Here is a 1,153,433-nt window from a genome sequence, read left to right as displayed (position 1 = left end):
AACAAATGCAGGTGCTAAACGAGTTTCCAAATTTTTGTACCGGCTGGACATGAAACTACTGGTCGTGGTCGAGCCAATGACAAACAGTCAGGTGGCAACCCCAACTGGTAGGAAAGGCAACAAGTTCACACTTGTGTGAAGGATATCTGGACCCAACACACTAAAGCCAGAAATATGGAGGGGAACTCCTGGGTGGGTATTGCTCCTGCTTGCAACAGGAGTGAAGGAGCATGAGAAAGACCAAAGCAGTTCTAGTTTTGCCTGTATGATCACTAATTTTACATTAAAAAATGGAGTTTGCTCACATTAGAGTTCCTGGGGCTATACCTTGGCAGGTACATCCAGTCTTTTAGGTATGAACGAAAGACGGTGTCTTGCTAGCCTTCAAGGTTTCAATAAAATGTCATAATTAAAATACATACAGATACAGATAAATAAGGGTTTTTGGTCAGCACTCTTCATCCATTTGTCTGGTAAAGTGTCATTAACATTTTGCTTCCTCCCACCACAGCATATAATTAGGGGCATAGGGTCCACCTAATTCAGCTATTGACCCTCTTGCATTGTAAGTGATGCCATATTTACTGATCACATATGCACATCCTACTGAAAACGAGTGCAATGTTTGCGTTTTCTTTGCAAACATATTTCAAACACCATTTGATTGCAGAATTTCTCCTTGTCTACTTTTAAGCATTTAATTTGCATTGCATATGCTTATGTTGACAAAATCAAATACATTTAAAAAAAAGTCCACGGGGGCCCTGTTGGTTTGGCCAGTGCTTGTTCCTTATATGTAATTCTTAACACAAGAACGCCAGAACAAAGCTTTCCATTCAAGCATTTGCTGCCCTGGCATGCATTGATTGTACATTGATCTTCACGCAGGCCAAAGTAACCTCTTCCAGGAAAGCCCTGTGCAGCAGCTGCAATCAGAGCCCTGCAGTCCTCGGAATGACGACAGTGTTGGGAGGGGAGAGAGAGAGATAAGGGTAAGGAGCTGGATTGTTGAAAAGAGAGGGACCTCTTGGGCATTGGGAACTTTTCCCTGCGCTTATATTATGGAGAGGAATAAGAACCATATTTGATTTTGTGGGTATGTTCAGTGTCATTTTAAGGATTTTCGGGGCCTGGGCAAAACCTATTTTGGGGGCCCGTCCTTGTATGGAACAACTTTAAAATGTAATACTTATTTCTAGCCCACATAATTCTAAATAAATCTAAATAGTATGTTAAATTTGACCAGGATCATACAAAAGCAGTTTAAATATGTATCGCCCCTATCCCTAATAATCCTTATCATGATGCTGGTTTTGAGACACAGAGTTAGTCGTGAAGTTAGGCAGTGATGGAGAGAGGTTTAGATAGAAAAATAGATTAGACAGAGGTGAAATGGAAAGTTCAGTTTCACAGAGAGCCTCAAGGTGGGGGTCCTTGGCAATTGCCCACTTTGCCCATGCCTTAAAACGTCTCTAGGTATTTTGAGCCAGAAGCAGCGCTTAGATCTGGTAGGAGTTTTATCTTGGCTCCACAATATTTATGCAAGCTTTCGTCCATGAAGACTTAATGGATTATGCCCACTTCCTTGCAGTTAAATCAGTTTGAGATTAGAAGGTTGCTGTTCTTTATAATCCATCCGCCAACTATTCTCATAAGGCACAGAAAAATAGGAATCTACTTTGTTTTGGGTGTGTTTATATGCCCCAGGGAAGGGAAGATTATGGATTACTATTGTCAGTACTTAATTTGCGAAAGGATGAGTGCGGTGCCCAAAGTGTTGCTCAGAAGCCACGGCTGGCGCCATTGAATGTCAGCACGCCGAACACCAAGGCTGAGTAGTCTTGAGCCCACCTCATTCATATTATAGCCCTCAGACACTCCCTGCCCCTTTATCTCACTCTCAGGCTCCTATTGTTGCCCTTTGTGACGGATTTCCCATCTTTCTCTTCCTTCTTCGTTCCACTTTGTGCGTTTTTTACTCTCTGACTCTCAGGGAATGTCTGACGAGAAAAAGTAAGTGTCATTATTCAGCCAGTATTGGCAAAGCCAATTGGTCTCGCCTCAGTGAGATCTATTGGCTTTGACTATTTTTTTAGACATGTTGCACAGCAGCGCGAGCTGCTGTGCAACATGGTTTAAAGTCAAGAAAAAAAGCGACATGAAGTGGCCAGCACTGACCTCATCATAGTGCTTTTGTTTTTAAAGCCATGCTACAGAGCAGCCCGTGGTGTTGTGCAATATGCTAAAAAAAAGTGTGGGAGGCCAAGCCAAATGAGGAAGGTGCGGGTAGGAGAGAAGGAGCAGCAACAACGGGAGGGGTAGAAAAGCAAAATGAGGGAGGCGCGTTGGAGGGGGGGGGACAGCAACAATGGACAGTGGGAGAGGGGGGAAGCAACACAAGGGGGCATGGCAGGAGTAGAGTGGGAGCAGCAAGAATGGGGAATGGGTCAAACAACATGATGGAGGTGCAGAGAAGTGGAAGGAGCAGCAGTAAAGGACAGCGGAAAGAGGGGGCATGGGGAAAACAAAACGAGGGAGGTGAGGGGGAGGGAGGTATAGCACAAGACGGCAGCAGCAACATGGAGAACGGGTGGGTTGGAGGGTAATGAAGCACCACCCTAAACGGGAGTGGAAGGAGTAAAGATGTAATATGCCGGGTCTGATGGCTCCGTGGACTAATGCGTCTACTGCAGATGCCTGTGTGCGACCTCATGGTCACAGGTTCAAATCCCGGCAGGTCCACTCAGCCTTTCATCCATCTGAGGTCGATAAAATGAGTACCATTGAGTTGGGTAACAACAAACATCTGTTATTCAGTGCCAAAATACCCGTAGTGGTGAACGTGCGCTTTACAAATACACATGTTATGTTATGTTAATAGTACCTCAGTCAGTGAGAGCAGCCGATGGGAACTAATTAAGCTGAATCTGTGCTTGGTCAATGCTCCACAGGAAGGAAGAGACACTTGGCATACACTAGCCAATTTGGAGTCAGCAAGACTCAGTCAGTAAGAGGATGCGGCCTAATGGCCAGAGCTGCCGACTTTGGAGCTGGGTAGCCAGGTTCAAGCCTTGGCGTGGGCTCAACATCCTATGATTCTGGGAAAATTACTTAATCTCCCTGTGCCTACCAAAAAAAATGTGTCCTTGTGTAGCATAACTGGTGCTCATGTAAAGCGCTCCAGTACCTTGGGTCGAGTTTGCGCTACATAACACTGCAGAAAAAAAAAGATTTACAATGAAGCCAGCAAATGGTAAGCATTGGGCAGGCTCCAAGTTCTGTACTGTAAACAATGCATCTTGCAAGCGAGAGCGCATGCGGTGTTGCAGGCTTGACCTAAATATTAGTGCTAACGGGCACCACCAGAAACCACCGGCTCACATTAAGCAGTGATCGTGGTGTAGTGGGTGGAATTACCAGAATTCTCCCTGCACGCAGAATCCCGAGGTCCGCGTAGATATCATTAAGGTATGAAATGCTCAATTAGCCGCCCCTGCAGGGAAACAGGGCAGAACGGAAACATAAGCATGGTGGTCACAACACCTCGCCATTCTTCCAACATGGCTGTGCTACCGCTGGATGGCAAGTACGGTGGCAGGGATTACACTTCAGTGGAAGCAGTGCCCCCACCCAGGACACAGGGATGCCTTGGTGAAGTAAAGCAGTTGATTAGAATGTTACTCTCATTTAGATAATGCAGTCTCAGATCCCTTGTGCCCAGAAGCATACCCAGAATCAATATGACTGGTAATTTCTTGGAAACAGCCATGGTATCCTCTTACAGTACTTACTGTAAAGTTCACAACCTGACTAAGTACCAGGATGGTCAAGTTGTAACACCTGTGTTCCAGCGTACATTTGAGATATTTCCTACTGGTACTTTTAAGTGTATCTGACAAAATAATGACTGTGTCACAATTGATTGTATTAATTCACCTCTAACAGTTGGCGAGGTCTTAAAAGGTAAGCATTATGTTGTAACCTGCAATTCCTTAAGGAGAATTGATTAGTATTGGAGTCTTTCAACAACTGTGATGCAAGTATGTTAATTGATTAAAAATTAGGACAAAAGAATATTAGAGTATTGGCCACCCACTTCTTTGGTAGGCAACTACATTTTGATGTGGTTTCTAGGTGATGCCACAAATTTGGGGTGATTCTTCTCCAACCCATATCATACAAAATAGACAAGTTGGTGGCACAAAAAGATTATATACTGTATTTTGTGGAACACTGACACGCAAAGAGGTGCACTGTTGTAGGATGTTCCTTCTTTTGGAAGTCAGAGTCACTGGCATCGACCTCAGTTCCCTTACCCTCATTTGGGGAGAGAGCTAAACACCTGCACCCCTGGGGATCGCAGACAGTATCGTCACTTTTTTCGATACTGACTAGCGAGAAAGGTAATGTAGCGCCAGATGAGCTGTGGACTCATTATGCGGAAGGACTGTATGTTTCTTGATATCAGCCAAATATGGCATCTGGCTTCTACTTCCAAACCTGAGGCTACCGCTTTGAAAGGAACCTTATGGATTGGTCCATTTTATTCTACCACTAAAAGGAATCTTTGTCTCTCCGCAACATGTAACTACCATGGGTAGAGGGAGAATTTCATAATTGATCATTCTCTCAGCAGAACCTTCTTTGTGTGCTAACAGAATGCCACATTTTTAATGCTGTAGCATGAAGTAGGCAGCTACCTGTTCCCAAAGCACTTTAGCACCTCGTGAGGGATAATTAACAGTGGAGGCTCCTCGAGGGAGTGCTGCGGGGTGGTGAGGCTGGGCAGGGGAGGGGAAGGGTGGGGGTGTAGTAAACTCCGGCATATGGCCGAATGGAGTTAAGTAAATACATAAATAAATAAAACAATTTACATTGTGCGCGCTGCAACGCCAACTCGGCGATGCAGCGCGCTATTTTAATTGTTTTATTTATTTATGTATTTATTTACTTAACTCCATTCGGCCATATGCCGGAGTTTACTATCCCCCACCCTGCCCCTCCCCTCCCCCGCCCCACCCCACCGCCCTGCAACACTCCCTCGAGGAGCCACCACTGGTAATAAATGGTGTATAAAATTAGTAAAGCATACTATTTCCATTCAATGTTACACACTTAGTAATGTTATTCCTATGCAGGGAGTGCACATATATGCAAATAATCTAAGTGGAAGCTACTACCATGTCCCAAATGAGTGGGATGTTTCACACTGTTTGAAACATTGTCATGCCTATAGGTACTCGTTGTCAAGATGTTGTGGTGTAGCTATTGTGTCATTTATATGTTTAGTTCCACTTGTCATTAATTGTGCTGATAGCTAATTGCTATAAGAATGACATAGTTGTGCAATTTTGTCCATGGCTTGTGCTTTAGTATATTTGTTTGGGTTGGAACTACTGAAGTTAGGAAGATGCACCTATGCAAAATGTATTTGTAGTTTGTGCTAGTTTGATATCAATTATCTCTGACATGCCAGTGCCATAAAAGGTGTAAATTATGTAATATTATTAGATTGACTTTGGTGCTCCCTATCCACTGTTTGGTTGTAGATAGCGATAGTTGTCATTTGTTGCTGATATATTCCAGCGGGGAACTTCCTATTCTTCACCATCTTCCTGAATGCCAATTGGTTATTGAACACTTGTATCCTTGCCCAAAGCCATTTCAATAACTAAGCAGTTTGTAATGAATAAGACGAGCCTCCAACAGGTACCTGATACAAAGATGGTAGAGTTAAGTAGATAATCTGGAATGAGGTGTCCACTCCTTTCCTAATAGTAATAATCTTTATATGATAAAAAAATCAGACCCTACTGTCTAGTGTGCTTAGCAAAGTATTTTAAAAGTACATCTTCTAGCAACAGAGCACCTATGAAGTAGGGGTGCGCAGGCTCGCAGAGTTTTACTCATTGGATTTGCGCAGAGTTACTTAAAACCTCTGCGAGATTCCATGGAGTTCTGCCTACCCCAAACTCACAACCCCTTCATAGGTCTGTACAGTTATTTGCAGCCTGTCACTCTGGCTGTTTCCTGTGTGGGCAGTCATTGCGGGGGTGCTTTACTTCACTGTGACTGCCTCTGCAGGTCCCGTTTTTGCTCATAGGGCGGTGAGGAGCTGTCTAGGCGGGTTTTTGGGAGCTGGATTCTTGCACACTATGCACTGCCCGTGTCTTTGTGCCAGCTCACCTTCCAGCCCCTGCGCCTCTCCCTTCTCTTGCAATACTTCATGCATGCTGTGCCTCCTCAACGATCCCCAGCATTCCCTAAGTCTTTAACCCTCCCCTACCAGCCACAGTTCAGTAGTAAACAAATAAGATACACTTCCACCCTCAGTCTATGAACACATGTGTGCATGGGCATAACGTGGGGCATTCAGAGGTGCATCAGTAGCCAGGCACATCCTGTCCTGCACCGCTGCTCCTCTGGCTCGTACGTGGCGTTCCCTGTCTGCCCGCATCTTGACGGCTGAGCTTCACTTTATTAAAACTCCATCTCTGTACTCTGGGTGGACCAATCTGAGCACTGAGGAAGAAGCAACAGAAATGACCCTCAGAGCAAGAAGCGAGACTCTGCCTGAGCAGCAGCACGTCCAGCCTCGGAGACACTATATAACTCAGCCCACAGGTCTGGAAGCAGTTCACAGTATGTTGGAGAAATTGGGCCCAGCAGTCCGCTGCCTGTGCTGCTTTTTCTTTACACATCCACATCTGAGTAATAAGAAAATATGGCAGCAATTTTTGAATATTGAATTGTTTTCATTAAAATACCATGCACCCTAATGTGTAATGCCTTGCATTACAAATATGTCCACTACTCACTTCGCTACCTGGTTAGAACCGTTCCATAAAACGCATAAGATTAAATGTAAATTAGACACACGGCTGCTGTAGTTACCTGGCAAAAAGTCCCAATTCTGAGTGGCCCCCTCAGGTCCCGTTACAAAATATCCTATCGATGAACTAGTATTTTCCATGCAATGATGCACGGAATTAGGTTGTGATGCGAGTGTCACGTGATGTGTGCGCCATTGCTGAGGGTCAGTCCTCATTTGGGAACTAGTCTATCTAGCTTCTAAGGGTGTTTCTGTTGTGTTGGATCCAGGTGCAGTAACGACTTATACGCTGGTGAGTACTACTGAGGAGATCTTCACACATAGGGTGGGGGCCAGTAAACTCCGCCACATGGTAGTTGGTGTAGTTTTTGCTGAACACCACACTCCAAGTGGAGCGCTGAGTGGCAAAACTCAGCAAACTCCGCCAGCAGAGAAGAGTTTACTGCCCACTCCTACTATAAAAGGGTTTCAAAACAGTAGATATATGGTCTTGTAGATTTTCATGGGGGAATTGCCTTGCTGTTGCCTTTTGGATCCTTGGAGGCATCTCATAGTTAAAGATGATGTTCTGTGGTACAAACTGGTGCCCTGATCCAGTTGCAACATGACAAGTTGCTAGGATCTTCTGCAGGAATCCTAGGTACTGAAAATGAGTCTTAGTGCCAGATTTATATGGTGGCGGTGAGGAAACTCCAATGCAATGGTGAGGGAGTTCCCTCCCCACCAACATAATGGTCCACCCGCCTGTTTTGAAATTGGCGGACCATAGCTTGACGACTACTCTGTGTCTGCTGTGGTCAAGCATCTCTGACAGCACAACGGACTAAGGGCCGTCAGGGGTTTGGCTGTATGTCCGCTCACCTAATTTGGATGGACGGACATACAGCCACATGTCAATGCCCCCCATCGCCAGGAAAAACCTGGTGGTAAGGGACACTGAAATGTGCTTAATGCTCCCCTCCCATGTAAGAAAACTTGCATGGTAAGGGGGCATTTTTTGTATTCTCGAAAAGAAAATCCTACTTTGGGGCACTAACACACAAGGAGGTATAAAGTTGTAGGATGTCCAATCTTTGGAAAATGAGAGTCACTGGCATCGAGACAAAAAAATGGTACGTTTGATTTACGGTTCCGTCATGTTGACGTGATTGTGCATCAAACTTACAATACTTTGACAGAAACTGCCACGACGGCCAGCAGATTTCAAAATGTGGCGGGCGGCGCTTCCGTCAGAGCGCTGGAGTGGTTACTCCGTCGCCCTGGCATAGGACAGGCCGTCCGTCCACCACATTAAATTCGGCCTTTTGTTACCACATAGGCTTTCTGTAAAAATCGTTTTGAGAGGAATATTAAAAAGCAACAAAACATTCGATTAAACCCTTAATAGCTTGCAACTCGCTCTTACATGCAGTCTCTGTTGTTTCAGAGTTAACAATGTATCCATAGCTTCTGGGATGTTAAGTGTGAATCCGTTAGACCTTCTGGATTACTGGCGGCGAGCTCTTTGGCCGATATAAGGGGTTTAGACACCAGAGGGCGCTCCTGCTTTGCACAAGAGCATACTGCAGACAAAATCATTCTGAACGATAAACACCAGGCACCTTTCGGCGGATATGTCAATGTCCGCGAGGAGATGCTAATTTTTAGCTTTACAAATCCTAAAACTAAGGCCAGGCGGTTGAACAGCAAGACACCTTCACTTTAAATGTGACTTAAGCTAGCCAAAGACAGACGTCTCCGCACATAAGCACAGCAATCACTGGCTAGTGCCCGAACTATGGACTTTACCGTGGTGTAGCAGAAAGCAGTGAATACCGAGGGGTGATAATGGTTGTTGGGGTTAGACTTGCGCTATTAAAGAAACGATTGCATGCATTCACTGCAGTTTCTTGGTAGTTGGTTACATGAAAGGGAGTTGGATGTGATCATTGGTGGGCGGTATGCGAGTTTATGCAATGATTGGTGTGATGAATAGGTAGGTGAAAGGAGATTAGGTAGTGTTAATTTGTAGAGATGTAGGTTCAGAAAAGGAAGCTATGATCTAAGAGGTGAGGGGCTGGGCAAATTTCAGAATACAATAATAGAGTAGGCAGACTGGCATCCAGCCAGGGCCATTGTAATTATGCGGCAGGGGAGGACCAAAATATGATTCAGCTTTGACTAAATTATGCAGCAAGAAAAGGGCAATTGTGCGGTGTAATACTGCCTATTTAATATCAGTTTACCACCTAAATACAGCAATCAGCAACTGAAAGGTGTAAGATCCTGAGAAGTACGGATGGATCACTCAAACAGGCAGGTTGTATAAAAGAAATCCAGGTTTATTCGTAGGAAGAGGAAACCCATCCACAGCTCCACATCCAGTGCAGGTAACAGCCCTGGTCATTTGAACCAACACATTCTAACACCTGGGAGACCAGGAGTAAGCACAGAACATCTAGTGACAGTAACCTATGACATAAACAGGGAAGCATGCTGCAGCATGCCACATAAGGTTACCCGTCTGTGCCTGCCAAAAGGTCCAACACGGCATGGGAATACGTGCAATAGTGTTTTCGATACTTTCTATCAGTTTGAGCAAAAAACTAAATATATTTTTGTTATAATATTAACATTGTGCAGAAGATGATTATGTAGTAAGTACCGCAAGTTCAGTATCATGTGAAAAACTCAATGGCTGCAGAATCGCATACCTCCAATGGCCCTATATGCAGCTTAGAGATGGCTACATCAGAGTAAGGCATGCAGAATAATGAGGGTAAGGAGAGGGTCATTCGATAGGAAGGAGGGAGAGAGAAACTGTTGCAACTTTGAAATTGAGATTACTTTTCATGCAGGGTTTTAGGAATAAGGAGGTTTTTTGAGATGGCGTGCAATCTGAAAATGAAATTTTTTAAAAAGAAACATATAAAATTATAGATGGGTAGTTATCAATTATGCCGATGTTTTTCTCTAAGGGGTTCTGAGTGACGTTATAGACAATGAGAGCGAAGCTGGAGATGACCATGTCACTCAGAAACCCGGATAAAATACACCCCCGTAACTGATGGCCACCTATCCATAATTTTATGTTATATGTATTTCTAATACCCTTTCACTATATTTGAGGCTGTCTAGGATTCTGCTTTCAGGTTTGTTGTTTTTGCATAGCTCAAGATATAAATGCATTTTTTCTTAAAATAATGAATACTTTCTTTTTATAAAACAGCCTTAAATCAACAAGCTGGTGTGGTGCCTTTTATTCCAGCACATTAGCATAATTTTGCAAAGTTAAAACGTAGTGCCCTTTTGATCTTGTAATGTACTTTGATAATAATACATGTTCTCTTGCCCAAGGCCATACTGTGTACACTGAAGAAGTGTAGGCAGACATCTCATGGCGAGCCACATCTTCCACAGTTACTCTTATCTACCATGCAGCGTGAGGTGACGCAAGGTCACGCTTTGTTTATTCCTTGCCGACTTCCTACTTTGAAGTCTCCCTATGCAGTGAGGTTCCGTGAATCATTCATTCAAAAATCTTTATTTCGATCAATAAGATCATAAAAGATATGCATAACAGTAAGATTATTAAAAGCCGTGGAACATGAATTGCAATGCATTACATTGGCAGTTTGTCTATTAAAATCAAGTAAAAGTACAATTCAATTAAAAATCATCAGTACAATAAATTGTAAAACTTTAAGGCAAAACTGCGACCTAGTTCATGTAACGGGTACGAGTGTGCCACATCGCTGTTAAAAATGTGGCTACCGCAAACACAGTTGAAGGTGATGCATCGGTCTTTAGTACTCTATAGGCTGTGTAACACTGTCTGAACCCTAGGTTTTAAAGCAGGGGAACGAGCCAATATTTTCTAGATTTACTATAAGCAGTACAAAAGAATATCACATGCATTTCGCTTTCCAGGCGATCTAAACATACTGGGCATTGCTCGGTAGACGGGGGCTGAGACCAAGTACTGGTGAATGACCTGAGGGGGAGAGTGCCATATCTCCACTGTAAGAATAGTTTTCTGGTCATAACAAGGCTGATTCGGTCCAGCACAAGTTCCAGGTGATATGAATCTTTAAATTGGATAAAAGAATTGGTTAAGGAACCCAACTTTGTGCTTCCTAATAGGGAGGTTAGTTTAAAATCATAATATTCTTTTGATAAAACTTTACGTGGTACATTTCTGCAAGAATTTACAGGATCTAACCATAATTCCGGCCTTCCTAAGCTCTCGCACATTCGTTTGATATATTTTAGTCAGGGAATGTTTGTTATCTTTGGTAAGAGTAAGATCTCCTGTAACTCCATCCTGTAGCACAAGAGCTCCGGTGTGCTCCAAATTCGACGCCAGAAATTTAGTGGCTTTAAACCCAATTCTTCTTCAATTGATCTGAGACCGAGGTCTAGTCTCAAAGGGAGAAGCGGGGTAGTTGGAGGTAGAGCCACCAGCTGTCTGATGAATTTGTTTTCAGTGGTGTTGAGGTTTTGGGACGTTAAATGTCCCCACATTTCCCCCCCATATGTATCTGCACCCCTGAATCACTGTGAAGTGATTCTAGGCTTTCGCCCTTTCAGCTATGTTCAGCTGGCATTCAGTCATAGTAAAGGTACCGAGCTTTAGGCTTTTGTCTTGTGAAATGGCATGTTTGAGTGTGAAGGTTGCAGTGTCGATTCTTCGCTGTGGAAATGTGACTACTGTTTGACCTGTAATGGCGGCCAACTCTTCAGTGAGTGGCGTAATGGAACTGTAGTGTGTCACAGCTGTGGTTTATGAGTTTTGTTAACCACCGCTGTGAGGAACTAGCAGGGGTTATCACTTTTAGAAAACCCTGTTCACGTTAATGGTTATATTTGCTTGTAGGATAGCTTAGTGCACTGTAGCATTTGTGTAACACTCACTACCTGCATGTGGGTGCCTGAGCTCCTATTCGCACAGATAGTGTGATATACAGAGATATGTAAAATTATGTAGAAAATAACCTACCCCTGAACAAAAACTTAAATAGAAACGTGTACAAAGCAGTTACTGAGTTGGCTCTCCCTTGATCATTAGTTAATAGTATAGGAATTCTGTTTGTAGACAGGGAGGGCTGGATTTGTACTGGCACATGTCTTTGTGGGCCTGATCATACAGTTCCTCAGATGGATCAGGCTGGGAATAACCAACTTTAAACCATTCTTCTGAACTTCATGTGAGTCAGGTTGTTAAATATGACTCTTATGAAGGTCTGTTAAATATAACGGAATCTATGTGGAAACTCTGAATTCTCTATTTTACCATCAAGTTACCTGTAGTATTTTTTTTTCTCCCAGAGTTACTGATGCCCCTGGTATTGGTAACTCCCAGGGAGGGATGGGGGTAGTGGATATGAAGGAGAGTAATACAAGATAAAAAACATTCCATCTTATACCAGTCCCCCAGGCGTCTACTCAGGTCTAAGCAGGGCAGGCAAACGTCTTCCTCTGCTATGGTCCTGTAGCAGACAACCAGTTTCAACGCAAAGGCTGACACAGCATACATCTGGAGGCATTTACCCTGTCTCCACCATGCTGTTATTACAACATTCGCCAGCCGGTTCCAAGATGGCCCAATGAGGCATATTTATGGTGGTGGATTCCCAGTAAGTCCCTCCTCTGGACTCCTTAAATCCCTGGGTATCCCTCCATTGGCAACCAGCCATATATCATAGGCCAGAGGGAATAAAAGGCATTCACTAAGCCGTAGGACAGTGGGAGCAGAGCTTAATTTGAACCAGTGGTTTCCAGTGCTCAGCATTGGCACTTCATTGTCAACACCGGTGCTTATGACAGTCTGCCACAAGGTGGCGATGTCTGGTATATTTAGAGATGACCAAAACAACAGTTAATTATTAATTCAATATAAATTAAAAATGACAATTACCTGCCGCCCAAGCCATTCTTATAGCTTTGGGGGCCTAGAAGTTGTGTTGTTACTATCATTGGCAGCGCTGGCAGGGACAATGTGTGATGCACGCTGCTGTGACCTTCTGTCGAGAGTCCTGGCACTTATTTTTTTACAATTGAAGCACTGAGTGTGAGGCCTTTCTCGTTATCCCGGCACATCTTGGCGCTTTAGGACTACCTTCCTTAGGGTGCGTGCTAACCCTCTGAGAAAGGGGAATTCTGCTGCAGACAGCGTGTGCATGCACAGAACAAATGCATAGGCACAGAGGCGTAACAATAATTGAGGGGGCCCCCCTGCAAGGTACGTGGAGGGGCCCCCTCCGGACACTATCAGGAGCTGCCCGGCCGAAGTGCTGTGCTGAGGGGGCCCCCTGGAGCTTGGGGGCCCCCCGCACTGCGGGGGATGCAGGGGCCTGTGTTACGCCCCTGATTAGGCACAGTGTTGGAAAGGGAATTAACAGGATTTCCCTTTTGCCTTTAGTGTGCATGCGCCCTAGGAAAAGCAATACTTTCTAGTACCAGTGCATCTCAATGTGCAGGGGTGGCACGAACTGTCTTTAACGCCCTGGGTGTATCAAAATCCACAAGGATTCTGCTTGTTGGGTTGGCAAGAGGACTCCTTTGTCAATCGGTGCACTGTCATCCCAGGGAGGGTGATTCTTGGGGACTCCAACATTTCTTGGGACCCTGGGAAGCCCAGGGATTTATTTGATACCACACACATGCTCTGTTCTAATAAGGGAGTCCCTAGGTATTCCTAAGGGGCAGTGCATCCATGAAAATCAATTTCTGCTAGAACTGAAACACACATATCAATTCAGGACTCATGAAAAATATATTGTAATTATGCTAAACGAAACTACGTGACCTAAAATTGGGAAACGTGGGCAGACTGCGCATGTCATAAAATGGACTAACTGTAAAGATTTGTATTAATACAATAATGTGGTACCATATGAATGTGAAACACTGTCTAAAATGCATCATTCATTTAAACCTAAATGGAGGAATGAATGAGTAAAAAATGTGTTTTAGATATGTGATGCAGGTCGCGCTCCTGCTTGAGGGCCAATGAAACTGATGAAGGACTATATAATATAATGGTGGCAACCATAGCAGTAGGTGAGATCCAGTTGAAGGCGTTAAGTCAAAACGCATCAGCAGTTTAGGTTTTTTAAATATTTTATTTGCACTTTTCAATGAACAACTGCGGTTCACCAATAAATAGTTGATTTTCTCACACCATCTTTTGGTTGTGGATGGATCTTTACCTGTGCCACCGTGTCACAAGTTGAGAAGGAAGACTGTGTGAGGAAGTATCTCTCTTCCTATGGAACGCTCTTCCTATGGAAACTAGGTTCTAACTATAACTACCTATTGGCGACTGCACACACATACACACACACATATATATGTGTGTGTAGTCACCATTAGGTAGTTATAGTTAGGACCTAGTTTTCCTAGGAAGAAAGTTTTGTTCATTTGCCAGTAACTCTGTTGTCCTTTGACGAATGATCGAAAACTTTTCAAAACTAGTACGACGCTCACTTCAGCTGTTTCCTTGAAAGTTTTGTGATGATACATCAAGCGGGGGCCGAGAAAAAGGGGGGGTCCAAAACACATTTCCCACATGTTTATTCCAATAAAGATTTTAGATACGACTACAGCCCGAACTGCTGAATGGAATTACACCAAATTTGGCAGAACGGTTGCTGCTGATCTAAAAAGCAAACTTTTTGTAAATTGGCAAAAATTTGTTCAGTTGCTTTGTAAATATTAAGGAAAATCAAAAATGTTATATGTAGGGACACGGATCCTCCGAGGATCCGACAGTCCCCGTGCTCAAATCTGGATGCTTTCCAACACTTCAAACCAGGAAGGGCTGGGAGTCACCTTGGGACTCAGCATCAGCCGAGTCTCCGCATTAAAAAAAAAAAGAGGAGGCAGGGTAGGAATACAAATCCAAATGGCCCCTTTAGGGCAAAAAAAAGGCATTTAAAAAATATTTCCGGCAGGACCAAGCTGCATCCACAGCTCCTGCAGATCTCCCTTCTGTAATCTTTAGCCCCCCAGGTGCATCAGCAAATATAAATATGTAGGGCTGTGGGTGCGCTACTGCCCACATCCTGGGGAGGCACATTTTTAAATAAATGCGGGGGGCCCACATGGCCCCCTCAGTACCCCAGGGACTGCCACCTTCCCTGTATGCAAATATGCATGCAAGGAAACAGATGAAAACATTTGTTATGACAGACATGGAGCTGCCTCTCAGCAGCCCCTTGTCTGTCAGAGCAATGCTGGCTCCCGCAGGAGGCGGGAAGCTGGCTGGGACCTCGGGGCCTTGAGGCTCCCCCCACGGTCCCTTTGCACACTGGATGCCCTGGGGGCACCCGGGTGACATGGCCAGGCCCCAGGGGATGGGGTCCCTGGGGCTGAAATTAGCCCGGGGAGAGGAAGGGGGGCTGCATGGCCCCTCCCCTTAGTACAAAAAAAGGCAAATCATCCAAGTGTGTTTTCTCTGCAGTTCCACCTTGTAAAGTTATCTGTTGAAGACACTCCATAAACAATCACATTAGCAAAGATACAGACACACAAGGTCACTGGAGACATTTTCTCTGTGTTCTTTACACAGCTGTAGTGTAGGAGATGCACCAAAGATTTACCCACCAGGGTTTCACTTACTAATTAGCCAGTAGAAAGTACTCCAGTTGGATAGAGGCATTGCACAAAACGGTGGTCTCTTCTTGGATAAATACACAGGGCAGGATTCTTTCTGGCATGATGCTTCTTTCACAGAAATTAAACCTCAACCGGTTACAGTTAGAAAATAAAAATTTTTAAAGTGTTGAAATTCGAACGGTTATAGGGACATTATAGTTAAGAAATTGATTTTTAAAAACCTTAGAAATTCACTGACAAAGCCAAAGTTTACAGGTACATTATATTTCGGAAATACAATTTAAAAAAACCTTAGAAATTTACTGAAATAAATCAAAGGATACAGGGACGTTATACTTAAGATCAAATTTCATTCATACTAAAAAAAAGAAATTCAGCAGTTATAGTTAACTGAGCTAACTATAACGTTCACCCCTGCAATGGACTGCTTAGGGGTCCATCACTCATGACATGGTCAGTGATATCCCTCATGACTTCACTGATGACATCATCCAGTGAGTGTGAGTGTTTTCTGAAAGTTACTGACTGTTAGACATATTTACTAAGGTAAGTGGCTATTGGAGTGCCTGTATGGGTGAGTGAGTGGATGTGTATTGTACAGACCAGCTACAGGAGCTTGCTAGATTATTTCAAAAGCAGGGCCATCCTCTACATATCCTACAGCACCAAATTGACAAGTCTTTGCTGTTACACAGGGAGGGTCTTATTGGAATACCAACAGTTGGAACAAAAGTGAAAGAATACCATTTGTGGTTGACTATCATCCATCAGCTCCCAAATACAGAAACATAATGTAAAAAACATTTCCCTCATCATCCTCTTCTGAAAAACTGCTAAATGTTTGTCCAAAAACTCCAGTAATTGGTTACCGCAGAGTTCCCAATTTACGATCTTTTATTGTGAGAGCTGAACTCAGGCTATAATGCTAAATCGCATGTGAATACCTTTTATCAAACATCATCAGTAAACAGTTCCGTTACGAGAAGGACCTACAGAATAAGACAGCATTTTACATGCGGCTCAAAATGCATTATTTATGTGATTCAGTGCCAATTCCAAACCAAAAAATAAATAAATATGTCGGCCAAACAGTGAATGGCCTCTGTACACGATTTAGGAACCACAAATCAGCAATAATTAATAAGAAACTTGACAACCCTGTAGTAAATTATTTTAACCATGTGGACCATTTGATGTCAGATTTGAAGATTTTCCCTGTGGAACATGTCTTAAAGGAACGACTACTGGACTCCAGAGAAAACGTCTGAATATACTGTTCAAAATCATTGCATCCAGGTAGACTGAACATCACTAATAATACCACCTGATTACTGCATATCTCAAGAAATCACAGGACTGCGTTGATTCCATAATCCAAATGGAATCTGTGCTCATAATGCTTTTTGAAAATCCAACAGTGTCAGCTGTGCAGCCACTGAGCAAACAATCTTATACTAGCTGAGAAAGCCGAAAGCCGAAAAGTTGTAGTAGAAATATATATTTTTGTTTTCTGGTGAGTCATCTTCTAGTAGCCGCGTGGAGAAAATGCGAAGTGCGCGTGAATGTTTTACCGGCCCGAGAGGACCGGCCAAACAGTCACATGCACTTAGAAGTGGGCAAACCACTCCTTCCCTGCTCCTCTGTCGTTGGAACGGCCCTGCCCCAAACACAAAGCTGCAGCAGAAGGAATCTTAAAATGATAATAATGCGAGTTATTCTCATTTTATGTTTCCTTTACTTCAGTGCTGCAAAGCAGTGGAGCGAAGCTCCCCTGCCTTAGCGGAGAGGCCACCCCTGCTCTTGGTTTTCCCAATTTTATGCAGGTCCAATGGGGAAGGCAGATTTTAAGGAGGGGTCAAATAAGTATTAATTTGCTAACATATTTAGCGTGGTTTGATGAATTTGCACAAAAATTGTCAGAAATGTGTAAAGTTTAGTTTTCTGTTAGTTATATCAAACTTTGAACAGACCATCAAGGTGGGACAATGATAAAGGAGACAATAAAAGTTATATTCACTTTTAGCGCAATTTGATAAATTTGAATGAAATTTGACAGCTAGAAAATTAAACTCAGTACAAGACTACGCAAGCTCTGCGACAACCTCTGCTGTGCAAAACTGAACAAGCTCAGTTATGATTTTGTGTGCACAATGCATGCCATAAACTCATGCCCCCCCAACCATGAAAGTACAACCCTCAATCGATGGCAAGTAAAAAACAGATGTTTGTGTACAGAGAACAAAACATGCTTGGACAATATGGTGGGCATTAGTTATAGAGTGCATTGTGAGTTGCACACACATGCACGCACCAACCCAGACACACACACACACACACATACACAAACACAAACAGACTCATAATGACAAAATAGTGCAATAACACCTCTATAGCAAAAGTTAAGTTACACTTTCCATAACGTTTTAACATCTTTGTCTAAGGTTTACCAAATTTGATGCCAGGTGTAGCTACACTTACAATGTTTGGTGAACCTTGATTAAGGTTTTAATAGTTTAACAGATTATGTTTCAAGTCAGTTCATGAGCACTATTCTCAGATAAGTTGCTTCATAGATCACCTTACAAAACACCTCTTTCAAAGCTGTTTGCATCAAATCTCACAAAACATAGCATACCTTTATAATCTAGTTGGCCGAAATTATCCATGGATTATATAGTAAAATATACCTACTTCGTTTGTGGAAACGGCGAATCAAGAAATAGGATGTGCACAGAAAGAATTAATTCATATTTTCTGAGCAACTGAAATGCGTTAAGTGGCCAGTATGATCAATGATAGTTTTGTTATCTAACAGCCAAATTGGCATTCCATAATTATGGAACAAAGGCCACATCTGTGACAACACAAAACATTTGAAACTTGGCATAATCAAATATATTAGCTGCAAAAATGTACGTACATTTGTACAACCAAGTGTATATTTAATATAAAAAACGTAAATATGAACCATTAAAGTACATCTCAGCTTACAAATGTACAAGTGTGCCAACAAATGTAAGTTAAGAACAATAAACGTACATTCACAAAAACAATTTTACATGCAAATAGTATCTGCACAACATCACATTTACAGAATTTAGCTTAAAACGTTCCAAGTGAACTGGCCGCATTTTGAAACATTTTCAATTCAGGAACACGATATTGCATGCTTGTGCCCTATACTAAATAAACATGGAAAGCGTACATAATCATGCTGGACAATGGCATAAAGTACAATGCATAGATCATACAACGATATGAACAGGGATAAAAGTCTGGATGGGTGTGGACTACAACAATTAAAATATATCTCAATCGTTCTGAAATGTTGAAACAAAATACTGCACAAAAGCCATAACTATTTCTTAACGATCACCCATATTCCACATCATGGCTTCCTGCATTACTTAGAAAAAGTTAGGATATTTATTCAGTGCTAAGAAAGTGTTTCCTTCATAAAAAAGCCTAATGTCTAATGTGTTTCGGTACTTTCAAATAATTCTTTTTGCATGTTGTTTTTGCATGTTGTAGCCTCCACTAGTTTGTAAATTCCATTAAAACTTTGTTTAATTCAATAAATGTACATTAACTTGCAAATGTGGTGGGACACTGGCAATAGAATATTTGTAAGCACTATAAATGACAAATGTCGCACTGTGATGACGAGATGATACATAATCTATCAATCCCTGAGAGCTTATCTTTTGCAAATGTTATCCATAGTGTCAGGTTCGCCGTACGAAGTCCTCGGGATGCTGCCGATGCTCAAAGAGGTCCCCCTCTAAACTGCCCCAAGTCCGAAGAGCAATGTACTCGGACTAGTGGGATAGTTAAGTGGGGGAAGGAAAGGATGGGGACTGCTGGGAGGGAGACCTGAGGAAACACAAGAACAACGAATTAATCCCTACTGTTCATCCACCATACCCCACTTCCCAGCCCTTTCCTCCTAGTTCGAGATATTCTTACTGGGACCACCCCCCTACCTGAAATAAAAGGTTGAAGGCTGAGACTTGAAGAGAGGTGAGGGTGAGTGCACACGTCCGACCCAATTCTAAGGGATAGAAGAAAGAGGAAACCGTAAACAGAGTACCTGGGTATAGGTTCGCTCCTACAGTTCACTAGCATTAGTCCCTTTCCCCCTCAACCTACCCCGAGGCGAGGACGGCTATGTGGTTAGTGCAAACAAGCGGCTATTGTCACACCCTCCAAGGACTCTCTCTCCTAGTGAAAATGAAACATAAAAAAAAAAAAACTCATCACAAGGTTTTTTCACCGTTACTGCACATTCTCTTCTTGTGCTAGATACCACCCAAGAAACCTGTGATAACGGCTTCCTTAGCCCACGATGAAGTTCTTCAATTCCTCGGGTGAGCAGTCTTGCCAGAGTTATCCTGGAAAGTCTAGGACACCCTGAATGCAGGGTGAGCCCCCTCAGCTCCGAACCAATACAACCAGACCGAGGAGATAGATCCAATCCCTCTATAGTCTCCCAAGTATTGGTTTGATTCTGGATTGTTTAGAGGCTAGGTTCGAATCCCAACTTAACACCCTGGAATGAAAGCGCACATGAGTGTCTAGGGATAGTCTTATCCCCTTTTCTCTTGTCTTTTCTCTGCAAGAGCCCCCAGGGTTCCGGCTCGCCAACAGAGAAAAGAGCCACCAAGGAGCTCTCAAGCGCTACCACGCTCCTCTGCACGAGACGCCCGACGGCAATCTCTCCAACAGAGGAACGAGTGCAGCGTCCGAGAGAGAGCGGGTCAGAAGCCCACAAAACAGGCAATGATAATGACTATATTCCTCCGCACGAGACGCTGGGCGGCAGTCTCCCCAACGGAGGAACGAGCAAAATGTCAGAGCCGAAATAAGCAAAGGTATACAGAGGAGGTGAGCAGGGCTCGTATCAGTTCCTCTGCATGAGACGCCTGGCGGCTGCCTCCCCATTACAGGAACACGCAAAAAAAGCCCGCTCCCCACACCTCAACCACAACCACAGCTGCAAGTTCTCACGGTACCGCTTCGCAGCAAGGTGGTCGCAGACCACGGAATATCCTCAGGAACTTGCAGACCTCGAAAACGCCATCCGGAACGATAATCATCGGCAACGCTGGGTCGGAGTTTGAACGCCTATATCCGGGTCTCTGCGTAGCGGCGGTCACGTGTGACGCGATGGCGCTCAGCTTCATGGGAAGTGTAGTTTTCGTCGTGTTCAATTCTTCCTGGTTGCACCTCCACAGGGATGCCGTCAGTGTTTACCGAGGCTGCGTTATGACACATAGATTCAAATAAAAGTCACAATGGCAGCATATACACCTATCTAAATATGCATGAAGATAGTTAGAATTATGATCCACATAATGAGCTTCTCCTCATATCTTTTGTTCACTTTTTGTTTCCTTTATTTTCATGCACCGTCACAAGAGAGGAATGACCTAACAGCAGGAAGAAAATAGAATAAACAGCTACAAAAATATCTATATATTTTTATGTTAAATATATTTATATTGTATGTTCATAAGGCAATCATATTACAAAATGAGAATCATAGAATTAAATACATATGAAAAAGGACTGCAACACTGTAAAAGACAGAAGTTTTAATTTATTTATTTGTGTTTAAAAGAAGGGAGAATAGGAAGAAGATGAATGACAAACGAAAGTAGAAAGAAAGAAGGGAAAGAAGGGAGATAGGCTAGGAGTGGGATGAGTGCAAGGACGGAAAGCCAAAAAGCGTAATCAGTAGAAGTTAAATTGAACCTTTTTGGTGTTTTATGGAAGAAGAGACAGAATGAATTCTATGTTCATCACATACAAAGATCCACCATGTAAGTACAGATAATTTTGAAAGTCCTTCCAACAAGAAAGTAATACTTTAAATTCAAGTTCAATAAAAAGATCTAACAGTAAAGGCTAAGGAGACATAAAATCCACATTTGGCGATTAAGAACCTAGAAAAACAGTCCGTATTGTAAATTGAAAATGCTTTAAGCATTTGTACCAAATTACATTAAAAAAAACCTTAACATAGCAACAATTGAAGAACACATTTAACAAAGAGCCATTTTCCATAGAACAGGATCAACAAAAGGTGACATGGAAGTATCACATTTAGTCACTTATTCTGGTGTAATGACTACTCTATAATAAATTAAAAAGAGTGACTGGGTAAAATGAGCAGTTTTAGAAGTTGTAAATAGTTTAAGCCATATCTTATCCCATAATTGGGTAGAGAGGGAATCTGATAAATTATCTTCCCATGATAACTCCCAAGAACTATTAGTTCTAGTTGGAACTGGAGAATGCTAGGACTTATAAATGAGTGCAGCTTTGGAAATGGCACCATTTTCAACATTATCAATAAATACATCTGGCACAGGTATTAATTATTCAGGTTCCATGTAGTATTGGGTAAAAAACAGTCAACAGAGCGTGACATTAATTTATAGTCCTCTATAAAGGAGTTGATGCTGTGTTTGTAGATAGCTGGAAGTGGAAATAGACTTGTAATTTATAAGTTGGTGCATTTAGATTATACCTATTTCCTCCCAATGTCTAAAATAGACGACTCTATCACAGAACATAAGAAATGTATTATACCAAGCTGAAGAATGCAGAATACACTGTAGGAAAGTACATTTATTAACTAGTACTCTGTTTAATAAATAAATAAAATATTTTAAAATGGGATTTTTGTAGGTGAAAGTACAGTTAGACATAGAAATAATATCTCTAAAGGAAAATCCTGCAACAGAGATCGTTCAAAATAAATCCACGTTTGTATAGGTTGAGCATGAAAATCAATAATTAACGCATAAACGGTATAATTAGAAAAGAGGTATGGTGCAACCTAAAATCTGAAAATCTAACACCCACTTCAAGTTTCGGACGTTTAAGCTTAGAAAGTGCTGTACATGGAGATTTATTATTCCAGAGAAATTTAGTACAAATAGAGTCCAGTTGTTTAAAATAATAATTAGGGATTTTAAAAGGTAACATGGAAGTAGTATATAGAATATGTGGTACAATCAGTCTTCCCCACTGTAGGAGAGTAGGGTCTGCTATCCTATGGTCACCCCAAATTTTTGCTTTTTGCTTCACTGGTTTTTGACATATTGAGGCTGTGGGCCTGCCAATCAGACCCCCAGCCTGCTGTTCTCTCTACTAAATTACAACTATGCACCCTAGGTGCATAACCAATTGGAAGTGGATCACCCTGTCAGCCCCTGTACCAGTGTACACTAGGTACCCAGGGCATTGGTGTACCCAAGGCCTGCCAGGGGCTGCAGCATGTATTATGCCACCCCAGGCTTGGCCTAACAATCTGACACAACTGGCTGATCACTCAGCTGGGGTAAGTTGGTGTAATCACCTCTTACTTAGGTGTAGTATACCTATACCTAACCTTAAATGGGACACCTGGTAACCTATGAGTCACTCCTATGGCAGGCCTTAACAATCCTGAAGGCAGAGTGCTTGGTTCCATGTGAGATGGTGCTCTGGCATGAGCTGAGCCTGTCTGCAGTGGTCGGAACAACTTCCTTCTACTGTTTCCAGATATCGTCATACCATATACTCTTAAGTGCATTATGAACCTCGCGGTTAAATGCTATCTTTGGTTTGGCTTTATCAAAACATGTCGAGTAAGGTGTCATACGAATTGGAATACTAACCCCTCGCCAATTCTGGCGACGGGGTTAGCATTCCACCCTTCTAGAGGGACACGACATGTACAGTACCTGAAACCCGGGTAAAATCAGACATAGCCTCAGCTCCACAAAATGGATGCTGCCACCACAGACACAAGTCTGCCCTCCTGCTGCTGGGAGTCCTTCCAGCTTGGGAGGTGTGGACAAAGGGTTTCCTGCCAGGGGAGGTGCGTGCACCACCCCAGACAGGATTTTGTGTATTGGTCAGGTAGGGCTTGAAAGAAACCAGACATGCCTGTGGCTCACAAGGAGCCTCGGTGCATATGCCAGTTCAAACCGGTCCTGGGGCACACCAGTCCCGGGCCTGGGGCGAGCTGGACAAAGGATTGGGGGTGTAACCACCCCCCTTCCTGGTCCCACCCTTAGGGAGGGACCTAGCAGGTAGTCCGGCCCCTAGAATCCGCTTAAAGGTAGGAGCTGTGTCCTAAGACTTCAGACATCCTGGAATCAACTTGAAACTAAGAAGAAGACGGGAACTTCGACATTCTGCTGCACAGAAGACTGAAGAAAATCTCCCCTGTGGTCAGGGAGTGACCACCTTGCTAACGCAAGCACCATCCAGCGAATCACCGTCTGCTTTGCCGCCGCCTCCCGCCGGAGCCCGAGCCCAGAGACTGACAAGACCTGGACCTCCAGACCTCTCACCGCCCGATCCACAGTCCCTGCAAAGAGGAGACCCGTGGAGGCACCGAGACACGTGGAGCCAGCCATCTTGGAACGACTACGACAAGCTGACCAGTGCAACAACCGAGGCTCCCTCCAAGTTGTGCTTTGGGTCCTGAGAAGCCCAACCCTCGAGCAGCATCTGCACCAAAGGTGAGCCCTCCAGCATCTCCACGATCTGCGTGGGGCCCTTCTGCATTTTGCCACTCGACGCGCCTAACCGGTTGCTGGCCCGCTGGCTAGTGGCCATCTTGGCGACGAAATCTACGACAAACACCGCTGGTCTGGTTGCTCCAGACTGGCCCTTGCTCACCTCCAAAGGAGCAATCCCTCTGACCTTGCTGGTCAGAACCAACAGCTGATTTCCGAATCCTCCTGCAATTGCTTTTGCCAAGGCTTGTTTGCTTCGATCAAGTCGCCGACACCGCCGACAGCGAGAGCCTGCGTGGGACAGCTCGTGAGCCGACTCCTGGACGTCGTCGACCTTCAGGGACCACGTGGCTGCGGAGACAAGCTACCCCTCATCACCTGTTTGCACCCGACATCGCCTGGTACCCACCTGGTGCCACGCTGGTCACTGGCTAGTGACTGTGAACACTGTCCCCTCTGCTTACAGGTCTTCAACATCTCCGATCCACTCTTGGATCCACTGCATCTCTTCCCGACCGACCGCCTGCAGCATCTTTGTCCCAGGCTCAACGGAACAGATAGAAGAAACCCGACGCACTTTGAGGCCTATGCACCCGCTTCCTGTGGGTGAGGTAAAGCTGGTACTCCGGTGCCCATGTGTAGTAATACATCTCTAGTGCCTGTGTTCCAAATCTTAAGTTCCTAGGTCATCCGGAAGATTCCTTTTGCAGTAACTTTGTACTTTTTACGCACCCATTGAAACCTATGGGAGCCCGCGTGTGACTATTTGCTCTGCCCACGCCACCCGTGGACCTCCTGGTCACTAACTGACGTTAGCTCCTTGTAGGCCCAGCGATTCTAGAGGCCCTAGGCCTTTTCCCTTTTCTGTTCGTGGTACTTATACCACTATTTTAGTATATGGTTCGAGTGGCCACCAGGGCCTATCCATATAAAGTGCAACTTCTGTGTATTCTGTGATAATCTTGTTTGACGATTTGTGCTCCTGTGCTCATAAAGAGACTAGGGGTTACTTTGAGAAATAAATACATATATATTTTGAATATATATCTGTGTGGTGTCCTTTCATTGGTATAAAAGGGGGTTACTATTGGTAAAACAGCTTGCTTAACACGCATCACGAGTTTAGCCTCAAAGACTGCTTAGCCTACGCTACCACTAGGGCAGCTAGTCCGAAAAGGTTGACTTACAACCACACCATAAGGGTTGCTTGGCATGGTACAAGGTGGTCACTAGAACTAGTGAACAGCATATACCAGGCCAACTTCTCACATTGGTGGCAGCGATGGGATTTGAGCTTGCTGTGTTTTACCATTGTAATCTCTTGGTTACCAATTGAAAGATCACATAGGTACCTGTAGGTACATATAAAACAAGATTAGATATACTTAAGTTCTACTGAACTTAGTTGTTGTAGAGCAAAGGGAGTAGCACACCCTGACTACAACTACTAGATAGGTTTAGTAGGTAAACCCAAGTGTAGGTAGATTGCAACACATCCACCCACACTTAAGAGCAATGGCCGGGGCAGAGGGGTCCACTGTACCCATCTCTGTTGAGAGTGACCCCCAGAGGGCACCATCCAGCTTTGCTACCCTTAATCAGAATGAGCTCAGGCATTTGGCAACTCTTAGAGGCCTTAAACAGCCCAAGAACCCAAACTCTGCTGAGCTCAGAGAGCTCTTACAGAATGATGAGAATCAGAGAGCACTCAAGAAAGCTTCCCAGTTAGCCCCCTTAGGGACAGGAACAGGAGGCCCCCCTTCTAAAGATGCCACTGAAGTACCCCTTCCCAATAGTCACCCCTTAGATGGGATGCCTACCACAGAGGATGAGAGTGAAAAGGATACTGACAGTAGTGAGGATGAAGGGAGAACTAGCCCAGTGCCAAGTATTATACTTGGCCCAGCTAAACCAAGGCTATTGGGGACTGACAGTGGGTTCAACCCACTGGATCTCCCCAGTGGACTTAACACAGGGCTTGGAAGGCAAAGGAATCGCTCAGGTGACTCCAATGCTTCCCATGGCTCTAGAGGCTCTCAAGGTCACTCCAGGAGAAGGATGACCACCCCTCAGAGGAGGGAACATGAGGCCAAGATGCAAGAGGCTCAGCTGAGGATCAGGAAGCAGGAGCTAGAAGTAGCCCTGATGGAAGAGAAACTTAGCAAGGCTAGACAGCATAAAGAGAGTGGGTCTATACCCACTGGTGGCAGCATTGTCCCTAAGGACAAAGATAGGGTTTTCGACAATAGAAACCTGTCTAAGGTTGTGCCCCCCTACAAAAGTGGGGATGACATCCACAAGTGGATAACTGCTCTTGAGAGAGCCTGCAAAGTACAGCAGGTTCCTGAAGATCAGTGGGCAGCAATCCTCTGGCTCTCCTTTGAAGGAAGAGGCAGAGACAGACTCCTCACTGTTAGAGAAGAGGATGTCAGAAACTACAGAGTCCTGAAGAGTGTTCTAGTTGATGGGTTAGGCTTAACCACTGAGCAGTACAGGTTAATGTTCAGAGACACCCAAAAGACACAGACTCAGGACTGGTCTGAATACATTGAATGTGCCACTAAGGCTTTGGAGGGTTGGTTGCTGGGAAGTAAGGTATCTGATTTTACAGGATTGTATAATTTGATGATGAGAGAACAGATTTTAAATAACTGTCAAAACCAGCAACTGCATCAACACTTGGTTGACTCTGATCTGACCTCTCCCCAAGAATTGGGAAAGAAGGCAGACAAATGGGTCAGAACCAGGGTTAAGCAAAAGAACCAGAACCAGGGCCAAGGGGGTGATCAGAAGAAAACAGACCAAAAGGGTGGAGATCAGAAACCTAAAGACCAGAAGTCTTCAACAGGGCCCCAAACTACTGCTAAGGAGGGTGGGTCCCAACAGTCCAAGAAGAAGAAAGAAGGTCAGAAGAAACCCTGGTGCAATCATTGTAAAAATACAACTCACTGGACTAGTGATTGCAAAAAGGGTGGAGCCCCCAACACTGTTGCCCCTAAGGCACCTGCTCCCAGTACTACTGTTAGCAGTGTTGGTCCCCAGACAAAGGGTGTAGTGGGAATCACTATGGGAACTGAAGGAGATTCTGACTTAGACAGAACCCTTACACAGGCAGTCTTGATCTGTGATGGGGACATTGATTTGTCCCTGACTGTGAGCCCCAGTAACCTGGGCAAGTACAGACAGACTCCTTTAATTAATGACAAAGTGGCTCAAGCCTACAGGGACACATGTGCCAGTGTCACTATGGTGACACCAGGCTTTGTGGACCCTGGACAGTACATACCAGGTGAGAACTACCTGGTGACCAATGCCAGCAATGCCACTACTTCACATAGTGTGGCAGTTGTTAACTTCTCATGGGGAGGGGTAACTGGCCTCAAAAGGGTTGTGGTTAGTGCAGACCTCCCAGTAGAATGTTTGTTGGGCAATGACCTAGAGAGTTCTCTATGGTCAGAAGTGGAGTACAGGACTCATGCAGAGATGTTAGGTATATCATCACATGTCCTTGCTGTGACCAGGTCACAGGCCAAAAAGTGCCTCACTGAACCTCAGGTCTTGGATCCTGGAACAATGGACCAAGTACCTACCAAGAAGAAGAACAGGAGGGTCAAGGCTGTGCCTTCCCCCCTGCCTCAGAGTGATGATCAGCCTTCCCAGGAAGCTGATCTAGAGGACCCTGAAGGAACTGTCCCTGAAGAGCTTGAACCTGATCAGGTTGAGTTTCTGGGGACAGGGGGACCTTCAAGGGCTGACTTGAGGCAGGCTCAGTTATCCTGTCCCTCTCTTGAACCCCTCAGACAGCTGGCTGCTGCTGAGGCTGCTGGAAATGCTCAAGGTACCCATAAAGTGTATTGGGATGAAGGGCTCCTTTATTCAGAGGCTAGAGACCCCAAGCCTGGTGCTACCAGGAGGTTGGTCATACCTCTGCAATTTAGGGGCTTCCTTCTTACCTTGGCCCATGACATTCCTTTAGCAGGACACCTAGGCCAGAACAAGACCTGGGACAGACTTGTCCCTCACTTTCACTGGCCTCATATGAATGAAGATACAAAGGAGTTTTGTCGCTCCTGTGTTACCTGCCAAGCCAGTGGCAAATCAGGTGGCACAACAAAGGCCCCCCTGATACCACTACCTGTGGTGGGGGTTCCCTTTGAAAGAGTGGGAATAGACATAGTGGGTCCCATGGATCCTCCCACTGCATCTGGGCACAGATTTATACTGGTGGTAGTGGATCATGCCACCAGGTATCCAGAGGCAATTCCCCTTAGGACCACTACAGCTCCTGTTGTGGCCAGGGCCCTGCTGGGAGTATTCTCCAGAGTGGGGTTTCCTAAGGAGGTAGTATCTGACAGAGGTACCAACTTTATGTCAGGATACTTGACAGCTATGTGGAAGGAATGTGGTGTCAACTACAAGTTCACCACCCCTTATCACCCACAATGCAATGGGCTTGTTGAGAGATTCAACAAGACCCTAAAGGGTATGATCAAAGGATTACCTGAAAAGCTCAGGCGAAGATGGGATATCCTTCTACCCTGCCTTCTGTTTGCTTACAGAGAGGTCCCACAAAAAGGAGTTGGCTACAGCCCCTTTGAATTGTTGTTTGGGCACCCTGTGAGAGGCCCACTGTGTTTGGTGAAGGAAGGATGGGAGTTACCTCTCAAAAAGCCTAAGCTAGACATAGTGGACTATGTACTTGGTCTCCGCTCCAGGATGGCTGAGTATATGGAGAAGGCATCTAAAAACCTTGAGGCAAGCCAGGCCTTACAGAAAGCTTGGCATGACCAAAAGGCTGTCTTGGTTGAGTATCAGCCAGGACAGAAGGTATGGGTGTTGGAGCCAGTGGCCCCAGCAGCACTCCAAGACAAATGGTCTGGACCCCATACAATCCTGGAAAAGAAGGGAGAGGTCACCTACTTGGTGGACCTAGGAACTCCCAGGAGTCCCCACAGGGTACTCCATGTTAACAGGCTTAAAGCATATGTTGACAGGGCAGACATGGGCTTGCTCATGGCTACAGATGAGGGACAGGAGGAAGAGAGTGACCCTCTCCCAGACCTGTTGTCTCAGAACCCTGAAGATGGCTCAGTTGAAGGAGTGACCCTTGGAGGCAACCTCACTGCCCATCAGCAGACTGAATGTAGACAGGTTCTACAATCATTTTCACATATGTTTTCCTTGATACCTAGTCAAACTGACTGGTGTACCCATGTTGTGGACACTGGTGACAGTCTGCCTGTAAAGAACAAACTTTACAGGCAACCTGACCACGTCAGGGACTGTATAAAGGCTGAGGTACATAAAATGCTGGAATTAGGTGTCATTGAACCCTCAGAGAGCCCCTGGGCTAGCCCAGTGGTTCTGGTCCCCAAACCTCACACCAAAGATGGCAAGAGAGAGATGAGGTTCTGTGTGGACTACAGAGGACTCAATGCTGTCACCAGGACAGATGCACACCCTATTCCAAGGGCAGATGAGCTCATAGACAAACTAGCTTCTGCAAAGTTTTTGAGCACATTTGACTTAACAGCTGGCTATTGGCAAATCAGATTAGCTGAGGAGTCTAAGGCCAAAACAGCATTCTCAACCCCAGGTGGGCATTATCAGTTTGTGGTGATGCCCTTTGGTCTGAAGAATGCACCTGCCACCTTCCAAAGGCTGGTGAACCAAGTCCTTACTGGGTTGGATGACTTTTGTGCAGCATATCTGGATGACATTGCTGTCTTTAGCTCCACCTGGGAGGATCACCTGATCCACCTGAAGAAGGCTCTTGAGGCCCTGCAGAGGGCAGGCCTCACTATCAAGGCTACTAAGTGCCAGATAGGGCAGAGTAAGGTTGTATATTTGGGCCACCTTGTGGGTGGAGGCCAAGTTCAACCACTGGAGAGTAAGATACAATCCATCAAGGACTGGTCCCCTCCAACCACCCAGACTCAAGTTCGAGCTTTCTTGGGCTTGACTGGGTACTACAGGAAGTTTGTTAAGAACTATGGGTCCATTGTGACTCCTCTTAATGATCTGACATCCAAGAAGATGCCCAAAAAGGTTCAGTGGACAGTAAGCTGTCAAAAGGCATTTGATGACCTGAAGGAGGCCATGTGCTCTGCACCTATCCTGAAAAGTCCTGACTACTCCAAAGAGTTTATTGTCCAAACAGATGCTTCTGAGTTGGGTGTGGGAGCTGTGCTGTCACAACTTAATGTAGATGGTCAAGACCAACCCATTGCTTTTATTAGCAGAAGGTTGACCCCCAGAGAGAAGAATTGGTCAGCTATTGAGAGGGAGGCCTTTGCTGTGGTGTGGGCCCTGAAGAAGCTGAGGCCATACTTGTTTGGCACTCACTTCAAGATTCAGACCGACCATAAGCCCCTCTTGTGGCTAAATCAGATGAAGGGTGAAAACCCCAAACTGCTTAGGTGGTCCATTTCCCTACAGGGGATGGACTTTACAGTGGAGCACCGGCCAGGTACTGACCATGGGAATGCAGATGGTCTCTCCAGGTACTTCCACTTAGGACATGAAGACGAGACTGGTCAAGGCTAGTTTAATGTCCCAGCGTTTGGGGGGGGGTTGTGTAGGAGAGTAGGGTCTGCTATCCTATGGTCACCCCAAATTTTTGCTTTTTGCTTCACTGGTTTTTGACATATTGAGGCTGTGGGCCTGCCAATCAGACCCCCAGCCTGCTGTTCTCTCTACTAAATTACAACTATGCACCCTAGGTGCATAACCAATTGGAAGTGGATCACCCTGTCAGCCCCTGTACCAGTGTACACTAGGTACCCAGGGCATTGGTGTACCCAAGGCCTGCCAGGGGCTGCAGCATGTATTATGCCACCCCAGGCTTGGCCTAACAATCTGACACAACTGGCTGATCACTCAGCTGGGGTAAGTTGGTGTAATCACCTCTTACTTAGGTGTAGTATACCTATACCTAACCTTAAATGGGACACCTGGTAACCTATGAGTCACTCCTATGGCAGGCCTTAACAATCCTGAAGGCAGAGTGCTTGGTTCCATGTGAGATGGTGCTCTGGCATGAGCTGAGCCTGTCTGCAGTGGTCGGAACAACTTCCTTCTACTGTTTCCAGATATCGTCATACCATATACTCTTAAGTGCATTATGAACCTCGCGGTTAAATGCTATCTTTGGTTTGGCTTTATCAAAACATGTCGAGTAAGGTGTCATACGAATTGGAATACTAACCCCTCGCCAATTCTGGCGACGGGGTTAGCATTCCACCCTTCTAGAGGGACACGACATGTACAGTACCTGAAACCCGGGTAAAATCAGACATAGCCTCAGCTCCACAAAATGGATGCTGCCACCACAGACACAAGTCTGCCCTCCTGCTGCTGGGAGTCCTTCCAGCTTGGGAGGTGTGGACAAAGGGTTTCCTGCCAGGGGAGGTGCGTGCACCACCCCAGACAGGATTTTGTGTATTGGTCAGGTAGGGCTTGAAAGAAACCAGACATGCCTGTGGCTCACAAGGAGCCTCGGTGCATATGCCAGTTCAAACCGGTCCTGGGGCACACCAGTCCCGGGCCTGGGGCGAGCTGGACAAAGGATTGGGGGTGTAACCACCCCCCTTCCTGGTCCCACCCTTAGGGAGGGACCTAGCAGGTAGTCCGGCCCCTAGAATCCGCTTAAAGGTAGGAGCTGTGTCCTAAGACTTCAGACATCCTGGAATCAACTTGAAACTAAGAAGAAGACGGGAACTTCGACATTCTGCTGCACAGAAGACTGAAGAAAATCTCCCCTGTGGTCAGGGAGTGACCACCTTGCTAACGCAAGCACCATCCAGCGAATCACCGTCTGCTTTGCCGCCGCCTCCCGCCGGAGCCCGAGCCCAGAGACTGACAAGACCTGGACCTCCAGACCTCTCACCGCCCGATCCACAGTCCCTGCAAAGAGGAGACCCGTGGAGGCACCGAGACACGTGGAGCCAGCCATCTTGGAACGACTACGACAAGCTGACCAGTGCAACAACCGAGGCTCCCTCCAAGTTGTGCTTTGGGTCCTGAGAAGCCCAACCCTCGAGCAGCATCTGCACCAAAGGTGAGCCCTCCAGCATCTCCACGATCTGCGTGGGGCCCTTCTGCATTTTGCCACTCGACGCGCCTAACCGGTTGCTGGCCCGCTGGCTAGTGGCCATCTTGGCGACGAAATCTACGACAAACACCGCTGGTCTGGTTGCTCCAGACTGGCCCTTGCTCACCTCCAAAGGAGCAATCCCTCTGACCTTGCTGGTCAGAACCAACAGCTGATTTCCGAATCCTCCTGCAATTGCTTTTGCCAAGGCTTGTTTGCTTCGATCAAGTCGCCGACACCGCCGACAGCGAGAGCCTGCGTGGGACAGCTCGTGAGCCGACTCCTGGACGTCGTCGACCTTCAGGGACCACGTGGCTGCGGAGACAAGCTACCCCTCATCACCTGTTTGCACCCGACATCGCCTGGTACCCACCTGGTGCCACGCTGGTCACTGGCTAGTGACTGTGAACACTGTCCCCTCTGCTTACAGGTCTTCAACATCTCCGATCCACTCTTGGATCCACTGCATCTCTTCCCGACCGACCGCCTGCAGCATCTTTGTCCCAGGCTCAACGGAACAGATAGAAGAAACCCGACGCACTTTGAGGCCTATGCACCCGCTTCCTGTGGGTGAGGTAAAGCTGGTACTCCGGTGCCCATGTGTAGTAATACATCTCTAGTGCCTGTGTTCCAAATCTTAAGTTCCTAGGTCATCCGGAAGATTCCTTTTGCAGTAACTTTGTACTTTTTACGCACCCATTGAAACCTATGGGAGCCCGCGTGTGACTATTTGCTCTGCCCACGCCACCCGTGGACCTCCTGGTCACTAACTGACGTTAGCTCCTTGTAGGCCCAGCGATTCTAGAGGCCCTAGGCCTTTTCCCTTTTCTGTTCGTGGTACTTATACCACTATTTTAGTATATGGTTCGAGTGGCCACCAGGGCCTATCCATATAAAGTGCAACTTCTGTGTATTCTGTGATAATCTTGTTTGACGATTTGTGCTCCTGTGCTCATAAAGAGACTAGGGGTTACTTTGAGAAATAAATACATATATATTTTGAATATATATCTGTGTGGTGTCCTTTCATTGGTATAAAAGGGGGTTACTATTGGTAAAACAGCTTGCTTAACACGCATCACGAGTTTAGCCTCAAAGACTGCTTAGCCTACGCTACCACTAGGGCAGCTAGTCCGAAAAGGTTGACTTACAACCACACCATAAGGGTTGCTTGGCATGGTACAAGGTGGTCACTAGAACTAGTGAACAGCATATACCAGGCCAACTTCTCACACCCACCATGATAAATATAGTGGAGACCAGGGGGAAAATAAGTTTTGTATTTTGGATTTCAACATAACAAAATTATGACAGAGTGTTTCTAATATAGTTGAAGGAAACCAAATACCAAGGGGCCTGATTACGACTTTGGCGGCCACACCAGGGCCCTGATCAAAGACTGCCAAAGTCGATCGCAGGTCGGCCGCCAGATTACAAGTTGTTTTGTAGTCTGGTGGGCGGCGGGGGCGGGCGGCGCAGCGGTCCCACGGAAGTGCTTTTCAAAAGGTACTGCAATGGGAGCGCCCCAGCCTGTCCCTGCACGGCATGGACAGTGCAGTCCATGCCATGCAGGTACTGGGGGGTGCATGCATACAGGGGGGCACACATATGCCTCCCTGCAGGCATCCCTGTAGGGCACCCTTTCTTTCCCCACCTCCACACTGTTCATGGCGGGCTCACCGCCATGAAAAGGCTGGCAGTCGGGAAAGTTGTAATATGCTTGGTGGTGCAGCAGCAGCACCACCAAGCATATTGCTTCCCCTGATCACCTGGCAACTGTCAGGGATCACACATACATAGTGGTTGGAGCAGTCCCATGGCGGTCTGACTGCCGAACTCGTAAATCATCGGTCGGACAGACAGCTGGTGTGGCCACCACACCTCCACCATGAGTATGACTGTCCTATGGACCACCGCACTTGTAATCAGGCCCTTAATCTTGGATGGACACCAGATAAAATTAGTGTTCTAAACATCTATTGATAACAGAGAGGGTTCAGTGGTAAAATCTCAGTTTTCATTAAATTAAGTTTATAACCAAAGATACTGGAGTATAAGGAGATTCCTGTTCAAAATGGGTCCAGAGAGGTTAGCGGATTGGACATATATACTAGAATATCATCGGCATAAGCAGATGATTTGCTTGAAGCAAGTTATAAGTGTATCACAGCAGATTTGTTCCAAAAGGGGTTCCAAGCATAAGGCATATAAAAAAGGAGAAAAGGCCTGTCTTGTCTAGTACTTCTGTGCAAATCAAAATAGGATGAAAAACAACCGTTAACAGAAACACTAGCCCTGATGTGAGAATAAAATATGTGATAAAAGAAATTAATTTTGGTCCAAAATTAAACCAATTTAGTGTGTAAACATATATTGGCAATTAATACAGTCAAACGCTTTTTCCGCATCTAAGGACAGAGCTGCAAGTGGAGAGTTACATTTTGCAGCGTGACTGATGATAATGGAGAACATTCTAACATTAGCCAAAGCAAGTCTTTCCTTAATAAAACCAGATTGGTCAGATTTAACCAGGAGGGGGACAACAGATTCCAGGTGCTAGAATCTTAGCAAAGATTTTACAGCCATAATTAATTAGAGAAAGAGGTTGACAGTGTTTGCAAAATTTGGTGTCCTTCTCTTGTTTTCCAATGATGGTTTCAAAAAAGAACTACTAGCTTTGGAGTGAAAAATAAAATAGTGGAAACGTTCTAATAACTTTGGAGCAAAAAACCTGAGACAAAGATGCAAAAAGGTTCAATAGAAAACCTATCATGGCTAGTTGCCGTAGCTTTCTTCAGGGATTTAATTGCATTTAAAACTTCCTGAAGGGTAATATCAGCCTCCAGTTCAGCAAATGTGGTGTGTAAGGAAAGGTGGCCCAGGGAAAAATATTTTGGACCGTATGTGTAGGAGGGGATGCATCCTCAGTATATATAGTTTTTTTAAATGATTAAAAAGAATGAGAAATATCAGCATTGGAAATTGATACAGAACCATCTAATTCATTAATAATGGATCCAATAGCCTAACGTTCTGTTTTATTTTTTTTATTATTTAGCAATCATTTTACCAGTTTTACACTGATCACCTTGAAATCTAGTTTTAATTTCAAGCAAAATATTACAGGCATCAACAGTAGCAAGCTTGTTAAAGGCTTTAATTGATTCATGAAGCATAGTTGAAGACATGTAGGTAAAGTAAGTATGTTCAAGTGTTTTGAGTTGGTTCAATAGGACGACATATTGAGCATTTCAATTATTTTTTTCCTGGCAGTGTAAGCAATAGTGAAGGCTTGAAATGCATCTTTAAATACATCTCAATTATTTGCAACAGAATTGACTTCAGAGTTATTAAAGTGAAATAATTCTTGCATGAACATGTTAGCTTTAGTACTAAATTGGTTATCAGATAATAACAAATTAGTAAATCTCCACCTGCCAATTTTGGAATCAATATTAGAGATATCTAGGGAAGCCCATACAGGGGCATGATAAGATATACAAATTGAGCCAATTTCAGTGGGTTGTAAAGTGGGAAGCAATGATTTAGTAACTAAAATATAATCAATTCTAGGCATTGTATTATGAACATTGGGAAAAAAAGAATATTCCAACTCATGAGGATTACAGGTCCTTCAAACATACATCATATAACAGTCTAGAGGTAATTGCTGATTTAAATGCTTTGTGTGATTTTTCAGGTTTGAACTTACGTTGCGATGTTCTATCCATGAAGGGGTCCACCAATTGGTTAAAGTCACCTGCCATAATAATATTACAATTAGGAATATTAGCAAGTTTTATCTTGATTGAACACCAAAGTCAGTGTCAGATTTACCGGGACCATACATTTTCAACAAGGTAAGGTGTTAGTTATCTAAAACAACATTGACCAACACCCACCTACCATCAGTGTCACATTCAACTTGTAATTTCAAAGTTTTGTGGCAAAGAATGGCAATGCCCCCTTTACGTTCAACCACTGGGAAGAAGAAAACCTCGCCAACCCATTGTCTCTTCAATTTCACAGATTCAGAGGCAGTACAATATGTTTCTTGGTTAAAAGCAATTGTTGAATTAAGTTTGGATAAATGAGAAAGTACCGTTTACCATTTAATCAGATGTACAAGACCACCAACATTCCACAAGATAATGCTAAACATATTGGAAACATGGGAAGAAACATACAGTAACTGGGATGACAAGTTGCAAAAAAGGAAAAGGGGACAGAACACCATTAAAACTATGACTAGGATTGGGCAAGGAAGAGAAAGGAAGTTAAGCTCCATCCTAGCATTCACAGTAAAGAGGGAGGAAAGGAAAAGAAAGAGTAAAACATAGGGAAACAGAAAATATATTAGAGAAAGGAAAAATATTCAGATCTGTGTGCCCAGGAAGGAAAGATGAGTATGGGATGTGTGAATGCCATGAGAAGATCAACAGGAGAGCAGAAATAAAGAAGAAAAGAAGCCATCACAGGTAAGAACATAAATATACAATAGATTAATGTTTCTGAGCAACAGTATCCATCCCATGTGATATTTCCTGGAAGAATGATTTCAGTTGAGCAGGATCTTCAAAAGATTTAGTGGTGCCCTCGTAGGTTATCTAGCATAAACAGGGATATAAAATGACATAACTTTATCTGGGGCCACAAGAAGAGAAATTCCTTACATCTGGCATTGGAAATGTCTTGAGCTATGAAAATATCATGACCAGACCAGATGAGCCATCGCTTGGCTTTAGCTGCTTTAAAGACATGTAGAAAAACAGAAAAGTTTAGAAAGAGCATAAAGATGCCTCGAGGTTTGGAGGAGAGAGAATTAAGGTAACCAAGATGTGGAGCTTGTAAAGTAAAAGGAGGAATAGTGGGAAAGCCAAGAAGGTCTGGAAGGAATTTCTTCAAAAAATCAATAAGATGAGGACCTTCAGGAGCCTCCAGCAATCCACACCAACGAAGATTATTGCGATGATCCCTGTTTTCCAAAACTTCTGTGTGAAGCTTAAGTTCTGAAATTTCTTGTTCAAGAAGAGGAATCTTCACAGCCATATCTTGAAGAGAACGGATACCTTGTTCCATTTTAACCATCCTGCCCTCCACAAGAATCCGACTATATTTAATCTGCTGTAATTTATCATTAGTAGCACTCATAAAAGGTTGCAAACCCCTCACTTAATCGAGAATGGTATCTAAAATCGGATTTCTGGAGGATGCAATAGGTGAGGGAGGATCAATCTTGGCCCTTTTAGATTTTGTACCAGATGAAGAAGCCTAAGCTGTAACATGCAAATCACTAGCCGTTTTCATGTAAAGCAGGTTAGGAAACCTTTGCAGAGATTTTGTTCTGCCCAGAAATTAGGGGCATGTGAGCAGGACACAAGTACAGTTAGGGAGCAAAAAGGAGATACAAGCACAACAAAAATGCATATCCCTTCTCTTCCCAGGGTGCTGTGTCAGAAAGAGGCAGGACAACCCTCTTGGCTGAACAGTCCCTGTAGAGCTGGACTCTAACCCCTCACACATCTCCTCTGGGCACTACAGTATCTTCTTAGCACTGTAGCATTCTCATGTCAGTATTATGAATATGAGCGACACGCTATACATAATGGTGCCCTCTCGCATGAAGAGCTGAAAGGTAATTCCAGTGGCCCGGGTCAATACTTATAAATCGATTTTGAGAGGGCCAGAGGTCTGTGAAGGGGGCGGGGGGTTAGGAGTTTCAAGGGAGGTGGCCTACCTGGTCTTCCTCTTGAATCGGATCGGCAGTCAAGGCCCTTTCCTTCTTCTGCCTATGTAGCAGGGCAAGAGAACGGAGAGGTGGTCAATACTTATAAATCGATTTTGGTTGGGCCAGAGGACAGTGAAGGGGGGCTTGGGATTTTCAAGGGAGGTGGCCTACATGTTCTTCCTCTTGAATCAGATCAGCAGGCAAGGCCCTTCCTTTCTTCTGCCTAGCAAGGCAATGGAGAGGTGAGAAAATTGAACATTAGCATTATTATTTTTTTATAACAGATTTTATCGATGCTTTAGGTGGTACAGCTCGCGCCAGAATGCCCAGTCACATAATCAAATTATAGTACTTTACAGAATGGTACCCAAATGTCAAAACATCAACAAAGGCATGAAAGAAAACTAATAAGCCAACTCTGGCACAGGCTGTGCACCACATACCCCACACCACAAAGAATATCTGTCGAGCTTGTTCAGGTGACAGAGACTGCTAGCCGTGGGTGTATCCTTGGCCACACGAACATACTACCTGCTCAATAGAGGATTCTAGGAATTGTGCGGGTGGTAGGTCTATACCAATGTATTCAGCCCAGCGCAACCAGATTTTATTATGTTTCTGTGGGCAACCCCGTGCCCTGAACACTGCTATTTCCATCCACATGCATTTGTCCATGGTGCTTTTCCAACCACCCACCGATGGTGGAGAGGTCCCCTTCCAATGTGGGGCTATGTCCTGTTTGCCCAGTGTGAGTCCTAGGAACAAGAGGTGTTGTTTGTATCTGTTTCACCCAATCCCATCTGTGCTATGTAAGAGAAACAACTTGGGATCTTGGGCAAGCCGCTAGGACAGGACTTGTTCTAGACAGGAGGTTATGTTACGCCAAAAGGGCTGAAGTGGCCTGCAGCTCCATACTGTGTGTAGAAAAGTCCCTTCCTCCTCTTGGCATCTAAGGCAGGTGGGGGGACGGAATGACACCCATACCCCAAAATTGAAATAGTACAAACTTAGCTGGACATGCGAAGTATCTGCAAAATTATCGGGCCAGAAAACCCGGGTTCAGTTAGAAAGAATAAGATGTCGTCCGCATACAATGCAACTCGATCGGACACCTCCGCAGACCATTCATATCCCCATACCAAGGGGTCCCGTCTCACCAAGGTAGCCAGAGGCTCAATCGCCAGTGTGAATAAGAGCGGGAAAAGCGGGCACTCCTGTCTCGTGCCCCGATGGATTGGGAATCGGTCTGATTGTACCCCAGCCACCCGCACTGAGGCAGAGGTCTGTGCAGAGGAGACAAATGTATGACAGAAATCTTGGACCAAAGTTAAGAGCTTGTAGGAGGAGGAATAAGTAGCTCCAGCTAAGTGAGTCGAATGCCTTGTCGATATGGGCTAATAAGAGGGCTGCAGGACGGCCGAGCTCCGGGCCCTTTGCAATGGCATTATGCACTCGCCAAATATTATGTTGCATGGATCTGTGTGGCATAAATCCTGCCTGGTCAGGGTGCACAAGCTCGTGAATGTGTGTGCGAAGACGGTCTGCCAGAACCTTACCCAGGAGATTAGATTTGAAATTCAGTAGTGAGACAGGGCTGTATGAAGAGGGTTCCTCGGGAGGACGCCTAGGCTTCAGAAACACCATGATTTCTGCGTGCTGTCAGTCCAGGGGAAGGATGCGTTACTCAACGGCTTCATGGAGCACATTTAGAAGGTGTGGGCCTAATTGAGTCTATGAGATCGTATGAATTCACTCAGAAATCTGTTAGGGCCTGGTGCCCGGCTGGGGCGCAGGCCCGACAGTGCCCTATCGAGTTCTTCTGGGAGAGCCAGTTGGACCTGGACCAGTGCCGCCATTTTGATGTGGATTTCTTCAGGCGGTTTCTTCTGTTACCCTGAGAGGAGTCTGACTCCAGTCGTGGTGGTGAGTACGGCATGAGGTGAACAGTCTCATAAGCCCAGGTGAAGATCACCTCCGGGGTGTCAAAAAAGAGGGATATTGTCTTCTAGACAATTCTTTTCAGCATGTATTGGATGTTGAGTTCTCGGAGTCTACGTTTGGCCACTGCGAATGTTTGGCGCTGTTGCTGGACAAGCTGAGTATAGTCAGGAAAGATCATGATGGTATGGGAGGCATATTCTAGCTTATCTCTGTGGCCCCTGGCAAATTGAAGGATGACGTCTCGATCTATATAATTCAGTAGTTTGGCGATGACTGGTTGGGCCGTTCCCCTGGTGGGGGCTTCCTTGTGAGAGCCCTGTGGGCTTGTTCCACTACAAAACTCGAGGAAAGGGAGCCCTCTAATAAGAGAGATTTCAGCCACTGTGTTAGGAATCCCTCCATTGAAGCGCCTTCACATCCCTCCGGAAATCCAGTGAGGCGGAGATGATTTCGCCTAGCCTGGCCCTCTGTGTCCTCCACCTGTACGGCAAGTTCTTGTGTCACAAATGTGAGTTTATTAACTTTTTGTTGAAGCGATGCTACTGTATCTTCTACAGACGATACTGTGGTTTCTGCTTCAGTGATGTGGTTGACAGCCTTTCTGAGGTTCTGTCTAAGAAATTATCCTTCTGAGCCAACTGCACCGATTTTGGCATCCAGCATACCGCGGGACTGTGTTATCGCAGCAAGCAGGGTGGCGTTGTTTTGGACCGGCCCCCACTATCAGCACCACTTGCCCCAACGGTAGCGGTGATATACTGGCCCAGAGTGCTCTGTTTTATAGAAGTGGCCGAGGATTTATCTTTGGTCATGGTAGCAAGGAGGAGGACCCACAGACCGGGCGCTGCTTCACTTACTACCTCCCAGCGGGAGTGGCCCCTTTGCAGCTCCACTGGCCTCTCCAGCCACCTCCATAGCGGGTATCGGGGAGAGACACCGCGGGCCGGGCCTCATGGAATCAGTCGGCCCAAGACAGCAAGCTGCACCGGGTCTAGCATGGCTGCTTCTGTCACCTAGGGACCAACCACAGACAGATCCCCTAAGGAAATCACGCTTGGCCTACAGCGCCCCGCCTAAGTCTCGGCTACTCTATACTCCCGTCTAAGTGCACTTTCACCCATGTATTTAGGAGGTCAGGGTACCGCCCAACTCAGTCCCACACCATGTGTTCCAGCGACTAAATCGACCATAAGGGGCCCCAACCCAGCCTGTTATCGCACAAAGGTGGGGGGAGGCACAGGGCTCCCTCCTGCCCCACGCGTCACAGTACTTGATCCCACACTGCGGCATATCATTCCTGGTGCGGTTGTATAATATTTCAGTGAAGTGCTAGGCCTCAGTCTGTGCTCTCAGGGTATGGGGGGCCCTCACCAGGCCTCAGGGGCCGCACACTCTCTCCAGGTACTGTGGCCGGTGGGAGGCACCATGCACCACCTGCAGAAGACCTCAGGGGGCCTGCCACTAATCCCGCTCTCAGGATGAAGAGCTGGCCTGTTACCAGTCTATCCAGCCGGAAGATTGGCGCTGTGCCACACGCAGCCTCTCTCCGTCACTGCTCAGGCCTCTGCAGGGTCAAATCTGCTGGTGCCGATCACACCGTGCCACCGCTCCGTCCACCTCTCCGTACTCCCTGGGGGGCCGGCCTGCGATCGTGCACGAGCCCCCACTAGGTCATGTGAGTCAGTATCGCCCACCGGCTCCAATCCTGGTTCTGAAGCAGCCGGGCAAGCAGCGGAGCGTCACAGGCCACAGAGATCGGGCCAGGTCAGCTCCTTCTCAGGGCTGGTCTCTTTAGCATCCGGGGACTGCCCAGCTGACACCGGATTGTGTCCTAGCTATGCCCTCACCGGGAGGAATGTCACCTAGTCCGCCTTAGGTAAAATACTGGTGGAAATATTAGATTTAGGGCTTGGTGGTTCAGAGCTCGTCTAACTTGTGTCTGCCATGATGGCTTTCCAAGTCATGCCCTCAACTTTAGCATTTTTTGATAAAAGTTTTGTTCTCCCCATCCCTAAACCATGGCGTTACGGTCTGCCTTAAAGTTGGGTGACAATAGAACACCATCTAATTTCTGGACGAGGTGCTGAATTAGAGTTGGATAAGCAAATACTTCACTGAATAAAACTTTTCAGTAAGTGATGAACTCATTTTAAAGCTCAGGCAGCAACTAAAGTCAAATTAAGTTATTTTAATTATAGGAATAATCTATACACTACGCACAACAAACTGAGAAGTCGCCTACCGCTTATTTATTAGGTTTATTATCAAACAACTCAGTGGCAATCATTTTGAAAATTTGGTATGGATGAAGCGCTGAATGGCATTCCGATTCATAACAGTTCTCTGCGGCAGGTAATCAACACACCACACTATACTATCTACTTCAGGCAAAGCTATTCTCCACTGACTAGACTGCTGCAACTTTATACTGGTGAATATTGCAGTGATCTCGGGGAACACATCAGGATAAAATGTGGTTGGCTTTCACGTTTTCCGCATATTTTCCCCATGATCACAATTACGGTCAAAGGGTGGTCCTACAATTTCAATCATTATGTGGACAAGTTAAGCATGTGTGGAGACACCATGGTTCTTTTCATTGGAGTTTCTTCACACAATTTCCACTTCCCAAGAATGTTTGGCTCCAGAACTCTCTGTACTGATGTTCTAGAATTGTTTATGTTATTTAACAGCCTGCTCTAAGGTTGTGTTACACTGCTTAAATTGTATAGCTGAAGGTGTGCAACAATGGTATTGTACAGGAAAAAGAAAAAAACAAGCATTGGCAATGTTCATAAGTCTGGCTTTAAAGAATGTTGTATGGTGTTTGTGTGAAAGCAAAGCAAAAATAGCATTGTGTAGGTTAAAAAATCAGCTGCACTGTGAAGCCAGGCTTAAAAATCTATGTAGGTTAATGACTGCCCTCCTTCCATCTGTGCTGCTGCCAGAGAAAAACAACATAAAATAGCTAGGGCCAGATGTAGGAAGCCAAATAGCGATCACAAATGCCGAAATTCGCAGAATTTCAGAGTTTGAGATCACAATTTGGCTTTGAGCAATGTAAGTAAGATTAAACCTACTTGCAAAATAAGGAATCTCATGAATTGCGATTCCCTATTTTGCGATTGCATTTAAAGAATCGCAAATTGCGATTCCTTAAATTAAATGTAAATAGCACAAAAGAAAGGGCACTTTAGCCTTAAGGAATCGCTAATTACCACCAACTTCAAGTTGTGCCCTTTTCTGACTTGGAGTAGATACTGTGGGGCTTATATATGAGCCCTGAATCACTTTTGCACCATGTAAAAAGGTACATGCATGACGCAGGGCTCTAAATCTGATTTATGAAGCCACGCAAAGCCATCCTGCATGACTTTGAGTGGCCTCATAAACCATGAGTGAACTAACGCAGTGTAAATCACTGCATCACCTTACTCTGTGCCTGGTAGGCATTCTATAGGCATTGAGGTGGGTTTCCCATGCAAAACAAACCAACGGATTTTTAAGCTACCCTAGATTTACTAAATCATGTAAGACTGAGGAAATGTCAAATCCGTGTGCCTACTGAGGTGAGGAATAACAAGGAGAAATATGTTTATGTCTCCTCATTGTTTCCTGTTTCTACGTGTGCTGCATTCTGCAGCATGCATAGTAAGAGGAAAACGCCTCTTAGGATTGTTTTTATGCAACAAGGTGTCCCTTCCTCTATAAAAACAATCCTGCATGCAACAGAGTTGCACCATGCAGCAAGGGTGCCTACATTGGAGCTAGGCTGCTGGAAAGGCTCCAGTGCAGGGAGATAGGATAGGAATGCACAGTATTGTATAAATACAGTGCATTCCTGTTTTTTCACTTTGATGTAGAGCAGCACAGAAAGCTGCCTTGCTGCGCTGCCCAATGCCAAAATCCCATAAATGAGGGCCTTACGTTTCAGAATTCGACAGAAAATTAGGCATTTTGTCAAACTGATGGAGAAAGAGTGACTTGAGCCAACCTGCTGGGTGGTTTGAGAAAGCATTGGTTGTCCTCAGGGTCGATAAAAAAGATTTTGAAACACATTCTTTCAGGGCTGGAGCAGCATCAGAAGCAGCAAGGCTGGGTTTTGATACTGATTGCTTTTGAAGTCATGTATTGATTGTTATTACACTGCAGACCTGTCCTAATAAATGTGGCCTTTTTCGGCATTATGGAGGTCTGCGGTTTATGTAAATCTTGCCTGAAGAGCAGACCAGAAGCAGGAGCATGTGCAGGGTATTCTTCCTGCCTCCAGCTCTGATGATGGGGACTCTCAGCTAACTGCACACTGGTTGCCATAGTGCACACAAGCACCAGAAATCCTCAGCCTATGGAAAAAGTGTGATACAGTATAAAAACAGGAGACACATTATCTGCTCATGAAAAATCGTTAAATCTGCATATGCGCATAATGGGCGAAAAATGACTGCATGTTCTGTCAAGTATAAATGAGGGGTTAAATGTGTTAGATATAGAGATATTAATGGCAGATAGATACCACAAAGTGGGCAGGCAATGCCCATTGGGATTATAAGGGCTTCAGGCACCCATTCACCCCAAATTTCTCACACTAAACGCTCCCTAGCACGGGTCTTAGCCTGGAGGCATATTTGCAATATTTTGGTGTAGGGCAGCACAGCAAGCCTTCTAGTTGTGCTGCCCTATGTCAAAAGAAAAGGGCAGGAATGTGCAGTATGTATAAGATACTTTCCATTCCTGCCCTTTCTGCTGGTGCAAATACTGCAGCCGAACACCAAAGCAGACACCTTTCGACTATGGTGGAAGGGTGTCAGTGTTTTTGGCATGATTGTTTTTGTGCATAAAGGGACACCTTCTTGTACAAATACAATCGAAGGAGGCGTTTTCCTTGTTCTATGTGTGCTGCAGAATGCAGCACATGTGGAAAGAGGAAAAAACAAGGAGGATCGTAAAAAAAATTCCTCATTACACCTGTCTTAGGAAGGCATTAGTTTTAGCGCTGCCCCAGATTTATGCTATGTTGTAAATCTGGGGCAGCATCAAAAACCATGGATGTTGCGTTGGAACACCCCCAGCAACACCCATGGAATGCCCGTTGACGCAGAGTAAGGCATTGCCTCACTTCACATTTACAAGGCCATGAAAAGCCACGCAGGGTGGCTTTGCATGGCGTTGGAAATATGAGCTGGTACACTGCACCTCCGGGGCGTCTTAAAAGTGACACTCCAGCGGTGTAGAAGTGCTACTCGGCATTGTAAATATGCCCCACAATCCTTTAGCTGGTGTATGCTGGGCTGCGCTGGAGATGGGGCCTCAACTTTTTGTTTCATCCAAAGATTAAAATGCATTAACAAAATATATGGAACTGTGATCCTGAGTGTGATGGGGAAAGGGCAAGAGAGATGGCTAAAACAGAACAAAACATACTACAACTATATTGTTGGACTTTATCCTTGAGGTAAATATATAAAAAAAATGACATAAACACCATAACTGACAAATGCAAATAGAATTAATCAGTGGGAAATACATTATTTCATGGAATAAAAGCTCAATTGGTTAATGTGAACACTGCAGATCTCTGTGTGCGTTTCCAGACAGACACAGAACTGAATGTTGGTTAGTGTACTTTGAAAGTTACATGTGCATTTGTAGTGCTACGAGGTCCCAGCTTGTGACCAAAAGCACTGTGAATCATCAAGTCATTATTTTAACTTGTACTATACTCAGTATGATAGGCTTCTGCAAAGAGATATAGGGCCATATGTAGGAAGCCCAATACCGGTCGGTAACGGCCGATTTTCGGTAAAAATCACGTTACCGACCGGTATTCAGGCTTTCGGTATGTAGGGGGGACATTTCAGGATTCGGTAATTTACCGAATCGGTAAAATTACCGAATCGTTAATTTTACCGATTCGGTAAATACCGAATCCTGAAATGAGATGTAGGGGGAGTGTGTGGGTGCAGTGTGGATTCGTTATTTACCACCAACTGAAAGTTGGTGGTAAATGACGAATGTCTAAGTAAATGCATTATTTGGCCCTTAGATGTGTGCAATGTGGCAGACACACATGCCCTTAGGGCATGTATGTGTGCCACATGTGCACACATGCAGGAATCAGGGGTGCAACAGGGTGTCACTGTGACACCCTGCCACCCTTGATTGTGCTCCCCCCATTACCGATTCGGTATTTACCGAATCGGTAATGGTAACTGGCTTCCCATTGATTCCTATGGGCCTCCTGGCCCATAGGAATCAATGGGAAACAAGTTACCATTACCGAATCGGTAAATACCGATTCTAAAATACCGACACTTACCGAATCGGTATTTTTTTACCTACATTACATTTACCGATTCATAAATACCGAATCGGTAAAATTCGGTATTTAAGAATCGGTAAATGTAATTTACCTACATATGGCCCATAGTATTTAAGATAAAACAAGCGTGTTAAAAATATATATGTTTTTAATAATATGTGTAAGACCTGGCATTCTTGGCATGGTTTCCCCTGACTGTTTTGTTTCCTGACCTCCTGGTTTGCTGACTTCATTTGTACTGGCTTTAGGATTCTGGGCACTTTACCACTGGTGACCAGTGCTAAAGTGCAGGTGTGCTCTTTCCCTACTAATGGTTAAATTGGCTCATCCACAATTATTATTATTATGGAATTTTGTAAAGCGCATGGTTACGCACCCCGGCGTGTCCCCGCGCTGAGAGGAGAATATAGGCGAATAAAGCAAGAGGTCAAATCAGTGCGGAGCGGTAGAGGTGAGTTTTTAGTGCTTTACGAAATTTAGTCTCTGAGGGTTCGAGGCGCAGCTCTATCGGGAGCAAGTTCCAATTTTTGGCCGCAAGAAATCTGAAAGATCTCCCCCCCATTCGAGCTTTACGAATTTTGGGGATGGCAACTAGTCCCGTGCCCGAAGATCTTAGCATCCGCTCCGATCTATAGGGGGTAATGAGATTACAAAGGGGTATAGGCGCCCTGCTCATAATGATGCGATGGCACAAGCAGAGTGCCTTGAAGATGATCCTCTTCCTGACCGGCAGCCAGTGGAGGGCCTTCAAGGCAGCTTTAGATGGCGTTCTTCTAGGAAGCCTCAATACCAGTCGGGCTGTGGCGTTTTGAAGTACCTGGAGACGATTAAGGCATTTTACTGTCACGCCCAGATACAAGAGATTAGAATAATCAAGTCTAGATGTGACCAAGGCATGAACCAGGGTCTGCCTAGCACTGACTGGTAATAGGTCAAGAATCTTCCTTAGGCTCTTAAGCATGCCAAAGCAAATTCCAACCACCCGATTAATCTGGGCAGTGAAGGAAAGGTCGATATCAAACAACACTCCCAGATTTTTTGCCTGCTGACAAGGCACGGGAGTGGGTCCCAGGCAGTCTGGCCACCATGCCGATGACCACACATTCGGGGCACCTCCTACCACGAGCACTTCCGTTTTGGACCCATTCAGCTTCAGGCAGTTATTAGACATCCAGGATGCAAGCTCCTGCATGCAGGCACTGAAGCTGGATGCCGCAACATCAGGTGCTCGTGACAGCGAGATGACCAGCTGTGTGTCATCGGCATATGACACTAGTTGGAGATCGTGACTTTCCACAATGGTGGCAACAGGGGAGACATAAAGGTTAAACAGGGTGGGGCTCAGGGCAGAGCCCTGGGGAACCCCTTGATCAAGAGGGAACATACGAGAGTAATGTTCTCCCTGTCTAACCTGAAAGCCCCTGTCAGTAAGAAAAGATTGGATCCACCTAAGTGCTGAGCCCGTGACTCCTCCTTTGTTAAGACACTGTAGCAAGGTGAAATGTGCTACAGTGTCAAAGGCACCACTAAGGTCCAATAGAATGAGGGCCATAGTATGCCCCTCATCAGCCCCTTTCCTAATGGTCTCAGTGGCCAAGAGTAGTGCAGACTCCGTAGAGTGGTGGGCCCGAAAGCCAAACTGAGTAGTATGAAGTAAGTTGGCTTTCTCCACAAAGGCCATAAGTTGAAGATTAGCCACCTTTTCTGCCACTTTAGCCATATAGGGGAGGAGTGAGATGGGTCGGAGATTATCCATCCGGTCCCAACTAAGGTTGGTTTTTTTTTGGAGCGGGAGTACTACAGCCTGTTTCCAGCTTTGGGGTACGCTACCGGAACTAAAGGAGAGATCCAGGACATCTCTTATATAAGGTTCAAGGGTCTCAATGCTCTCTGCCAGAAGCTTGGGAGATGCAGGGTCTCGTGGGGATCCTGACTTAATCGAACGGCAGATCCGCTGGAGCTCGTTCGAGGAAGGAACAAGGAAGTTAGTCAGGCAATTCGTGCCTAAATCGACTGATCTACTCTCATTGAAAGCTGTTCCCTTATCCTTCCCTCCCGAGAAAGTGGAATAGATGGTAGCCACTTTATCCGAAAAGAAGGCAGCGATGCGATTGCAGGAATCTTCTGAGACCAGGGACGGGTCAGCCGAAGAACCACAAAGGGCAATTTCCCTATAGATTTTAAAAAGCTCCTTAGTAGAGTTATTAGCTTCACCTATCCTACCGGAAAAATAATTAGTTTTGGCACGCCTGATCTGGGTATGGTATTCTCTGCGTTTATCTATATATCTTTGTTTTGCTAGATCAAGATAGGTCAGTCTCCACTGCCTTTCAAGTTGTTTACATTCTGCTTTCACTAATCGTAGTTCTTTACTGTACCAAGGGGCGGATTTCTGATGCCTACTATGCGGATTTTTGTGGCAAAGAGGGGCAGTATCATCTAACGCCTTGTTTATGCGAGCTTCTAATCTCTCAGATGCAGCTGTCGCATCCTCACCTCCAGGTTTGCCACCTGTAGTAAGAGCAATATCAAACTTAGATTTAGAAAAGGCAGTCCATTTGCGACTTATATATTTAGAATTGGTGCTCTTATGACTATCGGCATGCTTCGTTTACTTGTAAGTCCCTATTAATATGCACTACATGTGCCCAGGGCCTGTAAATTAAATGCGACTAGTGGACCTGCAGCACTGATTGTGCCACCCACTCCTGTAGTCCTTTAAACATGTCTCAGGCCTGCCATTGCAGATACTGTACGTGCAGTTTTAAACTGCCATGTTGACCTGGCAAGATAACCTTCTTACCGGGCTCAAACCCTCCTTTTCAAACCTACAAATCACCCCTAAGGTAGGCCCTAGACAGCTCCATGTGCAGAGTACAGTGTATGTAAAACATTGGGCATTTAAGTTTTACATGTCCAGGTAGTGAAAAACTCTTAAATTTGTTTTTCATTACTGCATGGCCTATCTTGCCGACAGGTTAACATTGAAATTACATTATTTCATTTTATAAGTGTAATTTACAATTGGGACAAGATAGAAATTAAAATCACAACTTACGGTGAAGTCTGATTTTAAATTGTAAGTGTAAAAATGCCACTTCTAGAAAGTTGGCCTTTTATTACTTTAACTATTCTGTACATCTGCCTGTCTCTGAATACATGTCTGGGATTGGTGGCAACTGGGATTTATGCATTCCCTCTAAACAGTCACACACAAAAGGAGCTGAAGTGTGACTTTTACATCCTGACGGCCCATCACCAGGCTGATGGGCCTTCCTGAGGGAGGGAGGAGTGGAATGAGGCTGTGTCTGCTCCCACACAAAGAGCTGCATTCCCCCTGAAGTGAGTCTGGATCCGGGGCAGGGAGGGCAGGACCCTCGTGTACTTCAAAGGCCTCTCTTTGAAGTCCCTTCCACCTCAAAAGCCCAACTGGGTATAAGTACTGGACTCCTGACACCATCAACCCAGTACACTGTAGACCTGAGGACACTTTGCAAGGAAGAAGGACTGATGTGTTGATGAAAGGAATGACAATCTGCTGGACTCTGTTAGTTTTCCTTGACTCCTGCCTGCTATGTCTGCCATGCTGCCTGTTCCCCCTTGCCTGGTGGTTAGAAGGACTGGACCTGAATCCCTATATTCCCAGAACCAAGTGACTCAAAGGGCTTGCCTGGTTGCCTCCTGTTCTGCAGTCTCAGGGACATCAAAGACTGCTAACAACCTTCCAACCAGCACCTGGACTCTCCAATCTGTGAGTCCTCTGTGTGGTACCAATCCAGTCCTGGGCCCTTGGAGGTGGGTTTTCCTGTGCTGTTTTGCAAAGAATCTATGCATCGCCTACTTTGTGCCGGTTGGAACCGATGAAAATCTTAATCACTATGAAGCTTCAAATTACTTCATCAATTAAAACCATACACTGTGTCCCAAGAAGCCTTTAGATTTTGATTAACCAATTGTACACATTTACATCCCTTCCAGGTAGTAGGCACCCTAGTGAGAAGGCTTGTTTTCTCTTTCTCTGTCTGCCTATACCTTGGCTTCACAGAAAAGGAGGCCCTCTCCTTTCTCTTTCAACTAGAGGCACACCAGGGCCTGTGGTTTTTTTAAATCTAAAAAGTATGAGAACTGTTACTATAACATTTCTAAAGACTGGGAATGTCATTCCCAATAGTCTCCACAAATTGCAACAGTGTATTTAGCAGTTCACCTCCGGTACTAAATGTAGGGCCAGTGCCAATTTAGATGAAGTGAAGCAGAACGGATGGGTTGATCTCTTGTCCTTTGATGATGGAGCAATGTCACCTGAGGGATATCTGAGGAATCTGATTCCTGATGTATGGGTAGACTGAGAGAAAGCTCAGCTATGTGAAGCCGTAACATATAATTTACATCTACGTAGAGACATATCTCTGCCTCCTAAAGCAAACTCATTTATGATCAGTTTCTCAGAGCATTTTAAGACAGCTGTAGAATGTGCTTTAACTTACACCTTGTGTTTTTTGTCTATGCAGAGGCAGTACACTGCACATCCCTTTTTGTCAGCATTGCAGGGCTGTGTTCTACCTCTTCAAACTAGTGAAGTAACAAAATGCTTATAAAACCATGTTCTACTGCCCTGCTTAGTGCTGGTCTCTCAAAAACAGCATCACTCTGATATTGCGTATTAAATGTAAAATTTCAAAATGAAAAGTTTCTGCACTTCTTATCATTGTGTTCAAATGACAAACTGATAACCAAGTTGTCTGCCTGATGCCTCTCTTGTGCCTCATTCAAGGCTGTTCCTTTCTCTACCCAGGCCAGAATTATTGTTATAATTAGTACAGACATTTAGGACCAACCATTATAGGGAATATGGTAATTCTTTCCAAAGGAATTTTGGAGAAATTTGTAACAAATGCTACATTTTATAAAGCATATTGCCCATGCAGAAATACAAAAAACACATTGATATTTCAATGGATTTGATGGTTCATGTGTTAGGGGCTTCAGAACAGAATTGAAAGCATGGTTGGTTTTAACATATGCTATAAAAGGAACTATATGTGTACCTTTTGAAGTGAATTCTTTGCAGGACTTTGCCAATCACCCACACATTTGATATGTGCTGGTGTGTGAAAAAATACTTGACCAATGCATGCTGGGAAATCCTTTGTTGCAAAGTTATTTCAGGGCAACTACCTTTTTCGCCAGTTCTTTGGGCCTGGTGACTTCCTGCATGTATGTAAGTCCAGTTCAGTCATCTCATTTGAAAACGCCTTAACATGGAGTGCTAACAAAATTTTTCTTCTGATGTAGAATAGAGTAGATTCCTGGCACACCAATTACCAGGCAGTAATATTGTCAAATGATTGGCACTCACTTATTCAGTCGCAGCAGAATGGAAGATGTCTAAGGTATCAGACTCGAAATTTGCCAGTCACATGTCCTGAAAAAAGGCGTGTTAACCCAGTAAATTCAATATTCTGAGACAAGTACATGTGTGAGACCACGTAAAAGTATATGTTTCAACATCCCGATGAGCAGAGCATCTTCTTGAACATATAATTTAAAATATTTCATGAGTTCATTGTCATTTCATAGAAGGAGTTTTTGTAGAATTGTCAAAAAGGGTTGTCCTCTTGAAATAACTTTCCGAAAACAGGTTATAAAGTGCTCGATTGAAATCAGTGAGAGCCTATTTTAGTTAGCAAAATCGCACATTCCCTTTTGTAAAGATCTCTGTCATATAAACATTATAAAATCCACTAAAACATATTTGTTGATATCGTATCAGGTTTGATCAATATATATTTTTTTAAATGCACAGTTTATTATTCTGCTTTCTTGTATTGGCTAAGAATAGCTTTTGCCCCATTATTTGAAGTGTGAGCCCCGTCTCCTTCGGTTGATCAATTAGCCCCACTTTTCCCCCTCCGAAGTTCGGGTCTAGTTGCGCCTATCTAAACAGCTCTCTCATGACAGGCCATGTTTAGGGCCTGATTTATACTTGGGTGCCCGTAGAGAATCCCATGTGACATGGGGCGGCTCCTCCGCTATGGCGGAGGAGCGTCGCCCCACTGCTTTTAACCAGCGGGAATCAGAAACCTAAAATTATAATAACTTTGCGTTATTATAATTTTAGGCTGCTTCCTGTTGCTTTGTGGTTGGAGCTGCTCTGCTCTTGGAGCAGGACAGGGCAGGAGTGGTTTGCCCACTCCTAAGTGCTCAATGACTGTTTGGTCGGCTCTCTCAGGCCACCCAAACCAGTCATGTGCACTTTCCCCATTCTCCATGGAGAGCAAGCCCAGGCCTCCATTCCCTGGTTGAACGTCAAACCAAGAAGCTCAAAACCAATCAAAACGCTGTAGCGTTGTGATTAGCCAGGGGAGCCTGGGTGCTCACCAACCACAACGCTGCATTAGAGCGTTGTGATTGGTTAGTAGGGACTGCTTCCTGTTCCTCGATGTCCTCGAGGAGAGCAGGAGCAGAGACGCGGGACCTGGCTGGCGGAGAGGAAGTCCCATCACCCGCGAGCCTTGCTGGCATCCTCTGTATGTGACTGAACTTTAACAGTGCCTGATCTCTTGTTGAAAGATTGATTCAATGAATATTTGTGGAGATTTTTGTTGTCTGCCCATAACAACAACTTTACAGGATAACCCCAGAGAATACAAACGAGTCTTAACACAGACGACAAAAAATAAATATTCAACAGAGATCACATTTTAAACAAGCATTGGCATAGCCAATAGGTCTCGCCTTTGTGACCTTATAAGTGTTTAGCCATGCAACAGTTGCATAACTAAATACTTATAAGGTCCCAAAAGCGAGACCTATTGGCTATGCAAAGTGGCCGTGTGGCCGCGAAAGTGATCGCGATCACGATCAAACATCAAAGCTGCCGTGGAAGTGAAAGTAATCGCGATAAAGGGCGCCGCGCGCGCTCGCGCATATGCACTGTAGCTCCAGGCTGGCCTGGTAGCACTTTTTGGAGCCCTCTCAATAAGTCTCGCCAGACCAGCGTGAGACCTAAAAATCATAAAGCTATATCATGAAGCATTAAATAATGACAGTGAAAATGTAAGGCTGCATACTAACTTAAAACTAGTAACCTGATTTGAAGAAGGGGCTGATGTTTAATTAGGGACACTGGAAAAACACAATTGTGCAGCCACAGCATTTTCTGCATAGTTATGAATTTATTGCACTTTGCAATTATTCCATCCTCGGTTTCATAATTTACAAAAGTTCAGCGAAAACAACTGGACCTAAAATGACTAAACACACCATACAGACTCGGTACAGTGGCAAACTCTTCTCAGAGGTTACCCATCCCCTTTTAGCTGTTGATTACTGTACTCAGGAATTACAACGTGGATTAGATGAACCCGTTCCCAGAGAGCCTTAAGGAACCAAGTTGATGGACTTCGGAATGACTTTTGCCTGCAGCATGAAAAAACATCCTGATATATTAACAAGTATGTCACATTTTGAGGAAATTGTTTTTTTGTCATGAAAATATTTTGCTGCATTCGTTGTACGTATTTGAAACATCTGTCATTTCATGTTGCCACTCAGAATCAAGGAACCTGGGTTTTAGAATGCAAGGAACCTGGGTTTTAGAATGGATACCCAACTAACAGGCAAGGCTCAAATAGCCTATATATCCTCGCAATGTTTTTGGAAATTGAAGGCACTACGCAGGTGTCTTCATCTCCTTCCTATGGAATGCAGAAAGACGGTGGTTCATGCGCTTATCACCTCCCAGTTAGATTACGCCAACAGCCTTTTCATTGGTCTCCCTGACTATCTTTTGAAGAGACTTCAAAGAATTCAAAATGCTGCTGCTAGAGTGATCAGAAATGTGCCACTAAGGTATCACATTACTCCCCATCTGCAAAGCCTACACTGGCTGCCAGTAAAAAAAAGAGTGATGTTTAAGGCTTTGGTCCTAGCCCACAAAGCGCTCAGAGAGGTTGGCCCCCGCTATCTGAGACAGAGGCTCCAAAAATATCAGAATGCCAGAACTCTACGATCCAGCAACCTGAACCTCCTTGCCATTCCACGCTATAGGAAAGCAAGGATAGGAGGGAGAGCCTTTGCAGTGAAAACGGCTACGCTGTGGAATACGATGCCTAATCCCTTGCGACAGATCAAAGCGGAACTGCCATTTAGAAAGGCCCTCAAAACTTGGCTGTTTGATCTCTCGTATTCCTTCTAGCGCCTTGGTCTCTCTTTCCGTTTCCTCCCCCGCCCCTCTTTTGGATGCGAGCGCCGGGACACCTCCGTTGGAGGTAGCTGTCGCGCTTTCCAAATGATTAATAATAATAATAATAATAATAATCAGAAAAATCAATTTTCCTTTTCCTTTTAAGACTTGATGACTTGAATCTTACAGTACCTCTCAACCAGACACTTACATTATACATTTATATATGTAAAATACTGTTCTGAAAGACGGTCGTGTAGAGACCTATAGTTTGGATACAGACTAAAACCAAAACTGAAGACCAATTCTAAACATAAATGGGATAGGCAGAATAAAAGAGCCACACCTTTTATTTAATCAAATGTGCACATGTAAACTTGTGTTCTATACGCTCCATTGAATGTGCATACTTTTCTTTCATAAGAAATCTTTGAATTTTGCATAGTGTAAGAATGCTTTTGATTCATTATATGTTATGATGGCAAAATTGTGAGATAACTCTGCCACAGAATCTGCCACATAGCCCGGTTTGCATTTTCTTGTTGCATACTTTAGTAATCCTGCTGCATTATTGGATCCTCCACTATAGCATAAGAGACACGTGTATGACTCTCAAATAAGCATTGGTAATGTCATTTCCGTCATAAGTTAAAACTGCACAAGGTCATTACACATAACTACCCTTCTCCATTTTAGCAGCAGGTAGAGGACTATGCACAAGGTTAGGACTGGGCGTTCGTGTCTTCCTTTAATGTCTGACGTCCGATCCTAAAAGCTGTGTTTGGCATTGCATCCTTCTGTGGAATGAGTGTTAAGACACGAGGATAAATACAAATCATTTTCTTTTTGCGCTTTGAAATTGAGGTCAATAAACCCTCCGGCAGTTTCTTTTGCAGAAGGTAGCGCAGCTGAAAAAGCAGGTTAGCACGAAGCCTGTTGAATTGCTTATTTTAGATACAATAAACCCCGCCGCTCCCCTTGGCGCATGTGACTGTCAGGCATCAATGTATTTCCAGAGTAAATCGAATTATTCTCCAGTGGGGCTCAGAATGAGCGCTCCTTAAGGGATTGCAGGAGGGGGAAATAGCATACTTTACTCCGCGGCGGTACACGACTCTCTGAGAAAACATGAAAAAGGGATATAGATCTTCACCAGCCTAGATTAGAAGGCCTGAGACTGGTCGGTGTGGGTTCTTCTTGGTCCACTTTTAAATAGTTCAAACACGCATTTGCAATGCAACAGGTCTCGCATTTACGAGAGTTTGAGCTATTGGCATTGTAAATGCCAATGCCTTTTATTTATGTGTTGTTTTTGAAACAGATAAATAAAGGACATCGTCATTTACAATGCCAATGGCTTAAACTCTCGCAAATGCGAGACCTATTGCATTCCAAATACGTTTGTGTTATAAAACGTTTTTAAAGCGTTAGGAGAGAGCGTGTCCTGTCTACAACAGCAGGCAGGACAAATCTATTTGAGAAAATAGTGCTCGGAGGCTGTAATTAATGCCTACAGAGTAACAACACACGTCACAGGAGGTGTCGCCATGGGAGGTTACAAAATGAGACAAGGCGATACTAAGGAGGGACTACTAAGCCTATTGACCAATGAACTGCCACGGTTTACAGTGGACAATGACACAAGCCAATGAAAAATATGGGTGGAGAGTGGGCGGAGATTCAAGTCCCTACATTAATACAGCATGCCTCACAGACCAGCACATGCGCTGCGCACGCTCAACGTAAAAAGGAAACGCACATTAGTTGTGAAAATGAAAAATACATGTAGTTTATTGTTTCGGAAGGTTATTAATCACATATATTATTTGAAGATGCTGTAATCCTTCGAAAGGAGTTGCAGAGGACCTGCATCTCTATTGTCATACTCAAATATGACAAACGGCCACATCCTTTTGCAGATTAGTCACACCCAAACACATATGTTGCCAGAAAAACTAAAGCCTTTTTCAATCCAAGTCACTATTTTCAACAGATACACAGAAAAGCGATATTATTGCATTGAAATGTTTTGTCATGGCATGAGGCATTAGTAAAATGTACTTTCAACCAAAAGGTCTCTTGATGCTGAACAGATTAGAATGCAGAGCAGCCAGATAAAATGCATAATTTAGGACATTCCGCAGAAAAGTAATGGTTTTAGTTCTCTTCTAAATTTTGGATGAGAAAAGATTTCATGTATCTCATGAAGTATGGGAGCTCGAGTGAAGAAAGCAAGTCACCAGATTTGGTATTACAACATCTGGGATTGCAAAAAAGGGAATTTTCTCCAAAAATGAGGGAATCTAAAAGGGAGGTACACAATTAAGTTATCTAAATAACGTTAGTGGCAGGATCAGTTAGATCACAATGAACAATGGCAAGAATTTACACAGAAATTCTGACCAGTGAAGCCGATTAAAAATAGGTAAAGCTCTGCAGAATAAAGGAGCAAAGGTGGAGAAAGGAGGAGCTTTGATGTGGATTGACTGTAAATGAGTCCAAAGGTAGTATATGATGCCAAAATAGTCACTATTACAGCAGTCAAGCTGTCTCACAATCAGAGCTACTACATATAGTGAGCAAGCAATCAATAGACAGGAAATGAAGAATTGTATCTAGTTTCCTCATCTGGAGGGTGCAGGATGATACTACAGCAGCTACCTGAGACTCCATTTGAAAAGAGAAACTGGTCTTCATTCCCAAGCTCTGAACAAAAGAGGACGGCCGTTGGCAGTGATGAAACTGAAGGGCAAGGGGGTAGGGAGCACACTGCTTCTCGTTCCAGCACAATTCTCCCCATTGCAGCCTGGTAAATGCAGTATGCTTACTTTCAAAGTTGCGTTAGTTCTTCACCAAAGTTGGTGCTGGTAGTGCTGTTATCTCTAGACACGTGTTTCAGGGTTTAGCCCTTCATTAGTAAAGAGCAAAAGTAATGTAGAACAGAGAAAAGTCATCAGGGGATGCTGAAATGGTGCCCAAGCCTTCAGAGGTCACAGTACCACTCCACAGGCACACAGGTGCATCCCAGGAGAGCTCGTCAGCTTGCTGGCTCAAGGGAGCATTTCAAACATAAGGGGGAGAAAGCACACTGCTTCTCATCCCAGCACCATTTCTCCCCACTGCATCCTGGTAAAGTGTGCTCCCTCCCCCCTTGTGTTTGAAAGGCACCCTTGAGCCAATTAGCTGACGAGCTCTCCTGGGATGCACCTGTGAAAGTAAGCGTACTGCATTTACCAGCATGCAATGGGGAGAACTGTGCTGGGGTGAGAAGCAGTGTGCTCCCTCTCCCCTTGTGTATGAAACTGAAGGGTTCCATAGATCCTCACCTTCACCGGCTACCTAAATGTATGTTTTTCTTACGGTTATGCTTCAGCTAGTTTTGGCTCATCTATCTCCTGACCTCTATCAATAACATTTGAAGAGTGTTGTTTGCAGAAGAGCAGCCAGATGGCCAAACAAAAATTGTATATCATCAGCTCAGGAGGATAGTTGGAAGACATGGGAATGGGTGAGATATGCCAGCAGATGAACATGGAGGTTAAAAGTGGATGAACAAAGATGTTAAAGAGGGTTGTGGAACTGGAAAGCCCTGAGGAGTCACATGGGCGATTTTAGTAGAAGACACTGAAAAATGGACCAAGCTAGATACTTTGTTCCCATCCGAATAAAAAGTAGCAGAAACGATTGAATATCATTGCACCAATCTGCTGTATTTCAGAATTTCAAATAGGAGGCCATGGTAGACAGTGCTAGATGCCACTAACATTAGTATAAGGGTGTTGATGGTGGTTAGCCAAAATATCGAGTTTTAAATTTCGACCTACAATAATATCGTGTTTTTAATATCGTAGGTACAGAATATCGAAGTCAAGAATATCAGTGGACAGAATATCGATCCCAAGGTAAGTAATATCGAAGTAAATAATATCGAAGTAATTAATATCGATGTAAGTAATATCGTAAGTAAAAATTTCGATGTCAATAATATCGATATTTATTTAGTGTAATGTCATTTAATATGTATTTTATTTGTATGTTAAAGATTATTGTAATGTATTTTAATACATTTAAAAATAAATGTTTAGAGATTTATAATTATTTTACATTTAATTTAGCGTTTTAGTATCAGAGCGGGTTGTGGGTTTATAGGGGAATAGGGTGGGAAGTAATTTAATTATAATTAATGAATTAATATGTATTGTTTAATTGGTATTTATGATTAATTAATTGGTAATTAATTAATAATTGGTAATTAATTGATTAATTAATTGTTAATTAATTATTAATTGTACAATTATTTTATTAATTGGTTAATTATATACATTATAATTAGTTTATTATTAATATGTATTTATTGTTAATTAATTAATTGTTAATTAGTAATTAATTGGTGATTTAATTTTATTAAGTGATTAATTGATAATTAAATTAATTATGTGAATTTTAATGTGTAGTGGGTTGTGGGTTTATAGGGGAATAGGGTGGGAAGTAATGTAATTATAATTAATGAATTAATATGTATTGTTTCATTGGTATTTATGATTAATTAATTTGTAATCAATTAATAATTGGTAATTAATGTGATTAATAGATTAATTAATTTTTAATTAATTATTAATTGTAAAATTACTTTATTATTTTGTTAATTATATAAATTATAATTAGTTTATTAATAATATTTCTTTATTGTTATAGTTAATTAATTAATTGTTAATTAGTAATTAATTGGTGATTTAATTTTATTAAGTGATTAATTCATAATTAAATTAATTATGTGAATTTTTATGTGTAGTGTGTTGTGTGTTAAAGGGGGAATAGTGTGGGATGTAATTAAAATTTATTTATTTAAATATTTATTTTACATAATTGGTATTTAATAATATTTTTTTTTTTAAAACATTGTTAACATGCAATTTTTTTATAAGAAATTATTAAATTGGTTATAATGTTAATAGAATCACTATGCTATCTAGTGCTTTCCCAACTGTTTTACTATCTGGAGTGGGAATAGTAATTTTTACCCCTACGCTATCCAGCGCTTTCCCTACTATTGCACTCTCTGGAGTGGGAATAGTAAATTTTACGCTTACGCTAGCCAACACTTTCCCTACTATTGCACTCTCTGGAGTTGGAATAGTAATTTTTACCCCTATGCTATCCAACGTTTTCCCTACTGTTGCACTCTTTGGAGTTGGAATAGTTATTTGTACCCCTACGCTATCCAACGTTTTCCCTACTGTTGCACTGTCTGGAGTGGGAATAGTAATTTTTACCCTTACGCTATCCAACACTTTCCCTACTATTGCACTCTCTGGAGTGGGAATAGTAATTTTTACCATTACGCTATCCAACATTTTCCCTACTATTGCACTCTCTGGAGTTGGAATAGTAATTTTTACCCCTACGCTATCCAACACTTTCCCTACTGTTGCACTCTTTGGAGTTGGAATAGTAATTTTTACTCCTACGCTATCCAATGTTTTCCCTACTGTTGCACTCTCGGGAGTTGGAATAGATATTTTTACCCCTACGCTATCCAACATTTTCCTTACTGTTGTTTTTGTTGAAGTTGGACTAGTAGTTTTATTGTGTCTGATATTAAATATGTTTTGTAATATTTTAGCTATTGTAATATATAATTAATAATAAAAATTATTCAAATTAAAATTATTGATTATTATTTGCTATATGTAATTATTTAATATTTATTAATGTTATTGTTTTATGTGTATAGATGTATTGGTAATTTAAATAAATATTTAATAATTTATATGTTATAGAAATTATTATTAAAAGTAATTATTAAGTAAGTGTATATATTATATATTATATATATGTTTAATTAAAGTTTCATTTAATTATATATATTTATTATAAATTTTACATATTATACAATATATTTAATTATGTTTCTTTGATTTATAAGTATTATTTGGTTTATTTTACATATATTTTTAAACTAAAAAAAAACCGATATTTTTGAATTACGATATTTTTGACATCGATATTAAATTATCGATATTTTTGTACTTACCATGTTGTAGATAGGATGTCGATATTCTTGACCACGATATTTTTGTTGCGATATTTTTGTAGGTCGAATTTTTGTCTTTCGAAATTATGTCATACAATCGGTGTTGATACTGTGAACATCCAGTCCATGCACAGATCATCACGAGCAGCTGTAGCAACTATCTCTGAGCTCCTTTTAGAATAGAAGCCGGCTAATGTCTCATCAGAGCTCTGATTGATTCCAAGAATGTGCAGAGTTGTTTGGACAACATTACCCAAAGGAACACAATGGCTACAATCTTTGATGGTGTTTTATTTTAATGGATGGCACGAGACAGCAGTCATCCTTCAGTGGGGTTTTCTGAATGAAAACACCACTGAAAATGTACCTCTGTTACATGCAAATGTGTTGTCATCATGACTGATGGGTATGCCACAGTGGTCATCTTTGCTTGGTGGTCTGAAAGAAAACACCATTCAGAAACAGCCAACAATAAATGTGCATACTCGTGACAGCATTCGAAGATGGCTGCCAAGACATGTGCATGTGTTGTGATGTCACAGCGCATGTCCACACCACAGCAACCGTTTTTATTTAATTTTTTTACCTCTGACAAATGAAACAAGCAAAGCCTAAGCCAATAGCTCACTGCTCATTTTTAAAAGGTGAGACCGCTGGAGCCCAACTCCTATTAGCCAATGCCATTGAGGGATCAAAAAAATTCAGCTTGTCACTTCACAAGTGCTTAAGAGATAAAATGTGATTTGGGGGGCAGGTGGTTTTTCACTTTTTTAAGCTTCGTAGAAAGAGATGTGCATGTAGTGTGAGAATGTCAGATGTGTTTGTCAGTATAAGTAATTACGCTAATAATCATTTATATCACACTTATTAGTAAGTGTTTTGCACTACCCAAAATACCCTTTTTTTATTATCATTATTCTATCTCTTCCATTAAAAAGGGTGCAAGACAACAATGATTTATGAAATATCATTGGCAAATCCACTAATTTGGCTTTAAACAGGCATACACACTGAGGGGAATATTTATGAGCCCATTTGCGTATGTCTAGCACCACGCAACATTGTGCAAGAGCGACACAAATGTCAAATGAGATTTATGAAGCCATGCAAGGCCACCCTGCGTGGCCCAGCATGACTTCGTAAATATCAGTTAATATAACACAGCGCAAATCCCTGCAGTATATTACTCTGTGCCAGGGAGCCGTTTCCATGGGTGTTGCGTGAATGTTCCCATGCAACACCCATAGATTTTGACGCATTCCCAGATTTATAAGAACAGGTAAACCTGGGAATGGGCCAAAAAGATGCGCCTCCCCAGGAGAGGAGCAGAGGAGAAATATCTTTATTTCTCCTAGTTTTTTCCTCTTTCTATTTAGAAAGACGAAAAGCCGCTAAGAATTGTTTTTGTGCAGGAAGGTACTCCTTCCTGCACAAAAAACAATCCTGCATACAACACAGGCACCCTTGCAAGGGTGCCTGTGTTGGTGCTAGGCTGCCAAAATGGCACAAGGGAAAAGGACAGCAATGTGCTGTATTGGATAAATACGGTACAATCCTGCCCTTTCTATAAAGGTGACTTGCTGTGCTGCCCTGTGTCACATAAGTCATAAATAGGCCCGATAGTGTTTACAAATGCTGCATGCACAAATGATGTTCATCACAATAAATACAGCTCTGTTGGCTTTGCCAATGCTGGTGAAAAAAGTAACAAAAATGTATTGCTTCCAATATAGAAAGCATATAAAGATGAAGTGAATGTGACAATGTGATGATTGAGTGAACTTTTTAGATGTAAAATAGTACCTCACCCATTCCAATAGAAGCTCTTCTTGGAAGGAAGAATGATATGCCAAACTTGTCAATAGCATGAGATAGACAGCTAGACTCCTCTGGGCTGAGCAAAATCCTGCTTTATTAATATTTTAAAGAAATGGTAACACTAGGTGTACAGATAGCTGCGATGTCAACTCAGACCTAAAAAATACAGAGGAGACGTTGAACTGGAAACATGGTAATCCGGTTACGTGGACTCGTGTGTATGGTTTAGGACAGTAGGGCATTTATGTTGTAGTAAGTGGGTACAATACTGAAGGAGCTTGTGTGTGACAGAAGGTAAAGGAAAAGGCTGAGTCCAGTGATTCAGACCAGAATCCCCAAAATAAAACTAGTTCAGCTGGAAAAACAGCAGAGGCTGCCTATTTATAGCCAGGCTGGCGCCACACTGGGATAATGACATACTTTGCTGGTTTCAGATGCTTGTTAAACAATCAAAGAGAAATGGCAGCTTAAGTGAGCCGGAGACAGGCGTGGCTGATATGCGTCACCGGCACTGTGGCTATCACAGTGCACAGCGAGGGAACGGACCTTTATATGCGCTGGTCAAATGAAAGCAATGCACATGTGGGCACAGCGCAACTGAAACTCTCTCTAAAAGGACTTTCCAGGGATATTGCATGAAATGGGGCCATCAAATCAAAATGGCGCCAGTAGCAAATCAGTTCAGTGTTACCCTAAAGCAACAAATGGAATACAGCCAATAGACTCTGCATTCGAGGAAAAAAAACTTTAATTACCTCCGCTGAGAAGTGCTGGAACACAGTGGCAGTTGTCATCTCAGGGAGGAGGGAGCGGACGTGCACAAAATTCAATTAAAAATTAAAAGCCTTACCAAAAACAACGTCCTCTGCTCCAGAGCTCTTCTTTCGCCGACGCCCACAGAAACCGGATGCTGAACTCCCTTCACTAATCCTAGCGCTGCTCTCACCTGCATGAAAGCAGTGCTAGGATTGGTGGGAGTGGCCTCATTCGGCACTCCACAGTGCTCTGGAGGCTTCGGCTTTCTCTAACCCAGCTGTCTTAAGACAGCTGGGTTAGAGATGCTTAAAGTGCATATGTGTGGCTGGCCCTCTCAAGACGTCCATCCAAAAAAACCAGCGCATTTTAAACAACGCTTTAGACAGCCCACCCTCCTCCCTGCTGCTGTCACTCAGCAGCGGCCTGACCCCCTCCTGATGCTCTGCACAGGACGGGGGGATGAAAAATAAAATGGTAATAAATGACCATTTTATTTTTTATCTCAGGGACTATGGGGGAATTTAGGTGGGGCAACGCTCTTCCGCTCAAGCGGAGGAGCTGCCCCTGACTACAAGTCCCAGCATTCAAAGCAAAACATTCTCTATCACCAGAAGATCATGTATACACATATAAAGCTTTCACATCTACAAATACACTCTTGCATATAACTTTAACCATTAGAGTACAGTGTTTTTTTATCATTACGAGAATGGAGTAAATCAGCACAATGGAATATAGAGCTCCATGGCAACACATTGTGAAGTAACTTCACAAACACCTAGGGCTCGATTCACAAAAGTAATCTGAGACAAAATCTTAACTTTTTGATTTTCTGTATTCACAGAAGGCATAATCGTAAAGTTAGGATTTTGTCTCAGTTAAACTTAAGTTTTGGTCTTAAGTTAAATTTAAGACAAACTTAAGTTTAACTAAGACAATATCCTAGTTGTAAAGTTAGGATTTTGTCTCAGTTAAACTTAAGGTTGTCTTAAGTTTAACTTGAGACCAAAATGTAAGATTAACTGAGACAAAATCCTAACTTTAGTACTCCTAAATGCCTTCTGTGAATACCAAAAGTGGTAAAGTTAAGATTTTGTCTCAGGTTACTTTTGTGAATCGGGCCCCTAGTCAGTACCCGACACACACTGTATCTTAGTGTCCTATTAATAAATATATTAAAGCACTCATACTACCAGTAATAAACCATTGTAGAAATGTCAGACTCTTTTTTTACAATCTGACATACACATATACCTTCTTAGTCAGTTTTTTGGGTTAAAAAGGAATGTAATTTACATGTCATAAGATTAAGTTTGTTGATCAAATAGCTTTTTTTGCTCTTATTAGATAGATGTAATAGTCTTGGGGTTTGTAAAAACTAAGCACAAAAATGGCACACCCCTCTCATACAAAGCAACCATAAATGTCAACCTTTTCTACTTTGCACTGCCTGATACTGCCGAAGGCAGTAAATGAAAACATTCCTTTCATATTTTAGTATTGTAATGTACTTCTCAGTGGTTAGTATGTGCTAACCCTTTCACTCGCTTTTACAAAGACCACCAAAATGGATGCCTATTTGATTATAATTGCGACTTATTCGCGATCATGGCGACAAATACGTGAAAAAAATCCAGGAGTCCAAAAACATATTTGCCTTCATAGTTTTATGACTTTAACACTACTGTACACTTCGTTTTTGAACCACACCTTCACTAGGAAATGAAACCCTTTTTATAGTAATAGAAGTCTAATCACCTCACAATTATAAGAAATAGTGACCTGTGTGTTTGACACCCTTCCCTCAATAAACTCTTAGCACAGTCTCCATATCAACCGACAAGAGCCAGTAGGTCACAAGTTCACACCACATTCTAGAACGACCATACTTGTTGCAAAATCAACTGCAGCAGGTGTGGTTTACTATAGACATTAAAAAGCATATCCATGTCTGTATTACTTTTTATTTTTACCAGTCAATCACAGATGTAGTTACTAATGCTCTCAACACACTATCTAACTTTATTAACCTACATGTTCACAACATCCAATCAAATATGTGCTTTTTTAAAGCCAGGTTGACACCTCAATTGTAACTGCCTTTCATTTGGAAAACTGCCCCATTGCGCTCCAGCCTTCTCCTGTCTGCTAATGCTGCTTCACTTCAAAATCATTAGATTGTGGGCAAAAGCTATGCCTTCTGGGCTAGAGAAGCTGCTAGAAAAAGTGGTATTGACAGGGACTGGGGTTTGCCTAATTTGGACATTAAAAGGATTGGCCAGAGTGTGTCATCAATTGCTGCCTTTGGTTAAAAGCATTTTGGATTCCCAACCCCCTAACCTCATGATTCCGCACTGTGGTGGAAATGACCTAGGCACACAGACGGGTAGGACTGGAAATCCTAATGAAGAATACCTTTGCAGAATTAATGACTCTTTTCCCTCACACTGTCTTGGTATACTTCAACATATGCCAAAGGCAGAAATGGAAGTGGCCTAGTTAATTCTGTCTGCAAATTGACAAAGCCAGGAAACATGTTAATAAAACTGTTTCTACATTTCTCAGACACTTAAGAATGGGCTCTATCTACATCAACAACCTGTGTTTTGACATGCATGGAATCTATAGAAGTGTTAGGGTTCACTTTACTGATGAAGGGAACATGGTGTTTCCAAGCAACCTGAAACTCTGCATCGGGTCTTCTGTGTAGCTATCATATACACACAATCAACACAAAGGCTCTAGTCAGAGCCACCCTAGAGCCCAAAATGTTGTTCATTTTCTTTATAAAGAATTTTTGTTTTCAGTTCTTGAAAATATTCACTCCGACGTCACGATCATCGCAAATACGTCGTGAAATTGCAAAACAAAAGAAGTCATTCAATAGCCAACAGCTTATTCAACATGTTTAACTAATAAAAATGATTCTAACCATCACACTACATACATTACTATCTAAATAACTCTAAAAAAATGTATAACTCTCTCAATGTGTTTGTCACAGTGTTTGTCACAGCGTGTATGAGTCTTTGACTGGCAACTGTGACTGGGTGCATTTGTGTGTCAGTGGGTATCTGAGTGGGTGTATAAGTCCCTGAGTGGCTCTCTGAGTGCCTATGTAAGTATCTGAATGGGTCTGTCACTGGCTGTATCAGTGTCTGAGTACCTCTTTAAGTGCATACATGAGTGCCTCAGTGGGGTGTGTCAGTCAATATGTGACAATATTAATTAGTCTGTCACTGAGTGCATAAGTGCCTATATGTGTCTCTGAGTGACTCGATATGAATATGAGTGGATATGTGACTGGGTGCTTTAGTGTCTGAACAGGTGTTTAACTGGGTGCATGAGACTCTTAGAAGTTCTGTATGTGGACTGAGTCTCTGAGAGGGTTTGTGATTTGGTGCATAAGTGTCTGAGTGGGTCTGTGAGTGGGTGTGTGAGTCACTGACTGGGTCTGTGAGTGGGTGAATCAGTGCCTGAGTTGCTCTCTGAATGGGAGTATGAGTATCTCAGCGGGTTTGTGAGTTGGTGCATGAGTGTATACATGCATGTCTGAGTGGGTGTCTCGGTCTCTGAATGGATCTGTGAGTGGGTGCATCAGACTCTGAGTGGGCCTGTGAGTGAATGTCTGAATCTGACTGAGTCTATGAGTGGCTCGTCAGTGTCTGAGTGGGTCTGTGAGTGTGTGCCTAAGTCGCCCAATGGGTCTGTCAGTGGGTGCATCAGTGTCTGGGAGGGGTCTGTCAAAGGGGGTCTCAGTCTCTGAGTGAGCCTGTGACTGGTTGCATTAGTGTCTGAGTGGGTCTCTAAGTGGCTGTCTGAGTCTCTTAGCAGGTCTGAGAGTGCTGCATCAGTGTCTTAGTGACTGTGTGAGTGGGTGCCTGACTCTCTGCGTGGTTCTGTGAGCAGCTGTATAGGTGTCTTCATATATATTTGATTGGATATCCCAGTCTCTGGATGGATCTGTGACTGGGTGCATCAGTGTCTGAGTGGGTCTCTGAGTATACGTCTGAGTCCCTGAGTGGGTCTGTCAGTGGGTGTATCAGTGTCTGAATGGGTCTGTGACTGGGTGCATCAGTGTTTGAGTAGGTTTGTGAGTGGATGGCTGAGTCGCTGAGTGGGTCTGTGAGTGGGTGCATCAATGTCTGCTTGAGTCTCTGGGTGGATGGCTGAAACTTTGAGTGGGTCTCTGAGTGGGTGCATGATTCTCTGAATGGGTCTGTGAATGGGTGCATCAGTGTCTAAGTGGGTCTGTCAGTGAGTGCATGAGTGTCTGAGTGGGTTTGTGAGTGAGTGCATGAGTGGGTCTGTGAGTGGGTGCATGGGTCTGTAAGTGGGTCTGTGAGTGGGTGAAAAAGTCTCTGAGTAGGTCTAAGTGTGGGTGTGTTAGTGTTAGAGTGGGACTGTGAGTAGGTTATGAGTCTCTGAATGGGTCTGTCACTGGGTGTGTGAGTGTCTGTGAGTGGGTCTGTGAGCATGTAAGTAAAATTGAGGGAGGGTGGTTGTATATTCTTTTGAATATTTTTCATCAATATTTGAGATGATGTCATGATAATTGCAAAATCCCTGTTTTGTCAAATGACGGGGGCAACTTTCTGCTCAGGTTGCGCCAGCCAAAAACGGCGCACCCGTTGGAGCACGGATTTGCAAATAATCGTGAAATAGCTGCAAATTAGCCACGGCCCCAGATATCACTAACTGTATTTTCTTAAATTTCTAAACAACTACTGAACGGATTTACACCAAATAACGGAATCTGTGATCTGTGTAACCAAAGTGTCCTTTCTGCCAAATCTGGTGTAATCCGGCCAGTGCTTCAGGCTGCAGCTTCGACTAAAGGCCCTATGAGAATTAACATGAGATACACAATTTGTTTTACCCCCTCCCTTTTTCTTGGACCCCACTTCACGGATCACCCAGAAACTTTCCACTCACAAGATTCACCAGGGCACTTTTTGGGAACAATCTGTGAAGATTCGACAAATGGCACCAAAGATATTGGCAAATCAAAAAACGCTTTTCCTATGGAAACATGGTCCTAACTATAGCTAACTACTGGCTGCTAGTTACCATCAGTACGTTATATATATATATATATATATATATATATATATATATATATATATTATATATAATATATATATATTATCTACTGGCGGTCGCCAGTAGATAGTTATAGTTAGGACCGTGTTTCCATAGGAAATCTCAAAATTCTATTTTGAATAACTTTGGCGCCGGTTGACGAATCCTCGCGAATTTTTCAAAACTAATGGGGCGCTCCGTTCAGCTCCTACCCTGAAAGTCTCGGGGTGATTCGTCAAGCGGGGGCCGAGAAAAAAGGGGGGTCCCAAAACACGTTTTCCCCATGCATTTTTCCATAGGACCTTTAGACGCAGCTACAGCCCGAACGGCTGAACAGAATTACTTGAAATTTGGCAGAGAGGTAGCCATAAGGTCAAGGAAGTGCCTGGTGTAAATCTGTTCAGTATTTCCTGAGAAAATAGCATTTAAAAGCATATCAATATCTATACGCGCGCAGGGTGCGTGCACTGTGCGCGCACCGTGCGAGCACCCTAACGTGCGCAAGCGTAATTCTGATTGGTGGTTACATGTTAGTCAACGTTCGAATCGGTCAAAATCAGGAAGTGTCGGCCGCCATTTTGTTTGTTTTCAGTGCGAGAGTGAAAAAGGAAGGTGGCGAACGTGAAAGGGGGCAGGGTAGAGAGTTCCTGACCCCCTAGCCTTTGTCAGGGGGACCCTGAAGGACCCCGAAGGCAAAAAAAAAATTGTTTTTTTTAAAAATCGCGGGTTGCGCGCACCGTGCGCGCACCGTGAAAACCCCCCCAAAAAAAACAATAATTTTTAATACGTAGTTTATTGTAAAATAAATATATAAAAAAAATAATAATACATAAATAAATTAGCATTTAAAAAACCGTACAAATTCACTGAAAAAACCATAGGTTTCACACACGTTATAGTTAGGAATTAGCATTTAAAAAACCTTGCAAATTCACTTAAAAAACCATAGGTTTCACACATGTTATAGTTAGGTGGATATTTCACTCGTAAAAAACCAATGAAATTCCCCCGTTATAGTTAGTTCAGATAACTATAACTCGCGCGACCGCCACTCTATCACAAGGATGATGTCATCAGTGATGTCATGAGTGATGCCACTGACCATGTCATGAGTGATGTAATATGTGACGTCATCAGCAGTGGATTGCGGGCGCGCGAGTTATAGTTATATAAAATATTTATTTTTCAGAAAGACACATATTCACTGGATGATGTCATCAGTGATGTCATCAGTGATGTCATTTGAGATGTCATCAGTAATGTCATGAGTGATGTAACTGACCATGTCATGAGTGATGTAATATGTGACGTCATCAGCAGTGGATTGCGGTCGCGCAAGTTATATTTAGCTGAACTAACTATAACGGGGGAATTTCAATGGTTTTTTACGAGTGAAATGTCCAGCTAACTATAACATGTGTGAAACCTATGGTTTTTTCAGTGAATATATATATATGTATATATATACATTAAACACTCCGCAGATGAGCAGCAACAAAGTCCTCGCCACTTCCCCAGCATTCACGGACACGGACCAAAAAGATAAGTGCAGATTATTTTATTCTCTGCAGTATGCCACCATAACGTTTCGGCTCCTCCGAGCCTTAATCACATGACATATATATATATATATATATACACTGAAAAAAACACAGGTTTCAGGGACGTTATAGTTAGATGGACATTTCACTCACACAAAACCAGACAAATGTGGCCGTTATAGTTAGTTGAGCTAACTATAACTCGCGCCCCCTCAATGCACTGCTGATGACATCACATATTACATCATTCATGACATTGTCAGTGACATCACTGATGACATCTCAAATGACATCACTGATGACATCATCCAGTGACTGTGTGTTTCTCTAAAGTTTAAATATGTTATATATATATAAACACGCCGGCTCCGGGTGTGAAGGGTGCACCACCCTTGAGATGAGAGTAAGGGGCCACGAGACACGATATTTACAGCTGCCCGGAAAGTGGGGATTCTACATGGATTTGGGACACTAACGGACACTTCTTCCCACTTGGGGGTTAATCTGAATCTTTTTAATAAATCACATCAATTACCATTTGGTTTAATGTTGGCTGCTGTAAACTTCATTTCCCAGCATGCACTGCAATGCATCGTGAAAGCTCATTGGAGGATTGATATTCAAATGACGGCGTCAGCAGCATAGCAAGTTATTGATGGAAGCCTTTGAGGAAGGAATCATTTCCGAAACGTGTCAGACTGATAATGTGGAGGTGCACGCTGGTGTCCTTGCAGGATTTTTTGAGTCCCGAATGCGCCCTTGCTTGCAGAGCAACTGTATCCTGATGTTAACACGCCGGCTCCGGGCGTGAAGGGCTGCACCACCCTTGAGATGAGAATAAGGGGCCACGAGACACGGTATTTACCACTGCCTGGAAAGTGGGGATTCAAGCATGGATTTGGGACACTAACGGACACTTCTTCATACTTGGGGGTTAATATGAATCTTTTTAATAAATCACATCAATTACCATTTGGTTTAATGTTGGGTGCTGTAAACTTCATTTCCCAGCATGCACTGGAATACATCGTGAAAGCTCGTTGGAGGATTGATATTCAAATGACGGCGTCAGCAGCATAGCGAGTTATTGATGGAAGCCTTTGAGGTAGGAACCATTTCCGAAACGCGTCAGGCTGATAATATGGAGGTGCGCGCTGGTGTCCTTGAGTCCAGAGTGCGCCCTTGCTTGCAGAGCAACTGTATCCTGATATATAAATATATATATATATATATATATATATATACATATATATATATATATATATATATATATATATATATATATATCAAAGCTCCAAGGTTCCCACCTGTGGAGACGCACTATGACATCCACTGCAGCAACCTTCATGAGGTAAAAGCCGGATCGGCGAGCGGATCCAGTTTACAGCATGCCTGTCGATTCACGCCTGGCGCGTTTCGTGCTCATTGCACTCTTCAGAGGCGCGACAGTCATTTTGTCATAGAGGCCACACCTCCCACCTTGAAATATGAGCCCTCCAATGGGCGACTCGAATGAGTCTGCGTTGGTTTGTGGGTCTAGTGGTGTGTGCCTCAGTTATGTGCCGCTGTCTGAGACATTTCAAGCCCACCAATGGGCCTCCACTTGCACATCCGGCTTGTCAATCCTCCATGGATGCCTCCACATTGAGACTCCGTGATACAGAGCTCCATGGCCCCAAATTTTCGGGTGGTGCATCTCCCGTGGCTGTGAGGCCACGTGTACATCAAAGCTCCAAGCTTCCCACCTGTGGAGACGCACTCTGACATCCACTGCAGCAACCTTCATGAGGTAAAAGCTGGATCGGCGAGCGGATCCAGTTTACAGCATGCCTGATGAGTCACACCTGACGTGTTTCGTGCTCATTGCACTCTTCAGAGGCGCGACAGTCATTTTGGCATAGAGGCCACACCTCCCACTTTGAAATATGAGCCCTCCAATGGGCGACTCGAATGAGTCTGCGTTGGTTTGTGGGTCTAGTGGTGTGTGCCTCAGTTATGTGCCGCTGTCTGAGACATTTCAAGCGCACCAATGGGCCTCCACTTGCACATCTGGCTTGTCAATCCTCCATGGATGCTCCCACATTGAGACTCCGTGATACAGAGCTCCGTGGCCACAAATTTTCGGGCGGTGCATCTCCCGCGGCTGGGAGGCCGCGTCTACATCAAAGCTCCAAGGTTCCCACCTGTGGAGGCGCACTCTGACATCCACTGCAGCAACCTTCATGAGGTAAAAGCTGGATCGGCGAGCGGATCCAGTTTACAGCATGACTGTTGATTCACACCTGACGTGTTTCGTGCTCATTGCACTCTTCAGAGGCGCGACAGTCATTTTGGCATAGAGGCCACACCTCCCACTTTGAAATATGAGCCCTCCAATGGGCGACTCGAATGAGTCTGCGTTGGTTTGTGGGTCTAGTGGTGTGTGCCTCAGTTATGTGCCGCTGTCTGAGACATTTCAAGCCCACCAATGGGCCTCCACTTGCACATCCGGCTTGTCAATCCTCCATGGATGCCTCCACATTGAGACTCCGTGATACAGAGCTCCATGGCCCCAAATTTTCGGGTGGTGCATCTCCCGCGGCTGGTAGGCCGCGTGTACATCAAAGCTCGAAGGTTCCCACCTGTGGCCTCTATGCCAAAATGACTGTCGCGCCTCTGAAGAGTGCAATGAGAACGAAACGTGTCAGACGTGAATCGACAGGCATGCTGTAAACTGGATCCGCTCGCCGATCCGGCTTTCACCTCATGAAGGTTGCTGCAGTGGATGTCAGAGTGCGTCTCCACAGGTGGGAGCCTTGGAGCTTTGATATATATATATATATTCACTTAAAAAACCATAGGTTTCACACATGTTATAGTTAGGTGGATATTTCACTTGTAAAAAACCAATGAAATTCCCCCGTTATAGTTAGTTCAGCTAACTATAACTCGCGCGCCCGCAATCCTCTGCTCATGACGTCACATATTACATCACTCATGACATGGTCAGTGGCATCACTCTTGACATCACTGATGACATCATCCTTGTGATAGAGTGGCCGGCGCGCGAGTCATAGCTATCTGAACTAACTATAACGGTGGAATTTCATTGTTTTTTTACGAGTGAATTATCCACCTAACTATAACATGTGTGAAACCTATGGTTTTTTAAGTGAATTTGCAAGGTTTTTTAAATGCTAATTCCTAACTATAACGTGTGTGAAACCTATGTTTTTTTCAGTGAATTTGTACGGTTTTTTAAATGCTAAATTATGTATGGATTATTATTTTTTTTCAATAAACTACGTATAAAATTATTATTTTATTTTTTTTGCTTTTTCACCGTGCGCGCATGGTGTGGGCACCCCCGCGATTTTTTTTTTTTTTTAAATGTAAATTTTATTTTCTGCCTTCGGGGTCCTTCAGGGACCCCCTGACAAAGGCTAGGGGGTCAGAAACTCTCTACCCTGCCCCCTTTTCACGTTCGCCACCTTCCTTTTCCACTCTCGCACTGAAAACAAACAAAATGGTGGCCGACACTTCCTGATTTTGACCGATTTGAACGTTGACTGACATGTAACAACCAATCAGAATTACGCTCGCGCACGTTAGGGTGCGCGCACGGTGTGCGCACGGTGCGCGGCTATAGATATGTATGTGCTTTTAACTGCAATTTTCTCAGGAACTACTGAACAGATTGACTCCATATATGCAAATGGCACATCCCTGACCTGAGGACTACCTCTCTGCCAAAGTTCAAGTAATTCTGTTCAGCCGTTCGGGCTGTACCTTCGACTAAAGGTTCTATGGGAAAATGCATGGGGAAAACGCGTTTTGGGACCCCCCTTTTTTCATGCAATTTTCCATAGCGACCTTTAGTCCAAGGTACAGCCCAAACGGCTGAACAGAATTACTTTACATTTGGCAAAGAGGTAGTCCTCAGGTCAGGGATGTGCCTTTTGCATATCTGGAGTCAATCTGTTCATTAGTTCCTGAGAAAATTGCAGTTAAAAGTACATACATATCTATAGCCTCGCACCGTGAGCGCAATTCTGATTGGTTGTTAGATGTCAGTAAACATTCGAATCGGTCGAAATCAGGAAGTGTCGGCCGCCATTTTGTCTCTCGCAGTCTGAGGCAGTGAAAAACAAAGGTGGAGAATGTGAAAAGGGGGCAGGGTGGACAGTTCCTGACCCCCTAACCTTTGTCAGGAGGTCCCTGAAGGACCCCCAAGGATGAAAAAAACATTTATTTATTTTTACATATGTGTCTTTCTGAAAAATAAATATTTGTAATATATGTATAGCTAAAAATTAATCGAAGAAGACATGGGTAAATAGGTGTCTAAATACAGTGATGTAATATCTGACGTCATCAGCAGAGGATTGCGGTCGCGTGAGTTATAGTTGCCTGCACTAACTATAACGGGGGAATTTCATTGTTTTTTTACGAGGGAAATGTCCAGCTAACTATAACATGTGTGAAACCTATGGTTTTTTAAGTGAATATATATATATATATATATATATATATATATATATATATATATATATATATATATATATATATATATATATATATATATATATATATATATATATATATATATATATATATATATATATATACACCAAGGTGAGTTGAAGGATGAGTGGGTGTATAAGTGTCTGAATGGACGATTTAGTAGGTGCATGACTGACTGTATGACTGTATAAGTGAGTGATTAAACGTGTCTTACTGAATGCATGGGTTAGTGACTAAACTGTGTGAATGTCTGTATCAGTCTGTCAGTTGGTATGTAAGCAGCTGCATGGGCTGGTGAGCAGCTACATGAGTGTCTCTATGGGTTATTGATTGGTTGTCTGAGTATCTGTATGGGTGCCTGAGTGTCTGTGTGGGTGGGTGGGGGGTGTGACTCTGTGCATAGATGTGTGAGTGGGTGATTCACTGGGTGTAAGGGCTCAAGAATGCATCTGTGAAGGGTTGTATGGGTGGGTGAGTGTGTATGGGTGTGTTGGTGAGGGAATGGATGCCTCAGTGGTACATGTTTGAGTAACCACATATGTGAAAGGCAGTATATGTGAGTGTTGGAGTATATAAATGACTATATGTGAGAATGAGTTATTGTGAAAGTGACTGTATGGATGAGTGTATGCTTGTATCTGTGATTATATAAGAGAGTAAGTAGGTGTTAGTATCTGTATGAATAAGTGAGGTGGTGTGTGTATAACTGTATAGGTGAGTATATAGAAGTGTGATTGATTCTTTGCATGACTGACTAGGTGTGTGAGTAACTGTATGGATGAGTGGTGGTGTGTGAGTGTCTGTATAGGTGTATGAGTGCATATGAAAGTGCTGTATTAATGAGTGACTGCATGTATGAGTGACTGTATGGGTGAATGAGTGGATGTGTGTATATACCTAGGAGTCAGTGAGTGGGTATGTGGTAACTGGTATTGGTGTGTCTATGGTTTTGAAAATGGTAGTCTGTATTTTAGAGTGGGTGTATCAAACGTTATATTAGGGTGTTAGGAGGTGCATCGGATTATTACGTGGATGATATCAGCAGTGCATTGCGGGTGCGCGAGTTATAGTTACCTAAACTAACTATAACGGACGAATTGTTCTGGTTTTGTATGAGTGAAATGTCCAACTAACTATAAAGTCCCTGAAACCTGTGGTTTTTTCAGTGAATTTCTAAGGTTTTTAAATGCTAATTTCTGGCTATAACGTCCCAGAAACCTATGGTTTGATCAGTGAATATATATATATATATGTCGCTGTTTGTGGCCGCTCTATTGCTGGACTACGAGCCCCAGGATGCTGAGGGGCAGGGCGGACACCACCGGTCACTCCCTCAATTTCTGGGAGTACTAATACCTCTCGCGCCTCCCACTGCGCGGGAGATGCGTCGCTGTTTGTGGCCGCTCTATTGCTAGACTACGAGCCCCAGGACGCTGAGAGGCAGGGTGGACACCACCGGTCACTCCCTCAATTTCTGGGACTACTAATACCTCTCGCGTCTCCTGCTGCGCGGGAGACGCTTTGCTGTTTGTGGCCGCTCTATTACTGGACTATGAGCCCCAGGACGCTGAGGGGCAGGGCGGACACCACCGGTCACTCCCTCAATATCTGGGGGAGCATTTATTGGTCTGTCACCTTCCGCCGCACGGGACGCGCACGGGCGGGTGCCGGGCTAAGCCTGGGCAAAGGACGGGCCGTCTGAGGCCGTCAGAGGTTGGAGGAGACTGGACTGGGCCATCCCTCTTCCATCTGGCTATTGCTGAAGTTGCTCCACAGGTGAGCAAAGGTTATTTTTATTTAATCACACCGTCTTGTGTTCCATAGTGCTTTTAAAGTAACTATGGGGAAGCGTACGGTACTTCCGGCTGTTAGACCTGCCACAACGAGTATTGAAAGCATGTTGGAAAGGGCCGTCAGTATTGTGAGCAATGAAATCGAGCTTAAAGAGAGGCGTCTTACCCTCGGCTTAGGGCAATCTGCACAATCTCTGGGTCCGATTGTTGAAACTATTGACTTAATTGTATGTGACCCTGATGTTCCCGCTTTGGTTTGTGAAGAGACTAGTGACGTCACTACATCAAATCCATCTGAATTAAATACATTAACAGTTAATGCTCCTCCTCCGGGGGCAAAACGTAAGAGGAAATCAGCAAAGACAGTGACCGTTTAGAGAAAACAACCAATTCGCCCATGTTCTTCTCGCAAAACATTAAATTCTTGGATTCGCTCATCCTCTAATTTAACAACTGTTGAGGCCCATGTGCATGCTCCATTGACTGATTCCCACTCATCACTCCATTGGAACTCAGACTGAGAATGATCTTCAGTTTTCTATTATTGGCAATGGCAGCTGTAGTAGTGTAATTGATATGAATCATTTTCTCCTGTTCAGTCTGTCCAGCCCGCACAGCCTGTGCCCCAAATTATTAATATTGACCCCCAAGTTGATGCTAAAGTGTCTGACTCCATTAGTGTTAGAAAGCAAACACAAAATGCACTCCCTAATAATAACTCTATTCGCTGTCAAATCACTAATGCTCTACCTAATCTAAATCTGGGAGTCAATGATTGTGCGACATGTAACGAAATTCGTACGTGTCTTGAAACCAGGGGCAACACGGGAGTAAAAAGGCTTATGGAACAGGTTGATAGAAGCAGGATTAATGATGGCAATTTGATAAATAATATGACACCTGTCAGTAATGTTCCCACCTCTTCACATAATAGCAATGGTATGGATAACATATCACAAGAAGGCGCCACTGACCCAATTTCTACGACTTATACCGAGGGTAATAATATGGTGCTAAACTTACCTCCGGAGGCTTGTCCATATGTTGTGGTTCTAGCAGGTGTTCCCCCTCTAAGAAAAGATCAGACAGAATCCTGGGAGCAACTACGCTGCAAGTGTGTTGATTGGCTCTCTAAACATAAGAGATTTAGGCCATCCTTAATTGAGAATATCATTATGGTACGGCGAGTGGGTTGGTTGGGTATATCCCCAAATCTATCAAGGGGGACTGCATAGTTATCAACTTCCGCAGGCAATCAGTGGCAAAAACCATACTATCACCACAGATGGAGCAGACAGATCTCAGCACTAGCATATGGGCGCTACCCTTAGGCTACTTTTATATACCCACATTTGAGGCTTCTTGCTTTATTTTGCCTAACTTCATTCCAACACTCAACAGATTTACACCCTTATCAGGTTTGGACTGTCAAGATTGACTGTCCTTCCCATCAACGAGTGAAGTATTAACTGAGGTATCAGAATTAGCACTGACTCGAACACGTCCTCAGCCTAGCAAATCTGACATAACGATTATAAGGAATGTAGATCTGACACTTAAAATATTGAGCTGGAATGTTGCTGGTCTGGCATCCAAATTAAACTTACCAGACTGGAAGGAGTTAATAAGTAGTCAAGACATTGTAATGTTTCAAGAAACTTGGGCGACCCGGGAGTTGTTTATGGAGGGTTTTGAATGTTTTAATACTTTATCCCCTATCCCTAAATTAGGCAGGCCTGCTGGCGGCCTCTCTACCTGGATAAACATCAAGGCAGGCGGCCGTGTAAGAACCTTGCAAACCAACAGTGATAAATTTCAAGTAACCCTCTATACTCGGGGGGGGTCTCACTTTATTTGATTAATTTTTATAATGATGATTTTAAATCCGTTCCCAATATGAACTTTTCTGAGTTGTTTAATTTCATCTTCAAATTACAAATTGATAATTGTGGTGCCCCAATTAAGGGCATATGTCTAGGTGGAGATTTTTTTTTTTTTTAAACAAATTTTATTGTGTCAATTTGACTATCACCACGCAGAGCTCTGTAATCCAGAGGCATCTGCCATATCTCTTATACATTTACATGCAGGCAAATGACAATTGTATATTCAAACACCCTCAATTACCCTTCCCGCAACTCCCCCCTCCCCCCCCAACACCCTGTGATCGCACTACCTCCGCCTAAACCCGCTCTCCCGCTTCCATCCATCAGGTTCCCCCCTTGCATTACTCACACCCCCGCGTACCCCCCCCCCCCCATGGCCACTGACTCCTATGAACAACTACCCCTATGGGTTGATCTCCCCCTCTACCGGGGGCTCTAACCAAATTCCCCGATAGTCTGCCCACCGTTTCCAGATCTTATAATGTTTGCGTGGGCACCCCCTGGCCACAAATACAGGCTGCTCCAGCCCCATACAAAAATCCAATCCGTTCTTCCATCCCGTCATGGAAGGGGCTCGTGACGCCTTCCACTCCCTTGCAATATCCCGCTTGGCCAGGGTAAACCCCAACAACATAAGATGACGTTTGTATACGTTACCCCCTATGTCCTCCATGATTTGAAGTATAGCCAGCCGCGGCGATCGGGGGAGCTGCCACCCCAGCACTTCCGAGAGGCATGCCAACACTCCCTTCCAAAAATTATCTAAAGATGCGCACTGCCGTATAGTGTACAGGAATGTGCCTTTCTCCCTACCACACCGCAGACACTCCGGGGAAGCAATCAGTCCCGCCCGCCACAACCGTGTCCTTGTGAAGTACACCCTGTGGAGGTACTTAAACTGGACCAAACGGAGCCTCATGGCTATTGCTGCACCTCGCGGCGCCGCCAGCACCTCCCTCCAGTCCTCCTCCTCGAGGGCACCCACATCTGCCTCCCAATCCCCCCGAAGTTTGCTCAGTGTGGGGGAACTGTGTATGACCAGGGATTGATATATCCTGGAGATCTTTTTATTCTGTATATCCCCCATGAAGTCTTTCGCCTCCAGTGGGCTAAAATCGGGAAGCGACTCAAGGCCCACCAAATTGGGCGAGAGGGCGTGCCGGAGCTGGAGATATCTAAAAAATTGCTCTCTTGGCATATGGAACTCCCTCTGTAAATCCTGAAAAGATTTCAGTGTTGTCCCTCTTATTACATCACCCAGTGTTGAAATACCAATATCGTCCCATCCCTTGAAGCCCTGTAGTGCCGCCAATTGGGGCAGGCGCGCATTATGCCACAGGGGGGTCTCCCGTGTCAGGGTTTGCCACCATCCCATACGTCGCAAAGCCTGCCTCCAGATCTGGAACACTACCCGTGTGACCGGTGGCAGCGCACCTCTCAACGACGCCGAGTATAGGAGCGTATGCAGCGTGTGACGCCCCATAAGCTGCCTCTCCAGCGCATACGCCGGATCCCTCCGGTCCCCATACCACCATTCATTAAGAACTAGCAGATGCGAAGCTTGGTAGTATGATAGGATGTCCGAGGTCGCCAGCCCTCCACAATATGTGGACAGGAAGCACGTTCGTATAGCCACACGCACCCTACCCCCTTCCCACAGGAATTGTCCGAGCACCGAGTTCACCTGTCTAAACCAACCGGGCTGGATACGGTATGGGGGATTCTGTAGCTGATATAGGAGCTGAGGGAGCGCCACCATCTTAAATATTGCTGATCTGCCATACAGAGTCAGGGGCATACGAGACCAAGATTTAATGTCTGAGCGGACGCGCTCTCACACCGGAGCCACATTCCGCTCCCATGAGACCGCTGGCACATCCGTCAGAAACACCCCCAGGTACTTCAGACCCCCCACCGCCAACTGAACTGAGGATGCCCACGTGCCCACTCTCGAGCGCTCTCCCAGCGCCCACAAGGTGGACTTGCAAGGGTTCATATACAAGCCCAAAGTTTCCCCAAAGATTTGCATGATGCGCAGAAGCGTCCATATGTCCTGTCCATATAGGTGGAGATTTTAATGTTAAAATCCCAAGGGACATTTACTCGGCTGTCCAACCCACCACTAGGGGTTCGTTAAGCAAAAGAGGTGAGCAGTTAGTGAACCCTCGAACAATTTTCTTAATGTTATGGAGATTGCAGCCGCGCCTTCTAGTGACGGATGTATAGTACCGACCTACAGAAGTCGAGGTTCAGTATCCACTATTGATTATATTTTCATAACTGCTTCCCTAGAAAGCTATGTGCTAAGGGCCGCAGTAATCCCAACTTTACAGGGAGACCATAATCCTATTAATACTATCCTAAGTTTCACACATCGCCCAACGTATGATCATACGTACGGGGCAAGTGATCTAACAACGACAACTGATAATCTTAGACTTGTGTGGTGTGGTATTGAAAATAATGCATTATTTGAAAGGATGATAAAATTTTATCCTGATTTGATTAACACCTGTCTGACATTTAGAGAACGCAATGCAGAAGTAGTTGGTGCCTTCTCAGAGCTTTATATTGGCATTAAAAAATGAATGTCTAAGCCAAATAAGAGTATTAATTCTGACCCAGGCTGATTTAATGCAGATTGCTCTGCAGCTAACAGAGCATTAAGGAAGGCACTTGTAAGTAAACCTAGAGTTAGCTCTCTTGTGTCGTCACTTAGGGGGTGCTATAAAAGGGCTATCATATGCAGGAAGGAGGAGCTTATTAATGACCACTGGGCTAACCTTGTTCGGGCAAAAGTATTAGAAAATAGAAAGGACTTTTCGAAGGCTGTTGAAGGTATGAAATCTGTGGGAAACACAGCCTCACCAATTAGTTGTAACATTTCTAGTGAGTCTTGGGAGGCACACGTTATCAAGATTTATGCTGCCCCGGACCCTCGTGAATCTAATAAGGAGTACACATACACCACCAAGATTCAGATTGAATTATTTGAAGTTGAGGAAGCCATCGCTCAGAGCCTGGGGGGCAAAGCTCCCGGGCCGGATGGTCTTCCTATCGACCTTATTAAAAGTTATACCGATTTTTGGGCACCACTACTTGTAAATGTTTTTAGTAATTTGACAAATTCATCTATTCCTGAAACCTGGTCTTACAGTACTATAGTTCCAATCTTTAAGAAGGGGGACCGGTCAAACCCGAACTGCTATAGGCCGATCTCACTGATTGATAATACTCTGAAAATTTTGGGGAGGGTATTATTTAATAGGATCAAGTCATGGGCTGAGGATTGTCAGGTTTTACATCCATGCCAGTTGGGGTTTAGGAGTAAGGTTGGCACTGTGGAACAATGCCTTAACCTTAACCTGATTATCAGTAAATACAATATAGTTAAGAAAACACCTGTGTATCTGGCATTTATGGATCTTACGTCGGCCTTCGACTTTGTAAATAGATCTCGGCTGTGGTCAACTCTTTTAAATTTTGGGTTAGACGACTCATTAGTCTCCTTTCTGGCATATTTGCACAGAGATCTAAAAGCCAGTGTGCGTATTAGTAGGGACGGCGAGATCTCTAAAGCTATTGAAGTTGGTAGGGGGGTCAGGCAGGGTTGCGTCCTGGCCCCCCTCTTATTCATTTTGTATATCAATGATCTAACCAAATCCCTGGTGACTTTAACTCAAGATGTCCCGATTATTAATAGAAACAAAATCCCTGCATTGTTATATGCTGACGATGCAGAACTAATGGGGCGTACTCCTAAAGCCCTACGCGCCCTGGTTCATGGTTTTGTGGAGTTTATGGCAACCATAGATTTATGCACTAATTTAAAAAAATCATTTGTGATGGCATGCGGGTCTAAGAAGCATTTTAACTTTTCAATTGTTTCAAATTTGAATCAATTATTAAGTACTTGCACTTTCCCGTATCTTGGGTTGGTATTCGCATCTAATGGATTGTGGAATGATCATGTGGTCCACTGTAAAAGGAAGTTTATTAATTCTATTAATACCATACTTGGGATACCTAAGCCAAGAATCATAGAGGTGGTGCCTTCAATTGTTAAAATGTACAGATTGCAATGTATACCAGTTGCTACATGTGGGGCGGAGGTTTGGGGGAACACGACTAGTGCTCCCATTCAGTGTGAAGAGAATAGATTTTGCCGCAAAGTCTTGGGCGCACCATTTTCCTCCTCTACGTATGCTGGTCATAGCGAACTCAACCCACCGTACATAGAGGATTACATTAAGGCTCGCCCGACTTTGTTTTGGCTGAGAACTTGGAAAAACCCGGCTGCACAATTGACAAGAGAGATAATCTTAGATTGTTTGAAATGTGACAAAGGGATGGACATATCGTGGTTGGCAGCAGTCCACAAAAGCTTAAGTAGTGTGACTATGGAAGGTCTCTTTTTAAACCCCTTAGACCATAGCTCTATTGGTATTAAATCTCTTGAAAAAATCCTTTATGCATTATATAAAGAAACAAGATTAGCAACGTAACGTAAAAAAACTTCAGTTGCTAGATATATGCAAATTGAGAATGTTATCCCAGCGATGCCCAGAATCAATTGGCTGCTGGGAAAGGGGCTTACTCTTCCGGCTAAGGACAGACACAATGAAATATCTGTTGTCATTTCCTACCGGTTTTACTGCCAACCTCGATCTTTTATACTGTCCTTGTAATAACATACATAAGCAATCAATGTTACATTTTTTATTTTTCTGCTCTTATTACTCACTTCTCACTAAAAGATTCCTTACCCCATATCTTAAAGCTTGACATGTAACTGATTGGCTATGGGATGGTGCTAGCTATAACTGATGATGAACTATGTTTTCGGGTTGGATCCTTTTTGAAAACGGCGGTGCGTACTTGTTTTTATTTGATTGTATTTTTGCTAATTTTAATGTATTCATTTAATGATTCTGATTTACATTTTTAATAGGATTGTATAATTATGACCTATCTACTAATACTGGAGATCATTTTAATTGTAATGAATTGTGTCTCTTTTAAACTTGTACTTTTATGGATAAGTTGTTTTTATCCGAATAAAGTTCATATTTATTGATTGATTGATAAACCCACCATTGTGAACTTTCAGCTAAAACGCCCGGCATTGAGAAAGGCATCCGCCGAAACGCGTCTGCCAGGGGGTGATGGCGTGGACATCGCGTTGATTTTATGTGCAACCTGGAGGCATTAAAGTGTGTTGGCCAGCCCAAGCATGTGTCAGACCCGTTTTTACTCAAAGCGGGATTGGAGGTATATATATATATATTCACTGAAAAAACCATAGGTTTCACACATGTTATAGTTAGCGGAAATTTTACTGATAAAAAACCAATGAAATTCCCCCGTTATAGTTAGTGCAGGCAACTATAACTCACGCGACCGCAATCCTCTGCTGATGCTAATACTGTATTTAGACACTTATTTGCCCATGTCTTCTTCCATAAATTTTTAGCTATACATAGATTACAAATATTTTTTTTTCATAAAGACACATATGTCATCAGCAGAAGATTGCGGTCGCGTGAGTTATAGTTGCCTGCACTAACTATAACGGGGGAATTTCATTGGTTTTTTATCAGTAAAATTTCCGCTAACTATAACATGTGTGAAACCTATGGTTTTTTCAGTGAATTTGCAAGGTTTTTTAAATGCTAATTCCTAACTATAACGTGTGTGAAACCTATGGTTTTTTCAGTGAATTTGTACGGTTTTTTAAATGCTAAGTTACTTTACGCCATTCGTGGCGTGCGCGCCCACTTAACGCAGTTCGTTCCGTGCGCGCACGGTGCGCTTCGCGCTCCGCGCGCCCACTTTACGCAGTTAGTGCCGTGCACGCACGGTGGGCACGCGGTGCGATGACAAAGCAAGAAAGCACGTCAACAAATCTGTTTCTGCTTTCCTCCGTGACTATGGTATGGGTGCCATTTACCACAACAACTTGCGTTTCAATGATGAAGGGAAACACAACGGCTCTTTTTAGAGGCCCCTAATATCTAAACACTTAAATCTGATTTTCATTTTTTTTTTTGTTTTTTTTTTTTTTTTTCTACCGTACGCTTACCGTAAGCTTACCGTACGCGTACCCCGTGATTTTTTTTAAAATCAATAAATGTTTTCTTTGTACTTTACAGTCCTTCTTTGACCCCCTCACAAATGTAAGGGGGTCTGTAACTCTCCTCATTGCCCCCTTTCCTTGTTTTCACTCTTTTTTTTCTGAGTGAAATACACAAAATGGCGGCCGCCGCTTCCTGGTTTCGGCCGATTCGAATGTTTACTAAGATCTAAGAGCCAATCAGAATCGCGCTCGCGCACGCCACCGTACGCTTACCGTAAGCGTACGGTAAGCGTACCGTAAGCGGGCTCAGATATATATATTGATTTAAAGGCTATTTTCTCAGAATCTACTGAACAGATTTACACCAAACCTACAAAAGGCACTTCCTTGACCTAGGGACTACCTCTCTGCCAAATTTTGAGTAATTCTGTTCAGCCGTTCGGGCTGTAGCTCGTTCTAAAGGTCCTATGGAAAAATGCATGGGAAAAACGCGTTTTGGGACCCCCCTTTTATCTCAGCCCCCGCTTGACGGATCCCCCCGAGACTTTCAGGGTAGGAGCGGAGCGTAGCGCCCCACCTCGCGCGCCCGCAATGCTCTGCTCATGACGTCACATTTTACATCACGCATGACATGGTCAGTGGCATCACTCTTGACATCACTGATGACATCATCCTTGTGATAGAGTGGCGGTCGCGCGAGTTATAGTTATCTGAACTAACTATAACGGTGGAATTTCATTGGTTTTTTACGAGTGAAATATCCACCTAACTATAACATGTGTGAAACCTATGGTTTTTTAAGTGAATTTGCAAGGTTTTTTAAATGCTAATTCCTAACTATAACGTGTGTGAAACCTATGGTTTTTTCAGTGAATTTGTACGGTTTTTAAAATGCTAAGTTATGTATGTATTATTATTTTTTTTTATATATTTATATTTCAATAAACTACGTATTACATTTTTTAAATTTTTTTTATGGTTTTTCACCGCGATTTAAAAAAAAAAAATGAAAATGTTTTTTTCTGCCTTCGGGGTCCTTCAGGGATCCCCTGACAAAGGCCAGGGGGTCAGGAACTCTCTACCCTGCCCCCTTTTCACGTTAGCCACCTTCCTTTTCCACTCTCGCACTGAAAACAACCAAAATGGCGGCCGACACTTCCTGATTTCGACCGATTCGAACGTTGACTGACATGTAACAACCAATCAGAATTACGCTCGCGCACGTTAGGGTGCGCGCACGGTGCGCGGCTATAGATATGTATGTGCTTTTAACTGCAATTTTCTTAGGGACTACTGAACAGATTGACTCCATATATGCAAAAGGCACATCCCTGACCTGAGGACTACCTCTCTGCCAAATTTCAAGTAATTCTGTTCAGCCGTTCGGGCTGTACCTTCGACTAAAGGTCCTATAGGAAAATGCATGGGGAAAACGCGTTTTGGGACCCCCCTTTTTTCTCGGCCCCCGCTTGACGAATCCCCCCGAGACTTTCAGGGTAGGAGCTGAGCGGAGCGCCCCATTAGTTTTGAAAATTTCGCGAACATTCGTCAACCGACGCCAAAGTTATTCAAAATAGAATTTTCAGATTTCCTATGGAAACACGGTCCTAACTATAACTATCTACTGGCGACCGCCAGTAGATAATTACCTACTGGCAGTCGCTAGTAGGTAGTTATAGTTAGGACCTATTTTCCATAGGAAATCCGCAACATTCTATTTGGAATAACGTTGGCGCCGATGGACGAATCTTCGTGATATTTTCCAAACTTTTGGCCAGCTCCGTTCCGCTCCTATCCTGAAAATTTCACGGTGATTAGTCAAGCGGGGGCCGAGAAAAAGGGGGGTCCCAAAACGTATTTTCCCCATGCATTTTCCCATAGGACCTGTTGACGCAGCTACAGCCCGAACTGCTGAACGGAATTACACCAAATTTGGCAAAGAGGTAGTCCTCAGTTCAGACTCGTGCCTTTTGCTTAAATGGTGTAAATCCGTTCAGTAGTTCTTGAGAAAATTAGAGTTAAAAAGATAGATATATCTGGGCGGAGCCTAACCACACATCTCATCGTGAGATCTGATTGGCTGTCAGTACTTCATCCAAGAAGTGTTGGCAGCCATCTTGGGACCAATATACATGATAGCACCTCATTAAAAATCATTGCAGTTAATAGAAGGTTTTAAGACTTTAGTTACAATATAAATCATTTGTTGATGGTACCATACTCATTTTAGGAATTGTGGTGTGTTCTAAGGTGATTTTACCATGTGAAAAAGCCTTCTGCTGTGATATCATGAATCATGCTTGAGAGAAAACTATTTTCTCATGCTTTTCCCACAGAGGTTAGGAAGGTGATCTATAAGCTAAACTGAGAGCATATTTTCTGTAAATTCACATTATCTTTCTCAGTCATGTGAGAATGAAGTCTGACATTCTCAGTAAAACATGTACATCCAACAAGGGCAGAGACTGTCAGTTGATTCCTTTGTGTTCTACTGCAGCTTCCCAGAGTGTTCTAAAGAACAACTACTTATGACAAACCTATTGCACACCTAAAGCCATCTTGATTGGAATAAAGCGGTAACTCTTAAAACATTTAATTTAAAAAGGAACAAAATGAGGGGGTTCATTTTGCCATAGGAAGTATGATTAGTGCTGCAGAAACAAAATTAGGGCACATTTTGAGTGACTTCTCAAATCCTCTTCTATTTCATTAAAAACTTCTGACATGGAGACTGAAACGTCCACTTTTAATACCAGCAGCAGACTTCCTTGGTGACCAGTAGCTTTACTACAGTGATCTAATAAGCAACTAGAGTGCTAACATTCTGAATTTATGGCAAATGTGTGGCACATCTGAATGCCTTCTTGATGGAACCAAAGTATTTCCTACTGAGGAGCCTGTAGTAAATGAGGAAATTAGGAAACTTCATAACAAATAAATCTCCCAAGATGGCCACCAGAGACAAAAGAGCCCAATTGTAGCCCAAATATCACCCAGATGTAGCCCAAGTATAGCCCAATGACAGAATGTCCCAGAGTGTTCTTAAGAACAACTAGAGCGCTTACTGTCTTACTTATGACAAAAGTATGGCACACCTGAAGCCATCTCGATTGGAATAAACTGGTAACACTTAAAACATTTAATTTAAAAAGGAACACAATGAGGGGGTTCAGTTTGCCATAGAAATTATGATTAGTGCTGAAGAAAGAAAAATTAGGGCACATTTTGAGTGACTTCTCAAATCCTCTTCTATTTCATTTAAAAATTCTGATATGCAGACTGAAACATGCACTTTTAATACCAGCAGCAGACTTCCGTGGTGAGCAGTAGCTTTACTACAGTGATCTAACTAGAGTGCTAACATTCAGAATTTATGGCAAATGTGTGACATATCTGAATACCTTCTTGATGGAATCAAAGTAAAAAACTGAAAGCATTTCCTACTAAGGAGACTGCAGTAAATGAGGAAATTAGGAAACTTCATAACAAATAAATCTCCCAAGATGGCCACCAGAGACAAAAGAGCCCAAATACAGCACAAATATCACCCACATGTAGCCCACATGTAGCCCAATTACAGTAGTGTGCAAAACACTTATTTTTTCTGTATTTGCAGTTTTATATAGTGCAGACTTGTCAGGTATTGGAGTGCTTTACATGAGCATTGGTTACATCACACAAGATCAAATTCATTTTGGTTGTAGACATGGGGAGATTAAGTGATTTGACCAGAATAACAGACTGTTGAGCTGAAGCAGAAACTCCAACCTGGTTCCCCAGTTGCAAAGTCTGCAGCTCTGGAAGTAACACCACATCCTCTCCCCTAAGTGCAACATTTAATCAAGTGGTCAACTGGATAAACAAACATAAAGATTACAAATAATTTAAAAGTTCTTTGTCGCTATTTGAAAACTCAGAAAACATGTTCTCATTTTAGTTTTTTAGAGCACTAACCATAATTTTGATGCAAATAAGACCCTCTCATATATGTAATTTCTAAAGGAAATGCTCTAGGTATTACAGTTTTTATTACATCAAGAAGACGTCAGGCGTTTCACACTTTTATAATAAATATAGAATGTTAGCAATCTAGTTGTTCATTGGGATACTGTTGAGAGGCAGAGGCCAGGGGCAAGGACTCTGAAAATTGAAGGCAGGTAGGAGAGTGCAGAGGTAACAATTTGACCACACTGGGCAGGCAGGAAGGGCAGTGGCAGCACAACAGACTATGGAGGGCAGTGGAAAGGGGGCAGGGGCAACAAACCAACAATACAGGACTGGCAAGAGAGGCTATGGCAATATAAGAGACCATTGTGGGCAGAAGGAAGAGGCAGTGGTAGTACAACCATACATGCCAACAGACCCGTTTCAGCTAGGAAATATCCAATGTTTTTAAGCTCAAATGGGCTTTATTTGATCTGTCTCCTGTCTACAATCTCCTCTTTTTCAATGTAACTCAAAGGGGAAAATCAATACCCCAGTTTTTTATCAAAATCTCTCTCTTACCAAGTTCAAAATGTTCGCAAGTATGGTACATTGGATCGTGGTAGGCAGGAGGAATTGGGGTAGGGACATGGACTCGGATAACAGAGGACAGGAGGGACATGGAGAGGTGCACCAAACTGACCCTACAGGGCAGGCATCAGCGTTTGCAGCAGCACAATACACCACACAGGGCATGCGGGACGGGAGTGCAGCACAACAATCCATAGAAAGCAATAGGGAGGGGACAGGACCATGCACATGGACAACAGAGAACAGAGGGGAAAGAGGCAATGGTAGCTAGCTGACCATAATGGACAGACAGGAGATAAAGCTGCAGCATAACAGACCATAAAGGGCAGGAGGGACAGATCAGGGGTATTACAATGGAACAGACAAGCCAGGAGGGAGGGAATAGGGGGTCTGCACATGGAAAAAGAGGGCTGGGGCAAGGGGGCAGGGCAGGAGCAGCAAGATGACCATGGAGGTCAGGCAGGATGGGCACTAGAAACAAGACACACCATGGAGAGAAACAGTGAGACTATGATGGCATACACACAGACCATGGAGGGAAGGTGGGAGGGAGTCAGGGGCAGCTAGCTGACCACACAGGGAAGGTGGGAGGGGCCATGGCAGCACAGAAGACCATGCATGGTAAGCGGGAGGACTAGTGGCAGCACAATGGCTATTAAATGGGCAAGAAGGAGGGTGCAGGGGCATGCACAAAGGACCATGGAGGATAGAAGCGAGGGTCAGGACCTGGGCACAGACAAGAGAGTTCAGGTGAAGGGGCCTCACAACAGACCGCGTGGGGCAGGCAGGAGAAGCAGTTGCAGCACAACAGACCAGGGAGGGCAGAAGGGTGTAGCAGTAAAATGGACCATGGAGGACAGGAGGAAGGGGATAGGGGCATGGCATGTGGACAGGCAGGGTGGAGGTGGCAGGGACAGGTTACAGTCATCTGACAATGCTAGGCAGGTGGGAGGGGAGTGGCAGCTCAACAGAACACTCAGAGTAGATAGGAGTGGCAGGTCCATGGAACATGGTGGGCAAAAAGGATGGAGCAGGGGCATGCACAAAGACATCGGAGGGCAGGGGGAAGGAGAATAGGGGCAGCAAGCTAAGCACAGAGGCTAAGCAGGAGGTCAATGATGGGCCATAGAATTGGGCAATGGAGGGCAGGAGGAGTGGACTGGTACATCATGCTAAATGTAGGGCAGTGGCAGCACATCAGACCATGCATGACAGGAGGGAGGAGGCTAGTCCATGGATTCAGACAACAGAGGATAGGGAGGGGGTGGATGGGGCAGCAAGCTAACAGTTCAGAGAAGGTGGGTATTAGGAACTATATTGTTTTTAAAATGTGTGTCTGTGCGAACTACTTAAAATATGAACAAGTATGCAGCATAATCTCACTTTTATTCAGGAAGAAGAGGACGTTTGTGACTGTGACTCGGGGCTCACTTGGCAGAAACAACCCCTGACCCTCCACCCCCCATCGCAAAATGTAATGTCCGTGAAAAGGGTAGGTGGACGCAGTGTTATTTAGAACATAGTCCTGAGAGCACGATTGAAAATGAAAACTAGATATAGTATATGGTATAAACAATGCACCAAAAAGTGTGATATAAGATGAACCGGGCATGAAATATAATATGCAATACATTGTGTGCAATGACAGATTCATTAGAGAGCGCGAGATAGCACAGGCACTAGCGCGTGCTATGCGATATGCGCCTTGGAGTGTAATATGCACAGGGCAGTGTTGTGTAACCTAACTAGTCTCTAAAGTTGTAATATTAAATATGTGCTGGGGAGTGTAACGTTGCATATGCACTGTGACAAAGATATGGATCCCAGATTGTAATATGTATGGCATAGCGCTGTGCATTATAACATAGGCATCGAGGAAGGCACGTTAGATGGGGCAATATAACCCGTGCAAAGGCAAGTGTGGCATGACATATTCACGGGGTGGTGTTACAGTGCACATGGGCTATAGAGTGTCATAGCATATGCACTAGCTGGTGGAATACAACACAGAGGTGTGTGGTACTCGACGGCCACTGGTGGGTGTAACACAGCATTGGGCTCAGCCAGGAGCACGCTGTGACTCTCAAGTGGGGTCTGTCTCCTTTCCAGAGAGTAAAATAAAAAGTATTACACATCCGGCGGTGGATGTGTGTTTTATTAACCGTGAGGGGGGTTTCTTGCATAGTTTGGTCGAATTTTTGTCGAATCCCCTTTGAATGGCTTGGTGTGCGTGTGTATTAAATGTGCCCGTCAATAGCTACCCATGTTTGTATAAATAAACGACAAGGGTGTCTACTTGGAGAGTACCCACCAGCGGGGGCGCCGGGATTGGGCACGGTAGGGCGTCAGACACGTCAGAGCTTCACTAGCGGTGTAAATACATTCCACGTGGCTTCATTGTATGCATAGTCGCCTTTTAATGAATATCACGCAAATCGTCATGGTGATAGGTACACACGGTTTGTCCAGTATGTCCTAGGTGTTTCTATAAATATATTTTTTTAAAACAACAAAAAAAACAAAGGCCAGCCACGGGGGATCGGGTCCCCGGGCCATAAGTGGCCTGAGGAGGGGGGCAATGCAGCCCCCCTCCTAAAGAATTTTTTTATAAAGGCCATGACCCGGGGGTTGGGGTCCCCGGGGCCGATTAAGGTCTTGGGAGGGGGGCCACGCAGCCCCCTTCCAACTTGATTATTTTCAACAACAAAAAATTAGGGTGCAGGCCCTGGGGGATGGGGTCCCCAGGGCCAATAAATTAGAAAAAAAAGGGGGCCCTCCTTCTTAAAAAAATTTAAAAAATAAAAGACAGGCATCGCGCCGGAGGCCACGCCCCCTCCTTGCAGCAATCTGCAAACGCGCCCCCTGGCCAGTTGTAAGTTGGGGAATTAATTCCCCTTCAATACTGAGGGTCCCTGAGGGCCAACTAGCCCAACAGGTATCTCCAGTATGCGCCAGGGAGCTGCGTTGCAGACAGGTGTTCTGAGGCCACGCCCCTTTTTACACCTCTATGCAACGCAGCTCTGTGGTGCTTACTGGAGGTACCTAGTGGGCTAGTTTGACCCTAGGGACCCTTAGGATTCAAGGGGACTTAATCTCTCAACTTAGAACGGCCACAGGGCGCGTTTACACAGTGGTGAAGGGAGGGGACGGGGCCTGAGGTGACGTGTGCAAGCACGCCCTGTGGCGCGTTTTAAGTTGGGGAAATAATTCCCTTTCAATCCTGAGGGACCCTGGGGGCCAACTAGCCAACCAGGTGCTTCCAGTAAGCGCCACTGCTCTGCGTTGCAGAGAAGTGGTGCAGGCCGTGCCCCTTTTTACACCTCTCTGCAATGGCGCTTACTGGACGTACCTAGTGGGCTATTTTGCCCCTAGGGACCCTCAGGATTCAAGGGGACTTAATCTCCCAACTTAAAATGGCCACAGAGCGTGTTTACACAGTGGGGAAGGGAGGGGACGGGGCCTGAGGTGACGTGTGCAAACACACCCTGTGGCGCGTTTTAAGAGGTAGTTTTAGTCCCCTGCCCTATTATATACTAGGGGCTTACAGAGGAGGTCATGCGAATCACAGGTGGACCCCAACGCATAGTGTTCCCTGGTGTATGTAGGTGTTTTCACTGTATTCTGAGTGTCTTTTAACATAGCACTGGCTCTAGGACTGGTTAGTCAGACTCAGTTACCACCAGTATCCGTCTGGAAAAGTTGAGGGTACAGGATGATTTTGCAACAAGGCTTCTTTCTGCTCTTCTGTTTGTTTCTGCACGTTATCATTCTTCCTGCACTTTTCTTCGTCTTTGAGGACTTCTGTTGCTTCTTTCTGCATTTCTTTTTTTTCTTTCTGTGCGTTTTTTCTTCTTGCTTCACATGTCCTATCTCTGTAGGCATAGTTAGAAATTAGCATTTAAAAAAACCTTTGAAATTCACTGAAAAAACCATAGGTTTCAGGCACGTTTAGCATTTAAAAAACCTTAGAAATTCACTGAAAAAACCATAGGTTTCAGGGGCATTATAGTTAGCTGGATTTTTCACTCGTACAAAACCATTGAAATTCCCCCGTTATAGTTAGTTCAGCTAACTATAACTCGCGCGCCCGCAATGCACTGCTGATGACGTCACATATTACATCACTCATGACATGGTCAGTGACATCACTCATGACATCACTGATGACATCTCAAATGACATCACTGATGACATCATCCTTGTGATAAAGTGGCAGACCTCCTCTCCCCCTAATATAACCTTTGATACACACATTCAAAAATAGAAACTACAATTTTCAAAACAATGGACATACCAATATCAGTTACAACAACCTATTCAGTAATTCTAAGATCCACATACACATCCACTCATTCACCAACAGTCCTATACAGTCATTCATACATGTACTCACTCATCATATGTACTCATACACCTATACATCCTGTTACACAACGTCACTCATCCATAGACTTACTCACACACATCGTCACTCATACTAATAAGAATCAAACATCCATTTACTTGCATATACATTTATACACACACCACCACACTTACTTCTACAGAAACTTACACATACTTAATCTTTCAAACAATCACTTATAGAAACACATACTTATTCATACAGGAACTCTTCCAATCTCTCACTCTCACATATACTCACGTATATACACCAATAGTCACATATACTAGTTTAAAACATATGTAGTTACTCATAAAGACACTATTGCGACAGTCATTCACTCACTAACACACCCATGCACACACTCATCCACCCATACAGTCCTGCACAAATGCTGTCTTCAACACATACAAACAGTGAGTCACTCATTCATGCACCTATGCACTACATAATACCCCCCACGAACCATACAGACACTCAGACACTCATACTGATACTCAAAAAACCAACTAATAACCTATATAGACACTCATGTAGCTACTCAACAACCCATGCAGCCACTTATACACAAAGTGAGAGACTGATACAGATATTTACATATTTAAACATTACTCACTAAGCCATGTATTCACTAAGATAAACTTAGTCAGTTATACAATCAATTTTTCAAAAACAAATCATCCATTTAGACACTTATATACCCATTTATTCTTCCATCGACCTTGAGATATACATATATAAAACATATGTAATTTTCAGAAAAACACACATTCACTGGATGATGTCGTCAGTGATGTCATCAGTGATGTCATTTGAGATGTCATCAGTGATGTCATGAGTGATGTCACTGACCATGTCATGAGTGATGTAATATGTGACGTCATCAGCAGTGCATTGCGGGCGCGCGAGTTATAGTTAGCTGAACTAACTATAACGGGGGAATTTCAATGGTTTTGTACGAGTGAAAAGTCCAGCTAACTATAACGTGCCTGAAACCTATGTTTTTTTCAGTGAATATATATATATATATATATATATTGACATATATATTGGATTGACACCAGCACACCTCGCAGTGTTTGTTCAGTATGGTTTGCTGCCAGTTGGCAGCTCGTGACTTCACGTAGTTATTTGACTTATTACAGTCAACTTACAGCCGGACTGACTTCCACTTGCTTGGTTGAAACGTATGCGGGGACCCAGGTGAGGCTTCAGGACTTACTACAACCGGGTTCACCACGCCTTGCCCTGCAGTTCACCAGCCACATTGGTTCCTACTTTGTTTCCCCACGCAACACCTGCCCGAAAACAAAGCATCTTGGGAGTTGCAGTTTTTACAGCGCTGCACTTGGTGGGCGATCACATGACTGGGGATGGAGGGTGCTCCCACCAATGGGAGACTGCAGTACCATTTAAAAGAGAAGGCGTGGCTATGTACTTGGTGAGCAGCGGCGTCTGAGGAAGGCCACACGGCCGAAATGCATCACGCTTTTTCTGCTGTCCAATAAAGCCCTCACCTGGACTCCTTGTGCGGCCTCTTCCTTTCAGCATGCTGGAGGGGCTCTGGGATATTTGTCGCGCCAGCCAGAGGTGCGTTAAGAGGCCCCGTTTCGCAAGCTGGCAGGTGTCCACACTGGCCTCTGCATCTGCAGTTTTCGTCGTTTTCCAAGGGATTGGATTGACACCAGCACACCTCGCAGTGTTTGTTCAGTATGGTTTGCTGCCAGTTGGCAGCTCGTGACTTCACGTAGTTATTTGACTTATTACAGTCAACTTACAGCCGGACTGACTTCCACTTGCTTGGTTGAAACATATGCGGGGACCCAGGTGAGGCTTCAGGACTTACTACAACCGGATTCACCACGCCTTGCCCTGCAGTTCACCAGCCACATTGGTTCCTACTTTGTTTCCCCACGCAACACCTGCCCGAAAACAAAGCATCTTGGGAGTTGCAGTTTTTACAGCGCTGCACTTGGTGGGCGATCACATGACTGGGGATGGAGGGTGCTCCCACCAATGGGAGACTGCAGTACCATTTAAAAGAGAAGGCGTGGCTATGTACTTGGTGAGCAGCGGCGTCTGAGGAAGGCCACACGGCCGAAATGCATCACGCTTTTTCTGCTGTCCAATAAAGCCCTTACCTGGATTCCTTGTGCGGCCTCTTCCTTTCAGCATGCTGGAGGGGCTCTGGGATATTTGTCGATCCAGCCAGAGGCGCGTTAAGAGGCCCCGTTTCGCAAGCTGGCAGGTGTCCACACTGGCCTCTGCATCTGCAGTTTTTGTCGTTTTCCAAGGGATTGGATTGACACCAGCACACCTCGCAGTGTTTGTTCAGTATGGTTTGCTGCCAGTTGGCAGCTCGTGACTTCACGTAGTTATTTGACTTATTATAGTCAACTTACAGCCGGACTGACTTCCACTTGCTTGGTTGAAACGTATGCGGGGACCCAGGTGAGGCTTCAGGACTTACTACAACCGGGTTCACCACGCCTTGCCCTGCAGTTCACCAGCCACATTGGTTCCTACTTTGTTTCCCCACGCAACACCTGCCCGAAAACAAAGCATCTTGGGAGTTGCAGTTTTTACAGCGCTGCACTTGGTGGGCGATCACATGACTGGGGATGGAGGGTGCTCCCACCAATGGGAGACTGCAGTACCATTTAAAAGAGAAGGCGTGGCTATGTACTTGGTGAGCAGCGGCGTCTGAGGAAGGCCACACGGCCGAAATGCATCACGCTTTTTCTGCTGTCCAATAAAGCCCTTACCTGGATTCCTTGTGCGGCCTCTTCCTTTCAGCATGCTGGAGGGGCTCTGGGATATTTGTCGCGCCAGCCAGAGGCGCGTTAAGAGGCCCCGTTTCGCAAGCTGGCAGGTGTCCACACTGGCCTCTGCATCTGCAGTTTTTGTCGTTTTCCAAGGGATTGGATTGACACCAGCACACCTCGCAGTGTTTGTTCAGTATGGTTTGCTGCCAGTTGGCAGCTCGTGACTTCACGTAGTTATTTGACTTATTACAGTCAACTTACAGCCGGACTGACTTCCACTTGCTTGGTTGAAACGTATGCGGGGACCCAGGTGAGGCTTCAGGACTTACTACAACCGGGTTCACCACGCCTTGCCCTGCAGTTCACCAGCCACATTGGTTCCTACTTTGTTTCCCCACGCAACACCTGCCCGAAAACAAAGCATCTTGGGAGTTGCAGTTTTTACAGCGCTGCACTTGGTGGGCGATCACATGACTGGGGATGGAGGGTGCTCCCACCAATGGGAGACTGCAGTACCATTTAAAAGAGAAGGCGTGGCTATGTACTTGGTGAGCAGCGGCGTCTGAGGAAGGCCACACGGCCGAAATGCATCACGCTTTTTCTGCTGTCCAATAAAGCCCTTACCTGGATTCCTTGTGCGGCCTCTTCCTTTCAGCATGCTGGAGGGGCTCTGGGATATTTGTCGCGCCAGCCAGAGGCGCGTTAAGAGGCCCCGTTTCGCAAGCTGGCAGGTGTCCACACTGGCCTCTGCATCTGTAGTTTTCGTCGTTTTCCAAGGGATTGGATTGACACCAGCACACCTCGCAGTGTTTGTCCAGTATGGTTTGCTGCCAGTTGGCAGCTCGTGACTTCACGTAGTTATTTGACTTATTACAGTCAACTTACAGCCGGACTGACTTCCACTTGCTTGGTTGAAACGTATGCGGGGACCCAGGTGAGGCTTCAGGACTTACTACAACCGGGTTCACCACGCCTTGCCCTGCAGTTCACCAGCCACATTGGTTCCTACTTTGTTTCCCCACGCAACACCTGCCCGAAAACAAAGCATCTTGGGAGTTGCAGTTTTTACAGCGCTGCACTTGGTGGGCGATCACATGACTGGGGATGGAGGGTGCTCCCACCAATGGGAGACTGCAGTACCATTTAAAAGAGAAGGCGTGGCTATGTACTTGGTGAGCAGCGGCGTCTGAGGAAGGCCACACGGCCGAAATGCATCACGCTTTTTCTGCTGTCCAATAAAGCCCTCACCTGGATTCCTTGTGCGGCCTCTTCCTTTCAGCATGCTGGAGGGGCTCTGGGATATTTGTCGCGCCAGCCAGAGGCGCGTTAAGAGGCCCCGTTTCGCAAGCTGGCAGGGTTCCACACTGGCCTCTGCATCTGCAGTTTTCGTCGTTTTCCAAGGGATTGGATTGACACCAGCACACCTCGCAGTGTTTGTTCAGTATGGTTTGCTGCCAGTTGGCAGCTCGTGACTTCACGTAGTTATTTGACTTATTACAGTCAACTTACAGCCGGACTGACTTCCACTTGCTTGGTTGAAACGTATGCGGGGACCCAGGTGAGGCTTCAGGACTTACTACAACCGGGTTCACCACGCCTTGTCCTGCAGTTCACCAGCCACATTGGTTCCTACTTTGTTTCCCCACGCAACACCTGCCCGAAAACAAAGCATCTTGGGAGTTGCAGTTTTTACAGCGCTGCACTTGGTGGGCGAGCACATGACTGGGGATGGAGGGTGCTCCCACCAATGGGAGACTGCAGTACCATTTAAAAGAGAAGGCGTGGCTATGTACTTGGTGAGCAGCGGCGTCTGAGGAAGGCCACACGGCCGAAATGCATCACGCTTTTTCTGCTGTCCAATAAAGCCCTTACCTGGATTCCTTGTGCGGCCTCTTCCTTTCAGCATGCTGGAGGGGCTCTGGGATATTTGTTGCGCCAGCCAGAGGCGCGTTAAGAGGCCTCGTTTCGCAAGCTGGCAGGTGTCCACACTGGCCTCTGCATCTGCAGTTTTCGTCGTTTTCCAAGGGATTGGATTGACACCAGCACACCTCGCAGTGTTTGTTCAGTATGGTTTGCTGCCAGTTGGCAGCTCGTGACTTCACGTAGTTATTTGACTTATTACAGTCAACTTACAGCCGGACTGACTTCCACTTGCTTGGTTGAAACATATGCGGGGACCCAGGTGAGGCTTCAGGACTTACTACAACCGGGTTCACCACGCCTTGCCCTGCAGTTCACCAGCCACATTGGTTCCTACTTTGTTTCCCCACGCAACACCTGACCGAAAACAAAGCATCTTGGGAGTTGCCGTTTTTACAGCGCTGCACTTGGTGGGCGATCACATGACTGGGGATGGAGGGTGCTCCCACCAATGGGAGACTGCAGTACCATTTAAAAGAGAATGCGTGGCTATGTACTTGGTGAGCAGCGGCGTCTGAGGAAGGCCACACTACCGAAATGCATCACGCTTTTTCTGCTGTCCAATAAAGCCCTTACCTGGATTCCTTGTGCGGCCTCTTCCTTTCAGCATGCTGGAGGGGCTCTGGGATATTTGTCGCGCCAGCCAGAGGCGCGTTAAGAGGCCCCGTTTCGCAAGCTGGCAGGTGTCCACACTGGCCTCTGCATCTGCAGTTTTCGTCGTTTTCCAAGGGATTGGATTGACACCAGCACACCTCGCAGTGTTTGTTCAGTATGGTTTGCTGCCAGTTGGCAGCTCGTGACTTCACGTAGTTATTTGACTTATTACAGTCAACTTACAGCCGGACTGTCTTCCACTTGCTTGGTTGAAACGTATGCGGGGACCCAGGTGAGGCTTCAGGACTTACTACAACCGGGTTCACCACGCCTTGCCCTGCAGTTCACCAGCCACATTGGTTCCTACTTTGTTTCCCCACGCAACACCTGCCCGAAAACAAAGCATCTTGGGAGTTGCAGTTTTTACAGCGCTGCACTTGGTGGGCGATCACATGACTGGGGATGGAGGGTGCTCCCACCAATGGGAGACTGCAGTACCATTTAAAAGAGAAGGCGTGGCTATGTACTTGGTGAGCAGCGGCGTCTGAGGAAGGCCACACGGCCGAAATGCATCACGCTTTTTCTGCTGTCCAATAAAGCCCTTACCTGGATTCCTTGTGTGGCCTCTTCCTTTCAGCATGCTGGAGGGGCTCTGGGATATTTGTCGCGCCAGCCAGAGGTGCATTAAGAGGCCCCGTTTCGCAAGCTGGCAGGTGTCCACACTGGCCTCTGCATCTGCAGTTTTCGTCGTTTTCCAAGGGATTGGATTGACACCAGCACACCTCGCAGTGTTTGTTCAGTATGGTTTGCTGCCAGTTGGCAGCTCGTGACTTCACGTAGTTATTTGACTTATTACAGTCAACTTACAGCCGGACTGACTTCCACTTGCTTGGTTGAAACATAGGCGGGGACCCAGGTGAGGCTTCAGGACTTACTACAACCGGGTTCACCACGCCTTGCCCTGCAGTTCACCAGCCACATTGGTTCCTACTTTGTTTCCCCACGCAACACCTGACCGAAAACAAAGCATCTTGGGAGTTGCAGTTTTTACAGCGCTGCACTTGGTGGGCGATCACATGACTGGGGATGGAGGGTGCTCCCACCAATGGGAGACTGCAGTACCATTTAAAAGAGAAGGCGTGGCTATGTACTTGGTGAGCAGCGGCGTCTGAGGAAGGCCACACTACCGAAATGCATCACGCTTTTTCTGCTGTCCAATAAAGCCCTTACCTGGATTCCTTGTGTGGCCTCTTCCTTTCAGCATGCTGGAGGGGCTCTGGAATATTTGTCGCGCCAGCCAGAGGCGCGTTAAGAGGCCCCGTTTCGCAAGCTGGCAGGTGTCCACACTGGCCTCTGCATCTGCAGTTTTCGTCGTTTTCCAAGGGATTGGATTGACACCAGCACACCTCGCAGTGTTTGTCCAGTATGGTTTGCTGCCAGTTGGCAGCTCGTGACTTCACGTAGTTATTTGACTTATTACAGTCAACTTACAGCCAGACTGACTTCCACTTGCTTGGTTGAAACGTATGCGGGGACCCAGGTGAGGCTTCAGGACTTACTACAACCGGGTTCACCACGCCTTGCCCTGCAGTTCACCAGCCACATTGGTTCCTACTTTGTTTCCCCACGTAACACCTGCCCGAAAACAAAGCATCTTGGGAGTTGCAGTTTTTACAGCGCTGCACTTGGTGGGCGATCACATGACTGGGGATGGAGGGTGCTCCCACCAATGGGAGACTGCAGTACCATTTAAAAGAGAAGGCGTGGCTATGTACTTGGTGAGCAGCGGCGTCTGAGGAAGGCCACACGGCCGAAATGCATCACGCTTTTTCTGCTGTCCAATAAAGCCCTCACCTGGATTCCTTGTGCTGCCTCTTCCTTTCAGCATGCTGGAGGGGCTCTGGGATATTTGTCGCGCCAGCCAGAGGCGCGTTAAGAGGCCCCGTTTCGCAAGCTGGCAGGTGTCCACACTGGCCTCTGCATCTGCAGTTTTCGTCGTTTTCCAAGGGATTGGATTGACACCAGCACACCTCGCAGTGTTTGTTCAGTATGGTTTGCTGCCAGTTGGCAGCTCGTGACTTCACGTAGTTATTTGACTTATTACAGTCAACTTACAGCCGGACTGACTTCCACTTGCTTGGTTGAAACGTATGCGGGGACCCAGGTGAGGCTTCAGGACTTACTACAACCGGGTTCACCACGCCTTGCCCTGCAGTTCACCAGCCACATTGGTTCCTACTTTGTTTCCCCACGCAACACCTGACCGAAAACAAAGCATCTTGGGAGTTGCAGTTTTTACAGCGCTGCACTTGGTGGGCGATCACATGACTGGGGATGGAGGGTGCTCCCACCAATGGGAGACTGCAGTACCATTTAAAAGAGAAGGCGTGGCTATGTACTTGGTGAGCAGCGGCGTCTGAGGAAGGCCACACGGCCGAAATGCATCACGCTTTTTCTGCTGTCCAATAAAGCCCTTACCTGGATTCCTTGTGCGGCCTCTTCCTTTCAGCATGCTGGAGGGGCTCTGGGATATTTGTCGCGCCAGCCAGAGGCGCGTTAAGAGGCCCCGTTTCGCAAGCTGGCAGGTGTCCACACTGGCCTCTGCATCTGCAGTTTTCGTCGTTTTCCAAGGGATTGGATTGACACCAGCACACCTCGCAGTGTTTGTTCAGTATGGTTTGCTGCCAGTTGGCAGCTCGTGACTTCACGTAGTTATTTGACTTATTACAGTCAACTTACAGCCGGACTGACTTCCACTTGCTTGGTTGAAACATATGCGGGGACCCAGGTGAGGCTTCAGGACTTACTACAACCGGGTTCACCACGCCTTGCCCTGCAGTTCACCAGCCACATTGGTTCCTACTTTGTTTCCCCACGCAACACCTGACCGAAAACAAAGCATCTTGGGAGTTGCAGTTTTTACAGCGCTGCACTTGGTGGGCGATCACATGACTGGGGATGGAGGGTGCTCCCACCAATGGGAGACTGCAGTACCATTTAAAAGAGAAGGCGTGGCTATGTACTTGGTGAGCAGCGGCGTCTGAGGAAGGCCACACTACCGAAATGCATCACGCTTTTTCTGCTGTCCAATAAAGCCCTTACCTGGATTCCTTGTGCGGCCTCTTCCTTTCAGCATGCTGGAGGGGCTCTGGGATATTTGTCGCGCCAGCCAGAGGCGTGTTAAGAGGCCCCGTTTCGCAAGCTGGCAGGTGTCCACACTGGCCTCTGCATCTGCAGTTTTCGTCGTTTTCCAAGGGATTGGATTGACACCAGCACACCTCGCAGTGTTTGTTCAGTATGGTTTGCTGCCAGTTGGCAGCTCGTGACTTCACGTAGTTATTTGATTTATTACAGTCAACTTACAGCCGGACTGTCTTCCACTTGCTTGGTTGAAACGTATGCGGGGACCCAGGTGAGGCTTCAGGACTTACTACAACCGGGTTCACCACGCCTTGCCCTGCAGTTCACCAGCCACATTGGTTCCTACTTTGTTTCCCCACGCAACACCTGCCCGAAAACAAAGCATCTTGGGAGTTGCAGTTTTTACAGCGCTGCACTTGGTGGGCGATCACATGACTGGGGATGGAGGGTGCTCCCACCAATGGGAGACTGCAGTACCATTTAAAAGAGAAGGCGTGGCTATGTACTTGGTGAGCAGCGGCGTCTGAGGAAGGCCACACAGCCGAAATGCATCACGCTTTTTCTGCTGTCCAATAAAGCCCTTACCTGGATTCCTTGTGCGGCCTCTTCCTTTCAGCATGCTGGAGGGGCTCTGGGATATTTGTCGCGCCAGCCAGAGGCGCGTTAAGAGGCCCCGTTTCGCAAGCTGGCAGGTGTCCACACTGGCCTCTGCATCTGCAGTTTTCGTCGTTTTCCAAGGGATAGGATTGACACCAGCACACCTCGCAGTGTTTGTTCAGTATGGTTTGCTGCCAGTTGGCAGCTCGTGACTTCACGTAGTTATTTGACTTATTACAGTCAACTTACAGCCGGACTGACTTCCACTTGCTTGGTTGAAACGTATGCGGGGACCCAGGTGAGGCTTCAGGACTTACTACAACGGGGTTCACCACGCCTTGCCCTGCAGTTCACCAGCCACATTGGTTCCTACTTTGTTTCCCCACGCAACACCTGCCCGAAAACAAAGCATCTTGGGAGTTGCAGTTTTTACAGCGCTGAACTTGGTGGGCGATCACATGACTGGGGATGGAGGGTGCTCCCACCAATGGGAGACTGCAGTACCATTTAAAAGAGAAGGCGTGGCTATGTACTTGGTGAGCAGCGGCGTCTGAGGAAGGCCACACGGCCGAAATGCATCACGCTTTTTCTGCTGTCCAATAAAGCCCTTACCTGGATTCCTTGTGCGGCCTCTTCCTTTCAGCATGCTGGAGGGGCTCTGGGATATTTGTCGCGCCAGCCAGAGGCGCGTTAAGAGGCCCCGTTTCGCAAGCTGGCAGGTGTCCACACTGGCCTCTGCATCTGCAGTTTTTGTCGTTTTCCAAGGGATTGGATTGACACCAGCACACCTCGCAGTGTTTGTTCAGTATGGTTTGCTGCCAGTTGGCAGCTCGTGACTTCACGTAGTTATTTGACTTATTACAGTCAACTTACAGCCGGACTGACTTCCACTTGCTTGGTTGAAACGTATGCGGGGACCCAAGTGAGGCTTCAGGACTTACTACAACCGGGTTCACCACGCCTTGCCCTCCAGTTCACCAGCCACATTGGTTCCTACTTTGTTTCCCCACGCAACACCTGCCCGAAAACAAAGCATCTTGGGAGTTGCAGTTTTTACAGCGCTGCACTTGGTGGGCGATCACATGACTGGGGATGGAGGGTGCTCCCACCAATGGGAGACTGCAGTACCATTTAAAAGAGAAGGCGTGGCTATGTACTTGGTGAGCAGCGGCGTCTGAGGAAGGCCACACGGCCGAAATGCATCACGCTTTTTCTGCTGTCCAATAAAGCCCTTACCTGGATTCCTTGTGTGGCCTCTTCCTTTCAGCATGCTGGAGGGGCTCTGGGATATTTGTCGCGCCAGCCAGAGGCGTGTTAAGAGGCCCCGTTTCGCAAGCTGGCAGGTGTCCACACTGGCCTCTGCATCTGCAGTTTTCGTCGTTTTCCAAGGGATTGGATTGACACCAGCACACCTCGCAGTGTTTGTTCAGTATGGTTTGCTGCCAGTTGGCAGCTCGTGACTTCACGTAGTTATTTGACTTATTACAGTCAACTTACAGCCGGACTGACTTCCACTTGCTTGGTTGAAACATATGCGGGGACCCAGGTGAGGCTTCAGGACTTACTACAACCGGGTTCACCACGCCTTGCCCTGCAGTTCACCAGCCACATTGGTTCCTACTTTGTTTCCCCACGCAACACCTGACCGAAAACAAAGCATCTTGGGAGTTGCAGTTTTTACAGCGCTGCACTTGGTGGGCGATCACATGACTGGGGATGGAGGGTGCTCCCACCAATGGGAGACTGCAGTACCATTTAAAAGAGAAGGCGTGGCTATGTACTTGGTGAGCAGCGGCGTCTGAGGAAGGCCACACTACCGAAATGCATCACGCTTTTTCTGCTGTCCAATAAAGCCCTTACCTGGATTCCTTGTGCGGCCTCTTCCTTTCAGCATGCTGGAGGGGCTCTGGGATATTTGTCGCGCCAGCCAGAGGCGCGTTAAGAGGCCCCGTTTCGCAAGCTGGCAGGTGTCCACACTGGCCTCTGCATCTGCAGTTTTCGTCGTTTTCCAAGGGATTGGATTGACACCAGCACACCTCGCAGTGTTTGTTCAGTATGCTTTGCTGCCAGTTGGCAGCTCGTGACTTCACGTAGTTATTTGACTTATTACAGTCAACTTACAGCCGGACTGTCTTCCACTTGCTTGGTTGAAACGTATGCGGGGACCCAGGTGAGGCTTCAGGACTTACTACAACCGGGTTCACCACGCCTTGCCCTGCAGTTCACCAGCCACATTGGTTCCTACTTTGTTTCCCCACGCAACACCTGCCCGAAAACAAAGCATCTTGGGAGTTGCAGTTTTTACAGCGCTGCACTTGGTGGGCGATCACATGACTGGGGATGGAGGGTGCTCCCACCAATGGGAGACTGCAGTACCATTTAAAAGAGAAGGCGTGGCTATGTACTTGGTGAGCAGCGGCGTCTGAGGAAGGCCACACGGCCGAAATGCATCACGCTTTTTCTGCTGTCCAATAAAGCCCTTACCTGGATTCCTTGTGCGGCCTCTTCCTTTCAGCATGCTGGAGGGGCTCTGGGATATTTGTCGCGCCAGCCAGAGGCGCGTTAAGAGGCCCCGTTTCGCAAGCTGGCAGGTGTCCACACTGGCCTCTGCATCTGCAGTTTTCGTCGTTTTCCAAGGGATTGGATTGACACCAGCACACCTCGCAGTGTTTGTTCAGTATGGTTTGCTGCCAGTTGGCAGCTCGTGACTTCACGTAGTTATTTGACTTATTACAGTCAACTTACAGCCGGACTGACTTCCACTTGCTTGGTTGAAACGTATGCGGGGACCCAGGTGAGGCTTCAGGACTTACTACAACCGGGTTCACCACGCCTTGCCCTGCAGTTCACCAGCCACATTGGTTCCTACTTTGTTTCCCCACGCAACACCTGCCCGAAAACAAAGCATCTTGGGAGTTGCAGTTTTTACAGCGCTGCACTTGGTGGGCGATCACATGACTGGGGATGGAGGGTGCTCCCACCAATGGGAGACTGCAGTACCATTTAAAAGAGAAGGCGTGGCTATGTACTTGGTGAGCAGCGGCGTCTGAGGAAGGCCACACGGCCGAAATGCATCACGCTTTTTCTGCTGTCCAATAAAGCCCTTACCTGGATTCCTTGTGTGGCCTCTTCCTTTCAGCATGCTGGAGGGGCTCTGGGATATTTGTCGCGCCAGCCAGAGGCGTGTTAAGAGGCCCCGTTTCGCAAGCTGGCAGGTGTCCACACTGGCCTCTGCATCTGCAGTTTTCGTCGTTTTCCAAGGGATTGGATTGACACCAGCACACCTCGCAGTGTTTGTTCAGTATGGTTTGCTGCCAGTTGGCAGCTCGTGACTTCACGTAGTTATTTGACTTATTACAGTCAACTTACAGCCGGACTGTCTTCCACTTGCTTGGTTGAAACGTATGCGGGGACCCAGGTGAGGCTTCAGGACTTACTACAACCGGGTTCACCACGCCTTGCCCTGCAGTTCACCAGCCACATTGGTTCCTACTTTGTTTCCCCACGCAACACCTGCCCGAAAACAAAGCATCTTGGGAGTTGCAGTTTTTACAGCGCTGCACTTGGTGGGCGATCACATGACTGGGGATGGAGGGTGCTCCCACCAATGGGAGACTGCAGTACCATTTAAAAGAGAAGGCGTGGCTATGTACTTGGTGAGCAGCGGCGTCTGAGGAAGGCCACACGGCCGAAATGCATCACGCTTTTTCTGCTGTCCAATAAAGCCCTTACCTGGATTCCTTGTGCGGCCTCTTCCTTTCAGCATGCTGGAGGGGCTCTGGGATATTTGTCGCGCCAGCCAGAGGCGCGTTAAGAGGCCCCGTTTCGCAAGCTGGCAGGTGTCCACACTGGCCTCTGCATCTGCAGTTTTCGTCGTTTTCCAAGGGATAGGATTGACACCAGCACACCTCGCAGTGTTTGTTCAGTATGGTTTGCTGCCAGTTGGCAGCTCGTGACTTCACGTAGTTATTTGACTTATTACAGTCAACTTACAGCCGGACTGACTTCCACTTGCTTGGTTGAAACGTATGCGGGGACCCAGGTGAGGCTTCAGGACTTACTACAACCGGGTTCACCACGCCTTGCCCTGCAGTTCACCAGCCACATTGGTTCCTACTTTGTTTCCCCACGCAACACCTGCCCGAAAACAAAGCATCTTGGGAGTTGCAGTTTTTACAGCGCTGAACTTGGTGGGCGATCACATGACTGGGGATGGAGGGTGCTCCCACCAATGGGAGACTGCAGTACCATTTAAAAGAGAAGGCGTGGCTATGTACTTGGTGAGCAGCGGCGTCTGAGGAAGGCCACACGGCCGAAATGCATCACGCTTTTTCTGCTGTCCAATAAAGCCCTTACCTGGATTCCTTGTGCGGCCTCTTCCTTTCAGCATGCTGGAGGGGCTCTGGGATATTTGTCGCGCCAGCCAGAGGCGCGTTAAGAGGCCCCGTTTCGCAAGCTGGCAGGTGTCCACACTGGCCTCTGCATCTGCAGTTTTTGTCGTTTTCCAAAGGATTGGATTGACACCAGCACACCTCGCAGTGTTTGTTCAGTATGGTTTGCTGCCAGTTGGCAGCTCGTGACTTCACGTAGTTATTTGACTTATTACAGTCAACTTACAGCCGGACTGACTTCCACTTGCTTGGTTGAAACGTATGCGGGGACCCAGGTGAGGCTTCAGGACTTACTACAACCGGGTTCACCACGCCTTGCCCTCCAGTTCACCAGCCACATTGGTTCCTACTTTGTTTCCCCACGCAACACCTGCCCGAAAACAAAGCATCTTGGGAGTTGCAGTTTTTACAGCGCTGCACTTGGTGGGCGATCACATGACTGGGGATGGAGGGTGCTCCCACCAATGGGAGACTGCAGTACCATTTAAAAGAGAAGGCGTGGCTATGTACTTGGTGAGCAGCGGCGTCTGAGGAAGGCCACACTACCGAAATGCATCACGCTTTTTCTGCTGTCCAATAAAGCCCTTACCTGGATTCCTTGTGCGGCCTCTTCCTTTCAGCATGCTGGAGGGGCTCTGGGATATTTGTCGCGCCAGCCAGAGGCGCGTTAAGAGGCCCCGTTTCGCAAGCTGGCAGGTGTCCACACTGGCCTCTGCATCTGCAGTTTTCGTCGTTTTCCAAGGGATTGGATTGACACCAGCACACCTCGCAGTGTTTGTTCAGTATGGTTTGCTGCCAGTTGGCAGCTCGTGACTTCACGTAGTTATTTGACTTATTACAGTCAACTTACAGCCGGACTGTCTTCCACTTGCTTGGTTGAAACGTATGCGGGGACCCAGGTGAGGCTTCAGGACTTACTACAACCGGGTTCACCACGCCTTGCCCTGCAGTTCACCAGCCACATTGGTTCCTACTTTGTTTCCCCACGCAACACCTGCCCGAAAACAAAGCATCTTGGGAGTTGCAGTTTTTACAGCGCTGCACTTGGTGGGCGATCACATGACTGGGGATGGAGGGTGCTCCCACCAATGGGAGACTGCAGTACCATTTAAAAGAGAAGGCGTGGCTATGTACTTGGTGAGCAGCGGCGTCTGAGGAAGGCCACACGGCCGAAATGCATCACGCTTTTTCTGCTGTCCAATAAAGCCCTTACCTGGATTCCTTGTGTGGCCTCTTCCTTTCAGCATGCTGGAGGGGCTCTGGGATATTTGTCGCGCCAGCCAGAGGTGCATTAAGAGGCCCCGTTTCGCAAGCTGGCAGGTGTCCACACTGGCCTCTGCATCTGCAGTTTTCGTCGTTTTCCAAGGGATTGGATTGACACCAGCACACCTCGCAGTGTTTGTTCAGTATGGTTTGCTGCCAGTTGGCAGCTCGTGACTTCACGTAGTTATTTGACTTATTACAGTCAACTTACAGCCGGACTGACTTCCACTTGCTTGGTTGAAACATAGGCGGGGACCCAGGTGAGGCTTCAGGACTTACTACAACCGGGTTCACCACGCCTTGCCCTGCAGTTCACCAGCCACATTGGTTCCTACTTTGTTTCCCCACGCAACACCTGACCGAAAACAAAGCATCTTGGGAGTTGCAGTTTTTACAGCGCTGCACTTGGTGGGCGATCACATGACTGGGGATGGAGGGTGCTCCCACCAATGGGAGACTGCAGTACCATTTAAAAGAGAAGGCGTGGCTATGTACTTGGTGAGCAGCGGCGTCTGAGGAAGGCCACACTACCGAAATGCATCACGCTTTTTCTGCTGTCCAATAAAGCCCTTACCTGGATTCCTTGTGCGGCCTCTTCCTTTCAGCATGCTGGAGGGGCTCTGGAATATTTGTCGCGCCAGCCAGAGGCGCGTTAAGAGGCCCCGTTTCGCAAGCTGGCAGGTGTCCACACTGGCCTCTGCATCTGCAGTTTTCGTCGTTTTCCAAGGGATTGGATTGACACCAGCACACCTCGCAGTGTTTGTCCAGTATGGTTTGCTGCCAGTTGGCAGCTCGTGACTTCACGTAGTTATTTGACTTATTACAGTCAACTTACAGCCAGACTGACTTCCACTTGCTTGGTTGAAACGTATGCGGGGACCCAGGTGAGGCTTCAGGACTTACTACAACCGGGTTCACCACGCCTTGCCCTGCAGTTCACCAGCCACATTGGTTCCTACTTTGTTTCCCCACGTAACACCTGCCCGAAAACAAAGCATCTTGGGAGTTGCAGTTTTTACAGCGCTGCACTTGGTGGGCGATCACATGACTGGGGATGGAGGGTGCTCCCACCAATGGGAGACTGCAGTACCATTTAAAAGAGAAGGCGTGGCTATGTACTTGGTGAGCAGCGGCGTCTGAGGAAGGCCACACGGCCGAAATGCATCACGCTTTTTCTGCTGTCCAATAAAGCCCTCACCTGGATTCCTTGTGCTGCCTCTTCCTTTCAGCATGCTGGAGGGGCTCTGGGATATTTGTCGCGCCAGCCAGAGGCGCGTTAAGAGGCCCCGTTTCGCAAGCTGGCAGGTGTCCACACTGGCCTCTGCATCTGCAGTTTTCGTCGTTTTCCAAGGGATTGGATTGACACCAGCACACCTCGCAGTGTTTGTTCAGTATGGTTTGCTGCCAGTTGGCAGCTCGTGACTTCACGTAGTTATTTGACTTATTACAGTCAACTTACAGCCGGACTGACTTCCACTTGCTTGGTTGAAACGTATGCGGGGACCCAGGTGAGGCTTCAGGACTTACTACAACCGGGTTCACCACGCCTTGCCCTGCAGTTCACCAGCCACATTGGTTCCTACTTTGTTTCCCCACGCAACACCTGACCGAAAACAAAGCATCTTGGGAGTTGCAGTTTTTACAGCGCTGCACTTGGTGGGCGATCACATGACTGGGGATGGAGGGTGCTCCCACCAATGGGAGACTGCAGTACCATTTAAAAGAGAAGGCGTGGCTATGTACTTGGTGAGCAGCGGCGTCTGAGGAAGGCCACACGGCCGAAATGCATCACGCTTTTTCTGCTGTCCAATAAAGCCCTTACCTGGATTCCTTGTGCGGCCTCTTCCTTTCAGCATGCTGGAGGGGCTCTGGGATATTTGTCGCGCCAGCCAGAGGCGCGTTAAGAGGCCCCGTTTCGCAAGCTGGCAGGTGTCCACACTGGCCTCTGCATCTGCAGTTTTCGTCGTTTTCCAAGGGATTGGATTGACACCAGCACACCTCGCAGTGTTTGTTCAGTATGGTTTGCTGCCAGTTGGCAGCTCGTGACTTCACGTAGTTATTTGACTTATTACAGTCAACTTACAGCCGGACTGACTTCCACTTGCTTGGTTGAAACATATGCGGGGACCCAGGTGAGGCTTCAGGACTTACTACAACCGGGTTCACCACGCCTTGCCCTGCAGTTCACCAGCCACATTGGTTCCTACTTTGTTTCCCCACGCAACACCTGACCGAAAACAAAGCATCTTGGGAGTTGCAGTTTTTACAGCGCTGCACTTGGTGGGCGATCACATGACTGGGGATGGAGGGTGCTCCCACCAATGGGAGACTGCAGTACCATTTAAAAGAGAAGGCGTGGCTATGTACTTGGTGAGCAGCGGCGTCTGAGGAAGGCCACACTACCGAAATGCATCACGCTTTTTCTGCTGTCCAATAAAGCCCTTACCTGGATTCCTTGTGCGGCCTCTTCCTTTCAGCATGCTGGAGGGGCTCTGGGATATTTGTCGCGCCAGCCAGAGGCGTGTTAAGAGGCCCCGTTTCGCAAGCTGGCAGGTGTCCACACTGGCCTCTGCATCTGCAGTTTTCGTCGTTTTCCAAGGGATTGGATTGACACCAGCACACCTCGCAGTGTTTGTTCAGTATGGTTTGCTGCCAGTTGGCAGCTCGTGACTTCACGTAGTTATTTGATTTATTACAGTCAACTTACAGCCGGACTGTCTTCCACTTGCTTGGTTGAAACGTATGCGGGGACCCAGGTGAGGCTTCAGGACTTACTACAACCGGGTTCACCACGCCTTGCCCTGCAGTTCACCAGCCACATTGGTTCCTACTTTGTTTCCCCACGCAACACCTGCCCGAAAACAAAGCATCTTGGGAGTTGCAGTTTTTACAGCGCTGCACTTGGTGGGCGATCACATGACTGGGGATGGAGGGTGCTCCCACCAATGGGAGACTGCAGTACCATTTAAAAGAGAAGGCGTGGCTATGTACTTGGTGAGCAGCGGCGTCTGAGGAAGGCCACACGGCCGAAATGCATCACGCTTTTTCTGCTGTCCAATAAAGCCCTTACCTGGATTCCTTGTGCGGCCTCTTCCTTTCAGCATGCTGGAGGGGCTCTGGGATATTTGTCGCGCCAGCCAGAGGCGCGTTAAGAGGCCCCGTTTCGCAAGCTGGCAGGTGTCCACACTGGCCTCTGCATCTGCAGTTTTCGTCGTTTTCCAAGGGATAGGATTGACACCAGCACACCTCGCAGTGTTTGTTCAGTATGGTTTGCTGCCAGTTGGCAGCTCGTGACTTCACGTAGTTATTTGACTTATTACAGTCAACTTACAGCCGGACTGACTTCCACTTGCTTGGTTGAAACGTATGCGGGGACCCAGGTGAGGCTTCAGGACTTACTACAACCGGGTTCACCACGCCTTGCCCTGCAGTTCACCAGCCACATTGGTTCCTACTTTGTTTCCCCACGCAACACCTGCCCGAAAACAAAGCATCTTGGGAGTTGCAGTTTTTACAGCGCTGAACTTGGTGGGCGATCACATGACTGGGGATGGAGGGTGCTCCCACCAATGGGAGACTGCAGTACCATTTAAAAGAGAAGGCGTGGCTATGTACTTGGTGAGCAGCGGCGTCTGAGGAAGGCCACACGGCCGAAATGCATCACGCTTTTTCTGCTGTCCAATAAAGCCCTTACCTGGATTCCTTGTGCGGCCTCTTCCTTTCAGCATGCTGGAGGGGCTCTGGGATATTTGTCGCGCCAGCCAGAGGCGCGTTAAGAGGCCCCGTTTCGCAAGCTGGCAGGTGTCCACACTGGCCTCTGCATCTGCAGTTTTTGTCGTTTTCCAAGGGATTGGATTGACACCAGCACACCTCGCAGTGTTTGTTCAGTATGGTTTGCTGCCAGTTGGCAGCTCGTGACTTCACGTAGTTATTTGACTTATTACAGTCAACTTACAGCCGGACTGACTTCCACTTGCTTGGTTGAAACGTATGCGGGGACCCAGGTGAGGCTTCAGGACTTACTACAACCGGGTTCACCACGCCTTGCCCTCCAGTTCACCAGCCACATTGGTTCCTACTTTGTTTCCCCACGCAACACCTGCCCGAAAACAAAGCATCTTGGGAGTTGCAGTTTTTACAGCGCTGCACTTGGTGGGCGATCGCATGACTGGGGATGGAGGGTGCTCCCACCAATGGGAGACTGCAGTACCATTTAAAAGAGAAGGCGTGGCTATGTACTTGGTGAGCAGCGGCGTCTGAGGAAGGCCACACGGCCGAAATGCATCACGCTTTTTCTGCTGTCCAATAAAGCCCTTACCTGGATTCCTTGTGCGGCCTCTTCCTTTCAGCATGCTGGAGGGGCTCTGGGATATTTGTCGCGCCAGCCAGAGGCGCGTTAAGAGGCCCCGTTTCGCAAGCTGGCAGGTGTCCACACTGGCCTCTGCATCTGCAGTTTTCGTCGTTTTCCAAGGGATTGGATTGACACCAGCACACCTCGCAGTGTTTGTCCAGTATGGTTTGCTGCCAGTTGGCAGCTCGTGACTTCACGTAGTTATTTGACTTATTACAGTCAACTTACAGCCGGACTGACTTCCACTTGCTTGGTTGAAACGTATGCGGGGACCCAGGTGAGGCTTCAGGACTTACTACAACCGGGTTCACCACGCCTTGCCCTGCAGTTCACCAGCCACATTGGTTCCTACTTTGTTTCCCCACGCAACACCTGCCCGAAAACAAAGCATCTTGGGAGTTGCAGTTTTTACAGCGCTGCACTTGGTGGGCGATCACATGACTGGGGATGGAGGGTGCTCCCACCAATGGGAGACTGCAGTACCATTTAAAAGAGAAGGCGTGGCTATGTACTTGGTGAGCAGCGGCGTCTGAGGAAGGCCACACGGCCGAAATGCATCACGCTTTTTCTGCTGTCCAATAAAGCCCTTACCTGGATTCCTTGTGCGGCCTCTTCCTTTCAGCATGCTGGAGGGGCTCTGGGATATTTGTCGCGCCAGCCAGAGGCGCGTTAAGAGGCCCCGTTTCGCAAGCTGGCAGGTGTCCACACTGGCCTCTGCATCTGCAGTTTTTGTCGTTTTCCAAGGGATTGGATTGACACCAGCACACCTCGCAGTGTTTGTTCAGTATGGTTTGCTGCCAGTTGGCAGCTCGTGACTTCACGTAGTTATTTGACTTATTACAGTCAACTTACAGCCGGACTGACTTCCACTTGCTTGGTTGAAACGTATGCGGGGACCCAGGTGAGGCTTCAGGACTTACTACAACCGGGTTCACCACGCCTTGCCCTCCAGTTCACCAGCCACATTGGTTCCTACTTTGTTTCCCCACGCAACACCTGCCCGAAAACAAAGCATCTTGGGAGTTGCAGTTTTTACAGCGCTGCACTTGGTGGGCGATCACATGACTGGGGATGGAGGGTGCTCCCACCAATGGGAGACTGCAGTACCATTTAAAAGAGAAGGCGTGGCTATGTACTTGGTGAGCAGCGGCGTCTGAGGAAGGCCACACTACCGAAATGCATCACGCTTTTTCTGCTGTCCAATAAAGCCCTTACCTGGATTCCTTGTGCGGCCTCTTCCTTTCAGCATGCTGGAGGGGCTCTGGGATATTTGTCGCGCCAGCCAGAGGCGCGTTAAGAGGCCCCGTTTCGCAAGCTGGCAGGTGTCCACACTGGCCTCTGCATCTGCAGTTTTCGTCGTTTTCCAAGGGATTGGATTGACACCAGCACACCTCGCAGTGTTTGTTCAGTATGGTTTGCTGCCAGTTGGCAGCTCGTGACTTCACGTAGTTATTTGACTTATTACAGTCAACTTACAGCCGGACTGTCTTCCACTTGCTTGGTTGAAACGTATGCGGGGACCCAGGTGAGGCTTCAGGACTTACTACAACCGGGTTCACCACGCCTTGCCCTGCAGTTCACCAGCCACATTGGTTCCTACTTTGTTTCCCCACGCAACACCTGCCCGAAAACAAAGCATCTTGGGAGTTGCAGTTTTTACAGCGCTGCACTTGGTGGGCGATCACATGACTGGGGATGGAGGGTGCTCCCACCAATGGGAGACTGCAGTACCATTTAAAAGAGAAGGCGTGGCTATGTACTTGGTGAGCAGCGGCGTCTGAGGAAGGCCACACGGCCGAAATGCATCACGCTTTTTCTGCTGTCCAATAAAGCCCTTACCTGGATTCCTTGTGTGGCCTCTTCCTTTCAGCATGCTGGAGGGGCTCTGGGATATTTGTCGCGCCAGCCAGAGGTGCATTAAGAGGCCCCGTTTCGCAAGCTGGCAGGTGTCCACACTGGCCTCTGCATCTGCAGTTTTCGTCGTTTTCCAAGGGATTGGATTGACACCAGCACACCTCGCAGTGTTTGTTCAGTATGGTTTGCTGCCAGTTGGCAGCTCGTGACTTCACGTAGTTATTTGACTTATTACAGTCAACTTACAGCCGGACTGACTTCCACTTGCTTGGTTGAAACATAGGCGGGGACCCAGGTGAGGCTTCAGGACTTACTACAACCGGGTTCACCACGCCTTGCCCTGCAGTTCACCAGCCACATTGGTTCCTACTTTGTTTCCCCACGCAACACCTGACCGAAAACAAAGCATCTTGGGAGTTGCAGTTTTTACAGCGCTGCACTTGGTGGGCGATCACATGACTGGGGATGGAGGGTGCTCCCACCAATGGGAGACTGCAGTACCATTTAAAAGAGAAGGCGTGGCTATGTACTTGGTGAGCAGCGGCGTCTGAGGAAGGCCACACTACCGAAATGCATCACGCTTTTTCTGCTGTCCAATAAAGCCCTTACCTGGATTCCTTGTGCGGCCTCTTCCTTTCAGCATGCTGGAGGGGCTCTGGAATATTTGTCGCGCCAGCCAGAGGCGCGTTAAGAGGCCCCGTTTCGCAAGCTGGCAGGTGTCCACACTGGCCTCTGCATCTGCAGTTTTCGTCGTTTTCCAAGGGATTGGATTGACACCAGCACACCTCGCAGTGTTTGTCCAGTATGGTTTGCTGCCAGTTGGCAGCTCGTGACTTCACGTAGTTATTTGACTTATTACAGTCAACTTACAGCCAGACTGACTTCCACTTGCTTGGTTGAAACGTATGCGGGGACCCAGGTGAGGCTTCAGGACTTACTACAACCGGGTTCACCACGCCTTGCCCTGCAGTTCACCAGCCACATTGGTTCCTACTTTGTTTCCCCACGTAACACCTGCCCGAAAACAAAGCATCTTGGGAGTTGCAGTTTTTACAGCGCTGCACTTGGTGGGCGATCACATGACTGGGGATGGAGGGTGCTCCCACCAATGGGAGACTGCAGTACCATTTAAAAGAGAAGGCGTGGCTATGTACTTGGTGAGCAGCGGCGTCTGAGGAAGGCCACACGGCCGAAATGCATCACGCTTTTTCTGCTGTCCAATAAAGCCCTCACCTGGATTCCTTGTGCTGCCTCTTCCTTTCAGCATGCAGGAGGGGCTCTGGGATATTTGTCGCGCCAGCCAGAGGCGCGTTAAGAGGCCCCGTTTCGCAAGCTGGCAGGTGTCCACACTGGCCTCTGCATCTGCAGTTTTCGTCGTTTTCCAAGGGATTGGATTGACACCAGCACACCTCGCAGTGTTTGTTCAGTATGGTTTGCTGCCAGTTGGCAGCTCGTGACTTCACGTAGTTATTTGACTTATTACAGTCAACTTACAGCCGGACTGACTTCCACTTGCTTGGTTGAAACGTATGCGGGGACCCAGGTGAGGCTTCAGGACTTACTACAACCGGGTTCACCACGCCTTGCCCTGCAGTTCACCAGCCACATTGGTTCCTACTTTGTTTCCCCACGCAACACCTGACCGAAAACAAAGCATCTTGGGAGTTGCAGTTTTTACAGCGCTGCACTTGGTGGGCGATCACATGACTGGGGATGGAGGGTGCTCCCACCAATGGGAGACTGCAGTACCATTTAAAAGAGAAGGCGTGGCTATGTACTTGGTGAGCAGCGGCGTCTGAGGAAGGCCACACGGCCGAAATGCATCACGCTTTTTCTGCTGTCCAATAAAGCCCTTACCTGGATTCCTTGTGCGGCCTCTTCCTTTCAGCATGCTGGAGGGGCTCTGGGATATTTGTCGCGCCAGCCAGAGGCGCGTTAAGAGGCCCCGTTTCGCAAGCTGGCAGGTGTCCACACTGGCCTCTGCATCTGCAGTTTTCGTCGTTTTCCAAGGGATTGGATTGACACCAGCACACCTCGCAGTGTTTGTTCAGTATGGTTTGCTGCCAGTTGGCAGCTCGTGACTTCACGTAGTTATTTGACTTATTACAGTCAACTTACAGCCGGACTGACTTCCACTTGCTTGGTTGAAACATATGCGGGGACCCAGGTGAGGCTTCAGGACTTACTACAACCGGGTTCACCACGCCTTGCCCTGCAGTTCACCAGCCACATTGGTTCCTACTTTGTTTCCCCACGCAACACCTGACCGAAAACAAAGCATCTTGGGAGTTGCAGTTTTTACAGCGCTGCACTTGGTGGGCGATCACATGACTGGGGATGGAGGGTGCTCCCACCAATGGGAGACTGCAGTACCATTTAAAAGAGAAGGCGTGGCTATGTACTTGGTGAGCAGCGGCGTCTGAGGAAGGCCACACTACCGAAATGCATCACGCTTTTTCTGCTGTCCAATAAAGCCCTTACCTGGATTCCTTGTGCGGCCTCTTCCTTTCAGCATGCTGGAGGGGCTCTGGGATATTTGTCGCGCCAGCCAGAGGCGTGTTAAGAGGCCCCGTTTCGCAAGCTGGCAGGTGTCCACACTGGCCTCTGCATCTGCAGTTTTCGTCGTTTTCCAAGGGATTGGATTGACACCAGCACACCTCGCAGTGTTTGTTCAGTATGGTTTGCTGCCAGTTGGCAGCTCGTGACTTCACGTAGTTATTTGATTTATTACAGTCAACTTACAGCCGGACTGTCTTCCACTTGCTTGGTTGAAACGTATGCGGGGACCCAGGTGAGGCTTCAGGACTTACTACAACCGGGTTCACCACGCCTTGCCCTGCAGTTCACCAGCCACATTGGTTCCTACTTTGTTTCCCCACGCAACACCTGCCCGAAAACAAAGCATCTTGGGAGTTGCAGTTTTTACAGCGCTGCACTTGGTGGGCGATCACATGACTGGGGATGGAGGGTGCTCCCACCAATGGGAGACTGCAGTACCATTTAAAAGAGAAGGCGTGGCTATGTACTTGGTGAGCAGCGGCGTCTGAGGAAGGCCACACGGCCGAAATGCATCACGCTTTTTCTGCTGTCCAATAAAGCCCTTACCTGGATTCCTTGTGCGGCCTCTTCCTTTCAGCATGCTGGAGGGGCTCTGGGATATTTGTCGCGCCAGCCAGAGGCGCGTTAAGAGGCCCCGTTTCGCAAGCTGGCAGGTGTCCACACTGGCCTCTGCATCTGCAGTTTTCGTCGTTTTCCAAGGGATAGGATTGACACCAGCACACCTCGCAGTGTTTGTTCAGTATGGTTTGCTGCCAGTTGGCAGCTCGTGACTTCACGTAGTTATTTGACTTATTACAGTCAACTTACAGCCGGACTGACTTCCACTTGCTTGGTTGAAACGTATGCGGGGACCCAGGTGAGGCTTCAGGACTTACTACAACCGGGTTCACCACGCCTTGCCCTGCAGTTCACCAGCCACATTGGTTCCTACTTTGTTTCCCCACGCAACACCTGCCCGAAAACAAAGCATCTTGGGAGTTGCAGTTTTTACAGCGCTGAACTTGGTGGGCGATCACATGACTGGGGATGGAGGGTGCTCCCACCAATGGGAGACTGCAGTACCATTTAAAAGAGAAGGCGTGGCTATGTACTTGGTGAGCAGCGGCGTCTGAGGAAGGCCACACGGCCGAAATGCATCACGCTTTTTCTGCTGTCCAATAAAGCCCTTACCTGGATTCCTTGTGCGGCCTCTTCCTTTCAGCATGCTGGAGGGGCTCTGGGATATTTGTCGCGCCAGCCAGAGGCGCGTTAAGAGGCCCCGTTTCGCAAGCTGGCAGGTGTCCACACTGGCCTCTGCATCTGCAGTTTTTGTCGTTTTCCAAGGGATTGGATTGACACCAGCACACCTCGCAGTGTTTGTTCAGTATGGTTTGCTGCCAGTTGGCAGCTCGTGACTTCACGTAGTTATTTGACTTATTACAGTCAACTTACAGCCGGACTGACTTCCACTTGCTTGGTTGAAACGTATGCGGGGACCCAGGTGAGGCTTCAGGACTTACTACAACCGGGTTCACCACGCCTTGCCCTCCAGTTCACCAGCCACATTGGTTCCTACTTTGTTTCCCCACGCAACACCTGCCCGAAAACAAAGCATCTTGGGAGTTGCAGTTTTTACAGCGCTGCACTTGGTGGGCGATCGCATGACTGGGGATGGAGGGTGCTCCCACCAATGGGAGACTGCAGTACCATTTAAAAGAGAAGGCGTGGCTATGTACTTGGTGAGCAGCGGCGTCTGAGGAAGGCCACACGGCCGAAATGCATCACGCTTTTTCTGCTGTCCAATAAAGCCCTTACCTGGATTCCTTGTGCGGCCTCTTCCTTTCAGCATGCTGGAGGGGCTCTGGGATATTTGTCGCGCCAGCCAGAGGCGCGTTAAGAGGCCCCGTTTCGCAAGCTGGCAGGTGTCCACACTGGCCTCTGCATCTGCAGTTTTCGTCGTTTTCCAAGGGATTGGATTGACACCAGCACACCTCGCAGTGTTTGTCCAGTATGGTTTGCTGCCAGTTGGCAGCTCGTGACTTCACGTAGTTATTTGACTTATTACAGTCAACTTACAGCCGGACTGACTTCCACTTGCTTGGTTGAAACGTATGCGGGGACCCAGGTGAGGCTTCAGGACTTACTACAACCGGGTTCACCACGCCTTGCCCTGCAGTTCACCAGCCACATTGGTTCCTACTTTGTTTCCCCACGCAACACCTGCCCGAAAACAAAGCATCTTGGGAGTTGCAGTTTTTACAGCGCTGCACTTGGTGGGCGATCACATGACTGGGGATGGAGGGTGCTCCCACCAATGGGAGACTGCAGTACCATTTAAAAGAGAAGGCGTGGCTATGTACTTGGTGAGCAGCGGCGTCTGAGGAAGGCCACACGGCCGAAATGCATCACGCTTTTTCTGCTGTCCAATAAAGCCCTTACCTGGATTCCTTGTGTGGCCTCTTCCTTTCAGCATGCTGGAGGGGCTCTGGGATATTTGTCGCGCCAGCCAGAGGCGCATTAAGAGGCCCCGTTTCACAAGCTGGCAGGTGTCCACACTGGCCTCTGCATCTGCAGTTTTCGTCGTTTTCCAAGGGATTGGATTGACACCAGCACACCTCGCAGTGTTTGTTCAGTATGGTTTGCTGCCAGTTGGCAGCTCGTGACTTCACGTAGTTATTTGACTTATTACAGTCAACTTACAGCCGGACTGACTTCCACTTGCTTGGTTGAAACATATGCGGGGACCCAGGTGAGGCTTCAGGACTTACTACAACTGGGTTCACCACGCCTTGCCCTGCAGTTCACCAGCCACATTGGTTCCTACTTTGTTTCCCCACGCAACACCTGACCGAAAACAAAGCATCTTGGGAGTTGCAGTTTTTACAGCGCTGCACTTGGTGGGCGATCACATGACTGGGGATGGAGGGTGCTCCCACCAATGGGAGACTGCAGTACCATTTAAAAGAGAAGGCGTGGCAATGTACTTGGTGAGCAGCGGCGTCTGAGGAAGGCCACACTACCGAAATGCATCACGCTTTTTCTGCTGTCCAATAAAGCCCTTACCTGGATTCCTTGTGCGGCCTCTTCCTTTCAGCATGCTGGAGGGGCTCTGGGATATTTGTTGCGCCAGCCAGAGGCGCGTTAAGAGGCCCCGTTTCGCAAGCTGGCAGGTGTCCACACTGGCCTCTGCATCTGCAGTTTTCGTCGTTTTCCAAGGGATTGGATTGACACCAGCACACCTCGCAGTGTTTGTTCAGTATGGTTTGCTGCCAGTTGGCAGCTCGTGACTTCACGTAGTTATTTGACTTATTACAGTCAACTTACAGCCGGACTGTCTTCCACTTGCTTGGTTGAAACGTATGCGGGGACCCAGGTGAGGCTTCAGGACTTACTACAACCGGGTTCACCACGCCTTGCCCTGCAGTTCACCAGCCACATTGGTTCCTACTTTGTTTCCCCACGCAACACCTGCCCGAAAACAAAGCATCTTGGGAGTTGCAGTTTTTACAGCGCTGCACTTGGTGGGCGATCACATGACTGGGGATGGAGGGTGCTCCCACCAATGGGAGACTGCAGTACCATTTAAAAGAGAAGGCGTGGCTATGTACTTGGTGAGCAGCGGCGTCTGAGGAAGGCCACACGGCCGAAATGCATCACGCTTTTTCTGCTGTCCAATAAAGCCCTTACCTGGATTCCTTGTGCGGCCTCTTCCTTTCAGCATGCTGGAGGGGCTCTGGGATATTTGTCGCGCCAGCCAGAGGCGCGTTAAGAGGCCCCGTTTCGCAAGCTGGCAGGTGTCCACACTGGCCTCTGCATCTGCAGTTTTCGTCGTTTTCCAAGGGATAGGATTGACACCAGCACACCTCGCAGTGTTTGTTCAGTATGGTTTGCTGCCAGTTGGCAGCTCGTGACTTCACGTAGTTATTTGACTTATTACAGTCAACTTACAGCCGGACTGACTTCCACTTGCTTGGTTGAAACGTATGCGGGGACCCAGGTGAGGCTTCAGGACTTACTACAACCGGGTTCACCACGCCTTGCCCTGCAGTTCACCAGCCACATTGGTTCCTACTTTGTTTCCCCACGCAACACCTGCCCGAAAACAAAGCATCTTGGGAGTTGCAGTTTTTACAGCGCTGAACTTGGTGGGCGATCACATGACTGGGGATGGAGGGTGCTCCCACCAATGGGAGACTGCAGTACCATTTAAAAGAGAAGGCGTGGCTATGTACTTGGTGAGCAGCGGCGTCTGAGGAAGGCCACACGGCCGAAATGCATCACGCTTTTTCTGCTGTCCAATAAAGCCCTTACCTGGATTCCTTGTGCGGCCTCTTCCTTTCAGCATGCTGGAGGGGCTCTGGGATATTTGTCGCGCCAGCCAGAGGCGCGTTAAGAGGCCCCGTTTCGCAAGCTGGCAGGTGTCCACACTGGCCTCTGCATCTGCAGTTTTTGTCGTTTTCCAAGGGATTGGATTGACACCAGCACACCTCGCAGTGTTTGTTCAGTATGGTTTGCTGCCAGTTGGCAGCTCGTGACTTCACGTAGTTATTTGACTTATTACAGTCAACTTACAGCCGGACTGACTTCCACTTGCTTGGTTGAAACGTATGCGGGGACCCAGGTGAGGCTTCAGGACTTACTACAACCGGGTTCACCACGCCTTGCCCTCCAGTTCACCAGCCACATTGGTTCCTACTTTGTTTCCCCACGCAACACCTGCCCGAAAACAAAGCATCTTGGGAGTTGCAGTTTTTACAGCGCTGCACTTGGTGGGCGATCACATGACTGGGGATGGAGGGTGCTCCCACCAATGGGAGACTGCAGTACCATTTAAAAGAGAAGGCGTGGCTATGTACTTGGTGAGCAGCGGCGTCTGAGGAAGGCCACACGGCCGAAATGCATCACGCTTTTTCTGCTGTCCAATAAAGCCCTTACCTGGATTCCTTGTGCGGCCTCTTCCTTTCAGCATGCTGGAGGGGCTCTGGGATATTTGTCGCGCCAGCCAGAGGCGCGTTAAGAGGCCCCGTTTCGCAAGCTGGCAGGTGTCCACACTGGCCTCTGCATCTGCAGTTTTCGTCGTTTTCCAAGGGATTGGATTGACACCAGCACACCTCGCAGTGTTTGTCCAGTATGGTTTGCTGCCAGTTGGCAGCTCGTGACTTCACGTAGTTATTTGACTTATTACAGTAAACTTACAGCCGGACTGACTTCCACTTGCTTGGTTGAAACGTATGCGGGGACCCAGGTGAGGCTTCAGGACTTACTACAACCGGGTTCACCACGCCTTGCCCTGCAGTTCACCAGCCACATTGGTTCCTACTTTGTTTCCCCACGCAACACCTGCCCGAAAACAAAGCATCTTGGGAGTTGCAGTTTTTACAGCGCTGCACTTGGTGGGCGATCACATGACTGGGGATGGAGGGTGCTCCCACCAATGGGAGACTGCAGTACCATTTAAAAGAGAAGGCGTGGCTATGTACTTGGTGAGCAGCGGCGTCTGAGGAAGGCCACACGGCCGAAATGCATCACGCTTTTTCTGCTGTCCAATAAAGCCCTTACCTGGATTCCTTGTGTGGCCTCTTCCTTTCAGCATGCTGGAGGGGCTCTGGGATATTTGTCGCGCCAGCCAGAGGCGCATTAAGAGGCCCCGTTTCACAAGCTGGCAGGTGTCCACACTGGCCTCTGCATCTGCAGTTTTCGTCGTTTTCCAAGGGATTGGATTGACACCAGCACACCTCGCAGTGTTTGTTCAGTATGGTTTGCTGCCAGTTGGCAGCTCGTGACTTCACGTAGTTATTTGACTTATTACAGTCAACTTACAGCCGGACTGACTTCCACTTGCTTGGTTGAAACATATGCGGGGACCCAGGTGAGGCTTCAGGACTTACTACAACCGGGTTCACCACGCCTTGCCCTGCAGTTCACCAGCCACATTGGTTCCTACTTTGTTTCCCCACGCAACACCTGACCGAAAACAAAGCATCTTGGGAGTTGCAGTTTTTACAGCGCTGCACTTGGTGGGCGATCACATGACTGGGGATGGAGGGTGCTCCCACCAATGGGAGACTGCAGTACCATTTAAAAGAGAAGGCGTGGCTATGTACTTGGTGAGCAGCGGCGTCTGAGGAAGGCCACACTACCGAAATGCATCACGCTTTTTCTGCTGTCCAATAAAGCCCTTACCTGGATTCCTTGTGCGGCCTCTTCCTTTCAGCATGCTGGAGGGGCTCTGGGATATTTGTCGCGCCAGCCAGAGGCGCGTTAAGAGGCCCCGTTTCGCAAGCTGGCAGGTGTCCACACTGGCCTCTGCATCTGCAGTTTTCGTCGTTTTCCAAGGGATAGGATTGACACCAGCACACCTCGCAGTGTTTGTTCAGTATGGTTTGCTGCCAGTTGGCAGCTCGTGACTTCACGTAGTTATTTGACTTATTACAGTCAACTTACAGCCGGACTGTCTTCCACTTGCTTGGTTGAAACGTATGCGGGGACCCAGGTGAGGCTTCAGGACTTACTACAACCGGGTTCACCACGCCTTGCCCTGCAGTTCACCAGCCACATTGGTTCCTACTTTGTTTCCCCACGCAACACCTGCCCGAAAACAAAGCATCTTGGGAGTTGCAGTTTTTACAGCGCTGCACTTGGTGGGCGATCACATGACTGGGGATGGAGGGTGCTCCCACCAATGGGAGACTGCAGTACCATTTAAAAGAGAAGGCGTGGCTATGTACTTGGTGGGCAGCGGCGTCTGAGGAAGGCCACACGGCCGAAATGCATCACGCTTTTTCTGCTGTCCAATAAAGCCCTTACCTGGATTCCTTGTGCGGCCTCTTCCTTTCAGCATGCTGGAGGGGCTCTGGGATATTTGTCGCGCCAGCCAGAGGCGCGTTAAGAGGCCCCGTTTCGCAAGCTGGCAGGTGTCCACACTGGCCTCTGCATCTGCAGTTTTCGTCGTTTTCCAAGGGATAGGATTGACACCAGCACACCTCGCAGTGTTTGTTCAGTATGGTTTGCTGCCAGTTGGCAGCTCGTGACTTCACGTAGTTATTTGACTTATTACAGTCAACTTACAGCCGGACTGACTTCCACTTGCTTGGTTGAAACGTATGCGGGGACCCAGGTGAGGCTTCAGGACTTACTACAACCGGGTTCACCACGCCTTGCCCTGCAGTTCACCAGCCACATTGGTTCCTACTTTGTTTCCCCACGCAACACCTGCCCGAAAACAAAGCATCTTGGGAGTTGCAGTTTTTACAGCGCTGAACTTGGTGGGCGATCACATGACTGGGGATGGAGGGTGCTCCCACCAATGGGAGACTGCAGTACCATTTAAAAGAGAAGGCGTGGCTATGTACTTGGTGAGCAGCGGCGTCTGAGGAAGGCCACACGGCCGAAATGCATCACGCTTTTTCTGCTGTCCAATAAAGCCCTTACCTGGATTCCTTGTGCGGCCTCTTCCTTTCAGCATGCTGGAGGGGCTCTGGGATATTTGTCGCGCCAGCCAGAGGCGCGTTAAGAGGCCCCGTTTCGCAAGCTGGCAGGTGTCCACACTGGCCTCTGCATCTGCAGTTTTCGTCGTTTTCCAAGGGATTGGATTGACACCAGCACACCTCGCAGTGTTTGTTCAGTATGGTTTGCTGCCAGTTGGCAGCTCGTGACTTCACGTAGTTATTTGACTTATTACAGTCAACTTACAGCCGGACTGTCTTCCACTTGCTTGGTTGAAACGTATGCGGGGACCCAGGTGAGGCTTCAGGACTTACTACAACCGGGTTCACCACGCCTTGCCCTGCAGTTCACCAGCCACATTGGTTCCTACTTTGTTTCCCCACGCAACACCTGCCCGAAAACAAAGCATCTTGGGAGTTGCAGTTTTTACAGCGCTGCACTTGGTGGGCGATCACATGACTGGGGATGGAGGGTGCTCCCACCAATGGGAGACTGCAGTACCATTTAAAAGAGAAGGCGTGGCTATGTACTTGGTGAGCAGCAGCGTCTGAGGAAGGCCACACGGCCGAAATGCATCACGCTTTTTCTGCTGTCCAATAAAGCCCTTACCTGGATTCCTTGTGCGGCCTCTTCCTTTCAGCATGCTGGAGGGGCTCTGGGATATATATATATATATATACATATATATATGGGTTTATACTTACCTGTACAATAGATACTATAATGGGGTAAAGGCAATTGTGGTAAAGGCAAAGTAGTTGTAAAAAATAGTTGTTGTTAAAACATTAGTGGTTTAGACTAAGTAGTGGTTAATAAGTAGTTGTTTAGACTGTAGTTGTTCAAGTGGTAGTTGTTCCATCATACAACCGTCCTTAACAGAAGCAAACATTGCAAACACTTCTTTAACTTGTAGTCGCGTTTGCAGAGTGGTGGAGAAAGGGTACTGGGTCTCCGACCAGCGCTCAGGAATCGGGGCGATAAAGTCCACTTGTGTCCTGGGGTCCTCAGGACACAAGAGGACCTCATCACCCCACCAGCAGTAGGCCAGTGGGGCAATGAGTGGCAGCAATGCCCCCGGGTCCTGGCCCACCCGGGAGCTTTAAAAACTGAAGCACGGAAGCCCCCGCTTCTTTTTTTTAAAACAATTCGTCCGGAGTCGCGCTGGTGCCCGAATCCTGCTGAATCTTTTTTAAAAGTGCTTTTTTGGGCCCTGGGGGTCTCTATGGAACCTCCTGACCAGGCCTAGGGGTCAGGGTGTTTTTACCCTGCCCCCTTTTCTTCATGTTTCACTCACCTTTTTCCTTCTCCTCGTACCGAGTCACAATATGGCTGCCAACACTTCCTGGTTTGATGTGTTGGCAGCCAATCAGAGGCAAGCTTGTGCTCGGGAGGGCTCAGACAATCAGATCTCACTATTTTCAAATATCGATATCTGTAAATCTTTAAATATCTCAAAACCTACTGAACAGATTTACACCATTTAATACAAAGCATGCTTTCTGGACCAAGAGCTATCTCTCTGCCAAATTTGGTGTAATTCCGTTCAGCAGTTCAGGCTGTAGCCGTGTCTAAAGTTTCCTATGGAAATTAACATGGAGAAAACACGTTTTGGGACCCCTCTTTTTGCTCGGCCCTCCCTTGACGAATCACCCCGACAATTTCAAGACAGGAGCTGACCTGAGTGAACAATTAGTTTTGAAAATTTTGTGAAGATTTGTCAAACGGCGCTAAAGTTATTGGCAAAACAAAAAATCCTTTTCCTATGGAAACAAGGTTCTAACTATAACTACCTACTGGCGACCGTCAGTAGGTAATGATTGTCACATAATCTTGTATAGTATAATAATACATGGGGTTCTGTAATCCATGTATAAACGGCAGTCACTAATTTCTTTATAATTGGTGGCTTGTGACGTGCCAAGTTGCTGTTTATAAAGAAAAGACACTAGAACGCGACTATTTTAATATTATTACAGTCAAGCTCTGACGTCACAAACCCTGGTGCCAGGGCAAGCAGCTGTAGCGTTGCTTTTCTATCTTAAGCTCTATTTTAATAGCTTACAATGACAGGAGATAGAAAAAATCTAGAATCTTTCTGCCTGTTTCTACAAGTTCCAAGCTACTGCAGCTTTTTTTTTACCTGGCTTGTATTGAACTGTTTCTAATATCTGTTTGCAACAACAGGTTTTTGATGTACTTAATTTTGCACTAGAGGTTTTATTTTTATTCTTCTTGTTTGCAAACATACTCACGCTTTCATATAGAAGAGCTATGGTCAAAGGTTTTAAATGGTTTGTGAAAAAGGCGATGATTTAACCATGTATTATATGGGAAAAAGGACTCCCCTTGCATACATGATAAGGTTATTGCAAGTCCCCTCGGAGTTCCATAAGCTTATAAAGGAACTCGGCCTTTGCTTTATTCCGTTATATGATATGGAACTCCTCGGTGTCTGGCAATATCCTTATAATCTACAGCAGGGGGTACTTTATCCCTAATATAATCCTTTTGTACAAAAGTTGGACAACATGGCTATAAAAATGATAAAGCCAAAGCGCATAGGCAAGACCTATTGTCCTTGCTAATGCTTGTATTTAGGGATTGTATATCGGCCTTCAACCCTGTATAGCACTCCATTGCCTTGCACCTAGGTTTGCACCATACAAATAGCACATACATAAAGATTAAAAAACAGAAACAAATTGAAAAAGTAAGGACAAAAAAGAACTTGTAAGAGTGAGATAGAGAGACATGTCTTGTAAGGAGGTGGAAAAAAGAGGTGTGGGGTGGAATCAAGCTGGAGGGAGGGCTCTGAACTTGGCAATGTCTCCTCTGACAACTTTGCATCCCACTTATTATTATATATATTCGTACAAATTAAGTGTTTTGCTTATCTTATTCCTTTCAACATTCCAGTCATTACTTAGCCCTTTCTCCGATTTGTGCTCATCATGGAACCGTAGTTCTTTTGGTGGGCTTCGAGAAACTGTCTAATGGGAAGGCCGCTGTATCGTCCTCCAGCTGCCCCACTCTGCTCTCAGCTCTGGCGTAGAGCCAGGTTTCTTTTGAGCGCCCTAGAATCTCCCGTGTCCCTTGACACCGCAGATCCCCTGTAGGCAGTGTACCTGCGTCCGCACAATGAATATTAAACAAGCTCCAAATTGGCAAATTACCATTTTCGCACAACAGCCTGGTCTGGAGCTGTTAACGCCGGTGCGTGTTCCTCAACACAGAGCCGAGACGTCCATTATTGATGAATGCGCAGCTGAAATATTGATAGTGCGAAACAGAGACGCGTGGGCCAAGGTAGGGGAGCGCGCGGGAGGGGTGTGATATGGCGCGCGCGAGGGGAGAGGGAGACGGCAAAGACCATAATGGGTTGCGCGCCTGAGGGGACGACAGGCGGTAGCGGTACGGTGTGCGCGTGGATGGAAGACCGCGAATGCCAAGGTAGGGGAGCGCGCGGGAGAAGTGAGGATGCCGTGTGCGTGGAGGGAGAGGAAGACCGCGAAGGCCAAGATGGGGGGAAGAGGAGGCTGCTGGGTACGGTACTGTGCCGTGCTTGAGCAGCGAGAGTCGGCCAGTGTCACTCATTTCGAAGGATGCTGGGGCATGAATAATTCATCTCTTGTCTCTTCACACGTCATGATTTTATTCCCGATAAAGATTTGGTCAGGGAGCTGAGACGTGCTGCTCTCAAATTTGAGCCAGCCAACATTAACCTCAAAGGACTTTTCGGGCCTGCTTGCTCCGAGAAATTTAAGTGAGGAGCGTGGCCAACCAATGACATCTAACTTTATGCCTTGGGTTTTTGCAAATCAGTCTATGCTTGCCAGTAAGTAGATTTTTTATTTTTATATAACGCGAACTCGACCCAAAGGTATCAGAGCGCTTTACATGAGCGTCACACATTCATTAGGTCTCGCCTACCCAGCGCGCATGCGGTGCATAGGAGGAGACCTTTAGGAAGCCATTCAGCTTTTGCCCCAAAAACGTGCACGCGTTGCATAGCTTTTAATGGCAACGCGTGCACGTTTGGCGATTCCCTTGCGGGAGTGAGCTGTGAAACCATCTGTTTGTAATTAACAGATGGTTCCTTCTCGCTCCCACAAGGGAAGCAGGCGCAGGCCCCCTCCTCTCTCCCCTCCCCTTGCTGCCTCCACTTTTAGCGCGAGGCGCGCTCGCTTGTTACTACCAGCCACAGCCAAAGGGCAAATCGGAGTTATGTGCAGCGGTGCAGGATTGGTTGAGGTGTTAACGATTGGCCAATCGCTGGTCACGTTGCATTGTACGAGTCCTTCCATTCTCCTGCGAGGATGTGAAACGTTCAACTATGTGATTGGCTGCCATGTAACCCGGAAGCATTACATTTATGGAAAAGTGAGTGTCGTCAATCTAAGATCGATAACCGTACGACGGTCTATGAGCCGGATTTATCAATAACTCTGTGTAAATAGCAGGCGGGTCACGTTACATTCTAATTTTTGAACCCATATATGGCATTTACGGGAGTAATTTTCCTTTCTGCCGCTAGATGATTTAGCCGGTATTTCAACGTTCAACCGATTATTTATAAGGGAATAGAAGTTTGTTGGGGCCTTGCGTTGAACGTCTGTGCTCTTCTTTAACGAATGAATGGAATAGGAGGACCTTTGATCCCGATCTGCATGCCCTTAAATTCAATTCTTTTACTTTCGCCTGAATTCGTACCCGTTTTGAAATTCTCTCTGCGTTAGATGTCTGGAATGTGTTAATTTCGTTCAGTATACAGAGGTTAAGTGCGCTATTTACGCGTTACAAATTAGGTAATTGCAGTGGGAACTTAGACTGAGCCGAGGTCGCAGTACAGAGAAACAAATTTCCTCGCAGCAAAATAAGGCGGAAACGTCACTGCGCAGACCTCGTCCTTTGCACCCCCTATCTAGGTTAGATTGAGTTTCTTGTCTTGAACCATGCTCCTGGAGGCAGCAGAAGGTGTTGGGGACGTCATGAAAGTAAATTTACTATTCTAACTCTTCCAGTCCTAGAATATTGGGAGAAAGTTAAGCATTCCTCAACTATTTGAAGAAGCGATTGAAAATGTGCTGGTTGTGCATTTCAGAAAGTGCTGCCCTTAGAATGCAGATCAGGGCATAAACCTCGGAATGCCAAATGATGAAAGGCAGCCTTTCCCAAACACTTTCCAGACCGCCTGTCTCCTTCAGTATTTGATTGGTAAAACATAAAGTACAGATTTCTGGAATACTTAGTGGGGTGCACGCTTGTCACAAATGACTGCTTTCCATAAGGAAAGAGTTTAATTTCTAAAAGTGCATTGCTAAATCATTTTGCACTGCCTTGCATACCCCATCTTTCGGAAAATTGACCAGGTTTTGTAAAGGCATCCTTGCAAAAGCAAGCATACGGTGACTCGTATGATTTTCCACATCAGCTTGTAATTTCTACAATTTCACACTCATGTGGTTATTACCTGGACACCTGTGCGTCGATAATTTAATTGGAAAGTGTACCTCGCCCTTGTGCTGCATCTTAACTTTATTCCACAAGTGTGGCCGATGGCCTGAATGGCACGTGACACAGTAAATTAACGGTAGTAACATTTTTAGCTGGCCTTATAACTCTGCCGATTAGAGTTTTGTATTAAACAAATCTTGATAAACTTGACATCTGTTATTGCAAATATTTGGTGGAGTTACCATCTTTGCCAAGGAAAGAAAATCTGCCAAATGTAGACCACTGCCATTTGGGCAGATCATTGATAAATTCGACATTGAGGTCAATACCAAAAGGGGCAGTTTTACATATCAGATTTAAGTTAACTTTGCTAAATTGCTCGTAGATTTGGCAGCAATAGCCAATGCAGTTAGTGGATTTTGTGTCATATGCATCCACTGTAAATGTACGTCTATTCCAGAGGTATACTGACATTGCTCACAATTCCTGTTCGTGAACATGTTGGTGGTGTTCCAGGGCATGATGGGAACCACCTAAATTTTTTGTCGTTTGCGCCATCTTTCGCTTCTGCATTTTCTTTTACATCTTAAACAACCACTATTGTGTTGATTCATTCCCTCTTGATGAAGCAAGTTCAACACTGCTGTTTTAGACCAGTTTACTGTATGAAACTTAAAAAATAAATCTCTGGGGGGGAGGAGTGGTAAAGTTTGTTATTCTAGTCCCAGTACTACAATGTTTCAGGTAAAGCGCTTTCTACTGGGTGCATGAAAAAAATGAAAGTCCCAATCTGCCCTTCACTGTAATGTAAATGCACATGCTTTCTCCATATGTAATGATAGAACAGCCGCTGGTGACCTTAAAGAACCCAACTAATATCTGTATTACAGAAACCTTAATACCTAGCATCAGTGTCTGCCTTGTAACACTGTTTCTACAGACCTCTAGCTATTTTTCTATTAAAAAGTTGTAGGCTAGTGTTGTCAGTGCTTTCCTTAATTGCAGCCCAGTCCCTTTGTCATTGTCTATCCTGTTTCCCTCCTGCAAAGTAACTCCACAGTGTGGGCCAGACGGGAAGGTGCACTGTTGCTTTCTTTCAGCGACTAGTGATTGCAGCACTTTGCCGCCTTGTTTTTTATTTTTAGTTGTATCATCAGGACAGCAGACACCACAGTGATGCTGGGGTGGATTTCCTACTCTTACTCAGGCCAAAATCATTGGTGTGTGTACTTTCTCTTGAACAGTTTTAGGGGGCTAATTTACTGTCTTAACTACAGTCATAGAGACATTTTTAGGTCTCGCCTGACCCAGCGCATGCACTGGTCTGGCAAGACTTTTAGTGAGGGCTCAAAAAATGCTACCATGGCCAGCCTAGAGCTACAGTGCATGTGCGCGATCACTTTCACTTTTGCCTGCGATCACTTTCGCGGCGCCCCTTTGATGTTCTCATTCAAAGACCATCAAACATCAAAGAACATGTTGTTGTGTTAATGCTTTGCTGCACCCATTTGACTTACAATGTGCTTTCTCTTTCCACAAACTCGATGTTTGTGTTCCTTTATTTTGATATGCTTTTAGTATTACTGTCACACACACATCCACAACCACACACACACAACCACACACAAACACAACCACACACACAACCACAACCACACACACAACCACACACAACCACAACCACACACACAACCACAACCACACACACAACCACACAACCACACACACACAACCACAACCACACACACAACCACACACACACACAAACTACACACACACACACAACAACCACACAACCACACACACAACTACACACACAACCACACACAACAACCACACACAACCCCACACACAACCCCACACACAACCCTATACACAACCACACACACAACCACACACACACAACCACACATACAACCACACACAACCACACGCACACCCACACAATCACACCCACAACCACAATCACACACACACAACAACCACACAACCACACACACAACTACACACACAACCACACACAACAACCACACACAACCCCACACACAACCCTACACACAACCACACACACAACCACACACACACAACCACACATACAACCACACACAACCACACGCACACCCACACAATCACACCCACAACCACACCCACAACCACACCCACAACCACACACACACACAACCACACACAACCACACAACCACACACACACAACCACACACACAACCACACACAACCATACACAAACAACCACACACACAACCACAACCACACCCACAACCACACACACACACAACCACACCCACAACCACACACACACCACACAACCACGCACACAACCACAACCACACAACCACACAAACAACCACACACACAACCACACCCACAACCACACCCACAACCACACACAACCATACCCAACCACACCCACAACCACACACACAACCACACACACACAACCACACACACAACCACACACACAACCACAACCACACACACAACCACACACACTACCACAACCACACACAGAACCATACACACAACCATACACACACACCCACACACACAATCACACACACAACCACACACAACCACATACAGAACCACAACCACACACACAACCACACACAACCACACACACAATACACACAACCACAACCACACACACAACCACACACACAACCACACCCACACAACCACACCCACAACTACAACCACACACACACACAACCACACACACACAACCACAACCACACACACACAACCACACACACACAACCACACACACACAACCACAACCACACACACACAACCACACCCACACACAACCACAACCACACACACAACCATACACACAACCACACACACACACAACCACACACAAACACAACCACACACAACCACACACAACCACACACACAACCACACACACAACCACACACACAACCACAACCACACACACAACCAAACACACACAACCACACACACACAACCACACACACACAAGCACACACACAAGCACACACACACAAGCACACACACACGCACACACAAGCACACACACAACCACACACACAACCGCACACACAACCACAAGCATACACACAACCACACACACACAACCACACACACACAACCACAACTACACACACACACACAACCACACACGCACACATAACAACACACACACACAACCACAACCACACACATACACAACCACACACACAACCACAACCACACACACAACCACACACAAAACCACACACACAACCACACACACAACCACACACACACAACCACAACCACACACAACCACACACACACAACCACACACACACAACCACACACCACACACACAACCACACACACACAACCACACACCACACACACAACCACACACACAACCACACACACAACCACACACACCACACACAACCACACACACACACAACCACACACACACACAAACACACACAACCACACACAGCCACAGACACAAACACACACAACCACACACACAACCACACGCACAACAACACACACACACAACCACACACACACACACAACCACACACACACAACCACAACCACACAGACAACCACACACACAACCACAAATTATTTCTGTTTTCTGAGAAATACATATTGTCGGAATAAAATATGTATGCACATTGTGCGTTGTGCGTACAGGGGATGAGGAGCTTCTGATTCAAGGCCCGTGACTGCTAGTGAGCGGAGTGTGTGTGACGAGGAGACCTGCTCTCATTGCAGTCACCAGTGCAGGCCATGGCAGACCAAGACCTGTGCCTGGTGGCGCAGTTCAGGAGAGGAGTAGCGCCTGCGGCACAGCAATATGGTTCAGCAGACCTGTGACCCCACCGCGGCCGAGAGCTCCGCTCTTAGCCTCAGGCCTGTTGGTGTAGCACCGGGAGCGGCCTGCGCCTACAGCTGCCACTGTTGCCCAAATTCTTCGGCAGTTCCTCTGTCAACTACCGCCTCCGCACTCAGCCTAGTGCCAAGTCAATTAATTTTTGCTAATGCCTCGGTTTCTGCTCCTTTGAGCTCTCATGACTTCTAATGCAGCGGTCAATTCGCTGGCCTTTTGATGGCAAATTTAAAGGTCCACAAGATTAGGAGCAGCGTATTGTGACCACGCAATATTACATGGCACCATTTAAGCAACGCCACAATAACTCTGCGAAGTGTTGCAGTCAAGTGGGCAGGAGATCCAGTTTCGGCCAGTGGTAGGCTTCATCATGGTGGTAGAGCTACTGCCTTAGGGTTGAGCCGGAGTGACGCGGAGGCGGCCGGGCTAGGCCTAGGTGTAGCTTGCAGCACTCTGTGATCTCCCCACCCACCATACCATTCCAGAAGAGTGCCTATTTCTGCTTCCATACTCCTGTTTCAACAACAACAGTTACAATGACACAGCATCTATATAGCAGTTACAGAAACACCTGCTGACGCAGCTCCTACTGCAATAATCAGTACCAAAATAAGTACCGCTATCAACGACTCGCTGCGGCTATTGCTATATAATGAGGTCAGGCAGATCCTGGTGTGATCCCCTACTGACCCAGCACAAAAGGAAGAGCCAAAAGACATCCAGCCTAGCTTCCCAAGAGGCCAAACTTAATCTAAGCTCTTTATCAACCATGGTTGGTACTCTAGTCTCACCATTTACTGCATATTCGTTCAATATGTTTTCCTCTTGGCCTAGACTCCAGAAAATCCCACCAAAGTTTTCTTTAATGAAAGTCATAGTCTCAGCTCTATATCATCCATCAATGAAATAAATGGAGTGTTTCCAGCATTACAGCCACAACTAACACCTCATTCAGGCCTGAAAGGCAAGGGAGTAGCCGCCGCCCAAGGAGAACAAGGCAATTTGACGGACCAGTCCATCAGGTCCAACTCCATTAATACTATGGCAACCTTTTCCCTAGATCAGCAAATGGATTCGTCTGTACAGGCCCCACTAACACCAAAAGAAAATAGCCAACAGGGTATCATTCATTTATAATCTGAGGTGGATATGCACACTAGCTGGACCTAATCAAATGGCATACTGCACAATATAAAAAATAATTCATCTAGTGATGATGCTTTATTGCAACAACAAACGCCACAGTTTGAACAGGGAACGTCATTAACAACCTTGGACTTGTTCACAGGCGCTAAAACAGTGGTGAACAATGAACCAGGTCGAGGCAAACAGCTTACTTCCTCGCCAGACAATATTATTGTCAAAAACTCAGATTCTCATGAATCAACATTTATTGGCAACTTTCAAGCTGTCTCACCCATTAAAGATTGCACAATCAACTCTCCGTTAGATATTAAGACCTGGCAACAACTAATCAATACGCTAGAAACTACTGCCAAAGCCTCGGAATATCAGTCCAAGTTTGATATCCAAATTTCTCTATAAGAGACGCTTGCTTAATATACATCGTCCATTGACTCACGTTTTGAACGTCTGGATGCCACTATAAGCAGCCTAATTTTAAATGTTCACAACCTCCCCACTCATAATTTAGCTCCCTCTTCTGCCTCTAACATTCAAGAGTGTGTTTGTGCTATCCTCATGGACAAGCTACTCGCCCTACCTTCTCTAATGGCCAATCTATTGCTGGAAGTAATAACAAGCATTGGCATAGCCAATAGGTCTCGCCTTTGGGACCTTATAAGTGTTTAGCCATGCAACAGTTGATGCTGTTGTACCAATAATATTGTGCTGCATAACTAAATACTTATTAGGTCCCAAAGGCGAGACCTATTGGCTATGCCAATGCTTGTTATTAAAGCCTGCAGGTTGCTTTTGGGCCCGGTAATGGCTTTGATTAAGCAGCGCGTTTGGGTCATCTCATGGAATAACCACATTTTCCAAATCCCTGGCTGTGCTCGAAGAGAAATGTGATTAAAGTTCTGGCTGTCTACCCACAATAGCACGTCTGTGGAGGGTTGAGTTTCTGCACTTGTGGCTGACGCTTGAGTGTCGAAACTGCTTCATCCGTGCCCCTCTCTCCCCCGTGAGGTCTCGGCAATATCTGTGGCGCTCTCTGGGGGAGCCGCGGAGGGGAGGCACGGATAGCAGGATGCCGCTCTGCCAATTGCTATGCAGGGAATTGAAAGGCCCTCTAGATGTCATGTGAAGAGCAGGCTAGGCGTTCTGAAGGGTGCGGAATGATGGGAAGTCTTTCAATTAATTTCTGATTTAATTTCTGGCCCACTGCCCGCGTGGGTGGTGGTGTGGGGGTAGGGTGGGGATGTTTAAAGCAGCAACCCACCTCAAAGATTTTATGGATGAACAGGTGAAAAATTAAGCGCGGCTGCTTGACGGGACACGGCTTGGTCAACCTCGTGCACTCCATGCGTCGATGTCTCCATCATTTAACATTTTGAAAGAAATGCCTGGCACAGTGGAGCAGTTAATAAATCTAAGGCGTTCACAATGGACACGAAGGTATAATGCAGAAAACAAAAAGATATTAGACGTTGATACCCGTTTACCCCGTGTTGCTCCACTTGCACCCCCCACCACTTGCGTTACCATATATGAAAGGTAAAGTCTTAGGACTGTTGGATTCTTGTGGCGTAAGCACCTTTCCTTTTATGGTTTGTGTTGTGTCTCTTTCACTTAGCGTCCTAAGTCAGGCAAATGAGAACAATTGTTATTTCGACGAAGGCATCCAGTAGATAAATGTGTGGATCATCTTACATATAACTCACTAACATCACCCACTTAAAAGGAATAAACACAATCGTTATCAACAATATTACTAGTAACATTTGCACTTACATAGCACAGTCTTAGAAGTAAATCGTACCTATCTGTTAGATGTGGACAAGACACAAAATGTAAGACATGCGCTGAAACACAAGCGCGGCCCTGCGGCCACGAAAGTTAATAAATGAGTACTTGTGCGCGCGGTGTCTGCTCTTTTTCAAAGCACATACTCGTGCTTGTGGCACGCCGCAGTGCACTGCCGCAAGCTGTATGCCGCCACAAGCACGAGTATGTGCTTCGAAAAAGAGCTGAACGATGGCTAAAGGTCTCCTACGCAACGCATGTGTGCTGTGTAGGCAAGACCTAAACATGACTATTAACCCTCAAATTACACTGCCACCAACAGCTTTGCCAGGCACTTCTGAACAGCTATCGACAGTTCCAGTGGAGTCTCCCATAAAACCCGGCCACTGAACAATGTTGTGGTACTCAGTGTGGAAATACACACCATGCCTCGTAATCTTGATATTTTAGATAGTAATGAATCAACCACAACTAAAGCTGACACCTACTACCTCTGCTACCTGCAGCACACCGCAATTACAATTATCGAGATGCAAGAGGAAGCGGCTCAGGAAACTGAATGAAATGATGGGCACCACCCCACCTAGGGGACGTGGTGCCTTTAGTGGCAACAAGGGGCAGAACCGGTCAGGAACTCTTCCGGGTCAAGTTACCCGGAAGAGTTTGAGCTGCGGGGACCCCCGGAAACGCGTCGCGCGGAGGGAGCCACCGGAAACAGGAAATTGGCGGGGGTTTAAAAGCTCAGCGGGAAGGTAGAACCCCCTCTTTGTCCTCTCGCCGCGTGGACGGCGACATCAGAGCGTCGCGAAGTTACCCACCCACCCATCCCTAAGCTCAGAGTTTTTGTTAGGCGGGGTCCTGGACAAGAGAAATGACAGGGACTCCGGTTGGCGGCGGCTGCTTGGCCCAAGAACAGGGCGCGCAGTCTATTGTGGGCTCCGGGTTGGCGGGAGAGGGGCTGACCTGCTGGTGGCCCTGGACTCTCTGGCCCTACCCAGGAAGCCGGCGCTAGTTATCAGCAGTGATGAAACTACCTGCGGCTCTGTTGGCCGGTGGACGGTCAGCACTAAAGAGAGCAGGGTATCTTGGTTGTGGCCTGCTGGCACAAGCCGCGGCAAAGGGCCTGTGGAGTGTCAAATGTAAATACAAATGTAGAGATGTAAAGTATATAACCTTGCTATCTTCTTGGCGTGCTGTGGTGTATTAAATAAAGCAATAATAAAGTTGGTCAAGAGACTAACAGTGAGTGAGCCAATATTGAAATTGGCGGTATCATGTTAAAATTAATAAAGACTACGCTGTGAAGACCAACTACAGTCTGACGTGTTTTACTGGGTTGTAACCCACACGGCAGGGGTGGGGAGGAGTGTGATGGTGTGGTGAATTGCACATTGCATGCCAACTAAACAGGACAAGACCTGAGAGCCGCAAAACAGGCTGTCACGTCACAACTGAAATTTCTTTCACACTGTCAAAAAAGAGACCTCTGTAGAGTGGATCGGCGCTTACAATTCAAACACCCAGGAATTAGATCTTAAAACTGTCTCTCAGGACCAAATTGCTCTGTCAGCCTTATGAAAATCTGCTGGTGCACAGGCATTAAAAGCTCAATTGAAACCACCCTACCGTTATCAGTAGTACAAGTAGTACAAACCAACCCAGATCTTATTAATTCCCCACTAAGAGACGAGGCAACTGGTAATACCAAGCCATTGGCCCTTTCTCATCCTCAAGCAGTCACGGTAATGCCAATAGCTCAAGCCACAAACTAATACAAGAACCAACATTTACTTATTCAGGAATATTGGGTAGACAATTCAAATCAGAGTCAAACGATTCGCCAACAAACTCTGTGGCAATAACAAACCAACACAACACAGCCACCGCCAGCGCCACACTACAAGCCCGCTGTGACGTAACATTGAACAGTGACAATTTAAATGAACATAAAACTATTCCGATATCCAACTCGAGCGTGCAACCCACAACAGTGTTAAATCATCTCAAGTTAGGTGAAATGACAGTAAAAATCACCAACTGTTTGAGCCCCTCAACATCATTAATGCCGTACTCTAACGCTGTACCCTCTTCAGCTCATCATATGATCAAGAAAGTGTCTGGGATTTCCAGTTTCACCTCATCCAGGAACAAGGAAACCCAACACAAAATCACATGGATTGATTACCACCCAGTCCTTCTCTGCTATGGGTACATCACACAATAACATATCTCAAGATGTTTCACCTTTAACGACAATCTGGTACCCTGAGTATGTATCACAAGATAACAGTAATATTCAGAATTTGAGTAACATAGCCAAACTCTTGGCCTCACACCCAAACCTCTGTCACATTGATTGATTATGTTTATTGATCAGTTAATTAAAACTTTTACAATTAAAAAACTTTAGAACAACAGTAATGGCAGAGAACTTTAAATATGCGTATCAACTCTTAAAATACCTTAGTGCAATGCATCAAATGCAAATAGCAGCCAATCTAGACTTTAGCGCAGGGCATATAGACAACAAGTGAGTCAGTCCGTACTTAGCAACTATGCAAATGCTCTATAAGTCAACATAATATTGTCTAATATCTAAAGTCCAGAAAGTGCTTTTACTTTTTTAAAGCGCTAAAGGTGCAAAGAAAAGTGCTATCTCACAGGTATAGAATAAATTGTAGACATATTGAAAAATGAAGGTGGCGGCAACTTTCAAAGATTTAAAAGGTGCAAAGAAAGTGCAATCTCACAGTTGTAGAATAAATTCCAAACATTACAATTTTTTAGGTGGTATCTGTTTTCAAAGATTCAAACATTGCCACAGGGAAGCGCAGTTTTTTGACTGTAAGCGCAAGTTCTGTTTGTGCGAAGAGATTAGTTATACCATCTCCTTCTCTAGTTCAGTTAAGCCTCGCTATTAACATTAAAAAGCACTGTGGTCGCTCTGCTTCCTTCCTTACACCCAGTGTTAGGTGTTACTCGCCAGGGGGGGGGGGGGGGGGGTATGGTGAGAGGCTGATGATACGTGGCCTGGAGTTGCCTGAAGCCCAGGAGTCCTTGAGATCATCTGGTTAAGTTTCTCCAGGTATTGCACAAGTCGGCAGCTTAGTTGCATGTCGGCCCCATTAAAGCAGGCTAAAATTGCTGGCCTGCAGCTGTGAAGGCCTTTCTGATTCGAGATGGGTAGAAGAATTATCTTCTGATCTACCATGTTGCCTTTGTAAATGCATATCTGGTGAATCAGTATCTCGGGGGTTAGACCACAAAGTCTGCATAACCCTGTCATGTTTGCTTGATTCCATGGGGGGAGGTGTGAGTATGACGGAAGATATCCCTTTCGAAATTTCATGAAAGCTCCTTTAAGTTGGGGTTTAACAGCTACGCTATGCTCAGATATGATTGCTAAGTTAACTCTGTGTAAGATGACAAAGTAAGCCAAGCATGCTGTCTCTTGGCAAAGAGCTCCTTATCCCCTAGTAGCAAGTGGATCTTGATGTTTTATTAACAATTGCTTTGATTTGATGATAGGAGTTAAAGGATTCCCATTGGTCCAAAATGGCAAGTGATGCCAGGGAGGTGTCAAGGTACTCTCTGGCTAAAGAGTGGGTTCTCCCGTTCATTTCTATCCAAAGGAGGGAGCTGAGTGTTGCTGGGCTTGCCTCCTTTAGTTTGTAACAGAGTTTGATTAATGCACCCTCCCTCTCTATTGATTGCCTGAACAGAGAAAACTTGAGGCGTACCGGGGCTAGTGACATACATGATGATAGAGCAAAGAGGTATTTAAACAGCCTGGTCGTGACTTGTCTAGACTACTTAAGGTTTCACTGCCTTAGGCAATAGCAGGAATTAGATTTGCCTGGATTATTTTCAGTAGGGGTAGGTAGGGCGATGAATTCATGGCTAGTTTAATTTGCGTAAATGCAGCTGTTAGGGAAAGGGATTTCCGTCGCATCTGCTCCAGGTGTCGTTGGTAAGTCCCTTTGCTATCTGGGAGGACCCCCAAATATTCCTGCACGTCCTCCATTTTATCAGCCCTCAAGTACCACTGTTTCGAGTGCCGCTGAGGCCTTCTAAGTGACATCGTTTTTTACTTTTTTCAATTGATAATCCAGGCGTTGGCAACAAAGTATTCAGCTATTGTGCTCAAGAGCCTTTGAAGTCCGGGTTTTGGTTGGCTGAGGAGGATCAGGTCATCTGCATACATCAGGCATGGCAGGTGTGTTCCTCAGTTTCAGGGCATGGGAATTTACTTGTGCTAGGCTGGCCGATAAATGAGCTAGAAAGAGATTAAAAAGAGTTGGGGCTAACACAACCCCTGTCTTAGGCCCTGATAAGTTGGGATCTTTCTTGAAAGCTAAGAATCGTCCCCAAGCTTGATCTTCACCCATGTGGCAGTATGGCGAATGATTATTGCTCTCAGCAGGTTGTTGGGAATGCTCCAGTTGGTTAGTTTGGACCACAATTTGCCTTTGTTTACTTGGTTGAAAGTGGCCTTGTAATCTATAAATGAGAAGTGTTGGGGTTCCTTGGTGATCTTACTGCAGTTGAAAAGTAGAGATATGGCTGATAGGTTGACAGATGTACCTGCACCTTTGGAAAAACCTAGTTTGATTGAACGGGATTAGGTTGTTGTCTGATATTCCAGCTTCCAATTCCACTAGAAGGCAGCCTGTTAAAAATGTAGACTTGACGTCCAGGAGGGATATTAGCCTGTAATTGTTTGGGTCTGTCGCTGTGCCCCCTTTGAAGATTGGGGTGAGAATTGAGCCTTTCCATAAGTAGGGGATGGAATTGCATGATCTTACACTTTCACAGACTGTTTCCAAGTGGGCCGACCAAGCGATGCGTCCTCTTTAAAAAGCGCTACCGGAATGCCATTGGGTCCTGGGGCTCCATCTCTCTGGCTTTTGGTTATTCGCTGTTAGATCGTATCTGCCCGAATGGGTGATGTGTGAGGTTGTTATCACAATTTTGCTGGGCGTGGCCTTCAGGACAATGAAGCTCTAGTTTTGGGTTGTGTGGGATTTGTGTGGCTAAAATGCTGGGTTAGGAATTAGTATCAGGACTCTTCAGAGATATTTGCTGTAGCTCTAGATTGCGATGAGTTCGTATAGGAGCTTGGTGGATAGATTGGCCATAGCTTCTCTTTGCAGTTCCCACAGATGTTTTCTATAAGCTGTCCTAGACTTGGTCAGATGTGTTCTGAGTGCGGTGTCACTGGGGTTTCATTGGTATAGTTGTAGGGCTTTGTTCAGGCTCCGCTTTAATACCTTGGTTTTTTGGCTTATCAAAAACCCTAGTAGATTGTTGTTGTGTCTTGGTTTGGTGCCAGCACATGGGTGGTATGCCACAAGTTCTTCCATGAACATCTCCCAGGACGGTTGAACAGAAATTGCCTGGGATTCAGCTCCAGTCGTGAGAGAGAAGGGGGCCCCTGATTTCTCGCAGTGACTGCAAAGCAACTTGCTGGAACAAAGGCGCTAGTGACTTGCTTCGTGCACTTCTCAAGATTGAGATAGAGACATTATTGGGAGATGAAAGCACCGGGCTGGCTGTTTGCGTAAGTAGGACGTGGGGGCACGCTGGTTCAATAATAGGGGTAATCTGAATGCCACAGTTTTTAAAGACTCCTGCTGTTCCCAAAACCTGGTTTGCAACTGTTTTTGAAGTCCAGGGCACCTTAGTGGTTTCGTTTCCACAAGCTTGACAAGGTGGCAGAAACCCAACCAAGGTGATGTCGGCTGTGGACAAGTTTGCAGTATTAGGTATTTGGCTCAGTAGGCAAAGAATATTGCTGCGGGTGAGTAGGTCATATGGGTCTTTTGATTTATATTCTGGGTACATTGGGACGACCCGGCTACTGTCAATGCTGGAGGAGATTGCTGATGGTTTGGTTAAGGAATGGACCAGAGCCTGGGGCGTTGCAGTATTGTTGGCTGAAGGTAATATTGTAGGTGCTCCTTCAGCTGATATTAGTATCTCTCTATTGCGGGAAACTGTTGCTCTGAGTGAGTGGCTCCAGGGGTGCCCAAGCTCCTCGCAGATGTAACTGTGCATGTTATCTTTATCGGATCAGCAGTCAGGGCTAGTGCAGCCTCTCCACTTGCCTAGGTCTATGTGATAAGATACTTCTTGGAGGGGGAACACTGGATCTCGGTGGGTCTATGTTTGGGTGTCCAATAGGTATGTAGAGTCTGAAGGTGCCAGTTGGAGTGGCGTGGAGACTTGATTTTGGAATTCCTTCAAAGCTGCGTCCTGGGGCTGCATTGAGCTGTTGCTCTGGGGATCCTGAGTGGGGCTCTGTGAATTGTTCTCAATGCAATGGGGCCCCTCTATGGTTCCTCTGTATTAGCCTTGTTACATAGTTTGGATTGATTGCGCTGGTTTCTAAAAAGGAAATAGCTAGGTTTTGTCCCTTTAGTTTTGACCCTATATTTTCGCGACTTACGCTTGATTTTCTTTGGTGGTTTTTCAAACTGGTGCCTCTGAGCTGATACTGAAGTGTGGCTTAAGTCTGAGGGGCAGTCGCTAGAGTCAGGGCTGTGAAGCTGTGGCAGTCCCTAAAAGAACTCTTCCGACTGCAAGGTGGCAGCTGATAGTGGCAAGGTCTGTGTAACTGACTTCTGGCTCGTCCTGGGAGAAATTGCTGTAGGGGGGGGGGGGCATTTGAGATGTAGGCTGCGGTAAGCAGGTGATGGCTTTCATTGTGGGATCAGTTGTTGGAATTGGTAGATTCAAAGACGACCGTAAGTCTTAGAGAATGCCACCCAGCATACTTGGAAGAGTTTCCAGTTTACCCAGAATTGGGGGGCAAGCGCAGGGACCAACCGGCATCATGCCTTCTGCCACCCTTTGAGGTCTGAAAACTAAGTTGTTAAGGTTGTCAATTTTGGCAACGATCTCTGACGTAAAGACAGCCAGTGTATTTAACAACCTAATTTGAGTATCGATTTTTGTTGAATGATAGTTAAGGGCTTCGACTGTCAGTTGCAAGGTGTTTAAAAGAACTCCCCAAATATCTATTGAGTGCGGCCCTGTGGAGTTGTTTCTGCATCTGTTTGCACCCATGGTAGAGCACTCGGAAATCTCATATGGGGAGCGCAAAGTGGGGCTTGTATAGTTTAGCTCTCCCTCGCCATACACGGCTATCATTGTTTCCTACTCTATGAAAGTGAGTGATGAAGTGTTATTTAAAGGTCCGCTCGCCGAGGGCTCCTGAGTGGCTGAAGTACCTGTATTTGCACTGCCAAGGCATTGCTGAGCAGTTTGTTCTTGAGGACAAAGTTGATGAGAATTGATGGTTTGGGGCAAGTATCTGCAGTCACAGTTGAGCTTGATTGAGTAGTATCGGTGGCTGAGGGACCAGATGTCGTGACTGAGGCACAGTAGTTTCTAGTAGAAGTACGGAGTCGTCCTCCCTGTCTTCAGATCTGTTCTCCATCAAACAGGGCAGGCTCTCAATCGTGCCAGCGCTTAAGTGAACCTGTGTGGGGATAATAGACTCAGATAGGGAGGTGTTTCTTTGTTTGACTGTGCTGCCTGACTTTGCAGGGGAGAAGCACCAGGCCAGTGATGACCTCCGAGTGTGTAGGGATTGCTTCTTCGCCCCGGTGCTGTTATTAGCGCTGTCAGGATGACCAACTATGATGGCAGGGGTAGCCTGAACTACAGGGGGAAAGTTGGGTGGTTGGTGCTGCTCCTCTAACTTCTGGCTGCAAAGGGCTCTTACGAAACAAAGGGTGCTACGGTGTTCCTTGGAGAAGGCCGCAGGCTGCTATTTGATTAATAATCATTGATTCCAAGGGGGGAAGATAATCTCGGAATTTATGAGTTGGAGGTGTAGATAGCAACCGCTGGGTCCTTGAGAATGAAACATTTTGTGCTGATTTTAGGTTGCCATTTCTTTAATGAGAGTTCCTCGTAAATGGTCCTGGCTTTCTGTTGTGTCAGACTTTTCCAGATCTGTTAGGGCTATGGCACTACCAACAGTGTCAGTGCTGCCAGTAGATTTCGTTGAGCCAAGGGGTGGCGGTGTGATAATTGCTGCAGTAGACAGCTCTTCATGCTCAGCTCCCCTACTCGAGGCTGCCCTTCTTTTTGGTCGCAGTGCAGAAGGAGCCCTTGACTTGCCAGATTGCATGGTGATGTTCTAAGATAAGGTTATTTGGGAACTGAGCAAGGTTAAGGCAGTTAGGTCTATTACGAGGCTGCTTTTACAAGGGCTTGCCTGACCGTTGGTGGGCTTTGACCTAGAATGATAGTGACACCTGAACTTGCGAGTCTTGAATCGGAGCACTGAGGGCAAGGCAAAAACTGCTGGGGTGCACCTAGTGCTGTTGACTGCTTTGAGGGTCCCTTGGTGAAAGTTGAGGAGGGAGGGTGCTGAGCTTATGGGGCAGGAGCCCTCCCACAGCCACATGCCGCACCCAACCTTTTCAGGCCGCTTCCACGGTCTGGGAGGGCTCTACCTAGTCAGGTGGGACTACTCACCTCTCTCCCTCTGATTCTTTGCCTCGTATGCTCCCTCGCCAGTGCTCGCTTGGGCTACCTTGCTTTGCGAGAGCCAGAACTCACTGGAGACCTCCGCTCGCTCTCGTTGTGCTCTTATTGCGACACGTCACTTCCGCCAGCAGGACCATGCCAATCAGTAGACCTAAAGTCCATCAATATCGCTGCTATACATTTTGCACCCTCAAATATCTTTGCGCACAAGTGAGCTACTGACCTGACATGGTCAACCCAATCCACAGATAACACAATCTGTGAAAATTGGAAAACCCTAGAAGATTGGGGAACACTGATAACTCTCCCTAAAAGGCCTCAGTATCCAACAGCTTTTTTTTTAAAAAGAAGGAATATGTTCATTCATCCAGCCAGCTCCAACCTAACCAAGATAGAACCCACCGGCAACTGGGCATTGATCAAACTCAAAGACAATCTCTCTTAACCCTTTCCGCGCTGCGCGAATTTTCGCGCTGTGTGGCCGCTTTATTGAGTGGGCGGAGTTCGGACGGCCCCTGGCCGTCCTCCACACACGCCCACCATGACGTTGGATGGCTGGGGGCCGCCCGAAGCACACAAGGGGTTAAGAAATGCAGCTGGCCCTCTTCAACCAACAGTCCCCACCCAAATTTCAATCATTAATTGCTTCCCATGCACAATCAGGCAGGTAGACATTGCAAGTTTTCCACATCATCAGTAGAAAAACTCCAGGAGGATTGGGGTTGGCCCGCTTCCACCTTAGCCAGGCCCCAATCAAACTGACTTGTAGCCAAAGTCTAGCTTCTGGAACAAGGCAGTAGCAATGTCTTTAGTTTCCGGGAATGTGGCATGCCTGGAAAATCTTCTAACACACTCTGATGCAAAGTCTTTTTTAACATCATGTGATATCATATGTATCCAAGACTCCTGCCGTGTTAAGGAAACATCGATAGAAGGTTAATGTGAGTTTTTTTTCTCCTGTTACCAGTTCACCTACAAAGTGGCACACAATGGGCGGTCTTTCTATCTTCTTGACAACTCGCTGGGACTTTGCAGTTTCTGAGTATACCACAGGTCATAAAGACTTTTTATGTGTCGAGATCAAACATTGTAAACTATTTTTGCTAAATGCATCCATCCATCCAGCATCCACAGAGAAACATTACAAGGCGTAGGAGATGGTGCAATTCATTTTGGACATTAGGTATAGTCATGCTGATGCCCACCTGCTCTTGACTGGAGACTTCAGACTAAATCTGCTCCATAACCCCTAGTGAGCATCCACTATCATTAGCAGGGAAATAAGGAATAGAAGGTATGTTTCTCTTTTGTATAGTTTTTGATAATTGCTTAATTGTTTATTTTATGGATTTATTATATTTTGTTACATGAATATACATAAAGAATACCTCTTTTGGTATCTAAATCAACTTTGTTTCTGTCAATGTTGCTGATTAATTGATGATTGAATCCAGAGAGTGTACCTCATGGTGAAGGAATAATTTAAGTGTTTCTTCCATATATTGTTGACACAGATCTATTCCAACGCATTACTTGTATTTTCATACCATAACCCCTATTGCAGCATCACAGAAAAAGCAGCAGACTCCAGGTAGCAGGTTTAATCGCAGTTAACAATGACACAAAGAACAGGCCCTACTGGGTGCACTCTGTTAGCCGCTTTAGAGAGGATATCATTGCGAGCTCTTAACAAACGCCTTTTGGAAGATCAGCCTTACCACCTTACTCATTTCTCCCTGAAAAGATCAGCTGTTTTAGACAAAACGTTCTGCTCAGTCATGCTGTTTGAGACCATCAACTCCTATTCCATCTGTATGCGCTGCAAAATTGATCACATGCCCCAAAATATGTCCATACATTTTTTTTAGTAAAGCACATACTATCCTAAATTCCATTGGATCAAACAAGGTCCATCATAACTGGAAACGGGTCAAGTAGAGGTCGGAAGTGGCAGTAAAATATATAATTTAGGAAGCTACGCTATTTGATCAGAATTGTTTTTCAATCTATACAATCAATGATTGGGAACTCCTTGTGCAAAGCCTACTCTTGGCTCTTGTTAGCAGTCAATAAGCCAAATGAATAGAAAGCTCTTCCGGATCCACCTTTTCAAAACCGTGGTCTACAAAAGATCTCAGGATCCAGAAAAGAATGCTCAACAAGAAAGATCATTTAAATCATGCTCAGGTCCCTCCTGCTTGCAGAAATCAAGAACTTACGCTGTCAGTAAAAAACACAAATTTGGCAACCAAAGCAAAGCACGAGGAAGCACTTCAAATGGAAACTATTCTAGCCAGTTGAAATAAAAACCTAAAGGATTTTTGGATCATATTTAACCATCTCAGTAGGGGCCCAGAAACAGTCAATATAAATAGTAACGTCACCCCCGACAATTGGATCACACATATTGGCTCTGTGTGTAATGTTTCATAGCCCTCCTGGCTGTTGAGGCCAAATATTTTGCCACGCTTCAATTGGAGGATTTAGAAGCATGGGAGAGTTCAAATAATCTAATACTGTTTAATCAAATTGGCTTCAGATCTTGTTCAGGCACCATTGACAATCTTGTGGCCATAAGGATGCTTGTCACAAAAACAGATAAGAAAAAAAATATTATTATACTGCTGTTTTATAGATTACAACAAGGCTTTTGACAACGGTAATCTCCAACTGCGCTGGTCCAATTTCAATTCAAAGCCTGGCAAATTCCGGAAAGCATTACTTTGCGGCATCCAGCTGTTTTACTCTGTTGAGGCATCCCACTGCTTTACTCTTACACATGGGCCAGTGTAAAACTGGGAAAAAACACTGTGGTTTCTGACAAGATAAACATTCCAAAAGGTGTTAAATAAAGGTGTGTTTGAGCTCCGGCTCTTTTTACCTTGTTTATGTGTGATATGGTATCCGTATTAAACTCAGCAATCAGCCATGCGCCAAAACCGGCAAACCAACATATCACTTCTCTCATTTATGCAGATGATGTAGTCCTTCTAAGCCAGAGGTCTTCAAACTTTTTAATGCCGAGACCCCCTTGACAAAATATTTTAGGTGTAATGACCCCCCCGACAAACATTTCTAGAACCTGATACTCCTCTTCATCGACAACTATTGACAACCATAAACACACTCAATTCCCACAGCAAATAATTTTTACAGTGGGGAAATAATATTAAAGTGTTTAGCAAACCAAAGTTCAGTGAGCGTGGGGGCATGGTCAAAGGTGTAGCTGAAAGCAAAGTGCTTCATTTATTATGAATTGGCGTAGGGCAGCGCCGCAAGTCTTCTTGCGGCGCTGACCTACGCCAATGTGAAAGGGCAGGAATGCACTGTACTCATGAAATACGGTGTATTCCTGTCCTTTCCCCTCGCACTGGTGCACAAATTGCTGCCAAGCACCAACATATGCAGGATTGTTTTTGCACAGGAACGGGCACTTTCCTCCACAAAAACCATCCTGAGAGGAGTTTTCCTCTTTCTCTGTGAGCTGCAGAATGCAGCACACATGGAAAGGGGAAAAAACGAGGAGAAATTAAAACACTTCTCATCGTTACGCATACGCTGGGCAGGCGTAAGGTTTTGGTGCTGCCCCAGGTTTGCGTGATTTTGTAAATCTCGTGCAGCACCAAAATCCATGGGTGGTGCGTGGGAACCCCCACACAACACCCATTGAACACCTCCGTAACGCAGATTAAGGCAAGGCAGTGACTAGCTCTGCTTTGTCTTACTCCATATCTATGGGGCCATGCAAAGCCATGCAGGGTGACTTTGCACCGCCTCATAGGTATCGTTGAGATGCTTGCCCCGCTGGAGCCTCAAAAAAGTAATGCTATGGTGATGCAAGTCTATCATAAATAAGCCACACAATATTCTGTACGTTTTTTAGGTCTTTCACCATCAGGTATCTACATATAAAATAATGGGCAGCTTAAATGAAAAATACATTAAAAAAAGTTATTACTCAGTAGGAAATACACTGTTGTACATTAAGAAACCTCTATTAGGTAAAGCACTGCAGAGGTCTGTGTGTAACTGGAGAGCCACCAAATTAAATCTTGGTTGGTGCAGTGAAGAATAGTGACTTGTGTATTTGTAGTGCTACAAGGTCACAGCCTTTACCAGAAAGCATTGTGAATATGTCAATATTATTTTTTTTTTTTTGTTAAATAATTTTTATTGAATAAAAGAAAACACAGGAATACAAATATACACTAATCAATAATGTTCAGAATATGAGCATATAAACGTTCTGAAAAACTAATAACAACGTAATAGGATAATTGTACAAATAAAGTTACAAAGTATATAAAACAATTCTAGTAACTTGCTTAAAATGATATTGAATTAAAAACAAGGGAAAAGAGGGTATACCTAAGAAAAAATATAGGAAACTAGGATAATACAGTGGTACACAAAAAACCTGTGCGAGAGTTAAAATAAGTAAAGTATTTAAAGGGGGTAGGGTAATTTTTATAGAGAAAAGAGACAGGAAAAAAGAGGAAGAAAGAAAACGAAAGAAAGAAAGAGCGAGTGAAGAAAAGAAAAGAAAGAAAGGAAAAGAAGGAGAACTCAGTAATAAGAAGAGAAAGAGATTATAATGATAAAGAAAGATAAGTCGTAAAAGGTAGCCACAATAAATCAGATTTAATTTGAAGATGTAAAGAAGATTGAGGAATAGAGGCAATTCTATGCTCATCACATATATAATTCCACCAATGTAAAAAGGATACTTTAGAGTTGTCTTTCCAGCAGGACAATATGACTTTAAAGGCCACCGCAAGAAATAAATCAAATAGAGGAGATGTGGGATTACCTTGAGCCAAATCAGACGACATGGTGCCTAAGAAAATATTATGAATACTAAGTTGCCTATTGTAAGAGAAAATCAGGGAACATTTTGACCATACATCAGTCCAGAATACATAAACCTTAGGACAATAGAACAATAAATGCAATAACGAACCTTCGGCATTAAGACAAGACCAGCACAATGATGAAGCAGAATGGTTAAACTTATTTAACAAAAGGGGAGTAATGACAACTCTATTATAAAGAAAGTACAGGGACTGTGTAATATTAGCAGCTTTGGAAGTCTTGAAAAGTTTTTGCCAAAACTTATCCCATTGCGATATCGACCAAGGCAATGAAAGGTCATATTCCCACTCTAGTTGAACCTTAGATTTAGACCGAGTAACAATAGGGGTAGATAAAGATTTATAGATAAAGGAGGCACTAGGAACAATACCAGTAGAGATTTGATATAATGGAGTATCAGGAAGAAATGAAGTAGGAGTTGGTAGAGAGAGAAATTTCTGTACACAATCTTGAAGAGTTAAAGCTAAAGTGTTATACTGTTGAATACAGGAGTCGGATAGTTGAAAAGATTCTTGCAACTGACGGAAAGAAAAAATTACACTATTCACAATCATTTGGTGTACATAAATAATACCCTTTTCTTTCCAGTGTTTGTAGTAAAATGATTTGTGACGAAACTTAATGTATTTATTAAACCAAAGTGATGATGCAAGAAATGCTTGATAATCATCCAAATTCGCAAAGAAAAGTGTATGTAACAAGAATTGAGAATGTTTCAAAATAGGGTATTTGGAAAGAAAAGTACAATTAGTCATGTGAACAACATCTCGCATTGAAAAATCATTGAGCAGTGAACATTCAACATTGACCCACGAAGGTTTAGGTGAATCCTTATAATCTTTTAGATAGAGCATAAAATTGACGAATCAAAAAGGCATTATGATATAAAGCAAAATCAGGAAATCTAACCCCCCCTTCAGTCTAAGGACGAATCAATTTGGACAAAGCAATACGTGCGTGTTTGTTATTCCAGAGAAATTTTGTACATAATGAGTTAATCTGAGAAAAATAATATTTAGGAATTTTGAAAGGAAGCATAGATAATATAAACAGAATCTGAGGAACAATCATCATTTTAATTGTATCAAGTCTACCCCACCAAGAGAGGAACAAAGGAGACCAGAGGTTCAACAAATTAGCAATTTTGAGTTTTAGGGCAGTAAAATTATGGGACAATGTGTCACGAATGTTGGGGGAAAACCATATGCCAAGATATTTAATTTTTTGGGGACACCAAGTGAAATTAGAGGAGTCAAACATATAACGATAGCATGAAGGATTTAAGGGTAAAATCTTGGTTTTGGAAAAGTTTAATTTGTAGCCAGAAACCCTGGCGAATGATGAAATTTCCTGCAAAAAGGGGGGTAGAGAGGATACTGGATTAGACATATAAATAAGAACATCATCAGCATATGCAGACAATTTAATTTGGTGGGCCTTGAAATTGAAACCATTAATAAGGGGGTTATGTCTAATACGTTCCAAAAAAGGTTCCAAGCATAACAAGAAAAGTAATGGTGAAAGGGGGCAACCTTGACGAGTACCTCTTTGGAGAGAAAAATAGGGGGAGAAGAGGCCATTAACAAAAATACATGCTTTTGGATTGGTATATAGCAATTTAACATATGAAATAAACTTTGGACCAAAACCAAACCATTGTAATACATGAAATAAAAACGCCCAATTAACACGATCAAAGGCTTTTTCTGCATCCAGGGACAGAGCAGCAAGTGGGGCTGTATAATTTCTACTAAGAGCAATAACATTGGAAAACATTCTAGCGTTGTCAGAAGCCAAACAACCTCTGACAAAGCCAACTTGGTCTGGGTGAATGAGAAGAGGGATAATTTTTTCTAAACAAGAAGCTAACATTTTCGCAAAAATTTACAATCATAATTAATTAATGATATAGGGCGAAAAATTTTGCAAAAGGCAGGGTCTTTGTTTGGTTTGGGGATTACAATAATAAGGGCTTCCAAAAAAGAACCACAGGCTTGGGAATTGGCTATAAAGGAATTAAAAAGTTGTAACAATTTGGGAGCAAAAATTGAGGAGAAAGCTGCGAATAATTCTATTGAAAATCCATCGGGGCCAGGAGCTTTCGCCTTTTTCATAGATTTAATAGCATCAGTTAATTCTTGTAGAGATATATCTTCTTCAAGGGGTTCGAAATTATCTTGTGAGGCTTTAGATTTGGGAATATCTTGGAAGAAAGAAGTAAAATCTGCTTCAGAGGGCATGGTAGTTTCTGTATACAAGAGATTGTAGTATGATTGAAATGTGGAGATAATGTCGGAGTCAGAAGAAAGGAGTGTATTGGTCGCTTCCGAATGAATGGGACCAATAACTTTACGTTCTGATTCAATTTTTAAATACTTTGCTAGCATTCTCCCAGCTTTATTTTGTCCTCCATGAAATTTCGATTTAATCTTAAGGAGGATATTACAAGCGTCCGCAGTGACAATTTTATTTAGGGAGGATTTAGCTTTAATTAATTCTTGTAGGGATGAGCGAGATTTAGAAGAATAATAATTGTGTTCTAACGTTTTTAGAAGAGTCAGGGTTTCTTTATATTTAGCGTGCAGTATTTTTTTCTTCCTTGAGGAGTATGCAATAGTGAATGCTCTAAAGGAAGCTTTAAAGGCATTCCAATTGTTGTGAACGGAAGTGTCTAATGAGTTATTAAAGGTAAAGAATTCCTTAATAAAGGAAGTCGCTTCCAGAATAAAAGAGCGGTCCGATAGAAGGGAATTATTAAAACGCCATCTACCTTGTTTACATGTAGTGAGAGATAGGTCAATAAGGGTGGAGACAGGAGCATGATCGGATATAAATATGGATCCAATGTCAGAAGATTGGAGACAAGGTAGTAGTGATTTGGAAACTAAGATATAATCTATACGGGATCTGGTATGATGTACAGGCGAGAAGAAGGTAAATTCTAAGGTATCTGGGTTACATGTTTTCCACGAATCAAATAATGGGCGAGAGGAAATGGCTGTCTGAAATGATTTATGAGTTTTGTCAGGTTTGAACTTACAATTGGATTGCCTATCAGAAAACGGATCTAGCCAATTGTTGAAATCACCCCCTACCACAATATTAGAATTAGCACAAGACAAAAGTTTCAGTTTTATAGAGTTCCAGAATTCGGAATCTGGTTTAACAGGACCATAAATATTGAAAAAGGTTATTTGTTTTTTATTTATAATAACGTCTACCAGCACCCACCGACCATCAGGGTCACACTCTGACGATAGAATCTGTGCATTCATGGATTTGTGGAACAATATAGCAACACCACCATGACGATCAATAGCAGGAGAGAAAACAATTTGATTAACCCACTGGCGTTTAAGTTTAAGGGATTCTTTGTCATTGCAATGGGTTTCCTGTAAAAAAGCAACTTGGGTATTAAGTTTAGCAAGATGAGACAATACCTTTTGACGCTTGACTGGATGACCAAGACCACGAACATTCCACGAAGTCACATTAACCATAACTCTGAGGACAGGTAAACATGAAGGAGCAGGAGGACAAAAACTGCAAAATCGACAAGCCAAAAGAAGGAAAGACAAAGTTTAATATGCGAGAAGAGATATGTAATATCAAAAATGAAATAGACACAGACAAGGTGAGCTAAAACTGAATAAGACTGAGTGGATGAAAAGAAGAGATGAGCCAGAGGAAAAAGAAGAAGAAGAGAAAAATGAGAGGAGGAACATAATACTAAAAGTAGAGTTAAACACACAGAAAAACAAAAACAATAAAAAAAAAGAGAGAAGGGAAGGTAAGGAAGAAGACAGAAGAAAGAAGTAAGCAAACAGATCAAGGATTAGCATCCAGATCTGAAAAGTAGAAGAAAAAGTCGAAAAAAGAGGAGCATAGTGACGCCGAGGGACACGGACCACAGTAATAACTACAAAAAATGAATGAGGACCTCATAAATACAATAAGAACAAATAATCAAAGGGTATCAACCAGGCAAATCAGTTTATAATCTAATTAGCAATCCTAAACTATAAGAAAAAAGTCAAACATTTGTATCCATGCCCTGAGTTGAGAGACTGTGAAGAAAAATTTTAAGTTTATCCGGATCATCAAAGGAACGTGACCGACCATTATGTGTAATTTTACAAAGGCAAGGATGGAGAATTCCATATTGAATGTTAAGTTGTCTCATCTGAGGTCGTAGAGCAAGAAATTCTTTGCGACGAGCATTTGTTGCATTAGAAATGTCCTGGGATATGAAGATATTATGGCCTGACCATGAAAGACGGCGTTTAAGTCTTACAGCCTTCAAAACTTGCATAAGCTCGGTGAATTCCAGAAAAAGAATTATAATTCCACGTGGCTTGTTGGCATGAGGGAGGAGACGCCCCAGTCGGTGAGCTCTTTGTATATTGAGAAGGTTTGATGATGGTTGAAGATCTAACAGTTCTGGAAGGAATTTCTGCAAAAAAGAGACCATGTCAGACCCTTCAATATTCTCCGGAAGACCATAAAGGCGCAGATTATTTCTGCGATTGCGATTTTCAAGATCCTCTGTGTGGATTTTTAATTTATGGATTTCTTGCTCCAGTGTGGGGATCTTAGATGTGATGTCCTGTAAATCACTTACACGCTGTTCAAGATCCAAGACTTTACCCTCCATGACGATCCATCTCTCCTCAATCTGCTTTAACTTTTCGTTAGTCGTGGACATAAAGGGTTGAAGGCCACGAACCTCGTCTAGTATAGAGTCTAGGACCGGGTTTTGTGAGGAGAGAATAGGAGACAGAGGATCATTTTTATGTCTTTTTGGCTTGGTACCGGAGGTGGAAGCACGAACAGCATGGGAGTCGTTAGCCATTGTGACTTAAAAGGCTTCACGATGGATAAAAGATAACATAGAAATACAAAGAGACTGTTCCATATATTAGTAAAGTACAGATATTGTAAAGAGCTCACCACGAGGCACAAGGTGTAATAAAAATAAAATTGAACAATAGTGACCTGAAATCCTCCAAACAAAACATGGCAAAAATCATCTCAGCTGGGAAATAGAACTGTAGAAAATGCCATTCCAGTTGGAGAAGCCGCAGTGTAGAAGAAGATCAGTCCAAAAAACGATGCTCTGTCAGAAAAAAGGACTATCGTGGCAAATATGGAAAGATGCGCTGAATGACATTAGTGGTTAAGGCTCTGCCATTAGGTATGTTTGATGTGGGCTGCCATACCATAGATTCATATAAAAGAGCACTGAAGAGCTCCCTGCCTCAAACAGAACACTTTCAGCAGTTAGCATTAGTACATTATAAAAGAAACAATCCAAAAAATAGTTGGAGTAAACACCTGTGTTGTAGGGTGCACTCATTATACTTTAAAAGGAGGCCGTAGGCTGAATTGGGCAGCAACATGCGGGAAGCAGCGCATTATGAGAGGAAAAACGCGGGCGCCGCAATACAAAATGGCGGGCTCCCGCGAGTCGCTGAGGAGAGAATCACCGCTGCAGCGTATGGGCTCGCTCACCGAGGAATGACGATTCAAAGGCGGTATGCAGACTCACCGCATCGTCCTACAGTCACTCCCGCCGCCCAAATACCGGAACAACATCTCCGAGAGGCTCAGTATAAGGAAAATGTCCCGCGTCGTTGCGGAGCCTACACCAGGTCCGCCATTCCACTCCGGCGCGCAAGCCACGCCCCCAATATGTCAATATTTTATACTTGCATTACACACAGTATACGATAGACTGATGCAAATAGTTTTACAATAAAATGGTGCTTCCAAAATGTAGATTTTAGTAATACCAGAAGGTATGTAATGCACATTTTTATTTACATAACTGTCCTTTCAACACCTCCTTAGGGGGAACTAAGGGCTGTGTAAATACAATTATGATTAAATGCACACACATAGTTGTCTTTTTCCAAAAGAAAGAAAGCGTTTTGGATTACAAGCCCAAGTGAGGCTGGGGAATGCGTGCCCTCCTTCCCAGGACTCTACGCCCCCCCTGGGGGTCACGCCCCACAGATTGAATACCTCTGTTCTAAGCCAAACGCAGGTGGGGCTACAAAGATTGATTAATGTTTTACACAACCATTTCAGATCAAACGGAATAACAATAAACTATAAAAAAACAAATATTGGGATTTTTGGCAGGAAAAAGAAATAAAATGGTACCTGGTATCTAAACAACTATCTTCAGATTATATCAAACAAATACAAATATCTGGCATTGCTGACTGGGTGACAAGGGAGGGTGCTTAACACATTTCAGTTCATTAAAACCAAAATCTGCCTCACTACAATTTGCCTTTCAAACCATATTCAAGAGTATAAAACAGCCTACTGTTGAACCCTTGTTGAAAATAGTAAATGGTAAACTTATCCAGACTCTGGTATACGGCACAGAAGCATTTCCAGGGAAGCTTAGCGTATTTTTTTAACAATGCTCAGGGCGCCATCCTCAGGTCACTGTTCACGCTCCCAAAAATACCTCACCATCCCAGATCAGGATGTAAATCAAGATGAGCGACCAACTCCTCATACAGAAAGCCAGTCTTTTGATGTGCATGTGCTCAGCTTGACCTGCTAAAAAAGGCTCACTGAAAAATCTCATCTGGTTAGAGACCGCACTCGCAAATAGCCCAAGACCTCCAAATCCTTGGTCAAATGCTCTCACCAATGCCCTGGAGCTTAAAGGAGCAGCTGCTGTATGGAATTTACATACAGCAGCTATGGTATATATGGAATCCTTTGCATCTGACCATCAAACTTTCAGGCAACGCATGCTGATTTGGTCATTGGGAGCTATGCTCAAAAAGACGTCCAAAATACATTACTGAATCATTCTCAGTGTACTATAAACTGAAGTCTCGTCAACTACGGATGGGTTGTTTTTCATCATTAGACCTCCTGTCTCCCTGGGTGTGCCAACCAGACATCAATAAGTGCTGTTTATGCAGCCTGTCCCAGGAATTATTATCACCATTGCTCTGTATATTTCCCGTCTTACTAGATGGACACAAAAGACTGCTTGGCCACTTCCTGATTAAACAAGGAACATGGACAATACCAGCAGCCATTAAATGTCTTTTGAATGAAGGTCATCCACAAGTAATTGCTAACCTCATAAAATTCCTGGATAGAGCAGATAAACCACTTAGGAACCCAGTCACAGTTCCAAACCTCCTTGGTGCTTCTACCTCAGTATAAAAGGCCCAGATAAAAATAACATGGCCATGCAGCTAGTAAGATTGTTGCCTCCTTCTGGATCTAATAGGAGATTACCAACTGGCCAGCTATCACATTTAAAGCTTTAATATAAATCATTTGGCAGCTTAAAGGGACATAACTGTTTAAGATAGTTTTTTTGCATGATTTTCAATCCTAGGTTCTCTTGAGTAGATCAGCGGTGAATGTGGTTGACCTCTGTGGTTTCTAGGGAGCAGATTAGAGACTGGTTAGATTACTTCTTTTGTCCTTCTCTAGTCGCTGCCTGCAAAAGTCTAGCCATTGTAGGAATAAAAGGGCGGGCTGCTAGATAGATGTAGACACTTTTGTTTGGGTTATTTTGAGTTGATTTCTGGATTTTGATGACCCTTGACGAACCTTACATATCCTGCCGATTTAGGAACTCCTAGCTTAGAGTCTGCTTTTGATATAATCTTCACAGTATCTCTAGTGAACATACAGTATTTCAATATCCTTAGCTACTGCACTTCATAACTTCGCACTTTTGCAATAACCCTCGGGTTTGGACTGACTTGATTTACCATGCAGATGCATCAATTGTAATGTAATGCCATTAATTTTACCTCAGAAGTTTCACATTTTGTAAATAGTTACTCAGGTAAAAATGCAAACATAACCTCACGTTATGACACACAAATCCTATGTGATTGCCAAAAGCTACTGGTTAGTACATACACACCAAGGACTGAGCTTGATCTCAACATTCGGCACAACTTCACTAAAAGTCTACGGCATCAACTTGTCGTATTTTAAAGAAAGTATGTTATGAGTTTATCTGTTCATGCTCTATATGAATTGACTGAATTGCACGATGAGATGCTGCTTATTTGCACAAATTTAATTTTAACCTATTTATGCTTGCACAATTTTCTGTTTCTTGTACTTGGCACTTTAATGGATTTGATTGTTTAAATAAATTATTTTTACAATCAAAATGTACGCCCGTTCCTTTCCACAAAGCTTCCCCACGGATGCCTTTCATCAGGTGAGTCTAAACTCAGAGTTCATTTTACCCGCACTGTGTTTTACATTTTGTATACATTATGTTTATCCCTTGCCAGCCCTCTATGTGTTATTTTGGGATGCCTTTTATGTACGTATTCATGCTTTCCTAGTTAATAGGCATGGTGCTGTGAAGGCCTTTGGTTCTCGCATAACTGTACAAAACTGTAAAAATTAATAGAGGAACATTGCAATTCTTAAGTTTTGCCCACAAAAGAGGATGCAAACACCACCTCTTGTGCAATAATCAGCCCCTCTGCTGGAAGTAGAGAAGTTACCTAGTCTCCCCATTTTTTCTTGCTTTCCTGGGACTTGCAGAGAAAATGATTTCTTTCATGCAAATTCTACTCATTGGCATATTCAGGGCCACTTCAATTTGCGTTTTTGTGGCTGCTGCATTTTTCGCATAATTATGGATTTACTGCATTTTTAACATAATCCATTGTCCGCTACATAATCTGCATATTTCAACAAAAAAGAGTTTCTAGCTCAGCAGATCAAAAGTTACTAATACGCGGCAACATGTGTTTCTGCACAGAGGAAGTCACTTCGCATAGGTTGACTAGCCATCTGTCTGTAGCTTCTTGCTGTATTTAGGTGTCAGGTTGGTTCTAATGAGGTGAAATCTTTGACCAGATAGTGTTAACATGGTTGTATGAAGGAACCATGCATGCATTTACCCCGCATGCCTTTATAACGCAGCCACTACCGCAAGTGTGACGTTACCACACGTTACTTTACCACGCAAGTGGTTACAACAACTTGCCTTAGGGGGGCAGAATTTGGAATATTATAAACTACTATTCCAACTTTAGTCTACACACCAGTAGGGAAGGCGTTGGAGTTAAAAATCCAATACCAGTCCAACAACGCGCCCCCTAAAGCAAGTCGTTGAAATGACTTGTGGGCTAAAGGAGCGCGTAGTAACGTCGCAGTTAGGGTAGTGACTGCGTTGTAGAGGCAGGCCGTTGTTGTGACTGCGGGGTGAAGGATGCTGCCGTTAACATGAGTAAAAATGACAAAATAGGTAATATTATCACAAAATGTGCTGTATTATGCTGCATAATTTGCCTGTCCTTGCCGCATAATTTAGTAAACTCTGTCTCATAATTTAATCTTTCCCTGCAGCATAATTCCAACATCCCTGGGTATATGGGCCCAAATGCATACTTGTTTCCAAGTACATGCCCTCAGCAATCTCAGCTGTACACATTTTACCCCTCCTCTCTCCCCGACCTCCTTTTCTCCCCTGTACCTCTCCCCTGTGCTTTTAGTTCTATTAGCAACACATCTGCGTATATTATTAACAGTTCATCTTTAAATAGAGAATACCTGACAGGATCCTGTGAATTACAAGTGTAAAGTGACATTTTTGGAGCTCTGGTGACATCATTAATAATGCCACCGGAATCACAAGGTGGTATTTTTGTCTTGTATTTCACAAGAAACCAAGACTGGTTCTTCATATTTAACAGTTCAGCATTACATGAATTTTTTTTCTTTTCTTACAGGTAAATGTGTACAGTAAGCTGGACCATTTGGTAGTCTGTGTCTGCTAACAAAATGTCTAAAAAACATGTAGTATCTTTCGCTTGGTGGTGTTAGTGAGAACATTTCCTTTTAAAGTTGCAGTTTTGGAAGCGAGACATGTCTGCAGAAGTGTTTTTTTTGTGTTTTTTACAAATGCTGTATGGACCTCTCGGCTAACTAAGGAAGGTAATTGCATTTACCATTACGAAGGAAACACAAAAGGAAATAGTTTAATTCAATAATTAGTATAGTTTATTCTATGATTTATCGTACTGAAAGAGCACCACAATTGATGGCCAACAACCAACTCATTTGTCTTCCACAATGACTGCAACCTCACCTTCAACACCCCTACAGCTAGGAAGACACAGACAATTCTATAATCAGTTTTTACTTCTAGACAGAATTCCAGCTGCCCACCTTCAAGATCTGTAGGGTCACCTTTGAAGTAGTTACATCCAAATCGTCATCTTAACTGAGTGACATAACCGAGGTGTCAGGTGACAAGACAACACACGTATCCTTGTGGCTGCCAGGGTAGAGAGTAGGAACTGCAAGAAAGAATAAACAAGATGACAAGGGACTTCGCTGGGCTAGAGCCAGTGGCGGCTGGTGAAAATTTAGCGTGGTGGGCGAGAATTTAACGATGTACTTTAAATGGAAAACATGCATGTCTGTTTTCATCTGTACTCGGATTTGCCATTAAGGATTAAAAAGCTGCACTTTCGGTTTCACGTTTCCATATCTGCCATAAAAACAGTTTCACCCTGTTGTCCTATCATTATTGTAAGTTCCCAGCACAGCTGAAAAACGAAAACAGAATGACTGAGAGAGAAAGGCGCGCATGTTTTTCATTTAAAATGTTGGACTGCAGCGACAATAAAGCATCAATCAACTGGTGGTTGTGGCTGAAGTCCGGGGCAGTTTACTTTTACTGAACTGGTAGTGCACGAAAAACACTAACCTGTTCAATGGATATAGTTTTAAAAGAAAAACAGTTGTAATAAAACCACTCACTTGAGTAGGCCGAGCTGGGCGAATATGGAGAGCTGTTCCCCAGCATGCACGACAAACATGGACTTAATTTTGAAATAGTCAGGTTTCGCAGTTGAGACCTCTAACTTGCTCTCTGTGACTCATAGCACTTCCTTTATGACTACTGGCCTCAGAAAAGCCATCATGCCCTTAAACACCAGTTGCCCATGCTAGAGACCAGGAATTGCAATAAAGAAAGAGGAGATGATGAGACAACTGCTACTTACCAAGCATCTGGAGTAGCTTTGTGATGACATCTGATGACAAACCTAGTAGCATAAACACCCCTCCACTTCAGAAAGAAACTAATGACCATCCTCTTGAAGGAATCCCTGAACTATAATAGTAACACCTTCTTTACTTCCATAACCGAGCAAAAAATGATAAGTGACACTGGGACTTATAAAACATGACGATTTGTACCCTCTCTCATCATGTGGTGAGCTCCAATGGTTTATAGCTAGGTCTGTGCAATATGTACACCCTAGATGCATGCATACATCAAAACAATATAATGGAATAGTGAGAATGATGAAATTACATTGTGAGGTCAATTTATTTCTTGTATAACTGTCAACAAATGACACACAAACAGGAGAAATACTCTTTTTTTCCAAACCTTTGGAAATCACCCAAGTTCTCTATATGGTTCTTTGTGTTTATCCCTGCACTCCAGTTGCTCCCAGATCATGTTTTTTTCAAACTAATGTCAGAGAACTTCACGGCAGTCCATGGAAACAAATGTGGAGTTATGAAATTAAATGAAATAGGGGATTTTGTAGAGCGCGTGTTTGCCGTGGCGTCTTAGCGCTAGCTGTCATCAATCTATGCAAGGATCGTCATAGTCGGCTATGGTGTATGAGCGAATAGCCATGTTTTCAAGGCCTTTCTAAACATTAGCAAATTGCTTTGCTTTCTGAGACTAATAGGCATCGTGTTCCATAGTTTAGGTGCCTGGTGCAGAAAGCTTCTACCACCTCACTTTAACGTCCTGATCCTTGGGACCACCAGCAGAGAGGCTGATGCTGATCTAAGCTCTCGCTGTGGGGTGTAACGCTTAATGTGTTGATTAAGGTAGGCCGACCCAGTCCCATGCAGGGTCTTATGCAGGAAAGAGGAGAAAACAAGGGGACCCGTTCTGGTAGCCTAGGGACCTCGGGTAATAACTTATTTTAAATAACAAAGGTCCTTGGCATAGGAGGAAATAGTGTAAATATTTCAACATAGACTACAGTGAGCGCTATGGATGGTTGTCCAATGTCCAGCCGGACAGAGGAATATTTATTTAATCGAGGTAAACAATGATGGACGGAATACAGAGCACAACAGGGGTAGCAAACGGCACAGTCCTGTACCGAGCGTAAAGGTAAAAGACTAGAGAGTATAGACACAAGAAAAACAGGCAAGGAGAGTGGTTGGAACAAGAGCAAGAGGAGGCTTACAATTACATGGCAATACTACGTAAGCTCATACCAACAAACAACACACTAGTTTTTACACAGTGGTTAACTTGTGCTGTTTGATACAAAGGTCGACGTTTCGATCCCTAGCTCTCAATATTACGGGATCATCATCAGGACTATAGTATGTACTGTTGCCTGATAGGAAGTGTCAAAGAGCCTGACAAGCAACTCGATGGGTGCCTGGAGCTCGTGGAAGGTACGTGAAGGTAACGCAGGGGGATCTTAGGCGTGGTCCGAAAGGAGTCGGACTAGGAGCTGAGGATGATGAACTCGTTACGGAGGTTTCAGCGGGCAATGTGCAGTACTGGTGCTTGAGGGTGCGTAAGAGGCCGGAACAGGATGTTCACGGGTCCTGGGATCGTGAATACGAGCAGCCCAGAGGGCTGTCAAGGGGCGTGGGACCGGAGCTCTCGAGGAGTCGCTGGGGACCGGAGGGAGCAAGAATCTGCTGTTTCCGTAGGGCGTAATAGCCCTACGATCCCAGGACCCGTGAACATCCTGTTCCGGCCTCTTACGCACCCTCAAGCACCAGTACTGCACATTGCCCGCTGAAACCTCCGTAACGAGTTCATCATCCTCAGCTCCTAGTCCGACTCCTTTCGGACCACGCCTAAGATCCCCCTGCGTTACCTTCACGTACCTTCCACGAGCTCCAGGCACCCATCGAGTTGCTTGTCAGGCTCCTTGACACTTCCTATCAGGCAACAGTACATACTATAGTCCTGATGATGATCCCGTAATATTGAGAGCTAGGGATCGAAACGTCGACCTTTGTATCAAACAGCACAAGTTAACCACTGTGTAAAAACTAGTGTGTTGTTTGTTGGTATGAGCTTACGTAGTATTGCCATGTAATTGTAAGCCTCCTCTTGCTCTTGTTCCAACCACTCTCCTTGCCTGTTTTTCTTGTGTCTATACTCTCTAGTCTTTTACCTTTACGCTCGGTACAGGACTGTGCCGTTTGCTACCCCTGTTGTGCTCTGTATTCCGTCCATCATTGTTTACCTCGATTAAATAAATATTCCTCTGTCCGGCTGGACATTGGACAACCATCCATAGCGCTCACTGTAGTCTATGTTGAAATATTTACACTATGTCCTCCTATGCCAAGGACCTTTGTTATTTAAAATAGGGTCTTATGCAGGATGCACAAGGATTTAAAATTAATCTTTGGCTGTACTGGTAGCCAGTGCAGATCTCGGATAGCTTGGCTGATAGGGCTGAATTTAGGAATTTTGAGGAGTATGCGAGCCGCCGCGTTCTGTAAAATCTGCAATTTGCGTATTACACTCCTTTTTGCTCCTAAGTAGAGGGCATTACAATAATCGATTTTGGAAAGTACTAACGCAGTGATGACTGTCTTTCTAAGGGCCATGGGGATAAAAGTTAAAATCTTATGAAGAACCTTCAGAGTGTAAAAGCATGCAGAGGTAATATTATTGACTTGGTCGGATAGAGCGAGCTGGTCGTCTATTTTGACCCTAAGATTTTTAACGTGCTAGACCGGCAAAGGGCAGGACCCGGCTACTTCCGGCCACCAGGTTGAGTTCCAAATGGAAGTGTCGTTTCCAAACATGACCACTTCGGTCTTTCCGGTATTCAGTTTTAAACAATTTTCCGACATCCAAGTAATAATGTGACTCATGAAGTTATTAAAACTGAGTGCCACTTCCTCAGGTTTGGATGTTAGGGAGACAACTATTTGTGTGTTGTCGGCATAACATATAACTTTAAAACCATGGGAGCGTATGAGTTTGGTTAGTGAAGTGACATAAACATTGAAAAGGGTAGGGGAAAGTGATGATCCCTGAGGGACACCACATGCCAGGGCATATCTACTCGATTTATGTTCATCCATCTTAATGGATTGCTCTCTACCAGATAGGTATGATCGGAGAATGTTTGAGACCTTGTTTACAACTCTTATATCGGCCAAGCGCTGAATACGAGTATGGTGTATCAAACGCAGCCGATAGGTCGAGTAAAACCAGTAATGCCTTCCCCCCCATCAAGCTGGATACGTATATATTCTGTAGCTGTGATCAATGCAGATTCTGTGCTGTAACAGGGACGGAAACCATGTTGCGCTGAATTAAGTTTATCATTTTCCTCTATGAATGATAGTAGTTCTTTGTTGAGAGCTTTTTCCAGTACTTTTGAGGGGAATGGCAGGCATGAAATTGGCTGATAATTGCTAACCTTGATGGGGTCCAAGGATGGCTTCTTCAGAATGGGTCTTACTATGGACTTTTTCCAGATATCAGGAAAATGCCCAGCGATCAGAATGTTGTTTAGAAGAGGTGTTAATTTATTAGCAATTATACTGGGTGCCAGGGGGAACCCGACTTAGTTGCCAGTATTAGCTTCTCTACTCCGTCTACTGTTAGAGTATGGAACTCGTGTAAAGAGACCTGTGTGGTCTGATTGTCATAGTGAGGTTGGCATGATTTTGTCTCTGTTTTACTATTAGAGAACTCTTCATAGACTTTGACTACTTTATCACAGAAATGGTCTGCTAATTTATCGCAGAACTGACTAGTGGGATTTAGCGGTTTGTTATTGCCGAAATTGGATAGAGCAGAAACAGCCTTAAAAAGATCTCTGGCTGAGTTCTTAGTGGCCGTAACTTTCTCTGTAAAGAAGCTAGATTTTGCTGAGATTATTGCATTTTTGCGTATTACTAGTGCCTCATTGTACTGTGCTTTGTCAATATCAGAGTAATCTTTCCTCCATGTTCGCTCCTTGGCTCCACACTTTCTCTTTAGCTCTTTTAGCTCAACGGAGTACCATGGGGCTGAAAGTGCTCTGTTGCTAGTATGTATAAGGGTTTCTGGTGCTAACTTCTGTGCAACTTGATTGATCCAACTATTAAAATTACAAGCTGCTGAGTCTGGGTCAACATCTATTTGCGGGTCTTGGGACTGTAGGGCAGCATCTAACATAAAGGGATTTATTTGGCTCCAGCGTTGTACTAACCCTGCCTTATTTTTCTTCTGTTCTCTGACGGCTGATTCTGTCAGTATAAAACCAAAGAATATAGCCTTGTGATCAGTCCAGATCAGAGGCAGTGAGTTCCTAAATATCAGTAGCGGATGGTTTGTAAAAATAACATCTAATGTGTGATTCCCTTTATGGGTGGACTCTTAAATGATTTGCTCAAAGTCTAAGCTTTTTAGCACATCCACTAAATTGTCTGTATCACAACTTTCAGTGGACTCTAAGTGAGTATGGAAAAGTTTGCATGTTCCATACAAGAGTCCACTATGTTGGCGATCAACTCAATAAAACGGTTTCTAGGTCCTGGTGGTCTATAAATTAGTAGTCCATTAAAAACATGGGTGTTACTACATTTAAATGAGAATTGTATGGCTTTTCTATTAGTTGAGGGATGCCAGAGAAGGTCGCCTTAATATGGGAGCGGTAAACAATAGCCACTCCCCCACCTCGTTGTCCCTCTTTGTCGAATCTATGGAGAAGATATCTATTGGGTATAGCAATGTTTAAATCAGGGCCAGCAGAGCTGTGAGGCCATGTCTCGGTAAGAAACATTAAATCAGGTTTGTACTGGTCGAGAAAGTTGGCTATTTCGATTTTATGCTTAGGAAGAGATCTTACATTCAACCGCACACAACTTAGGGAGTGTTTATTAGATTTGTCAGAACTTTTCGACAAGCCTAAATGTAAATCAGGTCTAGAGAGGAGACTGGAACAGTTAGTGTCGATGAGATAGCTACATGTTGAGCATTGGTATCTTAATGAGTTACAGTAGGGAATTATTGGGACACATCTCTTTTGCTCACCTCTTTCACGAATCAACAGCAAGTCTGCCTTTTTGTATGTGATTGGTACATATTGGCCAGGGGTTCTGGCGCATGGCACGGTCTGTGCGCGGATGGGTGCACACGGGCTTGCCTTTCTGCACGCCCGCTTCGCGCATCCGCTGCACGGTGGCGTAACCATGGCCTTTTGTAGAGGGTCAGGTTACGTGATGCTCTACCTGAATGCTTGAACTGCTAGAGCGTAACCTAGAGACCCAGGAATGGCGACCCTCCGTAAGGTACAGGACCTTTCTAGCAGAGTTCCGAACAGCCAATCAGATTCCAGTCATGATTAATGTGAAGCCTCTGATAATCAGGGTCCTTCGGCTATATATACTTGTTACAATAAAAATATAACAATTCAAATGAACAGTACAGCGCCAGTTTTACAAAGTGCACAAGAGACCGTGGTCTGTCTGTCGGTGCAGAATTTGTGTGCTTACTATTTTATTTTTGCTCTGTGATGTGACGAAAAATTGTTATGGACATTTTGTATTTTCTTTTTTAATTTGGAACTCCCCCCGTCCGACAACTTTTGGCTGTTCGGCAAATCTATGTAAACCTCTGCTGGAGCAAATAAAATTGTTATGTGTTTTTTGATCGACGTTTCCTGCACATTTGTCCAAAAGTTAAAAAATTCTTATAAAAACAATACATTGTCTTTGTATGGGAAATTGCATCTAACTATAATCACCAAACCCCTATCAGTCCTCTGCAATACCTAATTATATTTGTGTATGCACATACTACAGAGTGGGAGATGACACATCTAGTTATGGCTGAGTAGGTTAATGTATAAGATATCTAAAAAACAAATGTAAATAACCAAAAGGAGTCCCTCCAGGGAGAGGAACAAAAAGAAAGGACAACAATCTCATCGTAGAAAGGAAAGGAGTATTCCTTTCAAGTATTCGTCGCCAACCAGGGTTACCCCTTGGTGGCATGCTTCATCATAGGGTTCATCCCTAACCTGCTACGGAAAGGAGAGTGCTATAACCAGCGAAGACGTGGGACCACTAATTGTATGATGTTCCTCTACCCCTTTGCTGATTGAAATAGTATTGGAGTGGGTTTTTCATAAAAAGAGGGTTACAAATATCTAACTAGTGGGAAAAGATTCGTTTATTTACTTCCCTAGCTGATATGATTAAAATATGAGGATGTTGGGACATTCTAAGGGTATATGACCCATCGTTTCCGTGGTCAACTAGTTTCAAGGCCTACCCCAAGGCTTTTCTTCAGGGCCTACGGAGCCACAGGAAAACGGGTCTTTTCCCCAGCGAGGGAATAGCCTTGATGAAGGTCTTACTACAGGTGTCCCTCCTTCCCCGCTTTGGACTCATGAGGCCTAATAGGGTCTTCTTCATAGGTTTTTGAAAAATTTGAACAGACCAACTAGGTGCTGAGTACTTAATTTTCATTCTTTATTTGTTATTACTTAGAGATCGTTGGACTATAGGAGTGGGAGCAATATTCTTCAAGTGTTTTGTTTTTCACTTTCAGTTAAGTGAGTATAAAATAATGCAGAAACCTTAAACAAAAAATAAATGAATCAGAGGGAAATACATAACTTTACATTATGAGATCCCCCCTAAAATGTATTTTAATCACTTCAAGGGATGCATGTAAATAAGACAGTCTGGAAACGTGCCAAGTTCAGCTTCAGGCCATCTTATTTATAAGTACTTGTTCAGCCAATTGACTGCACCTGGGAATGCATCCATGACGGGGGGGGGGGGGATGCCCGACAGCGTGAAGACCTCTGACTTATGCCATAAGTAGTGCTAGTTTCTGTTGATAATCCAGAAAAGTAAAATTTCTGTAAATTGTCTGCATTCCAATTTCTCATGTGGCTGTCTTCCATCTGGACTACTGTTGGGATGGGAAGTGTACCTGGAGCCGATTCCAATAAGTCTTCATCAATTGAGGTATGTTCTTGCATCAGCTTCTGCCACAAAGACTAAAACACATTTGAGTGCAAGTCCTCTTTGTAAATTTATGCCGTTACATAATGAGCCTGCTACCAATTCTGCACTAGCACTTGGTCGAGCACCTTGAAATAGAGGCTCCACGTTTCAACGATTGTAACAGACTTTTCAATTAACTGAATGCGGAGTTACTCTAAATGTTATTAACATTTCCCTTCCAGCTCTATAATATGGATGTGGAAACTGAAAGCATTCAGTGTTTCAGCATCCTTTTAAAATACCCTGTTTCATCTTTAAATTGTGGGTAATTAAGAACTATAATAATGCGATCATCTTTCCCCAAGAGCTCCTTCACTTGATGGGAAACATCTGTACCTCATAGTCAGTCACACCTGCCTTTGGGAAATGCTGCCTGGAACATGAATTGTCAAAGCCAATAGGCCTGGCTTAAGTGTGCCAACAAATATAAACACAGGCATTCACAAATGCTGTTTATATGTGCAACATGCACACACACTGTTTATTAGGCCAAAGGCTAACGTATTTCTTTTGCAGATGGTGGAAAATAAATAGTAGTGTGCAAAATGCATGTAGTTTGCATTTGCGTAATTATCTGGAATTTTAGGAAAATGACATGAATTATGCGTAATTATGAGAAATGCAAAACCTGGATTTAGTGCTATATTTTAGAGCAAAATGCGTCCTCACGTCCATTTTAGAAAAGTAGCGCAAAATGCTATAAATATATATATGTATATGTATATATATTCACTAAAAAAACAAAGGTTACACAGACGTAACCAAATAGAATTTAAAAAGCCTTAGAAATTCACTTAAAAAGCAAAGGTTACAGGGTCGTTATAGTTAGGCTGATATTTCACTCATACAATATTCAGCCGTTATAGTTACCTGAGTTAACTATAACTTGCGCCCCTGCAATGCACTGCTTATGATCTCACATTTTACATCACTCATTATATCGTCACTGACATCACTGATGACATCTCAAATGACATCACTGATGAAATTAGTGATGACACCATCCACATCATCTCTGACGCACCCACTCACACCCCTATAGAATCTTTTATACACCCACTGCCACTCCCACACAACCAATGCTTGGACAAAGCGGGGACCGCCACCTCCCCAGGGCTTTATTATCATTGTAATGCATGGGGGGCTCTAGCACTCCCAACGCAGCCCCAGGGACTGCCCCAGGGAAGTGGTGGTCCCTGGGGCTGCGTGGGGGGTGCAAGAGCCCCCCACGCAATACAAAGATAATAAAGCCCTGGGGAGGTGGTGGTCCCCGGGCTGCGGGGGGGGGGGTCCACTATGAATACCTCTAAAAAAATGCTTTTTGTTGGCCCTGGGGGCCCTGTGGGACCCCCTGTGCAGGCCTGGGGGTCAGGGTGTTTCTACCCTTTTCTTGTTTTTTTTAATGTTTTTGCTTGTGACTTGGTTCAACTGAGTCACAAGATGGCTGCCAACACTTCCTGGTTTGAAGTTTCGGCAGCCAATCAGATTTCAGGCACAAGATCGGGAGGGTTTGCGGATCCACAACGGCCACAGTTGTAGATCTGAAAATCTTTATATTTCTCAGGAACTACTGAATGGATTTACACCACTTAACAAAAAGAGTGCTCTCTTGACCAAGAGCTACTTTACAGCCAAATTTGGTGTAATTGCATTCAGCAGTTCGGGCTGTAACTGCGTCAACAGTTTCTTATGGAAATTAACATGGAGAAAAAGCGTTTTGGGACCCCCCCTTTTCCTTGCCCCCAATTGACGGATCACTCTGAAAGTCTGAAGACAGCAGCTGACGCGGCTGCCCCATTGGTTTAGAAAATTTTCACGAAGATCCATCAAATGGCGCCAAAGTTATTGGCAAATCAAAAAGCGCCTCCTATGGAAACTAGGTCCTAACGATAGCTACCTACTGGCGACCGCCAATAGATTATATATATATAATATATAAATAATATATAATTTGAATACATTTTTCTCTACCTGTAAACCTGAGTGCGACTCTTACCTTGCTGTTGTGAGACAGGAGGGCTTCTTTATATGTATATATATATATATATATATATATATTTACACAAATTAAGCTTTTCCGTGGTCAAAAAAGCAATCTCGAGCCCAACTCCATATGCGTGAGTTTTATTTACAAAATGACAAACAAACGCCCGACGCGTTTCGGTGCAGCCGCACCTTGGTCACGGGTAATCAGTAGTTTGTAGACAGTGAAACATATAGTGAGTAAACAAAACATAAAAGTAGGACTACCTGCCCCAACTCAGTATCGAAGACGTTCTACTTTGGCATCCATCTTAGAATGGTCAAAATATGTAAATGTACTTGTATCACTATTCAATGGCCATTGTTGTTCAATTTCTTGACAATAAATATCGTAACATTAATCGACATGTACATGGCTTGTATTTTGTCTTGCAAATTACAAATATTGTTCAATCCTGCCCAAGTGGGCATTGATCCTCCATAATCCTTATAAACACATTTGTTTTATCTCAAAATACCCAATTTGTTACCACATAATACACATCACTTTCTTGAATCAAGCCTCAGTGGGCCGTTTCTGTTACATAAAGTTCAGCCCCAGTGGGCCCAAGGTTATCAATGGCAGTGTTTCCAAAATACATAATTTAAATCCAACTAAATCATTGTGCATCTGTAAATCCATCCATAGTATGCTGACAGTCTGGTCTCCTACAAAAATACAAAATTGTGCAATCACTATGGTGTATGTGCAAAGTTAAAAACAAACTAATGGCTTCTCATCAATATAATACAATATGAGTTCTCCAAAAATGCAGGACTATTACATGATTAAATTAACCTAAATGAACCGACATTTCTTCATCTTTATTCAAACCCAGTGGTTGGACGGTATCATACTTAATAATCAATCTCGACTCCAGTTGTCGCAATTCTCTCACTCTGTCTCCACCCCTTTCTGATTTTAGAATTCTGTCTAGGGCACAAAATTGTAGGACATTGACATTTTTTCCATGTAATTCTTTGAAATGCCTTGCAATAGGATATTGTTTGTCCTCATTAATGATTGCCCTGGTGTGTTCAAGAACTCTTTTTTTACCTGATGAATGGTACTTCCGATGTAAACAAGTGGGCAGGGACAACATAGAGCATATACGCAATAATCAGATTTACATGACAAATGCTTTTGAATCACGTAAGGTTTATGACTTTTAGATAAAGGGATTTATAAGGATTATGGAGGATCAATGCCCACTTGGGCAGGATTGAACAATATTTGTAATTTGCAAGACAAAATGCAAGCCATGTACATGTCGATTAATGTTACGATATTTATTGTCAAGAAATTGAACAACAATGGCCATTGAATAGTGATACATTTACATATTTTGACCATTCTAAGATGGATGCCAAAGTAGAACGTCTTCGATACTGAGTTGGGGCAGGTAGTCCTACTTTTATGTTTTGTTTACTCACTATATGTTTCACTGTCTACAAACTACTGATTACCCGTGACCAAGGTGCGGCTGCACCGAAACGCGTCGGGCGTTTGTTTGTCATTTTGTAAATAAAACTCACGTATATGGAGTTGGGCTCGAGATTGCTTGTTTGACCACGGAAAAGCTTAATTTGTGTAAATTCAAGGAGGATCGCTACCTCGCTCGAGCCCGCCACCGTGAAAGCGGCAGGGAGATCAGCGAATCATTTGGTGGAATATATATATATATATATATATATATATATATAATATATATATATATATATATATATATATATATATATATATATTTATATATTTATATATTTATATATTTATATATATATATATATTCCAGCTTTATATATGCAGATTGGACTTTGTAGTCCCTGAGAGCAAAATGTATTACCTATAGTAGGTCCTGTGATGATTTCAAAGTTTAAAAGCATTTTTTTCACCCTAGGTGGGCTCTGGAGCAGCAGGCAAGAATAATTAGTCACAGTCTGTTGTGCCACAAAAGGGTCTTGAAAAGTTCCGACCCTCGGCCTTCCTTTCTCTTTTTGAAATGTTGCTGCCCCACACGGTAGGATTAACCGTGTAGCAATATTCCATCAAAACATCCCAGCTTTTAGGGGCGCACTCCCAACAGGCTGTACCATCTGGCATTAACACATTGACAACATCCTGCAATGCTGCTCTGATACTTTTCACCAACCTGACGCGTTTCAAGGCTTCCTGCCTCTTTCTCGAAGGTCATTTGCATTTTGAAAAACACAGGCGGTTCTCATTTCAACATTTATTCACGCTCAGTGAGCGCAATGCAGATTAGACTTCGTAGTCCCTGAGAGCAAAATGTATTACCTATATTAGGTCCTGTGATGATTTCAAAGTTTAAAATCATTTTTTTCACCCTAAGTGGGCTCCGGAGCAGGTATATCGGTTCCTGTGATATTTTAGCACGGTGGCCAGAGACGCGCTTCAGAGGCCCCCGCATTGTCAAGTTGGCCTGGTTCCCACTGGTTTCTGCTGTGGCAGATTTCTTCGTTTTCCAAGGGTTTGGATGTACCAGAGACCACCTCCTGGTTCGGGAAGAGATAGGGCGGTGTTGGAGTTATCAACTCCACGCTGGGCGAGCTGGACTGCCAGATTTGCCCCCGCCGAATGGATTCCTGAACTGGGGGTTGATGCGGTTAGGGACCAAAGTGGGCGCCTGAATTCAAGTACCTAACAAGCAGGAAATTGGTTTTAACGTCATCATGATATCCTGCATTCCGCATAATCACTGGATTACCTCCGCTATACCTACCTGGACATAAAACAGCATTCTGGAACTTGCAGTTCACACGCACCATTTGATCTGCAACAGGTGAGCTAAGGCACTTGCTTTGGGGCGGAGCGGCCCACAACCTATCCGTTTGTGGCATGACATTGAAACAAACTATGGCGTGCACACCTCCTGAATACTGCTGGCGCTGAGGAAGCCTTACCTAGCCGAAATGCAATCGCCGCTGCTGTACAGTTTTGAATAAAGATGCCTCCATGGTTTCCCCTATTGCGTCCTCTTCTCTTTCTTTGGAGGAGGTTCCTGTGATATTTTAGCGCGGTGGCCAGAGACGCGCTTCAGAGGCCCCTGCATCGTCAAGTTGGCCTGGTTCCCACTGGCTTCTACTGTGGCAGATTTCTTCGTTTTCCAAGGGTTTGGATGAACCAGAGCCCACCTCCGGGAAGAGATAGGGCGGTGTTGGAGTTATCAACTCCACGCTGGGCGAGCTGGACTGCCAGATTTGCCCCCACCGAATGGATTTCTGAACTGGGGGTTGATGCGGTTGGGTTGGGGACCCAAGTGGGCGCCTGAGTTCAAGTACCTAACAAGCAAGGAAATTGGTTTTAACGTCATAGTGATATCCTGCATTCCGCATAAACACTGGATTACCCCCGCTATACCTACCTGGACATAAAACAGCATTCTGGGACTTGCAGGTCACACGCACCATTTGATCTGCAACAGGTGAGCTAAGGCACTTGCTTTGGGGTGGAGAAGACCACAACCAATCCGTTTGTGGCAGGACATTGAAACAAACGATGGCGTGCACACATCCTGAATACTGCTGGCGCTGAGGAAGGCTTACCTAGCCGAAATGCATTCGCCGCTGCTGTACAGTTTTGAATAAAGATGCCTCCATGGTTTCCCCTATTGCGGCCTCTTCTCTTTCTTTGGAGTAGGTTCCTGTGATATTTTAGCACGGTGGCCAGAGACGCGCTTCAGAGGCCCACGCAATGTCAAGTTGGCCTGGTTCCCACTGGTTTCTGCTGTGGCAGATTTCTTCGTTTTCCAAGGGTTTGGATGTACCAGAGCCCACCTCCTGGTTTGGGAAGAGATAGGGCGGTGTTGGAGTTATCAACTCCACGCTGGGCGAGCTGGACTGCCAGATTTGCCCCTGCCAAATGGATTCCTGAACTGGGGGTTGATGCGGTTAGGGACCAAAGTGGGCGCCTGAGTTCAAGTACCTAACAAGCAGGAAATTGGTTTTAACGTCATCGTGATATCCTGCATTCCGCATAATCACTGGATTACCCCCGCTATACCTACCTGGACATAAAACAGCATTCTGGGACTTGCAGTTCACATGCACCATTTGATCTGCAAAAGGTGAGCTAAGGCACTTGCTTTGGGGCGGAGCGGACTACAACCAATCCGTTTGTGTCAGGACATTGAAACAAACAATGGCGTGCACACCTCCTGAATACTGCTGGCGCTGAGGAAGGCTTTCCTAGCCGAAATGCATTTGCCACTGCTGTACAGTTTTGAATAAAGATGCCTCCATGGTTTCCCCTATTGCGGCCTCTTCTCTTTCTTTGGAGGAGGTTCCTGTGATATTTTAGCGCGGTGGCCAGAGACGCGCTTCAGAGGCCCCCACATTGTCAAGTTGGTCTGGTTCCCACTGGTTTCTGCTGTGGCAGATTTCTTAGTTTTCCAAGGGTTTGGATGTACCAGAGCCCACCTCCGGGTTCAGGAAGAGATAGGGCGGTGTTGGAGTTATCAACTCCACGCTGGGCGAGCTGGACTGCCAGATTTGCCCCTGCCGAATGGATTCCTGAACTGGGGGTTGATGCGGTTGTGGACCCAAGTGGGCGCCTGAGTTCAAGTACCTAACAAGCAGGAAATTGGTTTTAACGTCATCGTGATATCCTGCATTCCGCATAATCACTGGATTACCCCTGCTATACCTACCTGGACATAAAACAGCATTTTGGGACTTGCAGTTCACACGCACCATTTGATCTGCAACAGGTGAGCTAAGGCACTTGCTTTGGGGTGAAGTGGACCACAACCAATCCGTTTGTGGCAGGACATTGAAATAAACGATGGCGTTCACACCTCCTGAATACTCCTGGCGCTGAGGAAGGCTTACCTAGCCGAAATGCATTCGCCGCTGCTGTACAGTTTTGAATAAAGATGCCACCATGGTTTCCCCTATTGCGGCCTCTCTGTGATATATATATATATATATATATATATATATTATCTACTTGCGGTCGCCAGTAGATAGTTATAGTTAGGACCGAGTTCCCATAGGAAATCTGAAAATTCTATTTTGAATAACTTTGGCGCCGGTTGACTAATCTTCGTGAAATTTTCAAAACGAATGGGGCTCTCCGCTCAGCTCCTACCCTGAAAGTCTCGGGTGATTCATCAAGCGGGGCTGAGAAAAAGGGGGGGTCCCAAAACGCGTTTTCCCCATGCATTTTTCCATAGGACCTTTAGTCCGAGCTACAGCCCGAACGGCTGAACAGAATTACTTGAAATTTGGCAGAGAGGTAGCCCTCAGGTCAGGGATGTGCCTTTTGAAGGTCTTGTGTAAATCTGTTCAGTATTTCCTGAGAAAATAGCATTTAAATCAACATATATATCTATAGGCGCGCTCCGAGCGCGTACCGTAAGCTTACCGTACGCGCACGCCGCCGTGCACGAGCGCGATTCTTATTGGTTGTTAGATCTTAGTAAACATTCGAATCGGTCGAAACCAGGAAGTGTCGGCCGCCATTTTGTCTCTCGCAGTCTGAGGGGGTGAAAAACAAAGGTGGAGAACGTGAAAAGGGGGCAGGGTGGACAGTTCCTGACCCCCTAGCCTTTGTCAGGGGGTCCCAGAAGGACCCCCAAGGGCAAAAATTAATTTTAATTTTTTTTCGAAAAATCGCGGTATGCGCGTAGCGTACGCGCACGGTGTAAACGGAAAAATTCCGCGAACTTCGCGTAACTATTCTGCGATTGCGCGTACCGTACGCGCACGGCAAAAAAAAAATTTCAAAAAGGAAAGCTTAAAAAAGAATAAAAAAAATTGTGAGGTAAGATTGGCTCTTAAAAGAGCCGTTGTGTTAATACAGGGATAGAGGAAAGAAAGAATGGGAATATTATGAACGTCTGCAAACGTGCTGGTCTATCTTATTGTTAATAAGGGAAACACTGGTCTCCCCAAAAACAATAAGACCACAACACGTTGTACACCTCATTGAAACCCTCCGAAATCGATGGTTAATGTCCAGAGGAGCTGAAGAAGGTGATGCTCCCACCTCAGAGGAAGGGCTCAGCTGAGCTGCCGATGATGTACTCGGCTGAGCTTCTGAGGTTGGGCTCCGGTGACTTACTGAAGAGTTTTCTTCAGTATGTCGAGCAAAGGTCCTGGGATGTTTATCCCTAAGGTGTCTCATCATAGAGTGATTTCCAAAGGAATACTTCTTCCTTGGATCTCCTCTAGATAAAACACGGTCACAAAGTCTGCAAGTGACCAATGGAGCATTGACCTTTTTCTGCCCCTCTGGAAAAGTAAAATACTCCCACACAAAAGAATCCTTTTGTTTCCTCCTTCTCTGTCTGATGATGTTGCTGCTAGGCTCACTCTCAGAAGAGGACTGCTGCTCTGCCATTGTATCTCAATGTCAATTCAGCTCCTTCTCCTAGGGGATCTCAAGCAGTAATGAGGGGAATGGGTGTGGTGTGGGAAGTTTCTGGAACTGAAAGTAGTTTCAACCAATGAAAAGTGTTCTTTGTGGATCACATGACCTACCGTGCGCGCTCCGTAAGCTTACGGTACGCGCTCGTAAACAAGTACGCATGCGCAAATGTGATGTAAATATGCGCTTACGGAGCGCTTACGGAGCGCGTACGTAGGATGCACTCGCGCATGCGCATTACACGCACCCACGTAACTGCGACGTTGGTTCCGCGCAACGTGCATGCGTGTACGCGTACGTCACGTACGTATCACGTAAGCGCACCGTACTTATGACGTACGGAGCGCGTAGCTTCAGCTTACCGTATGCGCATCGTATCACGTAAGCGCACCGTACTTATGACGTACGGAGCGCGTAGCATCAGCTTCCCGTACGCGCACGGCAAAAAATGCATAAAAAAAAAGAAATACAAGTTTCAAGAGTTGTAGAAGATAATAACTGGGATGTACAACTGTATGTAAACATTAATTTTTAAAAAATTAACCATTCCATAATGCAGGATATAGTACATATATTATTTTATACATAGGTTGGATATTATTTTTTACCAAAAATCTCAAAAAAACATTTGCATTTAAAAAACCGTACAAATTCACTGAAAAAACCATAGGTTTCACACACGTTATAGTTAGGAATTAGCATTTAAAAAACCTTGCAAATTCACTGAAAAAACCATAGGTTTCACACATGTTATAGTTAGCAGGACATTTCACTCATGAAAAACCAATGAAATTCCCCCGTTATAGTTAGTGCAGGCAACTATAACTCACGTGACCGCAATCCTCTGCTGATGACGTCAAATATTACATCACTGATGACATATGTGTCTTTCTGAAAAAAAAATATTTGTAATATATGTATAGCTAAAAATTAATGGAAGAAGACATGGGTAAATAAGTGTCTAAATACAGTGATGTAATATTGGGCAACGCGCACGCTACGCGCACCGCGTGCCCACGTTACGCTAGATGGGCCATGTACGCACGATGCGCTTCGCGCACCGTGCGCACATGGAGGACATATGATGCACTTCGTTTTGAAAGGTAATATTTTAATTTTTCGTATATTTTATAAGCCATGCACAAATGGTGCCCTTCGGGCACCATTTGCACACGGGGTGGAGAGAGTGTGGATAATTATTTTTTTTATTATTATTTTTTTTTAATATTTTAGTTTATCTCAATACTAATAAGCCATGCACACGGGGTGGAGAGAGTGTGGATAATTATTATTTTTTTTAAATTTTTTACCGTACGCGTAATCGGCGAAATTACCGAAAAAATAAAAATTCCGTTCTTGGCCTTGGGGGATCTTTGGGGACTCCCTCAACATGGCTATGTGTGTGGGAGCTGTCTAAACAGCCCCTTTACATGTTTTTGGGCTTTATATTTTAGAAATCACTCTCAGTGCGAGAGAGAAAATGGCGGCCGCCGCTTCCTGGTTTCGGCCGATTCGAATGTTTACTAAGATCTAAGAGCCAATCAGAATCGCGCTCGCGCACGCCACCGTACGCGTACGGTAAGCGTACCGTAAGCGCACCGTAAGCTGGCTCAGATATATATATTGATTTAAAGGCTATTTTCTCAGAATCTACTGAACAGATTTACACCAAACCTACAAAAGGCACTTCCTTGACCTGAGGACTACCTCTCTGCCAAATTTCTAGTAATTCTGTTCAGCCGTTCGGGCTGTAGCCCTGTCTAAAGGTCCTATGGAAAAATGCATGGGAAAAACGTGTTTTGGGACCCCCCTTTTATCTCAGCCCCCGCTTGACGAATCCCCCCGAGACTTTCAGGGTAGGAGCGGAGCGTAGCGCCCCACCTATTTTGAAAAATTCGCGAAGATTTGTCGACCGGCGCCAAAGTTATTAAAAATAGAATGTTGCGGATTTCCTATGGAAACGTGGTCCTAACTATAACTACCTACTGGCGACCGCCAGTAGGTAATATACACATATATATATATTCTATCTCTGCGTGGATAGCACTGTGCTAATCATATGCTTAAAGACTTGATAGAAAAGCAGACATTTGAGGTGAGCAGATCTAGAGTGTCGCTGGTGTTGAGAGTGCTCTATACAGGAGCTGCTTTCCACCTAAACTTGAGAACTACTCAGAGTTCTCTGCTTCTTGTTTGCATATGAAAAAAAGGGCTTTCCCCTTGTGACCGCAAGTTCTTTGGAGGAGTATGAAAGTGCTAAGGGTATGCCCCCAGGTTTGACAGCCAGCAAGAGTAACAAGGATGGCAGCTGTTGGAGACTTGGGTCCTGCAGCGGGCATTTTTTGCGACTGCCAGCGCAGGGTCCACTACCCACAGCAAGAAATGCCTTGCCCAGGAGACTGCTGACGCCTACGCCGATGCGGTGAGGATTGTTTGGCATACTCATCTTTTTCTTCCACCAGCCCCCTTCAACCCTGAGTTGTGCCCGATTATTACCTAATTTAAATACTGTCAATCTTATGGACATCGAGACTCTGACCCTGGCCCCTGGTCAAATTCCATCCATGACTTGACCTCTAAGTATTTAATATTTGCCGATAACTCCTGTGGGTAACTTTTGGATCAGCATGGGGCATTCTGGGATCGGTAGTCCCATGATGGTTCACTCCTGTGATTGGTGTTATGGCATTTATGCTGATATTTGATTCCCCACAATCTTTTTTTATATTTTAAACCCGGGAGTGCAGCTACCAGTATCCCTCTTTTACGCCCCAGAAAATTTGATATTGAATTGTGGCTTTTGTCAACGTTTCAGGAAGTATCACGGCATGCAGTATGGTGGTCAAAGGGCGCACTGCGGCGAAGCTGTGATCAGTGGCGGCGTTTATTTTGGGTCAGAGACAGTTTCTGTGGAACAGTCCAATGACTTTGAACAGTATGATTTTCTTTTTAGATTATCTCATTCTACGAGCTCAGGCATTACGAGATTGAGTAGACTGATGGGGCATTTACATGTTAACATTTCTTCCCACTTGAACATTTATTGCACATGTCTGCTATGTCATTTATTTATGCCTGCTATTGCGATGGTAATTCATATAAACTATTTAAAGTTTGCACTGTGCATTTTATAATTTGACAACTGTTTTACCAGCATTATGAGCATGTCGTTGGCAGCACACATTTTAGCTTTACATTGTGTTGACTTACTGACAGTTTGTCTTCCATGTTTATCATTTACTCAAGTGGAAGTGACTATATAATAAGTGTGATTCAATGGCACCATCAGGATTGACAAAGGCTTTTTACAGGCCGAAACGCGTCTTTTCTCTTACCTCATGGGTTGAGGATGTCTTGAATAAACTAATTGATGCCGTACCCTGACAATTCTCGTGTCCGTGCCTTCTCCTATGGTTTTTTCTGTGAGAGCTGGATGGTGTGTTCATATATATATATATATATATATCACGTTGTAGCCGTTTGAAGATTCGCTGCTTAGTCTCTTCAAAGTAACGGACACGGACCCAAACTGGTGCTTAGAAGGTCTTTATTTCACCGTCGCCATTACGCGTTTCAGCTCCGTAGAGCCTTGATCACATGACGTGGTCGCTACCAATCATACCTTAAATACCATAATACACAACTACTACAAGAGGTCACATGGTCATGAACATAGAAGACAAACGTCAGTGTATTTTTTAAAACCAAATGTAAACATAGTTAAATAACTTTTACATTGTGACGTTTGTTAAAAAATATTTCACAATTGGTGATACATTTTTGTTTGTTCTGTTTGATTGATTTGAGGAAAAAATTATGGTAAAATACCACATGTTCTCTATCACAATTTTGGGTATCGGGTTAAATCCCTATGAACATAGTGCTTCCTTGACCATTATCATTTTCTTGTATTTGTGTTGTGCAAAGTAAATGCTGTGCAAAACCGTGCTTAAAGTGCAAACTATAAATACATGAAAAAAGTGCCTAGTGCTAAGTGCAATGAGAGTTTTGGGCGTAAGTGCAAAATTTATATAACATCTAAAATATCGTTGGTTTGATCAGATCTATTTATAACAATTTTAATCTAAGCATGTATTGATTTGATTTACCATTTGTCAAATCTGATTAAATTTAGTTTAGAGCATGGTTACATAGTGAATAGGGTTTTAAGATGTAGACATTTAAAAGACTCTAAAATCTCTAAAATCTCTAAAATATCTTAAAAGTATATATATATATATATACCCATATAATCAGGAGTGGGCGATCTCACTGGAGAAATTACAGATGATATTACAGTGCCCTGTGCAAATTCGAACATGGTAGGTACAAAGTTAATAGTAATAAAAGACAACAGCATCATTTGTATATCATCAAGTCTATAAATACATAAATATATAAATATATAAATACATAAATATATAAATATATAAATATAAATATAAATACTTTGTTAAAAATCCATACAATCAACATATATACACCTAAATGTCTGCACATCTATCCTGCCGGAATTTAGTATGCTCATTAATTGATATGCTTTGTATAATCTGTACAGCTACGGTATTCCTTCAGTTGTTTTCTTAGCTTAAACATGTATGAAGATCTTCTGTGATGTTTAACCCTGATGGTACCTTTGAATCTAATTGGAGTATGTACCTTGTTTCAAGTTTTCTTAGTTTAGTGACCCTGTCACCCCCCCGTCTACTGGGCGGTACAGAGTCTATAACAAAATACTTGAGGGCTGTGTTATCAGAGTTATGCTTATCTTTAAAGTGACGTGCCACAGGGTATGTATTGTCCTGATTTGTTATGGCACGTAGGTGTTGAAGAATACGTTTGTGTACCTGTAGCACAGTACTTCCAACATATTGTAGATCACAGGTACATTGCAATACATACACCGCAAACTCTGTTTTGCATGTTAGCAATTTATCTATTTTGAACTCCCTATCACTGAAGGGGGTTTTGTACATGTTTTTATTAATACCATGTGTACATGCCTTGCACGTTTTACATTTATAAAAACCCTTTCTCATTTGTAACCAATTACTTCTCTCTAAAATTTCAGGATTTGTTTTGACAATTTTATCCTTAGTTGATGGTGCTCTGCTGTAGGTTATAGGGACTTTTACAGGGACCAGGGGACCAATTATGGGGTCACATCGTACCATTGCCCAATTTTTGTGGATGATTTTCTTAATTTCTTTATGTTGATTATTGAATTTAAGAATCATGCGATAGTCACTAGCCCCTTGTGTCCCCTTATCTTTCTCTACTCTGATTTCTTTAGGTTTTAAGATTTCATTCCTACTTTTTTCACCTGCTCTTTTGATTGCTCTATCGATTGTTGTCTCTTGATACCCTCTCTGCAAAAATCTCATTTTACTTTCTGTCTGGGCTTTCTTTAGCTCATTGTCATTACTACATATCCTTCGTAGTCTTAACATTTCCCCGTAGGGTATGCTATTTACTAAGTGTTTTGGATGCATACTGCTTGCATGTAATGTTGAGTTCCCAGCCGTATGTTTCCTAAACAGTTTGGTTTGGATTTTGCAGTTTTCGACATATACCTGAGTATCTAAGAATTCTACTGAGTTAGAGCTTATAGTGGCCGTGAATTTGAGATTAATGTCATTGGCATTAAGGCTGGTCACAAAATCCTCAGCTTCTCTTTTTGTACCCTGCCAGATCACAAACAGGTCATCTATGTACCTTCTCCACATTTTTACATTATTCAACATGCTAAGTTTGTGTACATCCATGAGAACCAGTTCCTCCCACTTGCCCATATGTAAGCATGCATAACTAGGAGAGAAACTGGCTCCCATGGCGACTCCTCTTACCTGCCGGTACAGTTGACTATTGAACATAAATATGTTATTATATAGACAGAATGTAATCATATCTATTAGCATCTTATTGTGACATTTCATGGCAATAGATCTTCTAGATAAGTAATGTCTAATAGCTGTTATTCCATCTAAATGTTCAATGCATGTATATAATGAGGTCACATCCAATGTCATTAATAAATAGTTGTCTTGCCACTCAAATTCAGAAATTTGTCTTAAAAAATCGCTTGTATCTCGCACATAACTAGGTAGATTCTGTACAAAGTCCTGAAGAAAAAAGTCAATATATCTGGTAGTATGTTCCAATAAACCGTCCATAGCTGAGATGATGGGTCTGCCAGGGGGATTGTCTCGGTTTTTATGTATTTTAGGAATAAAGTAAATTAGAGGTGTAATCGGATGCTCGTTTCTCAAATATTTATGTTCTTCTCCTGTAATTAGATTCTCTTGTCTCCACCCAGATAATTTTGCATAGAACTCTTTGTATGAACTGGTCAGTTTTGCTTGGTTGCTGCGTTCATAACATAGTCTGTCGTTTAATTGGCTGTATGCTTCTTTCTCATAGAGATTTCTAGGCCATAGAACTATATTACCACCTTTATCGCTGCCACGTATTATCACATCCTCATTGTCTTTCAATTTTTTGATTAAATTGTGATATTGTTGGTCTTTGTTGTTGGTAGCCCTTCTTTTGCTAACAATATTTTTATTCAGCTTTTTTATATCAGCTATTGTAGATTCGTGAAACAAGTCTATTGCATCTCTGATCATAATGGGGTTAAAGGTAGATTTAGTTCTAAATGGCGTAGATATGATGTCTCTTGTGTTTTCCGTTGGTCTAATATCCGGTTCTGAAGTGTTTGCCAAACCACTAGCATTCTCGTTCCACAATTCTTCCATTGTTCGTAATAATTCTTGGTCTGCCTGTGATGCATTTGAACTTTTGCTGCCATCATTAGATACTGGATTGACTTCTGTCAACTTTTTTTTGGTATTATCATCATCTTTGTTGGATTTCATAAGACAGTGATATTTTTTTAATTTTAATTTTCTGACACCCTTGTAGATGTCTAATCTTGTTGAGGCATAATCAAAGTTCACTTTGTGGGCATATGATAGACCTAGATTTAGCATATTCATTTCTTGATTTGTCAAGCTGATATTTGACAGATTGATGATAGTATTGTTGTCGTTTAATGATTGTTGCAATGGTGTTACCAGTTTTTCCTGCCACCTCTTCTGTAAGGTCTGCGCATGCCTCTTGTTTGCTTTGCGCCTCTGCCTCCGCTTGTAGTTGGCACGTCTTCTGTGTTGTTCATTTGTTGAATCCGTGGCCTTAGAGTTTGTCTTCTCTCTTGGCAGATAAAATTTAGCTCTTCCCCCGGGGAGGGTTTGGATATTGAGTTTAGGTCATTACTTTTACGCATTTCTGACTCTGATTCACTCTCTCCCAAGGAGCTCAAATCCGACACTGATCAGGATTGACAAAGGCTTTTTACAGGCCGAAACGCGTCTTTTCTCTTACCTCATGGGTTGAGGATGTCTTGAATAAACTAATTGATGCCGTACCCTGACAATTCTCGTGTCCGTGCCTTCTCCTATGGTTTTTTCTGTGAGAGCTGGATGGTGTGTTCATATATATATATATATATATATATATATATATATATATATATATATATATATATATATATTTTGCAGATTTCGCCTTACACCATCCAACTGTCAGGAAAGCAGACGAACGCGGACCCAAAAATTTAGTGCACAGGATTTATTGAATGCCCTTCACCACCGCCATCACACGTTTCGGCCTACAGAAAGCCTTGTTCACATGATATATATATAGATATAAATATAACTGATTATATATATAATATATATTCCCTTGTTTATTCTCGCCACGGTCGCCGCTCTCCTCGCAGCGGGTGCCTCGGCGCGCATGGGCGAACTTGCGCTGGATCAATCACTGTGAAAGAGACACCAAGCTCTCCGGGCAAGTTGATTTCTCGAGTGTTTATTTCACAAGTAACCCATAGTGCAAATAAGTTGACAGACGCGTTTCGGCCTCCTGGCCTTCATCAATGTCAGTTAGTTAAAGTGAACGACCCTCTTATGAATTATTATTCTAGAAGCGTGTATTACACAACATAGAAAAAGGGCTCAACTGGCCCATCACTTCATTTGGTACACATCGCAGCCATTTTAAAGGGCATATTGTTTGGTCTGATAATCAACCAGAGTGCTTGTGGTCTCTTTCACAGTGATATATACATAGGATGTCAGGCACTCAGTATGCATGTGAATAAAGTTATTTATTGCTTGACATCAGCAATAATCAACTTGTGCGTATTTTGGCATCAAGTTGCCTTTGTCAACATAGTCCGTGCCATTTTCCATTCATGTTTTATAGTCACATGTGTCAAACCTCACTATGGACATAAAGGTGAAAATAAATACACGTGTCAATGGGTAAAAATACAATCATAATATTATATCAGGCTTTCACAGTACATAGGTTTAAATTCAGCTTACCTTCACATTACGGGCCTTGCATACAGTTCACAGTGATCAGCAGGCCGCCCACAAAACGATATGGATGGATTCACAATATGTGCACATGAGCATTGGTGCACATGTGGGCTAATACATAGTATGAGCCCACTAGGGCATACAATACATGTAATGTATTGTATCATTGTGTGACTAAATTTTAAGAATTGCAAGATCTTACACTGGTCCTAATGTGGCAATGTATCCCACTTCATGATTGGATATTACTGCCAATATGGGTAATAGAGCACGTAATGTAAATAAACCGCAACCAAAATCTTAGAGCCTAAGCAGTATCAGCACTAAGGCTCAAATATGAACACAAACTACATACAGGTAGGTTACACGTGCCCTGCATATGTGGCTTCAGTGGGCTAAGTACACTGCACAATCTAAAGGCATAACATGTGTAGACAGTCGTGCACGCTACTGTGCACATTAGCATTGGATATAAAGTATACACATAAAAAAGGCATAACGTCTCAAATATTGGCACTGCATGATGATAAGTTCCACATAAACTGCACATACGGCCTCAGTTATTTATATCATTCCTCCCAGTTCCTCACGGCTGGGACCTTCATGGTGTAGGTGCCCACCTGGGCAAGGAACCGGGTTAAACTCCAAGAACACTTTCCAATACTATGATGTGAGACTTCTTTCACCGGAGTACACACTTCCTCCTGTCGCAGTGTTGGAAAGTGTTCTTGGATATATATATCTATCTATATATTAAACAAGTGTTTTTTTTCCCCGTGAGTGCTGACCGTTCTTTCGAGACTGAAGATATTGTGATATGTATACATATAATATATATATATATATCATATATAGCACTGCAGACTTCGCTTGTGGTACTTCTGTTTACTTCCAGGAAACAAACAAATGCGAACCCGATTTTTGGTGTAACGTAAACGATTTATTGAGCCCTTACACCACCGCCATATATATATGTGTGTGTGTGTGTATATGACAATATCTGCAGTTTCGAAAGAACGGTGGAAGCAGTATATATATATATATATATATATATATATATATATATTCACAGAAAAAACCATAGGTTTCAGGGGTGTTATAGTTAGCTGGACTTTTCACTCGTACAAAACCATTGAAATTCCCCCGTTATAGTTAGTTCAGCTAACTATAACTCGCGCGCCCGCAATGCACTGCTGATGACGTCACATATTACATCACTCATGACATGGTCAGTGACATCACTCATGACATCACTGATGATTCCTGTGCGTCTTGCTGTACATTTTGAGAAAACTGTGTTCGTCCTGAACATACATCTAAAAGTTTTCTAATTTCAGTAGCACTTTCTATTTGAGTTTTATCATTACTCAGCTTTTGAAAAAGGAGACTCAACTCAGAACAGAATCTTTTTCCCTGATTTACTATTATCTGCTCTTGCACACTTTCCAGATAAAATGCAACATTCAGCACTACATTAGCGTAGCAGTTGACACCAGAGCTATTTTCAAAATGACATCCTACAACCTGTTCTTCATTTTCCTTTTTCTTTTTGCTTGCAATTACATCACTCCTCTTTTTTTTCCTCCTCTCTACATCTTCATTACAGATATTCTCATTTCTCCTTTTACGAGAAACTACACGTTTCTCCAACACAGGATACTGACCTAAATGAGGAGCATAGCTTCTTCTTAATCTATTATACTCCTTTACACAATTTGTATCAGCACTAACTTTTGAGTCATCAAAGTCTATCATGAATAAACCTGATAATGTTTTCACTCGTGACAAAGCAACATATGCCATACCTTCTTTGAACACAGTTGAACCAATGTTCACAAATGCACAATCTACAGTCAATCCTTGAGACTTGTGAATAGTTACAGCATATGCTAGAGAAAACGGAAACTGCTTCCTACGTACATATAAGTATTTCACAAGCATGAAACGAACTGAACAACGACAAATATCTTTAACTTCTTCTATCTGATCAAATTTTATTTTTAAACATTCAATTCCATCTTTTTTCTGATAATTAATAAAACCCACAACTCTTCCCATAGCTCCATTAACTAAACCTTTTTCAACATCCAAATTTCTCCTTAAAAATACTCTACAGTTCATGCAAACATATAGATTTTTTTCTAATCCAGCTGTTTTGGAAATGTTCTTCTCTAGTAAATCCAATTTATTTTTCAGTGTGCCTGTTAATGTGATAGTAATTCTTCCATCCTCAATTTTGTCCACTGCTTCCAATTTCCTGATATCTTCCTTTTCCAATTTCAAAAGCTCCTCATTGAATATTGAGCATTCACGTAGAGTTGGCATTAAGCAGATGACACTTTTCTTTTCTGCAATGTTCTTGTATATCTTCTCTGCAACTATTTCTTCCTTTGGAAATAAATTATGTAGCAACCGACTCTGTAATGCTTTTGTGCCAGCTTCAGTGAGTAGTCCAATTCTGATATCTTTCAGAATACTTCCATATTCTTCATCGTTTGCTTGCCTCATATTAGTAGTAAGTTCCTTGTACTCAAAGAAGGACCAAATATTTGCATTACCGATGCTTCCCAATGACTTCTTCGTGTCTTCATGTGTCACAGTATTAAACACTGGTTGTCCTTTAACTGGAGTAAGCTGTAGAAGATCCCCAAAAACTATGACATGTTTTCCACCAAATAACACGTCATAGTCTGTCCTTAGAATTTGCTGCATTCTTAAATGCACAAAGGCAAGCATTAAGTTTGATACCATGCTCACCTCATCAATAATGAGAACTTGCATCTTCTTCAATACTCTTGAAACTTCCAAGCATGCTTCTCCAGTTAGCTTGTTGTATTGTATTTTGTTCTCATGCTCCACTGGTAACATTAGCAAACGATGTAAGGTGATTCCTTTTATGTTATATTCTGCTAACCCAGTTGGAGCAGTAACCACACAAGACAAAGTAAAATCCGTTTTTTGCTGTAGGTAGCTTCTGATGACTTTTATTAGGAAACTTTTTCCAGTTCCAGCTTGTCCGCTTACATACATCCTGATTGGATGAAATGATGTGCATGAGCACTCTTTTTTTTCATGTAGAAATCCGTGATCAATTTTGCTTCTGATCTCTTCATAAATTTGTTGCTGCTCTTCATTCAGTTGTCTTTCCAAATTTTGTAAGTCTATAAATTCTTCTTGAGCTTGATTCATAGCCGTTTCCACTTCATTCATGGCTATTGATGCTTCATTTTCAACGATTGGTTGTCCTAGGGGATCTTGACTGAGTGTTCCTGAACTTTGGCTGTCCTGAGAACTGTCTCTAGCTACTTCTGCTGCAATCGTAGTTTCCTGTTCAATTTCTTCATTTAACATTTGCAGATAAGTTGAGAATGTACTGCATTGTATGCTGTCTTTGCAAGCATTAAAAGAATCTTCATAGCTTTGAAATTCTCCCAGTAGTTCATCCTCTGTACGCCATGGTTTAAACAACTGTAAAAGTGCTAAGTAGTAAAATTCCTTTTTGTCAGTAGTGTCGCAACTCAGCTTCCTGTGATTTATCAAACTTTCTTTTGTTTGCTTCACCAAACATCCTTCCTCACCAATGACTTTATATTTTCCATTGTTGATGTCTTCTGCGGCTTTCCGTGAATAAATGTAGTTCTGCAGCACTTCATAGAGACACATGTTCTCCAGATGATGACTTCTCTTAGGATAATATGTGTCCAACATGTTTGATTTCAAAATATCTGTACTTTCTGGGTCATTCTTGGCCAAATATTCAATTTCTCCAACAGATTTCAGTACCCGATTTCTCATTGCTGCAAGGCCTAAACTTGCCCAAATTATTCTTCTTGATTTCGAGTAGAGACTTGCAGAAGATAACCTATCTGAACATTCGTAGGATCCAATTTCTCGATGCGATAACATCTGTAAACTGAAACTGTACAGCTTCTTACTGACAGTCTTCTCGTGAGAAATCTCTTCCCACATTTCCTTCAGTTCTGTTTTTTCTGATTTCGTAATGTAAGACGTTACATATTGAGCAACAGCAATGGAATTGTCAGCTACATACTGTATATCCATGTTAGCATTCCACATGGATAAAATGACTGGGTTGTAGTCATTTAAATTTTTTGATTCTTCTTTTCTTTTAAGGTTGTAGGTATTCTTAGGTGATTTTCTTGTGATAGTATGTCTCACAGATGACATAAAACTGTTTACTCTTCCATTTGAAAGAACAGGTCTAGGAAATCCAAATCGACATTTAGTGTAGTATTTATCTTTGCTCTTGTATTTCCGTCGACAGTATTTTCCACACCGATGACTTTGGAAACGTAAAACTTGCTCCTTTAACTTTTTCTCTTCTGTGCTTTTTGGTATAGCACATGTTGCATATTCTTCAATGTACGATAACACCGCTTCATCAGCATCTGTTCCAAACTTTGGGGCATCGTTGATCCACAACAGCATATGAATATGAGGAGCCCCTCTTGCCTGGTACTCTTTTCTCCAAAAGAAATCCACTACTTCTCCTAGAGGTGGATTTTTTTTATTGCAGATGAAGGACATCATAGCCTCAAATCTATGATTGAAATATCTGCAAACATTAACCGGATCCAATGAGCACAGTTCTCCTGCTGTCTTGTATTCGATGTGTTTAATGTTTGAATTTGCCTCTCGTAGAAAATCCAGTAAATCATCCCAAGCGTACTCAGCACAGCTTAGGGTAACGAACCATGTTGGTGTTCCTAAATTCCGTAACATGCATTTTAATTCACCATGGCGTCGGTACCAATATTCATTTGTCCCACGCTGACAAGCCATCAGATTGATCAGTTGTGTTTCCAAATGATCATCTCGGTGCTGCACTTTCTCCATAAAATCCTTCGCAGACACATTTTGTAAATGTACTCCACTTTTTAAAATGTGATTTACTGCATAAGACAGTGCAGACAAGTCGCTTTCAAATAAAAGATGGAACAAATAAGGAATACTTTGTCGAAATCTGGGATCTTCAGCATATAGTCTTGTAGTCCGATACTCAGAAGCTGGAATCTGTTCTGGACGTTCATCGTATCGTCCTCCTTTTCCTTCAGCTGGGGAAAACATCGAGCTTCCAAGCTCTCCTCCCATACACTCACAGAAGTTCCTTTTGCTTTTTTCCCATAACTTCTTTTGAATGAAGAGGATGTATGCTGAAATGTTCATAAATTTCTTCTTCCTTTGACTTGTCCACTTTTTCAATTTGGCCAGTTGGTGTTTCTGTGTCTTCTTGTAAATCTTCTTCTTCTTCTTCTATATAAATTGATTCATACCATTTGTTATTCCATTAACCAGAATAACTAATGGTTCAGTTTCCAAAGTATCCGCATCAATAGTTTCCATATTTTTTTTCAAATCCAAGGGCAAATACACCACTCTTCCTTTTAAACCTCTCAGTAAATCTGAAGGAGGTAATTTACCAGTTTTGGGCTCCATACGTACCATGGTCTGGAACGGATGAACACATTGAATGAGTATAGACTCATATGTATTTAATTCAGAAAGTTCAGCAGGAATAGCATCCAATTCTAAATTATTATGTACAGCTCTGGTCGGCATTCTATTTTCCTCTAACTTGTTGTAACAGTATTTACAAATACGCTGATGTTCACCCAATTCAAAACAATTTTCAAGAAATATATATGTGGCAAAATCCTTCCACTTATAATTATCTTCATTTTCACTCTTTCTGTAGAGATCAACATTCCTAGTTTGTTTTCTATAATGAGTTCTGCGGCAACAAATACAAGTAATATTTGGTCTTTCATTAGAGATTATTGCAAATTTTGTTATGTGATCATTAAATGTCTTACTTACAGAGGGTTCTACATTCTCTTCCACTTCTTCCTCATTTACTGTGTCCTTTTCTGCACTGTTTTGTTCAGGACCAAAGTAACAAAACTGAATTTCATCAACAACCTTCTCTACATCTGATACCGATCCACGGAACAGAGCCCTATTCAATTCATCTAACTTTATTGCTGGACTTTTAGCAAAATACAACCGTCTCACAAACTTTCTCATTTCAGTATGATGAACAGCCAGCATCCTAAAATGATGGAAAACACTATTACACACTTTTCTAGATAGACAAGCCAGAGAATGACCCTGCAAACCAGTATTCTCTCTCACCCTGCATGGATCTAGACTTTGAAGCACCTTAATCTTTTGTTTTACACTTTTTTTACTATATTCTCTTAGAAACTCACGAAATTTATCAATAGATTCCTGACGCACAGTGCAAATACTACTACAATTCCAAGTGTACACTGGGGCTTTAGGACGTCTCCCCATAGCCTCATCCGCCATCACTTGTACCTCATCTCTTGGAACCATTATCTCCTTCTCCATTATGCAACCATTTTTCACTTCGTAAGCACGACCTCTGGTGTCAACTGCATGCAGCAAACTATTACTTTGAAAATAGCTCTCTTCATTAAAAAAAGGTTCACTACTTGAACTATGCATCCATTTTCCTAAAAACACTTTACAAAAGTTTGTTCTGTTCACTACTCTTTTCCTTTTGCTTTGTGATTTCAGTACATTAACCATTTTATCTAATGTACGCATCCTATTCAAAATTAAAATGAATAGTTTCCTTTTTAATTCTAATGCCTTTGCTGCAATGGCTTCAATTTCTTTTTTTCTCTTGTAAAATTTAGCCTTTTGCTTATATTTCTTCACATCCTTTATCAAATTGGACATAACTCTTCTCTGAAACATTTTTCTACGTATCTCTTTAAACGCTATTTTTCTGTTTAAGTTAATCTTTATAGTTGCAGAAGGTATATTTGCATTAACTAAATTCTCAATTTTTTCCTGTCCTTTTCTATTGAAAACATTCTTTCCAGTACAGACATTTTGTACATTTTTCCTTTTTTTTTAATATGTTCTTTAAAAAATCTTTTGTCTGCTTACCAGAAGAGTTTTTCTTTTTCCCAACATGAGCATCTCCAACTAACTTAGGTCCTCCAGTTGTCTTCAAATATAGGTTTTTTTTGTGGTCTTTCTTTAGTATGGATTTTGTAGGCATCTTAAATTTTGTTCACTGCTCTTCAGCAATACCTGAAAAAAACTAAAAAAAAATTCCTTTATTTTATTTAAATATATTACTACATTTTTTATGATCTTTTCAAATCTTAAAATACTATAAACCCCTTTCCTATAAATGAAAATCACAATAACACCTTCACAATTTAAATATCTAAAAATAATTCCTGTGTGCACACAAAGTCATGCTTTGAAATTAGACAGAAAACGAAATTTCTTTGCCAATTGCAAAGCATACTTTCTACTACTTTTTAGGCAAGTGATAAGTACTTTTACAGACTGACACATTTTTAATCCACTTTTCAGATTCTTAAAAAAGCACATGTCCAAACTGCTTTTTCAGACCAGCACCATGTGTAACCTGGGTGACTGACTACACTCCAGCAAGGGCAACCAGCCTTAGTGATGCTGAATGTATTTGCATTACTGACTGAAACCTCAAACCCCACTCGCTTGTGAATACTGTGCATGATTCCACAGGATAAGCAGCTGGGTGTGTGCTAAGAGTCTGCTTCTGCACAAAAAAATGGCTCCCCCTTTCCATCTAATGCAAATGTAAAATCTCCAGAGCAATACGCAATAAATCTCTGCCTGTAATTCCTATTTGCACACAGAGTCATGTTTTCATATTAGTCACAAAACGAAATTTCTTTGCCAATTTGAAAGCACACTTACTACTCTTTTTTTTGGCAAGTGATAAACACTTTTACAGACTGACACATTTTGAATCCACTTTTTAGATTCTTAAAAAAGCACATGTCCAAACTGCTTTTTCAGACCAGCACCATGTGTAACCTGGGTGACTGACTACACTCCAGCAAGGGCAACCAGCCTTAGTGATGCTGAATGTATTTGCATTACTGACTGAAACCTCAAACCCCACTCGCTTGTGAATACTGTGCATGATTCCACAGGGTAAGCAGCTGAGTGTGTGCTAAGAGTCTGCTTCTGCACCAAAAAATGGCTCCCCCTTTCCATCTAATGCAACTGTGAAATCACCAGAGCAATACGCAATAAATCTCTGCCTGTAATTCCTCTTTGCACACAGAGTCATGTTTTCATATTAGTCACAAAACGAAATTTCTTTGCCAATTTGAAAGCACACTTACTACTCTTTTTTTGGCAAGTGATAAACACTTTTACAGACTGACACATTATGAATCCACTTTTCAGATTCTTAAAAAAGCACATGTCCAAACTGCTTTTTCAGACCAGCACCATGTGTAACCTGGGTGACTGCCTACACTCCAGCAAAGGCAACCAGCCTTACTGATGCTGTATGTATTTGCATTACTGAGTCCAACCTCAAACCCTTAAGGTATTCCTTATTTTTACCAGTACACCTTAATTTATCGTGAAAACATAGTCCATATTATTTTACATGTTACTCACATTTAAATTTCTCCCAAAACAGAAAATAATAAACACAACTTCAACAAAAGGAATTCCATTTCTATTATTCATTTCTTAATTTACCATATACATCCCCTCTCAAACTCTAAACTCACCTTTAAAATTAGTTAGCTGTGAAAGAAATGTGGCACTCAAACAGCAGATTATCAGAGCCAGGATCTCTGTTCTTTACACCTCTCTCCTCTCAGCAGAACCAGATAATGGCAAACTTTCCCTCTCTTTTTCCACATATATACATGTTAATTTCAAATCTCAGTGCTTCCTCCTTTTTTCAAATGTAATCACACATTTCTATTGGTTGAAAACCAACCCTTTTCCAAAAGTACCCTTCCCCCAACTTGACTTCTGCCTAGTACCCTTCCCCCAACTTGACTTCTGCCTGCTACCATAGCAACAGCTCATGGAACACTGCTGTGTGGAGTTAGGTCAGAAGTTCACCAAACAATGTTTCAATTCCACAGAGCAAGAGTGCTTGACTTTTCAAACCTAACAGCAAATCCATAGTACTGTTCTTTTGAGGAAATATGAATTTTTATGATCAGTTATGTCCCCTATCTTAGACCCCAACGGCTCCATGTACATGCTACAAGTACATGTATGTTCCCTCCAGTTCCAGTTATGAAGACGCAAATACATGTGCGTCCACCGTCAACATGTCCTCTTTCAGATCCGCCATGAATGGGTCGGATATTCCGTTCCTAAGTATGAAAGGCCACCGACTTTATGTGGTTCACTTTCCACGTTTTACAGTTCAGGCGAGTAGGCCCTGAATTCTGCCATCAAGCCTTTTCCTGCCTTCTGCCTCTGAAAGCTCCAGTCTGAGCTCGCATCTGTATCCATGAACTTTGTCCTACTCCCTGCGCGGCTAACGGTGCCTGATCCGGCCTGTTGCCTGCCAAAAACTGTATTTCACCTTCAAGATTATCTGCTCCGCTCCTCATCCAATGCATTCCTGTCTAGTAGTTTAGGTAAACAATCTTCCAGCTACCGAGCAAAGGGCCCGGCCTCACTGTCCTCATGCAAGTAATTCATAGCCCCTGTTACCATGGAAGATTCCTGCCCCCTCGCATCTCATGTAGACACTTAGACGCTTGTATACGCACTAACAGTCAGTATAGAATAGATTCCGTCCGAGAGACCTTTCCTTTTGGATAATACAGTTCTTTAAACATAAGATATTAGATATGATTTGGGATTAGGTTGACCTGACCCCCAGACTTCTGTCTCCACATGTAGAGCTAAATGTCAAGTCCCCTTCACCCTCTAGTTGCACGTCAATCACACGTCATGCGGCTGCGCGCGCATCTCTGCCAAGTATTTCTGCTGACATTGCAGGATTCTCTTATGGATCCACCCACTTGTGACATCATGTTTAATGACGTTTCTAGTCTACACCTACTATTACGCCTCTTTTCATTACGTATGTGTATTCTTATCTGTATTATCAGCTGTTACGCCTCCTGCATCTGTCTTAATGTAATGCTTTTCATATAAATATCTTTACTTGTCAATAATGTATTGCCTATCCCTTCCTGAACCTTCGTGGTGATGGAATTTGATGCCATGGTTCGAACCATAATTCCTTTGTAAGGAATAAAGCCTTTCAGAACCTCTAATACCACGGATTCTGCCTCTTATTTTTACTGAGTTATTCTTACTAGACTTTACCGCATAAAAAATAGTACAGGTAATTAAAATATTTACCACATAAATTGGCGCCCGAACAGGGACACTTTCTCATCTCACGCGCCGGAGGTGCGTTGCAGGCCCGGTCTCCTGCCACAGCTGGACGGACAACAACGCGTACCTGCAGGATTTCCTGTATCTCCCTCCGGCCAAGCGGGGGTGACTGAGGCTGCGATCAACACCCAGACGAGGCGGTGAGAAGTGCGAAGTATCCCGACCAGAGCCTAGCTGAGAGAGCAAGATCCGAGGTATACAGAGGCCCACCAGGTTCCGAAGTTCCGAGTCGAGTCCAGTCCGGTCCAGTCCAGTTCAGTTCCGAGGCCTTCCGTTCCGTGCTACCCGGTGAGTACCGTTGCCGGGGAGGCATTTAGACGTGCACATTAGTTTGTGCCGGTCAAGACGGGTTTGGGTACACAAATCCGGTCTGCACTGTTTCGGCAGTGTATCTGTACTGTTTAGCAGTATATCTAGTATGTCTTGTATATAATCCAGTATTATCCAGTATTAGTATTATGTCAGTAACTAGTTTTCTTCTAATTATCATTGTTCGTTAAATGTTAAATGTTAAATGTTAAATGTTTTAATACGTTTTAAAAATTGTGGTGTGAATGAGTGTTCATTATTGTATTTATTGTATTAATTGTGTTCAAGATTAAGTAGCAGGGTTTAAAGATGCCGCTCTTTTCAAAATTAAGACAGATCAAGACTAGAAAAGGGGTACTCGAAGAAGTTGTTCCCATTCCACCTAGGGACACTCCAGGGTACTTTATGTACCATAAGCATGGCCTAGATGCCGTATTATTTCTTGATTTATGGGTGGACTACACCAAGGATTTACCAGAAAGTCAGAGGTGGCCCGCAGCAGGGACATGGGATGCAGATTGCATCATGAGAGTAGAAGAAGAATTATGGAAAAAGAAAGCCAGACAGTCACAGAAAGATGCCATCGAATTATGGCGTAAAGAATCATATAGACGTACAGAAAAAGCGCTCAGACAGGAAGAGAAAAGTAGGGAAAATTCAAATAAAGCCCGAGAAAATATATTAATTGAGGAAGGTACCAGAGTAAAAGCAGAACAAGTAGACAGACAAAGAAACACCCTTATGAATGGTATGTATCCTCTTCTGGCCGAGGGTCTACCTAAGGCCACCCCGGAAATACCGAAAGATCTGCCACCTCCATTACTCCCGACAAAGGCACATCCCAAGACCGCAAAAGATATTTTCCTTTCTTCCTATTTAGACTATGTAGCTCCCGAATATGTTAATGCTCCGCCACACACACCGCCTGCCGATGGTGCTCAACGCCAAGATCATCCGCCCCCACCTCCGCAACAACAAACTCCTACACACATTCCAACAGGCCCATCTGTTTCTACCGCTTTTCCCGCATCTACAGTTTCTATCTTACATCCAACCAATCCTTTCGTGCCCAGCACCTCAGACGGTGCTACAGGAGGTACGACAGACATTTTTGCCACGCCGCCGCGAGGAAATAAATTATCTCTTAGAGATTTAGCATACCAACGTACACCCCAACTAGCAACTTCCGATATGTTTAAGGAACATCTAGTGGATTGTAGATATGATCCAGTGCCCGGTAGACAGGACAGAATGCTACTGTCATCATTACGTATACGACGAGCTTCAAGGTATTTAGCGACGCTACCAGGAATGACGGCACATTTAGATAATATATATCACTTTGTCCAATCGGGGCGAGGCCCTGAAAGTATTAACGAAGCCATGGAATACCAGAAAGCGGATGTACAGAGGCAACTGTTACGCTTCTTCATAAACTGCGTGATCAGGAACGAAGACAGGGCCGAGGTAGATCAGGAGGAAATGCAAGTACTTACCAGATGGGGTCAGAATATATCAGAAGGGAAACATGATAAACAGACGTGTATAGTAGCTATGTGCCGAAAGATCCGCAAAGAAGTAGAACGAATACATAAAGAAAGATTAGAGGCAGACAAAACTGAATCGGAGGGAGAGGAGGAGGAAGAATCAGAAATGCCCGCAGGACAATTAGAAACAATGGCTTATGTAGGTAAAGGAAGATCTTTTAACAATACCAGATGCTTTAATGATCCAATACGTCCGATACGCCCAGAATGCAACAGAAGTTTTCAAGCCCCTATGTTAAATACTAGGTCTCCTGAACACCTATTTCAAGCTGCTGATAAATTACTCCGAGACCGAAGGGGGTATCATATGCTCGATTCCATGGATGAACAAGAATTAGCCAGGTCAGCAGTACAATGGGCGGACAGTCCCGGAAAATACAGTGATGATGCGCTAGCACACACGTTTCTGAATCTTAACCCAGACGAACAGCGATTAGCTGGTATATACATGATTCAACACCTCCTTATATTATATAAAAGCCAACACTCCGATCCTAGTCCCCTACCTGATATATTGACAGAATTACTCACGAATAAATGGAGAGGTTCAGGTACTGATTTAATTAAAGAAATTCTAGAATATCGAAACCAGTACATTGTCTTCGTATGCCCAGAACATGTTCCAGTTCCCACTATGGGAAGAAAAATGTATCACATAGATAGACAGAATCCCTTACGCGAAGTGCACCCAATAAAGGGACACGACAATACTTTTAAACGCGTGTTTGTGTACACGCCCATAACTAAAATTGAATTATTAGAAATGAAGAAAGTAGTACCTAGCCATGATAAAGATCCAGCAGGTTTCCACCGTGAGATAAAAGACATGTTACTCATGGGAGAGTATACCTACCCCGACATTATGAAAATATTAAAAGTATTAATGCCTGCCGGTATTTACGAGAAACTCAAAGAAAAGGATTGGGAGGTGGGAGATCAGAAGATAGATTGGACAGCGTTAGAAAACGAAGAAAAGGCCCGAGCTGCAGGTTCAGGGCTTGGGGAAAAGACTACAGCATTACCAGGATTACTAGTGCAAGTACTGCCACGCTTGTTAACTACGAAAAAGGAAGACTGGGGTGCAATCTCAGCCTGTAAACAAAAACAAGATGAAGACACTAGTGATTTTTATTCCCGATTTGAAAAATGTTTTGGTATTAATAGTGGCATAAAAGCAAATAGCGAGTCGTATCCACATCTGTTTGTGACAAAATTAGTTGAAAATTCCCTGCCCCAAGTTAAGAATAGAGTATTGAAATTCGAGAGTACCTGGCAAGGTAACACCCCGTCACAGATGTTACAAATGTTACAATATCACCACAATAGAATAAGAGAAGAACAAGAACATGAACAACGACGTATGAAAGACATGAAAATGAAAATGCTTGTTGCTCAGTCAGTTCCAGCTGACGGTCACAGAAAGGGTACGACACAGTCCAGTGATTCAGCAGGTCCTGTAAAAGGGACATGCAACTATTGCAAACAGCCAGGTCATTATATACACGATTGTGCAGTTCTGAAACATAATATCTCTACGGGTAAAACTAAGGAGAGACCACGTCCACCTAGACAGGACCAGATCCCACAACAAGTACCTCAGCATGTGCAATCTATGCCAGTTCCACAACAACAGACCGTAGCAACATCACAACCGCAGCCTATTGCTGCAACACAAGCAACGACACAACAGATGTACCAGTATGCACAAGCTGACTATCCCGATTATCAGCGATACACATGAAATAGCCTAGAGAGGGAAGTTGGCTTACCCCTTATCGAGGTTCCTGTAGATCAAGAGGGACCTTATGTACATAGTGAAATATTAGGGAAAGACAGAAAGTTTTTAGTTGATACAGGGGCAAGCAGAACAACTATACGACGCAGCGAAGTTCCAGGGGCACCCCTCTCAGGCTCACAGAATATTTCCCTTGGATTCTCAGGAAAGCCTATTATTAATGAAGTATCACTACCTCTTCCACTTACGGTTGGTCCATTGACACGAACTACAGATTTATTGCTTACTAAATCATGTCCAGAAAACTTGTTAGGCATAAAAACACTGAAAGCTCTAGGAGCCATTATATGTTGTTCTCCGGAAGGAGTACGATTATTTTTGCGTGACTTTAAAGGTCACTATGTGTCCAGAGACATGGATCACCGGTTACTGAATTTACCTACACATTTATGGGCACAAGGCCCTACTGATGTTGGTTGCATGCACATTACACCATATCGAGTCACACTCAAAACAGGAGTGGTACTACCACGAATGCGACAATACAAGTTACCCCCAGATGCTGTAGTGGCTTTGCTGCAAATCATTGACGAGCTTATTGCCCAAGGAGTGGTCGTGGAAACCGACTCCAATGTATGTAATTCCCCGATAATTCCGATTCTTAAAAGAACGGATCCAAAAGCACCGCCAGTATATCGATTAGTTATTGATCTGCGCGAATTGAATAAATGCATTGTGCCACAATATCCCGTGGTCCCAGATATCTCTTCATTACTAACAGCTATTGATTCAGAAGCAACGTTCTTTACTGTAATTGATCTCAAGAACGCCTTCTTTAGCGTCCCAATCGATCCGGAAAGTCAATACTTGTTCGGATTCAGTTTAAATGGACGAAGTTTTAAATTCACACGCGCACCTCAACGATTCACAGAAAGCCCCAGCATCTATAGCCAAGCACTGAAACGAGAACTTGACAGTATCCACATGCCAGCTAACACTGCCCTGCTTCAGTATGTCGATGATCTGCTGATCACTGCCCGAAGCGAACATGAATGTGAAAAAGCATCACTGAAGGTTTTACAATTTCTGGCCGACAAGGGGCACAAGGTGTCCCCTTCTAAGCTGCAATTCTGTGTCCAGCAAGTTGTTTACCTTGGGCACTTGCTGTCCAAGGAGGGAAGACAGCTTACACCCGACCGCATCCAGTTAATTGTTAACATGCCACCACCCAAGACACAAAAGGAGGTGCGGGCTTTTATAGGCCTCACTTCATACTGTAGGCAGTGGATCCCTCAATACGCATTTCTAGCAAAACCACTCATTCAGTTGACAACACAGGAGGCAGCCACATCGACTGTCCTCCCTTGGACTCAAGAACATACACAAGCCTTTGAAAGCTTAAAGAAAGCTTTATGTCAAGCACCTGTTTTAGCAACACCATGTTACAGTAAACATTTTACACTTTTTGTTACAGAACGCGAAGGTACTGCCTTGTCAGTACTCACTCAGGAACAAGCAGGATCACACAAACCATGTGCTTATTTTTCTAGTACATTAGATCCCGTAGCTCAGGCTCTTCCTGCGTGCCTGAAATCAGTGGCAGCAACAGCTTTAGCAATCAGACAAAGCGATGCCATAGTATTAGGACATCAATTGACAGTACAAGTACCACACGCAGTAGAGGTTCTCTTGAACCGAACGCAAACACAACACTTGACTATAGCAAGACTTACCGGTTATGAATTAACATTGTTCCAGCCACACATAGAAATCAGACGTTGTAGTACATTAAATCCTGCCACACTTTTGCCAGTAAATGGAACAGACCCATTAGCACATGATTGTATTGAAGTCATTATTATCACGACGAAACCCAGACAAGACTTGACAGATATTCCACTACCAGATCCAGACTTGACATTGTATGTAGATGGTTCATGCATGAGAACAAGTACAGGAGAGTTAGTGGCCGCTTATGCAGTCACAACAGACACTGAAGTCATTGAAACAAATTGTATTAACACTTTGTCAGCTCAAGCAGCAGAGCTCATCGCTCTGACACAAGCCTGTATTCAAGCCACAAATAAGAAAGTTAACATATACACAGATTCACGTTATGCATTCGGAGTCGTCCATGACTTCGGCGTGCTGTGGCGAGAGAGAGGTTATTTAACTTCTCACGGTACCCACATCCAACACGGACCCCTCATTCAAGCTTTATTAGACGCAATTCATCTACCTACTGCAATATCTATTATGAAATGCAAAGCCCATACAAAAGTTACCGATATCATTTCTCAGGGTAACGACCTAGCTGACCGAACAGCTAAACAGACTGCTCAGAACCAGACTCATACAACTGACACGACAAAGACAATAGTTCCGACACCAACACATTGCATGACAGTTAAGGATCCCGCCCTTGATGTAATTGACATACAGACACATGCTACACCAGAAGAAATAAAGAAATGGACTGAATTAGGAGGGATCCAAACGGATCAAGGATGGATGACGAAGGGAAAATCTAAATGGTTTCTTCCCGACTCCATGGTTCAAGTCATCATTAACACAATACATAGTCCAGCGCACCTAGGAGAAAAAGCTATGCTAGATAGCATTCAACACATCTGGTTCAACAAACATTTGCGAGCAGCAGCTAAACAGAAAGTACGTACCTGTATGATATGTTGTCAGTTCAACCCAGGTAAAAGCATTCCTGTAGAGCAAGGTGGATTTCAACCTCCCGATCACCCTTTTGAAGTCCTCCAGATGGATTATATCCAGATGGAACGATGTCGAGGATTCAAATATGTTCTCGTAGTTGTCTGTGCTCTTTCCGGTTGGACAGAAGCCTACCCGGTTTCAGATTACACTGCCCCGACTACTGCCAGTTAGTTCGAGAATTCTTCCCACGATACGGTTTACCACGTGTCGTATACTCAGATAACGGCCAGCCATTCTCATCCGAGCTAATGAAACACGTTTCACTTCTGTTAGGTTACCAATGGAAATTCCACTGTGTCCGACATCCCGAGGCAGCAGGTCTCGTGGAACGTCATAATCAAACTCTGAAAATTAGATTGTCCAAAGTATGTAGAGAAAAAGGTGTTGATTGGATAGTAGCCTTACCAGTTGCGCTCTTTTACATGAGAATGGTAGCACATTCTTGAACAGGGCTATCCCCGTATGAGGTGATCTTTGGTAGACCACCAAATATGTGGGGGACGCCTATACCTCGTAAAATCACTGATGTTGACTGTAATATGCTGACAGATTACCTGGCTTCCTTGATGTCTGCACTACAATCTTGTCGTTCACAGGTAGCTGCAGCCTTTCCCGATAACACTGAGGTGAAGCCCCATGACGTGGTTCCAGGGGATCTCGTGCTTGTGAGGAACTTTGACAGAAGGAGCCAGCTGGAGCCTCGGTGGCAGTCGCCGAAACTCGTCTTATTGACCACAAGGACAGCCGTGAAGATTGAGGGATGTAAAGGGTGGTTGCACTCGAGCCATATAAAGAAATTTTATGGACTACCGTCAGACGTGAATCCTCAGCCCTGCATTCCCTCACAGACTGATTCAAAACTCCCTTTGGTTGAAAAGACAGAGAGTGACATTTATAAACTGAAACTAAGGTCTAGCAAGTCAGACAATTTGATTGTTTAAGTCCTCTCCAAGGTGAATCGGTTGAATTTGTCTCTGACATGTATCCTCTAGACCGAAATAGAGAGAGAAATAGACAGAAAAAGCTCAAGAAACATGCGTACTATAAATCACTTCGTAGTCACTGCATAGTGACATTATTAATTTTGTTTTTTCTAAGTCTTCTGATCATTATTACCAGTGTATTGCTACATATGTATTACCCTATTTCTAAGCATGCTTACAATGCTACTGCTGAACATTCTTTTAGCGAATTACCTCCGCATGAGTTGTCCTATAGATTTGCGCTGCGCAACAACACTTTCATTAGTATGTTACATCATTCCCATCAGACCAGCAATGCTACAAATTGTTGGATATGTGGCCGACTCCCTCCCTATCAGAACTATAAGGGAGTTCTGCCTCTCTTTCCGTATCCGTTTACACACAATGGCTCCTGTGGAGCATGGTTTAGTTTGATTAATTCCCTAGATTCAAATTCAGTAGTTTATCAAGACAACTGGGTATGGGGAAACCTGAACCTAGTTTTGCTTAAAGTCTGCTACCCTAACAAGGAGGGACTTCCCAAAAGAACAGAAACTGATCTAGAAAATGAAGTATATGGATTAGGTAACTTTACACTTAACATCATGATTCTGAATGTTGAATCCGAAGCTACACCAATCTTGCCCGCTATGTCAGTATTTCCAGTTAAAGGTGAATTATGTGTAAGAAAGAATGGTTCAATACACATGGGCCATAGTAAATGTACCACTGTAATAGAATTCAGTGATCAAGGCAAGTCTACATTTAGAGCTTCTCGTCATTCCTACTTCATATGTGGCCAGACCGCATATATACGTTTACCTCTAGATTGGGATGGTACTTGTTACATTGCATTCCTTCTGCCACCTGTTTTCCTAGCCCCTCCTGATTATCACAGAAATACCCATTTAGTACACAATAGACAACAGAGAGATCTCCCGATTGTCGATTACACTGAAACGGCATGGGAGCAATACACAGATTTCAATAAAGGTTTCTTTCCCTATATAGGTACAGTCACTAATAGTAAGCTGATACGTAGATTAACTAGAACCCTTGAAGCAGTAGTGAATGAAACTACTTCCGCCTTAGGCAACTTAACAGAGGAGCAGTCTGCGATGCGGATTGTTGTTCTTCAAAATCGTCTTGTCCTTGACGTCATCCTGGCCGATAGGGGCGGAGCTTGTAGGGTCATCGGATCAAGTTGCTGTGTTTTCATACCAGAAAACTCGCCGTCAGTATATAAAGCCATAACTCGCCTTCACAAGATTGTAAGCCAGATACACCAGAATCCAGGCACCTGGACTTGGTCCGGTTGGTTCTGGAGCGTGTTGTCAGCCTGGGGATGGAGGATCCTATCCTTCCTAGGTATTGGCTTTCTCATACTATTCAGTTGCTGCTTATGTCTACAATGTGGGCCAGCGATTTGTGGTCTGTGTGCCACGTCGTGTATCCCGCCTTCAAGTTTTCGCTCAAGATCCCGGAAGAAGAAAGAAGAACAAATGATGCTATATGAACAGATTGATGGATTGATGAAGATCGATATCTCATGAAGGGTCCGTAGGGGACAAGGAGGGAATGAGGAAATATGAATTTTTATGATCAGTTATGTCCCCTATCTTAGACCCCAATGGCTACATGTACATGCTACAAGTACATGTATGTTCCCTCCAGTTCCAGTTATGAAGACGCAAATACATGTGCGTCCACCGTCAACATGTCCTCTTTCAGATCCGCCATGAATGGGTCGGATATTCCGTTCCTAAGTATGAAAGGCCACCGACTTTATGTGGTTCACTTTCCACGTTTTACAGTTCAGGCGAGTAGGCCCTGAATTCTGCCATCAAGCCTTTTCCTGCCTTCTGCCTCTGAAAGCTCCAGTCTGAGCTCGCATCTGTATCCATGAACTTTGTCCTACTCCCTGCGCGGCTAACGGTGCCTGATCCGGCCTGTTGCCTGCCAAAAACTATATTTCACCTTCAAGATTATCTGCTCCGCTCCTCATCCAATGCATTCCTGTCTAGTAGTTTAGGTAAACATTCTTCCAGCTACCGAGCAAAGGGCCCGGCCTCACTGTCCTCATACAAGTAATTCATAGCCCCTGTTACCATGGAAGATTCCTGCCCCCTCGCATCTCATGTAGACACTTAGACGCTTGTATACGCACTAACAGTCAGTATAGAATAGATTCCGTCCGAGAGACCTTTCCTTTTGGATAATACAGTTCTTTAAACATAAGATATTAGATATGATTTGGGATTAGGTTGACCTGACCCCCAGACTTCTGTCTCCACATGTAGAGCTAAATGTCAAGTCCCCTTCACCCTCTAGTTGCACGTCAATCACACGTCATGCGGCTGCGCGCGCATCTCTGCCAAGTATTTCTGCTGACATTGCAGGATTCTCTTATGGATCCACCCACTTGTGACATCATGTTTAATGACGTTTCTAGTCTACACCTACTATTACGCCTCTTTTCATTACGTATGTGTATTCTTATCTGTATTATCAGCTGTTACGCCTCCTGCATCTGTCTTAATGTAATGCTTTTCATATAAATATCTTTACTGGTCAATAATGTATTGCCTATCCCTTCCTGAACCTTCGTGGTGATGGAATTTGATGCCATGGTTCGAACCATAATTCCTTTGTAAGGAATAAAGCCTTTCAGAACCTCTAATACCAAGGATTCTGCCTCTTATTTTTACTGAGTTATTCTTACTAGACTTTACCGCATAAAAAATAGTACAGGTAATTAAAATATTTACCACACTTTGGTAACACATTTTTCTGTACCAATACAAAACATGCTTCTATTAATTTACACATACAGCCTAGTTTTTATTCTAGAATGGTATGAAACAGCCAATCAGTTCTTTTTTTTATAAAAAAAATATGTATGCCTCCATTTCCAAACTGTCTTTCATTTCTTTTTACCATTCTACTGAATTATACCTCCTGAGTGCATCCAGTTCTCCTTTGAAGATGTTCACAGTGTGGATTGTAGGGCACAGCTATGTCTTCTGGAGTGAAATGTATGCAGAGAAAACAGATATGGTGAGAGACCTTGCTTTGCCAAATGTAGACATTAAATGGATTGGTCAGAGAGGGTTAAAGTGGCACCAATTGATGCCATTGGTGAAATCCTTTATGCAAATCCAACACCCTGACCTCATAATAGTGCACTGTGGTGGCAATGACTGACCTAGGCACTTTGACTGGGGTAGGTCTGGAAATGCTTATGAAGGACACCTTTGCACAACTGTTTTCACTTTTCCCTAAAACTGCCTTTGTGTTTTCTAACATATGCCAAAGGCAAAAATGGAACTGGTCAAATCATTTCTGTCCGCAGATTGACAAAGCAAGAAAGCAAGTCAACAAATCTGTTTCTGCTTTCCTCCGTGACTATGGTATGGGTTCCATTTACCACAACAACTTGCGTTACGACATGCAAGACATTTATAGAGGAGATGGTGTGCACTTCAATGATGAAGGGAACAGAGTCTTCCTCTTGAACCTTAGACTCTGCATCGGTACTTACTTGTAGGTACCACTAAAAAATCACTTCATAAACACAACAGCTCTTTTTAGAGCCCCTAATATCTAAACTCTTAAATCTGCATTTCATTTCTTTTATTTTATTTTTTTTCTACCGTACGCGTACGTTGAGCTTACCGTACGCGTACCCCGCGATTTTTTTTAAAATCAATAAATGTTTTCTTTGTACTTTTCTGTCCTTCTTTGACCCCCTTACAAATGTTAGGGGGTCTGTAACTCTCTCCCTTGCCCCCTTTTCAAGATATCACTCTTTTTTTTCTGAGTGAAACACACGAAATGGCGGCCGCCGCTTCCTGGTTTCGACCGATTCGAATGTTTACTAAGATCTAACAGCCAATCAGAATCGCGCTCGCGCACGCCACCGTACGCGTACGGTAAGCGCACCGTAAGCGCACCGTAAGCTGGCTCAGATATATATATTGATTTAAAGGCTATTTTCTCAGAATCTACTGAACAGATTTACACCAAACCTACAAAAGGCACTTCCTTGACCTGAGGACTCCCTCTCTGCCAAATTTCAAGTAATTCTGTTCAGCCGTTCGGGCTGTAGCTGTGTCTAAAGGTCCTATGGAAAAATGCATGGGAAAAACGCGTTTTGGGACCCCCCCCTTTATCTCAGCCCCCGCTTGACGAATCCCCCCGAGACTTTCAGGGTAGGAGCGTAGCGTAGCGCCCCACCTATTTTGGAAAATTCGCAAGGATTCGTCAACCGGCGCCAAAGTTATTCAAAATAGAATGTTGCGGATTTCCTATGGAAACGTGGTCCTAACTATAACTACCTACTGGCGACCGCCAGTAGGTAATATATATATATATATATATATATATATATATATATATATATATATATATATATATATATATATATATATATATATATGTATATATAGATAGATAGATAGATAGATAGATAGATAGATAGATAGATAGATATAGGTATATAGATATTTTAATATACTGCTTTCCTCCTTCCTCCATTGGATCCCAAGCCACTCCAGGGTGATAGCTGCTTCAATAATTTACTATTCTTCCTCAGGGGTAATCAAATGAACATTGACAAGTCACAGTGAGATTTATAAACCCTTACCCAGTGTCTGACACAAGAAAGGGACATGATCCCATCTATGTGAAACCACCCAATTTACCATAACAAAGTGGATACATATACAATTCATGTTAACTAATATTTTTCTCTTTGTAAATATTCTCAATTTCCCAAAACTTTTCAGCATTCCATAACATTATTATGCACATATATCCATCTTTCAAGAAATAATGGAGTGATAATCGGGCTCATCATCACATTCAAAGAATGCCCTAGGAATGAAAGAAACATAAAAGTGGAAAAAATACCTTCTTTTTTTTCTCATTCTGTATCACAGATTACAATGATATGTGGTGCACGTATCTAGATTCAACATGATTTAGGGAACCAAACCTTAAAAAAAGGCACCTCTTGAGGGAAATCCAGCTGCAGTAGCCCTTACTATAATTTGGGCTTTCGGTTGTATGGTACTTATTTTTTTTACATTTCTGTCTGTATTTATCCATATTTATTGTTTTGCCATCTTTATTTTGTGTTTTGAGAATAAATGGAGTTGTAAAATGGTATATTTCCACATTTATTTAACTCTTGGACATGCACTCATTTGTGGTTGCCTGTCATGTTTTAGCGAATTAAGCAGCCATGTATAACAAAAGACTACATTTACTAGTGTTATTTTACAAATATATGTTATTTGATGAATTCTCATCCTTATTTTTTAACTCTCCATGCTGTCTATCTGCTCAGCTGTTGTCTGGAATTCATAAAAGACAGCCTGGAGTGTCTCTCAAAAGAAGCATTATTTTCAGTATTTTTCTGCTTTTAAAAATAAATACAGACAGAAAACACATTGTTTTCTGTCTGTATTTATCAATAAAAATGAGTAAATACGGAAAACCAGAAGCCTTACTTATAATACCCTACGATTCATCAGTTTGTTCTCATTATACATAACTAGGCTGATAGACTTCCCAGATTCCAGAATACTCAATCAATCTCCTCATAAATCAGTTGGTCTCCCTTCCATTATCAATCCACATTAGCTATTAATTATCTACGAAAAATATCATCATAAGCAATAGATCAATAATGCATTCTTATTTAAGGTGCTCAGTTAAAAACGAAACATACCTAACAATTAAAAAGAAGAAAATATGTACATTTTCCAAGGTAGAATTCGTTCTTTTGGATTCACGAAGATCCTCATAATTAAAGGACCAATTTAATAGGTGTACGAGCAGTTCTTCATCAAGGTTTATCCCTATTGGAGACCCATACCCAGCCTCCAAAATATTCTTGAACTCTAATCCTCAAAGAGCTAGTAACCTATCACCCCCCTCTGGGGTTCATGGATTCACAATCAATTCCCAAAAACCTGACTGTCCTTCAATCTCTTTTGTGGACATCATTAAAGGGCTGTGCTGTACCATAGCTTGTATCTTGATTAGGTATTGCCCTCGTATTTTTGAGAATTCGCTTCTTAACAGGGTACTCCACACATAGCACTTTCCACAGGTACGAATGATGACTTAGACAACATAGCCAGTTTTAGAGGTGATGTATTTTGTTTATGATGCATTTGTGTTTGATATGATTTAATTCAAACTCTTTAACATTGGAGCTAAACTTGCATGCTTTACAGTGACCACATCTATGAAAACCTGACAAGGGTTTAAGCCATATAATATGTGTGGGGGCTCAAAAAACTATGAACTAGCCTGTCTTTAAGAGAAGTGTTAAGTTTAAAATTTATAGCTGGTCTTTCACCAATAAGATCCTTTAGAGTTTCCTCTTGTAATAGGATGTTCCAGTGTTTCTGTAGAATACCTCCTAACTTGCCTGCTTGTTTAGTATAGGTGGTAAAGAAGCAGATAGGCTCCCTTCCAGGTCTTTTTGTGCTTTGCTGTATAGAGCTATACAGGATGGGTTCCATATTCACTTACTCTGCTCCATCAACAGCCTGTTTGAATACCTTATTCGAGTAACCTAATTGTTTAAATCTCTGTATCATTCCCTCATGTATCCTACTCTCGCTCTCTCTCTCTCTCTTTCTCTCTCTCTCTCTCTCTCTCTCTCTCTCTCTCTCTCTCTCTCTCTCTCTCTCTATATATATATATATATATGTGTGTATGTATATATATATATGTATATATATATGTGTGTGTGTGTGTGTGTGTGTATATATATATATATTTATTCACTGAAAAAAACACAGGTTTCAGGGACGTTATAGTTAGTTGGACATTTCACTCGTACAAAACCAGAGAAATTCTGCCGTTATAGTTAGTTGAGGCAACTATAACTCGTGACCCGCAATGCACTGCTGATGACATCACATATTACATCACTCATGACATGGTCAGTGATACCACTGATGACATCACTGACGACATCTCAAATGACATCACTGATGACATCATCCAGTGACTGTGTGTTTCTGTAAAGTTTAAATATGATATATATATATATATATATATATATATATATATATATATATATAAAGATAAGCGTTCCTGGCTCGCTCCTTATCAGCAAAGAAACAGGTACGGACCACAGCGTGCGTTTTCAGTGCAGGTTTATTGCATCCTTATTCAGCTATATTCGTACAGCAAGTGCCCGGCATGACGCGTTTCGACAGCAGGACGCTGTCTTGATCACATATACATATATATATATATATATATTGGGTCTCGCATCTTGTTCTTACAGTGTGTGATTGTGGGTTTCTCCGTGCCCATGCAGCGAGGCCACCCTGAAGGGCTTGGGGTTCCAGAAACGGGGAAACGCCTTTGGCTTTCTGTTGATGTTTAATGAGGAGCTCAGCCCACACGCGCCCCCAACCCACGAGGGAGAACTACTACAGTTAAAAGGAACGGCGCGTGGAAGGGTGTCAGACGGGATTATTTCCTGTTATGATCGTGCCTGAAAGAAGCAGCCTCTCACAAGTCTCATTTCAACTGCAAAATTGATTTTCACTCACCTGCCTGCTGAATACGAGTCCTTAAACATGCATCAATGCCTGTGAAGAATAATATCTGCCAGTGGGGCTACAATTGTTGAAGGACTTCCAAAACACACTTGACAATATTCACAGTGCATTATGGGACCGGTGGTACTGGCTACGGCGGTCACGTGAGGCATTCAATAAATTACAATCGAGCGCACCTGGGCGCTTGCATTCCTGGTCCGTGAGCAAGGCATCCAGCCGAAACGTTGGACTAAAAGGGAAACAGGCGCTGCTCAAAGACTTTGAAATAAAGCCAATTCTAAGGTATTGGGTCTCGCATCTTGTTCTTACAGTGTGTGATTGTGGGTTTCTCCGTGCCCATGCAGCGAGGCCACCCTGAAGGGCTTGGGGTTCCAGAAACGGGGAAACGCCTTTGGCTTTCTGTTGATGTTTAATGAGGAGCTCAGCCCACACGCGCCCCCAACCCACGAGGGAGAACTACTACAGTTAAAAGGAACGGCGCGTGGAAGGGTGTCAGACGGGATTATTTCCTGTTATGATCGTGCCTGAAAGAAGCAGCCTCTCACAAGTCTCATTTCAACTGCAAAATTGATTTTCACTCACCTGCCTGCTGAATACGAGTCCTTAAACATGCATCAATGCCTGTGAAGAATAATATCTGCCAGTGGGGCTACAATTGTTGAAGGACTTCCAAAACACACTTGACAATATTCACAGTGCATTATGGGACCGGTGGTACTGGCTACGGCGGTCACGTGAGGCATTCAATAAATTACAATCGAGCGCACCTGGGCGCTTGCATTCCTGGTCCGTGAGCAAGGCATCCAGCCGAAACGTTGGACTAAAAGGGAAACAGGCGCTGCTCAAAGACTTTGAAATAAAGCCAATTCTAAGGTATTGGGTCTCGCATCTTGTTCTTACAGTGTGTGATTGTGGGTTTCTCCGTGCCCATGCAGCGAGGCCACCCTGAAGGGCTTGGGGTTCCAGAAACGGGGAAACGCCTTTGGCTTTCTGTTGATGTTTAATGAGGAGCTCAGCCCACACGCGCCCCCAACCCACAAGGGAGAACTACTACAGTTAAAAGGAACGGCGCGTGGAAGGGTGTCAGACGGGATTATTTCCTGTTATGATCGTGCCTGAAAGAAGCAGCCTCTCACAAGTCTCATTTCAACTGCAAAATTGATTTTCACTCACCTGCCTGCTGAATACGAGTCCTTAAACATGCATCAATGCCTGTGAAGAATAATATCTGCCAGTGGGGCTACAATTGTTGAAGGACTTCCAAAACACACTTGACAATATTCACAGTGCATTATGGGACCGGTGGTACTGGCTACGGCGGTCACGTGAGGCATTCAATAAATTACAATCGAGCGCACCTGGGCGCTTGCATTCCTGGTCCGTGAGCAAGGCATCCAGCCGAAACGTTGGACTAAAAGGGAAACAGGCGCTGCTCAAAGACTTTGAAATAAAGCCAATTCTAAGGTATTGGGTCTCGCATCTTGTTCTTACAGTGTGTGATTGTGGGTTTCTCCGTGCCCATGCAGCGAGGCCACCCTGAAGGGCTTGGGGTTCCAGAAACGGGGAAACGCCTTTGGCTTTCTGTTGATGTTTAATGAGGAGCTCAGCCCACACGCGCCCCCAACCCACGAGGGAGAACTACTACAGTTAAAAGGAACGGCGCGTGGAAGGGTGTCAGACGGGATTATTTCCTGTTATGATCGTGCCTGAAAGAAGCAGCCTCTCACAAGTCTCATTTCAACTGCAAAATTGATTTTCACTCACCTGCCTGCTGAATACGAGTCCATAAACATGCATCAATGCCTGTGAAGAATAATATCTGCCAGTGGGGCTACAATTGTTGAAGGACTTCCAAAACACACTTGACAATATTCACAGTGCATTATGGGACCGGTGGTACTGGCTACGGCGGTCACGTGAGGCATTCAATAAATTACAATCGAGCGCACCTGGGCGCTTGCATTCCTGGTCCGTGAGCAAGGCATCCAGCCGAAACGTTGGACTAAAAGAGAAACAGGCGCTGCTCAAAGACTTTGAAATAAAGCCAATTCTAAGGTATTGGGTCTCGCATCTTGTTCTTACAGTGTGTGATTGTGGGTTTCTCCGTGCCCATGCAGCGAGGCCACCCTGAAGGGCTTGGGGTTCCAGAAACGGGGAAACGCCTTTGGCTTTCTGTTGATGTTTAATGAGGAGCTCAGCCCACACGCGCCCCCAACCCACGAGGGAGAACTACTACAGTTAAAAGGAACGGCGCGTGGAAGGGTGTCAGACGGGATTATTTCCTGTTATGATCGTGCCTGAAAGAAGCAGCCTCTCACAAGTCTCATTTCAACTGCAAAATTGATTTTCACTCACCTGCCTGCTGAATACGAGTCCTTAAACATGCATCAATGCCTGTGAAGAATAATATCTGCCAGTGGGGCTACAATTGTTGAAGGACTTCCAAAACACACTTGACAATATTCACAGTGCATTATGGGACCGGTGGTACTGGCTACGGCGGTCACGTGAGGCATTCAATAAATTACAATCGAGCGCACCTGGGCGCTTGCATTCCTGGTCCGTGAGCAAGGCATCCAGCCGAAACGTTGGACTAAAAGGGAAACAGGCGCTGCTCAAAGACTTTGAAATAAAGCCAATTCTAAGGTATTGGGTCTCGCATCTTGTTCTTACAGTGTGTGATTGTGGGTTTCTCCGTGCCCATGCAGCGAGGCCACCCTGAAGGGCTTGGGGTTCCAGAAACGGGGAAACGCCTTTGGCTTTCTGTTGATATATATATATATATATATATATATGTATAGGCCAAGGTGTATTGAAGAATGAGTGGGTGTATGACTGTCTGAATGGATGATTTAGTAGGTGCATGACAGACTGTATAAGTGAGTGATTAAACGTGTTTTACTGGATGCATGGGTTAGTGACTAAACTGTGTGAATGTCTATCCATCTGTTGGTGTTTAAGCTGCTGCATGGGTTGGTGAGTAGCTACATGATTGTATATATGGATTATTGATTAGTTGTCTGAGTATCTGAGTATCTGTGTGGGTGGGTGGGGTGTGTGTGACTTTTTGCATAGATGTGTGAGTGGGTGATTCACTGGGTGTATGGGTTCAAGGGTGCATCTGTGAAGGGCTGTATGGGTGGGTGAGTGTGTGTATGTGTGTGTTGGTGAGTGTTTAGATTTCTCAGTGGTACATATGTGAGTAACTACATATGTGAAAGGCAGTATATGTGAGTGTTGGAGTATATAAATAACTATATGTGAAAGTGTCACGTCGGTTCAGTCCTCGGGATCGTATTTTTGCTATGTGAGGTCCACCTCTTGATCTACCCAAGCCTAAATAGCCGTTATGGCACAGGTCATTAGGAGGATCAAGTGAGGGAAGGAAAGGAAGGGGACAGCAGGGAGGGAGAGCTGTAAGACACAAAGAACACGATTAATACCCTACCTATCTTCCCTAACTTCTTGGCATCCCTCTTTAACTTGGTACGTTTTATACATCTAATCCTATCTCTATGTACCTGTAAAGAAAAAAAGAATGTGCAGCTTTATGACGTCACTCTGGGTGTTCCTAACAGCTGTTCTCTTGGGAGTGCCCAAACAATGCTCCACCTTGCTTCACAGGAAGAGTGCTAGTCCGCACACTTTAAAGGGCTCCCTGTTAAAGATGGAGCCGTGAGCACACACAGTACGATACAACAGTGCACATTAGGAACAACAACAGAGATGAATTCGCCAATGGGTTTCTCCACCTCCCCCAGAGGTCAGAATCCCGATAGCTTGCAATGTTGACAATAAGACGTTAGACCAAAACAAACATTGAGTGATGCTATGAGGTCAAAGTTACTGCCTCGTACAGGCGTTTGACAAGGGGCCAGATGAGTCACAATATATTGCCTGATGAGTCTCAATATACTGCCAGAGGAGTCACAATAAACGGACAGATGAGTCACAATAAACGGACAGTTGGGTCACAAGAAACTGACATGAACCGGTAGCCTCCGGGCAGGAGTAATAAGCGACAGTCAAGAAGTCGGTGGGTCCGTACCACAGACTAAAAGTGTATATAACAGAACCACTCCCCCTTCTCCGCATGAGCTGTTCTCAGCTTCGCCAACGAGAGAAAGGAGGAAGTGACTGGGGTCAGCGTTGGGACTCGGTGCACTGCACCCTTACCGGACCTGACGCCCGTCTGGAAATGCTCTGCCTCCACCTCTGATCACCGCACCGTGGATCATCCGGCTCCGCTGCGACCGCTACACCAGGACCGTCTCCAGGAATGAATTTCCGACGCTCGGTGACGCCGCGTCAACGTCTTTGTAGCGGCTGCTTGGGCGTGATGACGCCTCACGCGGTTTGCGTGAGGCGCGCATGGTTTTCTGGGGACTGTAGTTCTGGCGGGAGGGGTTTATCGAGCGCGCTCGAGCTCGAACCGCAACAATACATCCCTCTCTTCAACGAGAGCGCGCAAGAGGGCTGGGTCTTTGTGGGTTTTTTCTGTGGAACTCGGCCACTAGCCAGTCTGCATGGATGTTGGTTGCTGGTTCCCATGAGTCTTCTTCTGGCCCGTATCCCTTCCATGCTACTAAATACCACAATCTACCACCCCGGAACTTGGAGTCCTTAATCCTTTTTATCTCGTACTCTGGAACGTCGCCCACCATGACTGGTGGAGGGCGAGTGGTGTAGGAAGCGTTAGCCGGCTTTAGTAGAGAGACATGAAAAACAGGGTGTATTCTGAGGTGTGGGGGCAAGTGCAGCTTCATGTTTACCGGACTGATACATTTCTTTATTTTGTATGGGCCGATATACTTGGGATGAAACACGCTATATTTTTTAAAACAAATGTTACGTATTGACAACCAGACTGAGTCGCCTTCTTGATATACCGGTCCGGGTTTTCGGTGCTTATCCGCTGCTGCCTTGTACTTGTCTTTTGCGAGCCGTAACTGCCTTTGTGTCGTTTCTACGATTTCCCGAATGTGTTTCACTCTCCTGGCTACTTCGGGTATGCGGGTGGAGTTGTCCGGGTGCGCAAATGGGAGGAACCGTGGATGGTATCCATAAGTGCAATAAAACGGGGACGAGCGCGTGGAACCATGGGTGGCGTTGTTGTATGCTATTTCCGCTAGCCATAGGTACTCTACCCATTTCTCCGTATCTTGGTGTACATAACACCGTAGGTATTGCTTTAGCGTTTGATTAAGGCGTTCGGTCTGCCCATCGGTTTGCGGGTGATAACTCGTTGATAGGGCTGTGTTGATGTGGAGAGCTGAGCACCATTGCTTCCAAAACCTTGCTGTGAACTGGGAGCCTCTGTCCGACACAATGATCTTTGGTATTCCATGCAGTCGCACGACATTTTTCATGAGCGTGGTGGCTAGTTGACCTGCCGTGGGCACCGTCTTACAAGCCACGAAGTGTCCCATCTTGGTCAAATAGTCTATGACCACCATTATCACAGTGTACCCGTTATCTGCGGGTAAGCCCACTACAAAGTCCACTGAAATGTTCTCCCACGGACCGCTAGGCGTGGGCAGAGGTTGTAATAGACCTTGTGGTCGTTGATTGTCTGATTTCATTGTGGCACATGTGTTACATTCCTTGATCCATGATACCACGTTGCATCTTATGGATGGCCACCAAAACTGCCGATTCAGTAGATTAAGGGTCTTTTGTATGCCAAAGTGCCCCGCGCTAGGGGATTCGTGACACCACCGAAAGGCTTGTTTCCTGAGTTGTTGAGTCGGTATTAATAAGCGGCCTTGGTTCATAGGGAAGCCATCTTTGTGTTGCCATTCTTTGTGGCTCCTTAACCAGGTTCTCCATGTTCCTGCCTGAACTACCCGTAGTACTCCCTTGAGGAACACATCCGGCTGGATCACTCCAATCACCTTTGTTGGATGAATGATGGACTGCTCCGGTGTTTTCACTTCCGTGGAGGACGACTGTCTAGTGCATCGGCTTTGCGATTTTCCATTCCGGGTCTATAAGTGATTATGAAGTTATATTCTGAAAAGAACAGCATCCACCTCAGTTGTCTCGGTGTAAGATAACGTGCCGCTGCCAAGAATTGAAGGTTTCTATGATCTGTGTACACAGTAACCACATGTCTGGCCCCCATCAGAAAATGTCTCCATTCCATAAAGGCTACTTTGATGGCTAACAGTTCTTTTTCCGAGATGTTGTAGTTTCGCTCGGCATCGTTTAATTTCTTAGACATAAAAGCTATTGGATGCATTTGTCCCGTGGTGGGGTGCCTTTGGGATAACACCGCCCCTAACGCCACATCAGATGCGTCGGCCTCGACAATGTAGGGTTTCTCTGGATCCGGATGTGAAAGAACCGGAGCCGTGATGAAGGCAGTTTTCAAGGCTTCAAAGGCGTCTTGCGCTTCTTTTGACCATTGGAATTTCTGGGATTTCCTCAGCAATCGGGTTATGGGGGCCACCAGGTTAGAAAACTGATGGATGAAGCGCCGGTAAAAATTGTCGAACCCTATAAAACATTGTACATCCCGCACATTCACGGGGGTCGGCCATTCCTTAATGGCCACTATCTTTCGTTCTGCCATTTCTTGTCCATGAGGGGTAAGCATAACCCCTAGAAATTCCACCGTGGTTTCGTGGAATTCGCACTTTGTCAATTTGCAGAACAAATGATGGTTATGAAGAATCGGCAATACCTTTTTTACGTATTCCACGTGAATCTCTGGGTTTTCGGAATAGATGAGAATGTCATCGATGTAGACAACCACATAGTGGTCCAGGATTTCTCGTAACACGTCGTTCAGGAAATACTGAAACGCTGCCGGGGCGTTGCAGAGTCCAAACGGCATGAGCAGGTATTCGTACAGGCCATAGCGCGTCTTGAACGCCGTCTTCCATTCATCACCCTCCCTCATCCTTACGAGATGATAGGCCCCCTTGAGATCGAGTTTGGTATATATCTTTGCCTTTTTTACCTGTTCGAGTAAGACCGGGATGAGAGGTAAGGGGTACCTGTTCTTGACCGTGACTGCATTCAACGCCCTAAAGTCGATACAGGCGCGCAGCTCGCCATTGGCCTTGGGTATAAAGAAGAGTGGCGAGGCGGCCGGGGACTTGGAGGGACGAATGAAACCCAGGTCCAAATATTTGTCCAGATATTGTCTAAGGTGCCTGTTCTCGGGTTCGGTTAAAGCGTAAATCCGCCCGCTGGGTACCACCGCTCCTGGAACCAGATCGATTTGACAATCGTACTGTCTGTGTGGTGGTAGTTCTTCTGCTTAACCCTCGTTGAACACTTCACGGTAGTCATAATAAACGTTAGGTAACTGGACGTTTTTCTCTGCTGCAGTGGCTATCTCCAGTCTGGAAGCCAACGATGTAGCGGGTCCATTGAGCTTCCCTTGGCAGAATGCCTGGCAATACGGAGAATTCATGAGTACTGTACGTTTTTCCCAATCAATATTGGGGTTATGGCGTATCAACCAGGGTAGCCCCAAAATGATGCCATACTGTGGAGCATGAATCAGGTTAAAGAATAACCTTTCCCAATGCGAGGTGCCATATTGCACCTGGACTTCTGCGGTATTGTACCCAACGGGACCTGTGAGCAATTCCCTCCCATCAACGGCATAGATACGTTCTGGGCTGTCCTTAGGTATTAGGGCCATATTTCTGCGCTTGTCTTCTCCTAAGTCCATAAAGACCCCTGTAGCCCCAGAGTCAATCATGGCTGTCACCTGAACCCATTCGCTATCTAACAATAATAATAAAGGAATGAGCAAATGTCCTTGTTCCACTGTCGTAGGAGTGCACAAAGAAGGGATATACTGTTTACCCCAAGAAGACCCTTCCACCTTTCTTGGTTCTGTTAGTTTTCCGGGGCCATATCCCCCACTGCTCCGGCCAATTTGCTGCGAAATCGATTAGTCTTTGGCTTTACAGGACACTCTTTGACAAAATGTCCCTTTTTGCCACAATAAAGGCATAAACCTTGTTTACGTCTGGCTTCTTTTTCCTCTGTGGTGAGAGCTGCTCGTATCGAACATATGTCCATCGGCTCTCCGGCTTGTGACACTCGAGCATCCGTGGTTCTTGGGCGATCCCACTGAGGTGCTTTTCTTTCTTTTCTCTTGTGGTCTCCATGGCGTTCACTCAACCTGTGGTCGAGTCTCAAAACCAGATTTATGAGATCTTCACAAGTAGCTGGCTGTGGGTCGATCTGGGCTATAATATCCTTAAGGTCCTCTCTTAGTCCTTGATGAAAGATGGCCGCTTGTTTAGGTTCTGGCCACTTGGTTTCTGTTACTAATCTCCGAAAAGCATTGAGGTAGGTTATTAGATCTTTGTTCCCTTGTCTTAATTCCAATAGTTCCCTATCTGCTACATACGACTCGGTTCTCCTGTCGAACACCCTGAGAAACTCGGCCCTAAACTCGTCCCAATCGTAGAGGAGAGGATCATCACGGGATACCAACGGTACCGCCCACTGGGCGGCATCGCCGGCCAAATACGAAATGAGAAAGGCGACTCTCGCTTGGTTAGTGGGAAAGGATTTTTGTTTGCACGAGAAATGAAGCAGGACCTGGGTTAAGAACACTTGGACCTTGCTGGAGTCCCCATGAAACCTCTCTGGTGTGGCTAGTGGTACCGATACCGGTAATTCCACTAAAACCGCACTGGGGGGAACTGCTGCAGCTGACGCACCCCCTGCATTAAACGGGTTACGTTGCATACTCTCTACTCTGGCTCTAAGATCCGCGGTTTCTTGACGGGAGGCTGTTAGTTCTGCCTGAGGCGCGCATGGTTTTCTGGGGACTGTAGTTCTGGCGGGAGGGGTTTATCGAGCACGCTCGAGCTCGAACCGCAACAGAAAGTGAGTGATTGTGAGAGTGCCTGTATGGATGAGTTTGTGCTTGTGTCAGTGACTGTATAAGAGAGTAAGTATGTGTTAGTATCTGTATGAATAAGTGAGGTGATGTGTGTATAATTGTGTAGGTGAGTAAATGGGAGCGTGATTGATTCTTTGCATGACTGACTATGTGTGTGAGTTACTCTATGGGTGAGTGGCGGTATGTGATTATCTGTATAGGTGTATGAGTGTATATGTGTCACAAATGGGTCAGAGTGTCAGCAGTATACTACAACAAGCCACTAACCTGAGCCGGCCAGCAGGAACGATGTGTACGTTGACTATCCCCCTTCTTCCCCCTATTGCTACCACTCACCAAGGAAGAAAACCTAAGTAGTGTGAGGGAGCACGCTGGAGAAAAAGGGGAGGGAAAAGAATAACGGCTGATGCGGAGGTACAGGTGAAACCCTTGGAGATTGCAGATCAGGGACTTGCTCAAGGAGGTTTCCTGGGCTGGGCACTACGAGCAAGAAAACAGGAAGTTAGTAACAAGGCACCATAACTAGATACACATAAGCCTACAAACGCTAAACCCACTAAACTGTACTCACTGTTTTTGTTCATTAGTTCTAGCAGTATGTAGGAAGAGGTATCCAGCCGCTTCTACTGTCAGTATCCTCTTTCCGTATCAAGCCCCAAGGAACCACTAACGTGGTAAAACAACAGTATGGATATAAATCAAACAAGGAATGCTACTGAATACCCTCAGTAGTTAGAAGTGTAGGAGAGAGGACAAGGGAGGGCACTCCGGCCCCCTACAATCCGGCGTCTTGCCCCTCTCGGCGCTGTTATATTGACAGCTCCGTATGGGATTACACACCCATATGCGCTCCACCGCTGTTCCTTCACAGCGGGAGCACCCAAGACGAAGAGGAACTTCGGTATTCCCTCCCAGCCACAGTACGGGTTACCTGTAGGTGTCTTGGAGCCACAGGTGTCTGCCGGTGTCCAACGCGTTTCCTTTGTTGGCAGCAGTCTCGGGGAAAACGGATTTCCGCTGCGACCTTAGTCGGCAGCAAGTCCCGGGGAATTAGGTGTCCTGGTTTCTCGGTGTTCACTTCGGCGGTGATCGGAACGCTCTCTCGGTGACCCCAGCTGGCTCTTCCCGCCAGTAAAACCGGAACTGGGCTCCAATTGTCAAGCGCCTCCTCTAGGAGGAGGCGGTGTTTTATGGAGTCTGTTGACTCTGACTAGGACGACGCGAGTCCTTCTGACTCGCCTCAGGGTAATGTCATTTTCAGTCCTCTTCCGGGTGACCGCGACAATATGATAGTGCTGTATTGATGAGAGACTGCATGTATGAGTGACTGTATGGGTGAATGAGTAGATGTATGTGTAGACCTAGGAATCAGTGAGTGAGTATGTAGTAACTGGTATTGGTGTGTCTTTGGTTTAAAAAATGGTAGTCTGTATTTTAGAGTGAGTGTATCAAAGGTTACATTAGGGTGAGAGGAAGTGCATCAGATTATCACGTGGATGATGTCATCAGTGATGTCATTTGAGATGTTATCAGTGATGTCATCAGTGATGTCACTGACCATGTCATCAGTGATATAATATGTGACATCATCAGAAGTGCATTGCGGGGGCGTGAGTTATAGTTACCTCAACTAACTATAACGGCTGAATTTCTCTGGTTTTGTACGAGTGAAATGTACAACTAACTATAACGTCCCTGAAACCTGTGTTTTCTTCAGTGAATTTCCAAGGTTTTTTAAATGCTAATTTCTAAGTATACCGTCCATGAAACCTACGGTTTGTTCAGTGAATTTCAAAGATTTTTTAAATGCTAATTTCTATCTATGCCTACAGAGGTAGGACATGTGCAGAAAGAGGAAGAAAGGTGCAGAAAGAAACAAGAGAAATGCAGAAAGAACCAACAGAGGTGCAGAAAGAGGCATTGTCGCAAAGTCATCCTGTGCCTCCAACTTTTTGCTGACTGGTACTGGTGGTAACTGACTCTGACTTACCAAGTCCGGAGCCAGTGCTATTCTGAAAGACACTTAGAATACAGTAAAAACACCTACATACACTAGGGTACACTATGGTTTAGGGTACCCCTATGTTTGGCATGAGCTCCCCTTTAAGGCCCTAATACATAATAGGGCAGGGGGATTAAAACTACCTCTCAGAAGTCAGAGGTGCAGAAAGAGGCAAGAGAAGTGCAGAAAGACGCAACAGAGGTGCCGAAAGAGGCACGAAGGGTGCAGTAAGAGGCAAGAGAAGTGCAGAAAGAAGCAACAGAGGTATAGAAAGAACCAAGAGAGGGGCAGAAACAGGCAGGAAAGGTGTAGAAAGAGGGAACAGGGGTACAAAAAGAGGCAAGAGAGGTGCAGAAAGAGGAAAGAGGGGTGCAGAAAGAGGCAAGAGTAGTACAGAAAGAAGCAAGTGAGGTGCAGAAAGAGGCAACAGAGGTGCCGAAAGATGCAAGAGAAGTGCATAAACAAGCAAGAGAAGTGCAGAAAGAGGCAAGAGAATTGCTGAAAGAAACAACAGAGGTGTAGAAAGAAGCAAGAGAAGTGCAGAAAGAGGCAAGTGAGGTGCTGAAAGAAGCAAGAGCAGTGCAGAAAGAACCAATAGAGGTGCAGAAAGAGGCAAGAGGGGTACAGAAAGAGGCAAGAAAAGGGGAGAAAAAAGCAAAAGAGGTGCAGAAAAGCAAGAGAACTACAGGAAATGGCAAGAGAGGTGCAGGAAGAGGCAAGAGAGGTGCACAAAGAGGCACAAGGGGTATAGAATGAAGAAAGAGAGGTGCAGAAAGAAGCAAGAAAAGTGCAGAAAGAAGCAACAGAAGTGCTGAAAGAGGCAAGAGAGGTGCAGAAACAGACAAGAAAGGTACAGAAAGAGGGAACGGGGTGCAGAAAGAGGTAAGAGGGTTACAGAAATTTGCAAGAGAGGTGCAGAAAGAAGCAAGAGCAGTGCAGAAAGAAGCAAGAGAGGTGGAGAAATAGGGAAGAGGGCTGCAGAAAGAGGTATGAGGGATGCAGAAATGTACAAAAGAGGTGCAGAAAGAAGCAAAAGCATTGTAGAAAGAACTTACAGGTGCAAAAAGAGGCAAGAGGGTTGCAGAAAGAGGTAGGAGAGATGCACAAATGGCAAGAGAGGTACAGAAAGAGGCAGGAGGGGTGCAGAAAGAAGGAAGAGAAGTGCAGAAAGAAGCAATAGAGGTGCTGAAAGAGGCACGAAAGATGCAGAAAGAGGCAAGAGAAGTGCAGAAAGAAGCAACAGAGGTACAGAAAGAAGCAACAGAGGTGCCGAAAGAAACAAGAAGGGTGCAGTAAGAAGCAACAAAGTTGCAGGAAGAGGCAATAGAGGTGCAGAAAAAGGCAAGAGTGATGCAGAAAGAAGCAAGTGAGGTGCAGAAAGAGGCCAGAGCGGTATAGAAACAGGCAAATAAGTGTAGAAAGAGGCAAGAGATATGCAGAAAGAGGCACTTGAGGTACAGAAAGAGGCAAGAGAGGTACATAAAGAGGCCCAAGAAGTGCAGAAAGAGGCAAGAGAAGTGCAGAAAGCGGCAAGAGAGGTGCAGAAAGAAGAGAGTGAGGTTCAGAAAGAGGCGAGAAGAGCAGAAAGTGGCAAGTGAGGTGAAGAAAGAGGCAAGAGAGGTATAGAAAGAGACAAGAAGAGTGTAGAAAGAGCCAAGAGAGATGCAGAAAGAGGCAATTGAGGTACAGAAAGAGGCAAGAGAGGTACAGAAAGAGGCTTGAGAAGTGCAGAAAGAGGCAAGAGAAGTGCAGAAAGAGGCAAGAGAGGTGCAGAAGGAAGAGAGTGAGGTGCAGAAAGAGGCAAGGGAGAAGCAGAAAGAGGCAAGAGAGGTACAGAAAGAAGCAAGGGAAGTGCAGAAACAGACAAGAGAAATGCAGAAAGAGGCAAGAGAGGAGCAGAAAGAGGCAAGAGAGGTGTAGAAAGGGGCAGGAGAAGTGCAGAAATAGGCAAGTGAAGTACAGAAAGAAGACAGTGAGGTGCAGAAAGAGGAAGAAAGGTGCAGAAAGATGCAAGAGATATGCAGAAAGAGGCAAGAGAGGCACAGAAAGAAGAGAGGTTTGTGCACCATTAGTACCAATTTAACACCCACATTTAGCAATAAATAACACGTGACTATTCCAGCTTTGCAAAGGGCCTTTCACCACACTGTAACACGTGAAGTTGCATTTTTGGGAACATTTGAACCATTTGAGCTAGAAACAAGGCTTATGTGTGCAAATCTGCAGAGTAGGCAGCAGATGATGGAATATTTTGGAAAATGACAAAAATGTTGAATTATGTGAAAATTGGTGCAGCCGAACAGTCACATAATTCCAGTGGTTCTGCTCATACCTCTGACTAGGTCCAGAAGTGCTACTCAGTGGTTCCTTCTTTTCTGGTGTCTCATTAAGTTTATAGGTTAACTTCTATGGAAATGAGGAAGACTAAACCTGAGGTTACTACTCCACAACACAGACTCCAATACCACATAATTACTCTCCAAAACACATAATCCCACTCCACATAATTCCTATCCACTAAATACCACATACTTTCTATTCACATAATTCCACTGCACACCGTACCACATAATTCCACTACACACAACGTACATCCACTCTACAACAAAAAACATTAGTAATAAACTTTTATATTTACAAAGCCAATAGCTCTAACTCTCGCAAATGTGAAACCTATTACATTGTAAATGCTTCTTTAACTAGTAGTTGCGTTTGTAGAGTGGTGGAGAAAGGGTGCTGGGCCCCCGACCAGCGCTCAGGAATTCTGCTGTGTAGGACTTACAGGAGGTAACAGGAGGGCTTCTTGGCCCCCAAAGTCCTTCAGGAGTAAAGTGGATTTAATCCCCCATCCCGTAGTCTGCCAGGAGGTGTGTTTGCAGAGTGGTGGAGAAAGGGGGCGAGGCCTTCGAAGACGTCTTAGCAATCCCACTGTGTGGGACTTACTGGAGGTAACAAGAGGGGTAGTTGGCCCCCAAGGACATCTTTGGGGGCCAACTTCCCCTCCTACTACCTCCAGTAAGTCCCACACAGCAGGATTGCTAATTTCTCATAGCAGGCCATGCCCCCTTTGCCCACCACTCTGCAAACACACTCCCTGGTGCACTCCTGGATGGGGATTGAAGTCCCCTTCACTTCTGGGGGTCCTTAGGGACCAACTAGCCTACCTCTTACCTCCAGTAAGCCCCACACAGTGGGATTGCTAAGAGGTGGTCACATGCCATGCCCCCTTTCTCCACCACTCTGCAAACGCTCCTCCTGGCACGGTTCTTGGTTGGGGGATGAAGTCCCCTTTCCTCATGAGTGTCCCTGAGGGCCAACTAGCCCTCCTGCTACCTCCAGTAAGCCCCATACAGCTGGTTTACTGAGAGTGCTCAAAGGCCACACCTCCTTTTACACCACTCTGCAAAGGCGGCTCCTGGCACACTGCTGCTCGGGGGATGAAGTCCACTTGTGTCCTGAGGTCCTCTGGACACAAGAGAGCCTCATTGCCCCACCAGCAGTATGCCAAGAGGCGCGTTTGCAGAGTGGTGTAAAAAGGGGCGTGGCCTGGACCACCTCTCAGCAATTCCACTGTGTGGGGCTTACTGGAGGTACCTGGTGGGCTAGCTGGCCCTCCGGGGACCCTCAGAAATGAAGGGGACTTAATTCCCCATTTTAGAACGCGCCAGGAGGTGCTTTTGCAGAGTGATGCAGGGAGGGGGCGGGGCCTCTGGCGAGATGCCGGCTTTTCTTTTTAAAAAATATTTGTAGAAGGGGGGCTGTGTGGCCACCCTTCTTTTAGTATTTTTTGGGCCCTGGGGGAGCCCATCCCCCAGGGCCTGAACATTTTTTATTATTAAAAAAAACCGGGAAGGGGGCCGCGTGGCCTCCCTTCCCTGGGCCACTAAAGGCCCCAGGGAACCCATCCCCCGGGGCCTGACCAGCATTTTTAAAAAAACATTTTGGAGGGAGGCAGCATGGCCCCCATCCTGAGGTCAACAATGGCCCTGGGGACCCCATCCCCCGGGGCATTGCCTCTTTTTATTTTTATTTTTTAATTGTATGCGTATGGGAGGGGGCTGTGTAGCCCCCTTCCCTTGGCCACTTCTGGCCTCAGGGACCCCATTTCCTGGTGCCTGACCAGCCTGGATTTTTTGTGGAAGGGGTGCTGCATGGCCCCCCTTCTAAGGCCAATTATGGTCCCGGGACCCCATCCCCCAGGGCCAGCCTTCCTTTTTTGTTATTTTTTAAAATAAATAAAATAAAGGGGATGGAGGCCGAATGGCCCGCCACCCGGGCCACTAACATGCAGCTCCCCATGCCAGAAAGCAATTCTGCTTTGCTTCTTGGAAGCCAGAGCAGGTTTTCTGCTCTTGCTTCCTAGAAGCAAAGCAGTATTTGCTATGGCAGGGTGGACACCCCGGGACATTGCAGGAGCTGGCCCTGGGGAGTGGCGGTCCCCAGGGCCATCTAGGGCTCCAGGAGGGGGGCCACGCGGCCCCCTCCTAACATGTAAATAGCTCCAGGGAGGTTGTGGTCCCCGGGGTCTGCTACGGACCCCGTATGTTATTTATTAAATGCCCCGGGGAAGGTGATGGTCCCCGTGGCAGTGTGGGGGGCAGGAGCCCCCCACACTTAATTTTTACAATAACTCCTGGGAGATGGTGGTCCCGGGGACCCCATCCCCCGGGGCCTGGCCAGCCTGCATTTTTTTGGGGAGGGGTCCCCCCCTCCTAAAGCCAATTATGGCCCCGGGGGCTGCATCCCCAGTGCCGGCCTTCCTATTTTTAAATAAATAAAATAAAGGGGAGGGGCGGCCAAGTGCCCCCCTCCTGGGCCTCTTCTTGCCCCGGGGGCCCCATCCCCTGGGGCCAGTCCTCAAGTTTGGGACCGTGGGGGAGCCGCAATGCCCCCATGGTCCCAGCAGGCTCCCTGCCTCCTGCGGGAGCTAGCATTGCTTTTGGGCAAGGGGAGCTGCAAACATGCAGCTCCCCATGCCCAAAAGCAATTCTGCTTCGCTTCTTGGAAACAAGAGCAGGTTTCCTGCTGTCGCTTTCAAGAAGCAAAGCAGTGTTTGCTATGGCAGGGTGGGAGCCGTGCTCCCGCTCTGCCATAGCAAAAGGCAATGTCCCGGGGGTGGACACCCCGGGACATTGCAGGAGCAGGCCCTGGGGAGTGGTGGTCCCCAGGGCCATCTAGGGCTCCAGAAGGGGGGCCGCCCAGCCCACCTCCCAACATGTAAACACCCCCGGGGAGGTAGTGGTCCCCGGGGCTGCAGGGGGTCTGCATGCCTCCCTCGCATATTTAAATAAAGCCTAGAGGAGGTGGCAGTCCCCAGGGCTTGGGGTCTGCTATGGTCCCTCATATGTTATTTATTAAGTGCCCTGGGAAGGTAGTGGTCCCCGGTGCAGTGTGGGGGGGCAGGAGCCCCCACACTTCATTTTTACAATAGCCCAGGGGAAGTGGCGGTCACCAGGGCTTGGGGGCCCATGAGGCCCCCACCCACAACTTAAAAAAGCCATGGGGAGATGGCGGTCCCTGGTGCAGCGGGGGGGCCGCATCCCCGTGCATATTTCAATAAAGCCCCAGGGAGGTGGCGGTCCTCGGGGCTTGGGGGGCCTAGGAAGACCCCCACCACTAATTACACAAGCCTTGGGGAGGTGGGGGCCCCCAAGGCTGCGGGGGCCAACGCGGCCCCCGGATAGATTTACATATTGCCCCAGGACCTGGCCCAACCGTATTCGCGCGAATTTGGCCAATTTCCGTGGGACCCCCTGAGCAGGTCTAGGGTGTCAGGGTGTTTCTACCCTGCCCCCTTTTCTTGTTTTTTACCTTTTTTCTACTGTTTGCTTGTGACTCGGTGGCTGCCAGCACATTCTTGTTTGGAGTGTTGGTAGTCAATCAGAATGAAGCTCGTGCTCGGGAAGGTTCGTGAATCCTCCTCGGTGCTCAGATATCGATATTTTTATTTTTTGAATTTCTCAGCAACTACTGAACGAATTTACACCATTGAAAAAAAGGGGGTGCTTTCTGAATGAAGAGCAACCTGTTTGCCGAATTTGGTGTAAATCCGTTCAGCAGTTCGGGCTGTAGCCATCTCTAAAGTTCCTATGAAATGAACATTGGGAAAACGCATTTTGGGACCCCCCTTTTTTCTCGGCTCCCGCTTGATGAATCACCCCGAAACGTTTAAGACAGGAGCTGACCTGAGCGAACCATTAGTTTTGAATATTTCCGAAGATTCGTCGAACTGCGCTAAAGATATTGGCAAAAGAAAAAACACTTTTTGAATAGAGCAAAAGCATTTTTTGATTTGCTAATAACTTTGGCGTCATTTGACGAATCTTCTTGAAATTCTGCAAAAAAAAGTCTTTCCAGGGCAGCTCCTATCCTGAGAGTTTGGGGGTGATTCGGCAAGGGGGGGCTGAGAAAAAAGGGGTATCCCAAAAGTCGTTTTCTCCATGTTAATTTCCATAGGAAACTTTGCGACGAGCTACAGCTTGAACTGCTGAACGGAATTACCCCAAATTTGGCAGAAAGGTAGAGCTTGGTTCAGGAAGCGACCCTTTTTTTTTTTTAAATGGTGTAAATCCGTTCAGTAGTTTTTGAGAAATTCAAAAAATAAGAGTCAAAAAATCAATTTCCCATAGGAAATTTTGTGCAGGGCTACAGCCGAAACTACTGAACGGAATTACTCCATTTGGCAGAAAGGTAGTGCTTGGGTTAGAAAGCAACCTTTTTAAAAATGGTGTAAATCCGTTCAGTAGTTGCTGAGAAATTAGAAAAATAAAAGTTTCGATATCTGGGAGGAGCCTAAGACGCGTGCGCGAGCTTCACTGTGATTGGCAGCTAGCACTCCAAACCAGGAAGTGTTGGCAGCCATCTTGTGGCTCGGTAGAAGCGAGTCACCCGAAAGCGGAGAAATAAAGGTAGAAAACAATAGAAGGGGGCAGGGTAGAAAAACCCTGACCCACTAGTTCTGTTCAGGGGGTCCCAGGAGGACCCCAGGGCCCAAAAAAACATTAAAAAATAAATAAAGAATCGGCAAAAATTCACGCTGTGGTCGCTGGTTCTCGCGTTTTATTTTAATGAGGCCCTAAAGTGGGCTAGGTTGCGGGGGTATTTCTTATAAAATATTAGCAGGGGGTCGCAGGGGTTGTGGGGGTCCGCTGACGTCCGCACAGCCCTAGGGCTTCACTTATGTTGGGGAGATGTCATCAGTGATGTCACTGACCATGTCATGAATGATGTAATATGTGACGTCATCAGCAGTGCATTGAGGCGCGAGTTATAGTTAGCTCAACTAACTATAATGGGGGAATTTCTATGTTTTTGTGAAATGTCCAACTAACTGTAACGTCCCTGAAACCTATGAATTTCTAAGTTTTTTTAAATGCTAATTTCTAACTATAACGTGCCTGAAACCTATGGGTTTTTCAGTGAATATATATATATTTATATATATATATATTACCTAGTGGCGGTCGCCAGTAGGTAGATATAGTTTAGGACATACTTTCCATAGGAAATCCGCAACATTCTATTTGGAATAACGTTAGCGCCGATTGACGAATCTTCGTGAAATTTTCAAAACTTTTGGCCAGCTCCGGTCCACTCCTATCCTGAAAGGTTCATGGTGATTCGTCAAGCAGGGAACAAGAAAGAAGGGGGATCCCAAAACACGCATGTTAGCTGCTCCCCGTGTGGAAAAGAAATGCCGCTCCCGCAGGATGCGGGGAGCTGGCTGGGACCGTGGGGGGGTTGGGGACCCCCCACAGTCTCCAACGAAGAGGGCCAGCCCCGGGGCTAGAAATGGCCCGGGAGGGGGGCCACGCTCCCCGCCCCCCAAAATGGGATTTAAAAAAAAAAAAAAGCCCGGCCCGAGGGATGGGGTCCCCGGGGCCATAAATGGCCTAAGGAGGGGGGCAAGGCATCCCCCCTCCTAGAAGTAAACTTTTTTTTTAAAAAGGGCCATGCCCCGGGGGATGGGGTCCCCAGGGGCCGATTATGGCCTGTGGAGGGGGGCCACGCGGCCCCCTTCCAGAATTTTTAATAAAAAAAAATATATAGGGGCCAGGCCCTGGGGGATGGGGTCCCCAGGGCCAAAATATTAGGAAAAGAAGGGGGGGCCACACAGCCCCCCTTCTTAAACCCCCCAAAAAAGAAAAAGACGTGTATTGCGCCGAAGGCCACGCCCCCTACCAGCATCACTCTGCAAACGCACCCCCTGGCGCGTTTGCAGAGGGGGAAGGAATTCACCTTGAATACTGGGGGTTCCTGGGGGCCAACTAGCCCACCAGGTACCTCCAGTATACGCCAGGGAGCTGCGTTGCAGAGAGGTGTTCTGAGGCCATGCCCCTTATTACACCTCTCTGCAAGCAGCTCTGTGGCACTTACTGGAGGTAGCTGGTGGGCTACTTGCACCCCAGGGACCCTCCGTATTCAAGGGGAGTACAAACACGCCCTGTGGCGTAGTTTAAGTTGGGGAATTAATTCCTTGTCAATACTGAGGGTCCCTGGGGGCCAACTAGCCCACCAGGTACCTCCAGTAAGTGCCACGGAGCTGCGTAGCAGAGTGCTGTAAAAAGGGGCGTGGCCTCTGAACACCTCTCTGCAATGCAACCTCCTGGGGAATACTGGAGGTACCTGGTGGGCTACTTGGCCCCCGGGGACCCACAGGATTGAGGAGGAATTAATTCTCTAACTTAAAACGTGCCACAGGGTGTGTTTGCAGACATATCACCTCAGGTCACGCCCCCTTCCTTCACCACTGTGCAAACGCGCCCTGTGGCGTGTTTTAAGTTGGGGAATTAATGCTCTTTCAATACTGAGGGTCCCTGAGGGCCAAATAGCCCAACAGGTATCTCCAGTATGCGCCAGGGAGCTGCGTTGCAGACAGGTGTTCAGAGGCCACGCCCCTTTTTACACCTCTCTGCAACGCAGCTCTGTGGCGCTTACTGGAGGTACCTAGTGGGCTATTTTGACCCTAGAGACCCTTAGGATTGAAGGGGACTTAATCTCTCAACTTAGAACGGTGACAGGGCGCGTTTACACAGTGGTTAAGTTGGGGAAAAAATTCCACTTCAAACCTGAGGGACCATGGGGGCCAAGTAGCCCACCAGGTGCTTCCAGGAAGCGCCACTGCGCTGCGTTGCAGAGAGGTGGTGCAGGCCGTGCCCCTTTTTACATCTCTCTGCTCCGCAGCTCTGGGGCCCTTTTACTGGATGTACTAAGAATTCCGATTTACTCACCTGTTATCAGGAGAGAACCCAGTGCTGCATCTTTTAGCCCAGCACTGTCCCTGAAAAGTAATTCTAACCGTACTTACCAGTAACTTGTATTACCTTCCATAGGAATCCATTGTCTGGTTTTCACCAGAAAAGTTTCAAAGTGTCTATTTTCGCAAACTACAAATATTTCTAAAAAATCGCCTGTATGACCTTTACATATTCTTTCAACTGTTTACAGGAGATGCACCAGTGCTGGATCCAGGATCCACCACTGAGTTAGAAAAAGTAACGATAACACTACTTGCCTGGTTTCACTTGGAAATTCTTCTAAGTGTGGAGTTTTCGAACTTTAAAATATTCCTATAAAATCAGCAGAACTACGAATTCTGATTTACTCACCTGTTATCAGGAGAGACCTCAGTGCTGCATCTTTGAGCCCAGTACTGATCCTGCAAAGTAATTCTAACCGTACTTACCAGTAACTTGAATTTCCTTCCATATGCTAACATTGACTGGTTTCACTTGCAAATTCGTCTAAGTGTGGAGTTTTGGAACTTTAAAATATTCTCCTAAAATCATCCGAAGAACGAATTCCGATTTACTCACTTGTTATCAGGAGAGAACCCAGTGCTGCATCTTTTAGCCCAGCACTGGCCCTGAAAAGTAATTCCAACCGTACTTACCAGTAACTTGTATATCCTTCCATAGGAAACCATTGTCTGGTTTTCAACAGAAAAGTTTTTAAGTTTCTATTTTCACAAACTAAAAATATTCCTTAAAAATCGCCTGTATGACTTAAACGCATTCTTGCAACTGTTTACAGGAGATGCAGCAGTGCTGGATCCAGGATCCGCCACTGAGTAAGAAAAAGTAACGATAACACTGCTTCCCTGCTAAGTGAATTTTCTGCCATAGGATAACATTGGTGATTCTATGTGAAAAAATTCTAAGTGTCAATTTTAAAATACAATAATCTTCCTTAAAAATCACTACTGTAACCAAAAAGCTTTTACGCTACTGTTTACAGGAGATGATGCAGGACTGACGCTAGGATGCAGTCCTGTGGTTAGAAAAGTAATCCATAAAGTAACTATTTGCAGTTAATTAGAAATTCCCATTGAGCTCAATGTTGCATTGTGTTTGAAATTGTGTTGCCCATTGCAACAACTGTAACTACTGTACTTAAACGTCTATTGCCTATTTGCAAAGTATTTCAACTAAAGTAATTCATTCTGAGTAAGTATATTTTGTAATGTAATGTATAATGTAATTATAATGTAATTTAAAAAATAAAATATCTAAAAATAAATAGTTTAAAAAAATGTAGGAAATCAGTATCATAAAAATCAATATAACAATTAAGACATTAAAATCTTGTCATTTACAAAACCTTTGAAATTCACTGAAAAAAACATAGGTTTCAGGCCTGATATAGTTAGGAATTAGCATTTAAAAAACCTTTGAAATTCACTGAAAAAACCATAGGTTTCAGGCCTGATATAGTTAGGAATTAGTATTTAAAAAACCATAGAAATTCACTGAAAAAACCATAGGTTTTAGGGGTGTTATAGTTAGCTGGACATTTCACTCGTACAAAACCATTGAAATTCCTCCGATATAGTTAGTTGTACTAACTACATCTCGCGCACCCGCAATCCACTGCTGATGATGTCACATATTACATCATTCATGACATGGTCAGTGACATCACTGATGACATCTCAAATGACATCACTGAAATTCACTTAAAAAACTATAGGTTTCAGGCACATTATAGTTAGGAATTAGCATTTAAAAAACCTTAGAAATTCACAGAAAAAACCATAGGTTTCAGGGGTGTTATAGTTAGGTGGACATTTCACTCCTACAAAACCATAGAAATTCCCCCGTTATAGTTAGTTCAGCTAAGTAGTTATTGGTGTTGAAGTGTCTATGGTTTTGAGAATGGCAGTCTGTAATTTAGAGTGGGTGTATCAAAGGTTATATTAGGGTGTGAGAAGATGCATCAAATTATCACATGGATGATGTCATCAGGGATGTCATCAGTGATGTCATTTGAGATGTCATCAGTGATGTCATCAGTGATGTCACTGACCATGTCATGAGTGATGTAATATGTGACGTCATCAGCAGTGCATTGCGGGGGCGCGAGTTATAGTTAGCTGAACTAACTATAACGCAGGAATTTCTATGGTTTTGTACGAGTGAAATGTCCAGCTAACTATAACACCCCTGAAACCTATTTTTTTTCTGTGAATATATATATATATATATATATATATATATATATATATATATATATATATATATATATATATATATATATATATATTATCTACTGGTGGTCACCAGTAGATAGTTATAGTTAGGACCTATTTTCCATAGGAAATCCGCAACATTCTATTCCCAATAAGCGGGGGACGAGAAAAAAGGGGGGACCCAAAACACGTTTTCCCTATGCAATTTCCCATAGGATCAGTTGTCGCAGCTACAGTCCGAACCGCTGAACGGAATTACATCAAATTTGGCAAAGAGGTAGTCCTCAGTTCAGACTCGTGCCTTTTGCATAAATGGTGTGAATCTGTTCAGTAGTTCCTGAGAAAATTAGAGTTAAAAGTGCATATATATCTATGGCCGGGGAGGATCCGCGGACCCTACCCGCACCGCAAGCGCACCCTCCCCGAACCGAGCGCGCACCCTCCCGATCACACGCTGAATGCTAATTGGCTGTCGAGTGTCTGTCTACATTCGAAACCAGGAACTGTTGCCGGCCATTTTCTGCCTCGATAGAAGCAAGGCTGAAGAAGCAAGGGGAATAAGTGTGTAAAACATATAAAGGGGGCAGAGTGGAAATACTCTGACCCTCTAGAGGTGCTTAGGGGGTCCCAGAAGGACCCCCTGGGGCCCCCCTTTTTTTTAAACCGGCGGAATGCGCGCATTCTACCGCGTTTGGTGCACGGATCCTCCCGCGTTGTGTGCGCGGATCCAAGGAAAAAAAAATTGGTTGTATGACAACTTTCTACACTGAAAGGTAGGGTGTATATTTCTGTTTTTTAAAGGCATGATTCTTATTGGTTAACAAAAACTGATTGTAAGGAACATTATATATGATAAGCTGATATGTTGAAAAGTCAAGCACACTTGCAGTCTTGTTTAGCAACATTGTGTGCTGAACTTGTGACCTGTGTGCTCAGTGCAGTGTTCCATGACCTGTTTTTATGGTAACAGGCAGAAGGCAGATTGGGGGAAGGGTTGAAATGTATTTCATTTGGAAAGGGTTGAAATGTTTAACCAATAGAAATGTGTGTTTGCTTTTGAATTTATGTGTGAAGGATTGTGATTTGATGTTTACATGTATATGTGTGGAAAATGAAAGGGAACCTTTTCCATTCTTTGTTTTTGCCGAGAGGTGCACAGTGCAGAGATTCTGTAAAAGAAAATCTAGTGTGTGACTGATATACTTCTTAATCTACAAAACAACTTGAAAGGTGAGTTATTTAATTGTGAGGGGATGTATGTAGACTATTTTGATTTTAATCAGACTAATGTATTTCTCCTGCTAAAGTGTAGGGAGTACTTTTTTTCTCTACAATCTTATTGACAGTGTGTGTGCATGTAGAAACCATTCTGTGATAAGCATTTGTGTTTTTCATGTGTTTGCAGACAGATAACTGTGCTGTTTTTATATTTTGGTAGAATTAGAAACCAGTCATTGTTTATGAATTTGTGAAATGAGTTATGTTTCTATATTAAAATGTAGTACTCCTTCTAGATGAAGAAATGTGTTTTGGTATAGTGCAAGGGATAGTGTTGTTTGTCTAGAATCACACAGTGAGTATGTGTGCATTTGGGAACCACTGTGAGAGAAGCATTTGGGCCTTGGGAGGGGGGCCACGTGGCCCCATTCCAAATTATTTTTTTTCAACAAAAAAAATTAGGGTTCAGGCCCTGGGGGATGGGGTCCCCAAGGCCAATAAATTAGAAAAAGAAGGGGGGCCACGCAGCCCTCCTTTAAAAAAATAAAAATAAAATAAAAGACCGGCATTGCGCCAGAGGTCACGCCCCCTCCTTGCAGCACTCTGCAAACGCACCCCCTGGCCAGTTGTAAGTTGGGGAATTAATTCCCCTTCAATACTGAGGGTCCCTGAGGGCCAACTAGCCCAACAGGTATCTCCAGTATGCGCCAGGGAGCTGCGTTGTAGGTATTCTGAGGCCACGCCCCTTTTTACACCTCTATGCAACGCAGCTCTGTGGCGCTTACTGGAGGTACCTAGTGGGCTAGTTTGACCCTAGGGACCCCTCAGGATTCAAATGAACTTAATCTCTCAACTTAAAACGGCCACAGGGCGTGTTTACACAGTGGGGAAGGGAGGGGACGGGGCCTGAGGTGACGTGTGCAAACACGCCCTATGGCGCGTTTTAAGTTGGGGTAATAATTCCCCTTCAATCCTGAGGGACCCTGCGGCCAACTAGCCCACCAGGTGCTTCCAGTAAGCGCCACTGCGCTGCGTTGTAGAGAGGTGGTCTAGGCCGTGCCCCTTTTTACATCTCTCTGCAACGCAGCTCTGTGGTGCTTACTGGAGGTACCTAGTGGGCTACTTGGACCCTAGGGACCCTCAGGATTCAAGGGGACTTAATCTCCCAACTTAAAACGGCCACAGGGCGTGTTTACACAGTGGAGAAGGGAGGGGACGGGCCTGAGGTGACGTGTGCAAATACGCCCTGTGGCGCATTTTAAGAGGTAGTTTTAATCCCCTCGACTATTATATACTAGGGGCTTACAGCGGAGGTCATGCTAATCACAGAGGGGCCCCAACGCATAGTGTTCCCTAGTGTATGTAGGTGTTTTCACTGTATTCCAAGTGTCTTTTAACATAGCACTGGCTCTAGGACTGGTTAGTCAGACTAAGTTACCACCAGTATTCGTCTGAAAAAGTTGAGGATACAGGATGATTTTGCAACAAGGCTTCTTTTTGCTCTTCTGTTTGTTCTTTCTTCACGTTATCCTTCTTCCTGCACTTTTCCTTGAGGACTTCTGTTGCTTCTTTCTGCATTTCTTTTTTTTCTTTCTGTGTCAGCATTGATGTCATGAGTGATGTCACTGACCATGTCATGAGTGATGTAATATGTGACGTCATCAGCAGTGCATTGCGGGCGCGCGAGTTATAGTTAGCTGAACTAACTATAACGGGGGAATTTCAATGGTTTTGTACGAGTGAAAAGTCCAGCTAACTATAACTCCCCTGAAACCTATGTTTTTTTCAGTGAATTTCTAAGGTTTTTTAAATGCTAATTCCTAACTATAACGTGCCTGAAACCTATGGTTTTTTCAGTGAAGATATATATATATATATATATATATATATATATATGCAACCACAATCCTTAAATGAGAAGTTGTGTGAAACACAACCAGGAACGGACCACCACACAGGTAAATAATTTCCAAGTGCAGGTTTATTTTCCCCTTACAGCAACATGACGCATTTCGCCCGGATTCAACCGGGCTTGATCACATGACATGTCGAGACCAATCAGTGCTTTAAATACAATTTCAAGTGAAAAAAACTCCTCCTATATGTATCATAGAGCAAGAAAACAGACTAAAACTGGGAGCACCATTGTATATATATCTCAACAGATACATACAAAGTATAAAAATGCAGTTAATACTATTGTTATTAAGATCTGTTGCTATGGTAAATGCCATACATAAATATTTATGTAATAAATAACTAAATAAATATGATAAAAAGACAATATAAATATTAACGTCATTGGAGTTATTCAACGTTGTCCTCATAGAATTCAAAATATCAGAATGTTACGAATGCAGGGCAAGTGCCCAGTGACTTATGGCATTTTGAGTCTCCCTATTTCCATCATAAGCCTGTTACTGCTATATTTCTAAGAAACAGGAATAAAGTGCTTAGTGCAAAAATAAGTGCTGAATACATGTTTCCAAGTGCCATAATTAATAAATAAATAAATAATAAATACAATGCATGTTCACTATTAAAACCATAGATCACTTGAATAGTGTGTGTATATCAAACGGAATTCAGCATATAGACGTTCAAATCTTATAAATCAATAGTCAGTGAAATTATTCTTAAATGCAAATACCAAATTATTATCATCTGTCAGCATTAGGTATTTACTTGTTAGCAAACTGATTATTGAAGAGAATCAGGTTAGCAACATTAAGCAGATATACTATGGTAACAATGTGCTATATATGCAAATATAAGAGTTGAGAATAGACAACATCAGCGGTTCATACAAGGTCCACAATATATCATATATCAAATATCAAATAGCTGAGATGACAGAAAAATATCAAGAATTTGTATCTCAGACCTAAAAAAACAATAATCACGGTATCTTGTCGTGCAAATGCCAAATGGAATACTGGTAAAATTAATCACTAAAATTAATCAATAAAACCAGTAAAAAATCTGATAAAATGCAGGACCGAAACACCAATATGTCTACAAAGATAAAACACTGATTTATAGAACGTTGTGTAGGTCCTCTCCAGTGTTAAGGCCATTTGGCATCTTGGTGTCAAATTGTAAAATATATTGGCTTTCCAACTGACGTAGTTTTTTCTCCCTGTTGCCTCCTCTTATTGATTTAGGAACTGCGTCTATTACAAAATAACTGAGATCGTTCAGATTATTCTGATGTATTAGTTTAAAATGACGCGCAACAGGGTAGGTAGCATCTGAATTTACAATGGCACGTAAGTGTTGTAAAATACGATTAAAAACTTGCAGTTTAGTGCTACCTATGTACTTCAAATGGCAAGTGCATTCTAACACATAGATAGCATAATCCGTTTTACATGTGAAAAAACCTTGGATTTTAAAAGGCGTTAGAGAAAAAGCATCTGAGTATTCTTGTCTGTTGATGCCGAACTTGCATGCCCTACAAGAGCTACATTTGTAAAAACCTATTCTATTAGATAGCCAATTAACAGTATTGCTTACTTCTGGACTAGTTTTTACTAAGGCATCCCTCATAGAGGGTGCCCTTCTAAATGTGATAGCTGGTAGGGCATTTAATTCAGGTGCAAGGGTGATATCAGATTTAAGAATTGGCCAGCTTTTATTGATGATTCTCCTTACTTGTTTCTCTTGACTACTGAAAGTCGTTATGAGCCTAACTACTGGTTTTCTGTCTTCAACATAGTTGGCTTCAGTAGGAGCTTCACAAGTATGATCATTGGATACCATAGTATCACTGTCCAAACCTTTTATTTTAATTAAAGCTGACTGCAAATCCTTCATCCTGTACCCTCAAGCCAAAAATCTATTTACTGAGTCTTCTAGGCAATCTGTCAAATCACCGTCATTACTGCAAATTCTTTTTATCCTTAAAAATTCCCCGTAGGGTATACTTTTGATAAGATGTCTGGGATGTGTGCTTCTAGCATGTAATGTCGAATTTCCGGCCATGGCCTTTCTATGGAGTTTAGTATGTATGATGTTATTACTCACATACAATTCTACATCAAGAAATTCAACCCTCTCTTTGCTGATACTAGCTGTGAACTCTAAATTCAAATTGTTATTGTTGATTTCATTGACAAAATGTTGTGCGGACTCTTCAGATCCCTTCCAAACCACACACACGTTGTCTATAAATATCCACCATCTAACAATGTTGTTGGTAAAAACGTCATTGTGGGTGTGGCCGAGGACATGCTTCTCCCACCAGCCAACATGCAAGCATGCATAGCTGGGAGAAAAGCATGCTCCCATAGCCACACCTCTAAGTTGTTGGTATATCTCTTTGTTAAATAGAAAGAAATTTTTAGTCAAACATATTTCAATCATTCTCAATAACATTTTGTTATGTTGGTTAAATTGTATTTTTCTGTTCGACAGAAAACTTTGTATCGCATTTAACCCATCATTGTGATTGATACTAGTATACAGGGAACAAATGTCCATAATTATAAAACAGTATTCAGTGTCCCAAGAGATTTCTCTTATTTTGTTAAAAAAATTACTAGTGCCTCTAATATAGGAGGGCAGAGCTTCCACATACTCATGGAGAAAAAAATCCACGTATTTGGACATAGATTCTAACAGGCCTCGCTGTGCAGAAATTATTGGGCGACCTGGCACCGGATTAATTTGTTTGTGTATTTTAGGAATAAAATACAGAGTCGGAGTGATAGGATGTTCTGTTTTCTAAAAATTATATTCATCTTTGTTTATTAGACCTTCCCTCCTCCATTGTGATAATTCTTTGAATACTTGATCCTTTGTAGTTGCGAGGTCATTAAATGTGGCTTTTTTGTAGCATAACGAATCACTGAGATGTTTATTGGCCTCTTTCAAGTATGCTTCCCGGGGCCACAGCACAACATTGCCTCCTTTGTCAGCTTTGTTGACTATAATGTTCTTATTGTCATTGATTTTTCTCATTAATTTAGAATATTGCTGTTCTGAATAACTGTGGTGTATATATATATACCAAAGAATTCGTCTCAAAGCTTGCGTAAATCCTCATACAAGAGACGAGCACGGACCCATCGATAGGGGCAAAATCTCTTTATTCAGTCCAACATAAACGCACCACCGCCATGACGCGTTTCGGCCTACCAGATGCCTTGATCACAAGTATAATATATATATTTTAAATGTTTTTAATTAAGTACTTTTAAAATTGTTTAATCTGATTATTACATTTGTCAATTCTTTAGGTTACGTTGTTTTGAAAATGCAATTAGCATTTGTGTTAGTTAGGTAGTACTTTGAATTATATTTTGTTTGTGTTTATTATTTAGGATATATTATAGTGACAATTTTGTAGGAAGGTTGTTTTGGTTTGTAGGCTAGTAGGTTAGAAGTGGATTTAAATATGTGTTTTAGACATTTTAATTCTTTTTATGATTTATGAATTGAACAACTTGTTTAATAATTATGTAAAGTATGTGTTAAAATATTTTATGTTGACTGTGTACATATTTTACTTTATATGTTTATATTTTCTGATTTATACATATATATTTGAATAAGCAGGATTTGTAATTGGTATACTTATTTTTATTGCCTACAGTTATGTATTTTTTTGTATTTATTTTTATATTATATTTAATTTTTAAAATGCTCTTTTATGTGTGGAATTTAAAATGCAAATATATATATATATACAAACACACACACATATATATCATAGATATATACTTATGTAAATTTCATTTCTTATTTTCCTTTGATATGTTTAAAGACATATTTATTTATTTTGTTATTTTGTTTCTTAATAATTTTGTTAAATTATTTATCTTTGGGAATGGTAAATGTGATGTTTTTTGAGAGTCCTAACTGTTGGAATAAAATAGTCGTTTGGTGGAAAATATTACCTTTTTTGTTCAAAATATTTTATTGAATTTTATAGTGAGAGAATGACAACATAAAAAAGAGCACCGAATAAGGCACTTATAGAGGAGCAATAAAAATATTAATAATAGAGTAAAAGTACATTTAAACAACAAAAACATGGTTTAAAATATATAGGAAATAAAAAAATCTTAACTAAAAAAGAGGAAAGGGAAAATATATAATAGCAACTGTGTAAAAATTAAGAACAAAGCTACTCTTAATACACATAAAACCATGTATTTAGGAATGAACAGATTATTAAAATAAATGAATAAAAAAGAATAGCTATATAATTTATTGATTGGCTTCCAAAATGAATGATACATGGAACTATTATGAGTGACACCAAATAAAGATAGATTTGCACCTCTTCTAGTAAAAACTATCCATGACCACCATGTATGGAGTGATAATGAAGTAGCATCTTCCCAACTAGTAGTAATAGATTTTAAGGCTGCAGATATTAAAAAATCGTAGAGTTTATGTTCTAGAACAGATATATTCATAGAAAGAGCAACAGACTCACATATCAAAATTATATAAGAAATTGGTTCATAAAAGTTGAATACACTTTGGATAACATCCCATACCTCTTTCCAAAACTGAAAAACAATATTGCATTCATAAAGCATATGTTTGAACAAACCTGTATGCAGTTTACAATGCCAACAACAAGGAGTATGTACAAGCTTAGCTTGAAATAACTTCAAAGGAGTCTATAAACAATTGAAAAGTATATAAGAGTTGGTTTGATATAAGGACACAAGAAGCCATCCGGAAACACTATCTAAGCAGATTTTCTGCCAAGTATTCTGTGATAATGATGAAGATAGTTCATTATTCCAGAAGTTAGAATCATGTTGATAATATTACCACGGACATTTTGCATCTTTTTGTAAATTAGAGATACAGCATGAGCAGAGATATTCATTGTTTGAAGAGAAATATCTAAATCAGATGTATTATTTGAGGGAATATTATTAGAAAAGGAATCTAAAATGAATTACATAAAAGTTCATATTTAGGAAAATTAGATGAAAGCATACCAAATTTTAGTTCCAATTCTGTAAATGAGAAAAAGGCATTATTATGATATATGTCTTTAAGAAAGAAAATACCTGCCATTGTCCATGTCTTCCAAAATTGTGCATTCCTGGAAAGTTTAAACTTCAGATTATACCATAAAGATATTTTTAAGGAGTGGGATGATGGAGATTGTAATATAGAATCTAAATCGTGTAAATTCATTTTAGTGGATATTAAAATAACAGATTTATTAAGTGATGTTGAAGTATTAGACATCGTTAGTAAAGCAAGCAAAGGGAATTACACTATTAATCCTTTTTCTATAAGAAGCCAGGTAGGAGGATTATTAAGATGAAAATTATTAAACCAAAGAGAACTTTGCTTTAATATAAATGCTTTGTGAAAATTAAAAAAATCAGGTAACCCAAAACCTCCATTGCAATTTGCTAATTTTAATGTATGATAACTAATACGAGTAGCTTTATTGTTCCAAATACATTTAGAAGGAAGTTTATCCATATTTTTATAAAATGACCTAGGGATTAAGTTGGTAACATAGCAAGGAGATAAAAAAAAATTGGGAGTGATTACCATTTTAACTGAATCTATTTTTCCCCACCATGAGAGATGTAAAGAAGACCATTGGGTCAATTTTTCATTGATATAATTTATAATTTTGTCTCAGTTTAATTGAATTGATGCTTTAATACTATGAGAAAAGAAAACACCAAGATACTTAATTATCGTTTTTTGCCAAATGATATCTTGAATAGATAAAATGTCAGTACAATAAGCATTTAAAGGAAACAATTCTGTCTTGTTGGTATTTAATTTATATGCATAAATCTGGGAATATAACGAGATTAAATCAAATAAAGGAGGAAGGGGTGATTAAGGGTTACTAATAAACAAAAGAATATCATCCGCGTAAGCTAATGTTTTTATAATAACATTATTAATAGTAAAACCAGCAATTCCTGTACAATTTCTTATAGCAATGAGCAAAGATTCAATAACCAAAAGGAAAAGTAAAGCTGACAAAGGACAGACTTGTCTTGTACCCCTAAACAGAGAAAATTGATTGGAAATATGCCCATTTATAAAACGTCGATCACAAGGTTTAGAATAAAGAGCAGACATCATATGAATAAAAGAATCTCCAAAATTAAATGCAGCTAAAGTTTGAAATAAAAATTGTCAGTGTACTTTATCAAAAGCTTTTTCAGCATCTAATGCTAACACTCCAGAAGGTATCGACAAAGTATGACCTTGTTCAATAGCATGAAGTAACACCCTAGTATTATTAGCTGAATATCGAAGCTTCACAAAACCAGATTGATCAGAATGTATGTCAAGCACAGAGGACAACCTATTTGCAAGTATTTTAACATATAGTTTTCAATCTTGATTTATTAAGGAAATCAGTCTATAATTAGAAACAATATAAGGGTCTTTGGGGTCGATTAGGATGGCGGTCGGAAAAGCATTCTGACCGCCCTGGTAGCGGAAACTAACCGTCCGCAGGTACCACAGCAAAGCTGGCGGTCCGATTAGGATCAACCGCCATAAAAATCTGACTGCGGCGGAACAAGGCCACGAAAGACCATCGGTAGTGTGCGGAGCAGGTGAAAATCCATCCGCTGCGGTCGGATTCGCGGCGGGAAAACCCAAAACCGCTGCACGGTCAGCGGATTGACCGTACGTGAAATTAGGATACCATTGAGGTGACAGCGGAACGATCCGCTGTTTCCGACCACCGCAATCGCAACCGTTGATGAATGGGAGAGCCGGTGGAAGAGCGGTTGTATACCCACCACCGCGGTCGCTCCAGAACAGTTATGGCGGTCGACCAAAAAAAAAACACAACAAGGCTACCAAGTGTACCCATTAACCTAGCTCAGTCTAAAAAAACACTTAACACACCCCAATGACACATCCCAATGACAACTAAAAAAATACAAATCCCAGGTCAACCCACACACCACTCTTGACAGCAATACTCCATTTTAACACACCCACATAGCTGAGTATAAAACCAGCCCCTTCCCTGACCAGAATCCTTTGCAATGTCCACTACTGAAGGAACCAACCCCACAGCACAAAGGAGAGGCAAATCACCACACATCTCTCCAGCACAGCAACACACCCACACCACACACATCACCACCACCACTCTCACAGCGCCGGCCCGATGAGGAGCAAAGCCCAATGATGAAGCATGACATCCCTCGGGGTGTGTGAGGGCATCATGACGTCTCTCCCCTGTCTCTTCCACTTCCACTTTAGGAACTGCATACCCTTTGCAGCACAGTGATCAGAGTAGAACCACCAGAACACAAATTTAGGGAAGGATAGTCAGCATGGTCAATGCAGTAGGGACCGTCCCACGCACCAAGAAGGAGATCGTGAAGCGGTGGCATGACCTCAAGAGCTAGGTGAAAGAGAAGAACAACAAGAACCGTCAGCTGGCTCAGAGGAGTGGCGGTGGCCCTCCCATTCCACTATGAACATTCACCGCATGGGAGAAGAAGGTGCTTGGCATACTGCATCCAGAGAGCCTCACAAGAATAACCCGGGGAGTGGAGGCTGGTAAGTACCAACACATGTCTACCATCTCACTGCTATGTACTGTCTTGCACAACTACAAAGCGACACCTTCTAGGTCCAAATGCATTCATGTGCACCATGCACTCCCCAACACATTCCTCACAGATCCAACATTCACTCCCTCTGATTCACCCCAAAGGTAGCTAGCAACATTACCATGGGGGCATGTGTACAGGCAACCAGCACTACAACTCCCACCAGGCACCCCAGTCCCAAAGCTGAGCAGGATGTAACACTGCAACCCACACCCACAACCATGTGTCAGTCATTGCATTGCTCCCCACAAATGTACAGGTAGATAGCCATCTTAACAGGGAGGGGTGTTTGTAGGTGGGAGCCAGCACTACAACTCCCACAAGGCCCCCCTATCCCAAAGCTGAGCCGGATGGTACACTCCAACCTTCACCCACAACCATGTGGCAGCCATTGTATTTCACTCTTCAAACTTACAGGTAGGCAGCCATCTTATGCTCTCCGGTCCCACCCCTGAGCAGGATGGAAAACTCCCCCATCCAAGAGCCATGTGTAACCTATTCCCTTCCTCTGCTCCACTTCACAGGGAGGCAGCCATCCTAAAAGGGATGGGGGTGTGGATAGGCAGCCAGCACTACAACGCCGACCAGGCACCCTTGTCCCACAGCTCAGCAGGATGAAACACTCCACACACCCAGACCCATGTGGCAGACATTACATTGCTCACCTTCACCTAACGGGTAGGTAGCCATCTTAACAGGGAAGGGTGTCTGTGGGTGAGAAGACTGCACTACAACTCCCACCGGCCCCGTGTCCCAGAGCTCAGCAGGATGGAACACTCCCCCCCACCCAGAAGAAAGTGGCAGCCATTACATTGCCCTCATCAAACTAACAGGTAGGTAGCCATCTTAACAGGGAGGGGGGTTTGCTCACATCAAACTCACAGTTAGGTAACCATCTTAACAGGGAGGTGTGTGTGTGGGTGGGAAGCCTACATTCCAACTCCCACCAGGCCCCCTTGTCCCTCAGCTCAGCAGGATGGAGCACTCCCCCCACACCCAGAAGCATGTGACAGATATTGCATTGCCCTCATCAAACTAACAGGTAGGTAGCCATCTTAACAGGGAAGGGTGTTTGTGGGTGGAAGCCAGCACTACATGTCCCACCAGGCCCCCCTGTCCCAAAGCTTAGCCGGATGGTACACTCCACCCCCACCCACTACCATGTTCAAACTTGCAGGTAGGTAGCCATCTTATGCTCTCCTGTCCCACCCCTGAGCAGGATGGAACACTCCCCCATCCAAGAGCCATGTGTAACCTATTCCCTCCCTCTGCTCCACTTCTCAGGAAGCAGCCATCCTAACAGGGAGGGGGGGTGTGGATAGGCAGCCAGCACTACAACTCCCACTAGCCACCCTTGTCCCACAGCTCAGCAGGATGAAACACTCCACATACCCAGAACCCTGTGGCAGACATTGCATTGCTCACCTGCACCTAACAGGCAGGTAGCCATCTTAACAGGGAAGGATGTTTGTGGGTGGGAAGACTGCACCACAACTCCCACCAGGCCCCCTTGTCCCACAGCTCAGCAGGATGGAGCACTCCCCCAAAACCCAGAAACATGTGTCAGCAATTCCCCTCAACTGTGTCACAGAACAGGTAGGTAGACAGTGCATGCACCCTGCCATTCCTCTCAAAAAGTATGGAGCCATATGACCACACCAGCCCTCACACCCCACCCAACTTGTCATAAATCCAATAGCCGCTTCCAGTGTGCAGAAAGCTAAGCGTATGTAACTGTCACAGAAATTAAAGTTTGACTCACCAATTCACATGTTGAAGAAATTCAGGGCACAATCGTGCACAGCAGTGAATGCTATCTGAAAGTGCCATGGGGGCAGAGCATCAAGGCCAATATGACAACTAAACAAGGGGGATGCAGGAGATTACAATGGCTAGTACATGCTCAGAATGAACGTCTTTCATGCAGAGTAAACAACAAAGACGCTTCACATAAAGTTGTTGTGCTGCTAGTCGTTAGATGATGACATGTCCTTGTAATGACACAGTCTGTACGTGGAACATGTTCTCAATTGATATGTCACACCATAGACAAGTAATGTATGTACCTCCACATCATGTCATGATGCTCAGTACCGTGCAGTCATACAATGTGATATCAAGGCAAACTGTGTGGTGTATAACATGTAACAGCCAAACATCTAACACCAAGCTTGTGGGGTGCACTTCAATGAACATTTCATCTCTGTCCAACATGTGACCAAGAATTGACTGCTGCAGATGACAACACAAACCTGCAGAGCCAGTCTCCCCCCCCGGAACATGGGCTCTCTGATGCAGACTCCCTAAATTCATCAGATGCGCACCCCAAACCTGGCCCATCAGGACTGCCAGGGCGCACCAGGTCCCAGGCCCCCATTTTCCCCACCACCACTACCACCTCAGCAGCAACAACTGCACTGACCCATGCTGCAATGACCTGTGCGGCCTCCACCACCACCACAAGTGCTGCCCGCAACACTCTCCCTGCCTCAGAGGATACCCACACCACCCCACAATCTGAGGAGGGCAGGGCGAGTCAGCGGGTGCGTCGAGTGGTGATGCCACAGGTCCGGGACAGCAGGGCAGGTGGGAGGGCAACTGGGTGACAAATTCAACAGGACACTGGGGCCGAAGCCCTGGACGACACCGCCAGAGTCCTTGGGGCATATGAACAAACCCAGGGAGAAATGGGCCAGGTTATGAAAGAAGTGCGTGAGGTCCGCCTGTTGTTGAGGTCCATGGACACGCATATGGGCCAAATCATGGACCTCTTGGGCCAGCTTGTGGGTATTCTGAGGGACAGGCCTGCGGCCCAAAGGACAGCTCAACCTCCCTCCAGTGGCCCGCAGGATGACAGTCTCACCACCTCACCTGCAGCCACAAAGAGGGGTAAGCTGGAGCAGGATGAGTCCTCAGACAACGCTGAGCCTGCCAGCAGAGACACCCCCCTGCCAAACGCTCAAGGGGCTGTCTGAGGAAAAGCACTGGAGGATCATGTGGCAAAGCACCAGCCAAACACCAGTCAAAGAGCCAGCCATGATGGCACCTCTCTTCACCTTGACATTGACTTTGTTGACTATCCTTACCCACACTGCTATGGCAGGCGTCTGTTGGACTGTGTCACCATGGTGACTACTCTATTGTCTTGTCTACCATCACTGACAACTCATTGATTCACTTTGCACCTTTTTGTAAATAATCACTTCTCTATCACAAATAATATTGTAAATAAACACTCTTTACATACCTATGTTTTTGTTTCAGCTCCATGTTTATCACAGCATGTACAATGTTAACTCTGATTCCAAAGTACCAGAAACCCTGATTGTTTTGAGACATTGAGAGGCTGAAGGGACCTAGAAAGACATTCACTTGTCAGGTGATGGCATCACAGCCATTACACAACACTTGTTATCAAGGTACTCAAAGCTGCACACATTACAATGAGCAACAATATCGACATAGACATCATGTAGATGGGCATAACTACATTGTGCCAGAAACATTAGCCCTCAGCACAGAGACAACAACAGGCAGCAGTCAAAAAGCTCCCCTAGGCCTTTTCAACAACATCAAAAACTGCAGAGAATGCCACTGTTGTACAATGTCACTTACCTTCAAGGGAAGTAGCGGTTGATGAGCTGTTGATGCAGGTCGACACCTTCCTCCTCTCCACTATCCTCGTCACTGGACATGTGTGGGTTTGCAGGCGGGGGCATCTGCTGCTCATCATCATCCAGGATCAGGGGGATCTCTTTGCGCAAGTCCAGATTGTGGAGCATGCAGCATGCAACTACGATCTGACACACCTTTTGGGGAGAGTACAGCAGTGCACCTCCGGTCCTGTCCAGGCACCGAAATCGAGACTTAAGAAGACTAAAAGTAAGCTCCACCACACGACGTGTCCTCCCATAGGCCTCATTGTTGCGGACTTCACCCGGGGTCCTGGGATTACTCAGTGGGCTCTGCAACCAAGGCCAGTTGAGATATGCAGAGTCACCTAGGTGTGACATACACAGACCATTTTATAATATAACTGTGGCAGAGGACAGCATGTGACACATACAGCATGCTACTTGACTCTGCGTACTCACCCACAATCCACGCACGCTCCGGATGCAGATTTGCCATCAGCTGTGGTACGATGCTGTTACGCAGGAAGTAGGAGTCATGGGATGATCCCAGATATTTGGCACAGACATGGGAGATTATTTAATCCGCCTGGCATCCACTTGCACATTGATGGAATGGAAATGCCTCCTGTTCCTGTAGATGTGCTCACATGCCTGTGGTACCAGGCCACCACGTGTGCAGTCAATGGCACCAACAACATTAGGAATGTGGGCAAGGTCATAAAAATCACCCTTCACAGCCGCCGATTCATGTCTCTTGGGGAAATGGATGTAGCTGTCCTTGTAGGTCATCATAGCGGACAGGACATCACGTAGCACCATGCTGAACATTGGTTGAGACATCCCACCTGCGCTGGCCACCGTGTACTGGAATTAAACAGTTGCAAAATAATGCAGGGTGACCATCACCTTATACGTTGGTGTCAAAGCAGTCGGATAGGTTCTGTGCGGCCTCAGATGGGGCTCCAACTGAGCACATAGGTCCTGAAGGGTAGGTCGATCCAAATGGAATTTCCGTATGATGTCCTCATCCTCCATGTCCGCAAGCAATGTGAATGGACGTTGCACATGTGGTCGCCTCTTAGGTAGGATGAAAGGGGACACTTGTCCATTCAATTCCCCTCTGAGATGTGTCCAACATCTTACGTTTTGACTGACACAGCGCTGTAGGAGAGTAGGATCTGCTTCTTATGGTAACCCCCACTTTTTGCTGATGTTTCACTGTTTTTCGACTTTAGTCTGGCTGGGGCCCTGCTAACCAGGACCCCAGCATAGCTGCTTCCTCTCTAAATTGATTACAAGTACTTTAGGTACACTCCAGATTGGATTCTGGGGTACCCTTATAAGTCCCTAGTATATGGTAAACTATGTACCCAGGGCATAGGTACCCCAGAGGCCTGCCAGGACCTGCAGCATGTATTATGCCACCCCTGGGAAGCCTTCCAAAATGACACCACAGGTCTGCTACTGCTGCCTGGGTAAGGTGGGGCATGCACCCCTTACTGAGATATAGGTTCACTATTTCTCTCCATATCACGGCACATGTAAACCTATCAGTCACCCCTATGGCAGGCCTTAACTATCCTGAAGGCAGGGTGCTGGGTTTCATGTGAAAGGGTGCCCATACATGAGCAGAGCCCCTCTGCAGCTTTTGGAACCTTTATTCCGGGATTGTTTGTGATGCAGCCAGCCCATATACTCTAAAGTGCATTATAACCAAACAGTAAATGCTAACTTTGGAATGGCTGCATGGAAACATGTCGTGTTTGGTGTCAAACACCTTGGAATCATACCCCCACACCAGTAACGGCAGGGGAGGCCTGGACAATAGGTTTTCTGTCACAGGGAGGTGTCACCACCTCCCAGACAGGCTTTAGTGCATTGGGGCTGGGTGGGTGCACTCCAAGAGTGCTTTGAAGTCTGCACTGGGAGCACATTTGGTGTCCCTGTGCATAGTCCAGCTCAAACCGGTTGCAGGGGCTACCAGCCCCTGTTCTGGTGCGAAACTGGACAAAGGAAATGGGTGTAGCCACCCTTCTTTCCTGACCCTCCCATAGGTGGGTCCCTAGAGTTTGTCCCACCCCTTCTTTGGGTATAAGATAGGAACCCCTGGCTACAGGATTTTAGATTTATCTGGACGAAACTCTGATACATAATCCTGGAATTTCAACGATCTACAAGGTGCTAGATGACTACTCCGAAGCTCCCGCCAGACTCCAAAGAATTTGCAACACAGGAGGTGGGTTCCCAGACTTCCCAGAGGCTGACCCGAGCTCCCAGCAAAGCTGAGACCCATAGCCCTTGTGGGGACCGTGGAACCGGAACCCCTGGACACCGTGCACATTTTCAAGTGCATATGCTTTTCATCTATGCTTGAGGCTGTGCTTTGGGCTACTTGTAGTCCACACCCCGAGCAGTGTCTTCACCGAAGATTGCTGGCCTACACTAACCGAGTGTCCCGTGGGCTGGTATTGTGTGATTCCTCTCGAAGTCCCTTTGCGATCCCTGGTCTGTCGACTGGTGGGTCCCTGTGAAGGCAACTCTAACTTTAATTGGGCTTACCTGGTTGCTCCAGATGTACCCCAACTCTCCATTGCTTGGGAAGTGCCCAGGACCTTGCTGGTCCGCATCGAAGCATCTTTTCTCTTCATGTGTGGGTTGCTGTTGCCAAGGCTTGTTGGGTTCAATCTGAGCACCGACACCGCAGCACTCGACATCCTTAGTGGTCTCCGGCACTTCTACACGTTTTTGCTCATGACGTATGCGCGTCTTCCAGTAGGTGTTAACCTATCAGAGTTGCCCTACGACATGGTCTTGGTACCATTTACTGAAACCGAACTTACTTAAACTTTGCCCTTGCGAACATATTCAGGCTACGGGGAGTGTTCAAAATCTATTTGTCGCTTTTTCCCATTATTAGAAGGATGTCATTATTGGGTTATTCCAGTTTACCTTGGTGTTTTATATTAGTCGTTACTCGGTGAGTTCGCACTTAGTTGCTACAGACCAGTGCCACTAACGGTGTTTTCATTTTGTCATAGCCTTGGACCATTGAATTCGAGACTTCTCTTTTCAGACTTCAGTGCTATCTACATACGGACGTGCGTACCTACGGTTTGTTCATTGACTATAGCCCATCTACATTCCAATTCTCGCCTTGAAAAAGTCTTTGTGTCAGACGAAACACATGTCGGCTATTGTGTGCTGGGAATTTGTAATACATTTTGGACTACAATAAACCATACACAGAAAACTTTATTGGATGCTTTGACGTTATTAAATTAATTCATTGATGTATCTCTATTGTCCCTATCTTGTCAAAAGCATTTAAATTGTAATATGGGGTTATACTGACCCATGATCAATACTATTATTTGGATTTACTGGTTCTGATCCTATGGTTGTGCTGTAATAGCCTCAATTTCCCATTGTCTGGTATATGCTCATTATTTGTTTAATGTGCAGGTAACACCTTTAGGTAGTAGGTGTCTGATGCTGAGAGAGCACCCGGTTGTTAATATAGCAACATTATATTTGTCACACATATTACTGATATCTCCTAATAGTCTTTAAATTTTGGATGTGCGGTTATTCCCTTGTCAGGGACACTACTACCTGTTCTTTCTCTGATCCTTTGTGGGACAGTTCAAATCCAGCTTTTGGTCATCGTCGAAGCCTCCTGGGCCTCGTGGCTGCAGAGTGAAGCTTCACCTCTTCGCACCTGAAACACCCGACATCGGTGGGCCTTCGTCTATCGTGCCCCTGGTCACTGGCAAGTGACCTAGACTCTGTCCCCTCTACTTTCAGGTTCTTCTGATCTTCGATCCAGCCTTGGATCACACCGGACACTTTTCTTCTTCCTGGCAGCAGCACTTTGCAGCAGATCGCCATTGAAATCAACGACGATTCCTGACACCATTTGACACCTATGCACCCGGTGTCCTTGGGTGAGGTAACTCGAGTACTCCGGTGCTCCCGTGGCTACTGGCCCTAGAACCCCCTAAGTCTAAAGGGGTTTGCTCAAATTCCTCTCCTAAGTGTCCTTAACTTCTAAAATTCCAATCGCGGCTTTCCCATAGAATAGTACGGGGCTTGCGCCTGTGTTCTTACACTGCACGCTTCCCCCGTGGGTCTCCTGTGTCACTACCTTGGGTCCCAGCGATTCTACATGCTCTAGGCACTGTGTCTAGTCAAGTCATGGTTCTTATACCACTTTCTTAATATATGGTTTGGTCTGCCCCTGGGGCCCATTGTATATCGTGCTATTTACTGTCGTTTTAGAACTGTATTATTGTGTATCTTGGACTCTACTCTCAAAAAGAGATTAGTAGTGAATGTTTAGAAATAAATACATATATTGTATATATACCATGTGTGGTTCTCCTTTCATTTATTGATTCAAGAGGTTATAATCTGGTAAACCAAGCTGCTTTACACTCCTTCAAGACTTAGCCTGAAGGGTGCTCTCCATAGCTACAACTAGGATAGCTTTCAATAAAGGTTGTCTTTAAACCTATTCATCAATAAGGGTTGTTTGGACTGGTACAAGGTGCCCACTATAACTAGTGGACAGCATATACCATGCCAACTTCTCACAAGCGCCAACAATGAATGGCCTGAAACTACAGCTTACAGCACAAGTCACATGTAGAGACACCTTGTTCTAAAGTAGTTGTACACGTGTCCAGTATTTACACAGTGAGTACCACCAAAACAGATTCAGACTATGTGAATGCCAAAAGGTACATTCCAACATCTTGCGTCACCAGCCCTGAGAGTAGTTGACACAGCACATGTCTGGAACAGCAACACTGACGGCTTCTACGTAGCTGCTGTATCTGCCACACCTTCTTGCGTAAGTCAGACAGGGCACACATTACCAACACAATGAGCACAGTGTGTGCATAAAGATCAAGTATAAACATGAGTTCAGCAATCTTCACAGTGAAATAGGCACATTATGTAGTCAGACCTTCATTACTGTGTGTTGCTTAGCCATCTCACACATTGACATGTGTACATATTTGAGAGTCCATCAAACCACAGTTCTGTGTACATGCACAAGAATATCATAAGTGACATGTGAGGGAGTACATGCCAATGCATGTAATCCTGTACACTGACATGGCATGTGTAGTCATTAGTGAGTTAAATGTCACACAAGCATTGAATTTAACTATCTGGTGGCATGATTCATAATAAGTGTCTACTGTTCAATGTTGAGAACTGCCCATTGCCATTGCTACAGCATGATGTGTCCATAGGTGCCGTAAGCATGCACCGCCACATCAATCATGGCCATAGGTACCAATGTCAAGCTGCCAATTCGCGGTAGCGACCGCCTGACCCCAGCGGTGTGACACCGCCAATGCACATGCCCATTCAACCAATGGCAACCGCAATTGCAGTAGTGATATACACATTTGAAAATGGCAGTTGGCGTGCTCCGCCACCACTATCACGGCCATTGGCACCAATGTAAAGATGCAAAATCGCGGAAGCTACCGCCTGGCCCCCACGGTGTGACACTGACAATGCCCATGGACATTCAACCAATGGTAACCACAATCGCAGTAGACAAATGCACTTTTGAAAATCGCGGTAGGCGTGCGCCGTTACTGCGGGGCCAGTCATTGGATGCAATTAAAAGATGCACGATCGGGGTAGCGACTGCCTGGCCCCTGCGGTGTCACCGCCAATGCCAATGCCCATTCAACCAATGGGAACAGCTATCGCGGTAGACAAATTCACTTTTGAAAATCGCGGTAGGCCTACTCTGCTACCACGGGCCGGTCATTGGTCACATTTAAAAAACGCTGACCTGGAACACCAATTGCAGCAGCTGAGTACCACTGAAACAACCCCAGGGGGCTATATATGTCTGGGAGAGAGCCACACATTTCCACTGCTTCCAGACACTGCTGACTGACGCTCTTCACCACCAACTGCTGCTGTTCCTGTCTCCTGGAGCCAGTGATGGTGAGAACTGAGAACATCGAGGCCCGTCCCTTCACCACAGAGGAGCTGGAGGTCCTTGTGGAGGAGGTGCTCTCACAGTATGGGAGGCTATATGGTGCTCCTGATGTCATGGTAAGTCTTTCAGAGTGAAAGTAGGAGAGTGCAGGGAGTGCCCACATGAAGTTGATCTGCTGCAGTATGTGCCTGAGAGTGTGGTTTTGTGTGATACACTGCCTAGAATGCTAACTTCAGGTTAATGGGGTTTGTAGCCTATTTTTCCACATGTCCCGGGCTGCATTTCAGGATGGGAGGGACATGCAGTGTTTTTGCAGCCATACAGTGACACTGCTGGTTTGGAAAGTGGAAGTCAGAACAGATATTGCCTGTGCTAATGGATGTCTGAGTTCATAAGGTTTTCACATGCTCATTTGTGACATTACAAAGACTTTTCGTCCAGAGGGTACTGATGGAAGTGTGTTTTACTTTGTATTGCCACCATGGATCTGTGAGCATTATGTACAAGAGTGAAATGCCTGAGGGTGACACTCTTGGTGGAAATTCCCATATGACACAGCAGATTGTTGTACTTCTGAAACATCTCCCTTCCATTTGTTTCATTATGTGTACTGACTCGCATGTGTAGGCACTGTTTGCCCTCTGATATTGTACATGCATGTGACTGTTCAGATGGCCCATGTTTAAGCTCAGTGTGAGCCCCCCTGGTCTGCACATGTACTGCCCAGTTTGACAGGGACCCATCAATAAATGGACAGAGTGAGACATATGTGTTGCCTGCCACCCTATTCCTCAATGAACTATCTTAGGCCTGTGGTTTGCACAAGACAGACCTTGTGAGAAGGGTGTGAGAATGTAAGATCATGTCCCTAAATGTGACCTCCATGACACAGGTAGCCATTCACAGGCCAAGGACATTGAGGGGTGTGCAGTGTTGGACACAGTGAGTCTGCTCCGACACATCATTTACAATGTAATGTATGTCTTGCTCACTCACAAACTACATTGCAGATGTGGGCCTTCTTCACATTGCTTTCTGTGCTGGCATTCTGCATGTGTATGAGATGGCCAGGTACAGTGTCCATCCTCATACCTGCATGCATTTAGGTACGATTGTCTTATGCTAATGTACTACGTGTCATGCTGTATGGCCTCTGCTAAACATATCTGAATAGCTGTGCTAAGTTTGTGCATGCTCCTGTACTGAGACACAGTGGTACATAACCCAGTGTTACTGAAATGTCCTCCTCTTGTCTCCCTTGCCTGTAGCTTAAATTTCACCAGCGTAAGGCCTTATGGAGGGCCATTGCATTCAAGGTGCGTGCTTTGGGTGTCTCCAACCGACGGCACACACACTGTCACAAGAGGTGGGATGGCATCTGCCGGCTGAGCAAAAACGAGGCAGAGATGACACTGGGGCTGCTCCCTCGGACTATCAGGTTGGCGCGCAGGAGCATAACACCACTAATGGCCCGCATCTTGGAAGCGACACAGCCAGAGCTTGATGGATGCTTGGGGCCCATCAGCAGCAAGTTGGGGGGTGAGTATTCTGCAAAGTGTGACTTTGGGTGTGAGTGACTGCATGTATCCTAACCCTGAGCCAGTGTGGAGCTCTGTGATGTTTCTAGTGTGATTCTATGGCTTGTAAGTGGCCTCTGTGTTGAGTGCAGGTGTCATGCATTTAGGCTACATGTACTTTCTCATGTCTTCAATGTAATGGCCCTTGACATTGCATGCTGCGATTTGGCCTCTTGGCATCGGCTGCATTAGGGGAGTCATGGACATCCCTGGGTAGTGAACAGCAGTGTGCCTCCTCTTAGTGTGCTTTCGTAGATGTGTGCAGTGCCTGACCTCGAAATTGTGAGAACTACACATCTGACACCAAAGTGCAACTGTAGTTGTGCTTCAAAGCACAACACGGTGGATAGCAGGAGCTTATGGCCATTGCTAGAGGACATTTGGGAGTCTGTATCTGTGTTGTCCCCTTAAAGTGACTCCATATGTGACAACATGTTGAGATGTACATCTTTTTCACCTGCAGGCACGTAGCTATGCTTACAGGAATCTGTATGTCAGGTTACATGGAGGCACGGGCAAGCTATTTGGCTGTGTGAACAGCACATGGGTCATTAATGCCAAGTATGCATGTTACCATGCATTTTTTGATTTTTGCATTAAGGTTGCACATGCAGACTGCACAGGGGTGTGTGCAACATGGGGGTATCATCATCTTGTTTTGTGCTTTGCTTGCATATGATGTTTGTGAGTCTGGTACTAAACTGAACCTACGTCTCTGTCTCTTGCAGCATCTACCAAGGGCACGGAGGGACAGGGGACGGACACCAGTGGTGAAGCTTCTGGCACGACTGCTACACATGATCTCACTGACACTGATGTTACCAGTTCCTCGGAGGGGGACAGGAGTGCCCTTGAAGAATCACGTTCAGAAACACCAACCTCAATGTCATCTGACGCCAGCGGTGACTCCTCAATGTTGGTGGGCACAGGGAGTGGGAAATCTGCCTCTTCTTCCACCACACATTATCCAGTGCCCACCCTCCCGGCTACTTCCACTAGTGCTGCCCGTACCCGCAGCAGTAAGAAGGGTAGAGTCTCCTTCCCCCAGGCACTGCTGCCCCTGCCCCTGTCTCCCCTGCTGCCCTCAGTGTTGAGGCGATGGACCTTTTGTGCCAGCTGTGTGTGGGTCAGCCTACTCTCCTGAATGCCTTCCAGGATAATGACAAGAAGCTGGCACAGGTAGTTGCCTTCATGGAGGGAACGCATTCTGACGTGGGTGGGCTACACAGAACTGTCCAGTCTTTGTCCTCCACTGTGACGGCAGCCATTCAGCTGTCACAGGCTCAGAGTCCAGCTCCAGTCCCTCCGGCAACCCCTCTGCCAGTCGTAACATCTGACGAGAGTGACCACAAACCACAGTCCTCAGGCTCCAAGTACTCCACACGCAGCACACAACAGGAGCACTCCAAGCGGCCCAGAGCGCAGACACCATCCCCAAAACCAAAAAAAGTCACACAATAGTGCAAAGGCAAAAGCCCTTCAGGTGACACTCAGGGGCATAAAGCCAAGAAGCAAGCCTCAGGCTCACATGCATCCAAATCAGCCCCATCCAAGGACACTCCCGTCCCAAAACCTGCTCCCATAGACAGGCAAACAGTTGCTGTGCCTGCTGTGCAACTGGTGCCTGCAAACAGTCCGCAGAAACATCTCTCTAAGGCAGATTCACCCACACCCCTGTGAAGCTGGGGCAGGAGGGCAATGTGAGGGGTTTACCTGGTCAACAGGGTATGGAGGGAAAAAGACAAGGCCAGGCCAAGCATACCACCAGATCCAGCAGATCCCCAGAGGGAGGGCCACCACTTGCACCTGATGCACCTTTGGTGGAGAGTGTGCCTGTTGTGCCCGCCCACTTCCCACTCCTACCAAGACAGTTCTTGGCTATCGTATCCCCAAGAAGTGGAGAGGCAGCCCTCCACATTCACCCTCACACTGTGTCTCTTGGCAGCATGTCTCCATCTCACCGTGCTACCATGCCACCCGGTCCAAGCAGCCCTCTGGCTCTCAAAGCCACTGATGCCTCTACCTCCGCTGGTCCTCTCTCTCCCAGGTCCAGTCCTCCAACAGGCCCCGACAATCAGCCACCTCCCAGTTTGACTGACAGCCAAGTCTGAGGCAAAGTCCCTCTCTCAAACCTATCCCTCCCACAGCGGTGCCTGGACTGCCCATTGTTATCCCCCTAGCTGTGTTGCTTCCCATGGCAGTGTACAGTGTCACCCATTCCCTGTTCAGGTTCTCATGCACATATGTACCTCCTTTGAACTTTGGACTGGCCACTGGCCTTGCTGTTTGTCACTTTGGATGCCCATTCCCTGTGCAGGTTCTCATGTACACATGTACCTCTTTTGAACTATAGACAGGCCACTGGCCTTGCTGTTTGTCACTTTGGATGCCCATTCCCTGTGCAGGTTCTCATGCACACATGTACCTCCTTTGAACTATGGACTGGCCGCTGGCCTTGCTGTTGTCTACTTTGGATGCCTATCTTGGTGATATGTAATAAAGACAGTTACTCCTGTTGTCTGCTTTTCAGTGTCCTTGCTAAATAAAAGTGTTTTCTGTATGGGTATGGTTGCATGTGACAAATGCTCTGTATGCCACTTCAACATTGCCAATTGCTTGTTTTACTTTTTCAGACTTTGCCAGTTGTGAAAGGCACTTTAGTTCTTTTTCACTCTGAGGCTTGAGGGTGCAATGATGGGTGCTTGTGATGATCTACTATCTTCATACTCATCATATGGTCATGTTTGGTAAATTGTACACATGTCATGTTATGATGCTATACCACAACAGAGGTAACTTCTATCCACAGGATTACTTGCGGGGTGGCCAGGGTCCATCATATCTGTGTGTTCTTTCTTGATGTGTGTACAGCAGTGTTGATGTGTGTTCATCTTGTGATGGCCTGTTTCCTAGTCACATGTGTGCATTTGAATGTGTGCACTTGAGTGGTCAAAAAGTGTGAATGGGCTGACATTCTCAGTAGTATTGATGTGTGTGTGCCCCTGCAATGTCAACTGCAGATATGTATGACCTAGGAGATGAGTGCCTGTTTCAATTGTCTACCATGTGCTTCAGATTGTGGGCACATGTAGAAGTTGTAGGTTGTGCACTGTGCAGTGTGTCCTTGCACTCCTGGGGGACACCTACTTGTTGTTGCTGCCAGTTGTGAGTATGCAGAGTGTGTGACAGCCAAGTCTGTGTTGTGTTTTGTTGATCAGCCATGTGTCTTGTTACTGATTGTGCTCACTGTGCAGACCTGCTCAGCCACATTCACATTATTTGTGGGTTTTCTCATGCATTGCTGTCACTTGATCCATTTTTGGCTCCAGTATGGGATGTGGTATGTGGAGTCATGCCATCTCCTATGTGTGCTTCTGATGCCTACACATTGTGAGTGACTCCTCTATGTGTTTGCGTACAGTACACTCCTCACCTGTCCACTACTGACGTACACACCACTTCAATCTCATGTCTTCCACCCCTTAGCTTGCCAGTGTGTGAGACTCCCCACCACTTCATTTGTTACACTATGCTTTGTGATGCTGATCTGTGTATAGGACCAATGTGCCTCTCAGGACAGTTTCCCTGCCTTCCCCATGGCGGCCACCAGATATGGGCAGCGCACAAGGGGAGCACTACAGGGGGCAAAGGAACAATGACAAGCCTTGCAGGGACCCGAGTGAAGTAATGAATGTAGCGGAAGGCAGAGTGAAGTAGGAATCTGCAGCCACCAGCCGGGGGGGGGGGGTCCTTAGCCAGATCCCTGAACTGTAGTGGAAAGTGAACCAATGTGGTGTGCAGCCGCGGTGGCAGGGAGGACCTGAGAAGAGAGTCCGCAGCAGTGTTTCTTCACCCACACCTTGGGGCTCCAAGTGGGGAGGGTGACCGGGGGAACGGGGTAGCGAGGGTGCGAGGGGGAAGCACGGCCTGCCTCCACCAGGCCAGACCCAACAGGCACAGGGCCTGATCCTTGTGAGCGCAGTGGACAGCAGTGGGTAGGCCCCGTGGCTGGGGCACGCACCCCTGGCGAAGATCACAGGCCCCAGCCGGGCGATGAAAGTGGGAGGGGGACAGGCAGTAGGAACCAGCAGACTGAGTCGAAGTAGCCGTAGCAAGCGAGCCGCTGCCAGATGCAGCCAGCAGGAGCAAATCAGGCCAGGACAGTCTCCGATCGCCAGTTCCAAGCAATCTGCAGTAGGAGCTCGCACCAGCAGGCGGTGCAGATATGGGTGACCGGCCGACACTGCGGCCGCAGGACAAAGGCGCCGAAAAACGCAGCAGGCGAGGAAGCGATCCGCATCAGGGGGTCACTGGCTGCCTCAGCGGGTGCAGGAGGGCCGGAGTGGCCCGGCAGGAGAAGCAGACAGCACTGTCCGAGGAAGCGACGGGTGTGCAAAGCCGCTGGGGTTGGCACACAGGAGAACCCAGAACAGCACGGCCCCTGAATGCGAGGTCCACAAATGGGCCGCAGACCACAGCGGGTAGAAGTTCAGGCAGGCCGGGCGGAGGCAGAGGAGCCACAGGCACAGCAGTCTCAGGCCGCGTCAGCTGGGAGCAGGTCGCCGCAAGAGGAAAGGGGGCAGCCTGCAGCGGGGAGTCACGGGGAGCGCGCCGCCCGCTTCGTCCAACCCGATAACAGAAGGCCTGCGCAGCTGGCGTCTGAGCACCGTAAGAGGTGCCCACTCGCAAACAGGCCGGGTCGGGCGGTGCGACACGCTCGCCCCCAGCCCCGCCACAATGCGCCCCCCCCCAGTAGCAGGACTCACCGGCAAGGCAGTCGGAATTAGCGGCGAGGCACACAGGAAGGATCTTCAGCCTCCAGGCAACTGCTGGACAGCAGCGCAGGCCAGGACCGGCCGAGCAACCAGGACACAGGCCCGGGCCCAGGAGACACGGGCACCAGATCAAGCCCCACAGGGACACAGGGCCTCGGGAGACGGCTCGATCTGTGCTCCGGATGGAGGGGAACAGCGATGGTGAGATTTCAGACGATTATGAGCGGTGAGTCTAAAGGATAATGACGGATTTAGAGGCTTGGCCGGCAGAGCCCACTCAAGGTGCGGCCATCTTGCAGCCAGCTAAGCCACGCCCCCAAGTGTTTGTGAGTGACTTGACAGGCAGTGTGAACAGTTCAGTGGATGTTAATATGCAGTGTGAGTCTTCATTTTGGAATTATACTCAGTTTGCTTCACATGAGTGGGAGGTGGGTGTGAGGAGGAAGGTTGTCCAGCCCCTAAGCTTCTGTGCAGGGTGTTCCTCTTCACCCCCACCTTCCAAGACAGGCTCCCTTGTCCTTTGGTGTGTGAGGTGCAAGGTCTGGCTACACCTGGCAGATGATTTGTGCAGGAGGGCACGGGAGGAGCACACAGCATGTTCCCAAATGGGTGTGGGAAGTGTGGTGTGTGAAGGGTGAAGGTGGAGCCCTGTAAATCTTTGTGGACTGCCCATGCCTGGCGCAGGTTCTGCCTACTACATTGTGCACAGGTTTTCCCACGTCTTCACCGCTGCGGTGACGGTGACCGGGAGAAAGCGGTTTTCGTGGTTGATGTGTGACCCGGATGCAGAGGGGTGATTTTCTGACAGGTAGGACATATGTGGGTAGACTGGGGGATATGTTGTCAGTACAGGAGTTGTGTGTTGTGGTTGTGTGCAGAGTTGTGTATTTGCCTACCTGCGGTGTTGTCCGCGACGGTCTATTATTTGCTGGTAGTGGATGAGGTACAGCAACGGAATGGCTTGAAGAGTTGGATCCATTGCAGTCCGGACCGGGTAGAGGGGACCGGGAGTCTGGTTTCGCGCTCCGCTGTCATGCTTCCGCCGTCTCTGGGTGGGTGGATTCTCCGCTGCGGTGTGATCGTCTGTTTGAGGCATGTGATATGTACCGCGGACGGGACATCATTCCGCACTGCGGTGGGTCTCTATTGGCTCCCTCCGTCGCGGTGGGGGTGCAAATTTCTGGCAGTCACGTCGCTCCACGGCAGACGGGAAATGGGCTATGTTTGCCCATTGTAATATGGCAGGCGTGAGGACCGCTGAAGGAGTGCGGAAAAGGACATTTTCCACCACCGCCAGCACCGCGGTTGTGCCTCCGCCCACCATTCTAATGAGCCCCTTTGTTAGGTTTTGGAAGAACAATTAATGCTTCAGTAAACGATCCAGAAGTTGTTCTAAAAGAGGTGAAAAGCTGATGTATGTGAGGCATGCGGTGGGAAGCCAAATCTTTATAATACTCAGCCGGTATTCCATCAGGTCCAGGAGATTTATTAAGTTTAAGGAATTTAATAGCTAAAATCTTCTTTGGCGGATTGTGATATTTTTTGGAAACCACAATTGTGCAATAAATTAGCAATTAATGAAGAGTCCACAGAAAGATGCTTATTACATAAGGTTTTATAATATTTTAAACATTCATTAATTATATCTTTATGGGATAAGGCAATATTACCATTTACACCATGAAGTAATTTGCCAAAAATCTACCTGATCTATTAGCATTGAAAGAAAATGTGGCCTTATTATTGGAAAGTTGTGTACCTGCTTGTTTACTTAATATGAAATTAAATTCGTAACTAAGTTTTTGTAGTTGCGTTTTATATTTGAGATCATTAGATGAAGTAAATAGCCTTCCTATTTTTGCAATTTGTTTGTCCAAATCTATAATTTGAGCATTAAAATATTTGTTTTCATGAGCCATAAGTGAAATGGTAACACCTCTAATATATGCTTTAAAAGCATCCCATCGGGTTACCAAAGACACAGAACCCTCAGGGTTAAAAGAAAAATAATCCTGAATTGCAGATAAAAGTTTTGGCTTATTAAGTTCATTGAGAGCAATGTGAGTATTTATACGGCATCTGGATGGAGTAGAAAACTTAGGGGTGAATTGGAAAACCGCTGAAATAAGTGCATGATCAGAAATGTCTATATTAGTGATTAAAGGAGTAGAAATTGAGTCAGGACACATAGGATAAATAATCGAGCCGTGAATAAGAATTATGAGGATTGAGGAAAACATAAAAAAGTTTTCAGTTGGATAATCTCATTGCCAAATATCATCCAGTTTAGTTGTTTTAAAAGTAAAAAAATCTTTGTGATAATTTATCTTACAAAGGGTCACAAATTAAATTAAAATCTCCTCCAATAATGAGTGAAATATTACCCAACTTGAGTACCTCTGTCGTAAAGAGGGACCAACATTTGGGATCATCATTTGTTGGCCCATAGACATTAATTAAGTAAATAGGCGTATTATCCAATTGAATTTTGACAATAATGTAACGCCCTTCTGTGGCTGAAACCTTGCTCAATATTTTAAAATTGATATTTTTTGCAAAATGAATAGCTACTCCATCCTTCTTATTAACTGCAGGTGAAGAAACCATTGTACCAACCCATTTTTTCTGCATATAAGCTAGAACCATATCAATATTTGTCTCCTGTAATAAACAAATATCAGCTTTACGACTTGCTAAATAGTCTAAACTTTTAACACATTTAACGGGATGCCTTAAACCTTTAACATTCAATGAAACAATTTTAATATTATTTATATTGGTCATATTGCAAGAGGAGAGTCAATAGAACAGGACAGAAAAAAGGAAAGAAAATATGCAAAAAATAGCTTTTGATATATAAAAAAACAGAGATAAAAGGAGCGACAAAGACAAATGTAAATAAGACAACATAAAAACATAAATAAAGTTGTAGAACCACGCACACGCATAACCAAGAGCAACCTACTTAGAAAACAGCCACATAGCTAATCTTAAAGAAAGGGCAAGTTAGATTGAAAACTATAAAAACAAAAAAAAACACACAAAAAAGTCTCATTGTAGAAGTATCAAAGAGACCATATTTGAAACTAGAGGAACAAAGTTGTGGCCGCAGCTCAGCAAACGCTGTACGAAGATGAAAAGTTTCCTTAGCAAAGTCTTGATGAATGTAGATTTTATTTCCATTTACCATTAGAGACAGAATTTCTCTAGCTTCCTTCCTGATCATCACCAAATGGGTATAGCGCAGAACTTTAAATATTATTTGTCGTGGTTTACCTTGACATGGGTTTCGGTGAATAGGGATTCTGTGTGCCTTGTCCACTTCAAATCTTTCAGGAAATTTTAACTGCAACAGGCTAGGCAATAATTTCTCTAAATGCTGTCTACAATCATTTCCTTCCACATCTTCTGGCAAATTTAAAATGCTTAAGTTGTATTGGCGATTATGGTTTTCTAGATCCAACAACAATTTACTCTTTGGTAAAAATTTTACTGCCATAGGAGTGAGGCTATCAATTTTGTCTTAATTATCTTGAATTTTAATTGCGTTATCAGAAACTTTCTTTGAAAGACTTGCCATGTCTTCACGGATATTTTTAATTTCTGATGTAATAGAATCAGTATTTAAATGTACAGCCTGTATCTGCTCCAACAGGGTGGATAAAGAAGGTTTGTTAGAGTCAACAATTTTAGATTTGACAGGTGGAGGAGGAATAGTTTACGTTTATTATGCTCAGTAGAAATATTTTTCCCTTCCATTTTGTTGAAATAAATACAGTCAAATATAAGAAAATTAATTATCACCAGAAACAATGCCGAAGAGGCAGAATTAAATGATATTCACCTTTAAAGCTGAATGTGCAGCAGCTAAAACCAATGGTAGGAGGGGCTTTAGGCCTCAGTCTCATCCCTTCCTGAGGTAAACTCTGCCTTCCTGATAGGAAACAGCAGCAGAGCAGTGGCAGAACAACCGGCAGAAGCACCAACAAGGAACCAAGCCTCAAAACTGCTCCGAATGATTCCAAAAACCTCCTAATTAGAAGCGTTGCAGTCTCAAGAATAAATACTGGGCAAAAGGTGAGTAAAATAAATGCCCTTCTTGTCAGAAAATAATGTTGTGAAGCAGGCAGGATCAGAGCATTAGCAGGAGGCAGCCATCTTGCAGCATGTGCTCACGCGACTGACTTTAAAAAAAAGTTTAATAATTTACCTAGCATTCTTTAGGTCCGAGTGGCATAGCTCCTCTTTATTTGCAAAACTTACCTCCCTTCACGTACCCTTCGGTCTACTACCCAGGCTAAATTCCAGGTGCCTAGGGTTAAACTATCCCGTATGGGTGGCCGCTCTTTCTCTTACTTGGGCCCTGTACTGTGGAATGCTCTTCCTTGGTCTCTTCGCACCCAGACTAACCTTATACTCTTTCGTAAGTCACTTAAAACTTGGCTTTTCAATCAGTCCCGTCCTCTTTTTTCCTGCTGTCTCTGACGGGCGCCGGGAAACCCTTTTTAGGTAGCTGTTGCGCCTATATATAAATGTATAATAATAATAATAACGCACTGCAGAACGGACGCTGCATTTGGGACCTTGCAGATTACCTTTCTGGCTGATCACCTTTCTCCTCCACACCTCGCGGTACCCGCTCCGCGGGTCCCGCATCGCAAGGGGAGTTTGACCAACACCGGGGGCCACTGCTGAGGGACGTGCAAGGCGGAGTGGACTGAGCGAGGCGGGGCTGCGAGCGCGGGTGCTGGGACTCTGTTTCCCAGGAGCACCCGCCTGCCTGATTGTGACCACCTGGGCTGCTCTCCCCGACCCCTCCCCCCCGCCCTCGAGCCTTTATAAACTTTTGTGCCTGGATTGCCCAGCGGCACGCACTGCAGAACGGACGCTGCATTTGGGACCTTGCAGATTACCTTTCTGGCTGATCACCTTTCTCCTCCACACCTCGCGGTACCCGCTCCGCGGGTCCCGCATCGCAAGGGGAGTTTGACCAACACCGGGGGCCACTGCTGAGGGACGTGCAAGGCGGAGTGGACTGAGCGAGGCGGGGCTGCGAGCGCGGGTGCTGGGACTCTGTTTCCCAGGAGCACCCGCCTGCCTGATTGTGACCACCTGGGCTGCTCTCCCCGACCCCTCCCCCCGCCCTCGAGCCTTTATAAACTTTTGTGCCTGGATTGCCCAGCGGGACGCACTGCAGAACGGACGCTGCATTTGGGACCTTGCAGATTACCTTTCTGGCTGATCACCTTTCTCCTCCACACCTCGCGGTACCCGCTCCGCGGGTCCCGCATCGCAAGGGGAGTTTGACCAACACCGGGGGCCACTGCTGAGGGACGTGCAAGGCGGAGTGGACTGAGCGAGGCGGGGCTGCGAGCGCGGGTGCTGGGACTCTGTTTCCCAGGAGCACCCGCCTGCCTGATTGTGACCACCTGGGCTGCTCTCCCCGACCCCTCCCCCCCCTAGTCAGTGATTACCATATCTGGAGGCCAGTTCTCCCGCGGCGCGGGAGCGCGCGGGAGGGCGCCGGGAGAAGCCCGGGACAAGGGCGGGACCGTCCTAGGCCGTCAGTGGCCGAAGGAGGCCGGGCTGGGCCCTCTCTCTTGATTCCTTCCCGCGCCATAACCAAGGAAATGCCCTCGCCTATACACCGGGAAACCCCCTTAAGGGATGGAGCCTCCAGCTCCGGGACTTTGGATAACTATTTCAAACCCAATAAAGGTGAGGCGGACATGGACGGTTCACTTGAGAAACGCAGGGCGGACCGCAGGCGCTCCATTGATTCCATAAAAAACAGGCCCTTGATCGACATCAGCCCCTTCCCCACCACTCAAGAGGGAGGCGTGCTATCCAGCAGTCTAAATATTTCGACACTAGAGGACTTCCCTGTCCTATTAAGGGAAATCCCCCCCACCCCAGGGATAGCGCTTGTACAAAACATAGAGCCAGTCCCCCCAGAGACCTCTTATTCTCCCGTCAACCTGGTAACCCAAATTCCACCTATCCAATTGGCCAATAAGAGTAAGCCCAAAATAAACGTAGTGGTGGAGTTACATAGGCCCCCACCCAGTAAATGTGCTCGGAAATCAACGGGGGGGCGGGGGAAACCCAAAATATCCCATCTGGATTTTGGCAAGAAACGGCCAAATATTGCTCTACCGGGGAAGCACATGGAGATAGTGCCTCCTTCTAAGCTCTCAAACACCGGAACCACTGCCACCACCAAAGAACAAGAGGGTACTACGCCAAATCCAAATAATCCACTCTCTGCTAAGGGGAACATTGAATTCCTACTCCGCTCCCTTCTTCAGCCCATTACCGACAGCTTAAAAAAGGTCGAGATTAGGCTCACCTTACTAGAAACTTCTCTTACCACCCTGAGCACTCTAGCAAGTAAGCAGACAAAGTTAGTGGAAATTCCTCCCCCGGCTGAGGAACCTTCCAAAGAAGATGCCGCAATTAACGCCAATAGAGCCCCCCCCAGAAGCATGCCACCTGCTCCCCCTCTGCAACCCCTTATGGCCATTCAAATTCAGGCACGGCACAACAACCAAAGCCCCAGACCTACTCATCATGCGGCTTTAATCTCACATAGCTCACAAATAGAGTCCTCTGGAATGCATCAAGGCCAGGTCAATGTTCCCCCACTCACGCCCGTTTGTCCAACTACCAGACCCCGGAGGCCAGACCTTCCACCTGAGGCCAACAGATTAATGGTGGTTCTAGCGGGTGCCCCTCACTTAAGATCAGGGGAAAACGAGGATTACCAGTCACTTAAGAAAAAGGTAATCAAATGGCTCAATTGGAACCGACCTTTGCCTCCCCAGTATAATAACGAAATCATCATGGTGAGAAGGGTCCCATGGCTAGGGAAGACCAGGAAAACTATAGTGGGGGACTGTATCATGGTAACCTTTAAGGATCCAGGCACGGTTCGACATATTTGCAGAGGAATGAACCGTTCCCTGGATTCCACCATACAGACCCTCCCAGTATCTTTTTTCTTTCCCCCGATTCCTAAGCGTCAGGCCCCAATATACGATGACTGGACAAGGGTGGAACATAGACGTAATCACAAAGGCTCTGTACAACCCCTGTATTTTCAACCACCGGATACACCTTTTTGCAATTTCAATCGCTTCAACTGTCTGGACGGCTTGGAGGGGGTCGACTGACTTACTGCCTGTAAGACAGCGTCAGGGGTTTTGGGTTCTCGTGGGTCGTTGGAGCATTTCACTTTATCCTCCGGCCCAAGTTTTGGCCTATTGAATGACCCACCTGCCATAGATCATGGCAGAATCGAATTCTCTCACCTAGCCACCGATGGAGTAGTTGCTGCCGAGGGGATAACTTTGGTTCCCCTCCCTGTTGGCGAGGGGGAGAGGGGAGCCATGGTGCCATATGAAACTTACGCTGCTCTCGCTCCAGGCTTCGCAACACAAGAGGAGCCAGGACCTACCTCTTCCAACCCTTGCGTTTTGACACCTCCCACTTCTGAACATCTGAGGATAATCTCCTGGAACATCGCGGGATTAGCAAACAAATTGGAAGAGCCGACTTGGGAAAAGTATATAGAAACTGGCGACATATGCATGTTCCAGGAAACCTGGGCTAGAGAGGACCATGGACACCAAGGCTACATATCATTCTTTATTCCAGCTATGTGGGAAGGCAAAGGCCGCCCTTCGGGGGGCCTTGTGATATGGGTTGCTGTCCATCTGGGCTGTGTGGCATCACGGCTCCCATGTAACTCTGATGACATCCTGGTGGTCTCATTAACATGGCCAAACAAAGCAAACCTCTTGTTGGTTAACATCTATTCCAGGCCGATGGGAAAGGCAAAAGAATCACCGACTTTTAATGAACTCTCGAACTTTTTATCTGAACTGTCGACTGATTCATACTATGTGGTGGGTGGGGATTTTAATTCTCACTTTGAGCCACTCCCCGGCCTTCAGGAAGGGTTTTTATCAGATGAAGAAGCTAGGTGGGCAGTACCAGGGGTTGATGTTCTATCTCCGAAAGCTTGGACCCCATTAGCGTTGCAAATCACTGCCCTTACCTTAAGGTATGGACTTAGAGCGTGTAATGGGAGAGTTAAATCGGACACACCGGGCAAAAATACCTACAACCGCTGTGGAAGAGAGTCACACTTGGACTACATTCTGGTCCAACTAGCGAGGTGGTCAACTATACAGGATTTTAGGGTAATAGATAGGTTGGATAGTGACCATAATGCCCTCGAGTTAGATCTTGTTCATCCAGCACCTCAGGGCTTAGTGACCCAGGAAGAAGGGAACCACCCCACGCTCCTTATAGACAACAGTAGGAGAAGAATTAGGTGGGAGCATCTGGTCACAAAAAAGGACAAACTCCCACTGCTCTATGCAGAGATTACCCCTATCCTGGAAATTGTTGGGGACCTTGATAGTGTAGCAAGAAAAATAGATATAAGGAGCAAATTGTCTGATGCCCACAAGGAACTTATAAAAGTTGCGGCACCCCACTTCACATGTAAGGTACGAAAGCCAAGAGAGAGGTGCCAAGGCAAAACCCAATGGTACAATGTGGCCTGTAGACGGGCCAAAACAGAACTCCTCGGAGTAATAAAGGAGGGCAAAGGAGGGGAACGCCTTAAGCAATATAGGCAAGCCTATAAGAAACTTCTCGCCCAGGCTAAAATAGAATGGGAAGAAAACCAGTGGGAAGAACTCACTAAGGCCCTAGCAGTGCAAGATCAACGCCTGTTCTGGAGAATGGTGAACGGGGGATCAGGGAGTTTACATTCGGCAGTGGAGCCTAACATAGCTCCTGGAGTGTGGCAGGCCCACTTCCAGTCCTTATACAGTGCTGAGTCCGGAGAACTTCCTGTGTCAATTGAACCAGAAAGGCAGGGCTCTCAGGTGGACCAAATAACACTGAGTGAGGTCACTGCTGCCATTTCAGGCCTGGCTTCGGGGAAGGCCCCTGGGCTGGATGGGCTACCGGGAGACCTGTACAAGCAGGAGCCCACCGTCTGGGCGCCCTACCTCGCTGCTCTTTTTAATGGTATCCTCGGTGGGATGGAAATCCCTAGTACTTGGCTGGGGGCTGAGGTGGTCCCGATTTTCAAAAAGGGATCCCCCCTCCTCCCAGCCAACTACAGACCGATCAGCCTGATAGATGTAGCGCAGAAGTTGTTCGGCAGGGTTCTCCTGAATAGGCTTCAGGAATGGATCGAGGAGGCAGGCGCCCTCAGTCCATACCAGGCAGGCTTTAGGAAAGGGGTATCGACTGTGGACCAGGTCTTTAGATTGAACCTGGTGTACTGGAAGACAGTGAGGTTCGAGGGTGGCAGTTTGTACACGATTTTCGTGGACCTACGAGCCGCCTTCGACCTCGTGCCCAGGGGAAAACTCTGGGTCATTCTGGCAGGGATGGGCGTACCACCAGACATCTTATTGACCCTGCAGAGGCTGCACCATAACAATTATGCCCAGGTGAGGTGTGGGAGGTCGGGGGAGCTGACCGACAGATTCCCCGTGGGCAGAGGGGTAAGACAGGGCTGTGTGCTGGCGCCGACCCTGTTTTGCCTCTTTGTCAATGGGGTAGTCGCTCATCTGAACGCCACCGACTACACAGATGCCCCCAAACTGGATGGCAACAGTGTGCCCGCAATAATGTTTGCGGACGACACACTGTTGGTATCTAAAACTCCCATGGGCATCCAAAGGATACTTGATGCCTTTGTGGCCTTCTGTCAGGACAGAGGACTGGAAATCAATGCCACAAAAACCAAATATATGGTATTGAATCCAAGCCCCAAACAGCGCCCGAATCCCCTGCTGGGAGCAGCACGGCTGGAAAGAGTAGCCACGTTTGAATATCTCGGCGTGACACTCAACGAAAATATGACCTGGGGGACCCATCAAACCAGGGCTAACCTTAAACTAGTACAAATTACCGGGGGTATCTCCCGGATGATGACCGGTTCGACCTATCGCCCATTGGGGGCCCTAATTCAGATATATAAAGCACAGGCCAGGGGGGCGATCCTGTATGGGGCTGAACTGTGGGGCCATACCCCATGTCGGACTCTGTCATCCACGGAAAACAGATTTATAAGACAAATTACCGCACTTCCTTCTAGCACCCCACTTCTCCCTTTGAGGCTTGATCTAGGGCTACGGCCTCTCGCCGACGAGATAAGTCTAAGACCCATTGCCTTCTGGCGCAGGCTTTGGAGCAGCGACGATCTCGCCGACTATAGGGCGGAACTGGTCGAACTATTAAAACACCCCAAGGCGCTCAGTATCCCCTGGGTCCTAAATATCCAGTCAACCTGCACAGATCTGGGGCTCCCCGAACTGTGGACTAAACCAGCAGATACAGCACCTAGAATCTCTAAGAGATTTTTGGCGAATCTGTATCATGAACACAAAAGGGTAAGGGCTTTAGCTACCCAGACAGAGGGGTCCCTTTCCTCTAAATTCCTGCAAAATAAGGATCTCTATGCACTTGAAAAGGCTTTTGATCCCATATATCCCGTACTCACTAGAAAGTTATTTCTCCAGTGGAGATACGGTACATTGCCTTTGCGCTCCTTTTCTAGCACCTGGTCGCAAGTCCCTTCCACTAAGTACTGCCCCCTTTGCGCTGACAAAGAGGGAAATGACTTACATGTGATCTTTTTCTGCCCAGCATATAAGGCAGCCAGAAAGTACTGGCTGCTGCCTCTGATTAAGAACTTGGGTGGCAGGGAATATATACCTATGTACAGGATTTTAAAATGTGATGTTTCCGGCCCAATCGTTTTTGCGCTTGCCAAATTTTTTACAAATGTATGGCATACGCGTAATCGTCTTTTAAAAAATGCTGGATAGTCTGTAGATTGCTCTATTTTTAACATTGTTAATAATGTTTGAAGCGGATTTTTAAATCACGCACTGATGTTTTATCAAATGTGACAGAATTTTTGTGATTTTAATGTATGTGTATCTTTTATGACCCAATGGTCGAAATAAAGATTGGAAAAATGAAAAATGAAATAATAATAACAATATTAATAATAATAGAAAATTTGACCCTTTCAAAGTCCAACATTTTCTCTATTTTTGCACAATTTGGAGTCATAATAGTAATTTTCAACCTCTCCAAAGTCCAATACTTTCCTTACTGTTGCTTAGTTTGGAGAGTTATTATTAATTCTGCTCCTTCTAAGTACAACATTTTCCCTACTGCTGCTCACTTTGGAAATAACATACATAGGGGTAGATTACGATGCCGTTTGGAAGGGCTCCGAATCAGATTCGGGTTTGAGAAGCCGATTCGGAAACCTTGTTTCTGACCGAATCGAACACAGTTCCCATAGACCAATTACGATGCCCGGACACGTTAGGGCTGTCCGAATCGGTTCAGAAAGGCATTCGGACAAGTTGCATCTTTTGGACTTGAATCGTACAGCTCTATGGACATGGTTTCCAAGCAAGTGATTACAATTACCAATTCGGACAGCTGTTCCAAATCGGTTTCTCCGCAACGAAACGGCTGCCGGAATCTGTCTATGGGGATCCATAGCAGGCCCCCCCTTCTCCCAGGGCCATCCGAATGGGGCCGGATGGGGTACCCAAGGGACCCCCCTTTCCAACCATACAAAGTGTGGCAGGCACCAAGGGGTGACTGCCACAGGGTGCACGATTTCCCCAGCCACCCCTTTCTTCAATGGAAGCCTGTGTTGTCCAACTGAATCGTATTCTGATGCATCCAAATCGCTTGGTCGGACTCCCCCAATACATACTGTTCAGAAAGTATTCCGGGACCGATTTGGTTGGAATACTTTCCAGACGAGATCATAATCGGCCCCTAAATTTGACCTCTCCAAAGCATAACAATCTCCCTAATTTTGCTTAGTTTTGAGTGAGAAGTAAATCAGACCCCTCCAGCATCGATCACTTTCTTTACTGTTGCTAAATTTGAATTGGGAATAGAACATGTGATGCTTCCAAAGTCCAGCAATTTCCAAACTGTTGCTAAGGTTGGAGTGGGAATAGTGAACATGACCACTTCAAAGTACAGACATGTCCCTTCTGATGCTCCCTTTGAAGTGGAAATCATAAATATAATCTCTCCAGAGTCCAATACTTGTATTACTGTTTGTCATTTTGGAGTGAGAATAGTAAAGCTGAACCCTCCATAATCCAACACTCTCCCTAATCTTGGTCAGTTTGGTGTGGAAATAGTGAATCTGACCCCTCCAAAATTGACCCTTTTCTTATTGCTGCACACATTGGAATGGAAACAGTTAGCCTGACCTGTCCAAAGTACAATGCTTTCTATACTGTTGTCCAGGTTGTAGTGGGAATAGTTTGTGTGACCCCACTAAAGTCCAATATGTATACAACTACTCCAATGGCAAAATGCTTTTTCTACTGTTATTTAGGTCAGAGTGGAAGTAGTATATGTAATCTCCTCAGAGTCCAACACTTTCCCTAATGTAATATTATCACAATACCCCAAAGATGGTCCTTGGATTCACCCTAATAAATCCTTAGCTCAGTCCTGGTAGGGCAGTCAGGCTTTACTAGAGGAACTTGTGTTTAGCATTTCAGAGTAACAACATGGACGATAAGTAATTGACTTGACTCAACAGAAATCCAACTACAATTTATAAAAATAGAGTGTATTTTATTCTTAATTTAGACACCTAAATGAACAGCCTAGTATACTTATAACCGGAGATTTTTTAAGTAATATTATTTCAGTGTAGTAAAATACATGGACAAAATAACATTGTGGTCAATGTCAGAATCCACTAATGACAATCGATCACATCATGCAGGCTGAGTTACTTGGAACCCTTGTAGGGTTAAGATCATATGGGTCCCGGGACCAGCCCACAACATTCAGATCAATTTTACTTAGCCCGTGGAGTCCGGGTGCAGAGTTGTTCTAGCTGTCCTTGGTGCTGAACAGGAGCCGCAGGTGGTTCTGACTTTACCGCTTACAAGGTGCTGCAAGAAAACAAAATGCAAAAACACAACAGGTACACAGTTGCTGATGTCAGATGATGGCTGCAGGGTGTTTTCTGTAGTTGCAGGGTCGATTGTGGGGGTCGGTTACTGGATTGGTGACTAACAAGCCTTGGCAACGGTAAGCACAACAAAAATCTTCTGGACCTTCACTGGGTCCAGGGGAGTAAAAAGCGGCCTGAAACTTTGGGGAAGGTGACACAAAAATGTTCACAATGCACTGAATCACCTGGAATTGAGCGATCCCTAAGAGGGCTTGATGGGCAGTGTAGGAGAGTAGGATCTGCACTTATGTTGCCCACACTTTTTTCTGATGTTAACACTGGTTTCTGGCTATAGTCTGGCTGGGTCCCTGCTAATCAGGGCCCCAGTCTCTCTGTTCTCTCTAAACAACTTGGAGTGCATATTAGATGCACTAGTGATTGTATACTGTGGTACCTTATGAGCCCCTAGTACATGGTACCTTAGGTACCTAGGGCATAGGTACTTCACAGGCCTACCAGGGGCTGAAAGCATGTATTATGCCACCCCTGGGAAGCAGACTAAATCTGACACCTCAGGCCTGCTACTGCAGCCTGGGTGAAGTAGTGTTAGCACTCCTCACTGAGGTATAGGTTCCTATATCTCACCATACACACACATATAAACCTATCAGTCACCCCTAAGGCAAGCCCTATAAATCCTGAGGATAGGGTGCTTGGTTTACGATGTGAGGGGGTGCCTCTGCATGAGCAGGACCCCTCTGCAGCTGGCAGAGTCTATTCTCTGTGGCTGTTTGTGGATGCGGTTAAACCATATACTCTTAAGTGCATTATAACCTCCCGGTAAATGCTAACTTTGGAATGACTGCATCAAAACATGTCATGGTTGTTGTCAAACAACTTGGAATCATACCCCCACACCAGTAACTGGTGTGGGAGTATGATCCCACCCTTCTAGAGGGGACGACATGTACCTACTGTGGAAACACGGTAGAAATCTGAAGGAGCCCTGGCATCACAAAATGGATGCCACCAGCACAGACACTGGGCTCCCCTCCTGCTGCTGACTGAAACTCGCAGTGGAGAAGGCCCAACAATAGGCATCCTGTCACAGGGAGGTGTCACCACCTTCCAGACAGGATTTAGTGTATTGGGGCTGGGTGGGTGCACTCCTAGAGTGCTTTGAGGTCCTGCACTGGGGGAGCAGTAGGCTCCTCTGTGCATATGCCAGCTCAAACCAATTCAGGAGCTACCTGCCCCTGCTTTGGCGCAAAACTGGACAAAGGGAAGTGGGTGTAACCACCCACTCCCCTGACCCTCCCAGAGGAGTGGTCATAGAGCTGGTCCCTCCCTTCCCATTGCAAATCAGATATCCCTGGATGATGCTCTACAAGAAGAATCCTGGCCCTTCGACGTTCCACTACCTTTGGAAGACTGAAGAATCTCCCTTGGAGTCAAGGCGTGACTCCCCTGCTTGGCAGGCACCAAAAACTTGAATCAACGGTTGCAAACTTTCCCGCTCCCGCCAGAGTCCGAAGTCCCTGCAGCCCCAAAAATAGATTTCCTGACTTTTTGACGGCCATTGTGAGTCCCCAGCTGAGCTGAGGTGAGTGGACCCCACGAGTGACGATGAGAGCAATACCCGGGTACCGTGCACTATTGTCGAGAGCAACCCCTTCACGACGTTCTATGAACTTGTGCATTGGACCATGTGTGGTCCAAGCCTCCAGCAGGATTTCCTTTGCAAATCAGAGCCCTACCTCATCCCGAGTGACGGTGGGCTCCTTTGAAGCGAATCCTCATGAGGCGTCTTTGCGATCCCTTTCCCATTGGCTTTTGGGTCCCCTGAAGACTTTCTCTTCAAACCAAAGGGCTCTTCTGATTGCTCCAGGCCTGCCCTGACTTACCTTCGCTGGGTGAGTTCTTCAAACCTTGCTGGTCTGCACTGCTGACTTTCTTCAAATTCCACAATACTTGCTGTTGCCAAGGTTTGTTGGCTCCAATCCAGTTGCCGACACCTCAGTAAGCTGCAGACTTTATGGGAAACTCTGAATCCAGCTTCTGGTTGTCCTCGATACCTCCTGGACCTCGTGGCTGAAGAGTCAAAACACCCTTGATCACCTGAAATCACCCGACTTCCGAGGGTATCCATCTTCCTGGCCCCGGGTCACTGGCAAGTGACTGTGAACACTGTCCCTTCTGCTTTCAGGTCTTCTTCATCTTGAATACAGCCTTGGATTCCATTGTATGACATTCTTCTGTCTTCGCAAGCAGCAAAACTTCTTCAGCTTCCATAGAAAACGACGACGCGACCCGACACCAAAAGACACCTATGCACCCGGCTTCCCTGGGTGAGGCAACTCGTGCACTCTGGTGCTCCTGTGGGTGTTGGCCCTTGAACTACTTACCTTGTAAGTGGCTTGCTTGTAGACTCTCTAGAAGTACCCTTAAACTTTAAAAATCCAACCGCGACTTGCTCCATTGAAATCAATAGCGAACCCGCGGCTGTGTTCTCACACTGCACGCGTCTCCCGTGGGTCCTTTACTTACCTGCCTTGGGTGGATTAGTGAAGCCCCAGCGATTCTACGGGCCCTAGGCATTGTCCCCTTGCAAGTTGACTTTCCTAAACCTCTTTTTTAGTATATGGTCTGGTACGCCCCAGCCATATTTGTGCTTAACTTATTGTGAAACGTTGATCTTTGCATATGTTCCTGACTTCTAATCTCATAAAGAGATTAGTAGAGTGTGTCTAGAAATAAATACATATTTATTTGATATATATACCTGTGTGGTGTCCTTTCATTTGGTAATTCAAGAGATTATAAGGTAAAACAAGCTGCTTTACATTCCTCTGAGACTTAGCCTAAAGGCTGCTCTCCACAGCTACCACTAGGATAGCTTTCTTTAAAAGGTTGTCTTAAACCTATCTACCATAAGAGTCGAATTGGACTGGTGCAAGGTGGCCACTATAACTAGTGACCAGCATATGCCAGGCCAACTTCTCACAGCCAGCGATTCTTTGGATCCGGTGAGTATTTTCACCTGCAGTTTGGAGGGGACTAGTGTCACTAGTGGGTGCTTCTGGATTCCACAAGGGCCCCTCCTGTTGAGAGTGTCTAGCTTTAGCCAAGGATGAGGGTCATTCACTCAGTTCCAAGTCTGTTGCCTCAGGGACAAATAATCCCTATTTTGCTTTATGCTGGTGGGCAAAGCCCTGTTCTGGGTGACAAGGGTCTCCTTTTGGTCCTTTGAAACACTTTTTCCAGATCTGAGGTTGTGGTGTCAGGGGTCCCTAATTCCTAGATTTAGGGAAATTAGCAGTGTGGGAGCTAGTAGCCGATGGTCAGCTAGTCCCTGCAGCTAGTCGGCCCCTGAGGTGAGCACATCAGTTGGTGTAGGTCACCTTTTCTACCCAGAACCCTACTATTTCTGCCCTCCTAAAGATGGCAGAATTGTCTTTTAGGTTTACTGATCAGATTGCTCACCCTGGAAGTGCGGCCAGCCTTCCTAGAGGTGTACACATGCTGCATACCTATTTTCCTGCTTTGCCTGGGTTCAAACAGGCCTGGGGCAAGGGGAGGGCTGTGACCTCCACAGGGGGACAGTCCAGATGCATATCAGAGGCGGTGCATCCTTTGAAGCTCACCGCTCTGATATGTCACTTCACTAGCCTGCTGGGGAGGAGGGACGTGTGACCTTCTTCGTGCCCAGCCGTTGTTCTTGACTTCTGAGAGTGATCACACTGCCGTAGAGGAGGTCAGAATCCTGTCTTGGTGCCCGCAGGTGTGGGAAAACGCTGGCTAGTCAGCCAGAGCACAGTGAAGCTGGGGTAACCAGGTGGGTACCCTCTAAGGTGCCACCTGGGTGCATGCCAAACTTACCTGGACACCAGATACATGTCAGGGGAGAGAAGGCACATTGTTTGACACCAGGCTTGACATATTTAGGTGGTACCATAACGGAGCTAGCAACCCGGGTCTGCCTGGGTGCAAGTCCCATGCTATCCTTTGGACCGCCTATCACTTATATTGTACTTTAAAAAGCTTGCACTTACATGTCTACACTCTTAATATACTGCACCCTGCCTTCTGGGCACAGGAGGCTTTCTCTAGGGGTGACTGGCAGTGCAGGTGATTGCGCTCTCCATGCCACTGGAGTCAAACTATCCTGGCTGATGAGGGGTGAACCCTGATACCGGTCCTAGAATGCTTTTTGTTTTTAATTCTTTTCATTGTGTACAATAAACACCTTTGCATATAGCACATATGACATTTTGCAAATCATTCTCAATGATGTTGTGGAACTTGGATCATTCTGTATAAAAAACATTTCCTTTGGTCATAACAATCTTGTACTTTATGAATCTAGTTCTTTCTGGGCTACTTGTACTGGTAAGCTGGGTGGAGTATATATATTCCTCCTGTAAGCATTCCATTTGCCCCATATTTGTATCCATTTATTCGGCCACCCCCTGGATATGTATACCATCTTCTCCCGAAACATACACCAATCCATATCTTTTCCCCAGTCCCCTATTGTCGAGAAGTCTCTTGCTCCCCATTTCCTAGCTATGTTCCTCTTAATCACCATCTGACCCGGCGATATCCATGTTCTCTCTTTACTAACCAGGTCTGTTGGTTCCCACACGTTCAGGAGACATCTTTTGGCCTCAGGTATTAGTCTCTTCCCCAGCACCTCTCCTAGGGGCATATGTATCAACATCACCATTTGCGATTCTCAAATAGCGATTTTTAAAGAATCGCTATTTGAGAATTGCAAAACGGGATGTATTTAAAAAATTGCAAACTTTTTGCGATTTCTTAAAATTCCTTAATTGCGATTAGCAAATTGCGAAATCGCAATTAAGGAATACCTGCCCATTCATTTCTATGGGCCAGGAGACCCATAGGAATGAATGGGAAGTAATTCTCAAATAGCGAATCGCAATTTGCTAATCGCAATTTGGGAATTATTTCAAAGGTGCAAGGGTGTCATGATGACACCCTGATGCACCCCTGAAATGAGCATGTGTGTGCATATGGCACACATACATGCCCTAAGGGCATGTATGAGCGCCACGTGGCACTTTGTAAAATTAAAAAAAAGTGCATTTTGAAAGGAAATCGCAAATTACCACCAACTGGAAGTTGGTGGTAATTTGCGATTTCTTAAGGATAATTTGCACAACTTGGGTGCTTTTTACATCTCATTTAAGAAATCGCAATTTGCGATTTCTTAAATGCTTACGCAAAATTAAGAAATCGCTAAATTAGCAATTCCTTAATTTTGCAATGGGATTTGTCTCATACATCCCGATTACCGATTTTTTAATCGCAAACGCTGTTATTTTGCGAATCGCAGCGTTTGCGATTAAAAAATCGTTTGATACATATGCCCCCTATGCATTTAACAACCTCATTCCAATATCTACTGATCTGCGGGCATTCCCAAATAATATGGAGGAACGTACCTTCCTGGCCGCACTTCCTTCTGCAACTAGGATCTTCCCTATGTCTCATTTTTACCAGCACTAGCCCAGTGGCATATATTGTACGCAAATTTTTAACTGCACTAATCTCAGTTTAGATGAAATTGCCACCTCCTTGGGCGACGCCGTGCTTCCAGCCAGTCCTCCTCCTCCAGCCCCTCGAGGTCGGTTTCCCATTTTGCACGGAGCCGCAGCATGGGATCAGATGAATGGTTAATCAGTTTTGAGTACATCAGGGAGATCTTTTTTTGTTTTTGGGCATATATCCATCAAGGAACCTGTCTTACAGGGAAGGCATCAGGAGGGGTCTCTCCCATCAGGATCACCGTCCGTAGGGCGTGTTGTACCAGTAAATACCATAATCTCAGTCTCCACCATTTCATATTCTTGTTTCAGCGTCTCGAAGGGCACCACCTCCCCCTTTTTCCACAGGTCACCCACCTTAGTTATGCCAATAGTATCCCATTTATCAAACCCTTTTGTCCGCCAGAGAGAGCTCAGTTGGTCTGTTTCCCATAGCGGGGTGGCTAATGTTATTTTTTGCTTCCAGCCCATACTCTTATGTGCTGTATGCCACACCTGAATCGAATGCCTCGTGGGGCCTGTCAGGTTCTTTCTCTTGGGCCTCAAATAGAGCGCACGGGTGTGATTACACCCAGGCAGCAGCCATCTGTCCATTGAATAACCCGGATCAGTCAGGGGCCGATACACGCACTGATTGATGGCTGCTAGCTGCTAGCTGTGAAAGCCCAGTAGTATTTTTTGATGTTAGGTAAACCAATACCCCCATCATACCAGACTTTAACTAATTTTGCAAGTGAGATACGTGGTGAACTACCTCCCCAGAGCAACGCTCTCTGCGTACTTTCTATTTCAGCAAAATAAGACGTGGGAACCAGGTCTGGCGAATTGTGCAGAACATACAGGGATCGAGGCAAGGACATCATCTCGAAGAGTGCCGTTCTTCCTAGTAGCGACAGCGGCAGATTCTTCCAATGTTCTACGTCTTGTCTGAGCCATTGCAACGGTGGCAACAAATTAGACGTCTAAAACCATTTGGGAACTCTCGTGATGAATAGCCCTAAATATTTGAACCCCTTTATAGCTATCGTCACCTTACCCTCCATGGGTAAGGCTGGCGGGTTTTCGTGCACTACAAATATGAGTGATTTTGACGGTCCTAGGATGCTTGTTTCCTGTCTAGGAAGGACCTGACCTGGCAGTTCGGGCTGGACTGTTCCCATTGGGCGCAGGGTCAAGACTGATTTGCATATGGCTGGGATCAAACTGGAATAGTATGGGTAGCAAATAAACGATGGATTAGGCCCAGATCTCTGTACTGGGGTGAATGTATGACATTGTTCTGCATTATGTCCATCAATTGTTCTTTTTACACATGGTGAGGGCACAGTCAAGTTCAAGCAGTTTGTACTGCCCCTGCAGTCTGCCATGGCAGGCCTGCTGTCAGTAGTTTGCTTGGGTCACTCAGGGTGTTAGAAAACCGTGCTGCAGCCCTGGGTACCCTTTTACCACCTATGCCCTAGGTACCCCTGGTACCATATACTAGGGATTTATAAGGAGGTAAAGTCTCTGTCAATTGGGGTTGCCAATTCACACATAACAGTTTTAGGGAAAGAGCACTGGCACAGGAGCCTGATTAGCAGGTTTCAAAGCACTGTCAGTGGAAAAAAACGGCATCTATTTGTCCAAATGGGAGCAAAAAGTGGGGGGGGGAGGGGGGTGGTATCTGCAAAAAAACCAGTTTTCCTACTGGTAGTAAATCTTATCTCTTCAAAGTCCAGTATTATTTCTACTGTTGGTGAGGTTGGAGGAGGAATAATAAATCTGACCCCTAAAAGTCCAACACGGTCTCTACGTTTGGTTATGTTGGGGTGGGAATTGTAAACTTGATCCATCCATTGTCTAGGCTTTTCCTTACTGTTGATTAGATTCGAGTTTGCGTAGTAAAACTTATTTTCATTCATGTATATGTTTTTAGAGGTTTTTTTAATTATTATGTTTGATTTGTTTGTGCATTTGCATTTGTTGTAATTTTTATCAGACATATTTTTATGCAATTTTCAAGTATGTATCTATATATTTATTTTAATGGTATATTTGTATTTTATATTTTCTTTATTTTTTGTGCCTTTGTTTTAAAAAATATATTAATTTTGTTTTATGTTTTTTATTTCATTTCAATGATTTAATAATTTAATTTTATAGTTGTAATTTTGTTAATTGTATAAAATACATGTATATAGTTTTTTATAATTTATATTATTAGAATATACTTTTACATATTTTTATGTATTTCAATTGTTTTTTATCTTTTCATTTTAGTATTTTCTTTCATTAGAAGTTGCATATTTAGTTTCTTTTTTACATGTTTTAAATTTATGTATAGCTTTTATTCATACAATACCGTACACATACAAGTAAATATCACAGCATAGAACACCATAATTCATTAAATAGATAATCTAGGCAATAATTTCATTAAAACCCAACTATAATATCGAGCATAGCAGCAGAAACTTTAATTACATAGTCAATCCAGAATAAACTTATAATAAGCATAGTTAACATACAACATAGAACTGAGTCATCATTCTAATCCCTAGTGAGGGTACAACCCATAGTTGTGAGACATATGCAGCCAGTCTGGGGCCCACCAGATTAACCCTGGTCTCAAATACCTCCCTGGGTTTTACACTCCTAACCCCCTCCATCCACCTGGTAACCAGGGCCCATATCCTACATCCCAAGCGCTTTTTCCTAAATCCTTTAAGTTCATACAGGGGGGGCCCCATGTTATAAATTGCTAGCAGCTAGCAGCTAGCAGCCTCGCTTTCCATATTGCAAAACTAGGAGGGTCAGGGCTTAGCCATTGGGAAGTGATGCACAGTAGAGCCTTGCCCACAAATAATGAATATGCCTCCCGCCCCACTATTTCATTAATTTCCAAATTGTCATTCACCCCCAAAATCTTCAATACCGGAGTGATTCTCACCTGTGCCCCAATAATTGATCCCAAAAACCTCCCAGTGTCCTGCAAGAATACGTCTAATTTCAGGCATGAAAAAAACATATGTATACAATCCGCCATTACAACTATTACTTTTGCCCCCAAAACTGCCTCCTCATTTCGCAACCTTTACAGGAGTATGATATAGGTTAAAAATTGTCATAAAATGCTGACTTTCCAAGCTAGCTGTTAAAAGGACCCTATTACATAACTCCAAGGACTCCTGAGTATAGCATCCCTTCACCCTAACTCTAGCCTCCTATTTAGAATTATGTACCCCCACATCATCTGGTAACTCCTAACTCATATATAATACCAATCTTAGCTTTTCGACTAATTTCTTCGACCAAAGAGATCCTACTTACAGCCTTTGAACCCTTCATGTTTTTCAGAAGAATATCCCGAAGCTGTAAAAACTTTTTTTTTAAACCCTGGCCCATCCAAATTGTTCCTGTAGTTCTAAAAAAGAGCACAGTTGTCCACTAATGTACATATCCCCCAGAGATATCACACCCCTCTGTGCCCATCTAGATGTTACTTGATCTTGAAAAGCTGCTGGGAGGATTGATGAGGCATCATAGGAGTACAAATATTCAGTTGGGGAAAACCAACTGTCTGTTTGACCTGTAGACAAACTCTGTATGCAGCTTTTAAGACCGTAAACCTGTCTTTTTTATAGTAACTAGGTTCTAAATTTTTGCCAAGATAACCTTTAGCTTCACTCCCCAAAATCAGTTCATAAATAGTTGGAGTGCCTGATATATTATTCTCACCCGGGTTGCCTGTGAGCAAAATGCTGATATGTTGTAACATGCATGCCTTGTACTATAGAGTAAAGCTGGAGACTGACCCCCCTACGCAGGATTGACAGGATGATCCATTTGGCTGCCCTCCTAGGTCTTCGATACCCCCATAAAAAGTCTGATACAAATACGCTCTAAGCTGGACAGACACAATTTGTTAATTTCTAGTGGGATCGTCGTAAAGATATATAATACCTTTGGTAAGATGGTCATTTTCTGCAAGTTGTTCCTGACTTAGAGTGATAAGTGTAAATGATCCATTCTTTTCAGATCAAGCTTGATATTACCCAATAACGGTGCCATGTTCAACTCAACCATCTTATCCAGGGCTGCTGTTAGTTTCATGCAAAGATACAGTGCCTCCGAGACTACCCGCGAGACATCAAATGATATTCCCTCTGCGCATACAATTTGCGTTTCACTTTCATTCAATTTGTACCCTGAACATGCCCCAAACTGCTTGGCTAAAGCTTCAGTCTCAGGGAGTGCCATGGATGGATCGGTAGTAGTAAGGACAGCTATATCGTCTACATAGCAAGGGCTCTATATTTCACCTGATTAACAACAACAGGCTTTATACAGGTGCTCATCTTTAATGTTTCTAAAAAAAGGTCAATATATATAGCAAATAGCAACAGGTATCAAGGTCACCCTTGTCTTGAACCCCTTGAGATGGTAATGCCTTCAGATTCTTGTCTCATTATTGGAATAAAGGCTCTGGGTGTCTTATACAAGGCCCTAATTGACTGAATGCATTTATCACTGAAACCGTTCCATTGTAACACTTCCTACAAAAATTGCCAGGAAACATGGTCGAACGACTTTTCAGCGTCTAATAGGGTGAGACCAAGTGGTGACCCTGTATCTTGCACCATATCAAATAGCTGTTAGTTTCCCATGAAGTTGGAATTATCCCTGCTTGAGCCTGCAGGAAAGTTAATAGCATATTTTGTTGGATCTCTTGAAAAAAGAACCTGAAAAATAGAGCAAGATGGCGGCCGCTTGAGCACAGATGTTTCTGTCTTCAGGTATGCCAAGCCCATTTCTCTGAATGCTGTTTCCTGAGTGAACGCTGGTGGTGGATGAGGTCAGGCATCAGCTTTGCCATCGCCTCATTAGTTATCTGGCTTTCTGCATCGAGTGATTTATCGTGTCTGGAGGTAGCTTGGCCTGCTAGCAACCTTCTGGGCAGCTGGTGCTGCTAGCTTACAGCGGACGAAGTGGGGTCAGCAATGCCTCTGATGAAAATGACAAGTGTTTTAAAGAGCTGGGGTGGTGGTGCAACACAACTGGAGCCAGCCCTACTAAAATTGGATCATATTGGGGGGAAAAAAGTAATGGAGAAGAAGAACACGGAGCAAAAGTTGGTGGAACCTGCAACGACAGGGGCTTCAGGATCCTGGGCGAATATGTTTAAAAAACTCATGCAAGCTGTGGCTTCGAAATTGGATTCAGATGTGGCAAATGCTTCTGAAGCCACAGCGGGCTCAGCCCCCATGGTAAGCAAGGAACCTGAGGGGCTTAATGTGGTGAAACAGACACTTCCACAGGAAAGAAAGGAACATCCCTTGTCAGAGAAGCAAGTGAAGTCTCTCACCTTACAAGGTACAATACTAACAGCAATAACTGGGGGAAACAGTTTTGAGATGGTGGAAGGGGAGGCTATACCTCGAGTCCTGACTGGAGGATTAAATTGTGAGAGGAAAATGAGAGAGGACAATGTTCAACAAACCCAACTTCAGCACAGTCCTGCTGCTGTCATCTCCAAAGTGTGCTTGGATATTGATTTAGGGGATTTGTTTTCACTCTGACTGGTCAGGTGATGAGAGCCACAAAAGAGACAGTGCTTAAGCAACCTAAGTAGTCAGGATGAGTGACAGGAGGATATATATCCTGGGGGTTCCAGCAACAGTACCAGGACAGTCAGAAGGAAGAAAGAAGCTCAGCGAGAAAGCTCTAAAATGAATTCAAAGGGGCTTCTCTGGGATTACTCTACCTCGCCATCCTTAGAAGGGGGTCAGGGATGCGGGAGCATGGCATTTGGAGAGCCTGAGACAGTTTAATTAAAGGCAACATACCAAAGTATAATGAGACATGGGGAATAAACTTGCATTGAAAGCCACAGAACGCAATCAGCTTGTCGCAAGATGCAAGCGACCATTCAAAGGGTTGCCAAAACGTGTTTTGAATTTGCGGAAAGAATGGGGGAAGCTGAAGAGAGGATTGTGACTTTGGAGAGCGGGACACTAACTCATAAGACACAACTGAGACTTTGGAAGCCCAGATGTCAGATACCCATTGAGAGTTTTGGGTATTCCAGAGGGCCAGGAGGGAGAAGATGTCTGCAAGTATGTGGTTGGGCTTTTTTAAGGGTGCTTCACCAGAGCTGGTTAGTCGGGATTGGGATCAGGAAATTCAACGGGCACACAGATTCTCCTTCAGGCAGACTGCATAGACCTCTCAGGAAGGGGAAAAACCCAGAGCAATACTGATTTACCTAGGAAGTTTTCTACTGCGACAGGAAATATCAGATCTGGTTTGTCCAGATAGGAAACGTTCACTGAAGGGCTATATGTTTTTGTTAGGCCTGACTTCCGTCATTTTACTTTTGAACGCCGCTGGTGGTTGCACTAGTTAATACAGCCTTTTCAAGCAAAAGAAGCTCAGGTTTACTTAATGAACCTGGCTAAATTGAAGGTGGTGTGGCGTGAGAAATTGTATTTCTTTACATCAGAGAATAGGACAAAGGAGTTTTTGGATAGCCTGGGCTCAGGCTAGAAATAGTAGTAGGATTGGCTCTCTAATGAGGTTGATCATAATATAAGCTAAGCTAGCAAGTAGGGTCCAGGCATTCCTCCTCTGCATATGGTTTATGGGCCTCTCGGGGGATTTTTTGAGTGTGGTGTTCGGAACATTTTTTGGTTGAGGAACAGTATAAGAGTGGATCATGTTAGGTGACTGGGGCTGGGCATACAGGGGAGAGGGGGCAGTACTCCATCACAGGACCAAATGGTCCAATTGCTTTAAAGAGGTGGCAGGGGAAGGAGGAGTGGGTGGGAGGTGGGATATGGGTCATAGTGGGGGGAGATAAAAAATGGGCATTTTGTGTTTTTGATAAGTATCACAGGGGACAAGCTCTGTTATCTAGGAAGCTATGGTTTGTGATTAATGTGATTGTAATGATTATTAGTTCTAGCAGCAGTGACCCTCAAATGAGTTCACATGTAAGAAATGGTTGAGGGTAAAATACGTGTTAGCGCTATTAATATATCTAGCCTTAATGACTGGGATATGAGAGGCAGGGTTGCCCTGGGTTTAAAGTTTATGAAGGCAGATTTGGTCTGTCTAGAAGAGACTCACATTCCAGGGGACAGGTAGGAGGGGTTGAAAGATCTGAGTTTGTCATTATTAGCTTGTACTCGTCAAGGGTTGATATCAAAGGGAGTGGTAAGATTAGCAAATAAAACTATTTGTTCCTCTAAACGGGTTAAGGAAGACAAATTTGGCCGATGGGCCATTGTTGAGTGTGGGGCTGGAGTGCCCAGTTTACGGTATGCTTAATATATGGCTCCAAAACTGATGAGGCAGGTGTGTTTAATTTTCTGAACATAGAATTGGCCTTATGGCCACACCGCATATTTTGAGTGGGGATTTAAATATCCATGTATATGTACATGATGACCTGAGTGGGACTCAACCATATTCAAGGAGGGAACAAAGTCTTTATAGGGCTCTTCAACGGTTGGTAAAGAATCATGGCCTAGTGGATGTTTGGGCGAAACTCAAGAACCCAGACCAAGGCTTTACTTTTTATTCCATCCCAAACAATTAATTTGTTCGGCTAGACTAGTTTTTTGTTTCCACTATTCTGGTGGGACAGGTGGAGATTGATCCCAGGGCAATGTCGGGCCACAATCCTCTTGTACTGGATATTCCAGTTATGGGTATAGCAAGTCATAAGAAACCTTGGACCTTCAAGAGTAAACTTTTGCTAGATCCCCTATACAGGGATCATATGTCCAAATGGAGTGTCGAGTTCCAAGGGATTAACAGGGGGACGGCTCCAGTAGGCTGGATTTGGGATTCTTTTAAATCTTGTATTAGGGGGGAAACCCTCAGCTTTTCTTTCCATCAGCAGAAGATGAAACAGAATGAGATTCAGGGGCTGTTTGATCAGCTGACCCTAGTAGAAGTCAAAATTATTATGCTCAGAATCCACAACAGCAGATAGCAGTATTAAAATCTAAAATGAATAGGCATTTCGGCACTTAGGTGGCAACCATATTTCATCAGTACAAATCAGAATGCTATGAATATGGTGAAAACACAGGGCAGTTGTTGGCCAAGCGAATTCAACAGAAATAAGTTGCTAATTAAACATTGGCTGTAGAGGATAAGACAGTGCAGGTGTTCGAGTCCCCAATGGATATTCTGAGGATCTTCAGGGAATTTTATGAAACGCTGTATACTGAAGTGGCAGACCCCCTTGAGGATGGGTATGGGTAGTTTTTCAGGGCTCTTGATACGGCTAAGGGCAATAAGGAAGAAGAAGCTATGCTGGAAGCTCCAATAATGGTGTAAGAAATATGTGAAAAAATGTGTCCTATAGCAGCAGCGAAGGCCTCTGGCCCTGATAATATTACATTTTTAAATTCTTTTTAATCAATTACCTTTCACATTAAACCCAAATATATATATATATATATATTTAGTGCGCAATGACCCTACAATAGGACCAACATGCTCAAAATGTCCCCAGTTGACTTTCAGAAGAGCAAAGAGTATGCAACAGGAATTGGTAACCAATGCACCTACACTCATCAAGGGGGGTACCTGGCTTAAACCACAGAGAGGCTTTCAGAAGTGTTCAAAATTCAAAGCCTGTAAATATGGTGTGAATACTAGATCTATCTCTCTTCCCTTCAGAAAAACCCCTTTTGAAATCCGGGGAAGTTTTTCTTGCAAAACAGATTTTGCAGTATATGTCCTTCGCTGTACCTGCAACAAAACATATGTAGGGAGTACGATACATCCTGTACATGTCCGGATATTGCAACATCTAAGGGCCATCACTAATGATGACCAGACATATCCGGTAGCGAGACATATTAACCTACAACATGATGGCAAAATAGATGAACTATCCTATTTTGTTATTGACAGCATTGCTAAAAATATAAGGGGAGGGAACAGACAATTATGTCTGAGAAGATTAGAATCCAGATACATTATACTTCTGGACAGTAAGATCCCTAATGGGATGAACGCTGACGAAGCGCTAAATGTACATCTCTAGAAAATTATTACAAATGTCTACCAGCTGTGTATGCATCTCGCTCCTGAATTCCGATCCGTAACATTGGATCCTTCTTTTTTTATAACCCTTTTCTTATTCTTATGGCACTTACACCTGTCATTTTCTTCTTTATTCTTTTGAACACCTTGTTTATCTACCCACTTGGGCTTATATAACGAACATTATACCAATATGGCACACTGGATTTTCCATTGACTGATTAATTGTCAACCAGCATTTACAACATATTCAACTGCAATCAATTATTTTTACATGTATGCATACATCCTCAACTGTATAACGTCTACACACTGGTGTATCATTACATTTCTTTAAGCGGGTTCAAACTAACACACGGTTTGATTGTGCCACAATGTATTGATTGTTTCTCATCAGGTTGAAACCATAGTGTTTTTTCAATATAATTTTCTAATCACTGTATTTTAATTATTGCCATATGGCACAGACATATATGAGATTTCTTTTATGTCTATGATAAGTGTTGCTGTGACAACTATGGTGGATTGTGCCTCGCTTTCATTATATAAGTAAACACTATAGAGGGACCCGATGTAGTGAAGAAGACGGTCTTATCCGTCGAAATGCGTCTGGGCGTCCTTTTGAAATAAATATTTCTTTGATACATTTACCCACGGTGTCAGCGCCTGTCTTCGCATGCTTGAAATTCAGGACTGGTTTTATATATATTCATTAAAGATCGAGGCCGATACTCACCTGGTGTTGGGCCTTTTCTTCAGCAGGCAACTTTGTTTGATGGTATTTAGCGGCTTGCCTGAGCCGCGGAGAGGCGCCCAGCTGCTGTGTGGCAGTCCTGTGGAGATGTCATACGACGTAACTGCTTGGAACATCAGGAGCCAGCTTTTGAAGGAGCGAGTGAGTGGTGCGGTATTTTCTTGCCCCGCGCCACAATCCACTGGGATTTCAATGTGTGCTTTCAACTTGGACAGTACGCCAGCTCACTTGAGAAGATTTAGGCACTTCAACTACCACAGGCCACGGGGTGGCCACGCCCACCTAGGCGGGGACTACGATACATATGGCTGTGCCGAATTCATGGCGTTTCTGTTCACTACAAAGCCGAGAGCCCCAGAAGAAGTGAAGCACTCACGAAACGCGTCGGGCCAAATGTTGGTGGACTGGGCTGAATTGCTGCATCTCTTCCTTCATTAAAGATCGAGGCAGATACTCACCTGGTGTTGGGCCTTTTCTTCAGCAGGCAACTTTGTTTGATGGTATTTAGCGGCTTGCCTGAGCCGCGGAAAGGCGCCCAGCTGCTGTGTGGCAGTCCTGTGGAGACGTCATACGACGTAACTGCTTGGAACATCAGGAGCCAGCTTTTGAAGGAGCGAGTGAGTGGTGCGGTATTTTCTTGCCCCGCGCCACAATCCACTGGGATTTTAATGTGTGCTTTCAACTTGGACAGTACGCCAGCTCACTTGAGAAGATTTAGGCACTTCAACTACCACAGGCCACTGGGGTGGCCACGCCCACCTGGGCGGGGACTACGATACATATGGCTGTGCCGAATTCATGGCGTTTCTGTTCACTATAAAGCCGAGAGCCCCAGAAGAAGTGAAGCACTCACGAAACGCGTCGGGCCAAATGTTGGTGGACTGGGCTGAATTGCTGCATCTCTTCCTTCATTAAAGATCGAGGCAGATACTCACCTGGTGTTGGGCCTTTTCTTCAGCAGGCAACTTTGTTTGATGGTATTTAGCGGCTTGCCTGAGCCGCGGAAAGGCGCCCAGCTGCTGTGTGGCAGTCCTGTGGAGACGTCATACGACGTAACTGCTTTGAACATCAGGAGCCAGCTTTTGAAGGAGCGAGTGAGTGGTGCGGTATTTTCTTGCCCCGCGCCACAATCCACTGGGATTTTAATGTGTGCTTTCAACTTGGACAGTACGCCAGCTCACTTGAGAAGATTTAGGCACTTCAACTACCACAGGCCACTGGGGTGGCCACGCCCACCTGGGCGGGGACTACGATACATATGGCTGTGCCGAATTCATGGCGTTTCTGTTCACTACAAAGCCGAGAGCCCCAGAAGAAGTGAAGCACTCACGAAACGCGTCGGGCCAAATGTTGGTAGACTGGGCTGAATTGCTGCATCTCTTCCTTCATTAAAGATCGAGGCAGATACTCACCTGGTGTTGGGCCTTTTCTTCAGCAGGCAACTTTGTTTGATGGTATTTAGCGGCTTGCCTGAGCCGCGGAAAGGCGCCCAGCTGCTGTGTGGCAGTCCTGTGGAGACGTCATACGACGTAACTGCTTGGAACATCAGGAGCCAGCTTTTGAAGGAGCGAGTGAGTGGTGCGGTATTTTCTTGCCCCGCGCCACAATCCACTGGGATTTTAATGTGTGCTTTCAACTTGGACAGTACGCCAGCTCACTTGAGAAGATTTAGGCACTTCAACTACCACAGGCCACTGGGGTGGCTACGCCCACCTGGGCGGGGACTACGATACATATGGCTGTGCCGAATTCATGGCGTTTCTGTTCACTACAAAGCCGAGAGCCCCAGAAGAAGTGAAGCACTCACGAAACGCGTCCGACCAAATGTTGGTGGACTGGGCTGAATTGCTGCATCTCTTCCTTCATTAAAGATCGAGGCAGATACTCACCTGGTGTTGGGCCTTTTCTTCAGCAGGCAACTTTGTTTGATGATATATATAGGGCCTGCTACTGGTCAACACATAAGTCCAATACTCACTCCGAGTTTGAATGAGCCCGACACACACTTGGGAAGGCAACTGAATTTATTTACAAAGCAATCTTGTGAAGCGCAGGTTTGCATGAATACAGAAACGCTGTGGCAGACGCGTTTCAGCCGGTGAGGCTTTCATCAGTGCCCGGTTTCTGAGTCAGTTCTTGCACCAGGAGCTCGTTAATATCTCGTGGAGGTAAGATAGCCACACCCAAAATTTAACGATGGTAACAGCTCCTCCTCTGTTTCGCTGCGATGTTCCCAAGCGCTGGCCTGTGGTCCGGTGCATGATGGTGAATGGAGTCCAGATGAGTTTACCCCTACAGTGAAGGGTTACACCAAACACCCAGTGGCGTCCCACAAATGGCATCCAGACCTCCCTCGGCATCAGCCACGAATCCAAAAAGATCAGGTCAGTGAAAATAAATGTGTTGTTTCCTCCGTAGAAACATCTACAGCCTCTCTCCCCGTGCAGAAAGTAAAACCTTGTGGTGATACAGCCGCCTGGGGGGGTGACGCGTTGTACTAGAATACACTGTCCATTTAGTTGCTGGCTGTACGCGTCACTCCAGACCGAGAGGGGGTGTCGGTAGACCAGGGCCTGCTAATGGTCAACACATAAGTCCAATACTCACTCCGAGTTTGAATGAGCCCGACACAAACTTGGGAAGGCAACTGAATTTATTTACAAAGCAATCTTGTGAAGCGCAGGTTTGCATGAATACAGAAACGCTGTGGCAGACGCGTTTCAGCCGGTGAGGCTTTCATCAGTGCCCGGTTTCTGAGTCAGTTCTTGCACCAGGAGCTCGTTAATATCTCGTGGAGGTAAGATAGCCACACCCAAAATGTAACGATGGTAACAGCTCCTCCTCTGTCTCGCTGCGATGTACCCAAGCGCTGGCCCGTGGTCCGGTGCATGATGGTGAATGGAGTCCAGATGAGGTTACCCCTACAGTGAAGGGTTACACCAAACACCCAGTGGCGTCCCTTGAATGGCATCCAGACCTCCCTCGGCATCAGCCACGAATCCAAAAAGATCAGGTCAGTGAAAATAAATGTGTTGTTTCCCCCGTAGAAACATTTACAGCCTCTCTCCCCGTGCAGAAAGTAAAACCTTGTGGTGATACAGCCGCCTGGGGGGGGTGACGCGTTGTACTAGAATACACTGTCCATTTAGTTGCTGGCTGTACGCGTCACTCCAGACCGAGAGGGGGTGTCGGTAGACCAGGGCCTGCTACTGGTCAAAACATAAGTTCAATACTCACTCCGAGTTTGAAGGAGCCCGACACACACTTGGTAAGGCAACTGAATTTATTTACAAAGCAATCTTGTGAAGCGCAGGTTTGCATGAATACAGAAATGCTGTGGCAGACGCGTTTCAGCCGGTGAGGCTTTCATCAGTGCCCGGTTTCTGAGTCAGTTCTTGCACCAGGAGCTCGTTAATATCTCGTGGAGGTAAAATAGCCACACCCAAAATTTAACGATGGTAACAGCTCCTCCTCTGTTTCGCTGCGAGGTTCCCAAGCGCTGGCACGTGGTCCGGTGCATGATGGTGAATGGAGTCCAGATGAGGTTAACCTACAGTGAAGGGTTACACCAAACACCCAGTGGCGTCCAACGAATGGCATCCAGACCTCCCTCGGCATCAGCCACGAATCCAAAAAGATCAGGTCAGTGAAAATAAATGTGTTGTTTCCCCCGTAGAAACATCTACAGCCTCTCTCCCCGTGCAGAAAGTAAAACCTTGTGGTGATACAGCCGCCTGGGGGGGTGACACGTTGTACTAGAATACACTGTCCATTTAGTTGCTGGCTGTACGCGTCACTCCAGACCGAGAGGTGGTGTCGGTAGACCAGGGCCTGCTACTGGTCAACACATAAGTCCAATACTCACTCCGAGTTTGAATGAGCCCGACACACACTTGGGAAGGCAACTGAATTTATTTACAAAGCAATCTTTCGATATATATACATGTGTATATATATATATTCACTTAAAAAACCATAGGTTTCACACACGTTATAGTTAGGAATTAGCATTTAAAAAAACCTTGCAAATTCAGTTTAAAAACCATAGGTTTCACACATGTTATAGTTAGCTGGACATTTCACTCGTAAAAAACCAATGAAATTCCCCCGTTATAGTTAGTTCAGATAACTATAACTCGCGCGCCCGCAATCCACTGCTCATGACGTCACATATTACATCACTCATGACATGGTCAGTGGCATCACTCATGACATCACTGATGACATCATCCTTGTGATAGAGTGGCGGTCGCGCGAGTTATAGTTATCTGAACTAACTATAACGGGGGAATTTCATTGGTTTTTTACGAGTGAAATGTCCAGCTAACTATAACATGTGTGAAACCTATGGTTTTTTAAGTGAATTTGCAAGGTTTTTTAAATGCTAATTCCTAACTATAACAAGTGTGAAACCTATGGTTTTTTAAGTGAATTTGTAAGGTTTTTTAAATGCTAAGTTATGTATGTTTTATTATATTTTTTATATCTTTTTTTTTCAATAAGCTACCTATGTATATAGTTATAGATTGACTGTATCCTGTAATATGGAATGGCTCGTTTAATTTTTGAATTTTTTTTTTAAAGGTTTTTCACCATGCGCGCACGGTGCGCGCACGGTTCGCGCACGGTACACGCACCCCGCGAATTTTCGAAAAAAATAAATAAATGTTTTTTTCACCCTTCGGGGTCCTTCAGGGACCCCCTGACAAAGGCTAGGGGGTCAGGAACTCTCTACCCTGCCCCCTTTTCACGTTCTCCACCTTTCTTTTTCACTGTCACACACCAAACACACAAAATGGCGGCCGACACTTCCTGATTTTGACCGATTCGAATGTTGACTGACATGTAACCGCCAATCAGAATTGCGCTCGCGCACGGTGCACGCACGGTGCGCGCTTATAGATATTTATGTACTTTTAAATGCAATTTTCTCAGGAACTACTGAACAGATTGACACCATATATGCAAAAGGCACATCCCTGACCTGAGGACTACCTCTTTGCCAAATTTCAAGTAATTCTGTTCAGCCGTTCGGGCTGTACCTTTGACTAAAGGTCCTATGGGAAAATGCATGGGGAAAACGGGTTTTGGGACCCCCTTTTTTCTCAGCCCCCGCTTGACGAATCACCCCGAGACTTTCAGGGTAGGAGCTGAGTGGAGCGCCCCATCAGTTTTGAAAATTTCGCGAGGATTCGTCAACCGGCGCCAAATTTATTCAAAATAGAATTTTCAGATTTCCTATGGAAACACGGTCCTAACTATAACTATCTACTGGCGACCGCCAGTAGATAATATACATATATATATATATATATATATATATATATATATATATATATATATATATATATATATATATATATATATATACACATTACCTACTGGAGGTCGCCAGTAGGTAGTTATAGTTAGGACCTATTTTCCATAGGAAATCTGCAACATTCTATTCCCAATAAGTCTGGCGCCGGTTGACGAATCCTCGCGAAAATTTCCAAACTTTTGGCCAGCTCCGCTCTGCTCCTACCCTGAAAGTTTTGTGGTGATTTGTCAAGCAGGGGCCGAGAAAACAGGCGGGTCCCAAAACATGTTTTCCCCATGCAATTTCCCATAGGATCTGTTGTCGCAGCTACAGCCCGAACCGCTAAACGGAATGACACCAAATTTGGCAAAGAGGTAGTCCTCAGTTCAGACTCGTGCCTTTTGCATAAATGGTGTGAATCCGTTCAATAGTTCCTGATAAAATTAGAGTTAAAAGTACATAAATATCTATGGCCGTGGAGGATCCGCGGACCGTACACACACCGTACGCGCGCCCTCCCCGAACCGAGCGCGCACCCTCCCGATCGCATGCTGAATGCTAATTGGCTGTCGAGTGTCTCTCTTCATTCAAAACCAGGAACTGTTAGCGGCCATTTTCTGCCTCGGTAGAAGCGAGGCTGAAGAAGCAAGGGGAATAAGTGTGTAAAACATATAAAGGGGGCAGAGTGGAAATACTCTGACCCTCTAGAGGTGCTTAGGGGGTCCCAGAAGGACCCCCTGGGGCCCCCTTTAAAAAAAAAAAAACGGTGAAATGCGCGCACAGTGCGCGCATCCTATCGCGTTGGGTATGCGGATCCACAGAATTTTTTTTTTAAAAGACAAGAAATCATTGGTTGTATGACTACTTTGTACACTGAAAGGTAGGGTGTATATTTCTGTTTTTTAAAGGTATGATTCTTATTGGTTAACAAAAACAGATTGTAAGGAACATTATATATGATTAGCTGATATGTTGAAAAGTGAAGCACACTTCCTCTCTTGTGTAGGAACATTGTGTGCTGAACTTCTGACCTGTGTGCTTAGTGCAGTGTTCCATGACCTGTTTCTATGGTAACAGGCAGAAGGCAGATTGGGGGAAGGGTTGAAATGTCTTTCAGTTGGAAAGGGTTGAAATGTTTACCCAATAGAAATGTGTGTTTGCTTTTGAGTTTATGTGTGAAGGATTGTGATTTGATGTTTACATGTATATGTGTGGAAAATGAAAGGGAATCTTTTCCATTCTTTGTTTTTGCTGAGAGGTGCACAGTGCAGAGATTCTGTAAAAGAAAATATGGTGAGTGACTGATATACTTCTTAATCTACAACAGAACTTGAAAGATTAGTTATTTAATTGTGAGGGGATGTATGTAGACTATTTTGATTTTAATCAGACTAATGTATTTCTCCTGCTAAAGTGTAGTGAGTACTTTTTTTCTCTACAATCTTATTGACAGTGTGTGTGCATGTAGAAACCATTCTGTGATAAGCATTTGTGTTTTTCTTTTCATGTGTTTGCAGACAGATAACTGTGCTGTTTTTATATTTTGGTAGAATTAGAAACCAGTCATTGTTTATGAATTTGTGAAATGAGTTATGTTATGTTTCTATACTAAAATGTAGTACTACTTCTAGATGAAGAAATGTGTTTTGGTATGTGCAAGGGATAGTGTTGTTTGTCTAGAATCACACAGTGAGTCTGTGTGCATTTGGGAACCACTGTGAGAGAAGCATTTGGTAACATCGTGTATTTGCTGACAGATAACTGTTTTAACCTGTCATGTTGTGAAGTTTTAGTAGCATTAGAAGACAGTTATGGCTTATGATTTGATTAAATGAGTCAGGCTTTGACAGAAAAGTGCAGTCCTGAAATATGTAGATTGTGTGCAGTTCCCTTACCACTTGCACTGTAGTGAATGAGTTTTGGTAAACTCCTAGGGATAGTGGTGCTTGTCTAGAATCACAGTGTGAGTTAGTGTGTATTTGGGATCAGTGTGAGAGAAGCATTTGGTGACATCATGTATTTGCTGACAGATAACTTTTTTAAAACCTGTCATGTTGTGAAGTTTTAGTAGCATTAGAATCCAGTCTTTGCTTATGCGTTGATTAAATGAGTCATGCTTTGACACTGATGTGCTGTACTTAAATATGTAGATTGTGTTCAGTACCATTAACTCTTCTAGACTAGTGAATGAGTTTTGGTAAACTCCTAGGATAGTGTTGATTGTCTAAAATCACACTGTGAGTCTGTGTGCATTTGGGTAAGGATTGTGAGAGAAGCATTTGGTAACATTGTGTATTTGCTGACAGATAACTGTTTTAAAACCGGTCATGTTGTCAAGTTTTAGTAGCATTAGAAGCCAGTCTTTGCTTATTCTTTGATTAAAAGAGTCAGGCTTTGACACAAAAGTGCAGTCCTGAAATATGAAGATTGTGTGCAGTTCCCTTACCACTTCCACAGTAGTGAATGATTTTTGGTAAACTCCTAGATATAGTGGTTGTTGTCTAGAATCACACTGTGAGTCTGTGTGCATTTGGGAACCACTGTGAGAGAAGCATTTGGTAACATCGTGTATTTTTTAGCAGATAACTCTTTTAAAACCTGTCATGTTGTCAAGTTTTAATAGCATTAGAAGCTAGTCTTTGCTTATGCATTGATAAAATGAGTCAGGGTTTGACACTAAGGTGCAGTACCATGTACTATTCTGTTCACTGTGGCAGAACTGAAAATTTAAAAGTTTTACCTAAGCACTGTCCTAAAAGTAGTCTGATTATTTAGTCAGTTTCTAAGTACCAAATAGATTGCTTCAAATGTCTATGCAGTAGGCATGTAGTGTTCTAACATACTATACACTTGTCTTTTACACCTTCAATTCCCTAGGCAGTATCCATACACTTCCAGGAAACACCCTGTCACTCCCTTTGCAGTCCTCTAGAGACCCATTCAACAGCATGTACTAATCCATTCACTGTGCCAAAACCCAAACACTTATAAATTCACCAAGACACTCTCTTTCCAGTACTCTAATGATTCAGTCACTGCCTAAGTATTCATGCACTGAACCAGGTCTTAGCACATGGACTTCTTCAAACCCCTATCCACTATGCATGCAGTCCTCCAACCACCTACACACTTGTCTTTCACACCTTCAATTCCCCAGTCAGTATCCATTCACTTCCAGCAAACACCCTGTCACTCCCGTTGCACTCCTCTAGTGACCCATTCAGCATCATGTACTAATCCATTCACTGCGCCAAACCCTAATAAATTCACCCAGGCACTCTCCTTGCAGTACTCTAATCATTCAGTCAGTGCCTAAGTATTCATGCACTGAGCCAGGCCTTAGCACATGGACTGCTTCAAACCCCTATCCACAATGCATGCAGTCTTCTAACCACCTAGACACTTGTCTTTCACACTTTCAATTTGCTAGTCAGTATCCATACAGTCCAGCAAACATCTTGTCACTGCCTTTGCACTCCTCTAGTGACCCATTCAGTACCAAGTACTAATCCATTCCCTGTGCGAAAAGCCTAGCACTTATAAATTCACCTAGGCGCTCTCCTTGCTGTACTCTAATCATTCAGTCAGTACCCAAGTAGTCATGCAGTGAGCCAGGCCTTAGCACATGGACTGCTTTAAATGCCTATGCAGTATGGATGCAGTCCTCTAATCACCTACACAGTTGTGTTTCACACCTTCAATTCCCTAGTTAGTATTCATACTCTTCTAGCAAACACCCGGTCACTCACACAGTGTGTCTCCTTATAGTACTGTAATCATTTAGTCAGTTAGCATGTAGAGTTTTAGTGAGGTAGGCTTTAGGGCATGAACTGCTTCAAAGTAGTATGCACTATGTATTGTTTTAACCATCGTCACACTTGTGGTTCAGGGACATAGTTTCTTAGTCAGTATTTATATAAAATGTGTTTGTACAGTAATGGAATAGTATAATTTTGAAAGTTATTAATATACATTTATTTGTGATTCTTTTTTACAGATACAGAATAGGAGTGTTTCTCATCTGTTTGCACTCTTCTCGTGCAAGATTGTTCGTATGAAGGGTCCTTAGGTGTTTCATCATACTTGCCGTGCCGTACGAGTATTTCTTGTTAGGATCCCCTCGTGACAGAACTCTTTTGCAAATCTTGCACGTGACCAAGGTGGCATTGGTCTTTGTTTGCCTCTTGGGAAAAGTAAAAAATTTCCTCACCATTGAAGAAAAACGTTGTGGGTGTGGTGCTTTCTGCAAAAAAAATTCCTCAGATTCGGTAAATATTTTAAAGCGGCAACATTCACAGTTTTTGTAAGTTAAACTTATAAAATTTTGTTAGCTGTATGCATTTTATATATCTGTGATTTGTTTCTTGTGGTATTTTGTTGAGAATAGCATGTTGTTGTTTTTTTAACAATCTTTCTGATTTTCCAGGTCTGTCGTCGACATCCATGGTCCCCACAGGAGTGTTCCGCCTTGTTGTTTTGTATTATTTTTGATACATTTTGTTTATTAGTTTATCGTTCATATATATGTTAATAAAAAAATAAAGTTTGAAAATAGTTTATCGTTTACATATTTATGATTATAAAAAATAAAGTTTGAAAAAAAAATTTATAACGTTTTTGGATGTTCCCTTAACTGCTGTGTGACTCTTTCTTGTTCTTATTACTGTTATTTGATGGAGTCCACCATGGTGTTAAATTTTGGGGCACTTATCGCTGGAATACTGGTGATATCTGCAGTTTGCCCCAATTTCTGAATAGTGTGTTAGATTTATCTCAACTTTACTTCCGTTAAAGTGCTGATAATGAAATGGAGACTAGCCGTTCCCGTACAAAAAGACACGAGGTGCACCTTTCCGATTTATTCTAAATGCTAAAATCCTGTATTGAATTGCACTGAGGTATTGGCTGCACTTGCAGTGTACACACAAAATCTATTAAGAAATCTCATTGTATTTATATTGATTGGGAATAGTGCGTCAGGTGCTGGATCTTGACGAGATACACTGCTCAGTTCGTAAATTGTTCTGCACACAAAAAAAATCACATCACAACTTTCACACCAATTGCAATGCGAAACAAATTCCGGCGATAAGACACGTTAGCACCAGGGATTTTACATCTGCTTTCTGCTGGTGTTAAGCAGGACAACTACCTGCACCATGAAAGGGAACACAGCCAAGAGCCACACCAGAACACCCACAGGTGCCATAGAGTCAATGGGTATGATACAGGGATACCCATGAGGGCCAGAAGACTCATTTTAACAACTCCAGGACCGCCAATGCCCCCCAAACCCACATCTTAGCAAGTGTGTTCCTGTGGTCATTGTCTTAGCATGATAGGCACGAGCCCTGCAACATCACAGTGTGCTGTCACCTCAGCGTTGGCAGTGAGCCTGGACGTGTAGCTATGCACGCATCCTCCTGCATGCACAACTGGCGTGTGCTTGTCTGGGGTTCACAGGTCAGTGCAGGGATGTGCCTATCCGGCAAGGGGAACGGGGTGTCTCGGACATGTCCGTGTACAGGAAGTGCGGTAAGTGTGTCTCTGTGTTCTGGTGTGGCCTGCTACAAGAGCCGCAGCAGTCGATGTTGTAAAGTGGCATGCACCACCTCCAAACGGCACTGTGATGGTGTAGTTGGAATGTAGCAGGACATGCGCAAATAGGCATTACAATGGTGTGCCGTACGAGTGCACGAGATACAACAGCGCACCGTACAAAAGTGTGGGGGCTCCTGGGAGGGAGGAGCAGCTGTTTGGCAACATAACACACAGTGAACTCGACCATGTGCCACATGCTGGGCATCTCATCCATGATGACCACGGTCGCAGACATCCCACAACACCAACGACTGGCCTTTGTACACATCCTGTATGAATGCAGTGTGGTTTTCACTTCTATGCTCGTTCAGTGGTGTGATGTTGGCGGGTTGTGTGACTTGTGCTGCTTGTTGGTGTGTTTCATTTTGGCCATTGTTAGTCTATATGTGTGTTGTACTTAATTGTGCATGTGTGCCATTCTGCCCATCTTCCCCCCTCCTCCCACTCCCTGCTTCTTCCTCTTCCTGGTGCTGTTGTGTCTATAATTTTGTTGCTCCACACATAAATACATGTAAAGAATAAATTAGAATAGTTCCTTGATTCTTTTAGGTTTCAAAACTTCTCTATTGGTTTCTTTTTAATTTTCCATATGAACCGTTTTTTAAATATTCAACAACACATAGAAGTCAGAAGTGCAACGTATTCTATCAACACACTTTCTAGAACATTCTACAACACGTGCAGGTTAAAAGTTCATCAATATTTTAAAACTTAACGATATTTTTTTGCAACATTTTCTTGAACATTTAACGACACGTGCAGGTTAAAAGTTCACAATTGTTTTAAGTTCGAACAGTGCCTTCCAAATGCAAGTAGCAGGTGTGGTTGAGCTGAGCAAATGTTATCCTATGATATGTACTCCACGTTGAAACTGCTTTTTCTTAACCAATCACAAAGATGCTTTTCCACAAAACTAATGTGCACCCTACTTTTAAAAAAGAATGCTTTTCATGATATCTTTAGAGATAAGTTATAGATAGGAATTAGCATTTAAAAAACCTTTGAAATTCACTGAAAAAACCATAGGTTTCATGCACGTTATAGTTAGGAATTGGCATTTTAAAAACCTTTGAAATTCACTGAAAAAACCATAGGTTTCAGGCACGTTATAGTTAGGAATTAGCATTTAAAAAACCTTAGAAGTTCACTGAAAAAACCATAGGTTTCAGGGGCGTTATAGTTAGCTGGACATTTCCCTCGTACAAAACGCTAGAAATTCCCCTGTTATAGTTAGTTCAGCTAACTATAACTCGCGCCCCCGCAATGCACTGCTGATGCATTGCGGGGGCGCGAGTTATAGTTAGCTCACTCACTCACCCATACAGGCATTACACTCCCAGATACCCACCCATAGAGCCACTAGCACTGCCACTCCCTCACCCATACTACCACTGACACACCCACTCACTAACCAATACAGCCACTCACACACCATCTCACTTACCCACACAACGACTCACACACCCACTACTACACCCATACAGCAGCTCACACACCCATATACACAAGGATACATATAGTCACACAGCCACTCACAAAATATATATTTAAAAATAGTATAACTTAGTAGTAGTGCACCTAGTATACTAATTTAACTTTTGGAGTAGATTAGTATATAGGTTTAACACCCATAAGCTCCTAAAAACACCTACACTCACTTGCTGATGTCATCAGTGATGTCATTTGAGGTGTCATGAGTGATGTCATCAGTGAGGTAATGAGCCATGCATAGCACGGGCATAATTTATAGTTAGCTCAGGTAACTATAACTGCTGAATTTCACTGGTTTTGCACGAGTGAAATCTGAGCCTAACTGTAATGTCCCTATAACCTTTGTTTTTTTCAGCCTTACACCTATATACATATGGGATTTTGATTCCAGCGTTGATTAATCTTTGATTATGATAGTCATTAGTCGTATTTTATACACTGCAGTTAGTCCCCCACCTTATCAGTTTGGTAAATTTCTTTACAGCTTTAAGTACCCATTGGAAATGGTTTTATGTAGAAATGTTGCGGTATCATCTTCCATCAAGGTTTCTGTGATTACGAGGCACTCTGGCATGGAGTCACTCAATATGTATCCTATGTTGATTCTGTGTTTTATTTAGAATTTAGTATTTGTGGGGGCGACTGTAATGTCGAGAAGTTCCTGCAGGCTTTGCTTGAAAAGTCTGCTGCTCTTGATGTGTCATGGCCGTACCCACTGGAAAGCTCAGGGAGGCCAGAGTAGCCCACATTTTTATGTCTCACCTGCACTGCGGATGCGCAGAACTTGCAATGGTATTGTATAAAATAAAGGGCTTGGAGCTCGTTCATTGTGCACCATTGATTAACATCACTGTCACTCTTCTGTGCTGCTGTCTCCTAATTGGCCAGCACATGTTGGATGTCCCTTCCTTTTCTTTCTTTGGCTCATGGGCTAGATACAACTTAATTAGTATGCATCCATTGCTCGCAACGTGATTGTAGTACTATTTCTTTCGCTGCCACCACCTTGCTCCATCCACTTTATACCGAACTAGTATGATATGTGCTACTCACTCACCCACTAGCCCCTCCAGCTCTAAACCACATTTAATTATAGGTAAACCAGTTCTCGCAAAAGCATTTACATATAATCAAGCTCTTACACAGGATCAAAGGTATCAGATGCTTACATAGACCGTAGGTCGAGATGATTGGTAATTTATGTAGCCTCCACTCTACTCCATGCCACTCCAGTCTACTCTATGCCACTCTACTCTACGCCACTCCACCTTACTCTAGGCTACTCTACACTACTCCACTCCAGTCTACTCTACGCCACTGCTCTCTACACCATTCCACTCTACTCTATACCACTCCACTTTACTCATTGTCACTCCATTCTATGCCACTGTATTGCACCCCACTCTCCTTCACTCTAGGCAACTCTGCATCCCTCTATCCAACTTTACTGTATGCCACTCCACTCTATACCATTACACTCTACACCACTGTACTCTACGACACTCAACTATACACCACTCTACTGTATGCCACTCTACTCTACTCACTGCGATTCTGGTGTACGTCTTGCCACGCCACTCTTCTCTACTCCATTTTACACCACTCCACTCCATTCTGCGCCACTCTACTCTATGCTATCCCACTCCATGCCACTCTATGGCACATCATGCCACTCCACTCTACTTTACAGCACTCCTCTATACTCTACTCCACTCCACCCTATGCCACTTTATGCTACTCTACTCCACTATGCTCTATGCCACTCTACTCTACTCCACCTTGTTCTACACCACTCTACTCTATGTCACTTCACTCTATGCCATTCCACTTCACTTCCCTCTACAACACTCTACATGACTCTGCCACTTTAATCCACTCTACGTTACACCACTCCAAGCCACTCTAACCCACTCCACACTATGCCACTCTACTTTACGTCATGCCACTCTACTCTACGGCACTCTAAGCCACTCCACTCTACACCACTCCATGCCACCCTATGCCATTCAACACCACTCCATGCCTCTCCATTCAATGCCATCTCACTCTACCCCACTCCGCTATACTCCACTCTGTGCTATTCTGTGTCATGCCACTCCACTCTAGGCCACTCCACAGCACTCTACTCTATGCCACTCCACTCTATGCCATCCCATACTATGTCACTCTTCTCTACTGAACTCCACTGTGTACCAATACACCTCACTCTACGTCGCTCCACTCTACTCTACGCCACTCCAGCCTACTCTACACCACTCCACTCTATTCCACTCCACGCCACTCCACTTTATGCCACTCTTCTCTATGCCATGCTACTCTTCGCCACTCTTCTCTGTGCCACATAATGTCAATCCAAGCCACACCACGTCACTCTACGCTACTTTACTCTATGTCACTCAACTCTATGCCGCTCTGTGTCACGTCAATAACTTTTAGCCATGCTGGGCAACAGCCACGCTTCTTTACAACATGGCTAAAAGACATTGGCAAAGCCATTGCTCTTACATAGGCTTTGCCAATGCTTGTTGTCTGCTCCATCTCCCCCCACCAATTGATTCTGGTGCATTCTTTACAGCTTTGCTGTGGCTTCGTTAAACTTGCCTTTTTTTCAGTTCTGATCTCTGAAATGCTGTCATCTTGTATCTGTGATAAAGGCTCCTTTGGGATTAAATCTGTCATGTGTCATCCCATTTGCAGGGGGCGCAGTCTCCTCCTTCCTTTTCTGCGAGGATTAAAAGGACAAAAGAGGAGGCTGAGGTGCGGGCCACGTGCAAGAGAAAGATGCTTCGCTTTTTCAAAATGAAGAAGATTCATCAGTCCTAGAAACTGTAGTGCAACCGCCTGGCCTCAGCACAGAGGACAGGCTCTGAGCCTTTGGTCTCCACCTTTCTCTCTCTTTCTCTCCCCTTTTCTTTTTCTTCTCTCTTCCCTTCCATCTCCCACTGTTTCTCTCCACTCGCTGACTTGCACTCTTCCCCCTTCACTCACTATCTCTTTTGTTTCTCTTTCTCTCTCTTTCAGTTCTCTCTCTCTTTCTTTATACACTTTTCTTTGCTCTCTTTTGTCTCTACCCCTGTCTTTCTTCTCCTTTCATGGCGCATCGAGGGCCTTTTTCCATGGTGCCCCCTGCTAGCTATAATTTATTTTTACTTCAGTTAAGTGATCCAAAGAAATTCATTGTTTCTTTAACATGCACCCTTTGAATCCTGCAGATAACTGATAACTCTATGTCAAAGCTGATAGAACTACACTGTTCTGGTAAAAACAGGAATTTTCAATATTATTATCGAGCTGCCCAGCACATGTTGCCAGCCTGAGAGTTTCTATGCTCAGTATTTGCATTTTAATTATCACATTTAGGAGCGGGAGGCTGACACTTTGCATAGAGCTGTTGCACGTAACCATGCAACAACTCAAAGCGCCTCATATAATGTGTCAATCTTAGCTTTTTAGCCATCATAACTCTGAATTTTGGTACTCGTTGGTTTGTTTACTCTTATAAAAATGTGCTTCAAAATCCCAGCTTGATAAGGATTGTCGGTTAAAATATCAAGACTAACTTAAAGTTGTCAAACATTGCATGGAGCAGTTTAGCAGACATGTACACCTATCACCGAATTTAAGTTTAGCTGCTGAACATGGCATACCTTCTTTTTTAAATTTATTTTTCTCTATTATGACGTTAGACATATTTTCTACAACTTGTTAGCAAATCAATATCATACATATACTACGAGACATCTGCGCTCCTCTTCTCAACTACTGGCTCAGACTCCTCGGTTCACCCGCCAAAGGCTTGGCGGGTGTTCCCTTGCCCGGAAAGCTGCTCTGGCATGGAACGCCTACGCAGCTTCCAAGATTCCCGGATCTTTAAGAAAAAGTAAAAAACCTTTATGTTTTAAACTCTGTTTCTCGATCTTTCTAGGCCTCGCGCCGGGCCCCTCTTCGGAGTAGCTGTGCGCACTACAAATTTATATAACATAACATAACATAACCTATCATGACAGATATGACAGACACAATCATCCTGTATACATAGGTTCTATACATGGTTTTATGTGGAGTGAAAAAATGGGGGTGGGGTCTCTCCAAGGGGTGTGACCGATGTGTTTAAGGGTGTGGCTTAAATACACATAAGCTAAAAATCTGTGCTTAGCATAGTGTGCCGCCCGACTGGGATTTTAATGGTTCTGTCTTGCATCCAGATATATAATACAACAAGTAACTATACACCTACAAAAAGCCAGATTTATTGGCTTTGCCAATGGTTGTTAGGTGCATAAGATAAATAAGCAACATCTATGGCTTCTTTTTGTACAGAACATTGAAAATGCTTCAGTTTTGAAATGATGAGACTGAAAGAACTATAACGAGTCTCTTTGAAGTTACGACAAAGGCAGTGAAGAGTGGCTCGGCTGCAGAGTTAAGATTTTTTTTCACCCTGAGGGTAAAAGGAAAAACGGAGAGCCCAATAGGGACCCGTCTCAGCACTTACTTATTAGAACTGCTGGTGCTGAGTACCGGCAGGACCTGGTCCACTTAAAGCCCTGGTTCTATACATCTACAGCTGCACATACTGATCCCCATCCCGGGTACATGTGGGCCCCATACCGCTCTTTACTCGGCGTGTGGGATACTAAATGTTTTCCCCGCCCAGATGAAGCATCTTCCGTCTCTCCAATTTTATCTCTCATTCCCCTGCTCCCGAAAATCTCGTCATTTGGCCTAAATCTTTTAAAATTTTGAGGGCAACCTCTGACATTGTATACCATGGCCCAGGTGCACCAATCCATGTTGCGGGACCATGAGATCAGGCTAGGTGGTGTCCCCACTCCCCAAGAGCAGGTTGCCACTTAACACACAGAGCTAACTTTCTGAATGATGCCTTTTTTTCCTCCCTGCCCACCTTCCATTGATGTTCTTCCTTCACCACCATACCCCGGCTGCCCTCAATTGGCCCTTTGCTTCCCCAGACACACCTACACAATGTTATCCACCATACACTCCCACCTGCCTTTGTCTGGGTGCTTCTGCACCCTCCCCCACCTGCTGTTTGTTGTCTGTGTGCTGCCCCAGCCCTGCTTCCAGCTTACTTGCTCAGCCCTTCCCACCCATCTTCTGTTGCCAACTTTCTGCACCAGCCCTCCCGACCAGCCTCCATTGTCATCTTGCTGCACCAGCCCCTCCTGCCCACCCTATGTTGTTCAGCTGTCTTCCCTGTCCCCTCCTTTCCTTCCTGCATAGTCAGCTTGCTTCCGCATTTCCTCAAATTAATCATGCGATGTTTGAGTAGTGAATCCCTCTGACAAAAAAGTGTAACACTTTTAATTCCCTTTCTATAAAAAATATTGTTGCGCCACCTGGCTTGCTTTGACTTAAAGGTAAATGGTTTGAGCCCATGTCACTCCAACATTATTGTGATCACACCCGTTGGTTCCCCTAGTCCCTATAGGGAATGTGCCTTTTTCAATTAAAAGGACACCTGGGAGGTGTCTCTCATCTGCCTTCTAGTGAGTTGTGCTCTTTTTTTTTTTATTTTAAATTTTTTTTATTCGAAACCGTTAGCACACAATAAAATACAAACAAGGGCCTACAACCACCAGGGCCGGCCGCCATAGAGCCCGAGGGCCCGCAGTGTAACGCGACACAATCCGTCAAACCATAGGCAAGGCGCCCGGCAGTTCGTAAGCACATATAACAGGCCGAGGCCATAGGCCAGGAGCAATTGAAAACAACAGTTTCATTTTGTATTAAATATAAAACACACTCAAGGCAATGAGAGTCCGAAGTAGCAGCGTGCTCTTCCCGGGACGGGGAATAACATATAATGTCCAAAGCAGTTCCTGTCCGGGAGCTGTAGAGGGGGGCAATGGGAAAACAAAGCATGGAGCACACCGCAAGCCCTCCCGCGGAACGCGCGGCTAGGGGGTCAGCGCAATATCGACCTCCAATGGCAGAGGCGGGGTGCAGATACGTCCCCGATATAGATTCCAGGGACCCCATACCCTAGTCCATTTCCCTGGCTTACCTCTCGCCACATACGCCGTCTTTTCCCTAAACATACACCAGTCCATATTCTCCTTCCATAGATCAATCGTGGACGGCCTCGGGGAGCCCCATAGCTGTGCAATGTTACGCTTAGCCACCATATACCCCAAGGTCACCCACTGCGTCTGTGCCGCATTACAATCATTCGGTTCCCAAACATTCAACAAACACCTCCTAGCCTCTGCAACAGGGCCACATGCGTGACCCCCTCCATTACGGTGTGGATACCGTTCCAGAATCGCACAACCTCCGAACATTCCCACAAGATATGAAGGAACGTGCCCGGCAGGCCACATCCACGCTTACACAATCCATCCATCGAATAACCCATACGCAGCAAACCGGGCCCTGTGACATACACTCTATGGAGGATCTTCAGCTGTACAAACCGTAGGCGGGCCGGGATCGCCACCTCTTTCGGGGAGGCCACCGCCGACACCCAGTCCTCATCATCCAATTCCAAGCCATCGCCCGTCCACGCCTCCCTCAAACGGAGCAGCACGTCCACACGATCGTTAATGAGTTTCTTATAAATCAGGGAAATAGTGCTGTCGGGCACGTAGCCATCCAACACTCTATCCTCCAGTGGGCAATACTCGGGGATAGCAGTAGCATCCGGAAAGACCGAACAAAGTGCATGGTAGACTTGAGCATACCGGAAGTACTCTCTATCATTTAATTTATATTCAATTTTAAGCATTTCGAACGTTTTGAAAGCTCCCTTCGCCCACAGATCACCCACCTTACATATACCAATCATATCCCATTTCTCAAAGCCTTTCGATCTCCACAAACAGCCCAACCGCCCAGAAGCATACAACGGCGTCGCCCGAGTCAAGCGATCCCTCCACCCCATCGCAGCATTCGCCGCGTGCCACACGTGCACCGCCACCCGCGTGGGTCCCGTCAACCGCGTGTCCTGGGTCACCGAGTACAGCGCCCTATTATAGTCTCCACCCGGAAGCAGGAGTTTATCCATCTCAAAGGCCGGGTTTAAGGCAGGACCATATATCCCGTGGTTCACCGCCGCCAACTGAGACGCCCAATAGTATCGTTTAATATCGGGGAGGGCGACCCCCCCATCATACCAAGGGAGCGTCAACTTGGCTAGAGCAATCCGCGGCCGCCCGTCCCAAAACAGTTGGCGCTGAAGACCCTCCACCTCCCGGAAATAACGGGCCGGCACGACATCAAGAGTATTTTGCAAGGCATACAAGAAACGAGGCAGCGACATCATTTTAAACAATGCCGCCCGTCCGAGCGGCGAGAGCGGAAGTCGTCGCCATCTCGCTACGTCGGCCTTCAATCGCTGGAGGGGAGGCAGAAGGTTTCGCTCATAGCGAACCGTGGGGTCCAGTGAGATAAAGATTCCCAAATATTTGAACCCCAGGGTAACAATCTGAGCTGGGCAACCCCGCGGCAGTAGGGGGGCATACCCCGAGAGGACGTAGACGCACGACTTGGCCCTGTTGATGACCAGGCCGGAGTTGCGGCCAAAAGAATTCAGCACGTCCACCAATACAATTAGCGACTGCCGGGGAGACGTGAGATACAGAAGGATATCATCCGCGTAAATCGAGACACGGTCTTCGAATTCCGGCGTCCATCTAATGCCTCGCAACAACGGCTCCCAACGTAACCAGGCGGCGAGAGGCTCCAAAGAAAGTGCAAAGAGAAGGGGTGATAGCGGACACCCCTGCCGCGTACCTCTCCCCAGTGCGAAGGGAGCCGACACCCTACCATTCACTACCACCTGAGCCAGTGGGTCAGCGTATAGTAATTTTACCCAACCAATAAACTCTGGGCCGAACCCAAATTTCGCCAACACGGCCCAAATATATGGCCACTCCAAAGTGTCGAATGCCATAGTAGCATCCAAAGATGCCAAGATGGCCGGCTCACGTATGAATTCCGCTCTAGCAAGCACGCCGTGTAACCGCCTCAGATTTAGAGCGGTATTCCGATGGGGTATAAAACCAGACTGATCCTGATGAATCAAGTCGCCCACGACCCGAACCAGTCGGTTAGCCAACACTTTAGCCAGAATTTTGGGTTCTGCGTTCAACAGCGAAATGGGCCTATAGGAGGCGCAGCGATCTCGCGGCTTCCCCTCTTTGTGTATCACAACTATGCTGGCGAGGCGTTGGTCAGGGGGGAGGAAGCCCGCCGCACGTGCCACCGAAAACATGTCTCGAAGATATGGTGCTATCTTATCGGGACGCAACTTGTAGAGTTCGATGGGAAGACCATTGGGACCCACTGCTTTACCCGAAGCAATCGAACGAGTGGCCAAAGCGATCTCATCTGACGACAACTTCGCCTCCATCAACACCGCGTCTGCCTCCGATAGGGTTGGCAATGCGATGTCTCTAAGCAGGCTATGGGAATCCTCCTCCGATCGCAACGAGACCGGAGAGTATACTCCGCGGAAATGAGCTGCGAAGCAGTCAACGATCTCAACCGGGTCAGTCACACGCACTCCATCACTCCTCTCCACAACGGGCACCACCCTGTTAGCTCTCTCCTTCCTATCCAACCAAGCGATCAGTTTTCCGGCCTTATCCCCTACATCATACAACCGCCCTTGCTGCTCTCTACCCATCTCTTTAGCCGCTTCCGTGACTAACGCTCTGTAATCTGACTGTTTGAGGCTGAGAACATGCAATTTCTCCTCAGTGACCCCACTCTCCAAGTCCTCCTCCATTACAGCTATTTCCGCTTCCAGGCGGACCACCTCCGCTCTCTTGCACTTCTTAGTATGGGAGATAAGGGACAAGGCCTGCCCCCTGACCACCACCTTATAAGCCTCCCATAGGGAGACGGCCGACGACACCGACCCCACGTTATCAGTAAAGTAGTGATCAGTGGACTTGACCAACTCCGCGCGGATCTTAGGGTTACGGAGATACCAGGTTTTAATGGGTGCCACTCTCCCCTCTGCCCCAGAGACTACCCTCAGCTGCAACCATAGAGGGGAATGGTCAGAGATACCTCGGGCTAAATGACGCACCTCCCCAATCATTCCAGCTTGGGTCGCCGGCATAAGCATATAGTCAAGTCTCGAGAGACTCCCATGGGCCCCCGAGTGAAAGGTGTATTGCGCCTGTCCCGGATGCATCAATCTCCAGCAATCTACAAGTCCCAAAGTGTCCAAAAAACCACCCAACCAGGCCTGAGCCCTAGGGAGATCCCTGGGAGGGTGACGGTCCTCCAATCCGGAGACAACGGCATTAAAATCACCACCCAACACCAAAACCCCCCCAGGGAGTCCCAGGACCAAACGCTCCAAATCAGCAAACGTAGCCGTTTGTAACCCCGGAGGTACATACACAGCCACGAGCGACACAGTCCTGCCCTCCCATCTCCCCACCAGCGCCACATATCGCCCCCTATCATCGTGAAGCACTTCGTCCACTTCCAATGGGAGAGAGGCCCTAACCAGAATGCCCACTCCCCTAGAGCCAGAAGTAAAACCAGAGTGAGCGGCAAGGCGATAGCCCCTCCTATTTAGGGCCTGGAAGGAGTTCCCAATCAAATGTGTCTCCTGCAGGAAAACAATGTCGGGCGAGGCTCGTTTCAAGAACTGCAACACCACCCCGCACTTGATCCTGTCCCCCAGACCGTTCACATTCCACGAAAGGATTCTCAATCCCCTACCCCCCATCCCACTCCCGCACATGATACCCACATCCCGGCGAGCACAACCCGGAGAGTTCAGCAGAAAACTTCACATTGCCTTGCAAAACAAGAAAACAACCATCCCCAACAACCCCCCTCCCCCACAATCCCAGAACAACAACTCCCCCCTCCCTGCACCCCTGCTTGAGCCCAAACAGCCCCCCCAACTTGCAGTGTGCCTGTCGCCCTAACCTATACCACAAAAAGAACCCCAGAAGGAGGAAAGGACCCCAATAAGCTCCCCACAACCCCCAGGCACTTGAAGGGCATGATGTACCAGATTAAAGTACAATTGAGCCAAGGTACAAAACCTCGCCAGTCTAGTCAATCGCCAGGAACCAAGTTCTAGTCCCGCTCCACCACATCCCGTTCGTTTTCCACCGTCCGACTGTCTCGGTCCTGTCCCCGCGGCAGAGCATCCAACCAGTCTCCAACTGCCTCCGGCCGGTCAAAAAAGTGGGAGCGACCCTGGAACTCAACCCGCAACCTCGCCGGGAACAGCATCGCGTATTTCAACTCCATGTCTCTCAAGCGCCGTTTCACACCCAAAAATCCCAGCCGCTGTTTCTGGACCGCTTGCGTGAAGTCCGGATAGAAGCTGACATTGGAGTTCTCAAACTTCAGCGGCCCTGCCACCCTCGACGCCTGAAGGATAGCATCTCTATCTCGAAAGTTGAAAAGTCGGGCAATTATAGGCCTCGGGGGAGCACCCACTTTGGGCGCACCACCCGGAATCCTATGGGCCCGCTCCACCGCAAAGAACTTACTCAATCCCTTGGGCGCGAGATGATTGATCACCAGATCCTCCACAAATAGATCTGCGGCAGATTCCTCCAATCTTTCCGGCACTCCGATGATACGAACGTTGTTCCGTCTAGCCCTGCTTTCAGAGTCCTCAAGTCGACGATCCGTCTGGTCACTGGCCAGTCGCAGCCGGCGGACCTCCGTCTGCAGGGCTGCCACGTCCACAGTTAGGCTCGACGCCGCTTGAGACAAAGAATCGACCCGATCGTTGGTTTTGGACAGGTCTGCCCTGACCAAATTCACATCAATAAGGACCGCGTCCAATTTATGCGCCAGGGTATCAAACCGCTGACCCACCGCAGCCTTCATCTCCTCAATGGCGCCCATAACGTCCTGCAGGGTCAATTCTGACGATGGGCCCGAAACCTCTTTAGCCCTCTCAGGCGATTTATGCAAGCCACTGGGGGATCCCTTCAGCTGCGCATACCGATCCATATTGTTGGCCTGTGCATAGGATCCCCTCCGGGTTGACTTGGGTTTCGACTTGTCACCGTCTAGTCTAGTCGCCATCGTCCGGAGGCCACCAAAGTTGGCACTCGTCGAAGCTGGGGACAGGAACCAGTTGGCCAAGCCAGCCGAACACTGCAGTCGCGGGCAGGAAGTCCGTGTGTAGCCCGAAAGTCAGGCCAGACACTCCGCCGTCCGCTCTCCTCTGAAACACCGAGGTCCCTCAGCCGATCTCAAAAGGACAGACTCGAAAACGAAAGTGAAAGTGCGGGGTACGCGGCAAGTCAGGCTCAGCCTGCCGCTGATGTTCACTTCGTACCCGGGCACCCCACCAACTCGAGATCGGGACCTAGGCAACAGCAGGCCGCAATCTTTGGAGGGCGACCATTCGGGTTCCCGGCGTCCGATCTGAATTTGGAAAACGGGTGGCAACTCAGCGCGGATGCATCAGCAAAAGCCCATCAAGTTTACCAGGATTTAGTCAGGATAGACGTGGGAGGTTGCGGAGGCCCTCGAGAGCCGTAAGCCTACGCGGCCATCTTGGTTGCGCGCTAGGCTCCTCCGAGTTGTGCTCTTTTAGATAATGTGTGACAGGAGTTAGACAAATCAGTCAGAGGGTCCCTTATCGGGGGTGGAGATGAAGTGCAAACGATGCCCCTTTGCAGAAGGGCATCGAAGCTATGGATGCTGATGCCAGTATTCCCTCTTCCTTCCCAGACGGGTCTCGCAGGCTCTTCTTCCCCTGCAGCTGCTGTTGCGCGCCCTGTACAAGAGAGGTGGAAAGATTCGCTGCTCCGTCTTGTTAGTTTCAACAGGGACAGAACATACGGAGTTTATAAATTAAAAACATGGCGCCCAACCTCTCATTTGATAGCTTTACCAATCAAACAATGAGTTTCCTATGGCCATTGCCTGTCCACACATTCTTAAATGTTCAACGCAATTATGTTTACATGCACTCAGGCCCGACTTGCGGGTAACACGCATCTTTAGCATATGAAAGCCCGGACACACCTGACAAACTGGCCACAAATTCTGATCTTTGTGGGTTCACTCAACATTTTGTCCTTCTGAGGTCGATAAAGTGATCACCATTAAGGTCGATAACAAATACACATTAGCTATCAGTGTGAATACATGAGACTGCTTCATGTGTGTAACATATAGATGTTGTTGCGTTGATGTAATTTCCCCTCCTGGTGTCCAGTTTTTGTTTGATATTTGATCCTCCAACCTTTTGGTTCAAACATTTGCAGTCTCATTAATTTCCTTGGGACTGTCTTCCTCTATTCTAGCCGCGTGCCTACCCTTCTAGATGCTGGTAATGGTCTGTTTACTCATGGTGTATAATAAATGGCCCAAGCATGTATCTAAGCCTGCTTTTTATACACTGACTGGGTAGAAGCCCAGGTCCGACACATTCTGTGATTTTCAGAACACTTGCTGATATTTTGAATGATTCCCAGTGAACCTCAAACGTTAGTGTTTTTTGCATCAGCATTTCAGTAACACTCCCTCGGCACCCAGCCTTTCTTTCACTCTGTAGTTATTGCAGGATTTCCCCTTCTTTGTCTGAACTGCAGGATTTCTGAGCCTCTATGTGATCCAGCATCACCATTCTTCGCTGTGCACTCTACAATCCCAAATCCCTTGCCTGTCCATGCACTCCCTATCCCTTGCACCCCCATGCACTTCAGTATTCCCAAACCCTTGCCTGACCATGCACTTCAGTATTCCCAAACCCTTGCCTGACCATGCACTCCAGTATTCCCAACCCCTTGCATCGCCATGCACTCCAGTGGTCCCAATCCCATGACTCTTCGTGCACTCCAGTATTCCCAACCCCTTGCCTGTCCATGCACTTCAGTATTCCCAAACCCTTGCCTGTCCATGCACTCCAGTATTCCCAACCCCTTGCATCGCCATGCACTCCAGTGGTCCCAATCCCATGACTCTTCGTGCACTCCAGTATTCCCAACCCCTTGCCTGTCCATGCACTTCAGTATTCCCAAACCCTTGCCTGTCCATGCGCTCCAGTATTCCCAACCCCTTGCATCGCCATGCACTCCAGTGGTCCCAATCCCATGACTCTTCGTGCACTCCAGTATTCCCAACCCCTTGCCTGTCCATGCACTTCAGTATTCCCAAACCCTTGCCTGTCCATGCACTCCAGTATTCCCAAACCCTTGCCTGTCCATGCACTCCAGTATTCCCAACCCCTTGCATCGCCATGCACTCCAGTGGTCCCAATCCCATGACTCTTCGTGCACTCCAGTATTCCCAACCCCTTGCCTGTCCATGCACTTCAGTATTCCCAAACCCTTGCCTGTCCATGCACTCCAGTATTCCCAACTCCTTGCATCACCATGCACTCCAGTGGTCCCAATCCCATGACTCTTTGTGCACTCCAGTATTTCCAACCCCTTGCCTGTCCATGCACTCCAGTATTCCCAACCCCTTGCATCGCCATGCACTCCAGTATTCCCAACCCCTTGCATCGTCATGCACTCCAGTATTCCCAACCCCTTGCACCTCCACGCACTTCAGTATTCTTAATCCCTTGTCCTTCCATTCACTTCAGTATTTCCCTAAATCCCCACGCATTCTAGTATTTCCTTTCCATAGAAGTAAATGAACTCAGTTTTTCCCTCATTCTTCCCGAAGACAGATGTTCTTGTCTTTCTGGAGGACTATCATTAAAATCATAACCAAATAATATATATGCAATAAAAGTTATTCGAATGATAAAACCATAATCAAAATATGACAAGAAACCGCAGTGTGTGCTTAAAACCTCAGTAAATGCAGCATTTAAACCAACTCCTCCTCTTAGGGTGTCATTACTGGAGGCCGATGCTTCTTGCTATGAGGACGGTAATCCGGTTCCTGGTTTTGTTATCATTTGAGGCAGCGTGATTCACTGCACTGTGTCAATTTTTGAAGCCATAGAGAGATGAGAAGTATATGTGTAACCCGAGTACCTCTTTTCCAGAAATTAGCTTCCTGTGTAAAAATCATTTTATTAAGTATGTTTAAAACTCTCGAATCAAGTAAACCAGGTTTAGGGCTCCAGTAATGTATTGGTTTGTAGCAGGTAGGTCAAGAATTAGCTCGTTTATGTTCCAGTGACATGGTGTTGGTTGGTCACCCTACACTAAGATTTGTGCTATTGAAGGCAAGTCCTGCCAGAGTAAATGTAGGCTATGAGGGTTGGACAGTTCTTGCCGGGTGGCAAACTCAGGTTTGCAAGTAGGAAATATATGGAATGCAAATTAAAAAAAACTTTGTAAGTGTCAAAAATATTGACATCCATTTCTAAACTCTTACTTTGCAAAATGATATAATTTGCAAAAGTAACATTATGAAATATCTTTACTCATCTAGAAATGAAGGGACACTGACTGTCCCATACCAATTGCTTAGAGATGTCACACTTAAGCAAGATGCAAACCTGGAAATATCACCCATTATCTGCCATGTGGCATCTTTACGGTCAAGCGCTTCTAAGCAGGTGCACACTAATCCTATGTGGTTTTATGTACACAAACATGGTGTGTGTTCCTCTGAAACAACTTTCTTTTTTGTTCTGAGTCCTTTTCTTGGTCCCCCAGGAGCAATCACACTGTTAAGAGGCTTAGCGTCATGTCACCAGAGAGCATGATGCGCAACCACCAGAATCCAGATTAACACGGTTTCCTGATTAGAATTATGGTCCGTTTAGAGCTTAAATTGAAACACACAGAAGTGTGGCAGGGTACCCTGTCCACCAAACTCTAAATCAGGCCCATAGTCTCTTGAAATTTTAGGAGCATACATTGCTGCCTTCTGCTTTCTCCCTTGGTCCCCACAGCTAACAAGTCACACAGTCATAGGCACTTTGGTTTTCCACAGCAGGAATCAGTGCTTACTTTGCAAATAAATAAATGCCAGGACCATCCTCAGGAGGCCACTGCAGCTTGCACCACCTACTGCCCCTGGCAGTGCTGCCCATCACAGTATCAAGGAATGTGGTACAGGAGTAAACCCGTTAATCCAGTTGAGACCGGGTAAAGTATAATAACAAAACAACAATGTCTCAACCAGTGATCATTAGGAGGACTATTATAATAAGTGCATAAGTCATTGAAGGAGGGAAACAGGAGACCAAGATTGGGGATAAAGGTTGTTATTTAGCAAGTAGTTATAGCAACACTACATTACAATTGGATTAGAGTAACCAAAAACAACCAATTGTGCACTGACCGTGCTAGGTGTGAGTGATAAGTGCAGTGACACAAGTGATAAAAACACAGCGTGAGACGGCGCAGAGCAATAAAAAAAAAAAATAATCAGGGATCAAATGATGTGGATCAAGTTAATACAAAAATAATTCGTCTTTTATAAATTTAAAAAATTATCCCGTGGTAGCCATAGGTTACCCTGTAATGTCGACGGCGTTTCGACCTTGTCTAGCAAAGGTCATCATCAGGACAATGGTTACAAACTTTTTAGTAGCGCTGGATGCACGAGGCGAGTTTATCACGTATGGTGAGGCAATCACAGTGGTAGTTAAGGGCGATCAATATCATCGAGAGCTGAGAGAGGGAATTATTCATGGAACATCAGGGCAAGGAACAGTGATAATGCTATCCGTGAAATAGATCAGCAGCAGCGAAAATTAGGTTCCAGGGCTCAATGATGCCTGCGGGTCATTGCGTCAAGGCGTAATCAATAGCGGCTACCACAACGGGTACGCAAAGGTAGCGTGGTGCTGTGGTAATGCTGTCCGTAACGTGGATCGGCAGCGGGAGGTTTCCGATACAATAACGAGACTCGGTAATAAATACGGGTCCAGAAATGTAATGGTTGGGGAATTAATCTGGGGAGACGAATGAAGCGTTCATTCGTCTCCCCGGATTAATTCCCCAACCATTACATTTCTGGACCCGTATTTATTACCGAGTCTCGTTATTGTTATTTCACAGATAGCATTATCACCGTTCCTTGCCCTTATATTCCATGAATAATTCCCTCTCTCAGCACTCGATGATATTGATTGCCCTTAACTACCACTGTGATTGCCTCACCATACGTGGTAAACTCGCCTCGTGCATCCAGCACTACTAAAAGGATGTAACCATTGTCCTGATGATGACCTTTACTTGACAAGGTCGAAACGCATTGCAGCGTAACCTATGGCTACCATGGGATCATTTTTAAAATTTGTAAAAGACAAATTATTTTTGTATTAACTTGATCCATATCATTTGATCCCTGATTATTGTTTGTTTTTATTGTTCTGGGCCGTCTCAAGCTGTGTTTATATCACTTGTGTCACTGCACTTATCACTCACACCTAGCACGGTCGTGCACAATTGGTTGTTTTTGGTTACTCAAATCCAATTGTAATGTAGTGCTGCTATAACTACTTGCTAAATAACAACCTTTATCCCCAATCTTGGTCTCCTGTTTCCCTCCTTCAGTGACTTATGCACTTATTATAATAGTCCTCCTAATGATCACTGGTTGAGACATTGTCGTTTTGTGATTATTGCCCATCACAGTATCAACACAACTACTGACCATCCCACTGCTACAAGTGTGACAATTCAGACTGTTCAAGGCCACCAAAGCAAAAGGAATGGCTTGGGTGGCAGGTATTAGTTGTTTCGAATGTATATTGAAATCATAATTCGGGTTCCCGGTTTTATGGTATTTTATTTTAATCATTTTCGTCTGTATTTATTCATATTTATTTTTTGCTCAGCTTATTGGTATTTATCCATATTTATTTTGTGATTTGTGAAGATATGGAGTCATAAAATTGTATATTTCCACATTTATTTGACTGATAAACATGCATTCAAACTTTTCTGCTTGCTGTTTTTTTTAGCAAATTAAGTAGCCAAATATAGCAAAACACTACACCTTCAGGTAGATTTGAGCATTATATATATATATATATATGTATATATATATATATATATATATATATATATATATATATATATATATATATATATATATATATATATATGTATATATATATATATATATATATATATATATATATATAATCATAAACCTGCATTTAGGGAACTCTCAACCTATGTTAAACCTCCCATGCGGCCTGTCTGTGCAGCTGCTGTCCTAGAAATCACGAGAAACTGCATGGAGAGTCACCCACAACAAGCACACTTTTCTGCATTTTTCCACTTTTAAAAATAAATACAGACAGGAAACACTTTGTTTTCTGTCTGTAATTATCTGTAAGAATCCGTAAAAACAGAAAACCGGCAGCCTTAATCATAATCAACTGTTGTTCTGCTCATCTTTAAATTAGACAAACAGCGCCGCCATGTGGCAGCTGTCATAAGTGCCACTGTTTACAATTAAGTGCTGGTGCCCAGCAACAGAAACCACAGGCTCAAATTAAGCACTGGCAGGAATGCAGATCAAAGCAGCAGGTAAAATGCCCCTTCTGGAGTAGGAGGAAAGATATTGATCCAACAGAGGTAGTCTAGGTCAGACCTAGAGGAACAATAGAGCAGGTTACTTTCAGGAATCAGGACAATGGTCAGCATCCAGACCTGCTACAAAGCCAGAGGGCCTTAGTTCGGTATTATAGAAGAGTTGCTTGATGGGCACATTTTTATGGCCTGCATACATCTAACGTAAGAGATCAATAAACTCCTCTACTTACTATTGCAACATAGTGACCCCACTGAAAATGTGAGAGAGTTGTTTTGTTGCCATTTTAGTCTCTTGTGCGCCCTCCTCTGATTGGAAAAGGGCTAAGATCTCGTCTTGTAGGAACGAGCTCCTCTCCTATTTGTTCTCATTCTCCTTTGACTAGAAAAGGAACAGATGGAACAGATGCAGTGCGGCAGAGCTGAGGAATGGACCCAAATGCTGGGCTAGGAGCCAACAAGGCTGCCTTAGTCACAGGAAGGACAAAATATTGCTAAAGCTGCCTAATCAAGGCTCACAGCTCATCGCAGACAGGCTCCAAATTAAGTGTGTCTCAGTGTAATAAAAATATGGGTACTGCATTGTACATAGACACTCAATTTAATTTGCTTTGGTTATAATGGGACTGTTACAATGTGGCTGATTTAGAAAAACAAAAAAGCGATGGATACAATTCTTGAATTAATCTCAGCCACTGTATATTATTTGGGGATGTATTCGAGTACATGTTTTTTTGGTCTATTGTTGCTTGTGTTCCCGTCAAGGAGACTTGGCCTTGAAGATGAGACTGAACTGTTTCTGTTAGTGGAGTTTCGATGGTCTATTTAGAGATCCGCTCACAGGGTACTCGGGGGCATATCTACAAGGACGGCGATAAATAAACGCTTAGCGCGCTTAGCGCTTTATTATTTATCGCCTTCTATCTCTGGAATTTCTCGCCCTGGTAACGCGTTATTAACGGGTGATAAAAATTCCAGAGATAGCGGGGAAATCGCCGTTTTGCAGGGAACATCGCTGGTTTTCCAGCGATGTTCCCTGCAAAACGGCGATAACCTTGTCGTATCAACATAATCCACCCCAATGTCAGGGATAGGTAAGTTTGCATTTTAGCAGACGTTAGTTTATGGAGAAAACAGCGTTTTTCTCCAAAAACTAACATGTGCTAAAATCCTGTGGGCTGCCTTGTAAATATCGCGATGTGAACATCAGCGATATTTGCAAGGTAGTCCATTCGGGGTACACCCAGTGACGTCCACTTTGCATCTCATTAGAGATGCAAAGGGAGGCGTTGGGAAAAACGGTGCTAACATGCGATTAGGCATGTTAGCACCCTCTTTTAAATAGGGTGATAGTGGAGACATAGCCCTTGTAAATATGCCCCCAGGTCCCTAAAGTGGCTGAGTACCATGTCAGGTTCACTCATTCTATTTAGAGTCTAGAAAATTGTGATGTTTCTACCAGCGGAAACTCTACTGGCTCTGCAGTGAAAACTTTAGATGAACAAGCCCTAGGACATTGAGCCTGCGGCTTAAATACCTCGGACCATCTGCTTTATTTAGAGCGGCTGTTCTGCCATTCTTGTTTTCTGTTTAAGACCACTAGGAAAATCCTAGTGGCCCAGAACAGGGAAACAAACAAGCCACCCCCCAAATGTGGCAGTGACATTTATTTTTTGTTTTACGAAAACAAACTCCTGCTTTGGAAACTTATTTTTGAGCATGAAAAACTTTTGTGATCTTTAAATGCAGTGGTCGGTCTTCCAAAATGGTGGTAGAGTAAATCCCTCTAATCCCCTGGCGGACTGACGAACTAGGTGTCATACCCTGAATCAACCCATGTGTTTGAAGGTGCACATGGCTGTCCTCTGTCTGGAGTGGCGTGGTGGGCAAACGATGGACTGAAATGCAACCTGAGCAGTTCGCAGTGGCTGATACTGATTTGAGTATTCCTCCCATCACTTCTTTGCTCATCAAACATTTTGGCTGAAGGCATCAATGTGTCACTGGTGATCCTATCTGTTTTGTCATCAATTACGCTAATGTCATGAGCAATGCAATAGAGTAGGCCTAGGCGGAGTGACAGAAAAACTCTGCCGCACTCTGAAGAGTTCCACAAGCGATAGAATGAGGTAAGCTGCACTGCTCATCCAGTTATTTAGTGCCGGCCGTTTGTCCTGAGCTGTAAAATCAGTGGCACCATGTGAAGTGCAAGAGGGTGCTGCTTCTTTCTGCTGCTCGAGTAGATGTTCTGCTTGAGCGGCAACTTCCTCAACGTGAGCTGCAAGTTTCTCAATGAGACCGGTAGCGAACTGCTGCGATGGCCCGCGTTGAGAAATCTTGCAGGGAGGTGGCTTAGCATTGGATTTTCCTCACTCGTGCACACCAACTTAACCGTGGCAAGCTTCGAGAGCGGAAATACTCTGGTATGCGCCACTCTGTTGAGTTTTTTGGAACTTCGCACTCTACACGGAGTGTGTAGTGGGAAAAACTCCACGAGCGGAGCGAAGTTTACCGCCCAGATCCCTTAACTGGAGAATGTAGGCATTGCAGTAACTATGAAATATGAGCTATGTGTGGGTGATCGCCCAGTACTGAGCTACTGAAGAAACACTTTGACCTGTTAAGCTGGTAAGGCAGTACTCTATTGCTTCCTGCTCCAAGAGAAGGGTCCTTTTGTAATCAAGTGGTTCCGGTTCACATCAATAGTGACAATGACTTTATTGTGGGTGGAAGGTAAGATGGATATGCAAATAATTCCCTATTTTTTTATATTTTTTTTATATAGTCAAGTGGGAGCACAGCAGATATGCTTTGCTTTTATAGAACGTGAATCAGGGAATAGGAATTTGTATTTCATATTCATATTAAATGGAGCAGGTTAATTACCTCAGGGCTCCTGAGTCCTGGCTTAAAACTCACATCTAAAAATACTCATTTTCTCATCCTTTAAGATATGAATAGCTAAGTGCTCTGCAGTGTAAACGCATATTTCAGCAACTGTCAAAGAGCTACTGCAGCTTAAAAGGTAGATTTACCTTCACTCCACCGTCCTCCCCCAGCTTTATCACAGAGAACAGAACTACTGGACTCGCAACCAAATGCACTGCTCATGGCCTCGCCCTCAAGGAAGCAGATCTGAAATATTAGATATTGTAAATCATCTTGCCGGTTACCTTACCATCCTGTCAGAATCAGCTATGAACCTAATATCATCAATTGATTTGATTAGGTAATGTACTTTAATTACATTTTGCTTTTTTGTGTTGTTTTTTATTGGTATAAATATTATGATATCATAAGCATGGCATTTAGAGCCTTTTTAAGAGTACAGCAGTCCCAAGACCGCCGTACCCATGGTGGCGGTCCAACGGCCGTGACCTTGGTGGTCCGACTGCCCGATTCCAACCCTGGCAGTCTGACCAACAAAAGACCGCTGCCACTGCCAGGATCTTAGATCCTGCAGTGGAGGTGTGGAAGGCGGCGGGGAATGGAGACGGTGCTGATGCTGGCACCACCGTGCCTATTCTGACCTGCCTCTCCGCTGACCTTTTTGTGGCGGGGATCCCACCATGTAACAATCGGCGGAAAGGCAGGAAGGGGGCCCCAAACAGGGCACCTGGACATTTTTCCCCATTCGACATTGTGGCTGGGGGCACACGTTGTGCCCCCCTATGTCTGGAGTGTTGTGCATGCACTGTGTGCCATGCATGACATGGTGCATGGTAACAGTGCGTGCATGACAGTGCAGGTGCTGCAGTGCAGCGGCATTGCCTTTAGGCTCGCTCTGTGAGCCGAAGGATGCCACCTCAACAAGACCTCTGCTGGTACACCGTTGACCCGGCTGTCAACTCAGCGGTCGGTATGCTGCCGGCTTGGCAGCTTTCTTCTGACCGCCAAAGCTGCAGTCTGGTGATTTGACCGCAAAGGTCAGAATCAGGCCCTTAGTAAGCAAGTTTAGTTACGTTTTGTGAGTGATGGATTGTGGTCTAATCATAACTTGCAAATGTGTTTGTTTTTTTAGGTTTAATTCAGAACTTTTACTTTAACTGTAGTTTATTGGGGGAAATTTCAGAGGTTCTTTTAAACATTGGTTAAGGTTATAAAAAACACATAAGTTCTGTTTAACCTTTGTTTTTTTCAGTGAGTTTTCTGGGAGTTTTTTTTTTATCCCAGAGGGCTCCACCATAAATCACAGCCAAGCCACAGTGGGCAGCTAGGCCATGGTGTGCATGGCCTTTGGCTGCGCACAGCGTGTGTGGCCGCAGAGTCTGACACCTGGCCAGACCCTCCATCCATCTCTCCTCTACTGTCCTCACCCCAAAATGTATGCCTTTGCCTTGGCACTGTGTGGGTTAGCCTCTAGCCATGCTCTCCACTCAACCATCTGTGCCACTAACCCATGCAAGGTTCACTTGCCAGCATTGGATCAACAAGTGCAGAGTCAGTCAGACCCTGTGCCCATCCCTCTATGGGTGGCAAACACCCACTGTGTATGGCTGAGTGCTGTGTGCTGCAGGTATTGTCTCAAGGGCCTGGCTAGTTGGCAGACACTGCGCCCAACTTTCTCTGGACCATCAACCCTCACTGCCCACGGCCAAAGACAATGCACTGTGTCAGTTGGCTGCTGGGCGTAGTCTCTGGCCCAACTCTAAGCCCAACTCTCCCAGGCCGATCTACCAACCCTCTGCAGGAAGCCATCCCCCACTGTGCATGTCCTTCACAATGGCAGTTCCTTTTTTCAATGTTTTTTGGATCTGTGAATCCAAAATAGGATCCGCGGATCCAGGGAAAGTTTTCACGTCCTGGTGCCACGGACTGGTGCAATGTTCATTTGCCAGTGCTGGATCCACATGTGTGAATTTGGCTAGGCCCTGCGCCCAAACCTCTGTGGAACACCAAGGCTGTGTGCAGCAGGGGTTGGCTGCATGTTGTGGTGGTTGGCCGTTTGTCCTGGTCTCTGGCTTGGCCATATGCCCAACCCTCCGCTGGGGGTCAACCCCAGTGCACATGGACTGCGCAATGTCAGTTATCCGAAGGTTCTAGTCTACGATCAGACTGCTTTCCTTTTTTACACATTTTTTTATGGACCTGTTGATTCATTAGAATCTGGTGCCACGGACTGTTGCTTAACTTACACTGGCTTAGATTTCAGTTCTTATCAGTGTTGTAAAATGTGAGGTCGTAATTGAAATACTGTCAAAATGGTTTTTAAAAACTGCGATCCACACATTTGGTTCTTCAGCCAACATGAAGCTCCAGCAATGACTGTCCGCGACTCCTCAGTGGCTCTTCGCGCGGCAGCTTTGACCATCCATGACACTCTCCCTGTTCCTCGTGGCCACCTCCACCTCGATCGGAACTCTTCACTTTGAGCTTTGAGAAAGTAACTCTTTCAGTGGGAGTAACCTAGTTCATGTAACTGACTTGCGCTCCATCACAGTTGGCCTGAATTTGTGACTTTACCCCGGTCTAGCACGGCCAGATGACCACGAGTGCCGCTTTGTGTTTTTAGGAGCAACACTTACTAAAATCTTGAAATGTAATAGCTCTGGTTCTACTGAGTGGATTTTTTTCACTCTGATATCATTTTATTTATTCAAATGTACTCTATTTTTCTAAATTGCTTTGGAATTTTTTGGTGTTGTGTTTTCAGTTTATTACTGCATGTGCGCTGCATAAATACTTTACACATTGCCTCTAAGTTAAGCCTGATTGCTTTTGTGCTCAGTTACCAGAAGGTTGAGCACAGGTTGATTTAGTGAATGTTGTGGTTCACCCTGACTTGGATTGTGGTCTTTGCTTAAGTGGGGCTTCCACCCCTCTAAATCAATGACCGAATTTCTTACAGTGCTGGAGAGAATGCACATTTTAACATGAAACCTGCAATCTGTGAGGCATCAGCCATCCTGTTTCCTAGCTCAGGCTTAATGTGTGGTTCAGGGTTGCTTGATGAGCCACAGCATTTACCACCATTTTTAGGGCCTCATTATGATGTTGGTCGGAGTTGCCTCTGACCGACATCTCTGCGGTTGCGGAACCGACCAACCTTCAGTCTGCGGTTCTGCACACGCCCTGTTAGTGGGTGTATTATATTGTTTTGACAACTGTAATTTTGTACATAATTGTTATGAGTTACCTGATAGATGCATTGAGAGAAAGCTTATAATCAACACAGTGGGTCTGAGTTGGTTACGGTGACTAGGCAACGATGAAGGTTTTATTCCTTGTTCTTTTTAATGAAAAATTGCTATAAGGGCACATTGATTGTGAAAAGATTAAGTTAAAGTCAGTAGACATTTAAGGGTGGATTGTTGTTACTCTGTATTAAAGCCAACAGATAGGTATTTTATTTTGTTACATGAAATGTCGCAGGTTATTCTTGTAGGAAATTATTTTGGTGTTAGGTACGCCCTCTGACAAACCCTAGGGATTGAAGATTTTCACTTTAAAGATTCTTGCTAGAATGTCTTCAGATAGCCTGATAGGCTTAACTGTCTGCCAGGATCTTTTGATAAAACATGATTAAATAATACATAGATCCGTATATATAAATATATATTACTTGAATTAAAAAAAGAACCTCTTTAATGATTAGGAATTAAATCCGAAAGAAACCAAGAAGCTACTGAAGTTGCGTGCATAGATATGGATTTGAACACTTATGGAATCATATGAATGATCATAGACTCTAAGAACATTTATCTATTATTTACCCAAATTCCAATAATATGTTTGCACTATAACCAACATCATTGGGTATTGGTGTGTCCGAGGGTTTGAGTGCTGGGCTATTTTCTAATACCCATTTCTTTATGATATTTAAATATACCGCTGTATAAATACATAGAAGGCCTTTGGGTCAGCCGCCTCCGCCCTTGGTCTGTCTGAATGTCTTTTGCACTCTGATTCCATCATTGACAGTGTACTGCCTGGGGTAATGGTTCTGTCCGCAACAGTCATTGACTCTGTTGCCCTGTGTTTCTGGTCACATTTGCACATCGACCTGAAAATAAATGTGCCTTAGTGTCAGGGCTAGTTAGCCAGGTCTTTAGTCTTCAGTTTTCTTCCTTGATAGTTCCCTTTTCCTCGCCTCTTTTCATTTAAATTTTTCTTTAGCGGATACTACAGCTCTCTTGGCAGTCCTAACAGGTTGCTTGCTTTTAACTTTTCTTTAGCGGATACTACAGCTCTCTTGGCAGTCCTAACAGGTTGCTTGCTTTTAACTTTTCTTTAGCGGATACTACAGCTCTCTTGGCAGTCCTAACAGGTTGCTTGCTTTTAATTTTCTTTAGCGGATACTACAGCTCTCTTGGCAGTCCTAACAGGTTGCTTGCTTTTAATTTTTCTTTAGCGGATACTACAGCTCTCTTGGCAGTCCTAACAGGTTGCTTGCTTTTAATTTTTCTTTAGCGGATACTACAGCTCTCTTGGCAGTCCTAACAGGTTGCTTGCTTTTAATTTTTCTTTAGCGGATACTACAGCTCTCTTGGCAGTCCTAACAGGTTGCTTGCTTTTAATTTTTCTTAAGCGGATACTACAGCTCTCTTGGCAGTCCTAACAGGTTGCTTGCTTTTAATTTTTCTTAAGCGGATACTACAGCTCTCTTGGCAGTCCTAACAGGTTGCTTGCTTTTAATTTTTCTTAAGCGGATACTACAGCTCTCTTGGTAGTCCTAACAGGTTGCTTGCTTTTAATTTTTCTTCAGCGGATACCACAGCTCTCTTGACAGTGCTAACAGGTTGCTTGCTTGCCACTTACTACATCGGCAGTGCACCACACCCCACGGGACTACTTCCTGTAAACCAGGTGACCATTATGGAATGCTGCGGCTTATAGTGTTTTATTGTTGTACCATTCCAAGATTGCCAACATGTTGGTTCTAAATGTGGCAGCTATGCTGAAACTTTAAAACAATGGTGAACTATGTACAAAATCTCTTTGTAACAGACAACCACGGCTATATACCTGCCATATGTTGATGACTGTTTGTGTTTTATTATGGTTGTTTCTTAGGGTGAATTTGAGAATGAGTGAGTGTAAGGATGAATGGATACATGAGTATAAATATAATTATCTGAGTATTGTCTATATACTTGTGGAATGACACCCACATGTTGTGCAATAAATTATGCAATGGCCGCTCTTAATATTAAATAAGAAGGGGGAAAGGCGTTAACTCTGTGGAACACAAAAATTGACCAGTCTGTTAGTTGACAAAGTCAAGCTCACCTTCTCTTGGGGATAACACTCAGCAAGGAAAGAGGAACACCAATTTCTAACCTGCTATGATACCTCCACCACCTTGTGTAAGCCTCACACCAAACATTTGTGCTGCTGTTACATCAAGTAACCTTAGCAGAAAAGACGTCCTTATTGATAACATTCAAAATATTACTCTGGAAGCGCATTCTGTACCCAGATCTCCTGTAGAACTCGGCTGCCATTTCCTTAGCGCCCCATACTCTCAAAAAAATCTGCAGCTGGACAGTGACTGCCTGCTCCAAAACCTTCAATCAAAAGGTGTGTTGGATATGGGCCTCTAATTTTTCTCATCGGTCCTGACTTTTGATAAGGGAGCAATCTATGACGTCTTCATTCGTTTGGTGTTTCTCCATTTCGGAGGGTTTTGTGTGCAAATGTTACTTTGAAAGAGGCCAGCAGAGTGTTACAAGGTTTGACAGCGCTGGTGCATGGGGTCCATTTTCTCGTGTAGCTAGATTATTGCTTATTCTTTGTGTTTTTAATGCTTCTAATTTCTTTCTCAATCGAAACTGATCTGCCTCTGTTACCACTAGCGTCGACCATGGAGCACTAATTCTCCCCTCAGTTCAGTTGCTTTTTCCATTTTCAATTGGTCACCGCAATGCCTAGGAGACAAAATGCCATTGTCCTAAACCTCACGCACCCTCGGACACTACAGTCTACTCAACCACCCGGGGAGCTCCTCTGCCTCCAGATGATAGCTAGCAATGAATTCCAATATCTATCCTAAAGCAGTGGACCCAGCATGTTGCTCGCGACACCCAAAAATGTTGCTTACCAGACGCCAGTCTCTGCCTGGGCTGTTATGTTATTCACATGCATTCATTTTTTAAGGGAGAATGAGAAGTATTTTTCAAAGTGTGGACTCCTACCTGACGCTTGCTGCACATGGAAATAACCTGTAAAAACAGGCATGTCAGAATTTTCTGCGGTGCTCGGGGCAGTAAACTCTCAGCGTCTGGCGCCATCTGCTGGTATGAGCCATGTAAGATGCCCCACCATTAAAAAAGAAAGGGCATGTTTGTTTAACATCTATGGGAATAAGGACCACTCTTGTACCCCTTGGCCTCGCTATCTGAAGCACCTTAGTGCCAAGTTCTTGTCTCCCAGGAAAAAGAGGGGAGAGGATGTGGTCTGGGGTGGGGAGGGAAGATAAGAGGGAGGGAAGGCGACCCGAAGGTATTGGAGCGCTTTACACGAGCACCGTATTTACATTACACATCCAGGCACGGGGAGATTAAGTGATTTGCCCAGAATCACAGGATGTAGACGCGACCCCGAGGCTCGAACCCTGGTTTCCAGCACCAAAGTCGGCAGTCTAGCCGATGGACCACATGCCCTCCGCTCCTCGTGTTCCTGCCGGCTTTTCCTATACATTATTGTTTTCCTTGTTCGTGCAATCTATTCCTATATATGATTGTCATTCTAAAATGGTATCGTTAATACATCAACTCGTTTGCTGGGGATATACGTTTCCACTTTGCCCCGCTCCCACCCCCACACTTATTACTCATATATCTCTTCAGTACACTGGCAGGAACTGCAGGTGAAAAATGACCGTGAGATGCTCCCCCACACCGCCGACACCACGCCTTCCCTCCCCTTATCTTCGCTCGCCACCCCAGACCTCTTCCTGACCACATCCTCCCCAGGGCTCTTTTGTACCTGACAGCAGAAGGTCGTCCTGTAAAAGGGTTAGACGTGCTTATTAAAACCATCTATTCTTAAAAGTCATCACTAGTGCTCGTGCGTAGCTCGCAGCATGACTCAGGAGTGGGTCGCCATGGTAATACGAACACACTTGTAGTAAGGCATTCAAGGGCTGCCAGCCAATGGGAACTCACAATGACGCCGGGCCACAGGCACACCCGCCTCATAACAAAATCAGAGCATAGGCAGGGGGTCTTCAAATTGATGGGGAGGGGGGGTGCTCAAGTGATTCCAGGGGGGAGGCTCTGGCCGAAAGAAGCATTATGCTGATAGCAGTGCTTTGTTTTAAGAACAAAAAAATGAGGGGCAGTAAGCTGCTCTGTAATGGGCCATCACTAACTACTTTTGTCATTTGTATCTTAGCTGGGAGTATGTGTCAAAAGGGAAGGGACCCCAAATAGTCTTCTGAGCTTGCGCCCCCACTTCTAATAATCACACTGTGGATACTTTTACACGTTAGTACGGCCTGTCTGACCAGAACGGTATGTTTGGCTACCATGTGTTTGATTGCATTTTTAAAACGGTAACAGAACTTAACTGCAATATGTAAATCAGTCTATACCTATTTAAACATTGCCAGTTTAATAACATAATTGTGAAAAATTCTGAGAGGGGGCCTGATAATTTGTTTTTCCCCACTAGGGGAGCGGCATTAAAAAATGTGAAGACCAGTGGCATTCGGTGAAAGATCTGCATCTACAAGAGGCCAGAAGGGCTGGGCTGTGAAGAGTCATTCACTTGTCAGACCAATGACTCTAGGGGGTTAGACACTTTGTGGACAAATCGGTTAGATGTCAGATGCAGGGTCGCATTGGGACAGAGGCCCGCACACCAAAATGAAAGTAGGCCCCCTTAGTGATTCAGGTAGTTAAAAAGTTGCTTACTGTAGGCTGTAGAACAAGTACGATGACGCATTCATTAAATATTGGCCTTCAGGGCCGAAGCTATAAACGGTGCAACAAGTGGAGTGGCAACGGAGCCTATGACTGTAGGGGTCAGGTGCACCCAATTAAGTTTTTGTTTTAACTACTGTTGGGATTACAGTGATTGTGGTATTTTCCTTTACAGAGTTGACAGCTCTGACCGTTATTCCACGTCTCCCCCAGCGCCTTCAGGTGTGCGATGAAGTGAAGTGTGTTTCACACAGTGAGCGATCAGAGGTAGGACAGTTCTGCAGTGTGCTGTGGGAGCTAGGACCGTTCTTCAGGGAGGGGGGGGAGGGGGTGGAGGGGGGGGGGGGTGAGGAAAATGATGCTTCCTGAGAGTGTGTGATGGGACCCAGGACAATTCATGCAACTCTGCGATGGTGCCTGGTTCCGTTTTGCGTGTGTTTGACCGGAGCTAGTTCCTGAAAGCGTTTAGTGGAAGCCGGACCAGCCACCCGGGGTGTATGTGGGGGACAGTTGCAGCATGGTAGAGATGGGTCTAGGCAAGTTCCTTCTTGTAAACGAGGGTAGTTCCCACAGGTGTGTGAGAGGAGCTAGGGAAGTTCCTACTGTGTGAAGCATACAAGCAGGGCCGTTTCTGGACGCGCGTGATGGAGGCTAGGACAGTTTGTGCAGGTGTAGGAGTGTCATGCGACCTACAACAGTTTCTGCAGGTGCACCATTAGAGCTGTGAGCGTTCCTTCAGTTGCTTGATTAAAATTGCCACATATGTGACCCATACCTGCCAACTTACAAAATAACCTTAGAGTGTGAGGAGGGGGGCGGGGCCTTGAAGGGGGCAGGGCCAGATGCCAAGATCTATCTATGAGGCACTCTGCCCCTCGCCAAGTGCCCCACCCAAAAAAAAAGGGTAATTGAGGCTGTCATTGATGTCCTGGGGTGTTTTCACACCCTTTAATGGACATTGGCTGCTTACTACCTACAAAAACGATCTGGAAATCCACTGCTCACCATGTGATTTTCTCACTGATTGATCGTATGAAGAGAGCCAAAATCGAGTGACACACGGTGGCACTGTATGAGTTGGCGGGTCTGGTGACCATGCTCTGTACCCAGAAGCAAAGGACTGGATGTGCATGTATTCTGACCACCACTATGACCTTCTGACAGGCACTTTGAGAGCTCACGCTGCCTTCAGCATCAACTCAAGAAATCTTGCTCGCACCCACGCACAACCAGAACTCACCCAGACACCCAGCGGCGACTCTGTCCACAGTATTCACAACAGTATTAGCTACATTAGAGTTCTATGTCGCTTGAAAAACAGACTACAGAAACCGAACATTAGGAAAAAAGCAAATACTCTTAGGGAATGCAAGATGAAAGAAAACATGAAATGTGAACAGTGATTGTATTTCTGACAAGGAGAACCTTAAATGTATTTACAGTCACTGTTCAAAACCTTAAAGTTGTTACAGTCATTGTTAGAACTCGATCAGTCTTTTTGACAATAAGGTTAAGAACATGAATATAAGTCCCCACAGGAATATTTTTTAAGTCTTTTTTTTTTAAACTGCTGGTTTTGAGCACTAGCAGAATCCAGCCCCTTAAATCCCTGCACGTGTGTGAAGTACTTTATGCAGTTATGCGATGGAAGCTAGGTCTGGCCCTGCATGTGTGTGATGGGAGTTAGAACATTTCCTCCAGGTGCCTGATTGGCACAAGTACAGTCCCTATAGGTGTGTTCTCAGAGCTAGGACAGTTCCTGCTGGTACGTAAAAGGTGCTTGAACAGTTCCCACAGCTGTGTGATGGAGGCTAAGCCAGATCCTGCAGGTGTGTAAGGAGGGTTAGCTCAGCTCCTACAAGTATGAGATGTGAATTCTGGCAGTTCCAGATGGGAGCTACAACAGCAGATCCTGCAGTTGTGTAATGTGACCAAGGACCATTCCTTTATTTTTATGAAGTGAGCTACAACAGTTACTGCACATGCTGGGTGGGAGCAAATACAGTTCTTATAGGTGTTTTATGGCAGCTCGGACAATTTCTGCAGGTACGGAAAGGAAGTTAGGACAGTTGACGCAGGTGCGCAAAAGGAGCTGGGATGGTTGTTACATCTGTACAATTAAAGCTAAGCAAACTCCCACTGTTACATTGTGGGAGACTGGTCAGTTTATTCAGGTACATGATAGGGACCAAGGACAGTTCCTTTATGATCATGAAGGGAGCTGTCCTAGTTTCTACAAGATATTTGATGGGAGCCTGCACATTTTCCACAGGGATGGCAAGGGGGTTAGTAAGGTTCATGCACATGCCTGAATATCCTATTGGAGCAGGGTCAAGACTGATTTGCAGATGACTGGGTCCAAACTGAGATGGTATGGTGGGCAAAAAACTGATGGGCTGAAATGCCACCCTTGTGATTGCAAGTGATTAGACTTATTGCAAGCATTCCTCCCATCACCTTTTGTGTGTTTGATGTACCACCCTAAGTGGCCAACGATATGCCCAGATATGATTCCCATGCCGCTGTGCTGCTGGAACCAAGCTACATCCGACTGAAGAACCCAAATCAGGGCGAAACCGGTCTAGGGTTGCTGGTCTTATTCAGAGAGGACCTGGCCTGGCAGTTCCTGCTGGATTGTTTCTATTGGAGCAGGGTCATGACTGAATGACATATGGCTGAGTCCAAACTGAGATGGCATGGTGGCAGGAAAACAATGAGTTAAGATACTACCTCGATAGATTACCATTGGTTAGACTTATTACAGGCATTCCACATAACACCTTTTGAGTGTTTGTGGTGCTTGATAGGAGACAGGGCAGCTCCTGCAGGCATATGATTGGGAGCTTGGAGACTTCCTTTAAGTATATAAAGGGAGCTGGGGCAGTTCCTGCAGGTGTATGATGGGAGCTAGGGTAGTGTTTATAGGGATGGCATGGAGCTAGGAAAGTTCCTGCAGGTGCCTGATGGGAGAGAGGACAGCTCCTGCATGTGCATGATTGGGAGGTAGGAGAGTTCCTTCATGTGCATGTAGAGAGAAATTACAGCTCCTACAGGTGATTTATGGGAGCTAGGGTTCCTGCACTTGTGTAACAGGAACTAGAACAGTTCATGATAGTGTCTGATGTGAACTGGGTACAGTTCGTGCAGGGCACATGATTGAAGCAAAGGGAGTTCCTACAGGTGTGTGCTATTGCAGACAGGACACTCCCCACTCTTGTGTGAAAGAAGCTAAGGCAGCTCTTGCAGATGTGTATTTGAAGCTAGGAAAGTTCTTGAAGGAGTGTAGTGGCATAGGACAGCTCCTGTAGGTGTGTGGTGGAAGATAGAACAGTTACTGCACTTGCATATTTGGAGGAGTTGCTTAACGGGAGGTAGGACAGTTCTTGCAGGTGAGTGAAGGAATCTAGGACAGTTCCTGAAACTGCTTTATAGGGACAAGGGCAACTCCTGCAGGTGTGTGGTGGGTGCAAGTCAGCTCCTGAAGGGGTGTGATTGCAGCTATGACCTTTCCTGCTCATGTGTGAAGGAAGCTAGGACAGCTCCTGCAGGTGTGTGATGAGAGCTAGGACAGCCGGGGCAGTGATGTAGCTAGAGCAAGGGCAGCTCCTGAAGGTCTGTGGTGGAAGCTAGCAAAGTTCCTGCAGGTGAGATGTAGGCAAGCCAGAGAATGCGTGGGTAGAGCCTAGCCATGGGTCCAGTTTGGCTCTAGTAGCAAAGCATGAGCCAAGATGAGCACGCAAAAACAGCTATCATGCTGTGAGGGGCTGGGGGGAGGAGAAGGGTTAAGCCGTGGACTGACCCTTTGTGGACATACATAGAGAGCATTGAAACATTGGTATTCATAAACCAATGGATGCAATTTAACTAATCGTTACATTGTCAGAATTAATACAAGTTTATAAAGTATTAGTACTTCGTGTAGTTTACTAATGGTCGAAATGTTATTCTTCAGGTGTGATAGTCAACACGTGTATCACCCCTTGATGCACAGGCTTGGTGCTTTTTCAACAGTGTAACGCACATTTAATGAACAGAAACATTTTTTAATCAAATGCAAAAAAAATAGTTTGAGCATATACAGTGCATGAGGGTGAATTGCACTCTGTACTCGGGAAGCATAAAATGGAGTAGGAGAAAAAACACGGTGATCCAGGCATATTTTGATGAAGACACAATTGTTCGCTCAAAATTTCATGATTATTCAATATCCATATTGTGCTTTGTGCACAGGCAGAGTGAGTGGTACCAGGGAAAATCCAAAGTAATCAGGCATGGAGGTTGATATGTAGGATGGGAGAACATGGGTGGTCAATAGAACATGCTTAGAAGAAGTCGACTGAGGTCGCTGGTCTCGGGTGAGAGCTCGGATTGATTCTTCCTCCCTGGGTCAGGTTACAGGAGAGGCGAGGTGGTGTTTTTAGAAGGGCAAAGAACATTGTGTAAGTGCTCTGGGGGCATGCTGGAAAATCCCATTAAAAAGGTGTGTATTATTAGGTGGAATACACCTTGCTTATGTACCATCTTAGTAGCTGATAACACGGTCTTTCATTATGTCAGGATCACTAGAAGATAATTATCCTGTGGTGAATGAGGAAATAGAATTACCAAATTGCCAAAGAAACCATATCCAGATTAAAGGAGAACATGCGGTTTAAAAAAATACCTTAAAAACAGAGATCTTAATTGTGTTAAATGATGGCAACCATCCGTAAAAGGCACCAAATAGAAGCCATTTTAAATAATATACAAGCTCAGGGCTCCAAAGTTAATTGATAGCACCTATGGTGAATCTGCTATTTACTCTGTCAGACATGTTCCTGAAAGGGTCGTCAGCAAATTGTTCAGGGCAGTCCATGGCAAAGTGATCGAAATCCTTGTTGATAAATGTGCAGGGAAGAGGGTGGGTAGGTGGTCCACAGGAGTGTGAGCAGATTCTCTGTAAATTCTGAAGCAATTTAAATGTTTCCTGAGTGGATAGGAGGTGGTTTAAGAGCTAGAATTGGGATTGCAGGAAAGTGGCTTGACATGATCTGCCCATCTTGGATGGCAGCAATATTAGTGGCTTCATGTACTTTTGGCAGGTGAGTAGTAGTAATTAAGCCACTATAATACTTGAGGGGTTCTGGTTAGGTTATGTGTCATGAAATATATTGTACATGTTGGATTAATGGAGAATATAAAAAAAGAAGAAAGATCTAATATTATCGACATAGTGCAACAGGATTAGTGATTTATTGCTATTGGAGCAGATAATTGGGTTTGAAATTTTGATGACTCAGACAATAGATAAATCTTAAGGAGAAAGGGAAGGTTTTCTTGGAATCCAGCAAATAAGGGCATAAATATATTGTTAAATCGATTGGTCTAGATTAAGAAACAGTCAATTGGGGTTTGTTCCCGGACTGTGATCAAATATTTTTGTGTGTAGTGCTGATAGTACAGCCAATAATGCATCTCTGCCTCTGTATTGAGCCGATTCCATACTCTGCTCAAACTTAGGATCCATTCACTATCTCTTCTTCTTAGTTTAGGTTCCCTATTCCAACCCCTTGGATTTTTTTATATCTGTTCAACCCATATTAATATCATAATTATTATCATTTGTTATGCGCAACGAATCATCTCCAAAGTGATCTCTCGGCGTTGTAGCATCAGACAACAGTTAACAGCACTATGTCAGGGTTAAAGATTGAACAACCAGGTTTTAAGGCATTTTCTAAACTGAGTAGAGTAATTATAAGAGTGAAAGTATAACGGCAGCCGATTCCAATAGTGAGGAGCCAAAAAAGAGAAGGAATGACCGCCCAGTCTGGTTTTATGAATTATTTTAGGGCACAACAATAACTGATCACTAGATCTGAGCTGCTGGGTAGGGATATAAGACTGCAATTTATTTTTCAGGTAGCAAGGCCCCCTTCCTTGCAGGGTTTTAAAGACCAGACATAAAAGCTTGAATAGTGCCCGCTTTTATACAGGCAGCCAATGACGAAGGAGCAGTAGAAGTTTAGATGGGGAATGAGGAGGACGATTGAGGGCGAGACGTGCCGCAGTGTTCTGTACCACCTGAAGTCTAGAAAAAAGGCCTTCATTCATACTGACCATTAGGGAATTACCATAATCCAGGTGGCTTACTATCAAAGCCTGGGTCAGGGTTTTTCTGGCATGCAGAGGGATCCAGTGAAACACCTTCCTAAGCATGTGCATCTGGCCAAAACAAATGCCTGAAATGATTTTAACATGTTCATCCATTGATAAACCATCATCCAATAGGACACCTACATTTTCTACGCATTTTATGGGAGTCGGAGGTGGTTCCAATTCTGGGGGGCACCAATCTGAGGACCATACTGAGTGGGCTTTCCCAAACAAAAGAATCTCCGTCTTGTTTGTATTAAGCTGGAGAAAGTTCGCGGTCATCCAAGCAGCAATCTTTAACATACAATTTTTAAATGTTGCCTTAGTGAGAGTTGGATCAGTGTCCATAGTGATGATAAATTGCATATCATCCGCATATGAGACGGTGTCAAAACCACGTGATCTGATGAGTTTTGCCAGAGAGAATGCATAAATATTAAAAAGAATGTGAAAGATCTCTAATTATCATGATTCTGGGTACAGTATTTTGTCACTGACAATTTCTTGTCCGATTTATGAATATTTCAGTGCTGAATCCAAATTTTTAGTTGTCTTACAGTGCTGCCAATGTAAACCAGATTGCTGGGACACTGTAGGCAGCATATATTATAAATGTACTTTTTATAATTGATACATTACATTGTCCTGTGTTTGTAACCATTGTTGAATGTTAATGTGGGTAGTTTTGTTGATTACTAATCCGCAGATCAAACAGCTGTGGCAAGTAAAGAATCACCTAAGTTTGTCTAGGAAAGATTTCTTGTTTTTAGATTTGCCCATGAAGACTGCTTGGCAAAGTTGTTGTTTCAGGTTACTGGCACGATTGAATTCCATTTCTGGTTAGGGGGAAATAGTGTTCTTAATAGATGGGTAATTATTCAATAGGCACCAATGTTTTTTTTCAAACATTTCATTAATATGCTAATGGCCATTGTGGAAATTGGTAATTAAATATATTGGTTCTTTAAGGGTTTCTGTTTCTTTTCTTGGTCCTCTCTAATCAGCATCAGGTAGTACAGTGTGCCAATGTCTCTAGCCTTTTGAGCCAAGGTATTCTTGTCATAGCCCCTGGCTATGATGCATTGATTGATTGAGCACAATTTTTTAAATATATGATACTAGTACACTGCAGTTTCGTTTGGCTCTAAGGAATTCTCCTTTTAGAATGTTGCCAATTATGGTACTGTTATGACAGCTGTCTGCCCTTTATATGGAGTTTGTCGCCATCGCTCTCAAATGGATTTTGGTATCCTTTATATAGATTATTACGTTCAGATTCACTTGTTGACTGGAGATGGAGGAGGTGATGTATATGTTCTACTTATTTGGCTTCATTTTTTTAATGTACTCCTGTAGATTTTTTTTCCATCCCTGCCAGATCATTAGAATATTTTCAATGCAGGGACCACAAAGATCCCGGTTGTTAAAATGTTGCTATTGTTCCTCCCACAGCCAGTGTTTTTCTACTTCAGCCATGTAAGTGCAAGTACATTGTATTGCTAACTTGGCACCCATCGAAGTCTCTTGTTTTTGGAGGGAAAATTAATTTAACTGGTGATCAGCGGTGAGGATAGGACTTGTGTTTGTGTAATACCATATAGTAACTCATTGTTCACTACAACCGTACACTAAGACCAATTCAAGCGTTTTTCAACTCTCCCTAAATGACTTTTTAATTGTTTTGCTAAAACCATGTCTCTCTCTGGAGAAGCAGCACCTGAACCTGCGGTAATAGATTTTGAGCTGGCCTTGTTAGAATCTTACACTGTGCTCCAGCTGAAGGATTTCTGTAAGGACTTTCAAGGGTCTACAATGGGTTTCACCAGAAATGTGGAGCTACAGAAGTCTTTGAGAGCCTGGGCAGAGACCCAGGTAGAAGAGAAAGACAATCCAGGGGCGGAGGATCAGGAAATTCCTGAGGAGGAGGATGGCCTGTTTCTGGATTCCAATGTGGATTTGGGACTGCCTGTAGAAGGGACCAACAACTTGCCAGTAACAGTAGTGGTTCCCAGACCAGGGTGCAGTGTCTTCACCAGGAATCTGGAAACAAAGGAGGGAGGAAAGAAAACTCAAACTGGAGCTTGCCAAGCTGGAGCAGGCACAGAAACGTGCTTTGGTTGGGAAAAAGCAGGCTCTAGAGGAGAGGAGACTAGCCATGGAGGAGTGGAAGATGTCCCATAAGCTCAGTCTCAGAGAGCTGGACATAAGAACCCTACAAGTGGGGTCCAGCAACAGCAATGGTGGTAGCACACCTTCAGTATCCACTGGTGAGTCCAGATACCCAAGGATTTGACGCCCAGTTATGTGGTGGGGAAGGACATAGACAAATGGTTTGCAGCCTATAAAGTGGCTCTAAGAGTGCACAAGGGGCTGCTGTGAGTAGAGTAGTGGCAATAAAGGAGAATGCAATAATGTTAGCCTCTGGTCTTGCCATAAAATTGAAACATCTCCAATAACATGTAAGTGTTGTCCCAAAAATGAGCTGATCTTGCTGATAGGGCCAATTGTGTGTGTGCCTGATGGAAGGTAAAAATATAATCTTCCTGCCAGTTTTAGCAGTATGCCTTTATTGTCCCTTATGTAGGATGGTAAGATTTTCATTACAGGTTATAAATAATAAATATTTACATCGATCCCGGAGCAGATGGAGACAATTCTGACAATAATGAGTGTACTATGAGGTAGGATACTCTTTGCATGTACTTTTGAGGAGTAAGTATAGGGTTGTGTTATGCACCGTTCCATGAACAGCTATTGTTTTTCTTCCAGCGATAGTACTCTTTTATTGTGCCAAGCTTCCAGTTATATTTAACAGTTCCTTTTGGATTCACTAGGTTGTATTCCCTGATAATTTCTGGTAAACGTTAGTGTCCATTAATTGTCATCGGTCCTCAGACATGTTATTGTGTGGGTGAAGTCATGCTATATTACCACCTTTGTTGGCTTCCTTGACAGCAATGTTGGGATTACTCCTTAGGATTTGAATCTCCTTCCATTTCAATATTCCTTCATTTCAATACTCTTTTGTTAGTACTTTTCTTTTTGGTCTATTTTAGGTATTTTTCTTCTAGATCTAAGATGACAGCTGTGCAAAGTAGGCCTGTTGCATTGAAAGGGGGAAGTTGATGTGTGAATATCAATTTGGATTTTAATTGGATAGTCATGGAGTATTACATGTCTATTCATAGGCCTATTGCAGTATTCAGAATGTTGACTTGTGTGTCAATAGCCATGGCACTTCCTAGACACGTGTCTTCTAGTGTAGATATGATATGAATTGCCTCCAATTTCACAGCCAGGAATTGGCTTGTTATGGGTTGATCGGGGAAGGTTTTCAGTTTAATAATTTTGTCATAGAAGTAAGGCTAGAGTTTGAGTCTCAGAACAACGTTATAGAGATTAATTTCCGTATGTTCCATAGACCAAAATTTGGTAAACCCTTGTTTAGAACATGCAGTTGAGTTTCTGTAAGATTGGATGAGCAAAAATTATGAACTTGTTGGGATTTTTTCGATATCAGGTCTCCTCTCTCCTTCCTTCATTATGATCTTGTTTTTACTTCAGATGTTGATGGTTGGTTGTACAACATAGGAGGGGGTGGTGATCTTATTCTTGTATCAGATGAATTTGATTTCCTAAATGGTGTCTAATGACTTATTCTAAAAAATGTACCCCTAATCTTGTTGTTGAGGACTCTTCTAGCTGATGTCTGGTGAAGCAATATTAGATATTGTAGCTAGGTATGGTGATGCATTTGTTCATGGTGTTACCTAGTTAATTTTGGTGATAGTGTCATATTTATTTCCAAAGGGGTATACCCTGCATCATTGATAGTCATGCTAATCGCTCCTGGATTTATGATTTATTTTCTTATGTCTTCCTCAAACTCATTGATTACTCTATTGGGGATTTCATAATTCTTCTTTGTTTCTTCTCCCCAATTGGCGCATTCCGTTATTCTGGTTATTTAATCTACTTTAAGTTTAAATGTGTTATATTCTTCCTGGCAGATATCAATCAGTTGTTTGAGATGCCTCCCTTTTGTTGCTCTCCCATCTTTCATTTTTTTGAGGATCCATAGTTTATATTGATGGGAATATTAGTATGCCATTGGGATTCGATCAGCCACTAGATATTTTTTCAAAGATGCTGCTTCCCAATACTTTTTGGTTTAACTTTTAGGAGCTATTTCAAGGGATTGGAAAGTAGATCTATCTGAGGTTTGGATTTGGTTTGGTTTGATTGAAGATAAATACCTCATCAGTTCAATTAGACATCTTTTCACAATGGTCTCTGAGATATGCCATTCATTCCATCTTACACGGGTAAATGTTTTAAAGGAAATATTTAATAAAATAAAGGTACTAAGAGGGGACGCTTTGTGAAAAGTGTAAACAGAAGAGATGAAGGGCCTCAAAGTCTTGTGCTCCCACTTATTAACCAAATTTACAGCAAGTAGGAATGTCTCATCAGTGTATGCATGCATCCCTATTGATACCTGGGTGTGACCATCTATCCCAGTGATTGATTAATGAACATAGATATACAGAACGCAAACACCCAGAATGAATAAATCAGTAGTTGTAATATCAATCAATCAATCAGTCCCGATCTGGACTTCCTGGTGCGGGGGACCACGGCGTGGGAGAGCTGGGCTGATCATGGGGTTCTTTGGGGTGCGCAGAATTTGAGTCGGCTGTTCAGGTATGCTGGTCCAGTGTTGTGGAGGGCTTTGTGTGCATGGGTGAGAATCTTGAAGGTGATTCTTGCCTCGATGGGGAGCCAGTGGAGTATGCAGTGTCGTGGCAAGTTGAGGATTAGTCTGGCGGAGGCGTTCTGGATGTTTTGTAGCTTGTGATTGAGAATTGTGTTGATTCCGGAGTAGAGTGCGTTGCCGTAGTCAAGTCTGCTGGTGACAAGGGTATGAGTGACGGTCTTTCTGTGTTCGAGGGGGATCCATTTGAAGATCTTGCATAGGAGGCGGAGGGTGTGGAAGCAGGAGGATGCGATGGAGTTGATCTGGCGGCCCATTTTGAGTTCAGAGTCCAGAATGATTTCCGAGGTTGCGTGCGTGGTCTGTGGGGATGGGCAGGCTTCCAAGGGCCGGGGGCCGCCAGGTGTCATTCCGGGGTGTGGGCCCATGATGAGTACTTCTGTTTTGTCAGTGTTGAGTTATAGACAGCTGCTCTTCATCCATTTGGTGACTGCTTCCATGCCTTCTTGAAAGTTGTGTTTGGCTGCGTTGGGTTCCTTGGATAGGGAGAGGATGAGTAGGGTGTCGTCTGCGTACGAAACAATGTTGAGTCCGTGAGTTCTGACGATGGGGGCGAGCTGAGCCATGTAGACGTTGAACAGCGTGGGGTTGAGGGAGAATCCTTGGGGGACTCCGCAGGTGGTCGGTGTAGGGTCCGCTGGGTTCTACCGGAGAGGAATGAGCAGATCCAGTCGAGGGCCTTGTCCCGGATCCCTGCATCGTGAAGTCTGCGGTGAGAGACTGTGTCGAAGGCCGCTGAGAGGTCGAGGAGGATGAGGGCTACTGTCTCTCCTCTGTCCAGGAGGGAGCGGAGGTCGTCTGTTGCGGCGAGGAGGGCGGTTTCTGTGCAGTGGTTCTTGCTGGAGCCGGATTGGGAGGAGTCGAGGATGTTGTGCTCTTTGATAAAGGTGGCGAGTTGGCTGTTGATGGCTTTCTCGATGACTTTCTCTGGGAACGGGAGCAGGGAGATGGGTCTGTAGTTTTTGAGGTTGGTGGGGTCCGACAAGGGTTTCTTTAAGAAGGGGTTGATCTCGTCGTGCTTCAGTCATAAGTAGGGGTGGGCGGAATTTGCAAAAGTGACTTTCGCAATTTATCGCGAAAATGTTAAAAATCTCCGCAAACACGCGGAAATATCGCGAAGATGCGGAAGTTTTTTTCCAGCCAGTTCGCGGTATTTTCTGCGTGGTCGCGGCTCGCCAACTTACCCGTGCGGTTGCTCGCGGGCGCGGCCGTCTTGTTTTCACTCTTCTCGCGGTGCATGATCGCGAGAAGAAAGACGTGATCGTGCGACCAATGACATTACTGCGGGCGCGAACTGTCGCGAGACAGCGCAAATGGCTATCAACAATCCAACATGTCGTGGAGAACGCGACCGGATCGGGAAAACTTGTCGGCGAACGCGGGGATTCAGGAAAGGCGATCGCGCGCGCACGAGAATGTATTATTTTACAGCGCGAGCAAGAAACAAATTATCGCTAAGCTGCGGAATGCGGAAATTTTTACATTTTCGCGCTCTTCGCGGAACGCGAAAATGTCAAATTATCGCAATTTCCGCGAGCGGAACGGAAATTTAGCCCAGGCCTAGTCATAAGGGAAGGAGGTGTTCGCGAGGGAGCGGTTGATGGTGTGGCGGAGCATGGGTGCGATGGTGTCGGCGGCTCTGTTGAAGATGTGGTGGGGGCAGGGGTCCATTGGGGCCCCGGAGTGGATTGACTTCATCGTCTTCAGTGTGTCTTCGGTGGTGAGGGCTGTCCATCTGTCAATCGTTGGCTTCAAGGTGTCGGGGTGGTTGGTGAGGGTTCTGTGTGTTGGCTGTCTTCATCAAAGTTGTCGTAAATGTTCTTGATTTTTTGGTGGAAGAAGGTGGTGAGTTTGTCGCAGAGGTCTTGTGAGGGAGGGATGTCTGTAGACTCGCTGATGGTTTGGGCGAACTCCTTGATGATGCTGAAGAGTTCTTTGCTGTTGTGTGTGCGTGAAGATTCTGTCTTTGATCGCTTTCTTTCTCGTATCTCTGATTAGTTGGTGGTGGGCATTGGTGTTGGCTCTGAAGTTGTTGTGGGCTTCTGTAGATTTGGAGTTCCTCCAGGCCTTTTCGAGGCGGCGGCATGTGCGTCTGGACTCTTGGAGTTCGGTGGTAAACCAGCTGGCTTTCTTGGTGTGTGTGTTGATGTTCTTCTTGAGGGGGCCATTGTGCTGGCGCTGTCAGAGATCCATCTGTGCAGGGTTCGGCCTGAGGTGTTGGGGTCCTCTTTGTCTGCGATGGTTGGGGTGGAGTTGCTGAGTGAGGAGGTGAGCTGGTCGTCAGTGATTTTGGTTCAATTTCTTTGTGGGAGCAGGTGCTGGGTTCTGAGGAAGGTGGGTGTTCTGAAGGTGAAGTGGATGCAGCGATGGTCTGTCCACGGGAGTTCGGTAGTGTTGTGGCTGAAAGTGATGGAGTTTCCTGTTGTGAAGATGGGGTTGAGGGTGTGTCCTGCTGAGTGCGTGGGTTCAGTCACAATCTAGCGTGTATCTTGAAGTGTAGGTGTTCCATCAGGTCTGTGGGCTCGTCGGGGAGTGTCTTCAGCCGGAAGGTGGATTTGTGGATGATGGCGGTTCCCCCCCCCCCGCCCAGGTCGGGTGGGGCGGTCCTTTCGGGAGATCTTGTATCCTTGGGGAATGGCGATGGCGATGTCAGGTCTCGAGGTGGTGTTTGTCCAGGTTTCAGTGAAGAATGCGACGTCCGGGGTGGTGCTGTTGAGGAGGTCCCAGATTTGGGTGGTGTGCTTGTAGAGGGATCGGATGTTGAGGAGGATGCCTTGCAGGGTCTTTGGTGCGGTGAGCAGTCTATATATCGACTTTTTAATATCGAGGGACATAAATATCGAGTCAAAAATATCGAATGTCCAAAATATCGAAATAGCTAATATCGATGTGAAAAATATCGTTTTTTTTTTTTACTTATATGTCGATGTAAGTAATATCGTTCGTAATAATATCGACATGTGAAAATATCGTTATTGTGTAATATGAGAAATATTTATATTGTTTTAGGGGCGGGATGTTGGGTTATAGGGGATAAGGGTGGGGAGTGTTTTAAAAAAGTTAATTTATTTTTGTAATATATTGTAAAATTTAATTATTAAATTTAAAATGTGAAATGTATATTTAATTTTAGGAGCGGGATGTTGGTTTATAGGGGATAAGGGTGGGAAGTGTTTTAAATTTTTTTATATATTTGTAAATTTTTTAAAATAATTTTCGAGAAATTCTAAATTAAATTTAGAATTTTATAAAAAAAATTAGGAGCGGGATGTTGGTTTATAGGGGATAAGGGTGGGAAGTGTATTTAAAATGTTTATATATTGTTAGAATTATTTTGAAATTTATTTAGAAATTGTAAATTTAATTTAGAATTTTAGAAATAATTTTAGGAGCGGGATGTTGGTTTATAGGGGATAAGGGTGGGAAGTGTTTTAAAAATGTTTATATATTATTTAATTAAAAAAAAAAAAAAATTTGAAATTGTAATTTAAAATTTGCATTTTAAATAAAATTTTAGGAGCGGGATGTTGGTTTATAGGGGATAAGGGTGGGAAGTTTTTTCAAAATTTGGATATATTATTTAATTAAAAAAAAAAAAAAATTTAGAAATTGTAAATTAAAATTTGCATTTTAAATAAAATTTTAGGAGCCGGATGTTGGTTTATAGGGGATAAGGGTGGGAAGTGTTTTAAAGATGTTTATATATTATTTAATTTTAAAATAAAAAAAATTTAGAAATTGTAAATTAAAATTTGCATTTTAAATAAAATTTTAGGAGCGGGATGTTGGTTTATAGGGGATAAGGGTGGGAAGTTTATAAATATTAGTTAATTTTTTATTAAAAATATTTATAAATAGGAAATAAATTTTCGATTTTTACAAATATATTTCGGAGTGGGATGTTGGTTGATAGGGGATAAGGGTGGGAAGTGTTGTAAAAATGTTTATATATCTGTTAATTTTTAAACAAATTAATTTAGAAATTTTATTTATTTTTTAGAATGTTACAAATAATTTTAGGAGCGGAATGTTGGGTTATAGGGGATAAGGGTGGGAAGTTAATTTAACATGTTTATATATTGTTACTTTAAAAAATATTAATATTTAGAAAATTTAAATTTATTTTTAAATTTAACTAATCCCATAATTAAATATAGATTTCAGTCAGAGTATTAAATTAATTAAGTTCACTGTCCAGCACTTATTTTAATTTAATATAGAATGGAGTGGGAATAGTAAATTAATTTAGTTCAGTGTCCAGCACCTACCCTAATTTAATATAGGTTGGAGTGAGAATAGTCAATTAATTAAGTTCATTGTCCAGCACTTATCTTAATTAAATATAGAGTGGAGTGGGAATAGTAAATTAATTAAGTTCATTGTCCAGCACCTACTGTAATTTAATATAGTTTGGATTGAGAATAGTAAATTAATAAGTTCAGTGTCCAGCACTTATCCTAATTAAATATAGATTGGAGTGGGAATAGTAAATGAATTCAGTTCAGTGTCCAGCACCTACCCTAATTTAATATAGGTTGGAGTGAGAATAGTAAATTAATTAAGTTCAGTGTCCAGCAATTATCTTAATTAAATATAGAGTGGAGTGGGAATAGTAAAATAATTTAGTTCATTGTCCAGCACCTACTGTAATTTAATATAGTTTGGAGTGAGAATAGTAAATTAATTAAGTTCAGTGTCCAGCACTTATCTTAATTAAATATAGATTGGAGTGGGAATAGTAAATTAATTAAGTTTAGTGTCCAGCACTTATTTTAATTTAATATAGACTGGAGTGGGAATAGTAAATTAATTTAGTTCAGTGTCCAGCACCTACCCTAATTTAATATAGGTTGGAGTGAGAATAGTAAATTAATTAAGTTCAGTGTCCAGCACTTATCTTAATTAAATATAGAGTGGAGTGGGAATAGTAAATTAATTTAGTTCAGTGTCCAGCACCTACCCTAATTAAATATAGGTTGGAGTGAGAATAGTAAATTAATTAAGTTCAGTGTCCAGCACTTATTTTAATTTAATATAGACTGGAGTGGGAATAGTAAATTAATTTAGTTCAGTGTCCAGCACCTACCCTAATTTAATATAGGTTGGAGTGAGAATAGTAAATTAATTAAGTTTAGTGTCCAGCACTTATCTTAATTAAATATAGAGTGGAGTGGGAATAGTAAATTAATTAAGTTCATTGTCCAGCACCTACTGTAATTTAATATAGTTTGGAGTGAGAATAGTAAATTAATTAAGTTCAGTGTCCAGCACTTATCTTAATTAAATATAGATTGGAGTGGGAATAGTAAATGAATTCAGTTCAGTGTCCAGCACATACTCTAATTAAATATAGGTTGGAGTGAGAATAGTAAATTAATTAAGTTCAGTGTCCAGCACTTATTTTAATTTAATATAGACTGGAGTGGGAATAGTAAATTAATTTAGTTCAGTGTCCAGCACCTACCCTAATTTAATATAGGTTGGAGTGAGAATAGTAAATTAATTAAGTTCAGTGTCCAGCACTTATCTTAATTAAATATAGAGTGGAGTGGGAATAGTAAATTAATTTAGTTCAGTGTCCAGCACCTACCCTAATTAAATATAGGTTGGAGTGAGAATAGTAAATTAATTAAGTTCAGTGTCCAGCACTTATTTTAATTTAATATAGACTGGAGTGGGAATAGTAAATTAATTTAGTTCAGTGTCCAGCACCTACCCTAATTTAATATAGGTTGGAGTGAGAATAGTAAATTAATTAAGTTTAGTGTCCAGCACTTATCTTAATTAAATATAGAGTGGAGTGGGAATAGTAAATTAATTAAGTTCATTGTCCAGCACCTACTGTAATTTAATATAGTTTGGAGTGAGAATAGTAAATTAATTAAGTTCAGTGTCCAGCACTTATCTTAATTAAATATAGATTGGAGTGGGAATAGTAAATGAATTCAGTTCAGTGTCCAGCACATACTCTAATTAAATATAGGTTGGAGTGAGAATAGTAAATTAATTAAGTTCAGTGTCCAGCACTTATTTTAATTTAATATAGACTGGAGTGGGAATAGTAAATTAATTTAGTTCAGTGTCCAGCATCTACCCTAATTTAATATAGGTTGGAGTGAGAATAGTAAATTAATTAAGTTCAGTGTCCAGCACTTATCTTAATTAAATATAGAGTGGAGTGGGAATAGTAAATTAATTTAGTTCAGTGTCCAGCACCTACCCTAATTAAATATAGGTTGGAGTGAGAATAGTAAATTAATTAAGTTCAGTGTCCAGCACTTATTTTAATTTAATATAGACTGGAGTGGGAATAGTAAATTAATTTAGTTCAGTGTCCAGCACCTACCCTAATTTAATATAGGTTGGAGTGAGAATAGTAAATTAATTAAGTTTAGTGTCCAGCACTTATCTTAATTAAATATAGAGTGGAGTGGGAATAGTAAATTAATTAAGTTCATTGTCCAGCACCTACTGTAATTTAATATAGTTTGGAGTGAGAATAGTAAATTAATTAAGTTCAGTGTCCAGCACTTATCTTAATTAAATATAGATTGGAGTGGGAATAGTAAATGAATTCAGTTCAGTGTCCAGCACATACTCTAATTAAATATAGGTTGGAGTGAGAATAGTAAATTAATTAAGTTCAGTGTCCAGCACTTATTTTAATTTAATATAGACTGGAGTGGGAATAGTAAATTAATTTAGTTCAGTGTCCAGCACCTACCCTAATTTAATATAGGTTGGAGTGAGAATAGTAAATTAATTAAGTTCAGTGTCCAGCACTTATCTTAATTAAATATAGAGTGGAGTGGGAATAGTAAATTAATTTAGTTCAGTGTCCAGCACCTACCCTAATTAAATATAGGTTGGAGTGAGAATAGTAAATTAATTAAGTTCAGTGTCCAGCACTTATTTTAATTTAATATAGACTGGAGTGGGAATAGTAAATTAATTTAGTTCAGTGTCCAGCACCTACCCTAATTTAATATAGGTTGGAGTGAGAATAGTAAATTAAATAAGTTTAGTGTCCAGCACTTATCTTAATTAAATATAGAGTGGAGTGGGAATAGTAAATTAATTAAGTTCATTGTCCAGCACCTACTGTAATTTAATATAGTTTGGAGTGAGAATAGTAAATTAATTAAGTTCAGTGTCCAGCACTTATCTTAATTAAATATAGATTGGAGTGGGAATAGTAAATGAATTCAGTTCAGTGTCCAGCACATACTCTAATTAAATATAGGTTGGAGTGAGAATAGTAAATTAATTAAGTTCAGTGTCCAGCACTTATTTTAATTTAATATAGACTGGAGTGGGAATAGTAAATTAATTTAGTTCAGTGTCCAGCATCTACCCTAATTTAATATAGGTTGGAGTGAGAATAGTAAATTAATTAAGTTCAGTGTCCAGCACTTATCTTAATTAAATATAGAGTGGAGTGGGAATAGTAAATTAATTTAGTTCAGTGTCCAGCATCTACCCTAATTTAATATAGGTTGGAGTGAGAATAGTAAATTAATTAAGTTCAGTATGTAGTGGGAGTAGTATGTTAATTAAGTTTGGTAAATAGCAAATATTAGAATTAATTATAGAGTTGAATAAGAATAGTTAAATTTATTGGATTTAATTGACAAAAAATCTGTAGATTTTAGTTTGGGTTGGATAAAACATAGAAGTTATATCAGAATGCAAATTCCAAATTATTTTTAAATTAAATAGTAGATAGGAAAATAATATTTATTTTATAGTTGTTGGAATGTATATTCATTCGAGAGAAAATTTTGTTTATTATTACGCATATTTTAATAATTACATCATTGCAATAAACATGTCTGATATATACCATACGAACTGTCTAAAGCTATCGACCTATTACCTAGATTGAACTCTGGGTCCTGCCGATTTCGTCATACTACCCCCCGTTTTGACGTGTAAATATTTCTTATTGTTGAAACTCGCGTTGAAAATCCCATGTTTGTGCGAAATGCATTGGCTGCGGATCTGGTCTCACTAAATCTTGGAATAAAGGAATTCAAGCAAATACTCAACTACTGTGTGGATTCGAAACACAAAAGTTTATTTTGACATTAATTTACATTTCTTCCAATATGTTGCCTCTCATACTTGTGGATAATTGTTGTCTTGGTGGTCATTTGAGCAGCTGACCATTTGAGGTGGGCAATATTATCGTTACTGATAAATTGAAAAGTCCAGGCTGAGCATTCACCTAAAACCGTGCTGCTTTAATTTTCAAACTTCCTATGTTTGTTTGGTTCTTTTATTTTGTAACCGCTCGCTGTTGTTTTGGGTTATTTTGGTCGAATCCAGGTCGCGGTTCGGAGCTGTTTCGCGTTTGAGAAGGTAAGAGTTATTTGCTTTATTATTAAATAGTTTTAAGTGTTTTGTGGAAGTAGTTATGTTGTAATAAGTGTGTATTGATTGATGTTTTAGAAGTTAGGGTGTTAGTAATAGTTTGTATACGGTTTTATAATTAACGTTGTGTTCCGTGTTTGTGGCTTTGTTAGTGTTTTGGTATTTCGGTGTGTTAAAGTTTTATAGTGTTTGAATAACGTTTGTAGTGAGGTTTGTACGTGCGTTTTGTGTGTTTGTGGGTGGGTGGGAATGTTTGTTTCTGTTTTGTAGGTTTTACGGAGAAGATATTTTCGTCGGTTTCAAACACCTTATTTTTTTAAAGGAAGTGTGTATTAGTTGTGTTTACTAATGTTTATTTAACACTTCCTTTATTGTTCGGGTTTCCAGGAGCGGTTATTTACCTTTTTTATATTTTTCGGGATTTTTATGGTTAATGGATAGTCATTTTTTGGATAACTATGGATTTTGAACTCCCTGGATTTATTTGGAAGGAATGTTATTATCCCATTGGAGATACTACACAGGTAAGTTCATTTAAATATTTTTATTGTTGGTGGCGAAACCTTATATATTTAATATTGTTGTTGTGTACTTGGTTTGTTTAATTATGTTGTCTAAATATATGTCCATATAATTCATGTATATATTTTAGACCACATAATTAAATATGTGATATAATAAAGTGGATTATTTATGTTGTGATAGTTGTTTTAGTAGAATTGTGGGTTAATATTTAGAAAAGGGTTTAGAAGAGAGTTTGAGCTATTATATTTAAGTACTCAAGTCCTCTTGTGGATGGGTATAGCTGTACCTGTTGTTGTAGGTAATTATACATTTGAGTAGTTTGTCTAGACTGTTTTGGTTTTAATTGTAGGACAGATTGTTGCATTCTTAATTCTTGGAAACTTTGTTCCTTTTGTATGGCAATTAGTAGTTTTTGTAGTGTTGGAGTTGTTCTCCCAGTAGAAGTTAGGAATGCATTATGCCAGCCCTCGACGGCGTTGTTAGTTTTGGCTTGTTGGTTGAGTGTACTTACATATACATTCCACCAAGGTATTTGGAACTTGGGCTGACGTCTATGGCCTGATCTGTGCAGTCTCCCCACCCAGGTATCCTCAAAATAATCTAACAGGGGAGATAACTTTACTTCATTTTGTTTGTAGAATGGACTTTCTAATAAAAGATTGTAATGTTCTGCAACATCTGTGATTGGTACATAAGCTAGGGCTGTTAGAAGTTTTATTTGATGTGCAAAACTTATGTTAGTGGCGTATTCTACACTTAGTGAAGATTTTTGTAAATGTCTCCATATACATTGGTTAAGATGGAAGTAACATCCTTGGATAGCTGTATGGGGATACAGTTTTAGAATGGAATTTATCATGGCTTGCTCAAAGTCTATGATAATTGTTTGAGGGTAAAAATCATTAGATTCTTGTTTTACTTTTCCTAGCATTTCATTATATGTTGTGTTTTGTTTGTTAGGTAATAGTGCATAAATTAAAGGTATGGAAGTGTTGTGGTATTGACCGTGTATTGTGTAAAGCTGATAGAATGGTTTTGGGCATATTGTAAAGGTGCCATCCATCATCCATGTTTGGCATTGTTGCAGTTTAGTTATATTGTTTGCAGTAGCAAACATTATGATTCTTTTTTCTGGGCTTTTGTTATCAAAAAAAATAAAAGGTTCATTATTGTGGGTGATACTTAATTCTGGTGGAATGATGATCTCTTGAAAAGTTTTAGGGGATGGTATAGTTGTCGTGGTTGCTTTTTTGGTCCTAGCAATAGTTCTTTTTATAGAAGCAATTGATGGTAATTGGCCTCTTGCTTCTTTGGGCACTCTAGGTAATAGTTCTTTTAGGATTACACTTGTAGCAGTTTGTGAACCTGTGCTTAATTCTTTGATATTTTCAAGAGTTGATCTGACTTCTATTTCAGAGAGATTGGGTGGATGGTTATGCTCTCTTGTATATAGTACAGTTGTTTCTCTTGTTGTTGCTCGGCCGTAGCATTTGTTAGAATAATATTTAGTACACTTCCAGTTCACTTTTCGGTCCGTCTGCTTTTCTTGGGTGTATGTGTAACCCATGTAACACAATAGGAATTTTCCTTTCTGCGAAGTTATAAATTGGGCTTCTTCTGTCATCGTGATGTGTTACAATTCTGGAAAAAATGTATATGAAAATATATGCTATAGTACTTTATATCTTTATATGAAATTAGCAAAAAAGCATTTTTTTTATATATACTTACCAAGTCTTTTTTGTTGTATTTGAATGAAGATGTTGTTTGTCGCAAAAATGTTGTTTAGTTGATTTAGTCTCTGAAAGTTAAAGAATATTTATTGTTGTGGTTGGTTTAGTTTTTTAAGTGGGGTGGTATTGCTGTTTGGTATAGACTATATTTTTATTGAAGAAACTTATTTTATTGTTTTACAAATTAACTATTCAAAAAACATTCCCCCACCTTCATCTGTCCCGGAAGTACCACACATTTATCATCAAGACCAATTATTCAGGAGAATGAACAACCTTTCCACCCAGTTCTCTACCCCCCCCTCCCCCACCACATGTCAATGTACCCCCGTCTTCTACCCCTCTTACTATGTGCCCCTCCTGCCTAATAAATAAGATGCAGTAGCATAAACTCTCACTAAGCAAACAGAGCCTACCCTCATGCCCAGTGGTATAGACTATAGGTGTTAATTTATACAGGTTTTTTACAATTTAAAAAAGAGAACATGGATTTGTTTAGGGGTTTAGGATGTTTTGGGGTTTGAGTAGGATTTAATTAATATTTTATAAAGTATTTTGATAGTATACTTACTTTTTAGTGAGTCTTTTCTGGCAATCTTCAATATTTTCTTTAGCTGTTTGGAGTAATATCTGTAGTGGAAACATAAAGAGATGGAATATATAAGTTAGTTATTTATTTGAGTAAAGATAAATTAGTGTTTTAGTTTAATTTGGCAGTTTAGTTAGAAAAGAATATTTACTTACGTTTTTAGAATAGTAATAGGATGTAGGTTTCTTATGTTTAGTAGAGCTTCTTCTTCGTTCAATGCTTTGGTTTAAGGCACCGTGGAACACTTGTTTTAATTGGTTTATATAGTGGTTTCAAATTGTTTCTTGAATGTTATTGGTTGTTTTCTGTATGTGGCCTTTCTATTGGATGGTTTGAATTTTTTTTAGTTAATTGGTTTCCTTTTATGGAAAATGCTAAGTAACAGTATATTTAGTTTTAAAGGAGGAGAGTTTTAAATTATTATATATAAAAAGATTGTTTATAATGTGTACTAATTTTATTTAAATGTGTTCGAAATGCCAATGTGATAATTATTTTAGTTTTTTTTTATTATGTTGTTAAATATAGAGATCGCTATAAATGTTATGTTTATGTTTAAGTAGAATCTCATTTGAAAATGTATGTTTTGGTAAAATATTGTCTTTATGTTGTTAAAAGTATTGGTTTTATTAGTATTAGAATAGTCGATATATTTAAAAAAACGATATTATTGATGTCTATATTTTGGTTATCGATATTTGTGACATGTGTCATATTTATTAACTTATGTCGATATTTAGTATTTCGATATTAATGTGTGCGATATTTGTGTGATCGATATAATTGTATGACGATATTGTAGTGTCAATATTAGTGTAGTTTTTTAAATAAGTATACAATGTCGATATTTTTGATGTCGATATATTTGTTGCGATATTTGTGTAGTTCGATAATGTGTCTGTCGATAATATGTCAGAGATCCCTTTGGTGCGGCTGCGATCTTGCGGGCGGATTGTGCTGAATCTGTGGTTTTGGCATTGCTGCAGGAGTGGCAGCAGCGGTGACAGCTGAAGGGTCCGTGGGTGTCAGCTGGTAATACTAGCTTGCAGTTGTTGTTGCAACCTGGGTTGAGTGCATAGAAGGCCGCTGGTTTGTAGCATTGGCGGTTCGGAGGTCCAGGGTTACTGGCTCTAGTCGCGTTTGAGACGCAGACGGACTTGCGTTTGGCATGCCTTTAACGCGCCAGTGGCGCAGCCGCGCAGCGGCCACCATTAAGTAGGGTTTGGGGAGGGCTGGGCAGCTGGGAGGCGGGAGTAGGGAGGGGAAACTGGCTTGGGCTGGTCGCGCTGGGGGGTGGGGCCGCGGGGGCAGCAGGGGTGGGAAAAACAGCAAGAGGTGTCCAGAAAAAGGAGCGAAAACAGCACAAAAGTTGAAAAACAAAACTGGAAAGTGATAGAAAAGTGATAAAAGTGATAGGAAGAGAGTAGTAAAAAATGAAGCTGAAAGTAAAGAGGCTAAAGAAGATGACAGTAAAGAGGCTAAAGAATGAAGCAGGCAGAATAAACAGAGCGAGAGAAGAGGTGAGAGGTCCACTGGACCACCAGGGATGAGGCGCAGGTATAGCCTGCGGGTGGAGGAAGGCCTCGAACACCAACACTCAAAAGTGCAGGGGCTCAGGAGGGCCTCACTTGATGGTTGAGCTGCGAGGGTGGGAGAGCAATTTGACTGACAATGAGTCAGTGGTCTTGTTCGCCTGTCCCTGCAGTGGCCGCCATTAAGTAGGGGTCGGGGAGGGCTGGACAGCTGAGAAGCGGGAGCGGAAACTGGCTTGGGTTGGTCGCGCTGGGGAGGAGGGGCAGCAGCGGTGGTAAAAACGGGCGAGAGGTGCCCCGAAAAAGGAGCGAAAACAGCGCAAAAGTTGAAAAAGTAAAATGGAAAGTGATAAAAGTGATAGGAAGAGGGTAAAAAACAAAGGTGAAAGTAAAGAGGCTAAAGAAGGTGAAAGTAAATAGGGCTAGGCTAAAGAATGAAGCAGGCATAATAAATGGAGCGAGAGAAGGGGTGAGAGGTCCACTGGACCACCAGAGATGAGGCGCAGGTATAGCCTGTGGGTGGAGGAGGGCCTCGAACACCAACACTCGTGAGTGCAGGAGCTCAGGTGGGCCTCACTTGATGGTGGAGCTGCGAGGGTGGGAGAGCAATTTCACTGACAATGAGTCAGTGGTCTTGGTCTTAATCGTCATGCTGTCAGAAATTATCCAAGTCTATAAAGTATAGAGACTTCACTTCATGCTGCTTTCTTGTTTTTACTGCTTTTTCTGAAATTCAGTTTTCAAATTTGACAGCCAATACATGTTTCGCCCTTTACTTGGTGCACAGGCCTAGGGATTTTTCAAGGCTGTAAGGCTGTAATTATTAATTAATGAACAGAAACTTTGGTTGATCACATATATAAAACGTTGTTATTGAACATCTACCATGCCTACGGTTGATATGCACATTTGTGTCTCTAAACTTATGAAACATGAAATGAGGTTTGAAAAAAGCCACGGTGAACCACACAGAATTGTGCTTACAGGAGGACAGACCCAGAATACGACAGAAGACGAGAACATTGCATGTGCAGGGTGGTGGGGTGGAGGGGGACAGCCCCTTGACATGAAGTGGCCAAGGATAGAGAAAAGAGCTGGGTGATTCGGGACCTTTTGCAGCTGGTTTGAGGTTTGTGAAGCCTGTTCGTATCCTACGGGGATATTCCCTTTCACCAGTTGTTAAGTGGTTTCCACATGGCCCAATAGCATCATATTGGGTGGTTGACATCGGGCTAATTGTGAACAGAACACGCACTGGTGGGAGAGTAAAAATTACAACTAAAACCAAGACATATGGACATGAAAAGTGACTTTAGAAGCCAATTCCAAGATAGAAGTGGAATGATGTGGGAACTAACCCAGCATGAATGTGTAAAATTGATCCATTCATTCAGGCAGGACAGTGAGCATTAAGGAGGTCATCATTAAGGAAAATTGGCTTGTTGCTAGTCCATGTGGGAAGTCAGTAGGAATACCAGGAAAGTGCTTAAAGAAAAAACAGGCGTTTTCTTATAGGCTCAATTCTACCTCCACAGGTAAAATAACTGCCCAACGCTACAAAGCACTTCTACTGTGGAGGATGATGTACTTCCATCAGTGCATAATCCTCGTAGATGGTGGGTGTTGGCATGCAGTTTTGGGGACCAACACCATCAGACGTTGACCACAGCAAAAGACAGAAACGCTGAAAAGGTAGACAGGAGGATGAAGGGAAAGATAGGAAAAGAATGACACAGGGAGATAGCAGGAAATAAAACAAATCTGCAAAAGTGAGATAAAGTGTGAAAATTACACATAGTTACAGAGATCCTTACTTACCACTCTGCTGCATTCTGCGGTCTGTTTGCCGGGCCACTTGTGCATATTGTTTTGCCTAAGTATGCTCTTCACTTTATTGTACTGCTTAGTGGCACAGTGCCAGTTTGCTGTTCACTGGTTCCATGCTGATGCTCGATTGCCAGATTTTATCCCAGGGCATGACCAGGTGGAGGACATCCCACTTGCATCAATCCTCTTGAAAGGTATTACGTTAGACCCCACAGATATTCAAACCCTGTTGACCACGAGCTGGACATAGAGGAAACTCAATTGATTCCTAGGGTGAAGCCCTCTGTACTCATCATTGCTTCCACTTGCAAACAATCCATGGATTCCCCCTACATGGGAGAGAGTAGTACAACCAACTCTTAGTGAATTTGAACTACACACGGTAGAAGATATGTTTCCAAATGGCCATATCCTTATGCATGCTGATGACACCGGATTTGCACATGCTACACCTATGGACCACTTTCTTATGTGCTGACTGCACGATGCATTGTGTGCCTGCATCCCCTCATACCCCATTGTCCTTGACGACATCCCCCCTTTGACATAACAAATAACTGACCCGATAGGAGGGGGGCTGATCTCTAAGCTTTACAAACCCAGCATATCCATAAAAACCCCACAAGATGGGAAGACTAGAGAGAAATGGTGAATCGACCTAGGCTGAGTCCTCTAAGATAAGGAATTGTCCTATTGCTGTGTGCAGACTACGTTGATGTCCCCAAATCATCAACATAAACTGCTCCACTTTACATTTCTGCAAAGGGCATATACAACCTCCAGCTCACTGGCCCGAATAGACCTCTCCAGATCTTCTAACTGGCCGAAATGTCACTCACCAGGTGCAGACTTTGCACACCTGACTTGAATGTGCCCGCACATTAGTGCATATTGGGGTGACTTATTTGAGTGTCTTTCCCGGATGGTAGAGACTGAGAGTCTTCCAGATCCCCTTATGGCACTTTTGGGTTATGTGTCCCTAAGTCAATCTGCAGATTTACTGGCGTGGCATTACTGTTGGCCAAGAGGGAGATAGCGCTATGCTGGGGAAGCAATTGTAGAAATAAAAACCTTTTATGGGGTTCACTGATACACCTGGTCCTTCAACCCAACAAAAAAGAGATTGTCACGGAAGCTATAATATAAAAACAATACATTTATTAACCTTACATGAGGGAGACTGCATCACACAGTACCCTCAGGCCACTGTAGGAGACAGTCTAAGGAGTACAGAGAACAGGGACCTTATATATGCATTTGTTACATAGTCAGCATAAAACCAAGGGGAGGTCCTGGCACATCCAAGAATAATATTTGACTAATATGGGTATACAAAATGTGCTTGCTCAACAAAGTGGGAGGGGAGACTAAACTGCTTACATCAGTAAGAATAGCCTGACAGTTCTACACTAGGAGCAGGCGCATTCTGGCAGCTACAGGTCTTTCTGAGCATGTGCTAGGCTCTGGAAGAGGGAGAAAGCACATGGTGAGCACATGGCTAACTAAAATGGCCGCCAAGAACAAAATGGCTTTTAGCTCATGCTAACAGCAATTCTTGCAATCTTTAACAGACGGTCCTTGTAGCATGAGCTAAAGACATCCCTATGATCTAGAAGGAACATAGAAAATATTTTGCACATTTATTCTCATAAATTCATCAATATTCTAATCCATTGCTAGGTGGGCATTTCTCATTCTAAATATTGTTAAGCGGGCATATATAAGGTATAGACAGAATCACAAAGGGAACAGAGCATTAGGTCACACAGATAGCAGGAGAGAGTAATCACAAACAGAACTATCAATATTTTTCCAACCCTAAGCAGAAAGCAAATCCCAAAACCATCCAGTCCAATTCTATGTTTCAGGGCTCCTATGCATTTCAGGGACCATCTATTTCAATTTCCGAATAGCCAACAGCACATATCTAATAAAAACATTTTCAATAGACTTTTTCAGTGTTCTTTTCATGTGGCTAGAGTATCAATTAATATACTCAAGGAAAGGGCAAAGTAACATTTGTTAACTGCTCAGAAGAACGTTTCTCTTGCAGAATATACATTATTCCTAATGCAAATATTAAAGCATTCAGACATATTATTACAAAACAATCCTGGCTGCAGGGGACCAGGGGGACCAAACGGGGCCATGGGAATCAGGACGAGGAGCCGCAAAGGGCTGCTCCTTCTCAAAAATGGGACGACCAAAGGGGTACATTGCTAACAAAAAGAAGTCCTTGGGAAATTTAAGCTGCTGTACAACCAGCCATAGGAGAGTCTTCTCCCTGTGTCCGTTTGAGCCTCACAGGCAGGCTCCTATTGTTTATCCAACGGTGCAGCTGCACAACTTGCAACTCAAAAAAAAAATCACGGCCCAGTTTCAAGGGAAAAGTTTCTTCTTTCAGGATAGGGCAATCACCTTCCGGGGCAAATGCCCTCAGCGATCCAGTCCAGTGTCTCAGGCAGTGCACCGGTTTTCTTCTCTTTAATCTAACAGGCACCAAAGGCACAGCACCTGTACCCTGAACTCAAGTCCTTCCCTAACTCCTGTATTGCTCCTCTGGCACACTGCTCTTTCGTTGGGGCCACAGATTATACCCAGCATGCCCAGGCATTCCTTGATCAACAAACAGGTGTAAACTTTCATTTATTTCACAGCCAGGATTCAGGGGCCTGATGCTGAAGTACCTGAAGCAACCCTTGTTTCAAAGGGTTCACTTCAAGCTAAAGCCTCCTTGCCATTCTTGTCGGTCTGTGACTCTCAGCTGGGCACCAAAAACTGGATCCACAAAGGATCAATTCTCCATTCTGATTTGTGACCACGTCTTTCGCCCAAGACAGTGGCAGGGGTACACACTTCACATCCCAGTGCTTCCGGCCTTCTACCTTCACTGAGGTCCTAGTTGCCAGCAACACCTGTGCTGGTTACCTTCCCCTTGGCTTCAAGCTGTACTGGTGCTGACTCCTCCGGTTGGATCTGATGTCCGGACCCCTCTGGCAATGGTTGTAGGGCAGCAAATATCTATTGGTGGACAGAACAAAAGGACTTTAATTAATCTATCAACAGAGAGGATAGTCGCAGAATACCTTCTCAGTCTTGGAGCACCCCATACATTAGCAAGGCACCCAAGAACCACGTCATCTATTTAACATTGTACGCTTAGGACCATGCTCTCATGTTATAGGCGCAGCGGGAAAATCTAAAACTGCTAATTTAACAGGGATTCTTTTTACATAAAGAACTATGGGGCATATGTATCAAGTTCCGTTTTTGCAATTCTCAAATAGCGAGTTTTAGGGAATCGCTATTTGAGAATCGCAAAACGGGATGTAATAAAAAATTTGCAAATGTTTTGCGATTCCTTGGCATTCCTTAATTGCGATTAGCAAATTGCTAAGCACAATTAACGAAAACCTTCCCATTCATTCCTATGGGCTAGGAGGCCCATATGAATGAATGGGAAGACATTCTCATTTTGCGATTCGCAATTTGAGAATCGCAAAATGAGAAAGCAATTCCAAGGGTGCTAGGGTGTCAAAAGGACACCCTGTTGCACCCCTGAAATATGTATGTATGCACATGTGGCGCACATACATGCCCTAAGGGCATGTCTGTGCGTCACATGGCACTTTGAAAAATGCCAAAAAGTGCATTTTTCAATGAAATCGCAAATTAACACCAACTTGAAGTTGGTAGTAATTTGCGATTTCTTACGGCCAAATTGCAATTTTTCTAGGCTTTATACATTGCATTTAAGGAATCGCAATTTGCGATTCCTTAAATGCAATCGCAAAATAGAGAATCGCAAATTTTGCGATTCTCTAATTTGCGATGCCCTTTTGGGATGATACATCCCAAAAGGCCTTTTCCCATTCGCAAACGGGCCGATTCTGAGAATCGGCCCGTTTGCGAACGGGAAAAGGGTTTGATACATATGCCCCTAAAAAACGTAGTGGGTTTATCAATTTCTCCAGCAGAACATGTTGTAACAAACAAACTCCTATAAAACAATATTTTCCTTCAAAAATGTTTGCTGAGGATCACATGGGTGTCTTCCCTGACATTATAAACCTTATGCATTCTACTTTTCATGATGTGGACTATGCAACATCATTTTCAAAGGAAAAAAACCCTATTCACCAGCTCTAATAAGGGCTGTCAGCTCAATTACACAGACTAACTAATAAAAGACTAGCAATGCCCTTGCAAAACTGTATGTAGCATGAGAATAACATATAGGTGCCGATTAGGATCCTGGAAAAAATTTCCCCAACCCAATTGAATCTGGACTTTTTTCCGTACAAATGGTAAAAGCGCCGTACAAACTGCCAAGTACGATTCGTATGGGAAAAAGTCCATACGAATCGAATTGGGAAAATTCCCCCACACGTCCTCGGGTCGGGAAAAGTCTCCGACACGTCCCCGGACATTTTTACGTACAAATGGGAAAACTGAAGTCCCAATGCGCAATTACGATCCGTCCCATCCGTCCGATTGTACAACTGCATGGAAAAAAGACCGTCCGGAGCGAACTCCCATAGCATCCATGGAGATGTCCAAACAAGTGCCCGGTACGCGCCGTACCCCGCCCCCAGCCCCCCGTATGTACGGAGCGTACCCCCCAGCCCCCCGTATGTACGGGGCATACCCCTGTACCCCCCAGCCCCCCGTATGTACGGAGCGTACCCCTGTACCCCCCAGCCCCCCGTATGTACGGAGCGTACCCCCTGGGGGTCCGCACTGTACATACGGGGGCTGGGGGGTACAGGGGTATGCTCCGTACATACGGGGGGCTGGGGGGTACAGGGGTACGCCCCATACATACGGGGGGCTGGGGGGTACGCTCCGTACATACGGGGGGCTGGGGGGTACAGGGGTACGCCCCATACATACGGGGGGCTGGGGGGTACGCTCCGTACATACGGGGGGCTAGGGGGTACAGGGGTATGCCCCGTACATATGGGGGGCTGGGGGGTACAGTGGTATGCCCCGTACATACGGGGGGCTGGGGGGTACGCTCCGTACATACGGGGGACGGGGGGGGTATGGCACGTACCGGGCCCCCTAATCAGCTCGCATCGCCGCGTACTTAGCTTTTCCGGCACTTTTTGGGTGCCGTAAAAATATTCCCATCCGGACTGCAGTCGGTGCGAATCGTAATTGCTGGTATGTAAAAACATGCCTAACTCCGTCCGGACGTCACGTCCGCGGTGTCCCGGATCACATTTGTATGTATTTTTCTGTCGGTTGGTCTTTTTTCCGATTCGTACGGAAATGGTGTTTCCGTACGAATCGTAATTGCATGTTTGTAAAGTTTTACAACCCGGTACGAGTCGGACGGAGAAAACGCTCCAACCCACGGTTTGTACCGGGTTTTTCCAGGATCGTAATCGGCCCCATAGTTTCTCCTTAAAGGTCAAATAAGGGAACAGCAATCTAGACTACTCATCCTTTCATAATTTCATCAGACAGGATGGGCAGTAACATGACGTATTTTTTATTCATTTTATTAATTCTAACAATTTTAAAACAGTATTACTGAATAGCCAATTGAGGGGCCGATTACGATCCTGGAAAAACCCGGTACAAACCGTGGGTTGGAGCGTTTTCTCCGTCCGACTCGTACCGGGTTGTAAAACTTTACAAACATGCAATTACGATTCGTACGGAAACACCATTTCCGTACGAATCGGAAAAAAGACCAACCGACAGAAAAATACATACAAATGTGATCCGGGACACCGCGGACGTGACGTCCGGACGGAGTTAGGCATGTTTTTACATACCAGCAATTACGATTCGCACCGACTGCAGTCCGGATGGGAATATTTTTACGGCACCCAAAAAGTGCCGGAAAAGCTAAGTACGCGGCGATGCGAGCTGATTAGGGGGCCCGGTACGTGCCATACCCCCCCCGTCCCCCGTATGTACGGAGCGTACCCCCCAGCCCCCCGTATGTACGGGGCATACCACTGTACCCCCCAGCCCCCCATATGTACGGGGCATACCCCTGTACCCCCTAGCCCCCCGTATGTACGGAGCGTACCCCCCAGCCCCCCGTATGTATGGGGCGTACCCCTGTACCCCCCAGCCCCCCGTATGTACGGAGCGTACCCCCCAGCCCCCCGTATGTATGGGGCGTACCCCTGTACCCCCCAGCCCCCCGTATGTACGGAGCATACCCCTGTACCCCCCAGCCCCCGTATGTACAGTGCGGACCCCCAGGGGGTACGCTCCGTACATATTGGGGGCTGGGGGGTACAGGGGTACGCTCCGTACATACGGGGGGCTGGGGGGTACAGGGGTATGCCCCGTACATACGGGGGGCTGGGGGGTACGCTCCGTACATACGGGGGGCTGGGGGCGGGGTACGGCGCGTACCGGGCACTTGTTTGGACATCTCCATGGATGCTATGGGAGTTCGCTCCGGACGGTCTTTTTTCCATGCAGTTGTACAATCGGACGGATGGGACGGATCGTAATTGCGCATTGGGACTTCAGTTTTCCCATTTGTACGTAAAAATGTCCGGGGACGTGTCGGAGACTTTTCCCGACCCGAGGACGTGTGGGGGAATTTTCCCAATTCGATTCGTATGGACTTTTTCCCATACGAATCGTACTTGGCAGTTTGTACGGCGCTTTTACCATTTGTACGGAAAAAAGTCCAGATTCAATTGGGTTGGGGAAATTTTTTCCAGGATCCTAATCGGCACCTAAATGTCTCATGGCCGTTTCGTAGATAGCTTAGACAGGCTCAAAAGAGAGTGAGAAAAAGAGAGAGAAAACATAAATTTGCCTACCCTTAATTTGCAGAGGAGCTAACCTCCTTCCCCCATTTCGACAGTGGGAAACCTGAAACAGGTTTACCTTCTGTCGACACTATCTACACTAGTTTTGGCAGCTGGGCACAAACAAACTTGTAGGAGGTAAATAGCACATTGAGCTAGCTAGAAAACATTAATAACCAACTACCAATTCCTTTATCAATTCTACTAGTGTAACATGAGGGCGCATGAATGCAAACTGAATCCCATTGCCGCCTTATTGTAGCCCTTGCACAGTAATCTTTAAACTAAAAGCATTAGTGCTATATACAGGGCTGCGCTATTCTCTGCATATGACCTACAAACGCTGCTATCCCTTGATAATGTTATTCAATAGGATAAACCCCACCTGCATATCTCCTACACTTGTATTATGGCTCAAGAAAACAGTGATATCCCCATGTGCTCCTAACAGAATATGCAATATTTCCTGTAGCTAATGTTACCAAAAACAGATCTGTAGGGCTTTACCCTACAATGTGAGAATCAGGACTGTCACAGTGGCTCCCTGCGTGGAAGTTTCACGTTCAGTAGGGCTGGTCAGTTTCTAAAAACAGACCTTGGCCTTTGACCCTTAAACCTGCTGTCCCCTGTCAGTAAGGCAATTCCATGCGGTCTTTCCATTCAAAGCAACTCTGAAGAATCACAGCTGAAAGGCAGTCCTGTTCCGTACTTGTGGTCTAACAATTTTAAAGGTAGGATAATAACTTCTGCTGGTTTCTTTATACTTATTTTCATTTGTGTGCAGTGTGTGGTGTGCTGTCTAGCAGTATAGAGGTCAGCTGTTTGTTCTATACTTGCATGTGTATATTACTGAAGCCTGAGATCAGTTTGAAAACTGCCCTGAGTGGCAGAACTGCTTTTAAAAAGTAAATTTTTGGAGGAGCCTAGCGCGCAACCAAGATGGCCGCGTAGGCTTGTGGCTCCCGAGGGCCTCCGCAACCTCCCACGTCTATCCTGTCATAATCCTGATTTTTTCGACGGGCTTTTGTTTATGATCTTGCGCTAAGGTGCCACTCGTTTTCCGAATCGAAATTGGACTCCGGGAACCGGGTTTTTTGGCGATCTGAAGTTTGCGGCCTTCTCCGGCCTTGGTCCCGGACTCGGGTGGGTGAGGTGCCCGGCTGTGAAGTGAACAACAGCGGCATGCCAGGCTGGGCCTGCCCCGGACCCCGCACTTTCACTTTCGGTTTCGAGTTGGTCTACTGACACTGATGAGGAGACATTGGGAGAGCTGCGCCGAGTACGGAGTGCAAAGCCTAGTCTTGACCTGTAAACGGGCCTACTTCAGCTAGCGGCCCGGATCTCCTAGCCTTCCTCCGGGTGTTGGAGGGTGCTGACCTTGCTGATCGCTGACGATGACAACAAGAGTGGATGGCGACAAACTGAAACCCAAATCTACCCGGAGGGGAGCCTATTCCCAGGCCAACAATATGGACCTCTATGCACAGCCAAAGGGATCCCCTAGTGGATCACGTAAATCGCCTGAGCCGCCCAAGGAGGCCTCGGGCGCATCACCCGAATTGACTCTGCTGGATGTCATGGGGGCCATTGAGGAGATGAAGGTGACTGTGAACCAACAACTGGATACTCTGTCCAACAAATTGGACTCGGTGCTGATTGATGTCACCTTGGTCAGAGCGGACCTGTCGAAAACCAATGACCGGGTCGACTCGTTGGCCCAAGCGTCGTCGAGCCTAACGGTTGATGTGGCCGCTTTGCAGACGACGGTGCGGAGGTTACAGCTCACTAGTGACCTGACTGAGCGTCGCCTCGAGGACTCTGAAGGCAGGGCCAGGCGGAACAACGTCCGCATTATCGGCGTGCCCGAACGATCGGAGGAGTCTGCTGTGGATCTCTTTGTGGAGGATCTAGTGGTGACTCATCTAGCACCCAAAGGGCTGAGCAAGTTCTTCGCTGTTGAACGGGCCCACAGGGTTCCAGGGGGTGCGCCTAAGGTGGGGGCCCCCCCGCGGCCGATCATTGCCCGACTTTTTCATTTTCGGGATAGAGACGCTATCCTGCAGGCGTCGAGGGTGGCTGGGCCATTACGATTTGAGAACTCTAATGTTAGCTTTTACCCAGACTTTATGCAAGCGGTTCAAAAGCAACGGATGGGTTTCTCGGCCATCAAACGGCGCTTGAGAGACATGGACTTCAAGTATGCGATGCTATTCCCGGCTAGGCTGCGGGTCAAGCTAGATGGTCGCTCACACTTCTTCGACCGGCCGGAAGCGGTGGGAGAGTGGCTGGATGCCCTGCCCTAGAGTCGGGAGCCGGAGGGTCGGATGACGGAGAGCGGAGAGGGTCTGACGGAGTAGGAATGGAACAGTGATTTTGGCGCTGGACTGCACTGGTAACGTTTTGCACCTGTGGCTGCACTGGACTCCAGTTTGTGACACTTTGCCCCGTGGTGTTTGGAGGTTGCGGGGGGCTTGCTGGGGCCCTTTCCTCCTTCTGGGGGTTCTTTTTTGTCCTTTCTGTAGTGAACTTTATATTGGGGCGACAGGCACACTGCAGGTTGGGGGGGCTGTTCGGGCTCACGCAGGGGTGCAGGGAGGGGGGAGTTTTTGTTGGGGTTGATGGGGTGGGGTTGGGGGTTGTTTGTTTGTTTCACAAGGCGGGGTAATATTTCATGTTGTGCTACTATGATTGTGCTCCCCGGGAGAGGGATGTTTTGTGTTGGGAGGGATGGGGGGTAGGGGGCTGAAACTACTTTCCTGGAATGTGAATGGGCTGGGGTACAGGATAAAGCGGGGGGTAGTCCTGCAGTTCTTGAAACGTATTTCGCCTGACATTGTGTTCCTGCAGGAAACGCACCTCATAGGGAACTCTTTCCATGCCATGAACAGACGAGGGTATCGCCTTCTGGCCCATTCTGGTTTCACCTCTGGCTCGAGGGGAGTGGGCATTTTAGTCAGGACCTCTCTCCCGTTGGTGGTGGATGAGGTGCTCCACGACGACAGAGGGCGCTACACTGCGCTGGTGGGGAGGTGGGAGGGTAGGTTGATTACGCTGGTCACGGTCTATGTGCCGCCGGGCCTGCAGACGGCCACCTATGCTGATTTGGGACGCCTGCTGCTTGGGCTTCCGGGGGGGGTGTTGGTCCTGGGGGGGGACTTTAACGCTGTGGTTTCCGGAGTTGAGGATCGATACCCCCCTAGGGACCTCCCTCGGGCCCAGAACTGGCTGGGGGGCTTTCTGGATACCCTGGGACTGATAGATTGCTGGCGGTTGAAACACCCTGGACAGGCGCAGTATACCTTCCATTCCGGGGCCCATGGTAGTCTTTCGAGGCTTGGCTATATGCTAGTGCATGCGGCCCAAGCTGGGATGATCGGGGAGGTGCGACATTTGGCACGCGGTATATCAGATCACTCCCCCCTCTTGTTACACCTAGATATCGCCCTGGGGGCGGAGGGGAGGGTGGCGCCGATCAACCCCTGGTACCTACGAAACCCCATGATTCGTGCAGACCTGGTTAAGTCTCTGGAACACTACTTTAATGACAACGTGGGGTCGGTGTCTTCCGCCATCTCCCTTTGGGAGGCCTTTAAGACGGTGCTCCGGGGCCAGGCCCTATCTCTCATTTCCTACACCAAAAAATGCGCTGCGCAGGATGTTGTTCGGCTAGAAGATGAGATCACTGAGTTGGAGAGTGATTTGGAGCAAGGTGTTACGGATGATAGATTGCATGTGTTGGAGCTTAAGCAGGTCGACTATAAGGCGCTGGTTACTGAATCTGCTAGGAGTATGAGCAGGGAGCAACAGGGGCGTTTGTATGATATGGGTGATAAGGCCGGGAAGTTGATTGCTTGGTTGGATAAGAGAGCGAGTCGAGTGGTACCGGAGGTTGAGAGGGTGGACGGTGTGTGTGTGACGGACCCCGGTGATATAGTTGATTGCTTCGCGGAGTATTTTCACGGGGTCTACTCTCCGGTCTCAGAGCGCTCGGAGGAAGACTCTCGACTGCTGCTTCGAGACATCGCTCTGCCTTCCCTATCTGATGAGGATAAAGTATTGATGGATGCGGCCCTGTCGCCAGATGAGATTGCTTTGGCCATTCGCTCTATTGCCTCGGGTAAGGCCATGAGTCCTAACGGACTTCCCATCGAATTATACAAGTTGCGCCCAGATGTGATTGCGCCTTATCTCCGTGACATGTTCCTTGAGGCTAAGGCGGCGGGCTCCCTCCCCCCTGACCAACGTCTTGCTACTATTGTGGTTATCCATAAGGAGGGGAAGCCGCGGGATCGGTGTACTTCTTACAGGCCCATCTCCTTGTTAAACGCGGAGCCCAAAATCCTCGCCAAGGTACTGGCCAATCGTCTGATCCGGGTTGTGGGCGACCTGATTCATCAGGATCAATCCGGCTTTATACTCCACCGCAATTCCGCTTTGAACCTGCGGCGATTGCATGGCGTCCTTGCTCGCGCTCCATTCATTCGTGAGCCGGCCATTTTGGCGTCCTTGGACGCTACCATGGCGTTTGATACCTTGGAATGGCCGTACATCTGGGCAGCATTGGCGAAGTTTGGTTTTGGCCCGGGTTTTATCGGTTGGGTGAAATTGCTTTATGACAATCCACTGGCACAGGTGGTGGTCAACGGGCGTGTGTCGGCTCCCTTTGTTTTGGATAGGGGCACCCGACAGGGATGTCCACTGTCGCCTCTTCTTTTTGCGCTTTGTCTGGAGCCCCTTGCGGAGTGGTTGCGGTGGGAACCCTCGATGCGTGGCCTTAGATGGACGCCTGAATACGAGGATTGGGTCTCCCTATACGCGGACGATATCCTTTTGTATCTTGCATCACCGCGCAAATCGCTCATTGTGTTGGTGGATGTTTTGAGCTCCTTTGGTCGCAATTCCGGATTGGTCATCAACTGGGCTAAGTCCTGTGTATACGTTCTTTCCGGGGAGGCCCCCCCCTTCCGCGGGGGTGCCCTATCCAGATTGCGCCGTCGGGATTTACGTATTTGGGAATTTTTATAACACTGGACCCAGTGGCCCGCTACGAACGGAATCTTCTCCCCCCCCTTCAGCGCCTAAGGGCGGATGTGGCAGCACTGTTCAAAATGATGTCGCTGCCACGCTTCTTGTACGCCCTGCAGAACACCATGGACGTAGTGCCGGCCCGTTATTTTCGGGAGGTGGAGTGTCTCCAGCGTCGATTGTTTTGGGATGGGCGGCCGCGGATTGCTCTTGCCAAACTAACTCTACCGTGGTATGATGGGGGGGTCGCCCTCCCTGACATTAAGCGATATTACTGGGCCTCCCAGTTGGCTGCCGTCAATCACGGGATGTATGGCCCTGCTTTGAACCCGGCTTTTGAGATGGACAAATTGCTATTGCCGGGCGGAGACTATAATCGAGCGCTATACTCGGGGTCCCTTGATGCGCGGTTGACGGGCCCGACGCGGGTCGCGGTACAGGTGTGGCATGCAGCAAATGCGGCGATGGGGTGGAGGGATCGTTTGACTCGGGCTACGCCATTGTATGCGTCCCAGCGTTTGGGTTCTCTGTATACTACGAAAGGCTTTGATAAGTGGGATACGATTGGTATCAGCACGGTAGGGGATCTCTGGACGAAAGGGAAATTTAAGACGTTCGACATGCTGAAAACTGAATACCAGTTGAATGATAGGGAATACTATCGGTATGCTCAGGTCCATCATGCCTTGTGTTCCGTGTTTTCGGACGTGGCGGCTATTCCGGAGCATTCCCCGTTGGAGGACAGGATATTGGACGGCTATGTGCCGGATAGCACCATTTCGCTGATTTATAAGAAGCTTATTAATGATCGGATGGGTTTGCTGGCTTCATTGCGGGAGACATGGATTGCCGACGGCTTAGAACTGGACGACGAGGATTGGGTGTCGGCGGTGGCCTCCCCGAAAGAGGTGGCTATCCCGGCCCGGTTGCGGTTCGTCCAGCTTAAAATACTCCATAGAGTGTACGTCACGGGGCATGCTCTGATGCGTATGGGGTATTCGGTGGATGGTTTGTGTAAGCGAGGCTGTGGACTCCTGGGGAGTTTCCTCCATATCCTGTGGGAGTGTCCGGAGGTGACTCGGTTTTGGTGCAGAGTGCATGCGGTGTTAGAAGAAGTCACGCATGTTGCCTTGTTGCCGGAGGCACGAAGATGTTTGCTGAATGTCTGGGAGCCGACTGATTACAATGTGACGCAGACGCAATGGGTGACTCTGGGCTATATGGTAGCGAAGCGTGACATTGCACAATTGTGGGGCTCCCAGAGGCCACCCACGGTCTCCGAGTGGAAAGAACACATGGACTGGTGTATGTTCAGAGAGAAAACGGTGTATGTGGCGAGAGGCAAGCCTGGGAAGTGGATTAAGGTGTGGGGTCCCTGGAACTCCTATCGTGGAGGTATATGCGCCCCGCCTCAGATGCGTGAGATAGATGCCGCTCTGTCTCCCTAGCCCGCGCATTCCTGTATGCTCCTGCGACATGCGAATTTGGTCTCTTCGGCCGTGCCCCCCCCCTCTGTTTACCCGGGTTGGATTACTCCCTCGATACGAGGGGCACATGCTACTGCTATTAATTTCCTCTGCCTTGTGTGTTTGCTGTTTTTCGTTTCCTAAAAATATGAAACCTTTTCTGTTTGTTTATGGACTGCGGCTGCGGCCGACTGCGATGATTAACTCTCCAGTGACTTTTTTTTTTTTTGTTGCTTCATCGATCTGAATGTTCAGCTGTGCCTAGGGTTACACTGCATTTTTAGCGGCCGGCCTGTTGGTTGTAGGCCCATACTTGTATTTCTCTGAAATTGTAATAAAGGTTTAAAAAAAAAAAAAAAAAAAAAGGAAATTTTGCCCAAATTCTACTTTGATGGTAGGGGCTCTAAAAAAATCATAACCTACAATGTTTTCGCATATTAGGGACCCACCGAGTGTCCTCTAGATATCCCAGGAATGGGGGATCAGAAATGTATAAGGTACACCCTTATAAAAAGAGTTTTTATACGCCTGGGTAAAGTTAAATTTCACATTTTACTCCCCCCTACTGCTAAAGCACTTCTCAAAGTTAAACTTTGATGCTAGGAGCTATACATTTTTCACAGTATGATTATTAGACATCATAGAGATCAAAAACGATTTTAGGGCAATTATTTTTAATAATAATTTTTTCCATATAGTCAAAATTCTTTTTTTTTTTTTAATAATGATCACCAACCCTTTTGATGGTTCCACATCCACATTCCTTTCCTTTCGCCTTTAAATGCATTTATTTATAACACTAAGCACAGAAGCTTTACTTAAACCTAAAATAGCTTGCGCCACTTTTGAAAGAACAGTGATTATTTTACCATCAGATCCACAGATGTACTTATGTAAAAAGCAACAAGAAAGAAAATCCCTACTTTTAATCCTTTCACTGTTATCCAAAATAATGAAACTGTCTTTTCTGACTTTTAAAATCAGCAGTTTTAAATGCACGCTTTCAAACCATGTTTGCACTAACTTAAGATCTAGTTGACCCAGTATTTTTCCCTTGTAGCTTGTGACCAAGAATAGCCATGTATTATTGACTCAGCTGTGCTCTGACCGGCAGGCGTCAATTTCTACGTCTTTCTCAGGAAAAAAATCCTTTGCTGTATTGAAATGTCCTGAAAAAGTTTAATCTCCTTTTGTTGTGTCAGACAGCTTCTTCTCAGTGAGACAGCTTAAACACAGCTGTTTGAAAGCTCTCTTCCTGGTGCAGGAAATATAAGCACGGTTCAATCTATTTAACCGTCAGGCATTGCAAGCCAGTCAAAATCTATCGTTCTGAATGTTTGTACACAAGATGCGCTTTTATTTAACCAGCAACTAATTACTCAGGTAATGTGAATTCCTTTTAATATCTAATACAATGTATCTAAGGAGAATGCTGTAACATTTTATATTGAGTCCTAGGTGTGTAAAGCACACAATTTCGTTTTTTCTTCCCTTCTATGAGGCCTATTTTATTCCTATTGATTGTGAATTCTAATTTATATTTACCTTTGTGGCAATTTGCACACATGTATAGTTTCTTACTCTTTCAATTTTAATGATAGCGTGCAGCTATTTAGCATATGTTAAATAATTCCTTTCTTGAATTTTAAAATGTAATTCTTTCAATGACATTTGCATAACAGAATGACAACAAAAACCCAATTGAGCTTATTCCAAACATTTTCAACAAGGGGGTCATACACTTAGAACACACAACACTGCTTGTTTAAAGCAAGCCATTCCCACAGAAAAAACATAGGTGGCAATTACGATCCGGTAAAAAATTTCCCCGTACGACTCGTATCCGGTCTTTTTACCGTACGAATCGTACAAGTGCCGTACAAACTGGCAATCACGATTCGCATGGTAAAAAGTCCATACGAATCGCATTGGGAATTATTCCCCAGACGTCCTCGGGTCGGAAAATGTGTCCGACACGTCCGCGGACGATTTACCGTACAAATGTGAAAAGTGAAGTCCGACCGCGGAATCACGATCCATCCCGTGCGTCCGATGTTACAACCGGATGGAAAAAACACCGTCCGCACCGAACTCCCATAGCAACCATGGAGACGTGCCCGCATACGCGCCGACCCCCCCCAGCCCCCATACGTACGCGCCGACCCCCCCCAGCCCCTGTACGTACGCGCCGAACCCCCCTGTATGTACACCCGTGTACGTGTCGAACCCCCCGTGTATGTACACCCGTGTACGTGTCGAACCCCCCGTGTATGTACACCCGTGTACGTGTCGAACCCCCCCGTGTATGTACACCCGTGTACGTTCGTGTCGAACCCCCCGTGTATGTACACCCGTGTACGTTCGTGTCGAACCCCCCGTGTATGTACACCCGTGTACGTTCGAGTCGAACCCCCCCGTGTATGTACACCCGTGTACGTTCAACTCGAACGTACACGGGTGTACATACATGGGGGGGTTCGACTCGTATCCGGTCTTTTTACCGTACGAATCGTACAAGTGCCGTACAAACTGGCAATCACGATTCGCATGGTAAAAAGTCCAAACGAATCGCATTGGGAATTATTCCCCAGACGTCCTCGGGTCGGAAAATGTGTCCGACACGTCCGCGGACGATTTACCGTACAAATGTGAAAAGTGAAGTCCGACCGCGGAATCACGATCCATCCCGTGCGTCGGATGTTACAACCGGATGGAAAAAACACCGTCCGCACCGAACTCCCATAGCAACCATGGAGACGTGCCCGCATACGCGCCGACCCCCCCCAGCCCCCGTACGTACGCGCCGACCCCCCCCCAGCCCCCGTACGTACGTGCCGAACCCCCCCGTGTATGTACACCCGTGTACGTGTCGAACCCCCCGTGTATGTACACCCGTGTACGTGTCGAACCCCCCCGTGTATGTACACCCGTGTACGTGTCGAACCCCCCCGTGTATGTACACCCGTGTACGTGTCGAACCCCCCCGTGTATGTACACCCGTGTACGTTTGTGTCGAACCCCCCGTGTATGTACACCCGTGTACGTTCGTGTCGAACCCCCCCGTGTATGTACACCCGTGTACGTTCGAGTCGAACCCCCCCGTGTATGTACACCCGTGTACGTTCGACTCGAACGTACACGGGTGTACATACACGGGGGGGTTCGACTCGAACGTACACGGGTGTACATACACGGGGGGTTCGGCGCATACATACGGGGGCTGGGGGGGGTCATCGCGTACGTACGGGGGCTGGGGGGGGTCGGCGCGTACGTACGGGGGCTGGGGGGGGTCGGCGCGTACGTACGGGGGCTGGGGGGGGTCGGCGCGTATGTACGGGGGCGGGGGGGGGTCGGCACGTGCGTACGGGGGCTGGGTGGGGGTACGGTGCGTACCGGGCCACCTACTCTGGTCGATTCGCGCCGTACTTTGCTTTTCCGGCACTTTTTGGGTGCCGTGAAAATATTGCCGTCCGGACTGCTGTCGGTTCGAATCGTAATTCCTGGGTCGTGAAACGCTGCCTGAAAGCGTCACGACGTCACGTCGCAGCATTCCCGGATCACATTCGTATGTATATTTTCGTCGGTCGGTGTTTTTTAAGATTCGTACGGAAATGGTGTTTCCGTGCGAATCGTAATTCCATGTTTGTAAAGTTTTACGACCGGGTACGAGTCGGACGGGGAAAACGCTCCGACCGACGGTTCGTACCCGGTTTTTACCGGATCGTAATCGCCACCATAGTGTGCTTACTGAAACAAGTACTTTCAAGCATGTCAGTCCACAACCACATACAACAACAAAAAACAGCCCACAGACTATACTGGAACCAAACCATTTGTAAATACCAATTGTAAGTCATATTTACAAAAAGAGCTCTAAAAAAAAGGTACAGAAATTACAGCAAGAGAAATAGACAGCCAAAAGACTGCCATATTAAAAACCCAGGCGCAAACCTCAGACCTTTTTAAAAAATACACCAAATTTCTAGTTTGGCTGGCAGGACACTCAAAAGCGCTCTGCATATCACCACTTATGCACAGATCTGGATCCTTTGTATAGATATATTTGGTTCCATGATGTACTAGTCACCAGGGAAGAAATACCATTTTTTCATATACCTAAACCTATTTAGGTATCCCCTCTGGGGGGAGTCAGCTGAGTACTTTCAAGATTCACATTGGTACCTCCAAGCAAGCAGCACATTCAACGAAGTGCGCTTGAAACAGGCATGCCAACAATATTGTAAAATATACAATATTATACACAAAGTAGCACTTAACTCAAAGTGTGCCATTCAAGTTTTCAAAGTTTCCCATTACCTGCCTATACAAATTGCAATTAGCATATTTCCAAACAAGTCATAATTTTGGCCAAACAAGAAAACAAATGTCGACGACCTTACCAAGCACAAATCTCCAGCCTACCACTGCCAAGTTCTGAGTGACCTAACGGTCATTTTAGAATACTCACGCCAAAGAAGGTCTCAGTCGGGAGCGGCTAAAACCTGGAGGACCAGATCAGGGAAATCAGAACCACATGGGTCTGCAAAGACAAAAAATCCGTGCGCAGGGTACCTCCTCAATAGATTCCTGTCTCCTGTCAAGACCACTCCCTTGGATAGCCGCTTCTCCGATGAGGTCCACGTTCGGCCGCCATTTGTAGAAATAAAAACCTTTTTAGGGGTTCACTGATACACCTGGTTCTTTAACCCAACAAAGAAGAGATTGTCACGGAAGCTGTAATATAAAAACAATGCATTTATTAACCTCACATGAGGGAGACTGCGTCACACAGTACCCTCAGGCCACTGTAGGAGACAGTCTAAGGAGTACAGAGAACAGGGGCCTTATATATGCATTTGTTACATAGTCAGCATAAAACCAAGGGAAGGTCCTGGCACATACAAGAATACTATTTGACTAATATGGGTAAACAAAACTTGTTTGCTCAACAAAGTGGGAGGGGAGACTAAACTGCTTACATCAGTAAGAATAGCCTGCCAGTTCTACACTAGGAGCAGGTGCATTCTGGCAGCTACAGGTCTTTCTGAGCATGTGCAAGGATCTGGAAGAGGGAGAAAGCACATGGTGAGCACATGGCTAACTAAAATGGCTGCCAAGAACAAAATGGCTTTTAGGTCATGATAACAGCAATTCCTGCAATCTTTAACACAATGTGCACCCAACTGCTAAGGCCTGGCTAAACAGTATGATCCACTGTAACACCACAAACGAAGTGTATGCAATATTGCAACTCTCTACCTCTAGGCCGCAGGCTATCTGGCGGCCTCTCCAAGATTATTTATGACACTAGATTCTGATATTTTTATTTAGCTGCTGACTGTACACTACCATACATCTGGTACCCCGCTGATTTCTAACCTCAACTGTTGTGATTGACCTTTCTGAACTATTGTACACATAACTCTCACCCACACATCATGTGACTTATTTGATTATCTCTGCATACATTTTTCATGCTTACGAGCCTTCCAGATCATTACTACTATGGAAAACGTGTAATATTTTACTTGGCATAAGCGACAGCCATTTTGGCTGTGGTGTCCATTTAAGTTTCCTTCATAATTCTTTCGTCTGTTCACTCTGCTTGAGCTATCTATTTTAGTTGACTTCCTGACTCAGCTAAAAGCAATGTACGTGCTGAGGGGTTGTAGCTGCCAGAGCACCTGGTCTCAGATGTTAACTGTCAACCATTTACTGCTGCCATAAGCACTCCTGCTCCCCCACCCACTTTGCTGACCAGGTGGTTATTCATCTGCCCATGTTTGCTGATAACTATTTCTAAAACGTGTTCTTCCTATTTCTGTTCAGATGCTTACAGTGCAGAAAACCTGTATTAAAGACCTGTGTTCTGTGACTTCAGTGTAATACCTCATGCAGTACTTGAGAGTGCTGTGTGGATGTGGTCTCACTCATGAGTGATTAATAAACTTGTTTATTTCCAACTCCAGTGCTGATCTCTATTTTGTTAGTCTTTGAACCCGTGGACAAAAGGGTGACCCTGCACCAGTGTACCCCATAAAAGGTACATTTCCACACTACTTGTAGGTAATAATGCTTGCTGCTATCTCAGGCCTGTTGTTTTTTGTCTTTAATTTCTTTTGGGAATTTTTATTTTTTATTTTTTTTAATTGCAATCCAATACTTAAGTACATACAAACTCAGGTCAAAGATGAGGTATACATCATATAAAACTCCATATTACTTCCAGAGAGGTTAATACAAATTCATTAGACATAAAAACTGGATAAAACCCTATGAGCAAAATACAAGGTCCCTAATATATAAATAAATGAATATTAATCCTTCATATGATTAATCACAGGCCCCCAGATTAATAACCCTAGTTTACATTTCCGTATCCACTTGAGAGCATATAAACTATATTCCAGATCAAAGATTACATAGAAACTAGCTCTCCAGATTTCAAATTTAGGGGTTTCCTTTTGCAACCACATGGAGGCTATGCAGAGACGAGCCACTGCGACTGCTATAAATATCAAATATCGGAATTTAAAAGCTGAATGTCCCTTGGTCACATCATCCCCTATACCCATCAACATAGTGGGCGTTGTGATATTTATTTCAACTCCAGAGATTTCAGAGAGAAACTTTTCTATAAGGCCCAAAAACTGAGCTAACCTGAGCTGTGTGCAATATCAGCCCTGCACCACACCGAAAGTCCCCCCCATTTCATCATTTTCGCAGGGGTGTGATATAAATTAAATATAGTTTTAAAGTGCTGTGTTCTTAGGTTAGCTGATATTAAAATTCTCCCTGCCATATCAATAGATTGTTCTATGTGTATATCTTGACATCTAAATCGGTTCCTCCATCTTGTATTTTGGGCCTCTAGATCATCTCTGTGTGTGTCTAATAAACAATTGTATATCCTGCCAATCCGTTGTTTACATCTGATGGCCCCGAATAACTTGTATGGCTCAATTCTCCTTTGTTTTTTCTTCAAGAAGTCCCTCATCGCAGGAATTAAAAAAATTCTGTTTTAGGGAGTTTGTATTTATCAGCTACTGTCTGGAAGGAGAGGAAATCTCCATCCTTATACAGGTTGTCTATACATGTAATTCCTTTATCTTTCCACTTATACGCCACCCTATCAGAGAAAACAGCAGGTAGTAAACTGGGTGTATTTATAGGTGTAGAATAACAGACTCCCTCGATTTGTAGTTTTCTCCGTACTATTCTCCATAACTTATAAGCAGCTATTAACACCTTAAAACAAGTTCTTTTACAGTAATTAAACTCCAATATTCTCAGTAGGCAATTCCTTACATTCGCCCCGAGTAGCATCTAATATATAGATGGATGCTCTGCAGGGTTAATAATATCCTTCCCAGTGAGCATTATCTGGATGTTTTGTAGGATACATGCATAATAATAAAATATAAAATCTGGTACAGCCCACCCGCCCTTCTCTTGGGGTAGTGACATAAAATGGATTGCTCTCCGCGGTTTCACTTGGGACCATAAGAATCTAGTACATCATAATTGTAGTTGCTGTAACTGTCCCCTAGATAGTTCCAGTGGCACAGATCCCCAAAAATATAAGATTTTAGGTAAAATTACTGTTTTTAATATGTTAGACCTCCCCACCATTGAGTGGTGGAGGCATTCCATTCTATCTAGTTGGCTCTTTACACTTGTGAGAATGGCATTCCAGTTAACTTCTACTAATTTGTTTAAGCATGCCCTAATCCTGATCCCCAGATAATTTACTTCATTAGTCACCCTAGGGTCTCGGATACAGGTCTGATTAGTGCATAGGATTTGTGTCTTGGATGAATTGAGTTTATACCCGGATACAGATCCAAACTTATGTGCCATTTGTTCTATCTCCGGTATTGCTACCACTGGATCAGCTGTTACACCTGCGATGTCGTCTGCATATGCTAGCACTCGGAGCTGCTCCTGTCCACAGCCTACAGATTTAAATTTCGGGTTCCTTTCTAACATAGTTAAAAACGGGTTTATATATAATGCGAATAGGATTGGGGAGCGCGTGCAACCCTGCCTCGTACCTCTTGATATACATACCGGTTCCGATTCTAAGCCATTAATACAAATTCGAGCTTTGGGGGTCTTATACACAGCTTGAATTGCTTGGATAAACCCAGGGCCAAACCCCATGGAGTGTAGTATCCCCCATAAAAAGTTCCATGAGACGCGGTCAATTGGCTTCTCTGCGTCTAAAAAAACCTGGCCTAGTCTTGTACATTAGCTGTATCCCACAACGCTACCACCCTATTAATATGGTTCACAGTGCCCCTGTTGGATATAAACCCATGCTGTCTCAATGATACAAGTGGGGTGATGACTTTCGCCAGACAGAAAGCTGGGATTTTAGTGTAGATTTTCCCGTCGGCATTTACCAAGGATATAGGTCGATAGGACCCTGGAAGCTCTGCTAGTTTATCTTTGTTTTTTTTAAATATACCAATATTTGCTTCTTCCTATGATGGGGGAACTACCCTACCCTGTGCTTGTTGCAGGGTGGTCAATAGCCCCGATTTTAACTCCTGGAAGAAGGTTCTATAAACCTCCCGAGGTAGTTTGTCTGGGCCCGCCACTTTGCCATTACTTAAGTTGTTTAATGCCTCTTTTAGTTCTTCATGGTAATAGTATTATCAAGGGTAGCTGCTTCTGCCCGGCCCAACTTTTCAAAGTCTATGCCCTTGAGAAACGTCTCGACCTCCTCCTCGTGACTGTCTTCTGTATATAGAGTTTTTTTTAAAGTATGAAATACTTCCAGTATCTCCTGCGGGATTTCCACTAGTTTACCCTGTAAATCCTTCCTATTTTGGATTCTCTGTGTAGCTTCGTTCTTTGGAGCAAAGTCTTTGCGCCAAGCATTGCCTGGTGGCTTCGCCAAATTTATCTTTCTTCCTTAAACAAATGATACTTAATAGCAATCCTTTTGCTCCAGTATAGATTGATCTTGGCTTTGCAGCGGGCCACCTCTGATTGTAAAGGGATAACATCCCCTCCCTTAAGTATCTCTCGCATCAGTTCTTCTACTGCTAACTTGAGTTTCCTATATAGATCTTGAATCTCGACTCTCAGTTGTTTCTGTCTGTGAAGCCCATAACTCAGAACCTCTCCTCTAAATCCTGCCTTTAGGGCGTCCCAGACATAGGCCTGTGAGGTTGATTTGTGGTTAGCTTCCAGAAACTGCCAGATCCAACCATTCATATGATTTATAAAGTTAGAGTCTTTTAAGAGTTTCCGGTAGAACGAGAAGGACCTCCGAAAAGGAGAGTTATTATTGCTGCTAACCGGGATGTCTATCACTAATGAGCCATGGTCTGAAGTAATTCTTGGATAGACTTGTATTCTAGCGCCCGGTGACAATCTTGATGGCACAAAGAAATAATCCAACCGAACCAGTTTATTATGAGGATAGGAGTAAAACGTGAAGCCCGGGTCTGAACTCTGTTATGTAGACCATGCATCCCTCAGACCATGATCCTCCACCAAATACTGTAATGCCTTAAAGACTTTAGGTTTCCTGCCTTTATAGCACTTACACCCCTTCTGAAGATCTTGACCGCCTATATGAATATTGAGATCCCCACAGAGAATCAACGGGGTGGGCCATAATTCTAGATTTAGGTAAAGGCCCTCCAGCACTGCAGATTCATCGAGATTAGACCCATAGACATAACACAGAGTGAACGTAAATGCCCCTCTGGCACATTCAATAACCATCCAACGACCCGGATTGTCCACCAATGTCCTGCCAGTACCTTGTATCCCATTCTTAGCTAAGATGGCTACCCCTCGATTCGTGGTCGACTGTTGTGTGCAGGCCAATAATGTATACCCAATCTCATTAAAGACCCTCCACTTGTTCCATGGTATGTGAGTTTCTTGAAGACATACTAAGTCGGGTTGTATCACCCGCACTTCAGCTGCAACCCGCTGCCATTTCACATTATTATTTAGCACACATACATCAAATAAACATAGGTGCGGACTGGCTTGTACACTTTTATCCCCATCATAGACTATTGACTCTCTCTGGTTTATAGCCTTATCTCCTGATTTCATATATCTCCATATTCTTATCTTCAATTTGCTACGGATTGCATTTTCTTTTATACTCCCCTCCCTCTCTCCCAGCCACCCCTCGTGCACCCCAACCTTCCCCTCCAAGCCCACCCAAGTCAGTGACTGACTTCAGCGCCCCCCCCTCCCGTCCTGTAACGAGGCTTTAGAACCAATGGTCCTGGTGATGGTAGCTAACCTCTTCCAGAGGCTCCCCCTCGCATATCCAACTTGTTTAGACAAGACAAATACCAAAAATTCATAATAACCTGAAATAATACTAGACTTATGCAGCCAGACTGAGACAAAAACTTTGTATACCCCATCGCTGTATGAGATCCATACAATTATGTTCCCCAACCCACAAGAAAGAGAGAAAAAGAAAAAAAGAGAAAGAGGAAGAGAAAAAACAAGAAAAAAACAGGGGGGAGAGAAAGACAGCCCACCGAAATGAAATACCATATATAAATACGAGATCTAGCACTAATCCCCCCCAAAAAACATGGGTCTCTTCTTGAATCCCATGTAATGGATTGCAAGTATTCCTTGGCTTTGAGTTCCGAGGTGAAGAACCGAGTCTGTTCTTTATATATGACCCTCTATGTGGCCAGATTAAGTAGAAACACTGGGCACCTTTGCTCTGAAATGGAGTGATGAGCTGTCTGAGCTGCCACAGTTTTTCCCTGTCTGGTGGCAAAAATCAGGCCTCACGAAAAATTCTGATCCCTTCCCCTTTCTCCTTTTATCAGCACGTGCCAGCTCATAGACGGCTTGATGGGCTAGAAAATTGTTGATCGAAATCGCTCTAGGTCTAGTGACATCCTCCCTTAGCCTTGCTCACTGTGTAAATGGGAATCTGTGGGCTCTCTGTATTTCTTGATTTAAATCCCACTGTGATAGTCCAGGGAGTGCCTCTGAAAACAGAGCTAAGACAAATGTTCTTGTATCTTGGCCTTCCATGCCTTCTGCGACCCCCAAAATTCTTAAATTGTTGTGCCGGTGGCAATTTTCGAGATCCAAAAGCTTCCATAATGTGTCCTCCTGTGATGCCTGTATTGATTCCATTATTATTTTTTGAGCTGCGAGTTCATCTTCCAGTTTAGATATCCGTGTCTCTGCCTCCGTAATTATCTCCGCAAACTTGGAACTGGACTTTGCGATGCGCCTTATTGAATTTAGCAATTTTTTTCCCCTCTATTAGATAAGAACAGAGCAGGTATGCTACGCTTACCGCCATCCACATTGTTCAATTCATGCCTCTTTTCATGTCTTTTCTCCCCCATCTCTCCACCTTTCTCTGTAATACCATTCTTTGCACCCACTGTGGTTAACCGGCTCTCCCCGAAGATGCTGGGTCTGTCGGGGTATGTGCCCTGCCTCGAGCTGCCTTCGGAGGCATCGCCGCGGAGAGTCTGGAACTGCTAGCTCCACCACCAACACTGTAGCTGTCTCACGTTGCAAACCGAGGCAAAGTGAACCGCCAGCTCAAACCGAGGAATCGCCGTGCTGTAGCCCGAATGATCATTACCAAGAAAAGCATGCCGTCAGTGGCCTCCGGTATGTCCTTTCGTGCACATGGGTTGTGGGGAGGGGGTTACGGCATGCTCAGATTGTCGCGAGGGGGAGAAAGATCCTGGGAGCGCTAGCCGATCGGCAGACGTGCGGCCGACATCTTGCCTCTCACGAACTGGATTGCTAAATGTGAGAACAAACCTGGAAAATAACTTTTTTAAGTATGTTCTGCACTTTCTTTGGTGTTTCTTTTTTCGCTGTCACCTGCCGGCATCTCTGAACTGAATTTGTGATGCACATTTTCCATATGTTTACCAGCCTTGTTTATTTGGTATCATACCCGCATTTCTTGTCCAACTGCTTCCTGTAGAAATGCGGGAAGAAGTTCACTTTCTAGATTGTTCTTTTCTTTTTTTAATAGCTAGTATCTAGACCCCTTCTTTGTAATTTTTTTTAATCCAGACCTGGAATTCTATTGGGGAAATTGCCCATTAGCTGAGTCAGATATATTAGTTATCTCAAACAATCATGAGGGAAAATGACTTCCTGGTTTTCTTTTTTCAGGTCATTTGCCATATACGGGATTTAAAACTAGCTGGACACGTCAGAATGTCACTCGCATGCTTGCTGAAGGCTTCCCGTTCTCTTAAACGTCTTTGTTCTCAGCTATTCTGATTTGCTTATTTATTGTTCTGCCTTTTTTTTTGGTGCTTCAGTCATATTTTCCCTCAAGTGGACTGAGGTTTTCTCATTGTGCTTTTCCTTTCTATCCTCCAAATCCTGTTATCAGTTATGAAGGGGGAAGCAAGCCACAGCCCACAGCCCTTACCAACACATCTAGAGGCATCTCTAGGTCACTTCAAGAGGGACTGCGCTTTACAGAATGCAACAGCAAGAGAATTCCTATCAGACTTCTAGTATTGGTCAAATACAAAATCTTCTGTTGCAAGTGAACAACGACATTGCACAGGTTTTAACTAACAAAAATGCTATCTTACATTAATATTTAGAAATCTTTACTAATTTGAGGACTCTTGCTTAGTTAATTTCACCTTTCTTTATGCTGTATATTTCTGCTGCTTTCCACACTGATGCTGGTTTTATCTTTAATTATGTTTGACATTGCCTTTCCTTGGGCCAGATCATTAACATTTGTATGCTAGTCGCCTACTTGACAATTATTTGGCCTAATGGAAGCTTTAAGGCATGTTCGACCAACAAGGGGATAACTATTTGGCACAAGAAGAACTCTTAAATGTCAGCAAGGATCATTGGAATTTGTAGACATAAAAGAGTCAATTTAATGCCTCAGCTTGAGAAACTGATTGGGTTAACCCGACCTTGTGTACTAATTTCAGAAGAGGGCTAAAAGAAGAAATTAAGGATGAATTAATATGAGTCGCTAGACCAACTCGAAAGTCAAATTCAAGAGAGGAACTTATAAAAGAGAAAAATCAAACAACCTTAAAACCTTCTAGATAAGCTTTTCTCCCATCTCTTGCTATTGCTCCTCCAAAATCAACAGACATAGGAAACGCAGATGAACCTATGTAGATAGGATTAATGGGAACTACCCTGTCTGATTATGAAAATTGCCTCAGACAACTTAAAAATTCTCTTCTGGATTCATTATTTCAAAGGCTACACTACAGTTCCTAGACTGCTCTTTCAATGTACCTGCGTTAATAGATTGTAGAGCCTCAAGTACACATATAAACATAAAATGAGCTAAAGGTCATATGATTCCTATCGTGCCTAAAGATAATTCACATTTAGTAGATCATGTGGATGGTTGCTCAGTTTCTTCAGGATTAGTAAGAGAACAAACTCTACCTCTCAATTTGACCACTTCTGAACATCATGGGAATATGGAATTTGAATTAATCGCAGAACTCAGATATCAAATAATTTTAGGAATGTTTTTTACATAATCCTTACAGCAGTTGGGCAACTAAGACCATGTGTTCTTGGATCAAAATTATTTGTGGAAAACTGCACATCTGAAAAATCCACAATTAATGTTTTGTCTGAATCATTAACTGCCGAAACTGTATACCAATTATCTGTTGTACCATCCAAATATCAGGAATATTTTGATATATTCTCTGAATCTATTGAGTCCTTGTAATGATTTTAGTGACAATCAGGGCCGGCTCAAGGGCGGTGCGACCGGTGCCATTGCACCGGGTGCTGACTTCTGGGGGCTCTGTGTTTGCAAGTATGTTATAGTTTTAACCTGCTGCCGCGTTCCCTGTGCCCAGCAATTTTCATACAATAAAAATGTCTAGATAACTCCAGTGATTAATGTTCTTCCTGGAGTGAGATCGGAGTTTTGTTTAGTGGAAGTTATGACTCAACCCCAAAGTAGCGTAGTAGTTTAATATGCCTGATGCAAAGTACGTGTACCATGCAGATCACAAAGTGCATATAATGTAAAGAGATCAGTGCTTTTGACAAAGAGATACTTTTGTTCCTTGCAGTGTATAAGTTAAAATCATAATATAGAACAGTGAACTAATAACTGACATCAAAGAGCTGCATACAAATTGCAAGGTATAATATTATAGCATTATACTCCCCCCCCAGCTTCTCATTATTCTAACCTTGCAAAATAGGTTCATTTCTGTAAAAAAAAGAATATATATATATATATATATATATATATATATATATATATATATATATATATATTTATATATTTATATATATATATATATATATATAAAAATATATAAATATATATATATATATATATATATATATATATGTATCAATTCTTATTAATAAATGTAACCCCCAACTATGGTGTCATATTCTGAGTTTGTGCTTCTCCAGACCAAGCACTCTTAAACTATACTGTCTACCAGCATGGATGACACATAACTCCTACAACTTGTATCCTCTGCCTGATGTCACATTTACTGTACACTGATTTAAACATGTGTGATTGATTGCCTTTGTGTAATGTGTTTGTGATGTAAAGTGCTCTGACACCCTTCACTTGTATGAGCGGCGCTATAAACCAAATTAAATGCATCTCCTTGAGTGAGCGGTTATGGAGACATGAGGGGCACTGTTAAAGGGTGGTAATGAGGGAATACATGGCGAATGTGGTTGTTGGGGGGGGGGTTCCTACAAACATTGTCACACAGGGCACCACCAGCTCTAAAGCTGGCCCTGGTGACGATAAAGGATACATATCCTCTCCCACTTATTTCTTACATTTCTGATATTTTGGAGGTGGTAGAGGAGCAACAGTGTTTATCAAATTAAAGCTTCAGAGAGTATATCATTTAATCCTTAGCAGATCTGACATTAAACAGAAGAGCTCCATTAGTGTCGAGTTAGGCCATTCGGACTCTGTAATGTTCCTGCAGTCTTGCAGTATTTTATGGACTCCATTGTTTCGGACTCTTGCTACATATATTAGTAGTCTACATTGATCATGTTTTGGTATTTTCATAAAGACCAGACGAAGATGCAGAAGAATCATGTCAAAGAGGTTCTTTCTAGATTAGTGCAACATCAGCTTTTGGCGGAAGCCTGCAAAATTTGCCTTTAATCAAACTGCCATTACCAACTTGGGTTTTATATTATTGGCTTGATTCTTGGCAATAGGTAAAATAAACGTTTCAGCACTTGTTCATTAAAAGAAATACTATGCTTTTTGGGACTAGCAAATGACTACAGAAAATTTGTAAGAGACTATGCAACCATTTCTTCTCCATTAACTGAATTGATGAAATAAAGAAGAACATTTTGCTGGGCTCCTCAAACTTCCAATGTTTCTTAAAGGATAAAAGAAAAGTTCATAAAATTTACAATTCTTCAACAACCTGATCGCTCAAATTAGATCAGTGGGTCGAAAGGGAGTGTAAGGATGCATCTGCTCCAGTGAAGGTCAGGCAGGTACAGAACTGTCAATATACGAAATCACAGAGAATTCACCCAAGAGGACTGAAACGGTGTGTAGACAAGAACTTGCTACGTGTCGGGCACCAGATGAAGATGGCTAGCTACTCCTGTTTCAGGAGTAGACGATCCAGGGAAGTGCAAATAGGTCATGTTATCACCGCAACAGCCTATTGGTTGAGGAAAGGAGAGAGTAGGTGGAAATTGAATTTACTAGTGAGCACCAAGGAGGGCGGGAACTACCACTACAAAAAGCTAGAATTTACTCAACGTGGCTGAAAATGCCAGTAGTCGTGTGTCTTGAAAATATCTCTAGTATTCTTGGGAAAAACACAGGAAACACTGTTTTGTTGAGTCCTCCAAGGAAAGACACACAGAAAGATAATTGTTTTGATAGGTTTATTAGATGACAGTAGAACACCAACTGTGTAGGTCAGCAACCTGCATTCAAATGCCACAGCTGGAATTTTGTCTCCTTGAATGACATGTAAGATTCTGGAAGGTGGACCAACCACAACACTCTGGGAGATGTCGCTGAACTCCCAAACTTCTTTCAGGAACTTTTATGCTGCTGGAGAAGGCAACTAGCTCAAACAGTGCCTCTAGCAGTTGTGCCCCTTAACAACTGGAAGAAAAGCAAATGGTCGAAAGAGCTGGTCACCGCCTTTTCTGCCATATTTACTAGCCAAAGTCATAGGTGAAGCCTTAGAGTGAAGTGGTGTATCCACATGAATAACTTAGTAATAAGTCATCACAGTACGGAAAATCCAGACTTCTTACCTCCAGCAAAAAGCTGGTGCTATGTTCACAACTTGAAAGACAGAGAGGCTGAAATGGCAGAGCAGCAGCTGAAGCAGTGGAGTGTGTGGCAGAGAACGGGCAGTTTCCTAGGGCTGGAAGACTCCAACTTTTGAACAGGGTCATACTGGCTTTCAGTGATGTTCCAAGAATCCCTTTTAGTGGCAATACATGATATTTGCTTTCATTCCCTCAGGCTATTCCACCCACTAATGCAATTGCACAAAATATGTCAGGCATTTTGCATCTCCTCCCTGTGATGTATTTTCAGTCATGATCCAGCTCAAAAAACAGGAACAATTTACCTTTCCTCCTCTATCTGCTATTAACAGCGCATAAGACTGTTTTTTTTTAGTTCTTAATCTGGTTCTGTTTGTGCCACCTCAATTTGATATGCCCTTTTAGCTTTAGAGCTAAATTCAACATACAAATGAGTCTTCCAAAATGTGTGCCATAAGCAAAGAGTGCAGGGTTGGTGGATGCAAACAACACATCTGCCTTTGTGTCACTGGCTCCATCTGAGTTTTACATTCTTTCCATTAGAAGTTTGCCCTTCAAGAGCCATCCAATGCCAAGATGTGACCAGAAAGAATTCTGTGCCTCGTTTAGAGTCTGGAGTGAACTGAAACATTCTCCAATTTCCAGCCGAAACTCTGAATATGGAGCAGAATCCACTAAATGTCCTCACCATTGGGATAATATTGCGAAGGAAATGAACTTGGTGGACTCTTCTCAGTATGTAGAAAAATTGGAGAAATTTCCCTCCAAACTCTATTACATTATCTGTCTGATTTCTAAATAAACGGTCTCCATGACTCTTTTCGCTATGGGGTGCATCAGCGTAGCCCCTGCCCAGCCTTCATCTTTGTTGTTATTCATTTGGAATTTAATCAGATAAGGTTTGGGCATGGATATATTAGAGTCCCTCACTTTGGAAGCTGGTAACAAACAGATACCTAAGGGAGTAGAGTGTATTTCTGTTCCTGATGGAAGTATTTTTAAATGGGTAAATATATATTTCAGTTTTAAACTATGATTATATTTTGCTGTTCTTTTGCTTTGCAGCTGGTACATAAAATGAATTAAAAGATGCATTTTTCACATTGAAGCCCCTCTCCAGATCACCCTCATCGACAGAAAAGTGCTTTTGCTGGCACCCCGCTCCTGTCACTGTGCTGGACACACTAGAAGGCCAGTGCAGATGCAACTTTGGTATGGCTGCCCGTGCTTACATTTCTCTTTATTTATTCTATTTGTAGTATTTGCCTGGTTAGTGTGAGTAACACAGACCAGTGTGCCGCATGCCTGATTGGCTTGGTGTATTTATGCATGACTTTTGTCTGAATAATATGTTTTATGAATTTGGCTTCCCAGCTAACATTGTGTCTCGCTGACCTTTTTTCCTATTACTGTAGTGTCTCTGAAGCATTCTACACCAAATGTGTTTGTGTTAACACGCTCAAGATAGACCACGCAGGACAAAGTTTAGTGTAGAGTATTCCAGAAATGTACTATTCACTCGAGTGGCTCATATGTATGCATGTGATACATTTTGGAGTAAGCATTGGGGGGGTTGGAGGGAGGTTTGCCAGAGCTAATTACAACTGGGTAATGTCAGTGTTTTTTGGGATTTGTATCCCATAATATCCCCATGAAGTAAAGATTTTTATGTTTTTTTAATTTATTGTTAACTGATCTTAATAAGTAACCACACCTTCACTTAAAGAGAATTTTTTTTAGTTTGGTTATGCTGTACTTTAACAAGTCTCTCTTTGCTTGTACCTCTGATCTCAGTGCATTCAAGGCGCCGTCTGCTGTCATGTCTAGCTGGTACTGCACACAAGGGGTGACCATTGGCCACATCTGGTGCCCATAACTCCAGCCCTCAGCACCCACGTGGCACGATCTGCAGTCTTTCCCTGTACGTGCTGAGTATATACTTTGGCCACACCCTGAGCCCAATACCACAACTCTTAGTACCAACACAGCACTGGATGTTATTGAGCAAAAAGGGAAGTGAATATTGCCTCTCGTCCTGCCTTTAAGCAAGGGTCCCCAACCAGTAGCTCTCCAGCTACCACTGAGTAGCTCACCTGTGTGCAGCCCAGCTTTTATTAAATTAGAAAGCTTTTGCTTGGTTGAATTAATATACATATAAAAAAAATTGAGATTATTCAACACTAATAATATTAGTAGGTCTTAATACGTTTCACTGAACAGAATTAGCTCTCAGTAAAGGTTGGAGAACCCCTTGGCTCATAAGGCGGCTTGATACACGTCCTGTAGACTGTATCCACCCGGATGTTTTTTTAAACCCAAGATGTGGCTTATAGCCATGGTCTGTGCACACTGCCCCTGCTTCTGGTGTGTCCTTATTGGCTTTTGGTACTGACTTTGGCCTTTATCGTTGCACTGTCCTTACTACCGATAACCCAGAGGTAGCAGGGCATTTGGTTATGCCTGCTGGGTCTGGGCACGAGTGCTGCCTTTGGCAATTCCTTATGCCCATTGTTATTGTACCCTGAGCCCACTGGCAACATCATTTTACTGTCTCCATTCTGTAACCTCCCATGCCCTGTGCACAACTTTCCTTTAATTAGCTTTTATATTGTATTCAATATTTTGACTACCTTTGTCTTTGTGTGTTTTCTTTTGGCGCCTGAAGTGTAAATATTTCTCAGAAATTGGCATGACAGATGAAAAGCAGACCTGCTTGTTCAAGAACACTGCATAGAAAAATAAACTGTTTTATTCTTTTTGGACTGAATGTATTTTCCACACTCTCCTCACCTCCACGTCTCCTCGTGGCTCCAGGGTTTGTGAACAAGAGGGAACATCAGTTCATTAACAAAGGATCCACGAACGAGGCAAGCCTGCTCAAAAACACTGCATCTTTTTGTAGTTCATTTTGTGAAATGAGACATTTCCCCTGGTTACAGGTTCTGTCGAAGTCCAACTTGCATCTTGGAGCCCTCTCCTCATCTTGCCCACATTCGCCTTTATCAAATTTCTTTGTCATGAGCAGAGAAATGGCCAGTGGGGTTTCCATGTCTCCTGCAAAAGCTTTTGAGTATTTCATTTCATTTCATAAGGCTTTATTCGGAGCTTAAAACACAAGTCCATAAAAGCAAAAACAAATACACAACAAGTACAATAAACATTTCATAATAAAAATTGTAGACAGGTTACATGATTTAAGATATTTAAATAATTAAAAAAGCATACCAGGCCTTACTTTGATAGCTGATAAGAGGAAGGTTGCAGTAAAAAAGCACACATCCGGGTAAGGTTTAAAAAGCAGCTTCATGGCATCTTGTCTATTCCTAACTCCATATTTTAAGAGGATAGGTTTAAGATAGGCTTGACGGTAATTATCGTAAAGGTTACATGACAAAAGAAAGTGCATGGTGCTTTGAGCTGATACATTATCACATGGGCAAGGGCCTACCGGGTGTTTTTTAATACACGGGTAGGCCACCAAATGATGAACTATCCCAAACCTTAATCTAGTAATAACATACCTATGGGTGGGTCGAGTAACTAAACTCAAATATGGCTGAAAACCCTCGTTTTCACAGAATCTGCTGTAAAACATACATGTACTTAAATTACTACTAGTCCTATCCCTTTGCTCTAACTTAAAATTCATAAAGGCCAATTTCGTCACTTCTTTAGACAGACTGGAGGAGGCGTTACAATCATCTTTAAGGCTAATACCATAAATCTCGAAGTAACAGTTTATAACATATTTAATCCAAGGAATTTTTAGGTGGCCGTCAATGGAGAGACAATCTCCAATAATTGCTCTGCTTAGGGAGGTCTCTTCTTTTAACCATACAGAACGCCACAACATTAGAGGCCTTAGTGCCAATAGATCGGAGAGGTGGGAGATACCTAGTTCTCTGTGGGCCAAATCATTGGTAGCAGATTTAGGCAAACTCAGCAACCTTTTTAGGAAGAGATTTTCCTCAACTTGCAGGTTCCCTGTCTTGGTATGCCCCCACACTCTGGCTCCATAAAGGGCCACAGATAAACATCTCATTTGAAAGATCGTCAGCATATCTTTAATCCGTTTATCACCAATGTTTGTAGCGAATTTAAACACCCCATGCGAGCTTTTTGCCATCCGTGCCTGGACATTATTAATCTCGCTAGTCCAGCTGCCTGATTTAGAGAAGGTAATGCCAAGGTAATTAAAAGATTCCACTGTTGATACCTTGTGGCCTTCTAAAAAGTAGGCATGAGGTTTTTTACATACCGCCCCGCATTCCATGATAAAGGTTTTAGTCTTGTTAATTAACAGCTTTCTGTCGTTAATAAACAGCAGGAACCTATCCATCAGGCGCTGTAGGCCAATAGGGGTCCTAGACAAGATTACAGCGTCATCCGCGTAGAGAAGTACGGGGACGCTGAGATCATTAATTTTTGGTGCATCAGCCACGATCTCTTTTAAAACTGTATCCACTTTGTTAATAAAAAGAATAAAAAGTAGAGGGGCAAGCACACACCCTTGTCTAATTCCCCGTCTAACACTGAACTTAGGGGTACACTCCCCGGCCTGACCATAGCGAACACTAGAGTTTAATTTGGCATAAAGTCTCGCTAAAAAGTAAACAATAGCCTCTGGTGCCCCCATTTCCAACAGCGTGGTCCATAAAATGCTGTGATCCACCATATCAAAGGCACTACTCAAATCTGCAAAGCAGAGATAGAGAGATCCCTTTTTGGCCTTGGTATATTTACCTATGATTAAATCAAGGTTGAGGCATTGTTCTAATGTTCCTCTGCCCCGCCTGAAGCCGTATTGGGAGTCAGCCAGGATATTATTGGACTCAGCCCATTCTTCTAACCTTACCATAAGTACCCGGCTCATGACTTTCACCGAGGAGTCCAGGAGGGAAATTGGGCGGTAATTCTTTGCATCCCCCCTGTCTCCTTTCTTGTAGATCGGAACGATGATGGATTCTTCCCAAGTGTGTGGAACCCCGGCGCGTACAGCATTTATTAAAAACCTTTGTAAGCAGTGGGCCCCATACTTCTGGTGCAGTTTTGTATACATCGATAGGGACCCCGTCAGGTCCCTGGGCTTTCCCACCCTTGCTGGATTTAATACTATCCCACACTTCGGTGGTGGTAATATCCAAGGGTATAACAGGCCACTTGTCGTCATAGAATTCTCCAATTCTGGTCGAATCAAAAATCTGGGAGAAATGGGTGACCCAACTCTCCGAACTGACATTTGCTGTTAGTTCTGGGATCTTATCGTCCTTCAAAAAGGGACTGTTGACTGTTGCCCAAAATAAAGAAGAATCCGCTGTAGAGGCTGCTTGATCCAATTTATCCCAAGCCTCTTGTCTTAATTCATTTTTCCTTGACTTAATAGCGGCCTGGTAAATCCCTCGTAACTGCCTGATGGTTCCAATATCTCTCTTCTCAGCTGACAGTGCTATTTTGAGCCTTTTAAGTGCATTAGTGCAGGTATGGTCAAACCATCCCTTAAGCTGGTGTTTCCTACCCTTATGAGGTATAGTGAAGTTGCTGTCTATAATTAAGTTAAGATTAGTAAAAGTATGCATAATTCCAGCGTTTCCCTCCTCACCTTCTAATATTGCAACTATTTCTGTAAGACATTTTGACACAATGGCATTAGACTGAATGTCCGCTTTGTTGCCTTTCCATCTAATACGAATACCGTTAGGGCGATAGGGCTCAATATTGGTAATAATGCATGGAGTAAACACAGGTCGTTCCTTCCATAAGGTTATCTCAGCAGTGATACAATTATGATCGCTGATTATGTTGTCCACAACCACGGGGGTAGAACACCTTGGACCAATACTAGATGATATACAGATAAAATCAATCACTGTGTTGGCGTTCCTTCCCGTGTAGGTGGGGACAACTTCACCTGAGTTATTAGTCAGATTAACCAATATTTCCATGTCGTATGTTGTTAAAACTTTGTTCAGAGAGTTACCATAAGAGTTGTGAGGGAAGTGAAAGGCACCATCCCCCCAACAATCAATAAAGCCACATACCCTTTGGGTGGCAAGAGGACACACCACTGTATTAAAGTCTCCCACCCAGATGATATCAAAAACAATATCAAATTTAGTTACAATATCCTCCATAGCGGATTCCAATGCAAGTACGACCTGGTACCTTGAGTTGTCAAAGACATTGTTATAAAAATTAATTAAAAGGAAATTCCTGTCCTGCTCCTGTTGAAGCCATAAGATCTGGGAATGTGTACCAACCAGAACATGTTTTTTGACTTTGATAGGTATATCTACCGCAATCAAAACCAATAACCCACCCTTAGCTCTACCCGATGATGAGCTCACGGCTGGTAGGTTATAAGAAACAAAACCATTGTAATTGATTGGGTCAACACACCAGGTTTCCTGAAAACATAAAATGTTAAAAGTGTTAATAAATTCTACCCATCCCGGACAGTTGATCTTAGAGGAATGTCCAGCAATATTCCAGCTAGCAATTGAACAAACCCTTTGCCTCCGGGGTCTAGGACAGGGAAAGGGGCTAGTAAAATCAGAAGGTATGGGACTGCGCGGCTGGTCACCGGACAAGGGGGCACAATTCTCTCCTACACAGTAGCCACTCTTACCGCTGGTAGTAACAATCCCATTGGCATCCACTGTGTCAGGTAGCCTTGCTGCAACGATCCCTCCCTTACTTCCCGCAATATTAACCACAGTAGTTGACTTGGACAAATCTGACCCCAGTCAATCATTCCCATCTAGTCCGCTCAATGCTTCAAAACGGTTTGCCGTAGTGAAGATAGGACCAGGGGAAACATGCTTAACTCTTTCTCTTGCCCCAGTATATACAATGTTTGGGCGGGTATTATGATGCCTATAGAAATACCCTAGAGGTCGGAGGGATATCCCTTGGTCCAATGAGGAGGAGGATTGTGCTCTTAACAAAGCTGTGGAAGCGAGGTGGGGGTTACGAAAATTAACTATAATACAGTCACCCCCACAAGTCTTACGCGAGCTCCCGATCCAATTGACTCTTCTAGTACTTATGATATCCTTTGCCAAAACTACTGGAAAGCCGCATTCCCAGTGCAACCAATCCACGGTTTTATTTTTCAAAGAAACATGGGTTTCGCTATGGTTACGGCCAGTTTCTTTAACTTGTGGAACATTGGTAAGAACCGCCACAAACGGAGCACAAGCAGGGGGCAGGTCGGGTCTAGGGGTACCAGTATTTATTACACCTGGGCCAGATTGATTCTCGACAGTAGGGGTATATGGCAATCTTTGTTGATCTAAGGTCTGCATGGAGTCAATAGCATTTCTACTCTCATTGCCTTGTGCGCCATATGTTGTCTTAGGGGGGTTGGCCGTTGATTTAACTAACTCAGAAGCCTGTTGGAGAGCATGGCTATTTGCTGTGATTTCAACACTCGCTTTAGTACCAGTGCTCGTATTAAGATGGGATTCTAACAGACCTCCTAATCTGGCCACCTCAGAAATTGCCATATCTAATTTATTCATTAAAGGTTTGATTAATAAATCAAACTTGGCATCAATTATACTAATTAGGAAATCCAACTGACCACTTTCGATAGTGACCGGGTTACTATCCTGTGCTGCTGTAGGGGGTTGGGCAGAACTCGAGATTAAAGGATCAGTTCTTTTAGGTAATGCTCGCCCCCCCCCCCCTCTTAGAATGCACAATCTTATTATGTGTCTTATTATATGTCCGGCTGGAGCGTAATATTCTTTGCGATGTGGTAGCCGCTGGAACAGCAGTCGGAGGGTCTGTAGTACATATTAAATCCTCAGAAGGGGGGACATCTAAGTTATTATCATCTACGGGGGCAACCACAATAAGGTCAACCGTATCATGAATCCGATCATTAATCTCATGATTGACAACAACATTATCTTTAGCAGGTGAATGGGTAGGAGGGTTGATGTTTAAGGAAATAGGATCGATAACCTCCATCCGCCCCAATGATTTTCTCCGCTCTTGATTTATTTTATCAACCATCTTCACCAGATAATTGTCCATGGTTGATTTAGCCGAGGAAGGTTTAACTTTAGACATGGGGCGCTCTAATACCACACTACTACAGTTCAAAGATAAATGAAAAACAGTTATCTTCCCTTACAATCCTCTCGTGTTATCCTCAGACCACGATATCCAGATCCCAGTTAGTGCCACGGTAAGTCTGTGCACAGCTTGCAACAAAATACCAAAGTACCAAAGTCCCACCACTTGCAATAGACACAATACCTTCAAACGGTGTCCGTGTCGCAGCACTTAAGAGGGGTGGCCCAGCCCTGCCTCTGTCTGCCCCTGACGGCCACAGACGGCCCGCCCTCTGCCCGAGCTCAGCCCGGCGACGCCCGCGCGCGTCCCGCGACGCGGGGGGAGCCTCGGCTGAAGTAGCGCCTCCGGGCGCGCTTTCCGCCGGATGTGGGCAGGTCTCAGAGTGGCTGCTGGGGGCTGTAGTCCTCCACCGCGACAGCCTTGGAACTGCGGGAGGCGGCGAGGGAGGGAAACTGCCGGCGTCTCTGCTCCCAAGCCCTGGAACCAGGTAAGGGCTGCTGCGTGGCGCTATGCTCCTTGTAGCGCGAAGAACGATTCGTACACTTATTAAAGGAGCGATGTAAAGATTCTTACACTTGTTCAATCAGCAAGGTTAAAAACCATGCAACATTTTACTAAACCAAGCTTTTGAGTAAACATTTCTGTATATAAAAGCTTCTCCTCATTGTATTAAATACTGTTCTAAAAAAACACTGAATATATTTACACCAAATCAGTTCCAAAAACAAGTATTGGCAGTCTTTATTATGCAGTTATTTACCACACAGGTAATTAACACACAATTATTTGTTTTTGTACCTTTACCTCACAGTACTTTACCACACAGGTATGCATTTTTTTTTAAAATAACATACTTTTTACATCATTAAAAAAAGTGATTTTAGAGTTTGGGATAGGGAGTTTTTTTATAGAGTTTTATATAGCGCGAACTTGACCCGAATCGGGTATCAGAGCGCCTTACATAGCACCAGTTGCATTACATAAGAACACATTCATTTTTGTTAGGCACTGGGAGATTAAGTGATTTGCCCTGAATCACAGGATGTTCAGCGTCATTGCCGAGACTCGAACACAGTTCCCCAGATTCGAGGTCGACCGCCCTACCTGTTAGGTCAACTCCTCTCCCAACGTAAATGGAGGTAAGAGTGATTTTAGGGGATGGGAAGAAGTAAATGGATGTACGGGTGATTTTAGGGTTTAGGGATGGGTAGAGGTAAAGAGGGAAGGGTGATTTTGGAGGTCAGGGGTGGATAGTGGCAAAGGCAGGTATGAGTGATTTTAGGATAGAGAAGGGATAGAGGTAAAGGGAAATAAGGGTGAATTTAGGGTTAAAAATTGGGTAGAGGTAAGGGTGATTTTAAGATTCAGGAGAGGGTAGAGGTAAAGGGAGGTAAGGGTGATTTTAGGTTTTGGGATGGGAAAAGGTAAAGGAAGGTAAGGGTGATTTTAGGGTTCGGTGGTTAGAGGTAAAGGCAGGTAAGGGTGATTTTAAGGTTCAGGGGTGGGTGGAGGTAAAGGGAGGTACAAGGTGTGAGAAGTTGGCCTGATATGTAGTGCTCACTATTCTAGTGATCACTGTGTATCATTCCAAACGACCCTTATTGATGATTGGTTGTAAGTCAACCTTTTAGACCAGCTATCCTAGTAGCGTGGATACGAGCAGTCTTAGGCTAAACTCTAGAGGGCGTGTTAAGCCAGCTGTTTACCATCACATATACCCCTTGAACACCAAGTGAAAGGACACCACACAAGTTGTTATGAAAATAAAGGATATTTATTTATAACAAGACTACCCTGGCTCTTTATGAGTCAGGGAGCTAAGCACACTACAAAACTCTTAGGAAAATACTTCAGTTGCACAATTTACACAAATGCCCGAGGGGCACGAGAAACCATCTACACTAACAGTGAAATGCGAATGGTTAGAGTCTGGAGGTACTGATTCCGGAGTGTTCCGATCAGTGGGACTAAACGAAAAAGGAACTGGACACTTGTAGAGCGAACCTGCGATGGAGCACCGAGATGCTCGAGTTACCTAGCCCGGAGGCTGCGGCTGCGTGAAGTTCGGCAAGATGTCGGGAGTCCTCGTGTAGTCTCAGGAGCCTGAAAGAAGAAGTTGCTGGCAGGCGACCAGTGACGATGTTCAGAGCGATCCAAGCCTGGATCGGTGATGAAGGAAACCTGAAAGCAGAGGGGACTCAGTTCTCAACCGCTAGCCAGCGATCGTGTGGGTACCAGGGGGGTACCGGCTGAAGTCACCTCGACCAGGTGAGTGGGTGACGTCGGACTCGGCTGTTCCTCGGACCAGGAGGCGCGGCGGCGACCAGGATGGAGGGCGAGCTGTCCCACGAAGGTGTCTGCTGTCGATGATGCTGGGCCCAGGAATGGGGCAGCGGATCTTGGCAGGGGCAAGCACACGTGGTGGAGTCAAGATGGCGTCTGGAGTGGACTAGGAGAGTCCGTGGTACTCCTCTGTTGGAGGGGAGCAAGAGCCAGTCTGGAGCAACCAGACCGGTGATGAAACAAAACGTGGGGCGTCGTGAAGAGGGCCACAAGCCGGTCGGCAAGTGGTCGGACAACGCGGTGAACAGCAAGGAGCGGAAGGGCCCCCACGCAGATCTCGTGGATGCTGGGGAGACAGACTTCGATGCTGGAGCTGCTCAGGGTTTAGGGCTTCTCAAACCCTAGGTGCACTCACTCGAGGGTCCCTCGGTGGGCGTGCTAGATAAGCGTCGTGCAGGTTCTGAAGATAGCCGGTCCCGCAGGTCTCGTCACACCTACGACTCTCAGCTGGGCTGATGAGGGAGGTAAAAGGTCAGAGATGGCAGGGAACTCGGGTCTCGTCGAGCTGGGCAGTCTTGATCCGTGGGAGAGACTTACAGCTAACCGCAAGCGCTTAGGTGGTGCCTGCTGGTGCAGGGTGGCTACTCCTTAGCCACAAGGGAGAGTCTTCAGAAATAGTCAAGAGTTCCTTTCGTGGAAAGTGGTTCGTGGTTCGGAGTTATCCGATTATCTGATTATCCAATTTGGGAAGGGGACTCGCTCCTACCTTTATTCTAAGAAAAGGGGCTGGCCCGTGACTAGGTTCTACCTATGGGTGGAGCCAGGAGGGGGGTGGTTACACCCCTATCCTTTGTCCGGCTTCGCGCCAGCTCAGGGGCTGGTGTGCCCCCCAAACTGGTTTGAGCCGGGCTATGCACAGTGAGCACCGGGGTGCCACTTGCAATCACCTTCCTTTCAGCCCTGCCTACCTGGAATACACAAACCCTGTCTGGGATGGTGCTAACACCGCCCTCGACAGGAAACCCTTTGTCCAAGCTCCCTTTGCTGGAAGGTCCCCCAGCAGCAGGAGGTCAGACTTGTGTCTGGTGGCAGCATCCATTTTGTGATGCTGAGGCTTGAGTCAACTTTAACCGGGGTTCAAGGTTACTTCCATGTCGTGTCCCTCTAAAAGGGGGGAATGCTAACCCCGTCGCCAGGACTGGCGAGGGGTTCGTATTCCCATTCGTATGACACCTTACTCGACATGTGTAGGTGATGCGATGCCAAAGTTAGCAAATAACCGCAAGGATTATAATGCATTAAAAGTAGTTGGCCCGCGTCACCATGGAACGGCTATTAGGACTTGGTTCCGCAAGCCGTCGACGGGCTCAGCTCGCGCCAGAGCACCGTCCCACATGATTCCCTGCACTCTGCCTTCAGGATTGATAAGGCCTGCTATAGGAGTGACTGATAGGAATCCATGTGTCCATTTTTAGGGTTTAGGTGTAGGAATACTACACCTACAGCAACGGGTGATTACACCACGTGGCCCCAGCTGTCGTGCAGCCAGTTGTGTCAGATTTGGGCGGCCATTCCAGGGGTGGCATAATACATGCTTCAGCCCCTGGTAGGCCCCGGGTACACCGATGCCCTGGATACCTGTGGTATGCTGAGACAGGGACTGACAAGGCGGCCCAGTTCCAATTAGTGCATGCACCTAATGTACATGTGTGTTAATTTCGAGAGAGAACAGCTAGGCTGTGGGTCTCATTGGCAGGCCCACAGCCGGAGAAAGTCGTAAACCAATGAAGCAAAAGCAAAAAATCTGGGTGATCATAGGATTGCAGACCCTACTCTCCTACACAAGGGATTTTAGGATTTGGTATGGGTAGAGGTAAAGGGAAGTAATGGGGATTTATTGTGCAGGGTAGGTAGAGGTGAAGGCAGATAAGGGTGATTTTAGGGTTAAGAAGTGGCTAGAGGTAAGAAGAGGTAAGGGTGATTCCTGGGATCAGGGGTGCTGAGGTAAAGGGAGCTAAGGATGGTTTTAGGGTTCAGGTGTGAGTAGAGGTGGAGGGGTGTCGGACTGCAGGTAAGCAGCCCTGATTCTTTTGAAGCTTTCAGTTGCCTTAGAGACCATGTGCCATTGCATCCTGGTGAAAATCCTTCAAGGAATGTTAATCTCCAAAACAACCCTGAAATCTTTCTATTCATTTCCTAGCAGCAGCAGTAAGTGGAACAGAAAGAGGACTTTATAATCTCCCAATCAAAGTGTTCAAATTTTCCTCTTCTTCAGCGACTAGATGTGCGCCTGAGCCAAAAGCCCATCTTATCAATATCAACTTGCATTGCTTCAAGTACATGTAGTGGGGCCAGACTGACCCTTTTGACACACAGGCATATCTCCAGTAAGCTGCTCGCTGATGGCTGCTTTCACAGTAGGATGACCTACTATGACCAGAGCTCTCATAAGGGGGGGAGAAGTTGGGGTTGTATACCCCCGGATACCTTTTTTCAGATCACTGCGCGGCCACTGCTAAATGTATTTATACATCACAAAACCTTTTCTGATATACTCACGATTAAGCAGGTAACATTGGTCCCCACTAGATAGCACCATGCAATGGAGTTGCCTTAAAATGTACCCCAGGACAGTGCTTTTCTTTTGAACGACGTGCCTATGCATTAAAGAGTGGCCCCAAATTATGTTTGTGACTTGCGCATCACAAAAGCTTCTGACAGGTTTGGGAGAATTTTGGGGGTTTATATTTTGTGCTTTAATAATGATGATTAATATGTCTCTTTACACTTGATTTTGCGTATATAGACTGAATTAAGATAGTTGCAATTGAAAACAAATTCCTGTGATGTGTGAAAGTTTGTTAATTAATGTGTTTTAGTTATGCCACATTTCTCTTTAGAGAGCTGTTTTAAACAAAATGGATGCCATCTGTGTCATTCACTCATGCTTAACCCCCTATGTACATCCCCTTCCTTCAAACTCCGCAGCACACAGTCAAACTGACGTCATATTATTTGATTTCCATTGCTGTGTCTTGCTCTCAATTAACTTTCTATGGTGAGAATGTGAGATTTCAACAAGTATCTATCGCATTAGTTTCTTCACTTGATCTAATCACTAAGACAAAGTCTTAATGTTAAATGTTTCATATTTGTTCGAACATCTTTGGATAACATTAGCATAGAGGGTGTTTAATTTTTCTTTTAAGAATTGGGAGGGCGCTTATGTGTTAAGGCAATAACGTGTATTATTCTTGTGTTTAGATTTGCTAAAGGAATTATACTTTTGCTCACACCTCATTGATTTTGCAGCATCACTAATTTTCCACATAAGAATTGTCTCTGATTCTGCTGCTCATTTGGAACTTAGAATATTTTACATACTATGTAAAACTTTGTATCTGAGAGCCTTAAGGGCATTGACTTTGTGCCACTTATATAGAATTTTTATAATAAAACAGTATAATTTTTAAGTGATTTAGAACTCAATTATTGAGTGGACCCCACTACTTATTGGGTTGTTTTACTCTGCTAATATGATGTTCTGGGAACACATTGCCTCATGAAACTGAGGTTTAACACTGTCTTCAATCCAGTAAACAGTGGGAAAACCGATTTACGTAAATTTCGAGGTATCCAAATTTTGGGGTACGGTTTTGCTCCCACACATCTTGATCACAGAGGATGGTTGCATGTTAAAGAGGGCCTCCTTTTGCTAGGAGATCCTTCTTAGGTTTCCTTTAACCCATATTACCAGTTCAGCAAGATAGTCCCTTATTCTTCGAAATCTCCATTGGTTGCCTACCAGAAAACAGGTCATTTTTAGGTCGAGGACGTCCGGTCTGCCGAAAGGCAGAACCGGAAGTCGGAGATTTAATGACTTGGAGAAGAGGGGCTTGAACCCGCCCCTCTTCTCCCCTGTTCTCCATTGGCTGGCCTCTTGAATGCTGGCCAGCCATTGGAGAAGAGGTCAGTCATTCCGATCAGGCCCCGTCCTTTTCGGATCGGGGGGCGTGTTTTTTGCAAGAAGTCTCATTCTTCAGCAAAACACGCCCCCGAATCCGAAAAGGACGCTGCGTTTCTCCGAGGCATTTCTGCTCTGCCTCGGAGAAAGGCGGTGGTGTGCTTGCCTTTTGCTCTTTTCCACACAGAAGGTGCGATCTATGCCAGCCCCTCTTTTTCAAATGCAGCCCAAAACCGAAAATTCCTCCTTAAAATCGTAAATAATCCGCAGGGTCTTGGTGGACTGGCATTCTCCAGAGATTCCTCTCGCGGTGTCTGCGGGATCCTGTCCCACATGGCAGGGATTAGGGCAGAGGGGTGTAATCTGAGCAGCAGCGGTCTATTGGTAATCTCCTCTCCAGAGACCACGTGACTGCAGATTTAAGAACATTAGCATCTTTCTTTAAATTTGCACTCGGTTCCCACAGGATGCGTGGTGAGGAAGTGCCTGCTGTTTGCAATGGCACACGAATGACTCCCTGCTGAAAGCATTAACTCACGGGGAACACCCACGATGCTCGCCCCTCCCTCCCAGCACCCTAACACACCCACAGCTCTGCCCCCTTCCCCCACCCCCTAACACAGGGGAGTCCTTCTCCCTTCTGACAGTAAAGGGTTTCTTTCTTCTTGATGTCTGTCAATATGAGTCACAATCTGTGGCAGGGTGCTAAACTGGTTCTGTAAAGCTAAACAGCCTGCACTTCAAATCTTGGCGGCTGTTCTTGGGCGTGCAGTGAGAAGAGCCTGCTGCAAGGCACTGGTTATGCAAATGATACTCATACATTACAGAGAAACATGATCACTGCATGCAGTGACCACGCGATCCCTACGGCATCTGGCTGACGCACTTACTTTAGCTGTTGGGCATGCACCCTAGTTTTTTTTACCAAATCCTATATAAATAATATTTTGAACCAAAATGCTTTATGAAGAGCGGAGCAATGACCGAGTGAAATTACTTTTTATAGTGTACAGGTCAGGTCTTTAGGCGCTAGCCATGCTCCGTGCCACAGAGCGGGTCTTGGAGATAAGAGCGCTGGAACCACTGGATGCGGTTCCGCTGACCGGACACCAACGAGGTGGAAGGACAGCACCGCACGATAACATGTTTTTGCCAATAAAAAAATAAAATAAATATGTGGGTTACAGGATTGGTGAGATTCTTTGGGTGAAAAACAAACCAGCTAAATATTGCCCCAATTTCTAATTTCGCCTGAAATGTAAAACAAAAAACGGTCTCGACGTAGAGTTTACTCAAAACACCAGTAGCGTGACTATACCGGTCCAGGACACAGCAGCAAGGAATCCAGGCGCCTGAACTGAGCGTGCACATATGCTCCTCGCTTGCATCACCCACCAGAAGGATTTCACAAGTGCTACAAAACCAACAGGTATAGAAAACACAAGACAGGTGTTATGAGGAAACCTTGTTCTCAACACGGACTCGCAATCCGCGACCCCGCCAGACCCACACAGCATCTGCTTGCAGCCCTGGCCTCGGACATGGATCACCCCGACCCCACAAGTGAGGTCCAGGAATCTTAGTTATGCCTATGAATAGCAGGAGGGGAATTTGCGATTGTGCAAGGCTGGGCCCTGCCCAGCTCCACAGCAGAGACGCAACGGGGTTTCCAAAACCATGCCCATCAGGGCCCCAACATGGACGCGGCAGCAGAGATGACGTCTCAAGCCTTTAGCTCTCTCCTGACCGCTCAGTCTCACCCTGGGACCCTCAGCAGGACAGTGAAACGCATTGAGTGGAAAGAAGAGAATAAACTTGGTCACTTCCAGTTCTTGCCACTTCCTTTATGTCTTTGAAAGGGCTGCCTACTAGCCGGTATTGTACCGGCTTGGACAGCATTTGTAGGTCAAAGACTGGTTAAACAAAATGTGAAAATCAGTTAAAAAAACCCTCTATTTTTGGCCCTGTGAAATATACATTTTAAAACAGCAAACACACAGAGAATATATTTACAGCCATCTAAATTAATTTCGTTAATAATATATTTCACACAACATGCCCCCTGACCAGTATTTGGGACCCTCTCTAAGTTTTCTATTATTGCATCCAGATACGTCACACAACAACCAACAAATGTTCCTAAAACAAACCAACTGCCTTTGTCCATGCTTATTAGTTGTACAAGATAATGAACAACGACTTTATTGGGAATAATTAGAAATCAAAATGTTTCAAATCTGAAAATAGGAGACTTTGAATTCAACATTACAAAAGTCTGTGGAAGGGGTGGTGGCCTACGAAATGTCTCAGGCACTCTTGTTCTTGTCACACCTCTTTATGTAATGTATTTTGATTTATTGAGTTTTATACAACGAAACCATGACCCTTTCGCTTCTACAGTCTTACTCCTTTAGACACTGGTGCCCATTTTCTCCCTACATGTTCCCCAAGTCCTCTATCTGCATATCTCACACTTTCCCACGATGGACCTTAGGACACGTACGAGTATTGCTCTGCGGCGCTGCAGATGGGGCCAGGACTCCATATGCATGTGGTCAGCAGACCCACTGGCAGGCACTGAGCAACTCACGCTGCCTACAGTTTAGAGCTCTCACTCATGTGCCGTTGTAAGCACCCAGCACAATCTGCACTCAGGTACCTGGAGGGGGCACAGCTCAAAGTGTACACAATACAAAGGGCATATGGTGCATTTAAGAACGACAGAAGCGCAGTATCTTGAAAAACACAACGACTCTTCGAGAATGCAAGATGATGTAAAACATGCGAAATGGAAACAAGGACTGCATCGCTGACGTACAACAGATATCTCAAGGGCTTTTAAAGCCCTTATCGAAAAACGCATCCGTGTTTTTTGACAGGTAAGTTGAGGACATGACCATGGAGCCCCATAGGGACCAGTTTCAAAGTTGGGATTTAGTTAACATGGGGTCTGAGACCTGGCAGGACCCATCCCACTTAAAAGCCACGTAGGTAGGGGCTCAACCTACGATGTCACTGACAATCATGGCTACCTAACTTCCACTGCCTATAGCGCTCTGTTGAATCCACGTCCCTGCATTCACAGTCACCTTGGGTGGCAAAAATCTTCGCACAGACCTATAATACTGAAGAAACACACTGCCATCCCATTAGAAGATTGTGATAAAGTTTTGCAAAGAAATTTGGTCCAATGCTGAAACAAGCACTGACAAAGCCAATAGGCCTGGAGGTGGCTACCAGACTTGTGGCTTTGTCAATGCTGGTTTGGTCATGGTTTTTGCCAAAAAATATGGTTGGGCTCTCATCAATCCTTATAAAAACAAACAAGAAAAAAACACTGGTTAGAGTCACAATGCATTTTGGTCTCAAAAGCACAAAAAGCAGGTATTAACATAGTAATCCCTGACACTTGAAGGTACTACGAACTACTTTTACTTTGTGTGTGAACTTGCGGCCCAAAGCAAATGAAGCCAGCCGGCACTCATTGTTTAATTAGCCAATGGTAGACGTGGGCTGACACACTGCCCCATGCTGTGTGCTCTGGTGCTCTGGTGCGTAGAAGAGAATGTGAACAACAAAAAGACCAATGGATGAACAGCCCCGCTGAAAGCCCCTCTGAGTACGTTTATTATACATGCAAGTTTACTAAATTCAAAAGGTCTTGGATAACAGCAAACCTAAAAACAAGCATTTACAATGCAATGGTCTCGGCATTGGTAAAGTTAGAGCTATTGGCATTGCTCATGACATTATTTTTGTTTATGTTTTTGTTTTTAAAACATTTAAAGAAACGGCATTGTCATGAGCAATGCCAATAGCTCTAACTTTAACAATGCCGAGACCGTTGCATTGTAAATGCTTGTTAAACTCTGTTCTCTGACACATAAGGCACTTCACAAATCCCGCCCCGTCTTTTCGTCCATGCGTTTAATACCTTATCGACCCTCAAGATGTCTTAGATCCTTGGATAAGGCTCTTTTGACTATCCCTCGCATTCGGACCTCAAATCAGGAGGGTAGATCTTTTTCCTACACTGCCCCCTATCACTGGAATAAACTCCCCACTAATCTTCGCTTATGCTCTGATACTATCGCCTTCAGGCAGACTTTGAAGACCTGGCTCTTTTAGAAAGTTCCTTCTTTTTAGCAGTGCAGCGTCGAGATACTCCATCATGTTTGAATCGTGCACTATATTAAATGTCTATATTATTATTATTATTATTATTATAGTCAACCTCCTCGAAAGACTAGACATCGGCCTCAAGCAGATTGTCACTGACCCCACACACAGAGCAGGACACATGCTGGACCCCGTCTTCATGTCCAGCAACAGAATTAGATATAGCCACACTTCTGAACTCCCTTGGATGGACCACGCCATTGTGCATTTCACCCTTGCCGGACTACCACACAATACCCCATCTAAAACAACTCACCCTAACCCAGCTGGAACAGAGTAACTGCAACAATGGACAGACATTCTCAACACCTCCAAGCCTAACGCCGCTGCCAGTCTGGACCTAATGGTTGAGAACTTCAATGCCTGGATGACAAATGTAGCCAACCAAGTCGCCCCCACCAAACTACCAAAGACTCACAAACCCAATAAAAGAGCCACCTGGTACACGCCACGGCAAAACACAGATGCAAACAACTAAAAAGAAGATGGCATATCAGTAAGAGCGACACCGACCCAGCCACCTACAAAGAAATCCTCAGCAACAGGGGCAGCTCCTCCATGTGGGCGGAGGAGCGTCGCCCGACTGCTTTCTCGCAGTGCGAGAAGCAGAAACATAAAATGGTATTATAAATACTATGTTATGGTTCTGCTTCTTGCACAGCGAGAAAGCAGAAGGGTTTGGTTGGGGGCGTGTGGGTCCTGGTCCTGCTCTAGGGCAGGGGAGGAGTGGCTTGCCCACTGTGAGGCACTGACTGTTTGGTCGGCCCCAGGGCCGACCAAACCACTGATACGCACTCTCCCTTTTCTCCATGTAGGCTGCATGCAGTCTACATGGACCAAATGGCCCCCCATAGATGCCTGTGTAGTCGGCATCCCAACCAATCACAACACTGCCATTGGCTTAGGGGAGGGAGGTTGCCTGCTTCCTGTGTGGAGCAGATAAGCAGTGATGACGCGGGACGACACAGGACCGGACCGGCTGAAGGTAAGTAGTTATCTTTTTTTATATATTTAAAATGAACACCCTGCGTGTGACCCCCTCCCCACGCGGCCCCCCTCCAGTGAGTCATGCTGGCAGTGACTGCTCAGCAGCTACCACTGTCAGATCAAAGCTGCAAAGAAGGAAGCCTTCACATGCTGCATCGAAGTCAGTACCAACCAAACCAAATAACTCTTCGCCATCATCAGAGAATTCTCCAAGCCCTCAGCCACAGAAAACGTGATCCCTCCCTCACAGGAACTCTGCGACTCACTCTCTGACCACTTCTACCACAAAATCACAACCATCTACAAAAATGTCGAACCCCAACCCTCAGACATCCTCAGCAACCCAGCGTAAACAAGCAACGACCACCCACTCACCACCTGGGAACAACCCAGGTCACCCATGACCCTGATGAAATCCATCCACTCTGGAGCACCCACAGACCCCTGCCCACAAAGGATCTTTGCCCTTTGAAGCAACAAGATCAGCCGCCAACTCACCTCCATCATCAGTGCCGCTATCAGCACCAACATCTTCCCCAAAGCATGACAGCACACGGAAGCCAGGCCCCTCCTCAAGTAACTGTCGGCAGACCCTAGAGATCACCAGAACTACAGCCCAATCTTCCTCTTGCCATTCCCCACCAAAGTCCTGGAAAAAGTCATCAACACCCAATTTACCAATCATCTGGAATGGAACAAATGTCTGGATCCCTTCCAGTCCGGATTTAGATTTAGAGCTAACCACAGCACCGAGACAGCCCTGATAGCAGCAACAGATGACGTCCGAGGCCTGCTAGACAGAGGAGAAAAAGCCACCCTCATCCTCCTGGACCTCTCTGCAGTGTTCAACACAGTCTCCCACTACATGCTTATCCAATGACTTTGCCAGACTTGAATCACAGGCCACACATTCAGATGGTTGGCATCCTTCCTCACAGGATGCACCCAGAAAGTCCGCCTCCTTCCCTTCACCTTGCACCCCAAACACACCATCTGTGTAGTACCACAAGGATCATCGCTCAGCCCTACCCTCTTTAGCATCTACATAACTCTCTTGCAGACATCGTCAGATCACACAACATTAACATCATCTCATACACCAACGACACTCAACTCGTCCTCTCTCTATCCACACATCCCACTCAAACCAAGACCAACTTCCACAACTGCATGAAGAACATTGCAAAATGGATGAGAGACAGCTGCCTCAAACTTAACACAGACAAGACCGAAGTCCTGATCTTTGGCTGAAACACCACCCTCTGGAATGACTCCTAGTGGCCCTCGGAGCTTAGGTCCACCCCACTCCAAAAGACCACACCCACAACCTTGGCATTGTACTAGACAGCAAACTCTCCATGAAATGCCTGGTAAACCCTATCACCTCAGCATGTGTTCACACCATCTGCATGCTCGGAATGATTTTCAGGTGGCTCCCCATCAGCAAGAAGAAAACAGTGACACAGACCCTCATCGCCAGCCAACTCAACTACGGCAACGCACTTTGCGCCATCACAACCTCTGAAATTTTTCAGAGACTCAAGACAATCCAGAACACAGCAGCCAGGCTAATACTCAACCTGCTCAAGATGACACACATCACCCAACACCTGACAACCTCGACTGGCTCCCCGTCGAGAAGAGATGCCAGTTCAAACTCCTGACCCATACATACGTACCTTAACCACCACCTTACCTTCCATCAACGAGCCTGAAATCTCCTACACACACACCTCTCACTGGCACTGAACCCACACATCCGCTGCAGCTGCACAGGAGGATGTTCTTTCTCTCACCTCGCCACCACAGCCTGGAACACCCTCTCCCCCCACCTCCGCACCGCCCCCTCCCTGAGCCACTTCAGGAAGGAGCTCTTGACCTGGCTCTACGACTGAGACAAACAGCACAGTGCCTGGATACCCTCCGGGGTCTACAAGTACTGATTGATTGATAGTGGATTTTCCGGTGTAGTTACCCATGTCAACATTATGTTGAGGGATCTTACTTGCAGTACTGTTCCTGAACGATTCAGAGTGTAAGTACAAATAGAGTGGAATGATTTTGTCGGTGATGTGTGTTTCTGAGGTGTCTGTGGTGAGTGTTGAAGTGTGTTTGTGAGATGGATTGCTATATTATACGTGAAGGGTTTGGTTATTCTCAGTTTGTGGCTTGATTACTGTTGTTTGGATGAATATTCCTACTTGTGATATTTGTTTCATAAAGATATGTTTTATTATCAGTTGGTTTCGTTATGGATTCATCAAAATCCAAGATATCAACATATTTTGGTTTCCTTTTCTGCATTAGGTAGTGCGTACTGTGAGGCGCTGCATGCACACAGATAGGGGTTTCTGAATTACGGAGGGTTCTTTTTCAGGGTTTTGTGTTTGATACGAGTTGATGTACTTTGCTCCTAAGTGTACTGCAATGGGCATATTAGCCAGGGTGGATTACAGTTGGACAAAAGTTTGCTTAGTGTGAATTTTGATTAAAGACTGTACCGAGAAGGTTGCTATTCTTGTATTCTTGTGTCTATTGATTGTGAGATTTATCATACCTTAACATGCTGATTTTCTTCCTATGTAGTTTGATCCAATAAGGTTTATTTAGCGTAAAATTAAGTAAGAAAGGTTCTGAAATTGTTTTCTTCATTCACAGAGAGGTTGCAGTGTGATTGGTTAGTCAACCAGTGAGCCGCTCTGGAATTGGTGGGATGACATCACAAAGCTGTGTTGTCTTTGGTTGGTTGCTGACAGAGCCATGCTGTGATAGGGGCCCGCCTGGGATTGACTGCTGTTTGCTAGGTTGTTTTGTGTGATTTGTCGATCTGTTTGAAACAAAACAATGGGTGCTGTGATTAAAAAGCCTAAAGGTTCTGTAGTGCCATCTACTGCGGGTCAGAAAATGGGAACGTCTGCATACAAAATGATGAGGGACATTGGGTTTTATATGTGTACCTGGATTTCTGAATGGCATGATTACACCGCTTTTTATTAAAACTCTTTAGAAGGTACCTTCAACATTAGAAAGCTAGATTTCCTAAGAGAAACAATTAATAAAAGAATGCAGTTCCTAGACCCACACAATTTTTTAGGCATTAAACAAATAGGATTTAATGGCCATGATGTGGCAGGTAAAAAAAAATTTTGTATACCTTCTCTATTTCTGCATGAAAATACTAATGACGTAATTAGTTTACATATTAATCTGTATTAACTGTATGCCGTGATATATTAACCAATAAAGTGCACTTTGATAAACACGAATTACACGCGGGACTAATTGCTATTTGCATGGCCGAATAACTTAAATGACTAACTGTGGTACGCATATTAACAATAGAAGGCGTGGTGATAGAAATTGCATGATTTATGTTGCTTTGGTGACGTTTTGCGTTTCTGTTGGGACCAAACGGTGAGTATTATTGCTTTAAATGTCGCTATAAGCTCGGAAAATACTAATAAATAATGGGATTAATGTGGGTTTAAACATTAGAATCTTCATTTGCGTATATTACATTTTTTTATGTTTGTTTTGCTTAAGTTGGCATTCGGGCCTACGAAGCCATGGCATTCAAAATGGAGTTCAGGAGTGGCCACCGTCTTGTGAGCGCGATGTCTACTGCGCAGACTCGGATGGCTCTGAAGATCTCCAGACATCCTCAATTCAGAGCACAGTGTTCCATGTCAAGGATAGGAACGTGAAGGACTGCCAGATTTCAGTCAGTGTAAATGACCCAAAGGAACAATAACCACCTATAACGGAAGGCCAACATGTTGATACATCGGACATTTTCGCATGAGAACTGTATGAGCTAAGAGAATGACTTAGCAAATCTTATGAGAACCCCGGACTATGAGAAATAAAGAACTAGATTGCAACTTTAAGGGGTTCAACCAATTCCAAAACGTTCACAATTCAGTAAATGTTACACGTTCCCCAGGATTTGTTATAAAAGGATAGTAGAATAGAGAGAAGTTAGTGCGTTCCGGAGAGGTGTCCCGAATTTGTGTGATCGACTTGCTTGCTCGATTGCTTAGTCCTTTGGATATCTTTGGGACTGTGCCGTGCTGAGCAAAGGAACTTTTCGGATTTATTGAGTTTGGCCTGCATTTGATTGGGACGATTTATCAAAAGGATTTGGGTTATGCAGAGCTAACAGAATTAGAGAAAGACCCCGATAGCAAGAATAGGTAAATATAAATGTCATGCTAAATTGTGTTGAATAATTAAATGTGAACTTTGTTGACCAAAATGTTAATTATGCAACTAAAAGCAAGCAATTAGATAAACTAAACATTGATTAACAAAGAATGAGTTTGTGGTTCTTTGAGTAGGACACTAAATAAGGATTCCGAAGCTTTAATGTGTTTTAGCCAGTTCTAGATCACCATCAACCAGTCCAACTAATTGGTCCGTCGACCAAGTGGTGGAGTGCCTTGATGTTAAGGTTAGGATCCTATAGGTATTGATGTAAATATGTATATATTGTAAAAAAGCTTTCCTTCCCTATAGGTAATAAGGTACCCCACCCCCCACATGTCCAGCGGATTCCTCATCCTCCTGCGTGCGGTTTGGAGTGAGAAGTGTGAGTTATGGGCCCCATCAATGAATGCGTGTGCGAATGAACAGTTGTCGGATCCTTGACGCAGGGAGGATATGTAAAATTTGCCCCCTTTCCACTGGAGCAGTTCTTCTGGTAGCAGAGTTATGGTTTTATTGCATTGGTTTGGTGATTATTGATTATTGACTATTGATGATCGAATGATTGATTGATTGATGATTTATGTTCTAACATTTTATGTTGAGTCGCGTTTTATGTTGTACACGGGGAAAACGTGTGGCAAGTGAAGTCGCACGATGTATTGTCTTGTTGCCCTGTAGGTACATGGGGAAAACTTGTGACGATTGGAGTCGCACAATGCATTGTCTGGGTTCAAATTGGTAACATCGTCGTGTGTTATCGGTAGAGACATTTTCTGTGTGAAAGTGGTGTATGGATAGCGAAGGCCACCTGTGAAATTTCAGTCTTAAGAACAGGAGTCAAATGTGAGCTCTGATTACGCTTATCACTGGAAAGGTAATAGGTCTCCCCTAAGCTTGCAAGAAGGGTAAAGTAGAGGGAAGTGCTACTTTATCGACGTAACTGAATAATTCTGTGGAAGGGCAGAGGTAAGCGCTGCTCTCGAGAAATACAGAATTCTTGTGTAAATGGACTACATTTTCCGTATGAATGTGTGTAAGTGAAATAGCCCTCGGTTTTCTCGTGAAACTCTGTCCTTAATTCTCAGGAGCATTGTAGTCTCCACATGTGTTTTATCCCCAGAGAAACGGTTAGCCTTTGCTTGTAAGAAGGGTAAAGTAGAGGGAAGTGCTACTTTATCGGCGAATGGAATAATTCTGTGGAAGGCCAGAGGTAAGCGCTGCTCTCGAGAAATACGGAATTCTTGAGTAAAAGGTCAAAACTATTTCTTTGATTTAGCGAAGCGTACAATGGTGGTGTTTTTATGTCGTTACTAACAGATTTTGAGTAGAAGAGAACGTGACAAAAGTTTGCCGATAAATTTTGTAAAGGAGGGGTCAGCAGAAGCAGGAGTAGTGAGAAACGCTGACGTCAGGAAGACCGCTCTGGGATTGGTCAGTTGGGGAGTGGCGTGGACGCACAGGATTGGTGCGCTAGTGTGAGTCGCGCTGGGATTGGAGAATTACAGTGTGATGTAAACGCTCCGGATTGGTGCGTTGGTGTGAGTCGCACTACGATTGGATAAGAACACAGAATAGTCGTAGAGGAAAGCTAGCGATACAGGATAAGGAAAATGATGTATTACGATCCGCCAGAGAAAGAGAAACAATCATGGTTTGGTAAAATCAAGAACTTATTTAAAAAGGATAAGCCAATTGTGACTAGGGAAGGACAGATACTTCCCCCGCCGAAATCGGCCGCATCCTTTATGGCGGCAAAATATGGGTATCATACGTGTATTTGGTTAGATAATTGGGCAAAATATACCAAAGAAGATGGAGTATTAGCATTCCCAGAAAATGGCTCTTTTAGTTTAGCGGTATTAAGGTATTTAAGAGAAAAGATGATGAGACTAGAACCGAAACCTAGACCTACTCAGTTTGAAGCTTTAACAGAATGGGAAGATGAGATGTATGAAAGGGAGCGACAGCGGAGTGGCGGAAGGTATAGATGCATGTTTGGGAGACCGTGCGGACAGGAGAGTCATGATGACAGGGTGAGGAGATGGTGGATTGCAAATATGGCTGATGGGATGTTCCCGATGAGAAATGCTGAAGAGACTAGTAGTAGAAAGTGTACAGAAAAGAGAAACAATACAGGGCCAGAAGGCTACAAGTATGGTGTGAAAGAGTCGGAGGATGATGTACTCGAGGACATGTTCTATAAAAATCCTCCACCGTACCAACCAAACTCCACGTTGCTGACGCCAAGTGCGCCAGTAAAAGAAACCCCACGAAATAACAATTTTGAGCCAACACCACCTGATTTAGGGAAAAATAATCCCTTTAGGGAATCTGAAAATACACAGCCCGTTAGGATGGCAAATGAAAACTCAGCTGAATTAGCCAGAACTATCCTGGAGTTAACTGAAAAGATTAGGGAATTGACCAAAAATATGGAAGCCGTAACTGATCCTGTAACAATAGGACCAGTGATGCTTGTCTTGATAAGCAGAAGGATAGTGAGCTTTGTCTAACGATTCCTTACAATAGTAATAAACAAACTGAATCGGGAAAAAGGGATTCAGGAGAATATCCATGGGGAAAATTGGTGGGAACTTCTGGGTTAAGTACTCCTAAAAAGTTGACAGTAAATCAAAGTCCAGCAAGTAAAACATTGATGACAACAGAATTGGCACCAGAATCCCCAGAAAGGAGTCTAGAGCGAGTAAGAAATGAAACAATCCCTATAGGTCCCACTTCTGATTAACTAAGTGATTGGTTAAGGAGCCTACAGCGAAAAGATGCCGAACCTCGACCTTTAGATGTGGCAAAATAAAAAATAACTTTGGAAGAATTGATAGTAGGGACTATTCCCATAGAAAAGTTAAAAGCATATCAGGATGAAGAGCTAATGTTTCTATGTAAAAGTATAACATGGAGGGCGAGAAATTTGCATGAGAAATTGGAAGAAATGGCTAGTGAAATGGGTATTGATTTTGAGAGAATAAAATCAATACAGAAACCATACAGAGTAGACTTTTCTGAAAAAAACATTGAGAATTTGAATACCGCAGGAAGATTAACTCAAATTAAAGAACTGATTGTTCTGCTAAGGAAATGGGTCGATGTAGATAAATGGAAGAGCAGGTGGTTTCGGAAACGAGACGATGCAACACACAAGGCTTTTTCAGCTTTCCCAGTAAGAGAAAAAGAGACAGCGGTAACTGAATGTCCCATGAGGGAAATCCCAGGAGGGGGCTAGGTGCATGTTCCCTGGACTAGGCAGGACATTTTATAATTTACAAATGACTTTCCCCGACTTAGCGAGAAGCCGGTGCAATGGTACAGACAGGTAGATAGGTTTGTTAAATTATCAAAAGTACTATGGATAGATTTGAATCGTCTATTCGACATAATTGTGCCAGCAGATCTATGGGCAGAGTGTAAAATTACAGTAGGTTGGCCCACTCAGGAATTCCCTAGAGATCCTAAAACAGGAGCCCCTGATCCAGAATTAATGAGAAAATACGAACAGGTAGTTACCTTCTTGAAAAATAAAGTACCTCCAAAAGAAACTGATTGGGTAAAAATTAATAGAACTCACCAAGAAGTAAAATATTCTGTACATGCCTATTATGAGAGATTGTTATTGGCTTTTAAACAATACAGTCGTGATGAAAATTTGAGTGAGAAAGATTTAAGTCATTTTGTATATCGATTTATGTACGGGTTGCAACCTGAAGTAAGCGAAATGATAAAACAGCATACTGTGGATTCGCAAAATAAAAAGATAGACGAAGTATTGAGGCATGCAAAATATTTTAGTGACGAGATTGAAGCCAAGCAACGTAAGCTAAAAGAAAAAGCCATGTGGGCTCAGGTTAAGGTGGCGGAAAGACAGGAAGCCCAACTGATTGAACAGGCAAATGGCATGAGCCATGTGAAACAAAAACCCAATATTGGGAAGGGAAAAGGACAGATTAGTCTAGACGAAGCCAAAAAGAAGTGGCCATGTCATAACTGTGGAAAGTTAGGGCATTGGAAATTCGAGTGTAAATTACTCCCAAGTGCTAATGACGATAATGCATCATTAAATCCACAGGTGCAGAATGACGTGAGTTGCCAACCACAGTGACAGCAGCAGGTTGTTGCCCAACAGTGTCAGGTGCCACAACCACCTTTTCCACAGAGCGTAAACCCACAGAGATACAGTAATGAGACAGGATTCTACACCGAGGAACAGGTCACTAAGCTGCCGCGTGCTAGTGCTGTTTCGCAGTATTGGCTGCAACGCGATGAGAGTGAGTCAAAAGAGAGTTATTGACGGTGCAGAGGAGAAGAAGAAGAATGTGTACTTGGCGCAACTCTGGAAGTAGACCAGACAGGCCCTTTTGTTGACGGACAGATAAATGATGAAAACATTACTTTCTTAGTAGATACTGGTGCTACTCGCTCAACTGTTAGATCAGCTGACGTTAAAAATCTTCCTCTCTCGGATGACACAATCCAAGTTGTTGGAGTCTCAAACAGACAGATAAAAACGTATCTTACTGAACCAGCACCGCTTTGTCGTATGCGACACCAGCCCTGTGAATTTGTTAGGGAGGGATTTGTTGTGTAAGATGAATTGTACGATCTTCTGTACTCCTTATGGCATAGCTTTTGAGACTCCTGACGAGGATGTACTGTGCAAAATTACCATGGCCAATATGGAACCCGAGATTACTGAGGCATTTGCTGTATTTGACCCAGAAGAATTGCCTCAGGAATTAAAGAAAACAGTGAAAACAGAGGTATGGGATTTCACGGGAGAAGACATGGGACTAATGAGAAATGTAAATCCCGTAAAACTTACTGTGAAAGAAGGAATAAGTTACCCAAATATTCCACAGTATAAATTGACACGCGAGATAATTGCAGGAGTTACTCCTATAATAGACAAAATGATTAAACAAGGTATTTTGAGAGAAATAATGAGCAGCCCATGTAATTAACTGATTATGGGTTTGAAAAAGCCTAACGGAACTTTTAGGATAGTACAAGACCTGAGAAAAGTGAATAAAATTGTTGTATCATGTTGTCCCATCGTACCAAACCCTTCTGTGATTCTCTACCAGATTCCTCATGATGCAGAATGGTACACAGTCATTGATCTGTGTCATGCTTTCTTTTCCATCCCATTGCACCCTGACAGCCAACAGATTTTTGCATTCCGGTTTGGGGAACGTACTTTGGCATGGTGCCGAATCCCACCGGGGTATACAGAAAGTCCATCGATATTCAATCAGATTCTGAAGAAGTCCCTAGAAGATTTAAAAATGCCCGAAAGTTCAGTACTAGTCCAATATATCGATGACCTACTGGTGGCATCGAGAACTCGAGAAGCCTGTGTAGTGGATACTGTTGCGTTGCTGAATCATTTAGCGGATGGAAGACTTAAGCTATCCCCATCAAAATTACAATTTTGCCAAAAAGAAGTACAGTACTTAGGCCATAAAATTGAAAAAGGGCTGAGAAAGGTGACTGCAGATAGGATCAGGATGATCAAAGGAATGAGAGCACCAATGACTCAAAGAGAGGTGAGAATGTTTCTTGGAATGGTTGGGTATTGCCGTCAGTGGATCAGCAACTTCTCACTGATTGCAAAACCTCTGGTACGATTGACAAAGAGTGATGTGAAAGACCCCCTTGTATTGAATAAGGAGGAATTGAAGGCTTTCAAACAATTAAGAGACGGTGTGTGTGAAGCCCCAGCTCTTGGCATGCCTGACTATGAAAAGGAGTTTGAGCTCTATTGCAGCGAGAGAAATGGGTGTGCACTTTCTGTGCTGGTACAGAAACATGGAAAATTGAGGCGACCAATTGCATATTTTTTGGCTATACTAGATCCTGTAGCTGTGGCATTACCTAGTTGTTTAAAAGCTGTAGCGGCTACCTGTAAGAGCCTGGAACAGAGTGAAGGAATTGTGATGGGATATCCTGTGAGAGTGTTTGTGCCTCATGACGTGGCGATCCTTTTAACTAGGAGTCACACTCAGTTTATGACGCATAGTCGTCTAACTAATTATGAGAAGGTCATTTTAGGTGCAACAAATGTGAGCCTTGTGAGATGTCTAAATGTGAACCCATCGACATTGTAGCCTGATGCTGAGAATGTGGAAGTAAGGGATGACGCGGATCATGATTGTCTGGAAGTACTTGACTTTTGCACAAAACCACGCCCTGATATAAAGGATGTGCCTCTGAAAGAAAGTGACTATGTGATGTTTGTGGATGGATCATGTTTGAGAACAGACAAGGGGATTCTGAGTGCAGTGTATGCGGTATGTACTGTAGCGGCTGTACTGGAAGCGTATTGTCTGAAAGGAGTGAGATCAGCCCAGGTTGCTGAATTGTTTGCATTAACAAGAGCGTGCAAATTGGGAAAGAATTTGAGAGTCACTGTGATTACCGATAGTCAGTATGGCTTTGGTGAGTTGCATGACTTTGGGCAGTTATGGTCCCAAAGAGGGTTTTTAATATCGAGTGGAACTCCTATAAGGAATGCTGAAGTGGTTGGGAAGTTGCTTGAGGCTATACAGCTGCCTAAGCAATTAGCAGTAGTAAAATGTGCTGCCCATTCAAAGACCACTGACTATGTGTCGGCTGGGAACGAGTTTGCAAATGACATGGCACAATATTGTGCGCACAACCAGAATTCGGTGAATACATGGGAGGAGGTGAGACAGTTACAAGAAGAGGCAGGGGATGAGGAAAGGAAACAATGGATAAAATCAGGATGCGCACCCGGAGAGACCACGTTTGGGTTTATAGGGATGGAAGACCAGTCATGCCTGATAGCATGGTCTCTACCATGGCACGGATGTATCATGGACAGGCACATGTAGGAAGGGATGCTATGATTAGGCTTTTCAAACAGACATGGTATAATGCCAAATTTAGGCTTGTAGCTGAGAGCCTGTGTCAGAGATGCCTTATATGTCAGCAATACAATCCTGGAACAAAACCAGTGGTGAGCCTAGGAACGATAGGACGGGAAGGAGGGCCTTTCACCAGAATGCAGATTGACTTCATTGAAATGACCCCCTGCAATAGGCTGAGGTATGTTCTAGTAGCAGTTTGCTTATTTTCACGTTGGGTGGAAGCGTACCCGACTAGAAGGAGTGATGGAATTACAGTAGCAAAACTCCTATTGAGAGAATTCATTCCCAGATTTGGTTTTCCAGTCACGATCGAATCGGATAGAGGGAAACATTTTCATAATGAAATCACGAAACCGATTTGTGAAGCATTGAATGTTCAGCAAAAACTGCATTGTGCTTATCACCCAGAGGCTTCTGGAGTGGTAGAACAAGTGAATGGCACCATTAAAAATAGATTGTGGAAAATGTGTTTGGCCACAGGTTTGAAATGGGCTGATGTCTTGCCTCTAGTGCTCATGACTATTAGATCTATTCCTGATAGAAATACTGGACTGAGTCCCCATGAAATTGTAATGGGGAGGGCAATGAGACATGTTTTTGTTCCTGTCAACAAACTACTGCCTATATCTGATGACTTAGTGTTGGATTATTGCAAGGGGCTGGCTGATTTCGTTCATTCTGTGTTTCATCAGGTTGGATCGGATGCAATCACTCTTGAAAAGAAACCAACTCATGATTTAAATCCAGGAGACTGGGTAAGGATTAAAGTGCATAGAAGAAGAAATTGTCTGGTCCCACGGTGGGGAAAACCACGTCAAGTGATCTTGATCACGACGACAGCTGTGAAATGTGCCAGAGTGAAGAATTGGATTCATGCGAGTCATACCTTGCGAATCCCTAATCCAGTGAATAACCCTGAAGAAGAATACTTGGAAGAATCTGATAACATTTCCGAGTCGGATTCAGAAGAAGCAAAAACAAGACCGACTCCTGGAAGGGGGAGGTTGGAATCAAGTTCAGTACTAGCACCAGAGAATTTGCCCTTAAGAAGGAGATTGGAGATTTCTGACACTAGCTCAGAATCAGATACAGAACAAGCGCAAGTACATGAGAATGTAAAAGAAAACATTGAGGAAACTGTCAGGGAAATCCTTGATAAAGAAGCTCCACATGTAAGTACGAGAGAAATTCCACCTGAGATCACAGAAGTAGAAGGTGAGATACTAGATACAGAGAGTAAGGTTAAGATTGTTGCGGAAGACCCCCGAGGAGGTGTAGAGAAACCACACATCCAGGTAGAAGAAGGGACAGTTAGTAAAAAGGAAGATTGCATGGAAGAAACACGAGGAGGGACAAAATTAGATAAGGAACAGGAAGTTGTGAAAAGAAAAACTACCGAAAATAAGGGTCAAGGTGGAACCGAATCTGAAGACAGTGAAGAAGAAGTACAAGAAGGCCGAGTCCTAAGAAAAAGAGCATGGAAAACTGAAAGAAGTGAAAAGGGAAGTAAGTTGAAAAGGCCAGCGAATGAGGAAATTTGGCCAAACAAGGTAAAGAGATTAAGGTAACGATTGACACGAGTAAAGTCATCAAGAGCAGAACAAGTGAATGAGGTGTCTAGCCAAGAGAAATCAAAAGACATTGATCAGACCCCCTTAGAAAAGGGAAGACGGACTAAGAAACCCAACCAGAAGTATAAGTCACCAGAATGGACATACGTGGCACTTCCTGAAGTACAAGGGGAAGCAGACAGCCAAGGAAGTCTAGGTGTGACTATACCAGAAGTGGTTGAGGAAGACGAAGATTCGGAAATCCTGAGAGTTATCTTGTCCGATATCTGAGAAGAGAAGGATGTTCAGGGCATTCTGAACCAAGACTGTGAGAATAAAATGAAGAACGATCAAATGCCAGATTGAAGGGACAAAGGTGTTCCAGAGAGAAATTGAAATATTGAGTAAGACAGATATCCGACAGGAACCAAGTAGGCGCTCAGAGCCTTGGGTTTAGACAAAACTAGTTGTGAGTGGACGAGGCTAAGTCAAAAGACACTGATCATTTCCGAAATGGCAAACACAGAAGGTAGAAAATCTACATGTGTGTTCCTTCGAAGATGGTGCAAGGTGTGTTGTTGTTGTTCAGGATTACTAATGCTTCTATGGAGTGTATTAGCTTTAATAGTTTCATTTAAAGTAACATTCGAAATGATAGAGGGTCATAGTCAGAATAAGACTAATATAGAAAAGATTCATGATGCTCATTCAACTGGAGTGATAGATAGAACTGATTTACATAAGGATAGGTCCATAACAGATTTTTCTAACAACGTTTTCTCGAAGTTATTGTATGAATACGTAAAAACTATGGATGTAAGAGATTGTTACATCTGCATGCAATTACCTGCATCAGTGTCTGAAGGTGTTACATACCACCACCTTCCTGTAACATATGGAATAACATGTAGTGTATTAGCAAGTTTGTTTTATAAAACAGGGAAACTAGAATATTATTTTTCTGATGTAGATAACATTTTTTCACAAGTACCTGTAGTTCCTGAATTAAATAAGATAAAACCTGGTAAAGTTTTAGGTGAATATTTCTTAGAAACTAGAGAATTAACTTTAGAAACGGTATTTAGGAATAATCTCACTTGTAGTCTGAAGAGGGAAGAAAAGACCTTTTTGGATATGGTGCAAGAGAGGAGAATCAAGATGCAAAGAAAGATACCTGACGGAAAGGGAGAAAAGACGGTCTGGGATGTTGAAAGAGAAAAACATTTGAAAGGAGAAATCAGTCCGGCTATGGCTTTAGATTGGCCTCAGAAAGGGAAATTGTGTATTAGAAGAAATTAAACTGTGTATGATAACTACTTTATAGGGGCGAGTGAATGCCATGCTACGTATAGAATCATGGGAGGATGGGGATTTAAAGGAGGGAATGATCTGGTATTCCCTGGACTATATTTTATCTGTGGGAACAAAGCTTATTATCGACTACCGGACCATTGGTATGGCGCATGTTACCTAGGACTGGTCTTCCCAAAAATATTTCATATGGGAAGGGAAAAAGATGGCGCGCATGAAATAGGTAGACAACTAACACGTAGAAGGAGGGAAACTTGGTCAGAAATTGTAGGGGATATTTTTGGAGCACTGATACCAGCCGTTGGAATATCTCTGAATGCACACAAAATTAGAAAATTGTCTACAGTAGTGGATCGCTTATCGACAAGCACTGCTGGAGGGTTCTTACTGGTAAATACCGAAACAGTTGCCATGAGAGCCATGGTGATGCAAAATCGACTCGCCCTTGATATTATTTTAGCAAAGGAAGGAGGAGTCTGTGGAATGCTGAAAGTGCAACATTGTTGTACTTATATTCCTGACGAGGGTCATGATTGAAAGAAATATATTCAAAATATTACGGACTTGCATGAGGAAATTGCTCCATTGGAGGTTGAGAGTGTTTGGGAGAAGATTGGGAAAGGATTTTCTACTATTAAAAATGTTCTGATAAAATTAGGTAGCTCATTTATGGGTAAGATTCTAATTCCAGTAACTTGTATGATAATATTAGTATTAATACTGAGGTTAGGATGTGTATGTATAAAAAGAAGAAAATTACAAAATAAAATAAAAAGAGAAGTCGCTAAGAAAAGAGAGAAAGAAGGAAAAAAAGAAAGGAAAGAGAAACAGGAGACATAGAACTGGAAGAATGGAAAGAAAATATGTATACGAAAACAAGAGAGGATGAGACAGGGGAAACTATAATGTGACGTAACAAACTTAAGAGAACTGAATTCATTTCCGTAAACATTTTATCAAAATTTAGTGGAATTTATGGTGATGTTAAAAATCACCAAAGGGGGGATTGATGGAGCAGGTAAAACAAAATTTTGTATACCTTCTCTATTTCTGCATGAAAATACAAATGACGTAATCAGTTTACATATTAATCTGTATTAACTGAGTGCCGTGATATATTACCCAATAAAGTGCACTTTGATAAACACGAATTACACGCGGGACTAATTGCTATTTGCATGGCAGAATAACTTTAATGACTAACTGTGGTACGCATATTAACAATAGAAGGAGTGGTGATAGAAATTGCATGATTTATGTTGCTTTGGTGACGTTTTGCGTTCTTGTTGGGACCAAATGATGAGTATTATTGCTTTAAATGTAGCTATAAGCTAGGAAAATACTAATAAATAATGGGATTAGTGTGGGTTTAAACATTAGAATCTTCATTTCCGTACGTTAATTTTTTTCTATGTTTGTTTTCCTTAAGTTGGCATTCGGGCCTACCAAGCCATGACATTCAAAATGGAGTTCGGGAGTGGCCACCGTCTTGTGAGCGCGATGTGTACTGCGCAGACTCGGATGGCTCCGAAGATCTCCAGGCATCCTCAATTTAGAGCACAGTGTTCCTTGTCAAGGATAGGAACGTGGAGGACTGCCAGATTTCAGTCAGTGTAAATGACCCAAAGGAACAATAACCACCTATAACGGAAGGCCAACATGTTGATACATCGGACATTTTCGCATGAGAACTGCAGGAGCTAAGAGAATGACATAGCAAATCTTATGAGAACCCCGGACTATGAGAAATAAAGAACTAGATTGCAACTTTAAGGGGTTCAACCAATACCAAATTGTTCCCAATTCAGTAAATTTTACACGTTCCCCAGAATTTGTTATAAAAGATAGTAGAATAGAGAGAAGTTAGTGCGTTCCGGATAGGTGTCCCGAATTTGTGTGATCGACTTGCTTGCACTATTGCTTAGTCCTTTAGATATCTTTGGGACTGTGCCGTGCTGAGCGAAGGAACTTTTCGTACTTATTGAGTTTGGCCTGCATTCGATTGGGACGATTTATCAAAAGGATTTGGGTTATGCAGAGCTAACAGAATTAGAGAAAGACCCCGATAGCAAGAATAGGTAAATATAAATGTCATGCTAAATTGTGTTGAATAATTAAATTTGAACTTTGTTGACCAAACTGTTAATTATGCAACTAAAAGCAAGCAATTAGATAAACTAAACATTGATTAACAAAGAAAGAGTTTGTGGTTCTTTGAGTAGGACACTAAATAAGGATCCCGAAACTTTAATGTGTTTTAGCCGGTTCTAGATCACAATCAACCAGTCCAACTAATTGGTCCGTCGACCAAGTGGTGGAGTGACTTGATGTTAAGGTTAGGATCCTATAGGTATCAATGTAAATATGTATATATTGTAAAAAAGCTTTCCTTCCCTATAGGTAATAAGGTACCCCCCCACATGTCCAGCGGATTCCTCATCCTCCTGCGTGCGGATTGGAGTGAGTAGTGTGAGTGTTGGTGTTATGAGCCCCACCCAGGAGTGCGTGTGCGAATGAATAAGTGTGGTTGATGGATCTGTGACGCAGGGAGGATATGTAAAATTTGCCCCCTTTCCGCTGGAGCAGCCACAGAGAAGGAAAGTTAGGAAACAAGTGGGATCGACAAGAGAAATGTTGGAGGGAGGATGCGATGGATGGTGTAAGAGTTTTGCCTGCAATAATTAACGAAACCGAAGACAGAAAGAAAACCAATGAGGGAGAAAAACAAAATTATGATACAGACAAGGAGGATAATTTTTTTAATAATCTTTTGAATTCCAGATCTCTTCCATATACCGATAGGGCACAGGAGAGTACCATAAATGGCTTTAGCAGGCAATAGTACTGCAGTGCAGATATAGAGTCCATCTACAGCTGTGGTTGTGAGCACGGTAGCAAGCACCTCACCTGAAATTGCAATGACAGCATTGCTGACTACTAGCAGAGATACCTCAGCTGTTTCTCCAATTACAATGGATCCACCTCATACTACGGTTGTAGTTGAAGAGACTCCTAAGGAGAGAACTATTAATGTTGGTCTTTTTAAAATCAAATTTGGAGCAATGTTGCAAGGGACAATTGATCTAAATAGACCATTGTTATACAATGTTGATGAAATTAGGTATTTGATTAAAGAAGCAGCCAGATGTGTTAATGAAGCACATGATAAATTAGAAGAATGAATTGATGAGTGTGAGGTTGATATCAGTAAAATGGAGAATGTGAAACAAAATTGTAAAATGGATTTGAACCACGATGAAATAAAGGAATTGGGTTTAATGACTTTAAGAGCTCACATTAACAATTTAATTGAAAAGAATGGAATGAAGTGACTTGAAGAAAAACAGAGAGATGGAAAAGAGGGACAGCAAGTAAAAAGAATTTTAAAGTATTTAAAGAGGGCAAGCTGAAAGGGTCAGCTAGTGATTCAGAAGTAGGAGCAGGAACAATTTTGAAGTTTTCATTAAGAGAAGTCCCTGGGACAAATTTAGTGCATATGCCATGGATGAGAGATGATCTTTATGTTTTTACTACAAATTCTCCAAAACTACGAGAGGAGCCTAAAAGGTGGTACAGGGAGGTTCATAGGTTGACAGCGATTTCACAAATGCTGTGGACTAATTTGAATTCATTATTTGAAATTGTAATCCCTAGTGAATTGTGGTCTGAATGTAAGGTTGCTGTTGCTTGGCCAACTGAAGAACCAGCTAGGATTGCTCCTAATAATACGCCGTCTGAGGAGCTAGCTAACAAATACGGACAGGTGATTGAACATTTGAAAAAGAAAGTATATGGAAAGGATATCAATTGGACAAAACGTTTGAGAACCTCACAATAACCTAAAAAGTCAGTGCATGCTTATTATGAGAGGCTCATTCAGATTTCCAAGAGGCACAGTGGATTAAATAATTCAGAGAAAGATGGGGCCAGTGGTTTTGTTTCTGCTTTTGTTATGAGTTTGTATCCAGAAATGAGTAATCACATACAGCAAAGTGAAATGTGCTGGCAGACAAAGAGTATAGATGAGATTTTGAAGCTGGCAAAAAACAGTAATGATTGATTTGATGCAAAGCAGAAGAGAATCAAGGAGAAATGTATGGTTGCCTAGATAAACCAATTGTAGAGGAGTGCTTGAAATCATTTAATGGGTTCAGACACAGTTTATGTTCAATATGGAAACGCTGGAGTTAATGCAATTACTCAAATACAAGCTGCGAAAATGGGAAATGGGACAATGCAAATGCAAGGTGGTGGAAAAGGGATGGCGAACAATTCAGGAGGGGATGTAAATGTTGAACTGGTGAAGAGGAACACTTCTTGTCACTTCTGTGGTCGAATTGGGCACTGGAAATGGGAATGTAGACAAAATCCAGATAGAATTCAGAATGACTTTGTTCCCCGGATGCAGAAAAATACATTGTCATTGGTCCCAAATAATCGACTTCTGTGCAAAGTATGTCTGATCAGAAACCATTTTCCATGATGATGCCTTCAACCCCAGTGTTGCAGCAAAACATCAAAAACAAAATGTCATATAGTCCCGGTTACCAACAGAATGCACTAATTTTGAGTAATGATTGTTAAGAGTTGTCTTCAGGGAACAATTCACAATGATGGTGCCTGGGAGGGGTGGACGACTGCTCACTTGCATCAGGACTAGAGGTAGACCAAAGTAACCCATACATTAATGGTCAAGTCAATGGCCTCCTTGTTTCATTTTTAATCGATATGAGGGCTACCCATTCCACAGTTCATTCTGTTGAAGTCCCAAACCCACACCTCTAAAGAAAGTGAAGTCTAAGTTGTAGGGACAGAAATGAACAAACTGTTAATCAGGTTACAGCAGATGCCCCAGTTAAAATAGGACAAATGGAGAATAAACATCAATTCATTTTGTGTGATTCAAATCCTGTAAATTTGCTGGGCAGGAACTTGCTTTGCAAAATGAATTGTGTGATTTTCTGCTCACTGGATGGTGTTGCAATTGAAACACAAGATGAAGATTCAGTCTTTAAAATCAAATCACAAGATTTAAGGGTTCAATTGTTTCCAGCTTTAACACAAGTTGACCTACCATAGGATTTTGTACACGCTGTCAAAGAAGAGGTATGGAATTTCTCTGATAAAAAGTGCTGAACCAGTTAAAATTAAGGTAAAGCCTGATGCAGTTTTACCCAGAATTAAACAGTATAAACTTTCAAAAGAAGCAGAAGAAGGAATGAAACCCATTACTGAGAAAATGATTGAGCAGTGAATCCTTTGGGAACTTTAATAGTCCTTGCAGCTCTCCTATGGTGGGAATAAAGAAACCAAGCAGGAAATGTGGCACTGTGCAGGACCTGAGAAAAATTATTAAAATTGTCATTCCATGATGTCACATGGTACTGAATATAGCAGTAATTTTGTTCCAAGTTCCTTCAGATACAGAATGGTATTCTGTCATTGACTTATGTCAAGCTTTCTTCTCCATTCCTTTGCACAAGGTGGGTCCATTCTTATTTCAAATCGAATTACAAAATAAAGTTCTCATTTGGTGTAGGATCCCACAAGGATATACAGAAGGTCCTTCAATCTTTAGTCAAATTCTGAAGAAAGATTGACAAAATTTGAGGTTGCCCACTAATTCAGTCTTGGGGCAGTATATTGATGGCCTACTGATTATAACAAAGACAAAAGAGGGTTGTAAACTTGATTTGCTGAATCATTTAACTAATAGTGGTCATGTGGTTTCCTCAACAAAAATGCAGAATTGTAAAAAGGAAGTTATTTATCTTGGTCATCACATTTGACAAAAGGGCTTGGAAAGTCTCAAAAGAAGGTATTTCTGCTATTCCAAAAATTAATCGTCCTACCACCCAGACGGAGGAGAGGATGTTTCCGGGAATTGTCGTCTACTGTTGTCAGTGGATTCCAAATTTTTGTTTGAATGCTAAACCTTTATTAAGGTTGACTCACATTGACATAAAAGACCGCTACCATTTGACAAAGAGTCTTCAGAGGCATTCAAAATATTGAGAGAGCATCTATGCAATGCACATGCCCTTGGGATGCCTGATTATAATTTGACCTTCTTTTTGTACTGCCATGAGAGAGGTGAGGCCGCATTATCAATTCTTGCCCAGAGAGATGGTGGGGTTATGAGACCAGTAGTCTACCTTTCAGCTGTGTTGGATCCAGTAGCTGTTAGTATCCCTGGTTGTTTGAAACCGGTTGCTGCTGTTTTTGTGGCTATTGAACAAAGTGAAGGAATAGTGATGGGACATACTTCAACTATATATGTCCCACACTCAGGGGAAATTCTTTTAATCCGCACCAGAAGAACACAGCATATGACAAACAGTTGATTAACCAGATATGAGCACGTCATACTTGCAGCAGAGAACGTATTGATTAAGACATCAATTTCACTTAATCCAGCAATGCTACTTTCTATTCCATATAAAGATTGTGAAGACAGGGACCTTGATTAAAATGAAGATGAAGATGACAAGAGTGAACATGATTTCATTGCGGGTACTGAATTATTTACTCAACCAAGACCAGATATTAAGCAACCTGCTCTGGAAATGGCTGATCTGACTTTTTTTGTTGATGGTTTTTGTTTGAGGGACCAGTATCAAGCACTGAAGGCTGCATATGCAGTATGTTCCATTTCAGAATTTCTTGAAGCATCCTATCTGTCAAATGTAACTTCAGCACAAGCCTTCCAAATTGATCAGACGTTCCATTGTAGTTATCATCCTCAATCTTCCAGAGTGGGTAAGGATGAATGGAAATCTCAAGACCAATCTGACCAAAGCCTGTTCTTTTACTAGTTTGAATGGCCGGATGCTCTTCTTGTTTTGATGAGCATTAGATGTACTTGAGATAAAAAAAGATTGGTCTATTGTCCCATGAAGTGATATGTTATGTTAAAAATATTTATAGAGCGCACGTACACCAGACGTTTTCTTGGCACAAGTGATAATGGGCAAAGCAATGAAGTTGACTTATACTCCCTCAGCGGTGCCAGTTTCAATAACTGATGAAATTATGCTCGATTACTACAAAAGGTCTGGGTGATATGGTGAAATCTGTTTCCCATGAGGTGAATGTGTCAGCAGAAGCAACAAAGGAAATACTGTGCCATAGATTGAAACCTGGAGATAGGATAGATCTTTGAAAAAACAGAGGAAGGCTGGCTCTTACCTTACCAGATGATTTTGATGACAAACACTGTAGTGAACTCTATTAAATCCCGGAAGGGGATCCATGCTGCTCACACTAAAAGAGTGAATGTGTCAGGTAAAGAAGTAGTGAAAACAGCCACTGATTCTCATGGTCAAGCTCAAGTTTGCAGCGTGGATCAAGAGGAGTGGTGAAAATGTTGATACTGGTAAATAAAATTAAGTCCTAAAAGTCCAGATCAGTCAAAGTGAAAGGTCTGGTGGAGATCATGGTACCTCTCCCAGTGGTGCTGTTGTCCAGTTTAAATTTAAGGATCAGAGAGAAGAGCTGTTGCCATGTCAAAGGCATGAGTGACAGCAAGAAGTAGTCTATGATCCAAACAATGAATGATGTCAGTAAAAATTCGAGTCACAAGAACTCCAAGAGGAAGAAAGCAGTTCAAAGTGAACCATGCAACCAAGACTGTTCAAGGTGCACGTCCTTCGGTGAGTGGAGAAGCAGGTGAAAAAGAGGGAAATAAGCATTTGAAAAGAACTGGCAAAAGAAAGCATTGTCAACAAAAGAAACGTGGGGCATTAAAGCCAATCAATGAAAGATCAGGCGTAGTTGAACTAGATTCAGAATATAGTGAGAGTGAATCATCTGTTGCTAAAAGACCAACAAGGAAAAGAACACCAAATAAAAAGTATGCATCACCTGAACGAATTTAACTAGCTACAGTGTCAGAAGAAGACGAATCATAATCGGAGATTTATAGCCCAGTAACTCACTGCCAATATTCCACTGAATATGAATTTGGAAGTGATTCAGAAGAGAAAGAAGAACCCCCTTGAAAAGATTCAAAAGACTTTAAAGGTAAATTAAAGTGAACCTTTCTATTAAAATGATTGAAGAAAGAGAATATTTTCTGAAAGCATGAATTGAAAGAATGTTTAAAAAAAGAAAATTATTTTTAAGCTTATTTTGATTATTGTTTTGAAAGAAATAAGAAGAAAGGAAAAAATCTATTATTGTTTCAAAGACATTCTTTTTTTAATTTTTGAGCATCCGGAATAATTTGTTTCAGTTTCAATGGCAAATGGAGCACAGCAAATGCTTTACAATTATTGGTTTAATTGTTTTATCAATAATATTAATAACCTTAGTTGGCCTGTTGTTGTTCTTACTAGCTCTAGTGGGTTACGTCTCTACAAGAGTTGAATTAACTACAGTATATAATGAAGTGAAAAATAACACCCTGATACACAGGGACATTTGTGTTAGTGGATTTGAAGATAAAATGTATACTAAAATGGCACAGGAATATTCTATTATGAAGGTTAGAAATAATGTTATTTTCACTTTCCTTCCCCTCTTCTGCGGGTGAGGGTGTTACATATACACAGCTTCCTATCTCATATGGGCTATCTTGTGGTGTATAATTGTATATTTAATAATAATGACCTTTTCTCTCCCTATTTATCAGATTTCAACGTATCACTGAAGATCTTACCAATCCTGGAGAATGAAGAATCCAGTAATGGTATTAAATATGGTAAAATTCTGAAAATTATTGCACAAATTAAGCATGAGACAAAAAATATTAAAAGGGTGCATGTAGGTGTTTTGAGTGAAGAAGAACATTAATGTATTAAGGAATACAATGAAAGTAGAGTGAAGATTGTGAGTGACTGGAAAGATAAAAAGGTAATAAGAGAACAAATTAAAGAAGTAGAAGAATTTAAATTGTCAAATCTACATCTAAGATTGAGAATGGAACAAGACAAGAGGTAAAATATGTATGGTGCGTCGTAATCCTTTTAAAAGTGGCAAGGCTTAATATGTGGGACAGAGTGAGTGTGAAAGGAGTTATGTTATAAGTGTACATTATATGCTTGGGGCCAGATATATAACCATGTTATTTTGTGAGTCGCAATTTGCGCTCAATTGCGAGTCGCAATTTGCGATTCACAAAATGACATGTATAACAGTGTCAAAGATACTGTTTGCGGTTTTCAATGGGTTCGCACATTGCATGCCTCATCAATATTCATGAGGCACTCGCAATTTGCGACCCCATTGAGAATGGCTGGCCCTCCCAGGTATGGTGGCCTGCTGGGCTCAGCAGACCTCCAAGCCTGGGATTGTTTTTAAATAAAGCAGTGTTTTTTTAAATGCAGCCCATTTTCCTTAAAGGAAAACGGGATGCATTTTTTGTTTTAATTAATTGTTTTCGTTTCATTTTTTAAGGGCAGGGAGTGGTCCCTTAGCTATCTCATTTGTTTCTTCACTTGATCTATTCACTGAGATAGAGTCGTATTATTAAATGTTTCATATTTGTTTGAACAACTCCAGATGATATTAGCATAGAGGGTATTAAATTATGGTTTTTAAGAATTGGTATGGTGCTTATGTATTAAGGCAATGACATGTATTATTCTTGTCTTCTGATTTGCTAAAGAAATAATGCATGCACACACCACTATGATTTAGCAGTGTTACTAATTTCCTGTGCAAAAATTGTGATAATTCCTATTCTACTAGAGATGCTGCTTAAATATGTTTCTGATTTTGCTGCTCATTTGGACTTGAAATATGTTGTGATTTTACATACTCTGTATAACTTTGCATCTGAGAGCCTTCCTGACATTGAATCTGTACCGCTTATTTTTTTTATAATAAAACCCTTTAACTTTTCATTCATTGGTCTAGAACTCAATTACTGAGTGGACCCCATTACTTATTCGGGTGTTTTACTCAGCTACTTTGCTATTCTGGGATGTACCTTAACGAGGGGACACATTGCTTCGTGAAATTGAGGTTTAACGTAGTCTCTGCTCCTGTAAATAGTGGGAGAACCAAATGAGGTACATTTTGAGGTATCCAAGTTTTGGGGGATGGTTTTGCTCCCACACAGACCTGACCTTGACCCAGCCATTCCCCAAGGTCCCATTCTAGTCACCACCTTCTTGAGTGTAGGGTTAGCGTGAACATTTTTGCCAGCGCTGATTTTAATCTACAATCTAACCCTGGTATGCAGATAATTCTCAAATCGATTTGCACCTGAAAAGGGAGGCAGGAACACGGGTCACATCAGCAAGTGCCTGAAACACATCTCCCAATGAATGAGGGAGAACTTTGAGAACATTGCACTTGCCGACAGTGATTGCCACACAGTGGCCCCACTCAGTTCAATCATTGGCACACCACATCTCCCAAGTCTTAAAGTCCTCAGGTAAGTGCAATGCTCAAAGGGGTTAATCTTCACGTGTCCTGGATCTGAACAATTCCCCTGCTTTCGTAGATGAATCATCAGGTGAAACTGGCCAGATCCTTAGTAACATTCTGAACTACAGAAATGTGGTGTACTCAGGCCTACTTTCTAAATTAGGGTAAAGAAAACTCTCAACCAAGGACCTTTAGACAAGTAGGACAAGGGTCAAAGGTTATAACACGAAAGTTCAAAATAAAGGTAAATAGCATAGACATGTATCATGTAAATTATTTCAGACCGTTACAATTTCCAATGGCTGGGTTTACTATGACATCACAGAAGGCTTTGGTGACAATCCAAAAGTGTCAATGACCTCACCACAGCAGTTTTCAAGGACATCAGAAGAAGCATCAATGTCGTCTCCACAGTTATCAGTGACATCACAACGAGTCTCATTGGCAATCAATTCGGTTTCGATAACAACACGAGCAGGTTTTGTGACAGCCCAACAGCTTTTGACGACCTCACAATAAACATTATTCAGACGTCAGAGGCAGCACTATATGTTTTGAAGACCCCACAACAGAAGTCACTGAGAAAAGTTGTTCGGTTTGCTATATATTTTATTTTTCCTTTTAAAAACAAGTGTTCATGTTGTTACAAGACCATATTTTACCTGTGATATAAATGTGGATTTTTGCGTATCTGTCAACATGCACATTTCTGAGACATGTAAAACAATCAGCTATGCTTTCATCACTCTAAACCATCAGCAGGCACCCTGGGTGCTACATTTTATGGACAGCCGCTTTCCTTTTGATAACACGTTCGCACCGATATGCTTCAAAACAAACTGGATAACTATTTTTGTGGGCAGCAGTGTTCAGACAATATAGGCAGCGGTGGGGGCGTAATATCACTCGGTTCAGAGAGGGCAGACAGCTTCAGCTGAATGAGTCACTCTGGGCTGAAATTCTCTTTAGCGCCGCAGCCCTCTCCCTGGCGGCGCCAGCAGTGCGAATACGTGTTATCTTAGACACACTGATCTGCAGGGAAATAGAGAATGTTCACGAGTGCCTTCAAAACCATGGATGTCCTTGACTAAAATGACATGTGTGATGTCACGCACATTTGGACACCTGATAAGATCCCACGGTTGGCCCCTTGTTCCACCCTGCTTCCATAAATATCCTAATATTTGCTAAAGCCCAGCAGGGGGGCTGGACAAGCAGGAGGAGGCAGGGCGCTCAGACCCCAGCTTACTTTTAGTTCCAGCCATTTCCTCCCTGGATCATGAGACCAGGGGGAGGAAGTGCAGTGCCATGGGGGGCAAACAGGTAGCCAGGGGGTAACAGCTCCTACTCCTGGACATCACATTTGACATCCATAATGGAGCTTTCACACAATGTCGAGGTTTGAATATCGACCCCGAGCAATATAACCTATCATAGTATCACTGTATCTTCAACGTAAGCATGTAGATATATATATATATATATATATATATATATATATATATATAGAGAGAGAGAGAGAGAGAGAGAGAGAGAGAGAGAGAGAGAGAGAGAGAGAGAGAGAGAGAGAGAGAGAGAGAGAGAGAGAGAGAGAGATGGATGGATGGATGGATGGATGGATGGATGGATGGATGGATGGATGGATGGATGGATGGATGGATGGATAGATAGATAGATAGATAGATAGATAGATAGATAGATAGATAGATAGATAGATAGATAGATAGATAGATAGATAGATAGATAGATAGATAGATAGATAGATAGATAGATAGATAGATAGATTGATTCAAGATAAGAAGAAGTGGTGTTAAGAACAGTAAATCTAAATTAATTACCTATTTATACCGACCTTGATGGGGTACGGGAAATCGACATCTTGGAGTCGACATCGTTGCCAGCTGAATCTTTGTACCTCCATATTCTAAAATAAAACCTCCAGAATTCATATTAATGTTCAAAGCTCCGGTGGGGATGTGGGAAGAGTCAACGTCGTTAAGAAGTCTGGAAATGTGACTGACTCCTTCCCGGCCCACCCTACTATCTCATCGACCGTACCAGTCTTTCCAAAATTCCCCACTTCCCCCATAGGCATGTTATTGGTTGGTTGTGATACCACCATACTGCAGCGAGTATGAATACTAAAAGGTTACTGTTGCCGAACAGTTATGGGTGTCCACGAGGGATCCACCCTCGTGCCTAATAAATGAATGTGGCTCAGTATCCGTAATTATGCAAAAGAGATTGCCGTGGAGGGTACGACTGACAAGCATGTCTCTAAGCAGCCCCTTGCACTCAGCAGCTGGTTTTATTTCTGTCCCCTGTCCTGTTTTATTGACGAGGAATAAAAGTGACACGAGCATAAAACTATATATTTATATATATAAGGCATGATGAGATATCAACACTTAAATAGCTCTAAGGACGTCTTCTAGACACACAAAGAAGAAACAATACAATTCTAAGGCTTTTCTGAATCATTGGTGTTGCACGCATGGTAACACAGTGGGTTTCAAGCTAAAATAGGATTTTTTAATTTTGTTAGCAGAATGCTTGCTTAGTCATCCTGGCTTGAAACGGTGTCTGAGGCAGGAATGGTGTGAACATGGCACATGAAGTACCCTAAAAAGTTTGTGCTCTGATATTTTAAGGTAGTGATGCTGTTGCTAACAACGTGTATGTCCAGGATCGGCCATGTTTTGGGTCTAGTCCTATCTGACTTTTCCCAGATACTGAGTCAAATCTGATTGAACGTACACTGGAGAGTGTCTGACTCCAAACCTCAAGTTCATGGACAATTAGTGGCTCAGAGCTAGAGAAACGAGCATCCATACCTCCACCAGACAAACTGCGGGGAGGTCCCTTCTGTCTTTCAAGGCAGTGGGTTGGGGGAAGGAGGGTTGGAAGATAGTAACAGACTGTGATATAAATATCCCGGAATAACCTGATTTACATTTATTAGTCACAGCCCACACAATGTTTAAAACGCTGGCTCCTACCACCTGCGACCTCCTACACAGTGCTAGAGACAACAAACCACCCCTCACTACCAGTGCAGCAGCCCTTACCAACACTACCAGTGGAGCAACCTACATCACCTGTGTCACAGCCATCAACACCACCTGCACCACCAGGTTCAACAAGGCGGAGGGAGACCCACACCGGCCTACCTCATGTCCCCCTTCTGGATGATGCCCTAGTGAAGGCGGGATGCATGAGGTTTTCAGTGATGTAAGCAACCAACAAACAGATGATGACCAGCATGACACAGATCGACCCCCCCACGGCCGTCATAGCCACCACAATGTCCTGCATGCCCGCCGGCTCAACCGTGAAGTCCACACATTCGCCCGGAGTGCTCTGGTTCCTGTAGAGGGCATGTAGGCAGACTCGGTACTTCACGTTGTCGTGGACATCAGAAAGGAGGTAGTCACGGCAGCTAGCTCCCAACTGGACGGAGTCACACTGGAAGCGCGTGTAGGTGCCGTTCCATGAGCAGTTGAGGGCAAAGCCCCTGAGGTCCTGGGGTTCCCGGGCGTCCCACTGCAGAAGCACGCTGCTGTTCCTCAAGACGTTGGCCAACAAGGACCCTCCAGAGCTATGGAGTTTGCAGGTTCTTTGGTTGCAATGGAAGCTACGGTCCAGAGTGCGGAAGCAGATGCGAGGGCTTGAGTGGTCCTCACCCAGGACCTTGTATGGGCAAAGAGGGTCTTTAGGCATGAGGGACTCCTTGAAGGCATGTCGGGACAGGTTCCTGGCGATGATACCTCTGGGGTTCCTCTGGGGTAGTTGAGGCGCCTTCAGATACTCGGTCTTCCTGGGCTCTCCAAACCCCCAGGTGGACAGCTCCCAGGTCCCGGGACCAGTGCTCTTGGGCATACCCCCCTGCAGGTCTCCAATGCCCTTCCGCCTCCCCAGCACAGGCAGAGGTCTCCAATCACAGTGACAGATCCAGACCAGGGACTGCAGCGTCCCCAGGAAGAAGGCGAGCATGCTTGAGCTGGGGTAGAGTCAGGTATGCCTGGCATACAGTTCAGCGGGCAGCAGACTGCAGTGCAGCTCTAGGGTGCCCAGCCGGGGCTCTGAGCTGAGGGTCAGCGGGTCCTCTCCCGACTTCGGTACATCTGCTCTCCAAGGTCATCGTCGGTCCGTCTTAAGCAATGCATCCCTCACAGACCGGCTTCTCCTCCGTGTGCTCGCGCACCTTGGCTGGCACCGCCTGGAGGCTGGTCATCCATGCCAGATGGCATCAGAGAGCAGCCCGCCTCTCCAGCCGTATCCCCACAGCAGGCGCATCTCCCGAGGTGCCCACCTGGAGCAGGCGGTGTCTGCATCAGCCCCGCGCGGCTCTCCAACGCATTCAGCGCTCGTCTCCTTCTGCCCGCCAATGGCGAGGAAGCACACGGGTTAACCCAGTCCTAGCCGGCGGACGGGCTCTTCACAGACACAGCTGAGCGGGGCTCGTGACCCGAGACTGGTGATCATCCAGCCCAGCATGTCTAGGTGTGTTTGGGTTTGTCACTCAGTGCGCTCGGGAACTTGTATGACGAGCATGCGTGGGAGCGAATAAGTGCGTGGTGCATGTGCTCGTCAGTGTGCGTGCATTTATGTGTACAAGTATGTGCATATCCGGAACCTGTCTTTATGTCTTTGTGAATGTGTTTGCAATCATTACAACATGTATGTTATTGGTTCTATGTTGTATATATTTCCATGCATGAACGGTAATGGGTGAGCAGTTGCGTGTTCTGTGTATAGGTATGTTTGTCTATGTGTGTACATGTGTGGTTCTGTCAGTAAGCGTTCACGCTTATCAAACCCCCACCTCCTACCCCCTCTCCCCCTGCCCCCGTACGTGGCATCTCTGTACCGGCTTTACGATTGATTCTAACGAGGGGATGTGTGCTGTAAACAGGCGCAGAAAGATTTCTTGCGGATGGAACTATCGACCGGAGAAAGGGGGCGCCTTATTCCACAGTGTTGCCCCTCCTACCGCCTCCTGGTCACAAAAATCGTATTATGTGACTGCTAGCCATCCTCATATCGTAGAGCTCGACCAGGAGTTACCGACTGGACCCCACATTCTTCACGTTCAGACTTTGTTATTGTTAGAAGCGCTTTGAAGTAACTCAAGAAGAGAGACGGGCTAGCCAACACATTAAGAGGGAGCCGAACCAGAGCCGGGCTAACCCGTACATATTTGACAAGTAAATCATGTGAAGACACTTGACAATTCGAAAAAGCGAATTCCTTTAATGTGTGTGAGTGTTTCAACTTAGTACTTTAGATTATCTCACTGCATTGAAAGGAATTTATTAAAAGTGACAGTTTTTAAAACATAACTTAAAAATATTCATGCCCCAGACATGGCGGCAATGTCATGAGTTAAATAAGAGGCAAGTTAGCTGTTAAGTCCACCCTCTACGCGGCCTAGACTCTTCATGGAGCATCATTATAGTCTATTTAAATCAGATCCATGGCGAGAGGTGTTGTAGCACACCCTGAGCACATGTATGTCAAAGTGTCCTCAAATCCAATAAGGACAACTAAAGATGCATGCTGAAATAACATATCTGGTTAGGATCACACAGTTTTATCAAGTGGGGAAGCCAGGATGAATCCCAAGTTTTCTGGTTTTACATTGTGCCACTCAGCCACTGGGTGGATATCTCTACCTCTCTCCTGATTCACATCAAAGGATAATGATTTTCTTCTTTAATTCTTAGCATGTTAGGTTTGAGCACGGGTGGCAGGCAGAAGCCACTTTACAGCTCAGCTCTTTTTGGGCTCGATGGCCTAAGATGACCTCGAGCTGAGCCACAGCCAAGCATCTTTTTTATCTAGCGCAAACTTGACCCGAAGGTATCAGAGGCGCTTTACATGAAGACCAGTTACATAACACAAGGACACATTCATTTTTGTTACTCAGGGGGAAATCAAGTGATTTGTCCAGAACCACAGGATATTGAGCGTCATTGCAGAGACTCGAACCCGGTTACCCAGATTTGAGATCGACCGCCTTAGCCCTTTAGGCCACTTCCTCTCCTTGGCTCGAGCCTGGCTCAAGCTTTAGGCCGCTCGCCCACCTCTGCTCAAGAACCACATACAGCACTGTACAAAAAACTTCAATAAATAAGGTAGGTGCTTGCCATTGGTCCAGCCCTTATTCCTCTCCACTTTCTCTACTCCTTGCATAAACATGTACTGTTAAGTTTAGATACAAGTGAGGATAGTATGAGGCGTTTAGATCAGACAGGATAGGACACATCCTCGAACATCCCCCTCATTCTTACTACTCTCTTTTCCTTATGTACCAGTTTCCGGAACAAGAAGGATAAGCTTCTTGAATAGGCAATATTACGTTATGCTGAGAAAATTGATAGCTTTGCACAATGTCTTATCTATACGGTATATTTGATGGTTGAAGAAATTAGAGTTAATGTTAAGTTCAAATATGCTGTTCTCTAAGGATATGAATATGTATACATTGAGAGAAATTTCCTTAAGGAAAATGGGGGAGTGTGGCTTATTCATCAAAAAGCCTCTCTACGCCCTTCCCTCCAGGAGTGGTCTCCCCTCCTGTTCCTGCCGCCTGCATCACCACGCTGAGAGCACAGACTGCCTCGATCCCCCTCCCACCACCGGACGAGACCAGGACTCCATTTCCTGCACAGAATCTGCACCCACGCACACACAGTAAGGAAACAATCTGCATTATCAAAAAATCCGCCCGACCCAACAGTGAGGCTACAGACATCCCCCATCCCAGGACCTCTACATCAAACTCAACTCCTTCTTCCACCACAAAATCAAGACCATCTATGACAACTTTGACGATGACAACCTACACGCGTAGCCTACACCTCCCACCCTCGTCACTACGCAGCCTACACTTGAAAGCTGGGCCGCTCTCACCACTGAGGACACCCTGACGACCATAAAGTCAATCCACTCCGGGGCCCCCATGGACCCCTGCCCCCATCACATCTACCAAAGAGCCGCCAACATCATCGCCCTGAGCTTCACCGAATTATCAGCCACTCCTTCAATACCATCTCCTTCCCCGACAACTGGAAACATGCCAAGATCAACCCTCTCCTGAAGAATCCCTTGGTGGACCTCACCAACTTCCCAATCCAGCTTTAGAAAAAACCACAGCACCGAAACCGCCCTCCTCGCCGCAACATATGACATCTGCATCCTCTTCAACAGAGGGGAGACTGTGACCCTCATTCTTCTAGACCTCTCCGCAGCCTTTGACACAGTCTCTCACTACACCCTCACCTGCACACTCCACGATGCAGAGATTTGAAAAAAGGCCCTCAACTGGATCCGCTCATTCCTCTCTGGCAGAACGCAGCGAGTCAGACTCCCACCCTTCCTCTCGGATCGCACACCGACCACCTGCGGAGTACCTCAAGGTTCCTCCATTAGCCCCACCCTGTTCAACGTCTACATGGTCCCACTAGCCCCATTGCCAGATTCTATGGACTCAACATTGTATCCTCTGCAGACGACACCCAACTCATCCTCTCCCTATCCAACAAACCCAATGTGTCCAAACACACCTTTCAAGAGGGAATGGAAGCAGTCGCCAAGTGGATGAAGAACAGCTGCCTACAACTCAACACAGATGAAACCGAAGTACTCATCATGGGCACACACTCCGACGGCTGGAACAACACCTGATGGCCCCCCGCCCTCGGAACCCCGCCCACCTCCACGGAACATGCATGCAACCTCAGAATCGTCCTGGACTCCGAACTCAGAATGAACCGCCAAATTAAAGTTGTCTCATCCTCCTGCTTCCACGCCCTCCGACTCCTACGAAAGGCCTTCAGATGGACCCCCCTCGAACACAGAAAAACCGTCACCCACTCCCTCATCAGCAGCAAACTGGACTACGGCAACACTCTCTATGCCGGAATCAGCAGGAACCTCACCCGCAGACACCAGAACGTCCAGAACGCCTCCGCCAGACTAGTCCTCAACCTACCGCACCACTGCTGCCACTTCACCCAACACCTGTGGACACTACACTGGCTCCCCTTTGAGAAGAGAATCACCTTCAAGCTTCTCAATCATGCCCATAAAGCCCTCCACAACACCGGACCTGCATAATTGAACTACAGTCTCTCTCTTTCCACGCACCCCAAAGACCCCTATGCTCAGCCCAGCTCCCCCTGGCAATGGTGCCTCGCATTAAGAAGACCAGAAAAGGAGGTCGCTCCTTCTCCTACCTAGCGGCCAAGGCATAGAACACCCTCCCACTCCAACTCAGACAGACGCCGACACTCTCCAAGTTCACGAGGGACCTCAAGACCTGGCTCTTCGATTGATCGCAATGAACATCCGGTACCTGCCCTCCCCCACCTCCCAGCGCCTTGAGACCCTATAGGGTGAGTAGCTGCGCTTAACCAACCCATGATTGATTGATTGATTTCCCAGCAGCCCCGGAGGCAGAGCCAGCTGATTGAACAGATTTTCATGGTTCCAGCCGCCAATAAACATCCCCACGGCTCCTGCTTTGCAGGATGCGCCCAGGCAATGCCCGTGCCAATGGCGGGCCCATCTGAGCCCCTTAGAGACTGGAGGAGGCTGGGCTGGGCCACATCTCTTTTGCCTGACCCCCAGCTTAAGGTACTGTGTCCCTGTGCTGCCTGCTGTCCCTGTACCTGCGCTGCCTGCTGTTCCTGCACTGCGTGCTGTCCCTGCACTACCTGCCATCCCTGCGCTACCTGCCACCCCTATCCCTGTACTGCCTGCTGTCCCTGCGCTCCCTGCTGTCCCTGCTCCTGTGCTAGCTGCTATCCCTGCCCCTGCACTGCCTGCTGTCCCTGCATTGCTTGCTGTCCCTGCGCTGCCTGCTGTCCCTGCCTCTGCGCTGCCTGCTGTCTCTGCCCCAGCATTGCCTGCTGTTCCTGCGCTGCCTGCTGTCCCTGTTTCTGTGCTGCCTGGTGTCCCTGCTTCTGCACTGCCTGCTGTCCCTGCCCCTGCGCTGCACGTTCCAGGTCCCTGCCCGGCACCTAGGACCAACTACCTGGACCACTAATGGAGGGAGCCACACAGCCACCGCACGCAGTGGGCACACCACCAACGCACCACCAGTTGGACAACGTCCATTGCCAAGACCCTGGGCCCCACCACCACCCGACATTACACCGCCAAGGAACTCCTGGACCTGGACCCCAGACGCCACAACAACAACTTCCTCTCCTCCGCTACACATTCACCAAAGGACCTTTCACCTGCCGACACTGTCACTTCTACTGTGCCATAACATATGAAAGATCCCGCACCACTCCTGCACACAAGAGCAAGGACACCCCACAACTGATCCATTGCATCCTGCTCAACGCCTGCTCACTCTGCAAACACACCACAGAAATCTGGGACACCATCACCACCTTTTCCACGGATGTTGCCTTCAACACTGAAACGTGGCTCAACCCCTCCTCAAACCCCGACATCACCACCGCCACTCCTGAAGGCTACAAGATGATACACCGAGACTGCGCCAACAAAAAAGATGGAGTCATTGCCATCAACTTCAAGGAAACCATCAGCTGCACAATCACCAACGACAACCCCACACCTCTCATGGATCACCAACGACAACCCCACACCTCTCATGGAACACCTTAACTTCCTACTACAAACCAACACAAAAGCCAGGATAAGGGGAAACCTTGCCTACAGACCCCTGGGACCTCGAGCAACATTCTGTGACACCATCCCCAACCTCATCGCCCCCCTGGCAATCGACTTTCCCCACTACATCCTACCTCAACTTCCACAGCGACGACCCCAACGACGCTAACTCCATTGCCCTCCTGGAGAACCTGAACAACATCGGCCTCACCCAACTGGTCAACGAACCCACTAACAAAGCCGGGCACACACTTGACCCCATTTCACCTCCAGCGGCAGAATCAAATTCTGCCACACCACAGAACTCACCTGGCCTGACCACACCATCATACACTACATTATCACCGAGACCCAGCACACAATCACCAGGCATGAGATTCCCCCCCACTGCAGCTGGAGCAAGGTCACTGAAAGTCAGTGGGCATGGGCCCTCACCACCCCCAAACCGAGTCCTCAACAGACCTTGACTAGGCCGTCCAGAACTTCACCGCCTGGATCACTGACAGCGCCGACAAAATTGCCCTTCTGAAAACAACTAAATCCAACAAAGTCCTCCAAAGAAACCAGCTGGTATACCCCAGAGCTCAGGACCACCAAGAGAAATTGCCACCAACTTGAAAAACAATGGCACGCCACCAAGAACCCTGCAGACAGAGCAGTTTACAAAACAGCCCTCCCCAACTGTCACAGGCACATCAAACAAGCCAAGAAACCAGCCATCACCATCTGCATCGTCTCCACAGCCAGCCACAGAAAGGAACTCTTTAAAATAGTCAAAGAATTTGCCAACCGAACAGCCACAGGGAACACCATCCACTCCTCCCTAAAACTCTGTGAAACCCTCTCCGTCTACTTCCACAGCAAGATTACCGACATCTACAATAATTTTAACTTCCAACCCGCCTCCCTCAACCCCTCTACCAACCAGTGACCATCAGCCAAGTCATTACCTACTGGTTTCCGCTCACCTCCCTGACCACCTCAGCCATCATATCTTGTATCCACTCTGGGGCACCCTCCGACCCCTGCCCCCACAACCTCTATGACCTCATAATGAACTCAATCAGCACACAACTCACCAGCATCCTCAACACCTCCATCTCTACATCAACCTTCCCATATGGAAACACACAGATGTTATACCGCTCCTAAAGAAAGCTCCCACCGATCCCAGCTAACTAAAAATTTACCGTCTGATCTCCCTGCTCCCCTACCCAGCCAAAGTACTTGAGAAAGTCATCAACTAGCAGTTCACCTAATTCCTGGAACAAAACCACCTACTGGATGAGTCACAATCAGGATTCTGTGCCAAACACAGCACTAAGACAGTACTGATTGCCACCACAGATGATATCAGAACACTCCTAAACCATGAAGAAACTTTGCCACTGATCCTTCTCAACCTCTCTGCGGCATTCGAAATCATCACCAGCAACACCCTCATCAACAGACTCTACAACATAGGCATATAGCAAGACACCCTCAAGTGGATTGTCTCACAGAGCATCCGAATGCCTCCTTTCACCTCCACATCCAAAGACATCATATGCATCATACCACAAGGATCATCCCTCAGCCCCACCCTGTTCAAAATCTACATGACCACCCTTGCAGACGTAGCCAGATCCCACGGACTCAACATAATCTCCTACGCAGACGACACTCAACTGATCCTCTCTCTCACCGAGGACCTCACCAATGGCAAAACGAACTTCTGCAATGCCATGATCAATGTAGCCAAATGGATGAGAGACAACTGCCTCCAATTCAACTCCAAAATAACTGCAGTTCTGATCTTTGGGAAAAACACCTCCGCTTGGGACCACAGATGGTGGCCTGGAGAACTCGATCCTACACCCACACCGACCGACCATGCACGCAACCTCCGCATCATCCTTGACAGCAAACTGACAATGAAACGACAAGTCAACACAGTCACCTCCTCCTGATTCCACACACTCTGCATGCTCAGCAGAATCTTCAGATGTATCCCAACCAACACAACAAAGACCGTCACGCAGGCCCTCATCATCGTGGCCTGGACTACGGCAACACCCTCTACGCCAGCATCTTCACCCAGCACCTCAGAAGACTCCAGTCGATACAGAACACTGCAGCCAGACTCATCCTGCACATCCCCAAATGTACCCACATTGCCCCCACCTGAGAGACCTCCACTGCCTCCCTATCCAGAAGAGATGCCAGTTCAAGATCCTCATGCACACCTACAAAGCCCTCCAGAACCTTGGACCTGCCTTAATCAATCACCGACTGAACTTCCACTATTCCTCTAGGCACCTGCACTCATCTTCACTCACCCTCACACACACACACCGCCCACATCCATCGCAGTGGTGGCTGCTCCTTCTGCTACATCGCTGCCAAGACCTGGAAAGACCGTCCCCTGTAGCTTCGTACAGCCCCCCACACTGCAGACTTGAGAAAGAAATTCAAGACCTGACTCTTCGACAGAGACACAGGTCCCAGATACCCCTAAGTGTGACAATGTTGCGCTTTACAAATGCTAATTGACTGATTGATTAAGGTGGGACAGCGTTAGCAAAGCCTCACTCAAAAAGTGGTCGAAGCAGGCATATTTTTCTCCTGCTATTCTTGTTTATTTGTGTACTTTAACAATACGTTGTCCAGGTACAAGGGACGGGTTGGACTGGTTGGGCAGATGGAAGGGAGGATTCCCCAGTAGAATCTTTATAGGCGTGTACTCCATGATTAGAGTGGCTGAACTTTAGAATAGTGTACAGAAAGGGAAGTTTTGATGGAGCATCAGGGCTCGAACACAAACCCTATAAGGATGAATCTGTGCCTGAAATAGCCCACTGATCCAGCTGCCCAGGCTCCTTCTCTAGTATCACAGCATTAACCATATATCATCAAAAAGCAAGGGGGAGAGTGTGCCGAGCAACACATATGTTGCTTACTCCAGCCACAGATCAGTTAGATGAAATAACCAAGGGCTCCCTCAGTACCCTGTCATTTTAGGTGTTTTAGGACCTCCCTTTGCCGGTGAGGCATGTGTGGGCACTTCCATCCTTGCGTGCAAGCAGGGCAGTACTGGCCATAGTGCAGGTGGCCGGATCACAAGGAAACAATGCACAGGCAGGCATAGAGAGCACAGCGATACATCACTCTACAATTAGGCACCAAAGGCCGGCACACAGCCCACTCAACAAGAGGCTAATTCTACAACTCAGTCTTCCCACTGCTGGCTGTGTTTCAATTTGGCCCCTAAGAAACACCAGATAGACTGGGACAGTTGTCCTGCTATCCCTTGGAGAGTCCAAGAGGATGCACTGCAATTCATTGGACAAGAGAGAAATCAAAACAATCAGCATAAACCGCCTTCTAGTGATCTCATGATGAGGGTTCCCAATGCCCTTCTTCCCTTAAGGCATGGGTAATCACAAACTTTCTCTTGGGGCCTAAATTTACAGTGGGGTTTGTGGCCGAGGTCCGCACCGGTGGAGGCGGGGTCAGTAGGGGAGGAGCTGGAGTAACAAAAAAAACTGTGACCAAGAGGTCGAACACAGGCCCCTGCAGTGGACACATTTGTCCACTGAGCCACCAGACCCATATATATATATTACCTACTGGCGGAATCAGTGATGTCACTGACCATGTCATGAATGATGTAATATGTGACATCATCAGCAGTGCATTGCGGGTGCGCAAGTTATAGTTAGCAGCACTAACTATAACGGAGGAATTTCTATGGTTTTGTACGAGTGAAATGTCCATCTAACTATAACACCCCTGAAACCTATGTTTTTTTCTGTGACTATATATATAATCCCGCAAACGGGTCTGACACAGCTCGAGTTAGCTCACGCCAAGGTCTTTATTTACGCCACTGGGCACATTAAAAACAAGTTCCCTGGTCACAGCACCTGGCAGACGTGTTTCGGCGGATGCCTTTCTCAATGCCAGATCTGTGCGTGACAGCTCGAATTTGGACTTTCGCGGGGTTTGTTAAGTGCTCGCCAGAGGAACTTCATTGGCTCGTTGATGTCGAAGTAGAAAGAGGACAGGCATAGTTCCACAAAGTGAGTACTCCCCTCTTTCTGTTTCCTAGGGTCCCCGAGTATACAACCCAATGCGCCAATCTTTCTGCCGTCGGTACTGGGACAGCGTGGTTCAGTGACCGGCCCATGCACACGATGATGCCCTGACAACCGCCAGCCATCGTGCTGCTCTCTACTTGTGCTGGCAGGATCAGTGGCGTTTTTGCCTCCTAGAGTGCCAGCTCTTCACGCAGTCAATCTGCTTCTCTCTCCCCGTTGCCATACCAAGTCACGGTCGGGGGGGGGCTCCACGTTGTGCAACCTCTTGCACTGCCACCATGTCCTGATCGAGAGGCGTGTCAGTATGCCGAGCCGACCTCTGCCTCACATACAACACCAATCCCGCTTCCTGAAAAAAAAGAATATATATATCTATATATATATATATGTCCTGTCGACTTAAACGCGGTGCTCCTGATCGAGAGGCGTGTCAGTATGCCGAGCCGACCTCTGCCTCACAAACAACACCAATCCCGTTTCCTGATTTTTTTTAAATATATATATATATATATATATATATATATATATATATATATATATATATTCACTGAAAAAACCATAGGTTTCACACAAGTTATAGTTAGCTGTACATTTCACTCGTAAAAAACCTATGAAATTCCCCCGTTATAGTTACTGTAGGCAACTATAACTCACGCGACCGCAATCCTCTGCTGATGCTAATACTGTATTTAGACACTTATTTGCCCATGTCTTCTTCCATTAAATTTTAGCTATACATATATTACAAATATTTTTTTTTCATAAAGACACATATGTCATCAGCACAGGATTACGGTCGCGTGAGTTATAGTTGCCTACAGTAACTATAACGGGGGAATTTCATAGGTTTTTTACGAGTGAAATGTACAGCTAACTATAACTTGTGTGAAACCTATGGTTTTTTCAGTGAATTTGCAAGGTTTTTTAAATGCTAATTCCTAACTATAACGTGTGTGAAACCTATGGTTTTTTCAGTGAATTTGCAAGGTTTTTTAAATGCTAATTCCTAACTATAATGTGTGTTAAACCTATGGATTTTTTATTTAATTTTGCACGGTTTTGCTTATTTTTTTTGCATTTTTTTCCGTGCGCGTACGGTAAGCTGACGTTACGCGTACGTTACGTACGTATCACGTAAGCGCACCGTCCTTATGACGTACGGTGCGTTTTCGTAATATGTACGCGACGTACGCGTACACGCATGCGCGTTGCGCGGAACCAACGTCACGCTTACGCGGGTGCGTGTAATGCGCATGCGCGAGTGCCGTCATACGTACGCGCCCCGTAAGCGCTCCGTAAGCGTTACGTTTGCGCATGCGCACTTTTTTACGAGCGCGTACCGTAAGCTTACGGAGCGCGCACGGTAGGTCATGTGACCCATAAGGAACACTTTTCATTGGTTTAAACTACTTTCAGTTCCAGAAACTTCAAACACCACACCCATTCCCCTCATTACTGCTTGAGATCCCTTAGGAGAAGGAGCTGGATTGACATTGGGATACAATGGCAGAACAGCAGAGCTCTTCTGAGAGTGAGGCCAGCAGCACCACCATGATCCAGAGAAGGAGGAAACAAAAGACTTCTTTTGTATGGGAGTATTTTACTTTTCCAGAGGGGGAGAAAAAGGTGAATGCTCAATTGGTCACTTGCACACTTTGTGGCCGTGTTTTATCTAGAGGAAATCCAAGGAAGAAATATTCCTTTGGAAATCACTCTATGAAAAGACACCTGCAGGATAGACATCCCAGGACCTTTGCTCGACATACTGGAGAAAACTCTTCAGTAAGTCACCAGAGCCCAACCTCAGATGCTCAGCCGAGTACATCATCGGCAGCTCAGCTGAGCCCTTCCTCTGAGGTGGGAGCATCACCTTCTTCTTTTCCTGTGGACATTAACCCTCGATTTGGGAGGGTTGAAATGAGGTGTAGAAGATGTGGTGGTCTTATTGTTTATGGGGAGATCAGTCTTCCCCTTATTAACAATAAGATAGACCAATAAGATAGACCAGCATGTTTGTAGACGCTTATAATATTTCTATCCCTGTATTAACCCAACGGCTCTTATAAGAGCCAACCTTACCTCACAATTTTTTTTTTTTTTTTTTTTTTTTAAGCTTTCCTTTTTGCAAATTTTTTTTTGCCGTGCGCGCACGGTACGCGTAATTCCGCGAATTTCGCGGAATTTCGCAGTTTACACCGTGCGCGTACGCTACGCGCATTCGGCGATTTTTCGAAAAAAAAATAAATTTCATTTTTGCCCTTGAGGGTCCTTCTGGGACCCCCTGACCAAGGCTAGGGGGTCAGGAACTGTCGAGCCTGCCCCCTTTTCACATTATCCACCTTTTTTATTCACCCCCCTGACAGTGCGAGTGACAAAATGGCGGCCGACACTTCCTCCTTTCTTCCGATTCGAATGTTTACTAAGATCTAACAGCCAATCAGATGTGAGCTCGCGCACGCCACCGTACGCGCACCGTAAGCGCACCGTAAGCGCACCGTAAGCGCACCGTAAGCTGCCACAGATATATATATTGATTTAAATGCTATTTTCTCAGAATCTACTGAACAGATTTACACCAAACCTACAAAAGGCACTTCCTTGACCTGGGGACTACCTCTCTGCCAAATTTCATTAAATTCTGTTCAGCCGTTCGGGCAGTAGCTCTGTCTAAAGGTCCTATGGAAAAATGCATGGGAAAAACGCGTTTTGGGACCCCCCTTTTATCTCAGCCCCCGCTTGACGAATCCCCCCGAGACTTTCAGGGTAGGAGCGGAGCGTAGCGCCCCACCTATTTTGAAAAATTCGCGAGGATTCGACGACCGGCGCCAACGTTATCTAAATAGAATGTTGCGGATTTCCTATGGAAACGTGGTCCTAACTATAACTACCTACTGGCGACCGCCAGTAGGTAATATAAATATATGGGGAAGGCGTACCTCTGAAACACGTTTGTTTTGTCTATTTATGTGCCAATAAATCCTAAACTGGATTATACCCTTTGAGTGCTCGTGATGGTTCTTGGAGCGTTGGTAAATTTCACGAGGCACCCGCTAATGAGTGCAGGAGTGCTTGGCAGGTTTGGAGCTTTGGGAGATATATATATATATATATATTCACTTAAAAAACCATAGGTTTCACACACGTTATAGTTAGGAATTAGCATTTAAAAAACCTTGCAAATTCACTTAAAAAACCATAGGTTTCACACATGTTATAGTTAGCTGGACATTTCACTTGTAAAAAACCATTGAAATTCCCCCGTTATAGTTAGTTCAGGTAATTATAACTCGCGTGCCCGCAATCCACTGCTGATGAAGTCACATATTACATCACTCATGACATGGTTAGTGGCATCACTCATGACATCACTGATGACATCCTCCTTGTGATAGAGTGGCGGTCGCGCGAGTTATAGTTATCTGAACTAACTATAACGGGGGAATTTCAATGGTTTTTTACGAGTGAAATGTCCAGCTAACTATAACATGTGTGAAACCTATGGTTTTTTAAGTGAATTTGCAAGGTTTTTTAAATGCTAATTCCTAACTATAACGTGTGTGAAACCTATGGTTTTTTAAGTGAATTTTTAAGGTTTTTTAAATGCTAAGTTATGTATATTTTATTATATTTTTTATATATTTATTTTACAATAAGCTACCTATGTATATAGTTATAGATTGACTTGTTTTTTAAGGTTTTTCACCGTGCACGCACTGTGCGCGCACGGTGCACGCACCCCGCGATTTTTTGTAAAAAAAATAAAATGTTTTTTTCAGCCTTCGGGGTCCTTCAGGGACCCCCTGACAAAGGCTAGGGGGTCAGGAACTCTCTACCCTGCCCCCTTTTCACGTTCTCCACCTTTCTTTTTCACTGTCACACACAAAACACACAAAATGGCGGCCGACACTTCCTAATTTCGACCGATTCGAATGTTGACTGACATGTAACCACCAATCAGAATTACGCTCGCGCACGTTATGGTGCGCGCACGGTGCGCGCTTATAGATATTTATGTGCTTTTAAATGCAATTTTCTCAGGAACTACTGAACTGATTGACACCATATATGCAAAAGGCACATGCCTGACCTGAGGACTACCTCTTTGCCAAATTTCAAGTAATTCTGTTCAGCCGTTCGGGCTGTACCTTCGACTAAAGGTCCTATGGGAAAATGCATGGGGAAAACGCGTTTTGGGACCCCCCTTTTTTCTCAGCCCCCGCTTTATGAATCACCCCGAGACTTTCAGGGTAGGAGCTGAGCGGAGCGCCCCATTAGTTTTGAAAATTTCGCGAGGATTCGTCAACCGGCGCCAAAGTTATTCAAAATAGAATTTTCAGATTTCCTATGGAAACACGGTCCTAACTATAACTATCTACTGGCGACCGCCAGTAGATAATATATATATATATATATATATATATATATATATATATAGATATATATATAGTAACCTTTTTCTTCCACGGTTCACTACCTCCAGAACCAGAAACGGACTCCACTTATTTTGTGCCAATTCTTTTTTTATTTCATTTGCTTTGTGCGCTGTGCCGTCATGACGCGCTTGGGCCTGTGCAGGCCTTGATCACATGACGCGCCTCGAAGACTTCCCCATTTTTAAAGTGCAAGTGCATACAATGAATATAGAAAAAAGACTGTCATGGTTAAAATTGCATTATGCAAAATAGCAGCTCAATATCACAATGTTAAAAACTTTTTGATCACAAAGGTGCTGACAATGTGCAAAGAAGCCTATATATAATACTTTGTATAAATACAATAAATATATATTACACATCGATAAAACCATTCCTTAAGTTTGTTTTTGCCTGTAACTGCTCAATGCTTCTTACTAATTGTTTAATACAATTGTGCATATCCTCTAGGCAAAGGAATGCTTAATTCACGTTTGGTCAGCATTTACAACATTGCTTTAGAGCAATGCTGCCTTTGTGAGCTTATGCTCAGGTGCTAAGACAACTATAAAGTGCAAGGACATTTCTCAGTGTGAATTCATGATAGTGTATACCCTGTGATTTGGCGTATGCTTCTACTCCGAAGAGTTTAGCTAACGCTTTTAAAGTGACAGTGCAAAAATGAATACTTATATGTTAAAAAACCTATTGCTTAAGTTACACGTTACTATATATAGTATAGATATATATTTATACACATTCATTTGTTTTTTACATTTACTGCTGTAGTGTGCGAATGCATTTCATAAAAAGGAATATAAAGTAGGGTTGCCAAAAGAAAAATGCCAGCCATGTGTTTAAAGAGTCTGCTAAGACCTCGTCCCGACACTAAATAGGGTTATAAACAAGCATTTGCAATGCAATAGGTCTCCCATTTACGCGACTTTGAGCTATTGACATTGCAAATAACAATGCCTTTTATTTTTGTTTTCGTATTTAAAACATAAATAAAAAGGCATTGTCATTTACAATGCTAATATCTTAAACTCGCGTAAATGCGAGACCGATTGCATTGCAAATGCTTGTTATCTCTTTCTATGCATGCTGCAGAATGCAGCACCCATAGAAAGGGGAAAATGCCATCAATGACTGTTTTTGTGCAGGAAGGCGTCCCTTCCTGCACAAAAACAATTATCCCCGCAACGCAGGTAGCCTTGCAACATGGCGCAAGGGTGCCTGTGCTGGTGCATGGTAGCCAATTGTGCATCAGCGCAGGGGAAAGCGACAGATGTGTCATATTGTTGTTAATATGATGCATCCCTATGCTTTTAAAATGGCGCACCTCAGCGCAGGAAAATGGCTTACAGCACCGCACTGCGTCATTATTTTGTAAATCAGACTTCAGACTTGTACAATACTTCAACGATAGCCTGTGACGCAAACTGATGGCCCCACCCTGGTAAATTTCAGGGGGGCATCAGTGTGGAAATTTAGCGTGCAAACTGAACATTATCTGCGCCATCTTGCCTCTCCCCAGCGCCACGCACAACGAATGCACGGCCGCCATTTTAGGCACCCCGCTCTCTCCCCGCTCACTCTCGACCGCCAGCGTTTTCCCTTGGCGCTGCAAGCATCCCCCGCGCGCCGGCCACCCCCGCTCTCTCATACAGGCCATAAACCCTCTCCTTCTGCGCGACACTGCTACGGAACCACTTCCAACCGACAACCCATACATGGTCATGCCTCTCCTTTGATAACCCCCTTCCTCTGCGCCCCATTGTCTGAACTGGTCCCAGGCCATCACCTAGCCCTGCGGATGCAGTTTACTGCCCCTACTGTAAGGGAAACACCCCACATCAAAGGGATTACAGTAGATCAAAGCCCCTACCCCCTGAGACCCGGCCAGTTGCACACACCCCCGGGAATTAGCGGAATTCCCTGCTGCGCGATAGCCATCTCCCACTGCGGGTAGGGTGGGAACTTCTACTGTATCTATGTGTGGGATCGGATCTGGGCCGGGGCTTCAGGGGATGTTCTTTCAGGCATCAAGGGAATCTCAAGAATGTACTATATGTAATAAAGCAATAAACCAGTGTATAAGAGACCAGGTCTCAGAGATGCAGTTAGAGCACCTCGTGACGATACCTTGCTGTCTGATCTGATGTGTTCTGCTCCGACGGAATAAAACTTTGTTTCCTGCCTTCCAGTCTCCGGCGCCTGCCTCTTTTATTGGTAAATCATCGAGTGGTATGAGAGGCGATTACCGCCGGGCAAATACTTGAAAGATTATCGACTGAAACTGCCGCTACCATTTAACAATTGGCGTCCCAAACGTGGGGCCCATCAGAGACACGTGGATCCAGTGGGAGAGGTCCCGACGACAGAGTGAACGACTGCAACGATCGGGAGAGCTCCTGCCCAATAGACCCTCGTCTGGCAGCCGATCATCCGAACTTCACTGGTTCCGAGCAGACCTCTCTCGAGTGATCTACGGTCCTGACTGGGAACCATCAGGAGTGCCGCGGCAAATACGGAGAATAGAGGACGATCGGGCGCTGGAGGCGGAAGACGAGAAACTGTCCACGCGGTCCGGGTAAGGTCGTGAAATACGACAAAAGTGCGAAATAATTGATTGATTGTTTGAATACTAGTATTGCTCATTGATTGTTCTTTTTGAGATATTCGCTGTCTACAAACGGGGAGGAGTAGGAATACTCTCTCTCTCTCCCTTTGCAGATAGTGAAGGGTAGGTAACGCAGACTTTTGTCCCCGTTGAAACCCGTCGTGCCTATCTTTATCTCCCCATTGATTGATTGTCCGAACATTGATTGTTTTGAAGAATAGTACTTTTTGAGATATTCTCTGTTTGCAAATAACGTAGAATAGGAATATTCTGTCTAGTCTTTGCAAATAGTGAAGGGTAGGTAACGCAGACTTTTGTCCCCGTTGAAACCCGTCGTGCCTATCTTTATCTCCCCATTGATTGATTGATTGATTGTCCGAACACTAGTTGTTCGATATTGGTTCTTTGGAGGTATTCTCTGCTTACAAATAACGAAGAATAGAGATATTCTGTCTAGTCTTTGCAAGCAGTGAAAAGATAGGTAGTGCTGACTTTTGTCCCCGTTGAAACCCGTCATGCCTATCTTCTCCCCACTGATTGGTAGTTGGTTCTGCCCGGACCGCTTATTAGAGGTGAACCATCCGGCTCCACTGGAAGGCACCCCTAATAAGGACATGTTCACTAAATATGGACTAGTCGCCGTAGCTTATAGCAAGCTGTGGCATAAATATACCAAGAAGGACCCCGAAAGTCAGTGGCCACTGATGGGATCCTTCGACGACCATAAGATAGAAGCGCTAGAAATAGCTCTGCGTAGCAATAAGACGACGCCTACTATGCTTGACAGTATCGGCATGTGGCGCAAAGAAGCAACGCAACGGAAAAAGAGGGAAGAAGTAAAAGCAGAAAAGGAATTACGAAAGGCAGCTCACCTTGCCGCTAAAAAGTTAGAAGAAGACATAAAAGAGAGAAGGGAGACTAAACTAAGACAGGAGCCCGAAACCTCAGGCCAGTACGCTGTTAGGACCCCTTCTCTGCTCTACCCTGTATTGTCCTCCAAGCAGCAAACGAATGACGAATTACTGTTAGGTCCCCCGACCATTTACATGCCCCCTCCGTATGCACCCTCCCAATCGGTAGTGCAACACCCACAACCCCCGAACACGAACGAAAGCAGTACAGGGGCCTCGGCCCTCACGGCCTCCGCGCCGGCTGAGCCTCTTGTACTGAACCTAACGTCGACTACAACGCTAGACGACCATGAGATAGGAAAGAAAGAGTCCACCAGAATGAATCGGTTAACTAAAAATGAACGAGCAGGAATTGACAAGATAGTAGGGACGCTGGTGGAGCGAAAAGAAAGTGAGGAGTATATAACGGACGTGTATAAATCGTATGCCGACAGCCGCAGACGACACTTCGTCGTACGGCTCTGTTATCGCACCCTGAATACATATGAGAATAGGTACCACGATAAAGGTCCCGAAGGCCTAGCGGCCCTATATAGGAAGGTAGACATTGGGGAAGAAAGAGAGGGCGATGTAACGAACCTCTTCACTCGTACACTCGAGGTCTACCGACACCTTAAAGAACATGGACAGACAACCACAACGGAAACCCCCATGGCAACTAAGCCCCAGGGAGGAAGGGCCGATGCCATGATGCCCATTAAAGAAGCTGCCCCCTACTGGGTCCCCCCACGGGGTCAGGGAACACACGACGACATCAACCACCAAGATGCGAAGGGAAGGGTTGTATATAACTGGGTCTACCAGCCGTGGGACCGGCAAGATATTTTGACCTTTAGAAAGACCCTACCCGACTTGAGAAAGAACCCGACTGCCTTCTACACTGAATTAGGCACAGCCTTAGGCTCAACGATAATGACGTTAGCAGATATCGACTTGTTCTTTGGGCTATGTCTGCCGGCTGATGTGTGGAAACAAATCCGGAAAGTTGACCACGCTGAGCCGTTCGGATATACCTGGGTACAACTCGATACCATAGATAAACAGCGGGAGCCAGGACAGAAACCCCCGAAAGCCATCTTAGAGCTCCCAGACAAGATTGTACAAAAACTGAAGACTCTAATCCCAGAAAGAAAGGTAGACTGGTCGATAGTGACAGCTTGCCGCCAGAAACCCCAGGAAGATGTGTCTGAATACTTCTCCCGATTCGAGACTGTGTTTTCCGATTACAGTGGCCAAGACATGACCACCGCAACCGGACACCACCTCTTTGTCCAGAATTATGTAAAGGGTCTGTCGCCAGAAGTTTCCCAGAAGTTACAGACCAGCGAGAGTAGTTGGGCAGCCTCCAAACCCGCAGCAATTCTCCAGATGGCCCAATACTACGAAAACCAGAAGAACGAGAACGATAGGGCGTCAGAGAAGAAGAAAAAGGAATTAAAGGAGAGGGTGATGATAGCACAGTTGCAAGGGGTGACCATAGGAAGGGAACCCCCAAAAGAGAATTACCAACCAACCGCCCCTAGAAAGCTACCCCCTAGAGACCATACACCTACGCCCTACAACGGACGGAGAGACTTAGATGGGAACCAATGTGCGTTCTGTAGAGGGTTCGGACACTGGAAATCCCAGTGCCCGGTCCTTCTGGAAATGAATAAAAATAGGAACCCCAGAGACACAGCATATGACCCCAGAAATAGAGGACGGGAACGAGGGCACACGAACGACGCCATCAACGACAGGCCAGGCAGATCAAACACCTTTGATCGCCCCCGACAAAACCAGTGTCAGCAGTCCGACTATGAAAGCACCCATGACTTCGCATAGGACCGCCAGGGGCAAGGGAGGGATCCAGTCGAACTCCGTGTTGACCAGCAAGGTCCTTACGTCACCGCTAAGGTCTTGGGCACAAAATCTCCATTCCTGGTAGATACTGGGGCGACACGTAGTGCGTTATCTAAACGACTGATTCCTAGGGCACCCTTGTCTGGCTCACACGTAACCTCAATAGGCTTTGACGGAACGCCCTCCACTAACCCCTTATCAGCACCAATCCCCTTTGATTTAGAAGATAACACCACTGACACGACCTTTCTGCTCTCCTCCAACACCCCCGATGCTATTATGGGACTTGATTTGCTAAAACATTTTCGAGCCACTATCAGATGCTCCCCAGACGGAGTTCGAGTCATCTTACACGATAACCCAGATCTGTCCAGACCCTGTCACACTCGGCGTATGCTCTCTATAACCGATGCCGATATGTCCCTACTCGACACATTACCTTCACATCTATGGGCTAAAACCGAGTCAGATGTAGGGCGCATGGTGATCGACCCGGTACACATAACCGTCCGACCGGACGCAGTGCTCCCAAAGCTTCCTCAGTATCGGATATCCCCCGAAGGCGAGAAGGCATTGGTGGAAATCATCGAGTCCCTGGTCGAGGCAGGAGTGGTAGAAGAAGTAGCGAGTAATGTTTGCAACAGCCCTATCCTACCCATTGTAAAGAAGCAAGGCGAGGGGGATGAGAAAGCCTACTGTTTCATTGTTGACTTGCGAGAGGTTAACAAAGTAGTCATACCCCAGTACCCCGTAGTCTCAGACATCACCACCATCCTCACCCTGATTCCATCCACCGCCACCATCTTTACTGTTATTGACCTCAAGAACGCATTCTTTTCCATCCCCATCCACCCAGACAGCCGCTACCTGTTCGGCTTCACTTTAAAAGCCCGTTCGTACAGATTCTGTAGGGCACCCCAAGGCTACACTGAGAGTCCCAGTATTTACAGCCAGGCCCTCAAGAGGCAACTAGATGCAGTCCAACTACCCGATGGAGTGGCGTTGATACAGTACGTCGATGACATTCTTTTGGCGGCCGACACCACTCCACTTGCCGTCACAGCCACCATTCACCTCCTCCGCTTCCTTGCGGAGAACGGTCACAAGGTCTCCAGAAAGAAATTGCAATTCTGCCAGCCCCAAGTAACGTATCTAGGCCACCTACTATCCAAAGACGGGAGGAAACTTACCCCTGACCGAATTCAAACCATCCTAGAAACCCCTGTTCCCAAAACTCAGAAGCAAGTGCGGTCCCTAGTGGGCCTCACCTCCTTCTGTCGTCAGTGGTTGCCAAATTTCAGTCTTATCGTAAAACCTCTGCTTTCCCTGCTGGCTAAAGATACCCCCTTCCCCCTCCCCTGGACACCCGAATGCCAATCCTCCTTCAAAGAATTACGGGATGCCCTCTGCTCAGCCCCAGTCCTAGGAACCCCAAACTACACTAAACCTTTCTCCCTCTACACCCACGAAAGGGAGGGATGCGCATTGTCTGTCCTAACCCAGTCCATAGGCCCTAAACAACGCCCTTGTGCCTACTTCTCTGCCACTCTCGACCCCGTAGCCAGAGCCTTGCCCGCCTGCCTTCGAGCAGTAGCCGCCGCTGCTGTCTCTATCCGGCAAAGTGAGGGGATCGTGCTCTCGAACCCCCTCACTGTATTGGTGCCCCATGCTGTTGATACCCTCCTGAACCAAACCAAAACTCAACACCTGACTAGCGCACGACTGACTGGGTACGAACTGACTCTGCTTGCACCCCACATCACATTGAAACGATGCACCACTCTGAATCCAGCCACTCTACTACCTCTCCCTGACACTGACCCCAATGCGTCCCCTATACATGACTGCGTGACCCTCACCGACGAACAGACCAAGAGTAGGGTTGACCTCCGGGATACTGCCTTCCCGAACCCTGACGGAGAACTGTGGGTGGATGGCTCATGCATCAAGCTCCCTGATGGCACCACCTCAGCTGCCTATGCAGTCACCACAGCTCGAACAGTTGTTGAGACGGCCCGCATCACACAGCGATCCGCACAGGCGGCTGAACTAATTGCCCTCACACGAGCCTGCATCCTGGCAGCAGGGACAACCGCAAACATTTACACAGACAGTCAGTATGCCTTTGGGGTAGTTCACCACTTCGGGCTCTTATGGAAAGAGAGGGGATTCTTGACTTCTCATGGCACACCCATCCTGCATGGAGACCTAGTCTCTGCCCTGACCGAAACAGTCCTCCTCCCCACACGGTTAGCTGTGATCAAATGCCAGGCACACAAGAAGGTGACAGACATTATAGGTCAGGGAAATGCACTAGCTGACATTACTGCCCGAACCACAGCCGAGAATAGGTCCACGACCCGTATGTACGTGACCAGGTCACAAACTGAGAAATGGAAGGATGCTAGGGAAACGATTAGGGATATCCAACTAGCCAGCACACCACACGAATTAACTGAATGGGCCCGGGTAGGATTGAAGGACGATGACGGTTGTTGGCGAACTAAAGACTCGAACAAATGGCTGCTACCCGACTCATACTTGATCCCCATGCTGACCATGGCACACTCCCCCGCACACATAGGGTCTGCCCCCATGATCGAACTCATCTCCAAAGTCTGGCACAACGACAGAATACCGGACTCAGCCAAACGTCTGGTCCAACAATGCCTAGTATGCCTCCAACACAACCCTGGGAAAGGAACTGCTGTACCCCGGGGAGGGTTTGGGGTCCCCAATCACCCCTTTGAAGTCCTACAAATGGACTACGTCCAGCTAGAAAGGTGCCAAGGTTTAAAGTATGTGCTTGTCATTGTATGTGCCTTCAGCAAGTGGGTGGAAGCCTACCCGACCCATGATAACACCGCTATGACTACCGCAAAAGTACTACTGAAGGAATTCTTCCCCCGATACGGCCTTTGTCGAATTTTGTGGAGCGACAATGGCCCCCACTTCGTAGCCGAAGTTATCCAACTCATCTTAAAAGGGTTGGGTGTAAAACAGAAGTTCCATGCGGTCTTCCATCCCCAATCCGCAGGCCTGGTTGAGCGACACAATGCCACATTGAAGCTTAAGATAGCAAAAATAGTCGCCACCACAGGACTAAGATGGCCAGACGCTCTCCCACTAGCATTGCTATCAATGCGTTCCACCCCCACCAAACACCACTTAACCCCCTACGAGGTCGTCTTTGGGCGGCCCATGAACCTTTGGACTGCACCAAAACCATCATCCATCCACGACGTCCCGGACGTCCTCATGTCTGACTATTTGTATAACCTAACTAAGACATTGTCTGTTATCCACCAGCAGGTGCTGCACGCCATTCCCGATGTTTCCAGGGGCCCGGGACACGACATCCAACCCGGTGACTTCGTCTTAGTGCGTAACTTCCAGCGCACCAAGAGTCTGGAGCCCCGGTGGACGGGCCCCCTGCAAGTCCTGATCACCACCCGAACAGCTCTTCGAGTGGAGGGGAAACGCAATTGGCTGCATGCACACCACTGCAAGAAGGTATCACCGACCCTGACAACCACGGACAACATCACCACCCAAGAGGAACTACTGGACAAAGACCGACCATCCCTGAACCGCGGCCCGGATACAGAGACACTTGAGTTGATTGAATATCCCGATCCCACTGTGCCATCCAAAGAAGGGTATAACTTGCGACGAAAGGAGAGAACTTCGGCTAAGCAGACCACAGGCTAAGTGGAAATCTCAGAACGGTAGCCTAGTCACCTAAAAGGCCACCAGGAGAGAAACTAAAACAAAGTCTGTGGTTCTGCCCGCTACCGAGTCTCTTGAAGGTGATGGAAGCGCCCGACATGAAGATGATGGAAGCAACCGGACGTCCGAAGATCCACTACAGAAACCCAAAGACTGACCGAATGCACAGCTTAAAGACTATTGCACTTTTCATTACCCTTCTCTTTTGCCTTCTCCTCATGGTCACCTTCTGGATCATGGAGGAGAGCACACCCGCTCATAAGACATTACTGACCACCGTTCAACCTACCACCACGAAAGAACATCATCTGATCTCGCTTTCACCCCAACTCCGAGAAAGGCGTAAGGAGTTCTGGAATAACTCTTTTGTGCAGTTGCTCCACCAACACAATCTTGCTACCAACGCCACTAATTGCTGGATCTGTGGACTGCTACCACATGCCACTGGACACTCTATCCCATTCATCCCTTCACCTTTTTCTGTCCATGGTTCCTGCCTCGCCTGGCTAATCCTCCTGCAAGAAAGCTACAAGGACAATGCCACTTCCGGCAGAACCATGTCACACTTTTACCATGGGTTCTGGCTGAACAAAACTGGAAGAACTTCTGCCCTCTTCTGCCCTCTGAGATCGAACACTTCCTTTCACATGGACATCCCTGCCAAAGAACGAGTTGAAATGCAAGTGTTCAACAATCCAGCCAGACCCACCTTCTCTTACCTCCGGAAACGGACGGCCGCCACCCTAACAGTGGCCCTGTCCGTCATCAACATCACTGGGTCTGTATGCCTCGAAGGCCTGGGGGCACAGCTGGTGGGCCACAGCTCCTGCCTCATCACCCGAACATTGGACTCAGTTGACCCACCCTCCTTTGTTGCCTCCCCGAATATGTACTTCGTCTGTGGTACTAAGGCCTACACCTGGCTTCCGAAAGGTTGGGGAGGCACCTGCTACATCGCCTTTGTCCTTCCTCCGACGTATGTGGCTCCAGCAAACCATCACCGACAGAAACGGGCCAAAGACATTGTGCAGGCCGACTCCACCGGAGCACAGTTCATGGACGCAGTCAAAGGCCTTGTTCCACTCTGGGGTCCGATGGCAAACAGCCGTGCCATCCGCCACTTAACCCAGGCAGTCGAAACGGCAATGAACATTACAGCTGGCGCCCTCGCCAACAACACCGCTGAGCTTCAGGCCGTCCGCCTGGTGGCTCTCCAGAACCGCCTTGTTCTAGACGTGGTTCTGGCAGATCGTGGAGGAGCATGCCGCATCATTGGGTCCAGCTGTTGTACCTACGTACCGGATAACTCACCCTCAGTCTACAAAGCAATTGAACATCTCCACAGACTGTCCGCAGAGGTTCGTCAAGAACAAGAAGAATGGTCACTGGGGAGTTGGTTTTGGGACACTATTAAGGGTTGGGGATGGAGACTGTTTTCATTTATCCTGATACCGATTGTGTTACTATGTGGATGTTGCTTGGGGATTCAGTGTCTACCACCTTTATGTTCGCTTTTTATGAACTGCATCTGCCCTAAGACTTTGGACTTTGAAACTGAGCGGATGAAAGCTCTGAACGAGGTGGAGGTACGGGGTATTATGGGGATAGATCCAAACTAGGCAAGCTGGCGAGACATGTTAAAAGGGAGGACTGTGGAAATTTAGCGTGCAAACTGAACATTATCTGCGCCATCTTGCCTCTCCCCAGCGCCACGCACAACGAATGCACGGCCGCCATTTTAGGCACCCCGCTCTCTCCCCGCTCACTCTCGACCGCCAGCGTTTTCCCTTGGCGCTGCAAGCATCCCCCGCGCGCCGGCCACCCCCGCTCTCTCATACAGGCCATAAACCCTCTCCTTCTGCGCGACCCTGCTACGGAACCACTTCCAACCGACAACCCATACATGGTCATGCCTCTCCTTTGATAACCCCCTTCCTCTGCGCCCCATTGTCTGAACTGGTCCCAGGCCATCACCTAGCCCTGCGGATGCAGTTTACTGCCCCTACTGTAAGGGAAACACCCCACATCAAAGGGATTACAGTAGATCAAAGCCCCTACCCCCTGAGACCCGGCCAGTTGCACACACCCCCGGGAATTAGCGGAATTCCCTGCTGCGCGATAGCCATCTCCCACTGCGGGTAGGGTGGGAACTTCTACTGTATCTATGTGTGGGATCGGATCTGGGCCGGGGCTTCAGGGGATGTTCTTTCAGGCATCAAGGGAATCTCAAGAATGTACTATATGTAATAAAGCAATAAACCAGTGTATAAGAGACCAGGTCTCAGAGATGCAGTTAGAGCACCTCGTGACGATACCTTGCTGTCTGATCTGATGTGTTCTGCTCCGACGGAATAAAACTTTGTTTCCTGCCTTCCAGTCTCCGGCGCCTGCCTCTTTTATTGGTAAATCATCGAGTGGTATGAGAGGCGATTACCGCCGGGCAAATACTTGAAAGATTATCGACTGAAACTGCCGCTACCATTTAACATCAGAGCCTCCCATATCTCAAGTCAATTCATTGAGTTTTACCTTAATGGGGTCCCCTGAAGGGCCGGGGGGTGGAGTACCACCCTGCGCAGCACGGGCGGCAGTGGCTTGTCTTACACGAGCCTCAACAGTACAAAGGCAGGTTAAAAACACCGGTATGTTAGCGATCGTTCTGTGATGCCAACCAGGAAATAAACTAGTGTTGTAAATGGCAATGCATAGCAGAAAAGATCACTATGGGGGGTCTAATACCTGAAGGAGTTTGATGAATAAACGCCGGTGTTTATAATTAATTGCCGTGTTGAGTAAGGAGCCACTGCCCCATACTAAGCAGTGGCAATTACAAAATACTAACAGCATAACAAACAAAGCAGACATCAACAACAATGGGGCTGATAGATAATATGTATATTATAAATCGGTTTTAAAAAAGAAACCTCAAAAAAGCAGTGTTACTGATTTTATCGACTTTATAAGGATGAAAGACTGTTAAAATCCGCAGTCCATGACATAGGATACATTGAAGAAAAAAAATCTATTTAGAAAAACAATTATTGAATGAAAAATAGAAAATGCTGGGAGCTAGGCTTTGTCTCACGTGTGATGCTGTTAAACAAACCTCGATGGAAGAATGGACAGAGCAAAGAGGCTGAACGCTTCTGAGACACGAGTGCCAAGAAAGCCGCACCAGACCAGTGCGACAGTATGGCCAGGCTCTGGCCTGGAACGACCCTGCCGCGGTTTGCTTATAGGGGGCAACATGGTGCTTTTAAAATAGTCCCAGCGGGTCTTGTCGTGGTAATGGGAAGTGCCACGTCCTCCCTCAGCCATGTCATTAACAAGCTGTCGCACAGAGCACCGCTATTACTGTGTGAGCAAGTCACAACTGCACCGGCGCTAACAGATTGCGTGCACCCCTCTGACTGCATCTGCAGCATTGGCTGATTAACTAATAGCACCCCTTGCCCCCATCTACACACGAGAGGTGCAAAATAATTCCGCCTGGATTTGGGAAGGCTGGGATAGGGGTGACAATCGACGGCGGCTCAATCTTGTCGAAGCTGTGAAGGCAAGCTCCCGGGGGAGGCACGATGGCACTCGTGCTCATTAACACTGGCTGCGCACGCGCGTCACACCAGCGCCTTCACAAATACCCGTGCCCATCTGTCAGGCGGGCTCTGGTCCAAGCCCGTTCCCACCTGTTACCGTTCACCATTCACAGGCATCTTTGGCTCCCGAAGCCAAGAACAGACTGAGGCACCGATCACGAGCACAGCTTGTTTTATGCTCGCTCACCAAAATGCAAGGGAAGTGTAAGAGGCACTGTGCACCCCCAATATCACATCAGTGTTTCACTGTATCAGGCTTTAAAACGATTTAGCCAGGGTAAAAAAAAAAATCTATTGGTTTTTCCAAAGCTTGTTGATCTTTTGGCTCCCTTCATTACCCCTAAATGACCAGTGGTTGCAAGGGCTGTGCCAGGGATGCAAAAGTGCAAGTCAATGTTAACAGCTGGAACCCATAACTGACATTTACATATGTGAACAGATTGCTTAATGTTATACGGAGCTTCTCACAAAACGGCAGGACCATTCACTACCAACAAACACTGAGAAACTCAACGACGCGAGCTGTGCACGTGCACATCGCCTGTCCGGGCGCGTAACATGTCCTGTCCCCCTTCGGCACAGAAAGCGGCAACAATAGATCTCGCCAAGGCGAGCAGCGCGCATGGGCTGCGTCGCTAGGCGAGACCTAATAAAAAAGTATTTATTCATTTGTAATGTGACTTTTCTGTCTTTGTTCCCTTTAATTATCAGTCATGGATTATTCAGGCAGCCCTAGAACAAAACTAAATTGCTGTTCACATCATGCACAAATAAGTGCTGAAAATACGGCTTTAGGTGACTGCTTATTTTTGTACCATCTGTGACATCAAAATAAGCAGCAAGCAGGCTCACAAAGAAGATGGTCTGTGGGTGGCGAGGACAGGCATAGGCTGGCCCGATCCATGGGAGTCCCCCTGCTCAGGGCCGGACTGACAATAGGGGGCACCGGGCGTTTCCCCGGTATGCCGCTAGGGTGGGGGGCCGTTTTGGGCCCCTGGGGGGCCGTTTTTGTTACCGGGGTCGGCAATATCGGCTCCCTGTAACAAAATCGGCCCAAACCGGCCTTCGCAAACTGCTCGGCTGCACTCCCCCTCAACCCGGGGGGGGGGGGGGGGCGCTGACCCGTTTGCCAGGGCCGGTTTCTGTTCCCAGTCCGGCCTTGCCCCTGCTGCAGTTCCCAAAGGCTGTACATGGTGTTGAAAACAGCAGGCTGTGAGCGGCGTCATCATCGGTAATGGCAGCAGGAAGTTTTCAGAAGGCCCCATACAAATCAACTGTGAATGTGCAACAACTGACTTTAAGCGGGCCTTCACTTCCCGCCAGGCGTGCAACGTCACAGAGGGTCTCGAGAAACACAAAAGAGGGCCATTGGAGCATGCGCAGGAAAGTTGTTATCGCGCATGCCCTCCAGCGCCGCTCTTTTTTGTTTACTGAGAGTGTCGGGGAGCCTGGCACCTACAAATGTGGTTCCGTGAAAAAGATCCGCCTAGCCGCCAAGGAAGGTCTTCCGGGCCGCTGGCGCCCAAGGGCCATACTATGAATACCACGGCCTTAAGGGAATATCCGGCCACACAGGCAAAAAACAGTGCATTTTACCTGGTCCCAACAGACCGTAGTGTTCAATCCTGCATCATTCTCATCAGTATTCTTGCAGTGCCTGGCGGCTTTTTGTGGTGAATAAATGCTCAGCTTTCTTTTCCATCACTATTCGTGACAACATCCAATACCCCTTCGCTTACGTGTTGAAGATTCCCACAGTCTGGGACGGGTGCACTCCTTGTGATCACCCATATGTTAAGCATTGGAAGCAGAGTGCACCTCCCTCTTTTGATCCTTTTGATGATTTACACCTTAAATCTCTTCCCAAGCCTGAAAATGAGATTTGGACACCTTTGTCTTCCCCTAGAATTTTACGCTGGTCCAGTATGTTGATTATTCACTACTTCCCTTTGCCACCTAAGAACAAGAGTCATTATATTTGATTACTGAATTGGCTAGAAAAGGCACAAGGCCTCAAAAGAAAAATTACAGTTTGTCTCCCCATGTGTATGATATCAAGCTCACAATATTTCTGCCGGAGTGCAAAATCTATTGGCTGATTAAATTGAAGCCATACGTAAGTTGCCCCGCGCCAAGACTGCCTGTCAGGGATGCACATTCTTGGGAAAAGGTGGAAAATTATATATAGGAAGTACTGGGTTTCACTGCTGGTGTTCATCCCTTCAAAATTGTGTTAGAAAAGATACCCCTACAACCCTGCATCGGTCTGAGGAGGCAGCACAAACATTTGTGTAGGTGAAGCAGGCTTTAACTGGGCTTGCCCAATTACAGTAAACTCTTCACATTGTGGGGGGCGTGGCCACGCAAAATGACGGCGTAGACGTGCTTGTCGAGAACTCCCGTTGTCTCTTTATCTGTAAACATCCTGGCGGTGGATAAATATTAAATCCACACCCCAAAGGCTCTTTGGATCCTTTCATCCTCCTTGGGCAACCCCTTGTGTGTCGCGTTTCGGAGCCCCAGACAGCGGAGACCCGTGAAACCCTGCCAGAGGACGCCCGGGAGGTACGGCCATTTTCACGGGTCCTCGCACGCAGCAGCCGACGGCCGTGGGGTGAAGCAACTACGCAGTGGCGCAGCTCTGGGAGACCGGAGCACAGCCGGGGCGCTGCCTGTGGACGCTGCCGCCCGGGCCGACGTCTGAAGGACACTCACGAACCAGGTACGGGAAGTGGGACCTGTTGGAGAACTGCGTGCCTGGGAGGCTTGCAGTGGCCTCGCGCTGAATGCGGGTCTCGGCTGCCCGGCACTCTGGTCCCTTTGCTGCTGCGTTGGAGGAACCATAGTGCCAATATCGGCAACTGTAGTCACATAACAACAACACAATACATCAATAAACCACACAACACCTTGTTAGTGGAGAAATTTGCTGCAGGTTTATTAGCATAACCAATATGCCAACATGGTGGGTTATCTTACGGGCGATCCCAGGGCAGGCCAACCCGTATGCCGCCTGCCCGTCTGATAAGCCAAATTACACCGTGGCTGTCGCCAATTGGTGCATACCAATCTTGGGAGGGGACACCCCTCCCATCCGTGGACCACCAGTCCACTCGCTTACTCATGTCCCCCCCGAAAGAGGTGGGCGGAGCGTTCCTGGCAGCCCCCAGTTGCTCAAACTCACAACCGCCCGTAGGACTAATGGTGCGCCCTAGTTCCTCCAGGGGACAACGCTAAGACATCCCTGGGTATCCTGGCTTAGCACCAAGCTGTGCTGCTGCATGAAGTACCCCTTGGTATCTGCAGACTCTGGATCGCCCTGTAACTCCTCCTGCAACACAAAACAATAGGTTAGGAATTATGCCCCTCCCCCAAAAAACCTTATATTGGCCGTCCGCCGGGTAAGCGGAGGGGCGGGCAAGGCGAGATGGCAGGGACCAAGAGGCTGCACATTGGGCGGGGGACAGCATAAGTACCCCTGCCCCCCCCCCCCCTCCCAGGAAGTAGGGTCGGCCGGAAGTCTTCCCTGGATCCTGGCCCAGGGAAACTCGAAGGACCACTCCAGTGCCTTCCTGTGGCACTAAGGCAGCCGCCCTATTGAGGGGCCGCTGCGCAGCCCCCCGGGCAGCCTTGGCATAGTGCCAATATCGGCAACTGTAGTCACATAACAACAACACACTACATCAATAAACCACACGACACCTTGTTAGTGGAGAAATTTGCTGCAGGTTTATTAGCATAACCAATATGCCAAAATGGTGGGTTATCTTACGGGCGATCCCAGGGCAGGCCAACCCGTATGCCGCCTGCCCGTCTGATAAGCCAAATTACACCGTGGCCGTCGCCAATTGGTGCATACCAATCTTGGGAGGGGCCACCCCTCCCATCCGTGGACCACCAGTCCACTCGCTTACTCACGTGCCCCCCCCCCCCGAAAGAGGTGGGCGGAGCGTTCCTGGCAGCCCCCGGTTGCTCAGACCCACAACCGCCCGTAGGACTAACGGGGCGCCGTAGTTCTTCCAGGGGACAACGCTAAGACATTCCTGGGTATCCTGGCTTAGCACCAAGCTGTGCTGCTGCATGAATTACCCCTTGGTATCTGCAGACTCTGGATCGCCCTGTAACTCCTCCACAGCTCTGGGGGTGGCCACCGTCACAACCAGGGCCCCCCACCAAGGTAGGCCTCTTTACTTACACATGCTGATACCGGGCCTCTCCCAGGTCCAGCCAAAACAAGTCTAGCCCCTACCGAACCGGAGGCCAGCATTACCACTTCTGGACAGGTGCCCCCATCCTTTCTAAACTTCCTGTGGGTTCTTGACTGATATGACCTGAAACCAATAATTAGGTGTTGGTTCAGTGTTGACCTTGCCTGGCTGAAGAGCAATACCTTTGACAAGCCACTCCTGCCATGAAATGCCAATGCGGGTGGAGGTAAGAGTTGACAAGCCCGCCTTGCTTCCTCTTTCACTCAGTATCTGAGTCTAGGACTAGTCGGAGTATGTCCATCGCATTCCGTCCGTCACCACCCTGTGTGAAGCCTTGCCCTCCCCAAACTTCTGCTAGTCTACCAGGGAGAGACAAGACAGAGTGAACCAGAGGGAAACCAAAGTATAAATACCTCTCTTTTTTGAATACTTGGAATGCCAAGTGTTCTTCTAATACTTTGTAGCCCAATTGAGTTTGACCCAGGTGTTTCCCCCAGACATATGGACCATATTGCCTTAGTTGGAAGACAACTTCCAAACCTGCATAGCTGCCAGCCAAGGCTGAAGGGCGGGAGAAATTACACGTTATCGTTACTCAAATCAACGGTACCTGTTTCATCGAACCCAAGGACGGGATACCAAGTGAACCTACCAGGATCTGCACCTGTAACCAGGGTCGCACCCACAAGCCCCTCTAAGTTCTGCCCCTCCACCTGCCTGTGAACATGAATGCCAGGGCAGACCTAAGGCATCTAACATATGCTTGGCCAAGCCTGATCTAAAACACTTCTGAAAGGCAGGCCCACAGGCTAACCACCAACATAGCATTCTGAATGTTCGCTGACAACTGCCAAGGAAAATGAGCATAACTGAAGCAACTGGTACCATGACATCAAATTATCAATTTAACCTTCTATGACTGCAAAATGTGCTCTTGAGGTTGTCCGTATTAGTGCTCCCTCCCGTCCATATCAGCCCTAAACAGGCAACCCACACCCTCTTGGCACTGGCACACTCCCGCCCCAGCAGACAGAAAGTGCCTGTTCGTGTCTAGCCCCTAACCGTACGTTTTTCACTGACGGTATACCAGGGTAGGATGACACTCAGCTAACTCTACTGCTGAGTGCACGTTGCACCATCACAGGTATAACTTTGCCTATTCCGTGTCTGGCTGCAAAGTTTGTTGACATTGCCCGCCCCAGTCCCGGGCGAAATAGAAGCCTTACCACAGCTGGTGCTATTGATGGTACACATAGCCTGTTGAATCAGAATGTCATTCCCTTACTACTGTTTTGCCCGAACCCACAACCCTTGGCTCTCCATGGTTCAATACCTTCCTGCTAATAATGGTTTCCTTGAAGAATGTTGACAAATCCTGAGTGGAACACTGCTGGGGGTGTGCTTTGGCGTCCACCATGACTAAGTTGCTCACATGGAATGTACGTGGTATCACTGCATTCGATAAATGCAGATAAATATTTGCTTACTTAAAGAGATATAAGGTGTTGGTGGCGTGCCTTCCAAGAAACTCACATCTGGGGTGACTAAATCAAATGTCTGAGGAAAAGGTGGTGGGGAAAGCTGTATGCCACTTCCTATTCTTGTTTTTCACAAGGTGCCCTTATATGGGTAGCACCAGGGGTCCCGTTCCAACATCTACACCATGTGATTGATGCTGATGGTGGATATGTTATGCTACGTGGGAGACTCGATGGCTCAGAAATTTGTATCATTTATGTCTATGCCCGAATTATGACAATTCCTCCTTTTTAAGTGATCTCTCTGAGGCAGCCTCTCCGTATCTTGGGGCTCCAATAATGTTGACTGGGGATTTTAACTGTGTAATGGATGATGCACTAGACAGGGAGCTCCCTAGACTGCATACTAAGCCAAAGATGACAACTGCGCTTCAGGGGATACTGCAGGGGTTGCAGCTTGGGATTTGTGGCTGGAGCATCATCCCTCCACAAAACAGTTCTCCTGCTACACCCCAGCTACAGGCACTTCCAGCAGGCTAGATTATTGGTTTTTATCTTCAGATCTGGGTCGTACTGTAGGGGGGATAACGTATCAGCCAAGATACCTGTCAGACCACTATCCGGTCTTGTTGGCGTTGGGAGTTAAGTGAGTTCGGTCTGAGATACCTCTGTGGCGACTGAAAAGTGAAGCACTGACAGATCCCCCCTTTGTAGTTACGGTATCTGCAGAATTAAGTAATTACTTCCGGGAAAATTGGAAGGACACCCGAGTCGTGCCACCGAATGGGAAGCTATGAAGTTTGTTATCCGGGGTATCTGTATTAAAACTATGTACGGTGTGCGGACTCGGGTGGAACGGGATGTAGCCGCACATGAAGCCAGGTCGGGGAAACTGCAGATAAAACTTAGTACAGAGACTCAGAAACTGAAAGAATGGACTGATGCTAGGGTGTTACTCATGACGGACCTTCGTAGATTAGAAAAATATGCTTACACAATATATCGGCAACGACTCTATAGAGAGGGTGATAGGACGGGGGCCTTATTGGCACGACTAGTCAGACAGGAAACACCAGCCACTCAAATAATACAGATTCGCACTGCAGAGGGAACATTACACTATACACAGAGAGCCATTGCAGACACTTTAGCAACACATCTAGAGAGCGTATATATGGAGTCGTAGACAAGTCACTTGACCCGCTACCTCGATGCATTGCAGCTCACTCAGATTACACCGGAAGAACAGGAGACATTAGGGTCCCCAATTACTAAAGGAGAAATAAACGGAGCTATAGGACGACTCAAATCAGCGAAGAGTCCGGGCCCTGATGGACTCCCTGCAGAGTTCTATAAGTGTTTTGCACCACTCCTAGGGGACAGATTGTTAGAAGTCTACAATGAAGCATTGCAGAAGGGTTCTCTCCCGACTACTATGAATGCGGCTCTTGTCGCTATGATCCCTCAAAAAGACAAAGACCCTGATTTCCCGGGTTCATATAGACCCATATCTTTGCTGAACATACATGTAAAAATATTATCCGGCATCATAGCTGAACGCCTTCTTCCATTGATGAGGCGTCTGATCCACGTTGATCAGGTGGGGTTTATCCCTAGATGGAATACCTCATACAACTTAAGATTCCTGGCTCACGTGTGGCACGCCCCTTGCCTAGCAGACTCCGACAACGCGATAGTGTCCCTCGATATCGAGCAAGCGTTCGACTCATTGGAATGGCCCTATATGTGGCAGACCCTTGAACGTATCGGGGTAGGCGAGCAGTATCTTAAATGGACCATACTGCTCTATGCAGCCCCTGTGGCCAGGGTATGGGTGGGCAGGACTGTGTCGATACAGATAAAATTGGGGAGAGGAACAAGGCAGGGATGCCCGCTTTCGCCCTTGTTTTTTGCAATCGCTCTGGGACCAATGGGGGTTTGTTTGAGAATGGGCATGGATCATTGGGGAATACAGTTGGGTAACACCAATCATGTGATCTCGTTATACGCAGATGAAACGTTGGTTTACCTGCCCCAGCCGGAGAGCTCCATTCCGGTATTATTGCACGAACTGCGGCAGTTTGGTAAAAGTTCGGGGTTACATATTAATCTTGGTAAATCCAAGGTGATGCTGATGGGCAGGCTGGCCACGCTCCGACCTGAATTGAGGCCGTCCATAGACTTGCCGTGGGCCGCGGAAGGGGAGAGATACTTGGGGATATGCCTGGCCAACTCCGCTGATGCATTCCATGCAGCCAATGTAGACCGTGTCCTTGAGGGACTAAGGAGCTCTCGCTAATGGGGCGCATAACGGTTATCAAAATTATTTTTTTACCACAGCGCCTGTACGTACTGCAGCATTCATTCTAGGTGATACCAAAGTTGTACTTTACTACCTTTAAGGCTTTATTGGGTACTCTTCTGTGTGGGAACAATTGACGGAGAGTTCGATTACCGACGTTGCACAGGACATGGGAAAGAGGGGGCTGGAGGTCCCACAGTTGGAGATGCACTATATGGCATCCCAACTTCAATACGCAGTTCACTGGTTGGACAACGAGGCTAACTGGGAGAAAGCCCTACTGGCTGGGACATATGGAGAGGACACGCTGACGGAGCTGTTAATGATGGGGTCATCAATCCCTGATAATCGTCCATATGTGATACGACATATGGCAATACTGTGGGAACAAGCAGTAAGACGGGTAGTCCAGCATGCCCCATATCCACCAGAGATGCCCCTGTGGGCAGTCCGACCGGTTGCCGTGATCGCAGATGCTATGCCGGTTAGTCGCTGGAGGGACGGGGGATGCCAACTGATGGGAGATCTTTACAGTGAAGGACATTTTCTAACTCATGAAGAAGCACAAAATGAGTTTGGACTAGCGCCCGTCAATTTTTACAATACGGTAAAATATCGAGTGTCACGCAGGTGCTCTGACATAACTTCCCAGATGAGCCACCCGTTACTAACGTCCTCAGGACAATGATAGAGACGGCACGGGGAGGGCAACTCGTTTCCCATTTGTATAGAGCACTAAAACAGAAATGGGAGGCATTAATGGAAGAGCCCTTGACGGACGCTGAATGGCGAAAGATACATGTGGGGGTACACAAGGTCAGTTCAAAGGCACGCTTCAAATTAATTCACTATAACGCTATACATCAGGTTTACTTAACCCCGTGCAGGGTACATATAATATATCCCAGTCCGGCGGACTGTTGCCCTCGGTGTAATACACCTGGGGCGGACTTCATCCACATGATCTGGCACTGTCCCAAGCTGAGGCCCTATTGGGAGAGAGTTTTAGTAAGTTTGGGGGAGGCCACGGGTGGACCATCTTACGGCAGATCAAGATAGTATTGCTGGGCATGTTACACGCACCCAAAAATAAAAAACTGAGCAGATACTTTGTGAGCCTGTGACTGGTGCTGGCCAAGACACGTATTGTAATTGCTTGGATGCAGCCACGCCCTTCAAAATACTTAGACTGGCTACGGGATACAAATGAGTGGGCAACAGCAGAACTGGTCCGGATGGGATTTGTGAGGAAGGGAGACAAAGATGAGGAAGACAGATTTGCTTGGGCATCTATGATAACAGATCTTCAGAAAGATCAGGGATGGACCACACAACAAAACAATGTGGGGGACAACAACCAGGAAGTCAACCTTAGTGTACGTCAGGGCAGACATGCACCGCCACCCGAATAACATAGTTATGACAGAGCAAAGGCGCAACTAGAGCCAAATTTCGGGGGGGGCTGAGCAAAAATTTCGGGGGGGGCTGAACTTTAAGTAATAGGCAGAGTGGAGCTGCAGGGGCTCTTAGAAGGGGTGAAACACCAGCGAGGCCTCATTAACATGCAAATGGTCTTTTAAAGACCTGTGAAGTGCTCGGGTGCGGCTGCTTTTTTGCCCGGGAAGGTGTCTCAGCCCGGGCTGCCACACACGACGGGGGGGGGGCTGAAGCCCTTTGAGTCCAATGGGTGTTGCGCGCCTGTGACAGAGCTACTGGTAAACATAGTGAGTGGATCTGAGTCACCTGGAAGAAAGGGGAAGGAAGGGGGGGTTGTTGTTTATTGTTTGATGTTTTTACTTTATCTCCGCAAGTGTAGCGTAACATGTTGGCAATATATGAAGAGTTATTATACAATTTCTTAAGATTTCGCCGGCTGAAATTATATGACCACAATACATTACTATGTGTAAGCCAGAGCACAACATGCATTCAATATTATATATTTTGAATATAAGTCATGATGTGATGTGTATACAATGCAAAATGGCAATAAAAAATATATTTTTTTTAAAAACACATCGTATTGTCATGATCGAAACAGGGTTGGGCTTGGGAGTATATGGTGCATTATACAAAGAATGAGATAAACTCATTGCATGCTATTCTTTTGCCCTTGATCCTGTAGACACTTTGCTCAATCATTGTTTGCATTCTGCTGCAGAGGCAGCTCATTTTGTAGAAGTTATAGAAAATATTGTGTGTTGATCCACTTTTATTAATGCTATTCCCTACTCTGGTCCTACTTACTACAATGTCACAGCATCTCTCCACTGCTAGACTGTCCCGGTACGAAATTCTTATATTATCCACTTCTCTCATTACCCTGATTAGCTATTACTGTTTGAATCCAGCCTTGCTAGTGCCCACCTCCGAGAACGGTGAGCCACATGAGTGCCTTTTAGTGACCGAACTTCTGATTAAAGATCTTAGATGCACCAATACCCAATTACAAACTTTTCTGCTTGGTGATGGCTCCTGTCTTAGAAATGATGTTAGAGAATTGGTAGCTATCTATGCTCTGTGCACCTTGCATTTATTGTTGAAAGTCAGCACTTGACCGAGGTTCGATAGACTTAAGCAAAACAACTGTAAAGGATACCCTGAGTGATTGTGAAGGGTCTGCATCGAGAAAGTGGTTACCTCCAAAAGTGTTACACAACAAACAAGCAAGTATGTATCAAGGCATTACCCGTGTGGAAAGAGTTGTTATGATTCATGCCACTGCGACCCATTGGTATGCGTCTTTCTTTCCCTCTGTCTCCAAAAAGTATTGGCACTCCTGTGTCACCTGCTAAGCCCATAATATTGGAAGAGAGGTCAGGACCACTCCTGCTACCTATCTACCTTCTTGAAGCCCCTTTCTCCATCTAGAAAAGGAACATTTTCAAATATGTGGTTTTCCTATATTCTTTTACTTGTATGCATTTTCTCGGGGTGGGTTGAGGTTTATCTCTGTGTTCACACAGATGCTGTAACAGTAGCTAAGAAACTGTTGAGAGACCTCAATTCCCCAATGTAGAATACCTCTCCGCATCTACACTGACCAGGCTCGCTCTTTATTCAGCAAGTCTGTAAATCCTTAGGGTTCAAAGAACATTTCCACTGTGCTCATCACCCAAAGTCATCAGGGAAAATCATGGGCAAACACCTAATCTGATATGTTTCACCTGCTAATCTAGAGCTAGAACTGAATGATTGTGTGGTTTTGGAGTATTGCAGGCAATTGTTTGTCTCTGCAGTTTCTGTTCTCAGGTCAGAGCTGGCCTATGGACCAGGCTTTCCATCTTTGCTACAAGCTTCATCCACTGGATCTCTGTCTGGTATTTCACTGAGGTAGGGAGCTGCATCTGCGTGGAAAGGAACTGCACAACGTTTGCTACACCTCAGAGATTTCACTACTTCATCTTCATATTAGGAGAGGATCTATTGCGCCTATTGGACTGATAGAGACTGAGCTTGTGCCTCTCATCCTAGTGATTCCCAGGTGAGCTTGCTGGCAATTTCTGCCTCGGGATAGTGAAGCAATTTGCCTTGACCTGTACTTTGATGGGCACCACAGAGGAGTGGCTCCTTTCCTAACGAAATTTCCTGTTTAACACAAGGCGCTCTACTTTCATGATGCACATATCATGCCCCCACCAATCCACATTGCTTACTCTGCACATGGGTCTGTCTGTGAAACTTGCAATGGAAGTGTCTTTGGGGATCAATGTGAGGATGATTTGGTTCTTGATGTGATCCCTTATTATGTGGCCTCATTTAACTTCAGAATTGCCACAGAGCCTTGTACACTTGTTTTCAACTCAATTAGGAATATGGCAAGATTGTTCTTGTTGCCTAGAGACTTGTCAGAAACATGCTACACAGCTTATGTAGTTCCTCCTATTCACTACACTCCAAACAGGTTATCGCTGGCGAGGCTCGACAGCACCATTTCTGGAACCAAGCACTTTTTCTCCATTCTCTTCGAGTTGTATAGGGCAGTGCAAGCAATCTGTGAAGTAGAAAATAAATGCCCAAGTTTTGTAAAACATGTCCAATGTTTTCACTGAAGCCTTAAGATTTGCATCAGATCGATTTGATGCTGAACTAACTGTTATTTTAAGAAACAGAATGGCTTTGGATGTAGTTCTGGCTCTCAAGAGTGGAGTACGTACTATGTTGGGGTCTGAATGTTGTACCTACGTACCCAACACCTCACTGAACATTCATGAAAAAATACACAATTAGGAATAGCATTCAGTAGCTAAACAAGATGCAGAACATTTAGACTAGATTCCGGATGGATTTGGCCATGGCTGAAGGACGTTTCTGTGGATAAGGAATGACGGTCTTTGAAATAATACTGGATATATTCATTCTTTTAATGATTCTCTACATTACTATGCATGTGTGGTATTCAAAATCTCTCAGCTAATAAAAGGACTGGCTTTTGTTTTTATTACCAGTTGCTGGAGATAGTGCTAGTGATATAAACTCTTATGTTTGTATTTTTGAAAGACACCATGAAGATGAATGTGCTATTGAAATAAATAGAATGATGGCTTTATATAAACTTTAGTTTAGACCTAAGGTACCAAAGGGAAGGGATTGTGAACCTGTTTTGCATTATAATGATTTATACTATTTTTTTTTACATATTACAGAAACCATGTTGTTTAACCCACAGACATGGTATACGCCATTTTTGTACTTAGGCCAGCTCAGCCTTCCTGTTTCTGACACGTTCAGCTTTTCATTCAGGCACCAAGCAAGGATCTGTAAAACATCTAGCTCAGTCTCTAGGATTATAAATTATCTATGTATTTTCAAGGATCTTTTCATTTTTCTGATGAGTGGCATCTGTATACTTGCTAACTTCCACCAACTAAAGATTCACATGTATTCTTTCCATTGCAGCTTATCAACTGAAAATGTATGAGTGTTTAGATTGTGTGAGGAGGTAGCATTGAGTCAGTATCTTGAGGCTGTGAAGCTCTGTCTCCGAGGGATTATTTTTTACCTCTATTTTCTCAATGAACATGTTTAAGACTTTCTTTCACAAAAGTAAGGATGGAAGATAGGAAAGAGAGGAAAATTAAGAAGGATAATATAAGATGGGATGTGAGAAGTTGGCCTGATATGTAGTGCTCACTATTCTAGTGATCACTGTGTATCATTCCAAACGACCCTTATTGATGATTGGTTGCAAGTCAACCTTATAGACCAGCTATCCTAGTAGCGTGGATACGAGCAGTCTTAGGCTAAACTCTAGAGGGCGTGTTAAGCCAGCTGTTTACCATCACATATACCCCTTGAACACCAAGTGAAAGGACACCACACAAGTTGTTATGAAAATAAAAGGATATTTATTTATAACAAGACTACCCTGGCTCTTTATGAGTCAGGGAGCTAAGCACACTACAAAACTCTTAGGAAAATACTTCAGTTGCACAATTTACACAAATGCCCGAGGGGCACGAGAAACCATCTACACTAACAGTGAAATGCGAATGGTTAGAGTCTGGAGGTACTGATTCCGGAGTGTTCCGATCAGTGGGACTAAACGAAAAAGGAACTGGACACTTGTAGAGCGAACCTGCGATGGAGCACCGAGATGCTCGAGTTACCTAGCCCGGAGGCTGCGGCTGCGTGAAGTTCGGCAAGATGTCGGGAGTCCTCGTGTAGTCTCAGGAGCCTGAAAGAAGAAGTTGCTGGCAGGCGACCAGTGACGATGTTCAGAGCGATCCAAGCCTGGATCGGTGATTTAGGAAACCTGAAAGCAGAGGGGACTCAGTTCTCAACCGCTAGCCAGCGATCGTGTGGGTACCAGGGGGGTACCGGCTGAAGTCACCTCGACCAGGTGAGTGGGTGACGTCGGACTCGGCTGTTCCTCGGACCAGGAGGCGCGGCGGCGACCAGGATGGAGGGCGAGCTGTCCCACGAAGGTGTCTGCTGTCGATGATGCTGGGCCCAGGAAGGGGCAGCGGATCTTGGCAGTGGCAACCCAAGCGGGGGAGTCAAGATGGAGTCGGGAGTGGACCAGGAGGGTCCGTGGTACTCCTCTGTTGAAGGGGAGCAAGAGCCAGTCTGGAGCAACCAGACCGGTGATGCAAATAATCTTGGAGCGTCGTGAAGAGGGCCACAAGCCGGTCGGCAAGTGGTCGGACAAAGCTGGGAACAGCAAGAAGCGGAAGGGCCCCCACGCAGATCTCGTGGATGCTGGGGAGACAGACTTCGATGCTGGAGCTGCTCAGGGTTTAGGGCTTCTCAAACCCTAGGTGCACTCACTCGAGGGTCCCTCGGTGGGCGTGCTAGATAAGCGTCGTGCAGGTTCTGAAGATAGCCGGTCCCGCAGGTCTCGTCACACCTACGACTCTCAGCTGGGCTGATGAGGGAGGTAAAAGGTCAGAGATGGCAGGGAACTCGGGTCTCGTCGAGCTGGGCAGTCTTGATCCGTAGGAGACGTACAGCAAACCGCAAGCGCTTAGGTGGTGCCTGCTGGTGCAGGGTGGCTACTCCTTAGCCACAAGGGAGAGTCTTCAGAAATAGTCAAGAGTTCCTTTCGCGGAAAGTGGTTCGTGATTCGGAGTTATCCGATTATCTGATTATCCAATTTGGGAAGGGGACTCGCTCCTACCTTTATTCTAAGAAAAGGGGCTGGCCCGTGACTAGGTTCTACCTATGGGTGGAGCCAGGAGGGGGGTGGTTACACCCCTATCCTTTGTCCGGCTTCGCGCCAGCTCAGGGGCTGGTGTGCCCCCGAAACTGGTTTGAGCCGGGCTATGCACAGTGAGCACCGGGGTGCCACTTGCAATCACCTTCCTTTCAGCCCTGCCTACCTGGGATACACAAACCCTGTCTGGGATGGTGCTAACACCGCCCTCGACAGGAAACCCTTTGTCCAAGCTCCCCTTGCTGGAAGGTCCCCCAGCAGCAGGAGGTCAGACTTGTGTCTGGTGGCAGCATCCATTTTGTGATGCTGAGGCTTGAGTCAACTTTAACCGGGGTTCAAGGTTACTTCCATGTCGTGTCCCTCTAAAAGGGGGGAATGCTAACCCCGTCGCCAGGACTGGCGAGGGGTTCGTATTCCCATTCGTATGACACCTTACTCGACATGTGTAGGTGATGTGATGCCAAAGTTAGCAAATAACCGCAAGGATTATAATGCATTAAAAGTAGTTGGCCCGCGTCACCATGGAACGGCTATTAGGACTTGGTTCCGCAAGCCGTCGACGGGCTCAGCTCGCGCCAGAGCACCGTCCCACATGATTCCCTGCACTCTGCCTTCAGGATTGATAAGGCCTGCTATAGGAGTGACTGATAGGAATCCATGTGTCCATTTTAGGGTTTAGGTGTAGGAATACTACACCTACAGCAACGGGTGATTACACCACGTGGCCCCAGCTGTCGTGCAGCCAGTTGTGTCAGATTTGGGCGGCCATTCCAGGGGTGGCATAATACATGCTTCAGCCCCTGGTAGGCCCTGGGTACACCGATGCCCTGGATACCTGTGGTATGCTGAGACAGGGACTGACAAGGCGGCCCAGTTCCAATTAGTGCATGCACCTAATGTACATGTGTGTTAATTTCGAGAGAGAACAGCTAGGCTGTGGGTCTGATTGGCAGGCCCACAGCCGGAGAAAGTCGTAAACCAATGAAGCAAAAGCAAAAAAATCTGGGTGATCATAGGATTGCAGACCCTACTCTCCTACATGACCCCCCCCCAAACTTTGGGACAATAGCTAACCTTGACCAGGTGAGTCTTCTTGCTCTAAGTGGAAATACCTGGAGAGCCCATCTGCATTGCCATGATCAGTGCCAGGTCTATGCTCCACTGTGAAGTCCATCCCCTGTAGGGAAATGGACCACCTAAGTAGTTTGGGGTTTTCACCCTTCATTTGATTTAGCCACAAGAGGGGCTTATGATCGGTCTGAATCTTGAAGTGAGTGCCAAACAAGTATGGCCTCAACTTCTTCAGGGCCCAAACCACAGCAAAGGCCTCCCTCTCAATAGCTGACCAATTCTTCTCTCTGGGGGTCAGCCTCCTGCTAATAAAAGCTATGGGTTGGTCATGACCATCAAAATTCAGTTGCGATAGAACAGGTCCCACACCCAGCTCCGAAGCGTCTGTTTGGACAATGAATGGTTTGGAGTAGTCTGGACTCTTTAGGATAGGTGCTGTGCACATGGCCTGCTTTAGGTCATCGAATGCCTTCTGACAGCTTGCTGTCCACTGAACTTTTTTTGGCATCTTTTTACTTGTCAGGTCGTTTAGCGGGGTCACAATGGATCCATAATTTCTGACAAATTTCCGGTAATAACCAGTCAGGCCCAAGAAAGCTCGAACCTGAGTCTGGGTGGTTGGAGGAGCCCAGTCCTGGATGGCCTGTATTTTGCTCTCCAATGGTTGAACCTGGCCTCCACCTACAAGGTGGCCCAGGTATACAACCTGTGTCTGCCCTATCTGGCACTTGGTGGCCTTGATAGTGAGGCCTGCCTTCTGCAGGGCCTCTAACACTTTCCTCAGGTGGACCAGGTGATCCTCCCAGGTGGAGCTAAAGACAGCGATATCGTCCAGATACGCCGCACAGAAGTCGTCCAACCTAGTGAGAACTCGATTCACCAGCCTTTGGAAGGTGGCAGGTGCATTTTTCAAACCAAAGGGCATTACCACGAACTGATAATGCCCACCCGGGGTAGAAAATGCTGTTTTGGGCTTGGCCTCCTCAGCTAACCTGATTTGCCAATACCCAGCTGTCAGGTCAAACGTACTTAAGTAGTTGGCCGAGGCCAACCGGTCGATAAGTTCGTCTGCTCTTGGTATCGGGTGGGCGTCAGTCTTAGTGACCGCATTGAGACCTCTGTAGTCCACGCAAAACCTCATCTCTTTCTTACCGCCCTGGGGGTGAGGTTTCGGCACGAGCACTACGGGACTAGCCCAGGGGCTGTCCGAGGGTTCAATGACTCCCAGCTCCAACATTTTCTGCACCTCTGTCTTGATGCAGTCTCTGACATGATCAGGTTGCCGATAGATTTTACTCTTTACGGGCAGACTGTCCCCAGTGTCGACCTCATGGGTACACCACTTGGTCTGACTGGGTGTCAGAGAGAACATATGTCGAAAGGATTGAAGAACCTGTTTACAATCCTCTTGTTGATGTCCAGAGAGGCTGCCACAAAAGACAACACCATCTACTGATCCATCGTCAGGGTTCTGAGAGAGCAGGTCTGGGAGAGGGTCACTCTCCTCCTCCTGTCCCTCATCTGTGGCCATGAGCAAGCCCATGCCCTCCCTGTCGACATATGCCTTGAGCCTGTTTACATGGAGCACCCTGTGGGGGCTCCGGGGAGTTCCCAGGTCTACCAAGTAGGTGACCTCTCCCTTTTGCTCAATGATCGTGTGGGGCCCAGACCATTTGTCTTTGAGTGCTGCTGGGGCCACTGGCTCCAGCACCCACACCTTCTGTCCAGGCTGGTACACAGTCAGGACAGCCTTTTGGTCGTGCCAAACTTTCTGTAATTCTTGGCTCGCCTCCAGGTTTTTAGACGCCTTTTCCATGTACTCCGCCATCCGCGAGCGGAGACCGAGCACATAGTCCACAATGTTTGATGCCGGCTTTCTGAGAGGTCTCTCCCATCCTTCCTTTACCAAACAAAGGGGTCCCCTTACAGGATGTCCGAACAGAAGCTCAAAAGGGCTGTAGCCAACCCCCTTCTGCGGGACCTCTCTGTAGGCGAACAAGAGGCAGGGTATCAGGACATCCCATCTCCGCCGAAGCTTTTCAGGTAGTCTGTGAATCATCCCTTTTAGGGTCCTGTTGAATCTCTCAACAAGCCCATTGCATTGTGGGTGATAGGGTGTGGTGAACTTGTAGTTGACACCACATTCCTTCCACATAGCAGTCAGATATCCCGACATGAAGTTTGCACCTCTGTCTGAGACGACCTCCTTAGGGAAGCCCACTCTGGAGAACACTCCAAGTAGGGCCCGTGCCACCACAGGTGCTGTAGTGGTCCTAAGGGGAATAGCTTCAGGATACCTGGTGGCGTGGTCCACCACCACCAGTATAAACTTGTGCCCTGATGCTGTCTGGGGTTCCATTGGTCCGACAATGTCGATCCCCACTCGTTCAAAGGGTACCCCCACCACTGGTAGTGGTATGAGGGGGGCCTTTGTCGTGCCACCTGACTTACCACTGGCTTGGCAAGTGACACAGGAGCGGCAAAACTCCTTTGTATCTTCGGACATGTGGGGCCAGTGAAAGTGTGGAACAATTCTGTCCCAAGTCTTATTCTGGCCTAAGTGACCTGCAAGGGGAATCTCGTGGGCCAAGGTGAGAAGGAAACCTCTCAGAGACAAGGGGATGACCAGCCTCCTGGTCGCACCAGGTTTGGGGTCTCTTGCCTCGGAGTACAGGAGTCCATCGTCCCAGTACACTTTGTGGGTACCTGTGGCGTTCCCTGCAGCCTCAGCAGCGGCCTGCTGTCTGAGGGGTTCAAGTGAGGGGCAGTCTAACTGTGCCTTCCCCAGGTCTTCCCTGGAGGGTCCCCCTGAGCCCAGAAACTCAACCTGACCAGGTTCAAGCTCTTGCGGCTCAGTTTCCCTCAGTTCTTTAAGGTCAGCCTCCTCGGAGACTTGATCCACGACCTGGGGCAAGGGGGAAGGCGAAGCCTCACCCTTACTGCTCCTTTTCTTGGAAGGTGTCTGGTCCGTTCTTCCAGGATCCAGCACCTGTTCAGTGGGGCATCTTTTGGCCTGTGACCTGGTCACAGCAAGGACATGTGCTGGCAAGCCTAACATCTCCATGTGAGTCCTCTGCTCCACTTCTGACCATTGTTACGTTTCCAAATCATTGCCCAACAGACATTCTACGGGGAGGTCTGAACTAACCACAACCTTTTTCGGGCCACTTACCCCTCCCCAGGAGAAATCAACAACTGCCATACTGTGATTGGTAGTGACGTTGCTGGCATTGGTCACTAGGTAACTGGTACCTAGCATGATCTGTCCAGGGTCCACGAAGTTAGGCGTCACCATGGTGACACTGGCACACGTGTCCCTGTAGGCCTGAGCCACTTTTCCATTTATCAAAGGTGTCTGTCTGTATTTGCCCAAAGTATTGGGACTGGCATCAGGGGACATATCCATATCCCCTGTACAGACAAGGACGGCCTGAGTGAGCGTGCCGACTAAGTCGTCACTCCCCTCGGTTCCCAAGGTTAACCCAACTAATGCCTTGGGAGGCGCACTACCACTGCTGACTGTACTAGGGGGCGCAGGTGCCTTAGGGGCTGCAGTGGCAGGAGTTTGCCCTCCTTTCTTGGTGCACTCACTAAACCAGTGAGTCTTACTTTTACAGTATTGGCACCACCTTTTTGACTGGCCTTCTTGAGTCTTCTTCTTCTGTGAAGCCTGACCCCCACCCTCTTTGGTTTGTTGGGGACCTGTCGAAGACTTCTGGTCATTTTGTTCGTTCTTGTTACCCTTTTGGTCTGCTTTCTTCTGACCACCCTGGTTCTGATTCTGGTTCTGCTTGACCCTTGTTCTGACCCATCTGTCTGCCTTCTTTCCCAATTCTTGGGGAGAGGTCAGATCCGAGTCGACAAGGTGCTGATGCAACAATTGGTTCTGACAGTTGTTTAAAATCTGTTCTCGCATGATAAGATGGTACAATCCTGTGTAATCAGTAACCTTGCTACCCAGCAACCAGCCTTCCAAAGCCTTAGTGGCACAATCGACAAAGTCAGCCCAATCCTGAGACTGAATTTTCTGGGTGTCCCGGAACAGCACCCGGTACTGTTCCGTGGTTAAGCCGAACCCATCAATCAGTGTGTTCTTCAGGACTTGGTAGTTGTTAGCATCCTCAGCTCTTGTAGTGAGGAGCTTGTCCCTTCCTTTACCTTCAAAGGAAAGCCACAGTATAGCTGCCCACTGACTTGGGGGGACGCACTGGACAGTGCAGGCCCTCTCCAAGGCAGTTATCCACTTGTGGATGTCGTCCCCTTGTTTAAAGGGGGGCACTATTTTACTCAGGTGTCTAGTGTCTATACCCCTGTCTTTCTCTCTATTGAGAATGCTGCCACCAGTGGGGTCTAACCCACTTAATTTCTGCTCTCGGGCCAAGGCAAGTCTTTCTTTGGCGAGGGCAAGTTCTTCCCGCTCGATCCTCAGATTGACCTCCCGCATCTTCGCTTCATGCTCCCTCCTCTGAGGGGAAGTCATTCCTCTCTGAGAAGGTGCCTGAGAGACATGTGTATGAACCGATCTGCCAGAGCCTCTGGAGAGAGACCTAGCTCGTCCGTTCCCAAGGTTAAGCCTGCTTGAGCGTGGGCCCGGGGCTCCCCCAGTTCCATTCTCATGCCTGCTTAAGTTGGTCCTTGTAAGCCTGCCGACTACCACTGGACCTTTGTCTGCCTCGTCTCCCGATAACTCGTCCTCGTCCTCCTCCTCTGTGTGGAGGTCGAGGTCTGGGTCACCGAGGGTTCCCTCTAAGGGAGGCATGTTCCCATCTGCACTGGGGGGACCTGGGTTAGAGGACCTCCTAGCATCGTACGCCTCTAAGAGACCTATCAGTATTGCGATGGTAGGGTTAGAACCCTGGTTTAGCTTCCTGGAGGCACACAGTTGTCTCATCTCCTTGAAGCTAAGAGTTGCATATCGTGACACGACCTGTGGAGGGTCACTGACCACTAAGGGAGTCCCTGCAGACTCTCCGTGGACCGACATGCTTTTCTAGTGAGGTGTAAGTGTTGCACCTACCTACACTATGGGTTTACCTACTGATCCCTTGCTAAGAGTTGTAGTCAGGGTGTGCTAAGCCCTGTTACACTACAACAGCCGGTTCAGTAGAACTCGGAGTATTCTAAGTTAAGTTATATGTACCTGGGTACTTATGTGATCTTTCACTGCGATATTCTTAGGATACGTGTGTGGTAAAACAACAGCAAGCTCAAATCCCAACCGCTGCTCACCAATGTGAGAAGTTGGCCTGATATGTAGTGCTCACTATTCTAGTGATCACTGTGGATCATTCCAAACGACCCTTATTGATGATTGGTTGCAAGTCAACCTTATAGACCAGCTATCCTAGTAGCGTGGATACGAGCAGTCTTAGGCTAAACTCTAGAGGGCGTGTTAAGCCAGCTGTTTACCATCACATATACCCCTTGAACACCAAGTGAAAGGACACCACACAAGTTGTTATGAAAATAAAAGGATATTTATTTATAACAAGACTACCCTGGCTCTTTATGAGTCAGGGAGCTAAGCACACTACAAAACTCTTAGGAAAATACTTCAGTTGCACAATTTACACAAATGCCCGAGGGGCACGAGAAACCATCTACACTAACAGTGAAATGCGAATGGTTAGAGTCTGGAGGTACTGATTCCGGAGTGTTCCGATCAGTGGGACTAAACGAAAAAGGAACTGGACACTTGTAGAGCGAACCTGCGATGGAGCACCGAGATGCTCGAGTTACCTAGCCCGGAGACTGCGGCTGCGTGAAGTTCGGCAAGATGTCGGGAGTCCTCGTGTAGTCTCAGGAGCCTGAAAGAAGAAGTTGCTGGCAGGCGACCAGTGACGATGTTCAGAGCGATCCAAGCCTGGATCGGTGATGAAGGAAACCTGAAAGCAGAGGGGACTCAGTTCTCAACCGCTAGCCAGCGATCGTGTGGGTACCAGGGGGGTACCGGCTGAAGTCACCTCGACCAGGTGAGTGGGTGACGTCGGACTCGGCTGTTCCTCGGACCAGGAGGCGCGGCGGCGACCAGGATGGAGGGCGAGCTGTCCCACGAAGGTGTCTGCTGTCGATGATGCTGGGCCCAGGAAGGGGCAGCGGATCTTGGCAGTGGCAACCCAAGCGGGGGAGTCAAGATGGCGTCGGGAGTGGACCAGGAGGGTCCGTGGTACTCCTCTGTTGAAGGGGAGCAAGAGCCAGTCTGGAGCAACCAGACCGGTGATGCAAATAATTTTGGAGCGTCGTGAAGAGGGCCACAAGCCGGTCGGCAAGTGGTCGGACAACGCTGGGAACAGCAAGAAGCGGAAGGGCCCCCACGCAGATCTCGTGGATGCTGGGGAGACAGACTTCGATGCTGGAGCTGCTCAGGGTTTAGGGCTTCTCAAACCCTAGGTGCACTCACTCGAGGGTCCCTCGGTGGGCGTGCTAGATAAGCGTCGTGCAGGTTCTGAAGATAGCCGGTCCCGCAGGTCTCGTCACACCTACGACTCTCAGCTGGGCTGATGAGGGAGGTAAAAGGTCAGAGATGGCAGGGAACTCGGGTCTCGTCGAGCTGGGCAGTCTTGATCCGTAGGAGACGTACAGCAAACCGCAAGCGCTTAGGTGGTGCCTGCTGGTGCAGGGTGGCTACTCCTTAGCCACAAGGGAGAGTCTTCAGAAATAGTCAAGAGTTCCTTTCGCGGAAAGTGGTTCGTGATTCGGAGTTATCCGATTATCTGATTATCCAATTTGGGAAGGGGACTCGCTCCTACCTTTATTCTAAGAAAAGGGGCTGGCCCGTGACTAGGTTCTACCTATGGGTGGAGCCAGGAGGGGGGTGGTTACACCCCTATCCTTTGTCCGGCTTCGCGCCAGCTCAGGGGCTGGTGTGCCCCCGAAACTGGTTTGAGCCGGGCTATGCACAGTGAGCACCGGGGTGCCACTTGCAATCACCTTCCTTTCAGCCCTGCCTACCTGGGATACACAAACCCTGTCTGGGATGGTGCTAACACCGCCCTCGACAGGAAACCCTTTGTCCAAGCTCCCCTTGCTGGAAGGTCCCCCAGCAGCAGGAGGTCAGACTTGTGTCTGGTGGCAGCATCCATTTTGTGATGCTGAGGCTTGAGTCAACTTTAACCGGGGTTCAAGGTTACTTCCATGTCGTGTCCCTCTAAAAGGGGGGAATGCTAACCCCGTCGCCAGGACTGGCGAGGGGTTCGTATTCCCATTCGTATGACACCTTACTCGACATGTGTAGGTGATGTGATGCCAAAGTTAGCAAATAACCGCAAGGATTATAATGCATTAAAAGTAGTTGGCCCGCGTCACCATGGAACGGCTATTAGGACTTGGTTCCGCAAGCCGTCGACGGGCTCAGCTCGCGCCAGAGCACCGTCCCACATGATTCCCTGCACTCTGCCTTCAGGATTGATAAGGCCTGCTATAGGAGTGACTGATAGGAATCCATGTGTCCATTTTAGGGTTTAGGTGTAGGAATACTACACCTACAGCAACGGGTGATTACACCACGTGGCCCCAGCTGTCGTGCAGCCAGTTGTGTCAGATTTGGGCGGCCATTCCAGGGGTGGCATAATACATGCTTCAGCCCCTGGTAGGCCCTGGGTACACCGATGCCCTGGATACCTGTGGTATGCTGAGACAGGGACTGACAAGGCGGCCCAGTTCCAATTAGTGGATGCACCTAATGTACATGTGTGTTAATTTCGAGAGAGAACAGCTAGGCTGTGGGTCTGATTGGCAGGCCCACAGCCGGAGAAAGTCGTAAACCAATGAAGCAAAAGCAAAAAAATCTGGGTGATCATAGGATTGCAGACCCTACTCTCCTACATGGGAGATGATGGTAAAAATTATATAATGGAAGGAAAGATGTGAAAATAAAAGGAAAGATGGAAGGATGGGTGAAATGGTGAAAGAAAGATGGAAGGAGTGATGGCTAATGGAAGGAAGGATGACGGTGGAATTAATGATGGAAGGAACCGTGGAGGGAAGGATGGCAGGAAAATGGAATATCAAAAAGAAAGATGGACAGAAGGATAGAACATTGGATGTTTGGAAAGAAATATGTAAAGATGGAAGGACAGTTGGATGGACTCATGAAGAATAGATGGAATGATGGACTGTGGCAAAAATGAGTTACTGGTGGGAATGGAATGAATAATAGAACAGTAGAAGGATGGAAGTAAATATGGAATGATACAGGATGGAAGGAAAGATGGAAGGAAAGAAGGAAACAAGGATGGGCATGTGAAGGATAAAACAATCAAATGAAGGACAGAAGGAAAGATGGAAGGTAAGATGAAATGATGATACAAAAAGAGGAATGAGGAATGAGTAAATGATGGTAGAATGAATGATGGAGCGATGGAAGAATGTTAAGAAATATAGAATGTAGGAAGAATGGAAGGAAAAGAGGGCAGAGGATGGAAAGATGGAAGAAAAGATTAAAGCTTTTAAGTAAAGATTAATGGAATTAATTACGTAAAGATGGAAGAAAAATGGTAAGGAACGATTGAATCATACAAGGATGGATAGATGAAGGAATGATGGAAGGTAAGAAAAAAGGATAAAAAGAAAAATGGAAAGATGGTTGAAAGAAGAAAGGAAGAAAGGTCTAAATAGATGGAAAGGGAAACCAAAAGAAAGAGAGAAAGAATCCAAAGGAGATAACAAAAAGGCAAATACAGCCTAAGTAAAGTGAGAGGAAAGGCAAGGAAGCATTGGCAAAGACAATAGGTCTTGCCTTTGGGACCTAGTGGCTTCACCAATGGTTTATAAGAACTCTGCACAGTATCCCATTAAGGTGCATCATGATAAGGAAGAATAGAAAAAAAGCCTTTAATGTGGTTGCCCACGTCATTTTGTACGCACACACCACACATACATCTGCATACAAAATAACATGCCACTTTATTTCTTTTTATTTACCAATCTAGGTGGGATCAGTAAATAAAAAGAAAAAAAGAGTGAAAGCTTTTAAGCATTTGGGTGGAATCAACATAATGCAGCAGAACAAACACAGGGCTCAGACCCAACACAGGAGGCCTGGGGTGAAACCAACAAGGGGTGTCTGACTGTGGGGAAGCAACATGGGCCATGAGATGGGAAAAGCAACAAGGAGGGCATGGATGGGAGGGGCAGAGAACAGCGAATGTGCAAGAGAGAGAGCAACATGGAGTGTGGGAGAAAAAAACAAATGAACGAGAGAGAGATCAATGTGGAGCTTGCTGGAGAAGCACATGGGTGAGAGAGAACAAAAAACAGCAGGAAAGGGGAAGACAAGCACACTAGGGAGACAGCTGGAAAACACATGCTCTCTTGTGTAATGCCTAAGACAAAGGAAAAAAGTAGTTCCATAAAATTGAGAAGTGGAAGGACAAAAGTAAATTGGGAATGCTCCATGGGAAAGACAGATGCAAGATGGACAAGGTAAGCCATTGAATAAGAAGCAGGTAAATGAGAGTGACAGTAAAGGTAAGCAATGGGTGGGCCTCAAGCACCTCAAGTTCTTGGTGTGCAAAATTTATTTCACAATAGACAGCTCCACTGTCTAGAAGGGTCGACCTAAAATTATTGTTACAAACAATTGATACAGTCCATTGCATCTTGGAAGGACGAGGTGGACACTGCTTTCACATCTCGTTGCCTTCTGTTTCACAAAGCTTATAAAATGACTCCGTGAGTCAGAAAAACATTTTTAACTTGCAAAGTACCCTTTGCACAATGCAGCTCTGTGTTTTGTGGTTGCAAAATGTGTGCTCTTGAAAATTGTATGCTTTAGAACGGAAAACTCTTGCACATTGGGCCTCGCGTTCTATTTGTTTTCTTTTTATTCTGTGATTAGTAGCCCTGCATTGCAAGAAAAGCAAAACTGCAAATACCAGAAAGCAAGGAATTAAGCTAGAATTGAATAAAGTGCTCACACATGTCAATCAATGAGCATGGTGTATGGAAAGTTTTTCCTCCTCACAAAGCCTGCGTTGCCCATAGTGACAGACTTTTGTGGGAGCTCAACAAAAACTCAATTGAATAAAGTGGCATTGCGAATTGCAAATGTCTTTGCGGATCACAATATCAACTATGCAATTCCCTGTGAATTTAATGAAAAAGGGTGGCAAAAGGACGTGTCCCTTTATTTGTGGCCCCGGAAGCGCATTGTACTGCTAGTAGCCTTGTCACTCTGCAACCTTGAGGGGCAGCTTCTCATGTGTGAGTGTCAGCTGTGGGCAGTGGATGGAAGCAGAGCTCCCATATAGCTGCAGCATGCCCCACTTGCCACGTACCTTTGTTTTCGGCATTGCCTCTCTCTCCCCTGATGGCATACTGAGAATACGAATGAAGAGATGGGGATCTGCTGCCCCTCGCAGGCTTCTGTCTCGGCTTCTGCCGCTTGTCGGAAGGATACACAGAAATTCTGCATCATCAATATTTATGAGGCAGGATTTCTGGCTGGGAGTCTTTGTGAACATCCTCTATGCTGCTGTGCCAGGTTGATGATACACCAGGCACAGCACAAAGAATTGTCAAGTTACATTGCAGATGCTGTGCTAACATAGGCATACGACGTTGACAATTGTAGATTTGCGCTCAGCAATGATAGTTTATTACAATAGTTGATTCTACAGCGCTCCATGGGATCCTCCTATACTTTGTGCCAGAGCCAGGACTGCCTTTTTAGCCAACATCATTGTGTATGCTGGCAAGACTGCAAGCTCCAGAATACTGGTGTTTTAGAAGCAAGGCTCATTTAAAAGTGGCACACATGATGTGAGCAGAACTGCCATGCAGTCATCTAGCAATTTGTGGTATGGTGCTGTCACGGCATAATAATGTGAAAATGAATTGGTTTTTATACGTGTTTTAACAGAGGCAGAAGTCATCTTTCCCAGCTCAAATTTCAGGTTGTTTTGCTGTATCGTCCTGCAATTTCCATGCCATAAATTGCTGCCAAAAGACAAGCGGTCCAATACAGATCAGACGCAGGGGCAGATTTACAAGCCCTTGGGTCATTTTTGCGCCGCAGTTGCGTCACTTTTTGTGACGCAGCAGCAGCGCAAAAATGCAGCCCATTTACAACGTGACGTATCTAGGGAGATGCATCGCGTTGTAAAGCCCTGCGTCACATTATACCTGCGTCAGGTATAATGTATGCAGGGTGGGCGTCCCAACGCAAAAAAGTCTCGTAGAAGTGACGCAGTGAAATCTACAAGATTTCACTGCGCCACTTCTAGTACGCCACTGCGTCAAATTCTTACGCCTGCTTGAAGCAGGCGTAGGGAGTGACACAGCACAATGAGGATAGGCCTCCCCCTGCATTGCTGGAGTTGCATTGTGCTTGCGACACGACTCCAGCAATGCATGACTTTTGCGTCAACAGATGTGTCTGAATTTCTGACGCATCTGTTAAACCTTGCGCCATGGTGCGCCATATTGTAAATGCGGCGCATCCACAGTGGCGCAAGGGTTTCTCAAAGTAGCCCAGGGAAAGTGACAGATCTTCACAGATGCGTCACTTTCTTGTAAATCTGCCCCGCAGGGCATAAAAAAGCAGGGGTCTCCAACCTTTTCTGTCAGAGCTACTTGTGTTCAAAGAAAAACATCCTGAGCTTCCAATGTTATTATTGTTGTAATAGTGACTACATTAGACAAGCTTGCATTAGTGGTCATCATATGATAGATTAATAGCAGTGATTACCTCAGTACATCTGGCAGGATTGCCAGTAGTAATGTTAAAAAAAAAGTCTTTGTCAATTTTGAATGCCTCAATGTTTATATAACATGGCAGCGATAGCCACAATGCCCCTGGCGCTAAAATTATATTAGTAATAATTCTCCTCCACACTATGATTTATCACTCATATATCGGCTTTTAATATGTATTGAAAATTAGGCAATTTTTCTCAAAACATCGGCTAATGAGTTCTGAAAATACACCCATTTTCATCTCAAATGCAGCTCTCAATGTTGGTACACATATATTAATTACATTGAGTAAAAGTATCTAATTTAGTTGGCTGGGCTGCACACAGGAGAGCTACTCACTGGTAGGTGAAGAGGCACCATTAGCTCACGAGCTACTCGTTGGATAAGCCTGGTGTAACTTCACTGAAAAAAAACACATGCGCTTCAAATAGCTGATGATCAGCCGTTAACACACTGGTCGTTCAGCACATTGTAGGAGGAAGATACCACAAACACCACATTTGCAAAACGATTGGTCTGAAAATACTTTATAACTCATCTTTGTGGCTGGCAACATTAACTGACATTACCAAAACTGTTTTCACTAGTTTGGGAAATTTGCAATGATATTATTCAACAACTGCCCAGAATATGAGGATACATCTAATGCCAAGGCTTCTCCAACATGATCAGATTGCGTGACATAGGGCACAATCCCCAGGTAACAAAATCTAACCTACCATAACATAACACTACATAACATAACACTACATAACATTACATAACACAGCACAACGCAACAAAACTACTTGTAAAGTGCATGGTTACCCACTAGAGCATCTATATGGAGAATACCAGGGTCCAGATTTATGATAGTATTGCGTTGCCCTTGCGTCATGCAAGGTGTCGCAAGGGCAACGCATTACTAAAGTAAGATTTACCAAGCAAAAGCCCCTCCAGCCTCATTCCTCTTTATGGTTACGGATCTCCTTGGTGACTTGCAAAATACCATCTAATGTAGGGCAGAGGGTACTTTATCCTTTCTATAATACATAGGATTCCGCAGTCCCTGAATTAATGCCTTACTCTAATTTCTTAATAATCAGCGACTTGTGACACACCTATTCAGAACTCAACTGTAATAAGTTATTACGGTTGAGGTCTGAAGTCAAAATGCTCGATGCCAGTGCAAGAGTGAAAGGCAGGTCAGGTTACAGACCAGTTGTATAAAGCAACGGAAAGGAGATGTTGCTTTTCTTACTTCTGCTCTATTTTTAGAATTTACAGTGACTATCAGAAAGGACATGATTATTTTTTTAAATTCCTAAGATAATTATAGAAAAGTTAGAGTGTTTCTGCATGTTTCTACATATTCCGAGCTACTGCAGATTTTTTAAAATACAGACTTGTATTGAACTGTTTCTAATATCTTTTTGCAACAAATATCTAAAAGGTTTTTGATGTGCTTAATTTTGCACTAAAGGTTCTATTTTTGCAAACATGCTCTCTCTTTCATATGAAAGAACTACGCATAAAAGTTTTAGGTGTTTTGTAAGAAAAGTGATGATGTAACAATGTATTATATGGGATAAAGAACCCCCTACCATACACGATAAGGATGTTGCCAGTGACCTTGAAGTTGCATAACCCTATAAAGGAACTCGAACTTTGGCCTCATTCCTCTATATGGTGATTGAACTCCTCTGTGACTTGCAATATCCTTATAATGTACATCAGGGGATACTTTATCCCTTATATAAATTCCTTGAAAAGCTTCATTTTGGGGAGTGGCTTTGTGGTTAGTATCTAAAACATGAAATGTGCTGGAATTTGCCAGTTATGGTCAGCAAGACAAATATAATCACTCCCTCATGCACTGCTCATGACTTAAATGGTACCACAGATAACGTAACAAATGACATCATATTTAGCATCACCCGTAAGATATGACATGTCTGTGGATCTGGACAGGTTACCTATGGAGCACTGCTGCAGTACTTACTCTTAATTGAATGTGCACAGGGGACAGATTGTAGCCATGTCAAATGTAAACTACATTCTGGGTCCAAACTCTCGGAAGTACTATATAATGGGTGTGACATCAAGCAGTACATCCGGGGCGTTCCTTTAAGTCTGTGTACACTATGCACAGGGCATGGACACGTTCTCTTGGTATATAGACTGCACCCCTCAAGCCATACCCTGTGCAAAATATGCAAAAGACATAGCCGCGATATGACTGCATCATAAATATGGCGTCAGCACTCTCCCTCTATTCCCACAACCACACTTGTTTCACTCATTCTCTCTCCTCTGTCTTGCTCCTCTCCTCTCTTTGCTCCTTCTTTCTCTGCTCCTTGTCTCTACTTCTATCAATCTGTATTTTTTAAATGAAGCCTAAAGACAGCGCACAGTTGCAAGCTACATTTTCTGAAAGCGCTGGAGAGTTTTTGGTGTGTACTGGGTGAAGAGAGGGGAGCCTGAAGCTTTCCTCAGCAGTCATCGCCTTTCATCCTGCCAGGGTGGACTAAACGAGCACCTTTGACTGAGTAGGGGCACTTATTATATACATGCTATATTTCAGGAGAGCAAAGTGGGAGATTTTTTTAGAAAAAATCGGGAGAATGGGGCCTTGAATCAGGTTACTGTCATGTATGGGCTTTGGAAGTGTGCTGCTGCAGGATCGGACATTTGAAACGCAAATGCACGTTTATTTCTTACCTTTCAGAAGCGTGGAGCCAATGGCAGGAAGAGAGAGGGTGGTGTAAGTGTTGTGCACTGGCCTGGCAGGTTGCTGGCAGTGCATACACACTACCCCCCCCCTTCCCCCCCCGCCCCACCCCCTGTGTGGAAGCGGGCTGAAACAGCTTCCCCAGCCGCCCCCGAGTACTTCACAGGTCTTTAAAAGACCAGTTGCATGTTAATGAGGCTTTGTTGGTTTTTCACCCCTTCCAGAGCCCCTGCATCGGCACTCTGACTATTGCTGGAAGAATTAGCACGTTACACAATACCAAGCCCTGTCAGCTGAAACCCTCGAATCAGGAATCGGGAGGCGGGACTCGGGAGACTAGCCTTAAAATCGGTAGTCTCCCGCCGGCATCGGGAGGGCTGGCATGTCTAAGTATCAATTGTTATTCACAGTGCTGCGAAAAGGCACATCTACAGATGCTATAGAAACTACATTGTGATAAGTATTTCTGCGTCACGGGCAGGGCTGGTGCTAGACGTGGACACCATGGGCAGCTGCTCAGGGCCGCGCTCAGGCCACGAACATGTCCGGTTACTTATCGGTAAAGTTCATTACTCCGAGTCCGAGTACAAGTTTTCCTCATCTCAGTTCTGAATTCCTGTCCCCTGATCCCTTCCTGCATTTTGCTTCTTTTGAGCTGGCATATATCAGGATGTGGTTGGGTGAGGCTTCTGGTTATATGGCTTGCTGAGTGTATTTTCTGGCTGGTTGAGGTAATCCTTTTCTGTGGGAGCAGAGGACTGCTCATACAGTAAGGAATGGACGAGAAAGACGTACGAGGAGGTAATGGGGCCTAGCGCCAGTGTCTCCCCTGGCATGGGCACTGCACCTATGCTGCAGCACTGCGAGGCCCACAGGGAGGGGCTCCTCTATACTGGGCACGGCAGGAATGAGCTGGGCGTCCAAGAATAGGGGAAGGGGCCCTTTTTAGGTCTCGGGACCATCCGGTCTGCCGAAGGCAGAACCGGAAGTCGAGAGATTTAATGACTTGGAGAAGAGGGGTTTGAACCCGCCCCTCTTCTCCCCTGTTCTCCATTGGCTGGCCTCTTGAATGCTGGTCAGCCATTGGAGAAGAGGTCAGTCATTCAGATTAGGCCCCGTCCTTTTCGGATCGGGGGGCGTGTTTTTTGCAAGAAGTCTCAAGGAGGAGACAACAGCAAAACACGCCCCCGAATCCGAAAAGGACGCTGCCTTTCTCCGAGGCATTTCTGCTCTGCCTCGGAGAAAGGCGGTGGTGTGCTCTCGGCTCCTGCCCTTTAAATATTTTATTTCCTGTCAACTTTCCCCCGTAAGGATTCGTTTTTAGCTCGAAGGCTGCGCCATCCCGCAGTACCTTTTGAAGTAAGTGGCGTGTGTCCGAATCCACTTCCCTTCTATTCCATCAGGAGTTACTCTGTGCACGCTTTGCCAATTTGTTAGGCGGGCCCTCCGTTCGCTATACACCACATGGGGGCTGGACTGGTATCATTTGCCAGGGCTGCTTTGACTTCTCAGTCCGGCCTAAAAAAATACAGTTTGAAGCAAAAACGGGCTACTCTGTTCTGACGCGCAGCGCCAAATTAATATTCAAGATCTCCGCTCCTCACTTGTTCGAACCCCGCCCCCCTCATCTTTCACGGCTGGGCATCCCCGCTGTTTTTGTTGCTTTGGTGTACTTTTTTTTCTTTTTGTGTTTAATTTGCAGGCGGCCCCCATCCCGTTTTGATTTGTAGGAGCCCCTCTCCCCCACTACAGCCCGTTTTCTCAGACGTCCTCCCATTTGGCATGCTTGTTTTCCCAGGCAGGCCCCCTGGTGGTCCCTGCTCTGGGGGGTTGGAAAGCAGCCCCTTGCGGGTCAGACCCGGTGCATGTTGTATGTGTGTGTTTTCCTCGGAAGGGGTGGGGTGGGGGCAGCGTGATCTCTGCGGAGATATGGAGGGCACCTGGGCTGCTGGTGCCTCTGCTCTCACTTTGGCCTTTCCTAACCCCCGCCCCCTCCGCCGCGCTCTCCCTCCCGAGTGTCACTTTTGTTTGTGAAAGGCCCCTAAGTGCGCGCCCAGTCACACACACCCCCCGGCCCTTGGTGTCTGGGACAGCCCTGGGCAGAGGATAGGCTTCATTGGGCTGTGGAGAGAGCGCTGCTGCTGAGCTGCAGGTCTGGGCACTCAGGGGCAGGGCACGAGGAGCAAGGGCAGAAACAGGGCAGAGGTAAAGGGCAGGCGGGGAGGACAGTGAGGGCAAACGGGGTGGAAAGTGATTAAAGGTAGCGGACAGGCGTCAGAGAGGGGCAGAAACAGGAAGAGACAGAAGTGTAGAGGTGCAGGACAGGTAGTGAGCAGGAGGGGCAGAGAGGCGACAGGAGCAGGGTGGGCGAGTTATAAAGTGGGGACGATGTGGAGTAATCGGCCATTCTACACCCTGACGGCCTACTTTTTAATTCAGTTTGGCGCCCCTCCCCCCACAGTGCATGACTAGCTTTGGTGAGGCCTTATTGTGGAATATATCGGTGAACTCACGCTGATGGGATTATTGTTGGCAGGACTCCCACGTCAAAGGCTGGTGGCTGGATGTACTGCAGGCGGGGGGTGGACCTGGAGGTTGTAGACTGTCTACCATAAGCCCCAAAACGCTGGAGAATAGTGCACTGAAGATGCTGCCAGTGAACTGTGGGCCTGAAAGAAGGAATGCAAGTGTGGGTGAGTGTAGAATTTCTACCTTAGCACTTCAGCTCTCTTGCACGTTTTCTTACTACATTATAACAAGTGTCTTTTATGAGATTTTCCCTAAGTTTCACAGTAGATGACGGCATGGGTTCTTTTGCATCAGTGTCGCTTTGATTCCTTCCTGCACTCGGTGTAATTGACACTGATGTCCAGCACCCATACTCGTAAAAACCATAGTCTGTGAAAATGTGTCCTCCTTTCTTGGCCCAGAAATAGCTTTCTCTTTGACTCTCTCTCCCTTCCTTTCTAAATTACCTTTCTTTTCCCCTTTTCCCATTTCTGTTTCTCCTTTCCCCTTCCTTCCCCTTCTGGGTACTCCAGCCAGCCAACTGTGCTTCAGGGCCCTCCTCTCTTTGGGTAATGACGCTCTGGTGATTGTGCCAATCAGTGCCTTCAGGATATCTTAAGGTCTAACAATGTCCATTCCCCGCCTTGCAGGGGGATGACGGAAGCATTAGCCGCTGCTCTCAACTCCCCACTTGCTTGCCCAGTCCGAGAGGAATGAGAGAACTCCTTCAGCTCTGCATCATTTCGACTCGTAAAAACAGCTAGCCAGCAGGTCATAGTAAAAATCAAACTGTTCCGCTTCAGGAGCCTAATAAGCAAGTTCAGTTCAGGACTCTGTGTGTTCTCTAGTGAGTTCAGTCCCAACAAGCATTTACAATGCAATGGTCTCGGCATTGGTAAAGTTAGAGCTATTGGCATTGCTCATGACATTATGTTTGTTTATGTTTTTGTTTTTAAAACATTTAAAGAAACGGCATTGTCATGAGCAATGCCAATAGCTCTAACTTTACCAATGCCGAGACCGTTGCATTGTAAATGCTTGTTAAGGACAAGTAACTGCTCTTGATGAGTTGAGAAAGATGCTGGTTAGTGTCTGTGGGGGGGGTGTGGGGGGGGAGGAGGGGGGAGTACAGCACAGGAGGGGTCTTGCACCCTGCAGGTTCAGAATCACTTTCAACTATTAAAATGCAAATAGAGTTGCCACCTTTGCAAGAGAAAAAATACAGGCCATTTGTTGGGATTTTAAGAGTCTGCAAAGCCCAGGACACAATACTAAATAGGACTTCAAAAGAAAATCGTATGTATTAATTTCCAACACAACTTTTCTGCCTTTGTTTACTTTAATTGTAAGTCAGGGATCAGTAATGCAACTCTAGAACACATTTAAAGTGTTTTCTGCAGTTTGAAGTATGTACTGATAAGGACTGAAAATACTGGCTTTAGGTGAGTTTGCCTGTTTTTGTACCGACCGGGACATTAAAAACCAACACTCCCTGAAACATTAAATATTAACAGAGTAGCGAAATCTTCCATTAATGCTACCATAACCTTACCCCAGGGTAATGCTCTGTCAGCAACAATACCGGTGCCTAAAACATCGGCACCCAAAAAATCGGCGCCTAAAACTCCGGCTCCCAAAACACCTGCCCCAAAAACTTCGGCCCCTTATCCAACAGAGGTGGCCCTAGGGGACCTCCCGAAGCTAGATTTGCTGATGATATGCCACCGGACGCATGTCCCTTTGTAGTTATAATGACAGGTGTGCCCGAGTTAGTGGATTACAATGCAGAACCTACGTGGTCATTGAAAAACAAGGCCCAACATTGGCTAAATACCAATCGCCCTATTCCAGCAACTTGGCCATGTAGGATTCTGATGGTACGTAGGACTCCCTGGGTGGGAAACGGTAGAAAAACAATACCGGGAGATTGTATTGTGATTACATTCGAAGACCCCCGAGTGGTAGACTATATTTTCTCTTGGGTGTACCCGAGTGTAAATGGAGGTATAGGCACCAAGCGACTTTCCTTCTTCTACCCTTCAAGACATCACAATGGTCCTTTTAATGATCATGACAGCCCCTGGGAAGTAGCAGCTCCCCGTCACTGTGAATATGGCAACCCAAGGCAAATGGTGGGCCCTCGTCACTATGATTATGATAGTTCCTGGCACACAGTGGGGCCACGTCATCGGGGAGGAGGATGGGATGATTGGGGTCCGCACACACAGAGGACGGTCTATAGAGAGCTGCCTCGCTGGGATGCCTGGTCCAGCATCCCGACGATGAATAGGTTTAGTAGCCTTGAAATGGTCGACTGACCACTAATGGCGACCGAATATACTAATCCTAAGACACCCCATTTAACGCCTAAAGTAAAAACAATTTGTCTACTAAATGAAGCTGCGGCGATTAACACAGAACTGCAGCCCCTACCTATCCTCTTTTGGAATGTTGCGGGTCTTCGCCCCAAAATTGAGGATGGGACTGCCATGAACTTCTTGGAGTCGGGTAAAATCATCTGCCTCCAGGAGACATGGTCCATGACAGAGCTCCACCTCCTGGGTTATAAAACATACTTCACCCCAGCTCTGGGCAGTGGTGTAGGCAGACCTAAGGGAGGGCTGACCACGTATATTGCAAATACTGTGAACCACTTAAAAGTATCCATAGATGATTCTGATCCAAATTTTCAATTACTTTCCTTTTCTTTTAAAAACAAAGAGTCTATCCTTTTGCTCAACCTCTACAATAATTTAGAGGAGGACCAATTCTTGACCCTTCTCTTTAACATCCAGGAGAAACTAACCCATTTTTATCAATTCAAGGCAGAAAAAGGGGTGGTTCATCTTCTATGGGGAGGACATTTTAATCTGCATCCATGCCCACATGCTGGGAAAAATCGTTGTGGGATAGTGGATGAACATGATGCTCCCCTCATGCACTTTGCCCATACCAAGGTGGGGATTGCTATGAACAACGTGTTATCTGACTTGGAACTCTCAATAGCTAACGAGCCAAGTTTAGGCTCAAACTTCCTGCAACCAACATATGTGGGAAGGGGATACAAACGACAGTCGACTACATCCTCCTGTCGCCTGGATTGTTGCGCAGAGCTAGGTCCTTTGAGGTCCTGACTAACACACTAAGCGATCATTCTGCCCTGAGGATGGATCTTTATTTAATTAACTCTCAATCCCTAACTGCAGTCTTAGCTAAAACTCTTGCTAAGAACAAATTGGAGTTAGGTAAACAAAATGGATATACATTAATGTGGGAGAAGATAAACCCAGCCGAAATTACTGAAAAATTGGTAAAAGTGGCATACTCAAACATAATTGAATGCCTGGATTTACTAGAAACGGATGAAGAAGTCCTAAATAATTTTGCCCAGATATTAGAGAAAATTAAGGGACTTCTCACAGTAAATCCAAAGAGCTCGAACCCAATTACTAAAGGGTGGTTTAACCATAGTTGTACCGTGGCCCTAACTAAGCTAAAGGTGGCCCGAATAAAACAGTTAGAGATTCGGAGCAGATCCAACTCCTTAGACAGCAATATGGAAGGGCACGTAAACAAAGAATACAAGAACTAAAACAGAAACTATGGGATGACCTGCACACTAGTGCTGTCTCTAAAAACAGTGAGGCTTTCTGGCGAACAGTCAAATCCCCCTACCTAACAGACGATAACAGTCCCAAGATAGAAGTGGTCATAGAGGAAGATATTTGGGTGTCCCACTTTTCTAAAATCTTTAAAAACACAGTAACATCAGTAGGGAAATCACACATCCAACGGTTGAATACCCAATATCCCTGCATTTTGACATTTCCGAGGTATTAGTGGCACTGGAAACAAGTAAAAGCGGGAAAGTCCCAGGCCCAGATGGGGTCCCAGTGGATCTTTTTAAATTCAATCTGGATCTCTGGGCCCCCATTCTCACTAGAGTGTGCACTGCAGCCGCAAAAGTGGGACTGATAAAATCTTGGACCAAATCTATCATGGTCCCAATTTTTAAAAAGGGGGATCGTCAGGACGCCAAATGCCACCGCCCCATCTCACTGCTGGATTCTCTGGGCAGGGTCGTTGGCAGGGTCGTGCTTGAGCGACTCCAGCAGTGGGCTGAGGAGGGAGGCATTATTTCCGATCTCCAATTTGGATTCCGGGAGGGGTTTGGAACGGTGGAGCAGGCCCTCAATCTTAGGCTTATAGTGGGCAAATATATCCAAGCAAAGAATGACACGGTCTATATGGTGTATGTAGACCTGTCCGCCGCTTTTGATTGCGTTTCACACGCAAAACTCTGGATGGTTTTGAGACAAATGGGAGTGGATCCCCCTCTTTTAGATTTTTTGAGAGAGCTCTATTCTAAAGCATCTGCGAGGGTGCGCTTTGGCGTGAAGGGGGAGCTGACAGCGTCTTTCGGAGTGGAGCGTGGAGTCAGGCAGGGGTGTGTCCTGGCCCCCTTTCTCTTCTCATTGTATACGAATGGCTTGGAGGAAGAGATGTTGAGGGGGGGCCAGGATCTCCCGCGGGTAAAACAGCACCTGATTCCCGCTCTGCTCTATGCAGATGATGCTGTCATTTTGGCGCGCACTCCGCGTGAATTACAGAAGTTCCTGAATAGGTACGCGGATTTTATGGGTGGCCTGGACCTACATGTGAATGTCAAAAAAACGTTTGTCATGGTAGCAGGCAGTGGGAAAAAACGAGCAAAGGATATCTATCTCAAAGACCAAAAACTTGAGGTAACTGCCCAGTATCCGTATTTGGGTATCATGATCGACGAAAGGCTGAACTGGAGGCCAGCAGTGGAGGCCAGGTGTCATCTTTTTAAAAGAGCCATAGTGGCCCTGATGAGCTTCTCCCAGAGATTGGGGAGGAGGGCACCAGCGGAGCTACTAAAAATCTATAGCACCAAGTGTCAGGCGATCGCGCTGTATGGGGCGGGAGTCTGGGGACACGTAGATGTTAGCGCCCTTCACCAGATTCCTTTTAGCAACACCGAGACGTACATCAATCTACGCATCCCACTTGGAACTTGGAATCCCTTACTTAGAGGATTTGTTAAGGATCCAACCATTATTGCTCTGGCGGCGCATTTGGACCTCTGACAAAAATGCGCTGACACAGGCAATCGTGGCGGACTCAATGGCTCTTGATCAACCCTTAAAAATAACATGGCTTCGGTATGTCAGAAACTTCCTCAAAGTTCTTGGCATGGAGAAGTATTATCTTGAACCCGAAGATATTATTGATCTACCAAAGAGAGCGTTGAAACAACTGGCTCTGAGTCACCTAGAGTCCCTGAGGCTGACCTCTGAGTCGACAAAACCCTCGGTCCTCCATGCCAACATGATCCAGACCACTTACTTTATCCAACCTTATTTAACACTACAGATTAGTACATATGATAGAATGTTACTGACAAGATTCAGATTAGACTTTTTTCATAGACTAGTAGCTTTTCCCGAGAGAAATAGGTGGGACCCAAATCTCACTGCCTGTCCCTGTGATGAGGAATCAATACAGACTAACTTACACACAATATTGTTTTGTAAATTCCATCATCCACACCGGAAAATGTGGCTACTACCACTATTAAGGCGATGGGGACTTAGACAATGTCGCCCCGCAATGCTACGTCTCCAACTGTTGGAATCTGAACCGGTTTGCTATCACGTCCTTAATTTTTTAAAATGCATTATGAAGCATAGGAAAAATCTGTAAAAATTATGCTGGATCTAGTCCTAGACGACGTAATGAAATAACTTGATTCTTTGTTTTTAACATATTAATTTGTGTTTGTCTGAATTTTATCTTGTAAGATGATCTCTTTTTTAATATGAAATTGTATTATCAAATGTTAGTTTTATGGTTTTCAAATGTGTAAAGCCGAATAAAGAAATTATAATAATAAATACCAGTGGTGCCAGTAGTAAACCAGCCAGGTGGCAACCCTAGATGGAAACCATTTTTTGCAGTTGTATAAAGGGTGAGCTCGACCCAAAGGTATTGGAGCACTTTACATGAGCACCGGTTAGATTAAATAAGTACGCATTGTGTTTTTTTAGGAACAGGGAGATTAAGTGCTTTGCTCAGAATCACAAGATGTTGAACTGACACCAAGACTGAAACCTGGTTCAAAGTTGGCAGCTCTCACCGTAACACATCCTGCTTAGAGGGAAAGTGGCAGGCAGACACCACATGAAATCTCGACTCGTTATGGACTCGAGGTTCAAGCAGGACCTCGAGCTGAGCCAGAGCCAGGGAGTACGCCCTTGGTGTCTGTTTCTTACATTAAGCCTGTTTCAAAGTGCAGCCATGTTGTCAGATCAGCGAACAAGGCACATGGAGACAATTATTTGCCCAGGATCAAAGTGCTTGTTAAATTAGTAGAACCAGGACTGCTGCACACTACTACTTGGCGCAAAGGCTATACATTTACCACTGTACTGTATTTAGGTAACTATACCATGTGGCTGGGCACCTCTCTCCTCCCTGGTAATATTCAGTCCATTTTTAAAAAAAGCTGACTAACAGTTTTTACATTGAATCAAAAAACTCCCGATCTTGCCAAAAGGGGGCAGATGAGGAATAAGCAGGGCCTCTAGAATTATGTGGCAGGTGAGGGCCAAATTGTCGTAGAGTTGAGTAAATTATGTGGCTAGAAAAGACAAATTATGTAGCGTAATTCTGCACATTTTATGATAGTATTACTTCACTATATTTTCGTTTTTACACTTGATAACACTCCCTAGGCATTGGTCGCACCTCATTAGTACCAGTGTAACATCTAAATGTAGCACTAAGCAACAGAGAGGTGACAAGTCAAGCTTTGCAAAGGGTTTTCAATTGTGCTGCAATAGGGGTGCGTTTTTAATAATTTTTCAACCGTCTGAGCTACAACCAAAATATCTTTTTGTTAAAATCTGCAGATTGTGCAACAGATGATGGATTATATGGCAAATGCTGTAAATCTATAATTATAAGAAAAATACCACTGCCGCACAATCACATAATTTCAGTGGCCCTGGCAATAAGTTCAGGAAAGTGATTGCCCAAGAGCACACAATTTGGCCAAATGCTTCTCCTGTTTCCATATTTCTAACTAGTCCACTAGACCACAACTGGGGTGTCAGTGATTCTGATGGCAAGGCAATAAGGGCTGTCCCTTCCAGAGAATTGTCACTCTGTTATGGACCCTGCCCAGCTTTAGAACATGGTGTTGGTTTCTATTATTAAACTGAGATTAGCTATCAAATATCCTAGTTCCATGGTTAAAACGTACTGGTTGGACAAGGTCTTGTGGCAGTGGGTACTTACTGGACAGTATGCATGGTAGATACTGATGTTTCAAAGCTATTTCATTCTATTTGGATACCACTGTTAATTTTCTAAACTTGTTGCTCAAAATCTGCAATAGTGAGCACTTAAGGCTTACTCCAGAAGGTGTTAAAGGGATTAAAACTCAAATATAGTGTGGGAGTAGGGTAGGGCTAGAGTGATGGGGTCTGCAATCTGGGAGAGGAGGGCCACGGGGGTGCAGGGGCGTTTCGGGTGAGATGGGCCTCTACTAGAGCTTATAGGCCGTCATTCCTATTCCTTTCAGTGGTTCCTGGTGCGGGTGGGTGAGCAGTTTTCAGGGAACAGAGCGCAACTCGGGGGGGGGCGGTGGGAGGGGGGGTGGAAATCCAAGATTACACTTTAGATCAAAGAATGTGTTTGCTTTGTTTATCTTTGTGGTTATGTTTCTTAAAAATGAAAAATGTCCTTTGCGGGGTATTACTATGTAACTCTATGCTGCAGTGGCTTCTGGGGTACAGAGCCCTGCTTATAATGCGCAAATTACAAATAAAAATCTGTTGTTAAAAAAAAGAAAACTCAAATATAGTATGAAGATTATTTGCACCGATAAACTCAATCTCCACCTGAGTTATCATTTAACGTGGCCTGCTTTAGAGGGGTGGATTTCAAATGAAACCTCAAAAATCTGCTATGTGACTCATAGTTCCCCTGCACCCCAATAAACATCTTCTGACGTCCCTGCACTTGCAATATGCCTCCAAACGTGAAGTGTTTCACCAAAGGCACAAATTGCCCCGTGACGTGTTAATGGAAAATTGGCCACCATATTTGGCCCTTGCAGCTGTGACTAGGGATCGTGGCTACAAGAACCAGAGAAGGAGAATGTCCTACCCTGGGCCTAGAAACACTGGACAATGGAGGTGAGGCTCAGGGCAGTGGGGCCACATCGCATGGGCCTCGAAGCACTAGACCATAGCTGTGACGCCCAGGGGATAAAACCATCCTCCCCTGTGCCTCATAGCTTTGGATCATATTAGGGGGGCCCAGGGGAGATGGACCACCCCCCTGGGCTTGCAGCACTATACCATTGTTACCAGGCCCATGGTAGAGGGCTCCCCTTTTCCGGGTTCCCTCTCCTGGGCCTCACAGCACTAGACAATGGTTGCGGGCCCATAGCCATGGTGTAGCATTGCAAGTCTTTGGGAAGGGCCTCTCTTCCATGGACCTCTCAACCATGGTTATGTGCTGCAAGGCCCATGGGCGCCTCTTGTGGAACTTTCCTTGGGCCCAATCGAAACTGCCTCAGAGCTCTGTACAATGGCTCTGTGCATGGGTCCATGCCAGGGGCATAGCCATCGGTGATGCAGCAGGTGCTGTAGCACTGGGCCCAGGAGTATTAAGTGCCCAATGTTCCCAAATTATGGCTTTATTTTGCTGACTGTGCAGCCAGTCAGCAAGGTTGAGGGGAGGCTTTTACTTTGCATCAGGGCCCAAGGCACCAGTGCTGTGATACTTGCCTCTCTTCCATGGGCCTCACAACCATACTCCAGAGCTGTACACCTTGGGAGAGGGCCTCACACTCAGCTGTGGTTTGACACTCAGGGGAGGTGGCATCAGCCCATGAACTTAGCAGTGCAGGAGTGTGGCTGTGAGGCTCATGGGGGGCCTCTCTCGGGGCTGTAGCTATCAGTAGTGCAGCAGGTGCAGTGGCACCAGGGGTCATGGATGTTAAGGACCCAATGCCCCCAGATAATGGCTGCATTTTACTGTCCAGCGTCATTTTCTTGCATCAGTGTTCATGGCTATATTACTATGCCACTGGCGCCTTCTCCCATGCAGCGTACAGCCATGATACGGATCTGCGAAGCCCAGGAAAGGGCCATCCTCCTCTAGAAATACCAGGCATGGTCCAGTGCTGAGAGGCCCAAAGGAGGGAGACTGCTCTCTTGGGCATTGCAGCTCTGGTCCATGGCTGCAAGGCCCAGGGCAAGAGGATTTCAGAAGGGTGTAGCTATCAGTAAGTGCAGAGGGACCATGGCCTTGTGTTGTCATGGGTCCAATGCCCTCAAATTATGGCTGTATTTTACCTCCCACAAAACAGTATACAAAAAGTGATGGATGGAATGCTTGAATTAATCCCAGCAACTGCAAATTACTGGGACAGTATCCCAATACATTGTTATTTTGCACACCATACCACCCCAGTTTGGACCCAGCAATATGCAAATCAGTCTTGACCCTTCTCCAATGGGAACAGTCCAGAACAAAATGCCAGGCCAGGACCTCCCTGAAACAGAACACAAGCAACCCAGGATCGGCTTTGCCTTAACTAGGGCTCACCAGTCAGGTATAGCTTGGTTCCAGTGACAGTGTTCAAGGGGCCCATATCTGGGCATATTCATCCCATTTAGGGCGACACAATGAAGTATTCAAAATTGGGATGGATGGAATGTTTGAATTAATCTCAGCCACTGCTGAAGCTGTGCCTCCTGAGATCAATTGAGGCCAACCTTTACTTACACCATTTGGCTTTATATTTTGTGCATTTCCTATTTGAGAGATTTTTTTACTTAGTTGATGAAGCAAGGATTATTTGTTTTATATTATTATATCCCAAGGCATTCTGTTGAGATATTTTGCTCTTTTGCTCTGGTTAGACATGAATATACTGTCCGTGATGGTAAAATACTAACCAGACACAACCCTAGAGGCCTGGGCTGCCTCCCCTGGGCCTCGTAGCCATAGTCCAGCACAGTCGGGCTCAAGGAAATGGGCCGGTTAGTAGGCCAAGCTCGCAGCATTATTTAATTGCATCGGAATATGTGCTTTCCAGGTTTTGTTCAAAACTGAGAGAAACTAAATGAATGGAGATGTATCTCAAATCTGTTAATTGAATCTGCCTTAATTATCTTTTACAATATGAAATGCACTCTGGAACCATGTAAGTATATACTAAATATTAGTATGAGAACATTTAAAGGATTTTGATAGTAGTGTAGTAGCCATAGCTCACGGCAAGTTACATTAAACCCTTTTAGCCTACATATGATTGTATTCTGGTATTTTCTAATATTTTTCAGTGACTTGGTGATGCCTTTAATAGAGGTCAAGCTGTTTTCAACCTTTATTTACTTTCACATGTTTCTGGCACTTACCTTATCTTGCACTGTGTATCTGTAAAAGCATCTTGGAGTTTTAATCAAAACTGTCCCCTTAAGGTCATCCTGCATGCTGCAGCACACCTCACTAGGGAAACATGAGCACATCATTCCACAGTGATGGAACTCCACAATTTCCCCTTGCCAGCCAACACAATTTTCAAACCAGCTTCATCATCTGCGAAGCATCACAATGCATCAGCAGCCAACAAACCAGCTACCTTTCCTATCACTCCTTGACTTTATGCTTGTCATTGACACTGTACAGTGCTCCGCTGGCTTTTGGCTAGGTGTCCACTACACGACTGACACGCCTGCCTTCTTGGATGACAACCTCGCCATTTCCAGTGGACTCTTTCATATGGAAGAAGGTGGTGTGCTAGAAAGAGAAAAAACAAGCAAAAGGCATTTCCCATCTATGCACTAAGGATCTGTAATGATATCCCCATATCCATCCAGACACGTACATCCTGAACCCAGCTCCAGTTTAGAAAACAGCAGAATGTTCAATTTAAAAAATAAAAAAAACATCATGATGCAGTCACAGTCCTCTCACATGCTGAGCGTGTCTTTGGTTTTAATCCTTTACAGTGCCTCACAGCCGTTCAGCTATGTTTGCCCTGTATAAATACTGCATACACACATACGTATCCAATGCACTGATCCAGAAAGAAATTGATAGCATTTGATTAAATGTATACACTTTGAAACAAAATAGGCCAAACCTTTCAACCCAATGTGGCTAATATATTGTATTTCCAATTAAACGAAATTTAAAATATTTGTACTTATTTTATTAGTGTTAATATTTATGTTTGCTTTTTTTACTGATAACCACACCAAGAAAGTTGTTTCTTGCTAAGTTGCTCAACTTTAGTCAACTGATGGCACTTCCAGTGATGTCACTGCTTGTGATTTCACGCTGTATGCAAATTAGACGGGCCTCAAACATACCCTCTCTGCCCGCTGCCAAAAAAATCCTATAACTGACCCTGGTCATGTGATATGAACTGATTTTCCCAGAAGCCTCCCCTGCTGCTGGTCACCACTTGATGAAACTTTACTAAACAGCATTTGTGCAGGGGCGTTGTGGTGGAACAGCATCACCTCACTGCTGAAAGGCAGCAAATGAAAAATAAATTAATAATAAAACTATTTTATTATCATTTTATTTTCCACTTACTCTGCCCAGTCCGACGAGTCTAGGAAGGGGAGGGGCCATGCTCTGCATCTGCAGCAGCTAGACCCAGGAAGGAGGAGAGGTAGGTGCACTGTAAGTACGCATGTCGGTTTGGCCAGCCGACTTAAGATGGCCAAACCGACATGAACACTTACATTTCTTTAACCCAGCTGGGAGAAGAGGCACCGGCTCCCTGTCCCCAACTGACCGGCATTTCAGCCCGCTCAGACCAATCCCCGTGCTTCTTTCATGCTGGATAATAAGCATGAGATTTATGTATCGATTGGGTGGGGCGGGGCGCAGAGGAGCATCGAGGCGACGTCCGAGAGGAGCCGGTACGTTTTTAAAATAATTATTCCCCTCTCTCAGCCCTACTCTACAAGGGCCAGATGTATGAACCGTTCATTTAGCGCCTCGCAATTTGTGACTCATTGCGAGTCGCAAATTGCGAGGCGCTAAATGAAATGTACAACAGTGTTATTACACTGTTTTGCGATTCCCAAAGGGGCTGCAAGTTGCGAGGCTCTTAATATTAATGAGTGTGAGAAGTTGGCCTGGCATATGCTGGTCACTAGTTATAGTGGTCACCTTGCACCAGTCCAATTCGACTCTTATGGTAGATAGGTTTAAGACAACTTTTCAAAGAAAGCTATCCTAGTGGTAGCTGTGGAGAGCAGCCTTCAGGCTAAGTCTCTGAGGAATGTAAAGCAGCTTGTTTTACCTTATAATCTCTTGAATTACCAAATGAAAGGACACCACACAGGTATATATATCAAATATATATGTATTTATTACTAGACACACTCTACTAATCTCTTTATGAGATTAGAAGTCAGGAACATATGCAAATATCAACGTTTCACAATAAGTTAAGCACAAATATGGCTGGGACCCTAGGGGCATACCAGACCATATACTAAAAAAGAGGTTTAGGAAGGTCGACTTGCAAGGGGAGAAGGTCTAGGGCCTGTAGAATCACTGGGGCCTCACTAATCCACCCAAGGCAGGTAAGTAAAGGACCCATGGGAGACGCGTGCAGTGTGAGAACACAGCCGCCGATTCCCTATTGATTTCAATGGAGCAAGTCGTGGTTTGATTTTTAAAGTTTTAGGGTACTTCTAGAGAATCTACAAGCAAGCCACTTACAAGGTAAGTAGTTCGAGGGCCTACACCCACAGGAGCACCAGAGTGCACGAGTTACCCCACCCAGGGAAGCCGGGTGCTTAGGTGTCTTTTGGTGTCGGGTCGCGGCGTCGGACTTTTCAATGGAAGCCGAAGAAGTTTTGCTGCTTGTGAAGACTGGAGAAGTGTCGAGTGGAATCCAAGGCTGGATTCAGGATGAATAAGACCTCAAATCAGAAGGGACAGTGTTTGCAGTCACTTGCCAGTGACCCTGGGCCAGGAAGATGGATGCCCACGGAAGTCGAGTGATTTCAGGTGATCAAGGGTGTTTTGACTCTTCAGCCACGAGGTCCAGGAGGTGTCAACGACAACCAGGAGCTGCAATAGGAGTGTCCCACAAAGTCTGCAGCTTACTGAGGTGTCAGCAACCGGATTGGAGCCAAGAAGCCTTGGCAACAGCAAGTCTCGTGGAAAGTTAAGAAAGTCAGCGGTGCAGACCAGCAAGGTCTGAGGGACTCACCCAGCAAGGGTAAGTCAGGGCAGGCCTGGAGCAACCAGGGGAGCCCTTTGGTTTGATGATAAAGTCTTCAGGGGACCCACAAGCCAGCCAGCAAGGGATCGCAAAGACGCCTCATGAGGATTTGCTTCACAGGAGCCCACGGTCACTCTGGATGAGGTAGGCCTCTGATTTTCAAGGGAAATCCTGCTGGAGGCTTGGACAGCACAAGTTCGTAGAACATCGTGAAGGGGTTGCACTCGACAATAGTGCACGGTACCCAGGTATTGCTGTTCCTCGTCACTCGTGGGGTCCACTCACCTCAGCTCTGCTGGGGACTCACAATGGCCATCAAAAAGTCAGGAAATCTACTTCTGGGGCTGCAGGGACTTCGGACTCTGACGGGAGCGGGAAAGTTTGCGACCGTTGATTCAAGTTTTTGGTGCCTGCCAAGCAGGGGAGTCATTCCTTGACTCCAAGGGAGATTCTTCCGTCTTCCAAAGGTAGTGGAACGTCGAAGAGCCAGGATTCTTCTTGTAGAGCGTCGTCCAGGGATATCTGATTTGCAATGGCAAGGTTTCCCTATCTTATACTAAAGGAAAGGGAGGGACTAGTTCTATGACCACTCCTCTGGGAGGGTCAGGGGAGTGGGTGGTTACACACACTTCCCTTTGTCCAGTTTCGCGCCAGAGGAGGGGCAGGTATCCCCTGAACCGGTTTGAGCTGGCATATGCACAGAGGAGCCTACTGCTCCCCCAGTGCAGGATTTCAAAGCACTCTAGGAGTGCACCCACCCAGCCCCAATACACTAAATCCTGTCTGGAAGGTGGTTACACCTCCCTGTGACAGGATGCCTATTGTTGGGCCTCCTCCACTGCGAGTTTCAGTCAGCAGCAGGAGGGCAGCCCAGTGTCTGTGCTGGTGGCATCCATTTTGTGATGCCAGGGCTCTTTCAGATTTCTACCGTGTTTCCACAGTAGGTACATGTCTTCTCCTCTAGAAGGGTGGGATCATACTCCCACACCAGTTACTGGTGTGGGGGCATGATTCCAAGTTGTTTGACACCAAACACGACATGTTTTGATGCAGTCATTCCAAAGTCAGCATTTACCGCTAGGTTATAATGCACTTAAGAGTATATGGTTTAACCGCATTCACAAACAGCCATAGAGAATAGACTCTGCCATCTGCCGAGGGGCCCTGCTCATGCAGAGGCACCCTCTCACATGTAAACCAAGCACCCTGCCCTCAGGATTGATAGGGCCTGCCTTAGGGGTGACTGATAGGCTTATATGTGTGTGTAAGGTGAGATATAGGGAACCTATACCTCAGCGAGGAGTGCTAACACTACATCACCCAGGCTGCAGTAGCAGGCCTGTGGTGTCAGATTTAGTCTGCTTCCCAGGGGTGGCATAATACATGCTTTTGCCCCTGGTAGGCCTGTGAAGTACCTATGTCCTTGGTACCTAAAGTACCATATACTAGGGGCTCATAAGGTACCACAGTATCCAATCACTAGTGCATCTAATATGCACTCTAAGTTGTTTAGAGAGAACAGAGAGACTGGGGCCCTGATTAGCAGGGACCCAGCCAGACTATAGCCAGAAACCAGTGTTAATATCAGAAAAAGAGTGGGGGCAACATAAGTGCAGATCCTACTCTCCTACAATGAGCCTCTCGCAATTTGCGAGCCCATTGGGAATGCCAGCCCTCCCAGGGATGGTGGACTGCTATGTTTGAGACTGCTTTTTTTAATAAAGCAGTTATTTTTTTTTATTTTTTTAATGCAGCCCGTTTTCCCTTAAGGAAAACGCGATGCATTTAAAAAAGCAAATGAAACTTTTCATTTTCATTTTTTAAGGCAGGCAGTGGTCTCTGGGACCACTGCCTGCTCTTAAAAAGTATTTTCCCACATACTCACAAAGGGAAAGTGGTTTGCGAGTGGTTTACCACCTACTGGAAGTAGGTGGTAAACTGCGAGTGTTTTGCGGCCGCAAATGCGGCCGCAAAACTAGTACATAGCACAGAGGTCTTCAATCTGTGGGGCGCGACCCCAAGGGGGGCCGTGGAGTCACAGGAAGGGGGCGCGCATTCCCCAGCCGAGTGCTGTGCCAGAGAGAGCCTCACACTGGGAGCTGCTCTAAAGAGCAATCCGATTGTGAACACTTCTCACCAGCTGATGAAGGAGGATGGGTCTTGGCGACAACGACCATTAGGAGGCAGTCAGGCTCTGCAGGATGCCAGTACTAGCTTAATTGACCTCGTGCTGGGCCTGTTCATGCACTGCGTCTACAAAGGAAGGTGCGATGGGGGCTGGAGCAGGCCGTTCTCAGCGAGGGGAACATGGGATGGAAATCAGAGGCCAGAACCACCCAACTTCGAACTTTCCTTACCTTCTTTCTGCTATTTCGAAATTTGTCATTTTTCCTGTTTTTTTTTTACCTAGTCTACACAAATACTTTCGATTTTCGATTGTTTTATTGTGGCGCATAAAAAACCTGTACCGGAAAGGCATTTGCAGAATATTTATATTTCAAATACATGTTTGAAGATTATTTGTAAGATTTATTTCAATTAACTTTAAATTTTTTATTCTTTGCTCTCATTGAGGCATAATTCTGCCAAATGTTATATTTATACAGTGCAATCGCACGACCTTTCATGTATGGAGATGGTTTCCCCAGTGAAAGCACTCGCAAATATATTTAAATAGACGTTCCCCTGCTTTCTGTGAAAAAAGACAACCCACCTGGGACGGTTAATTCTAATAGTTAATATGCTTCAGCTGGAGTGTCACTCAAGGAGTGTCATGTGCTTAGAAACGGAAGCAAGCAGATAGTTAACTCCCAGGGTGCAGCGGCTTGACTGAAAGAAATACAAACGTGTGCTAGGTGAAAAGGTAAATAAAGGGTGCTTGAAGGCAGGTACTGGTTTTAATTGATCGAATCATTCAAAGCTTTGTGATGACACAGATGCATTATTTTTGAGTGGTAGTGCAAAGAGAACAATTGAGCTGTGAAGTGTGTGCTTTCAATTGTAATTGAATTTGTATAACGCTTACTAGCCCAGGAGGTGTTGAAGGGACAGTTTTGTACAAAATATGTACAATCTGGGTATTACTAAAATGCAAGTTTTAAATAATGACTTACATATTCACGGTGCTTTCTGAAACAAGCTGTAACCTTCTAGCACAGAAAATGCACACATCACTATTCTCCACTGCACCATTAAAGAATTAATTTGGTGGGTCCCTGGTTACACATAGACCTCTGAAGTGCATTAAACCAATAAAGGTGTCATAATGTACTATTGTGCATTTCCCACTGAGTAACACCTTTTTAAATGTATTTTTCACTTAAACTACCAGTTATTTTATACGTAGCTACCTGGCAGTGAAAAACCTAAACATTTTTACAGAATACATTGTTTAATAATATTTCCCCACCGTAAAAATGATTTGCCACAGGAATTAAGGGTGTTTATGGTTATTGATGGAGAGTAACAGGTTCTAGAATATTTTGTCAGGAGGGGGTCCTTACACCTAAAAACGTTTGAGGAGGGGGTCTCGGCATCAAAAAGTTTGAAGACCTCTGACATAGCATGTTGTCTCGCAATTAGGAACGGACGCCCCTTCCTAATTGCGAGAGTCGTAATTGCTATTTTGCGAGTCAGTGACACGCAAAATAGCATTTGTACATGCTGTTACCCTTTTTTGCGGTCGCAAACGGGAGGATCTCCCGTTTGCGGCCGCATACAAGGGTCAAACATCTGTCCCCAAGTTTTAGTGGCAGCAGCCGCCACTGCATTTGTGTGGAGCACGTGTTTTTCTGGAAGTGCAAGGAACACCAAACCCCTCCTAGGGTATCGATCATCCCAGCCTGTTTTGTGCTGAAAAGGAGGGAAGGGGTAGATGTGTGCGTGCACGTGTTCGTGCGCCAGTGGCATAACTCAACAAGCATTGGCATAGCCAATAGGTCTCGCCTTTGGGACCTTATAAGTGTTTAGCCATGCAACAGTTGCATAACTAAATACTTATAAGATCCCAAAAGCGAGACCTATTGGCTATGCCAAGCGGCCGTGCAGCCGCGAAAGTGAAAGTGATCGCGATCAAACATCAAAGCGGCCGTGGGGCCGCGAAAGTGAAAGTAATCGCGGTCAAGCACGCGCTCGCGCACATGCACTGTAGCTCTAGGCTGGCCTGGTAGCACTTTTTGGAGCCCTCTCAATAAGTCTCGCCAGACCAGCGCATGCGCTGCGTCAGGCGAGACCTAAAAAGATGGGGCCCCCTGCAGAATATGAAGAAGAGCCCCAGATTCTCCTTATAGCAAAGATATTCATTGGCTTTGAGCTAAATGGACCCCTCTGAAGACTCTTGGGTCCCCTTGAGGTTTGAGGGCCCCCCTGCACTGCCGGGGCATGTGTTACGCCCCTGGTGTGCGTGCGTGCTTAGCACGCAGGGTTCTCATATTAGCAACAGCTTTATCTATTGTCAGTCACGCATATTTGTTACCATAATTTGCAGGTTCATTTTTTCTCATGTCATGTTGAATCGTCTCCTGATTTATACAGAAACATGAAAATCAGCTCATAAATGTGTCTTCCTCATAAACAACAAAATAAACCCGCAGCATAAGAAAGAACACGTTGGAAGGTATGAAAGCCAATCTCCCCCTGGAGAGTTTTGTATTGCAAATCAGGTTTGACATCCTCATGTAAGTGAAACTCTGAATACTCACAAAAGTAGTACAATACATTAATGCAACGACAGGTTCTAAAAATAAATGGCTTGCAATAACTCGATGACAAATTCCAGGATTTTCTATCTTTTAAACTTTATAAACCAAGTGTGAATAAGACGACAGTAACCTGGGTACGCAGAACAGGCAGGGGTGCTTCTTTATACAGAATCTCCTGTACTGTCTGACTGCGTCTTTTCATAAAAACAGATGTGCACCTTTTATTCTGCCCAGTCTCTGTTCCTAAAGTGTATGCAGAGCATTCATTTTGGTTATAGCAGATTTGAGCAGACGGTATTGCAATAGTTAGAAAGCTTTCATCGCATCTAGGTCAGTACGCATGCATTTTTAGCTCACGTCTGCTCCTCATACTTGCACATTTTAGGCACTCGGATATCTTTGATACTCATTTTATCAACATGGCACAGATGAAAGGCTCGGCCGAACCAACCACGATTGGAACCAACGGCACACACATAGACATTTCTCAAGGACATTTGAACACAGCGAGATGTCTCAAAAGTGTCCAAAATTAGTTGCAACATTTAGAACATGCAAACAGTATCTTTATAGTGAACTATTCTATAAAGACTATATAGCTTATACTTAATAGCTGTATACCCCTAGAAGACAGTTAGCCGGAAAGCGTCGGTCCGAGCTTGTAGACGGAATTGACTGTGTTTTTTTGACATGGAAAAATAAAAATAAAATGAGCCTTTTAAAATCTGACCTCAAAAGCAGTGACGTTGCAGTTTGCTGACAGGGTGCCACCGGACTCGGTGTTCGGGAGAAGAACGCCAAAGGGAGATTATATATATATATTTTTTTTCCGGGGCCACTGGAATTATGCGGCAAAGGAGGCCCAAAATATACGGCAGAGGTGATTAAATTATGCAGCAAGCAAAGGCAAATTATGTGGCACATTTTGTGATAGTTACGTCATTTAAAAAAAAATCCACCTCCACCTGCTAACACTGTCTAGGAAAGGATTTCACATTATTGGTATCAATGTAGTACCCAAATACAGCAATAAGCAACTGAAATAAGATCAGTCAACCCTTGTGAAAGGCCTTCCAGTGCTCAAGAACACAAGTTGCCATGTTTTTAGTGACTTTTGAGCTGGTTAAAGTCTGCAGATTATGTGGCAAATGCGGTAAATACATAATTATGCAAAAAAAACTGCGCACGCAGAATCTCATAATTCCAGTGGTCCTGGTTATAAACAGTTACTTTTCACCCAGTCTGTCACTGGCATGGCCTTATAGGACTTTCACAGTGGCGTAGCTAGATCTTTGGCCGCCCGCTGCGGCCCCTGACGTTTGCCGCCCCACGACGGCCGTAGGTAAGAGCGGGAGAGGGTTGGCTGGCCATCCCACGTGACGGCCACAGGTAGGAGTGGGGGGTTTGCTGGCGATTCCTGTGTTTACGGTGATGGCCTCAAGTAAGGAGGGGGGGGGGGGGAGGCCACCGCCCCCGAAACCTGTGCCTCACGGGCAGGGCACAAGTCCTAAAAAAAGAAGTGGGGGGACGCTGTCACCGGAAGTGACGTCACAACAGGAATCCCATGAAAAGAAGTGGGGGGACGCTGTCACCGGAAGTGACGTCACAACAGGAATCCCATGAAAAGAAGTGGGGGGACGCTGTCACCGGAAGTGACGTCACAACAGGAATCTCATGAGTATTCATATGCCTTTAGATGACGGGGCATTTCACAGCACTGCTATCCCTGGTCTGTTCCTCGATGTCCTTTGCAACCCCCCCTCCCCCCCACTCCCCCGAGGGGGTGCCCCAGTTGCACAACGAAGTGCTCAAAAGTGCACAAGATACAGAAGGACACACATTCCAAGCGTTAACCGCCAACGCCTGCTCGCTCCGCCTCCCAATCACTCCAGCCTGCACACACCACCGGTGCCTCTTAAAGTCTCCAATTACAAATATTAGCATATCTTTGGTAATTTACGGGAAACTTCCCTCCCACCCGGGCTCTCTGCTCACACAATGCTGTCCAGCTTTTGGGCAGGGGGGACGGCGTCCACCCGGAAAAACCTGGTAAAATAAGTGGGGGGACGCCGTCCACCCGCGTGGTACCCCGACTCGAGCCCTGCTCACGGGGCGCACCTTCTCTTGCTACGCCCCTGCTGGTCTCTGTCACCTTTCTGTATTTTCCCGTTCTGGGGGTCTGGACATTGATGGGGCCTCTACTGGTGACCACCAGCAGGGGGCGCCACCACGAAGCCTCTGTGTGGCCAGTGAGTCGAAGCAACCGAGGACAAACCCCCCAGAAGCCTGGCACTGAATGAGTTAACATGATGCAGGTGCTCCTCCTGTGCTGGTTTATGGCTGAGGGTTCATTGCTTCTCTCTGACGTCAGAGCCCCTCTCTGTTGGCTCCAGCAGATGAAGGGTCATCGAAGCGATAGAGTTACAAGTGAATGATACCCCTGGAGGGACTTGAGCAAGCGCGGGGCGGGGTCAAGATGGTGGGGTGAGGGTGGCGGGGCACGCCTACCCTGGCATGCAGGAGCCCCACCATTAGCATCCCAGACTAGGATGATCAGATTTTCAGTACAAAAAAAACGGGCGGACATAGACAGAGAAATAGGAGTAAATGTCGCTTTAGGACCTATGAGGTCTCAGGGTTTCTTATATATACCGTCCGGGCTAATCCGGGACGTCTGATGACCCCTGGGCCCTGTCCCAGACACATGCACAACTTCTGCAGCAGTGTTACCGAGGACTGACTGCCACACACCGGCCTGCAGGAGCCCCCTAATGCTGGGCAGCCCCCCAGTATTGGCAGACTCTATCCAAGGAGGCCTCTTCACTCACCCTGAGAGTGTCCGTCAGTCAGGGCTTGCACCAGTACTACTGAAGGACTGACTGACACACTCAGGCCTGCAGGAGCCCCCTAATCCGGGGCAGCCCCCTAAATGTCTGGTTTTCTTGGTTATGCTGTTGGCTTGCTTCAGGTAGTCCCATCTGTACAACCGATGGGCGCAGGGCACAAGTCCTAAAAAAAGAAGTGGGGGGACGCTGTCACCGGAAGTGACGTCACAACAGGAATCTCATGAAAAGAAGTGGGGGGACGCTGTCACCGGAAGTGACGTCACAACAGGAATCTCATAAGTATTCATATGCCTTTAGATGACGGGGCATTTCACAGCACTGCTACCCCTGGTCTGTTCCTCGATGTCCTTTGCAACCCCCCCTCCCCCCCACTCCCCCGAGGGGGTGCCCCAGTTGCACAACGAAGTGCTCAAAAGTGCACAAGATACAGAAGGACACACATTCCAAGCGTTAACCGCCAACGCCTGCTCGCTCCGCCTCCCAATCACTCCAGCCTGCACACACCACCGGTGCCTCTTAAAGTCTCCAATTACAAATATTAGCATATCTTTGGTAATTTACGGGAAACTTCCCTCCCACCCGGGCTCTCTGCTCACACAATGCTGTCCAGCTTTTGGGCAGGGGGGACGGCGTCCACCCGGAAAAACCTGGTAAAATAAGTGGGGGGACGCCGTCCACCCGCGTGGTACCCCGACTCGAGCCCTGGATGGGCGTCTACCCACAAGTGATTTAAAGGAGGGTGGTTACTCACCTTCCAGCGACTTGCATCATTCAATCTAGCTATTCCCATCCATAACATTATTACACGCCTCTGCCTTATACTACAAGTCTATAAAGATACATCAGTGACAAACAAAACACAATTAGCAATCCCACTTTTAGTTTTAGTACAAGAGTGTCCAAACAGTGCCTTGCAAAGCGCATGTACCGTAGGGGTTAGTTCTGCTGGAGCAAATCGCCCAGCACTGCCACTGCCCCAGACTCGACTCCTCACGATAGCGCGTGCTGGGCGGTGGAGCGCGTGAAGAGTCACCGCTGCTTTTCAGCGCGAGCGCTGGCCAAAATGATGCCCAGGGCAGTCATTGGTAGCACTACAAGATTGATGGGCCTGGGATGGGACCCACAACTACAAACGGGGTACGTTGCGCACCGTACCACCACCACTACGCTAGGTGATGGTGCTTGCACAGTGCGCTGCGTGCGGGCAGCATTTGCAAGCAGGTGAGCTTGCACTTCACGTAACTGCACTTCACTCACATGTGCATTGATTGCTCTGTGAGTCACAGCTGCAAGTAATTGTGGGTGTGGGTGTGGGGGGTGGTGGGTGTACTGTGTAGTCACTGTCGGGGTGGGGGCCGCGCGGCACTGGTGGCCCGTTGCGGCAGACTTTATTTATCTGTCCTTGGGTGTCCTATATGATTTCGAAGTTTTTATTGCAGACCAGCAGTGTGTCAGGTCCATCTGTAAGACAGTTTAATGTAACCTGTGTTGTGCAGTAATGAGCCAATTTCACAGACAAAAATAGATAATCTATGTTCATGCTAAATTAGTGGATGGCAATGTCTCCTTTCATTAAACTGTTGCATAAATTCAATTCAATTTTTATTTTGGGATTTTGGCAATTGTCATTCATGCACCACGAAAATAAAATCAAAACAGGAAACCCTCAGAAAGAATGAAAGGCCATTAAGAAGGAGTAAAAATGGATATAAAAGCTTAAAAAGAAAACAAAGAAAGCAAGCACTGGCATAGCCAATAGGTCTCGCCTTTGGGACCTTAAAAGTATTTAGTTATGCAGCACAATATCATTGGTACAACAGCATCAACTGTTGCATGGCTAAACACTTATAAGGTCCCAAAGGCGAGACCTATTGGCTATGCCAATGCTTGTTTTTTATGGGGGCATAAATAACAGGAGGGTGAAGGTCAGTCAGTCAGTCAGTTAGTGAGAGTGATTGAGAGAGTCAGTCAGTGAGAGAGAGTCAGTCAGTGAGAGAGTGAGAGTCAGTCAGTGAGAGAGTGAGAATGAGAGTCAGTGAGAGAGTGAGAGTCAGTGAGAGAGTGAGAGAGTGAGTCAGTGAGAGTCAGTCAGTGAGAGGGAAAGAGTCAGTCAGTGAGAGTGAGAGTCAGTCAGTGAGAGTGAATGAGAGTAAGAGAGTGAGTCAGTTAGTCAGTGAGTGAAAGTGAGTGAGTCAGTGGGATAGTCAGTCAGTGAGAGTGAGTCAGTCTTTTAGCGAGAGTCAGTCAGTCTTTTAGCGAGAGTTAGTCAGTCTTTTAGTGAGAGTCAGTGAGAGAGAGTCAGTCAGTGAGAAAGAGTCAACCAGTGAGAGAGAGTCAATCAGTCAGTGAGAGGGAGTGGGAGAGTCAGTCAGTGGGAGAGTCAGTCAGTGAGAGAGTAAGAGAGTCTGTCAGTGAGAGAGAGTGGGTGAGTCTGTCAGTGAGAGTCTGTCAGTGAGAGTGAGTCAGTGAGCGTGAGTCAGTGAGAGTGAGTCAGTGAGAGTGAGTCAGTGAGAGTGAGTCAGTCAGTGAGAGGGAGTCAGTCAGTGAGAGGGAGTCATTCAGTCAGTCAGTGAGAGAGAGTGGGAGAGTCCGTCAGTCAGTGAGGGAGAGTGGGATAGTCAGTCAGTGAGAGTGAGTCAGTCAGTCAGTGAGAGAGTGGGAGAGTCAGTCAATGAGAGAGAGTGGAAGAGTCAGTCAGTGAGAGAGAGTGAGTCAGTCAGTGAGAGAGAGTCTGTCAGAGAGAGTCTGTCAGTGAGAGTGAGTCAGTGAGAGTGAGTCAGTGAGAGTGAGTCAGTGAGTCTGTCAGTGAGAGTGAGTCAGTCAGTGAGAGAGAATGGGAGAGTCAGTCAGTAAGAGAGAGTGAGTCAGTCAGTGAGAGTCTGTCAGTGAGAGTGAGTCAGTGAGAGTCTGTCAGTGAGAGTCTGTCAGTGAGAGTGAGTCAGTCAGTGAGAAAGAGTGGGACAGTCAGTGAGAGAGTCAGTGAGAGTTTGTCAGTGAGAGTGAGTCAGTCAGTGAGAGTGAGTCAGTGAGTGAGAGTGAGTCAGCCAGTGTGTGAGAGAGAGTGGGAGAGTGTCAGTGAGAGTCTGTCAGTGAGAGTGAGTGAGTCAGTGAGAGTATATCAGTGAGAGTGAGTGAGTCGGTCTGTCAGTGAGAGAGTGGGAGAGTCAGTCAGTGAGAGAGAGTCAGTCAGCAAGAGTCTGTCAGTGAGAGTGAGTCAGTCAGTCAGTCAGTGAGAGTGAGTCAGTTAGTCAGTGAGAGAGTGGGAGAGTCAATGAGAGAGTGAGAGAGTCTGTCAGTGAGAGTCTGTCAATGAGAGTGAGTGAGTCAGTGAGAGTGAGTGAGTCAGTGAGACTGAGTGTGTCAGTCAGTGAGAGTGAGTGAGTCAGTCAGTCAGTGAGTGAGAGTGAGTGAGTGGGAGAGTCAGTGAGTGAGTGAGAGTGAGTGGTAGAGTCTGTCATGGAGAGTCTGTCAGTGAGAGTATGTCAGTGAGAGTGAGTGAGTGAGTCAGTAAAAGAGAGTGGGTCAGTCAGCGAGAGAGAGTGAGAGAGTCAGTGAGAGTCTGTCAGTGAGAGTGAGTGAGTCAGTGAGAGTGAGTCAGTCAGTGAGAGTGAGTCAGTGAGTGAGAGTGAGTCTGTCAGTCAGTGAGAGTGAGTCTGTCAGTCAGTGAGAGTGAGTGAGTCAGTTAGTGCGAGAGAGTGGGAGAGTCTGTCAGTGAGAGTCTGTCAGTCAGTGAGTGAGTCAGTGAGAGTGAGTGAGTCAGTCAGTGAGATGGATTCTGTAAGTCAGTGAGAGAGAGTGAGTCAGTCAGTGAGAGAGAGTTTGAGAGTCTGTCAGTGAGAGTCTGTCAGTGAGAGTGAGTCAGTCAGTTAGTCAGTGAGAGAGTCAGTCAGTGAGAGAATCTGTCAGTGAGAGTGAGTCAGTCAGTGAGAGTCAGTCAGTGAGAGAGTGAGAGAGTGTCAGTGAGAGTGAGTGAGTCAGTCAGTCAGTGAGACTGAGTGAGTGAGTCAGTCAGTGAGAGTGAGTCAGTCAGTCAGTGAGTGAGAGTGAGTGGGAGAGTCAGTCAGTGAGTGAGAGTGATTGGGAGAGTGTCAGTGAGAGTTTATCAGTGAGAGTCTGTCAGTGAGACTGAGTGAGTCAGTCAGTGAGAGTTTTGAGAGTCAGTTAGTGAGAGAGTGGGAGAGTCAGTTAGTGAGAGAGTGGGAGAGTCAGTCAGTGAGATTCTGTCAGTGAGAGTGAGTCAGTCAGTGAGAGAGGGGAAGAGTCAGTGAGAGTCTGTCAGTGAGAGTCAGTCAGTGAGAGTCAGTCAGAGTCAGACAGTGAGTGAGAGTGAGTGAGTCATTCAGTGAGTGAGAGTGGGAGAGTCAGTGAGAGAGAGAGTGGGAGAGTCTGTCAGTGAGAGTCTATCAGTGAGAGTCTGTCAGTGAGAGTGAGTCAGTCTGTCAGTGAGAGTCTGTCAGTGAGTCTGTCAGTGAGAGAGAGAGAGTGAGTGAGAGAGTGGGAGAGTCAGTCAGTGAGAGAGTGGGAGAGTCTGTCAGTGAAAGTGAGAGTCAGTGTGAGTGAGAGTCTGTGAGAGTGAGAGAGTCAGTGTGAGAGTGTGAGTGAGAGTGTCAGTGTCAGTGAGAGTGTCAGTGTCAGTGAGAGTGTGAGAGAGTGAGAGTCTGTGAGAGTGTCAGTGAGAGTGTGAGAGAGTGAGAGTCTGTGAGAGTGTCAGTGAGAGTGAGTCAGTCAGTGAGAGAGAGTGGGCGAGTCTGTCAGTCAGTAAGTCAGTGAGAGTGAGTGAGTCAATCAGTGAGAGGGATTCTGTCAGTGAGAGAGAGACTGTCAGTCAGTGAGAGTGTGTGAGTCAGTGAGAGTCTGTCCGTTAGTGAGAGTCTGTCAGTGAGAGTCAGTCAGTCAGTGAGAGTCTGTCAGTGAGAGTGAGTGAGTCAGTCAGTGAGAGAGTGGGAGAGTCAGTCAGTGAGAGAATCTGTCAGTGAGAGTGAGTGAGTCAGTCAGTGAGAGTGAGTGAGTCAGTCAGTGAGTCCGTCAGTGAGAGAGTGAGAGAGTGGGAGAGTCTGTCAGTGAGAGAGTCAGTCAGTGAGAGTCTGTCAGTGAGAGTGAGTCAGTCAGTCAGTCAGTGAGAGTGAGTCAGTTAGTCAGTGAGAGAGTGGGAGAGTCAATGAGGGAGTGAGAGAGTCTGTCAGTGAGAGTCTGTCAATGAGAGTGAGTGAGTCAGTGAGAGTGAGTGAGTTAGTGAGACTGAGTGTGTCAGTCAGTGAGAGTGAGTGAGTCAGTCAGTCAGTGAGTGAGAGTGAGTGAGTGGGAGAGTCAGTGAGTGAGTGAGAGTGAGTGGTAGAGTCTGTCATGGAGAGTCTCTCAGTGAGAGTATGTCAGTGAGAGTGAGTGAGTCAGTCAGTGAGAGTGAGTGAGTCAGTGAGAGTGAGTGAGTCATTGAGAGTGAGTGAGAGTTTTGATGCCGTCATTCCAAAGTTAGCATTTACTGCTAGGTTATAATGCACTTAAGAGTATATGGTTTAACCGCATCCACAAACAGCCACAGAGAATAGACTCTGCCAGCTGCAGAGGGGCCCTGCTCAGGCAGAGGCACCCCCTCACATTGTAACCCAAGCACCCTGCCCTCAGGATTGATAGGGCCTGCCTTAGGGGTGACTGATAGGTTTATATGTGTTTGTGTATGGTGAGATATAGGGAACCTATACCTCAGTGAGGAGCGCTAACACTACCTCAACCAGGCTGCAATAGCAGGACTGTGGTGTTAGATTTAGTCTGCTTCCCAGGGGTGGCATAATACATGCTTCAGCCCCTGGTAGGCCTGTGAAGTACCTATGCCCTTGGTACCTAAGCTACCATATACTAGGGGCTCAAAAGGTACCACAGTATCCAATAACTAGTGCATCTAATATGCACTCCAAGTTGTTTATAGAGAACAGAGAGACTGGGGCCCTGATTAGCAGGGACCCAGCCAGACTATAGCCAGAAACCAGTGTTGACATCAGAAAAAAAGTGGGGGCAACATAAGTGCAGATCCTACTCTCCTACAGAGAGTCAGTTAGAGAGAGAGTGGGAGAGTCAGTCAGTGAGAGTCTGTTAGTGAGAATCTGTCAGTGAGAGTGAGTCAGTCTGTCAGTGAGAGTCTGTCAGTGAGAGAGAGAGTGAGTGAGAGAGTGGGAGAGTCAGTCAGTGAGAGAGTGGGAGAGTCTGTCAGTGAGAGTGAGAGTCAGTGTGAGTGAGAGTCCATGAGAGTGAGAGAGTCGGTGAGAGTGTGAGTGAGAGTGTGAGTGTGAGTGTGAGTGAGAGTGTCAGTGTGAGTGTGAGTGTCAGTGTCAGTGAGAGTGTGAGAGAGTGAGAGTCTGTGAGAGTGTCAGTGAGAGTGTGAGAGAGTGAGAGTCTGTGAGAGTGTCAGTGAGAGTGAGTCAGCCAGTGAGAGAGAGTGGGAGAGTCTGTCAGTCAGTGAGTGAGTCAGTGAGAGTGAGTGAGTCAGTCAGTGAGAGGGATTCTGTCCGTGAGAGAGAGTCTGTCAGTCAGTGATAGTGAGTCAGTCAGTCAGTGAGAGAGAGTGGGAGAGTCTGTCAGTTAGTGAGAGTCTGTCAGTGAGAGTGAGTCAGTCAGTGAGAGTCAGTCAGTGAGAGTCTGTCAGTGAGAGTGAGTGAGTCAGTCAGTCAGTGAGAGAGTGAGAGAGTGTCAGTGATAGTGAGTCAGTGAGAATGAGTGAGTCAGTCAGTCAGTGAGACTGAGTGAGTCAATCAGTGAGAGTCAGTCAGTCAGTCAGTGAGAGTCAGTCAGTCGGTCAGTGAGTGAGTGGGAGAGTCAGTGAGTGAGAGTGAGTGGGAGAGTCTGTCAGTGAGAGTCTATCAGTGAGAGTCGGTCAGTGAGAGTGAGTGAGTCAGTCAGTGAGAGTTTTGAGAGTCAGTGAGAGAGTGGGAGAGTCAGTCAGTGAGAGTCTGTCAGTGAGAGTAAGTCAGTGAGAGTCTGTCAGTGAGAGTGAGTGAGTCAGTCTGTCAGTGAGAGTCTGTCAGTGAGAGAGAGTGAGTCAGTGAGTGAGTGAGAGTGAGTGAGTCAGTGAGTGAGTGAGTGAGTGAGAGAGAGTGGGAGAGTCAGTCAGTGAGAGAGAGAGTGGGAGAGTCTGTCAGTGAGAGTCTATCAGTGAGAGTGTCAGTGAGAGTGAGTGAGTGAGTCAGTCAGTGAGAGAGAGTGGGAGAGTCAGTTAGTGAGAGAGTGGGAGAGTCAGTCAGTGAGAGTCTGTCAGTGAGAGTGAGTCAGTCTGTCAGTGAGACTGTCAGTGAGTGAGTGAGTGAGAGAGTGGGAGAGTCAGTCAGTGAGAGAGTCTGTCAGTGAAAGTGAGAGTCAGTGTGAGTGAGAGTCCATGAGAGTGAGAGAGTCAGTGTGAGTGTGAGTGAGAGTGTCAGTGTGAGTGAGAGTGTCAGTGTCAGTGAGAGTGTGAGTCTGTGAGAGTGTCAGTGAGAGAGTGAGAGTCCGTGAGAGTGTCAGTGAGAGTGTGATAGTCAGTGAGAGTGAGTCAGCCATTAATGCAAGGCATTTGCAGTTAGGGTGAGTAATCTAAAGCTCAACTTTCATTGTGACAATGGTTCGAATATAAAACCGTACATGTTTGCAGAGTTTAACGATTTGTGGCTATTCCTAATGCTCTGAGGATACTACATTATTATATGCAAATAAATACATGCAGAACAAATAAAAGAAACAATTATAGTGAAGACCTGAATCCGCATGTTCTGAAAACCTGTAATTTCCCATCTTTCAAAAGAGCACAAGCAACAGCTGTTTTAAAGCACTCGTGCTTGTGCTCGTCATTGCTAATTTATATTAATCGATTTCATTTTAAAGCAATTCAATTAAGATAGAGAGACAGCACATCGGGTAAGGATTACATCGCACCTGAGAAAACACATTAAACTCTTATCTTATCAAGCCCGGGAGTGGGTCGTGCATGCGTACGCATGAGTGCAGTCTTTACTTTTTTAAGCACTGCACTCGTGCTTGTGGCGCACCGCTACGCGCTCCGGCAAGGTGGATGCCGCCACAAGCACAAGTGCAGTGCTTGAAAAAGTGAAGAACGATGGCTAAAGGCCCTCCTAAGCAGCGCATGCGGGTTGCGTAGGCAAGACCTGAAAAGGCACTGAAAGAGAAAAGGCTTAGATAAAGTAAGAATAAAAGAAGGCTAAAACCTTGTTCTTAAAAGTCAGATGAATCCGCGGGGTATTTGTACTCATAACTGGGCCTGGTATTCGTGGCTGATAAGGAGGAAAACACCACCCTTTGGTGTTCACTTCCTGAATCTTATATTCTCCGTGAATTGGGTGTGAATACCCTTTTTGGTTGGTCCACCCGCTTGGTACTATTGTTTGATCTTGTCCTCATCTGCTACTTCAAAGTCATTTTGTTTGAGCACCTGACCCCAGTGCCATGTCGCTGCTACCTTCTGTTGGAAGTTGGTTGCTTGCTGTGCTGGTTTTGGACACATTGCCGTAAGAGCCCACACTTGTCTTGGAGTCACATCCCGGTAGATTTCCATAGCCCCATAGAAACTGCGGCCTTTTGGAGAAGAGGAAATTGACTTGTATTTTCTTACCCCTTCTCTTGAGTTGTACTTAAAGGAGTGAATGGGTGCTTGGAATCCACCGAAACTGTCTTTCTCTTACTGGAGAAGGACTCCGCTCCATATCCCAGAAACAGTGCACACACAACTTTGATATTTCATAATAATTAGTATTTATTATTTTCTATTCTTCTACAAATCAATTAAGATACAACTTTCATCACAATAACAAACATCTCCGATATTGCACATTTTATTACAGTGATTAAAAGTTTCACCTCAAACATTGTTTATTGGACATCCCTAACCAATTTCTTGCTGGGTAATATGACACCAGTGCTTACCTGTGGACTATAACTTATAGGCTGCAATCTTCCTTTAAAACCAGTTCTAAGGATCAAAAGTCTCTGGCCTTTAGCTAAGCTATGCTTGTTCTGTCTGTGCAAGACTCACCTCCACACAGCTCTCGTTAACAGATACTTCTATGCCCACTCCTCCCATGAGGATACATCTCCGTCTTCTCTCCTTCATAGGAGCATGGAACAACCCTAGTGAGCAGCAAATATTCATCATCCTCTCAGCACATCTGCCTAGATGGCACCCTTCTCCGCGATGGGCACCCTGCCAGCCATTTCAGATGGACACAAATTCGGAGGGAGGGGTTGACATGGTCTAATGTTGCTCTCTAAGAGGATCATTTTTCCAACAATAGTCTAATGTGCAGGAGGATGTTCATGCACTGGGGATATTCTCCACGAGATAGCAGTCTCCCTTAAAGGATTTCCTCAGATGATTTACCATCCGACCGGTGCCTTAGATAGCATTAACAAATGTTGCCAAGAAATGGGAAAGATGCACCGAGCACATCTCCGAAGTTTGAGGGAAGAGAGTGCAAACCACTTTGCCTTGGCCATGAAGATGACAAAACCAATAAGCACAACATGCAATGTCATTCTTTTTCACCAACATATGCCCGAGATTCTACAGAGGGACCACAACAACCTAGGAGGGGAAAACCAACTGGCTACCTCACACCTCTACCACAACCAACTGCACCACCTCCACCTCCACCTGCCCCACCTCTACCTCCACCACCACAACCACCAATTGGCCAACCCACAGGAAAAGCACACTCTCAAACGACCTCACTACCGGTATTGTATAGGTAGAGATGTGTTATGTTATGTGATCTACACTTATAGAGTGCATGGCTGCCCCAGCAACAGGGGTCCCAGAACTAAATCCAATAGAAGCAGACAATGGAAGAAGTTAAGGTAAAGGTTGGAGAAAAGCCACGTCTTGATCATTTTCCTGAAAGCCCAATGGTCTTGCGTGTCACGGGCAGCAAGAGGAATGGAATTCCAAACAGCAGGTGCCAATGCCCTGAACGAGCGCCCCCCTGCTGTTGTCCTGCGCACCCACGGGACACAGGCCTAATGCAGGTCCACAGAGCGTAAGGCTGGGCCGGAACATACAGAGAGCACAGCTCGCTCAGAATTTGCGGACCTAGGCCATGCAAGATCTTGTGTGTAGTACATAGAGTCTTAAAGTAGACTCTCTGTTCTATAGGCAACCAGTGGAGCCGGCGAAGAAGGTCTAAGGCATGGCAATACTTAGATAGTGCAAAGAGTGTGCGGGCAGCCACGTTCCGTGCCCATTTAAGTATTTTGGTCACAGCTTTATTAACGCCAAGTAGTAACCCGTTACAGTAATCTAGTTGAGACAGCAAGGTGGATTGGATGATCATCTGTCGGGTGGGTGCGTCAAAGAGTCCCAAAATTGGTTTCAGGCTGCGTAAAAGACCAAACAAGTGCCTGCCACTGTCTTAGCGTGCCCCTCAAATAAGAGGGTGTTGTCCACCAGAACTCCCAGATTCTTAACCGCGGTTTTCGGTTGGGGTGGTTCCAAGGGCCATAGGCCACCATTGATTGCCCCATAGATGAGTATGTCGGCCCACCAGAAGCACTTCTGACTTGGTGGAATTTGGTTGCAAGTAGTTGTCGACCATCCATTCAGAGATGGCCGTAAGGTTGTCTTGTAATTTCGCCTGATCTTGCTTAGGGTTGTTGGAAAATGTGAACAGCAATTGGGTATCATCGGCGTATGATACCATGGCAATGTTCCTGGCTTTGGCCAGAAGGGCCAGGGGGCGGACGTAAATATTAAATAAGGTGGGACTCAGGGCAGAACCCTGTAGAACACCACAGCCGAGAGGATGGACCCTGGAGGTAAAAGGGGGAGCAGAGTCCTGGAAAGACCGATCAGTCAAGAAGGACGAGAACCAGGCCAGGGCCTTGCCATTGACCCTGATCTCCTCTAGCCGATGTAACAGGATCCTGTGGGAGACCATTTCAAAGGCCGCGCTAAGATCAAACAGGATCAGTGCGGAGGTTCTGCCCTCATCCAAGGCAGACGGTAGCTGCTCTGTAACTGCAAGTAGTGCAGATTTGGTGCTATGCCTAGGCCGGAAGCCATTTTGTGACCTATCTAGAATCGAATTTGCTTCCAGGTATTGAGTCAAGATGGTGTTAACATAGGCTTCCATGATTTTAGCAAGGTACGGGAGCAAAGTTATTGAGCAAACGTTTTCTGGCAGCGACGCATCCAGCATCAGTTTTTTTAACAGGGAGATCATTTTGGCATGTTTCCAGGACTTAAGGATCACCGCCGCTGACAGTGACCTATTAATCAGCTCCCGGCCCTCCGATAGGAGGCAGCCATGGAATTTTCTAAAGAGGTCTGTTTTTAAAGGGTCGTCGTCAGCGGAGCCTGATTTTACCTTGGCCGACAGGGCCGCCATGTCTTTATAGGACATGGGCAGAAGGTCCTGGAGGGAGTGAGACATAGCACCCAATAGTGGATTCTACCGATGATCGGAGGAAGCCTCCCCTGGACAGAATGCACTATAAATGCGTTCCACCTTGCTGATAAATTTTTTTGCCAGTGTCTCGCATTGTAAATTGGGGGATATAGTGCTATTGGCAGCAGGCAGGGGTTTTACCATTTCTTTCAGAAGGGCAAAAATGCTTTTCGTTGGGTTGCTGCTCGTAGCAATAATGTTAGCATAGAGCATTGCCTTGGTATTGCGGACCAGTTTATGGTATACGTTAACTGCGTTCCTATAGATAATTGTGTCAGGCTTCTGCGGCCCCTACCGGACACCTAACCATTGTGCATGCCTGGGACTCGGACCATGCCTCTTCTGAGGCCGGGGTTATGTCTAGCTCCTCTGATACGGAGGAGGAAGGCTGGGTCACAGATGACATTGCACATCGAGTAAACGTGTGCCTTCAAAGGCACTCATTTTTAGGTCTCGGGACCATCCGGTCGGCAGACCGGAAGTCCGGAGATTTAATGACTTGGAGAAGAGGGGCTTGCACCCGCCCCTCTTCTCCCCTGTTCTCCATTGGCTGGCCTCTTGAATGCTGGCCAGCCACTGGAGAACAGGTCAGTCACTCCGTTGAAGGCCCGTCTTTTTCGGATCGGGGGGCGTGTTTTTTAAAGAAAGTCTCATTCTCTCCTCCAGCCAATGGCTAGAGGAGAGAAAAGACAAACACGCCCCCGAATCCGAAAAGGACGCTGCCTTTCTCCGAGGCATCTCTGCCTCGGAGAAAGGCAGTGGTGTGCCTTTTGCTCTGCCAAATGTCTGCGCACAGGATGTGACTACGGCGCTATTGTTCTCTTTTTTCAGATTTAAATAGCGCGAACCGGGTCCAAGGGCATTCAAGCATTTTCTCTCGTCGTAAATTGTCCGCGCTTTTAAAGAAGAAAAGCAAAACCTTTTTTTTTTTCTAAGAGATTTCGTCCCCCTACACGGTGTGCTGCGCTAGCCCCATAAAAGGAGACTCTAAATTACATTTGAAGGCTGATGGTACAAACATTTCTTTATTGCTCTGCTGTTAGCTCATTGTTGTGATACTGTATTTGTGCGGCCCTTCACGGGTGTTCAGGTCCGTCATAAAAAGGATACGCGGGGCAGGGGGTGATAAAGGCAGCTCATTAGAGTAGCGGTATGAATAGGTATGTTTGTTTGAGTTTTACTACATCACGAACATGCTGGTTCACAGCTGCTGCGGGGCGCCATGAGACATAGCTGACAAAACGATAAGCGAGGCAGCCGCAACGGACAGAGTGAGCAACAGGCGTCAGAGGCGGCGAGCAGGGCAGTGGCAGGACTCAGGAGGACATGGAACCGGGCAGTGACGTTAGAGCATGCGCGAGCAGGAGGCTTAGAGGATGCGAAACGGTCGGTCAGTGATGTGTGTGAGGGCACTCTAGTGGGGCAGTGATATGATGGCTCGTGACCAGGACAGTGAACTGAGGGCCTTGAGTCAGGCAGTTAAATTGAGGACTCGTAAGGTGAGGGCACGTGAGAGCAGCAGGCATTAGAGGGTGCTAGACAGGCAGAGGCAGTGGTGTGACAGCGTGTAAGCTGTCCGTGGTGTGAGGGCATGAATGAGATCGGGAGTGATGCGAGGGCACGCGCAGTCTTGGACATGATGTGAGGGCCCCTGCGAGCAACACCCGTCAAATATTGATCTGAGTCCATCCGCGAACCGGAGAGTGATGTGAGGGCACTAGTTAGGAGGGGGCGAGAGCCGGGCATTGATGAAGGGCACACGAGTGCCTGGCAGCGGTGTGAGGGTTAGCACCTCGGTTTAAGGAAAAGTCTAAATATTGCAGTTGTGCAAAGTAGTCACGAGGTTGCGACGCCACTTCGCGGTATCGTGTTTCGTTCCTGTGTCTCTGCTCACATCACCCTAATGCTCTGAATGCCCGCAAAGCAGCTGCCAGCCTGGATCATAGGAGTGCATAATACATTGGTGAGCAAACGCTTTGGAAGAAAGCCAACAACCAACCCAAAGAACGAAGCTGCTGCTCTGTGAGTGCACGAGCAACAAGCATTTTTCATTTATACGACACCACAAGACAGGGGTTACGGTGCGGCAGCCAAGCAGATCACAAGAAAAAAACGAAAATAAACACGGGGGATGCGAACAGCTGGTGCTGCCACTTCATACGTGGGGTGGGGGAGGGAGGGCAGGAGCCCGAGGCTGCAGAGGGACAGAGAGAGGCAGGAGCAGCTTTTAAGGCGTATCGATCTGTCCCCTGAGGCCACATACATAGGGCACATACACGTACCTTGGAAGTACAAATAGTGGCGGGCTGGCGCAGGCTAACTCAGGCGGTGGGCTGGCGCAGGCTAACTTGGGCGGTGGAGTCCTGGATCCCTGGAAATGCCAAACGGGAAGGAGTCTTCAAACGTGGTGGTCCGTAGTGCAGGCAAATAGGAAAACAAGCATTTACAATGCAACGGTCTCGGCATTGTTAAAGTTAGAGCTATTGGCATTGCTCATGACAATGCCGTTTCTTTAAATGTTTTAAAAAAAAAACATAAACAAAAATAATGTCATGAGCAATGCCAATAGCTCTAACTTTACCAATGCCGAGACCATTGCATTGTAAATGCTTGTTGTTGAGGCAGTAGTCCTGTGAGAGGTCAGTGGCGTAGCTAGGGGGGGGCGGTGGGGGCGGTCCGCCCCAGGCGGCACTATTTTGGGGGCGGCGGCCTTTATAATTTATTTAGGAACACTCACTGACTAACACTGCAGTAGTGTCAGTGTCCCCAAATAAATTATAAAGGACGCCGCCAGTACCGCGCGGCCCCCGTGTGAAGAGTGGGCGCACCTTGTAAATCCTGCCTGCAGTGCAGCATGCGCGTCTTACCCCGTTTGTGGTTGTCAGTGGATCCTGTCCCAGGGCCGTCAATCTTGTGGCGCGTGCGCACGCGCGAAAGCGCTACCAATGACGGCCCTGGGCACAATGTTTGGCAAGCCCTCGCGCGAGTCACGCGCTGCACCACCACGCACGCACACGCTCGCCAGCACTAGTATCACTGGAGGCGGCCCGGACCCGGGCGGCAAAATCAAATTGCCGTGGCCGGGACCCACTGTAACTCACGACCTGAACCTGCCTGCAGCCAGCCTTGCGAGTCGATGTCTTATACAAAGCTGAATTTAAGAGTCTTGATTAACCTGCTGCCACTGAATTTGCGCGGCGCTGCAAATGTATTCAAATATGGCGCTTGCAGCGTCGCGCCTGCTGCATGCCGCTCGCACCAGTCCCATCGGGTCCGATCACCAGCCGTTTTCCTTAAACCCCCTCAATTTAATAATGCCAGACCCAAGGGGAGGCAAAGAGAAATCAAGTGAGTGACCGGGGGGCAGTGGCCGCCAGGACATAACCTGCATGCCATTAGATGGCCCCGCCCGCCCAGGGACTCACCGTCCGGCCTGCCAACCAGAAGGGTGACTGTTAAATGAGACAAATTATCACAGCGCGCAGTAGTGGCATAATTGAGCCTGCAGCCACTGCAGTGAGAGACGGTGTGTCATCAAGCAATTCTTGGAGCACCACCGCCACACTCCTCCGGACCTTGCGACCACTGCCCAAGTAAGTGCCACCAGCCTCTCTGATTTACACAATAAATGGCAGCGAGCGGCGCGGTCAGGCAGGGGGATTATTGTGAGGTGATTATGTTAGAACTCTTTTTCAGTCAGTGAACAATGATATCTGGCGCCCTTTTGTCTTTGTCTTGTTCTAAATTGTGGCCAAAATAGAAAGGCTTTTTGAAGTTTTAATAATGGTCATTATGATACTGATGATATCATTTGAATTGACCTTTGTACATTACAAGTGCGTAACCACGACAACACAACACAAACATCTCTTCAATCAGCTGTAAACCTCACGCCTTGTAAGCATCTAGATTTAGACAAAACAAATAGTATGGGTGAGATAGCGCGGTGGGTTAAAGCCTGTGCGTACCTGCCTGTGTTAGTACTAAAGTGACACTGCGGGATATTTTCAGTTTCAAATATCCTGCTGGCTTTGGCCCCCAGTTGCTCTTTTCAAACGTGTGTTCTATTTCTTGCAGTACACCAGGCAAAATGCTTGTGAACACTGCAAATCGCTTCAGTTGCATAACTACCTATGAAACCACTTCAGCTGTTGTCAGAGGAGATGTGCTATAAATAATATTTTGCTAGACTGGATTACCCATGAAAGAGTCATTGTGTTGGTGTAATGTTTGTCGGATGTAAAGTGCTCTGGCACCCTACATTGGTATGAGCAGCACTAGAAAACAAATGAACAGTTTGTGAGAGAGGGCTGAAAAATGTTAGAGTGCTTTACAAATAAAGATATAAGGCATATAAATGATACCGCACAATGGCGTTGGGCCATATATGCTAGACAAAGAGCATAACAACAGAAATTACAGCAGTCACAAATATTGAGTAACAGCAAAGCCACAGGTCATTTGCAGCAGTTTTCAGATCTTCTTAGAGTTTCTTCTTGCTCAAATGGGTGCAATTTCCTATATTTATATGTTTCAGTCGTCTTCATTACTTGATTTTGCTCGAGCTGAAGTGTCACTCATAGTCATTGAAATGTCACTCATATTTACATTGAAATTATGAAAATGTCACACATAAGCAATCTGAAACCTTGGCAGCTATGAAAGGTGTTTAGGGTCTCGTCAGCAGGCACTTGACTTATATGCTTCATGATGGTAAGACACTTTTTTCAAAAATTGATACTGTGACTTACATACTGAGAGGTGCTAACCTCGAGCTTTGGGAGGGAAAGGTTTGTGTTTTGCCTGAATAGATGTCCCATACAGTGACTGCTTCCTAAATGAATTTAAAGCACGACCTGTATTATGTTTTATTAGCTCTTCTGCTTTTGTATTCACCGTCCTGTAGCACTGAAAATCGCAACATACATTAGTGTCGTTGAGCAACATAATTCTTGTCAAATACATGCTCAGAAAGCGATTTAAAACAGTGCACGTTATATTTTATCACCTAAGGCAACTGGTGCAGCCCAGCATCAGTCCACAGACACTAGGCACCTGAACCCACTGTGTCTCCAATGCAGCTCTTTGATTCTCTCTCTGTTTGGCTGAAAGCGCTTACCTGTTTATGTGCTACAGTACATATACATATATAGCTTTCTCTGTGCTCATGACATGACGTCTCTTCAACGTTACACATGGGGAATGTCATTTTCTGAATGGCCAATAGTCTAGACACTTACCACATTATTACCATTAGCCTTTCTGACTTTAGTAGTTGTTCCAGGCTTTTGTGTTTAACATTAATGGGACATCCGTCGTCAGCTGGGAAACTGATAATGAAGTGCTCCTCCTGCCAAAACGTATGGTGGATTAATAAAAAAAAATGAAACTGCACACCCCTTTTGTTGCCTTTGTCAAACATTAACCCGTCCTCTTTTGGTGTGTCAGCGTCTACCATGTTTGGATTTTCTCATAACAGGACATACTATTTTACACACAACACCGCCCTGGCTGGCTGTAACTTATGTGTGCCTCACCCTCATTCCCCTGAGCCTTGCCCGATGCAGAGTGAGGCAAGTGTCTGAAGCCACTGTCCAATCAGGTTACAGGGGCACTAGGGTAGTACCCTTTCATTTCTGGTGCTTTGCAGCTGTTAGAGTTTCTCTTTGCTCAAATGGGAGTAATTTCTGATATTTATATGTTTCCCTCATCTTAATTGCTTGATTTTGCTCAGGAGAAAGTGTCACTCATAGTCATTGCAATGTAACTCATAATTACACTAAAAGTATGAAAATATCACACATAGCACCTTGGCAATTATGAGTCGAGTCTGGGGCAGTGGCAGTGCTGGGCGAAAGGCTGCAGCAGAACCAACCCCTACGGTAGAAACTGTGCCACCACTGTGGAGTACTGGAGCCTGAGGAAGGTAAGAGCTAAACGGTTGTCACAAAGGGAGGAAAGGATCTTTGGTGAGTGGCAGGGCAGTGGGCACAAGTCCTATAAAAAGAAGTTGGGGACTAACCAAGGTTTCAGATTGCTATGTGTGACCTGTTCATAATGTCAGTGTGGTTATGGGTGACATTTGACACTTTCTTGCGAGCACAAATCAGGCAATAAAGATGAGGAAACATAAATATCAGAAATGAGACCCATTTGAGCAACGAGAAACTCTTAGATGATCTAAAACTGCTGCAAACGCCTGCTGCAGCTGACTATAATTAAAAGGACAGCAATGGACATCTAGAAAGCAGGTCACATGGCTCCGCTAAGAATTGGCACCAAGAAGAGCAAGGGCCTGCGGTTAGGCTGTAGAACCACTGGAGCGAAGCTGTGCAATAAGAGCCACTGACAAGACAACAGTTTAGTAGAGAACACAGATCTTTACTGGACCCTACCAATGTAGAAGGGGTATTGCTGGGTGCACACAAGGCATTCAGTTATAGTGGCATGAGCATCACCAGAGCCTGCCCTGATGTCCTGGCATAAATATCTCTAGTGTCGCACAGCGAGTGACAAGTTACACACCAAGTGTAAATACACCAGACGACACTCCAAGCAAAGATTGACGTTTTGTTTTCTGCCCGTGGCACAGAAGCAGCTTGGTCTTCAGTCGGATATTCAGTCCACCCAGCATTGCTGTTTAAAGCCTGCAGCACAGCAGGTGTCGAAAGACCCCTAAATCCAACACCCCACCTTCAGATCCAGATTCACGCAGGTATGTGCAAAAGTAGTCTGTCTCGAGTGACAGTCACGACGCACGCTGATGAGAGTACCTGTCTGTGAACATGTGGCACTGCGGCTGTTTGGAGAGAGCTCAAATAATAAACCAGGAGGGAAGAATCACTAAACTCCGTGCTGCTCTCTCTGTCCCACATGGGACCTGGGCCCACACTAACAGGGTGTGAGAGGCCCTAAAACAAATCTCAATTGCCTCAGGCCTATACCATAAATTCATTAGTCAGCTGACTTAAGGACTCCGGCCGCCACAGTGAGCATGTGCGTGATAGCATGATTGCTGGGCAAGCCTTGGGAGAGCCTGTGAGACACACATAGCGGTCACAGTCAGGCAGGCTGACAAATATGTTTAAAAGTATTTTAAAAAATCACACCAGTATAATTAAGCGAGTGGCCCCGGGGTGCTGTGCGCAGCCAATCTACAACTGCGAGTTCAGATAGTTAACACTTACTTGCACTAGTTAATAGACCAATGTAAAACTAGCATTCCAATGATACATGTGAGAAATTTTTGTGCCCGAAATTTGACAGTGAGGTGAGATTCAAAATTCGAGTCCGAGACTTAAGCTCACACAATCACAGGGCTGCGGATGCCATGGGCGGCAACCTGAGGGATAGCCCCGGGCGCCACAAGCTCTAGCTACGCCTCTGTGAGAGGTGTGATTTTGTGAGATCCGACGGCCATATTGGGTGCAGCTGTGTGCGGTCGGTTATTTAAACCGCACCCAACCACCAAGAAGTGCTTTTAGTTCCACCAGCTTACCTGAAGGGATCTCCCCGCAGTCGTGGCTCCTGTTTCTTCCGCGTTGCTGAAATGAAGCTCTCCAGCGTGACAGTGTTTCTAGTCTTCTGCACATCCGATGACCTGAAAAAAAGGAAAGAGAACAAGATAATACAGGGCAAGGCGAAGGCGACAATGCGCTGTGCATGCATGCATTGATTCAGTACGTGATAACTCGAACGAATACAACTGGAGTGCTGAGTTCTGGGTGCAATACGTGAGACTTGTAACAAGAGGAGAGAATGTTATAGAGTCTAGACTTACGTATTATTTAACACATGAGAACAAAGACTAACTGCTAAATAACTGCTTACAAGCCTTGATAGCCCAATAAGCAGAGAGAGATTGTCACGCATATAACGCATGGATTAATGTGCTAACAAACATTAATATTGTAATAATTGTGGAAGCGGTGTGGCGCAGTGTCCAGGGTACCTGACTCCGGACCACGGGGTTCACGGTTCGATCGCTGGCAGCAGGTTAGCCCAGCACCATGTGACTCCGGGCAATAGCTCGCTTAATCTTCCCGACGGCCCCCAGCGCCGGGACACCTCTCTGGAGGGAGCGCTGTACTTTACAAATGCTGGTATTTCATAAGGATATTATGATTGTGCATTTTGGAACTCGTAAACAGCACTAACTGATATGGCATCTCTTCTGTATATGAGTGTGTACTAATTGCTGATGTGAGGTAGAGAGACTAATACTACTTGAAGGGTGCAACAGTTCAATGTTACTTTTTACGTGCAATTGATTAACCACGTTGGTACTAATTATAATCAGCATCACAAGATTACAGAACAGTCTAGCGACATACAGCGACAGTCACTCTCATAATTGTGATATGTACACAGTTTACTAATGCATTAGTTGATGATAGATCATTCATGCCTCAGGGAGTCTCCCATTGATTGACTCTTGTGTTTTCAAGGTATCCCTTCCCAACAGCTCACTTGCAGGTCAACAAATAGTGTTGGCGGGAAAGAGGTCTACATTTACACTTCTCTTGGGTAGAGGGGAGGTGGATAGGGTAGAAACTCAAATGGCAACAAGAAGAGAGTGAGGAATACGGGGAACATCCGTCTCCAAAAAAAGTACTGAATAAACAACAACATGAACTAACTCAATGAGGGATCCAAAATAGGAGAAAATGACTCACTGTAATTCACAGAAATGTTGAAAAACCCTTTGGTTTTGTAAAAAGAACCCTCACCCACCAACCTAGTTGGTGGCATGCTTCATCATAGGGTTCCCAGCTCGGCTGCCGAGTGCAACCCTGCCACGACGCCTTAACTACAGCGGAACCAAAGATGATGATGGATGTAGTGTTGAACATTGCAAGCACTCACCCCCAGTCAACTGATCTGGGTTTAATCCATGATCATTCTTTAGCTCACTCCGCCACCCCAGTTCAGACATGGCCATATGCAAATCAGTCTGACGCTGTGCCTTATGGGAACAGTCCAGCCCGAACTGCCAGCCATGTCTTCCCTGGACCAGAAACAAACTACATTGGAGTGGGTTTTTTGAGAGATGATGTTATAAGGGCGAGTGCAAATTAAAAGTACCTCCAGAGTATCCAATCGTTGAATTTTATTCCTGAGTCTCTGGGGTATGTTTAAAAACTGAAGTCGGGATACGTGTGAAGATAAAAATTGATCTTCATTTATCCCAGTAGCTGGTCTACATGTTTCAGCCTCAACAAAATAGTACTGAGGCTTTCATCAGGACCGAATCAAAGTGCAGAAAAGTGAGCACACGCGCTAAGGTGTGCTGTAATACAGTGACAGTACCGTACTTACTTACGGTTACCACTGAGCAGTAAGATAATAAAAGCTACATGTGTTAAGTAGCTTGAGGGTAGAAACTCTCCTCAAAACACAGAACTCATGAGTGTGTCTTTCGACAGAAACTTGTGAGAGCCGACATTCGCAGAAGGACTACGGAGCGAGCAGAAGATGGTGCAGAGACAACTAAAGGAGTATCTCTCATTCCCCTTTCCTCTATTGGGTTAAAGTTGCCTCGACATTTTAGAATTGCTGGACGATTCGGACCCAGTGGTGGGGTTGGGATCCAGCAACATTCCAGCTCATTCCTCTGGGAACATCAGGTTAGCGCTTGACAAGATGTAGGAGAAACACCCCAAAATAATGGTTTGTTACATTTCTCAACTGTATCCCTAACCCACTCAAATGAAACATGTTGTGAAAAAATACCAAATACTTTTTTTTATACAAATTTTTGCAAACAATTGTCTTTTGGGTAACAAAAAATGTCCTTCAGAATGGAGGAAATTGAAAAAAACAAAGTCGTACTTCAGAGGGAAAACGCAAAGTTGGAGGACGGTGAGCAAATAAAAAAGCAGATCAGGCACAGTCAAAGGAAGAATTCTATTAAAAACCAAATTTTAAAAAATCCCCATCAACAGTCAAAAACATCAGTCCAAAAAAAGGGTTATTCAGTTTTGGGGGGTCAAAATCATGTTGTGAAATAAAGTCCACTGTCCTAAACTGCAATAAAGTACTGAATATGTGGCTGATAGTACAAATCCCGAATATCCTGTCCCCCTAGTGCTTTTGGCATTGCTTCCTCCAGCAGGCGTGGACATCCACTGCACTATGGTGCATGGCGATGTCTGTACACATTTGGTTCCAACCAGCATTGCTCAGCTGAGCTTCAGGACCCCCATAACGCTGAGGGTACGTTTTGAGGACCCCCTCCCAAATAATGTCTAATTCTTCATCAGTGAATGAGATGGAGAGGGTCAGTCTTCTTGTGCTCAGCCTTTCTGGGGGTTTTAATAGAATGGAGCGGCAGGATGGAGGAGGATGCTGTTGTGGCGAAAGGATGGATCAGAGTGACCAGAAAATGCCTGACCTTCTCTTTCTCTGCAATTTTCAGTTTGTTGCAGTAGGCAGAGATCTCGGCCTGACTACAGAGATATCTGGGCCGTGTGCGAGTGGAGATGTAAGCATGTGGGCAGAGACTCCCCATGTGGGAGGGAAGCCTCTACATGAAGAGCAGAAACCTCTGTATGCATGAGGGAGCCCTACAACATGTAGAGAAACACAAATACATTTAGAGGATCCCACAAACTGTAAATAAGTTTGTTTACGTATGTCACTTATTTGTCAAATGTAAGTTTTGAATAAGTATGTATTAATACACGAGTGAACTATAGAAAAGATTGTACTTAAGTGCTGTTAATGACAAATGTTTTGGATTTTATGGAAAATAAAGTTTATTTTTTATTAGAGCATACCATATTTGTTGATGAAATTATGTAAATTAAACAATGTTCTCTCAGGATGATATCTATAAACAGTGCGGTAGTCCACCGTTTATCATTCACAAGAAACTGTTGAACTTCATCAATGCAGCATTCAAACTAGCAGCTCAAGAATCAAATTAGATAACTTATCAACCCCACACAAGTGTAAAAAGCCCTCTGTCCTGTACCATACCCCGGGTACCTCAATGTGGGCATAGATCTATCTGCAAGAGACTATCACATGCAATGGTGTTCAACACACAACTGACTTGGACACAAATCAACAAGCCACATGTCACCAAAAACCCAACCAACTAAGCGACATACAAGAGGTGATTGACAGAAGATGTAGCTATCATGTATGCTTCCAGGGAAGATAGTGTACACATTAGTGAAGCAGCTCCTGGCACCGTAGGCAGCTTGCACGTTGATGGGTTGCCAGCATAATCTATTGTGGAAAAGGTGTGCTGTGTGGAGTACATGATGTGCCACTTGGGTGCAGTCACTTGCATCTACCACGCAAGGGAAGTGGATAAAGACATAAAATTGTCTTGCCACTCACTTCCTTTCTGCCAGACCATGTGGCATAGTGATAAACTATACACTGTTCTGTGGATGCATCGCAGTACCTGATACAAGCATTGAGACTATCTTACCTGAGAGATGTCTATGTTGTCAGAGCTGATCCTCTGAAAAGATCCAGTTGTCATGAAATGGAGTACAGCTAGTATTTTGATAGAAGTAGGGATAGTCTTGGTGTGTGAACTATGGGTGAATCAAGCAGCTCAGCTTAATCCTCAACCATGTCAAGAATCACTTCAGGTAAGAAGCGGTACCTAGTAATGACTGCTTCCCTGGACATTCCAAAGATGCTGATACTTTGATTCTAAACCTGGTCTCTCCTGCTCAAATAAGTATTCCTCAAAAATGAGGAGTAAAGCAATAAACATTTTCACCAACAACTCAGAAAATGTTGTTTGGTGTACAAGTTAATTTCATTTGTGGTCAGCCTGGATGTACTTGGTTGGTATTGAAATGTGTTTAACCTCTACATGGGTTGTGGAGTTGCAAGCAATTACACTTTGCATTACCAGGTGTGTTGCAATTAGCGTTAAACAAATATCGGAAGTAAAAAAAATATCTTGAATTAACATTAAACAGAATTTACTTAAAATGCTACAAAATTATTGAATCCTAAAAACAAGAAAGGTTGCTTTATTTGCCAATATAGTCCTATATTTATTTGGTGGTTCTGTTACTTTTATGGGAGTTCGTTTCAGTAACATTGGTTGCCATGTGTTGTCCTTGCACGGCTGAGCTGGAGTACATTTCCTACAGTTTTGGGTAATTTTTGGTTTCAATAACTTTAGAAGTGCAGTTTGTGAATAGCAATGGGCTCACTCTTTTGTCAGTGGATGTTTTCCAGTGTTTCTGTCACCCCTTTTCACAGGAAAGGTGTTACACGTAGTTAAGTCGTATATTTCTGTTTTCTGCCATTTGAAGGGGGCTTCTTCTTGCTCCAAGAAACAGTCTGTTGTATGAGCTGCTTTGGAGAGTTGTGACAGGAAGGCTCTACCAATTGTGTGCATGCCCCTTACATAGGTAACATGCCCAGTGTTATTGTCTAGGTGGGCCCTCTTGTCTGCATTTCAACTGTGTATGGGTCTGCAACTGAAATGACTGGGAATACCGTGTGCCAACCAATTACTCGTAATTTGTTCCATTTGTCTAGATTTACACAAGGGAATATATACCTCAAGTTTGATGGAGTTTTATCCTGCATCTGATCCACTTGGTAATACCTTATCCATTACCATCCATCTGTATTTTGTTGCTGATAAATGTGCAAAAACGCATAGTGGAAGTGTTGTCATGTTATTCCACTTATACTTTCCTGCACATAATTACATTTGGTGGACATAAGCGCTGTAGCATAAAAACCGCAAAGCTTTTCCTCCAGATTTTATTGAACCCTTAGTTGTGACCCACTAATCACAACCAAGAAGGATCAAGTCATAGTGACGTCAAGGGACATACTACTTATCCTACAGTTAGCAGAACGATAATTATTTTTTCAAATAACGTAACTTCCATTGATTTTTTATATTTTATGATTTTGTAATTGACCCGTTAAATACGTATTTCCATTAATTAGTTTATTTCATAGTGATCTTACATACATTCATTGCATTTTGTCGCTATTTACACTAATTCATCCTGTGTTTGACCATTTTTCAAAATTAACTTTCCAGTTTCAAACTAGAAATGAAACTAAGAAAAATAGTTCATTGAGCCTTGAAAAAATGTGGCGTATATATTGGTTAATTCCCTTTTACCTGGTTTCACTGAGTGTCCAGAAACCACAATTAATAGAGTGCTAATTGCAATGTTCTTTTGGGGGTCTTAGGTTAGTCAGAGTTTACTAGGCTGTCACTGCAACAGTTGTGGTTGTTTACTGCTAGTGTGCCAGGGCCACAATACTGTTGCACTCAAACTGAATGGCCACGTACTCACTTTTAGCACTTGGCTATCTGAGGATGGTGGGGTCAGTCAGTCATGGCTTACTCCTGAAAGTAGTGTAGCACTAGAAACTAGGAAATAGTGTAACACTATAAATAAGAAGTAGTAATTTTAAAGCTCAGGTTGTTACTTTCTAGAGGAAAAATGCAGTTGGTGTCACCTGGCTAGGTTAGCCATGGGGAGAAACTGCCATTTTACATGTACGTGTTCTAAAGTTGCCTTCTTTTTTCACAGGCTGACTTTTGACATATATTTGTTTACGTGACAGTTCAGGATTAGCCTCTTTGAATCTACTTTGCTTACAATTCCACTTCATAAGTACACTATCGTGACACCTTGAACATTTGGTACAAGGCCTGCACATACATTGTGAAATTGTTGTTATATCTTATTCGGCCATAAGGCGACAACGCTATTACAGAGTCAATAAACAATGTTAGCTCCGCTGAAGTCTCAACACAGAAGCATGAATCCTATTGTTATAAATACAAGCGTATTTCCATACTCTAATTAATGGAGCACTCTGCTATCATTGCGAGGTCATCACTGGCACTTCAGCACAGCTGATTCCTGTTTTCCCTCTGCAAGGAGGGATGTCCAGCCTTGCCGGTAGGTAATGGGGATTTATATCATCAAGTAAGGGATTCTTGGCCGAACACCCGCCTAGATATCTAGGTTAAAGCATGCATAAGTATGAATACACTATACCCAATATTTACATGCCCGCATATCTACACTGCCTTAGCACGATGGAGGAATAGTTCATTCTTTTCACTGTCCTCATATTGCTAATCACATTTGCCTGCTTCTGACTATTAATCGTTGCAGCCCATATAGTTTATACAAGAATCACTATGGTTCAATGAATATTGAAAACCCCCATTTGTGTATTTCTTGTATATCTCTCAGAGAGCATGAGTGACTGAGCGAAAGGGTTCTAGATCTGTTACCATGATTCCTTGGGGGTCAGAGTTGTCATGTTCGGAGGTTGCCCAAACAATGTGCTACCTTACTAGGTTTAGGGATGCTTATGGTGGCACTGTGAGCTAGCAGGTCTATCGGCCAACATGTCCTGAGGGGCTGCACGGAAAGTCTGGCAACATCCCAACTTTTATGTTATGTTGTCCAACAAACTAGGAGCTACTGAAAAGTGGAAACCAGGCAACAGTGGATATTGCAAACCCAAAATGCCATGGAGCATCAGAGCCGGAGAACCAATCCCAAACACCATTGTAGTTCCAAAGTGATGGGTTCTATAACATAGTTTATTATTGAACACTATGGTCAATGTTATCCTATGTAGGACTGTTCATATGGGCCCAGGTTATCGCAAGTTTTAGGATTGGTATGCGTCATAGTCCTTTTAGAACAGAATTCAATGGCTTTAACTAAGAGTTTTTGGGGTTTGGTATGCAGTGATTGCGAATACCAGATTATAAAGGCAGGTGCTCAGGAATGCACCATGTGCAGCTGATACTGTCTAATGTTTTAGTACAAAATGTATCCAACAAAGAATAAAAAGCCCACCCTTTCCAAATAAAATTTTAGGTGCCTCCTTGGACTCCTTCCTGAGTTGTTCATGAGTGACCTGGTACCTGCTCACTGATGTCCAGTTAAGGGGACACAGTCACTGGCTTCTGGAGTACAAACATCTAATAGCCACTGAGCTGTGGAGGGAACAATGGCTAACTAGGGTTCCGATTCACCCTATGGATCCCTTAGATAGTCATTCTCGTTTGGGAGCCTGTATCTTAAAACCCATCAGCTGATGTAGAGGTTGTCTGATGATGAAGGCACCCCCTTGTCAAGGGGTAACCACATCGGGAACTTGAAACAGCCATGGTGAACACACTATGATTTGGTCAAAGGATCTTTACTGGGGCTTTCAAACACAAAGTTGCTTAGGCTTAAAATATATTTTCAGTGGTTCTGGACTCAAGACAGATCTCTCCAGCTGATGGTCTGTGACTTCAGAAGAGTTCTCAAATCTGCCAAGGGATGGTTGGAGAGTCAAACACATGCATCCCAGTGATGGGAGAGGGTAGAGGATAATACAAACTCTCCCTTCTCGATTGTAAAAACTATGGAGCAGGTTGATGACCTAGATGGGATTTTAGGTTTCGGGCAGCTGGCTAGGACGTGGCTCCTGGGCCGGTCAGCCGAGCCTCGGCTGTCATGAGTGGATCAGGTCACTTTCTCTTGGTATGCAAGCCACAGCTTCTCAAGCAACAGGTAATTTCTTTCTGTCTCTCCACAGGTCTAGCAGCAAGGTAATTCCGCAAATGTCCTTTTGTGGCGAGAAAGTGGTTATGCAGCAGCTGTCCCACTCTTGGCTCTTCAATGTACTTCTCTGCTACTGTCAGTGCACATGTCATCCATGATGGCGAGATGAAAAATTTAGCAATGTAATTGGCTGGGAAGGGTAGGGAGGGGAGTGCTTATTTATTTGCCTCTGAGGGCCTGCCCATTTAGGTGGTCTTTATATTTGAACTCTTACGAGTCATGGAGGGGCATGAATCTGGCGATTTCTCCTCTTGTCTAGGTAATGCAAGACTGCTGGCCCTTTCTGACTATCATTCTGTCTGTCTCTGGAAAAATGTGAACTTACTTCAGACAGAAGGCCATCTCCAAAGGAATACACATCTTGAACAAGAAAGGGGGAGCGGTACGGTTTACTCTGGCAGGAGAACTTAAGCCTACATCAATGGACCTGAAAGGTTCCCCAACCCAAGAGACATGTGGTTTCTGTGAGGGAGACAGAAGCTGAGTATGTGTAAGCCCCAATGTCAGAAAAGGACACTGTAAGCCCAGCAAAAAGGCAACCCCCATCTTGTGTCGCCACATTATTGGAATCCTGTTGATTCCACCATTCATCTGTCAAAGCACATGTATGAAACAGTATACACACACACACACACACACGCACACACATATATATATATATATATTCACTGAAAAAAACATAGGTTTCAGGGCTGTTGTTGTTAGCTGGACATTTCACTCGTACAAAACCATTGAAATTCCTCCGTTATAGTTAGTTCTGCTAACTATAACTCGTGCGCCCGCAATTCACTGCTGATGATGTCACATATTACATCATTCATGACATGGTCAGTGACATCACTGATGACATCACTGATGACATCTCAAATGACCTCACTGATGACATCATCCAGTGAATGTGGTTTGTTAGTTATTTAAATATGTATTATATATAGCAATCTGCATTGAAGAATGAGTGGATATATAAATATAAATATCTGGATGGAGGATTTACTAGCAGTGTGATTGACTGTTTACTTGACTAATTTATAGTGTCTCACTAAATATATTGGATAGTGACTAAAGTGTGTGAATATCTGTATCACTTTGTTAGTTGTTGTATAAACTGCTGCACCAGTTGGTTACTAGCTATGTGAAAGTCTATATTAGTTATTGATTAGCTAACTGAGTATTTGTATGGGAGAGTGAATGTGTGTGTGTTTCGGTGGGGGGGGGTGTGACTGCCCAAAGATGTGTGGTTAGTTGGTTCAGTAGGTGTATGAGGTTAAGACTACATGTTATAACATTTGTTTGGGTGAGTGAATATCTTTATGGGTGTGGTGACGAGCAAATATATCTCTCAATGGTACATGTCCAACAAACTAGAAAAATAAAAGTCAGTGTATGTGACAGTTGTTGTATATAAATAAGTATACATAAGACTCCGTGATTGTATGAGTGACTGTATGGATAACTGTGTACTTGTAATAGTGATTTTATAACACACTAAGTATGAGTTACTATCTATATGAATAAATGAAGTGGTGTTTGTATAAGTGTGTAGCTGAATAAATGTAAGTATGATCCATTGTTTGCATAAGTGAGTAGGATGACTGCATAAGTGAATAGGATGTGTGGTGGTGTGTAATGTCGATATAGGTGTATAAGTATATTTGATAGTGTTCTATTGATCATTGACAGCATGTATGAGTGGATCTATAGGTAAGTGATTAGATGTGTGTGTAGATCGAGGAATCACTGAGTGGGTTTTTAGAAACTTGTATTGGTGTGTCAATGGATTCAAATATGGTACTCTGTATTTTACAGTGAGTGATGAAAGTTTATACTAGTGTATGATGAGGTGTATCTGATTGTCACGTGGATGATGTCATCAGTGATATCACTGACCATGTCATGAATGATGTAATATGTGACATCATCAGCAGTGGATTGCGGACAAGTGAGTTATAGTTAGCAGAACTAACTATAACGGGGGAATTTCAATGGTTTTGTACGAGTGAAATGCCCAGCTAACTATAACAGCCCTGAAGCCTATGGTTTTTTCAGTGAATTCCTAAGGTTTTTTAAATTCTAATTCCTAACTATAACATGTCTGAACCTATGGTTTTTTCAGTGAATTTCGAAGGTTTTTTAAATGATAATTTTGTAATAATAGTTAAGTGTATTTTTTTATACTAATTTTCTACAGTTGTTTAACTGTTTATTTTTGCATATTTTATTTTTTAAATTACATTATATATTTTTAATATAACTGGAAATAAAAATGTTTTTTTAAATATTGAAACTGAAATATTGGTTTTTTTTGTTGAATGTATAAGTGTAGAACTATAAGTGTGTTGGTTAGTTAGGGGACTGCATGCATAGTGGATAGGGGTTTGAAGCAGTCCACCTGCTAAGGCCTGGCTCAGTGCATGAGTACTTGGGTACTGACTGAATGATTAGAGTACTGCAAGGAGAGTACCTGGGTGAATTTATAAGTGGTTGGGTGTTGGTGCAGTGAATGGATTAGTACATGGTGCTGAATGGGTCACTAGAGGAGTGCAAGGGGAGTGACAGGGTGTTTGCTGGAAGTGTATGGATACTGACTGGGAAATTGAAGGTGTGAAAGACAAGTGTGTAGGTGGTTAGAGGACTGCATGCATAGTGGATAGGGTTTTGAAGCAGTCCACGTGCTAAGGCCTGGCTCAGTGCATGAGTACTTAGGTACTGACTGAATGATTAGAGTACTGCAAGGAGAGCACCTGGGTGAATTTATAAGTGGTTGGGTTTTGGTGCAGTGAATGGATTAGTACATGGTGCTGAATGGGTCACTAGAGGAGTGCAAGGGGAGTGATAGGGTGTTTGCTGGAAGTGTATGAATACTGACTGGGGAATTGAAGGTGTGAAAGACAAGTGTGTAGGTGGTTAGAGGACTGCATGCATAGTGGATAGGTGTTTGAGGCAGTCCATGTGCTAACGCCTGGCTCACTGCATGAATACTTACACAGTGGTGAAGGGAGGGGATGGGACCTGAGGTGACGTGTGAAAACACGTCCTGTGGTGCGTTTTAAGTTGGGGAAATAATTCCCCTTCAACCCTGAGAGCCCCAGGGGGCCAACTAGCCCACCAGGTGCTTACAGTAAGCGCCACTGCGCTGTGTTTCAGAGAGGTGGCCCAGGCCGTGCCCCTTTTTACACCTCTCTGCAACGCAGCTCTGTGGCACTTACTGGAGGTACCTAGTGGGCTAGTTTGCTAGTTGGACCCAAGGTACACTCAGGATTCAAGGGGACTTAATCTCCCAAATTAAAACGGCCACAGGGCGCGTTTACACAGTGGTGAAGGGAGGGGATGGGGCCCGAGGTGACGTGTGAAAACACGCCCTGTAGCACGTTTTAAGTTGGGGAAATAATTCCCCTTCAATCCTGAGGGCCCCTGGGGGCTAACTAGCCTACCAGGTGCTTCCAGTAAGCGCCACTGCGCTGTGTTTCAGACAGGTGGCCCAGGCCGTGCCCCTTTTTACACCTCTCTGCAACGCAGCTCTGTGGCACTTACTGGTGGTACCTAGTGGGCTAGTTTGCTAGTTGGACCCAAGGGACACTCAGGATTCAAGGGGACTTAATCTCCCAAATTAAAACGGCCACAGGGCGCGTTTACACAGTGGTGAAGGGAGGGGATGGGGCCCGAGGTGACGTATGAAAACACGCCCTGTGGCGCGTTTTAAGTTGGGGAAATAATTCCCCTTCAATCCTGAGGGCCCCTGGGGGCTAACTAGCCTACCAGGTGCTTCCAGTAAGCGCCACTGCGCTGTGTTTCAGACAGGTGGCCCAGGCCGTGCCCTTTTTTACACCTCTCTGCAACGCAGCTCTGTGGCGCTTACTGGAGGTACCTAGTGGGCTTCTTGGACCCTAGGAACACTCAGGATTCAAGGGAACTTAATCTCCCAAATTAAAACGGACACAGGGCGCGTTTACACAGTGGTGAAGGGAGGGGCTGGTGTAGGAAAGTGGCTCTATATATACTGGACCAAAGTAAGGTACAGTGTGTATAGAGTCCCCAGTCCCCAGAGGTTTGGCAGAGGTTAAAGTTAGATATAACCTTACTCTCTAAAGTGGTAGCTTGGTCGAGCAGTAAGGCAGTATCAGAGGACAGTGTAAAGCATTTGTTGTACACACTCAGTCAGCAAATGGTCTCACACACTCAAGAACTGAACTCTAGGCCAATTGTTTTGTATCAAAAGATATAGCTGTTTTATTTTAGAACCAACAAGGTATCAAAATATACTTTCTCAGGATGAGTTACTTTAGTTAAATACTTTTCAAATAGGCAATAGACTTTTTGAATGCAATAGTTACAGTTTGTTGCAATAGGCAACATAATTTCAAACACAATGCAACATTGAGCTCAATGGGAATTTCTGGTTAAATGCAATTAGTTACTTTGTAGATTACTTTTCTAACCACAGGACTGGATCCTAGATTCAGTCCCGGGACATGAGCTGTAAACAGTTAAGTAAAAGCGTTTTGGTTACAGTAGTGATTTTTAAGGAATATTATTGTATTTTAAACGTTGACAGTAACTTTTTCAGTTGGAATTACCAATGTTATCCTATGGAAGGACATTCAATTTGCAGGTAAAGTATGTTCACGTTACTTTTGTAATCCAGCGCTGGACTCCTAGGTTCAGCACTGGGACCTCTATCTAAAACAGGCTAGTAATTACGTTTTTATCGTTGGCACGATTTTTAGAGAATATTTGTAAGTTTCAAAAATCGACACAGAAACTTTTTCAGCAAAAAGCAGGCAATGATATCCTATGGAAGGAAATTCAAGTTACTGGTAAGTACGGTTAGAATTACTTTTCAGGATCAGTACTGGGCTCAAACATGCAGCACTGAGGTCTCACCTGATAACAGGTGAGTAATTCGGAATTCGTAGTTCGGCTGATTTTAGAGGAATATTTTAAAGTTCCAAAACTCCACACTTAGAAGAATTGCCAAGTGAAACCAGTCAATGTTAGCCCATGGAAGGAAATTCAAGTTACTGGTAAGTACGGTTAGAATTACTTTTCAGGATCAGTACTGGGCTCAAAGATGCAGCACTGAGGTCTCTCCTGATAACAGGTGAGTAAATCGGAATTCGCACTTCGGCTGATTTTAGGGGAATATTTGTAAGTTTCAAAAATCGACACAAACTTTTTCAGCAAAAAGCAGGCAATGATATCCTATGGAAGGAAATTCAAGTTACTGGTAAGTATGGTTAGAATTACTTTTCAGGATGAGTACTGGGCTCAAAGATGCAGCACTGAGGTCTCTCCTGATAACAGGTGAGTAAATCGGAATTCGTAGTTTGGCTAATTTAACTTTGGTCCAGTATATATAGAGCCACTTTCCTACACCATCCCCTCCCTTCACCACTGTCCAAACACGCCCTGTGGCACGTTTTAAGTTGGGGAAATAATTCCCCTTCAATCCTGAGGGTCCCTAGGGTCCAACTAGCCCACTAGTTACTTCCAGTAAGTGCCACAGAGCTGCGTAGCAGAGAGATGTAAAAAGGGGCACGGCCTAGACCACCTCTCTGCAACGCAGCGCAGTGGCGCTTACTGGAAGCACCTGGTGTGCTAGTTGGCCCCCAGGGTCCCTCAGGATTGAAGGGGAATTATTTCCCCAACTTAAAACGCGCCACAGGGCGTGTTTGCACACGTCACCTCAGGCCCCGTCCCCTCCCTTCACCACTGTGTAAACGCTCCCTGTGGCGGTTTTAAGTTATCTGATTAAGTCCCCTTGAATCCTGAGGGTCCCTAGGGTCCAACTACCCCACTAGGTACCTCCAGTAAGCGGCACATAGCTGCGTTGCAGAGAGGTGTAAAAAGTGGCACGGCCTGGACCACCTCTCTGCAACGCAGCACAGTGGCGCTTACTGGAAGCACATGGTGGGCTAGTTAGCCCCCAGGGACCCTCAGGATTGAAGGGGAATGATTTCCCCAACTTAAAATGCGCCATAGGGCGTGTTTGCACATGTCACCTCAGGACCCGTCCCCTCCCTTCCCCACTGTGTAAACACGCCCTGCGGCCATTTTAAGTTGGGAGATTAAGTCCCCTTGAATCCAGAGGGTAATTAGGGTCAAATTAACCCACTAGGTATATCCAGTAAGCGCCATTGCAGAGAGGTGTAAAAAGGGGCACGGCCTGCACCACCTCTCTGCAACGCAGCACAGTGGCGCTTACTGGAAGCACCCGGTGGACTAGTTGGCCCCCAGGGTCCCTCAGGATTGAAGGGGAATTTTTTCCCCAATTTAAAACGCTCCACAGGGCATGTTTGCACATGTCACCTCAGGCCCCGTCCCCTCCCTTCACCACTGTGTAAACACGCCCTGTGGCCGTTTTAAGTTGGGAGATTAAGTCACCTTGAATCCTGAGGGTCCCTAGAGTCAAACTAGCCCACTAGGTACCTCCAATAAGCGCCACAGAGCTGTGTTGCAGAGAGGTGCACAAAGGGGCGTGGCCTCTGAACACCTGTGTGCAACGCAGCTCCCTGGCGCATACGGGAGATACCTGTTGGCCTATTTGGCCCTCAGGGACCCTCAGTATTGAAGGAGAATTAATTCCCCAACTTAAAACGCACCACGGGGCGCGTTTGCACAGTGGTGAAGGAAGGGGGCGTGGCCTGAGATGACATGTCTGCAAACACGCCCTGTGGCACGTTTTAAGTTAGAGAATTAATTCCTCCTCAATCCTGTGGGTCCCTGGGGGCCAACTAGCCCACCAGGTACCTCCAGTATGCACCAGGGAACTGCGTTGCAGAGAGGTGCTCAGAGGCCACGCCCCTTTTTACAACACTCTGCAACGCAGCTCCGTGTCACTTACTGGAGGTACCTGGTGAGCTAGTTGGCCCCCAGAGACCCTCAGGATTGACGAGGAATTAATTCCCCAACTTAAACCGCGCCACAGGGTGTTTTTGCACACATGTGAACTCAGGCCCCGCCCCCTCCCTTCACCACTGAGCAAACGCGCCCCGTGGCGTGTTTTAAGTTGGGGGATTAACTCCCCTTGAATACTGAGGGTCCCTGGGGTGCAACTAGCCCACCAGCTACCTCCAGTAAGCGCCACAGAGCTGCGTTGCAGTGAGGTGTAAAAAGGGGCGTGGCCTCAGAACACCTCTCTGCAACGCAGCCCCCTGGCGCATACTGGAGGTTCCTGGTGGGCTAGTTGGCCCCCAGGGACCCCCAGTATTCAAGGGGAATTCGTTCCCCCTCTGCAAACGCGCCAGGGGGTGTGTTTGCAGAGTGCTGCAAGAAGGGGGCGTGGCCTCCGGCGCGATGCCGGTCTTTTTCTTTCTTTTTTGTTTTAAGAAGGAGGGCTGTGTGGCCCCCCTTCTTTTCCTAATATTTTGGCCCTGAGGACCCCATCCCCCGGGGCCTGCCCTCCAATTTTTTTTTTTTTTAAATCAAAAATTGGGAAGGGGGGCGCGTGGCCCCTCTCCCGAGGCCTTAATCGGCCCCGGGGACCACATCCCACGGGGAATGGCCTTTTTTTTTGTTTTTATAAAATTCTTTTGGAGGGGGGCTGCGTTGCCACCCTCCTTAGGCCACTTAAGGCCCGGGGACCCCATCCCCCGGGGCCGGCCTTTGTTTTATGTATTTTTTATTTTTTCCATTACATTTTGGGGAGGGGGGCTGCGTGGCCCCCTTCCCGGGCCACTTGTCGCCCTGGGGACCCCATTCCCTGGGGCTGGCCCTCTCTGTTGGGGACCGTGGGGGTCCCCAATCCCCCCATGGTCCCAGCCAGCTCCCCGCGTCCTTCGGGAGCCGGCATTGCTTTTCCACATGGGGAGCTGCTAAGATGCAGCTCACCGTGGGGAAAAGCAATTTCGTTTGAATTTTGAAAGAGAGAGCAGGTTCCCTGCTCGCTCTTTCAAAATTCAAACCAAGTTTGCTATGGCAGGGCGGGAGTCGCGAGGCTCCCGCCCTGCCATAGCAAACTACAGTGTCCCGGGGGTGGGCACCCCGGCACACTGCAGGAGCCGGTCCTGGGGGATGTGGCAGTCCCCAGAGCCATCAATGGCTCCAGGAGGGGGGCCGCGCGGCCCCCCTCCCCACATTTTCAAAGCCCCGTGGGTGGCGATCCCCGGGGCTGCGGGGGGGCCGTGAGCCCCCGCCATTCTTTTCTGAAAGCCCCGTGGGGTGGCAGACCCCGGGGCTGGGGGGGCCTGAGAGCCCCCCGCAACTTATTTAAAGAAGCCCTGGGGGTGGCGGTCCCCAGGGCTGGGGGGGCCTGAGAGCCCCCCCACCTAATGTAAAGAAGCCCTAGGGGGTGGCGGTCCCCGGGGCTGGGGGGGCCTGAGAGCCCCCCACCTAATTCAAAGAAGCCACAGGGGTGGCGGTCCCCGGGGCTGGGGGGCCCCTCTGGGCCCACCTTTACATAATAAGTATTGCCCCTGGGATTTGACTCCCCGGGGGCTAATTAACAACGAAGTGCGGGAGCCTGTGCTTCGTTTTTTAAAAATATTTCGGCCGAAATTCGCGCTGGGTGCGCGAATCTCACTGATTTATTATTTTTTAAAATATTTTTTTGGGCCCTGGGGGTCCTTGTGGGATACCCTGAGCAGGCCTAGGGGGTGTGGGTGTTTCTACCCTGCCCCCTTTTTGCGTTGTGAGAGGATTTTCTTTCTGCTTTCGTGTGCCTCGGTTCTATTGAGGCACAAGATGGCTGCCAACACTTCCTGGTTTAGAGTGTTGACAGCCAATTAGCATACAGCACGTGCTCGGCAGGGTGCGCTGATCCACCGCTGCCATAGATATATATATTGATTTTCTCAGGAACTACTGAACGGATTTACACCATTTAACAAAAAGGCACGAGTGTGAACCAAGGTCTACCTCTTTGCCAAATTTGGTGTGATTCCGTTCAGCAGTTCGGGTTGTAGCTGCGATTAAAGGTTCCTATGGGAAATTGCATGGGAAAAACACGTTTTGAGACCCCCTTTTTTCTCGGCCACCGCTTGACGAATTGCCCCGAGACTTTCAGGATAGGAGCGGACCGGAGCGCCCCACCAGTTTTGAAAATTTCGCGAAGATTCGTCAACCGGCTATGGATAATAGGTCTTAACTATAACTACCTACTGGCGACTGCCAGTAGGAGATATATATATATATATATATATATATATATATCAAACAATGTGTCCTTTAGCCTTGGGAGGTCACTCGACAGAGCTTCGCCATACGGCTCCCTGATGCAGCCTGTCTGAATGATCCATTTCATTAATGTCTTTGCCAACGCGTTTCAAGGTTATAAAAACCCTTCTTCCTGGGCTGCCACAAACACATCTGAGCCTCGCATTCATTTGACTTTTGCAGCAGCTTTATTGAGTTCCATCACAGTGGGCAGGTGCTCAGTGCAATTCCTCAGTGCATGCTGGAACAGAGAGTTCTTAATTAAGGCGAGTAACATTATTCACTTTCAGTAAGTTCAGATGTAATTTGCTTAGTTAAGGCATATTTATTTCTTGTAGTAGGATTGCAGATCATTAGGCAGACTTGAATTAGCATATAAAGCGCTGTGCTGAGAATAGTCTTGGTTAGTACAAAACAACAGTCTCACCTGCTGGATTCTGTATTTTCTTTCCAGCCGGTGATGGTGCCCCTCGCCACGGCGAGGCAGGCGTGTTGAAATATTATAAACAATGTGCCCTTGAGCATTGGGAGGTCACTCGACAGAGCTTCGCCTTGCGGCTCCCTGATGCAGCCTGTCTGAATGATCCATTTCATTAATGTCTTTGCCAACGCGTGATGTGAGAGACATCGAAACGCGTCAGGCGATTACAAGATATTCAGCGATGCCAAGGAGACTGAAAAGTGAAGTCCTGAGGGACGGCTTCCTGCCGAGTGACCTGCCAAGCTTTCGGGCCTTTGTTTAACATAAATTCTACTTGGCTGCCCTGCCGGGGGCGGGAGCACGGCCTTTTGAAGAGGGGCTGTGACTGGAACCTTCCTAAAGTCAATCGGCGCAGGAAGCCTTAAGTAAAATGTTCTCCTGAAACAACACGGATCCTACTAAGGAAGAGAAAAAAAGCTTTAATATATGAAACGGTAACAGAAACCTACCAAGGGAAGAGTAGATGCTCGAAGAGAGACTACAGGTCCCAAAATGCTTTGCAATAGACGATGTACTAAACCAAGCCCACTGTGGGTAATGAACTAATCAAATATGCAAATAAATGAAAATAAAAGAGAGCTTCTTCTCCTCGCTTCAGCAAGCCTGTGAACAAGATTTGAGAGACATCGAAACGCGTCAGGCGATTACACGATTTTCCGCAATGCCAAGGAGACTGAAAAGTGAAGTCCTGAGGGACGGCTTCCTGCCGAGTGACCTGCCAAGCTTTCGAGCCTTTGTTTAACATAAATTCTACTTGGCTGCCCTGCCGGGGGCGGGAGCACAGCCTTTTGAAGAGGGGCTGTGACTGGAACCTTCCTAAAGTCAATCGGCGCAGGAAGCCTGAAGTAAAATGTTCTCCTGAAACAACACGGATCCTACTAAGGAAGAGAAAAAAAGCTTTAATATATGAAACGGTAACAGAAACCTACCAAGGGAAGAGTAGATGCTCGAAGAGGGACTACAGGTCCCAAAATGCTTTGCAATAGACGATGTACTAAACCAAGCCCACTGTGGGTAATGAACTAATCAAATATGCAAATAAATGAAAATAAAAGAGAGCTTCTTCTCCTCGCTTCAGCAATCCTGTGAACAAGATTTGAGAGACATCGAAACGCGTCAGGCGATTACACGATTTTCCGTAATGCCAAGGAGACTGAAAAGTGAAGTCCTGAGGGACGGCTTCCTGCCGAGTGACCTGCCAAGCTTTCGAGCCTTTGTTTAACATAAATTCTACTTGGCTGCCCTGCCGGGGGCGGGAGCACGGCCTTTTGAAGAGGGGCTGTGACTGGAACCTTCCTAAAGTCAATCGGTGCAGGAAGCCTGAAGTAAAATGTTGTCCTGAAACATCACGGATCCTACTAAGGAAGAGAATAAAAGCTTTAATATATTCAATGGTAACAGAAACCTACCAAGGGAAGAGTAAATGCTCGAAGAGGGACTACAGGTCCCAAATGCTTTGTAATAGACCAAGCCCACTGTGGGTAATGAACTAATCAAATATGCAAATAAATGAAAATAGAAGAGAGCTTCTTCTGCTTCTCGTTTCAGCAAGCCTGTGAACAAGATGTGAGAGACATCGAAACGTGTCAGGTGATTACACGATTTTCCGCGATGCCAAGGAGACTGAAAAGTGAAGTCCTGAGGGACGGCTACCTGCCGAGTGACCTGCCAAGCTTTCCGGCCTTTGTTTAACATATATATATATATGTATGTATGCAGGCATGCGCACATCCATGAATACACTCACTCACACACACACCACACACACACAGTCCCTCACTCAGTGAGGGATCTGAATGGCCCCAAGTTACATAACACTGAACAGACTTTATTTGTGGTGAGCTAATATGCAATTCCTTCACAGCTGTATTAGAATCAAGACCGGAATCCAAAAGTAAAAAATTGACTACCACAGCTGTAATTCCACACATGGGCTAGGCAAGGGGACAGTAGTCACCCTCTTACTTTTTGTGTGCTCCTTGGAGAGCAAAGGTTTGCTATGATATTTCTTATTTGAGAAAAAGGGAGAACCCTTAGGGCAGTTACATGATGGCTAACCTAATTGGAAGGAAAAACACTCAGGGCCAGACAGAAATGTACATCAGAGTTGTACACATTTACAAAGTCATGCAGATGACTTTAACCCCTACACTGGTTATACATACAAATGAATACAAACAATTCACCATCATATTATTATCTTTGTAGTAATCATATAAATACCATCGACCTTATAAGGGTTTATTGCAGAGTTTAAAACAACGTTATTCAAACAACATAGGGCCTGATTCACAATGGTAACTCATACTTTTTGTAAGTTTACACTTGTGAGTAAGTTTACTACTTTTCGGTATTCACAAACTTTACTTCTGTAGTAACTTACACTTTTGCTGTAACTTACACTTTTGTAGTAAGTCCAGCACTACACAGGGCCAATCACTGGTGCAGCCACACTCCCTCTAGACAATAATGGAGGCAGGGACTAAAATACAACCCCATAGGAAATAATGTTGAAATTAAAGTATTTAAAATAGTTAAATGTAGAAATATGTATAAATGTATGTTAAAAATATAAAAGAAAATACATATTTAATTTCAAAATAGAATATAAATACAAAATAATGTTAAAAAATATGATGTGCAATTAAATAATAAATATTTTTTAATATATGTTTAACATTAATTAACATTTTGATCCCTAAGTAGTGGATTGTGTTTGTAATAAGAAACCTTCTTAATAGGCAACCACAACTTGTCGTAACAGTTTTTTCCATAAATGTTGGGGATTTTGAAATTGTTATTGTTAATTACCATTTGCATATCTTGTCCAGCATTTGCCAGCACTTACAAGCCCAGTCCCACTGCTCACAGTGGCTCAGCTCTGGTTGTACTGGTCTCAGGGCATGGCTTTGTAACACACCCTGGATCCAGTACCCAGTACTCAACTTCTTGTACCCTCTGAGCGTGGCCTTTAATTGTGCCCTACAGGCACTGGGCATAGGGCATGGACTTTCGCCATACTCTGTGCCCAGTACCTCTGCCACCACACCATCTTGGCATGACCTTTGGCTAAGCTATGTGGGTTCAAGGAACATGGAGTGGAAAGTGACTTATGGAAACTCTCAGTACCCACTTCTCTTAACTCCAAAGACAAGTGGACATGGACTTCGGTCATGCCCTGCAGATTGTACCCACAAGACGTGGTCTGTGGTCATAGCGTATACCCATTCCCTCTGCTCCCAGCTTTCTACAATGATTTGCATGCTCTGGGCTAAATGGATGTGCCATGTGCTCATCAAATGGCATAGAGTAAACCGCCAAAATAGATTAAACAAAACCTGTGACATTATCTAAAACAAACTGCTTGAAGAGACATTATGGCTAGGGTTGCATAGTTGCCATTCCCACCAGTTTGTACATAGCACACAGGCCACAGACCGTGACATATATGCGCCAAGAAGAGGGCATGCGATCATGCTATGCCCTGTGTACACCAACAGCAACTCTTCCGCTATGGCAGAGGAGCGTCGCCCCCTTGCCAGCTGCCTCAAAATGGCAGGAAAGGAAAAATAAATTGACAACAAACATTTTTTTGTTGTTTTACTTTTCCTTTCCTGCCAAGTCTTTGGGGGCGGGGCCATGGGGGATGATTGGCTGCAGGGAGAGTGATGGACACTGTTGTCAGCACGCATGACGGTTTGGCCGGCCGTCTCAGGTCGGCCTAACCGTCATGCGCATGGAAACTGTTTCCAACCCGAGCTGCATTGCCGAGTTGGAGACAGCAGGCACTGGCTCTCAGTATCATTGGGAGCGCACATTCAGAGCACTCACGCCAATCCTGACGCTGCTCTCATGACATGAGAGCAGCGTCAGGATTGGCTGCAGTGGAATCTGGGAGCATGCATGTGCATAGGAGAGGAGCAGAGCAGCGCAACGCAGTTGGCTGTAGGTAAGCTTTTTTTAATGTATTTGTTTTTTTATTTTGTTATCCCGCGACCCCTTCCCCCCACTCCCCTCACCACCACTCTTCCAAAACACCAGCTGCTACTGGTGTACACTATACACAGGGCATAGCCACAGTGCCTTGTCCGCAGTACATAGAAAGCATGACCTCTCTCTTTTCTCTGTCTCTCACAGCGCAGGGGCGGCTCTAGGCTCATGGTGGCCCTGTGCAGGGAGCGTAGGTAGGGGGCCCCGCCCGGAGGCCGCCAAATCCCTGCCCGGGGCCGCCACGAATATGTATTGTATCGATTCCTCGTGGCAGCACCTGGGGTTTGGCGGCCCTGTGCAGGTGCACAGCTTGCACATGCCTAAGGCCGCCCCTGCACAGCCCTCAAGGCTACCTTTATATTAGGGTGTGTCTAATATAGAGCTCTGTGGCCTGAAGCCTTACTAATCAGCCAGTGAATTTCATCCTAGAGGAGTCGATAAGACGAGCAAAATTGACTGAGGAGTAGTAGTAACTATTAATCCCAGTGCCGCTGATTTGTAGGCATTATATACAAGTACAAAGTGCTGGAAATGGAAAGCATTTACTCTGGGATCATATGAATCGAGGGTCACAGGCGGTGGAGTTACAAGGGGTGTTTTCATTGAAAAGTCAATTTACAGATTTATTTCTGAAAATCTCTGCCTCAAAGAAATTAGCAACAAGGACAAATGTGACATCGAATCTGTTCTGGCTTACTTAATTAGTCACAAACAGGCTGCATTTAAAAATATCTTAGAGTTAAGGCACCTGTTGCAGAACTTTTTGTGTGCCAAACATTTTTAAGACATAACGGTAAGATAACTCTGGTGAATAATCCACTTACTGGAGAGATCCATGTTTTTGTCTGTTCGCAGTTCTGACTCATCATATAGCACGATTGAGACTTAAGGTAGCTGCTGCAAAGCACGTGCAACATGCAAATCGTAGAATTTAATGTAGATAGTTCAGTGGGTTACTGTTTTTGTCACAGAGATCCTTTTGTTACTTGCAGTTCAGAAGTTAGATTTCTTCTAATGTAGCTTAGTAATCTATGAACTGGCATCAAAGAGCTGCATGCAAATGGCAAGGCATACGTTTAGAAACATATTGTTTTCTCAATCTTTCGTTTTTTAAGGTTGATAAAAAAGGTTGCTTTCATTAATATTAAGGTCTCAATGCAGATAACCCCAACCACTGATTCAATTTTTAAATCCTGACTTTGCCTCTCCAGATAAAGCACTTAATATATAATGCCTACCAGTATGGATGATATGTGACTCCTACACCTTGTAACCCTCGTTATCTTAAGCAACATTTCCTGTACATTGATTTATACTTGTGTATGATTCATTGTCTTTGTATCATACTTGTGTGCGATGGTATGATGTAAATCACTTGTGCACCCTACATTACAGCTATAAATGAAATAAAGTAAAATAAATAATTGGTAAGTGCTATGTGAATCATTATTAGTGTAATTACTCATGCAGACAGTATCATCTGACATTCTTAAAATACTTGAATATCTATTACATGCATTGAAAAACCTGTCTTCAAATCATAGTTTCCCTTAGGCACTTGTGATGTGATAAGCTGAATGTCTTTCTTTCCCTCTGGTGCATTGGCATCTAGGTTTTAGGCTCCAGGTAGCTCACAGGCAGGATGAAACTCCAACAAAGGGAGGGCTAATTGCCCTTTCAGTGAGGCCTTTGTGTTGGGCTCAGCTGGAAATGAAAATAAAACCTACCTGAGGTCCTTCAGGTTTCTGCTCAGAACACAAGCAGTCAATGTGCAGGGCAAATTCAGCATATTTCAGATCTAGCTCAATAATAGCTGCTAAATCCGGAGTCCGCCTGGATTCCCCTCATGTCCTGCACTGCAAGTATATAGTTATAAATATGACAATTTCACTGGTGTGGGCAGATTTTTCAGGAATGTAATAACTGCTGTTCTTTGTGCCTGGCAGTTCTTCCTGCTGCTTGTCACTTCTGTGCGCAGTTTATTACACGTGATTTCTTGCTGTTTCCTTCTGGGCATACAACAAATAACATCCACCTGCGAGGCGATCAATCACCCAGACAGCTGCGGGGAAGTTGTGAATAAGGTGGAAAGGGGAGGGTTTGAGGTAATGTGAGAGCAGAGGTACTAAAGCGCTCATGTATCTATGTCTTTGTCTTTGTGTCAAGGGCATAACCAGCAGTAGTGCAGCAAATGCAGTGGCACTGGGGCCCCTCAGAGTCCTGATGGACAACTGAACCTGGGTTATGTTTTGTACCCACCCACCAATCAGGAGGCCCATTCTCCTTACCTGCATTAGGGCCCCTTGCACCGTTTTGTGTGTTTTCCTTACAAGTGTGCGTGTTTTTTTTTTATATAGCACAAACTCAACCCAAAGGTATTGGAGCGCTTTACATGAGCACCAGTTACATTACACAAGGAAAAAGTTGTTTTCTTTTCTTTTCAGGCACGAGAAGATTAAGTGACTTGACCAGAATCACAGAATGTTGAGCCGACGCTAAGACTCGAACCAGGTTCCACAGTTCCACAGCCAGCAGCTCTGGCCGTAGTGCTACATTCTCTCATTTATGTTTGTGTTGATGGATAAAGACAATTCTAGAATGTAATATTCTATTAAGAACACTGAGGATTATGCTTCTCTAACTGTATTGCAAATTTAACAACAACCAATGAAAAGCATTATAACATTTCAAAAACTACATTTCCCATGATCACCATAACATATACCATAGTCCAACCACCAATCATAGGGACCATGCTTCCATAAATAATTTCAACACAATGTCCATTCCTCTTTCTTTGTGGTAAAGTAGAATTCAACAGTAATATGAAAATAGATCGAAAACCAACCACCAGCTCCAAAGTCCTTACCGTCCAGAAGCGAGAACGCAGGCTTACGAACAACTCCAGAATTTGAAGAGGAGTTCCTCTTCCATCGAATCAGTCTTGCTTCTGTTCTGATCCTATAACAAATGATGACCATTAACACCATCAGCACCAGTAAAGTATAGCATATAGGAGTAGGTAACAACTTTATACATCATATACATATACTGCATCTACATGGATGGGATAATCCTCTCCTCCGTGTCCTTAGCAGAATCAAACATTCTTAATGCATGCTTTAGTCTAGCACAGAGCATGGACATCCAACACTCTGCTGAAAAAAACGAAGCACAAAAACATAATCAACTTAGCTGACAACTGCTTTCTGGATAAAATATCATTACCTGGCAATCCCTCCAAAAACATGGGACAATATTAACATCCCATACAATTGAAAATCTAAGTAAAGGAGAGTGCATCAAGCAAATGCCTCTCCTCATCTTCCAAACCAAATGGTGTTCACTCACAGGCTTACCATCCAACTGAAGAAGGCCAGCGGAAATGGCAGAACAAAAATTGCAGACAGGTATATAAACCAGGCCAGAATCTGCTAAGGAAGCACGAAAATTCAGTACAGAATGCAGTTCTGCCCCCCAGGATCCAAACCCCGTTTGTCACACCAACCAGCCCATCTCTTCCAGGTCAAAGAATATCTTTTATTAGTATTGGCCTACCAAGACTGTCTGACATAGAAATTGGCTTGCTGTGAAAAGCCTGAGAACGCTCATCATTCCCCGAAACTGTTCATGCCATCAGGGACAGATGACCCGATTGAACTAGTGGATGCCAGTAGCGGTCCGTGGAGGGAGTTCCATGGGGCGGTGAGGCGGGGCGGAGGAGGGGCAGGGTGGGGAAATGTAAACACCGGAATATGGATGAACGGAGGTAAGTACACATTTATATAAATAAAACGAATTTCGTTGCGCGCGCTGTATCGAATTTTGCGATGCAGCGTGCGCAAAGGAATTTGTTTTATTTATTTAAATGTGTACTTACCTCCGTTCATCCATATTCCGGTGTTTACATTTCCCCGCCCCGCCTCACCGCCCCACGCAACTCCCTCCACGGACCGCGACTGGTGGATGCATGTTTCCGCTCAGAGCCCTCAATAAATTCAGCAATACCAGAAGTTGCACTGGATGTGCCCAGGAAAGTTTCAGAAGCTCTGGAAACTACAGTTGTGCTTTCCAAAACGGAGTCACCAGAACCAACTCTCCTACCTGCCATCTGAAATGCTAGAATACTCTGGGTATTATCAAAGGGGGAAACGCATAGTTCAGGTTTGGATGCCATTCCTGGAGAAAGACATCCATATTGCAAGCCATAGGATCTGGCCTTCAACTGAAGAACATTGGCAACTGCTTGTTGAACTGAGAGGCAAACAGATCTATGAAATATGGGTCCCAAAGGTGTTTGAGAGCTCGAAACACTCTGGAAGGCAGTTTCCAATCTCTGTAATCCATCAGATACTGAGAGTCTCAATCGGCCACAACCTTTTTTTGGCCTGGCACATACTCTGCAATCACCAGATTTTAATGATTCAGGTTGTAATGCCAGAAGACCTTGGCAATCTTCATCGAGAGATGGGACTTCATTCCACCCAACTTGCTGATGTACTGTTCTGAGATATCCATCTTCAATAGCATGCAACAATTGGACTTCTGCTGGGATAACATCTGAATGGCAAAGGACCCCGCGAACAATTCCTGGCAATTTATGTGGAAATGTAGTTCCTTCAGAGACCATCGGCCCCCTGTCCAGACAGAAGCACATCTCGCTCCCCAGCCCCACCGGTTGGCATTGGATTCCATCTTTGTCTCCGGCAGTAGTCCAAAGATGGTCAGGCCATTCCAGACCTCTATATGGTCCAACCGCCATTCCAACTCCTTCCTTGCTTCAAAGAACAGGGCTATCTGTTCCGCAGAAGATAGGCCTTTGTGGAGATGTCTGAAATTTAGACATTGAAGGTCTCTGTAGTGAAGCCGGCCCAAAAATATCACCTGGCTAGATGAAGCCAACACCCAACTATCCTGGCCAGGGACCTCAAGGACACAGTCCGGTTGACTAATGTGGGCCTCAATTCTCTCTTGATAGCCTCGATTTTGTGTAAAGAAAGTTGTAATTGGGCTTCCACACAGTCTAGCTGAAACTCCAGAAAGTCTACATATTAGCAAGGGACCAGCACCGACTTGGGAACATTGATGATGAATTCCACTTCCTGAACACGGTTAATCATCCAGGACAGCTGGACCATCACTGTAGCCCGATCCTGGGCAATGAGAATGAGATTGTCTCAATATACAATAAGATGAACCCCTTCCATCCTCAAGGAGCCTACCACTTGCCTCATCAACTTGGTAAAGCACCAAGGGGCTGATGACAGACCAAACGGTAGGGCGTTGTAGTCAAACCAAGCATCTTGCCATTGAAATTGGAGAAATTTCCTGTGCGGGAAAAAAACGGGGACTGAAAGATATGTGCCTTTCAAATCAAGATGCATCAACCAGTCCCCTTCCAGAAGAAGGTCCCTCTGTAGGTGAATCCCCTCATCTTGAAGTGCCTGCAAATTATCCTGGCATTGAAATTGTTTGGGTTCAGAACCACCCTGTGACCCCTGCCCTTCCTGGACACCAGGAAGATCGTATGGACGATTTCCTGTGGATGGGCGAGTGAATGACAAATAGCATTCCTGTCTAACAGACTCAGGAAAAAACTCTGTTCTTGTCGGGAAAATGACAAATGAAGAGGAGAACAAACCTGCCTGGGCGTCACATAAAACTCCAGTTTGAACCCCAGGACAGTGTGTAACACCCAACGATCTTGTGTAATCATTTGCCTGTGGTGATTGCGCCTAATACAGAATGTAGTTTTTGAAATGTTATAACGTTTTTCATTGGCTGCTACATTTGCAGTAAAGTTAGAGACGCATAATCTTACCCTTGGGTCCTGACAGAGAATCTAACGAGGGTCTTCAGTGCACAGAATTCCTATGCTATCACTAATCTCTTTGCCCCCCTTTGCGTGTGTTTTTCGAAATAAACGGCAGATCCACTGTTCCTATAACACCATGCAGCTTGAGCTGAAGGCCAGAAAAAAATATAAATTAGCTCGTAAAACGTGCCGTCCTCAAACGATTATCGTTCAACACAATAAAACTGCTGCCTACCAAAGAACACATTGAACGCTAATGTCCCCCTGGAGAGTGTGTGTGAAATGCACCAGATATTGCATTGTAAATCACGCTGACATCCTCAAGCGAGCAAAGCACTCAGGACAATTTACAAATGCTACTGGTACTGTACATAAATGCAAGAAGTGGGTGCCAAAATAAACTGCTTGCAATCACTCCACGGATGAATGCCAGCATTTTGTCATATATAAATCCTTAATGGCACGGGTAAAGCAGTCCCTGTAAACAACAACTAGACTGGACACTCCCAGAACAAACCGGGATCGCTTCTTTATTCACAAGAGACTGAGGATTTCTCAGGGGTGATAACAAACTCTCATCCTTCTGAGGTCAATAAAAAATGCTGTACGGTAATAGCAACACCCCTGGTTAATTTGCTGAGATACCACCCACCTTATGGTATGTGCTATATCAATGGACATTATTCGCGTTATTGCATATTTTCCAGTGGCAGCTGGTCCATAGGGGCGCCAGGGTAGCGCCCTACTAGGCAATCACGAAAAGAAACTGCTCACTGAATCGGGCAGCAAAGCAAGAATGTAAGCAGACGAATTGACAGCTTTGACAATTCGTCTGTTTACATTTCCGGCATGTGCTGGCAGCTGCTTCACAGGTGAAAGTGCGCATGAGTCAACAAACGCGCAGCGCAAGCAGGCGAGAGCAGCAGGAGTCTAGAACTGGACTCCGACTGCGCATCTGCAAGAAGAGCGCTTTTGTTTTTCAGCTCCCCACTCCATTCACAATACATTAGGTATGCTGTACATGCCTAGTGTAGTGCAGGAATCTGAAGATGGGATCCTGCTCGGCAGTGACGTACAGTCGCCCTATGCCCGGTCACATGCCAGAATACAGCAGAGTAGCCGCCCCCAGTCGCATCCAGTCTTTTGATTTGCCAGTCAACTTCAAGCAAAAGAGTAGGGAGAAGTTAGTTCCAATGACGTCTTGTGAGAGGAGACGTGATGCGAAGCGGGACCGGTGCGGGAGATGCCTGGTAAGTTTATTTGTTTTTATTTAATTAATCATTAAATGAAACGCCTCCCCCTCTCCCCGCGCGTACCCTCCGACCGGGCGCCTGCCAATGTCAAGTTCCTGGGAAGTCGACAAGGGTTTTGATTTGTGAGGCGCTAACTTGGTTTCTGAATTCGTCCATGTTGATGTCTCCCAGCGTGCATGTGGGGACTTTTTACACTGGTCTCATGAATAGTGAATACACTGCAACAAAAACGGGTGGTCTGGCACAAGTGGACCGGGTGGCCACCCGCCTCCAGTTCCACTTCACGTGAAATACACCAACCCCCTAAAATATGTAATCCAGATAGCGAACATCGGCATCTGTCACTTGCTTGACATCTTGGTTTATACCACGCTGAAATGTATGAGTCACCCTCTATTGTTGTTGGCGGGGGTGGCGGCGCAGTTACACATGAAACAGCAAGTGTGGTAATAAACCAATCTGATTAACAAATGAAATTGCAAAATAGGCGTGGACGCCTGCACAAACTAAAGGAATGTCACATTTCGGGCATATTCGTTTATCAACCCCGACCCTTCTCTGGTGGCCATGCAGCATTCTGGGTACACGACGGGGAATGGGCGCTCACAGCTCTAAAAACACTGCAAACAAAGATTGGCATATTGTTGAAAATATCAGCTGCATGCATGGCATTTCTTGTTTGAAAAACTGAGTGTTTTCATTTCAATCCACCAGCAGACACCATGTCTTGTAACATAATATGTGTTGTGTGTGATTCACTCGTATAAAGCGCTCTGATACCAAGGAGTCCTGCAGGCGTCTATGCAGGTATTTACAGGACTTTCACGTTTTTTTATTGCAGCAATACATTTTCCTCGTCATATTTTGATTGGAAATGCATCCATTGATTTGTGCAATTGCGTCCTTAACATAACAACAGGGAAGGTAGCCATTAAAATGTGCTGAAGTGGTTTCCCATCAAATTGTGACAGAAAATATCCACATTACATAGTACTTTAGATATTCCCAATAATATAGCAACAGAGAATTTCCCCATTATATTGTGCTATAGATACATCCCATGATATGTGTGCCATGGGACTTAACAATCAAAACCTAGATATGTGGCACAGGAGCGCTGCACATAGTCATTTGGAAAGGAAATAGCTGTAGGCCAAGTCAGGGAGCAGGCAGACAAACATTTAGAATTGTACAGAGGGAGGAAGCAAGGGTGTCTAGGGAAGCAGCTCCATTGCATGAAAACAGGAAATTAATGTAAGGAAATAGTGTCATTATATTGATGTACAGCACTGCACAGTCAATGAATGTATTTCTTGTATAGTTAAAACCATTACAAGTGTAGCAGTGTGTTCAAAAGTTAATGTGGGCAAATGATAACATCAGCATACGCAAAGATTGTCCTCTATAGCTCATCAAAATTGGCAATTTCTCAAATGATAAATAATTCAATCGTATTGCTTTATTAACCTTCCTGCTTCCTCAAATTTGCTTGTAAATGCACCATTTGTCCACTCTTTTTCAAACATTTCTCCGGGGGAGAATCCCCGCAAACTCCCTGTAGGTTGGTCAGGCTCGCTCGCTACATTCGCTTGCCAGAGTGTAGTACGACAATAATTTTACACCCCACCACTTTCAAATGTCACCAGCCACCACTGATCTTTTCAGGTCTTAGAGGGGAGCTTTTAAATTGTGAAACAGGCAAACCTATTCGTATTGCAGTGTTGCTTAAAATTGTTGAAACAACAGCACCACGTGGTGCCCTATTCCCTTTTGTACTTTCATCCATTAGAACATATGCCTTTAAAGATTTATTTTTTGTTAAATTCTGTTTTACTTCCTAGATACCTATATATAATGTAGAAGAAAAACGTTTGAACCTTTTATTCTGGCCAGTCTTTAAGTTTCTTGAGATCCTTCTTATTTGGGTTACATGAGGTTGAAAACATGTTATTGTGACATATTAAAGAAAACCTTCTCATCTAGCTCTGGAATGACATCTTTTTTATAACATGGTTGTTGTTATACACTTAAAGATACTAAGTCCCGTGCTTTCCATGCCACTGAAGTCAAGCTAGCCTGGCAGATGGGGGGTGAAACCCCGGAACCGGTCCTAGGATGCTTGTTTCTAGTCCAGGGAGGACCTGGCCTGGCAGTTCTGTCTAAACTGTTCCCATTGGGCGCAGGGTTAAGACTGATTTGCATGAGGCTGGGTCTAAACTGGAATGGCATGGGGAACAAAAAAATGATGGATTTAGGCCCAGATCTCTACACTGGGGTGAATTTATGACATTGTTCTGTATTCTGTCCATCAATTGTTCTTTTTGCCATTATGTGCACTACATGCTGCACCCACTCAGTTTTTGCCAGGCTGAAATTTACCAGTGGAAAATGCCCAGTAACTACTAAATTTGTGCAGCTTTTAGGGTAGTAAACGCCAACATCTGCATGTTCTACCTCATGGTTCTAGGGCAAAACTTGGAATTAGTGAAAATTTTGACACAATAAATTCGGAATGCATTGGTGTCAGATTTTGTCAGCTGCGAAACGTATGGCATCCTGCATAGGGCGCCTTGTAATGAGGGCCTAAGTACTGATTTATTATTAATACTTGTTTTATTAACATGGTACACTTAAATGGATCGGTCATCCTCATCAGGATTTTAACCAGTGATTGGCACCCCAACATCTTTAGAGGGTATTTTAGTCGACTGAGTTATCTAACCAGCATCAAAAATGGACTACAGCTACAAGATTTGGTAGAAAAAAAGGCATACGGCCACTTACGATACCAGGTAATAAATGTGCACCTATGCACTGTCATATCATATCATATTACTTAATACTTGTAGAGCACGGCTTGTCTCCCATGAGGGTATCCAAGCACTTGGAAGCTGGGTTCATTTGAAGAGCCAGGTCTTGAGTGTCATCCTTAAGTCCGCCAGTGGGGTGATGTTCGAAGGGAGAGGGCGCTCCAGGACTAGGCGGCACGGTGGGAGAAGGAGCGTCCTCCGTTGTGGCTACGGTGGATGCGCGGTGTCTGTGCCAGAGTGAGGGAGGTGGTGCGAATGTTTATGGACGGTAGGTGACAGTTCAGGCGGTGGTTTATGCATGCTAGTCTTTGGTTGTGGATGGCTTTGTAGGCGTGTGTCAGGAGTTTGAATTGGCATCTTTTCTGGAAGGGGAGCCAATGGAGGTTTCTCAGGTGCTGTGATGTGGGCCCATTTGGGCAGGATGAGGATCAGTCTGGCCACTGAGTTCAGTATCGTATGGAGCCTTCTCATGAGTTTGCTGGGGATGCCTGCGTACAGAGTGTTGCCGTAGTCCAGCAGGTTGGTGATTAGGGCTTGCATTATTGTTTTCCTGGTGCTTGTGGAGTGCCATTTGAAGATTGGTTGGATCATGCAGAGAGTGTGACAGCAGGCTGAGGAGACGTTGATCTGTTGTTTCATGGTGAGTTTGCTATCCAAGTGGATGCTGAGGTTGCGGGCGTGTTATTTATGTGTAGGGGTGGGTCCGAGTTCTGCCAGCTACCAGGTGTTGTTTCATAGGGCGGTATGGTTGCTAAAGATCAGCACTTCGGTCTTATTCGTATTGAGCTTCAGGCAGTTGTTCTTCATCCAAGCTGCAATGTTCTTCATGCAGTTGGGGAAGTTGGTCTTCGTTGTGGTGGGGTCTGCTGAGAGCGAGAGGACAAGCTGGGTGTTGTCGGCATTGGATATGATGTTGATGTCATGGGTTCTGATGATGTCGGCTAATGGAGTCATGTAGATGTTGAAGGAGGTGGGGCAGAGGGATGAGCCTTGAGGAACACCGCAGATGGTGTTCTTAGGTTACGAGATGAAGAGGGGGAGACGGGTTCTCTGCGTGCGTCCCATAAGGAATTATGCCATCCATCTGAGTGCATCTTCTTTTATTCCAAACTGGTGCGGTCTCTTGATGAGTGTGTAGTAGGAAATGGTGTCGAAGGTAGCGGAGAGGTCTAGAAGGGTCAGGGTGGCCGATTCCCCCTCTGTCGCGTAGGGTGTGGATGTCGTCTGTGGTGGCAATCAGGGCGGTCTCAGTGTTGTGGTTGGCTCTGAAACCAGATTAAGAGGGGTCTCGCTAGTTGTTCTTCTCCAGAAGTTCGTGAGCTGAAAGTTGATGGCCTTCTCCAGTATTTTGGCAGCAAAACAGGAGAAGCGAGATAGTGTGGTCGTTATGGAGTTCGCTGGGGCCTGCAGGCGGTTTCTTGAGGAGAGTTCCGACCTCCGCATGTTAGCAGGCATCCGGAAAGATGGAGGTAGTGATGGATGCATTGAGGATGGCGTTAAATTGGTGACTGATCATGTCACTTCTGAGGTTGAAGAGGAGGTGGGGGCATGGGTTGGTTGGTGCTCCCGAGTGGATGGAGTTCATTATAGCTGTGGTGGCCGGTGTGTTAAGCTGTTGTCATGCGGTGAGAAAGTGGTCAGGGTGGTTTTCATAGAAGTGACGAGGCTGAGGAGGCCAGTGGGTTGCGGGTTGAAGTTCCTGTAGATGGTTGACATCTTGTTGTTGAAGTGATTTGCTAGAGTGTTGCAGAATTCCTGTGAGGGATGAATCGAGTTTTCAGTGGCTGCTGGGCAGGAGAACTCTCTGACACTGGTGAAGAGTTCCTTGGCGTGGTTGGTGCTAGCCTCGATGTGGTCTGCAAGGGCCTTCTTTTTTGCGTCTTTGCGCCTAGGGCAGCACTTAAGGGCTGTAACTGGTAGCAGGGGAGGCTATGGGCTGGCTGTCAGCCTGGCTATCTAGGCTCTCCAGTAGAGCAGGCGCAGCCTAGCAGTGCGGGAGGAAGAGGCACTGAACCGGCAGCAGGGGAGCTGGTTAGGGGTTGTATGACGTTACATCACATTCCATTGTAACGCATGCCTTTACCACGCATGCATTACAATGTGAATGCCATTACAACGCAAACCTCTTACCATGCATATTTTTTCAATGAATATGCCTTTACCACACATGCCTTTACAACGAAATTTATTGCAAAAGCATGTATGATTAAAGCATATGTGTGGCAAAGGATTCCCTGACCCCTGGCAAGCCCCACCCTCGGGCCCAAACCTTTCTAAAATAAATACCCTTCCCCTGTCTTAAACCCTAAAATCCTACCCCAACGAGACTACCCCTGGCCCCCAACCCTTCCCTTGCTCTAAACCCTAAAACCCTACCCCTGCACACCCCACCTGGCCCCCAGCCCTTTTCCTACCCTAAACCCTAAAACACAAATCCTGCGTGACCCCCCCCCAGCCCCCAGCCCTTTCCCTACCCTGCACCCCAAAACACTACCACGCATGACCCCCCGGCCCCCAGCCCTTTCCGTACCCTAAACCATAAAACACTACCCCTGCGTGACCCTTCCCGGACTCCAGCCCTTTCCTTACCTTAAACTCTAAAACACTACCCCTGCACGACCTCCCCTGCCACCCAGCCCTTAAAATAGTAGCCCCCCATCCCAGGTCCAATTTCCTTGTGGTTTGTGCAAGCAGCTCATCTGAGGGGGGTGGTGCACGTCTTTGTGAAGAACCGGATGAGTCTCTCCGTTTCCTCTAATGATGAGGATTGCCTACAACATGGCTGTTTCCACGCATATGCATATATTTTTTTCCTACACATATGCCTTTACCTCACATACCTTTACAACAAAATCTGTTGTATAGACATACGTGGTAAAAGCATATGTGTAGTAAAGTATACGCGTTGTAATGATGCATGCGTTGTAACGATTGCGTTGTAATGGCATGTGTGGAAACAGCTACGTTGTGATGGCTATTTCCCCCGACTAGGACCACTATGATGCCTTCAACATCTACTCACTGCAACATCTAATGCTCACTGATAAACAACTAGGACTTAACAATTTCCCACTTTTCACAGCCAAACAAATTGGTTTCTTATGGAGTATGGTGCGAATGGTACTTCATAAGCAAAGAAGCAATCTGCACGTAATATTTGCCACAGCAGACACGCCTTAAAAAGGCACGTTTTGTGATAGCAATACTTCATGATTTAGCCATTTTTGCACATTAATACTGTCTGACCACAGGTCGTCTCGTCTCATTAGTACCTGTTTAACACCCACCTGCAACAATAGGCAACTCAAAGGTGAAGCTTTAGGAGGGGTCTTCCGTTGTGCAGCAGCTCCTAGCTGCATTTCATTAACTTGATCCATTTGAGCTAGAAACATTTGTATTTTTGTATTGTCAAAATCTGCAGATTATGCAGCAGGCAATGGATCAGGTGGCAAATCAGTAAGTATGCGGATAATTGCGCAGCTGCATAATTCCTGTGGCCCTGGGAATACAATATCAGTAATGAACTATGACTGTAGACTAACAGAGGTCAAAACACAGTGTGTAGGTGCATAGAGCATAATGCTACCTAGTCTAACAAAAACATCCAGAACGATGCCTGTAGAGCGCTCCACAGGGGTATGCACAACTCATGAACACCTCACACACATAAAGCCACTGTCTGGCTGATCCACCAACCCCTATGACCGCACTTGCCAACTAATGCAGCCAAATGGTTGCCAGCTGTATGATGCATTCCACGTGTGCAATGACAGTGGATGCCAGGCTTCCATTAATCAGAATGCCATATTTGAAGGAAAAACTTGCAACAATACCCTGCCCTACAGATTGCAACACAACATGTGCCAGACACAACTGTATGCACTAAAAAATCATTAAAAAAGCTCAATCTAGCAAGCATACACTTGCTTTTTAGATTTCATTAGATTTCCCGAATGTTCTTGAAGAAAGTGCTTTAGAACTGTGAATTGATGTACGTATTTACTCAAAAGGGCCAATCCCCTGTGCATTTCCATGTTCATCTCAATCCTCTTCTTCTGGGAGTGCAACGTGATGAGCATTTGCATTCCCCAATTGCACATTCAAGTAATGAGAATCGCATTATCTCCAAACAAACTTTTATTATAACGGTGCTCCATGACGTGTTCCAAGTAAGATGGACACGTGTACTGCTACGTTAGAGACACAATTGTGGATTAGGTCAATATAGATTTATTTAAGGATGCGGTTAATAGGCACCCACTCACAACGGCTCCTCCGCCTAGTGCCTACATAGGCAACCCTCCCCACCTTTGCAAAACATATCATGCACTTGAAATAAATAATCACGCAACACAATTTTGTTGGGAAAAGTTTGCTGCAGGTTTATTTCATACAAAAGTATGCAAACGTGGTGGGTTAACTTACGGGCGATCCACTATGACTGACCTGCCTGCCTGAAGAGCTAAATTGCACAGTGGCCAACCCAATTGGTGCTACCAGTTATGAGGGGATACCCCCCTTGAATACCGTGAACCAAAGGTCCACCACTTTACTCACGCCCTTTTAAAGGCAGAGCATTGCAAGGCAAGCCCCTGGTTGCTCAGGCTTACAACCGCCCGAAGGACTAGCGGGGCGCTGACTTTTCTCCAGGGTCCTGCCGGAAAGACTCATGGGATTTGGCACAGCACCCCTCTTGTGGTCCTGAAGAGGTACCCTTCCGTACCCTTCCGTACCCTTCCACCTTCGGATCGCCCTGTAACTCCGCCTGCAACACAAATGAAAACATTAAACAGTCCTACCTAGCCGTGCTCACCAACTGATACGCCGGGTATGCGGTAGGGCGGGAGACGGCGTGTCCTGGGCCGAAGAGGGCGCCAGATGGGCCGGTAAAAATACCTTGCCCCAACCCTCTGCGCACCGAAAGTGACGCAGCCGGCGCGACGGGCTGGGGGACTCCCCGGGGTCCCCTCAACTAGAGGGGTGGTTGTGTGCCTAATGTGGCACTAAGGTGGCTGTCCTTTTGAGGTGGCCCACTGCGTGAGCCGCGGGCAGCCTCATTCTCCCTCGCGCCTCCTGTTTCTCGTCCTTCCTAGAATACCAAAGGTAACTAGATTTCAGCGTTCTATGTTGGCACCAGGTACGCACGTGTGAAGGCGATAACAGGCCATAACTCAGGTACAGGGGTGCAGCATGGTCATTAAGAATGGGTAGGAGGGGGGAGCGTCATATTTCCCGACAATCATGCTGCAATATAATGTTTAAATACATTATACGACAAGCAGGGCGCATGGGAGGGGCTTAAGGGGCAGGGGAAAGGGAGAGGAACTCGGATTTGTAGGAGCACTAAGTGAGAGAAACAATATTTTGTAAAACAACATTTTTGGGGACTTTCCAAAAAGAAATGAGAGTACATGCAAAAATCTGAGGTGAAATCCAACAGACACCTCACTATATCTAACTGAAAACATCTGTACCCAACTATTCAGCAGAAAATGTATTTATTAGGGGGGGTGTAACACCCCAAACACCCCCCCTGTATTTACGCCCTGCATACGTATAGGAATTTAAGGCTTAAAAAAAACCTTTTTTCAAGAATAATTAAATGAATGGATTCAGATAAAGCATGCAATTCACATGCAAAATCGAGCGCATTGATACGGCCTTGTGAATTTTCGATCCCTTAGTGCATACTTAATTAGAGGGAGCAGCCTCCCTCTTGTGATTGCACTGCAAACTGTGAACGCAACAGTCTTGGGGTTACTGATGACTGAAGATTCATAGAGCGCGTAACACATCTGTGATTGTCAAGACACAACTGTCCCATATCTGTCAGTCAACATGCCCCTGACCTGTGGAGAGTGGTTTCTCTCCATATCAACAAATCGCCAAGTGAATGCCAACATGAATGCCACCCCTGATGGCACTGGCATGGAAAATCAAATGCCAATTCAACCTGCTAACATCAGCACTCTCACTTTCCAGTGCGCAATATGTGCATTGCAGCACAGGAGAACGCAACACAACATAAGGAGGTTGACTCAGCATCCACCCAAGCCATGTGTGTCCAATCAACGTGGGTATGCAGATCTTACCATCATGCATTGCTTGCATGTACAAACACCTCTCCAGCAAGCCAGAGAAGGAGTCCTAATGAGATGTCCAGGAGGAGGATGGGAGGGAAGCACTGAAGTCTTGGGGTGCTTCCTGTATTCTTTCCTGTCTCAGACAGAGGAGGGATCACCCTCAAAGTAATGATTGGTATGAGAAGAAGGAGCATAGAGGTAAAGAAATGTATCACAGCAGAGAAGAACATCTGCTGCTCATACCATCTCACCACCTACTCTAAATGAGACCGCACTCCAATGAGAAGGACATTTGCCTGACATGTGCGGCACCAAGGGCTCCTTCGCAGGTGATTTGCGTGCAACTTGAAGAACTATGCCAGAGTCTATATTTGCTGGAGAAATTGCTTAAAGGCATGTGTATTCAGCAGAATGGTGGAATGACACATGAGGCCCCAGTGAGTACAGCCAGGTTTGCGCGCACTGGGCACGGGATTTGGACAATGATTGTAATTCACCAGTATGCCCCATTTGGCAAGGAAATCGGACTTGCACCCAACAGAATGTCTCATCAGCACCATTAAGCTGAGCTTCTCTCACACCGTGATGTGCACTTACATCCGCCAGATTCCAATAGTTCCAGGCTCCTCCCACTGGATTCTATAGGGTGAGTCATCCAGTGCTCCAGACATCCTTTATATTACTGTGTTTGCTGTGGTGGGTCTGAGTGGACCTAGTAGCAGTCCAATAGAGACCAACGTCCAGGTAAAAGAACATGGACCTGGATGTGTTACTCCAAGCTGCGACATGTATACTTCTCAAATATCCCACTAGTTCCTGCACAATTGTGGGGACTTATGCTATGTGTGTGCACCCTTCTTTGGGATTTCCAGTGAAGCAGTAATTGCTAGATTCCGCTTCTCACCTGATGGGATCCTTGACCTGGTTGCAAACTGAAAGGGGAGTATACCTCACCAACAGCCCAGTCCCAAGAAGCCCTTGCATATGTCCAAATACTAGCTGTACTCCTTTTGCGGCACTCCTTGTTACACCTCATCCTGCTGCAAGTGAATATCTTCACATTCTACAGCTGAGGGTAAGATTCACTGTTGATTTCCCTGAGCCCCCACATAAAGTACCACCAGGAGTATGTGACCACTGCAGAGTTCCAGGACGCTATGGGGAAGCTGATGGCTGGGCAGTAGGCCATCTCTTAGGTTCTTCAAGAGGTGGAGGCAGAGGTGAAGGCACGCCGAAAGGCACCAAAAACTCTGCTGCCTCTTGTCCGCCAACACTGTAGCCATTTCTAGTTGTTCTGCCATCCACTCTTTCTCTATCTATATTGTTGTATTTCCAGTGCCTAAACCTATCCTTGTGTGCGCAGATTCTAAGAAGAAGTCTAGTCTCACAAAGCAACTGCAAGTGCCTGCGCCCTGGGAGGATTTCAAAGTGGTCTTACTGTCCAAAGTGGATGATGGCCATGATCGCTGTCCTTCAACTCAGAGTAGTATCTTGGATACTCCATCTATTTGGTGGATGGATTCATAAAATTCCTAAGCACAGAGGCCCAAAAGTGTTGTGTAGTTCCTTCTAATCCATAGGATCTGTGTGTTTGTTGCACAACATAGACTTTGGGTGAGGTGCCCAAACTGATTCCGGGGACTGATGTAGGATATGTTGGTCTAGAGACCAGCTAGCTCATGGTGCCACCATAAGCCCCCCTAACCTTACCAGGGAGCGAATGATTACTGGCAACCACTAAATATGACAACCCTGGCCCCTCAGGGATTGTGGAAACAAATCAGAACCTTTTGCCGCAGTCACTCGTGCTTACTTGTCCTCAGAGAAATATACAGAATACTCAGTGGGACGTTTTCAGTGTATCTATTGAACCAACGTTGTTCTTGTATAGAATACATGTGTTGCGATAATCAGTAGACAGAAGCAGATGAAAGTGATTACAAGCACCAAAACAGTGAATAGTAGATATAGTTCTTCCATGGTGCTAAAACAGTGTATATATGCAGGCAAATAAACAAGGCAGTAATCAGGCGTACTCTTACTGTGCAAACCCTACTCTGCGTGTACCTAGAGTGTGTGTTGGTGTGAAGCCAAGAATCCCCCCAAGGGACGATCCAACCCCCATTACCTAGCAGGAGAGAATGTAGTAGCCCTTCTTGGTCACAAACAGGAAACCCCCTCACGGAGATGTCAGACCGCTGCATGGTGAAGTCTCAGCATGCAGGGACCCTCGGTGTCAGCTGAAGTGCCTCCTCTGCTAATCTTTTGGGATGCTCATTATTTATAATAGGAAGCATCCTTGTGATGTACATATAGATTAGGGATGTTATGGATATGTAGATAGCCCTGTCGCCCTGTGGATGAAGATAGAACGACATTTGTACACAGTGCGTCTAGAGCCTTGTACATGGTGTTCGAGGCATCGTGATAACGTTATGCGAAGCAATGTGTAAACAAAGTAGTTTCAGAGAAACAAATCCAACATTGTCGAGCATGCAACTATGTGCAAAAGGTTACAGCAGAAATGTTATTGTGCAAAATTAGGACAATGTAAGAAAAATGTGTAGCTCCGTTACTTGGGCCTAACCCGGGCACATAACAAAAGCACGAAACACTGGTCACAAAATACTGGTTGCAAATTGTGACCACTGTTTTTGTGACCATTTTGAACATTTGCAAACCAACATACGTACTAATAGGTCAGTTCATAAAATTCCTATTCATAGTGGGCCGCAATCTGAAGACCCGCATCAATACTCTTACAATAGGGTGCAAATTGTGACTTGCTGTGATTGTTGACCATCAAGGGGATGGTGGCCTCTTGGGGTCAGCATGTTTGTGATCGCTTTTTCAATCTAATCTTTTTTTTTATGCAGACCATTTGCCCTAAAGGAAAAGGGCTGTATTTTTGTGTTTTTAAGTTTAAACTATTTTAAAGTTTGTTTGAGAGAAGATTTTTTTTTTTTTTACATTCACTATGGAGAATGAGTTATTCTCAAAAAAAAAGAAGCATATCTGAAACAAAACCTGTGGAATAAACAATACAGTAAGACTGATCCAAAAGCCAATTTCAAACTCTAGGTAAAAGACATACACCACCATCCCTAGGCCACACCTAAAAGCTGAACCCATGTATGCACCTTTTCTACATCTGCAAGAGTGAGTTTACTCATCTTAATAGATCATTACAATATTTTTTATCTAGCACTACATTCTTACCCTTCTAAACGCTATAATTAACAGGTGTTATACCAAATAGTATAGTAGTGTATAATAGTATCCGCTTGAATATTCAGAAAGCTTCTATGGCTTATTAGTAGTGTGGACACACCATCTTTATGCAATTCATGTATTTCCATACTGACAGGCGCCCACCAGCACCTTTGTAGCATCTCCCAAAGACATGGAATTAACTGCGAGTATGTAGGGGGCATTTGCACTCTTAGGGCACAGGGCGGTCGGTCACACAAACACAAACGAAACTGGGCCTTTTGCACAGCGGGTGAGGGCCCTTCTTTCATATATCGCGATTGGTTATCTGGAAAGCCATGGACTATAGAATCGGATGCGTGTGACTCTATAATGTTATCTTTGCATTGCGCTCTCAGGCAACGCATATTAAACATTGCTAAAGCGCCTTGAGTTGATCCACGCTATAAAAAAAATCTCTCCTGGTCCACTGTAGACTAAATATTCTTCTGACACGCTTCGCTCTCAACACACAGAACACAGACAAAGCGCCTTGAGCCGGCCCACGCTATGAAAGAAATCCCCTGCGATCTCTCTGGGGTAAATCTTCTTCGGACACGCTGCGTTGCCACTCGGGGCACCCCCTCCTGGGCTAATTATCTGCAGAAACCTCCTCGCCCTGTCTCCCGAACAAATCCTTGTGCCAACAAATCTGCGGATTCCGGGCCGTCGAGAAAGATCGTAGAAATCAATCGTGGCTAATCCGAGGCGGGTGAGCGGCCTCCCTGGCAGGGGTCGCTGCTGCTCGAAGCACGGGGCTTGCATACTAACAACCCGCTGCGCGGCGCAGCCCAGTGCCTGGCACAAGGAAAGCGTCTCCTTCCTGCCTCTTCAACCCGGCAGGCCCCGAGCGCTTTCAGTCGGTGCATGAATAGAATCAGTCCAATCGCCCTGTTTTGTTCTAATAGTTGGGTGTTCTCTCGAAATGGCGCGGTCGAAATATTGATTGATAGATACAGCATGACTATTTTATGTAAGTACGGGCGAAATTCTTATTAAGGTGGCGTAATTTGGCGGGTTTTAGTAATTTCGCGGTACACTTGTTATGTAGAGTTATCGAAATTGCACCATTGTGCCAAGTTGCATAATTATGCTCTATTCGTAGTAAAAAAAGTACTGAAAAATGTGCCTTGCTGCGAAGTGCGAACATAGGCGCACAACAGAAAGCGCGCGGCTGTTGTTCATTGTGCTTTTGTATGTTGCCCTATTTGTAAGCGTGGAATGCATCCTTGCGCCAAAAATTGATGAAAGAACTTATTTTGTGCTAAAATAAAGCGCTAAATGTCAGCTTTGTATTTCACATAATTAGGTGTAATTTCATTGAAATGTTGCGCTAATGATGCAAAAGCAAATTACGTGGATTTCGCACGCCCCTAATATTGTCGACTTCTAAAATATTGTCACAGTGGAGTGCATAATAGTATATGTTCACTTACTTTGAGACATTTTGGGAACCTATGTTAGGGTCACAATGTGTCTGTAGATCGATATTTCAGGAGTCCGTATGTTGAGATACACCCCTTAGTCATTTGCATTCTAATGTCCAAAAACCCATATGATGCAACCAGGTCTATTAGAAGCCGCTTGGAGCTGTTCGACTGGAATTCCAATTTAAGAAGAGAACAGAATTCCTCTGGATTCTCAAACTTCATTACAGACGTAATTGTCAAGAGTAAAAGATGACAAAGCTCAAAATGTGCCTTTTGTATATTGGGAAATTGTTCCACAGACAAAGAGGCAGACACACAATGACACACGGCACAGGTAGAACATGCACCAGGGATCTCTTAAGGAATAAGCAAAGGCCGAAAGCCCCTGTCCTTCAGATCCACAGCCAGGGGTGAGCACACATTTGAGGCTGTTCCTTACAATGTGCCTGTTACACGTAAACAAAGGTCACAAAGATGCCCACAGTGTCTGTTCCTGCACTACTGTGTCCAACCTCACTATGGATGCCCACTGGCACAGCATGGTTCTGTGCCCGCTCTGTTGTTTTGTGTAACATGTTTCACAATCCAACATTTGCAGCTTTGAACGAAAAGAGCTTAAAACGAATAAAGCAGGGCACAAAACTTTGCCAAACACTTTGCAAAAGTTAAATCCTCACCTCTAGGCTGTTTTGCTCCGTTTAAGGATTAAAGAGGTGACCATTTGGCCCAGGTGGTAGTAACATCCCCAATTATTAGCAGAAGGGCTTTTGTTTACAGTATAGAACAAAAACAACGCATCCCTTAATGGACTTAAAATATGGTGAAGAGATTGGTTCCTCCTTTGTCATGAAAAATGTCTTGGTTTATAATTGAAAACAATAAAGATGCATATCATAAAGACTGTTTTCAAAGCAGGCTTTATTTTAGGGGGCGCCGAGAGTCACATCACTTTTTAAGGCTGGATATCTTGAATGCTAAATTGGCTCACAATGAGACGTGCCTACGTTACAGGTGCAATGTACATCATTCAATTCAATTAATCTTTATTCGGCCAATTTTTGCCCATAAAAGACACAAAGCATTCTGACATAGACAACATTTGAATCAAGTGCAAATACCAAATAAAATAGGTAAAAGGTGTTAAAACCATGAATGAAAGCGTAAAATACAGAATTTAAAAAGCAACAAACAGATAAATATTGTTTCAAGAGAACGGGCCCTCCATAGTTTTCCTAGTTCTCACTGCGGCTTTTAGAAACGAGCATACCCTGAATCAAATAGACAGTGTATTCCATGGTTGCAAATGGAACAAAGCCTCTCTACGTTTGCGATGGGCCAATGATTTTACAAGAGGGTTGAGCAAAAGTCTGCGATGATATGCAAAAAAGTTGCAGAAAAACATATAAAGTAATAACGATTGTTCTGAGACCTCATCGCAGGAACAAATTAAAATATGCCCCTCCACCCCCAACGTATCAGTTGGGTTACCTGCGCTCATGAGACGCCAAACTGTACCAGCCCTAGAACGGAAAAGGAGAGACCTCTCCCATGGAGTGAGGCAAAATGTCAAATAAAAAATATTATTGTTCTGAGGAATGAGGTGCTTCCAAAGGCCCAGCATGGTGAACACATGGTAGACCTAAAACTGAAGATGCAATTTAAAACATAATTGAGAGTAGCAGAATAAAAGAAGCAGACATTTTATTCAAAGAAGTGTGCGCATGCAAGCAGGGCCAGCTTTAACACCGGGGTTGCCCTGTGCGACAATGACTGTTGGCTCCCCCTCCCCCCCCCCCCCCCCCCGCAATCACCATCTTATCTACGGATTCCCTCACTAGTACCCTTTAACAGTGCCCCTTAAGTCTCCATAACCACTGTCTCTCAGATTAATTTAGTTTTATAGCGCCACTCAGACCAGTGTAAGTTGTCTGAGCGCTTTACATCACACACACAGTGCACAGAGACAATCATATGTGTGTAAATCAGTGTATAAGAAATACTGCATCAGACAGGACTACACGGTGTAGTTTAGGAGTGACATGTTATCGATACTGGTAGGCAATATAGTTTGAGTCCTTATTCTGGCAAAGCACAAATTCAGAATTCAAAACGTAACATCATTGTTAGGGGTACTCTTTATTAATATGAATTGTTTTCTAGCCAAATGAACCCTTTTGCAAGATTAGGATAATGAAAGACTGGGCAAAAAAACATATAGCGCTAACATGTACCTTGCAATTTGTATGCAGCTCTTTGATGACAATTGACAGCTCAAATAATGTTCTATATTAGGTTTTTTACCAGTTATAAAAGGACCTTTCTGACAGAAGCAGTAACCCACTAACCTATTTACATTATATGCACTTTGTTATCTGCATGGTACATGTTCTTAGCAGCAGGCATTTAAACCCTCTGCACTACCTTAGAACGAGTGAAAACTTCTACTAGACAAACCTGCAGTCCCTTTCCAGGAAGAGGATGATTCACCAGCCTTATCTTGACATTTTAATTGATGCCTGAAAAGTGCTGGAGGCCAGGAATGGGGCAGCAGGTGCTTAAATGATAATATATGTTCAAAAATGGCACCCCCATCCCAAGTCAGCGCCCAGTGCGGTGGCACCGATCAGACCGCCCTAGAGCCGACCCTGCATGCAAGCTTGTTTACTACTGCGTGAAACACTGTGCATATTTTATACAGGCTATTTCACTCTGAAAGCTGAAAGGACAGCATTAAAATGCTATTCATGTAAATCTCTGCAAGATAAAATTATAAAACTTTTGGGGATACCATATTTACAAGGATCTGCTAAATGTTCAAGATTTTCATTTTTCATAAACCTATGGATTTTCAATAGCTCTGGTGTCTGTTTTATATCAGCATTTACAAAAATATTAAAATGTCAAAATAATATTGACAAAATATTCATCAAAATTTGCATATAATTGCATAGTGTGCCACATAATTAGCATTTCTGTTGTCACATAATTTAGACACTCCTGCCACAAAAGCAGTAAATAAATGTTTTTAATACTCGCTCTCACGGCCTACTCGAAGTCTGGAACATGTTTATTAAGAAAAACAAAGGAGTTAATATTCGCAAAACAAACCAACTTAGCTTCACCCTCAGGGCCGGCTTTACGGCGGTGCGACCGGTGCCACCGCACCGGGTGCTGGCTTCCTGGGGGAGCCCTGTTTGAAAGTTTATTATGCTTTTGAAGCACCTGCTGCTGCGTATCTTTCCCCAGCAATTACCAGGCCTCACATAAATGTCAAGATAACTCGTGTGATTAATTATCTTCCTGGAGAGAGATCAGCATTTTGTATAGTTGAGGTTTTGACTTTTAGGTGAAGTTAGTGCAGAGGGTCAAGGTGCCAGCTGCAAAGAACGTGTACCAAGTAGATTACAGAGTGCATATGATGTAAACAGATCAGCAGGTTACTGCTTTCAAAAGAGACCTCCTTTTGTTACTTGCAATGTATAACTTAAAGTCCTAATATAGGATTGTGAGCTATTAACTTTCATCCTAGAACTGCATACACACTGCAAAGTATACATTATTAGAGCATTGATTAATGTTGCAAAAAGGGTTAATTTGGCTAGAAATCGATTCTTATTTTGAAAGAAAACTCCCAACTATGCTGTTTCTTTTTCGACTCTGAGTTTGTGCTTCTCCAGACCAAGCACTCTTAAACTATATTTCCTATACACTGATTTACACATGTATGATTGATTGTCTCTGTGTAATGTGTGTGTAATGCAAAGTGCTCGGACACCCTACACTGGTATGAGTGGTGCTGTATAACTAATTCAATGCATCTAAGAGGGTGTGGTTATGGAGACTTGGTCACTGTTAAAGGGTGCTAGTGAGAGAATCTGTGGTGGAGGTGGTCATTGGGGGGGCGCCAACAAACATTGTCGCACAGGGCGCCACCAGCACTAAAGCCGGCCCTGTTCACCCTAACAAATGTATTCAGCTTAAAATGCTAACATATCTAGAAATTGCATTACTTTATACATTTTTTTCACATAGGCATAGGAAAAGTGACATGGTTAAGAGTGAAACTGCAGATAGCAGGAGCGAAGGCAGATGCCCCTGGTACGCGAACGAAAACAATCAGAAATACCTAGAGATGCACAGCAGAGGTTTCTGTGCTGAGCTAAAAGGATTTTAACTTTCTCGCTTTCGAGTCCCAAACGAAAACGAGAGGGCATATTTACAATGAACTGGCAGAGCGCGGTTTAGCTCCAAAATCGCTAATGCCGCGCTCTGTCAGTTTAAAAATGCAGCGATGCGTTGTATTTATATGTATGCGGAGCACCCCTGCGTTTCCCTTAGCGCTGGCACTAAATCTAGCTGCCTAGCGCCAACGCAGGCACCCTTGCATCATAGTTGCAACTCTTCCTTATTTAATGATTGTTTATGTGCAGGAAGGGAAACCTTCCTGGCCAGGAACAATCACTAGTGGCGATTTGCTCTTTCTACGTGTGCTGTTTAGTGCAGCACACACAGAAACAGCGAAAACAAGGAGAAATTAATAATTTCTCCTTGTTTCGGCAGGTTAAGACCAGGTTGTCCCTGGTCTTATTTTTGGCGCCTTGCAAATAAGGTGAAGGGCTTATCGTCACCAGAACACCATAAAAAGTTACGTTCTGGTGGCTATAAGCCCTTGCAAATATGCCTCGAGCTTTCGACAAAAAAGCATGCCGTTCATTATAGCTGTAGTTTAAAATCAGCATGGCTGATATAAAAGCATACATCTCTGTATATATTCACAAAATGAGATCCTTAACTGTTCCATAATACCAGTGATCACATATATGCAATGTATGAATGTAATAAATAACCATTTACTACAAAAATATGTCTTTCGTTTATATGTGTGCCGATCAGATAACACCACAGCACTCTTCATCAACGAAGAACATTTCAGTGGAAGGTGGACAGATCCCTTACAAAAGCTATTGCAAACACTCAACACTGATTAATTTTTATGACATTTATTTCTGTGACATTTAAGAAGCAGGCCAGTTGCACTGTGGCATGTTTTTCTGCCTTTAAAAGCTATCCATCAGAATCTTTAAGCAGCACATCTATGTTTCAGGAGATGGGATATTTTCCAGAATTAGTCACCAGAGAGGCAGCTGTGTCAGATAAAAGGCCATACATCTGTGTAGAACGAGGTATAGATTTTATGCTAGAAGCTGGAATATGTGGGAGCTCTGTGTTTGATGGGTAGCTTTGCTGTCAGTGGCCTGAGTAGGTAATCTGTGCAAACTGAGGGATAGCCTTGCTGTGACAATAATATATCTGTGAAGTGTAACTCACCTGCAAGATCTCTGTGCAATCAGAGATTAGTTTGCTGCCCAAAGTCTGAGCTGGTGACATCGGTATAACTTGAGGAATAGAACTGAGGTCAAAAGCCTGAGCCTAGAAGAACTCTTTAACCTCGGGGGCAACTCTTCTCTTGATAGTCGGAGCCTGTCAGATCAAACCTGATGGACAGATTTGCTGACACATATTTCACTCTGTATGATGCCTTGCAGTGGCAGCTGTGCATTGAGGGTGCTGGGGCGTCGACTCACCAACAGTAGCAGTGTAGACTGGTGAAGCTGATCTTCCAGAAGCAAAAATCATATATACAGATGAACCGACAAGTGTGCCAGTTTGGCTGTTTCTTTCTGAGGCATGTGTGGGTACAGCACCATGGGGTGGAGAGTTAGTGCTGGCCACCTTTGATTGCGTATATGTCCGAGGGGCACTTTTCATTTTCAGCCCCCTCTCACAATCACACACCATAGACATGCTGCACATGCACAAAATAGCTCAGTCCGTCTGAGGATAGGGGTTCCTTGGATGCTGATGTGTTTTTCGTCGATTGGCCCCACGCGTATCAGAAGTGAGGATGTAGTGAGGTGGAGAAAGGGTGACTTCAAGGTCTATTTCGATGAACCAGAGTGGAGAAGATCGCCAACCCTGAGCTGGTAAGTTGACTGGAAAGGAGGGAGAGAGTGAGAACTTGTCTTAATGCCAGTGCTTAATTTGAGCCGGTGGTTTCTGGTGCTTGGCACCGGCACTTTATTCTCAACACTGGGGCCTGTAACAGTCTGCCAGATGGTGGTGCTGTCTGTATAATTTAAAGATGAGCACAACAACAGTTGTTTATTTATTCAATATGCATTAAAAATTGCTTTTGACTGCCACCTATAGCCTTTTAAAAACTTGTCTTTTTCCAGTTTAGTAGAGGAGCTTGTACCTATGGACTCCCCTGTTCTCCTATGTTTCTCCAGAGCCAAGACGCCTCGGCAATCGAACACTATATAAAACCCTCACTCACTCACTCACCCAAGCCATGTGTTATAATGTGTTTTACTAAACTGGCTCAGGTATTGTTGTGATATCTTCTGCTGTAATAGCCTAATAGCTAATAGCCTTGGGTGGGCCTGGAATAGTCTGAATTGTCACACTTGTATGAGTGTGATGTTAGCAGGTGTGTTTGTACTGTCATTGGCAGGGCTGGAAGGGGCAATGGGTGGTGCAGGCTGCAGCAGTCTCCCGATGAGTGCCCTGGCACTTATTTTCAGCACTGCTTGATGCCTCCTGTTCTAAAGGAAGCAAATGTGCAGTCGTGTATTCTTATTATGAATAAAAAATATAATGAGTAGATTTTCAAGCGTCTGTTTCTATAAATCATCCGTGGCACCAGAAACTTGCAACATTAATGTTCATTTTGGATCATAAAAGCACTTTTATTTAGAAATAGTAAAGAGTGAGTAGTTGAAATGTTGTTTTTGCTTTGGTATGATCCTATTCCCAACTCTGGAATTAAGCATGATCAGTAAAAGAGATGGTGGGGTTTGCACTACAGGCTTAGCTCTATTATGTTAAACCTGTTGGAACTCAGGCCTTACAGTTATTTTTGTAACCACCCTGTGCTGTTACAAGCCCATGTTATGCCACACGTTCAGTGCTTAATTTGTATTTAAAAAAAAAAAAAGATAAGTGCCAGGGTTCTCGTTAGGAGGCCACTGCAGCCTGCACCACACATTGCCCCTGCCAGCGCTGCTAATGACACCACAAACACATCTATGAACCATCATGCTCCTACAAGTTTCCCACTATTTGAAGCCTCCAAAGTTATAAGAAAAGCTTGGGTTCAGGTGATAGTAATTTTTTTTATGTATATTGAATTAATAATTACTTGTTGTTGTGGTCATTTTTAAATTAGTCAGATAGCGCCACCTTGTGGCATACAGTTACAAACGCTAGTGTGGCAAATTAAGTGCTGGTGTTGAGCACCGGAAACCACTGGCTCAAATTAAGCACTGCATGATGCGTTATACTACACGTTATTCCATACACTCTTTGCATCAAGCATAAGACACAGCACTGGGCATAGCTGGACTCGCTGGAGCAGAGTCATTGACACTGAAAGGATGCTGATTTCTGGGCATGGTACCCACTGGTGCATATTCTTATACCCTAACTGTTTAAGCACAACAATAGCCGTGGAACTAAAGTCACTGAGTTACTTAAAACTACAAGTCCCAGAAAGCTTTATGTGGCTAAAATCCTCTTATTGACTCAAAGGGTGAAAAAGGCTTTTTGACCTTTCAACTTTGTTCTGCATCTGCTCCTACCAGCAATCAGCATTTTTATCAAACGGTGGTGTATGCAGGGCGTTCCCCTACCCGTTCTGAAAGGTGTGTACCACCCTTGATGGCGCACCCTTCCCAGTGCTGATCTTAGTGCACCTCATTGTTCAGTACTGTTCACCTGTGCCAGTGCTTTGCACACCAATGCTCCGTGCATTACCCTGCAATACTTAATACCACCCTCCAGTGTTCTGTGCACTGCTCTTCAATGCAGCGTTGTGATTGGTCTGAGTGCCATGGTTTGGCGCTCAGACGGGAACAGGGAGCCTGTGCATGTTCTCCACCCATACTGTGTATTACAGCCCGGTGGAGAACATGCTAAGTTTGTAGGACTGTCCCGGGCCGGCCCAAACGGCCAGCCAAACCGTCATGCGCACTTAATGTGCACAAACCACTCCTCCTCCCAGGCAGCGACACCAGCCCTGCCCCGCTCTGACCGAGCGCCATAGCTACGAAAAATAAAATGATAACTATGTTATTATCATTTTATTTTTCCTTTTTCTTGCTCTGAGAGCAGTGGGGTGACACTCCTCCGAGGAGCCGCCCCTGTTTTGCTATCCTATTATGCTGCAAGTCCATCTTCAGACCCAGAGTCTCTGAATGCAGTATGCAACACAGGTAAAAGATTGAACATTCAAATAGTAAGAGAAATAACAGCTGAATGAAATAGTTCTACCTTGCATAACGGAATCCAAATTGTGAGTCATACCAGTATTCACTGAAAGCAGTTTTGATCAAGCAGTGGCAAAGCCAGTAGGTCTCGCATTGGCAAACCTGAAATGTTTTTTAATGGATGTGTGTGTGTGTTTTTTTAACAAACACTGTAGGCTTTACAAGTTAAAAAAGTCAAAATGCTGCTATCTAAAGATGGTGATTACCGGTCTCAAAAATAAGCGTGATATCCAAGCATAGATTGGCCCATCAGCAGTGGCACTGACTACTTTTTTAGCCGGCTGAGCGAAAACAAAAGGCCATTAGTGAAGAAAATCAGTGGCTGAAGTGGGCTGATCTATAGCCCTTGCTATATGCAGTAGAGAGAGAAAGCAAAATATGAATGACTCTTGAACAGACCAATGGCTGTAGAGGGCTGATTGACAGCCCCTTAATATATTCCTAAAATGTTTGTATTTTTATTATGAATCTTTTGAAAAACATGAAGCTGGCAACACAGTTAAAGCGGTCTCTAAGCCAGACTTTAAACATTTTACAAATCATTCACAGCGGCAATAAATGCCTCAGTGGGCCCTTAATATAAATATGTTTACTTTAACCATCAAGTATACTTTAGAATTTTTGGAGTGCCAATAAAATAAATGAGCTTAGTGCCTAAACAGAGGCCAGAGCACCCCCACCAGAGACAGACACTCACCGAGTCGAGGGTTCTCTTTGCATTCCGAGTCTTTTAGTACAGATTTTATATTGGATCAAATGAACTAAAAACTGATCCATATTAAATAAAACCCTGAACTGGATGGATAAGCTGATCATTTAAGTACATAGAAGAAATTAGCAATTTCCCACCTGGTAGTTGGTCGGGCTTGTTCACAATGTAGTTTTTGTTTCCACCTCACCACTTTGAAAGTTCACCAGCCACCACTGATACCTTGTAAACTGAAGTGTCATAGGCTTGAACCTGTATGGTTAGGAAACATATTTGTTGTCATATGCCTGAGCCCGTAAGAGCTCTGTACCTGAAGGACAACTATTGTGTCAAAGTCCTGAACCTATAGGATCTTTCTCATTTGATGCATAGCTTCATGTTCGATGTCTCAGCCTTCAAACGCTTAGTTACCTGCAGCCTTGTAGGGGTCAAGACTGATTTGCATATGGCCATGTCTGAACTGGGGTGACGTGGTGAGCAAAATAACGATGGATTAAACCCAGATCTGTGACTGGGGGTGAATGTTTTGCCAATGTGCAACATTCCGTCCATCATCTTGTGTGTTTTGCTGTTCACCCTATGTGGGCCGGGTATGCCCAGACGTGGGTCCTGGGCTCACTGTGCCACTGGAATCAAGCTATCCTCGCTGAAGAGGGGTGAAACCCCCGAAACTGGTCCTAGGATGCTTGATCCCGGTCCAGGGAAGACATGGCTTGGCAGTTCGGGCTGGACTGTTCCCATGAGGAAGAGGGTCAAGACTGATTTGCATATGGCCATGTCTGAACTGGGGTGGCGTGGTGAGCAACATAACGATGGATTAAACCCAGATCTGTGACTGGGGGTGAATGTTTTGCCAATGTGCAACATTCCATCCATCATCTTGTGTGTTTTGTAATGTCTGAGCCTTTAAGTGATTTCTAGCTAAGGGCTTCTCTTAGGGTCCTAAATCTGGAGCCTTGGTGCAATCCGGGTGCACCTGCAGTTAGACGCTTGGGTTATTAGGATCCATGGAGTCTGAGTTGTAGCTGTGTTGTCACACGTTGAGCTCTTCAGTTCTGTGTTGCCTGAGGGTGAGATTGCCTGTCAGGTTCCTTAGTCTACGACATATTTTTATTTTAATCTAAGGGAACCGTTTGCGAGACTTTGCAACATGATGAAAAGCTCTGTTCTGAGACCTTAGCCTTTCGCACCTATGAAGCTGGAAATAAACACAGTGTGAAGCACATGAAGACTTAAAACAGTTTATTTGCCTGTAAGCAGTTCAGCTGCTTGCTATGAACATGCACAGTTCTGGCAAAATGTTATGCAGCCGTTATTTTTTATTTTATTTTTTACTGCAAGGTCATGGCCGCTTTTTATTTTTATTTTAAATTGTGGCATATGCTTGTACAAAAGAAACGATTGGGCCAGCTTTCCAGGGCTGGGCCTATCGGATTGCCAAAGCTTTAGGCACGAGGCTTTCTTTCGAATAACCCTCTTGAAACATACCTCAGCTTCGGGCACCTTTACTCAGACCCCAACACTCTTATAATCCGCCTGCAATGTTCTGTCCCTGCGCCCCTCGCACCCACGGGCGCCCTCCCCTCCACTTGTCACCTGACCTCGTGTTCGTGTCTGTTTTTATGGAGCGGTAGAAAACTCGTCACTTGGAGTTCGAATCTGTCCTTTTAACGGGAATGTTCAGACGAGAGCACTTCAGAGAAAAAAGTGCGAATATAGCCTCGAGCCCCGGGGGGCTTACAATGACTGAGCTCTGTACAGCAGCCAGGAGGACACCTCCCCCCACTCACCGTTCCCTTCTTCTCTGCACCTCCCACGCCATTTGTTGCCGAACCTTACTGCCTTAACGCTTCGAAATAAGTACTCACCAACGTTACAGAATTTCCAGACTTCCTTCTAGTGAATAGAACAAAAACGCGAGTTTTTGAGATCTGTGTTACACACTGTGGTGAAAAGACCTAAAGTGAGGAATAACATGCTTGGATTATTTATTGATGTTTGTAAATACACAGTCGTGATATAGCTGTTTTGCTGAAATTAATGCTTTCCAGGGATGAAAAGTCGCACTTAAACTTTGAGCCCATGTTTACAGTGACGTTCCACTGCACCACGTGAATAGATCTGCAATTTCACATCTCACTAGAATAATATTTTCTGTATCCCACAGAAAAGGATGAAGTCTTTCACAGACTGGTCTGGGTGATGTATATACATTGATGGCTGTCCCAGGGAAAAACGTGTTTTATGTGACTTCTACTGTTCCATGTGTAGTCGATTGCCTGTGAGAAGTCGAATGGGGTAGAATTATGTGGAACTTGTTGGATGTATTTGGTTCTGGATGTTTCTTTTTGTTTTTATTTCTGATTGGTTGAGAACACGTGAACCATGTACTACTATAGTGAATGTATGAAATCCTTTGTTTAGAACCCTATAAAAGAGTACGATTTCTTGATGTGATAGAGAGCCCGTTTCCACTCACCTTAGCAGGCAAACCTATGCTGGATTTCGGTTTCATTTTATGCTCTGTATTTTGATGATTTGAACTTTACTGAGTTTTTGATTGATTCTGTACTTCAAATGGGTTTTGCACTCTGATTTATGGACTAACTGACTGACCATATTGAATTTAGTCTGTATGCCTAAAATACTTAGAATCAAACCTTTAAGGTTAATACTTTATCGTCTGTCATTTTTGTGGAACAAATTTGTTCTACATTGCTGTTTTTTGACATGGTCACCTTTGACTTCTTAAATTGAGACAAGTTTAGCGGGAAGCACCAAAGTCTGTCTAGGGGCTACACCTCTCCTGTTCAAGCAAATCGTGCACAAGGTCACGATCGCATGGGTTTTGCTTGCTGTCACTTCTGAACTTGCTGTGTGTAGAGACTCAATCTGCACCATGTGATGAGGTTCAAATAGGCTGAAACAAAACGCTTGTGTTCCAATTCAGAAGTAATAAGAAGGGGCAGCTCAGGCTAGGCTGTCCCTTTTTGGGGTGCAACCAAGGCTTATTTAAATGTGGTTTGCTCCGGTCTGTAACAGCACATGAGGGAGTGTGTGGTTGATCCCTGTCTACAACACCACAGATAAGCTTTACACAAGGGAGTGTGTGGTTGATCCCAGTCTATGATGGCACAGATAAGCTTTACATAAGGGAGTCTGTGGTTGATAACTGTGCGCGATGGCACAGGTAAGCTCTACACAAGGGAGTGTGTGGTTGAAAACTGTGTGCGATGGCACAGGTAAGCTCTACACAAGGGAGTGTGTGGTTGATACCGGTGTGTGATGGCACAGGTAAGCTCTACACAAAGAAGTGTGTGGTTGATCCTACTACGGTAACCATCTGTTAAAGTCAGCATAGAAATGTGTTAACGTTTCAACCCCTTTAAAAACAATTTCACACTGGGTCTTCCTCAGAATCATACAGGTAGCAACATCTCACCATACGTGAAATGTGTAAGAAAGTATCTCTTGGTACATGTGTTTCACAAAGCTTTCGAATCCGCTCCATATGTTCATAAATGATCCGACTCCTAAAGTATGTGTTGGAACAGCCAGACACTGGATCCCCAAGCAGGATTCATGGTCCTGATGAAGACCCGACATGAAATTGTTTCTAGATGGGTCAAAATGTCAACACTTTTCTACGTTGAATTTAACAGGTGGTTACTATAGTCCGTTGAACTTGTACTCAAATTCTGACTCTATGTTTCAAAAATCAAGAAGACATTAGGTCAACACAAATTTTTCTTTGTACATTTTGCACATTTTGTTTTACTTCCTGCACATATCACCATCACTGCACCATCTTTGTAGCACCTACTTGTCAGACTGTATGGTTTGCAATAACTTATAGAGTAATTAAATAACTTTTTTCATTGTTATAAGTCTGCACATAATTATTGCATACCTAGCACAGGCTTTGAGCTTCCTCTAAGGGAAGCACTGTTCTTGCTAGAATAATTAATGAGAAATCAGTGACATTTGATGCACAGTGGGCGAGAGAAAGAGATACCCATCTAGCAGCTGAATTTCATAACATTAAACAAGAAAATCTGGGGTAAATACTAGCTCTCCCACTTGAACAAACGGCGCGATTCTAGGCAAATATTTTATTTCACACACCCTCCTTTCTCTTTGTTATCACAAATGTCATTATTTTAAATGTGTGAGTTCAGGAAGCGCGGGTATATTAAAAGCATTTCAGCCTATCTGACTATAATATTGTTCAATCCGTAATAAGAATCTAAGCCACATATAGGTAACACAGGACAACTAACTTACCTCTGATTTAACTAGTGGCATTGTCATGGGGTGGGGAGAGGCATGAATAGTTCTAGGTTTATGTTATAAAACCACTATTTTAAATACATGTCTCAATGCAGTGATATAATCTGAAGTACTAAGGGTGAAACGAACATGCATGCTAAAGAAATACACTTTTTATAGCAAATTTATTATATTTTTACATAATTTTTGTTGCATGACTTACATACCAAATATTTTTAATGCTTGAGCTTGGATCTAAGAGCCCTTTTGGGCATGGACTCTGAATGTTGGATTGATTCTTGTTTGACTCTCCCTGTTAATATGTTGTCTCGCCCACCTCTGCCCAGTAGGCTATAGGGCTCCTCAAATGAACAGTAACCCTATAGTTATACTTTTTAGGAGCGTGAAAGGGGGACATAAAAATGTAAAGTATTAATAGAAATTCCAGCTTACCCTGCATAATTCTTACAGGGCATTAATGAACAACAATTTGATAACGTTTCAAGGTTCAATGTCAATTTTAAATAAGGATTTACTTGACAGAATCGTAGACACTCCACAAGAGAAAGGTGCTAACAAAATATATTTATAATCAATAGGAGAATGAATCACTTATGTCAATATTCTAGAATCTCCAGAGAATTGGATCAGAGATCCTCAACCACAATAGCACAGTATGCGGTATGGGTTTCGGCTTGTGTGGTTAGGTGAATAGTATAATTGTTGGGTCTTCTCACTTGAGTGTTCGGTTCTCCAAGTGATCTACAATCCTCCATCCAGAGAGAGACTGTCTAGATAGTGGCAGTCGTGAAAGTGATAAAAAAAATACTCCTTTTTTGTGAGAAGTTTATTGGTCAGAAAATGGATATGGTTAAAAAGAGACAGCGGTGCTTGAGTGGATTAGTAATTGGTCCACTGCACCTCATGTGGAGTCAACATGTTTCGGGCAGAAAGATTCCCGATTGGGTCAGGTGGCCTTCATCAGGACCGGTGTGGAAGAGAATGGTCTAGAGTTTAGAGCACTGTGTTTAACGGGGGTAAGTTAAATCACCTACCAATTTTTGTCAGTGAACTCAATCGCTCCCTGCTGACACTTTCATAGGCACCTATGACTTAAAATGAGAATCTACGGAACCTGCGTAGGACGCAGGGAAAGAGTGGACGATCCTTGCTGTCGATGGCCTCCGCAGACACTGCTGTAGTCTTTATCGTCCCGAATGTATGGTCATAATTCAAAATATAGTCAGATAGGATAAACAAAGATGGGAACATTATTTAAGCCCTTCCCCGCTCATGACGGAACCACTCCGTCATGAGCCACGGGTGCGCTGTGCTCATGACGGAGTGGTTCCGTCATGCTGCGGCCGTTGGCGGCCGCTCCGCCCACGCGGCGCTAATTCCCCGCCTGTGCGGGCGATTAGCGCAGTGGGCGGAGACGTGACGGAACCACTCCGTCATGAGCACAGCTCACCCGTGACTCATGACGGAGTGGTTCCGTCACGAGCACAGCGCCACCGCAACTGCCCCCAAACCCCCCCAGCGCCGCGGCGGAATTCCTGCCGCGGTGAAGGAGTTAACCCCCATTGTTTATGTTCTATGCATACGAAGTGAGACAATCTACCCTATTGATGCAAAACAGCGCCTTAATCTTATCACAAATTTTCAGTGTATGGAGAAAGAAATGCTAGCCTCATAACTTTCTAATTTAGGATTGGCCAACTTCCTAACCACTGATTTTTTTGCGGGCCATCTTTAAAACTGAAAATAAGCTGCATTCGTTGGTGAGATTGGGACCTAATAATATGTATGGTTTACTTCAGGCCACTATGCACAATATATGATTTTGATTCCAAACACATCCAAGCCTCAGGTGTCACTTTATTTAAAGACAGCAAGGGTTTGGTAGAGGGAGTGACTCACTAGTTAATTTATTTATTTATAAAGTTTTTTATAGCGCAAACAAGATCCAGAGGGATAACAGAGCGCTTTACAATATGATGGGAGGAAGGACACAAGCAATATCTATAACAATATCCATAAGAGTAAGGGAGAGAAAGAAAATACAGTGCAAAATACAACTAGGATGGTAATACAATAAAACAAGTGTAGGCGGGTAGCAAGGGTGAAACACAGTGTACAAGGATGGAAGCTGTATCAAAAGTAAGAACAAAGTCAGCAGGTGCAATGTCAACGGGCCTGTGAGCCTAACCCTATTAGGGTATGAATTTGTTCATTAGGAATCTTTTGGCTTCCACTTTGAACGCCGTCAATGAGGAAATTCTGCGAATTTCCGGTGGGAGAGAGTTCCAAATCTTAGGGGCAGCTCCGGAGAAAGCTTGGTGACAACTTCTCTTTTTCTTAAGGATGAGTGATTTCAGGAGGAGGGTAGAGGCACTTCTTGAAGCTCTTACGCTACAGGATAGTTTACGTTTTTTTGCCAGGTACGTAGGAGTATTAAGGTGAAGGGCTTTGTGTGTAAGAACAGCAATCTTTGAAAACAGCAAAATTTGAAAGGTGCAATTTAGTCAGCTACCTGATAGCCATTTTGCCTGCTCATTTCTACAGTCCATGTAGTTCACCTTTTAATATATAAAGTAAATTGGATGTTTCATACATAATCTAGCGTGTCCTGCCTCTTCCTTACCACAGATTATAAAGGACCAAAGCTGTACTTGCGCTCTCTTGCGTGTGAACACCTACAAGCACCAATTGTCTTTTGAAGACTCTGTAGGCCTCAAGGGCTACCACTGCATGCATGGTCATTTTGATATATTACAAAAGAAGATGGCATGTGTAAAGCTTCCATAGACTTTGTCGTCTCTGTCTCAAATTGTACTGCATCTGTTATCACAAAGGCTTGTTGCCAAAGTTACATTTCTTTGAATAGTATATTGAAAGTCCACTATACACCATGATTATATTTTTTGAGGGAAGTGCAGCCCCCCTGGCATTGGCTAACTCTCACAGCCCAGTCAAAGTCTTCCTGCCCTTCGTGGGCAGATATGTGGTACATCTAAACTGCACCCCCATGTGGGAGCAGAGAAGAAAGCCCACTAGACACCTGGGATTATGTTTTTTTGCCGGGGGGAGTGGTGCCCTGGCATTGGGCTTGTGCTCATCCCCTCCCCAGCCTAAAAAGTCTTTCTGCCCCGCCCTGGGCCATATAGGGCTAATACCACCAATTTGCCCCGGGTGGGATAGGAGGCAGAAAACACACTAGACAACAGGGATTCTTTTTTAATTAGGGTGGGGGCGGCGTCCCTTGGCAATGGGCTAGTATACCCATCTGCTTGGGCCCATAAGTCTTTCTGCCACCCCCTGTGGCAAATAGGGTGGCTTCAACTCCAACATACCTGCCAAGAGGGTGGAACAGAAAGCTTTTTCAGGGGGGTATTTCTGCCATCCCCAAGGGAAGGTAGTAGATATTTACCTCCGATCTGCCCCCTGGGGGAACGGAGGAGAAAGCACAAATGAAAGTTTTTCACAACTCATTTTCAATATTTGTTTATTTCAACAGTTTGTTTCTTTGGGAAAACCTTGACTGGTCTACACAAATGACCCCTTGCTGAATTTAGAGTGATATCTACTTTTCAGAAATGTATAGCTTTCCAGGATCACACCTGTTTTCACTGCAAACTGGAAGTCGGTTGAAAGCACAAAAATCTGGAAAAGAGGCTACCTCATAGAAAAATGCGAAACCTATGGTTGGGAAGATGGTGATTTTAGCACAATTAACCATTTATTGATGCCATCTTTAGGGGGAAAACAGACTTTTTATACAGAATTTTTGTCTCCATTTTTTCCAACATACCCCCCTTCAAATTTAGCTATATTATGACTATTTTCTCTGTCCTTTCCAGGGGAATCGACAAACATAGTATGCATTTAGAACTCCCAGGACGTCAAGTAAAAACAAGCATTGAAAATGCAATAGGTCTCGCCTTTGATTAAGTTAAAGTCATTTGCTTTGCTAATGGTATTGTATAGCAAAGCAAATGGCTTTAACTTAATGAAAGGCGAGACCTAATATCAGTCAATGTCAGTCAGTTTCAGTCAGTCAGAGTCAGTCAGTCAGAGTCAGTCAGTCAGTCAGTCAGTCAATGTCAGTCAGTGTCAGCCAGTGTCAGCCAGTCAGTGTCAGCCAGTCAGTTTCAGTCAGTGTCAGTCAGTCAGTCAGTCAGTGTCAGTCAGTCAGCCAGTTTCAGTCAGTGTCAGTCAGTCAGTGTCAGTCAGTCAGTGTCAGCCAGTCAGTTTCAGTCAGTGTCAGTCAGTCAGTCAGTGTCAGTCAGTCAGTCAGTCAGTCAGTGTCAGTCAGTCAGTGTCAGTCAGTCAGTGTCAGTTAGTCAGCCAGTTTCAGTCAGTGTCAGTCAGTCAGTGTCAGTCAGTCAGTGTCAGTCAGTCAGTTTCAGTCAGTCAGTGTCAGTCAGTCAGTCAATGTCAGTCATGTCAGTCAGTGTCAGTCAGTCAGTCAGTGTCAGCCAGTCAGTTTCAGTCAGTGTCAGTCAGTCAGTCAGTGTCAGTCAGTCAGTCAGTCAGTCAGTGTCAGTCAGTCAGTGTCAGTTAGTCAGTCAGTTTCAGTCAGTGTCAGTCAGGGTCAGTCAGGGTCAGTCAATCAGTGTCAGTAAATCAGTGTCAGTCAATCAGTGTCAGTCAGTCAGTGTCAGTCAGTGTCAGTCAGTCAGCCAGTTTCAGTCAGTGTCAGTCAGTCAGTGTCTGTCAGTCAGTGTCTGTCAGTCAGTGTCTGTCAGTCAGTGTCTGTCAGTCAATGTCAGTCAGTCAATGTCAGTCAGTCAGTGTCAGTCAGTCAGTGTCAGCTAGAGCAGCTCTGCTGACCTGCTTCTTAGCCTCTGGAGCAGCTCTGCTGACCTGGTTCTCTGGCTCTAGAGCAGCTCTGCTGGCCTGGTCCTCTGGCTCTAAAGCAGCTCTGCCGACCTGATTCTCTGGCTCTAAAGCAGCTCTGCCGACCTGTTTTCCCTGGCTCTACAGCAGCTCCGCTGACCTGATTCTCTGGCTCTAAAGAAGTTCTGCTGACCTGCTTCTTAGCCTCTGGAGCAGCTCTGCTGGCCTGGTCCTCTGGCTCTAAAGCAGCTCTGCTGGCCTGGTCCTCTGGCTCTAAAGCAGCTCTGCCGACCTGGTTCTCCCCCTCTAAAGCAGCTCTGCTGACCTGGTTCTCTTGCTCTACAGCAGCTCTGCTGACCTGGTTCTCTGGCTCTAAAGCAGCTCTGCTGACCTGGTTCTAAAGCAGCCCTTCTGACCTTGTTCTCTGGCTCTACAGCAGCTCTGCTGACCTGGTTCTCTGGCTCTACAGCGGCTCTGCTGACCTGGTTCTCTCCCTCTAAAGCAGCTCTGCCGACCTGGTTCTCTCCCTCTAAAGCAGCTCTGCTGACCTGGTTCTCTGGCTCTACAGCAGCTCTGCTGACCTGGTTCTCTGGCTCTAAAGCAGCTCTGCTGACCTGGTTCTAAAGCAGCCCTTTTGACCTGGTTCTCTGGCTCTACAGCAGCTCTGCTGACCTGGTTCTCTGGCTCTACAGCGGCTCTGCTGACCTGGTTCTCTCCCTCTAAAGCAGCTCTACTGACCTGGTTCTATGGCTCTAAAGCAGCTCTGCTGACCTGGTTCTCTGACTCTAAAGCAGCTCGGCTGAGCTGGTTCTTAGGCTCTAGAGCAGCTCTGCTGACCTGGTTCTCTGGCTCTAGAGCAGCTCTGCTGACCTGGTTCTCTCCCTCTAAAGCAGCTTTGCTGACCTAGTTCTCTGGCTCTAAAGCAGCTCTGCTGACCTGGTTCTCTGGCTCTATAGCAGCTCTGCTGACCTGTTCTCTCCCTCTAAAGCAGCTCTACTGACCTGGTTCTATGGCTCTAAACAGCTCTGCTGACCTGGTTCTCTGGCTCTAAAGCAGCTCTGCTGATCTGGTTTCTCTGGCTGTAAAGCAGCTCTGCTGACCTGGTTTCTCTGGCTCTAGAGGTTCTCTGGCTCTACAGCAGCTCTGCTGACCTGGTTCTCTCCCTCTAAAGCAGTTCTACTGACCTGGTTCTATGGCTCTAAACAGCTCTGCAGACCTGGTTCTCTGGCTCTACAACAGCTCTGCTGACCTGGTTCTCTGGCTCTACAGCAGCTCTGCTGACCTGGTTCGCTGCCTCTTGATACACAGCAAGAGTGTGTGTAGATCAGGGGGTCTCATATCCTCCAATCGTTAAATACAGCACTGAGCTGCTGCCTGACAAAGGGTCACGATAATGTACACAAAGGCCGAGTACCCTCCAGGCGCCTCTGTTCCAGCGGCCCTGCTTCTGTGTGCACAGCACCAGGACACAAGCGCGAGTCACAACAGACACACATGCGGGGTGCACAAAAGGCACTTGGGTTCATTCTGTGGTGTGTCTGTATCACCTCTAAGTGGCGAGTGTCCCACTGGGGTTCATTGCATCCTTGCCGTGCAAGATCTAAGATGACACTGCACTCCCTGTGTGACGAGAGCCCACGTTTCTTCCAAGGCCTGGCTAAATACCCCGAAGACCACTGGGTTCATGTCCTCAAACCAGAACATGTATTACAAATATACATTGTATCCTTAACTAGGACCATTCAAACATACCTCTGTAGCCCAACCCCGCCTCACACAAAATATACTCGTCAGCTCATTATAATGCGCAAATGAATGCATGAATAGATTGCTTTAAAAAAGCTAAACACCAGAGAGATAAGGTGCGTTGATGCAGCAGAATTCCACATTTTGCGAGGATGGGGGGCTGAAGCAGGAGAGGCTGTCCAAGTGGCCATTACAAGCGTGTGGACGGGGCTGTAAATGAGAAAAAAAAGTGCTTAGAGTCCTTTAAAGGAAAGAGCGTAAATCTACTGTAAACGATCCAATCCCGGTGGGCGTGCCAAAAAGGAGACCGAGTGGCAACAAGGAATGATTGGCATGCCTTCAGTGCAATCATTGCACTGCCTTTGGCATAATTCGTGACGCCAAACCACGCGCACGAATGAAAGCTGAAGGCAGAGCTGGGACGAGGCTTCTGGAATCGTATCGATTCCAGGAAGTCTCGTATGACGAGAGCAGCGCATGCGCTGCTGACGTCAGGCAGAGACCTAAAAAGGCACAAATTTGGCATGGAAAAAGTTAAGTGTGAAGTACCCCAAATAGCCAATAACGTGTCTAGCACTAGGTAAGAAAAGCTTCGGCAGTTAAGTTAATTTGACAATATTTTGGTTGTCAATATACTGGCCTTGTTATTTTTTACTGATATTTTGGCATTCAAGTGTACCAACATATAATTTGTGATGGAACACTTAGGTAGTCTGGCTGCGCTAGCTGCATACTGGAGGTCTTTACTCTTGTATTGTCACACAATGGTCCAAGATGTCATCCTGTACTGATGGGTAGGTGTCCTACTCTCACAGGGACTCATTCACATAATTGTCCAGGGTACTGTCTGTCTTACATACATATACATCATCTTCACGGTTACTGCCTAATGTATCAGTAGGTGACCGGTTATCAATTAAGATTTGTGTGTTTCGTAGTTGGTGGGGCAGGTATACTTTACTGCGGCACTGTCTTACGGCTTTTTGAACATATGGGCTTTTAACTTTCGGCATCCCACTAAACGTCATGGCCGACTCCCTGGGTCCTTACAGAACTCTGTTTCAGAAGCTTACTATTGTTAATGGAAAATATTAAAGCTGTAGTGTCGTCAGCTGTGTGCTATGGTTTGATTAGTGCAATATATTTAGTTTGTAATTCATTCGCCTAGATTACTGAGGGTGGCACAGACACTTGTGTGGCACTGCACAATTTTGCTCCGTGCCTGCAGACATATAATGGTAAAAAAATTGATGCAATACATCATTTGCGTGTATTACAGACAGAGCTTCCAAGAGACTGAGGAGATACCCAGAATGAAGCTTAAATATAATGTTCTCAAGTAACAAAAGCAATGCAACTCGAAAAGAACATGGGATACATCCTATTTACATCCTATTTAACCTGTACTCAAGTCCCATCAAACACAGCCTTTTTGGGTATGATTATTATGAGTGAAGTGAACGGTATTCTTGCAGGGTACCACCCCACCCAATTCCATGTGGTTCTGTGTACTCACCACCAGGTGTACCAGGTGCAAGATCACTTTGCCCGGTTTAAGCAGTTAAAGAAACACGCCCAGTAAAACCACTGGGCACAGAAGGTTCCCCGGGTCAGAGGATCCCACTGACCACCTCCAACAGCAGCAGCAAAAAAGCCCGCCCTAATGCTGGGCCCTTCTCACCGTCCTTAAAGCAGTTTGCGGAGAAGCTGCTGCTGCTTTGTTCTCAACATGCAGGGCTTTCAAATGTCTTCACCTCCAGGTAACAGCAAGTCTTTGTCCTGGGAGGGCAACCAAATGTCCTATGTTTGGTCCAATCCTTTCTTTGGGCTGGCGGATAGAACTTCCTTCAAATCAACTAACCTTCTCCAGGGCTCACGAGGTGTTACGGTCTGTCATTCTTTTCCATAGTGGAACACTGCAAGGCCACCGTGGTAGAAGAATGTTGGTGAGGGTCTGCAGAGTCAAGTGCTCGAAGTTCCTGGATCGAGTTGGCTGCAAACTTGATTGTGTGGCGCTGGGCTAATAAAATGAGGCTTCCAGGAGCTGGGCGTCCATATGGTGACCTGCTTTGGCTAGTGTGGGAAGCTGGCTGATGTAAGAACACCATCAAATTCCCAACCTGGATGCAACTAGCGGACATTTCTGTGTTCAGATAAAGCTTAAAGATAAACTTGCTAAAAATGAGGATTTTGAAGAGGACATGTCGCTCACTGTAAGTAAAACATGTTAAACAGTACAAACCGGTTATATTTACCATAGCTCCAGCTATAAGCAAGGTAACAGTAATGGCGGGGATGCCTATCTTTCCACCGAATTACTGCCAGACAGGACAAACCGCGAGCTTGTGACATAGAAAGATTGCCTGTCTTTGGGCAGAATGCTGTCATTGGTTAACAGCCGTAGTGACGCGTGATTTTGGTAGCCATATTTGAAGTAGTACATTAAAAATAGTGCAGTTTACCAAGTACAGGTGTGGCGCGAACGAACAAGTTACTTACCTTCGGTAACGCTTTTTCTGGTGGATACAGTATCTGCCTGTGGATTCCTCACTTTGTGAATATCCCCTGCGCCAGCATTCCACGGAACTTTTCTTCCCCAGCACTCCACATCGACGTGGGCGACGTCATAATGCATCGGCTCCGCTCGCGACTCCGTTCGACGTTACCGGAACCATAAGAAGCCCACGTCGGCGTGATGACGTCAGTTCCACCCATTTTTCCCCCGTGCCTTCGAGGCGAACAGGTGGACTAACGACAGACTCAAAGTATACACAGTATACAATAAACCAATACAGATATATAATATACAAAGGAAAGGAATGCAAAGAAAAACAAGCATTTCCTACAACTGTACCATACAGCAAAAACACATATCTACAAGACCTTTTTCATGGTATATGAAGGTGGACAACGGGGAGGCGGGTGGGCCAGTGAGGAATCCACAGGCAGATACTGTATCCACCAGAAAAAGCGTTACCGAAGGTAAGTAACTTGTTCTTCTGATGGATACATCTGCCAGTGGATTCCTCACCTTGTGAATAGATTCCCACAGCAGTCCCCACTCCCGGAGGAGGGTGTCCACCTCCCTATACCAGAAAATCTTGCAAGACAGAGCGCGCAAAGTGGCCCTCCCTCCTCATCTCAGAGTCCAAGCAATAATGCTTCGCGAAAGTATGGAGGGAGGCCCAAGTCGCGGCTTTACAAATATCTGCCACAGGAACACCCCGGGCCAAAGCAGATGTAGATGACTTAGCTCTAGTTGAATGAGCTCTAATTCCCTCAGGAGGAGTCTTACCAGCCAGGGCGTAGCAGATCTTGATGGCCAATATTATCCATCTCGACAGCATGCGCTTATGCACCGCTTTACCCTTAGAACGACCAACGTAGCCAATAAAGAGCTGGTCATCAAGGCGAAAGTCCTTGGTTCTGTCCAAATAAAAACTCACAGCCCTCTTCGGGTCCAGGCGATGGAGGCTTTCCTCCTCTTTGGAAGGATGAGGAGGTGGGTAAAAAACAGGGAGAGTAATGGACTGCCCCAAATGAAACAGAGTGACAACTTTAGGCAGGAAAGCAGCCCTGGTCCTGAGAACCATCCTTTCAGCATGTAAGGTAAGAAAAGGAGGTTTGGAACTAAGAGCTTGAAGCTCACTTACCCTCCTTGCCGAGGTTATGGCCACAAGAAAAAACACCTTAAAGGACAACAGCCTCAAAGGACAACTATGTAGAGGCTCAAATGGGGACCCCATTAGAAAGGTTAAAACAAGATTAAGGTCCCACTGAGGCATTACAAATGGAGTGAGAGGAAACATGTTTGTAAGGCCCTTGATGAACCTCAGAACAACCGGAGATTTAAATAGTGAAGGTTGATCTGGGAGGCACAGAAATGCCGATAAGGCCGAAAGGTAGCCCTTGACCGTGGCCACAGCAAAGCCCTGCTGAGCCAAGGAAAGAGCAAACTGGAGCACATTGGAAAGATGAGCCTTTAAAGGGTCAATAGATCTCTCTCCACACCATTTTACAAATTTTGACCACCTGTAGGAGTAAATGGACTTGGTGGAGTGTCGCCTGGCCGATACAATAACGTCCACCACATCAGGTGGGAGAGAGAAGGAACTCAAGTTGCCCCGTGGGGGGGGTAGAACCTGCCCCTCCGACTGCGAGAGGAGGTCTGCCCTCAGAGGGAGACGGAGCGGAGGGCACGAGGAGAGGTGGAGAAGATATGTGTACCACACCCTTCTTGGCCAATCCGGGGCGACCAAAATGACTTGGGCCCGGTCTTGGCGAATCTTCCTCAGAACCCGAGGAATCAAGGGTATGGGAGGAAACGCGTAAAGGAGTCGTGAGCCCCAACTCAGCTGAAACGCGTCCCCCAACGCCCCCTGCATCGGATACTGCAGAATGACGGACAGTGCGCGTTCTAGAAAGTGGCAAACAGATCCACCCGAGGAGTCCCCCACGTCCGAAAGACGTGACGAACCACCTCCGGATGAAGCCTCCACTCGTGGTCGGCGGAGAACTGCCTACTGAGACTATCCGCACGTACGTTCAGCACCCCGGCCAGATGATTTGCCATCAGACAAATCTGATGGTCCTGAACCCAAGACCATAGACGTAAGGCCTCTCTGCATAGACAAAGAGACCCTACCCCTCCCTGTTTGTTGACATACCACATCGCGGTCGTGTTGTCCGTCAGGACTTGAACAGACTGACCGCGAACGGAAGGGAGGAAGGCCTTGAGCGCCAAACGAATCGCCCGCAATTCCAGAAGGTTGATGTGAAGCAACCTTTCCTCTGGAGACCAAAGACCCTTGATCTCCAGATCCCCCAGATGCGCATCCCACCCTAAAGCGGATGCATCCGTTATTACTGTGGCCACCGATGGAGGTAGATGGAAGGGCTTTCCCTGAGACAGATTGGCCTCCACGCTCCACCAAGACAGATCCGCTGCAGCTTCTCCACCAAGACAGATCCGCTGCAGCTTCTCTGGAGATCCTGATCGACTCCCTGAGATCTCCGTTGTGCTGATACCACTGCTTGCGGAGGCACCACTGGAGCGCCCTCATGTGCCAGCGTGCATGGTTGACCAACAGAATGCAGGAAGCGAACAGACCGAGCAGGCGAAGGACCTTCAGAACTGGAACAATCGCTCCATTGTGGAATAAAGGGACCATCTCCTGAATGTCGAGAATCCTTTGAGGAGGAGGGAATGCTCGACACACAGTAGTGTCCAGTACCGCCCCTATGAACAGGTTGCGTTGAGAGGGCACCAGGTGAGATTTGGGCACATTGATCGAAAAACCCAAGTCGAATAACAGCTGAGATGTTACCTGCAGATGGCGTTGCACCATCTCTGGGGACTCTGCCTTCAGAAGCCAGTCGTCCAGGTAGGGGAAAACCGGAATCCCCGACCTCCTGAGATGAGCAGCCACCACTGCCATCACCTTCGTGAAGACTCGAGGTGCGGTAGTAAGACCAAACAGGAGGACCACAAACTGGTAGTGTTGCGACCCAACCGTAAAACGGAGATACTTCCTGTGCGACTTCAGGATTGGGACATGAAAGTACACGTCCTGCAAGTCGAGCGACACCATCCAGTCTCCTTGCTGCAACGCTTGAAGAACCTGCGCAAGGGTCAGCATCTTGAATTTCTCCTGCTTCAGGTAAAAGTTCAAGATTCTGAGGTCCAGGATTGGACGCAATCTGCCGTCCTTTTTGGGAATCAGGAAATACCGGGAGTAGCATCCCTGACCACTTTCCTGCTCCGGAACCACCTCTATTGCACCCTTCTGAAGCAAGGCTAGAACTTCTTTCTGCAGGAGAAGCAGATGGTCTTCCGAGCAATAACCTTGGCAAGGAGGGTAAGGGGGAGGAAACTCCCGAAAGGGAAGGGCATACCCAGTCTCTACGAGGTTCAAAACCCAAAGGTCTGTTGTAACAGATTTCCAACCCCGTAGAAAGTAGGACACCCGACCCCCCACAGGTCTTACATGATCCGGGATGGAGGATCTAGGGCTGCTTCCCTGATGCTTCATTGGGAGCAGAGGAGGAGGAGGAAGAAGAGGGGTTGCGTCCAGAACCTCTCCGACCCTTTGCCTCCCTCTATAGGATTTATATAGGGCATTCTGCTGCTGTTGTTGCTGCTGCTGTTGGGGCTGCCGGTAAGAGCGAAAAGACGATCTTCCAAAACCCCTAAACTTTCGAAAAGACGAACCCCTAGCAGGAGCTTGCAGTCCCAAGGATTTTGCAGTCAACCTGCTGTCCTTAAATCGCTGCAGGGCAGAGTCTGCTTTCTCCCCAAACAGCTTCTGTCCGTCGAATGGCAGATCAACCAGCGTAGCTTGCACATCAGCTGAGAACCCAGAGGTACGGAGCCAAGCCTGCCTCCTTGCGGCAACAGACGACCCCATGATCCTTGCCACCGAGTCCGCAGTATCCAGCCCTGACTGGATAACTTGCCTGGCAGCCGCCTGAGTGTCCGCCACAACCTCCAAAAAGGACGACTTATCCCCCTCAGGCAACTTAGGGGCCAAAGACTTAATGGAGTCCATTAGTGCATGTACATAACGCCCCAGCAGACATGTAGCATTAGTTGATTTTAACGCCATACTTCCTGTGGAAAAGGTCTTTTTGGCTGCCTGATCAACCTTTTTAGATTCCCTGTCAGCTGGAGACTGAGGGAAGGCACCCGAAGCATGCTTGGAACATGAAGCCTGCACAACCAAGCTGTCGGGAGATGGATGAGTTGACAAGAAGTCAGGATCCCCTGGTGCAACCTTGTACCTTCTTGCCACCTGTCTGCACACCGCCGGAGATGAAAGGGGTTTCTTCCACACCTCCAAGACCGGCTCCAAGATGGCCTCATTGAAAGGCAACAAAGGCTCTGATGTTGATGATGGAGAATGCAACACTTCTGTAAGCAAGTTGAATTTGTACTCCACAGAAGGCAGCTGCAAATCCAAAAGTTCTGCTGCCTTTTTGATCACTACATGATAGGGAGCCAATTCCTGAGGTGGAGAAGACCTGGCAGATGCATGCTCCCACTCTGGGGTTGTATCCAACCCACTAGTTTCATCAATGCCTTCAAATTCATCTGAAGAAGAGTCGACCTCACCTTCTTCCACCTCTGTCCGATATCTACAACAAAGGTACCCAAGCACACGCAAAAATAAAGTTTACAAAAATTAAATGCGTTAATTAAAACATGTAACACAATGAGTGAATCTCCGTTTCTTTCTTCAATTTAATATTCAAGTTCTCATAGTAAGTTTGCAGTCTTCACAGTGGTTCCCAAGCCAACACGTGTTTCGTCGCCTCTAGTATTATTGTACATGCGACTTGTTCACGGCTAGGTACAAATTGATATGATAAATTTACATTAGTTCAGCTGTTATCTCAAGACGTTTGCATACATTTGTTGATACTATAAACAAATGTGCTCCCAGGGTTGGTGTTAGACTTATGATTTCTCTATGTGGGAGGTGCTATCACAAGGCTATGGTATATAGCATGCACCGTGAGTTCAGGTGAGAACTATTCTTCTTACATCAATAAGTGACCAACCAGAAACATGTAGCTCTAGCGTGAGGGCAATATATTGTGAGATCTTTCATATGTGATTTATATCCTTTTATTGTGTGCTGACAAATTCAGTGAGTCATGCGGTATGCAGAGTCCAATTCTGAAAGGGGTGGTACGTAGGTGGGTGCCTAGTATAAGGTAAAGTGAGAACATCTAAGTGACAGTGTTATTTGTTCAGTGTGGAGAAAATAAACTGACCTGAACACTGTATATTTAACAGTCACTGTAATAAAAAAGGGGTACAAAGGAAAGAAATTGTACACGTAACTGTTAGTAACCACGAGGTGGAACATAACAATTAATATGATGTAATAATGCTCATTGCGGGCAATGCGCCGAAAAGAACATACTTTAAGTATGACGATAATTCCAGGTCATACAGTCAATCGACGGGGGGGGCCCAATCCTTGTTAGGAAGACGTATTTCATCAGTAGCTGTCCTCAGTATTTGTGTGAGGTTCCCATCTAAGGATCAACAAGACAAGTGAGGGGTTCCGTATGAGGAACTCTTAGTGTGAACAGCAGTGTGCAGAAGCCCCATAAAGGGAACGGTGGATAAGATACAAATATGTTTGTCCTCAGTATTCGTGGTGTGTTCCTTACCTCCGAGTAGAGGAGAGTGTGTCCGTTGTCTGCAACTGCCCCAACCGCGTCTGGCTCCAATTCGAGTTGCCGGTACAATTCGCGCGGCATGTTTATAACTCGTGATCGGAGGACACGTGACCATCTGTCATGTGTATTCATTACTATTTCATCGTCAACGTAGGCGCCATATTTGAGGCTGTTACTTAACGTAATGCCCACCTTATTTTGTGGGGTACAAAATGATAAACAACAGTCCTGTTGCTAGTTTCCAATTTATAAGAGTCACGTGTATATGTGCTCATAGATGCTGGAAAATACGCACGGCGTTTGGTCAGATGTGTGTGTATTAATCGGGTTAGGGTTAGTGATATAGGCTAAAGGTAAATATTGACAGTAATGTGCAGGCGACATCCAAATCTATGACGCCAAACCAGTAAGTTATTTAGAATGACCGCGACGTATTAGGATCTTATAATACCACAAAGTGGCGGCCATCTTCGAACGGGTAAATTCCAGTTAGCACGGAGAGCAAATTGGGAAAATCGGCGAGGACAGCTTTGTATAGTGTCTTAAATTTGCGTCATGGGTAGTCAGCATAAACCTGAATAGGGGCTGACAGGCAATATATCTGTTGTCATCATGCAGGTTTGATCTGTTAAATCGAGACAAGAACCTTAATTTTCTTGTTTACAATGGGAATACATAGGCCCTGAGAAATGTAGGTATAATGCCCAAGAGGTTGCAGGACTTATATCAAATTACCGGTTAAAAAGGGGGCAAAACCTGTATATAAAAAATTCTGTCTGTTTAGGAAAATGAGAGATATTATGTCTATTGGAGATTATGCATACCGTTTGTGAAAAGAGGGTGGTGACTTATAAATTAAATTCGTCAATGGTTATGGTGCAAAGGTGAGTGACATCTTAAAACATGATAAAATTACATTTATACATATTGAACCGCATACGTACATGACTTGCATAATTGTCATAGATGCTGGACAACTGTGTATACATGACTGGCAATGATGTATCGCTATGTTAACATATGAGGTCCTATCCTTATTTTCATCTTCATTTTCCAAGGAAGTAATGCATTTCATCATCGACATTCATCCCTATATCAGTCGTACGTAATTTCAGAATCCAGGATGCTTCATTCCTGCGAAGTGTGAGTTCTCTGTTCCCCCCTCTGGGGTTCCTCATTGTCTGTTCTATACCGTAGAATAAAAAGTCCTTATGTGTACCCTGAGACTGGCAGTCAAGGATGTGCGTTGCGATGGGATATCTGCGGTCTCCCTGCTTAACAGCCCTCATGTGTTCGCCTATCCTGACACGTAAGGGACGTATCGTGCTCCCCACATATTTTCTGTTACATCTACACTCGATGATGTATACTACAAAACTTGTGTTACAGTTGATATTTGTTAGAATCTTGTAGCATCTGTCATTAGGACCCATATGTTCCAATTTATTGCTGTATGCCCATTTACAGGCTGAGCAATGGCCGCACTTATGGAAGCCCACCATGTATGTAGACAGCCAGTTTTTGTTGATCGGAGGTGTGGGATAGCTTGGACTCAGAAGACTTCTGAGACAGGTCCCTTTTCTATAGGTAATCTCAGGTTTGTCGTCTATCACCCCCGTCATTGTCTCATCTTTCTTAAGGATATGCCAATGTCTGTTCAGACTCTTTACTAGAGTGTCAGAGAGGTTGTCAAAATTTGTAATGAACCTGACTTTGTTCTCCTCTTTCCTCCTACTGGTGTTATCTTTTAAGGTCGTTTCTCTTTTGATCCTCATGATCCTAGACTCAGCTTTCTTAATGGTTTTCGTATTGTAACCTCTAGACTTAAAGCGTCTGGTCATTTCTGCAGTACATTTTGTGAAGTCCGAATCTACACTGCAATTGCGTCTAGCTCTGACAAATTCCCCATAGGGAATAGCATTAATCTGGTGCTTGGGGTGCGCGCTGGATGCATGCAGTATTGCATTGCACGCTGTCTCTTTACGATACAATCTGCTATTGATCTGATTGTTTTCAATATACAGTTCCGTATCTAGAAATGTCACCTTCACCCTACTATGCTCATGTGTAAACCTGATGTTCCATGTATTATCATTAAGGTGTTCCACAAATCTCATCAGTTCTATATCGTCTCCTGTCCAAATCATCAGGCAGTCGTCAATATACCTGCCCCAGAAAAGAATGAACTCTGTCCATTCCGATCCATGATGGCCCCAGATCCACTCCTCCTCAAACCAGCCCATGAAAAGATTGGCGTACGAAGGAGAGAATCTGGAGCCCATGGCAACTCCCTGTTTCTGACGGTACCACTTATCTTTAAAGAGAAAAACATTGTTGTCAAGGATGAGTTCTATCATGGTAATGAGCATCTCTGTATGTTCCCATGTGCTAGCAGATCTAGTGCTGAGGATTTTCCTAATGGCTTTCAATCCACATTCTCTTTTGATGCTCGTGTAAAGTGCTGTAACATCTAGTGTAACAAGTGTCATGTCAGGCCCCCATGTGATGTCCGTCAAGAGACCTAAGATGTGTTTGGTATCTCGTATGAATGACGGGAGGTTATAAACCAATGGTTTCAGGAAGATGTCAACATATTCAGACAGTCTTTCTGTGGGACCTTCTATCCCCGAAATGATGGGTCTGCCAGGGGGGGGAAGGGTAAATTCTTATGGATTTTTGGTAGTGTATATATGCAGGGGAATCTAGGCTTGTTCACCTGTAAATAGCTATACTCGTCATCATCCAGAATACCCATGCCATACCACTGTTTTAGGTGTCTGTTAATGTGGTCTGTAAGCTTCCAAATAGGATTAGTAGTGATGTGTTCATAACATTCCAAATCTCCCAATTGTGAGAGAATTTGGTTCTCATAGTCTGAATTAGACATAATAACGATGTTGCCCCCTTTGTCCGCCTCCTTTATGATAATGCTATTATCAGTTCTTAATTCATTGAGTGCTCGTCTCTCTCCATGTGTCAAGTTATCATTCTTTAGGCGTGGTGTATGTTTCTTGAGATCAAATTTGTCCAGATCATTGGTAACAAGTTTGTAAAAAATATCTATACTATTACCACTCTGTAAAGTAGGTGTCCATTTTGACTTCTCTTTTAGACCACTCTCCACTCGTGCATCACTTAACACATTCAGATCTCGCATGACAATATCTGCAGTTGTAATTTCATCCTCACAATCTGTTAGTGAGAGAAGTAGTCTAGTGTCAATGATCTCCTGAATCGTTATCTCACTCAACGGATATGATTGTCGATCGACAGTGTTTCTTTTATTGACTTCATTATCAAACATGAAATGCTTTTTGATCTTCATTTTTCTAATAAATTTATACAAATCTATTTTCACATCCACCACATTCCCGTGACTTCTAGGACAAAAATTAAGGCCTTTTTTGAGGAGTGCTACATCATCATTTGTCAATGTTTTGTTTGATAGATTAATTATGCTTACAGTATCTATTTCTTCCTGTTCCAGGACCTTGTTTTCATTCCTGACTTCTCTTCTTTTTCTACCTCCTCTTTTCCCTCTCCTGGTTTTGCGTTTGCTAAGGGGCGTTTGGTCTGTTCCCTGTTCCCTTTCTTGATGCGCAACACCTCTCGTAAAAAACGATTCTCTGAGTCTGAGGGTTCGGTCCGAGTGTCACCCTGTTCTGATCCACTCGTTACTGGTGTGTCAAGTGAGGTGTTACTAGAGCTAACAGAGGTTGCCGTTTTGGGTTTAGTAAGGTCATCCTTGGATACAAGGTGATCATATTTGGTGGCAAAGGTGAAGATCCTACCATTACGGTAATCTGCCTCATCTCTCTTGAGTTTTTTGGTTTTGCGTGCTTTAATCTCAGAGATATGATATTTTAGGATGTCATTCAAAATGTAATAGTTTTTTTCGGTAGCTTCTGTGAGGTTGAGTGATTTAATCTCTGCCTCTAGGGTCTCTATCTCTTTCTGCAGTTTCGCAGTTTTCCTGTCGCAATTCTCGATTAAAATCCCCATTAGTTTGTTAGAATTTTCCGTTAATTCTTGTTCCCACGCTTTTAATAGATCTGGATCTAGGTCATCATATGTGGGTAGGATTTGAGAGCGGAGCCCCCTAGGTATTTGTTTTATTTTAATATATTGCCGTAGGGTGGCTCCGTCCCACCATTTAGAAGCCTCGTTCTTCCGTAGCCTTTCCAGGCGTTGGAATTTACTCTTGAGGCCCTCATTTGGTCGAGATGCAGCCCCTGGGTTGGCTGAAGAGGTTGAGGGATTGTCGTCCCTACTGTTGAAAAGGTCATCTGCTTCTTTAGCTCTACTGCTCAATATATTCTCAAAAGAATTCATGGTGCACTACAGCAGCCTTCTATCTTGTTATACAGTTTCAGACTAGGCAGTGGTATTTTCAATAGAGACTAGGCGCTTGTAGCGAGTACACCTAATATTAGTGACGTCCTGAATCAGTGGCGGTGCTCAAGGGTAGGGGAGAACCACTAGCCTCCCAAAAGGATTGTGAACAGAGCCACAAAGGTCAACAACAAAGGTACCCAAGCACACGCAAAAATAAAGTTTACAAAAATTAAATGCGTTAATTAAAACATGTAACACAATGAGTGAATCTCCGTTTCTTTCTTCAATTTAATATTCAAGTTCTCATAGTAAGTTTGCAGTCTTCACAGTGGTTCCCAAGCCACAGTGGTTCCCAAGCCAACACGTGTTTCGTCGCCTCTAGTATTATTGTACATGCGACTTGTTCACGGCTAGGTACAAATTGATATGATAAATTTACATTAGTTCAGCTGTTATCTCAAGACGTTTGCATACATTTGTTGATACTATAAACAAATGTGCTCCCAGGGTTGGTGTTAGACTTATGATTTCTCTATGTGGGAGGTGCTATCACAAGGCTATGGTATATAGCATGCACCGTGAGTTCAGGTGAGAACTATTCTTCTTACATCAATAAGTGACCAACCAGAAACATGTAGCTCTAGCGTGAGGGCAATATATTGTGAGATCTTTCATATGTGATTTATATCCTTTTATTGTGTGCTGACAAATTCAGTGAGTCATGCGGTATGCAGAGTCCAATTCTGAAAGGGGTGGTACGTAGGTGGGTGCCTAGTATAAGGTAAAGTGAGAACATCTAAGTGACAGTGTTATTTGTTCAGTGTGGAGAAAATAAACTGACCTGAACACTGTATATTTAACAGTCACTGTAATAAAAAAGGGGTACAAAGGAAAGAAATTGTACACGTAACTGTTAGTAACCACGAGGTGGAACATAACAATTAATATGATGTAATAATGCTCATTGCGGGCAATGCGCCGAAAAGAACATACTTTAAGTATGACGATAATTCCAGGTCATACAGTCAATCGACGGGGGGGGGCCCAATCCTTGTTAGGAAGACGTATTTCATCAGTAGCTGTCCTCAGTATTTGTGTGAGGTTCCCATCTAAGGATCAACAAGACAAGTGAGGGGTTCCGTATGAGGAACTCTTAGTGTGAACAGCAGTGTGCAGAAGCCCCATAAAGGGAACGGTGGATAAGATACAAATATGTTTGTCCTCAGTATTCGTGGTGCGTTCCTTACCTCCGAGTAGAGGAGAGTGTGTCCGTTGTCTGCAACTGCCCCCAACCGCGTCTGGCTCCAATTCGAGTTGCCGGTACAATTCGCGCGGCATGTTTATAACTCGTGATCGGAGGACACGTGACCATCTGTCATGTGTATTCATTACTATTTCATCGTCAACGTAGGCGCCATATTTGAGGCTGTTACTTCAAGTAATGCCCACCTTATTTTGTGGGGTACAAAATGATAAACAACAGTCCTGTTGCTAGTTTCCAATTTATAAGAGTCACGTGTATATGTGCTCATAGATGCTGGAAAATACGCACGGCGTTTGGTCAGATGTGTGTGTATTAATCGGGTTAGGGTTAGTGATATAGGCTAAAGGTAAATATTGACAGTAATGTGCAGGCGACATCCAAATCTATGACGCCAAACCAGTAAGTTATTTAGAATGACCGCGACGTATTAGGATCTTATAATACCACAAAGTGGCGGCCATCTTCGAACGGGTAAATTCCAGTTAGCACGGAGAGCAAATTGGGAAAATCGGCGAGGACAGCTTTGTATAGTGTCTTAAATTTGCGTCATGGGTAGTCAGCATAAACCTGAATAGGGGCTGACAAACAATATATCTGTTGTCATCATGCAGGTTTGATCTGTTAAATCGAGACAAGAACCTTAATTTTCTTGTTTACAATGGGAATACATAGGCCCTGAGAAATGTAGGTATAATGCCCAAGAGGTTGCAGGACTTATATCAAATTACCGGTTAAAAAGGGGGCAAAACCTGTATATAAAAAATTCTGTCTGTTTAGGAAAATGAGAGATATTATGTCTATTGGAGATTATGCATACCGTTTGTGAAAAGAGGGTGGTGACTTATAAATTAAATTCGTCAATGGTTATGGTGCAAAGGTGAGTGACATCTTAAAACATGATAAAATTACATTTATACATATTGAACCGCATACGTACATGACTTGCATAATTGTCATAGATGCTGGACAACTGTGTATACATGACTGGCAATGATGTATCGCTATGTTAACATATGAGGTCCTATCCTTATTTTCATCTTCATTTTCCAAGGAAGTAATGCATTTCATCATCGACATTCATCCCTATATCAGTCGTACGTAATTTCAGAATCCAGGATGCTTCATTCCTGCGAAGTGTGAGTTCTCTGTTCCCCCCTCTGGGGTTCCTCATTGTCTGTTCTATACCGTAGAATAAAAAGTCCTTATGTGTACCCTGAGACTGGCAGTCAAGGATGTGCGTTGCGATGGGATATCTGCGGTCTCCCTGCTTAACAGCCCTCATGTGTTCGCCTATCCTGACACGTAAGGGACGTATCGTGCTCCCCACATATTTTCTGTTACATCTACACTCGGGGGGGGAACAGAGAACTCACACTTCGCAGGAATGAAGCATCCTGGATTCTGAAATTACGTACGACTGATATAGGGATGAATGTCGATGATGAAATGCATTACTTCCTTGGAAAATGAAGATGAAAATAAGGATAGGACCTCATATGTTAACATAGCGATACATCATTGCCAGTCATGTATACACAGTTGTCCAGCATCTATGACAATTATGCAAGTCATGTACGTATGCGGTTCAATATGTATAAATGTAATTTTATCATGTTTTAAGATGTCACTCACCTTTGCACCATAACCATTGACGAATTTAATTTATAAGTCACCACCCTCTTTTCACAAACGGTATGCATAATCTCCAATAGACATAATATCTCTCATTTTCCTAAACAGACAGAATTTTTTATATACAGGTTTTGCCCCCTTTTTAACCGGTAATTTGATATAAGTCCTGCAACCTCTTGGGCATTATACCTACATTTCTCAGGGCCTATGTATTCCCATTGTAAACAAGAAAATTAAGGTTCTTGTCTCGATTTAACAGATCAAACCTGCATGATGACAACAGATATATTGCCTGTCAGCCCCTATTCAGGTTTATGCTGACTACCCATGACGCAAATTTAAGACACTATACAAAGCTGTCCTCGCCGATTTTCCCAATTTGCTCTCCGTGCTAACTGGAATTTACCCGTTCGAAGATGGCCGCCACTTTGTGGTATTATAAGATCCTAATACGTCGCGGTCATTCTAAATAACTTACTGGTTTGGCGTCATAGATTTGGATGTCGCCTGCACATTACTGTCAATATTTACCTTTAGCCTATATCACTAACCCTAACCCGATTAATACACACACATCTGACCAAACGCCGTGCGTATTTTCCAGCATCTATGAGCACATATACACGTGACTCTTATAAATTGAAAACTAGCAACAGGACTGTTGTTTATCATTTTGTACCCCACAAAATAAGGTGGGCATTACGTTAAGTAACAGCCTCAAATATGGCGCCTACGTTGACGATGAAATAGTAATGAATACACATGACAGATGGTCACGTGTCCTCCGATCACGAGTTATAAACATGCCGCGCGAATTGTACCGGCAACTCGAATTGGAGCCAGACGCGGTTGGGGGCAGTTGCAGACAACGGACACACTCTCCTCTACTCGGAGGTAAGGAACACACCACGAATACTGAGGACAAACATATTTGTATCTTATCCACCGTTCCCTTTATGGGGCTTCTGCACACTGCTGTTCACACTAAGAGTTCCTCATACGGAACCCCTCACTTGTCTTGTTGATCCTTAGATGGGAACCTCACACAAATACTGAGGACAGCTACTGATGAAATACGTCTTCCTAACAAGGATTGGGCCCCCCCCGTCGATTGACTGTATGACCTGGAATTATCGTCATACTTAAAGTATGTTCTTTTCGGCGCATTGCCCGCAATGAGCATTATTACATCATATTAATTGTTATGTTCCACCTCGTGGTTACTAACAGTTACGTGTACAATTTCTTTCCTTTGTACCCCTTTTTTATTACAGTGACTGTTAAATATACAGTGTTCAGGTCAGTTTATTTTCTCCACACTGAACAAATAACACTGTCACTTAGATGTTCTCACTTTACCTTATACTAGGCACCCACCTACGTACCACCCCTTTCAGAATTGGACTCTGCATACCGCATGACTCACTGAATTTGTCAGCACACAATAAAAGGATATAAATCACATATGAAAGATCTCACAATATATTGCCCTCACGCTAGAGCTACATGTTTCTGGTTGGTCACTTATTGATGTAAGAAGAATAGTTCTCACCTGAACTCACGGTGCATGCTATATACCATAGCCTTGTGATAGCACCTCCCACATAGAGAAATCATAAGTCTAACACCAACCCTGGGAGCACATTTGTTTATAGTATCAACAAATGTATGCAAACGTCTTGAGATAACAGCTGAACTAATGTAAATTTATCATATCAATTTGTACCTAGCCGTGAACAAGTCGCATGTACAATAATACTAGAGGCGACGAAACACGTGTTGGCTTGGGAACCACTGTGGCTTGGGAACCACTGTGAAGACTGCAAACTTACTATGAGAACTTGAATATTAAATTGAAGAAAGAAACGGAGATTCACTCATTGTGTTACATGTTTTAATTAACGCATTTAATTTTTGTAAACTTTATTTTTGCGTGTGCTTGGGTACCTTTGTTGTTGACCTTTGTGGCTCTGTTCACAATCCTTTTGGGAGGCTAGTGGTTCTCCCCTACCCTTGAGCACCGCCACTGATTCAGGACGTCACTAATATTAGGTGTACTCGCTACAAGCGCCTAGTCTCTATTGAAAATACCACTGCCTAGTCTGAATCTGTCCGATATCTCCCTTCCTCCAACACCCTCTGGGCCTCCCTCCTCGACCGGATCCGTGGAGCCGGCGTCGACGACATCGTACGCGGCGTCGGAGGAGCCAAAGGTACCGGAGTCGGCGGCGCCATAGGTGGAGTCGGCGGCGCCGGACGCGGCGCCGATGGAGTCGGCCTCGGCGATGAGGAAGGCTCCGAAGTCCGCTGGTCCTTCCGAGGTCGAATCGGATCTCCAGACGGCGCCGGAAACTGCCAAGAAGGCGCCATCGGCATAAAGGGCATAAAGGGGGCCTGAGCATACTGCTGCGGCACCCCCAGTGTAAAAGCCATCGAACCCACGGGACCAGTTGGTGCTCCGGATGGGTAGGCCGCCCTATTAAAAATGCCATACATAGCATTTAAGAAATTGGCGGAATCTGTACCTGAAGCCGGGAACTGAGGAGAAGGAACAGACCCTGTATCCCCTTGTGGAGTCTCCGGCGTCGGCTCCGCAGTATCTTCTACCGGAGCCTCAGACTCTTCAGGCACCGGAACAGACTCTTCCTGCTCCTGTTCATGCATGGAAGCATCCGACTCCACTCGAACCGGAGTCGATGCCTTAGACGGATCCGATGACCGCGTCGGGGACTGAGTCGGAGTCTGCTTCTTCGAAGGAGAACACCTCGGTGACTTCAAAGGTGAAGGAGAAGGAGACAAGCCTCTGCTCCGGCGTCGACGGGGCGAAGCCGACCTCGACTTCCTGGACCTCGAGGACCGACGTCGAGAAGAATGTTTCCTCTTCTTGTGGTGCTTCTTCGACCTCGAAGACTTCGAAGTCGATGACCCCCTCTTCGACTTCTCCTTTTTCCTCCCTCTCTTCTCCTCACCGAACTTCTTCATGAAGAGCTTAGTCTTCCTCTCCTTGAGTGCTTTCGGGTTCATGCTTCTACAGCATCCGCACTCCTCCATATCGTGTTCTGAAGAGAGGCACCATAAACAGTTCTGGTGTGGATCCGTCATCGACATCAGACCTCCACATTCCCTACAGGGCTTAAAGCCCGACTTTCTAGTCGAAGACATACTCGAATTAAAAGAGTAACACGGCTAAACTACAAAGTAGCTAAAGAGCACTGGAAAAAAAAACGTTGCGCGTCGAAGGCGCGGAAAAAAGGGAACTGACGTCATCACGCCGACGTGGGCTTCTTATGGTTCCGGTGACGTCGAACGGAGTCGCGAGCGTAGCCGATGCATTATGACGTCGCCCACGTCGACGTGGAGTGCTGGGGAAGAAAAGTTCCGTGGAATGTTGGCGCAGGGGATATTCACAAGGTGAGGAATCCACTGGCAGATGTATCCATCAGAAAAGCGAGTTACTAATGGTACAACTGCCCTCTAATGTATGTACAATTATGTGCAGGCTCAAGAACCAAGCAGTAAGTGATTGTTTGATGAGGCACATCACACTTCTTAAATCTACATTAAGAACATACGAAACAATTTTATGAGCTGGATTTCATAACAAATGAATGAGTTTATGCGTCTCGGTCAGTGCTTTAAATGGAAAAAAATAAGTGCAGGTACTCACCAAAAGGTGCGGTGGATTAGGGGGTGGAGTGTGGGGCGGGACTAGGGGCGGCACCAGGAGCGGGTCTAGGTTTTCAACCTTGCCAAACTTTATATGCAAGAAATCCAAGTGCAAAGTAAAAAAATCTGAAGTATCTGTCCAATGGTTATGGCCCTAATAATAATAATAAGGGTAGGTTCAAAACGGTCTCTGAATTTTGCCATCAAAGCTTTGGATGCTGGAATTTTTAGAAACCCTTACTTATAATGAGAAAGGAGAACTACAAGTCCCAGCAACCAAAAGCATTACCAGCTAAAATCCATAACTGTCTGAAAGTCCAAAGCATTCCATGGAGCTGTCTGTCGCATTTGGGTTAAACGTGGTTTCTCATACAAAACAAGCGGTTTAAATGCACCAAACTAAAAAACAATTGTGTTGCCTTTAAAGTGTTTTTTGTTAGAGGGTAATCGGAAAATTGGCGGCAAGGGCAGGTATGCACATTCAAGTAAAAATGCTTAATTTAAATTGCTGATGAAGTAACATTTACAGTCATTTAAAACAATGGCATGCTGAAACGCTGTACTGCCGTGAAGAATCACCCCCACACCATCTCCATTAGTTTTATGGTCGACTCTCAACTCCTACTGTGCAGGATCAAAGGGTAAACAAAACACCCTGCCGCCTCACCCCTGCTGGAAGAATTGCAGAGACTGGACAAGATTGCCGAGTGTCAAGGTGAGAAGAGCTGCTGTTCTGGCACTCCTGTGCAAACTCAGCTCAGGATTGCAAAATCAGAGCTGACCGTGTTTAAAGTACTGCCGAGGCACGAGACCATGAATCGCACCACCTGTGTCAAGGCAAGCCCCCCCCATGAGTACGGGTACTCTCCTTGTCCCAGGAAAGGTTCCGGTACTCAAGAGGCGATAATTAAAAAGTGCCGGTACTCCGTACCGGTGAGTACCGGCCCATTTAAAGCACTGGTCTTGGCATCATGCTATATAGCACAGTGAAGAACCAAAATCCAATAGTTTTAAGCAATTCATTATTTAGGTTTAGGTTAGTTTGTTACATTATGCAGTTGTGCTAGCATGCTGTCTTAGTTTGTTCTTGTTTGTTGTATTGCGTGCAAACAGTGACACCGTGGTTGTGATCACAACTGTTCTTTTCCTCTTGGAGGCGGGAGAAACTTTATGCCTTGTAAGAGTTGGAAAAGATTATTTGATTGTGGTCAGTGGGAAAACGTTTTGTCCAGCACGGAAACAAACAATCTTGTTACATAATATAGGCATTGAAGAAAGAGGCATTTATGACAGCCTGGATGAGGTATCGATTGGAAATGGCTAAGGTGAACCACATCATGATGTATATGAAATGTCAGTCAAGATGGAGTTACCATTTTGACACCAAAATCAATGTTGTACTTAAACAACATAAAATCCTAGCGAGACCACAGAGCAAAAGAAAGTCCGCAATTACGTTTCCTGTTTAAAGAACGCGGCCTGTATGCGTAAATTTGGAGGTCATTGAATCTTTGATCAGAGCCCAGTTATTTAGATGCATGAACAATCCTAGAGTGAAGGAGGAATTGTTTTTAAAAATCCAGCCTTAAAGAAGGCCATGTCAGTAGTAGAAGGCAGGGAACACACCTCAGTGTGCATGAGGGAGATACTATAAGATGAGGTGGGTAAATAGAAGATGATTAATGAATTGGGAATAACTGTGGAGGCAGTTGGTGTAAATCACAAACCAGTGAAAAAAGTAAGTAGGGAGAAAGAGAAAAGGGAAATGTTCATGTTACACATGGGGTAATTCAGGACATGTCTGCTACTAGTAATTGTTTTGCTACAGAGAGAAGCTACAGGGAGTGCAGCAAATGAGGTCCTTAAACCGCAGAGTGCCATCAAAAGAGAGTCAACCTGGAGACGTTTGATAAGGCATGGACTGAACTTAGGGCACTTGATGCAAATCCTCGATCTTGGGGGGGCATTGGGATTCATTCGATTGCATACACTGTCATACGGCTACTATTTAAGGGCGTAGAAATAATAGGCAAGATTAACTTGTCAGAGAGAGGTGATAACCTCCTGGAGTGGAGACAGCAAAGATATATGAGGATTACACTGAATCCAACGCTCCCCCCCCCCCCCCGAGCAAACTCTAATGGTCAATTGTGGAGGCAGGGTGAGCATTAGGATACAGATGAAGCATTTCCCAGAGTGTTTGAGAATAGACTTAGGGTTGCTCCAAGTTTTGGAGCACAGGATAGTACGAAAGAAGGTTGCAAAACCCATGGTTCACAAAGCAAGAAAAAACAAGCATTGGCATACCCAATAGGTCTCGCCTTTGGGACCTTATAAGTGTTTAGCCATACAACACTTGATATTGTGCTGGATAACTAAAGACTTGTATTGTCCCAAAGGAAAGACCTATTGGCTATGGCAATGCTTGTTTAAACTGTGCAAATGATGCTTCTTTACTGGCTGATAAAAAAAAAAAAATTAAATACCCCTCTTTTTGGTGGGTGATACCCTGCTAGTATCAAAGACTGAGAAGGGCTTGAGATTCTACTTGAGAGATTTGCCTTATGTTCCACCTATGGGTTAGTGGTTAATGTCCAAAAGATTAAGCTTATGACATTAAACCCACACAAGAAATCTAAAGGTAAAAAAATGATAGGTGGGAGTAACTTAAACAGTGAGGGTGCTTGACTATTCTGGGGTCACGACATCTGACTCACTCGTGTTCTAAGCAAATGCTGAAAAGTAAACGTACAGTTTTACTAAAAAACAGATCATGGCCGGTTTCTAAATCCCTTAGGCAAACATTATCCCAGCCTATATCACCTGTTCTCGATTTATAGAGCTAAAGTAGTAAGCGGAGCCATTTATGGATTAGATTTATGGGGGCATTGTAAAGTATCTAGCTTTGAGAAAGTCGAAACTGCTTTCAGAAGGACAGTGTTTGCTCTGCCTTGATTACTTGTTATGAAGAATCCAGTATAAAGACTATGAAATACCACAATACTTCTCTGCTCCCTTTGAGATTTGATTTGTCCATGAAATCTATTGCTGACCACGTGAGGTTGAGGCCAATCCTGTACTGGGTTTGGGTTTGAACTAGTAAAGAGTTTGTGTCCTACAGGGAGAGTCTGCGTAATGTGATAGGGAGGAGAAATGCAAGTAAAATACTGTGGTTGAGCTATGGCAGTCACTTGTAGACCTTGGCCTGTCAAACTATTGCTCCGATGTGGACATTTTTTTCGGCGGGAGCACACGGTTTCGTTAAGGAAAGGTTTTGGTATTGCCTTAACGACCAGAGAGATTTGGCGTGCACTTTGGGTCAGTTGAATTGGACTATAAGTTTGAAGACTAGGACCTGATACAACCTCCCAAATCGCTTTCCATAAAGTTTAGTTTGGGAAACTTAACAACTGCCTCTTTCATTTGTAAGTGGTCAGCTTTGGGTAATGACAGCTTGTGCCCAATTTGCATGCAATATGAATATGTAATATCCCGATAAGGGATATGATGAGGAAAGTGTGTAGATTAACAGGAGTCATTTTTTTCAAGTTATTTAATTCTTAGGTTTCCTTTTTTTTTTTTTTTTACCAACGTATCATTGTCAAGTTAAAATAATTAAAAAGATGCAATGAATACATGTGCCGTGAATTGAAATAAGTTTGTATAATTTTACTTTTGTCTAGCAGGTGGCAGTAAAGTAATTGAATTAACAGTGAATTTGAACGCTTCGCTTTTCCATTTTTATCCGCCTTTGAACCAAACTGACTCGGTATTAGAAATAAAGCTGTAAGGAATGGGCAATGCTTTGGTATGAGTGTTTCGAATCTCCCCCAGCTAAACTTCCACAGAATGCTCCATTCCTTGAACATGATGAACAATTTTGCCCAAGGTGTGAAAGGTTTTTATCAGTCCAGGAAAATTGATATGCTGGGGTCCGTAGAGTCCGTGAAAAGCAAACATCAGTAGCTTTGTAAAACTTCCAATTGACAACAAAAGAAAACAAGGAATGCACGTATGAAAACGCGCTGAAAGTTACAATTACAACCAAGCTGCGAGACACGCTCTGTGGTGGGGGAGGGGCATTGAAGCGAGGTGCGCGTACTTGGCCGACCGAGAGGAAAGCCAGATGGTGCCTCAGCTCGTAACCGCACACTGTATGCCACACAAAGCTGTGGTCGGACTTTGAAAACTCCACTCCCAAATGTCTCGCCAGAGCAACACATGCGCTGGCTCAGGCGAGACCTAGAAAACCTTATGTTAAATCAGCTGAAAGAGAAGTTAGATAAGTTCTTGCACAAATGGGGTAATTAAAGAAATTGAGGCCTTCGAATGTGTTTCATCTGTGATCTTGGCAGCCAACAACAGGGGAAAGCGGATTCACATATGTGGGGATCTGATAGATTTTAATAGGTTAACCTGGATAGACAATGAGTCTTTTCTTAAACATTTTGGAAGCATTGACAACGCGTTCAAATGCCGCGTTATTCAGTGTGATAGATCTATCATCTGCCTATCATTAGGAATGTATTTTTTAAAATTATTTTTATTAAACAAATACCTGACAGCACACTTTAGTTAAACAGAATCATTTGGCAAGCATCTGAGAGTGCATCGGGTCAAACTCTCATAATCAATACAGTCGGTCCATTACAGCTCAGTATCATTGGGTTCAATACCCATGACACTCCATTACAATTACGAAACTCCATACAACCCTCCCACACGATGCATCATCCACCGTTTAAATGTTTCAGGTCCCTCTATACTCTACCCACCGCCCTCATATCTTGCCCCACTTCCTCGGGCATCCATGCCCTTGGTATATGACTTTTTCAGCTGAAAAGCACCAATCGAGGTCCGCCTTCCACTCTGTAAACCCCCGGAGGTTGAATCACACCCCACACCCTTGAAATATTTATTTTCCCTCACTCTGTCCACCACCATTAGCCATATTCATGTGTATTTCGGCCACAGGTCATCCCGTCACGCTTAATATATGCCATTGAGCATCCAGTTTGATCTCCTGACCCACCACCTCGGACAACACTTGCACAATCCCATTCCAGTATTGCTGAATTCGGGGGCAGGTCCACAATGTGTAAAAGAAAGTGCCCAGCTCTCCACAGCCACTTGTGCAATGTGCAGTAGCACTACGGCCCATTCAGTGTAACAGCGCCCTAGAGGTGTATGATCTGTGTAAAATATGCAGTGGTATAAGGCAAAACCGTGCTCTTATGGCCACCTATCGGGGTCTCTGTATTACCTCTATTCAAGCGTCATCTTCTAGTATGCCTTACTCGGCTTCCCATGCCTCTCGGGGAGCTCAAAGGAGGTGAAATGAAATGAAATGAATGAAAAGACCATTTGTTAAGCGCGATAGCTACCCTCAGGTGTCCTAGCGCTACAGACAACACGTGCAGGAATACAGTTAGGGACTATACAAGTATGTTGAAGAGCAGAGTTTTTAAAAGCTTACGGAATGGGAGCAGATTGGGCTCTGTCCGCAAGTGGAGGGGGAGAGAGTTCCAGAGTTTGGCCGAGTTATAGGCAAAGAAGGTCCAGCGTGTTGTTCATTATCTTTTTATATATTAGGGAAATAGCCCTATCCAGCATTGGATCTAACAATACCCTGTCTTCAAGTGGTGTGTATTCTGGTAGTTGTTCACCCAATCCGAATGTGGGTTCGGAATGCATGTTTCAATTGCAAATTGCCGAACCGTTCCGAATCAGGCATATGGTACTCTGCCTGTAAGTCTGCAAGTTCAAAAATCGCTCGTCCTCTCCAAACAACCCTTAAGTGGTCAATGTCCAGTAGCACCCTTCAGTCCACCAACCTCCATCAGGAGATCACTGTCCCACAGGGAAGTCCTTTTGGTTGGTTTCCCTTCCCAGCCCAGGAATTTAGTCACTTCCCTCCATATGCGCACTGCTGTTTGTGTGTGTGGAGAGTAGTTTTCCCTGTTTCTTCTACAGTATAATGCCGCAGAGTATCATCAAGAATGTTGAGCCATCAGTCTAGGCCTTCTACTTCATTTGTTACACCTCTGGGGACATTTAGGTTTAGGCGGATGCCATTTGGTCTAGCATAGGCACTAGGATGCCTTCAGAAAGTTATGTAGAAAGTCTTGGATGGGGTTTCCCAGTGGTTTGTTTCCCAGGGTGACATTTCAGTGTATGGGAAGTATCAAAGGAAACATTATAGTGCATTTATGAAAATGTTGAAAAAACGAAAGCAGCGCAATTACTGTGCTGGAACAGTTTCATATACAGGCCTCGCCATGTCAGTGGAGAGAATTAGCCCTGAGTTGCAATTATGTAATGGGAAGGTTGTGCCTCTGGAAAAGGAGGTTACATAGAGGTAACAAGTGGATTTCCCCTAATGCAGTGAGAGAGATTATTAATTTGACGCACAAGAGACATTTAGGTAGAAATGTGACTAAGGCCAGGTTCAGACAACAATTATGGTAGCCAAATATGGACTGATAAGTGGAGAACGTAGTGAATGAGTGTTGTCTGGGTGCAGGATATGATAAGACTCGCACAATCCGGGCTACCCCTTTGTCTACTGCGGTGGTGCCAGATATACCAAGGTCCAAATTGGGGTTGGATACAATGCTGCCTCAAGGATGAGATCACCTGTGATGGGGTGCCTGAAATCAGAATAACTAATAACCGGATTACATCTGCATTGAGTGCAATATTTTGAGCAAGTTATCATTAACCGATCACAGGACGGCACTCTACGCTCCCTAACAAATGGGTTTGCTGATCGTATCAACAGGTTAGTAAAACTGTATGTTCAGCATACTATAGAGACCAAATAGCCAATTAAGGAGATGCTGTGGTTACCTTGTGAGCACACTGTAATAGTGTTATACATATGTCACTGTTTGTGTATTTGAAGGGACAATTGACATATCCTAAGCTAAGCCCCTTATGATTGCAATGCAAGTTGAGAGTGAGGGACCTAGAGTTCACACAGTCTGCTGTCTGTAGAAGAAAACACAAACATTATAAAAGGGGGTATGATAAAAAAAAGAGGGGTGTTAGGTGAAGAAATTGGAATGTAGGAGAGTGCTGCATGTCTTGTGCAAAGAGCATGGTTCGTAGGGGAGTTGGTGTACGTCAAGAGGTTAGATTTAGAGGAAGGGGTTGGTTCCAACTTTTAGGCCCTACAAACTTGTGGAAGTGAGAAATAATGTGGTGGCAACTGAGTCTCGTGATGTGTGGAGCATGTATAAGTCAACTTAATCTTGAGGTTATGAGAAGCGGGAGAGAAAGATACTTGTGGGGGAAGACGAGAGTCTTGGTAGATTTGTTAGAAGAGCGAGAAAAGGCTAGCACAGGGACATGCAGAGGGACAATGGGAAGCCTGCTGTTAGTAAAGTCAACAGCTGGAGTGGTAACCTGCCATGCTGGGCTGCACACTTACAGTGGGTACCTCAGCCCCTCGTTTACTTACAAATGCTCCACAATCAGACCTCTGACTCTAATAGAGAAAGATAGGTCAAGTTCATAAAATACTTAATGGATTTACCAGGGAGTGCAAGTGTGCAATCTCCCAACTTCCGAGGAAGAAAAAAATAAAAGGCGTCTATCAAAGGACCATCAATTGGCTGCCAGCAACCATTAGTAGGGTCATCACTTGGATAACTATTTTAAAGGTGGTACTTATTGGTTGGACTCTTCTCTCCAGAACAGTCAAGCCACTCTGTTGAGGAGCAACTAGTTAATGTCAATACAAAGTTTATTGAGTAGATTACTTAAAACCATGACAATATAAAGCATTTAAAAGGCATATTATACAAAGGAGAAAAAAGAACGGTGGTGCAGTACCCTCTAGTGTAACTGACACATAGTGCCCAAGGATAGAACTCAAGGTATACAGGCCGTTTTAGGTAAGTTTAGGGTAATTTGGCTATTTGAAATCTATTATAGGTGAACTGGTTTGAATTTTTTGTGAAAAAAGTAAAAATGGTTTAAGATCAACCACAAAATTGAATAAATACATAAAAAATGTTAAAACTCAATTACAAAGAGGTCTGACTTTACAATGCCTAATGTCCGTGGTGCACGAACTAAGAGTTATCAATTCGCGGTCATCTCTATGCTTTGTTGTGTTTTTAAAAAGATCCTGCACTGCTTTAAAGAATTTGCCTATTCTTGCCAGTTCAAGGGGAACGATGGTACTAAAAATCCAGTTCATTGAATTGCTGCATGTTCTTATGCCATGAGTTAAAAAAAAAGTGGCTTTAATGATTTAAAAAAAAGTGGCTTTAATAGAGTTTGCCGGAAATCGAGCAACGTCGGACAGCTGCAAAGTAAGTGTAGAAAAGTTTCAGATTTGTAGCCGTAAAGTCTGCACTTGTCAATCTTGGAAGGCAGTGGCTAGTTGGGGTTGAAGTCTTTAACATGTGATACCAGCATCCTTACTGCCAAAATTTGGGTTAGGCAAGCTTTCCCGATTGTACAATTAATATAAGGTTGTGCCTGAAGACCAGCTTGGCGGTATATGCTGTATGATACTGCTAGGGCCCTTAGCAGGGGTGAAGACTTAAAAATGTTAAGTCTGTGGTCTTCGAGAGGAATTTAATCTGGTTTTTTTTCCAATATGCTTTTTACTGCGGTGTACGTGAGTGATGAGGTGTTTAAAACGGTCAAGTCGATTTGAAGAGTAGCTGCTGCCGTTGTTAGATAAGTAGACCATGGGTTGTTTTTATATTTGACTACATTTAGCAGGATAAATTTCAAGGTGCCTGGTGTCGCAGTGGTGCAGAAAGGACCCCATACTAGACCATACAATACCCTCCAGGCCGAATTCGATTCTCACCAGAGGTCCACTGATGTAATAAGGCAATTTGGACACTCTTTTATAGACTTTTAGATGTAGTTTTTCGATAATTTTGATGAGTTGACCCGGAAAGGCCTCGCCGCCGTAAGTAATTGCAGATGGTATTACGGCCCTGAGCACTTTTCTGATTGTAGCTGAGGTGGGGCTTTAAAGGGCTGTGTGTAATTGACAGAGTCTAGTTGTTATTAATGCTGCCTTATCCTTTAAGTGGCGCATGTGTGTTGTGGGTGCGCCGTTTGAAGAAAACCATGTGACCAGATGAACAAGTTGCTTACCTTTTTCTGGTGGATACAGTATCTGCCTGTGGATTCCTCACCTTGTGAATATCCACTGCGCCAGCATTCCACGGAACTTTTTTCCCCAGCTCTCTACGCCGACGTGGACGATGTCATAATGCATCAGCTCCGCTCGCGACTCCGTATGACGTCACCGGAGCCATAAGAGAGCCACGTCGGCGTGATGACGTCAGTTCCACCCATTTTTTCCGTGCCTCTGAGGCGCACAGGTGGACCAACGACAGATTCAAAGTATACACAGTATACAATACACAATCAAATATACATAGTACATAAACAAAAAGAAAACTAAATAAAACAAGCATTTCCTACCAATGTACACGAAAGCATAACAACATCTCAAGCAAGACATCTTCTAAGGAATACAAAGGTGGACAATGGGGAGGCGGGTGGGCCAGTGAGGAATCCACAGGCAGATACTGTATCCACCAGAAAAAGGGTTACCGAAGGTAAGTAACTTGTTCTTCTGATGGATACATCTGCCAGTGGATTCCTCACCTTGTGAATAGATTCTCACAGCAGTCCCCACTCCCGGAGGAGGGTGTCCTCCTTCCTATACCAGAAAGTCTTGCAAGACAGAGCACGCAAAGTGGCCCTCCTCATCTCAGAGTCCAAGCAATAATGCTTTGCGAAAGTATGGAGGGAGGCCCAAGTCGCGGCTTTACAAATATCTGCCACAGGAACACCCCGGGCCAAAGCAGATGTAGATGATTTAGCTCTAGTTGAATGAGCCCTAATACCCTCAGGAGGAACCTTACCAGCCAGGGCATAGCAGATCTTGATGCCAAGGATGATCCATCTTGATAGAGTGCGCTTGTGCACCGCTCTTCCTTTGGAATGTCCAACATAACCCACGAAGAGCTGATCGTCCAGACGATAGTCCTTCGTTCTGTCCAAGTAAAAGCTCACAGCTCTTTTTGGGTCCAGGCGATGAAGCCTTTCCTCCTCCTTGGAGGGATGAGGAGGTGGATAAAAAACAGGGAGAGTAATAGACTGCCCCAAATGAAACAGAGTAACAACTTTGGGCAGGAAAGCAGCCCTGGTCCTGAGTACCATCCTTTCAGCATGTAATGTTAGAAAAGGGGGTTTAGAACTAAGAGCTTGAAGCTCACTCACCCTCCTTGCCGAGGTTATGGCTACAAGAAAGACCGTCTTAAAGGACAACAGCCTCAGAGGACAACTATGAAGAGGCTCAAACGGGGACCCCATCAGAAAAGTTAAGACAAGATTAAGGTCCCACTGTGGCATTACAAAAGGAGTAGGAGGAAACTTGTTTGTAAGGCCTTTGATAAACCTCAGTACAACCGGAGATTTAAATAATGACGGTTGATCAGGTAGACATAGAAAAGCCGATAAGGCCGAAAGATAGCCCTTGACCGTGGCCACAGCACAGCCCTGCTGAGCCAAAGAAAGAGCAAACTGGAGCACCTCAGAAAGATGGGCTTTTAAAGGGTCAATGGATCTCTCTCCACACCATTTTACAAACTTGGACCACCTGTAGGAGTAAATGGACTTGGTGGAGTGTCGCCTGGCCGATAAAATAACATCCACCACATCAGGTGGGAGAGAGAAAGAACTCAGGTTGCCCCGTTCAATCTCCAGGCATGAAGGTGTTAGCTCTGGAGGTGGGGGTGTAGAACCTGCCCCTCCGACTGCGAGAGGAGGTCTGCCCTCAGAGGGAGACGGAGCGGAGGGCACGAGGAGAGGTGGAGAAGATCTGTGTACCACACCCTTCTTGGCCAATCCGAGGCGATCAATATAACTTGGTCCCGGTCTTGGCGAATCTTCCTCATAACCCGAGGAATCAAGGGTATGGGAGGAAACGCGTAAAGGAGTTGTGAGCCCCAACTCAACTGAAACGTGTCCCCCAATGCCTCCTGCATCGGAAACTGGAGACTGCAGAACGACGGCCAGTGCAGGTTCTCGCGGGTGGCGAACAGGTCCACCCGAGGGGTTCCCCACGTCCGAAAGACGTAACGAACCACCTCCGGATGGAGCCTCCACTCGTGGTCGGCGGAGAACTGCCGACTGAGACTGTCCGCACGCACGTTCAGCACCCTGGCCAGATGATTTGCCATCAGACAAATCCGATGGTCCTGAGCCCAGGGCCTCTCTGCAGAGACAATGCGACCCCACTCCTCCCTGCTTGTTGACATACCACATCGCGGTAGTGTTGTCCGTCAGGACTTGAACAGACTGACCGCGAAGGGAAAGGAGGAAGGCCTTGGGTGCCAAACGAATCGCCCGCAATTCCAAAAGGTTGATGTGAAGCAACCTCTCCTCTGGAGACCAAAGACCCTTGATCTCCAGATCCCCCAGATGAGCACCCCATCCTAAGGTGGAGGCATCCGTTATCACTGTGGCCACCGATGGAGGTAGATGGAAGGGTTTTCCTTGAGACAGATTGCCCTCCACGCTCCACCAAGATAGATCCGCTGCAGCTTCTCTGGAGATCCTGATCGACTCCCTGAGATCTCCATTGTGCTGATACCACTGCCTGCGGAGGCACCACTGGAGCGCCCTCATGTGCCAGCATGCATAGTTTTTTTTTTTTGAAAACCTTTATTTCAAAATTCAGGACACAGCTATTCAGCCGACAGCCCGAAGGTTCGGCAGCATTACAAGTTAGATACAGTGATGTGTACATCTCCCACCTTGGATATACCTATCAGATCCCACTTATCAAAGCCCTTCGTGTGCCAGAGTCTTCCCAATCTTTCCGATTCAAACAATGGGGTAGCGAGGGTTAGCCTATCCTTCCAGCCCAACGAGTCAGTCGCCATCTTCCATACGCGCACCGCCACACCTGTGGGCCCCGTGAGGGACGAGTCTAAGGACCGCGAATACAACGCCCTGTAGTAGTTGCCGCCGCGCAGCAGCCACCTATCCATGGCATACCCAGGGCTGAGGGCAGGGCCATAAAACCCATGGTTGATCGCGCTCAGCTGCGTGGCCCAATAGTACCGTCGGATGTCTGGGAGCGCGATGCCCCCATCGTACCAAGGGAGCGTCAACTTTGAAATAGCTATTCGCGGCCGCCCATCCCACAGCAACGTCCTTTGGAGGCCTTCGACCTCCCGAAAGTATTTGGCCGGTACCCAGTCCAGGGTGTTCTGGAGAGCGTAGAGGAAGCGGGGAAGAGACATCATTTTAAACAGGGCCGCACGCCCAACGAGGGAGAGCGGCAGCCTCCGCCAACCTTCCACATCTCGCCTCAAGCGTGCCAAGGGGGGGAGCAGATTCCTCTCATAGCGCACAGCAGGATCCAAGGATATAAAGATCCCCAAATACACAAAACCCTGCTGGGCAACCTGTATCGAACATGTTCTAGGGATCGGTGGGACCTCGCCACTAAGAACGTACAAGTACGATTTGCCCCAATTAATCACAAGCCCCGAGTTCCTACCGAACGATGCGAGTACGTCACAGACCACTATAAGTGACTTCTTAGGTGAGGCAAGATACAACAGGATATCATCGGCATAGAGCGAAATACGGTCCTCATGATCAGACGACCACCGAAGGCCCCGTATATCCGGGTGCCAACGTATCCACGCAGCCAACGGTTCAAGGGCGAGGGCGAACAACAGAGGCGACAGGGGGCAGCCCTGCCGGGTACCCCTACCAAGCTGAAACGGAGTAGATGCCCGTCCATTCACCACCACATTCGCTAGTGGCCCCTCGTACAGCAACCGAACCCAACTCACAAAACCGCGACCGAAACCAAACTTGGCCAGCACGGCCCATAAATATGCCCACTCCACCGTGTCAAAGGCCATCGTGGCATCAAGAGATGCCACAACAGCCGGTTCACGCAGCGTGCCCGCCCTGGCGATGACGCCATGAAGACGCCTAAGGTTCAATGCTGTATTTCGGTGCGGGATAAAGCCAGATTGATCCGGGTGGACCAAATCGCCAAGTACCCTAATCAAACGAGTAGCCAGGAGTTTGGCCAGAATTTTCGGCTCAGCGTTGAGGAGTGAAATGGGCCGATAGGAGGAGCATCTATCTCGGGGTTTACCCTCTTTATGTATGACCACGATCGACGCCAGCCGCTGGTCCAACGGAAGGATCCCATCCCCCCGCGCCTCCAAAAACATGGCGCGCATATGAGGGGCGACCCTATCCGGGAACAGTTTGTACAGGTCGATCGGCAGTCCATTCGGTCCAGAGGCCTTACCCGAGTTCAACGCGCGAATCGCCCCCGCCACCTCGTCAACCGTGATGTCACCATCCAAATCGTCCCTATCTATGTCAGAGAGGCAGGGCAACTCGATATCTCGGAGGAGATCAGACGAGTCCTCGGGCGGCCTGTCCGACACAGAGGAATAAACCCTATGAAAATATGCCGCGAAACACTTCACAATCCCCTCAGGTTCCACGATCGCCTCTCCCCCCTCTCCAATCAACTCTGGCACCACTCTATTGACCCGTTCTTTCCTGTCCAGCCACGCCAGGAGTTTCCCTGCCTTATCCCCAACGTCATACAGGCGGCCCTGTTGTTCCCTGCTGAGGGTCTTAGCGGCGTTCGTCACCAGGTCCCTATACTCCGCCTGCTTCAGGCAAAGCTCATGCAATGAGGACTCTGTAACCTCCTCCTCCATATCCCCCTCAAGGGCCGCAATCTCCTCCTCCACCTGCCGCACCTCGCCATCCCTCCGATTCTTGGCAGCCACCACAAGGGAAAGGGCTTCCCCCCGAAGCACGGTCTTAAAAGCTTCCCACAGCGACACCGCCGAGTCCACGGTTCCCAGATTGTCCTTAAAGTAATTATCTACCTTCTTTACCAGGGCGCTGCGCATCTTGGGGTCTCGGAAATACCACGGGTTGATGGGGGCCACCCTCCCTCCTCCCTCCCGACCTAGATCCAGCCGGATCCACACTGGTGAGTGATCAGAGATACCGCATGCCATGTGCCTCGCCTCGGATATCAACGAGGCATGTGCGGCCAGAGTGAGCAGGTAGTCAATCCTGGAGAGGCTACCATGCGCTCCGGAGTGAAACGTGTATTGACTCTGTGTGGGGTGCCGGAGCCTCCAGCAATCTATCAGACCAAATGTATCCAGGAAGTCTGGAAGCCATTTCTGAGCCCCCCCTGTGTCCCTGGGCGGGTATCTATCCAACAATCCGGAACCCACAGCGTTGAAATCCCCTCCCACTACCAGCATTCCCCCCGGGAGAGTCAACAAAGCCCTGCCCAGTTCAGCAAATGTGGAGGCCTGCAGGGCCGGCGGGACATAAACTGAAACCAAAACCAAAGTCCTTCCTTCCCACCGCCCCGCCACCGCCACAAACCTCCCCCTATCGTCAACAATGGTGGAGTCCACCTCAAAAGGCAGCGATGCTCTAACGAGGATGCCCACACCCCTGGACCCAGAAGAGAATCCCGAGTGTGCTATGAATTTATACCCCTTCCTATTCAGGGCATAGCACGTATTGCCTATGAGATGCGTCTCCTGCAGCAGGACAACGTTCGGCATTGAGCGTTTCAAAAATTGCAACACAATCCCCCTCTTGATGCGATCCCCAAAACCATTAACATTCCAGCTTATAACACTTAAGCCTCTACCCCCCATCCTCAAACGGAAAGAGGCCCACCCCACACCCTAGGCGCCACCATGGAACAACCCTGAGGATAATCATCATGCCTTGCAGAAATAAACCCCCCAACAACAAACTCAAAATCCCAAAAACTCCCCCCACCCTGCACCCCTGCTGCAGCTTAAAAAGCCCCCCCAACTTGCAGTGTGCCTGTCGCCCTACAAAAACAAAAATCTACAAAAAGTACCCTAAGGGAGGAAAAGAGCACCCCTCGTCCTCCCGCAACCCTCCACAGTTACTGCACTCTGTTCAAATCCTCAAGTATGGTTAAATCAAGTCAGGTCGGCTTTGAGATATCAGCCCTGTCCATTCCGGCCACTGTCTCCATGCTCGGCTGTGTCGTCCCCGGTCCGTCGCCGGGGCAAAGCGTCCAGCCATTCGTCGGCCATAACAGGAGAGTCAAAAAAGAATGTCCGATCTTCATGCACCACCCGTAGTCTGGCGAGGAAAAGCATGGCATACTTCAGGTCCAGTTCCCGAAGTCTCCGCTTCACCCCCAGGAAGCTCTGCCTCTGTCTCTGCACATGCTGGGTGAAGTCCGGATAAAAATTCACCGACGCATTCTGGAAGGGGACTGGGCCCGTCACCCTCGAAGCTTGCAGGATAGCGTCCCGATCTCGAAAGTGAAAGAGCCGGGCGACAATCGGCCGCGGCGGGGCACCCGCCTTGGGCCGCCCGCCCGGCACCCTATGGGCCCTTTCCACCGCAAAAAACTTTCCAAGGCCCTTAGGCTTAAGATGATTGAGGACCAAATCTTCCACGAGCAGGTCCGTCGAAGCCTCATCCGAGGACTCCGGGACCCCGATGACTCGCACGTTATTGCGCCTGGACCGGCTCTCGAAGTCCTCCAGCTGGCGGGCGGCGAGGTCACTCTCGGCCCTCAGCTTCCGGACCTCGTTCTGCAAATCTGCGACATCATCAGCGAGGCCCGTGGTCTTGTGGTCCAGGTTCTTAACTCGTTCGTTTGTCTTGCCCAGGTCCGAGCGGATCAAATTGACATCCACCAGGATGGCATCCACCTTATGCGCCAGGGCCTCGAATTGCCTCCCCATCGAGGTCTGCATCCCGTCAAGCGCGCCCATGACATCCTGCAGGGATAGCTCCGGTGTCCCAGGCGGGTCCTCCTTCTGGGCATCCGGCGCCTGGCTCGGTCCACTCGGCGATGTTTTCAGGAGGGCGTAGCGGTCCATACTATTGACTTGGGAATACGTTCCCCGCCTGGTGGACTTAGTCTTCAACCGATCCCCTTCTGCTTTGCCCGACATAATGGACTCCAGGCAGTCCAATGCAGTGAAGACCGCTCCCTCTCAGAGAGAGGAATAAGGAGTGAGCAGGTCCGCCTTGTGCTGCCAGAGTAGCCCGCCGAGCGTCACTGGGGTTATAAAGCCACCCAGAGCTCTACAGTGTCCGGGCAGACAAAGGGAACGAAACCGAAAGTGAAAGAGCGAGGGCCTCCGTCCGACAGTTCACACCTCACCAGGCCGTTGTTGATCAACTAGGAGTCGGGCATCCTGCCAACTCTAGCCCCTGGCATCTCCGGGAGTTAGGCCGCAATCTTTCGCCCGTCGTAAGTCCGGTTCCCGATGGGCGATCCGACCGCGGATAGTATCAATCGCCTCCCTGACAACTCAGCAACACGGTGCCATGCATACCGTCAGGATTAGAGACAGGATAGTCGACTGAGGGCGCGAGGGTCTCGGGAGCTCTAAGCTCACGCGGCCATCTTGGTCAAGCGCTAGGCTCCTCCCCCCCAGCATGCATAGTTGACCAACAGAATGCAGGAGGCGAACAGACCGAGCAGGCGAAGGACCTTCAGAACTGGAGCAACCGCTCCATTGTGGAATAAAGGGATCATCTCCTGAATGTCGAGAATTCTTTGAGGAGGAGGAAATGCTCGACACACAGTAGTGTCCAGTACCGCCCCTATGAACAGGTTGCGTTGAGAGGGCACCAGGTGAGATTTGGGCACGTTTATCGAAAAACCCAATTCGAACAACAGCTGAGATGTTACCTGCAGATGATGCTGCACCATCTCTGGGGACTCTGCCTTCAGAAGCCAGTCGTCCAGGCAGGGGAAAACCGGAATCCCCGACCTCCTGAGATGGGCCGCTACCACTGCCATCACCTTCGTGAAGACTCGAGGTGCGGTAGTAAGACCAAACGGGAGGACCGCAAACTGGTAATGTTGCGACCCAACCGTAAAACGGAGATACTTCCTGTGCGACTTCAGGATTGGGACATGGAAGTACGCGTCCTGCAAGTCGAGCGACACCATCCAGTCTCCTTGCTGCAATGCTTGAAGAACCTGTGCAAGGGTCAGCATCTTGAACTTCTCCTGTTTCAGGTAAAAATTCAAGACTCTGAGGTCCAGTATCGGACACAATCTGCCGTCCTTCTTGGGAATCAGAAAATACCGGGAGTAGCATCCCTGACCCCTTTCCTGCTCCGGAACCACCTCTATCGCACCTTTTCGAAGCAAAGCTAGCAGAAGAAGCAGATGGTCTTCCGAGCAGTAACCTTGGCAAGGAGGGTAAGGGGGAGGAAACTCCCGAAAGGGAAGGGCGTACCCAGTCTCCACGAGGTTTAAAACCCAAAGGTCTGTTGTAACAGATTTCCAACCCCGCAGAAAGTGGGACACCCGACCCCCCACAGGTCTTACATGTTCCAGGATGGGGGATCTAGGGCTGCTTCCCTGAAGCTTCATTGGGAACAGAGGAGGCAGAAGATGAAGAGGGGTTGCGGCCAGAACCTCTCCGACCTCTTTGTCTCCCTCTATAGGATCTATAGAGGGATTCTACTGTTGCTGCTGCTGAGGCTGCCGGTAGGAGCGAAACGAAGACCTCCCGAAACCGCTGAACTTCTTAAGTCCAAATCCTTTAGCAGGAGCCTGCAGTAGTAAAGATTTAGCTGTTACCCTACTCTCCTTAAATCTCTGTAGGGCAGAGTCAGCCTTCTCACCAAAAAGTTTTTGCCCGTCAAAGGGCAAATCCACCAAGGTGGCCTGAACGTCCGTAGAGAAGCCAGACGAACGAAGCAACGCCTGCCTCCTAGTGGCTATAGACGACCCCATTATTCTCGCCACCGAATCAGCCGTATCAAGGCCCAACTGAATCACCTGTCTCGCAGCGGCCTGAGTTTCTGCGACCACCTCCATAAAGGATGCCTTATCACCGTCTGGCAGCTTAGGGGGTAAAGATTTCATCGAGTCCATCAAAGCATGAACATAGCGTCCTAGCAAGCACGTGGCATTAGTGGACTTAAGCGCCATGCTCCCAGATGAAAAGGTTTTCTTAGCGGCTTGATCAACCTTTTTGGACTCCCTGTCCGCAGGAGTTTGAGGGAATGCCCCTGAAGCATGCTTCGAGCATGACGCCTGCACCACTAGACTTTCTGGCGAAGGGTGCGAAGATAGAAAATCAGGATCCCCAGGAGCCACCCTATATCATCTCGCCACCTGCCTGGAGAGCGCTGGTGAAGATAACGGCTTACGCCAGACTTCCACAATTGGCTCCAAAATAGCCTCATTGAAAGGCAGCAAAGGCTCACTTATTGAGGAAGGCGAGTGTAACACCTCCGTCAAAAGGTTAGGCTTATACTACGCAGAGGGCAACTGCAAATCCAACAGCTCTGCGGCCTTTTTTATCACCATATGATAGGGAGCCAGTTCCTGCGGCGGAGAGGACCTAGTAGAAGAATGCCCCCACTCCGGAGTCATGTCTAGGCCACTAGCCTCCTGAATCCCCTCAAACTCATCAGAGGACGTGTCAACCTCACCTTCCTCCACCTCAACTCTATAATGTTCTTCATCCAAGACCCATTGGGCCTCTCTTCTTGAACGGATCGTGGAACCGGCGTTGCCGGCGCCGTACCCGGAGTCGGTGGAGCCAGAGGTGTCGAGGCCGGCGGCGCCGGAGTCGGCGCCGAGGTAGACGGCAACGGCGTCGAGGAAGGCTCCGAAGAAGGTCGATCCATTCGAAGCCGAGATGGATCCCCAGTCGGCGCCGGATACTGCCACGAAGGTGCCACGGGGCCTGAGCGTAATGCTGCGGCACCCCCAGAGTATAAGCCATAGGACCCACGGGACCAGTAGGTGCACCGGATGGGAAGGCAGCCCGTTGGAAGATTCCATACATCACATTCAAAAAATGAGACGAATCCATACCCGGAGCCGGAAACTGGATAATGGCCTGGTCCCGAATCCGTCTGCGGAGTACCTGGTACCGGCACCGCAGTATCCTCCACAGGCGCCGCAGGCTCATCAGGCTCTAGAGAAGGCTCTTCTCCTTGCTCTTCCTCAGCTTCAGAAGCCGAAGACTCCACTGGAACTGGTGACGGCGCCGGTGACTGCGCTGAAGCCCGCTTCGGAGAAGGAGATCCCCCAGGAGACTTAGAAGGAGAAGAAGATATATCCTTACTTCGACGTCGAGGCGAAGTCGATCTCGACGCCTTGCTCTTCGAAGACCGGCGCCAAGAGGAATGCTTCCTCTTCTTATGGTGTTTCTTCGACTTCGAAGAATGCGAGGTCGACTACTCCGGCCTCGATCTCTCCTTCTTCCTACCTCTCTTCTCCTTTTTGGCCTTGGCCATGAATAGCTTCGCCTCCCTTTCTTTCAACGCCTTGGGATTCATCCTCCTGCAGCTGGAACAATCTTCCACGTCGTGGTCGGATGAAAGGCACCCCAAACAATCATCATGGGGGTCTGTCATAGACATGTGCCCCCACATTCCCTACAGGGTTTAAAACCCGACTTCCTTGTCGAAGACATGACAAATTTTTTCCAACAGTAACACCAAACGACTACAAAGTAGCACAAGAGTGCTGGAAAAACCGTTGCGCATCGACGGCGCGGAAAAAAGGGAACGGACGTCATCACGCCGACGTGGCTCTCTTATGGCTCCGGTGATGTCATACGGTGACGTCATACGGAGTCGTGAGCGGAGCCGATGCATTATGACGTCGTCCACGACGGCGTAGAGAGATGGGGAAAAAAGTTCTGTGGAATGCTGGCGCAGGGGATATTCACAAGGTGAGGAATCCACTGGCAGATGTATCCATCAGAAAGTTATAAGATTTGGCTCCTGAGATTTTTAAGGGACCCAAAGACCAGTTGCTGTTTGTCTGTTTTAACGTCCTTCAGAAGGATAACACCTTTGTTTTGGAGGCGTTTACTATCATCTTGTTTGCTAAGTTGTATAAGTGAAGAGATTTTAATGCTCTCTGGAGTCCTATTTTAGAGTTGTCGAGCAGAACAATGTCATCTTTGTGATCTTAGTTTTGCCTATTTTTGGAGGGATTAAATTAGCGTTGTTAAGTGCCCGGGACATGTCCGCCGTGTAAAAGTTAAACAACATTGGAGCAAGGACACACCCTTGCTTTAGCCCTAAGTTGGTGTTAATCTTTCTGGTTAACGCAGTGTCTGACAACTAGACCCTCACCCAAGTTGATGTGTATAATGATATAATCTATATAAAACCAGAAGGGGGGGGGGGACCAGGAGCTTGTTGTGGTCCAGTGTCTGTGCTCCGTGTGTCGCCTGTATCAATCAAAAAAGGAGACACTGTTCCAAAAGAGAGAGAAATAGAGAAAGACTAAAAAAGGCATGAGAGGATAATGTCCTAGGCTTTATAGAACCCAAGTGTGGGAAGGGGAAGCAGAGCTTAGTTTCTCTTGTTGCCCTCACACACCCCGAAAGGTGTCATGCTTCATCATCGGGTGTTTTGCTCCTCGTCGGGCCGGCGCTGCAATGCCCTACGGGTCCCCCGAAGGGTCACTTTAGCGGAGATCTTTTAAGAGAAAAGGCCGTTTGGTGCATGCGGGTGTGTGATTTGGGTCCTAAAAACAGGGGGTTAGTGGTGCAGTCGTGTGTGTGACGTGATAAATTAAAAATGTCTAAGGGTTGCTTGTGAAATATTGTTTAATACAAAGGAATGGCACCCTTGACACACTAAAAAACCCGTAAGTTAGGTGTTACCCTAATGGGAATAATGTCCCATCAGATAACTAAAATGTGGTCAAAGTGGTCGACATGTTTCGCGCCCCTGCGGTCCAACCGGATCCGTGGCGCTTCCTCAGGATCAACTATAAAGTGCAGAAAGGTATAAAAGTGATCTGGGGGATAATACCCGCAATATATATCCGGGCGTACAGGGACTAAATTGCCCTGCTATCTGTAATGTCAGATTGAGGGTCGCTCCTGGATATGAGCCTAAGTAATCATAAATGACAAAAGGGAAAAGAAAGGAACAAACAATATGTCAAAGTTTTATGTCCCACAACTGACCATCAACTGGACGCGAAATAGAAAGAGTTGAGTACATGGTTACAGTGTAGCAGAGAGCCAAAACTCCACTCACAGGGACTCGACGATCAGCAACGGGTGGCCAGACCCAGGATGAGTGTCCTGGAGCGGAGGCCTCCCGTTGCCGATCGGAGTCACCCACTAGTCCCATACACTGACCGTGGAGGGTCTGGAGAACTTTGTCATTAAAATACAAGTCATTAATCAGCACGGGGTAATGACAACTCATTCTCCAATGGTGTCTGAGCCAGCAAATGGATACCCCTTGGGTCACATCTCACATCACTCACTTAAGTATGAGGAGAAAGTTGCTCCATAGACTAGGGGACGAGAGTACACACCTTCATGTGCTAAGAAGGAGACAAAACGTATCTCCCAGTAAGTAATGGCGTGACAGTAGGTTTAGACCATGTGGTCTAAATGGTGGTCAAGTCAGCGACCAGTATCCTGAATGCCCCTTGGATATTCTACTTACAGTTTAGCTCCGGTGTGGTCTCTCACGAACCTACCCCAGGAACCGCCAAACGATGAGAGTTCCATTTGTAGTCCCGGCAGGCAACGTAGGGGTGGTACCTGTATCCGGTCATAGTTGGTAACAGGTGTGTGTTTTGGCGTCCGTGAAGTGATGCGCATGCGCGTAGACCAGACATTCGGTCCCTGCGCATGCGTGGCCGGAAAGATGCTACGTCTGCAGAGTAGTTAGAGGCTCTTGTGAGTGGTGCGCATGCGCGGTAATAAGACTACCTTTCCTACGGTCTGTTAATTCAGGGTGTGCATGGATATATGTATCGAATCAAAGTCTGGTGCACTAACAAAAAGACCGCAGAGTGAGGGGTTCCTCAGTAGTCGTCCCAAAAAGACATCTTGTCTATATCTAATCGTTGCTGATGCGCATGTGTAGTCCCATGGAAACTCATCGTAGGTATATGCGCAGTAGGTGCACATGTGTGTATGCCCTCACATTCTGAGAATCAAAGTGGCATATTGAAAACCCCAGATTACAGTGAAGGAGGGTAAATGGGGAACACTACGAAGAGGTGGGGGAGGATAGGAGAGATGGTCACACAAGGGTCATCTAATGATAGTCAATTTAGATGGCCACGAGTAGGGTCAAGCTGTATGGATGATCTGTGTGGGTACTTGATCATCAGATGGATCGTCATGATAGATGGTCGTCCCATCTATAGATGTGCTATGTCATGTGTTTAGGCTGTTGTGTGGACTCCACTCAGAAAAAAGGTGTTTACTGCCCCACTACTATCCCTGTGCATAGAACCAAGGTCGTAAACAATAGGTACCTCAACAGATGTATATGTGATCATCAGCATACACAACCGGGGTGTATCAAAGCAGATGTAACAGGAGACCTGGTGTGTTGCTTGAGGTAGAGATGTTATGTCTGTAGTGAAAGGAAAGTCTAACTGGCAGATCAGCTGAGTGACGTCAAGAAGATTAATTACAGTTCAGTCCATGGTATCTCATCATTGAGACCCTGTTCATTAGTTCGTAGGCGATGTACACATCGCTGTTCACGGCGTAGTAAGGCATTACTACTCCACAGCAACTGATCGCAACAGCCTGCTGAATTTCCATAGCCATCATCCAAAAGCATTGAGGGAAAACTTACCCTTCGGACAGTTCCTGAGAATCCGCCGGAATTGTAGTAACATCCATGAATATGACACCCAGGCTAATACCCTGACGAGGAACCTGAAACAGAGGAACTACCCGGAAACGATTGTGAAACAAGCACGCAAACGAGCCAGGAATAATAATCGCCAGGCATTGCTGGAGGACAGGACCAAGGTAGCTGATAATATCATTACGTGCGTGACTACTTTCACTCCACTTTCGAACAAAATCAAAAACATTGTGAATCGCAACTGGAAAATTCTCAACACAGGGAGTCTCACGATGGAACGCCCGAGATTTGCATTCAGGAGAACCACCAATCTACGTGACCAATTGATCAATACTAGGCCACGACCCAAGACTAACCGACAGGAACCCACTCTATGGGCCCTCCCCGCTGTGAAAGGCCACCATCCATGCGGGATGTGTAGTGTGTGTCCTTTCACCAAACACACTACATCCCACGATCTTGACGAAGTCACATGGGATCAACGGAAACATACGAATTGTAACACTAAAAATTGTGTTTATCTCATTACCTGGCCTTGTGCACTCCGTTACATAGGGAAGACCACACGTCAGGTCAAATTGAGGATCAGTGAACACAGGAGCACTATCAGACGGGGCAGAACAGCCACTAGACTTACTAATCATTACATCGAAAAAGCCCACTCATGTGATGACATCAGATGGACAATTCTGGAAAGCAACCAACTGTGGAGTAGTAATGCCTTACTACGCCGTGAACAGCGATGTGTACATCACCTACGAACTAATGAACAGGGTCTCAATGATGAGATACCATGGACTGAACTATAATTAATCTTCTTGACGTCACTCAGCTGATCTGCCAGTTAGACTTTCCTTTCACTACAGACATAACATCTCTACCTCAAGCAACACACCAGGTCTCCTGTTACATCTGCTTTGATACACCCCGGTTGTGTATGCTGATGATCACATATACATCTGTTGAGGTACCTATTGTTTACGACCTTGGTTCTATGCACAGGGATAGTAGTGGGGCAGTAAACACCTTTTTTCCGAGTGGAGTCCACACAACAGCCTAAACACATGACATAGCACATCTATAGATGGGACAACCATCTATCGTGACGATCCATCTGATGATCAAGTACCCACACAGATCATCCATACAGCTTGACCCTACTCGTGGCCATCTAAATTGACTATCATTAGATGACCCTTGTGTGACCATCTCTCCTATCCTCCCCCACCTCTTCGTAGTGTTCCCCATTTACCCTCCTTCACTGTAATCTGGGGTTTTCAATATGCCACTTTGATTCTCAGCATGTGAGGGTATACACACATGTGCACCTACTGCGCATATACCTACGATGAGTTTCCATGGGACTACACATGCGTATCAGCAACGATTAAATTTAGACAAGATGTCTTTTTGGGACGACTACTAAGGAACCCCTCACTCTGCGGTCTTTTTGTTAGTGCACCAGACTTTGATTCGATACATATATCCATGCACACCCTGAATTAACAGACCGTAGGAAAGGTAGTCTTATTACCGCGCATGCGCACCACTCACAAGAGCCTCTAACTACTCTGCAGACGTAGCATCTTTCCGGCCACGCATGCGCGGAGACCGAATGTCTGGTCTACGCGCATGCGCATCACTTCACGGACGCCAAAACACACACCTGTTACCAACTATGACCGGATACAGGTACCGCCCCTACGTTGCCTGCCGGGACTACAAATGGAACTCTCATCGTTTGGCGGTTCCTTTCCAGACAGGAGGACGGCTGGGGTAGGTTCGTGAGAGACCACACCGGAGCTAAACTGTAAGTAGAATATCCAAGGCGCATTCAGGATACTGGTCGCTGACTTGACCACTATATAGACCACATGGTCTAAACCTACTGTCACGCCATTACTTACTGGGAGATACGTTTTGTCTCCTTCTTAGCACATGAAGGTGTGTACGCTCGTCCCCTAGTCTATGGAGCAACTTTCTCCTCATACTTAGGTGAGTGATGTGAGATGTGACCCAAGGGGTATCCATTTGCTGGCTCAGACACCATTGGAGAATGAGTTGTCATTACCCCGCACTGATTAATGACTTGTATTTTAATGACAAAGTTCTCCAGACCCTCCACGGTCAGTGTATGGGACTAGTGGGTGACTCCGATCGGCAACGGGAGGCCTCCGCTCCAGGACACTCATCCTGGGTCTGGCCACCTGTTGCTGATCGTCGAGACCCCATTTTGCCGATCACCCGTGAGTGGAGTTTTGGCTCTCTGCTACACTGTAACCATGTACTCAACTCTTTCTATTTCGCGTCCAGTTGATGGACAGTTCTGGGACATAGAACTTTGACATATTGTTTGTTTTTTTCTTTTCCCTTTTGTCATTTATGTTTACCTAGGCTCATATCCAGGAGCGACCCTCAATCTGACATTACAGATAGCAGGGCAATTTAGTCCCTGTACGCCCGGATATATATTGCGGGTATTATCCCCCAGATCACTTTTATACCTTTCTGCACTTTATAGTTGGTCATGAGGAAGCGCCACGGATCCGGTTGGACCGCAGGGGCGCGAAACATGTCGACCACTTTGACCACATTTTAGTTATCTGATGGGACATTATTCCCATTAGGGTAACACCTAACCTACGGGTTTTTTAGTGTGTCAAGGGTGCCATTCCTTTGTATTAAACAATATTTCACAAGCAACCCTTAGACATTTTTAATTTATCACTTCACACACACGACTGCACCACTAACCCTCTGTTTTCAGGACCCAAATCACACACCCGCATGCACCAAATGGCCTTTTCTCTTAAAAGATCTCCGCTAAAGTGACCCTTTGGGGGACCCGTAGGACATTGCAGCGCCGGCCCGACGAGGAGCAAAACGCCCGATGATGAAGCATGACACCTTTCGGGGTGTGTGAGGGCAACAAGAGAAACTAAGCTCTGCTTCCCCTTCCCACACTTGGGTCCTATAAAGCCTAGGACATTATCCTCTCATGCCTTTTTTAGTCTTTCTCTATTTCTCTCTCTTTTGAAACAGTGTCTCCTTTTTTGATTGATTATAATGATATAATGGCATTAAGCAGACCACTTGGAATACCCCACACCTGGAATTTTCTCCATAAGATACCTCAGTCCACCAGGTCAAATGCAGTTAAATAGTCCACAAAGCATTCATAAAGACCTGAGGATTTCCGCCTGTTTACAACTAGTACTAGATATGCAGAGCACCTGCCAAGGGACTGCTGACACAAGCCCAGGGTGCAGTAATACAGAGACAGAAATATTTAAATGTAAAGCAGGGCAGGATATGCCTATTATTCCTTGGACTTTTGAAGCAATAGGACCTAACAGTACCTCACGACACTGTCTTAAAAGGCATTACAACTCATCAAAATGCAACTTACCATACAGCACAATGCTCTATAACATAAAACCCCACACCACACGCAACCATGCAATACCGTAACCTCACACACAAAATCACATTTTATCATAAAGTACAACACAATGCTGCACACAACAATGAAGCGCGCATCATATAGACCGTTCCAGCCATAGGACACCATGCTGGGCACCACGCAAAGCAACAGCTTCTTAAAGGCTGACAGGATAGTTATAATAAAACATCACCTAGCACCACTTCAAAAATGAAATTAAAAACTAGCAGGGAATCTACCAACTCAACAATGCAAGCTGAACACGTTATCACCAGAGGGGTATTCACATCTTCTTGCTCATTAGCAGCAGAGCAAGGCACCCCGATGACCACCATAGCTGACGTGAATGCTGGCCAATGCAGTCAAATTGAGGGGGTAAGGGGACAGTTGGGGTACAAAGCGGGCATGTATACCTGGCACTTCCAACATGGCTACTGAAGACCACCCAATACTAGACCACAAGGAAATACGCACACCAAACCTCATCCCACACAACATCCATGAGCACTATCAAGGAACCCAAAGACACTGACATGCATACCACACCCCAACAAAGCAACTAACACTATATGTACTCCTCAACCTCACCCACTGTGTGACTACGAGCCCCAGCCCCCATTGAGATTAAACAACCAGACGCAAGCAGTCCAGAGGAGCAAGAAACATAAGAAAATTGAAAGCTGGAAAACTTAGATGCTAATAAAAACACAAATGGAACATGCAAAATATATACACTAGACCAACAGGCACCAATGATCTCGGGATCAGACAGCACAACTAAAGTAGGGGTACAAATGCACAGACTGGGCGAGGGTAAAGGATATCTGACCTAATTTCGTATAGGCAGTATAAGGGAAAGATGGTCCCAGAATATATAAACTTTTTCTGAGCTAACACAGAATCGATATCAAAGGATACAAAAAGATGATGTCAAAGTGTTATTTAATCACACGTTGGCAAGATACACATTTTTATAAATAGATTAGGCATTTGTCAAATAGTGCGGGGTGCCATTGGAAGGAAGGGGGTAGTGAATTCAGGTGAGGTAAAAGGGGGAAGTGACATATAAATTATATCAAACTGTCACAACTTAATTGTAAGACAAAACAATTTTTAAGCCACAAAATCCAGACGAAGTTCATTAGTTTGAATATAGATTGTTTACAAAAACCATGTACAAAACAGAAGAACACAGTGTAAGTTACACTGTTGAGAGTACTGGCAATGTCATATTGTCGACGTTTCGACCCCAAGACATGGGTAGGTTAGTTGGCTCCTTACTAACGGGGTCTTCTTCAGGACAAGGGTGATGGTGTAACACGGAGGAATGGCACCATATTCAAAGGTGGACATATAGTCAATGTTGACTTGGCGTCAAATGGCGCAGGGGCAGATAGGCTCCAATTGAGGGTGGGGTGAGTGACACTCATTTATGATCAAAGTCGCACCGGAGAAATTAATATTTATTAATAATGTTGGAGGTATTAATTTCTCCGGTGCGACTTTGATCATAAATGAGTGTCACTCACCCCACCCTCAATTGGAGCCTATCTGCCCCTGCGCCATTTGACGCCAAGTCAACATTGACTATATGTCCACCTTTGAATATGGTGCCATTCCTCCGTGTTACACCATCACCTTTGTCCTGAAGAAGACCCCGTTAGTAAGGAGCCAACTAACCTACCCATGTCTTGGGGTCGAAACGTCGACAATATGACATTGCCAGTACTCTCAACAGTGTAACTTACACTGTGTTCTTCTGTTTTGTACATGGTTTTTGTAAACAATCTATATTCAAACTAATGAACTTCGTCTGGATTTTGTGGCTTAAAAATTGTTTTGCCTTACAATTAAGTTGTGACAGTTTGATATAATTTATATGTCACTTCCCCCTTTTACCTCACCTGAATTCACTACCCCCTTCCTTCCCATGGCACCCCGCACTATTTGACAAATGCCTAATCTATTTATAAAAATGTGTATCTTGCCAACGTGTGATTAAATAACACTTTGACATCATCTTTTTGTATCCTTTGATATCGATTCTGTGTTAGCTCTGAAAAAGTTTATATATTCTGGGACCATCTTTCCCTTATACTGTCTAAATACCCAGGTCCCAGCGATTTTTGGGTTTACCCTTTGCTTTAACGCTAATTTCGTATAGGAGCACAGTCTTGTTTGCACGTTAGACGCTTTCTTGTGCGTTGATACAAACTGTTCCAAGGGGCCACTGAAAATGTATGTATGTATGGCATTGTGCTATATGAAATATAATGAAAGGATCAGCTGAACTATTAAAGGACAGGTGAAGCTGGGGAGGTGCAGGGTTCTAGGTACCAAGTTATGCCTCAGGATAGGCAGGTTGCTGATCCTCTCCTGCAGTCATATTCTGCGTTTTAAGATTTTTGTTAAAGTGTGCCAGGTGTCAAAGATGCATACATTAGATTCCTTTTAAGGCTAGGCAATGGGCCTGGGTTGGCCAGTTACAATGCAGCTATTCTTTCATGTCCCCAGTCGAATCTCTTACCTGGTGGTGCCTCTGCTGCGCCACTGAAGAACAAACCTGTTGAGACACAAACTCCGTGCACAATGAGCGAGATCGTGGAGCACAAACAAATAAGACACAGGCACCTTTGGAAAGCCTTTATTTTCACTCAAAGAAGCTGCTTCCGATAACCAAGACCCACCTCTTAAAATGTCACGCATGCTACAAAATAATTATAGGATGTGAAATTGGATTTGTGGACACTGACCCACAGGACACCTGACTGAGCCCAAAAAAACTCAGAGGCAGAACATCCTGTAGGAACATAAAGAGACTTTCTGGCATGCATGCGTCTGAGTGAGTGATTCAAGCAGATACTAGCCATTCGAACCTTGCCATAACCCTTACGAGAAGTTGTGTGAGCAGAAAGACTCAGTAACACTGTATGTGTAAATGCCCCTTTTAAAAAAATATTAATTGATAATATTGGTGGCAGAAAGGGACAAAGGCAGATAAAGCCACAACTAAATTAAGTAGGGATGCCAGGATTAGAATTCACATCTACTAGTAACATAGCGGTCAGCTTAGCTTAGCCAGTGGAGACTTTATAGGCCTTGAACATAGAGCTCAGCACTACTCAAGGTGCCCAGATTTGGAGTAAAGGAGCCTTAATGACTACCAAAAAACCTGGGACTTGTTAACACATTAGATGGGCATTTTGGAGCAGTCTCTTAGGAGTCACTTGTGATAATCACCAAGGCTACCTCGCCTCTTACTCAGATCTGCTTTAGATATTATGGATGGTGCCAGGGTAGGAAGCAACGTCAAGATATGGAAGACAGAACAAATCTATTTTGCCCATCTGCCGAAAGGGTACCTTCGTCTGCTGAGTGAATGTGCTCTTTTCTCAAGTGTACATGTAAGATCCACGGGCTCATTGTGTAAGTGCACCACACAGTTATGCACCTAAGCGCTATCCCTGACTGGGGGGTATCACTCACCCGGTCAGGACAACAGGCGGCCATTTTGACACATAAGTGTCAAGTGACGCGAGCTTTGCTTCTAACAGCAGTATTATTGTTTACAGCAACCACAGGCTGGACCACAGGCGACAACATGTATGGTCAAGTGCTGAAAGTGATGCATGCTTGGCTTCCTACAGCTATCTCACGCCTGGTCTGGGGACCATTTTTGGTGCTAAAGTGCTAAAAGTGGTGAGTACTTTGCTTTCACACTACCCCAGCGAATACATTTATGAAAGCGTCAGTCCTTTTTTCTACTTGAGAGTGTCACTCTATACTATACTCTTCTTTAATGCATTTACAATAATACTCTATCTTTCATCTTTTTATTGACGCCATTACTATTGTGGTTTAATGGTGTGTATCTGATTCATAGCCTCATGCAGGCGGAGTAAGTAGTAACTTCTCTATTACTCCCTCAGTCCTACCGCTACCTGCACAGTCACTCCTGGGACACAGTAAAATCGCACCTCTACGCACACAGGCTAAGAGGAACAGGACACTTCGAATTCAAAACAAGAGTCTGTTTCACATTAACTGTTCAAAAGTCTGCTTTATGCCAACTAATAAGAAAAAACATTGAAAAGCTATATGAAAAAAACATTGAAAAGCTATATGGATAAAAAAAGGCACACCAGGCAAATGAAAAACCTTAAAAATTATAAATGACAGACAGGCAGACTGGTCCTTTTTAAAACACCCCGTGTCTGTAACCATTGTAACGAATCCTAGAGTGCACAAGTCTTGAAGGTGAAAAGGTGCACTTGGGTTTTCCTCCACTGGAGAACGGAAACGCGATGGCAGTTCGGTGAAAGTAGAGCAGGGCGCAGACAGTTCTGAGATGCGTGGTGCGCACTAGTATTCATATGAACACTATACAATATAGAGAAGACAAGTCCTTCTCGTCTGATTTCGAAATGGGATTGTGCACACGTTCTGTCTTGGAGACCTAGTGTAGCCTCTGATCTCTGCACTAGGCCAAGTCTCTTTCAAGCAAGAGCACTTCTTGCCCTCTCCACCAGGGGCAGTGTCCCTCAGGTCAGTAGTAGTGGAACTTTGTGTCGTTCCCTCTGGGGTCCTCTCTGCGAGGCTTGTTCTCCTGGGCCAACTCCATGTCTTCGGGGTCATCCATCTCCCCTCCGTGATCCTCCTGAAGCAAACGGGTCAGGGGACAGCAGGAGGGTAAGAGGGCGCAAAAAACAAAAGGGAGAAAGAGAGGGAGGTAGAGAAAGTACAGAGAGACCGGTGCAGAGAAAGAAGGAGAGAACAGTGAGTATCAGAAAGGAAGAAGGAGCATAAAAAATATGGAGGGGAAATAAAAAGGGAGGAAAGTGATATTAAATGGAGAAAGGAGTTGGCAAATGAGATGAAGCAGAGCAACAACAGGCGGGAAGGAGGCATAAGATTCCAGGAAGGGACATGTGAGTAACACAGAGAAGTGAAATAAAGATGCAAACAAGATTAGAGTTTACGAATAGGCAAGATTAAATGTACTCAGGAAAAAGATGAGATATATAGTAAAATTAACGCGAGATGTTAAAACAGGAAGAAGACAAGAAAAAAGACAGGAACGGAGAGGGGAGCAGAAGGAAAGATAGAAATGCATGGGAGAAAAAGACATCTGAATTAGTACATGAACTTCCGTTTTATTTTCTGTATTTTATGCAGACACCCCTCCCACCCAATCTTCTTTTGAGGGGCGAGAGGATTAAGTCTACTTTAAACCACATGCCTAGTTGTGAGTGGCTATAGAGAAAATCATTCAGTACATTTTTGTTTCTCTCTGTTTATCCGAAACTAGTGATAGTGGATTGAACTGATCTGTTCAGAGAACGTGAACATTGGCCAGGACGGGGTGAGTGTGCATTTGGAGGGACCGTAGCAGATGCAGCACGCCTCTAAAACCAAGAAAGAGAGAAAGGTGTCGAGAGACGGGGATCTGGGCATCGCTGATCTGAAGTCTCAACATCGTGAAAAGGGGGAGATGGACTACAATATTTAAGGTAATGAGGACCAGCCCCTCCGAGAAAACTTAGGAAACTGCTGTTTTGCTTAAATATGGATATTCAGATAGAGTGCAATTTCTCTCTAGGAGAATAAGGTACTATATGGATTTCCATGATTTAGGTTATCTGTATTTTGTAGCGTGTTGCATTCACTAATTGCTAGAGTTTCGGGGATGTCCATGTCGTGGGCAGCTTAAAGGGTGTGCTTCTTAGGGAGGGGTCCCTTGTCACATTCCTCTAAATTTATTGTGGGGTTCAAGGCGGTGCCCTGGGTCTACCCATCTGGATTATCGATATGTTCATGGTGAGATCTGCCCTTTGATGTGTGCGACTTTAAGTGATATGCTATGTTGTACATGTTCACATGGCGCACATTCAGCCCTTGGAATGGCCTAGCATAATGATTCTTCTTAGTGATATGAGATTTCTTTCAAAGGTCTATTTCTCAGCTTATACTGGATTCTTGCAAAGCCCGCTCACCCGTCAGTCTTGCCAATGCCAAGAAGAAGCCAAGAACCTCACTGGGCACAATGTGCAAACCCTTTGAAGGATGTGGCTCTCTTCCTGGGGGAAACATTCTGAAGTACTCCTAAAACATTTCCTGGCAGCTAAATTAAGTAAATAGCAGGGCTCTGGATTAGTTGCCACTTGGCCAGGCTATGGCTGGTGCGTACTTTGACTGCTGGCGGGGTACGTTGTGACAGATGAAGAGGACAGGACATTATGAACCGAGCAGGTGGATTCCTGCTAGCTTTACCATGTCACTGCATGTTGACGACTCAGTCAAAGCCTTCTTAGGTTCTTGAAAAGTAACTCTCGCAGACGGCTCAAAGACATTCTAATAACTTTTCTGTGGACTACACGTTGCCTAGGTCCTTTCCATATGAACTTCTGTAAGGAGATGGCTGTTTACTGCCAAATCACAGAGCCATAGTTTATCTGTAGTTGGGAGGCCAGTGTAAGATGTGTGCTACCCAGGCCTTTGTTTCAATTCAACTTAGTGCATAGTTAATGATTCCCCAGGCAGCCTGCAGGGTGCCTTTATGGAAGATTTGATGTGATTAGCTTCTTCTAGTAGGGGTCGAGACTTTGTCTGGTTTTATTTATACTAATTGTAGACCATCAATGACTTTTTTGCAGGCTACTGTAGAATATGTTAATAAAGTTCTCACATACTAAGATCACGGATCTAGCCTGTTCTACTCTGAGGTTCTCTGAAAGTTGTGGTAGATCTATAGGGTGTAATGACAGTGGAAGTTGGTCCTCCGACCACTGTTTTTATTTGGGATTGCATTTAAAATTGTTAAATTCAAGCATTACACCTTTATTTCTTGTGGTGTATTGGGTGTATCTCCAGGGATGTTGGGTGCTTGAATGGGATCTATTTCTCTGTAACACAATTATTCAATAGAATGACACTAGGAAAAATTAAGGCAAATGAAGCTTCCCTTCATCAAAAGATACAAAAAACAATGCAATTTGTGATGTTGTTTTGGAGTCAAGTTTCAGGGTCCAGGTGGAGAAAGGCCAGGCAGTCATCAGCTTACATTTGAAATTGTACATGGTGTTATTCAGTTACCTGTACCAGTCAACAAACACATAAATGGAGTACAGAATTGGTTGTGAATGGAGCCGGAGACACTATATCCCGATTCACAAAAAATATTTGTAAGTGTACATCTGTACCCAGTAGTAATTTGCATAAGTTTAGTGTTACAAATTTTGAAAATTAATAATCATTCCCAGTAGTAGGCCTGGAAAGCTGCGCCAGCCACAGTTTTTCAGACCTAAAGAATGGAATTCTCATGTGACATTTACTAAGTTCCCCAATGTTCAGTTGCATGCAGAGTACCACTATGCTTTGATGAAAGGCAGATTTGTTTCCACATCTTTATCCATAACGAAACCCCTGTATATAACCCCACAAAGTTAGGGGGTGTTCCATTTTGCTTCACACACCAGAAGGGATGAGATGTGCTTTTTCTGGAGTACATCTCAAACCATATGAAGTGGGTAAGGGAAGGATGCTGGGGGATTCACACATTTTCAAGATAAACCATACCTTAATCTGCCTGCACCCCATCTCTTGCCTCAGGTTTACTACAGCGTAATTGTTTATAGCAGTGGAGGACAATTACGCAGTAAATCATTTGCATCGCACTCTCAGACAGGCTATCCCCACCACACACACAAATTAAAAGATATTAAAGTGGGGCAGCTTCCCTTGCATTTGTGCTCTTGCTTTGGATTGACTCACACACTCCTCCCCACCCACACTACGCCTCTCTGCTGACACTTGTTACAAAGAACATTGCTGGACCAGCCTGCCTGAAAATACCAAAAGATCAGAAGCACGCAGAACCATTCATAGAAGAGAACTGCTACATTATCCACAAACTGTCTGAAGCTTGGTTATAAGGATGGCACAGAAACTTTCAGCGAAAGCATCTATAAAGCTAACAAGCACTTGCAATGTGAAACTGTCTGGCTCATACTTGCATGTGCCATTTCGGTCACTGGTGAATTTAAGCTCCGAATACCTAATCACCCGTGCACTCTGCCACACAAGCTTGCACTCATCCAACAACTGACTCATTCTTGCCTTTATCCATTTACTAACCCACATAAACACACACACTCATTCTCAAGAAACATATTCAGGATAAATTAAAAGAATAAAAGCAGAGAAAGAAACAATGTTGCATATAATCTTGCCAGCCTGGTGCGTAAAATAAAAATAGGTATAAAAATAAACGTAGCATGTCTGGCCATCTTAGAATGGTATTTTGCATAGTGTATTGTTTCTATTCTGATCCAAGATGGCTGACCTGTTGCTTCTGAGGAGCGTGGTGGTCATTTTGGAATGGGTAAATAATGATGCAGCAAGGAAAATATCATTCCAATATAGCGGTCTGATTTCGAAGCAGTGGCCATGTGGGATGTGGTGTACTGTTGAGGAAATGAGTGGCAAGTAAGTGTGTCACTAGTTTTAACACAGTGAAATAATAATCCAGCATCAAAGGTATACTGGCTTTGCCAATAAATAATTCAGCCCTCTTGCCTTTTTCATAATCAGCTGACCAGACTTATGGCATTGAAAAAAAAAATTCCAATGAACCCAACAGCCCTATTTCCTTTGTCACTGCCTACTGGCTGACCGTATTGAGCATTACCTTTCCCATAAGGCAACCATCAGGCACACAGTCATGACATTACACACACATTTACAAAATTAACAAAACAAAACTATATACAACTCATCCGAACAGATGCTAACAAAGATTATCACAATGTACAATGCCTCCTATGAGGGCCTAACAATGAATATTCCAATACAAATCTTCCATTCCAAGGGTTTGTCAGATGGGGTAACTAACACCAAATCCTTTCTATACTCCAGTAGTCTGAGATTCCAAGTAATACAATGACTTCCGGCTTTAATATAGTGTAATAATAAAGCACCATTAAAGGCCTATTGGCTTTAATGTATGCTTTTCACAATAAATAAGTCAGGTCTACTGCATTTGTCTTCACTTTTCGAAATTAGGAGATCACACCTACAGCATCTGACATATGGCCTACTGTACTGCGCATAATGTTTCCAACAGGGCATAAAGTGCGATAAAAGCGCTCTTATAGTGAAAGGACACAACTTCTGCACAATCGATTGCTCTAGTTAGAGATTCAACATGTAGGTGGAGCCAAAGCCCCGTTCCCAGTAGTGTTTCTTAAAGCTCTTTTTTTGTTGATCACGTAAGCCGGGGAAAGCTGTGCTGTAAAGCTGGGCCCGAAAACGGGATTCTAACGCTGCAGTTAGGACACATTCTATGCTGCAGCATCTCTCCCAAAATACCATGCTAACAAAAGCACCATCCCAATGCAGGGTGTGCAGTTTGGCAATGCAGAGCGGTATGTGCACATGTATGTAGTGGTACAGGTGTACCCCAGTGGCGTAAAGAAACTTGAGGGGGCGCCCCTGCAAAGTCAATGCAGGTGGCCCCATACGGTGCGGACACAGCCCAAAGCTCTAAGGCAGGGGCCTGCCAGAAGGGGTCCCCAGAGGTCGGGGACTACCACACCGTGGGAGTTGCGGGGGTTTTGTTACGCCACTGGTGTAGCTGGACCCAAAGAGCAAGAGAAGGTATGTGCAAAATGTGTGTAATTTGCTTTTGTGTAATAACGTGAAAAGCATATAAGTCACTTAGTGCGAAATATTACAGTGCTTAAAAAAGCACCACGAAAAGCACTACTGCGAATGACAGCCTGTCGTGTTGTGGTGGTTTGTGTTGTTCACGTGCTACTGGCTAACATTTTGTTACGAATGCAATGTAGCGTAATGTTGAAAATTCGGGAAGTTCAAGTAACCAGCGTAATGCTAAATTCACAAAATGATGCGAATTACACCGGCATAATTGAATCTGCACCCGAGCCTAGTGCTACGGAAACACTATGGACCCGGGGATACGATTCATGACCATTCATTGAAAGATCGATTAAACATGGGTCTTACTGTGCGGAGAAGGAGGGCTTAACGAAGAGATGCATCTTCAAATCCTTTCTGATGTAGCAGCGCACCTGGGTGGATGTGCCCTTATTAACCAGGGCGAAAACATGTGCTAAAATAAAATTAACGCTTCTTGCAATTAATCCCGAGACGGAAAGGGTACGTGTCGTGCTTCAGCCCCACCTGCCATTACTGTCACGGAAAAAAACAGGCCTAATTCGAGAAACTTACATTCATGTCAGTAAATACTTTGTTGGAAACCTGACCGTGGCTCACTGGAGTGTGTGTGTGGGGGGGTGGGGGGGGGTTGATAGTTAATATCCATGATATTACTGTCAATCAAACCCCATGCGGTGGCTTTTTGTGGCTCCTCTCATATCCTGCCTCCACAGCGGTGTGTCGTTAATTGCCGCAGGTGCTTACAGTGGCTGCAGCGGTCCATATGCAAGACTAGACCCAGTTTATTACGGGATCCGGTGCGGAGCTCGGTCCGCTTGTCCTGTGGCAATTAGACAGTGCAGCAGCTGCCGGAAGTGAGGCGACTGGATCAGTGGAGGCGACTACAGTTTATGCTCTCATTAGCGCCGCGCGCCAGGCCGCCGCCCAATCAGATCCTGATATAAATTCAAGGAAGTGGGGGCATAGACATTACTGTCAGAGCCCTGCATCTTCGCAGCGCTGTAAATAACTGTTGTTAAAATGACCCAACTTAGTTGTGCTCCCTTCACAGACAATGGAAAGTTTAAACACTAAAAAGACCAGACTAAGGATTTAACCTAATGAACGGCAATTTGCACACACAGGGCTTGATGAACAAAAAAATGGAACAGATTATCACTTCGTTTTCAACGCACCTCTGCTCCGGTTTCCAATTCACAATAATTTCCAGGATTATCCCTGCAAACAGTTGCATTTTCCCGGCTTACTACTGGAAAATATGCTGAATATGGTATTATATTCACCGGCCAAATCTGCATTCGAAAGCGCAAATGCCCTTGTACAATTATCCATTTACGTTTTTAGGTCTCGCCTGGTTTAAGACTGCGCAGACATGCGCAGTCTCGCTGGCGAGATTTAGTGTTAACAGGTATTTTCTGTAAGGGGCATTAAACCCCGCCCCTCTTTTCCATTGGCTGGCGTCACCGTTTATGGTAAACGGTGGCCAGCCATTGGAAAAGAGGTGTTGGTGACGTATGTGCTTGGCTTTCTGAACCGTCCCACTTGGACGGCCTCGCCTGCTTTGCGTTTGTTCGTTGCAAAAGGTTTCTTAAGAAACCCTTTAACAGGCAAGGCCGTCCAAGTGGCTCGGCTGAAAAAGCAGAGAAAATACGTGATGGCGTGCGCTTGTTTTTATTCAAGCTCCGGATTTCCCACTCGGCTCTGCGCCAGTGTCTGGACGAGGGCTTCAAGGCCACATCACTCCTTCAGTGGGATTGCTGCCTGCTCGGTCCTGTTCCGAAGCACTGGGAACAACTTGCAGCAGCAGGACTCGAGAGAGGAAAGGGGCGCCTAGAAGATCCTCCGCCTCGCGGGATGGAAAAGAGCGCGGGCGCCCCCTGTTCTTCCTCCAGACAGCCCAATAAACCGGCACCCTGGAGACCGGAGCCACCTGTACTGAGGAGGAAGGAGTTGGGAAAGGTAAGGGGGCGGGGCTGGGAGGGGGTGAAGAAGTGGGACTCACGAGGCGGAAGAGGAAAACAGTTCTGTCCTCTCCCATTAGAAGATTCTTCCACAAGACCATCCCGTCCTTCTTTCGAGCTTTCATCGACTTCTTAAAAAGTCATGATGTTACATTTGCAATCTCTGCCGTAAGCAGGCGCCCTATTCAAAGCTAAAGGGTTTGTTCCCAGCGATGCGTTTCTGTTCATTGCCTCTACGTACACCCTTGGAGAAAGGCACTTTAAGCAAAGTCGATGAATAAGTGGTGCATGAACCACAGAGGGAGACGGGGGCGTAATGTCTCGGAGGTCAGTGACGCTCGGGCCCATCCTCGCATTCAGCAGAGAGGCCCATCATTTTGTTTTCCATCACTGTAGCATAGTTGGGTAGGGAGGGTCTGGGCTTCAGACTAACCAACAATCTCGCTGGGTAACATACATTAGATAAGAAGCAGGGCAGGAGGGGCATTTAAGGAGCAGTAGGAAGGGAGAGCAGGGCGATTCTGAGCAGGCCGGCCCAGGAGGGAGAGGCATGCAGGGAACTGAGGGCAGGAACCCGGCCTTTGGGTAGTGGGCTGAGGACGGGGAGTAGCTGATTACTGGTCTTGAGGGTGCAGAGAGCCGGTGAGTCAGATGGATCCAGAGGCGAGGGAGTAGCTGACACCCTGAGGGAACCAGTAGGATAGCTCAGTGAGATATACACCTGCATAGATTTTCCATAGAAAAGCCATTTTTTTCATAATAACCATGATGCTGATCGACGAATAGGGTCAAAACATTCCAATAAAGGTACATTGATTTGGGGTTTTTCAAGGTAAGTTTAGTGCAGATCTGTCAAGCAGGGCCAAGAAATAGGGGAAAGGGGTCCCAAAAGTGCCACAGCCTTTTTAATTCTATGGGGCTCTTTATTCCTCTATACAGTAAACTAATTACACCAAATTTGCCATGAAGGCTGAACTTTACTCAAGGAACTGCCTTTGGTTGGTTTTATGTACATCCGTTCAATAGTGTTACAGAAATTAGCGTTTAAAAGGGTGGTCGGTTGGGTATGAAGAGGCTGCATTTTAGCAATATCTGACTGTTAATTCATGGATCCTCTGTGGATTTGTGAATCCAGTTCAAAACCTACATCACCCCATTAGACTAAGGTGCTTTTTCTCCCATCGACCACTGCGGATTCGCATATCCGGCTCCATTTGCAAATCTGCCACATTCTAATTGGCTGCTTATCACAGAAGCATTTCTGTTAAGGCTGCTATCACCCAACTCAGTGCAGTTAGCACCCTGTTGAGAAAACCTTAAACAACAAGCATTGGCACAGCCAATAGGTCTTGTTTTTGGTAGGCACGGGGAGATTAAGTGATTTGCCCAGAATCACAGGATGTTGTGGGGATGCCGAGACTCCAACCTGGTTCCCAGCTCCAAAGGCCGCTCTGACCCTTAGACCACATCCTCTCCCTATAGGTTGTTTGTTTTCTGTGTCAAAAGTTGTTTTTGTTTTTGTGTCTCTCATAGACAGCTTCTATCCTTTATTTGTTTTTAAATGGCACTACTTACTAGTTTATCATGTGTTTTGCATTTGCAATGCAATAGGTCTGGCATTTACGAGACTTTCAACTATTGGCATTGTAAATGACTAGGCCTTTTATTTAGGTTTTAAAAACGACTCCTGGGGATAGTAAACATCAAGGGGCCTTCATGTCAAGCTCAAAGACCTCATAATAAATCAGGTCTTATCTCCGGGAAACTCATTCCTTAGCTGCCCTCTAGGCAGGGACAGGAAGGCAGGATTACAGTTCCAGCAGGAGACAAGCATTTGCAATGCAATGGGCCTCGCATTTACGCGAGTTTAAACTATTGGCATTGTAAATAACAATGCCTTTTATTTCTCTTTTAAAAACAAAAATAAAAGGCATTACCATTTGCAATGTTAATAGCTCAAACTCTTGTAAATGCGAGACCTATTGCATTTTGAATGCTTGTTTGTCCTTCAACGAGGAAAACATTTTTCCAACATGGAAAACCCCTTCTTACACTGGAACTCAATTTGGGAGAGTTTAGTTTCCCATCCTGTCCTGGAAGGGCTTTTTAAAGTTCTTAGCAAGAGTGAATCTTTGACCATTCCAGTGTGCGTAAGGGCCGCAAAGCAGTTTGGGTATTACCGCAAACTGACATGTTTGTGGTTATTCACAAACTCACAGGATTTACACCTGCAGGATTATACACAGTTGAGGTGTACAAACATTTAAGTGTAAAAATATTTATACCTGCTAGTTATCCTTTCGTGAATACCATTTCAGGCGGAAATCCATCCATGGGGGCTGACGGGTCATGAGCCCTGCTCCCTCAAACCACCTCAAAACTACATATCTCCCCTGGGGACTCTAAACCTCCAGCCCTGCCATGGCCTCTTCTCAGGATGTTTATAATCAAAGGGAATAGATCACTTGTAGCTGTCACCAGGGTTCAGGTACTTGTTTCCGATATTTGGTAAAGAACCCTCATTCACGTAAGACGGTTGTGCGGCGGTATATCTTGATTCTCCGCCTTGATTTAAAAAACGTGACAGCATCATCATAGGGTTCTAACCATGCTTCCTCCATCCTGTAGGGAACCACTGGATGTTTCAGTAGTGATCAGGGAAAAAATAAAAATAGAAGGTGAGGAGTGCTCAAGTGGTGCTAATGATTAAAAAATTCCTCTTGCTACCTGAATTTGACTATATTCCGTTAGGTGCAAGGAACACATTTAAAATACAACTATGTGCAGATAGGATATACAAAGAATCCGCTGCAGTCTTAGTCTGAGTGGTCGGTCGACATGTTTCAGCCCTTGTGCGCCCCGGAGTGTCGGGGGGCTTTCTTCAGGACCTTAGGTGAACGTGGTGTCTAGCCGGTAGACATAATACGCGTTACACCTTAGAACCATGACGCTTTAGGTATCACTACTGATTACCACTTCTAATAATTTCCCTTTTTCATTTAACCATTGCAACATACAAGGCACAATAAAGTAGAATATGGGTGTCCTTTACCCTGCACTTTCTTTGGAATGAATATTTAATGAAAATTTGTGTATATACTTCAGTTGTTCTGCAATATGATCTCCTCATCTGCAGTGTTTTCGAATCTCCACTTGCCAAGACCATACAACCTATATGTATTTAAAGAATTGCCATCTATATTTGCTTCTGTTTTATGAATGAGTTTTTTTTTATATTACGAAGCCCACGGACCACCTTGAATGAATGAGTACCCGTGGATTGATCTTTCTACCTCCTTCCTTCCCCTAGGTATTACCCCTTCCTAATTTCATGCGAGTAGCACTTGAACTTTCAAATTTTGGATTTGGACATCATCCACTTCCCTCCTACACCACGTTCACCGAAGGTCCTGAAGAAAGCCTCCCGACCCTCCGGGGCGCACAAGGGGCTGAAACATGTCGACCGACCACTCAGACTAAGACTGCAGCGGATTCTTTGTATATCCTATCTGCACATAGTTGTATTTTAAATGTTTTCCTTGCACCTAACGGAATAAAGTCAAATCCAGGTAGCAAGAGGAATTTTTTAATCATTAACACCACTTGAGCACTCCTCACCTTCTATTTTTATTTTTTCCCTGATCACTACTGAAACATCCAATGGTTCCCTCCAGGACGGAGGAAGCATGGTTGGAACCCTATGATGATGCTGTCACGTTTTTGAAATCAAGGCGGAGAATCAAGATATACCGCCGTACAACTGTCTTACGTGAATGAGGGTTCTTTACCAAATATCAGAAACAAGTACCTGAACCCTGGTGACAGCTACAAGTGATCCATTCCCTTTGATTATAAATATCTACCTGGAAGCTGAATGGATCACAGCTTCTTCTATCTCCCCCAATTTGATTAAAATATACTCTTCTCAGGATGCCCATGGCTCATTGCTTCTGATATTTGCGAGAGGGACGCATCCTAGCACTTCAAACAGGACTGCCCCTTTTCGGAGCATAGCAAGGACTAATTGGTACATGGTTTATTGACTTTTAAAATGGTAAAAACAAGCTAAAATGGTGTAATGGAATTGAATAAGAGAATTTATAAGGGGCGAAGATTGACATACGCAGTCCCATCTATCTCTTCTCTGCTAAAAGATGTATTCTAATGGCCTTCCTCTACAGACCTGGACCTACAAATACCACCATAAAAATACTACACTAACAAAAATGGCTAATGGCATATTTTGTTTAGAAACAGACAGACTATTCTTGTGTAGATTTTTAGAAAATGCAAGCAGAGGCAGATTGGCCTGAAGGAAATCTTTGGATTTTCGACGATCAGAAGCCTCTCAAAGGACAGCAGGGCTAGGGCACAGTCATGTAGTACTGGCGTCTAATAGCCATCAGGGTGATACAGGTACATATGTGGTATACACGTGCTTAGTTTGTAAAAGAATTACGTGCCAGGGCTTGAAGTTTTGATCAGCAGCCCGTCGCTGGCGCTATCGAAGGTCAGGGTGGCAAAGACCAAGGCCGCATAGCCTGGATTCCCTTAGATGCCTCATTAGTCAGTCACCAGACACTCCCTCCCTTTCTATCTCACTCTTGCAGGTTCTTTTTTTTATCCTCAGCAACCTCTCCCCTTCCTCCCCCATCTTTCTCTTGAAAAACATTTTGAAATGGCAGGACCAAAAAAAAAAAAATAAATAAGAGGTCTTACTACTCGTAGTCTAAGGCCAGGTTAAGAGAAGAGATACGCTTTTGGACATATAGAGAGAGACAAAATATAAAGAAATGACCATCTGGCTCTCTCCAGAACAAGTAAGTGCTGTTTGAGCGAAGGCTTGAACAGCCTTTTACATATGAAGCAAAAGACACACAGATAATAGACGGAATGCAGAGCACATCAAACATTCACACCCAGTCAATAGATAAGGGTTTAAATCCCTCATTCTTTTGCTCACTATACCACCCCAGTTTAGACCCAGCCATATGCACAACAGTCTTGACCCTGTGCCTCATGCGAGCAGTCCAGACTGAACTGCCAAGCCAGGCCCTCCCCGGACCGGAAATAAGCATCCTGGGACCGGTTTCGGGGCACCACCCCTCATCAGCCAGCCTAGCTTGAATCCAGTGGCACACTGAGCCCGGGACCCACGTCAAGGCATACCCGGCGCACTTAGGGCGAGAAAGCAAAAGGTGAAACCCTGAAACCGGTCCCAGGATGCTGGTTTCCAGTTAAGGGAGGACCTGGCCTGGCAGTTCAGGTTGGACTGTTCGCATTGGGCACAGGGTCAAGACTGATTTGCATATGGTTGGGTTCAAACTGGAATGCCATGGGGAGCAAAAAAACGATGGATTTAGGCCCAGAGGTCACCTCCTCTCTGGCATTACCTGGGTAAAACCAAGACTTGTATCAGCCTGTCCCATAGGACTGTGCCAGATGGCACGATCTTTTCAAATGCTTCAGTTGCCTCCAGGCTGGCTAAAAAGTCCTGTTTCTTTACTTTACTTAGCCACCCTTCGATTCCCTTATTCACACTCCCCCTTCCTTCTCCCTCGCCCCTTCCCGAGGACTCCCACCTCCAGTTTAGCAACTGGATAGCAGGTTCAGGTGTGGGGGGGGAGGGGGCAAGGGGCAAATGTGTGTCAACGTGGTGGCCACTGCTCTCAGGGTTGGATTGGGGTTGAAAATCGGTCCGGGCGCATTAAAAAAATATTGGCACACATTTGCATATTGCCTTTCTGCCAAATGCTGCTTGGGCGAAATTTAATTTTTAAAAAAAAAGGGGGGGGGGGGGGGGAGGGGTAAAATATTTTGCACGGATTAGTGTACACTGGTGAAACACACCTGCAAACAAGTGAGGCCACTTTTGCTAAGGCCCCCTGACCCCCCTCAATATGCATATATTAATGGGCCTGCCCAGCGATAGAAAGGGAGTGACACCTCTGCTGTTGATATAAGGGAGTTAATAAACACCCATTTAACCTCCAGAAAGGCCACTCAGGCACCCACTGGGTCGCTGGCGGCATCGAATAACGCAGAACCGCCCAAATCAGCCCCCAAGGCAGCTCCAAAAAAGCAGCCAACAGCTGGAATTCGGATACGGACCCAGGCGCGTAGCTGGGGGGGGCGGTGGGGGCGGACCGCCCCAGGCGGCACTATATTTAGGGCGGAGTCCGCTGCGGCTGCGGCGGCCTTTATCATTTGTTTAGGGACACAGTGTCACTAAATAAATCATGAAATCCGCCGCGGCCGCAACGGCGCGCGCGGCCGGGTGGCCCTGTTTAAAAACATGATTGAGTGTGATTCCGTGCAACGAATGAGCCAAACCTTTAGAGCAGCCAATGTGGTGCAATGACTTATCTGCAAGACCCTGCTTGTGCCAATGGTACACTTGGTTAATTTTGAAGTGCATATTTCTAACTAAATGGGTAGAATGTAATTTATTGTGACATGGCAATTCATAGTGACTAAATTACAGACATGAGGTGCTGTATCATGAACACTGCAAAATAGCATTCTGTTTCGTATTTGTCAACTTCTTGACCCTTCTTGGTTCATTCTCTGATATAGGTTTTTTACTATAAGGTGGGATTGAATCATTTGTAGTTACACTCTGTAAGCCACTGCTCTAGACGCTGTTACAGACAGACAGACATTACTAGTCGATGACTCCTCCACAGATACCACACCAATGTCACCTTGAAGGAGGGAGAAGTTCCACCATCACGATTTTCAAGCGAGCACATCTGAGTCAGACATTCACAATTTAATATCAAACGCTTTATTACGGGACATTTGTATCATATTTTAAAAATATATTCTTGCCCCTCAACCACCAAGCAATGAATGCCTACTCACCCAGTGACCCTTGTCTGGGGAGTACACTTGTTTGCATTATTAAGAGCCACGTGTTGTAACTTGTTGGTCCCATCCCAGCCTGCTCCAGGGCCGTCAATCTTGGAGCGCGCACCAGCGCTACCAATGACGGCCCTGGGCTACATTTTTGCCCGGCCCTCGCGATGAGAACGTAGCGGTGACGCGTCACGCGCTTCACCACTACGCACTCTCGTGAGGACCGATTGTGGCTTGGGGCAGTGAGTCAGTCTGCTGCGTGGATAATTCGTTTTATGCAGCGCAGGAGAAAAGAAGTTTGTTTATTCCTAATCACCTTTCCTGACCCCTGCAGCTGCTTATCACATCAGGCTGTGACACAAAGTTTGACTAATGGAGTAGTAGGTAAGAGAATGTGTGACTATTTATACTTCTTTCAAAAATATGCGCAGGCCCAGCAGGACACGTACTTCGTGTGCCCTTCATTTAAACAGTTTTTATCATTATCATGGCTGATGCAGAACAACAATCAGACAAACACAATAACAAATGTCCCAATAACGCTGGTGATTAATGATCCGTTGGAGAGAAATAATTTGTCTGTTAGTAGTTTTTAAATGCAGATGAACTGTATTTTGTTTGGAAACTCAGTGGGTTACTGCCTTTGTTACAGAGAACCTTGCGTTACTTGCAGTTCAGAGTTACAATCCTAACATAGGACAGTGACCAATGAACTGTCACCAAAGAGTGACATGAATGGTATAGTTTTTTTTGTTTTGTGATATAGTTAGAACTTCCTCAGTCTTTCATCATTTTAATGTTGCTAAAATGAGTATGTTTGGGCAGAGATACATTTTTATCAGTAAAGCTGACCCCATGGAATACTCTTTTAAATCCTAAGGTTGTGTTTCCCCAGACCAAACCCTCTCAAAATATACTGCCCACCAGTATGGATGACGTGTGATTCCTACACCTTGTAATCCTCATTGGCTTATGTGACATTCTCTGTAGACTGATTTACATACTTGTATGATTCATTGTCTCTGTATAATGTGTTCGTGGTGTAAAGTGCTGACACACTACACTGATATGAGTAGCACTAAACAACAAATGCATATGAGAGAGGGGCTACGGAGCGGTGAGGGGCACTGGCGGAGGGTGGCAGTGAGGGAATCTGAGGAGGAGGTAGTTGGAGGGGATGTGGAGCGATGAGGGGCACTGGTGGAGGGTGACTTCAGGGCTCGAGTCGGGGTACCAGGCGGGTGGATGGCGTCCCCTCACTTATTTTAATGAGAGCTCGATTACTGGAGCAAATGGAACCACACATTTACTCTTTGGCCTCTCTGGGGCGAGATCGGAGCTCATTCAGAACGCTGCTCACGCGCTGGCTTCTCTGATGCAATGGCATCTAAGGGGTGAGCGAGGGAAGGCAATGAGTCTGATGGTGCAAGCCACCTTTCGTGACATCACTTGCTGTTGTGACGTCAGCGTCCCCCCACTTCTTTTTTTAGGACTTGTGCCCTGGGTGACAGTGAGGGAATCCGAGGAAGAGGTCATGGTGTGGAGGGGGAGCTAGGGTGAGATGAGGAGCACTGGTGGAGGGTGGTAGTGAGGGAGTCTGAGGAGGAGGTCATGAGGGGGAGAAGCTACAGAGAGATAAGGGGCACTGGTGGATGGTGGCAGTGAGGGAGTCCAAGGAGGAAGTCATGAGAGGGGGAGGGGCTATGGGGAGATGAGGGGCACTTGTGGCGTGAGGCAATCTGAGGAGGAGGTCACTAGGGGGGCCATGGAGGGATGAGGGGCACTGTTGGAAGGTGGTAGTAAAGGTATTTACAGAGAAAGAGGTTATTAGTGTGGCGCCAAAAAAGACTTTCGCATCAGCGCTAAAGCCGGCCCCGTCATGGCCTTTCTGTTTTTGTTTATTTAATTAGCAGTCGGGTCATAAGGGCTACTGTGGAACATACTTTAAAGTGCATGCTAATTATATTTACTGCTATATTCAATGTTTTAAGTTTGAAGGTGATTTTACTAATGTTTTTACTGGGAAAAAGCAAAGTGGAGCCCGATGGTGCCTGATATGGGGCTGGGGCCCAAGGTCACATGTGAGATAAGGTGCACTGGAGAGAGGAGTAGTGGATAATCAAGCCTGTAAGGGAGAGCGTTGCCGAGTCCGGGGTCAGGTGGAGGTAGTAATGTAGAGGGATTCTCCCTGAAGGCTCGCACAGAGGGAGCCTGTAAGGGAGTGCGTTGCAGAGTCTGGGGTCAGGTGGATGTAGTAATGAAGAGGGATCCTCCATGAAGGCTCGAACAGATGGAGCCTGAGTAGTATCACTTGCCTGATACTCCCACCTCAGAAACCTTCTCTTCCCATCAAAGGAACATTACATGGAAAGTGATAATATTTAGAAAGAGATTTGGAAAAGAGTGAGTTTTACTAGTCCTATTTTTCTTGTTTCTTTTGAATATTCAAGGAGTGCAGCAGCGCCGGAACAGTTTGTCCCGGGTCTTGGATAGAGTTGAACAAGTTCCCATGGCCCCCACAACTGTGTTTAAGGATTGTGATCATAATGTGTCGCCCCTCCCTGTATTTTAGCTTTGGGCCCCCAGGCAGGCTGTGCACCATGTGTGTGCTGAGGAGATGCACTATTACAAGCTGGTTTTGGGTACCAAGAGCACATGTCTTTTCATTCCCAGGGAGTTGGTTGCTGCTGCTTGGAAGTAATGTCAGGGAGCGACCCCTGGTTGTTGCCTTTGGGCCACCAGAGTGGGCTTTGTATCCGGTCTGTGTTAGCAAGGTGGAGCTGACTGACCTCTTTGTGCTGCGTTTAGTTTTAAGGACACACAGTGAGTCATTCCCTGTGAATAGTTAATTTGCTGTTTTTGAAAGATAAAGAATCACAGGCTTCGACACTGTTAAGTTGGTTTTGGGTCCACAGAGCACATCACGTTTGTGCAGGTCCCCACTGCTTTAATGGGGGGGACCATGATGTATGGTCATTTAATGTCAGCTGTAGATGAAGGTTACATGAACAGTGTAATGTATGTGCATGTTTGCATTGTGTTGAGGGGATTACCAGGTAATTGTTCACACAGCTCTCTGATGGATGTCACATGCGGTTTTTCTGAGTCCCCAGATAGATCATGCAGTCTGTGTGTTCTCTTTTGTACTACCAGTCACCGGTGTATTCAACTGTGTAGCCTTGGACCGTGTCATGTATGTGCATGTAACTTGCATGATCAAGGTAACTATTAGCGGCGATACTACGTGTCTCTCGGACCTCTTTGAAGTGCATGCCCTCCCGGGGGGGGGGGGGGGGGGCAGCAATCTGAGGGATAGCCCCGGGTGCCACAAGCTCTAGCTACGCCACTGTACGGACCCCTCGGGCATTGCCCAAGTGCCCGCGTTACCAATCTGCCGCTGACTGCTCTCAGGAATTCAGCCATATAGTGACCGGCGAGCACAAACCGACACCCCGCAGGGAACACCAATGGGAGGGGCGGAGGATCAGGAGAGGGTGCCAAATCTGGCTTCGCCCGGGGCACTCTCTGAGGAAAGGCCGCCCCTCACTCACACATGATGTGGGCTGATGTTTCAACGGTGCCAGCTTGAGCACTCCGCCGTGTCCGTCGGTCTCATGGGAATGGGATCCCGTGGCAAGATTTCGGCAGAGTTGAGCTACCGGATCCATCATAATGAGGTTCCCGTGGTATGGTCGCGTCTAGGCTAGAGTGATGTCAGCTAATTATTTAGGAAAGAGTGCGCCCCGACATTATCGGCTTGAAGACCTCTCCTCTTCCAAACATTCAGTCAGCCTAAAGTCATCTTCCCTTCTTTTTAATAGTACTACAAGCCGGAACTAACCCTTCACAATGAGGTGTCCCTGGCAGGGCTCCAGCTGTGCCCGCCTGTCTATTAAGAATGAACCACCTCCAACAACATATCGCCCAGAACAACCGAGTCCTAGTGCAGGAACGTATTCTCTGTAAGAGTGCTCCACCTAGTGGCAAAAAGAGAGCACAGCTATAAAGGAACAATAACTAGTATATTTATTCATATATAGAGCCCTGCTTGCTATCACAGTATTGCAGCCTCGTAGCGCTGTATATAACAGACGCAATAGCTTCCTGATGCTGAAGTCTGTATTTCAAGCTTGTTGTTCTACTGGGGCATCGCCACCTCCTAAAACAAGCATTGGCATAGCCAATAGGTCTCGCCTTTGGGACTTTGTTTAGCCAAACAGCACATTCTGTGTAACTGTACTAAATTGATGCAGTGAACTCTCAGTATTAGAAGTTGCACCACAATTCATACTAACAAGTCTGCTTTCACTCTCGTTTGCCTTTGAAATGTACTTTTTTGTTTTTGTTTAGAAGAACTTTATTAGGTTGCGCTCATCTCAACAGTGCTGCCAGTATGCAATGTGTAGTCCCAACCCTTTACAACAGGGCTAATGCAGTCATATGACAACCATACTGGGAGACAGTTTGAGTGCTTGGTCTGAAGAAGCACAAACTAAGAATTTAAAACGTAACAGCATAATTGAGGGTTCTCTTTAATAATAATAAAAAAATCAATTTCTATCCAAATGAACCTTTGTTGCAACATTAATCAATGCTGTAATCTATACTTTGCAATGCGCAAGTAGTTCTTTGATGACAGTTAATTATTCACTGTTCTATATCAGGATTTTGATTTATAAACTGGAAGTAACAAACGGATCTCTCTGACAAAAGCAGTAACCGACTGACTGAATTTATATTATATGCACTTTGTGATCTGCATGGTACACGTTCTTTTCAGCAGGAACATTAACCCTCTGAGCTAGAAGTCTATTCCTCCACTAGACAAAACTCCGATCTGTCTCTAGGAAGAACATTAATCACCAGAGATATCTTGAAATTTTTATTGTTGCCATTAAATTGCTGGAGTAAAGGAAGGCGGCAGCAGGTGCTTTTAAAACCAAAATAAACTTGCAAACTCAGCACCCCTGAAGTCAGCACTGGGTGCGGTGGCACCGGTGGTACCGCCCTAGAGCTGGCCCTGCACTGGCCAGCCACTAGGTAGGGTGGGTTACTTCAATTGGCCACTGGCTGCAACGGCTACCAACTTCATATTCCGACTGGACACTGAAGATCATCCCTGGTGATGCCATCCTGGGGCAGGTCATCGTGCAGGGCAGGGTTCTCCCCAACTTCTCTGTGAGTGACCGAGGGGGATCCTGCTGAAGACGGGGGTCCGGAGATGTGGGTGGGTGGGAGCGCTTGAAAGAGAGGGTTCCAATGGGCGGCAGGTCTGTGAGTAAAGGAGCCCATGCAGCTGAGGAATGAGTTCCAGGGGCTTAGCTCTTAATGGTGGATATGGTGCAGTGGCACCGGTGCCCTCAGTCCTCGGGAGCCCATTGAGACATAGTGGTTACTCTATTGCTATCTCCAGACACCAAGCTGGAGCCCACCCCCCTAGCTTCCCCTAGGGCACAGAGCACCCCTGCGATGCACCAAGCGAGACAACCCTGCAGGACTGTGAGGGGATGCTGGTAAGAATCTTTGTCAGTACCTTTACCCATTGGTCTGTTAAACTCAGTTCACATTTTGCCTCCATCTACCACAGCATACAAGGGTCCAACCAGTTCACCTATTGGCTCCCTTAATTTTGAGTGACTGCACAAAGCCTCTGCACACTGTTCACATCCACCTCAAATAGTTCCTTTCTCTTTCCTTGCAAGGATGGTTCAAACTGTGCATTTGTAGTATTTCTTTTAAATACCAGAGTGTTTGGGTGACATTGTAACATTGCAGCTGCCTGTGACCTGGCCGCTTGGTTAGGTGGGGGCTTATTCTTATCTCCTTTACAAATACTAATAAAATACATGGAACAGGAACTACTTATGTTTATAAGACATCACTGGTAAAGAAGAGTCAATGGGGATTTTAAAAATGTATATTGCTCGCAAAGGGCGCGGACGTTTATCTGATGACATTCTTTTTTACTCATTTATGAGCCATATGCTTGCAATAAGAAAATGTAACCATCGCCCCAGACTGCGTAGTCCAGACCTATTGGCTATGCCAATGCTTGTTTTAAGTTGGGGAGGAGGGTAGTGAAGACTAGGACGGTAAGTGCTGGAGGAATGGGCGCATAGAAGCCCTTGGCTGAGACGAGAGTCAGCACTCTGAATTCTCTGGAGCCTGGAAGGATTGCGGGGTGCGAAGGGTCACTGAATATGGTGCTTCCATAACCCAGAGAGGAGGGGGGGGGGGGGGGCTGAGGAGAAGCCTCGTGCACTCAGGAGGAGGAAGAGGGGAGCATGAGGTGGTACCCAGAGGCCGAAGCTGCCTGTGGACATGACGACCACAGGATCAAGACGCGTCAAGGAGGACGGCCAAGGCCATGACCCTGTGCCCCGGACTAGGTGGATCCCAGAGCGCGGGGCCAGCAACCCAGGAGCCAGCCACATGCCCGTGCGCACCGGGTCCTGCGGTCTCCGGGAAGTGGGAGCCCTGGGCATGGTGACCTGTGTTACCATGGCGGTGGGAGCCCTGGCACATAGTATGCAGTCTCGGGAGGCGAGTCCCCCGGGAGTGTGAGCTTCTCTGGTGGTGGTGGGGGAGCCCTGCCCATAGGGTCTTTTGATCTGAAAGGGGTGGGAGGGCACGTAGGTCCTGTTGTTGAAGGGGGGGGGGGAGGAGTCTTGATACAGGGCTATGACTTGGTGTAAAAGAACACAGCCGTTAATATTCTCGCGAGCACCCCCACCCCGAAGGACACAGCTCGTGGCTGTGAGCCCATTCTTTCAGTGGCCTCAGAGCTGAGATAATGTAGTTGCCTGCGTCCCTGGTTTCGGGCTGTGACTGAGCACGGGAAGCCAGCAGGGAAGTTTACCGAGTATGTGAATGTTGCTAATAGGGCTGCAGACTGGTGGGTTCCAGCAAAAAGGGGGGGGGGGGGGGCTGAGGAGAAGCCGCGTGCACTCAGGAAGAGGAAGAGGGGAGCCTGAAGTGGTACCCATAGGCCAAAGCTGCCTGTGGCCATGACGATCACAGGATCAAGAGAAGTTAAGGAGGACAGCCAAGGCCATGACCCTGTGCCCGGGTCTGGGTGGATCCCAGTGCGCGAGGCCACCAACCCAAGAGCCAGCCACATGCCCGTGCACACGGAGTCCTGCGGTCTCCGGGAAGTGGGAGCCCTGGGCACGGTGACTTGTGTTACCACGGCGGTGGGAGCCCTGGCACATAGTATGAAGCGCCGTAGAGAAGTGATCCCGACACATCCTTCTACAGAACCAAGATCGGCACAAGCTCCAAAGTCCTCATAGGCACAATAGCAAACGCACAGCCATGTTAGTGCCCAAGGGTTCACGACAGAACCAGAGAAAAGCAACTCCAAATAAAGATGGCGTCGGCGGGCAGTCTACTATTAGAAAGCATCGGTCACTCGAAGAGTCTGTCCGTTGTCAGGCAACCAGGATACAAAAGCTGCGCTCATTAAAAGAAACAAAGATGGCGTTGGGCTGTCCAGATGGTCCGTCCGAAAAGTGGACAAGGAGGTAACCCAAAAGCCCGCTTTCCAATCACGTGCCATCGTTTAAAATAAACGATGACACAAGCCAATGTAAAAGAGGGGTGGGGCTCCAAGTACACTTCTGGAATCTTATCGATTACAAAAGGCCCTCGCATGGCGAGAGCAACGCATGCGCGCTCCTAACGCCAGGCGACCTAAAAAGAACAAGCATTGGCATAGCCAATAGGTCTCGCTTTTGGACCTTATAAGTATTTAGTTATGCAACTGTTGCATGACTAAACACTTATAAGGTCCCAAAGGCGAGACCTATTGGCTATGCCAATGCTTGTTACAACTTCTGGTCTGTGCACATTGCTTAGGGCTACAGGAGTTTAAAAACTGAAAACTGGAACATCCCATAAACACAGCCGCAGCACTGCAGTTTTGAATAGAACTAAGGTGCACAGAATAATGTAAAAAGTGGTGCGCATGAACATAGAAAAAAGACAACGCTGCACAAAGGGGTTTTAAGCGCAATACAATCTGGGGTAACTACATTTCTTTCTACTTGGCCCATAGTGCAGAAGAAAACAAATTCATGCATCCACTTAATTAACGTGATTGTTATAAGGGGAGGGGATGTGGTCCGTCGGCTAGGCTGCCCACTTTGGTGCTGGAAACCAGGGTTCTAGCCTCGAGGTCGCGTTCACATCCTGTGATTCTCGGCAAATCACGTAATCTCCCCGTGCCTGGATGTGTAATGTAAATACGGTGCTAGTGTAAAGCGCTCCAATACCTTCGGGTCGAGTTCGCGCTGTATAAATATGCAACAACAAAAAAAAAGCCAGCAACATCACCTGCACGTCCATTCTTTGCAGAGATGTCACGCGCATGTAATGTGGTGTTATGTTGCGCTACGTGTTTTAACGCATAATCCACTCATGATTCGGGCCGCAGGCAGCGTCACGGACGCGAGTCCGAACCTATCCGGGTTGCTTTGCCGTCTGATGAAATTAGGCAGCTCCTTACGCGGGGTGACCGCGGTCAGTCAGTAGCATTTGTCAGCAGTGTCTGACTGATGCAAGCCTGCTGGAACTTTGCATAGAGGAAAGAGGTGGGGGGAGTGGGTGGGGTTGGTGAGGATCAGGGGCGGGAGAAAGTGCTCAGAGACTCCCACAAGAGCGGACTTGTTTGTCTCCCCTTTTCTGCTACGTGCCGAAGCTACAGTTGCTCCGCATTCCCATAGACACCCCCCGCCACCCATGAAAAGTTAGGGGGAGGTGCACTAAACCTAAACAATCTCTCGGCTTGCTGTGGCGGGGGGAGCGCATTCCAGGCGGGGGAGCAGACCCATTGAAGTATGATGCTGAGGCTGTGGCTACACGTGCACGCGCCAATGGGCTGAAGCGCTTCCCCAAACGGATTGCATGGTGGCACGATGCACGTGATTGTGCGTGTGCTCGCCATGCAATCCACTTTTGGGAGCACTTTGAAATGCCCCTCTTACTAGAGTCTCGCATAGCGATTGCGTAAACGCAATATCTAGGCGAGACCTAAAAAGGATGGCTGTGTCCAGCGCTTAAAGGAGGATGAAAACCCCGGGGTGTTGTGTGGTGGAGGGAGGGAGGAGGGACAGTTGAATAGGGCCTGGTCGATGTAATCAAGGGTGTGGTTTAAAAGCATGTAAACTAAAAATCTGTGCTTAGCATAATGTGCCACCAGAGTGATATTTTGCTGCTTTGGCCACTGCATCCAGATATATAATATAAGTTACATTATACCTACAACATGCCATGACTAATGGCTTTATCAATGGTTGTTAGTTGCGTAAGATAAATAAGGAACAACTGTGGCATTGTTGTATAGAATATTGAAAATCCTTCTGTTCTGAAATGATGAGACTGAAAGACCTATAACGGGCCTCAGAGGATGTAGCCTAACGGCTAGAGCGGTCGACCTCGAAACTGGGGAACTGGGTTCGAGTCTCGGCAATGACGCTTAACATCCTGTGATTCTGGGCAAATCACTTAATCTCCCATGTCTAACAAAAATGAATGTGTCCTTGTGTAACGAAACTGGCTATGTAAGGCGCTCTGATAGCCGATGGCTCGAGTCCAGTTCACACTATATAAAACTAAAAAAAAAACAGAAATCCATTACAGGCAGTGAAGGGTGGCACTGCTGCAGAGTTAAGAGCTTTTTTTCTACCCTGAAGGAGAAGGCAAATTGGAGGGCAGTCTCAGCACCGGTTTTTTAGACCTGCCGGTGCTGAGCACAGACAGGACCCGGCCCACTTAAAGCCCTGACCGTGTCCTCGGATACATTTAACTTTAGCCCTCTGAAACATTATTTTTAATAAGACAAAAAAATCTCAAAAGGTTAGTCTCCGGAAGCGCAGCCAGATGCTATTTTTCTCTGTAGCTTACTTGGCCCCTCTTTCTGGTAGGACGCAGCGCCCCCCAAGATTGCTCTTCCCACATGATCTCTAACTTCATATGCGCGAGCGCCTTGACATGCTTCACAAACTGTTTGCCGCTTTAAACACATCTCATCAACTGGTCCCCGCCCCTCACTCGGCATTGCCTTAGGATGGTTGGTCTATCTCGCCGGTCTCGGTCTCTCCCTCCCTCCCTCCTTCCTTCCTTCTCTTTGGCTCAGTCATCTCCCACCACACTCCTTCTTGGTATCCCCTAAAGATCTGTCCTGAGCCGCCCTCTGCACCACTTCCTTTGGCGCACATCGTCCTTTCCTTTTAATCACTCACCTGCAAACTCCAAACGTAAATCTCCGTTTGATGCGCCCCCCAACTCCACGAGCCTGCACTTTCATGCTCAGTACATCTAATGAGATTCTATAGTCCAACCAACCAAATCCCTCGTTACCAGACGCATATTGTGCAGGGTGTTTCATTGTTGGCTATTTAGGATGGAATAAAGAGAACCGAGTCTTTTTTATGCACACTGGATGGCCCCTAAGTAAGCTAATGCCAGGGAGATGTGGCCTGACGGCCAGAGCTACCAACTTTGGAACTGGGGAATCAGGTTCGAGTCTTGGCCACGGCTCAACATCCTGTGTTTCTGGGCAAATCACTTAATCTCCCTGTACCAAAAAAACAAAAAAGATTGAATGGGTCCTTGTGTAATGTAACTGGTGCACACGTAAAGCGCCCCAATACCTTCTTTTCCAGTTTGTGCTATATAAAACTGCAAAATATAAATAAATACTGTCAATCTGTATTGCTTATTCTTACTAGTTGCTCTCTTATACCACCCACCTCATATTTACCCGTTACCCACCCCTTCATACACCTATTCCAATATAAGTAAATCTTTGATGTTACGCCAAACAAACCCTCAATATGAATTGCCCCTGAATCTCCCATATCGAGGAGATGCCTGGTATTCGATTTTATCAGATGCAACAATTGGCGCATCTGGAATGAGGGTATTTATTTATTTGAGGGTTTTATACAGTGCGCACTATTACCCCACAAGGGGTGTCAGAGCGCTTTACAAGTACACCAGAGATTATACCACATTTCTTTTCTTAGACACATAGAGGCAAATGTATGAGTGGCAAACAATACACATTCGGTTGCTTGGGGGGCTCGGGTCACAGTTGTGTATTATTTCAAGAGCATGTTCATTGTTCCAATAGCAACATTGTTTTCCTTATTCCGGGAGGGCCATGGGCCACAAAGCTTTGAGGACCACTAAAGTCTACTAGTTACAGTACAGATAGGCAGGCGTGTTGAAGTATGATCTGCTCCAGTTTGCAACCGATCGCGTTTCGAAGTGATTCATCCTGGTTGTTTATTGTGGGATACTGAGGTTCGTAGGTCTCAGACCGTGATTGAGCCATTCTAGTGTTTGGAGGCCATCTTGTTCTGGTGGAACCTGAGGTCAGTGGGTCTTCGGTTTCTGTTTGTGCCAATTTTGTGCTAGGGGTCATCTGATCACTGGTGGTTCCTTGTGCACGGGGGATCCAGGATAGGATCTTAAATATAAACAATCCATCTTTAGAAGAAAAGTAGCGTGTAAAAGTCCATCAATGCTTTTTCTCTCCAAACTTCAAAGAATAGTATGTGCAGCACATTTCATGTTAGTGTCTGGTCTCCTTCTCTCTTGGAACTTGTGCTGTACGTCCTTAGAACGAGTCCCCCAAGACCTCCTGACTGCTGCTCATCTGTTATCCATCTAATTAATAAGCATCGACTAGATGGATAATGGATGAACAGCAGTCAGGAGGTATTGAGAGACTCGTTTTAAGGACGTACATAATGAGCTCAAAGAGAGAAGGAGACCAGACACTAACATGAAATGTGCGGCATATTGGCAAAGATAGTTAAAGAATGATCAGAATTTTCGGATTTAATGTGGATCCTGAGCCCCGATGATGTCCGTAGGGACGAATCGCGTTGGCTGGGCTGTGTGGATTGCTTCTGATGGAAAGCACTGATTGAATAAAATTTGGATTCGTATTAAGAAACACAAGACTCCCAAGTGATTATCTGTCAAATGTGGACTGGAAAGAGTTATGGAATTAATACACGGGAGTCCATTACAGAAACGCTCATAGTTGCCAGTCACAAATGAAACTTCTGAGAGAAATAAACGACCACTTCCTCCCTAACTACTAGATGTCAGGGTGGGGACATCATGCAAAACTATAATAGACTGACAGTGCAAAATTAGGCATTGCCCTCAAATATCACAACGAGTAACATTTGTCCCTCCGTAGACTTGACACAGCCCCATCACCTGTGAGATGCTTCAGTGACTTCTGTGTTGAGCCTGTCTTAGCTGGTAGCTCAGGATACTGGCTTGTAACTGCCGCTATACCACAACCCCGAAATCTACACACAATCTTATAGCCTACCATGTCCTGCTCCTGGTCCTCCTGGTACTCGTCATTGGCATCTTCTCCCGCTTTACTCCGCCCTCTGGTTTCCTGAAAACATATCAAAAGGCAAAAAGGGCTATTAACACCATTTGGAGAAAAAAAAGACAGAAATATAAACCTGCTTTAAAGTGCTTAGTTAGCAAAGTTGACTATACAACAACAGCCTAAGCTGCACAGTTAACAGTCTTGGCTCCATCCTCCAATATTTTCATATCTGCAGCGACAGCTCAGTTGGCTGTGTCCAAGGCTGGAGTGGAAACCTCCCATGGTAGCTTCCTCATTTTCAGCGGGACTCGCTTGATTGGCGCAGAAGAGCTTGACCAGTTGGCTGTATCCTACGCTGCACAAAAAAACTGGTTACTTTTCTGCAACAACAGTTTTGCAGTTTGAAAGTCTTGTAGATTCATAAATACATATAATGTGCATTATTCTGCCATAAAGTGGCTGGATCCCATTAGGGATTAGAAGATTACTTCTATGAAAAAATATAAAGCCTACTTTTGGTTGTCGATCATAGGTGGAGCTTGTATTACTCACTATAATGCTGACTGCACCTCACTCGGCTGCATCATAGGCTGCAGTGATAGCTCTGCCGGTGGTACTGTAAGCTACAGCCCCTGCTCTGTTGGCTGTATCCTAAGCTGCAGGGGCGGTGCTGGTGGTTGTTTTTTAAGCCGCAGAGCAATATGTGCTCAATATACACAAGACTGAAAGAGAATGTTAGCTAGTTGTATCCTACACTGAAAGGGTAGCTCAGCTGATTGAATCCTAGCTTGAAGCTGTATCTATATTGGCTGTGCCCTACACTGAAAGGGTAGCTAGGTCGACTGTACTCTAGGATGGACGAGTACCTCGGTTGGCTGTCCCCTACACTGAAAGGGTAGCTCAGTATAATGTATCCTAGGATGAAAGAGTAGCTCTGTTGGCTGGATCATATGCTAAAGGGGTATCTCTGTTGGCTGTACCGTACACTGAAAGGGTAGTAGCAAGACTGTATTCTTGGGCGAAAGAGTAGCTCAGTTGGCAGTATCATATGCTACAAGAGGAGCTCTCTTGGCTGTACCGTACACTGAAAGGGTAGTAGCAAGACTGTATTCTTGGATGAAAGAGTAGCTCAGTTGGCAGTATCATATGCTACAAGGGGAGCTCTCTTGGCTGTACCGTACACTGAAAGGGTAGCTAGTAGACTGTATCCTAGGATGAAAGAGTAGCTCTGTTGGCTGGATCATATGCTAAAGGGGTATCTCTGTTGGCTGTACCGTACACTGAAAGGGTAGTAGCAAGACTGTATTCTTGGGCGAAAGAGTAGCTCAGTTGGCAGTATCATATGCTACAAGGGGAGCTCTCTTGGCTGTACCGTACACTGAAAGGGTAGTAGCAAGACTGTATTCTTGGATGAAAGAGTAGCTCAGTTGGCAGTATCATATGCTACATGGGAGCTCTCTTGGCTGTACCGTACACTGAAAGGGTAGCTAGTAGACTGTATCCTAGGATGAAAGAGTAGCTCTGTTGGCTGGATCATATGCTAAAGGGGTAGCTCTGTTGGCTGTACCGTACACTGAAAGGGTAGTAGCAAGACTGTATTCTTAGGCGAAAGAGTAGCTCAGTTGGCAGTATGATATGCTACAAGGGGAGCTCTCTTGGCTGTACCGTACACTGAAAGGGTAGTAGCAAGACTGTATTCTTGGATGAAAGAGTAGCTCAGTTGGCAGTATCATATGCTACAAGGGGAGCTCTCTTGGCTGTACCGTACACTGAAAGGGTAGCTAGTAGACTGTATCCTAGGATGAAAGAGTAGCTCTGTTGGCTGGATCATATGCTAAAGGGGTAGCTCTGTTGGCTGTACCGTACACTGAAAGGGTAGTAGCAAGACTGTATTCTTGGGCGAAAGAGTAGCTCAGTTGGCAGTATCATATGCTACAAGGGGAGCTCTCTTGGCTGTACCGTACACTGAAAGGGTAGTAGCAAGACTGTATTCTTGGATGAAAGAGTAGCTCAGTTGGCAGTATCATATGCTACAAGGGGAGCTCTCTTGGCTGTACCGTACACTGAAAGGGTAGCTAGTAGACTGTATCCTAGGATGAAAGAGTAGCTCTGTTGGCTGGATCATATGCTAAAGGGGTAGCTCTGTTGGCTGTACCGTACACTGAAAGGGTAGTAGCAAGACTGTATTCTTGGGCGAAAGAGTAGCTCAGTTGGCAGTATCATATGCTACAAGGGGAGCTCTCTTTGCTGTACCGTACACTGAAAGGGTAGTAGCAAGACTGTATTCTTGGGTGAAAGAGTAGCTCAGTTGGCAGTATCATATGCTACAAGGGGAGCTCTCTTGGCTGTACCGTACACTGAAAGGGTAGCTAGTAGACTGTATCCTAGGATGAAAGGGTAGCTCTGTTGGCTGGATCATATGTTACAAGGGAAGCTCTCTTGGCTGCATCCTACACTGAAAGGGTAGCTAGGTAGATTGTATTATAGGATTAAAGAGTAGTTCAGTTGGCTTTATCTGATGCTAAAGGGGTAGCACAGCCGATGTATGCTAGGCTGGTGATGTAATTCAATTGGCTGCACCCTACACTGAAAACTCATTAGACTGTATCCCTAGGTGAAAAGTAGATCAGTTGGCCGTATCTTACAATAAAAGGGTAGCTCAGTTTGTTGCGCCTCATGCTGAAAGGGACGCTCAGTTGTCTGTTCCCCAGGATTTGGAGGCTGTACAGTTGTCTGTACACTAAGCAGCAGATAAAGGAGTGCAGGCTGCACTTTAAACTCCAGATGGAGTTGTATAATCATTGCCAACCTCTAGGAGCCAGTCAAAGATTTGCAGTTTTACCTTCTGGCTCTGAATAAAATACGAATAGGCACACAGTTGTGTACAAACAGTATTTGCATCCTGCCAGCGACGACATGAAATACAAAGACCGCATTATATCCTCAAGATATTAATCTATGCACTTCGCTGCTTCGGCCCGCAGTATTCTTGGCTTTTTTATTGCACAATTTCACGAGACAGATGAAAGATGCATCATAAGACGTGTTAACCCATCGGCAGCATTGCTGGAGGCCATGGATCAATATATGTAATGTACTTTTGTTCTCTTTAGCCACATACATATGGATAAACGCGCAGGCTCCTCTAGCGGAAAGAGCTGCAGGGCAGACAGCCTCAGCTGACCTAAAAAGGAGATATAATGCATCTGTATAATGATGCTGAGAAAGAGAAGGGAGGGTACAGAGGAAGAAAGAGGCTAAAGGAAGTAGAGCAGAAAGAGGAAGGGGGACAGAGTGAGATTATGAAAGTTAAAGACACATACAGAGAAACATATGGAGAAATTATTATTGGAAGGAGAGATTAATAAAAGTGATTGTTGGGAAGAGATCCAGATTGCTTTAAAATTAAATATTTAAGGGGGAAAAGCAAGAACTGAATTCCTCATAGAATCCCCGCCAGCAAAACCAGAACATGAATTTATCTGTTCTGTACCATGAAAAGTCGTTTTATACTCATAGTTTGTGACTGTCTCATGTATGTCCATCAATTATATTTGTCACAAATTACTTTAATGTCTCTCATTTGTGCCTATTCCTTTTAGTGCCCTTTAACTGTTGAAAATTTGTTTCTGAGCCTCATACATATTTAGGTATCTATGCATGTATGCATGAATGTATGAATGTATTTACAGGAATTTGCAGAGCGTGGGCCTGGCAAGGGAGCGCAGAACACAGGCACAAGTCCAGAGGCACAAACCAGGACAGCTTCCAGGGGAGCCTGACGTTCACGGGTGAGATCTTCTAGAGTGGGGGAGGTGTCATGGTCTCTGGAGAGATGGACATTCAGCCGCTTTCTGAGTTGCACAGTGGGGCAATTCTGATGTTGGTGTGGATGATGTTCCAGATACTGGGAGCAAAGATGGAGAAGGCAGTGGAGGGCCAAGGGTACCACAAGCTCTTATGGGACAAGGAAAATGAAACCCACATCAACTGTAATTATGCGCAGGGGACTTCTCACACTTCTGGTCCTGGTGCCACTGTACCTGCTGGACTAATGACAATGTTACGTCGCCTGAATTCTGGCTTTCTCTTTTTCTAAAATTCTTTTCAGCCTGGCAATGTCTTGTCTTCACATGTGGCGCCGTCCACTCGGTATTGGTGATTTCTCAGCCAGGTACTCCGGGGGGCCTGTTCTTGTCTTGTAGGTGATGCAGCTGGTCTTGAAGGTGATGTGGGTTGGGAAGTAGAGTCGGTGCAGGTTCATCAGGATGGGAAAGTATGGCTGAACTACTTTCGACTTTTAAGCTGACGTCTTATGCCTTTAGGGGCTAGCGGGGCATTGTGTTATCAGGGAGGCCACCGATCAGTGTCTTGCTCTGTCTAAGTGCGAAAGGAATGAGGAGTGGAGAGGTTTTACATTCTGTAGAAGGGAGAGTTGGCCAGGTGCGATCTTCAAGAAAAAAAGATAAAAAACCCACTTACCTGCACGCCGGCGCTTCCTCTCCGTTTTCTTCAGTTGATTCCAGGAGCAGGAAGGAAGCAGGAACTAGGAAGCTCCCAGAATCCCCTAGCCAATCAATATGCTGCAATACAGCAGCGTTGTGAGTGATCTGATCACTGAGGTTCGGCGCTCAGGCAGGGATTGGGAGGCTGGGCATGTTCTCCACCCAGGCTGTGTATTACAGCCGGTGGAGAACGTGCAAACTAGGCATGACTGTTTGGCCGGCCATACCATCATGTGCAGTTAAGAGTGTAAGCACTCCTCCCCCTGTTTCTGGGATGTCTAGTCCCACCTACTCTAACCAGCCAAGCCAGGAACAGGAAAAAGAAACTGATAATAACATTCAGCTATTATTATTTTATTTTTCCTTTATCAATTGCTCACAGAGCAGTCGGGCGACGCTCCTCTGCCTTAGCGGAGGAGCCGACCCTGTTGGCTGGGCAGAGTTTTAAGTTGCATCTAAATCTGAATGAATTTGACGGAAATTTTGTGTGGTTGAACGTCATGAGAGGTGCATACTTTTAGGGTTATTGCCTGTTGTCAGCTTATTGAGGCATCTTTATGTAGTGCTTGAAGAACAGGGTTGCAAGAGTCCAAGTGCAGGTTAAACATGATGTCGACAGGCTTCAGCCTTGGGGCTGCTCATGAATTAATAACAAAACACATATTTAAAACAAATAGTGTTTTGATTTGAAGAATAAGTGAAGAAAGAAACGGTGGAGTGAAAACAAGAGGGCCCTGAGAGGAAAAAAAGGAATTTGGTGACCTTTACATAAAATCCCAAAGGATTTAGGCTTTGGCACCCTTCAGGCTAGCGCTGTAGTGCGGTCACTTGTTGGGGTACTTACATTCCTCATGACTCGCTGTAGATCACAGATTGTCACAGTTGGAAAGTTATGAACATAACTAACCACTACTCTGTTTTTTACCCATTTTCTTTCCAGGCTGTAGCGAAGCCTCTTCCAGGAAGCATGCACTTTTTAGGTCTTGCGCCTAGCGTTGCAGTGCGCAGCCCTGCTCACGCAGCAAGAGACCTCTTGTAAGGGGTTTCAAAAAGGACCTAGAAATCGCACACGCCTGTGCTTTTTTTTTGGCCCACGCTATTGGGCTTTGCGTGCGTCTTTTTATAAAAGTCAGCACGCAATTAGCCAAAGGTGGGCGCATTGCTCCGCCTATGGCCTATTGGTGTCTATTACGCGCACCACTGCCATGTGGTTTCAATTACATGGGCGCAATAATTGAAACCACATGGCTCGCTGTGGCGCGCGCAGGGGCACCACTCGCAGGCTCAGCGCTTGCTCCCCCTCTCGTTTTTTTAAGGTATGGGTTACCGACGCCTGTAACAGCGCACATTGTGTTCAGTTAATAAGTTTAGCCCGGAGATTATCACCTTGCTCCAAATAGCTAGCATTTAGCAGTCAAACACCAACACAACAGCGCCTCTTGGGACCTCGCAGATCTTGCCGCACCTTTGTTTTAATACCAGAAAGCACACAATAGGACACACCTAAATCAATGATGCAACAGCAGACCGTAGAAACGCAGGAAAACAAGTCACCACATTTACACTGACCGAAGATCACAATTTTCAAGTCAAAACACACATTCAGCTGATCTGGGCTTATTTTGTTCAGCGTATTTCATATATAGCTACAAACGGCACCAAATTCCTCTAACCTGCGAGAATTACAAGACTGCGGTGATTTACAGCATGCAGGTTTTCAAAGAACACACTGCAACACGTTCCATCCGTAAATGGGTCAGCAATGGGGGTGGGGGTAGCCTCGGAATCTCGCATGCTGTAATGCTCACATTCCGGGCTTCAATCGGGTAGTCAGCCTGTAAAATTAGCGTGGAACGAGCGAATCTGCTCCCCCCCCCCCATTGCTCAAAGCATGAAATCAATGAATGACTTCTGGTCGCTGTCTGTTCATTCTGAAGATCCCAAGAGCAAACGCAATGCCGACCTGTTATTAAAAACGGAATAAAAAACGAAATGTAAGAGTAAAAGCACCTATCACTGCCTCGCAATCTGAACGTTCTCATACAGCCAATACAGGAGCTTCTACTCCCACACAGCTGTGCTGAGCATGCCTGCAGGTTCTTCGCCAGCTTAGCACGGAGCATCTTGGGATTGGTAGTTTGCCCGCGTGAGCTGCGTACATGTAACCTGCTCTAGGAGACTACAGTTCCCAAGCTGGCAAGTCATTTTCGAAACGATGCTTGTATTAGTCACCGGTAAACAAAATACAAGGAAGAGCATCCCCGATCCAAGGACAGTGGTGGTGGTAGAAGAAATTTCCTACCCTTTTCTGTACACACGCTAATTTATTTAAATCTAAATACAAAACCTGAATGTACCCGTCGTTAAAGCACGGCTGCAGTTTGCATCTAATTTCTCCATTAAATGCCCTCTCAAGGCTAATACAATTACTCCCGATATTGCTGGTTTTTCAACATGCCTATGTGTGAGATTTCATGTTTTCAGTGTGCCTGACTGAGTGTGACATTTTAAGTAGAGAACAAGCATTTGCAATGCAATAGGTCTCGCATTTATGCGAGTTTGAGCTATTGACATTGCAAATACAAATAATGCCTTTTATTTTTGTTTTTGTTTTTAAAATATAAATAAAAGGCATTGTCATTTACGATGCCAATAGCTTAAACTCGCGTAAATGCGAGACCTATTGCATTGCAAATGCTTGTTTTATCATGGTTGCTTTGTTTTTCATGGTTTAGAATATGTGCATCACTGCCATCCTTGACTGCAAGCCGCCCTATTCTTGATAGGTGCTCAGTCAGTTCTTTTTAGGTCTGGTCTACCAGGCAGCTTCTAGCTGAATATAGGCGACAGCCTCTTGTGGCCAATACTAAAACCGTAAAGTGTGCCTAGAGGCCAACCACTGCTTACCGGAGGTTGGGTTTACTGTCACTCATTTGCTTGCTTCTTATTCAATGGCTTGCCATCCTTCTTCTTGTGTTTGTCACCCCTCCTTCACAGTCCAGTTCTTTACCATCCTTTTTATTCGCTTGCTTGTATCCTGCCAATTCTCACTTTAACAATAAGATCTTTTTCCATTTCGTTAAGCACTCCATGACCGTGCATGTAATTTCCAGTTCTCACATTAGTGTGCTCCCCCTGCACCAAATACCTGTCTAACGCTCCATGTTGTTCTTTCCATTGTGTGCCTCACCCCTCTGCCAAATTAACCACCCATGCACAGTGCTGCTCTCTCTCTCGTCTCTCATTGGCTGCAGTATTCCCCATTTATCCATTCTCACCCCACCGGCTTTATTTTTATTCAATCACTCAGCCCACTCCCTATTGCTTCCCCTAAACACATCCTCCTGTGGTCTTGCCACAATATGACTGTTTTGGGGTGAATATAAATTCTTATTTGTCTAGTGACTGCTGGATTATTGTGCAAGTGCACTGAGGAATCATAAGAATGGTTCTCAGTCACTTTGCGGTGTCAAGAATGTTTTTGGGGGAGATGCAGGATTGTGAACTTGGGGAGGAAGAGCTTGGGGAGGTGATCAGCAACTCAAGAGATGGAAGACTCCTACTCCGAACAGGTTCCCTCCAAAATACTTGAAAAGTGTGTGTATGGAAGCTAGCTGGACAGCTTTGAGCCTAGTTGTATGAGACCAGGGGCAAAGGGTGTCTCACAGGGGATCTCAGATTGGCGACCCTGGTTCTCATACATAATCAGGGCATGCCCGGAGCACTGCCCCTTATACTGACTCATTCAGTTGCCTAACACTGAGGCCAAGGTCCTGGATAAAAGTCCTCACAAACCACCACCTACAAGCCCTAGTTAAACTAATAGCCCCTGATTAATCCGACTTCATGCCACTAAAGTCTACATGCCATAACCTCAGATGACTACATGGCTGCTTAACTAGATACCATATAATACAAGAGCTTTCAATCATATTGCCCCAAGTTAACGAAAATGCATGCAACACTGTGGAGTGGCACTATCTGTTTGCAATCGTACAGAAAAAGGGGGTTGGCCCTGGGGTTCTTGCTCTTGGTGCTCCTACTGTGTACTGGTCCCATGGCCAGAGCCTGGGTTAATGGCGCACTGTCAGGAGAGTTTAAGTTGGGGAGAGTAACTAAGCAGGGTTGCCTGCTATCTCCCTTATTGTTTGCTCTGGTGTTGGAGCCATTGGCAAGTTGGGTGAGGATGGACGCACAGAATAAGGGTCTGCGTTGGGATCTCCCTATATGAAGACGATATGCTGCTCTACCCGACTGACCCACAGAAATCAATATCACAAGTTCTGAATGTCCTGGATATATTCAGAAAATTCTTCGGAGTCCAGATTAACTGGCATAAATCGGAGGTACTCTGTCACCCCCAAGGCAACTGCTAATGGGTTGGGAAATGGGATTCTACTACCTGAACATTTATGTGACACTCAAGCTGGTTGAATTTCACAGGCGGAACCTGGGGCGGATCCTGGAGGAATATAGGAGAGACTTGGATCACTAGTGGAGCATCCACCTTTCGCTGTTGGGCAGAGTTACAAAAAGGCGATGATCCTAAAGTTAATTTACGAGTAACAAACACGATGTATGAGGTCTCTGACTAGTTCAATTGGTTAGTATGAGCCGCGAGTGCTGCTTTGAGACGGTGGCGTCCCCACGATAGTGTTGGCGACCGTGTCCAGGGGAAAATAAGAGGAGGCTTTATAGTTTCCTGACCTACAGGTTTATTTCTGGTCAGTCCACGTGAAAGTGGTGAATGAGTGGGCATTTGCCTCCCAGCAAGAGTGGGTGGAAATGCCAGATAGGAAAATGCACCCAGGGCTACGTTCACTAACTGTATAGTATGAGCTGGACGACTAGGCCCTTATTCCGACAAACTTAGTCATAGACACATGAAGGAAAGCAACACGTGGCATGGGATCGGAGGGGAAGGTGATGCTGAAGACTCTGTGAAGCACTCTGATACAGCCCCTGGAGGGACAGAGACAATGCGACATACTGAGGATCTAAAAAGTGGAAGATGTGTGGGGCTCACATGGGATTTTCCCTATTGGGGAACTCCAGAGACAGTACGAACTTGCAGCTAGCCAATACTTCTTCTACTCACAATCACGTCACACCCTCGCAAGATACAGGGTTAACAAGCATTAAAAATGCAATAGGTCTCGCCTTTGATTAAGTTAAAGCCATTTGCTTTGCTAATGGTATTGTATAGCAGCGCAAATGGCTTTAACTTAATGAAAGGCGATACCTATTGCATTTTTAATGCTTTATTTTTTAGGGGGGGGGGGCATAGACAGAGGGTGGAGGTTGTGAAAAGGTACCAGAATTGCAACACTTGCAGCGGACGGAGACTAGGGGAGAATCAACAAATGCCAGATTCTGAAGGGAGACCGAGGTGGTGCTGAGTGATGCTGAGGTGGTGGTGTGCTGATGCGGAGATGATGCGGAGTGATACTGCGGTGATACTGAGATGGTGCTGATTTATGCTGTGGTGCTGAGTCAAGCCGAGGTGGTCCTCTGTGGTAGTGAGCTGGTGCTCTGTAGTTCTGAGCTGGTGCTGCTGAGGTGGGACTGTGTTGGTGATGGTGCACTAATGCAGATGTAGTACTGTGCTGATGCTGAGACAGTGCTGTGCTGATGGTGAGGTGGTACTGCACTAGTTCTGCGCTAGTGCGGACCATTTATCGTGGATTCAGTCTTGACCCTTTCTGACTACTCAAAGATGTTTGAATCCAGCAAATACTCCACTAAACTTTCCCTCAGGCTCGAACTTTGCAACCTGTAGGGTACCCAAGTAGTTTTGCAGCATGAGCTGAAACCCACTGTGCTGTTTTGCTAATAAGTGAACATGTGACCTGCATGTTACACACAGTGCTCTGCAGCAGGCACATTAACTCCCTAAGATGTTTTGTGATGATTTGGCCCTTTGACTAGCACATTACACGCTGATCTCTGCATTAGGTGCCCTAAACATGTAAGCTAGCCTGTCAGCGCTACACCCTGGGAGTTCCTGGACATACACAGATCTCTGCAGCAGGTGGCTGAATCCAGTGTACCGCCTTAAAAATGCTACTAAACGTCTAGGCTGCGGTATGCAACTCTTGTGGAAAATGAGTTTCACTTTCACATGGGCGGGGCTCAAACTACCGATTTTGTTTGAAGCAGAGGTCAGCCGTGCCTGGAATAAAACAGATGGTATGGACTGGGATAGAGAAGGGAGGAGAGATTCAATGAGACAATCATTAGCCTGGGCTAATAAAACTGCTTTCACAGGGTTATAGCGAACCTGCAGTTGACACGGTTTTCATTCTAAAAACATAGAACACTGTCCGAGCTCCATCACTTGACGACAAGGACCTCGGTACCGGAAATGGGTGTATTTGCAACTTCTCGTGATGCAGAGTCTGCCGCCGGAAGTGCACTCACTGAGAAACTAAGCCGAAAAAACATAGTCAAAGCACTGTGGTCCGGCGAGAGCCCTTGGCTAGTGAGCCCAGCTGTGCCGGACCCTTGGCTAGTGAGCCCAGCTGTGCCGGACCCCTTGGCTAGCCCCCCGCAGTACATGCCTCCTATGGCCGCTGCCTGGGGCGTACAAAGCCTGGTGATAAACGCGCCGTTTTGCAGGTTCCCTCATCGGCGCCATTCATGGCGGTCCTGCAGCCACCACCCTTGGCTAGTGAGCCCCCAGCTGTGCAGGGAGCCCGTGGTTGGCCCGCCGAGGTACCTACTGCCTCTGGCCGCTGCCTGGAGCGCACAAAACCGGGGGATAAACGCGCCGCTTCGCAGGTTCCCTCATCGGCCCCATTCATGGCGGTAACGGGAGCTGATGAGCCGTGGCTAATCAGGCGCCTTGTTTCAGCTGCTAATCACGCTGTAATTCCTCTGCAGCGCGTTTTGATGTGAACCAACAACAACAGAAAAACATACAAAATAAAGATAATTTTGTCAACAAGATGCAACGCCTGAATGGGCAGGGTAATAATTTTGAATGATACGGCATCGCTTGTTCCAAAGCAACTGTAAGCAAATATGCCAAAGTAATATGCTGATCAAATTCATTCTCTCGTCAATAGTCGGCGAAGGTGAAAGCTGACAGCGCCATTGCGTTGCGAGAGCCCCGCAGGCGCAGCTCTCAGGCAGCAGCGCGGGGACCAATCAGCGGCCCCTCCGCAGTTTACTAGGGAGAGACATCTATTCACTGACAAGGGAGGTCGGCCTGGCTGGCGCGCAGTGCACGCGTGCACGCGCATGGCGGCGTGCTTTCACTTTAAACTGCGTTTAAAGTGAAAGCACGCCGTGAAAACACGTGTGTTTATCAAGATGGCGGCGGGCTGTCCACTGTCCTTACATGCATGCGCATGCTGTTATGTTTGGACATATGGCGAGAGCAGCCATCTTTGTACATCCCATAGCGTGTAAGGCGTTTGGCAGAATCGATTGCAAGAGGTCTCTCTGATGAGAGCAGCGCATGCGCTGCTTTCGCCAGGCGAGACCTAAAGATCAGGGGGTAGTGGAAAAGACTCCCTTGGACTATAGGTTGCATGCAGTCCTGTTGAGATCCCATTACCGTGTCCCAGATATACAGAACACTCTTTGCAAACACCAAACCCCTGCTAGTGACACTGAAGTATAGGTGGGGGGGGAGGGATTTGGAGATCATAGAGGTGGGAGGTTGGGACAAAGCGTGCCTCTATCCATGTGAGGTAGCCATTAGGGCCGGGTTCCTCCGTGTGCAATTTAAGATACTGTACTGAGCGTATTATACCAGGATTAGGCTTCTTGACAGGGGAATAACAGATGCCCGACAGGTACATTGATACACCATGGGCCGAATTAAATTAAGTGCTCTGGGGGCGCAACGGGTGTTTGCGCCCACTTTGCATGCCCCTACGGCACTTTGGTATTACAGAAGGGGGCACAGACGCTTGTGCGTCTCCTACAGTAATACCGATAGCACTGGCGCAAATAAAGCGCCAGCAGTAGCTTCAGGGGGCATTCCCTCATTTGCATAAGGGCGTGTCATATGCAAATGTGGGGATTCCTTTGCCTCTGCACCTGCACCATATCAAAGGTGCAGAGGCAGAGACACTCTCAGGGGGCGCACTCACAGTGCAACACCTTCTAGGTGGCACACTGAGTGCGCCCCCTGAGAGCAGACCTATGGAGATCACCTTGCTGGCGGGTGCAGTCACCACCTGCAAAGGGATCTCTAATCTCCTGTAAAAGTGCAGGCGGGTGCCACCTGCACTGTGAAAAGAAGGAGCGGCTGAAAGCAGCTGCTCCGTGTTTTCACATGAATGCGCTGCCCTGGGGGCAGCGCAAGTTCGCGGCTGCCCCGGGGGCAGCGCATTCACCATAATAGCGCGCACTTTCACTGTTTGCACCGGACGCACCTATTAAAAGGTGCACCCGGTGCAAACAATGTAAATGCATAATACAGCCAATATAAGGTTGCCCGTGCATGCAACCGGGGAGCGTGATTTCATAAGTGGCGGGAGAGGACAACGATCTTACCCCGGCACTGGTAGTTCTGGGGATATGGGGTGAGCAGACCTTCTCCAGATACACATTACCATTCTGCAACGAGGCCCTGATTGTCGCTATGAGACATTATTAGGTTTTGAGGTAGTCCAGTGGTACCGAGCTGGGACGAATGGGTCAAGAATATGGACTGCTGTATGAGGGCAGAGGAAGCAGTGTATCCAGCCCATGAATGCACATGTAAACCTGATAAAGTCTGGGGATAATGGAGGGAGTACCGTGGAAAGGACTGGAGCCACAGGCGTTTATGGCCAGACTCCAATTTCATGAACTGAGTGGCAAGCAAACAACCAGACATCCAGTAGGAGGCGGAGCTCGGTTTCCAGGATCACACTCATTGGCCCTGTGCTGAGCCTTATATGGCCCAAATTGATTTATAATCTTAAAATGCTATTAGCTGAGGTTGCTGGAACTGTCTTTTTGGTAGGTAAGGTTTTGCTATGTTTAAGCAAAAATTTTAATACAAAAATTTTGGAAAGATAAAGTAAAATAATGTTTTCTGATTCCGTGGGCTCTGAAGCAGCTCATAATGAAAACAATCTAAGCAAAGGAATTTAACGGTCTGATCGTGTGAATTTCTGTACCCTATGCCCAGATGAAAATTATTCAATGCAAGACCCTAAAAGCCTTCTTATCATGAAAAACAGGCCCACATCCACCTAGGTGGCATGCTTTATTACTGGGTGGGGTTTGTCATACCAAATGAGTCTTGTATTGCACATTCAACTGAACGTGGAGCACGACCCGAAGAGGACACATTCCACCAAGGGTTCACGAAGGTCCACACATCCTGATGATTTGTGGGTCACATTTGACGGTCTTGTATTTGTCATCAAATTTGCAGGCAGCTAACCTCCCTAGACTGTGGTGTGGCTATTTATGTCTTTTGAATATGGTGGACCTTTTTGGTCATTTGATTGTGGTAGGAACATTCATGTCACTAGACTGGCAGGCCTATTAATGGCCAATTATTGAGGCTGGCCTATTTACTGCAAATCGTTAGACTGGAGTGGGTCACTAGACCTTTGCAGGCCTACTCATGCCCGTTGGGTATAGCAGGTTTATTTACTGAATGTCCTCGACTGTAGTGAGCCTACTGAATTACTAGAATGTATCTGTGCTATTGATGTCTTTTGATTGTGGCAGGAGTGTGAACTTTAAGTCCTAATGTGTCAGCTATCTGTGTATCTCCACTGGTGTCATACTTACTCTGTGTGAGAAACCCCAACAGAAGTTGTCTCAAACTATAACATACTTTGCCCATCTACTAGGACTTTCCAGGCACTTGTCATTTTCAATTTTCCATATATTTGTGGCACCACACTCTAAATTCACCCTCTCTGGGATGGAATTAGGTGAATACCCCCACCAGGGTCCAGGTCGTTTTGGTATTTAATAAGAGTCAATGGGCATGTAATTTACATATAGCTGTTGTTAACTTAAAACCACTACAAATGTAAAACATAAGCTGCAGCTGTAGAGCTGAGAAACATTGGTGCAAAAACTCACTCACTAGACCCACCATGACCATGTGTACCCAATCTAAGCCTGCTGGCCTGCTGAAAACAACGACGTATATCCAGTTACCTTTTCTCTCTTCTGAGGTTCTTCTACGCCTCGCTGGCTGTTCTTGCCCAGCTCCTCTTTTGGTACCTTCATGTCGAAGGCGGGTCTCTCCAGCGCTGCCTCCTCAAACTCATCCTCCCCCTGGTTGTTGGGGTCCTGTGCCAGATCTGCTGCCACCTTCTCTGGCATCTGGGAATCAGAGAGTTGAGAAGGGGCTAATTATAATTGTGTGGATTTGCACACTTGGAAAGACCACGCCAGCCAACTCATTTCACATCCGGTTTGGATGACTAACAGCGGTGACGCCGTCGGGTCATTTCAAAGCAGGCCACACCATGGACACGTTAAAGGACGTGGAGGGGAACCTTACTTCTTCCTTTGAATGAGCAAGTCCAGAAAAGGCCTTTATACAAAAAGACACACATTACTTAGCCCAGAAAAAGGCATTTGGCAACTTCTTGCAATGATGGTGTTCAAGACAAAAATAGATTTCAAGACCTTCATGACTTAACCAAAGAGTTTACTTCAAACTATGACCTCGAGGAAAGAAGGGACGTATCAGCTCAAGCAGGGGTGCAGCATCAGGGGTGTGTGTGCGTGTATTTTATGCTAAATTGTTGGGTACAGGAGCTTTAAGGCGGGTACGTGAGATGTCAGTCAGATTTCACCAGGAATTATTAAATACACACAGACAAAAGTGTACACAAACTCTCTCCCTCTGTTTTGAGAGTCCTCGAAAATGTTGGTTATTTTAGGTCTGGCCTACGCAACTCGCATGCGCTGCATAGGAGACCTTTAGCCGTCGTGCAGCTCATTTTCAAAGCACATACTCGTGCTTGTGGCGGCATACGCCTTGCGGGAGTACGCAGCGGCGTGCCACGAGTATGTGCTTTGAAAAAGAGCAGACTACTCTCCCCAGCTCGTGTACACCACTCGCAGGTGCACCCCTCCGCCTCTCTCACCCGCTGCAGCCTGCACGCCTTTTTAAAAAAAAAAAAAAATTCAGCGCAAGGTGCGCGCTTGTTTCCCTTTACCAGAGTGTCCCCTCTTCTTTAGTTCCATCCTCCACTTACCCACGGCCTGCCATGTTATCTCAATTCCTCCCCATCTTCTCTCATATTGCTTTTCTTCCTTCTGCTCACTCGTTCTGTGCATTTATCCCCTCCCTTCTGTTCTTCCACGCTCTTGTTTCCCTCCCTTCCCTTCTGCCATGTTCTGCCTTTCTTCCCCTGACTTGCCTTTGCTGTCTGCTGCCTGTGCCTCTGCTGTTCTTCCACTGTCTCGTTCTTTGGTTTGCTTCCCTTGATAAGCTGTTGTTTGGTGTCTCTTGCTTTCCCTTCTTTCACTCGTCCCCCATGTAGTTTCCTTTTCTTCCTTTATACTTATCCTGTGCAAAGTCTTGCTTTTCTGGCCTATTCTTATGCTGTCGTACTTTCTCTGCTTTCCTTCCCTCTTTCCTATACTCCCTCCTGTCTCTGTTTCAATCGCACTGTTTTTCTTGCCTTCTCTCTCCCACGCTTTCAGTGTTCTTTTTTCCTGTGTCTTAGCCCGTGCTTGGTTCTTCTTTCTCTTTGCATTCCGTTTCTTTCCCTCCCAGGGCTAAGAGCAAAGGCCTGTAAGAGATTAGTGGGAGCGTGGGCAGACGTGAGTGGGGCACAAATTATAAGCGTAGCAGTGAGGAGAATAGGGAACAAGCATTTGCAATGCAATAGGTCTCGCATTTGCGAAATTTTAAGCTATTGGCATTGTAAATGACAATGCCTTTTATTTAGATGTTTTCAAAACCAACACATAGATAAAAGGTATGTGATTTACGATGCCAGTAGCTCAAAGTCTCGGAAATGCGAGACCTATTGCATTGCAAATGCTTGTTTCTCTTGGCACTTCTACCAATCCGCATTCCTCTCCCTTTCCACTGTCCCTTAAGCCCCTCTCATGCTACCTGCTTGTTGTTTAATGTGTTTTAACATATGCCAGACTGATCGTTGGAAAATCTGAAGCTCATCCCCCAAGCAAGCTGTAGTAGGTGCAACTAAAAATAAAGGAAGTATAGTGCCCCTTACCATTGGCTCCTGGGCAATGTGCTCATGTCTGTTTCCTGGATCCTCTTCTCTGTCAATCATCCCTGCATCTGGGGAGAAAAAGTGGCAATTATGCGGCAGATTGCATAAAAGAGAGAGAGGGAAGGCAGGGCTTCGTGGACTTTGAGACAAGTGTGTAAATTGTAACCGAGTGTGCATTCAGTGAGAACACTTAACATTTATAGAGGTGTGTGTAGTTACAGACGTCCACATCTATGGTTCTTAACGTGTGGCCCAATGATCCCCAGGGGTTCCTACACCGAAGGTTCACAACAGATTTGAAAATGAAATATTACCAGCTTAATAAAGTATATATACATTAAAAAAAAAATCAAAATATAAAATGTAACTTGCAAGAAGAAGAGCAAACAGAATATAGTATGGACGATAGACGGCCACAATTGAAGCATTTGTATGTGTCCACCAAAAGAGAGTATACATTAGGTGCAAAAAAGACAAAGTGAAGGGCTGGAGTCCAGTGTATCACTTTGATTTTCTTTATAGAAATAAAGCCACATTTTTAAAAGCTCCAACTTCCGTGTTAGAATTTTTTTATTTTTTATTAAACATTTTATTGAGGTTAACAATGATACACAGTCCGATACAGTTAATTATGCCATTTTAGATTCCGTACAATCATTTACCCGTTCTTGTGTCACGGAGAGTACACCTCTTATACAATTAGATTTGCTTTTTGACCCCGTCCCTTAAATTGTAAATGCGTTGCGTGACGACCACCCATGAAATTTGATGCGTTTTTAGTCACTCAGGTCTGGATCTGGCTCCCTTGGTGGTGGACTACACAAATTCCCACGAAATTCGTTCCATCTGCTCCATACCCTCTTCCATTTTTGAGGACAGCCTCTATGAATAAAGACTGCCTTTTCTGCCACCATGGCCCCGTCTAGGTCAGCACACCATTGCTTATGAGAGGGGGCCACTAGAGCCCCCCACTGCCGGGCAATATTCCTCTTGGCATATGCCATACCTATGGTTGCCCAATTTTGCTCTATGTGGTTCAAGTCTGTTGGATCCCACACATTAAGTAGGCACTTCCTCGGTTCAAGGGCGATCACCTGACCACTAACCTTGGTGAGTGTGTCGAGTATGGCCTTCCAATAGGTAGCGATGTGGGGACAGTCCCATAGTGTGTGGTAAAAGGTACCCTCTGCCCCACAGCCTCCAAGGCAAAGCGGGGACTCTGCCCTTCCTATCTTATAGAGTGTGGCCCTGGTGTAGTAAGTTCTATGCAGTATTTTAAGTTGCACCAATTTTAGCCGCGCAGGGATCGCCACTTCCCGCGGGGAACCGAGAGCGTCCTGCCAGTCTTGATCGTCCAGTTCGCCTATTTCAGTTTGCCATTTTTCCCTAAGGGTCCGGCTAGGGTCTGTTTGATTATTAATCAATTTGCGATATGTCAGGGATGTCGCTTTTTTGGTGAGGTGGTCTGTCAGTAGTCGGTCCTCCAGCGGCGAGGCGTCAGGGAGGTCTGTTCCCGGGGGTACCGTTTTTGTGAGAGCGTGCTTAATTTGTATGTATCTGAAGTACTCCGTCCCGGCCATTTGATATGTTGTTTGTAGCTGGGCAAATGACACCACCTCCCCCTTTTTCCATAGGTCCCCGACCACAGAAATGCCTATTTGGTCCCACTGGGAAAAACCTTTACTGGTGCGTAGCCTGCCCAGCTTTGGAGAGTCCCAGAGTGGCGTATGTTTTGTCATCACTCCCTCCCAGCCTAACGCCCGCTGTGCAACCGTCCAGATACGTACTGTGTGTGCCGTGGGGCCCCATAGTCCTTTCATCCGTTTGCTGTCATACAGGTCTCCCATAATCCCCTCCGTGCCCAAAACGTGCCTATCCATACGTAATGCCGGTTCATCTTGCGGGGCATGGAGCCATTGGTTAATTACAATGAGTTGGGAGGCCCAATAGTAGAATTTGATATTTGGGAGGGCTATTCCTCCGTCATACCAACTCTTCATAAGCTTACGCTGAGCTATCCGAGGGGTCCCTCCCTCCCATAGGAGGTATCCCACCTCCGCTTCGATCGCTTTGAAGTAGGAGTCAGGAACCGGTGACGAGGTGTTTTGTAGCGCATACGAGAATCTGGGCAGAGCCATCATCTTGAACAAGGCCGCTCTCCCGAGCAATGTCAGTGGGAGGGAATGCCACCACAGCACATCGCAGCGGAATCTCCGCAGTGGGGGCAGGAGATTATGGTCGCAAAACCGCGCGGGGTGTGGTGTGATGTATATTCCGAGATATTTAAATCCCTCCGTTGCCAGAGGTATGTCAACGCCTGGGGGGAGACGCGGGGGGGAAACCTTAAGCATATACAGAACTGACTTTGTCCAGTTTATCGTGTAGCCGGAAACTCTGCCGTACGATGCGCATAAATCCAAGAGGCAAATAATGGACTTCCGGTGGTTTGCCATGTACAGCAGGACATCATCCGCATAGAGGGATATCCTATCCTCCCACCCCTCGGTCGAGCGCAGGCCCCGTATTACCGGGTCCCACCTATAGGGGGCACCCTTGTCTAGTGCCTCGTCCCAAGGGGAACTCCTCCGACAGTCGCCCATTGACCACCACCTGTACCAATGGATTCGTGTAGAGTATCCGGATCCAGGCACAAAAGTTGGGCCCGAATCCGAGATGCTGCAGCACGGCAAAAAGAAAGGGCCATTCGACCCGGTCGAAGGTCATACTGGCATCCAGAGAGAGGATGACCGCCTCTTCCTGTATGGTGTGTGCCCTTGCCAGCACCCCGTGGAGCCTTCGCAGATTCATTGCTGTATTTCTGCCTGGCATGAAGCCCGACTGGTCGGGATGCACCAAGGTCGCGAGATGTGGTTGTAGCCTGGTGGCTAACACTTTGGCAAGTATTTTTGCCTCTGCGTTAAGGAGTGAGATCGGGCGGTATGATGAACGGTCCTGTGATGGCTTGCCCGGTTTTGGGATTGCTATAAGAGTGGCCAACCGTTGGTCCCTCGGGAGTATCCCTTCCTCTAGGCTGGTCTTGAACATGTTCAGTAAGTGAGGTGCCAGCATGTCGGACTCTTTCTTATAGAGTTCTATTGGGATGGCCTTCACGGACTGCAGCCCTTTTAAGGCGGCCTTGATCTCCTCCAGTGTGAGGCCGGTCTCCAATGCCGGAGTATCGTGCAGTGCCAATTTTGGCATGGGTATGTCTTTGATATACGCTATGCAGTCCGTCTCTGAGGTCGTTGCTATGGGGGAGTATACTGCTTCAAAGTGTTGTGCGAATGCTGCAACTATGTCAGTAGGGTCCTTCAACACCTCCCCCGAGGGAAGAGTAATCTGCGCCACATAACGACTGGCCCTCTCTTTCCTGTCCAGCCAGGCCAGCAATCTGCCCGCCTTGTCCCCCACCTCATATACTGTGTGTAGCGTTTTTGCAATCTTCCCCTTAGTGCGTTCCCTTAGGAATTCACCATAGGCTTGTTGCGCCAGTCGAAGGGAGTGGGACGTGTGGTCCGTGGGATCTGTCGCATGTATGCTCTCGGCTAGGCTAACTGCCTGCTCCATCTCCTCAATCTGACGATTTTGTTCCCGCTTGTGGGCAGTGATCACTGAAATGGCCTGCCCCCGGAGGACTGTTTTGTAGGCTTCCCATAGGATGACCGGTGAGGCCACTGAGTGGGTGTTGTCTGTGAAATAGCGTTTAGAGGGGTGTTACAATTTTAAGTACTGACTTATATATATTGTTTGTGAGTTAAACAACATTTTTTGCGGTTGCTTCATGTACACTTGTTTCTGTATTTCTTAGTATGTTTTTGAGGTTCAGCAAGGGACCCTGGCTTCCAGTAGAGACTCACTGGGGGTTCACAGAAATGAAAAAAAGATTAGGAACCCCTGGTGTACAGAGTTCCTTAGGTCGGTAAAGGAACAAAATGGCGACACAGTACAGTAACAAAAAGTGTACAATGACTTGACGGTGTGCAGTTAACAGAAGAGTTGGCAAACAATGCCAGTGTTTAAATGGTGCTTCACATTATAGGGTGCTTTCTTTGATTTGTTGGGATTACCGTGGTGCAGGTCATTTCTTTGCAGAGTGGATTCGGGTATGAAGATGGTCCTTACATATCTTGTAAAAGTGGTTTCTCGCACGACTTCCAATGGTCCTGTGTGCACCAACACAATGCCAAAGGTTTCATTACATAGGGGGATAGTTAGGTTTCTCAAAACAACAAGGCGCTTTAGGTAGCAGGGCAATGTGAGCTCTGGCATGGCAAGCGTGACAAGGCAAGGTGTGGTGCTAACGCAGGCGCATGGTACACCCTGGCATCGTAGTGGGAGCCGTAACCTAATGGATAACTACAATTTCTGTGACCTACTTTTTAGTCATAGCACCCTGGCACCCAGAGCTGCCCACTGGCAGAGTGAGAAGTCAGTTGTCACAATGATTAGCACTGACCTTTCCCAGCTCTCAGTGGCCACTCCTGAGCAGTGGTCCTTTTCAGAAGCCCACTGACACACTAGAGCAGCACTTCTGGAAGGTTGGCATTTTTATCTTCATATTATCAGCAGCAAAGAAAAATGTGATCAACCTCTAAATGTCGCAGAAACAGTGAAGGTCTTGATGTCCCGAGACAGAAATTTAAACTACTGTTCTTTCTCTGAGCATGACATTTTGTACAGGCATTTAAGCATTTGCCTGCAGTGCATCTATTTGTTTTTACATGCACATGATTTTTTTTTATAGGTATATTCATTATTTTCTATTTTGCAGATATATTGCCCCTTGGTACTCTGGCGGACAGGAATCTTAAATATTGGGCTATTTCATAGATCTGATTCCCAAATGATTATAACCCTGTCTTTTTAATCCCACACAGTACTTTATTAAACACACCCTTTGGCCTATTTCCTAAATAAATATATTCATGGTGAGACCTTTCCAGTGTCTAAACCTACCTGGACGAGGTTGGGTTCATCTGCTATTCTGCATGCTGCAATGCTGAGCTGATATGAACATTTTTGCCAGGACAGATTCTGATTATATTTGTGTGACTTCATAACCACTCAGTGCTGTATTGTTCAACTATGACTTCTGAATCCCCTCATGTACCTCTTACAAACATTATCACATAACATGTAAAGCACTCTGATACCGTCGGGTCTAGCTAGCACTATATAAAACTCAAAATAATAATTTCTAGACTGACCCTGTTCTTTATGGTGGACACCATCCTACTTTAAATTTTTCCTCTATTACCTTTCCCACCCCAACCACCTCTGCACCACGCACTTCTGCTCCTCCCACCTTTCCAGATTTTCCTTTGCTGATCCCAGTCTATCCGTACACTCTTCTTTCGCTATCCCGGACAGCTCTCTTGCAGCCACCCGTTTGGCGGGTCCTACTGCTTACGTCTCATTGTATACATTAGGCAGAGAGAATGGAAAGACCGCAAAGAAGTACCAAGGTGGTTTTTAGACTGGTGCTATTCAACTTTATTTCCATTTTTTTATGAACTGTGTATGGAAAATGCTACTTACCCAGTATGCATCTGTTCTTGGCATGTAGAGCTGAAGAATCTCATGCTTATGCATAGATCGCACTAGATGGCGATCTATGCATAAGCATGTGATCTACAGCTCACATGCCTCGAACACAGTTTTATTGTCAATGCAACTACTGTTTGATGCTGAAAACCAAATTTACTAAGTTTTCATGCAACCAGTGTTGCTGTGCTGAAGGTGAAAGAGCAGAACAACGCCATATGTACTAATATATTGCATAGTATGTCTGTCCCCCGAACTGGGGCATTTTAGACCCCCTCATGCCAATGCACACACCACTGCAACGTGATGCAAAGGTGCGTACATGATATCAAGCATAGCTTTTGTATTGGAAGGACCCACTTGCAGTGTAAAATACTATTCTTGGCGTAGCTTAACACTTTTCTAACTGGGTATGCATGCTGAACAGTGCAGCACACAAGCAATGTTCGACACTATACACCTTCCTCGAGGAGGCATACATTTTTAGTGCAAGTTTGTGTCTATCAATATTTTTTGATAGGGATTTGCATCAAAACAAAACCAAAGGGTAGCTGCATAAGAATGACAATGTACTTCCAACTGACCCTAAGTAGGACTATTTTCCAAAAGAAAACAAGATTAGCGTTGGAAAGGAAATTCCAAAACAACACTTTCCCACTGGTTGTGTCACGCTTGAGATGAAAACCCGGTGCAAATTGTTCATATTTTTCCCACACAGTTATTATGGCCACTCATTATGTATTCAATGTTAATGTTACTCAAGGGTTTGTACGCATTTTTTTGAGTTAACACATTTGCAGTTACGTGCTATATATAGGACAATGCACATCGCCACACAAAATATGGAACTGCAACTTGAGGAGGAGAAGTAATGGAGAATGTGTCAAGAAACCCATGACCTACAGCCAACATCCCTGATGACAAATCCACTCTTCAGAGTAAGACAGGCAGCAAATGCTTGTAACCTCGGTAATGTGCCCTCCAATGTGAGGAAAAACTCCACAAAGAAGATTCTGTCCCCGACTGTCACACCTGCTACCAGTGAACCCCGCCCCCCATGAAAATGGTAGCATACTTTCACAAAAAAGACGAATATAGTGTCCCCTAATGTCCTGGAAACACACCGAAAAATATTGAATGACAACGGTGCTGTGCCCACGTCTGCAGATGGAAATTACACCATCTGACAAAGGCATTGGCACATTTTCAACTGGAGATGTCTCTCCCACCCTTGTAAGGGTCTGCTTCCATGGCAGATTCAGATACATTGATGGAAAATCCTCCATTGGCTTGACAGAGTTTTCTACAAGTGGCAGATCTTGCTTCAACTCATTGATGGAAGAAGGTAATCTGGCAGTGGGCCAGGTGAAACACCTGACATCCAAACTCTGAACCGGGCCCTGAGATCCAGTGAGCAGCAGAACCACAAGTCCACCTGTGGTTGGTGGTCAAAGCTGCTCCATGTGGGTGCAATGGAGCACGGGACCTCAGAAAGAAGAAGCTCTGTAAAGGCTGTATGTTTTTTAATTACTGATTTTATCAGAGCAGAAAAAAGCAAGCAAACAGAATGTCTGTGCAAACCATTCACGATTCGATCAATGTCAAGAGCAGGTAGCGCCAACAAACCTAATGTAGTGGCGAGGTCACACTCTAAGACCGCAACAATAATTTATATGCATTGGGTTAAGGCATGGTGTGACAGGTTCGCTGAGGCCAAGATCATGATAGGGCCCTTATCTCTTGAGAAATGTGTGGGGCATCCTCTCGCTTCATCACAACTTCTATTTAGAGGATCGGTGTCAATGCCTCCCATTCCCGCCTATTGTGAGGAAAGGACATACAACACCATTTCTTGCCACATCACACTGTGCAACCACGAGTCGCGTGCAAACAATGTTAGCCTATATGTGGGTCTTTCATGATATCTCATCAAACCGACAACAGACACTTTCAGCGTAAAGAGCGGCTGTTCCCAACACTGTAGTCAGTTCATGACCCGCCATCTTCTTTCAGAGGTCCTGCACCCCGGGAGACACCTCCAGACAATATGGATGAAGGACAGACCCCTAACCCGCATTTTTTGACCTGTGAGTTTATCAGTCCCATGGGAGGAAACCTAGTTCTATAATTTCATAACGTGTATTTGTAAAGCACACATATCACGTAAGGGTATCAAGGCAATGAATAATAGATTTTTTATTGTTACCCAACTCAATGGTACTCAGTTTATCGACCTCAAAAGGATGAAAGGCTGAGTGGACCCATTGGGATTTGAACCTGTGACCACGAAGTCGAACATAGACCCCTATAGTGGACGCATTAGTCCACTAAGTCACCAGACCCAGCTGATAATAAGCCCTGTGGAGTATTTCCAGCAGCACAAGTCTCTACTGAGTGTCTAAGCATCAACTCCTAGCTGGGATCCCCAGTTTCATTGGATCAATATCCTAGAGGTCACGGAAGCAGCCAGGGGATGAATTTGGGAGGTGCTCGCCTTGTAACTTCTCCAACTACGCTGTGGCCTCAAGACAGGAGTAACCAGGCACATTCTCCCAGTCGACAGCATAAAGCAAAAGTGTATGTGAGCAGCTCCACTTCACACAGTTCAGATTCTGTTCAACCAAAGCCAACACCCTGGCGTGACTTTTTTGTTGACCTGGGTGAGGTAAAAACGTCTGGCATGCCGGACACTGTGCAGAGAGAGGATTTAAGGAGTAGGATAGGAGGACAGACAAGGGGGAACCATGTGTCTTGGGTTGCTGGGTGTTAAACCTAGAACCTAGTACATGTGCGCTGGCAAACAGTGTTTTGTGGGATGGTATTGCGCTGTGGTGTGTGAGGTTAGCGAGAGGAAGAACACGTATCTGGTAGGAAGGGTGGGGGATCCTGACAACTGAAGAATGTTCAAAGAAATCCTCAGCACACGTCATAGGTGTGTCAACAATTTGTTACGTGCACGATGCAACCTCAACAAAAGAAAGGTTTTTATCAAAAAGGACATAGCCTTGAGAAAGTCGCGGGATTATTTCCCTTTGTAAGCAACGAAAATGTGTTGGCTGTCTGAAGCAAGGCCAAAAGAATAAAGAAAGAAAATAAGAATTTAAATAACTTGTGTATAATTTGTGCTTACATCGTGCACTTAACAATTTGTTGATACACCCATGACGTGTGCTGAGGATTTCTTTGTATATTTTGTTGGCTTTGGCCGCTATTTAGGGTAAGTTGGTGGTTCTCCTCACCTTATAGCACCGTCTTCCAAATAAGTGGTTTTATGTACAAATACATGTGTTATTCTCCTGAGTGGCGCCAATATACCTAAGCATTATACCACTGTTCATTAGTAGTTGCAACTGAAGAATGCTGTCTAGGGAAATTGGGAGAAAATAATATTTTTCCAAAGCATCAAGGCTGGTGATTCAGAATGAGGCATGGGGGACATTTGGGGGGGGGGGGGGGGCAAGCCTACTGATCCCAGAATATGGCTTGGCAAGGACTGAAAGACAGAAGTCGAGCAATGAACAGGGTGGAGATTGAAAAATACGGGTTGCAGAGTGGGGCAGCGGAGATGAAAATTAAGTCATAGGGAAGGATCAGCTGGATTTCAAAACTGCTCACGCAATAATGTGACCAAAGAGAGAGGGGAGGGCTGGGATACCAGAGCAATAGAATACCAACTGTGGGCTGGAAAGGTGGGGAGTCTGTTTCCTTCCAGGAGTTGCAAAAGCAGTGCGCTGGAAGCAGTCACTGGCAACCCACGGCATGTGCTCTGGGAGGAAGGCACAACTTTTCAAAACCTAATGGAGGGAGCCACCACCCTGCAGAGAGTCAGACCCAGTTGAGTCCAAGGAAATGTACACCTGTAGAAATGTTGAGCAAACTATTCATTTTAGAGCACCTAGGGCCCACGCAGTGCTTAATTGTCAACACCGGCGCTTGTGCCAGTCTGCCACAAGGTGGCATTGTCTGGCTAATTTGGAGATGACCATAACAACAGTCAATTATGAATTCAATATACATTAAAAAAATGACTCTTTCCTGCTGCCCAAGCCATTCTTACAGCTTTGGGGGCCTGGAATAGTCTGAATTGTCTCACTTGTAGGTGTGTGATGGTTAGTTAGTTGTGTTGTTACTATCACTGGCAGGTCTGGCAGGGGCAATGTGTGGTGCAAGCTGCAGTGGCCTCCTAGAGCCCCGGCACATTTTTTTTTCTTTTTCTTCAAATTAAGCACTGGGCTCACAACACTGGTTTAGTTTAAAATCTCTACAATTAAAATGCCACTGTACATGTGGTGTTTGTGCCCCAAAGAACATTTTGGAAGGCGCAATAGCAAACAGCAAATCTTACTACTTTTGTACTAATCAATTCAATTATATTTATCCAGTTTATAAAAACCATAAAAGAACAAACATATAATACATTAAAAGCAATAAAAACCAAATAATTCAGAAGATTGAAACAATGCAATAACATTAAAAATCATCCAGACAATACAAATTAGAAAGAATAAAATCAGGACCACTCATTGTACAGAGCCAACAAAACCCTTATCAGTAAGAGGTAAATTCGCATGCATTCCAAAACACATTCAGCGGTCATTAGGAATGGAACACACAGCATTTAAAACGATAAAGTGAGCCTAAACCATAATGCGTGCTTGAAGAAAGTGTCCACACCCGCACAAACCTCGAGTGAGGGAAGAGATTACAAATATAAAATAACAGGAATATGACGAGAAAGAGGGGCGTCCAGGGCTTTAAGTGGGATTAAAAAACCAGGTGGGGAGATGTGTTCTCAAATAAGCGTGGCTGATATCAGCGCGGGGGAAGGGCAAAAAGCAGAGCGAGGTGTTGAAGCGCGGGGATCGGCGTCTGAGCCTCCCCGCGCTGGCTGTACATGTGGCGAGTGAGCCGGTGGGGGGGGGGGGGTGGGAGGTCGGGAGTGGGGTGAGGTGTGACTTGGAGGCAGGGAACGGCAACGAGAGGCCCCGGGGGGGGGGGGGGGGGGGGGGGGGGGGAGCAGAGATGGAGCACAGCTGGGCAAGGAGGGAGAAAGTTTACCAGGGCAAGGGGTGGGCCTGGTGGAATATAGTGAGGACAGTGATCAGGAGGGGGAGAGTGAAGAGCAGGCGGGGGATGAGTTTACCCTGCATCTGTCCGGTAGCGAGTCTGGGGGGGGGGGAGGAGGGAGCTGCCCATGGACCTCTCCAGAGGGGGCAAGGGGAGGGGCATGGGGCGGGGGGGCATGGGCAAAGGCCCAGTTAAGGTGACGGGGGCGCAAGGGGGGGGGCGGCAGGGGACGGGCGGGAGGCCCCGGGCCCCTACGGGGGTTTGTGACACGGCCGCAGGGGCAGGGTTGAGTCCAAGGGGGAAGACAGGTGGGAGGGGCTGACCATTGAGGAGCGCATCCGGGAGCAGCGTAAGATCATTGAGGAGACGGAGCGCAGATGGCAGGAGATGTGTGCGGCAAGGGAGGGGGCGATGGAAGGGGGGGTGCCCTCGGGAGTGGGCCAAATGGCGCGGCCGGGAGATCGGGCGTCAGGGCGCGGGAGGGGCGGGGGACAGCCTGGGGCCCGTGGTCAGTGGGTGTGGGTAGAAGAGGTAGGGACTGACTTGACGTCTCAGACCTGGTTGCGCTGGGGCCCCCTCGGGCTGTGCCGGTCCAGGGGGAAAGGGGGGGGGGGTTCAAGCCAGCGATGGATGCTGATAGAGGCCAGGGTGGGCCAGCGGGGCGCAAGACGACCTCCAAACGCCGGGGCGAAGCAGCAGGGGGGTCCGCGGCGGCCTGCCCTCCGTCGCGGGAGCGGGCATCGTCGGCGCCGGAGTGTGAATTTGTGCCGGGTACGAAAGAAAAAGGTGCAAAAAGAGTGGTGTGTGAGGTGCAGAAGGTGCAGTGTGAGGATGAGTTTGAGGAGGAGCTGGATTACGAGTCTGACAGTGAAGAATTGGAAGAAGGTGAAGTGCGTGAGGTGCATAAGGGGAAGGGGAAGGCGGCAACCAGAAGGATTGGTGTTTTGCAGGCGCCGCAGGCCAGCAGCAGTGGGACACGGACGGAGAGGAAGAAAGACCAAGTGTCCAGTGGATGGGAGCGGAAGGTGCCAGTGACTCTTGCAGGTGAGGGTGCTTGATGGGAGGCGTGGGAAGAGGGGGACGGGGGGGGGACGGAAGAAGGCCTGTAGGTCGGTAGGTGTCGGTGAGGGGTCGGTGAGGGAGGTGGGAGCGCCAAAAAAGGGGGCAGATTTGGCGGAGGAGGGAAAACGGTTCGTGGGGGCTGGCGTGCAGACGGACAAGCCGGGTGAGCCAGAAGGGAAGGATGAGGTAGGGGACAAGCACAAGAAGAAGTTGCCATACATGGGTCTAGCTATGCCCTTAGGGTCTCATTTATCGGAAAAGACGAGGGCAAGGATTTGGAAGCACGAATATGTAGATGTGTTCTAATTGTTGCATATGGAGATACAGGCAAAGGAGGGTTCGAAGGAGGAGGAGTGGGAGTTGACGAGGAGGCCTCGGGTGCTGGTGAATATGGAGAATTGGATGTCGGCCTTTTTGATCTATGCGAGCATATATTGTGAAAAGCACCAGGACAGGGCTATCGCGTTATTGAAGTATATGGATATTATACGCAAAGCGCAGATGCACTTTGGAGGGTTCGCTTGGCTCAGCTACGATGAGGAGTTTAGGGCCAGAATCAGTGTTAACCCCGATAAACCCTGGGGACAGGTAGACCAGGAACTGTGGGTGCAGTGGATGTCTTCCACGCAGTCGTCTGCTTCTACGCACACGGCTAGTGGACTTCCGGTGACGTATCGGCCTTTTCAGTCTCGTCCCGCCCAAGCCGGGGCAGGGGGACAAAGTGGTATCGGGGTGCGGGAGGACAGGCCTCCACTTCTGCGGCCTTAGGACAGTCAAGCAAGAGTGGGGGAGTTACCACAGGGGCATGTTGGAACTTTAACAAGGGTTTCTGCACCCGTCATCCGTGTAAATTCAAACACGAGTGTTCTAAGTGCGGGGGACGTCACCCGGTCACACAATGTTTCACACTGGCCACTCCCTCTGAGCAGTGGCGGATTACCAAAGGAAGGGGACAGGCAGGGCCAAAGGGCTCCTACGCCGGTTAGGGTGGAGGCCATGGGTCCATGGCTCTCCCGATACCCCGACAGAGAGGCCGCGCTGAAAATTTACTGGGGGTTTGCTGAGTGTTTGATTGGGTTACCAGGGTCCTCGGGAGCGGAGATGGGCGGAGAATTTGCGGTCGGCGAAAGAATTGCCGGGGGTGGTGGAGTCCAAGCTGCGGAAGGAAGTGCTGAAGGGTAGAATTGGGGGTCCATTTGACACGTGGCCGATACCTGAGCTCATCATCTCTCCACTGGGGGTGGTACCTAAGAAGGAGCAGGGGGAGTTTCGTTTGATTCACCACCTGTCTTGGCCGGAGGGGTCGTCAGTGAACGATTTCATTGCGGTGGAAGATTCCAGGGTACTGTATGCATCCGTGGATGATGGGATTGGTTTGGTGAGGGCCTGTGGACGGGGAGCGGAATTGGCAAAGTGTGACATTAAATCTGCGTTTCGCCTCCTTCCCATTCATCCGGCGGATTTCGCATTGCTAGGCATGCAGTTTGGGGGGGGGCGATTTTTGTGGACAAGGTTTTGCCAATGGGCTGTGCCGTATCCTGTGCGCTGTTCGAAACATTCAGTTCCTTCTTACAGTGGGCTTTCACAGACAGATCGGGACACCATCTGGTGTCCCACTATTTGGATGATTTCTTGTTTGTGGGGCACGGGCAGTCGGGGGAGTGTGGGGAGGCTCTACGGCAGTTTCAGCGACTGGCCTGTGATTTTGGGGTTCCATTGGCGCCGGAAAAGACAGCTGGGCCTAGCTGTTTGTCCTTTTTGGGTATCGAATTGGACTCCGTGGCATGGGCGGCGAGGTTGCCCCAGCAGAAGGCAGGGGAGATGCAGGAATTTCTGTTACACGTGGTGGGGCAGCGGAGGACTGATTTGAGATCGGTGCAACGGCTGTTGGGTTTGTTGAACTTCGCATGTCGAGTGGTGCGGGCTGGCAGGACGTTTTAAAGACGGTTGGGCATGGCCATGTCAGGGGCGGTGCTCCCTCACCACAGAGTGCGGATATCCATGGGCGTCCGAGCGGATTTGCGGATCTGGCACGTTTTTCTGAGCGACTTCAACGGGGTGTCGTTGGATTATGTGGAGGACAAAATGGTGTGGCAAGTGCAGATCTTTTCAGACGCGGCTGGCGCAAAAGGTTTCGGCATCTTCTGGGAGGGGAGGTGGTGTGCAGAACAGTGGCCGGAACATTGGTTGACGCAGGGCAGGAGCATCGCATTTTTGGAGTTCTTTCCGTTGCTGGTCGCACTTCACGTGTGGGGTTTGGAGTTTCAGAACAGATCGGTCTTGTTCCATGTGGACAACAGGGCGGTGGTGGACTTGGTGAACAATCAGAGGGCAAGGGATCTGCGGGTGCTGCGCTTGCTGCAAAGTTTTATGCTGCGGTGTCTGCGCTTCAATGTGCTGTTTCGCGAGCAACATGTGCCGGGCGCTAGAAATGACATTGCGGATGCATTGTCTCGTTCGCAGTGGCAGCGCTTCAGGAAGCTGGCGCCGGGAGCGGAGGCTTGCAAGACCAAGGTGCCGGAGGGTATCTGGAGCTGGGGGGAGTGAGAGTAGTGGATCTGGTTGAGAAATCTATTGCGGACTCCACAAGGCGCGCGTATCGGCTGGCATGGTCTGAGTTTGGAGCGTTTTTGGGGTGGACGAGCGTGAATTGGCGTATGTCACGAGGCAGCTGTGTGGAGGGGGTGATGAAGTTCGTGTTGGGCTGTATGGACAGAGGTCTGGGGAGCACTGCTGCCCTGGCTGACAAAGAAAGTATCGCAGAGGGGATGCCCGGACATGCTCGTCATCCATTTGGGGGAAAATGATCTGGTGCAACAATCCGGGGTGTCGTTGCTTCATTTGATGCAAAGGGACTTGGAGGCTATGAGTCGCAATCTGGCTGGCGCCTGCATTGTATGGACTGAATTTATCCCACGCCGGATCTGGAGGGGGCATTGAAGCCCGCAGCTGTGGAACGAGCAAGGAGAAAATTGAATAGGGCAATGCGTGTCTTTTGTGAGAACACTGGAATCAAGATGATTGCGCACACAGGTCTTCGGCTCGAAGAGGCCCTTCTTTTTAGGGATGACGGGGTGCACCTTTCGTAAATGGCCAATGCGTATTATATGATGGAGTTGAGGGATGTCATCAGTGCGTTATGGAACGAGTCCATTTGGTGCCGGAGGGAGTGAGGACAAAAGGTGCACTTGAGTGGGGTGGGGTAGGTAACCGCCCTCCGGGGGTTCCCTGGTTGGCGTACTTGGGAGGGAGGGGGGGCAGGGGGAGTCCATGTCGGGCATACTGACCCTTCCGGGGAGGGGGATACTGGTGCAAGGTGGGGGTACGTCATAACAGGAGTGCGATGGATGGAGATGATGGAGGAGGTTGGAAGAGAAGTGATGAAGCGAATGAAATAAGTGAGGAGGTTGCGGTGTGATGCGGGAGTGAGTATTTGGAGTATGGGAGAGAATGGAAAGATGAGAGATATGTCGTTGGGGATTGTTGGGGGGTTTGATTGATGTTTTGTTATGGTTGTTCAACCCTGTCCTAATAAATGGCCTTTTACGCTAACAAATTGCGTGGAGTGGTTATTGCGCGATGCGGCCCCCGGGGGAAGTAGGGTCGACAGACCAGTCTTCCCCCGGGGTGTTCGCGCGAGAGAAGGACAGGGAATTTAGGGGTGGGGTTAGGTGAAAGGATAAAGGGGGCTGGGAGAGGAAGTTCTTCCTCTTCCGTCCCCAGCGCCCCAGGCTGGTCTAGGAAGTTCTGTTTTGGCCACCCGCCCACCCTACAATTTTGGTGGAAGGGTCGGGTGTAAGTTAGGAAAGCGTGCCAGTTTAGGATGGGTTGAGAGCGTGTGTGGCGGTACTTGGGAGGGTGGGGGAGTCCATGAAGGGCATACTCACCCTTCCGGGGAGGGGGATACTGGTGCAAGGTGGGGGTGCGTCATAACAGGAGTGCGATGGATGGAGATGATGGAGGAGGTTGGAAGAGAAGTGATGAAGCGAATGGGATAAGTGAGGAGGTTGCTGTGTGATGCGGGAGTGAGTATTTGGAGTATGGCAGAGAATGGAAAGATGAGAGATATGTCGTTGGGGATTGTTGGGGGGTTTGATTGATGTTTTGTTATGGTTGTTCAACCCTGTCCTAATAAATGGCCTTTTACGCTAACAAATTGCGTGGAGTGGTTATTGCGCGATGCGTAACGACGCACGGCGGGGATCGGCTGGCGCTGGTCTGGGATCTGGACCCGAGCGCGCATAAATCGCGTCGCTGGGACCCCCTTGGAGGAACGCGGCTGTGGGGCCCACTTCAAGAGAACGGGAGCGAGTGGTGCGCCCAGAATTGGAGGCGCAATCTAGGGCAGCAGTGGACTTGAGATCCTACGGGTAGGGCGCCATCTGCTTAGGCTGCTGGAGAATTAGGCACGGGGTCACTGCCTGGTCCATCGGCAGCAGTTTGCGGTTTGCACGTACCGGTGCATTCCTGTGGAGGGGGACACCTTGGCAGGCGATCCCCAATGCAGCGCTGATCAGGTGCAGAGGTGACAGGGCATTGCTGCGGAGGTTGAACTGGATGCTGAAGGAGGCCTGGACGCCTCATACGAAGCTGCGGGGAGTGCCTCTTCCCCCGCCCTTCCTCCTGCTCTGGTGGTGCCATTGCTCTTACGGCGGCGAGTGGCGCAGTGGCTGCGCATTGAGGACCCGCGACTCGGCCCCTTGGCCCGCCCCGATCCTGACCTGGGAGCTGAGCGGCCTGAGTGCTAGTGATAGTCTTGTAGAGTAGGTCCATTGTACTAAAGGGGTCGTCCCTCCCTGACTGGGCGCTGTCGCCCCCCTCCCTACCTCACAGCACCAACACACTCGTACAGTGGGAACCTGCAGGCGCTAAGAAGTTTATTCCGTGACGTTTCACTGCTCTATTCTTGTAGTCACCGTGATTGACAATATGTCACCAAATGAATTCCTCCTGTCTGTAACTTGACCAGCTGATTCAACTATTCACACCGATTCATGTTGTTTAATAAAAAGAATTATAAAAAAAGATATAAAAAAAAAAAAAATGGAGAGCCTGATAAGGACCCGTCTCGGCACCTGCTTTTAAGAACTGTCGGTGCTGAGAACTGGCAGGACCCGGCCCACTTAAAGACCTGGGAGTGTCCCTTAAAAGAGGAATTAATAACTTCATGGTATAGTAACCATAAAACCAGCAAAAGAACACGCTTAACACAGGGACAAAACAAAATTCCTTTCAGATCAAATTGGTCCAGCGGAAAAGAAAGCTGGTATCTGTCCCAGCCTAAATCATTTAAAATAGACCCCGTTACTATCATTCACGGCCATGCCCAGGTAGGGTTCAAGCTCAGGTGATGTTTGTACCAGTAGGTAATCTCGAACGGCGGGCTTCCTCATGTAAGACGGGTGGGGTGGGCAGGCACGCCCAAAAATTAAAAAAGAAATCTTACCTGAATCTATGTCCTACGCTCTGCACCTCTTCCGATGAACTTCATGTTGCTGTGTGGGCCCAATCCTGGTGCTTCTGTCAGGCTTTGAGAGAAGCGCCCTGATTTGAAGAAGCGGCCTCAGACGGCACTCCCCAACATCCTGGAGGTCTGCACTTACTCTAACCCTGCATTCTTAAGAAAGCTGGGCTAGAGGTCTCAAATTGTGCATATCTGGATGGCGGTCGCAAGACGGCCGGCCAAAGAGACACGTACACTTTGAAAAGTGCACGAACAGCCCACCTTCCTCAATGCTGCTGGCATGCAGCAGCAGCAGCCCCGGCCTGCCCTCGTCCCGAATCTCTGTTCAGGATGGGAGGATGAAAAATAAAATGGTAATGTATTACGAATGTATTTTTCATCTTTGGAGGTAATTTAAGTAGGGCACCGCTCCTCAGCTCCAATGGAGGAGCCGGTCCTGCTAAGGTGACAAAACCACTCTTATCCCTTGCTGTTGTACTATTTTTATGATTTTCTTTTGTGCAGTACATTGCAAAAAACATTTAGGCATGGTAGCTTAAAACGACCACAACTGAGAGACCAACATTGTGACTAAGCTACTAAAATAAGAAAGATTTGACCAACTTCCTAAGGGTGACGAGGGTTAAAAACAACTTATTTGATGGCAATGATAGCCAAATTTCTGTGGCCAGCTCACACAACCTATACTCACACCTATACTTCACCAGACAGAAAAAGGAGGGTATTCTCCTTATAATCCTCAGGAGTCATTATTTAGCCACTTGAAAACCACACACAGCATAATGATCAATCCTGCCTGGTCAATTTATCCCCTGAGAGTAGTGGCACAGCCAGTGTTTCCTGGGCCCTAGTGCAAGAAGCAAATGCCCCTCCCCCAGGGCCTTAAGTGGGATGATAAAACTAGGGGGTTCTCTCAAAGGGGCGTGGCCAATGTAGCTAAGGGCATGGCCAAAAACACAAACTAAAAACCTGTGCTTAGCATAGTGTGCCGCTCGACTTGTATTTTGCTGCTTCTGTCATTGCATCGAGATATATGATACAACAAGTAACAACATTCTTACAACAAGTCAGGACTATTGGCTTTGTCAATGGTTATTAGCTGCATAAGATAAATAAGTAGCAACTATGGCTTGCTTCCACTTAAAGCCCTGGTGACTCCACAACAATGTTGCTGCTCCAGAGTTTCAAAAAGAGAAAGGAAATCCAGAGAGAAAGGATTTACCTTCCCCTATAACACTCACCTGGCATGACGTCATGCCGTAACTTCTCCACTAGTAAGAAGTGAGCAGTGTGAGCACACACACATCGATGTGCCTGTTGTCACTGTAGTCCGGAAAAAAACAGACCGCCTGTACCAGGGCGCAAAACAGAGCCCAATAGAGACCCGTTTCGAGGCCCCCTTTAAAAAACTGCTGGTGCTCTGCACCAGTGAGACCCGGTACACTTAAAGCCCTGCCTTCCCCCTGCCCCTACTTGAATTGTGAAATATAGCAATAATCCGAACTCTTGGTTCTGGTACCTTTGTGTTAGACCTGGCACCATTGGCGTGGGTCTCCCTTCCATTTTCTTGCTGTCCCTCCTGTGTTTTTAGGTCGCGCATGCACTGGCGAGACTTTTAGTAAGGGCTTCAGATAATGCTACCACTGTGGCCTAGAGCTTGCGGTTACGCGCGCAGGCGCGCGCTTCCGTCATGGCTCATTAAGTGCGTCGCTCGCGGGCACCCTTCCAGCCCGCAATCGCGATCACTTTCACTTTGACGGCCGCATCACACGCGCGCGCACACACACAACTTCCGTTTACCATGCCATCACTACGTTTTGCAGTAGTATGTTCTCAGTATAAAAAAAGACAGCTGGCAAAACTAGATGGCGTGTAGAGATGTTTCAAAGGCAGCACTTACTCAAGTTCTTTGATCTTTATTCAGCTAGTGGAAGAATATGTACACTGAAACGTATTCTGGTGAATGTGGATTTTAGAATTGAGTGATGGGTGGGCTTCATAGTGACAGTTTCTAAATCTTGTTGCTATATTTTCTAGTCAGAAAATTTAGCTCCTTGGAGTAAACATTTTCCCACTGTAAGCATTTGTTTTTCAGCGAAAGCGCAAGTCGAACACCAAAAAAAGAAACACGTGCGTTTGCTTACACGAATGGACAGCAACTAAGATGTCTTTTTTTGCACTTAGATTTTGTCGTGTTGCTAAAAAATAAAAACACATACTCACACTGCTGGATTGATGGGAGGTAAAATGCACTTTACGCAAAATATACAAATACAATACAAAATCCGTGGAAGGATTCGTCCTTTTTTGTATGAATATGCCATGCCCCTTGCAGCGTTCTTTTTCAGAGTGAGGATATGTGGAAATCAAAGACCACAGCTTTAGCTCCCTCGGCTAGGTTAATTCTGAGCGGGTTAGAAAATACTGCATATTATGTCAGCACAGCCTGGCCGGCCCTTTCAAGCCTAGGCATGTAGAGGACACAATCCACATTTCCATGTGATTAAAAAGATAGCCTGCCGAGGAAAGAGCTAGCCAACTACACAAACTACATATTTCATATTTTTCTAATTCAAGAAGCATCACCTTTTGTTTTTGTTTGTAGAACGTATACTGTGTATATTTGTAAGTTAAAATCACAGGTGGCTAACATATGGTATTGGAAAGTTTAAGATTACAAAATGACAGTATGAGACCGAAAAACAGCATTGCCTCAGTTACAGTAACCAGAAGGTTACAAGTTCATGATTCAAAAAACTGTTTTTAGTCGAGATGAAATGTAATAGTTTTAAAACGTTACCGAAATGCTTTAAAAAACAAGCATTGGCATAGCCAATAGGTCTTGCCTTTGGAACCTTATAAGTGTTTAGCCATGCAACACTTGATTTTGTTGCACCAAGGATATTATGCTGGATAACTAAACACTTATAAGGTCCCAAAGGCGAGACCTATTGGATATGCTAATGCTTGTTGCTATGTTCTTGCTGGTCTAGATGCTTTGGGCACTTTGCCACTGCAATTCAGTGCCAAAGCGCAAGGGCACCCTATTGTAACTTGTAGTAATGGATTAGTGACTCCATGATTGGCTATTTGATTTATTTGTCAGACCCTATTACAGTGCACCATGGGTGCCCAGGGTCTGTAAATCAAATGCTGCTGGTGGGCTTGCAGCACTGGTTGTGCCACCCACAGAAGCAGCTTGTAAAATATGGCTCAGGTCTGCCATTGCAGAGCCTGTGTGCAGTCTGGGACTGCCATGTCGGCTTGGCAAGTGCACCCACTTGCCAGTCCCTAAACCTTCCCTTTTCTACATATTAGTCGCCCCTAAGGTAGGACCAAGGGCAGGGTGCATTGTATGTAAAAGGTAGGACATGCCCTGGTGTGTGTGGCATGTCCTGATAGTGAATTACAGCCAATTTCGTTTTTCACTATTGCAAGGCTACCTGTTTCCATAGGTCAGAATGGTCAGTTTGGTTATAACATCTTATAATCCTAACTGACCCAGGGAACAAGGTAGAAATTCGAGTTTAGTATGCCTGAATTCAGAATATTAAAATTCATCTTTTAGTGTGGGTGATTTTTACATTCTGTGTTTGAAAATACCACTTTTAGAAAGTAGGTATTTTCTTGCCTAACCATCCAGCATGTCTCTGCTGGGTTTGTGTATCATGTCTGGTTTGTGAGTGACAGGGGGCTGGAGAGGGACTTGGCTCCAGCAGTCTGATGGGTTAGGGCTGGGCTGAATAGGACCTGCATTGAATAGAGAGTAGGCGGCGGAGATTTCCTTTCACTGACCTGAGCCCTCGTAGAATAGAGAGTAGGGGGAGGAGATTTCCTTTCAGCTACCTGGGCCAGGTCTGCTCTCAAACAATGCTGTCTCCACCTCCTGCCAGGAAGCTGCACCCAGGAGGACAGAACTATTTTTGGCTGGGCACAGAACACCCTCTGCCTTCAGAGGACAAAAGATTTTGCAGTATAAATATTGGGGCCCAGACCCCAGAACTTTAGATCACTTCTGGGAATCAAGACAAGCCCTTTGCCAAGGAGAAGAACAGGAGAAGCTGAAAGAAGATTACTGTCCCTGTGCTGTTGCTCTTTGGGGTTGGCCTGCAGTGGTTACTTTATTTCCAAGGAAAGGAGAAAAGGAAATTTTGGTGTAAACTTTTACTATCTTGAGGATGATCTCCAAGGGCTTGAAGCTGACCTTGCCTCCTGTTCTGAAGTCTCAGGGACACAAAGACTTCCCCACCACCTCCCCATGAAATTCCTTGCTGTGAATTCTTCTACCTTCAGTGAGTTGCCTACTGTTGTTTTGGGCCCTCTGGAGACTGCGTGTCGCTGGGAGCAGGAAGCGCGATGCAACGAGAAGCTTGTCGCCGCCGCAGCAGTTCTCCGTCGCATCGCAGACGAAGCGTGTCGCATCACCGGAGAAGCGCGCCGCCGTCGAGGTTGTCGTCGCATCGCCGGAGAAGCGTGTCGCAGGGCCTGTCGTGGCTACAAAGTTATTCGATTTCACCGCACGGCCGTCAGGTGTGCACGGATCGCATCCACGTTGTCGCATCGCATCCAAGACACCATTTTGTCGCATCGCACCTTATTGTCGCATCACAACGAGGCACCATCTTGTCACATCGCACCGGATCACAGTAAGAAACCGACGCATCACCTCCTCTCCGGGAAGCAACCGACGCATCACCTCCCCTGCGCTTCAGTAAGGAACTGACGCATCACCTCCCCCGAAGCAAGCAACCGACGCATCACCTTCCTGGCGACCCTTTTGTTTGTATTGCGTGACGCATCCAAGGTACTTTGAGAGTAAAGTGTTGCTTTTACCATCTACATTGTACTAAGCCATTTCTACCATTTTAAAGCCTTATTTTGATTACAGTATTGTGGATTTATGTTGTTTGGTCATGTGTTAAGTCTAGTAAAGATTACTTATTTTTCTAAACTGGTGTGGTGTCCATTTGTAGTGTTTTCAATGTATTACTGTATGTGTTCACAAATGCTTTACACACTGCCTCTAAGATAAGCCTGCCTGCTCGTGCCAAGCTACCAAGGGGGTGAGCAGGGGTTATTTTAGGAGTGTAGTCCCTTACCCTGACTAGAAGCAAGGGTCCCTATTTGGACAAAAGTCCAAACCATTGCCAACTAGAGACTCCCATTTCTAACACACTGCATCTGCTAAACCAAAATAAGCGAAGCCCCCGACTGAGATTCAAGAAGGTGTCTCCTTTTCAGAAATCAAACACCAGACGAACTGCATTATTACGCATTATTAGTCCCACACATTGAAGGTAACCGAGCTGTGATTTGATCAAACATCGTCCGACCACCAGAATAAGGCTCTTCGGAACAGTGGAAGCTGGTAGTTCTTTAAAAAAAAGAATCTTGGATGACTGAGCTCATGTAGGAATTCACTGCTGCATGGGAGTGACAAAGTACAATTCAAGGTTTTCAATCTGATGAGCGACTTAAGCATGATAATGGCAGCTGGTCTGGTGAAAAGACAACCCTTGATGTGGGTCATTTCCAGTGGCGAATTTGAGCCCATAGTTTCCGTTGCTCGGCACCGGCACATAATTGTCAAACATGGTGTTTATGACAGTCTGCCACATGGTGGCGCTGTTTGTCTAAATTACAGGAGAGCACAACAGTTTTTATTACTTCAATATACATTAAAATGTATTAATACCTCCTGCCCATGCCGTCTTATGGCTTTAAGGGCCTGGAATAGTCTGAACTCTCACACTTGTTAAGTGTGATAGTAGTTATTGATGGCGCTAGCCGGAGCAATCGGTGATGCAGGCTGCACTGTTTTTCTAGCAAGGGGGCCCGGCACTTACTATGAATATATTTTTTTAACAAATTAAGCACTGATACCTCCATCTTGTGATCAAACTAGTATCCTGGAGACTGGGAACACAAATTGGTCAATCGCAACTTGCGAAACCTAAATGTCCCTTAATTTCCTCACCAGAAATAAAAAATAAACCCCTCACAGGACACTCCAGAATCATGAGCCCCCAGCAGCCACACACTTCAAAAATTGACCATGATACACTGTGGCAAGGGATCTTTGTAAGACCCGCTAAATTAGCAGTGATGGGCCATCATTGCCTGCCGCTTAAAACATGTTGTTCCTGATAGGGTGACCACGGGGCTCCGCCCCTGTCCTGAAGGCACCACGTTTCCGCTCCTGAACTTGCGGCTGCTCGCGGCCCCCACAGGGAGCCACCCTAAAAGGGCGGCCCTTTAGTGCCATTTGAGCACTAACACCACCCCTCCTAGTCTAGTGGTTGGATTCAGGAAAGGAGTCCTTTTGCCTTGGTGCGCTAGGCGCGTCACTTCCGGCGCACAGAGGTCGGGGGAGGGTACTTATACTTCCCCCGCCTTTCTGGCGTCCTCTTTGCGCCGGACACGACGTCTTTCGAAGGTCGCTTTGTGCGCAGGGCAGGAATTTGCAGGTCAGCCAGAGAACTGGCGGTGAGTCAGCCCAGGGCCCAAGGCCACCCCATCCCCTACTCCTTTGTCGTCTGGGGTTCAATGTCTCTCACAGACAGGACAATTACCTCCCCTACCCGGCGCTCACAACTATGCAGGCACAAGGGCCGCATGGGAGCGGCACCGTAGCCCGGGCCTGGGGCAGATGTAATGGGGTGGGGTTAAAGGTGGGATGATTCACTGTGGCCTAGCGCTTCTGGCCTATGGCTTGTACCCCATAGGTTAGGTGTAAAATCCTGCTGTTTCTAGGATTGCGGTCTCGGGGTTTAAATGAGTCCAGTAGAGGGCTCTGAACCCCCCCCCCCCCTCCTTTCCCAGCCCCTGCGGTTACCCGTCCAAGTTCTGCAAGGCGGGTCGGCGGCATGCGGGGTAGGAAGGGGGAGGGGATTGACTGGACATTTTTACATGGTTGTGTGGCCGAGCAGGATATCGCGCTGGATTTTGGCTCCAGACTTACATCTAGTAAGGTGACGCGACATCAAGGATCTTAACACGTCCCGTGTTTTATGGCCAAATGGGTTTTTTCTTTCGTGTTCCCAAATGGCACTACTGTGTGGGGTCCAGGAGGTTGGGGAAAAGCAGGGTAACTGAGCCGAGGGGCCGATCGTCTTCCGGGAGGTTCGGGCCTGAACTGTTTCCAAAGTATGGCGTGCACTCAACCTTTGTAGCCGTCCCTGTTGCGGACTCTGTCAGTTGACCTTCCCTCCTAATCATTCTCACTACTGCCATTCTTTCGAATTGCCGGTAATGTGTGGCATGGGCCCAGCAGTGGTTAATGTCCCCACACGAATTCGCGTTTGTAGTGAGGGTAGACAAAGAGCCGCTTTTGCCTCGCCGGTATTTTAGCAGCGCTTAAGTTGTGCTGGTGGTTTCTAGCGCTTGGCAGCGGGCACCGGCGCTTATGATTGTTGCTGAAATGGTGGCACTGTTGTGTACTTGGTTTTTGGAATTGAAGATTTAGCACAACGGGTGTTTGTTAATTCAATGTACATTAAAAATAAAAAGTGCCCAAACTGCACCCTGCGCTTGAGATGCTGAGTCTGCGGAGACGAAGTTTCTTTGATGCGCCTTTTTTCCCCGTGTGTGCTGGGTCGGCAGACTTTTCCTCCCTATTGGTGACTCTCCAACATAGGGCCGAGATTGGCTCGGCGCAGACCATACACGGTTAGACAGGACACATTAGGCGGCCACCTCATGGAGTTTTGAGTCACCCGATTCATCAAGGGTAGATTGCCACGCGTAATATTTCGGTTGTAGGTAGTACAACATTGTACCAAGCCGTGACTTAACAGCTATGGAACTATGTCTGCGGAGGTATAGACCCATTCTGTTAGTTTGGTTTGGTGGTGTTTTCATGCGCCGTATGTCTGCATTGTAGGGTGTTTCTTTGGGGGGTGGCTTGCTATGTTCTTTTCCCGCCTTGGGTTCGACTCCGGGGGTTCGGGGACCGCTTGCTCGCCTCCGGGTGCGCCGACTGGACTGTCTTGCACGTGAGGAGATTCAGGCTGCAGTTTTTTGGGCCTCCTGGTGCGACAGCACGGAGTCGCTGCGGTGGGGAGGTCCGAGGGTGCGTGGTTGGCACTGGTGGCCCGCTCCAGCTGATCCATGCCGCACGAGTTTGGGGACCGAGATCCTTGTCTCCAGCCGAGCGTGGCCCCGCTTGGACCCCCTCCCCAAGCAATTTTGTTGTCACGGGGGCGGGGAGTCCAGCCCTCTTTGTGGATGCAGTCTTGGGCAGGTGGCCAGGCAGCAGTGGTTTGGGATGCGGCCGGCGCTGGCGGTGCTTGACTGCCGGTGCAGTATCTGGAGACAGGATGGGGGCACTGGCACCCAAGCAGGCGACTTTGGAACTGCGAAGCCAGTTTTGGGTCCCGGCGTCGGCTCTGCACCGAGTGACCCGGGGCAGGTCACTTGGTTCCCCTTGCTAGGTCATGTTTGATCTGGCGCAGTGCAGCCGGGACTGATCAAGGTGCTCCATTCAGCATGACTGCGTTGGTCTTTTGGAAACATGCTAATGGCGGGCGCTCTGGGTGATCAGATTGTTTTCAGGGGAGTGAGGTTCCGTGACTGGGGTGAGGTTCTTGCTTTGCTGTGGCACACAGGTCGGACACCCGCAGGGTATTGCCCAGGAGTTCTCCTGCGTGGTTGTGCAAAGGTCACCGTAACCATCCAGTACCCTAGCCTAATTCCATCGACGCCCAGACACGAAAGTTAGGTAAAGTGGGAAGGGACTCCAAGTGCCTATTGTTGCCGGTGGTTCCTGAGATGGAGCACGTTGCGCGGCATCGGTGGAGCAGTGGCAGTTCTGTAGGAGTAGCAGGAATGTGCACCGCTGCCTGGCGCCAGCAATGGGGTCTGGGAAGGACCCTGCTGTTACAGGGCATGCTCAAGCACAGTGTCTGGCAAACCACAGCCTACATTATTCACAGGGTGCACTCAAGCTTCATGTAGGGGAGCACCCTGGGCTGGCAGTCCAGAGCTCTGCCTCTTCACCGATGCCTCAGGGAGAGAGGGTTTCGGTGCCATAATGGGGGCCAAATGGTGTGCACAAAAGTGGCCTAAAGCATGACGCTAGCATAACATAACCGCAAACATAACTGTACTTGAACAGTTTCCCATTGTGATTGCTCTACATTTGTGGCCCAAGGCATTATCAGACAGGAAGGTCATATTCTGGTCTGATAACAAGGCGGTGGTGCAGTCCATTAATGGGCAGATGGCTAAGTGTCCCCTGGTACTGTGAATGTTAAGGAAATTGATCAGGGCCTGCCTGCACTGCAATATCGAATTTAGGGCAAGGCACATCGAGGGAGTCAAGAATGTGTCAGCTGACGCGCTCTCTCTCGTTTTCAGTGGCTCCGTTTCCGGGAGGCCTGGGCGCGAGCGAGAGCGGAGAGACCCCCTTCCCAGCACAACTCTGGCGCATTCTGCAGTGGATCAGCAATTGAGAGCGATAGGGGAATGCTCCTTGGCACCTGGCATCAGGAAGAGATACAAGGCTCACCTTCCCATAATCTTAAGCATTTCAGAGATACTGGGCTCAGTTTCCCTTTCCTTGGAAAAGAGGGTGTAGGCGTTTGTACTTTGGGCAAAGGATCAGGGGAAGAGTCACTAGTGGGTCTGTGGTCACCTGGCGGCTGTGAGCCACGACGCCAAGTTGAGGGGTGGGCAGGACCCGACCAAATCTTTCGTGATCAGGGCGGCCCTAGAAGGGTGGGCCAGAGAGGAGGTTAGGGCTCCGGACAACAGGGGTCCCATTGACTTTCCCACACTCCAGGGGACGCTGGAGGCAGTTGATCAGGTCACGCATTCACAATTTGAGGCCAGACTCTTCGGGGCAGCTTTCTGCCTGGCATTCTTTGGGGCTTTTAGAATGAGCGAACTGGTGGCTAGGTCCAAATCAGACCGGTCTGGTGACGCCTTAGGCTACCAGGATGTGAAACTGACCGACACCCTGGTGATCCAATTAGGAAGTTCAAAAAAGACCAGGCAGGGCAAGGGGCGGAGGTAGTTCTAAAGCCACTGGGGGACCAGAGGTACTGCCCAGTTGCCAGAATTAAGGATTATATGGCTGTGCGCCCCAATGCCCTGGGTTACTTCCTGATACATGCAGACAAGGGGCCGCTTACGAAATTCCAGGTAGATCGGATCATGGGCGCCTGCCTAGCACGCTCGGGCCTTGCCCGCCCCGACAGAGAGCACTCCAGCCACTACTTTAGGATTGGGGCAGCCACCGCGGCATTTAAGGCAGGCATGGAGCCTGAGGGCATAAAAAAGGAGGGGCGCTGGCAATCTCGCTGCTTTGAGCGCTACATCTGCCCTTGAAGGCACCGCATGTAAATTGTAAATATGGTGTGCAGTGGTTTGGAGTGTGTTTTGCCCAAAAATGTGTGGCCAAAATGGACATTAAAATAGTGTGTAAAAAATGTCGTCCATTTATTTTACCAGGATTCCGAGTGTGGGTGATCGGCAATTCATTCGTTGCCAGGTTGGCGCAGTGGGCTGCACGCAGGAATTGGATGCGGGGGTTTGCACAAACGCAGTTTATCTGGATGGGTTTTCCCGGAATGAAATAGAGCGGCATCATTAACAGAATGCAGCATAGACTGGCTCGGGGGGGAGCTCTTCCCAACATCTTGGTGATCCATTTAGGGGGCAACGATCTTATTCCCATTGGGAGGTGGGCATTATTACAAGCCATGAAGTCTGACTTAGGGGAAATCTGCAAACGCATGGGGCAATGTGAGCTCTGGTGGTCCGAGATCATCCCGCGCAGAGAATGGCACGGGGCTAGGTCCAGCGATGCGGTGGAGCATTTCCGCAAGAGGGTAAATGGTTCTATGCGTAAGTTCACAGACCAGAGGGGTCTGGGTTTCATCAGACATGCTAAGTCAAAAAAGGAGAGGGGAACCAGGAGCTCGTTCTGGTCCAGTGTCCATGCTCCACAAATGACTGTAAAATGACAAGGGACACTGTTCCATATGGAGGGTGCAAGGTGTCACCCTGTCAAAAAAGAAAGATGTAGAGTAGGAAAGATGAGAAGAGGAGGATGAAAAAGAGAGAGGTACAGAGGTTCGTCCCCAGTATCAAGGATCCAATCCCGAAGGGGAGGGCCAAATTTTGCCTCTTAGTTGCCCTCACACACCCCGAAGGATGTCATGCTTCATCATCGGGCTTTTGTTCCTCGTCAGGCCGGCGCTGCAATGCCAGACGGGCCCCCCAAGGGTCACTTTAACTGAGGTCTTTTAAGAGAAAAGCCGTTTGGTGAGTGCGGGGTGGATCTGGTGAAATAGGTGGTGAGGTGCATGCAGGAATAAATAAATAAAAATACCTAGGGGTATACAATAGAACTTTTTAATAGTGTGGTGCCCCTGGTAGGTTAAAAAACCCAAAGGTTGGTGAGTTACTATAAGGCTCAATGTGCCTGTGTAACTAAACAAAAGGTCGACATGTTTTACGCCTTGGGAGTCTGAATGATCAGTGGCGTTTCTTCAGGACCTGGCGATTGTGGTGTGTGTGCACGTCATAAAATGTTATTGTATTACAGGCAGCCGCAAGTGAAGGGTAGGTGCTTAGGAGCTAGCACCCGACGTAACCCCAATAGGATGCGGGCATCCAGCGGGGTGATTAGCCTAGGGAGATGGCTCCCATACCTTGTGAGGGTACCTTCTTCGCTTGGACTCATCTACATATTGAGATCTCAGACCACACAATAGGGCGATTAACCCTGCGGTCACCCCCAAGCTACCTCTCACCCATCCAGGTTACCATTCCTATTCTGGAACCCCTCTTTTCTGATATGCACACTCACCACAATAACCAGATCCTGAAGAAACGCCACTGATCATTCAGACTCCTAAGGCGTGAAACATGACTACGTTTTGTTTAGTTACACGGGCACATTGAGACTCATAGTAACTCACCAACCTTCGGGTTTTTTAACCTACCAGGGGCACCACACTATTAAAAAGTTCACTAGTGGATACCCCTAGTAATTTTTATGTATTTATTCCTGCACGCACCTCACCACCTATTTCACTAGATCCACCCCACACACCCGCACTCACCAAACGGCTTTTCTCTTAAAAGACCTCCGTTAAAGTGACCCTTCGGGGGCCCGTCGGGCATTGCAGCGCCGGCCCAACGAGGAACAAAAGCCCGATGATGAAGCATGACATCCTTCGGGGTGTGTGAGGGCAACTAAGAGGCAAAATTTGCCCCTCCCCTTCGGGATTGGATCCTTGATACTGGGGACGAACCTCTGTGCCTCTCTTGTACATCCTCCTCTTCTCATCTTTCCTACTCTACGTCTTTCTTTTTTGACAGGGTGACACCTTGCACCCTCCATATGAAACAGTGTCCCTTGTGATTTTACTTTCATCAGACATGAGCTGATTCAGGCCAATGTCAAAGAATATTTTGACAAAGATGGGGTCCACTTGTCTCCAGTGGGGATGGATCTGTTCCTCCTGGACTTGCAGGAGGCCTTGGAAATGGCAGGCTGCAGGTGAGAATACAGCTGTGTTGGTAGGGGGGCTCTGGCGGCGATGGGGGCCGCCTTCAGAGCTGTGTCGGAGTTACAGGGCGATCTGGAAGCAGATGGGTACAGAAGGGTACCTCTGCACGAGCACAATAGGGGTGCCAGATCCAAATACCAAGAGCCGCAGGACAGGTTCCTGGAAAACCACGTTGGCGCCTCGTTAGTCCTTCGGGCGGTTGGGGGCCTAACCAACCGGGGGCTTGCCTTGCTACGCTCCGCCCTGAAAGGGGCGTGAGTAATAAGGGACCAATGTGTCACGTGATCCGGGAAGAGGATCCCCCAAAAGGTGTAGCACTAATTGGGTTACCCACAGTGCTGGCTCATCAGGCGGGCAGGGCAGCATAGGTTGGTTTTACAGCTGCCTGCCCTTGGATCGCCCAAAAGATAACCCACCATATTGCATACTTTTTTATGGAATAAACCAGCAGCAATATTTACCCATAACAAAGTTGTGTTGTGTATTTATTTATTCATGCATGCTCAGACTGTGGGTGGGGATGTTGCCAATAATGGCACTATTTCTTTTACGTACAGACAGTGCATTGTGGGGTTTATTGATTTTGATTTTAATTTAGCCACCCACACCAACAACCTGATCATATGTAAAAGCAATAGTGGGCAGTACGAAGAGTTGTCAAAATGCCGCCGACCGCCGTCAGGGCACCGGTCACCCCTCCCCGCCCCCTCCCTAGGGAGCGGTGTCCCCCTCCCCTTGTGCCGGCCGGATGTGACGCCCAAGCGCGTCACTTCCGGGCCCCTGTGGGGAACGGGAGGCTATTTAGCCTTCCCCCACCCTCCTGGCGACCTCTTTGTCGCCCACCACGCCGCAGTCGCCACAGGTCGTCACTTGGTCGTCGTGCTTCTTTACTAACGGTGAGTCTTGCTGCACCCACTTCACCCCGGCCCTGTCCCTGGGCAGTACCAGGTCGACGGGGCCCTGTGGCACGGATTTGCCACGGGCGGAGGGGGCGCAAGATCGACGCGCGGGTGGCGATTTAAGAGGGTGGTTGAGGCGGTCCGCCGGTGGCGCTGCCGATTTGCGGCACTGGTCAGCACCGCAGGGGAAGTAGCCCGATTAGTAGAGCACTTGCTTAGCGCGCGCGAGGTAGCGGGACCGATACCCGCACCCTCCATCCTAAAATTAGCCAAAAAATTTAAAATTACGGAATCTCCTTGACGAAGATGTGGGCCGTCGGCTGCGCTGCCGCCTCTTGTGCGGGACAGCAAGTTTGGAGCCTCGAGGTCGCTTCCTCATCCTGTGATCCTAGGCATATCACTTAATCCCCCCGTGCCTCGCGTGGGTCCGGGTGGGGCCCCCACGCAGGGGAAGTTGCCCGAATTGTAGAGCACCTGCTTAGCACGCAAGAGGTAGCGGGATCTATGCCCGCACTGTCCAGGAAAAATTGGCATAAATTTTAAAATCACGTAAGCTTCTGGACGGGTTTGTGGTCCGGCGCCTGCGCTGCCGCCTCTGGTGCGGGAAAGCAGGTTGCGAACCTCGTGGTCGCGTCCTCATCCGGTGATCCTGGGCAAATCACTTAATCCCCCCGTGCCTCGAGTTGGGTCCGGGTCGGGCCTCGACGCGGGGGACGTAGCTCCGAATGGTAGAGCACTTGCTAGCACGCGAGAGGTAGCGGGATCGATGCCCGCACTCTCCATAAAAATTTGCATGAATTTAAAAATCACGGAATCGCCTTGACGAGGATGTGGTCCGTCGGCTGCGCTGCCGCCTCTGGTGCAGGAAAGCAGGTTGCGAGCCTCGTGGGCGCGTCCACTTCCTGTGATCGTGGGCAAATCACTTAATCTCCCCGTGCCTGAATGTGTAATTTAAATACGGTGCTATTTAAGGCGCTCCAATCCCCCCGTGCCTCGAGTTGGGTCCGGGTAGGGCCTCGACGCGGGGGACGTAGCTCCGAATGGTAGAGCTCTTGCTAGCACGCGAGAGGTAGCGGGATCGATGCCCGCACTCTCCATAAAAATTTGCATGAATTTTAAAATCACGGAATCGCCTTGACGAGGATGTGGTCCGTCGGCTGCGCTGCCGCCTCTTGTGCGGGACAGCAAGTTTGGAGCCTCGAGGTCGCTTCCTCATCCTGTGATCCTAGGCATATCACTTAATCCCCCCGTGCCTCGAGTGGGGTCCGGATGTGGCTTCGACGCAGGGGAAGTAACGCGAATAGTAGAGCACTTGCTTAGCACGCAAGAGGTAAGGGGATCGATGCCCGCACTCTCCATTCTAAATGTGCATAAATTTTAAAATAGCTTAATCTCCTTGACAAGGATGTGGTCCGTCGGCTGCGCTGCCGCCTATGTTGCGGGAAAGCAGGTTTCGAGCCCCGAGGTCGTGTCCTCATCCTGTGATTCTGGGCAAATCACTTAATCTCCCCGTGCCTCGAGTTGGGTCCGGGTGTGGTTTCGACGCAGGGGAAGTAGCATGAATGTTAGAGCACTTGCTTAGCACGCGAGAGGCAAGGGGATCGATACCCGCACTCTCCATTCTGAAATTTGCATAAATCTTAAAGCACTTAATGTCCGTGACGAGGATGTGGTTCGTCGGCTGCGCTGCCGCCTCTGGTGCGGGAAAGCAGGTTTCGAGCCTCGAGGCCGCGTCCACATCCTGTGATCCGGGGCAAATCACTTAATCTCCCCGTGCCTCGCGTGGGTCCGGGTGGGGCCCCCACGCAGGGGAAGTTGCCCGAATTGTAGAGCACCTGCTTAGCACGCAAGAGGTAGCGGGATCTATGCCCGCACTGTCCAGGAAAAATTGGCATACATTTTAAAATCACGTAAGCTTCTGGACGGGTTTGTGGTCCGGCGCCTGTGCTGCCGCCTCTGGTGCGGGAAAGCAGGTTGCGAACCTCGTGGTCGCGTCCTCATCCGGTGATCCTGGGCAAATCACTTAATCCCCCCGTGCCTCGAGTTGGGTCCGGGTCGGGCCTCGACGCGGGGGACGTAGCTCCGAATGGTAGAGCACTTGCTAGCACGCGAGAGGTAGCGGGATCGATGCCCGCACTCTCCATAAAAATTTGCATGAATTTTAAAATCACGGAATCGCCTTGACGAGGATGTGGTCCGTCGGCTGCGCTGCCGCCTCTGGTGCAGGAAAGCAGGTTGCGAGCCTCGTGGGCGCGTCCACTTCCTGTGATCGTGGGCAAATCACTTAATCTCCCCGTGCCTGAATGTGTAATTTAAATACGGTGCTATTTAAGGCGCTCCAATCCCCCGTGCCTCGAGTTGGGTCCGGGTCGGGCCTCGACGCGGGGGACGTAGCTCCGAATGGTAGAGCACTTGCTAGCACGCGAGAGGTAGCGGGATCGATGCCCGCACTCTCCATAAAAATTTGCATGAATTTTAAAATCACGGAATCGCCTTGACGAGGATGTGGTCCGTCGGCTGCGCGGCCGCCTCTGGTGCAGGAAAGCAGGTTGCGAGCCTCGTGGGCGCGTCCACTTCCTGTGATCGTGGGCAAATCACTTAATCTCCCCGTGCCTGAATGTGTAATTTAAATACGGTGCTATTTAAGGCGCTCCAATTCCCTCGGGCGAACTCGCGCTATATATAATATGCAACAAAAATCAATTAAGAGTAGTATTGGGGCAGCCGAGTAGCGGGATCGATGCCCGCACTCTCCATAAAATTGGCATAAATTTTAAAATCACGGAATCTCATTGACGGGGGGTGTGGTCCGTCGGCTGCGTGGCCGCCTCTGGTGCGAGAAAGCAGGTTGTGAGCATCGCGGTCGCGTCCACTCCTGTGATTCTGGGCAAAGCACTTATCTCCCCGTGCCTGAACGTGTAAGGTACAGACGGTGCTATTTAAGGCGTCCCAATGCCCTCGGGCGAATTCGCGCTATATAAATATGCAATAAAAAACAATTAAGTAGTTTTGGGGCCCCGCGCCTCCAGGTGCAGGTCTAGACCTCTGCAGCCGAGTAGCGGTTAGCGGGGAGGTGGGGCGTAGGGGTGCGCGGGCCTGCGTGAATTGACCCCTCAACGCCGCAGCAGCTGCATGCGTGCCGCGGCTAGACACTGCGGGGGGGAAAGGGTACCCCCCCCCGCATGGGCGTGTGTGTTCCTTGTCTCACAATAGTTTGTTGTTACAGCAGTGTTCGACGGATTACAGTTGGACGAGGATAACGGAGGGACCAGCGAACGACAACCGGACGTCCATTGCATCTCCCCCGTATTAGATGTAAGTACGGGCTAGTTGGGAGGGGGGGGGCGGAGCTGCAACCCGTGTCCAGGGAGCAAGGCGGCGATTGCACCAGGGGAGGAGTATAGCGCTAAATGAGGTCTTTTCTTTCCCTCCAGACCGGAAGCGCACGCCCCGAATAAGATGGATAGTCAGGGATCCCCTTCGCTGTTTACAAAGGGGCCCCAAGTCAAGGAGACCCAGGCAGGCACCTCGGAGGACGCTCGTATTGCCGCTTTTCTAGACTTGGCCAGGACCAAGGGATTGGCTTGGGCCACCGAACTGTTGAGAACCAACAACCCCGCTGACTCTGGTATTGCCAGTGAAGTCCCGCCCGCCGAACAGGAGCACTGCGAGGAGGCGGGCCCCTCGAGGACAAAGAGGATACGCCGCCCCACAGTTAAGGATTTTCCAGCTGAGCAACGGCCGGCGAGAGGCAGAGCCGCTGCTCCCCCCAGGGCCGCACTCCCCCTCCAGGCGCCACTTCCCTTGTGCACCGGATCGTCTCTTACACCTCCCAGCTGCCCTAACAAGGTGGCATTTGCAACATCAGATGACCTCGGTAAGCTCTCGGACACTTTGAGAAGCTTCATGGCAGAGGTCAGAACGGGCCTGATGCTGGTCAGGCCGCCCACGGGGGCTGGGCCCGCCGCCCCTGCCCCACCTGGCGTTGCCCTGGGGCTGGGGGCGTTCACACAAGTTTGGGGGGAGGTGGGCAGCCAGTCAAGTGCCACCGGGACGACCGTGGTGGGAGGACCGGCGGCTGCCGGACCTTCGCCTGCGGGGGGGCAGACCTCTGCGGCGGGGGTTCCCCCTCCGACGTCCACCCCCGCAACGGATATAGCGTCAGACTTAGCAGCAAGCACCCTAAACCTACCCAAGGGAGTCCCGTCGGTGGGGGCCCCAGCGGCGCCATTCCTAGCAGTGGTGCCCAAACCTTTGGTAACCACCGCCCCACTAGTATCCGGCCGCTGCTCCTTAGCATGGCAGGTTCCCCTGGTGGCTAAGGAGGGTATATGGCGTAGGGAGTTCATCGACATATTCACCCTGCTCAAGCATGGGGCGGAGGGGGCAGACACTAGGAGGATGGGCACCAAGGAGGAGGACAGGAAGGTGCGCTTCTAATCTTGGCCTGAGAAGAACATTGTCACTTGGGGCCAGGCGTTCGCCATAATGGCAGCGGTTATAATGGAGAAATTCCCTGATGAAGGGCCAGGGCTATTTCATTATGCAAGGTTCATCACAGAAGAGGCTGCCAAGGGTGGGGGCATGGGGTGGTACCGATACGATTGCGACTTCAGAAAGAAGAGGGCCATTTGTCCAGAACTAGAGTGGGATCAGCTGGAGGTCAGGCTATGGGTCATGCATATGGGTAAATACACGGTAGAAGCAACAACCAAACCAAACACTCCGAACAGTGAGAAGAACAAGGAGACCAAGCAGGAAGGGAGGGCACAGACTAGGAAACCCTTTCGAGGCAGCCGGGCGGGGGGGGGCCGCAAGTCGGGCTTTAGAGCACAGTCCAACGGCACCTGTAGGCTGTTCAACGCAGGGTCATGCTCCTGGGGCAAGGCGTGCCGGTTCGCCCATAATTGCAGCAAGTGCAGGGCCCCCCCATGCCGCGACCTCATGCTCCAAGCGCGACAGCCCCGGCCAGCCCACTTCCAGACAGGACAAGTAAACTGTGGCAGGCACAGGCCCCCCCCCCCCCACCCCCCAGATCCCCTGCCCCCGCCCGCTGGCCCATTGCGGACGTAACCCACAGCACGCTGGCCCCTGCCCCGCATGACCGAACGAAAGGCCCCTCACCCATATGCATAGCCAACCTCCTTCCCATCCTCCACGGGTACCATAACAGCAAAGAAGGGACCCTCATTGCAGAAGGCTTTGTAGAAGGTTTCCGCATCCCATACCAGGGCCCCCTCGTGAGCAGGGATGCGGGGAACCTCAAATCTGCTAGGGACCACCCGGAGATAGTAGAGTCCAAGATAGCGAAGGAGGTTGCCCTGGGCAGGGTGGCGGGCCCGTTTGCCAGCCCTCCCCTGCCGCACTTTGTCATCTCCCCCCTGGAGGTGGTGCCGAAGAAGGAGCCTGGGGCGTTTCGGCTGATACACCACTTGTCATACCCTGAGGGGGACTCAGTGAACTTTTGGCTAGATGAGGGGAGGTGCTCAGTGTCCTACTGTTCCCTAGACCTAGCAGTTGACATGATCAGGAGGGCAGGTAAGGGAGCGTGGTTGGCAAAGTCAGACAGAGTCGGCATTCAGACTGCTGCCAGTACACCCAGATAGCCAACACCTCTTGGGCTTCAGGTGGGAGGACAAGGTTTTCTACGACAGATGTATGCCCATGGGTTGCTCAGTGTCATGCGCATACTTCGAGGCGTTCAGCTCTTTCCTCCAGTGGGCCCTAACGAGCAGGTACGGGGTAGAGGGAGTAACCCACTACCTGGACCATTTCCTGTTCATCGGGGGAGCTGACACGCAGGAGTGCGCAAGAGCACTGCAGTGTTTCCAAGATTTGTCAAGACACTTGGGTGTGCCTCTAGCTCCGGGAAAGACTAAGGGTCCAGCGCAGGTCTTGGTATTCTTGGGCATTGAGTTGGACACAGTCAAGGGGGAGTCCAGATTCCCTGCGGATAAGGTACAGGCCCTTCGTCAGGATATTCACAGTTTGCTTGGTAGGGACAAGGCCACGCTGGGTGAAATCCAATGCTTGTTAGGAAAACTGAACTTTGCAGTCAGGGTCATCCCCATGGGGAGGATTTTCGCCCGTAGACTAGCAAGGGCCACTCCGGGGTAAAAAGGAGCACCCCGGGTTCAGGGTTGAAACGGGACCTGGCAGTGTGGGACGACTTCCTTTCCCGGTTCAATGGAGCGGTGATATGGCGGCAACCGTGGGTGGGCAGTCAGGAGCTGTGTTTATTCACGGATGCCTCTGGTAGGGAGGGCTTTGGGGCAATCTTGGGCGACGATTGGTGCGCTCAGGAATGGCCCAACGTCTGGCGCAGGCTCATGATCACAAAAAACATCACGGTACTTGAGCTCTTCCCCATTGTAGTTGCTTTGCACCTATGGCCCGAGGCGTTGTCGGACAGAAAGGTCCTATTCTGGCCTGACAACATGGCGGTCGTTCAGGCGATCAACGGTCAGACAGCCAGTGCCGGCTGGAACTATGCTTGTTGAGGGAATTGGTTGGGGCCTGCCTGCGCATCAATGTCGAGTTCAAGGCCAGGCACATTGAAGGTGTGGAAAATGTGGCAGCTGATGCTCTTTCTCGTTTTCAGTGGCTCCGTTTCAGGGAGGCCTGGCCGCGGGCGAGAGCTCAGATGACCCCATTCTCGGAACACCTTTGGAGGATCCTGCAGTGGGACAGCAGCTGAAAGCAATGGGAGAGAGAGCACTGGCCCCAGGTACCAGGAAACGTTATGGTACACACATGGCAATCTTTAGGGCAGTGTCCCCGACGCTGGGCACTTCAGGGGCAACTATGGAGATCAAAGTCAGAGCATTTGTCGTATGGGCAAGGGAGCAGGGGAAAAGCCACTCCTGGGTGGGTAGCCATTTAGCGGCGGTAAGCCACGACACCAGGTTATCCGGTGGGGCAGACCCCACCAATTCTTTTGCCATCCGGGCCGCCATGAAGGGTTGGGCAAGGGATGAACCCAGGGTGCCGGACAACCGAGCCCCCATTGACTTTGACATCCTGAAGGACATGCTGGGCGTACTTGAGGCGGTCACCTATTCAACATATGAGGCCACGCTGTTCTCGGCTGCCTTTTGCCTAGCATTTTTCGGCGCTTTCCGCATTAGCGAGCTGGTGGCCAGGTCAAAGCATAACAGCTCGGGGGATGCCCTAGCCATCTCAGATGTGTCCGTCACTGACTCCTTGTCCATCCGCCTACGGAGGTCAAAGACCGATCAGGCGGGGCGGGGGATTGACGTGGTTCTCCGGCCCCTCGGCGACCCTAGGTTTTTCCCAGTCCACTGGGTGAAGGTTTTTCTGGGGTGCCGCCCCCCCCCGCCCCGGGGTACTTACTGGTACACAGGGACCAGGCTCCGGTGACCAGATACCAGTTAGAGCGTATGATCAGGGCCAGCTTGTCCAGGTCGGGGCTGGACCTACCGGAGAAGAGGTACTCCAGCCACTCTTTTAGGATTGGCGCGGCCACGGCGGCCCACCTAGCTGGTCTGGCGCCCGCCAAGGTGAAAAAAGTGGGGCGGTGGGAGTCGGAATGTTACAAACGTTATGTTCGCCCCTGACAGAGTGCCCCTCCACCTTCCTTTGTGGTTTTGCCGTGATTTGTAGTGAATTTGTACTAGGTGGATAATCTACTGTTGATTAAATAACCATGAGTGTACACCATGTCTCTTGTTTTACTAGGCCGATTGGTGTGGGTGATCGGGCATTCATTTATCGCCAGGGCAGCTCAATGGGCGTCGCACCGAAATTGGATGCGGCACTTCCCACAGACACAGGTGGAGTGGATGGGTTTCCCTGGCATGAGATGGTTTGGGCTCAGGAACAAGCTGGAGCAGAGGCTGATCTCGCATGGCTCCACCCTCCCCCACACTTTGGTGATTCACCTGGGGGGGAACGACCTCATCACCCTAGGAAGGAGACTGCTGCTGCTAGCCATGAAGAGAGACCTGGGGGAGATTTGCAAGCGCTTAGGCCAGTGCGAGGTCGTCTGGTCAGAGATTATCCCACGTAGGTCTTGGCGGTGGGCCAAATCAGCAGAGGCAGTGGAGCATTCTAGGAGACGTATCAACGGGGCTATGCGGAAGTTTACGGAGCGAAGGGGCTTAGGTTTTATACGCCATGAGATGATCAGGGGGAGCGTGAAGGGATATTTCGATTTGGATGGGGTGCACCTGTCCCAGGTGGGCATGGACCTCTTTCTCTTAGACTTAAGCGAGGCGTTAGAGATGAGAGGGTGCAGGTAAGAGCAAGGTGTGGTGGGGGGCCCTGGCTGCGGCGGTGAGCCGCCTCCAGGGCTGTGGCGGAGTTACAGGGCGATCTGGAAGCAGGCCGGTACAAAGGGTACCTCTGCGCGGCACCATAGGGGGTGCCTGAGCCAAAACCGAGGAGCCTCAGGGGAGGGTCCCGGAAGCCGTGTCGGCGCCCCCACTAGTCCTGCGGGCGGTTGTGGGCCTGAACAACCGGGGGTTTGCTATGCGACGCTCCGCCCCGAGAGGGGGGGGGGCGTGAGTAGAAGTTACCAACGGCACGTGATCTTAGAAACAATCACCTGGATGGCCGCAACGGCGGGTTTCGCTCCAGCGCTGCCCGGCTCATCAGGCGGGCAGGCAGCCCAGTTGGTTGCCTGCCCTTGGATCGCCCGTAAGATAACCCAACCATTACATATCTGGATTATGTAATAAACCTGCAGCAATTTTACCCAACTCAACAGTCTGTGTGTATGTTATTTGGGTATGCATTTTTGGGGGAGGGGGGACAGAGGGGTGCCCCTGGCGATACTATGCCGCCGACCGCGGCCCCCGCAGGGGGCCACTATAGTGGTCGGCGCACTAGTGCCGGCGGGGCACCGGTCACCCCTCCCTGCCCCCTCCCTAGGGGAGGGGGCGGGGACGCCGACCTGTGTCCCCCTCTCCTTGTGCCGGCCGGATGTGACGCCCAAGCGCATCACTTCCGGGCCCCTGTGGGGAAGGGGAGGCTATTTAGCCTTCCCCCACCCTCCTGGCGACCCCTTAGTCGCCCACCACGCCGCATCCCTCCCTACCGCTTACCCCGAGCAGGGGTCGCGTGGGGGGGTTTCTGAGCGTTGTAATGTTTCTTTTTTCGTTGCAGGCGGAGTTACAGGGCGATCTGGAAGCAGGCCGGTACAAAGGGTACCTCTGCGCGGCACCATAGGGGATGCATGAGCCAAAACCGAGGAGCCTCAGGGGAGGATCCCGGAAGCAGTGTCAGCGCCCCACTAGTCCTGCGGGCGGTTGTGGGCCTGAACAACCGGGGTGTTTGCTATGCGACGCTCCGCCCCGAGAGTGGAGGGCGTGAGTAGAAGTTACCAACGGCACGTGATCTTAGAAAGAATCACCTGAATGGCAGCAACGGCGGGTTTCGCTCCCGCGCTGCCTGGCTCATCAGGCGGGCAGGCGGCCCAGTTGGTTGCCTGCCCTTGGATCGCCCGTAAGATAACCCACCCATTACATATCTGGATTATGTAATAAACCTGCAGCAATTTTACCCAACTCAACAGTCTGTGTGTGTGTTATTTGGGTATGCTTTCCAATCTTTATTTCGGCCATTTGGCCATAAAAGAAAAACAATACACATATACAATCACAATAAATCCAAACATTAAAACATTGGAAGTACATATGTTAAAAATACAATAAAAACTGTGCATCTAAAATTTTAAGGGGGACCCAACACCTTTAAAATGCGGTTGCGCGTATGCCAAACATTAGTAAGAAATTTAGATAATGCGAGGACAGTTGGACCAGAGAGATCAGATTTTAAAATCCTATACATTGGAGCATATTCCCTGCCGCCCATATTCCTAATCAAGGGAAGAAGCCAGTATTTCCGCGCTGCCCTGTAGGCTGGGCAGAAGAAGGCCACGTGTAAATCGGTTTCCTCCAAGGCATCACAAGCCGGGCACTGCGTCGTAGTGGGGGGCGATGACCAAGTACTTGTAAAGGACCGAAAGGGCAATGAGCCGTATCTCCATTGGAGAAACAGCTTCCTAGCAAGTACCGGAAAGATAGGATCCAATACCCTCTCAAACCTATAAAGGTCCTTGCTTTGCAAAAACACAGAGGATAGAGACCCTTCTGCCTGGGTAACTCGGGCCCTAGCTAATTTGCGTTCGTGGTATACGTTAGTCAGGGACCTTTTAGAGATATTCAGTGCGGCATTCGCAGGGTCAGTCCATAAGTCAGGGAGCCCTAGTTCCATGCAGGTGGATTGGATGTTTTTGACCCAAGGGATACGGAGCGCTTTTGGGTGGTTCAATAATTCTGCCAGTTCCGCCCTGTATGCTGCAAGATCATTACTGCTCCACAACCTACGCCAGAAGGCTATTGGTCTCAGGCTTATTTCATCAGATAATGGTCGTAGACCGAGGTCAAGCCTCAAGGGGAGGAGCGGGGTACTGGGGGGAAGCGCGGTTATCTGTCTTATAAACTTGTTTTCTATTAATGACAGGCTATGGCATGGTGTGTGTCCCCACAGTTCCGCCCCATACATGATCGCTCCCCTGGCCTGGGCCTTGTATATCTGAATTAGGGCCCCCAGCGGGCGGTATGAGGAGCCGGTCATCATCCGGGCGATACCCCCAGTAATTTGTGTAAGTTTGAGGTTCGCCCTAATCTGGTGGGATCCCCAAGTCATGGTTTCATTGAGAGTCACACCTAGATATTCAAAGGTGACAACCCTCTCTAGCCGTGCTACTCCCAATTGCGGATTCGGCCGCAATTTTTGGCTCGGATTTAAAACCATGAATTTAGTTTTGGCCGCATTGATTTCTAGCCCTCTGTCCGTACAGAAGGCTACAAATGAATCAAGGATCCTCTGTATCCCCATGGGGGTTTTAGATAGCAGCAGGGTGTCGTCCGCATACATGATTGCGGGCCCCCTGCTGCCATTAAGTTTGGGGGCGTCAGTATAATCGGTGGCATTTAGGTGGGCGATTACCCCGTTGACGAAGAGGCAAAACAGGGTCGGTGCCAACACACAACCCTGCCTTACCCCTCGGTCAACGGGGAATCTATCGGTCAATTCCCCCGACCTCCCACACCTCACTCGGGCATAATTATTATGGTGAAGCCTCTGTAAGATTACTAGGATGTCCGGGGGAACGCCCATCTCTGCCAAGACGCTCCAGAGTTTTCCCCTGGGCACCAGATCGAAGGCGGCCCGTAAGTCCACAAAAATTGTGTACAGACTGCCGCCCTCGAATATTGCTGCCCTCCAATAGATGAGATTCAACCTAAAAGCCTGGTCCACTGTGGATACCCCCTTCCTAAATCCCGCCTGATAGGGACTAAGGGCACCCACCTCTTCCATCCAATCCTGGAGGCGATTCAGCAAAACCCTGCCAAACAGCTTCTGTGCTACGTCGATTAAGCTGATGGGTCTGTAGTTGGCCGGGAGGAGAGGCGAGCCCTTTTTATGCGACGCTCCGCCCCGAGAGTGGAGGGCGTGAGTAGAAGTTACCAACGGCACGTGATCTTAGAAAGAATCACCTGAATGGCAGCAACGGCGGGTTTCGCTCCCGCGCTGCCTGGCTCATCAGGCGGGCAGGCGGCCCAGTTGGTTGCCTGCCCTTGGATCGCCCGTAAGATAACCCACCCATTACATATCTGGATTATGTAATAAACCTGCAGCAATTTTACCCAACTCAACAGTCTGTGTGTGTGTGTTATTTGGGTATGCATTTTTGGGGGAGGGGGGACAGAGGGGTGCCCCTGGCGGTACTATAGCCAGTGTAAGTCCATCGTAAAAAGCAGGCGCAGGTTATCAGCAGCGCTCTCCGAAGCCAATCTGTTATTAGCTCATCCAGCCAATGTTTCGGACAATTATGGGACTTGAAGTTCTGAGTTTTTAATAAAGTAAGCAGAACCACAAGTGTAAACATGCAAAAAGTGTGTGGTGGGTGGTGCGGGGGCAGGGGTTGGTGGGGTCCAGGCGGGCAACTAGAGCCAAATTTCGGGGGGGGGGGGGCTGAAAAAATATCGGGGGCGGGGGCTAAGTCTTCCAGCCACAGGCAGAGCGGCTGTAAAAAGGGGTGAAAATACAACAAAAACCTCATTAACGAGTAAATGGTCTTTTAAAGACCTGTTAAGTACTCGGGTCCGTCTGCAATTAGACGGAGGCCAGCCCGCGAGGCTGTCTCAGCCGGGCTGACACACATGAGGGGGGGGGGGGGGGGATGAAGCCCGGTGAGTCCAATGGGTGTTGCGCGCCTGGTGGGGTCTGACACTGCTGCAGCGTGAGGACTGGAGAAACCACTGGTGGACATTGTGAAGAGTTCATACGAGTGGGTAATCAGTGCGCAGTGTTGAGAGCCTGCGTGGCTTCAGTACATATATACCACACCCGCTCTGAAAATTCACCAAAGCAAATACAAAAGTTCCCAGTGGGCAGAGAGCAAAGCACGCCACACGCGCTCCTTGCCACGTCAAACGCCGCATTCCGCGGCACTCCTGAGCCTTGGTGGGACGAGGGCTGATTGCTGAATCACCACCACGTGGTTCTCAGCACAGGGAGTCGCGCGCACAGAGCACTCTCCCAGGGCAACTGGAAGTGTGTCCGTGACGGTCGGTTACCACGGAAACAGCCTAGTTGTGCAGTCACTCGCAAGGCAAGGTGCCTGTGGAACCCCATCACGTATCGCGTCCCCGAAGCGCAGCGGCAGGTTTGCTGCGCAGCCACTGGCCTGACATCCCTCACTGAGGTGAAATGCGCGTCCACGAGTGCGCAGGGTCGCAAGAAATCTCGGAGGCAGCCGCGTGTATCTCGAGAAACGCGACTCTCCTATGTCCTCAAAAGCCCAGGTCATTTACTGTCAAGTACTCAACGCATGATCATTAAGGCGGGCAAAATCTTTATAGCGCCGCAATAGGAAGAAAGGTATAAAGAGGCACTGAGCATTCGAGTTTAGCACTAAAGAAACATGAAGCTGGGGAGGGGATGGGCCCCTATTCATTCGATAGTCAATGAAGATCCTTGAGATATGGGAGACTCGGGGCCCCTCGTGACATTCTGCAGCCAGGAGGAGGGGGGCATTTTGCGCTACATAACTGATGGAGATCAGTGCTCCCTACCCATTTCATTTTTGGCCTCTACGTTTGGCATAGTTCAAAGATTAAACAAACATAGCGCTGGAATAGAGTGGGAACCGAATTGAGTCACAATTCTGGCAGCTATTTTTGAGCTAGAGCCAGTTCTCGACTGGCCCCAGGGAATCATTCCATCAGTGTTGCAGTGCAGTGTCCTCACACCAGCAGCGGCGCCCACGCACACCCAGCCTGCCTCTTCGGGTCCTGTAAAGGGCTCATTTTGCTTTCCAGCAAGCCTGGCTGCACGAAGCCTCACTCCACAGACAATCTAATTCATTTAGAGCTCAAACTGCTTCCTGGCTGGGAACGCCTCAACTGGAGGCCAATCACAGAAGAGCTGGAATATCATACCTGCCTCCGCACTGAGCAGCCCAGCAAGAGAAACAAGGAGATCCCCCGCAGTGTAAATTCACAAGTTGCTGAGATTTACAGAAATTCTGATTTGTTTTCGATTTACTCAGCTTGTGGATCTGTGTTAAGACATAACCTCTACGCATGCTCTGTAAAAATACCATATATATCTATTCTGTACGTGTGTTTTCAAGTACATTAGTGATAATCCTTAATATAGCAGGTAATCCAAACTGAATTTTTGGCACATAATAAGCATTTATCACTACCCATTAAAACCCATATTAACAAAGTTACAATAGCAAAATACTCAGTTAAAACAAACAGTTAAAACAAACAGATGTAAACCTATGCCTTGGCAGGCTACATCCTTTAAAGTGAGAACATGACTGAGTGATTTTAATAGGAGTGTAAACCTGCAGTTTACAGAAGGACCCATGCAAAAAAGTAATTAACCCACCAAATTACGCAACAAAAAAATAAAATACGTGGCTTAAATGCAGGGCTCTGAAGAAGGTACATGAACCCTCTGAGCTATTTTATGATGTTTCAGACCGGTCACCAGACAGTGCACACCGATCTCTCTAGCAAATACATTCACTATCAGGGATATCTCACCAGCATCACACCCTGAAACCTGCTGGATGCACATAGACCCAGGGCTTTAAGTGGGCCGGGTCCTGCCGATGCTCAGCACCAGAAGTTCTAAAAAGCAGGTGCTGAGACGGGTCCCTATCGGGCTCTACATCTTTGCTCTCACCCTCAAGGTTAAAAAACAAGCATTGAAAACGCAATAGGTCGCGCCTTTGATTAAGTTAAAGCCATTAACTTTGCTAATGGTATTGTATAGCAAAATAAATGGCTTTAACTTAATGAAAGGCGAGACCTATTGCACTGGCTAATAGCAACCAGCTTCCAATATTAGGTTAAGCACTATCACACGCCTCCCATATAAACTGCATCTGACATGGGAACGCTCGAGAAACATGATCAACTTGAATGACGAAAGGCTTGCAAAAAAATCACGTCAATGGGCATTAATTATTGATGTACTATTTCTTCTTTTTCCTCCCACCCATTCCTTCTTTTTTTACACTTCCTATTGACGAACCAGTAAACAAACATGTTTTTAAAAATGGCAGATCGGTAACGGTATCCAATTCCTTTACATCAGCATGTGTAAAGTTCAATAATTACTGCTCAATTAAATCAATTTTTTGTTTGCATTCCATGCTGCCTTTACATTTTTTTATTTCTGTTATGGGTTTGTCATGTGCGGACACAATTGAGGACGTTTCTGCATGCAAAGCAAATGCCTTTATACCTCACGGTTGTGTGCGCTATAACGATGTCTCAAACAAATAATTCAAAAATTGGAAGCAATGGAAGAATAGCTCCTAGCAGAGTAGAACGTATTCACTTTTCACTTTCAGTCTTTGGTCCCAGGCTGGTTTAATAATCTCGGTTAACTGTGCTTTCCGGCCTGTATAACATAACCACTTCCTGGAGGAGGGCAGTCCAGTCCCAAGGCGTCTCAATTGCGGAGTAATCTCTCTCTGCTTGTTTCTTTTCTCTTTCACATTCTGAAGCATGGCGAAGGTTAGTAGAGGAGTGAATTGGACCCTGTGTTTTTTCCATTGTAATACACAGTTAAACGCCTCGAGCCAGTTAGCATGGGCCAAGCAGTGATTTCATTTTCACAGCATTTGCATTTTGTGGTCTTCTAATGGATAGTCAGTAAATATAAATGGGCAAAATATGGAAGTCCATTTCGGAATTTCAAGAACTCTGATGGAAATAGACAAAATACATCCAAACATTGGGTACCAATATATCATTTAACCATGCGCGGAGAATACAAGATGTACATTGTGAAGTACGAATAGCTTATTTAGTCCGGTTTACTTTTTCCTTTGCATTTTGAAACTTGTTTCTGCATTTCTTATCTTTAAACGTAGTACTACAAGTACCAGGATGCCCAGCTAACCTCACTAGAGTCGCGCCTCTCAGATGGCGCGTGACCCTTGAGATGTTTTGAATGCGTGAGTGCAACCCCATTTGATTTTATGTAGTGAACGAAGCTCTGGATTTTCTCAGTAAATCAGCAAATCTAATTCAATTTACGCGTGTCTGTGTAGTATGGATAACAGTGAAGTTAGGGGAAAAAAGTGTTAGGGCATAGTGTTTTTTTACTAACTTTACTTTTAACCGCGCTGCACAGCATTGCTGCTGTATGCACATGGCTAAAACACATTGACGAAGCTTATGCTCTCACATAAGCAAGACCAATGGGTTTTGCCAACGCTTATTTAAGATGGTCGACACCTCACCGTGATATTACAAGGGGCTTAAGAATTTCTGTTAGTTTAGGGAAAAGATTATTATATATATTTTTTTAACCAACCCGGTAGGGCAATGAGAGATATTTTTCCCAAGGGCTCCGATTTGTGCAAGGCAATGGAAGGCTTTGCTGCGGGGGCTGCAGGTTTAGGCAGGAGCGATGGAAGGCTAGCTGAAGGGGTGGTAGCTGGTGTGCACTGGGGTAGCGGGAAGGGGTAGCGGGAAAGCTCTGCAGAAGCTGGATTCTGGGAGTTGTTCAGGAGCATTAGTAAGATCTGCAACTTGTTCTCATGTTACCGATGCAGCTATGTCCTAGAGTGAAGTGCAGTAGTATAACTGAGACAGGAGTTGAGCAAAGAAACCTGCATCGCATCAGGCCGGTTCCCTGCCGGAAGAGATTTAAAACGGACATTGAATGTGTCCCTTTCGGGCCCTGTATTCATGTCCTTAACTTTTCATGCAAAAACTTTGATCCATTTCTGAACTGACAGCAAACAAAACGTTTAAATCATTCCTGCTTATTTTTCACAAGCTTTACTTAATCTTGCATCACCTGAGTGTTTGCTTTTTCCAGAAGGCTAAGTTACTTTTTTCAGGTTGTTACTTTTTTTAGGCAGCATATAGCTCTTGTCTAGTGCATAATTTGATCTGAATATCACCCAGGTTTTTCTACCCGGCCACAAGTGATTTGCGGCTGAAGGCACTACGAGTTTCTCTCGGTGCCTTTCAGTAGGCTAAAAAGGTGCCAGATTATGTGTTCATCTAATCCTTGGCCTCTCTGCAAAGGCACTGAGAAATGGTCACGTATACCGGCTGCAGATGTTGTTCAATGCAAATGTGTGGTTAGGGTGGCGATCTACACAAATGTTAGTGTGCATGCTTAAGTCATTTCCTCTTCTAAATATGCCCGGTTCCTTTCATGACTCCCACTTTTTTCATCCCACTTAAAGCCCTGCTCACCGTAATGAATGAGCGAGATGAACTTCAGCAAAGGTCCCAGACAGCAGACTGCTCTCCTGTGGAGAATGTCGTGTGAGGCGAACACTCGTCTACAGAGAGACTGCCACCAGGCAGAGACCCATTCCCACTCATTATGGTCAAAACCCATTCAACTGGTGCGCAACGGCTCGTAAACTGATACATTTATGAGGAAATCAATAGTAATCGTTGTGTTAAACAACACATATGGCAAAAATCACTTAGGTGCCTAAGTTGGAAAAGGCAGTCGAGTGATTAGCTCCGTTTCCCAATAAGCACAGGAGCTGCGCTGGCAGGTGAAAATGTTGCTAGCGCTATATCCTTCTCCAGGAGCCGCCGACCCTTCGTCTCTGGAGCACCCACTAAAAGGCGCCCCCCTCAGGCAGCGCTTCGCCAATCGGATACGGACTTTATTGAGCTGGATGCAACTAGTGCCTGCGCTGATCGGCAGCTCCACTTTGTTCGCAGGTTCCCTGAAAAATTTGCCTGTCCCAGAGTCTCTTGGACTGGACTTGTTCGTGGATTGTCTGCGTGCTTCGAGTTTCCCCGCGGCCGCTGGAGATGGCCTTGCCGGGAGCCGGGCTGGCGCTAGCCCTGGGCTGCCTGCTGTTGTGCCCCTGAGAGGGCACGTCGCAGCCCGCAGCCGGCTGCCACGCTGTGCACACCGTGTTCATCGCACTGCAGCCCGGGACGAAGGGCATACCAGAGAGCCCAGTGTCAGGTGAGAGGGGACGGGTACTCCAGGGGCTGACACCACCCACGAGTGAGGTGGATGGGGGATAGAGTTGGGCGAGTCAGTAAATTGACAAGAAGAGTCGACCCTTGGCTCAAGGCTCTAGCTTGGTTCTAAGAGGCATGTACGGGCTGCCCCAGGAACCACTTCGCATATTTATCTAGCAATATGTAAACTTATGTAAAACTCTCTTCCAAATAAAAAAAAAAAAAAGCGCTCGCCATTGTCTTGTCCTACCCGTGACCCCGTGCGCCTCGGAGCTCCGTGCCTGCTTCACAGCTGTGTGAAGACTTTTCTTATCTGCTTGTTAAATAAACAAGCAGATAAAAAAAGTCTTCACGACAGCGGTGAATCAGGCGAGCCAGTTCGGCAAAAAGCCAAAGGGAGGCAACGAAAAACCCTCCTTTCCAATGGGAAGCCAGTGTTTACCATAAACGCTGACGCTACCCAATGGAAAGGAGGGGCAGGGCTCGAGTCCCCTTCTCGAAACTGACATGTTTACTATAGCTCTCGCAGGCGAGGAGCGCATGCGCGCTCCAACGCCAGGCGAGACCTAAAAATATATTAACTCTGCAGAAGTACCACCCTTCACAGCCTTTGATGTATTTCGTTATAGTTTTTCCATAGTCTCATCTTGTCAGAACTGCAGTGCTTTATTTGAGCCTGTGGTTTCCAGTGCTCGGCACCAGCACTTAACCGTCAACACCAGTGCTTTTCATGAGCACCAGTTAACAACACATTAATTTAAAATACGTGGCTTAAATGCAGGGCTCTGAAGAAGGTACATGAACCCTCTGAGCTATTTTATGATGTTTCAGACCGGTCACCAGACAGTGCACACCGATCTCTCTAGCAAATACATTCACTATCAGGGATATCTCACCAGCATCACACCCTGAAACCTGCTGGATGCACATAGACCCAGGGCTTTAAGTGGGCCGGGTCCTGCCGATGCTCAGCACCAGAAGTTCTAAAAAGCAGGTGCTGAGACGGGTCCCTATCGGGCTCTACATCTTTGCTCTCACCCTCAAGGTTAAAAAACAAGCATTGAAAACGCAATAGGTCGCGCCTTTGATTAAGTTAAAGCCATTAACTTTGCTAATGGTATTGTATAGCAAAATAAATGGCTTTAACTTAATGAAAGGCGAGACCTATTGCACTGGCTAATAGCAACCAGCTTCCAATATTAGGTTAAGCACTATCACACGCCTCCCATATAAACTGCATCTGACATGGGAACGCTCGAGAAACATGATCAACTTGAATGACGAAAGGCTTGCAAAAAAATCACGTCAATGGGCATTAATTATTGATGTACTATTTCTTCTTTTTCCTCCCACCCATTCCTTCTTTTTTTACACTTCCTATTGACGAACCAGTAAACAAACATGTTTTTAAAAATGGCAGATCGGTAACGGTATCCAATTCCTTTACATCAGCATGTGTAAAGTTCAATAATTACTGCTCAATTAAATCAATTTTTTGTTTGCATTCCATGCTGCCTTTACATTTTTTTATTTCTGTTATGGGTTTGTCATGTGCGGACACAATTGAGGACGTTTCTGCATGCAAAGCAAATGCCTTTATACCTCACGGTTGTGTGCGCTATAACGATGTCTCAAACAAATAATTCAAAAATTGGAAGCAATGGAAGAATAGCTCCTAGCAGAGTAGAACGTATTCACTTTTCACTTTCAGTCTTTGGTCCCAGGCTGGTTTAATAATCTCGGTTAACTGTGCTTTCCGGCCTGTATAACATAACCACTTCCTGGAGGAGGGCAGTCCAGTCCCAAGGCGTCTCAATTGCGGAGTAATCTCTCTCTGCTTGTTTCTTTTCTCTTTCACATTCTGAAGCATGGCGAAGGTTAGTAGAGGAGTGAATTGGACCCTGTGTTTTTTCCATTGTAATACACAGTTAAACGCCTCGAGCCAGTTAGCATGGGCCAAGCAGTGATTTCATTTTCACAGCATTTGCATTTTGTGGTCTTCTAATGGATAGTCAGTAAATATAAATGGGCAAAATATGGAAGTCCATTTCGGAATTTCAAGAACTCTGATGGAAATAGACAAAATACATCCAAACATTGGGTACCAATATATCATTTAACCATGCGCGGAGAATACAAGATGTACATTGTGAAGTACGAATAGCTTATTTAGTCCGGTTTACTTTTTCCTTTGCATTTTGAAACTTGTTTCTGCATTTCTTATCTTTAAACGTAGTACTACAAGTACCAGGATGCCCAGCTAACCTCACTAGAGTCGCGCCTCTCAGATGGCGCGTGACCCTTGAGATGTTTTGAATGCGTGAGTGCAACCCCATTTGATTTTATGTAGTGAACGAAGCTCTGGATTTTCTCAGTAAATCAGCAAATCTAATTCAATTTACGCGTGTCTGTGTAGTATGGATAACAGTGAAGTTAGGGGAAAAAAGTGTTAGGGCATAGTGTTTTTTTACTAACTTTACTTTTAACCGCGCTGCACAGCATTGCTGCTGTATGCACATGGCTAAAACACATTGACGAAGCTTATGCTCTCACATAAGCAAGACCAATGGGTTTTGCCAACGCTTATTTAAGATGGTCGACACCTCACCGTGATATTACAAGGGGCTTAAGAATTTCTGTTAGTTTAGGGAAAAGATTATTATATATATTTTTTTAACCAACCCGGTAGGGCAATGAGAGATATTTTTCCCAAGGGCTCCGATTTGTGCAAGGCAATGGAAGGCTTTGCTGCGGGGGCTGCAGGTTTAGGCAGGAGCGATGGAAGGCTAGCTGAAGGGGTGGTAGCTGGTGTGCACTGGGGTAGCGGGAAGGGGTAGCGGGAAAGCTCTGCAGAAGCTGGATTCTGGGAGTTGTTCAGGAGCATTAGTAAGATCTGCAACTTGTTCTCATGTTACCGATGCAGCTATGTCCTAGAGTGAAGTGCAGTAGTATAACTGAGACAGGAGTTGAGCAAAGAAACCTGCATCGCATCAGGCCGGTTCCCTGCCGGAAGAGATTTAAAACGGACATTGAATGTGTCCCTTTCGGGCCCTGTATTCATGTCCTTAACTTTTCATGCAAAAACTTTGATCCATTTCTGAACTGACAGCAAACAAAACGTTTAAATCATTCCTGCTTATTTTTCACAAGCTTTACTTAATCTTGCATCACCTGAGTGTTTGCTTTTTCCAGAAGGCTAAGTTACTTTTTTCAGGTTGTTACTTTTTTTAGGCAGCATATAGCTCTTGTCTAGTGCATAATTTGATCTGAATATCACCCAGGTTTTTCTACCCGGCCACAAGTGATTTGCGGCTGAAGGCACTACGAGTTTCTCTCGGTGCCTTTCAGTAGGCTAAAAAGGTGCCAGATTATGTGTTCATCTAATCCTTGGCCTCTCTGCAAAGGCACTGAGAAATGGTCACGTATACCGGCTGCAGATGTTGTTCAATGCAAATGTGTGGTTAGGGTGGCGATCTACACAAATGTTAGTGTGCATGCTTAAGTCATTTCCTCTTCTAAATATGCCCGGTTCCTTTCATGACTCCCACTTTTTTCATCCCACTTAAAGCCCTGCTCACCGTAATGAATGAGCGAGATGAACTTCAGCAAAGGTCCCAGACAGCAGACTGCTCTCCTGTGGAGAATGTCGTGTGAGGCGAACACTCGTCTACAGAGAGACTGCCACCAGGCAGAGACCCATTCCCACTCATTATGGTCAAAACCCATTCAACTGGTGCGCAACGGCTCGTAAACTGATACATTTATGAGGAAATCAATAGTAATTGTTGTGTTAAACAACACATATGGCAAAAATCACTTAGGTGCCTAAGTTGGAAAAGGCAGTCGAGTGATTAGCTCCGTTTCCCAATAAGCACAGGAGCTGCGCTGGCAGGTGAAAATGTTGCTAGCGCTATATCCTTCTCCAGGAGCCGCCGACCCTTCGTCTCTGGAGCACCCACTAAAAGGCGCCCCCCTCAGGCAGCGCTTCGCCAATCGGATACGGACTTTATTGAGCTGGATGCAACTAGTGCCTGCGCTGATCGGCAGCTCCACTTTGTTCGCAGGTTCCCTGAAAAATTTGCCTGTCCCAGAGTCTCTTGGACTGGACTTGTTCGTGGATTGTCTGCGTGCTTCGAGTTTCCCCGCGGCCGCTGGAGATGGCCTTGCCGGGAGCCGGGCTGGCGCTAGCCCTGGGCTGCCTGCTGTTGTGCCCCTGAGAGGGCACGTCGCAGCCCGCAGCCGGCTGCCACGCTGTGCACACCGTGTTCATCGCACTGCAGCCCGGGACGAAGGGCATACCAGAGAGCCCAGTGTCAGGTGAGAGGGGACGGGTACTCCAGGGGCTGACACCACCCACGAGTGAGGTGGATGGGGGATAGAGTTGGGCGAGTCAGTAAATTGACAAGAAGAGTCGACCCTTGGCTCAAGGCTCTAGCTTGGTTCTAAGAGGCATGTACGGGCTGCCCCAGGAACCACTTCGCATATTTATCTAGCAATATGTAAACTTATGTAAAACTCTCTTCCAAATAAAAAAAAAAAAAAGCGCTCGCCATTGTCTTGTCCTACCCGTGACCCCGTGCGCCTCGGAGCTCCGTGCCTGCTTCACAGCTGTGTGAAGACTTTTCTTATCTGCTTGTTAAATAAACAAGCAGATAAAAAAAGTCTTCACGACAGCGGTGAATCAGGCGAGCCAGTTCGGCAAAAAGCCAAAGGGAGGCAACGAAAAACCCTCCTTTCCAATGGGAAGCCAGTGTTTACCATAAACGCTGACGCTACCCAATGGAAAGGAGGGGCAGGGCTCGAGTCCCCTTCATGAAACTGACATGTTTACTATAGCTCTCGCAGGCGAGGAGCGCATGCGCGCTCCAACGCCAGGCGAGACCTAAAAATATATTAACTCTGCAGAAGTACCACCCTTCACAGCCTTTGATGTATTTCGTTATAGTTTTTCCATAGTCTCATCTTGTCAGAACTGCAGTGCTTTATTTGAGCCTGTGGTTTCCAGTGCTCGGCACCAGCACTTAACCGTCAACACCAGTGCTTTTCATGAGCACCAGTTAACAACACATTAATTTAAAATACGTGGCTTAAATGCAGGGCTCTGAAGAAGGTACATGAACCCTCTGAGCTATTTTATGATGTTTCAGACCGGTCACCAGACAGTGCACACCGATCTCTCTAGCAAATACATTCACTATCAGGGATATCTCACCAGCATCACACCCTGAAACCTGCTGGATGCACATAGACCCAGGGCTTTAAGTGGGCCGGGTCCTGCCGATGCTCAGCACCAGAAGTTCTAAAAAGCAGGTGCTGAGACGGGTCCCTATCGGGCTCTACATCTTTGCTCTCACCCTCAAGGTTAAAAAACAAGCATTGAAAACGCAATAGGTCGCGCCTTTGATTAAGTTAAAGCCATTAACTTTGCTAATGGTATTGTATAGCAAAATAAATGGCTTTAACTTAATGAAAGGCGAGACCTATTGCACTGGCTAATAGCAACCAGCTTCCAATATTAGGTTAAGCACTATCACACGCCTCCCATATAAACTGCATCTGACATGGGAACGCTCGAGAAACATGATCAACTTGAATGACGAAAGGCTTGCAAAAAAATCACGTCAATGGGCATTAATTATTGATGTACTATTTCTTCTTTTTCCTCCCACCCATTCCTTCTTTTTTTACACTTCCTATTGACGAACCAGTAAACAAACATGTTTTTAAAAATGGCAGATCGGTAACGGTATCCAATTCCTTTACATCAGCATGTGTAAAGTTCAATAATTACTGCTCAATTAAATCAATTTTTTGTTTGCATTCCATGCTGCCTTTACATTTTTTTATTTCTGTTATGGGTTTGTCATGTGCGGACACAATTGAGGACGTTTCTGCATGCAAAGCAAATGCCTTTATACCTCACGGTTGTGTGCGCTATAACGATGTCTCAAACAAATAATTCAAAAATTGGAAGCAATGGAAGAATAGCTCCTAGCAGAGTAGAACGTATTCACTTTTCACTTTCAGTCTTTGGTCCCAGGCTGGTTTAATAATCTCGGTTAACTGTGCTTTCCGGCCTGTATAACATAACCACTTCCTGGAGGAGGGCAGTCCAGTCCCAAGGCGTCTCAATTGCGGAGTAATCTCTCTCTGCTTGTTTCTTTTCTCTTTCACATTCTGAAGCATGGCGAAGGTTAGTAGAGGAGTGAATTGGACCCTGTGTTTTTTCCATTGTAATACACAGTTAAACGCCTCGAGCCAGTTAGCATGGGCCAAGCAGTGATTTCATTTTCACAGCATTTGCATTTTGTGGTCTTCTAATGGATAGTCAGTAAATATAAATGGGCAAAATATGGAAGTCCATTTCGGAATTTCAAGAACTCTGATGGAAATAGACAAAATACATCCAAACATTGGGTACCAATATATCATTTAACCATGCGCGGAGAATACAAGATGTACATTGTGAAGTACGAATAGCTTATTTAGTCCGGTTTACTTTTTCCTTTGCATTTTGAAACTTGTTTCTGCATTTCTTATCTTTAAACGTAGTACTACAAGTACCAGGATGCCCAGCTAACCTCACTAGAGTCGCGCCTCTCAGATGGCGCGTGACCCTTGAGATGTTTTGAATGCGTGAGTGCAACCCCATTTGATTTTATGTAGTGAACGAAGCTCTGGATTTTCTCAGTAAATCAGCAAATCTAATTCAATTTACGCGTGTCTGTGTAGTATGGATAACAGTGAAGTTAGGGGAAAAAAGTGTTAGGGCATAGTGTTTTTTTACTAACTTTACTTTTAACCGCGCTGCACAGCATTGCTGCTGTATGCACATGGCTAAAACACATTGACGAAGCTTATGCTCTCACATAAGCAAGACCAATGGGTTTTGCCAACGCTTATTTAAGATGGTCGACACCTCACCGTGATATTACAAGGGGCTTAAGAATTTCTGTTAGTTTAGGGAAAAGATTATTATATATATTTTTTTAACCAACCCGGTAGGGCAATGAGAGATATTTTTCCCAAGGGCTCCGATTTGTGCAAGGCAATGGAAGGCTTTGCTGCGGGGGCTGCAGGTTTAGGCAGGAGCGATGGAAGGCTAGCTGAAGGGGTGGTAGCTGGTGTGCACTGGGGTAGCGGGAAGGGGTAGCGGGAAAGCTCTGCAGAAGCTGGATTCTGGGAGTTGTTCAGGAGCATTAGTAAGATCTGCAACTTGTTCTCATGTTACCGATGCAGCTATGTCCTAGAGTGAAGTGCAGTAGTATAACTGAGACAGGAGTTGAGCAAAGAAACCTGCATCGCATCAGGCCGGTTCCCTGCCGGAAGAGATTTAAAACGGACATTGAATGTGTCCCTTTCGGGCCCTGTATTCATGTCCTTAACTTTTCATGCAAAAACTTTGATCCATTTCTGAACTGACAGCAAACAAAACGTTTAAATCATTCCTGCTTATTTTTCACAAGCTTTACTTAATCTTGCATCACCTGAGTGTTTGCTTTTTCCAGAAGGCTAAGTTACTTTTTTCAGGTTGTTACTTTTTTTAGGCAGCATATAGCTCTTGTCTAGTGCATAATTTGATCTGAATATCACCCAGGTTTTTCTACCCGGCCACAAGTGATTTGCGGCTGAAGGCACTACGAGTTTCTCTCGGTGCCTTTCAGTAGGCTAAAAAGGTGCCAGATTATGTGTTCATCTAATCCTTGGCCTCTCTGCAAAGGCACTGAGAAATGGTCACGTATACCGGCTGCAGATGTTGTTCAATGCAAATGTGTGGTTAGGGTGGCGATCTACACAAATGTTAGTGTGCATGCTTAAGTCATTTCCTCTTCTAAATATGCCCGGTTCCTTTCATGACTCCCACTTTTTTCATCCCACTTAAAGCCCTGCTCACCGTAATGAATGAGCGAGATGAACTTCAGCAAAGGTCCCAGACAGCAGACTGCTCTCCTGTGGAGAATGTCGTGTGAGGCGAACACTCGTCTACAGAGAGACTGCCACCAGGCAGAGACCCATTCCCACTCATTATGGTCAAAACCCATTCAACTGGTGCGCAACGGCTCGTAAACTGATACATTTATGAGGAAATCAATAGTAATCGTTGTGTTAAACAACACATATGGCAAAAATCACTTAGGTGCCTAAGTTGGAAAAGGCAGTCGAGTGATTAGCTCCGTTTCCCAATAAGCACAGGAGCTGCGCTGGCAGGTGAAAATGTTGCTAGCGCTATATCCTTCTCCAGGAGCCGCCGACCCTTCGTCTCTGGAGCACCCACTAAAAGGCGCCCCCCTCAGGCAGCGCTTCGCCAATCGGATACGGACTTTATTGAGCTGGATGCAACTAGTGCCTGCGCTGATCGGCAGCTCCACTTTGTTCGCAGGTTCCCTGAAAAATTTGCCTGTCCCAGAGTCTCTTGGACTGGACTTGTTCGTGGATTGTCTGCGTGCTTCGAGTTTCCCCGCGGCCGCTGGAGATGGCCTTGCCGGGAGCCGGGCTGGCGCTAGCCCTGGGCTGCCTGCTGTTGTGCCCCTGAGAGGGCACGTCGCAGCCCGCAGCCGGCTGCCACGCTGTGCACACCGTGTTCATCGCACTGCAGCCCGGGACGAAGGGCATACCAGAGAGCCCAGTGTCAGGTGAGAGGGGACGGGTACTCCAGGGGCTGACACCACCCACGAGTGAGGTGGATGGGGGATAGAGTTGGGCGAGTCAGTAAATTGACAAGAAGAGTCGACCCTTGGCTCTAGCTTGGTTCTAAGAGGCATGTACGGGCTGCCCCAGGAACCACTTCGCATATTTATCTAGCAATATGTAAACTTATGTAAAACTCTCTTCCAAATAAAAAAAAAAAAAAGCGCTCGCCATTGTCTTGTCCTACCCGTGACCCCGTGCGCCTCGGAGCTCCGTGCCTGCTTCACAGCTGTGTGAAGACTTTTCTTATCTGCTTGTTAAATAAACAAGCAGATAAAAAAGTCTTCACGACAGCGGTGAATCAGGCGAGCCAGTTCGGCAAAAAGCCAAAGGGAGGCAACGAAAAACCCTCCTTTCCAATGGGAAGCCAGTGTTTACCATAAACGCTGACGCTACCCAATGGAAAGGAGGGGCAGGGCTCGAGTCCCCTTCTCGAAACTGACATGTTTACTATAGCTCTCGCAGGCGAGGAGCGCATGCGCGCTCCAACGCCAGGCGAGACCTAAAAATATATTAACTCTGCAGAAGTACCACCCTTCACAGCCTTTGATGTATTTCGTTATAGTTTTTCCATAGTCTCATCTTGTCAGAACTGCAGTGCTTTATTTGAGCCTGTGGTTTCCAGTGCTCGGCACCAGCACTTAACCGTCAACACCAGAGCTTTTCATGAGCACCAGTTAACAACACATTAATTTACGTGGAGATTAAGTGATTTGCCCAGAATCACAGGATGTTGAGCCGATGCAGAGACTCAAACCTGATTCCCCAGCACTGAAGTCAGCAGCACTGGCTATTAAGCCACATCCTCTACCCACTTTGGTTAGTAGTTGGTTCTGTTTTAGGCGATCTAGCAGGAGAAATGGGCAGGTGCAAGCTGCCTCCTGACGAGAGCCCTGGCACTTCTTTTTTTTCCTTCAAATTAACCACTGCAGAACTGAAGCATTCTTAATGTTATATACAATGAAGCCGTAGTTGTTGCTTATTTATCTTATGCACCTAATAACCACTAACAAAGCCAATATTCCTGGCTTGTTGTGGGTGTAACATTACTTATATTATATATCTGAATGCAATGACAGAAGCAGCAAAACACCAGTCAGGTGGCACACTATGCTAAGCACAGATTTTTAGCTTGTGTGTTTTTAAGCCATGCCCTTAATTACATCGGCCACGCCCCTTTGAGAGACCCCAGTATTTTCATCCCACTTAAAGCCCTTCATAGACCTCCACAGCAAGTGCCTGTACCTCCAAAACTAGCTTAAAATGCAGTCTGGTAATTACAGAGTAGTATGTATGCCAGAAAAGCTTGGCCATCACATTTTTTCATGCTGCAACTTGGGGTCAGAATATGCAAAACCAAAAATAAAATGCACAGGGTTTCTGTCATTCACTGTTTCTCATCCTGCAGCTCTTCTGGACTCCTCTCTCATCACCCCGCCTCATTATGCCATGGTCCTCAAATTATGGAAAAGGCTTTAATGTGATGAACAGCACTTACAGTGAACTAGAGGAGTTCTTAGGTACCACTAGCCTAACATGACACTTGACAAATGCATGACTACAGGGGGTGTTACCGCCTTCCCACCAAGCGGTTTGTATTACTCATAGTTGGGAAAATTATACCATCTTGACAAAATTACGCTAGTACATTGGATTATGTGTTGTATGAATGTTTACATGAATTACATTGATCACATTTTACCTTTAAAAAGATAGTCTTCCGCAGGCAAGATGACATCTGAGCGATAACTCCGACGTGATGCTCCACTGGTCAGACACCGAGAAAATGCGTTTTTACTCCGCTTAAATCCTGAATTCTGCTTCACACAAAATCGGCGGAAAAGAAGCTGAATGCAGCCATCCCGAAACTTGCAGCACAGGTGTATCTTAACGGTCAGGTATCCAACGCGATGAGCAGGACGTCGTTACCTCGAGAGAGAGAGAGAGAGCCGCCGTGAATCGGCCATCACTGATGCTCCTCTCCCTGCGGCACGACTCGGCATTAACGCTGCAGGTGTAACGCAAGAACCTGACTGTGAGCCACAGAAATCCGCTCGCTGCGAGAGAGATACTCGTTGGTCTGCAGCTGCTTGGGCAATACGTGGAGCTCTTGGTGGCCTGCTACATCACTGGGATACTTAGCAGCGTCAGGAAAGCCCCACAAGCACAAGTAAGGATGGCGGGCAGGGGGGCGAAAGCAGGCAAAAGCAAAAATATGCAAATAGGCTCCCAAACCCAATCAGTACTGCAACTTGCTCTGGGATAGCGATAATCGGCAAAAACGACTAGACAATCGGGGGAGCAAAAGCAAGGGGCTCGAAAAAGGAGAGAAGGGGGAGATTGATGAAGGAGTGGAGATTGCAACTCAAGAAGGAAAAGGAGAAGCCACAAGGAGACCGTTAAAAAAAGTTCATAATGATCCTGGACATTGCCGGCCGTTAATCACAAGCAGTTTTGGGTTAGCAGCAGGGTCAGGACTCAAGGCTCACACCGCTACAGATGGCGCAAAGGGGCAGAATGGGTGGAAACAACTCTGCCTAAACAACTTGAGGCGGAGGTAAATACATCTGAGGGAATGATGCATTTAAGTACTCCCTCATCTACAATACAGGAGGGTATGGTCGCCCCCAAATTATACTCCAAGCCCCTAACCAGCCTGGAAACCGCGACAGACGCTCGCTCAACTCTTGATCTGGATAAGCAGCCCCCTGGCAAGCTACCCAAAAGCACTCATGAGGACGACTCCTTTGATAAAAAAAGAGATAAACAGCAGCAGCCCATGTAAGGGATCAATAAAAACAGCGCGAAGCACAAAAGGCAAATCCCCCTGTATCTCACCTAAGACGCCCAACAACTTTCCGGAAAAGTTCTACTCGTTAACGGGTGAATCTGAAATCTCGGACATAAGTATATCTGCCTCAAGTGAAGAAGCTGGGCCTAATGGAGAAGTGTGGCTCACTGGTTAGAGCAGGTAGACCCTGAAGCAGAGGTCAGACCAGGGTTCAATTCCCGACGCGGCAGGGTCTTGAGCTCAAATGTCCATGGACTCGATAATTCTCGCTTCGGTGCCTGACCTAATCATGGGTTCACACTCTGCAACTCTGGGCATTAAGCTTGCTTAATCTCCACAACGGCCCCCCGCGGCGGGATGCCTGGCTTTCACCTTGGGGATGCCCTGTAGGGGCTATCTCACAGGGAAAAGCCAGGACGGGTTCCCAAGGCAAGCGCGGAGATACCCCTTCGGGGGTCGATTCAGGCGCTATATAAGAAACATAATAATAATAATAATAATGGAGACAGCAGTTCAAATACAGAGCTCTACAAGAGCAGACATGGGCAGAGAAAGGTACAAAGGAAAAAGAAGGGAGAAAGACAAAGAAGATGTGATACCCCTGATGGGGGAAGTGCGGCTGATCTGAGATGGAACTACTCTGCAACACAACTTACGGTCCTCTCAGATACAACGGTCGCCTCCGGGAGCAATACTACATTTAAAGGCAATAATGGTGGCAACGGAGGAGCGGAAGACGGGCACAGACTGAGCCTGCATTGATAACAGTTTTACAGACCATCAAGAGTTTCCAGGAGGAAGCCAAATCTGACAGCCGCAGATCATGTCTAGCTGCCAAAAAATTACAAGGGACTGTGAGGAAGGTCGGCAGAACCTGTGCAAAGATTGCAGATCGAATGGCTTCAGTTGAAGTGCGGACACGTATCCTAGAGAAAGACGTAGCCGCACTGAAAACTCAAGGAGATGAACATGAGGGCTTAGTGAAGGACCTCATATGGAAGAATGAGGAGCACGAAAATAGGCAGTGGCGCAATAATCTCCGCATTCTAGGCATTCCGGAAGGTGCGGAGGGGAATGATCCTAGGGGCTACATGATCACGCTCCTTAAGGGGGCCTTCCCAGAACTACATACTTGGGACTGGGACAAAGAAATTCAGCGGGCGTACAGGTTCCCGTTAACCCCCTCCAAACGTGCTCATGCTACAGCTCAGCATCCACGTGCCATGCTTCTGTAGTTTGGAAACTTTCTCCTACGCCAGGCACTCTATGATTTGGCTAGACCTACGAATAAAAGGACATTTGAAGGGATCACTTTCTTCACAAGACCTGACTTTGCCCATGCAACAGTTGAGCGGAGATGGAGGCTGAGGCAGCTCTTCACTCCATTCCAACAGCTAGAAGCCGATGTATATCTTCAGAACCCAGCACGACTAAAAGTTGTTTACAAGGGGACCACTCGCAGCTTCGTCTCCGAGATTCAGGTCAAAGTATATTTACAGGAAATTGCTGATAGAGCCGGGAACAAGTAGGGACAGATTACCGGGAAGTGCTCTAAATATAACTAGCTGGGAAGAAATGCCATTATGATATTACTAGACTTTTACCTGAGCACTATTAACATTCAAATCTTATCTTTACCTATCTTTTCTTTTTCTTGAAGTTCTTTACTGCTACACTTAGAATGCATTCATTGTTGAAAAAATCAGTTTTTGTGTATTCACTGAGGGGTAATTTGGGGTGGGGTCGACCAGTGGTAGCACAGGGTCTTTTTGTCCCTCAGATGCCATCCTCCTGGCCCCGGCTAGAAAGGCTAGGCCAGGTAACCTCTAGGATAGGTGGTGGGAGGGGGGAGGCGCAGGGAAGAGGGGGAGCACTTAGGGGGAAGGTAGGGGGGGTTGGTCTACTAGAGGGGAGATTATAGCCTGCAGACCTTTGCTTTACAAGATGGGACAAGCACTATTAAGCATAAATGAGTAAAATAAGTATCGCCACATGAATATCTGCGGTCTCAATGATCCTAAAAAAAGACGGAATACAGAAGCAGGATTAAGGTTATTAAAAGCAGACATAAATTGTATGCAGGAAACACATATTGAAAAGTCACAGAAACACCTTCTAGCCACACTTGGGTATGTACTGGTGGGGGCCATTATGCAGAATTCTCGTACATGTGGGGTCGCAATCTTGGCATCTTAACAGCTCATTGCAATTTAGTCGCACCATAGCTGATCAGCTAGGGAGATGGGCAATCACTATGTCATAGGAATAACGGGGACCCACTTACTATTTGCTCCATCTATGGTAGTAATGTAGATGACCCAACGGTATTCCACCATATCAATAACGAATTGGCTAATTGGCCACTCCCGGTAATAATCTGCGGGGGCTTGAATAGAATATAAATTTGCCTGCCGATAAGAATCTGAGGCAGGAGCCAGGTTGGACATATAGGGGCCGTAAACCAAAGGTGTTTACGGCATTAAGGTCATTATGTCAGGAACATGCCCTTACAGATCTTTGGAACCGGCAGAATCCTACAAATCTGATTTTACTTATTTTTCTCATCCTCACAACAAACATGTAAGAATAAACTATATTTTAGTATCCCACTCCCTATTGCAGGATTGCAGAATAGAAAAAACTCCATGTATATTGGCAGACCATAACCCGTTAATAGTAGAGATTAAGATGGCAGGGTTTAAAAGTGGGGCTTCTTTTACATGGGAGTTTTGAGCGGGCGCTTCTTTTTAACGAATAATACTGTGACTTAATGAAGGGGTGGATACCTCAATTTTTGAAAGAAAATATAGGAAGTGCTAGAATTGATATTGTTTGGGATGCACTCAAGGCAGGAATACGCGGGGAAACACTTAGATTATCTCTCATAATGAATAAAAAAAAAACAAGAGGCAATGAATGAGTGATTAGCGAGGTTAGCAGCTGCTGAAGAAGAGCTGATCCGCATAATTTTAGGCAAAGGTGAATACAGGGAAGCACAAGCAAGGGTTATGGCTGCTTCGGGCCAGATGTAGGAAGCCAAATAGTGAGCGCAAACGCTGAAATTCGCAGAATTTCAGCGTTTGCGATCGCTACTTGGCAGCTTGCCAATGTAGGTAAGTTTAAACCTACTTGCAAAATAAGTAATCGCAAAATTGTGATTCCTTATATTGCGCAATTTGCGATTCCCTAAATGCTATGTTGGTAGGCATCGCAAATTGCGATTTTGACTTAAGTAATCGCAAAATACCACCAACTTCAAGTTGGTGGTATTTTAGCGATTTCATTTCAAAAAGCACTTTTTGGCTTTTTACAAAGTGCCATGTGCCACACATACATGCCCTTAGGGCATGTATGTGTGCCACATGTGCACACATGCACATTTGAGGGGTGCAACAGGGTGTCCTTTTGGAACCCTTGCACCCTTGAAATTGCGCCCACAAATTGCGAGTGCCTCTTGGTGACTCGCAAATTGCGGGCGCAAATCCTATTAATTCCTATGGGCCTCGTAGCCAATAGGAATGAATGGGATGGGATTTCTTGATTGCGAATCTCAATTTGCGTTTCGCAATTAAGGAATAATAAGGAATCGCAAATATTTTTGCGATTCCTACCTACATTCAATTTTGCGAGTCCTTAATAGCGATCCGCTAAAAATCGCTATTAAGGACTCGCAAAATTGAATTTACCTACATCCGGCCCTAAGTCGGCAATCATGGAAATAATAGCTAAAGGTGCGGCCGATAAACTCGCCGCTTGGCAAGAGGAAGCCTACGACTGTAGTGAGCGAGTCGGTCATCATCTTGCTATCGGAGCGAGGCAGAGGGCTACCTGGAATCTAATTTCGGAGATTGAAGACCCCGACAAGGGATTAATCTCAGACTCAGTGGGAATCCGAAAGGTATTTCATTTCTATTACCAAAAGATTTATTATGAAGCTCCACAAAGAACTTCGGCAGAGATCGTGACATATCTTAATCAGAACCCTCAAGAACAATTCCCACAGGAGGTACAACTACAGTTGGAGGAGCAGCCTCAATGGTTAGAGATACTGTTGTGTATCAATAACCTACCAAGTGGTACGGCTACTGGTCTAGACAGCATACCCCTTGAATTTTATAAAAAATTCTCTACACAGCTGAAAGATTGTATGATGCAGCTGGTCACGCATGTTTTTAAAGGGGGTAGACCACCTGAGTCTTGGTCGCAGGTAGAAAATTATAATTTTTCTTAAAAAGAATAAAATACCGACAGATCCTGGGTCATATCGCCCCATAACTAACACTGATCAACTCAGACAACAAGATTTACTCAAAAACGCTAGCTACACGCCTGGCCTCAGTTATCCATATGGTTATCTCAATACGACAGCAGTGATTTATTCCTGGACGCAGGACGGCCAATCACATTCGAAGGGTCATTACACTTCTTGACGCTAAAAATATTACTAAAGAACCAATAGCATTAATCTTGTTGGACGCAGAGAAGGTTTTCGACAGAGTTTCCTGGCCCTTTCCCTGGGAGGCTCTGTCGAGGGTCGGGATTGGAAGGGGCCTTTTGCAAGCCTTCAAAATGCTCTATGTCCTTCCCACTGCAAAACTCTTGGTGAATGGAGAACTTACTGACAGCTTTAATATAATGAGAGGTACCCGGCAGGGTTGTCCGAGCTCCCCTCTCTTATTTGCAATTTATATATACCCCTTTCTACGTCAGTTAGAACATAACAATCTTATCCGGCCCAACAACTGGGAAACTAAAGTCCTGGCATATGCCGATGATATCGCTCTGGTGACACCTGACCCTGAAGTAACAATTGGCGAGATCAAAATAGAGGCAGCGAGATTTGGGTCTCTTTTCGGGTATTCTATCATTCGCAACAAAACCCAGTTTATCTGTAAAGAACACGCTAAGATTAGTTATGACCGAGTGGTCGAAAAAGCAACATACCTGGGTGTCGATATTATTGCAAACACTGACTGTATTGTGCAAGATAATATTAAACCACTAATAGCCAAAATTAAAGCAGAACTGGTTAGATTACATAACTTGCATCTATCTATTATTGGTAGATACAATTGCATAAAAATGCTGTTCTTTCCAAAACCTTTGTATCTGCTGCGCACAATCCCCTTAGAATTCTGATATTAAATGTTTTAAAGCAATTGAAGATTTATTTTCCAGATCTTTATAGGGATGCGCTAAACCTAAGAGAGCATTTAAATTACTCTCCTTGCCCAACGAAAGGGGCGGAATTTAGCTCTCACCCAGGAAAAACCTAGAGGAAGCAGGATTAATGAGATAGCATCACCAATTGAGCTTGTTATGGGCACAGAGGCATGGGGATGGGCCTGGCGACATCTGCATGACAATCATTATAAGAAAGTCCGTTTTAGTCACTACACAAAAGTTGCTTCAAGGTCAATAAATGTATTAAGAAACTCATTGGGCTTGGCCGCCTAAATTTTTACACGCCTATTTCTGATAACTCCATTTTGCCGGAGATTTTTAAAGGCCCTATTATTGAAAGATGGAGTGATGCCGGTCTGACTAAATTGGGTGGCTTTTTCTCTCCAGCCGGCCTGGTTTTGTTTGAAAATCTTAGAGAATGGTTTGGACTGGACAGCAGAGATTTCTTTACATTTTTGAAAATTGATTAAGAAGGTGGGAGCCTGAATGGGTTTTCTAACATTGAAATTATAGATAAACTTAGAAAGAATAGAGATCTGTCTATCGGTTTTGTCTACAATTTCTTTAACTCATTAATGCAAGACGATATGGAAAATCGAGCTGCAAAATGGAAGGCAGAGACCGGCCTTTCAGAGGAGCTATTTTTTCATGCATATAGTTTAGCACAGAATATTTTACTGCCAGCCCGACTCCAGGCTCAATACTATAAATCGTGATTTTCGCTTTATTATACCCCTAAAAAAAAAAAAAAAAAAAAAAAAAACGCTAAATGGGGTACAGGAAGAGGAACTGTTTGTCCGCGCTGTGCCCTATATCGAACAGACCTTAGTCATATTTTTGCCACATGTCACGCTTTGGATATATTAAAACAAGAAATTACTAATTTTTATAACAAAGCCCTGGGGATTGCCTGTAACTCTCACCAATGTTAATTGGACTTGGGGTCGACCAGGATTTGCAGGGGAAAACTAGTGTTTATTGGCATGGCAGTACTGTGCCTGTGCTTAGCATCTGCATGGCTGGACCCTAATCCACCGGGTTTTCAACAATGGCTTTCTCGGCTAATGATAACTTGGAAAAAGCCATTTATGCAAGGAGGGGACCGCGCTCCCAAAGGAAAGGCCATGAAATTTGGGCGCCATTGACTAGATGGTTGGCGAACAATGGGTGATTGATTTAAAGTATTAATTTGTACTTGAACATGAGTTTGTAAGAGCATCTGGAGGATGACCAACTCCCTGTGGGGGGTGGGGGGGAGGGGAGGGGAGCTTAGGGTGGGGGGGGGCAAATTGAGGAGGGGGGAACACGAATGCAATACTTGCGAATTTTTGTCTTTCCCTTTATTGCTTTGTTCTTAATATGATTTACAAGAATGTATAATATTGTTGAATCTACTGACTTTTTTGCATTAATAAAAAGATTTAATAGAAAAAAAAAGAAGAAGATAGTCAAGGTAGTTAGACTAAGACATAGGAATCCAATTGGTCCTAGGGAAGGACACAGACCCATAGAGGCTTAAGCGATTGCTGAAACATGTTCCGGACGGACAGTGGAATAAATTGAGTTCCAAAACATCCTTTTCATGTTTTTAATCTATTCCAGGGTACCAACATTAAAGTTACTTAATGGTACCTGTACATAATTTTAAACGTGTTTAGGTTGTCCAGATTTACTTAATTAAAGCTCCACATTTTTGGTTAAGCCTACCAAGACAGAGTGTGGAAAGGATTCCTATGATGAAGCATTCTACAGAAGTGTGGGTGAGGTTTCCGTGTCCAATAAAACACAGTTGGACTCCTAAAAGAGGTAATTAGGACTCCATAACAACCCGGTTTTACTGCACTCTATTTGATAAAGCAGCATTTGTGAAAATGTGTGTTTACATGCTGGTTCACTACAGCCAGCCCTTTTGGCTTTTCAATACTTGTGAGCAGCGTGTTGTTTTGCATTTCTAACATTCCAACGACTTATTTAGCATAAAGTGCATTATACTGCTCTCATTTATACGCCATTGCAGGGACGCCAAATCCTCACAATGCTACATGTAGCCGTAAACTCAAATCGAGCACATCAAATACAACCTTGAAGCACTGCAAACGATCGGCGTTCCTCACCAGCCACTGGAATTCAGCCAGACTCAAATAGACTTCCCTAGGCTCAGGAACGTTTTGAAAACCCACTGACCCCTAGCAGACCGTTTCTAGCCTGGTAGCAGACAGCAAGGTTGGCTACGGGCCCTGCACAACATCTGACAAGGAGCCATGCCGGGCTCAAATCCTAAAAAACATAAGTGGGGGGACGACTCATCAAGGTAGGTAGAATGAGTGTGACATCACCGCACGTGATCTCACCGCGTGTAACATCGCTGCATGTGGCATCACAGGAAGTGACATCACGGCGCGTGACATCGCATGCGGCATCATGGGAAGAAGCATCACAACTCATGAAGTGACATCAGATCTTAAGAGCTCACATATGTTTGCCAGGCCTATCATGAGAACATTTGAGTGCATCACAATATTTAATAAATTAGATTTTGCATTGGGGTTGTGCCAAAATATTGACAACTCAGATGCAAAATCTGGGCTACAACTTATAAATTTATTTTTTAAACGCTACCGAAAGAAATTGGCAACAAGGAGAAATGTGGCAGTAAGTCTGTTCTGCTTAATTGGTTGCAATGTCTGAATTTTAAAATATCTTATTCGGTTAAGGCACCTGCTGCATAGATCTGTGTGTGCAAAGTAAATCTTAGGGAATAATAATAATAAGATAACTCTGGAGGATTACATATTTACTGGAGAGATGTGTTTTGCCTAGTCCTAGCTTTGAATCAAAGTAGCATAGAGGGTTAATAGATCTCCTGCAAAGCACATTATGTAACACGCAGATGACAGATTTTTATTTTATGTAAATGGGAAAGTGGGTTACTGCTTTTAAGACAGATCCTTTTGCTACTTGCAGTTCATACATTTTAATCCTTCGAATATAGTATAGTGAGCTATGAAGGACATGTGCCTTCTAAACCTTGTAAAACTCACTGTCTTATGTAACCCATTTTTTATATTGATGTCCACACATCATTTATTGACAATGTATAATCAGTATGTGTGATATACAGTGCTCTGACCTCCTGCATTGGGGTGGATTGTGGCACTACTCATCCCAATGCAGGGGGTCAGAACGCTTCACATCACATGAACAAAAATAATTTAAATACCACTATTTTGTTTTATTTCTATTATAGCGCTTTAGTACTACTGTAGTGCTAAAGTGCTACAAAAGAAATAACACAAAATAGTGGTATTTAGTCTTTTATTATTTGTGTAAATACTGGTTCAACCAACACAACTGAAATTCTTACAGTGCCTGAATATATACCTCTTATATGCGAGGACTGAACAAAGACAAACGCATTTCTCTCAAGTACCTGTGAAGTGATAAGATTTGAGCCTTTGTTTCCCTTTCATTATATCTAGGTGTGAGTCTCTGATTGCTCCCAGACAGGATACTCCAACAAAACAAGCATTTGCATTGCAATAGGTCTCGCATTTGTAAAAGTTAGAGCTATTGGCGTTGTAAATGACAGGACACGTCCCTAGCTGTAAACATTGGAAAAGGACACTTAGATTAAGTTGGGCGAGCCGTGCAGAAGAAAGGCACGACTGCAATTGTTGAAGTGCGACGTGCATCGCTGCTGAAATTAAAATATAAGATTAAGCGGGGCTGGAAAAAAAAAAGAACGGCTTGAAGCGTTGCTTAAATTTTTTTTAAAAAGCACAGCGTGCCTCAATGCTTTAAAAAATATATTATGTTGTGTACAGTCTTAACATCCAGTTCTGTGAGCCGCACTTAAAGAAAGAGTGACCTGCTTGGGCTTCCATCAGATGTAGGCAACTCTGAGCACTGCAGCAAGGAGTGGAAATGGAAGCCAGTATAGTAGGGACGCTATTCACCCCAGTTCCAGTTGGAAGCCCTGTCCCCAGCTATAAGCACTAAAGGAGACTTCGATTAAGTTGGGTGAGCAGCGCAGAAAAAAGTGCGGCGGCTATTGTTGAAGTTGAAGTGCGGCTTGCCGCGCTGCTGAAATTAAAACAAATTATGCATGGCTGGAAAAAAAAAAAAAGCACGTCGTGCCGCGCTGCTTTTAAAAATAGAAATATCATATGTTCAAATCAAGTTCTGCTATCTGCACATAAGAAAAGAAAAGCGTGGTCGCCAACTTTGCAGCTGAAGCCCCAAAATGTAAGATAAAGTGCAGCGTGAATTGCTCTGCATAAAAAGAAAAGCAGTTGCTGTAGATAGTGAACTGCTTGCAACAGCAGGCAGGAGAAAGTCATTTAAGAAAATAGTGCCCACAAACTGTAATTAAAACATACCGAGTATTAACACATGTAACAGGGGCAGTACTCATCGGAGGTTACAAAGAGGAGAAAATGCCGGATTAAAGAGGGATTACTAAGCATATTAATGAATCAAAAGCCACCATTTACAAAGGACAGTAACAGCAGCTAATTGAAAAGATGGGCAGAAAATGGGTGGAGCTAAAAGTCTATACCTGAATACAGCATGTGTCGAAGAGATAGCGCAAGCACTACCTAGGCGAGATCTAAAGAAGCCTAATGGCCCCTTAACTCTACCTTTTTTTATGGGCCCAGCTGGCATATGATAAGCCCTTTCCCCGCCCTCCACGTTGCTGCTTAGAACACAAGCAGGCAATCTACAGGCACTGTTGAAAGTGTCCCGGTGTTAGAAACTGACACCTGAATGAGTTCAGCACATTTCTGTGAATTCCGTGAGAAGTAGGAAAGGAACGTGGCACTCTGCTGAAAGTGGCCAGCTTTGAAGCTGGGTAGACGGCGGCTAAGCTCTGAAAATAGGGGTTAGACTGTGTACAACCGTGTATACCCTCGACTCGAGCCCTGGAGACATGCTAAATATACCCGTTGGGATTATCATTCCCCTTCCTTCACCGCTCATTGTCCCTGACGCGCCTTAAAAAGGCGGAAAAGAGACAAGATCGCTACAATGAAAATAGAAAATAAAAATCTGTACAATTGATAGGACACTTTATTAAGGGTGCCTGGCAGCCTGACTAGGTTCTTGTAGTCTCTGTGAATAATAGCAGGTCACTTTTATGCAGCAAACATTTAAAACAGAGTTGCCTTGTGGCACTTCGATAACAGAGCACTATTGATACAATGATGCTTGTTTTTAGACCTTAGAAATATCAAAGTCTGAGTTAGCACGGTCAGGATATGAATCGGACACTTTCTAGTTACACACAGATCTCAGCAGTGTGTACTTTGACTCATGTAGCTAGGTTAACTAAACAGCAAACAGATGCCAAATACACGTTTAAAAGGAAATTAAGTTTATTTGCTTTTCACTCATCAAGCAACACACCTCAGAGAAGTAATGTCTGGACTGCTTGCATGAGGTAAAGGCAAATCATAAATGCAAATAAAAGAGAATGCACAAAGTAAGCCGCACAGAAACAAACACTGGCAGTGGGTAAGAAATTAAGTCATCCAATATGCAAAACAACCTCCGACTATGTTTAAAGACGAAAAATGTGGTCCCCTTTAGGAAAAGAAGATGGCAGGTTACTGCACCTGAAAGGTTGGAAGGGCTGGGATAGTGTCAGTGGCATGGCAAGTTCTGCATAGCAGGTTGGGATGCATTTAACAATCCATCTGGAAATTCCAGATTTAGAGATAGGATTGCCTTTGTGAGGTGGAGCAAATGTAACAAACAGTTGCTTTGTTTTACGAAAATCTTTTGTCCCTTCTACAATAACGTTCTTCTAACATCAAGTGTGTGAAGAGCTCATTCTGCTACCGGATCAGCTTGAGGAAAGACCACAGGCAACTCAACTGATTTTTTAAGATGTAAAGCAGAAACTACTTTGGGAAAGAATCTGGGATCGGTGCGAAGAACTACCCTCTCTGTATGGAGTTGAAAGAAGGGTTTTTCTAAGATTAATGCTCCATGGGATTTGGATGCTTGATTTCTCATTGGTTCCGAGTGAGAAAACTGGAGGTGAGATGTAGCTATTGATGTGGAACTACTGACAGCTCTAACAGGGTGGTGTACCATGGTTGACTGGCCCATGTGGGAGCTACCAAAATCAGTGTGGGTGATGTTTGCCTAAGTTTCCGAACAAGAAACGGAAGGCGTGGGAGGTGGAAAAGCATAGGAAAATATCCCTGACCAATTCATCCATAGGGCATTGCCTTTGGAGAGAGGGTGTGGGAACCTGGAGGCGAAGTTTGGGCATTGTGCGCTGTTTACTGTGGCAAACAGATCTATTTGTGGGGATCCCCATTGTTGAAAGTATGGTAGGAGAACTTGGGGATGAAGTTCCCACTTGTGTATTTGCTGCCTCCTTCTGCTGAGGAGGTGGGCAATTTGATATTTCTCTCCTGGAAGGTGTTCTGCCAGAAGGTGAATTCCGTGATCGATTGCCCAGCTCCGAATTGTGTGAGAGAGACGTGACAGTTGGAGAGAGTTACCCCCCCCCTCCTGTTTTTGTACATAGTTGTCATGTTGTCCATGCGGACTAGGACAACTTTGCCTTTGAGACTGAAAAGCTCTCAGCGCTAGAAATACTGCTAGTAGCTCGAGGTAGTTGATGTGGAGACGTTTGTCCTTGTTGTCCCAGAGACCCTGAGTTGTGTAAAGGAGGAGATGTGCACCCCAACCTGTGAGAGAAGCGTCTTCTGTTAGCACAATCTGTGGAACAGGGTCAATGAAGGGCCGCCCTTTCGATACATTTTGTGGGTTCCACCACTGCAGAGAGCGAGTCTACCAACACTAGATCGGTTAATTGACCCTGTGACTGATTCCACGGACGTCCTTAGCATTCTTGTGGTGGACGCATGTGTAGTCTACCATGAGGCACTATTGCGATGCATGATGCCATCATTCCTAGTAGCTGCATGAAAGTCCTGGCTGGTAAGGTTTGGTCGGCCTGGAACTGTTGCAATAGAGTTTGGATATTGCAAATTCCGGCTGCATTGGGAGAGGCTAGAGCCATGAGAGTGATGAGTGGCTCCTAGATAAGATTGTATCTGTGAAGACTGTAGGTGAGACTTTTGCATGTTGACCGTGAAACCCAATTGATGGAGTAGGTGTAGTGTGGTCTGAGTGTGTTCTAGACACTTCTGGTGTGTGCTGGCTTTGATGAGCCAGTAATCTAGGCACGGGAAGACATGAATTTGTTGTCTTTTGAGATGAGCTGCCACTACTGCTAGACATTTGGTAAACACTCTGGGAGCAGTAGTTACTCCGAATGGGAGTACTTTGAACTGATAGTGTTTGCGTACTATCACAAATCTGAGATATTTGCGATGAGCTGGATGAATGGGAATGTGAAAATATGCATCTTGTAAGTCTAGCGTAGACATAAAATCGCCTTGCTGTATAAGTGGAAGGACCTGTTGAAGCATTACCATATGGAAATGTTGTGACAGTATGTACTGATTTAACACTCTGAGATCCAAAATTGGTCTTAAGGAGCCGTCCTTTCTGGGGATTAGAAAATAGAGAGAGTAAACCCCTGAACCTTGGTACTGTAATGGAACTGGTTCTATGGCTCCTTTCTATAAGAGAATGCACCTCTTGTTTGAGTAACTGTAAGTGGTCTGACGATAGTTTGTGAATGTGAGGTGGAATGTTTGGAGGATTGGTGGTAAGCTCCAGGTAATAACCATGTCGGATAAGGTCGATAACCCATTTGTCGGTTGTTATGGATTGTCAAATGGGGAGAAACTGTTGAAGTCTTCCCCTGACAGGTGTGAAGTAATCGGTGTGAAGTGTGGGCAATTCACTGTTTATAAGGGGGGAAGGGGTTTTACGCGCTGTGGCGCCTCTACACCTACCCATGGAATTGATTCCTCTATACCCCCTCTATAGAAACCTCTAGACACATCCTCTCCAGACATCGCCTTCCTGAAAGAGATCTGGATAAACGCCTCCTCCACAGACCTGACCTGAACTTCCACCTCAAGAACAACTACGACACCAACTCCACCACCCTGATTGACAACCTCACCAACCTCGGACTCAGACAGCTCGTCACAACGCCCACCCACGCCGCCGGCCACACGCTTGACCCCTTCTTCTCCGCAAGCTTCCACGTCACCTTCAGCCACACCACCGAACTCCACTGGACTGACCATCGCTGCATCCACTTCACTTTCCGGAAACCCACCACGCACCACCGCACTCAACAGATACCCCGCCGCAGCTGGAGCAAAGTCACCGAAGACCAGCTAATCACCAGCCCACCGACACTGCCGCCTGCAACCTCAGGTGATGGATCGACAACTGCGCCAACACTCTCGCCCGATCAGGAAACCCTCCAACAGACGCACTAACAAGAAAGCCAGCTGGTTCACCGCGGATCTCCAGGCCTCCAAACAAACCTGCCATAAACTAGAGAAGAAATGGCACCACGAACAGACACCGGACAGCTACGCAGCCCACAAGAACGCCATCCGCAGACACCATCACCTCATCAGATCTGCCAAAAGGGCCTCCTTCAAGGACTGCCTCGACAACAACGCGCACAACAGCAAAGAGCTTTTCAACATCGTGAAGGAACTCTCCAACCCCAGCTCCAACACCAACGACATCCCACCATCGCAAGACCTGTGCAACTCCCTTGCCACCTTCTTCCATCGCAAGATCGCAGACATCCACGACAGCTTCAACAACCTGACCGCCCCGACAGCCACCGACACCTCAGACCCCAGGGCCACCACCCACATCGATCCCCTGATCACCTGGACCAACATAAACGACGACGACACCATCAAAATCATGAACACCATCCACTCCAGATCTCCATCAGACCCATGCCTACACCACATATTCAACAAAGCTAGCGCCACCATCGCACCCCATCTCCACAAGGCCATCAACATCTCCTTCGAGACCGTGACCTTCCCAGAGAGCTGGAAGCACGTCGAGATCAACGCCCTACTCAAGAAACCTAAGGCAGAAACGAGGGACCTCAAGAACATCAGGCCCATCTCCCTGCTCCTGTTCCCAGTGAAGGTCATCGAAAAGACAGTCAACAGACAACTGACCCGCTACCTCGAGGAGAACCACATCCTGGACCAATCTCAGTCCGGGTTCCGCAGCAACCACCTAACCGAAACTGCCCTCATCGCCGCCAGCGATGACATCAGGGCCCTGCTGGACAATGGCAAAACCGCGGACCTCATCCTCCTGGACCTATCAGCCACCTTCGACACTGTCTGCCATCACACCCTACGCACACGCCTCCACAACGCAGGGATCCGAGAGAAGGCTCTGGAATGGACCACCTCCTTCCTTTCCGCCTACCCCCTTTCCGTTCCGAAGCCTCCAAGATAATCTGCGGCGCACCCCCCTTTCCGTTCCGAAGCCTCCAAGATAATCTGCGGTGCACCCCTAGGGTCATCCCTCAGCCCGACATTGTTCAACGTCTACATGGCACCACTAGCCGACGACACCCAGCTGATACTCTCCCACACCAAGGACCCCCTCACCGCCACAACTAACCTCCACGGAGGAATGAAGGCCGTCGCCGAGTGGATGAAGAACAGCCAGCTGAACTTGGACAAGACGGAGGTCCTCATCCTCGGCTCCACCACCTCAGCCTGGGATAACTCCTGGTGGCCGACCGCACTGGGAGCAGCACCGACACCCACCGACCACTCACGGAACCTGGGGTTTATCCTAGACTCAACACTCTCCATGACCAAGCAAGTCAATGCCGTATCGTCCTCCTGCTTCAACACCCTCCGCAAGATCTACAGGTGGATCCCCACCAAAACAAGAAGAACGGTCACCCAGGCCCTCATCAGCAGCAGGCTGGACTACGGAAACGGCCTCTACGCAGGAGCCTCGGCCAAACTCCTGAAACGACTACAACGCATACAGAACGCCTCTGCACGCCTGACCCTCGACATCCCTTGCCACAGCCACATCACACCCCACCTGAGAGATCTGCACTGGCTTCCCGTCAACAAGAGTATCACCTTCAAGCTCCTCACCCACGCACACAAGGCAATCCACAACACCGGACGGGCATACCTCAACAGACGACTCATCTTCTACACCCCGAACCGCCAGCTCCGCTCCGCCGACCATGCCCACACCACCGTCCCCCGCATCCGAAGAGCAACCACGGCGGCAGATCGTTCTCCCACCTCGCCGCCAAGACCTGGAACACCCTCCTGTAAGAAAGTGGCTCTGTATATACTGCACCAAAGTAAGGTTCAGTGTGTACAGAGTCCAACAGTCCCCAGAGGTTTGGCAGAGGTTAAACTTAGATATAACCTTACTCTCTAAAGTGGTAGCTTGGTCAAGCAGTAAGGCAGTATCAGAGGATAGTGTAAAGCATTTGTTGTACACACTCAGTCGGCAAATGGTCTCACACACTCAAGAACTGAACTCTAGGCCAATAGGTTTGTATGTAAAAATATACGGTTGTTTTATTTTAGAACCAAAAGTAGGTATAAAAATACTTTCTCACAATGAGATGATATAGCTGGATACTTTCAATAAGCAATAGACTTTTCAATGCAATAGATACAGTTGTTGCAATATGCAACACAATCCTAACACAATAATAACATTGAGCTCAATGGGAATTTTAAGTAAGTGCAATATCAATTACTTTACGTATATTTTTCATACTCGGGGTTGGATCCTGGATTCTGCCCTGGTGCAACTCCTGTAAACAGTTGCAAGAAATCGTTTATAGTAAACAGGCAATTTTTAAGGAATATTTGAAAGTTGCAAAAATCGACACTTAGAAGAATTTCTGGTGAAAACCAGGCAATGTTATCCTATGGGGGAAAAACAGGTCAAGTTTTAATTACTTTTTAGGGTCAGTGCTGGGCACCAAGATCCAGCACTATGATCTCTCCTGGTAACAGGGGAGTAATTTCGTTTTCGTTGATCAGATGATTTTTAGTGAATATTTCAAAGTTTTCAAAACTCGACACTTAGAAGAATTTCCAAGTGAAAACCAGTCAATGTTACCCTATGGAGAAAATTTAAGTTATCGGCTTTCAGGTAAGTACTCGACTGGCAGAGTGGAGGTTCTGGGGTTAGACTCAGTGCTCTCCCAGGTTCAAGTGGTAGGTACAGTAGTTACACCCTCAGTGGCACTGGGGCAGCCGGGTGCAGAGAAAGCAGTCCCAATGTTAGCCTATGGCGGGTAGGGGGCCTTTGGTTGATGGCTGCTAGCAGGCAGGCCATGCGGCTGTGGGAGCGGAGCTCCTGGTCACTTACACAGGGCAAGTGGGGAAGTAGAATATAACAGATGCTGCACTTCCAAGGGGACTCGGGCGGCTGGGTGCAGGGTGCTTTTGAGCCTTCAGGCGCTCAATGGATTTCAATGGGAAAGCTGTGTGACGAACAAAGGCTGCAAGCTCTGGGACAGAGATTCTTCAGGTGTGACCACCACTTCGAGAGGTAAGTTGGGAAGCTGTAGGTTAGGTAGGCACCCAGGAGTTGGGCACAGGGGCCGCAGGGCGCCGGGGTGTCTTTTGGCGTCGGGAAATCTTACCCTCTGCTGGTCGCGGTTGGGGTGGGGGTCCCTGGAGTTGAGGCTGCAGGCGTCATCAGGAGCGTCGAGGAGGATCCTTGGGTGCTGGATTCTTGGTCACAGTCGCCAGGGGGACATCCTCGTGGTCTTTGTTCACTCAGGCACAGGCCGGGCTCAGCGAGTGCAGAGTGTGCTGGATTCGCGGTTCATGGCTGGCACCAGGGGTGGTTGCTGTTTGAACAGAACCACTGCTCGTGGGAGTCCCAGTCTTTAGATGAGCAAGGCAGTCAGGTCCTCCGGGGTTATTGAGGTTGCTTGACCACTGGAGACGCCGGGGTTTAGCAGGAGCAGGTTCGAGGGTCCACAGGCCGGTAGGGCTGGGGCCAAGTCAGTTGGTGTCATCCTCTTGATAGCAGCTGAACGGCAGGTCTTCTTTCTTCTTGTTGTTCTTCTTTGTAGTTTTGGAATCGGGATCTGAGGAAGGAAGGTTCAGGGTGCCCCTAAATATTAAATTTAGGGGTGTTACAGGTAGGGAAAGGTCAGGGACCAATGGGGCCCTTTCCTGGGGTGAGTACACCCCCTATCCTGCCACTCTCCAGTGGGAGGGGTCAGGAGCCTAGTCCTGATTGGGTAGGGCTCCCCATCCTCAAGATGGCGAGAGCCCGGAGTCGTGCTTCACCTCGCCTCCCCCACCTGAGGGGTGGGGTTGGCAGAGGCTGGCACACCTCCTTTCCTCACTTGGGTTTTCCCGCCAGAGTGGGGGTCAGAACCGGTGGGGACCAGTTGCTGAGTTCAGCAAGTGGTCTGGAGAGGCTCACAACGGTGGCATTCCTTTGAAGCTTCCCCTGCCCATCCTGGGGGGGGGGGCGGGGGGGTGCCAGGGAGGGAGGCCTAGCACCTCACCCCAGGATGTGCATTGTTGCAGGCCCACGAGAGCGGATGGCTCTCTACCCAGGGGTCCAGCAACATGTCTGCTGGATGGCAGCCTAGGCAGCCTCTTGGTCAGGACGTGGGTTTGTGGGTTAGTTTCAGGGGGCACCTCTAAGTTACCCTCTGTCGTGCATTTTACATTAAATCCCACACTGGCATCAGTGTGGATTTAATGTGCTGAGAAGTTTGATACCAAACTTCTCAGTCTTCAGTGTAGCCATCATGGTGCTGTGGAGTTCGTGATGATGACCTCTCAGCATACTCTCAATCGCAGCACTGCCCTTACAGCGCCCAGGAAGGGACCTGGGTACTGTAGGGGTACAGGGCTCATGCACCTGTACCCACACCACTGGCATAGGTCACCCAGCTAGAGGGGTGACTGAGGTATGCCAGGGCAGTGTGTTGTGGGCATGGCCATGTCGACTCTTTGTTTTGTACCAAGACACTCAGCCTGCAAAGGCAGTGTGTGTGTGTGTGTGTGTGTGTCAGGGTACAGGGCCTCGAAGGGTGGCACAATAAGTGCTGCAGCCCTTAGGGGCCTTCTCTGGTCACAGTGCCCTGGGTACCTAGGGTACCATTTACAAGGGGCTGACATGTGGCCAGAGATGCCAATTGGGTTTTGGTTTCAATACAGTTTTAGGGAAGGAACACAGGCCCTGGGCACCTAATTGGCAGGAGCCCAGGGCACACTCAGTCAAAGTACATCAGCAATTCAGCAAAACTTTTTGCTGAATTGCATACCATGCAAGAAAGATGACACTTTCCCACACCTCCCCATCCTCCTACGGCAGACCCAGGACCTACTAACCTTCAGGAGGCTACTCAAGACCTGACTATTCGAGCAGTAGCAGCACCCCTCCCCCCAGCACCTTGAGACCCTCACGGGAAAGTAGTGCCCTTTACAAATGCTTTGATTGATTGATTGAAGGCGAGGACTGAGAGTTGACTTTCTAAGAGGAAGCATTTGAGTCTGAAGATTTTGTTTTAAACCCTGCTCTGTAAAAGGAGCAGCAAAAGGATCCTCTATTTGATGGGGACTGGAGCGCTCCCACTTCTGCACCTGTTTTAATTTTTTCGAAAGACTGATTGACTTTAGGACCAAACAGGTGTTCTTCGTCAAAAGGGGTGTTTAAAATGGACTGCTGAACCTGAGTTTTAAACCCCAAAATCCTAAGCCATGCATGCCTTCTAAGGAGAATGCTGGTATTGATCTCCCTAGCCGCGGTGTCAGCAGCATCTAGAGCACATCTGATTGAAGAGTTGTGCCTTGGCTTTGTGTTCTTCCGGGAGATATTGGAGCAGTTGCTCCATCTCATCCCAGTGTGCACTGTCGTACCTAGGTAATAGGCCCTGTGTGTTTGCGTTTCGCCAGTGGTTAGCGGCTGGAGCAGCCACTCATTTCTCCGAGGCATCTTTAAGCTTAGACTCCTTGTCTAGGGGAGGTGCATCATCAGAGGTTTGCAAATTAGCTCTTGCGAGCATTGGACACCACTAGGGAGTTGAGAGGTAATTGTCCTTTGATAAACACAGGATCAGATGGTGAAGGTTTATATATTTATCGACTCTGGGAGTTAAAATATGTGCTTACACAGGGCCTTTGAAGATGGCAGCTGCATGCCTCATTATGCTCTTTAGCATAGGGAGTGTTTGACTTGACCTGTGTGTGGACCCAAGTGTTTCAAATAAAAAGTCTTCTTCTAAGGACTCTTTATGTAAGGCTACCCCATGATATTCTGCTGCTCTAGCAAGAAGTTGTTGATAAGCCACATTATCGTCCCGTGGTGATGGCTTTGCAGGGTAAAAGTCTGGGTCAGTATCTAATGGAGGGTCAATGGCGTAATCATTCCATGGGTCTACAGGTAATTAAGTGTCTTCATCAATATCATCCCCTTCAGGCTGTATATGTGGAGATCCCTGAGGTGTTATGTGTAAAGGATCTCTAATTGGTAAATGTGGAGAAGATGGTGGAGGTGGAGGAGATTGCGGGCAGGATAAACAGGGCTGGTAGCCATGTCCTTTTTCTTCTTCACACGAATCTTATATGCAGGGTCCTCTGAAGGAAGTTTGCGTTTGGCTTGTGTTTTAGCAGAAGTATGTCCCGTATCAGGATTGATATAAATCTTCTTTTGTTCAGGATCCAATTTGGCTTTAAGAGGGTCTAAAATTGGTTTGGGAGGCTTGGAGAAGCTGTCCTTCCATTTCGGCATCGAGATAGATCTGCTTTTGGGAGCAGAGGGTTTCAGCTCCAAAGCAGATTTGTCTTTCGAACCCGAGGGTTTTGGATCCGAAGATGATTTCGGCCGACTCGTTCCTGAGAAAGAAGGCTTGATGATTTGTTACAGTGACGAACCAGGCGGTGGGGTGTCGAAAACATTGCCTTGGTGCCGGCGTTGGCCAGAAGGCAGAGGTGGTGCCGTAGCCTTATGCTTTTTGGAAAAGGTTTTGGGGGTCAGGGGTCTACGGTACTCACGGCACCCTGTCCCGGAGGCACATCTTCAGACTCCAAATCGATCTAGAGTTCAGAATCTGACTCTGGAACGAAGAAAATCTCTTCTTCTGCCGCGAAGCTTCAATCTCTTCCTGCTCGGATTCTTCACCGAACATATCCATAGTGTGTTGTATGCTTAGGTGTTGCATTTCTCATCGTCGAGCCAGACGATCGAGTAGTTTTCTTGGACCGAAACGATTTACAGGTGTTGCAGTCTTCCTCCTTGTGCTCCAGAGAGAGGCACAAGTTACAAACTTGATGTAGGTCGGTGCAAGAGTACTTGGCGTAGAAAAGAGGACAGAATTGGAACGGAGTCCGTTCCATCAGCAGAAGGCTGGACCTACGCGGCTAGGCCCGAGGGCCTCCCATTTGTTTTCGATCACAGATGGAGAATTTGTTGACTGATTCGATATGCGGATAACAAGGAAATGCGCACAAAAGCAATACCGTCGAGCGTAGAGTGGATTGCGCACCGTGGGGAACCCGTAGATTGATTTCAAATCAGAGCTCAGCAATACCCATCTGAACCCGATGGCGCAAAAAATCAATCTAACAATGGAGTCGATGCCCATGCGCACAATCACCGAAAGGATGAGTCACCTTACCTCATGACAGAAAAGACTTCTTCAAAGAAAAACTACTTGCAAACATCCGGTCCCAACACTAGATGGCAGGAGTATGCAAAGCATGTGTATCTACAGCACACATGCCTCAAACAGTACAGAACTCTGATGCTGTGTGTAATGGAAGCAGGTTGAGTGAAAGTGGTGGGGGGGGGTCAAATGCATGGTGAAAAAACAACATATCCTGCAACTTTCACCTTCAGGTAACACATTAAAAAACACCCAGCTTGAATGAAAAATAAATGAAGTTAAGTTAATCAGTGACACATCATGTGAAAAGCCTTGGAATTCTCATTGACAAGGACTTATCCCTCAAGTCTCATATAGGAACTTTTCATCTTCTTGCTTCTTCCATCTTCGGAGAGTAAGGAAAATTAGGAGATACTTTAAGGAGGAAGCCGTTATTGAAATCGTTATTGCCCTTGTGATCTCTCGGATTAACTACGACAACGCGCTTTTATTGGACTTCCTACTGGTCTACACAATAGGCTGCTATTAGTTCAAAATCATTCCGCTCGGCTGGTCTTTGGTCAGCCACGACACTGCTACACTAAGCCTTTAATGAAAAAACTCCATTGGCTCCCAGTAACTCAGAGGACTGTTTTTATAACAGCTTGCATTATTTTTAAGGCTCTTCATGGCAAGAATCCAGCGTTACATTCCAATTGCCATCCAAGATCGGCTCAACACAACTTACTTATGGTGTGAAGACACAAGAGGGAAAGGCTTGCAGGGGCCAGCTTTTCGGTTCTTGCTCCTCATATCTGGAACTCTCTCCCTCCAGACATTAGATCATCTAACTACGCCAGTTTTAGTTAGCTTTTAAAAACCTGGTTGTTGCAGCACGCCTATGTTTAAACTGTATATTAGTTGCTGTATTTTGTTTACCTTCGCGCCAAGAGACCTTATTGTGAACGTGCACAGTAACAGTGGCCTATAACATAACATAATATACCACGCCATAACATAACATATCATACATTATGAAACCTTTATTAGTTAATGCACTACACTAGTCTGTGTCTGTAACCAGGGACCACAGAACTGAATTCTGGCTGATGCAGTGGAGAATAGGGACTTGTGTAAGTTTAGTGGTACAAGGTCAGAGTCGGTGACAGAAAGCACTGCAAAGCATGCTGACGTGCTAGAAAGTTGAAACAATAATGCTTGGTGAATGTGCAACGCATTGACTAAGCAGCAGTCTTGCACATAATTACTATAGGGATATTACCCAAAATGGCTAGGCTAGCCTCTGTTTTGCATGTATAGTGGGCCCTAGGAGGCACAGGGAGTGTATGCTTGGCCTTCGTATACAATGTCAAGATGGACTTACCTATCCATCTTGCAGTGATAGGTTCAGAGATGTCATGAGCAGTTTGGGGTTTGGTGAAGGCTACATAAAGCTGAACGGACTTTCTAAAAGATTTAGCGGCAGATTTAAATTTTGGCAGACAGGTTACTTTGTCACAACAATGACGGATATCCCGTTATATCCTATGGGTTTTGTATTTCGGAGGATGAAGTATCTGTCACCGCTGTGATAGAGTGACCTGTTTGCCAAGATCTAAATCAGGTCCCTAGTTCTGTCAAACTAATACATGGGAACCATCTTAACATTCAGGGTGTGAAGAGGTCTTTCCACTATGACTCTATTGTGGGAAACAGAACAACAGCTCTGTGGTCTGGATCTTGTGAAAGAGTGGAACAATTTTTGCCAAAATTTAAGTTTGAACGGAGAACTACTCTATCATTGTGAACCTAGATGACTGGGTCTTGTACTGTGAGAACTTGAAGCCCACTATTGGGACTAAGGGCTGTGATTGTGGCTAGGAAGACCACCTTCCAAGATAAGAATTGTAGGTCACTAAGTGTAGAGGCGGCTCAAAGGGAGGGACCATGAGTGGTGAGGACCACATTCAAGTTCCAACAGGTGCAGGAGGTGTTTTTGGCGGTATTTCCCGTTTAAGACCCTCCATGAAGGTCTTGATGAGTAGGAGCATAGAAAAAGTTAGTTGAGTGTTGTCTATTTTGTAGGTACGCTATGAATATGGTTAAGTGCAGGTGTATGGCGATGCAGGCAAGGCCTGTCTTATATAGGTGCAAGAGGTAGCAGGTAATCTCCTGCAAAGGAACATTAAATGGGTCTATTTAGAGTCTAGACACAGAAGTACATGAACGTTTTCCACTTGGCTGAATAACAGGCATGAGAAGTGGGCCTGCACTGTATGTCTCTCACAGGATAAGCATGCATTCCTTTGGAAGTTTGAGGTAGCCAAATTCCAAGAACTCAGGTGCCAGATCAAGAGATTCAGCTGTCTGGGATTTGGGTGTCTGAGCTGGCTATGATGCTGAGTGAGAAGGTCCAGCCTTATTTGGGGCTTCTCGAGGGGACTGACATTTCTAGGAGCATTTAGTACCAGGGCAATCTAGCCCAGGTTGGTGCTACTAGGATGAGGGTCATGGATACCTGTGTCATCTTCCTCACTACATATGGGATGATGGGGAGCGGTGGAAAAACATAGGCAAATATCCCTGACCAGTTAATCAATACTGAATTGCCCATGGTTTGTGTGTGCACATATGCAGGCAAAGTTTTGGTATTTTGCCTTTTCTGGGTTGGTGAAGTAATCAATGACTGGGGTTTCTCACAGCTGGAGGAATCATGCGGAGGACTTGCAGATAGCGTTCCAACTTGTGGACTTGTTGATGCTTCCTGCTTACCAGGTCTACAAATTCATTGTCGACCCCTGGAAGGTTTGCCAGCATGAGATGATTGACCAGTGCCAGGTCTCTTGTGCTAGTGCAAACAGACACAAGAGCGTGACTACATCCACCCCCACCCCCGTTTTTATATGCAATACAATCACTGTCATGTTGTCCATCCTTACAAGGACCACCTTGCAGCGGACAAGTGAGTAGAGGGAAGGTAAGGTGAATGGCCATAAACTCTAGGTAATTGCTGTGCCTTCCCTGGGAAGGGGGGCTCAGGTGCCTTGGACAGTCTTGTCGCCAAGATGTGCGTCTTACCCAATAAGTGATGCACCAGTAGTAATGGTCACCTACGGAAGAGGATCCAAGAGCGGCTTACCTAGCAACAAGTTGTTGCTGTTCCACCACTGCAGACAATATTGAGTGCTGGCCTCTATCAACACTAGATCATCCCATTGACCCACCGCTTGCAAACATCATCTCGTGAGGCACTGTTGAAGTGGATGCATGTGCAATAAGGCATATGGCACAATAGCTATGAACAATGCCATCATAATCAAGAGCTTCATTACAGCTCTTTTAGTAAGTGTTCAATTGGACTGAAAAGATACAGAAGCTTTTGAAATGCTTTCGCCCTCTGCTGATTAAGGTATGATTTTCCTGTACCATCATTTAAGACTGAGCCTAGGAATGGCTGGATCTGTTGGGACTGGAAGTGGGACTTCTTTGGTTTACAGAGAATCCTAAGCTGTGGAGCAGGCTTAAATCGGTCTGAGTGTGTGCTAGACACTGCTCACTGCTACTGTTCTTGATCATTCAGTCATCGAGCTATGGAAAGACAAGGCCCCCCGTTCTGCGTATATGAGTGGCCACCAACGCCCCTTGGTAAAACCCTTTGGGCTAGAGTGACCTCGACAGGTAGTACTGGCAGTGTTGTCCACTTACCACAAACTGAAGGTACTGGTGATGAGCAGGGTGGATAGGGAGATGTAGAAGTAGGTGTCCTTGAGATCCAACGTTATCATGAAGTCTCCCTGATGGAGCAGTGGGCTGACTTCTGCTGGGATGCCATGTGTAAGTGCTCCAACAGGATGTACAGGTTGAGTGGCTTCATATTTCAGATGGACCACAGGAAACCATCCTTCTTTGGGATGAGCAAGTACAGCGAATATACACCGTTGCCCCATTGGTGTGGGGGCACCATACGTACTGAACCCTTTTGAAGGATGTGCTTTGACCTCTTATTCTTAGAGAATGAAGTGGTCTTGGCCGATGGGTGTCGGCGTGGTATACTGGGTGGGGTAGTGTGGAATTCTAAGCAGCAGCACTGCTGATCCAATGCTCATACCCACTGGTCTGAGGTGATTTCTCCCAGCAAGAGTGGAAATACGTTAATCTCCCCTCAACAGGTGCCGTGTGGTCAGGAGTGGTGGGGAGAGAATTGATGACTCCGTGCTTGGGAGCAGAGGCTCATTTGCCAAAGCCACCTTTACCCCCGTCCCTAGTGTTGCTGTCCCTGTAACTTCCCCTAGACTATCCCCTGCCTGCGACTCATGAAAGGCCTGATGCTGGCGCTGATAAGTTTGTGCTTGGTCAGAGGGTGTGGACTTGTACTACCGCCTGTCGCTGACTGCAGGGCAGCTATGGACTTTGCAACCTCAGTTCCCTTAAGTTTCTCTCTCTTGCCATCTGAGGACCAAAGAGATGTTCCCCTTCAAACTGGATGTTTAGAAGGTGTTTTTGGACGTCTGGATTATATCCAGAGGCGCAAAGTCATTTGTGGTTGTAGAGCAAGAGGCTGATGTTGACACTGAGAGAAGTAGTATCCGTAACGTCCAATGCACAATGAATACGGTTCTTAGAAATTATCTTTACTTTCACGACTAGTTGCTCACCTATCTTTCGGATTGTCTTAGGGAGTTGCTGTATAGGGCCTACATCTCCTTCTCCTCCAAGTGGTACCTGGTATCTCAAAAGCAAACCCATCAAATTGCCAATTCACCATTGCAGCTTTGAGATGCCTACTTTCCTTATCTGAGGTGGGACGTTTCCCATTGCCTATGTAGAGGCTGGCTTTCATGCAGTATGTACCACTACGGGGTTAGGGGGGACTTGTCCCCTGATGTAAAGAGGGTCATTAGAAAAGGCACTAAATGTTTTTTCTAAGAAGAGCTTGACCACCTAGGCTTTGAACTAGTCCTTAAACTTGGCAGGGGCTGCTGAATTCTTTCCTTGCGAACAAGAAGGAACCAGTCAGTGAGTTCTTTTTTTGAGAGGGTCACTACCAAAAAGGCATCCTTATCCTGTAGGACATGAATGTCAACATTATGATGGGAGGGTCTTCTCTGTATGACTGCATGCTAACCAGTAGTATCATTGGACAGAGATAGTTTGCCTCCATAAGGTACTCAGCCTGGACTGTCAGCTGGAATGATAGTGTAGCAATCACTGGGTTCATCCCGGTTCCCTGCACCTAGGTCATAAGGGTCTCCCTCCACATAAGTGCTACATGGGTCAGAAAAGGAGTGAAGTGGTTGTCAAGAAGGTGATGAAGGAGGGCTTGTAGGCTTGTCTTTATGCCTCTTTGGCACCATGTACTGAGGTACATCAAACACAAGTTCCTCCTCTAAAGTTAGTCTAAGTTCTTTGGGAATCAGAGTAGGGTGTTCAATGGTTTCACATGCGGAAGCTTAGGAGAAATATTCCAAATCTCTGGGGGTATTAACAGCTGCTTTTACCTGGTGTTGAGTTCCTCTACTAGAAAAGATCCGAGATCGTTATCAGGGAACCTAGCTAGTAGGGTGTACTGCTCGATTTTCCCGGCCTTTTTGTGTTAAAGGGTGACTAGTGTGACTTCAGTCTCTTACCATCCAAGTCTAAGGGTTAGAGTAGTGAATGGAGCCTATTTACTAGGCACTTCGACATGATCCTGTGTTCTTCCCCATAGATCAGGGCTTGCACACATATCCTAGGGGATAGATTCGTTAGTATTAGGGATAACCTGTCCTGTAGTGAGGGTATTTCATGGAGCCGTGCTGAATTCAGGCCTGGTAGGCCTCAAACGGGAGAGACTCCATCTTTCTTTCTGCTCCGGCAGCTTGAGATGCTTCTAGGTTAAGGGTAATGTTTTAGTTATGAGGTGTTATTCGCTTGGAGAGAACCGGTTCAGGCCGGCCCTTATCGAAGGATTGTATTTTTCTTCATGCCGAAGACACTACATCAGGCCGGCCGGCTGGGAACGTGTCCTTGGTACGGGGAGGTACAAGAATTTGGTGGGCGGCAGGTTACGGGCCGGAATTTTCCATGAGGAAATGCACCTCTATATTAGTGAAAGTCTGAGGCAGATACTGGCACTTACTTCAGTCCGTAGGCGGCATCTAGCCGTTAGCAGTAAAGCTACTACTTATTCCAGGGAAGACAGATGACAAACTTGAAGGCGGAGAAAAACCGAGAGACAGATACTCTTCTAGCAGAATAGCCAGAGAGGAGAGAGTAGCCGATGAGGAAGAGGTCCCAGTGACTCGGAGAAGGGAGAAGGGAACAGATCCGTGACTGCGGAGGTGTGACTTCCAGGCGAGCCGAGGCACAGACGAGAAGGGAACCTAGATGACCATTGAGTGCAGGCTACACACGACTAAGGTGATGTCGACCCCTTTCTTATTAGAGTGTACAACCTAATCTTTCACTTTTCTTTGCAGGTTATGTGTTACATAGTAATGTTATGTGATTGCGTATGTAATGAGTAATAAAGTACCCAGTTTGTAGTGAATCAACATGTGCTGCGTGTTCTTGTATAAGAGGGTAGCCTATTCTTCTAGTCAGCTGTGACTTGACATGAACAGATGTTAACCCTGATCAGGTAAGTGGTAACTGAATAAGGGAGAGAGGAGCCCCTCGAACCAGAGAACAGGTTGTGCTCAAACTGGCAGTTCTTGTGTGATCTGATAAATAGTTGTATGTTATGGTAATCATAGGATGAACTTGGGCTGAGGCTGCCGTCTGGGTAGGAAGTCCTGGGTCCGTTTGGGACCGCGAGGCTGAGGCTGCCGTCTGGGTAGGAAGTCCTGGGTCCGTTTGGGACCGCGAGGCTGAGGCTGCCGTCTGGGTAGGAAGTCCTGGGTCCGTTTGGGACCGCGAGGCTGAGGCTGCCGTCTGGGTAGGAAGTCCTGGGTCCGTTTGGGACCGCGAGGCTGAGGCTGCCGTCTGGGTAGGAAGTCCTGGGTCCGTTTGGGACCGCGAGGCTGAGGCTGCCGTCTGGGTAGGAAGTCCTGGGTCCGTTTGGGACCGCGAGGCTGAGGCTGACGTCTGGGTAGGAAGTCCTGGGTCCGTTTGGGACCGCGAGGCTGAGGCTGCCGTCTGGGTAGGAAGTCCTGGGTCAGTTTGGGACCGCGAGGCTGAGGCTGCCGTCTGGGTAGGAAGTCCTGGGTCCGTTTGGGACCGCGAGGCTGAGGCTGCCGTCTGGGTAGGAAGTCCTGGGTCCGTCTGGGATCGCGAGGCCGCCACTTGTATTATAAGAGGTCTTGAGATATATATATATATATATATATATATATATATATATATATATATTAGGAATTTCCTGTCCTTAGGTGGTATATACACGTGGTTACTTGTTGTGAATAGGCCCTAGGGAGGGGGTAACATTCTGGCTGGGTTAGAGAGGCTCTGCTGAGCGGGTTCTATCTGATCCGAAGACCCAAGTAGAACATAGGGAAAAAGGAGGGGTCTACTAAATGAGTAATACGCACCTCAAATAAAGAAAAGAGAATTATTTTCTTGAGTCCCCTCACTCACCAAAGGTTTCCCCCAGGTGACATGCTTCATCATTGGGGCCATCCCAAGCATCTACTGCTTGGGGCGTGCTGCGACTTGCGACAGTTACGTAGGAGCACTGAGTTATAAAGACTATGTGTGGTGCAGTGAAGGGGGAGTGGTGTTGGTAATTGTTTAAAAATTACCTAGCTAGTGAGCGTAAATGAATTTATTCTTACTCCTAGTTAGTAAAGGATAAAAAGGGGTATAATAAAAGGGAAGAATTCGGTATTCATGTACTAATAGTCCCTAATATTGCGCACTTTTGGGGACAGCAGGGTAAGCCTTAATGCCCCTACTGTCCCTGCCACCTCCCTGCCTCCAGTGGGAGCCGGCATTGCTTCCACATGCAGGGAGCAGCCAAAATTGCTTCTCCCTGCATGCCCAAGCAGTTTTCCTGGTCCCACCGCTGGGAGAAGACTTACTGTTTGCTCTTGCTTGGTGGAAGCTTTCATACCTCCCACTAAGCGACAGCAAACTATGTCTTGAGGGTGAGCACCACAGGACATAGCGAGCCGGCACTGGAGGGTGGCGGTTCCCAGGGTCATGAAGGGCTCCAGTAGGGGGCAACACAGCCCCCTCCTTTCTTATTACAGGGTCTGCCTTGAGAAGGTGGTGGTCCCCAGGGCCGAATGCTGCCCCCTCTCCACGTTAACAATACAGCGAGTATTTTCAGTGACTGTCTACGTTCTTTTTTTTTATAAACAAAAACAGATCTTTTCATCAAACCTAACTGTAACATTACTTTTTTAGTGAATTTCTAGTTTTTTTTTTTTACGTAAAGTAATATTTAATTACCATACTGCATCCAACCCGCCCATACGCAGCCACCCCCACTCGGCGCATACACATCGGTAATGGTCTCTTCCCTAAACATTTCTCTCTCAGCTGATGGGTGCGCATAGTAGTGTGTGTGAATGAACTGCCCTTTCCACTGAGACCAGTCTCTTGGATGACGGGCGTGCACAGTAGGGACTGCCCTCTATTTTGAGACCTCTCTCCCATATGATGGGTGACCATAATAGGATGTTTGAAGAGACTGCCTTCTCCACTGAAACCCCTCTCTTGGATGATGGGTCTGCATAGAAGGGTGTGGGGTGGAACTGGTTTCTCCCCTGAGACCGCTCAGTTAGATGACTAATATGCATAGTAGGGTGTAGGGAGGGACAGGCCTCTCATTTGAGACTTCTCTGTGGGATTACATATTTGCATAGAAGGGTGTGTGAAGGTACTGGCCTTTTCGCTGAGACCTCTCTCTCAGATGACAGGTGTGCATAGTAGGGTGTGCGGCTGGACTGGCCTTTCCTTTTTAGAGCTCCGTTTCAGATGACAGGTGTGCATAATAGTGTGTGGAGAGTAACAGTCCTCTCCTGTCAGATCTTTTTCTCAGATGATGGATGTGCGTAGTAGGGTGTGGTGAGGGACTGGCCACTCCTTTCAGACCTCTCTCTCAGATGGCAAGTGTGCATGGTAGGGTGTGTAGAGAGAGACTGCCCTCTCTGCTAAGACCCCTCTCTTGAATGATGGATGTGTATAGTACAGTGTGGAGAATGACAGGCCTGTCCATTCAGATATCCCCCTGAGATCGTGGGTGTGAATAGTAGGGTCTGTTCGGAGAGACTGGCCTCTCAGCTGGCACCTCTCTAAGATAACGTGTGTGTAGTAGTGAGTGGAGAGGGACTGTCCTCCCTGCTAACACCCCTCTCTCTGATAATAGGTGTGCATAGTAGGGTGTGGGTAGAGATTGTACTCTCCTCAAAACTCATAAACAGGCGATGGGCATAAATAGTATAATCTGATAAACACCAACTCCAGTAATACTGCTTCTTACAGTAGCAAGTATGAATGCTACAGAGTATTCAAAGATCACCTACTCCTTTCTACGATCCGGCAAGAGACTTGCAAGATCATAACATTTCTTGCAAATAAGAATGAACTATTGAATCATCACAGTACTTCTCTCTTACACACTTTCTCTCAAAAACAAAGACCACAATATGCATTCCTACTAATAAAGTGTATTGAGAACTCACTGACTCCTTTTTACTATTCACAATCCTGTGAGAGTCCTGCGAGATCGTGAAAGCTAGTTTAAAACAATATGCATTTATTATCTTCTCAGTATTTATCGCTTACACACCTATTCTCTAAATCAAGGGGGACAGCATGACTTTCTCTGCCCCTTATGTAGCTTTTTTTTAACTTCATTTCCACAACACCTCCAACAGTAAACAGTAATGGTGTTATTTAATTTCTAACATTTCAACAGCCAGCCAATCCGAGCGTTCGTGAGACTCACAGGAGTCTCTCGCTCCCACGATAGCATGAAGGCTCATGGGGGAAAAACAATCAGTCACCGGGCTCTATTTTTGATTTTGTGCTCTTGCGGGACTCTCACGAGCCCAACTGCCAAAAATATAATTATTTGTGACCGTTAATATCTCAAAAACTCCTTAATATATTTAGACCAAAACCACAAGAGGAGGTGTAAGTGGTGTAGTTGTTTAAGACTTACGTTCTCTGAGTTATTTAAAAATGGTTTATCTACTTTTGCTTTTCATGTTTTCTTGCAGGGATGTGGGGAGCTGAATCTGTACTGGTTCACAAGCCTGTAAGCACTTTTGATGTGTTGTGTTGTTGAGGTAGTAGGTGGAAAGTATGGGATATTCTGCCAGACTGTGTGCAAGTCTGTGAATCACCCACAGCTCCCTTTCAGACCTATATGGGTAAAACCAAATGGTAGGTGGTGTTATTATATAGGGGGAGTGTGACACTTAGAAAGGCTAAGCAAGGAGGACATCCTTCCCCTGGAACGGTGCCCTATTGGTTCCATGCAACTTTGACCCATTAAAGAAACAAACTTTTTGTATGCACTGGTCAGTTGCGGGACATGTCTAAAAGTACTAGTTCTTTGATATTACACTATAGTTGACTTGATTATGTGCAGTGCAAGAACCATTGATGTAAGGTAGTATAGTAGGTTAAAATGCATGCTACTGTTATGGGTGAGTAATCTGGAATTCTTAAGTTCAAATACCTCAAGTTCCAACAAGGCTTTTTATCCACAATTTATGAAACGAGAATGAATGAGATAATTGTGATATCTGTTATTTGAGAGCCTAAAAGTGTTCAGGGACTACAACGAAGCCCCAGATGCAGTTGATATGGTAGTACAGTGGAAGCAGACAGCAACTGGCTTTCAAGGCCTTCTGCCTGATGACATGAGGCGTCAGAGCAACAAACAGTTATGAGGATGACTTTCATCATGTCCTGGATTTTCAGCGATAGCACTATGTGGGCAATTTGAATTGTAACAATAAAACTAAAAGTACCAGCATGCTAAGCCCTGTCAGCTGAAAACAAAGGACTAACAGAAAGTCACCAACAATGCAAAGGGCCATTTGACAGTGACTTAGTTGATGTGGTGCTTTCTGGTTTGAGTTTCATCTACCTATAATTAGTTAAAGGATTTGGCACCACTGTTACTAATATTGTTCACTGCTTTAGCCGCAGAGTTTCTGTTCTTTCCTCCAGACCATCAGGTATAATAATCTTCACTAAATTTGAAAATGTTTCTGATGAGGACCATTTGTTTTGTGGTTTGAGGCTATACTGGATTCACAGTCAGTTCAATCTCCAGACACGCATTGGCCAGACTCAGAACAGCCCCTGGTTTACTGTGATTAACGGTTTTCGCAGGGCAAGGTAAAAAGAGTTTTATTTTTCAAACTGGACCGCTGCTTTTAGAGTCGGATGGTTTTTATTTGGTCTCTTTCATGTAATGACACAGACAGCTACAAATGATTGCATGCCAAAATGAGGAGTACCTCAGTTCAGCTAGTGCTACCGCCTGGTCATGTCACTATCCAGGTATTGGATGTTCCCTGCCTGGGATTTACTTTGCTATCCTGAAAGTACTCTAAGTGTTATTATCTTAGTTCACATTTAACTAACACTTGAAAACAATGAGCTGTACAAACAAAGGACAAGACGAAGTCACTGAATACCTAAAAACCAGACCCATATTTGCCAGGTTTAAGTCATAGCTCTTATAAATTATTACATTGTAAACAGGAGCTTGTACAAGGATCGGAATTATGAGTTGTGTAATAATTATCAGTTTTCCTGATAGACTCCGGCAGGTCCAACTTGCTGAAATTTACTGGGGAAAAATGCCATGAAAAAAGACAAAAGATTTGGAATTAGCTATAGTAAATACAGATTCTGCATATTATGCCTCATTTGTAAAGAGGGCCTTAATGTTATAGCAGGTAGTGAAGAAGCAATTTTTTTCAGTGCTTATTTTGTGTTGGGTGTACCCAGGACTTATTTTTTATCATCAGATTTAAAACCCAAAAAAGAGACTGAAAGGCAGAAAATGAGCAAGGAGAGACAGAGAATGAAAAAGAACCTGAGAGGATGATATAAACACAAATGCAGTTTAGAATGGTGGAAGAAAGAAGCAAGCCTTGATATTTTTAAACTTCAGGGATAGCCAGAACCAGCGGCAGGCTCCTACGAAAAACTTTGGGACCCTCACTTTTCTTTTACAAATTAAGTACCGTGGATCTCTCAGAGTTGAGTGAGCATTTTATTTATTTGTTTTTGTCAACACGGTTTATGCCAACCGTGAATTTATTCTTCGAGCACAGAATGTTATCAAAAGATGAATGGTAACCACTTCAATTTGCTAAAATAATGTATATCGTCATTTACTTTTTGTGTTGTGTTTCAGATTGACCTTGGTTTATGCCATTTGCAGGCTGCTTAAGATGGTAAGATAGTGGAGTACATTGAGTGTCCTGTGCATCGTTGTTTGTTAAATATGGATTCTACAATGGCTGTTTCAACCTGCAATCACTGGTAATGGGAATAAATATAACCGGTATTATCCAAGCACTAGGGGACAATTTGTATAGCTCATTATTTGTTAAGTGTGCTATAAAAGCTATAAGCGTACCCTGTAAGCATCTGTTCGTGCCATGTAGTGCTGTAGATTCACATGTTCTGCATACTCCTGCCATCTACGGTTGGGTCTGGAGTTGTGCAAGTTGCTTTTCTTCAAAGAAGTCTTTCGAGTCACAAGACCGAGTGACTCCTCCTCTCGGTGATACTGCGCATGGGCATCAACTCCTTTGTTAGATTGTTTTCACGCAGGCGGGTGAGAAGGAGCATGTTCCTCACCCTGTAAGCATCTATTTGTAACATGTAATGCTGCAGATTCATATGCTATGCATACTCATGCCATCTAGTGTTGGGCCTAGACTCTGCAAGTTGTTTTTCCTTGAGGAAGTTTTATGGTCAGCATCATTTCCCCTCCCCCTCGAGGTATTGCAATTGTTCAACTTCTTTTTTGTTAGATAATGTTTTTCCCCCTTGCCATATATAAAGTGAGGCTATAGTCTTCGAAGTTAGCATTTGCTGCTGAACATGCTGTATTAGTGTGTATTTTTCTCACCATCTAATATCTGCCAGGGAAGCGGAAGGGTGCAAATAAATCTTCAGCACTACAAGCTATGTATAGGTTCTTACAGGATAACTAACATACTCTATACATAGCATGTGCTGGCTGCGGATACACATCCTGTGCATAGATTGTAAAGCAGTACCCCTCTCATGTTGGCTTTAAGCATGAGATGATGTGTTTGTTTGAAATAGTATTTGAAGGACTGTTTGTCCAACTAGAGCTTGTTATCTTGCTTGAACATCCATACAATGTTTTGTAAATGTACGTGGATTCATCCATGTTGCTGCTTTGGAAATGTCTCTAAGAGGGATATTTCCCAAAAAAGCCATGGTTGCTCCTTTCTTCCTTGTCGAATGAGCCCTTGACATCATTGTTAATGTTTGTTTTGCTTTAGCATAACAAATTTGGATACATTTGAGTAATCCATCTTGCTATTTCGGTTTTTGAAATAGCTTTTCCTTTATGTGGCTTTCAAAATGAAACCAATAGTTGCTGTGTTTTCCTGAAGGGTTTTGTACATTCCAGGTAGTACAGAAGTGCCCATTTAACATCAAGTGTATGTAAAGCATGCTCTGAGACTTTCTCTGGTTTTGGGAAGAAAACCGGTAACTCTAAAGTTTGATGTAAATGGAAAGGAGATAGAACTTTAGATAAGAACTTTGGGTTTGTATGTAAACACACTTTGTCTGGGCACACTTGGAAGTATGGTTCTTCCACAGTAAGCGCACGTATTTAGCTAACCCTTCAAAGAGATGTTATTGCTATAAGGAAGGCCACCCTCCATGTTAAAAACGGTATTTGACAGTTATGTAGTGGTTCAAATGGTGGACACATAAGTTGTGTTAGGACAATGTTCAGGTTCCACGTGGGTAATGGAGGTGTACAGGGTGGAATTACTTGCTTTAATCCTTTCATGAACATTTCAATGACAGGAATACGGAATAGCGATTGGTGCTTTCTGTTTTGAAGGTACGGAGCCATGGCTGCTAAATGTAGGCATATTGAGGTTATTGCCAAATGTGTCTTTTGTAAGTGTAACAAGTAAAAGACTAGTAGTTGTTCTGCTGGTGAAGAAGGGTTGATGTTTAAGGAAACACAGTAGTCAACAACATTTTTCCATTTAGCTGCATAGCAAGCACTTGTTGTTGGTCTTCTGGTCTCTTTTAGATAGTCATGCATTCTGGAGGTAGATTTAGGTATCCAAACTCTATGATCTCAGGAGCCAGATAGCAAGATTGCGCTGCTGTGTATTGGGATGTCTCACCCTGCCCCTGCTGTAAGTGAGAAGGTTTGGAGAGTTGGTTAGCGTCTTGTGAGGTACTAGGCATAGCTCTAGCAGGGTTGTGTACCATGGCTGTCGAGCTCATGTGGAAGCAGTCAATATTAGGGTCATCCAAATCTGTCTGAGTTTCCTGACCATGTATGGAATGAGTGGGAGAGGAGAAAAAGTGTAAGCAAATATCCCTGACAAGTTCATCCATAGAGCTTTCCCTTTGGATAGCGGATTTGGGTATCTGGATGCGAAGCTTTGGCATTTTGACTTTTCAGAGGTGGTGAACATGTCCAGTGTGGGTGTTCCCCACTGGTAAAAGTATTGTTGCATTAATGGAGTGTGGATTTCCCACTCCTGAACCTCCTGCGGTGTCTTGCTGAGTAGGACCATAATGGAATTTTTCTGCCCTGGTATGTATTGTGCCAGGAGGAGGATTTTGCATTTGTTTGCCCATTTCCATTATGGTATGCGCTAACTAACAGTTGTATGGAATGGGCCACCACCCGTTTCAGGACGTAATACAATGCAGTCATATTGTCTGCTCATAGGAAATTTTTCCCTGTAATTTTTGTTAGGAACGCTTTGAGAGCTATATAAATGGCTTGAAGCTCCAGCATGTCCATGTGCAGGGTCTGTTGTGAGGCCCAGTGTCCCTGAACCACAATTTCCTTCATATGAGCACCCCACCCCATGAGCGAAGCATCAGTTGTGATTGTCACCTGCAGGACTGGGTCCTTGAAGACTCTTCCCTTCAGTTTGTTTGAGGATTTCCATCACTGTAGTGCCTGATGGAACTTGGGTGAAACCAACACTAGATATTTCATGTGCTCCCCACTTGTGACTATTGCAATGCTAAACACTCTTGGAAAGGTCTCATGGGTAGTCGTGCATGTAGGACTATCACTATGCATGATGCCATCATCTCTAGAAGGCGCGTCGCTGTTTTGACTGGTAGGTGACGATGTGGCTGAAAAAGACCCAGCTGGTTTTTGAGATTGAGAGCCCTTTGTGGATTGGGGTAAGTTGTTCCCGATACTGAATTGAGTATCACTCCTAGATATAGTTGTACCCGGAGTGGTTGAAAATGCAATTTGGCTGCATTGATAGTGAAGCCCAATTGGTGAAGAAGGTTGATTGTGTTTTGAGTATCTATTAAACATTTGGCTTGGTTTGGACACTTGATCAGCCAATCGTCTAGTTAGGGAAAGACGCACGTTTTCCCTTTGTAATTTTGCTGCCACTACAGCTAAGCATTTTGTGAACACCCTTGGGGATGTTTTTATCTCAAATAGTAGCACCTTGAATTGACAAAGACAGTCACTTAACACTAACCATAGGTATTTGCAGTGCGCTGAGTGGATTGGAATGTTGAAGTAAGCATCTTTCAGGACTAATGCAGTCATGAAGTCACCCTCTTGTAGTGGTGGTACTACATCTTGCAATGTGACCATATGGAAGTGTTCGGATAAAGAAATTGAGTGGTCGCAGTTCCAGAAAGGGCCATAGTAAGCCGTCTTTCTTTGGTATGAGGAAAAAAAGGGAGTAAACTCCTTTGTTTTGATGTTTGAGGGGGACTAGTACTATGGCCCCTTTTAGTAGTAATGCCTTCATTTCTTCCTTTAGCAGATGTAGATGATGTGGATTTTACATCTGCCATTTTGGTGGGATATTTGGTGGCTGTTGTTAGTTCTAGGCAAAATCCCTGCTTATTTGTGGTACCCATTGGTCTGATGTGATGTTTGGCCACAACTTGTGGAATTGTTGTAGCCTTCCTCCGACAGGTGTTTTGTGGTTGGAGGAGAAGTGTGGGCAAGTCATTTACTTAGGGGTGTGGAGGTGCACTTGTTGGATGTACCTTTAACTTGGCCCCCTGTTTTTGTAGCCTCCACAATAGTATCCACGCCTTTGCTGGTGATACTGCTATTGCTGGCACCGATGGATGGTGTTTTTGGGGTAGTGGGCTTTGCTGCCCCTTGTCCCTGGTAACGCCAAAACAGCAGTTGCTTTTGAGGCGTTGTCTGTAAGGCACCCATTGATTTGGCTGTGTCGGTGTGTCCTCTATTTTCTCAAGCTGTGTGTCCACAGCAGGCTCAAAGAGATTTTGTCATTGAATGGGACATTAAGAATGTGCTGCTGTACCTCGGGTTTGAACTTGGATATGCGTAGCTATGCATTTCTACGAAGCATGATTGATGTATTGATGCCCTTGCAGCAGTGTCAGCTCCATCTAATGCACATTTGAGTGTTGCATTTCATATCTGCCTTCCCTCATTTACCAGGTCATTCCCTCGTTTTTTTGTATTCATCTGGGAGATGTTGCATCAGATCTTGCATCTCATCCCAGGTAGCCCTACTGGATCGGAAGAGTAGGCCAACTGAATTGGAGCAGTGGCGTAACGAAAATAGAAGGGGACCCCTGCAAGGTACACAGAGGGGCCCCCACTCCGGATTTAATACGGAGCTGTCCGGCCTGAGTACAGTGCTGAGGGGGCCCCTCTGCAGCTCGGGCCCCCCCTGCACCACGGGAGCTGCGGGGGCCTGTGATACGCCCCTGAATTGGAGATCTTCCAATGGTTTGCGTGCCCTACCGCTACTATTTTGCCTGGTACATCAATTCTTTTACTTTCTTTGTCTGGAGGAGGCACCTCTCCAGTACTTTGTGCAGCTCTGTTCCTGTCTGCTGGGCGATGTCCCCGTATGTAAATAGGGTCAGTTGGAGATGGCCTGTATTTCTTCTCTATGCGTGGAGTTAGGACACTGGATTTGACTGGGTCCTTGAAGAGGTCTTTGAACACATGAAGGACCAATCCCATCATTGGCAGATATTGAATTGTGCGCTGAATGTGTGAAAGTGCTTCCACTAGGAAGTCAAGATGGCCTCTCCGGAGTGTGCATGGGAAGCTTGTGGTACTCAGACGCTCTTTGGATGACAATGTAGTATGAGAATGTGTCATCTAGAGGAGATGCCTTAGTTGGTACTGGCGGCTCCATGTCTGGATCAGGCAGGACCACATCATAATCATCCCATGGGCCAGGGGTATGGCGGGTGTCCTGTGTTCCGTGGGAATCTAAGTCCAGTATCTCCCCCTGTTCCTCCTCTTGTGGAGAGGGCAAGTGTGTTTGTGGTGACTGGGGGGGGGCTGAAAGTCATTGGGCTTGTGGCCCTGTGCTCTTGTGGCACTATTTTTGGTGGAGACTGTGGCAAGGATTGATCCTGAGCCTGCCAATAGGCATTTTCTTTACATTTTTCCTGCATAAATTGTTGCAGTCCTTCAAAGGCAATGCCTTGTTCTCACCAGCTCTTTGTGTAGGAGTCTTTTGTTTCTTTGGAGCCAGTGGTGTGTCCTCAGTAACTATGTGTGGCTTTGGAACCCCAGAGGTGAGACTTTTCATCTGGTCAGAAGAGTGTCCATACTGTTTTTCAGTCCTCGGAACCAAGGACTGTTTAGATTCTGAGGCACTCGAGCCAGAGTGTTTCTAAGGATCCCATGATTTTCTTGGGGTCACAGCCTGCTTGGCATTCTTCGGTGCTGATGTGGCTGCTGGTGCAGAATTATGTTTCAGTGCCGGTGGCTCAGTCGGTGCCGACTCGTCCCTTCTCGGCTCTGAGGCGTGCTGAGTGTTGGCCTGAGCTGGACCATAGGCCAGGACTTGTGGACAACTCCCAGTGTGCATGGCCTTGGTGTTGGCCAGTCTCTGCAGGTTATGCATATGGCGTGGTGGGGGTGGTGGATGTCAATATAAGATCTTCTTTACACAGGGGTCGACAGTACTCGCGGTGCGTGGCATCATCTTGGTCCTCAGCGCAGATACAGGGATCAGCCTCTGCGAAGTCGGTCCCTTCTTCATGCACCAGAGCGTGTTCTTCCCTAGAGAATGAATTGGAAACAACGTAGTGGGGGCTGGCGATGACCACCCCACCTCCTACCGGAGGACACGCTTCACTTTCCACGTTACTGTCTTGCGACAACTCCGCTTTGGCTGCCATTTCCATGGTGCATGCTAGGCATCGATCTCTACGGGTCCGAAGTGTCTTTTTGTGTTTGAACAATGCGCAAGCTTCACACTCATCCGCTTTCTGCTCCAGTGACAGGCACAAATTACACACTACGTGTGTGTCAGAGTGTGCATATGTGGCCCTGTTGGAAGAGGTCCTTTTTTGTCTCCATCACCCAAAGACTGTCATTCTCAATGGGCATGTGTGTATTGGGTGCCGGGTAGTCAGTTGGGTGCTGTCTACTGGATCTCCGGTCACATCTCTTTCGTGACCATAGGCCGCGTGGGTGTCGAATGCTGTAGAGCTCCGACGCAGTCCGCCCGAGCCCGATGGCTGAAAAAACTTTTAAACAAGGAGCCGTTGAACATGCGCAATACCTGGAGGGAGAAAAGAAATGACGCACAATGTTGATCATAAAACTTCCTCGAGGAAGAGCAACTTACAGAATCTGGGCCAAACACTGGATAGCAGGAGTATCCATTGCATGCATGTGTAACTGCCACCAATACATGCTACGAATAGGAGTGCAAGGAATGTGTAAGAACAAGGATGTCCATGCTTAATGTAAGTGTATCACATAAGTATGCAATATAACTACAACGGCCACAGGCGTCTGGGGAGGAGGGAGGGCGCATGCAAATCTACAGCACTACATGACACGAACAGATGCTTACAGGGTAAGTAACATAATCCGTTCAATGGCATGTGCGGCTGTTGATACACATGCTCTGCATAAACTGTAAAGCAGTCCCTCCTAAGAAGCGTTGGCTAGCCTGTGGGAGTTGTAGTAGTTTGAAAAAGTGTATGTAGCACTGCCTGATCTACATTGGCTTGTTGACGTGCCAAAAATTCCACACAGTAGTGTTCGGTAAATGTGTTTGGGGTAGACCATGTAGCTGCCTTACAAATGTCAACTATGGAAACATTTCTTAAAAAGGTCCGAGTAGCTCCCTTTGTATGAGTGGAATGTGCTCCGGACATAACAGGTAAAGGTCTTTTGGCCTTGAGGTAGATAGTTTGAATACATTTGACTGTCAACCTGGTTGTGCCCGATTTAGATATTGGGTCACCTTTATTTACTGGAGAAAAGGCTACAAAGAGTTGCTTTGTTTTCCTGAAAGTTTTAGTTAGATCTATGTAGAACGTGAGCACTCTTTTTACATCTAGGATATTATTATTATTATTATTATTTAGGTTTTTATAGAGCGCGTAGTCACCCTCGAGTATCCCAGCGCTGAAACCTCAGACTCCTAAGGAGGGGGCAAAGAGGGGCTGCTGACGAGTCAGGGGAATAGAAGAGTTTTGAGGGATTTTCTGAACCGTAGGAGGTTTGGTTCAGCTCTGAGAATGATATGAAGAGCTATTTCTGCTACGGACTAAGGGTTAGGGAAAACAACTGGGAGCTGAATGGATTGCTGGAGGTGAAACTGAGAGATTACCTTAGGTAGGAATGTAGGATTAGTATGAAGAATCAGCTTGTCTCTATGTATTTAGAAGAATGGTTCTTCTAAGGTTTAAGCTTGGAGCGCACGGACACGCGCCGTGAGGCAATGGCAACCAAGAATGCCACTTTACATGAAAGAAATTGAAGGGGGCATGCGTGAAGAGGCCCAAAAGGGGGACCCATGAGTCTGGTTACAACAATGTTAAGGTTCCAAGTGGGTGCTGGAGGAACCCGGGGAGGAATTACTCTTTTAAGACCTTCCATTAATGCCATAATAACCTGGATTTTTACCAGTGAGAGAGCTGTCTATTTTGGAGATAGGCAGTTATTGCAGTGAGGTGTAACCTAATGGAAGCATAGACTAAATTAGCCTTTTGCAAATGAAGTGGAAAGCAGATAATGTCTTTTAATTTCGCAGCATAACATTCTCTAGTTGTGGATTTGCATGCTTGCGTGAGAATGTTCATATATTCTTGTGGTAAATTTAGATAGCCAAACTCTATGGCCTCAGGAGCCAAACTGCTAGATTGAGAGTTTGGGGTCTGGGTGTCTGATTGGTCCTTGATTCTGAAAGAGAAGGTCCAGCCTGTTGAGGAGCTTCTCATGTGGAACTACTGAGAGATCTAGCACTGTCATGAACCAGGGCTGACGCACCCAAGTGGGAGCTACTGGATCAAAAACGAATGAATAAAATAACTGGAGTGCCACGTTTACCAGGAGGCATCTTGGCACTATAGTCCGGTAAGCTTCTATTGACGAAACAGTCAATTTTTTAGTGGCTTTCTGCATGAGGAGAACAGAGCAGCAGATTTCAGATCCCGGGGAAATATATTCCAGTTCTGGGCGGTACAAGTGTTGAAACTACTGCCTCCCCAGGAGGAACATTCAAAAGGCGAGACCACTAGGTTTCTGACGGAGCTGGAATGGAGGGTCCTGCTCGGCAAATGCCATCTCAGATTCTTCTTCAAGTAGGCTGGACCTTGATTGTGCAGTGCCTTGAAGGCGATGCATAAGACCTTAAATTCGATGCACCTCTTCACAGGTAACCAGTGTAACTTGCAGATGGCAGAAGAAGCAGAGTGAATTCTGGGAACATTCAGTAAGGAACAAGCCGCTGATCTTTGACTAATTTGTAGTCTATTCAAGGAGCAGTTTGGAAGATTTTGGTACAACCCATTACAATAATCTAGTCTTGATAGGACTAAGGCAGTGACCACGGTTTTTAGAAGATCAGATGGAATGAATTTGACCATTTTCTTAACAGTACGAAGGGCAAGAAAAGAAGATGATGTGACCTTATGAACCTGGGCGTTGAAATTAAGTTGATCGTCCATCATAACCCCAAGGTTTTTGACCCTGTCTACTGGTGTAGGGGGACTGCCCAGATCATCAGGCAATCACACCAGAAGGAAACAGTATTTCCAAACAGTATCACCTCAGTTTTTGATAAGTTCACTATAAGACAATTGTTGTCCATCTGTTTACTGACTGTACTCATGCAGTTCCGAAATGAATCGCACATATTGGTGCAGTTTTTGGAAATGATACCAGCTTGGAGTATCAACAGCATAGGACGCTAGTGATAGTCAGAAGGATTTGCTAAGAGTGGCCAGAGGGTTCACGTAGAGATTGAACAACGTTGGGTTTAATGATGAGCTCTGTGGTACCCTGCAAGGCAGAGAGTAGTGCATAGATGTAAAGCCATTAAGCGATACAGATTAAATCCGGTTTGTAAGAAAGGAGCGCAGCAAAGCCAGCGCTGCACCTTTGAATCCTAGACTCTAAATTTGGTCAATCAAAAGGTCAAGATTGACCACATCAAATGACGCAGACAGATCCAATAAGATAAGGGCTGCATTGCCACCCTTATCTGAAGATGACCTGATTTCCTCTGATGCCACTATCCATGCAGATTTGGTGCTGTGATTTTGCCTAAAACCGAACTAAGTGTCAGCCAAAAAAAAGATGATCGTTCTCTATGAAAGTGGCCATGTGTAGATTCATGGACTTCTCCACTAGTCTGGCCAGGAATGGAAGCCGGGAGATGGGTCGGTAGTTGTTTTGATCCAATATGTTTAAATTAGATTTTTTTAATAAAGGGAGAACCGACATAGATTTTCAGTCTATGGGAAAGTATCCTTCACTAAACATAATATTAAAGATCTTGGTCAGATAAGCAGCCACTATGTTGGGCACTAAATTAAGTACTTTAGGTCGACAGAGATCCTAAGAAGATCAAGATGTGGTGGTAGTAATGATTGATTTCAATTTGTCTACAGTAAAAGTACTAAACTCATTAAAGATGGGCATCATGGTGAGAGATGTTTGCCGGAGTCTCCGAACCAGAAACGGAATGAGAGAGGGGTGGAAAAGCATAGGCAAATATCCCTGAACAACTCATCCATAGAGCGTTGCCCTTGGATAGTGTGTGTGGGTACCTGGAGGCGAAGTTTGGGCCTTTTGTGTTTTTGGCTGTGGAGAAAAGGTCTATTTGAGTAAACACCCACTTTCGAAAGTAGGGAAGGAGAACTTGTGGGTGGCGTTCCCACTCGTGCATCTGTTGCTGCACCCTGCTGAGCAGGTTTGCAAAATCATTGTCGGCTTCCGGCAGATATTACACTAGGAGATGGATGTGGTGGTGAAGAGCCCAGTTCCATATGGTCTCAGACCGTTGTGAAAACCGTGTGCCCATATGTTTTTGTAAATAATACATGGCTGTCATATTGTCCATCCGGACTAGGACAACCTTGTGAGATAGGTGAGGAAGGAAAGGCTTTAGTACTAGGAAAATCGCCTAAAGCTCCAAGTAGTTCATGTATAGGGATTAATGTTTGGCATCCCACAGGCCTTTTACAGTGAGGTCTTGTAGATGGGCACCCAAATCAGTCTGCGCCTGTCTCTGATGCGTCGGTGGTGAGAGTGAGGTGAGGGGCAGGGCCTAGAAACAAATTGTTGGTGTTCCACCATTGCAAAGAGCGGTGAGTGCAGCGATTTATAAAAACTAGATCTTTGAAGTGACCCTGTGATTGAGACCACTGATAAGCTAGACATTGTTGTAGGGGACTCATGTGTAACCTTGCGCGTGGAACTATGGCAATGAAAGAGGCTATCGTTCCTAGCAGACGCATCATGGTCTGAACTGTGAGAGTTTTATTTGGTTGGAACTGTTATAGTTACCTGAAAATTCAGAACTTGAGCAGGATTGGGATAGGCTAATTCTGAATGTAGAGAACTGCTCCTTAGTAGGGTTGAATTTGGAGAGATTGGGGGCATTAATTGTAAACCCTAGTCTGTGAAGTAGATCCACTGTCAACTGAGTGTACAGTTGGCACTGTAGGTGGGTGTTGGGCTTGTTAAGCCAATCGTCCAGGTATGGCAATATGTGAACGTTTTGTCTTTGCACATATGCTGCAACTACTGCCAGACATTTTGTGAAAACTCGAGGTGCTGTGGTCACCCTGAACGGTAGAACTTTGAATTGGTAATGCTTGCCTCCTATGACAAGTCTAAGGTATTTGCAGTGTGAGATGTATTGGTATATGGAAATAGGCGTCCTTTAGGTTTAATGTTGCCATAAAGTCGCCCTGTTGGAGAAGTGGAATAACATCCTGTAGAGTTACCATATGGAAATATTTTGATAGGATGAGATGGTTGATAAGTCTGAGATCTAAGATTGGTCTCAGTGACCCATCCTTTAGGGAATGAGAAAGTATAGAGAATATAACCCTGATCCCTGTTGTTTAAGTGGGACAGGTTCTATAGCCCCTTTGAGAAGAAGGGCTTTGACGTCTTGTTTGAGAAGTGTTAGATGATCTTGTGATAGCCTGTGAATGCGAGGTGGGATGTTGGATGGTGTGGTAATGAGTTCCAAAGAGTAGCCATGTTGAATAATGGCTAGTACTCATTGGTCTGTGGTGATAGATTCCCAAACTGGGTGGAAAAATTGAAGTCTGCTCCCGAAAGGTGTGGAGTGGTCGGGGGAAGAATTGGGTAGCCACTGCTTTCCAGTGGGTTTGGCACCCTTGTGCCTTCCCTTGTTGTTTCCACCTCTGAAGGAACCTCAAAAATATCCCTTACTGTAGGCAGACTGGCCTTGTTTTCGTTTTGAAGTGGAGGAGTCTGTGGTGGTGGAATTATATGCACCTCTGTAGCCTGCTGTGTGACAAAAGGAACCCCTAGGAGTTGCCGTCTCTAATGCTTCTATGGCCATAGCTGTGTCTTTTTTAATTTTGTCAAGGGTAGGGTTTACCTGTGGGCCAAAAAGGTGCTGTTTCTCAAAAGGCATTTTTAGTACAGCCTGCTGGACCTCTAGTTTTAATCCAGAACATTTAAGCCATGTGTGTCACCTAAGAAGCATGCTGGTATTAACACCCCTAGAAGCTGTATCTGCTGCATCTAGTTCACATCAGATGGAATTGTTGGCAATCGCCTGATCCTCAGTGACAATTTGTTGTACATTTTTGTGGTGTTTCTCCAGGAGGTATTGTAAGAATTCCTACATCTCATCCCAATGGGCTCTATCATAGCGGGCCAGAAGGGCTTAAGAATTGGCAATATACCAATGATTAGCTGCCTGTGTTCCGACACACTTCCCAGCTGCATCTATTTGCTTACTCTCCTTCTCGGGAGGTGGAGTGTCTCCAGTAGCCTGGCTGTTAGCTCTCTTACGAACCCAAATGTTTTGCTCCGCACCACAGTAGATGTGGTAGGTTACTGGCTCGATCCCGAAGGTTTGTCTTGGTATGAAGAGGTAAATGCCGAAGGCTTGGTATCAGATTTCGGTGCCGGGCCAGAGGGCAGGGCGTCGGAAACAGTCTTTCGGACCCAACCATGGCCAGAGGCCAGTGGTGGTCAAGCGACCTCTATGTGAGAATGTTTTGAGACCTGTTTGGGTATAGGAGTAGTGTCCGGGATCATAGCACTTACGACTTGACCGGATGGAAGGCTGCGCATCTCCATATCTATCTCCATGTCGGAGCAGGAGCTTTCATCAGGGAAGAAGACCCCTTTTTATCTTCTGAAGCTGGCTCCTCCTGGGCGTGCTCCTCGCCGAAAAGGTCAGGAGTATCATCTCTGCTTCTGCGAGACATTTTCAGTCAATGAGACCTTCGAACCCGTAGGGTTTTCTTAGCCTGATGGGACTTACACGTGACGCAGTTGGCTTCACGATGGCCGGGGGAAAGACACAAGCTGCACAAGAGGTGTTAATCAGTGTGCAGATATCTCGCATGGCAACGCGGGCAAAATCTGAAGGGTATGTGTTCCATTAGAAGGGCATCCTCGATGGAAATGAGTGCACGGGGGAGTTGGCCCGAGACGGGTGGCATCCCGAAGGGTGGTTGGTCAAAGGCCGAACCAACGAAATTTTGATAGCAGCGCAGAAGTGAAAAGCATGATCGAAATAATACAGTTGAAGAAAGCAAAGAACCAAAAAATCGTACTAAACGGAGTCGAAACATGGGGCAGAGGAACACATGTCCGAACTAGACAGCGGAGAGAAAACAATCTAACAAAGAAATCGATGCCCATGCGAAGTATCACCGAGAGGCGGAGTAACTCAGTCTCGTGACTCAAAAGACTTCTTCAAAGAAAAACAACTTGCACAACTGCGGATCCAACACTCAATTTCGAACATAAGTATTATTAATGGCAGTACTGAGTGTAACAACATTTTCCAATTAAAAGAGTCCGGTTTGCTTTAAAACCATTATATTTCTTTACAAACACCACCATTCTAAGGTTCATTTGGAGTGTAATGCATCATCTCTTTGTAGTCTAATGCATGATGTCTTAACTCACCCATTTCCAGCTCTTCGTCATCTGCCGCTTCTTTGTTCCCATCTTCCCGATTGGCTAGGCGGCTTGCTCTATGATGGAATGGATTGGCGAATTGCAGAAGGATGCTCTTTGGGTGTGTTGCCCCGAGCTGCAGTAGTTGAGGCTCATGCTGTTCCTCCTTCCTAGCACTGACTTTGTTGACACGGTCTTGCCAGCTGTGGCAGAACAAGAAGTGGGCACATGTTAAGAAAAGAAAGGAAGTCATATGCAAAACTCAGATGAGAGAGGGAGGTCACAAATGATTGGATCTCAGACTCACAACTACAACCCTTGTCCACCTCTTTAGGGTATCACGTAAATCAGGTCTTAAGATTTTTCAAAAGAAGCTATTAGGAAGTTAATTAAACAAGCATTGGCAAAGCCAATAGGTTTCCCCTATGCAGGAGCTATTGGCTTTGCCAATGTGTTTTAGCCATGTTGTACACCAGCATGGCTGATGTTTAGCATGGCTAAAAGTTAGTGGCATAGAGAAGAGTGGCATGGAGTGCCGTAGAGTGGAATGGCAAAGAGTGGAGTTGAGTGTCAGAGTGGTGTGGCTAAGAGTGTTGTGTATTGAAGTGGCATAGAGCGGAGTCACAGTGGAGTGGTGTAGAGAACCGTGGAGTGGTGTTGGGGTAGAGTGTTGCAGAGTATAGTGGGGCAGAGTGGAGTTCCACAGAATTCAGCGGCATACAATGCGTCATAGAATGCAGTGGTGTAGGTGAGAGATTTGATTAGTAGAGAGCAGTGGCGTAGAGTGGTGCAAAGTAGAGTATAGTGGTGCAGAGTGCAGTGGAACAGAGAGGCACAGAGTAGAGTGACAAAGAGCAGTGGCACAGACACAGTAATGCAGAATAGAGTGGTGTACAGTTCAGTGTTGTAGAGTGTAGTGGTGTAGAGTAACAGAGTAGACTACAGTGGCATAGAGTGCAGTAGCATGGAGTACAGTGGTGGTGAGTAAAGTGCAGTGATTTAGAGTGCAGTGGCGTAGAGTAGCATAGAGTAGAGTGGCGTAGAGTGCAGTGCCATAGAGTAGAGTGGACTGGTATAAAATGCACTAGCTTAGAGTGATGAAGAGTATATTGGAATAGAGTGCAGCAGCATGGAATTCAGCACCGTACAATGAAGCATTGTAGAATGCTGTGGTGTAGATTAGAGCGGTGCATAGTACAGTGCAGTGGGATAGAGTGCAGTGATGCAGAGTGGCACAGAGCAAATTAGCACAGAGTGCAGTGGCATAGAGTAAAGTGGTGCAGAGTAGCATGGTGCAGAGTGGCACAGAGTAGAGTGGCGTAGAGTAGTGCAGAATAGAGTATACTGGCATGGAGTGGCATAGAGTGCAGTGATGTTAAGTGGCATAGAGTGCAGTGGCACAAAGTGCAGCAGTGTAGAGCAGAGTGGCAGAGAGTGCAGAGGTTTAGAGTAGAGTGGTGTAGAGTGCCGTGGCATATAGTGGAGTGGGGCAGAGTAGAGTGGCATAGTGTGCACTGGCATAGAGTAGATTATCTCAGAGTAGAGTGGAGTGGTGTAGGGTAGAGTGCAGTGGAGTAGAGTGTAAATGAGTAAAGTGGTGTAGAGTGCAGTGGCAGAGTGCCGAGTAGATCAGAGTGACATACAGAGGACTGGCGTAGAGTGCAGGGGGATAGAATGGGGTGGTAGAGTGCACTGGCATAGAGTGCAATTGCATAGAGTGCAGTGTTACAGAAAGAGCTAGAGTGTAGTGGAGTTGTGCAGAATAGAGTGGAGTGTCCTGGACTGAGATAGTGTAGAGTGCAGTTGTGTAGAGTGCAGTGGTAAAGAATACGGTGGTGTACAGTAGAGTGGTGCAAAGTACAGTATAGAGGGATAGAGTGAAGTGGCTTAGAGAGCAGCGGCATAGAGTGGAGTGGTGCAAAGTAGAGTAGAGTGCAATGGCGCAGAGTGCATTGGTGTAAAGTGGAGCGGTGCAGAGTAGAGTGCAGGGGCGCAAAGTGGCGCAGAGTGGAGTGTGCATGGTGTGGTAGCAACCTGCCATTTCAGACAAAACATTTTCAATTGAAATGACCATTACATTTGCACAGACATACAGTTTGTCAAATAAAACCGCACAGTGCTCAAACAATAATGTGCGGAAATGGCATCACCTAGTGTACTGATTTGTTTTGATCATATTTAAGTATTTGTTTCCAACACACTTTGGAATTCAAAAATGTGCTTCACTTGTGCTTTCCTATTTCTGATATATTCTGAAATACTTGCACAGTTCATTTAAATGCTGTTGTGTGCTAGAAAAGGAATATGTTACTTACTGTGTAAGCATTTATTCTTGGCATGTAGTCTCATGCTTAGTATACTCCTGCCATCTAGTGTTGGGTTCGGACGTTTACAAGTTGTTTTTCTTTTAAGAAGTTCTTCAAGCCACGAGGTAAACAGACTCCTTCTATTTATAGACAACATCTTCGTATGGACAGGCAAAGAGACACGTCTCTTAGATTTTATCACTTGGCTTAACATCGAGTGATGTTAATCTCAAGTTCACAGACAAATACTCTAAGGAGAAAGTTGAATTCCTTGACATATGGATCTTGGGTACCAAGAATACCATAGAAGTTAGCTTGTACAGAAAACAGACTGCGAAGAATACCACCTTGGAACACAGTAGTTTTCACCCTTCTTGTAAAAATGACTCCATCCCTTTTGGAGAATTTTTACGAATACGGCGCAATTGCACCAACAATAAAGAGTTCATGAAACATGAGGAACAATTACAAATACGACTATTATTTAGAGGCTATCCCAAACGCCTAGTGAGACAATCTCTAAAGAGGGCTAAATGTTACAACAGGGACACCCACGTTTCTGGACAAAGGAAACAACATCAGGACAAATTAGTGTGTGTAGAAAACCACTTCAATAAAAATCACAAAATCAAAAATTTTTAAATAAAAATTGGAAGATTCTCAATGTGAACATAGAGGAGGAAGTATTACAGAAACCTACAGTGGCCGATAGGAGGAACCCAAACTTGGAAGATAAACTAGTGCATAGCAGATCTCATACAAAGGGGACCTCTAGACAGACAACTATTAATGGATTGCCGCCTGTTATAGGGAATTACAGATGTGGAAATTGCCATGCGTGTGATTCTGCCATGATGGTACAACAATGGAGTTATGGGGGGAAATCAGGACTACTGAGAGATATGACCAACTGTAGATCTTCAAATATAGTCTACCTGATCCTTTGCCCTTGTGGCTTAGGATATATGGGAGAGAAAGGCAGAGAATTCTGGACCCGTTTCTCGGAACATTAATCGGCCATCAGAACACACAAATTACAGGCACCAATGGGTAGACACTGCTGTGATCATAACCATAAAGAAAAGATGTAGAGAAAAACTGAAAGAAAAGAGAGACCTACTGAATTTTTAATTGGATACTGTACGCAAAGGATTAAATGAAGAGATATCATGGATGGTAACATGAAGGGGATCCTTTGTTGATTAAACCTGCATTGATTCACACTCTTGATTTAAGGCAACACCTTTCAACAGCGTTTAATACCTTTCTAAGTGACAGTATCATACAAACTATTATATTTACCATAACTAAATGCAATAGGTGGACATTTTTAATGTGCATTTTGTTTTGCCAGTGATTTATGCGATATGTACCTTCGCATCCTCCTGGGATTCTTCCTTTTTCCTGGTAATTTTGTCCGTTTGAGGTACAGTCCCTAATTGGACACAAACGAGAGCAATGCCATAGGTACCTTTAACATGTTTAATTATGGAGCTCTCTTTGAAAATAAACTGCAGATGGGAATACATATTGCTATGCAGCAATATTTTTAAATCTCCCGCATATAATAGTTTGAGACATGGGTCCCTCTTGGTAATACCGAGGTATTGGGCTAGTCTGGCCTTCGTAATATGGCCCTCATCAGTTTGGTCTGTCCCCTCATGGACCGCTTCCATGCTGAAATATATTGTCATTGGGAATCCATAGTTATAGGCCGTCACCAATTTCAATTTGGTCACACTAATGAGCGTGATCACGAGATTTCCTCCACAGTATTAAGGATTGTGTTTACTTTTACACTTTCATAAATGGGATCCATGCCACTCTAAGATGGCGACCTCGTTGGCTCACTGGAATGGCGTCATCACGCTAGTTAGTGTGCACATGTGTAGGCTATCGACCACTAAACCACAACATAAAGTTGTCTGTCTGCTCTAGGTAAGGGTATGGAGCCCATTCAAGGAAATTGCAGGACCCGACCATAGCGGGATGATCTGGAAAGGCTAGAAATTGATCTCAAGGAACCGCGGTAAGATCTGGGAATGGTTTGTTTGACTTTATCACAGCTTTTGGGACCGTATCGGCATGCATTAGGCAATCAGAATAGGTATAGCCTGTCGTTCAGTGTGGGTCAGTGTACCACCTTTACAAGGAAACTAACATGGGGTCGGGTAATGCTCGTCATCTTATAGACATGCCCCTTACATCGGCTTTGGTACAATCGGTCATATAAGCAGACTCCATTAACTTTAATAAACTCCAGATACACGCACTGCAGACTTTAGCACTGGTGGATAAATTCCAGTTGGTAGTCTTACTATAGCCTTAGTGAGTCTTCATACAACACTTTTAGGGCATGTAGATACAGAACAGGTGTACTTGCCCCTTTCCGTTTGGTTGATGGTTTGGAGGCTATTTTCAATACAAGTAACCTGGATGTACTACAGCCCGAGTCACTCAGTGTTTGTGAAGTGTGAAATACGACAATACAACATGAGACATATCCCAGCAAATGAGAAGGGAAGTTTAGGACTGTAAGACATAGTTTGATTCTTTTTTCTAGAAATGCATGTCAGTTTTGAATATGTAAAGAGATATACCATCATACATTCATCAGCCCTCACGTAGTAGATATTTAACTTTAAGGGGCCTGACCATACATAAGAATTGCTTTTCCATATCCAGTGTTCTAATTTATTTGGACACTTAGCCTCTTTTATTTCACTTTGTACTTACAGAAGTGCCAGTCTGCTCCCCTGAGAGTTTATGGATATAAATAATTTGGAAGCACGCCGCAGCAAAAGTTATTAGGTGGAGTCATATTTATTAGAAGGTAAGATTAGTCACAGATCTGGTCCATTTTGCCCAATTTTTGCCATCTATTGGGCTTTGTATGTCAGCTTATTTACTTTTCATTGCCTTGCAGAGCGGGATATATTCCTCATATTTTGAACAATTTAATTGGTTCCAACCAGTTGGGATTTAATATTTAGAAGGAAGAAGCATTCCTCATTGTATAAGGTGCATTATGGATTTTGTTCACCTTTTTATCTCTTTCTCTCAGACATCTGCCTTATGTTTTTTATTTTACTTATAATTTAGGCTTGTGGAACTTTCTTTCTTTATTAGCTGGTAATACCATGTAGCACGCCTCTGAACCGTACTTTAAAAACCTCTTCACATGATTCGGTAATTCCTGTCAGGGTAACAGGCTCTGCATGCATCATGGGTTTGCATGTTAGTGGGTCGGGTTTTCCCAAATAATTGGATTTTTTTTACTTAGTTTTCAGCAGGCATCGCAGCACTGCAGACGTGGTAAAGCTATTTTTTTGTTATTACCTCACAGAGAACCCCTGTCCACCTTTGAGATTTCTTCACAATCTAAAAGGTCCTGATGAAGGAAGTGATTATCTCAATCCACCTAAGCGGGCGTTGACCGACCATATGGGAAACCTACCCACGACAACACACCAGTGGATAACTTCTAGATTAAATCATGCCACATCATTGACATTTGGGTGTATGTCATTTGAAATAATAGGATTCCCTACGATAATTTAATTTCTTTCTGTGTGTGAATGTGTTGTGTGTATGAGACGGTTATGAGTGGTCAGTATGATTGATGGATGGATGGTTGCTAGTGGGGTCATAGGTGATGCATTTTATGATGTTAATTATTGCAGTGTATATGTCACTCTGTCCTTGTCTTTTAGGCAATACTATGATGTAGAAACTATAGGTTTTGTGTCTGTGATTCATGGCATGTTGTTTATTGTGCATTTACAGCAAGGAATAATTGTATATTCTTGTTTAAATTGAATTGATATGAACAAAAAAAGTTATTTATAACAATATCTTAACAAATATTTTGTACACTTAAGAAAATAAATGTATATTTGTTTAATAATCAGTCTGTTCCGAGTGCTGTGTTGTGTACCTGCCTTGAGTATGAGCCTATTGGAGGGCATTTACAAAGCAATATAGGTCAGACAAAGGTTTTTCTTGATGTTAGTTGATATTCCCCCCTTGATCTTGGACCTTACAGTTTACCTAGGGGGTACCTTTTTTCCTAGATATCCTCCTATAGTCTGTACTGCGCATGTTCATTGGCACCTTTGTTAGATTGTTTTTAGCTCATCGGATGAGCTTTAGGATGGGAGCAATATAGTGACAGAAAAGATGAGCATGAAAGTGAAGAGTATAGTAATGTAAAACTTATTAAGTAATTATATACATGAACCAATAGCTGCGAGGGAGGAGGGTGGGTGCATAGGAATCTACAACACTATATGCTACAAGTAGATGCTTACAGGGTAAGTAACATATTCCATTCGTAGCATATGTTGGCCGTAGATACATATGCTTAGCATCAAATGTAAAACAGTGCTCCCCATAAGCGGTGGTTAGCTATTGGTTGATGTAGATATTTGAAAAAGTGTTTGTAATACACTCTAGCTTGTTGATTAGTTAAGACATCAACACAATAGAATTTTGTGAATGCATGTTGGTTATTCCATGTTGCTGCTTTACAAATATCTCCTTTGCGTGAGGCTCTTGCCGTTCAGGGCCGAAAATCATAAAAAATTCTGCCCATATGGCGAAATAATTATACCACAGTAACAGGTACAAGCGTCGGAACAACTGGAGCGGCACGAGCGCCACCAAATTTATGAAAAACAGCTGCGGCACAGAGAAATTGGACCCGAGGGTCGGAGCTCAGGAGCGGACCCAAGATGGCAGCAACGATACGGACTTGAGTGCTGAGGGGGCTGCGGGCGGCCGGAGGGCGCTGCTGCGACTATCGGCAAGCGCGGGGGCTCGGAGGCTAAGTTTCAAGAGCGCGGAGCAGACTCTGCAGTCGACCGAGGAGGCCAGCATGAAGGAACTGGAGAGCCGAGAGCAGCCCAAATCGTGAGTAACGGACCACGGCCAGCAGCGGCGGAGACAGGCTCCACCCCCTTCCCTGCGATTGTTAAAGGAGGTGCACCAACGGCATCCCCGTGCAGAACTTGACAAGAGGAGGGGTTAGCGCACTTCGACCCCTACATTCGCAGAGGAAAAAGGGAAAAACAAAGGGAACCCAAAAATAAATAAATAAAATAAAATAAAAAGATGATCCCCTCCGGCTGAGACAAACGCGTCTTGAGCGGGCGGAGAGGAGGGAGAGACGTCTGGGAAATGCCTCAACCAAATACTCAGGGCAAGGCACGGAGCGACGCACCGGGGAGAAACAGATCTAACACGACTTCTAAAATAGGCTCAGAACAACTGCGCTCCAAGAGACTTGCACACATAGACAATTGGGAAAGACCTACACAGGTACCACAGTGTTGGCACATACGATCAGCCATAGCGAGCTGGCAAAGAAAGAAAAAGGGCGACACAATCATTCTGCGGATTGGCTAAGCGAGCTGAGGAAGATATAAACAGCCGGCTGAACCCCGCAGGAGACCAGTCAGGCAACCTGGCTGAAGTGTAAAGAACGCAGGTTCCGGACAGATATCACGATTAGAACAACTAACAGCCAAGCAGACTAACAGAGGGCCTAAAGGACCAGCAGGCACAGGCTGCACAACAAGAAGTGCACAAATATACGTTAAAAGAAGGAACGCAGTAGAAGCTAACGGACGACCTGCAGGAACTGGAAAGATCCGGAGCCAGAACCTCCACATACTCACTAGGGAATCGCACAAGAAACACTTCAGTCGAATCACAGCTGCTTGTTTTCTCCCCCAGAACATTAGACAGCGAGACGAAACGCGCAAAGTATCAGGAAGCATTGGGAAGACAGACGGGAGACAAACAAAACTGCACTTCGATGCACGCAAATCCACCCGCACACAAGAAGACTCAGATCACACAATGCCGCCAGCCAAACCTCTACTGAAGATTTGAAGGAAATCCTGCTCTCTAAGAGAAGTAGCCTTAATTCAATAGAGGCCAAAATGGACAGCATGTGTACGCGCTTGAATAATATTACCCACAGGATTGACCAACATGATGAACGACTTAAAGAAGCTGAACACCGTATTTATGACCTAGAGGACACCTTCACTGGCCGAACGGAACAGTTACTGAACATGGAACACATTTTAAAAGTTATTGCCGCAAAAATTGAATCAAGATCTTGAATCCAGATCGCGCCGCAATAACCTACGAATTCTGGGAATCCATGAATACGGGACGAATGGAGGAATACATAGAACGGCTACTCACAGCGGTTTTCGGGAAGACTTAGTTCTCGACAATGATGGTGGTAGAAAAGGCTCGCCCACCGCCTGCGACCAATAATCGCTAGACTGCTCAATTACCGATACCGGGACACCGCATTGCGTTTAGCAAGAGAAGAACTGAAACACTCATTTGAAGGAACAGAACTGGGGATCTACCCGGACTTTACCCTGGCGGTTCAAGAAGCTCAAAAGAAATGTGTACCAATAAAAAAGAAGCTCCAGCAGGCTAACATCGTTTATGCCATGCTTTTTCCGGCGCGCCTCTGAGGCATGCACCAGGGCAAACAGCTCATTTTCACAAACCCACAGCAAGTGGCTGAATTCCTCAAAACTACTGCCCGGGGATCACCTTGACGAAAATGCACCTCTAGCCCATCAGGGTCCACAGCAGCTCTCTCTGACATTGAATGAGAAGGAATAGATAACCAACGGCCTCCAAACTATGGGAGCAACAGACAAGATACTGCACGAATGCACAGACTGAGCTAAAAATCACCGAATCACCGAGAGAGGATACAAATGAACTGAAAACACTGCGGGGGACACAAGCACTGCTGCCGATACTCCCTGATCCCTTAGCGGACTAGACAAACATGCAGGACTCAGATCCATGCCCTGAACACCCTCGCAATGCGAGGACGAGCCTAAGCGCCTTCCTGCGCCACCCATGAAGGACACCCCTACTATGAACAGTCATAACTGGTTTAGTGATAATATGTTTAAACAAAGGAGAGGGGGCTCTCACACCGAAGGGATGGAGCACCCGGTAGCTAATAAGTTCAAAAAAGTTTTCCCCTCGGATGAATCATGCACTGATCATTTCCCAATCATACATACATATCCACTTCCAAACCATGTAGTCTACACAAATCGTTGATAATTGAGGCACTTATCGATCAACCACACTCTAATTAAAAATCAATTTCCTTTAATTGGAGATATATTCACATATAATACTCATATGAGTTCATTCGCATATAAAATCATCAAAAATGAATAAGCTTTAGCTAAATAAAACATCTATTACAAAAAAGAAAAGTTTGTCACAATAATAAACAAATAAAATACATAAACAACATACCACAATATAAAGCAATATGCACCAATGTAAAATGAGGAAGGATACAAAAAGAGACAATATACTATGTCATTCTTAGCGTTAATTTGGACATTTGAATAGGCAGCAACAAGCATAGGTATGAATCCCTTGTCTTAAACTGTTTGCGGACTTCACCAAATTTAATCGCATATGTGGGCGTCGACGCGTTTCGATGGTGTCGTTTCAATAAAGACCACCTTCTTCAGGACAATATTTTTAGTCTTCCTCAATCGTTAAAATGACCATATCACATATAGGCCTAAATAAAAATTACATCAATTAGAGGGGGACAACAATAAATCGTTCTGACATGTTTATCTTCTAAAAACGAACCCATTTTTAAACTCAACATTTAGCAGCTAATTCGGAAGACCATAAGTGCGACAATCATCTAACTCATCGATCAGAGCCATTCATTCAAAACATTCATTTGTCGATATTCTCACTTGTTAATTTAAAAAGGGACTTGTCTAAGTCTCCTCGTTGCATCTGTATCAATATAGAGTGTAATTATTCACTCTCTTATCTATGATATAATAATCATCCAGTTTTTTTATCTGCACCAAACCGGCCCTCCATCATACTTTAGTAATTCTCAACTACAGATAGACCGTTTAATGTATGCTTTAATCAGGAAGGTACCTTGTAACTTCATTGCTTTTATTGGTATCAGAATCAGTTCCACAATAGGCCACTTCTTATACAGGCCAATATACTAAAATATAGGAGAAAAGAATAGTATTCAATGTTTATTTCCCCAAATGATTTCTTAAGGTGTGATAAGAGTCAATATTCTCACCTGTGTTTTAATTTCCAGAGTGCGAACCGTGATAATGTTCGTTCTGTTTGGGTCACGAGCTCCGCACCTTTGGCGGATATTTTATTTCACGCGTGGCTCTTTTTTATCATTAGATCACTCGCTCTTGGCTAATGGGATGTAAAAAGACAAAGAATGCCTATTCAAATCGATGTGAATTTAATCAACATGGTCAATTGGTTACCCTGCTACTCTACATTATCTTCGAGTTTCAACAGGATAATTATCTTTTTTTGCTAACTTCCTGTTTTAGGTTAATCGAACTTAAGTATAGATCAGGGCTGTGGGCGTTATTTTACTGTTTTGAAACCCCCGACACTTAACGGGACGATCCTGTCTATACTTCCCCTCTATACTGAAAGTCTTAGGGGTTCTAGACACATACATGAGCGACAATCCTGTCTATACTTGTCCAATATACTAGAAAACTTAGTATTTCTATTCTAATACAATCTCTGTTTAGGGCTTCCTAGAGCCTTGACTAAGTCAGTTTGAAAGTAACTCACTATTTTATCCGGGGTTGATCAACTCGTATCCAGTCTCCACCGCGTCTAGCGTCCGCGTTCAATGGGTCGCGTCATCAGTCCGCGTCCTGAGCACCACCATATGGGATAGCGGTTCTTTTATATAGTCACTCCCAGTCAATTAATCAATTAGTCGGTTCTTTCCGATTTTCAAAAAACCAAAACTTTATTAGACTCTCAAGGGGCTTGTGTAAGGCGATCACATCGTCTATTTGGTCGCCATCTTGGACTGGTTCGTATATTATCGAACCACCCCGTTCATGTTCTATTGCATCAAGTGGACTCATTGATATCAGTCATTACATATATATATCGATTATATCTTGCGGAATGATTTCTCTATTTCGTAAACCTTTTATTCAAAAACCCTTTTTATCAAGTTATGATCGCGGTCGCCATTTTGGGTTGGGATTATCATTCCGTTTATCTATGAGTGACCAATATCTTCTTCTATAAGTTTTGGTCCTAAATGCATCCTGAAAGGTGCATTTTGTGCATAGGTGCCTTATTGCCCGAGTATATTAGAAAGATGCCCTATAGCTGTATTCCAAGACTACAATTAATTCCCTGGTTTTTAGAGTCCTTCTGGGGTTTCTCGATCTGAGATCAATGTCTATATCGGCTAATTAGCGGATCCTTATACTGCAATTCTCATCCAGTCTTCTTTTGTGTTAAGGCCTCTAGCTATTGTATCCAATTTGGAAATGTACCATTGTTCTCTGTTTTTTCTCTTCCTTTCTAGGTCTCCTCCCCTTTTGTTCACCGTTATTCTTTCCACTATAAACCATTCAAAGTTAGTATGGTCATGTCCATTCTTGTTATAATGGTCCACCAAAGGTGCATTCAGTTTGCCTGTTTTTAGGGCCGACCTGTGTTCTAAAAGTCTTACCCTGAGTTCACGACCTGTTTCCCCTATGTACGCTAATCCACATGGGCAGCGTAATAGGTAAACGATATTGCAGCTCCTACAGTTGTTCAAGCTTTTTGTCTCAATAGTGTAACCATTATATGTTAGTGATTTGGCCACAATACAGTTCTTGCATATTGAGCAGTGGCTACAAATATTGTTACCACGCGCTGTCATTCCTTCTAGATTTCTTTGTCTGCTAGGGTTACTTTCTCTGTATGTATGGACAATATTTTTTCTGATATTGTCGTTTCGCTTGAAGGCGAACAATGGTTTTGGCAGTTTAACATCATCATCATCATTTAAGAACAGAGTGGTCCGTCACATAGTGGTCCCTCACATATATACAACGGTTTTTTAGATCAGCGCCCGAGGAGAGGGATGAGGACAAATCCAAATCACAACCAAGGGAGGGGCCAATTCCAACGGCCTCAACCTCAGGAATATCTCAACACAAGGAACAAGAAATATTGGAGATAAACACATGCAGTGACAAATTCCCCATAATCAACCTGTCCACACATACACTTACCAAAATAGAAATTGAGGTGTTAGAGAGGGGACTCACATTCGCACCCACGGCCAATGTCAATAAGTTCAGTTTAGAAAAAGACCTCAAATCGTTCTTTCGTAAAATAAGACTTAGAAGATTTTTCCAATAATTTGAATAATAGGTTTACGAAATAGAGAAATCATTCCGCAAGATATAATCGATATATATATGTAATGACTGATATCAATGAGTCCACTTGATGCAATAGAACATGAACGGGGTGGTTCGATAATATACGAACCAGTCCAAGATGGCGACCAAATAGACGATGTGATCGCCTTACACAAGCCCCTTGAGAGTCTAATAAAGTTTTGGTTTTTTGAAAATCGGAAAGAACTGACTAATTGATTAATTGACTGGGAGTGACTATATAAAAGAACCGCTATCCCATATGGTGGTGCTCAGGACGCGGACTGATGACGCGACCCATTGAACGCGGACGCTAGACGCGGTGGAGACTGGATACGAGTTGATCAACCCCGGATAAAATAGTGAGTTACTTTCAAACTGACTTAGTCAAGGCTCTAGGAAGCCCTAAACAGAGATTGTATTAGAATAGAAATACTAAGTTTTCTAGTATATTGGACAAGTATAGACAGGATTGTCGCTCATGTATGTGTCTAGAACCCCTAAGACTTTCAGTATAGAGGGGAAGTATAGACAGGATCGTCCCGTTAAGTGTCGGGGGTTTCAAAACAGTAAAATAACGCCCACAGCCCTGATCTATACTTAAGTTCGATTAACCTAAAACAGGAAGTTAGCAAAAAAAGATAATTATCCTGTTGAAACTCGAAGATAATGTAGAGTAGCAGGGTAACCAATTGACCATGTTGATTAAATTCACATCGATTTGAATAGGCATTCTTTGTCTTTTTACATCCCATTAGCCAAGAGCGAGTGATCTAATGATAAAAAAGAGCCACGCGTGAAATAAAATATCCGCCAAAGGTGCGGAGCTCGTGACCCAAACAGAACGAACATTATCACGGTTCGCACTCTGGAAATTAAAACACAGGTGAGAATATTGACTCTTATCACACCTTAAGAAATCATTTGGGGAAATAAACATTGAATACTATTCTTTTCTCCTATATTTTAGTATATTGGCCTGTATAAGAAGTGGCCTATTGTGGAACTGATTCTGATACCAATAAAAGCAATGAAGTTACAAGGTACCTTCCTGATTAAAGCATACATTAAACGGTCTATCTGTAGTTGAGAATTACTAAAGTATGATGGAGGGCCGGTTTGGTGCAGATAAAAAAACTGGATGATTATTATATCATAGATAAGAGAGTGAATAATTACACTCTATATTGATACAGATGCAACGAGGAGACTTAGACAAGTCCCTTTTTAAATTAACAAGTGAGAATATCGACAAATGAATGTTTTGAATGAATGGCTCTGATCGATGAGTTAGATGATTGTCGCACTTATGGTCTTCCGAATTAGCTGCTAAATGTTGAGTTTAAAAATGGGTTCGTTTTTAGAAGATAAACATGTCAGAACGATTTATTGTTGTCCCCCTCTAATTGATGTAATTTTTATTTAGGCCTATATGTGATATGGTCATTTTAACGATTGAGGAAGACTAAAAATATTGTCCTGAAGAAGGTGGTCTTTATTGAAACGACACCATCGAAACGCGTCGACGCTCACATATGCGATTAAATTTGGTGAAGTCAGCAAACAGTTTAAGACAAGGGATTCATACCTATGCTTGTTGCTGCCTATTCAAATGTCCAAATTAACGCTAAGAATGACATAGTATATTGTCTCTTTTTGTATCCTTCCTCATTTTACATTGGTGCATATTGCTTTATATTGTGGTATGTTGTTTATGTATTTTATTTGTTTATTATTGTGACAAACTTTTCTTTTTTGTAATAGATGTTTTATTTAGCTAAAGCTTATTCATTTTTGATGATTTTATATGCGAATGAACTCATATGAGTATTATATGTGAATATATCTCCAATTAAAGGAAATTGATTTTTAATTAGAGTGTGGTTGATCGATAAGTGCCTCAATTATCAACGATTTGTGTAGACTACATGGTTTGGAAGTGGATATGTATGTATGATTGGGAAATGATCAGTGCATGATTCATCCGAGGGGAAAACTTTTTTGAACTTATTAGTGATAATATGCACAGGAATCCCTATGAGGACCAAGTTAGAATGTTACAGGGGGGGGGGGGGCATTGGGGGGGAACAGACATGGCAGGATTGGGCTGCTGATGTGGGTGGAGGGGGAAAGAGTTGTTAGCGACACTCAGAAGCACGAAAAACACAGGCATAATCGTAGGCTCCTATACTACTCGCACAGAGTGCATTGAGAACACACGCTATGCACTACATAACCTGCACACACTGAATGGCTCACCCAGTCCCACTTGGGTACAATTTCATCACATGGAACGTGTGGGGACTTGGGAACCCAAGGAAACGCCGCCATGTGTTGGCCTATCTAGACAGACAAAACATACATTGTGCCATGCTCCAGGAAACTCATATTGGGCCCACTTCCACGACCACTTTTGCAGCCCGTTGGGCTTCGTATAGATGTTTCTCGACATACTCCACCTACGCCCAGGGAACCGTAATCCTAATTAAAAAGAATGTCCCATATGTAGCCATAGGGGAAATTGCAGACCTGCTCGGGCAATTCTGCATCACATAGGGGCAGATGGCATCCCAGTCCATAACAATTGTATGCTGCTATGGCCCTAATATTGACGACCCCGAGTTCTTAAACATCCTATGGGGGAAGATCCTAGACACAGACATCACTCATGTGGTATGGGGCGGAGATTTTAATGTCACCTTAGACCCAACAAAGGACCAGCAACGCCCACAACCCTACAAGTACACGAGCTCCCAACACCAACTATTAGCAATAGTAACTGCACATGGACTGATAGATGCATGGAGGAGCTTACGTTCAACTGACAGAGGGAACATGCTACTCCTCGACACACTCCTCATGGTCGCGCATAGATGGAGGGTTACTAACCAGGGGTTAAAAACGTGGATAACGCAATCAAGACACCTACCGCGAACATACTCTGATCACTCACCCGTTTTGTTGACCCACCCTGCACAACGGCACCTTACCAGTGTTGCAGACTGCCTACCAATGCTCTGATCGACATCCCATTCCGAACGGAATTGGAGCAAGAAATGACAGAATTCTTCCCACGCAACATTGACACAGTGCCTCAATTCTCCACCATCTGGGAAGCATTTAAGGTGACTATTAGGTGAATATGCATTACAAAGGGGGGAGGCATTTTGAAGGACATCCATAACACGCTTCGGAAGTTAGAGACTGAACTTAAATACCTGGAGACTCAAATGTACTCTGACCCAAGCACTGACCTACAAACACAGCTCAGGCCCGGGGAAGGCCCAGGGAAGGCTCTGGCAGAGCGGACCCGAAAACCAAGATTTCCAAGTACCATATCGGAAGTTATTGACCCAGAGGGCCGAGTGAGCAGACACCCCAGACATATTAGAGGCATTCTATGCATTTTACAATTCTCTTAACAAAACACATAGGAAGCAACTGATCGAGTTTGAGCCATACTTCGAAGACACAGCGTTGGGATGGTTGGGCAACACTGAGAGAATTTTTACTCACAGATTTTGAAGACGCTGAGATACGCACTGCAGTCATGCAGTTACAGTCTGGCCGGGCCCCTGGCCCCGACGGACTACTTGCAGAGTTCTATAAAACATACAGCGATACCCTCATTCAAATTTTAAAACGCGTATACGAAGAAGCACGAGAGACAGGCATACTCCCGCAAAGAATGCTCGATGAATTTACATCATATCTATACTGAAGCAAGGGAAACCAGGCGACAGATGAGACTCCTACAGACCGCTCTCGCTCATAAACTGCGACACCAAAATTCTGGCAAAACTAATAGCTAATCGGATAAGTCCACTGACGACAGCTTTGGTACTGCCAGACCAGTCAGGCTTCATACCCGACAGAGCCACGTCGCATAACCTTCGCACTCTCATTGCTCTCATGCAAGACATCGACCCTGATCAGGCTGTGGTGGCTGTCTTTCTGGATGCCACCAAAGCCTTCGACTCCCTTGAGTGGGATTACTTGACAAGAATGGGTTTCCCCCCTTCCTATCATGGATCCAGCTGTTGTACACTAAGCCACAGGCCAAGATGATTATAAACAGAATGTGCTCCCCCAAGTTTCACATCACAAGAGGGACGAGGCAGGGGTGCCCGCTCTCCCCTCTCTTATTCGCCTTGGCCAAGGAACCGCTGGCAGCTAAACTCCGGCAGCACCACCGCAAATACGCCCTCCCATACCCTGAAAGGCAAATCCTAATCTCCTTAAATGCGGACGACCTTACACTATATTTATGCGATCCCTAGGTGAGCCTGAACCCTATATTGCGGGTGTTTTTGCAGTTCTGAAGGTATTCGGGGATCAGTATCAACTGGGGCAAGTCGCATATCTTCCCCCTCACAGACGCAGTCAAGATACATCCCAGACTTCCCCTTAACATGGTGTGAGGATGAAGTAAAGTACCTGGGGATAGTAATAACTAGAGACAGGGAAAACCTCATGAGGGTCAATAATGGCAAAGCATTGGACACATTAACAGATTCCATCAAGAGATGGATAGCAATGCCTCTCTCGCTAGCGGGCCGGGTGGTGCTGATCAATATGGTCACTCTCCCAAAGCTACTCTATCTCTTTACTAACATTCCCTATGAGCCCAGCAAATCCTTCTTCAAAACCCTCAAATCACAATTGATTCAGATGACCAGGGGTGGGGGGGAGGGGGCAAACAGCCCAGACCGTACATGCCATTCTTCGCAGTAGAACACTGGCCCATGGTGCGGACTCCATACTCGGCATATATAATTGCATCTACTAACCCTAACTGTAAGGACCCAACCACAGTGGAATGCACAAGTAGAGCATGGAGGGCAATAGCTAATCGCCTGAAAGTGGGCACGATATACTCTCCACTATTGTCATTACCAGGCCGATTGGACATTCCAGTCACACGGGAGGGCAGATGTCGACAAATGCTAAGTAAATTCGACATTCAAACCTGGGGGACACTATATGAAGGGGGGACTTTTCGCACACGAGAACAATTTTTTAAAGAATGCCAACCCACCTCTTTATGTATGTAAGGCTCCGCCACAATGTTAAGTATGCCAACCCTGATTTTCCAGCCAAATCCCCTACTTTGGGCCCATTACACACTTTACTTCAACGGTCCGCTCCGGCAGATGTGGTGCTCAAACCGCGCGGTCCAGATGGGATGCGGACCTGGGTACCCCCCTCACCGACGATCAATGGACATTTTGCTGTCAGCAAACAGGGCAAATCTCGGCCAGTAGTAGACTGCGTACAATTACATTCTGCCAGAAACAGCTGACAGTGTATGCAGAATTGATGCCACCCACGTCCCGCCCTCGGGATATTTGAGAGCATTTGCAAGCATACCTACAGGCGCAATCCGCCGCAGCAGGGGAAAGTACTGAAGCCACATAGGTCATGCGACTAACTGTATAATGGGTATGGATATGGGCGGAGGGAAACTGCGAGGAATATATAGCGTGTAGAACTATACACATGACTTCAGTGGGATACAGTTAGTAGCTAGATCGATGCAAGATAGACACAAGCTATGTAAGCTACTGTGGACATTATACCTTCTTACATATTGGATAAGTGATGTCACATTGGAAGGTGGGTTTGTGCCTGCATATTTTTTTTTTCTAGTTAAAAAAAACAATAAATATATATATTTTTTTAAATATCCGCTAGTAGGATGTTTCCTAAAAAGCCCATTGAGGTTCCTTTTTTGCATTTGGAGTGAGCCCTTGGAGTTACAATTAGTTCTCAGTTTGCTTTTCTGTAGCAAGTTTGAATACACCTAACAATCCATTTGGCTAGTCCTGCTTTGAATATTGGAGATCCTTGTTGTGGCTTTGTAAATGTAACAGAGTTTCTGTGTTTTGCGAAAGAATTTGTCTCTTTCTATGGAATACATGAATGCCCTTTTAACATCTAATGTGTGTGGGGCTCTTTCTGCTACTGAATACGGTTTAAGGAAAAAAATACAGGTAGCTCAACTGTTTGATTTGTGTGGAAGGCTGACACTACTTTTGGAAGAAATTTAGGGTTAGAACAAAGTACAAATCTATTAGGAAATATTTGAAAGAAAGGCTCTTCTAATGTAAGGACTTGGATTTAACTTATTCTTCTAAGATATGTGATAGCCAATAAAAAGGCCACCTTCCATGTGAGGAATTGGAGATCACAGGCATGGAGTGGCTCTATAAGTCTTGTGATGACAATATTAAGGTTCCAGACTGGTGCTGGTGGGGTGGAAGGTGGAATGAGGAATGACTCTTGAGTCCTTCCATAAATGATTTAACCAGTGGAACTTTAAACAGTGTCATGGTGTCGGTTTTGCATGCAAGCAGCTAAAGCTGCTAAATGTAATCTGAATGATGTGTCAGCAAGGCTTGCTTGCTGTAGATGTAAGAGAACCAATACGGTCTTAACTGTTGGTGACAGTGGTTGGATTTGTTTATTTAAACAATAATTAACAAATCTGTTCAATTTTTCTGCATAGCATGCTTGTGTAGTTCTACATGCTTGTTGCAAAATATCCATGCATTTTTGTTGCAGTTTGAGGTTTTCTAAGCCCTCCGGAGCCAGATCGCTAGATTGAGCTGTGTGGGATTTGGGTGCATTACCCTCTCTTGAACCAGATTTGGAAGATGTGGCCAGAGAGGCAATTTCTCGTTTGCCACTGCTGATAGTGGCAGTAGGGTTGTGAACCATGCCTGACAGGCCCATGTTGAGGCTATTACGATTAGTGCAAAGGTCGTTTGTGGCTCTGTCGGGTATGAAGCCTGACTGGTTTTGCACCATGTATGGAATTAGTGGGGGGGGGGGGGGGGGGGAGCATGGGTGAGGAAACCTGGAGGCGAAGTTTTGGCATTAAGCGTTGTGTTATGTGTGGCAAAAAGATCCATCTCCGGGGTTCCCCACCATTTGAAGTATGAGTGTAGAAGTGTTTTGTCGATATCCCACTTGTGGAATTTCTGATGTGTTCTGCCGAGCATGTCTGTAAAGTCATTTAACCCCCCTGGTAGTTGTTCTGCTAGGAGGTGAATTGTGTGATGTATGACCCAATGCCACATGCGCTCTGCTAGTAGGGAGAGCTGCAATGAGTGTGTGCCCCAGTTTTTAACATAATGCATTACAGACATGTCCGTACTAGGACTACTTTGTTGGGAAGATGACTGCGAAAAGCTTTCAGAGCTAGCTTAATTGCTAGAAGCGCCAGGTGATAGATGTGGAAGAGTTTCTGAACTCTTGACCATAGACCGTGTTCTGAGCGATTCTGCATCTGTGGTCCCCAACCCTGAAGGGAAGCATCTGTGGTAACAGTGAATTGCAGAATTGGGGCTTTGAACAGCCGACCCTGCAACAGATTGTTGCTGTTCCACCACTGCAGAGAGCGAAAGGTGGCTGGCCCTACCAACACTAAATCCTGTAGACGCCCCTATGCTCGATACCATGGTGATTAAAGAGTGCATTGAAGGGGACGCATATGTATTTGAGCATTTGGTACTATGTATATGCATGATGTCATCATACCTAAAAAGTTCATGACTGTTTTTACAGTGACTTGATAGTGTGGATGAAAAAGAGGTAATGCTAGCTGGAACTTTTGTACTCTTTCTGGACTGGGACAGGCTTTGGCTGTCACAGTTTAATGTTGTGCCTAGAAATGGTTGTATTTGCTATGGTGGGAGGTGCGACTTTGCTATGTTGAGTATAAACCCTAATTCGTAAAGAAAGCCGATTACCAGCTGTGTATCTTGTAGATATTGTTGCTTGGAAGGACTTTGGAAGGACTTTTGAAGACTTAATTGTCCAGATAGGGGAAAACATGTATGTCCCCCTTCTGAGATGATGTGCCACCACTGTGAGGCACGTGGTGAATACCCTTGAGGCTGTAGTTACTTCGAATGGTAACACCTTAAATTGGTAGTGCTGTCTGTTGATTTGAAAACGGAGATAGTAAATGTTTGCTGGATGCATGGGAATACTGAAGTAGGCTTCTTTGAAATATGATGCTTTTCTAAAATCTCCTTGCTGTAGCATTGGCATCACGTCTTGTAGTGTGACCATGTGATGAGATGTAATTGTTGAGTGGCCTAAGGTCTAGAATGGGTCTCAATGTCAAGTCCTTGTAGGGAATGAGGAAGTATAGTGAGTATACTCTGGGTCCCTGGTGTTGTTTTGGGACTATTTCTATAGCTCCTTTTTGATAAAGAGCTTGAACCTCCTCCTGGAGGAGCACAAGATGTTCTGATGACATACTTTGTGTTTGTGGTGGTATTGTGGGTGGAGTATTTGTGAGCTCTAGACAATACCTGTTTTTGACGATAGAGAACGCACTGATAAGTGGCAACTGGAGTCCACTGTTGATGGAACTGCTGTGGCTGTCCCCCTACTGGTGTTATATGCTCAGGGGGATGCATAGGTGGTCCCGGTTTAGTAGGTGTTGTGGATTTTAAGGTGGAACCACGACCGCTACCTCTATTGTTTTTGTAGTGTGACCTATAGTATACTCTTCTTAAATATTGTGCCTGATATGAGCCCTGTTGTTTTTGCGCATTACCTGAATCAGTTGATGTACCAGGTCTTGCTGCACCTATATACTGCCCCACCCGGAAGGAACTTTTATGCAAGAAGGTTTGTGGAGCACCCATTGCCTTGACTGTATCTGTATCTTTTTTTGTGTTTCTAACATGTCATCTACTTGTGGCCCAAACAGATTTTGGCCATCAAAGGGTAGGTTTAAAAGAAGTTGTACATCAGGAATTAAAGCCCAAAATCCTAGGCCAGGCATGGCGCCTGATGAGAATACTGGTGTTTATTTTCCTTTCACTGGTATCAGCAGAATCCAGTGCACTGTACCAAGTCCCCTTTTGGTGATACTGTTTTGGGAGGTGTTGCAGTAGTTCCTGCACTTCATCCCATTGTGCCTGGTTATAACGGGATAGTAATCCCCTTCCTTGCAGGGTCCATTAGGGGTCCTCACCTAGTCTGACACTTAAATGTCTACATCCCCTCTTTGGCTGACCTTATACAATCCTTCCGTTTTTCTTTAACCTCTTATGCAGGCGACACCCAAATTGTCATCTCCCTAGCTCACGATGACATAGGCTCAGGATCTAGTTTTTGTGAATGCATGCAGGCAGTCAACAGCTGGCTGGACAGAAATTGCTTAAAGGAAAATGCTACTTATCCAGTATGCATCTGTTCTTGGCATGTAGAGCTGTAGATTCACATGCTTTGCATACCTCACAATCTAGTGTTGGGTCAGGATGTTTGCACTTTGTTTTTGTTCAAAGAAGTCTTTTCCAGTCACAAGGTAGGTGACTCCTCCTTTCGGTGATAGGGCGCATGGGCATGGGCTCCATTGTTAGACTGTTGCTGCAAAGGGTTAGGGCGAAGAACCATTTTGTTTTGGTGTACTGGTAAAAATGGTTCTTCTATGGTTAGTGCCTGAAGCTAACCCACTCTTCGCAGTGATGTTATGGCTATGAGGAAAGCTACCTTCCAAGTGAGAAATTTCAGTTCACATCTATGCAATGGCTCAAAGGGTAGACCCATTGGTCTGGTGAGGACAATGTTGAGATTCCACACTGGAGCAGGTGGACGTCTTGGAGGAATGATTTTTTTAAGTCCCTCCATAAATGCTTTTATGACAGGCACTCTAACGAGAGACATATGTTGTCTGTGCTGTAGGTATGCAGTTATTGCAGCAAGATGTAAGCGTATGGAAAAGTACCCTATGATGGAACGCTGCAGGTGTAGTAGATAGCAAATAATGTTTTGAACTTAAGCGTCTAGCAGATTTATTTAATTGTTATTGCAGTATATTACAAATCGCTACCACTCTGCTACATAGCATGCTCTTGTGGTAGGACGCCTAGCCTCTTTGATAATGTGCATGCAGTCTGGCAGAAGATTAAGGTAGCCAAACTCTAAGATTTCAGGTTCCAGATCGCAAGGTTGAGATGACTGGGATCTGGATGTCTTATCTCTCCATGGCTCTGAGTGGGAAGATCGGAAGTGAGGTGTAGTTTTTGATAAGGAACTACTGAGAGCTCCAACAGGGTTGTGAACCAGGGTTGTCGGGCCCATCTGGGAGCAACTAGGATCAGTGTCAGGGATGCCTGTCTGAGCTTCTGAACCACTAATGGAATGAGTGGGAGAGGTGGAAAAGCGTAGGCAAATATCCCTGACCAATTGATCCATATTGCATTGCCTTTGGAAAATGGGTGTGGATGTCTGGATGCAGAGCTTAGGCATTTTGCGTTTAGGTGCGTGGCGAACAGATCGATGTCTGGGAAGCCCCACATATGAAAGAACGGGATGAGAACTCGAGGGTTGTGTTCCCACTCGTGGATCTGTTGTCTCTGTCTGCTGAGCAGATCCACAATTTGATTGTCTACTCCTGGAGGATGTTCTGCGTGGAGATACATCTTGTGACTTATGGCCCACCTCCAGATGGTCTGTGCTAATTGTGACAGTTGGACAGTGTGTCCCCCCCCTTGTTGCTGTATGTAATACATTGCTGTCGTGATGTCTGTGGGTATCAGGGCAGCTTTGCGTACCAGGTGAATTTGAAGGCTTTGAGCGCTAGAAATATAGCTAGAAGTTCTAGATGATTTATGTGAAACTGCTTTTGCTGCAGCCTCCTCATGCCCTGAATTGCAAGAGTTTGGCGATGAGCTCCCCAACCAGTGAGCGTTGCGTCTGCTGTTAGCACTGTTTGTGGAACCGGGTCGATGAAGGGCCGTACTGTGGAAATGTTTTGTGGATTCCACTATTGCAGAGAGCGATGAGTGCGGCCGATCTGATAACTGACCTCGAGACGATTTCCACTGACGTGCCAAGCATTCCTGAAGGGGATGCATTTGAAATCTTGCATAAGGGACTATTCGGATGCAAGACGCCATAATTTCTAGTAACTGCATGACACTCGAGCTGGAAATGAGCGTTGAGGCTGAAACTGGGAAAGTAGAGTTTGAATGTTGCAGATTCTGGCCGGATTGGGATAGGCCAGAGTTTTTTGTTTATCTAGAGTGTCTCGCAAGTATGCTTGCGTGTTGGAGGGTTGGAGATTGGACTTGGACAGATTCACAGGGAATCCAAGATCATGGAGCAGCTACACTGTTTTGTGATTATGTCGTAGACAGTTTGCTTGCCAGTCGTCTAAGTATGGGAAGAAGTGAATGTTTTATCTTCGTTGATGGGCTTCGACAACGGCCAGGCATTTGGTGAAAACACTGGGAGCAGTAGTGACTCCGAATAGGAGTACTTTCAATTCATAATGTTGCCCCCCTACCACAAACCCAAGGTATTTGAGGTGAGCGGGGTGTATCAGGTTGTGGAAGTAGGCGTCCTTTAAATCTAAAGTTGACAGAAAGTCGCCTTGCTGAAGGAGGGGGGAGTACTTATGGAGTGTCACAATATGAAAGTGATCCGATTGGATGTATAGATTCAGGTCTCGGAGGTCCAGAATAGGTCTGAGAGAGCTGCCTTTTTGGGGAATTGAGAAGTATAGAAGTATACACCTGCCCCTTGATATTGTAATGGGATTGGTTCTATAGTTCTTTTTTGTAACAGAGAGAGAACTTCTTGTTTGAGAAGGTTGAGATGTTCTAGTGACATTGTGTGTGATCTCGGAGGAATGTTTGGGGGAATGTCTGTAAGTTCCAGGCAATAACCATATTCGATAAATTGTAAAACCCATCTGTCTGAGGTGATTGTATTCCAGATGGGCAGAAATTGGGAGACACGTCCCCTGACAGGAGTGGAATGATCGGGGGTAGAGGAAGGAAGTCACTGTTTGGTTTTTGCAGGGGAAGTGCGCGTTTAGTTGCCTCTGCCTCTTCCCTTGCCGTTGTTCCCTCTAAATCCTCCTCTAAAGTAACCTCTTGACGAGGGCGATTGATTATTGCCCTCGTAAGAGGAGGAGGAATTCTCTGATGAAGTGTTTTTTGGAGCCACCCCTGGAAAAGGAGCGACCAAAGGACCCCGATTGGAAGGGAGTTGCAAAGCCCCTATGGATTTCGCGACCTCGGTATCTATCTTCGTCTTCTCTAAAGAAGTGTCCACGATAGGGCCGAATGGTGCTCTTTATCAAAGGGTTGGTTCAGAATAGAGGCTTGGTGTTGACTGCGCGGGCTGCTGTGTCCAAGGCGGGCCTAACAGAAGTATTGGTAATTAATTTCCCCTCCTGAATTAGGTCATTGGCTTTGGTTTTGTGCTTGTCGGGTAAAAACTGCTTTAATTTTTCTAGCTCATCATAATGACTTCTGTTGTAGCGAGCTAAGAGCTGGTGCAATTGCAAATCGCCAGTGATTGGCTGCTTGCAGCCAATGGTATCAATTAATTTCGACTCCTTATCAGGAGGAGGGGTCTCTCCTGTAGTTTGTGAGTTTGCTCTTTTGCGAGGGTTGGAGACTACAAGGGAGTCTAAAGGAAGTTAAGCCTGGATGTAAGTAGGGTCACAGTAGGTGCTGGCTTGTACTTTTTCTCAATTCTGGGTGTGATAATTTTTGCCCGCACAGGGTCTTTAAAAGTCTCATCAGTATGTTTAAGCATTCCCTTAAGCATAGGTAGTGTCTGTGTTGATCTCTGATAGGAACTTAAGGTGTCAAATAGAAAATCTTCTCCCAGAGCCTCTTTATGTAATTCCACCCCACGGTATTGAGCAACCCTATTAAGTAGCTCTATATACCCCATGTTGTCATCAGGTGGTGAGGGTTTGGAAGGGTATAGATCTGGATCGTTGTCTGTGATTGGATCTGTATTATAGTCCTCCTATGGGTCATTAGTGTCCTGTGGCCTATCTTCATCCCCATCCCCTCCATCCTGTGTATCAGGTGGTTGAGGTTGTAGGGAATTTGTGAGTGTGATTGGCAAATTTGGGTCAATGGGTGAAGGTGTTATGGGAAGGGGGAGAAGGGTTAGTACCCACATTCTTGCGTTTTCAAGCAATGTGGTAGTCCTTTTGTAAGCCCATTTTCCTTTTCTCTGGCAGTTTCACATGAATATTTCCAGTATCTGGATGGATAACCAGTTCTTTTTGTTTCGAATTGGTATTTACCTTTGGGCACTGTACTTTCGGCATTGAAAGTTTCGGCTCCAAAGGCTTACTCTTCGGTAGTGAAAGAATGGCCACAACGACGTGCTTCGATTTCGATGCCGAAGGTTTTGGTTCGACATCTACATAGGGCTGACTCGATCCTGAGCCGGAAGGCTTTGATTTGTGTTTCGGTACTCTGTGCCGACCTTAGCTTGAGGGCAGAGGAAGGACCGGAGCTTTTTTCTTCTGACAAATGTTGGGGCAGGGGGGTGTCTGTACTCACAGTACGCTGACCCGGTGTCACTTGCTCTTGTTCTTTCATGTGGCAGTTGGCTTCGGACACGGATATGTGTTTCCCCTCTTCTTCAGCTCCTTGTGCGTGGAATTCTTCCTGGTCGGAATCTTCACTGAATATGTCCGGTGCGGAGCCGATTTGTTGGTGCCTTTCGTGATGTCGAGCCCGATGGTCACAAGAGCGTCTTCTTGGATTGAAAAGATCAGCATCCGTCGCAGTCTTGTTTGTCGTGTTCTGAGGATGGACAAAGATTGCACACTTCGTGCAAGTCGGTGCGTGAAAATTTAGCGCGACACCCGGGACAGAATTTGAATGGAGTCCGTTCCATCGACAGCTTAGTGAGTCAGACGCGGGTAAGCCCAACGGCTCTCCGTGAATCTTCCGATCGTAGACTTTGACTCGAAACGACATGCGGAGAATGGGAAACGCGATTGAGAAGAACAATAGTTACTTACCTGTAATCTGTTGTTCTCCAGTATTGGTGTCTTTCATAGATTCACATGTCTGAATCATTCCCCGTCATCGGAGTGGGAGTCCCACAGTACATAGAAAAGCAATAATCATGCATATAATAACCAAAAACCTTGGTAATCTGAAACCAGGAAGTAAAGTAGCCTAAGCTACAAGGAAAAAAATTCCACACCTATGACTATCACAGTTATTTTGTCCAGTCCAAACTGCGGCCAATCAGGCGACAGCACCCACCAGAATGTTCTCCTCAGAGGCTCAGACTCTCAGATTTTCTCGCACAGGAGTGAACCAATAAATAATAGCCTACAAGCCTCTGAGGCGGGTTGCATGTGAATCTATGAAAGACACCAATACTGGAGAACCACAGATTACAGGTAAGTAACTATTGTTCTTCTCCAGTATTTGGGGTGTCTTTCATAGATTCACATGCCTGAATCAGAGTAGATAGCAGTACGTAACATCATGCTCATAAGACGCTGTTCTTGTATTAAAGACAATATACATTATCAAACGGTATAACTACAGAGAAATACATGTGTGCTTCAACATATGCAGAACAATTTCAAGATATAGAAATAGTATGGAAAAAGCGTCTTATAGAAAAGCACAGTGGAGGAGGGAGAACAGAGGCTCACCTTACTTGAAAAGATTGCGTAGAACAGCTTGTCCCACTGATGCATCTGCATCGCTTGCAGCTTCCAAACAGTAGTGTCTGGTAAAAGTGTGTCTGTTGGACCATGTTGCCACTTTACAGATCTGGTGAAGAGGCACACCGGCAAATAGAGCTGTGGATGAAGAAATTGCTCTTGTAGAGTGCGCTCTTGGGGTCGCTTGCAATGGTCTTCCCGCTTGATCATGTCATAAGCAAATTGCAGCAGAGATCCAACGAGCAATGGTTGGTTTTGAGACCGAATGTCCTTGGCGTGGTTTGCCATATGCCACAAATAGTTGGTCTGATTTGCGTATTGCTGCTGTCCGTTGCAAGTAGAACTTGAGACATCTTTTGATGTCAAGGGAATGCAAAGCCCTTTCTGCAGCTGTGAGCGGATTTGGGAAAAAAAGTCTTTAAAATTATAGGTTCATTAAGATGGAAATCCGCCGGGACCTTTGGCATGAATCTTGGGTTAGTGCGCAGCACTACAGATTTGGATGTAAATTGTAGAAAAGGTGGATGAATAGTGAACGCTTGGAGGTCACTAATTCTTCTGGTTGATGTTAAAGCTAGTAACAAGGAAACCTTCCAGGAAAGGAACTTTAAATCCACCTTGTGAATGGGTTCGAAAGGGTGCCTCATTAGTTGTGTAAGCAGTATATTAAGGTGCCAAGAAGGAGGTGGATGTCTGATAGGAGGGAACATCCGGAAAAACCCTTTAAAATATTGTTGAATGACTATTTGAATAAAGAGAGTTAACACCATCCAGCTGAAACCTTGAAATCGCAGCTAAGAACACCTTCAGAGTAGAATGGGAGAAGCCGGACCTTGCCAACTGTAGAAAGAATGGCAGAATTTGTTCTGATCTTGCCTGTATAGGGTGGAGATTGGCAGACTGACACCACATGCAAAATCTCTTCCACTTTAGTTTAAGTTTTAATCGTTGCAGGTGCTCGAGCATTAACCAAAACCTCCTGACAGTCTGGAGGGATATTTAGGTGAGCAAATTCAAGGTGTTAAGGAGCCATGCCGTTAATCTCAGCGATGCTGGGTCCGGGTGACAAATTTGTCCATTCTGGAGGGTCAGAAGATTCGGAATTGGCCGGAACTGGATGGGCTCGCACTCCGAGAGGAGGAGAAGTTCCGTAAACCAATACTGGCGGGCCACCTGGGAGCAATTAATACTATGCGGCAAGGTTGTTTCTTGATTTTGCGCAGAACTCGTGGAACCAACGGAATCGGTGGAAAAGCGTAGGCATATATTTGTGACCAATTCATCAAAAATGCATTTCCGAGTGAGTCTTTGTGGGGAACCCAGCTTGCAAAGAATGGGCATTTCCGGTTCTGGCTGGTTGCAAAGAGGTCGAGATCGGGATGCCCCCATTCTTGAAACACCCTGTCTAGGGATGGCTGATGCAGTTACCATTCGTGGTTTGATTTTGTGGATCTGCTGAGGGAATCCGCCAGAACATTGGTGACTCCTGGGACATGAATGGCTTTGAGGCTGATTTTGTGACGAATCGCCCAATCCCAAATCTCTTGCGCTTGCTGAGATAATAGGGCTGACCTTGTCCCGCCTTGCTTGTTCAAGTAATGCATACTTGTCATATTGTCCGTTCGTATGAGTATGCATGCTCCTCTGATGATGGTTCGAAAGGATTTTAGAGCCAAGAATATGGCTCGCAGTTCTAGAAGGTTGATATGCCATCTTTTTTGTTCTAAAGTCCTCTTGCCGTTGACAGTCATCCCTTGAAGGTGCGCCCCCCATCCCTCGAGGGAAACATCTGTGGTTATGGTGAAATCCGGCATTTCGACTAGAAATGCACATCCTTCTTTCAAGTTCTTCATCTGGCTCCACCAATGGAAGGCTTCCTGCATTCGTAGGGTGATGCGAACGATGTCCTCGAACGATCCCGAAATCTGAAGCCATTGAAGGTTGAGCTCCTCCTGTAGTGGCCTCATTCTGTAACAACAGTTGGGAATTAGATGAATGCAGGACAAAATCATTCCTAGGAAGGATTTGTATAAACGGACTGAAACGCACTCTTTTGACAGCATTGAGCGCGCGAGGTTGCATATCTTTGATTTGCCTTTCTTTGGAGACAAAAGCGTGGGTCAGTCTTGTGTCCAGTGTTGCTCCTAGAAAAGTCCTTCTCTGTGATGGAGTCAGATGAGTCTTTTCTAAATTTATGGAAAGAACCAGAGACTGGAAAAGTAGGAGCCACTTCTGAACATGTTCGTATGCTGTTTTGAAAGAATTCGCCTTGATAAGACAGTCGTCTAAGTACGGGAAAATTTGAATGCCCTGCAGGCGAAGGTGTGCAGTGACAGGCGCTATGACCTTTGTAAATACTCGGGGCGCTGAACGGAGTCCAAATGGAAGGACTCTGAATTGAAAGTCTCTGCCAGCCACTCTGAACCGTAGAAATTTTCTGTGTCTGGGAAGGATCGGCACATGAAAATAAGCGTCCTGGAGGTCGAGGGTGGCCATGTGATCCCCCGCCAAAAGTAACTGTAGAATTTATTGAAGTGTTAACATTCGGAAGGACAGCTTCTTTAAGAATTTGTTGAGGGCGCGAAGGTAGAGAATAGGGCACCATTCTCCCGACTTTTCCGGATGAGAAAAAATCTTGAATAGAAACCTGGGCCTCTTTGTAACAGAGGGACTTTTTCGATTGCCCCCTTCCGAATCATCAGATTTATTTGGGAAAAAAGCTCTTTGAGATGAGCAGGGGGTGGACCCTTGGGAGGAGAATTTGATGGAATCTTTGTGAATTCCAGAGCATGGCCTCTGAATATTATATCCAAAACCCACTTGTCTGTAGTAATTTTGGACCAGTTCGAATAAAAGTGGGATTGTTTTTCCTCCAATTTTTATCTGGGGCAACGGCAGAAATGGTGGCAGGTGGCTGACCTCAATGTTTTTTATTAGACTCTCGTCCACGAAAGGATTGCTTCTTTCGTGACTGCGAATAAGAATGACTTCGCTGTCCATAGGATTGCTGCCTGTAGTTTTGGAATCTTTGACCAGTCTGGGAGGATTGATAAGGACGTTGCTGTTTATAACCTCCCCTGTGGGAGAAGGATCCACGTCCTTTGGCACCACGGAAGGTAGATTTTCGGAACTGTATGCTGCCAAGAGACCTCGCCGTCTCCGTATCTTTTTTAATAGCCTGAAGGGCTTCATCAACATGCTCTTCGTTTGGACCTCCTGACGGAAGGATGTTGACTTCAGCCAACCTTGCCTCCGCAATACTGCTGCACCCGCCAATTGCCGAAATCCAGTAGATGCCACATCCACGGCTGCATCGATGATTTCAGCCGAGGTATATTCCCCTTCTTGCAAGATTTTCAAGGCCTTGGACTTTGAAGGCTCCGGCAGCATATTAACGTAGGGGGAGATGTCGGACCACATTTGACGATCGTATCTCCCTAATATCGCTAGGGAGTTTGCAGCCCGAACTGTTGTTGCCGCCATCGTGGAGACCTTTTTCCCAATTGCATCCAATCGTCTGCCATCTCTGTCAGGTGGAGTTGATATAGGAGACGAGGGGTTCCTGGCCCGTCTCTGCGCTGCCTGAGCGATGACAGAGTCAGCTTTAGGCTGGCGGATAAGACACGCCGGTGAGTCGCTTGGTGCTTTATATTTTTTGTCCAACCGTGGTAAGACTGCTAGGAGAGAATTTGGTGTAGCCATGATCTTTAAGCTTTCCTTCCAGATAAAATCTATAATCGGAATTGTCCTAATCTGTTTTCTTGGTTGGTCCTTAAAATCATAAAGGAAGCAGTCATCCTTTTTTGCTTCCATAGGGATAAGAAATGTTTTTGTTGCTCTCTCCATAAGGAGATGAAAACTTCCGATATCCACCGGAGGAGAGCCCACGGGGGCCGGAGCGGTTGAGGATAGTGTTTGTATTTGATATTCGTCCCACTCCGACAGCACTGAATGGTCATCCACCTCTCCCTCTTCCCTGTCCTTATCAGTAGTATTTGTGTCATGTGAATGGCGAGATGGCAATGGAGAAGGTGGTCTTGGAGATTGGAAAGAGGGTATGGGAACCCTTAGCATATCGTAGACGGAAGAGACACCACCGACTCCGAAGGAGGAAAGCGCCGATAATAGTCCTGTAACATATATTGTAAGTTGTTCAGCAAGTCTAATGGCATTTGAGCTGAAGGAACTGAGACAGGAGGTGGAGGTTGTGGTTCAGTACCTGGATCCTCCTCCTGGTCATCATCCTGGTATTTGATAAACAGTTCTGATGGACTCCTTGCAGTGCGGAATCTGTCATCGTCCCCAGATTCGTCCTCCTCATCCTCCTCCTCAGAATCTAAAAGCTGCTCCGGCAGCTTTAACGGTGATAAGGCTTCCAAAGAGGATGTTGCAGTCCAAACCTGCATATCTGTGCAGGTAGATAAAAGGGGCGTCGACGAGTGTGCCGTCGACGGAACCGTCGACGATTGCGGTGGCGGCAATAATACGTGGGGCTGATGCGGAAGCAGTCTTCGACAACGAGGCCATTTTCGTCGACGAGATGTTAGCCGTCGACGAGGCAATCTTCGTCAACGGGGTCGACGACGAGGCAATCTTCGTCAACGGGGTCGACGACGAGGCAATCTTCGTCAACGGGGTCGACGACGAGGCAATCTTCGTCGACGAGGAAATCTCCGTCGTCGACGAGTCAGTCTTCGTCGACGGGGCAGCCATCGACGGCACGGTAGTCTTCGTCGACGAGGTGGGCGTCGACGCAACAGTTGATGAAGTCTTCTTTGTCCTTACCGTCGACGGAGCGGAGACGAGAGATGACACTTCCTTCGTCGACGAGATGGATCTGACAGCCACGGAGACCAACGTCAACGGAGACGAAGCAGACGTCCTGATCCTTTTTGGCCTCGGAGACGAGAATGTAACCGTCGACGTTGATGTAGCATCGCCGACGAAGGAGCCATCGACGACGCCGTCGACGACGGCATTTTTACCTGAGGTAAATCTTTGTCAGGAAATCTTTTAGTTGCCAGAGGCTCTCCTGATTTCCTCGGGGGCGTAGCAGGCTTGGATTTTGAAGGTGGAGAAGCATTCTTTGAAGAAGTAGAAGAAGACTGGCCAGAGCCCTTAGCAGGCTGAACTTTCCTCAACACCTTCGCCCTAGGAGAAGATAATTCTTTTTCAGCCATCCTCTTTCTGGAGGATACAGAGGACCCAGAGGCTGCACTTTCTACCTCAGATAAAGGGTTGTCCTTGTCCTTAATTTTCTGTAGCCACAGAAGTAGGCACCCTTCTCTATCCCAGAGGGTTTTCTGAGGGAAGGTCCGGCAGATCTTACAATCCCTCACCACATGGTCCGGATAGAGGCAGTAGATACACTTCCTGTGAGGATCTTCAGAAAAGAGCCGGAGCTTTCCACAGGACTCACAAGGCCTAAAGAGAGACCTCTTAGAAGTTGACATCTTGAAGTACTCAAAAAGTAGCAAAAAACTGAAGTACTGAGCAGAGCTCAGGGAGACTCCCTTCACACGACGTGCGGTAGAAAATCTGAGTGCCTGAGCCTCTGAGGAGAACATTCTGGTGGGTGATGTCGCCTGATTGGCCGCAGTTTGGACTGGACATAATGACTGTGATAGTCATAGGTGTGGAAGTTTTTCCTTGTAGCTCAGGCTACTTTACTTCCTGGTTTCAGGTTACCAAGGTTTTTCGTTATTATAAGCATGATTATTGCTTTTCTATGTACCGTGGGACTCCCACTCCGACGACGGGGAATGATTCCGGCATGTGAATCTATGAAAGACACCCCAAATACTGGAGAACAAAACCTTCAAAAGGGTAGTGGATTGCGCATCGAGGGGAACCCGAGAAACGGTGTTGAACTGGAGCACGGCAATTCACTTCCGAACCCGATGGCGGAAAAAAACTAACAATGGAGTTGATGCCCATGCGCACTATCACCAAAAGGAGGAGTTACCTATCTCGTGACTGGAAAAGACTTCTTTGTTTTTCTTCAAAGTGCAAACATCCGGACCCAAAACTAGATGGCAGGCTATGCAAAGCATGTGATCTACAGATCACATGCCTCGAACATGTGAGTTACCATTCACAAAGCCAATGGTAAGCAAAGGGTGGAATGCATTCCCAGGGAAGCTATCCGAATGTCCCCAAGATGTCTTTAGCAAACCAGCCAGCTGCGCGGTCTGGTAAGCTTTGACCTAAAAAAAGTACCTTCTCCCAATAGTCACATCCTCAATGCATACAGTGCACCTAATCCTTCATATGCATTAAAAGCACCACCTAAGAGATAGACCAACCATGGTCTCCAGCCTACAAGGTCAGAGGGATTGGTAATGAAGAAGAAAGGATGTAAAAAGCAGGTTGATTTTAAAGTCCAGCTACCGGCGAGTTGGCACACAATGAAATCCCCATTCCCCGCAACTTCCTCTACACCCTTTTTCAGACATTTAGGCATGCATTTGAAAATTATATGCATTTAAAAATTAGCACAAAGAAGGCAGTCAAAACCATGTAGAGAGATTTAGCCATTAAATTATGCAAAGTTTAATCATATAACCTCTGATAGCCACGTTTTCATACGTCTCATGGAGGTTCTCGCCTTGCAACAAGATGAGGGTTGTGTTTGGCACCTGGGACAAGAAAATTAAAAAGTGCTGTGTGTGTAAAGCACTTCACGTCTGAGCTTCATGTGTTGCAATTGAACATTGTAGAAACTTAGTCTCTCATTAATAGCAGCACGGCTGAGGATGCAATAGTTATCACACCTTTTAGAATCCAATACCAAGGGGATCGGAATTTAAAAGATGCAATATTGATCACCTATTACACGTTTTGCAATGGGAAATGGGACAGAAGATGCAGATGTTCGTGCTTTGCACACCAAAATATGTATGTACCTGTATTTATTGGGCCTTCAACCCCCACCCCAAAACCCCAGGTAAAATTCTGCAGGTTTAACCTGCTGCAATTTACCTGTGGAAAATTGCAGGGGTGATTTTAGGTTATCTATAAAATATGTTTTATGTTGTTTTATGTTGTTTGAAGACCTATGGTCTAAATAAACGTTGATTTGACTTGACTGGATAACCATGCCAGGGTATGACAAACAACGGTGTTTCCAAAATCAAGACAAGGCATTAAGTCTGCTACAATACCAGTCCATTCCATGGGCTCCCCTCTCAGACTTCCTGGAAAAATTGCGGCCGCTGGAGTGGTCACAGTGGCCATGATGGGGAACATGGAGAAAAGTTATGGTATCCGTATGCCCTTCTGTCGAAATGCAATAAAAATTGTTTGAGAAAAAAAAGTTAGGGGTTTTTAGTCTTTAAGCACCAGTGAGACAGTGGGTTGTGACTCCATTAAACTCCCAATATTTTTTGATTTATGACCACCTGGTTTTTGAACCTCTACTGTGAGTGAGTTTCATTAACTGTGTCTCACTTAATGGTAAGCTTCTTAAAATTGGATTTAAGTGCTAAATGCCAGTGCCTGCCTTTTAAAATAAGGTCTGCTGCTGCACAACTATACAAAGAGGTTCTTCGCTGGTTACACGTGAACACGTGTGGCCTGAGCCAGTAGGGCTACTGTTTAACTACATTTGGTATATGCACAGTTGTAGCCTGTCACAGACGGACAATTCAATAAACTGGATATGGCTTATGCAGGACTTGTAATTTAACTAAGCATTCAAAATGAAATATTCACATTTCTTTTTTACTTTATTAAAAGTCCTCAGAGCTTCACTCTAAGTCTTTAGTGTATTCGGGTAAAAGTTGCACAAAATATTAACTTTGCATTGGTTTGACATAGATAAAACATGAAAGTCTCTTTCAAAATGTTTAAAAGGGCCGTGAATGCAAATGTAATATTATTTTAGCCATATTTCCACTGCTTCATACACTTTGGATTTTGCAATATTTTCCTCAATCAGCCTTTAATAATATTCGTTCTTTGAACTACACTGCTTGGCCAAGATATTTCCTCTGCAGATCAGCAGGTAGTCAAGGCCCCAGACAACATTCACATTTGGGGTAGACTAGCCTTCTTCTGGATGTGGAAGATGGTGGGGAAGAGGGATCTGTGTGAGCTAATTAAACCACACTTACTGACAAACCTGGGCATGCTCTTTCCCCACAGAGACAAGGTGGGGGGAGGGGGCATTCAGACCTCTGGCCTCAGTCATGGGTGGGAGCTTTCTTTTTAGGTTTTGGAGGTAAGGACCCTGTTTTCAGTAGCAGAGGTAGAATTAGAGACTCTGGAGAACTGATGGTAAGCAAAACTTGAATCTGCCATCTTGCAAAATCCCAGGATGCTGAGCAGGGGTGATGAGCCAGGGGTGGTAGGATGTTGAGGCATCTCTGGATTGAGCAGATACTCCTACATTCTAGAATTCTCCATATCTACCTTTAAACTCTTGCACAAGGGAAGAACTATGAGGAGCAATGGCAACAACAGAGGAAATTAGAAGACACACCAACAAATCCCTATCTGTATATGACTCCAGGCTTGTACTTCCAAGGAATCCTGACTCCACAGCCAGGAGTAATGGTTTCCACACTCAATTAAGGGGACAGCTGAGGGTGAGAGGATGGACCTGCTTGAGGCCCTGGAGGAGAGGGTTCCCCTGAAGTGTCTGTGGGGCAGTTTTGTCTGGAGGTGTCCTAGCAGGGGTACTTCAGACTGCTGCAAGATACAAAGGTTTCATGCAAACGGTTGGAGGCCATGGGATGAAGGATGTGCAGGCAACCAGTATGGTCTGCTCTGGGAGTCACACAGTGCTGCTGCTAGGAGACCCTGGACCAAGGTGCTGACAAAGTAAAAGTGCAGGTACCATTGCTCCTTGTGATTGGCTGAAGAGCACCTTAAATTAAAGGAAAGCTCCATCCAGAAAAACAAACTTTCAGAGTCCATGAAACCTCAAATTTACACTCCTGGTGGCGAGAGGAGTAGAATGCATCAAACTCCATCTCAATCAGACCAAAAGGGTCCTAGAGACTGGCTTTTATTCCACTGAAAGATAGTACCATTCTTAAGGGTAATTTTTGATTTGATTTTTGTGGTGACGCCCTGACAAATCCAGTAGGCCTGACCTTTATTACATGCACCCCTCATACTGTGTTAAGTTCATAAGGGGGCTTTGCATGTTTAAGTTCATTGCTTGCTGGTGTGCAGATCATAAAACAGCACAGGGGGGGCTGAGATCCTTTTATGGGGTTACCTGACCTGAGGAAACTTTCACTAATGTGCACCTCTTTTGAATGTGAGACAATTTAGGTCGTCACCAGAGGCATTTCTACCTGTTATCTGTACATATTTATTAAGTTATCATAGTATTTAGTATTGTGTGTAATAAAGTACTTTTTCTTTTTAAATTAGAAATAATAGACTGGACAGGGAATTATAATTTGTTGTGCGGTGAAATGCGGAGTCTCTAACCCACAGCACCTCCTCTGAGTAAGCCTTGGACTACTCTCCACACTCCTGTTCTTGAGTTGGCTGGGCCTGATCTTTCCCAGGTTCAGGGCAGTATCTATCCATGCAGCAGTGCTAATCCAGCTTTTTGCTTGCAGGGCTGATCAAATTCTCTTTTCTCTACAGGTCGCAACACCAAGGCCTCTTCTAAGAGCACAACCTCAACAACAGCCTGAGAAGGAGTACTGCAACCCAAGGGAGATTCAGTTCTTTGTAATGTACATGCACTGGTGCATAAAGAGCCATGGATAGGCAAATAATGTACAAAGTATTATTGGTCAAAGGGGGGCAAAGTATATTCCACATTTATGACCTAAGCAGAAAGCCTGGCAACCGAAATTCTCCCTTTTTCAGAAGTTCAGGCCCTTCTCCAACCCTGGAAAAGTATATCTTACTGTTGTCCAGATCAGACAGTCCAAGGTCAAATCAGTTTGAATTGGTCAAGTGGTGAATGTGGATTGCTATGTCAATGTTTAGTGAAAGGCTGTAATTGCTAGATGACAGTCATAAACATAGGAAGAAGGAGTTACACAGGCATCAGTAAAGTTTATACTAAACAAAGGGATGGCATGGAAACCACCATGCAACAATTAAATCTAGTTTTGGGGCGGTAGCTAGGAGTGCAGAGATGTACAGTGTATTATGCCGTCAATTGACAAAGGATGGCTTGTAGGATGATTACTGTCTTATGCACCGACGAAACCTGTGTCCCAAATGGACACCATTATTCACTATTACTTCATGAAACACACAGACACATACACACACAATTTAGATATCCTATCTACATATGTACCACACAAGGATAGGTACTGGCCCCTGTAACAGGGACTATATGAAGATTGACAGGGGCAAGCTAGTAGGCAGTCACGCCAAAAGGGTACAAGTAAAAGATCCCTGCACCTAGAGTAGCAATCACACTACTTCAAGTGTACTCACATATTGTTTAGTTGACTGCAAACAAATATAGGGCAGATTAAAAGAAGGGGTACAGGACAGCGTGGCACAGCTTATCAAACCAATGCAGAGGATGTCCTAATATTAGCTCTGATTTTCTTTCATCATCTTCAAACCATTTCTTTAACTTCAGATTTCAGTACTGTCCACAACTACTCACTTCCTAACTGCATTATGGTCTGGATGGGTGGCAGGAAGCTTAGAGTGCTGCTGTAGTGCTGACAATGGATGAGAGATGGGGGAAAGCTAGGACACATGCACATGGTGTAAAAGAGGGGAGAAATGGTTAGTATGCAGAAGAGTACACAGGCAGCAGGGCACAGAGATGGGATCAGGTGTCAGGAAGCTCCTGTCATACCAGTACTATTTACCAGTGTCAGAGTCTAATGCCAGCACGGAACGCAGTATCAATTTGTGCCACAACTGCTCCTGCATTTGCTGTATCGCATAATCTTTCAGCTATTAATGCTAGATTGTGAAAATCATTTAGCTAGAGCGGATCGGTGCACACTCCATAGCAATGAATGGATGCTTTACCATCAATGCAATGCAATACAATACAATGAAAGTACTTCGGTACATTGTCAACGCAAGGATATGCAATGGAATGTAAGGGATTTCGGGCAAGAATCCATCACTTCTTTCATGCTGAAGAGTCAATTTACTGGAAAAAATACACTATAATAATTTTTACCTAGTGGTACTATGCCACTATACCAAAAATGACCTAGCACTGAACATCCTTATTAGTGTGTAGTTGTGACATCAATGCTCAACTGTGATTAAAAAAAAGACAACACTACAATTATAATTTTTTACAGTTGAGCGGGAACATATAATCTATCGGCCACAGCTACTAGGCTCTGTGTTAAGTGGCTCCAGGACCATCTATCAATTAAAAGACTGTTTTTCTTTGTCTGAACCTTTCTTATTGAAAACTAGGTACAAAGTCGGATTTTATGGTAGAATGTTTATTTATTGCTGCAGCTCAGGAGAACGGTAATCCAGCTGCATGCTACACAGGCTTAGTTTGTAAAGTTGTATTTCCCTGCCTACCGCAGTGTTCTCACCTAGCCAAAGCTCTTAACCTTTATATTAGATCTTTGAGACCACTGGAGGCACTCTACCTTTCAACAAAAGAAAAACAGCAGGGCCTATCTTTGCTGAATGGATATACAACAGAACAATTCCCATATCAATTGTAATGGTGGCTACTGCCAATTCTTATCAAGCACAGAAGTAGCTGGTATTGCTAACAGTGGGTTATTGACTCCCACGTAACTGGAGTAATTTCCTTTACTTCTGTGCGGGAGAAGCGCGTGGGTGTGGAGATGGTATGGAAGATGGCGGCTGTACCGACATTCTGGGCCTGATTCACAAAAGTAAACTTACACGTTTGTATTTTTTTACGCTTTTTCAGTATTCACAAAACTGAATTTTAATAAAAGGTTTACAAGTGTGGAGAACTCTGCAAATAGAAAGGTAGGCCCCACAGTCAGGGCGGACAAGTCCGTACAAGATGTGCCTGTCCTATCTTTTTAGGTGCGGAGTTTTCCGTACCGACTGCAGAGTCTCTGTACTTGTAAACTTACTTTTAAAATGCAGTTTTGTGAATATTGGAAAAGAGGTAACTTACACAAATGTGTAACTTAACTTTTCTTTCAAATCCGTTTTTATTGAAAACAAAAATCAAAACAATACAACAATCGGAATGTTGTGAGAAGGAAGAGAATAAAGATGGAGAGGGAAAAGGAGAGAGAGAGGTCCAGGGAAGGAGAGGAGATGGGAGGACGCATCATTGACATCTCCTGAATCCCAACAAGCAAAGTCACAAAATGCAAAAGAAAAGCACTTTGCAGGTCTGGTATATATAGAAAGGCAGTTACTGGGAGAAGACGTGTATTCCACATGTGAGGAGAGGCCAAGAGCTGCTGGGGCTCGAAGGGAAAGAGGAGATGCGTGAGTTACAGTTAGAATGAGCAGAGTGTCTCACAGCAAGAAACAAAACCCCCATGATTGGAGGAGACAGAAGTAGAAAAACGGTCCAAGGGAGGACCTGACAACACAGGAGGCCAGTACTATGTGGAGGAGGTGCTAAGCAGTATCTCTATTGAGCCCCCAGAGTCTATCTGCATCAGTGGGGAGTATGGTGTCTTCAAAAAAGGTGAAGAGCCCGAAGCCTTGAGGGTTGGAGATGGGGGTGATCGAGTTTGCAAAAGTAATCAACTAGTGGTTGCCAGATATTCGTGAATTTAGCGTCACGATGCGGAAGCCACGCTGTGAGCAGTTCCATCTCCATGGTATGCCACAGGCGAGTGAACCAGACATTCACTGGGGGTGTTTCAGCCTTCTTCCAATACAGCGCAATTATTTGTTTGGCCGCGCCAAGTATGTGTAGAGTGAGGTGCAAGTCCCTATGCATCATAGCGAGAAAGTTCGCTGGTTTGATGCCCAAGATGAGTGTGGTCGGGGTTTCGGGAAGACGGTAACCAATCACCCCTTCAATGTGGCTAAGTATCTCCTTCCTGGATGCGGTCAGCAGCGGACAGTGCCACCAAATGTGAAGGAAATCCCCAGGACCGCTCATGCAACGCCAGCAAAGAGGGGAGTAATTGGGAAACATTTTGTGTAACTTGTGGGGAGTTTAATACAATTGTGTCATGGCTTTGTAAGCCAATTGCCTCTGAGAAATGCTATGGAAAACCCTTGTGATGTCGCGCCACAAGTGTTCCCATTGTTTAGGCGTAATGTCACTAGAAGCACCAGACTGCCAGTGCAACTGATATGCATGAGGGGTAAGTCGGGGGGCATGTTGAAGGATTTGGTACGTGCGGGAAATCAGACCCCTAGATTCATTGAAGGAACGCACCAGCCGTTCAAAGGGGGTTTACAGGCGGGCTGCTCCCTGAGTGGAGGACGATTTCTGTACCCGGTGTCGAATTTGGAGATATTGTAATCTAGCCCCCTCAGAGAGTTGGAAGTCCCTTTTGCATTGTTCAAAAGATTTAATAGCGTCCCCCTCGAAAAGGTCCTGGAGCATCCGGCATCCCCCTTCTGACCAGGCCAGAAAGGACTATGGATGTAAAGCAAGCGGAAAGTGTGGGTTGCGGGCAATGGGAGTGTGAGGAGACGGAAAAGAGGTGAGGTCCCTGGACAACGCCAGCTTGTCCTAGATATCTAGTACAGTTTTGGTTGGTATGGCCATGTAAGCGCTGCGTTGTCGAGCCTCCCGTGAAAGCCAAGCAAGATCCCATATGGGTCAGCAGGCCAAAGCTCTATCCATATGGAACCAGACCTTGTCACTCTCTTGTGCGACCTATTCCGAGATATAACGGAGATGAGAGGCCCAGTAATATTCTAGTAAGTTGGGGCAGGTCAATCCCCCCCCCTGTCACGAGGTAGCATAAGTATTTTACTAGATAAGCACGGCTGCTTCCCTCCTCCAAATGAAGTTGATAAGCTCGCGCTGGAGGTGTTGTATTTGGTGTTGCGAATAGGTGTGGGGAGAGTTTGAAATATATATAATATTTATGGGAGCACTGACATTTTAACCGCGTTCAGACGCCCAAGCCATGAGATAGGAAGAGATCTCCACGTTCGTAAATCCTCCAAGACGGCCGTTTTGCAGTCCTGCCAGTTGGCTTGAGACCACGTGTGGCGGTCAGGGGTTAAGTTATGACCAAGATATTGAATAGAATGTGAGGCTTATTGATATGGGACTAGAGACTGAAGTTCGAGGATCTCGGATGCAGGAATTGTGAGGTTCCAAGCCCACGATTTAGCATGACTGATCTTGAGGCACGAGGCATTTTCAAAGGACTGAAGCAGTGTATGAAGGGCAGGCAAGGAGGAACGTGGTCGAGACAATGTGAGAAGATCATCAGCGAACAAGGCAATTTTGTGATCCAATCCACCGTGAATAATGCCGGTAATGTCGGAAGATTGGTGGATCAGGATGGCTAAAGGTTCTACAACAAGGGCAATTAATGAAGGAGATAAGGGGCATCCCTGACGGGTGCCCCTGTAGACGTGGAAAGGGTCTGTAAGTTGTCCATTAACCCGGACCTGAGCTTGAGGTGAAAGGTAAGGCCCCATGATCCTGGCAATCATCAGGGGTCCCAGCCCTATCTTATGTAAGACGGCCCGGAGGAAAGCCCAGCCCACTCGGTCAAATGCTTTTTCAGCATCGAGTGACAGCAAGCAGGCGGGTATGTTCCAGTGGAGGGCATTCCCAACTAAGTGAGCTATGCACCTCACATTGTCCACGCCCTGCCGTTGGGCGAATGAAGCAGACTTGAACAGACTCAATCAGCCCAGGTAAATGTGGATCTAGGCGCTTGGCCAGAATTTTAGTGTAGAGCTTGAGATCCGTGTTTCAAAGCGCGATGGGGCGAAAAGAGGAGCACAGTGTGGGGTCCTTTCCTGATTTAGGAAACAATGCGATCTCAGCCAGCGCCATAGAGTTGGAGGGGCCTCCCGTATCGGAGAAGAATTAAAAAGGCGGAGCAGATATTCTTGTATCATGCGATAGAAAGAGACCGGGAGACCATCCGGGCCAGGCGATTTGCCGAGGGGCAAGTCCTTCAGCGCATTAGTAAGTTCGTCAAGAGTAAGTGGATCATCAAGGAGTTGTGCAGGATACCTATCGATCGAGTTCCACCTGCATTCCCCCAGCAGCGCCTGAATCTGATCCAAATTGGATGGCTCTTGCGGGTAGAGAGAGGTGTAGTAATCGTGAAAGCCTTTTAGCTGTGCAGATTCAGTGGTAGCCCAGGTGCCATCGTCTAATTTAAATTTAGCAATGTGTGCCTTTGCCGCTCGCTTCCTGAGGTGACGTGTAAGCACTGTTCCCACCTTGTACCTCCCGATCGTAGTAGCTCCGTTTTAGTGCCAGTAGAGCGTGTTCCGCCCTATTGGTCCTATGGACCCGTAACTGTCCACGAAGCATAGCAGGCACAGCTTGTGAAGAGCAAGAGGACACTCCTGAGCAAGTTTTTCCAAATGTTTGATGTCCCTGGACAAGTTGCCCTCCAACAAACGGGCCTCCCGAGCCTGGGCTATCGCAATAGAAGTGATGTGGCCCCGGATTGTGGCCTTAAAGGCGTCCCAAACCACGGGAAGAGGTGTTTCTGGATGATCATTGAACAAGAAGTAGGACAGGATGGCCTCCTGAATCTCCACAACATCGACTGGATCCCGGAGGACCCGAGGGGGAAGTCTCCAGCGAGGAGAGTGTCGTGAGTGAGGCGTACGATCGTATAGAAGAAGCTTCACTTGTGCATGGTCCGATATGGAGATATCGGACATAGAGGCAGAGAGAACATCGCGTATCAGGGAGTGGGAAACAAACAGATAATCGATACGGGAGTAGGCTCGATGAACGTGAGAGTAGTAGGAATAATCCTGCATGGTCGGGAGTGGTAGCGCCAAATGTCTAGCAACCCCAGGTCAGTGAGTTGTGTCTTCAGGGAGGCAGGCATGGCCCCAGCCCCATGGAACATACCAGTACTACAGTTCATTCCCACATCCCACACCAGATTGAAGTCGCCCCCCAGTATGAGCTGATGATCGTCATGGGTGATGTGTTCCCGTAGGAGATCCCTGATAAGAGTCCTGTGCGTGATTGGGAACATAGATACTGCAAAGTGTGAGTGACTGTCCTCCAACCCGAACCTCTAGCTTGTGAAACCTGCCATCTTTGCCACGGACCACTCTGATATTTTCCTGTTAAATGCCCACCATACAGAGAATAGCTACCCCCGCAGTTTTTGTTGGCACAGAAGCCTAGCATTAAAGGGGATATTTAATATGGGCCATACGAGAGGTATCCGCCTTCAAAAGATGAGTCTCCTGTAGGGAGACAATGTCTGGGCTCTGTTGCAGCAAAAATCGCCTGAGGAAGGTAGCAGCTGTGCCCCACCGCTTCCAAGGCCCCCTCCAACTGCCTCCTCCGGGCCGCATGAGAGGTCAATAGAGGCCAAGCAGGGAGAGACCCCTCGTAGGACCCCAGGAGAAGCAACAGTTCCTCCAACGGTCGCGCCTGCCACCCCACAAGGACGCAGGGCCCAGCGAACAGCAGGAGGTGGGGACCGTCGGCAAAGCTGCACCAGGGGTATCACCACAGAGAGGCCCACCTGAGAGATCCACGCCGTGTCAGGTCAGGCCTTCACTCCGGGTTTGCAGGGAACCCCAGCGAGACCCAGCTACCAGAGCCAGAGAAGTAGAGCCAGGGGGACCCCCAGGAGTCGGGCCTGAGCCAGGAGGTGGGGGCTATGCTGCGATGTGCTGCACAACAAAATCACAGGGCTTCACGTAGTCTCGCCATGTGTGGGGGGGATGCTCCTCCAGCACATCCGAAAAGAGAGGAATCAGGGGGGCAGCAGAGTCAGTCCAAGCCCCCAAGCAGCACACACCCCCGGGTGCAGGAGGCAACAGGACTCAGAGATGGGGCCAATCGTGGGTCGTCACTCCCCCAGTCTCGCCCCTCTCCACAACTGCAGTTCTGTGTCCCGTAAACTCCAGGGCCTGCACAAGGAAGGAGGGAGTCCACACCAAGCTCTGAAGCAAAGTCTCTTACCCCTCAGGTAGGTGCACAAAAATTGGCGGCAGCCCCAGCGTCCGCAGAATGCCTCCCCCGATCAGGAGGCTCAACTGGAGATCACCACCCCTCCTTGCCAAGTCGCAGATGGTCAGGCCAGGCTCCCTAGTGCGCCCTACAGCACCAGAGGGGGGCCCTCGCTCCCGGGTGCTATCTGCCGGCGTAGGGAATCAAAATGGCATCTACGGGCTCGCACACCAGGCCCCAACACCAAGGCTGCCGAAGACGTGGGCGCCAGTGCCCAGAAGGTCACGGCAAGCGAGCAGAGGACTCCCAGGTGCCTCCGCCGGCCAGGCAGGCTAGATACAGTCGCCACTGATGCCCCGGTGCTGCCGTCAAAGCTTCAAAAGGCAGCGGCGGGCAGGAGCTCCCTCAGCGTGCATCTCACTCCATGTGCAGCGAGACCACGCCCCCCGTAAGTTTACTTTTGAGAACCAGGCCAAACGTGAATGACTACAGAAGATGGAGGCTTTGCCACAGACTATCCTGCTTCCATGCGGACTGGCTACCCGTCCCTTTGTTAGGACTTCCCTCACAGGTACTTCAGCTCCCTTGTGCTGAGAGGAGAAATTCAGAACCTTTACAATGTAAGCATAAGTTTCCCCTGAGACCAGCGAAAGTCCTCCATTCCCCATTTTTCGTACATCACCGAAAATGGTAGCTGTGGGACTTGAGAAGTTCTGACAGGTCTGATCAATCTGCCCTGATGCAAAACAAGAGAAGGACACGGATCAAGATGCATGTCCTCTGGACAGGAGATAATAAACCTGCAATTTGTTTGTCTTGTGCCCCTCACGGGAGATAAAAACTGACATCAAGTAGCAAATATCTCATATCTTTGCTGGTGGCCGAACTCCTCACTTCTATAGAAATTATTTGAATCCTGTATTATCCTTGCTCCTTGAACTAACCCAGAGAAGGGGAACTAAATTGCTCAGCATGGAGAGAGCCACGGTTTCCTTGCAACTCAGATGGCCATAGTCACTAAACCAATTAAATATCAACTTCTAGGGTGATGCAGCTTCAGAGACCCTTTCCTAGCTATCAACCTGCATGAAACATGTGTGACATTTTTATCTGATACCTTCCAGTCCCAGAGGAACACAGAGGTCCTTTGCGCTCACACAGTATCAGTAGGGTACCAAATTCACTGAGTTTTCCAGTTTGCACCAAAAGTACATAGCAATTTTGCTACATTCTAGCCTGCTATTAAACACTGTAGTAAAACTTGAAGCATTTCAAACACTTTTGAAAGCACCCTAACACTACCCTCATAGAATAACAGTGGCATCGGGGCTTGATGTTATTATAAGATCTATCACCAAGAGCTGCATGCGAAGGCCATAAAAAGTTTAATGTCATATTTGTGCCCCCGAAGTCTTGAGCAGCTTCAGGTGTTCTGTACATTAGCGCTAATAGTCTTCGTTCTTACTTGTTAACAAAAGTGCAGTTTTTCTTTAAAAGTTCTAGTAATGGCAGGACATTGGGGTTTATGTTGTCTTGCTTATTTTATCCTGTTGTTCCTGAGTTACACCCAGCATCACCTCTTCCAGTAAGCTTAGAGTGACCAACTTCACAATTTTCAGAAAAGCAAATGACTAATGGGAGTAACTTGGTCATCCAACTGGATTGTGAAAGCACTGTCGGCATGGGATACTGTCTGTTAGTCTATGGCTTCTCCCAAGGCCTCAAGAAAAGGCCCTGCAAACAAAATTTGTAAGACATTAAACTTGATCTGAGTATGACTCCCAGTAAACTGCTTATGACTCTGTTGAAACAAATTCTAAGCAGATCTACAGCCACATGGATCGGACTAGGGCTTCCTTTCATTCTATAGATTTCCCATATAAGTATCTACCACTGGAAGGATCAAGATACCAATGATTTAAGAAGCATGGGGGAAGGAGTAGATGAGGCTATGTAGCATAAGGAATAAATTCACCCTACTACAAATAAAAAATATTCTGCATGTGATGAACAAGTTACTTACCTTAGGAAATGGTCTTTCTGGTGGAAACTATCTACCCGTAGATTGCTCACCTTGTGAATATCTTCAGGCACCAGACTGACTCTGTCAACTCAAAAAGCAGTGCCCCTGGTGGGGTTGTGCAACTGCGCTTCCGAAGTGACTGTCAGAGATGCATGTAAGCATCATTCATACGCATTGACCTTAGTTTCTTTTGTAACGTTGCCCACAGAGACAATCAGAGAATTGGAAGAACCAGAGTGTAGATTCTAACATTGGGACCATTTTAGATCGAAGGAAGACCATTCCACAGATCTGGGAGGTAGGAGAGCAGTGAAAAATCGTCGTTAGAGTATCCACCAGTAAGAACATTACCAAAGGCAAGTAACTTGTTCTTCTGATGTATACTTGTAACTGCAGATGACTCACCTTGTGAATAGACACTAAGGAGTACCTTCAAAAGAGGTGGGTTTGTGGAATGACTCAGACTAAAAAGTCATGCAGGACCGAATGGGCAAAATGTGGACCATGTTGCTCCTAACCGTCATGGCAGCAGTGCTTTGTGACCATGTGCACGGATGCTCTGCTGCCCACATAGCTGCTTGACATATCTGCATGCCAAAGTAGATGTAGAAGCCTTAACTCTGGTGGAATGAGCACTCAAACATTTTGGAGGCTGCTTCTTACCCAGTGGTTAGAAGATCTTGATACAGAGAACTATCCATTCTGAGCTACTCTGCTTCTACGCCACCTTGCAATTCTTAGCCCCAGAGAACCCCACAAAGCCCCGATTGTCCAACTCATGTTCCTTGCTGAAATCAATATAAAAGCAGAGTGCTTTCTTGGGGTGCATATGGTGGAGTCTCTCTTCCTCGTTTAAAGGATGAAGCGGGGTAAGGAAGGTTGGAAGAGTGATGGCTTGTACGACATGAAAAGGAGTCATCCACTTTGGCAGGAACACAGCTTGAGTCGCTAACACCAGTTTATCTGGGAAAATGATGGTATATGAGGGTGGACCTAGAGGGCCTGAATCTCACTCTTGCAGTGTGCTAATGCTATCACGCCAGCAAGACAGTTTTTAAGGGAAAGAGGCACAATGGACAACTGTGCATCAATTCTAAAGGAGTACAAACAAGGAAAGTAAGAACCAAATTTAAGTCCCACTGTGACATCACAAAGGGCTCTGGTGGAAACATATGTAGCAAACCTTTAAAGAAAAGCATCACAAAAGAGTTTGAAGAACGATGAGCAATTGAGCGCCCAAACTCAGACAATGTCCTCTTCCATTTGCTGGAGGTCGTACGAGGGTCTTGACTGGAGTAGCTGCCCCAGCAAAGCGATTCAGACGCAGGGCTCATCCCCTGCTTCAATTGTTGCGGCGAACGTGGACCTCTTTGGCCCCACTCTCCTGTTTGGGAACATGCAGGCTTGATTTGCCATGTTGCGGCCTGTTGGAGAGGTAGAACAGAATGTGGAGACACATCATCCCTTGCCGGGAGTCAGTCGGGAGGCTGGCCCACATCCCATGTTTATGAACCCAATACTCCAAGGCTGGTGAAATTGTGACGTGGCATGGAGGAGGCTGTAATGCATGGGGAGCTATGGCAGAGGCGGGAGCCAGAGGAGACGACGAGTGGTTTTCAAGTCTGCTGAGGCCGAAGAGGGGATTCTCCCTCCCCCACACACAAGACAGCTGAGGTGCTTGCTTTCGCCGCACCGCCCACAATCCCCCATGGTCACTTCAATGTTGGTGCTTGGGCACGGTCCGATTAGGAGTTGATCATGTGAGAGATTACCTGGACCAACAGAGTGGGGTCACGGCACAGATTTCTTATGGGACAGTGGTGCCAACCTAGAAACCTCAGTTGGCCTCGCTGGTCCTCTCTGGGGTTAGAACTTTGTTGTTGGCAGGAGGCCTGCTGGGGTCCCTGCCTTGCTTACTGGGATCGGGGGGAGCCTCCTTGTCCAGGCTAGGCCATAGGTGCCGTATGCCCCATCACAGATTTGACTGTTGTGCAGCCTCATAAAGGATGCTCGAAGTGGTGGGCTGACTGGTCAAGTGGTCATGTTGGTACCTATATACCATTGTGCTCTGCTTCATGGGGGGAACTAGGTGTCCAGCTCTAAACATTGAGAAATACAAACCCACCATCTTCAGCAAACAAAGGACACTAGGTGAATTCACCCAACCCCAGAGCAAATGGACAGGCGCTGACAACAGCAGCATCTGGGGGACTCTAGCAAGAGAGCACTCAGGAGCTGCCCTTGTCCTCAGATGCAGTAGTCCTACTCCAGACCAGTAATGGATTAAAATAAATTCCAGAAGCAAAGATAGGTGCAGTCGGCTCAAGAGCTACCCTACTGTGTCATGATCTTCACCAAACAGTGGATACGATCTTGGAAGCAGAAAAAAGGCTGTCAACTGTTGAAGACACAATCAAGACCATGCAACAGAAAATTAACAAACTTGCTACTTGCACTAAAAATCTTGAAACCCGAGAGAAAGATGCAGAAAGGCAAACTCACTGCAACCACCCACGGTTTGTGGGATTCCATGAGAATTGTGGGGGCATATCCCCGACACAATTCCTCGAAGACTGCTGAGATCATTGCTCCCCTCTGACAGACTGTCCATGTGTTTTTTTTAATTGAACAGGCTCACTGGGCTCTTGTTATGAAACTCCCCGCCAGGTGACCCAGAGCCTAATGATGTGTCGTTCCTGAAACAAAGACCGGGACAAAATCCCTCCTTTCACCTGGAAGATCATTCAAATCATCTATGTGTCTCATGCAATACTATTATTTCTGGATTACACCCACCTTGTACAAAAAAGACGTAAATTGTTTGAGAAGGACAAGAGGAAGATGAAGTCGCTTACTATTGGTTATATGCTTCTCTGCCCGGTAAAGTTAAAGGTCATGTCTGAGTCCCGTAACTTCTTATTTGAGACTCCTAAGGAAAGGATAGAGGAGTGTCGCCTACTGAAACAACATCCATTACTCCTCCTAGAGGTGGGGAGCTTTGTGTCTTCTGAAATAGGCCCAGTCAGTATGAAAACTCTGAATAAGGCTTGCAACTGAAACAGATCCCTATCTCATAAACGTAAGTAGGGATTTCCATTGTTGCAATCATGCAAAACTTGGAGGGGTCTGGATTTGAATGAAGAAGCCTCGGCAGACGATGGGGCTATCCCCTCGTGCCATTGAGAAGACGCTTCTTCTGGAATACTGATCCCATAGAAGCATTCTAGTAATAATTCCTATTTTACTCTGTGTGTGCCCTGGCTGACTGGCTCTGAGGGATATACGATTTCGCTTTTGGGTGGGGGGTTGGAGCTGCCCTATCCTGACCATCGCCGGGACCATCAATGGATTCCCCAGGTTTGTGGAACTTCCTCTCCTATCAACAGTAGGCGATCCCAATCTCTCATGACCCCTGAACTGTAGTTTTTAGTTGGTTTTCACTTTTTTTTGCTATATGGGTGGATGTTGGATTTGGGGGTATGGCGGGACCAGATCGTTTCTTTGTTCTGCTGTTTCAGTTGTCCCACTGCTACACCACTACAGATGCTTCCAGGTTTAGAAGTGCAAGGTGAGATGGGTGGGTTGAAGTTTTGACAGCTGGGGTACTGTTTGTCATTTGTTGGTATTGTTCCACCAAGGCACAAGTAGGTTGTGATGGTGCAAGCCCGCCACTTGATGTGGCCCTTGTCTAATGGATGGACGCACGATCTCTCATGAGGTCATAGATAAGTCTCTCCCTTGGAATGTTATGAGCTCCTAGACCATATCAAGTGAGGTGCCATACCGCGTGCAGCTCAGCATCACTATCCTGACTAATGTTTCTTACAGGATATTCGTCTACTGGGTAACAAACACCTGTTTCAAGGTTGCATGGGCTTCTCGCAGGTATATAAGCCAGGTTTTCAAGGGGTTTACGTGGGAGGCCATTTTGATGTGCAAGAACTTCCCCCTCCAGGTTAAACACTTGTGGAATGATGATAGGGGCAGATGTGTAAAGGTCAGAGAGATGTTGCAGGATAGATTGCTTTTTCTACTCTGTGTCTATGTCCACATTTTGTGTCTGTTGCCTTCCTCAAAATAACTGCAACCCTGCTGTCACTGTCACCCTACCCAGACCATGGCTACTGGGTGAGGACTTTCATGGAGTAATGGATTGGGAACTGGACAGATGAGGAAACCAGTGCCAAGTGCAGAGAGGAAAGAGCCATCTTGCTAGATTCCTAATTCCCCTAGGTTTCACCAAAACATGGAGAGAGTTTCATCCCCATTACTATGACTCTACATATTATTCCAGAGTAATACACTTTCGAGAAACATAATTGGCAATCAATCAGGGGTAAAGAACAGGTGCCAACAGGCAGTGAAGGATCTGGAAGGTCAGGTAAATAAGCTGGCATCTCACCAGCAGACTTATCCTTCATATGTCACCCTTTGTAATCTGATCCACACCCAGGACATACTTAACAAGACATGGCTAGGGGAAGGGAGGATGGTTTGGTAGGGAACCAGAGCCGCATTTATCAGTGGTGTAGCAAGGCCAGCAAAACCCTAATGGTTGTGCTCCAATAATATTAAGAGGGATCCAATAGTAAAAATGATAAAAGGATTGAGATCGAAGGGGACTTGGATAGAGCCAAGAACATAAATCTTACTATGTAAAAGTTTACTCCCCTGACTTGTGACCAGGCCCAGTAGGGCTAGAGGGGTTTGTTCAAAATCTCCCCAGTCATGGTTTAGATAGAGGACAGAGAGAACTACTGGAGGGGGAGATTAATGACGAGGAGCTGGCAGAGGCTCTTTAAGAGTTAAAACCACATAAAACCGCTGGACCCAATTGATTACCAGCAGAATTCTTTGAAGTGGCAATGTCTTGACTCGCCAGCCCGATGTCGACGATGCTCACCAAAGTGGTAAATAGGGGATGCTTCCCCCTGATTCCTAGGAATCAGGGGAATATAAATCAGGAATATAAAGCAGGGTGCTCACCTGAACGTTGTGGGTCCTACCACCCTATCTCCCTGCTAAATGTTGAAACCAAATTAATGGAGAACCGCCTGTCTAAGGTGAGCTTGCACATAAAGATCATTCCTGTTTTATTCAACACAAATGTCCTTGCACCTGAGAAACACAAATAAGCAATGTGTAAAGAGGATTATTGTCCATTATCTCCAACAGTTCAAACAATAGATTGATAACTTTCCAAATGAAAGAACAAAAAAGGATCACGTTTTTGATTGTAGAAGACAATCTCTTTATTCTTTTAATCCATAAACCGTATCTTTAAAATAAAGACGCACACTGGACAAGACTGCCAACTCGTTTCGTCAGGAATTAAATCCGTAATTGTCTGAAAATTGTAATCCTTATATAATCGTTGTGAGAAAGTAAATAGATAATTTGTCTTTTTGATTTACATTGAACCGGACAACCGCATACACGTGGGGGAGACACGAACCCCATAATTTTACATTGGGGGAGCCATGAACAGTGCGTCTCGGTGATGCTTGGTTCTCTCTCTGCTTCCAGACATACGATTCAGAATAAAGACAAATTATCTATTTACTTTTTCACTGATGCAAACGATGATATAAGGATCTATTCTATTTTTCTTAGAGGTCCTGCCCTCGGTCTTGGCTTGGGCACAGTATAGACAGTTGACCAAGCGCTTTATAAATGTCAGATAACATAACACACCAGACTACCTCACAGGTCCCTTTGCGGCCTAGGAGGAAGATTTGGGCTCATTAACTGATGACTGGGTGGAGGTGCTTGCTGCTCTGCTGGAAGCTGTGGTGGTCTCCCATTTACAACTTATTCTATTAAGCTACTACACAGCACCCACTTCTCACACCATCGCTTAAGGTCAAGATGGATGAGGAGGTCACCATCGTACCTACACTACTTGGTACATGCTAGTGTCTTTTTACGTACAGTAAGGAGCTGTGGAGTGCAGGCTCCTTTTTTGGGAGAGAGTTCTCTCCATGGTCAAGGGGGTGTTCTGCTGGAGACTTCCCCCATCCCCAAGATGATTTTCCTGCATTTTAATGTAGATTAGAATTGCAATAGGTATAAAATGGTGTTCCTTTGGATTGCTTTATTGGTCTATAAAAGAGACATAGCTCAGCAGTGGAAGAATCAGGAGCCCACCTCAGTAGAAAGCTGACAAAAGGGATTTGACCAATGTATGGGGCTTAAAAGGCCGGTGTATGAGGTGGGGGTTTGCCCACAGAAACATCAGATGATATGGGTAAAGAACACAATTTACTTACCTGTAACTACCGTAATCCATTATTGGTATCTTTCATAGATTCACATGCATCACCGTGGGACTCTCGCCACGGTGACGGGGAATGATCAGGCATGTGAATCTATAAAAGATACCCCAATACTGGATAACTGGGTTGATTGTAGTGGCAACATCCTAGACCCGGTGACTCAAAGAATGGCATCATTAGATATTTCTACCTTCTCTGTTGCTTGATGATGTACCTAGGATTTAATCTGAAATGGGGGTGGGAGAGAATCGTGGCCTGACGAGAGATTGATTACATGATTATGTTTTGCCCGGAGACGTGGGCTGATACTGTTTTGACTCAGTTGTGTTATCGCAAAAAACAGTAAATTGGGTTTAAAAAACAAAAAACCCCAATAAATATCTCTCAATTTGGTGACATAATCTGATCTACACAGGTGGCATTCTTTCACATGTAAAATGAATACACTTTTTTCAAATTATGAGACGTTATCTATTTATACATGTTTGGAACATGACTTGCATGCCAAATATTTGCACTGCTAGGCTGAAGCATGGGCTTTAAGAGCCATTGCCAACCCATGGCTCAGCTCTCCCTGTTAAGTTGTTGGCTCGCCCACCTCTAATAGTAACAGAAGCTTTTAAATACGCACCTTTGTTCTTGAACACCGAGGGGCCCGAAGGCCTGCTCCATCTTCTGCACTGACTTTTCCTGTAGCACCAGCACTGCTGGAGACTCACGAGCCTTCCTTCTAGTCCCAGGTGTGCCTTTTACAAGCTTCTGATCCTGCAGGGATAGGGCCACAAAGAATAAACATACTTCACATGGCACATGCCTGCGGTGCGCATGTGTGACATTCGCCGCGTACATTAGTGAACAAGCATTGGCAAAGCCAATATGTCTGGCCTATTCATGAGATTTGGCTTTGCCAATGTGTTTTAGCAAAGTTGTACACCAGCATGTCTTATAGTTACTGGTGAAGTGGCATAAATTGCAGACATGGAGAAGGATTAAGAGTAGTGCCTCCCAGCCTCTCATACTCTGAATTCCCAATATACCCTAAACAATCCAGTAACATTTCTAGGTCGGGTTCCCTCCCGGGGATAGCTGAGCTTAACACTCTATGCAGGACTTTGAGTGCAACAAACACACCTGATGCTGCAAAATGACAGTGGCTACTGTCCAACACAATTCCATGCTTAACTATTGAAATTCCACATAACGCTACGTCATTTGAACTGGTACCCTTTCGAGAGACCCACAAAATTGAAAATGACTCGTCCTATGCCTGGATCACTTTGGGAACTTTTGTTCTCATCATATGGTTGTCAACGATACTCGTCATTCTAGTGCTACTGAATGGACACTACATCCCTGCAAGAACAATTGCCTCACCTGTAGTTTGTGAACTGCAACCACACTCCTCATCCCACAGAGTCCGAAAAGGTCTCTCTGCTATAAACATTACAGCTTATCCTTTGCCCAAGGGCATAGCCTGGGAAAAGGTTCCATATCCGATTATGGGGCTTACGGAGACATTGCAATTGCCTTTTGTGATAAAAGTTTCAATGAATAACGTTATAATGTCTGGCTCAATTTCAGATGACTGGGACATCGAGAATGCTAAGAAAATGATATCTGACTTATAGGCATAATATGCAAAGAAATGCATTGCTATCACTATCATGCACAATATTTCATTCACAGGAGTAGCCATCCTAGAGAAATACACAATTACACACAATGGGAACATTGCGAGGCTTCGCCTTCTTAGAGTCATCCTAATTTCTTAAAGAAATTCCATTACTTTTAGAGTGTAGACAGATCACGCCTTTCAGCTTTCTATTTCACACAGAAGCCACAGCAGCATCCAAAAAAAAAGAATCACTACCAACAAGTTGATTTACTTCACTGAGTTTAGTCAAAATCCGGCTATTCAAAGATACGAGTATTGGAAAGCAAAAGTTGATGTAAAAAGCATTTGGGAATCCAAATTTTGACAGATCCAAGGCAACGAAGTCTCATTTTGAGCTGTATAATACTGAAAGAAAAGATCTTTCTAAACAAAACTATCCAGTAGATTACCTGTCTGGGATTTAAAACAATATATCACCTAAAGAAACCTATTACAAAGTCAACCTGAGCGTGTTCAATAAATGGCAATTTTAAATGATTATGTCCGAATCGGACATTAATAATTCCACCCAATTCCCTGTTCATGATTTGTACTTATGGACGCATGATTCTGATACCTATAAGCAGTGTTTTCTTTCCAATGCTCTTGGACCTAAACTGAATTATCCTGATCCACGGCATAATACACAAACACCTGTAGTAATTCCCCCACATGGTGCAGGTGAGCTATGCTAACGATGGCTATAACTCTCTAGTCTTTAAGCTGTGAAAGAACACCTCTATCAGTAAAAACATGGACTTTTCTGATTTTCTTCTAGTACCTTTCCCTAAAAGAGATAACAGACTCCTTGCCACAGTAATATATGCTGTGGGCCGGCCGCCACCTCCCAGTCCTCTTGGGTCGTCAACACGGAAGAAGCGCACAGGCTCCCCGAGCCAATCACGACACTGCTGGTTCGGGGACTATGAGCCGGTGCATGTTCTCCACCTAGGCTGTCCAATACAGCGGTGGAGAACATGCAAAGTGTGCATGACTGTTTGGTTGGCCAAGACGGCAAGCCAAACCGTCACGCGCACTTAAAATCTTGCTCACCTCTCCTCCCCCTGGCCCCTACTCTTGCCAGACCAGCCAGCCCCACACCTAAGCAGGAACGGAAAAATAAAATGATAATAACATTGCGTCATCATTTTATTTTTCCTCTTTAGACTGCTTGCAGAGGAGTGGGCAACGATCCTCCGCCTTAGCGGAGGAGCTACCGCGGTTTGTGAACCTCCTTTCTAGCTTCTAAAGTTAGACATCTTAAAGTCTTCTTTGACAGTAATTTCACCTTAACTACTCAAATTAAGACAGATGTGTCCTCTGCAAGCTGAAAGCCCCGAAAAACTCCATCATCAGCCTCACAATGTCAAAGAAAATTACTACTTCCATCTGCACCTTCCATCGGTGCCATCCACACAAATCTCCATTGTCTGAATGATGCGAGTACTTTGCACTGATCTAGTCAAACCCTTTATCCGACACATTAAAGTGGTCCAGAACCCAGCAGCTTAGCCCATCTTTAACTTCACCAGAAAGGAGCACATCGATCGCAGTCTCAAATCTCAACAGTTGCTCCATATTTACCTATTTAAGGGTTTTTGCAGCACCGCAAATATACTTCAGAAACCCTATCAGAGCTTCTCTTGATTTAGACTCCTTTGCCTTCTTCACAAATCCATTTATTATCATAGACTTCTGTCTGATGAACAAACTGCAACACTACCATCTGAACAGCATTTTAAGATCTGTTTTGCAACTCTTCATTTAAAGTCTTAACATGTTGTGTACCTGACCGGGTGCCCAAGCACAATCGGCACCTGAAAGGCTGAAAGATTCAGAACTCTTTGCAAACTGTACAAAACACGCTTTTGGCCACAAACCTGTGATTCGCACAATCACAGGGTGTGGGAGCGCCAAAGATTTTTTGAAATTTACTAAATCCCTTTTTAGGTCTCGGCTAGCGAAGGCTGCGCTCGGGCGCAGTCTCGCTCGTGAGATTTAATGTTTTCTAGTACGGGGCTTGAACCCGCCCCTCTTCTCCATTGGCTGGCTTCCTAAACGGAGGCCAGCCATTGGAGGAGAAGGGCGTCTGTCCATTTAAGCCTCGTCTTTTTCGGATTCGGGGGCGTGTTTTTTACTTTTTTCTCTCCTCTGGAATGTAAACATTCCAGCCAATGGGAAGAGGAGAGAAAGAAAAACACGCCCCCGAATCCTAACATGACGCTACGTTTCTCCGAGGCATTTCTGCTTGACCTCGGAGAAAGAAGTCACTATCTCCCTTTCCTCCCCGCCATTGCTCCTTCAAAGCGATGCCTGTCTCTCTGCTCGGACACATCCCACTGCAAAGGATTACAGCCCAAGAGCGCGGCTCTAATGGGCCTGAGTGCCTGCACGCGATGTTCCACAGCGATTTAATTAGCCCCGTGGGAAGATCTGTGGTGCGGCCGCGCGCCATCTGTCGGACATCTGAGCGCGTGAATGTGTCCTTTGTAATGTAACTGGTGCTCACGTGAAGTGCTCCAACACTTTTGTGGCGGGTTCGCTCAATATTAAAAAAACAAGTAAGCTGTCACGGAGGTGTGTTGTGTTGTTTAAAGTTTAACTCCACACCGAAATGCACTGGACTCGATGAATATTGGAGCCTACACAGTAGCAAAGCTGTAATTGTTTTTTTTACTGAAAGTTGGGGGTTAAGTGCTGGTCGCGGGGAAGCAGTGGTTTACAGCTGTTTTATCTGTTCTTTATGCAGATGCCGGAGGAGGCGGCGCATGCGCGGTGCTCCCGGGGCCCAGCCACACCCCGGAGCATGGAATTGGCTGCGTCGCCTATTCGCTCAACTTTAGGCTGGAAGCCAAACCCCTCACCAGAGCCAGCAACAAGCGGATACGTCCAGGGTATCCAAGGCTACTGCGCGACGTACGGTGGCTCCCTGCCCGGGTCGGGGTGAGTACCGCTGGGGACTGCGCGCACTGTGGGCAGGTTGCGAACAATGGACGGAGGGGCATCGTACCAGCAGCAGGAAGGCAGGACCGCGGGGGGAGAAAGGGTTTATGTACACCGTGTGTCGGGAAGAAGTTTCCTCTCAGCCTCACCCACGCGTGGATCAGCCTGGAGAAAACATTGGGACATCCCTTACACCGCTAGACCTTAGAAAACATTGGGACACCTCTTACACCGCTAGACCTTCAGGGAAGAGCTTTCCTGTCAAAGTTGTGTGTTCAACCCAGAAACCGCTTGATATTCAGAGAGACCCGCAGGGCACTCTGCTGGCGGCATTTGATGGCCGCTTTCTCTGGTGATTGCAAATATATCCTTATGTGACTAAACTCTACTCCTCAGAGCTTTATGATATTAACCTGTCGAGGCTACTTTCATGTTCTTTTGAAATGCATGGCCCCGAATGAGACGTGTTTGTTTGCACCGTGAACCAAACGTGACTGAGTAAAGACTTTACCAGACTTCGTTAACGTAGCTGGCTTTATTACTACCCTAGTAGCTTCATTCAGCTTCATTTTATAATTGCCCATTACAGTGGCACTTATGTTTCTCACCTCAGAAGGAGGAAAGGCTGTGCCTGGGTACCAGGGTTCAAAGCTGTGTCTTATGCATCGCAAACATATTTCTGCAGGGCCCAAAGTAACCACTACGCTATCTTTATGTTGCACAATTTCAATGATTTAGCTAATTTTTTTTATGAGACTATGTAGAAAACTGGTTTGGTTGGAATGCTTGTATGAATCTCAGTGGGCCGCCTTCTAGTCCGGTTTTTTTGTGCCTGCTAAGCCACTCGGGGCAGAGGCCAACCATATACAAATCAAACTTGGTCGTGCTCTAACAGGAACTGTCTGATCCGAACTGCCAGGACAGGTTCCCTCTAGATGTTAACACAAACAGCTCCAGACCAGTTTTGGCCTTTTTTAGCCTTAGCAAAGTGCAGTTTCAGTGAGACTGCTGTGCACTGATATGCAGGGCTTTAAGTGGGATTAATAAACTGGTAGGAGGGGGGGGGGGGAAGAGTTCATCAAAGGGGCGTGGCCGATGTAGTTAAGGACGTGGCTCACAACACTCAAGCTAAAAATCTGTGCTTAGCATAGCGTGACGTCTGACTGGTATTTTGCTGCGTCTGTCAGGGCATCCAGATATTATATACAAGTAACGTTACACCTATAACAAGCCAGGACTATTGGCTTTGTCAATGGTTGGTAGTTGCATAAGATAAAAAAAGCTGCAACTATGGCTCCGTTGTAAATAACATTGAAAATGCTTCAGTTCTGAGTTGATGAGAGTGTGAAAGACCTATAATGATTTTCTTTGAAGTTACATCAAAGGCAATGAAGGGTGGCACTGCTGCAGAGTTAAGATTTTTTTGTCCACCCTGAGGGTAAAAATGGAGAGCCCGACAGGGACCCATCTCAGCATCTGCTTTGTAGAACTGCTGGTGCTGAACACTGGCAGGACCCAGACCGCTTAAAGCACTGCTGATATGGGTCCCTTGCTCTCATTGTGCCACACGGCTTAACCAGCGCCTCACTTATGTCTGGATACACTCTCAGGTGATTAGTGCTATACAAATTAATATAACTAGTGTGGGGTTGCTTGTGTGCTCGTCTAGAGCAGGCCCGGCTCTAGGATTTTTGATCTGGGAGAGCCATTAGGTCCGGCTCTAAATGGGATTGACAGGGACAGCGTCCTGGGTGGAAAGGACATTTGGTGTTTGTTGTCGGGGTGAGCGTCATTTCTGTGTGAGGGCAAGAGGTGTGAGGAAGATGGGAGAAGGGCAGGGGATTGATGGGGTGCTAATAATTACCCCACGGTAGATTAAGGGCTGATTACAAAGTCTTCAATGACACCCGATTGAGACCAATTGGGATGGATGAGCTGCTGGTTGCATGACATTAAGTCAGGCGGCTCCCTGCTGCGCCCCTTGGAATGGAGTGTACCATTGAGTGTTCGAATTTTAAAGTGTAGCGATTTAGATTGATTACAGAAGAAAATGTTTTTTACTCATTTGTTAGTTCAGTCTATGTCCGCCTCCCAATAAGGTATAGCGACAGAGTAAGAAGGATATTCTCGACTTGGCTTTTTCTCTTGTTGCTTTCTTTCTTTGTTGTTGTTTTTTGTTTGTTTTAGAAATGACGCTGTGCACCTAGTATCTGCTGTCATAGCCTGTTTGGGGGGGAAATACTTTCTTGTGAAAGATTCATAAACATGGTTATATAGATTGAACTGCATGTTTCAATTTGAAGTATAGCAGGAAACGTCCACACTATGTTACCACCTCTGCCCTTAACCAAAGCTGCCACTTTGGGAACATATCTCCAAGCACTGACATTTTAGAGGAGAGAGCAGTAGGCCAATGTCAAGAGCAATACCAATAGCTCTAACTTTGACAATGCCGAGACCATTGCATTGTAAATGCTTGTTGATAATGGAAAGCCTTTCCGACATGCACAAAGGGTTTTGCGACACATTCTGACATGTAACAACGGTTTGTGACCGCAATTGCAGTTCTAAATCATTCACTAGCTATTGACAAAAAAGCTGGGGTGCTATTTAATCTGCAAAGGGAAGCTGTACCCGTAAGACAATTTCTTTTTTAGGAATCGTATTAAGAGCCCCAAGGGCCGAGTAGGCAGTGGTCTAGTGGACCAGGGCACATTCGAACGATGTCTTCCCAAATGGGAACTTTGTTTTTCAAGCAGTATCTATACCTATATATACGCACATGCAGAGATGGAGGTCTGCTGTCCCTTTCAGGCCTCCATCCAGCATTTACTGCCCCTTGTATAGGATCGCAAACTGTGAATAGCCTAATCGATATTCTCTAGGGAGGCCATATTGCTGCCCTTTAAGAATGAATCATTTGTGAGGCATAAAGGTTACATTGAAATTTGCACATACTGGTTTGCAAACAGTAATTAGTAAATCAGAACTTGGTTCCCGAGATCATTAGATCTATTACATTTCACCTAAAATTCTCTGGAAACCATAAGACTCCTAGCTTCACGGCCTTCCAAGGTTTTTCCATAAGGTTATTTATGCACCATGGAGCTACGCCAAGCACAATCAAAATGCACAAATAAATGAATTAATAACCTTATTTATAAGCTGCTCGCAGACATTTCAATTTGTGGTGTGCATCGTGCAAATGCAGTGAATTAATAAGAACTAAACCCCCTGCAGCACTCATGCCCTTAGCAGTCACCATGCAGCTAGCCAATGAGGGAGCAGCGCTGCACAGACTGAGGTATTGCAATCTCTGCTCAGCAGAAAGAGGACACGTGAATATTCATGACATGATGTCGCCATTAACATCTCATTACCTGCTCATCTGCATCTGATTAGGCGCACATTAACATTGTTTACAGCACGTGTCCCTGTTGAGGACTGCCAATGAATGCAGGTGGAGTGGTGCAAAGGTCAATCGATGCAGCATCCACACGAGCTGTGCACACATCACATGCACAGACACAAGAGAGCCATGTGAGCTGGTGAGAAGGCGGGAAGGAGTCAAACTAACAGGGACCTGTTAAGGATTGTGCCAAGAAAGATTGTAAACGTGAAACTGTGGGCAATGAATGCGCCTGGGTCCCGCAAGAGGTAAGAAACAGGCAGACCGGACGGCATAGAGGCATTTCACTACCACCACATAATGTAAACGCTGAAACATAACATAACATTAAAGGCATTTGTAAACTGCACCCTGTGGAGTTTCTGAATAAATGTTGATAATTACCCATATCAATGTTACCCATTTTTATCTACTTCGGAAGGATGAAATGCTGAGTAAGCCCATTGGTTTAAAACCTATGACCATAGGTCAAACACAGGTTGCTGCAGTGGATACAGTAGTCCATTGAGCCCAGACCAGGTACATTAGGAACACATGGAACCACATCTGAGCAGGATAACAGTGTTCAACATGCAATGGCAAAGCCAACAGTTTGCACCTGCGCAAGAGCTATTAACTTTGTCAATGTCTTTTAGCCATGCTGTACAGCAGTGAGACTGCTGTGCAGCATGGCTGAAATCTAGGGGAAAAAAGCAATGGCAATGTCATAGCGTATTTTTTCTGGCAGGACAGTAAGGGGCAAGCAACAATGCGGGAGGGGGAGGGACGGGGCAACCAACAACTTAGAAATTGGGCAAACAACAACACCGGGGGGACGGGAGCAAGCAACAACGCAAGTTGGGTGGAACTAGGTAAGCAACAGCGCAGGATGGGACTGGCAGCTACAGGGGCAAGCAACAATGCAGGAGGTGCATGGGAGAAACAACGGCAAGCAACAAAAATGCGGCTAAGAGGAACAGGAACGGGCTTCATAGAGGGAGGGGGCAGGAGGGCTGGGGCAAGAAACAACAACGCAGGAGGGATGAGGCAAGTAAAAATGTGGAGGGAGTTGGAAGGTGGGGCAAGCAACAATAAAGTGGGGGGGTGGCAAGCAACAACAACTTGGGAGTGACAAAAGGTGAGTAACCTTTGAAACCTTAGCATGGAGTGTGCCAAGAAGGCAAGTGTACTTACATAAAGATCATATCAATGCCAGATTCTAGGATATCTGAACAACATAATTTTGGGTTAATTAATCTTAATGATACTCATTTAAATAGACAGAGGCTATCCTGAAAATGAGGCAAGGATCCAGTCCTCCTGGACCTAAAGAGGATACTCTGTTTATATTTAAATAAATACTCTGGAGTGACTGAGAGACCTCTGCAGAGAACAAAGATCACCACCAAGCACGGTCGACATTACCTCGTCTCCAGCCTGGATGCTATTCACCGTCCTCGAGAAACGCAGGGCACGGCCATCTCTATCCTTTGCTGGCCAAAGAGGCAAGGCTGGTTGTGGCAGAACTTCAAGAGTCCCTGTCCGGGGTACCAACACTTCTTTGAGAGTTTCTGCGGTCTGGGCTGCACCTTCTGGGTTTTTTTTCACAGAGTCTGTCGGCGTCTCCAGAGGATTCGCTTGTAGGCCAGTCTGTTCGTGAATATGCTGCAATTCAGCTTCAAAAGTTCGGGAACGCTGGGAAACAAGAGAAAATGTGTTTAATAGTGAGTAAGTAGGATCACTAAAGCAGGATATAATAGGAGCCCAGCTTAAGGGGCTATCCAGTCTGTGGGAGGCAGGATTTTATAACAGAATATTCACCGGCTTGAGGCAAAAACCAAATGTGCCGCCCACTAGATGTAGCTGTTAATCATCAGCAATTTACTACACGTCACTCATTGTGCTTGCAAGACCTGATATTTATTTTGATTTTTCCCCTGGAATCCAGAGTTAGGAAAAAAGGCCACTTTTTCTAAAAAGAATTGTAAGACACTGATCACATGTATTGCACTGTTGTCAAGATAATTTTCACGTAGTGATGATGACATTGTACATCATGTTCACTGATGGGCTGATACAAAAACATCTTCAAAAATTGCATTTTGTACAGGTTAGTGAACATGTTTTGGCACAAATCTGTGCAAATGATGGCTTCAAGTTGCACCTGAGTTTTTGAAAAACTCCAAAACATTGGTGCAATTTGTGTAATGCAGCTTTTCGTTTTTAAAGAGGTTTTCTGTCTAGATTTTGCCTCTTGCATCTTTCACCACCCAAAAAATCATGGCTCTTTATCCTACTGTTGTAGGTTCTTTTTCATCACTGTCTCCCTTTGAAAGTTTTTCTTTCTCTTCCTTCTACCTTCTCACCGTTCTCCCTTTCTATCTCTTACTCTGGATCACAGTCTGAAGATGAAAAGTCCCAATCCCCAACAAACATTGGCAGTCCCATACGTCTTGCATTGACCACCAGCCTTTTGGATTTGTCAATGCTTATTTTGTTATAGTTTTTGCAAAACAAAACAGTAATATTGTTGTAAAAATCAAAAATATTTTTGGGATCTCAAAAACCAAACATTGCTATAGTACACCATAGCACCTACAGGAACAACTTTGCATGTTGATGTGTTCCTTGTGAAAGGACAAAATGCCGTCATTCACGTGAAGTTGGCCAGTGGCTGAAGTGGACTGAACCATTTTCCCATGCTGTACTCTGTAGTGGGCAAAGGTAAAATGTGAATGATAACAAAAAAACAAAGGATGAAGAAGGCTGGCTGAACGTCCCTACAAGTATAGGAAAGTGCCCTTTTTGTCCTGGTCACCCACAGTTTTTGCTACTGGTACTGATGTTTTTTTGACAGATGTGTACTGGATCCCTGCTAACCAGGACCCAGTGCCAGTGCTCTTTCCCTGCAAAGAAGGTAAAATGGTCTAATTGTAAAACAGTTGTCCCACACATTAGCACCCCTGTGAGTCCTAGTAAGTGATACCCCCTGGTACCTAGGGCAAAGGTACTAAGGAGCATGTATAATGCCACCCTAACGGACCCCATACAAAGTGCATGCAGCCTGCCATTGCAAACTGTGTGTAATGGTGCAAACCTTGAGTGATAACACGACATGGCACCCTCACTGTGTGCCATGCCAAAGTCACTGCATGCAATATATGCAAGTCATTCCTACAGCAGGCTTGTAGCCATGAGGCAGGGTGCAATATATTACATGTGAGGGCATACCTGCATGAGTAGATGTGCCCCTGTGCTGTTTAGTTTAATTGCTAGATGGTATAAGTGAACAAGGAAGCCATCTTAAGTCTTTGTACTCGGCACTGGTCTTTACAAGTTACCCAGCTACATGATGGCTTTACTGAAACCTATGGTGTTTGGTATCAAACACCTTGTCCTAATAAATCTGTACTCTTCACAGTACTAGATTTATTATGAAGTGCGCCCAGAGGGCACCTAAGGGGTGCCCCTGAAAAGCTTAAGATTGTCTAGTGTGCTGGCTGACTGGTATCATCCAGCCTGCTACCACAGACAAGTTTCTGACACCCTGCAAGTGAGAGACCACGCTCTGTGGCCAGAAACAATTTCTTCTCCTGAGGAAGGTGTTCACTCCTCCTCCAGCAGGATGCCTAGTGATTTAGCATATCAATACCAGGGGCTTCACAGCCCCTGCCGCCTTGGATATGCGACCCCGGTTTCACCCAGGCCTGAGAGATGCCACCCCCTGCCCTGAGGCCCATTTGGCACCAGGACAGGCAGGAACTTGGATAGGCTAGTCACACCCCTAAGGTGGGATACCTGATGTGCTCCATGAAAAATGGGCTCCACCATCTTGTTTTTGGTGGAATTAGGAGCTCTGGGACAGGGTTTCGCCCGCTCCCCACAGGAAGTGGTCATATCGAGGGCATAATAACCCCCAGAGTAAGTAGCATATTGGCTACTACCCTTCACGCCCCTTAACATCCCTAAATGTTGTATTTGGTGGCCCCTGACACCAGGAACTGAGTTTCAACTGACTAAAGAAGAAGGAGGACAAAGAAGAGCCAAAGAACACAATAACTGTGGACTAGCTGTGGACCTGGCATCAAACCCTGCCTGTCTACTCCTTTCCTGGCAACTGCAAAGACCAGACTCGTCCTTCAGCTGCGCATCCTACCAAAGCTTCAGACGGCTGCCAGCACTTCGCCAATCTGTCAGCATCTCTCTTGAAGTGGAAGAATTACTTTGCTGCAGCCTCTAGGCCCCGACCGCACAGTCCGGTTCACCAATCTGCTCGCCACTGGGTCCACCAACGCAGCAGCAGCCCAGGAGGAGGTCACCCCGCCGATCCATCCCGTCTTTGAGATGCTGATCCACCCTGGAGGCTCCCTGCACCAATACCCAGGGTACTGGAGTCTGTTAGAAGCACTAAGGTGTGTTTTTGTTTTCCTGAGTTTCTTTTCCCTCTTCTGCAGGTGCACCGAGAACTGTGGGAGCATCAAACTCGCCGACCCACCGGACAAAACACTTATGTACCAGAGTCCCCCAGCCAGAGTCCATTTAAGCAGACGGAGTCTCTGTGGTCCTGAGACCCTCAAGAGTCGAGCTCCCCTTTAGGTCCCCCAGTTCCCACTGGCAGCCTCTCTTTGCAGGTACTGTTCTCCATTGACTTCAACATGTAGCGTTTGAGGCTACCACCACAAAAAGCACCCGGACACCCCAGGGTAGGAAAACTGTTGGTGCTTTCTTTGACCTTGGCCCCTACTTACCTTAAGTCCAGAAGAACAGTCCTGTAAGTCGTTTGCAAGTGACTCTATGCAGTGTATGTTTCTCCCATAGGATAACATTACCACCTTTGAGGATCATGCCTCAAATCTGACAGCTGTATTTTCTAGGTTTCTAAAAATCGCTATCACAAAAAGTGCTTACCTGATCCCGAACACCGTGGTGTCTAAAATTATATCGCGTGTGTGTGTGTGTCTGTCTGTCTGTCTGTCTGTCTGTCTGTCTGTCTGTCTTTTATTGACTCTGTGTGTGCAACAAATGCCTAACACTCCCCTCTGATAGCTGGAGGCTGCTCGGCCACACTACCATAAACAGAGCACCTTTGGATTCTTAAAGCAAGACCCTGCACACTAGTAAGGGATACCTGGACACACTACACCGTGCACCTAACTTTGGTACACTATATAGAGAGCCAGCTTCCTACAGTAAGTATATTCTACTGTAAAACCAAAAGGTTTTGTTTAACGCCAGATCTAAAAATGGTGCCTGTACCCACCACTTGCAACCGTCTGCACAAATTACACGTTCCCTGTGAGGATGTGCTTAACTTAGACAATGCTTTTGGCAGCATCAATATATAATCCTATATTGTTGCCACACTATGTGCTGACCGTGACATCACAGGTAGTTTGCAGAAACTTAATAGAGCAGCAGACAGGATTATTTAAGACAGATGAGGGGCTACATATCAGGTCCCCTGGTACATGTACAGTTCTGCCCGTTTCAATAGAAGGAATTGCACATTGGCTGTAAACCTAAACAGCAATGCACCAAAATGCAAGGAGTGCTGGAAGAAACATCACTCCCCTTTGACTGCCCCAGTGCCATCACTGCAATGACTCCCTAAACTCTCACTGGCCTCCAATAAGTGGCGAGAGGCTAGAGAAACAGCAAGGAGTGGAGACTACAGAGAGTAACCAGGGCACTGAGGGTTCAGCGCGGTTCATGTTCCTGCTCGAGACCCAGAGTAGCAGAAGCAAAGGCAAGCTTAGAAAGGGACAAAGAAGGGGTAGCAGCTGCTACACCCCCCCCCCCCTCAAAGCCCATGGGCTTAAATGAACGATACATAATCAAGTTTAGAAATCTTCAGCCATTTGAGTCTCCCCTTCGAAGGAAATCTGGTGGCAGCTGGGTATCAATAACCATGAGACCACTGCGAGGGGAGGGAGCAAGGAGACCTCAGACTTTCATTCTTATAATAAGCATTGGCAACATCAATGACCCCCGTCTTGCCTGTAATACAGGAGGCACATGGAGGCGCCATTATTCCTGGCACCTCAAACTGTGAGCAAAAATGTATGCAAATGTACCTACAATATAATGGGGTCAATTGTACAATGTACACGTACATGAGGGGTCAGCAGAATAACTTGCCATCGGGTAACTAAAGCGGTCTGTAGCCAGACGCCAAAAACCTGAATCGCTCCTCATTTCAGCTTTTGAGAACCCCATACTGCTGTGTACCATACAAGTTTGTCATTGGATTTATTTTTTTGCAACAATTCTGAAGCCCTCAAATAGCCTCTCCTCATACCACCTATGTTCCGTGGCTCCAAGGTACAGTGCAGTGCGTTATGCATGCAGGGACGGGAGCCGTCACGAAGCTTCGCACTTCACAACTTATTAAATCCACCTGCTTGAGAAAGTGGAAAGAAGGGGAAGTTAAAAAGAAAAAAGAAAAATAAATGTGCCCTGCACGACTGCCTGCACTAAACATAAGGTACACATAGTGCAGTGCCTAGTGGGAGTTGGCACAAACAGTATAAACAATGCAGTGTTTACTGTATGTATTTATGGCTGCACCTAACACCTTTTGTGTAGCATTTACCAGCTGCCTATCCAGCAGCACCCGGTGCTATTCGGAAAATATTATAGTTTATGGGAACACATAATGCGAGTGTAGTGTTTCATTTCTCTAGCAGCACACAACACAAACTGTGCAATATCTGGAGTCTATGTCCCGGACAGTGACACGGTTACAGGTCAGAACATGTATGGAAAACACCAAGATAACTTTCATTGAGGTTATTAACATTCTGGGTAAAACACTTCATCACTTCATACAATACAACTCTCTTAACGTCAGTAACATATTCAGCAGCAGAGATGTAGTCATCTTGCACTCTATTTTCTCTCGGATGTGTTTTTACAGTCATGTTAACTACAATAATGTGTTCATCAGGTGATTAAAGAAACAATTGCTTTCGCACCGCAGTACCAGTTTCACACAAAGACCATTCCCGCTTTTGTTTTGTCTGAGGAGTTAAGTCTTGATCTAAAATGGTTTTCGCAAGACGCTAAGGCATGGAATCTCGCTGCAGCAAGAGGAACTCAGTTATGCACCAACTTCCATTCTCTCCTCAGAGGGTCCAATATGGGAGGCATATTATATTTTTCTTTATTTTGCGTCTATTATACTCTAGGTAAGCCAAGCAGATGGTTCCCAGGTGTAAGCCCTATTACAACACGCCTACAATTTCCTTGGGCACCTGAGAGCTTATGAAGTTGCAAAGTCATGAGTTGGATATTTTTGGACTCAAACCGATAGAAACTTTTTTAGAGTAAGTTACCCAGAAAAGGGGGAAGTAGGTACTAAAACCACGTTAGCCTGCTTTCTACATTAAGGCAGTGCTAGACACAAATGAACCATATATTTTATCTTGGGAACTCAGCCATTCAATGATTGATCGCTAAGGATGGGAAACAAAAATTTCACCATCTAATTCTACTATTCAGGTGACGGAAATTATGATGTCTGCTCCACTCAAAATCTGTTATTAGCAGAGGATTAAGTCGACTGGCAAGATGGCAAGTATTTGAGGGGTGTCTGCAGACAATTACTGGAAATTTTGAAGGGTAATTGTGGTGGTCCCATTGTGTCCAGAGTACATGAGCAGGACTGTATAGTAATACTGACTACTAAGCAGTGGAGTACCATAATATTAAAATTTGGGAATTTACTGTAATATTGGTGAATTTAAAGTTTTGAGGAGATATGTTTCTATTATTGGTTTTATTGTAGTTTTCTACCTTCTATATAACCTTGTGGCAAAAAATATATAATAATAAGACATGGATCCCCAGATCATAATGCAAACGGTTGTGTTTGAAGTTAGAGTGCTAACTGTGCTCTGCATAAAGTTGTGTGTTTTGTGTTTGGCAGCACATGAAGCAAATAGTGCTGTGTTTATAGTCTGCCCTGTAGCACAAGACATACATTATGTTATGTGTACAATTCACGTCTAGAAGCATATGCTGAAAATAGTGCACAATTTACAGATTATGCTGCTTATCACAATACAACATGTGATATAAATAGTGTAGTGCTCCTAGTCTGTGTGTCTGATAACATACAATGTAAAGAGCGAAGTGTTGAAGTGTTGTTTGTCTAGAAGCATGTGACACATATAGAGCAGTATTTACATCCTGTGTAGCAGCATTTTATGCAACTTATATACTATCTATATGCAGCAGTATGGGGTGGCAGTACTTCTAATGGCAGCTGCTATGCTCACTCTGGTGCAGAGGGTCTCAATAGAGTACGCTCACTTCCCCTTTGACTGCCACCATGGACCTTCTTTTTCCAATGAGGACTAGAGTAAGGTTTTTCATGCACCATGGGTCTGCGGATGACACTGTTACATCCTTTCAGTTTCCTCCTTTCTGCAGGGCAAGCCCTGATCACCTAGACACAGAATTCCAAGAGTGGTACCTTCTTATCTGGGGCCTGTAACTGGAATTGCTGGTGCCACCGGGCTGTGACCAGCTCCTTGAAGCTTGGCATCCGCTGAAGCGCTTCCTTCAGCTGGTGCATCTCATTCAGCTGCTCCTGAAAATACAAAGAAAATTATTATACTAAGGTGAAAAATGAGCAGGTTTGCAAAGGGTTGCGTTCGCTTACAGTAGGCATCTGATTACACCCAAGAGGAATACGCCCTTCCACGAAGAGCAATCGTCAGCTGCGAATCAAATCTGCCAGCACAAAATATCTGCTCTTTATATGGGATCACTCTGAACCTGCCCACAAAGTATTTGGCCCTTTGGACAGGGTAGAATCACTTCCTGTCCGATTCCAATCATGCGGCCTGTTTGTACCGACCCGGACATTATCTGGCACTTGTAGCGCGGCAGGCTAAGGTCGCAGTTATTTGGGCTTGCCAAGTAAAGGACACGGACACGCAGTAAGGATTACTGGGGACATGAAGACCACATGCGGTCTTCCCCACATTTATTTATTCCCTCGGGACGAGCCCGCCCCGAGGGGTGTGTGGATGCCTGTAGTAACGATACAATGTCGAAGAGAGCCCGGGTGGCTCTCTACATCCCTCCTTTCTTTTAGTCAGCTGGCCCCTGAGGTACCCCATCACGGGGAAGTATATACATAGTCTTTTAGTCTCTGACTGGGTGCAGGATTGGAGCGTAGACCATACCGTTGACTTCGGGTGGAGGGGTCGGGCGTCCTATCCAGTGTGACGGCCCCAGGAGCCCCGGCCACGGGATCCCGGTCAGGTAGTCTCTGAAGGCCCTCACTCCCTGGGGCAAACGTCTGCCCACTCGCCGGAAGCACCACCTCGACGCCGGGAGACGCCGGGGCACCACTCTCCATCACGTCCGCTGGTGTTTCGAGCCCTTCACCGTCCATGCCCGTCTCCGGAACCACTTTGAAGCTTGACACATTCCTCGTGACGGTCTGGTGTCCTCTCTGTGCGGTGACCATGGTCCCTCGCACCTGGGTCACTGTCCATACTTCAGGTTCATAGGGCGTTCGAAACTTCCAGCCAGGATGCCGATCTTTGATGACCACACGGTCTCCGACTCGGACCACGGTGTCCTGGGCCCTCCTGGCCTCGCTGGCTTTCCGGTTCGTTGTTTCCCTCCGCGCCTGGACGGCTACCCCGTCTCGTTCCACCGGGGCCCAGCCTGGATCCGCCGGAATGCTGTCCCGCAGAGCTCGCTTGAACAGGAGGTGAGCCGGCGTGCACTTGGTGGTGCTGTGTGGAGTCTGGCGGTACACTCCCAAGAATTGATCTAAAGCTGCCTCCGGGTCTTCCCCATTGTCCACGGCAATCCGCAGCGCTCGATTGAGCGTCCTCATCAGCCTCTCTACCTCCCCATTGGCTTGAGGCCAGAGAGGGGTGATTTTCCGGTGACGGACCGCCAGACTTTTCAGGTACTCCTGGAACTCCGCCCCTGGAATGGGGGCCCATTGTCCGACTTGACTTCTTCAGGCAGCCCCATAGTTGCAAATGTTCTGTCCATGACCCTTTTGACGTGAGGGAACGCAGTAGACGCTACCACCTCCACTATCGGGAATTTCGTGAATAATCGACCAGGACCAGCATGTGCCTGCCGTCAGGGAAACTCCCGAAGTCGATGCGGAGATGGGTCCAGGGCGTCTGGCAGGCTTCTTCCGTGAGCACTGGAGCGGGGGCTGGATCTCCTCCAGTGATAGTGCACGCGTGGCACTGTCGGACCATTTCATCCACTTGTGCGTCCATCCCCGCGAACCACACTTTGTCCCGGAGCCGGGCCTTAGTCTTGGCCATGCCCTGATGTCCTACATGCGCTAGCGCCAGGATTTTCTTCTGGAGGCTTTCCGGGACCACAATGAGCTGTCCTCTCAGAATGACTCCTTCTCCCCCTACGCTGAGCTCACTCCTGACTTGCCATAGCTGCTGCCGAGCATGACTGACCTCTGGTCGCAGGGCTCGAACCCCGTAGAGGAAGCGGGTCCATCTGTCGCTGTCTAACGCCCTACGGACGCAGGTGAGAGTCGGGTCTTCCTGAGTGGCTTGACCTATCTCCATTAGGGTCATAGCTTTCGGGCAGGACCCCTGAGACACCATGCTGACGAAGGCCTCCGTGTTGCACGTGTCTTCTGGGTTGGCAGCTGAAGGGGTTGATCCTGGATGCCGAGACAGGTAATCTGCGGGATTGTGCGCTCCCGGCCGGTAGACCACCTTGAACTGATACGCCTGGAGCTGCACGGCCCACAGCTCGATCCACGGCGGTGCCAGCCTTGACAGTCCTGTGAACAGTGGAAGTAGCGGCTTGTGATCCGTCACAACGGTGAAGTCCTGTCCACATAGGTACAAGTGGAAGTGCTGGCATGCCCACTTGATGGCCAGCGCCTCTCTCTCTATCTGGGCATACCTTGTCTCGGTGTCAGTAAGCGCCTTGCTGGCGTACGCAACAGGATTTCACACTTTGTGCCCATGCTCCTGCAGGAGGACAGCACCAAGCCCCACCGGACTGGCATCTACCACCAACTCTGTCTTCCTCCTGGGGTGAAAGTAGGCCATGATTGTTTTGTCGAGGAGCCCCTCTTTGATCTCTTGAAACGCCTTGTTGGCTGCCGGTGTCCATTCCCAGAGGTGGTCAAGGCGCGTGAGTGCGCACAGTGGTTCCGACATCGCGGCCAGCCGGGGGATGAACCGCCCACAGTAGGTAGCCATTCCCAGAAAACTTCTTACTTCGTGGGGCTAAACGGGGTGGGGGCTGCTCGAATGGCTTCCGCCTTCTTCGGATCTACCAGCAGCCCTTCTCAGGTGAACGTGTATCCGAAGAAATCTACACGGTCCTGGTAGAACGAGCACTTTGCCTTGTGCAGCGTCAGCCCACACTCTGCCAGTCTTTGAAGGGTGGCCCGCAGGTGTGCATGATGATCTTCCAGGGTGTTGGAGTATACTAGGATGTCATCGCTGAGGTTGATGACGCCCTGCAGACCGGACAGGGTCTCTCGGATGGCGTTCTGGAACACCTCTGCCGCGGAGGAGACACCAAAACTCAGCCTCTTGTACCTCCTGAGGCCGACGTGGGTCGAAAACGTGGTGATGTATCGACTGATGGGGTCTAGTTCCAACTGGTGGTAGCCAGCATTTAGGTCCAGCTTCGAGAACCAATTGGCCCCGTTAAGATCCGCCACGATGTCGTCCATCGTGGGGGTGATGTGCCGCTCCCGCTTTACTGCTGTGTTGGGCAGCTGCATATCCACACAGAGCCTGATGGCCCCTGGCTGCTTGGGTTTGGGCGCCACGACCAGCGGGGACACCCAGGGCGTGGGGCCGGAGACTTTTTCAATGACCCCCAGCTCTTCGAGCTTCCGCAACTCCTCCTCCACTTGCGGGCGCAGGTTGAATGGCACCCTCCGATGTCTGAGGGCCACCGGTCGCACGGACGTGTCGATGTGTAGCTTGAACTTCTTGCCTTTCAGCTTTCCCAGGCCGGTGAAGAGGGTTGGGAACTCCCGGAGTATGTCCTCGGCGTGGGAGTCGTGCACCTGGTTCGCAAAAAACACGAGCCCAAGGTCCTCGGCGGTGTGACAGCTAAGCAGCGTCCCTTTCTTGCCTTCTGTGACATGAAATTGGGTCTGAGTCGAGTAACCCCCGCTAGCGATGGTGGCACTGATGACGTCCCTCCATAGGTGTAGATCAGCGCCTTGGACGGCGTCAAGGAGGGTCTTGGCGACAGACGGTCATATTGGTCGGAGTCCATCACATTGACCGACGCCCCCGTGTCGATGAGAGCTTGGACCTCAGTGCCCCCCATGGAGACGGAACACATGGGCGGCGGCCTCCGCCGGGATCCTGTTCTGCTGACGTACGAGAGTACGAAGACCTCCTCATCCTCGTCTTCGTTAATCGGGGCCCGCGACTGTGGCCGACGGTCGTCACCTGGCGGCGGGTCTTCTTGCGAGACCTGGCGCACTTGCTGGGGTCCGAACCTAGGTCTCGAGGATGGTTGTCTTAAACGCCCACCCCAGCATACTCGGGCGTAATGATTCATTCTTCCGCAGCGGGAGCATGCCTTGCCTTTGGCTCCGCAGACAGCCGTCGCGGGATGGACATCCCCGCAGTATCCGCACGGGCCCCCTGTCACCGGTTTGGGCACTGGGCGAGGCGCGGCCGGCCACCTCTGTATCGCTTCCACCTTTTCTTCTTTGATGGGTACGCTCTTGACTCCCGGCCCTGCGGCCACGGGCATGTGAAGGCCCTGGCATCTGACAGCTCGTGAGACCGTGCTAGTACTAGGATTTCATCCAGCGAGATCCCTGGCTGCCGAAGAATCAGCTTCCGTAGGAGTTTGGAGCGACAGCCCAGTATAATCTGATCCCTGATTTCCACTCTATGGTCTGTGAAGGGGCACGTGCTGGCCAGCCGACGCAGCCGCGCGTAGAACATATCTACTGTTTCGGTGTCCGTTTGCCACGCCCTCCGGAATTTGAACTTTTCGAAATCCGGGTTCAGTTGGGGATCAAAATGACTGTTCAGCGCAGCCATGGCTGCGTCATAATCGTCGTCGTTCCCAGTGTTGGGAAGCGTGTCGAACAAATCATAGCTCAGCCCCTCCATAATAGATCAGTAGCGACCGCTTCACTGCCCCATCTGTTTCTCGGGTCCCTCGAAAGTAGTGGTTCAGCCGCCCCACCCATGCTTTCCATCGCTGGGCGGCGGTGGCTGGGTGTGCGATTTCGGTGAACGGTGGTAGGGGCGCTACGGCATTGTGGGTGACCACCGGTGGCGGGTTGTTGCCCGCACCTGCGTTGGACCCTCCAGCCTGTGGCGCTCCTGCGCCAGCCGCCTGTCCCGAAGACATCACGTGAGGGTACTGGTGGGGCCTGTAGGTTTCGCCAGTGCTTGCTGGCCCAGTCTGGTCACTCTCCCGTAGAGCTGAGGCTCCGCCAAGGCTTGTTTATGGGACCTCGTGGCTATTGGTTTTAGCAGTGCTTGTTGGCATTGGTTTTACCAGTGCTTGTTGCTCCTGATCTCCTCTCCCTGCTTGATGCTGCACTCCGCAGCCTTCAGCACAGTTCGTCGTTTGTTTTTTTTTTTTGTTTGTTTTTTTAGGCAGGAGACAAGACAGCCCTGACAAGGCCCCCTTTCCCTCGATCGTCTAAAGCACACCGGGCCAGCACGAGGAGGATCCGTCAGAGGGCCTCGGAGCGGGATCGGAGCGCCGAGGAGGCCAGGCAGCCACTCACCCTCACAGAGCTCACAGGGCTCAGGACGTCGCCGGGCAGAGCAGCAGCAATGCTGGTGAGCTCCGCACGCACCCCGCGCAGGCCGATGGTAGCACGCCAGGCTCGACCGGCCTCGTCGCCAGTGTAGCGCGGCAGGCTAAGGTCGCAGTTAGTTGGGCTTGCCAAGTAAAGGACACGGACACGCAGTAAGGATTACTGGGGACATGAAGACCACGTGCGGTCTTCCCCACATTTATTTATACCCTCGGGACGAGCCCGCCCCGAGGGGTGTGTGGATGCCTGTAGTAACGATACAATGTCGAAGAGAGCCCGGGTGGCTCTCTACAGCACTGACCAATAAAGTGAACCGGTCTGTACTTGGTTATATACAACGTGAAATCAGCGTGATCTGTGCAGAGCTGGTCTATGCCTCAAGGGGAATATCCTCCGATACGTAGAAGAAGCTACCCTACTATAGAGAATTCGGTCACTCCCTAGAGGGAGTTACCAGGGAAGGAGTCTGCCCATGCAAACAGATGACTTTGCCCTTGTTTGTGAAGAATCTGGCTTCATCTAAAGTTATATCTGGCCCTGCCTGTAAAGGAATATTTCTTGTTTTAGAGAAAACTGGCCCTAGCAAGCATTCAATTCTGTTACAGCAGCCCCGCGACTGTCCTCTCACTAGCCGACCACCTGCCGCTCTACAGCCTATTACCCCCTCATGGGTCCTCCCCGTCCCAGTCCTTACCACGTGAGGCAGTCCTGCCTCCACCCAGCCAATCAAAATGCGAGAAAAACCAAAAGGTTAAACTTACATAAACCCCTCCCACCCACCGACATGCCTGTATTTTTTCTGCTCCCGACGGCGGTCGGAAAGCTGGTGCTCAAGGTTCCTGTCTCTGTTTCCGGTGTTTCCTGGATTGGTTGCGGGGCCGTGAGTGTTTGTAATGCGCGCTTTGTTTATGCTAATGTGCATTTGATGTTCATTTCCCCCGGGGCGGCCGCTCTGATCGGCCACGCTCCTGTTCTGGAGTCAGAACGCTCCCCGCGCATGTGCTGGGCTGGGGCGGAGAGCTCTCCTGATGTCCTGGCCCCGGGTCGTTCCGGCACTGGTGGTTTAGTGCAGCCTCCGGCCCCCGCGGCCATATTTTCAATGTGTGGCTGTGGGTAGAGACTACAGGTCTGCCCTTTTATGTTGCATTTCAAGTCTCATGTTACGAGACTTGGTGCTTGGGGGCAGTATTTACTGGAGGTTGCTGGGCACTTCATTTTTGTGTATTGCGAGTTCCGGTGAGGTTACTCCTGTTTGCTCACCATGAGTGAGGGGGCTTCTTCTCCTGTGCCTGTGAAGGTGGTTTCAAAGCAGCATAATGTCCAGGATCTGCAGGAGGATGATGTTTTGGAGATTTCGACGGCTGTTTTGCAGGAATTGATAAATTCAGCTGTCCAGTCTGTGCTGTTGGAGCCTGCGGCGAAGAGGTCTAAGGATGATGAGGAGGACATGGCCAAATTCTCCAAAGGGAAGGTAAATCCATGGCAAGGTTTTTTCGGACATGCTGGTACATATTCGGGAGGTGCTTGGTTTTGACACTAAGTCTTTGTCTGATGAGGGGTTTTACGCCCAGTATAGTTCCTCTGTGGTGGATGACCTTCCCTTCCATGATGTCCTTAAGGATATACTGACTAAGGAATGACTTGAGGTGGTTAAGCAGCGGACTTTGACACCCAGTTTCCTGGGATTCCCGAAGTCAATTCTTTTCCTCTTGGTCTTCTGAGGAGGTTTCCCTGACTGATCCGGCGGTGGAGTCTGCTCTCAATCGTTCTTACGCTGCTTCTCATTTGGTGTGCGTGCTAGCACTTATACGGACTAAGCCTCACAGGTCCTTCGGAAGGATTTTGAGAAGTTGTTTGACTATCTTCAGGATCAGGGTGACCCTACTCCTGTTTTGGCTCAGATGGAGGTCTTGGGGCAATTCCTCTCGGATGTGATTTTTGATTCCTTGTGGGCCATCTCAGCTGCCGGGGTGGCGGTGGCTGGAAGGAGGTCTCTCTGGACCAAACCGTGGCGTCTTGAGGCTGCACTGAAGACTTTGGTCCATAAGCTGCCTTTTGAGGGTCCCCGTCTCTTTGGGGACGCTTTGAATGCAATGGTTCAGAGCTCTGCGGAGGAGGAGAAGATGTTGAAGCCCTTTCAGTCCGTGCCTAAGAAGAAATCCTTTTTTCACAAGCAAGGGTTTCAGGGGTCTTTGCCTTCTCAGCCCTTTCGTGGTCGGGGGCCACATTCCATTATGAGTCCCGGCCTCAGCAGAAGCAGCTTCAGCAAAATCCCTCTGGTGCAGGACAGAAGTGACTATGCCGTTGTGGGGGCTCGGCTCAGTTTGTTTCTGGACCGGAAGTCTAAAGAGATGGGAGGACAACTATGGTATGAGAGATTTTTTGCTACTATTTTAACAGTTAAAAGTATTTGAAAATCCTCTTTTTAACTAGTGCTGTTTGCATGTTTCTACGGACTCCAGCTTTTGTAATCTAAGGATCTGACATAAACGTTGAGAGAGCTCTCGCTTCAGAATGTGTGTAAATCTTGCCTCTGCTGAGGGACCAGACGTACCCCAATGGGAGGACACTGCAGATGTCACTGTCCTTTCAACATCGGGCAAGATATCTATTGCCAACTGGATAATCACCATGCCTGCATGACTTGTGACTAAAACTTTAAGCTTTACATCATCTCCCTGGTGTCCGACTGCTACGGTGTGACACAACATAATAGGTGTATTTGTAGGGCGCTCATTCACTCCAGAGGAGGTCTCCTAGTGCTACTGAGAGGAAATGAATATTTGTTACCCAACTCACTGGTACTCATTCTATCAAACGTGGAAGGATGAATGGCTGAGATAAAGGGCAGGGATTTCTTCTTAACGAGGTCATCAAACAAAGATCCTGTAGAGGATTTATTTGTCTAACAAGTGACAAGTTTTTGCCCATAGTTCAGAGGTGAATGTTAGTGTTCATCAAAAATAAATACATTTGATTTTAAAGGAATAACAGTTATGCTAACCTCACCTGAAAAGAGCATTTTTAGCTTTTGCCCCGAGTAAGCCTTCAACTGAATTTTTTTATGCATTTGTTCTGCCAGGCTGAACAGCAGATGTGCTGCTAGACAACATGGCTATAAGACATTCACAACGACAAGGATAATAGCTCAGGCATTGCCGCGACCTGTTGGCTTTGCCAATGCATGTTGGGTCTGTTGTCACCCAAGACCTTTTGTATTGCCATGAAACATTTCTTAAGAAATACATAGATAAACATACGTACATAGAGGGACTTTCAGTCATCCGTCTTCACCCATTGGTCTGGTTTAATATCAATCACATTTTGCTTCAGCCCACCCCAGCTTACAACAAACCAATGGGTCAGCGCACTTCAACCATTGGCTTCCCTCACTTAAGTGACTAATTTTTTCCTGTCTACAATGTGCACATCGGCCACAAAAGTAGCCTAATTCAGTGCCTTGGACTGGAGAACCAAAGTGTCAAAGAAATTATTTTATCCTTTTTTGGTTTTAATTCCTTTTTTTTTTTTCCTTTACTTCACAGGGAACCGGTAGCCTCCCAGACATCTTAAAATGATTTTGGTTATAATTTACCACTAGCATACCACACCAAAATGCACAACGTGTTACTTTCTTGAAACGATAAATAGAATACTAAACTATTGCAAATGAAACAATCATTGGCAGAGCCAGACATACCATCTTTGCATCTGCACTTCAAAACAAAATTCGAATTGGGAAGAAATTGTTTCAGGCCGAACTTCAGGAAACTGAGCCAAAGTGCACAGAGCGCCTTAGGAAGTGATGTGGAGAGCAAAGAGCTTGTGTTCTACATGCCAAAGCGCGTGGAAGGTCGCCAAAGTAAGAATACATTACCAGTTTTTAAATCCTTGTTTTTCTTTCTTTTAGCTGTTGGCAGGTGAAAAACGCTCCCGCCCTTCTAAAATAAGAACTAGGCTGCCCTACTGAAGCGTTTAGCGCCAGTTATTGTTCCATGGATCCTAGGGGACTCCCAACGTACTAGGAAACACGTGTGACCAGCATCGCCTGTTCCCTCTACCAGCCTAAGGGTGGGGTTCTATGGTGCAACTCACTGAAATGTCAAGAGGCTAATCCTGGGATAAAACTCAGCAGCCAAAGTTCACCCTTAGAACCTAATTTAGAGTTTGAAACTCGGATACACTTTAAACAATCAAAACGTACAATTACTGGGCAGCTCAGTCAAAGTTATATCTTTTTAAAAATGAACATGACTTATTTACATTGAGATCAAACAGTAACGTGGTAACACACGAGTCACAATATCTGCAACAAGGGGCTTTAGTCTTTATCATTCGTATCTTGGACTCCCGCTAGTACTTGCAGCAAAATATAGTCTCAAGTTCTGACGACGCCAGGCAGAATTTTTTTAGCGACTGTTCCATGGATATTTTACCATACCTTCAAAGAAGGTATAGTTCGAAGTTCCCAGCTGGAAGGTGCCATGTTGGAAGGTGGTCATTTTGACATTAAAGAGACGGAACATCCTCGTATGACCGGTCAGACCAGGTTTGCATAGAACTAGCCCAAGCCCTTGGTCAGACCTACAAATCTCAGATTTGGCTGGTACAAGAAACCTTTATTGCAAAGTCAACAAAGGGCTGCTAGTTCCTGAAGTCCCAAAGATACACCAGCTTGTGCAGATATGTGCTTTTACCTGCAGGCCACGGCTTACCTGCGCTATAAGCAGCTGAGAGTGGACCTCTTGATGCGCCTTGCGAATAAGCTTACTTTCATCCCTTAGTTTCGATATAGTATCTGTCAGAGAAGGAGGGAAAAGCAAAGTTCAATTCAACAACTTTGGGAGCGACATGATCTCAAAACATTCTGGCACCTGAGCAAAGATTGTTACGGGATACCCCAAAACAACTTCTCACATCAGCTCAAACCCTTTCTTATAAATGTTAACATCCCTCTAAAAATTCAATCTGCTCCTTTCTAAGCGCTATCATTGTGAGCAAATAAGAGAAATGAGGTGCGGAAGGATAAAATGATTGGCTCTAGCTCACTCAATCTGTTAAAGTGGAGGAAGCGGGGGAACTAAACATGGGTTTGCTCGTTTGAAAGCGGACCCATTACGAACTGTCCAGGATCTTCTAAACAGCATCTGATTATTAAGTCAAAACATAATTTCATTGTGACTGGAAGCAAGAGCATTTGCTGATGGCAAAAAGATAATAGCACCCAGCCAAGTGGGGTGGTGGTTTGCTGTAAGGGTAGACATAGCACCCAGGCCAAGAGGGGTGGTTTAATACAAGAGTATACATGGTGGACTGAGATCTACCTAGAAGGTGATGACTGATAGGCCTTAGGCACTGCTATTATGGGAGGGCGTTGGGGTGGACGGAGGCTGTGGACACGGACAATATTAGTGCCAACCACTCTGAGTGGTTGGATTCTGTCTGGCGGTTTTTTATTTTTATTTTTTTTGTTTTTTTGGGGGGGAGGGTGTTTGATGGGTATAAATGCATATACTATAATAGGTTGTGGACCTGGCATCTCTATGAGGTGATCGCCATGATACTCTGAGTCACTGTCCTAGTACGCCGCCCGGCCCCCAAAATGTGGGCTGAATGGCTGTGTGCATTGTTATAACGCTGGATGTGATTTGAGACAACACGCGTGTACAGGTTGAATTAATGGATGCTTTGTTCATAATTCTGCAATAAAAACATGTTTTAAAAAAAAAAATTTAAAAAATGGTGGACAGAGATCTGGAAGGAAATGCTTGGTTTACCTGCAGTATCATTACCCCCATTTCATGTTCCTGGTTACAGTACTTACAAAATGAGACGCCCAAAATCATGAGACAGGCCTCTCCTTGCCTTCTACACCGCAAAGGTTTGTTTGTGTGTGGAACAGACCCTACATTGTACAGTAGTGTCCAAGATAGGGCTCTGCCCTTCCCTACCCCCTACAAAGGAATTCATAGGTCTCCATCAGTGGGAGGACAGATTTAAAGAGTGAGATGACGAAGATGGACTATTAGTAAAAAGATTGCAGCCAAGTAATCAGTGCATTATCTTCTCCGCCTCTTCCTCACCCCAGCATATAATGAAGATATACCCAACTCGACTGCTCCTGCTTTCTACCAATAAACCACATACATTTTTTACAAAGAAAAACACTCATGTTTATTCAAGAGCAGACCAATGATTTCCCTGTTGCTATGGCAGCAACTGTCCTACATTCAAAGTGCAATGCAGACAAATCACAGACCTCCTCTATGTAGTGAGACAGTGAAGTGGATGAACAGGCCAAGAGGCTGCTTCCCAGATTTCATAAACAGGGTTTATTTGAAAATACGTTAAGGATGCTGCCCAATCTTTAGTTGGACAGTCCCGGGTTGTTATGGGACAAATGTCGCCTCCAGCACATAAGCTATTGAAATTGTGGACCTAAACCATCTGCTTTATGAGACTGGGCCATGCTTCAGGCTCAACATAGCCGGCCCACACTTTACAAAGAGACCATCACTACATTGCATCCAAAGAGTGAGCTGAACATGGATCACTACTGCTCTCCGGAAATCCAAATGGTGTAGACAATGCTCCTCTGCACAGCACATTTCTGGAGAAAAAACAATTTCCTAATGCCCATGGAAACAAAGCGGCCTTTTGAACCCCCCCACCCACCCCAACCCATTCCTGTGAGAAAGTGGCTCTATATATACTTTTCCCAAATAGGGACAGTGTGTATAGAGTCCACAGTCCCCAGAGGTTTGGCAGAGGCTAACGTTAGATATAACCTTACTCTCTAAAGTGGTAGCTTGGTCGAGCAGTAAGGCAGTATCAGAGGACAGTCTAAAGCATTTGTTGTACACACTCAGCCAGCAAATGGTCTCACACACTCAAGAACTGAACTCTAGGCCAAAGGTTTGTATAACAATATATGGTTGTTTTATTTTAGAACCATCAATAGGTATTAAAATATACTTTCTCAGAATGAGATGCTTTAGTTAAATACTTTTTCAATATGCAATTGACTTTGGTAGGTAATAGTTACAGTTTGTTGCAATAGGCAACACAATGTCAAACACAATAATACTTTGAGGTCAATGGGAACTTTAAGTTCTATGCAATTAATTACTTTCAGGATTACTTTTCTAACTCCAGGACTGGATCCTAGATTCAGTCCTGGGACAGTTCTTGGAAACAAGTGAGTAAATTCGGTTTAGTTACTGTTGTGATTTTAAAGCAATATTTTGCTATTTTAAAAGTTGACACTTGGAAACTTTTTCTGATCAAATTACCAATGTTATCCTATGGAAGGAAATTCACTTAGCAGGTAAGTGGGGTTATGGTTACTTTTTCTAGGTCAGTATTGGATCCTGGATGCAGCACTAGTGTACCACCTGTAAGCAGCTGAGAAACTGCGTTTAAGTTATACAGGCGATTTTTAAGGAATATTTATAAGTTTGCAAAATCGACAGAAGTAATTTCATAGAAAAACAGTCAATGGTTCCCTATGGAAGATAATTCAAGTTACGGGTAAAGTATGTTCTCGTTACTTTTGTAATCCAGAGCTGGGCTCCTAGGCTCAGTTCTGGGACCTCTATCTAAAACCTGTAAGTAATTACGTTTTCAGAGTTGGTATCGATTTTTAAAGAATATTTGTAGTTTGCAAAAATCGACACAGAAGAAATTTCACAGAAAAACAGTCAATGATTTCCTATGGAAGAAAATTGGGTTAGTGGTAAGTACGGCTGTGAGTACTTTTCAGGGTCAGTGCTGGGCACCAAGATCCAGCACTGGGATCTCTCCTAATATCAGGTGAGTGTTTCCGTTTTTGTTACTCGGTTGATTTTAGGTGATTATTTTAAGTTTTGGAAACTCCACACTTAAAAGAAATTGCAGAAGAAACCAGTCAATGTAACCCTATGAAAGAAAAGTGAGTTATCGGCTTTTGGGTAAGTACTCGACTGGCGGCAGAGTTACGATTCTGGGCACAGACTCCGGGGTCTCCCAGGGTCAGGTAAGTACAGCTGTTACACCCTCAGCGGCACTGGGGCGGCCGGGGGCAGAGTGGGTTAGGCCCAATGTTATCCTATGGGAGGCAGGGGGCCCTTGGTTGGTGGCTGCTGATTAGCAGGCCACGTGGCTGTGGGAGCTGGGCTCCTGGTCACTTGCTCAGGGCAAATGGGGAAGTAGGTAGGAGTAGAAGTTACACTGCCAGGGCCACTCGGGCGGCTGGGTGAAGGGTGCTTTTGAGCCTTCGGGCGCTCAATGGATTGCTAAGGAGAAGCTCAAGGACGAACAAAGGCTGCAAACTCGGGGACGAAGATTCTTCAGGTGCCACCACCACTTCGAGAGGTAAGTTGGGTAGTTGGAGGATAGGTAGGTACCCAGGAGTCGGGCACAGGGGGCCGCAGGGTGCCGGGGTGCCTTTTGGTGTCGGGAAATCTTACCCTCTGTTGATCGCGGTTGGGGGGGCCCTGGTTCTGAGGCTGCAGGCGTCGTCAGGAGCGTCGAGGTGGGTCCTTGGGTGCCGGATTCAGGGTCACAGTCACCAGGGGGACGTCCTCGGGGTCTTTGTCAGGCTTGGCGGGTGCAGAGTGTGCAGGGTTTGCGGTTCCGGGCTGATGCCAGGGGTTAGATACTTGCTTTGAGCAGAGCCACGGCTCATGGGAGTCCCAGATGCTCAGAGTCACAAGGTAGCCAGGTCCTCCGGGGTTTGTGAGGTTGCTGGCCACAGGAGGTGCCGGGATGTAGCAGAAGCAGGTTCGAGGGTCGACAGGCCGGTAGGGCTGGGGCCAAAGCAGTTGGTGTCTTCCTCTTCTTAGCAGCTGCACGGCAGGTCTTCTTTCTTCTTGTTCTTACTAGATTTAGGGGCGTTACAGGTAGGTAAAGGGCAGGGACCAATAGGTCCCTGCCCTGGGGTGGGTACACCCCCTATCCTGCCACTCTCCTGTGGGAGGGGGACAGTAGCCTAGTTCTGATTGGGCAGGACTTCCCATCTTCAAGATGGCGAGAGCCCGGAGATGTGCTTCACCTCGCCTCTCCCACCTGAGGGGTGGGGTTGGCAGAGGCTGGCACATCCCTAGTCCTTACTTGGGGTTTCCGGCCAGTCTTCCCGCCAGAGTGGGGGTCAGAGCCGGTAGGGGCCTGTTGCTGAGTACAGCAAGTGGCCTAGAGAAGCTCACAAAGGCGGCATGCCTTTGAAGCTTCCCCCTGCCCATCCTGGGGGAGGAGACCTAGCACCTCGCCCAGGATGGGCATTGTTGCAGGCGCAGGAGAGCGGGGTCTCTCCACCCAGGGGTCCAGCAAAATGTCTGCTGTGTGGCAGCCTAGGCAGACTCTTAGACAAGAAGTGGATTGTACGTTAGGTTTCAGGGGGCATCTCTTAAGATGCCCTCTGTAGTGCTTCGTACATTAAATCCCACACTGGCATCAGTGCGGGTTTAATGTGCTGAGAAGTTTGATACCAAGCTTCTCAGTCTTCAGTGTTGCCATTATGGTGCTGTGGAGTTCGTGTTTGACGAGCTCCCAGCATCATATACTCTTAAGTGGCAGCACTGCACTTACAGTGCCCAGGAATGGACCTGGGTACTGTAGGGGCACAGGGATCATGCTCCTGTGCCCACACTACTGGCATAGGGCACCCAGCTAGAGGGGTGGCTGATGTATGCCAGGGCAGAGTAGGTTGTGGGCATGGCACACAGGGATGTGTGCCATGTCGACTCTTTGTTTTGTCTTGTACCCAGACACTCAGCCTGCAAGGGCAGTGTGTTTGTGTTAGGGTACAGGGCCTCTAAGGGTGGCACAATAAGTGCCCTTAGAGGCCTTCCCTGGTCACAAGGCCCTGGGTACCTAGGGTATCATTTACCAGGGGCTGACATGTGCCCAGGGTTTGCCAATTTGTGTTTTAGGGAAGGAACATAGGCCCTGGACACCTGCTTGGCAGGAGTCCAGGGCACACCTAGTGAAAGTACAGTCAGCAATTCAGCAAAAAGTGGGGGCATAACATGCAAGAAAGATGGCACTTTCTCACAATTCCTCAAAACCAATCTCAATGGGAATATTTGGAGGTTGTCTCTCAAGGAATATTCTGAAGTAGGAGTCTCTAGCCCATAAAATCCACATTTTCCTAATCTTGTCTGCGTTTTTTGAATAAATTGGAACAAAGTGCCTTAATAATGAGTAACGTTAAATAAATCTCCTCAAAAGTTCAAACAGAGGCTCCTATGATGCAGAGAACACACAGGTCAGGTCCTAGTATGGAACGAAAACCATTATTTACCAGGCAGGACAATGGCAACCCGTCGGAGGGCGGGTGGCAAATAATTTCCCCTAACCAAGTGCATGCTAGGCTTCCCTAATGTCTTTGATAGAACACCACTGCACATTCAGCCTAGAGGAGACTGGCCCAGATCAAAGACCCTATACAGAAATAGGAGTATCTGATACAGGTCATAATTACATGGCTGCATCCCACCAACCCAGCGCCAAGTTTAGATTGTCATGCAACAATGACTACAGGTTTTGATGTTGGGGGACCATGTAGGCACCCATTCAGCTCTGTTTAAACTACTAGGCACACCTACATGTTGGAGCCCCAGGCCTATAGATTCGAGCATCAGTTAGCCAGTGAAAGTGGTCTTCTTATTGCTTTTTCTTTCAGAGCTATAATCAGTCCATTCACATCCCTCACAAATCTATCAGAATAAGCGAGGTATTTTCCCTCCTGATATTTCACAGAACCTCCGGAATCAAGAGCAATGCCAGAAATCTACATCTCTGAAAAGAGGAGGTAACTTTTGCATTATTTGTCAAATATTGAAAAAGACAAGGAGTAACAGAAGGGGACTAGAGAATGACTGATCAGTTCTGCCCAGGAACAGATGTGGACTGCTCAATCTCAGAGGGCTCAGGACTTGGTGTTTCCCTTCATGATGCATCCTCCAAGCTCCCCCTCACACCACATGAGACCCAAGGAGTACAATGTCAGAATCAATGGAGCTGGAAGACTCAGTGGAACCCCTTTGACCAGTTGCCCTGGTACTACAAATCATTTTAAAGTCTGTTGGCTTTTAAGAGAACCCAGCATCACTGCATCAAAGAGCTGAGAGTCCAGACTCTAGTGTTGGAGGTGTGTCTCACTAAAGACAACAGGTGAAGTCTGGCCCAAGGCATGACAATTAATGAAGCAAATAACAGAGCTACACAAACTCCCATCTGTCAATGATTCAATATCAAGTGGAAAGAACAAACTGGGCAACTAACAATGTCTTCTTGAACAAGACACCATTCAATGGCTGCAGCAGAGTGCTTTTGAAGGCGGTGCGATAGCTGCTGCTGCATGCATCAGAATGGCCAAATACCCGGACGGAAAACTAGTTACATGTCCATCTGAAGTAGGCCCAATGAGTTATACATCATTACATGGGTTCATGTGGGGTTTCTCTCTGTAAAACAGAAACCCACGGATTCCCAACACATCCCCAAGATTCCGCCTTAAAAGGACAGGTGGCAGTTCCCTGGCCTACATGGCTGCTGTGGCTAGGAACACACTCCCATTTGACTTACGCAGTTTGCAGGATCCCAAGCAATTTAGAAAGAGACTCAAAAGTTCTCTAACTGGCTTTCTCTCCTTTTGGCTGAGTTTATGCTCTGCTCTTCCTCTCTTGGGCTTGCGCCGGGACACTCAGAGTAGCTGTGCACGCTACAAACCTCAATAACATAACACATCACACACCTCACTTGTAAATGTTTCCGTCCATGCAATGGTGTCTGAATATGCTATGCAGTTGTCTAGATGTGGTTGGGCATCGATTCCCCTGACATGAAGTAGCCACATCAGAAGTGCCACAATGTTTGCAAAAACGTTTGATTCAAATGTCCATGGATGCTAAAACGTGGAAATATTTAGTAATCATTTCTTGTGGGCATATGCACAGAGACATCCTCTAAGTCTAGGGGAAATCAAAATTTCTCCTCCCCCCTCCAAAAAACAAAATAAACAGCAATTTAAGTTGCTGTAAAGTCTCCATCGTGAAATACAGTCTGCACAATCAGGTGGAACATTTTGAGGTTGAAGAGCACAAAGAATCACCCTAGTGCCTCCTGGACCAGAATCACTCATGAGTAAACCTTCTTTCTGCTGGTTTAAAGCAATGTTAATCATTTTCAGAAGTTCCTGGGTCCTCTATTTGGTTGCACTGGTTTGACAATGTACACTACAGAGCAGCCCTTTGCATTTTGTCCTTGTGAAACATCTGAAACTATTTTTTTCCACACTTTCTGCAAATTATTCGACTTACACAAACATTTTCTCTGAAGCATACTCAGTGGGGGCTTATGAGGAAGAGAAGCAATATATTTCAGCACTGAGTATGGTAAATTTATACTCCTTTACTGATTCTTGAGCAGATCTGAAATGTTGTGGCTAATTGGTTTTCCTTCATTTAGAGAATATATGTTTTTGGATGGGGAACAGCTTTTAGTTTAAAATAAAAATTAATGAGAATGTCTGCTATTCGAAAAGCAATGTATCGAAAGGTCAATTCTAGGTCCATAAAGATGATTTCCCAGGAAGGTGGTGTGACTCCATCTGCTTTTTATATGCCCTCCAACTTCAAGTCTAATCAGGCTAGTGGAGGATACACTTTCAAGGACAGCATCTGCTTTCTCCAAATGACTGAGTTTGGACATGAACTGGAACACTGTATCTTATCCAAATACCTCCACTCATACATTATTTCTTGTGACAGGATGCTTGAAAATGATTGAAAGGGAGGCTCAAATTATATTTTAAGTTGCCATGACTGCTGTTACGTTGACGTTCATGAGCTGAATTGATGATCTTTCCATGACAATAATATGAGTAAAGCCAGCACTACTGGCATATCTTTCTTCCTAATGTATTTCCTCATTGGACAAGGGTCCATCTCTTTGTCCTTCTTTTGTGGGTGTCATACACTGGAGGAAACCTGGATAAAGAGAAGAGGCCATGGAACTGGGAAAAAGTGGAAAAGATCTGTAAATGCCTATCTTTCCAATTTAGTGTTTTCTTGGCCACCTAGAAGTTAGGAAGGTAATAATTCATGAAGCTTTAAGCTGTTCCTTTCAAATGGCTGCAGAACAGTTGTTTCAATCTCCACTCCCTCAGGATCCATCATCTCCAAAAAACAAACCCAGAGAAGATTCATAGAACAGCTGTTTTTTAAATGTTCAGGAGAAAACAACAATTAGTGTCCAGCTAGATTTAGAAGTTTGTCCTAGTGTACTTTGAGCATGCATTAAGAAATATAACTCTTTCTCAGTTAGTGACTGTACTTCAAGACATTCTAGCAGAAAGGGCATAGTGTGTAATGGGAATTCTGTAGTGGTCACTGCACCTTGGTTGTCTTGAGACAACCCTCAGATATCAAGACCACCAGATTATCTTTGTCTCCTTTGCAAGAGAGAGAAAGGACAATCATGGAAATGTGTCAAAGCACCTGCAGGAGCCACTTCTGCCAAATATACTGAGAGTGACAGCCAGTGCTCTATACTTTTTGCCATGTCTGGGCAGCACTTGACGAGTCCAATTAAGTCTGGAAAACTCAGTTGAACAACATTCTATTGCTTTTCAGTGCACAGTGTAATGCCATGAAACACAACACCTAACACTGCAAATTGTGACCAAAATGCTCCTAGACAGATTCCACCGCGCACACCATTGCACCATGGGCTTCATATTATCACATTACTTAAACTTCCAAGATACCTAGCCATGGTCGATGATGAAGAGCCATGGGCGCAAACCGCTTTGAGCACGCAATGAATGTACTTGCATGAAGGAAAATCAGCTTTAAAACATCAATTGAACCAAGCAATGTTACAATAACAACTACAATTTTGAGCATTGAACACAAGTAGTTCTTTTTAGAACAACTCTGTACATCTTCAGAGGTTCAATGACATGTTTGATCAGACAAAATAAACATGATTATCCCTTTTTAATGCCATTGCCATAGAAGAAGGGTCCCTTACCAGGGCATATTCACTATATCAAAAATGCTGCGTGGTATAATAGGCAAGTGGGGAGCCTGCTGTGTTGGGTTGCGCTCTCCATTATGAATCGAAAGGGGTGAGGCGGAAGAGAAAGATCAGGTAATGAGGGTTGGAAAAGCAGACTACTTTCCAACCATGCTGTTGATGAATGGCTAGCTGCATGCATAAACATCCCACAAAGAGTGTCAACAAACATCAGAGATTTAAAATATGCTAGTACCAAATTACTACTTCTAAAGAAGTACAGCGAGCCTACAAAGGGAAACACAAGTAAAAAAATAGAAACACTCATATGATATGGATTTCCATTTGAGATTCATTTTAGTAAACTAGCCTCCCTCTTTCACTATCAGGGTGCAAATATTTGGATCCACAACTTATTCACGCATGCCTCACAATTATGAGTGTGTGAGTGTGAGTATGGGTTTTAGGATCAGGGGAGCACATGGCTCCTTAGCCTAAGTCTAAGTCTGCCCAAGATGGCTCCCTCCCTGTACTCACCCAGCAGCATCACCACGTGGTTCTCATTCTCCAGCTGCTGCTGTGCATATTTCTGGTTTTGGCTCTCCAACGCTCGCCGGTTTTCCAGCTTTAGAGAGTTATGCTGCACTTGCAAGTCCAGGAGCTGCTTCTTCACTTCTTCATGCTGGTTCTGAACGTGACAGAAAGTGGAGGTTAAGGCACGGGAAAAGGCCCTCCCCTCCACCCCTGCAAGAAGAAAACACTGAAACAAGTAGGTGGCCTTCCTTTGATAAGCATGTTGAAGCTTCAGATAATTCAATGGGCCAGCCTCTTTATTTAGCAGGCAGCACATATGGAGCATGCATGTTAACCATACATTACGGAATTAGAGTTAGAATGGAAAATTATATTATTATTTATAAGTCCACTTGGGTGACACAGAAATCTGGTTCTTAAAAAATAAAGTGTCTGAAGTTATTAATATAATTTAGCAAAATGAAATGCATTACATGTCATGTTGCTTCGTTTTCATGGATCTAAAAACCGCCAATATCGTACAGCTCCCCAAACTCCTAGTTTGTAGGTAAATGAGTGGTGTTCTTGCAGGTTTTAATGTCCTAACTGTCCACAACTTGCTTGCCAGGCCCAATTTAAGGAAGATCTTTCCAATTTAAATTCCAAATTCTGCTTGCAAGAAAAAGCCTAAGGTGTGAGCGACTGCCTAATTATCCATGATTCACTAAGGGTAAAAGTCTGTGATATGTGTGAGTCTCTAATTTACTTATGTGTGTAACTTATGTAGATGTCGTTTTTAGCGTATGTGACACTTGTCTTTGTTCCTAAAGGTTTGTGAGAGGAATGGTAAGCTAAACTGCATGTAAGTGTGGCCAAAAGACTCCCAAGCTCTGGCTGCAATGGACAAATTCCTAGGCCATACGGAGAGCAACCACTCAATGGTAGTCAACAGGACATCTTTCAACAATGGGTAAGGATCTTTGCACCTACCTCATTTTGTCTCTCCCTCATTTATAGCCTTAACAACTTCTTGGTCCCAACAGCAGCACCCAAGGTCGCTGCACGGTCATAAACCATGAGCCGGTGGTCAACCCACCACAGGATCGCTGGTTATCGAAAATGGAAGGGTGGCCTTATGTAGCCTGGCTTTTTGATGCTGTGGCACCAGTCCATCACTAGTATTAAAGGTATGGGGATCATACATAGGAAAAAGCAACAATGACATGCAGGCGCTTGGAGTTAACTCCATGCGTCTCAGAGACATTCACATTTTGTTTCTGATAACAAACCATCCCATTGGGAATTTATTTATGGAAAACAAACAAAATGTTATCCAAGCCGTGACAAGGCAGCTTGGCTGAAATAGACCGTTTTGTTGTAGGTGCCCCAACCGAGTTAGCAAAAGCACATTAACATTCTCCATCTGAGGAGGAGCCTAGCGCTTGACCAAGATGGCCGCGTGAGCTCTGAGCTCCCGAGACCCTCGCGCCCTCCGTCGACTATCCTGTCTCTAATCCTGTCGGTATGCATGGCATCGTGTGGATGACCTGTCAGGGAGGCGATTGATGCTTCCCGCGGTCGGATCGCCCACCGGGAACCGGACTTATGCCTGGCGGAAGATTGCGGCCTATCTCCGGGGGATGCCAGGGGCTAGAGTTGGCAGGATGCCCAACTTCTAGTTGAACAACAACGGCCAGGCGAGGTGTGAACTGTCGGACGGAGGTCCCCGTCCTTTCACTTTCGCTTTCTCTCCCTTTGTCAGCCCTGCCCCTGGAGAGCTCTTGGTGGCTTTATTACCCTATGGACGCTCTGCAGGCTACTCTGGTGGCCCACTGCAGAACTGATCACTCCTGATTCCTTTCATTGAGAGGGACCCGTCTTATCTGAACCGACCTGCTTGGTATCAACCATGTCGGGCAAAGCAGAGGTGGATCGGCTGAAGGCTAAGTCTACCAGGCGGGGAGCCTATACCCAAGTCAATAGTATGGACCGCTATGCTCTGCAGAAGGGATCACCGAGTGGGTCGAGCCAGTCGCCGGATACCCAGAAGGCGGCCTCGCCTTTGGCCCCGGAGCTCTCACTACAGGATGTCATGGGCGCGCTCGAAGGGATGCAGACTTCGATTGGGAGACAGTTTGATGCCCTGGCGCATAAGGTGGATGCCATCTTGGTGGATGTTAACCTGATCCGTGCGGACTTGGGCAAAACGAATGAACGGGTTAGGACCCTGGACCTCAAGACCACGGGCCTCACCGATGATGTTACGGAACTGCAGATCGAGGTTCGTAAGCTGAGGACCGAGAGTGATCTCGCCGCCCGCCGGCTGGAGGACTTTGAGAGCCGGGCCAGGCGCAACAACGTGCGCGTTATCGGGGTCCCGGAGTCCTCGGATGAGGCTTCGGTTGACCTGCTTGTCGAGGACTTGGTGCTTAATCATCTGCAGCCTAAGGGTCTTGGAAAGTTCTTTGCGGTTGAAAGGGCCCATAGAGTGCCGGGTGGGGGGCCCAAGGTGGGTGCCCCACCGAGGCCGATCGTCGCTCGGCTCTTTCATTTTCGAGATCGGGACGCTATCCTGCAAGCATCGAGGGTGACGGGCCCGGTCCCCTTCCAGAACGCGTCGGTGAATTTCTATCCGGACTTCACCCAGCAGGTGCAGAGGCAGAGACAGGGCTTTCTGGGGGTGAAGAGGCGGCTCCGGGAGAGGGATCTGAAGTATGCCATGCTCTTCCCTGCCAGATTACGTGTGGTGCACGAAGATCGGACATTCTTCTTTGACTCTCCTGTTATGGCCGCTGAATGGCTGGACGCTTTGCCCCGGCGACGGACGGGGGAGGACATTGCCGAGGATGGGGACAGTGGCCGGGATGGGCAGGGCTGATTTTTCGGAGCCGGTCTGACTCGATTTGGCTATATTTGAAGACTTGAATAGAGTGCAGTCAATGCGGAGGGCTGCGGGAGGACGAGGGGTGCTCTTTTCCTCCCTTAGGGTACTTTTTGTAGATTTTGGGTTTTGTAGGGCGACAGGCACACTGCAAGTTGGGGGGGCTTTGTAAGCTGCAGCAGGGGTGCAGGGTGGGGGGGGTTTCTGGGATTTTGGGTTTGTTGTTGGGGGGTTTATTTCTGCAAGGCATGGTAATTCTTTCCAGGACTGTTCCATGGTGGCTCTTCGGGTGGGGGGTGGGCCTCTTTACGTTTGAGGATGGGGGGTAGGGGTTTAAGTGTTATAAGCTGGAATGTTAATGGTTTGGGGGATCGCATTAAGCGTGGGATTGTTTTGCAATTCTTGAAACGGTCAATGCCGGATGTTGCCCTGCTGCAGGAGACGCATCTTATAGGTAATACGTGCTACACTCTGAATAGGAAGGGTTATAAATTCATAGCACATTCGGGATTCTCCTCTGGGTCCAGGGGTGTGGGCATCCTAGTCAGAGCCTCGCTACCATTTGAGGTGGACTCCACCATTGTTGATGATAGGGGGAGGTTTGTGGCGGTGGCGGTGGGAAGGAAGAACTTTGGTTTTAGTTTCGGTTTATGTCCCGCCGGCCCTGCAGGCCTCCACGTTCACAGATCTGGGTAGGGCCCTGCTAGATCTCCCGGGGGGTATGCTTGTGGTGGGAGGTGATTTCAACGCTGTTGGCTCCGGCCTGCTGGATAGATACCCGCCCAGAGACACAGGGGGGGCTCAGAAGTGGCTTCCAGACTTCCTAGACACGCTTGGCCTGATAGACTGCTGGAGGCTCCGGCACCCCACACAGAGCCAATACACGTTCCACTCCGGGGCACATGGTAGTCTTTCCAGGATTGATTACCTACTCACTCTGGCTGCGCATGCCTCATTGGTCTCCGAGGCGAGGCACATGGCGCGTGGTATATCTGACCATTCGCCAGTGTGGATCCGGCTGGATCTAGGTCGGGAGGGAGGAGGAAGGGTGGCCCCTATCAACCCGTGGTATTTCCGAGACCCCAAGATGCGCAGCGCGCTGGTAAAGAAAGTAGATAATTTTTTCAAGGACAATCAGGGATCCGTGGACTCGGCAGTGTCGCTGTGGGAAGCATTTAAGACCGTGCTCCGAGGGGAAGCCCTCTCCCTAGTAGTAGCTGCCAAGCGGCGGAGAGATGGCGAGGTTCTGCAGGTTGAGGAGGAGATCGCGGCTCTGGAGGGAGCGCTGGAGGAGGAGGTTACAGAGTCCTCACTGCATGAGCTTTGCTTGAAGCAAGCTGAGTATAAGGACCTGGTGACGAACGCCGCTAAGACCCTCAGTAGGGAACAGCAGGGCCGTTTGTATGATGTTGGTGACAAGGCAGGGAAACTCCTGGCTTGGCTGGACAAAAAAGAACGGGTCAATAGAGTTGTGCCAGAGTTGACGGGAGAGAGGGGAGAGGCGATTGTGGAACCTGAGAGGATTGTAAAGTGTTTCTCGGACTATTTCTGTAGGGTTTATGCCTCAGTGTCGGATAGGCCGCCCGAGGACTCGTGTGACCTCCTCCGTGATATCGAGTTGCCCTGTCTCTCCGATATAGATAGGGACGATCTAGATGGTGACATAACGGTTGACGAGGTAGCGGGGGCTATCCGCGCGTTAAACTCGGGCAAGGCCTCGGGACCGAACGGCTTGCCGGTCGACCTGTACAAGCTATTTCCGGATAGGGTCGCCCCTCACCTGCGCGCCATGTTTGTGGAGGCGCGGGGGAGTGGGACCCTCCCGTTGGACCAGCGACTGGCGACGATCGTGGTTATACACAAAGAGGGCAAACCCCGAGATAAGTGCGCCTCATATAGGCCTATCTCACTTCTTAACGCAGAGCCGAAAATTCTGGCTAAAATCCTGGCGACCCGATTGATTAGGGTACTCGGTGACTTGGTCCACCCGGATCAATCCGGCTTCATCCCGCACCGAAACACAGCGTTAAATCTTCGGCGCCTTCATGGTGTAATCGCCAGGGCGGGCACGCTGCGTGAACCAGCTATTGTGGCGTCTCTTGACGCCACGATGGCCTTTGACACGGTGGAATGGGCATATTTGTGGGCCGTGCTGACCAAGTTCGGCTTTGGCCACGGTTTTGTGAGCTGGGTGAGGTTGCTGTATGAGGGGCCACTTGCGAGTGTGGTGGTGAATGGTCGGGCGTCGACTCCGTTTCAGCTTGGGAGGGGTACTCGGCAGGGTTGTCCCCTGTCGCCTTTGTTGTTCGCCCTCGCCCTTGAGCCGCTGGCTGCGTGGATACGTTGGCACCCGGATATACGGGGCCTTAGATGGTCGCCTGAACACGAGGACCGTATTTCGCTCTATGCCGATGATATCCTGCTGTATCTTGCCTCACCCAAGAAATCACTTATAGTGGTCTGTGACGTACTCACATCTTTTGGTAGGAACTCGGGTCTTGTTATCAACTGGAGTAAATCGTATTTGTATGTTCTTAGTGGCGAGGCTCCACCGATCCCTAGAACATGTTCGATACAGGTCGCTCAGCAGGGCTTCGTGTATTTGGGGATTTTTATCTCCATGGACTCTGCTGTGCGATATGAGAAGAACCTGCTCCCCCCCCTGGCACGCCTGAGGCGGGATGTTGAAGGCTGGCGGAGGCTGCCGCTCTCCCTCGTTGGGCGTGCGGCCCTGTTTAAAATGATGTCTCTTCCCCGCTTCCTCTACGCACTGCAGAATACTTTGGACTGGGTTCCGGCCAAATACTTTCGGGAGGTCGAAGGCCGCGAATAGCTATTGCAAAGTTGACGCTTCCATGGTACGACGGGGGCATTGCGCTCCCAGACATCCGACGGTACTATTGGGCCACCCAGCTGAGCGCGAATAATCATGGGTTTTATGGCCCTGCCCTCAGCCCTGGGTATGCCATGGACAGGTGGTTGCTGCGTGGTGGTAACTACTACAGGGCGTTGTACTCGCGGTCCCTAGACTCGTCCCTCACGGGGCCCACTGGTGTGGAAGATGGCAACTGACTCGCTGGGCTGGAAGGATAGGCTCACCCTCGCTACCCCGCTGTTTGAATCGGAGAGACTGGGAAGGCTTTGGCACACAAAAGGGTTTGATAAATGGGACCTGATCGGCATCTCCAGGGTGGGAGATGTGCTGAATAAGGGGAAGGTGAAGTCCTTTGAAGAGTTGCAGACGGAGTATGAGCTGGGGCCCTCCGAGTATTTCCGATATATTCAGGTGCGTCACGCCCTCCGATCAGTCCTCGTAGAGGGTGAGAAGGTGCCTGAGTCCTCTCCTTTGGAGGACCGGGTCCTTGATGGCCATATGCCCGAGAGCACGATCTCGCTCATCTATAAGAAACTGATCAACGTCCGGGCGGACATGCTTCTGGGGCTGAGGGACCAGTGGACTAGGGATGGCCTCGAGTTGGATGATGAGGATTGGCAGTCGGCTGTTTCCTCTCCTAAGGAGGTCGCGATCCCGTCGCGTCTGAGGCTGGTGCAGCTTAAAATACTGCATCGAGTGTATGTGACGGGGCCAAGGCTGGTTCACATGGGATTCTCGGAGGACGGCCTATGCAGGAGGGGATGTGGTATGGTGGGTACTTTCCTGCATATCATTTGGGAATGTGGTGTCATCACGGAATTCTGGAGGAGAGTCCATGCAGTGATGGGGGAGGTGACGGGCATTGCTATGCAGCCGGAAGCGCGGTGTTGCCTCCTGAATGTCTGGGGGCCCACTGACCACGATGAGGCACAGACCCAATGGGTGACTCTGGGTAACATGGTCGCTAAGAGAGATATCGCGCGATTGTGGGGCTCCGCGGGGCCCCCCACATTGACCGCGTGGAAAGAAAATATGGACTGGAGTATGTTAAGGGAGAAGACGGTCTATTGCGCTAGAGGCCGCCCCCGGAAGTGGCACGCCATCTGGGGGCGGTGGAATCAATACAGGGGGGGAATATGTCTTGCCCCGGATCTGGATCCTCCCGAGGAACAGCTTTCCTCCTAACCTTCTTTCCAGCTCAGTATGGTTTATGGACTTTTTTGGCCTCTGCTGTCCCCCTTCTTCCTCTTTACACTGTACTGTAACTGGTAGATGAGTGGGGTCCGGCCTCCCCTGGGGGGCTTCACCATGGGCTTTCAGTGTTCTTGCCTTGCTGGGGTTTGTTGTGTGTTTTTGTGTTTACTTAAAATTGAACCTTTGCACTTCTCCTTTCACGGTACTGGGGACGCATCTCTGTTTCTATATATCGATGCTGCCGAACCTCCGGGTTGTCGGCTGAATAGCTGTGCCCTGACTTTTGAAAATAAAGGTTTTTAAAAAAAAAAAACATTCTCCATCTGAGCAGCGGAGAACTTTAAACATAGTAGGCGGGCTACTACAGTGGCTCAGTACATGGTCAACCGAGGCCCTTATCCTGCATGTAGTCAAGAGGGTCAAGGAATTATCCCTCCATAGACTTACTTTCTTCTATTCAGATTATCATCATATTCAAGCGTTTCCTAGCAACCCCAAGTATGCAGATTGGCATACAATGCTTTAACTGATATTTAACTGATATTAATATGTTCTTTTAGCCAACCTAAAAATAATTAATTGAATTCATAACACTTTTTGCTGGACAGTCTTGGATTCATCTTCAAGAGCTAGGTTATTTTGTCACGCTGTATGCTGCTTCGTAACACTCTATCAGCACCTTAGGCAGAAGCTCAGACTTGTTACTGTAGATGAGGCAGGTTTGCTTCAGAAACCTTACCTACCCGATTAAAGCCCTCACCACTATCTACTAAGATCCCAGTAATGGCACTCGTACTCGAGGTTGTGGACTTGAAAAAGTGCCCAGACACAGAGTGTTACGTTACTGACGTGCTGAGTTGAACTCTTTGTAATATTCATAATCGCAGGAAGAAGCTATTGCAGAATTAACATTTCACTTCATGCATAGTTTTAACATTTAATACAGGTGCTGGTGCATTACTTAGATGAGTGCATTAAACAACCACAGTAACACGCCATTGTGGGAATATTTGTTTTAGGTGTTAGAATGCAAAGTAATTTAGGAAGTTAGTGTGTTGGCTATCACCCAAGTACACCCACACGTAGTGAAAGTCTGGGAAATTAAGTCTATGTTTTGGAAATTATCTTTCCAAAACACATGTGCAAAAATATTCCCCAGTACAAAGAACTATGTAAAATTCTGGATGTTGTCCAATTGGATGTTATTCAGGAGTGAGGTGCAATACAGGAAGGTGATGAATGAAAGGTCATTCCTTCTGGTGTGAACTGGTCTGAGACCAGAGATCAAATTTAACAGGTCTCCGTCGGTCCGAGATGAAAATATATATTTGCAGATACATCCAAATGGAGTACTTAGATCAGCCTTATTGAAATCCAGTTGTGGTAACATTAAAGCCAATCACATGCAGGTAGGTGTTGTCAGGAGTGGTCTTGAAGAGCTTCATAAGGCCTCGTTTATTAAACTAAAGGCGAGAGCTCTGAGGACTCAATGAGATGCTACAGATACTTCTGGATGATGCTAAAAGAGGATCGGAAGGCCAGCATCTGTCCATAGCCATCTTTGTAGCTCATGTGAGTGAAACATCTCAAGTCAAGGAACAGGAAGACCAGAGGGCATCTCAAGGGATCGATCAAGCCAATGTCATGAGATGTTAAAAACCTGGGATGTTTGTCAGTAATGTCAAACCAGTCCACCTGCGATTTCCAAGGAACCTGCAGGTGTGATTGTGTATGTGTTGGATAGAATGTATTTTTTTAAAACCTTGTGTAACATTACTGACACGTGACTAAGAATTAGAACAAAGTCTAGTTAGAATAGAGCTACAAAGTATTGTGATAAAACCAACTATGAGTGGTTCTTGAATCTATTTCATAATATTTTCATTTTATTATGCTCACTAATGAGTACCATTTCTGCCACGTCTCTTGTTAGGATACATCACATGAGGTTACAGATATTGTCTAGAACTCTCAGACATGGGTAACTAAAAACAATATTTAAAATAAATACAATATTTTTGGTCTTACCCTGCTAGTCTGACTGATAAAATATCCCGATCAAACATGCATGTGTAATTCATATATATGCATATTAGATCATTTGTCTGTGAGGTTTACTTTTCGCATTGTGAAAATAGCGGTCAATGTCTGACTATCTTCTTGGGCTAAGATGCCTAGCCCTGGTGTGCACTCTTACCTAATATGGCTATTTGTGGTCTTGGGTAATAACATGTGCACCCCCTTGCACTAGCCCATCCATGGTCTAACACATACACAGGGTCATTAAAATGTCAGTGATAAAGATATATGCCAGCCACCCTCCCCTCAGTTCTGCTGCCTCAATTAAGAGGCATGCCTCCAAATGCCAAATTGACATGCTTTAGTATAAGCATCACCTAGGCTTCACCTGAGCACTTGTCTTATGTTGCATACCTTCAGGATCTTGTGCTGAGAGGTGAGGGCGCCGTAGCGGTTCATGGCGTCTTGCTGCAACACAAAGCAGAGGTGTCGTATGTAGAGCAAAACAAAACCGAACAGATGAGCCTTGCTCAGAAACGGAGCAAAGGTTTGTGTAAGTATTTGTACACGTTCAAGCATATTTTACTAAGTATGGGATGACAAGGTGGATGATGCTTAGAGGTGAACCTCGCCACTGGGTCAAACCATAATTTCAGGTCACTTTCCACAAAAGCAAAATCTAAAGTCTTAGAACCCAACACCCTTCTATTCTGGCCACGGGGGGGGGGGGGCATGCCCTGAAACAGAGCTTACTGCACCCAGTAATTATAGGGTGCCGTGCCGTATAAAGTGTACCTAGTCACTTGCAATCGTGACCTAAGGCCCTTCTCGTCAGCGGAACATCAGAATCCTACTTTTAAGGGCCCTTTATCCAAGACTATTCAATTCTGAGGGGTTGTTATTGACATCCTCCCAATATGCAACTCTGAATCCATCGCCCCAAAATCCCATCGCGTCCCCAGTCTACCTGAGAGACCTTGCTCTGAGACACTTCTACGTTTGAGGCCTGTGTCATTCCTGTCTGGTTGGGGGAACCCACTCTGAAACCCTCTCAATTTCAGAGGAAAAGGCCTGGAGACACTCCTAACATGAAAGAATGGGATTAATACCCAGAAAATATAAAGGTGGGTTAAATGTCCTACTTAAAGGCACTTTGATATGGACCGATGCTGTATCAGGTCAATAAGCTTAGATCATGAGCGCAGTCTATAATAAGGCGCTTTGTCTCCCACACCTCTCTAGGATTCAGGACCTGGAGTGACAGCCTTCTTGCTCCAAGGCCTCCCTCCTTGAGACCCTCCTAGGCAGAAGGTCTATGACTGCTTTCCTAGACTGCAGGGCCCTATTTCAGGGACTCTTCCAGTCTGAGTACATCCAGGTTTGTCACCTTACTAGTTTGCAGGGCACTGGTTTTGACTGTGATACTCTCGGAGACTGCAAGGCTCTGACAGTATCCGGGATACCCTCCTAGCCTGTGGGGCTCAGACTGTGGGGCTCTCATACGGACTGTGAAATGCTCCTAGACTGCGGAATCTGTTGCTGGCTGCAATACCCTTTCTAGTCTGGGGGTCTCCTACACCGAGTATGATACTATGAAGAAGGGCTGCACTTTTAAAATGGATTGTGATACCCTATAAGTCTGCAGGACTCCGATACAGATGGTCAAACTCTCCTAGTATATGAAACTGACTGTGACATCCTCCTGGTCTGCAGGGCTCTGATACCGAATATGATCCCCTCATAGGCTCCAGGGCTTTGACACCAACTAGGATACCCACCAGTTGGCGGGGCCTGGACACTGACTGACATCCTCCTGTTCCTCGGGGCTCTGACACAGACTGTGATACCCTTTAACTCTGCAAGGCTCTGATGTGGACAGTGATAACCTCATACTCTGTCAACTCTGATACGGACTCGGACACCCTCCTACACTGTGGGGCTCTGATGATAATGCCCTCCTAGTCCAATTGTGTGTCTTTTGCTCCTAGTCTGTGGCGCTTTCACTGATAGATACAAAAAACAGAAACCCATTCCCCCCACTAACACAATATATGTAGGCAATACGTCCATATGGACGTATTGCCTACATATATTGTGTTAGTGGGGGGAATGGGTTTCTGTTTTTTGTATTGATTATTCCCTGACCTCCTTCCCCTCCCATTCATTGCTTCAGGGTCCCTCTTTGTTGTATTATTGGCTTTCACTGATAGGGCATCTTCCTAGTCTGCAGGGCTTTGCCACGGACTTTGAGACTTTCTAGTCTGCAAGACTGATACTGATGATGAAACACTAAGCAATAATATTGCACAACATTTCTCACAGAAAATAATACGAATCTATGAAAAAATTGCTCTATCAGGAAGCTAGTATCTGGCCCTTTTGACAGTGGATCTACCAGAACCAGCAACCCCTCTGCTGCTTGAAAGCTTCCCTCGGCTGACCTCGGCAGATGTAGTAACATTGATCCATAGAGTAAAATCTGGGTCCCCCTGTGATATTATTCCAGCCAAAGTCGCCACCTCCCTGGCCCTTCAACTATCCCCTTCAATTGAATATCTCCTCAACATCTCACTAAGAGAGGGTCACGTCCCGTCGGAAAGGAAAGCAGCACAGGTTATGCCTATTCGGAAGAACGTCAAGGCCCCTTTGAAGGACCTGTCCAATCTCCGTCCCATCTCACTTCTTCCTTTCCTGAGTAAATTACTGAAGAGACATGCCAACAAATATCTCTCAAACCATGTCGAACTCACTGGTTGTTTAGATTTCTCCCAGTCAGGCTTTAGGCCCAAACACAGCACCGAATCAGCACTGCTAGCGGTCACGGATAACATCAGGCTGACCCTAGACAAGGGCCATTCCACGATTCTGGTGCTGTTAGACCTATCTGCCGCGTTCGACACAGTCTCACATCAGATATTACTCAGGAGATTGAAGGAGATTGGATTAAGAAACTCTGCTTTTCAGTGGATTTCGAGTTTTCTATCTGGTCGTTCTCAGACCATCAACCTGGGCCCACATCGTTCTGCACCTATGGAACTGTCCAAGGGAGCACCTCAGGGCTCAGGCTTGAGCCCCACACTGTTCAATATCTATGTTGCTCCCTTGGCCAATCTCCTGAGGACATATGGGTTTACCCCAATATCTTACGCCGACGATACACAGCTGTTTTTCCCTTCTGACAAATTCACTCCTTCTGTACAGCTGACCTTCTCCTCGGGAATGAGAGCCATTTCACACTGGATGAAGAGCAATCTCCTCCAGTGTAATGTTGGGAAAACGGAGATCTTACTCTTCGGAGAGACCCCCTTACTTTGGTCTCCCGAGTGGTAGCCGACCGATCTTGGCACCCCTCCTGCCCCTAAAGTCTCTGTTAAGAACTTAGGCATCCATCTGGATCAAGCCTTTACCTTGAAGGAGCACACCGCTCAGACAGCTGGCACCTGTTTCCATACTTTGGGCCTACTTTGTCGAGTCTTTCCTCTCCTTCCTGATTCTACTCGGAAGACTCTGACTCAGGCACTTATATTAAGTCGTCTGGACTACTGTAACAGTCGGCTGATCTCTGCCAGTGAGACTTCGATCAGCAGACTGCAGGGGGTCAAGAACACGGTGGTGCGATCAGTTCTTAACGTGCCCCCAAGGACGGCCTCCCGCCCTCTTCTCTTGCAACTCCATTGGCTTCCCATTCCACAACGGAAAAAATTCTAAATTTGCTGCACCATCCATAAGGCGCTTTTTAATCTTGGGCCCATTTATCTTTCGGAGAAATTTATACCCTACCGGCCCTCCAGGTCCCTCCGCTTGGGCTCCAAACATCTTTTGGATGTTCCCCGAGCTAGGAGGGTAAGACTAGGGGGAAAGGCCCTTTCCTACCTTGGCCCTCGTTATTGGAATGAGCTTCCCCTGCACTTGAGACAGTGCTCTAACCATTTACATTTTATGAAGCTGCTGAAGACCACCCTTTTCTGTTTTTGATCTTAGTCGCATTTGCACTCACCTATGACGCCCGTCCAAAGCGCAGAGATACTCCTTCGGGAGTCGATTCTGACGCTATACAAACAAACAAATAAATACCTTCCTAGTCGCTGAGGCTCGGATACTGATGATGATACCTACCTAGTCGCTGAGGCTCCGATACCGATGATGATACCTTCCTAGTCTCTGAGGCCCTGATACCGATGATGATACCTTCCTAGTCTCTGAGGCTATGACACAGACTGATACCCTACTAGTCTGTGGGCTCGGATAGTGACTGTGAGAACCTCCCAGTCTCTGGAACTATATCGAAGGTAAACCCTTGCTAGAAGGCGGGGTTCTGAACCTGAAGTGATATATTCCTAGCCCGAGGGTCTCCGAAGAGGACTGCGATACTTTTATCAGTTGTGCGACTCGGATATTGAAGGTGGTACCCTCCTACCATGAGGAGCTCTGATACAGACTGTGACACCCTCTTAGTATTAGAGGCTCCGATACAGACTAGGATACCTCCTGGAGTGTAGCGCTCTTGATAATGATAGTGGTACCCTCCAGGTCTGCAGGGCTCTCTGACTGACTGGGACTCGGCCTTAGTCTCAGAGGGACAGCCTCGGGCTGTGATACCCTCACAGTCTATGGACTCCGATACTGACTGTGATACCTTCCTTGTCTGTTGAGTTTGATACTGACTGATACCTTCTTCGTCTGTTGGCTCTGAAACCAACTATGCTCTCTTCCTAGTATGTGAACACTGATACTGACTGTGATACCCTCCTAGTCTGTGGACTCTAATACGGACTGTGATAAAAACCTAGTCTGTGAACTCTGATACGAACTGTGATACCCTCCTAATATGTGAACTCTCATACAGACTGTGATACCCTCCTAATATGCGAACTCTGATATGGACTGCAATACCCTCCTAGTCTGTTGGCTCTAATACAGACTGTGATATCCTCCTAATATGTGAACACTGATAACGACTGTGATATCCTGCTAGTATTTGACACGGATACTAACTGAGATACCTTCCTCGTCTGTTGGGTCTGATACTGACAGCGAAACCTTCCTCGTTTGTTGGCTCCGATACCGAATGGGATACCCTTCTAGTCTGTGGACTCTGATACTGGCTGTGATATCCTCCAAGTCTGTGAACTCTGATACAGACTGTGAAACCCTCTCGGTATGTAGGCTTTTCATACAGATTGTGTGTGACACCCTCATACTCTGTGAGCACTCTGATACGGACTGTGATCGCCTCCCAGTCTGCTGGGCTTCAGTTCTGTGACCATCCTTATGTGTGGGGCTCAGGCACGGACTTCCAGACTCTTCTAGTGCGAGATGTTCTCCCCATAGCATTGAAAATGTCCGATAGTTGCCAAACGCTAAATTTCACTTACAGCACAGCACACCAACACCCCTCAACAGGTGAGCTCCAAATAGTGTAAAATTCCTTTGGGACTGGAAAACATATTTGACAGAGTACCACCTTTAGCTCACAAACACATGTTGCTGCCTTCAGAACTTTCCATTTTGCGCTTTTTCTTAAAATTAATTCAACTGAAGAGGTGTGAGTCTTGCTGTGAAAATGAGGAACACAAGTGCACAATTTCTAGAATCCTTATTGTGGCTGTGTCATGTATTACCCTGAGCAATGCTCATTTTCTACAGCACGTAATATATAAAATAGGTAGCAGAGGAGCTTGCAGTAAACATGTAAAACAACCCTTTAAAGTTTTCTAAAGATTGCCTCTTCCCTTCTCAAGGTGTGCATGTAACATTCGTTTGAGAGGGTGCAAAGGTAATAAGGAAAAAGCTCTTCTTTACAGATTTCCAGCAAGGCGGCCAAACAGTGCCTGCTTGATTGAGATCGTCATCTCATTTCATAAAAATTGTTTGGCAGAAGCAGGCGGCTCCAACAATTGGTCGCAGCAAATTTAATCTGCTGTGGATATATGGCCAAAAGAAAAAGGATCTAAAAATCAGCTGCCATGTTCCATCAGCCAATCAGCTGCCTTGTCCCATTTAGTGCCTGGCATGAGGCTACCTCCACCAAACATGCCCATCATCACCATAGACTAGTCATGTTGGGCATTCCACTCACCACCCCATAAACTAGGCCTTATCTCAGCCTGCAGCTAAGGAACTATTCCCCTTGATGGTGGGTAACCTGTAATAGCAAAAGTAAATGGAGCACACTTAACGGGGCACCTAATACAGAAAAGAGCTTCGCCACCACCAAACTTAGTTCCTCGCTAAACAAGATCACACACACACACACTAACTCACCTTCTCTTTGTTCAGGGCTTCTTGAGCTTCTAATTTATATACTACAAAATCTGTTGACCAAAAGAGGGGAGAAACCTTTTTAGTGAAAAATAGCCTTTAATCGTCAGCTTATAAAGTATACAGTAGTGGAAGGTATTTAAACACTGAGAAAGCGAACAGTTCTGGCTTTCACACGGTGAAAGATTTTGATATTTATGTAAATGATAAGCAGCTAGATCCCGTGACACACATCTAAACTGATTATGAGACATCTTGAATAACACATGAATAAATGTGCACTAATCACACGAGTCATGAAAAATTAAATGTGAACTTATTTGCTGCATCATAAAAGCATGCAATTAAATTGTGGGATAGATGAAATCATATACATTAATAATATAGGTTCATATATTATTAACCAACTTTCATTGTCATTTCAATGAGTATCAAAAAGTTAAAGTGATGTACTCACGTGTTATTAGGTTTCTAACCATCCTTATTGAAATAATTAATGTGTGTGAAGAATCAATAAAATCTAACATGTTTTTAGATAATTTCACGTGTGATGTTGAAGGGGTTTTAATTCAAAATTTCATCATTGCATGTGAAAATGTGCACTGAATGTGACAAAAGAAAAAGTGGTCTTGCATAGCCATCTTTAGTGCAACTGTTCTGAAGCCTTCAGCTTATGATCTTCATATATGTACTAATGTAAATCATTTGAAACTATATTAAGTCAATTGTGCAGTCCAATTGATTGTTTAATGACAAGGAAAGTTCAGTATGGAGAGGTCTCTAATAATTGGGTACTAATGTTATTTTTTTGTATTGCTTTAACAGAACTATTTGTTTGAATGATTTTAGTCAGGCTAAATTTCTTTAGAAGGTTTGGACTAGCAGTGATAATTCTTCCTTTATATAGTTTGACATTGAGAGTCATACATTAATCTAATTATTAATGTGTGAAGCGGTTATCCAATTCCTGATCCTCATTGGATATCTGGATGCAAGATCTCTCATATTCAACCCCTCAGTGGCGCAATACAAGATCCATTGGAGGAACAAGTTAATGTCAGAAGAAATAAAACAAATGATGAGAGTAGAGAACAAGGGCCTAAAATCCCCTGCAACAATGTTGCACCAGCGACGCCTCATCAACAAGCAGATTCTTAAACTAGACAGTTAACTTCTGTTTGACCTTTTGACCATTAAGTGGCACTCTCCCCGCGGGCCTATTTGAGGGAAATCATCGTAGAACTCTGATGGGAGCCAAAACTCGAACAAACGTTTGGAAGACCCTGCCTTTAGCTCCAATAGGCAGAATAGCCTTGGCCAAAGTGATCTTAGTGCCGCAATTCCTCTACTACGTTGCCAACACCCCTGTTATTCCTCCACATACCTTCTTTCAAGAACTAGACACCCTATTAAGCTCCCTTATATGGGGCAGCGGACGCCGCAGAGTAGCCCTTACAAAGTTGCAACTCCTGATAGATCAAGGGGGACTGGGAGCGCCATCCTTTGAGGCCTATTTTCTTACGGCACAACTCCAATGGCTGTCCCGCTGGACGCGGGGATACATCTGGCAGAGACCGCCTCAGAGGGAGGATCTGTGCCAGTACAAGCCCTGTGTCGCCTGCTCCTCCCAGGCACTTGCCCTACGTCGACACATTCCGTACAGGTGAGGGTGGCATGAACATGTATGTTACGACTTCACCGCATTTCTGGTGGGACGTCCCTACTTACCGCCTTGATCCTGCTGGCCGGCCTGCACAGAAACCAAGGATTCTTTTTTTTTTTTTCACAACAAAATTTTATTGTCAACAGCCAGAAAATGCCCAGTAGGGCGTTACACAAGAACAGAGTTGGATACAGATCCCGGATACCGATGTCGACATTTTGCAGCAAGATAAATAATGAAAAATTCTGTACATGACAAGTGGTCATGATAACAAGAAACCAAAGTGTCACCCACCCACTGTGAATATAATGCATAGACATGTCATCTAACACCAGAGATTCCACATCCCAGTCATCTGTAAATTCCACCATAACAATCTATGTATGTTGGTCCACCGGTGAATCCGGAGGAGGCTCCAGATTAATCCCCCTATAGTCCGCCCATCTCTTCCATATCTTGAAATGTTTCCGTGGACAGCCCCGGCCAATGAAAATAGGTACCTCAAGCCCCATACAGAAATCTAAGCCCCTTTTCCAAACTCCTAAAGGAGGTGAGAAGGTGTCCTTCCAATGTTTCAAATGTCGCGCTTTGCGAGCATGAGGCCCAGCAGCAATAAGTGTTGTTTATATATATTTCCCCCTATTTCGTCCATAATATGTAGAAGGGTTAATCTGGGTGTATGCAGGACATCCCACCCCAGTACCTGTGACAAACAAGAAAGAACACCACGCCAACATTTTCAAAGGGATGTACAGGACCAGACCGTGTGGTCGAATGTCCCGCACGTCAAACAGAGCGGGGAGGCGATTAGTAGAAACAAAGGATTCTACTCCACTCGGGCAATGCAAGTTTGGACGAGTTACTCTATCCTGGAGGTGGGATCCCTGAACGCGGAGAGTCAACTGATACCATTTGATCAGTTCTCAGACGAGACAGGCCTCCCGCCGTGGCAGTTCTTGCTACACAGACAAATAGTCCTCAGCAGCCACCGCATTTGGAATCTGAGGGGGAACCAGCAACACACCCAGTACTCCACACAATTCTTCACATGGGCCTGTGGTGACACTTAATCACATGGCTTTACAAAGCAATCAGAGACCTCACCACCACCACACGTGCCCCGCTGCTACAGAAATGAAAGGAGAAGATAGGATGCCCATTGCATGACAAGGAGTGGGAGGGCACCCTGGAATACCCAAAGAAGGTGTCCCGGAATGCCTGGTTTAAAAATATACAGATCCCCATACTACATCGAGCCTACCTTACCCCAGCGCAGCTCCAACGCTTTTACCCAGGAACACGATTTGTATGGCCAAGATGTCAATGCCCAGATTTCCCATGTTGCCATGTCACACATCTCCATGGGTGTGGAAAAAGGGTTAGTGGAATTTATATCCCTCCATCCTCTAGCTAGCTGAAGACCAGCTACACAGGCTGAAGCACTGATAATAGCTTACATCCCATCTACACACTGAAAGGGCATGTCACGTGCTCCAAAAAGGACAAGCTTAACATGCAAAGTATGGCTGCAGAATCCTTGTTGAAAGTACAACTTAATCATTCCACGAGTTTAATGTCATATAGTAGGGATAAAATGTAAGGATGTGGTCCACAGTGCCTTCTTTGCACATGGGACAGCAATCTGGAGCATTTTATGCTGCCCTGTCTTTGTAACATGTTTGACCATACTAATGTTTCAGTGTTAAATATGCGACCAATAAGTAACTCCCCTTCGCCCATCTGTTTCTAGTTGAATCCTACTTGTTTGTCTGACTTCTCATAAAAGTTCATACCCTCTTAAGTTATATTATACACTTTTGTATAGTGCTTTGCTACCATTTGTGGTGTCCTGTAGAGGTTTTCCGGTCTAGGTACCCTTTATGGTTCTGGGGTACGCATTGACTGGAGACAAACTTTTCTGTTGAGAGAGTAGTTGATTGTGTTCCCATACTGGTCAGTGGCCAGCAAGGTTGGAACGGTCTACTATATTGTTGTACGATGGGATATTTTAGGTAAATACTTGCTGGACCCAGTGTGGCTCGGTGTGTGGAATTGACAAGCATGGATGTGAGTGCAAAAGGACAACTCCATTTGACTTTTCCAGCTGGGGTGTACGGTTGTCCATCAATTGGATGCAGGTGGCAGTTAAGTTTTCTTTGTGGGTTATGAAATAACTAATATTTTATAGACAATGTTACAGTCCATGGTGTGGTTGTTCTACATACCATAAGAGTGGTAGAGTGCTGGAGCATGGGGAAATCTACTCGTACTGAAGAATCATAATTCTATCATTTGTGTATGGACTGAGTGCCAGAAATTAATTGACTACATCCAGTAATGAAAAAGAAACAGGATCATTACGTTTTTAACCCCGTGGACCAAATGAAGATGCTGTCCCATTTTCAGCACCAGGAGCCTCCTTGTTTGAATTGGGAGTTTGGACACCAGTTGAAACTGTAACTCATCTCCCTTTTAAGAGTGTCTGGTGGCCACTGCCACTAACCACCACATCCCTCACGACCTTAAAAAGTTTGACTTTGGATATCTTCTTTGCCACCCTAACATTCATTTTCTTGTGGACGAGAATCTCAGTTCACTTTTGGGTGGTGGAAGTATGGATATTTAGAATGTTTGGCAAGCCTTTGGTAGACTCTTAGCTGCTTCGGCTCAAGCCCACTTTGATGTAGGACTCCTACCCCCAAGGTAACAGAGAAAATAAGAAAGAGGTTATCTACCAAATCTGGAAGATAATGCTGATGCGGTAAAGCAATCGATCCACCTACCTACCATATCACAGGTGATAGATTATTATAACCTAGTATATAGGATCCAATTAACTAAGGAAACAATGAAGGACCTATTAGCAATTCTACATTTGTCCAAAATTATTAATATTGTGCTGTAGCTCACGAAACGTATCAGCTGGCTGGAGACATAGTACATATGTTGTAGTAGAGATCAGTTCATTGTGACTCGTACAGAAGATGAGATAATAATTTGATGTCATGATGAGAAGCATATGAAGTGTGTGTATTTGGTAATGGTGTAATTAGGATATTAGTGGGCAACCAATTAAGCAAGAACACAAAGCGCTTGGGGTTTTCACGTTAGTTTTGTGTATGTATTTTAGTTCCCAGCATGCACATTCTTCTTTTGCCAGGCAACTGTATGCTCCTACTTTTTGAGATGGTTTTCCTATTTTACAATCGCATCAACATACGCATTTTGCTCAATTGCTGAAGGATGCCAGATGATAGATTTTTATTTATTTAAAGGCTGATTTGCATCAAAGATTATCAGTGAGGCTTACTTTCACCAATGTGCCTTGTGGCCTGATGCTCAACAGCAGAAGGATGTTGTCACTTCTTCCTCTATGACTAATTTTACTTGCAATACCATCATAATAATGTATACCTTATAGTGCTAATGTACCACAATACCAGATCTATAAAGTAACCTAGCTTCTTCCTTAAACTTACTATGTTTTCCTTTAGATAGAAGCACTGTACGTGTTGGAAGAGGAGGCCCAAAGGATCCATCAAAATAGCCCATTTCCTGCATGCCAATTTAGAAGTTTTTGGTGACCATGTTTGACATAGATTTTAGCACCATTATTCCCCTTCTTTACGACATCTACAAAGGTCAGACGGCAGACAGACAGACATACATGAGCGCAGTGATGTCTGCAGAGTATACCTACAAAGATATAGGATCAAATTTAATTGTTATCTAGGTAACCATATTCCGGTTTGTTTGCTTCAGGGAATTTACTTTGTATTTGTTAGAGTGATGTTATTCTATTTCAGTTCAATGCATTCCAGTTTATTTTCTAACAATATTTTCTATTTCTTTCATGGCGTATTGCTTCACTCCTGGAAACCAAACTGAAGAAAATCCACTGACAAGAACAGACATAGAAAATTCTACCAGGAACACTCTGTTTTCGATGGAAGTTTGACGAATCGGACAATAGAGAACATCTCAAGGCTGGACTGGAACTCGTTGTCGCAATTCTAAGTGTCACCACTCTGAGAAGATGCCACGAGACTGGCCCTCAAAACACTGCATGTTGAGAATTATGAAGAGAGGAGTCTTTACCAACCACAGTGCAGCTGAGTGAAGGAGAATGCAAGAGTCTAGTGACCATAGAATGATATCAGATTCTACCAACAAAAGGGATAATAGATAATATAGGAGTCAAAGTCTCTCTCACATGGTTTAAATTGCACACTAGAGTTTGGGAGGAAAATATCCAGATGATGGTGTATAAGCAGTAATTAACTTGAGCCAGTGGTTGCAGGTGGGCCTCACTGGCACTCATTTATGGGGGCCGGCACATAGTTTCCCTCAGACTTTAACCCAGAACAAGAGAGAGAAAAACAAAAAGAAAGAGAGACAGAAAAAGTGACAAATGGAGGATTAACAATGCATGAGGTTCAATCAAGGCTCAGCAGCCTCGATATTTTGGCAACCTGACCTTGGATAGCACCGTAAACAAGCTTCTGGGCAAAACGTTTGCCTCGGGAACATATTGTTTTACAAATTAAGTACAGTAATGCAATTTTTTAAAAATACACAGCCAGTAAACAGAATGGAAAACAAACAATGTTTTGGTCAATTTTTTCTTGATGGAGGATCATGGATCAACCTAAAGTCTGAAATGTGCGTGGTCCGACTGTTTTTAGGAAAGCAGTCAGGAAATTTCCAGACGCGCACCAGGGAACCGCTGCATTAGCAGAGAGATTAACGTACGAGTAAAGTCTTGCTGAGCTACCTTCTATGAGAAGGTTTCCGGTCAATTGTTGATACAGTAAATGGAATGTCTCAATTTGTTTTAGTGGATATGTGTTCTTCTGGGTGTAATTGAAGTATGATCATTGGAAGGATTTTCTAAATAAACAAAAACATGATTTATTCATTTTGACAGTAGCTCAAAAATTTGTGTTGTAGATATGGAACGTGATCTATCAACTTGAGTTAAAATTCAAATAAGCACAGTGGGAAGTACAATGAAAGCATAATGAATTAGTTTGCACTAGTCTCCACTGCATTTGTTGATAAAGAAAATCGATACATTGGGTGGCATTTATATATCGACAGTGCTCATTTACCGCAGTAAATCTAGGGAAGGGCTGCCTCTTAAAGAGCCCTAAACAACAATTCTAAGATCTAGATTTGTGGGCAACTAAAAGTACATGCAGTATCGCCTTCCCACCATGGTATGAATTCATTAAATACCACCCCTTCACACGGCTCTCACCTTCCTTGGTCTTCTTGTGCTCCGCACGCTCCTTCTGGAGGGACCGCTCCAGCCTAGACCGGTGCTCATATACAACTGCAGAAACAAGAAACATGGAGAGGTTACCACAAGTGCCCAGAGCTCCCAGCACCACTGTTCACCTGGGCAATGTTTGAAGGAGTGCAGATTGTGCATTTATGCAAATTTACAGCCCAGCAAAGGTAATTCGTTTTTTCTTTATCCCCCTTGAGATTGTGTCTGTTTTTAACATAGAAATAACAATTCTCTTCAGAACGTTTCCTGTTACAGTATGAATATGATGGCTATATCATCCATTGGCCACTTTGTGGCAATGAAGTCTTTCTGCAAAGCATTGAGGAACACTGAAAAATCTGTTCTGGGCTTGGATTGCAAAGGAAGAATACAATGTACATTTTTCTTGCCCGTGCAAGTACTCTGACACTTTTGTAAGGTTCTAGAGTGTCAAAACTGACCTTATTCTTTGCTTGTTTCTTATGCAACACTAAGATGGCTGACCTCATCTGGTGTAGCTCTAGATAAATAAAAGACATGCCTGCCATTAATTAAGACGGCCTGCATTCTGGGCGGTGTTCTAAGAAGAGCAGAATGCTGGAAAAGGGACTACTACTGACCACAAGGGAGGAAGGTGCCAATGTAGAGAGCTGACGAGGCCTGTTTCCGCAGTATGGGATATAGGTCCTGATGTGTGCAACAGTGCCCCCTACTGAGGGAACGTACAATCAGCTGAAGGGTCAGGGAAGGTAACCCGAAACTGGTCAGGTAGACATGTTTTGTCCAGCTTGTGTGAACACTTTCAGTTCTAGCAACTACTGTGAGATGGGAGTATAAGTGAAAGGTGATATGTGCTAGTCTGACCCTGTTAAGTGAAACATCAGGGGTTGGGCAGGCTATGATTGGGTAAATGACCTGCCCTGTTTTGTGATCCGTATTTTCAGTCTGAGGTAATCAATGAGTGTTCTTGTAGGGGAAAAGCAATGTCACTGGATTCAAGCTAGCCTGGCTGATTCAGGATGTTACCCAGAAACCAGCCCCAGGATGCTTGTTTCCGGTCCAGGGAGGACCTGGCTTGGCAGTTCGGGCTGGACTGTTCCCATGAGGCACAGGGTCAAGACTGATTTGCATATGGCCAGGTCTAAACTGGGGTGGCATGGTGAGCAAAAGAATGATGGATTAAACCCAGATCTCTTGACTGGGGGTGAATGTTTTGATTTGTTCTGCATTCCGTCCATAAATTGTGTGTCTTTTGCTCTTAATTCTGGCGCCTTACACTTCCTGTCTCTTCATCTCACATGGACAGGGTCTTTTTTATTTGTGTTATTCCTTTCTCACTGCTTTCCTATCTTTCTCTTTTTCCTACTTTCCCTTAAGCAGCGTTGAAGCGGGAGGGAAGTCCGGATCCATAAAAATGAGTGCTGTGTCCACCACTGGCAACCACACTTGGAAATTAAGCACTGCGAGAAAAAACTTGTGCTGGACGGAAGGTTGTGGTATCTTCCGTCTGTTCATCTTCCAATGGCCGCCATGTTGCACCCCCCAATGAAATCAACAATCTGCAAGTTCACTGTGGTTGCTCCACATTTCCATTGTGCCTCCAGAAATGTGTAATATTGTGCTGGACAGCTGGGATACCCCAAAGTGTACTCTATTGCACTAAAGTGTGATGGTTGGTGGAAGCGGATTACAGATGTCCTTATTACTAAAGCATCGGCAATTTTTATGTGGGTATTTCATACCTTTTATGAGTATCAGTAATTTTGGGATTGGAATGAACATTGTTTTCGGAGATACCCTCTATGGAATGGGATTTACCACCAGGAGAGTCAGTGGTTCATCTTAATTTTTCAGTCCTAGTTGCAGAAATTTGGTCCTGACAGCACCGTCAGTCAAATGTTTTTTCGGGATTTCATCCATAAAACAATGCAAAAAAAAGACAATCTAATATCACAATAGTGAAGACCTTCATAGATCAATACGGTCATTAAAATAAAAACACTTTCGCCATAAAAGCAGAGGGTCATATGACCTGCAGCTCCACAAATACTAACGTGGAGACACAAGTACCATCAAGTGGTTTACAAGGCCCATTAATACAGGATATTAATTTGTTAAAATCAGAATATATTGCTTTAGCCCTCTAACGAAAAAAATATTGTTCAGACAAATGTAGAGGGTATTGTACGGACATTCGAATAGTGGGCATAGTAAAGTGCAAGTACCCTCTACTGGTCTATTTATCAAAGAAGAATAAGAACTACAAGTCAATTAAACCTAATATACACTTTCAAAAGCAAATATAAGCTAGTAAGAACATAGAAGCCCAGTGTGATATGGCCTAAAACTTCAGGTCCTTGTTTTTCCTCAATACCCCACCTCAACCAAGTACCTGCTCAAAGAGGACACAATGTCAATTAGTGTGTCACTCTTCAAGGCCCTTAAAGCTTTGTTATGGCATCTAAAGCCAAGCCTGGCAGAAGAAGAGCACATGAACAATATTCTCCTTAAAAGGTGAGGAACACATTGGGCACATATCAATGAGCTGTCCTTGGCTGCCTGCAGACCACTTAGAAGTGAAAGAGCCATATCTAATGTACCATAGCGAAACTTCAGGTATAAACCTTTTGCCTTTTGTTGTTTTATGTCCAAGAATAGCTTAACATGGAATGACCTTGACTGATAAAAACTCTTCTGTTAATCTCCCCAATGAGGGATTGCAATGGTACTTTTCTATGACATTCTCCCAGCAGATGTGTTTTAGTTGCTTTTTGGAAGACACAGTTAAATCTTCTGTGTTAGTCCACAACCTCTCGAGACCCGGGCCTCGAGAACTATTGTTATATGTGCCTGAAGCATGGAAAAATGGTGTTCTTATCTACAATTAAAAGTTCCTACAAAGCGTTCCTATAAAGTGAAAGTTCCTCAGTTGACCAGACCCTCACCCAATATAGTAGAGGGCTTAACATGAAAATTCAACCCACCCTTTTAAGGGCTACATCAAAGAACATGGGGATCAAGGGGGTATTCCTAAGGAGATGTGAAGACCGAACAAACCTATTTCTACTTAGGGTTAGGATCTCACAATTGGCCTGGCACCAAATTTCGGCACCGTAAAGTGCCGCAGGTTGTGACTTAAGTTTATTTACTCCCATAGAAGGGAGTGTAGCTCATGCGAATGATGCCTGATGTCTTACTATCCAGCATGATTCGCAAATATTCAAAAGATGGAGACACATTCCAGTTTCTCCTTGTCCACATGTATGTCACCGGTCACCTCTAAAAGACTTGAGGGGTCTAACAACCCTTTATTTACTTTGCGATATATTCATCTCTAAACCCTGGGATAAATTGAATTTGTGACAGTTGTTTAATAATTGTTGCAGACCCATGGGAGTTTGTAAGATTAGCAAGGTGCCATCAGCAAACAAGAGAGCTGGCACACAGACCACATCTAACTTAGGGGCATCTATGCTGCCTTTGAGTAGGAACCCTATAACGTCATTTACGAAGCGTGAGAAATGGGTGGAGGCTAAGACACACTCCTGCCTCGCCCCTGTACGTACAGGGATTCAGTCAGTTAGTTGCCCCTCACAATGGTTGGTGGATGCCGATACAGAGGTCCTTATTACTAAGGCAGCCGTAATTCTGATGTGGGTATTTCATACCTTTCACAGTCATCAGTTATTTTGAGATGGGAATTCACATTGGTTTCCGAGATATCCTCTATGGAATGGGGATTTACCACTAGGACGGTCAGTGGTTCATCTTAATTTTTCAGTCCTAGTTGCAGAATGTTGCATCTGACACCACAGAATTTGTTCACCTGGAAATATCTGGGGGAAGAAAAGATCTCATATTTCCATTTGTATTTACCTTTGTCCACAGTCAGAAACCAAGATGAAACAGACAAAATTTGCACCTTGGTCGAGTAATTTTGCCAGATATCCTCCAGTTTAATTTTACAGTTCTCCAAATATGGCTGGTTAATACATTTTTTGCAAAACCCTTTATACTGAGATGCGCCTTGGAAGATCTGCTCTGGCACTGCATCACCAATCATATCATTGATAGGATTTCTCGTTCCTGAATGATGCAAAAAGGAGAGAGCCTCAGGGTTCGACCCTCATCCACTGCCGGTTGCTTAATGTCTATCTGCAGATACTTGCTAGGTTACTCAGGAAATATAAGGCAAATACCCATACCGGATGGATGCTGACGATACACAGCCAGCAGTTTGTGGCGGAGAGGGTGAACAACAAGTGGGATCTCGGTTTGGTTGAAATGTAACAAAGCATTTCATGAGTGAGTCATGGTTTACATTGCTGTTGTGTGAGTTACAGATTGTGGTCCTAAACCATAACTTGCGAATTTCTATGTTTTTTTGTTTTACTTTTTAACCAAAACTGAACTTTAACTGTGATTTGGTTTTAAAGAATGTCTGAGGGTTTTAAAAAAAAACATGTTAAGGTCTCATAATGAAGTGAACCATAACTTCATTTTTGTTTTAAAGCATGTTAACCACAGGTTCTGGCCTCTGGCTAAGCCCTGTGTCTACCTCATCCCAGGCAGCCAAACCACACTGTGCCCAACCTGTGGCTGTGCGTAGCGGACATCTCCTACGGGGCTTGGCTTCCTAATGTGCTGCAGATGTCCATCAGCCATGTTGCACAGTCTTTGGTATCAGAGTGCACCCAACTTGCCACGTGTGACCAACCCCACAGCAAAGAGCTGAGTTTGACTGCAGGGACAGGACTGCCGCTAGACCATTGACCAAGTGAAGCAGTAGGGCACAGTAGGGCACAGAATACCCCTCCCCCCACCATTTCCTACTGGATTTGCAGATCCAATGAGGAATTTGAAAATCTTGCACCCGCGTGTGTGTGCGGGATCCATGAAGGGTCTAGGATTCGCAAATCCCTCAATGGATATGCATCTCCTGTGATCATTATCTTTGGATGTATATTTTTGTGCCCTAGATGGTTCTTTTTGTGCCCCCACATACTGACCTCTGATGTCAGAGTACTTTCCCTGTCCCCTTATGCCCCTTTCTTTAATTTTTTTCCCCAACACAATGGTTAATGCATCGTGTTGGGTAATAGGAGCTGCAAAAAAATAATTTCTGTGATGGTCAGCCAATCTGAACATGGCAGATATGTGAATCCGCAATGCAAGACCAGAGAAAACGATCTTGTGTCCACTAGTATGTCTATTTTTTTATTGGATTTGTGATACCTCAGTGGATTCACAAATCAGTTAAGGATCTGCACATTAAAGGTCAAGACAGCTCTAAAATGTAACCTCTTCATGCCAACCTTAACAACTTTATTATCGCTAATTTCTCAAAAACACCTGAACGAGCTTACAACCATAATTCAAATGCACTTCTTTTAGTAAAGTTTTATCTTCATGCCAAATCTGGTGTGATTCCATTTAGATGCTTTTTTCTCTATCGAAGAGCAAAAAATACAATGGAATTAAAATGAGAAAATGGCACTTTTGGGACCCCACCCCTCCTTTATCTGGGGTCCCCTCAACGGATATGTACAAAACTTGTTAATAAGAATCCAATGTGAATTGATTTCTTGGGGAACATTTCATGCAGATTCGTCGAACAGCGCGAAAGTTAATATGGAAACTGACTCAACTATAACTACACAAACACTATCACCGTCAGGTAGTTAGGTGGTAGAGAGATAGAGAAATAGAGTGACAAAGATTTTTCTAGAGAGGGCTTGAAATCCTTATGCCTCTACAAAACAGGCAATAGAGGGAACAATTACTCGAGGCAGCAGGCATTCAAGATGAGGTTTATGGAAGGTTAGTGACTGTTCTTTCAATTCTATGGATACAAGCATTGGCAAAGCCAGTTAGGTCTTGCCTTTGAGACCCATTGGCATTGACAATGGTTTTTAGCCATGCTGCACACACCACATGATGCTGGGCAGCATGGCTAAATAAAGAAAATCAGAAAATCAGAAAATCAGAAAAAAAGCCTATGACTAGGTCAGCTGCATCATTTTACAGACTTTGCACAATGTGCCTTCAAAATGACATGGTCGCCTCCATTTAAAATTTTTTTGGGGGATCTGAGTTGCATCCGAAAATAAAAAGACAATGCAAAAAAAGTGTTTTTCGAACTCGGAAGGGGGGACGGGGGGGGGGGTAAAGACAGGTGTCATGGGTGCAAGGAGGATCATGGGTGCAAGGAGAAACATGGAGCGCTTGGGTGGGGAAAAACTGAGGGCATGAGTGGGGGAAGCAATGTGGGTAGTGGGAAGGAAAGGCAATGGGACAACAGATGTGGTGTGCTGGTGGGGGAAAGACATGCAGGGTGGGGAGGATAAGTAACATGCAAAAGAGCAACATGGAGGAGCACACTAGTGAGAAAGAAATGGTGGGCAGAACACAAGAGCGAGTGCAACATGAAGGGAAGCAGGGAAAAGCACACCAGTGACATGGAGCAATATGGACTGCAGAGGGAGAGAAGTACAAGAAGAAGATAGTTGGAAAACACACACACTATTGTGGCATGCTTAACCAAAAAGAACAAGCATTTGCAATGCAATAGGTCTCGCATTTGCGCGAGTTTGAGCTATTGACATTGCAAATGACAATGCTTTTTATTTGTTTTTAAAACTTAAATAAAAGGCAGTCATTTGCAATGTCAATAGCTCAAACTAGCATAAATGCGAGACCTATTGCATTGGAATGATCCTTTTGCTGGAAAGTTGAAAGGGGGGGGGGGGGGGGGGTGTCGGGTCAGGAAGAATGTCCAGGTGACCATTAAGGAGCGGTCTTCTAGCCCCTGCTGGGTGGGGCTGCCAGGTGTGGTAGCATCTGCTCGGAACGGGGCGGGGCGATCAGGATAAATACCTGAAGTTTCCCATGCTATATAGATGGGGTGGGGGGGGGGGGGGGGGGTTCTGTGGGTTGCTCTCAGGTGGAGTCTCTGATTTACGACTAGAAGAGTGGAGTTGAGTACGGAACATTCTTTAAAACATTGTGGAGGGTCTGTCAGAATGCATCCCCATCCCAGTAGAAGAGGGTTTGTGTCACATATCGAAATGTAGGAGTAAAAGAAGATCTGCACGGGGAGAACTCCCTAGGGCTGTCAAGTGCATTTGTTGTGAGAGGCTATCACGCAACTCCTGCAAGTCACTGGGGTGGAGAGGCTTGTTAAAAGCATCTGTAGAGGGTAGTACATCGAGAAGGGTCTCGGCACCTCCTCTAGTAATGCGATTATTCTCTCAAATCAGCCAGCGTCACCTCCCCTCACCTTACTTCAACTCCCTCGGAGCCCCGCCCCCTTTGCTGGGGGCTTCCAGAAGACGCCCGTTATCGCCAACGCTGCGGGTGTTCGAGGATTCCGACGGACGCTCGCACCGTCGGCTCCAAGCCCCGAGGGTTGTCCTTGAAGTGCTGCCTCTTCTGGTCTGTCAGCGCGAGCCGAGCCGGTTTCTCGCTCTATTGAATCAGGCAGGGTGCCGCATCACGTGACCGGTCACACCCACGTAGGGGAGGGTTGACCGGTCCCCCGTGTGCCTTTTGTTATTTTACGAAACAGATACTAAGTAGCCCAATGTGAGGCCGGCCTCGAGCTGAAGGCGGGGACACAACATCACCAGCATCCAATAGCAAAATGTCTCCATGGCTTGCTTGTGTTTCTGCGATTAAAAGGCTTGGCGGGCAACATAAAAGAGGGACTTGGGGGAATGGCTGACTGGTAGGCGGAAATAAATACAAGAGCCATCTTGGAATGTGCCATTCACTTACAAAAAGACAGGAGTATTATGTACTTACTAAACTATTTTGCAGCATTAACATCACAAAAAGCACTAACAACATTTTTAAAAAAGTTAATATCTCAACATTTTAATTATCTAAAAACATGTATTGTGACACATATGAAGGATTAGGAAATACTTTTTTTAACTAACTGCTGTCTGCTGGAAGAAATATAGAGTTTGTATTGTTTTTGGAAGAAAATCCGTGATCATTCATGGTCTTTACACTCGCATCAAACTTGGAATGAGTTTCTTCGTCGAGGTGGGCGCCGTCTGGCTCATTCAGTTGGTGATTGGACAGTGCACTGGCCAATTACTTGCTCGGCTTTTTCTGCCGTCCCACTTGGACGACCTCGCCTGCCAAAAGGTTTCTTGACTTTATGGGGCCATGTGTTTGGCCCCATAAAGATAAGAAACCTTTTGCGACTAACGCAAAGCAGGTGAGGCCGTCCAAATGGGACAGCCGAAAAAGCAGAGCGACTATGTCACAAGGAGCTCTTTTCCAATGGCTGGCCACCGTTTACCATAAACGGTGATGCCAGCCAATGGAAAAGAGGGGCGGGGATTAAAGCCGCTTACAGAAAATACTCATAAACATTAAATCTCGCCAGCGAGACTGCGTATGCGCGCAGCCTACGCCAGGCGAGTCCTAAAAAGGGGAAGCATAGAAGGCAGTCAATTAAAGAGATGAAAAAGTGCTCCATAGGAGGGACAAACAAAAGATTGGCACGCTGGGACACTAATAAGAAGCAGGCAAATGACAGCGACAAGAGAGCCAACCAATGGAAGGCAATGGGCTGCTCCAAACCCCTGTATGTTGCTGGTAAGCCCAAACTATGCATTTTGAAACCAGATAGCTGTCATGAACCAGAACTGAGGCTCGACGTAAAAAGGAGAAATGGATGTCAGAAGTGAAGGGAGCACTAGCAGATATAAATGCACGCCTGGCCAAGTAGTGAATTAAATAAAATGGGAAGTTATTTTTTTGGGATTATTAAGGCAGCCCAGCTTTAGAAACTAAAACAGAAAGGAGAGATGAGCAATTCCTGCAATATGGTCAATGAAAGGACACTGCTTCCAGGTACTGCTTTGATGATTCATACTCACGTGTGTTTTCACCGTTATATCCATTTCTACAGGTTTCATTTTTTTCACATTAGGGGTGATCTATCTGAGCAACAGACTTTTATCGTCCCAAAAAACAGGACAGTAAACCATTGCTCTGAAGAATTCCTGTGCAAAGGAGTAACATTTGCACCAGAATGGATTTCTATACAATTACAATACTTAAATGCACCACTTTAGATATAATCGGGTGGGGAACCGGGCAGTGTGGTATAATGTGGCTTGCAAACAGCACCAAGCTTCTGTTCTAATCAAGGGCTGAATCTGGTGTTGGTACCAAATATCTAGGATTAAAACAATTCAACATTTCGTAACGCGACCCTCTTATTGTTGCTCTGGCAATAAAGTAATGTGCACACTTTTGGATTGAAATTACATTGATCTCTGGGTTTCACACCTAATAAGCCTTTTATATGAGACTTTCTTTTCAAAGTCTTTAATTTATACTGTAAAAGAACTCTTCTTGAGAATCATTTTTTAGTACAAGATGGCCTCTGCGAATGCACACGTATCCATAAAATAACCAGCTGCCCAAAGCACAGAAAGAACATCATTTTCAATGCCATAGGGCTCGCAATTGCGAGATTTTAAGCTATTGGCATTGTAAATTATAATGCCTTTTATTTATGTTTTTGAAAGCAACACATATATAAAAGTCATTGGCATTTCTAATGCTATTAGCTCAAACTCTTGCAAATGCGAGACCACTTTAATGGTGGCCGCGCCCCTTTATTTAAACTCTGCACGCCATATTCAGGTTACAGTGAGCAGCGTCTAAAGAAAGGGGTGTGGCCAACATTAAAGTAAAATTGCATATGGGGCGCTTTTACATAAAGTGTAAAAAGTGAGAGGTTGTGCTGTGAATTAACTAAATAAATAAGCCCGCCACTAAAGTGTAAGCACCCCGCATCGTAAGTTAAATAACTGAATAAGCACGACTGCTATCGTTAAAGCCGACCATGCTGGTAAATAAAAAAATACATGAATAATAATATAAAATGTGGCAACGAACGTGCTGCGACATCGTGTGTGGAAAAGGGAAGATCATTAAAGAAAATGGTGCTCACCAACTAGATAAATCAGACCATGTAACAACACATGTAAACAGTCCAGTCGTTATGGGAGGTTACAAATGCAGACGAGGCAGTACCAAGGAGGGACTACTAAGCCTATTCACAAATGAAAATCAACGATTTCGAAAGGAGGGTAACAGGAGACAATTGAAAAGATGGGCGGGAAATGGACAGAGCCTTTATATCATACCTCAATACAGCATGCCTCGCAGAGCAAGCGATGCCCAGGCTCGACCTAAAAAGCACCAGGGCACAGGAGGGGGGGATTAGCAAGAAAAGGATACCGTTGGAAGTGTAGGAAAGAGAGTAAGACGGCCAAAAAAAAGGTTCTCTCCTATATTGCGAAGTAGGGTCTGACATAATCTGAGGAAGGATACCTCAACCAATTCAGTGACGATGAAATGCTTGGTTGGGGAAGATTTAAGATCAAATTAACTGCCTTTAAAAATGTACTCCGGCCATATGCCAAATGGGTTGCCCAAGATCCGTTGTCTGAGAATTGTAAGACCAGATATGGGAAAGTGTGTTTGCGTAGCAAAGTTTCGGAACCTAAAGTATTAGCATTAATAAGACATTGTTTAGGACCGCAACACATTAAAAAAGATTTATTAAAATTTGTACAAAGGTTCAAACCATTCATAAAATAAACAAAACCCCTAACTAATGTATGCAGTGCATTAGGTGTACGACCCATTAAAACGGCATCGTCCGCATATAAAAGGGCGGGCAGTTTATTACCATTAATCATCGGGACATCTGTAGTCAGTTCAGACAGCACATTATGCAACTCGTTAATATATAAAATGAACAAGAGTGGGGCTAAGACACACCCTTGTCTTACCCCTCTTCCAACCACTATGTCCCCAGAAACTGCCCCATCCGTACTAATTCTCACCCGTGCCCTTAGGTCCCTATGTAAATATGCTAAAAAAAAAAGCAATAGAGCCTCATCCAACCCAAAATTTAAAAGGCATGACCAGATCTGTGATCTATTGACAAAATCAAAGGCAGAGGTAAGGTCCATGAATGCTAGGTAGATGGGGCAGTGTCGAGCTATGGTATATTTACCAATGATCAGATTGAGATTAAGACACTGTTCCACCGTTCCAAGATTGCTTCTAAAACCTAGATACATCTATTTAAAATGTTTTCCTCCGCTGGCCCAAAATCTGATTTTGTTGAATAGCACCCTCCCCAATATCTTATGTGTATTGTCAATTAAAGAAATTGGTCTATAGCAACTCGGGTTGGATCTATCGCCCTTTTTGAAGATTGGAACGATAACAGATGTTGACCATGTGTTGGGGATTTTGGCGATTGTCAAATTATTAAGAACATTGAGTAAAAGGGGCGCCCAGATCTCTGACTTTAATTTTATAAGATCGATGGAAGCCCATCTGGGCCAGGGGCTTTATTACCCAGTCTTTGGTCGATAGCATCCTCAATCTCCGATAATGATATCTGAATTTGTGTAGCAACAAGATTATCTACAGAATCCTCGCACTGGGGCGTAGCGGCACATATTTTGGAAAAGTGGGCTACCCAAGCTTCGCTCGTTATATTACAAGTGTATTGCCCAATGATCTCAAAGACTTGGCTGCTGCCCAAAAGCCATTTGAGTTGTTAAGTCTTGCTGCACAAGCCAAGTTGTTCTATTGTTCTTTTAAGATCTCGTCTTTCCTCTGCTTGGTTACTCTTTTATATTGGTGCCTCAATGATCTAATGAGGTTAGAATCCCTAGGGACAGCTGAGAGGGCAGCTCTCAGCTCTCTGTCTGCCTGTGAGCAAGTGCTGTTGAACCACCTAGGGTTAGAGTTGGAAGTAAGTGCAGGTCTTGAGATCAATTTTTTAATGCCTGCGCATAATTGAACAAAAGCAGAAACTACCTCTGGGTTGGGATCAGCAGGTGAAAGACAAGTATCACAAAATGATCAATACGTTTTTTGCATTTTTTGGAACACACTACTATTATCGATACCTTTCCATATAACCCTCAAGTTATCTGTTGAGGGTGCTAAATTACAAGCCCCTGGCTCCTTTCTGAAGTCGGATCTGGGGGCAACCCTAAATAAAACTGAGATTGGATTATGGTCCCCAAACGTGGTCGGTTTGACCGCTGATTTGGCCAAATAGTCTTCTAATGTGGCCGTTATAAAAACGTAATCTATTATTGAGGCACAACCACAGCCTCTATGTAGGTATTGGGCTGTCCTCGTTGTTAATTGTAGCCGCAATATCCATTACATTTGATAGGCTACTAGTCGATAAGTGATCCAATAATTTAAACCCCCTTTTACATGGGTGGACCAAAGAGTGATAAAGGGGAGTTAAATTGTTTCCCCCTGCAATCTTTGCGTTAAAATCACCACCCAAACAACTTCCAGCAAGATTTTGATTCCCTGTGAGATTAGGTATATCCAAAATAAAGTTAAAAAGGTTAACAACATTCATATTAGGTGTAGTTATGAAATCATTATTATAAAAATTAATAAAACAAATCGAAACCCCCCATGTGTAGATCAAGGCTTGGATGTTAGCGCTTTTAGTCGGGATTGTTTTAACACTGCCACCCGAAGAAATATTCACCCAGGTGGATAGGCCACCAGAAGGTCGGCCTTGTTTAGGGGGGTGCAGTAATATTGAGGCATTCATACCCTTCAAGATGTAGCTCTATTGTTGCCCAGGTCTCTTGAAACATCAGAATGTCATATTTGTTTACCGTCTTGACCCAATCCTCACTACTTAGTTTGGAAGTCAAGCCGGCAATATTCCAGCTTAGCACATTTAACATTGGGTCATGTGGCTCAGAACCGTTGTTTTCCGGAATAGCCAACATAGGTGTCAAAGGAACAATTTCAGTGGGTTTTGATATGTATGACGGTCAATCTAAAGTGTCAAGACCAGAAAGGGCAGAGAACCTATTTACTAACGGATATGAGGGGGTAGCTGGAGTCTGCTGCTCAGAGTTTGGTTTATAAAAAAAACAAAGAGGTAATGCGCAAATATTTGTGGGTAGACAATTGTTAGTCTCCTTTGCCATCAATATTGATCTAACAAGTACTGATTGCTGTTAATAACAATGCAATCTCCCTCGATAGTCTTATCTGACGGTCCAACCCAGCCAACCCTACGAACCATTATAATGTCGTTTATGTTAAACCTCCTGAACCCTTTGTGTTTAGCCAGCCAGTCAATACTCTTATTCCGTAGTTGGTCCCAAGACTCAGATTTATTATTCCCTATTGGGGAACCCCTGCGAGAATCAGGACATACGGACACGCTGTCAGTGGTAGACTTAAAACATCTTTACTTGCCTCAGCAAACCCGCAAACATTATTACAAACAATATTAGCAGGGGCTGTGGGGGGGACGTGATCGGTGATTTGGCTAGATGGATATACTTTGGTGGAGATGACTGAATTTTGAGCTTTAGCAGAGTCGGTGGGAAGTTTAAGAGGGATGCAATCTTTAGTTTTACGACAGGTTTCACAAAGGGCAGGAGACTGTGTGGAAATTATAATTCCCTGTCGTTCATTAGGAATTGCATCACTCAGGGTCTGGTTTGTGAATGCCCCTCTGTAATGATAACTGCTTGGGTGCATTACTGTGCAAAATTGACTTATTAGTTAGTGATTCTAAGCGGTCCAAGCGCTTCCATAATACAGCAAAATTCTTATCTACAAGCTCTTTGACTCGCTCATACATCTTATCTTTAATAATATCAATAGCAGTATCCCCAAGTCTAAGATTAGAAAAAGGTGTCGGTGTTGATTCAATTTGGGTGTTTACAGAGTAATTTAGTGTCTCTGAAGAGGTTTGATCAACAGAAGCGCAAACAGGCACTTTGTCGGCTGAGGCTGCCGAGCCTTGAATCCATGTAGTTAGCGCAGTGCGTTGTGAGTTTGAACATGAGGGTTGTTTCCGTTTAGAACACACCGGCTTAGCTGTTTTCCTTTTTCTTTTTGCCCCAGTAACTTTAGGGTTCGGGGAGACGTTCACAGTTGCAAGAGTGTCCTTAGAGCAAACTAGGGATGCGGAATCCTCCATCTCTCCAATGTGCCCAATGTCCACATTTCCCTCAGTGCCCATTTCGCTTTCTCGGGCTGACAACTGTGAATTGTGATCAACTGGTATAATCAACATTGGTTGGGAGTCACTACAATCGGTATTTTCAGATTGTAGAGGGAAATGGGGTTTTGTTAGGCCCAAGGACAAGCACCTCTCAGTTAGCTCCATTTCGGTGCTAACAATATTAACTGCTCTCTCCAGCATAATGTCTATAGATGTAGTGTTACGCGATGCTGGGGTAATATTGCGTTTGCCCATAACGATTGCTGCCCCAAACATAAAACTGAAATGATTCACCACTGCCAAGCGCAGATGATCAGAGATGTCAGAGGGGAGGCCCAGCCTCTGACGGCCCTGGACGGGCACAGACGGGCCTGCCCTTGGTCCGGGCTTCATCCCGCGCGCGTCCCGCGCCACGGTGGGAGAGGCTGCGCTCTAAGCGCGTAGGCCACGCCTCCCCCTCACTCGCGGCAGCTGGTGTATGCGGTGGTGCACTCTGGGGTTTGTGGTCCCACCCGGAGTGTATGCGGCGTTTCTGGGAAGAACAGCGCAGCCCCTGGGACTCTCGTCCCACCAGGGGTCCTCTGGCGCTTGAACGTGCTGACTTGGAGGCGACAGGTAGGCGAAAACAAGCTGGAGAAGCTCCCCTGATATGTTATGTATCGGACACCAGAGGTCTCCAACAGACAGCTAAAGAATTCTGCAGCCAAGAACTAACAAGCTCTAGCAAAGCCATTTGGTCTTCCCTATGGGACCAATTGGCTAAGTCAATGGTTCTTTCAATATGTTGCTGCATATACACTGCATATTTTACATACCTAAAGACCTTCAATGTATTAACATTGTAAACTCTCTTTGCCTTAGTACGATTTTGTCTTTTGATTGGAACTGAAATTACTCAGTACTGGCAAAGCCAACTAGTCTCAGCTTTAAAAACCTGTGCAATTAGGTTTTCCAATGCTTGTATGGTGCGGAAGATACCTCACATGTATGTGTCCGGTGAGTTTTGGTTGTTGGAGGGTATACACAGCGGGCAAAATTGTGAGCTCTGGTGCTGAGGCAGAAGGCAGTAGGAGTCAGTGGTCCACAACAGTGATCAGATTGCAAGTATATCTTGGCCTCACAGGGCGCACACAGCGATTCTCACAACAGTACCATTTGTAAATACCAATTCCAATTATATCCAACAAAATCATTGTTGCAACTCATTTATATCAAACTGCTAACAAGCAACAAAGCAAATCTGTCTAGTTTGTTTAGGCATGTGCTAAGATGCTGGATGCAATAGCAAAGAACGCACAAAAGACAACCTAAATACTGGGCAGGCAGCATGCTGTGTAAAGCACAGAATTGTAGTTTATATGTTTTTATCCAAGACCTTGCCTACTTAGGCCACGCCCCCTTTTAGGGAACCTCCACAATAGGCATTTGCCTACAGACAGCTAAAAGCTGTCTCGTAGGTGAGAACTAAAAATGTTGATATTGTGAAACTATGGAGTCTTTGAAGTCAAATTTAAAACTTGTTGGAGCAGAGACAGGGAGCTCCTATGCTGCACTCAGTCTGCAACATCTCTGGGAGAGCAGGAGCACAGCTGGTGTTACGCGTCAGTGGGGGGAATCATGCACTTCAGTAAAAGAGAGCCATGGGCCTGACCTCCTTCACGGTTACATCCCAGCCTGCAATTGTAGGTATCCGGGGTCTTCATGCAACCATGCACCTTTAGAAGGGGATTCTCCGTATTTGGTCCCTGACAAAGTTGATATAAAAGTTGTTCAAGTAATTTGCTCTCTGGCGAAGCAGATTCAAATATCCTCAGCTTCTCTGAGAGTCGAGCACAAAGGGAGAAACACAAGTCAGTGACGACTAAGTGGAGCATGGTGCGGCAGGGGATGGGGTGGTTACAAAGTAAAATGGAGGGCGAGTGGGAGGCAAAAGGTAGGCACAGTTGAAGCAAAGCAAAGGGAGTGGGTGGGGCTGGAAGCAACACAAATGGTGGGGGGAGCAAACTAACAGGGAGAGAGAGCAACTTGTAGTAGGGATGAAAAGTAAACGTGTTAGAGACAACAGGAGCAGGTGCAGAAGAAGCACATGGGCAATTGAAAGAAAACAGAGCAGGGAGAAGGAAAGAAAAGCACACTAGGGATACAAGTGGAAGACATGTACACTGTTGTGAAATGCTTAAACAAAAATAAGAAAAGTAGTGCCTGAAACATGAGCAGTGAAAGGACACAACAATGCGTCTATAGGGAAAGCCCATAAAAGTTAGGAATAAGAAGCAAGCAAACAGGAGCAACAAGGAAGCTAACCAATGGGCAGATTCTAAGCCCAATGTAAGCCAACAATATATCTCGCTACAGACAACACGAGCGGTCCACTAGGCGAGACCTAAAAATTAACAGCAATTCTTTTTACGTCATCGTTAGCTAAATATTACAAATACAAAGGGTTACTTTCAAAGGGTATCGTTGTATGCAATATTCATTTTCTTTTAGGTTGCATTTTACACCTCCTCTCGGTTTGAGGAGGCCAGCCCATGCACTCCTCAAGGCTTTCCAAACTCTGAAAAGCAGCTCTATCACTTGTTCCGTTGACTTCCACCTCTTACCCGGAGCCACTTCCAGTCTTTAAGGTCTTTTATGAATACAATAGAATACTGTATTATGATACTCTTTCATGTCATGTTCTGCTTCAGGTTTGGAAAAGATCTGGGGAACCTAGTAAGTCGGAGGACAGCTAAACATAGCTGATGCCGGCTCGGTGCCTCATGGCCCTCACAACGAGGAATAAATGTAAATCAGCTCAGTGTCCGTGGGCACCCGGGTACATGCGCGTTGTTGATTCTTTGGATGGTGCTTTAATTCAAGTGATTCATTTTCTTTCTGAATTGTTCCAGAAAGATTTGGTATCTTGGACTATTATTGAGCACAAGGCAGCCAAATAGGTACGTAGTGTTCCTGTTAATATTGAATTTACAAGCTGAGCTAATCGTGTGTAGATTTAATGCAGAGTATAAAACTGAAGAAGCCTTCAGGATGTAAGTATTCTCTTTAATGCAATGTCAAAGTTTTAAGATAATTTGTAAAATGGCCTGACACTATCAATTTGGCATTTAAGAAATTATCTTGGAAGCCAACTATTTTGGTGCATCGAAATTATTTCAAGAGAGCTCTGATGTTAGAGCTTTGGATCTGTGAAATAAGGTCCTTCTCTGGAATTGTTGCCTTTAAGATTACTAGGTAGACCAAGCACCTCACTGTACAGTTTGGCAGAGCGAGAGCGCTGCCATAAACTGATAGAGCTCAAGCCCTGGCACACTTGTGATACCAACCATCTGAATTAGAGTCAGGGCAACTGCTGAGTTCTTGACACCAGAGACTCTGCTGTCTTTACCAGGGGGAACCACTAAAACAGAAGGCCGTCCACAACTGTACCACAAGTGATCTCCATCGTCAATTTAGCTTTGTCCTTTCCAGGACCACCAAGAAGGAAAATGAAAGAATGACCCTGATGCACATTAGAAAACTCTGGGCCCGATTTGAAATTTGGTGGAGAGAGTACTTGCTCATAAGCTTTCCAGATTACACTATCCGCCAAACTCTCAGTCCTTCCTCCCGGTTTAGAGTTGAGCAGACCATCTGCTTTCCATCAACAGTGCCTACGTTGGCTCCACCGATAGACAGCTTCCTCCAATGGCCGGACCACCTGTCCTATTTCGGGCAGACGGTCTGATGTCCTTTTTTTGCTATTATGTTTTTTTTAAACCTACCAAAGTCCCAAGTTTCTTTTTGCAGCTTCATAGGTACTTGGCCAGCAGGGATCTCTTAATTTGGTGGGCGGGAGTCTGTCTGGGTGGCAGAAGTATTGTCTTCTACCACTCAATATAAACACTTCTTTCAGTCTGCAAATACATTATTCAGTTCTCCAGTTCCCATCTAGGTTTCTTCATCGTCCCCTTCCTAGGTCTTGGTGGGATGATATGACTAAATAAAAAACTAGAAAGGATGCACATGCAACATCTGAGTAATAAAGACGACAGTATATTTTTACAATAGTATTCCAAAACAAGTAGTAAAAATTCAAGTATGCAAGTTGTAGATTTCCAAAGAACAGGATTTCTACTTTATTTCAGAAACTATGGTTCTTGAGTTTATGGGGAGCATCATTTTGTCGGTACAAGTAAGGGCAGTCAACACGTTTTTCACCCTTCTGTATGAGGACTTTTATCAGTCTATCAGTTTTAAATGGTGGAATTCAGACCCTCAAGAATATGTAAGTAATAGACCCTCATTCATAGCTAAGCAATGTGTAGTTGGTATAAAAAAAAAAGTGTATGAAATACTTGCAGTAAAAAGACCCAATGACATAAATAACATTCCATTCTCGGTAAACAGGGCAAATCTAAACATCATACGGAGTGGGGGAGCCAGGCCAGAGATCCGGTAATTCTGCTTTAGTCCATTGAAATGGTTTGGTCAAGGGACATTTCCTGTGGCAGTACGGCCCACTCTGCCTCATTGAATGTCTTTCTTTCTTTTTTCTTTGTGCTTTTTTTGTCTTTCCTCTTTTGTCAATTTTTACCACTTTTCTCCCTTTCTGTCGTGACTCATTCTTTATTTATTTCTTACTCCATATTTTAATTCTAATAAACTTTTTTTTTAACACTATTTTCATTTTATGATTGTAACTTTATCATAATGCGAATTGTCAAAATATAGTGCAGCACAAACAACATGTTTGAGTTTTGGTGCATTGTTGTATTATCCATAAGAACAACAAGGCAGTGAACAGTACATTTTAAAATAGGAAATTTACTAGCATCACATAGCGTCAGGAAGACTTAGTTCAATAAGAAATAAATAGCCGTGGTCAACCAGCGCACTGTGCAGTTTTGCATTTACTATCTGTAAGAGCTTTTCCCGCTCACACATTTTCATTGTCTTCCATGGCCCAGGAATAGAGCCAGAAAGTTAGCGACCTCTACCCCACCTTTTACTTCACTGGGCACGTCCAGGTCATTCTCTTTCATCAACAAGCTGACAACATTTTGCTGATGCGTTCAGTCTGTGTTGAACGGCAGCCACTGGGAAGGGTGTCCGAGTGGTCACCGATGGGAGTGGAGCCCAGTGGCGGCTACTATGCTAAGGTGAGAGAGCGTCGCCCCACTCAGCAGGTCGAGAAAGGATAAAATAAAATGATAACTCATTGTTATAATCATTTTATTTTTCCCCATTGCTCAGCTGGGTAGGGGCTAGGCTGCTCACACATCAGGGCAGGGGAGGAGTGGTTTGCACACTCCAAGTGCACAGGATGCTTTGACTGGTCAAATCTTCATATGTACTTTAGATGTTCTCCGTCTAGTCTGAATTACAGCCGGCATGGAGAACATGCCCATCCTCCCATTCTCTGGAGGAGCGGCGATCCACTGCGCTCAGACCAATCACAACGCTGCATTGCAGCATTGTGATTGGCTATTGAGAGGCTGGGAGCTGGGTGCTTCCTGCCCTGAAAGCGGGCAGAAGAGGACCCAGAGGAGAAGGCGCCCGGCTGCGGCAACCAGGTGAGTTTTTAATTTTTAATTAAATCCCTCTCCTCCCCACCCCCCCCAACCATCCCCCCAGCGCGCGACCCCCTGCCCCCCAACAGCCGCCGTCAAATACCAGCCACCACTGGTGGAGCCACAAGACCAGTTAGGGCAAGGAAAGGTTGGGTTACTGGGCCTCGAGAACACATCAGAGAGGTGCTTCAGACACAGCTCACACTTCTCTGGCCTTACTGCTTCACCACCAGGTTCAGGAACTGCCTAAAATGGGTGCTCTGTAAAGAATTTCCCAGAATTTGACCAGATAGCTCAGTGGATTAAGTGCTACTGCCTGTGAAAGTAGGTCCGATTTCCAGGTTGCAGTGTTTGCTATAAAACATGGTCTGTATTGCATAGCCGACCAGAGCCTTGAGTAAGGTCCCTTTTTAAAAGGTCAAAGATTATTCAGTATAAGAATTCCCTTATCAACATACAAACCCCTATATTCATAGGTGCATTGAAGGGGTTCTGCTTGGAGAAATAGGGTATCTAAATTAATGTTCAGACTTATGATACATTGTTTCCCCCCCTTTCTTGCCATATGGGTTAATGGACCCTTTGTCGTGTAATATAAGGATATTGCAAGTCACCAAGGGGTTCTCGCACCATATAAAGGAACGAGGCCGAAAAATAGAAATCTGTAGTGCAAAATTAAACAGCTGTTAAATTAAAGCTTTTAGATATTTGCTGTAAAAATATATTAGAATCAGTTCAATACAAGTCAGTTTAAAAAAGGCACTGTAGCTTTGAATGTGTAGAAACATGCTGAAAGATTCTAGATTTTTTTCCCTCTACAATTACCGAAAGAGTACAAAAAATAAACACGTTGCCATAAATATATCCTTTCCATACAGCTAGAAGAACAGAGCAGAAAAAAAGCAACATTTCATTTTCATTCATTAAACAGCTGCTTTAATTATGCTCCGTTATCAAACCTGCCTTTCCACTCGGCTGCTGGCTATGATAGCAGGCACTGTGACACCAGAACTCTACTGTAATAAGTTATTATAGTTGAGTTTTAAAGTAATTTCTTTATAATTGGTGAATGGCTGTGTCACAAATTGTCGATTATAAAGAAATGGGATAGGTTTTTAATACAGGGATTGCAGAATCCCATGTATAATACAGTCCTTGCCGAGTGGGTGGATTGTAAGATTATACTGTGATTGACGCAACAAAAGACTCTGATGGCAAATAGAGCCTATGGGCTTAATAAGTAGCGTTACACCAGGCTGTGTGTGATGGATGCTTGTAGGAAGCTGGCTCTGTATATACTAAAACCAAAGTTAGGTATAGTGTGCAGAGTCCAGTGGATCCCCACAGGTAGGCAGAGAATACAGTAGATAATACCTTACTATATTTGTGGTAGTGTGGGCGAGCAGTGAGGCTTTTTTTTAAAAAGCAGTGTTAAGCATTGGTTAAGCATTGGTTGTACACACTCAGGCAAGAAATGACGTCACACACTCAAAGACTGAACTCAGACCAATTTGTTTGTATCAAAAATATTATTTAGTTATTTATTTCTAGAACCATGCTAAGCCTGGTGCAGGTAAGTGAAATAATAATTTGTAAAATCTTATGAAGGTTTACAGTTGAATGCAGGTTCAAATGCAGTTGGTTGATTTACAGGTAAATCAACAGTTTGAAATTACCTTTTAGTTACTTGACAGATTACGGTGTACATTCCTTTTTGGATTACTTTTTAAGTTACTTTTGCTAATCTTTGAAACATTTCCTAGACCAAAGGTAAGTAATTCAGTTTTTACACATATGCAGTATTTCAAGGTTTCATATAAACCGACTCCACACTTAAAAGAATTTTCAAAGAAAAGCCGTCTATGCAACCCTATGGGAGGAAATGAAGTTATCGGTTTACAGGTAAGTACTTGTTTGTGGGATTTGGGTTTTCTGGGGTTAGAACCAGGGTTCCCCTAGGGTCGAGGATGCATTCTCAGAACACCCTCAGAGCACTAAGGCGGCCCGGTGCTGAGGCCCCAAGTTGTCCAATGGGGGAAAGGGGCCTCCGGTTGGTGGCTGCTCACGAGCAGGCCACAAGGTTGTGGGAGCCAAGCTCCTGGAGTTAGGTTTGGGGCAAAGGGGGATCAGAGTTTGCACACAAGTTGCCCACACAGCAGCGCCGGGGCACCTGGGTGCAGGGTGCTGTTTTGGAGTCGGGTGCCCTGTTGATTTCAATGGGAGTTGCCGGTTTTAGATTTTGGCTGCAGGCTCGGTCCAGGAAGACTTCCAGGAAGAACCAACAGCTGGGCAGGTAAGTTGGAGGGCTCGAGGACGTAGGTGCACTGCAGGTTCTTTTCTCCAGGGAGCAAGGTGGCTGGATGCTGGGGTGTCTTTTGAGGTCAGATTTCACCTTAATGGGCCACTCGCGGTTTGGGGGGGGGGGGGTCTCTTTGCAGAGGCTGCAGTCGACATGAGGGAAGCCTGAAGGGGCCAACCCACGGTGAACTCGGGCTCTGGAGTGCTTGGGGACCTCGCTAGGACCGGTAAGCCACCCGGATTTGGGCCGTGGGCATCGGGTGCAGTGGTGATTCCAGGCGTCGGGTTTCTTTGTCCTCAACGAGCTCAGAGTCAGTCTTGGGACTTTCTTTTGAAAAGAGCTGCTGTTCACTGGAGAGCTGGTCGTTGTTTAACGCAGTCAGTCCTCCCAAGGGTTCTGGAGGTCGCTGGCTTCAGGACAAGGTGATTTTCGGCGCAGGATCTCTGGAAACTACAGACTGGCCCATAGGGCTGGCGCAAAGTCAGTTCTTCTCTGCAGTCTCCTCTTCTTTCGTCCTTCGTAGGTTGTGGGAATCTGTCTTCTTGGTTCAGGGCAGCCCTCTAAATATTGATTTTAGGGTGCGTTTTAGGGTCTCGAGGTCAGTAGCCAATGTCCTACTGATCTTAGGGTGCCTACACCCTTGGTGTGCTCACCCCACATGGGGGAGTGGGCACAATCCCTAATCCTGATTGGAGAGTGCCTGCCATCTGCAAGATGGTGAGCACTGAAGAGTGGGCTTCACCTCGCCTCCCCCACCTCGGGGTGGGGTTGGCAAAGGTGGGCACGCCTTTTGGGCTGTGCTAAATTTTTCCCGCCTGTCTTTCCACCGAAAAGGAGGGGAGACAGGAAGGGGGCCTGCTCCTCATAGCAGAGGAGGCTAGAGGTTGTGTTACAAAGGCTGCAAGGCCTTTGAAGCTCCCCAGCCACAGATGGCTCTTCCTAGCCTAGGGGAGGTGTGACCACCTCCACTCAGGAAAGGCTTCATTTCTGGGCTCAGGAAGCGAAGGCTTTCACCCCAGGGGATCAGAAACATGTCTCGTAGTGGTAGGCTGGTGTTTTCCAGTCATGGAACCCACCAGAGGCTGGTTGATTTTCAGGGGGCATCTCTAAGATGCCATCTGAGTGCATTGTATAATAAATCCCACACTGGCATCAGTGTGGGTTTATTATGCTGAGAAGTGTGCTTCCAAACTTCCCAGAATTCAGTAAAGCCATTATGGTGCTGTGGAGTTTGTAATGACAAACTCCCAGCACATATACGCTTTATGGCTTTACTGCACTTACAATGTCTAAAAAATGGACTTAAACACTGTAGGGGTACAGTGCTTGTGCAACTGTACCCTCACCAGTGGTATAGTGCACCCAGCTAGAGGGGTGCCTTACATATACTATAGGTACTGGGTTGCAGGCATGGCACACAGCGATGTGTGCCATATCGACTCTTCACTATTTTTTGCACCAAAAGCCACAGCCTGCAATGGCAGTGTGAATGTGTTACGGTACAGGACCTCTAGGGGTGACACAATATGTGCTGCAGCCCTTAGGGGCCTTCCCTGGCCACAGTGTCCTTGGTCACTTTTACAAGGGACTTACATGTGGCCAGAGAGTTGCCAATTGGGGGTACAAAGGTACAGCTTTGGGAAAGAGCACAGGTCCTGCGAACCTGATTGGCAGGGACCCAGGGCACATCAAGACAAAGTGCATCCGAAATCTGGCAAAAAGTGTGGGGGGGGGGGAAGGGGGTGTTATTGCAACAGAAACCCAGCTTCTTACAATGCTGTGCTCACTAGAACCCTCGCCAGGTTTACAAAGTACAAGCGCCTGGCCAGGAACCTAGCATGGGACAGCCTGAAGACCTACACATGCCATGAAGCGTCCATGAGATACTGCTGGTGCTATGTAGAGAGATTGTGAGAAATTCAACAATATAGTACTTTATGGGCATGCCAAAACAGACGGGTATTGTCAAAGTGAATACACAGGAGGCACACAATATTCTAGCTTCTCCAGTAGTGGTCAATTAAGTTATATGCTTATGTTCACATACATGCTATTTTTATAAGTCAGTCTCTTTTGATGATGGGTACTGATATGCAGCCGCGGTCGGTAGTAGGAGTAACTGCAGGGCGGTGACGTGGGAAGGGGCAGGGTGTGGGGTAGTAAACTCTAGATTACGGAGGTTTACAGGTAAGTTAACATATACATTAATAAAATGAACTTCGTTGCATGCACTGCATCGCATTTGGGGATGCAGTGCACGCAACAAAATTCATTTAATTAATTTATATGTTAACTTACCTGTAATCCTCCGTAATCTAGAGTTTACTACCCCACACCCTGCCCCTCCCCACATCACCGCCCTGCAGTTACTCCTACTACCGACCGCGGCTGTTGATATGTGTTGTAAAAATTGTCTATCAGTCTTCTACCTCATTCAGAACACACTTTAGGTTTCTGATTTGGCCTGTATCCATGGACAGCCCCTATTACCAACCTCTAATCACTCATTTTATATTTGGTCAATATGTAGGTCCGCCTTGACAGCACACCTGCTGTATACCCATCACCAATCCTTTTAAATACACTGAGTGGGCCTTGGCGCCACTCAGAAGAGTAAACTGTCTCACCTCATGTTACTGGCTATATAATCATTCCGCCTTCCAGGAAGTGCTTCCACTGAAATGCATGATAAAATATTTTACATCGGAAATGTACATTCATTCAATCACCCTGCTTTTCCACTACTCTTCCCCCCCCCTCCCCCCCACCCCCCGAGTATTGACAAAACCAAAAGGGTAGACTTTATTGTGATAAACAGCGTTTGCACATTCAACAAATGTGAATAAAACATTTTCATTCCTGTGTTTAAATTCATAGGCGTATTAAGGCCCGGTTTATAGGCTTTGCCAATGCTTGTTGTCAGTGCTTTTGTCAGTGCTCTGGGTCTTCACTCACAGAGAAAGATGCTAAAAGTTCAAAGGCGCGTTAGCAAACATTCGTCCAGGTAAGGCCCTAGGCCCGAATGGTTTTCCCAGTGACTTTATGCGCCCACATATGGTGACCCGAGGCCCCCACCTTCTTGCGGCTCTGTAAGAAGCTCTAGAGCTGCGTATTCTGCCCACAAATTGGCGACATGCCGAGATCATGGTGTTCCTTAAGCTGGGCCGTCCTCCTGAGGACTCAGCCTTATCTCATTGCTCAACTTCGAGCCCAAGCTCCTGGGGAAAGTCCTGGCGGACCGCCTCCATTCCTGCATCCAAGATCTCATACACCCCGACCAGTCGGGCTTTATGCCACAGCGCTCCACCAGACACATCATCAGGCGAGTTCACAATGCCATTGCAGGAGCGTACAGCTTGGGTCGCCCGGCGGCCGTCTTACTTGCTGACATAGACAAGGTGTTTGATTCTCTGAGCTGGACTTACCTCTAAGCTTCTGGGTGCCATAAATCTGTGTCCTAGGTTCATAGCTTATACTTGGCTGCTGCATACAGACCTCACTGCATTGGTTCGCAAAATCCAGAGAATCCAGCGGCAAAGTGAGCAAGGGACCCACGTCTGGGCATACCCTGCCAACTTAGGGCGAACAAAGCGATACCAAAGGGGATGATGGACGGAGCGTTTGAGCGAATCAAACACTCACCCCCAGTCAAATGATCTGGGTTTAATCCATCATCATTCTTTATCTCACTCCGCCACCCCAGTTCAGACGCGCGAGAATGTATTATTTTACAGCGCGAGCGAGAAACAAATTATAACGCGAAAATGTCAAATTATCGCAATTTCCGGGAGCGGAACGGAAATTTAGCCCAGGCCTACAGGGTATGCCCAGACATGGGTCCCTTGCTCACTTTGCCACTGGATTCAAGATAGCCTGGCTGATGAGGGTTATGAACCCGAAACCGGTCCCAGGATGCTTGTTTCCGGTCCAGGGAAGACCTGGCTTGCCAATTCGGGCTGGACTGTTCCCATGAGGCACAGGGTCAGACTGATTTGCATATGGCCATGTGTGAACTGGGGTGGTGGAGTGAGCTAAAGAATGATGATGGATTAAACCCAGATCAGTTGACTGGGGGTGAGTGTTTGATTTGCTCAAACGCTCCGTCCATCATCGCCTTTGGTATCGCAGAGAACCAGACCAGCAGAGCCGTTCTAGAGCCAGTGTACCTGATCAACAGAGCAGTTCTAGAGCCAGAGAATCAGGTCAGCAGAGCGGTTGTAGAGCCAGAGAATCAGGTCAGCAGAGCTGTTGTACAGTCAGAGAACAAGGTCAACAGAGCAGTTCTAGAGCCAGACAACCAGGTCAGCAGAGCTGCTCTATAGCCAGAGAACCAGGTCAGCAGAGCTGCAGTACAGGCAGAGAACCAGGTCAGCAGAGCTGCTGTAAAGCTAGAGAACCAGGTCAGCAGAGCCGCTGTAGAGCCAGAACAAGGTCGGCAGTTGCTCTAGAGCCAGAGAACGAGGTCAGGAGAGCTGCTCTATGGCCAGAGAACTGGAACAGAGAAGCAGGTCAGTGAACCAGGTCAGCAGAGCTGCTGTAGAGCCAGAGAAGCAGGTCAGCAGAGCTGCTGTAGAGCCAGAGAAGCAGGTCAGCAGAGCTGCTGTAGAGCCAGAGAACCAGGTCAGCAGGGCTGCTGTAGAGCCAGAGAACCAAGTCAACAGAGCTCCTGTAGAGCCAGAGAACCAGGGCAGCAGAGCTGCTGTAGAGCCAGAGAATAAGGTCAGCAGAGCTGCTGTAGAGCCAGAGAACCAGGTCAGCAGAGTCATTATAGAGCCAGAGAACCAGATCAGCAGAGCATCTCTAGAGCCAGAGAACCAGATCAGCAGAGCATCTGTAGAGCCTGAGAACCAGATCAACAGAGCTTTTGAAGAGCCAGAGAAGCAGGTGAGCAGAGCCGCTCTAGAGCCAGAGAACCAGGTCAGCAGAGCTGAAGTAAAGCCAGAGAATGAGGTCAGCAGAGCTGCTCTATGGCCAGAGAACTGGAACAGAGAAGCAGGTCAGTGAACCAGGTCAGCATGGTGCTGTAGAGCCAGAGAAGCAGGTCAGCAGAGCTGCTGTAGAGCCAGAGAACCAGGTCAGCAGAGCATCTGTAGAGCCTGAAAACCAGATCAACAGAGCTTTTGAAGAGCCAGAGAAGCAGGTGAGCAGAGCCGCTCTAGAGCCGGAGAAACAGGTCAGTAGAGCTGCTCTAGAGCCAGAGAACCAGGTCTGCAGAGCTGAGGTAAAGCCAGAGAACGAGGTCAGCAGAGCTGCTCTATGGCCAGAGAACTGGACCAGAGAAGCAGGTCAGTGAACCAGATCAGCAAGGTGCTGTAGAGCCAGAGAAGCAGGTCAGCAGAGCTGCTGTAGAGCTAGAAAAGCAGGTCAGCAGAGCTGTTGTAGCACAAAAGAACCAGGTCAGCAGGGCTGCTGTAGAGCCAGAGAATCAAGTCAGCAGAGCTGCTGTAGAGCCAGAGAACCAAGTCAGTAGAGCTGCTGTAGAGCCAGAGAACCAGGTCAGCAGAGCTGCTGTAGAGCCAGAGAACCAGGTCAGCAGAGCCATTATACAGCCAGAGAACCAGGTCAGTAGAGCAGCTTTAGAGCCAGAGAACCAGATCAGCAGAGCATCTGTAGAGCCTGAGAACCAGATCAGCAGAGCTATTAAAGAGCCAGAGAAGCAGGTGAGCAGAGCCGCTCAAGAGCCGGAGAACCAGGTCAGTAGAGCTGCTCTAAAGCCAGAGAACCAGGTCTGCAGAGCCGAAGTAAAGCCAGAGAACAAGGTCAGCAGAGCTGCTGTAGTGCCAGAAAACCAGGTCAGCAGAGCTGCTAAAGAGCCAGAAAACCAGGTCAGCTGAGGCTCTCTAGACCCAGAAAACCAGGTCAGCAGAGCTGCTGTAAAGCTAGAGAACCAGGTCAGCAGAGCCGTTGTAGAGCCAGAGAACTAGGTCAGCAGAGATTTTGTAGAGCCAGAGAACCAGGCCAGCAGAGCCGCTCTAGAGCCAGAGAACCAGGTCAGCAGAGCTGCTGTTGAGCCAGAGAACCAAGTCAGCAGAGCTGCTGTAGAGCAAAAGAACCAGGTCAGCAGTCGCTCTAGAGCCAAAGAACGAGGTAAGCAGAGCAGCTCTATGGCCATAGACTTGGGCCAGAGAAGGAGGTCAGTGAACCAGGTCAGCAAGGTGCTGTAGAGCCAGAGAACCAAGTCTGGAGAGCTTCCGTGGAGCCTTAGAACCAGCTAAGCAGAGCTGCTGTAGAGCCTTAGAACCAGCTCAGCAGAGCTACTGTAGAGCCAGAGAAGAAGTTCGGAAGAGCTGCTCTAGAGCCAGAGACCCATGTCGTAACAAGCCGTTGTAGAGCCATAGCACCACCTCCGCAAAGCCGATCTAGAGCCAGAGAACCGGGTCAACAGAGCCGCTCTAGAGCCAGAGAACCAGGTGAGCAGAGTGGCTCTAGAGCCAGAGAACCAGGTCAGCAGCCCAGAGAACCAGGCCCGCAGAGCCACTGTAGAGCTAGAGAACAAGGTCAGCAAGCTGCTGTAGAGCCTGAGAACCAGGTCAGCAGAGCTGCTCTAGAGTCGAACCAGGTCAGCAGAGGGGCTCTAGAGCGTGAGAACCAGGTCAGCAGAGCCGTTGTAGAGCCAGAGAACCAGGCCAGCAAAGCAGTGTTAGAGCCAGAAAAACAAGGTCAGCAGAGCTGTTCTAGAGCCAGGTCAGCAGAGCCGCTCTAGAGCCACTCTAGGGCAAGAGAACCAGGTCGGCAGAGCCGGTCTAGAACTAGAGAACAAGGTCAGCAAGTTGCTGTAGAGCCAGAGAACCAGGTCAGCAGAGCTGCTGTAGAGCCAGAGAACCAAGTCAGCAGAGCCGTTGTAAAGCCAGAGAACCAGGTAAGCAGAGCCGCTGTAGAGCCAGGTCAACAGAGCTGCTGTAGAGCCAGAGAACCAGGTCAGCAGTGCTGTTCTAGAGCCAGAGAACCAAGTCAGCAGAGCTGCTCTAGAGTCGGAGAACCAGTCCAGCAGAGCCATTGCAGAGCCAGAGAACTGGGTGAGCAGAGCTGTTATAGAGCCGGAGAACCAGGTCAGTAGAGCTGCTCTAGAGCCTGAGAACCAGGTCTGCAGAGCTGAAGTAAAGCCTGAGAACGAGGTCAGCAGAGCTGCTCTATGGCCAGAGAACTGGACCAGAGAAGCAGGTCAATGAAGCAGGTCAGCAGAGCTGCTGTAGAGCTAGAAAAGCAGGTCAGCAGAGCCAAAGCACCAGATCAGCAGGGCTGCTGTAGAGCCAGAGAAGCAAGTCAGCAGGGCTGCTGTAGAGCCAGAGAACCAAGTCAGCAGAGCTGCTGTAGAGCCAGAGAACCAAGTCAGCAGAGCTGCTGTAGAGCCAGAGAACCAGGTCAGCAGAGCTGCTGTAGAGCCAGAGAACCAGGTCAGTAGAGCAGCTCTAGAGCCAGAGAACCAGATCAGCAGAGCATCTGTAGAGCCTGAGAACCAGATCAGCAGAACTATTGAAGAGCCAGAGAAGCAGGTGAGCAGAGCCGCTCTAGTGCCAGAGAACCAGGTCAGTAGAGCTGCTCTAGAGCCAGAGAACCAGGTCTGCAGAGCCGAAGTAAAGCCAGAGAACAAGGTCAGCAGAGCTGCTGTAAAGCCAGAAAACCAGGTCAGCAGAGCTGCTAAAGAGCCAGAGAACCAGGTCAGCTGAGGATCTCTAGACCCAGAGAACCAGGACAGCAGAGCTGCAGTAGAGCTAGAGAACCAGGTCAGCAGACCTGTTGTAGAGCCAGAGAACCAGGTCAGCAGAGCCGTTGTAGAGCCAGAGAACCAGGTCAGCAGAGCCGTTGTAGAGCCAGAGAACCAGGTCAGCAGAGCTGTTGTAGAGCCAGAGAAACCAGGCAAGCACAGCCGCACTAGAGTCAGAGAACCGGGTCAGCAGAGCGGATATAGAGCCAGAGAACCGGGACAGCAGAGCAGCTTTAGAGCCAGAGAACCAGGTCAGCTGAGCCGCTCTAGAGCCAGAGAACCAGGTCAGCAGAGCTGCTGTAGAGCCAGAGAACCAGGTCAGCAGAGCTGCTGTAGAGCCTGAGACCTAGATCAGCAGAGCTGCTGTAGAGCCAGAGAACCAAGTCAGCAGTGCCGCTCTAGAGCCAAGAGAACCGGGTCAGCAGAGCTTCTGTAAGGCCAGAGAAACAGATCAGCAGAGCCGCTGCCGAGCCAGAGAACTGGGTCAACAAAGCTGTTGTAGAGCCAGAAAACCAGGTCAGCAGAGCTGCTGTAGAGTCAGCTGATCCGCTCTAGAGCCAGAGAAGCAGGTCGCAGAGCTGCTGTAGAGCCAGAGAAGCAGGTCAGCAGAGCTGCTGTAGAGCCAGAGAACCAGGTCAGCAGAGCTGCTGTAAGGCCAGAGAAACCGGTAGTAGAGCTGCTGTAAGGCCAGAGAAACAGGTCAGCAGAGCTGCTGTAAGGCCAGAGAAAAAGGTCATAAGAGCCGCTCCGGAGCCAGAGAACTGGGTCAACAGAGCTATTGTAGAGCCAGAACACCAGGTCAGCAGAGCTGCTGTAGTGCCAGAAAACCAGGTCAGCTGAGCCGCTCTAGAGCCAGAGAACCAGGTCAGCAGAGCTGTTGTAGAGCCAGAGACCTAGGTCAGCAGAGCTGCTTTGGAGCCAGAGAACCAGGTCAGCAGAGCTGCTGTAGAGCTATAGACCCAGGTTCGCAGAGCCACTCTACAGCCAGAGAACTGTGTCAGCAGAGCCGCTCTAGAGCCAGAGAACCAGGCCAGCAGAGCCGCTCTAGAGCCAGAGAACCAGGTCAGCACAGCGGTTGTAGAGCCAGAGAACCAGGTCAGCAGAGCTGCTGTAAAGCCAGAGAATCAGGTCAGCAGAGCTGCTAATGAGCCAGAGAACCAGGTAAGCAGAGCTGCTAAAGAGCCAGAGAACCAGGTCGGCAGAGGCTCTCTAGACCCAGAGAACCAGGTCAGCAGAGCTGCAATAGAGCTTGAGAACCAGGTCAGCAGAGCTGCTGTAGAGCCAGAGAAGCAAGTCAGCACAGCTGCAGTAGAGCCAGAGAAGCAAGTCAGCAGAGCTGCAGTAGAGCCAGAGAAGCAAGTCAGCAGAGCTGCTGTAGAGCAAGAGAACCAGGTCAGCAGAGCCACTGTAGAGCCAGAACCAGGTCAGCAGAGCCGCTCGAGAGCCAGAGAATGAGGTCAGCAGAGCTGCTCTATGGCCAGAGAAGCAGGTCAGCGAACCAGGTGAGCAGAGGTGTTGTAGATCCAGAGAACCAGGTCAGCAAGGTGCTGTAGAGCCAGAGAACCACGTCAGCAGAGCTGCTGTAGAGCCTTAGAACCAGGTCAGCAGAGCTGCTGTAGAGCCAGAGAAGCAGGTCACCAGAGCTGCTGTAGAGCCAGAGAAGCAGGTCACCAGAGCTGCTGTAGAGCCAGAGAACCAGGTCAGTAGAGCTACTGTAGAGCCATAGAATCAGGTCAGCAGAGCCCTTGTAGAGCCTGAGACCCAGGTCCGCAAAGCTGCTGTAGAGCAAGAGAACCAGATCAGCAGAGCCATTGTAGAGCCTGAGAACCAGGTCAGCAGAGCCGCTCTAGAGCCAGAGAACCAGGTCAGCAGAGCTGCTCTAAGTCCAGAGAACTGGGTCAGAGAAGCAGGTCAGCGAACCAGGTGAGCAGAGGTTTTGTAGAGCCAGAGAACCAGGTCAGCAAGGTGCTGTAGTGCCTTAGAACCAGGTCAGCAAAGCTGCTCTAGAGCCGGAGAACCAGGGCAGTAGAGCTGCTGTAGAGCCCTAGAACCAAGTCAGCCGAGCTGCTCTAGAGCCAGAGAACCAGGTCAGAAGAGCTGCTCTAGAGCTAGAAAAACAGGTCAGCAGAGCCGCTCTACAGCCACAGTAACAGGTCAGCAGAGCCGCTCTACAGCCACAGAACCAGGTCAGCAGAGCTGCTCTACAGCCAGAGAACCAGGTTAGCAGAGCTGCTGTAGAGCCAGAGAACCAGGTCAGCAGAGATGCTCTAGAGCCAGAGAACCTGATCAGCTGAACTGCTCTAAAGCCAGAGAACCAGGTCTGCAGAGCTGCTGTAGAGCCAGAGAAGGAGGTCAGCAGAGCTGCTGTAGAGCCAGAGAAGCAGGTCAGAAGAGCTGCTGTAGAGCCAGAGAAGGAGGTCAGCAGAGCTGCTGTAGAGCCAGAGAAGCAGGTCAGAAGAGCTATTGCAGAGCCAGAGAACAGGGTCAGCAGAGCCCTTTTAAAGCCTGAAACCCAGGTCCGCAGAGCTGCTGTAGAGCCTGAGAACCAGGTCAGCAGAGCCGTTGTAGAGCCAGAGAACCAGGTCAGCAGAGACGCTCTAAAGCCAGAGAACCAGGTCAGCACAGCTGCTGCAGAGCCATAGAATCAAGTCAGCAGAGCCGTTGTAGAGCCATAGAACCAGGTCAGCAGAGCTGCTGGAGGGCCATAGAACCAGGTAAGCAGACACGCTCTAGAGCCAGAGAACCAGTACAACAGAGCCGCTCTAGAGCCCAAGAACCGGGTCAGTAGAGCCGCTCTAGAGCCAGAGAACCAGGTCAACAGAGCCACTGTAGAGCCAGAGAGACATGCCAGCAGAGCCGCTCTAGAATCAGAGAACCAGGTCAGCAAGCTGCTGTAGAGCCTGAGAACCAGGCCAGCAGAGCCACTCTAGAGCCAGAGAACCAGGTCAGCAGATCTGCTTTAAAGCCAGAGAACCAGGTCAGAAGAGCTGCTCTAGAGCCATAGAACCAGGTCAGAAGAGCTGCTCTAGAGCCATAGAACCAGGTCAGCGGAGCCGCTGTAGAGCCAGAGAACCAGGTCAGCAGAGCCGCTGTAGAGCCAGATAACCAGGTCAGCAGCCCTGCTGTAGAGCCAGAGAACCAGGTCAGCAGAGCCATTGTAGAGCCTGAGACCCAGGTCAGCAGAGCCTTAGTATAGCCTGAGACCCTGGTCAGCAGAGCTGCTCTAGAGCTAGAGAAACAGGTCAGCAGAGCCGCTCTACAGCCACAGTAACAGGTCAGCAGGGTCGCTGTAGAGCCAGAGAACCAGGTCAGCAGAGCTGCTCTACAGCCAGAGAACCAGGTTAGCAGAGCTGCTCTAGAGCCAGAGAACCAGGTTAGCAGAGCTGCTCTAGAGCCAGAGAACCAGGTCAGCAGAGATGCTCTAGAGCCAGAGAACCTGATCAGCTGAACTGCTCTAAAGCCAGAGAACCAGGTCAGCACAGCTGCTCTGGAAGCAGGGAACCAGGTCAGCAGAGTCGCTGTAGAGCCAGAGAACCAGGTCAGCAGAGCTGCTCTATAGCCAGAGAACCAGATCAGTAAAGCGTCTGTAGAGCCTGAGAACCAGATCATCAAAGCCGTTGTAGAGCCAGAGAAGCAGGCCAGCAGAGCCGCTCTACAGCCAGAGAACCAGGTCAGTAGAGCTACTCTAGAGCCAGGGAACCAGGTCTGCAGAGCTGCTGTAGAGCCAGAGAAATAAGTCAGCAGAGCTGCTGTAGAGCCAGAGAACCAGGTCAGCAAAGCTGCAGTAGAGCAAGAGAACTAGGTCAGCAGAGCCGCTAAAGAGTCAGAACAAGGTCAGCAGACTCGCTCTAGACCCAAAGAACTAGGTCAGCAGAGCTGCTCTTAGGCCAGAGAACTGGGCCAGAGAAGCAGGTCAGCAAGCCAGGTCAGCAGAGGTGTTGTAGAGCCTTAGACCAGGTCAGCAGAGCTGCTGCAGAGCCAGAGAACCAGGTCAGCAGAGCTGCTGCAGAGCCAGAGAACCAGGTCAGCAGAGCTGCTGTGAAGCCAGAGAACCAGATCAGCAGAGCTGCTGTGGAGCCAGAGAACCAGGTCAGCAGAGCTGCTCTAGAGCCATAGAACCAAGTCAGCAGAGCTGCTCTAGAGCCATAGAACCAGGTCAGCAGAGCTGCTCTAGAGCCATAGAACCAGTTCAGCAGAATTGCTCTAGAGCCAGATAACCAGGTCAGCAGAGCTATTGCAGAGCCAGAGAACAGGGTCAGCAGAGCCCTTTTAGAGCCTGAGACCCAGGTCCGCAGAGCTGCTGTAGAACCAGAGGACTAGGTCAGCAGAGCCGTTGTCGAACCAGAGAACCAGGTCAGCACAGCTGCTGGAGGGCCATAGAACCAGGTAAGCAGACACGCTCTAGAGCCAGAGAACCAGTACAACAGAGCCGCTCTAGAGCCTAAGAACCGGGTCAGTAGAGCCGCTCTAGAGCCAGAGAACCAGGTCAACAGAGCCACTGTAGAGCCAGAGACCCAGGTCAGCAGAGCCACTCTAGAGCCAGAGAGCCATGCCAGCAGAGCCGTTCTAGAATCAGAGAACCAGGTCAGCAACCTGTTGTAGAGCCAGAGAACTAGGTCAGCAGAGATTTTGTAGAGCTAGAGAACCAGGCCAGCAGAGCCGCTCTAGAGCCAGAGAACCAGGTCAGCAGAGCTGCTCTAAAGCCAGAGAACCAGGTCAGAAGAGCTGCTGTAGAGCCATAGAACCAGGTCAGAAGAGCTGCTCTAGAGCCAGAGAACCAGGTCAGCAGAGCCGTTGTAGAGCCTGAGACCCAGGTCAGCAGAGCCTTAGTATGGCCTGAGACCCTGGTCAGCAGAGCTGCTGTAGAGCGAAAGAACCAGGTCAGCAAAGCCGTTGTAGAGCCAGAGAACCAGGTCAGCAGAGCTGTTGTAGAGCCCGAGAACCAGGCAAGCACAGCAGCTCTAGAGCCAGAGAACTGGGTCAGCAGAGCTGCTCTAGAGCCAGAGAACCGGGACAGCAGAGCAGCTTTAGAGCCAGAGAACCGGGACAGCAGAGCTGCTCTAGAGCCAGAGAACCAGGTCAGCAGAGTGGTTGTAGAGCCAGAGAACCAGGTCAGCAGAGCTGCTGTAGAGCCAGAGAACCAGGTCAGCAGAGCTGCTGTAAAGCCAGAGAAACTGGTCAGCAGAGCCACTCCCGAGCCAGAGAACTGGGTCAACAGAGCTGTTGTAGAGCCAGAAAACCAGGTCAGCAGAGCTGCTGTAGAGCCAGAGAACCATGTCAGCAGAGCTGCTGCAGAGCCTTAGAACCAGGTCAGCAGAGCTGCTGTAGAGCCAGAGAACCAGGTCAGCAGAGCTGCTGTAGAGCCAGAGAACCACGTCAGCAGAGCTGCTGTAGAGCCAGAGAACCACGTCAGCAGAGCTGCTGTAGAGCCAGAGAAGGAGGTCAGCAAAGCTGCTGTAGAGCCAGAGAAGCAGGTCAGCAGAGCTATTGCAGAGCCAGAGAACAGGGTCAGCAGAGACCTTTTAAAGCCTGAAACCCAGGTCCGCATGAGCTGCTGTAGAGCCTGAGAACCCGGTCAGCAGAGCCGTTGTAGAGCCAGAGAACCAGGTCAGCACAGCTGCTGCAGAGCCATAGAATCAAGTCAGCAGAGTCGTTGTAGAGCCATAGAACCAGGTCAGCAGAGCTGCTGGAGGGCCATATAACCAGGTAAGCAGACACGCTCTAGAGCCAGAGAACCAGTACAACAGAGCCGCTCTAGAGCCCAAGAACCGGGTCAGTAGAGCCGCTCTAGAGCCAGAGAACCAGGTCAACAGAGCCACTGTAGAGCCAGAGAGACATGCCAGCAGAGCCGCTCTAGAATCAGAGAACCAGGTCAGCAAGCTGCTGTAGAGCCTGAGAACCAGGCCAGCAGAGCCGCTCTAGAGCCAGAGAGCCAGGTCAGCAGATCTGCTTTAAAGCCAGAGAACCAGTTCAGAAGAGCTGCTCTAGAGCCATAGAAACAGGTCAGAAGAGCTGCTCTAGAGCCATAGAACCAGGTCAGCGGAGCCGCTGTAGAGCCAGAGAACCAGGTCAGCAGAGCCGCTGTAGAGCAAGAGAACTAGGTCAGCAGAGCCACTGAAGAGCCAGAACAAGGTCAGCAGACTCGCTCTAGACCCAAGGAACTAGGTCAGCAGAGCTGCTCTTAGGCCAAAGAACTGTGCCAGAGAAGCAGGTCAGCAAACCAGGTCAGGAGAGGTGTTGTAGAGCCAGAGAACCAGGTCAGCAAGGTGCTGTAGAGCCAGAGAACCAGGTCAGCAGAGCTGCTGTAGAGCCTTAGAACCAGGTCAGCAGAGCTGCTGTAGAGCCAGAGAAGCAGGTCAGCAGAGCTATTGCAGAGCCAGAGAACAGGGTCAGCAGAGCCCTTTTAAAGCCTGAAACCCAGGTCCGCATGAGCTGCTGTAGAGCCTGAGAACCAGGTCAGCAGAGCCGTTGTAGAGCCAGAGAACCAGGTCAGCACAGCTGCTGCAGAGCCATAGAATCAAGTCAGCAGAGTCGTTGTAGAGCCATAGAACCAGGTCAGCAGAGCTGCTGGAGGGCCATAGAACCAGGTAAGCAGACACGCTCTAGAGCCAGAGAACCAGTACAACAGAGCCGCTCTAGAGCCCAAGAACCGGGTCAGTAGAGCCGCTCTAGAGCCAAGGAACCAGGTCAACAGAGCCACTGTAGAGCCAGAGAGACATGCCAGCAGAGCCGCTCTAGAATCAGAGAACCAGGTCAGCAAGCTGCTGTAGAGCCTGAGAACCAGGCCAGCAGAGCCGCTCTAGAGCCAGAGAACCAGGTCAGCAGATCTGCTTTAAAGCCAGAGAACCAGGTCAGAAGAGCTGCTCTAGAGCCATAGAACCAGGTCAGAAGAGCTGCTCTAGAGCCATAGAACCAGGTCAGCGGAGCCGCTGTAGAGCCAGAGAACCAGGTCAGCAGAGCCGCTGTAGAGCCAGAGAACCAGGTCAGCAGCCCTGCTGTAGAGCCAGAGACCCTGGTCAGCAGAGCTGCTGTAGAGCCAGAGAACCAGGTCAGCAGAGCCGTTGTAGAGCCAGAGAACCAGGTCAGCAGAGCTGCTGTAGAGCAATAGAACCTTTCAGCAGAGCTGCTCTAGAGCCTGAGAACCGGGACAGCAGAGCAGCTTTAGAGCCAGAGAACCAGGTCAGGAGACCTGCTCTAGAGCCAGAGAACCAGGTCAGCAGAGCTGCTGTAGAGCCAGAGAACCAGGTCATCAGAGTCGTTGTAGAGCCTGAGACCCAGCTCAGCAGAGCCGTTGTAGAGCCTGAGACCCAGCTCAGCAGAGCCGTTGTAGAGCCTGAGACCAAGCTCAGCAGAGCTGCTGTAGAGTAATAGAACCAGGTCAGCAGAGCTGTTGTAGAGCAATAGAACCAGATCAGCAGAGCCGCTCTAGAGCCAGAGATCCGGGTCAGCAGAGCTGCTCTAGAGCCAGAGAACCAGGTCAGCAGAGCCGCTCTAGAGCCAGAGAACCAGGCCAGCAGAGCCGCTCTAGAGCCAGAGAACCAGGCCAGCAGAGTCCATCTAGAGCCACAGAACCAGGCCAGCAGAGCCGCTCTAGAGCCACAGAACCAGGCCAGCAGAGCCGGGTTAGAGCCAGAGAACCAGGTCAGCAGAGCCGTTGTAGAGGCAGAGAACCAGGTCGGCAGAACCGTTTCAGAGCCAGAGAACCAGGTCAGCAGAGCTGCTGTAGAGCCAGAAAACCAGCTCAGCAGAGCCGCTCTAGAGGCTGAGAACCTGGTCAGCAGAGCTGCTCTAGAGCCTGAGAACCGTGTCAGCAGAGCTGCTGTCGAGCCAGAGAACCAGGTCAGCAGAGCTGCTGTAGAGCCAGAGAACCAGGCCAGCAGAGCTATTGTAGAGCCTGAGACTCAGGTCAGAACAGGTGCTGTAGGGACTGGGGGGGTACAAACATAATCAGACAGAGAAGAGGTGCAATGATGCAGCGTAATATGACACATTATGTTGCAATATTTTGCTATTTTGTCATTCCACAACACAGTAGAACTGTCTGGGCAAACGTTTCTTCTCATTAGCAGCACTCCAACACCCAAATTCACCTGTCAGTAACGAAATGGTGACAGTTAATCTTTGCAAAGCGTCTGACCCCCCGGGGGACACGGCTGATGCTTTTTAAAGCCTCTTTTGATCCATCTGAGCTAGAATCAATGTTTGCAACTGATACAGAAGATCTAAATCATGTGGCAAGTGTGGAAAAAATTTAAATACTCCGAGAACGCGGCAGCCATAATATTGCATTATTCCAGTGGTCCTGCCTATGAGCAAAGACTTGTAGTGAATGGCCTTGATTTACTGACTGCGTTGTAAATCCTTGGAACTGTCCCCCAGAAGAATATTTGGGCAAAAAATAACCCTGAAGTACTGATTCTGGGGTAGTGATAAAGTAAGGATAAAAATGGAGGACATGCAAGGTCACTGAAGTCAGGAAGGAATGGCCAGTTCTGGACAGCATTGTCATTCTCCAGGTAGGAATTCCCATGCAGGGCAGCACCAAGTAGCGGGGATGAAACAAGCATTTGCACTGCAATAGGTCTCTCATTTACACAAGTTGAAGCTATTGGCATTGTAAAATACAATGTCTTTTATGTGTGTTTTAAAAACCAAAACATAAATAAAAGGCAGAGTTATTTACAATGCCAATAGCTCAAACTTGCATAAATGCGAGACTTATTGTATTGCAAATGCTTGTCTTTTCTTATGGAAGGTGGAGTTGGGCAGCACGGACAATGGAAGGGACGTGGTAGGGTTTAAAAAAAGCGTTATGGCCCTGCCACCACTGGCCGCATTATAACCCTTTTTGAATGATGGTGGATGAGGGGCACCACAGACAACGGGAGGGTGGAAAGTGGTAGGGAAGAAGCAACAAAGACAACGGGAGGGTGGGGTGCAAGTAAAAAAGCAACATGGGCAAGAGTGGGAGGGTAAGAAGCAACACGGACAAAGTGGGGGGCTGAGAGGGAAGAAGAAGCAGGGGGTGGGAAGTGAAGAAGCAACATGGGCGGGAAGCAATAAGAAATAAAAATAGTACCTAAATCACAGCAAGCAGCGGATGAAGAATGGCAGGGCACTAATCAAAGTAAATCAATCAGTACTTGGTCCATACTCCGAACCAGTACTTGGTCCATACTCCGAACCAGGGAAAAGGAAGTGGCATCATCAAGTGCTGGCCAATTAGGAGGCAGCAAATAAGAGTGACTGAAGCAGAGAACTGGTAAGCAATGGGTGGGCTAAAAGCCCCCTAGAGTACACAATACAGCTGCAGAGCATGAGCTGTCAGCAGAAGTGGGCCTACAAAGGAGGGAGCATTAATTATTTGTTGCTGAGCTGCAACCCACACTCTAATGACAGATGGGCACTCCTCAGTCCAAATGGTCACAACGGCACCCGAAAGGGGCCTATAACCAATAAATACAAGAAATGATAATATGCCTGGCTTTTAATGTGCTATGGCATGACACGAAAGCACATTAAAGTCAGCAGGAAAGCACAGAAAGGTATATGGTGGTAAAGTAGATCCCCCGAGCAGTTCAATGCTAGCACTCACATGGAGGCGGAAGGATTCAATCAAACAGCAAATAGCATAAGACAAGAGATGAACATTCCACCGACATGAGTCCAGGAGAGAATGACAAGTCAATGGTTGAAAGAGGCTAGTGAAACACAGCCAATAGATGAAAGAAGTGTGCTAACAGCCCCTTTTATCTCGAATGTAAGCAAGTGATCTTCTTGATAGCAGCGTCATCAAAACCCAGACCAAAACGATTTCCTTCTGCTTGATCCAAGTATGTATCCATGAGCACCTAACAAATTCCTTATATTGCTGTTATGAGCTCTGATCTCCATTCAAGCCCTGAGAAAAAACTTTCCAGATGATCCCTTTGGTACACCAATTGTCTTTGGTCGAGACCTAAGCAGCGATACTCTGCACTAAACTGATGTGTGCACAGTTTACCAGAGAACCACTATGTAAAAGCACTGTTCTAGTCAGAGCCCTATTTACATGGTCTTTGCGGTTCCTTTGAAAACTAAATGCCTTGCACAGATTCACTTGGGAGACAATAATACAGTAAACAAATTCCCCAGGAGCTTGGGCAGATGATCTTTCAGAGATCCTGGGTTCAAATTAATCCATCACAGGTTATGTCAAAGTGAATGCCTTAAAATTAAGGCTCCTAGTTTTCTGTTTTTACAAAGAAACAGAGTGGAAACCATTTGTTTCTGTGTCTGTATTTTTTTTTAAATAACATTGGAAATAGGTCTTCTTTTGGGCGATTTTAAATGCTGGAAATCATGACTGCCAGGCTAATAGAGAGCTGCTACAAAAAAAAAATCAACAAAATAACAAGCACTGACAAATCCAACCGGCCTGGCTTGGATTAGGAGTCTTTAATGTTTTCATAACATGCTTGCAGCAGTGACTGTACAGTTTCTGTATACAACGCACCTATGAGATCAATAATTTAACGTGTGTTGATTCAAAGTAGTTGAAATGCAAATAGTCCCTTATGCTTTGCAATGCAATCACTCCATAGGAGGCAGAATGATATACTAAATAGCAAACTGCATAATGTGAGAGAAAATGTCTTCTCTGAGTGGAGTTAAATCTTTTTCTACGTATATTTTAAAACATTGGTAACAATAGGGGTATACCAGCCCATGGAATGACACCTGGGGGCCCTCTGAACTCGGACCCACACCAACAGACCACGTCTACAACCATGGCATCATCCTGGACAACAAATTTACCATGAAATGCCAGATTAACACAGTCTGCTCTGCCTACTTCCACACCCTCCCCAAGATCCAAAAGATCTTCAAATGGCTCCAATATTTAAAGAATAAATATATATCAAAACACAAGGTGCCCGGAGAGAAGGAAGCCCACAACAGGTAGGTTTAGCCAAAATTCTTTACTTGGAGGGAACAACAAGGAAACAAATTTCGCCAGCACAGGAGTGTCGTCCAAGCCGCCTGACGCGTTTCGTGGTATTCACTTCTTCAGAGGCGATGGATTGGTTGAACGTGAGGCAAATCAAATTTCAGGCATTTAAATGTCAATTTCGTGCTCCGCCTCCGTGGGCGTGGTCACAGTTCGTGGCATGATGGTAATTGCAGTGCCTTATATTTCTACAGTGAGCTGACGTTGCCCCGCATTAAAATTATCAAATAAAGCCAACAGTGGGGGGTGCCGCAAACCAAATGCTCTCGTTGACGCTGAGTGTCTCCAAGCAATAGGCACCTGTCCCATGAACAACGGCGTCGATTGGCGTCGCTGCAGGGGTGCAGAAACACCAGTGCTTCCTCCGCGGCTCAGGCGAGACCGCTAAACATCAAAACACAAGGTGCCCGGAGAGAAGGAAGCCCACAACAGGTAGGTTTAGCCAAAATTCTTTACTTGGAGGGAACAACAAGGAAACAAAGTTGGCCAGCACAGGAGTGTCGTCCAAGCCGCCTGACGCGTTTCGTGGTATTCACTTCTTCAGAGGCGATGGATTGGTTGAACGTGAGGCAAATCAAATTTCAGGCATTTAAATGTCAATTTCGTGCTCAGCCTCCGTGGGCGTGGTCACAGTTCGTGGCATGATGGTAGTTGCAGTGCCTTATATTTCTACAGTGAGCTGACGTTGCCCCGCATTAAAATTATCAAATAAAGCCAACAGTGGGGGGTGCCGCAAACCAAATGCCCTCGTTGACGCTGAGTGTCTCCAAGCAATAGGCACCTGTCCCATGAACAACGGCGTCGATTGGCATCGCTGCAGGGGTGCAGAAACACCAGTGCTTCCTCCGCGGCTTAGGCGAGACCGCTAAACATCAAAACACAAGGTGGCCGGAGAGAAGGAAGCCCACAACAGGTAGGTTTAGCCAAAATTCTTTACTTGGAGGGAACAACAAGGAAACAAAGTTCGCCAGCACAGGAGTGTCGTCCAAGCCGCCTGACGCGTTTCGTGGTATTCACTTCTTCAGAGGCGATGGATTGGTTGAACGTGAGGCAAATCAAATTTCAGGCATTTAAATGTCAATTTCGTGTTCCGCCTCCGTGGGCGTGGTCACAGTTCGTGGCATGATGGTAGTTGCAGTGCCTTATATTTCTACAGTGAGCTGACGTTGCCCCGCATTAAAATTATTAAATAAAGCCAACAGTGGGGGGTGCCGCAAACCAAATGCCCTCGTTGACGCTGAGTGTCTCCAAGCAATAAGCACCTGTCCCATGAACAATGGCGTCGATGCAGGGGTGCAGAAACACCAGTGCTTCCTCCGCGGCTCAGGCGAGACCGCTAAACATCAAAACACAAGGTGCCCGGAGAGAAGGAAGCCCATAACAGGTAGGTTTAGCCAAAATTCTGTACTTGGAGGGAACAACAAGGAAACAAAGTTCGCCAGCACAGGAGGGTCGTCCGAGCCGCCTGACGAGATATATATATATATATATATATATATACTTTTTCACAGTTTGTCCCCAAAGAGCGCACTCCTCACCAGGATCAAAAATAAAGCTCAGGCAGGGCAAAGACAAGTAGATTTCATCCTGATTATTTCATGCCCAACGCGTTTCAGAATTAATTTCCTTGGTCACGGGCAGCAGCACCTTCTGAGATCTCACGAGACTAAAATGCACTGTTTTTCAATCTGCTTTATTGAATCTCAAATGAGTATCACGTGCTCAACAGTGCATGCTGGTAAACATAGTTTCAAAAGTGTAAGTCTCTCTGTACAATGCCGCTTTCAATATTAATGCAATCCTTCATACCCTTGATACGGTGGATGAGACCATCTGTCTTCGTCCTGTCAACATAAGAGCGTCCCAGGATTCCGACTAGCTTTGCAATCTCAAAGCCGCAGACCTGCCAATATATAGCCAGCAGCGGTGCGCTCACGGCCGGACCAGCCGTATGTATACTTTTTCACAGTTTGTCCCAAAGAGCGCACTCCTCACCAGGATCAAAAATAAAGCTCAGGCAGGGCAAAGACAAGTAGATTTCATCCTGATTATTTCATGCCCAACGCGTTTCAGAATTAATTTCCTTGGTCACGGGCAGCAGCACCTTCTGAGATCTCACGAGACTAAAATGCACTGTTTTTCAATCTGCTTTATTGAATCTCAAATGAGTATCACGTGCTCAACAGTGCATGCTGGTAAACATAGTTTCAAAAGTGTAAGTCTCTCTGTACAATGCCGCTTTCAATATTAATGCAATCCTTCATACCCTTGATACGGTGGATGAGACCATCTGTCTTCGTCCTGTCAACATAAGAGCGTCCCAGGATTCCGACTAGCTTTGCAATCTCAAAGGAACATAAATGTGCTAAAAACGACTGACAACAGAACCTATTTAGGATGAATTATCTCGTGTGAATGGCCCATGTAACCCAGCATGCACTATTCCAACACTGCAACCAGCTACCAAGCACACACCTACTAAAGGCGGGCTACTTGAGCATGCAGTAATTCAAGGTCCAACAAAGAGAACTCTGCAAAACAGTCGTGAAGCGGGCCCAGGAAGAAGAGGTTGGTCCTCGAAACGCGTCAGCCCTAAAAACGCTTCACCGGATTCAATTACCTTTGTCTGCCAGTAATAAAACTTCAGGTTTCAAAAGCAGCGAGTGCGCTCTAAATGCTTGTGGGCTCTTGGGAAACATAATATAGATATAGAGATATATATATATATATATATATATATAGAGAGAGAGAGAGATACATATTTCTAATGCATTGATTAAAAATACTTTAAAAATATATATAGGGGGCGTGGCTTGGCAGGCTAGCATGGCGGACGCGCCTTAGCTCGGCTCCGTCCAGCCCGCCGATAAATATCCTTTTGCCTGACCCAGGGCTCTCGCCTGTAGCGGTAGGGGTGTGTGGTCATTGGTGGCCGCATCCGGTGGCGCCCCGGTGTCTCCCGGGGTCTGTGGGGCAGCGCCGGGAGTGAGAGCGGGGCCTGGGCCTGCCGCGCCTCGGAACCCGCGGCCTCGATTTGGGCAGCAGAGGAGGTCGTCCCGTCGGACGGAGTGGCGGACGCGGAGAGATGGGAGCTGCGGTCCTCCGCCGGACAGGGGCGCTGCCCAGCGGGTACCCCGGCGGGGGTGCAGAGAGCAGTGCCACGGGAGTAGCGGTGAGTGGCCATCGAGGGCGGGCTTTTCTCCAGCGAGGTGCACCTATTTCTTTGTGCCTGCAGCTGTTGGTGGGCCGGGGGCTCGGCGGCCATTTCGGGCCTGGTGGTGGTGGTGGAGGGGGTACATGGCGGCGGGGCTGAACGTCAAGGCTGGTGGGGCCGGGCCCCGGATGGCGTAGCTGTACAGGGACTGCAACGGAGACACTGGACTGGTTTTTCCCCCCTTCCGCTTGCCACCCTCCTAGAAGTGCTTTGAGTGAGAGCCCGGGTGCTCGGCGGCCATTTCGGGTCGCGGTGGTCGAGGAGGGTCTTACTGGTGGTGCGTGGTGGCAAAGTGGCCGGCAGTACGCTGCGGGAGGTGAGCCACACTCCGGGGACTGCAGTTTGTTTCGGCCTCCATTCACCCCACCGGGGGCCTCCTTTCTCGGCTGTGGTTCGGGGGGCTGGCAGACGCTTCTCAGTGCGCCTGGAGCGGGGGCAGCAAACTCTTGGTCTTGGTCCGAACTCTGTGGCGGGAGGCCCCCTGGTGTGTGCCCAGGTGCGGGGGGTGAGAGACGATCGCAGCATGACCAAAGATAGAGCTGGTGGGGCGCCAGCCAAACAGGGGCCTATCGACAAGTTTACGGGCCCGGGCCCGGCCGGGGGTGCGGCCTCGGCGGCTCCGGACAACGCGGCCCTGCTGGCGGCCATTACCCAGTCCAGGGACATGTTAGACGCGAAGATTGGTGCGGTGGGCTCCGACGTAACATTGTTGCGACAGGACTTGCGGAACACCGTGGCCCACATCACGGAGGCCGAGACTAGGGTCTCGGGTGTGGAGGACGACGTGGCGACTCTTAAAAAACAGATGGCAGCCCTGGAATCTTCCCATAAGAACTTAGTGGGCCGAGTCGAAGATGCGGAAGGGAGGGCTCGCCGCAATAACCTGCGCTTCGTAGGATTTCCGGAAGGATGCGAAGGTACCAACATGGAGCGTTTCCTGACAGAGTGGCTGGTGTCCTGACTCCCCCCTGACACTCTTTCCGGCTGCTTCGTGGTGGAGCGGGCGCATAGAGCGCTGGTCCAAAAACCGCCAGTGGGAGCCCGACCGCGACCGGTGATCGCCAGGGTCCTTAATTACCATGACCGAGACGTCATCCTCCGGCAAGCCAGGGCAAAGGAACCAATCCACTTTGAAAATTCCCACATTCTTATCTTCCCGGACTATACGAGGTTGGTCCAACAGCAGCGTCAATCCTTCCTGGCGGCTAAGGCCCGGCAGCGAGAACTCCAGCTCTCCTACGCCTTGCTGTACCCGGCTCGGTTGCGGGTGATCTACAAATCCCGGACCTTGTTCTTTGACACGCCCGAGGAGGTGTTTAAATGGACGGATGAAACTGTAACTTCGTTGTCACACTCCCCCCGGCAGAGACTCTACTTCCTCGCATGATGAGGCATCTAAGACTGGCTGTCGACAGAAGGCGAGACGGGTCCGGCGGTCCAGGTCGTGCCGCCGCTCCAAATCTGGTGGAGTGCGGCCTGGAGCTGCTGGGCGTCCACCTTCCACTCCTTGATTGCTGTGGCCGTAGTGGCGGGGGACTCTATCACATTGTAGACTATGTGTCGTAATCGATGATGTGTGTGGAGGGGGGGTCCTGGGTTGGGAGAGTATGTAACGGGCAGGTGCCGCTGTAGCATCTTGCGAGTGGGGTAGTCACCTGCGACTTGTTGGTGGGGTTGCGTTGGGGATCCATTGGTGGGGGGTTGGAGATCCAAGGTTGAGGTCTTGCGATGCTATCCACCGCGACAGGTACTTCAGTGGTTTTGAGGTATGGGGTGGGGGGGGTTGGAATTGTTGTTGTTGGGGTTATGGGGTTTGTTGGACCGCACACACCCGTGGGAGCTGCCAGAGAGGAATGGAATTGGGATGCTTCTGGATGGGGCTCAGTGGACTACATTGACTGATCATGGCAGATACAGCTACTAGGGTCGATGGGAGACCTGCGGTATTCCGAGTCTTGAGTTGGAACGTTAGAGGCCTGCTTGACAAGATTAAACAGGGGGCAGACCTGCAATATGCCAAGCGGGCGTCGGCGGATGTACTACTTTTGCAATAAACACATCTCCTGGGTACTAAGGCTCCCTATCTTCAGAGATACGGGTACCTGCAGGTCTTTCATTCTGGGTTCACTAGGGGTTCCCGTAGTGTGGCCATACTTATTCACAAGCGGGTCCGATATACACACACGCGCTTATGGGCAGATACGCAAGGGCGGTATATTTTTGTTCAAGGAAAGATTGGGGCGGAAGTAGTGATTTTCGGAAGTGTCTATGCCCCATCCCCATTATCATGGACCCTGGCTGAAAAGATCATGACTGTATGGGCAGAGATGCCGTTGGCAGCCGGTATAGTGGGCGGCGACTGGAATGATGTTATGGTGGTGTCACGGGATCGCTGTTCGGGGAGTGGTGCGCGAGGCGACGATCGACCAACCAATCTACAGGCGTTGGCTGACGGTCTTAATTGGGTGGATGCATGGCGGCAGCTTAATGGGAATACACGGGCGTATACCTACCTCTCTGCCGTTCATGGGTCATTTTCTCGGCTAAACTACATTTTCCTTTCAGGGGCCGCGGTGGCACGGGGGTTGGAGGCGGATATCCTCCCACGTGGTTTATCGGATAATTCCCCGGTCTCGCTTCGTATGCGGCTCGGGGGGGGTCAGTGGGCAATTTCGCTGGCGCCGTTCAGGTTGGCATCTTCAGCAGGAAGACTACTGTGCCCGCATGACGGAGGCTCTGGATCTTTACTGGGCTCGGAATGTGGGCTCAGTGTCGGGAGTTGATATCTTATGGGAAGCTTGGAAACCTACGCTGCGTGGAGTTGACATCTCATATAGTGCGGCGGCCCGCCGAGCGCGTGATGCGGGATTGGTCCAGGCGGAGGGCGAGATTAGGGAACTTGAGAGTAGAAGCCGAGGGGAGTCAGTTGGTACCACACGGCGTCAGTTGCAATATGCCCAGCAAACATACGCCTCGCTTTTGATGGACGAGGCGAGGCAGGCATGGTTAGCTACGAGGAGCCGGGTTTATCAGTGGGGGGACAAATCGGGGACAATGCTTTATAGGCTGTGTCAGGGGCAGCATCAAGCACAGACCCTCCCGGGGATCACAGATAGAGAGGGGCGCGTACTAACAGACCCTGGCGCCTTAGAGGAAAGCTTTGCAGCATATTATGCGGAGTTGTACGGATCGCGGGAGACCATACCCGGGGGGCTTGTAGATCGGTTCCTCGATGATCTTCCCCCTAGAGCCCTTTCGGATGAGGCGCGTGCAGACTTGGACCGACCGCTGACGGTAGATGAGTTGGGGACGGCATTGGGGAGCTTGTCCCTAGGGAAGGCCCCGGGCCCGAACGGGTTCCCGAGTGAGTTCTTCAGAAAATACTTTATGCAACTGGGGCCCCATTATCATGCGGTGGTGGAGGATGCCTGTGAGCGGGGGGTTTTGCCGGCCGACTGGCGACATGCAGAGATCGTCGTATTCCACAAGCCGGGCCGCCCTCCTGAACAACATGCCTCCTATCGGCCGATTTCCCTTCTTAATGTGGAGGCGAAGATTCTGGCCAAGGCCCTGGCCAACAGGCTCTTGCCATATATTCATACCCTGGTCCACCCGGACCAAGCCGGGTTTATGCCACATAGGGCAACGCGTCACAACATCCGCCGTGCACATGTGGGGATTGCTGCAGTCCAGCGGCAAGAGGCTCGGGCAGCTCTCCTTTTGGCCGACATAGATAGAGCTTTTGACTCTCTTAGTTGGCGCTATCTCTTTGCCTTGCTGCAACTTCTAAACCTGGCGCCACGTTTCTTATCCTATTTAACGCTTCTGTATGCGGATCTTACGGCCTCGGTTCGGGTGGCAGGGGCGACCTCTGCAAGATTCCCGGTGAACCGGGGGACACGACAGGGCTGTCCCTTGTCGCCTTACCTATTTGCCTTAGCCATGGAACCGCTGGCCTCCTGGGTTCGTATGGATGCGCAATACACAGGGTTTGAGTGGGAACATGGACTTTCGGATCGCATTGCCCTATATGCCGATGACGTGTTGTTCTTCCTTTCGGATCTCGATAAAACGGGACCGCGGCTGCTCCGCATGATGCAGGTCTTTTGGGAGACGTCGGGACTATACATGAACCAGAGGAAATCCACCCTTTGGGAACTGGGCGGTCGGGACGTACAGGGTGAGTGGACGGCGACATTACGGGTTGCGGCCGGGGGGCTGCAATATCTGGGGGTCTTCCTGACCGACGTGCCGACGATCGCCTGGGAGCGCAACGTGGTGCCGGTATGGGAGAAAGTATGTCGAGATGTTAAGCTCTGGGTGCGTATGCCTCTCACTATCTGTGGCCGCTCTGCCATCTTTAAGATGGTGGCACTGCCTCGACTTCTTTACCAGCTCCAAAACCACCCATATGAGATTCCTCCCAGTTGGTTTCGGAAGGTTAATGCGGTGCTGAGCCAATTTCTGTGGGAAGGGGGTCTGGCCAGGGTATCGCTGCGGGTTTGCTTTCTGTCGGTATATGATGGGGGACTGGCTACCTCTGATATCTTAGCCTATTATTACGCCTCCCATTTATTGGTCCTAAACGAATGGTGGTATGGAGATAGGGGGGACCCGGCGTATGCGGTGGAGAGGCGTCTCATGGACCCACATACGGTACATACCCTACTTTACGCGACTGCATTGCGAGAGGCACTGCCACCGGTCACTCAGGTGGTGTTTCAGGTGTGGCGCCGGGCTTTATGTCATATTGGCTGGTGGGATAGGCTTACCCGAGAAACCCCGTTGTGGCAGAACGGGCTACTCCCTCAGTTGGCGACCCTCTCTGGATTTAGGGGTTGGGACAGAATTGGTATCTCCACGTTGGGATCGGTGGTTAAGGGCTGTGTGATGAAATCCTTTGGGGACTTACAGCATGAGTATCAAATGCCACAGACGCAGTTCTTTAAATACCTCCAGCTGCGCCACGCCCTCGCCCCTAGACTGGAGGGTATGCAATCCATCCCTGAATTCAGTCCCCTTGAGGCTAAGGTTATGGGGGATCTCCAAGAAAAGAAATTCTCTAAAATCTATCAGTCTATGGTGATTCATAGTGCTCCGTCCCTGCAGGGTCTGCGTGAGCGGTGGGAGACGGATGTGGGGCCGTTGGACGAGACGGATTGGAGGGAGGCGCTGGCCTCCCCCCGTGAGGCTAGTATAGCGATCCGACTGAGTCTCGTCCAATTTCGCTATCTACACAGGACTTATTACACACGGCAGCGGCTGTGGCGGGCGGGTCTTATAGCCTCCCCGGACTGCCTTAGGTGTGGGCGAGAGGTGGGGTCTTTGGTGCACACGGTCTGGCACTGCCCTGCAGTGCGCCGGTTTTAGGGGGGGGGGGTGTGTTAGGGTGCCTATCGGAGGTGTTGGGCTGGGATCTTCCAGTAGACCCCAAATTGGTGTTGCTCCATATTATGGCCGATATTGGGGGTAATATCTATAAGCGTCACTTGCTGCTTCTGGGCCTAACAACAGCCAAGCAGGATCTCGCCCGGGCATGGAAGGCCCCGGCGGCTCCCTCTATTAATGTTTGGATACGAGGTTTAGATTTCAATATGGGCCTGGAGTTGCCGATCTTTAAAGCGCGTGGGTGTCCTCAGAAACACTTCAAGATCTGGAAGCGGTGGGCTGATTATAGGGGCATTTTCCTTGACCCGGTCCCTACGGATGGAGACTAGGGGCCTATTTGAGTGTCAAGTGTGGCGCTGAGTACTAATTGTATAGAGATGGTGCTGGTGGACTCTGGCGGTGGTGTGGTCGGGGGGGGAGGGTGTTGGGAAGGGAGGGGGTTTTCTTGACAGATGATGTATGAATAGCTCTCCAATGTTCCTTGTTATGGTAAAAATATCAAGAGCTGTTACTATTTACTATGTGGCAGATCCCCTGGTTCTACAGGGGCCTGCAGCCTTTGCCTTCTTGATTAATAAAAGTGTTGTTAAAAAAAAATATATATATATATATATGTTTAGTTTAGTTTGCCATTTGTAGAGCGCATAGTTACACCACCGGTGTGTCCCCGCGCTAAAACGGTTCTTCGTAGAGGATATAGGCGACATTTACATACCTGACCCGGAGACTGTGTTTTAGTCAGTGGTTGAGAACAGCCAGGTCTTCAGTAGTTTGCAAAATCTAGATTCACATTGTTCTGTTCTTAGATCCATTGGTAGAGAGTTCCAAGCTTTTGCCGCGAGATATCTAAAGGAGCGAGCGCCCATTCTGGCCTTAAAAATTCTGGGTACTGTCACCAGTGCCCTACCCTGTGATCTTAAAAACCGGCCTGGTGTATACTGTGTTAACAGTGGTTGCAGGTACCGTGGGCCTTTCCTTAATAAAATGCGGTGGCAGTGACACATTGCCTTGAAAACATTTTTTTTTCCCACTGGTAGCCAATGTATTTTGACCAAAGCTTTCTTAGCAGAGCCTCTTCTCGGGAGGCTTAATACCAGGCGAGCAGCCGCATTTTGTACAGTTTGTAATTTGGACAACCCTTTTTTGGAAGCTCCTAGGTATAATACGTAATCCATTTGCGAGGTTACCACGGCGTGAACTATGGTTTTCCTCGCATTTGATGGCAAGAGGTCAAGGATCTTTCGTAGGGTTTTCACAGTCCCATAGCATTTGCCTGCTACCTTACGAATTTGGTTGTCGAAAGTCAATTCGGTGTCAAACCAAACTCCAAGGTTTTTTACTTCCGCTTTAGGGGTTGGTGTTTATCCCAGTGTCCCCGGCCACCAGGCTGATGACCAAATGGTGGGAGTTTTTCCCACGATCATCACCTCCGTTTTGTTCCCATTAAGCTTTAGGCAGTGGTTTGACATCCATATAGCAACATCTTCAAGGCACTTAGAGAAGCGGGATGCTGCCTGTTCCTTATCCTGAGATAGCATCACAATTAGCTGTGTGTCATCAGCGTATGACACAATAGACACCTTGTGCTCATCCGCTCGCTCAGCCAGTGGGCCCACATACAAGTTAAATAGGGTCGGGCTCAAAATTGACCCCTGTGGGACACCCTGGAGGAGGGGGATGCTCATTGATAGATAGGATTGTTGAGAACCTTGGAAGCTCCGTGCAGATAGAAAGGATGTCATCCATCACAGTGCATTTCCCTTGATGCGGCATTCCTCTAATCTTTGGAGAAGTATCTTATGAGAGACGGTGTCAAACGCCGCGCTGAGGTCCAGCAGGATCAGCGCGACCGTTTGCCCCTCGTCGGCATATTGTCTCATAGTTTCAGTAGCCATGAGTAGTGCTGTCTCAGTCGAGTGTGCTGTTCTGAAACCTGACTGAGAAGGGTGCAGAAAGTCATTCTTGTTAATATGGTCTACTAGTTGTTGGTTTATTATCTTCTCCGCGATCTTTGCCACGAATGGTAGTAATGAAATAGGGTGCAGATTTTCTAGTACTGCCTGGTCGACTGACGGCTTTTTTTTTAGCAGCCGGATGATTGTTTGCTTCCATTTAATTGGAACCTCTCCTGTTTGGAAGGAGAGTTTGATGAGCTCGGAGATTTGTGGCATAATGAGATTCTCTCCCTGCATTAGCCTCTCCGTACGAGCTGGATCTAATGGAGAGCCTGATTTGATCCCTTTAGCTGTCATTTTAAGATCATCTAGCTCCTCGATTTTGAATTCGTCAAGAGTCTCCCCTCCAAATGTGGTGACCTGCCTGTTTATATATACACACATTTTAATCAATTATATTATATACAAACGTTAATGAGGGTAATTGCTTTTCATTATTGTTTACAATTAATATTTAAGACTTAAGTTGGCATGTTTAAATTATTTTATCATTCAATACACATACTTTGATGGGCTTATGTGCTGTATACCTTTACTTTGTTATTCTTAGATGAATGATACATTTATATCAAAATATTCACAACAAAATAATGTGTTATTACATTTCCTTATACTTTCCCTTAGGTCGAGCCCCACCTGCAGGTAAAAAGTTACTAAAGTTAACTCTGCACTCGTACATTCTGTGGCAGGCGGCTCCATTCCTTCTTTGAGAGGGTGATGACCAGTAAGTCTAGGAATGAATCTCCACCCGGAAGTGGTGAATCACAAAACAGTGGAGGTGGTGAACATGCAAAGTAGTATGTTTTGACACATACCTGTAGTAGTAGTAGTAGTTAGACTTTATTCGAGTTCAAAATTCATGAAATCATAAAAGCAACAGGTTCATTACATGGTCAAAAGTAAACCACAAAAATAGAATTTTTTAAAAATACATACAAAATTTTTCTAAGAATTGATTAAACTTTTCCTTTTCCTTAAAATACTTTTTAAAAAACCCAGCATTACTGACACACAATATTCATCATTTAAAGAGACTAAAAACAGTAAAGCTGGGCGACATGGTCTCCATGAACCTTGATTTTTTAAGAGTGGTTTGATCCATCTTGACCTTTCCAACGAGTAAAATTTACAAAAACAGATTACATGCAGAGTTGATTGGGTAGACAATTTATCGCACGGGCATTTGCAAAGATTTCTACCCCAGTCATTTACTGTAGGGAAAGTGACTAAACGAAAGAAGACATCAAACCTGAATCTAGTTAATAAATAACGGTCAAAACCCTCCAGACACCAGATTAAATAAGGCTGGATGGTATAAGAGACTAGTGTAAGTTGATGTTGCAATACAAGTTTTTTGTTTAATTCTACTCCTAGTCTAAGAGATTCTACGTGGTACCAACACAGCTCCTTCAAGTCCTTTCTAGTAATCCTACACATTGACTCAGGTTGGTGGTAAAACTCAGGTCTTCCAAGATCCCTAGTGAAATTACATATATACTTCAACCAGGGTATCCTGGAGGCCCTATCCAGCCCCATACAGTCCTTGATAATATTTCTATTTAACAATAGGTCCGGCGAGGTCCATACTCTATGCCAGAGCAATACTGGTTGTAAACTAATCAAGTCACTCACATAACGCACTCCCAATTCTGCATGACAGTTAAAAACAGGGGAGCTAACAGGGGTTGCCAAGATGAATCTAAGAAATGCATTCTCTACCTTTTGTATTGAGGAAGAGTTATAAATCCCCCAAATACCTGCCCCGTATGTGGCTGTGCTAATACACTTCGCCTGATAAATTTTTAACAGGATTGCAGGTGGTCTCTTCCCCATCTTTTTCGAAAAAGACATAAGTGCAGCAGTGGCTCTCTTAAATATCAAAGTCCTATTTCTGATGGCTGGCCCCCATGACCCTGTTTCTTCAAGGACTATACCCAGGTATGAGAAAGTTTTAGTTGAAGCAAGTTTCTCCTTCCCGGCATACAATCGACACTCTTTTTTCTTAGATCTACCACAGGTCATTACAAATGTTTTGGATACATTAAGTTTTAACCCCCTGTTGTCCATAAAGTTTAAATAGGTGTCCAGAGCCGTTTGTAGACCTCTTTGAGTCCGAGACATGATCACCGCATCATCTGCATATAAAAGGGACGCGATTTGATGATGATTAACCTGTGGAGAATCGCGTACCATGCAACTAACTCTTTTTCTAAGTCGTTGATGTACAAATTAAACAAAAATGGGGCGAGTACGCACCCTTGCCTCACTCCCCGCTTTACATAAAAAGGTTTGGTGCATTCACCTTTGGTACCGTACCTAACTTTCGCCCTGGCCCCAACATACATTTGTCTTAAAAAGGAGATGAGCACATCATCCACCTTCATGTCCCTCAGGATCTGCCACAATCGATTATGGATGACACAATCAAAGGCAGCGCTTAGATCGACAAACACTACAAAAAGTTTGCCTTCTTTAGCCTGGGTGTATTTACCTGTAAGTATGTAAAATTAAGGACCTGTTCCAAGGTGCCACGGCCCTCTAGAAAGCCGTATTGTACCGGGGATTAGATGTTAACCTCTACAGCCCATTGTTGCAGGCGATTCAAAATTACTCGCCCTGTGACTTTCATAAAAGAATCCAGTAGGGATATAGGACGGTAACAAGAGGGTTTTTCCCGGTCCCCTTTTTTAAATAAAGGGATGATTATAGAATCTGCCCAGGTGTCAATAAAGCCCAGAACGCAACTAGCATCCAATACACGCGTGAGTAGAGGCGACCAGCGCTCAGGCTGATATTTAAATAGGTCTATAGGGACACCATCTGCGCCTGGCGCTTTGTTGCCCTTGCTCTGGGTAATTGCGTCTGAGATTTCGGTTACTGTAGCTGCTAGCTTAATCGGGACAAAATTGCCCTCCTTTTGTCCCTGGGTGTCACACCCCATCTCTACCAATTTGTCTACCCCTCCTGGGTTATAGACCTCGGCAAAGAAGTCTATCCAAGAATCTTCTGTAATTGCCACTTCCATTCTTGCCATTTCCCCTAAGTTAAGGAATGGAGCCTTGACAGCTGCCCAAAATGCAGAGCAATCCCTTTCCAAAGAGGCGTTATATAAACTTACCCACGCATCATTCTTAATTTCGCATTTACATGACTTTCTAGCCTGGTTGTACTCGTGCCTACAATGCCTACTTTCAGTTTGATTTCTCGGATTGTTTCTTAAAGCGTTCTTTAGTTATATGTGGGCCTTAGTACAAGCGGAGTCAAACCACCCTTTACTGCTTAGTTTCCCATCTTTGATTGGGCGCTGTAGGTCCTCTTTAATAATCTTTGTTATGTTGGCAAAAGAGTCCAGGACGTCTATTTGTGATACCTCATCCTGAAGGACTATATATTGATAAAAGTTAACGCCTGTTTAATAATGTTACTATTAGTAACCTCTGGATTACTCTGTGACCATCTAAGAGCGTACCCGTTCAAACTACTTAAGGTACAATTAGTTGTCCAGGCCAACTTCTCTACCAGTGTACAGTCTGTTTTGCAAGGGAGCTGAATACAAAAACTAAGTGGGAGATGGTCACTCACCCCAATTGTGTGTGTAACAAAATCAGTTATCCAACATGAGTGAGAGTTGGTGATGGTAATAAAATCTATCAACGTACTGAACCCTCTCCCCACATACGTTGAACTAAACTCCACCGGAGGCCTACAAAGCAGATTAACAAAGCCCAGATCGAATGAGGCCATCGTATCATTAAATGAGTCGCCCCCGCTATTATGAGCAAAATGGGGTTGATTCTCAGATTTGTATATTTCCTGATCACCACAGCCACTCTGGTACTGTTTACAAAGGTAGTGGTTGAAATCACCTCCCCAGATAATAATTGAATCCCTTACAGATTTATCTACTAGAACCCCTAAATCCTTATTGAGGGTATTTATCATATCATTAACTGCCCCCTTCTCTATACTATTGTACATATTAATGATAATAATCTCCACCTTGGGGGTCACCCGGATTATAATAATTTGATAGTGACTACATGTGCCCACCGTTCTCAGAGATAATATCTCCAACAAATTAGAAACATAAATAGTCAGGCCGCCTTTACACCTCCCGTGATTAGAGGAACTTGCAGGTTGATGATAAGTTTTAAACCCAGTAAAATGGATGACATCAAGAGACCAGGTCTCTTGCAGACATAATATATCTATGCCCTTGATAAAATCAATCCATAAGGGATTGTTTATCTTGGAGCGGAGGCCTGCTACATTCCAAAAAGCAATCCTAGTCCCTTTCTTTATATCAGCCCCAGGTTGTTCAGGCAGAGGTGTTACCTTCTGTTGATCACCTTTACTGGCTACTACTATTTTTTCCTTCAAGCCAGGAATGACAACATCCTCAGTGGTTGGGCATCAGTCAACTCCTTCTAGTCCACTCAAAACTGAGAAGCGATTGACCCCTTCAAATCTTTGGTCTGGCCCATCATTCCCTCTCCACGTCCGGTTAGGGTACAACTTTCTAGGATATTCCCAACCTGGCCTTGTTGGAATGCAATAACTCTTCCTGCCCCCATATTCAATAACCCTACTTGGGTTTGGTCTGTTCAGCTCCCTGTAAAAGTAGTCGAGTGGGAGGATCTCAATGCCCTTCAGTTGTGGCTTAGGATTGAATATGGACTCATCAATAATACGTCTAACTGGGTTGGGTCTATTAAAATTAAGTATAATACAGTCCCCAGCTCTATTCTTCCTAGTTCTGCCAATCCAGGACACTCTGCGTACCATTATAATATCTTGCCAAATATTATTCCCCACCGATGTATTCTTTATGATCCAGTGGAGCGCCTTATTTTTTAATTGACCAAAATCCTCTCTTACGCCCTTATTCAATACGGGGACATTCGCAAGCACTACTACTAAGGGTGAACACTCTGGCGGGAGATTAATGACTGGTAAGGAGACCCGCTCATCCTGGCCAACTTGCACTATCTCCCCCTCAATGTTCTCACTGATTTGTGGGGATGAAATAGTAAGTGGTGTAGTTACTACTGTTTTGGTTACAGGAGGTTTCAGAGGTTTGGCAATGGTACTATTACCACCTAAAGGGGCTACGTCAACAGGGATGGCTACGCCTTGGGGGTCTGAGTTGTTACAGAACACTGTCCCAGTATTGTTGTTCAGCTTGGATAGTGCTATGGTATCAAGCCTACATGTGTTGTCATTGACTAGTTCACCCAGGGCGTCTAGCTTCCCATTAATGATTTTCAATCTCTCAATTATGGGTAGGGTAAAAGATCGCAGTAAGTGAGTCATGTTGGAAAATGACATCACTGCTTCCTCTTCCTTCCCATTGAATAACGCTCTTTTATGTGTGTCTGAAGACTGAGATCCCGGGTCAATCGAGGCTTTAATGTTCCTCTTGGATATCTTGATGGATTTCTTAGGGAACGCTACACTCTGGGTACCAGACAACTTTAATACTTTCGGTTTCCTACCAGCTTGACGGCCCCCGCCCCTCTTCCTTTTGCCTTTCAAGTTAGGACATGATGGAGCCACTTCAAGAGTGGCTTCAGAGTCGATAGAATCTACAGGCTGTAAACTTTTCCTGGCCTCAATCGGATAGAAACCCTCAGACGGATCATGACTACAAGATGAAATATTCAAATTAGGTGCAACTTCCTCCCCTAACAAATAATCATACTGTAAATCATGTTTTTCCAAGTCAATAGGGCTGCATGTGAATAGTGTGTTCAAGTCTGCATTAGCCGGTGACACGGCATTGATTAAGTCCCCTAAAGAGGAGCGTCTGGCGCTCAAAAGTTCCAGCGACAGACGCTTTTCAGTCAAAGCAATCTCCCTGCCCACGACATCGGCTGCTCTCAGGAAGAAATCATCAAGAGTGCCAGTAAGTCTTCCTCCGGCAACAGCCGGTGTAAGGCGGCGCTTCCCCTCGTTTCCAGCAATATGTGTCATGGTCAAACACAAATACTAAAATCTGGATGGTCTTACCGATGGAAAGAGCACCTTAGGGGATTGGCCCAGCCCAGCCTCGACCAGCCTTGGACGGCCGTAGACGGCCCGCCCTTTGCCCGGGCTTAGCCCGCGCGCGTCCCGCGGGGCGGGAGACGCTCCTTCCTTTTCAAGCGCCTCTGGGCGCGGCAGTGATGTCAGGTGTGTGCCTGTCCGCCTGGGTACCTGGGAAATGGAGTCCCAGCCCTCACAGCCGTTCCCCTCACGACGTTCGAAGCAGGCTCCGGTGCGTCCGTTCCCCTCACGGCAGGAGCAGGAGCAAGTGGCGAAAAGGTGAAAGCCCAGGGTTACTGAGCAGCGAGCGTACCTGTAACGTATATCTCCCGAGAGGCAGCTGTCTACAACACACAGTTATTGTTCCTTAATAGCTCAAGTGGCTGATCCTCATTTATATTTAAGTGTAAGGCTCCGCCCCGTTTGCAATGCAGAGACATCTAACACGAGGGGAGTACATTATGAGAAATTACATAACTAGAGCTTAGAAACTTGGAAATCCTTGGGTTCATCTGAACCTTTGGAAACTACTCTAGATTATTATACATACACGTCCCAAATAGGGATCAACACAAAAAAAGAGATCATTTGAAATGTTTAAATTAATTTGAACCACTGATAATTATTCTGCGTCCATTCCATCATTTTTAGCTGGTCAATGGCATTACAGACAGGAACCGATGATATGCACGCTTCGTCTGCTCCAAAAGGAACAGTAACTCCAAACTTATAGAATATGTTGACTCTAAACGGGAACCAGACCAATTTTGGTCCCGTTAGGACTCATCAGTGAGGTGTTGCTAACGTAGGCCATTGCAAAAAGAACAATTGAACAGAACAAGGTCATACATTTGTGAGAAAGTGGCTCTGTATATACTGTTCCTTAATAGGTACAGTGGTTGTTCACTCCGGCACTGGCCAGGCTTGGCTGGTGCAGAGTGTGCTGGGTTCGCGGTTCCGGGCTGCTGCCAGGGATTAGAGGTAGGTTTTGAGTAGAGCCTCTACTCATGGGAGTTCCAGGGGCTTAGAGCCAAAAGGTAGCCAGGTCCTCCGAGGTTGGTGAGGTTGCTGGCCACAAGAGATGCCGGGTTGGAGCAGGAGCAGGTTCGAGGGTCGACAGGCCGGTAGGGCTGGGGCAAAGCAGTTGATGTCTTCCTCTTCTTAGCAGCTGCAGGGCAGGTCTTCTTTCTTCTTGCTCTTCTTTGTATTTTTGGAAACTGGGGAAGGAAGGTTCAGGGTGCCCCATAAATACTAGATTTAGGGGTGTTACAGGTAGGTGAAGGGCAGGGACCAATGGGTCCATGTCCTGGGGTGGGTACACCCCCTATCCTGCCTCTCTCCTGTGGGAGGGGGGCAGTAGCCTAGTCCTGATAGGGTAGGGCTTCCCATCTTCAAGATGGCGAGAGCCCGGAGATGTGCTTCACCTCGCCTCCCCCACCTGAGGGGTGGGGTTGGCAGGCTGGCACATCCCCTGTCCTTATTTGGGGTTTCCGGCCAAAGCTTCCCGCCAGAGTGGGGGGTTGCAGTGGCCTGGGGAAGCTCACAGAGGCGGCATGCCTTTGAAGCTCCCCCCTGCCCATCCTGGGGGAGGAGATTTAGCACCTCGCCCAGGATGTGCATTGTTGGAGGCCCAGGAGAGCAGGGACTCTCCCACCCAGGGGTCCAGCAACATGTCTGCTGTGTGGCAGCCTAGGCAACCTCAGAGCAGACGTGGATTGTAGGTTAGGTTTAAGGGGGCATTTCTAAGATGCCCTCTGGGGTGCTTGGTACATTAAATCCCACACTGGCATCAGTGTGGGTTTAATGTGCTGAGAAGTTTGATACCAAACTTCTCAGTCTTCAGTGTTGCCATTATGGTGCTGTGGAGTTCGTGTTTGACGAGCTCTCAGCACCATGTACTCTTAAATGGCAGCACTACACTTACAGTGCTCAGGAATGGACCTGGGTACTGTAGGGGCACAGGGCTCCTGCTCCTGTGCCCACACCATTGGCATAAGGCACTCAGCTAGAGGGGTGGCTGATGTATGCCATGGCAGTGTAGGTGATGGGCATGGCACACAGGGATGTGTGTCATGTCGACTTTGTTTTGTCTTGCACCCAGACACTCAGCCTGCAAAGGCAGTGTGTGTGTGTAAGGGTACAGGGCCTCTAAGGGTGGCACAATGAGTGCTGCAGCCCTTAGAGGTCTTCCCTGGTCACAAGGCCCTGGGTACCTAGGGTACCATTTACCAGGGGCTGACATGTGGCCAGGTTTTGCCAATTTGGGTTTTGTGTGTTTTAGGGAAGGAACATAGGCCCTGGGCACCTGATTGGCAGGAGTCCAGGGCACACTCAGTCAAAGTACATTCAGCAAAAAGTGGGGGCATACCATGCAAGAAAGATGGCACTTTCTCACAACATTCGCCCCAGTACAGAGATCTGGGCCTAAATCCATCATTTCTTTGCTCACCATGCCATTCCAGTTTGGACCCAGAATATGCAAATCAGTCTTGACCCTGTGCCCAATGGGAACAGTCCAACTCGAACTGCCAAGCCAGGTCCTACCTGGACCGGAAACAAGCATCCTAGGACCGGTTCGGGGGCAACACCCCTCATCAGCCAGGCTAGCTTGAATCCAGTGGTTTGTTTTGTAGCTAATGTAGGCCATGACATATTCCTCCCACTTTGGAAGACTATCTTACAAAGCAAACAAATAATGGATGGAATTGCTGGAGTTGAACTGAGCCATTTGTAATAACTCTAGGCACATTTCATTGCACCGTTTTTAGCTCATCTGCACAGTCGCGGAAAAGGATCAACCAGCCAATGCAATGCAAATACTTTTTTCCCCAAATGATAGTCCAGCCTGAACTGCTATACTGCATTTTTTTTCTTTTTTAATGGGAATGGAAACACAAGCAACCCCAGCCCAGTATCAGCCTCATTTATGATGTCAACACAAAACATCAGCATTTGAAGCCTGATTGCCCCTGTTAGGGCGGGCCGCTGTCGGTTGAAGCAATGAGCAAAAATAATAGACTGGAATGAGCCATACAATAATTAAGGCTTGAGATCAATTCAAGTATTCCACCCTCCATGTCTTAAGCTTCCTTCCCGCTGCAATACCAAAAAGGTGTTGCTTGTAGTCCACCAGGATACGCTTACCATCTGCAAATGGAGAAATGCTACAACATTCATTCTACAGCAGCCCTTCGCCCTAACAACCAGCACCCACATCCTTAAAATCCTACAGCCTTGGAGGGTTATGGCAGGTGAAGGACAACCACAGACCAGGGGTCAGATGTACTAATGACTTTTGTGGTCGGAAACCCTGGGTTTCAGAAAATCCTAAGTATGTGACCACAAATCTCTTTTTCATATGTACTAATCTTCTTTTGGTGTTAGGAAAATATTTTCTGAATTGCAAAATAGAGTTTCTGGTCCACACCAAATTGTAATTTGAGAGTGACATGTAAGGGGTGTACCTTCCAAATGGCGAGTCAGTATGGTATGTATCAATGGTTTGTTACCGCCATTCTAGTTGCAAACCATTGATCAGGTTCACAAACCTTGGTTCAGTTAGTTGGGGTGGTAACTCATTCACTAAGGAGAAAAGTCCCCATTGGACCCGTTCCACTTAGGGAACAGGGGTAGCAGCACTGGAGGGAGTAGGGGTTCTCCTGGACCACTACCTGCTCTCCCTGAATTTTTCCAAAAAGTAAAAAACTGTTTTTTTTAAAGACCCAGTTCCTTTCATGATCTCTAGCCGATTTAAAATACAGTCCATCATGGAATGCAATCGCAGGGGTGCTGGTCTTCAGTCCCTTGCAAGCCATCATCCCTGTGATTACAGCCAATCGCAAGGCATTCGCCTAATGCCACCAACCAAATGAATATTTATTAGGCAGGTCGTTCTGAGACCCTCTGTGATTCCCTATTTTGCAGACTGACCTATTAGTTCATAGGTCAGTTATCCAAATCGGAGTCGATATGCAAAAAGTCAGTATATATTTTGAGAACACTTTTTGAGAATCAAATCTTATTGTAACTGACCCCAAACTATTTCTTTAAAACAGAGCCCAGTCTGTTCCTCATTACGGACTAGGGCTTTGATTAAGAGTGCCTCGAAGAGATATTAGTTATTTATTGCCTTCGATAAATTCTGATAGACTGGAGATTGGTATTTATTAGGTCAATGAACAAATATAATTCTGCATTCAGTTATGCAAAATGGAAAGTAACATGCAGATTTTAATTATTTTCACACCAAGATCTAAATATTTTAGTGTTTCTAGAGCTTGTCCATTAGTAAATATTAGCAGATTTGACCGGACCTGCTCATTTTCACGGAAACATGGCTAAACCCAACCTTCACACCGGACATCGCTACTGCCATCTCCGTCAGCTACAGGATCGCCAGGCAAGAGCGTCAGCACTAGCCTCTGAGGTGGAGTCACCATCATATTTAAGGTTACAATCAGCTGCATCACCTACATGGACACCCTCGCTAGCTACATGGAACACCTCATGTTCAAAATACGCATCACAGCCAACTTCTCCCTGGGCAGGACCCTTATATACAGACCACTAGGACCTGCCCCAATTTTGCAAGTGACATCATGGATTTCATTGCACCGCTCATAAATCAATGCCAACACTTTCATCCTGCCTGGATACCTTACTTTCAGCTAGAGGTTCACACCGAGCCATGCTCTATGGCTCTTCTTTCTAGAAAACCTTGGCCTCACCCAGCACACTACTGCACCCACCCACACCTCCGGACAACTATTGGCCCCGATTTTCTCATCAATCAGCAACATCAAAGCAATAAGCCAGCAATTATGACCTGGACAGACCACACTCTTGTCAGTTTTAGCAATACTACCGCAGACCTAACATCACAGAAACCGACCGCTGCAGCCGGAAAAGCTTCTCAGAAGAGAAGTGGGCTTTCACCCTCTCAAAGCAGCGGCCCGAGCTTACCAGGAAATTGTTGAAAGCCATCAAGATTCTCAACAGCTGGATAACTGCATGCATGACACCCTGGCTCCCTTCAAGAACAACCCAACAGCAAGAGTCCCCCCCACATGCCAGCAGGTACACAGAGAAATTCAGGCTAACAAAATGCCACTGCAAGCAACTGGAGCACAAATGGAGAACAGGTCAAGACACAGCACAAATATATCTTCAAATCAGCTCTAAGACACTACCTCTACCAGATACAGAACACCAAGCACACAGCTCTTGAAGAGCGCATTGACGCTAGCATTAACAGCAGCTAGGAAATCTTCAGCATCAAAGATCTTACCATGCCTCCTGCCACCTCAAGCAATATCACCCCCACACACGACCTTTGTAACAAGCTCTCTGAATTCTTCTGTAACAAAGTCACCTCCATGTACAGCAACTTCGACCTGCAACCAGATCCTGTCACCACAGCAACTCAACTACCCATTTCAGCCGATGAACAAACCTGACCTCAAGGCCTGCCGCCATCACAGTTGAAATTGCTACCATGAAGGCCATCTACTAGGGGGTTCCATCTGACTCTTGTCCCCACCACAGTGTCACCAAAGGACTCCTACTGATTAGTGAAGCGCTAACACCTATCCGAAATGCCTCCAACTCAGCCACATTTACCGACACCTGGAAAGATGCCACCATCATGCCCCTACTCAAGAAACCATCTGCTGACGCAGTCACACTTTCCAACTATAGACCCATCTCCCTGCTAACATCTAGCAAAGGTCTTAGAGAAACTTCTCAACCAACGCTTCACTGATCACCTCAACAACGATCAGTTCTTCGGCACCATGCCGTCTAAATTTAAGCCCAACCATAGTACACAAACAGCACTCATCATCATCATCAACAGGATCCTTGACAGAGGAGACACGGTAGCCCTCATTCTCCTGTCCCGTTCTGCAGCATTTGACACTGTCTCACAGCCCATCCTCATCAGGGGCCTGTACTAGACGGTCATCCAAGGAGTTGCTCTCTGCTGAATTTGCTCCTTCTTAACAGATAGAACACAAACTGTCAGCCTGTGTTGTACCTCATCACTTAGCCCCACCCTCTTCAACGAATACATAATCCCTATGAACAACATAATCCACGCACAAATCAACATCCTCTCCTAGAACACCTCACTGTGGAACTTCAACTGTAGGCTGGTAACACTCAGACCCACACCCAGGGCCCAAGTCAGGATCTTCAAACAACAAACTGGGCATGACCCCACAAGTCAACGTCCTCAATGAATCCTGCTTCTACACCCAGAAGATGCTGAGGAAGATCTTCAAATGCCTCCTAAGCAACACTAGAAAAACTGTCACTCACGCCCTAGTCACCAGCAAGTTGGATTAAGGGAACACCCTCTACGCCCGGATCAGGAAGCAACTCACTAGAAGACTACAAACCATCTAGATCTCAAAATCCAGACTCATTCTCAACCTCACACACAGAACTCGCATCACACTGCACCTTAGGGAGCTTCACTGGCTCCCAATACACAATTATGCTCAATTCAAACTCAACACACACACACACATATTCAGGGCACTACACAACTCAGCACCCACCTACCTAACCAGTTGCATCTCCTTCCAACAACCCTAGACACCTCCGCTCCGTAGGACTCCTACTCGCACACATCACACGCATACCCAGAACCAGATCAGGAGGACAGGCACTCTCTTACATCTCTACTAAAGCGTTGAAAGGCCTCTATAAGAGCCCCGTTCAGAGGGCCACAGGGAAAGCAGGTGTCAATAGCCCAACAATGGGGGGTGTGGCCTTTTACTACTGACGCTGTTAGGGCCCAACCCATTATGGACCCTGAGCAACTGGGCCATGTACCCCTTCAGCATGTGACTCTTAGTAATAGCATGTTTCAAGCAGTGCAATGCTCCCTTAAGGGGAGGCGATGCAGGACTTAACACACGCTCACAACTTAAAATATGCTCAGCAACAGCATTAAATTATTGTCCAGCCAAATGCTTATTTTTTCATTAAAGTTATTATTTTATTTTACCACCACAAACACAAAGGGAAACATGACATTCACAAACAACTTCCATGCTACCCCTGAGGTCAGGTCTCTAGTGTTTCTTAGGCAGTTCCACTTGTCCCACTCCCTTCTTGCTCTAGCAACAGTGATTATTCCCCAGTCTAGAAAGCAAGTTCCCTCACGGCCGACTGGCCCGAAATCAGTCTTACCCACATCTGCAAGATCAGAGAGACTGGAGCTTCTGAGAGCCCCCTTCACTGGCGCTAGAACGCAGGTTGCTGCGCACGGCCCAGTCCAGCTGCACTTCTCGGTTGAGTGTTGGGCTGCAAATGCATCTAGCCGCATCCTTTTGACATCGTGCGAGTTAAGCTAGCATTTGCTGCACCATTTTGTCCTTAGCCGCCATTTTGTATCATGATCGAAAGTAAGCTGCTGTCTCATTTACTGTCTGCCTCAGCAAAAAGGCAGCTTCAAGTTATTTCTCTTTATCGTATTCAAGGTTGAATCCTAATGAACAATGAATAGTTTATTCTACTTTTGCATCCCTTTCCTCTCTCGTATCCCTGCTCCCCCGTTGGAGAGTGCTGAGCTCGAGTAAGACAACCTGTGAGGAAGACCAGGACTATGGGGGTGAGCGTCCAAATATTACTATGTCCAACTGGACTCCTTACCATCCTTATGACGAGGGCGATGACACCGACACCAACAAAACAGACTGCTCGATAATGAAGTCGAGAGCAGCAGAAAAAGCCGGAAGCTCAGGCAATCAGCACGCCAGCTGAAAGGAAGCCTACGGAGACCGGAGCAGACACCGACGAAACCAAGGACGCTGCTATTCGCCAAGAGACCGCCGGGGAGAATCCAGACGAAGACCCGGAAGGTCCAGATACCTGGACCGAGGGGTGGTGGAGCCCGGAGGACATGCACAAGCCACCACAACTCAGTAGAGTTGTGGCAAACAGCGGTACGTAACGGGAGCCGCGGGGACAACGAGGGAGCGGGTGGGGCCATTTGGGGAAGGTACTATAACCCCTTGACTCTCACCTTACCCACACTAATCCTTGAGCCATCCTACACCTCCCCACCTGGTTAAGAGTAATACTTGTGCTAAAAGTTTTAGAAACTCACCTTTGCTAGGATCACAACTGCTCATATTTTTGACCGTCCGGTACACCTGGTCAAAACCCTCCCATGCACTTTCCCTGACCTCACACATAAGAATATAACCTTTCACGTGGTGTGGTGACGGACTAGCTAAAATATGTACACAGGATGTGGACAGTGACCGCTGTTTTCTTTTCTTTATTTGAGCGATTGCGGTACTCCGGGGGAAAACCATACCAAAGAGGATATCAAGAGCTGCCTGGACCATCTGACGACCCCGCTAAAAGAGAACTCTTGGAAGACAACTCCATAGAATGTTCTGTGCTCTACCAACAGGACTATTTTTTTGTAGAGACTTTATTCTTCTTCTTGATTTAAACTACATCCTGACTTACTGCGGGATATTAAATACCCTCAATAAAAAAAATCCTACAATATTCATCCTATACGGCCTCCTCGCTTCTGTTTCCGACCTTCCCTCCAACACAACCTTGGGAACGTGATAAGATGTACCCGTTCCGCAGGTGGTAGCTTATCTCTTGGTACCTCCTTTGTTTGTCCATGCCCGAGCTGGAAAATTCCAGGGAGGGCAGGGTTTTGGGGGCGTTGGAAATGTATATTATGTTTTACCAAGTGTTCGGAAGTCAGTCCCCTCAGCAGCTGTCTTACAAAGCTGGTCAGACTGGGCTCCGCTGCAGCGCCATACCAATAAATAACTTGGTTCGTATTCTCTGCTGTTTCACCGACTCTTCATTTCTTGGAAGGCAGAGAGGCGGTCGCGAGTGACCTGGGCGGCCATAATCGGGTCACTTCCTTCAGTTGGCGCCTGAAAAGTGACTCAATTTGGCTGACCCATCTCGCACGCAAACGGGTGTGGAGGACGGGGCTGCGTCAGGTCGGATGGGCGGATCAAGCTTAGTTCTCACAGCTGCCCCGCCTTTCTTATAGGGGGGTGCCTCGCCCAGTGGTCATCTCGGCTGGGGCCCTGAAATGCGAAACCCTTGGATCTGACCGTTTGGGCCGAAGAGTCGGCAGTGGAGAATAACTTTGTTCGACCTGTGTGCACCAGGTTGAGTTTGTATTGACTTTTGGTGAATATGGCGCCATCTTGAATAAACTTGGCTTGTTTGATTGAACTTGTTAGGTCTGCGGACTGTTTAGACACGGAGTGTCTGCGGACACTCTGCCAGGCAACATAATGAATTCAGCGTACTCTTGAAAATGCCCGAAGACTGCTTTTCGGTTTATGTGGTCTGAGGACCGACTTGTTTAAAAAAAAAAACAGAGGTATGCTTGTGTGTTCTTCGATTGGTACTAAGAGTTTAAGTGTCTTATATTAAGATAGCTTGTTTGAGCAAATTGTGGTGTTTGGCGTGCTGTTGTTGTTCTGCCAATGCTTGATTGGAGGAAAGACAACCTGCGCCTCCAGGAAAGGACCCGAACTTTCATATGTATATGAAGCACGGCACTGGACCTATTGTGTTGAGTACATTGTGGCACAAATATACGAGGGACAATGTTGAGCTGAAGTGGCCACTAACCAGTACCTTCGATGAACAAAAACTGAATATCCTGCAGGATAAATTGTTTGCAAAACGAAGTAGGCAGTCAATGTTTGATTCTCCTCAGGTGTGGCAAAAGGAAGCTAGACAAAGGCGCAATATGGGCAAAGAGGCCCGGAGAGGCAAGGTGCAGACAGTGACTCAGAAAACAGTAGCGTATGATAGAGAGAAAATAGAAAAGGGTATAGAGTGTGCTGATAGAAAGTTTTGATTGCAATTTGACAAATCTTATGTCACCCGAGAAGAAGGTGATACATTTGTGGAGGAGCTCCTAGACGCTCGACCTCCGCCTCCCTATGCCCCACAGAGAATATACCCTGTTGTCCCCATGCCTCTGGCCTCCGCCCCTCCTGCTTCCACTACTAGTTCTTTTGCTCTTGTCCTGGCTGCTTCGGCTACAGCACCACCTGCTTCTCCTTTATCTTCGTATGCTGTGGATGCGACAATTACAAGTCTCCCTGCTACGCCGATTGTTGCTGCTTATGCTCTCTCTACGTCCCTCACACCCTCCACACAGCCATTAATAACGTTAGTACCTGCCCCTTCATCTATTGTGTCCACCTCGAATGTCTCTTCCCCGACATTGCTGAGTATAGGACGCTAGTACGTAGACCGGACAACGGGAATTGGGCAGTAGCTTGAGAACGAATGGGGGGGTGCCGATTCGATCTGATGTGGGAAATGAGGAGAAAAAGATGGTGGCAGATCAGGCCGCACAGTGGGCTCGGAATCAGATTTACTGTGTGGAGAATGTGTGGAGTGTGGTGAAAGATTATGAGCCGTTTGTACAGCAGCATGCCCTCAAGCATATGGCGGCTAAATTAATAGGGTTGTGGGAACAATGTTTCAATAGAGTTGCACCGGAGATAATTTACGACATCCGGGACAGTGTGTATGCTACTGCATGGCTCTTAACGACGTTTTAAGTAATGTTGCCACATTGATTGGTTATCGAGGTAGGTTACAACAGAAGACTCCAACAACAGGGTCTCAGTTTCCGATGAGGGAAGTACATCCTATTTTCCACCCTGAGATACGGGAGCTGGGTAATCAACAGAACGCTATTGTCAGACAGCAAGTAAAGGCCCATTTTCAAGAACAATGGGTTTACTCTCCGTGGAAGAGGAGTGAGGTTTTATCTCTTAAGAGAGTCAGTTGCTGGACCCTAGAAAAAATCCAACTGCATATTATAAAGAGATGACGGAGGCCACCTCGTCAACAGTGATGACGTTAGCGGATGTTGAAATGTTTTTTGGTCTACTGGTACCGGTGGATATTTGGAGACAGGTGCATACGCAGGACCATGTTGTGGAGTTGGGTGGCACATTGGAGGAGATGAGGGCATGGGATAAAGAGAGGAAGCCTGGTGAGAAGCCTAGGGCTGAGATACTAGCTTTGCCGAGTCGTATTATTACATACTTGCATTCCCTCATCCCACCTAGACAAGTACATTGGGAAAAGTTAGCAGCATTTCCTCAGAAGAAAGACGAAAGTGTGTCTGATTTTTTTTACTAGGCTTGAAGATGTGTTCCTGGATTTCAGTGGGCAGGATTTGTCAATGGACAGAGAAGTCCGATTGTTCGTTAACAGATTTGTTACGAACCTGCTTCCGGAGATCGCAACTTGGTTGCAGAGTTCGGAGAGCACTTGGACTACATCCTCCCATTCAGGGATACTGAGTATGGCACAGTATTATGAGCATAGGGAAAGTGAGGTGAAGGGAAAGGTGGAGAAGAAAAACAAAGAATTGAAGACGAAGGTGTTGATGCAGCAGGCAGCTAGGGGGAACGGTAGATGGCAGGGTACTTGTCCGGCCCAACAGTTGCCCCGCACTAGCAGGAATAGTGCACCTTTGGGGCCGAATCAATGTGCATATTGTAAAAGGGAGGGACATTGGCGGAGCGAGTGTCTGGAATTGTTGCAGAAAGTTGTGGCACCCTGAGGACGGAGTCCTCACGGACGAGGTCGTAGTGGCGGTGGCCGTGATGAGGTCCAGGCTGATGAGTTGTCGGAGGGTCGTTCTGATCAGAACTATTTCGATGACCCTCGAGGAAGGCAGTACTATAACGATGATTATGATATGGACAAGGTGACAGGGATATCCTACAGCTAGGACAGCCAGGGTGAGGGACCAGTTCAGATACCTAGAGATCAGCGTGGTCCTTATGTCACAGCGTATTTGCATGGCTCGGGAAAATAAATTTTTGGTGGATACAGGTGGAATGAATAGCTCTGTTTCTCGTTCGCTGGTCCCCGGGGCAGCTCTGTTTGGCCAAAGTAATGTTTCAGTAGGCTTATCAGGCAAACCGGTTGTGAGCCCCATTTCTAAACCCCTTGCTTTGACTATTGGCCTTTTTACTGTAGATTCGCCATTCTTGTTGACAATGGATTGTGGAGAAAACTTAATGGGTCTAGATCTGTTGAAGAAGTTGCACGCAATGATTTCTTGTTCTCCGGATGGTGTCTATGGGACAATAGGACCGAATGTGGCTAGTACCAGACAGTGTTTTTCCAAAGATGCGCCACTCCTTGCCGAATTCAAAGATGTGCCACCCACGTTGTGGGCTACAGGTGATACGGATGTAGGGTTGTCAGCGGATAGCTCCGGTCTCTATTACGGTCAAAGACAAAGCTGTGTTGCCTCGTATTCCTCAGTACAAAATAACGCAGGCAGAGAGAAGAACACTATTGCTGATTATACAGGATTTGTTGAAGAAACTGCAGCAAGTGTGTGTACCAGTCCTATTTTTCCCATTCTTAAGTAGGCTCCCTCGAATTCCTCTGATGCTCATCCTGATGTCTATCGTTTTCTGATTGATTTGTGTGATGTTAATAAAATAGTGGTCCCTCCGTTCCCAGTGGTACCTGACATTACCGCCCTTCCAACGATGATGATTCTTTCCACTGCAAAATTATTTTCTGTGATTGATTTGAAAAACGCTTTCTTTAGCATTCCCATTCACCCAGATAGCAGGTACCTTTTTGGCTTCTCTCTGGCCTGGCCAGCAGGAGTTTCCGATTCTTTTGCGCCCCTCAGGGGTATACTTAAAGTCCTCGCATATATAGCCAAATTTTAAAAACTCAATTGGATTACCTTACACTTCTCTCAGCTAACGTATTGCTGCAGTACGTAGACAACCTCTTAATAGCTTCTGACACTGAAGAAGGTTGCAAAGGTGCAACAGTTAAATTATTACAACATGTGGCACAGCACGGACATAAGGTGTCCCTTTCAAAGTTTCAATATTGTCGACAGGAGGTCACCTACTTAGGTCACCTACCATTGAGGGAGGGAAGGAGAATAACACCTGAGCGTATTAGCGCTATTGCTAAAATGCCCATCCCTAAGACCCAGAGGGATGTGCGAGCTTTTATTGGCATTACTTCTTTTTGTCGTCACTGGATTCCTAACTTTTCTTTACTAATAAAGCCGCTGTTGCAGCTAACCACTAAAGATGTGCATAAACCCTTGGCCTGGACGCCTGAATGTCAACAAGCTTTTGAGCAGTTAAAAGTCGCGCTTTGCTCTGCACACGTACTTGGCACTCGAGATTAAGTCACGCCGTTTGTGTTGTACGTACAAGAGACAGCTGGCTGCGCGCTCTCTGTTTTAACACAGGCCTTTGAAGGTAAGCAGACACGGTGTGCTTATTTTTCCTCTGTGCTTGATAACGTAGCAAGAGCCCTCCCGAGCTGTCCAAGAGCGGTTGCGGCTGTGACCATCCCTATCCAACAATCGGTGGGGCTCGTTCTTGAAACTGATCTCACAGTTATGATACCTCATGCTGTGGGCACGCTTTTGAACAAAACAAAGGCACAGCACCTCACCAGTGCACGTCTGACTGGGTATGAATTGACCCTCTTTGCACCACATGTCACAATAAAAAAAGATGTGCCACTCTGAACCCAGCCACGTTATTGCCCCTCCCTTCTGAAAGTGATTGTCTTGATTGTCTCTTTCGCACAGAGGAAGAGACAAAGGGACGGGTAGACCTGACTGATGTTCCCCAATCTGACCCACAAGGGGAGCTATATGTCGATGGCTCTTGCTTTAAATTACCAGATGGCACCACCACTGCAGCCATATGCTGTTACTACGCTATGTACTGTACTCGAGACATCACGTGTTCCTTACCAATCGTCCCAAGCTGCAGAGCTAGTTTCTTTCCTTCGAGCATGCGAGTTAAGTGAAGTCAATTTTTCTACTGACAGCCATTACAGCTTCGAGGTCGGCCATAATTTTGGGCGGCTCTGGGCGGAGAGGGGGTTTATGACCTCCCGTGGAATAAATATCCAGAATGGCCCTCTGATACACAGGCTTTTGTCAGCTCTGGCACTTCACAAAAAGTTGGCGATAGTGAAGTGCAGTGCACACAAGGCAGTTACTGATGATGTGGGAAGGGTAAATGCATTTTCAGATCAGACAGCGAAGGAGACAGCCCAATCTAAAATGAAAAGAATGTTTGTGGTGGGTCCTGCTAGATGGGTACCCGATAATGCAATGTTTGAAGAAACGTTGGAGAATGTGAAAAAAAATCCAAATAGAGGGAACAATTGAGGAGTTAGCAATATGGCAGGAAAGAACAGGACATTTAGATGATGAAGGATGTTGGACTGATAATTCAGAGAGGCAGAAGTGGATGTTGCCAGATGCATATGTACTCCCTGTAGTCACCATGGCGCATGGACCAGCCCACATTAGTGCGAAGGGAATATGTAAATTGTTAGATCCTGTATGGCAGAACGATAACATCCCTAAGGTGGCTGCTCACCTGGTAAAGTACTGTATGGTATGCATGGTACATAATCCTGAGAGAGGTACCCCTACACCTTCTGGTAACTTTGCACGACCTTCCTTCCCTTTTGAGATTCTCCAGATGGATTTTATCGAAGTGGAACAAGTCAATAATTTGAAATATGTGTTGGTGATTGTTTGTGCGTTCAGTAAATGGATTGCGGCTTATTCCACTGAAGAGAACACAGCCCTAGCAACGGCGAAGGCTCTCTTGAAAGAATTCTTCCCGCGCTTCAGCTTGCCCAGTTTGATTTGGAGTGACAACAGAAGTCACTTCAACTCGATGGTCATCCAGTTAGTGTGCGATGGTTTGCACATCAAGCAGAATTTCACGCAGCAAATCATCCACAGTCGGCAGGTTTAGTTGTGAAGTACAATGGTGCTCTCAAATTGAAGTTGGCAAAGATCAAAGAAAGCACAGGATTGCAATGACCAGATGTGTTACTTCTAGCACTGTTGTCCACAAGGGTGGCAGCACACTCTAGAACAGGATTATATCCATGTGAGGTTGTTTTTGACCGTCCCGCAAATTTCTGCAGCGTTCCGTGGCCTCGCCGCTTTCCCGAGATAGAATATCCTTTGCTTGTGGTCTACTTGTGCGCGTTGACTAAAAATTTGCGTTCTATTCACCAACAGATTCATAAGGCTCTACCGCCAATACCTGAAGGACCCAGTTATGACATTCGACCTGGTGTTTACAAATTGGTGAAGAACTAACAGAGGAAGGGGAATTTGGAGCCATGCTGGAAGGGACCTCTGCAGGTCCTCCTGGTCACCCGGACAGCAGTGAAGGTGGATGGCCGGAAGCATTGGATCCATTTGTCTCATTGCCGGAAAGTCCCACTACCTCTTCCCTACGACCAGTGGGTTCTCAATGGCCTAGCGGACCACGAGACAGAGAAGGTGCCACACTTTGTCCCTTTTTCTGACGCCAGACTGACATGGGCGCAAACAGAGGAGGAAATGACGCTGTTTTGAATGAGGCAGTCCCCCCAGAAGCAAAGGCTGCCCAGGGTCCACCTCCATCCGGCCCACAGGAGCTTGAGTCTCAGTCCCTTGACCCCTCTGAATTTAAGTTCCTTTTCCGCAACAACACAGTGCCAGGAGTGGCTAGGTACAATTTACGCCCCCGACGGAGGCAGAGTGAACCAAAGGAAAAGTCAGATTAGTAGGGATGTACTTCATGGATGAAGAATAGGGTATATGTACCTTGTCTGCGGTACGGACGATAGATCAGGGAAAGGGGATTGGTGCATTGTCCGAGACACTGAACAGGATAAGTTGATGGCGTCTTCCCAGGAGGGGGGGGGGGGGGGTGCCCTATCCTGACCGAAGTGGATTTCTTCAAAAAAAAAGGGCTGCAATTGCATAGCTCCACTGAGAGGTGCTCAATCGCACCACCGTTGATGGACAATAGGAGTCTACCGGCGAGGCTCAGAACGACGCTGGGTTTTGTGCCTCTTTCCTCTTGGTTGCCATCATTGGCTCCATTATGTGACCTTTCCTCTGGTAGTCTGATATATACACAAAGAAATATATATATATAATAAAAATGTACCCATTTGGCCGCCTCATTATGGACGAAGAACAGCCCTTAGCAGCCCAACGTTTTGAGCAAAGTGGTCCTGGTTGGTCTAGCTGGTCCACTAAAGGCAAGACAGTCTTTGTGATACTTGTTCTGATTTTTTTAATAACTGCGTTTGGAGTAATGTGGTCCCTTGAAGAGAAATATCCTGTGCGTTCTTTGATTGGTACTACTCATGTTCCCCCCGAGCATATATTTGTCCCTTTGGCCGCTCATAACAAGAGGCATAGACAAACGTACGTTGACAGTGTTCTCCTGCAGATGCTCCATCAGGCGCACTACACCTCAAATGTTACTAATTGCTGGGTTTGTGGCTTGCTCCCTTCTGTGATGCATAAAAATGATCTATTGGTGTCCCTACCCTTCTCTTTTTTAGGGAGTTGTGAAGCCTGGTTCCAATTGTTTCCATGGTGTATATCCATTACCATAGTGATGCCATGAACATGACATATACTGACTAGGAGACTGTGCACAAATATTAGTGTACATCAGGGTTTTACTCCAGGAGAACAAGGGGCCCCTGATACTTTGCATCCAGATGCCTGTATGAATATGTATGAAGTCCAAAAGAATGTAACGTGGCTCCAAAATGAAACATTGGACTTTCAAGATTTTAACTTCACAGAGCACTTCAGGGCCTTTCAGATGCATAATATTACTTACGATGAGGAAATGCCAGTGCCAATAGTTAACACAACAGCTAGTTTCTGTGTCCAAGCTTTTGGGAGTGCTAAAGTGGGAAAAAGTATTTGCAACTGTACCTATAGTTTGAGCACGACCAATAATTCACCTTCACTTCCACCCTATAATGTGTACTTCATTTGTGAGTCGCAGGCTTATGTATGGCTCCTCAGGGGGTGATCTGGTATATGCTATGTCTCTTTCCTCCTACCCCCAGTATATATAACACCGTCCAGTTACCACAGAGACCATTAGTTACAGTGCAGGAGCATATACTTACTCCGGGTTTGAAGAGTTATCAACACGTAAGAAATAGATCAGACAGACACTACTCTTCAGCAGTTTACTGATTATATGAAGGGTATTCTGCCTTTTTGGGGACCCATGTCCAACAGCCGTAACATCCGCAGGCTCACGAGGGTTGCGGAGTGACTTATTAACACCACTGCAGGAATACTGACCAACATCACAGCTGAGCTTCAGGCTACGAGACTTGTTGATCTTCAAAACAGGATGGTTTTAGACGTCATGCTTGCTGTCCGGGGTTAGGCCTGTGGCGTCATCAGTAGGAGCTGCTGTGTATACATACTGGATCATGCTCCCAATGTCCATGCAGCAATACAGACGTTGCACCGACTTGCATCGGATATTCACCATGAGAATGGCACCTGATCCCTTTCTGGTTGGTTCTGGGGTTTGATAGCATCCTGACGGTTGGAAGATACTCCTTTTCCTGGTAGCCATTGCGGGTGTCATCTTCACTTGTTGCCTGTGTATTAATTGCCTTCCTGCCTGCTGTACATAATGCGTTAGCAAGCTAACACCTCTACCTAAGGCCCCAGGGCAGGACACTAAGCCCTCAGCTATGATGATGCAAGCTGTCCATGATCTAATAAGCATCGATGAGAGCATTTTCGAATACTAATCTGTAAGCGTATGTCCTTAAATTAATGATTTTCTCATGATGCTAGAATAGACAAAATTGTTAGCAAATGCTAAAAGGAGGGTCTGTTGGACTTCAAATGCATCTAGCCACCTCCTTTTAGCATTGTGCAAGTTAAGTTAGCATTTGCGGCACCCTTTTGTATCATGACCGAAAGTAAGCTTCTGTCTCATTTACTGTCTGCCTCAGCAAAAAGGCAGCTTCGAGCTATTTCTCTGTATCGTATTCAAGGTTGAATCCGAATGCACAATGAATAGTTTATTCTGCCATCGCATGCCTTTCCTCTCTCGTATCCCTGCTCCCACGTTGGAGAGCGCTGAGCTCGAGTAAGACAACCTTGAGAACGTGATAAGATGTCCAAGTTCCGCAGGTGGTAGCTCATCTCTCTGTACCTCCTTTGTTCGTCCATGCCCAAGCTGGAAAATTCCAGGGAGGGCAGGGTTTTGGGGGCATTGGAAATGTATATTATGTTTTACAAAGTGTTCGGTAGTCAGTCCCCTGGGCAGCTCTCTTACGAAGCTGGTCAGACTGGGCTCCGTTGCAGCACAATACTAATAAATAACTTGGTTCCTATTCTCTACTGTTGCACCGACTCTTCATTTCTTGGAAGAGGTGGTCACGAGTAACCCGGGTTGCCCTAATCGGGTCATTTCCTTCACGAGTTAATCACATACAGACGTACAGCTGCAGCAACCCGAGGGAGCTAAACCTCTGTCATGTTGCAGGTCCACAGGTGTCCCCACAGCAGCCTTTCTCCTCCGGCGATGATCTCAACCAGGTTACACTTCTTGCTTGGTTCCGGTGACGCCCTTTGGCATACATTTTCACTGTCTCTCTACTGTTCACAGTCTTGGACTCAAATGGCACAGCATATCCCTTCACGGAAGCCCCTCCTGGTATAGGGGATCACAGGCTCACCAGTGCAGACAGGCAATGGCCCACTAAGCGTGGCAATCTGTCCTAGGTGGTCCTTCCTAGCATACGAGGTCGTCGCCATTCACTGCACACAGGCGATAACTCATTTGGCACAGCAATGATCATAGCTCACTTCACGGCTGCCCATCCTGGCATATCGGGGTCGCCAGTTTCTCATGGCACATAATGACCCATTCGGTACAGGAACCATCGTGCCTCACTTAGCGGCATGTCCTGGCATACAGCGAGCAGCGACAAGATCGATGCATTACCCATCTCCTCACACCTTGCTGAGGGAGTCCACTCAACTGGACTCCTAACTGGACCTCGCTCCCTCCTACGCTCTCCTCTTCCTTACATGGCACATTGGCCTTGATAAGCAGCTGAGGCAATGGTGTTTCAGGCTCCTGGGTAGGTGGTCTTGGATTCCCTTGGTGATGTCCCCTCACCCAGATGGGAGACTGGCAGACCTTAGCCTCCAGTCCTGGTCACAGGCAGAAGTCTTGCAGAGCTTCTCCACCTCGCACAGTCTGACTGACTGGCTGCTTAACAGTTCACATTTTAGGGGTTCTCAAGTTCCCCTTCTTATAGTCCATTTCCTGACATCAAATGTGATTTAGAGTCTGGGTCTTTGAACTTTATTCCTGGGTTAGCTTCCTCTTGACGGCTCACTCTTCTGCCCGCTCTTCCACCAGAAAGCAGTCTGTCACAGCAAGAGCAACGTTAGAGCTGACAGCCCCACAACACAGGCCATGGGAGTGACTAGAGGTCATACCTGGATGTCAGCCATAGTGATATGTGTATCAAAAGTTTACCCCAGGGCCTCAGTCCTACTCTTTATGATTCTCTTATCAGCGCCATTTGCTTCCCAAGACGTGCCCATGCCTTGCCCTTGTTGCCTCTCTCTGAATCAAAGAGCACCCTTTGAAGTGTACCAGGGGAGTGTGGATCTCCCTTCTCAGATTACAGGAATGCAGCAATAGTCAAACCTGTCTGGGAGGGATTCCTCTACCTCCTGTTCTCATGTTACACCATGCAGTGCTGGGTCTCCCAAAATGGAAGCCAGAATCAGCCATGTATTGTATCCCTCGGAGGCACACATACATCCAGCACATGCATATAGTAAGCATGCACTGCATCCTTTATGTACTGTAACACTCACAGGCACACTTACACCAAGTACATGCATATAACATGCATACACTGCACATTACTGCATTATCCCTGTATTGTACCATCCACAGGGACACATATACACAGTACATGAACTAACATACACGTACTGTGCAGAACTACATCCTTCATGTACTGTAACACTCACAGGCACTCCTAAACCCGGCACATGCATATAACATACATGCACTGCATTACCCTGCATGGTACTATTTACAGGCATACATAGACTCATCATACATGCTCTGCACAGTATTACACACCAAATCTATGACGCCCACGGGTGAGCTAAAAACACAGCAGCAGGAACTTGAAATGAGTGAGTATGTAGGCTTCACTTCAGTGACAAGTTAAACTAGACCTGTTCACTCCTACCAATCACTAGACGGTATACTGCCACCACACTCATGCTGCTCAACTCCTAGTAAATATAACAAACAATGTCTCAAGGGGTATCATTAGTAAGGGGGCTTAGTTAATGAGCAAAATGAATTGCTGTCGAGGAGTATGGGGAACCACAAAGAAGTGGAGCTTGACATAATGTACAATTGCTTTTCACATATATTTAAGTAAATAATATGGTCAAAACAAACAATATCTTCATATGCATATTGCACTGTGTTACATTAAATGTCATGTAACCTGTGATAACGTGCAAAAGTGCTCATGAAAAGGTTAACGGCGAAAGTGATACGTGAAGTGGTATATACAGCTGCGGTGGAGGGGCGCAATCAGGAATATATACAAAAAGAATAGACTGTGATAACTGTACAGTTAATACATTTATGTACAATTAGGTTTTTGTGGGGGCAATCACAGTGAAGGCGCCATAAATAACACTGTGGTGGTCAACGGTGTTTCGGCCTTTATGAAATATTAGGCCCTCATCAAGACCAGGTTACAAACTCACATACAGTGTAATTAGGTCACCGAGAAATTCCAGACGGCGAATTCCAAGGTGTCGAGTGTGCATGTGGTCAAGCGTCTCAATTGTGTCAATCTGTGCCAGCACGCCGAGAGAGAATTACTGAAAGCGATCCACTTGTGCAGTTCAAGGGCCCTGTGGTGTGTGCCGAGAGGCAGCGTTTTTCTATGTATGAAGAACGTATCTGGGTTGAAGTGAACAGTGGAGCAGCCAGGATCAGCCTCTGCTCGGTTCAGGGCGTGCGCTGCTCAGCCGGCATGAGTCCGGAGCTGAGTGGGTAGGCACTAACGATACCCCTTGAGACACTGTTTATGTTATACGCAAGTACCCGTGTCTCCGCTGGGTTTGTGGGTAACTTCCTGTAGCTTGCTTTTACTAACTCTTGGTAAAGGCAGTAGTCTTCCACCACTATGAGGGTAAACGCTTCGGGCACCCATCCCTGTCCAACAAGACCACAATCCATGAGACAACCCTATGTCATGATGCACACCTATGATCTTTGTTTCCCTACAAAAATCAGCATTAGGGATCCAGACAGCAGTACAGTTGAGGCACTCAGGTCAGGAGCGCATGTCCCTACCATGCTAAGGACGTTTCTGTCCCAACAGCCTCACACTCCACATTGGAGGCTTCTCCTCTTCTCGAATTCCAAATGAAGCTGAAGACCTTGCTTTCAAATAAGAAACCTAGTATAAGCAGGGCTAGGAACACATGCTTGCTCACCGTCAGGATAACCTCGTGGGTGATCGTGCACAGTAGAAATACACATTACAAAAAAGGCCAAAATCTACCTCAGCAAAACTCCAGGGATGAGGACTTTATCCCTCCTGGTAATTGCTAGGTGTAGTAAACTCAACATCTTGTAATTCCGACTCCTGCACAGACTTGCACAGGGATCATAAATAGCGATGCACTCATAATCTAGGCCAAAGAAACCAAAATAAAAAACACCCAAAATAAAAGATGCCAAAAATAAGTTGTCAAGCAAAGTTCCAAAACCCTTTCATTGCATAAATAGATGAAAATAGATTAACACCCATTGCTATTGAATCGTGAAGCCCTACATTAAGCTAAAACACTACTTACTCCATTCATGAACAGGTGTAGGAGCACACCGCTTCACCTTTCAATATTGAATACAAAGTGGTAAGAAATTCGTAAACTTGACACCAGCGCCACAGGGACTTGAGTGTATGTGTATGGGACACAGAAATGAAATAATTGAGTGGTTGTCCCTGTCCAAATTATTGGGTCTGCGCTGGATCCCACCTATTGCTATGGAATTGTGAAGCCCTCCATTAAGCTAAAACACTACTTACTCCATTCATAACCAACAATCACGCCACACACCTGTGCACTTTTGGCAACTTCTTCTTCCTGTGCTTCAAAGACGGCGATCCACACCCTTCAACCAACCTAAAATAAGACTGCAGACTAGTCACAGGACAAAGACGATAAGACCAAATCTCCCTCCCAGATGTTAACTACACTGGCGCCCTGTATTACCAACAAGCCAGCAGCCATTCAAAGAACAAGTACAAGGACCAGTGAGAGCTGTCAAAGTGACCGCTTACAGAGCTCCCAAGCTTCCCAAGTAAATGCTTGAGCAGCGCAGACAGTCTGGGTTTTGTTCTTTGCATTCTGGGACTTTTAGTCCATGTATCCCATTATAAATTCACCAATACAAGGTTCAGAATAGACTGGCTGAGCTACTCGTGCAAGAACGTAGGAAACTTGAGAGTTCTGCCTTTTAAAGGGGTATCTTAATTGGATGCCTTAATGTGGAACCTGCCCTGCCCCAATGAATCCAGCCGCACAACTACCCCTAAACACCAGCTCTCTTTTAGTGGGGACTGGCATACAAAATCACACATGTATATCTGGAACTTAAAGCCTGCCTTCTAACACTGAACTTCTAGAAGATACGCAGAACTCGCAATATGGTAAGTTAGGCTATTTATGTACTGTTTTCTTACAATTCTAGTTCTGCTTTTATAGCGGATAACACAAAACTACAAGTACCAGAATGGCAAGGAAAAAGCAGACTTGATGAACTACTCATATCTGACATGGGAAAACTTTTAAATAGACGTGGGCTAATAATCCGATTTTCTTGTTTGCAGACAGCTAGAAAGATAAATCATTATACATATCCTGATGCTTTGGACAGGTCAATGGTTGGCAAGTAGTAGACCGAGTCTTGCCACAGACCAAAGCAGGCTATCCCAAGCGCAAGGCAGCAAATCAGAATGACCGAAGCAACTAGGTAATCTAACTGGCTTCCATTTAACCAATCACAATTGGCACCTGTGTTCGGGCTTTTCTAACTGGTTGTCATGGAATTATTCAGAAAGGCTGGAGTTCCCTAAATCATTCTGGAAAAAAACACTGAGCCATGAAAGCATGTGGCTTTCAATTTCAGTGGTATATAATGTGCGAAAGGCTTTTTAATTACGTACTGTCAGCAGGAAAGAAACTACTGTTTCCTATCCATTTCCACATTTCAGACAAAAAGAAACCCCCTACTCTAATCATATAATCTTAAAATTACTAAAAACCCACCTGTTCTCCTAAGCCCTAACTTCCACTCCCGGCATTCAACATACTATGACGAGTCTAACTCTCCCCCCCCCCCCCCACCCCACACCGGGATAAAAAAAAATACCTTATTTAACAGAGACAGCAAATAAAGATCTCCTATACCGTGAGCAAATAAGCTTTTACATCGCTGCAAGGCCATCTCAGTTTCCATCTTTCTGGGGTCGATGAGCGGAGTACCATTAAATTGTGCACCCGCAACATTTGTCAATTCGAGCGCTTAGAGGCGACATACTGTAGAATGAGTGACTACATACAAAATAAGGAACCCGTGTGTGTGAATTAAACAATTAATGTAAGTGAAGACAAAGGGGTAAACACCATTCACTTGACAGCTGCCCCTCACCTTGCAGCTGGGCAGAGAGCGTCTCCTGCTGCTGCTTGAACTTGAGGGACAGGTTCTCGGAGCTGTGCACTTTCTCCTGTAAGTGCTTGTACAGGTAGAGCACGGACCCCAGGCACATCAAGGCCAGCAAGCAGAAGCCTGTCTGCAGAATCCCCTTCTGCCTGCGCCATCCACAGGCCCCCGGTCCCATGGCCTTGGTTCCTCGTCAGCGAGGGCCGGGCACTCGGACTCCCGTTATCATCTTGACCGCAATGCCCGACTGACAGTCTCAAGGGCCATACGCGGGCCGATGTAGCCGGTCTCAGCCTCACGATTCAAATTATGACTTTGTCAATTCACAGTGCCACATTGTTAACTCAAAGCGCTTTGCGTCCCACACGAGTATCAACCCTGGATGTCTACTTTAGGTATGTCCACACCCTGAGCAGTACAGCTTTGTCATCCGGTGTATACATCACTGCACGCGCTATGAGCCTTCCTGGGCACGCCTGGCCGTTCAGAGCCCCTTCCGCTGAGCCTGTGAGGATGCTCCTCGAGCAAGGGCAGCAGGGCACAAGTCCTAAAAAAAGAAGTGGGGGGACGCTCCAAGTTAGGTGGTGTCACCGGAAGTGACCTCACAGCCGGAAGTGACGTCACGAGATGGAGTCCCCACTAATTAACAAAGGTTAGAAGGCGATGGGGGCAGGTTCAAAGGGAAAAGGAGAATGTTTACGTTGGAATTAGTCACCGTATTGACACTCAAAGGAGCGGGGAAATTAAAGATGCGCTTGTTCGGTGCGTATTTATTGCCCACAGTAAATTTGCCGGTCTCCGTCTGAAATGCATAAACACATACTGACCTTTTCTAATATACGGCCACGAGCGCCCATCTGTCATACTGAACGGCTCCATCAACGTGAAACAACTTAAAGAGCTCTGTTCGCCCTCTCTCGACAATAGAAGGTTAGGTTTGGTGAGTGCAGAGCGCGCGCGCAGGCTCGGGTACCGGCTCCATCTTTTGGGCAGGGTGGACGGCGTCCACCCGGTAAAAACCCGGTAAAATAAGTGGGGGGACGCCGTCCACCCGCGTGGTACCCCGATTGAGCCCTGAAGGGCAGAAATGGATGGATGTGATCAGGGCTTTAAGTGGGATGAAAAACTGTGTGGGGGGGGGGGGGGTGTCTCTTGAAAGGGGCGTGGTCACGGTAAATAAGGGGGTGGCTTAAACATGTATGCCAAAAATCTGTGCTTAGCATAGTGTGCCGCCCGCCTTTATTTTATTTTGCTGTTTCTGTCATTGCATCCAGATGTAAGATACAGCAAGTAACATCATACCTACAACAAGTCGGGACTATTGGCTTTGTCAGTGGTTGTTAGTTGCATAAGATAAATAAGCAGCAAGTACGGCTTATATATAATATTGCAAAAAGCTTCCACGTAAAGCCCTGTTGACACCAAGACTATGTCGCTGCTCCTGAGTTTCAAAAAGAGAAGGGAAATCCAGAGAGAAAAGGACTCTTAAAAGGTTTCCCTTCCCCTGCAACGCTCATCTGGCATGACGTCTTTAACTTCACCACTAGTGAGAAGTGAGCAGCGCACATCAATGTGCCTGCTTAAGGGCCGGACTGGCCATAGCGGGCACCGGGCATTTACCCAGTGGGCCGCCAAGGTGGGGGACGATTGTGCGGCCGAAACTGGGCCTGGCACACAGCTCGGCCGCACCCCCAACCCCGGGGGGGTGGGGGGGGGATGGGGGGCAGCCGAGCACTTTGCAGGGCCGGTGTTGGTTCCCAGTTCGGCCCTGGCATGCTGTCACTGCAGTCCGGTAAAAAACGGACCGCTCGTGCCAGAGCACATAACGAAGCCCGAAAGAGACCCTTTTCGAGGCCCCCTTTAAAAAACTGCTGGTGCTGAGCACCGGTGGTACCCTGCCCACTTAAAGCCCTGGAAGTGATCAGAGACTCCTAGGTGAATATTTCTGCAGGAAGCACGAGGCCTTCGATGTACAGATCATCAATTTTTCTGTGAAGTAGGCACGTTTTCACAAAGCTGTACTCTGTGCGTTCGGAGGGACCAGTGACCCGTGGGGCAATCACCGTTTTTAGGTCTCGGCTCGAAGGCTGCGCTTGCGCAGTCTCGCTCCGAGATTTAAGGACTTGGAGAAGAGGGGCTTGAACCCGCCCCTCTTCTCCCCTCTTCTCCAGTGGCTGGCCTCTTGAATGCTGGCCAGCCATTGGAGAAGAGGTTTGTCTCTCCGAACAGGCCCCGTCCTTTTCGGATTCGGGGGCGTGTTTTTTGCTACTTTTCTAATTATCTCCTCCAGCCAATGGCAAGAGGAGAACACGCCCCCGAATCCGAAAGCGCCGCTGCCTTTCTCCGAGGCATTTCTGCTTCGCCTCGGAGAAAGGCAGTGGTGTGCTTGTTACCTACTCAGGTCCATTCACTCTACCAAACCCTCACTTTTCTGCTCTTTCCCAAGGAACTTTCCAGTTTCAAATTGAGACTAATACCCCCATCGGCCCAATCCCTTAAATCGCAGCGGCACTCAGTGATCCCTCATGTTTCTGTGGTCCAAAGATCGGATACCTACCCCGCTTCCCGAGGCCATTTTGAAGCTGTAGTAAACTGGCTCTAACACAAACAATCGCCAGTAAAAGGAAAAACCAACGAGACTTCAGACAGCCGCAAGAGCGTCCTACTTCTTGCTCCCAGTAGGCATAAAAAAGGAACTGTCAGAGCCGAGCAACGCCTCCCGCCTAGTAGATTGAACTGTAGTGTCGATATTTGGCCATTCCAGTTTAGGCTCTCCAGTTGTAGTTTATGAAAGTAAACTGTCGCTTTGCCCGAATGCTGCAAGTAAAAAAATATACGTCCAAATTTGAAAAATGGTGTTCTTTAGTGATATAGATCTTCATAATTCTGAAGTCATGGATTTTCCAAGTTTACGCTGTGCGATACTATAAGGAACTGTTATAATAATCATAGAATGTTGTCGTTTAATTTGATTCACAGGAAATTTCCAAAACAAAATACAGATACCTGAACACATTACAACACTCTTGCATATCGCATAGGAAGATGTACGTTTCTTTCCTGGAAAGTTGTTCTTTACAAAAATAAGTATATACTCTCTGTCAAGATGGCTACCAGCTTATCCGCCCGCTTTGTCTCGGTTATCCTTGAACTTCTTTGGCTCCAGATCGGGGTGAAAAGTCAGCAGACAGCCGCAGTCTGAACACGCAGCTGCACGATTTTACTATTAAGTAGCTCGGCCCTGTAACAAAATCGGCCGAAAACCGGCCCCGGCACAGAGCTCGGCGGCTCCCGAGGGGGCCGGCCGAGCCCTTTGCCAGGGCCGGTTGTGGTTCCCAGTCCGGCCCTGTTAAGTAGTGGCCACCCATCACGTACAGCAGGGCAGTCGGTTTCTTAGTTTGTTGGCCACCGTTTTATTTGCTTGGCTCCTGTTATTCTGCTTTGGATCTAATGTGTACCTGCTTCTCTTTTCTGTTTTTTTTGGCTGCGGAATTTCTTGTTTGTTTCCGCACTCTGTACTTCTGGTTTCTCGTCTCCTGTATTTTCTCCATCGTAGTTTTGCACCGTGTGTTTGTGTTACCAGCCCTGCTTCTTTATTCCTCCTATAGTGGTTTTCTGCTACGTAGTTTCTTTTTTTTGGATTCCTTACAGTCACTTTTTTACGTGGCTACAACTTGGCAATGGCTCGCTTAGCACTCCCCTTGCATTGACATTTAAACTGTTAGGCTTTTATCACTGCTTTGTCTCTCAGTAAGCAGATCCACTCTGCAGTTAGCAAAGCACGGATTATGTTATCTTTGAACATCTTTTTTTATGCGTAATTTGGATGTCAAATGTTCTACAAGTCAAGCGGTAAATACTCAGATCATGAACTCTGTAAAGGCGCTTTCCGTGAAAGCTTTGGTTGCCTTTTCCAGTAAAAGTGTGCGTTTCATTTGTACGCCTATACGCTGCATGTCCTACCCTCCCAATAACCAGGTGAGCCGCTTTTTTCTGGGATATTTTCTGATCCATTTTGACATTGCATATCAAAACTATGGTGATCTTACTGGTTGTTCCAATTGTAACCCATTAAAGTGAAGTAACCAGTCTAGGATGGCGCTGCTCTGTGTGTACAAAGAACACTTGTATGCGTTACGACATCGCACAATACTGCATGCCAGATGTTTAACTCAAATTTCACAAATAGAACCAGAATTTCAATTTCATTTATTTATAATACGCGGACTGATCATTTGTGTTGAAAGGGAAGTTTTCGAAATTATGATGGTCTATTTATCCTACAAGTGGTATCAGAAGTGGCTTGTAGTGTTTTATTCCAGTTGTACTATGGGGCTATTTATAATAACGAGCAGTCATATATGGAAAGGAATGGTAACGGCCATTCAGTGTTACTCATGGGCCCAAAAAATAGGAATGAAACACCTTGAGGTCGAAGGCTTCTTTAGTTGATATAAAAAGAGAGGATGAATGCTTTAGATCACAAGCAACACATTCTTATTGATTTCACTTTTGAGAAATTACCATTCTCATGTGTGTATGTATGGTTAGGTATCTGTATATCGTAAACCTGGTTAGGGAGCAGCTGTGTGTGGTATAGGATATATTGAGAAATGTAGATGTGTGTATAAATAATAAGAGATTATCTGGAGGAAGCAGTCAAGAGTAAGGAAGCTTATGCCTCTTGGGTTTTATATCTAATGAGTGCAGTACCTGCATACTTTAGCAGTAACATAAGGGGTACCCGTTGAAGACGTTGCTTTTAGTTATTGTCTGAAGTGCATGGGTGTTCTGTGAAGAGGCTGAAGGTGCTTTTGGAAATAATTCCATGTTTAAAATATTTGTCTTCAAAAGGCTACATAACTCTCTATACATCACTACTCCCCTCTATCTATATCACTATCTCACTACTTCTCTCTCTAAAAAGATCAGTACCTCACTCTCTCACTACCTCACTCTCTATATCACAACTTCACTCTCTCTCTAACTCACTACATCACTCACTCTCTATCTCTCTACCTCACTCTTTCTATCTCACCAACTCACTTTCAATGTCTCTTTCACTACCTCTCTCTATCTCACTACATCACAACACCACTCTGCTTACATCTCACTACCTCACAACATCTCACTACCTCACAACATCCCTCTCCCTCACTACATCACTGTTTCACTGTTTCACTACCTCACTCTCTCACTACATAACTCTCTCTACCTCACTACTCCACTCTATCTCACTACCTCACTATCTCACAACTTCTCTCTCTCAAAACATCACTACCTCACTCTCTAGCTCACAACCTCACAACTTCACTCTCTCTCACTCACTACCTCAATCACTCTCTATCTCACTACCTCACTCTTTCTATCTCACTAACTCACTTTCACTCTCTCTTTCACTACCTCTCTCTATCTCACTACATCACAACATCACCCTCACTACCTCACTCTTTCACTACCTCACTCTTTCTATCTTACTACCTCACTCTCTATCTCACTACCTCACTCTCTATCTACCTCACTCTCTCTCACTACCCCACTCTCTATTTCAATACCTCACTCTCTCTCTACCTCACTACCTCACTCTCTCTCTGCTAATGCAATAGGTATCACATATGCAAAAAAAGCTAATGCCAATAGAAATGACAATGCCATTTATTTAGGGATACAAAAATAATAAAAAAATAATGAGCAATACCAATAGCTCCACCTATAATATTGCCGAGACCATTGCATTGTAAATGCTTGTTAAAGCCAGTCTGCAGCCAAACGCACTCACCAGATTTGACATCAGAACATCTCCTGGTACCAGAAACATACAAATCACGAGGTCCCGGGCCAGGTGGAATCCAAACAAATATGATTAAACACAGTTTTAGGGCTTTCCATCATGAACACATACAAATCACGAGGTCCCGAGCCAGGTGGAATCCAAACAAATATGAATAAACACAGTTTTAGGGCTTTCCATCATGAACACACAATCTAAATCGCTCTTTATGTGCGCAGGTGCTAACGCGTCTCTCTCAAGCAGTAATTCAAAGCCCTTGAATGAGGCTGCCCGCGGCCCACGCAGGGGGCCCCCCAGCAGGGTGGCACCTTGGTGCCACATGAGGGCACAAAGCGACAGGCTAGTATTTGGACCCACTGGGGGTCCGGCGCTACCCATGTCGCATTTCCAGCGGCTAGTGGGTGGGAAGGTAGGTATATAGACCTCCCCCGCCCATCTAGCGGTCCTTTTGCGCGCCGGGACTCCACGCCGTTTGGTTCCTCCTGGTCACTTCATCTAGGTCGGCTCCGGGTGCTACATTGTGTCGTTTTCGTGGGTCAGGAGGGAGAGTCGGTGTTTTGTGAGGTGAGTCAGGGGGCCGCAGAAGGCAGTTCCCCACCTCAGCTTTTAGTATCGCAGTATGGCGGTTAGTGGGGTGCTCCACAATGCTTCTCCCTCCCCCAGTCTCTTAGGCGGCTGCCTCATCAGGCTGCGGGGGTCGGTTAATGGGCAGCATTTTGACTCGGTCTCTGGCTGCAAAAGGAGTGAGTATTGCGAGGTCACGACTGGTAGCCGGGTGACTGGGTACTGGGGCCTGGTTGATATCAGCAATTACTTTAGTATAATTGCGTTAGGGGTATGATGTAAGTGAAAGAGACGAGAGGAACACAAATAGCTTCACAAGGTAAGTGTGGGTTTATTCAGGAACAAATAAGTACAGCGTACAACTCCCCAGCTGACCGGACTCGTAACTGCCTGAGCTCGAATGCAGCTAGTTGAAAGAATACACAAAGAACATTCCTTGGTTCTAGAAGAGTGAATGGAAAGGACACAAAGGAAGGGCTAGAACCAACTAAACACAATTGAGGATAAACATTTACAACACATCTTCTCCCTTTCAATTAAATATAAGACACAGGAATAAAAAATAATGAAATGTGAATACTAGCATAAAAAATCATTCAAGAACATAGGTGGTCTGCGTGATAAATGAATCTGAATATTAGCACAAATAATCATTCAAGTATATAGGTGGTCTGCGAAGTCTTCCACTTCTGGTTTCAACGGAAGTAGGACACTCCTGAGGAACCTGACTAAAAGAAGTTTGGGAAAACTGCTCACTAGAACAACTTTGAAAGGCATCACCACCATCTTCCCCAGTACGAGAAATTGAAGAAGAAGATGGATTTGCCTCAACCGAAGTAGAGAGCATATAACCGGTGTTCGACATGGATTCCTGAATCAGGTGATTGGAAAAGTTAGGAGAAGAAGATTTGACACAAAGCAACTCTCCGAAGATTCCACTTCTCACCGTTGTCAAGTACAACATAATCAGAAAAACTTTCCTTAACTTTAATTAATGTTGCCAGATAATCTGTTCTTGATCCAAGAAGGTGTCAATTTGGTACCAGGGCGCCTCCCACGCATTAATTCAAAAGGAGACTTACCCTATGTTCATGGGAGGTGGTGCGGTAAGCCCACCCCATGTCTTGCACCATCTCATTAGTAAAACGACCGGAGGAACAAGACATTTGTATAATGCCTTTTACCACTCTGTTAGCCCTCTCACAAGCACCGTTCCCTTGAGGATAGTAAAGAGAAGTACGGTGGTGTGTTACACCACAGACAGACAAAAAGGTGCGCATTTTGTGTGAAGTGAGCTGTGTGCCATTGTCAGTTATCATAATTGAAGGACAACCTTCTGCTAGAAATAAATCCTTTAGAAACTTTATAGAACATTCAGTAGTGATGTCCTTTACAAATTTGACGGTAAGCCATTTAGAAAACAAATCCACAACAACGATGGCAAAACGTTAGTCTAATGGTAATTCATCCATAGGGCCACTAAAATCAAGGCAGATACTATGCCAAGGTTGTTCAGGAGCAGAAATACTGCTCATGGTTTGAGTAGAAGCTAGTTTAAGCCTTTTTTCACTGTCTCTGCAAACTGGATAATTTTCAACCAAGGCAGAAACCTGTGCATCCAAACCCGGCCACCAAAAATCTGCCTTAATGCTACGCTGAGTGAAAGTCTGTCCCAAATGGCCTTCATAGGCCAATTTCACTAACTTGGGTCTCAAGGTAAATGGAGGAATAAATCCCCTCTCATAAGAATATGATCGCCACAAACGGATAATTCATCCAATACCTTGATAAACGGACGGCCCGAGGGTTGAACACAACTCTCACGTCTTGCTCCTAATTTAACCAAATCCATGACATTCAATAAAACACTGTCTTTAGGCATGGCAGAACACCACTCCTCTTTATCAAAAGTACCATCACTCAATGCCACAACATCGTGAACAAATGCAATAGCACCATCGTCCTGGACTTCATATGAGTCATTTTTACAACTTTCACTCTGCATAGACAATCTTGACAAACAATCAGCTTGTATATTGCGCCATCCTTGAATATAAGTTATATCATACTGGTACTCCTGAAGCCTGTATGCAAGCCTAGCCAGTCTAGGAGAACCTTTCCCAGCCCCACCAGGAGACAAAACACGAATCAACGGTTTATGGTCTGTCATAAGCTGAAACCTGGTACCCCAAAGGTAAGTCCTTAAATATTGTACGCCCCATGCGGCAGCCAAAGCCTCTTTCTCAATGACGGAGTAATTTTGGTCTGAAGTGGAAAGAGTGCGTGATGCAAACGCAATAGCTCTATCACCTTCATCAAACTTCTGGAGAAGAACAGCCCCCAAACCAGTTGCGCTTGCGTCCACCATAAGCACCGAAGGACGTCTGATGTCAAACGATGCTAAAACTTTAGCTTCACACAATTTTTTTTATTGCATTGAAGCATTCAGTATGACTATCACTCCAAGCGAATTTCACACCTTTTTTTAGTAAAAGTCTTAAGGTCAGAGTCTTATCAGAAAAATTCAATAAGTCTCATAAAAGATCTTTATCTGCGGGACAAGGAGCTAAACGTATGTCTTCCAACAAATCCTTTTTGGGCTTAACACCCTGTGCAGGAATTTCATACCCTAGATATTCAATCTGTTGTACTAAAAATGAGCACTTTTCTTTGCGAAGAGTTAACCCAGCATCTTCAATCCTCCTTAGAACCTCTTTAAGAACACAATTATGATCGCCAATAGTTTCCCCAAAAATTAAGATATCGTCTTGAAAAAAAACAACCTTATTGATACCTTTAAACAATTCTGTCACCATCCGCTGAAAAACACTGGCAGCAGAGGTTAGACCAAATGGGAGCCTAGTAAATTGGAATGTACCCTTGTAGTAATAAATGCAGTGAGGCTTTTAGATTCATCATGTAAGCAAATCTGATGGTATGCACTCTTAAGATCCAACTTGGTAAAAAAAGTTGCACCTCTTAATGTGGTAACTAATTCCCCAATGTTAGGAAGAGGAAAGCTATCAGCTATGACATTTTTATTGAGAGACCCAAGGTCCACACAGAATCTAATTTTTCCATCCGATTTGCGGGAAATCACAACCGGAGAAATCCAAGTGGCTGCCTCAACTGGTTCAATAATTCCACCTTGTAGCATTTCATTAATTAGTGACCTGACTTCATCTCTAACTGTAAGGGGAACTCTCCTAAGTTTATGTTGAATATGAACAGAATTTTCCTTTAACAAAATCTTGTGAACGTAACCGTTTAGTTCACCTAACTCATTTTTAAATACACTACTCGTTTCTTGTAAAATGCTATCAAGTGAAAGCTCATCTACAACCATCACTTGGGGAAACGCCCTAGGGTTCACAATTATGTGTAGATCATACTGGTGAATCCACCCGAGGATTGGAGGACCATCAACGGCAACATAAACTTTACCTTTTGTGGACTTGCCTGAAAAAGAAATGTCAGCATCAAAATATCCTAACAAATCTATACGTTCACCTTGATAACCTGTAGGACATATGTCACTGGATGAGAGAGATAAATCAGACCACTCTTTTCTGAATACAGGTTCAGGAATTATTGTATATCTTGAACCAGTATCCACCATTAGGGTTATCACATGACCATTGATATCAAAGTCTGCCCTTGGACGTTTTTCCCTCCTCTCATTAATAACATTAACATCCGTAAAAGAGTCATTTACTATTAAAATCTTATCTTTCTCTCTCTTAATTTCAATCAACTTATCATCCATAACTGCTACTTTAGGCTTTCCTTTACATCTACACATTTTCGAAAAATGACCCATCTTGCCACATTTTAAACACTCTTTGTTGTTGGCGAAACAGAATTTAGCATCAGACGCATGTGTATTGCTACCGCATCTAGAGCAAAATTTTGTGGTTTTTTTTTTACAAAGGTATTTTTCTTGCCGAAGAATTTTCCTTTTAAATTTGAGCGCAGCAATAGACTCCTCATCAACACTTTCGCACTCTTGCATATTTTTCTCAGATACTTCAGATACCTGTGCTTGGGTACTGGATCTCTGTAATTCCTTCATGCATATTTCAGATTGTTCAACGACTTTAGCCAAATCCACTGCAACTTTTAGCGATGGATTTTTGGCTGCCCAGAGTCTTTCTTGTATCTTTTTATTATTGCACTGCACAATCAATTGGTCGCGTATTAGTTCATCTGCCATGGAACCAAAATTGCATTTCACAGATAATTCTCTTAAACGTGCTACAAAATCGTCAATAGACTCATCAATGCATTGTTTGTGTGTATAAAATTTATACCTATTCATGACTAGATTTTCTTCCTTTGCGAATCTTACTTCTAGTCTACACACAGCATCCTTGTACTCATCGGGTAATGACTGACCACTAGCTTGCAATGCTTGAGGAAGGTATTTAAAGATACGTTGTGCTTCTTTGCCAAGGGCACTTAATAATAACGCTTTCTTCCGCTTTGCAGAAAACTCCTGACCATCAAGGGCATCAAGATAGTTATCAAACATAACTATCCAGTCCTCCAAAGGAATTTCTGGTGTTCCTGGTTCGCTTAAAACAGGGTGGAGGAAGGGCCACTGTGACTTGCTGCGCCATGATGGTGATATGAAGCTAATGTGAGGTATGATTTTAGTCACGAATGTGAGAATACAAGCAATATAAAAGCGGGAGAAGGTAAAAATAAATTGTCACTGGGTATGTGATCCTCCACCGTTGATTAACCAGATATACTTTTGCTCGAAAATGTGAAGGTACATACAATATGAAAGCACAAGAAGGTAAAATAAATAGTCACCGGGTATGTGATCTCCACCAGAAAATAAACCATGTATCTCCGCGTGGTACTGCAGAGAAGAATCTTCGATATTAAATAAAGGGTGCGCGCATCACCGTTACCGTGTCTTTAAAGACACTACAGTGCACGTTGTGGGATAACGCGCACAGTCCGAGATCTGCTACTGAAGTCAGCGTTCTAGCTGACTCGCATCCAGAATGGTTCCAAATATTTCCCCAACGTGACGTGATGACGTTGCAGCTTTACGCTGTGCCAGTAGATGGAGCTCGGAGTTCGTCGCGTGAAGACTGAGCGTAGTTAAGCAACGCTTGTCACGCGTGAACTCGCGTGCGAATAGGAAATCATCTTACAGTTGGGGATGACGTAGGTGCCAAGCTCCTCTAAAACGAAACAGGACAGCCAAATCGCCTGAATTCTCCGAGAGGATAGGAACGGATGCAGGAAGACGAGGCCGATGCCGTCGCACGCAGGATCTGATGTTTGGGGAGAGTCGCCGTCCAGAAAATGTTCCAAAACCACACACGAGTCGCAGTCCAGTCAGCTTCCAAGATAGTCGCCAAATGATGTAAGTGAAAGAGACAAGAGGAACACAAATAGCTTCACAAGGTAAGTGTGGGTTTATTCAGGAACACAGAAGTACAGCGTACAACTCCCCAGCTGACCAGACTCGTAACTGCCTGAGCTCGAATGCAGCTGGTTGAAAGAATACACAAAGAACATTCCTTGGTTCTAGAAGAGTGAAGGGAAAGGACACAAAGGAAGGGCTAGAACCAAGTAAACACCATTGAGGATAAACATTTACAACAGGGTATTATCAGATTTATGTCTTCCTGGGGGTTGGGTGCCATTTTCCGGCCTAGCTATCCCCCTCCGACTTCGTACAAGCTCCATCCGGGGTGGAGAACACGTGTTTTTTGCTAAAACAGGGATTGCGGGTCGAGTCTCTTCCGTCTCTGCGACCCTCCCTGTGGGCGACGGGACCCCAGAGCAGCTTGGGGGCACTGTGGGCGGATCGCGTCCATCCTTGAACTGGGTCTCCCCAACATGCATGGGTGCTCCAGCGGAATCCTCCCCAAATGCTAGCAATTGATGCGGTCCTTTGGCAGTGCAGGCGGGTTTGGGAAGGACCTTTTCCCTTATGCTTGTGTCTGTCTGTCGCTGCCAGAGTTACGGACCAAACCGTGGTGAGGCGGAGTGCCCAACATCGAGCTTGTAGTTTGGCTACTGCCGGGCAGAGGGGGTGGGGTGGGGTGGGTTGGTCTTGTATGATGCGGTCCCAGGCTGGGCATTACGCCAAGGTAGGAAGGCTCGGTCGAGTGCGGCCACTGCTCACGGCTCTGTTTCAACCGACGGGCGGCTCAAAAGCATAGCATGAGAGGTTCGTGGCTGGAGAATTAGTGTTGGGCTGAGGTTAAATGCTGTCTTTGGACACGCGGTCGTGTCCCTGGTCTGGCGTCTGTGCCCCCGCTATCGTGTCCCTGGCGTCGCCGGTGTCCTGGTGAGTGAAGGAGTATTGTCAGCTCCCCCTCAGTATGGCAGTGTGTGGTGTGAGCCTGCAGACGGCTTTTTTTTTGTTGTTGCATATTTATATAGCGTGAACTCGACCCGAAGGTATTGGAGCGCTTTACATAGCACCGTATTTACATTACACATTCAGGCACAGGGAGATTAAGTGATTTGCCCAGAATCACAGGATGTGGACGCGACCGAGGCTCGAACCCTGGTTTCCAGCACCAGAGGCGGCAGCACAGCCGACGGACCACATCCATGGAGTTACGTCCATGGAGGGGTCCTGCTTCGCTATGGCTGTGTTCATGCTTCCTGGCAGGATTATGGGATATGAAAGTTGTCGCTCCGAGTTGGAATGGGAGCTTGGGGGGGCAGCCGAGCACAGCGAGGTCTGCCCCCCGGGCAGATTGGGGGGGGGGGGGGGGGAGTGGCCGGCGCAGCCATTTTGCAGGATTTGGGCTACATTGGGAATAGCCCAAATGTAGCCCAATTTCGAGATTATAGCCCAAAGGTGTTGTAACGGATTTTCGCGCTAACCCAGCCACCATTTTAGGTTTGGTGACCTGGTGGCTGGGAGCTCTTTGGCAGGGCAGGTTTTTTGTGGGGTTTTATCAGGCCTAGTGGTTAAGTAGCGGCAGTGGTAGGTGATTTTCTGGGGCAGTCAAACATGTCTGGCGGCGATTATCGTGTCCTGGAGGCCCTGAGGCTGCTCAGTGAGGCTGGCAGGATGGACTTAGTGATCCCGGACGCGACGAGGGCCGCGCGCCCGGTGAGGCGCGCATCGGCCGGGGTGGCGGCCGCCGTCGCGGCTTGCTCACCCCCCCGGAAGGCGGCTGTTTCGCAGGCGAGTGGTCGGGGCCGCGAGTATGTCAGGAGCGCGGCCCCGGAGAACAGGGAGGTAGCGAGCGTAATGGGGGAAGGGGGCAGGGCTGGCAGGCCGGCAAGGCGTGGGACTGTTTCTTGGTGGGGGAGCGCGTCGGGCATCTCCCCGCCGCGTAACCGATCCGTTGGGGGCCACTCATATGCCAGGGGAGCGGCCCTGGAGGTGGGGGGGGGGGGAAGCGTTGCCTTGATCGGTGGGGGCCGCAGTGATGTATGCGGAGCGGCCCCCTTTCATACTGCAGCGGGAGTGGAGCCAGGCAGCGCGTTAACGGGGACCGCTGTCCGGAAGCCTGCAGGGAAGCGGGAGGCGACCGGAAAGTGTCTGGGGCCTAAGCGAGAGTCGGGAGGTCGGCCTCGGAGGGGGAGCGCATCGCGTGACTCCCCCCCGAGGTCGCAGACGGAGAGGGGCCGCTTCTATACGGGGAGAGTGGCCCCTAGTGGCTTAACTGATTTGGCAAGGCAGCGGGGGGCTCAAGATGGGCTGAAGGTTGTTGGGGAAGGGGTGAGGAAGGTACCCAAGGCCTCCTTGGTTGTGGACCAGCAGCTTGGGGGGTTTGAAGGGGTGCAGGCACCTGGAGAGGGGGCGGTGGGCGGTACAGTCCATAGGGGTATGGGGCTTGCGTCGGGGCAGGACGGGTGTGGTGTGGTGGGGGGGGATTCGCCATTATTGATTGAGTCAGAGGGGAGTGAGCGGGATTGGGCAGGCCCGGACATTTTTGAGTCCTGGTCGGAAGGGGTGTCTGGGGCGCCTGGGGTAGGGGAAGTGTTTGGGAGGGTTGAGGGCTACGGGACGGCTGGGGGACAGGGGGAAGGCTACGCGGCGGGCTCTGGGAATGCGGGGGCGCGGATGGACGGGGGGGGGTGCGGCGTGGGTCAAGGAGGCCGCGCCAAGCTTTCGGGAGGGGGCTGGGGCGGGGGGCTTGGAGTGGAGTGATGGGGAGGAAGGGGAAGACGAGGAGGAGGAGGTTGCGGATCTGCGTGCAGTGGGTCGGGCTTGGGTAGCCAGTACGTTAGGGGCAGGTAAGCGGGGATGGGATGGTAGTCAGAAGAGAGGGCGGCCCAGCACACCAGACCATTCCTTTTTGTTTCAGGCGGCGGACCGACAACCTGACCGTCGCGGGGTGCCAGACTTGGTAGGGCTGGGAGCGGCCCGGAGGCACCAAGGAGAAGGGAGGGTGGAGCCTTGGGCGGCGTGCCCAGTACCGGCGGGGTATCCCGGCGTGGCTGGCACAAGTAGGCCCGGGACGGGCTCGCCGGCCCCAACACCCACAGGGTCGCAGCGCCCCGGGGGACAACGACGACGGAGCGGCACTGAAGAGGATGTTTGTGTTTTTCGTAGGGTTCAGTCGGCTCCACCAGCGGGGAGCGCTGGGGGTGCAAGGAAGGAAGAGCTTGATTATGAGGAGGATAGTATGGAGGAGGGAGAGGTGCGAGATGTGGAGGAGGACAGGGCTGTGTCTAGTGTCTTACAGGTGTCAAGACGCCAGGCGAGGCCCACGGGTCGGACATCGAAGTGGGAGACCGGCTCGGCCCCTCGGCCAGGACACAGGGTGGAGCGACGGACGGAGTCCTTGGCGCCAGGTAAACTGTCTTTGCTCGGGCGCCCAGTGATGGTATCCGTGGGTGTTGGGGGGTCTGACAGAGAAGTGGGGTTGGGGGGGGAGGTTGCGCAAGGGTGCGTATGTGGTGGATGTGGCGGTTGGCACGGAGGAAGCAGGTAAGGGAGGGGAGCCCGGAAAAGGCAGGGACGTGGTGAGTTTGACGGACACGAAGGAGATGGTGGAGATGCAGACGGGAGAGGGGGAGACAAAATTAGAGAGTAAAGAAGTTAAGATAAAACGTTTGCCATATATGGGGGTAACTAAGCCCTTAGGCGCACATTTGATGCTGGCTACCAAAGAGCGGATTTGGAAAGGGGAATATGTGGAAATGCTAAAGCTCCTTCACAGGGAAGTGCGGGCGAAGGAGGGCTCCAAGGAGGAAGAATTTGAATTGGCTAAGCGGCCTAAGGTGCCGTTGACGATTGAAAACTGGACAGCGGCTTTCCTTATATACGCTAGCGTGTATTGTGAAAAATTCCCCGAGAGGTCTGTGGCCATGTTTAAATACATGGATGTCATACGGAAGGCGCAGATCACAGGGGGTGGATATGCCTGGGCCCAGTATGATGAGGAGTTCCGGGGGCGCATGGCGTGGGACCCGGAGGCGAAGTGGGGTGAGCTGGATACAGATTTGTGGCAGCATACGATGGGTCTAGCGGGGTCTGGGAAAACTATTTTCACGGCCAGCGGGCTCTGGGGGGAGCAGGCAGGGGACAGGCAGGGGAAAAAGGGGCTTGCTGGGATTATAATAAAGGACTGTGCACACGGGAGTACTGCAGTTTTCGGCACGAATGCTCCGGATGCGGGAAACGACATGCACTGGTCAACCGTTGGGGGGCCCAGGGTCAGTCGCAGGGAGGTCAGCAGTGGCAGTCTGAGCCTTTAAGGCAGGAGGGCCAGCAGCAGCAGCAGTCGGGAGGGGGGCGGGGGGCTAAGGGGCCTGGGCCAAAGGGCTCGTACTACGGTTAAAGTGGGGAACTTGTTGCGGCCTTGCAGGGGTATCCAGAGAGGGAGGCTGTGGAGCGGTTACGTTTGGGTTTCTTGAGGGTTTCAGACTGGGTTACGAGGGTCCACGGGTGAGGCGATCGGCAGACAATTTGAAATCGGCACGAGAGCACTCTCAGGTAGTGCAAGACAAACTTGACAAGGAGGTACGGGAGGGCCGCATGGCAGGCCCCTTTCAGGAATGGCCGTTGCCCAATTTGTTTGTGTCACCCATTGGAGTGGTACCTAAAAAAGAGCAGGGGCAGTTTCGCCTTATTCAACATTTGTCCTGGCCGGAAGGAGGGTCGGTCAATGATTTTATTGATGAACGAGAGGCCACTGTATCTTACTCTTCCGTTGACGTTGCCATGTCACTGGTGGGGACCGCGGGCGCAACAGCGCAGATGGCAAAGTGCGACATAAAGTCAGCTTTCCGGCTGCTTTCAGTTCACCCTGATGACTGGGATCTGTTGGGCATACAATTCGGCGGTCACTGGTACGTGGACTAAGCTTTGCCGATGGGCTGCTCCATGTCCTGCGCACTTTTTGAATGTTTCAGTACGTTCCTACAATGGTTGTTTACGAAACGGACGGGTCACCAAGGAGTTACGCACTACCTGGATGACTTCTTTTTCGTAGGCACCTCCGACTCCACGGACTGCCAGAAGGCTCTGGACAGCTTCAATGAGATCATGAGGGAACTGGGTGTGCCGCTGGCCCCAGAGAAAACGATGGGACCCAGCACGGCCCTTGCCTTTTTGGGAATCGAGTTGGATTCAGGGTTGATGGAGGCACACCTTCCTGCGGACAAAAAGCAGAAAATGTTGGGGCAGCTGGCAATCATTTTGGCAAAACCAAAAGTTACGGTTAAAGACATACAGGTTCTGCTGGGCCATCTCAATTTTGCCTGTAGGGTGGTCAGAGTAGGGAGGACGTTCTGTAGGCAACTGGAGCGGGCACTGGCGGGACAGAGGCCCCCACATCATCATGTCTGTCTTTCAGCCGGGGTTAGGGAAGACTTGAGGATGTGGCAGTTTTTCTTGCACCAGTTCAACGGGATACCTCTGATGAGGGAGGCGGACATGGTGTGGGACGTACAGATTTTCTCAGATGCAGCAGGGAGCACTGGATTTGGTCTTTATTGGCAGGGGAGGTGGTGTGCCGAACCCTGGCCAGCGGAATGGTTGGATGGGGGCAGGAGCATTGCCTTTTTGGAATTTTTTCCCCTGGTGGTGGCCGTCACGCTGTGGGGGGCTCTGTTGTCTCACAAGAAGGTCAGCTTCAGGATTGACAACATGGCAGTGGTGCATGTGGTCAATCGACAGTCTGCGAGAGATGAACAGGTTCTGAAGTTGTTGAGGGTTTTCGTGTTGGGGTGCTTGAAGCATGATATTGCTTTTCGGGCGGTGCATGTGCCAGGTGTGAACAATGACATTGCAGATCCTTTGTCTCGTTCACAGTAGGGGAGATTCCGTGGGCTCGCCAAGGACGCGGACGTGACCCCGAACAGAATGCCGCACCAGCTGTGGTACGTAGGCAACACAGGATGTTGCAACTGGTTTTAGGCTCATTAGCACAGTCCACGAGGTCAGCATATCGAGCGGCATGGGAAGAGTTTGTACGTTCCGGAGCACGGCGGCGGGCCTCTTGGGTGGCTAGACAGGAGGACGTGGTACAGTTTATCTTGGACTTGGTGGAGAAGGGACTTACGAAGGTCACGATTGTGGGCAAGCTGGCAGGAATTGCTTTTGGTGGGAAATTGTTGTGGGGCTATGCCCCCTCCGCGGGTGAACTTGGGGCACGGATTTTGGAGGGCTGGGCGCGGGAGTGTGGGCGCGCCTCTCGAGTGCGAAGAACTTTGTCGTGGGAACTGTTGGAAGGGGTGCTCGGGTGTTGCCTGGCGTGTGTTTTGATGCAGGGGAAGCAATCCTTTTTTCTACGCTCATGTCCTGGATGTTTTTCGGAGCCTTTAGGGTTTCAGAGTTGTAGGGGTCCAAAGGGGAGCGGGGTTTGTCTTGGGGGGAGGTTTCCTTCGATACAGAGGAGGTCAATATCTGGCTCCGGAAGGCGAAAACGGATCAGAAAAGCAAAGGGAAATGGGTATCTTTGAAAAGGGGGCGCACTTCGCCAGTTTGTCCTTTTCAGTGGGGTTTGCGGTGGAAATCCTTGTCAGGGGGTTTGGGAGGGCTGGTCTTTGCTCATGGGGATGGGCGGTGCATCAAGGCTTCACAGCTGCTAGCGGTACTGAGAAAAGCGCTGGGTCGACTGGGTATCGACGGGAAGGGGTTTGGCATGCATTCCTTTCGGATTGGGGCAGCGTCGGAGGCCCATTCTAGGGGTTGGGAGCGAGGGGACATTATGAGGCTGGGCAGGTGGTCATCGGATTGCTTTCAGCGTTATGTGCGCAGCGACGTTGGGGGGAGGTGTTGTATAAAAAAAACATTTAAAAAAATGTTTGTCTGGCGCTTTTCTTGTTTCTCATTCTCGTTTCTCTTTTCAGGTTCGGTTATGGGTCCCCTTGCCAGGGAGATGTCCATCTGGATTGTGGAGCATTCCTTTGTGAAACAGGCGCAGGTCCAGGCCCGCTCGAGCTACTTTGGAGACAGTTTGGGGTTTAGAAAAGACTTATTCTCAGTTGCTTGGCGAGGTAGGGGCGGTATGCGCTGGAAGGAGTTGTTATCGGTGCTGAACTGGCTTTTGGTGGCTGGTAGGTGCCCGGATGTGTTGGTGGTGCATCTGGGGGAAAACGACATGGTCAGGGAGAGGGGCTTGGCGCTGATGCGGGCTATGAAGAGGGATTTGTCGTTGATCAAAGCTCAGTGGGCAGGTTGCTCCATTGTATGGACGGAGTTTGTCCCCCGGAGAGTTTGGAGGGGGGCGGTCAATCCTGGGGCAGTTGACAAAGCTAGGCGGAAGTTAAACTCTGAGATGGTGAGGTTTTGTCGGCACTTGGGGGATTGGTAGGATTGCCCATAGGGAAATTCGTTACAACACGCCAGATTTTTTCAGAGATGATAGGGTACACTTGTCTTAGCTTGGCATGGACCTGTATCTTTTGGAGTTGCGGGAGGTGTTGGCCCGGTTGTTAGGGGTTTACCGTCGTTAGGCGGGAAGGGTACTGTTTGGGGGGGGGGGGGCAGAAAAAGGGGGAGGCGGCGTATCCGCCTACACTCCCGCCTTTTTCTGGTTGGCGGGGTGGTTGACAGTTGGCCGGGATTGGCTGGAGTTTGTTGTTATATGTTTGGTAGTTTGTGAGCAGGAGTAGGGAAAGGGTAACCAGGTAGGATAAGTTTAGATTAGATGTTGGTTAGTTACAGTAGCACAAAGGCAGGTAGGGATTACGGTCAGGGGAGTTTAGGATTTGGAAAGGCTAGATTGTGTAGGATTGGGTTATATTATGGTTATGGAATGTTATGTTGAATTTTGTGGGATGGGGGAACTGATGTGGGGATCGTAGGGGGAGGAACAAGGGGTCAGGAAATTCTTGTATAGTGAGGTGTTTAGTTTTGTAAGGCAGTGGCCAAGGGATGAAATGTACCTGTTTCAATAAAGCGGCCTTTTTCACACACAATAAACTGGTCTTGTGTCGGCTCGCCCCCCCCCCCCCTTTATCTCCCAATGGGAGCTTGGGGGGCAGCCGAGCACAGCAAGGTCTGCCCCCCGGGCAGATTGGGAGGGAGGGGAGGGGGGGGGGACGGAGTGGCCGGCGCGGACATTTTGCAGGATTTGGGCTACATTGGGAATAGCCCAAATGTAGCCCAATTTCGAGATTATAGCCCAAAGGTGTTATAACGGATTTTCGCGCTAACCCAGCCACCATTTTAGGTTTGGTGACCTGGTGGCTGGGAGCGCTTTGGCAGGGCAGGTTTTTTGTCCCCACCCGCCCTCCCTAGTTTCGGGGTTTTTAGGGGGCGTTGTTTTGCTATTTTAGCCTTTTTGGCGTTGGGAGTTTTTTGCTGGCGGCATTTGTTGGAACAGGTACATAGGGGTTAACTTGGTGTATTGTCGCTTGGAACAGGTGCAGGCGGGATGGTTGACAGTTGGCCGGGATTGGCTGGAGTTTGTTGTTATATGTTTGGTAGTTTGTGAGCAGGAGCAGGGAAAGGGTAACCAGGTAGGATAAGTTTAGATTAGAGGTTGGTTAGTTACAGTAGCACAAAGGCAGGTAGGTATTATGGTCAGGGGAGTTTAGGATTTGGAAAGGCTAGATTGTGTAGGATTGGGTTACATTATGGTTATGGAATGTTACGTTGTATTTTGTGGGATGGGGGAACTGATGTGGGGATCGTAGGGGTGGGGGGGAGGAACAAGGGGTCAGGAAATTCTTGTATAGTGAGGTGTTTAGTTTTGTAAGGCAGTAGCCAAGGGATGAAATTGTGATATGCACCTGTTTCAATAAAGCGGCCTTTTTCACACACAATAAACTGGTCTTGTGTCGGCTCGCCCCCCCCCCCTCTCCCCTTTATCTCCCAAGAGGAGCGGAGTTAGAAAACCACCTTTGCACGGTGCCTGCGGAGTGGCACTTACACAATGGCACCCACCTCTCCTATGAGCACCCACCGCTCATTGGCAGATTGAGTCATTAGCGCGATGGTCAGGGGATCCCTGCTGCCCAGACTTGCAGTAAACCCTTAGTTCCAGACAGCCGGAAGCTAAATATCAGAGTGGAACAGGCCATTTCAGGATCATTTTCACAAGGCTGTGGCTAGGGGATGGGTGGCGCAATTTGTACTGAGGCTGCCTTCGCCGTTTATTTGGAAATGGCTGGCAGGGTGCAAGACAGCCAGCCAGAGGGACTGGGAATGACAAATGCTTACATTCTGCCTTTGAGAAGCCCAGCACCCTTGCAAGCAAAAAATGGTGGCTCGGCTGGTCTGGACACATCTGATACACTTAACTCCCAGCTGGTTTTATGAAAAAAGTTCAGTCAAGGGGCAGCTTTCTCGAATCTTTCCAATTCATCCTCCCTCCTCTTGTGAAATAAATCTGAAAGCAGGTAATTATGGGGTAAGATAAGACCGCCTTTCTCTCATTCACTCCTTTTATGATTTCATTTTAGTGCTTAATTGGGTGAGCAAAACATTTATTTTATACGCATACTAGTGGTTAGAGTTACATATTGACAAGTTGCATGTTCACGGAAGATTGCATTTCAATGAAATTTGAAGCGGTTGGGGGGGACAAATATAAAATACATATTTACACAGCATGCATGGTCCGGTTATCTCTCGGTCCGGCGAAGCACGGACCCCAATAGTGGCCAGATGCCCGATGGATCCGGCGCAGGTATGAGGGGTGCAAGGTCACGATGTGCTTGCCCCCTACATGCACTTTGTCACTGTGGGTGCGGACGTCTGGGGGCCGGATGGGGCTCAGATACAGGGCCCTCTTTCCGTTTGTTGCGGGTCATTCACTGTTTCGTTTGCGGCTCTGGTGACGTGTGGGAAGGGGGTGCCGCATGAGGGCATTCGCAGCACGGATGTTGGAGACGCATAACGACAGAGAAGTGACAACAGGGCAAATGGAGGCTGAATATATAAGAAAAAAAATTAGGAGCCATTTGGAATATCAGAATGGACTGGCTGATTTGACTGGTTTACTGATGATTAATGATTTACATTACTGATGATTTCAATTTCTGAAAATACACTAGGGAGTATTAAAATGTAAGTGTTTTTGTCAATGGCAAAGTATGAATTAGAACATCGCAGCAGTGAGAGGTGTATTGGAACTGCAATCTGTTATAGAGACTTGGTTGTGGTCACTGTTGGTTTGAAGAAGATGTTTCTGTCCAGCCCAATGAGGAAATTTAGACAAATGTTATAATTGTCAATCTTAAGAAACCAAGGCGCATGAGTTTTCTCCCGAAGAAGGTTTCCCCAAAACGCATTGCGTATTAGATAGCTACAATCAAATGCACTCAAATGAGGAAAGTTGAATATTAGCAATTTGGGGTATTAGAGAAGATTTATGATAAATTATTCACAAAGATTGATCCTTTCATAAAAAAAAATTCCACTTGTGTGGACTGGGCGTGCCCTCGGCGGATGTGAGGGGGCTCTATGGCGCAATGGATAGCGCGTGGGACTTCTAGGCAGGCTGTGAGGACAGTCAAGTGAGGCATCGGTCCGCGAGCTGATGTACAGTGCTCTTTGCCACACACGTAGCAGGGTTTCTCACACAGTGGGCAAGCGAATGATCAAAGTTCTGGCTGACTATGGTTTCAGTGGTTTGGATCGGGGTTGCCCATTAAATCCCAGTGCAGTTCACAAGGCCTGCTTCTATATTTCCGGAGTCTGTGCCAGTCAAATGTTCAGGGGGGAAGAGTTGCATATCAGCGGATAGGTAGCATGGACAGCCCAGGTGGCTCATGGAGTGATGAATGCTTGGCCTGCTCGTAGGGGCAGGCGATATTTTTTCGCTGGCTTATCCTTGCATGCTACTCTGCGTTGGGTTTATCTCACTAGGGTGATGCTTTGGGGTTGTTGCAGGCATGAGTCAAGAGATGGGTTTCTCGATTCCATGCAACTCCATAAACTTAACCTGGTTTAGTAACCAGGACTAGGAGGGCTTCGTGGCTCTCAGGGCTGGAGATGGTTAGTGTGTTGGCATGCCTGTCTGGAGGTTTGTGGCAAATTCGCACATTTAATTTCCGCTCTCCTAGGGCAACTTCTTTAATAAATCAACTAGCCTGACTGGTTCTTTAAAGTGGATAACAGAGCATCAGCACTGTGGCCAAGGGGCCCAGCGAGAAGGGCTGAATCCTGTCTTTCAGTTTGGGTTAGGAGTGTGACCAGGTGATGTGGAATGTCTGGTCTCCGACCTTTTATTTTAATTCAAGTAACATCGTTATTGAGTGAATAAAGTCGAAGTTAACAACTCCTTTTCTCGTACAGGCAAAAGGACTGCAGAGCTTGATAGAAGTTTATATTCACTTTTTCATTTATTTCAAGGTTTCATTTTGTCAAAGGGAGATGCAAGAAATATACATGTTCCTTGCGCCAGAGCAGCAGCTCAGAGGCAAAAATGTTATCAGCTGGTGACAGGGGACACATTGAAGGGTGCCTCTTCTAATTGATTTCGCAATGTCGTGACAGGGCTAACATCCAAATGGTCCGTCATGCCGGTTTAGGGCAAAATAACGCTGGTGAATTAGGTTATCCCTAGAGAGACAGAAGGTTTGCCGATGGGAAGCAGGATCAGGATTTGTGGTAGGACTGGTTGCAGACCCTTATGTTAATTTCAAGTTACAGTATCACCGAGTGATATTAAACAGTGTTATTAAGTTAATATGGCTTCATGTTATAAAAAACTGGAGGTTTCTTTAGGCAATACCACATTAAGTGTATGCGTCAATTGGCTAGACCCAGCTAGCGGAAGGGGCATTTTCTGCAGCCTATGTCCCAGAAAAGTAGGTGTTCAAAGGCGGGTAGTAGTCCCCCCACCCCCTCCCACCATAAATTCATCCAGGCCCGCAAAAATGGAATAAATTTGCTTTCAACAAGCCTGGGCAAACAAATGTAATTCAATTTAGTCATAGCTTCTGCCAGCTGATCTCATTGTGAGTTTCAGAGGCAGGAGGGGTTGTTACTTCCAGGTGAAATGTTCCCAGTTGGGAGCAGGGGAGGCAGATTTCGGTGCAGGTTGGCATACCTCAAAAGGTGTCTCGGTGGGTGTGAGGGGTCTGTGGGTCCTACTGGCCGAGAGAGCCATTCTCATTTTGCACACTGCCTGTGTCTTGTGCTCTCCGGCGTACAAATTTCAAGCTGCAATCATTAATGTCAGCATCTGCTCACATTGTTAGCAGTTTAGCTGCTGGGGAAGACTCGAGGCTAAACACCACAGATTAAATGGGACAGGCATAAATTACACTACGAAAGGAGGGACACATGGCATTTACAGGAGGACACCCTTGCTTAGTGTTACATATTTTGAGCTCATCTGATAGTGGAGCGGTCAAAAGTCACAGTGGGATAATTACCAGTATAGAAAGGGCCATTGGGTCTGCCTTGGCATGACATGGACACACTTTTTACAAACTGGATCCATTAGAAAGTACAATACTGAAAACACAGACTTTGCTAAGTTTGGCTGCGAAAATCGCCTTCGCCAAGCTGCAGTGCATCATGTTGTTGCTAGGTGTTTTTAGGGACAGGCTAGATGCATTAAGGGAGCTGTATTAAGTAATGAGGTTACCGGCAGGGAGGAAGAAGGGTTACAGCAGACCCACAAAAGGTGGGCTGTGTCAAAACTTGAAATTAGGACTCTTAGATCCCGATATTGTGTGGAATAATAAGCAAGACTGTCTGGCTAGGCTGAGTAAAAATGTTCAAACATTAATTATAAAAGTTACTAGAAGGTAAGCCGATTCTCTGCTTCGATTCCGGTGGAGGGTACCCAATCTGGTATAAACCAAGTGAACTAGGGTTGTGCTGGTTAACAACAAGGGTCACAGCTGGTTAGCAGGTAGTGTGATCTGTGAACGGCCAGGGCACACTTGCAAGCACAGGGGAAGAGTTAGATGTTGGTACCAATCGCTATTGGGAATGACTCACTATGACAGAGACACACTTCATAAGAACTGGAGCCACTATAAAGGATGAATGCTAAAAAACACAGACTGGGGTTCGCTTGGCTAAAAAACCCTCTTCACCAAGCAGCAGCGCATCAAATTATTCACCTACAGCTGGCCAGGTTTTGGAAGTTGTCATCTAAACCAGTGTGCTGTGGTTCCAAAAATTGGGGAAATACTGGTGTAGAGCACAAAAAGGCTACAAGGGAGTAAAGATTTGCTCCATTTATCCGGAAAAGGGCAGGTAACTGGACACTCCTTTTTTCTCCTGTCCCACCCTTTTGCTGGCTTCTAGTATACTTTAGCAGAAGTTTGGAATGGGACAACTTGTGCCAGGGTGAGGCATCAGCATGGCGTCAGCAGCAAATTCGCAGTCAAACAGGAAGGGGCCCGCATCCAATATGTCATTGCATAAGCAGGATACTGGGGGTGCAAGGCTCCCCCCACTACATAGTGTAAGAGAGGGTAAGGCAGTGGACCTGCAATGCTATAGACGTTTACAGGTGCCCACATATGGGCAGAGGGGTACATTGCTTAACACAAAAAGAAAGGGGGAGGATGATATGACCTTACTTCGACCTCCTTGGGGTAAACCTCATCACACATAAAGAAGTAAGGACTGTAGAGTCGCAATTTTTAGATAAAGTACAAAGTGTAATAAAGTGCAATGCTTTATCAAATCTGCCCTCACCCACAACGAATTGTGGCATGCTTCATTTTAGGGCTGCTGTGACACCTCTGCGCAGACCAACGTTAGAGGTGGATCAATAGGGTGGGGAAGACAATACAAAGAAAAGGAAAAAGGATCCAGAAAATATTAAGTGCAGATATAAAATCTAAACTTACTAAGGGATATCCTCATAATATTTTTTTTTCTGGAATTCCTCGTTACAGTTAAAAAGGTATCTCCCTACCAAAGGATGGTGGTGAGGTGAGTGTATTTAGGCACTCATCACACCTCCATTCTGCATAATGGTCAACATGTTTCAGCTGGATTGCGTTTCTCTCCAGGCTTTCATCAGGACTGTCGGGTCCCTGTACTCAATCCCTTTCTATTTATATACAAGTTTTATATCTAATTACTCCACCTGTTCATTTTAAGTTTGGTGGGTTCCATAATCATAATCCTGATAGGATCGAGTTTCACCTAGTGAGCCGCCAGAAATGTCACGAGGGAAGAGAGCGACCCCTGTGGTCACACATTCGCCAAGGGTGGTGCGCCTCCGCACAGTTGTCCCTCCTGGTGCCGCGTAGGGGTACAGTGGCAGGAAACTGCAATAGATTGGGTTTTCAATAGGTCTTCCTTCGGTCCATATAAGAAGGGCACCCTGTAAAGTGGGAGGATGGCTAACGGGATTCCTTAGCTAATCAAGCCTGGCAGACTGCATAAATGGTGACTCCGAAAAGGGTGCAGTGAATGCAACAGGTGCACAAAGAATTTACCTGCCTTGGTAGCTGGGCAGGTTGTTGAAGCTGTCATCTAACTAGTGTGCTGCTGTCACAAAAGTTGGGGTAACAATGGGGAAGACACTAAAAGACAGCAATTTATGAAGAACATTTGTCATTTTCAGGATCCTTGGAAACGCAGATGCTATAGGCATTACATTGGCTACATACTGGCAGCCGGGTACAGTGCCACGAACTCGCAGATTTCGTGGGTTTTAGTAAGGGGCTGCCTAAGTTTGCAGTTCCAAAGAAGTGTGTGCTGCAACTCCAATATGGAGGAGCAAGAGGGGGTCAGGTTAATTTCCTCTGCTGGTGCTTTACACGGTTATTCAGTTCAAACCCCCTTTTAGGGATAACTAAAGCACAGAGGTAAACGAGGGCTGAGTAGACCCTAAACGTAGGCACACTGCACGCAAATCAAACGTTCCAGGGTTACGATCAGCAGTAGTTTGGGATCCCCGTTTTGGGTAAGAATTCGGGTCGGCGTGGTAGTCCTACACAGGAGGAGGCCAGCTGGCAAAGATAAGGATATGGTATTGGCCACAATCAATAACGCGTTAATTAAACAATTCCCAGAATAGAGGTTTTTTTTGGCTTCATGAGACACAGACCCTTGCATGCCAAGACCACGGAATGAGTCAAAGGGAATGGGGTCTATTTGTCTAAAGTGGGCATGGACCCATCTTTGTTGAACCTGGGCTATGCCCTAGATTCAGCTCAGTGTAAGTAGGAATGCCTGCCTTGGTGGGGGGCCCTGGGTGTGACGGCCACACCCAGAGCTGTGGCGGAGTTACAGGGCGATCAAGAGGCTGAATGGTACATAGGGGTACCCTCTTCAGGTGCACAACAAGGGTGCAAATGCCAAACAGCCCCAGGAAATCCATACGGCAGGACCCTGGAGGAACGACGGCACCCCATTAGTCCTCTGGGCGTTTGTAAACCTGAGCGACTGGGGGCTTGCCTGGATATGCTCCACCCCCTCAAGGGCAAAAAGAACTATTGGTGGACAGAATGCAGAACAAGGTCATACATTCACCCCAGTACAAAGATCTGGCCTAAATCCATCGTGTTTTTTACTCATCATGCCATTCCAGTTTGGACCCAGCCTTATGCAAATCAGTCTTGACCCTGTGCCCAATGGGAACAGTCCAGCTCGAACTCCCAGGCCAGGTCCTCCCTGGACTGGAAACAAGCATCCTAGGACTGGTTTCAGGGTTTCACCCTTCTTCAGCCAGGATAACTTGATTCCAGTGGCATGGAGAGCACGGGACTCACGTCTGAGTATACCCGTCCCACTCGGGGTGACAAATGCAAAAAGAACTATTGATGGACAGAATGCAGAACAATGTCATACATTCAGTCCAGTACAGAGATCTGGGCCTAAATCCATTGTTTTTTTGTTCACCATGCCATTCCAGTTTGGACCCAGCCATATGCAAATCAGTCTTGACCCTGTGCCCAATGGGAACAGTCCAGCCCGAACTGCCAGGCAAGGTCCTCCCTTGGCTGAAAACAAGCATCCTAGGACTGGTTTTGAGAAAATCTGGGGTCAATTCCCTCTTCACCAAATTGTGTAATCTTAGGCAAATATTTTATTTCACAAAGCCTCCTTTTTTCATTATCACATGAGAGCACCTTCAAATATGTGAGTGCAAGATGATTGCTGTACAAAAACCCTTTGTGTTTGATTTTGTACACTTCTGCTCCATCTACAATTGAAATTTAGGCCACATAATGGTTGCACATAAAAATAGCGATTTTGCCGTCGGGGAAGAATGATTCTAAGGTCAGGTTTAAGAACTATCACTTTTATTAAATGCCTTTCAATGGAGAGGTATAATCCAATGTAAAAAAAAATAGAATAAATAATCTGATGTTCAAAGGTGAAATACCTCCGCAGGTTATAGAAATACACTTTTTTTGTGGAGACTTTGTCATATTTTTATATGATGATACGTAATTTACAAGCCAAATGTTTTCATGACGCGGCTTAAGCAAGACCTTTGGCTTGACTCTGCTCTGTTAATTTCTTAGCTCTGCCACTTCATGTAGTAAACATAACAGCGGTGCAGAGACAGCATTTTCACTTCTGGTCACCTAGAAAATCTACAGTGAGTGCAGATACCACACTCTAATTGGGACATATAGCCTAGAAAAGGTAAGGACATGAGTGTAAAGCTGATCTTCACATTTCAAACGGGGGCACAGAAATAGATGCTACTGTAGTTCCACAATAGGGCAAGTTGAGTACAGAGGGGTGAAGCCTTCCAACCGACCCTAGAAATTAAGAGGAGGGGTGGAGAGATTTATGTTTGATATTGAGACCTGGGTAGGAAGAGGCCCATAGACATTGCACCACCCGAACACAAGGAGGAGCAGAAATGGCGGTACTGGACAAGTGACTCAGTTAACATTACATGTTCACCACCGGATCCCAACTTCAGCCTATTTGCAGATGAGAGGCTATGAAAGTACTGAAAGCAAACAAAGCTCCTAGAACCCTGCTTACCTTCTGTTCATGCAACTGGCATCATGACCCCTGAGGCCATGCTTAGCAAGTGCAGTGCCCAGGGTACCAAAATGAAGCATGCGTTTGACCATACTGCCAATGGGACAACTGTGTGTCTCTGGTTTATCATTTGCAATCAAGTCCCATCTAAGAACAGTAGCAGCTATGTTGAGTCTGTTTTTAGTATATGCTCCTTAATTTAAATTTTTGGGTGCAAATATTGGTATTATTATCATTATCTTATAGGAATTGATGCCACCACTTATTGGAACCCTGGGGTGCCACATTACACTATTAAATCGGGTGAGTGGCCGCCTTTTTAATCAATTTCTCCCCACTTTCTCCCCCTTTATGGCTGATAGTTATTGGTCCTATATTTCCCCCTGATGTGCAATTTCCTCTCGCCCCAATTTAGGTGGCCAAAGAAACAGGCTTGAATCATACCAGCTACCTTCTGAGGTGGGTAAGAGAGAGATGGTATTGATATTAACCACAAGCATTGTTGGTTTTTAGTTTTTAGCCAATTTTTTCTATTCCATAGGGTTGCCCCCTTCTAGTCCCACATCCTGAGGAAGATCCATGTGGCTGAGGTTGAAGTTTCCCTCTTGTGCCGTTAAGTCGGATCGAAACGTCGACGCTATCCCCCACCTAACCTGGACCGTCTTTTCCCTATCACCCCCCTTCCAATTCAAGGAGATATATCCCTTGGATTGCTGGGAATTATGTGAACCAACGTGTACTGATTTACATTGTGTTTGGCCAGGTTACGAAGACTGTTTATTTGTTATCAGTACCATGTAGAGTTTTGTAATTTATATGCCCCTTGATTTCCTTTTTGGGAATTCCTTCCCCTTTGAATTTCCTTTTAACCCTTTACACTCTCGAGCACCCTATCTGCACGTTCCTTTTGAGCAACTCTTTCTTCTTATTTCTGACCCTACCAGGTTTCTGAACCAATTTTTCTGAACAAAATAAATACATATTGCTTTGAAGTAATTGTCTGTTGCACATCATATATTCTCAAATGTTAATGGTTTCATGTAACCGTGAGATGAATATTATAAGCTCAAAAATGTTGAGTGATTAATGCTTCTAAAGTATTTCTCTTTGAGAGGTTGGTCTAGGACCATTGTTTTTTGTATCAAGATCAACAGGAGCATATACTTACCCCGAGTTAGAAGAGTTATCACACGGAAGACATAGATCAGACAAACACTACTCTGCAGCATTTTACTGATGCTATGAAGGGTATTCTGCCTTTCTGGGGACCCAGGTCCAACAGCCTTAACATCCGCAGGCTCACGAGGGTTGTGGAGGGAGTTATGAACACCATGGCAGGAATACTGACCAACATCACAGCTGAGATTCAGGCTACGAGACTTGTTGCTCTTCAAAACAGGATGTTTTAGACGTCATCCTTGCTGACCGAGGTGTGGCCTGTCGAGTCATCGGTAGTAGCTGCTGTGTATACATATCGGATCATGCTCCGAATGTCTATGCAGCAATACAGACGTTGTACTGACTTGCATCCGATATTCACCAAGAGAATGGCACCTGGTCCCTTTCTGGTTGGTTCCAGGGTTTGATAGCATCCTGGGGTTGGAAGATACTCCTTTCCTTGGTAGCCATGGCGGGTGTCATCTTCACTTGTTGCCTGTGTATCAATTGCCTCCCTGCCTGCTGTACATATTGAGTTAGCAAGTTAACACCTCTACCTTAGGCCCCAGGGCATGACACTAGGCCCTCAGTTATGATGATGCAAGCTGTCCATGATCTAATGAACATAAATGAGAGCATTTTTGAATAGTAATATGTATGTGTATAGCCCTACATTAATGATTTTCTCATTATGCTAGAATAGACAAAATTGTTAGCAAAATGCTAAAAGGAGGGTCTGTTGTACTGCAAACGCATCTAGCCGCCTTCTTTTGGCATTGTGCGAGTTAAGTTGGCATTTTCTGCACCATTTTGTCCTTAGCCGTCATTTTGTATCATGATTAAAAAGTAAGCTTCTCTCTCATTTACTGTCTGACTTAGCAAAAAGGCAGCATCGAGTTATTTCTATGCATCATATTCAAGGTTGAATCCTAATGTACAATGAATAGTTTATTCTGCCATCCCATGCCTTTCCCCTCTCGTATCCCTGCTCCCATGTTGGAGAGCGCTGAGCTCGAGTAACACAAGCTTGAGAATGTGATAAGATGTACCATTCCGCAGGTGGTAGCTCATCTCTCTGAACCTCCTTTGTTCATCCATGCTCTAGCTGGAAAATTCCAGGGAGGGCAGGGTTTTGGGGGCGTTGGAAATGTATATTATGTTTTACCAAGTGTCCATAAGTCAGTCCCCTCGGGAGCGGTCTTACGAAGCTGGTCAGACTGGGCTCCGCTGAAGCGCAATACTAATAAATAACTTGGTTCGTATTCTCTACTGTCTCACCGACTCTTCATTTCCTGGAAGGCAGAGAAGTGGTCGCGAGTGACCCGGATGGCCCTAATCGGGCCACTTCCTTCACGAGTTAATCACATACAGTAGTGCAGCAGCAGCGACGCGAGCGAGCTAAACCTCTGTCATGGTGCAGGTTCACAAGGGTCCCCACCGCAGCCTTTCTCCTCCAGTGATGATCTCGACCAGGTCAAACTTCTTGCTTGGTCCCAGTGACGTCCTCTGGCATACATGGTAACCGTCTCTCTACTGGCACAGCATATTACTTCACGGAAGCCCCTCCTGGCATAGGTGATCACAGGCTCACCAGTGCAGACAGGTAATGGCCCACTCAGCATGGCAATCTGTCCTAGGTGGTCCTTCCTAGCATATGAGGTAGTCTGCCCCTCACTGCACACAGGCGATAACTTATTTGGCACAGCAATGATCATACCTCACTTCAAGGCTGCCCATCTTGGCATACCGTGGTCGCCAGTTTCTCATGGCAAACGGACATGAACCCGTTCGGTACAGCAACCATAATGCCTCACTTAGCGGCATGTCCTGGCATACAGTGACACGATCGATGCATTACCCATCTCCTCACACCTTGCTGAGGGAGTCCACTCAACTGGACTCCTAACTGGACCTCGCTCCCTCCTACGCTCTCCTCTTCCTTACATGGCACATTGGCCTTGATAAGCAGCTGAGGCAATGGTGCTTCAGGCTCTGGGCAGGTGGTCTTGGATTCCCTAGGTGATGTCCCCTCACCCAGATGGGAGACTGGCAGACCTTAGCCTCCACTCCTGGTCACACGCAGAAGTCTGCAGAGCTTCTCCACCTCGCACAGCCCGACTGGCTGCTTAACAGTTCACATTTTGGGGGTCTCAAGTTCCCCTTCTTATAGTGCATTTCCAGACATCAAATGTGATTTAGAGTCTGGGTCTTTGAAGTTTATGTTGGGGTCCACTTCCTCTTGAAGAGCTCACTCTTCTGCCCGCTCATCCTCCAGAAAGCACTCTGTCACAGCAAGAGCAACGCCAAAGCTGACAGCCCCACAACACAGGCCATGGGAGTGACTAGAGGTCATACATGGATGTCAGCCACAGTGATAAGTAATCAAAAGTTTACCCCAGGGCCGCAGTAATACTCTTTATGATTGTCTTATGAGGACCAGTATCTTCTCAAGATGTGCCCATGCCTTGTCCTTGTTGCCTCTCTCTGAATCAAAGAGCACCCTTTGAAGTGTACCGATGGAGCCAGGATCTCCCTTCTCCGGTGTGTCCCACCCAGCTAACAGGAAAGCAGCAATAGTCAAACCTGTCTGGTAGGGATTCCTCTATCTCCTGTGCTCATGTTACACCATGCACTGCTGGATCTTCCAAAATGGAACCCAGAGGCAGCCATGTATTGTATCCCTCGCAGGCACACATACATCCACCACATGCATATAATAAGCATGCACTGCATCCTTTATGTACTGTACCACTCACAGGCACACTTACACCAAGTACATGCATATAACAAGCATATACTGCACATTACTGCATTATCCCTGTATTGTACCATCCGCAAGGACACAAATACACAGCACATGAACACAACATACACATACTGTGCAGAACTACTTCCTTCATGTACTGTAACACTCACAGGCACTCAAACACCGGCACATGCATATAACATACATGCACTGCATTATCCCTGCATGGTACTATGTACAGGTATACATACACCCAGAACACATTCATCACACATGCTCTGCACAGCAGTACACACCAAACCTATGACAGCCACGGGTGAGCTAAGAACACAGAAGCAGAACTTGAAATGAGTGAGTATGTAGGCCTCACTTCAGTGACACAGGTTAAACTGGACCTGTTCACTCCTACCAATCACTAGACGGTATGTTGCCACCACGCTCTTGCTGCTTAACTCCTAGTAAATATAACAAACAATGTCTCAAGCGGTATCATTAGTAAGGGGGATTAGTTAATGAGTAAAATTAATTGCTGTGGAGGAGCATGGGGAAACACAAAGAAGGGGAGCGAGACGGTAATGTACAATTGCTTTCCACATATATTTAACCCCTTTGCTGCTAGGCCTTCCCCCCCCCCCCCCTGTGCTATACCTTTTTTTTGGCTATTTGGGGTAGTTCGTGCTTAGGCCCCTGTATCTTTTTGACCACATAAGGTATCCACACCAAATCTGCGTCCTTTTCTTCCATCATGGGGATTCTAAAAGTACCCAGGGTTTGTGGATTCCCCTGGAGGGGACCCAAAAATTAGCCAAAATACAGCTACATTTTGTTGTTTTTTGGAAAAATGGGAAAAAAGTGCTGCAAATGAAAGCGTCTGTTTTTTTCCCCTGCAAATGGTATCAGCAAAAGGTTTGTGGAGCTGAAGTCACCATTTTCCCAGCTTTTAGGGACTGACAGACTTTTGTCAGAAAACCAACATTTTTTACACCGTTTTGGCATTTTACTGGGACACAGTCTATTTTTGCTATTTTTTGTGCTTTTAACCTTCTTCCAGTTAAAGGTAGAAAAGGGTATGAAAGCAATAATGGATCCTGGAAAGCTATACATTTTAGAAAAGTAGACAAAATTCTGAATTCAGCAAGGGATCATTTGTGTAGATTCTCCAAGGTTTCTGTATAGAAACTAACAGTTGAATATAGGAAACATTAAAAATTAGTTGAAAAAACCAGCCATTTGTGCCAACGTTTTCACCTGTAACTTCTTATGACAGCTGTTTGGAAGCAATATACAGCTACATCCGCTGGGCATTTCTGGTTGTGGGGATATATTGGACTTGTAGGTTCACCAGAACCCGACGGACGCAGAGCTAATAACTGAGGTGCGTCTTGCAATGGTTTTTTATTATGTACCGGGTAAATAACAATTAATTTGGGAAAATATATACATGGAAAAATCAAAATCGGTATGAAAGACACCTATGAATTTCTGAAATCGGAACAAAATAGAGTTTAGAAACAGTAGATATTTGCACATTTCCGAAATTGTGAGTACCCATACTAGCATGAGAATTATAGGACAGTTTTCGAAGGGACTTCTTTTTTACACATGGTTTTTCATTTGGAAGGCAGAAATGCATCGAAAACCAATAGGTAATAACAGTAGCTCTACAATTCTGTGTTACCCCAAGTCTCCCGATAAAAATGGTACCTCACTTGTGTGGGTAGGCCTAGTGCCCGCGACAGGAAACTGCTCAAAACGCAACGTGGACACACTTGATTTTTACAGTGAAAAGCGACCTTTTTTTGCAAAGTGCCTAGTTGTATATTTTGAAGCCTAGCTCTGCCGGCACCTAGGGAAACCTAGCAAACCTATACATTTTTGGAAACTAGACACCCAGGGGAATCCAGGATGGGGTGACTTGACTGGCTCTCACCAGGTTCTGTTACCCAGAATCCCTAGCAAACCTCAACATTGGTATAAAAAAAAACCTCATTTTTCCTCACAATTCTGTGGTGGAAAATTCTGAAATCTGCAAGGATCAACAAAATTCCACACACCCCGCATTCCCCAAAGCCTTCCGAGAAAAATGGTACCTCACTTGTGTGGGTAGGCCTAGTGCCCTTGACAGGAAACGGCCCAAAACGCAACGTGGACACACCACATTTTCACAGTGAAAGGGACCCTTTCTTTGCAAAGTAGCTACCTGTAGATTTTGAACCTTAGCTCAGCCGGCACATAGGGAAACCTAGCAAGCCTATACATTTTTGAAAACTAGACACCCAGGGGAATCCAGGATGTGGTTATTTGTCTGGCTCTTACCCAGAATCCTTTGCAAACCTCAAAAAGTGTCCAAAAAAACACATTTTCCTCACATTTCTGTGGTGGGAAGTTCTGGAATCTGTGTGGATCCACAGAATTCCACCCACTCCGCATTCCCCAAAGTCTTCCGAGAACAAGCATTTACAATGCAATGTTCTCGGCATTGTTAAAGTTAGAGCTATTGGCATTGCTCGTGACATTATTTTTGTTTATGTTTTTGTTTTTAAAACATTTAAAGAAACAGCATTGTTATTTACAAGGTCAATAGCTTAATCACTCTCAAATGCGAGACCTATTGCATTTGCACACACACACAGAGTTACCCACACACAGACAGAGCCACCACGCAGAGCCACCTACAAAAAAAGCCACACACACACAGAGCCTCCCACACACACACAGAGCCACACACACAGAGCCACACACACACACACACAGAGCCACACACACACACACAGAGCCACACACACACACAGAACCACACACATACAGAACCACACACACACATAGAGAGCCACACACATAGACCTAGACACATACACATTGATCTTGGGAGCCAAAGCAGAAGTGGCACCCACTTCACCTCCTGTTCAAATGTTAACTGGTCTCTTTGTTGCTTATAGCTGAACTCGCGTGTTAAACTGGTACTAATGGTGTAAAACCTTTGTCCATGCAGTTTTAACATGTAAAAATGACAAACTAATTAAGCAATACCATCACAAAATGCACCACATTATGATGCATAATGTGCCTTGTAGTGCCCCATAATTTAGTCAATCCTGCAACATAATTGGCTCCTTTCCTGTTGCATAATTCAAATGGCTTTGCGGGTACCATATTGCACCAACATCACTACGAGATTAATGGGGAGCCTTAACCGCCCCAAATGTAATGTTAAGTACGTGACGTGCGACTGCCATACTTAAGTAAATACATTCTCGCATGAACAACCCTAAGGGGCACACACCACAGCAGGCCCAAGTCTGAATAATCACTAAGCTACGTGCACTATGTACAGCAGCGCCACATGCACTACTCGCACAGAAAATAACTTTCCTCTGTCCAACACCTGAATCTGATCCCACTTCTTGCACCCAGCAAGACTTCTCCTCATGCCTTACATCCAAGAACCACATAAAACACAAAGCCCGCATCCTGCCCCAGAACCCTTAAGTCGGCTGAGAACCGCAAAAGAAAGAGTTAGTAGAACATATGGTAATACGACCTATCTCGAGACCAACACCTTCCACACAGCAAACCAATCCCAACATACACAAGGTTCCCAATCCCCAAAGCACCCCCAAGACCACAACTTACAACACACCGCAGCATTCTTATGCAGTTTCTGCTCCTTTCACCAGGTCACACCTTAAACGCTCGCCTCCTCAACACCCACAATGTTCCAGCAACCATGAAGACCCTAAACAGCAATACTCCAAGCTCCGTACTCGCTGCTACCAGTAAGTACACCAAGCTTACACTGATCAGGCTGCTAAACACGTCTCAATTCCCGTCATCCGCCACCAGGGGCCGCGTCCTCTCCGGAACACCCACTTTAACAATCACACCCAACACAAGCTAGAGGCGGTTTTCACTCGGTGCCGATGGAGGAGCACGAACATGCGCAATTGTGCAAACACCATTACTTTGTGCAAGCATCACAGCACACGCACACACCACAGCCTCCAAGCATCCACACGCACACACACCCACCACAGCCTCCAAGCATCCACTCGCACACACGACAGCCATACCTCGCTGGACTACCCCGGGTAGATAGTTTTCACAAATGTGTGGGTTTGGTAGGTTTCTCAAGATGGCTGCTGAGCCCGGGGCCAAAAACCCAGGTGACTCCCCTTGCAAAACCAGGCTGTTTTGTGATAGGTATTTGTATTAGTAGAGCGCAACATTCATCCCGAAGGACATCACGGCGGAGCCAGGATAGCATACTGGTGTAGGAAAGGAGGGTATTTGTTGCAGCGCAGGTTATTCTTAATTATTGACTAATCGACTTAGTATCTGGGGAACAGGAAGGGTTTTAGCTTCTTTCTAAAAAGCATATAGACGTCTGTCAGGCGTGAGTGTTAGGTTCACAAAACCTGTTATCATTATGCACCCGTCATATACTATATAAGGTTAGCAGTGTGCGGCTACATAGAAACCATTCGTATTCATTGCGTGCAACCCGCTGAGTTATCCATGTAATGTGCAAGCTTCAGTTAGTGAATGTGACTTCATTTTGTATTTCGTTATCCCTCTCTAGCGGTGTTTGAACTAGGCCTCATAACTCGTATTGCTTGCCTCAGCAGAACCTCGTGTTCAGTGATTATTTTCCTTAGTTGCTCAAGGTTGGATTCTGTCTCACTAATGAGTAGGCCATCTTGCCCTTGCATATCAATCTTTGTGTGTAACTCTGCATGCCCTCGGGCAAGGCATAAGCCCAGTTAGCACGCGTATTGGGATCATTACCGCAGATTAAAATGGGACATATTTTGATAAAGAAAGGTGTGCATTCCGTCACCTTCATGTGATCACTAATGAATAGGCCATCTTAATAATAAATAATAATAATGCACATTTGTAAAGCGCGAACAATCACCCGCAAGGATCTCTAGGCGCTGGGGGCCGTCGGGAAGATTAAGCAAGGTATTGCCCAGAGTCACATGGTGCTGGGCTAATCTACCGCCGGCGCCGGGGATCGAACCGTGATCCCCAGATTCCGGAGTCAGTCGCCCTGGCCTCGGCGCCACACCTCTTTTTGCACTTGCATACCTATCTTTGTGTGTAACTCTGCTCCCACATTAGGGGATGCCGAGCTCCTGCGCAGAAACCTTGAGCCCGTGATTACATGTACCCATCTAGCAGGTGGTAACTCATCTCTCTGTGCCCCTTTGTTCATGTTCGGCCTGAGCCGGTAACATTCCACTGTGGGCATGGTTGGGGGGGGGGGGGGGGGGGGGGTTCTTGGAGGAATGATTATGCATTGCAGACTGTTGGGGAACCATTCCCCTCGGCAGACATCTTAGGGTGCAGGTCAGATTGGACTCCTCTGCAGAGTATTACCAATAGAACACTGGTTTGTATTCTCTACTGTCTGCCCGACTCTTCATTTGTTTGGAAGGCGATTAGGTGGTTGTAAATAACCCGGGTGGCCCATAAGGGCCACTTCCTTCAGTTGGCGCCCAACATGGCACCCCTCCATTGGTTGTCCCATCCTCACCCATAATCGGGTGTACGGAGGACAGGGTTGTGTCTGGTCGATGGGCGGATCAGGGTACCCTACATGATAGCATTTTGCACTCGCAGCTGCCCGCCTGTCTGATCGGGCGACTCCTCGTCTAGCGGGCACCCGGGCTGGGGTCCTGTGAAGGCGGAACCCTTGGTTTTGACCGATTGGTCCGAAGAGTCGGCAGTGGAGAATAATCTTACTCGACCTGAGTGCACCAGGTGAGTGATTTGATTCTTGGGAGAATGTGGCACCATGGTTGAACGGCACAAGCCTATGGGCTGTGTCTTGGTACAGTCGACGGACTGTCTTGGTTTGGACTTGGTGGGTTTGTGGACCCTTGAAAAAGCACAAAGTGTTTGTGAACGCTCTGCCAGGCCAACTGGCAATTCGGCATCTTCTTGAAAAGGCCTGGGGTTAGAGCCTGTTTTCTTGTCTCGGTGCAGTCTTTGGACTGCCTTGTCTTGGTGCAGTCTGCGGACCGGAGGGTGCGGTTCTCGGGCTGTTTTGGTTTGGGCTAGTTTTGCGGGCTGGTGTTGTAGTGGTCCATCGGGGACAGTGCATGTGTCTTAGATTAAGATGCCTTGTCTAAGTAAGTTAGGGTGCTCTGGATGTCGGTGTTGTTCTAGGCTCGATTAGAAGAGAGGCAGCCTGTGGCTCCGGAGGGTACCCCGAATTTTAACGTATACGTCAAACACGGCATTGGCCCTATTATGTTTAGCACGCTGTGGAATAAATATACAAGGGACAATGCTGATTTACAGTGGTCGCTTACTGGCACATTTGATGAACAAAAGTAGAGTTACTTGCAGGACAAATTGTTTTCGAAGAGGAGTAGGCAGTCGATGTTCGATTCTCTAAGGGAATAGCAGAAGGAAGCCAAGCAGCGACGCATGAGGGCACAGAAGCAAGCTAGGAGGTGCAGACGCAAACAATAACGCAGAAAGCATTGGCTTATGATAGCGAACATATCGAGAAAGGCATAGAGTCTGCAGATAGGAAGTTTTGATTGCAAACTGATAAGTGTTATGTTGCTAGAGAGGAAGGTGATGATCTCATTGAGGAGTTATTAGACTCTCGACCCCCACCCCTGTATGTCCCTGAACGAATATATCCTACAGTTCCAACATCTCAGGCGTCTCTGTCTTCAGCCTCTGGATCAGCTATTTCTGGCCATACTGTTTCTAGCCCTGTTGCTTCGGCCCCAACACAGCCTGCTTCTTCTACACTGTCGTCAGGCATAGAGGCGGGAGCCGTTCTCTCAGCTCTGCATCTGTGGTTACACCTTCTCTTACTCCTGCAACACAGTCTTTGTTTTCGATGGCACCTGTTTCTTCCTCTGCTCTTTCCCCTCCGAGTGTGTTGCCTCAGACCCTGCCAACTGCCGAGACGCATTTGCGTGGAAAGCATGAGGCAAATTGGGCAGCAGCGCGTGACCGCATGCAGAGAGTGTTGGTGTGCTCCTTCTGTGGGTACTGAGGAAAAGAAAATGGTGGCTGACCAGGCTGCACAATGGGCCCAGAATCCAGTATATAGTGTGGAAGATGTGTAGAGTGTGATGAAAGATTATGAGCCGTTTATACAGCAACATGCTCTTAAGCATATGTCGGCTACGCTGATAGGATTGTGGGAACAATGTTTCAAGGGTATTGCACCTCAGATTATCTATGAATTTAGAGACAGGGTATATACGACAGATATGGCCCCTAATGAGGTTTTCAGTAATGTGACATTAGTGGGTTATCGAGGTAGATTGCTTCAGAAGGTCCTGCCGACTGTGACGCAGTTTCCTATGAGGGAAGTTTATCCCCTTTACCACCCCGAAATACCAGAGTTGCGAGATGACCATGACATTGTTACTCGCCCACGAGTGGAAGCCCATTTTCAGGAACAGTGGATTTACACTCCTTGGAAGAGGAGTGAGGTATTGTCCCTAAAGGGTCAGTTGCCGGACCTCGGAAAAATCCAACAGCATACTATAAAGAGTTGCCGGAGGAGGCCTCCTCCACAGTGATAACACTAGCTGATATTGAGTTGTTTTTCGGTCTATTGGTTCCAGTAGATAAATGGAGGCAGGTACATACACAGGATCATGCGGCAGAGCCGGGTGGAACGTGGGACGAGATCCATGCGTGGGATAAGGACTGCAAGCCCGGCGAGAAGCCAAAGGCGGAGTGGTTTGCCTCGCCGGGGCGTATCATCACTTATATGCATTCCCTCATCCCACCGAGATGAGTGGACTGGGACAAGTTGACTGCGTGTCATCAGAAGAAGGATGAAAGTGTGTCTGATTTCTTAACTAGGTTTGAAGGGGTGTTTTGGGATTTTAGTAGTCGGGATCAGTCACTGGAGGGTGGTGTCTGTCTGTTAACAAGTGTGTCACTAATTTGCTTCCCGGAATCGCAGCTCAGTTGCAGGCGGCGGAAAGTACTTGGACCACCTCATCCCAGTCAGTAATATGGAGTATGACACAGTACTATGAGCATAGGGAGAATGAGGATAAAGAGAAGGTGGAGAAAAAGTCGAAGGAGTTGAAGACCAGGGTACTACTGCAGCAAGTAACAAGGGCAAATGGAAGAGGTAGAGGTTCAGACCAGCGGTTCCCCCAGCCTAACAGTACTACGGGTGTGCCCGTTGGGCCCAACCAATGGGCGTATTGTAAAAATGAGGGGCATTGGAGAAGAGAGTGTCTGGATTTGTTACAGAAAGTTGAGGCCTCAAGAGGTCAGGGTTTTAGAGGATGTGGTAGAGGAGGAGGAGGCCGGGGGGCTGGTGCAGTCAGACAATACCTCGTATTCTCATCAGAACAAGAACTATTTAGACGACCCCCGGGGCAGACAGTACTATCATAACGACTATGACATGGACTATGTGACGGTGTTGTCCCACAACTAGACAGCCAGGGACAGGGTAAGGGACCAGTTCCGGTGTCTGTGGATCAGCGCGGACCCTATGTCACTGCGGATTTGCAAGGCACAACCAAGCCATTTTTTATTGACATGGGTATTATGAATAGCTCTGTTTCTCGTTCGCTGGTCCCAGGGTCAGCTCTTTCTGGCCAAAATAATGTGTTGGTAGGTTTTTCAAGCATGACGGTTGTTAGCCCCATTTCTAAGCCCATTGCTCTGACTATTGGCCTTTTAACAGTAGACTCGCCATTCCTGTTGACGTCAAATTGCGGGGAGAATTTGATGGTATTGGATTTGTTGAAAAGATTACATGCCACTATCTTTTGTTCTCCTGATGGTGTTTACATGACCATTGGGCCAAAGATGGCCCGTGCAACACAGTGTTTTGCAAAAGATGCGCCCCTCTCTGCGGAGTTTAAAGATGTGGCACGCACCGTGTGGGCTACAGGAGACACGGATGTGGGGTTGCTTCAGATCCCGCCGGTCTCTATTCAGATCAAAGACCATGCCATATTGCCCCGTATTCCACAATACAAGATCTCGCAAACAGGTGAAAAGGCTGGAATGCACATAATACAGGACTTGATTGAGTTTGATGTGGTTGAAGAGACCGTGGCCAATGTGTGTAATAGCCCTATCCTTCCTATTCTTAAAAAGGCTCAATTGTATTCTTCTGATGATCATCCAGATGTTTATTGCTTTGTAATCGACCTCCGTGTGATTAATAAAATTGTAGTGCCCCAGTATCCTGTAGTTCCCGCCATTACTATGTTACTGACGATGATTACCCCATCAGCAAAACACTTCTCCGTAATTGATTTGAAGAATGCTTTCTTCAGCATTCCAATCCATCCAGTTAGCAGATATCTGTTTGGATTTGCCTTAGCCGGCAGGAGCTTTAGATTCGGTCGTGCTCCTCAAGGCTATACAGAAAGCCCTAGTATCTACAGTCAAGCTTTAAAAACACAATTGGATTCTCTGGTATTTCCCTCTGGTAATGTGCTGTTGCAGTACGTTGACGGCCTCCTTGTGGCTTCTGATACGGAGGATGGTTATAAAGACTCCACTGTTAAATTGTTGTTACATTTAGCACACCATGGCCATAAGGAGTCTCTTTCCAAATTTCAATATTGTCGACAGGAGGTCACCTATTTAAGTCACCTACTGTCGAAGGAGGGTCGCAGACTAACACCTGTGCGCATTGCTGCTATTACTAATATACCTGTTCCTAGCACCCAACGTGAAGTACGTGTATGTATTAGCATTACCTCATATGGTCTCCAGTGGATCCCTAATTATTCCTTACTAACAAAACCCCTACTTTACCTCACCACCAAAGACGTGCATGAACCCCTGCCTTGGACATCTGCATGCCAACAAGCTTTTGAGCAATTAAAGGTTGTGCTTTGTTCTGCTCCTGTGCTTGGTACTCCTGACTACCAGAAGCCTTTTGTGCTCTATGTACATGAGGCGGACGGGTGCGCGCTCTCTGTTCTAACACAGAGTTTTGGTGGTAAGCAAAGACCCTGCGCTTATTTTCTGCCATTCTTGATAACGTCGCCAGAGCCCTTTAGAGCTGCCTGAGAGGCAGTGGCTGTTTCTATCAGACAATCGGTGGGGCTCATTCTTGATACTGATCTCACAGTAATGGTACCACATGATGTGTATAAGCTTTTGAACAAGACAAAGACGCAGCACTTACTAGTGCGCATCTGACTGGATATGAGCTCACTTTGTTTGCTACGCATATTACCATCAAAAGATGTGCCACTCTGAACCCAGCCACGTTACTACTCCTCCCTTCGACGAGTAAGGACACGGATGCACATGATTGTGTGTACAGAACAGAAGAGGAGACGAAGGGACGGATAGACCTGACTGATGTTCCCCTATCTGGCGCCCAAGGGAAGCAAAATGTTGATGGCTCTTGTTTCAAACTACCAGATGGCACCACCACTGCAGCATATTCAATTACAACGCTACACACTGTAGTTGAGACATCCCGTATCCCACATCAGTCCGCTTAGGCCATTTATGTGGTAAATATTTCATTACCGGTACTATTTTTTATGCGGTAAAGTCTAGTAAGAATAACTCAGTAAATATAAGAGGCAGAATCCGTGGTATTAGAGGTTCTAAAAGGCTTTATTCCTATACAAAGGAATACAATTCGAATTGCAGGCTTCTATTCCATCACCACGAAAGTTCAGGAAGGAAGGGCATACATTATTGACAGATAATCAGTTTTATAGGAAAATGCATTACAGTGAAACAGATGCAGGAGGCGTAACAGCTGATAATACAGATAAAATGTGCATACGTAACTAATAAAGGCGGACATATGGGCGTAATTTAATAAACGTCATTATACATGATGTCACAAGTGGGTGGATCTATAAGAGAATCCTGTAATGTCAGCAGAAATATTTGGCAGAGATGCGCGCGCAGCCGCATGACGTGTGATTGACGTGCAACTAGAGGGTGAAGGGGACTTGACATTTAGCTCTACATGTGGAGACAGAAGTCTGGGGGTCATGTCAACCTAATCCCAAATCATATCTAATATCCTATGTTTAAAGAACTGTGTTATCCAAAAGGAAAGGTCTCTAGGATAAAATCTATTCTATACTGACTGTTAGTGCGTGTACAAGCGTCTAAGTGTCTACATGAGATGCGAGGGGGTAGGAATATTCCATGGTAACGGGGGCTATGAATTACTTGCATGAGGACAGCGAGGCCTGGCCCTTTGCACGGTAGCTGGAGGAATGTTTACCTAAACTACTAGACAGGAATGCATCGGATGAGGAGCGGAGCAGATAATCTTGAAGGTGAAATACAGTTTTTGGCAGGCAACAGGCTGGATCAGGCACCGTTAGCCGCGCAGGGAGTAGGACAAAGTTCATGGATACAGATGCAGGCTCAGACTGGAGCTTTCAGAGGCAGAAGGCAGGAAAAGGCTTGATGACAGAATTCTGGGCCTACTCGCCTGAATCTGTAAAATGTGGAAAGTGAACCACATAAAGTCGGTGGCCTTTCATACTTAGGAATGGAATATCTGACCCATTCATGGCGGATCTGAAAGAGGACATGTTGACGGTGGACGCACATATATTTGCGTCTTCAAAACTGGAACTGGAGGGAACATACATGTACTTATAGCATGCACATGGAGCCGTTGGGGTCTACGATAGGGGACATAACTGATCACAAAATTCATATTTCCTCATTCCCTCCTTGTCCCCTACGGACCCTCAGGAGATATCGATCTTCATCAATCCATCGATCTGTTCATATAGCATCATTTGTTCTTCTTTCTTCTTCCGGGATCTTGAACGAAAACTTGGATGTGGGATACACGATGTGGCACACAGACCACAAATCGCTGGCCCACATTGTAGACATAAGCAGCAACTGAATAGTATGAGAAAGCCAATACCTAGGAAGGATAGGATTCTCCATCCCCAGATTGACAACACGCTCCAAAACCAACCGGACCAAGTCCAGGTGCCTGGACTCTGGTGTATCTGGCTCATAATCTTATGAAGGCGGGTTATGGCTTTATATACTGACGGTGAATTTTCTGGTATGAAAATGCAGCAACTTGATCCGATGACCCTACAAGCTCCGCCCCTATCGGCCAGGATGACGTCAAGGACAAGACGATTTTGAAGCACAACAATCCGCATAGCAGACTGCTCTTCTGTTAAATTGCCTAAGGCGGAAGTAGTCTCGTTCACTACTGCTTCAAGGGTTCTGGTTAATCTACGTATCAGCTTACTATTAGTGACTGTACCTATATAGGGAAAGAAACCTTTATTGAAATCGGTGTATTGCTCCCATGCTGTTTCAGTGTAATCAACAATTGGGAGATCTCTCTGCTGTCTATTGTGTACTAAATGGGTATTTCTGTGATAATCAGGAGGAGCTAGGAAAACAGGTGGTAGAAGGAATGCTATGTAACAGGTACCATCCCAATCTAGAGGTAGACGTATATATGCGGTCTGGCCACATATAAAGTAAGAATGGCGAGAAGCTCTAAATGTAGACTTGCCTTGATCACTGAATGTTATTACAGTGGTGCATTTACTATGGCCCATGTGTATGGAACCATTCTTTCTTACACATAATTCCCCTTTTACTGGGAATACTGACATGGCGGGCAAGATTGGTGTAGCTTCAGATTCAACGTTCAGGATCATGAGGTTAAGTGTAAAATTACCTAATCCATATACTTCATTTTCTAGATCAGTTCCTGTTCTTTTGGGAAGTCCCTCCTTGTTAGGGTAGCAGACTTTAAGCAAAACTAGGTTCAGGTTTCCCCATACCCAGTTGTCTTGATAAACTGCGGAATTTGAATCTAGGGAATTAATCAAACTAAACCATGCTCCACAGGAGCCATTGTGTGTGAACGGATAGGGAAAGAGGGGCAAAACTCCCTTATAGTTCTGATAGGGAGGGAGTCGGCCACATATCCAACAATTTGTGGCATTGCTGGTCTGATGGGAATGATGTAACATACTATGAATGTGTTGTTGCGCAGCGCAAATCTATAGGACAACTCATGCGGAGGTAATTCGCTAAAAGAATGTTCTGCAGTTACATTGTAAGCACGCTTAAGAATAGGGTAATACATGTGCAATAGTATGCTGGAAATAATGATCAGAAGACTTAGAAAAAACAAAATTAATAATGTTACTATGCAGTGACTACGAAGTGATTTACAATACGCATGCTTTTTAAGCAGCATCTGTTGATTTCTTTCTCTATTCCGGTCTAGAGGATACATGTCAGAGACAAATTCAACCGATTCACCTTGGAGAGGACTTAAACAATCAAATTGTCTGACTTGCTAGACCTTAATTTTAGTTTGTAAAGTTCTGGTTTTGACTGCTCAACCAAGGGGAGCTTTGAGTCTGTCTGTGAGGGAATACAGGGTTGAGTATTCACACTAGATGGTAGTCCATAAAATTTCTTGATATGACTCGAGTGCAACCACCCTTTACGTCCCTCGATCTTCACGGCTGTCCTTGTAGTTAGTAGAACAAGCTTCGGCGACTTCCACCTAGGCTCCAGTTGGGTCTTCCGGTCGAAATTCCGGACCAGAACCAGGTCACCAGGAACCACGTCATGGGGCTTCACCTCAGTATTATCGGGAAAAGCTGCGGCTACCTGTGAACGACAAGATTGTAGTGCAGACATCAAGGAAGCCAGGTAATCTGTCAGCATATTACAGTCAACATCAGTGATTTTGCGAGGTATAGGCGTCCCCCACATATTTGGTGGTCTACCGAAGATCACCTCGTACGGGGATAGCCCTGTTCGAGAATGTGCTACCATTCTCATGTAAAAGAGCGCAACTGGTAAGGCTACTATCCAATCGACACCTTTTTCTCTACAAATTTTGGACAATCTAATTTTCAGAGTTTGATTACGGCGTTCCACGAGACCTGCTGCCTCGGGATGTCGGACACAGTGGAATTTCCATTGGTAGCCTAACAAAAGGGAAACGTGTTTCATTAGTTCGGATGAGAACGGCTGGCCGTTATCTGAGTAGACAACACGTGGTAAACCGTACCGTGGGAAGAATTCTCGAACTAACTGTTTGGCAGTAGTCGGGGCAGTGTAATCTGAAACCGGGTAGGCTTCTGTCCAACGGGAAAGAGCACAGACAACTACGAGAACATATTTGAATCCTCGACATCGTTCCATCTGGATATAATCCATCTGGAGGACTTCAAAAGCATGATCGGGAGGTTGAAATCCACCCTGCTCTACGGGGATGCTTTTACCTGGATTAAACTGACAACATATCATACAGGTACGAACTTTTTGTTTAGCTGCTGCTCGCAAGTGTTTGTTGAACCAAATGTGTTGAATGCTGTCTAGCATAGCTTTTTCTCCTAGGTGCGCTGGACTATGTATAGTGTTAATGATGACTTGAACCATGGAGTCGGGAAGAAACCATATAGATTTTTCCTTCGTCATCCATCCTTGATCCGTTTGGATCCCTCCTAATTCAGTCCATTTTTTTATTTCTTCTGGTGTAGCATGTGTCTGTATGTCAATTACATCAAGGGCGGGATCCTTAACTGTCATGCAATGTGTTGGTGTCGGAACTATTGTCTTTGTCATGTCAGTTGTGTGAGTCTGATTCTGAGCAGTCTGTTTAGCTGTTCTGTCAGCTAGGTCATTACCCTGAGAAATGATGTCGGTAACTTTTGTATGGGCTTTGCATTTCATAATCGATATTGTAGTAGGCAGATGAATCGCGTCTAATAGGGCTTGAATGAGGGGTCCGTGTTGGATGTGGGCACCGTGAGAAGTTAAGTAACCTCTCTCTCGCCACAGTACGCCGAAGTCATGGACGACTCCGAATGCATAACGTGAATCTGTGTATATGTTGACTTTCTTATTTTTGGCTTGAATACAGGCTTGTGTCAGAGCGATGAGCTCTGCTGCTTGAGCTGACAAAGTGTTAATACAATTTGTTTCAATGACTTCAGTGTCTGTTGTGACTGCGTAAGCGGCCACTAACTCTCCTGTACTTGTTCTCATACATGACCCATCTACATACAATGTCAAGTCTGGATCTGACAAAGGGATATCTGTCAAGTCTTGTCTGGGTTTCGTCGTGATAGTAATGACTTCGACACAATCATGTGCCAATGGATCTGTTCCGCCCACTGGTAACAGTGTGGCAGGATTTAACGTATTACAACGTCTGATTTCTATGTGTGGCTGAAACAATGTTAATTCGTAACCCGTGAGTCTCGCTATAGTCAAGTGTTGTGTTTGTGTGCGGTTCAAGAGAACCTCTACTGCGTGTGGTACTTGTACTGTCAATTGGTGTCCTAACACTATGGCATCGCTTTGTCTGATAGCTAAAGCTGTTGCTGCCACCGATTTCAGGCACGCAGGAAGAGCCTGAGCTACTGGATCTAATGTACTAGAGAAATAAGCACATGGTTTGTGTGATCCTGCTTGTTCCTGAGTGAGTACTGACAAGGCAGTACCTTCGCGTTCTGTAACAAAGAGTGTAAACTGTTTACTGTAACATGGTGTTGCTAAAACAGGTGCTTGGCATAAAGCTTTCTTTAAGCTTTCAAAGGCGTGTGTATGTTCTTGAGTCCAAGGGAGGACAGTCGATGTGGCTGCCTCCTGTGTTGTCAACTGGATGAGTGGCTTTGCTAGAAATGCATATTGAGGGATCCACTGCCTACAGTATGAAGTGAGACCTATAAAAGCCCGCACCTCCTTTTGTGTCTTGGGTGGTGGCATGTTAGCGATTAACTGGATGCGGTCGGGTGTAAGCTGCCTTCCCTCCTTGGACAGCGAGTGCCCAAGGTAAACAACTCGCTGGACACAGAATTGCAGCTTAGAAGGGGACACCTTGTGCCCCTTGTCGGCCAGAAATTTCAAAACCGTCAGTGACGCTTTTTCACATTCAGGTTCGCTTCGGGCGGTGATCAGCAGATCATCGACATATTGAAGCAAGGCAGTGTTAACTGGCATGTGGATACTGTCAAGTTCTCGTTTCAGTGCTTGGCTATAGATGCTGGGGCTTTCTGTAAATCCTTGAGGTGTGCGTGTGAATTTAAAACTTCGTCCATTTAAACTGAATCCGAACAGATATTGACTTTCCGGATCTATTGGGACGCTAAAGAAAGCATTCTTGAGATCAATTACAGTGAAGAACGTTGCTTCTGAGTCAATAGCTGTTAGTAAGGAAGAGATATCTGGGACCACAGGGTATTGTGGTACAATACATTTATTTAATTCGCGCAGATCAATAACTAATCGATATACTGGTGGTGCTTTTGGATCCGTTCTTTTAAGAATCGGAATTATCGGGGAATTACATACATTGGAGTCGGTTTCGACAACCACTCCTTGTGCAATGAGTTTGTCAATGATTTGCAGCAAAGCCACAACAGCATCTGGTGGTAACTTGTATTGTCGCATTCGTGGTAGTACTACTCCTGTTTTTAGTGTAACACGATATGGTGTAATATTCATGCAACCAACATCAGTGGGGCCTTGTGCCCATAAATGTGTAGGTAAATTCTGCAGTCGGTGATCCATGTCTCTGGACACGTAATGACCTTTAAAGTCACGTAAAAATAGTCGTACTCCTTCCGGAGAACAACATATTATGGCTCCTAGAGCTTTCAATGTTTTTATACCTAACAAGTTTTCTGGACATGATTTAGTAAGCAATAAATCTGTAGTACGTGTCAATGGATCGACCGTAAGTGGAAGAGGTTGTGTTACGTCATTTATTATAGGTTTTCCTGAGAATCCAAGGGAAATATTTTGTGAGCCTGAGAGGGGTGCCCCTGGAACTTCACTGCGTCTTATAGTTGTTCTGCTTGCCCCTGTATCAAGTAAAAACTTTCTGTCTTCCCCTAATAGTTCACTATGTACATAAGGTCCCTCCTGGTCTACAGGAACCTCAATAAGGGGTAAGCCAACTTCCCTCTCTAGGCTATTTCATGTATATCGTTGATAATCGGGATAATCTGCTTGTGCATACTGATACATCTGTTGTGTCGTTGCTTGTGTTGCAGCAATAGGCTGCGCTTGTGGTGGTGCTACGATCTGTTGTGGAGCTCCCTGTTGCGGAGCTAGTTGTTGCGGAGCTAACCTAGGTTGTGCATGCTGAGGGATTTGTTGTTGATTCTGATCCTGTCTAGGTGGACGTGGTCTTTCCTGAGTTCTACCTGTGGCAATATTATGTTTCAGGACTGGACAATCGTGTATATAATGACCTTGTTGTTTACAATAGTTGCATGTCCCTTTCGTTGGACCTGCGGAATCACCCTTTTGATGACCATCGGCTGGAACTGACTGTGCAACAAGCATTTTCATTTTTGTATCTTTCATACGTCTTTGTTCGTGTTCTTGTTCTTCTCTAATTCTATTGTGGTGATATTGTAACATCTGTAACATCTGTGATGGGGTATTACTTTGCCAGGTACTTTCGAATTTCAATACTCTATTCTTGACTTGCAGCAGAGAATTTTCAACTAATTTTGTCACAAACAGATGTGGATATGATTCACTACTGGCTTTTATGCCACTATTTATACCAAAACATTTTTCAAATCGGGAATAGAAATCACTAGTATCTTCATCTGGCTTTTGTTTACAGGCTGAGATTGCACCCCAGTCTTCCTTTTTCGTAGTTAATAAACGTGGCAGTACCTGCACTAGTAGCCCTGGTAGTGCTGTAGTCTTTTCCCCAAGCCCTGCTCCTGCAGCTCGGGCCCTTTCTTCGTTTTCTAATGCTGTCCAATCTATCTTTTGGTCTCCCACCTCCCATTCCTTTTCTTTGAGTTTCTCGTAAACACCGGCGGGTAATAGGACTTTTAATATTTTCATAATGTCGGGGTAGGTATACTCTCCCATGAGTAACATGTCTTTTATCTCACGGTGGAAACCTGCTGGATCCTTGTCATGGCTAGGTACTACTTTCTTCATTTCTAATAATTCCAGTTTAGTTATAGGCGTGTACACAAACACGCGTGTAAAGTTATTACCGTCACCTCTGATTGGGTGTACTTCGCGTAACGGGTTCTGTCTATCTATGTGATACATTTTTCTTCCCATGATGGGAATCGGAACGTGTTCTGGGCATACGAAAGTTAAATATTGGTTTCGAAATTCTAGAATTTCTTTAATCAAATCAGTACCTGACCCTCTCCATATATTCGTGAGCAGTTCTGTCAATATGTCAGGCAAGGGTCCTGGATCGGAGTGTTGGCTTTTATATAATATAAGGAGGTGTTGAATCATGTATATACTAGCTAAACGCTGTTCGTATGGGTCAAGATTCAGAAACGTGTGTGCAAGTGCATCATCATTGTATTCGCTGGGACTGTCAGCCCATTGTACTGCTGACCTGGCTAATTCTTGTTCGTCCATGGAATCGAGCATATGGTACCCCCTTCGATCTCGGAGTAATTTTCAGCGGCTTGGAATAGGTGTTCGGGGGATTTTGTATTTAACATAGGGGTTTGAAAATGTCGATTATATTCTGGACGTATCGGGTCATTAAAACCTCTGGTATTATTATGGGGTCTTCCTCTACCTACATAAGCTATCGTTTCTAATTGTTCTGATTCTTGCTCCTCCTCTTCCTCTGATTCTACTCTGTCTGTTTCTCGTCTTTCTTTATGTATTCGTTCTACTTCCTTGCGGATCTTTCGACACATGGCGATTATACACGCCTGTCTATCATGTTTCTCTTCCGATATGTTCTGACCCCATTTGGCAAGTCTTTGCATGGTATCGTGATCTGCCCCAGGCCTGTCTTGATTCCTAATTACGCAATTTATGAAAAAACGTAGTAGTTGTCTTTGGACATCCACTTTCTGGTATTCCATAGCTTCGTTAATACTTTCTGGACCTCGCCCTGTTTGGACAAAGCGATATATATCGTCTAGGTGTTCAACCATTCCTGGTATCGTCATTAAATACAATGTAGCTCGTCGTATACGTAGTGATGATATGAGCAATTTGTCCTGTCTACCTGGCACTGGATCGTATCTACAATCCACAAGCTGTTCTTTAAACATGTCGGATGTCGCTAGTTGAGGTGTACGTTGGAGTGCTAAATCTCTAAGGGTCTGTTTATTTCGCGGCGGGGTGGCAAACATGTCTGTCGTACCTCCTGTAGCACCATCTGAGGTGCTAGTCACGAAAGGATTCGTTGGACGTAGGATAGAGATTGTAGATGCGGGAAAAACTGTAGAAACGGACGGACCTGTTGGGACTTGCGTAGGAGTTTGTAGTTGCGGGGATACAGACGGATGCTCTTGGTGTTGAACACCATCGGCAAGTGGTGTGTGTGGTATGGCATTAGCATACTCGGGAGCTACGTCATCTAAATAGGAGGAAAGGAAAACGTCCTTTGCTGTTTTGGGATGTGTTTTGAGATGTGCTTTTATCGGGAGCAATGGAGGAGTTAAGTCTTTTGGTATTTCCGGGGTAGCCTTAGGTAACCCTTCGGCCAAAAGAGGATACATACCATTCATAAGAGTGTTTCTTTGTCTATCTACTTGTTCTGATTTTACTCGGGTACCTTCCTCAATTAATAGATTTTCTCGGGTTTTATTTGAATTCTCTCTACCTTTCTCTTCCTGTCTGAGTGCTTTTTCTGTACGTCTATATGATTCTTTACGCCATAATTCAATGGCATCTTTCTGTGACTGTCTGGCTTTCTTTTTCCATAATTCTTCTTCTACTCTCATGATGCAATCTGCATCCCAGGTCCCCGCTGCGGGCCATCTCTGATTTTCTGGCAAATCCTTGGTGTAGTCCACCCATAAATCAAGAAATAATACGGCATCTAGGCCATGTTTATGATACATAAAGTATCCTGGAGTGTCCCTAGGTGGGATGGGAACAGCTTCTTCGAGTACACCTTTTATAGTTTTGATCTGTCTTAGTTTCGAAAAGAGCGGCATTTTTAGATCTTATTACTAGAACACACTTTATACAATAAACACAATAATGAACAGTCATTCACACCACAATATATAGAACGTATTAAAACATTTAACACTTAACAGTTTTAACGAACGATGATAACTAATAGAAAACTAGTTACTGACATAATACTGACATTAGATAATACTTATTTATATGCAAGACATACTATATATACTGCTAAACAGTACAGATACACTGCTGAAACAGTGCAGACCGGATTTGTGTACCCAAACCCGTCTTGACCGGCACAGACTATGTGCACGTAAAATGCCTCCCCGGTAATGGTACTCACCGGGTAGCTCGGAACGGAAGGCCTCGGATCGGAACTGAAACTGGACCGGACTGGACTCGACTCGACTGGACTCGGAACTTCGGAACCTGGTGGGCCTCTGTATACCTCGGATCTTGCTCTCTCAGCTAGGCTCTGGTCGGGATACTTCGCACTCCTCACCGCCTCGTCTGGGTGTTGATCGCAGCCTCAGTCGCCCCCGCTTGGCCGGAGGGAGATACAGGAAATCCTGCAGGTACGCGTTTTTGTCCGTTCAGCTGTGGCAGGAGACCGGGCCTGCAACGCACCTCCGGCGCGTGAGATGAGAAAGTGTCCCTGTTCGGGCGCCAATTTATGTGGTAAATATTTCATTACCGGTACTATTTTTTATGCGGTAAAGTCTAGTAAGAATAACTCAGTAAATATAAGAGGCAGAATCCGTGGTATTAGAGGTTCTAAAAGGCTTTATTCCTATACAAAGGAATACAATTCGAATTGCAGGCTTCTATTCCATCACCACGAAAGTTCAGGAAGGAAGGGCATACATTATTGACAGATAATCAGTTTTATAGGAAAATGCATTACAGTGAAACAGATGCAGGAGGCGTAACAGCTGATAATACAGATAAAATGTGCATACGTAACTAATAAAGGCGGACATATGGGCGTAATTTAATAAACGTCATTATACATGATGTCACAAGTGGGTGGATCTATAAGAGAATCCTGTAATGTCAGCAGAAATATTTGGCAGAGATGCGCGCGCAGCCGCATGACGTGTGATTGACGTGCAACTAGAGGGTGAAGGGGACTTGACATTTAGCTCTACATGTGGAGACAGAAGTCTGGGGGTCATGTCAACCTAATCCCAAATCATATCTAATATCCTATGTTTAAAGAACTGTGTTATCCAAAAGGAAAGGTCTCTAGGATAAAATCTATTCTATACTGACTGTTAGTGCGTGTACAAGCGTCTAAGTGTCTACATGAGATGCAAGGGGGTAGGAATATTCCATGGTAACGGGGGCTATGAATTACTTGCATGAGGACAGCGAGGCCTGGCCCTTTGCACGGTAGCTGGAGGAATGTTTACCTAAACTACTAGACAGGAATGCATCGGATGAGGAGCGGAGCAGATAATCTTGAAGGTGAAATACAGTTTTTGGCAGGCAACAGGCTGGATCAGGCACCGTTAGCCGCGCAGGGAGTAGGACAAAGTTCATGGATACAGATGCAGGCTCAGACTGGAGCTTTCAGAGGCAGAAGGCAGGAAAAGGCTTGATGACAGAATTCTGGGCCTACTCGCCTGAATCTGTAAAATGTGGAAAGTGAACCACATAAAGTCGGTGGCCTTTCATACTTAGGAATGGAATATCTGACCCATTCATGGCGGATCTGAAAGAGGACATGTTGACGGTGGACGCACATATATTTGCGTCTTCAAAACTGGAACTGGAGGGAACATACATGTACTTATAGCATGCACATGGAGCCGTTGGGGTCTACGATAGGGGACATAACTGATCACAAAATTCATATTTCCTCAAGCTGGTTGCCCATCTCCCGGCTTGTGAGCTGAGTGAGGGACTCACTGTCAATATTTATACTGACAGTTATTACACCTTCGGTGATACCCATAATTTCGAGCGCCTCTGGGTGGAGAGAGGTTTTTTGACATCCCATGGACTGAAAATACAGAATGGCCCATTGATACACAGACTTTTGTCAGCTCTAATGTTCCCTGATAAGTTGGCAAAAATATAATGTAGTGCACACAAGGCAATAACAAATGATGTTGGAAGAGGAAATGCATTTGCAGACCAAATAGCTAAAGGGACAGCTAGGTCAAAGATGAAAAATATGCTTGTGGCAGGTCCTGCTAGTTGGGTCCCTAGTTGGGTCCCAGACAATGGAATGTTTGAAGACACGTTAGAGAACATTAAAGAGATACAAAGTGAGGCGACCCTAGACGAATTGCCAATATGGCAGGAGAGTACAGGGCATCTGTATGAGGATGGGTGTTGGACTGATGAGTCCGAGAAACAGTGCTGGATGCTTCCCAATTCCTATGGGCTCCCTGTGGTTACCATGGCCCAGCCCACATTAGTCGAGTGAAATAAGGCAACCCCCTAAAATGAAAAATACTTTGAGGTCAGGGAACAGGGGGAAGGGGAACAGAAGAATTAAGTACACAATATCCCTCTAGACCTATATTGCTTTATATCAAACTAGTGTAGGCTCATATATAGGAAGCACAAAACACCCTTTTATACACATTATTATTGTGTCTTTTTATTGTAATTTATTTCTTTTTTTCATCATTTTTATATACGAGTGACATTCATCTCCTTTTTAAAAAAAATTTTTTTTACAAAACAATCCAAGCCATACAGAAATATGACAATCTTTGCACGTATATTAAATATTAGAAAAACAGAATTTATACAAAATATGGAAAAAATTGCATATCTATTAGAACCAACATACGGATAATAGCATTTATTTTGAATATCCAAAGACAAAAAATCCCCGTACCTTCTCACACCTCTTCACACTTCACATCCATATCACTATCATACATAACATACATACTACCCACCCCAGAGCCAAAATACATGCACAGACCAACAGGGGTGAAGAGCTCAACCCTCTGATGCTGTGCTGAACGCTAGGGTGTGTTATTCAAACTGGTCGACGCACGTTTCGATGGCTTAATCCTCTTTGCATGCCATCTTCTTCAAGACCTGTTACTTTGAAGTTTTGTAACGGGCAAGATGAGGGGAACAGGCATTCTGAAATGGCAATATGGAATATTATTTTGCTGGATGTCTTTTCTTATATTTATTATTTATTTATTTGAGCCCACAGGAGATATCTTATATTTTCTCCAAAAACAATAACTAAAATTATATATTTATGCTATCAAAGTTGCAAATGTGCCACTTAGAGGCGTTCTCAGTGAATAAAGTAGACCCACATCCATAGGAAATATCCAAAGGGTGAATAGAAAAACTTGAACACCTGATACTGAGGCAGGTAATCTTAAGTCAAAATCAGAGAGAAAAGATTCTGCATTATTGTAACAACAGAAGCACTGATAAACATGCAATGTCTGAAGTCATTGGAGCCCCCCTATATATATCTCTCAAATAAAGTCAGGCATGCCACAGGAGAAACTTTTTGGAAGGAAAGCTTATACTTTTTATTCCTACCCGTTTTATTTTGCTGTATGGATATCTGCTGATACTTCTGACACTTTATATAGTTGCATTCATATGCCAACCGCTACTATCTTGCTCTGAGCGCGGCTATGAGAAGAGCATATAACTGGCGATTAGGCTTTGCACATATATTTGTATGGACAAATTAGAGATTTATCTAGAGGGTTTTGTTAAAGTCTAACATGTACAGATCCCACATGCATCTATATTTACCTATCGTTCTGCTCTGTGATACAATAACCAATACAGTAATTCCAGCACTATATGGTGTGCCTAAAACGCACAAAAACACCATAGATCTACCATTACGTCCAATAGTATCCTCCATAAACTCCTCTACCGAACCTCTGTCCAAGTACGTCGATGCGTTCCTGTGCCCATTAACAACCAAATATAAATCTTATATCAAAGACACAGGGGACATTATAAATAAATTGGAATATGTGCCATATGACCCCAATTGTGAGGGGGGCGTGGACAAGATGGCCGCCGAGACGGACGCGTCCTGCTGAGGCTCCGGGATCGGGCTTTACCCTCGCCCGTTATCGGCAAGCCTGAGGGCGACCCATGAATCTCTGAGGCTGTCCTGGGGAGCGGGGAGCCCAGCGCTGAAGACCCGGTAGCGGAGCGGCTCTCGGGTGCCGGACCCTTGGTGCGGGAGCTGCTCGGACGAGGAGGCGCCGGTCACAAAATGGCGCCCGCCCGGCGCTGCCGCAGCAGCTGACGGCCTGCGGGCCCGGGGTCGGGGCACTGGTGATGGAGATCCAGCTCCCCGGCTGCATGCCGCGGGAGAAGAGTGCCTAGAGGGAGGGCGATGCTGCAGAGGGCTCTGGGTTCCGGAGCTACGGGGGTGCCGGGGGGAGGGGCCGGTGAGCTCCCCGTGAGTCCCCCCTCCCCCCGTGTGGCGGACATTGGTGGCGAATCGGAGCGCCGACGGCGCTGTGGAGAGGAGTGATCCGACGAGGGGTGCGGAGATTGAAGGCGCCGACCGGCGAGGACTGCCGCCGCTGCCAACCAATGCGGCGGTGAGGAGACCTGAGGAGGACCAGGACGCGGTCGTGCTGTGAGACCCCGGAGGCTGGGGTACAGGTGGGCCCGCGCGTCGGTGATCCGGTATGGCGGCGGCGCTCCCCGGGGGGGGGGGGGGGGGGGGGGGGGTGACTCCCGCGTGGGGAGGCCTCCGGTGCCGATTACGAGGGTGCCTGCCTGACCTTAAGATGGCGGCCAGTGGCGTCCCGGCCTACTGACTTGAGAGGTGGATCGGCGAGATCGAGGAGAGTTGCGCGCCTGCTTCTGAGGCCCGGAGGTGCTGCCCGGATCCCGCTCTGACAACGGCGGAGGATCCGAGAGGTGCGGAGATTGTCTTGGCCTTCCAGGCACCACTGATCCAGCGGCGGAACCTGGCCCGGGGACACGCGGCGGAGAGCGCTGGCCGCAGAGGACAAGGGACTGGCAGCGACGCCGTGGGGGACCTCTGCCGCTCGAGTGGTTGCTCTGCCCTCCGCGGCCCTACCTGCCCCACGAGTGATACGGCCCGGAGGCACCACCAGTTGGGGGCGAACGGCGGCGGAGTGCCGGGGGGTCCGGGACCGGCCACAGCCACCTCTAGCCCGGATACTGCGCTTGTTCCGCGCCTGCGACAGCCCTCTGGGTGGACGTCATGGGCAAGTCCAGGACGGGGCAGTCGGCCCCGGGGGCGGCGCCGGGGGTCCAGGCCGGCACGCGTGGAGGGGCCCCGGTAGCCGCAGGATCGAATGGGGAGCCTTCCTTGTCGACCAAGCTGGATCAGGTCCTGGTGGCGATTGAACAGTCACGACTCTCATTGGAGCAACAGTTGGGCACCCTAACCACGGACGTCAGTCTCCTCCGAGATGACCACCGTAAGCTAGCCAATAGGGTCGCGGACAACGCCAAAGCAGTCGCTGACATCCAACCTATGGTGGACACACACCGGGACTCGATGCAAGCTTTGATGAGTCGCATGTCCACCATAGAAGGACGCGTTGATGACTTGGAGGGGCGGTCTCGACGCTGCAACATCCGAGTCCTCGGGCTGCCGGAGGGAATCGAACGGGCAGATGCGGTGGAGTACGTTGAAACCTGGACAAAATCGTTCACCCCTGATGAAGACCGCACAGCCTACTTCTCAGTTGAGCGGGCGCACCGCGTGCCGGCTCGTCGGCCGCAGCCGGGGGCCCCACCTCGCCCGATGCTGGCCAAATTCCTCCACTTCAGGGACCGGGATGCGGTACTACGAGCGGCCAGGCAGGCGGGCCCACTACGCATCGAGAATAAAACTGTCATGATCTTTCCCGACTACTCACGTGCGGTCCAAAGCCAACGCGCGTCCTTTCTGGAGGTGAAACGGCGCCTTAGAGCAGAAAACTACAGTACTCTCTCCTATTCCCGGCCCATCTGAAGATTATCCACGGCGGTGTCACACACTTCTTCACGGCGCCAGAGGAGGCGCACGACTGGGCAGACCAGAACTGTACCGGGGACCGGAGGACCGGGCGCCCTCACGTACAACGAGCGGCTGCGGGAGGACGCAGGAGGCAGCGCTCGCGGAAGAGACACCGCCCAGGTACCCCCGGGGGGCCGTCACGCACTCTGGGGTCACCGGACTTAGAGCAGATCGTCCAGGAACGGCGCCAGGCCCTCAAAGCGGCGGCGGGCCTTTGCCCGGCTTCCCCGGCAACGGACTTGGAGCGGGCCCCCTATGTCTTCACGTCAGAGGAGGAAGAGGACAGTGAGGCGACACAGTCCGGGGTGGACTTGGGGGCCCTGCCCTCAGTCACCCCGCGGACAGCGGACGACCAGATATGATTGGTTCTGTGTAGAGGGCCGCACATCCGCAGCCCGGGGTGATGCTCCCCACCCCATGCAATTGCAAGCCCGGCGCTCCTAGCGTTATCTCTGCAGCCCAGGGCACTTTCCTCCCCAGAAGCGCCCACTTTCCCCCAGTGGCTAGCCATAGATACCGCGCACAGTCCGCTTGTAGAGCCTACGGCAGACGTTAGCCGACCCCCCTTTCCCAATAGGTTCATGCTCCCCTGCAACTTGGGAGTCAGTTTGGACGTATCGTGCTTGGCGATAGGTCCCTTGTGTTGGGGCAAGTTACGTTCGCCTCACCCTAGTTTCCCCTTCCCCTTCCACACACACCTTCTGCACTGTGTCCCTGCCCACGCACCGATAAGATGCCACACCGCTGCGCTGGACCCGTGGGGGTGGGACGAGGGGATTGGCACCGGGGGGGCCCCTGGGGGTCCCGACTGACCAGTCCTGAGACGTGCACTAGACACATGTCCTGATGGCACAAGCTGGTAAAATTACACTCCTTACACTAAATGTGCGAGGCATGCATACAGCGCGCAAGCGGTACTCCGTAAACGCATACATCAAGCGCCACCAGGCACAGATTGCACTCCTGCAAGAGACACACCTCGCGGCAGGGGAGGTGACAAAATTGCGCAGACGCTGGCGGGGGGCCCTTTATGCCACAATTTACTCTGCATTCGCCCGCGGTGCCCTCATATGGGTGCGCCCGGGAGTCCCCTTTCAGGAATTGTCACACGTATTAGACCCGGAGGGTCGCTTTGTACTGTTAATTGGTCGGTTAGACGGCCAGACGATCTTACTGGGCAGTATCTATGGGCCGAATGTCGATCAATCCAAATTCTGGGACATGCTCTCCAATCCCTTAAGCGCATACGCGCAGGTACCGTGGATCCTGGGGGGCGATTACAATTGCGTACAAGACGTAACTTTAGACAGATCTCATCCGCCCCTCCCCTCTTCCCCCATTGTAACGCAGGCGAAACGGTTCACAACCTGGATGAGTCACAAGTCCCTGGCGGATGCTTGGCGGCTTCGGAACCCCACCGCTAAACTCTATTCGTTCCACTCCAGACCGCATAACCTTAGAGTGCGCCTGGACTGTTTCCTTTGTTCTCCCACCATCCTCCCTACCGTTCTGGACGCCGACTACCTGGGCAGAACTATCTCCGACCATGACGCCCACACGATCACACTGCAATGGCGCCCGCCGCACCCCCCCCGTCCCCGCCTGCGCCTTCCCAGGGACAGTCTCGAAGACCCGGTCTTCCGGCAAATCTTAGCGGACCACATCAGTCATTATTTCAGGGAGAATGCTGGCACCGCCAGCACCTGAGCCTCAGAATGGAATGCTTTTAAGGTGGTAATGCGTGGCAATTGGATTCGTCATATTGCGGGGGTCCAGCGGGTTCTGGAGGGGGACATTCAGCGGACGGAAGGGGCACTGGCCGCACTTACTAAGGAGGCGGACCCTGCGAGAGCCGCGCCGGCTGCGTTAGCTAGTGCTGAGACTGCGTACGCCGCAGCGTTGGCAAGCATGCGTCGGTTTAATTTCGCGGCATACGCAGCTAGGGCCCATACGGAGGGCGATCGGGTGGGCGCCCTGCTGGCGTGGCTCATAAAGCGGGATTCGAGCCTCCCGACCATCACAGCCATACGGGACGTCCAGGGCACCCTGGTGTATTCGCAGGGGCAGATACTCAAGGCCTACCAAGAGCATTACATGCGCTTGTACACTAGCCCCCATCCCTCGGGGTCGGCGGCCGCCCCGGCTGCCTTCCTGGACCGTATTCAGCTTCCCCGCATAGACCGGGATACGCGCCTGGACCTCGATCGCCCTCTCAAGGCGGCAGAGATTCGGCACGCCATGAAGGCGCTAGCCACCCACAAGGCCCCGGGTCTGGATGGCTTCCCCCTTGACTTTTACCAGACTTTTGCATCCCAGCTGGTCCCCCAACTAGAATTGCAGTTCCAAGCGGCTCTAGACGTGGGAGTCCTACCGCACTCCATGCGCGAATCCGTTATAGTATCCCTCCTTAAACCAGATAGAGAACCGCATCAGCTAGGCTCCTACCGACCCATAACTCTATTGTCGGCGGATTATAAAATCTACGGGAAGGCCCTGGCGGACAGGTACACCACGATCCTCCCGCGGCTTGTCCACCCCGATCAGAGTGGATTTGTGCCTGGTAGGCACACCTCTTCGAACATCCGGCGGCTGTTTCACGTGCAGGACCAGGTGCAGGAACGGTTCCCTCAGGCAGCGTGTCTGGTGCTGGACCTCGAAAAGGCGTTTGACACGCTCTCTTGGGCCTACCTGTTTCAGGTCTTGTTACGCATGGGTGTCGGGCCCAAACTGCTGGCCTACACTCGGCTCAGCTACTCCTCGCCCAGTTCCAGAGTGCGCATAGGCCCTCTCATTTCGGACTCCTTCCCAATCCAGCGCGGTACTAGGCAGGGGTGCCCCCTCTCCCCCCTACTATTCGCGTTGGCGATGGAGCCGCTGGCGGCCCTGCTGCGAGGGGCGAGCGAGGAGTGGGGCATCCCGATAGGCGATCATACCCACGCAGTATCACTGTACGCCGATGACGTACTCATATGTGTACGGGACATCACGATCGACTTGACCCCAATATCAAGCATTCTGCATGATTTCGCAGAAGTGACGGGCCTTAGGGTGAATTGGGCCAAGTCCACTGTTTATCCCTTAACAAAAGTCGTGCCCCAGGGTCCGATACGAATCGGAGGCATTGCAGTCTCGTGGAGTCCCCAAGCGGTTCGATATCTCGGCATTAAGCTATATCATACGCCGCAAGATATCTATGAGGGGAATTACCGCAGGTTGATGGTTAACATCCGATCCTTAGTCCATTTCTGGAAGGGTCTCCACTTGGCTGTTCCGGGAAAGATAGCCGTTGCGAAAATGATCCTGGTGCCGCGCCTGCTCTATCTCTTCTCCAATCTCCCGGTGGTTCCCCGAGATCCCTGTTCCGGGAATTGGATACCCGGCTCGGGACCCTCATCTGGGGCAACGGCCGCCGGCGGATAGCCCTGGCAAAACTGCAATTGCCCCTTGATCAGGGCGGGTTGGCGGCTCCCTCATTCGAGGCATATTTCCTTGCTGCCCAATTACAATGGGTGTCGCGTTGGACGGCGGGCAGGGCGCAAGAGGAGCTGTGCACGGAGACAGGGCGGATTCCAATCCCTGCTGTCCACCGCATGTTGCTGCCGGGTGCGGTACCGCCGACATCCCGGCCCCTCCAAGTCATGACGGCGCGTGCCTGCTTGGCGCGTGTTCATCGACTTGGCCGGGGTATTCCCCTGTACTCCCCGCTGTTGCCATTGGTGGGGCTACCTAGGGGTCGGGCATACTACACGGAGCAAATGTTGCGGGTGTGGACGGATCACGCGGTAACGGAGATGGGGGATGTTGTTCTCTGGGTAGAGCCTGCAACCCTTCGAGGCACTGGTCGGAGACTTCGAGCTCCCCGGGGGCCAATTCCTGCGGCATAGACAGCTTCTCATGGACTGCCGTAGGCAGTGGGGGGGGATTGATGCGGAGCCCCCTACACACCCGGTCATCCATGCGATACTGCAGATGGGGCCCGGTCGCCATCTAGTCACGTGGATATACAAAGCGGTGAGGGCCCTGCGGAGTCCTACGTTGGCGACCCTTAGAGTACACTGAGAAGATGACTTCCAACGGCCTCTACATGATAGGGAGTGGACAAGGGATCTGGAATACACCAAGAAAGTGTCCCGTAACTATCGGTTTAAGAACATACAGTTGCATATCCTGCATAGGGCGTATCTAACCCCCGAAAAGTTGCAGAAATATTTCCCCGACGGGGTGTTTTGATGCCCTAGATGCCTGGAGCCTGCTGCCTCGTTTAGGCACATGTTTTGGGACTGTCCGACGCTCTACAGTTACTGGCACACAGTTCACACTGCCCTAAAAACGGTTACAGGGTTCCAGGACCTGGACACATGGGAGGCGTGTGCGCTGGGAATTCATGGACGGCATAAGCGGCAGAAAGTGGAGAGGAGGTTTGCCTTCCTAATGTTGATCCTCGCTAAAGGATGCATTGCTATGCATTGGAAGGCGCCGGGGGGGGGCCCCCTCTAGCGGCATGGGTGGGGGCTGTCAGGAAGTGGGGCAGGGCAGAGGAAACCACACTCAGAACGGAGGAGGCCCGTGGGATGCGCAAACACCCGATCTCCATGCCCTGGGCCATGTTAATGCACACATTCACGCAGGAAACAGAGGCTGCGGCGAGCTCAAGACTGATAGACCCCTCGAGGGCGTCCGCTACTCCGGAGTCCACCCTGGGTAATGCGCAGGCAGATCAAGCACCCGGTGTCTCACAGAGGTTGTCACCACAGGCCCCACAGCCAGAGTCCTCATAGGCCAGGCTAGATGCTCCCGCCCCCTGCCCCCTCCCCATCTCCGCGTCCGCGATCACCCCAACCCTCTCCCACACGATGGTCCAGCTCGTGAGCGCGCAGCTACCAGTACTCCCGATGGTCGACACAGTGCACCCCCTTTCCCTGGTTTTCTGCCCCCAGTTAGTTCGTGGTTACTCAATGGCTGCACTTCTATAGCCTCTGCAACGCCCCTAAAAGGGGGTTCAGTCACATTGCACGGCACCCCTGCGGCGAGGCGATCATGGCGCACTCCAGTAGGGCACTCCCAGAGGCTGGACCCGGGCACACATCTGCAGCCCCACTCAGGACAGCGAAGAACGGCTTGAGGGGCCCTGAGGCTGCAAGATCGTGAGGACTGTGACTGGGCGCACTCGAAATGTAAATCTATGTGATAATGGCGATATCGCATGTGCCCGCGTGTTTTACTATATACAAATGCCAATAAAGAAAGTTTTTCCCCAAAAAAATTACCCCAATTGTGAGATCCTAGTGACACTAGACATCGAAGCACTGTACATGAACATACCACAACAACAAGCAGTAGAAGCAGTTAGGACCCTCCTAGAGAGAAAACCAGGAGAGAGGCCTGACGCTTTTATAGTGGAATGTTTAGAAATAGTACTAAAAAATAACTACTTCGATCTCAAAGGGAACTTATACCATCAAGTCAAAGGGACCAGTATGGGGGCATCTTGTGCCCCCAGTGTAGCTAACATATACATGGGTGAATATGAACTGAAACATATTTTTAACGAAATGGCACCGTTTTATGCAAATGTTCTTAGATGGCATATATTCATTGATGACATTTTCTTCATCTGGAGAGGAGATGAAGAAACATTGACAACATTCATTGACTGGCTCAATGCCAGCGATGAGAATCTTAAATTCACCTGCCACAGAAGCACCTCATCAGTAGAATTCTTGGATATTGTCATTAAGGGAGACTTGGGTGAAAAATCTGTCAATTTTTTTTAGGAAACCGACATCTAAGAATACCATCTTATCGCACACCAGCTACCACCCGAACTGTCAAAAAGATTCTATTCCCTTCGGGGAGTTTTTGAGAATTAGACGTAATTGTTCTAGCCTTAGGGATTATGACACAAATGGAGAAGATCTAAAACAGAGATTGCTATCACGCGGCTACCCTAAACGCCTGATTAGATCAGCTTATAAGAGGGCACGTTATTACAACCGTGAGGCCCTACTAGTAGGGAGCACACGTCCCAAAAATGACAGAATGGTTTGTGTTATAAACCATTCAACTTTGAATTTTATAGTCAAGAAGATTCTTGATAAGAATTGGCATATTCTGAATACGAATGAGGAGCAGGAGACCATTCAGAAACCCATTCTTGCATATCGTAGAAATAGGAATCTTAAAGACAGCCTAGTTCATACGAGGTATAGGCACAACACATCCAGCATACAAACCACCTTGGTGGGACCTCCGATCTTGGGGAATCACAAATGTGGAACATGCATTGCATGCGACAGTGCCATTGTCACTGAAACCTGGAACTACCGTGGCAAGAAAGGGAAATTACGAGATTTCACCAACTGCAGGAGTCAAAATCTTATTTATCTCATCCTGTGTCCATGCTCCTTGGGGTATGTGGGAGAGACAGGCCGCGAGTTCAGAACTCGCTATAGTGAACATAGATCGGCAATTAAGACACGAAAATTATCGTGCCCAATGGTCCAACACTGCATTGATCTTAAACACAAAGAAAATGAATTGAGGTGGCTGATCCTGGAAAAAGTAAGACATATTCCAGGTAAAGGCATAAAAGATGTTAGGAAAGCCCAGGAAACGTATTGGATCTATACCCTGGACACGGTTAAGATCGGCCTTAATGAGGAAATAGTGTGGTACACGAGATGATGTATAGCAATCACGACTACATAACACTGACATGTTGGTTCTGTGATCTCTCTGTATCACCCATTTGAGACTTAACCCAGCATCATATGCAAGGATAATGATTGCAATGATCCCTATTATTACCCTGTCCCACATTTTCCTAACGGCATTACATTACCCACACGTTGAGTCCCTGGTTCCAAAGTTATAATAAGGTGGATAGAGACTTTTTAGTGATGAGAATCTCACGATCCACAAATAAGCACTGTGCTTAATAACCGTTGAGAACACCGCATAGTATACAATAGAGTATTATCCGCCGATGAATACGATAACTGTATCTATATTACATCCATAACATTCCAATTATCTGGGACTTAGATCATGGAGGTGCCCTCCTAACAGACTCAGTTGGCTCCATTACCCATTGTACCATGTCATTGCACAGTCGTCCCAAGAGGGCGCTGAGACTTAATCATATGACGGTACATTTCGTGTAAACACAGTTCCCTTCCTTACTAAGGTAGATACTTCGTATATAATGCTGTACTTTTGTTTTCTCACTTTCACTATGGTGTCACTAATATTCGTGACGTTTTAATCACTAAGTAGCGTCTCATATTTTTGTATCTTTTTTTCTCAGGACGAAAACCATAACATACATAGTACCCGAGTATCGTATACTCGTCCGTAGTTGGCATTGAACCTTGCAGACCCGGTACAAGTATCTTTAATTATGGAAATACTCACCTAACGAGGGCAGCACTATTTTTCTCATACTAACGGTTATCCACTACCCGTTCCAAGATGGCGCCTTCGCCTTCAGACTTGGGTTGTCTTATATTCATACCTCACATGTCATTCCCAATATCCATGATACAACTATTACAGGAATTTTTTGACTGGGGATACCTCTGAAAGATAAGTTACACACATATACATATATCCATTTCCTTTAGAGGTAGGTAACATATATGGTATTTTAGTTTGCAACACTCGTTCAAAGATGGCGCCGCGATTCACAGACCCATTCAGGTAAACATAGAGTGGGCTGACGCTCAGACGATGACGCCATGGCGCCCCGCAGCTGTTTCCGATTAGAGAAGACTCGTGGGTTCCGTTTAGAGTATATAATCTCAGAGAAAATCACCGCATATCTGTAGAATCGTCACAGAGCGAGGATTTGCCGGTTGTGTGAAATTTTCCAATCCCTGAAGGTAAGGCGTACATCGGCGGTACTTCGCATTTGAACTCATCGTATGACAAGAATTAGTTGGAATTAGATACTCTCTATATTTTTTTCATTATGTATTGGGGGTAGAACAATTTGAAAACAATGTCTGAGTTACGGGTACTCATACTACCGGTTCTCCAACATCTATGGGGGGCATCACTTGGATATCACCGCAGAACATCGCAGAGCATAGTTTGTACCATTACTGCTAAGTGAACATCAGGGTTGGATATAACCCACAGGCTAAGCAGATTCTATGTGCTTATGCGGTATTTACACTGATAAACGCTGAGATCGTCATACAGCTATAACAGTAAATATCGGTATTATCTTTCGATCTACAAAATGTTCGAACTACAGAAGGTAGCCTATCTGCTTCATTGGCCAGTGTAACATCTATGTGGGATGACCATTAGAAATATCCGTTGCCACACTGGGGTGAGCCCTATACTAACAAATAGATCTCACAACAAACATAGAGCACTTCCCCCTGATAAGCTACGGGACAGAACCCACGGCTCAAAGATGATTGTGACTGATAAGTTCCCTTGAGAACAGAGTAGCCAGAGCGTATTTGGTTTGTGAACTATAGCATATCTCATCATAAGCTATAAATCCCCAGCTGGAGTGATTATGAGCCAACGTATGCCTTCAAGGAAGACATCACTTTGTTAGTACTGTGTGGGGTCACTGTATTCTGAATATATATATTTTTTTAAATGTTTTCCTTCTGTAATTCTAATTCCAATTTTTATTACAACTAGGGTCATCCTCAAAGGAGCGAACCATCGACTCTTACAAATAGGCCCTAAATATCGTGACCAAAAAAAGGAAGAAAAGGAAAAACTAGCAGGAGAAGCCAAAAGACATTGATGTGGCAAAGTAGGTTATCTAAGAAAATATTAATTTTCTTTATAAAAAAACTGTTATTTGTATTTCTGTATACATAATACCTAATAAATAGTGGTTAGTAGTGACAACAATTTTGCTGGTTATATTTGTCTTCCCTCATATGCAGTGATTAGATGACAACACGAAACATGGTACCTCAATCTGCATCTTAAGAGCTATGCCGCAGAGCACTCTGTTTGTGATAAGACATTTCTAGCAAATTATTGTATCACAGAGCAGAACGATAGGTAAATATAGATGCATGTGGGATCTGTACATGTTAGACTTTAACAAAACCCTCTAGATAAATCTCTAATTTGTCCATACAAATATATGTGCAAAGCCTAATCGCCAGTTATATGCTCTTCTCATAGAGCTCTGCTCAGAGCAAGATAGTAGCGGTTGGCATATGAAAGCAACTATATAAAGTGTCAGAAGTATCAGCAGATATCCATACAGCAAAATAAAACGGGTAGGAATAAAAAATATAAGCTTTCCTTCCAAAAAGTTTCTCCTGTGGCATGCCTGGCTTTATTTGAGAGATATATATATAGGGGGGCTCCAATGACTTCAGACATTGCATGTTTATCAGTGCTTCTGTTACAATAATGCAGAATCTTTTCTCTCTGATTTTGACTTAAGATTACCTGCCTCAGTATCAGGTGTTGTTTAAGTTTTTCTATTCACCCTTTGGATGTTTCTTATGGATGTGGGTCTACTTTATTCACTGAGAACGCCTCCAAGTGGCACATTTGCAACTTTGATAGCATGAATATATAATTTTAGTATATTGTTTTTGGAGAAAATATAAGATATCTCCTGTGGGCTCTAAACAAATAAATATAAGAACAGACATCCAGCAAAATAATATTCCATATTGTCATTTCAGAATGCCTATTCCCCTCATCTTGCACGTTACAAAACTTCAAAGTAACAGGTCTTGAAGAAGATGGCATGCAAAGAGGATTAAGCCATCGAAACGTGCGTCGACCAGTTTGAATGACACCCTAGCGTTCAGCACAGCATCAGAGGGTTGAGCTCTTCACCCCTGTTGGTTTCATCTGTGCATGTATTTTGGCTCTGGGGTGGGTAGTATGTATGTTATGTATGATAGTGATATGGATGTGAAGTGTGAAGAGGTGCGAGAAGGTACGGAGATTTTTTGTCTTTGGATATTCTAAATAAATGCTATTATCCGTATGTTGGTTCTAATAGATATGCAATTGTTTCCATATTTTGTATAAATTCTGTTTTTCTAATATTTAATATACGTGCAATGATTGTCATATTTCTTTATGGCTTGGATTGTTTTGTAAATTTTTTTTATTTTTTTTAAAAGGAGATGAATTTCACTCATATATAACAAGCATTTACAATGCAACGGTCTTGGCATTGTTAAAGTTAGAGCTATTAGCATTGCTCATGATATTATTTTTGTTTATGTTTTTGTTTTTAAAACATTTAAAGAAACGGCATTGTTATTTACACTTTTCTCATCAGTACTTTTCTCTATATGATCACCCGCCATGCACCTGTAGATACAAACCATAAACTCATTGTAACCTTTACAATTGGATCATTAAAAACAAGCAGAGGTACAATGTAATTACCAATCAAAGATGAATGTGCATCTCCAATATTGAAGCTCCAGAGTTCCTTGGAATCTAATCTCTGAATATACTGAGATTCCAGTCGCTGCAGGCCCTCCTTTCTATATCCACCTCTTATTTTCTCAGAAACACTCAATTGCAGTGTAACTTAAAAGGCTTGCAGTCCCCTGATGTTCCTTTGCAAAATGGCTCGCTACTGGATACATAGCATCCGAATTTTTGATAGCCTGCAAATGCTGTAGTATCCGCTTTTGCACCCGTTTTATGGTACTCCACTAAGTAAACTAATTTTATTCTCTCACTGTAGGAAAGCCTGTGTGCAGCTTCCTGTTGCATCCAGTGGGATGCAGGATCCCCTCAGGTTCTACCCTGGCCTGGGAGTTAGAGAGGTATGTGGTGAAGGTCTCCTGGAACTGTTGACTACATCAAAATCTGTCAGGAGTGCCAGAAATACTCTCATTTCAGGTGTCACAACTGGCTCTTGTTAAATACGTGAGCTACTACCTAGCTCTTGCCTCCGCTGGAAAGTGGCAACTCGTGTTACAAGAATGGCCTAGCTTTAGTCACAGAGGGACGCGGAGTGCTGCCCTGACAATGTGCATTAGATATTTGTACTATGTTACCAGCTCAACAATAGTAGTGTGATGGTGCATACAAGTTTAAGGGCTCAATAACGCGAAACGTACAATTCTTAAGAGGGTGGGTCACGGGAGAATAAATTAATTACAGAATTATCCAACCCAAGAACACGTCCAAAAGAATAAATAAATGTCTTTCGGTGTGTGTAACCTGCAAGTAACCTTTAATGAACACTTTTGAAAGCATTAGCAAACAGCTATAATAATGTACGATATTTAACTGCGAGGATCTCCCTGCTGGTGGTCTTCAACTTCAACTCATCTCATTGCTTAGCATTCGCAGGTCTTGCCATAAAAAACGATGATTTTTCGCAACAGTGTCGACAACAAAGTGAAATAACCGGTTCCCTGTGTGTGTGCGCTGTCGGTGGTTTCAGTTGCGGCTGCGTGCCGCGGCTGTCAGCGTGCCATGCTTGTCCCACACCCCTGCACACACCCTGACAGGGGACAGAGTGAGGCCGGAGCTAGCAGAGCAGCCGCCACTCGCACCTCAGAGAGGATTCCAGTCCGAGGAAGCCTGGTCTCGTCCAGCCGAGGGGAGAGGGGCCGGAACAACGCAGCCCCAGTGCTGCGAGGGGGGAGAGCGCGGCGCACCATGAAAGGCCTGCGGGACCCCAAGAACATTTTGAGCGGGTTTCTGCACCCCTGAAAGAGCAAGGACACACGAGAGGGTGCCACCCACGAGATTCGTAAGTGCTCCGCTATTCTAGGCTTTGCAGTGTTATGGGTAAGTGCGCGCGTGCACACTCGGAGTGCTCGCACGGACTCAGCAGCAGGGACGGGTTCTCAGAGGCTGGGCCGGCTTTGGCTCGGAGGCTGGGCCTCTACGACATGCGGAGTGCTTACTAAATCGCGTCAATGCAAAAGGCGCGGTATAATAAAAATGTTAGGTCATGCAACTCTAGGAAGCTAGAATTCACCAAGTCAAAAGCCAGGTCGCATTAGGACGTACGGGTCTATAAAAGACCACAATACAACGAGTCAATGAAGAGTGATATACCGAACAAACAGTGCCGAACACATGTATATTCATGCAAGTCTATCCTGGAGGCAATCTAAAGCCGAACCTCGTGTCTGGCCATTGACCAGATTTACCACCGTTCTGACCGGACCAGAACAGTCCCAAAATCAAAGAGAGGGGCGACTCGCATACTAAAAAACATTAAAACCATGTAAACAAGAAATAGATCTTGTACATCGCAGAAACGAGAACAAATTACTGGACTACATCACACCCTTTATGACTGTCACAATAACCGTGGTTTAGTGTGGGAAAGACTGGCGAGCGTGCATTTTATTTGGCACGAAGCACACTTGCACCAGCACTCTTTAATGCCTAACCAAGCAACTTCGGTTTAATTGAAAAAATATTTGTGACATTAAGGTGACTAGTCTCATCCTACCACGTGGATGTAAAGGGAATTGTAAAAAAGGTCAACATTTTCAGCCCATCATAAAGAATGTATACGGAAAAATTCAAAGCAGGGAGATATGGGACACGTGGGCACACTTACAGGTAGTAAACAATACATGCATTCTTAAGGACTAGATGGCTCGGGACAAGCTCACACAAACAAAAAGTACCAAATGTGACTAAAGATACTCCAGCAATGCTCCGTTTAAGACATGTTCTGATAGTAGTAGACTTGAAATGTTCAAGTCTCTACACCCTCTACAATCTACATTCTGAGGTGGGCAACGCCGCCTGTGACATCGCCGGTGCCAGCTCATGAGCACTGCCGTCTCCCCCCTGAGTAGGGCTGAGGCTTCGATACACTTAAGATGCTCGGTTCTTAGCCCTAGACACTCCATTCAGACTGCAGTGAGAAACCATAGTAGGCCTTGCCCAGAGGAAGCTCCCCGGACCCCTTCAGACAACTACGGACTGCAGGAGTCAGGAGTCCGGCTGAATCCAATCAGCAGACCCTCGCCCCCCAAATCACCAGTTTAAAACCTACGCCTCATATAATAGTCTACTCCAATGCCTTGTACCATACATTAAGAACCTGAAAAGCCTCTACGATGAGCGGACGTAAGACGCTGAACAGTAGTAGTATCCATCACCGCCTTCTAAACTGAGCAAAGGTCACCAAAAAACAGCAGATACAAGTCCCGCCGTTCCCCCAAGGATACTTCCTACCCTACCGTCAATCGGCGTGGAACCGCAGACAGCCGAAAAGGAGGATTGCAACGGATTTCAAACTCAGAAGGGTAGCCATTACATACCCATTCTTAAGTGCTGGCTAGAAAGAGGAAACGGGATCATGGGACAATTTGATGGCTAGGAAATAACGCGAGAGTCTGTTCGCCGGTGATGTCACTCCGTAACAACGCATTAGAGAGTGTATATTAGCGGCCATTTTAAATCAGTAATCCTTCCTAAAACCCTATACAGCCGACACAGGCGAAGATGAAAAAACTACAAAATCACGATTAAAAAGAATGACTAAACTATCTTTCAAGCTAGTGTGCAAATATTCGTTTTTTTAAAGAAAACACTTTAATAATCATCGAATGTTTACACTAAACTGCCTAGCCCGTTTCTCCCGGTCATGTCTTTCAGATAGCCTAATCCACTGTAGATGACGGACAACTGGACAAAAATCGACAGCGGGCTTCTTGCCACTGGAATCCATCGCTTCCATGTCTGGGACTTTATTTAAGAAATCAGTGTATTTTGGGAGTTATAGTTCTAATCCGGCTGCCTGTCATCCCTTATTAATTAGAAAGCAGAATGTTCAACAAATCCACAGCCCACAAATGTATCCGCGTTCCCCTCTTGCCTTAAGGAAGCTGTATGCTGGCCAGTTTAAGGATGAAAAATGCGTCCGGACGCCGGGACACCACCGCCTTTCTCTGAGGTGAAGCAGAAATGCCTCGGAGAAAGGCAGCGGCGGTTTCGGATTCGGGGGCGTGTTTTTCTTTTTCTCTCCTCTTGCCATTGGCTGGAGGAGAGAAAAACACGCCCAGCGAAAAGTAGCGAAAAAAAACGCCCAGAATCTGAAAAGGACGGGGCCTGTTTTGCGAGACGAACCTCTTCTCCAATGGCTGGCCAGCATTTAAGAGGCCAGCCAATGGAGAAGAGGAGAGAAGAGGGGCGGGTTCAAGCCCCTCTTCTCCAAGTCATTAAATCTCAGAGCGAGACTGCGCAAGCGCAGCCCTCGAGCCGAGACCTAAAAATGATGAAAAAAAGAAATAAAACACAATAAAAAGACACAATAATAATGTGTATATAAGGGTGTTTTGTGCTTCCTATATATGAGCCTACACTAGTTTGATATAAAGCAATATAGGTCTAGAGGGATATTGTGTACTTAATTCTTCCAGCCCACATTAGTGCCAAGGGAATATGCAAAGTGTTGGATTCAGTGTGGCAGAATGACAACATTTCCAAAGTAGCCACTCACTTAGTGAAGCACTGTATGATTTGCATGATATATAATTCTGGGAATGGAACTCCTACACCCGCAGGTAACTTTGCGCCATCTTCCTTCCCTTTCAAGGTTCTCCAGATGGACTTCATCGAAATGTAACGAGTTAACAATTTGAAGTATGTACTGGTAGCGGTAGTGGTTTGTGCATTCAGTAAATGGATTGAGGCTTACCCCACTAAGAAGAATACAGCTATGGCGACGGCAAAGGCACTCTTAAGAATTTTTCCCGTGCTTCGGATTGCCACGTTTGATTTGGAGTGCCAACAGAAGTCACTTCAATTCAGAGGTCATCGAAATGGTGTGCAAAGGCTTGCATATTAAGCATAAGTTTCATTCAGCGAATCACCCCTAGTCAGCAGGCCTGGTTGAGAAGTACAATGGTACCCTCAAACTGAAGTTAGCAAAGATACAAGAAAGCACAGGATTGCGATGGCCAGATGCGTTACCTTTAGCCTTGTTATCTACTAGGATAACTAGAACAGGGTTGTCACCACACAAAGTGGTCTTCGGCCGCCCTGCTAATATCTGGGTCTTTTCTGAAATAGAGTACCCTTTACTTGTGGACTATTTGTTTGAGTTAACTAAAGATCTTCGTTCTCTTCCAGGATCAGATCCAGGAGACACTGCGACCGGTAGCAGAGGGGCCCGGGCATCAGATACAGCCCAGTGATTACGTGTTGGTAAAGAACTTCCAGAGGAAGAACTGCCTGGAGCCTCGTTGGGAAGGGCCACTGTTGGTCCTCCTTGCCACCCGCACTGCAGTGAAACTTTACGGCCGAAAGCACTGGGTGCACGGGAGCCACTGTAAATGGGTCCTCCTCCCACTACCTTACGATAAGTGGGCACTTGAAGGCATCGCTGATCAGGAAGGGGGAACAGGTGCACCGCTTCATTCCCTTCTCCGACGCCCGGTTGAGGTGGGTGCAGACGGACGAGGAGAGTGATGCTGCCCTGCTTGAGGCGGTTCCCCCGCAGATAAGGGTCGCCCCAGTTTCTGCCACTTCTAATCCACAAGACTCTGAGTCCAAGTGCCCATCTGATCCTGAGTTTCACCCCCTTTTTGTTGACAAAACAGTGCCTGGAGTCACCAGGTATAATCTACGTCCCCGGCATAAGGACAGTGCCGCAAAGGGACAGTCTAGCAGTTAGGGAAAGACTTGAGACCAGGGTGTGGGTACGGTGCTCAAGGTGCCTTCGATAGAATAGGGTGAGCTGAACGGGTGCACTGCCCTTGACACTGGACAGGATAGTTGAGGGTACTTGCCAAGGAGGGAGGCTGCCCTATCCTGAAAGGGTTGCAATCACGCAGCCTCTTCGAGGGAGTGCTTCATAGCACAATCGCTGATGAACAATAGGAGCCTACCAGCGAGGGTCTAGGCGGACGCTGGGTGATTTGTGCCCCTCTGGTCGGTTGTATTCTTGTGTCTCTAATTCCTAAGGTTTCTTCCCATGTACCCATTTGGCATTGCAGTCATGAGGGAGTAACAACCCCTAGGGGCCCCACCACTTGAGCAGAATGGTCCTGGTTGTTCTAGCTGGTCTACTAGGAGTAAGATAGTAGTGGTGATTTTCCTCCTCATTGTAATGATCATACTGTTCGGGGTGGTGTGGTATTTAGAAGAACACCATCCAGTCCACACTGTGATAGGGACTACCCCGGTTCCACCCGAGCATCTGTTTGTCACAATGGCCCTACATTAGGAAAGACATAGACAGATATATGTTGAAAATACCTTTGTACAGCTGCTTCATCAGGTTCACAATACAACTAATACAACAAATTGCTGTGTGTGTGGGGTACTCCCCTCTGTTATGCACAAGAATGATCTACTAGTGTCCTTACCCCTGTTGTACTTGTGAGGTGTGGTTCAAGTTGCTTTCCATGGTGTATATTCATTATCATGGTGATGCTATGAACATAATGGAAAAGATTATGAGACAGTTCAGGAATATATAGTAGTACACCAGGGTTATACTCCGGGAACAGATGGAAAGGAGGGTACCTTACATCCCAATGCTTGCATGAATGTATACGACAATAGTACAAATATCACATGGTTGCAAGATGAAATGTTGGATTTTCAGGGATTCAGTGTCTCTGAATACTTTAACTGTTTCCATGCACAAAATATCACTAGAAACACAGTCATGCCCGAACCTGTGATTGATACTGCAGCTAGTTTCTGTGTCGAAGGCTTTGGGAGTATTCTGGTGGGGCAGGGTTGCTGTAATTATACATATCAATTAAACACTACTAGTAGCCCGCCTTTACTCATGCCTCCTAGTGTATAGCTTATACATGGCTCCCTAGGGTATGGTCTGGTCGGTGTTATGTTTCCTTTCTGTTACCTCCCGTTTACATTGCACCATCCAACTATCACAAGGACTACAGACTGCAATAGAGAAGTGTATACCTGTCCTGGGTAAGGAGAGTTATTGACACAGCAGATATTGATCAGACGGATACCACTTTGCAGCAGTTCACGGATGCCATGAAGGGTATAGTACCCTTTTGGGGACCTATGTATAACAGTCTTAGCCTACGCTGCCTCACTAGGGTTGTAGAAGGGGTCATTAATACTACAGCAGGCATACTCACTAACCTTAAAGCTGAGCTCCAGGCTACCAGAAATAATAAAGATTACACTATGATGATGCAGGACATACAGGATATGATGCTGATAGATTAGGGTATTTTTGAATACTAAAGATATTTCGATGTACATGTGCTGCTTTGGTTCCTTTTGCATTTGAGTAACCATACATTTAGTATCTCCTTTGCTTAAAATTTTAAAGACCCTACTGGATAGCCCAATAAAGCTTTTAGCCTCCACTGCTAAAAGGAGGGTCTGTTAGGTGTGCAAAACCCCTTATCGTTATGCAACCATTATATACTATATTAGGTTAGGAGTGTGCGGCTAAATAGAAACATTTGTATTCATTGCGTGCAACCCGCTGAGTTATCCATGTACTGTGCAAGCTTCAGTTAGCAAATGTGACTCCATTTTGTATTTCGTAATCCCGCTCTAGCTGTGTTTGAACTAGGCCTCATGACTCGTATTGCTTGCCTCAGCAGAACCTCGTGTTCAGTGATTATTTCCTTAGTTGCTCAAGGTTGGATTCTGTCTCACTAATGAATAGATCATGCTGTGTTGGGCGTCATTACACTCCAGTCCCAGTTGCACAGCAAAATAATTTATTATACAATGATACTCCAATATTATTAAGTCATCCATTTTACTCCGTTTAAACACTGATTCAAATCCATTTGACACTCTTTCTTCCTTAATCCGCATGCAAAAGGCATGACATCTTGCATGCGGATTAAGGAAGAAAGAGTGTCAAATTGACTTGAATCAGTGTTTAAACAGAGTAAAATGGATGACTTAAAAAAATATATTAAAGTATCATTGTATATCGATGATTTCGCTGTGCAACTGGGGCGTAATGACGCCCCACACAGCACGATTTATTCAGCATGCCATCGGGCAAGGCATAAACCCAGTTAGCACGCGTATTGGGATCATTACCGCGGAATAAAATGGGACATATTTTGATAAAGAAAGGTATGCATTCCGTCACCTTCATGTGATCACTAATGAATAGGCCATCTTGCCCTTGCATATCTATCTTTGTGTGCAACTCCCACGTTAGGGGAAGCCGAGCTCCAGCGCGGCAACCTTGAGCCTGTGTTAACATGTACCCATCTAGCAGGTAGTACACCTCATCTCTCTGTGCCCCTTTGTTCCTGTTCGGCCTGAGCCGGTAACTTTCCACTGTGGGCGTGGTTGGGGGGGTTCTTGGAGGAATGATTATGCATTGCAGACTGTTGGGGAACCAGTCCCCTCGGCAGACATTTTAGGGTGCAGGTCAGATTGGACTCCTCTGCAGAGTATTACTAATAAAACATTGGTTTGTATTCTCTACTGTCTGCCCGACTCTTCATTTGTTTGAAAGGGGATTAGGTGGTTGTAAATAACCTGGGTGGCCCTTAAGGGCCACTTCCTTTATAAGTCAAGTGGGAGGTCATTCCACAGAACAGCAGCGGACTTAGAAAAGGAGCGATCTCCCATCATGACTCTGGTGGTACGTTTGACTTTTGCAAGGGCCTGATGGCGCGATCTCAGGTTATGTGACAGGACGTGGAATGCCATTTTGTCTCGCAAGGTTTTGTCTGTGTAAGGTTCTGCGAGTATAGCAGAGGAGCTTGAACTTGGCTCTTTGGCGCACTGGCAACCAGTGTAGCTCCTTCATGCGGTCAGATGCTGACCTGTATCTGTTATTAATACAGATCAATCTAGCGGCTGCGTTTTGGACTACTTGAAGGTGCGAAAAAAGGTATTCGGGCATGCCCACATAAAGTGCATTTCTGTAGTCCAGTCTACTTAGAAAAAGGGCCGGAGTGACGACGTTTTTCTGCAATTCAAAGCAATCCAAGGAAAAAGTCTGCGGGAAAGTTTCCGTATGCCGAAACTTTTTCCACACAACGTGCGTACTTGGTCCTGCATGGACAGAGCATTATCGGATAGGATGCCCAGATTTATAGCAACGCGCTTGGGTTCGGGGGGGGGGGGGGGGGGCGGGGGTCTAAACGCTTGGGGCCACCAGCTGCTGTCCCAAATTGAGTGTGCACCCCCGAAGAGCAAAATCTCGGATTTTCCAGCATTTGGCTTTTGGCAGTGATCTGCCATCCAAGTTGCGACTTCGGTGAGGCAGTTAATCAGGTTGCTCTTAGTGTCAGTATTAGGAAGTCTGTCATCCAGAGGGATCAATAATTGCGTGTCGTCAGCATATGAGCAGATGTCAAAGCTCCATTTCCTACTGATGGCTGCTAGGGAAGAGACATACGCATTAAAAAGGGTAGGGCTTAGAGAGGCTCCCTGTGGGACTCCATGTTTGATGCTTTTTGGAGTTGAAGAGCAAGAGCCCATTTGAATTTTTTGTCTTCTATTTTTCAGGAAGGATGCGAACCATGAGAGGGCTTCTGAATGTAATCCTTTCTCGTGGAGAATTCGTAGTAAGTTGTTATGAGATATGGTATCAAAAGCCACAGGGTGGTCCAAGAGGATCAGTGCTACAGCTCTGCCTTGATCCACTAGGGATCTGATATTATCGGATACAGCAAGTAAAGTGGCCTCGGTGCTGTTGTTGGCTCTATAACCAGTCTGGGAGGGGTCCAGTAGGTTATTAGTTTCAAGAAAAGTGGCGAGTTGTCTATTAACCAGGCTCTACAAGACTTTAGATAAGTATGGTAGCTGCGAGATCGGTCGGTAATTTGCTGGGTTGTAAATTTCCAGGCCTGTCTTTTTTTAATAGAGGAAAGACCACTGTTTCCTTCCATATGGTTGGGAAAGAAGCTAGCTCTAAACATTGATTAAAGATTTTTGTAACATGGGGGCATTAAACTGACACTAGTCAGGAGAAGATGAAGTGGGGGCAGGGATCGAGAGGTGATCCTGCCTTAACCTCAATCATAGCTTTAGCTATCTGCTCTTCTGAGAGGGGGGCCATAGTGGGCAGATGGACCTGAGCCAGGGGATGGGGTGTTATGGTTTCCTAGTGTATATTATCGTCCTCGGGCTGATTTTTTTATATCCAACTTTGTTTTTATTTAGAAAAAGAGGTGAGCTCAAAGTACACAGCTGTGTGCCTACAACCATCCCGGCCGGCAGCGAACAAAATCAAAGACTATTTTACAAAGGCCTTACAGCCTAACATATCGCATAGTTTCCCCTTCCGATTCTCTGCCTGCAGCGTATCATACTCAGGGGGCCCACCACCCCACATCCCACCCAAAGCCGCGTGTGTGCCCGATGCGGGGGCGGGTAGGGCAGGTGTAGCTGGTGTTACCCGGTAATCTCCGACACGAATCTCACAGCTGGGGGCAACCCTGTCGCTAGGCCGGGGCTGCAGCGTGCCGCGCGTGTACACAATGTGTGAGGTAGCTCATGTGTGGCGGTGTAGCGCCCCGATGTAAGCGCGCAGGGTCGGAAGGGGTTGGATAGAGGAGCGTCGCGCCACCGCGTTGGGTTATCAAGGCCCTATTAACGCACTTAACCTCTACACGTCCTGAAGGCAGGACAAACTAAGTAAACAGAAAGCGGGGGGGGGAAGTGGCGGGGGGGAGGGGGAGGGCGGCGGAGAGGGGGAAGCAAAACGGCAGTCATCGCAGCGGTGTGGACAGGGGAGTCCAAGTCTGAGGGACGCAGCATGTGGGGAAGCATGTCTGTACCGTGGTATGGTCCAACCCCGGCAAGCCCACCCGCAGCTAGGGACCCCCCAACGTCGAGGGTGTCAATGCCCCCGGCCGTGTGAGAACCTCAGAGCGCGTCTGAGATATCTCGTCATCGAACAGTTTCAAGGCCCGCAGTCTCGGCGGTTTCATTCGCGCGTGTTCTATCCTGCCCAAATGGGCCACCAAGGGAGACCAGAGGGTCTTAGACCTGGTGTCTCTAAACTGAAGGCGGGCTGTAAGCAGTTCCATCGCCAGTACCTGCCAAAGACGAGTGAACCACACATTGATGGACGGTGGCTCCGCCTTCTTCCAGTACACCGCCACCGTTTGCTTTGCAGCACCTAACATATGAAGGCTCAGGTGCCAATCGCGGCCTGTCATTGCCCTTCGCGACGTCGGCCGAAGGCCCAAAATAATCGTGAGGGGGTCCTCTGGCAGGGGGTAGCCCAGCACCTTCTTGATGTGGCTGAGGACTTCCTTCCAATAGGTAGTCAGACTCGGGCATGTCCACCAGATATGGATAAAGTCTCCTGGCGCTTGAGCACAGCGCCAGCACAGCGGGGACACCTTGGGGAACATCTTCTGCAGTCGGACAGGGGTGTAGTACCACTGGGTCATCACCTTGTAGGCCGATTCCTGTTGGGGAATGCTGCGGAAGGTTTTAGGGATATCGCTCCAGAGCCTCGTCCATTGGGCGGGATTAATCTCGGAGCCCGAAAGATTCTGCCATCGCTCTTGGTACGGGTGTAGGCCTGGCCGCTGAGAATGCTGAAGCACTTTATAGACTCTAGAGACTAGGCCCTTGTATGAGCCAAACGTACGCGCCAAGTGTTCAAACTGGGTGAGAGGTCTCGTGGCCGCCTGCATCAGCGAAGAGCCCTGCACCCAATGCCGAAGCTGAGCGTATTGAAACTTGTCCCCGTCTGTCAGCCCAAAGTCCCTTTGGCATTGCTGGAAGGATTTGAAGGTCCCTCCCTCGAAAAGATCTCGGATCGTCCGGCAGCCACTTTCCGTCCAATTCTCGAAGTATGGCGCGCAGCAGGCCGGCGGGAACTGGGGATTGCGAGCTAAAGGGGTGTGCGGTGAGGGGAAGGTGGTGAGGCCCCTGCGGACCGCCACTTTATCCCAAATCTCTAAGACCGTCCTAGTGGGGATCGCCATATACGCACTACGGTGACGCGCCGCCCGGGGCAGCCAAGCGTGATCCCAAATCGGGCGACAGGTAACTGCCCTGTCCATGTGGAACCAAATTTTCTCGCTTTCCCACGCCCCCCACTCCAGGACATAACGGAGGTGTGACGCCCAGTAGTACTCAAGTAGATTAGGACAAGCAAGGCCGCCTCTATCCCGAGGGAGCTTTAGTATTTTGTTAGAGAATCGCGGCTTCTTACCTCCCCAAATAAAGGAGATCAAGTCCCTTTGTAGCCCCTGGATGTAATGTTCCGGGATGGGAGTCGGCAGGGTCTGAAACAAGTAGAGAATCTTTGGCAGCACGGACATCTTAATCGCATTGAGGCGACCAAGCCAGGAAAGCGGCAGTGCCTTCCAGGCGCGCAAGTCGTCTAGGACAGAGCGCCTGCACTCCGGCCAATTGGCCTGCGTCCAGGTGGCTAGGTCCGGCGTCAGGTTGAGACCAAGGTATCTCACGGAGTCGCTCGCCCATTGATATGGGGTGCTCGTCCGCAACGTCGCTGCCTCCGTCTCCGGGATCGTGAGATTGAGCACCCAAGACTTGGCGTGGTTAATTTTAAGCCCGGAGGCCCGCTCGTAGGTATGTAGCAACGCTTGCGCGGCTGGGAGCGAGGTTGAGGGCGAAGACAGCGTGAGGAGGAGGTCGTCAGCGAAGAGCGCAACCTTATGGTCACGTCCCCGAAGGGAGATACCCTTGACATCCGGCGACTGGCGAATGAGAATCGCTAAGGGTTCTGCTACCAGGGCGAAAAGCAGAGGCGATAGGGGGCAACCCTGCCGCGTGCCCTGCAGATGGGGAAAGGCTGTGTGAGTTGGCCATTCACGCGCACCCGGGCTGCCGGGGCAGCGTATGGGGCCATGATGCGTGCTTCCATTTTGGGTCCAATCCCTACTTTCCGCAAAACTGCTCGAAGGAACTCCCAATCTACCCGGTCGAACGCTTTTTCAGCGTCTAGGGACAACAAGCAAGCCGGGATATCCCAATGCCTGGCCTTTCCCACTATGTGGGCAATGCGACGAACATTATCTGCCCCCTGGCGTTGGTGGATGAACCCCACCTGATCCGGGTCCACGAGGTGTGGGAGATGAGCACTAAGCCGTTTGGCAAGGATTTTAGTATAAAGTTTAAGATCCGTGTTCAACAGGGCTATGGGCCGGTATGAGGAGCAGAGGGTGTGGTCCTTCCCTGGCTTTGGGATGAGGGCAATCTCGGCCATCGCCATGTCCGGGGACGGCCCTCCCGAATCTGCGAAGGAGTTAAAGAGACGGAGTAGGTAGGGTTGCAGCTGCGGCAGAAAGGCACGGAAGAACGCCACCGGTAGCCCGTCTGGTCCAGGTGTCTTGCCTAGCGGAAGATCTCCCAGGGCTCCCGCTATTTCTTCCAGCGTAATGGGCTCCTCTAAGAGCTCAGAGTGATGTTTACTCAGCGGTTCCCATTCGCATTTACCCAGAGTCTCTGTGATCAGCGCAGGGTCTGGCGGGTCTCTCTCGTACAGGGAGGAATAGTATTCATGGAACGCCCGAAGTTTGGCTGCTTCGGTGGTCACCCATGTACCTCCCCCTCCCTGTAGCTTCGCAATGTGGGCCTTTGCCGCCCTCGCGCGCAGCCGCCGCGCTAGCACCTTTCCCACCTTATCCCCACCGATGTAAAAGCGCTGCCGGAGCGCAAGAAGTGCCCGTTCCGCCTTATTCGTCCGGTGTGCCCGTAACTGGCCTCTAAGGACCGCCAGGCGCCGCTTATGGGCCGCCAATGGGCGGGTCTGGTCCATCTTCTCCAGCGTCTGGAGTTCGCGGGTGAGTCTGGTTTCGTACAGTTGGGCCTCCCGTGTCCGCGCGGCAGAGATAGCCGTGAGGGTACCCCGTATCGTGGCCTTGAAAGCATCCCATAGGAGGGGGAGGGGAGTCTCCGGCAACTCGTTGTGCTCGAAGTATTCCAAGATGGCTGTCTTTATTTCCTCCCTGTCTCTCGGGTCCCGTAGAGCATGATCTGGGAACCGCCAGCGGCGCGGACCGGGGGCGCGAGTGGAGCGCTCGTGGAGTAGCATCTCCACATGGGCATGGTCGGAGACCGAAATGCTCGAGTGCGAGACCGATATAGTGTCTGGGAGCAAAGAGTGGGAGACAAAGAGCATGTCGATGCGGGAGTAGGAGCGGTGGACGTGCGAGTAAAAAGTGAAGTCTTTCAGCCCCGGGGAGTGGTAACGCCACACATCTACCAAGGTCAGAGCAGTAAGGGATTTTTTCACAGTAGCCGACAGGGCCCCCACGCCTCGGAAGCCTCCCCCACAGCGGTCTAACTCCGCGTCCCAAACCAGATTAAAGTCCCCCCCCACTATGAGGTCCGAATCCACCGGGTCAAGATACTCCCGGATGACCCCGCGCAGAAAGGTGTCCTGCCCCTGATTAGGCGCGTAAAGATTGCAAAGCGTAAGCCTACGGTGCCCCCTCGTGAGCTCCACCCTCAGGACCCGGCCCGCAGTGTCTCTACGCACCTGTGTGTCCCCATGACAGAATCCCGCCCGGCAGAAAATAGCAACCCCCGCTGTCTTGGTGGCCGCGGAAGCCCAAAATCTGTGAGGAAAGCGCGGATGGGCCATACGACCCACATCAACCCGCAGAAGGTGCGTCTCCTGCAGGAATACTACGTCCCCCCCCTGTTGGAGCAGGTACCTCCAGATCTGATGGCGTTTGCTAGGCGAGTTAAGCCCCTGCACGTTCAAAGAGACGACCTTCCAGGAGGGTACAGTAGTCATAGACATGGGTAAGCATGTGCAGATGTCCCCCCCGCCACCCGCAGCCCCCCCACAGAGCCCCCCCGCCAGAGGGTAAGGAAATAATGAGGAAGAAAGTCAAAGAAACAAAGGCAAACGAAAGAATTAGAGTCACAAAACGGCCAACATGGCCAACAAGGACTATTCCAGTCTAGGGAGTGGCCAGGCACTTCGGCACAGGCTATCCCAGAGATGTCACTCTCCCAGGAATAGTGGTGGGGGTCCATCGGCACTACCGCCATTCTCCAAGGTCGAAGGAGCCCCGGGCCGCCGCCCGGCATCAGGAGCTGCAGCAGCGACAACAGCGAGAAGGCCGCAGTCTCTTCCCGCACCAACAGCCGGTAACCCCAAAGCGGGCCATCTCAGTTACCCAAGGGGGAAGGAGCCCAAATTGCATGCCCGGAAGGCTACTAGGGAGCGGGCTCCTGTGACCCCGCCGGCGAGGATCCGGCCTCCAGCGACCGAATGTGGCGTATGATGTCTTGCTTGTCCTTCGAGGAGCGACTAGCAGCAGGGGAGGGGGAGCGCCCCGCCCGGCGCACCCTGGACCAGCTAGGCTTAAGCGAGGCTCGAGGCCCCGCGGCACCGCGCACCGGGCTGGCCGGAGGGGAGTCCGGGATCTGGAGTAGCTGCGCGGCTTCCCTGTAGGACCGCAGCACCCGTCGTCTGGACTCCCAGTTGAAGATGAGGGCGAAGGGGTGTCCCCATCGATATCGAATGTTAAGGTCTCGCAGCTTGTCCGTAACCGGCCGGAAGGCCCGCCTGCGCCTGAGGGTCGTGGGGGCCAGGTCCTGGAACAGCTGTATCGGAGCCCCGTTGAATTTGATGTCCGTCCTGTCTCTTGTCGCCTTGATAATAGCCTCCTTTTCGACAAAGAAGTGGACCCTCGTCAGAATATCGGGAATCAAACCTGGCCTTCCGGGTGGGCCCGACACTCTGTGGGCCCTGTCCAAAGTCGGCGGAGAAGCGTCGTCATCCCCCCGGAGTTCATGCAGGAGGTCCGCCACGAAGGTCATGATATCTGCCCCCTCCGCGCCAATCGGGACGCCCCTAATGCGAATGTTATTGCGGCGCCCCCTATTTTCCAAGTCCTCCTGCCTGATCTGCAGCTCCACATTCTGCTCCTCCAGGGCCGCTATCCTCTGCCACAGGCGCTCCTGGTCCTCCGAACGGGCGTCCAGGGTTTTCTCCATGTCGTCAACCCTGTCTCCCAGCTCCCCCACATCTTTTCGGAGCTCCTTGACGCAGGCCTGGACCTCCGTGCGCAGCGAGCCGATTTCGGACTTGAGGTCCTGCATGAAGAGCGCCATGAAGGACTGTGTCACTGGCTCCGCCGATCCACCGGCTCCAACCGCCTGCGAGCCCGTCGGCGCCCCTCCAGGCTTGCTCCAAAGGTCCTTTACTGTGGCATCTTTCGCGGGCGCCGATGGGTCCTTTCCTGGCTTGGTGCGCGTCATCGTGCCGTTATACGCCGCCTCCACAGGGAGACCCCAGCCGCAAGACGGCCCGTCCACTCAGCGTCCCTGGGGGGCCAGCCAGCGCCGAAGGGTGTACAGGCCAGGTCGAGTCGCGTCCAGCGTAGGGCTGCTCCACACTCCAAGTCGCGGGCCCTGTCGCAGCGCCGCCGCAGATGTGCCTCAGGTGCAGTAGTTAACCAAGGCCTCGCGGCCCACGCCGATACGCGTCGTCCTCAGGGCACGGAAGCCACCAGGTCGCCGGGCCCACCAGATTCCGACTCAGGGCCCTCCCCACTCACACAGGCAGCAAACAGCACAGCGTCCGGCGCTCCAAGAAAGCGCGCTGTCCCCGCAGCTCAGCAACCACCTAGGGGGGGCCGGTAGCCAAGCAGTTCCACCGTCCCGGGTCCCGCTGTCACCGCACCCCTCAGCCCCGCTCCTCCGTAGTGTCCAGCAGGAGGGGCGAGCTAATATCCTGGGCTCGGTCCGGCCTCCCGGCCCACGGCCGCCGCCCGCGAGGTCCAGCCAGCCCAGCCGCCTCCGGTCCAGGGCTCAGATCCAGGGCCGTAGTGACCTCCCCCGCTCTAGGCCTCCAAGCGCCCCCACTGCAGCCGTCGCCACCACACGGACAGCGCTCTCAGGGGCCCCCCAGCGTCCGGGACCACCGCTGCCAGGGCTCCCTCCGCTACTCCAGGCTTTACCCAGCCAGGGTGAGCCGCCCCGCGGGCCGATGCCTCCCGCCGACCTCCTCACCTCAGGCGTAGTCCAGCGCAGCAGGATCCGGCGCTCGCATGCAGCGGCCGCAGCTTCAGCGGTGCAGGGTCCCAAAATGGCGGCCTCGCCCGCCGGAGCAGACGTCCCAGCTCCGCTGCCCTCGACCGGTACCAGGGAGTCTCGGCCCCCGCTCTCCGACGCCTCCGATCGCCTCCAGGCCGGCCAAGCGGCCTCTCAGCAGGCTCCAGCTATCGGGCAGTCCACGGGACCCAGCAGCGTTCTCCAGCGCAGATCGCGCAAGATGGCGGCCGTCTCTTCCGCGCCCGGGAGCTCCCAGTGTCCGGCCTCCGGTGTCGCCAGTCGTGCTCCCCGAGCCCGGCACACCAGGCAGCGGCAGCCCCCTCCAGTTCCGATAGCCTCTCGCACCCAGGAGAAGCCGTATACCGGCAGTCAAAGTGCTTTACGAAGCTTGTTTTAGCCGGCGGCAGCCCGGAGCCCCGACAGCTCGCGTCCTACTCCATGCTCGGCTTGGCCACGCCCCCCTCGGGCTGATTTTTAAAGGATGCATAGATTTTGGTCACTTTATCAGTAAAAAAGTTGTTAAGTAACTCACAGTTATCTAATGTAGGTGCCATAGTTTGAGACAAACTTGTGGATTTGCAGAGTTCTCGAAATACTTTATAGAGTTCTTTGGCTGAATTACCATGGTCTTCGATCCTTTTTGTATAGTAGTTTTTCTTTGCATTTTTTAGGGCACAGTGATAACTTTTCAGTTCGACTAGGTAGCTCTGTCTATCCTTGCTGTTCTTTGACAGTCTCCAATTATGCTCCCGGGTTCTACACTTTCTTATCATTAGTTTTAGTTCTAATGAATACCACTTTTCAGATCGTGTTTTATTGTTAGATTTACAATTTAGTTTAGGAGCGCACTGATCAAGTGCTTTCACGATTTCTTTTTGCAGATGTCAGCTTCCGCATGAACGGAATTAGTGTAAAACGTGTCGAGGTTATAGTGGGAGAAATGTGAGGAAAACAAGACAAGGGTGATTCGGTTCCAGGCTCTTTTCCCTGACTGAAACTCTGTTTTTACCTGGTGTGGTTTATCTGGTAGGCAAAAGAGAAGGAGATTAGGGAGTGGTCAGTCCAAGGCAATGATTTGATGTCATGGACATTGTTAGTCTCGATGTTGGAGAACAGTAGATCCAGTGTATGTCCAGCCATATGGGTTGGTCCTTTGATCCACTGAACCAATTGTATTATTGCCGTGTCGTTTTCCAGATGTTTGGCCCCCAGGTTGGTAGAGTTTTCATAGTGGATATTTGTTCTGCTCGATTTTCCCGGCCTTCTTGTGAGGAAAGGTGATTGAATGTGACTTCAGTCTCTTACCATTCAAGTCTAAGGGTTAGAGTAGTGAATGGAGCCTATTTACTAGGCACTTCGACATGATCCTGTGCTCTTCCCCATAGATCAGGGCTTGCACACATAGCCTAGGGGATAGATTCGTTAGTATTAGGGATAACCTGTCCTGTAGTGAGGGTATTTCATGGAGCCGTGCTGAATTCAGGCCTGGTAGGCCTCAAACGGGAGAGACTCCATCTTTCTTTCTGCTCCGGCAGCTTGGGATGCTTCTAGGTCAAATGTAATGTTTTAGTTATGAGGTGTTATTCGCTTGGAGAGAACCGGTTCAGGCCGGCCCTTATCGAAGGATTGTATTTTTCTTCATGCCGAAGACACTACATCAGGCCGGCCGGCTGGGAACGTGTCCTTGGTACGGGGAGGTACAAGAATTTGGTGGGCGGCAGGTTACGGGCCGGAATTTTCCATGAGGAAACGCACCTCTATATTAGTGAAAGTCTTAGGCAGTTACATGTTCAGTCCGTAGGCGGCATCTAGTCGTTAGCAGTAAAGCTACTACTTATTCCAGGGTAGACAGACGCCATCTTGAAGGCGGAGAAAAACCGAGAGACAGATACTCTCCTAGCAGAATAGCCGGAGAGGAGAGAGTAGCCGATAAGGAAGAGGTCCCAATGACTCGGAGAAGGGTGAAGGGAACAGCGCATAGTGGTGCAGACGTGTATCCGTGACTGCAGAGGTGTGACTTCCAGGCGAGCCGAGGCACAGACGAGAAGGTAACCTAGATGGCCATTGAGTGCAGGCTACATACTACTAAGGTGATGTCGACCCTTTCTTATTAGAGTGCACAACTTAATCTTTCACTTTTCTTTGCAGGTTATGTGTTATATTGTAATGTTATGTGATTGCGTATATAATGAGTAATAAAGTACCCAGTTTGTAGTGGACCAACATGTGCTGCGTGTTCTTGTATGAGAGGGTAGCCTATTCTTCTAGTCAGCTGCGGCTACATGAACAGATGTTAACCCTGATCAGGTAAGTGGTAACTGAATAAGGGAGAGAGGAGCCCCTCGAACCGGAGAACAGGCTATGCTCGAACTGGCAGTCCTTGTGTGATCTGATGAATAGTGAGACTGATTCCCTTTTTGTATGTTATGGTGATCATAGGATGAACTGTCGTATGAACTGCCGTCTGGGTAGAGAGGTCTGGATCCGTATGGGATCGCGAGGCCGCCACTTGTGCTGAGACTGCCGTCTGGGTAGAGAGGTCTGGATTCGTATGGGATCGCGAGGCCGCCACTTGTGATACTGTCATATGGGCAGAGAGGTCTGGATCCGTATGGGATCGCGAGGCCGCCACTTGTGATACTGTCGTATGGGCAGAGAGGTCTGGATCCGTATGGGATCGCGAGGCCGCCACTTGTGCTGAGACTGCCATCTGGGTAGAAAGGTCTGGATTCGTATGGGATCGCGAGGCCGCCACTTGTGCTGAGACTGCCGTCTGGGTAGAGAGGTCTGGATTCGTATGGGATCGCGAGGCCGCCACTTGTGCTGAGACTGCCGTCTGGGTAGAGAGGTCTGGATTCGTATGGGATCGCGAGGCCGCCACTTGTGCTGAGACTGCCGTCTGGGTAGAGAGGTCTGGATCCGTATGGGATCGCGAGGCCGCCACTTGTGATACTGTCGTATGGGCAGAGAGGTCTGGATCCGTATGGGATCGCGAGGCCGCCGATTATAAGAGGTCTTGGTATGTATGAGTAGGAGTTCCCTGTCCTTAGGTGGTAGATATATGTGGTTACCTATTGTAAATAGGCCCTAGGGAGGGGGAGGGGGTAACGTTCTGGCTGGGTTAGTGAGGCTCTGATGAGCGGGTTCTATCGGATCCGAAAACCCAAGCAGAACATTTGGCGTCACGAACCGTTTACGAAACCTGTGTGCGTTGTGGTTGTATCGTGTTTGCTTTCGGCGCGTGCGTGGTTTCGTTTGTATATTATTTGTATATAATTGTGTGTATAGTTTTTTTTCTCTTTCTTTTCCGAGATGTTTTCTAGAAAGTCGAAATCTACTTTTAAGTTGCCCGTTGATATTCCCGGCTGGGATTCAACGCCTTATGAAGTCTTAGCTCGTGAGTGGGCTGAATTCTACTGGTTTGAGTGAGAATTGGAATTCTTTTTTGGAGCTGGCGGAGCCGGCTAATGTGATTACTTGTCTACAGAAGGCGCCGGTATCTAAGGGTGATGAGCTTCCCGTTTTGGGGCGCAGAGGTTGGATTGTTCTGTCTGCGTACAGGATTCTGCATGAGAGGTTGTTGAAGTTACAGAAATTGCATAAGGATGTGGAAGCGAACTTTGTTGAGATTCAGAATGCTCATACTTTGTTGCGGTGTCAAAATAAGTTGCTTGCTGACAAACTTGAGACGTACCAAACTATTGCCGAGAGGGCGGCTGTGCGAATTGCTCGTTATAAATACAAGAATCGGCGTGGTCGGGTTTCGACGCGAAAGGTGCGTCTGGTCGTGGCGAAAGCCGGACTGGATTGGAATCCTGATGAATGGGATGGTAATATCTGGAACTCGAGTGATTCTCCTTCCTCGGGTGAGGAGTCTGCCAAGCGCGAGTCCTCTCGCTCCGGCCGTGATTGTAAGTCTGCTTCTTGCGCCTCTGATGGTGCACCCCGTGATTTCGCTCGTCCTTCGAGTGGGGTCGATGCTTCTTACACTGATTGTTCCTCTACGTGTACTGATCGAGCTCCTTGTGATGCTCGTCCCGCGGTCTCGGTGCATCCAGTTTTTCGGCGGAAGTTGCAGCAGGCTCCCGGTGCTCCGAATGGTATTGCTTTAGACTCTTTGGAGGATTTTACTCAACAAGAAGTTAGTGATATTTTGCAGCGATTTCGGCAGCGAGCTGGTGAGACCTTACTCACATGGATGGTGCGCCTTTATGAACTGGGCGCTGCTGGCATTATGTTGGATGCTGGCGATTGTTTGAAGTTTTGTTCCTTGAGTTCGGATTCTACTATACAGGATCATTTTCGTAACTTTAATGGTGGTGGTCAAATTACTTTGCTTCAATTGGCGACTGAGGGTTGTAATCAAAAATATCCTACTGAGTCTGACTGGCCTGTGAATGACAAACCGTGGTATACTTTGCGCGATGCTACACAACGTCTCAAAGAGGAGGTGATGAAAACGGCAATTTTTCTGAATACTGCTGACAGGTTGCTTGATGGTTTGTTGACATCTTCTGTGCGGAATCGTATTATTCGTTCTTCCCCTGTTGCTTATAAGCAGGTCATGATGACTTTATTGATTAATCAGACTGGTAACATGTTATCTATGGTGCTGGAATCGGTACGCCAACTCGGTGAGTGGTTTAAACCTGAACGGCAGTCCCGGCCTGACACTCGTACTCCTGGTGACAATAAACTTACTAGACGTGATATGTTTTTTGGTCTTGTGGCCGATGGTGTGCGGAAGGAGGACATTGACGGTGAGACTACTCCTCGTTTGTGGGAAATGTTTCGCAAACGTGGCTTGGATCGAAAGGAGGGTGCCCGGCGTGTTCGGACGACTGAGTGTGATCGTGGTTTTTCTGACGGTAGCGGTGATGACGACCGCCGTGGGCGCTCTGATCGTCGTGATGATCGACGGTATGTACGTGATTTGTCCCCCCGTCGTGGGAGAGACAGAGAGAGAGAGGGGGAAAGAGAAAGGGGGAGAGATGATTATGTTAACAGCAGACGTAGAGATGATAGGGATCAATCCACTGAGTTGAGAAGGAGAGAGGATCGACACAGATTGGCCGATCATAACCCGCAGTACAATGCAGAGGACAGGAATCCATTTCGTAATAGAGATGGATATGAACAGGAGGTATCGATACCTGAGAAACGTGAGAGTCTTTATCCTGATTTATCCTGGTACACAGAACGCAGTAAAAATGACTAGGAAATAGGTCAAGCTCCAGTACACAGATGGGCTCACAGAGATAATAGACCCTATGTAGATATTGATATTTATTGGAGACATCGTAATGTCCAAAGGGCCCGAGCATTGGTAGATACAGGAGCGGAGGCCACTCTTATTCATGGAAAATCAAAGAAGTTTAAAGGTCAGCCTTTTACAATTACCGGATTAGGTGGAAAGGAAACTCCCGCAGTTCAAACTTTACTTGAAATGAGAATAGGTAGAATTCCTAGAAAAGAATACTCTGTATTAGTGGTGCCACTCTTAGAATTCATAATTGGAATTGACATTTTGAAAGGACTGACTTTGCACTTAGATGATGGAGGTTACCAATTTGGAACTAAACATTATATATCGTCCAGGCCTGTACGGGTTGGTCGTTTAAGAATGCCCCCCATAAAAGTTCCCCAGGCGACAAAAGTGGTTTGTCAGAAGCAGTATCGTATTCCAGGTGGTCATGAAGAGATTAGTACCACTATTCAGGAGTTGGTGGATGCAGGAGTTATAACCCCAGTTACTTCTGCCTGGAATAATCCTGTTTGGCCTGTACGTAAGAGTGATAATTCTTGGCGCATGACTGTTGATTATCGAGAATTGAATAGACACACACCCTCTTTGACTGTTGCAGTACCGGATGTTATTACCCTAATTGAAAGAATCCAAAAACATCCAGGTACATGGTATGCGTCCATTGATATTGCTAATGCTTTCTTTTCGATTCCGATTGCCCCTGAGTGTCAGGAACAATTCAGTTTTACTTGGAACGGGCGTCAGATGACGTTTAGAAGTCTTCCCCAGGGCTATGTGCATAGTCCTACGATATGTCACCGGCTGGTGGCAGAGCATTTGGCTGAGGTACCGGTTCATTCGCAAATTCAGATATGTCACTATATTGATGATATTTTGATCCAAGGCGAAACACAAGAGGAAGTTCAGACCCAATTGGAGTCTTTGAGTGCCTGCGTGAGAAAGGTTGGGAAATCAACCCGGATAAATTACAAGGTCCGTCCCAGGCTGTGAAATTTTTGGGTATTAAATGGCATGAGGGGCACCGAGAAGTGATCCCTCAGGTTAAACAGAAAATTCTTGATTTTGCAGTTCCGAGGAATAGGAAAGAAGCCCAAAGCTTCATTGGTTTGTTTGGTTTTTGGCGCCAGCATATTCCTCATTTGAGTCAAATATTGGCCCCTTTGTACCATGTCACTCGTAAAAAGAATGCATTTGAATGGGATAAACCACAGCAAGATGCGTTCAGTCTGGCAAAAGAAGCAATTCAGCATGCTCTGGATTTATGGCCTGTATGTGATGGTGATGGATTTGAATGTGTCTGTACAGGGCCTTTATGCGAATTGGAGTTTGTGGCAGAAACAAGGCAAGAGTAGAGTACCGTTAGGTTTCTGGACCAAAAAGTTACCTGATGCTGGTGAGCGTTATACACCTTTTGAGAAACAGTTACTTGCATGTTATTGGGCTCTGGTGGATACCGAGCAATTGACTTTGGGACATGATATAGTTTTGCGACCTGAAATTCCTATCATGCAGTGGGTTATGAGTTCGCCGAAAACTCACCGAATTGGACACGCTCAAGAGGCGAGTGTGATTAAATGGAAATGGTATATACAAGACAGGGCACGTGTGGGACAAAAAGGAGTTGCATCTTTGCATGAGCAGGTGGCGCGGGCGCCATCGACTGAGACTGAGAGTGAATGTTCCGTACCTTTAGTACAGGAGTCTCCTGTTAAGTGGGGTAGACCTTTTGATGATTTGTCCGCGGAGGACAGAAACCATGTCTGGTTTACGGATGGTTCAGCAAGGTTCATAGGGACGAAACGGCATTGGAAGGCGGTGTCCTATAATCCGATCACACAAAAATTGCTGAGTACAACTGGTGAGGGTAAGAGCAGTCAATTTGCTCAACTCTATGCTGTTTATCAAGTTCTGAAACAGGAGTTACCTGGCACATGTCATATTTTCACTGATTCTTGGTCTACTGCCAATGGACTGGCAGTTTGGTTACCGACTTGGCATTCCCATAGTTGGAAATTGCATTCAAAAGAACTGTGGGGAAAAGAATTATGGCAGGAGATTTGGGAAATGCTCCCACAGAGTACTGTTACAGTCTTCCATGTGGATGCTCATACCCCGATAGACTCTCTTGACAAATTCTTTCATAACATTGCAGATGAGAAATCTAAAATTGCTGAGGCAGTGGTGGACAGGCAAGATTCTGATATTGCGGGATTGGCGAAATGGGCCCACCAGAAAGCAGGACACTTTGGAGAGAAAGCCACTAGCAGGTGGGCTGCTGATCGAGGAATTTATATTCCCCTAGATTTAATCAAAAATGTTATTCTACATTGTCCCATTTGTCAGCATATCAGGCAGCGCAAAGTGCCCCAAATTGTTAAAGGTCATTTACATCGCGGGAAATTGCCCGCTCAAATTTGGCAGATTGATTACATCGGTCCACTTCCTATGAGTAGGAATTGTCAATATGTTTGCACTATTGTTGATACATACAGTGGCCTGCTGGTAGCCCTTCCCTGTAAGCAAGCTACCCAATTGAATACTATTAAAACATTGGAATTGATTATGATGTATTATGGTGTGCCATTCCAAATTCAATCTGATAATGCATCCCATTTTCGTGGAAGATTGGTACAGGAATTCTGTGTGGAAAACAATATTGAATGGGTGTTTCATATACCATATTATCCACAGGCCTCGGGTCTTGTGGAGAGGTTGAATGGCCTGCTGAAAGATCAGTTACGTAAATTAACAGATGACAAGTATAAGAATTGGCGAGACTTTTTGCCTCAAGCGCTATTGATTTTGAATAACCGTCCTTTTCTAAATGCTGAATCCCCACTTATGCGTTTGTTTCCTCCGAATGTTGATGCTAAGCCCAATGAAATCAGAGAGACTGTGATGTACTGGGAAATTACTCCCGGAGCTTTGGCTCCATGTAGAGCGACCCCAGGGTCGGCAGGTTTAGACTTGCATGCCATGGATGACACCGTTATAGAAAGTAAGAATCGAGTCATCATTGAAACTGGTGTTGGTGTTCATATACCAACTGGGAATTTCGGATTAATAGCCCCTAGGTCGGGGCTGGCTGTAAAAGGCGTTCAGGTGCTTGGAGGAATCATTGACAGTGATTATCAGGGAGAGATTAAGGTGCTCCTGCTGAATAGCAGTGAGGTTGACTTACTGATACATCGAACTGACCGAGTGGCTCAATTGCTAATAATGCCTGTTTTCAGTGGTGAGATCACAAAAGGCACTGCCCCAACATTGCTAACTGTACGAGGCCAGAAAGGTTTTGGCTCCACAGATAATCCTGGGGCCAGAGTTTGGGTGCAGTCGCCTAAGAATCCCCCTGAACAAGCAGAGGTCATTGCAACCGGTCAAGACAACACCATTTTAGTTATGAGACCAGGGAAAGATAGCTGGGAAGCAGTCCCGGCTGACAAATGTTACTTACGAGAATGAATAATGCCTGTATTTGATTCTCTTTCAGATCATTCTTTGGACTGTTGCTGCAGGATGTGTCGGCGTTGGACTCCTTTTGGGCTGGTACGACGAGAGAGGAGGGATCCCATCAACCCGGGCTGAGTTGAGAACCCGAGTGTCGCGTTCCTTCGCTGCGTGGGATTCGTCGTCCAACTTTTGGACTACGTTAGCCAAACGAGTGACTAAAGCCCCTCATTTCTGCTTGACACCGATGAGATCGGTGACTGACATTCTAGCGACTTGTTTAGTTGCTGTTCCTGCTTCATTGGAGACTTTGACTCATATTTTCAATATATCGAATGCTCGCCCCAATGTTCTTCTGGGCGATTTTGCTACCCATGAGTATTGCCCCTTGTGTACTGTACTGTCAGACCCGATACCCCCCATCCAGTCCCAAATAGTTACCTATAATATCACACAGGGTGATTTGTGTTTTTTCCTTACTTGTGATCCTAGTGCGATTTCTGAATGTATGCGTTTAAGACTAAAAGGTGCCACTTCATTCACCGCTCATGAACGAACTTTGTGCCTTCAAAAGGACACCGAAAACATGTACTTCTGTTCAGAATAACATGACTTGCAAGAGTTTGGTAGTTACCCCCAGTCATTATCGCACGATGTTACTACCTGCCGGATGGCTTTTCTCATGTGGTAATACTTCCTGGCCATATATCCCCGCAAATATTTCTGGAGGCCCTTGTGCCATTACTAGACTGAGCTTGTTGATGTTTTCATCACATCCGAATGCCAACTCTCGTGTGATTCGAGATACAGTGAGGTTACAGGAGGATTGCGACTCATCTTTGCATTTATATTCCAAGTCTGAATACCTTAGCCTGGCTATTTCAATTGTTGGTGTTCCTGCTTTGGCAGTTTATAATGCCAAATCTATTGGGAAAATGGCCTGCTGGATGGTAAAATCCATTAATCACACTTCTACAGTCCTGTCTGACATGCTGTTAGACGCCCAGGGTGAACGTAGAGCTATCTTGCAAAATCGAGCGGCCATTGATTATCTTTTGCTTAAACATGGACACGATTGTTCTGATTTTGAGGGTCTTTGTTGTTTTAACTTGTCTGATCATACAAAATCCATTCAAGCTCACATTGATAAACTACATGACTTGACAGAAGAAGTTAGAAAACACATTGACCAGGGCTGGTTTGACTGGCTCTTTAATTGGTTACCTGATTTGCATATGTTACGTCCGATATTAGGAGGTATTCTGGTTACTATCGGCATTTTGATTTCTATCTGTTGCTTTATTCAGTGTATTCCTTCACTACTTCAATTCTGCACACCTGGTACTGGACATCGATCAGTTAGTTTTGTTTCATATTATTCTTCCACAGATATTAGTTCTGTTTAATGAATGTATAATAGACTGAAGTCAAGGGTGAAATGTTCTGCTCGATTTTCCCGGCCTTCTTGTGAGGAAAGGTGATTGAATGTGACTTCAGTCTCTTACCATTCAAGTCTAAGGGTTAGAGTAGTGAATGGAGCCTATTTACTAGGCACTTCGACATGATCCTGTGCTCTTCCCCATAGATCAGGGCTTGCACACATAGCCTAGGGGATAGATTCGTTAGTATTAGGGATAACCTGTCCTGTAGTGAGGGTATTTCATGGAGCCGTGCTGAATTCAGGCCTGGTAGGCCTCAAACGGGAGAGACTCCATCTTTCTTTCTGCTCCGGCAGCTTGGGATGCTTCTAGGTCAAATGTAATGTTTTAGTTATGAGGTGTTATTCGCTTGGAGAGAACCGGTTCAGGCCGGCCCTTATCGAAGGATTGTATTTTTCTTCATGCCGAAGACACTACATCAGGCCGGCCGGCTGGGAACGTGTCCTTGGTACGGGGAGGTACAAGAATTTGGTGGGCGGCAGGTTACGGGCCGGAATTTTCCATGAGGAAACGCACCTCTATATTAGTGAAAGTCTGAGGCAGTTACATGTTCAGTCCGTAGGCGGCATCTAGCCGTTAGCAGTAAAGCTACTACTTATTCCAGGGAAGACAGACGCCATCTTGAAGGCGGAGAAAAACCGAGAGACAGATACTCTCCTAGCAGAATAGCCGGAGAGGAGAGAGTAGCCGATAAGGAAGAGGTCCCAATGACTCGGAGAAGGGTGAAGGGAACAGCGCATAGTGGTGCAGACGTGTATCCGTGACTGCGGAGGTGTGACTTCCAGGCGAGCCGAGGCACAGACGAGAAGGGAACCTAGATGACCATTGAGTGCAGGCTACATACTACTAAGGTGATGTCGACCCTTTCTTATTAGAGTGCACAACTTAATCTTTCACTTTTCTTTGCAGGTTATGTGTTATATTGTAATGTTATGTGATTGCGTATATAATGAGTAATAAAGTACCCAGTTTGTAGTGGACCAACATGTGCTGCGTGTTCTTGTATGAGAGGGTAGCCTATTCTTCTAGTCAGCTGCGGCTACATGAACAGATGTTAACCCTGATCAGGTAAGTGGTAACTGAATAAGGGAGAGAGGAGCCCCTCGAACCGGAGAACAGGCTATGCTCGAACTGGCAGTGCTTGTGTGATCTGATGAATAGTGAGACTGATTCCCTTTTTGTATGTTATGGTGATCATAGGATGAACTGTCGTATGAACTGCCGTCTGGGTAGAGAGGTCTGGATCCGTATGGGATCGCGAGGCCGCCACTTGTGCTGAGACTGCCGTCTGGGTAGAGAGGTCTGGATTCGTATGGGATCGCGAGGCCGCCACTTGTGATACTGTCGTATGGGCAGAGAGGTCTGGATCCGTATGGGATCGCGAGGCCGCCACTTGTGATACTGTCGTATGGGCAGAGAGGTCTGGCTCCGTATGGGATCGCGAGGCCGCCACTTGTGCTGAGACTGCCGTCTGGGTAGAGAGGTCTGGATTCGTATGGGATCGCGAGGCCGCCACTTGTGCTGAGACTGCCGTCTGGGTAGAGAGGTCTGGATTCGTATGGGATCGCGAGGCCGCCACTTGTGCTGAGACTGCCGTCTGGGTAGAGAGGTCTGGATTCGTATGGGATCGCGAGGCCGCCACTTGTGCTGAGACTGCCGTCTGGGTAGAGAGGTCTGGATCCGTATGGGATCGCGAGGCCGCCACTTGTGATACTGTCGTATGGGCAGAGAGGTCTGGATCCGTATGGGATCGCGAGGCCGCCGATTATAAGAGGTCTTGGTATGTATGAGTAGGAGTTCCCTGTCCTTAGGTGGTAGATATATGTGGTTACCTATTGTAAATAGGCCCTAGGGAGGGGGAGGGGGTAACGTTCTGGCTGGGTTAGTGAGGCTCTGATGAGCGGGTTCTATCTGATCCGAAAACCCAAGCAGAACAATATTGAAGTCATCTAGAACTAAAAACTGTTTCTGTTTTAGGCAGCGAGGCAGAAGTTGTGATTGCAAGTTTGCGCTGAAGTCAGGATGAAAGCCAGTAGAGTTGTAGTTAACAGGCCCTCCGAATAATTTGTATTCGCCTTTGAGCACCGAGAAAGCTAGACTCTCATGTGTGCCTGTTCGGGTAGCTGCCTCAGGGATACAGGTAAGGTGCTCTTTAAATAAAATGGCTGTGCCCCCTCCCTCCTTCCCCTTTCTATCTTCTTTTAATAACTTATAACCTGGTGGTAGAGCGAAGACATTGTCGGGTGTTGTTGTTGTCTAGCCATGTTTCGGTATTAAATGCTAGATCTGGGTATAGGTTGTCCAGGGTTTCCCAGATCTCGATGCTAGGTTTAGGAATTGACCTGAAATTAAAGTAAATACAGTTCAAGGATAGGCGGTTAGGGTTGATATCTTTCTCCATATGTTGGGCATATATAACTTGACAGCCCCATTTGCAATGACAGCAAGAGAACAGGCCTTCCAGCTCAGTAGATGTTTTTACACAGAGCATGCTGGGTTTTTGTGTATCTGCCAGGTCTAAAAGCACATCTCTTGAGTAAGTGTAGAGTGATGTTTGGTTTGACGTTAGGGGACCTGGGTGTCTGGTCCCTGAGCTCGTTCGGGCACAGACCGGCACAGACGGGCTCGCCTTAGGCGCGCCAGCGGCGCCGTTTTTGTACTGTGGTGTGGTGAAGATTGTAGCTCCTCCCCCAGCGCTGCTACCGGTGACTTCCAGTTTAGCGTTGAAGCTACGTGGCAGTTTTTGTGCCCTCCTGATGCTGGTAGTTGCACTTTTACCCCTCAGATTCAATTTCAACAGGTCATTTTGATGTCTACTCAATACGTTTTGGGCCCTTGCCTGTCGCGGGTACTTGACCCACCCATGCGAGTGAGGTACCATTTTTATCTGGGGGAATGCTGGGTGGTAGTAAATTTGTGGATCCACGCAGATTCCAGAACTTTCCCACACAGAAATTTGAGAAAAAACGTGATTTATTTCAGCTAAATTTGAGGTTTTCAGGCGATTCTGGGTAGGAAAACGTTGGGGGACCCATGCAAGCCATACCTCGCTGGACTCCCCCAGGTATCTAGTTTTCAGAAATGTATGTTTGGTAGGTTTCCCAAGATGGCCGCCGAGCTCAGGGCTAAAAACCCAGGTGACCCTATTTGGAAAAACAGGTTGTTTTGTGATCGGTCATTTTGAGCCCTTGTCTATCGCGGGTAATTGACCCACACACGCAATTGAGGTACCATTTTTATCGGGAGACCTGGGGGAACACTGGGTGGTAGGAAATTTGTGGATCTACGCAGATTCCAGAACTTTCCACCACAGAAATGTGAGGAAAATTGGTTCGTTTTTTAAATTGTTTTTTATAATGTTTGCAAGGGATTCTGGGTAACATAACCTGGTGAGAGCCAGACAAGTCACCCCATCCTGGATTCCCCTGGGTATCTACTTTTAAAAAATGTATAGGTTTGCTAGGTTTCCCCGAGGTGCCGGCAGAGCTATGGTTCAAAATCTACAGATACGCACTCTGCAAAAAAAGGGTCAGTTTTTACTGTGAAAATGTGGTATGTCCACGTTGCGGATTGGGCCATTTCCTGTCGCGGGCTACACAAGTGAGGTATCATTTGTATTGGAGGATTTCGGGGAAAGCTGGGTGGTAGGAAATTTGTGGATCTACGCAGATTCCAGAACTTTCCATCACAGAAATGTGAGGAAAATGTATTTTTTATTTTACAAAGTTTGAGGTTTGCAAGGGATTCTGAATAACAGAACCAAGTGAGAGTCACACAAGTCACCACATCCTGGATTCCCCTGGGAGTCTAGTTGTTAAAAATGTATTGGTTTGCTAGGTTTCCTTGGGTGCCAGCTACGCTAGGAGCCATGATCCAGAGGTAGGCACATTCCGCAAAAAAGTCTGTGCCTAGTGGGCTTTCTGCCGGCCTGGTGAGGAGGGGGGGGGGGGGGAGCATCGGGGGCTAATGCCCCAATATGCCTCCATGGGGGGCAGAAAGACTTTGGCTTGTTTGGGTGCGTGGGGACATTGGGATGCCCAGTCTGGCAGCCCCCACCCCTACGTATAAAAAAAACCAGCGTAATTGCTGGTGCCTCATTGGCTCTCTGCCCCCCATCTGCCTCCTGGGGGGACAGAAAGACAGTGGCATCGTTTTTTGTGGCATGGGGGCATTGGCATTCCCATTCTGGGCAGCCCCCACCCCTGAATTAAAAAAAAAACGGTTACTCCTGGTGCCTAGTGGGCTTTCTCCACCCACCGACGGGACAGATAAGGGGCTATTGCCCCTATCTGCCTTCCAGTGGAGGGCAGAAAGACAGTGGTAATTTTTTGGGGTTGGGGCATTGGTATGCCCATTCCAGGCAGCCCCCACCCCTACGTATATATATTTTAAAAATCCCTGGGGCCTATCGGGCTTTCTATTGCCCCCATCTGCCTCCTGGGGGGCAGAAAGTCGTATTCCTTCTTTGGGGGGTAGGGTGGGGGCTTTGGCAAGCCCATTCTGGGCAGCCCGACCCCTGCCGTAATATAAAAAAAAAATCCATGGTGTCGAGGGTGCTTTCTGCCCCCGGGCAGAAAGGCTGTCTGGGAAAATTAAATGGGGGGGCGCAAATGCCCTCGCCCAAGTGGTGGCCAGTGGGTGGATCCCTGCTTGGGGATCGCCCTCCTGGGGCGATACCCAAGCAGGGATCCACTAGGGAAGGGTACCATTGGAAAGGGGAGATTCTCCCCTTTCCAACGATACTGTTAGGATTCAGGCGTCATAGTCAGTACTTTAGACTACCTGTCCCAGAATGCTAAGTTAGGGAGGCGGGTTGTGTGCTGATCCATACTACCCTGTGGCTGGTCATGTGATTAGGGAGGGTATTTAGCTCCCCGTGACCCGGCCTCAGGTGCTTGGCTTTGCTCAAGTGAACCCTGCCTGATACACTTGGATTCCTGCTTTTCGTGTACCTTGTGGGTACAGTGTATCGTTCTGTTTGCTGTCCATAATTTGTAGCTGATAAAACGCTAGGAAGCGCAATCCGGAACCGGAACCGTTACCTCATTTTTCCTTTGCCTGGGACAGTTGGAGGACGACACAGCTGACGTGCATTCGGCCGGGCGTGGAAGCGCTACGCAGTGTACGGCTTGGATGCATTAATGACTCCGCCCCTTTCCTCATCGCGTGAAAACCTTCTTTCTGTCCGGATTCGGACTTGGATCGTTCCTGTTGATTTCACCTTCCTAACCAGTCGCAGAGCTTAGCGAGGGAGCGTTGCTTACTCGTCATCTGCCAACCAACCCTTCCCGACGCCCCCAACCTTCATACCTCCTCAGACCTGATACTGGGTGTATATACGTAGTTCCTCGATGCATGGTTGATCTTTGCCTGGCTGCACCTTGCATCTTTCATTCTTTGTTTGCAGCTGAGAGAGTGACGTCATCAGATTCATCTATCCACCGTAAAGAGTCAGTAAGGAACTTGTTTTATTTTTATGAGTGGAATTATAAACAAACTGTTATGTTTGGGATACTTAATATCTATGCCTTCTTTTGAATCTACGGTCCGATGATAGAGACTTTTCTGGTAACGAGATATACTCTCTATACTATATTAACCAGCTGCTCAAGACTTATTCAGTGCTCCTTTCAATTATCCACTTGTTTTGATTTGAGAGACTAGAAGAGACTGGCTTGTGCCCTGGGGTCCTGAATATGTTGTAGAAGCCTGTTACCTGTGTTACGAACAGGTAGGTCTGGAACAGCACACAACCTAGCGGGGATAAGAGGGAGGTGGAGATACTTAAACTAGGTGTAGTATATATTGGTCATCAGTGTCTAATGAGTTTCTTATCTTTATTGTAGTGCACTGCTGTTCCTTCGTAGGTCTGGACCACCTCCTGAGGAATGTCTTGGAGGACTTAAAGCTGATCCTCTCTAGTCTCTCCTTTTTTTGGGAATATTTGCCTTACTCATGTGAGTTTTATGAGGCCAATGAGTGAGTGATGTCCTTGAGGAAAAGAGAGGCGTTCTCTGCACTCCTGGGGAAAGGTCATTTCTGCTTGGGAAGCCATCCCGCACCCGACAGAAAGCCAAGCACACGAACATTATTCCCCCTGAGCGATAGGCTTTCCTTCACAAACACAATGGATATGGCTATGTCTGGCGATAACACAGAAACCACGATGAGGAAATTAGCGGCTGCTGTGGTCAATTTACAGACAGAGCTCAAGTTAGTAACAAGCATTTACAATGCAATGGTCTCGGCAATATTATAGGTAGAGCTATTGGTATTGCTCATTATTTTTTTATCATTTTTGTATCCCTAAATAAATGGCATTGTCATTTCTATTGGCATTAGCTTTTTTTTTTGCATATGTGATACCTATTGCATTAGCAGAGAGAGAGTGAGGTAGTGAGATAGAGAGAGAGAGAGTGAGGTATTGAAATAGAGAGTGAGGTAGTGCCTGCTGTGCGTGGAATGACTCAAATGCTGTAGAACTCACACACTCTCGCGGAGAACGGCAATGCTGTGGCAAAGGGGCAGAGCTTCACGCGGTACATACAAAACGCCAATAGATCAGAATGGTCACAAGCTATGGATCCTTGAAGACTCCCCCTTCTGCTCTAGGCCCGCTATGACATACCCGCCGAGACACAAAACAGGCCTCCCATTCAAGTACTAACCATGCCCAACCCTGCTTAACTTACACAGTGCCCTGGAATCACCACAAGACTAGTGACTGCATATGAGAGCGATACCGAGGGAAAACAATTGTGCGCCCAGCGCTAAAGATATACGCCCGTAAAGCAGCACACCGCTCTGCTGCGCTGGGCAGCGGGCGAAAACGCGCCCCGGTGACCGGGATGCAGATCGGGCCTAGTCTCGTGCAAACACTAAAAACCCCAGCCCCAGGTGTCGGTGGCCCCCACGACAGGGCCTGCAGGGAGCCTCTTGAGTAGCTTGTCAGTGATACGCTTGAGCAAAGCGCCGCCACCGCGTATACAACGCCAAGATCCGTGGTTCAACACACTGACGGCGGCCCAACCCCTATCGAGCACGCGAGCGAGCTTCCCGAGCAGGAGCAGGCCCCCAAATCTGCGGCCATGCAAACAGCCCACAGGAATATCAGTGCGCCATGGGCCCGAAGGTATAGGAGCGCTATACATATCGCCGCATTTACATTTACACCCATAGGCGAGGAGAATAATATAATTGCCCCTAACAATCGTGCGCCCAACCCAACATAGTTACAACATAACAGCAGCAAACACGCTCCGCTGCGCATTGTGCTTGCTGTGTGTGGAATGACTCAAGTGTTGTAGAACTCACGCACTCTCGCGGTAAACGGCGATGCTGTGGCAGAGGGGCAGAGCTTCACGTTGTACATACAAAGTGCCAACAGATCAGAATGGTCACAACCTTTAGACTGAGAGCAGGGGGAGAGGACGCCATGAAAACCACCGCCTTTCTCCGAGGCAAAGCAGAAATGCCTCGGAGAAACGCAGCGGCGGTTTCAGATTCGGGGGCGTGTTTCTTTTTCTCTCCTCTTGCCATTGGCTGGAGGAGAGAAAAACACGCCTAAAAAGGGCGTGGCTAAAAAGTGGAAAGAACTGCACGGAACACGCCCCCGAATCTGATAAAGACGGAGCCTATTTGGAGGGACGGCTCTCTCCTCCAATGGCTGGCCTCCGTTTAGGAAGCCAGCCAATGGAGGAGAGGCAAAAAGAGAGGCGGGCTAAATAGCCACTCTAAGAAACAGAAGATCTCCGGACTTCCGGTTCTGCCTTCGGCAGACCGGACGGTCCCTCGACCTAAAAAGCGAAAATCAACAACTAGTGTCTGAAATAAACGTGTTAAAATCCCAAAGACAGTCGGAGGTCAGAGTTACAGACGTTCCCCCTAAACATAAACAAAGCTATATACAACCTGCCCATTTTCAGGTCCCACTCCTTGATTCTTCTTCCGTAGTTGCGGAGTCACTTACGTCTCCAGTTAACGTCACAGTTGTCACCCCTCCTCAGACCCCTTTGGCCATGCCTGAGCTATTTAATGGAGACAGTAGTAGATACGGGGTGTTCATGAATCCACTTGCAATTCCTCTGTAGAACCACCTCTTTCCCAGATGATGCCGCCAAAGACGCGTTTATAATTTCCTATTTGAGTGGCAATGCGGCTCAATGGGCCGTGCCTTTGGTTGAAAACGATTACCCCATTTTGTACAATTTAGCTATGTTTAAGGAAAGGATGAAGAGTCTTTTTGCTAGACACTCCTATATGCAGGCCAGTGATAACGAGTTGCTCAGTCTCAAACAAGGTTCTAAAGACTTATTAACGTATATTACTACCTTCAACAGTTTGGTTACAGAGACTCACTGGCCGGAAGATAAGAGGACTTCCTTGTTTTATATAGGTCTGAAAGACGAGCTCAAAGACATACTCTCACAAATAGTACACCCTCCAGAAGAGTGCTCTGCGTTCATGGATCTGGTAGTCAAGTTAGACCACCGTCTAACTGAAAGAAAAGGAGAAAAAACAAAAGGAGATTATCCTCGACTGTTTTTTGCCAAAAGTGAAAAGAAGGAGGTAAGGGACACAAGTGAACCTATGCAGATAGGAGGGGTTAGAGGCCATTTATCTGCAGAAGAAAGAGAACAAGCATTTACAATGCAATGGTCTCGGCAATATTATAGGTAGAGCTATTGGTATGGCTTATTTTTTTATTTTTTTTTGTATCCCTAAATAAATGGCATTGTCATTTCTATTGGCATTAGCTTTTTTTTTGCATATGTGATACCTATTGCATTAGCAGAGAGAGGGTGAGGTAGTGAGATAGAGAGAGAGAGTGAGGTATTTAAATAGAGAGTGAGGTAGTGAGAGAGAGTGAGGTAGAGAGTGAGGTAGTGAGAGAGTGAGGTAGTGAGGGAGAGGGATGTTGTGAGGTAGTGATATATAAGCATAGTGTGATGTTGTGATGTAGAGAGAGGTAGTGAAAGAGAGTGAAAGTGAGTTAGTGAGATAGAAAGAGTGAGGTAGTGAGATAGAGAGTGATTGAAGTAGTGAGTGAGAGAGAGTGAAGTTGTGAGGTTGTGAGCTAGAGTGAGGTAGTGATGTTTTGAGAGAGAGAAGTTGTGAGGTAGTGAGATAGAGTGGAGTAGTGAGGTAGAGAGAGTTATGTAGTGAGAAAGAGTGAGGTAGTGAAACAGTGATGTAGTGAGGGAGAGGGATGTTGTGAGGTAGTGAGATGTAAGCAGAGTGGTGTTGTGATGTAGTGAGATAGAGAGAGGTAGTGAAAGAGACAGTGAAAGTGAGTTAGTGAGATGTTGCAGAGTTCTGATCCCGTGATGAGGAGCACACACGCTGCTGAACTTGGCTCCGGTGGGAGTATAACTTTTGCTTGTTTTCGTGTGCAGTGTTTGTGCAAGGTAAGTTTGCACATTTACGCAGGAGCAGTTTAAGGCAGCAGGCAGGAACCTTGGATACTTTGTGTTTCTGACACTTTAAGCTTCACATTTCAAGCCAGGTGGAGAGGATTGTTCAAATTTAGAAGGACACCTAAAAATTCTAAAATGTACAGACCTGCAAGAGCTGGTATCCATTTGCAAGAGAGGAGAAAAGTCGAGCCTACGATTGGATTTTCGCTAAAAACTGAAGTATCATAAACGAAAATAATATAAAGTAAAAGAAATGTGGTCAGCAGAGAGGAGCTGGAATGGCATACGTCAGTATGATAGCTGAACTCTTGAATACCATTGATTTAGGTTTTAGAGCAATATGAATCGAAAATACAAGCCTGAAAAATGACACAAGGATTCTGAAAGTTTAAATGTCCGCACTCCAATTAAACTGAAGGGCAATCTTGGAAAAGAAGATATCGGTGTAAGTTATTTTTAAAACTACATTGATTCACTCGCTCGAAACTGACACGCTGCCAACATAACGTGGATGGCACACTGGGTTAAGTTCGCTGCTAAAACACGAGTTTCTTTGGGTCACAAGTTCCAGCCACATCAAGGACCACCCATCCGTCTTAGTTTGGTAAATGGGAGAACAAAGCCCCGAACACTATGGGACTGGCAATCTCGTTCTGTGTTCAAACCCAAATTGGTGCCCAAAACGGGATTACAATCTGGGTGCAAACCCTGGATGTTTGTGGCCACTATTTGCTGTAAATCGTAGAAGTAAATAGTACACACATTTGAAACTAATAGGACATAAGTTCTGTTTGCACATGTCAGAATGGGGGATAACTTGTACTATTAGCATTTTATCATCCTTTCGAGGGTGTCAAACTCGGAATGGGGCAAAATGCACAGCTGCAAACCTGCACCAAGCGTTCATGCAGGTTAGGAAGTGAAGAAATGTTACCTATATTTTGCAGACACAGTATGACCCAGAACTAAACGTATCTGTAATCTGCTTCCATATTCCCCACCATGACCATACATATTTTTGTCTGCATGCCCCTTTTTACAGCACTGAGTAAAGATCTGTGAAGGGTTGAAGCCTACTGAGATCCGTGTATGCAATCACATGGAAGCTTGCTGATCGAAACGACTGAAGGGTTCTGTACAATGCAATTTGACTTGATAGGGCACCAGTAGCATTGAGTCAATGACCTCTCACACTTGTACTTAGCAGTAAATAACACAAGCATTTAATAGCTAAAGTGGACCGCAAACATGCGGTATTTATTACAAGTGATAAACAGCACTTTTTAAAAACACATTATCATATATAAGTCAGTAAATTAATGCTCTATTTACCCTGACATGTAGTAATTACCACTACATAATAACTCATTTCAGGGCTCTGACTACATCTAGATAAGTGCATCGGGAGAGACGTGAATGCTCTGCCAAGGGAGTGGGGGAGAGTGTAGATCAGTTAGACTCGCAGGGCTAAGGTTGTGGAATTTGAACATATAATAAGCGAGCGAACAGCACGAGTCAGCTGCCAGCTTTACAATTACTATATGGAAAGTTTGATACTGTGAGCTGCGAGCAAGGCACGTTGGCAACCCAAACCGATTTCATAAAGCAATGCACGCGGTATTAAAAGCAACAAGTAAGGAGTTTTAAGAAAGAAGTAACACAGTGAGTTCAAGCAGCGGGACAGCCCTGCACACTCCGAAAAGCCTGGCACAGAAGTAAATAGACGACATACAGTAAGCACATATCGAGCCAGGTGGCATTCTGCTCGTCGAACTGGAGCCTGCCCCGGCAGCGCCGCCACCAGCACAACAACACGGCGCCGGAGGGATGGATCCTCATGGCCAGACAACAGCAAAAAAATGGCGGATGGAAGCTTCGAAATTTTTTCGGATTCGGGGGCGTGTTCCTGCTGTTCGAAAAAGGGCGTGGCTAAAAAGTGGAAAGAACAGCACGGAACACGCCCCTGAATCTGAAAAAGACGGGGCCTATTTGGAGGGACGGCTCTCTCCTCCAATGGCTGGCCTCCGTTTAGGAAGCCAGCCAATGGAGGAGAGCCAAAAAGAGAGGCGGGCTAAAGAGCCACTCTCAGAAACATAAGATCTCCGGACTTCCAGTTCTGCCTTCGGCAGACCGGATGGTCCCTCGACCTAAAAACGTAGGAAGTTTAACCTCTGCCTATACTGCGGAAAGGGAGGACATTTCGCTGGGGAATGTCCAAGTAAACCCAAGGCAGCTTTGAAAACCGCCACTGGTAGAACTGGTATGGCAGTGCAGGCGGAAAACTAGAAGACTTGGGGTGTATCGAGGTCGCTCTACCAAGTCTTCCGTGTACAAAGGCCTCTAAGTATGTTGCGGATACCGCGGCTCTGGTCCCAAAACATTTTTCTATCAATGTGGTATTCCTTTTACCATCACAGCTCAGGCGAACAATGTCAATATTATTGGATTCAGGTGCGATCGGAAATTTTTGGGACATAGCAGTAGCTCGAGCTATGGGAGTGGAATTCATTCCAAAAAAGCAACCTGAAAGAGTAAGGATGGTAGACGGGTCTGAGTGGTCTTCAGGCATGATTCAATACCAAACTCCTGCCATGGTCATGTTGTGTGTTAACGGACACTCAGAAGCTATCGTGTTTGATTTAATGGATACCCCAAACTTTGGAGCCATTCTAGGAGTCCCCTGGCTCCAGGAACATAATCCTCAAATAGATTGGGTGGCAAGAACGGTTACCCTGCGCTCTCCACATTGTATAACTCATTGCTATAGGGAGATCACACATTGGCAGTCTCCGGTGTATTGTGCCCTTTCATCCACGGAGAGTTGTTTCTTACCCAACGAATACCATCAGTTTTCAGACGTCTTTGACGAGATTAAAGCAGTAGCCTTGCCACCACATAGGGCCTATGATTGTAGGATAGACTTGGTGCCGGGCGCAACTCTACCTGTTTGCAGAGTCTACTCACTCACGGAACCCGAGACCAAATACTTGTCTGAATACCTGCAAGACATGCTACAGAAGGGGTTCATACGACACTCGACCTCCCCTGTGTCATCCCCTCTTTTTTGTATTCCTAAGAGGGAGGGAGGTCTGAGAGCGTGCTTGGATTACCGTGCCCTAAACAAGGTCACAGTGAAGAACAAATACCCCCTTCCACTCATCTCCAATCTCTTGGATCAGGTTAGAAAGGCTAACATATTTACGAAACTTGATTTACGAGGGGCTTACCATTTAATCAGAGTCCGAGAAGGAGATGAGTGGAAGACGGCCTTTCGCACTAAGTTTGGCCTTTATGAGGATTGTGTCATGCCGTTTGGGCTATGTAATGCCCCAGCGGCATTCCAATTCTTTATAAATGAAATATTGAGGGAATATTTAGATGTATTCGACGTAGTATATATAGACGATATACTAATCTATTCCCAGACTGAGACAGAGCATGTGAGACATGCGAGTATGATCTTGAGGAAATTGCAACAGAACCATCTTTTTGCCAAACTAGAGGAAAGTGTCTTTCATACCCGTAAAGTGGCCTTTTTGGGTTTTGTTATCTCTCCTGAAGGAATGCATATGGATCCTGCCAAGGTCTCCGCCATTACTAAATGGGCCAGTCCTACCAATGTGAAAGAGGTGCAATCCTTCTTAGGTTTCGCCAATTTTTATAGGCGATTCATTTGCCATTTCTCTGACGTAATCACGCCTATTACCAGACTCCTTAAGAAAGGAGTAGAATTTGATTGGAACCACGATGCTGAAACAGCCTTCCAAGCCTTAAAAGATAGTTTCACCTCAGCCCCCGTTATCCGGCATGCAGATGAAACACAGCCCTACTATGTAGAAGCGGACGCCTCACAATACGCAGTAGGGGGGGTGTTGTCACAACGAGATCCTCACAATGGTACTCTTCATCCTGTTGCTTACTACTCTAAAACCTTATCTCACACTGAACAAAACTACACAATAGGAGAGAGGGAACTTCTAGCCATTAAAATGGTTTTTCAGGAATGGCGCCATTATTTGTTAGGATCACCACATGTAATAACCATATATTCCGACGATAGGAATCTGCAATATTTTCGCACAGCAAAAGCGCTTACACCTAGGCAGATGAGATGGGTGTCCTTTTTTAGTGAATACGATTTCACGATCCATTTTCGACCTGGAGTCCCTATCATCCCTGAGCACAAGATCATTGCTCTTGGAGATCGGAGTAGCATAGAACCAGACACATTCTTTCCTCACCTCAAACAAGCCTTTGCCTCATTTGACCAGGAAGAATGGCTAACAGATCCTCTTAACACTATAGCCAACAATCTCTTTTTCCATGACAATCGACTGTTTTTGCCCACAAAAGAAAGTCAGACTTTGATCATCAAGTGGTGTCATTCCTTACCCATGGCTGGACATCCTGGGGCAGCCAAAACCATTCAAACTTGTCAACGCTGGTTTTGGTGGAAAGGAATGACTCAAGATATCACTGCCTATGTTAAGACATGTCCCACCTGTGCCCGACAGAAATCCGCACATTGCGCTCCTGCTGGGTTGTTACAGCCTTTGCCGGTACCCAATAGTCCTTGGTCGTCCATTAGCATGGATTTTATAACAGATTTACCCAAGAGTCAGAGTTATACCGCTATATTAGTGGTAGTGGACATGTTGTCCAAAATGGCTCATTTTGTTCCCCTCAAAAAACTGCCCACCGCATTAGAACTCACTACTGCATTTATACATAACATTGTTCGTCTACATGGATTGCCCTCGGTGATAGTTTCCGATAGAGGCACCCAGTTCATATCTAAATTCTGGGAGGGACTATGTAAAACCCTACACATTAATCATCGTCTCTCCAAAGCCTATCATCCGCAAACCGACGGCCAAACAGAGAGAACGAATCAGACACTGGAACAATTCCTGAGGTGTCTAATCAGTACTATCACTGAAGATTGGGTTCAAGCTCTACCTTTGGCAGAGTTTGCCTACAATAATACTACCCACTCAGCTTCCAAGGTCTCACCCTTTTTCTTTGTCACGGGATATCATCCCAGGTTTCTTCCTTTACATTTCCCTCCTTTGGTACAACACGCCCCCGTCGTAGCAGCTCATCATGCACACCTCTTGTCTATATGGGAACAAGCCAAAATTGAATTGCAGGTAGCTAAAGAAAACATGAAGCATCAAGCAGATAAGCACAGAAACCCTGAGTTGGAGTATAAGGTGGGGGATCAAGTCTGGCTAGCTACAAGAAATATTAAGCTTGCAGGGCCTCGCAAACTACAACCTCGATATCTAGGCCCCTTTGTCATCACTCAAGTTATCAATCCTGTTGCCTTCAAACTACAACACCCACCTGAGATGCGAATACATCCTGTGTTCCATACTTCTCTATTGAAACCATACAATCCCCCTTCATGTCCTGAGAATCCGCCTCCTCCTGTTATTGTAGAAGGAGAAATAGAATATGAGGTGAAAAGAATAGTGGATTCACGAAGATACAAGGGGAAATTACAGTACTTGATAGACTGGGTGGGATATGCCCCTGAGGACAGAACCTGGGAGCCTGCGGAGAATGTGCATGCTCCATTGCTAGTACGACGCTTTCACACCCTACATCCTTCCAAACCCAGACCCGTGGGGAGGCCTTTAGAGGGAGAACTGTTAGGATTCAGGCGTCATAGTCAGTACTTTAGACTACCTGTCCCAGAATGCTAAGTTAGGGAGGCGGGTTGTGTGCTGATCCATACTACCCTGTGGCTGGTCATGTGATTAGGGATGGTATTTAGCTCCCCGTGACCCGGCCTCAGGTGCTTGGCTTTGCTCGAGTGAACCCTGCCTGATACACTTGGATTCCTGCTTTTCGTGTACCTTGTGGGTTCAGTGTATCGTTCTGTTTGCTGTCCATAATTTGTAGCTGATAAAGCGCTAGGAAGCGCAATCCGGAACCTTTACCTCATTTTTCCTTTGCCTGGGACAGTTGGAGGACGACACAGCTGACGTGCATTCGGCCGGGCGTGGAAGCGCTACGGAGTGTACGGCTTGGATGCATTGCTGACTCCGCCCCTTTACTCATTGCGTGAAAACCTTCTTTCTGTCCGGATTCGGACTTGGATCGTTCCTGTTGATTTCACCTTCCTAACCAGTCGCAGAGCTTGACGAGGGAGCGTTGCTTACTCGTCATCTGCCAACCAACCCTTCCCGACGCCCCCAACCTTCATACCTCCTCAGACCGGATACTGGGTGTATATACGTAGTTCCTCGATGCATGGTTGATCTTTGCCTGGCTGCACCTTGCATCTTTCATTCTTTGTTTGCAGCGGAGAGAGTGACGTCATTAGATTCATCTATCCACCGTAAAGAGTCAGTGAGGAACTGGTTTTATTTTTATGAGTGGAATTATAAACAAACTGTTACGTTTGGGATACTTCATATCTATGCCTTCTTTTGAATCTACGGTCCGATGATAGAGACTTTTCTGGTAATGAGATATACTCTCTATACTATATTAACCAGCTGCTCAAGACTTATTCAGTGCTCCTTTCAATTATCCACTTGTTTTGATTTGAGTGACTAGAAGAGACTGGCTTGTGCCCTGGGGTCCTGAATATGTTGTAGAAGCCTGTTACCTGTGTTACGAACGGGTAGGTCTGGAACAGCACACAACCTAGCGGGGATAAGAGGGAGGTGGAGGTACTTAAACTAGGTGTAGTATATATTGGTCATCAGTGTCTAATGAGTTTCTTATCTTTATTGTAGTGCACTGCTGTTCCTTCGTACGTCTGGACCACCTCCTGAGGAATGTCTTGGAGGACTTAAAGCTGATCCTCTCTAGTCTCTCCTTTTTTTGGGAATATTTGCCTTACTCATGTGAGTTTTATGAGGCCAATGAGTGAGTGATATCCTTGAGGAAAGGAGAGGCGTTCTCTGCGCTCCCGGGGAAAGGTCATTTTTGCTTGGGAAGCCATCCCGCACCCGACAGATACCCCTCCCACCTGTTTTCTTGCTCCAGGGCTGAGATAGCCCCACAAACACTGAAACTGAGAAACTGAAACCAAGTTTCAGTTTAGTTTTCGTTGCAATGACGATAGCGCGCCATGAGTGCGATCGTCATAGCAAGAAATCACAAAACAGGCCTGGGGAGGTTTGGGAAGCTCTTCCCCCACCTCCCCAGGCAAAAAACAAATAAAACAAAATGGGAAATCCCTCTGCTGTCTGCAGCAGAGGGATTTTCTGAGCATGTGCTCATGACGGAATGGTTCCGTCTAAGCACAGCAGCACTGGTATTCATGACGGAACCATTCAGTCATGAGCACCCAATGGGTTAAGTAAATAATATGGTCTAAACAAACCATCATTTCATATACAAATTGCACTGTGTTACATTAAATGTCATGTAACCTGTGATAACGTGCAAAAGTGCTCATGAAAAGATTAACGGCAAAGTGGCACATGAAGGGGTATTTACAGCGGTGGAGAGGCGCAATCAGGAATATATACATAAGAATAGACTGTGATGCCTGTACAGTTAATACATTTATGTACAATTAGGTTTTTGTGGGGGCAATCACAGTGAAGGTGCAAAAAATAACGCTGTGGTGGTCGACGGCGTTTCTTATGAAATATTAGGCCATCATCAGGACCAGGTTACAAAATTCCATACAGTGTTATTAGGAGGTCACGGAGAAATTCCGGACGGCAAATTCCAAGGTTTCGAGGGTGCACATGGTCAAGCGTCTCAATTGTGTCAATCTGTGCAAGCATGCCCAGAGAGAATTACTGAAAGCGATCCACTTGAGCAGTTCAAGGGCCGCGTGGTGTGTGCTGAGAGGCAGCGTTTTTCTGTGTATTAAGAACGTATCTGGCTTGAATTGAACGGTGGAGCAGCCAGGATCGGTGTACTCGGGCCCAGGGCCTGCGCTGCTCAGGCGGCGTGAGTCTGGAGCTCAGTGGATGGGCACTAATGATACCCCTTGAGACATTGTTTATGTTATACTTAACTACCCTGGTCTCCACTGGGTTTATGGGTAACTTCCTGTAGCTTGCTTTCGCTAACTCCTGGTAAAGGCAGTAGTCTTCCACCACTATGAGGGTAAACGCATCGGGCACCCCTTCCTGTCCAACAAGACCACAATCCATGAGACAACCCTATGTCATGATGCACACTTATGATCTTCGTTTGCCTACAAAAATCAGCATTAGGGATCCAGACAGCAGTACAGTTAAGGCACTCAGGTCAGGAGTGCATGTCCCTACCATGTTGAGGACGTTTTTGTCCCAACAGCCTCTAACTCCACATTGGAGGCTCCTCCTCGCTTCTCGAATTCCACATGAAGCTGAAGACCTTTCTTTCAAATAACCAACCTATTATAGGCAGGGCTAGGCACACATGCTTGCTCACCCAGGAAAACCTCAAGGGTGATAGTGCAAAAAGAAACCCGCTTGAATCAAGTACCCCTGTAATACGCACTAATTTTAAGTAGTATTAATATGCAGCTACACACCACACGTGGAGAATTTGCTTTGTAGAATGCATAGAATTAATCTTAACAATACGTAAATAATCAAGTCTGTAATAATTTTGTGTGTAGAACGCATTATGAATGTATTGCATGGCATATTGCAAATATATGTAGTGAAAAAGCATGATGTGTGTTGTTTTGTTATAATTATTAATGCTGCTTTCTGCTTATGCTATGCTAGGGTAACTGTTAACATGGACTAGAGTTAAGGTGGGTGGTTACCAGTGAATATTCCATTATCACATTATTAATAAAGGTCTGCTTTCCGTTCTTTTAGTAAATGGACGGGTCTCCATTTTGGGTTAAGTTAGCCGAACTGTGTTCTTGGCCTTTTAGGTTATGTTAAAGATACACCGCCCAAGCTGCGTAAGCTGCATGCTCTCCTTTTATTGTTTGCGAAGTGGCAGGTTGCAATCCATTGGGGCAGGAGACGGGTGCCCTCCATTATGGAATGGATCAGAGACATCACATACGAGCACACACAGTTGAGCACTTTTTGGGAGCTCATGCCGCCCTCTTCTAGACCTCGAAACATATGGGAACCATTTCTGACCTGGGCTCAGAGTGAGCAAACATCTAATGCAGAAACGAATACGGGCAACACTCAGAATGTGTCATTGACATGATGCGATATTATTCTCCATTTGCCCCCGAGGTCTGTTCCCCTGTCGTAGTCTCTAGGTACTGTGGACATGAGAGTGATGGACAGATATGACTTACGCCCTCTCTGAGGTATTATTAATGTAGTGTTATTCTATTGCTGCACCTTGCTGATCCGTGCGACTATCTAGATGCATGACGACTATAAATCCTACTGCCAGTGGAGAGCTGACGAAGTATGTGTTGCTACAGGAATTTGTGTACTGTTTAAACTGTGCCTATCTGAGCTCCTATATTGTTTGATATCATGCTGGCTTGTTATTATGAAATCTGTTTATTGGCATTTTGTTAATATAGACACAGCATAAATCATAAATGGAACATCTCACAGGCAATGAGTCAGGTACTCGGAGGAGTCTCCGCCAATTGTGAATGCGGTGAACCACAGGATCTATCACCACCACCATGTGTGGAGCAAGGCAAACTGATAAGTGTCAGGACCACCGCCCGCATTTAAACAGATTCATGGAACAACAGAAGGAAAAACAGGTTAAACAACAGAAGCCCAGCAGAACAGTAGCAGCAGGTTCGGTCTTTGACCACGTGACCCTCAAGATACCCCCCCCAGTACACCCCCCCCCCCCCCCCCCGCCCGGCCCGGCCCCCGTTACATATCGTTCCATTAAAGGCAATTGTCATTGTCCGCACATCCGCCCGGCTAAGACCTCCCCGCCAATCCCCAAAGTGGGCCCCCCAGTCTCGCCCCCGTTCCCCTCCCCCCCAGGGAGTGTCTCTGCAGTATGTGTTCCACAGAGTCCCAGGGCATCCCCATCCAGCTGCATCAGGGCTTGTAAGTGTACGTCCCATTGATTCGCTATGGGTGTGCGTCTGAGGCCTAACGTTTCCTCCCGCAAGAGAGCCGTACCCTCCGCCCCCGCCCACACCAGCAGGGAACTTCGCCACGCCTGCGCCCGGGGGGGCTCAGCCGCCTTCCAGCGCTTAGTAATTAACCGCTTCGCCACGATCAGGCCCAGGTCGAGGAAGCGACAGGCAACCTTCGTGGGGGGAGTTCTACGAAACAAGTGTAACAGACAGGCCGGCCACTCCCGCCGCGCCAGCGGACCGGCACAAGTACCTAACGCTCCGTGCACCATCCGCCAATATGAGTCGAGCGCTGGACAGCTCCATAACATGTGCACCAGTCCAGCATCCTGAGCCTTGCAGCGTGGGCATTCAGCGTCCGCACGGTGGAAATAGCGATTGATGGAGTCGGGAGTGAGATATGCTCTGTGCAGTATAAAGTACTGGATTTGGCGAAACCGCAGGTTCCTGGGGACCCGCGTGGGTCCCCGTAGCGTATCCCTCCACTCCTTGTCGGTCATGGGGCGATCCAGATCCACTTCCCATTTGCCCCGCAACGGAGACAGGTCCGTCGCCACCTGCGTGCGCAGGGAGGCTGCGAACCAACGAATCATGTGACTGCCCCGTCCCATGACATGGAGGTACTGCATCATGAGGTGTTGTGCCGGTTCCTCCTGAAGAGCACCCCACCGGTTCGTCAGCGTCGCGATTAGCGAGCGGTGGCGGAGGAACTGACCAGCTGGTAACCCCATCTCCTCCGCCAGTTGAGCGAACGGTATAAGCGCACCATCGCGGTAGAGGTCCCCCAGCGTACAGATGTCCGCCACGTGCCATTCCACAAGCTCCGTCGAGCGTAGGATCCCTCGACCGCTAGGTGAACCCTCAATCGGCATGGCAGGAGCATATGGGGTATGCGACCGGGTCAAGTAGAGGGCACGCCGAGCACTTGTAGGCCACTGCCACTAGAAGGGGGCCCGGCTTGACCATTCTGGCCGTCGGGTGGAACGACGCTATAATATCCGTCAGGGGGAGTGGCGGCTCCATGGACGCCGTGTCATCTCTCTCCCTGTCGGCCAACCACCTGGCCACCCATTGCAGCTGTGCTGCTAGGTAATAGTGCGCAAAGCATGGCATCGCGAGTCCCCCTTGACCCGTGGAGAGGTACAACTTAGAGAGCGCCACTCTGTGGCGTGCGTTGCCCCATACAAAATCCCGGAGGGAGCGCTCCAAGGCGGCGAAGAAGGACGCTGGAACGTAGGTCGGCAGATTAGCAAAATAGTAGAGGAGTCTGGGCAGGGCCACCATTTTGACCAGTGCAATGCGGCCCGTGACCGCGAGGGGGAGGGTGCCCCAGAAGCGCATCTGGGCCCTGATCGCCGTCACCGCCCTGCCCAAGTTACCCTCCACCAAGTCAGCCGGCCGCCGATACACCTGGATACCCAGGTAACGGAAGGTGTCCGGCTGCCACCTGACAGGCACACCCCCTAACTGAAACCGGGGATCCAGAGCATCAGCACAGAACGGGTAAAGGCACGATTTGGCCGCATTCACCCTTAACCCGGAAAGCGTTGCAAATTCCGTAAGAACCCGCTCAAGGTCCCCTGAAATATTTGCCATGTCCCGTACGAAGATCAAGAGGTCATCCGCGTATAATTAGACCTTGTGGGTGGTGTCGCCCATTGGGATGCCGTCCGTCAACACCCTCCGCAGGGTGGCCGCTAAGGGCTCTATGGCAAGCGCGAAAAGGAGGGGCGAGAGGGGGCACCCCTGCCTGGTACCTCGGCCAACCGAGATGGCCTCGGAAATGTATGGGCCAGTTCTCACCCGGACCACAGGGTTCTTGTAGAGGAGCGCCGCCATTTGCAGGAACCCGAGGCCTAGTCCATAATGCGATAATGCTGCCACCAGGTAGCCCCACTCTAGGCAATCGAAGGCTTTTTCAAGGTCTAACACGAGACAGCCCGCCCGCGGCCAATGCTGTGCACCGTGTGCGGCAACACGGAAGAACCGGCGGAGATTAAGCGAAGTGCTGCGCTTCGGCACGAACCCATTCTGGTCCCTGTGCACTAGTGCAGGCACAGTGGGGGCCAGCCGTTCCGCTAGAACCTTGGCCAGGATTTTGTAATCGGTGTTGAGGAGGGCAAGGGGGCGATAGGACCCTAGATTAGTAGGATCGCGCCCCGGCTTGGGTAGAGAGATCAGGTAGGCCTCCCTCATGGAGGCGGGCAGGGCGGCCTCCTCAAGGGCTGTGAGATATAACGCGTGCAGTCGGGGCACCAGAGATTCCCGATATGCTTTGTAGTATTCTGCCGGGAGACCATCCGTCCCAGGCGCCTTGCCAGAAGCCAGTGAGGCCACCGCGTCCCCTATCTCCTCCAGAGTGAGGGGACCCTCTAATGTTTCCTGGTGGGCATCCGGAATTGTGGGGAGGCCGGCGGCCCCCAGAAACAGATCGAGATCCTGTGCCTGCCGACGCCCCACTGAGGTGTACGATATCATGCTGGCTTGTTGCACTGTATTGCAATTTGATGGTTTGAAAATGTCAATTTTTTTTTTTTAAGTTCGCCGAACTGTGATGAGTGAAACTTGCAGCACACACAAACCACGTGAAGGAGTGGCCAAAGATGCTGAACAAGCTGAAAGAGCATGGCACGGTGAAGGACATGATGTTTGACATGCAGCCAACTCCAGAGTCTCCGTGTGAAAACCTATATAATGTCAACTGTAATAAAAATGTTCTTGATTTGATGCATACTGAATATGTGGGAACTGAAAGTTCGACAATGGGGTAGTCAAGGAAAGCATGACAATGGTAGGATGATCATTCGTCCCCCGTTTTTGACCAATCATCTAGCTAGACGGGGTGTTTTAGCAACTTTAGTGGGATGGAATCTGTATTGGTAAGGGTTTAAAGAATAGGTGATTTAGGGGCGGGGTTGTAAGTGAGGGCAGCAGCTGCTGCATTAGGCGTGAGGAGAGAAGGGTGCGTTGCTGATTGTCGGGTTGCAGAGAGGCCTAGCTGTTCCAGTCCTATCTTTATCCTGATCTTAGAGTCTTTGATCCCTGACTCTTTGTCTGGGGGTCCCCCGCCGCTACCTAGGCCTGAGTGGTTGTTTTCTTCATTCTTATTCTTTGGTTTGGTATATTTGATCTATGTTCTTTTGTCTGTTCGTCTATCTTTCTCATATTGAGATTTGATTTATACACATGTCTGATGTCTCTCCATCTATCCCCTCATGCAACTTAATGTTATTTTGAGACTGATTATTGGTTGACGACTTTAGAGTGTATTTTCTCTCATGAAGTAAATTTAATGACAAATGCATTTGAGTTAGATAAATTTAAACAAATTGCAATCAATGAGTCTGTGATTATTTTTGTTTGATTATTGATTGAGTAACTGTTGCCTTCAATTTTTCAACTAATTGGTCCATTGACCAAGAAGATGGAAATTTGAACGAGAAGGTTTGTTTGTCTAGAATATGAATAGTCGAAAATGTTCAATATTGAATACTAAGTGGTAAGAAATTCATAAACTTGACACCAGCGCCACAGGGACTTGGGTGTATGGGCCAAAGAAATTAAATAATTGAGTTAGTCTCTGTCCAAATTATTGGGTCTGCGCTGGATTAAACCTATTGCTATGGAATCGTGAAGCCCTCAATTAAGCTAAAACACTACTTACTCCATTCATAACCAACAATCACGTCACACACTTTCTGCAACTTCTTCTCCCTGTGCCTCAAAGACGGAGAGCCACACCCTTCAACCAACCTAAAATAAGACAGCAAACTAGTCTCAGGTCAAAGACGATAAAATCAAATCTCCCCAACAGATGTCAACTTCACTGGCGCCCTGTATGAACCTAATCTCCTTCAGTTTAGGAAGGCACTGAAGACTCTTCTCTTCCCGGACCCTTAACCCCCTCCCCCGCTGACCCCCCCTTGAGTTCAGGTCTAGCGCTGGGATGCTCTAGGGTTACTACGCGCTCTACAAAACCTTAAAATAAAATACCAACAAACCAGCAGCCATTCAAAGAAAAAGTACAAGGACCAGTGAAAGCTGTCAAGGTGACCGCTTACAGAGCTCTCAAGCTTCCCAAGTAAATGCTTGAGCAGCTCAGCCAGTATGGGTTTTGTTTTTTGCATTCTGGGACTTGAAGTCCATGTATCCCATTATAAAGTCACCAATACAAGGTTCAAAATACAATGAGAAAACCTAGACTGCCTAGCTACTCGTGCAAGAACGAAGGAAACTTGAGAGCTCTGTCTCTTAAAAGGTATCTTAGTTGGATGCCTTAATGTGGAACCTGCCCTACCCCAACGAATTCAGCCTCACAACTACTCCTAAACACCAGCTCTCTTTTAGTGGGGACTGGCATACATAATCACTCCTGTATATCTGTAACTTAAAGCCTGCGTTCCAACACTGACCTTCTGGAAGATATACAGAACTCGCAATATAGCAAGTTAGGCTATTTTTGTACTGTTTTCTTACAATTGCAGTTCTGCTTTTATAGCAGATAACACAAAACTACAAGTACCAGAATGGCAAGGAAAAGGAAGACTTGATGAACCACTCATATCGGACATGGGAAAACTTTTAAATAGACGTGGGATAATAATCCGATGTTCTAGTTTGCAGACAACTAGAAAGATAAATCATTATACATACCCTGATGCTCTGGGCAGGGCAATGGTTGGCAAGTAGCAGACAGAGTCTTGCCACAGACCAAAGCATGCAATCCCAAGCGCAAGGCAGCAAATCAGAATGACCGAAGCAACTAGGTAATCTAACTGGCTGCCATTTAACCAATCACAATTGGCACCGGTGTTCGGGCTTTTCTAACTGGTAGTCATAGAATTATTCAGAAAGGCTGGAGTTCCCTAAATCTATCTGGAAAAAAACACTGTGAGCCATGCAAGCATGTGGTACCAATGTGCATTTGGCGTTCAATTTCGGCGGTACATAAAGTGCGAAAGGCTTTTTAATAACGTACTGTCAGCAGGGAAGAAACTACTGTTTTCTATTCATTCCACATTTCAGACAAAAAGAAAACCCTACTCTTATCATAGAACCTTACAATTACTAAAAGCCCACCTGGTCTCCTAAGCCCTAACTTCCACTTCCGGCATTCAACATACTAAGACGAGTCAAACCTGTAAAAGCCCCCCCCCCCCCAACCGAGGAATAAAAAAAATGCCTTATTTAACAGAGACAGCAAATCAAGATTTCTTATAACGTGAGAAATAAGCTTTTACATCGCTGCAAGGCCATCTCAGCTTTCCATCTTTCTGGGGTCGATAAACTCAGTACCATTAAATTGTGCACCCGCAACATTTGTCAATTCGAGCGCTTAGAGGCGACATACTGTAGAATGAGTGACTACATACAAAATAAGGAACCCGTGTGTGTGAATTAAACAATTAATGTAAGTGAAGACAAAGGGGTAAACACCATTCACTTGACAGCTGCTCCTCACCTTGCAGCTGGGCAGAGAGCGTCTCCTGCTGCTGCTTGAACTTGAGGGACAGGTTCTCGGAGCTGTGCACTTTCTCCTGTAAGTGCTTGTACAGGTAGAGCACGGACCCCAGGCACATCAAGGCCAGCAAGCAGAAGCCTGTCTGCAGAATCCCCTTCTGCCTGCGCCATCCACAGGCCCCGGGTCCCATGGCCTTGGTTCCTCGTCAGCGAGGGCCGGGCCCTCGGACTCCCGTTATCATCTTGACCGCAATGCCCGACTGACAGTCTCAAGAGCCATACGCGGGCCGATGTAGCCGGTCTCAACCTCACGATTCAAATTATGACTTTATTGTCAACTCACAGTGCCACATTGTTAACTCAAGCGCTTTGCGTCCCACACGAGTATCAACCCTGGATGTCTACTTTACGTATGTCCACACCCTGAGCAGTACAGCTTTGTCATCCTGTGTATACATCACTGCACGTGCTATGAGCCTTCCTGGGCACGCCTGGCCGTTCAGACCCCTTCCGCTGCGCCTGTGAGGATGCTCCTCGAGCAAGGGCAGAAATGGATGGATGTGATCAAAGACTCCCAGGCGAATATTTCTGCAGGAAGCATGTGGCCTTCGACGTACAGCTCATCACTTTTTCCGTAGAAGTAGGCACGTTTTCACAACGCTGCACTCTGTGGGTCCGGAGGGACCAGAGACCAGTGGGGCATTCGCCGGTTTTAAACCCATTCTGTAGCCAAACGCTCTCAGGAGATCGGACACCAGACCACCTCCTGCTACCGGAAATATACCAATCACGCGGCCCCGAGCCAGGTGGAATCCAAACAAATAGGAATAAACAAAGTTTTAGGGTTTTCCATCATTTACACACAATCTAAATCGCTCTCGATGTGCGCAAGTGCTAACGCGTCCCCCAGATGCTGTAATTCAAAGCCCTTGAAAGCGTCAGGACCTGAGATTCAATTTCAATTCATCCCTGGGTAGACCGCTGGAAGGCGAGTGTTTGATGGCTTGGTGTCGCAGAACGAAGGCTCCCTGGTCCCCGCAGGAGATCTGGTGCCCTTAGTCTCCTCCTCCCACAAGTACAACTCGCAACACTTCAAAGAGGAAGCAGCAGCAGCCTCAGGGTGACGGGCAAGGCAGTTGGCCACTGGGAGAGAGGAACGGTGTCAAGCTAGTCCCGCCCCTTAACGAGGGGCGGAGCACCGAGGGGAAATGAATAGGGAGGAGAAATGGAAAGCAGGTCCGTTACTGTAGTGGAGGTCCGTTACTGGAGGTCCGTTACTGTAGTGGAGGCTTGAGGGTGAGTGTGGCCCCTTCTGAGGTCGCCACAAGTCTAGGGCGAAGTGCTGCTCATGTGCAGGCTTCCTTCTAGCTCACTAAGTGGCACGGAGCAAACAAGAAACATGTGGGGATGCAGGGGGCAGTCCGCTGGTCCAACGGTACACGTAGCTAGAGGTGCGCGAGCCACCCAGCGAAAGTCTCGAGCCAGATGCATAACTCTTGCTCAGCTCGGGGTACTCTTTGACCCGCGAGCTCAAAACGAGCCGATCTTTTATGTGGCTTGTACAAATGTTGCTACGTTTCCATTGGTAAAAAAAAAAAAAACGGTAAAATAAGCTGCTATTTGTTGACGTTTGAAGATTCTGCGAGGGTTCCTACATGAAAGAATAGGTAGACTGTTGTATATATGTGCTTGCTTTTTTTTTTTTATATGGATTGTTATTTTATTTGGCTGAAGGAGTGTGACATGGAAATAATCTTTGGAAATAGTAAAACCTATGGCTGAGTAAGTGTAAAAGTGAAAACAGCGTTAGAGATCTAAAACCTGGTATGTAAAGAACTGGAACAGTAAATAGTGTTGATGGTGACGTTCTATAGCACATATATTTAGTATAGTAGCGAAGAAGCGCAAAGAGGAGTACTTTCATCAATCAGCATCAACTTTTGCAGAGTGTAATTCACTTAATTCTAGCGTCCACAGAGAGCAGTTCAAAAGCAGGTGTGGCAGATAAATGGTAAGAAAAGATGCCACCTTTCAAAAGTATTGAAGTTTTGTAAATTTTAAAGAGTTGAAATGCAAATGGGAAAATTGCAAAGTAAATGAAAAGTTGGTTTGAAAGACTGTATTTTCACGAGATGAAATGCAAGTGGAAAATTGCAAAGTGGAATTCCTATTTAAATATTTGGTTAGGGAAGATATTGCAACCCTAACCCTGTTTCAGGGAAAAGTAAGGACTAAGGAAGTAAGCCTTGGACCACGACCGGGAGAGGACAATGGTAGTACCAGGACCGGCGAAACCAGAAACCGCGAGAGGACAAAGGATGTCCCAGCACTGTAAGGAGACGAAGACAAAGGAAAAGGGGAAAAGAATGAGAGAACTAAAGTTCCAACCTATCTAGCGGGAGACTTCAGATGTCATAAAATCAGTACCGGGATAGGAAAAGAAAGGAAAAATGCGTCATTTGACCAGGAGAGTTCACGACCTAGAGTTGTGACGACAAGAGTTCCAGTACCACGAGACAAAATCGTGACATGGTGGTTCTTTCTACTGGGACAAATGTTCTGCGACTAGAGCCGGGTCTTTTAGCCCTTAGTACTGAGACAGTTTGTCAACAAAGAAATTTAATTTTAAAGTCTAATGTAGAGGCCCGAACTACATCGAGAGGCCTTTAACCCAAGAAAAGAACCAGAACGTCATTTTGGACTGTAAGAAATCTGGCTAAAATTTTTCTTAGGGAGCATTCTTCCAGAGCTGTTGGGCATTAGAGGCGTTTGTTGAACTAAGCCGCGACAGACGAAAAACTGATTGGAGAACGTAAGCTGTCTCTTCCTGTTTTTGATGGCCACAAGGACGGATTGTAGAGAGTAGACTGTCTCTTTTTGTTTTTTGTCAATCGAAGGGAAGAAGGTGGTCATGTCATCGTGATATTTGTCATGATTCTCATTGTGATCCTCTTCTTATTCTGCCCTTTGCTTTTGTCATCTGGAAGTCCAAGAGGTCGTTGACCTCTTACATGTTTTATGTTTTCTTGCTTTTTCTTTTCATGCTTTAAGCTTTTGTTGGGTGTTTGAAGCGTTTATTGTGTTTTCTGTAAAGGAAGAAGGTATGTTGTATATATGTGCTTGCTTTGTTATGGCTACTTGGGGTCTGTAGTCCATTCTTTGTGTTTATATCTCCTCAACCTTCCTTACTACCTATGAGTGTTCTATCTGGTATGTGAGTGTTCCAGTCTTGGCAGTTGATGGTCTGGTCAGCTAGCGAAGTGCTTTATCTCTGCTGTGCTATCTTAATAAATCTATCTTATAACCTGAAGACATGTCCTGATGCCTATCTAATTTACTTACAACATAGACCTTTCTATAAAATCGTCTGTATTTCATTTTTAACATGTTTTTTCTGCCTTTGTTTATTTTAATTATCAATCAGTGATCGTGAAGGTAGACGTAGAACGCCTTTTACGCTTTCTTTACATGTGTTATGTGTATTTGTATAGCACACGGCTCATGGATGATATACTGGTGCAGCAGCAGGGGCTGTATGGGCTGGGTTAGGTGGAGGTGTAGGGCCAGGCTTTCCAAATCTTGTGGAATTCAAGAGCTGGGGAGGCGGCTCGGATGTGCAGGTGCAGGCCGTTCTAGGCTTTAGGAGTGAGGTAGGAGAACGCAGGGTGCTGAATCTGGTTCTGTGTATACAGCAATGTTGAGTCAGTTTTTTAGGGCTTGTGTGACTCAAGGTCAACAGCTACCTGAGTAAGCATTCCACTGCACACCACCCTCAAACAGTAAGCCTTGACTGTTCGACCATGACTCACCATGAAAATAAAAGTCTAAAGTAGAAGTACTTGGCAAGTGAGAGAAGTTGCAGTACTACTCAATTGCTGTGACTCCAAGGACAATGACAACTGTTGTCACTTAGATTCCAGCTAGCATGCTTTTTCGCTGCAATGATAATTTATATTGTTTTGTTCATCGTTATGGTTTTAAATAACTGGAAACAATAAAATTACTTACTTACTTAATTAAGCTAGAACATGTCACTCACAATAAATATGACCAGCAGTTTGATTGTTTAAGAAGAAGATATGACTTATAAAATTCACAAAGACGTATAGCACATAGGTTACTTTAGTACGTTTTGGAGTTGCTTTGTAACTCAGCTTGGTTTTCTAGTTCTGGGCAATTTTGAGACCGATATACAATTGCAAGGGATAGCTTAAGCTAGAACCAAAGCATATTGTGGGGATAAGAATGTTCCTGACCCCTCAGTCACCATCTAAGTTACGTGTTAAGATACTGTCAATTCTCTGAAGATTCTGTGATGCCGCTTGTGTCATCACGGATGCCTTTTTGCCTACCCAGATTACAGAAAACACTGTCCCATTCTGAAGAATATAAAATGTGAACAACTGCAGTGATTGAAGTTCACAATCCTCCTTAATGGATCAGGGACTGCTAACTATGGTGACAGAGATCCGGCAATGTCAAGCTGAAACTCACAGGCCCTCGATGTTATGCAGAGCCACTCACACCTGAGACTTATGGGCCGATTACGATGTCGGTGGGACCAACACTTCCACCAAAATCTATAACCACGGTCCGACCGTCTCAGGGACAGACCAACAGCTTCCGACTGGCTCAAGGAGGCTGTTGGGCAGTTAGTCAGATCGCATTCCCACAATGAAGGAGGTGCCTCTCAGTCACCGCAGTGGGGATTACGATCTACCTTTCCAATAGCCGTTTCACGTCGGCTCTTCTGACATGACATGGCCCTAACACAGGACAACCATGTTGCTGAGGTTACAGAGGAAAGATGCAATGACCTAGCCACCTATTCCTCAGGAAAGTTATGGACATTTATGGCTCCATCCAGATGGGTAGAGAAATATCTACAAGTCAGGAAAGAGATCAAATGCAGATCTCTTCCACCCCTGCCCTCACTTGCTTCCCACTCATTAACACAAATGATGTAAGATCGCTGATGGTTAAGGTGAAATCAGGATCGCCATTAGACTGAGCCCCACCTCATGTTCTCAATAAGGTCACAGAGGTTCTGCTCCAGATGCTAGTTAAAATCATGAACCTCTCATTAGAGGCGGGTGAAGTACAAGAGCATGGAAACATGCAATAATCAGACCATTGTTAAAAAAACCGAATCTAGACCCTGTTCAACTAGGGAGCTATCGCCCCATCTCGTTTCTGCCATTTATTTACAAACTGTTAGAGAAGCATGTAAATTGAGTACTGACAGAGTATCTGGATGCAAACCAGCACGGAATCAGCACTTTTAGCAGTGGTAGAAGAATTAAAAATGACGCTGGACCAGGACGGGTCAGGCACTATTTTACTTCTTGACCTTAGTGCAGCATTCGATACCGTGGACCACCACATTCTGCATAATAAACTGCTGGATCTTAGCATTCAAGACAAAGCCCTAGAGTGGCTGTCATCTTTCTTGGAGGGAAGAATTTTTCAAATTATAGAAGCTTACCTCTTTTCTAAGACTATGCCACTGACCTGCGGGGTTCCTCAGGGATAGTCGCTCAGTCCCACATTGTTTAAAGTCTATATGGGACCACCAGCACGGATAGCACAAGAGTTTGGTGTCTCCATGATATCATATGACACACAGCTGATGGTATCTCTAGATCCCAGAACCAACGGTGTATCTCAGAGTTTAGCACCATGCCTGGAAAGGGTTGTGGACTAGATGACAAACAGCTGTCTGAAGCTGAACGGGGACAAAACAGAGCTGATGGTCCTCAGAAACCATGCGGTTCCCAGGCTGTTTATCAGCTGGCCAAACTGCCTAGGCAGTCCACCAACTCCGAACGTGACTATCAAAAACCTTGGCTTTTGGCTTGATAGGGAATTAACAGTGAAGACCCAAGTCAAGAAACTGTCAGGCACCTGCTTCGGATTACTTAAAATGCTCTGCAAAATACTGGAGCGCATTCCTGTGCAGCTCAGAAAGACAGTAATCCATTCCCTGTTCACATCACGCCTGGATTGCGGAAATTCCCTCTTCCAGGGAGCCCCAAAATATGTCATCAAATGACTCCAGGTCATCCAGAATGTGTCAGTTAGACTGCTGTGTAAGGTCCCAATACAGGAACCAGCCGGGAAGCAGCTAAAAGCGCTACACTGGTTTCCGATTGAGACCAGAATCAAGTTTAAAGCACTCTGTCTGACACACAGAGCCATACACAACAAGGGCCCCAGTAAAATTATAGACCTGATAAGTCTCCAGGTCCCAAACAGAAATCTCAGATCCCACTCTGAACGGCTACTAAAAACTATCAGAATAGGAGAGCCAGATGGGGCGGTAGATCCTTTGCGTATCTGGCACACAAGCTGTGGAATTCTCTCCCACGCAAATTTATACTTCTGGAAACAGAGGCAACCTTCTGAAAAATCAATCAAAACCTGGCTGTTTAATCAGTTTCTTTTTTTTTTTTTTTTTTTTTTTTTGAAACCGTTTATTGCAATCTCAAGAATATACAAGTATGGGCCCACAACCTTCCGGCCGGCCGCTAGAATGACAGGAGCATATGACATACATACAAAAAACACTGGGCGGTGCAGAGAAGCAAAATCAGGAGGTATCAGCGTCGTGGGCCACATCACTCTGACTCCACAATACGGTTTCATTTTATACACACAACACAAAAACCACACCCGCAAGGCAACCCGCAATCGAAAGTAACAGCACGTGCTCCCCGGATGGGGGACCCCAGCCAGCAACAGGAGTCTAAAGAGGGGAAAGGGAACAGCTCGAGGACTGGGGGAAATCCGTGCTCGGGGCTATGGAAAGGAGTCAACTAAGGGGACGGGGCTGGTGAGGCCGCAGGCAGCAATGGTGGCGCGCAGCTACCCCCGCGGTAGGCGTTCCAGGGGCCCCATACTTTCACCCATGCCCCAGGCTTACCCCTCGCCACATACACCACCTTTTCTCGGAACATGCACCAATCCATATGTTCTTTCCAGGCAGACACCGTCGGGGGCCCCTGGGATCCCCACAGTTGAGCAATGTCACGCTTAGCTATCATATATCCCAGAGTCACCCATCGCGTCTGCGGAACCGAGTAGTCAGTTGGTTCCCACACATTCAGCAGGCATCTCCTCGCTTCAGGCAGTAGCGCGACATGCGTAACCACTCGCAGCACCTCATGCACACCACGCCAGAATCGCTCCACCTTCGGGCATTCCCACAAAATATGCAAAAAAGTCGCCAAAGCACCACACCCACGCTTACACAACCCATCCTCAGCATAGCCCATACGCAGAAGCCTTGGCCCCGTCATGTAAACCCGATGGAGTATCTTAAGCTGGACGAAGCGAAGGCGAGCCGGTATGGCCACCTCCTTCGGAGAGGCCACCGCGGAAGTCCAGTCTTCATCGTCCAACTCCAGCCCGTCGGCAATCCAAGCCTCGCGGAGGCCAGTCAGCAAGCCCGAGCGATCATTAATCAATTTTTTGTAAATGAGGGAGATCGTGCTGTCCGGAACGTGGCCATCCAGCACTCTATCCTCCAGGGGGGAAGACTCCGGGATGGAGGCGACGTCTGGGAAGACTGAGCCCAGCGCGTGACGGACCTGCAAGTACCGAAAGTATTCACTGCCCTGCAGCTGAAACTCCGTCTGCAGCGTCTCGAATGTTTTAAATCCCCCCCTCGTCCAGAGGTCCCCCACTTTACTGATGCCGATCGTGTCCCACTTCTCGAAGCCCTTCGAGGTCCATAGGGAGCCCAACCTCTCAGACGCGTACAACGGTGATGCCCGGGTCAAACGGTCCTTCCACCCCATAGCTGCGTTAGCCGCGTGCCATACTCGTACCATGACACGCGTAGGTCCCGTCAGGCGGGGTCCGGGCGCGCCAGAGTAGAGCGCTCGATTATAGTCGCCACCAGGCAGGAGCATCTTGTCCATTTCAAATGCCGGGTTTAAGGCGGGCCCGTAAAGGCCATGATTAATTGCAGCTAGCTGGGAGGCCCAGTAATACCGTTTAATATCCGGGAGCGCAATCCCCCCGTCGTACCATGGGAGCGTCAACTTCGTCAGGGCAATACGCGGCCTCCCGTCCCAGAACAGGCGGCGCTGTAGACTCTCCACCTCACGGAAGTAGCGCGCCGGGACTAAATCCATAGTATTCTGGAGAGCGTACAGGAAGCGTGGCAACGACATCATCTTAAACAATGCCGCCCGGCCGAGCGGCGAAAGCGGCAGGCGCCGCCAGAGCGCGACGTCCTCCTTCAAGCGCTGGAGGGGGGGAAGCAAATTCCGCTCGTAGCGGGCCTCCGGGTCCAGAGTAATATAGACCCCCAGGTACCGAAACCCCTGCGAGGCAATCTGGATCGGACAGCCCCGCGGGAGGACGGGAGCCTCCCCGGAAAGCACATACACACATGATTTAGCCCAGTTGATGACAAGGCCTGAGTTGCGGCCGAATGAGCGCAAAACATCAACCAGGACAATCAGTGATTTACGCGGGGAGGCTAGGTACAAAAGGATATCGTCAGCGTATAGGGACACGCGGTCCTCATACTCGGGGGTCCAACGGAGACCACGGATGGAAGGGTGCCACCGCAGCCACTCCGCCAGGGGTTCCAAGGCCAGCGCGAATAGGAGCGGCGACAAGGGACAGCCCTGTCGCGTGCCCCGTCCCAGCTCGAATGGGACCGATACTCTTCCATTCACCACCACCTGCGCCAATGGGCCCGAATACAACAATTTGACCCAGCTGATGAACCCCGGGCCAAATCCAAACTTCGCCAGCATAGCCCAGATGTATGGCCACTCGAGCGTGTCAAACGCCATGGTGGCGTCTAAGGACGCCAATATGGCCGGCTCCCGCACAAACGGGACACGCGCGAGCACCCCGTGCAAGCGCCGCAGATTAAGGGCCGTGTTGCGATGGGGAATAAAGCCGGACTGGTCTTGGTGGACCAAATCGCCCACCACGCCGACCAGCCGGTTGGCTAGCACCTTGGCGAGGATTTTGGGCTCCGCATTCAAGAGCGAGATAGGCCGGTAGGATGTAACCCGGTCTCGAGGTCTCCCTTCCTTGTGGATCACCACGATTGTGGCCAGACGTTGGTCCGGCGGGAGGGAGCCCAGCGAGTGGGCGGCCAGGAACATCGCACGGAGGTGGGGTGCCAGTACATCCGGTCGCAGCTTATACAACTCGATAGGGATGCCGTTCGGGCCCGTGGCCTTGCCGGATGCGACCGAGCGTATGGCGAGGGCAATTTCGTCGGAGGTAGGAGCGGCATCTAGCGACACCCTGTCCTCCACCGAAAGGGAAGGCAGCGCGATATCCCTAAGCAGGGCATGGGAATCCTCCTCCGAGCAGGGAGACACAGGGGAATACACCTCGCGGAAATAATCCGCGAAACAAGAGACAATGTCTTCTGGCTCGGTGACACGCACACCATCCATCCTCTCAATCAGCGGGACCACACGACTCGCTCTCTCCTTTTTATCCAACCATGCAAGCAGTTTACCAGCCTTATCACCCACATCATACAGTCGCCCCTGTTGCTCTCTATAGAGGCCCCTGGCCGCCTCCGTGACGAGGGCCCTGTAGGCCGCCTGCTTAAGTTGTAGGACATGTAGTGCAGCATCCGTCACCCCACCCTCTAGATCACCCTCCAATTCAGCGATTTCGGCCTCCACCCGGGTCACCTCCTCCTGCTCACGCCTCCGGGCATGGGAAATAAAGGAGAGGGCCTCCCCTCTAAGAACTGTTTTGAAGGCTTCCCACAGGGAGATAGCCGAAGGGACGGACCCCACATTCTCATCGAAATACCGCTGCAAGGATTTAATCAAATCAGCGCGAATAGTGGGGTCGCGCAGATACCAGGCATTGATTGGAGCTACCCTGCCCTCCCCCCTCGGGAAGACATCAACGTGCAACAGGAGCGGGGAGTGATCTGAAATACCCCGCGCCAAATGGCGCACCTCTCCTACCCTCCCAACATAGGCCGCAGGGACAAGGACATAATCAAGCCGTGAGAGGCTACCATGGGCACCCGAGTGGAAAGTGTACTGCAGCTGCGTGGGATGTTTTAAGCGCCAGCAGTCCACCAATCCTAGTGTATCTAAGAAGCCGGACAGCCACGCCTGCGCCCGGGGGAGGTCCCTAGGGGGGTGACGATCCACGGTCCCAGAAACCACCGCATTGAAGTCCCCCCCAACCACCAGAAGCCCCCCCGGAAGGTCAAGGAGGAGGCGCCCTAAGTCTGCAAAAGTCGTAGACTGTAACCCCGGTGGGACATACACTGATACAAAGACAACTACTTTACCCTCCATTCTCCCCACTAAGACAGTGTAGCGTCCCCTCTCATCATGGCGCACCTCGTCTATTTCCAACGGGAGCGAGTTCTTCACCATAATGCCCACCCCCCGTGAGCCCGACGTGAAGCCCGAGTGGGCCACCAAGCGATAGCCACGTCGATTCATGGCACAAAAGGAATTACCAATAAGGTGTGTCTCCTGCAGAAAGACCACATCTGGCGAAAGTCGTTTCAAATACTGCAGGACCACACCTCGCTTAATCCTATCCCCCAGTCCGTTAACGTTCCAGGACAATAAAGTCAGGTCCCTACCCCCCATCACATACAGAAGCCATCATTCGTCCCCCGGAGAGCACCTTGAAAACACCAATACAATAAAGGGTTTGCCTTGCGGTAAAAACGAACAACACCCCACCCCAACCCACCCATCCCAACAGAACTCCCCCCTCCCTGCACCCCTGCATGAGCCCAAACAGCCCCCCCAAAGTGCAGTGTGCCTGTCGCCCTATGAATGATTAAACTAACTAGTCCCCCAGAGGAGGAGGGAGAGCCCCCAAGAGACCCCGTACCACCTCCACAGGAGGGAGACTTAACGAACAGTCAAAAATGACGACAATGTTGTCCAGAGCGAGGCCTACTATTAATCCCTCAGCCCTGATCCGGCGAGCCCTCCCCTCCAACCGCGCCCCCCCCACCCCCCCGGCCCCGATCCCCGGGCAAGGAGTCCAACCAGTCCCCGGCCGCCTCGGGACGATCAAAAAAGTGCGTGCGGCCATCCACCTCCACCCGCAACTTAGCTGGAAAAAGCATCGCATACTTGAGGTTCAAGTCCCGTAGACGACGTTTGACTCCGAGAAAGCTCAGTATCTGCTGCTGGACCGTTGGGGTGAAATCAGGATAGAAGTTTACGTCCATATTGTCAAGTCTGACCGGTCCTTGTTGCCTAGAAGTCTGAAGGATAGCGTCTCTGTCCCGAAAGTTGAAAATCCGGGCAATGAGAGGCCTCGGAGGGGCTCCGGCCTTAGGTCTTCCTCCGGGAACCCTGTGGGCACGTTCCACCGCAAAGAATTTACTCAGCCCCCGGGGCTGGAGATGGGTGAGAATCAGGTCCTCCACAAACAGGTCCGCCGCCGCCTCCTCACGTCCCTCCGGCACCCCGACAATGCGGACATTGTTCCTCCGGGCCCGACCCTCGGAATCCTCCAGTCGACGATCCATCAGGGCGCTCGCCTGGCCAAGCCGGCGCACCTCCTTTTGGAGGGCCGCCACGTCCGCTGTAAGGCCCGAGGTGGTGTGGGCCAAGGAATCGACCCGGTCATTGGTCTTGGATAAATCAGCCCTCACCAGGCCGACATCCACGTGGACCGAGTCGATCTTTTGCGCCAGTGTGTCAAAGCGCTGGTCCACCGAGGCCTTCATCTCGGCGATAGCGCCCATGACATCTCGCAGGGTCAGATCCGCGGGCAGCGCAGGAGCATCAGTCGGGTCCTCCGGGGACCTACGCGGCACCTCGGGAGATCCCTTCTGGAGGGTGTAACGGTCCATGCTGTTGGACTGATGGGCTGCGCCACGGCGGGTCGATTTCACCTTTGCCCGGTCGCCATCTTGCTTTGTGGACATGGTTTCAGTCCTCAAATCGTGCCAATCACCTCGGAAAAGGCCGATTAACCAGTTCACGGGCTCCGGGGGGGGGCAATCACAAGTCCGCAGGACGGATCACAGCCGGCGGGCCAGCAGGGCACCCCAACGAGGCCACACCACCGCACACCGCCCCGCAACCCAACCTCGCCTATACAGCAAGGAGGGTGCAAAAGCGAAAGTGAAAGTGCGGGGTACGCGAGTCGCCCAGCCCTGCCCGCCGCTGTTGATCACTTTGTCTCCGGATCGCCCCGTAACTCCAATCCGGGGGGCCGGCGTGGAGAAGGCCGCAAACCTCAATCGGTGCTCCCGCCGGTGTCCGAGGTCCAATTTGGAAGCGGAAAACGGGTGACACCTCAGCTCGGGCTCACCAACACAGTCCCCTCATCTAGGACAGGATATTTGCAGGATTTATGTAGGAGGTCACGGAGGTCCTCGGGAGCCTCGCACCTACGCGGCCATCTTGGTTGCGCGCTAGGCTCCTCCCTGTTTAATCAGTTTCAGTAATCCTTCTCTAACTTCTGCTCTATATCGGTCTCCTAGTGCTGGGAAGCTCTTGGACAGCTACGCGCTCTATAAAACTCTTAAATAAATGAAAAATCAAGTACACCCTATGGTGTCTACTTATTCATTAGTGTACTTCAGTGCCTTTATAGGGGATGAAGCATTTTAAAAAGCACTTTCATTACTGATCATAACCACCAAATCCATGAAATATGAAGTAACAGTAGGTATTTCCTTAACCTTCCAAGACCCTGGTGACCACTATGGTATATATCTCATAATTTACAGGGATTTAGTTAGGTAATCATTCACGTTTCAAATTCATAAATGTAATTTTACCTTTGACTAATTGACTTTTGATCATTGGGGCAAAAAGAATTAGATAGCATATTAATCTTCTGCTCCCAATGTTGTGTGGCAGGGCTGTCTCTGTTTTGTGGTGGTGCCTATCCATTTGGTTGAAGTGTCTGAAAACATGGTGCAGGTGTCACCCCAACCTCAAGGGAGCAACATGCTGACTACTCACCACTGCTTATCTAACAAATAAGTTCATTGATTTCTCTGATGCTCCCTTGCGGAATTGCAATTTTAAAATTATTATGGTGATGGTTCTTGCCTCAGGAATAGTGAAGGAGATGTACTGCTCTTTTTGTTTTTGGACAAACGTTTGAAGTTATTGACAATTGATGCATACCTCACATGCATTCTGCCCAACTGGCTTAACCTATAACCATCACCCTGCTTGTATCCCAGCTGCACAGAAAACTGAAGCCATTTTTTTTATTTTGAAGGAAGATTATTATAATTAGACAAAATACAACTTGGTAATGCATTCAATCTAGGATAGAAAATACAATTGAGGGGACAGAAGAAGGAGGGGAATCAAAAAAGGGTAATACGATAAGGAAACCATACATGGTTGCAAATAAAAAACAATCTGATAAAGGCACAAGACATAATTAAGTATTTAAAGCAATTTAAAGGTACAAATAAATCAACTGGAAGAGAAAAGGAAAATAAATTATCTGTAAGAGAAAAGGAAGTTAAGGAGGTTGAAGAAATTCTTCAGTGTTGAGTTGACATTGAAAAAAATGTTGTGCATGCTTATCTAGAAAATTTGATTGGGGACCATAAAGAAGAGAGAAGTGAAAGAGGTTGAATATATACTGTATGCAGTCTATGGTTATAACAAACAGCATGCCACCAAGATTGAAAATAATAATTGGGTGGAGTCCTTCCAGTTCTTTGTTATTTGCTGAAAAGCAACTGCCAACAATAGGTCTATTACTCTTGCATGCATTGGAATTCCTTCCAGTCATTAGATAAACTGCCCAAGAAAACCTTAATAATAGAGTTAGGAGCCATTGAATTAAAAAATAGAATTGATTTGTTTCCATAACAGTTTCCAGAAATTATGAACTAAAGGGCAAGTGAATAATAATTGTTTTTTGTTGGCATGTGTTGTTTGACATGACCAACAGGTGCCAGGAAGACCTGGGTACATATGATGTAGAGTAGAGGGAGGTAAGAGAGTCTTATACATAAGAGTGTTAGTGTGGTGTTAGCTGCACATGAATATGTCTGCCTTTTTTAAATCATATTTGTATCCATGTGGAAATAGGACATGGTACTCCCAAATCCCTTTCCTAATTTAGTGTCAGTCTTATGTCTGTCAATGGGAGTTGATAAATAGTAGATGTTTTTGAAGCTGTGTGAAGAAGAGCACCTAATTTAGGAGGAGAGACTGTAGACTATTTAGCACAAGAAAGAAACTGATTGTATGTGTCAGTTATAATAGTTTGTAATATTTGAAATTTATTTTGAAAGGAAGAGGGGAGGTTAAAAAGGTATTGGGCTTGAGAAAATGTCAGAAATGAATGATTGACAAATAATTGATTAACCCATATTGGACCTTTTTTCCTCCATGTTTTCCAATAAATGGGTTTATGTTTATGTAAAAGTAAGGTGGTATGCCAAATTGTGGAGTTAAGGAAATAGTTGATATCCTTAGGTTTATAGCACAATATAGGTGCTAACAGTGTACAAATATGTTTAAAGATGTGTCAAGAATTCCTGTCTTGCGAGGGGAGGAAAATGGTAACCAGCGAAAACGGACTACATCTCCCAGGATGCTTAGCGGTTGAGAGGTTATGTAAACAGGAGAGCTGTTACATAACTCAAGGAAAACACGCCCTTATGTAAACAGGAGAGCTGTTACATAACTCAAGGAAAACACGCCCTTATGTAAACAGGAGAGCTGTTACATAACTCAAGGAAAACACGCCCTATAAAGGGAGGAACCGGGAGGTACAACGCTGTCGGATATTGTGTTTACACCGACGTACCTGCTTAGTGAAGAGCAGTGTTCCGGAGTGGTGCTCCAGTAAGGCAAGAATGGAGGTAGGTCGAGTCGTTACTCCCTGGGCCGTGTCTTGCCCCATCGTCACCTGTGAAGGACCCGGAAGCTCTACCGGATAACCATTGAGCTTCGCTTTTTGACTCGGCTGAGTCAAAGCGCAGTGGCGCTTTTGCTGGTTGGAGTCGTAACTCCCAGCCCGACCAGAGATACAGGGACTGCCAGCTGTAACGCACACCAGGAGGTGTTTGCCGCATTACAGACTCGGAAGTCCACAGGATCGATCGAGCGGCTGCTCTCGGTTCAGTCTTCTTTGCTTGTGATTGGGGTATCGGTGACGCATCACCAGGAGGTGACTCCGCGTCCCGGTGCAGTCTGAGGAAGAGGTTGAGCGGGTGCTCCCTTCAGGTAGAGACCCCGGCTGGGTGTTTCCCTGACTCCTCGATTCTCCCCAACACTCTTCGTGCCCCTCACAGCCTACCGATTGGCATTGTCGGCCATTTCATTACTGCCCTCTGTTGGCATACGCCGGGATCGGCGTATATGCAGAGGACGGTTAGGACCATCCGTGCTGTGGGCTGGTAACGTACTTAGCCTGGAGGATTCCAGTGACTATAACCTTTGTTTATTCCTTGTATTGTTTTTGCCTTCATTAAAATAACTAAACCTTCACAAGTGGTTGCGTTCTCATTATCGTGTCTGTTAAACGATCCTGAGACGTTCAGGGCGTTACAAAATATCCGACCTTAATAACACTAACTGTCACCCGGTCGATAACAGACATGGCAACACTTGATGATGTGCTTGCTGCTTTAGCGACCGTGCAAATTGAATTGGCTGCCTCCAGGCAAGAAACAGCCGACGTAAAAGCCAGACTGGATGCTATCCAATTGGACCCACTCACGCCCAGCACCTCCCTCACGAACCAGACCCCTGCGGTAGTAGTGGAAATGCCGGTAGCCGTCCCCTTGGCAACACCAGAGAGGTACAGTGGGGATCCTAACACAGTGCAGGTATTCCTCACACAAGTGGCGCTACATTTATCGTGCAAACCAAGGGCGTTCCCCACGAGTCAGGCTCGTGTGGCTTTCCTTATATCCTATTTGGCTGGAAACGCGGCACAATGGGCCGTCCCTCTGGTGAGCAGGGACGACCCCATCTTATGTGATTGGGGTGCTTTTCGCGAGGAATTCCTGAAAGTCTTCGACAGAAGGGCTGACTCGTACACGGCGGACCGTGAAATGCTTGAGTTGAGACAGGGATCCAACGACCTGGTGCAGTATCTCAACGCGTTCCGAAGGCTGGTTGCGGAAACCAAGTGGCCTGTTGCTAAACAGACGGCGCTCTTCCATCACGGGCTGTGCGATGAGCTCAAGGACGCCGTGGCTCATATTGACCCACAACCCAAGACATGTGAGGGCCTTATCAACCTGGTATTACGGCTGGAACATAGGCTAAGTGAAAGAAAGAGGGATCATGGGAGAAAAGGAAACTCCCTTCCATCCTATGTGACAGTGGGAAGTCCTGAAACTTCCACCGCATCCAAGGGAGAACCCATGGACATCGGCGCAATACGAGCGAGCCTCACAGCCACGGAGAAAGAGTCACGCCGCAAACAAGGATTGTGCCTATATTGTGGCAAAAAAGGCCACTACGTTCGTGAATGCCCTGCCAAACCGAAGACGTCACGTTATCGGGCCAACCGGTCAGTAACAGCCGTGGTGGACATACCGGCGGAAAACTAGAGGACTCCCAGACCAAAGAAGGGGCATCTCGGAGTCACTCATCCATCCCTTCACTTTCCAACTCGGTCACTAAGGGACAACGACACCTGTTTTTCACGGTGCACGTGGGAGTGCATGACCAGTGGATACCCGTTGTGGCCATGGTGGATTCAGGGGCCACTGGCATGTTTATGGACCACAACGAGGCATGCAGGCTAGGGCTAGTGCTTCTTCCCAAAGCTGTACCCGAAGACGTCTATGCTGTAGACGGAAGGCGATTGGTGACGGGGCCCATCGGGCAGCACACGGGGGTCCTTCCGATGAGATGTGGGAGGAACCATTTGGAACAAATCGATTTTAACATCATCCGAGCGCCCCAATATGGCGTCATATTGGGATTGCCGTGGCTAAAGAAACACAACCCCTCTGTGGATTGGCCAACACATCGCATCGAACTGACGTCACCGTATTGCATCCTGCATTGTGGAATAAGAACGGAATCCCTTGACGCAGATGAGAGCGGGAGTCAGACGGTGGCTACAGCGGCAGAAAAAGATGTGGCTCTCCCCCAGGCTTATCACAGTTTTGAGGATGTATTTGATGAGGTGAAGGCGGAAGTGCTACCACCACATAGACAGTTTGACTGCCAGATCGACTTGGTGCCAGGGGCTAGCGTTCCCAGCGGCAGGCTGTATGCCCTGACGGAGCCTGAAAACGTGCATCTCCGGGGGTACCTGGATAAACTCCTCAAGCTAGGATTCATCCGCCCGTCCAAGTCTCCGGCCGCCTCGCCACTCTTCTTCATCCCGAAGGCTAATGGGGAGCTGAGAGCCTGTGTGGACTTTAGGGCATTGAATGCGATAACCGTAAAGAATCGGTACCCCTTGCCTCTCATCAGTGTACTTCTTGAACAGGTCAAGAAAGCTCGTATCTACACCAAGTTGGATTTGAAAGGGGCATACCATCTGGTGCGCATGAGGGACGGAGACGAGTGGAAGACCGCCTTTAAGACCAGGTTCGGCCTTTTTGAGTACCTCGTCATGCCGTTCGGTCTGTGCAACGCCCCGGCAGCCTTTCAGTACTTTTTGAATGAGGTATTCAGAGAGGAGTTGGATATCTACGTGGTCGTATATATCGACGACATCCTCATCTATTCGTCCAGTGTGGAGGAGCACGTACACCACGTCAAAGCTGTGCTCCAAAAGCTGAGGGAAAACATGCTGTTTTGTAAACTCAGCAAGTGTGACTTCCACGTCACATCCGTGGAATTCCTCGGAGTGATGCTGAGTCCAGAGGGACAGGAGATGGCAGAACGAAAGATCAAGGCGGTGAAAGAATGGCCGGTGCCCCAAAGCGTAAAGGACGTCCAAAGTTTCATTGGCTTCGCCAACTTTTACAGGCGGTTTATAGATGGATTTTCAGGATTGGTGGCCCCAATCACACAGCTACTGAGGAAGTCCAAGGAGTTTGTCTGGTCCCCTGAAGCGAACAAAGCCTTTGAGGCCCTGAAAAGCGCCTTTGGTAAGGCGCCGGTGTTGGCTCACCCCGATCCGGATCTCCCCTACGTGGTGGAAGCGGACGCATCGGATGTGGCGCTGGGGGCTATCTTGTCCCAACGCAACCACGACACAGGGGTGCTTCATCCCGTTGCGTACATGTCCCGCAAACTCAACGACGCCGAACGCAACTACCATATTGCGGAGAAGGAGCTTCTCGCAATCAAGGACGCCTTCACCGAATGGAGGCATTGGTTGATGGGGGCAAGACATGTGGTATCGGTGTACACGGACCATCGGAACCTACAGTTCATGACGGCCACAAGACACCTTTCTCCCAGACAGCTGCGGTGGATGATCTTCTTTGCGGGGTTCAACTTCCGCATCACATATCGGCCGGGGACGGAAAACCGGAAGGCGGACGCCCTGTCCCGTCAATCTGCAGTTAAGGAACCATTGCCTGCGACCGAGCATTCCATCATTTCCCCGAGGATGGTATTGGGGGTTATCCAACCGGATACTTTCCTGAGGGGAATAAAGAGAGGGATCAGGTCATTCGCATGGCGGAGGTGGCTCCTCAGTCACAGAGAATGGCAGCTGAAGGACGGGATACCCCTGAAGGGCAGGTGCCTATTGATACCCACGCCTAGGCTAAGGAAACAAGCATTCATCTGGTGCCATGACTCTCCATGCGCAGGTCATTTGGGCTTTGAAAAAACGGTGGCTAGCATGGGACGGCATTTCTGGTGGCCAACCATGAGAGTGGATGTCAGGAGGTGGGGACAGGAGTGTCCTACGTGTGCTACCATGAAGGCCGACCATGGCCGAACCCAAGGGCTCTTACATCCACTTCCGACCCCGGATAGACCATGGGATAGCATATCACTGGACTTCGTGGTGGGCCTACCGGTAGACCAGGGGATGACGGCAATACTGGTGGTGGTGGATTACTTGACGAAAATGGGGCACTTCATCCCCTGCAAGAGAGTCCCTACGGCCGGGGAATTGGCGTCACTACTCCTAAAGAATGTGGTACGACTGCATGGATTACCTGGGGTGATCGTGTCGGACCGGGGGTCGCAGTTTACTGTGCAATTCTGGAAGACTTGGTGCACTGCGCTGCATGTTAAGACCGCCCTGTCCACCAGCTACCACCCTCAAACGGACGGCCAAACCGAGCGCCTGAACCAAACGCTCAAACAGTATCTGCGATGTTTTGTGGACCAGGGCAGGGAAGAATGGGTCGACTTGCTATGGGTTGCAGAGATACCCTATAACAACGCCACTCACAGCTCCACACAGTCATCTCCGTTCTATAGCAACTATGGCCAACATCCCAGGTTCTTGCCATTTCTACATCCGTTCAGAGAGGACAGGATTCCCGCCACAGCGGACAGGGTGGCACACATAAAAGACACGTTGATGCGCTCAAGGGCTGTCCTAATAGAGGCCAAGAGAAGATACAAGGCTGCGGCAGACAGGAAGAGAAGGCCCGGGCCACTGTACCGCACTGGAGACTACGTCTGGATATCCACAAGAAACATGAGGTTTCGAAAGAACAGTGTGTTCCATCCCAAGTACATGGGCCCCTATCGAATTACCAAGTGTATGGGTCCCGTGAACATGAAGGTGTGCTTGCCCCAGTCATTGCGGATACACCCTGTCTTTCATGTATCATTGCTGAAACCAGCACCCTCCAAGCCGTCTGGGACACCTAGGCCGGTATGCGTGGAGTCGGAGGTGGAGTATGAAGTGTCGGGCATACGGGCGTCCAAATGGCGCAGGGGGAAGCTGTGGTACCTGGTTGCGTGGAAAGGCTATGGCCCGGAGGAGCAGTCATGGGAACCGGCTGAAGGGGTTCATGCTCCGCGCTTGGTCTCCTTGTTCCATCGGCGTTTTCCTGCCAGCGCTGGACCCGTGGGGAGCCGCTGAGAGGGAGGATGTACTGTCAAGAATTCCTGTCTTGCGAGGGGAGGAAAATGGTAACCAGCGAAAACGGACTACATCTCCCAGGATGCTTAGCGGTTGAGAGGTTATGTAAACAGGAGAGCTGTTACATAACTCAAGGAAAACACGCCCTTATGTAAACAGGAGAGCTGTTACATAACTCAAGGAAAACACGCCCTTATGTAAACAGGAGAGCTGTTACATAACTCAAGGAAAACACGCCCTATAAAGGGAGGAACCGGGAGGTACAACGCTGTCGGATATTGTGTTTACACCGACGTACCTGCTTAGTGAAGAGCAGTGTTCCGGAGTGGTGCTCCAGTAAGGCAAGAACGGAGGTAGGTCGAGTCGTTACTCCCTGGGCCGTGTCTTGCCCCATCGTCACCTGTGAAGGACCCGGAAGCTCTACCGGATAACCATTGAGCTTCGCTTTTTGACTCGGCTGAGTCAAAGCGCAGTGGCGCTTTTGCTGGTTGGAGTCGTAACTCCCAGCCCGACCAGAGATACAGGGACTGCCAGCTGTAACGCACACCAGGAGGTGTTTGCCGCGTTACAGACTCGGAAGTCCACAGGATCGATCGAGCGGCTGCTCTCGGTTCAGTCTTCTTTGCTTGTGATTGGGGTATCGGTGACGCATCACCAGGAGGTGACTCCGCATCCCGGTGCAGTCTGAGGAAGAGGTTGAGCGGCTGCTCCCTTCAGGTAGAGACCCCGGCTGGGTGTTTCCCTGACTCCTCGATTCTCCCCAACACTCTTCGTGCCCCTCACAGCCTACCGATTGGCATTGTCGGCCATTTCATTTCTGCCCTCTGTTGGCATACGCCGGGATCGGCGTATATGCAGAGGACGGTTAGGACCATCCGTGCTGTGGGCTGGTAACGTACTTAGCCTGGAGGATTCCAGTGACTATAACCTTTGTTTATTCCTTGTATTGTTTTTGCCTTCATTAAAATAACTAAACCTTCACAAGTGGTTGCGTTCTCATTATCGTGTCTGTTAAACGATCCTGAGACGTTCAGGGCGTTACAAGATGGGAGTAGAGAAACTGAGGTTTTCTGTAGAATTTCAAATATTTACAAAAGGTAAAAGGGGATAGAAAACATTTCTCCAGGTCTGTCCATAGTGGATAATACTCTGAAGGTTCTAAAATACAATAAATAGATTGTTTTAATATAAAGGTTGATACACCACCATCAGGTTTGGAACGTTTCAGTTTCAAGAGGGACATATAAGGTTTTTTCCTATTCCATAAAAAAGAGGAAAGGATGGAATAGATTCTTTTTCGAATTTGAAAGGAATACATAGTAGGATATAAGAAATTGCGCATTAAACTATGTGTACTAACATCATCATCCACAAGGCGAGATGTAAGTGAATCCAATGATTGACTATAGTTTTTAATTTATGTGTACATTTGTCTAGGCTTAATGAGATAGAGGTTTTAAGAGAGTGAGAACACCATGAACCTAGGTATTTCATTTATGTCAAGTTCATGGGAAATTGGCATTTAAGAAATCATGTTTAAAAGAAAATTTGTTAGGGGGTAGAATTTCACATGTATTGTGATTTAATTTATAACCAGAAACAAGAGAATATGAAGGTAATTCATGTAAAAAAGCTGGAAGTGACAAATGTGGTTGTGAAATAAATAATAAAATGTTGTTAGCTTAAACTGCCAGTTTAATCTGTTGGTTGTTACATTGAAAACCATGAAAGCCTGGATTTTCTCTGATCTTGGAAATTAAAGGTTCCAGTGCTAGGTTAAAAAAACAAAAGGTGAGCCCTTGATCTTTGTTACTCACTACTCTCTACTTTACCTTGATCGAGCAATGCTGCCCCGTTTGTATGTGAAAATTGATGCCGCTATGCCGTATGTACTAGTATGGAGATCGTGAACTGTCAGCAAATTGTTTCTATTGTTTCACCTGCATGTTTGGCAGGTGTTGTTTATTGGTAGAAATGTGGTTATTTGTGCGAACAGCATCCTTTCTTTCCTACAGGTGATTGTAGGGCTATTGCCCCTCCTATTGAAGAATAACCCAATAAAATTTGTTGTTAAAAAAAAAAAGGTGAAATGAGACAAGCTTGACGAACGCTTCTACTCAAAGTGAAATTGGGAGACATGAGACCGTTAACAAAAATTGCCACTTGAGGAGATGTATAGAAAGGGAGATAAGGGTAATAATTTTCTGCCCAAATCCAAACCATTTAAGAGTGTGAAAAATTAAAAACAAATTTATGCGATTGAAGGCCTTCTCCGCATCTAAAGTAATTGCTACCAGGGGTTTTGTTAAGCGTGTACATTTAGATAGAACATCAAACACGTATTACCAGACATGTATCTCCCTTTTGCAAATCCAGATTGTTCTTTTCCAAGGAGTTTTGGCATAAGGGAGTCTAATCAGAGAGCTAAAGCTTTAGAGAAAATGTTATAATAGATATTGACTAGAGAAATGTGGCACACATTTTTACACAATTGTGGTTCCTTGCCTTCTTTTGGGATGAGACAAATAAGAGCATCTAAAATGTGTCCAGATGACTTGTCTGAGTGAAGTAAGGAGGTAATAAGAAGCGAGAGTTGAGGGAGGAGCAATTTGGAAAAGTGTAAGAAACGTTCGGACACTAAAACCATCTGGACCTGGAGGTTTATCAGATTTTAAGCGAAGATAATGCGGTTTGGAATTCCAACAGAGTAATATCTCCTAGTTTCATGAAGTTAATTAAGTATCAAAATACTTTTGTGTAGTTGAAAAATAGTTTACAATTTTAGGGTCAGAGGGAATGTACTTTGGAGTATAGTGAGTCTTATAAAACTGAACAAATTCATTTAAAATAATAGAGTCTTTCTGTTGCAAATTCATATGATTGTCCATAATAGGTTCAACTTTTTGTTTTGCTTTTTAGGATAATTTTGTAACAGTTTCCCTGACTATAATATTTTGCACTAGATATAAGGAGGTATGATGATACATTATCAGTTGATATTTTATTGAACTGAAGTTTGGCATTAATAAGTTCTTTTAGACAATCTTTTGATTTAGAGGTGTAATATGTATGTTATAATTGTTTAATTTTTGAAAAAAAAATAATTTGTTCTAGTAATGGCAAGTTTCTTCTTTCTGGAAACGTATCTATTAATAAAATCTCAGGCAGATGTTTTGAAAATGTCCCAAAATTAAGTGAAAAGCATTCTCATCAGTGTGGTTTAGCTGGAAAAATGTGTCTGAATAAGAGAAAAAGGCAAAGGTAAAGGAGGTGTTTAATATTAAATCTCCATCTATTGGGCTTAACAATGTTAGGTAAAATGTCTAATTGGATAGAAAGAGGTGCATGATCATATATTAGAATGGAACCTAAGTCTGAAGAATGTAAAGTTTGAGATAAAACGTGCAACATAAAAAATATAGGCAATTTCCATTTGTGTTTGGTGTACTGGGAAAAAGTAAGTAAATTCTGGTAAAGTGGGATTAGAAAGTCTCCAAACATCAAACAGTGCTCGTTGTTTAAGGGCATGAACAAACAGTTTTTGTGATTTGTTAGGCACAAAAGTATAAGTGGAGTTCCTGTCAACGAAGGGATCAACAATTTTATTACAATCTCCTGGAAAAATTAAATGAACATCTGGACACTAAAATCTTTTGGGTAACATCTAACTAAAAACTTTGAAAAATATAGTTTTGTGCATTTTTCAAAGTATGCAGATGCTTAACATCAACTTCATATTGATGTTAATTAACGTTTCCTAAATGCACAGTTCGCATTTAGGAAAGGCTTCCATGTGCAATAGGGAATCGCAAATTGTGATTCCCTATTTGCATTTGCAATTTAGGTAATCTCTTTTTTTTAATTTTAATTTTTATTGAAAAAAGTCAGATAAACATATGGTTACATAAAGTAATACTGTTACATTATAATTATACTTACAATCAAAGCCACAGTGCAATACATTTTTTTTAAACCTTTATTGTGTATTTCATGAAAAAGAAATAGACAGCTCAGCATATTGCTTACAACCACCAAAGGGCCGGCAATGCAACATTTCAGATATACACATACCACTGCATCACAGGTGGGGGAGAGGGGTTACACAGCAAGCTGCCTACAACCCAGTCGGGCCGGCCGCGTAACAGTACAATACTTTGTATTAAACATTCCATATTTACACATTTTTACATTGTTCCATACATTCCTTTGTTATTCCGCCATAACGATAGGGGTTCCCATATCTTCCTACCCTTCTTCCTCGCTTTGTGTCCATTGCATTTATATAATGAAATTTCCTGCAGACTTCAGTAGTCGGCGTAGCCATAACTGGCATGTAGGTGGCTCTGTGTCTTTCCATGCTGTGGCTATCAACAGCCATACTATAGTTAGTGTTATAAATACAAAATCTCTTTGTGATTTATCAAGATCTGCCCAACTGTCATACCCTAGAACCATCAAGACTGGAGTGATCGTAATTTCCTTATTAAGCGTCTGTAGCCATAAATCCTCTATATCACTTTTAAGCATTGCGAGCTTAGTGCAGGAGTAGAGCATTTGTATGATGTCTGCCAGGCCTGTTTGACAACTCGGACATTTGTCATTGTCCCTCTTCCCCATCCATGGAGCTCAGCCGGCGTATAGTATAAATTAAACAAGGTTTTATAGTGCTGAGCTTTTAAATTGGCTGACAAAAAGATCTTAGTCCCGCTTTTAAATTGGCTGATAAAAAGATCTTAGTCCCTCTTTTAAATTGGCTGACAAAAGATCTTAGTCCCTAATTCAAGTGACATGTCCAGATCGACAGCCCCGTCACCCAACTTTTCTACACATTTTGTTTCTGTTTTTTCCATGTCATCAGGTAGGATCTTGATTAGTTCATAATAATGCTCCCTTATCCTACTATCCTGACACTTTATAATTTCCAGCATTGGATTTTTATCCCGACTAATAGAATCCTTGGGGAGATTTTTTATACACCTCTGCACCTGCATATACTTAAACTGGGTATTATTATTAATATCAAACCTCTGCATGAGCCCTGTAATTGAGATATGCTCATTGTTCTGAAGTAGATCTGCCACCCTATCTATGCCCGCCTGTGCCCAGCTCCTAGCCATGCCATCATATAATGCTTCCGGCAGTAGAGCTGAGCGCCACTGAGGAGTGTATCTATTATACCTGGAAATCTTAAAGATCTTACTACTTTTTTTCCAGACCTTCCAGACTCCCTTAACACAGTAGCTTGGTTCAAGTTGTCTTCAGAAAAGTCCTTGTGCATCATTTCTTATAGATAACTGATATATTGTGGGTAAGCCCGGGATCTCGGTTCTGCCTTGCTCTGGTAGAAGTAAGATGCCCATCTGCTGCAGAGCAGTGGCCCAATAATAGAATAAGATATTGGGGGCTCCCCATCCACCATGCTCTCTTGGGAGTATCATAAACTTCAGTGCTCGCATAGTCTTCTGATAACCCCAAATGAATTTAGTAAACAATATTAACCTTATTTATCTCGACTTCTGCCAGTTCCAATGGTATTGCCCGAAGAAGATATCAGATTTTAGGAAATGTTTTCATTTTTATTACATTAATTCTTCCTATTATTGTGAGATGTAATTTTTCTAGTCGTTTAAGTTCCACGCTTATTTTTTCCATAACAGGGTCAATATTGGCCGCCCAGAGGGTATCCATACAAGATGTTATATTTACCCCTAAATAGATAGCCACTTCACTTTTTCGGGGATCTTGTAGCTGACACTGGGAAGAGCAGATAATTTGGGTTTTCCCCTTATTCAAAAGGTATCCAGATTTCTTCCTGAATTCCTCAGCCATATTTTCTATTTCCCTAATTTCCTTGTCCGGTTCTGATGTAACTATTGCAATATCGTCTGCATGCTCTAAAATCTTGGTTTCATATCCTTTCCTAATTACGGACTTAACTGCTTGATTGTGTGAAATCTGGCTAATAAACAGGTCTAAGACACACAATTAATGGACGAAATGCAGAATAAATCAAAACATTCTCCCCCAGTCAAGAGATCTGGGTTAAATCCATCATTCTTTTGCTCACCATGCCACCCCAGTTTAGACCTGGCCATATGCAAATCAGTCTTGACCCTGTGCCTCATGGGAACAGTCCAGCCCGAACTGCCAAGCCAGGTCATCCCTGGACCAGAAACAAGCATCCTAGGACCGTTTTCGGAGTTTCACCCCTCTTCAGCCAGGATAGCTTGAATCCAGTGGCACAGTGAGCCCGGGACCTACGTCTAGGACTACCCGGCGCACTTAGGGCGAGAAAGCAAAAGACAGACAATTAATGGACGGAATGCAGAATAAATAAAAACATTCTCCCCCAGTCAAGAGATCTGGGTTAAATCCATCATTCTTATGCTCACCATGCCACCCCAGTTTAGACCTGGCCATATGCAAATCAGTCTTGATGCTGTGCCTCATGGGAACAGTCCAGCCCGAATTGCCAAGCCAGGTCATCCCTGGACCAGAAACAAGCATCCTAGGACCGGTTTCGGGGTTTCACCCCTCTTCAGCCAGGATAGCTTGAATCCAGTGGCACAGTGAGCCCGGGACCTAACTCTAGGCCACCCGGTCAAGACTGATTTGCGTATGGCTGGGTTCAAACTGGAATGGCATGGTGTGCAAAAAAACTATGGATTTAGGCCCAGATCTCTGTTTTGGGGTGAATGTATGACATTGTTCTGCATTCTGTCCAACAGTTTTTTTTTGCATTTGTCACCCCGAGTGGGACGGGTATGCTCAGACGTGAGTCCTGTGCTCTCCATGCCACTGGAATCAAGCTATCCTGGCTGACCGGTCCTAGGATGCTTTTTTCCTGTCCAGGGAGGACCTGGCTTGGCAGTTCGGGCTGGACTGTTCCCATGAAGCACAGGGTCAAGACTGATTTGCGTATGGCTGGGTTCAAACTGGAATGGCATGGTGAGCAAAAAAACAATGGATTTAGGCCCAGATCTCTGTACTGGGGTGAATGTATGACATTGTTCTGCATTCTGTCCATCAACTGTTGTTTTTGTAATAAACAGGTCTAAAAAGATGGCAAATAAAATAGGGGAACAGGGGCATCCTTGTTGCGTCCCTCTGGCTATCTCGATCCTCCCTGAAGTATTGCCTATTACTTGCAGCTGGGCGTAAGGTTTATAATACATAGCTTGAATAGCCCTCACAAACCGTGGACCGAGCCCCCTTTCTACCAAGGTACCCCACAGATATTGCCACGATACCCGGTCGAAGGCTTTCTCAGCATCCAGGAGGACCACAGCCACCTCGCTAGGTTCCACTTCTGCTATGTCAAGTATTGCAATGACCCGCCTAATGTGGTCTGTGGTCCCCCTGCCTGGGACAAAGCCATGCTTACAAGGTGATCCCAGTGCCACTATGATCCCTTGTAGCCGTTTGGCTATCATTTTCGAGTATACCTTAGCGTCGTAGTTCATAAGTGAGATCGGACAATAAGAGGCTGGTAGTTCTGTTGGTTTACCCTTTTTGGGAAATATCACCACGTCCGTTCCCTGCCATGATGAGGGCGGGATCCCGCGATGCTGCACACCCAGGAACAGGTCGGTCATAATTGGGGCAACCTCATGTGCAAGTATTTTATACAGTTTTAACGGGATTATATCAGGGCCTGCTGCTTTCCCCGCAGATAGGGATCCTATTGCCTCCTGGACCTCTTCCAATGTAACTTCATTGTCTAGCTCCTGACCTGTAGATTCATCTATTCTTATTGATGCTGGCCACCTAACATCTTGATCTGTCAAGCTCGTTTCTAGAGAGTCAGCTTGATACAGCCTTCTATAGAACTCCTCAGAAACATCTAGGATCTTTTCAGGGCCAGTCACAAATTGGCCATTACTATTCTTGATTTTTAGGATGTTATTCCTGGCGCTTTTCTGCCTCGATCGCAGTGCTAGTAGCCTTCCTGCTTTCTCGCCATATTCATACATCTCTCACCGATATGCTTGGTATATTTGGCACAGCCTTTCCTGAAAAAAACTATTGATTCCCACCTTTACTAGAGCCAGTTTCATTACATGATCCCCGATTAGATCTTCCTGCCCTCCCTTGCTAATCAGTTTAACATGCTCTGCCTCCAGCCCGACAGTTTTTCTATTAATAAGTCAACCTGTGCCTTTCGTTGTTTCCACTAGCTAATAACTTCTCCCCTCAGACCAGCTTTAAAAGTATCCCATACTGTCCTACGTGAGGCGCTGTACCTATTAATATGGAAGAATTCTGTAGTCCATTGCGTTATATGGGCACAGAACTCTTCATTATCGAGCAACTTTTTATCAAATGACCAGGCGCTCTGTTTTTTGTCACATCCCAGTCCTGTTCTCTCCAGCAGAAGCGGGTTGTGGTCCGAAAAGAGTTTTTTTTGTTGTTGTTTTTTTACAGAGTTTTATATAGCGCGAACTTGACACGAATCGGGTATCAGAGCGCTTTACATAGCACCAGTTGCATTACATGAGGACACATTAATTTTTTTTGATATATATATATATTTTTTGTTAGGCACGGGGAGATTAAGTGATTTGCCCAGAATCACGGGATGTTCAGCGTCATTGCCGAGACTCGAACCCAGTTCCACGGGTACGAGGTCGGCCGCCCTAGCTGCTAGGCCAACTCATCTCCCCGAGTTGTGGTAATTTTTTTATTTCCACCTTGTCTAGCATTTTGCATGAGGCTAGAAAATAGTCCAAGCACACATACTTCCTATGGGGGTGAGAGTAATAGGTATATCCAGGGTCACTTGAGATTTTCTACGCCCATACATCAATCAGTCCATGGCTAGCTTTAAAGGCAGTCAATGCCCTATATACTTTGGGTTTCCTCCCTCCGTTTTTCTGGGTCAGATTTTTTGTCTTCTCCAAATTCATGTTTAGATCGCCACACACTATCACTGGCTCTGACCAGGAGGCAAGATCTACTTCAAGTTCTTCCCAAATTTTAAGATCATCCTGATTTGACCCGTATATAGTCCCCACTGTCACCCCCATGGCTAGGCTTGTGATTGCCCAGCGCCCCCAATTATCAGCCACTACCCGCTTAGCCATTCCCATGCATTGCTTAGTATATATAGCTACTCGTCTAATCAAAGAGGTCTGGGTAGAGTATATTGCCAAGTTATACCCCCTGATCTCAAGAACGCTTTTGTTGTTCCATGGGATATGTGTTTCCTGTAGGCAGATTACATCTGCATTAATAGTTTTAAGTATTTCATAAATTCTACCTCTCTTGTTCTTATCATTTAGCTCGCCCACGTTAGCTGAACAGATCTTGAGTCTATCCATTTTGACCTGTAGCTTTCCTCATTATTGCCCTTTGCTTATTACATTTCTCAATTAGATTTTTTCCTTCTTTAGTGTTTATACCTGACTTTTCTTTTCCTTTGTTTCCCCTGTCCCCCTTTACCTCCCTCTGTCCCTCCACCCCTGCCTTTCCTCCCCACTCCTCCCCCTCCCCCCTTGTCCCCAACCCCCTTGTTCACCCTCCACCGTGGAAGCTTCCAGACAGGTCTGTGTGTGCGATGAAGCAGTGCAGCACCATGATCGGTAAAACCCCAATTGCTATCCTAAAAATAGAAAAGAAAAAAAACTGTAGGAATATGTTGGCTGAGAAGCTCACTACAGAGATTGAGCAGAAAGAAAGAAACAGAGGCAGGCACATCATCTCCATATTCAACCCTGGAACATTCTATAGCCCATATTAGCTAACTGCCGTCATTACTTAACTTCAACCAACCACCCCCAAACCCCATTTGCCATTCTCTGTTAAAGCACGGCTAATGCATTTTCCATCTTCATAGTGCTCATTCCTGCATTACAGTCCCCTTGCCATCCCTATCCCCTTAGTTCTGCCAGAACTTCCTTTGCTTTAATCTCTGAATTATAGTAGTAGGTAATGCCTCCTACTACTATCTTTAGTTTAGCAGGGTTCATCAAATATGCCTGGGCACCCTTGGCTTGAAAAGGGGCAATCATCTGTCGCAGCCTCCAGCGCCTTTCGACTGTAATATGGCAGAAATCCGGCCTCGCGAAGAAGGCGTCATCATCTACCTTCCGCTTGGTTTCTGGTTTAGCTTTTCCCCAGATATTTTGCCGTAATAGATAGTTCCCAAAGAATAGCACGATGGCTCTAGGTTTCGTGTCGGGTCAGTTGGGTTTTTCATGTTGAAGGGAACTCGGTGAACACGGTGAACTTCTTGTTGCCAGTTCCAACCTTCCAGGTCAGGGAATGCCTTGTCAAGCAGATCAATCATGTACCGTCGCACATCAGTGCCTTCTCGACCCTCTGGAATGCCTAAGTAGCGCAAATTGTTCTGCCATTGCCGGCTTTCTTGCTCCTCCAGCTTCCATTGGATGTCTGTTAGTCTAGCCTCATGCGCCTCTGATTGTGTCTGAACACCTGAGATGTCACCCTCAAGGGTTCTAGTTCGTGTTTCCAGCTCGGTTAGCCGCCTACTGATATTATTACAAACTTCGCAATTTTTCAAACATTACCTTGCATTTTTCGGAGAGCCGACAGCGAGCGATGGCTGTCTTGCCTTGTCTCTTCACGATGAGACATGATTGTTTGTAATATGACATCCAACGTTGAGACTGTACTATCTTGAGGTTCGATATCTAGTTTCCCAGCAGCAGCACCAACCAGTTGTGAGGTTGGAGAGCAGTCCCGTTTAAGGTCTTCTTGCTTACCTTTTTTCTTACTTGCAGCCTTCTCTGCCCGGCTAGACCTTCTGCGTGCTTTGCGCAAAGTTGCTGCGGAGTCCACCTCACTAGTGTAGCTTTCACTAGAGCCTGTCAGTGATATAGATTTGTCCGTTGAACAAGTACCATCCAAGAGGGAGTAGAAGCAATCTGCGGCTTCTGAGTCATTCCCTTTTCTTCCTGTCCAGCTTTCCTTACTACTTTGCGCTATGTCCAACCCTATCCCAGCTAGAAAGCTAAAAACATGCTGCAGTGATTGTTCGCCTTTGTGTGCCATTCTTTTTGAGGAGTTCCCTTCTGTCGCTGGTGCCCTCAGCTTGTCATTCACTTGTTGCAGGCAATAAACTTCAGCTTCTGGTTGTAGTTGAGGTTGTAGGGGGGTCATTGCCTAATAGATCGTCTTTTTTAACCTTGCTGCCCCCCCTACTGCTTTTGTCCCCTTAGATCCTGCCATACTTTCCCCGTCACCCCCGCTGCAAGTACCTGCATACGCGAGTGCCGTATTCCCGGTGTCCGCGATAATTTCTCCCTTCGCCACGGATCCATCAGGTACCTCCATACTCCCATCAAGGATGTCTGCATCCAGGGTACCGCCTAGTTCGCTGAGCGCTGTGCGCTTCTTTGATCCCCTCAGCAGGTCCGCAACTGTGTGGCCGGGCAGACGTTGCTGGAGCGTAGCTCCGCCTTTCCCCTTCCCCTCTGTGGCGAGCTCGTTCCAGTTCAAACCCTGAGCCTGCCGTCCCAGGTCCCGCGCACCTCCAGCTCCTGGCTCCACATCGGTGCGAGTCGCCGCAGCACCAGCACCCTCTATCCCAGAGCCGATCGCTGCGGTCGCCAATCCCTCTCCCTGAGTTCTGGATGGAGCAGGCCTCGGCTTCATGTTTCCCGGTAAGTGATCTCCGGGATGGCCAACAGTTTCCAAGGCAGTACTTAGTTTCCAACAGGCGGGGGTCAACTCCAGTTGCCCCGCGGTTATCTTGCACTCTGTCTGACAGCTATGCGTCCAATCTGCCAGAGCTTTCTGTAGCACGTCGAGGATTGACCTTAGAGCAGCAGCATTCTCTCCTGCTCAGCCACTTCACCTATCTCTATCTGGGTTTACTGAGTCATGGTGCTGCGAACAGCAGCAGTCATCTCTGCCAACCGCTATCTTGCTTCCAGTCGACGAAGCAAGATATTGTGATTACCTAAATTGCGAATCCAAAAACTTTCATGGATAGTAAAAGGCCACTTTGCCAATAGCACAAATTCAAACAGTAGAATAATACTTATGAAAGGAAAGATACATTACGTATGATGAACTTGTTATAATATTTATATCTAAGCATTCGAGACTAATGTATACAATAACATTTTTTGTAACAGAAACAAGTAGCACTCTGAGAAAGGAATGCCCCTAAAAAGAAATACAAAGATTAATGAATAGATATCAAGACTTAATGCGTCTGGTAATAGCCATACCTTCAACTTTACAGTCTTGAAGAAATGCTTTCAGATGAGTTGGGCCTTTATACATTGAGGTTTTATTCTTGTAGGTAACTTTAAACAAGCATGGATGGAAGAGACCAAAATGGGTAGCAGGGTAACAAAGTGCTGGTCTCATTTTCAGAAATTCTTTGCGTCTCTCTGCAGTACTTTTGGCGTAATCTTGAGCAAAGTAAATGATATTACCAGACCAAGAGATTCTTTTCATTGCTTTGACAGCTGACAGAACCTTAAATAAATCTGTATATTCCAGGAAATATAGAATAACTCCTCTAGGTCTCTTAGAGGTAGATGCAGCAGTAGGTAATTACCTAATCTGTGAGCACGCTGTATGTTGAGGAGAGGTGACTCAGGTAAATTCAGAAGCTTAGGGAGAAATGATTGAAAGAATACAATAGGATCTGAGCCTTCAGATAAACCATAAATGCGCAGATTGTTTCTTCTATTTCGGTTTTCCAAATCGTTGACTTGTTTTTGAAGGATAGAGACTTGAGTTTGTAGATAGCTGACGTTGAGACTAGTGTCAGTAAAGGAGAATATATATAACTCAGCTGTCAAGATTCTCTCTTCCATCTGCGAATACTTGTCTTCAAGACTCTAAAGTTTCGCATTTGTCTCTTCTATTCAAGGACGCAGGGCCTTAATTTCCTCCAATAGAAGATCCATAGAGAGCGAAGGAAGAGATTTAGTCTTTTAGTAGAAGCTTTCCGAACTGTTTGAGGCAGAACAGCATTGCCTGTGGATACAGCTGAGGAAGGAAGAGATCCACGAGTTGCAGGAGAAATTGAATCCTCCATCTCCAAATTTATGACCTTTAATATCAGAGAAAAGTTTGTGGTATGCTTGTAAGAAGCACACTTAGAAGATCTGACAATATAAGCTGAATGTATTCAGATATATTTCCAGCTCCTTGTAATGGCAATACAAAAGATTTATGCAGTGCAGCAAGTATGTGGTGGAAAATAAATCAGACTAGAGTTAGTACTGTTGATAGGATATATGAGTAAGGTTGCATTATTGAGTAAGAAACTTAAACATCTTGAAAGACCTTTGAGGTAATCTGCAACCAAGTGCAGAGAACTGAGAACAGTGAGCAGCCATCCAAATAATATATGCTGGGAGGCACTGAAGAAGCAAACTTACATGAAATAGCTGGTTTGTGAGGAAAATATTATCATTAGGGCTGGTTAAATTGAGGAAAACTTAGTGACCTTCATCCGTCATTAGCGCTCAGGCTTGCAGACTTCACAAAATGGTGGTCTTGTGTCGCGAGTGAAAAAATCATGACACACCCCCTCCCCAGCTGAAAAAGAAAACAAAGCGGGTCTCCGGTGATTCACCTTGTCATTCTGTGATGAAACGATGGGCAGCAGATTGGAAAGCCGCCCTTGTAAGCAGAGCCACTGCACCATTCTGTGGAGAACTAAATGGATGCTGCCAAATGTAATCATTTTTAAGAATTCAAATTACGCATTTGGAAGGGCCATGACTTTGGGCTTCTCTGAACACAGCAAGGCTTCCTCACTCCTGCGAGATTCCCAATAAAGAATGGGTTCTATGTAAGGAGTTTGCTTAACCCCTTCAGTGCCCATGACGAGATAGTCTCGTCATGGAGCGCGGTTGCGCTGTGCCCATGACAAGACTATCTCGTCATAAACCCCGACCGCTAATGAAACGCCCGGCACAGGGCGTGGAAAGGGCGGGGCACTGAAGAGGTTAATGTTCTGCGCTCACCTTATAAGTCAATATTGTGAAATATGCTGCTCAGAAAACACCATGATAAAGTGTTGAAAAGTAATGTTTTCACTCATAAGATTGCTAAAAAGGCGGTACTGTCTGCTAGTTACAAGGTCACCCTGTATGCATTTCAAGCCAACAAAAACCTCTTATGCCCTCCTTATAGGATATTTCTAAATTACAAGAATGTGTCCCGGATAATGAAAAGACCACTTGGCTGAAATATGATTGTAAAAACTGCCCTGATGGAGAATGGAGGGATAAACAACGTAGGCTAATTACCCCCAGAGTGCTACTACTGCATTTAGCATGATTATATAATGATATTGCACGTCAGTAGAGATTACATGAATCATCCTGCAGATGCCCAATTTTGTGCACCCAGCTTCGGAGCCATCGCTCAACACTATTATCACACTTGTACTACATGCCAAGCTTACAATTTTGGCAAAAGTATCAAGACTGTTCCACCTGAACATCTTCTCCCCTGGGGCCCTGTTGGCCATGTGCAAGTTGATTTTATCCAGAGGCACAAATTATATTCCTGTGTTTATGTACTAGTTCTAATAAGGCCTAGGCAAAATTTAAATTACGCTCACGTAATTCACGTGATTTGGGGAATTTCATGACATGCATGTGATGTAAAATTCCTGCTATTACACCATTACGCCACTTTGCATGATTGTGCACCACGCTAGGTAAAAATTTGCCACGAACAAGCCATTCACTGTAAAAATTTACAGTGAATGAACAGCAACAATAGAACGTCAGCACCTGTTAGTCTAGGTGCATGTCGGTTTCTTTGCCCTTTGTTATGTGCAAAATGCGTTGTTGTGTCAATAGTTGATGCAAGGGCGCATTTTGCTAAAAAATGTAGCAATAAATGACAGATTTTCATTTAGAAGAATTTTGCGTGATTTTGCCAGAAATTCCCCGTAATTAAGAGAACTGGCAAAACCCTAAGTGGCTCTATGAAGATGGAACCAAAAAGGAAAAACTGAAAAATGGTGGTATGTGCAAATGGGTGTCCGAACTCAAAAACCAATCCGTACAAAATGCTAATGTTTCTAGCATTCGTATAAATGCTGGCCCTTCCTAAAAACACCCAAATGCTGAGTATAAGAACACCACATGACGTTGGTGCCACAGCTGCTGAGCACCAAACTTCCATTGGCACCAGAAAGGTAAGAAGGCTACACAGCGGTACTGCAGTACTTTTCTACCCACCAGCTACTTGATCCCTCAGTGGGTCATTCCTGTGTGGGTGGCTCATTGTATGACTGTGTCTGGAGGGCATGGGAAGCGGATATGAAGGACTCAGCCTCACTGAGCCTACTGCTAATTTCTGGTACAAGCTCCACATCTACACCAACAACATGATTCTTCATGCTGGACATGTGCCCATTAGCCCCTGGCCCTAATGGCAGGATGCCAATGGTCCTACACTCCATTAGTGAAGAGGAAAAGTGCCACAAAGTGCATGTACATGCACATTTTATTCATAACTTCAACAATGTCACCATCGTTCCTCTGTCAATCCAGAATTTGCACCTGCCTGACCAACAGATTTTGCCCCTGCCCTCCAGCCCGCTAACACTGGTTCTGATTGGCTTGTGAGATAGGAAACAACAGTATCTTTATGGGAAAATAATGATAGATATTCTGAAAGATCTCATGAGAGCCACTACTGGTTCCAGGTAATGACAGATGACAGCACACTTTTTTTAACAATAGACAGTTTTTCTGATATCATTTAGATTTGTTTTTAAGGTGTTTACAAAGGCTATCAAATTTAGATTTCTAATATATTAATATAACATGTTAAAGATCTCCTCATACATACTTCCTGAATTCTATTAAACATGGGACCCATTCAGACCAGATGCTGTGCCTTGCTACAGAGTTCAACTTGCATTGAACATGTTGGAATTGCCCCCAAGACCTTTGCTTGAAATAGAGTATCCACAAACCACTACTGAAGACATTTATTAATGCCATACAACTTCCAAGAGCCTGGCCATAATATTTACTGTGAGTGATACAAGTGCTAGCTGAAGTAGGCATTGTACCCCACACCACCCTCCAGGAGTATGCCTTGACTCTTCCAATAAGCTGCTTGGCAGTTCGGTACACTGGAAGTCGTGTCTGCCTTTGGTTTCAGACACAATGACAGTACTTGTCACGATTATTACCTGGTTCTCCCTGGGTTCTCTAGATCCCAAAGAACTGACCTTACAAACATTGGCTTTGTAACTCCCCTGCATGGTGCTTCAGGCAGAGAACGATCAGTTCTTTGTAGTAGAGGTGAGTGATTTCCCATGCAGGAGCAATATGTGAGAATTTAGCACATTCTTTTCCCTGCCCCCGCAGTGCTTCATTTGCACAAAAATAGTAAGTGTCAGCGCCGTTCTCAGGAGACCACTGCAGCTTGCCCCACCCATTGCAACTGTCTGCCCTGCCAATGGCTGTGCCAACACTGCTACTAAAAATCACCCTCCTATGAGTGTGACTATTTGTACTATTCCAGGCCACTCAAAGCAATAAGAATGGCTTGGGAGGCAGGTATTATTCATTTTTATTTTATATTACATTGTTAAACACTGTGTTGTTGTGCTCACCTCAAATTAGACAAACAGGGCCACTATGTGGTGCACTGTCACAAGTGCTGGTGCTGAGAATAAAATGCCGGTGCCCAGCACCTCAAACAAGCATTGGCATAGCCAATAGGTCTCGCCTTTGGGACCTTAAGTGATTTTTTTAGAAGTAATTTTGTTGCAGTGAGTGGTATTATGTGGGGTGAATGTTGTATTTATTGTTTTGTTATTATGTTTTATGTAATTATATGGTTGTGGTAGAAGGGTAGAGGGGTAGAAGAGGGTTAGAGCGTTAGTAGAGGGGTAGAAGAGGGCTGGTAGAGGGCTAGAGGGTTAGTACAGGGGTAGAGGGGTAGTAGAGGGCTAGAAGGGTAGTAAAGAGGTAGAGGGGTAGTAGATGGGTATAGGGGTAGAACGGTAGAAGAGGGGTAGAGCGATAGTAGAGTGTTAGAGGAGAGGTAGTAGAGTGGTAGAGGGGTAGTAAAGGAGTAGAGGTGTAGAACATGTGCAGAAGTGGGGTAGTAGAGGGGTAGAAGAGGGTTAGTGGAGGGGTTGAAGAGTGGTAGTGATAGAGATCAGGGTGTGTATAATATTCCCACTACCACGGATAGAGTAATCTCACAGTTACACACACATGCATACATCATACGCTAGGGCCCATTTCACTACACTAACATACGCTCATACTCTACCAGCAATAAACCTGTGGAAAGAAAACTCCTAATCACCCTGCATCTATATCGAGGTCGACAAGACCTGGTTTTTGTGACTGTCCTTAAACATAATCTATACAACATATACAGCAATGATCAAAAATGTAAACCCAATAATTGACAAGAAAGAATATCCAACACCATGTTTAAAATTATATTGCTTTATCTAAAATTAGTCAAAGGAAATCAATCAGAGTAAATCATTTTCTCATAGTTACCTATTCTAGCTAAATGTCAGAACGGGTCAGGACAAGTCTCTCGGTAAATGTCTCTCAAGACGAAGTCCCTTCAGCATCGATCCTCAGCAACGCAGATTCGGTACGCGGCAAAGGCAAAATGGCAAGTGGCAAAAAACCCTCTCTAGGCTAACATTTCTTATAGTGTCTAAAACAATGGAAAGATACATTGGAAACATAGAAAAAGTTGTAATGTCCGCCGGACCTGCTGAGCAGAGCGAGAAGGAAAGGATGTAACATCGCTACATTTGAAAATCTCCGCTCAGGAAAAGTTCACATAATAAAGACTACGGAACAGGAACCAAGAAATAAAAAATGTATCTTGTTAGTTCTACTTCTCCTCGGCAATCGAGCCACAGTTCAGAGTTTTTCTCTAAGGCTCCTTTGTTTCCCAAGGCTGCCAAGGACATTTTCATTTCACTTGGAGATCTCCCAAAACTGCTGCTGTCCTCATGGAAAGTTTTCAAACAAGCAAGCAAGGACCATGGTCAGTTAGCTTCAGGACCATTTCCAGCAGGGGTCTCCCTCGTCACAGTTTTCATATTATAAATCACAGCCAGGCTTACAAATCGGCCATCTTTTCTAGGCCATCATAGGCCTCAATAGACCATCTTAATTAAAGAGACAAAAACAATCGTTACTACAGCATAGTGATTAAACAGTGTTAACCCCACTAATACCCTTATGTGTATGTATTTATCTAGCTCTTGCAACATAGAAAAGCATTAATTCGGAAAGCATTTTGTGCTCAAAAATAAACGGCACATAGCAACGTTTAAACATGAAAACACGCACGTTATTTTTAAACAGCACATTTATGCGCACCCACGTGTAACTCTCTCTTGTTAGGACAAACGGATTGATTAATATAAACGCACTTGCACAAGACAAATAATTAATTATTAATTATTAATAAATTAGTACAACGAATAGACATGCCAGAGCTTCAAAAGCCACTGAATTTTCAAACTGAAAACTCCGCTCCAGCAATCCCCCCTTTGGTGATTTTATCACCAAATAAACCCAAAAAAAAATTAGTGAAAATTTAGTCCCATTTTAGGAGAAATCGGAAATGTCTTTTTCTCCTTACACAACATTACACACCAGTCACTCTTTCATCATCCCTTTTTGTCTCTAAGTAAACACTCTCCCTCAATTCTTCTAATTCAATTTCTTGAGGTTCTCTTTTCAACCTCTTATTTTTCTTTTCTTTATTCAATTTCTTCCTCCCTCCCCTGTTTTTACAACACACACACACCAATCTTATTATCAATAAAGCAACAATTATACAAGTTAAAGGAAACAATATTCTACCTATAATAGTACTACCTATTTTTGCAATAAAATCCTTAACAGCTATCATTTTATTAGCTATTTTAGTCCATAAATTTTCAGCTTCAAGTGGTACTAATTCTTCATGCAAATCAGTAATATTTTTGATATAGACCTTCAGGTCTTTGCTTTCGTCTGGAATGTAAGTGCAACAATGTTGAACTTTCAGCATTCCACAGACTCCACCCTCCTTGGCCAATAGAATATCAAGGGCAAGTCGATTTTGCATAGACATGGCACGTACGGCACTTAATTCCGTATTCACCAAAAGAAACCCTCCAGCGGTATTTGTCGATAAGCGATCAACCACTGTGGACAGTTTCCGAATTCCATAAGCATTCAAAGAAATTCCCACTGCTGGAATCAAAACCCCAAAAATGTCACCCACTATTTCAGACCAAGTTTCTCTCTTAAAACGCATTAGTAAATTAATATGTTCTACATCTGTTATTTTATCTATATGAAAAATCTTTGGAAAAACCAGGCCCACATAACACGTGCCATACCAATGGTCAGGCAACTTGTAATAAGCCTTATTCCCACAAACATAATATACTCCTGGAAAAATTGTATCTTCTCCACCTCTGAAACCCCAACCTGTCGCAATGAAGTATGTATCATGGCACTCACTAGTCCCAACAAAATATGTATCATATTGGGATTTCCTTCTTGTAATGCAAAGTTTACCTTTCTGTGGTGCATCTAAAGCTAAAGTTGGACTAGCCCCATTCTTCAACTCCTTTCCCATCTCAATGTCCCAAATTGTCTCACTCACTTTATATTTTCCCGCTTTCTCATGCATGTTCAATCTCCTTTCCTCTACCATATCCAGGAAAGCTTTCTCTTCTCCTTTCAGACTGCAAGTTAAATTATTCTTAAAAATGTAATCTAAAGTTAATCCTTTTTCTTCAATAAAAATCTCACCAAAAGTGTTAGCTTCTTTAGCTGGATTCAGCTCTTTGTTCATTGGCAAATGTCCAAAAATACTATCTCTGTTAGACATCTTATAATCTACTTTCCCTAACAAATAAAAAACACTACTTAAAATACTACAAGAAATACCATATGTAGCTGGTAAATGGTGATAAGTAACACCCTCTGAAACGGATGCAGGTAATTGCATACAGACGTAGCAATCCCTTACTTCCATTGTTTTCACATATTCATATAACAATTTTGAAAAAACATTACTAGAAAAGTTATTAATTGACCTATCTTTATGTATGTAAGTATTACTTATTCTAATCGGAACTACTCTTCGTGAATTCTTCTCTATATTTGTCACATTTTCTGTATGCATCTCAAATTCAACTTTAAAAGTAACTAACAAAATTAAAACACCCCATAGAAGCATTAATAATCCAGTACAGCAGCAGCACATCCTACACCACCTCTTAAAGAAGGCACATCTATTCTGATTATTCTCTATGTTAGCCATTTTACTATTTTGCTTTAACCTCTACTACTCCACTACTGAAATAGGAACTTTCAAATTCTTCAACGATTGTTTCAAACTCTTTTCTCCTCCAGTTTCTCCAAAAGATCTTCTCGTTCACTCAATCCAAGTGAATCTTTCTTTTATTCAGTTTGGATACTTGTCATTCTTCACTTCAATTTCTTCAACATCAAATTGTATTAGATCTCCAACATCAAAATCCTCAGTATCTGACTCTTCTCCAATATCAGTCAAGAGTACTCTCAGGATTTCACCAGTATCTTCCTCAACCACTTCTCTCAAGATCTCTTCCGGTTTATCTCGAGTCACTGTTTCTTCTTTTCCTTCTTCAGACAGTGCCACATAAGACCATTCCGGTGATCTGTACTTTTGGTTGGGTCTTCTTACTCTTTTTATTTCTACTGGTTCGTTTGATTCCTTTGATTCTTCTCCTTCAGCTTTTGAACTTTGACTCGATACTTCATTCACTTGTTCAGCTTTCGATGTGTTTGCTCTTATTATTCTGTATCTCAGCCTCTTAACTCTGTTGTTAGGCCAACGATCTCCTCTTAACACCTTTTTCGGCTTTATTTCTTTATTACTTCTTTCTCCAATCCAAGTTCTCTTTCTCAGAACTCGACCCTCTGTTTGTTCATTCTCATCATCTGTTTCAAGTGCCTCTTGTTTCCGTTTTCCAGCAGCTTTCTTCTTTTCCACAGATTTTTTCACCACTGTTTGAGATCTCCCTACTTTTGTCCCTCCTCGAGTCTCCGACACGCAATCTTCTTGCTGTCTACTTGTCCCTTCACCTGGCTCATCAAGAATGTTCCCTACACCTCCTCGGGGGTCTTCCGCAATCTGTCCCTCTCTATCTTCTTCTGACCCTGCTTCTTCAAGTATAATCTCAAGTGGTTCTTCAATCTCCTCCTCTTCTGATTCAGGAGTAGTCTCTGTGTGATTTCTCTTTCCTTTTCTTTTTCCTTCACTGCTGTTTGAAACTTCAGGCTCTCTTACAGAATCTGATCTTCTCTGATACTCGCAGTGGTTCATTCGAAGCATTCCCTACTTCTTTCCCCACTGATTCTGTATCTTCATCATCACTGGAATCTGACTCTTCAAAATACTCTTTACCAGTCCCTTCTTTTGGGTTTGGAACTCTCAGAGTATGACTTGCATGTACCCAGTGTCTCACTCCAGCACACTTTACTGCATTCGTCGTAGTCAGAATAACTTGTCTTGGCCTTCCCCACCTTGGAATCAAGCAATTTCTTCTTCTGTGAACTTTTATCCTCACCCAGTCTCCTGGACTCAGATCATGGGCTTGCTTCTTCTCAAGTGTGGTAGCTTCTTCTCCAACCTGGTGAAACACAGAATGAACTGCGTCAGCCAGGCCTTTACAGTAATCCAAAATCATGTCATCAGTTATTGTCACCAACTTATTGACAGGCACGAATGCATGGCGCATTGCACGTCCCATGATTATTTCGTGCGGACTCAAACCAGTAGTTCTATCTGGAGTAGATCTCATAGTCATCAGAACTAGAGGTAAAACGTCTGGCCATTTCATGCCAGTGGCTAAGCACATTTTTCCAATCCTATTCTTGATTGTGCCATTAATCTGCTCAACCACACCAGAAGCCTCTGGTCGGTATGCACAATGTAGCTTCTGCTGTATTTTCAATGCTTCACAAATCAAACCCATAAGCTCATTTTGAAAGTGTCCACCTCTATCAGACTCAACTGTTACTGGAAACCCGTACCTAGGAATCAACTCCCTTAACAGTAATTTTGCCACTGTTAATCCATCATTTCTTCTAGTCGGGTAAGCTTCCACCCACCTTGAAAACAAACAGACTACCACTAAAACATACCTCAGTCTGTTTACTTGGGGCATTTCAATGAAATCAATCTGCATTCTTGTAAAAGGACCTCCTTCTCTACCTATTGTCCCCAGACTCACCACTGTCTTTTTTCCAGTGTTAAATTGCTGACAAACTAAACACCTTTGACAGATGCTTTCTGCAATTGTCCTGAACTTTGCATTGTACCAGGTCTGCTTGAACGACCTAACCATCGCATCCCTCCCCAAATGTCCCTGGCCATGATACATCCTTGCCATTGACGACAAGATGGAGTTGGGCATGACTGGTCTGCCATCTCTGTAGACCCAAACATGGTCTGTTTCTCTTGGAGCACATCCTGCCTTAATCCAATCTTTTTTCTCTTCCTCTCCTGCCTCATCTTGCAACTGTTTCACTTCATCCCAGGTTTCTAAGACATTAGTAAACATCACAGAGAGTAAAGACATTTCCCCCTCTCTGTCCCGATTGATGGACTGATTTGTCTTGGCACAGTATTGTGCAACATCGTTGGCATAACGGTTTCCGACCGTTATAAAATCCTCCCCTTGTCCATGGGCAGCACATTTTACAACTGCTAACTCCTTAGGCAGCTGTATCGCCTCAAGCAATTTACCAATCATTTCAGCATTCTTTATCGGAGTTCCACCCGATGTCAAGAAACCGCTTTGTAGCCAAAGCTGGCCAAAATCATGCACCACTCCAAATCCATACTGACTATCAGTCATTACAGTTGTCCTCAAATCTTTCCCAATTTCGCAAGCTTTTGTCAATGCCACCAATTCAGCAACTTGCGCAGATTTCACTCCTTTCAATGGTGATGCTTCCATGACCTCTGAAACTTTGCATACCGCATATGCTGCACATAGCACACCATCATCATTTCTCAGGCATGAACCATCCACAAACAACACATGATCACTCTCATGCAAGGGTAGATCCCTTATGTCTGGTCTCGGTTTTGTACAGTACTCAAGCACATCCAAACAATCATGATCATCTTCCATCTTCACACCCACATTTTCAATATCTGGCAAAAGTGTCGCTGGATTCACATTTACACATCTCTCAAGAGTCACATTTGATGCTCCCAGAATCACTTTTTCATATTTAGTCAACCGACTATGTGACATGTACTGAGTTCTGCTTCTTGTCAAAAGAATTGCCACATTGTGAGGTACGAATACCCTTACAGGATATCCCATTATGATTCCCTCACTCTGTTCCAGGCTTCTGCATGTTGCTGCCACAGATTTCAGACAACCTGGTAAACCCACAGCTACAGGGTCAAGTGTCGATGAGAAGTACGCAATAGGCCTTCTCAGTAATCCATGCTTCTGAATTAACACTGAAAGTGCACATCCATTTCTCTCACTGCAGTACAGCTCAAATTCCTTTTCGTAGTCAGGCATACCCAAAGCTGGAGCCTCACACATTTTACTTTTGAGCTCTTCAAATGCTGCCATTTGTTCTGCATCTAGATCCAATGGATCTGTCATTTCACTTTTTGTCAGTCTAATCAATGGCTTTGCTATCAGCGAAAAATTAATTATCCACTGACGACAATAACCCACCATACCCAGGAACATTCTCACTTCTCTCTGGGTTTTTGGAGCTTTCATTTCTCTGATTATTCTGATCCTGTCATCAGTCACTTTTCTCAGACCCTTTTCAATATTGTGTCCAAGATAATGCACCTCTTTCTTGCAAAATTGCAATTTGGCTGGAGATACCTTTAACCCTCCATCTGCCAGATGATTCAGTAAAGCTATGGTATCTACTTCACAAGCTTCACGTGTCTTTGATGCCACCAGTAGGTCATCAATATACTGCACTAGCACTGAACTCTCGGGCATGATCAAACTTTCCAACGATTTCTTCAATAACTGATTGAATATCGAAGGACTCTCCGTATACCCCTGTGGGATACGACACCATGCTAAGATACGCTGGCCAAACCTAAATGCAAAAATCGGCTGGCTATCATGATGCAATGGAATTGAAAAGAACGCATGACACAAATCAATCACTGTATACCACTCAGCATCATGTGGAATTTGATACAGGATCACTGATGGATTTGGCACAATAGGACAACATGCCACCACAATTTGATTAACTTTTCTTAAATCCTGTACAATCCTAAATTTCCCATTGGGCTTTTTTAGTCCCATTATCGGTGAATTACACGGACTACTCAGTAGTTCTCTCAGGACTCCCTGCTGAATCATTTTCTCAATTATAGGAGTTATCCCTTCAATTATTTCTGGTGTCATTTTGTATTGAGGAATGTTAGGATATGTGATTCCCTCTTTCACTGCAATTTTCACTGGATCTACATTATTCATCAATCCCACATCCTCTCCAGTAAAATCCCAAACTGCCCTTTTCACTGTGTCTCTCAGCTCTCGAGGCAAATCCTCCGGATTAAACACAGCAAATGCACCAATTAACTCACTTTCTCTATTCTCTAGAGTCACTCGGTACAAAACATCCTCATCTGGTGTCTCAAAAGCTATTCCATCCGGTGTACAAAAAATTGTACAGTTCATCTTGCACAACAAGTCCCTACCTAACAGGTTCACTGGACTAGTGTCACAGACAATGAATCTGTGCATGTCTGAAAATTTCCCTATCTGTACTCTTACAGGTTCAGTAAGACGTGTTCTGATTTGCGTATTGGCTACACCAACTACTTGGATTGCTTCATCCGAGAGAGGAAGATTTCTAACATCTGTTGACCTGACAGTTGATCTTGTCGCACCTGTGTCTACCAAAAAAGTAACACTCTCCTCATTTTTTTTCCCATCCACAAATGGTCCTGCCTGGTCTATTTCTAGAGTTGCACCAAGTATGCACTCTTCTTCCTCTCCTCGGCACCGTCAATAATCACCCTCAGATTCACTCCCTTCACTCTTTAACAAGTACTGTTGTACTTTGTTAGAACGTCTTGGTTTGTTTACCTGCTCATCATTGTAGAATCCTGAATCCTGATTATACTTTTGTAACCCTCTATTCTGCGGCAAGGGCGGTTTTGGCTCTTGACTCTGCTGTCTCACAACTTTCTGTTGTTGCTGCTGTTGATTATTTCCTTCGTTCTGCACCTGTTGATTTAAGGGTTTATTTTCATTACTTACTAATGGTGGATTAGGACATTCCGATCTCCAATGCCCCAAGTGGCCACAGTTGTGACAAGGAAACTTTTTTTTCGCTTCCTCAAGACTTCCCTTTCCTTTCCCTGCATATCTAGGTCTATTCCCTGCATTATTTCCTGGATTATTTGCCTGTTCCACTAACTGTACTTCCTGTCTCTCCGCAACTTTCACTTGTGCCCACATTGCTTTCTCTTTCAGCTTTCTTTGTTTTGCTTCAATTTCATCACTGAAGTATGTTGCATGCCTCAGGATCTCATCTACTTTCTTACTCTGCCAATCCACTGTGTGCTCACGAATTCTCTCACCAATTTCAGGTCTAAGGCCATATACAAATCTGTATACAAAATGACTCAAATCTTTGTCACCCAGGTGTTCATCTCCACTGAATTGTTTAAATGCCAGTATCAGCCTTTTGTAAAAAGCATGAACTGATTCTTTCGCTTCCTGTTGTGTTCGATCTATCTTTACCCAGTCTGTCTCTTTTGCAGGAACTTTACTCTTCAGGTATACCATCACCTGATCATACTTTCTCATTACCTCTGGATCTGGTGCCCCTGTTCTTGGGTCTCTTGGATATTCCTCAGTAGGCCAACTCACAACTATTTTACATTCAGTCCACAAGTCTGCTGGAACAATTATATCAAACAGACTATTCAGGTCAACCCACAGCACTTTTGACAATTTCACAAACCTATCTACCTGCCTATACCACTCGACGGGCTTTTCTCTCAATCGAGGGAAATCATTCGTAAATGATAAAATATCCTGTCTGGTCCATGGAACATGTACATATCCTCCTCCAGGTATTTCTCTCATAGGATAATTATCCACTGGTTTCTCTTTTTCTCTCACTGGAAATGCTGAATAAGTTGTTCTATCTTCAGCCTCATCTCTTTTCTTGTACCACCTATCCTTCCACTTTTCTACATCACCCCATCTTCGCAATAATGCTACCATTTCCTTAATCTGTCCTGTTCTACCAGTAGCATTCAAATTCTCAATATCCTTCTCTGTAAAATCCATCCTGTAAGTTCTTTGTAAAGCCTTCACTTTATCAATGTCAACTCCCTGCTCATTCGCTATTGCTCTTAGCCTGTCATGTGTATTTCTTGCTCTCCAGGTAATATTTTTACACATGAACATTAATTCACCATCATGATGACTCTTCAGAATCTCTGTTGGAACTGTTCCTGTAACAAGCTCTTCTAGTTCTACACGTAACCTAGCTACATCAATTACTTGTGAATCTTTATCCTTTTTCTGTAGAACCTTCATCCAATCATTCAAATCTTCCACTGTTATTTCAGCAGTTTTTCTCACTGGAACCACTCTCTTCTGCGGTTCTAAAATTGGCATCCCTGAACAACTAGCTTCACTAGCATCCAATATTTCACTACATGTGTCATGTCTTGATTGTCTCAGGTCACTTCTTTCTGCTCTTTTGCCTGAATCTCCTGAAGGACCAACTGAATTTGTCAGATTATTCCCAACATATGGAATCACCAGTCCATTCTCACCTGTCCTCTGTTTGTCAAACACAGGCATAACCGGACCTATTGTTACAGGCACCGTAACAGCTTCTAGATTCTTCGTTAACTCCCTAATTTTCTCAGTCAGCTCTGTTGTGGTTTTGGCTAAATGTCTGGCATTCTCATCAAGGTAATGATCACTTCTTACCTCAGGTGTCTCATTTTCTGTCTCACTAACACAAACTGTATCTCTTATCGGAGAAACAACTGGTGTACTTTTATCCGGTTCTGGTCTATATGGAGGTGGTCTCTTGTAAATCATGTCATTCAAGACCTCACCCTCATACTCATTAACTCCATATTTTCTCATTTCTGACTCAGGAACCCTTTCTGCTCCTCCTTCAACTGTCCTCATCGGATATAATCCCTCTGACATACTAACATCTCGCCACCTTTTCATTCGATCATGATGAGTCTCACGATCATGTCTCCTCCCAAACATATACCTATAGTACCCTCCAGATCTCTGTTTTTCTCGCTCATGAACTTCTTCTTCCCATTCCACTAAAGCCTCAAACTGTGTAGGTCTTGGTTTCGGGTCTAGACATAACATCTTTTCCCGTAAATTTCTCAACACGGCTAGATTAAATGAACCATGTTCTGGAAATGCTAGAACACCATCTTCTTTAGTATACCTAACCCAATTCTCCAACCATATACAGGTATGAAACCCATGTCTTGCAGCCATGAAGGATGCAGGTGTTTTCGGTGGAGGTAACAACTCACCCTCTCTTGTTTTAACATCTTTATCCTTGCTAAACCACTTTTTAATTTTACCAAAAAATGTTTTCTTCTTTTTCTCTTCTTGGTAATACATTTTAGCGTTTACCAAAAAAAAAACTCTCTACTCTTTCCGTATTATAAATATACAATACGAATTTTCAACCAATTGCAGCGCGATTCACACTAACGCACCAATCCTGGAACGTCTACGTCACTAAATAGCCCTTCCAATCCTTGCGCGGCTCACACTAATGCACCAATCCTAGCGCGAGCACTATTCTGATCTACCATCCAATCAGAGCGCGGTCTTTCTGACGTCAACAGTCGCTGCAGTCGCTTGTCTCCTGTCTTCTGTTACTCGTCTACCCCTCCTTTACAAAATCTTTTCAGTAGACTTCGCGTCAAAATTTCTACAAAATCTATTAGTTACAACATAAAAACATCTCCATTGTCTGCTTCGCTAACCACAGAACAGTAAAAGAGAGTCTATTTCACAAGAAACCTCTCATTGACACAGTAGCACTTCCTCTACTCTGCCCTACTAACAGCAGAGTGGCGTAGCGGAAGCGTGCTGGGTCGGTAATCCAGCTGACGATGAATCGAAACCATCCTCTGCTACCAGGAAATTGATAGAGATCAGGGTGTGTATAATATTCCCACTACCACGGATAGAGTAATCTCACAGTTACACACACATGCATACATCATACGCTAGGGCCCATTTCACTACACTAACATACGCTCATACTCTACCAGCAATAAACCTGTGGAAAGAAAACTCCTAATCACCCTGCATCTATATCGAGGTCGATAAGACCTGGTTTTTGTGACTGTCCTTAAACATAATCTATACAACATATACAGCAATGATCAAAAATGTAAACCCAATAATTGACAAGAAAGAATATCCAACACCATGTTTAAAATTATATTGCTTTATCTAAAATTAGTCAAAGGAAATCAATCAGAGTAAATCATTTTCTCATAGTTACCTATTCTAGCTAAATGTCAGAACGGGTCAGGACAAGTCTCTCGGTAAATGTCTCTCAAGACGAAGTCCCTTCAGCATCGATCCTCAGCAACGCAGATTCGGTACGCGGCAAAGGCAAAATGGCAAGTGGCAAAAAACCCTCTCTAGGCTAACATTTCTTATAGTGTCTAAAACAATGGAAAGATACATTGGAAACATAGAAAAAGTTGTAATGTCCGCCGGACCTGCTGAGCAGAGCGAGAAGGAAAGGATGTAACATCGCTACATTTGAAAATCTCCGCTCAGGAAAAGTTCACATAATAAAGACTACGGAACAGGAACCAAGAAATAAAAAATGTATCTTGTTAGTTCTACTTCTCTTCGGCAATCGAGCCACAGTTCAGAGTTTTTCTCTAAGGCTCCTTTGTTTCCCAAGGCTGCCAAGGACATTTTCATTTCACTTGGAGATCTCCCAAAACTGCTGCTGTCCTCATGGAAAGTTTTCAAACAAGCAAGCAAGGACCATGGTCAGTTAGCTTCAGGACCATTTCCAGCAGGGGTCTCCCTCGTCACAGTTTTCATATTATAAATCACAGCCAGGCTTACAAATCGGCCATCTTTTCTAGGCCATCATAGGCCTCAATAGACCATCTTAATTAAAGAGACAAAAACAATCGTTACTACAGCATAGTGATTAAACAGTGTTAACCCCACTAATACCCTTATGTGTATGTATTTATCTAGCTCTTGCAACATAGAAAAGCATTAATTCGGAAAGCATTTTGTGCTCAAAAATAAACGGCACATAGCAACGTTTAAACATGAAAACACGCACGTTATTTTTAAACAGCACATTTATGCGCACCCACGTGTAACTCTCTCTTGTTAGGACAAACGGATTGATTAATATAAACGCACTTGCACAAAACAAATAATTAATTATTAATTATTAATAAATTAGTACAACGAATAGACATGCCAGAGCTTCAAAAGCCACTGAATTTTCAAACTGAAAACTCCGCTCCAGCAGTAGTAGAGGGGTAGTTGAATGTTGGTGATAGGTTCTATACAACCTTTATTGAAAGCTACCGTAGTGGTAGCTATGGAGACCAGCCTTCAGGTTAATTTTTGAAGCAATGCAAAGCATTTACTCCCGGTAATACTGAGACCAAATCTGCACTTTCTAACAGATATTATACAATGTTAGCTTTGGTACACTGCCTTTAGGAGTGAGGGCGACACTCGACACTTGGGTGCTTTTTCAGGTGCAAGCCCACGTGCACAGACAGCCCCGAGAATGTTGGCCCCAGGGGCCGAGACTCGATCGCGGCTCCCTGCTCCCCTAAGAACAGAGATGCAGGGGCTCTAAGAAGGGGTGACAACACTGCGAAGCCTGATTAACAACTAAATGGTCTTTCATCGACCTTTGAAGTACTTGGGTGCGGCTGCAATCAAACGGTCGCCAGCCCGGGAAGCTGTCTCGGCCCGGGCTGTCACACACAACGGGAGAGAGAGTGGGGGAGATATGGCTCTGACGGGTGCCAGCGCATATTTTGTCCCTCTTTGTGGAGAAAATCCACCACAAAAACGCGGACTTTGGAGTGAGGCAACTCCAAGTCAATGCCGCCAATGCTGAATTTTGTCACGATTAGTGTCAGGGCGCAAGGGTGCGGCGCGTACAGAGTATTTCCCCCTTCTTATTCCCACGAAATCGCGAGCCTGAAGGAATGTGTGGCGCGTAAGGGGTCACCAGGGGGCACCATGAGTTAAAGGTACTACATGTCCCAGAGTTCCTATGGCGGCCGAACCGGAAGTCGAATCCGGCATTGCCGCCCGATTCGCTGCTACAAAGCCCCTCCCTTCCTAGGGATCGGGGCTTGACAATCCTTCCTGTTTTGCAGACTAGGACTTGAACGAGGATGGTATTCCCCCGGGATTCAGCACACCCGGTCCATTCCTGACGGACTCCTCAGGATTCCAACCCGTTGTGGTGAGCTTGGAACCGAGCGGTTCACAGCCCACTCCCACACTGATTCAGATAATTAAACGCCTTTGCAGCGAAGGCTCCGTGCGGCAACAAAACTCCTTTGGACAACGAAGACTCCAGGCGCCTGGCAACACTTGACCGAGCAGGGATCTTTCCATGCTAGCTAGAGAGGTGCGCAGGAGTGCTCTTCCAGGTACCCTGTTTTTTCCATCGACTTTCTTTTTTATTTACTATTGCTTGCTCGTTCACTGAGAGCCCCGCTGCTGTGAGGCAACAGCATTTGGGATTTTGATGCAGTGGTTCTTTGCCTGAAGGGATCTATTCTGTGCAAGACATTTCTGTCGTTTGTCTTGGAAACGGATGCATCACAATACGCCCTAGGAGGGGTGTTGTCACAATGACATCCTGACACGGGACAGCTGCACCCTGTTGCATTTTACTCCAAGAAGCTCTCCCCTTGCGAGGTGAACTATTCCATCTCTGACAAAGAGCTGTTGGCGATCAAACGTGCCTGTGAAGAATGGAGGCATTACCTCCTTGGAGCTCATCACACTATCGAAATCTACACGGACCATAGGAATCTTCTATTTCTGAAGACCGCTAAGGCTCTAACTCCACGGCAACTACGTTGGTCTTTGTTTTTCTCTGACTATGATTTTATCATCAAGTATAAACCCGGACCTCAGAACGGTAAGGCCAACGCACTATACAGAAAGGAAGAATCTGCAGAAAGCGTGGTAGAAGAACCAAAGGAACCACCTTCTATACTTCCAAGCTCGGCCTTCCGGGACAAAACCCTCGCACTGATCACATCTTAGGAATTTCTCGAGGACGTCAAAGTGGCCTTAGC

The 1,153,433-nt window shown here is 46.1% G+C and overlaps 2 protein-coding genes and 2 long non-coding RNA genes across 8 annotated transcripts; 1 reads left to right on the top strand and 3 right to left on the bottom strand.

The window, feature by feature from the left end:
* Positions 1–348,179: 348,179 nt before the first annotated feature.
* LOC146868229 (uncharacterized) lies at positions 348,180–349,365 on the bottom strand. The gene is made up of 3 exons (XR_014966191.1): positions 349,305–349,365; positions 348,732–348,801; positions 348,180–348,641 (listed from the first exon to the last, which is right to left on the bottom strand). It is a non-coding gene; the product is annotated as an uncharacterized LOC146868229 (long non-coding RNA).
* A 78,322-nt stretch (positions 349,366–427,687) lies between these two features.
* Positions 427,688–430,460, bottom strand: FNDC10 (fibronectin type III domain containing 10). The gene has a single exon (XM_085615259.1). It carries the CDS (start codon positions 430,091–430,093, stop codon positions 429,272–429,274), a length of 822 nt encoding a protein of 273 aa, XP_085471385.1. The 5' UTR covers positions 430,094–430,460; the 3' UTR covers positions 427,688–429,271.
* A 127,517-nt stretch (positions 430,461–557,977) lies between these two features.
* Positions 557,978–900,581, top strand: LOC146868227 (uncharacterized). 2 transcript variants are annotated; one of them, XR_014962843.1, is made up of 5 exons: positions 558,018–558,108; positions 642,100–642,301; positions 846,892–847,085; positions 879,592–879,731; positions 899,545–900,581. It is a non-coding gene; the product is annotated as an uncharacterized LOC146868227 (long non-coding RNA). The 2 variants fall into 2 exon arrangements; XR_014962844.1 differs by lacking the exon at positions 642,100–642,301 and having other exon boundaries at positions 557,978–558,108.
* LOC146868226 (uncharacterized) lies at positions 639,420–1,103,248 on the bottom strand. 4 transcript variants are annotated; one of them, XM_085609528.1, is made up of 14 exons: positions 1,102,156–1,103,248; positions 900,915–900,989; positions 893,995–894,044; positions 888,145–888,198; positions 878,786–878,936; positions 868,966–869,048; positions 858,950–859,066; positions 851,899–852,168; positions 843,120–843,253; positions 790,160–790,353; positions 684,340–684,407; positions 682,298–682,465; positions 667,662–667,733; positions 639,420–641,448 (listed from the first exon to the last, which is right to left on the bottom strand). In XM_085609528.1, the coding sequence occupies exons 1-14, from the start codon at positions 1,102,343–1,102,345 to the stop codon at positions 641,338–641,340; spliced, it is 1,737 nt and encodes a 578-aa protein (XP_085465654.1). In that variant the 5' UTR covers positions 1,102,346–1,103,248; the 3' UTR covers positions 639,420–641,337. The 4 variants fall into 4 exon arrangements, with proteins under 4 accessions (XP_085465654.1, XP_085465651.1, XP_085465656.1 ...); XM_085609525.1 differs by lacking the exon at positions 1,102,156–1,103,248 and adding an exon at positions 981,725–982,049; XM_085609530.1 differs by lacking the exon at positions 888,145–888,198 and having other exon boundaries at positions 1,102,156–1,103,225.
* Between the last annotated feature and the right edge of the window lie 50,185 nt (positions 1,103,249–1,153,433).

The sequence above is a fragment of the Triturus cristatus genome, chromosome 1_2 (genome assembly GCF_964204655.1).
Source record: "Triturus cristatus chromosome 1_2, aTriCri1.1, whole genome shotgun sequence".
NCBI lineage: Eukaryota > Metazoa > Chordata > Amphibia > Caudata > Salamandridae > Triturus > Triturus cristatus.
This window is presented reverse-complemented; position numbering and strand designations above follow the sequence as displayed.

What these genes read in the sequence shown, in the direction of transcription:
- FNDC10 (XM_085615259.1), bottom strand. Translation starts at nt 430,093, where the DNA reads ATGCTCGCCTTCTTCCTGGGGACGCTGCAGTCCCTGGTCTGGATCTGT.
- LOC146868226 (XM_085609528.1), bottom strand. Translation starts at nt 1,102,345, where the DNA reads ATGGGACCCGGGGCCTGTGGATGGCGCAGGCAGAAGGGGATTCTGCAG. An exon ending in CCACGTGGTGATGCTGCTGG is followed by an intron (nt 869,049 to 878,785) that starts GTGAGTACAGGG and finishes CTTCTCTGACAG; the next exon opens with ATACTATATCGAAACTAAGG. An exon ending in ACATTGCCCAGGAGCCAATG is followed by an intron (nt 682,466 to 684,339) that starts GTAAGGGGCACT and finishes TCTGATTCCCAG; the next exon opens with ATGCCAGAGAAGGTGGCAGC.